Genomic DNA, 1,153,433 nt, shown 5'->3' on the forward strand with positions numbered 1-1,153,433 from the left:
TTGAAAGGTAAATTACCCCAAAAAGCCCTATAGATTGTAAATAATGAAAGACAATCATTGTGAATTAAATTAAAGTCACTTCCATAACTTAATAAAGTTTTCAAGTGAAAACTATCAACCCCCAGGGATTGTAGTGAAGCCTGCATCTGATTTCTTTCAACCTTCTATGCTTCGCACTGTAATAGAATATGTTCAACTGTTTCATAATGATGACAAAACCAACACAACCCCGAGTGATGTTTTCCAACAAGATATAATGAATAATTTAACATAGTATGCCCAATGCTAAGTCGAGTCAATATAATTCCTTCCTCTCTTGTTTTAACCTCTTCTCCCACAAACTCAACAATTTTATGTATAGTGTAATAGTGTCTCCCCTTATGCCCTTTATCCCACGTCTTGTGATAACCTCCTAATTCTTAACCCTAACAGCCCCTGATTTGCTAGGTTGAACTATATTCACTGTTGATCTTTTAACTGCGTTTTTAGCTAAACAATCAGCCCGTTCGTTTCCCTCAACATCTCTATGTGCAGGGACCCATAAGAAGTGAGCATGCGAACCAATACTTTGAATATGATATAATGTTTGAAGACCTTCCAATGGTAAATCTGACCTACTGCTCAAGTGACCTGTTTTGATGCAGTGCATTGGAGCCTCCATATCAGTCTCTGATGCAACCAGTCTCCTACCAAATCTCCTCAAGTACCTAATGAAGTATAGCTGCTGGCGTGACTTCCTCGTGATTGAACCACTTTGTCCTGGAAGAAATTGAACTTGTCCTGTGTTATTTAAGCTTCACTCATCCAAGCAGTGGGGAGTATCCAATCGCACTGCTGACTGAGGTCTGGTGAAAAGGCGTAGGGATGTGAGGAGGTGAGTCACTGGTCACAGAACAATTGGGTCTCTGAAACAACACACAATCTCAAGGGTCTGAGCAGGATCATTTGCTAAAAGAGATCCTGGAACCTAGCTTCTCACTTCTGCCATTCCAAAGATCAATCAATTTCAATTTAATGTTGTCAAATTTTCCAAATATGGTCCATTATTGAATTGATCAGTTCAGTAATCTTAGAATCATAGAGCTTTGTGTCATCGGAACAGGCCCTTCAGCCCAATGCTTTTCTGCTGACCTTCAAGCCTAACTATACTAATCCCTATGTGTCTGAATTAGATCTATATCCCTTTCTGTTTGAATCAATTCCATATTTCTGTGTGTCTGAATTAATCCCATATCCCTCTGTGTCTGAATTAATTCCATATCCCTGTGTCTGAATTAATTTCATATCCTTGTGTCTGAATTAATTCCATATCCCTCTGTGTCAGAATTAATCCCATATCCCTCTGTGTCTGAATTAATCCCATATCCCTCTGTGTCTGAATTAATTCCATATCCCTGTGTCTGAATTAATCCCATATCCCTCTGTGTCTGAATTAATTCCATATCCCTCTGTGTCTGAATTAATTCCATATCCCTCTGTGTCAGAATTAATTCCATATCCCTCTGTCTGAATTGATTCCATATCTCTCTGTCTGAATTGATTCCATATCCCTCTCTGTCTGAATTAATTCTTTATCCCTCTGTCTGAATTAATTCCATATCCCTCTGTCTGAATTAATTCCATATCCCTCTGTATCTGAATTGATTCCATATCCTTCTGTGTCTGAATTAATTCCATATCCCTCTCTCTGGATTAATTCCATATCCCTCTGTGTCTGAATTAATTCCATATCCTTCTGTGTCTGAATTGATTCCATATCCCTCTGTCTGAATTGATTCCATACCCCTCTGTGTCTGAATTAATTCCATATCGCTCTCTCTGCATTAATTCCATATCCCTCTGTATCTGAATTGATTCCATATCCCTCTGTGTCTAATCTAATTCCATATCTTTCTAAGCTCTGCCTATTCAAGGGCCTGTCTAGATGCCTCTTAGTTGATTCTGTTCCTACCTGTACTACCTCCTCTGGCAAACAGTTCTTTGTGAAAGATTTACCACTCAGATCTCCTTTAAATATCCTCCCTTTCACGTTTATCCTATCCTAGGCTCCGCAGACTATGTGATACAGATTCTGGCCGTCCACTCTATCGATGCCTTTCATAGTCTTGTATACCATCCATGCATTAAGTTCTTGCTGTCGCAGCAGGTTGGGGTTTGATTAGACATTTCTTCTCAGAGAAAAATTCCGCATTGGGCAAAGTCGTAGCTTAACACCTCAACGGCACTAGTGAAGTGGTTCAATTCCTGCCGCTACCTGTAAAGAGATTATACCTTCTCCCCGTGACAACATGTGTTTCCTCCGCATGCTCTGGTTCTTCCCACATTCCATGAACATACAGGTTAGTAGGTTAATTGGCCACAGTGAGTGTAGTTGGCCGGCATGGTCTTGTTGGGCTGGAAGGGCCTGATACTGTGCTGTATCTCCATATATAAAAACATAAATCTACTTATTCATTCAGGTATTGTATATGTTAGTATTCATTTACCAGTCACAACTCTCCTGAGCTGAAACGGATACAGAGACAAGTGATGAAGGAAAACTGTAAAAATTGCAATTGAACTAAAATGGAAAATTCCGCCAATACTCAGCAGGTCAGGCGGCATCTGTGGAGAGAGAAGAAGAACCAAAACATTAACTGCATTTCTCTCTTCGTCGATGCTGAGTGCGTCCAATATTTATGGAGGGAGAAGCACAGTTATTGTTTCAGGTCTCTTTCTCTCCTTGCAGATACTGTCTGATCTAATGAGTACATCCTGTACTTTTCCCTCTACTGAAGAATCAAACACATCAGTAGGTTTGACGTCACATCGGGGCCATACATGGATGATTTCTTACCCTAAAGCACATTGTGAAACAGGCTGGATGTTATGTGAATCCGGCACTCACACTTCACAGTAACTTTTCCTTAGACAAGTTTACTTTTTAATTCTAAGCACAGGGGATTCTACAGAAGCTGAAAATCCAGAGTAACACATGCAAAATGCTGGAGGAATGTAGCAGGCCAGACAGCATCTATGGAAAAGCATAAACAGTTGCCGCTTCAGGCTAAGACCCTTCATCGGTGGAATTTATTTGCACGAGCGGATGTGGAGGCCAAGTCATTGGGTGCATTTAAGGCAGATAGATAGGTTCTTGATTAGCCAGGGCATCAAAGGGCATAGAAAGGAGAAAGCAAGGGAGTGGGGATGACTGGAAGAATTAGATCAGCCCATGATTGAATGGTGGAGCAGACTCAATGGGTCGAATAGCCTACTATGTCTCATGGTCTTATCAGGATAGAGAGGAAGGGGGAAGAAACCAGATTAAGAAGGTGGAGGGAGGGGAGGGAGAACAAGCTAGAAGGTGATAGGTGAAACCAGGTGGGTGTTGGGGGGGGAAGAAGTATAAAGCTTCAAAGACTCGAAGATTCAAATACCTTTATTATCAAGTCTGTTTGCAGTATACAACCCTGAGATTCATCTTCTCACAGACAGCCACAAAAAAACGAGAACCATGAAACCCAAGCGAGTCACACAAAATGTTGGAGGAACTCAGCAGGCCAGGCAGCAACTACGGAAAAGAGTACCGTTGACATTTCAGGCCGAGACTCTTCCAAAGGGAAGATTTAAGCTTCTTCAGAGCAGGCATCCCTGGAAGAGACTTCACAGTGTCCAATCACAAACAAGAGAAAATCTGCAGATGCAGGAAATCCAAGCAACACACACAATCTGCTGGAGGAACTCAGCAGACCAAGCAGCATCTATGGAAAAGAGTATAGTCGACGTTTCGGGTGGAAACCATGGAACCCATTCAAAGAACAACATTAAACCCCCAATGGGGCAAAAAAAAACCCAAATCGTGCAAATAGCAAAAAAATTAGCAAAAACTCAGAATATACAACACCAACCTACCAGGTCATTGAAAGCGTTGGGCATATCCGGTTTAGCTCAATTCAGTCCAGTGCTGTGTCACGTATTAACTTCAGGCTGCAGAGCCAGTCGGTCACAATCACAATTGCACAAGAAAGCTGAGAGGTGATTGGTAGAAAAGGTAAAGAGCTGAAGATGAAGGAATCTGACAGGAGATGAGTCAACCATGGGCGAAAGGGAGGGAGGAGAGGCACCGGGGGAGGTGATAGCCAGGTGAGAAGAAGAAAATCACTTTTTAATTCTACTTGAATTTAATTTCCCATTTGTCCTGGTAGGATATGAACTTATTTTAGCCGTAATTCTGGTTCAGAATCAGAATCAGGTTTATTATCACTGACATATTTGTGAAATATGTAGCTTTGTAGTGGTAGTACAGTGCAGGACATAAATAGGCCCAAAGCGTGCGGCCTTGTGCGGCCCTGTAGATGCCGTGGTTCCTTGTTGATGTCACTGACCGAAGTATTGTGAGAGATTGGAACATCAAGAGAGAATTCGTTGATGCTGGAGGTCTCCGCACTTGAGCGATCACTCTCTCTCCCTCTTTCTATGGTGAGAGAGAGTTTGCCAATTCTCGAGCTGGGGGAACTTGAAATAAGCCACTACAGACTGTAACACCAAAAGAGCGAACAGTTGGCCTCCCCTCTCGCTGTGGCAGGAGCGACATTTTTCTCCTCTTCGTTAGTGAGAGAGAGAGAGCCTGTTGAGATGCGAGGTGTTAGGATGGACAGCATAGTTTCTGATGGTCTATAGATCTGATGGCCTCTGGAGCTTGCTTTTGCTTGTTATAAGTGGTAGTGGGCGGGGTGGTTTTGATGCTTTCTGCTGGAACAATTGAGACGGAGAGGGAGGGGGTGTTGATGCTTTGCTGCTGCTTGAGTGCAGGAGGGGAGAGAGGGTGGTTTTGGGGTTCTAATATTTTTCTGTCATGCATTCTTTGTGTTTTTTTCTCTCTGTTTCGTGAATGTGGAGAGTAAGAATTTCAGGTTGTATACTGTATACGTTCTCTGACGTTAAATTGAACCACTGAATCGCTGATATTACAATATGTTACAAAAATAATAATGCAGAAAACAAATAATAAGATAGTGTTCATAGGTTCATGGACCATTCATAAATCTGATGGTGGAGGAGAAGAAGATGTTCCTAAAACATTGAGTCTTCTGTCACGGTACCTCCTCCCTGATGGTGGTAACCCAAAGAGAACATGTCCCAGATGGTGAGGGCTGTTAATGATGAATGCCACCTTTTGAGGCATGTTCTTGAAGATGTCCTTAACAGCTTTCATTCCAGTAGATTAACAACTATGCCGATTGTTTATGAGGCAAAAATTTTACTCACTAGACACCTGCCAACATCTTCCATCTTGTCATCCCAGATCTCTGTTTCTTAATTAACCACAATTTAGATTTCAGACCACAGGTTGCCTAAAAACACAATATATCTGTTCTGCATAGAGTATCATGCACTAGTCAGTGAGGCAGTGTGATGCAAAGGTCTTAGAAATTAAAATCCAACCCAACTCAAACTGATAGTCATGGAATATTTTTGATTCCCAACACGATCAGAATCCCTGGCCGCTGTGGTCACACACCCACTCTTTGCAGGTTTCCCATATGGTTTCTATTACCATGTCACTGATAGGTCCCAATAAATGGTAGAAATATTTACTATACAGAGAGGCGGACCACTCTAATCTGACCCAAACCTGAATACTTATACCTACTTTTATAACTGACCAGGACTGAACCCAACAGGGATAAAGCTGAGGCCTGGGGTGGATCGGCATTGAATGACAGGGCAGATTTGAGGGGCCGAGTGGCCTTCTGTCTGATTTTCTTGTGTTCGTTGTCCCATTTATGAAGTCATTTTTGGATCCTTTTCAAGAACACATGTATAACTTAAGTTCACCAACCACCTGTAAGTCTTAACACGTTCACTGCTCTCTCTGTCTCTCCCTCTTTGCCCTATTTGCCTCCCCTTCCTTAAATGTAGTTCACAGAAACATAGAAAATCTACAGCACAATACAGGCCCTTCGGCCCACAAAGTTGTGCTGAACCTTAGAAATTACTAGGCTTAGCTATAGCCCTCTATTTACTAAGCTCCATGTACCTATCTAAAAGTCTCTTAAAAGACCCTATCATATCCGCCTCCACCACCATTGCCGGCAGCCCATTCCACGCACTCACCACTCTCTGAGTAAAAAACTTACCCCTGACATCTCCTCTGTACCTGCTCCCCAGCATCTTAAACCTTGTGGCAATCATTTCAGCCCTGGGAAAAAGCCTCTGACTATCCACACGATCAATGCCTCTCATCATCTTATACACCTCTGTCAGGTCACCTCTCATCCTCCGTCGCTCCAAGGAGAAAAGGCTGAGTTCACTCAACCTATTCTCATAAGGCATGCTCCCCAATCCAGGCAACATCTTTGTAAATCTCCTCTGCACCCTTTCTATGGCTTCCACATCCTTCCTGTAGTGAGGCGACCAGAACTGAGCACAGTACTCCAAGTGGGGTCTGACCAGGGTCCTATATAGCTGCAACAATACCTCTTGGCTCCTAAATTCAATTCCACGATTGATGAAGGCCAATACACCATACGCCTTCTTAACCACAGAGTCAACCTGTGCAGCTGCTTTGAGTGTCCTATGGACTCGGACCCCAAGATCCCTCTGATCATAACTATGTTATGTTATATTCTGCCATCATCTCCTCAAAATGCCAATGGATCTCAGGCTGTGCTTGATACCTCTTCCCCTGTGGCTAAACCACATCCGAGCCCATCTGTCACTGGAAGTGAAATCACGGACCTGGACTCCACACCCCCACACCTCCCAAAGAAAGGCAGAGCTGCATTCTTTAGAACCTAATGCAAGCTCAGGTCATCTAAGAGAACTTCACTGCCAATAGAGCATGTTCTGGAGTCTGGTCACTGTGGCAGGAACACCAGCAGCCACCGTGTGCACAGCAAGATCCCACAAACATCAGGGATGACCAAAAACCCTACGCTTAGTTGGCAAAGGGGTGAATATCGGCGCAGGACAATGGGGTGCAAGTTTCTCAGTTGTCTTGAGTCATTGAGTCATTGAGCATGGATCAGAGCGTTTGGTCCACTTACACTAATCCCATTCTCCTTATCTCCCTGCTCCCAGATTCCTCTATTCACTCACAAACAAGGAGCGATTCAGTTAAACTCCCCAACCTTGTGTCATTTGGATGCGCGAGGAAGCCAGAGCACAATATTATTAGAGTCTGTGAATCCATCATTCCTTCTGTTTGGCAACAGCAGGCCAATCCTCGCCTTCTTGCCCACATCCCAGTAACTCTCCCTCCTTGGAGCCCCCTTACGCACCCCCAGCTAATAAACCTGCTCCTACAACCGTTTCAGGCAGCTCATTCCAGACCTTGGCAACTTGTCATATATAATAAAAATCTTCTCATTCCACTTCAGATGAGTCTCAACCCGAAACATTGACTGTTTATTCTCCTTCATACATGCTGCCTGACCTGCTGAGTTTCTCCAGAATTTTGTGTGTGTTGGACATTCTAATTCTGACTTTTTTGAATATTATCTTAATTTTTTTAATCAAGGCAAAGAGAAATGTAGACTATACACTTAGTGGCCACTTTATTAGTTACCACCTGTACCTAATACAGTGGCCACCGAGTGTGTGTTCGTGGTCTGCTGCTGTAGCCCATCCACTTCAAAGTTCGCCATGTTGTGCATTCAGAGATGTTGTTCTGCACGCCACTGTTGTAATGTGTGGTATTTGAGTTACTGTTGCCTTCCTGTCAGCTTGAACCAGTCCGGCCATTCTCCTCTGACCTCTCTCATCAATGAGCTGTTTTTGCCCACAGGAACGCTGCTCACTGACATTTTTTTGTTTTTTGCACCATTTCCTGTAAACTCTGGAGACTGTTGTGTGTAAAAGTCCCTAGATATCAGCAGTTTCTGAGATACTCAAAGCACCCCATCTGGCACCAACAATAAGCCTACAGTCAAAATCACTTAGATCACATTTCTTCCCCATTCTGATGTTTGGCCTGAACAATAACTGACCCTCTTGACCATGTCTGCATGCTTTTCTGCATTGAGTTGCTGCCACGTGATTGACCGATTAGATATTAGTGTTGATGAGCAGATGTACCTAATAAAGTGGCCACTGAGTGTATATTATACAGATAACCATGCTGAATATTCAGCACCTCATGAGTGTTAATACTGGGAGAGGATTGGCAGCTGCCCCTTTTAAATCGTTCCTTTTCCTCTGTCCCTGCTAACCCTTTGGTATTCTGTAACTGTCAACATTTGCAAGTGTGTGTGTGTGCATGTGTGTGTGTGTGTGTGTGTATGTGTGTGTGTGTGTGTGTGTGTGTGTGTGTGTGTGTGTGTGTGTGTGTGTGTGTGTGTGTGTGTGTGTGTGTGTGTGTGTGTGTGTGTGTTGATGAAATATGCTGTGTCCCTCTGAGACTACTGTCAGTAGCTATGTACAACCAGACTGCCCACGCAGACAATTCAAGAAAATTAACCCATCACTTAAAAGAGCACACTGGAGAAGTCCTTTTTGATTTAAGTATTGCCAAAGGCGAAAGTTGTTTGGAATAATTGCAATTGAAACTCCAAGTAGCTGTATATATTTTTCTTCTTGTTGTTTAATCTCCGAATAAACAGCAGCTCTTGATGCTTGATGCAAAGAGAGTGTTTCATCTCTGATGTACATCTCTTGGGTGCTCATGGACCCCACTACATCATGGATGTTGGAGGCATGAATTTATAGATGACGTTGTTTAAATGAAATGTTTTGAGCTCTTGTGGAATGGGAATAGCAGGTCAGCTTTCAGGGATGGCCTGTTAATTGTGGTGGCTCCAATGGGAGGTTTGGGATTGGGTATCCCGGATTCCCAAAGTCCTTCCACTAAGTGCAAAGCTAGGCTATGATGAAAAATTGTATGTTTACAGTCACAAGGAGAAAATAAATGTTGCTTCATAGAATTATGCAATGCAGAAAAGGCCCTTCAGTCCATATTGATCATGCTGTCCCTGTAGGCTTACTCTGTCTACACCCATGACTGTATGGCCAGGTGCATCTCAGATGCCAGCTATAAATTTGCTGATGATACAACCATTGTTGGAAGAATCTCAGATGGTGATAAGAGGGCCTACAGGGGCCAGCTATACAAGCTAGTTGAGAGGTGTCGCAGTAACAACCTTGCACCTAGGGTTAGTAAGACCAAAGAGCTGATTGTGGATTTCAGAAAGGGTAAGACGAAGGAACACAAACCAATCCTCATAGAGGGACCAGAAGTGGAGAGAGTGATAAATTTCAAGTTCCTGGTGGTCAATATCTCTGAGGACCTAATCTGGTCCCAATATATTGATGCAGCTATAAAGAACGCAAGATAGCAGCTATATTTCATTAGGACTTTGAGGAAATTTGGTCTGTCACGGAAAACACATGAACCATTTCTACAGATGTACCAAGGAGAGCATTCTAACTGACAGCATCACTGTCTGGTATGGAGGAGGGGGACTTTTGCACAGGATCGAAGTAACGTGCAGAAAGTTGTAAAATTAGTCAGCACTAGCTTCTGTAATATCCAAGACATCTTCAAGGACTGATGCCTCAGAAAGGCGGCATCCATCATTAAGGACCCTCACTACCTAGGAGATGCCCTCTTATCATTGTTACCATCAGGACAGTGGTACAGAAGCCTGAAGGCACAAACTCTGTGATTCAGGAACAGCTTCTTTCCCTCTGCCGTCCAATTTCTTAATGGACATTGAACCCATGAACACCACCTATTTTTTTTTATTTCTGTTTTTGCACTACTTGTTTTAACTATTTAATATACATACTGTAATATACTTTCTGTAATTGCGTTTTTTTCTCTATTTATCATGTATTGCACTGTACTGCTGCCGCAAAATTAACAAATTTCACCACCATGGCGGAAGATACTAAACCTGATTCTGATTCCGATTCAGTCCATCTTGGCCATGCTGGCAAAGATAGTCCCATCTGCCAGTGTTTGGCATGTATCCTGCTAAACCTTTCCTATCTACATACTTATACAAATGTCTTTTAAAGGGCACCATTTTAATATAGCTGTTAGCATGACACTCTTTCTGCTGAATTTCAGAGTTCAATTCTGTCAATGTGTGCAAGGAGTGTGTACACTCTGTCCTTGAAGACACGGGCTTCCTCTCAGGTGCTCCGGTTTCTTCCCATGGTCCAAAGGCCTACCATTTGGTAGGTTAATCATTGTAAATTGTCCTGTGATTAGGCCAGGGTTAAATAGGTGGTTTGCTAGGAGGTGCAACTCAGTGGCTGGAAGGGTCTGTTCCGCGTTGTATCGCTGAATAAATCAATAAGATCATTATTTCATCTACCTGATATACTTTTTTTCAAAGGTTTCAAAGGTACATTTAATGTCAGCGAAACATATACACAATATACATCCTGAAATGCTTTTACTGGAAGCTTGTTTCCATTCCCTGAATGAAGATTTTATTCCCCCCTCAGGTTTTTTTTAATATTTCCCCTCTCACCTTTTGGTTTCTGCCCTCATGTTTTGGTTTCTTTTCCGTGGGAAAAAGGCTGTGTATAATCATCCTTTCTGGAAAGTTCCAATTAAATTTATTAACAAAGTATGTATATGTCACCATATACAACTCTGAAATTAATTTCCTTGTGGCCACACACAGTAAATCCAAGAAACACAATAGAACACAATAGAACTCACCCAACAGGATGGACAAACAACCAATGTGCAAAAGACAACAAACTGTGCAAATACAAATAAATAATTATAATGATAAATAAGCAATAACTATTTAGAACGAGATGAAGAGTCCTTGAAAGTGAAACCATAGGTTGTGGGAACATTTCAGTGGTGAGCGAGTGAAGCTGGGTGAAATTATCCCCTCTGGTTCAAGAGCCTGACAGTTGTGGGGTTATAACCATTCCTGAATGTGGTGGCATGGGTCTTGAGGTTCCTGTACCTTCTTCGTGATGGCAGCAGTGAAAAGAGAGCATGGCCTGAATGGTGCGGATCTCTTGGTAATGGTTGCTGCTTTCCTATGACAACGCTGCATATAGATGTGCTCTGTGGTGAGGAGGCTTTACCCATGACGAACTGAGCTGTATCCACTATTTTTCCTGGTGCTTCCATACCAGGCCATGATGCAATCACTCAATATTGTCTTCACTGCACAGCTATAGAGGTTTGTCAAAGTTTTAGATGTCATGCTGAATCTTCAGAAACTTCTAAGGAAGTAGAGGCACTGCCGTGCTTTCTGTATAGTGCTGGATCTAGGATAGATCCTTGGAAATGAGAACACTGAGGAACTTAAAGTTGCTGACCCTCCCCACCTCTAATCCACTGCTGCTGAGGACTGGCTCATGTACCTCTGGTTTCCTCCTCCTGAAGTCAATAATCAGCTCCTTGGTCTTGCTGAATTTGAGTGAGAGGATGTTGTTATGGCAACATTCAGCCAGATTTTCAATCTCCCTCCTATTCATCACCACCTTTGATTTGGCCAACAACAGTGGTGTCACCAGCAAACTTTTAAATAAGGCATTGGAGCTGTGCTTAGCCACACAGTCATAAGTATAAAGTGAGTAGAGCAGAGGGCTAAGCACACAGCCCTGTGGTTCACCTGTACCGATGTCTTTGCCATTCAGAACTGACTGGCGTCTGCAAGTGAGGAACTTGAGGCTCCAACTGCACAAGGAAGTATTGAGGCCAAGGTCTTGTGACTTATTGATTGGTTTTGAGGGGGTGATGGTATTGAATGCTAAACTGTAGTCAATGAAGAGCATCCTAATGTATGCATCTTTGCTGTCCAGATGTTCTAGGGTTGAGTGAAGAGCCAATGAAATGGCATCTGCTGTGGACCTGTTGTGACGGTAGGCGAATTGGAGTGGATCCAAGTCGCTTCTCAGGCAGGAGTTGTTATATCTTATCACCAACCTCTCAAAGCATTTCATCACTGTGGATTGAAGTGTGAATGGATGATAGTCATTGAGGCAGGTTGCCACGTTCTTCTCAGGCACTGGTATAACTGAAGCCTGCTTGGAGCAGGTAGATAGCACAGACTGCTGAAGCAAGTGTTAAAGATAATGACGAACACTCCAGACAGCTGGTCAGCACAGGTCTCTAGTACTCACCCAGGCACCCCATCTGGACCAGATGCTTTGTGTGGGTTCACCCTCCTGAAGGATGCTCTCACCTGAAATCACAAGGTCTTTGGGGGCTATGAGGGTTTGTGAAGTTTCCTCTGTGTTTTGATGGTCAACGTGTGCATAGAAAGCATTGGGATTATCTGGGAGTGAAGTCTTGTTGTCACCTGTATCAATTGATTTCACTTTGTAAGAGGTGATAACATTCAAACTCTGCCAATGATTCAACTTTGGTCTGGAATTGCCACATTACAAGTGAGACAGCTCTTTGGAGATCGTACCTGCATCTTGCTTGATCGCCATACCTGAATGCCACTGATCTGTCCCTCAGCAGATCATATACACGTCGTTAAGGTCAACACTCAGCCTTCTACCTCATGCAGATGATATGAAGCCCAGAGTTCAAGCCTGGAGTTCAGGGTTCCATCATCGACTAGACCAGACATCAAAACTGAAGACAGAAGACTGAAAGTGAATTGGAAACCCAGAAGTCAAACTCCAATGTCTGAAGCTTGGAGAGTGCATACTGAAGACCGGAGACTGAAGAGTGGAGACTGGAGACCAGAGACAGGAGACAGGAGACTTGGAGGCCAAACACTGGAGACCAGAGACCGGAGACTGGGGGCCCAGAGGCCTGTCCTGGGATTGGGGACTGTCTGTGTGTGTAAATGGGTGTGTGTAAATGAAATGTGCCATTTGCTTTAACAACCAACACAAGGATGTGTAGGGAGCCACCCACAAGTGTCACCGCACATTCCAGTGCCAATATAGACCAATACCCTTTGCAATAGTAGTAGTGTGTTCAATGATGTTCTCCCAAAGGGTTATTCCCTTACTGGGGAATGTCTGTGCGTGACTTTGGTTAACATGAGAAGCCTGATGCATGTGCAGCCAGCACATGGTCCTTGAGAGATCAGGGTCAGGTCCAGTGGCATGGCATGCGAGATGACTGGGGACCAATGTTCCCACTAAGGTGTGCAGATGCGCGCACAAACGCATCTTTTGCTACTAGAGCACAAAGGAATTTAAACTGCGCACAAAAGGTTGCCACCCTCTACCTCATTGGCATGTTAAGTATACTTCATGATTGTACGCAATCACATTTCCCTTTCTGATTTCTGATGCAGATGGTGCTGACAGTGTGGAGTTTGCAATGATTTGTCTGCAGATTTTAGAACTGGCTTATTTGCACTTTTATTGAAGAAATTATTGATTCACTATGCCAAATTCCAAAGAGGCAAAGGGTGTGAAGAACTGTTAGTTCATTTAAGGTGGAATGGCTTGATGAAACAGTAGAAATTGATACACCGAAAGCTCGTGAGGTTAGGAAGGTGCAGCTATGATAGATTCAGTGCACACATGTTATTGTCACTGGGCAAAGCAAAAATTGCACAGCACAAAATTTTTACACACACTGCTTGTTTCAAATTAGAGAGAGGGAACTTTGCTGGGGATCCTTCACAGCTGCAACCCCTCCACCTTCACAGCCATCGTCATGTGTAATCATCTTCTGCCAGCTCCACCATTGAGGTCTTATTTGGACTGCTCTTTGTCTGGAACCTGCCCTTTGACCTTCTGGTCACTACTCTGGGTGACCATGCCCCAGGTGGCATTGCTCTTGGGATCTCAAGAACTCTCAAGCCTCTCTGGCTCAACAAGGAGCTGATCCTTGGAGAAGCTTCTCCAGTATTTTCACATGGATCAGGTTGGTTGAAGAAAGCAGCTCACTTTTGCCACTCTAGGTTTCAAAGTTCAAAGTATATTTTATTATCAGATTACATACATGTCACCATTTCCTGCAGGCATACTCAGCAAATCTATAGAATAGTAACGGTAAGCAGGGTCAATGAAAGATGAACCAGAGTGCAGAAGACAACTAACTGTGCAAATGCAAATATAAAGAAATAGAAACGAATAATAAGAACATGAGATAACAAGATAAAGAGTCCTTAAAAAGAGATCATTGGTTGTGGGAACAGCTCAGTGGAAGGGGCAAGTGAGTGTTTTGTTCAAGAGCCTGATGGTCGAGGGGTGGTAACTGTTCTTGAACCTGGTGGTGCGAATCCTGACTGTGCCTTCTACCTGACGGCAGCAGTGAGAAGAGAGCCTGGTCTGGGTGGTGGGGATCTCTGACGATGGATGCTGCTTACCTACCACAGTGTTTCATGTTGATGTGCTCAATGGTTGGGAAGGTTTTATCTGTGATGTACTGGGATGGATCCATTAACTTTTGTAGGATTTCCCATTCAAAGGACAGTTAGCCATGGTAATAATTGCTGGCTCTGCATACAATGCCCCTATCTTGTGTTTGAGGTAGAGATGTATCTACGGGGGTCATAGCCAGAGACGCATATTCTTGCAAAAACAAAAACCCTTTGGATTTTACATCTGTTAAGCTTCAGCACAACCTTGTGCGCACTGCACTGCAATCACTGGCTGATGCGTGGTATTAGACTGGAAGCAAGGACGTAATATTAAGGCTTTATAAAACACTGGTGAGGCCTCACATGGAGTATTGTGAGCAGTTTTGGGCCCCTTATCTTTGAGAGAATGTGCAAACACTGGAGAGGGTTCAGAGGAGGTTCATAAAAATGATCCTGGGATTGAAAGGCTTGTCATAGAGGAGCTTTTAATGGCTCTAGGGTATTTTGAATATTGAAAGGCCTTGATAGACGGGATAGGGAGAGGATGTTTTCTATGGTGGGGTGTGGTCTTGGATGAGAGGCACCTCAGAATAGAGGGGTGTCCTTTTAGAAAAGAGATGAGGAGGAATTTCTTTAGCCACAAAGTGGTGAATCTGTGGAATTTGTTTCCACAGACGGCTGTTTAAGGCAGGGGTTGATAGATTCTTGATTGGTCGGGGCTTGAAGGGATACGGGGAGAAGGCAGGAAATTGGGGCTGAGAGGGAAATGGATCGGCCATGATGAAATGGCAATGCAGACTCAATGAGCCAAATGGCGTAATTCGGCTCCTATATCTCATGGTCTTATGGTCATTCCACCTCTGAGCTCAAACATAAAAATAAACCTGACGGATAAATGTCTCCTTGGAAGCTACTGACACAATGAAGAAAGCCCTGAACACTGCCAGAGATGGAGGACCTTCCTTCCTGCCCTAAACGCCAGTGGCATAATGGTCTGAGGATAAAAGCCTCCATCTGTTCTGTATCAGTCAATGAAGACAGAATGACAGGAAACTCATCCTGCATTCTGACATTACACTGGTGAATTCTTTTTAGTGTAATAATCTTTTTGATAATCTGAACTCAAGAAAACTTTTGATCAAAATTCTAGTTGGCTCATTCTTAGATACAGAATGTAAATTTGCGAGCTTCAAGCCTGTCTCCGGGGAAGTTCGGCAACACTGATTTCTCTGAATCTGTCACCAGGGCAGCACTAAAAATTCAAACAATTATCAAATCTGCTGTGAGAGTTACTGGCCAGAAAATCAGGAGCGAGTAAAAATTACATGCTTTTAAAAAATTTTCTTTTAAAATTGAAACCCTAAATATAAGGAATAGAGGGTGTTTGATTGACAGTTAAGGATCATCCAGGTAGAGGAAGGGAAGGGTCTGTGTTCACTCTGATTGGCTGGGATAGGGCAATAACTGGGAGGACAGACATATGAGGCAGCCAATAGTGGATCTGAGTGCAGTGGAGCATGAGTCAGGTGATTGCATGATAGCCAATACCAGACTTTGTGTGATCAAACTGACACAGAAAGGGGCTGGAGAGATTCAGCCGGGCAGGCAGCATCTGTGGGGAGAAAATTTCAGCATTTCAGGTCAAGATCCATTATCAAGATTCTTGTCAGGATGTGTCCTGGTGCAGGTTCTTGACTTGAAATGTCCTTTTCAAATTTCAGTTCAAGTTTAATTGTCATTCAACCATACATGAATACAGCCAAACAAAACAGTCCTTCTGTGTCCTGTCCTGTAGATTGATGGATTGATGGTGCGTGAGTGTTGTCAGCAAGAACAGTTCTCACCAATGCACATACATGCATGCATGCAATTCAGCTAAGCAAACACTGGAGGGCAGCACTCCTGACCCACTAAGTTCCTCCAGCCCCTTTGTGCGTTGCTCTAGATTTCCAGCAACTGCAGTCTGTTGCCTCTTACTTTAGCTTATGGGCCAAAGTTGCTCTTGCCTTTTGGGGTGGCTGTCCGTCATATCCGTTGATGACAGGAAACCTGTGCGGAGAGTTTTTGAAGTGGAAAAGCCATTGCATTGGTGCATTCCCACTCTCTCATCCTCAGAGCTGCAGGTCCAGTGGTACGAATAAGCATCACAAACTGTGGTCTCCTTTGGTTACAGCAGATGACCATGACGTCTTCTGTTCCCTGTCATGTCCTTCCCTCTCCATGGAGCATCGCAGAACTGCCTTCCTGGCTGTTGGATCTCACTGTAGATCTCATCCGGCTTGTCTGCTGGACCTGACTTCACGTGTTAGGACAAGCATCTATCTCACTGGAGTATGAGACCCTCACCTGGTTTAGCCCGCCTGTCGAAGCGGTGGTAGCCACTATCACAGGCGAACGGTTACTTGGAGCCACAGATGAGACCAAAGGTGAGTGATCTGCCCCAGAATAGACATGATAAGCTCCTCCACCAGTGGTGCTACCCCTCCACAGACACCTCATATATCATTGCCTATTAAATACAAGCGATTCTGCAGATGCTGGAAATCTTCAGGAACATACACAGAGTGCTGAAGGAACTCAGCAGGTCAGGCAGCATCTACGGAGTCAGATAATCAGTCGATGTTTCAGGCTGGGGCCCTTCATGAAGGATCCTGGCTGAAGCATTCACTGTTTATTCCTCTCTGTAGATGCTGCCTGATCTGCTGATTTCCTCTTGACTATTAAATTGAAACAGAGGGCGAGAAAAAAGAAACAACTGCTGGAAGAACTCAGTGGGCCAGGCAGCATCTATGGAGGAAGTTGATGGTCTTTAAGATATTTCAGTCTTGATGAAGGGTCTTGAGCTGAAACGTTGACAGTTCTTTCTCCCTCACTGATGCTTCCTGACCCTCTGATTTCTTCTAGCAGCTTATTCTCTGCTCCAGGTTCCAGCATAAGCTGTCTCTCTTGTGTCTCTAAGTTGAACAGGAGTCCCACGACAGAGATCTGAGCACAAAAGTCCAGCCTGGCACGCCAAAAAGACCGTAGGACACAGGAGCATAATCAGGCCATTCAGCCCATCGAGTCTGCTTATCATTTAATCATGACTGATTAATTACCCTGCCAACCCCATTCTCCTGCCTTCTTCCCATAACCTATTAATCTCCACTTTAAATGCACCCATTGAATTGGCCCCCACAGCTGTCTGTGGCAATCAATTCCATCCTCTTGCTAAAGATATTCCTGCTCATTGCTGTTCCTTCAGTGCAGTACTGAGAGAGTATTGCCTTGTAGGACGTGCTGTCCTTTGGATAGGACTCTAAAATAAGGCATCATTCACTCATTAGATAACTTATGACACTATTTCAAAGAAGAGTTTATCCCAGCCTCCTGGACCAGCTCTCAGCCAATTTCCAATATGTGTTATCAGGTCATTACATCATTAATAAATCTTGCCCAAGATACGTGCCACATTTTCCATTCACATCGATAACAATTCTTAAACTTCTTCACTGGCTGGGCAGCATTTCAGGCATTCTGGAAAGGATGGGTAATACATGACGGGAACGTGAGTCATTGTAATTGTCAGTGATAGATAAGGCTCAAGAACAGCAGGTACACAGTATTGAAGCTCTCTCAAGGATTCCCAAGTCATAGAGCCTTACCATTAACCACGTGTTGGTACGTGGCCAAGTGGTTAAGGCATTCATCTAGTGATCTGAAGGTCGCTAGTTCGAGCCTTGGCTGAGGCTTGTGTGTGTGTCCTTGAGCAAGGTACTTAACCACACATTGCTCTGCGATGACACTGTTGCCAAGCTGTATGGGTCCTAATGCCCTTCCCTTCAACAACGTCAGTGGCGAGGAGAGGGGAGACTTGCAGCTTGGGCAACTGCTGGTCTCCCATTAAAAAAAAACCTTGCCCAGGCTTGCGCCCTGGAAACTTTCCAAGGTGCAAATACATGGTCTATCGAGACTAACAGAGGCCTATTACTACTAACCAAGTGGTCCGTGGACCCCAGCTAGGGGATAGACTTTGGCATAGACTGAGTGGACAGCTTTATCCCAGGAGGAGATATAATTTTAAGGTGATTAGAGGAGAGTACAGGGGGGAATGTCAATGGTAAGTTATTTACAGTACACAGAGAGTGGTGGGACATCCTGCTAGGGGTGATGGTAGAGGCAGAGACATTAGGGGGCATTTAAGATAGGAACATGAATGATAAAAAATGGAGGGTAAGCAGGTTAGATTGATCTTAGAGTAGATTAAGATTCAAAATTGTTGACTGTGCAGCAGCAATACAATGCAATACATAACAATTGAGAAAAAATGTGAAATTGTGAGGGAAGGGTTAGATTGGCACAGCAGAGTGGGCTGAAGGGCCTGTACTGTGCTGTGTTCTATGTTCTGTCTATGTTCACGACTGCTTTAATGCATGTCGCATCTGTAGGTAATGGGACATTTATTCTTTGCCTATTGGAATATTCAGAGTTAGGGAAGGAGTGTGAAATGGGAATATTTCCTGATTCATGTTAATGAGAAGGCAGACTGAGGGGGACAGTCTCCTCGAAGACTCATTATCGCTCTTCATCAGTGAGTCAGCTGTCAATTTGATCCCTTGGCCACTGAAGATTCAAACCGGTAAAGTTTACTGACATTACCTGAATGCAACAAAGGCCTGAAGGATGCGAATCTTCGGGACAGTGGACGATAACTATCTCATTCAGCAATAGAACTCAGCAGTCTAAATAAATATTGCATAAATGCCATTGATTTGAAAAGCATTTCAGGTATCACGCCACCAAAAAGAATTTTACACTGTCAGGTAATCACTTAAGTGGAATGGGCAGTACTGTGTAATTTAGTTGACAATATCCTCCACACAATTGATGGATTGCCTTGGTAAACTGTAAAAGAGAGTAATTTATAAAATAACAGAGCTGCTGCCAGCATCTTGCTCAGGAACATCTACAATTCGACCTACAGGGTGGAGAGTGTCGACACAAAGAATCAGCTGTCAAAGGTGTTGACCGTGACCTGCTGGTAATGTGAGAGGTGGCTGGGCTGCTCAGGGGATTTTTTTAAACTCTTGCATCTGGTGGTCCAGCTGGAAGCTCGGCCACAGCAGGAGGCGAGCAGGAGCAGCCCAATGGGGGATAAATCCAGCAGGTAGCAACACCAGCAAAAGTCAAAGCTGAATCTATTGCGATGGGAAAAGTGCATTCACGTACAGGTGCAATGAAAACCTTCCTTGCAGCAGCATCGCAGGCATTTGGCCTCAGTTAACCAATATTCACAAGAACATTTTAAAATACAATAAATTGCACAATTAGAACATAGAGAAAATCCAACACAGAATTCTGGAGACACTCAGCAGGTCGATGGAGGGGAATAAACAGTCAATGTTGAAAGTTCAAAGTATACCTTGAGATTTGTCTCCTAACAGCCAGCCGCAAAACAAAGAAACCCAAAAGAACTCATTTAAAAAGAGACAGTCAAGCACCCAATGTGCAGAGGGTGAAAAACAAGTCATGCAAAATAAACCCACAGGCAAGTACCTTTCTGAGCGGAAGTCTACAAAGAGAGTCCGGCCACAGACCCTTGGTTCAGCGCAAGAGCTGAGCTGCACAGACCCTCACACCCTGACCTTTTCAATCTGCCCGGTGCCTAAATCACCGTCCAAGCATTGGGTTCAGTCTCGTCAGTACACTCTGGTGCCTGGACCCCGATGCCTCAATTTACCTTTAACTAACCATTCCAATTCAGCCGCACCTCGGTTCTGCCATGTCGAATTCCCTCCAAGTCCAAAGGGAAGTTACTGTCTGTTGTTTCCAATGGTCATTTACCAGAAAAAGGGTGATTAACATTTAGTTGTTTTCCTTGTTTCACCGGCCACTGGCCAGGAGTCACTGAGATTCTCCACCGCCATCTTAAACCGTTGTTTCATGCTGAGACTCTTCATCAATCTTCATGATGTGATACTATGGACTGTGGGGAGGGACGTGCCTGTGATGTGTTGGGCGGAGTCCAATACCCTCTGCAATTTCTCCAGGCGATGACTCCAGCTGGACATAACACCAGGAGCACTGGTCGTGAGGAACAATGATACTGTGTACACTTAAAGCGGAGGTTGATGAGTTTTTGATTAGTAAGAGCACCAAGGGTTACAGGGAGAAGGAAAGAGAATTTGTTGAGAGGGATAGTATGTCAGTCATGATTGAAAGGGCTGAATGGTCTAATTCTGCTCCTATGTCTTATTCAAGATTATTTATTGGGATTCTTCAGCACATAAGTGTAAAGAAGACTGAAATGGTAGTAACTCCAGATTTGATCCAACATAAAAAACACCATTGGCATAAAGAACACAATAAGAAAACACTATAAATATAAATCCATATGATTAGCTTATATACTTATAAACCCAAGAAATTCTGCATATGCTGGAAAACCAGAGCAACACCCACAAAATGCTGGAAAAACTCAGCAGCAATGTTCCTTCTAATTTGTGATGACCAGTGTGCACAAAAATCTTGTGCTGTGCAATTTTTTTGCCCAGTGACAACATGTGCGCTCTGAATAATTTCTTATAAAAGCAGTGTAATTAAGCCAGTTCTAAAATCTGCTGACAAATCATCGCACACTCCACGCTGTCAACACTGTCCGTATCAGAAACTGGAAAAGGAATTGGGTTTGTGTATGATCATGAAGTATACTCAATATAGCAATGAGGTAGAAGGTGATAACCTTTTTTTGCGGAGTTTAAGTTCCTTTGTGCACTAGTAGCAAAAGGTGTGTGCACATGCACACCTCAGAGGGAGCGTTGCTCAGCAGGTCGGGCAGCATCTATGGAAATGAATAAACAGTCGACATTTCAGCCTGAGACACTTGAAAGGACTTGAAAGGAAAGGGGAAGATACCAGAATAAAAAGGTGAGGGGCAGGAGAAGGAGGGCAGGCTAGACGATGATAGGTGAAGCCAGGTGGGTAGGAAAGATGAAGGGCCGGAGGAGAAAGAATCTGATAGGAGAGGGGAGTGGATCATAAGGGAAAGGGAAGAAGGAGGGGATTTGGGGGGAGGTGTTATGCAGGTGAAAATACATAAGAGGCCAGAATGGGGAATAGAAAAGGGGAGGAGGAGGGAATTCTTATTACTCAAAGGAGAAATTGATATTTATGCCATCGGGTTGGAGGCTACTCAGATGGATAATAAGGTGTTGCTCCTCCAACCTGGCACAAGTGGGGGCCGTGAACCGACATGTTGGAATAGGAACGGGACACAAAGTTTCTCAGACTGCTTATATACATGCTTATATACTTAGACTGAGTGTATGTACATAAAGTGACACTGTACTAGGAATACCTGTACAGAAGATAACTCTGACCACCTCTGATAAAGTATTGGTGGTGGGAAGTGTGGTGAGGTGGGTTAATGGGTGGATTAACCTGATGACACAGGGGATGTAATTGTTTCTGAGTCTGGTGATCCTGCCTCTTCCTTGATGGGAGTGGTCTTAGGGTTTTATGGACTAAAACAGCTGGCACTGGTGAAAGCCAAAATGGCAATCACGTCTTGATTCAGTTTAACATGAGCTGGTGTTAGTTGGATCCAACTGTAGTGAGACACACCTCTGGGAAATTCCCCAAACACAGCCAAATCAGATAGGAGTTATTGCCAAACCAAACCAATTCCAATGTCAACCATTCCCAAAGGAAGTCTACTTCAGAAAGGAGGAGGTGACAACATGTGACAACGTTGGTTTAAGGACTGTTGGGTCACTCAGCCATAGTGTGCCAAGGTGAGGTTGTCCGTGAAAGTGCTTCAGTGTGTACCATTGGATTCTCCACATGAGGGGAATAGACTGGGTAAATGCAAGCAGGCTCGTTCCACTGAGGTTGGGTAAGACTAGAGCTAATGGGTCAAGGGTTAAGGGTGAAAGGTGAAATGTTTAAGGGGAACATGAGGCGGATCTTCTTCACTCAGAAGGTGATGAGAGTGTGGAATGAGCTGTCAGCAGAAGTGGTGAATGCGAGTCTGATTTCAACATTTAAGAGAAGTTTGGATAAGTACATGGATGGGAGAGTTATTGAGGTCTATGGTCCTGGTGCAAGTCGATGGAACTAGGTGGAATAATAATTCGACACAGATTAGATGGGTCAAAGGGGACCCTTTTGTGTTGTATGCCTCTCTGACTCTATGAGTCTATGGAGAGCAAGATGGGTTATCTTTGCTTTGTTTGTTCGTTATGTGCTGTATCGTATGACACAGGTGATCATGGTCTTTGATCAGGATTGTTCTTGGCAAATTTTTCTACAGAAGAAGTTTGCCATTGCCTTCTTCTGGGCAGTGTCTTTACAAGATGGGTGACCCCAGCCTTTATCAATACTCTTCAGAGATTTTCTGCCTGGCGTCGGTGGTCGCATAACCAGGACTTGTGATATGCACCGGCTGCCCATATATCCATCCACCACCTGCTCCCACGGTTTCACGTGGCCCTGATCGGGGGCTAAGCAGGTGCTTCACCTTGCCCAAGGGAGACCTGCAGGGAAGGATTTCCTTGCACCTCCTTTAGTAGATCCATGTCTCCACCCCACCACTCACCCAAGACTATGTGGTACCAGGAGATATATACAGAGCAATCTCTAGGTAAATTTGAAGTGAGGCTGCCTCTGTTGTGTTGGAGTGAGAGAGCACTCGACAACAACTGAACCTCTTGACCATGCCTGCATGCTTTTATGCACTGTGTTGCTGCCGTGTGATTTGCTGATCAGATATTTGCATTAATGAGCAGGTGTACAGGTGTATCTCACAAAGTGGCTGCTGAGTTTTTATTCCTTTTCTGTGCTGGCTGTTGATTATATTTCCCCAGCTACTGAAGACTTTAATGGGGGTCAACACTAAACATCAAAATCCAATTGTTAGTGTGATGATATGTGTTGTGTTTGGCCAGATTTTATTGAACATCAATCATAACCAGTGAGTTTAATAGTAAGATCAGCATTGGAAAATGGCCCCAAGGTAGTTCAGCTATGATCTTGATGAATAGTGTGTCGGTTTGAAGTGTTGGAAAACTGACTCCCTCTCCTACTTAGAAATTGCTGTAGACTTTTTAACATTCAAAGGCATTTTAGATTAATGTTTCTTACATAGAAAGAAAGAATTTCAACTGTCGGCTTCCCTGATGTAAAGCTGGGCTGAGATTGAATTCTCCTAATTCATTCCTGGCTCCCTGAAGTTCCACTGCTATTGATCTTACCGGTGGACAAGTAACACTCTTTCAGCCACCGGGAAGGGCTGCTACTCAATGAATGGATGATGAGAGGGATTGTTCAAAGGGACCTGGAAGAGCTGGTGAAGACTGTGCCTGAAGGAGGAGGCATGTTCTTGGAGATGCTCTTGGGCTGTGGCCTGGAAGTGGTTAATGGGAGGTCTCTGTGAGGGAATGAGAGCAGACTATGAATATTGTAGTTTGTACCTGTATTACACCTGTAATGCAGGTGTATCCTAGTCGCCCCTCAGGAACTGCAGAGAAGACAAAGGAAGTCTCCTCACATTAAGCATAAAGTTTGGTTGGCATGGCTTGGTTTAGTTCAGTTTGATTTGTTATTACATAGAACCCAGGACAGTACAGCACAGGAACGGGCCCTTCAGCCCACAATGTTGTGCCAAACCAATTAAATTAGTAATCAAATGGCCACCTAAACTAATCTCTTCTGCTCACACAAAGTCCATGTCTTTCCATTTCCCTCTGAATGGAGGAGCAAATGAGAATGGTTGTTAAGATTAACTGCCTGGGTGGGCGGGGGTGGAGGGTTGGGAAGAAACTTCTAAGATGGCGCAAACTCTTTTATATCAATAGCGCTATTGCGTTTTTGAGAAGGGAGCTTTTGGAAAAGGCAGTTTGCAGGGTGGGTTGTGTCTGGAACCTTCTGGAACAGCTCACCATGAGGATCTGTAGTGAAGCCCATGTGGACGGTATCTAGTGCCCTACCCTCAATCATTATCCTCAAAAAGCACTAACAAATTTGCGAGACAAGACCTCCCCCTCACAAAGCCAGGCTGGCTTTCCTAATTAGTCCACACTTTTCCGAATTCAGAATGTTGTTGAGTAACAGTCTCTTCAATAAAAATAAATCCAGCTCTTTTATGTAAACTTATGGAAATTTTAAAAAAAAAAGGAAAATGTGCTCATGCTTCCTTGCGGAGGTCAAATGAATTCAGTGGGTTTTTAATTTTGGTCAGGTTATTTTTAACAAGTTCTGTTTATTGGCGTAAGACACAGTGATGTCATTGTGACATGCGGTGACTGAACTGGCACCTGGTTTCAATTGGGAGAAGGAACACTTTGCTCTTCCAGTTGGAACTTGGTGACAGTCCCTCTTTAATAAATTTAGAGTGATATTTAATGGATGTGATATGATCCACCCCCACACGATTTGCTCAGGCATTCTATTTTTGATTCCCAGCTCGATGGGAGTTCTGATGCTGTAACCTTTAGCAGGTTCAGTTAAGTTGAGGCTTTGCTGAAGTGCCGTGCGCAGTGTCTGTCCCTCTGCCTAATGTCCTGCCACTCCACTACCAACACCTCCACTACCTCCAGTGCCTTTGCCTCAACCTTCCAAGTATCTAGAAGAAGGCTGGTAGTTTTGGGATAAGTGACAGCCCTTTACAAATGGATGTAAGCAAGAATTTCTTCTCTCCAGGTGAATCTGTGAAATTTTCTGCCCCAGAGATGGACTCGAGGTGGAAGTTAACTCTTCCTGTACCTGGACACAAGAGGTTGTGCAGATGCTGGAAATCTACAGCAATATGCTGGAGGAGCTCAGCAGGTCAGGCAGCACCTATGGATGGGAATAAGCAGTCAACCTTTCAGGCTGAGACCCTTCACCAGGACTGGAAAGGAAGGGGGAAGAAGCCAGAATAAGAGGGTGGGGCGAGGGGAGGAAGAAGGACAAAGTGATAGGTGAAACTGGGGGAGGGTGGGTGGGTGGGTGAAGTAAAAAGCTGGAAAGTTGATTGGTGGAAGAGATAACGGGCTGGAGAAGGGGGAATCTGATAGGAGAGGACAGAAGACCATGGAAGAAAGGGAAGGGGGAGGAGCACCAGAGACTAGGTGATAGGCAGGTAAGAAGAGAAGGTGTGAGGGGTAAACAAGAATGGGGAATGGTGAAGGGGGTGGGGCACAATTACCAGAAGTTTAAGAAATCGATATTCATGCCATCAGGCTGGGGGCGACTCAGATGGAATATGAGACGTTGCTTCTCCAGCCCGAATGTGGCAGAAGAGGAAGCCTCCTGTACCTGAACCTTTGGGTGATCCATCACGATGCAGAGCCACGTTGATGTTTAAGTGGGTATGAGACGCTCAGAGTTATTGAACTGAGCTGTCCAGAACCATATTTATAGTTGGTATATTCGGAGTATGGAAGGTATTCATAGAACAGTACAGCATAGTACAGGCCCTTCAGCCCACAATGTTGTGCTGACCTTTAAACCTACTCCAATTTCAATCTAACGCTCCCCTCCCACATAGCCCTGCTTTTGTATTTCATCCATGTACTTATCTAAGAGTCTCTTAAATCTCCCTTACTCTGCATCTACCATCACCCCTAGCAGAGTGTTCCATGAACTCACACTCTGTGTATAAAACCCAACCTCTGACATCCTCCCAATACCTTCCTCCATTCACCTTATGCCCCTTTGATTTTGTTATCTGTGCCCTTGGAAAAAATGTACTGGCTGTCCACTCTGTCTCTGCCTCCTATCATTCAGATGTACTGTTCTTATGGGTGACAGGGTGGAGGTACGTCTCTACCAAAGGAGCTGATAGGTGCTCCTTCCCTCCATGGGCAAGGTGTGGCACCTGCTTAGGGTCAGGGTCATGTGAAGCCATGGGAGCTGGTGGTGGATGGTCATATGAGCAGCTGGTTATGCGACCACTGACTCCAAGCAGATATTGATAATGGCTGGGGGTCACCTGTCTTGTAAAGACACTGCCCAGAAGGTGGCAATGGCAAACCACCACTTCTGCAGAACAATTTGCGAAGAACAATCATGGTCATGGAAAGACCATGATCGCCTACTTCATACGACATGGTACATGTCCAATGAACTGTTCATGAAGGGTGAGAGGAGCTATCGGTTTATTGACCGCACATGAGCACAATTGGAATTGTTCTTTAATGATCGAAGACCTTCAGCACCAAATTTTAACTCCAGGTACCAGTCAAGCCTCCATTCCCAAATCTTCAAACCTGTAGTTCCAAGATCTCAGTCTTCTTCACTAGAGGCATTTCTCATCCACAGCACTCACAGGCTGGCACTGTGGTGCAAATGGTAGATTCAGTGTCGCATAGACCCAGGGTGCCAGGTTCAATACTGAGCTCCAGTGCTATCAGTGTGGCATTTTTCTCCCCTATTCCCCCAAGGTTTCCTCTAAAGATGTGTGGGTTGGTGAGTTAATTGATCTCCAGTGAGTTCAGAGGAAAGTGATGGAAAAATAAGGAGAGTAAAAGGGACTAGGATAGGATTAGTATGGGCTAGATGGCCTGAAGAACTTGTTTCCATGCTGTTTCTATCACTCAATGAATTTATATCAGAGTAGAGTTGATGAACTCTATATCAGGGTAGGAGAATAGATTCCTATCAGGGTAGGAGAACAGATTCCCATCAGGGTAGGATGAATAGATTCCCATCAGGGTAGGATGAATAGATTCCCATCAGGGTAGGAGAACAGATTCCAGGAAAACTCGGTAGGGGCTTGTGATAAATGGGATTGCTCTGTGACACAGCATCAGCCTGGATCTAAACACAAACAGCAGAGCTGAATTCAGACATGAGATGAAAGTGACTACACTTGACATCAAGGCGTTATTTGACTGAGTTGACATCAAGGATCCTGGAAAGTTGGAGTCACCAAACATGAAAGGAAAGATACCCCAATGGCTGGAGTCATATCTCATGTAAAGAAAGATGCTTGTGATTATTGGCCACAAATCATCCTTGCCCTGGGACATCACTGAGGGAGTTCCTCAGGACAGGAGTTCCTCCATTCATTTCGAGTGGACTAGAATATAAAAGCAAGGGTGTTATGTTGAGGCTTTATTAGGCACTGGTGAGGCCTAACACGGAGTACTGTGAACATTTACAGGCCCCTTATCTAAGAAAGGATGTGCTGAAACTGGAAAGGGTTCAAAGGATGTTCACAAAAATTATTCCAGGATTGAAAGGCTTGTTATATGAGGAGCACTTGATGGCTCTGGCCTTGTACTCACTGGAATTCAGAAGAACGAGGAGTACCTCATTGAAACCTATTGGATGTTGAAAGGCCTTGACAGAGTGGATGTGGAGAACATGTTTCCTATGGTTGTTGAGTCTAGGACCAGAGGATACCGCCTCAGAAGAGAGGGGCGTCCTTTTAGATCAGAGATGAGGAAGAATTTCTTTAGCTAGAGAGTGGTGCATCTGTTGAATTCATTGCCACGGGTTGCTATGGAGGCTAAAGGCTGATTGATACTTGTGCATCACATCTGTGCCATAGGTACTGCATACCCTACGCCGTAGGGTGACGTGCACCTCCCCAAAAAATTAACTCATGTGTCGCGGCGACACAGACCGCAACAACTGTGATTGGTCCGCTTGGTAGCATTGCATTTCCTCCTACGCATTTCCGGTTGCTTCTTTTCCACCACGTCTGTACGTCGATGCAAAGTAGATGAACCAAATCGTCAAATCTACCTGCCGGCATGCGAAAACGTTTGAAATGCATTTCCTCGTCCATGTCTTTCACGAAGAAACTCAACACGGTGGCGTAGAAACCCCACCGCCAACTAGCGTTTTGGCGCACACCAACACATGCTTGCTACAGCGTAGAGCAATGCAGAAGTGAAAATCAGGGCTGCAGCATAGCCCATATGCACAAGCATAAATCAGCCTTAAGTCATTGAGCATAGTTAAAGCAGAGGTTGATAGATTCTTCAGGGGATGAAGGGATGTGGGAAGAAGGCAGGAGATTGGGGCTGAGAGGGAAAATGGATCAGCCACGATGAAATGGCAGAGAAGACTCAATGGGCCAATTGACCTAATTCTGCTCCTTTGTCTTAAGGCTTTACGGACAGTGTCCTGGACACAACCATCCACAAATACTTCACCAACGACAATCCTTGTCAGGTCATAAGATCAAAAGTAGGGTACAGTGTTGAGGTTTGTTTGAAATTCCTCAGCAAGTGAAGCTGTTTATACCAAGAAAATATTTTGCAGTGATTCAGAGTCATATTCAGATTTATTAATCACATGTGTATGGAAACTTGCAGTGAAATGCTTTGCTTGCATCTACAGCCAACACAACATAAGGGTATACTGGGGGCAGCCCTTAAGAGTCACCATGCATTCCGGTGCCAACATCGCGTTCCCACAATGCTCGGCAGAGCAGTATCAGAATCAGAATTAATATCACTGGCATATGTCGAGAAATTTGTTGTTATGTGGCAGCAGTACGTTGCAATACATAACAATAAAAACTGTGAATTACAGTAAGTATATATATCTAATAGTTAAATAAGTAGTGCAAAAGTAGTATTGAGGTAGTGTTCATGCGTTCGATGTCCATTCAGAAGTCAAATGGCAAAGGGGAAGAAGCTGTTCCTGAATCGTCGAGTGTGTTCCTTCAGGCTCCTGTACCTCCTCCTTGATGGTAGCAATGAGAACAAGGCATGACCTGGGTGATGGGGTCCTTAATAATGGATGCATCACCTCTTGAAGATGTCCTGGATACTATGGAGGCCAGTGCCCATGATGGAGCTGACTGAGTTCACAACATTTGGCAGTTTATTTCGATGCTGTGACTACACCACACTCTCCCTCCCGCATACACACAGAACACAACAAACTGCAAAACAAGCCCCTTCCTCCCTCCCACACACAAAACTGCATAAAGCTGCCTTTTTCTGTCCTTGGAACTGAAATTTATCTTTGTCCTGGAGTAAAATGGGGTAGTAACCATCGTGGATCTGTTTTTGCACCGCTGCAGAAACACTTCTGGGCACAAATCAGACTTGTGGTTCTGGTGCAATTTATCACCTCGGTCATGCATGGGATGGGTTGATGTAATTCCTGCATAACACTCCTTTGGGTAGGGTGGGGTGAGGGGGAGAAATCTGGGCTACATTGTCCTGTGAGAAGTATCAAATCCGGGCCAAGGTGGAAGGCAATTCATGCTAATAGGATCAGAATCAGGTCTGATATCACTGACATATGTCATAAAATGTGATGTCTTTGTGGCAGCAGTACAATGCAACCCATAATAATAGAGAAAAAACATGAATTATAGTATATATATATATATATATATATATATATATATATATATATATATATATGTATGTGTGTGTGTGTGTATATAAAGTCGTTAAGTTAAATAAGTAGCGCAGAAATAAAAATAAAAAGTAGTGAGGTGGTGTTCATGGGTTCAATGTCCATTCAGAAATCAGATGGCAGAGAGGAGGAAGCTGTCCTGGAATCGCTGAGTGTGTGCCTTCAGGTTTCTGCATCTCCTTCCTGACAGTAACAATGAGAACAAGGTATGTCCTGGGTGATAGGGCTGAGGGGGGTGTCCTTAATGATGGTTGCTACCTTTTTGAAGCATTGCTCTTTGAAGTTGTCCTGGATACTAGGGAGGCTTATTCCCATGATGGAGCTAAGTTTACAACTCTCTGCAGCTTACTTCAATCCTATGCAGTATCCACCCCCCCCCCCCCCCCCAACTATACCAGACTGTGATGCAACCTGTTAGAATGCTCTCCACAGTACATCTATAGAAATTAGCGAGTATCTTTGCTGGCATACTAAATCTCCTGAAACTCCTAATGAAATATAGCCACTGTCCTGCCTTCTTTGTAGCTACATCGATATGTTGGTCCCAGAATAGATCCTCAGAGATATTGATACCCGAGAACTTGAAATTCTCCTGTGTGGCAGAGGAAAATACAGCAGGTGTGAGTGGACATTAGGAACAGGAAGGCCATTTCTCAACAACTTCTCCATCCTCTTTTAGTCAACTCCCAAATGGCTAAATTTAAGCCCAATGAGCCAGGCTGCTCAAAGAAGAATGAGGCAAACACAAATGGTATCACATTATTCTTCCTAACTTAAGTGCACTTTCAACAGATTAAAAGAAAGAGAGAAAGAAACTCTCTTCACCAGGGCTGACATTATTCTCTCTCTAATGAGCCTCCAATAGAAATCAACTCCCTGACTCTGTGTGCCTTGATAAAGTCTCATCTCACCATTTCCAATGTGTATAATTCTGTCTGCCAGCACAGGTCGTTCCAAAGCTGGACTGCTTCTCTCCTGCTCAACGCAGAAGGTCACATTTGAATTCGGCTGAACTGGGAGATAAGGGAAAGCATTAGCATCTTGCTCCCACAGTTCAGTCCGCATCGGAGTAATGCTCGGGCGTTTTGCCACTTCATGCTTTGTTTCAATTTAGATCTGTCTCTCTTACCTGACTTGTAAATTACCTGCAGCTCCAAGTGTTTCCATTGCTGATTTCACTTGACATTTTCCTCAGATCCTGACAGTCTGAAGTAGTAAATTTGCCTCTACCTTTTATACATAAATGATAGTTTGAAAAATTGTACATGGCAGGCTGAGGCTTAGCTCCTGTTTTTCTGTATCACATCCTCTGTTTAAGTACTATTTATTTTACACTGAATACTAAACCTATATATCTCTTTTTCTTGTCTTTCTCCCCTGTGTTATGCTTTTCTTTGTTGCTCTGGATCACCTGTGTGAATACCGAGTCCTACTTTTTTGGGGTTGGCCCAATTGTTCTTGGAATTCTGATGTGGTAACTGTGAATGCAGTCACTAGAGAAACACAGCTGGTAGATATAAAAGTGTTTATTTGGGACACACACAAGCTGGCATCCTTTGGAGTCACGAGAGAGACCGAGACATAGACTCTCCGACCCAACATTACAGCACATTTTTATACGCTAAAGAACAAATGTAACAGGACAATTTCTGTAGTTACAATGCTCTTGTAATGCTTCTTTTGAATTATATGTAATTTTTTTTCAAATGCCTGATTTTTCCACCAACACACCCAAGTGTCAATAACTGTGATCTCTGAGTCGTATGCATGATGTAGGGCGTTGATTGCATTCATGCATATGCAGACATCTCAGTCAATTGGACGTTTCCCGTTCTGAGCTGCATTTTAAATTTAATCTACAATCCATAGTCAGATCTGAAGGTTGGTTGCTGTTGAGATTAATATTTGTTCTATATCCTAACTCCAGAATGCACCCTAATAAATACTAAACCTATCTCTCTTTTTCCTCTCCTTCTCTCCTGTGTTATACTTATCTTTGCTGTCTGGATCACCTGTGTGAAATTTAGTACTGTTTCTTTGTGGTTGGCCCAATTGTTCTTAGATCTCTGATGAATGGCTTCAGCCCACAACATCGACTCTTTATTCCAATCCTTAGATGCTGCCTGACTTGCTGAGTTCCTCCAGCATTTTGTAAGTGTTATTCTAATTATTTCAGCGTCTGCAGAATCTCTTGGGCTCTTGGGTCTTGCAATTCTAAGCTGGATTGGATCATAGGAGAGGTAACAGGGATAAGATTGTCCCAGAGAAGCTCCAGACCCAAGACACACAAATCGAGGTGAACCAACCTATACAAAATATAAATACTTGAAAGGAAGGGCACATAATTGTATAGCACTGCATATGTCTTCAGGTAATGAAGATTCAGGAACAGGAACAATAAACTTAAATTTAGACAGAGCCAACAAGCCCATGCCACCCAATTATACCCATGTGACCAATTAACCTACTAACCCATACATCTTTGGAATGTGGGCTGAAAACCAGAGTCTTGTTCTAGATACCTCATTGAAGAGAAGCATTCTCTCAGCATCCATTATCATCAGTTTTCATAAAATCACCTCTCATTCTTCAAAATTCCAATGACAATCAGCCAACCCACAGAACCTCACTCTTCAGGTCAATCCCTTCATCTCTGGAAATGACCTGGTGAACTTTCTTCACATTGGCTGCAATGTGACTACATCCTTCCTTCAGTATGTAAGCCAAAACTGCACACACCACATGAACTTGCAAATATTCCCCTGCTTTTATACTCCACGTCTCTCACAATAAGTGTTAACACCCATTTAGTTGCCGCACCTTGTTTTTCCTGCTCCGGGATCTCCCCGAACTGTAAGATTTTGTGATCTCACTCCACATAAATAATAACCTGCCTCCACATTTCTCCTTCTCATTTTCTCACATTGCACATCATCTCTCAACTTCTCGTCCCCTCACAGCCTAGCCTTTTTCACTCTTCCTGTCTTTGTATCATTGGCAAGTCTGCCTACAGCATCCACCATCCAAGTCATCACCATTGATTCTCCATTTACATCGATGGCTCATTCTGTCATAAGGGGACAGGAGGCTGGACCCAAGCACAGGACACGGGCATTAAAGTACTAGGGGCAGGACAGGAACAACTAAACAATAGACAAGATGTGGTGACCACAGTGTGCATGAGGGACATGACATTCAAGGTGATTCAGGGGTTCCAGGAGAGTCTTAGAGGTCAGGCAAGGAGGATCCCAGAGTTCACTGGGCAGGGCCCAGACCGGAACACAGGGACCTGAGCAGGTCACAGGACACCTGGGTAGGTTGTAAGGCACAATCCATCAGCAGTAAGGGATAGGTAGGGACAGAGACCTGTGGGTGGGCCACATAACTCCTAGGCAGGGCCCAGACCTCCCCAGGTAGGAACACAGGGGCCTGAGCAGGTTGCAGGGCACAACCCATCAGCAGCAAGGGATGGAAAGGGGCAGAGCCCCCTACCAGGTAACAGCAGTCCAGCCAGGCTTGCCCAACAGAGGCAAGGGATAGGAAGGGAACTAGGTCCAGGGTGACTGCCAGACTTACTTGAAGAACTAATCTTTAACAAGGCGAACTCCAAGCCAGGGCAACAACTCCACTCAGTCCCAGAGCCCCCATTATACACCGCCAGCTGATAGGCATCAGGTGCGCCTCCTTGAGCCTCAACAAGCCACGATGATCCACAGGTGTGACTAATTGGGCTCAAGGGTGAAGGCGGGGACGGCTACAAGACCTGGAGTCTGGAGTCCACGGATCGGATCAAGACCCGTAATGCGGGCTCTGGACTGGACCATAACACATCCTCCTTCATAGATACTGCCTGACCTGTGAGTTCCTCCAACACTTTGTGCACTGCTAAAGAGTATAACCAAATGAATTCCCAGCAATGATGCCTGTGACATCCCACCAGTCTCCAAATGCCCGTCTGAACATGTCCCGTTGGTTATCACTGTTTTTGTTATCCATGTCAATTAAAATACACACAACCATTGTTGTAATGTGTAGAGCATAGTAACATACAGCAAGTGCCCACACATGGCATGCTAATCCTTTCGTGTGCCTTGAATGATTAGGTTAGGGCCACAGGACATCGTGACCTCCCTCTGGTTCCCCTCCTCCTTTCTTCCATTGTTCACAGTCCTCTCCTATTTGAATCTTTCTTATTCAGCCCTTCGGCTCTTCCACCTATCACCTCCCTGCTTCTTACTTTATCCCCCTCTGCCCCACCCCTCACCTGGTCTGACCTATCATCTGCCAGCTTGTACTCCTTCCCCTCCCCTCAACATCTTGTTCTGGCTTCTGCTCCCCCTCTCCTTTCCAATTCTGATGAAGGGTCTCAGCCAGAACTGTCAACTGTTAATTCCTCTCCAGAGACGCTGCCTAACTTGTTGAGCTTCTCCAGCATTTTGCGTGTGTTGCTGAAGATTTCCAGCATCTGCAGAATCTCTTGTGTTTACAGCATAGAAACATCTGCTGGCTCCTCTGCCCCAGTTCTGTTCAATTCTTGTCTGCGAGGGATTATTCTCTGTTCGCTGTGTCCCCAACCACCCACCCATTCTTTTGTCACTTCCACGTGACAAGATGAAGCAAAAAAATTAACCAATTTTAATTCTGAGTTCCATAACTGTAACACACAACACTGAGGTGTTGCAACATTGACTAGACAGTCAGGCAAACTCCATACGAAAATGACATGAGAGTCAGGGTATAGTCTCCTAGTGCCTTGGGTTTCATTGCAAGTTCAAAGGCATGACATAGTGAAAAAGGAGTGAAACTGAAAAACAGCTCAGTGTAATTACTGCGTTGTTCCATTCACATAAGTAAATATACACAGATAAGTAAGAATTTAGTTAAGTTTCCTGCAGGTAAATATTATAGGATTCCAACAGGTAATACAAAATACTCTGCAGATGCTGGAGTCAAAACAGCATGCACAACACGCTGGAGGAACTCAGCAGGTCGGGCAGCATCTGTGCAAATGAACAGTCAACGTTTCAGGCCGAGACGTCCTGACGAAGGGTCTCGGGCCGAAACAAGTACTACAGATAACTGGCATGTGCAAGCCATTAGCATACATTAGTGTCTAATAAGCTCAAAAATAGCATTCTATTTCAGCAACATCTTATTGATACCTTTAGATTAACTTCTAAGCAATATAATATCAACTTACAGGCAATGCTTCTGTTGGGGAAACAACAGGATGGCTTTAGATAGAAACTTCTTTCATTCCTAACATAAATCTCTGAACTCTTGTGAGCCAATGTGCTTTCCTACTTACTACTTCCTGACAGCACAGGAAGTGGCCTCTAATACAAACCGGCAACTGCTCACTAAAATAAAAGCTGAATATGCTTAATCACATAGAAAAAAACATAAATGAGTTACCCGAAGGGCAGAACACCAATCACCGTTTGCAGTTCATAAGCGTGCGGTTAGGCTGACATTATCCTGAAACCTATGAAGAGGAGAGGCTTGTGGAAGGAATGGGATCTCCTCAGCTGAATGGAGGAGTGATTAAGGAGATCTGGGGGAATATGCCGCTAATCTGTTATTGAATATATTATCACTGTTCCCTCATTGAATATACAACTAGTCCAGCATTGAATATACCTCTGGCTCCTTATCAAATATACCACTGGCCTGTCATTGCCGCTGAATCTAAATCCTGGAATGCACCCTCCAGCAACATAGTGGGAACGTTTGCCCCAGGTAGATTGTAATGGTTCCAGATGGAGGCTCACTGTCTCCTTCTCAAGGGGGTTTACGGATAGGCAATAAACACTCCTGGAAATGAAGCAGTTAAAATAAAATGGGCAGAATAGAAGAAACATTCAGTTTGAGTTAACATAGATACTGTAACATCGATCCTGCCCGATGCCCTATTGCTAATGCTCTGAGCTTTGAACTGAAGGTGCGCTTTAAATGAGGCGGGTTGTTGCCAGAGAGAGTGAAGGAAGATGAACTTGTGTTTGAGAGCAGCAAAGATGGAGTGATTCATGTTTGGGGATGAGGTATAAGTGATGTATTTGGGGAAGGGTCATTAATTTGTAGCGGGAAAGGTCCAGAGCCTCACTTGCCCTCTTGATCCACCTCCAACCCAGGTTCCTGTGTCACTTTGTGTCAAACCCTGAATATTTGGTTCTGGCTGCTGATTTTGAGGTGAATGAGCTCTGATGTCCTCGTCATCATCTCAAAGGCAAAGACGCTGCCCGGCATGGAACCCAGCCTGTCTGTGCTGCAGATACCATATTCTGGTTTAACTAAAGATCAGTAGAATGTAGATTGAAAGGCTAAGGTGAAATATTATAACTTCTTACACCGAATGGCAACCTCTCCTCTCTGCTTCCTTAACTTATTCCTCACTTCTTTTTATTTGTCTTGGTCCCTGTCCCTGTCTTTGTCCTTCTCTCTCTCTCTCTCTCTCTCTCTCACACACTCTCTCACACACACAAACATTCAAATGTACACATGCACTTTCTCAAGGTCTTTTTCTTTCTTCCTCTCCTACCTACCTCCCTCTCCTCCCTCTCTCCCCTCTCTCTCTCCCTCTCACCCACTCCCTCTCTCCTTGCCTCTCCCTCACTCCCAATCTCTCTCTGCAGCTGGTGATGGAGTGAGTGAATGAGGAAGGACGGGGGTGAGTCCGACTCACATTGTTCCTTTGACCATTTGCACTCGTCCAGACTAGCTGGGGAGCTGTCAGAAGGATGCAGAGGTGTTTCAGGTCAATATGGACAGTAAACGATGTACAGGAAAATAGCAAATGGGATATAACGTGGAAAAGATTGAGGTCATCCACTTGGATTTTAATTTGAGAAGTGTTGGTGTTCACCAGGAACCTCAGTGCACTTATGCATAATTCACTGAAGATAAACCTACAGGGACAACTAGAAACCTAGAAGGCAAATGATATATTGACTTTAATTGCAACAAATATTAAATACAGGAATAGAGGCTACTTGTTCTAATAATTTGGATGAGAAAGCATTTGGAATATTATGCACAGGTCTGATCACTGTATCTACTTGCAATGGAGGTGTTGCTATGAAGGTTTTTCAAATACACTCTGTGGGCACTTTATTAGGTACCTCCCTTAGCTAATAGAGTGGCCACTCTGTATATGCTAGTGGCCTTCTGATTCTGCGGCTCATCCATAAGACCATAAGCTATAGGAGCAGAATTAGGCCATTTGGCCCATCACCTCTGCTCTGCTATTTCATCATGGGCTGATCCAATGTTCCTCTCAACCCCAATCTCCCACCTTCTCTCCATATCTCTTCATGCCATATCCAGTTAAGAATCTATCAACCTCTACTTTAAATATACGTAAAGACTTCAAGGTTTGATGTGTTGTGCATTCAGATATGCTCTTTTGCACACCACTGTTGTAAAGGGTGGTTATCTGAGATACTATCGCCTTCCTGTCAGCTTGAACCAGTCTGGCAATTCTCACCTGACCTCATGAACAAGGCATTTTCACCGGTGGAACTGCCACTTGCTGGATGCTTTTTTTGCTTTTTGCACCATTCTCTGTAAAATTTACAGACTGTTGTGCATGAAATATCCAGGAGATCAGCAGTTTCTGAGATACTCAAACCACCCCATCTGGCACCAACAGTCATTCCAGGGTCAAAGTCACAGAGATCACATTTCTTCCCCATTCTGAGGTTTGGTCTGAACCTCTTGACCTCTTGGGGGGTGGTATGAGGAGAGAGGTGGGTGTAGGTGTCTGTGAGTGGGAGAGGAAGGAGCGAGGAAGAGAGGTACAAAGTGAAAACAAAAGAGAGAGTGAAGATGATGGAAATCTGGGTCAATACACACAACCCTGAAGAAGGTCTTGGCCTTATACAGTACATCAGATATTCATTTACCTCCACAGATGCTGCCTGACCTGCTGAGTTCCTCCAGCACTTTGCATTGATGCAAAGTGAAAAACTTGTTAGAAAGGGAGAAAAGGGCACAGAAGTAGAGTAGGAGTTAGCACAATGGTGTTAGAGATTGCGGTGTCAGAGTTCAGAGTTCATTTCCGTCATTGTCTACAAGGAATATGTTGTGTTGGTTTCCTCCAGGTGCACTGGTTTCTGCCTACAGTACAAAGACGTACTGTTCATAGGTTAACCGGTCATTGCAATTGTCCTGTGATTAAGAAAGGGTTATATAGGTGGGTGGTTAGGCCAGAAGGGCCTGTGTCATGCTGCACCACTAAATGAAATAGAATTAAAATCAATTAAAACAAAAACAATTTTAAAAAAATATGAGAGATTCTGCAGATGCTGAAAATCCAAAGCAACACACACAAAATGCTAGAGGGACTCAGCAGGTCAGGCAGTAAATAAACAGTTGATGTTTCGGGTCGAGACCCTTCTTTACGAATGGAAAGATGCCAGAATAAAAAGGTGGGGGAAAGGGAAAGAAAATACTGTTCCCCTGGCAGTGTGGCACTCCCTCAGTACTGTCCCTCTGACAGTGAGACAATCCCTCAGTACTGTCCCCCTGACAGTGTGATACTCCCTCAGTACTGTCCCTCTGACAGTGTGACACTCCCTCAGTACTGTCCCTCTGACAGTGAGGCACTCCCTCAGTACTGTCCCTCTGACAGTGCAGCACTCCCTCAATACTGTCCCTCTGACAGTGAGACACTCCCTCAGTACTGTCCCACTGACAGTGTGACACTCCCTCAGTACTGCCCCTCTGACAGTGAGGCACTCCCTCAGGACTGTCCCTCTGACAGTAAGGCACTCCCTCAGTACTGTCCCTCTGACAGTGAGGCACTCCATCAGTACTGTCCCTCTGATAGTGACACTCCCTCAGTACTGTCCCTCTGACGGTGAGACACTCCCTCAGTACTGTCCCTCTGACAGTGAGACACTCCCTCAGTACTGTCCCTCTGACTGTGAGATACTCCCTCAGTACTGTCACTCTGACAGTGAGGCACTCCCTCAGTACTGTCCCACTGACAGTGTGACACTCCCTCAGTACTGCCCCTCTGACAGTGAGACACTCCCTCAGTACTGTACCTCTGACTGTGAGATACTCCCTCAGTACTGTCCCTCTGACGGTGCGACACTCCCTCAGTACTGTCCCTCTGACAGTGAGGCACTCCCTCAGGACTGTCCCTCTGACAGTAAGGCACTCCCTCAGTACTGTCCCTCTGACAGTGAGACACTCCCTCAGTACTGTCCCTCTGACAGTGTGACACTTCCTCAGAACTGTCCCTCTGACAGTGTGACACTCCCTCAGTACTGTCCCTCTGACAGTGTGACACTTCCTCAGTACTGTCCCTCTGACTGTGAGATACTCCCTCAGTACTGTCCCTCTGATGGTGCGACACTCCCTCAGTACCGTCCCTCTGACAGTGAGACACTCCCTCAGTACTGTCCCTCTGACGGTGCGACACTCCCTCAGTACCGTCCCTCTGACAGTGAGGCACTCCCTCAGTACTGTCCCTCTGACAGTGAGACACTCCCTCAGTACTGTCCCTCTGACAGTGTGACACTCCCTCAGTATTGTCCCTCTGACAGTGTGACACTCCCTCAGTACTGTCCCTCTGACGGTGTGACACACCCTCCGTACCGTCCCTCTGACAGTGAGGCACTCCCTCAGGACTGTCCCTCTGACGGTGAGGCACTCCCTCAGGACCGTCCCTCTGACAGTGAGATACTCCCTCAGTACCGTCCCTCTGACAGTGAGACACTCCCTCAGTACCGTCCCTCTGACAGTGTGACACTCCCTCAGTACCGCCCCTCTGACAGTGAGGCACTCCCTCAGTACCGTCCCTCTGACAGTGAGACACTCCCTCAGTACTGTCCCTCTGACGGTGAGACACTCCTCGGTACTGTCCCTCTGACGGTGAGACACTCCCTCAGTACTGTCCCTCTGACGGTTAGACACTCCCTCAGTACTGTCCCTCTGACGGTGTGACACTCCCTCAGTACTGTCCCTCTGACGGTGAGACATTCCCTCAGTACTGTCCCTCTGACAGTATGACATTCCCTCAGTACTGTCCCTCTGACGGTGAGACACTCCCTCAGTACTGTCCGTCTGACAGTGTGACACTCCCTCAGTACTGTCCCTCTGACGGTGAGACATTCCCTCAGTACTGTCCCTCTGACAGTGTGACATTCCCTCAGTACTGTCCCTCTGACGGTGAGACACTCCCTCAGTACTGTCCGTCTGACAGTGTGACACTCCCTCAGTACTGTCCCTCTGACAGTGAGACACTCCCTCAGTACTGACCCTCTGACAGTGAGACACTCCCTCAGTACCGTCCCTCTGACGGTGAGACACTCCCTCAGTACTGTCCCTCTGACGGTGTGACACTCCCTCAGTACCGTCCCTCTGACGGTGTGACACTCCCTCAGTACTGTCCCTCTGACAGTGAGGCACTCCCTCAGTACTGTCCCTCTGACAGTGAGACACTCCCTCAGTACTGACCCTCTGACGGTGAGACACTCCCTCAGTACTGACCCTCTGACGGTGAGACACTCCCTCAGTACTGTCCGTCTGACAGTGTGACACTCCCTCAGTACTGTCCCTCTGACAGTGAGACACTCCCTCAGTACTGACCCTCTGACGGTGAGACACTCCCTCAGTACTGTCCCTCTGACGGTGAGACACTCCCTCAGTACTGTCCTCTGATAGTGTGACACTCCCTCATTACTGTCCCTCTGACAGTGAGACACTCCCTCAGTACTGACCCTCTGACGGTGAGACACTCCCTCAGTACCGTCCCTCTGACGGTGTGGCACTCACTCAGTACTGTCCCTCTGACGGTGTGGCACTATCTCAGTACTGTGAGGAAAGTGATGGCCTCTCTGTTCATTATTAAAGTCAGGGCTCGACCCATGATAACCCTTTAGTTTCACCCTCGCTACAGTTTCCAATATCCTGAAATGCCCTTTCTCCCCGGGTGGAGCACTTAGGAAATCCTATATTCAAAGTAAAGCTACAATCGGGCAAGTGTGACTGAGTTCCCAAACCAGTTGCTGTGAGTTCCCCATCTCACTGAGGTGCCATGGGGAGAATGCAGGCACTGGTTCTCTGCGGATGTTGGTCTGTGCCCTGTCTATGGCACCGACAATGCACAGAGCCTGCCTGCCCTGCGTTGACACATTACAATGGTATAACTGGCTTCTGGGAATTTTCCCCTCACAGTTTGATGGTTTCAGCTCCGCTGTCGTGATAGGTCTCTGCATCCCGTAACAACTTGTCGTTCCAAGGCCTGAGAAAAAAGACATCACACTCACCTGTATGGTCTAATGATCTGGGACCCGGTGACAAATTTTATGTTTTTGTGTGTATGTCCCTGCCTTGGGAAGGATCAATGAGACATGACAGAGGGAGCTTCACCTGTTGTTTAAGTGGAGATATCCCAACCCCAGGGTTATTTGTTGGGACGGTTAGAGGGAGGTCTATTTTTCAATTTTTTTATGTTAGCCACGTGGTGCAGAATAGGTCCTTTTAACCCTTGAAGCCACCTGGCCCAGACAACCCTTACCTAATCATCAAAAAATCTACAGTGACTAATTAACCTACAGGGTTGCTTTTTTCCCAAGAAACCAGAGCACCTGGGTAAGACCCAAGCATTCCTCTGGGAGGTCCTACCGAGACACCTTGCGGAATGGCGCTGGATTTGAACTCTGAACTCCAGAACACCTCAAGCTGTAACAGCGTCGCTACACAACCATAGTGCCAGCTATATATTTAATCCCTGCTTACTCTAGGCTGGTGTATTTGATAGGAAGGGGAGATTCACTTTGTGTCTAAATCCTTTTGTAGAAGAAGTTACCCCTGCCCTGGGAGTGTGTGATGCGGAGCTTTGCCCTGCGTCGGACCTGTGCTGTCCCCGTTCTGGGGGTGTGTGATGAGACAGTCTGTGGGAAGCTTTCGAACAGAGAACATAAACATTACAACATAGGAACAGGCTCTTCAGCCCACAAAGTTCTTGCCTGTTTAAATTAACCCCATCTCTTGCATGTTGTCCATATCCCTCCTTTCCCTGCCTGTTCATGTGGCTGTCTAAAATCCTCTTAAACTATCATATCTGCTACTACCTCTCACCAATATGGCATTGCTGACAGCTGTTAGTTATAGTTCTGGCTTATTATTGTCACATGCATCAAGATACAGTGAAAAACTTGTTCTGCATACCGTTCATACAGATTAGATCATTACACAGTGCATTGAGGTAGAACAAGGTAAAACAGTAACAATGGAGAATAAAGTTTAAACATTACCAAAAGGGTAAGAAGGAGATCGTAACGAGCTAGATTGTGATGTCAAGAGTCTATTTTATTGTACCAGAGTCTGATAGCAGTGGGATAGTCCTTGAGAGTGGTGCTATGTGTTTCCAGGCTTTGCTCAACGGGAAATGGGAGAAGAGAGTAAGTCTGGGTGGGTGGTGTAGAGTGAAACAAAGAACACAGAAAATACGCACAGCTGTCACCTTGGTAGGTATCTCATAAAGTGGCCGCTGAGAGTATGTCCGTGGTCTTCTGCTGCTGTAGCCCATCCACCTCAAGGTTCAACATGTTGAGCCTACAGGGATGCTCTTCTGCACACCACTGTCGTAACGTGTGGTTATTTGAGTTGCTGTTGCCTTCCTGTCAGCCTGAACCAGTCTGACCACTCTCCTCTGATGTCTCTCATTAACAAGGCATTTTTGCCCAAAGAACTGCTGCTCACTGAACGCTTTTCATTTCTTGCACCATTCTCTGTAAACACTAGAGACCGTTGTGTGTGAAAGTCCCAGGAGATCAGCAGTTTCTGAGATACTCAAACCACCCAATCTGGCGCCAACAACCATTCCATGGTCAAAATCACCTACAGCACTTTTTAATCCCCCATTCTGATGTTTAGTTTGAACAACAACTGAGCCTCTTGACCATGTCTGCATGCCTTTATGCATTGAGTTGCTGCCACATGATTGGCTGATTAGATATTTGTATTAATGAGCAGGTGTACCGAACAAAGCGGCCACTGAGTGTATCCTGATAGTAATCTTTGCAGGATACTACTCAAAGACCAACACTCAGAGAAACAGCTCTCTACCACTATTCTCTGTCATCTATTGTATAAGCTCTGTTGTGGTCATCTGCGGATTTTGGCGCCATTGGATGGCTTAAGTTTGGATTCTTTTATTGAGTGGCTGTATCTTTCTATCTTATATGTACTATGTGTGGTTTGTGCTGTGTGTGACTGTTGGTTCTACGTTTTGCACCTTGACCCTGGAGTAACACTGTCATGTTTGGCTGTATTCATAGGTATTCATTGATGGTTGAATGATAATTAAACCTGATTTGAATTGAATCTATGACCAAGCCAATTTTCTTTCCAGCTTATCAACTCACCATAAGAGATGTGTTCAAATGCTCTACTAAAGTCTACAAAGACAGCACTTTAATGCACTACCCTTGTCAATCATCTACTTCACTTCTTTACAAAACTCAATCAAATTTGAGACTCAGATCTCCCAATGACAAGCCCATGATGTATGATGGCCCTCTGTTGGTCGAAGTTTACCATGGATGTTGTATCCTTGCTGTCAAAGTCAATACGCAAGCAGGGGCTGTGTGATATGGAGAACAAGCTGTTGCCCATGTAGAAGCTTTCTCTACCCTCCACGCTGCTGATGAATCCAAGTGAACAGCGGAGACCAATACGGTTTGGTACCAGTGGCGTTGCAGGAGTTACTAGTCAATGCTGAACTCAGTGTAAGACTGCCTTCAGGATTCCACCTCCAGATTTTTCCTCAGCGTTTACTCCCGAAGCCTTCCCCATTAGTGGGCATAGCTATGAGGCCGCTGAGGTTTGAAATTAGTCTTTCTTCTCCTAGATGAGCTGCCAACCACAGCCGACAAGCCCCCACTGCCCAGAAAGCCATGCTGACACCCATAATTATGATTTAATCTGGTCCTTAAGAATCTTCTCCAAGAATTTTCCTACCACAGATCTTAGGTTCACTGGCCTATAATTTCCTGGTTTCCATTGTTTTTCTCAAACAAAGGAATAACATTATCTATTCTCCTGACTTCTGACATTCTATCTGTGGCTAAAGATAATATAGAGATAGTTGTTAATTTTATTTTTATTTACAAATACACTACACTAACAGGCCATTCAGGGCCGAAGAGCTTGTACTGCCCAATTACACCCATGAGACTAATTAATCCACTAGCCCACACAGCTTTGTAATGTGTTGTCACGGTAGCGTAGAGGTTAGCACGACGTTATTACTGCTCGGGGTGTCGGAGTTTGGAGTTCAATCCCGGCCCTGTGTGTAAGAAGTTTGTACTTTATTCCGATGAGGGTGTGTGTTTCCTTCAGCTGCTCTGGTTTCTTCCCACATTCCAAAGAGGTTAGCAGGTTAATGGTCATTGTAAATTGTCCAGTCATTAGGTAGCGTTAAAAAGGTTTGTTGCTGGTTGGTGTGGCTTGTTGGGCCAGAAGGGTTTGTTCCGCACTATAGAAGTAGGCAGCCATCGATCCCAAGGGATCATGGGTTTGTGCCTCTGGTGGACCGTGTCCTCTCCAGGGTGCAAGCCTGGGCAGAAAAATTTGAAGAACCGGCTGGTGCCCCATGCAGTGGGTTCCCCCTCTCCACATCACTGATGCAGTCCAAGGGAAGGGCAAGACATGATACAGCTTGTCACCAGTGTCATCACAGAGGTTGCCAGAGTGAAGTCATAAACAACATCAAACTGCCTTTGGGACCCTGGCTCCGGACTTTTTCCTGGGGTTTTACTCCCGAAGCCTTTCCCGTGGGTGGGTATGGCCGCAAGGCAGCGGAGGTTTAAAATCAGAGTTTTCCTTCTCCTAGGCGGGCTGCCGTCCAAGGCTGACGAGCTGCACCCGCCCGAAGCAACTGGTTTTGAGGTGCCAGTGGTCCACCTTAGCCCCTTCTCTTGTCCACTGAGCCTACTAGTTAAGCCACGTGTGAAGGCCAAGAGTTGGACTTGGTTGTCAGAGGCTGTGAGAGGCACACGCCATTTGGAGCACTTTATAGGTAGTGGGAGCTTATCCCCACTAGCACCCCCAGCTATGACAACCTTAGGAACCTCCGCACTGTATCTCTAAATAAATGAAAAACTAAATATTTGAAATATTTTGGAATATTGGAAGCTTGGATATCTACTTCGAAGTTCAGTTGATCACTGAGCATGGCAAAATAAGTACGTGGGTGAAAACTGGAGCACCTTGAGGAAGCCCACACAGTCATGGAGAGAACATGCAATCTCCTTACAGACAACGGCAGAACTGAACTCGGATTGCTGGCGCCATTCTGTTTCCGCGCTAATTGCTTTTCCGCCCCAGCAATCTTGTCCCTTGCTTCCCTCAGAATCCTGGGATAGTTCCCATCAGTTCCTGGGGACTTAACCACCTTGATGGTTTAATCTGTACCTAAACTGAGGTGACCCTTCTTTATAGCTGTTTGATGGGACGGTGTAGAAAAGCCTCTACTCTGTATCTCACCCATACTCTCCTGCACAGCCAGTGTTTGACAGGACTATGTAGAAAGAGTGTTCCTCTGTAACCAATCTTGCTGTAGTCAGTGCTTTCACATTGTCTGTGATATACCGAGTGTGTATATCATATCATAACGATATACAATATATATTACATATTATACGGGCTTACTTGGGCCTTTAGCTGCCAGTGGAGCTAGGGCCATCAATAACTTCCTGGCTTCATTGTCCTCTGAAGTTGATGTTCTGGTTGGAGTTCATCAATGTTTTTTGAAATCCATTATATCCACTGTACAGGGGATTGGCCTAAACAGCTTCACCAGAGGCTTGTTGGCCAGCCTTACCTGGTTCCACCTCTCACAACAGTGATGTAGGGTTGGACTTTGAGAGGCCATTTAATATTATATTACTCCGTATAATACAATGCACAGTGAGTGTATCCTACAGGCATATCACATAACTTCTACATGAAAGTGGCAACACAGATAGATAGGATTGTATAGAAAGCTTCTGGCACATTGGCCTTCATAAATCAAAGTATTGAGTACAGGAGCTGGGATGTTCATGTGATATAAGACATTGGTGAGGCAAAATTTGGAGTATTGTGCACAGATCTGGGTCATCATCTAACAGGAAATAAAACTGAAAGAGTATGAAGAAAATTTACAACAATATGGCTGGAACTTGAGGACTTGAGTTATCGGGAAAGGCTGAACTTTATTGGACTTAATTCCCTGGAGTGCCAGACAGTGGATGGAGATTTCTTAGAGGTATAAAAAATAATGTGGGGTATAGAGAGGGTAAATGCAACCTCGTGTTTTCCCCCACAGAGGTTTGCCGAGGTTGGTATGAAGAGGTCATAGGTTAATGGTGAAAGTGAAATATTTAAGGGGAACAAGAAGGGGATCTTCTTCACTCAGAGGATGGTGAGAGTGTTGGATGTTGGTTTGAATTCAACAATTAACTGAAGTTTGGATTGATATATGGATGGGAGGGGCTGAGGGGGCTATGGTCCGGATGCAGGCTGATGAGATGAGGCGGAATATGAGATGATGGCACTGACTAGATGGGCTGAAGGGTCAGTTTCTATACTGTGGTGCTCTATAATTCTATGATTATCCTCTGTCTCCAGAAACATAAGATTCCAACACATTGAATAAGTTACCAGAATTCATTTTAGGAGCAATGAGAAGGTTGAGGATGTAAGAGCTGTCGATATAATCCGACATTGACATTGCCACCTTGTCAATCTATTTCATATCTTTAAACAGAATCCAGTCTCCTGGCTTAGTTCCCAGTGAACTATAGAACCCTGACAGTGATAATATTTTTTGAACACACACAAATTTATATTTCCCACAAAGAATGAAAGGTTTTTCGGTGAAGTTAATATTCTTTGTGGAAAAGCAAGTCTGGGTCATTTTGTTAAGTGCATAAGTGGATTAATTTGGGATTTGTAACAGGATTTAGTGAAGATGGAAGTAAAAAACAATTTCTTTTTGACATCCAGTGCTCAAGAGCTATAACAGCCCAAGATAATTAAAGACTCCAGCATCACACCCACTCACCCACTCTGTTTCCTGCGGTGCACCGATTCTCCTGAACCTCCCAGGCTCATTGTTCTATCAGCCTTTTAACTAAGCGATGGAAATGGAGAGGGGTCAGAAACGTTCCTTGTTCAGGGTGTTCAGTCCAGTAGGGACCGTGTTAAAGTTGCTTGTTCTCTGAGGACCTAACCTGGACCCGCCATGTAGATGCAGTCATAAGGCAGGCAAGACAGTGGCTATATTTCAATAGGAGTTTGAGGAGATTTGGTATGTCACCAGAAACATTTGTACCATGCAGAGCATTCTAACTGGTAGCATCACTGGTCTGGTATGGGGGGGTGGGGGTGGGGACGAGTGGCTACTGTACAGGCTCAAAGTCAGCTGCAGAGAGTTGTAAACTCAGTCAACTCCATCATGGGCACTTGCTTCCGTGGTATCCAGGACATCTTCGAAGAGCTGAGTCCATCATGAAGGACCCTCATCACTCAGGACATGCCCTTTTTTCATTGTTACCATCAGGGAGGAGGTACAGAAGCCTGAAGACACACACTCAATGATTCAGGAACAGCTTCTTTCCCTCTGCCATCTGATTTCTGAATGGACATTGAACCCATGAATTCTATCACTACCTTTTAATCTCAATTTTCTTGCACTACTTAATTAATTTAACTATTTAATATATATAATTCTTGTTTTTTTCTCTCTGCTATTATGTATTGCGTTGTACTGCTGCTCCAATGTTAACAAATTTCACGACATATACCGGTGATATTAAACCTGATTCTGATTTTGATTTCCAAGTCCAAAGCACCTCCAGTATTCAGTGTGTGTCAATGGTTAGGGGTGTAGGTGCATGATTTTAATTTCTGTAGTGACATCCATCATCAAAGACCCTCACCAACAAGCTGTGCCCTCAGGAATATTTATTACCCTTCAGCCATCAGGTCCCTGAACCACTATGGATAACTTCACTCACCTCAACTCTGAACTGATTCCACAACCTACTAATTCACTGTCAAGGACTCTACAATTCACGTTCTCAGTGTTTTTTGCACAATTTGTCTCCTTTTGCACATTGGTTGTTTCAGTATTTGTAATTTATAGTTTTTTTCATTAATCCTGTTGTATTTCTTTATTTTCCTGTAAATGCCCACAAGAAAATGAATTTCAGGGTTGTATATGGTGATATACGTGTACTTTGATAATAAATTTACTAGGTCTTTTTAGAGCATCCCAAAGCCAGGGAGTGATGTGGTTGAGCAAACTGTGCAATGCAAGCTCCCATTGAAACAATTGTGATATTGACCAGGTCATTAACTTTCAGTGATGTGTGTTAGGGTACAGACCAGGGAGAATATATGTCATCCTCCTCATAATAACCTCTCCTGATCCGGGAAACCCGTGGCAGTGTGGTACTCTCTCACTGCTGTACTGAACTGTCCACCCAGACTTTCGTGATCAGATTTGACAGTGGGGCTTGAAGCCATAAACTTCTCCCGCCCACCCCCCCACCCCCCATATCAAGGAAGTAACTAGGACTGTTCAAGAGAAACTGGAGCTGTGTGCTTGGATTTCCATCCAGCTATCCCTACCCAGGATCACAGGGGAGAAGTCTATCGACCTCATCACTCTGATGTCATCAAAGTTCAAAGTAAATTTATTATAAAATACATATATGTGACCGTATACAACTCTGAGATTCCTTTTCTTGCAAGCATTCACAGTGCAAAGGACAACAAACTGAGCAAGTACAAAAAGCAAAAAAAAACCCAAACAAAATGATAACAATAATAAATAAGCAATAATATTCAGACCATGAGACAAACAGTCCTTGAAAGTGGGTTGTGAGAACAGTTCAGTGTTGGGGTCCGAGAAATTATCCCCTCTAGTTCAGGATGCTGATGGTTGAGGGGTAATAACTGTTCCTGGTGGTGTGCCGCCTGAAGCTCCTGTATCTCCTTCCTGAGGCCGCAGTGAGAAGAGAGCATTGTCTAGGTGAAGGGGTTCCTTGATGATGGAAGCTTCTTTCGTGACAGTACTCCCTACAGATGTGCTCAGTTGTGGGGAAGGCTTTACTTGTGATGGACTGGGTGACTGGGTAAATTTTTGTGGTGTTTCCCATTCATTAGTGTTTCCATAACTTGTACCTTCATCTTGAGCTCATTACTGAGTGCAGACAGGAGAGAAGGTGGAGGTTTTTATAACAAGAAGCCCTACAATAATGCCTGCCTCCTCAAAAACACAAGAGGATCTGCAAATGCTGGAAATCCAAAGCAACACACACAAAATGCTGGAGGGACTCAGAAAGTCAGGCAGCATCTATAGAAAAGAGTAAAGAGTTAACATTTCAGGCCAAGACTCTTCATCGTACCTGCCTCCCACCACAATAGTGGCCTGGCACTGTGATTGCTACTCATCTCCGAGTCTAAATCTCCAACTTACCAGTGGGGAAAGGGAATTCTTGGGTGAAGGATAATTGGGCAGTGCACACACATGTTTATGTGTGTGTGTGTGTGCGTGCATGTGTGTAGTCATATAATGCACATGTATGTTTCTGGGTTTAGTGCATGTGTGTGTTTATGCATATTTTATTTACATTTGTAGCTGTATGTGAGTGTTTAGGTGTAAGTGATAACTGTGTGGAATTTGTGTGTGTCCATGTGGCTAGCGAGTACCTCTGTGTGTGATTGTGAGTGTCCGTGTGTACACCTGTGAATAATTGTGTGTAAGTATATGAAAAATTGTGAGTATGTGTGGGTATATGAATAATTGTGAGCACAGAAGTGTGTGTGTGTGTGTGAGATAAGAGTATTTGAATAATTGTGTGTGTGTACAGGTATGTGTGTGCATGAGTGTGAGGGTCAGTACATATGTGAGTAATTGTGAGTGTGTGTGAGAATCTGAGTAATTGTGAGTGCATGTGTGTGTACATGAAGGTGTGTAAGTGTATGTGTGGGCATAAATCAGTCAGCATTTGAGTCACTGTGAGTGCGAGTGACTTTGAGTAATTGTGAGTGTATAAATCTGATATGAGTGTGAGTAGGTGTATGTGTGAGGTTGAGTAAATGAGTGTGTGAGTAAGTAATTGTCAATGCATAAGTGTGTGTGTGTGATTGAGTATGTGAGTGAGAGTGTGCAAGTGTTTGTGTGTGCTTGAATAAGCATGTGTCAGTCAGCATATGAGTAATTGCGAGCGAGTGTGAGTGTGACGTAGCTGTGCGAAGATAGAGAACAGCAATCTGTCGAATTCGTCGCTGTCACCTGTCAGTGATACTCTGCTGGACTCTGGTTTCACTTCTAATGATAACTGAAGAGAGAAGAGAACACCGACTGGAGAATAAAGCAGGGCAGGGAATTATTCATTGGGATGAAAGGAGCAGAGGACTGGAGAGAAGTGAAAGAAGCCAGAACCATGCTCGAGTGCCTCAGAGCTTACTCGCTCCAAGTAAGCACTCGAGCGCAGACAAAAACCTGTCAGAGAGATTCTCGTCCACCGAGAAGGGGAATGGATACCCATAGTGACAGGTCCTACTGGGCAAGTGTCAGCAGAAGGTTTTCTGTGTGGGCCGGCTTCCCTCTGCTAATGCAACAAGAAACATAACATCGGCAGTGCGATCTGATTGTGCCAGCCTGCGCCATTGTACAGCACTTTCATCCGTGAGGCAGGAGGAACTGGGGTTCGAATCCCGCTGCAGACACTGGGGCATGGAACGGACTGTCCTGAGGGAGGAGTGCACTGTCAGATGTGCTTGTGAGGTGCCTTCTCAGGTGGAAGTTTGCTTGGCGCTATTTCTGAAGAGTAAGGAAACTCTATCATGGTGTTCTGGGCTGTGATTCTCCATGGAACATACAACGGTACAGGAGCAGGCCCTTCGGTCCACAATGTCATGCCAAGCATAATGTCAATTCAACTGATCCTTTCTACCTGCACGTGATGCCCACCCTACCATTCCCCGAGGTGCAGAACGTGGGTGGGGGTAAAGAGCGTGGGCGATACAGAATACGGATGAGATACAGAATGTAGGTGGTAAGGAGTGTGGGTGGGGCCACCCCACCCCACCCCACATTTGCTGAACTCAACCCCAGTGAGGAAAAGAAAGGAGAAAATCAATTCAGCTGCAGCCCCTCCCCTGATGGGACTCTCCTCACCCTGCTGAGAGACGTGTGCTTGGAAGCTGCGTACCAGACCTGCCCTGGGAATGGTGTGAGTGGATCTGAACACGTCTTGCCCTCAACACACCGCCTGTGTCTCACCTTGTAGTCTGCACTGGCCAATGTACGTGAAGCACATACAGCGATCTCAAGCAAAGTGTGTGTGTGTGTGTGTGTGTGTGTGTGTGTGTGTGTGTGTGTGTGTGTGTGTGTGTGTGTGTGTGTGTGTGTGTGTGTGTATGTGTGTGTGTGAGTGAGTGTGTGTGTGTGTGAGAGAGTGTGTGTGTGTGTGGGTGTGTGTGTGTGTGTGTGAGAGTGTGTGTGTGAGAGAGTGTGTGTGTGAGTGTGAGAGACTGTGTGTGTGAGTGTGTGTGTGTGTGAGAGTGGGTGTGTGTGTATGTGAGAGAGTGTGTGTGTGAGTGTGTGTGTGTGTGAGAGTGTGTGTGTGAGTGTGTGTGTGTGTGAGAGTGGGTGTGTGTGTGTGTGAGAGAGTGTGTGTGTGAGAGTGTGTGTGTGTGTGTGTGTGAGAGTGTGTGTGTGTGTGTGTGTGAGTGTGTGTGTGTTTGTGTGAGTGTGAGTGTGTGTAGGTGTGTGTGTGGGTGTGTGTGTGTGGACAAACACAAAATGCTGGAGTAGCTGAGCAGGTCAGGCAGCATCTGTGAAAAGGAACAAACAGCCGACATTCCAGGCCGAGACCTTTCATCAGAGTCACTGCCCGAATTCCTGCCGAGCTCCTCCAGCATTTTGTCTGTGTTGTTCTGGATTTCCAGCATCTGCAGAATCTCTTGTGTTTGGTCAATTGTTCCTGCAGCCTCCCTCTGGAACTTCCTTCGCACAATGCAGCAGTCCAGGGGGGCAGTAAGTCATGTTACATACCCCTTAAAGGGGCAGCAGTCTTTCAAGAAATTAGAGGAAGGGGAAGTGGGAAGAGGCCATTCAGCCCCTCATAACCATCCATAATTTGATAGGAACCTAGTTTATCCCTTAATTCAGCTCATCACCATTATATGCCATTGGGGATCATGGTCTATCCAAGACCATGGTTGTTCTTGACAAATTTTCCTACAGAAGTAGTAGCGTAGTAGTTAGCACAACGCTTCACAGTGCAGGCAATGCTGGTTTATTTCCCATTGCTGCCTGTGAGGAGTTTGTACGTTCACCCCGTGACCACGTGGGTTTCCGCCCACAGTCCAAAGACGTACTGGTTGGTCGGTTGGTCATTGTAAAATTTCCCATGATTAGGCTAGGATTTAATCAGGGGATTAAATTGGGCAGTGTGGTTGAAGGGCTGAAAGGGTTTATTCAGCTCTGTACCTCAACAAGTGAATAAATGACTACAATTAAAGTGGTTTGCCATTGCCTTCTTCTGGTTGTACGAGCAGGTGATGCACATAGTACCAGTCCTGTTCTCCTGGGCAGTGTCTTTACAAGATAGGTAACCCCAGCCATTATCAATACTCCTCAGAGATACTCCTGGTGTCAGTGGTCACAAAACCAGGACTTGTGATGTGCACCAGCTGTTCATATGACCATCCATCACCTGCTCCATGGCTTCACGGGACCCTGATTGGGGGGGCTAAGCAGGTACTATACCTTGCACCTAACCTTGCAGGCTAGCAGAAGGAGTACGCCTTTGGTAGAGACGTAACTTCAGCCCCGCTTTACTCTGCTCAGTTCTCTTAATATACAAAAAAATATTGATCTCTGTCTTGAAGGCAGTCTGCATCTGGGTTTTAAGGAATTCTAAAGAATCGTCAGACTCTGGGTTAAGAAATTTCTTCCTGTCTCTGGATGAGTGATCAATTGGATATCTTGTATTCACAGTGTCTCTGTTGGTATGAGTTAGATTAAAGATGTAGATTTAACAGGCGTTATTAGAGTATCATATATCTTTGGATGTAACAATCTGCCCTTACATCAGATCCACCACCTGTTGACCATAAGAGAAACATCTTCAAACTTCAAGACAATTTTTCCCCTTTACTGTGCAATCCTCAGTAGGGTTAAGCAATCAATGTGGATTATTTTTCACTCTGTATGTGTTCCACATAAGCAATATGCTCCTCACAAATCAACACACGCAAAATGCTAGAGGAACACAGCAGGTCAGGCAGCATCCACAGAAGTGAGTAGGCAGTCGACGTTTTGGGCTAAGATCCTTCTTCAAGACGGGAAAGGAAGGGGGAAGATGCCAGAATAAAAAGGTTAGGGGAGGAGAAGGAGGACAAGTTAGAAAGTGATGGAAGATGTCACAGATATTGTCCGTGGCATGGAACCTATCTTCATTGTGGGAAACTTCACGAGCAAGGTTGAATTATGAATTGAAATAACAAATATCACCTATATTTGTTATTTCAATTCATAATTCAAGTCAGAATAACTGATGACAAGATTAAGGAAGGCATTTTTGTTGGCCCACAAATTAAACAGGTCATCACTGACTTCCAAGGGGACTGGAGAAAATCACATGGAAGGCATTCAAGGATGCTGTTGAAAATTTTCTTGGCAACTACCAAGAAATTGCTATGGCATTCATAGCAAAAGGATTTGAGTACAGGAGCAGGGAGGTTCTACTGCAGTTGGTGAGACTGCACCTAGAATATTGTGTGCAGTTTTGGTCCCCTAATCTGAGGAAAGACATTCTTGCCATTGAGGGAGTACTGAGAAGGTTCACCAGATTGATTCCTGGGATGGCAGGACTTTCATATGAAGAAAGACTGGATCGACTAGGCTTGTACTCACTGGAATTTAGAAGATTGAGGGGGGATCTTATTGAAACGTATAAAATTCTAAAGGGATTGGACAGGCTAGATGCAGGAAGATTGTTTGCGATGTTGGGGAAGTCCAGAACGAGGGGGTCACAGTTTAAGGATAAAGGGGAAGCCTTTTAGGACCGAGATGAGGAAAAACTTCTTCACACAGAGAGTAGTGAATCTGTGGAATTCTCTGCCACAGGAAACAGTTGAGGCCGATTCATTGGCTATATTTAAGAGGAAGTTAGATATGGCCCTTGTGGCTAAAGGGATCAGGGGGTATGGAGAGAAAGCAGGTACAGGATTCTGAGTTGGATGATCAGCCATGATCATACTGAATGGCGGTGCAGGCTCGAAGGGCCAAATGGCCTACTCCTGCTCCTATTTTCTATGTTTTTATGTTTCTAACTACAGAGCACTAAACTACATGCAGCTGGTTGACAACATGCTTCAAGCACACAAAACCATGAAGTGCAACATGTCACTAAAGATTCACTTTCTGCATTCCCATTTAGACTTCTTCCCTGCAAATCTTGGCGCTGTCAGTGACGAGCGTGGTGAAAGATTTCACCAGGACATTGCTGTCATGGGGAAACAGTATCAGGGCAACTGGAATCCATCACTGCTGGCTGATTATTGTTGGACACTTAAGTGAGAAGCCTCAATCACTGTGTACAAATGAAAATCATTAACAAAACATTTTTGGCTTGGTTAAACTATTGCAAAGTGTCAGCACTGTTATGCGATTAAACACATTATGTTCAATAAAAGTTAGTTTCTTGTTTCTCCAAAGTCCTACATGATACAAGTAGTCTGAAATTATATTTGTGTTCAGCTTCAAGCGGTCTAACATAAACAAAAAAATTCTGAGGAAGCAACACTTACAAAAAAATTTATCGTCCTGTGTCAAGTATTCATTTATTTTTTCATACAAATGCTTTCCTTCGATTCTCCTTGTCATGAAACTACATCAGGTGGGGGGTCATTTGCAGTGACCAATCAAACTAGAAGCACATCTTTGGGATGTGGGAGGAGACAGGAGTTTCTAGAGGAAGCCTACATAGTCAGAGGGAGAACCTGAAAACTCCACACTGACAGCACCAAAGATCACGATCAAGTCTCGTAGCAAGCGGAATCAGGTCTAACATCACCTGCATATGTCATAGAATTTGTTATCTTTGTGTCGGCAGTACAATGCAATACATAATAATAGAAAAAAAAACTTAAATTACATTAAGTATATATATTAAACTTAAATAATTTGTGCAAAAGAAGAGTTAAAATGTAGTGAGGTAGAATTCATAGATTCAATGCCATTCAGAAATTGGGTGGTAGAGGGGAAGCAACTGTTCCTGACTAATTGAGTGTGTGCCTTCAGGCTTCTGTACCTCCTTCCTGATGGTAGCAGTGAGAACAAGGCATGACCTGGGTGATGGGGGTTCTTAATGATGGATGCAGCCTTTTTGAGGCATCTCTCCCTGAAGATGTCCTGGATACTACAGAGGCTAGTGCCATGATGGGGCTGACCTTTTATCTACTATTGTAGGGCACATATGGGAACTGCCATTGAGTCTCTTTCTGTACAGGGGGAATTATGCCAAAATTTCTTCACCCTCTGCCAGGTCTCACCTTCCTTTAACCGCTGACAATGTGGAGTTAGTCACATGGACGACCAAGGGGAAACCTGGCAAGGTGCTCGATCGTACTAACCACGACTCCAGAGTACTTTTGGGTTTTCAGGCACTGGCGATTACCTCTGTTTTTTCTTTTCTGCTCTTTGTATCCACTCTCAAACCTAAATAAATCACTTCCTTTTGCATGACATCACAGTGACTTCTTTTAAAGCTGCCACTGTCTTGATACAGTTTTCTAAACACTTCCTCAAGTACAGGAAGGTTTCCATCGCCGTCACAATTAGAATGTCATCCTAATTGCAAGGATAATACGGGGTAACAGTGTCTGGATTATTTAGGTTGAAGAATGATTGGCCATTTCCATATTTAGTGTGAGCACATTACAACTACATTTAAAGCTTCTTTAAATGTAGTTGTAATGTATTCATACTAATTATGTTTCCATCACTCATTCTCAACCCTTTCAACCCTAGCAGAGTCACATAATCAATAGCCTGGCCTTTTGCACTTTATAAAGTTACAATTACAGCCTGTTAGAGTTACAGCCTGATACAATTACAGCCTGTTACAATTACAGTCTGTTACAGTTACTTACTTACTGCTCGTTACGCCTTTGGCGTTTAGAGGAGCAGTGAAGGTCCTCCATCACTGGCCAGTGTTCCGGTCTTCATCATGTCAGTAGCTGCTATGAGTGGTGCAAATCGCAGGCGGAGACTCAGATGGAGGATTTTTCACTGCTGTTTCTTGTAATGGTTTTGTTTTACCAGTCACGGTTGTTAGCCCTCAGCTGAACCCCCATACCTGGAGGACCGGTGGACCACTCCTAGTCTGGCTTCTACCTGTTAACCTGTTTGGCATGGGTGACCCCGCAAAGAGCCAAAGTATCAAGCCCCGAATCCAGCCAACATCACTCTCCTGGTCATTGAGGCACGCGAGCCTCCAAACCCTACGACGAGGTTGTAGGTGCTACAGTTACAGTCTGTTACAATCACAGCCAGCTGCAGTTCTATCCTATTACCATCAGGCTCCTGAACCAGTGAGGATAACTTCACTCACCTCAACACGGAGCTGATTCCACAACCTACACACTCGCTGTCCAGGATTCTACAGCTCATCTCCTTGGTGTTATTTATTTATTTCATTTTGCACAATTAGTCTTTGTTTGCACATTGGTTGTTCGCCTGTGTTTGTTTATGTGTAGTTTTCGGAAATCCTATTGTACTTCTTTACTTTCCAGTAAGGCCTGCAAGAAAGTTAATTCTGAGGCAGTATGTGGTAGCATATACATGCTTTGATTATAAACTGACTTTGATTTTTTTTTAGTACTGAGGGCTGCGATACTCATTTGGAAGAAGAAGTGCTATTTCCCGACCTAATGTTGAACACTTTTGGAGCAATATAGGAGCCCCACAGTATTAGGTTCAGGAACAGTTACTACGTTTCAACCATCAGGCCTCTGAATCACCGTGGATAAATTCACTCACCTTAACGCTGACTTGATCCCACAGCCTACAGATTCACTTTCAAGAACTCTATAACTCATGTTCTCTGTATTTTTCTTTTATTTGGGCAGTTTGTCTTCCTTTGCACATTGGTTGTTTGTCAGTCTTTATGTATACGACCTTTCATAAATTTGGTTGTATTTTTTTATTTTCTGTTAAATGTCTGCAAGAAAATAAATCCCTAGGTCATATATGTCAAACTCAAGGCCCGCGGGCCAAATTCGGCCCGCGGTGGGATTATCTTTGGCCCGCAAGATAATATCTAATTACTATTAAAGCTGGCCCCAGTAATCGAAGCGCCTATGGCGTATGATATGGCTAATGCTGAGTTTATTCAGGTACCAGGTTTTCAGGGTTTTTAGTGTTTATTCGGCAGTCTTGCTCGGCAGTCTTCTTCATAAGAAACGGAATTTGTAAAGTGAAACACTTTGTAGTTATAGCAGAGACTGAGACACATGAGAGCAGGCTGAAAAAACGGAGGCAACAAAAGCTGCGTTCGCGCGCGTCCGACTGATCCGGCCCGCATGAAGCTGCATTTTGCTCAATCCGGCCCGTGACCTAAAATGAGTTTGACACCCCTGCCCTAGGTTGTATATAGTGACATTTACGTAGTTTGATAATAACTTTGACTTTGAGCACTATATTTTCTGTTTGGCAAACACGAGGAAATCTGCAGATGCTGGAAATTCAAGCAACACACACAAAATGCTGGTGGAACGCAGCAGGCCAGGCAGCATCTATAGGGAGAAGCGCTGTCGATGTTTCGGGCCGAGACCCTTCGTCAGGACATTTTTCTGTTTGTCCTGTTTTCCCGAGATCTCACCAACATGCCTTTGCAGTTCTGTTGTTTCATCGGCTAATGGAATTTTACTGATCTTCTGATTATTTCTCTTGGACCTTTATGTTTTTGCTGTCAAAGTTTATGTTTCAGAACAGACATGAGGCTTGTAGATCAGAATTATTTTGTAAAGTGTTACAAAGGCAATGAAATGGAAAGAGAAATAACATCAAGAGTAGCGTGGTCTCATACCAGACTTGAGAGACTAGAGATAACATTATCATCATTATGTGCTGTATTGTATGACATGGACAATCATTGTCTATCCATAACCATGATTGTTCTTGGGAAATTTTTCTACAGAAGTGGTTTGCCATTGCCTTCTTCTGGGCAGTGTCTTTACAAGATGGGTGACCCCAGCCATTATCAACACTCTTCAGAGATTGTCTGCCTGGTGTCAGTGGTCGCATAACCAGGATTTGTGATAAGCACCAGCTGCTCATAGAGTCATCTGCCACCTGCTCCTGTGGCTTCATGTGACCCTGATCAGTGGGGAAGGGTGGGCTAAACAGGTGCTATACCTTGCCCAAGGGTGACTTACAGGCTAGCGGAGGGAAGGAGCGCCTTACACCTCCTTTGGTAAAGATAAGGGAATTTCTATTGATCACAATTAACTAATAAAATAGCCAGTTTCAAGTAATGTGACACATCACTGAAACCAAGAAGTTTCCATAAAAATGCAGAGGCAACTGTAACCACTGGAAAACTCACTGAACGATAATCTACAACTGATTATATAAGAAATAGAAACAAGCAAAAAAAAGTTAAACTACAAGAAATTAACAATTCTACATCACAACTCAACATCTCTTTCCCATCCGACTGTGAACCACTCTGAGGCTGGAAATTTATTCACATTGATTATTAATCTCTACTTTTGAACTTTCTGAGGTTTTTGATCAGGTATCATGTGTTGATGTGAAACCTGCTCCTTGCAATGCTCATCCACCTCGGTGTTGTGTGAAGCTCCTTCTCTTTTCTTTATCATGTCACACCAGACAGTCGGCCATTCTTGTCTGGCGCGTGGTGTCAGGATTGGCCTCCTTTTGGATTAACTGAGTCACGGTATGAACGTTGCTGACTCGACCCTTTTTTTTTACGAGGCCGAGTGGCTAGCTCGACGCTCAAACCGGCACAGATGGAAAGCGTGCTCGGGGGTGGCCTGACTTGGATTTGAACTCGAAACCTTCGCTTCGGAGTCCAGCACTGATGCCATTGCGTCACCAGCCAGCCAGCTCCTTCTCTGGTTTTATAGAATTTTCCCCTACAATTCTTTGCCTTCTTCTGAGGTGCTGCTTGAACACAATGACAAGGGGGAATTCGGACAAGCGACTTGGCAAATTGTATCATCGAAACAGTGAACTGTTGTTCCCCACTCTAGTTGGGGCAGGAGCGATATCTCCCTTTCTCCATCGTAGTGAGAGAGGCTGTCTGAAGTGTTGAAGTGTTGGGATGGACGGTAGTTTTTGATGGACTCTCGATCATGGTCTCTTGGGGCTTGGTGTTGCTTGCATGGTGTGTGGTGGGTGGTGATGCTTTTGCTGGAGCAAGTGGGAATAGGAGTAGGGGAGGGCTGCTTGTATGTGGGAGGGCGAGGAGTCTTTGGGCTTCTAATGCTTTCTGACATTCATTCTTTGAGGTTTTTCTTCTGTTTCACGGATGTCTGTGAAGAGTAAGAATTTCAGGTTGTATACAGTATACACTCCCTGATATTGAGTGGAACAATTGAACGATTAGAAACATTTGCTCCTCAAGAAGATGTCTATCCCAATGCCTTTTCCTGCATTGTCTTCATTGTAAACAGAAAGAATTCACACAAGAGTTTGTAGTTAATCTTCAGAACCAACTTACTCTATATTATAAGCTGACTTCAACAGGGGAACGAATCCTTCCCGATCCAAAGTTATTATTATATTTATACCATTTCTTATCTACTTTTTCCCTCACTATCTCTGCACTGGGAAAGATTAACAGAAGTTGGTCAATCGATCAGTCTCAGGAATAAACTTCTTGACTGAGTTTCCAACATGCTCTAGGGTGAAGAATCCCAAAAACTTGTCACTATCTACGTAAAGAAATCTCTCTTCATCGCAGTTATAAATATCTGTCCCTTTTTTAAAATCTCAGTTCTAGATTCAAAAGCAAGAGAAACATCCTGCCTTCAGCACCAGGCTGATGTTGGCATTGCTTTTGTTCATTGTGTTCACTCGGACATACTGTCCCTGCTGAAATCCCTTCCTCGTTCCAAAGGTAAAGCTCTCTGCTTACCCATCCGTGTGTCAGATGCAGTCCGGACTTGACATCCTCATATATTGGTCCTCACAGCTCTCACTTGTGCAGTTTGCAATTCAGAGAGGTTGCATCGTCTGTACAGACTTTTAGGACAACTGTCTCTCCTGGCCTCTAATTTTAGGCTCCAAAAATACACTCAGTGGCTATTTTATTTGGTACCTCCTGTACAAAATATGTATGTTTTGTACATGTATGAGTGTATGTTCATGGTCTTCTGCTGCTGTAGCCTATCCACTTCAAGCTTCAATATGTTCTATGTTCAGAGATGCTCTGCTGCACACCACTGTTGTAACTTGTGGTTATTTGAGTTACTGTCACCTTCTGTCAGCTTGAACTAGCCTGGCTATTCTCCTCTGACCTCTCTCATTATCAAAACATTTTCACCCACAGAACTGCTGCTCACTGGATGTTTTATGTATTCTACGCCATTCTCTGTAAATTCTAGAGACTGCTCTGTGTGAAAATCCCAGGAGATATGCAGTTTCTGAGATACTTTAACCACCCTGCCTGGCATCAACAATCATACCATGGCCAAAGTCACTTAGATCACATTTCTTCCCCATTTTGGTGTTTGGTCTGACCAACAGCTGAACCTCTTGACTATGCCTGCATGGTTTTATGCAATGAGTTGCTGCCACATGATTGGCTGATTAGATATTTGCATTAACAAGCAGGTGCAAGGTGTATCTAATAAGTGGCCACAGAGAGAAAAATTTCCATTTTCGTAGGTGGGGTTAGGTTGACACGACTTTGTAATTCATTCATTAAATGGGACATTGATGTTCCTTGTAAGTTTGCCAACATCGCATCACTAGATATCCTTCCTGTGTCCTCACTCTGAACATCTTTGAACCCTCACCCTCTACTTCAGTAATGCTCTTTGTTTGATCAAATCTTTCCATCCTATTACCAAAGGGTTCCCTTGTCAACGTCCAAGTTTCTGATGTAGCTAGACTGGTTTAATGGCACTGGGGTCAGAGCTGCTGCCTCACAGCTCAAGTTCGATCCTGACTTCAGGTGTTGCCTCCGTGGAGTTTGCATGTTCTCCTGGTGACTACATGTTCCAGTTTCCTCTCATAGGACACAATGTACTGGGTTGGTAGGTTAATTAGCTGTTGTAGATTGTGAGCGGCAAGAAAATTGAGGTGGAGGGAGATGGAATTTGATGGAAGGGTGAATTAGTGTAGGTGGCTGTGTAATAAATGATATGAACAAGAAGAACTGAACGCCTTTATGACTAAGCTCATCATTTTGCATTGTCAAAGTTCAAAGTTCAATGTAAATGCATTATAAAAGTCATATATGTTATTATATATTGTCTTCAGAGTCATTGTCTTGCAGACAATTGCAGGAAGGATAAAGGAATACAACGGTATTTACAAAAACACTATACCCAGACAAAGACTGACAAACAATTAATGTGCCAAACAAGACAAACTACTAAATAAAGAAAAATAAAGATCACAGCTATTGCAGATGCTTGAAACCCAGAACAATAAACACAAGATGTTGGAGGAGCTCAGCATGCTGGGCAGCATCTGTGGAAATTAATAGAAGCCAAGATTTCGAGCCTTTCATCAGGCCTGAAACAACATCTGAGAACGTGAGTTGTGAAGAGTCTGTTCTTCATAGAAACTAGAGATTCAGCAGATGGTTGGAAATCCAGAGCAACACACACAAAATGCTGGGGGAGCTCAGCAGGTCAGGCAACATCTGACCTGATCTGAATGCATGCAAAGGATGAGTATATTGGGTTGAGGGTAGTATTGCTGGAAATCATCAGCTTATCAGTTTCACAGAATGAAAGGGAAGAAGGATGACATGGTAGCATAGTGGTTCTGAGGCCTCCTTTACTCAGGGTCGACCATGGCTTTTGCGTTCTAACTGTCTGGACATACTAATTTAGGTTCAATACAATATGGGGAGCAAGCTGTTGCCCATGTAGCAATCTCCACGCATCTGATGAACCCAAAGGAATGGCAGAGACCGATACAGTTTGGCACCAGGAGCATCGCAGGAGTTGCCAATCAGCATTGAACTCAATGTAAGACTGCCTTCAGGACTCCAGCTCTGGATTTTTCCCTCGGGGCTTACTCCTGGAGCCTTCCCCATGAGTGGGTATAACCACAAGGCAGCGGAGGCTTGAGATCAGTGTTTTCCTTCTCCCTGATGAGTTGCCAACCATGGCTCACAAGCTCTATCTGCCCAAAGCAACTAGTTTTATGGCGCCAGTTACCCACCTTTGCCCTTGCTCCTGTCAGTAGAAACGGTTCCACAGGGCTTAGTAGCTAAAGCCACATGTGAAGGCCAGGGGCTGAACTTGGCTGCCAGAGGCTATTTGAGGCAAACACCATTGGGAGCATTTAATAAGTAGTGGGAGCTTGTCCCATTACCACCCCCGGCCATAACAACCTTAAGGAAACAGCATAGTGGTTGGTATAACACCATTACATCTCCAGCAACCCTGGTTCAATTCCCGCCACTGCCCATTGGGAGTTTGTACGTTCTCCCCATGAGTTTCCTCCGGGTGCTCTGGTTTCCTCCCACATTCCAAAGATGCAAGGTTAGAGTCAGTAAGTTGTTAGTTGGTTGGTAAATTAGTAACATGGGTGTCATTGGGCTAGAAAGGCCTGTTACCATGCTGTATCTCTAAATAAAAAAGATAAAAGAACAAATCCAAAGGGTGATTTTATTGGGTTGAGGAGTGTATTGATGGAAATCATCAAGTTATAAGTGTCACAGAGTGAAAGGGAAGAAGAGTTCAGATGAATCATTTTACCCAAGGGCTGTGTGTATTTGGTGTGAACAATTGAATCATTGACCACTGCAACCTCAGAGAAACATTGATTAAACATTACAACTGGAGAACGACTGAGGTTGATGAATTGGGAAGCAGAATTGTTTTTGGATTAGTTCAATAGTTTTTACACTGTTGTAAACATCTGTGTTTCTAATAACTACTGGACTTTTAAAAATTGGATTTCCTCATGTTTGACTCGAGTAAAATGAACAATAATAACTCAAACACAACGCAAAACCCTGGAGATGCTGGAAAACTCAAATAGAAACTGAAGGTGTTAAAAATGCCCAGCATGGCAAGCAGTATCTGTGTAGCAGAAAACAGCCTATGCAAACATTATGCTCAGAGACTCATGTATACAAAATTATGAGGGGTATAGATGGGGTAAATGCAAGCAGGCTTTTTCCACTTAGGTTGGGTGAAACCACAACCAGAGGTCATGGATTAAGGGTGAAAGGTGAAATGCTTAAGGGAAACTTCTTCACTCAGAGAGCCATGACAATGTGGAATGAGCTGTGGTGCATGCAAACACAATTTCAACATTTAAGAGAGGTTTGGATAGGTACATAGTTGGTAGGGGTATGGAGGGCTGTGGTCTCGGTGCAGGTCGATGGGAGTAGGCAGTTTGAATGGTTTAGGCATGGACTAGATGGGCTGGCAGGCCTGTTTCTGTGCTACTCTGTCACTATTTGTCCCACTCCCTTCAGGGAAGACAATACATAGCATCCATGCTAAGACCACCAGACTCAAAAACAATTACTTTCCCCAAGCAGTAAGGCTGACCAAAACATTCACCCACTAACTCATCCCTCCAAAGACCCCCCACCACCATCATTACTTTATCATTTCCCATCAGTCACTTTGTGCACACACAGTCCTATACCTAAAGTCACTGTCACGGTGCATGCTGGCAACAATTGAACCTAGGAGCTGAGGAACAGCAGACTCACAAGGTTGTACATTGGAATTCCAGAAGATCATCAGTGTCTCAACCCAGTGACACCGCGAGACAAATCATTCTCAACACAAGGACCCTGCAATGAGTGCTAGACAGGAGTCCATATTAAATAATCATAGAATGTGGAAAACCCATCCACTCACAATTAACTCGACAAGATTAAACAGAAAACACAAGGATTTAACAACTCTAGTTAGGACACCAATTGGTAATTACAGGCGCTTGTGAAACCTAGAAGCCCAATGCTCTATGGCTTGTCACTTTATGCATTTATATTTATTGTGTTTTATTTATTATTGGATTCTTTATCTCGTGGGTGGCAAGGTGGAGATATACCTCTACCAAAGGAGCTGTAAGCCTCTCCTTCCCTCCACTAGCCTGCAGATCACCCTTGGGCAAGGTGTAGCACCTGCTTAGCCCCCCAATCACGGTCACGTGAAGCCACAGGAGCAGGTAGTGGATGGTTCCTTTGGTGCATATCACAAGTCCAAGTTATGTGATCACTGATGCCAGTAAGACAATCGCTGATGAGTATTGATAATGAGTGGGGGCACCCGTTTTGAAAAGAAAGCAATGGCAAACCACTTCTGTAGAAAAATTTGCCAAGAACATTCATGGTCATGAGACCATGATCAGCCTACGTTGTATGACACGGCTCAAAATGATGGTGGTGATGTTCTTTATCTTATTGTGTTTCTTTTAGCTGTGTACCGGACTGGAGTAACAATAATTTTGTTGTTCTTTATAATTGTGTACTGGAACTGACATTAAGTAATCTTGAATTTTGTACTTAGTAGACTCACAGCAAGAGTTTAAGCCATTTATCCAGGGACAAAAGTATAAATCTCTCAAAGTCATCTAGGAAATTCAAATAGTCAAATCAAACCAGAAATTAGAATGAAAAATCATAGTTCCTGTAAGGTGAAATTAGTAGGTTAGAGTAAAAACCTATGGCTGTGAAAATTGAGAAGTTTAAATTCAAATATGGCATTTGAAAAAATAATAATGAATTAAAAGAAGATACTTGTATGAGTCATGAAGCTAAAAACAGAGAATGCTAGTGATACTTAACAGATCAGACAGCATCTGTCGAGAGAGAAACAGAGTTAACATTTCAGTCTGATGAACTTCTGTCAGAACTGAGGATTTTCAGCCTTCTCTGTTCTTATTTCTGTTTTGTGACGTCTGCCATATTTAAATTTGGTAAGGTCTACCAGACCCACCTGGTTCATTGATGTCCTTCATGGGAGGAAGTCTATTCTCCTTATCTGGTCTGGCCTATATGTGACGTCAAAGCCTCCGGTGCATTTGTCTCTTCGTCTGCCTGGTCACTTCACCTAACAATTAAGGATAGACAATAAATGCTGGCATTTCCAGTGTATGTCCATTTTCTCTGAGCAAAGAAAACATGTTAATTTTTCATCAGAACTGGGGTAAGTTAGAAATGATGAATATGTATTAAAACATATAGAATATATAGAACATTCCTTGAGGTTGCCATAGCCAGGGGAGGCAGTGGGATAAATTCCCTCTATTTATTAAATGCTCCCAATGGCATATACCTCAAATAGCCCCTGACAACCAAGTCCAGTTCCTGGCCTTCATGTGTGGCTTAGCTACTAAGCCCAGTGGAACCGTTTCTACTGACAGGAGAAGGGGTAAGGTGGGGTACTAGTTGCTTAATACCATTTGCTTTAGGCAGTTGGCAGCTCATCTAGGAGAAGGAAAGGTCTGATTACAATCCTCCGCTGCCTTGCTGCTATACCCACTCATGGGGAAGGCTTCTGGAGTAAGCCCCGAGGGAAGAATCTGGAGCTGGAATCCCTAAGGCAGTCCTGCATTGAGTTCTACGCTGATTGGTAACTCCCGCAAAGCCGCTGGTGTCAAACTGTATCGGTCTCTGCCGTTCCTCTATATTCATCAGCTGTGTGGAAAGGGGGAGCCTGGTGCACGGGCAACAGCTTGCTCTCCACGTTGTACTGCCCTGGCTTGCATATCACATAGATAACTGGCACGCAACATGGAGAAAATAGAACTTAGAACATTAATGTACAGACCTCTTGACCCACGATGCTCTGCTGATCATTTAACCTACTCTAAGATTAAATTAACTCTTCTCTTTTACATAGCTCTCCATTTTTCTTTCTAAGAGTTTCTTAAAAGCCCCTAATGCTTCTGCCTCTACCACCACCCCTGGCGTTTACTCTCTATGTAAAAAACTTACCCCTGACATGTCCTTATACTTTCTTCCAATCACTTTAAAATTATGGCCTTCATACTTGCCATTTACGCCATGGGAAAATGACTCTATCCACTCGATTTACGCTTCTTATCATCTTGTACACCTCTATGAAATCGCTTTTCATCTTCCTTCGCTCCAAAGAGAAAATCCCAAAATGCAGAGACAGAAGGGAGAGAAAGGGAAGGTCTGTGATCGGGAGGACAAAAGGAGATGTTGGTGCTGCGTGATAGCAGAAGTTCAGAAGAGGTATGTACCCTGAATAAATGTCTGAGTTCACCAAAGAACTTTGCAAGAAAGGCTGCAATCAAAAGACTGGAATTGCTGAGTCAATGTAAGGGGGAAGGGAGGGGTGAAGTAGGAAGCTGGCAGTAACTTGTAGGCGTTGGGAAGGATTCAGCCAATTGACTATCAATTTCCTGAATAGAAATTCATCATCCATTGTGCGTTCTAAGCATTGGCATAGAAGCATGAGTTGTGCAGTGGCGCAGATGGGTGAGCTGCTGTTCGACCCTGACGGAGTGATGTTTCCATGTTCTAACTATGACCGTATGGGAGTCCTCCCTGGTGCTCTGGCTTCTCCCATCTCAAAGGATGCAAGTTGGTTTGTCAATAAGCTGCTGTAAGTTGTGCCTAGATTGTGGGCATGTGGCAGAATCTGGGGTGAGCAGATGGGAATGGAGCGAAAAGGGACTATGTAATGGGATTTGTTCAAATGATTTGCAAGTTGTTGCCTGGTGTTTGGCACAGATTCTGTGGGCTAGAGGAGCCTTTGCCACATTGTATGATTCAATGCATGTTGGCCTCTACTGACATTCCAAACATCAGAAGCAGGGCATCAAGGGGTATGGGGAGAAGGCAGGGGAGTGGGGATGTCTGGAAGAATTGGATCAGCCCATGGTTGAAAGGCGGAGCAGACTGTTGAAACCTATTTGTTATCTTAGACCATAGGGTATAGGAGCAGAAGTTGGCCATTTGGCCCATTGAGTCTGCTCCACTATTTAATCATGGTCTAAGCACTGTATGGGTTAAGTCTGTGCAATGACACATTGATATTGAGATTCGGTTTATTCTGGTGACATGTATCAAGATACAGTGGAAATCTTGTCTTGCATACCCTTTATACAGATCAAATCCTTACACAGTGCATTGAGCAAACACCAACAATGCTGAATACAGTGTAAAAGCTACCAAAAATAGTGCAGTGCAGGTGAACAGTAAAGTTAAAGATCATAACAAGGCCAAGAGTCTATCTTATCGTACAAGAGGACTGTTCAAAGTGCAAAGTGAATTTATTGTCAAAGAACATATATGTCACTGTATACAACCCTGAGGTTCATTTACTTGTGGGCATACTCAATAAATTTGGCCGGTGGTGTAGTGGCACTGGACTTCGAGGCCAATCGTCCCAGATTCGAATCTGGCCGGCTCCTTGCATGTCTTCCATTTGTGCTGGGTTGAGTGTCAAGCCAGCAACTCAAGCCAGCAACTCTTTGGAGTGTAGAAGGCTGAGGGTGAACTTGATAGAGGTATTTAAAATTATGAGGGGGAAAGATGGAGTTGATGTGGATAGGCTTTTTCCATTAAGAGTAGGGGAGATTCAAACAAGAGGACATGAGTTGAGAGTTAGGGGGCAAAAGTTTAGGGGTAATATGAGGGGGAACTTTCCTCAGAGAGTGCCATTTCCTCGTTGTGTGGAACGAGCTTCCAGTAGAAGTGGTAGAGGCAGGTTCGATTTTGTCATTTTAAAAAAATTGGATAGGTATAAGGACAGGGAAGGAATGGAGGGTTATGGGCTGAGTGCAGATAGGTGGGACTAGGTGAGATTAAGCTTTCGGCATGGACTAGAAGGGCCGAGATGGTCTGTTTCTGTGCTGTAATTGTTATATGGTTATATGGTTATAAGTAACAAATAAATAAGTAATCAATATTACGAACATAAGGAGAGGCCTTGAAAGTGAGTCCATAGGCTGTGGGATCATTTCAGTGATGGGGCGAGTGAAGTTATCCCCTTAGGTTCAAGAGCCTGATATTTGCGGGGTAGTGCTGTTCCTGAACCTGGTGATGTCAGTCCTGAGGCTCCTGTACCTTCATCCTGATGGCAGCAGCGAGAAGAGAGCATCTCCTGGCAGGTGGGGGTGGACACTTACTGACAATGGTTCAGATCAGAAGAACCCTGAAGTGGATGGGCTACAGTAGCAGGAGACTGCAAACATATACTTTGTGGTCACCTTATTAGGCACAGGATGTGCCGAAGAAGTGGTCGCTGAGTTTGTGTTGACTCTGATGAAGATTTTAGGAACCCCGATTGTTGTTCCCAATACTAAGACTCTGTGATGTCTCTGTACTCTCCAATTCCAGTGGTATGGAATTACTTAATTTAACTGCTCTGTGATAAGTGACCATGCTCTCAACCACTTGGACCCTGAGCTCTCTTCCACTAAACATTGTCACCTTGCCCTCCAAGGCTTTGCTCGTCACTCGACATTTATGCATAGTTTCAATCAAACACTGCACTGAAACATTGCAAACCTTTGGTGAGGTCGATCGGTGCCAGTTTGCATGGTCAACAGATGGTGCTTATTTACAGAGCTTAACTAAGCACCAAAAGATATTTGGGTAAGTGAGTAATTCACATTGCAAATCATGAATTAATTCCACTGCTGTCTCAGTGAGTTCATGGCTACAGAACAGAGTGGATCTTCAAGTTTGCTGAGAGATCAGAGGCTTATATTGGCTAGAGGTCCGGCCAGGAAAAAACAAGCCTAGCTATTTCCAAAGTCTAAAAGATTATTTACGTACAAACTGCTTCCTTTCTTTCCCTTACATAAATCTATCGCGGTCCCTCTTGAACTTAACATTGTTATCCTTTTACACATTGTAGTTTTTTTCTTAGTTATATATAGATTCTATTGTATTTCTTTATTTGCCTGTAAATGTCTGCAAGAAAATAAATCTCAGGTAATATTTGGTGATGTACTTTGATAATAAATTTTCTTTGACTTTGGAATAATAATGGGTAATCTTATTGAACAATGCTGTACAAGATCCAATGGGAACATGATAGGGTAGATATTATTGAGGCGTTTCTGCCATTCTGAAACAAAGTTACATTGCAACACTGGAGGAACTCAGCAAGTCAGGCAGCATCTATGGATAAGAGCAAACAATTGATGTTCTGGGCTGAGACCCTTCTTCGATACTGAGACGGAAAGGGGAGGGAAGGTTGCAGTATCATTGTTAGCTACATTGCAAATGAAAAGAAGATGATCATTTAAAAATGAAATACTTCTGAATTTCCTTTAGTTAAAGACAGGTGGATGTCTAGAATTCTCCACTCTGTAGGACTGTGGCTACTCAGTGATGGAGATGTACGCTATTACAGCTTGGGGTGTTCTGGAGTTTGGAGTTCGATTCCGCACTATTCTGTACATCCTCCCCATGGAGTGCTCAGATTTTCCCCAGGTGCTCTGGTTCCCTCCCACAGTACAACCACTGATTAACCGGGTAGGTTAATTCATCAGTGTAAATTGTCCCATGAGTAGGTTAGAGTTAATCAGGTTTGTTGGGTGGTGCTGGGTAGCATGGCTCAAAGGGCCTCTAAGGCCTACTCCGCAATGTTAAAAAAAATCTCAATTTAAAGAGCAGATTTGCATCAATTACTGGAGAGAGTTGAACAGGAAGTGCATGTATTTTTGAAAGATCAGAGAACTGAGGGCAAAGGTATCGAAAATAAGTCAAAGCCTTGGGGCCGATCAGCCGTGACTGCGTTGAATGGTGGGGCGGTTTTAAAGAACCAAATGGGTTACACTGGTCTTATACACTCAGTGGCCACTTCATTAGAACCTTTGACTTCACCAAAGGTTTGCAATGTTTCAGTGCAGTGCTTAACTGAATCTACGCATAAATACCTCCTATATTTAATGAAGTGGCCACTGAGTGTATGTTCATGGTCTCTGCTGCTGTGGGCCATCCACTTCAAGATTCACCATGTTGTGCATTCAGCATGCTCTTCAGCACACCGCTGTTGTAACCTGTGGTTATTTGAGTTATTGTTGCCTTCCAGAGAGCTTGAACCAGTCTAGACATTCTCCAAACAACACACACAAAATGCTGGAGGAACTCAGCAGGTCGGACAGCATCCATGGAAAAAAATAACAGTTGACGTTCTCTTCTAGACATCCTCCTCCTACCTCTCTCAAGGCATTTTTGCCCACAGGACAGCCGCTCACTGGGATTTGTTTTTATTGTTTTTCACACCATTCTCTGTAAACTATAGAGACTGCTGTGCATGAAAATCCCGGGAGATCAGGAGTTGCTGAGATACTCAAACCACCCCGTCTCGTACCAAAGATCACATTTATTCCCCATTCTGATGTTTGGTTTGAATTAACAACTGAACCTCTTGACCATGTCTGCATGCTTTTATGCATTGAGTTGCTGCCACCTGATTGGCTGTTAGATATTTGCATTAACGAGCAGGTGTACAGGTGTACCTGTATGTGTTAGGGAACCTTAGGAAGAGGTGACATGAAAACAGGTCTTTCCTGCTGACTACTGAGCATCCATTTACACATTCCTCACTTTGCTCTCCCTCCTGCATGTGTTTATCCCATCTATACCCTCATAACTTTTTATACTTCTATCAAATTTCCCCTCATTCCCCTATGTTCCAGGGAATAAATTCCTAAACTATTCAACCTATATAATTCAGGTCCTCAAGACGTCCTCGTAAATTTTCACGGTACTCTTTCAATCTTATTGATTTCTTTACAGTAGCTAGGTGACCAGAACTGCCTGCAATACTCACCAATGTTTTATACAACAAAACATCCCAACTCCCGTACTCAATACTTTGAAGGCCAATATGGCAAAAGCTCTCTTGACATCCCTATCTACCTGTGACGCCGCATTCAAGGCATTATCAATGTCTATTCCCACATGCTTCTGTTCTACCACACTCCTCGGTGCTCGTCCATTCACTGTGTAAGTACTACCTTAGATTGTCCTCCTGAAGTACAACACCTGAGACTTGTCTACATTAAATTCTATCTGGAGGGACTCAGCAGGTCAGGCAGCGTCTATGGAAAAGGGTAAACAGCTGATGTTTCCAGCCGAGACCCCCCTCCTTCAGTTTCTCTGTGGTCTTTTTCATGTTAATTTGGCTGTTGTAGATTACTCCATGTATGTGGAGAGTCAATTGGCATGTGACGGAAGTTGGGGGAAGGTTTTAAATGGGATCATTCCGAGAGCCACAGTAGACCACATGGACAGATTGACTTCTCGCATCATAGAATACAAACGATAAACTGTTTATATTAGTGATTTCTGCTTTAATCCCGAGGCTTTGCAAAGTTTGTAACTATGCCGTACAATATATTACATGGGTAAATTGTACCAGGCTATATTCATAGTGTCAGCCTAGAGTATGTGCTTATGTATACAACCTTCAGTTTTACTTGTGTGTGGACCCATTCAGTCAAATACTGCTTTGATGTCAGGACAAGTTCTCACAGCTTTCTTCTGAAGTAGAGGATCGTTTATCCATGACGTTTCTCCCCTGAGTAAGCACAAATCTGACAAAGTGCAAGATCAGTTCCAGCCAGGATAAAGCTGTCTGCTTACCCCACACTCAACCCTTCACCCTCATTCCATCCACCTGCTTGTTCAGTGTGTACCTATCTACAGCATGTACCATGGGATCCTTATGCAGGGTTTTGACCATGGTAGCCTCCAATCAATTTCTCTAACTTATGGTCATTTTTCTCTCCTCTCTTCCTACTCTCTTTTTACATTTCCCATTCTGATTCTCCTTTCACCCTTTCTCTTATCTTCACTTGCCCATCACCTCCCTCTGATGCCCCTCGTCCTTCCATGGTCCACAACCCTTTCCTTTCAGACTTCTTTCTCTCAGCCCTTCACCTCCCAGCTTCATCCCCCTACCCTCACCCACCCAATCTCCCCCTCACCTGGTCTCACCAATCAGCTGCCAGCTCCTACTCCTTGCCCCACCCCCAAGCATATTTTGGCTTCCTCCCCCTTCATTTATAGTCCTGATGAATGGTTTCATCAGTAATGGTATTGATGTGGATAGAGAATTGGTTGGCAGACAGGAAGCAAAGAGCGGGAGTAAACGGGACCTTTTCAGAATGGCAGGCAGTGACTAGTGGGGTACCGCAAGGCTCAGTGCTGGGACTCCAGTTGTTTACAATGTATATTAATGATTTAGACGAGGGAATTAAATGCAGCATCTCCAAGTTTGCAGATGACATGAAGCTGGGCGGCGGTGTTAGCTGTGAGGAGGATGCTAAGAGGATGCAGGGTGACTTGGATAGGTTAGGTGAGTGGGCAAATTCATGGCAGATGCAATTTAATGTGGATAAATGTGAGGTTATCCACTTTGGTTGCAAGAAAGACTTTCATATGAAGAAAGACTGGATCGACTAGGCTTATACTCACTGGAATTTAGAAGATTGAGGGGGGGATCTTATTGAAACGTATAAAATTCTAAAGGGATTGGACAGGCTAAATGCAGGAAGATTGTTTCCGATGTTGGGGAAGTCCAGAACGAGGGGTCACAGTTTAAGGATAAAGGGGAAGCCTTTTAGGACCGAGATGAGGAAAAACTTCTTCACACAGAGAGTGGTGAATCTGTGGAATTCTCTGCCACAGGAAACAGTTGAGGCCGGTTCATTGGCTACATTTAAGAGGAAGTTAGATATGGCCCTTGTGGCTAAGGGGATCAGGGGGTATGGAGAGAAAGCAGGTACAGGGTTCTGAGTTGGATGATCAGCTATGATCATACTGAATGGCGGTGCAGGCTCGAAGGGCCGAATGGCCTACTCCTGCTCCTATTTTCTATGTTTCTATGTTTCAGCCTGAATCATTGACAATTTATTTGCCTTCATAGATGCTGATTGGCTTGCTGAGTTCCTCCAGCACTTTGTGCTGTGTGGCCCAAAGTGTCGACATTTCCTTTCCCCCCGCTGCTCGACCTGCTGAACTCTGCCAGCGGATTATTTGTTGTTCAGATCCTGACATCTGCCGTCTCTTGTATCTTTGTGGTTACTTACCTAGGTGACTTTTGCCGCAGCTTCCATGTCCATAATCTCTCTCCTCCCAAGATGGATGAGAGCAGCTGGTAAATGTGAACGCTATTACCTCCAAGTCCTAGACCACTCCAAACTGGAAATATATTGCTATTCCTTCATCAACACCAGTCCTAATTCTTGGCAATTTGCCCAGGATATATTTATGATGTTATCAGTTTAAGCTTTATACTCTACAGTTTGTACTCACACCACTAGGTTTAGGAACAGTTATTACCCTCGACCACCAGGCTCTTGAACCAAAGGGGATAACCACTCAACTTCACTTGTCCCATCACTGAAATGTTCCCACAACAAATAGACTCACTTCAAGGACTCTTCATCTCATGTTCCTGATGCTTGCTTGCATGCTTGTTTATTTATCTATTTATTTATTCCTTATTTTTGTATCTGCACAGTTTGTTGTCTTCTGCACTCTAGTTGAACACCCTCATGGGGTGGTTGTTCATTGGTTCGGTTATGGTTATAATTCTATAGCTTTATTTAGTATGCCCACAAAAAATGAATCTCAGGGTCATATATGGAGGCATATATGTACTTTAATAATAAAATTTACTTTGAACTTTTACTTTCATTAGCTAATGGAAGTGTCTTTAAATCAGTTTTCAACCAATGAGATGGCAGCTCTTTAAAGGGTCTTTTGACAGGCTGTTGAGAGGCACACAAGGTAACGGATGTCAAAGTTTTACAAATGAAGAGAGGAAAAGTTTTTAAAGTGTTGTAATAGTACAGCAGGCCCAGGTGTAGAGGGAGCAAAGAGATAAAGTGAACAGAATGGAAAAGATTCAGATGATTCATTTTTTAAATACAGTTGTACCAGCCTCAATCACTTCCTCTGGCAGCTTGTTCTATACACGGATGATAATCTGGGTGAAGAAGTTTCCCTTCAAATTCCTATAATATCTCTCCCTTCTCAACAAAGCATACAGTATGCCCTCTAGTTCCTGATTCCCCATCCCTGGGAAAAAGTGTACATTCACCCTATCTATGACCCTCATGATCTTGCACATCTCTGTAAGATCATCCTTTAATCTCCCACACTCTAAAGATGAAAGCCCTATCTTCTGAAACAATCTCCATAACTTTGTTCCTTGAGTCCTGCTTGCATCCTCATGAATCTGCTCAGCATTCTTTCCATTTTAATGGCATCTTTTCTATAGCAGGGTGACCAGAGCTGAACACATTATTTCAAATGTGGCCTCACCAATGCAACATAAAATCCTAACTTCTATACTCAATCCCTGTCTGATGAAGGTCAGCATTGTAAAAGCCTTTTTCGCCATCCTCTCTACCTGCGATGCCTCTTTCAAGGAACCATGTACTTGCACTCCTCGGTGTCTTTGTTTTACAACACTCACCAGGGTCCTGTGGAATTCACTAAACCTCAGCATCTGAAGCCAAGGCTACAATGTTGTTGCCATTAAAACTATGGATGCTCAGGTGGTTAGAGAAGGAAGAAGGGCAATAGACCTTCAAGGAGAATACAGAGATGGAGGACCATCAAAACCAAAACTGAATGTAATGGTATAACTGAATTTACTAGAGGCAAGAGCTGTTCTACTACAAAGCTCATCAATTTGAAACTCCTGATCGCTTTTTGTGGTAGGGATGTCCCACTTGTTTTCGTTATGTTTATGCATGGGAAGTGTGATATCCGATCCCAGGGAAACTTCGGCAATGAGCTACAGATTGCAGACTTGCACTAAAATGGAGACAGATGTTCCCTAATCTCTCGAAGGAACCAACCCATCTGTCAGACAATCCATAAGGTTGTGAGCAGAAGCTAGTAGGGTTGGGATTGGACTCCAAGTCTATCCCAAAGGAAACATCAGGTTGCTTAGAAACTTAAAGTGAACACTCCTCTATTATCTTTGCTAATATATTCTTGTTTGCCATTGTTTTTAGCCTCAGTATTCCCTTGCATTATACACTCAGAGTATGAGTGTACCTTCGTGGTCTTCTGCTGCTGTAGCCCATCCACTTTAAGGTTCGATATGTGCACTAGGAGATGCTCCTCTAGACACCACTGTTGTAATGCGTGGTTCTTCGAGTTACTGTCGCCTTCCTGTGATCTCGAACCAGTCTTGTCATCCTCCTCTGATCTCTCTCTTTATCAAGGCATTTTTGCCCACAGACCTGCTGCTCACTGGATGTTTTTTTTTTGTTTCTCGCACCATTCTCTGTAAACTCTACAGACTGTTGTGAATGAAAATCCCAGGAGATCAGCAGTTTCACTCTATCTGGCACCAACAACCATTCCGCGGTCAAGGTCAATTTCTTCCCCATTCAGATGTTTTGTCTGAACAACGACTGAACCTTTTGACCATGTCTGAAACCTTTTATGCATTGAGTTGCTGCCACATGAATGGCTGATTAAATATTTGCATTAACGAACAGGTGTACATAATAAAGTGGACTCTAAGTGTATAAAGAGACTACGAAGTTAAAGGTCACTGTGTTAATGAAGAGGAAATTCTACTGCATAGATAGATAGATAGATACTTTATTGATCCCAAAGGAAATTACCGTATCACAGAAGCAATGCAAGTACACAGAAATGCAAATAATATTAGAAAAGAATTAAGAAAGAATAAAAAATAAGTTACCTCAAACAGTGTAACAGGAGGAGCTCATCACTTTCCTGGCTATAGGTTGACTCATTATAGAGCCTAATGGCTGAGGGTAAGAATAACCTCATATAGTGCTCTACGGAGCAGCACGGTTATCTTAGTCTGTTACTGAAAGTGCCCCTCTGTTCAGCCAAGGTGGCATGCAGAGGGTGAGAAACATTGTCCGGAATTGCCAGGGTTTTTCGGAGGGTCCTTTGTTCTACCCCAGCCTCCAGTGGGTCCAGTTTGACTCCTATATACTATAGGTTTGACTCCTATAATAGAATCAGAATCAGATTTATTATCATTGACATGTCATGAAGTTTGATGTTTTGAGGCAGCAGTACAGTGCAATATATAATATGCCAAGAAATTTACTGCATATAAAAAATTAAGTAGTAGTGCAAAAGAAAAGACATGGTTTTACTGTCCATTCAGAAATCTGATGGTGGAGGGGAGGAAGCTGTTCCTGAAATGTTGAGTTGTGTCTTCAGGCTCCTGTGCCTCCTCAATGATGGTAGCAATGACAAGAGGATATCTCATGAGTGCTGGGGATCCTTAATGATGGATGCCACCTTTTTGAGGCATCTCCTTTTGAAGATTTCCTTGATGATGAGAAAGCTAGTGCCCGCGATGGAGTTGACTCTGTTGAATGTTATGCAAAATAAACGTAATTGTAAATTGAGGACCACATGAAAATTGTGCTCCATGTATCCGTGGTACAAAGGTATGGAGATCACCAAAGACAAGCTGAGGTGCCAAGGTGCCACATTTGGCTACTCTCATGCGTGTATGTGTGCTCTTGGTATCCTGTGGGTCACTTGTGTGGGTGCAGTTTTTATGAAGGTGACTTTGCTGATACATAAATGTAAGCAACTCCCAGCCCATGCTGCTCAAAGCAGCAAACTCAATTCTATTAGGTCCGCTTTACAGTAAAACATAGTTTATTAGTATCGCCTTTTAGGAGACTGATTGGGGGATCTCACTTAAACCCAACGTAGAAAATGGCTTCCTTGGTCACATCCCCCATCTAAGTTTGGGATCTACTCCACCTGACAGCCCGTGTGCTTGGCACAAATTCACCCAGCGAGCAGAATTTGATTTTCGGATAAGGATTGTTTGTTAACTCCTAATTGATGCAAACAGGCCCCAAAGCATTAAGGAATCCATTGCAGAGACAGGATTAACTTTAAGATTGCTCAGTTTACAGTTGCCAGGAAAACAATCCGCTTGCACTCTCAGAGGTGTGGTTGTGATTACTGAATAGGGTCTGGAGTCGCTGAGAAAATCCGTCAGTGTATTTTGTCATCAATGCACACGGCTTAACCTCACACCCCGCTCGATGACAACTATGGATGAACGCAGGTGGAACTGGCAGTTTAGAAAGGTTTGTCCTTGGGGGGTGGGGGGATATGTTTGCAAAGCACACAATCCTAGCTAAATTCACTACTTTGTGTTAACAGAGCTATACTTCTTGTTTGAAAGGTCACGGGTGTGAATCTCACATTGGAAATTTGAATGCGATGTATCAAGCTGAGCAATATTAAAACATGGTGTTGCTCTACAGGTTAGAACAGCTGCTAAAACAACTAGATACTTAGTACCTGTTTAATTCATGGACTGTGCAACTGTTCCTATATTTCCTTTTCTCAGCTACTTCTTGCCGTCTCTGTTGCCTTGAGCTGAGCATTATGTTGGTACAATAGAGATTCTGTCACCTTGAGGCTGGACTGGAGTCACATATCATCCCAGACTGAGAGAGGATGGTGGATTCAGTCCTCCCTCACCTTAATTCAGGGCCCCAAACAGTCCTTCCAAGTGAGGCAACACTTCACCCCTGCGAGTCTGCTGGGGTCATCTATTGTATCCGGTGCTCCCGATGCGGCCTCCTCTACATTAGTGAGACCTGTCGTAAGCTGGAGGAACGCTTCGCTGAGCACCTCTGCCCCATCCAACAGAAGAGGGACTTCCCAGTGGCCAGACACTTTAATTGCAAACCCCATTCCTGTTCCAACGTGTCGGTCCATGGTCTCCTTTTGTGCCAAGATGAGGCTACCCTCAGGGTGGAGGAGCAACACCTTGTATTCTGTCTGGGTAGCCTCCAATCTAATCTAATCTAAAACTGGAGGAATGGTTTTGAGGGGCCAAGAGGCAAACTCTTGCTCCTATTTCGTAGGCCAATGGAACAAATCTCCTCAAGCCTGTTCTGCCTTTTGGTTTTAGCCTGACTGATCTATCTTGAGTCAAATCCATATCTTTTCAAATCATAGCTCAACAAAGATCCAGTAATGTCAATGTTCAAAGTAAATAGTTTGAGTAAATTTATTATCAAAGTATATATCGTATACGACCCTAAGATTTATTTTCCTGTGTGTGCACACTCAATAGATCTGTAGAAAGGCAACCACAACAGAATCAATGAAAGACTGCCCAACTAGAGTGCAGAAGACAACAAACTGTGCAGATACAAAAAGGAAAAAATAATAATAAATAAATAAGCAATAAATATCAGGAACAATAAATAACGGGGGGGGGGATTTGATAGAGGTTTCCAAAATTGTGAGGGGTATAGGCAGAGTAAATGCAAGTAGGCTCTTTCCACTTAGATTAGGAGAGATAAATACAAGAGGACATGGCTTTAGGGTGAAAGGGGAAAGGTTTAGGGGGAACATTAGGGGAAACTTCTTCACTCAGAGAGTGGTGGGAGTGTAGAATGAGCTGCCATCTGACGTGGTAAATGTGGGCTCACTCTTAAGTTTTAAGAATAAATTGGATAGATACATGGATGGGAGAGGTCTGGAGGGTTATGGACTGGGTACAGGTCAATGGGGCTAGCAAAATAAAGTTTTGGCACAGACTAGAAGGGCCAAATGGCCTGTTTTCTGTGCTTTAGTGTTCTATGGTTCTATGAGATGAAGAGTCCTTGAAAGTGAGTCCACGGTGGTGTGAACATTTCAGTGATCGGGCAAGTGAAGTTGAATGAAGTTATCCCCTTTGGTTCAGGAGCCTGATGGTTAAAGGGTACAACTATTCCTGAACTATATATGTTAGTTTAATTAAGCATTCTTGTTTATTTCAATAATTCATTATGGGTTATATGCCAATTGCATACATAATCACACTACCACGTGATACGTGTGCACCTCGCTTAAGGTAAGCACAAAGTTAGAGTCACATTTCAGACTGCTGCGTCTTCCTTTGAATTAGTTTAATGTTGTAAAGTTACAAAACACAACAGCAACTGAGAGTATGTCTATGGTCTTCAGCTGCTGTAGCCCATCCTCTTCAAGGTTCAACGTGTTCTGCATTCAGAGATGCTCTTCTGCACACCACTGTTTTAATGTGTGGTTATTTGAGTTACTGTCACCTTCCTGTCAACATGAATCAGAATCCGGTTTACGATCACCGGCATATGACGTGAAATTTGTTAACTTAGCAGCAGCAGTTCAATGAAATACATAATCTAGCAGAGAGAGAAAAAAATAAAATAAAACATAATAATAAATAAACAAGTAAATCAATTACGTATATTGAATAGATTTTTTTAAATGTGCAAAAACAGAAATATTGTATATTAAAAAAGTAAGGTCGTGTCCAAAGCTTCAATGTCCATTCAGGAATCAGATGGCAGAGGGGAAGAAGCTGTTCCTGAATCGTTGCGTGTGTACCTTCTACCTGATGGTAGCAGTGAGAAAAGGGCATGCCCTGGGTGCTGGAGGTCCTTAATGATGGACACTGCCTTTCTGAGACACTGCTCCTTGAAGATGTCCTGGGTATTTTGTAGGCTAGTACCCAAGATGGAGCTGACTAGATTTACAACCTTCTGCAGCTTCTTTTGGTCCTGTATAGTAGCCCCTCCATACCAAACAGTGATGCAACCTGTCAGAATGCTCTCCACAGTACAACTATAGAAGTTTTTGAGTGTATTTGTTGACATGCCAAATCTCTTCAAGCTCCTAATAAAGTATAGCCGCTGTCTTGCCTTCTTTATGACTACATAAATATGTTGGGACCAGGTTAGATCCTGAGAGATCTTGACACCCAGAAACTTGAAGCTGCTCAAGGATCCAATTGCAGAGGGAGGTACAGAGGCCCAGGTTCTGAAACTTCTTAATCAGGATTGTGGGAATGATGGTATTAAATACTGAGCTATAGTTGATGAACCAGTCGTCTCATTCTCTGACCTTTCTCAGTTCTTTTTGCTCACAGACTGCTGTTCACAGGATTTTTTTTTTGCTTTTCACACCATTCTCTGTAAACTCTAGACACTGTCTTGTGTGAAAATCCCAGGAGATACTCAAACCAACAATCATTCCATGGTCAATACTTATGTTTAGTCTGAACAATAACTGAACCTTTTGACCACGTCTGCATGCTTTTATGCAGTGAATTGCTACCATGTGATAGGCTGATTAGATATTTGCATTAATGATCAGGTGTACTTAATAAGGTGGCCACTACAAATGATATTAATCATGTTAGTTAATACTAATGATATTAAACATAATCACAGTGGCTTTCTTTCAAGTTCAAAGTATACATTCCACTTTGTTAACTAGTACTTGTTCTTGAGGAGACCTTAGGGGCCATTTGTTTCCACATACGTTTGCTGGTTCCGAGATGGTTGAAGCTATTATGCGGTTTCTTGCTATGGGTCGAGCAGATGGTATTCCTTCCACATACTCCTGCCAATCATCGCCACCATCTCCTCCATTTTAAATAATCAAGGGCTCAGCATTCGTGTGATTCAGTGGAGATATAATATCTTTTGATTATCAGAATCAGGTTTAATATCACCAGCATATGTTGTGAACTTTGTTACGTTTGCAGTAGCAGTACAACACAATACGTAACAACAGAGATAAAAAAAGAGCTGTGAATTACGGTAAGTGTCTGCATGTGTATTTCACTCTGTATTGTCTGGAACAGAGAGAAATACACACACAAACACTTACTGTTATTATGTATTGTGCTGTATTGCTACTGCAATGTTAACAAATTTCACACACACACAATAGTTAAATTAAATAAGAAGTGCAAAAAAAGATAGGTAATGAGAAAGCAGTGAGGTGGTGTTCATGGGTTCAGTGTCCATTGAGAAATCAGATGGCAGAGGGGAAGAAGCTGTTCCTGAATTGTTGAGTGTGTGCCTTCAGGCTCCTGTACCTCCTTCCTGATGGTAGCAATGAGAAAAGGGCATGACCTGAGTGATGGGGATTCTTAATGATGTCTTTCTGAGACACCGATCCTTGAAGATGTCCTGGATACTATGGAGGCTGGTGCCCATGATGGAGCTGGCTAATTTTACAACTTTCTGCAGCTTACTTTGATTGTGTGAGTAGCTGTGTATCCCGTATCCCTGGAGCACCATTGAGTCTTTGCCAACTTACAGAGTAAATTCCTCACCAACTCAAGAGGTTCTGCAGATGCTGGAAATCCAGAGCAACGCACACAAAATGTTGGTGGAACTGAGTCTTAATGAGGAGGTCTCAGCCTGAAACGTTGATTGTTTAGTCCTCTCCGTGGATGCTTCCTGACCTGCTGAGTTTGTCCAGCATTTCCTCATTACTATTCCCCTGAACTCTTGTCACATTCCCACCAACATTCCCCTAGATTCTGCCACGTGTGTGCACGGTAAGTTACAGTGGCTAATTAACCTCGCAACCCTCGCTTATCTCGGATGAAGGAGGAAGCTGGAGAGCCTGGGAAGAATGTGCATACTCGACTCAGCTCCAGGGGTAAGGAGTGAACTCTGGCTGGAACAGAGAGGCAGAAACAACACCGACTGCATTACTCACAGACCATCAATAATACGGATGGAATATCCCTCAAGTTTCTCGTTTAAGATGAAACTACTGAAGACGTGCAACAGATTATTAGTGGTTCAAAAGCAAAGGAATTCGATTAAAAACATTATTAATAACACTTTTTTGGAGAAAATTGTGGCAAACAATGAAGAGGCGATTGAGGGCAAACCAAACACAAGAGACATGCCCCGCGGCTGTGCTGCAAAATTGATGCTCTTAGAGTTGGAACTGTGCTGGTTGGAGTGGATAATTTGGAGGGGAGAAGATGGGACAGAGGAGTTCCGATGCCCATCCAACTAACCTGGGTGCAAAGGTGGATCGCTCTAAGCATTGAGCCAATTTGGAGAGGCCGTGAACGGCTTCTTCGGCAGCGAAACCTAGGTCCAAAGCGATTTGCCACAATGAGGCCCGGTCCTGGTGCGAGGTTTGGACAATCTAAATACCAGCCCAGATAGACTAGAGAACAGGGGGTTGCGCGAGGTTGGATTGCTCTGGGCACTGAGCTGATTTCCGCAGCCGTGAAATCTAGACCCGGAGCGATTTGCTACGGTGACTCCCAGGTCCTAGTGCAGGGTTCGGACAGGTTAACTGGCTGCCCAGATAGTCTGGGGTCTCCTCTCGCCATGACGCTAAGGATAGGAGACTGCCCCCAGCTGCTGTGCTTTGTGTCTGCAAACTTTGCAGTGATTGCCTGCTAATATGATGAACTGAATACTGAGGCTTTGGGCCTACTCCGACTGCTCCGGAGATTCAGATCTAAGAACTCAGTTTGGTTCAGAATACCGTTGTTGCTCGCTTCTATTGTTTGCATGATTTGTTTTGTTGTTTTTTTTTTCTCTTTTTCTGTGGGCACTGGGGTTGGTCTTATTATCTTTTTTCAACTGGGTTCTTTCAGATTCCTTGCTTTGCAACTGCCTGTAAGCGAACAAATCTCAAGGTGGTGTCATTTGTACGTTCTTTGATAGTGAAAGTACTTTGAACCTTTGGAGTGTGGAAGCACCAATGCCCTTGAATGGAAGAACCAAAAAGTAGTGGATACGGCCCAGCCCATCACGCGCAAAGCGCTCCCCACCACTGAGCACATTTACACAGAGCGCTAGGGCAGGACAGCAGCATCCGTCATCAAGGACCCCCACGATCCAGGCCATGCTCTCTTCTCGCTGCTGCCATCAGGAAGAAGGTACAGGAGCCTCAGGACCCAGACCACCAGGTTCAAGAACAATTATTACCCCTCAACCATCAGGCTCTTGACCAGAGACTAACTTCGCTCAGCCCATCACTGAACTGTCCCACAACCAATGGACTCATTTTCAAGGATGCTCCATTATTGCTTTCCTTTCTTTTAGTTTATTGTCTTTTGCACACCGATTGCCCGTCCTGTTGGCAGCAGTCCTTCTTTGATTCAATTGTGTTTCTTGGATTTACTGTAATTCAAGATTCAAGTACATTTATTATCAAAGAATGTATGTATCATATAACCTTGAGATTTACTTGCTCACAAAGCAAGAAACCTGAAAGAGCCCAATTAAAGGAAAAAAGAATAAAAATAAAAGACCAACACTTAATGTGCAAGAGAAAGGAAAAAAAAACTCATGCAAACAATTGAGTGATTGAAGTGTACTTATGCAAGAAAGTGAATCTTAGGGTAGTATATGGTGACATATATGTGCTTCGAACTTTGAAATGTTTTCTTTGGCATGACAAGAGTTCAGAACAGAGTGAATGTCTTTGGAATTGGCTGTTAAATAGAATGGTTTGATCTGCACATCATTGCCCGGGTCAGTATGAATGGTGCCTTGATGCTGGGAATGTTACTTTGGTAGAATTGGTAGACAACACTGATATTAGCTTGCTTATCCTAACCGCATATGTGGAAGATCTTGCTTTAGTGATATTGCATGGTGCTTTGAGGTTCCTGCAGTACATGCTCAAACCCCTGAAATGTAAAGGAGGGCGGTAGGGGAGTCACTGCCACTGGCTACAAAATAAACTTTGTGCAGGGTTTGAGGTCTTGATCTTCGAAGGACTCTTCCTTGGACAGTTATCAGCTGGACTGACACTGGAGGTGGTGGTGAATTTCACTGCCAGTGCTTTTTGGCTGAAAGGTGACTCCCGTAATAGAGACCACGGTCTAATTTCAGAGTCTTATCAGGGACCTTTACTTTCAGAGGGGGAAGGGAGGTGTAAGTTGTGCAGGAGGCATGGGTTGATCATGGATCTTTTAGCACTTGGATAGGTACATGGAGGGGCAGGTCTTAAAGAGACATGGGCCAAGTGCATGAAATTAGGACTAGCTGGGTATCCACCAAAGTTGGCAAGGACTACTCCTCAGTGGAATACCTTGATACTTTCTGCTTTTATTTCAGATTTGCAGCAGCTGCAGGGTTTTGCTTTGGGGTGAATGGGTCCCTTCCAACCCAAAAGGGATTATTTTGCCCTAGATGTTTCTGCTTTATCAAAACGGTTTAATACATTCCTCTAAAATGCACTTGATCTGGGCTTGAGCTAAGGGAACAGAGGCAGGCACGCGCAATTTGCAGACAAGTTATGAATCTATATCCCAATGGTTTTTCTCCCAGCTGGAATCAATCACCGCTCATAATCTAATTCTGACTCCAAAGACTTAACATTCTTGGCATGCACAAAAACGTGAATCATTATTAAATTTGCTTCCTTTCAAACTATAATGCAGCTTTGTCCTTTTGTTGGTGTTTTATTCAATTTAACTTAGCTTCTCTTCTGGACATTTTTTCCGATTATTTTTTGAAGTAATGCTTAAAGGAGCATTGACACTGGTTTACTTTATAGCAGGGTTTCCCAACCTTTTTTATGCCATGGACCCCTACCATTGAGCAAGGAGTGCGTGGACCCCAGATTGGGAACCCCTGCCTTAGAGAGACATTGTCAGCATGCCACTGGAAAGGCATAGAGCCACCTGTTCTTAAAGGAGCAGTGTCAAAGTCAAAGTGAATTTATTATCCAAGTATGTTTATTTATTTACTTATTGAGATACAGTGTGGAATAGGCCCTTCCAGCCCTTTGAGCCTCGCTGCCCACCAACCCCCGATTTAACCCTAGCCTAATTGCAGGGAAATTTACGGCAATCAATCAACCTACCGATCGGTATGTCTTTGGACTGTGGGAGGAAACCAGAGCATCTGGAGGAAAGCCACACAGTCACAGGGAGACCATACAAACTCCTCACTGGCAGTGGCGGGAACTGAACCCGGATTGCCGGTACCGTAAAGCGTTGTGCTAACCTCTACGCTATCGTGCCCCCCCCCCCCCCCCCCACCACCATACACTACCTTTAGATTCTTGCAGGCATTTACAGGAAAATTAAAATAAAATAAGAACTATACATAAAGACTGACGAACAGCCAGTGTGCAGTGGGGTGTCACAGCAGTGTAGGAGTGAGCGAGACACTATTTCAGCTCAAGCCATCAGAGTTGAGAGTTAATTTCCAGCACCATTTTGTACTTGCTTCCTGTGAATGTGTGGGTTTCCTCCGGGTGCTCTAGTTTCTCCCACAATCCAATGATGTACCGGTTATAAGGTTAATTGATCACTGAAATTGTCCTGTAATTAAGCTAAAATTAAATCGGGGGATAGCTGGGTGGGGCAGCTCAAGGGGCCGGAGGGCCTATTTTGCACTGTATCTCTAAATAAATAAATATAGTCCTGTGCAAAAGTCTTAGCCACATTTATGTAACTAGGGTGCCTAAGACGTTAGCACAGTACTGTAGTAATTTTATGTATTGCACTGTACTGCTGCCACAAAAAAACCCCAAATTTCATGACATATGTGAGTGATGATAAACCTGATTCTGATATGGGTCTCTGTTTAGACTGAGAGTGGGAAGGGGGCAGGGAGAGGGGGAATCATGGTTGGGAAAAGGGGAAGGGAGAGGGGAGGGAACAGGAGGCATCTGAGAGACATTCTGTAGTGATCAGTAAACCAATGATCTTGGAATCAAATGACCTTGCCTGGTGTCTCAAGGCTGGGTGTGCCTGCACCCGCCACACCTCACCACCACCACTCCTTCTCTACCACCTGTTTCCTGCGGCGTTCCCTCCTCATGCTGCCAGATTTAGAAATGCACTCCCTGCTCCACGTAGACAAGTACAGCCCTGTGCAAAAGTCTTAGGCACCCTAGCTATATATGTGCTAAGACTTTCACACAGTGGTGTAAATAAATAAATTAAAGAAATTGTACAAATAAAATAAAATGCATAATACTGAGGACATGAGTTGTAGAGTCCTTGGAAAGTGAGTCTATAGGTTGTGGAATCGGTTCAGAGTTATTAATCAGTTTGGATTTAAAGAGGTGTTTGCATATTTTTTAAAAGATTACAAAGCAGTCAGGCAGAGCTCCAAGATCTTTTTTTTCCTCAAAATACAAAAGAACAGAGAGCACATACAACCAAGCTCAAGGGCAGCTTCCATCCCACTGCTATGGCACTCTCGAATGAGGCCCTCATGTACAAAGCTGAACTCTTAACTCTGATCTCTCAATCTACTTTGTCATTGCCCTTGAAGTTTATTGGTTGACCTGCACTGTACTTTCTCTGTAACTGCAACACACATCACCATCATTTGCTGTGTTGTTGTGATGGGAGTGATCAAGGTCTTTCCATGACTATGATTGCTGTGGACACATTTTTCCACAGAAATGGCCTTTTCTGGGCAGTGTCATTACAGGATGGGTGACCCCAGCCATTATCAATGCTCTGCAGAGCTCGTTTGCCTGGCGTCAGTGGCCGCATAACCAGGACTTGTGATATGCATCAGCTGTTCATACGGCCATCCACCACCTGCTCCCTTGGCTTCATGTGTCCCTGATCGAGGGGCTAAGCAGGTGCCACACCTTGCCCAAGGGTGACCTGCAGGCTAGTGGAGGGAAGGAGCACCTTACACCTCCTTTGGTAGAGACGTATGTGTTTTGAGATGGGAGAGCAGGGCAGTTATTGATTGGCCTGGCAGAGAGAAAATTTCACACATTTTTACTGGGAATGGAGGTTGACAAGCAGAAATGTTTTCCACGTGGTTGGAGATGTGATAATGGTTAAAGTTTCTGATTGCCACTTCCCTCAAACTTAACGACTGGTCTTGTTTTTGTCTATTATTGTCACATGTACCAGGATACAGTGAAATGCTTGTCTTCCGTAGTGTTTATACAGATCAAATCATTATTACACTCTGCATTGAGTTGAAAAAAGGTGAAAAAATAATAACAATGCAGAAAAAAGTGTAAAAGCTACAGAAAAATGTAGAGTGTAGGTATACAAAAACGTGCAAGATCATAACGAGGTCAATTGTGAGGCCAAAAGTTCATCCTATCGTACAATAAGTCCATCCAGGAGTCTGACAACAGTAGGATGAAGCTATCTTTGAACCTGGCAGTACATGATGTTAGACTTTTGTATCTTCTGCCTGATGAGAGGGAGAAATCGAGGGCTGCATCACTGTCTGGTATAGGGGGTGGGGGTACTGCACAGGATTGAAATCAGCTGCAGAGAGTAAACTCAATCTGCTCTATCATGGGCACTAGCCTCCATAGTATCCAGGATATCCACAAGGAGTAATTCCTCAAAAAGGCAACGTCCATCATTAAGGACACTATCACCCAGGACGTGCCTTGTTCTCATTGCTGCCATCAGGGAGGAGGTACAGAAGCCTGAAGACACACACTCAATGATTCAGGAAAAGCTTTCAGAATCTGAAAACCATCCAATTTCTGAATGGACATTGAACTCATGAATCACTTCATTAATTCCTCCACATAGGCCGGTGATATTAAACCTGATTCTGATTCTGAGGGGAGAGGTTGCCCCCGAAGGATGGGGTCTTTGAAAATGCTGGCTGCCTTACTGAGGCAACAGGAAGTATAGTCAGAGTTTGTGGAGGGGAAGTTGGTTCCTGAGCTGAGCTGTATCCACAACTCTCTGAGGTTTCTTGCCCCAAACCTAATGTTCTTAGTTGGAGCTTAGAGACATGATTTAATGGTAATAAACATAAAAATGTCTGCAGATGCTGGAAATCCAGAGCAACGCCAATGAAATGCTGGAGGAACTCAGCAGGCCAGGCAGCATCTATGGAAATGTATAGTCGATGTTTCAGCCAAAACCTTCTTCAGGACATGACTTAGTCATGTTTAGGCTTTTGATGCATTCAGATTTGCTGACGATATCGCTGTCTGGTTATAAAAGTGTACCCTCCGTGCCCCCAATTTACCCCTGTTCGCCTAGGGTGAACTGCTGTCACCCCGCCAATAGTGCAATACTTCGGTGTGAATACGGTGTAATGCCCCCCCCAGTACACACTCGCAACACAAATACCAGACAATGCACCAAAAGTGAGTAAATAATTGCAACTTTATAGTTATTTCTTAGTGGTGGGTTAGTAGAAACAGATAACCTAAAGGTGCCAAATCAGTAAGTTTATCAGTTTGTGCACTTAATATTTCAATACGTTGGAGCTCACGCCTCCGGTTCCATCCACAACGACCTTCTGAGCCTTCGGCCACCGTCCGAACCGCCGACGTCCAGTATCCGCCGCCCTGGAACCGCTGACCGCTCCTCACACGTCCGTCCTCCTCGCTCACCTCCTGAAAAAGACCACAAACTCCCGATCAGCTCACACATACAAGGTAGCATAACAACTCTCCATCGGTTAGTTCCCCCCTTATTGGCAGTCATAACCCAAACATACCAGACACAGAAACCCATTACAGCATTAAATAAACATTACAGAGAAGCCATTTCATTATAACAATACAGAGAAGCCATTTTGTTAGCCTGAACAGTTAACACCACAGTTACTGGTACTGAGTGTGGTGAACTAGATATACCTGTCTGACTGCTCCTGTGGCTCCTCCCACAGACCCCTGTATAAAGGCGACTGTGGCCTGCTGCTCTCCCTCATTTTCCCCAGGATGTACTGTTGTTCTTCAGTCAATAAAAGCCGATATCTCACTTCCTAAGTCTCGGCGTGAGTTATTGATGGTGCATCACTGAGAGTCCTAAAAAAGTTAAACATTTCTTTCAATGGTCCTAGCAAGTCAGAAAATCATTGCCATTGAAGGTTTTAACTTTCCAGCACTGGCTTTTCCTCGTTATAGTTACCCTTGCTAATTGTGATGAATGTCTAGCTTGTAATTTAATCATTTTGAGGTCTACCAAACCAGCATCCCAGGATCTTGGCAAATTCATTCTCACCGCTTAACGCTGCCAATTCAACTAAATGGATCATTCGATTTCAACAAAGGTCTTTTGAAAAGGTTAGCCTTTCAAATGGAGCATTCTTTTCAAGGACTGCGTCATTACATATTGGATTAAGCGTCTTTCATTCCAGCCCAGTCCATTTGGGGAATCTTCTTTTGTGAGCTTTCTCACAAGGGACCTGATGACAAGCACGAACAAGTGAATGATTTTCCATTTGTTCTGCAGATCACATAGCCCTGGTCCCTACAGGCAAGATCATCAATCAATGCATTTCTTTTGTGTTTTAGTCAAACAAATGCAGCAGTCAATATGTACACTGCAAATTCCAGTGCATAGCAGTCAACAAACAAAGATTATCCATTAGTTTTGTGGTGCTTCAGGTAGGAATATTGGTCAAGATGCCCTGGTGTTAGAGAGGGAAATTGAGAAAGATTTCAGGAATGAAGGAGTTAACTTATGAGGGGCATTTGATGGTTCTGGGCCTACACTTGCTGGAGTTTAGAAGAATGAGGGGGTTTTCATTGAAACCTATGAAATATTGAAAGGCCTTGATAGAGTGGACATGAACAGGATGTTTTCTATAGTGGGGGAGTCTAGAACTGGAGGACACAGCCTTAGAATAGAAGAATGTCCTTTAGAATGAAGATGAGAAGGAATGAAGATGAGTCACGGGATAGTGAATCTGTGGAATTCATTGCCACAGATGGCTGTGGAGGACAATCATTGGGTATACTTAAAGTGGAGGTTGATAGGTTCTTGACTAGTACGGGTGTCAAATGTTACTAGGAGAAGGCAGGAGAATGGGGTTTAGAGGGATAATAAATCAGCCATGATGGAATAATGGAGCATACTTGATGGGCTGAATGGCCTAATTCTACACCTATGTCTTATGTCTAAGAAATGTCATGGGGTCCTCCTCTCTCATCCATGGCTGCCTCAGTTTAACGTCTCATTTCAAAACCAGCAGTTTTGTGCAGGAATGTAGCTCTGGAGTGTGCAGCATCTGTCTGGCAACTCTGATGATGGGTGCTGTTTGTGTAGCGTTTACACATTCTGCCTGTGACCACCTGGGCTTTCTCCTGGTGTCACAGAGTCGAGAACACTACACCACAGAGATGGGCTCGTTGGTAAATCTAGTCCACGTCAGACTATTATTTTGCCTGTCTCAGCGACCTGCACCCGGAACATTGTCCTTCCCTCCCCTCCCATCCGTGTACATCCAACCTTCTCTTAACTGTTGAAGCTGAACCCGCGTCCTCCACTTCCACCGGCATGACTTTCCACACTCTCAGGACCCTTTGAGTGAAAGTGTTTCCCCTCGTGTTCTCCTTAAATATTTCACCTTTCACCCTTAACATATGATGTCTAATTCAAGCCTCACTGAATATCGCTGGAAAATGCCTGCGTGCAGTTAACCTATCTATTGTTTGTTCATTATGTGCCGTGTCGTATGACCTGGGCGATCCTGGTCTTTGACCATGATCGGTTCTTGGCAAATTTTTCTGCAGAAGTGGCTTGCCATTGCCTTCTTCTGGGCAGTGTCTTTACAAGACGGGTGACCCCAGCCATTGTCAAAACTCTTCAGAGATTGTCTGTCTCACGTCAGCGGTCGCATAACCAGGGCTTGTGATATGTACGACCATCCACCACCTGCTCACATGGTTTCACGTTATCCTGATCAGGGGCGAAGCAGGTGCCACACCTTGCCCAAAGGTGATCCACTGACTAGTGGAGCACCTTGCACCTCTTTTGGTAAGATGTACCTCTGCCCTGCCAACCCCATCATTTTGTATACCTCTATCAAATATGAGGTATTTGCAAGTGGGTGCTCTGGTTTCCTCTTGTGTCCCAGGAATGTGCTGGCTCACAGGCGAAATGACAGCTGTAAAGTGCCTTTTTTATGAAAATAGTTGGATAGATAATCAGATAAAGAGTTACGGGGAATGTGTGTAAGAATTGCTCTTCATTTTAATCGAATTAATTCGGCCAATTAGGGATGAAGAAAGTGGGGACCATTTAGAAAGCGTCTTTTTCACATAATTCAATAAGGGGTTTAAGTTTTCTTTAAATAAATTCTTAAAGTGTTTAGTAATTGTTACACCTGGATATGTAAATTGACTTGTAACAACTTGGAACGGAAATTTGGCATTTGATGACATTAGGTCATTTAAAGGAAATAGCTCACTTTTATGTAGATTCAGCTTATATCCTGAAAAAGAACTAAACTGGGAAATTAAAGAAAGAGCCAAAGGTAAAGAAGTTTCAGTGTTGGAGATAAAAAGTAAAATATCATCAGCGTATAATGACATTTTATGAGTTATACCTTCCCTTAGTATACTGGAAATGTCCTTAGATTCTCGAAATGCTATTGCTAAGAGTTCTATAGCTAAAGCAAAAAGTAAAGGACTAAGAGGGCAACCTTGTCTAGTTCCCCGCTGTAATTTAAAGGGCTTAGAAATTTGAGAGTTAGTAATAACCTGAGCAGTAGGAGACAAGTAGATTAATTTAACCCAACGAATAAAATTAGGCCCAAAATTAAACTTTTCTAAGGTCTTAAAAAGATAATTCCACTCAATCCTATCGAAGGCTTTTTCTGCATCTAAGGATAATATACACTCTGATTTTTTTTTGGATGGTGGATATATCACATTCAATAACTGACGTATATTAAAATGTGAGTAACGACTTTTAATAAATCCTGTCTGGTCATGTGATATAATGGTAAAATATTTTCAAGTCTTCGAGCTAAGATTTTGGATAAAATTTTTGCATCAACATTTAATAAATTTCCAAAATTACTTTTCCAATTTATAAAGTTTAACAGTGCACAGACTTATATGTATATTTTTATCTTCTCTTCTTAAGTGAATATGTCTTTTTTTTCTAATTATCCATTATCATCCATCAGCTTTTTTCTTTGGTAGTTGGTAGGGGGTTGACTTTTTTTAAATATAAAAAATTTCTTTTATGATATATAACTTATATTTAAATTTTTGATTACAGAGTGGTATACCTTTATGTGTTATGCTATAACATTTTGATCAATTTTATTACAATATATGAATGTATGTGTTGGCGCGTGGCCTAGTGGGCAAGACATCAGACTAGTAACCTGAAGGTCACTGGTTCGAGCCTCAGCTGAGGCAGCGTGTTTGTGTCCTTGAGCAAGGCATTTAACAACACATTGCTCTGCGACGACACCAGTGCCAAGCTGCTTGGGTCCTAGTGCCCTTCCCTTGGACAACATCGGTGGCGTGGAGAGGGGAAGGCCTGCAGCTTGGGCAACTGCCGGTCTCCCATACAACCCTGCCCAGGCCTGCGCCCTGGAAACTCCAGGTGCAGATCCATGGTCTCTCGAGACCGAAGGATGCCACCACATATGAATGTACACAAATTATGTTGAGATGTATCTATGTGTTGCACTCTGTAAATCTTGTTTTTTTTCTTCTGAATAAAAATATTGTAAAAAAAAAAGAATTGCTTGCAGAATGGGGTCCACAGACCTCTTGCTGAATAGTATTGGTCCATGCCATAAAAAACCTTGGGATCCTCTGGCTTAAAAGGATTCTACAGCTAACGGGAGACACTTGTTACAGAAATTCAACTTTACGCCAATTCTTCCACTTGAAATACTGTGCACAATTCTGATCACCCCATTAGAGGAAGGATATGGAGGCTTTTGTATGGTAACAGCGGAGGTTTACCAGGATGCTGTCTGGACTAGAGGGTATGCGTTTCAGGGCGAAGTTGGACGAATTTGGATTGTTTCCTCTGGAATGATGGAAGCTGAGGAGAGACCTGATGAAAGTTTATAGTGCTATGAAAGTATATAGATCAGGTAGACAGCCTGAGTCTTTTTCCAGGGTGGAATTATCAAATACCACAGGGCATTCATTTAAGGTGAGAAGGGGGAAGTTTAAAGATGTGCGGGTAGTGGAGGAAGATGTTATGATAGTGGCTCCTAAGAGGCTTTTATACAGATTATATGGATTATACAGAGACAGAAGAAACTTCGGTTAATTTGACATCATGTTCAGCAAAGTTTTCATGGGTCGAAGGGCCTAGTCCGTGCTGTGCTGTTTGATGTTCTAAATCTGGGGTTCTCCACCTGGGGTCCACAAACTGCTCGGTTACTGGTAAAGGTTCATGGCATGAAAAAGGTTTGGGAACCACTGTTCTAAATTGTTGTGGTTGCTTTACTAGCCTAACAAACAATAGTAGTGCATTAGCAAATGGAGAATGATGGAAGAAAGATTAGCTTTAACTGTCACACGTACAGTGAAATGCACCAGTTTGTATCAAAGCAAATCAGCGGGGATTGCGCCGGGCAGCCCACAGACGTACCAGTTGAAGGTTAATGGGCCAATGTAAATTGTCCCATGGTTAGGCTAGGATTAAATTGGGGTATTGCTGGGCAGTGTAACATGAATGCCAAAAGGGCCTATTTTGCGCTGTATCTCAATAAATAAATAAAGAAAATTAAGCACATAAATTAACTTAGTAGTGCAAAAAGAGAGGAAAAATACTGAAGTAGTGTTTATGGATCCATTCATAAATTGGATGGAGGAGCAGAAGAAGCTGTTCGAAACACTGAGTGTATGCCTTCTGGCTCCTGTACCTCCTCCTTGATGGTACCAATGACAAGGTGGCATCTCCTGTGTGATGGGGATCCTTAATAATGGACATCGCCCTTTGCAGGTTACCTCGATGCTGGGGAGGCTAGTGCCCATGATGGAACTGGCTGAGTTTACAAAATCCTGCAGTTTGTTCTGATACTGTGCTGTGCTCCCTCCCATACCAGCTGGTGATGCAACCAGTTAGAATGCTGTCCACGGTACATCTGCAGAAATGTGCGAGTATCTTAATGAATGCGGTATAACTCTATGACCTATTGTGGTGGTGATCCTCCATTCTGATCAAAAAGGCACAACAGCGCCTTTATTTCCTGCGGAGCATCAGGAAAGCTCACCTCTGTCCCAGGATACTGACGGAGTTTTACCATTGAGAGCATACTCACCGACTGCATCTCAGTGTGGTATGGCAATTGTCCCGTATCACTCCAGCGTGTGGTGAAAACTGCCGAGCAGATTATCGGCACCCAATTGCCCTCCATTGAGAACATCTACCATAAACGCTGCCTGGGCAGGGTGAAAAGCATTATCAAGGATCATCTCACCCTAACCATGGACTTTTTACTCTCCTCCCATCCGGTAGGCACTTCAGGAGCCTCCGCTCCCGCACCAGCAGGCACAGGAAGAGCTTCTTCCCTGAGGCTGTGACCCCGCTGAACCTCACATCACAGCACTAAGCAGAATTGCACCCATATTGTACTGTCTCAGTACTTTTATATTTGTGTGCTGTAGCACTTACTTTTTATTTGCAGTTATTTTGTAATTAACACTATTCTTTGCATTTCTCTTTAAATACTAATTGCATTTCATTGGCTTTGTATCTATACTTAGCACAATGCCAATAAAGTTGAATCTAATCTAACCTAATCTAATTAAAATGTTCTCTCCCTTCTGTCTATACAACATTTCAAGATAGTAAAGCACCCTAAACCACTTCACGTGAGTGTTTTGCTATAAATGTAACACAGAGATTTTAGGCCAAATAGGCAAACACTTGGTCAAAGAACAGGATTTTATGGAGGATCAAAAGATGACAGAGGGATTTGCGAGGGGTTTAGGGAGGGAATTCCGGAGCTCAGGGTCCAAGAAGCTAAAGGAACAGTGGACTGTGATGGAACTATTAAGCTTGGGACTGTTCATGAGGTTGGAATCGGAGAAGCACAGAGATCTTGGAAGTTTCTGATGCTTACAGGATATTCCAGAGATGGGGAGGGATTTTAAAGCCGGACTGGAAAGTGAATGGGACTTGGTGCAACCCAAAGTATCGGTAGCATATACAAGCTGAGAAGAAAATGTTTCAATTTTAAACAAGATTTGCATTTAATCTTTCTGAATTGACCTGTACTTTGAAGGCAGATTTATTCTGTATTAGCAGCCAGAAGGAAGTTGTTAAAAGTCAGCAGTAATTACCTCCAGTAGGGTACTAGCAAAAATAATAATGAAGTTATAATATTATTTTTTCCACTGTTGTATCATGTTAATGATGGATGAAGTACATCGTAATTGTCGCCATGGAAACCAAGGACCCTCTGAGACCTGCTAACTTTCGATATTGTCATTAATTTTGTTTCAATAGCTGATTTGTTATTCATCAGAAGGATTTTTTTTCCAGCTAATTCATCTGACGCTGAGGAGGCTTTCTGACTAATAGACTTTGGGGCTTCAGAGCTTTGGCGGTTGGGTGTGCGGACTAGCAACTGGAATCTGACAGTAATGATCTTGGAGAAATTAGTTTGCATACCACCACAGCACAATTTAAATAATTGTTCCCATTAGCAGATGTTTCAAGAGCAAGGGGGACACAGATTTGTAGTGAATAGCAAAAGATTCAGAAGTTCCACTTTCCTCTCCTGACAGATTACTTCATGTTCAGCCCTTTATCTTCTCCACCTATCAACCCCCCAGCTTCTCACTTCATCCCTCCCCTACCCACCCACCTACCTTCTTCTTCACCTGGCTTCACCTATCACCTTTCACCTCTCCCGCACCTTATTCTGGCTCCTCCCCCTTCCTTTCCAGTCCTGACGAAGGATCTCGGCCTGAAACATCGACTCTTTATTTCTCTCCGTAGATGCTGGCTGACTTCAAAGTTCAAAGTACATTTATTATCAAAGTTTGTATACATTATATAACATAGAGATTCGCCTTCTTACAAGCAGCCACAGAACAAAAGAAAGAATCCATTGTAAAAAAAGATCAACAGCCCAATGTGCGCTAGACACTAGACACTAGAACACTACAGCACAGTACAGGCCCTTCAGCCTTCGATGTTGTGCCGACCCATATGTTCCTTAAAAAAAAGTACTAAACCCACACTACCCGTAACCCTCTATTTTTCTTTCATCCATGTGCCTGTCCAAGAGGCTCTTAAATACCCCTAATGTTTTAGCAAGTCATTCCAGGCACCCACAACCCTCTGTGTAAAAAAAACTTACCCCTGATGTCTCCCCAAAACTTCCATCCCTTAACTTTGTACATATGCCCTCTGGTGTTTGCTATTCGTCCCCTGGGTAATGGGTACTGGCTATCCACCCTATCTATGCCTCTCATAATTTTGAAGACTTCTATCAAGTCCCCTCTCATCCTTCTACACTCCAAAGAGAAAAGTCCCAGCTCTGCTAACCTTGCCTCATAAGACTTGTTTTCCAATCCAGGCAACATCCTGGTGAATCTCCTCTGCACCCTCGCCATAGCTTCCACATCCTTCCTCTAATGAAGTGACCAGAACTGAACGCAATACTCTAAGTGTGGTCTCACCAAAGATATGTAGAGTGCAGAGAGAGAGAGAAAGAGAGAGAAACAAATCGTGCAAACAGTAAAAGCAAGCAAACTCGTTTAGAACAAAAGTGAGTCCCTAAACATGAAGCTGGAACAGGCTCACAGCCTCAGCCTCAGTTCATCGATAGGTTTCAATAGGTATATTTAATGTCAGAGAAATGTATACAATATACATCCTGAAATTCGCATAGCGGAGCAAAATGTCATGGAGATCGCAGACACAGAGCCCGGAGTAGTCAGAGCTGAGTTCCTCCAGTATTTTGTGTGTGAGTGTGGGTTACTCTACATTTTCACCATCTGCAGATTTTCTTCTGTTTATGATTCAGAGAAAATATGGGGAGAAGTATTTTATGCACAGAGTATCTCTGAACTGGAACAGACTGCCTGTAGAGGAGACAATCAGGTCTTTGAAAGGGAAACTGCATTGAAACTGGTGGGAAAATGATTCACAAGGGAAGATTTAAGATATAATGAGGGGAGGAAGACTAATATGGATCTAATAAGCTAAATTAAATGTGTTATTAAATAAATCTGGAATCTCAGTAATGATCATCACGAACATCCTTCTCATTTGCTGTTATCATCTAGCAGGAAGTTTGGTCAGAATTATAGGAGCAGAATTAGACCATTTGACCCATCGAGTCTGCTCTACCATTATATCATGGCTGATCCATTTTCCCTCTTGGCCCCAGCCTCCTGCCTTCTCCCTGTATCGCTTCATGCCCTGACTAATCAAGAACCTATCAACCTCCACTATAGGTATACCCAAAGACTTGGCCTCAACAGCTGCATGTGGCAATGAATTCCACCAATTCATCACTCTAAGGCTAAAGAAATCCCTCCTCATCTCCGCTTTAAAAGTTCGCTTCTCTATTCTGAGGCTGTGACCTCTGGTCTTAGACTCCCCCACCACAGGAAGCTATTTGGCTGACTCTTAACTGCCTTTCCACCTGGCCTGTCGAGGCCCTGGGTTCAAGGAGGGTTAGGGATGGGCATCTACGTTTTTAACAAGCAGCCTCTTATTCTGAAACTATACCCATTAGTTCTGGATGCCCTAACTAGAAATAACATCGTTTCAGCATCTGCATTGTCAATCTTCCTCAAAACCTTCAACAACTTCACCTCTCAGAGTATTTTTTTTGCAGCTTGCTTAAGATTCCTCCATATATCAACCCTTCTGTCCCAGGAATCAATCTGGTAAACCTCCTCTGCACTGACGACAATGCAGGCGTGCACTATCTTTACAAATGTGGGGACGGCATTTTTCATACCAGTGTCCCACGAAAATAACATCAAAACCTCCCTCTCTAGCAATAAGGAGCGCATTAATTACTGCACCTCATGCTGATCCTTTGTGTTTCTTCCAAAGTTCAAAACTAGATGTTATTATCAAAGTACATGTATGTCACCATATACAAACCTGAGATTAATTTTCACGTGGGCATACTCAGTAAAGCTATAGAATAACTGTAACAGAATCAATGAAGAACCGCCCAATTTGGGCTTTCAATCAGAGTGCAGAAGACAACAAACTGTGCAAATACAAAATGAGGAAATAATAATAATAAATAAGCAAGCAATAAATACCAAGAACGTGAGATGATGAAACCTTGAAAGTGAGTCTCTTGGTTGTTGGAACAGTTTAGTGACGGGCATGTGAAATTGAGTGGCATTATCCCCTTTGGTTCAAGTGCCTGATGGTTGAGGGGTAATAACCATTCCTGAACTTGGTGGTGTGAGTCCTGAAGCTCCTCCCTCTATAGCATCCAAGACATCATCAAGGAATGGTGCTTTAGGAAGGCAGTGTCCATTATTAAGAAGCACCTCTACCCAGGACATGCCCTCTTCTCACTGTTACCATCAGGAAGGAGGTACAGGAGCCTGAAGGCACACAGTCAACGATTCAGGAACAGCTTCTTCCCCTCTGCCATCTAAAAGGACATTGAACTCATGAACACTACTTCACTACGTTTTTGCATTTCTGTTTATGCACTACTTATTTCAACTTAGCTGTTATATATAAAACTGTAATTCAGTGTTTTTCTATATTTATCATGTATTGCATTGTGCTGCTGTTGCAAAGTTTATAAATTTCATATAGATGTGATATTAAACCTGATTCTGATTCTGATTTTGTACCTTCTTCCTGATAGCAGCAGTGAAAAGAGAGCGTGACCTGGGTGGTGGGGGTCCCTGATGATGGATGCTGCTTTCCTGCGACAGTCTTTCATATAGATGTTCTTAATACATGCAGTAGAATCCCCAGATTATTTTATCTGACAGCATATTGCAGTCTTAATCCAATTATATAATATTTGCCTTTTTCTCTTCCTTCCAAGATGGACAATTTTTCCACATTACTGTCCAATTGCCAAAACAAAGCAATTTGGTGTTACTTATTCATGAACACGGGCATTGTGTCTTGTCCAATTGAAGAGATGAAGCCCGCACTGACATCACAACTCTCTCGCCCTTTTAAAGGACATTAAGCGAACAATATAAACACGAGAAAGTCTGCTGGTGCTGGGAATTGAGAGCAACACACTCAAAATGCTGGAGGAACTCAGCAGGCTAGGCAGCATCTATGGAAAAGAGTAAATAGTTGACGTTTCAGGCCAAGACCCTTCTTCAGGACTGAGAACAGGTAGCCTCTAAAATCCCTCCATTATCAGAATCAAGTTTAATATCACCAAAATTAAACTTGTGAAATCTATTTTGTGGCAGCAGTGCATAAAATTACTATAAAACGCAATAAAAAATATATATTAAAAATCACGGAATCCAACAGGACCCTAGCCAGCTTGGAAAGGAAAGAAAGACATGATATAGAAGAACAAACTGTTTTGGGGTCTAACTGGAAGAAGTCACCTGGGTCTGCAAAAACCTCTGGCACCATCTTTAGCTCCTACCACTGCAATTAAACACTCCCTACTTGTACATAGTTCTTTCCTTTTGCTTGTTTTTTCTTTCCACTCTTTTCTATAAGTGTATACCCCAGATAAATACTTTGTGGAGATTTTGTGATATATATGATTATATGATATATATGTACAATGTCTGAAATACATCTTATGGAAATGTTTGTTTGATGAACTTCAATAAAAAAATAAATTACAAAAAAAAACTTATTTCTTTATCTCCAAAAATATAAAGGGGTCTTTAATGCGTACCAGAGGAGAAGATTACTTTAGTTTTGTTGCACCATGAGTGTATGTATATGTTTAAGAAATATAGTCACTGGCCACTTTGTTAGATACCTCCTGTAGCTAATAGTGGTTACTGAGTGTATGTTCATGGCCTTCTGCTGCTGCAGCCCATCCACCTCACAGTCAACATTTCGTGCCGTCAGAGATGCTCTTCTGCACACCGCTGTTGTAATGTGTGTTGATCAGAGTTACTGTTGCCTTCCTGTCTGGCCATTCTCCTCTGACCTCTTCCGTGGCACTTCTGCCCACAGAACTGGATATTCGCAGGATTTTTTTGTTTTTGTTTTACACACCATTCTCTGTAAACTCTAGAATCAGAACCAGAATCAGAATTAGGTTTTATATCACTGGCATGTGCCGTGGAATATGTTGACTTTGCGGCAGCAGTACAATGCAATATATAATAATAGAGAAAATAAACTGTGAGTTATAGTAAATGTGTGTGTGTGTGTGTATATATATATATATATATAGTAAATTAAATAAGTAGTGCAAAAATAGAAGTAAAAAAGTAGTGAGGTAGTGTTCTTGGGTTCAGTGCCCATTCAGAAATCATATGGCAGAGGGGAAGAAGCTGTTCCTGAATCGCTGAGTGTGTGCCTTCAAGCTCCTGTACCTCCTTCCTGATGGTAGCAATGAGAAGAGGGCTTGACCTGGGTGATGGGAGTCCTTAATGAGGCATCGCTCTTTGAAGATGTCCTGGATACTACCAAGTCTATTGTGCGTGAAAGTCCCAGGAGATCAGCAGTTTCTGAGATACTCAAACCACCCCATCCAGCACCAAAAATCATTCCACGGTCGACATCACTTAGATCACATTTCCTCCCCATTCTGATGTTTCATTTGAACAAGTGAACCTCTGGACCATATCTGGATTCTTTTATGCATTTTTAAACTTGCTGATGTTATGAAACCGGATGGTGTTACAAAATGTAAGAGGAAACGAAGCCTCAAGGAAATTTCAAAGTTCAAAATAAATTTATTATCGAAGTACGTATACGTCACCATATACTACCCTGAGGTTAATTTTCTTGCAGGGAATCACAGTAGAACAAAGAAATACAATAGAATCAATGAAAAACTACACACAAAGACTGACAAACAACCAATATGTAAAAGAAGACAAACTGCAAATTAAAAAAAAGAATAAATAAATAAAGAAACAAATATTGAGAACGTGAGTCGTAGAATCCTTGAAAGTGAGTCCATTGGTTGTGGAACACACACAAAATGCTGGTGGAACGCAACGGGCCAGGCAGCATCTATAGGGAGAAGCACTGACGACGTTTCAGGCTTCTCCTCATAGATGCTGCCTGGCCTGCTATGTTCCACCAGCATTTTGTGTGTGTTGCTTGAATTTCCAGCATCTGCAGATTTCCCCGTGTTTGCCATTGGTTGTGGAATCAGTTCAGGGTTGAGGTGAGCTAAGTTATCCACGCTGGTTCAGGAGCCTGATGGTTGAAGGGTTATAATAGTTTCTGAACCTGGTAGTGTGGGAATTAAGTCTACTAAATCTCCTTTCCAATGGTAGTAGTGAGAAGAGAGCGTGGCCTGGATGGTGGGAGGCTCTTGATAATGGGTGCTGATTTCTTGCGGCAGTGCTCAACGGAGACAAGTTGAGTGAAATATATGTCAGAGGTAGTAAAATGTGTATAAATACAAATTAGTCCACATAGGTTGGCAAAACAGAAATGTGTGTATTTATATGGTTAGATTTGGAAATGTAGATGATCAAAGGAAGCTGAGTTTATATAACTCATTCAAAGTAGATTCAATACAGTGTTAAAGTGACAAATTATGCTTTGGGCTTTACTGCAAGAGCTTTTCAGCACTGAAGTGAGAGTCTGTTGCTACAGTTTTACAGAGGACCATAGAGGGCTATGGGTAAGCATAGGTAATTTCTAAGGTAAGGACATGTTCGGCACAGCTTTGTGGGCTGAAGGGCCTGTATTGTGCTGTAGGTTTTCTATGTTTCTATGTTTTTCTATGTTCTACCGACTCAAGGTCTCGACTCAAAATGTCGACTGTCCCTTCACTAACACGACCAACGTTGTGCTGGTGCCAACAAAGCATGCCTGCTGTGCTCAGAACACAATAAGCAGCAAAACAACAACAGCAAAACGAGCCCTGTTGGAAACCAATTCTTCCACAGCAAGCTCCCAGGAACAGCATCGTAATAATGGCTGGATAGTGTGATATGGTAGTTGTTCATTTCCGTTTAAGAAATTGGGTCGGGATTTCTGCTGCTCTTCCCTCATAGAAAGGCTGTGGGACCTTTTGCTTTCACCTGAGAAAGGTAGGTCAATCTAAGGATTGGTTTGAAGCAGAATAAGTGTACTTGGCCTGTATTTCAGTGCCAGCCTAGCTAGTCAAAATGCTGGAGGAACTCAGCTAGTCAGGCAGCATCTGTGGAGAGGAATAAACAGCTGACACTTCAGACTGACACCGTTCATCAGAACTGTCTAGTCTTCTCGATAGACATACCTAATCTGCTGAGTTCCTCCAGCTTTTCATATCTTGCTCTGCACGTCCAGTAGCTGCATAATCTGGTTTTTCCAGGAGAGTAATCCCATCAATATTCTGTCTTCCCCAAAATACTAAAAACTTTTCTTTCTCAAGAGTCTACTCAATTCCATTCATAAAACCCAGTGAATTCAGTTCCAATCATTTACCTTCAGATTCTAATTACCTTCTGAATAAAATATCTCTTCCCTCACATTCCTTTTGTATATTTTAGCTAAGTTTTAAATGAGTCTCCCATGGTCCTCATTGGGGGATCTCATTGAAACATATCATATATTGAAAGACCTGAACAGAGTGGACATGGAGAAGATGTATCCGATAGTGTGGAAGTCTAGGACTGTTGGGCTCAAGTTCAGAATAGAGGGACATTCATTTAGAACAGAGGTGAGGAGGAATTTCTTTATTCAGAGTGTGGTGAAACTGTGAAAATCTTTGCCACAGGTGGCTGTGGAGGCCAAGTCATTGGGTATATTTAAAGCAGAGGTTGATACGTTCTTGATTAGTAAGGGTGTCAAAGGTTATGGAGAGAAAGCAAGCAATGGGGTTGAGATTGGGAAGTAAATCTGCCCTGATGGAATGGCAGAGCAGACTCAATGGGCCACATGGCCGAATTCTGCTCGGCTATCTTATGGTCTTATGGTCCTTAAAACATAACTATTGAGATCAACGTCCCTCTATTTTACCCTGCTGAAACATATTATTATTCTGTTCAGCCCTAACAAATCTCAAATCTTGGTTCTAAGAAGAAAAGTGCCAGCCCTTCCAGTCTAACCCACTCATTGAAAATAATCCTTTCAAAAGGACACATACAGAAGACCACATTGTTAGTACTGTACTGGGGTCTCTTCCCCACCTTTTTATTCAGGCATTTTGCCCCATCCTTTCCAGTCCTGAAGATGGGTCTTGGCACAAACTGACAACTGTTTAATCATCTCCATAGATGCTGCCTGAGTTCCTCCAGCATTATGTGTGTTGGGGCTAACAGCCCCATTGGACATCATTTTTTTAGCATTCGTCTCTTTTTTACGAGGCCAAGTTGCTAGCTCAAAACTCAACCCAGTACTGATGGAAAGCATGCAAGGGGCTGGTCAGATTCGAACCCGTGACCATTCACCTTGAAGTCTAGTGCTAATGCGACTCCACCACTGGCCGGTGTATCATGTTTCTAACTTTCTTTTATATAATTCTTCATAAATGTTGAATGTTTTTTTGTTCTATGCAATGACAACACACCACGGCAAATTCCTAAGACATGTGAATGTATATGGCGAATAATCAGAATCAGTTTTATTATCACCGGCATGTGTCGGGAAATTTGTTAACGAAAGTTGATTCTTGATCCACAGAGGCCAAGTGTAAGGACTGAACTAGAACTGTAGCGGTTGGGCACACACAATCTCCTGCAAAGTTTTCCAGACCGTTTAGAATGAAACCTTTATCTTATCTGGAGGACCTATCAAGTTGACAGATGCAACGGCTTCCTGTGATGTGATCTTCAAACTATTTCTGGGGGGGTGATTATCTGGTACTTAACGAGCAAATAGTGTTTTAACAGAATTACGACATTCCTTGACACACATTTAGTGTAAATCCTTTGCTAATGCTCTTAAAAACTACCGCTCCAGACTGGAGATGAGCTTATTATAGATTTTAATTGATGGGAGGATGGGGACTTAGGCTGTTGTTCAAGTTCATTTGAACTTGTTTTTAACCGAAGTGCAGATCCAAACGTTCAAAGTTTGGCCTACAGTCATTCAATTTATTGGCATGAAACATGGAATGCTGCAGATATGCACTCAATGACCACTTTATCAGGTGCCTCCTGTACCTAATAAAGTGGCCACTGAGTGTATGTTCATGGTCTTCTGCTACTGTAGTCCATCCACTTCAAGGTTCCATGGATGCTGCCCGACCTGCTGAGTTCCTCCAGCGTGTTGTGCATGTTGCTTTGACCCCAGCATCTGCAGTGTATTTTGTGATCAAGGTTCTACATGTTGTGCATTTGGAGACGCTCTTCTGCAAATCACTGTTGTAACGTGTTGCTGTCACCTTCCTGTCAGCTTGAACCAGTCCGGCCATTCCCCTCTGACCTCCCTCATTGACAAACAGAACAACCACTCACTGCATGTTTTTTTTTTGCACCGATCTCTATAAACCCTAGAAACGGTTGTACTGTATGTGAAAATCCCAGGAGATCAATAGTTACAGAGATACTCAAACCACCCTGTCTGGCACCTGCAATCATGCCACAATCAAGGACACTTAGATCACATTTCTTCCCCATTCTGATGTTTGGTCTGAACAACAACTGAACCTCTTGACCATGTCTGCATGCTCTTATGCATTGAGTTGCTGCCACCTGATTGGCTGATTAGCTATTTGTGTTACCAAGCAGGTGTAGCTGATAAAGTGGCCACTGAGTGTAGCAGGTAGGAGTGGTGGGGGTGGTGGGGGTGGTGCAGAATCTTCCGCTGATTCTGAAATACACCTTCCCATTGTCCTCACTGCAAGCCGATGTCAATTGAACTCACCCAGCTGAGAGAAGTAGAGAAGGTGAGAATAGCACCAATTGGCATCCACTTTATAAAATTGGCACTAATTCTGCCATGGACCTTATGTTGTTCATAAAGAACTACAATGTACTATGATGCCATTTGGCCCATCATGCCTGTGCTGGCCCTTTCACAAAGCTCTCCAATTCGCCCCGCTACCTCTTCAATCAAAGCTGTACACATTTTCTAGTATTTATCCATTTTTGCTCTGGAGATTCCAGTAGAATCTGCCTTGACTGCCCCATCAGGCAAGCTGTTTCAGATCACAGCAACACACCGCTCCAAGAACAACCTTAGCTTCCCTCTAAAGTTTGCCTCTTCCTTGGAGCCCTTCTAGTTAATCTCACAGAACAAAGAATATTACAACACAGTACAGACCCTTCATCCCATGATGTTATGCCTATTTTTAACCAATTCTAAGATCAATCTAACCCTTTCCTCCGACTTAACCCCCATTTTTCTGTCATCCATGTGCCTTTCTAAGAGTTACTTTAATTCCTCTAATGTATCTGCCTCTATCACCATCCTGGCAGTGTATCTCATGCACTCACAATACTCTGTAAAAAAAAAGCTTACCTCGAACATCCCCCTATTCTTTCCTGCAATCACCTTTAAATTATGCCCCCTCATATTATCCATTTTCACCCCGGGGAAAAAGTCTCTAGCTGTCCACTTGATCTATGGCTCTTATCATCTTGTACACCTCTATCAAGACACCTCCCATCCTTCTTCGCTCCAAAGAGAAAAACCCTAGATCGCTCAACCAATCCTTATAAGCCTTGCTGTCTAATCCAGGCACCATCCTGGTAAATCTCCTCTGCACGCCCTCTAAACCTTGCACATCCTTCCCATAATGAGGCAACCACAACGGGACACAATATTCCCAGTGTGGTCAAAAATTATGCAAAAGGCTTCGTCTCTGAAGATCCAGCATTTCTTTGGTGCTATACCAGATAAAGCTTGCAATTTTGTTCTTGTAAATTGGAACACGATTCAAGATTGTTTAATGCAATTTCCAATGCAGAAGTGTAAAGGAGAACAAAATAATTGTTACTCTGGATCTGAAGCAGCACAGAAAAACACAATAAGATAATTATCATCATCATTATGCGCTGTCTCGTATGACGTAGGTGATCATGGTCTTTGATCATGATTGTTCTTGGCAAATTTTTCTACAGAAGTGCTTTGCCATTGCCTCCTTCTGGGCAGTGTCTTTACAAGATGGATGCCCCCAGCCAATATCAACACTCTAATTTAGAGATTGTCAGCTTGGCATTAGCGGTCACATAATCAGGACTTGTGATACACATCAGCTGCTCATACGACCGTCCACCACCTGCTCCCATGGCTTCATATGACCCTGATCGGGGGGACTTAGCAGGTGCTACACCCAAGGGTGACCTGCAAGCTAGCGGAGGGAAGGAGTGCCTTACGTCCTCTTTGGTAGAAATGTACTGTACCTCCACCTCGCCACCCAACAATAAGATAAAGAACACAATAATATTTTAAAAATCACAATAAATACATATATATGATAGCTTATACACATAGAGTGATTGTATGTCCACAGAGTGATGCTAGGCCCAGCAGTGCATGTACATAAGGTGACTCTGACAGGAAATGATATGCATTCACCTTGATGTTTTAATCTCCCTCATTGCTTTAACCTGTGAACAATGGAAGCTTTAATCAGCGAAATGAAGTCGACCGTCGGCTCGTGCCCTCCCGCAAGGTTCCCGCATGCTGCCTCTGCCAGGCTGCGATACATTTGATGTGATGCTTTCTATGGTTCTTTATGAAAATTGGTGAGGGCCATCGGGAACATGTCAAATATCCACGGCGTGGAGGTGGCAATGTAGTGTAGCACTATTACACCGCCAGCAATTACTGATGGAGGTTTGATTCCTACCGCTGTCTGTAGGGAGTCTGTACGATCTCCCTCCGGGTGCTCTGGTTTCCTCCCACATTCTCAAGATGCACGGGTTAGTAAACTGTGGGCGTGCTGTGTTGGCACTAGAAGCATGGCGACACTTGTGGGCTGCCCAGTGCCATCCTCACTGATTTGATATGACGCAAGCAACTCTTTTCACTTGACAAATAAAATTAATCTTTATCATTGTCTTTAGCCTTCTGGGAAATTAAAGGCGCTGCTAAGATGTCTTGGCCATGAGGCAGGAGCAGGACAGGATATGGAATAAACGTTCACTCCGTGAAATCTAATCTGGCTGTCAGAGGATCCCCATCAATCCCTATCACCCACCTCCTTGCAACGCACCTTCTCTCACACGTCCACCCTGATTCTCTCACTACCCATGCACACTGCCAAGTAATTTGCAATACGATGAACTCACCATCCAGCACATTTGGGTTGCATGGTAGCACAGCAGATAACATTAAACACTAGCGATCCAAGTTCAACTCACGCCACTGTCTATAACAGGTTTGTACGTTCTCCCTGTGACTGCATGGTTTTCCGCCAGATGTTCTGGTTTCCTGCCACATTCCACAGATATACAGGTTAGTTTTTCTTAGCGTGTCGCACCAGACAGTCAGCCATTCGTGTCTGGCGCGTGGTATCAGCATTGGTCTCCTTTTGGATTAACCGGCTCACGGTATGAAAGTTCCTGACTCGACCCTTGTTTTTTACGAGGCCGAGTGGCTAGCTCGACGCTCAACCCGGCACGGATGGAAATGTGCTCAGTGGCGGCCCGACTTGGATCCAAACTCGGGAGCCTTCGCTCCGGAGTCCGGCGCTGATGCCATTGCCCCACCAGCCGGCCAACAGGTTAGTAGGTTAATTGGTTGCCTGGGTGTAACTGGGCAGTGAGGAATTATTAGGCCAGAAGGGCCTGGTACCAAGTTGTATATCTAAATAAGCAAACTTTGGACTAATGAGGGTCAATGGGCTAGTTTAGATAATAAGGGCGGGGTGGGCCAGAAGGCCTGTTTCTGTGCAGGACCACTGACTTTAGCTTTAGGATGTTGGAGGAACTCAGAGCACCTGAGAGATACCCATGCGGTTATGAGCATTTTCAGTGGAACCAGATTCTCCTTGTACTCTGGATTCTGGTTAATTGGGCCATCAGTTAATCAAGGGCTGCTGTTTATTTGGGACAAGTCTTAAAGAACAAAAGCAGATTGAGAAAATAGCTGGGATTCCCTTCTGATTTATTTGGGACACTATGTGGCTTAATTGGGACAGGAGACTGCTGCTGAACAGTTTCTAACTAGCCTCAGTCGCGTGCACATCCTGTGGCCGTTAGACACTACACCGTCCTTAGAACGAACAGTTTTTAAATAGCGCCGGTTGGTTACGCTTGTGATTTTTGTCACTGATCGTTGGCGAGAAATAAGCAGTAAGACAATTCAAAAAGCTGCTTTGCTCACTGGGATTTCAAGCATTCAGGCTTAGAGACGCCAGAAACGGCCGGGAGTGAAAATGAAACGATTTCACTACTTCTACAAGTTAGGAACTATGAAGAATTTGAAGGTATCAACAATCATCTTGAATATTAACTTCGATCACTTTAATTAACTTTAATTTAAGGAAGGACATTCTTGCTATTGAGGGAGAGCAGCATAGGTTCACGAGGTTGATTCCTGGGATGGCGGGACTGTCATATGTTGAAAGATTGGAGCGACTGGGCTTGCATACACTGGAATTTAGAAGGATGAGAGGGCATCTGATTGAAACATTGAGTGAAGTGAAGTCAAGTCACTTTTATTGTCATTTTGTCCATAACTGCTATGCTACATAGTAAAAATGTGTCATGTAGCATAACTGCTACATAGTAAAAATGAGACAACGTTTTTCAGAACCATGGTGTTACATGACACAGTACAAAAACTAGACTGAACTATATAAAAAACAACACAGAGAAGAAAAAACAACTACACTAGACTACAGACCTACCCAGAACTACCCAGGACTGGGTAGTATAACATATAAGATTATTAAGGGATTGGAGACGCTAGAGGCAGGAAACATGTTCCCGGTGTTGGGGGAGTCCAGAATCAGAGGCCACAGTTTAAGAATAAGGGGTAGGCCATTTAGAACGGAGTTCAGGAAAAACTTTTTCACCCAGAGAGTTGTGGATCTGTGGAATGCTCTGCCTCAGAAGTCAGTGGAGGCCAATTCTCTGGATGCTTTCAAGAAAGAGTCAGAGAGAGCTCTTAAAGATAGTGGAGTCAAGGGATATGGGGAGAGGGCAGGAACGGGGTAATGATTGTGGATGATCAGCCATGATTGCAGTGAATGGCGGTGCTGGCTCAAAGGGCCGAATGGCCTACTCTTGCACCAATTGTCTATTATCACCACGGGACACACAACTCTCACCTGTGGCTCCAGGTAGCAGCCATACCGCTTCGACAGGAAGGCTAACCCAGGTGAGGATAGCCAGGGGGCCTCATACCCCAGTGAGATCCGGACATGCCTGTTCTAGCTTGTGAAGTCAGCTGTGGAGGACTGGACAGATGAGATCCACAGCGAGATCCAGTGGCCAGGAAGACTGGTCTGCAAAGCTCCGTGGAGAGCGAAAGGCTTGACAAGGCACACGAGAAGCCATAGTCCTTCACTGTAACCAGGGAAGACCCCAGTTGTGACGTCCACTCATCCCGCTGGGCCCGGACCTCCGAGATCAAGGGAGTGGACCTGTTAACTTATTATTATTTAATAACTTATGGTTTTATACTGATATATTTCTACACTATTCTTGGTTGGTGCGTCTGTAACGAAACCCAATTTCCCTCGGGATCAATAAAATATGTCTTTCTGTCTGTCTGTTCCAGTGCAGCAGCTTTTTCATCTTCAAAGCTCTCCCGCACAGGTTTCCGGTCATTGTCAGATAGGATGGAAAAGCACCAGTAGAATTGGTAGTGTTTTAATTTGTTCTGTATTTCATTTAAATACATAGTTTGTTACCCTGTTAGATGGTAGTTTGTCTTGTTTATACCTTTTCAACTATTTCCATGAAATTTTGGCTAATCGTAGCAGCTGGGCCAAAAGGTACTGGTCCTTGATGTGACCCAGTTAATCAGAATCCACTGTGTACCCTGTACAATAAAAAAACGTTTTCTTTTGATGAAGGTGATCTAACCACACCAAGTTTCAATTTCTGTCTCATATGGTAATTGATGTGCCCTGTCCATTGATAACACATCAAAGCTTCAAAACCTTCTTATTATTTGTCTTTTAAGTGATAAATGTGAGTAGGTTCACATCGATTAAACAAAGAAAATTTAGATAGTCTTTGACCTTTATTCTTCCACTCATTATATTTTAATTAGTAATAGTATTCTCTTTAAATTATTAGGTCTTCAAAAATTGTAATGTGGTAATAGAATAAAATTTTAATCACTTTCAGCTCTTTTTAGAGGGACTTTGGCAGCAAGCCGTCAATGGCATGAGTTGTGATTGGTTATCAGACCAGGGCTGGGGGTGGGGCCTCAGGGCAGCCAATTGCAGCCAATTGGCATGTAGGATGGTGGCAGAGGCAAGGCCTCTTTGGTGCAAGTGGAGCATGCCCTTTTCCAGCCTTAAATGTGCAACAGGGTCCTGCAAGTGTTATCTTTGTTCCATATCTCTGCCGTAGGAATATATATATATATATATACACACACAATATGGCAAAAGCATCCTTACAGGAAGAATGTGATGGCTTTGGAGAAGAGTTTACCAGGGCACTATCTGGATTAGAGAGCATGAATTATGCGAGATTGGGAAAACTTGGGTTGTTTTCTCTACAAAGTCAAAGGCTTGAGGGGAGACAATAGACAATAGGTGCGGAAGTAGACCATCCGGCCCTTCGGGCCTGCACCGCCATTTTGAGATCATGGCTGATCATCTACTATCAATACCCGGTTCCTGCCTTGTCCCCATATCCCTTGATTCCCCTATCCATAAGATACCTATCTAGCTCCTTCTTGAAAGCATCCAGAGAATTGGCCTCCAGTGCGTTCCAGATCCCCACAACTCTCTGGGAGAAGAAGTTTTTCCTTAACTCTGTCCTAAATGACCTACCCCTTATTCTCAAACCATGCCCTCTGGTACTGGACCCTCCCAGCATCTGGAACATATTTCCTGCCTCTATCTTGTCCAATCCCTTAATAATCTTATATGTTGCAATCAGATCCCCTCTCAATCTCCTTAATTCCAGCGTGTACAAGCCCAGTCTCTCTAACCTCTCTGCGTAAGACAGTCTGGACATCCCAGGAATTAACCTTGTGAATCTATGCGATGCGATAGAAGTTAATAAAACTATAAAAGCTGTAGATAGGGAAGTCATTCAGTCTTTCTCCTCAAAGAAGTAGAAATGTAGATGTATTAGAGGACATGCATTTAAGGCAGAAGGAGATGTGCAGGACTGAATTTTTTTAGCACACAGATGGGTAAGTGCCTGGTATGGGCTGTCAGGAGTAGCAGTGGAAGCAGGCAAAAAGTGGCATTTAAGGGGCTTTCATATCGGCGCATGAGTTTGCAGGAAATAGAGGCGTATGGATCATGTGCAGACAAAAGAGATGTAGTTTAATTTTGCGTCATGGTCAGTGTGTCTGTGCAACTACATATTAATTAAATAAAAAGCAATTACGTAGGAGTTGGCTTTAACAGGTGTATTCACATTGTAGCGAGAGTGAGGGAAAGAGATAATGTGCATTGTAGAGGACAGATCAATTTTCATGCACTGACAACAGATCATACATAGTGCTAAGGGGAGTCATTGTTCTAGAAGAAATAGATCCATACATTACACTTACTCCCCCTTTATGCAGCATAAAACTGTGTATGTACAAAACATTCAATTTCCGTTTCATAAATCGTTCCAAATAATCATGCTTTCACAATAACAGTCCATAACTAACTTCACAGTTCTAAAGACTCAGTCTTTTGAGTCTTTTGCCCTGTTTTTTCAGGATAGCACCTCTGGACCTGTGGAGTGGCATTAGGTTTAGCAGGTGTCTTGTCCAAGGCAAAGTTCTCAGTTGTCGGTGTCACGTCGCTATCGGTGACATGATCATCACTGAGAGGCAAGTCCAGTGACTGTCATGTGTCTTGTCTTGTTGGATGTAATCAACTCACGTGTGTTCTTTGGTTGAGCATCCAGTACCTGGTCCACATGTTGTCTCCACGTCTGATCTCCAACAACCACTGTATACATCAGTGGTCCAGTTCTTGTAGCTATCATACCAGGTGTCCACTTGTCTTCTCAGTAATTATGCACTAGGACTTTCTGTTCAATCTTGAAGCTCCTTGCTGCTTCACTTGAATTGTTTATTCTGCACTTCTCTCCGTAAATCTGGTTTCAAGAGGTCTATGCAAGATCTCCGATTCCTGCTCATGAACAGAATTGCAGGTGTTTGATTTGTTTTTGCATGAACAGAGTTCTGATATACAAAAAGGAAATTGTTCACCTTGTGCCACAGAGAAATGTCCTCCTTGTCCATCGCTTTAAGGGATTTCTTGAAGGTTTGGATAAACCTTTCAGCTAACCCATTCATTGCTGGGTGGTGAGGAGCTGACTTGAAATGTCTGATACCATTTTTCTTCATGAACAGCTGGAACTCTTTTGACATGTATTGTGGTCCGTTGTCACTCACAATTTGTTCTGGTAAGCCATTTCTGAAGAAAACAGTCTTCAGAGCAGAGACAGTCTTTGCTGAAGTGGTTGACTTCATTAGTATAACCTCCAACCACTTCAAATGAGCATCCACAGCAATCACAAACATGGAGTCAATGAAGGACCCAGCAAAGTCAATATATAGAAGAATCAGGTTTATTATCACCGGCATGTGTTGTGAAATTAGTGAAATACGTCCTCTTTGCCATGGTGAAGATGGCCAATCCCATGGGTGTAACAGTGCCAAAGAAGAGACGAGTATACTGGAAACAGATCTTTCATACTGTTGAATGTGAGGAACTTCCTTCTCGACTCCTCAGTCTCCATTTGCGGATGGACTTGTGACAAATCTATCTTTGAAAACCTCTTCCCGCCTGCTAAAGATGCAGAAATGTCTTCTGTTTGTGGCAGGGGATACTGCACAGTACACAGCAATGGGTTGATGCTCCCTTTGAAATCCCCACATACATGAATGGCTCTGGCCTTCCCTTTCTTGATCACCGGGACAATAGGCATGGCCCAATTGCTCCACTCAACCTTAGACAGAATTCCAAGCTCTGAAGTTCAGCATTCACTTTAGAACATAGTGCATAAGGCACTGGATGTGCTTTATGGAATTTTGGTGTTGTTGCTTCATTCAACTTATTTCTGGCCTTCATGCCTTTGAGTTTACCAATACCCTTCTCGAACACCTTCTCATTAGCATTAAGCAGCTGTGACAGTCTCCGGTTAGTGCTACCATTTGGGCTGCATTTGGGAGTTGATGACACATTGAGAGGTTTGATTATGTGCCAGTCTAGTTGTATTTTCCGAGCCGTTCATGTCTGAAAAGTTCTGGCCCTCTGCTTTTCAATACTGTGCTGTGTTTGGCCCCCATATATGACATTCAACTTCATTTTGCCTTTGGGAGACACTTTTTCACCTGTGAATGTCTTTAGCATCACTGGCGTCTTCTCTAATGGTATCTTAGAAAACAGTCTGTTGTAGGTAGCCTCAGAAATTTTGGGCAAAGCAGACCCTGTATCCAGTTCCATTTTCAGTTTTACACCAGACACAATTGTGATCCATTGATTTTGTGATCTGCTTCAGTAGTACTGTGCAGTTCTAGGCAAGACAGCTCACTTCTGTCAGACTCTGTGTTGTTACACATTCGGTCACTTAATGCATTTGCTTAGTTTTGTGTTTGAAACTTTTCACTCGGTGTGGTTTTTCTCTTTGGTTGTGAATTTCGTCTGCCTTGCACACTCTCTCTATGTGACCTTGTCTGTGACGCTCTCTGCAAGCTTTTTCTTTGAACCAGCAGTCATTTGCATCATGGGAGGATTTGTCACATCAGTAACGTTTGTGGCTTTTTACACCATTCAGGGTCACTTTGTGCATTTCAGTTCTGTTGCACCTTTTGCTGCAGTCTCTAATGATATTGCAATGGTCAATGACCGTTCAAAGGATAGGTCTCTTTCTGACAGTAGCCTCTTTTAGGGGCTTTGACTATGCATGCCATGTAAAAGCCTGTCCCTTAATGCATCAGAAAATCCATCTCTCAAGTCATAGTTTGCACAGTTCTACAATATATTCAGAAATGCATTCATCCTTTGACTGGTTCCTTTAGTAAAATCTAAATCTCTCAGCTATTACCAGTGGTTTAGGGCTCAAGTGATTTTGTAAAAGTGTAACAATTTCATCGAACATCTTGCTTGCTGGCTTTTCTGTAGTTATTAAGTTGCATGTGAGACTGTACGTCCTAAGACCCATTAAGCTAAGAAGCGTGGGGTCTCTCTTTTGCTCCTCCACGTTGTTTGCGTTACAATATAGTTCCACCTTCTCAATATATGACTCCCATTCTTCAATAGCACTAGAATTTGTCAACTTTCTGGACCAAAGCCATCGCCATGTTATTTTCACTTTAAATTTGCTAGTTGCATCTTTCACTGTGTATTATGCTGTATACACGTGTCCCTTTGTTAGCGCCCATAACGAGGCTTACTCCATACTGTTTAACTCTTTCCTCTCACTGTTTGTGGTGCAATTCGTGATATTTTCTGACATTCAGGTTTGTACTCATTGCCAATTTGTTGTGACTGTGCAACTACATATCCATCAAAATAAAAAACTCTCATGGGAGAAGGCTTTAACTGGTGTATTCACATTGCAGCGAGAGAGAGGACAATATGCAAGCACAGACAACAATCCATACACAGTGCCAAGGGGAGTCATTGCTCGAAAAGAAATAAATCCTAACATGACAGTTGGTGCAGACAATGTGGGCTGAAGGGTCTGTTCCTGTACTGTACTATGTTTTGTGTTCAAACAGGTCGGAGTCTAGAAATCCCACTTCAAGTAACTTGCTTTCTAACTCCCCAAGGCCTGTCCACCATTTACAAAGCTCAAGGCAGGAGTGTGATGGTAGGCACTCCACTTGCCTGTTTGAAAGTAGCTTCAACAATACTCAAGAAGTTTGACACCGTACAGGTCATAGCAGCCAGCTGATAGGCACACCAGCTCAACCATTCACTTCCTCCACCACTACCCAGGCCATATTTACCCTGGGTTATGAAAATGTCTTCGGACTAAAGATTTGGATTCATGGTGTTTTGAGTTGGAGATGAGAGCACACCCTGACAATCAATTGCAGAGTGTTACGTTTTGTAACTTCAAAACATTAAATTAATTCAAAGAAAGATGCGGGGAGTTTAAAAGTGCGGGTGCAACTTTAAGCTTACTTTAAGTGAGGCACACATGTATCACATGGTAGCGTGATGACGTATGCAGTTCATGTATTTTACATCATATAACCTGTAATTAACTATTTAAATAAACAAGAATAATTAGACAAGATTACTCAAGTGTTACTTTAATATTAAATACCCAACAGGAAGAACGTTCCATCCCGATCCCTCCTCGTGCCTACACACAAATCTTTCATGAGCTCCAAGAAATGAACAATTGGGGTAGAGTTGCCAATTCCAAGATGAGGTGTCTCTGCAAACCTCCTGCTATTAGAAGACAATTGAATAATTCTCTAGTGCAACAAATTGGATTCTTGACCTCACAATCTACCTCGCTATGATCTTGCACTTCGTTGTCTTACTTGTTCTGTAGCTGTTCCACTTTATTCTGCATTATTGTTTTATCTTGTTCTACCTCACTGCACTGTGTAATGATCTGGTCTGTATGAACAGCATGCAAGGCAAGCCTTTTGCTGTATCTCGGTACAATAATAAACAGATTCATTTCCTTCCTGTGCATCGAATATGTCATTTAACACTTATGCATCAAGTGCTGCAAACTTTCTTAGCTGCCAGAGTTTTCCTCTGTTAACTTTCCCAGGATTACGTGGATCATGAATTTACTGCAGGCTGTTGCCTTGTGCCTTGGTGGATTGGCGTGGCTTGTGACAATGTTATTTTTACTGTGCTGCAGATCTTAGACAGTAAGCACATTCCCTTCAGCCCCATCCAAGATGTATTCTGATTAAGGCTGCATTCAGCAGCGATTTAGCCAGCGCCTAATGACTTCTCTGAGCTAATGAGACAATTTACATACATCACCACCCCTTGCATCTCTTCGTTTTGGGTCAACTTGATTCCTTTTTAATCTCCTTATTATTCAGTTTTATGGCTTTTCTGTTCTGCCTGTGGTTTCTCTTGTTTTCTCCTGCTCCTCCTGGTCATGTTAAGCTCCTTCCTCGCCTATTTTGTGCTCTCTTTTGCTGAACACTGAGATAATCTTAAAGGAGACACTATCTCCTAAGGGTGCAGAGAGGATGAGGAGTACAGAAGGTGCAGTCTGATCATCTTTGCTCTTTAGGTAGACAGACAAGTGTTATAATTGTGAGGAAAGGCCTTGGGGAGGATAGTAAGGACCCAAGTGCTGGAGTATGCGGGACTTGACTCAAGGCACGATTTCGAGATTGAGATGAGAGCAGGGTTCTTGACCAGATGATAGATGAGAATCCAACGAGACAAAAATTCAAAAACACAATTGCGGACGGAACTAAAGTTGAGCTGGCGGTTAAGCACCAAAGCTGAGCCAGGTGCTCTTTAAATTTTAAAACCCTGATGCCAAAACATGACCACCAATTAGTGGAGTGGGCTGGATCTTTAAAGGTGCTGTGCCAGCTATCCATACTCTGGAGAAGAAATGCTGGAAGCAGGCATGGTTGGCGGCATATCGTAACGATAATGTGGAGATACAGACACATGATGGCACCTATTTAGCACGTCAAGGTTCAAGGGCAATGTGAGGGGTAAGTTTTTTTTACTCAGAGAGTGGTGGATGTCTGGGATATGCTGCCTGGTATGGTGGTAGAGGCAAACACATTGGAGGCTTTTAAAAAGTGTTTGCATAGGAACATGGATGTCAAGAGGTTGAAGGGATATGGACATGGTGTACATAGTCGAGATTAGTGTATGGGTATTTTTGATTTGTTTTTTTAGCTGGTTTGGCTCAACATTGTGAGCTGAATGGTCTGTTCCTGTGCTGCACTCTTCTATGTTCTATGTTCTAAGCCTCTGCAAATCTCCTTGGAGTAGCTTTCCAGTTAAGCTCATTCCTTTACTCAGTTCCCTTAAGTGATACAAATGTTTTCCACTGCAGTTCTCTTTGGCAGCACGACGACATGGCAGGCAGCTCCAGTGATCTGGGTTGAATCCTGACCTTGGGCGCTATTATGGAGTCTGCATGCCCTTCCTGCGGATAAGTGAGTTTCTTTGGCCATTATTGTTTCCTACTATTGCAGTTGTCTCCTGTATCTGAAAGATAATCTCTGTTATCAATTGTAGTGATCCCTTGGTGTAAGTAATGGCAAATTGAATAAAAAATTGAGGGGCATGTGAGAGGTAAGGAGGTGAGGGAAAAGAATGAGATTCATCCCATCCGAGTTAGCATTGTCCTTTTGGGCCAGATGGCCATGTTCTGTTCTGTAATAAGTTTGAAATTAACTGATCTAATTCCACATAGTATATAGTACTATAGAGGACATCTTCAAGGAGCAAAGCCTCACACAGGTGACACCCTTAATTAAGGACCCCATCACCCGGGACATGCCCTCTTCTCATTGCTACCATCAGGAAGGAGGTACAGAAGCCTGAAGGCACACCCTTAATGATTCAGGAACAGCTTCTTCCCATCTGCCATCAGATTTCAGAATGGACAATCAACTCATGAACACCACCTCACTACTTTTGCTCTCTTTTTGCACTCCGTATTTATTTTCATACATACCATCAGTGCCCACTTTTTAGGTACACCTGTACTCCTCGTTAATGCAAATATCTAATCAGCTAATCACGAGGCAGCAGCTCAATGCATAAAAGCATGCAGACAAGGTCAAGAGGTTCAGTTGTTGTTCATACCAAACATCAGAATGGTGAGGAAATGACTTTGACATGGAATAATTGTTGGTGCCAGATGGGGTGGTTTGAAGATCTCAGAAACTGCTGATCTCCTGAGATTTTATCGTACAACCTGGGATCCATGGATCCCTTGCTTAATGGTGCTGGTCCATGGCACAAAAAGTTTGGGAACCCGTGCTTAGAGTTTACAGAGAATGGTGCAAAAAAAACCCCAGAAAGCATCCGGGGAACAACAGTTCTTTGTTAATGAGAGATGTCAGAGGAGAATAGCTAGACTGGTTCAAGGTGACAGTACCTCAAATATCCACATGTTACAACAGTGATGTGAAGAAGATCATCTCTGGATGTACAACATGTTGAACTGGTTGAGCTACAGCAGCAGACGACCACACCCGGTCCCACTCCTCTTCCACTGAGTACATTTCATACAGTAACTTATAATGTATTTTATGTATTGTTGCCTCTAAGTGACAAAATTCATGACATATATCAGTGATAATAATCCTGATTCTGATTCTAGTCTTGTCAAGTGTTAGAATAGCTCACAGGACGGAGATAACATGCTGCTTTTATTTCTCAAGTTTTAAAGACAACATGTTTTAAAAGATGATGCTATTGAATGTGGGTTGCCAATTATTACATGGCCTGGTTAGAATGAACGTGATGAAGGTATTTTAACATATACCCATATAACAATTACAGCATGGAAACAGGCCATCTCGGCCCTTCTAGTCCATGCCGAACGCTTACTCTCACCTAATCTCTGACCCGCACTCAGCCCATAACCCTCCATTCCTTTCCTGTCCATATACCTATCCAATTTTGCTTTAAATGACAATACTGAACCTGCCTCTACCACTTCTACTGGAAGCTTGTTCCACACAGCTACCACTCTCTGAGTAAAGAAACTCCCCCTCGTGTTGCCCCTAAACTTTTGCCCCCTAATTCTCAACTCATGTCCTCTTGTTTGAATCTCCCCTACTCTCATTAGTAGAGTCCAGGATCTGAGGACACAGGCTCGTAACAAAGGGACGCCCCTTCAAAACTGTGATGAGGAGGAATTTCTTCTAAGTTCAAAGTAAATTTATTATCAGAATACATATATGTCACCATGTACAACTCTGAGATTAATTTTGTTGTGAACATACACAATAAATCTATAGAATAATAGCCAAAACAGAATCAATGAAGGTCTACCCAACTTGGACATTCAACCAGAGTCACTCAGAGTTCAGCCAAAGGGTGGTGAATCTGTAGAATCTGTTGCCATAGAGGCACAGAGGTCTGTGCAGGCCAAATCATTGGGAGTTTTTAAGGTCGGGTTTGACAGATTTTTGATTGGTAAAGGTGGTTAAGAATATGGAAAGAATGTGGGAGAATGGCTGAACCAGCCTAGGTAATTTCATTTATGTCAACACTGAACTAATTCCACAACCTATGGACTCACTTTCAAGGACTCCACAGCTCATTTTCTCAATGCTATTTATTTATTTATTTTTAAAAGTATTTTTACAGTTTCTCTCTGCAAGTGGGTTGTTTGTCAGTCTCTGTGTGGAGTTTTTCATTGATTCTACTGTATTTCTTTGTTCCACTGTGAATGCTCTCAGATCCTAAACTCTCCCACTAATGGAAACATCATCTCAACATCCACTCTGTCCAATCCTTGCAATAATTGATAATCAGTGTTCACTGGTGTCATCATTTGAAAAATGCTGTCTTTATAATATGAAAAAGATACGTACTTTGATAATAACTTTACTTTGAACTTTTGAATTTTTGGTTGTGAAAATCATCGGCTTTGATTCAATGGCTGAACCAACTCAATGGGCCAAATGGCCAAAATCTGCTCCTATATCTAATGGTCTTATGAATGATTGAAACTTTACAAAGCACTCCTGCGCGGGAGATCGAGTTACGATCTAGTTCTTGACCTTAACCCCAGATCCTCACGTGGTTCGAGCATGTCAGCATGTTAGTCATCCTGTTGAACTGTGTCACTTTGGGAATGTACCAGCCCTGTGAAGACGTGGACTGTTCCACCGACAGATGTAAGATATTACAGGTAGGACCTTTCAACCTCTTTCTCTTTATCAAAAACAGACATTGAGCGAGTATACTCACTCTAAATTGCATCATTTAGACGGAGACGTAACGTAAAGAATGTTACTCCTCATGTTTATGAAGGATTATGTAATAAAATTAATTCAATTCAATCAGATGCAGTGTTTTCAGCCAAAATGCCTACATTCTTTTATCCTTCACAGATACTGCTCAGCCTGTTGAGTTCCTCCAGCAGACTCTTTGTTACCCACTATGTTTTACATTATTTGGGTGGGTTGGGAGTGTTGTGAGTGTAAGTGAAGTCACCAGGAGACACTGAAGCTGGTGATATAGAATCCTTTATTCAACACTCATGCAGGCATTTTACTGGAGACACTTAAAAATTCTCTGATCCATTATTAAATGACATTTTTATGTGCTACAGATCAAAGGTAAAGGCAGGACTACTCTATAGTTGCAATGTTTCCACAATGATTCCTTTGAGTAACATATAATTTTCTAACACCTCCTTCTTCACACCAGTACTGCAGACATCCAAACTAAATGTTAATCCCCATTGACTCTGGGCCACATTTATGCATATGCAGACTACTCAGGTCAAATGGCGTGTTTCTTAGTTTACAACCAACCCCAGTCTCAGCCCCATTGTTTTACAATCCACATTCAGATCTGAAGACTGGTTGGTGTTGAAATTAATATTTGCTGTATTCCATGATTCCAGAATACACTCTAACAGGGAGGTTGGAGTAACTGTTGGGGACTTGCAGTTGCTTCCATTTGTATAGCATCTTTAACATAGAAAAATTTTACCGGCTAAAAGAGAATGACTTTATTTGACTTTTGAGCTCTGCAATAAGAATTTGAGGTGTTTGATCGGGAGCTTGGTCAAAGGTAAATGACTTAAGGAACATCTTGAATGATGTGGGGAGATTCAGAAAGGAAATTGCAGAGTTTAAGGATCTAGTCAGGTGAAAACATTTCTGATATTGGTGGCGTGAGGAGCACAGAGATTCAACAATAGGGACAGATTTCAGGGGCAAGGGGTGCAGACTTAAGGGAATCAGCTGGTGCCTTCATCACATCAGGGGATAGACAAAAGAGCATTGATAAAAATCAGTTCAATTCAAGTTGAATTGTCATTCAACCATACATTAATACAGCCAAATGAGACCACGTTACTCCAGGATCAAGGTGCAAAATACAATACCAACAGTCACACAAAGTACAAAGCACACACAAGATAGCCAGCACAATCAGGCAATAACAGAGACTAAAACTTGTGCCATCAATCCACAGTCGATCATAATAGAGACGGTCTTCCGCCGAGCGAACACGGGGGGGGGGGGATGGGGTTGGGGGGGCAGCACTGACTGCAGCCTGGTTGCCTGGACACTGCACCACACCACCCCTAGTGACACCGCGGCTTGAAGCCCAGTCCTTGCACATACAAGACAAAACGCTCCTCTAGGATGTCAGTAAAATACAACTACAAATGTAATGGAAGATAATGCCAAATGAAACAATGTGTTGCTTTGCAGGCTTTTGATGACTTCATCTTTATTTTCTTCGCCATGGAGATGGTGATCAAGATGGTTGCCTTAGGGATCATCGGGAAGAAGTGTTACCTTGGTGACACATGGAATCGCTTGGATTTCTTCATCGTCATGTCCGGGTAAGGGCTGGGAGGGCCAATAGGGGATCAACTCTTAATGTTAAAAGCCGCAAAATACAAATTTGCAATTACCTTGAAATGACAGTTGAGTGTATAAATGTAAAACTAGACCAAAGCTTTGTTCTTCAGCATGTTGCTCAGAACCAGTTCCCAATCTCCATCTCGCTATTTGTGCATTCATGTTAAGAATGACAACTCGAATTGCTCTGCATGCCTCTAACCTCCAAACAGTGTCGGTCCGTGAGGAGTTAATGATGGTTTAAAATTAACAAAGTTGCTAAGTCTGTCATTGTTGATCATCTGTGTCAATGATATAAATGATGATGTGGTAAACTGGATCAGCAAACTTACAGATGACACCAAGCTTGGGGTCATAGTGGACATCAAGGAAAATTATCAGTGAGGTAGATGGGACTAGACAAAAGGCTAGGTTATCCTGGACTAGATTGGTTGAATAGCCTGTTTCTGTGCTATAGTGTTCTATGACTCTATGACAGCAACCAATTCATGCTCAGTAAACTTAGAAGTTCAAAGTGAATTTTATAATCAGAGTACATATATGACACTTCATACACCCCTGAGATTCATTTTCCTGTGGGCATACTCAACAAATCTATAGAATAGTAACTATAACAGGATCAGTCAAAGATCAACCAGAGTGCAGAAGACAACAAACTGTGCAAATGCAAATATGAATAAACCGCAATAAATAATGAGAATTCGAATTAACAAGATAAAGAGTCCTTAAAGTGAGATCATGGGTTATAGGAACATTTCAATGATGGGGCACGTGAGTGTAGTTAACCCCTTTTGTTCAAGAGCTCGATGGTTGCGGGGTAGTAACTCCCACAAATCCCGAAGTAATGAAAAGCTTTCACATTTAGCAATATTGTTTGACATGAGCGATCATGGTCTTTCCATTTTTTTCTACAGAAGCGGTTTGCCATTGCTTTAAACATAGAAAACATAGAAAATAGGTGCAGAAGTAGGCCATTCGGCCCTTCGAGACTGCACCACCATTCAGTATGATCATGGCTGATCATCCAACTCAGAACCTTGTACCTGCTTTCTCTCCATACCCCCTGACCCCTTTAGCCACAAGGGCCATATCTAACTTCCTCTTAAATATAGCCAATGAACCGGCCTCAACTGTTTCCTGTGGCAGAGAATTCCACAGATTCACCACTCTCTGTGTGAAGAAGTTTTTCCTCATCTCGATCCTAAAAGGCTTCCCCTTTATCCTTAAACTGTGACCCCTCGTTCTGGACTTCCCCAACATCGGAAACAATCTTCCTGCATCTAGCCTGTCCAATCCCTTTAGAATTTTATACATTTCAATAAGATCCCCCCTCAATCTTCTAAATTCCAGTGAGTATAAGCCTAGTCGATCCAGTCTTTCTTCATATGAAAGTCCTGCCGTCCCAGGAATCAATCTGGTGAACCTTCTCTGTACTCCCTCAATGGCAAGAATGTCTTTCCTCAGATTAGGGGACCAAAACTGCACACAATATTCTAGGTGCAGTCTCACCAAGGCCTTGTACAACTACAGTAGAACCTCCCTGCTCCTGTACTCAAATCCTTTGCTATGAATGCCAACATACCATTTGCCTTTTTCACCGCCTGCTGTACCTGCATGCCCACCTTCAATGACTGGTGTACAATGACACCCAGGTCTCGTTGCATCTCCCCTTTTCCTAATTGGCCACCGTTCAGATAATAATCTGTTTTCCTGTTCTTGCAACCAAAGTGGATAACCTCACATTTATCCACATTAAATTGCATCTGCCATGAATTTGCCCACTCACCTAACCTATCCAAGTCACCCTGCATCCTCTTAGCATCCTCCTCACAGCTAACACCGCTGCCCAGCTTCGTGTCATCCACAAACTTGGAGATGCTGCATTTAATTCCCTCGTCTAAATCATTAATATATATTGTAAACAACTGGGGTCCCAGCACTGAGCCTTGCGGTACCCCACTAGTCACTGCCTGCCATTTTGAAAAGGTCCCGTTTACTCCCACTCTTTGCTTCCTGTCTGCCAACCAATTCTCTATCCACATCAATACCATACCTCTAATACCGTGTGCTTTAAGTTTGCACACTAATCTCCTGTGTGGGACCTTGTCAAAAGCCTTTTGAAAATCTAAATATACCACATCCACTGGCTCTCCCCTATCCACTCTACTAGTTACATCTTCAAAAATTCTATAAGATTCATCAGACATGATTTTCCTTTCACAAATCCATGCTGACTTTGTCCGATGATTTCTTCGGAGCAGTGTCTTTACAAGGCAGGGTGACCCCTGTCATTATCAATACTTTTTGGAGATTGTCTGCCTGGCATCAGTGGTCACATTACCACGACTTGTGATGTGTGCCAACTGCTCACACGACCATCCCATAGCTTCGTGAGACCCTGATCGGGGGGGGGGGGGGGGAAGGGGTGGGCTAATGAAAAGATGCTACACCTTGCCTAAAGCTAGTGGAGCGAAGGACCATCTTCTACCTCCTTTGATAGAGACGTACTGCAAACCCCATTTCCAGAAAAGTTGGGATATTTTCCAAAATGCAATAAAAACAAAAATCTGTGATATGTTAATTCACGTGAACCTTTATTTAACTGACAAAAGTACAAAGAAAAGATTTCCAATAGTCTTACTGACCAACTTAATTGTATTTTGTAAATATACACAAATTTAGAATTTAATGGCTGCAACACACTCAACAAAAGTTGGGACAGAGGCATGTTTACCATTGTGTTACATCACCTTTCCTTTTAATAACACTTCTTAATTGTTTTGGAACTAATTGTAGTAGATTTGCAATTCGAAATTTTGTCCATTCTTGCTTGATATAAGACTTCAGCTGCTCAACAGTCCGTGGTCTCCATTGTCTGATTCTCCTCTTCATGATGCGCCATACATTTTCAATAGGAGATAGATATGGACTGGCAGTAGGCCAGTCAAGCACACGCACTCTGTGTCTACAAAGCCACGCTGTTGTAGCCCGTGCAGAATGTAGTCTGGCATTGTCCTGCTGAAATTAGCATGGACGTCCCGGGAAGAGACGTCACCTTGATGGCAACATATGTCTCTCTAAAATCCTAATATACGCCTCAGAGTCAATGGTATCTTCACATACATGCAACTTACCCATGCTGTGGGCACTAATGCACCCCTATACCATTACAGATGCTGGCTTTTGCACTTTTCACTGTTAACAATCAGGATGGTCGTTTTCATCTTTGGCACGGAGAACTCGACACCCGTTTTTTCCGAAAACTAGCTGAAATGTGGACTCATCTGACCACAGCACACGGTTCCACAGTCTTTCGGCCCATCTGAGATGAGCTTGGGCCCAGAGAACTCGCCGGCGTTTCTGCATAGAGTTGATGTATGGCTTCCTCCTTGCGTAATACAGTTTCAAGTTGCATTTTTGGATGCAGCGATGGACTGTGTTAAGTGACAATGGTTTTCTGAAGTACTCCTGAGCCCAGGTGGCTATAATTGTCACAGCAGCATGACGGTTTCTTAGGCAGTGCTGCCTGAGGGCGCGAAGATCACGTGCATTCAACAGTGGTTTCCGACTTTGCCCTTTACGCTCTGAGATGTCTCTGAATTCTCTGAATCTTTTCACAATATTATGTACTGTAGATGTTGAAAGACCTAAATTCTCTGCAATGTTGCGTTGGGAAATGTTCCTTTTGAACTGACTAACATTTCTCTCACGAATTTTGTCACAAAGGTGTGAGCCACGACCCATCCTTGCTTGCAAAGACTGAGCCTTTGATGGACGCTACTTTTATACTCAGTCATGATACCTCACCTGCTACCAATTAGCCTGCTTAATGTGGAGTCTTCCAAACCACTGTTACTTGAATACTCTGTGCACTTTTCAATCTTATTTTAACTCTGTCCCAACTTTTGTTGAGTGTGTTGCAGCCATCAAATTCTAAATTTGTGAACATTTACAAAATATAATTAAGTTGGTCAGTAAAACTATTGAAAATCTTTTCTTTGTACTTTTGTCAGTTAAATAAAGGTTCACGTGAATTAACATATCACAGATTTTTGTTTTTATTGCATTTTGGAAAATATCCCAACTTTTTGGAAATGGGGTTTGTATATCTCTACCCCATCACCCACCCTTGTTCTTTTATGAAACAGTAGTACAGGAAGTGCTTGGAACAGGTCAGTCCCAACAGGTCAGGCAGCATCTGTAGAAAAAGAGATGGGGAGAAATTTATTTAGCCATGATGAATCTGTCGACTTCATCACCACAGGCAATTTCATTGCCAAGTCATTGAGTTTATTTAAAGTGGAGACTGTGTCGGCAGAGAAGATTAGTTGGCTATTTGATTACTACTTTAATTGGTTCAGCACTACATTGTGGGCCGAAGGGCCTGTTCCTATACTGTATTGTTTTATGTTCTAAGTTCTATTGATTTGTAAGGGTGTCAAAGGTTATGAGGAGGAGGCAGGAGAATGAGGTAGAGAGGGATGGCAGAGCAGACTCGATGGGCTGAATGGACTATGTCTTATAAATAAACTTTATTTATTAAATAAAGTTAATAGGTCAAGACGGAGATGAAGATTGCCATGGAAGCCTTATGACCTCCAGAATTTTCTTTTTTTAATATCAGATGACCAACATTGCAGATTTTTAAAAACTATTTCATTCACTGTGGAATCTTTTACTTCCACCTGAGTGGTCAGACGAGGCTTCGATTTTTGCACCTCATGTAAAAGAAGGCACCTGCGTCGGTGCAGTAACTGAAAAAATGTATGTTTTTCTTCAGGTTGTCTTTCATCAGATGAGAAACATGGCTTAATAATGAAAAGTTGTGTCTTCTTTTGAAATCTCTGCTTATTGAGCTCAGTGGTGTCACTGTCTGCCTTGGAGTATTCCACTCTAGGCAAAAATTTTGGCATAATCTGTTCTTAGACAGGGAGAGCACAGGGTCAGTACAGACTAAAGCTCGTTTAGTAATGTCCCATTGGGCAGACACAAGGCATTGTGACAGACACAAGAAAGTCTGTAGATGCTGGAAATCCAAATTAACACACAAAATGCTGAAGGAACTCAGCAGGCCAGGCAGTGTCTATGGAAAAGAGTAAACTATTGGTGAGACCCTTCATCAGGACTGGAAAAGAAGAGTTGAAGGTGGGGGGAGGGGAGGAAGAAGAACAAGACGCCAGATGATAGGTGAAACCCAAAGAGAGAAGGGGTGAAGTAAAGAGCTGGGAAGTTCATTAGTGAAAGAGATAAAGAGCTGGAGAAGGAGAAATCTGATAGGAGGGTACAGAAGACCACGGAAGAAAGAGAAGGGGGAGAAGCACTAGAAAGAGGTGATGGGAAGGTAAGGAGATAAGATGAGAGAGGGAAGCAGGAATGGTGAATTATAAAGTGGGGAAGCAAATACCAAAAGTTTGAGAAATCACAAGTTCATGCCATCAGGTTGGAGGCTATCCAGATGGAATATAAGATGTTGCTTCTCCAACCTGAGTATGGCTGCATTGTGGCAGTAGTGGAGGCCATGGACTGACATCTCAGAATGGGAATGAGAATCGACCCATTTCAATCATACTTTCCATTGGCCTGAAACGTCTACAGTTTACTCTTTTCTATAGATGTGCCCTGGCCTGCTGAGTTCCTCCAGCATTTTGTGAGAGTCAAGACAGGTCAGAAATGGAAAAATTTCCATCTTTCCTATCTCATCAAACACTCCCATGGCAGGGATTCAAGATCCAAGTTTATGTATCACGTGCGTATTGAAACGTACAGTGAAACGCTCCATTTGTGTGAACAGCGTGGGGGATAGCCCAAAGGTGTTGCTACACATTCCTACTCCAACGTGGCACATCCAGAATGCTCAGCAGAATAACACAGAGCACAACTAGCAACAAAGCAGATAAAACTAATCTTTATTTCAGCAGCAGTTCCTCAATGAAAAGTCCTGGGCCAAACTATCTTCAGCTGGCTCAAAGTAAGTAAGGTCAAAATAAATATATAATTATCAAAGTACATCAACATATATTACCTTGAAATTCATTTTCTTACAGGCATTTACAGGCAAATAAAGAAATGCAATAGAATTTATGAAAAACTATACATAAACTAACTAATTAACAACCAATTTGCCAAAAAGACAAATTATGTGAATAAAAGAATAAATAAATAACTCTGCAGACATGAGTTGCAGAGACCTTGAAAATGAGTCTGTAGGTTGTGAAATCAGCTGAGGGTTTAGGTGAGTGAAGTTATCCATGTTGGCTCAGGATGCTGATAGGGTAATGACTGCCTCAATCAATGACCTTTCTTCTATCCTAAGGCCAGAAGATGGTGTACTTCCCAATTTAACACAGTAGAGACATACAGAAGATCGTCATCCAGCAGATCTTCACACAGTTGATATTCATACATTCAATCTCTATACAGTCCATCTTCATCCAGCAGATCTTCACACAGCTGATCTTCATATAGTTGAACTTCATGCAGTCAATCTTCATCCAATAGATCTTCACACTGTTGATCTTCATAGTCAATCTTCATCTAGCAGATCTTCACACTGTTGTTCTTCATACAGTTGATCTCCATATAGTTGATCTTCACATAGACAATGTTCATGCAGCAGATATTCATACAGTCCATTTCCATAAAGTTGATCTTCACACAGTAGATGCTCATACAATATATGTTCATACAGTTGATCTCAATACAGTCAAACCACACAGTAGATATTCATACAGCAGATGGGATGATGTATGATTTGTTTACTTTTTTATTGTTTGTGTGATTTGCTCTTTTTTTGTACAAAGGGTATTTGACGGTCTTTGTTGTGTGGGGATATTTGTGACTGTTCTCTGGCTGCATGCAAGACGACAAGTCTCAAGGTTGTATGTGGAACACATACTTCGATTATAAATGTTCTTTGAACTTTGAACTCACTCATCACTGCACAACGTTTGCAAGGGACATAATTGGTCCTCTAGAAGATCAGAATGGCAATCTGTGCATGGAACTGAAAGAGATGGGGGAGATCTTAAGTGCTTTTGTTTGCATCTATATTTACTCAGGTGATGGAGAGTCTATAGATGTGAGGCAAAGCAGTGTCAACTTCATTGACTCCATACAGATTACAGAACAGGAGGTGTTTTGCGGCCTTGAGGCAAATAGGGTGCATAAATCCCCAGGGCCTGAATAGGCGCTCTCTCAGACCCTGAGGGAGGCAAGTGTAGAAATTGCCGGAGCCCTTGCAGAGGTATTTAAATCATCCATCTTGACAGGTGAGGTACTGAAGGGTTGGAGGATAGCCAATGTTGTTCCGCTGTTTAAGAAAAACTCTAAAAATAAACCAGGAAGTTATAGGCCGGTGAGCCTGACATCAGTTTAAGATAGCGCTACTGAAGATAGGCGACAGCTTACTGGTAATTCAGAAGCAAAGGAATTTGATTAAAACCATAATTGATAACACTTTATTTGAAGTAAATTGTGATAAACTATCACTGCAAGCAATGAAGAAGAGAGCAAAGGCAAAGCAGTTCACAGGATGTGCCCTGCAAAATCAACACACTTGGATTTGGAGCCATGCCGGTTGGAGTGAATGGTTCAGAGGGGAGCAGACAGGACAGAGGAGTTCCGATGCCCATCCAACTAACCCCAGCATGAGGGTGGATCACTCCAAACACTGAGCCATATTGGAAAGGCTGAGAACAGCTTCTTCAGCAGCGAAACCCAGGTCTGAAGCAAACCGATGGACGGCAAGTTTAGGCCCAGAGTAATTCGCCATGATGAAGCCCAAGTCCCATTGCAGGCTACAATCCACTGTTTGGACAATCTAAATGCTGGCCCATATAGACTGGAAAGGTTGAGAGTTGGATAAGGTTGGATCACTCTGGGTGCTGTGCTGATATGGAGAGATCAATATGGTTTCCTTGGCAGTGAAGTTTGGGCCCAGAGTGATTCACTGGTGGCAGGGCCTCAGTCCTAATGCAAGGATCGGACAATTTAAATACCAGCCCAGCTAATCCTCTACCCTTAATCTCATTGAGATTAGTGTTGTCACATTGCCCATGGTCAACATCCTGAGGATCACCATTGATCAGAAACTAAACAGGCTCAGCAACCAGAACTGCAGCTGCAGCAGTAATTTGCTTGATATCCTATAGCATCTCCTGGCCCTCCAAAGGGTTTCCACCAGTCAGGAGGGTAATGGAGCGTTTTTCACCTAGTTTGCTGAATGCAGCTACAACAACTCCCAAGAAGCTGACACCATCCAAAACAAAGCAATTCACCACACCAAATATTCATTCACAGGGTGGGATGGTAGCATGGCGCTCCCACAGCGCCAGCAATCCGGGTTCAAGTCCTGCCACTCTTCGTAAGTAGTCTGTACATTTTCCCCGTGACCGCACGAGCGTCATCTCACCTTCCAAGAACATACGGGTTAGTAGGTTAATTGGTCGCATGGGTGTAATTGGGCAGCGTGGGCTCGTTGGGCCAGAATTGGAAACAGAATCAGGTTTAATATCATCGGCATAGGTCATGAAATTTGTTAACTTTGTGGCAGCAGTACAAGGTAATACATAATAATAGAGAAAAAACATAAATTATGGTAAATATATGGGTGTGTATATATATTTAAAATAGTTAAATAAGTAGAGCAAAAATAAAAAATAAGTAGTAGTGAGTTAGTGTTCATGGGTTCAATGTCAATTCAGAAATTGGATGGCAGAGGGGAAGAAATTTAACCTGACTCGTTGAGTGTGGGCCTTCAGGCTCCTGTACCTCCTTCCTCATAGTAGCAATGAGATCAAGGCATCTCCTGGGCGATGGGGGTCTTTAATGATGGACGTCGCCTTTTGAGGCATCGCTCCTTGAAGATGGGCCTGTTACTATACTGTATCTCTAAACAAGTAAAGATGAATTCTCCCTCACCACGGTGGTTGCAGAGCATACTATCTACAAAATGCATTGTGTGTTTTCACCTAGGATATCCTGACAGAAACTATTAAAACTACAATGTCTGCCATTTAGAGGGATAAGGGTAGAAGGCAACTATCGGACAATGAACAAAGTATTGGTAAATTGGATTAGTTTTGACACACACATGCTCAGTAAGGAAACTGTGCTTCAGTGGACAGGAAGGCTCCACAACTTGTAGTCAAAATTGCCCAGTGCATCACTGGCACCAGCCTACCCACCATGAAGGATGTGTATACAGCAAGGTGCCAGAAAAGGACCAGTAACATCATGAAGAATCCCAAACCCACTCTGCTCATGGACTGTTTGCCCACTCCCATTGGGGAGAAGGCTACGTAGGATCCACGCCAGGACCACCAGACTCAAAATCTGTTACTTTCCCCAAGCAGTGAGGCTGATCAACACCTCCAACCACTAACTCCACCATTACGGTATTATCACCCATCAATCACCTTATGTACAGCCTAGCATCATTTTATGGACGTGCATAAGATAGCTTATATAATTATATAATTAGATTGTGTGATTTATATTTATTGTGTATTTTTTGTTACTCTATGTTCTTTATCCTTTGTTTTTTGTGCTGCATTGGATCGAATAACAAATCTTTTGTTCTAATTACACTTCTGTACTGGAAATGACATTAAACAATCTGAGCATTGAATGGTTAGCATTGACTCAAAGGGCTGAAGGGCCATTTTCAGTGCTGGATGAATCTATAACCATGCTGATGAATACATATCACCATTCCTTAATCAACGTTGGGCGTCCATCCTCACAACACCGTCAGAGCACATTCACAGAACTTGGAGTATTGTGTAGAGTTTTGGTCACCCTTGTTATGGGAGTCATAGAGTAATACAGCATAAAACCAGGCCCTTTAGCCCACTCACCCATCTTCCCCTTCTGAAGCCCATCACCCCTAGGAGGACATAGGCTGCCTTTAGTAGCTCGACAGAGTCCTCTGTCCTGGGCTGAAGGTTGATCAGCTCTGTGACTTCCGCTTTCAACACACAACTTCATACATCTTCTAGGCAAGGATCCTTTTTCTCTCATGAATGAGATCCTTAGAGTTTCTGTTGTTGTTCTTTAGCTCTGGGTTTTACGTGAATGGTGTTGCTAGCCCCATGGCCAACCCTCTTCCTTACATAACTGGGTGTGGGACCATCCATGACGGAGTTGCGTTCACCCATGCCAACTCTAGTTGACCATTGATCTAATGCCATCTACCCTTATCTGGCCCATAGCCCTCTAAACCCCTCCTATCCATGAATTACTATTTCTGGCAGCTCATCCAAATATATACCACCCTTTCCTTGATGAACCTGCCCCCGATCTCCCTGTTAAACCTCTTGGCTCTGATCTTAAACATTCAAGGATGTCATTAAACTGGAGAGAGTGCAGAGAAGCACTGTGAGAACGTTGCCGGGACTTGAGGGCCTGAGTTATAGGGAGTGGCTGAGCAGGTTAGGAATTTATTCCTTGGCATGTAGGAGATTGAGTGGTGATCTTGTAGCGGTATATAAAATCATGGGTATAGATTGAATGAAGGCACACAGGCACACAGTTAAAAGGACAAAAAACTAGAGGGCATAGGTTAAATATGAACAAGTGAAAATTTTAAAAGGGACTTGAGGGGTAACTTTTTCATACAGAGTGTGGTATGCAGATCAAATGAGCCATCAGAAGAAATGGTTGAGGTACAATAACATTATTCAAAAGATCACCTTCCGGCTATCCTCTTTCCCCTCCCCCTCACATTATTTCTGGCATCTTCCCTCTTTCAGTTCAGTCCCGGAGAAGGGTCTCAGCCCAGAACATCGACTGTTTCTTCATTTCCATAGATGCTGCCTGACCTGCTGAGTTCCTCCAGCATTTTGTGTGTGTTGCTCAGGATTTCTAGCATCTGCAGACTTTTTTGTGATTATTATTTAAAAAAGATGTGGATGAGTACATGAATAGGTGGTGTTAAATCTGGAGATGATGTTCTCCAGAAGGTTCTTTGGACAGGGTCAGCCTGTACCAGAAAGCAAGGTAGAGTAACAAAGAAACAGTGACTTTGACTCAGGGGTTCCCAACCTGGAGTCCATGGACCCCTTGCTATGAGCTAAATGTGAGCAAATGGTCAGAACTTAGGTGGGAACCATGGTCAGCATAGACAAGTTAGGCCAAAGGGCCTCTTTCTATGCCCTGTTACTCTGTGACTCCATGGGCTGAAACGGTCAAGAGGCATCTCCCCACCATCTTCTCAAAGATAGTTAGAGAATAAAGATAATAAATATTGGTAACGCACACAAAATGCTGGAGGAATTCAGCAGGGGAGGAAGCATCAATGGAGAGGAATAAATTTGGGCTGAAACCCTTCAATCTTTAGCTTTTCCACCTATCACCTCCCAGCTTGCCTCTTCATCCCCCCTCCTCCACCCCCCCACAACTAGCTTCACCTATCACTTGAAAGTTTGTACTCCTTCCCCCCCTTCCCACTTTTTTTTCTGGCTTCTTCTCCACCCCCCCCCCCCCCCCACTTCCAGTCCTGATGAAGGGTTTGGCCTGAAATGTTGGCTGTTGATTCCTCTCCATAAATGCTGCCTGACCTGCTGAGTTCCATATAGTGCACAGCTGAGGTAAAAGACAGCACGTTTTCTTCTAGGATTAAAGAGGGTAAAACACCCACCCTGATGAAGGAAAACAAGACCGTCCTTATTCCTAAATCTGATGGCAATGAAAATTTAAAACTCTTCCACCAATCGCCCCCCCCAGTTTCCCACTTCAGCCTCCCTTCCCTCATCCATCTACCTTCACCCTTACTTGGCTTCACCTATCACCTGCCAGCTTGTACTCCATCCCCTCCCCTCTTCTTATTCTGCTTTCTTCCCCCTTCCTTTCTAGTCCTGAGTTAAGAGTCTCATCCTGAAGCGTCAACTCTTAATTCTCCTCCATAGATGCTGACTGACCTGCTGAGTTCCTCCAGTATTTTGTGTGTGTTGCTTTGGATCTCAGCGTCTGCAGACTTTCTTTTGTTTATTATTTAAAAGAGGTTTGGGTAAGTACATTGACAGGTGGTGTTAAACCTGAAGAAAATGTTCTCCAGAAGAATGAAGTACAAATCTTACATTTAGAACTATTTAATTAAATGTTTATTATTGTACAAGTCAGACAGGGTGGAAAGCAAGGTGGTGGGTAGCACAGTAGTGGTTAACGAAATGCTTTACAATACTGGTGACCCGGGTTCAATTCCTGCCTCTGCCTATAAGGAGATTGCATCTTCTCCCTGCGACCGAGTGGGTTTCCTCCGGGTGCTCCGGTTTCCTCCCACAGTCTAAAGATGCGCCAATTGCTGGTTAATTGACCATTGTAAATTGGTCCATGAGCTCCTCCAGCATTTTATGTGTGTTGCTCTGAATTTCCAGCATCTGTAGAATCTCTGGTGTCAATAAATATTGGCCCAGTTCACAATCAACTGATCCCAAAATGATTTAAAAAAAAGAGTCTGGTTGTTCGTCAGGAGCACCAGGTATGATTCATTTTTAATCTGTTACTGATAAATTGAAATGGGCAGTGAGGTGAGGGTCAATTGAACGGCTGGCCTCTCAGAAACCTGTTGCTCATTTGGCATTCTTGCAAGCTGTCACTGGGTGTCAGGCTATGTGTTATAACTGGAGTGCTAATGAAGATAATAGCAGCAGTCACAAGTGGATGGTTTAATTTTATTAACAGATACACTGATCCTGCAGGACAAAGCGGAAGAAAAATCATTGTGCTAAACCAGATCAAATCTAGCGTTGGAGCTACTTAAAGGGCTGGAAGATAAGCAATCGCTAATAAATATTCTGAGCAGTGGAGTAGGCCATTTAGTTCAACCTCCTCTTGCTGGTGTTCATGCTTCCTCCCAGTAATCATCATATCCTTCCTCATGTACTTATCTAGTATATAAAACAGCAGGGCAGACAATGGGCTGAATGGCCTGATTCTGCTTCTATGTCTTATGGTCTTCTACAGCTTAGAAGTAGGCCCTTTGGCCCGGCTCGTCCATGTTATCCAGCTAGTCTGAGGCCTTCCATTGATGCTGGATGTTGTGTCCCAACTGTCTACATGGTACGCAAGCCAGGGCAGTACAATACGGAGAGCAAGCTGTTCCCCATGCAGTAGGCTCCCCCCTCTCCACACAGCTGATGAATCCAAAGGAACGGCAGAGACCGATAGAGTTTGGCACCACCAGCATTGCAGGAGTTACAAGTCAGAGTTGAACTCAATGCAGGATGCCTTAGGGACCGCAGCTCCAGATTTTTTCCTCGGGGATTACTCCCGTTGCTTTTCCCAAGGCAGTGGAGGTTTGAGATTAGTGTTTCCCTTCTCCTAGATGAGCTGCCAACCACAGCTGACAAGCCCCATCTCCCCAAAGCGACTGGGTTTAAGGCATCACTAACCCACTGTTGGCCCTTCTCCTGTCAGTAGAAATGGTTCTGCCGGGCTTAGTAGTTAAGTCACACATGAAGGCCAGGAGCTGGACTTGGTTGTCAGAGGCTATTTGAGACGCACGACATTGGGAGCATTTAATAGGCAGTGGGAGCTTGTCCCCGTTACCATCCCTGACTATAACAAGTTGAGACGCACACCATCGGGAGCATTTAATAGGGAGTGGGAGCTTGTCCCCATTACCATCCCTGACTATAACTACCTTAAGGAGCCAATCCAGCTAATATATCCAAACTAATCGCATTTCTCTGCATTTGGCCAATATCTTTCTAAACCTTACCTGCCTATGTACCTGTCTAACTGACTTTTGAAAGTTGTCTCAATCCTGCGGCAACTCCTTCCATGCACTGACCACCCTCTGCAAAACAAACGTTGCCCCTCTAGTTCCGATTTCCCCTTAAACCTTTGCCTTCTAGTTTCTGATTGATTTTCCCAGGAAAATAACACAGAATTCTCCTACACTGGGGAAAAGACAGTGCGTTCATCCTATCTATGCCCCACCTGATTTTATACGCCTCTATAAAATTGCCCCTCAGTGTCCCTCGGCCAAGGATGAAGTTCAAAGTAAATTTATCATCAAAGTACATATATGTCACTATACCCTGCAATTCATTTCCTTGCAGCCATTCACAATAAATACAAAGAAATATGATCAATGAAAGCCACACACAACAAAGACGAACAAACAACCAACATGCAAAATTTAACAAACTGTGCAAGTACAAAAAAGGAAAATATATATTTAAAAAGATGGCAGAGCAGACTCGGCAGGCCAAATAGCTTAATTCTGCTCCTAAATCTTATGGTCTTATTGGTCAGGGCATGAAGGGATACGGGGAGAATGCAGGAGATTGGATTTGATAGAGAAAATGGATCGGCCATGATTGGTGAAACGTCACATCAGATTCAATAGGCCAAATGGCCTAATTCTGCTCCTATATCTTAAGGTTTTATTAATCAGGGCATGAAGGGATATGGGGAAATGGCAGGAGATTGGGGCTGAAAGAGATAATGAATCAGCCATGATGAAATGGTGGAGCAGACTCAATGGGCCAAATGGCCTAATTCTGCTTCTTTTGGTCTTATGACCTTATAAGTAAGCAATAAATATCGAGAGCATAGTTTGTGGAATGCTTTTGGAGTTGAGGTGAGCGAAGTTATCCACACTGGTTCAGGAGCCTGATGACTGAAGAGCAATAGCTGTTCCTGAACCTCGTGGTGTGGGACCTGAGGCTCCTGTATCTCCTTCCTGATGACAGTAGCAAGAAGAAAGCATGACCTGGGTGGTGGTGGTCCCTAATGATGGATCCTAGCCTGCCCAGCCTCTCCATCTTGTCTGATCACCTCAATCTCCGCTGTGGGAGCAAGTTCCACATTTCCAGTGCTTTCAGGAGAAAAGAGCTGCTTCTGAACTCCCAGATTAGCAGCCCTCTTATATCGATGACCCCTCCCTCCATTCACACACACACACTCACACACGTGTGAAAATATTTTTGTGTCTATTCAACAAATCCTTTCATGATGTTAAAACCCTTTATCAAGTGTCCACCCCCCTGACTCTTCTTTTTCTCAACAATGCAGCCACAGCTTGTGTATTCCACCTGGAGATCTGAGCTTTTCATTTCAAACTCCTATACTTTCACGCCCAGCTGTTATGCTCAAATCTCACTGTCCCATTGCCTTTCGGTTGACTATTGCTGAGTATTTCTGGAAACAGCAGGTTTGGAATGTTATTTAAAGGATTTTATTTTAAAGGTCTAGGGAAAGAAGATTTTTCCTGAAACACTTCTAAATACCAGATAAACACAGAACATAGAACATTACAGTACAGTGCAGGCCCGTCTGCCCACAATATGGTACTGACCTTTCAATATACTCTACAATCAATCTAATCCTTCCCTTGTACATACCCATAGCCCTCTAAAATACTCTTGTCCGTGTGCACATTCAAGAGTCTTTTAAGTGTCCATAATGTATCAGCCTCAGCCGCTACATCCAGCAGGTCATGTGACTCTGTGTAAGCAGACAATTGGTGTATTGATCATTACAGAATGTCTCTCTGGTGCTTCTCGCTCCCTCCCCTCTCCCCTCCCCTTTTCTCAGCCATGATTCCCCTCTCCCTGACCCCTTCCCACTTTCAGTCCACAACAGAGACCCAGATCAGAATCAGGTTTATCATCACTCACGTATGTCATGAAATTTGCTTTTTTTTTGAGACAGCAGTACAGTGCAATACATAAAATTACTACAGTACGGTGCAAACGTCTTAGTCGCTGTAGATATGTGCCTAAGACTTTTGCACAGTACTGTGTCTTTGACATCTCCCCTATACTTTCCTCCAAACACCTTATCAGAAGACCACAGCTCTAATAGTTGTCCCTCCAGGTCACTTATATCCACTGAAGCCATCCTCATTCTCACATTTTGCCAAGTGAATCAGCAAATCCAATAACATATGCATTTCATAAACACGAAAAGGCCTGCAGATACCGGAAATCCAAAGCATGCTGGAGGAACTCAGCAGTTCAGGCAGCTTCTATGGAAATAAATAGATAGTCGACGTTTCGAACCGAGATATGTATTTCTCCATTACACCACCTCCGGCGATGTTATGCCATGCTCAGTCCAGACTTTACGACACAGCACCACCAACAACACTGTTCCTTCTGACATGTAGTACCCTCTTTCATGTTTCCCCACCAACACTGCCCCCTCTGACAGCATGGTACACGTTTCAGTAACGCTCTGTCTGACCGTGCAAGAACATTGAACCTAGAAGTTTACAGTATATTACAGGCCCTTCAGCCCACAATGTTGTGTCGACTCTGTAACCTACTCTAGAGATGCTTAGAATTTCCCTACCGCATAGCCCTTTTTCTAAGCTCCATGTACCTATCTAAGAGGCTCTTAAAAGACCCTATTGTATCCACCTCCACCACCGCCGCTGGCAGTGAATCCACGCGCTCACCACTCTTTTTGTGAAAAGCTTACCCCTGACATTCTCTCGGTGCCTATTTCCAAGTACCTTAAAACCAGGCCCCCTCGTGTTAACCATTTCAGGCCTGGGACAAAGCCTCTGGCTATCCACATGATCAATGCCTCTCATTATCTTATACACCTCTATCAGGTCACCTCTCATCCTCCGTCGCTCCAAGGAGAAAAGGCCGAGTGCATTCAACCATCCCTTACTAAGACCACCCTTAGCACTGGCCCTGAGGGTAATTTTCTCTGCAGCATCTGAGGCTGAAAGGCAACCTGTTAGCAGCTTATAAGGAGAGGCGTGGATAGGAACAGACAGTCACCATCTTTCTCCCAATGTCAATGTCAACTATCAAAGGATATCCATTTAAGGAGAGAGGGGCAGAGTTTAAAGGAGGAATTCAGGGCAAGCTATTTTTATTACAGTGAAAGTGATGGGTGCCTAGAAGGGGCTACTTGGCAGGAACAACAGGGGGCATTTAAGAGGCTTTTGGATAGACACGTGAATATGCAGGGAATAGTGGGATATGAAGGTGGAAGAAATTTTGCATTGTGTTTAGCACAGTTATGATGGGCTGAAAGGCCAGTTCAGTTGTATATTCTTTATTATTTAGAGATACAACACAGTAACAAGGCCCATGTCACTGTGGAAGGAACAATATCTGTCTCTCTTTTGTTAGTGAGATATGAGATCTGTCCCTCCCTTGTTAGTTAGTGAGTGAGAGAGAACCAGTGGGATTTTGAAATGTTGGCGTGAGCAGTTGGTTTTTGATGGACTGTAGACCATGGTCTCTCTTTGGAGGCTTTGCGTTTGCTTGCATGTTGGGTGGTGGGATTGCTGATGCTTTATGCTAGAATATTAAGGGGGATGGTTGATCCTGCTTGTGTATGGGGGGGGCAGGGGATTAGGGATTTTTATGTTTTTTCTGACATTTATTCTTGGCAGTTTTTTTCTTCTGTTTCGAGGATGTCTGTGGAAAGTAAGAATTTCAGGCTGTACATTGTATACACTCTCTGATATTAAGCTGGACTGTTGAACTGCAGGTCCAACGAGCACTCATGTGACCAATTAATTTTGGAATGTGGGTGGACACTGGAGCTCCCGGAGGAAACTCATGTGGTCACAGGGAGGATGTACAAATTTCATACAGACAGCCGTGGAACTGAACACTGGTGCTGCTATAGTGTTACAGCAGACAGGACGATAAGAGGCATAGATCGAGTGAACAGCAGGAGACTTTTCCCAGGGCGGAAATGGATAATATGACGGGACGTAATTTTAAGGTGATTGGAGGAAAGATGTCAGAAGTAAGTTTTTTTATATGCAGAAAGTGGTGGATGTGTGGAAAGCCCTGCTGGGGGTGGTGGTAGAGGCAGATACATTAGGGGCATTTAAGAAACTCTTAGATAGGTACATGGATGATACAAAAATGAAAGACGATTTAGGAGGGAAGGGTTAGATTGATCTTAGAGTAAGTTATAAGATGGGCTAACACTGTGGTGTTCTATGTTATGCTACTATTTCGCCCAAAATACCGATTCATCCTCAGGTGATGGCCATGTGATGCCCTCTCCAGTGCCGAGATGAGACGTGACCCCAAAAGCTTCCTCTGCGTCAGGCCTCCCCGATAGCGTGGCAGCATCCTCAATACCGCCTTCCCAGCTGTACAGCACTCCCTAGAGCTGGACTGGAGGGCCAGTTCAGTCCCCTGGAGCCAGACTTTGACACCAGTACCACTCAGTCCTGACCTCCTGACACCTACACTGCCCTCCACACTGTTCCATAAGACCATAAGATATAGGTGCAGAATTAGGCCATTCAGCCCATTGAGTCTACCCTATCATTCCATCATGGCTGATTTATTGTCTCTCTCGACTCCATTCTCCTGCCTTCTCCCAGTAAACTTTGACACCCTGACTAATCAAGAACTTATTAACCTCCACTTTAAATATACTCCCTTCAGTGCTGTACCATTTCCACCCTGGGGAAAAGGTCTCTGGCCGTTTACTCGATCATCTTGTGCACTTTACCTCTGACTGTACAGCACACCCTTCAGTAATACCTTGTCTGGCAATGTAAAACCACCCTTAGCCCTTGGGGTTGTTTTCTCCGCAGCATCTGAGGCTGAGGGGGAGACCTGTCAGAAGATTATAAAATTAGGAGAGGCATGGATCGAACAGACAGAATCCTTCTTCCAGGGTGTAAGTTACTAGAGGATGCACATTTAAGGAGAGAGAGGGGCAAAGTTTGGATTCAGAAGTAAGGGTAATTCTACGCTGCAGCCAGTAATCAAAAGCTACTGCTAATATCATTGTTGGACGTCTTTGTGCACTTCACTCGAGCCAGTGACTATTTAAAAGCCAGGCAGGTGGTGATTGAAGGAACAGCAAAAGAATTAGCTGACAACAAAAGAGCAGATCTATAAAGATACATTCTGTGCTCACACTACAGTTGCTGCTAAAGATATTTTTCCTCAGGGGTCAGGATCATGCGACGTGCATGCTCTCTGACCCTGCTTCTAGCTGTGTTATTGACAGCAGCTCAGAGATGTGCAGTAGGGGCTAGTTACAGGAGGAGTGGTCTCCACTGCCATGGGAAACTGAACTGAAACGCAGCAACAGTAGATCAGTCAGTTCCAATTTTACCTAGAACACAAGCACCCCATTGTTCAGGGCTAACAAAGCCCTGAACAGGCGAGTCAACGGGGGCTGGAGCTTGGAATCGAAGGGGGCCAGGCAGTTTCTTAAGGAGGGGAGCGCGAGTTGATGTAAAATTGTTTCACTCGGTGGCGGGGGTCTGGAACGCACTGCGTGAGAATTAGATAAAGGAAGAGACCCTCACCCCCCTGTCCGAGGACCTGGAGAGCTAAACCGAACAAGGCTGTCAGTGGAGAGGAAAAGTCCATTGTAGTTCTGCATGAACACGATGGGAAGAATGGGCTCCTCTTGTACGCACCTTCGCTCTGGCCGTGACAGATACAACTTTTCTGTGGCCAACTACTTAATTCTGCTTCCCATTCCCATTCAGACATGTTGGTCTATGGCCTCTCCTATTGCGGGATGGGGTCACTCAGGTGAGAGGGGCAACACCTCATCTGCCACCCGAGTAGTCTCCAACCTGCTGACACGAACATTGATTTTTCTAAGTTCTGATCACTTCCTGTTTCCATTCCCCATTCTGGCTCCTCTCCTATCCCTTCTCCTCACCTGCCCATCAACTCCCCCTAGTGCCACTCCTCCTTCCCTTCCTACCATCTCTTCTCCTATCAGATTCCTTCTTCTTCAGCCCTTGACCTCTTCCACTTATCACCTCCCAGCTTCCCATTTCATTCCCCTTCCCCGCCAAGCCATCACTTGTCTTCATCTATCACCTGCCAGCTTGTACTCCTTCCCTCGATCCCGCCTTATCATTCTGGCGTGTTCCCCGTGCCTTTCCAGGCCTGAAATGTTGACTGTTTGTTCCTCTCCATAGATGCCTCCTGACCTGCTGAGTTTCCCCCAGTATGTTGTGTTTGTTGCTCTGTATTTATGGTGTGTGCAGAATATTGTGTGTGTTTTTTTGGTCATCCCTGTGAGATAGGGCTTCAGTGGATTTATGGGTAGGTTGTTGAGAAGTAATGAATTGAAGGTTAGCCAACAAAGCAGCTACAAAGCAGCCACGACAGCAGCTATATTTCATTAGGGGTTTGAAAAGATTTGGTATGTCTCCAAAGACACTCAAGCATTTCTACAGATGTACCGTGGAGAGCATTCTAACTGGCTGCATCACTGTCTGGTACGGGGATGGATGAGTGGATCGAAATAAGCTGCAGAGAGTTGTAAACTTAGTCAGCTCCGTCATGAGTGCTAGCCTATGTAGTATCTTCAAAGAGCCATGCCTGAAGAATACAGTGTCCATCATTAGGGAGCCCCATCACCCAGGTCATACCCTGTTCTCATTGCAACCATCAGGGAAGAGGTCTCAAAGCCTGAAGATACACACTCAACGATTCAGGAGCAGCTTCTTCCCCTCTGCCATCCGCTTTCTAAATGGACAACAAGCATTAATTTACTTTTTAAAAATTTCTATTTTTGCACTACTTATCTAATTTAGCAATTTAATATATATACTTACTATAATTTATGTTTTTCTCTGTTATTATGTATTGCATTGTACTGCTGCCACAAAGTCAACAAATTCCATGACATGTGCCGGTGATATTAAACCTGATTCTGATTCTGAGCTGGGAGGGGTCAAGGTTGAGTCATTGAGCCCAGCAGCAAAGAAACAGGACCAACGAAAAAGGCAACAATCATACCAGTGCCCAAGAAGAGCAGCGTGATCTGCCAGTCGGCTATCGCTCCGTTATGTTCACAGCTACTGTGAGGAAATGCTTTGAGAGGTTGGTCGTGGCCAGAATCAAATCTTGCCTAAGCAAGGACCTCGACCTGCTGCCCATCATCACAATGTCTAACAGCAGATGCATTCTCACTGCTTCTCCACTGGACAACTGCAATACCTACGTCAGGCTGCTGTCTATTGATTACAGCTCAGTGTTCAACACAATCATACCCTCAGTTCTAATCAAACCTCCAAAACCTGCGCCACAGTACCTCCGTCAGCAAATGGGTCATTGGCTTCGTCAGCTGGAGACCACAGTTCGTGCAGATTGGAAATGACATCTCCTTGCAGGCTGACACTACACACCTCAAGGATGCATGCTTAGTCCACTGCTCCACTCTCTGTGCACCCATGATGGTGTGGCTAGGCAAAGTTCAAATGCCATTAATGAACTTGCAGATAATTTTTGGCAGAATTTCAGATGATTATGAGGAGGCGTACAAGAGCAAGATAGATCAGCTGGTTGAGAGGTGTTGACCAAGACCAAGGAATTGATTATGGACTTCAGGAAGGGGAATTTGAGGGAACATAGTACCAGTCTGCATCGAGGGACCAGCAGCGGAAAGGGAGAGCAGTTTCCTGGGTGTCAACATTTCTGACGATCTACCAAATGTCCAACATACTGATGCAGTTACAAAGAAGACTACATTTCATTAAGAGTTTGAGGAGACTTGGTATGTCACCAAAGACTCTCTCATATTTCTACAGATGGAGAGGATTCTGGTATGGAAGGGCCATTGCACAAGATCAGAATAAGCTGAAGAAAGTTGTAAATTCAGCCAGCTCCATCATGGGCACTAGCCACCCTAGCATCGAGGAAACCTTCAAAAGGCAATGCCTCACTAAGGATCCCCATCACCCAAAACATGACTTCTTCTCATTGCTATCATCAGGGAGGAGGTACAGGAGCCTGAGGACACACATGCAACTTCTCAGGAACAGCTTCTTCCACTCCGCCATCAGATTTCTGAATTGACAGTGAACCCATGAACTACTTTTACTTTCTTTTTGCACTAAATTAATTTAATTTTTATATATACTTGTTGCAATTTATAGTTTAAAAAAGATTTTATGTATTGTTGCCGCAAACAACAAATTTCATGGCATATGGCAGTGATACTAAACCTGATTCTGATTTTGCTCAGAGGTAAAGATGACACATTGAGCGACGGTGAATCCTCAGCGTAGCGAATTCCCCCTCACACGCACATTGTGTGCTCATCTCTGACAGGCAGAGCTGCCGGGGTCTGGGGAGATTGCCAATGCGTGGAGGAGGCAGTACTTCAACAGCAACCTAGAATTCGGCATCCGGAACCCTTCCTGCAAATTGTCTTGGACTGTGATCTCACCATAATTAAATAGTCCAACCTTCATGAAGCAACTCTCTAGAGGGTTATAACCTACAGCCCAGAACCTGAACTAGGGGATCAATTGTGTAGGATGGCAGGGTGACTGGAAAATAAGAAACTTCGTTTCCAAGTAGACTGATAAAACAAAGTTTAGTGTGCAATGGGAATACTGTGCTTAGTAAATGTAGAGCATTGGATGATGCTCTTAGAACTCTAGGCTCCTGGGTGCAGATAATAAAACCATTAGATATAGAAGCAGATTTAAGCCATTGTGCACATCAAGTATTCTCTGCTATTAATCATAGCTCAGTTTTTAACTCCATTGTCCTGCCTTCTCCCCGTAAATGTTATGTTTTGTAACTTCAAAACATTAAAATAATTGAAAGGAAGACACGGGAAATCCGGTTTATTTTTACTTTGAGTTGGTAGTGTGATGATGCTTCAAGTTCATGTATTTACACATATAACCTGTAATGAATTATTTAAATGAACAAGAATGCTTAAACAACCTATATATAAGTGTGTTTGTATGATATATATATATATATATATATATATATACACACACACACATACACATATACACACTCAAGGTTACTAAATATAATTGAAATATTAAATAAATACAGAACAGTAACCTTTAACCCCCTTCCCCCCTTCCCCTTACACATCAAAAGCTGCCTCAAATACACACAATGATTTGGCTTCCATAGACCTCAGTGTCAAACAATTCCATTAATTCACCTTCCCTTGGCTGAAGAAATCCCGCTTATTCTTATTTTAAAGGGACTTCCCTTTATTTTGAGGCTGGGCCCTCAGATCCTAGACCCTCCTACTAGTGGAAACATCCTCTCTGTGACCACTCTGTTGAGTGTGTCATATATTTCAGTGAGATTCCCTTCCCGACTCCACAATCCCTCTTTCCTCTGAACTCCTTGGAGTACAGACCTGGAGGCATCACACGTACTCTACGAACAGAAGGGGGTGCGGGAAACTGCATTCTACTGTGGGTTGGCTGAGGAGTGCCATTGCCATCACAGACAGAATTTGCCCCTACTCATAGCTTATGCCTTGGACCCACCCAGCAGCGATGCCTGCATTAGTCAAACATCCTGGTTGGTGGGCGAGCTCTGTGGGTTGCAAGTATGAGATTTGCTCCCTTTTATTTCAAAAATAGACCATTCATAATAAAAATATATATATACAAAGAAAAGACTGTAACAAAAGCCTTTACTTTTGTGGTTGGTATATTCAGTAGAGTAAACTTTAAATTTAAAAACATAGCATTGTTTCCCCTTACATGGCTCCCTGGGTGATTGTTCAAAGGGCTTCCTGCGTCCAGCTCTGCCCCTTCGTGTGCAGAAGTGGATGGAGCCAATACTGTGGCTCTGCATGAGATTCACTCCGAGACGGCAGCTGAGGTCTGGCCCGGCTAGCGAGAGCTGATTCTGCAGTCAGAGGATGGGAAATGGAAATCAAATGCATTCGCAGGTGGAGTTGACCTTGAAAGGAAATGTGCCTGTGTTCCTTTCGCCATGCTTGCCCTGGCTCCCCGGAGGAGCCAGTCTGTGATCTGAACATCAAGCGCCTTCATTTGTATGCCCACCAAAAGCCACAGAACAGAAGCACTTCGATACTGCTGCTCCCACTCTGCCTTCCGAAATAGATGCAGGATTCTCTTTAGGTGTGCTTGAGACAGAAAGGACATCTTTGGAAGACAGCCCTTCTTCTGAGGCAGCCCCACCTTGGTTCTGTGGCTTCTGAGGTGGCTGATGTGGGAACTGATTGGAGGAGGTACTGCTCAAAGGGGTGGGCAAGTGGGTCACCCATTCCTTCCACCACTTTTATAGGACCTCTTTGTACTCCGTGGGGGTTCTCACTACCATCCTGAGGACAGCATCTCCATCTTCAGTGTTCATGGCTCAGATCATTTATATCTCTGCCTGGGATATTGACTCCAATGCACAGGGTCACAAGAGGTCACAGAGAGGTCCAGACTCCATGACAGGCAGAAGCCTACCTTCAATCGAGGACTTCTTCAAAAGGCGGTGCCTCAAGAAGCGGCCATCTTAAGGACCGTCACGATCTGAGCCATGCCCCTTTCGCAAAGATTTTAAGTACATTTGTTATCAAGGTATGTATGCAGTATACAACTTGAGATTCGTCTTCCCCACAGACAGCCGTGAAACAAAGAAAATCATGGAACCTGTTCAAAGAAAAACATTAAACCCCAACACAAAGAAAACAAACCGCTTAAGCGGCAAAAGAATGAGTGAAAAGCACAATGTAAAACACCAAACCACAAGTTCATTGAAAGAGTCCAGGGATTTTTAGTCCAGCTCAGCTCAGCCCAACGCAGAGCCGTGTCTCTGTTATCTGCGGGACGCACAGCCAGACGGCTCCGATCAAAATCGCGTAAAATAGCAACAAAAAAAGGAGTGGCCAGAAACCAGAAGCATATCATAACCTGAACTACAGAGTCCAAGCCACAAACTGCGTTGATTAAACCTTGCCCAAGACCCAGCATCGAGAGAGAGAGAGAGAGACAGTCCGTACGCAGGCACCTTCCTCTGGGTGTAGCAGGGAGAGAGAGGCTGGTCACCTACAGTTAGTCGGCGCTGAACACCCAGTCGCCTTGCGCTCTCGTCCTCATTGATTTCAATCTTCCTCAATGCTCTAATCAGCGAGAAATGGACTTGCGCCCCTTCTCTAGGCTTCTTGGCCTCCCAAGAAACCTCCAGGCTTTGCTCGAATCCTCACGGAACTCCATCAGAGAGACAGCAAAGCGTCGGGTTGCTCAATTGGCCCGAAAGCACACCATCGAAACGTAGACCACAGACTCAAACTGTAGCAGAACCATATTTGAAAGAAAAAGAAGACGTAAACAAAATGAGGGAAATAGTTTCGTGAACCATCTGAAGGATATCACGAAGGATGTCACCGGCAGCGACTTCCAGTAAGTTCCAGTCCTAATTTCTCATCGCTACCATCAGGGAGGAGGTGCAGGAGCCAAACCCATTGTTCTAGGACCAGCTTCTTCTCATCTGCCATTAGTTTTCTGAACGGCCAACAAAGCCATAAACACGATTTTACTGTTCTTCCATTCACTTATTGTAATTTACAATAATTTGCTTGTCTTGCATTGTACTGCTGCCACAAAACAGCAAATTTCATGAAATATGTAGGTGACACGAAACCTGATACTCACCTATCAGTAAAAATGAGATCCACACAGAGGTAGCCCACATAAGTGTGAAGTGATTTTGAGGACTCTCCACATGGATACCTTTGGACCTCTTCTTAGATTAAGTGGTTAACTTACAATCGAGCCAGTTTCCAGGTGCCCTGCAGTAACATTGCTGCTGATACACTGGCATCTCAGCAAAAGCTTCCACGTTCCACTGTAACAAAGGCTTAAGTGCTGTTCAGGAAAGAATTATCCTTTGCTAGTGTACTCATCAAAACTCGAGATGTTCCCAAGTGCCAGTAAAGCAGTTTTCAAAGCACATTCGATGCTGTAATGTAAGAATTGCAGCTGTTCTCGAAAGATGGGAAGAGGTGAACTCCATTTCATACACTGAGCATTCACAGGATGCGTTGCTGAAAGTTTGCCTGAAAGAGCAGCCGAGGGAAGGCTCCTAACGATGCAAAGTCACCCAGCCCTAATTAATTCCTTCGTCCGCCAGCCATTTGTAACAGAGATCTGCATATTGCAAATTAACAACTTTCACTAAAATGCAGCATTAAGCAGGAATGTAAATTGAAGCCTCGAGGAACAGTTGGAGTCTGGGGCTAGTGGTGGTAGCCTTGCAGAGAGGTGATTTGTAATTTGGCTGCGTTAGTTCCAGCTCCATCAATCTTTCTCTAAATAACTAGGTTCACGGAGATAGAGAGAGAGTCTCAGCAATTATTTCTGTAGCATTAGCTTGTTCCCTCAATCACTATCGTCCATTTGCACTTACATCTACTGTGATGGAGTGCTGTCAGAAGTTGGTAATAAAACACATCAATTTCTACCTGTGCATAGCCACAACAAAAATGAATTTCAGGGTTGTATATGGTGACATATATATTCTGCATCTCATTGGCACAATACTTAATGAGTTTTTATTTATTATTATGGTTTATTCCTTTTGTACCCGCACAGTTTGTTGTCTTCTGTGCTCTGGTTGATAGCCCTCATTGGGCGGTCATTCATTGATTCTGTTGTAGTTGCTATTCTATAGATTTGCTGAGTATGCCCACAAGAAAATGAATCTCAGGGTTGTAGATGGTGACGTATGTGTATTTTGATAATACTTTGAACTTTGAGCTTTGCTCCTTTCGCTCCAAGTGGTCTGGAGAAGGTGCAAGAATGCAAAGTAATCCTGTTGGCTTCACTAATTACCAACCTACGGCCACACAGTGCACAGTGGAAAGTATCCTGGCTGGTTGCGTCACAGCCCGGCATGGAAAATACAATGCTCAGGAACAGAAGAGTCTACAAAGAGTGGTGGATACAGCCCAGACCATTACAGGAAAAGCCCTCCATACCATCGAGCACATCAATAAAGAACGCTGCCACAAGAAAGCAGCATCCATCATCAAGGACCCTTACTATCCAGGCCAAGCTCTCTTTCTGATGCTGCCTTCGGGCAGGAGGTAAGGGGCATTTGGTCTCACACCACCAGGTTCAAGAACAGTTATTATCCTACAACCATTAGGCTGCTGGACTGGCGTGGTTAACCTCACGCACCTCAACTCTGAACTAATTCCATAACCTACAGACTTACTTTCAAAGACTCTACAACTCATGTTCTCTGTATTATTTATTTATTTGCATTTGCAGTGTGTCTCCTCTTGCGCACTAGTTATTTGTCAGTCCCTGTGTGCAGTTTTTCACTGATTCCATTGGATTTCTTCGTTCTACTCTGAATGCCTGCAAGAAAACGAATCTCAGGGTAGTATTGGCGACAAATGCGTACTTGGTAATAAATTTGCTCTGAATTTTAGAAAGGTTGGCATAACATTGTGGGCCAAATGGCCTGAACTGTGCTGTACTGTTCTTCTGCATATTCTACAGTATGTTCAATGTCATCAGAATTTTGAAAGGGAAGATACGTTGCCCGGAAATAGACATGGACATACTGTATTTTGAAAGGGTAGACATCGAAATCCATTTGTTACAATGAATTTCTTAGGTAGGGTACAGCTTAATGATGGGCATTTAACTGTATTGACCGGGGATGAGCTTCCATGGAGAAGTATCATACTAAGGGACGCAAGGCCGTCTTTAATAACTCCGACCAAAGATGGTCCCTTCAGAGACCTGTGAGAGTCTGGAGCTCATTCCCGCGGGCAATATTGCAGGCACTCTGCTTCCTCTGGCCATCCCTCAGAATCGAGAATGACTTGCCTCCTTTCCAGTTCTGCTGCCAGTAATACCAGGGGGGACTCTCAGGTGGGGCAGGAGTTTATTGATGTCGGGTGAGAAATCAGTTAACATTAGTTTTCCTTCCACTGAAGTACTGGATATTCCTGATGAAGGGTCACACTGAGCTGATTAATGCCTTCCAGAAACCCCTCCTCCATTTTGATAGGTCACGGGCTGTAAATTCCCATGAATTCGTAGGGATGTAGCATTTTTCCAAGGAAGCTCCGATCACTACCTCACTAGTTTAGCTTTTCTCTTTTTGCATGACTTATTTAATTTAGCTTTCTGCATATATGCATACTTCAGTTTTTATCATTATGTGCTGCAATGTACTGCTGCTGCATAACAACAAATTTCACGACGTGTCTGTGATATTGAACCCGATTCCGATCAAGTATTTGAAGCATTTTGTCAGTCCCCTAGTGATCTTTTGTTGTGAACGACTTTATTGAAAAGACTTTGTTTCAGTCCACGTTCAAGTTTCTTCTTGTCATAATCGTACATGTTCTTGTTGTTCCTTTCCGTGCCTTGTTACGCATCGAGCAACTACCTTGCGGTTTCCTTAGCATTTGCCTGTTTCCTTTGAGGCCGAATTGCCCACTTAATGTCGACCTAGCACGGATGGACTGCTTGCAAGGAGCCATCCAGATTCAAACCTGGGTGCACCACCAGCTGGCTAAGACGTATATATAGAAGAAAGCCCTTAACTCCAAGTGGAGTCATTGGGACGCCATCGTGACAGCATTTTTTTAGCAGGCTGAGTTGTTTTTAGGAGGCCGAGTTGTTTGCTTGACGTTCAACCCAGCACGGATGGAAAGCGTGCAAGGGAGCTGGCTGGATTTGAACTCGGGAGCCTTCGCTCTGAAGTCCGGCGCTGATGCCACTACGCCACCTGCCAGCATACAATGTATGTATGGCATCCGTTAGTCTCACGAGACCATGGATCTGCACCTGGAAAGTCTTCTCCAGGGTGCAGGCCTGGGCAGGGTTGTATGGAAGACTGGCAGTTGTCCATGCAGCAAGTCTCCCTCTCCACGCCACCTTGTCCAAGGGAAGGGCAAGGGCCGATACAACTTGGCACCAGTGCTGTCGTGGGAGTTGCCAGAACGAGGTTGAAGGCAACGTTGGACTGCCTTAGGGACTCCAGCTCCGGATTTGTCCTCAGGGTTTACTCCCGAAGCCTTTCCCATGAGTGGGTATGGGCGCACGGCAGCAGAGGTTTGAAATCAGAGTTTTCCCTCTCTTAGATGGACTGCTTTCCCAGGCTGACGAGCTCTATCCACCCCAGCAAGACATGTATATACAGGGTATAAAAGCCATGAAAGTGAGTTTCTCTGCAGCAACAGTACATTAGTTAGTCCTGTGGATGATGTGGCCTGCGCAAAGACGCCAGCTAAATCCAATCACAAACAAGAGAGGGTCGGCAGATGCTGGAGATCCAAGCAACACACACAAAATGCTTGAGGAGCTCAGCAGCATCTATGGAGAAGAGTACAGTCGATGCCTTGGGCCAAGACCCTTCAGCAGGACAGGAGAAAAAAAGCTGAGGAGTAGATTTTTAAAAGGTAGGGGGAGGAGAGAGAGAAACACAAGGTGATAGGTGAGGAATCTGAAGGGTGAGGGTTGATGTGAAGAGATGGAAAGTTGATTGGTGAAAGGGATACAGGACTGGAGAAGGGGGAGTCTGATAGAAGAGGACCGAAGGCCATGGAAGAAAGAAAAGGCGGGAAAAGCACCAGAGGCAATGGGTGGACAAGGAGATAAGGTGAGAGAGAGAAAAGGGGATGGGGAATGGTGGGCGGGGGTGGTGTGGTATTACCAGAAGTTCAAGAAATCGAGAAATCAATGTTCATGCCATCAGGTTGGAGGCTACCCAGACGGAATATAAGGTGTTGTTCTTCCAACCTAAGTGTGGCCTCATCGTGACAGCAGAGGAGGCCATGAATTGACATATCAGAATGGGAATGGAAAGTGGAACTAAGATGGTGGCCACTGGGAGATCCCACTTTTTCCAACGGACGGAGCGTAGGTGCTCAGCGAAGTGGTCTCCCAATCTACGTCGGGTAAATGCGGTTGGGACTGTTGGCCTGGGAGATTCAGGATTCTAGCTCATTTATCGTGTAGCACACAGGAAATGCATCATCTTGCAGTAACAATCATCACACCCGAGGCTGTGCTGGAAACGTACAGTGAAAGGCAGCGTTCGTATCAATGACCAATCTGAGGGTTGTGCTATAGGCAACTGCAAGTGTCGCCATGCTTCCGTTGCCGGGGCAACATGCCCGCAATTTAGTAACCCTAACTTTAACCGTACGTCTTTGGAATGCAGGGAGTGATCCAGAGCACCCGGTGGAAACCTATGTGGTTATAGGGAGAACATACAAACACAGTTCAGACAATTGATTGCTGCTGCTGTAAAGCAATTGCATTGATCACTATGCTATCGTGCCACCCACATATGTCAGTGTGCAGGCAACATTGGTAGACTCTCTCTCGTACTTTCAAAGTCCAAAGTTTGAGCTTATTGTATTATACACATGCATGCACAGGTGCAATGAAAAACTTGCTGAGCAGCTGCATCAGACACTCAACATGCACAAGAAGAAACTTCACAGCAGACAGAACTGTGCACCAGCCTTAGGCACTTATCTATAGCTAGGGTGCATAAGACTTATAAATGTACTGTATTTGTCAACGTGGAATGGACAGTGAGCTTATAAATCTGGTGTGAGCTAAAGGTGTTGGGAATGATGAGGATGGAGTGCTGCGGGAGGGGTTCAGGACAGATGGCATAGTAGGAGTGCCAAGGTTGGGGGGGAGTGGCGAGGTTGCAGGCACACCCAGCCCTGAGACACCAGTCAAGGTAATTTGTTTCCAAAAACTGGTTTATCGATCATTACAGAATGACTCTCTGATGCTTCTTGCTCCCTCCTCTCTCCCTTCCCTCTCCCTCCCCTCTCCCCCCTCTCTCCCTTCCCTCTCCCTCCCCTCTCCCTTCCCTCTCCCTCCCCTCTCCCTGCCCCCTTCCCACTCTCAGTCCACAATAGAGACCCATATCAGAATCAGGTTTATTATTACTTACATATATCATGCAATCTTTCTTCTTTGTCGCAGCAGTATAATGCAATACATAAAATTACTACAGGATTGTGCAAAAGTCTTAGGCACCCTAGCTCTCTCTCTCTCTCTCTCTCTCTCTCTCTCTCTCTCTCTCTCTCTCTCTATAGATATATATATATATACACTGTGCATAAGACTTTTGCACAGTACTGTATATCATGCTGTACAAGAAAGAGCACAATTAGAACAAATAAAAAGAATACAAAGCCTTTATAATACAACACATTATAGTGTTACTATACTTAGGTTAGGGCTATGCCAATTAGTTCAAGAACTGAATGGTTGAAGGGAAGTAACTGTTATTGAACCTGATGCTGTGGGACTTCAGGCTTGTGCACTTCCTTCCCAATGGTAGCTATGAGAAGTTGACTGGGTCAGATGCTGGAGATCTTTGATGGGAGATGTTGCCTTCATGCAGATGCATAAAATGAAGAGGACAGATGTGCCCATGGTATATTGTCTCATGACCTGGACCTCTGTACCCCCATCTGCAACTGGATTCTAGGCTTCCTTCTCGGCAGACCTTGAACAGCGAGGATTGGTAGTAGCATCTCCTCCTCACTGACTATCAACACAGGTACACCCAATGATCCAGGGAATGAAAGAGTTAATGTAGGAGGAATGTTTGATGGCTCAGTCAAATTGTGGATCAGACCTTTGTTCAGTGGTTCCATTAAATATCAGGAAATGTATACAATATACAACCTGAAATTCTTACTCTTCACAGACATCCATGAAACAGAAGATTAACCACAAAGAATGACAGGAAAAGCTTAGAACCTCAAAGACTGAATGACGGGAAAACGTTAGAACCATAAAGCTTCCTCCTTCATACATAAGAACAGCAAAGCATCAACCCTCCCTCCACCTGGAATGCAAGCAATAGCATAGAGACCATCAAAAAAACACTGTTCATCTCAACAGTTCGACATGATGCAGGCTTCCTCTCTCTCATTGTAAATTCCTCTTCTGGATGTGGTTGTCTATTGTCCCTCATTAATTGCCACTTGGAGAGTGCATTGGGCCATTTCGGAGGATATTTAAGACTCAAGATTATTCACTTGGATCTGGGATCACATACAGACCAGATTAGGTAAAGGGCAACAGATTTTCTTACCTGCAGAGCATTAGTGAGCCAGATGGTTTTTTTTTAATGACAATCCAATAGTTTTGTGGTCTATTAGTTACTCTTCCAGACTTATTTAATTAACTGAATTCAAATTTGCCAGCTGCCATTGTGGGATTTGAACTCGTATTTGGATCATCAGTTCCTGCTTATGGACAGTAAGCCCAGAAATTAACCACAATGCCTTTTGGTCATTGGGCGGACGCCAGCTTTCTTGAGAGAACTAATTAATTACTCCTACTTGCTCTTCTCTTACCCTGCAGTCCTACAAATATTTCCTTCGCAAGTGTTTACCAATTCGCTTCCAGAAATTCCGTTTGAGTTTGGATTCACTATCCTTTACTCCCCCTCCCCTTGCACCCTCCTTCAGGCACTGCAGACAAGATCATTACTCACTGCATGAAAAGCCTTCCCCACATCTCCCAGATCTTCTGTTAATGATCTTGAACTCCGAGCTGTTTAATTGCTTTGTGGTTCTGTGATGAATGTGCTGAAAGTTTCAGAGAGCAGTAAGGACAATGGGCTCTTGCTACGTCATGCACCCCTCATGTATTCAACTCTCCAACTCAAAAGTTCAAAAACAGTAAAATCTATTATCAGACCACATATACGTCACCATATACCACCCTGAGATTCTTTTTCCTGTGGGCATACTCAGCAAATCTACAGAATAGTAACTATAACAGGATCAATGAGCAATCAACCAGAGTGCAGAAGACAACAAACTGTGTGCAAATACAAATATAAATAAATAGCAATAAATAACAAGAACTTGAGATAACAAGATAAAGAGTTCTTAAAGTGAGATCATTGGCTGTGGAAACATCTCCAAAGGTGGGCAGGTGAGTGCAGTTACGCCCTTGAGTTCGAGAGACTGATGGTTGAGGGGTAGTAACTGTTCTTGACTCTGGTGGCGCGAGTCCTGAGGCTCTTGTTCCTTCTACCTGACGGAAGCAGGGAGAAAAGACCATGGCCTGAGTGGTGAGGATCTCTGTACAAAATTAAGGGAGAGGAGTTTAGGGGAGACATCAGGGGTAAGTTTTTTACACAGAGGGTTGTGAGTGCCAGGATTGACTTGCCAGGGATGGTGGTGGAGGCTAAAACATTAGGGGTATTTAAGAGCCTCTTGGACAGGCACATGGATGAAAGAAAAATGGAGGGTTATGGGATAGTGTGGGTTTAGTACTTTTTTTAAAGGATTATATGGGTCAGCACAACATGGAGGGCTGAAGGGCCTGTACTGTGCTGTAGTGTTCTATGGTTCTGTGGTTCCATGATGGATGCTGCTTTCCTGTGAGAGTGTTTAATGTAGGTGTGCTCAGTGGTTGAGAGGGCTTTACCCCTGATGTGCTGGACTGAATCCACTGATTTTTGTAGGATTTTCCGTTCAAAGCCATTGGAATTTCCACACCAGGCCATGAGGCAGCCAGTCAATACACTCTCTACTAAACATCTGTGGGAGCTCTCTGTGCATGCACAAATGCGTCACTGCAGGGGTCAAACATTAAGATATATTGCACTGCTTTCCTCTTCAAGGTAAGAGTCAATCATATGTACACTCAGAGGCCACTGTATGAGGTTCCTTCTGCACCTAATAAAGTGGTCACTGAGTATGCTGGTGGTCTTCTGCTGTGTAGCCCACCCACTTCAAGGTTCAATGTGTTCTGAATTCACAGGTGCTCTTCTGCACATCACCGTTGTAATGTGTGGTTATCTGTGTTACCGCAACATTCCTGTCAGCTTGAACCAGTCTGGCCATTCTCCTCTGAAGTCTTTCATTAATAAGGTGTTTTCACCCACAGAACTGTGACTCACTGAATGAGTTGTTTTGTTTTTCTGCCCCATTCTCTGTAAACTCTAGAGACTGTTGTGACAAACTCGCAGGAGATCAGCAGTTTCTGAGATACTCAAACCACCCTGTCTGGCATCGGCATTCATTTCGAGGTCTAAGTCACTTAGAATGCATTTCTTAACTATTCTGATATTTGATCTGAACAACATTTGAACCTCTTGATCATATCTGCGTGCTTTTATGCATTGAGTTATAAGCCACGTGGTTGGCTGGTTACCTAATAAAGTGGCCACTGAGTATATTACTAACAGATTTCACCTTTCAACAATTTTTCTAAATCTCCTTGAGCTTTTCAAAGAAGCATGTTATTTGTGTATGCATTTCTCACTGTGGAGGGTGTCACACCTTGACTCAGGTCAATAGAGTCTTGGGTTGTATCTCTCACTGTCTGTACTGGATCAACTTATGAGCTACATTTGCAAACATGTAACTCTCTTTCTTGTGTCTCACTGGAAGGACTTAACGATTTCACGTATACTTCTAAACTTATCATCCACTACACCTTTTTCACATGCCAGAACCAAAGGGGGTGACTTCATTCAACTTCACTCACCCCAAAACTGAACTGTTCCCACAACCTATGGACTCACTTTCAAGGACTCTTCATCTCTTGTTCTTGAAATTTATTGCTTTTTTTTCCTTTTGTACTTGCACGGTTTGTTGTCTTTCGCACATTGGTTGTTTGTCCGTCCTGTTGGGTGTGGTCTTTCATTGATTCTAATGCGTTTCTTGGATTTACTGCACATGCGCACAAGAAAATGGATCTCATGGGTAGTATTTTGTAACACATACGTACTTTAATGATAAACTTACTTTGAATGTTGAACTTTGATTTGTTTAGTGGTGTTAACTGTCAACCTCCATCTTGTTGTTTAAACCCTTTCTGCGTGGCTTGTCATAAAATTGTTTTTGCCTTAACTGCATGTCTTCAACTCTCTGCTTAAGGTTTAGCAGAACCAAGCTTAATCATATTTTGAATCATTATGCATTGGTAACTTACCAGAATAATGACCTGCCATGGAGCGCGTTATTCTTCGGTTTAGCAAAAAAAAATTTCCTATCGATTCCCCATTGTCAAATCCTAGCTCCCCTGTAATGCCTGTTTCTTCAGTGCAGCATCTTTGACAATTTTTTTACTGATCTCCTGAGATGCACCATTCGACTCTGGATGATAAGGTGAACTATGCTCCTCTGTTTTGTAAAGAGCTCGAATAGAAATAAACAAAATTGAGGTTGGTTGTCTGGGAATTCATAATCCACAATGCAGGATAATAGATATCAATTCTTCAATAACACATCTATTTAGTACAGGAGTCAACATGTTTAATATGTTGCATCCTGCAATACGATATCCACTGTAGCTGGTGTAGCAGTGGCAATATCACACTATTCGACAGTTTTGTATAGGAGCAAAGATTCCTCTGGATATGTTATAAGGAGACCAAGGAGGCAATGTTAACTAATTTCACAGCATATGCCAGTGGTATTAAACCTGATTCTGATTCTGGTTAGGCAGAGATGTTTTTCCCAGAGTGTAGGAGGCCAAGAGGAGACATTATAGAGGTGTGCAAGATTGGGAAGGGTGACTGGTTACATTCTTTTTCCCAAAACAGGTGAGTCGAAAACTAGAAGATACAGATTTACAGTGAGAGGGGCAAGATTTCAGGATCAGAAACAGGCTCAATATCACTGACATTGGTCATGAAACTTGTTGTTTTGCAGTAGCACTACAGTGCAAAGCAATAAAATTTGCTAAAAATTAGAAAATAAGCAAATGGTGCAAAAAAAGGGTGCCACAGTAGAATATTAGTTAGCAGAACACTGTTATAGCTTGGGGCTTCAGGGTTTGGAGTGCAACTCCAGTGCCTTCTGTATGTTCTCCCCGTGACCGTGCGGGTTTGCTTCGGTTTTCTTCCCCAGTCTAAAGACGTACCGGTTGGTAGGTTAATTGGTCATTGTAAATTAATCCTGTGATTAAGCTAGGATTAAATAGATTGATTGTTGGGCAGTGCAGCTCATTGGGACTGAAGGGCCTGTTCCACACTGTATCTCTAAAATAAAATAAAATAGAAATGTTTTAAATGGAAGAATGAAGTAATGTTCATGAGTTTGAGGACCATTCAGAAATCTGATGGAGGAGGGGAAGAGGCTGTTCCTGAATGGTTGAACGTGAGCCTTCAGGCTCCTGTAGCTCCTCCCCAAAGATAGTGATGAGAAGAGGACTTTTCCAACCTGACGGCATGAACATTGATTTCTCTAACTTCCATTAATGCCCCTCCTCCCTTTCTTACCCCATCCCTTATTTATTTATTTATTCATTCCCCCCCTCTTTTTTACCTCTCTCCCTTTTTTTCTCTCTCTGTCCCTCTCACAATCACTCCTTGCCTGTTCTCCATCTCCCTCTGGTGCTCCTCTCCCCCTTTCTTTCTCCCTAGGCTTCCCGTCCCATGATCCTTCTCCAGCTGTGAATCCCTTTTGCCAATCACCTTTTCCAGCTCTTAGCTTCACGCCTCCCCCTCCTGTCTTTTCCTATCATTTCGCATTTCCCCCTCCCTTTCCTACTTTCAAATCTCTTACTATCTCTTCTCTCAGTCAGTCCTGACGAAGTGTCTCGGCCCGAAACGTTGACTGTGCTTCTTCCTACAGATGCTGCCTGGCCAGCTGTGTTCCACCAACATTTTGTGTGTGTTGCTTGAATTTCCAGCATCTGCAGATTTCCTCGTGTTTGTGCTTTGAGAAAGATAAAGGTGGGTGGGGTAGAGATATGTCTCCACCAAAGGAGGTGTCCTTCCACTAGCTTCAGGTCATTCTTGGGCCCTCCCACTCCTCAATCAGGGTCAGGAGAAGCCATGGAAGCAGGTGGTGGATGGTCATATGAGCAGCAGATCACAAGTCCTGGTTAGGTGATCACTGATGCCAGGCAGACCATCTCTGATAAAGTCTGGGGGTCAGCCCAGAGGAAGGCAATGGCAAACCACTTCCTTAGGAATGTTTGCAAAGAACAGTCATGGTCAAGACCATGATCGCCAACGTCATACGACGCGACACATAACAAATGAATGAAAGGTCTGCAAATCTACAGCCCCGAGCGTAGATCGTGATGAATAGCTTCTAGCCCGTGGAAGGTGAGATCACTGTCCAGGAACAGGTACCAAATACTGGGCTATCATGAGAAAGTGCTAGTGTATGGGTTTTGAAGGGTACAAAAAGAGGCAATTTCTTTGTGGAAGGACAAATCATCTCAGGCTGGGTCACGAAAGCTGCTATCACTAATGGTTGGACATAGAAACAAGGACATCTGGAGAGACAGTGAGAGAGAAAGCTGTGTGAAAGTTAGTTGGATCTGTGGTTCCCTCCAGCATTCTGCAGATCAGCTCACTTAGTGGATAAGTATTAGTTTGAATTCTGTTCTACTACTTTGTTAACCATTTGTTTTCCTTTCAGCATTGCATGTTTAATATGACTAATAATGTGCCTTCTTGTGGTTTAATGTATGTACAGTGACTCCTTTGTTGGTGAATACATATGGGAATGCCCCTTACTGAATTGGAAAAGAACATGCAATGAATTTTTTAAAAATATTGTTGCAGTTGACTGATGGCACAAAGGGGAATTGATGGTCAAGAGGTTTGGTTGTTGTTCAGACCAAACATCAGAATGGGGAAGAAATGTGATCTAAGTGACTTTGACCGTGGAGTGATTGTTGGTGCCAGATGGGGTGGTCTGAGTATCTCAAAAACTGCTGATCTCCTGGGACTTGCACACACAGCAGTCTCTAGAGTTTACAGAGAATGGTGTGAAAAACAGAAAAAAAATCCAGTGAGCAGCAGTTCTGTGGGTGAAAATGCCTTGTTAATGAGAGAGGTCAGAGGTGAATGGCCAGATTGGTTCAAGCTGACAGGAAAGTGACAGTAACTCAGATAACTACGTGCTACCACAGTGCGGTGGAGAAGAACTTCTCTGAACACACAACATGTCAAACCTTGACATGGATGGACAATAGTAACAAAAGACTTGAAAATACACTCAGTGACCACTTTATTAGGTATGGGAAGTCCCTAATAAAGTAGCCACTAAATGTATATTGTAGGGAGAATGGGATTAATAGGATTGTTTCCATGCAGCTAGCAGGGCTCAGAGAGGCAGAATGGCCTCCTTCATCATTCTAAGGATAAATTTAATCGGTAGGGTTGAGCTGTTCTCCAATCTTGGCAGCGTAATTAACAGCACACTGTTGATGTCTCCTCGCATAGTGACGAAACGTCTGCTGGTAATTGCCAAGATCGGAGAACAACTCAACCATCAACCATCCGAGCTGCATATATTCTGAATTACTTCCAATAAAATTAGTTGTTATGTTTTCCACCGCTATTGCTGGTCGCATAACTGCTACTGAAGTCCAGCGTTCTCTGTGGCTTCGTAAACAGTGTTTCGTCTTCCTGCTGAAAACCTTTCCCTTCTGTGAAGTAATCACATTACTGAGGTTTCTTTGATCCACTGTGTTGGCTTTAAGCTTGCTCAGTAAGGATTTCTAGCCATTTTTTCCTCTAGCAGTTAATGTATTTGGCAGTTTTAAGTTGACATATGTACGATGGATGGTTTCTATTACATCTGTAACAACAGTTTGTGTCTGTCTCACCCACACTCTTTGGATTCTGCAATTTAGCTATTGGCTTTGCATTTGTTCTATGACTGTAAACAGCAGTTGTGTTGGCGCTTTGAACTGGTTAAGCTTCCTTAGCACTTTTTGATGTCATCTCCATAGATATTACCAAGGCCCCTTGTGATATTCTGTTGCTTTAAAAACTTCAGCTGCATTCACTCTTTGAGCAAACTGGTCATAACACCATAAGATCTAGCAGCAGAATTAGGCCATTTGGCCCATTGAGTCTGTTCTGCCATTCCTTCATGGCTGATCCATTTTCCCCTCTCAGCTCCGATCTCCTGCCTTCTCCTCATATCCCTCCATGCCCTGACTAAATGGCTTGATCATGCCCTGATCAAGAATCAACCTTTGCCTTAAATATACATAAAGGCTTGGCGTCCACAGCCACCTGTGGCAATGAATTCCACAGATCCACCATTCACTGGCTAAAGAAATTTCTCCTCATCTCTGTTCTGAAAGGACGTCGATCTATTCTGAGGCTGGGTCCTCTGGTCTTAGACACACCACCATCCCATCCACATCTACTCTATTGAGGCCATTCAACATTTGATAGGTTTCAATGAGGTCAACCCTCATTCTTCTGAATTCCAGTATGTACAGGCCCAGATTCATCAAATGCTCCTCATATGACAACCCTTTCAATCTCGGAATCATTTTCATGGACCACCTTTGAACCCTCTCTGATGTCAACACATTCTTCCTTAGATAGGGGGCCCAAAACTGCTCACAATACTCAAAGTGAGTCCTCACCAGCGCTTTAAAAAGCCTCAACATTACACCTTTGGTTTTATATTCTAATCCTCTTGAAATGAATTCTAACATTGCATTTGCCTTCCTCACCACCAACTCAATCTGCAAATGAAACTTTAGGGAATCCTGCATGAGGACTCCCAAGTCCCTTTGCACCTCAGATTTTTGAATTTTCTCTCCATTCAGAAGATAGTCTATGCTTTTATTTCTTCTACCAGAGTGCATGGCTATACACTTTCTGACTCTTCATCTGCTGTTTCTTTGCCCATTTGTCTAATTTGACCGAGACCCTTCATTAGGACTGAAAAGGAAGGGGGAAGATGTCAGAAAAAGAAGGTGGGGGGAGTGGGACGAGGTCAAGCTCAACGGTGATAGGTGAAGCCAGGTGGGTGAGCGAGGGTTTGAACTAAGAAGCTGGAAGGTGAGAGGCAGAAAAGGTAAAGGGCTACAGGAGAAGAAATCTGATGGGAGAGGAGAGTAGATCATGGGATAAAAGGAAAGAGGAGGAACACTAGGGAAGGTGATAGGCAGGTGAGGAAAAGAGGTAGGGGCCAGAATGGGGAAATGAAGAAGAGGGAAGGGGGAGCAAAACTATTCACTGGAGGTTAGAGAAATCAATGTTCACGCCATCAGGTTGGAGGCTACCTAGACATAACATGAGATGTCGCTGATGAAGGGTCTCTGCCTAATAAATTCACTGACTGCATCACCTAACTTTGAATACCTGGTTTTAAATTAATAACTGCACTATTCTCAACTGTTTAGTATTAGCTGTCAAGTGTTGTGGAACATCATATAATGTACATTAGAGATGTTAGACTTTGACTTCCCAGGCAATGCCCTCGGTACCTACTGAATATTGAAAGGCCAAGAGTGACTGTGCAGAGGATGTTTCCTATAGTGGACCAGAAGACACAGCCTCAGAATAGAAGGACATCCCTTTAGAAGAGAGATGACGAGGAATTTCATTAGCCAGTGGATGGTGAATCTGTGGAATTCATTGCCACAGATGGCTGTGGAAGAAGTCATTGGGTATATCTGAGGCAGAAGTTGATAGATATATCAAAAGGGCAGGGTACATCTCGAAGTACATGTAAGTGCATCAAAAGTTATAAAAGAATGGTGTTGAGAGGGATAATATTGTTCCAGACTCCAGCATCTGCAGTCTCTTGTGTCTCCAATATCCTCACTTTGTCTTGGTTGACTTTGTGTATTTTTCTTTCTTTCACAGGATGGTGGAGTACTCGCTGGACCTTCAGAACGTCAGCCTCTCTGCGATCCGGACAGTCCGTGTCCTCCGCCCACTGAAAGCCATCAACAGAGTACCCAGTAATTCTGATTTCCTTCTTCCGGACGCGAGCATTGCTGAGCCCGTCTTAATTTTTAAAAAAGCAGAAAATGCTCAACAGGTCAAGCAGCGTCTATGGAAAGGAAAACACTTGATGTTTCAAGTTTATTAGATATGGGAAAAAGGATAAAAACATCTAATTATAAGTTACAGAGAAGTTGTGGGAAAATAGTGCAATGGGAATATCTGTGTTACAGCGAGACCAACTAAATGGAGGCAATTAGAAGTCAGAAGGTAACGATACATTGATAATAGCAGGGCCATGGTACATGTTGAGTATCCCACAATTTTCTCCTTTTATGTCAGATTTCTAGGGGTAGCGGGGAAACTTGAGGAGAGATTGGATGGGCTACAGCAACAGAAGTCCAAGAACTTATAGAAGTACATTCAGTAAAGAACTTATTAGGTACAGGACGTAATAACATGGCGACTGAGTGTACATGCAACACACACAAAATGTTGGTGGAATGCAGCAGGCCAGGCAGCATCTATAGGAAGAAGTACAGTCGATGTTTTGGGCCGAGATCCTTTGTCAGGACTGACTGAAAGAAGAGATAGTAAGTGATTTGAAAGTGGGAGGGGGAGGGGGAGATCCGAAATGATAGGAGGAGACAGGAGGGGGAGAGGTGAAGCTAAGAGTTGGAAAGGTGATTGGCAAAAGGGATACACAGCTGGAGAAGGGAAAGGATCATGGGACGGGAGGCCTAGGAAGAAAGGGGGAGGGGAGCACCAGAGGGAGATGGAAAGCAGGCAAGGGGTGATTGTGAGAGGGACAGAGAGAGAAAAAAGAGAGAAAAGAAAAAAAGGGAAAAAATAATAAATAAATAGATAAGGGATGGGGTAAGAAGGGGAGGAGGGGCATTAACAGAAGTTAGAGAAATCAATGTTCATGCCATCAGGTTGGAGGCTACCCAGGTGGAATATAAGGTGTTGTTCCTCCAACCTGAGTGGGGCTTCATCTTGATAGTAGAGGAGGTCGTGACTGAGTGTACATATTTAAAATGTCATAGGGTAGCCCTACTCTATTGTAACTAAATAAGGACACGATATGAAGTCCTTGATAAATTGCTCTGATCCAGTCAGAGAAAAAAGTGCTTTGGAACATCAAATATCTCATGGAAGAGTGCCTGATGCAAAAGTAATGTCAGTGCCCAAAGTCTCATAAATTCAGGTTCACTTGGCTGCCAAAAAACAATAGATATGAGTTATTTTGGATCCCATGAGCGAAATTGTCAGCTCACAGCTTGGCTGGACAGTTGACTGAAAGGTCAGGGATTCAAGTCTTGCGCTGTGACTCATTTCATTGGCTGCCCTTCACTGGGCTGGTTCCAAACCAACCCTCTGGGTAAAGTTTGCAGTGGCTGGTGAGAGACCCTGGAGGTTGTGCTTATAAAACTTCTGGTTACCTACCACCTTGCAAATAATGAGCAGTCAAAAAGGATCTTTTAGACTGCAGCTCCGAAAAGCACAGGAAGGGGTGGTGGGCCCAGTTTGTCTGTGCCCCTATAAACAATAAAATATATTCTAAGCCCCCTGCCCTCCCCACCTCCCCTAGATCTTCCTCGGTAATACTTGAAACCAGTTGTTTTTCAAGGATTGCTGTGGTCAATATCTCAATCATTCAGGAGTTTTCCTAACTTCCCTTCTTTTATTTTGCTGCTCACCTTAAATCTGTGCCAAACTTCACAGCGCCGAAGGCAATTCCTCCATCTTTACTCTGTCAGAATCCCTTGTGAGCTTATCTTTAAACGGTGTGATTTAGCCCCCTCTTAACCTTATCTCCTTCAGCGAGAACAATTCCCACTTCTCCTAGTCTTAACGATTACCCTGAACCTGACCCCAGTCGATGCCATGATTCTATTCTGGTAATCATGATGAGCTTTTCCCCTGACAAGGGAATGAGAGCACAGTGATTGAAAACAGAAAAATCAGTGCAGGAGTTGGCCATTTGGATCTTGAAGCCTAATTTTCCATTTATACAATCCTGGCTGATCCTTTAAACCATATTCATACTCACCCCACCATCCACCTTGACGCCTTTTGCATTTAGAAATATTTCTCCTCTTAAGTATGTTCGGTGACTTGGCCTCCACTACCTCCTGTGGTTGTGAATTGCTCACCCTCTCAAGAAATTTCTCTTCATCTCAGTCCAAAGTAACTTACCCAATATCGTCACCTTGTCTTGACTCCCTAATTGGGGGAACATCTGGTCTGTGGAGCCTTTCAGAACTTTTTAAGTCTCACCAACCTCTGGTGAATGCAAATGTAGTTTCCCTGTTATCCCACGTGAAAATTTGGGGATCAGTAGCATTTTTGTTAGAAAGTCCAGCAGAGTTAGAATTCTGCGACATGAGAATCTGCAGATCCTGGAAATAGAACATAGAAATCTACAGCACATTACAGGCTCTTCGGCCCACAATGCTGTGCCAACATGTAACCTACTCTAGAGACTGCCTAGAATTTCCTTAGTGCATAGCCCTCTATTTTTCTAAGCTCCATACCTATCTAAGAGGGTCTTAAAAGACCCTATTGTATCCCCTTCCACCACTGCCACCGGCAGAGCATTCCATGCACCCATCGTTCTCAGGGTGAAAAATTTACCCCTGACATCCCCTTGGTACCTATTTACAAGCACCATAAAACTATGCCCTATCATGTTAGCTATTTCAGCCCTGGGAAACAGCCTCTGGCTATCCACACGATCATCTTATACACTTCTATCAGATCACCTCTCATCCTCCATCGGTCCAAGGAGAAAAGGCCAAGTTCACGCAACCTATTCTCATAAGGTACACTCTCCAATCCAGGCAACATCCTTGTAAATCTCCTCTGCACCCTCTCTTTAGTATCTGGATCCTTCCTGTAGTGAGGTGACCAGAACTGAACACAGTACTCCCAGTGGGGTCTGATCAATGTCTTATATAGCTGTAACATTACCTCACAGCTCTTGAAATCAATCCCATGGTTGATGAAAGCCAACACACCATACGCCTTCTTAACAACACTGTCAACCTGCACAGCAGCTTTGAGTGTCCTATGGACACAGACCCCAAGATCTCTCACATCCTCCACACTGCCAAGAGTCTCACCATTAATATTATATTTTGTCTTCAAATTTGACTTACCAATGTGAACCACTTCACACTTACCTGTGTTGAAGTCCATCTGCCACTTTTCAGGCGAGTTCTGGATCCTACCAATGTCCCACTGTAACCTCTGACAACCCTCCAGACTATCCACAACACCCCCAAACTTTGTGTCATCAGCGATGATTTTGGACAATATTCACAAAATTCAGGAACTCAGCAGGCCAGGCAGCATCTATGGAGGAAAAAAAATGGTCAACATTTTAGGCCAAGACCCTTCATCAGGATTGTAATGAAAGGGGGAAGAGGCCTGAATAAGAAGGTGGGGGAGAAGGGGTAAAAGCTGGCAGGTGATAGCTGAAAACAACTAAGGGGGAAGGTAGATGAGTGACTTCACCTATCACCTGCCAGCTTGTACTCTTCCCCTTCCCACCACCTTCTTATTTTGCCTTCTTCCCTCTCCCTTTCCAGTCCAGTGCCTCAGCCCAGAACGCCAACTGCTTTATCCTCTCTATTAATGCTGCCTGACCTGCTGAGTTCCTCCAGCATTTTGTGCGTGTTGCTCAAGACTAGCAGGATCTGCAGAATCTCTTGTGTCTCAGTATTTTGACTCTGCTGGACTTCCTAACAAAAATACTACTGTTCTCCAAATTCTCTCCATGATTTCTAGGATGACAGGACTCCCACGTGGGATAACAGGGAAACTAAGTTTACATTCACCAGAGGTTGGTGAGACTTACTACTGGACAGATTTTGAGTTACGTGTATCAAGTGTATGTAAGTGGTACATAAAGATGCAGCTCTCTACTTTTATTTCCATTAACTTTTTCAAAATTGGCATAATCCATGATGCAAATTGATCCACTCCCAATCCATGTAGCATTTGGTACAGTTACCGGGATTGAGAGGAACGGTTCAATAATTTCATTTAATATCAAGGAATGTATACAACCTGAAATTCTTACTCTCCGCAGACATCCACGAAACAGAAGAAAATTCCCAAAGAATGAATGACAGGAAAATGTAAGAAACCCAAAGCACCCCTTCCCTCTCCCAGCCCCACCTGCCTCAGCAAAAAACATTACCCCCCCCCACCACCACGTAAGGAATAGCAAAGCCCCCAATGAGACCATGATCTAAAGTTCATCAAAAAGCACTTTTTACTCCAGCAGTTCAACATGCCACAGGGTCTCTCTCTCTCTTTCGCTCACACTAATGAGGGAGAGAGAGGTATCACTTCTTCCACAGCGAGAGGGGAGATCAACAACTCACTGTCATGATGTTACAGTCTGCAGTGTCGCTTATTTGGGCAGCAGTGTACACTGCTGTCTCGATGCTCGGATCTCCCACAATGCTTTAATCATGGGCAGAACTATAAGATCATGAGCTACAGGAGCAGAGTTAGGCCCATTGAGTCTCTTCTTCCATGATAGATTCTTTTTCAAGCCCATTCTCCTGCCTTCTTGCCATAACCCTTAACCGCCTTACCAATCAAGAGCTTATCAATCTCGGGTTTAAATACATCCAGTGACTCGGCCTCCACAACCCGCTGTGGCAACAAAATCTACAAATTCGTTACCCTCTGGCTGAAAAGTTTCTTCCTCACTTCAGTTTTAAAGGAACATCCTTTATTCTGAGGCTGTGCGCTCAGATATGAGACTTGCCTATTAATGGAAACACCTTCTCTAGGTCCACTCTATCCATGCCTTTCAGTACCCAGTAGTTTTCAATGAAATCTCCTCCTCATCCTTTTGAACTTCATTGAATGCAGGCCCAGAGACATCAAATGCTCCTCAGGTGTCAAGTTTCTCATTCCTGGGATCATCCTTGTGAATCTTCTTTGGACCCTCTGCAAGGCCAGAACATCCTTGAATGTGGAAATTGATGACAGTGGAAATGATTGGGAAAATATGTAGCCTGGGTGGTTGATGGTTGGGCTGAGTTGTCCTCCCATCTTGGCAATCCATTTGCAATTGTTCTGTCACCATACGAGGAGACATCTTCAGTGCACTGTTTGCTTGTGGCGTGTCCTCCGAATGCTTGGTCTTATATATTCCCTAGTCTGTACCGATGAAGATCGAGAGAACCATAAATTCAACTGGGCATCACCATGGCACAGACAAACACGTGGTATGCAGGAGAGTTCCTAGAAGCATGGTTTTCCATGAACAATTCTGTGAACAGACTCAGAGACTGCAATACTGTTTATAGGCCAACGTGGGCAAAATACCAGACCATAATGCACTGAGCTCATCACACAACCAATCGGTGACGAGAAACCCCCTCCCAATCGAGTTTCCAAAACAACGACCGATCAGCTGATTGCTAAGTATATAAAAGCCAAGCATTCGGAGGACACTCCGCAAATGAACTGTGCACTGATTATTTTTCCCCGTATGGTGACGAAACATTTGCAAATGGATTGCCAAGATAGGAGAACAGCTCAACCCAACCATTGCTTCAGATGGTTCTGTTTATTATACAGCATGCAACCTGAAATTCTTAGTCTTCTCAGACATCCACGAAAACAGAAGAACAGAAGAATGCGCAACAGAAAAATGTTAGAACCCTAAAGCCCCTTCTCCCCCGTCCCTGCACAAACAGCAGGAAAGCATCAACCTCCCCCTCCCTCCGACCCCTTTCAGCAAAAATGCATCAGCGCCCACCACCCACCAGGCATAGCAAAGCCCCCAAAGAGAGACCGTGATCTGCAGTCAAGAAAAGCTGTTGTTTACCAACAGTTTGACATGCCACTGGCTCTAACTAACAAGGGACAGAGAGCTGTCACCCATTTTCACAGCGCAAGAGGAGACAGACAGTCGCTGTTATGGTGTTACAGTCTGCCCCGTCACTTTTTATTTCAAGATTCTCTGACTCGAGAAAGGGCAGCAAGGTGTGTGTGTGTGTGTGTGTGTGTGTGTGTGTGTGTGTGTGTGTGTGTGTGTGTGTGTGTGTGTGTGTGTGTGTGTGTGTGTGTGTGTGTGTGTGTGTGTGTGTGTGAGAGAGAGAGAGAGAGAGAGAGAAAGAGAAAAAGAAAAAAGACAGGAATGAAAGGGCACATTCCTCTCTGCCATTGTTAGTTTGTATTTTCCAGAGAAGCATTAATACCAAAGTACGGGATCAGTTCACCTCCAAAGGATGTGCATGTTGGTCTGTTTATTGGTGGTCAGTCAGAGTTCAAATATATATTTTATAAGTATTTTATTGATTTGAATGTGTGATATACTGAAGCTCTCTTAATCTCTAGTTCAAAATAGATTGCTAAAGTTAGCCAGAGATTATAGACAGTCTAACTCCAGTGTTATTAAGTTATTTTCTGCTGCAGGATTAGTTTCTCCATAATTTTGAAAATAATTCCATGTTCTTTTTTGAAGTGTGAAACAGCGATTTGCATATAGACAAGACTAACATTCAGAGTGCTATTTTTACACCAGTATAGATGTTCATGTCATTTAATATCAGTGGCTGGGGTAAAACACTATTAATTTTCTTTTGAAGTGATGATTAAGAGGTTTTCAAAACAAGACTGGTTGTGTTCTTAAACCCAATCGAAAGGTGTCCGTCATGTAATAACGTGCCCACCTGGTAGGTTTTCCACTAGACTGTTATCCACAAAACCAACTTCAACGTGGACTTGTTATTTACTTAAAATAAGGACTGATTTCTATAGTCAGATCAATAACTTATTTCATGAAAATGACTCAGCTTCTGCTCAAGTGAGCAAAGATCCCTTCGTAATGAGACCAGGAGAGGGCTATTCAGCTCCTGTAACTTGCTCGACAAAGGTACAAGGTGACAAGTGGCATAGATTGAGTGGATAGCCAGAGACATTTTTCCCAGGATGGAAACGGCTGATATGAGAGGGCATAACATTAGGGTGACGGGAGGAAATTATGGCAGGGTTATCAGAGGTATGCTTGTTACACAGAGAGTGGTGAATGCATGGAACACACTGCTGGGATGATGGCAGAGGTAGGTACATTTGGAGCATTTAAGAAACGTTTAGACAGGTACACGGATGATAGAAAAAAGGAGGGTTATGTAGGAGGGAAGGGTTAGACTGATCTTAGAATAGGTTAAAAGGTTAGCACAACATTATGAGCTGAAGGGCCTCTACTGTGCTCTATACAAATTATATAAGTTACAGAGACTTTCTTTGAGAGATAGACAGAACAGGATGTTTAATTTTCTAGAGTTTATTATTTTTGGGAGGTAAAAGAAGTGGAGTAGTTGATTATTAATCAGAGACAGTACTACCTGGGCAAGGATTATTCTGTAGTTGCTCCTGCCCTACAGTCCATTGAATAGGTGTTTTTTTTACTGTGCATTGTTCCACTCTCACCACTGTGTCCATTCTAGATTACTTTTATTGAGATACAACGTGGAGCACGTTCTTCTGGCCCACCAATCCCCCGATTTTAATCCTAGCCTAATCGCGGGGCAATTTAGAGTGACCAATTAACCTACCGACCGGTATGTCCTGAAACTGGAGCACCCGGACGAAACCCACGTGGTCACTGGGAGAACACACGGACTCCTCACCTGTGCTGTAAAGTGTTGTGCTAGCCACTACGCTACCATGCCACCCGAGAAGCAGCCTGGTGCACAAAAGTGGGAGGCAATTAGCAAGTGAAGTGAATTAGCAAGCCTCTCTGTCCATTCTAGTTCCCGTCCACATTTCACTTTGAGAAATAGATGGGAAAAATAAGAGGAGGTGGTGTTGGAGCGTGGAAGCTCGTGCCAGGCAGCTTCCTTTAGCTCTACTCATTACTTCTATTATTTCATTCTAGTCTCTTCAATGCTGAGTGGAATGACTTGATGCAAGACAAGCTCTTAGCTGTATCTTCATCCATGTGATGATAATAAACCTGGAGCAGTTATACAGGAGTGAACACAATTAAAACAAAACCAAACCAAAGTCCATTGTTGTGCAAAGTGAAACTTTGCTGTACTGAGGTAGTCATTGGGATTAATGCACTCAGAAATGCAGGTCAGGCAGCACCCTATGGAGAGGAATAAACAGTCGATGTTTCAGGCCGAGATCCTTCATCAAGACTCAGTGTGTGATTAGGGTTGTACAGGTCGATTCAGGAACCAATTCGTTGAGGGGATGTGGCTGTTTCTACAGTAAGTCCTGAAGAAGGGACTTGGCCCAAAGCATCGACTGTTTACTCTTTTCCATTGACGCTGCCTGACCTGCTGAGTTCTTCCAGCATTGTGTGTGTGTTTGTGTGTGTGTGTGTGTTGTTTCGCAGATTTTCTCATGTTTGTTGCTGTTCCTGAACCGGGTGATGTGAGATTTCAGGCTGTGTACCTCCTGTGCAATGGTAGCTGTGAGAAGGTGCCCTGGCCTGGATGATGGGAACTTTGATAAGAGAGACTCTACTTTCTTGAGGCAGTGCCTTCTGCAGATGCTCTTGAAGCTGGGGAGGGAAGTGTGCATGATGTACTGAGCTGATTACCTGGTCTGTTGACCTACCCAGTCTCTATACAGTTTTCCCTAGCCTTGAATGTATCTGAGTGTCCTCAGGGCTTTGAAAGTAGAGCTCCGTCTAGTTTGTTTATGAAAAAATCCAAAGAACAAAGTAAATTTATTATCAAAGTGCGTATATGTCACCATATACAACCCTGAGATTCATTTCCTTGCAGGCATTCTCAGTAAATACAAATACCATAGAGACAACAAAATCTTTACACAAGACGGACAGACAGTCCATGTGCAAAAGACAACAAACTGTGCAAATACAAAAAGAAAATAAATAGTCATAAATAAATAAGCAATAAATCTCAAGAACATGAGATGAAGAATCCTTGAAAATGAGTCCATAGGTTGTGGGAACTGTTGAGATTTGAGGTGAGTGAAGTTATACCCACTGGTTCTAAAGATCGATGGTAGTAATAAATATCCTGAACCTTGTGGTGTGGGTGCTGGGGCTCCTGTAAATGAAATTTTCTTCATTCAGAGTTCTATGTAACATTTTATTGTGCTTTCGTCTTCCCCAGAAACACTTTATAATACTTTTGAGGTATGGTCCCCATTGTAAGGTCTGCATAGCAAGTTCCCATAGCAAGTAGCAACGTACATATGATTCATTCTGATGTCATTTAGCGTGGGTCTGTGTTTAACATCATTGAGTTTCCAGCATCAGGAGCGCGTCTGACTTTGTATGGAGGTGTCTAGGGTGGGACTTGAACCCACAAGCTACTGACTGACCTGCTAAGCTGCAGCAGACAGCAAGTTTAAAAGGAGATGAAGGGGGGTGCTCTAGTTGGATCAGGGAGACGCCAGTAGAAAGTTATGTGGAGAGCTGGCGGCTTGTGAAATCCGAATGCTCCACGACAGTTATAAATCAGGATTTGAAGCCGTTCTGTGCCGCCTGAGATGATAATATCACACTAAGTGGCTGCTTACTATGTGAACCATTAAACATCTCTGCCGGAGAAAGATAAGGAAATCAGTTTGTCAGATTAATCTGAATCTCCTCCAATCGTTTACAGATCTACGGACATCTTGTGATAAGGCTGCCTTTATCAAATGTCCACTAAAGAATGCATTGGGAAATTTCTGGCTACATCACACATTTTAAGTGCAATGTTCATCATGCCACTATTTTATAAGGCTCAAGAAAAAGGCAGAGAGATTTCAAGCAATTGCACAAAGCATTCGAGCATTCTCTGGCAGTTTGCATGTGCAGGTTGTGGCCACTTTTCTGTCTTGGTGAAGAGATTGTAGTTTTGCCTCATTCCTAACAGTTGATAAGGCCATTACAGGCATAGTACAGGCCAGTATTCTCAGGATCTCAGGATGTGCCACACTGGCAGATGTACAGTACTGAGGGAGTGTCTCACTGTCAGAGGGACAGTACTGAGGGAGTGTCACACTGTCAGAGGGACAGCACTGAGGGAGTGTCACACTGTCAGAGGGACGATACTGAGGGAGTGTCACACTGTCAGAGGGACAGTACTGAGGGAGTGTCTCACTGTCAGAGGGACAGTACTGATGGAGTGTCACACTGTCAGAGGGACAGTACTGAGGGAGTGTCTCACTGTCAGAGGGACAGCACTGAGGGAGTGTCACACTGTCAGAGGGACGATACTGAGGGAGTGTCACACTGTCAGAGGGACAGTACTGAGGGAGTGTCTCACTGTCAGAGGGACAGTACTGATGGAGTGTCACACTGTCAGAGGGACAGTACTGAGGGAGTGTCTCACTGTCAGAGGGACAGCACTGAGGGAGTGTCACACTGTCAGAGGGACGATACTGAGGGAGTGTCACACTGTCAGAGGGACAGTACTGAGGGAGTGTCACACCGTCAGAGGGACAGTACTGAGGGAGTGTCACACCGTCAGATGGACAGTACTGAGGGAGTGTCTCACTGTCAGAGGGACAGTACTGAGGGAGTGTCACACCGTCAGAGGGACAGTACTGAGGGAGTGTCACACTATCAGAGGGACAGTACTGAGGGAGTGCCTCACCGTCAGAGGGACGGTACTGAGGGAGTGTCTCACTGTCAGAGGGACAGTACTGAGGGAGTGTCTCACTGTCAGAGGGACAGTACTGAGGGAGTGTCACACTGTCAGTTGGACAGTACTGAGAGACTGCAGCACTGCCAGGGATTTGGAGCAGAATTCTGAACCGTAACTCTGTGGCAGTGCTGCCCATCTGGACACATTGGCATCTGATGAGGCTAGACTGTGGGATCCTGATATGTAGAGGATGGCCGGCCTTCCGTAGGAATAACAGGTTGCTGTGGCTCAGAGTATTTCATTACGAAGTGTTTCAGAGAGATGGCAGGAGATGGTTATAAATTTCTTTTACATTGTATTTTCATGAACACATAATCATTATTATTATGTGTCACACAGCAGTAAGATTATGAGTATTCACTACTTCCCTTTAAATTGTCATGATCAAAATCTCCTTCAGAGCGTGGTAACAGCGTCTGCAGAGAAACTGACTGATTTGTTCTGTAACAATTCCATCACCTCATATTTCATCTCTCGGTCTCCTCCCAGCCTCAACAGGACTGCTAGGACAGAGGAATCTTGTTCCAGTCTCCCCGGGGCCTGTGGTGATTGCACGGGTGAGGAACAGTAGCGGTAATTCGGTGTGAAGTCCAATGAGTTACGGCGTCACATTAACACATTGAGATCTGCCTGCCGGGCAATGCAGGGGCTTAGAGAGTATCTGCAGTCCCAGTGTCATTTCTGGTTAGAGCAGAGAAGAGCATAGCACAGGAACAGGCCCCACGGCCTACAATATCAGTACCAAACACAATGCCAAATTGAACTAAATCTCATTTGTCTGCATATAATCCAGATCCATCCTTTCTCTGCATGTTCATCAGTCTTGTTGAAAATCCTCTTAAACTCTACTACTTCCCCCACCACTCTGGCAGCTCAGTGCGGGCACCCACCACTCAAAATACTTGTACCACACATCTTTAAAATTTAAGGAGAGGAATAAACAGTTGATGTTTCTGGCCAAGACCTCTGATTAGTGTCTTGGCTTGAAATGTCGACTGTTTTTATTTATTGAGGTACTGTGCGGAATAAGCCCTTCCAGCTCTTTGAGCCATGGCATCCAGCAGTTCCCCCAATTTAATTTTCTAGCCTAATCACAGGACGATTTACAGTGATCAATTAACCTACCAACCGGCACGTCATTGGACTGTGGGAGGAAACTGGAGCAGCCCGAGGAAACCCATGAGGTCACGGGGAGAACATGCAGACTCCTTACAGACAGCAGCGAGGACTGAACCCCAGTTGCAAGCACGCTAAAGCGTTCTGCTAACCACTACGTTACTGCGCGGCCTATATCCCATCCATAGATGCTGCCTGACCTGATGAGTTCCTCCAGCATTTTACATGTGTTACTCTGAATTTCCAGCATCTGCAGAATCTGTTGTGTTTATATCTTTAATCTTTCTCTCTCCCCCCACCCCACCACCACCTCTTACCTTAGGCGCATTTCCACATTTATTTGATATTTCTGCTCTGGGGAAAATATTCTATCTACCCCAACTGTGCCAAAGCCTGAGCTGCAGTAATTGGATCCAAATATGGACATCAAGCCCCTAGATAGGATGCCAAGGCTTTAGAGAGGGAGCTGAGGAAATTTACCAGAATGGTCCCAGGAGCAAACACATCTCTTATGTGGAGACATTTGGAGAATTGCAAATAGAACAAACTGCAGACACTGGAGATCTTCAATTTCAATTTCAAAGTATATTTCTTATCAAAGAATGCACATATTTGGCAACCTTGAGATTTGCTTGCTTACAGACAGCCACAAATCACGGCAATTTAAAAACAAATGAAGACCAACACCTGATGAGCAGAGAAAGAGGGGGAAAACACACAAAACATGCAAACAATAGAAGCGAGCCACAACATTCCGAAGCAAAATCAGTCCTTAGATGTGAACCCTGGAGTAGGCCCAAAGCCTCATTATCAGTCCATCGCATTCGCAGGCACAGAGCACAGCAGCCGGGGCAGTCTTCATAGCCTCAGCGCCTCGGAGAGAGGAGTGAACATTGCAGGGGAGCAAGCAAAGTCGGCCCTTGCCTCTGATCCCGATGCCTTGCCTTTCCAGTTTATCGTTTAAGTATCATTACCTTGAATAAGAAAGAGGGAGAAATACAGGAAACAGCATTTTAGGCCGGCTCTGCACAAGTAGAAACTCAGCTAAAATTTCCGATCATGATCGTTCATCAAGTCCAGGGAAGAGTGGTATAAGAGGCAGAAAAGGAGACAGGAAGGATGGATAGGACAAAGGGAATATTGGTGATAGGTAAAACCAAGTCAAATAGATCAATGGGGATATTAGGGGATGATTTGTCTGTCTTATCTGTTGCTAGTAGCATGATATGGGAGCTGTCCAGCAATTCAGACCACACTAATAGAGAGAGACAAACTGAATGACTGTCTGAGGCAGAGTTATCTAAAGTTGGTAAGATGAACATCGAGTCTGGAAGGCAGCAGAATGCCCAGACGAAAGAATTTTCCTGCTTGATACAGAGTTTTCATGTGGCATTCTAGTGGAGAAATTCAGAATTCCAAGGGAAGAGGTGAAATCAGAATCAGGCTTATTATCACTGTATGTCGTGAAATTTGTTTTGTGGCAGAAAAAAAACTGCTATAAATGGCAACAGTAAATAAATAAATATTGCAAAAGAAAAGGAATTGTAAGGTTGTGTTCATAGATTCATGGACCGTTGAAGAATCTGATGGTGGAGGGGAGTAAGGTGTTCCTAAGGTGTTGAAGGTGGATCTTCAGGCTCTAAAGGTGGTAATGTGACGAGGGTATGGCACGGATGGTGACGGTCCTTAATGATGGATGCCCCCTCCTTGAGGCACCACCATTTGTAATCCTCCGCATTGACCCGCCATGCAACCATTCAAAATGATCCCTCCATTCGTCAGTAGAACTTTACAAGAGTCTTTGGAGACATGACAAATCATGGAATAATGGAATGAATGACAAAGGACATCAAGCCTGCCGCAGATTAATGACCTCTAACTGAACGGAGCTTTACAGTTTATGAGATTTTGCTTTCCTTGACAACTTACCAACGTATTGATGTGATCACAAAAAGGACAGAACAGCGGCTATATTTCATTTGGAGTTTGAGGAAATATGATACGTCACCAAAGACTCTAGCAAATTTGTACAAATGTTCCGTGAAGAGCATTCTAACTGGTTGCATCACTGACTGCTATGAGGGACTACTGCACAGGATTGGGGAAGAAAAACTGCAGAGGATTGTAGACCCAGCCAGTGCCATCATTGAGGAGATCTTCAAAATCTGATGCCTCAGAAAGACGACATCCCTCATTGAGGAAACACGAGGAAATCTGCAGATGCTGGAAATTCAAGCAACACACACAAAATGCTGGTGGACCACAGCAGGCCAGTCTTACTATCTTTCCTTTCAGTTAGTCCTGACGAAGGGTCTCGGCCTGAAATGTCGACAGTGCTTCTCCCTATCGATGCTGCCTGGCCTGGCCTCGTTGAGGCCCCCCTTCCCCCACCTCCATCACCCAGGGTAGGCCCTCTTCTCATAACTACCTCCAGAATGGAAGTACAGGAGCCTGAAGCCATACACTGGACATTTTAGGAACAGCATTGTCTCCTCCGCCATCAGATTTCTGAACAGACAATGAACCCATGAACATCACCTCACTATTTTTGCTCTCTTATTGCATTACTTCTGACATCGTAAACCAGCGAGTTGTTTGTTATGTCTTCCTGCTCGCTGGGAAAACGGAGACACCTCCCTCTCCCTTATTGGGGGGGGGGGGAAGAGAGAGTGTGAGAGAGAGAGCCTGTGGGCCTGTGGTATGTCAAATACTGGGTGAACAAGTACACTTTGGGTACTAACAACAACACACACAAAATGCTGGTAGAACACAGCAGGCCAGGCAGCATCTATAGGGAGAAGCGCTGTCGACGTTTCGGGCCGAGACCCCTCGTCAGGACTAACCGAAAGGAAAGATAGCAAGAGATTTGAAAGTAGAGGGCAATAGTGGTACTGCAAGTCTGTGCTTTTGCTATTGCTTTGCTCATGCTCGAGTGCTCGTTGGCAGTGCTTTTTTTTGCCGGTGGGGGGAAGGGGCAATTGGTGTTCACTGCCGCTTACACGCAGGAGGGGTGTGTTGGGGGGACTTTTGGGGTTCTCACATTTAACTATCGTTCATTCTTTGGGGCACTCAGTTTTTGTGGATGTTTGCGAAAAAGCATTTCAGGGTATATATTGTATACATTTCCCTGCCATTAAATTGGACCTTTGAACCTTTACTTATTGAATTTATATATCCAGTATCTACGCAGCAGAGAGCATCCTGACGAGCTGCTTGGTATGGAAACTGCACTGGAGCAGACAGGAAGGTATAAAGCTCTACAAGGGAAAGTCAAAACTGCCAACGTATCACTGGCACACCCTACCCACCACCAAGGACGTACTGTATATACAGAAAGGTGCTGGAAAAGGGCCAGTAACATCATAAAGGATCCCACCCACCCTGCTCATGGACCGCTTGTCCCACTCCCATCAGGGAGGAGGCTACGTAGCACCCATGGCAGGACCACCAGACTCAATAAGCCGAGCAACATCTCCACCCACTAACTCCATCACTACTTTTTTAAATTTCCTTTTAATTGCTTTATGAAAAGCCTCTATCGTGTGGATAGTCAGAAGCTTTTCCCCAGGGCTGAAATGGTTGCCACAAGAGGACACAGTTTTAAGGTGCTGGGGAGTAGGTACAGAGGAGCTGCCAGGGGTAAGTTTTTTACTCAGAGTGATGAGTGTGCGGAATGGGCTGCCGGCAACGGTGGTGGAGGCGGATATGATAGGGTCTTTTAAGAGACTTTTAGATAGGTACATGGAGCTTAGTAAAATAGAGGGCTATGGGTAAACCTAGTAATTTCTGAGGTAGGGACATGTTCGACACAGCTTTGTGGCCGAAGGGCCTGTATTGTGTTATAGTTTTCTATGTTTCTGATCAATGTATATAGGGTATCTTATATATTTATATTTATTGTGATTTTTATTATTACTGTTTTTTGGTGTTATTTACTCTATATCAGATCCAGAGTGACAATTATTTCATTCTCCTTTACATTTATGTACAGGGAATTACATTAAACAATCTTGAATCTTGAATATAGAGTATATATATTTTCTAATTATGATGTATAGTATATTTTATGTATTGCACTGTACTGCTGTTGCATAACAACAAATTTCACGACATATGTCAGTGGTAATATACCTGATTGTGATTTTGATACCAATAGTCGCTGGGTTCGGAGTAGTCATTCATGGAGGTATTTGACAAGTTACTGTGTAAGCTGAAGTCTTTCACGTTTGCTAACTTGTACTGTTGAAACGCGGGAGTTGCTCGATGTTGTCTGTAGGTATAAACCATCATCTACCCCCATGCCTCGCTGTGACAGCTGAAATGAGTAAATGTCATGGTGAAGCTTTGAACATGAATGCCTCCAGGGCTGCTTTGACTTATATTAAGCTGGAACAGCTCTCTCTTTCTCCATTCCTTGCTTTGAGTTGTCCAGCTCACTGCTATCTATTAGTGTTTTTGACTTCTTGCACTAGATCAGCCCCCATTAACGGAGAATGTCTGTGCGTGACTTTGTTTAACATGAGAAGCCTGATGCATGGGCAGCCAGCACACCATCCATGACAGATCTGGGTCTGGGTCAGTGGCATGGATCCTTCACCGCTCTAGTCTTCCTTCGCCTTAAGTGCCATTATGATGTATCATCAAGTTACCCCAGCACCATCCTTAGGGTCTGGGACCTCCCCGTTTGACCTTACCATCATGGGTGACCCTACCAGGAGATACGCACCAGATGACTAAACTCTAGACGGTGTCACTCTTGGGATCTCAGGAAATCACTAACCTCTCCACCGCAACAATCCTCGGAGATGAAAATCAGCTCCCATTACTTCTGTAGGAATCAGACTGCAACCTCAATTCAAGTAGGGCCTGTCCTGTCAGAGAGAGAGACAGAGGAGGAGAATCAGACAGACTGCAAGATGCTTTTAAACTCCAAAACTTAGGAGGGACAAGGTAGTGATCTTGAAGTCTTAGAATAAGGTAACCGTGCAGAATTGAGATCAAAAGGAATTCCTTCAGTCAGGTGAATGTACTTACATGGATTTCATTCCTCTGAGGGTTAATGCCCAGAATATTGCTGACATCACCAGAATTTTGATGACTGTCATACGGAACCTGATTAGATGAGTGGGACCGTGATGGTGTTGAATGTGCCTGGGGGCCCTGAGGCCTTCTGCTCCTGCGCTCTGCTCCAGGCCTTCAGAGGAAATACAGGGAACAGCTAACATTATCAGACTATGCCTATCTCTTGGTGACAGGACAAATGGTCTAATTCTATCATTGTTTTCAAGCTTAAGTAAGAGAAAAGACTCACAAAGTGATTTACAAGAGACTGGGATTCAAACCACTGGGATGGGGACCCTTGGATACTTGGAAAGTATGAATACATGGATGAGGAAGATAAAGAAGGGAAGTTGGCCATCCCAATGAGCTATGATCAGAGAGGGCTAGAGATTACTAATCAGAACCTTACCCTAACCACACATCCTGCTGGCTGTATTCCCCACTTGCTTCTCTTCAATTTTGAAGGCTTGCATTTGAGGCCATTCCCACTTCTTCTCGCTGTGCTTAAATTGAAGTTCAAGAGTGACGGGGCAGAAGCGAGTAGAAGGTGTTTGGGAAGCTGCAAGGTCTGAAGGTAGATTGACTAAAAAACATTACCAATAACACCTTTTCTGGATTAAGTTGTGGTAAACTATCACTGTAAACAATGAAGAAGCAAGTGGAGATGAAACAGATTTGAAGGGTGGGCAGTGCAACGCCGAGGGGCAACGTGTTCAAGGTGGGGTTGCAGACAGAGTTGGTGTTGCTGTTGGAGTTGGAGTGAGGGATTTGGAGAGGAGTCAATGCTCACCTAGCTAACCTGGGTGCAAGGTTGGATCTCTCCAAGCACCGAGCTCCTTTGGTGAGGTCGAGAACGGCTTTGGGCTGTGCAGCCCAAACATGTCGCTAAGCCAGGATCCAGGTCCTAGAGTGAGATAACCCGGAGCTCGGACAATTTAAATGCCGGTCCGGATAGGCTGCAAATGCCGAGGCTGTGATCTGCTCTGGCGGCTGCCATCTCTGCGAGTCTCGTGGTGTTTTTGCCCCACTGATGTGGTGAACTGAGATCGAGGCTTGGGCCTATTCCGGCTGCTCCGGGGGCGGATCTAAGGACTCAGTGTGGTTCAGAATGCTGTTGTTTGCATGAAGCGTGTGTGTATTTTCACCTTCCTCCTTTCTCAACATGGTGGCTATGGTCTTTTTGTTTTGGACTCCTCAGGTTTCTTGCTTTGCGGCTACCTGTGAGCAAACAAATTTCAAGGTGTATAATTTATACATTCTTTGATAACAAATGTACTTGAATCTAGATAAGTCATGTGGACCTGCTGGACTACACCCAATAGACTGAAAGCGGTAGCTGAAGAGATTGTGGAAGCAGTATTAGTGATCTTTCAGGAATGGTTCTAGGGGACTGAAAAATTGCAAATATCACTCTACTCTTCAAGAAAGGAGAGAGGCAACAGACAGGAAATTATAGGCTTGATGTTAAAGTCCATTATTAAGGATGAGGTGGCAGTGTACTTAGAGGTACATGATAAAATTGGCCAAAGTCAGCATGGTTTCTTGAAAGGGAAATCTTGCCTGACAAGCCTATTGGAATTCTTTGAGGAAATAACAAGTAGGAGAAGCAAAGTGGATGTTTTTACTTGGACTTTTAGAAGACGTTTGATAAGGTGCCACAGATGAGGTTGCTAAGGAAGAGCCCTTTTATTATAGGAAAGGTAGCAGATTGGCTGACTGGAGGCAAAGTGTAGGAATAAAGGTGCCCTTTTCTGATTGGCTGCTGGAGACCAGTGGCATTCTGCAAGGGTCGATGTTGGGACCACTTCTTTTCATGATATATGCTAGTGGTTGAGATGACAGAATTGATGCATTTGTGGACATGTTTGTGGTGATACTGCAATACAACGTTGAGGAAGAAGGACTAGGATACATTAGGAGAATGAGTAAAGAAGTGGCGGATGGAATACAGTGTAGGGAAGTGTAAAGTCATGCACTTTGATAGAAGAAATAAAGGCATAGACTATTTTCTAAATTGGCAGCAAATTCAGAAGTCAGAGATGCAAAGGGAATTGGGAGTCCTTGTGCAGGATTCGCCAAAGGCTAACTTGAAAGTTGAGTCGGTAGTAAGGAAGGAAAATACAAGGTTAGCATTTATTTTGAGAAAATTAGAATATAAAAGCAAGGATGTAATGCTGAAGCTTTATAAGACATTGATCAGACCACATATAGTATTGTAAGCTGTTTTGGGCACCATATCTAATAAAGGATGTACTGACATTGGAGGGGTCCAGAGGAGATTCATGAGAATGATCCCAGGATAAAAGGTTAATGGATGTGGAGTTTGAAGGCTCTGGGCCTATACTCACTGGAGTTTAGAAGAATGCAGGGGGAATACCATTGAAATCTACCTAATATTGCAAAGCCTAGGTGGAATGGACATGGAGAGGATGTTTCCTATACCGGAGGAGTGTAGGACTAGAGGGTACTGCCTCAAAATCCAAGGATGGCCCTTTAGAACAAAGGTGGAGGAAATTCTTTAGCTAAAGGGTAGTGAATCTGTGGAATTAATTTTCACTGATGGTTGTGAAGGCCAGCTAAGTCATTAGGTATATTTAAAGCAGAGGTTGAAAAGTTCTTGATTCATAAGCATGTCAAAAAATATGGGGAGAATGAAGAAGAATATGGTTGAGAGGGGAAGTAAATCAGGCGTGATAGAAAGGTGGGACAGAGTCCATGGGCCTAATTCCACTCCTACATCTATCGTCTAAGACGTCTTTTGTGCTGCTAGGAGTTATGTTTAATTCCCACCACTGCCTCTTAGGAAACAATAACTCCAGGAGAGGCCGGTTAAGCTAAATGTTCATTTTATATTCTATAAATGTTATGCCATCCAGTGGCTTTGATGCTTCTCTCCCATGGCAGGAACTAGAACTTGGACATGGAATGAAAGTTTACCAGATATCGTAAACTTTAGGATAGCATTGTAACTTAGTGGTTATTGTAACACTATTACACCACATGACCCAGGTTCAATTCTTTACAGGCAATGGCATAAGGAGTCTGAACATTCTCCCTATGACTGCTGGATTTCCTCCAGGTGCTCCAATCTGCTCCCACATTCCAAAGACGTGGGTGAGCAGGTTAATCGGCAACATGGGAGTAGCTGGGCAGTGCAAGCTCGTTGGTCCACTCAATAAAAAGAAAACTTCTCCACTCACATGGCCATAAACCTTTGGTGTTCTGTAGCCCAGAGAACCAGAGAGTTGGAAGTGTGTACATAATGTAGATAGATAGATAGATAGATAGATACTTTATTCATCCCCATGGGGAAATTCAACATGTAGGTGGAGATAAACAGATTTTTAGACTACAAGAAATTAAGACTTAAAATGAGCAGACAGGAAAATGGAGCCGAGGCTAAGATCAGATGAAAAATGTTCTTAATGAATGAGAAACTCAGAATCAGAATCAGGTTTATTATCACTGCCATGTGCCATGAAATTTGTTAACTTAGCAGCAGCAGATCATTGCGATACCTAATATAGAAGAAGAGAAATAAATAAATCGATTACAATATATTTATATTGAATAGATTAAAAATTGTGCAAAAACAGATATTATCTATTTACAAAGTTGAGTTAGTGTTCATGGGTTCAATGCCCATTTATGAATTGGATGGCAGAAGGGAAGAAGCTGTTCCTGAATCGCTGAGTGTGTGCCTTCAGGCTTCTGTACCTCCTACTTGATGTAACAATGAGAAAAGGGCATGCCCTGGGTGCTGGGGGTCCTTAATAATGGATGCTGCCTTTCTGAGACACCGCTCCTTGAAGATGTCCTGGGTCCATTGTAGGATAGTACCCAAGATGGAGCCAACTAAGTTTATGACCCTCTGCCGATTCTTTTGGTCCTGTGCAGTAGCCTTCCCCCGCCCATACCAGCAGGTGATGCAGCCTATCAGAATGCTCTCCATTATACATCTATAGAAGTTTTTGAGTGTTTTTGTTGATATATCAAATCTCTTCAAATTCCTAATGAAGTATAGCTGCTGTCTTGCCTTCTTTATAGCTGTATCAATATGTTGGGACCAGGTTAAGTCCTCAGATATCTTGACACCCAGGAACTTGAAACTGCTCACTCTCTCTACTTCTGATCCCTCTATGAAGATTACCCTACATTGAACTCTTCCTGAAGTCCACAATCAGCTCTTTTGTCTTACTTATGTTGAGAGCAAGGTTGTTCCTGTGACTAGTTGGTATATCTCGCTTCTGTACACCCTCTCTTCTCTATCTGAGATTTTACCAATAATGGTTGTATCATCAGCAAATTTATAGATGGTATTTGAGCTATGCCTATCCACACAGCCATGGGCATAGAAAGAGTTGAGCAGTGGACTAAGCACACACCCCTGAGATGCACCAGTGCTGATAGTCAGCGAGGAGGAGATATTATCACCAATCCACAAAGATTGTGGTCTTCTGGTTAGGAAGTCAAGGATCCAACTGCAGAGGGAGGTACAGAGCCCTAGGCTATAGAACTAAATTCTACTCCATGTTTGTAGTCCCAAAGCCATAAACACATTGAAGGATACTCCATATAATCACTATGCACTACATTCTCACTTCAAAGTTTCAGAGTACACTTATTATCAAAGAATGTATATATTATACACCTTGAGATTTGTTTGCTTACAGGCAGCCCTAAAAAAGACCAACACCCGATGTGGAAGAGAAAGGAAAAAATAACAAATCATGCAAACAGTAGGAGCAAGCAATAACATTCTGAACCAAATTGAGTCCTTAGATCTGAACTCAGGATACCCTTGGTATCAGTTCATCATATTAGCAGGCATGGAACACAGCAGCTGGGGCAGTTTTCATAGCCTCAGCGCCATGGAGAGAGGAGTGACCATTGTGGAGAGCGAGTGAAATCAGCTCTCGCCTCTGATCCTGACACCCGGTCTTTCCAGTCCATCTGGGCTGGCATTTAAGTTGGTCCAAACAGCATCCCGTACCTTGCAGTAGAACCCAAGCACCACTTCAGTGGAAGGCTCTGGGCCTAGTACTCATCACCCAGTGATTCGCCCCAGGCCCAGGTTTCACCCCCCTAGCCCAAAGCTGCTCTTAAACTCTTCAGATCAGCTCTACATCCAGAGCGATCTGAACTCACACCGGAGCTGGTTGCACAGGTATCAGAATTCTGCTGCCTCAACTTCTCATCTCCGAGTGGCTCACTCCATCTGCACTGATTCTGAAATGCACCAGCAGGGCTCATCCCTTAACTCACTTCACTTTCACTTGCCTCTCCATTGATTATGGTGACAATTTACCACAATTTGCTTCAGAAAAGCTGCTATCAGTAACACCTTTTTCAGCCCTCTTTATTCCCATATCCGCTCATCTTTCTGGTTATTCAATGTACCAGGTGGTTAAGCATATGTGGTTATGCAGGAAAAAGTGCGAAGCTGATGAACCAGGACATTGCCTGGGTTAGAGGACTTGAGTTATGGAGTAAGATTGGATACATTGACCTATTTTTGTTTCCTGGAACAAAGGATGTTGTCATGGTCCCTTCTGGCAATCACCCACCTGGCTATTTACCTCAGGAATTGGGCCTCAACCACCTCGTTTAGTTCCTATCATTCCCAGGTTCCACTAACTACAAACACCTGCTTTCCATCAGCAAATGCAGGATAAAAACCCTGTGATCACAACAAGGAGCTGCCAGTTTTTTTGGTTGACTCCAGTGTGAGTAACTTTGTTCCATGGTTCTTAGGACCACCGGTTCTCAGTCAAGCATCGCTCCTGGATACTGACTCCATGCTCGCTATGTTAATAATGCCTCCTGACTCTGCCTCCGTGTCCATGTTCTGCACTTGGGTTCATTTCCACCACCACGTCCTTGCAACAGATTGGATTGGAAAACTTGAGTTACAGAGAGAGATTGGATAGGCTGGGATGAAGGAGGCTGAGGGGTGACCTAGCAAAAATATATAAGATTAATGGAGACATTGATAGAGTAGAGAATCAAAATCTCATGGTAGAGGCATCAAAAACAAGAGGGCACAGGTTTAAGGTGAGAGGTAGGGATTTCAATGAGGATCCTAGGAGTAGGCTCTTTACACAAAGTTGAAATCTGTAGTCTAATGAGGCAATTAGAAAGACACTTAAATAGCCATGGTATTGAAGGTTAATGTCCTAATGCAGGTAACTGCAGTAAGTATAAATAGGCAAGAAGTTTAACTTGGATATAATTGGCTGAAGTGTCCATCTCTATCCTGTACAAATTTGTGACTTGACAATATTCTGGGTTTCTCATGAAATCTCAACTGAATTTATCTGTCTTGCATTTTTCAGACCTGAAATCAACATAAGTTAATGTAAAGAGAAAACTGCAAACCTGTTCCCTAAAATGGCTCTGAATTTCAGGGCTCATCATAATGCAGTGAACAGCATAGAAACAGAAGGGCTGAGTAGACTCCATACCTTACTGAGCAATGGTAGAGATAAGTTCTTGCACATACATACACACGAAGAGAGACAGATAGCCAAGTAGTTTTGGTTCAGACTGAAATTACTCACATTCATGTTAATGGTTCTGTTTGTGCTATAGCCTTGGATGGATAGATAGATAGATAATACTGAGAACATGAGTTTTAGAGCCCTTGTAAATGGGTCTGGTCTGTAGATTGTGGAATCAGTTCAGTGTTGAGGTGAGTGAAACTATCCACACTGGTTCAGGAACTTGATGTTTAAAGGGTAATAATTGTTCCTGAGCTTAGTGGTATGGGTCCGAAGGCTCCTGTACCTCCTTCTTGTTGGCAGCAGCAAGGAGAGACCATGGCCTGGATGGTGGGGGTAAAGCAAATCAGGCAGCATTATTGGAGTGGAATAAACAGATGATGTTTCAGGCCAAGATGACCATTCCTGATGAAGCATTGCAGCCAAAAGTAATGACTATTTATTTCCCTCCATAAAAGCTGCCTGAGCTGCTGAGTTCCTGCACCATTTTGAAACTGTAAGGAAAAGTCTGTGGCCTGTGCCCCTGTCCAAGGTGCTGAAATAATGACATGTTTTTACTTGGTTCATAGAGTGTGAGCATTCCTGGCAATATCACCATTGATTATCCATCCCTAGTTGCCTCAGGGCTAAGGAAGGAGTTAAGTATCGGTCGTCACATTGATGACTCTAGACTCACAAAAAGAAACTACCAAAAAGTGTGTTGCGGTAGCATAGCAGTTAGCGCAGTGCTGTTGCAGCTTGGGGCTTCAGAGTGCGGAGTTCAATTCCAACATCATCTGTAAGAAGTCTGTACATCCACCCCATGGAATGTGTAGATTTCCTCTAGGTGCTCTGGTTTGCTCCCACAGCCCAAAGGTATACTAGTTGGTAGGTTAATTGGTCATTGTAAATTGTTCCGTGATTAGTCTAGGGTTGAATCATTTATTGCTGTAGTGATGCAGCTCAAATGGCCAGAATGGCCTACTCCACAGTGTATATCTAAATAGATTTCCTTGCCTGAAGGACATTAGCAAAGCTGATCAGTTAAAGGGATGATTCAGCAGATGGACCAAACTCAAATTTAGATTCATTTTGTTTATCAAATGTACATCAAAACATTCAGTGAAATGTGTTGCTTGCATTAACAACTGATGCAACTTTAGCATGTGCTGGGGCAGCCCACAAGTGTCACCACACATTCTGGAGCCAGCATAGCTTGCCTACAATGCTCGGCAGAACAACACAGAGCACAGCAAGCAACGAATCAACAGCATCGGCAAACAAAGCCTGTTTCCTCTTTCCCACCCCCACGCACGGAAAATCCTTCAGCTTTGTACTTGCAAATGAATTCTGAAAACCACCTTTTGTCCCTCTGCAAAAATTATGAGACTTGGTTGAGAAAGTGCAGTAATCTACTAACCTATTTAGAGAAATGGTATCCAGTAATTTAAACCTAAGATGCAAAGTAGTGGGGTGACAGGCTGGGGACACTCCTAGAGTTAGGAACCAGAAATTACGCATAGACTTCAGTATGCAAATTCTGTGCAGTCTCTTTCTAAGGAGATCCAGTGATATTGGATTCACTTTACAGTCTTAAAAGATAATAATTGAGTACTCCAAGCTGAGAGGTTGGTAGGGAGTCTTGGCTTTAGCTGCATGCGATCTGGGTTCAAGCAGGGCTCACGGTCAATTCAACTGTCAGAGGGAATTTTTTTCTGGTCAAGAAGAGAGATAATCAAAAATTATGAGGGCAAAACAGTAGGTTGAACTCTTGAGGTCCTGAGTTGAGATGAGCTCAAATATTTAAGGGAAGCATGGTGATTAGCGTGGTACTATTACACTGCCTGTGACCCAGATTCAATTCAATTCCTGACACTGTCTGTAAGGAATCTGTATATTCTCCCCTCAGTTGAATGGATTTTCTTCAGATGCCCCAGTAGATAGTGCTATTGCCAGAATGCACTCCATGTACCAAGCGAAAACATGTCGAGTTATTTCAGGACCTTGGACAGGGACATTGAACAATGTAGGCTTGTTGGGCCAGAAGGACCTCTTACCATGCTGTAACTAAAATAAAATTAAAAAATTGATTTACATGTGGGCAACCAGCCGTGTAACCCTGTATCAGGCTAATCAACCTATTGTGTCTGTGCTAGTTGTCTTCTTCCTCAGTGACACACATAAAATGCTCGAGGAACTCCACAGTTCAGTCAGGATCCATGGAAAGGAATAAAGAATTAATGTTTTGGGCTGAGACGATTCAGTGGAACTCATCTCCTTTTTCAGTTCCCTGTCAGAATTTCCTATTGATTATGCTTCCACATGCCTTTTAAGCAAAAGGTTCCAATCACAGCATTAGAAAGGAGTTTTCTTCCTTCCCTCTGCTTTAACTTTTTAACATGAATGCACTTATGTTATTGGAAGCTGTTTACTTACTCCATCCAAGCTTACTGTGGATGCTCTGTTTCATCTAATCAACTTGATGGAAAACAACCTCTGCCACTCTAGTCCTTGTCCAAGACCAAGTCTTTTCATTCCTTGATGAATCTAATAGGAAAAGAATTGCAGGAAAGTGGTGTTACAGACTATACACCATTCAGAGGTCATCAAATGTCTGATAGCGAAAGACACAAGTTGCAGAGAGACCATACCAGGACTCGGTAAACAGGAGATAATTCCCAGAGTAGGCAGGAAAATGAGGTGGACCCTTGAGGTGAAACAGTTTTAGTTGTGTTTGACAGTTGCAGATTGAGATGGAAACTGGTGAGATGAGAAGAAAGCCATTGGAAATACAAACATGATGTCTCAATATAAGAGAGTGGTGTTAGAATGGTTTGTGTACAAGAATGGGTAATGAATGGTGTGAAGAATGTGAGAGAGTGTGAGATTGTGCAATGCAGTGATAGGGTCTAGGAGATGTATAGCACAGAACAGGCCTCTCTGCTCACCAGATCAATTTCTCCAGCCATTGTACTGCCTACACAGATCCAATTGTCAGCATTTTGTCAATTACGTCTAAGAGAGTGGGCTGAATCTGTTGACTGGCTGAAGTAAGGTGGTATTGGGGTACAGTATGTCAGACAATGGGAGTGCTGGGGTATAGTATGAGACAGGGATGGGAGGAGTTGGGGTACAGTGTGAGAGGACAGGATGTTTTGGTGTGCGTTGTGAGAGAGGATAATAGGAGAATGTGAGAGAGGGAAACATGTTAGGGCACAGTGTGAGAGAGGGCAGGAGGTGTTGGGGTACAGTGTGAGAGAGGGAAACAGGTATTAGGGTACAGTGTGAGAGAGGACAGGATGTGTTGGGGTACAGAGTGAGAGAGGGTGGGATGTGTTGGGGTACAGTGTGAAAGATGGAGAGAGGTGTTGGGGTACAGTGTGAGAGAGGGTGGGATGTGTTGGGGTACAGTGTGAGAGGATGGGATGTGTTGGGGTACAGTGTGAGAGAGGATGGGATGTGTTGGGGTACAGTGTGAGAGCGGGTAGGGTGTGTTGGGGTACAGTGTGAGAGAGGGTAGGGTGTGTTGGGGTAGATTGTGAGAGAGGGTGGGATGTGTTGGGGTGCAGTGTAAGAGAGGGTGTGATGTTTTGGGGTACAGTGTGAGAGAGGGTGGGATGTTGGGGTAGAGTGTGAGAGAGGACAGGATGTGTTGTGGTACAGTGAGAGAGTGGGATGTGTTGGGGTACAGAGTGAGAGAGGATGGGAAGTGTTGGGGTACAGTGTGAGAGAGGGTGGGATGTGTTGGGGTACAGTGTGAGAGATGGTGGGATGTGTTGGGGTACAGTGTGAGAGCGGGTAGGGTGTGTTGGGGTACAGTGTGAGAGAGGGTAGGGTGTGTTGGGGTAGATTGTGAGAGAGGGTGGGATGTGTTGGGGTGCAGTGTAAGAGAGGGTGTGATGTTTTGGGGTACAGTGTGAGAGAGGGTGGGATGTTGGGGTAGAGTGTGAGAGAGGACAGGATGTGTTGGGGTGAAAGAGGACAGGAGAGAGGGTGGGATGTGTTGGGATGGGGTGTGAGAGAGGTTGGGATGTGTTGGGTTACAGTGTGAAAGGATGGGATGTGTTGGGGTACAGTGTGAGAGATGGTGGGATGTGTTGGGGTACAGTGTGAGAGGACAGGATGTGTTGTGGTACCGTGAGAGGGTGGGATGTGTTGGGGTACAGTGTGAGAGGATGGGATGTGTTGGGGTACAGTGTGAGAGAGGGTGGGATGTGTTGGGGTACAGTGTGAGAGGATGGGATGTGTTGGGGTACAGTGTGAGAGATGGTGGGATGTGTTGGGGTACAGTGTGAGAGGATGGGATGTGTTGGGGTACAGTGTGAGAGAGGGTGGGATGTGTTGGGGTACAGTGTGAGAGGATGGGATGTGTTGGGGTACAGTATGAGAGAGGACAGGATGTGTTGTGGTACCGTGAGAGGATGGGATGTGTTGGGGTACAGAGTGAGAGAGGGTGGGATGTGTTGGTGTACAGTGTGAGAGATGGTGGGATGTGTTGGGGTACAGTGTGAGAGAGGACAGGATGTGTTGTGGTACCGTGAGAGGGTGGGATGTGTTGGGGTACAGAGTGAGAGAGGGTGGGATGTGTTCGTGTACAGTGTGAGAGATGGTGGGATGTGTTGGGGTACAGTGTGAGAGAGGGTGGGATGCATTGGGGTATGGTGTGAGAGATGGTGGGATGTGCTGGGGCACAGTGAGAGAGGGTAGGGTGTGTTGGGGTACAGTGTGAGAGAGGATAGGATGTGTTGGGGTACAGTATGAGAGAGGGTGGGATATGTTGGGCTACAGTGTATGAGCTGGCTGGTGTTGGGGAATAGTGTGTGTGAGTGTGTTACTGTTGGGATACAGAGTGTGTGAGTGTGGGAGGTTTAGGGTACAGTACGTGAGTGTGGGAGGTATTCTGGTACAATGTGTGAGTATGGGAGGTTTTGAGAAACAGTATGTGTGAATGCTGGAGGTGTTGGGGTACAGTATGTGTGAATGTGGGAGATTTTGGGGTATAGCGTGTGTGTGTGGGGGAGATTTTGGTGTATAGTGTGGGAGGTTTTGGGGTTCAGTGTGTGAGTATGGGAGGTTTGGGGTACAATGTGTATGAATGTGGGTGGTTAGGGGGTGCAGTGTGTGTGAGCGTGGGAGGTTTGGGGGTGCAGTGTGTGTGAATGTGGGAGGTTTTGGGGTATGATGTGTGTGAGTGTGGGAGGTTTGGGGTGCAGTGTGTGTGAGTGTGGGATGTTTTGGGGATAATGTGAGTGAGTGTGGGAGATTTTGGGGTACAATGTGTGAGTGTGGGAAGTTTTGGGGCACTGTGTATGTGTGAGCATGAGAGGTTTGGGGGTGCAGTGTGAGTGAGTGTGGGAGGTTTGGGGTGCAGTGTGTGTGAGTGTAGGAGGTTTTAGGTTACAGTGAGTGAGTGGGGGAGTTTTGGGGTGCAGGGTGTGTGAGTGTGGGATGTTTTGGGGATAGTGTGAGTGAGTGTGGGAGGTTTTGGGGTACAGTATGTGTGAGCGTGGGTGGTTTGGGGGTGCATTGTGTGTGAATGTGGGAGGTTTTGGTGTGCAGTGTGGGAACACTGGAGGTGGTGGGATAAAGAGTGATGGAGGACAGGAAGTGTTATGGTACAGTGTGAATGTTATTTGTGTTTTGGATTGCATTGCATTGTGTGAGCGTATTGGGGTACAGTATGTGAGGGTATTGGGGTACTGTGTGTGAGGGTATTGGTGTACAGTGTGTGAGGGTATTGTTGTACGGTGTGTGAGGGTATTGGTGTACTGTGTATGAGGGTATTGTTGTACGGTGTGTGAGGGTATTGGTGTACAGTGTGTGAGGGTATTGTACGGTGTGTGAGGGTATTGGTGTACAGTGTGTGAGGGTATTGTTGTACGGTGTGTGAGGGTATTGGTGTACAGTGTATGAGGGTATTGTACGGTGTGTGAGGGCATTGGTGTACAGTGTGTGAGGGTATTGGTGTACAGTGTATGAGGGTATTGTACTGTGTGTGAGGGCATTGGTGTACAGTGTGTGAGGGTATTGGTGTATGGTGTGTGAGGGTATTGTTGTACGGTGTGTGAGGGTATTGGTGTACAGTGTGTGAGGGTATTGGTGTATGGTGTATGAGGGTATTGGTGTACAGTGTGTGAGGGTATTGGGGTACTGTGTGTGAGGGTATTGGTGTACAGTGTGTGAGGGTATTGTTGTACAGTGTGTGAGGGTATTGGTGTACAGTGTGTGAGGGTATTGGTGTACAGTGTATGAGGGTATTGTATGGTGTGTGAGGGCATTGGTGTACAGTGTGTGAGGGTATTGGTGTATGGTGTGTGAGGGTATTGTTGTACGGTGTGTGAGGGTATTGGTGTACAGTGTGTGAGGGTATTGGTGTATGGTGTATGAGGGTATTGGTGTACAGTGTGTGAGGGTATTGGGGTACTGTGTGTGAGGGTATTGGTGTACAGTGTGTGAGGGTATTGGTGTACAGTGTATGAGGGTATTGTACGGTGTGTGAGGGCATTGGTGTACAGTGTGTGAGGGTATTGGTGTATGGTGTGTGAGGGTATTGTTGTACGGTGTGTGAGGGTATTGGTGTACAGTGTGTGAGGGTATTGGTGTATGGTGTATGAGGGTATTGGTGTACAGTGTGTGAGGGTATTGGGGTACTGTGTGTGAGGGTATTGGTGTACAGTGTGTGAGGGTATTGGTGTACGGTGTGTGAGGGTATTGGTGTACGGTGTATGAGGGTATGTATTGGTGTACAGTGTGTGAGGGTATTGTACGGTGTGTGAGGGTATGTATTGGTGTACAGTGTGTGTGTGTGAAGGACCTTATTATGAAACCCAGTCACGTTTTGTGAATCTGTGCTGCATTTCCCGTTGTCTTAACATTGTGTTGATCTCCTCTACGGATTACAAACCGTTGAATCAATTTATTTGCGATTTTTCTCGGCCTGTTATTGAAGCTTTGAATCACCATTCCTTCCACTTGCATTTGGTGGAATGGTTGAATGCCGTACAGTCCTGGAATTCCTTCTCTGATAGGACTCTTCTGATGGGGTTTGTCAATGACCAGTAGGGAGTATCCATCCAGTGGTACCGATATTTCTCCCCATTGGATCAGAAGCCAGCATTCGTATTGAGCTAGAATCTGTGTCGGTTTAATGTATTGTGTTACCTTAATGGAACTAAAACTGCAGCAAAGTGTTTAGAAGCCAGAAGATGAATTGGCAGGGGATCGCTAATAGATTATATCTTCATTAAGGGAATTGTAAACCTCATTCATGTTATACAGATGCATTCCCAAGCCTTTGAGCACGCAGTTCATAATCATCAACCTAATTACTTTAACCTGTTCTAACATGAAACACACCATTATCTTTGAATTGGTTAACTTTCAATTTCCACAAAGCTAATTTATTTTCTTAATTACTGTTTTCGATGAATCATACGCGTTCCCCTCCTCACCTATCCCGACTCCCAGTGTGCAATTTTCCCCCATCTGATTGTCTAGTGCCATCCCAACAGCAGCAGAGAGGAGAAGTCAAGAAGTGCATAGGGTATGTTGGGTGGGAAGTGAGGGTATTGGGGTACAGTGTGTGTGAGGGTATTGGTGTACAGTGTGTGAGGGTATTGGGGTACAGTGTGTGAGGGTATTGGGGTACAGTGTATGAGGGTATTGGGATACAGTGTGTGAGGGTATTGGGGTGCAGTGTGTGAGGGCATTGGGGTACAGTGTGTGAGGGTATTGGGGTGCAGTGTGTGAGGGTATTGGGGTACAGTGTGTGTGAGGGTATTGGGGTACAGTGTATGAGGGTATTGGGGTACAGTGTGTGTGAGGGTATTGGGATACAGTGTGTGAGGGCATTGGGGTACAGTGTGTGTGAGGGTATTGGGATACAGTGTGTGAGGGCATTGGGGTACAGTGTGTGAGGGTATTGGGGTACAGTGTGCGTGAGGGTATTGGGGCACAGTGTATGAGGGTATTGGGATACAGTGTGTGAGGACATTGGGGTACAGTGTGTGATGGCATTGGGGTACAGTGTGTGTGAGGGTATTGGGGTACAGTGTATGAGGGTATTGGGATACAGTGTGTGAGGGCATTGGGATACAGTGTGTGAGGGCATTGGGGTACAGTGTGTGTGAGGGTATTGGGGTGCAGTGTGTGAGGGTATTGGGGTACAGTGTGTGAGGGTATTGGGGTGCAGTGTGTGAGGGTATTGGGATACAGTGTGTGAGGGCATTGGGGTACAGTGTGTGAGGGCATTGGGGTACAGTGTGTGTGAGGGTATTGGGGTGCAGTGTGTGAGGGTATTGGGGTACAGTGTGTGAGGGTATTGGGGTACAGTGTGTGAGGGTATTGGGGTGCAGTGTGTGAGGGTATTGGGGTACAGTGTGTGTGAGGGTATTGGGGTACAGTGTATGAGGGTATTGGGATACAGTGTGTGAGGGCATTGGGGTACAGTGTGTGAGGGCATTGGGGTACAGTGTGTGTGAGGGTATTTGGGTACAGTGTGTGTGAGGGCATTGGGGTACAGTGTGTGAGGGCATTGGGGTACAGTGTGTGTGAGGGTATTGGGGATGGGTGACCGAGAGAAGGAGGAGTGAGTGCATCAAGGGGTAATAGAAAGAGGAAGAGAGGGAGGAGAGATAGGAGGGAATGGTAGTGGAAGGAAGGAAGAGTGCAGTGTTGATGAAGGGGAGAGGGTGGTGAAGAAGGAGCAAGAGGCAGGAAGGGAAGTTGCAAAGGAGGGTGCATGGGTTGAGGCAAGGAATGGGGATGTGCAGGGGAGATAAAGGTACTGTTCAGTGGAGTGAGGGAAGTAGAGGGAAGATATTTGAAGGGAGAGCGCGAGGGATGGATGCAAGAATGGAGGCCTCGAGGATTGAATGCGGGAATGGAGGATGTGAGGAAATGGTGGTGCATAAGGGATTGGTGCAGAGAGTGAGGAGGGAAATTAGGGAGTACGAGGCCATAATCACAAGAGATTCTGCAGATGGTTGGAAATCTAGTTCAACACACACAAAATGCTGGAGGAGCTCAGCAGGTCAGGCAGCATCTATAGAGAAGAATAAATAGTCAACGTTTCAGGCCGAGACCTTTCATCAGGACTGGAAAGTAAGGGGGAAGAGGGAATTGTTCTGAATCTTCACCCTTTGCCTCCTAGTCCTAATGAAGGGTCTCAGCCCAGACATCGACTGCTTATTGCTCTCCATATCTGCTGCCTGACCTGCTGAGCTCCTCCAGCATTTCACTTATGGTCCTCTGGGCAGAAAGTGGGATTTGCAAGCATAATGCAGAACCTGAGAGGGAAGGGAAGGGAATGAGTGGAATGAGGGGGGAGTGGGAGAGAGGAGCAAGGGATGAGAGGGCTGTGTAAAGATTGAGGGGACATGCCAAGATTTGAGGGGGGAGGAGGAGGAAATGAGTGCCGGAGGAATCTCTCCTAACAGGTTCCTTCTTCTCCAGCCCTTTACCTCTTCTGCCTATCATTTTTCAACTTCATTCCCCCCTCCACTAACCACCTACCTTCCCCCCACCCCTCAGTTAGCCTATCACCTTTCCCCCTCCCCCACCACCTTTCCCTTTCTTCCCCCCTCCCCTTCCAGTCCCGATAGAAGGGTCTCAGCCCAAATTCTTCTTCTTATTCTTCTCCATAGGTGCTGCCAGACCTGCTGAGCTTTTCGTGGGTGGGTGTTGCTCTGGATTTCCAGCATCTGCTGAATCCCTAGTGTTTACGTCCCTCAGCTAATGGAGTTTCTCTCTGTGTACAGGTATGAGGATCCTGGTCAACCTGTTGCTGGACACTCTCCCGATGCTCGGAAACGTCCTTCTACTCTGCTTCTTCGTCTTTTTCATTTTTGGAATCATCGGCGTGCAGCTGTGGGCTGGACTCCTGCGGAACCGCTGCTTCTTGGAAGAGAACCTGACCCTGTGAGTGTACATTGAACCGGCTCCCTCTGTGTTTGATCTAATGCTGATTGGCTCCAGGACATTACCGGCAAAGACACCCAGGCACGGGAAAGTGCAAAACTCACCGAGGCCAGTTGTACACAGAAACATAGAAAACCTACAGCACAATACAGGCCCCTCAGCCCACAAAGCTTACTTTAGAAATTACCTTGGGTTACCCATAGTCCTCTATTTTTCTAAGCTCCATGTACCTATCCAGGAGCTTTTTAAAAGACCCTATCATATCCGCCTCCACCATCACCGGCAGCCCGTTCCATGCACTCACCGCTCTCCTGACATCTCTGTACCTACTTCCAAGCATCTTAAAACTATGCCCTCTTGTGAGTGTGCAGCCAAGGTCTGCCACTCTTTATACTTATCTTCCTCCTTTCTATCTCACACTGTCTCTATCTGGCTCAGTATTTCTCTTTCTTGCCTTCTCTCTCTGTCACTTTCCCTGTCTCTCTCTCTGTCACACACACACATACATATACACAGGTGTGCGCATACACACACCTGCCCACTCTCACACAATCACAAAGTATGTGCATGCACACCACACACACACACACTCACTCCCTCTCTCTCCCTCACCCCTCTATCTCTCTCTCAATTTCTCTCCTTCTCACACCCTCCCTCTAAAAATCTGTGCTAGAATCTCCGCTCTGACCACAAATTCACAATTTCTCAATTTCTCTGTATCCCTGTCTCTCACATTATTTATGCTTCTCCTTCTCCCCTCCCTTCCTTTCTCTCTCTCTTCTCCTTTGTTCACTTTCTGCAAAGTTACTCCTCATTCTCTCTCCCCTGAAGATCGGAGAGTAGAGATTACGTCCAAGCACTCACTTCCTGGGACCTCGGGGGTGGGGGGGGGGGGAGCTGACTGGACTGTTTGCCCAGGATTGACAAGGCATGGAGAAAAGCATCAGAGAGATTGGAGGGCAGTGGAGGGTTGCTGAACCTCTACTATGAACAGTCTGACAGTCAGTGCGAACTGTTTCTCCGAGCGTAGGTTAATCTAAAACTAGGGGACATAGATTTCGGGTGACAAGCAGGTGTACAGGAGTGAGATAGATCAGCTGCAGAAAGTTGTGAACTCAGTGAGCTTTATCATGGGTATTAACCACCCCAGCATCCAGGACATCTTCAAGGAGAGATGCCTCAAAAAGGTGGCCCCCCAGCACCCAGGACATGCCCTCTCATTGCTACCATCAGGAAGGAGGTACAGGAGCCTGAAGGCACACACTCAACAATTCTGGAACAGCTTCTTCCCCTCTGCCATCAGATTTCAGAATGGGCATTGAACCATGAACACTATCTTTTTTGTGCTACTTATTTGATTTAACTTCTTCATATATATATACTTGCTGTAATTTACAGCTTTTATTATGATGCATTGCATCTTACTGCTGCCGCTAAGACAACAAATTTCACAACAATCACCTGTGATATTAAACCTGTTTCTGAAGAGAAAGATTTAAAAGAGATGCAAGGGCTAACTTCTTCACACAGAGGGTGGTTGGTATATTGAACAAGTTGCCAGAGGCAGGTGTAATTACAATGTTAAAAGATATTTAAGGTCTATAGACAGGAAATATTCTGAGGACAAGGGCCAAGCACAGGCGAGTGGTTTAGCTTGGATAGAATCTTGATCAGCAGGAACACATTGGGCTGAAAGGCCTGTTCTCATGCTATATAACTCTCTGACACTGTGGCTGAAATAGCAGGTTAAATTTACAGCCGGGGAGGGGTGCAGGCCACTTTCTGTTACCTCTGAGTACGCAGAATCAGAATCAGGTTTATTATCACTGATATACTGTATGTCTTGAAAGTTGTTGTTTTGTACCAGCAGTACAATGAAAGATTAAAAATTTACTATAAATTACACTAAAAATTATATCAATAAAAATAAATAGTGTGAAAAACGAGGAAAATAGTAAGGTTGTGTTTGCGTGTTCAGTAACTGTTCAGAAATCTGATGGCGGAGGGGAAGAATGATGATGATGACGACATCGACTCAGGCCTGAGAGGCCAGTGTCGGGCATTTTCATGCCTTACAAGGCGCAGAACGAAAGACTGTGTGGCGTGCCACTCCTCACACAGATATTTTGCAGTATTTTTCTTTATTTTACGAGGTCGAGTTGCGAGCTCCACACTCAACCCGGCACGGATGGAAAGCATACTTGGGAACGGCCCGACTGGATTTGAACCCGGGAACCTCCGTTCCGGAGTCTGGTGCTGATGTCACTGCGCCACCCGCCGGAGGGGAAGAAGCTGTTCCTAAAATGTTGAGTGTGAGCCCTCAGGCTGCTGTACCTCCTACCTGATGGTAGCAATGAGACCAGGGCATGTGCTGGATAGTGAGGCTCCTTAATGATGATGGCGCCTTCTTGAGGCATTGTCTTTTGAAGATACCCTTGATGCTGGGGAGGCAAGTGCTTGTGATGGAGCTGGCTGGGTCTACAATTCTCTGCAGCTTTTTGTTTCATCCTGCACATTGGAGGACGGTAATGCAAGCAGTCAGAGCACTCTCCACGGTACACATGTAGAGATTTGTGGGAGTCTTTGGTGACAGACCAAGTCTCCACAAACTCCTAATGAAGTATAGCACTCTTTTTCCTTTATTTTTCTCTGAATACTTTGATGCAAATACTGTTCAGTTCCCATCAGCAGATACTTAAGAATGGGTGTAGGCCATTTGGCCCTTCCACAATGATATCCTATTCAATAAAATCACTGATCCCTCTGTTAGTCTGCAGGTCACCCTTGGGCAAGGTGTAGCACCTGCTTAGCCCCCCGATCAGGGTCATGTGAAGCCATGGGAGCAGGTGGTGGATGGTTGTATGAGCAGCCGGTGCACATCACAAGTCCTGGTTATGTGACCACTGACACCAGGCAGACAATCTCTGAAGAGTATTGATAATGGCTGGGGTCACCCGTCTTGTAAAGACACTGTCCAGAAGAAGGGAATGGCAAACCACTTCTGTGGAAAATTTTGCCAAGAATGATCACGGTCATGAGATCATGATCATCCACGTCGTACGACATGGCACAATAGTGAATGAAAGAATGATCCAGTGCTGTGTCCACTTTCCCCTGTCCAATTCCCAGATCCCTCGATTCATCTATCAGATCTTCTGATTCCAGCCTGTGATGAATTTGACTACTTGCCTACTGAGACAGATGACCCCAAAAACTCACAGCAAGTCAGCTTAGCAGACCCTCGGCCACCTCTGGTTGGCATCGACGGAAAGGGGCCAGGGGCACTCCATCCAAGCTGTAAAGTCTATGTCTTTTCCCAACAAGCCCACCTGTGAATTCTGGGCATCAAGCCCCAGTCAGCTAAGGGTGGAGGGAAATCCCCATCCCATCAGGAAATGGGACAAACAGAAGAACTTCCTTGGCCCAGAGGTGAAGAGGAAGCATTTTCATAGAACCAATTGTGCACACAGGACTGTCTTAATTGCATTAATCCAAAGCTCAAAGTTCAAAGTAAATTTATTATCAAAGTACATATGTTACCATATACAGTCCTAAGTCATTTTTGTGGGCATGCTCAATAAATCCATAATAGAATAATAACCATAATACAATCAATGAAAGACCTTACCAATTGGGCATGTAACCATAGCTTTGGCCCTCCTTTCTGTCCTGTCCCAGAGTTTCCATCCCAGTATTTTATAATAATAAATAAGCAATAAATACTGAGATCGTGAGATGAAGCATCCTTAAAAGTGAGTCCACAAGTTGTGTAAATACTTCAGTGATAGGTCAAGTGGAGTGAAGTTATTCCCTCTGGTTGAGGGGTAATAACTGTTCCTGAACCTGGTGGTGTGAGCCCTGAGGCTCCTGTACCTTCTTGATGGCAGCAGTGAGAAGAGAGCATGGACTGGGTAGCAGGGATCCCTGATGAGAGATGCTGCTTTTTTGCAACAACTCCCTATGTCGATGTGCTCAGTGTTGGGAAGGGCTTTTCCCATGATGAACCGGGCTGTATCCACTACCTTTTGCATCATTTTCCATTCAAGGGCATTGGTCTTTCCGTACCAGGTTGTGATGCACCCAGTCAATATACTCTCCACCATACGTCTATAGAAGTCTGTCAAAGTATTAGATGTCATGCTGAATCTTTACAAACTCCTAAGGAAGTAGCGACGCTACTGTGCTTTCTTCATAAGTGCACTTACATACCGTGCCCCGGACTTTCCTCTGAAGTGATGACACCGAGGGATTTAAAGTTGGTGACCCTCTCCACCTCTGATCCTAAACCTTCAGTTTCCTCCTCCTGGTCAATAATCTGCGCCCTGGTCTTGCTGACATTGAGTAAGAGGTTGTGGTTGTGGCACCACTCAGCCAGGTCCTTTGTACTAAATTGTAATATTTCTGCAGGACTGAAGTTCTTCTCATTCATGACTGTGGTGGGAAGATATCGAAGAGACATTTGAAAGTCACAACTGCATGAATTATTCATGAAAGTGGTTTGAGCCCTCTATGTGGATTCCTAAATTGATTTAATAACATCACACATAAAACTTTCTTTGCATTCCATCCAGACAGATCATCGCAAACATCAGTACATCGAGGTCGGATAAAAGGGAAGGCAATAACAGAATGCAGAATATGGTTTCATAGTTTCAAAGAAAGTGGAGTGCAAGTAGAGAAGAAAAGTGCAAGGTCATTATTTCTGATCGATCAATTGATTATGTTATTGATTGATTGAAGTAGGCCCTTCCAACACCTTGACCCACGCTGCCCAGCAATCCTCCAATTTAATCCTAGCCTAATCATGGGAAAATTTGCAATAACCAATTAACCTACCGACTGTGACAAGGTAGACTGAGAGATCGTTATCAAGTAAGAAATCCATTAACCAGTCTTATACTGTGGGATAGAAGCTGTCTATCAGCCTGGTGGTGCAAGTTTTGAAGTTTTTGTATCTTCTGCCCCTAGCTGAGTAGCAAATTTCTGAGAGTCTGGGGACAACTGGAGTGGAAAGAGGATTCATTGCAAATCCAGCTCTTCTTCTCTGCCGTAAGAAGACACGAAGACTATATCAGAGCAGAATTAGGCCACCTTTGCCCATCGAGCCTTTCATCATGGCTAATTTATCTTTCTTCTCAGCCCCACTCTCCTGCCTTCTTCGTGTATCCCATCACACCCTGACTATTCAAGAATCTATCAACCTCTGCCTTAAGTACACCCAATGACTTGGCCACCATAGCCGCCTGTGGCAGCAAATTCCACAGATTCACCTCTTTCTGGCTAAAGAAATTCCTCCTCCTCTCCATTTGAAAAGGACACTCCTCTACTCTGAGGCTGTGCCCTCTGGTCTAGACTCCTCCGCCATGGGAATCATCCTCTCCACCTCCAGTCTGTCAAGGCCTTTCAACTTTTGATAGGTTTCAATGAGGTCCCCCCTTATTCTTCTGAATTCCAGTGAGAACCCAGAGCCATCAAACACTCCTCATATGCCTTTCAAACACAGAATAATTTTCACGAGCCCTCTTTGAACCCTCTCCAATGTCAGCACGTCCGTTCTTAGATCAGGGTCCCACAACTGCTCACAACACTCCAAGTGAGGCCTCACCATGCTTTATAAAGCCTCAACATTACATCCTTGCTTTTATATTCTAGTCCTCTTTTACCACCAGCTCCACCACCTGCAAATTAACCTTCAGGGAATCCAGCACGAGGACTCCCAAATCCCTTTGCAGGGACTTGGGAGTAAGTAGATATGGAGAACTATCAGAGGAGCGATGCTGGTGGGGGAGAAAAAGCAGACTGGGGAAAGGTCCGTGTTACAATAGTGCTCTACTATCAGGAGACCAAAGGAGCAGAATTAGGCCATTCAGCCCATCAAAACTCTTCCACCATGGCTGATCCCTGATCCCACTATAAGACCATAAGACACAGGAGATGCTGCAGTGTTGGACAGCCAGCGTGAAGAGAGTGCAGAAGTACTGACTTTGATTGGGACAGTAAGCCAAGTCTAATCTACTGAGATGAGTGAGGGGCTTCTCCTCGTGTTCTGAGCCATTAGTTATCTCTAGTGAACAACAGTGAAACCAGCTATTCAGTCGTAATCATGTTGCTATTTGTTGTCCGGAAACTGGCACAGCAACACACAAAATGCTGGAGGACCTCAGCAGGTCAGATCAAACAGTCGGAATCTCAGACTGAGACCCTTCATTAGGACTGGAATGGAGGGGGGAAAGATGCCAGAGCAAGAAGGTGGAGGGAGAGGGAACCCCTTTGGCCGCGGAGTCTTCCACACAGAGTGGCACAGCAGCCTTGCAGTTAACGTAACACTGTTACAACGCGGGTTCACATCCGCCACTGTCTGTAAGGAGTTTCTACGCCCTCCCCATGACTGCATGGATTTCCTTTGGGTGGCCCAGTTTTCTCCACCATTCAAAAGACGTACAGGTTAGTAGGTTAGTTGGTCACATGGGTACAACTGGGAGGCGCGAGCTCGTTGGGCTGGAAGGGCCTGTTATCGTGCTGCATCTCAAAATCTCTAAAACTAAATCTAAAACTACAGCAAGTCAGCTGTTCTTATCCTTTAATAACAAAAGCTCGGTGTAGTCCCGACCACTGATCTAGACCTTGCCAGAAGAAAGGTTTGGAGGATCTCATTATGACCTTGAAACTTGTTGCTGACATGCATTACACATTCTCTGTAGCTGTTACACACTTATCTGCATTCTGCTATTGTTTTAACTTGTTCTGCCTCAATGCACCACCTAATTATCTGATCTGTATGAACAGTATGCAAGACAAGCCTTCCTCTGTATCTCGGAACATGTGACAGTAATAAACCAACACAGATTCCAGCGGCAGGTACAGCCGACGAGGATGTGCCATGGAAAGGGTGGATCAGTGGGGTTAGAGAGAGAAATTTGGTGCAGCAGTCTGCCCAGTAAAGATAGTAAAGACTCCACCTTCACCACTACAGACCCCACCTTCACCAATACAGACCCCACCATCACCACTACAGACCCCACCTTCACCAATACAGACCCCACCATCACCAATACAGACCCCACCTCCATCACTACAGACCACACCTTCACCACTACAGACCCTACCTTCAGCTCTACAGACCCCAGCTTCACCACTACAGACACGACCTTGACAACTACAGACCCCACATTCACCTCTGCAGACCCCAGCTTCACCGCTACAGACCCCACCTTCACCGCTACAGACCCCACCTTCATCACTACAGACCCCAGCTTCACCACTACAGACCCCATCTTCACCACTACAGACCCCACCTTCACCACTACAGACCCCACCTTCACCACTACAGACCCCACCTTCTCCACTACAGAACCCATCTTCATCACTACAGACCCCACCGTCACCTCTACAGACCCCACCGTCACCTCTACAGACCCCACCTTCTCCACTACAGACCCCACCTTCTCCACTACAGACCCCACCTTCACCACTACAGACCCCAGCTCCATCAATACAAACCGCACCTTCACCACTACAAACCCCTCCTTCACCACTACAGACCTCACCTTCTCCTCTACAAACCCCACCTTCTCCTCTACAAACCCCACCTTCTCCTCTACAGACCCCACCTTCAATCTACAGACCCCACCTTCTCCTCTACAGACCCCACCTTCAATCTACAGACCACACCTTCTCCAATACGGACCCAACCTTCTCCACTACAAACCTGACCTTCACCACGACAGACCCCACCTTCACCACTACAGACACCACCTTCACCACTACAGACACCACCTTCACCACTACAGCCAAAACCTTCACCACTACAGACCACACCTTCACCACTACAGACCACACCTTCACCTCTAGACCCCACCTTCACCTCTAGACCCCACTTTCACCTCTAGACCCCACTTTCACCTCTACAGACCTCAGCTTCACCTCTACAGACCCGACCTTCACCACTACAGACCCCACCTTCACCACTACAGACCTCACCTTCTCCACTAGAGACCCCACCTTCAGCTCTACAGACCCCACCTTCACCACTACAGAACCCACCTTCACATCTACAGACCCGACCTTCACCACTACAGACCCCACCTTCACCACTACAGACCTCACCTTCTCCACTAGAGACCCCACCTTCAGCTCTACAGACCCCACCTTCACAACTACAGAACCCACCTTCTCCACTACAGACCCCACCTTATCCACTACAGACCCAACCTTCACCACTACAGACCCCACCTTCTCCTCTGAGACCCCACCTCCACCTCTACAGTCCCACCTTCTCCACTAGAGACCCCACCTTCAGCTCTACAGACCCCACCTTCACCACTACAGAACCCACCTTCACATCTACAGACCCGACCTTCACCACTACAGACCCCACCTTCACCACTACAAACCTCACCTTCTCCACTAGAGACCCCACCTTCAGCTCTACAGACCCCACCTTCACAACTACAGAACCCACCTTCTCCACTACAGACCCCACCTTATCCACTACAGACCCAACCTTCACCACTACAGACCCCACCTTCTCCTCTGAGACCCCACCTCCACCTCTACAGTCCCACCTTATCCACTACAGACCCCACCTTCACCACTACAGACCCCACCTTCACCACTACGGACCCCACCTTCACCACTACGGACCCCACCTTCTCCACTACGGACCCCACCTTCTCCACTACGGACCCCACCTTCACCACTACAGACCCCACCTTCACCACGACGGACCCCACCTTCACCACTACAAACCCCACCTTCAACTCTACAGACCCCACCTCCATCACTACAGACCCCAATTTGACCGCTACAGATCCCACCTTCTCCACTGCAGACCCCACCTTCACCACTACAGACCCCACCTTCACCACTGCAGACCCCACCTCCATCACTGCAGAACCCACCTTCTCTACTACAGACCCCACCTCCATCACTACAGACCCCACCTCCATCACTACAGACCCCACCTTCACCACTACAGACCCCACCTCCATCACTAGAGACCCCAATTTCATCACTACAGACCCCACCTTCTCCACTGCAGACCCCACCTTCTCCACTACAGACCCCACCTTCTCCAATACGGACCCCACCTGCTCCAATACGGACCCCTCCTGCTCCAATACGGACCCCACCTTCACATCTGCAGACCCCACATTCAACTCTGCAGATCCCACCTTCACCACGACAGACCCAACCGCCATCACTACAGGCCCCACTTTCACCACTACAGACCCCACCTTCACCACTACAGACACCACCTTCACCACTACAGACACCCCTTTACCTCCACAGACCCCATCTTCACCACTACAGACCCCACCTACACCACTACAGACCCCTCTGCACCTCTACAGACCCCACCTTCTCCACTACAGACCCCACCTTCTCCACTACAGACCCCTCCTTCACCAATACAGACCCCACATTCACCTCTGCAGACCCCACCATCACCACTACTGTCCCCACCTTCTTCACTACAGACCCCACCATCACCACTACAGACCCCACCTTCTCCACTACAGACCCCACGTTCACCACTACAGACCCACCTTCTCCACTACAGACCCCACCTTCACCACTACAGACACCACCTTCACCACTACAGACCCCACCTTCACCAATACAGACCCCACCTTCACCAATACAGACCCACCTTCTCCACTACAGACCCCAACTTCTCAACTACAGACCCCACCTTCTCCACTACAGACCCCACCTTCAGCTCTACAGACCCCACCTTCACCACTACATACCCCACCTTCACCACTACAGAACCACCTTCTCCACTACAGACCCCACCTTCTCCACTACAGACCCCAACTTCTCAACTACAGACCCCACCTTCTCCACTACAGACCCCACCTTCAGCTCTACAGACCCCACCTTCACCACTACATACCCCACCTTCACCACTACAGAACCACCTTCTCCACTACAGACCCCACCTTCTCCACTACAGACCCCACCTTCTCCACTACAGACCCCACCTGCTCCACTACAGACCCCACCATCACCACTACAGACCCCACCTGCTCCACTACAGATTCCACCTTCACCACTACAGACCCCACCTTCACCAATACGGACCCCACCATCACCACTACAGACCCCACCTGCTCTACTGCAGACCCCAGCTTCACCACTACAGACCTCACCTTCAGCTCTACAGACCCCACCTTCACCTCTACAGACCCCACCTCCATCACTACAGACCCCAATTTGACCGCTACAGATCCCACCTTCTCCACTGCAGACCCCAACTTCACCACTACAGACCCCACCTTCACCTCTACAGACCCCACCTTCTCCACTTCAGACCCCTCCTTCACCTCTACAGACCCCACCTTCACCTCTACAGACTCCACCTCCATCAATACAAACCGGACCTTCACCACTACAGACCCCTCCTTCACCACTACAGACCCCACCTTCACCTCTGCAGACCCCACATTCACCACTGCAGACCCCACCTCCATCACTGCAGACCCCACCTTCTCCACTACAGACCCCACCTCCATCACTACAGACCCCACCTTCACCACTACAGACCCCACCTCCATGACTAGAGACCCCAATTTCATCACTACAGACCCCACCTTCTCCACTACAGACCCCACCTTCTCCAATATGGACCCCACCTGCTCCAATACGGACCCCACCTTCACCTCTGCAGACCCCACCTTCACCTCTGCAGACCCCACCTTCAACTCTGCAGACCCCACCTTCTCCACTACAGACCCCACCTCCATCACTACAGACCGCACCTTCACCACTACAGACCCCACATTCACCACTACAGAACCCACCTCCATGAATACAGACCGCACCTCCACCAGTACAGACCCCTCCTTCACCACTACAGACACCACCTTCACAACTACAGACCCCAACTTCACCACTGCAGACCCCACCTTCACCACTGCAGACCCCACCTTCACCTCTGCAGACCCCACCTCCACCTCTGCAGACCCCACCTCCACTTCGAAGACCCCACATTATCCACTACAGACCCCACCTTCACCACTACAGACCCCGGCTTATCCACCTCAGACCCCACCTCCACCTCTACAGTCCCCACCTTCACCTCTACAGACCTCAGCTTCACCTCTACAGACCCCACCTTCACCACTACAGACCCAACCTTCTCCACTACGGACCCCACCTTCACCTCTACAGAACCCACCTTCACCACTAGAGACCCCACCTCCATCACTACAGACCACACCTTCACCTCTACAGACCCCAGCTTCACCACTACAGACCCCACCTTCTCAACTACAGACCCCACCTTCACCACTACAGACCCCACATTCACCTCTGCAGACCCCACCTTCACCTCTGCAGACCCCACCTTCTCCACTTCAGACCCCACCTTCACCTCTACAGACCCCACCGTCACCGCTACAGACCCAACCTTCACCACTACAGACCCCACCTTCACCACTACAGACCCCAACTTCACCACTACAGACATCACCTTCTCCACTACAGACATCACTTTCTCCACTACAGACCCCACCTTCTCCACTACAGACCCCTCCTTCAACAATACATACCCCACATTCACCTCTGCAGACCCCACCATCACCACTACTGTCCCCACCTTCTTCACTACAGACCCCACCATCACCTCTGCAGACCCCACCTTCACCTCTGCAGACCCCACCTACACCTCTACAGAACCCACCTTCACCACTAGAGACCCCACCTCCATCACTACAGACCACACCTTCACCTCTACAGACCCCAGCTTCACCACTACAGACCCCACCTTCTCAACTACAGACCCCACCTTCACCACTACAGACCCCACATTCACCTCTGCAGACCCCATCTTATCCACTACAGACCCCACCTTCACCACTACAGACCCCACCTACACCTCTACAGACCCGACCTTCACCACTACAGACCCCACCTTCACCACTACAGACCTCACCTTCTCCACTACAGACCCCACTTCACCTATACAGACCCCTCCTTCACCACTACAGACCCCACCTTCAACACTACATACTCGACCTCCATCAATACAAACCGGTTCCTCACCACTACAGACCCCTGCTTCACCACTACAGACCCCATCTTCACCACTACAGACCCCACCGTCACCTCTACAGACCCCACCTTCTCCACTTCAGACCCCTCCTTCACCTCTACAGACCCCACCTTCACCACTACAGACTCCACCTCCATCAATACAAACCGGACCTTCACCACTACAGACCCCTCCTTCACCACTACAGACCCCATCTTCACCACTACAGACCCCACCTTCACCACTACAGACCCCACCTTCACCTCTACAGACCCCACCTTCACCTCTACAGACCCCACCTTCTCCACTTCAGACCCCTCCTTCACCTCTACAGACCCCAACTTCACCTCTACAGACCCCACCTTCTACACTACAGACCCCACCTTCACCACTGCAGAACCCACCTTCACTTCTGCAGACCCCACCTTCAGCTCTGCATACCCCACATTCTCCACTACAGAACCGACCTTCTCCACTACAGTCCCCACCTTCACCACTACAGACTCCACCTTCACCACTACAGACTCCACCTCCATCAATACAAACCGGACCTTCACCACTACAGACCCCTCCTTCACCACTACAGACCCCACCTTCACCACTACAGACCCCACCTTCACCACTACAGACCCCACCTTCACCACTACAGACCCCAGCTTCACCTCTACAGACACCACCTTCTCCACTTCAGACCCCACCTTCACCTCTACAGACCCCACCTTCACCACTACAGACTCCACCTCCATCAATACAAACCAGACCTTCACCACTACAGACCCCTCCTTCACCACTACAGACCCCACCTTCACCTCTACAGACCCCACCTTCTCCACTTCAGACCCCTCCTTCACCTCTACAGACCCCAACTTCACCTCTACAGACCCCACCTTCTACACTACAGACCCCACCTTCACCACTGCAGAACCCACCTTCACTTCTGCAGACCCCACCTTCAGCTCTGCATACCCCACATTCTCCACTACAGAACCGACCTTCTCCACTACAGACCCCACCTTCTCCAATACGGACCCCACCTGCTCCAATACGAACCCCACCTGCTCCAATATGGACCCCACCTGCTCCAATACGGACCCCACCTTCACCTCTGCAGACCCCACCTTCAACTCTACAGACCCCACCTTCACCACAACAGACCCAACCTCCATCACTACAGGCCCCACTTTCACCACTACAGACCCCACCTTCACCACTACAGACACCACCTTCACCACTACAGACACCCCTTTTCCTCCACAGACCCCATCTTCACCACTACAGACCCCACCTACACCACTACAGACCCCTCTTCACCTCTATAGACCTCACGTTCACAACTGCAGACCCCACCTTCACCAATACAGATCCCTCCTTCACTTCTACAGACCCCACCTTCTCCACTACAGACCCCACCTTCTCCACTACAGACCCCACCTTCTCCACTACAGACCCCTCCTTCACCAATACAGACCCCACATTCACCTCTGCAGACCCCACCATCACCACTACTGTCCCCACCTTCTTCACTACAGACCCCACCATCACCTCTGCAGACCCCACCTTCACCTCTGCAGACCCCACCTTCACCTCTGCAGACCCCACCTTCTCCACTACAGACCCCAGCTTCACCACTACAGACCCCAGCTTCACCACTACAGACCCGACCCTCTGCACTACATACCACACTTTCTCCACTACAGACCTCACCTTCACCACTACAGACCCCAATTTCTCCACTACAGACCCCACCTCCATCACTACAGACCGCACCTTCACCACTACAGACCCCACATTCACCACTACAGAACCCACCTCCATGAATACAGACCGCACCTCCACCAGTACAGACCCCTCCTTCACCACTACAGACACCACCTTCACAACTACAGACCCCAACTTCACCACTGCAGACCCCACCTTCACCACTGCAGACCCCACCTTCACCTCTGCAGACCCCACCTCCACCTCTGCAGACCCCACCTCCACTTCGAAGACCCCACATTATCCACTACAGACCCCACCTTCACCACTACAGACCCCGGCTTATCCACCTCAGACCCCACCTCCACCTCTACAGTCCCCACCTTCACCACTACAGACCCAACCTTCACCACTACAGACCCAACCTTCACCACTACAGACCCCACCTTCTCCACTACGGACCCCACCTTCACCTCTACAGAACCCACCTTCACCACTAGAGACCCCACCTCCATCACTACAGACCACACCTTCACCTCTACAGACCCCAGCTTCACCACTACAGACCCCACCTTCTCAACTACAGACCCCACCTTCACCACTACAGACCCCACATTCACCTCTGCAGACCCCATCTTATCCACTACAGACCCCACCTTCACCACTACAGACCCCACCTACACCTCTACAGACCCAACCTTCACCACTACAGACCCCACCTTCACCACTACAGACCCCAACCTCACCACTACAGACATCACCTTCTCCACTACAGACATCACTTTCTCCACTACAGACCCCACCTTCTCCACTACAGACCCCTCCTTCACCAATACATACCCCACATTCACCTCTGCAGACCCCTCCATCACCACTACTGTCCCCACCTTCTTCACTACAGACCCCACCATCACCTCTGCAGACCCCACCTTCACCTCTGCAGACCCCACCTACACCTCTACAGAACCCACCTTCACCACTAGAGACCCCACCTCCATCACTACAGACCCCACCATCACCTCTGCAGACCCCACCTTCTCCACTTCAGACCCCTCCTTCACCTCTACAGACCCCACCTTCACCACTACAGACTCCACCTCCATCAATACAAACCGGACCTTCACCACTACAGACCCCTCCTTCACCACTACAGACCCCATCTTCACCACTACAGACCCCACCTTCACCACTACAGACCCCACCTTCACCTCTACAGACCCCACCTTCACCTCTACAGACCCCACCTTCTCCACTTCAGACCCCTCCTTCACCTCTACAGACCCCAACTTCACCTCTACAGACCCCACCTTCTACACTACAGACCCCACCTTCACCACTGCAGAACCCACCTTCACTTCTGCAGACCCCACCTTCAGCTCTGCATACCCCACATTCTCCACTACAGAACCGACCTTCTCCACTACAGTCCCCACCTTCACCACTACAGACTCCACCTTCACCACTACAGACTCCACCTCCATCAATACAAACCGGACCTTCACCACTACAGACCCCTCCTTCACCACTACAGACCCCACCTTCACCACTACAGACCCCACCTTCACCACTACAGACCCCAGCTTCACCTCTACAGACACCACCTTCTCCACTTCAGACCCCACCTTCACCTCTACAGACCCCACCTTCACCACTACAGACTCCACCTCCATCAATACAAACCGGACCTTCACCACTACAGACCCCTCCTTCACCACTACAGACCCCACCTTCACCTCTACAGACCCCACCTTCTCCACTTCAGACCCCTCCTTCACCTCTACAGACCCCACCTTCATCACTACAGAACGCACCTTCACCACTACAGACCCCACCTCCATCACTACAGAACGCACCTTCACCACTACAGACCCCACATTCACCACTACAGACCCCACCTCCATGAATACAAACCGGACCTCCGCCACTACAGACCCCTCCTTCACCACTACAGACCCTACCCTCACCACTACAGACACCACCTTCACAACTACAGATCCCACCTTCACAACTACAGACACCACCTTCACCACTGCAGACCCCACCTTCACCTCTGCAGACGCCACCTCCACTTCCAAGACCCCACCTTATCCACTACAGACCCCACCTTCACCACTACAGACCCCGGCTTATCCACTACAGACCCCACCTCCACCTCTACAGACCCCACCTTCACCTCTACAGACCCCACGTCCATCACTACAGACCCCACCTCCATCACTACAGACCCCACCTCCACCTCCACAGACCCCACCTTCTCCACTAAGGACCCCACCTTCTCCACTAAGGACCCCACCTTCTCCACTACGGACCCCACCTCCATCACTACAGACCCCACCTTCACCACTACAGACTCCACCTTCTCCACTACGTACCCCACCTTATCCACTACAGACCCCACCTTCACCACTACAGACCCCGGCTTATCCACTACAGACCCCACCTCCACCTCTACAGACCCCACCTGCACCACTACAGACCCCACCTCCATCACTACAGAACGCACCTTCACCACTACAGACCCCACATTCACCACTACAGACCCTACCCTCACCACTACAGACACCACCTTCACAACTACAGACCCCACCTTCACCACTGCAGACCCCACCTTCACCTCTGCAGACGCCACCTCCACTTCCAAGACCCCACCTTATCCACTACAGACCCCACTTTCACCCACTACAGACCCCGGCTTATCCACTACAGACCCCACCTCCACCTCTACAGACCCCACCTTCACCTCTACAGACCCCACCTCCATCACTACAGACCCCACCTCCATCACTACAGACCCCACCTTCACCTATACAGACCCCACCTTCACCACTATGGACCCCACCTTCTCCACTACAGACCCCACCTCCATCACTACAGACCCCACCTTCACCACTACAGACCCCACCTTCTCCACTAAGTACCCCACCTTCTCCACTACAGACCCCACCTTCTCCACTATGGACCCCACCTTCAACACTACAGAACCCGCCTTCACCACTACAGAACCCGCTTTCACCTCTACAAACCCCACCTTCTCCACTGCAGACCCCACCTTCACCACTACAGACCCCAGCTCCATCAATACAAACCGCACCTTCACCACTACAAACCCCTCCTTCACCACTACAGACCTCACCTTCTCCTCTATAAACCCCACCTTCACCACTACAGACCCCACCTTCTCCACTACAAACCCCACCTTCTCCTCTACAGACCCCACCTTCTCCTCTACAGACCCCACCTTCTCCTCTACAGACCCCACCTTTTCCTCTTCAGACCCCACCTTCAATCTACAGACCCCACCTTCAATCTACAGACCCCACCTTCAATCTACAGACCCCACCTTCACCACAACAGACCACACCTTCTCCAATACAGACCCAACCTTCTCCACTACAAACCTCACCTTCACCACTACAGACCCCACCTTCACCACTACAGACCCCACCTTCACATCTACAGACCACACCTTCACATCTACAGACCACACCTTCACCACTACAGACCCCACCTTCACCACCTCAGACCTCACCTTCACCACTACAGACCCCACTTCACCTATACAGACCCAACCTTCACCACTACAGACACCACCTTCTCCACTACGGACCCCACCTTTACCTCTACAGAACCCACCTTCACCACTAGAGACCCCGCCTCCATCACTACTGACCACACCTTCACCTCTACAGACCCCACCTTCACCACTACAGACCCAACATTCACCTCTGCAGACCCCACCTTATCCACTACAGACCCCACTTCACCTATACAGACCCAACCTTCACCACTACAGACCCCACCTTCTCCACTACGGACCCCACCTTCACCTCTACAGACCCAACCTTCACCACTACAGACCCCACCTTCACCACTACAGACCCCAACTTCACCACTACAGACATCACCTTCTCCACTACAGACCCCACTTCACCTATACAGACCCAACCTTCATCACTACAGACCCCACCTTCACCACTACAGACTCCACCTCCATCAATACAAACCGGACCTTCACCACTACAGACCCCTCCTTCACAACTACAGACCCCATCTTCACCACTACAGACCCCACCTTCACCACTACAGACCCCACCTTCACCACTACAGACCCCAGCTTCACCACTACATACTCCACCTTCACCTCTGCAGACCCCACCTTCACCTCTGCATACCCCACCTTCACCTCTGCATACCCCACCTTCTCCACTACAGACCCCACCTTCTCCACTACAGACCCCACCTTCTCCACTACAGACCCGACCCTCTGCACTACATACCACACTTTCTCCACTACATACCTCACCTTCACCACTACAGACCCCACCTTCTCCACTACAGACCCCACCTCCATCACTACAGAACGCACCTTCACCACAACAGACCCCACATTCACCACTACAGACCCCACCTCCATGAATACAAACCGCACCTCCACCACTACAGACCCCTCCTTCACCACTACAGACCCTACCCTCACCACTACAGACAGCACCTTCTCAACTACAGATCCCACCTTCACAACTACAGACCCCACCTTCACCACTGCAGACCCCACCTTCACCACTGCAGACCCCACCTTCACCTCTGCAGACGCCACCTTCACCTCTGCAGACGCCACCTCCACTTCCAAGACCCCACCTTATCCACTACAGACCCCACCTTCACCACTACAGACCCCGGCTTATCCACTACAGACCCCACCTCCACCTCTACAGACCCCACCTTCACCTCTACAGACCCCACCTCCATCACTACAGACCTCACCTCCATCACTACAGACCCCACCTTCACCTCTACAGACCCCACCTTCTCCACTACAGACCCCACCTCCATCACTACAGACCCCAGCATCACCACTACAGACTCCACCTTCTCCACTACGTACCCCACCTTCTCCACTACGGACCCCGCCTTCACCACTACAGAACCCGCCTTCACCACTACAGAACCCGCTTTCACCTCTACAAACCCCACCTTCTCCACTGCAGACCCCACCTTCACCACAACAGACCCCAGCTCCATCAATACAAACCGCACCTTCACCACTACAAACCCCTCCTTCACCACTACAGACCTCACCTTCTCCTCTATAAACCCCACCTTCACCACTACAGACCCCACCTTCTCCACTACAAACCCCACCTTCTCCTCTACAGACCCCACCTTCTCCTCTACAGACCCCACCTTCTCCTCTTCAGACCCCACCTTATCCTCTTCAGACCCCACCTTCAATCTACAGACCCCACCTTTACCACTACAGACCACACCTTCACCACTACAGACCACACCTTCTCCAATACAGACCCAACCTTCTCCACTACAAACCTCACCTTCACCACTACAGACCCCACCTTCACCACTACAGACCCCACCTTCACCACTACAGAACCCACCTTCACCACTACAGAACCCACCTTCTCCACTACAGACCCCACCTTCACCACTACAGACCCCACCTTCACATCTACAGACCACACCTTCACCAATACAGACCCCACCTTGACCTCTAGACCCCACTTTCACCTCTACAGACCTCAGCTTCACCTCTACAGACCCGACCTTCACCACTACAGACCCCACCTTCACCACTACAGACCTCACCTTCTCCACTAGAGACCCCACTTCACCTATACAGACCCAACCTTCACCACTACAGACCCCACCTTCACCACTACATACTCGACCTCCATCAATACAAACCGGATCCTCACCACTACAGACCCCTGCTTCACCACTACAGACCCCATCTTCACCACTACAGACCCCACCTTCACCTCTACAGACCCCACCTTCTCCACTTCAGACCCCACCTTCACCTCTACAGACCCCACCTTCACCACTACAGACTCCACCTCCATCAATACAAACCGGACCTTCACCACTACAGACCCCTCCTTCACCACTACATACCCCATCTTCACAACTATAGACCCCACCTTCACTACTACAGACCCCACCTTCACCACTACAGACCCCACCTTCACCACTACAGACCCCACCTTCACCACTACAGACCCCACCTTCACCTCTACAGACCCCAACTTCACCTCTACAGACCCCACCTTCTACACTACAGACCCCATCTTCTCCACTGCAGACCCCACCTTCACCTCTGCAGACCCCACCTTCACCTCTGCAGACCCCACCTTCACTTCTGCAGACCCCACCTTCACTTCTGCAGACCCCACCTTCACCTCTGCATACCCCACCTTCTCCACTACAGTCCCCACCTTCACCCCTACAGACCCCAGCTTCACCACTACAGACCCCACCTTCTCCACTACATACCACACTTTCTCCACTACAGACCTCACCTTCACCTCTACAGACCCCAGCTTCTCCACTAAAGACCCCACCTTCTCCACTAAAGACCCCACCTTCTCCACTACAGACCCCACCTTCTCCACTACAGACCCCACCTTCTCCACTACAGACCCCACCTCCATCACTACAGACCGCACCTTCGCCAATACAGACCCCACATTCACCACTACAGACCCCACCTCCATGAATACAGACCGCACCTCCACCACTACAGACCCCTCCTTCACCACTACAGACCCCACCCTCACCACTACAGACCCCACCTTCACAACTACAGACCCCACCTTCACCACTACAGACCCCACCTTCACAACTACAGACCCCACCTTCACCACTACAGACCCCACCTTCACCTCTGCAGACCCCACCTTCACCTCTGCAGACCCCACCTTCACCTCTGCAGACCCCAACTCCACTTCAAAAACCCCACCTTATCCACTACAGACCCCACATTCACGACTACAGACCCCGGCTTATCCACTACAGACCCCACCTCCACCTCTACAGACCCCACCTTCACATCTACAGACCCCACCTCCATCACTACAGACCCCACCTCCACCACTACAGACCCCACCTTCACCTCTTCAGACCCCACCTCCATCACTACAGACCCCATCTTCACCTCTACAGACCCCACCTTCTCCTCTGAGACCCCACCTCCACCTCTACAGCCCCACCTTATCCACTACTGACCCCCCTCCATCACTACAGACCCCACCTTCACCTCTGCAGACCCCACCTTCTCCACTACAGACCCCACCTTCTCCACTACAGACCCCACCTTCTCCACTACAGACCCCACCTCCATCACTACAGACCCCACCTTCACCACTACAGACCCCACCTTCACCTCTACAGACCCCACCTTCACCACTACAGACCCCAGCTCCATCAATACAAACCGCACCTTCACCACTACAAACCCCTCCTTCACCACTACAGACCTCACCTTCCCCTCTATAAACCCCACCTTCTCCACTACAAACCCCACCTTCTCCTCTACAGACCCCACCTTCTCCTCTACAGACCCCACCTTTTCCTCTACAGACCCCACCTTCAATCTACTGACCCCACCTTCACCACTACAGACAACACCTTTTCCAATACAGACCCAACCTTCTCCACTACAAACCTCACCTTCACCACTACAGACCCCACCTTCACCACTACAGACCCCACCTTCACCACTACAGAACCCACCTTCACCACTACAGAACCCACCTTCACCACTACAGAACCCACCTTCTCCACTACAGACCCCACCTTCACCACTACAGACCCCACCTTCACATCTACAGACCACACCTTCACCAATACAGAGCCCACCTTGACCTCTAGACCCCACTTTCACCTCTACAGACCACAGCTTCACCTCTACAGACCCCACCTTCACCACTACAGACCTCACCTTCTCCACTACAGACCCCACTTCACCTATACAGACCCAACCTTCACCACTACAGACCCAACCTTCACCACTACATACCCCACCTTCACCACTACAGACCCCACCTTCACCACTACATACTCGACCTCCATCAATACAAACCGGTTCCTCACCACTACAGACCCCTGCTTCACCACTACAGACCCCATCTTCACCACTACAGACCCCACCTTCACCTCTACAGACCCCACCTTCACCACTACAGACCCCACCTTCACCACTACAGACCCCACCTTCACCTTTACAGACCCCACCTTCTCCACTTCAGACCCCTCCTTCACCTCTACAGACCCCACCTTCACCACAACAGACTCCACCTCCATCAATACAAACCGGACCTTCACCACTACAGACCCCTCCTTCACCACTACAGACCCCACGTTCACCTCTACAGACCCCACCTTCACCTCTACAGACCCCACCTTCACATCTACAGACCCCACCTACACTACAGACACCACCTTCACCACTACAGACCCCACCTTCACCACTGCAGACCCCACCTTCACCTCTGCAGACCCCACCTTCACCTCTGCAGACCCCACCTTCTCCACTTCAGACCCCACCTTCTCCACTACAGACCCCAGCTTCACCACTACAGACCCCACCTTCACCACTGCAGACCCCACCTTCACCTCTGCAGACCCCACCTTCACCTCTGCAGACCCCACCTTCTCCACTTCAGACCCCACCTTCTCCACTACAGACCCCACCTTCTCCACTACAGACCCCACCTCCATCACTACAGACCGCACCTTCACCACTACAGACCCCACATTCACCATTACAGACTCCACCACCATCAATACAAACCTGACCTTCACCACTACAGACCCCTCCTTCACCACTTCAGACGCCACCTTCACCTCTACAGACCCCACCTTCTCCACTTCAGACCCCTCCTTCACCTCTACAGACCCCACCTTCACCTCTACAGACCCCACCTACACCTCTACAGACCCCACCTACACTACAGACCCCTCCTTCACCACTACAGACCCCACCTTCACCTCGGCAGACCCCACCTTCACCTCGGCAGACCCCACCTTCTCCACTACAGACCCCACCTTCACCACTACAGACCCCACCTTCTCCTCTACAAACCCCACCTTCTCCTCTACAGACCCCACCTTCTCCTCTACAGACCCCACCTTCAATCTACAGACCCCACCTTTTCCTCTACAGACCCCACCTTCAATCTACAGACCCCACCTTCAATCTACAGACCCCACGTTCACCTCTACAGACCCCACCTTCTCCACTACGGACCCCACCTTCTCCACTACGGACCCCACCTCCAGCACTACAGACCCCACTTTCACCACTACAGACTCCACCTTCTCCACTACGTACCCCACCTTCTCCACTACAGACCCCACCTTCTCCACTACGGAACCCACCTTCACCACTACAGAACCCGCCTTTACCACTACAGAACCCGCCTTCACCTCTACAGACCCCACCTTCTCCACTACAGACCCCACCTTCACCACTACAGACCCCACCTTCACCACTACAGACCCCAGCTCCATCAATACAAACCGCACCTTCACCACTACAGACCCCACCTTCTCCTCTACAAACCCCACCTTCTCCTCTACAGACCCCACCTTCACCTCTACAGACCCCACCTTCACCGCTACATACTCCACCTTTTTCACTACAGACCACACCTTCACCTCTACAGACCCCAGCTTCACCACTACAGACCCCACCTTCTCAACTACAGACCCCACCTTCACCACTACAGACCCCACATTCACCTCTGCAGACCCCACCTTATCCACTACAGACCCCACCTTATCCACTACAGACCCCACTTCACCTATACAGACCCAACCTTCACCACTACAGACCCCACCTTCACCACTACAGACATCACCTTCTCCACTACAGACCCCACCTCCATCACTACAGACATCACCTTCTCCACTACAGACCCCACTTCACCTATACAGACCCAACCTTCACCACTACAGACCCCACCTTCACCACTACAGACTCCACCTCCATCAATACAAACCGGACCTTCACCACTACAGACCCCTCCTTCACCACTACAGACCCCATCTTCACCACTACAGACCCCACCTTCACCACTACAGACCCCAGCTTCACCTCTACAGACCCCACCTTCTCCACTTCAGACCCCACCTTCACCTCTACAGACCCCACCTTCACCACTACAGACCCCACCTCCATCAATACAAACCGGACCTTCACCACTACAGACCCCTCCTTCACCACTACAGACCCCACCTTCACCTCTACAGACCCCACCATCTCCACTTCAGACCCCTCCTTCACCTCTACAGACCCCACCTTCACCTCTACAGACCCCACCTTCACATCTACAGACCCCACCTACACTACAGAACCCACCTTCACCACTACAGACCCCACCTTCACCACTGCAGACCCCACCTTCACCTCTGCAGACCCCACCTTCACCTCTGCAGACCCCACCTTCTCCACTTCAGACCCCACCTTCTCCACTACAGACCCCAGATTCACCACTACAGACCCGACCCTCTGCACTACAGACCCGACCCTCTGCACTACATACCACACTTTCTCCACTACAGACCTCACCTTCACCACTACAGACCCCACCTTCTCCACTTCAGACCCCACCTCCATCACTACAGACCGCACCTTCACCACTACAGACCCCACATTCACCACTACAGACTCCACCACCATCAATACAAACCTGACCTTCACCACTACAGACCCCTCCTTCACCACTTCAGACGCCACCTTCACATCTACAGACCCCACCTTCTCCACTTCAGACCCCTCCTTCACCTCTACAGACACCAACTTCACAAATACAGACCCCACCTTCACAAATACAGACCCCACCTTCACAAATACAGACCCCACCTTCACCACTGCAGACCCCACCTTCACCTCTGCAGACCCCACCTCCACTTCAAAGACCCCACCTTATCCACTACAGACCCCGGCTTATCCACTACAGACCCCACCTCCACCTCTACAGACCCCACCTTTACCTCTACAGACCCCACCTGCATCACTACAGACCACACCTTCACCTCTACGGACCCCACCTTCTACACTACGGACCCCACCTTGTCCACTACAGACCCCACCTTCTCCACTACAGAACCCACCTGCATCACTACAGACCCCACTTTCACCACTACAGACTCCACCTTCTCCACTACGTACCCCACCTTCTCCACTACGGACCCCACCTTCTCCACTACGGTCCCCACCTTCTCCACTACGGTCCCCACCTTCTCCACTACGGTCCCCACCTTCTCCACTACGGACCCCACCTTCTCCACTACGGACCACACCTTCACCACTACAGAACCCGCCGTCACCACTACAGAACCAGCCTTCACAACTACAGACCCCATCTTCACCACTACAGACCCCACCTTCACCTCTAAAGACCCCACCTTCTCCACTTCAGACCCCTCCTTCACCTCTACAGACCCCACCTTGACCACTACAGACTCCACCTTCACCACTACAGACCCCACCTTCACCTCTACAGACCCCACCTTCTCCAGTTCAGACCCCTCCTTCACCTCTACAGACCCCACCTTCTACACTACAGACCCCACCTTCACCACTACAGACCCCACCTTCACCACTACAGACCCCACCTTCACCAATACAGACCCCACCTTCACCTCTGCAGACCCCACCTACTCCAGTACAGAACCGACCTTCTCCACTACAGTCCCCCCAACTTCTCCACTACATACCACACTTTCTCCACTACAGACCTCACCTTCACCTCTACAGACCCCACCTTCTCCACTACAGACCCCACCTTCTCCAATACAGCCCCCAGCTCCATCACTACAGACCGCACCTTCGCCACTACAGACCCCACATTCACCACTACAGACCCCACTTCCATGAATACAGACCGCACCTCCACCACTACAGACCCCTCCTTCACCACTACAGACCCTACCCTCACCACTACAGACACCACCTTCACAACTACAGACCCCACCTTCACCACTACAGACCCCGCCTTCACCACTACAGACCCCGCCTTCACCTCTGCAGACTCCACCTCCACTTCAAAGACCCCACCTTATCCACTACAGACCCCACCTTCACCACTACGGACCCCGGCTTATCCACTACAGACCCCACCTCCACCTCTACAGACCCCACCTTCACGTCTACAGACCCCACCTCCATCAATACAGACCCCACCTTCACCTCTACAGACCCCACCTTCTCCTCTGAGACCCCACCGTCACCTCTACAGACCCCACCTCCATCACTACAGACACCACCTTCACCTCTACAGACCCCACCTTCTCCTCTGAGACCCCACCTCCACCTCTACAGCCCCACCTTATCCACTACAGACCCCACCGTCTCCACTACAGACCCCACCTTCTCCACTACAGGCCCCTACCTTCACCACTACAGACCCCAGCTTCACCACTACAGACCCGACCCTCTGCACTACATACCACACTTTCTCCACTACAGACCCCACCTTCTCCACTACAGTCCCCACCTCCATCACTACAGACCCCAACTCCATGAATACAGACCGCAACTCCACCACTACAGACCCCTCCTTCACCACTACAGACCCTACCCTCACCACTACAGACACCACCTTCACAACTACAGACCTCGCCTTCACAACTACAGACCCCGCCTTCACCACTACAGACCCCGCCTTCACCTCTGCAGAACCAGCCTTCACCACTACAGACCCCATCTTCACCACTACAGACCCCATCTTCACCACTACAGACCCCACCTTCACCTCTAAAGACCCCACCTTCTCCACTTCAGACCCCTCCTTCACCTCTACAGACCCCACCTTCACCACTACAGACTCCACCTCCATCAATACAAACCGGACCTTCACCACTACAGACCCCTCCTTCACCACTACAGACCCCATCTTCACCACTACAGACCCCACCTTCTCCACTACAGACCCCACCTTCTCCACTACAGACCCCACCTTCTCCACTACAGACCCCACCTTCACCTCTACAGACCCCACCTTCACCTCTACAGACCTCAACTTCTCCAGTTCAGACCCCTCCTTCACCTCTACAGACCCCACCTTCACCTCTACAGACCCCACCTTCACCTCTACAGACCCCACCTTCTACACTACAGACGCCACCTTCAGCACTACAGACCCCACCTTCACCTCTGCAGACCCCACCTTCTCCACTTCAGACCCCTCCTTCAGCTCTACAGACCCAACCTTCACCACTACAGACTCCACCTCCATCAATACAAACCGGACCTTCACCACTACAGACCCCTACTTCACCACTACAGGCCCCACCTTCACCACTACAGACCCCACCTTCACCTCTACAGACCCCACCTTCACCTCTACAGACCCCACCTTCTCCACTTCAGACCCCTCCTTCACCTCTACAGACCCGAACTTCACCTCTACAGACCCCACCTTCTACACTACAGACCCCACCTTCTACACTACAGACCCCACCTTCACCACTGCAGACCCCACCTTCACTTCTGCAGACCCCACCTTCACCTCTGCATACCCCACATTCTCCACTACAGAACCGACCTTCTCCACTACAGTCCCCACCTTCACCACTACAGACCCCAGCTTCACCACTACAGACCCCACCTTCTCCACTACATACCACACTTTCTCCACTACAGACCTCACCTTCACCTCTACAGAACCCGCCGTCACCACTACAGAACCAGCCTTCACAACTACAGACCCCATCTTCACCACTACAGACCCCACCTTCACCTCTAAAGACCCCACCTTCTCCACTTCAGACCCCTCCTTCACCTCTACAGACCCCACCTTGACCACTACAGACTCCACCTTCACCACTACAGACCCCACCTTCACCTCTACAGACCCCACCTTCTCCAGTTCAGACCCCTCCTTCACCTCTACAGACCCCACCTTCTACACTACAGACCCCACCTTCACCACTACAGACCCCACCTTCACCACTACAGACCCCACCTTCACCAATACAGACCCCACCTTCACCTCTGCAGACCCCACCTACTCCAGTACAGAACCGACCTTCTCCACTACAGTCCCCCCAACTTCTCCACTACATACCACACTTTCTCCACTACAGACCTCACCTTCACCTCTACAGACCCCACCTTCTCCACTACAGACCCCACCTTCTCCAATACAGCCCCCAGCTCCATCACTACAGACCGCACCTTCGCCACTACAGACCCCACATTCACCACTACAGACCCCACTTCCATGAATACAGACCGCACCTCCACCACTACAGACCCCTCCTTCACCACTACAGACACCACCTTCACAACTACAGACCCCACCTTCACAACTACAGACCCCACCTTCACCACTACAGACCCCACCTTCACCACTACAGACCCCGCCTTCACCTCTGCAGACTCCACCTCCACTTCAAAGACCCCACCTTATCCACTACAGACCCCACCTTCACCACTACGGACCCCGGCTTATCCACTACAGACCCCACCTCCACCTCTACAGACCCCACCTTCACGTCTACAGACCCCACCTCCATCAATACAGACCCCACCTTCACCTCTACAGACCCCACCTTCTCCTCTGAGACCCCACCGTCACCTCTACAGACCCCACCTCCATCACTACAGACACCACCTTCACCTCTACAGACCCCACCTTCTCCTCTGAGACCCCACCTCCACCTCTACAGCCCCACCTTATCCACTACAGACCCCACCGTCTCCACTACAGACCCCACCTTCTCCACTACAGGCCCCTACCTTCACCACTACAGACCCCAGCTTCACCACTACAGACCCGACCCTCTGCACTACATACCACACTTTCTCCACTACAGACCCCACCTTCTCCACTACAGTCCCCACCTCCATCACTACAGACCCCAACTCCATGAATACAGACCGCAACTCCACCACTACAGACCCCTCCTTCACCACTACAGACCCTACCCTCACCACTACAGACACCACCTTCACAACTACAGACCCCGCCTTCACAACTACAGACCCCGCCTTCACCACTACAGACCCCGCCTTCACCTCTGCAGAACCAGCCTTCACCACTACAGACCCCATCTTCACCACTACAGACCCCATCTTCACCACTACAGACCCCACCTTCACCTCTAAAGACCCCACCTTCTCCACTTCAGACCCCTCCTTCACCTCTACAGACCCCACCTTCACCACTACAGACTCCACCTCCATCAATACAAACCGGACCTTCACCACTACAGACCCCTCCTTCACCACTACAGACCCCATCTTCACCACTACAGACCCCACCTTCTCCACTACAGACCCCACCTTCTCCACTACAGACCCCACCTTCACCTCTACAGACCCCACCTTCACCTCTACAGACCCCAACTTCTCCAGTTCAGACCCCTCCTTCACCTCTACAGACCCCACCTTCACCTCTACAGACCCCACCTTCACCTCTACAGACCCCACCTTCTACACTACAGACGCCACCTTCACCACTACAGACCCCACCTTCACCTCTGCAGACCCCACCTTCTCCACTTCAGACCCCTCCTTCAGCTCTACAGACCCAACCTTCACCACTACAGACTCCACCTCCATCAATACAAACCGGACCTTCACCACTACAGACCCCTACTTCACCACTACAGACCCCACCTTCACCACTACAGACCCCACCTTCACCTCTACAGACCCCACCTTCACCTCTACAGACCCCACCTTCTCCACTTCAGACCCCTCCTTCACCTCTACAGACCCGAACTTCACCTCTACAGACCCCACCTTCTACACTACAGACCCCACCTTCTACACTACAGACCCCACCTTCACCACTGCAGACCCCACCTTCACTTCTGCAGACCCCACCTTCACCTCTGCATACCCCACATTCTCCACTACAGAACCGACCTTCTCCACTACAGTCCCCACCTTCACCACTACAGACCCCAGCTTCACCACTACAGACCCCACCTTCTCCACTACATACCACACTTTCTCCACTACAGACCTCACCTTCACCTCTACAGACCCCACCTTCTCCACTACAGACCCCACCTCCATCACTACAGACCGCACCTTCGCCACTACAGACCCCACATTCACCACTACAGACCCCACATTCACCACTACAGACCCCACCTCCATGAATACAGACCGCACCTCCACCACTACACACCCCTCCTTCACCACTACAGACCCTACCCTCCCCACTTCAGACACCACCTTCACAACTACAGACCCCACCTTCACAACTACAGACCCCACCTTCACAACTACAGACCCCACCTTCACCACTACAGACCCCACCTTCACCTCTGCAGACCCCACCTCCACTTCAAAGAACCCACCTTATCCACTACAGACCCCACCTTCACCACTACAGACCCCGGCTTATCCACTACAGACCCCACCTCCACCTCTACAGACCCCACCTTCACCTCTACAGACCCCACCTCCATCACTACAGACCCCATCTTCACCACTACAGACCCCACCTTCACCTCTAAAGACCCCACCTTCTCCACTTCAGACCCCTCCTTCACCTCTACAGACCCCACCTTCACCACTACAGACTCCACCTCCATCAATACAAACCGGACCTTCACCACTACAGACCCCTCCTTCACCACTACAGACCCCATCTTCACCACTACAGACCCCACCTTCTCCACTACAGACCCCACCTTCTCCACTACAGACCCCACCTTCACCTCTACAGACCCCACCTTCACCTCTACAGACCCCAACTTCTCCAGTTCAGACCCCTCCTTCACCTCTACAGACCCCACCTTCACCTCTACAGACCCCACCTTCACCTCTACAGACCCCACCTTCTACACTACAGACGCCACCTTCACCACTACAGACCCCACCTTCACCTCTGCAGACCCCACCTTCTCCACTTCAGACCCCTCCTTCAGCTCTACAGACCCAACCTTCACCACTACAGACTCCACCTCCATCAATACAAACCGGACCTTCACCACTACAGACCCCTACTTCACCACTACAGACCCCACCTTCACCACTACAGACCCCACCTTCACCTCTACAGACCCCACCTTCACCTCTACAGACCCCACCTTCTCCACTTCAGACCCCTCCTTCACCTCTACAGACCCGAACTTCACCTCTACAGACCCCACCTTCTACACTACAGACCCCACCTTCTACACTACAGACCCCACCTTCACCACTGCAGACCCCACCTTCACTTCTGCAGACCCCACCTTCACCTCTGCATACCCCACATTCTCCACTACAGAACCGACCTTCTCCACTACAGTCCCCACCTTCACCACTACAGACCCCAGCTTCACCACTACAGACCCCACCTTCTCCACTACATACCACACTTTCTCCACTACAGACCTCACCTTCACCTCTACAGACCCCACCTTCTCCACTACAGACCCCACCTCCATCACTACAGACCGCACCTTCGCCACTACAGACCCCACATTCACCACTACAGACCCCACATTCACCACTACAGACCCCACATTCACCACTACAGACCCCACCTCCATGAATACAGACCGCACCTCCACCACTACAGACCCCTTCTTCACCACTACAGACCCTACCCTCCCCACTTCAGACACCACCTTCACAACTACAGACCCCACCTTCACAACTACAGACCCCACCTTCACAACTACAGACCCCACCTTCACCACTACAGACCCCACCTTCACCTCTGCAGACCCCACCTCCACTTCAAAGAACCCACCTTATCCACTACAGACCCCACCTTCACCACTACAGACCCCGGCTTATCCACTACAGACCCCACCTCCACCTCTACAGACCCCACCTTCACCTCTACAGACCCCACCTCCATCACTACAGACCCCATCTTCACCTCTACAGACCCCACCTTCTCCTCTGAGACCCCACCTCCACCTCTACAGCCCCACCTTATCCACTACAGACCCCCCCTCCATCACTACAGACCCCACCTTCACCTCTGCAGACCCCACCTTCTCCACTACAGACCCCACCTACTCCACTACAGACCCCACCTCCATCACTACAGACCCCACCTTCACCACTACAGGCCCCACCTTCACCTCTACAGACCCTACCTTCTCCACTTCAGACCCCTCCTTCACCTCTACAGACCCCACCTTCACCACTACAGACTCCACCTCCATCAATACAAACCGGACCTTCACCACTACAGACCCCTCCTTCACCACTACAGACCCCACCTTCACCACTACAGACCCCACCTTCACCTCTACAGACCCCACCATCTTCACTTCAGACCCCTCCTTCACCTCTACAGACCCCACCTTCACCTCTACAGACCCCACCTACACTACAGACCCCACCTTCACCACTACAGACCCCACCTTCACCACTACAGACCCCACCTTCACCTCGGCAGACCTCACCTTCACCTCTGCAGACCCCACCTTCACCTCTGCAGACCCCACCTTCTCCACTACAGAGCCCACCTTCTCCACTTCAGACCCCACCTTCTCCACTACAGACCCCACCTTCTCCACTACAGACCCCACCTTCACCACTACAGACCCGACCCTCTGTACTACATACCACACTTTCTCCACTACAGACCTCACCTTCACCACTACAGACCCCACCTTCACCACTACAGACCCCACATTCACCACTACAGACCCCACCTCCATGAATACAGACTGCACCTCCACCACTACAGACACCAACTTCACAACTACAGACCCCACCTTCACAAATACAGACCCCACCTTCACAAATACAGACCCCACCTTCACCACTGCAGACCCCACCTTCACCTCTGCAGACCCCACCTCCACTTCAAAGACCCCACCTTATCCACTACAGACCCCGCCTTCACCTCTGCAGAACCAGCCTTCACCACTACAGACCCCATCTTCACCACTACAGACCCCATCTTCACCACTACAGACCCCACCTTCACCTCTAAAGACCCCACCTTCTGCACTTCAGACCCCTCCTTCACCTCTACAGACCCCACCTTCACCACTACAGACTCCACCTCCATCAATACAAACCGGACCTTCACCACTACAGACCCCTCCTTCACCACTACAGACCCCATCTTCACCACTACAGACCCCACCTTCTCCACTACAGACCCCACCTTCTCCACTACAGACCCCACCTTCACCTCTACAGACCCCACCTTCACCTCTACAGACCCCAACTTCTCCAGTTCAGACCCCTCCTTCACCTCTTCAGACCCCACCTTCACCTCTACAGACCCCACCTTCACCTCTACAGACCCCACCTTCTACACTACAGACGCCACCTTCACCACTACAGACCCCACCTTCACCTCTGCAGACCCCACCTTCTCCACTTCAGACCCCTCCTTCAGCTCTACAGACCCAACCTTCACCACTACAGACTCCACCTCCATCAATACAAACCGGACCTTCACCACTACCGCCCCCTACTTCACCACTACAGACCCCACCTTCACCACTACAGACCCCACCTTCACCTCTACAGACCCCACCTTCACCTCTACAGACCCCACCTTCTCCACTTCAGACCCCTCCTTCACCTCTACAGACCCCAACTTCACCTCTACAGACCCCACCTTCTACACTACAGACCCCACCTTCTACACTACAGACCCCACCTTCACCACTGCAGACCCCACCTTCACTTCTGCAGACCCCACCTTCACCTCTGCATACCCCACATTCTCCACTACAGAACCGACCTTCTCCACTACAGTCCCCACCTTCACCACTACAGACCCCAGCTTCACCACTACAGACCCTACCTTCTCCACTACATACCACACTTTCTCCACTACAGACCTCACCTTCACCTCTACAGACCCCACCTTCTCCACTACAGACCCCACCTTCTCCACTACAGACCCCACCTCCATCACTACAGACCGCACCTTCGCCACTACAGACCCCACATTCACCACTACAGACCCCACCTCCATGAATACAGACGGCACCTCCACCACTACAGACCCCTCCTTCACCACTACAGACCCTACCCTCCCCACTTCAGACACCACCTTCACAACTACAGACCCCACCTTCACAACTACAGACCCCACCTTCACCACTACAGACCCCACCTTCACCTCTGCAGACCCCACCTCCACTTCAAAGAACCCACCTTATCCACTACAGACCCCACCTTCACCACTACAGACCCCGGCTTATCCACTACAGACCCCACCTCCACCTCTACAGACCCCACCTTCACCTCTACAGACCCCACCTCCATCACTACAGACCCCATCTTCACCTCTACAGACCCCACCTTCTCCTCTGAGACCCCACCTCCACCTCTACAGCCCCACCTTATCCACTACAGACCCCCCCTCCATCACTACAGACCCCACCTTCACCTCTGCAGACCCCACCTTCTCCACTACAGACCCCACCTACTCCACTACAGACCCCACCTCCATCACTACAGACCCCACCTTCACCACTACAGACCCCACCTTCACCTCTACAGACCCTACCTTCTCCACTTCAGACCCCTCCTTCACCTCTACAGACCCCACCTTCACCACTACAGACTCCACCTCCATCAATACAAACCGGACCTTCACCACTACAGACCCCTCCTTCACCACTACAGACCGCACCTTCACCACTACAGACCCCACCTTCACCTCTACAGACCCCACCATCTTCACTTCAGACCCCTCCTTCACCTCTACAGACCCCACCTTCACCTCTACAGACCCCACCTACACTACAGACCCCACCTTCACCACTACAGACCCCACCTTCACCACTACAGACCCCACCTTCACCTCGGCAGACCTCACCTTCACCTCTGCAGACCCCACCTTCACCTCTGCAGACCCCACCTTCTCCACTACAGACCCCACCTTCTCCACTTCAGACCCCACCTTCTCCACTACAGACCCCACCTTCACCACTACAGACCCGACCCTCTGTACTACATACCACACTTTCTCCACTACAGACCTCACCTTCACCACTACAGACCCCACCTTCACCACTACAGACCCCACATTCACCACTACAGACCCCACCTCCATGAATACAGACCGCACCTCCACCACTACAGACACCAACTTCACAACTACAGACCCCACCTTCACAAATACAGACCCCACCTTCACAAATACAGACCCCACCTTCACAAATACAGACCCCACCTTCACCACTGCAGACCCCACCTTCACCTCTGCAGACCCCACCTCCACTTCAAAGACCCCACCTTATCCACTACAGACCCCACCTTCTCCACTACAGACCCCACCTACACTACAGACCCCACCTTCACCACTACAGACCCCACCTTCACCACTACAGACCCCACCTTCACCTCGGCAGACCTCACCTTCACCTCTGCAGACCCCACCTTCACCTCTGCAGACCCCACCTTCTCCACTACAGAGCCCACCTTCTCCACTTCAGACCCCACCTTCTCCACTACAGACCCCACCTTCTCCACTTCAGACCCCACCTTCTCCACTACAGACCCCACCTTCTCCACTACAGACCCCACCTTCACCACTACAGACCCGACCCTCTGTACTACATACCACACTTTCTCCACTACAGACCTCACCTTCACCACTACAGACCCCACCTTCACCACTACAGACCCCACATTCACCACTACAGACCCCACCTCCATGAATACAGACCGCACCTCCACCACTACAGACACCAACTTCACAACTACAGACCCCACCTTCACAAATACAGACCCCACCTTCACAAATACAGACCCCACCTTCACAAATACAGACCCCACCTTCACCACTGCAGACCCCACCTTCACCTCTGCAGACCCCACCTCCACTTCAAAGACCCCACCTTATCCACTACAGACCCCACCTTCACCACTACAGACCCCGGATTATCCACTACAGACCCCACCTCCACCTCTACAGACCCCACCTCCATCACTACAGACCACACCTTCACCTCTACGGACCCCACCTTCTCCACTACGGACCCCACCTTCTCCACTACTGACCCCACCTTCTCCACTACAGACCCCACCTGCATCACTACAGACCCCACTTTCACCACTACAGACTCCACCTTCTCCACTACGTACCCCACCTTCTCCACTACGGACCCCACCTTCTCCACTACGGACCCCACCTTCTCCACTACGGACCCCACCTTCTCCACTACAGAACCAGCCTTCACAACTACAGACCCCATCTTCACCACTACAGACCCCACCTTCACCTCTAAAGACCTCACCTTCACCTCTACAGACCCCACCTTGACCACTACAGACTCCACCTTCATCAATACAAACCGGACCTGCACCACTACAGACCCCTCCTTCACCACTCCAGACCCCATCTTCACCACTACAGACCCCACCTTCACCACTAAAGACCCCACCTTCACCTCTACAGACCCCACCTTCTCCAGTTCAGACCCCTCCTTCACCTCTACAGACCCCACCTTCTACACTACAGACCCCACCTTCACCACTACAGACCCCACCTTCACCTCTGCAGACCCCACCTTCACCTCTGCAGACCCCACCTACTCCACTACAGAACCGACCTTCTCCACTACAGTCCCCCCAACTTCTCCACTACATACCACACTTTCTCCACTACAGACCTCACCTTCACCTCTACAGACCCCACCTTCTCCACTACAGACCCCACCTTCTCCACTACAGCCCCCAGCTCCATCACTACAGACCGCACCTTCGCCACTACAGACCCCACATTCACCACTACAGACCCCACTTCCATGAATACAGACCGCACCTCCACCACTACAGACCCCTCCTTCACCACTACAGACCCTACCCTCACCACTACAGACACCACCTTCACAACTACAGACCCCACCTTCACAACTACAGACCCCACCTTCACCACTACAGACCTCGCCTTCACCACTACAGACCCCGCCTTCACCACTACAGACCGCGCCTTCACCTCTGCAGACTCCACCTCCACTTCAAAGACCCCACCTTATCCACTACAGACCCCACATTCACCACTACAGACCCCGGCTTATCCACTACAGACCCCACCTCCACCTCTACAGACCCCACCGTCACCTCTACAGACCCCACCTCCATCACAACAGACCCCACCTTCACCTCTACAGACCCCACCTTCACCTCTACAGACCCCACCATCTTCACTTCAGACCCCTCCTTCACCTCTACAGACCCCACCTTCACCTCTACAGACCCCACCTACACTACAGACCCCACCTTCACCACTACAGACCCCACCTTCACCACTACAGACCCCACCTTCACCTCGGCAGACCTCACCTTCACCTCTGCAGACCCCACCTTCACCTCTGCAGACCCCACCTTCTCCACTACAGACCCCACCTTCTCCACTTCAGACCCCACCTTCTCCACTACAGACCCCACCTTCACCACTACAGACCCGACCCTCTGTACTACATACCACACTTTCTCCACTACAGACCTCACCTTCACCACTACAGACCCCACCTTCACCACTACAGACCCCACATTCACCACTACAGACCCCACCTCCATGAATACAGACCGCACCTCCACCACTACAGACACCAACTTCACAACTACAGACCCCACCTTCACAAATACAGACCCCACCTTCACAAATACAGACCCCACCTTCACAAATACAGACCCCACCTTCACCACTGCAGACCCCACCTTCACCTCTGCAGACCCCACCTCCACTTCAAAGACCCCACCTTATCCACTACAGACCCCACCTTCACCACTACAGACCCCACCTTCACCACTACAGACCCCACCTCCACCTCTACAGACCCCACCTCCATCACTACAGACCACACCTTCACCTCTACGGACCCCACCTTCTCCACTACGGACCCCACCTTCTCCACTACTGACCCCACCTTCTCCACTACAGACCCCACCTGCATCACTACAGACCCCACTTTCACCACTACAGACTCCACCTTCTCCACTACGTACCCCACCTTCTCCACTACGGACCCCACCTTCTCCACTACGGACCCCACCTTCTCCACTACGGACCCCACCTTCTCCACTACAGAACCCGCCGTCACCACTACAGACCCCACCTTCACCTCTACAGACCCCACCTACACTACAGACCCCACCTTCACCTCTACAGACCCCACCTACACTACAGACCCCACCTTCACCACTACAGACCCCACCTTCACCACTACAGACCCCACCTTCACCTCGGCAGACCTCACCTTCACCTCTGCAGACCCCACCTTCACCTCTGCAGACCCCACCTTCTCCACTACAGACCCCACCTTCTCCACTTCAGACCCCACCTTCTCCACTACAGACCCCACCTTCTCCACTACAGACCCCACCTTCACCACTACAGACCCGACCCTCTGTACTACATACCACACTTTCTCCACTACAGACCTCACCTTCACCACTACAGACCCCACCTTCACCACTACAGACCCCACATTCACCACTACAGACCCCACCTCCATGAATACAGACCGCACCTCCACCACTACAGACACCAACTTCACAACTACAGACCCCACCTTCACAAATACAGACCCCACCTTCACAAATACAGACCCCACCTTCACCACTGCAGACCCCACCTTCACCTCTGCAGACCCCACCTCCACTTCAAAGACCCCACCTTATCCACTACAGACCCCACCTTCACCACTACAGACCCCGGATTATCCACTACAGACCCCACCTCCACCTCTACAGACCCCACCTCCATCACTACAGACCACACCTTCACCTCTACGGACCCCACCTTCTCCACTACGGACCCCACCTTCTCCACTACTGACCCCACCTTCTCCACTACAGACCCCACCTGCATCACTACAGACCCCACTTTCACCACTACAGACTCCACCTTCTCCACTACGTACCCCACCTTCTCCACTACGGACCCCACCTTCTCCACTACGGACCCCACCTTCTCCACTACGGACCCCACCTTCTCCACTACAGAACCAGCCTTCACAACTACAGACCCCATCTTCACCACTACAGACCCCACCTTCACCTCTAAAGACCTCACCTTCACCTCTACAGACCCCACCTTGACCACTACAGACTCCACCTTCATCAATACAAACCGGACCTGCACCACTACAGACCCCTCCTTCACCACTCCAGACCCCATCTTCACCACTACAGACCCCACCTTCACCACTAAAGACCCCACCTTCACCACTAAAGACCCCACCTTCACCTCTACAGACCCCACCTTCTCCAGTTCAGACCCCTCCTTCACCTCTACAGACCCCACCTTCTACACTACAGACCCCACCTTCACCACTACAGACCCCACCTTCACCTCTGCAGACCCCACCTTCACCTCTGCAGACCCCACCTACTCCACTACAGAACCGACCTTCTCCACTACAGTCCCCCCAACTTCTCCACTACATACCACACTTTCTCCACTACAGACCTCACCTTCACCTCTACAGACCCCACCTTCTCCACTACAGACCCCACCTTCTCCACTACAGCCCCCAGCTCCATCACTACAGACCGCACCTTCGCCACTACAGACCCCACATTCACCACTACAGACCCCACTTCCATGAATACAGACCGCACCTCCACCACTACAGACCCCTCCTTCACCACTACAGACCCTACCCTCACCACTACAGACACCACCTTCACAACTACAGACCCCACCTTCACAACTACAGACCCCACCTTCACCACTACAGACCTCGCCTTCACCACTACAGACCCCGCCTTCACCACTACAGACCGCGCCTTCACCTCTGCAGACTCCACCTCCACTTCAAAGACCCCACCTTATCCACTACAGACCCCACATTCACCACTACAGACCCCGGCTTATCCACTACAGACCCCACCTCCACCTCTACAGACCCCACCGTCACCTCTACAGACCCCACCTCCATCACTACAGACCCCACCTTCACCTCTACAGACCCCACCTTCACCTCTACAGACCCCACCATCTTCACTTCAGACCCCTCCTTCACCTCTACAGACCCCACCTTCACCTCTACAGACCCCACCTACACTACAGACCCCACCTTCACCACTACAGACCCCACCTTCACCACTACAGACCCCACCTTCACCTCGGCAGACCTCACCTTCACCTCTGCAGACCCCACCTTCACCTCTGCAGACCCCACCTTCTCCACTACAGACCCCACCTTCTCCACTTCAGACCCCACCTTCTCCACTACAGACCGCACCTTCTCCACTACAGACCCCACCTTCTCCACTACAGACCCCACCTTCTCCACTACAGACCCCACCTTCACCACTACAGACCCGACCCTCTGTACTACATACCACACTTTCTCCACTACAGACCTCACCTTCACCACTACAGACCCCACCTTCACCACTACAGACCCCACATTCACCACTACAGACCCCACCTCCATGAATACAGACCGCACCTCCACCACTACAGACACCAACTTCACAACTACAGACCCCACCTTCACAAATACAGACCCCACCTTCACAAATACAGACCCCACCTTCACCACTGCAGACCCCACCTTCACCTCTGCAGACCCCACCTCCACTTCAAAGACCCCACCTTATCCACTACAGACCCCACCTTCACCACTACAGACCCCACCTTCACCACTACAGACCCCACCTCCACCTCTACAGACCCCACCTCCATCACTACAGACCACACCTTCACCTCTACGGACCCCACCTTCTCCACTACGGACCCCACCTTCTCCACTACTGACCCCACCTTCTCCACTACAGACCCCACCTGCATCACTACAGACCCCACTTTCACCACTACAGACTCCACCTTCTCCACTACGTACCCCACCTTCTCCACTACGGACCCCACCTTCTCCACTACGGACCCCACCTTCTCCACTACGGACCCCACCTTCTCCACTACAGAACCCGCCGTCACCACTACAGAACCAGCCTTCACAACTACAGACCCCATCTTCACCACTACAGACCCCACCTTCACCTCTAAAGACCTCACCTTCACCTCTACAGACCCCACCTTGACCACTACAGACTCCACCTTGACCACTACAGACTCCACCTTCATCAATACAAACCGGACCTGCACCACTACAGACCCCTCCTTCACCACTCCAGACCCCATCTTCACCACTACAGACCCCACCTTCACCACTAAAGACCCCACCTTCACCTCTACAGACCCCACCTTCTCCAGTTCAGACCCCTCCTTCACCTCTACAGACCCCACCTTCTACACTACAGACCCCACCTTCACCACTACAGACCCCACCTTCACATCTGCAGACCCCACCTTCACCTCTGCAGACCCCACCTACTCCACTACAGAACCGACCTTCTCCACTACAGTCCCCCCAACTTCTCCACTACATACCACACTTTCTCCACTACAGACCTCACCTTCACCTCAACAGACCCCACCTTCTCCACTACAGACCCCACCTTCTCCACTACAGCCCCCAGCTCCATCACTACAGACCGCACCTTCGCCACTACAGACCCCACATTCACCACTACAGACCCCACTTCCATGAATACAGACCGCACCTCCACCACTACAGACCCCTCCTTCACCACTACAGACCCTACCCTCACCACTACAGACACCACCTTCACAACTACAGACCCCACCTTCACAACTACAGACCCCACCTTCACCACTACAGACCTCGCCTTCACCACTACAGACCCCGCCTTCACCACTACAGACCGCGCCTTCACCTCTGCAGACTCCACCTCCACTTCAAAGACCCCACCTTATCCACTACAGACCCCACATTCACCACTACAGACCCCGGCTTATCCACTACAGACCCCACCTCCACCTCTACAGACCCCACCGTCACCTCTACAGACCCCACCTCCATCACTACAGACCCCACCTTCACCTCTACAGACCCCACCTTCTCCTCTGAGACCCCACCTCCACCTCTACAGCCCCATCTTATCCACTACAGACCCCACCTTCTCCACTACAGACCCCACCTTCTCCACTACAGGCCCCTACCTTCACCACTACAGACCCCAGCTTCACCACTACAGACCCGACCCTCTGCACTATACCACACTTTCTCCACTACAGACCCCACCTTCTCCACTACAGACCCCACCTCCATCACTACAGACCCCTCTTTCACCACTACAGACCCTACCCTCACCACTACAGACACCACATTCACAACTACAGACCCCACATTCACCACTACAGACCCCACTTCCATGAATACAGACCGCACCTCCACCACTACAGACCCCTCCTTCACCACTACAGACCCTACCCTCACCACTACAGACACCGCCTTCACAACTACAGACACCGCCTTCACAACTACAGACCCCGCCTTCACCACTACAGACCCCGCCTTCACCACTACAGACCCTACCCTCACCACTACAGACACCACATTCACAACTACAGACCCCACATTCACAACTACAGACCCCGCCTTCACCACTACAGACCCCGCCTTCACCTCTGCAGACTCCACCTCCACTTCAAAGACCCCACCTTATCCACTACAGACCCCACTTTCACCACTACAGACCCCGGCTTATCCACTACAGACCCCACCTCCACCTCTACAGACCCCACCGTCACCTCTACAGACCCCACCTCCATCACTACAGACCCCACCTTCACCTCTACAGACCCCACCTTCTCCTCTGAGACCCCACCTCCACCTCTACAGCCCCACCTTCTCCACTACAGGCCCCTACCTTCACCACTACAGACCCCACCTTCACCTCTACAGACCCCAGCTTCACCACTACAGACCCCAGCTTCACCACTACAGACCCTACCTTCTCCACTACATACCACACTTTCTCCACTACAGACCTCACCTTCACCTCTACAGACCCCACCTTCTCCACTACAGACCCCACCTTCTCCACTACAGACCCCACCTCCATCACTACAGACCGCACCTTCGCCACTACAGACCCCACATTCACCACTACAGACCCCACCTCCATGAATACAGACGGCACCTCCACCACTACAGACCCCTCCTTCACCACTACAGACCCTACCCTCCCCACTTCAGACACCACCTTCACAACTACAGACCCCACCTTCACAACTACAGACCCCACCTTCACCACTACAGACCCCACCTTCACCTCTGCAGACCCCACCTCCACTTCAAAGAACCCACCTTATCCACTACAGACCCCACCTTCACCACTACAGACCCCGGCTTATCCACTACAGACCCCACCTCCACCTCTACAGACCCCACCTTCACCTCTACAGACCCCACCTCCATCACTACAGACCCCATCTTCACCTCTACAGACCCCACCTTCTCCTCTGAGACCCCACCTCCACCTCTACAGCCCCACCTTATCCACTACAGACCCCCCCTCCATCACTACAGACCCCACCTTCACCTCTGCAGACCCCACCTTCTCCACTACAGACCCCACCTACTCCACTACAGACCCCACCTCCATCACTACAGACCCCACCTTCACCACTACAGACCCCACCTTCACCTCTACAGACCCTACCTTCTCCACTTCAGACCCCTCCTTCACCTCTACAGACCCCACCTTCACCACTACAGACTCCACCTCCATCAATACAAACCGGACCTTCACCACTACAGACCCCTCCTTCACCACTACAGACCCCACCTTCACCACTACAGACCCCACCTTCACCTCTACAGACCCCACCTTCACCTCTACAGACCCCACCATCTTCACTTCAGACCCCTCCTTCACCTCTACAGACCCCACCTTCACCTCTACAGACCCCACCTACACTACAGACCCCACCTTCACCACTACAGACCCCACCTTCACCACTACAGACCCCACCTTCACCTCGGCAGACCTCACCTTCACCTCTGCAGACCCCACCTTCACCTCTGCAGACCCCACCTTCTCCACTACAGACCCCACCTTCTCCACTTCAGACCCCACCTTCTCCACTACAGACCCCACCTTCTCCACTACAGACCCCACCTTCACCACTACAGACCCGACCCTCTGTACTACATACCACACTTTCTCCACTACAGACCTCACCTTCACCACTACAGACCCCACCTTCACCACTACAGACCCCACATTCACCACTACAGACCCCACCTCCATGAATACAGACCGCACCTCCACCACTACAGACACCAACTTCACAACTACAGACCCCACCTTCACCTCTACAGACCCCACCATCTTCACTTCAGACCCCTCCTTCACCTCTACAGACCCCACCTTCACCTCTACAGACCCCACCTACACTACAGACCCCACCTTCACCACTACAGACCCCACCTTCACCACTACAGACCCCACCTTCACCTCGGCAGACCTCACCTTCACCTCTGCAGACCCCACCTTCACCTCTGCAGACCCCACCTTCTCCACTACAGACCCCACCTTCTCCACTTCAGACCCCACCTTCTCCACTACAGACCCCACCTTCACCACTGCAGACCCCACCTTCACCTCTGCAGACCCCACCTCCACTTCAAAGACCCCACCTTATCCACTACAGACCCCACCTTCACCACTACAGACCCCGGCTTATCCACTACAGACCCCACCTCCACCTCTACAGACCCCACCTCCATCACTACAGACCACACCTTCACCTCTACGGACCCCACCTTCTCCACTACGGACCCCACCTTCTCCACTACTGACCCCACCTTCTCCACTACAGACCCCACCTGCATCACTACAGACCCCACTTTCACCACTACAGACTCCACCTTCTCCACTACGTACCCCACCTTCTCCACTACGGACCCCACCTTCTCCACTACGGACCCCACCTTCTCCACTACGGACCCCACCTTCTCCACTACAGAACCCGCCGTCACCACTACAGAACCAGCCTTCACAACTACAGACCCCATCTTCACCACTACAGACCCCACCTTCACCTCTAAAGACCTCACCTTCACCTCTACAGACCCCACCTTGACCACTACAGACTCCACCTTCATCAATACAAACCGGACCTGCACCACTACAGACCCCTCCTTCACCACTCCAGACCCCATCTTCACCACTACAGACCCCACCTTCACCACTAAAGACCCCACCTTCACCTCTACAGACCCCACCTTCTCCAGTTCAGACCCCTCCTTCACCTCTACAGACCCCACCTTCTACACTACAGACCCCACCTTCACCACTACAGACCCCACCTTCACCTCTGCAGACCCCACCTTCACCTCTGCAGACCCCACCTACTCCACTACAGAACCGACCTTCTCCACTACAGTCCCCCCAACTTCTCCACTACATACCACACTTTCTCCACTACAGACCTCACCTTCACCTCTACAGACCCCACCTTCTCCACTACAGACCCCACCTTCTCCACTACAGCCCCCAGCTCCATCACTACAGACCGCACCTTCGCCACTACAGACCCCACATTCACCACTACAGACCCCACTTCCATGAATACAGACCGCACCTCCACCACTACAGACCCCTCCTTCACCACTACAGACACCACCTTCACAACTACAGACCCCACCTTCACAACTACAGACCCCACCTTCACCACTACAGACCTCGCCTTCACCACTACAGACCCCGCCTTCACCACTACAGACCGCGCCTTCACCTCTGCAGACTCCACCTCCACTTCAAAGACCCCACCTTATCCACTACAGACCCCACATTCACCACTACAGACCCCGGCTTATCCACTACAGACCCCACCTCCACCTCTACAGACCCCACCGTCACCTCTACAGACCCCACCGTCACCTCTACAGACCCCACCTCCATCACTACAGACCCCACCTTCACCTCTACAGACCCCACCTTCACCTCTACAGACCCCACCTTCACCTCTACAGACCCCACCATCTTCACTTCAGACCCCTCCTTCACCTCTACAGACCCCACCTTCACCTCTACAGACCCCACCTACACTACAGACCCCACCTTCACCACTACAGACCCCACCTTCACCACTACAGACCCCACCTTCACCTCGGCAGACCTCACCTTCACCTCTGCAGACCCCACCTTCACCTCTGCAGACCCCACCTTCTCCACTACAGACCCCACCTTCTCCACTTCAGACCCCACCTTCTCCACTACAGACCCCACCTTCTCCACTACAGACCCCACCTTCACCACTACAGACCCGACCCTCTGTACTACATACCACACTTTCTCCACTACAGACCTCACCTTCACCACTACAGACCCCACCTTCACCACTACAGACCCCACATTCACCACTACAGACCCCACCTCCATGAATACAGACCGCACCTCCACCACTACAGACACCAACTTCACAACTACAGACCCCACCTTCACAAATACAGACCCCACCTTCACAAATACAGACCCCACCTTCACAAATACAGACCCCACCTTCACCACTGCAGACCCCACCTTCACCTCTGCAGACCCCACCTCCACTTCAAAGACCCCACCTTATCCACTACAGACCCCACCTTCACCACTACAGACCCCGGCTTATCCACTACAGACCCCACCTCCACCTCTACAGACCCCACCTCCATCACTACAGACCACACCTTCACCTCTACGGACCCCACCTTCTCCACTACGGACCCCACCTTCTCCACTACTGACCCCACCTTCTCCACTACAGACCCCACCTGCATCACTACAGACCCCACTTTCACCACTACAGACTCCACCTTCTCCACTACGTACCCCACCTTCTCCACTACGGACCCCACCTTCTCCACTACGGACCCCACCTTCTCCACTACGGACCCCACCTTCTCCACTACAGAACCCGCCGTCACCACTACAGAACCAGCCTTCACAACTACAGACCCCATCTTCACCACTACAGACCCCACCTTCACCTCTAAAGACCTCACCTTCACCTCTACAGACCCCACCTTGACCACTACAGACTCCACCTTGACCACTACAGACTCCACCTTGACCACTACAGACTCCACCTTCATCAATACAAACCGGACCTGCACCACTACAGACCCCTCCTTCACCACTCCAGACCCCATCTTCACCACTACAGACCCCACCTTCACCACTAAAGACCCCACCTTCACCTCTACAGACCCCACCTTCTCCAGTTCAGACCCCTCCTTCACCTCTACAGACCCCACCTTCTACACTACAGACCCCACCTTCACCACTACAGACCCCACCTTCACCTCTGCAGACCCCACCTTCACCTCTGCAGACCCCACCTACTCCACTACAGAACCGACCTTCTCCACTACAGTCCCCCCAACTTCTCCACTACATACCACACTTTCTCCACTACAGACCTCACCTTCACCTCAACAGACCCCACCTTCTCCACTACAGACCCCACCTTCTCCACTACAGCCCCCAGCTCCATCACTACAGACCGCACCTTCGCCACTACAGACCCCACATTCACCACTACAGACCCCACTTCCATGAATACAGACCGCACCTCCACCACTACAGACCCCTCCTTCACCACTACAGACCCTACCCTCACCACTACAGACACCACCTTCACAACTACAGACCCCACCTTCACAACTACAGACCCCACCTTCACCACTACAGACCTCGCCTTCACCACTACAGACCCCGCCTTCACCACTACAGACCGCGCCTTCACCTCTGCAGACTCCACCTCCACTTCAAAGACCCCACCTTATCCACTACAGACCCCACATTCACCACTACAGACCCCGGCTTATCCACTACAGACCCCACCTCCACCTCTACAGACCCCACCGTCACCTCTACAGACCCCACCTCCATCACTACAGACCCCACCTTCACCTCTACAGACCCCACCTTCTCCTCTGAGACCCCACCTCCACCTCTACAGCCCCATCTTATCCACTACAGACCCCACCTTCTCCACTACAGACCCCACCTTCTCCACTACAGGCCCCTACCTTCACCACTACAGACCCCAGCTTCACCACTACAGACCCGACCCTCTGCACTATACCACACTTTCTCCACTACAGACCCCACCTTCTCCACTACAGACCCCACCTCCATCACTACAGACCCCTCTTTCACCACTACAGACCCTACCCTCACCACTACAGACACCACATTCACAACTACAGACCCCACATTCACCACTACAGACCCCACTTCCATGAATACAGACCGCACCTCCACCACTACAGACCCCTCCTTCACCACTACAGACCCTACCCTCACCACTACAGACACCGCCTTCACAACTACAGACACCGCCTTCACAACTACAGACCCCGCCTTCACCACTACAGACCCCGCCTTCACCACTACAGACCCTACCCTCACCACTACAGACACCACATTCACAACTACAGACCCCACATTCACCACTACAGACCCCACTTCCATGAATACAGACCGCACCTCCACCACTACAGACCCCTCCTTCACCACTACAGACCCTACCCTCACCACTACAGACACCGCCTTCACAACTACAGACACCGCCTTCACAACTACAGACCCCGCCTTCACCACTACAGACCCCGCCTTCACCTCTGCAGACTCCACCTCCACTTCAAAGACCCCACCTTATCCACTACAGACCCCACTTTCACCACTACAGACCCCGGCTTATCCACTACAGACCCCACCTCCACCTCTACAGACCCCACCGTCACCTCTACAGACCCCACCTCCATCACTACAGACCCCACCTTCACCTCTACAGACCCCACCTTCTCCTCTGAGACCCCACCTCCACCTCTACAGCCCCACCTTCTCCACTACAGGCCCCTACCTTCACCACTACAGACCCCACCTTCACCTCTACAGACCCCAGCTTCACCACTACAGACCCCAGCTTCACCACTACAGACCCTACCTTCTCCACTACATACCACACTTTCTCCACTACAGACCTCACCTTCACCTCTACAGACCCCACCTTCTCCACTACAGACCCCACCTTCTCCACTACAGACCCCACCTCCATCACTACAGACCGCACCTTCGCCACTACAGACCCCACATTCACCACTACAGACCCCACCTCCATGAATACAGACGGCACCTCCACCACTACAGACCCCTCCTTCACCACTACAGACCCTACCCTCCCCACTTCAGACACCACCTTCACAACTACAGACCCCACCTTCACAACTACAGACCCCAACTTCACCACTACAGACCCCACCTTCACCTCTGCAGACCCCACCTCCACTTCAAAGAACCCACCTTATCCACTACAGACCCCACCTTCACCACTACAGACCCCGGCTTATCCACTACAGACCCCACCTCCACCTCTACAGACCCCACCTTCACCTCTACAGACCCCACCTCCATCACTACAGACCCCATCTTCACCTCTACAGACCCCACCTTCTCCTCTGAGACCCCTCCTCCACCTCTACAGCCCCACCTTATCCACTACAGACCCCCCCTCCATCACTACAGACCCCACCTTCACCTCTGCAGACCCCACCTTCTCCACTACAGACCCCACCTACTCCACTACAGACCCCACCTCCATCACTACAGACCCCACCTTCACCACTACAGACCCCACCTTCACCTCTACAGACCCTACCTTCTCCACTTCAGACCCCTCCTTCACCTCTACAGACCCCACCTTCACCACTACAGACTCCACCTCCATCAATACAAACCGGACCTTCACCACTACAGACCCCTCCTTCACCACTACAGACCCCACCTTCACCACTACAGACCCCACCTTCACCTCTACAGACCCCACCTTCACCTCTACAGACCCCACCATCTTCACTTCAGACCCCTCCTTCACCTCTACAGACCCCACCTTCACCTCTACAGACCCCACCTACACTACAGACCCCACCTTCACCACTACAGACCCCACCTTCACCACTACAGACCCCACCTTCACCTCGGCAGACCTCACCTTCACCTCTGCAGACCCCACCTTCACCTCTGCAGACCCCACCTTCTCCACTACAGACCCCACCTTCTCCACTTCAGACCCCACCTTCTCCACTACAGACCCCACCTTCTCCACTACAGACCCCACCTTCACCACTACAGACCCGACCCTCTGTACTACATACCACACTTTCTCCACTACAGACCTCACCTTCACCACTACAGACCCCACCTTCACCACTACAGACCCCACATTCACCACTACAGACCCCACCTCCATGAATACAGACCGCACCTCCACCACTACAGACACCAACTTCACAACTACAGACCCCACCTTCACAAATACAGACCCCACCTTCACAAATACAGACCCCACCTTCACAAATACAGACCCCACCTTCACCACTGCAGACCCCACCTTCACCTCTGCAGACCCCACCTCCACTTCAAAGACCCCACCTTATCCACTACAGACCCCACCTTCACCACTACAGACCCCGGCTTATCCACTACAGACCCCACCTCCACCTCTACAGACCCCACCTCCATCACTACAGACCACACCTTCACCTCTACGGACCCCACCTTCTCCACTACGGACCCCACCTTCTCCACTACTCACCCCACCTTCTCCACTACAGACCCCACCTGCATCACTACAGACCCCACTTTCACCACTACAGACTCCACCTTCTCCACTACGTACCCCACCTTCTCCACTACGGACCCCACCTTCTCCACTACGGACCCCACCTTCTCCACTACGGACCCCACCTTCTCCACTACAGAACCCGCCGTCACCACTACAGAACCAGCCTTCACAACTACAGACCCCATCTTCACCACTACAGACCCCACCTTCACCTCTAAAGACCTCACCTTCACCTCTACAGACCCCACCTTGACCACTACAGACTCCACCTTCATCAATACAAACCGGACCTGCACCACTACAGACCCCTCCTTCACCACTCCAGACCCCATCTTCACCACTACAGACCCCACCTTCACCACTAAAGACCCCACCTTCACCTCTACAGACCCCACCTTCTCCAGTTCAGACCCCTCCTTCACCTCTACAGACCCCACCTTCTACACTACAGACCCCACCTTCACCACTACAGACCCCACCTTCACCTCTGCAGACCCCACCTTCACCTCTGCAGACCCCACCTACTCCACTACAGAACCGACCTTCTCCACTACAGTCCCCCCAACTTCTCCACTACATACCACACTTTCTCCACTACAGACCTCACCTTCACCTCTACAGACCCCACCTTCTCCACTACAGACCCCACCTTCTCCACTACAGCCCCCAGCTCCATCACTACAGACCGCACCTTCGCCACTACAGACCCCACATTCACCACTACAGACCCCACTTCCATGAATACAGACCGCACCTCCACCACTACAGACCACTCCTTCACCACTACAGACACCACCTTCACAACTACAGACCCCACCTTCACAACTACAGACCCCACCTTCACCACTACAGACCTCGCCTTCACCACTACAGACCCCGCCTTCACCACTACAGACCGCGCCTTCACCTCTGCAGACTCCACCTCCACTTCAAAGACCCCACCTTATCCACTACAGACCCCACATTCACCACTACAGACCCCGGCTTATCCACTACAGACCCCACCTCCACCTCTACAGACCCCACCGTCACCTCTACAGACCCCACCTCCATCACTACAGACCCCACCTTCACCTCTACAGACCCCACCTTCACCTCTACAGACCCCACCATCTTCACTTCAGACCCCTCCTTCACCTCTACAGACCCCACCTTCACCTCTACAGACCCCACCTACACTACAGACCCCACCTTCACCACTACAGACCCCACCTTCACCACTACAGACCCCACCTTCACCTCGGCAGACCTCACCTTCACCTCTGCAGACCCCACCTTCACCTCTGCAGACCCCACCTTCTCCACTACAGACCCCACCTTCTCCACTTCAGACCCCACCTTCTCCACTACAGACCCCACCTTCTCCACTACAGACCCCACCTTCACCACTACAGACCCGACCCTCTGTACTACATACCACACTTTCTCCACTACAGACCTCACCTTCACCACTACAGACCCCACCTTCACCACTACAGACCCCACATTCACCACTACAGACCCCACCTCCATGAATACAGACCGCACCTCCACCACTACAGACACCAACTTCACAACTACAGACCCCACCTTCACAAATACAGACCTCACCTTCACAAATACAGACCCCACCTTCACAAATACAGACCCCACCTTCACCACTGCAGACCCCACCTTCACCTCTGCAGACCCCACCTTCACCTCTGCAGACCCCACCTCCACTTCAAAGACCCCACCTTATCCACTACAGACCCCACCTTCACCACTACAGACCCCGGCTTATCCACTACAGACCCCACCTCCACCTCTACAGACCCCACCTCCATCACTACAGACCACACCTTCACCTCTACGGACCCCACCTTCTCCACTACGGACCCCACCTTCTCCACTACTGACCCCACCTTCTCCACTACAGACCCCACCTGCATCACTACAGACCCCACTTTCACCACTACAGACTCCACCTTCTCCACTACGTACCCCACCTTCTCCACTACGGACCCCACCTTCTCCACTACGGACCCCACCTTCTCCACTACGGACCCCACCTTCTCCACTACAGAACCCGCCGTCACCACTACAGAACCAGCCTTCACAACTACAGACCCCATCTTCACCACTACAGACCCCACCTTCACCTCTAAAGACCTCACCTTCACCTCTACAGACCCCACCTTGACCACTACAGACTCCACCTTGACCACTACAGACTCCACCTTCATCAATACAAACCGGACCTGCACCACTACAGACCCCTCCTTCACCACTCCAGACCCCATCTTCACCACTACAGACCCCACCTTCACCACTAAAGACCCCACCTTCACCTCTACAGACCCCACCTTCTCCAGTTCAGACCCCTCCTTCACCTCTACAGACCCCACCTTCTACACTACAGACCCCACCTTCACCACTACAGACCCCACCTTCACCTCTGCAGACCCCACCTTCACCTCTGCAGACCCCACCTACTCCACTACAGAACCGACCTTCTCCACTACAGTCCCCCCAACTTCTCCACTACATACCACACTTTCTCCACTACAGACCTCACCTTCACCTCAACAGACCCCACCTTCTCCACTACAGACCCCACCTTCTCCACTACAGCCCCCAGCTCCATCACTACAGACCGCACCTTCGCCACTACAGACCCCACATTCACCACTACAGACCCCACTTCCATGAATACAGACCGCACCTCCACCACTACAGACCCCTCCTTCACCACTACAGACCCTACCCTCACCACTACAGACACCACCTTCACAACTACAGACCCCACCTTCACAACTACAGACCCCACCTTCACCACTACAGACCTCGCCTTCACCACTACAGACCCCGCCTTCACCACTACAGACCGCGCCTTCACCTCTGCAGACTCCACCTCCACTTCAAAGACCCCACCTTATCCACTACAGACCCCACATTCACCACTACAGACCCCGGCTTATCCACTACAGACCCCACCTCCACCTCTACAGACCCCACCGTCACCTCTACAGACCCCACCTCCATCACTACAGACCACACCTTCACCTCTACAGACCCCAACTTCTCCTCTGAGACCCCACCTCCACCTCTACAGCCCCATCTTATCCACTACAGACCCCACCTTCTCCACTACAGACCCCACCTTCTCCACTACAGGCCCCTACCTTCACCACTACAGACCCCAGGTTCACCACTACAGACCCGACCCTCTGCACTATACCACACTTTCTCCACTACAGACCCCACCTTCTCCACTACAGACCCCACCTCCATCACTACAGACCCCTCTTTCACCACTACAGACCCTACCCTCACCACTACAGACACCACATTCACAACTACAGACCCCACATTCACCACTACAGACCCCACTTCCATGAATACAGACCGCACCTCCACCACTACAGACCCCTCCTTCACCACTACAGACCCTACCCTCACCACTACAGACACCGCCTTCACAACTACAGACCCCGCCTTCACCACTACAGACCCCGCCTTCACCACTACAGACCCTACCCTCACCACTACAGACACCACATTCACAACTACAGACCCCACATTCACCACTACAGACCCCACTTCCATGAATACAGACCGCACCTCCACCACTACAGACCCCTCCTTCACCACTACAGACCCTACCCTCACCACTACAGACACCGCCTTCACAACTACAGACACCGCCTTCACAACTACAGACCCCGCCTTCACCACTACAGACCCCGCCTTCACCTCTGCAGACTCCACCTCCACTTCAAAGACCCCACCTTATCCACTACAGACCCCACTTTCACCACTACAGACCCCGGCTTATCCACTACAGACCCCACCTCCACCTCTACAGACCCCACCGTCACCTCTACAGACCCCACCTCCATCACTATAGACCCCACCTTCACCTCTACAGACCCCACCTTCTCCTCTGAGACCCCACCTCCACCTCTACAGCCCCACCTTCTCCACTACAGGCCCCTACCTTCACCACTACAGACCCCACCTTCACCTCTACAGACCCCACCTTCACCTCTACAGACCCCACCTTCTCCACTTCAGACCCCTCCTTCACCTCTACAGACCCCTCCTTCACCTCTACAGACCCCACCTACACTACAGACCCCACCTTCTCCACTTCAGACCCCTCCTTCACCTCTACAGACCCCTCCTTCACCTCTACAGACCCCACCTACACTACAGACCCCACCTTCACCACTACAGACCCCACCTTCACCTCTGCAGACCCCACCTTCTCCACTTCAGACCCCTCCTTCACCTCTACAGACCCCTCCTTCACCTCTACAGACCCCTCCTTCACCTCTACAGACCCCACCTACACTACAGACCCCACCTTCTCCACTACAGACCCCACCTTCACCACTACAGACCACATCTTCACCACTACAGACCTCACCTTCACCACTACAGTCCCCACCTTCTCCACTACAGACCCCACCTCCATCACTACAGAGAGCACCTTCACCACTACAGACCCCACCTTCACCTCTACAGACCCCACCTTCTCCACTTCAGACCCCTCCTTCACCTCTACAGACCCCTCCTTCACCTCTACAGACCCCTCCTTCACCTCTACAGACCCCACCTACACTACAGACCCCACCTTCACCACTACAGACCCCACCTTCACCACTACAGACCCCACCTTCACCTCTACAGACCCCTCCTTCACCTCTACAGACCCCACCTACACTACAGACCCCACCTTCACCACTACAGACCCCACCTTCACCACTACAGACCCCACGTTCACCTCAGCAGACCCCACCTTCTCCACTACAGACCCCATCTACACCACTACAGACCAATCTTCACCACTACAGACCCGACCCTCTGCACTGCATACCACACTCTCTCCAGTACAGACCTCACCTTCACCACTACAGTCCCCACCTTCTCCACTACAGACCCCACCTCCATCACTACAGACAGCACCTTCAACACTACAGACCCCACATTCACCACTACAGACCCCACCTCCATGAATACAGACCGCACCTCCACCACTACAGACCCCTCCTTCACCACTACAGACCCTGCCCTCACCACTACAGACACCACCTTCACAACTACAGACCCCACCTTCACAACTACAGACCCCTCCTTCACCACTGCAGACCCCACCTTCACCTCTGCAGACCCCACCTCCACTTCAAAGATCCCACCTTATCAACTACAGACCCCACCCTCAACACTACAGACCCCACCCTCACCACTACAGACCCCGGCTTATCCACTACAGACCCCACCTTCACCTCTACAGACCCCACCTCCATCACTACAGACCCCACCTTCACCTCTACGGACCCCATTTTCACCTCTACGGACCCCACCTTCTCCACTACGGACCCCACCTTCACCACTACAGACCCCACGTTCACCTCTGCAGACCCCACCTTCTCCACTACAGACCCCACCTTCACCACTACAGACCCCAGCTTCACCACTACAGACCCGACCCTCTGCACTGCATACCACACTCTCTCCACTACAGACCTCACCTTCACCACTACAGTCCCCACCTTCTCCACTACAGACCCCACCTCCATCACTGCAGACCGCACCTTCACCACTACAGACCCCACATTCACCACTACAGACCCCACCTCCATGAATACAGACCGCACCTCCACCACTACAGACCCCTCCTTCACCACTACAGACCCTGCCCTCACCACTACAGACACCACCTTCACAACTACAGACCTCACCTTCACAACTACAGACCCCTCCTTCACCACTGCAGACCCCACCTTCACCTCTGCAGACCCCATCTCCACTTCAAAGATCCCACCTTATCAACTACAGACCCCACCCTCAACACTACAGACCCCACCCTCACCACTACAGACCCCGGCTTATCCACTACAGACCCCACCTCCACCTCTACAGACCCCACCTTCACCTCTACAGACCCCACCTCCATCAATACAAACCGGACCTTCACCACTACAGACCCCTCCTTCACCACTACAGACCCCACCTTCACCTCTACAGACCCCACCTTCTCCACTACAGACCCCACCTTCACCTCTACAGACCCCACCTCCATCACTACAGACCCCACCTTCACCTCTACGGACCCCACCTTCTCCACTACGGACCCCACCTTCACCTCTACAGACCCCACCTCCATCACTACAGACCCCACCTTCACCTCTATGGACCCCACCTTCTCCACTACGGACCCCACCTCCATCACTACAGACCCCACTTTCACCACTACAGACTCCACCTACTCCACTACGTACCCCACCTTCACAACTACAGACCCCGCCTTCACAACTACAGACCCTGCCTTCACAACTACAGACCCCGCCTTCACCACTACAGACCCCGCCTTCACCTCTGCAGACCCCGCCTTCACCTCTGCAGACTCCACCTCCACTTCAAAGACCCCACCTTATCCACTACAGACCCCACCTTCACCACTACAGACCCCGGCTTATCCACTACAGACCCCACCTCCACCTCTACAGACCCCACCTTCACCTCTACAGACCCCACCTTCACCTCTACAGACGCCACCTCCATCACTACAGACCCCACCTTCACCTCTACTGACCCCACCTTCTGCTCTGAGACCCCACCATCACCTCTACAGCCCCACCTTATCCACTACAGACCCCCCTTCCATCACTACAGACCCCACCTTCACCACTACAGACCCCACCGTCACCTCTACAGACCCCACCTTCTCCACTTCAGACCCCTCCTTCACCTCTACAGACCCCACCTTCACCACTACAGACTCCACCTCCATCAATACAAACCGGACCTTCACCACTACAGACCCCTCCTTCACCACTACAGACCCCACCTTCACCTCTACAGAACCCACCTTCTCCACTTCAGACCCCTCCTTCACCTCTACAGACCCCACCTTCTCCACTTCAGACCCCTCCTTCACCTCTACAGACCCCACCTTCACCTCTACAGACCCCACCTACAGTACAGACCCCACCTTCACCACTACAGACCGCACCTTCACCACTACAGACCCCACCTTCACCTCTGCAGACCCCACCTTCACCTCTGCAGATCCCTCCTTCACCTCTGCAGACCCCTCCTTCTCCACTACAGACCCCACCTTCACCACTACAGACCCCAGCTTCACGACTACAGACCCGACCCTCTGCACTGCATACCCCACTTTCTCCACTACAGACCTCACCTTCACCACTACAGACCCCACCTTCTCCACTACAGACCCCACATCCATCACTACAGACCGCACCTTCACCACTACAGACCCCACATTCACCACTACAGACCCCACCTCCATGAATACAGACCGCACCTCCACCACTACAGACCCCTCCTTCACCACTACAGACCCTGCCCTCACCACTACAGACACCACCTTCACAACTACAGACCCCACCTTCACAACTACAGACCCCTCCTTCACCACTGCAGACCCCACCTTCACCTCTGCAGACCCCAACTCCACATCAAAGATCCCACCTTATCCACTACAGACCCCACCCTCACCACTACAGACCCCACCCTCACCACTACAGACCCCGGCTTATCCACTACAGACCCCACCTCCACCTCTACAGACCCCACCTTCACCTCTACAGACCCCACCTTCACCTCTACAGACCCCAACTCCATCACTACAGACCCCAACCTTCACCTCTACGGACCCCACCTTCTCCACTACAGACCCTGCCCTCACCACTACAGACACCACCTTCACAACTACAGACCTCACCTTCACAACTACAGACCCCTCCTTCACCACTGCAGACCCCACCTTCACCTCTGCAGACCCCATCTCCACTTCAAAGATCCCACCTTATCAACTACAGACCCCACCCTCAACAATACAGACCCCACCCTCACCACTACAGACCCCGGCTTATCCACTACAGACCCCACCTCCACCTCTACAGACCCCACCTTCACCTCTACAGACCCCACCTCCATCAATACAAACCGGACCTTCACCACTACAGACCCCTCCTTCACCACTACAGACCCCACCTTCACCTCTACAGACCCCACCTTCTCCACTACAGACCCCACCTTCTCCACTACAGACCCCACCTTCACCTCTACAGACCCCACCTCCATCACTACAGACCCCACCTTCACCTCTACGGAACCCACCTTCTCCACTACGGACCCCACCTTCACCTCTACAGACCCCACCTCCATCACTACAGACCCCACCTTCACCTCTATGGACCCCACCTTCTCCACTACGGACCCCACCTCCATCACTACAGACCCCACTTTCACCACTACAGACTCCACCTACTCCACTACGTACCCCACCTTCACAACTACAGACCCCGCCTTCACAACTACAGACCCTGCCTTCACAACTACAGACCCCGCCTTCACCACTACAGACCCCGCCTTCACCTCTGCAGACCCCGCCTTCACCTCTGCAGACTCCACCTCCACTTCAAAGACCCCACCTTATCCACTACAGACCCCACCTTCACCACTACAGACCCCGGCTTATCCACTACAGACCCCACCTCCACCTCTACAGACCCCACCTTCACCTCTACAGACCCCACCTTCACCTCTACAGACGCCACCTCCATCACTACAGACCCCACCTTCACCTCTACTGACCCCACCTTCTGCTCTGAGACCCCACCATCACCTCTACAGCCCCACCTTATCCACTACAGACCCCCCCTCCATCACTACAGACCCCACCTTCACCACTACAGACCCCACCGTCACCTCTACAGACCCCACCTTCTCCACTTCAGACCCCTCCTTCACCTCTACAGACCCCACCTTCACCACTACAGACTCCACCTCCATCAATACAAACCGGACCTTCACCACTACAGACCCCTCCTTCACCACTACAGACCCCACCTTCACCTCTACAGAACCCACCTTCTCCACTTCAGACCCCTCCTTCACCTCTACAGACCCCACCTTCTCCACTTCAGACCCCTCCTTCACCTCTACAGACCCCACCTTCACCTCTACAGACCCCACCTACACTACAGACCCCACCTTCACCACTACAGACCCCACCTTCACCACTACAGACCCCACCTTCACCTCTGCAGACCCCACCTTCACCTCTGCAGATCCCTCCTTCACCTCTGCAGACCCCTCCTTCTCCACTACAGACCCCACCTTCACCACTACAGACCCCAGCTTCACGACTACAGACCCAACCCTCTGCACTGCATACCCCACTTTCTCCACTACAGACCTCACCTTCACCACTACAGACCCCACCTTCTCCACTACAGACCCCACATCCATCACTACAGACCGCACCTTCACCACTACAGACCCCACATTCACCACTACAGACCCCACCTCCATGAATACAGACCGCACCTCCACCACTACAGACCCCTCCTTCACCACTACAGACCCTGCCCTCACCACTACAGACACCACCTTCACAACTACAGACCCCACCTTCACAACTACAGACCCCTCCTTCACCACTGCAGACCCCACCTTCACCTCTGCAGACCCCAACTCCACATCAAAGATCCCACCTTATCCACTACAGACCCCACCCTCACCACTACAGACCCCACCCTCACCACTACAGACCCCGGCTTATCCACTACAGACCCCACCTCCACCTCTACAGACCCCACCTTCACCTCTACAGACCCCACCTTCACCTCTACAGACCCCAACTCCATCACTACAGACCCCAACCTTCACCTCTACGGACCCCACCTTCTCCACTACGGACCCCACCTTCTCTACTACGGACCCCACATCCATCACTACAGACCCCACTTTCACCACTACAGACTCCACCTACTCCACTACGTACCCCGCCTTCACAACTACAGACCCCGCTTTCACCACTACAGACCCCGCCTTCACCTCTGCAGACCCCGCCTTCACCTCTGCAGACCCCGCCTTCACCTCTGCAGACCCCGCCTTCACCTCTGCAGACTCCACCTCCACTTCAAAGACCCCACCTTATCCACTACAGACCCCACCTTCACCACTACAGACCCCGGCTTATCCACTACAGACCCCACCTCCACCTCTACAGACCCCACCTTCACCTCTACAGACCCCACCTTCACCTCTACAGACGCCACCTCCATCACTACAGACCCCACCTTCACCTCTACAGACCCCACCTTCTGCTCTGAGACCCCACCATCACCTCTACAGCCCCACCTTATCCACTACAGACCCCCCCTCCATCACTACAGACCCCACATTCACCACTACAGACCCCACCTTCACCTCTACAGACCCCACCTTCTCCACTTCAGACCCCTCCTTCACCTCTACAGACCCCACCTTCACCTCTACAGACCCCACCTACACTGCAGACCCCACCTTCACCACTACAGACCCCACCTTCACCACTACAGACCCCACCTTCACCTCTGCAGACCCCACCTTCACCTCTGCAGACCCCTCCTTCACCTCTGCAGACCCCTCCTTCTCCACTACAGACCCCACCTTCACCACTACAGACCCCAGCTTCACGACTACAGACCCGACCCTCTGCACTGCATACCCCACTTTCTCCACTACAGACCTCACCTTCACCACTACAGACCCCACCTTCTCCACTACAGACCCCACCTCCATCACTACAGACCGCACCTTCACCACTACAGACCCCACATTCACCACTACAGACCCCACCTCCATGAATACAGACCGCACCTCCACCACTACAGACCCCTCCTTCACCACTACAGACCCTGCCCTCACCACTACAGACACCACCTTCACAACTACAGACCCCACCTTCACAACTACAGACCCCTCCTTCACCACTGCAGACCCCTCCTTCACCACTGCAGACCCCACCTTCACCTCTGCAGACCCCAACTCCACTTCAAAGATCCCACCTTATCCACTACAGACCCCACCCTCACCACTACAGACCCCACCCTCACCACTACAGACCCCGGCTTATCCACTACAGACCCCACCTCCACCTCTACAGACCCCACCTTCACCTCTACAGACCCCAACTCCATCACTACAGACCCCACCTTCACCTCTACGGACCACACCTTCTCCACTACGGATCCCACCTTCTCCACTACGGACCCCACATCCATCACTACAGACCCCACTTTCACCACTACAGACTCCACCTACTCCACTACGGACCCCACCTTCACCACTACAGAACCCGCCTTTACCACTACAGAACCCGCCTTCACCACTACAGAACCCGCCTTCACCACTACAGAACCCGCCTTCACCACTACAGAACCCGCCTTCACCTCTACAGAACCCACCTTCTCCACTACAGACCCCTCCTTCACCACTACAGACTGCACCTTCACCACTACAGACCCCAGCTCCATCAATACAAACCGTACCTTCACCACTACAGAACCCGCCTTCACCACTACAGAACCAGCCTACACCACTACAGACCCCATCTTCACCTCTACAGACCCCACCTTCTCCAGTGCAGACCCCTCCTTCACCTCTACAGACACCACCTTCTACACTACAGACCCCACCTTCACCACTACAGACCCCACCTTCACCTCTGCAGACCCCACCTTCACCTCTGCAGACCCCACCTTCTCCACTACAGAACAGACCTTCTCCACTACAGTCCCCACCTTCACCACTACAGACCCCAGCTTCACCACTACAGACCCCAGCTTCACGACTACAGACCCGACCCTCTGCACTGCATACCCCACTTTCTCCACTACAGACCTCACCTTCACCACTACAGACCCCACCTTCTCCACTACAGACCCCACATCCATCACTACAGACCGCACCTTCACCACTACAGACCCCACATTCACCACTACAGACCCCACCTCCATGAATACAGACCGCACCTCCACCACTACAGACCCCTCCTTCACCACTACAGACCCTGCCCTCACCACTACAGACACCACCTTCACAACTACAGACCCCACCTTCACAACTACAGACCCCTCCTTCACCACTGCAGACCCCACCTTCACCTCTGCAGACCCCAACTCCACATCAAAGATCCCACCTTATCCACTACAGACCCCACCCTCACCACTACAGACCCCACCCTCACCACTACAGACCCCGGCTTATCCACTACAGACCCCACCTCCACCTCTACAGACCCCACCTTCACCTCTACAGACCCCACCTTCACCTCTACAGACCCCAACTCCATCACTACAGACCCCAACCTTCACCTCTACGGACCCCACCTTCTCCACTACAGACCCTGCCCTCACCACTACAGACACCACCTTCACAACTACAGACCTCACCTTCACAACTACAGACCCCTCCTTCACCACTGCAGACCCCACCTTCACCTCTGCAGACCCCATCTCCACTTCAAAGATCCCACCTTATCAACTACAGACCCCACCCTCAACAATACAGACCCCACCCTCACCACTACAGACCCCGGCTTATCCACTACAGACCCCACCTCCACCTCTACAGACCCCACCTTCACCTCTACAGACCCCACCTCCATCAATACAAACCGGACCTTCACCACTACAGACCCCTCCTTCACCACTACAGACCCCACCTTCACCTCTACAGACCCCACCTTCTCCACTACAGACCCCACCTTCTCCACTACAGACCCCACCTTCACCTCTACAGACCCCACCTCCATCACTACAGACCCCACCTTCACCTCTACGGAACCCACCTTCTCCACTACGGACCCCACCTTCACCTCTACAGACCCCACCTCCATCACTACAGACCCCACCTTCACCTCTATGGACCCCACCTTCTCCACTACGGACCCCACCTCCATCACTACAGACCCCACTTTCACCACTACAGACTCCACCTACTCCACTACGTACCCCACCTTCACAACTACAGACCCCGCCTTCACAACTACAGACCCTGCCTTCACAACTACAGACCCCGCCTTCACCACTACAGACCCCGCCTTCACCTCTGCAGACCCCGCCTTCACCTCTGCAGACTCCACCTCCACTTCAAAGACCCCACCTTATCCACTACAGACCCCACCTTCACCACTACAGACCCCGGCTTATCCACTACAGACCCCACCTCCACCTCTACAGACCCCACCTTCACCTCTACAGACCCCACCTTCACCTCTACAGACGCCACCTCCATCACTACAGACCCCACCTTCACCTCTACTGACCCCACCTTCTGCTCTGAGACCCCACCATCACCTCTACAGCCCCACCTTATCCACTACAGACCCCCCCTCCATCACTACAGACCCCACCTTCACCACTACAGACCCCACCGTCACCTCTACAGACCCCACCTTCTCCACTTCAGACCCCTCCTTCACCTCTACAGACCCCACCTTCACCACTACAGACTCCACCTCCATCAATACAAACCGGACCTTCACCACTACAGACCCCTCCTTCACCACTACAGACCCCACCTTCACCTCTACAGAACCCACCTTCTCCACTTCAGACCCCTCCTTCACCTCTACAGACCCCACCTTCTCCACTTCAGACCCCTCCTTCACCTCTACAGACCCCACCTTCACCTCTACAGACCCCACCTACACTACAGACCCCACCTTCACCACTACAGACCCCACCTTCACCACTACAGACCCCACCTTCACCTCTGCAGACCCCACCTTCACCTCTGCAGATCCCTCCTTCACCTCTGCAGACCCCTCCTTCTCCACTACAGACCCCACCTTCACCACTACAGACCCCAGCTTCACGACTACAGACCCAACCCTCTGCACTGCATACCCCACTTTCTCCACTACAGACCTCACCTTCACCACTACAGACCCCACCTTCTCCACTACAGACCCCACATCCATCACTACAGACCGCACCTTCACCACTACAGACCCCACATTCACCACTACAGACCCCACCTCCATGAATACAGACCGCACCTCCACCACTACAGACCCCTCCTTCACCACTACAGACCCTGCCCTCACCACTACAGACACCACCTTCACAACTACAGACCCCACCTTCACAACTACAGACCCCTCCTTCACCACTGCAGACCCCACCTTCACCTCTGCAGACCCCAACTCCACATCAAAGATCCCACCTTATCCACTACAGACCCCACCCTCACCACTACAGACCCCACCCTCACCACTACAGACCCCGGCTTATCCACTACAGACCCCACCTCCACCTCTACAGACCCCACCTTCACCTCTACAGACCCCACCTTCACCTCTACAGACCCCAACTCCATCACTACAGACCCCAACCTTCACCTCTACGGACCCCACCTTCTCCACTACGGACCCCACCTTCTCTACTACGGACCCCACATCCATCACTACAGACCCCACTTTCACCACTACAGACTCCACCTACTCCACTACGTACCCCGCCTTCACAACTACAGACCCCGCTTTCACCACTACAGACCCCGCCTTCACCTCTGCAGACCCCGCCTTCACCTCTGCAGACCCCGCCTTCACCTCTGCAGACCCCGCCTTCACCTCTGCAGACTCCACCTCCACTTCAAAGACCCCACCTTATCCACTACAGACCCCACCTTCACCACTACAGACCCCGGCTTATCCACTACAGACCCCACCTCCACCTCTACAGACCCCACCTTCACCTCTACAGACCCCACCTTCACCTCTACAGACGCCACCTCCATCACTACAGACCCCACCTTCACCTCTACAGACCCCACCTTCTGCTCTGAGACCCCACCATCACCTCTACAGCCCCACCTTATCCACTACAGACCCCCCCTCCATCACTACAGACCCCACATTCACCACTACAGACCCCACCTTCACCTCTACAGACCCCACCTTCTCCACTTCAGACCCCTCCTTCACCTCTACAGACCCCACCTTCACCTCTACAGACCCCACCTACACTGCAGACCCCACCTTCACCACTACAGACCCCACCTTCACCACTACAGACCCCACCTTCACCTCTGCAGACCCCACCTTCACCTCTGCAGACCCCTCCTTCACCTCTGCAGACCCCTCCTTCTCCACTACAGACCCCACCTTCACCACTACAGACCCCAGCTTCACGACTACAGACCCGACCCTCTGCACTGCATACCCCACTTTCTCCACTACAGACCTCACCTTCACCACTACAGACCCCACCTTCTCCACTACAGACCCCACCTCCATCACTACAGACCGCACCTTCACCACTACAGACCCCACATTCACCACTACAGACCCCACCTCCATGAATACAGACCGCACCTCCACCACTACAGACCCCTCCTTCACCACTACAGACCCTGCCCTCACCACTACAGACACCACCTTCACAACTACAGACCCCACCTTCACAACTACAGACCCCTCCTTCACCACTGCAGACCCCTCCTTCACCACTGCAGACCCCACCTTCACCTCTGCAGACCCCAACTCCACTTCAAAGATCCCACCTTATCCACTACAGACCCCACCCTCACCACTACAGACCCCACCCTCACCACTACAGACCCCGGCTTATCCACTACAGACCCCACCTCCACCTCTACAGACCCCACCTTCACCTCTACAGACCCCAACTCCATCACTACAGACCCCACCTTCACCTCTACGGACCACACCTTCTCCACTACGGATCCCACCTTCTCCACTACGGACCCCACATCCATCACTACAGACCCCACTTTCACCACTACAGACTCCACCTACTCCACTACGGACCCCACCTTCACCACTACAGAACCCGCCTTTACCACTACAGAACCCGCCTTCACCACTACAGAACCCGCCTTCACCACTACAGAACCCGCCTTCACCACTACAGAACCCGCCTTCACCTCTACAGAACCCACCTTCTCCACTACAGACCCCTCCTTCACCACTACAGACTGCACCTTCACCACTACAGACCCCAGCTCCATCAATACAAACCGTACCTTCACCACTACAGAACCCGCCTTCACCACTACAGAACCAGCCTACACCACTACAGACCCCATCTTCACCTCTACAGACCCCACCTTCTCCAGTGCAGACCCCTCCTTCACCTCTACAGACACCACCTTCTACACTACAGACCCCACCTTCACCACTACAGACCCCACCTTCACCTCTGCAGACCCCACCTTCACCTCTGCAGACCCCACCTTCTCCACTACAGAACAGACCTTCTCCACTACAGTCCCCACCTTCACCACTACAGACCCCAGCTTCACCACTACAGACCCCAGCTTCACCACTACATACCACACTTTCTCCACTACAGACCTCACCTTCACCTCTACAGACCCCACCTTCTCCACTACAGACCGCACCTTCGCCACTACAGACCCCACCTCCATGAATACAGACCGCACCTCCACCACTACAGACCCTACCCTCACCACTACAGACACCACCTTCACAACTACAGACCCCACCTTCACAACTACAGACCCCACCTTCACAACTACAGACCCCGCCTTCACCACTACAGACCCCGCCTTCACCTCTGCAGACTCCACCTCCACTTCAAAGACCCCACCTTATCCACTACAGACCCCACCTTCACCACTACAGACCCCGGCTTATCCACTACAGACCCCACCTCCACCTCTACAGACCCCACCTTCACGTCTACAGACCCCACCTCCATCACTACAGACCCCACCTTCACCTCTACAGACCCCACCTTCTCCTCTGAGACCCCACCTCCACCTCTACAGCCCCAACCTATCCACTACAGACCCCACCTTGCCACTACAGTCCCCACCTTCTCCACTACAGACCCCACCTTCTCCACTACAGACCCCACCTTCTCCACTACAGACCCCACCTTCACCACTACAGACCCCAGCTTCACCACTACAGACCCGACCCTCTGCACTACATACCACACTTTCTCCACTACAGACCTCACCTTCACCACTACAGACCCCACCTTCTCCACTACAGACCCCACCTCCATCACTACAGACCGCACCTTCACCACTACAGACCCCGCATTCACCACTACAGACCCCACCTCCATGAATACAGACCGCACCTCCACCACTACAGAACCCTCCTTCACCACTACAGACCCTACCCTCACCACTACAGACACCACATTCACAACTACAGACCCCACCTTCACAAATACAGACCCCACCTCCACCACTACAGACCCCTCCTTCACCACTACAGACCCTGCCCTCACCACTACAGACACCACCTTCACAACTACAGACCCCACCTTCACAACTACAGACCCCTCCTTCACCACTGCAGACCCCACCTTCACCTCTGCAGACCCCAACTCCACATCAAAGATCCCACCTTATCCACTACAGACCCCACCCTCACCACTACAGACCCCACCCTCACCACTACAGACCCCGGCTTATCCACTACAGACCCCACCTCCACCTCTACAGACCCCACCTTCACCTCTACAGACCCCACCTTCACCTCTACAGACCCCAACTCCATCACTACAGACCCCAACCTTCACCTCTACGGACCCCACCTTCTCCACTACGGACCCCACCTTCTCTACTACGGACCCCACATCCATCACTACAGACCCCACTTTCACCACTACAGACTCCACCTACTCCACTACGTACCCCGCCTTCACAACTACAGACCCCGCTTTCACCACTACAGACCCCGCCTTCACCTCTGCAGACCCCGCCTTCACCTCTGCAGACTCCACCTCCACTTCAAAGACCCCACCTTATCCACTACAGACCCCACCTTCACCACTACAGACCCCGGCTTATCCACTACAGACCCCACCTCCACCTCTACAGACCCCACCTTCACCTCTACAGACCCCACCTTCACCTCTACAGACGCCACCTCCATCACTACAGACCCCACCTTCACCTCTACAGACCCCACCTTCTGCTCTGAGACCCCACCATCACCTCTACAGCCCCACCTTATCCACTACAGACCCCCCCTCCATCACTACAGACCCCACCTTCACCACTACAGACCCCACCTTCACCTCTACAGACCCCACCTTCTCCACTTCAGACCCCTCCTTCACCTCTACAGACCCCACCTTCACCTCTACAGACCCCACCTACACTGCAGACCCCACCTTCACCACTACAGACCCCACCTTCACCACTACAGACCCCACCTTCACCTCTGCAGACCCCACCTTCACCTCTGCAGACCCCTCCTTCACCTCTGCAGACCCCTCCTTCTCCACTACAGACCCCACCTTCACCACTACAGACCCCAGCTTCACGACTACAGACCCGACCCTCTGCACTGCATACCCCACTTTCTCCACTACAGACCTCACCTTCACCACTACAGACCCCACCTTCTCCACTACAGACCCCACCTCCATCACTACAGACCGCACCTTCACCACTACAGACCCCACATTCACCACTACAGACCCCACCTCCATGAATACAGACCGCACCTCCACCACTACAGACCCCTCCTTCACCACTACAGACCCTGCCCTCACCACTACAGACACCACCTTCACAACTACAGACCCCACCTTCACAACTACAGACCCCTCCTTCACCACTGCAGACCCCTCCTTCACCACTGCAGACCCCACCTTCACCTCTGCAGACCCCAACTCCACTTCAAAGATCCCACCTTATCCACTACAGACCCCACCCTCACCACTACAGACCCCACCCTCACCACTACAGACCCCGGCTTATCCACTACAGACCCCACCTCCACCTCTACAGACCCCACCTTCACCTCTACAGACCCCAACTCCATCACTACAGACCCCACCTTCACCTCTACGGACCACACCTTCTCCACTACGGATCCCACCTTCTCCACTACGGACCCCACATCCATCACTACAGACCCCACTTTCACCACTACAGACTCCACCTACTCCACTACGGACCCCACCTTCACCACTACAGAACCCGCCTTTACCACTACAGAACCCGCCTTCACCACTACAGAACCCGCCTTCACCACTACAGAACCCGCCTTCACCACTACAGAACCCGCCTTCACCACTACAGAACCCGCCTTCACCTCTACAGAACCCACCTTCTCCACTACAGACCCCTCCTTCACCACTACAGACTGCACCTTCACCACTACAGACCCCAGCTCCATCAATACAAACCGTACCTTCACCACTACAGAACCCGCCTTCACCACTACAGAACCAGCCTACACCACTACAGACCCCATCTTCACCTCTACAGACCCCACCTTCTCCAGTGCAGACCCCTCCTTCACCTCTACAGACCCCACCTTCTACACTACAGACCCCACCTTCACCACTACAGACCCCACCTTCACCTCTGCAGACCCCACCTTCACCTCTGCAGACCCCACCTTCTCCACTACAGAACAGACCTTCTCCACTACAGTCCCCACCTTCACCACTACAGACCCCAGCTTCACCACTACAGACCCCAGCTTCACCACTACATACCACACTTTCTCCACTACAGACCTCACCTTCACCTCTACAGACCCCACCTTCTCCACTACAGACCGCACCTTCGCCACTACAGACCCCACCTCCATGAATACAGACCGCACCTCCACCACTACAGACCCCTCCTTCACCACTACAGACCCTACCCTCACCACTACAGACACCACCTTCACAACTACAGACCCCACCTTCACAACTACAGACCCCACCTTCACAACTACAGACCCCGCCTTCACCACTACAGACCCCGCCTTCACCTCTGCAGACTCCACCTCCACTTCAAAGACCCCACCTTATCCACTACAGACCCCACCTTCACCACTACAGACCCCGGCTTATCCACTACAGACCCCACCTCCACCTCTACAGACCCCACCTTCACGTCTACAGACCCCACCTCCATCACTACAGACCCCACCTTCACCTCTACAGACCCCACCTTCTCCTCTGAGACCCCACCTCCACCTCTACAGCCCCAACCTATCCACTACAGACCCCACCTTGCCACTACAGTCCCCACCTTCTCCACTACAGACCCCACCTTCTCCACTACAGACCCCACCTTCTCCACTACAGACCCCACCTTCACCACTACAGACCCCAGCTTCACCACTACAGACCCGACCCTCTGCACTACATACCACACTTTCTCCACTACAGACCTCACCTTCACCACTACAGACCCCACCTTCTCCACTACAGACCCCACCTCCATCACTACAGACCGCACCTTCACCACTACAGACCCCGCATTCACCACTACAGACCCCACCTCCATGAATACAGACCGCACCTCCACCACTACAGAACCCTCCTTCACCACTACAGACCCTACCCTCACCACTACAGACACCACATTCACAACTACAGACCCCACCTTCACAAATACAGACCCCACCTTCACCACTGCAGACCCCACCTTCACCTCTGCAGACCCCACCTCCACTTCAAAGACCCCACCTTATCCACTACAGACCCCACCTTCACCACTACAGACCCCGGCTTATCCACTACAGACCCCACCTCCACCTCTACAGACCCCACCTTCACATCTACAGACCCCACCTCCATCACTACAGACCCCACCTTCACCTCTACGGACCCCACCTTCTCCACTACGGACCCCACCTTCTCCACTACGGACCCCACCTTCACCTCTACAGACCCCACCTTCTACACTACAGACTCCACCTTCACCACTGCAGACCCCACCTTCACCTCTGCAGACCCCACCTTCACCTCTGCAGACCCCACCTTCTCCACTACAGAACCGACCTTCTCCACTACAGACCCCACCTTCACCTCTACGGACCCCACCTTCTCCACTACGGACCCCACCTTCACCTCTACAGACCCCACCTTCACCTCTACAGACCCCACCTTCTACACTACAGACCCCACCTTCACCACTACAGACCCCACCTTCACCTCTGCAGACCCCACCTTCACCTCTGCAGACCCCACCTTCACCTCTGCAGACCCCACCTTCTCCACTACAGAACCGACCTTCTCCACTACAGACCCCACCTTCACCTCTACAGACCCCACCTTCTCCTCTGAGACCCCACCTTCTCCACTACAGACCCCACCTTCACCTCTACAGACCCCACCTTCTCCACTTCAGACCCCTCCTTCACCTCTACAGACCCCACCTTCACCTCTACAGACTCCACCTCCATCAATACAAACCGGACCTTCACCACTACAGACCACTCCTTCACCACTACAGACCCCAGCTCCATCAATACAAACCGTACCTTCACCACTACAGAACCCGCCTTCACCACTACAGACCCCACCTTCACCTCTACAGACCCCACCTTCACCTCTACAGACCCCACCTTCACCTCTACAGACTCCACCTCCATCAATACAAACCTGACCTTCACCACTACAGACCACTCCTTCACCACTACAGAGCCACCTTCACCTCTACAGACCCCACCTTCTCCACTTCAGACCCCTCCTTCACCTCTACAGACCCCTCCTTCACCTCTACAGACCCCACCTTCACCTCTACAGACCCCAACTACACTACAGACCCCACCTTCATCACTGCAGACCGCACCTTCACCACTACAGACCCCACATTCACCACTACAGACCCCACCTCCATGAATACAGACCGCACCTCCACCACTACAGACCCCTCCTTCACCACTACAGACCCTGCCCTCACCACTACAGACACCACCTTCACAACTACAGACCCCACCTTCACAACTACAGACCCCACCTTCACCACTGCAGACCCCACCTTCTCCACTACAGAACCGACCTTCTCCACTACAGTCCCCACCTTCTCCACTACAGACCCCAGCTTCACCACTACAGACCCCACCTTCTCCACTACATACCACACTTTCTCCACTACAGACCTCACCTTCACCTCTACAGACCCCACCTTCTCCACTACAGACCCCACCTTCTCCCCTACAGACCCCACCTCCATCACTACAGACCGCACCTTCGCCACTACAGACCCCACATTCACCACTACAGACCCCACCTCCATGAATACAGACCGCACCTCCACCACTACAGACCCCTCCTTCACCACTACAGACCCCTCCTTCACCACTACAGACACCACCTTCACAACTACAGACCCCACATTCACCACTACAGACCCCACCTCCATGAATACAGACCGCACCTCCACCACTACAGACCCCTCCTTCACCACTACAGACCCTACCCTCACCACTACAGACACCACCTTCACAACTACAGACCCCACCTTCACAACTACAGACCCCACCTTCACAACTACAGACCCCGCCTTCACCACTACAGACCCCGCCTTCACCTCTGCAGACTCCACCTCCACTTCAAAGACCCCACCTTATCCACTACAGACCCCACCTTCACCACTACAGACCCCGGCTTATCCACTACAGACCCCACCTCCACCTCTACAGACCCCACCTTCACGTCTACAGACCCCACCTCCATCACTACAGACCCCACCTTCACCTCTACAGACCCCACCTTCTCCTCTGAGACCCCACCTCCACCTCTACAGCCCCAACTTATCCACTACAGACCCCACCTTGCCACTACAGTCCCCACCTTCTCCACTACAGACCCCACCTTCTCCACTTCAGACCCCACCTTCACCACTACAGACCCCAGCTTCACCACTACAGACCCGACCCTCTGCACTACATACCACACTTTCTCCACTACAGACCGCACCTTCACCACTACAGACCCCGCATTCACCACTACAGACCCCACCTCCATGAATACAGACCGCACCTCCACCACTACAGAACCCTCCTTCACCACTACAGACCCTACCCTCACCACTACAGACACCACATTCACAACTACAGACCCCACCTTCACAAATACAGACCCCACCTTCACCACTGCAGACCCCACCTTCACCTCTGCAGACCCCACCTCCACTTCAAAGACCCCACCTTATCCACTACAGACCCCACCTTCACCACTACAGACCCCGGCTTATCCACTACAGACCCCACCTCCACCTCTACAGACCCCACCTTCACATCTACAGACCCCACCTCCATCACTACAGACCCCACCTTCACCTCTACGGACCCCACCTTCTCCACTACGGACCCCACCTTCACCTCTACAGACCCCACCTTCTACACTACAGACCCCACCTTCACCACTACAGACCCCACCTTCACCTCTGCAGACCCCACCTTCACCTCTGCAGACCCCACCTTCTCCACTACAGAACCGACCTTCTCCACTACAGACCCCACCTTCACCTCTACAGACCCCACCTTCTCCTCTGAGACCCCACCTTCACCTCTACAGCCCCACCTTATCCACTACAGACCCCCCCTCCATCACTACAGACCCCACCTTCACCTCTGCAGACCCCACCTTCTCCACTACAGACCCCACCTTCACCTCTGCAGACCCCACCTTCTCCACTACAGACCCCACCTTCACCACTACAGACCCCACCTTCACCTCTACAGACCCCACCTTCTCCACTTCAGACCCCTCCTTCACCTCTACAGACCCCACCTTCACCTCTACAGACTCCACCTCCATCAATACAAACCGGACCTTCACCACTACAGACCACTCCTTCACCACTACAGACCCCACCTTCACCTCTACAGACCCCACCTTCTCCACTACAGACCCCACCTCCATCACTACAGACCGCACCTTCACCACTACAGACCCCGCATTCACCACTACAGACCCCGCATTCACCACTACAGACCGCACCTCCACCACTACAGAACCCTCCTTCACCACTACAGACCCTACCCTCACCACTACAGACACCACATTCACAACTACAGACCCCACCTTCACAAATACAGACCCCACCTTCACCACTGCAGACCCCACCTTCACCTCTGCAGACCCCACCTCCACTTCAAAGACCCCACCTTATCCAGTACAGACCCCACCTTCACCACTACAGACCCCGGCTTATCCACTACAGACCCCACCACCATGAATACAGACCGCACCTCCACCACTACAGACCCCTCCTTCACCACTACAGACCCTACCCTCACCACTACAGACACCACATTCACAACTACAGACCCCACCTTCACAAATACAGACCCCACCTTCACCACTGCAGACCCCACCTTCACCTCTGCAGACCCCACCTCCACTTCAAAGACCCCACCTTATCCACTACAGACCCCACCTTCACCACTACAGACCCCGGCTTATCCACTACAGACCCCACCTCCACCTCTACAGACCCCACCTTCACATCTACAGACCCCACCTCCATCACTACAGACCCCACCTTCACCTCTACGGACCCCACCTTCTCCACTACGGACCCCACCTTCACCTCTACAGACCCCACCTTCTACACTACAGACCCCACCTTCTACACTACAGACCCCACCTTCACCACTGCAGACCCCACCTTCACCTCTGCAGACCCCACCTTCACCTCTGCAGACCCCACCTTCACCTCTGCAGACCCCACCTTCTCCACTACAGAACCGACCTTCTCCACTACAGACCCCACCTTCACCTCTACGGACCCCACGTTCTCCACTACGGACCCCACCTTCACCTCTACAGACCCCACCTTCACCTCTACAGACCCCACCTTCTACACTACAGACCCCACCTTCACCACTACAGACCCCACCTTCACCTCTGCAGACCCCACCTTCACCTCTGCAGACCCCACCTTCTCCACTACAGAACCGACCTTCTCCACTACAGACCCCACCTTCACCTCTACAGACCCCACCTTCTCCTCTGAGACCCCACCTTCTCCACTACAGACCCCACCTTCACCTCTACAGACCCCACCTTCTCCACTTCAGACCCCTCCTTCACCTCTACAGACCCCACCTTCACCTCTACAGACTCCACCTCCATCAATACAAACCGGACCTTCACCACTACAGACCACTCCTTCACCACTACAGACCCCAGCTCCATCAATACAAACCGTACCTTCACCACTACAGAACCCGCCTTCACCACTACAGACCCCACCTTCACCTCTACAGACCCCACCTTCACCTCTACAGACTCCACCTCCATCAATACAAACCTGACCTTCACCACTACAGACCACTCCTTCACCACTACAGAGCCACCTTCACCTCTACAGACCCCACCTTCTCCACTTCAGACCACTCCTTCACCTCTACAGACCCCTCCTTCACCTCTACAGACCCCACCTTCACCTCTACAGACCCCAACTACACTACAGACCCCACCTTCATCACTACAGACCGCACCTTCACCACTACAGACCCCACATTCACCACTACAGACCCCACCTCCATGAATACAGACCGCACCTCCACCACTACAGACCCCTCCTTCACCACTACAGACCCTGCCCTCACCACTACAGACACCACCTTCACAACTACAGACCCCACCTTCACAACTACAGACCCCACCTTCACCACTGCAGACCCCACCTTCTCCACTACAGAACCGACCTTCTCCACTACAGTCCCCACCTTCTCCACTACAGACCCCAGCTTCACCACTACAGACCCCACCTTCTCCACTACATACCACACTTTCTCCACTACAGACCTCACCTTCACCTCTACAGACCCCACCTTCTCCACTACAGACCCCACCTTCTCCCCTACAGACCCCACCTCCATCACTACAGACCGCACCTTCGCCACTACAGACCCCACATTCACCACTACAGACCCCACCTCCATGAATACAGACCACACCTCCACCACTACAGACCCCTCCTTCACCACTACAGACCCCTCCTTCACCACTACAGACACCACCTTCACAACTACAGACCCCACATTCACCACTACATACCCCACCTCCATGAATACAGACCGCACCTCCACCACTACAGACCCCTCCTTCACCACTACAGACCCTACCCTCACCACTACAGACACCACCTTCACAACTACAGACCCCACCTTCACAACTACAGACCCCACCTTCACAACTACAGACCCCGCCTTCACCACTACAGACCCCGCCTTCACCACTACAGACCCCGCCTTCACCTCTGCAGACTCCACCTCCACTTCAAAGACCCCACCTTATCCACTACAGACCCCACCTTCACCACTACAGACCCCGGCTTATCCACTACAGACACCATCTCCACCTCTACAGACCCCACCTTCACGTCTACAGACCCCACCTCCATCACTACAGACCCCACCTTCACCTCTACAGACCCCACCTTCTCCTCTGAGACCCCACCTCCACCTCTACAGCCCCAACTTATCCACTACAGACCCCACCTTGCCACTACAGTCCCCACCTTCTCCACTACAGACCCCACCTTCTCCACTACAGACCCCACCTTCTCCACTACAGACCCCACCTTCACCACTACAGACCCCAGCTTCACCACTACAGACCCGACCCTCTGCACTACATACCACACTTTCTCCACTACAGACCTCACCTTCACCACTACAGACCCCACCTTCTCCACTACAGACCCCACCTCCATCACTACAGACCGCACCTTCACCACTACAGACCCCGCATTCACCACTACAGACCCCACCTCCATGAATACAGACCGCACCTCCACCACTACAGAACCCTCCTTCACCACTACAGACCCTACCCTCACCACTACAGACACCACATTCACAACTACAGACCCCACCTTCACAAATACAGACCCCACCTTCACCACTGCAGACCCCACCTTCACCTCTGCAGACCCCACCTCCACTTCAAAGACCCCACCTTATCCACTACAGACCCCACCTTCACCACTACAGACCCCGGCTTATCCACTACAGACCCCACCTCCACCTCTACAGACCCCACCTTCACATCTACAGACCCCACCTCCATCACTACAGACCCCACCTTCACCTCTACGGACCCCACCTTCTCCACTACGGACCCCACCTTCACCTCTACAGACCCCACCTTCTACACTACAGACCCCACCTTCACCACTACAGACCCCACCTTCACCTCTGCAGACCCCACCTTCACCTCTGCAGACCCCACCTTCTCCACTACAGAACCGACCTTCTCCACTACAGACCCCACCTTCACCTCTACAGACCCCACCTTCTCCTCTGAGACCCCACCTTCACCTCTACAGCCCCACCTTATCCACTACAGACCCCCCCTCCATCACTACAGACCCCACCTTCACCTCTGCAGACCCCACCTTCTCCACTACAGACCCCACCTTCACCTCTGCAGACCCCACCTTCTCCACTACAGACCCCACCTTCACCACTACAGACCCCACCTTCACCTCTACAGACCCCACCTTCTCCACTTCAGACCCCTCCTTCACCTCTACAGACCCCACCTTCACCTCTACAGACTCCACCTCCAGCAATACAAACCGGACCTTCACCACTACAGACCACTCCTTCACCACTACAGACCCCGCATTCACCACTACAGACCCCGCATTCACCACTACAGACCGCACCTCCACCACTACAGAACCCTCCTTCACCACTACAGACCCTACCCTCACCACTACAGACACCACATTCACAACTACAGACCCCACCTTCACAAATACAGACCCCACCTTCACCACTGCAGACCCCACCTTCACCTCTGCAGACCCCACCTCCACTTCAAAGACCCCACCTTATCCAGTACAGACCCCACCTTCACCACTACAGACCCCGGCTTATCCACTACAGACCCCACCACCATGAATACAGACCGCACCTCCACCACTACAGACCCCTCCTTCACCACTACAGACCCTACCCTCACCACTACAGACCCCACCTTCTCCACTACAGACCCCACCTTCACCACTACAGACCCCAGCTTCACCACTACAGACCCGACCCTCTGCACTACATACCACACTTTCTCCACTACAGACCTCACCTTCACCTCTGCAGACCCCACCTCCACTTCAAAGACCCCACCTTATCCACTACAGACCCCACCTTCACCACTACAGACCCCGGCTTATCCACTACAGACCGCACCTCCACCACTACAGAACCCTCCTTCACCACTACAGACCCTACCCTCACCACTACAGACACCACATTCACAACTACAGACCCCACCTTCACAAATACAGACCCCACCTTCACCACTGCAGACCCCACCTTCACCTCTGCAGACCCCACCTCCACTTCAAAGACCCCACCTTATCCACTACAGACCCCACCTTCACCACTACAGACCCCGGCTTATCCACTACAGACCCCACCTCCACCTCTACAGACCCCACCTTCACATCTATAGACCCCACCTCCATCACTACTGACCCCACCTTCACCTCTACGGACCCCAACTTCTCCACTACTGACCCCACATTCACCTCTACAGACCCCACCTTCTACACTACAGACCCCACCTTCACCACTGCAGACCCCACCTTCACCTCTGCAGACCCCACCTTCACCTCTGCAGACCCCACCTTCTCCACTACAGACCCCACCTTCTCCACTACAGACCCCACCTCCATCACTACAGACCGCGCCTTCACCACTACAGACCCCGCATTCACCACTACAGACCCCGCATTCACCACTACAGACCGCACCTCCACCACTACAGAACCCTCCTTCACCACTACAGACCCTACCCTCACCACTACAGACACCACATTCACAAGAACAGACCCCACCTTCACAAATACAGACCCCACCTTCACCACTGCAGACCCCACCTTCACCACTGCAGACCCCACCTTCACCTCTGCAGACCCCACCTCCACTTCAAAGACCCCACCTTATCCACTACAGACCCCACCTTCACCACTACAGACCCCGGCTTATCCACTACAGACCCCACCTCCACCTCTACAGACCCCACCTTCACATCTACAGACCCCACCTCCATCACTACAGACCCCACCTTCACCTCTACGGACCCCACCTTCTCCACTACGGACCCCACATTCACCTCTACAGACCCCACCTTCTACACTACAGACCCCACCTTCACCACTACAGACCCCACCTTCACCTCTGCAGACCCCACCTTCACCTCTGCAGACCCCACCTTCTCCACTACAGAACCGACCTTCTCCACTACAGACCCCACCTTCACCTCTACAGACCCCACCTTCTCCTCTGAGACCCCACCTTCACCTCTACAGCCCAACCTTATCCACTACAGACCCCCCCTCCATCACTACAGACCCCACCTTCACCTCTGCAGACCCCACCTTCTCCACTACAGACCCCACCTTCACCACTACAGACCCCACCTTCACCTCTACAGACCCCACCTTAACCTCTACAGACACCACCTTCTCCACTTCAGACCCCTCCTTCACCTATACAGACCCCACCTTCACCTCTACAGACTCCACCTCCATCAATACAAACCGGACCTTCACCACTACAGACCACTCCTTCACCACTACAGACCCCACCTTCACCTCTACAGACCCCACCTTCTCCACTTCAGACCCCTCCTTCACCTCTGCAGACCCCACCTTCACCTCTACAGACCCCACCTACACTACAGACCCCACCTTCACCACTACAGACCCCACCTTCACCTCTGCAGACCCCACCTTCTCCACCACAGACCCCACCTTCACCACTACAGACCACATCTTCACCACTACAGACCCGACCCTCTGCACTGCATACCACACTCTCTCCACTACAGACCTCACCTTCACCACTACAGTCACCACCTTCTCCACTACAGACCCCACCTCCATCACTACAGACAGCACCTTCACCACTACAGACCCCACATTCACCACTACAGACCCCACCTCCATGAATACAGACCGCACCTCCACCACTACAGACCCCTCCTTCACCACTACAGACCCTGCCCTCACCACTACAGACACCACCTTCACAACTACAGACCCCTCCTTCACCACTGCAGACCCCACCTTCACCTCTGCAGACCCCACCTCCACTTCAAAGATCCCACCTTATCAACTACAGACCCCACCCTCAACACTACAGACCCCACCCTCACCACTACAGACTCCGGCTTATCCACTACAGACCCCACCTCCACCTCTACAGACCCCACCTTCACCTCTACAGACCCCACCTCCATCACTACGGACCCCACCTTCACCTCTACGGACCCCACCTTCACCTCTACGGACCCCACCTTCTCCACTACGGACCCCACCTTCTCCACTACGGACCCCACCTCCATCACTACAGACCCCACTTTCACTACTACAGACTCCACCTACTCCACTACGTACCCCACCTTCACAACTACAGACCCCGCCTTCACAACTACAGACCCCGCCTTCACAACTACAGACCCCGCCTTCACCACTACAGACCCCGCCTTCACCTCTGCAGACTCCACCTCCACTTCAAAGACCCCACCTTATCCACTACAGACCCCACCTTCACCACTACAGACCCCGGCTTATCCACTACAGACCCCACCTCCACCTCTACAGACCCCACCTTCACCTCTACAGACCCCACCTCCATCACTACAGACCCCACCTTCACCTCTACAGACCCCACCTTCTGCTCTGAGACCCCACCATCAATTCTACAGCCCCACGTTATCCACTACAGACCCCCCCTCCATCACTACAGACCCCACCTTCACCTCTGCAGACCCCACCTTCTCCACTACAGACCCCACCTTCACCACTGCAGACCCCACCTTCACCTCTACAGACCCCACCTTCTCCACTTCAGACCCCTCCTTCACCTCTACAGACCCCACCTTCACCACTACAGACTCCACCTCCATCAATACAAACCGGACCTTCACCACTACAGACCACTCCTTCACCAGTACAGACCCCACCTTCACCTCTACAGACCCCACCTTCACCTCTACAGACCCCACCTTCTCCACTTCAGACCCCTCCTTCACCTCTACAGACCCCACCTTCACCTCTACAGACCCCACCTACACTACAGACCCCACCTTCACCACTACAGACCCCACCTTCACCACTACATACCCCACCTTCACCTCTGCAGACCCCTCCTTCTCCACTACAGACCCCACCTTCACCACTACAGACCCCAGCTTCACGACTACAGACCCGACCCTCTGCACTGCATACCACACATTCTCCACTACAGACCTCACCTTCACCACCACAGAACCCACATTCACCACTACAGACCCCACCTCCATGAATACAGACCGCACCTCCACCACTACAGACCCCTCCTTCACCACTACAGACCCTGCCCTCACCACTACAGACATCACCTTCACAACTACAGACCCCTCCTTCACCACTGCAGAACCCACCCTCACCACTACAGACCCCACCCTCACCACTACAGACCCCGGCTTATCCACTACAGACCCCACCTCCACCTCTACAGTCCCCACCTTCACCTCTACAGACCCCACCTTCACCTCTACAGACCCCAACTCCATCACTACAGACCCCACCTTCACCTCTACGGACCACACCTTCTCCGCTACGGACCCCACCTTCTCCACTACGGACCCCACCTCCATCACTACAGACCCCACTTTCACCACTACAGACTCCACCTACTCCACTACGTACCCCACCTTCTCCACTACGGACCCCACCTTCACCACTACAGAACCCGCCTTTACCACTACAGAACCCGCCTTCACCACTACAGAACCCGCCTTCACCACTACAGAACCCGCCTTCACCTCTACAGAACCCACCTTCTCCACTACAGACCCCACCTTCACCACAACAGACTCCACCTTCACCACTACAGACCCCAGCTTCATCAATACAAACCGTACCTTCACCACTACAGAACCCGCCTTCACCACTACAGAACCAGCCTTCACCACTACAGACCCCATCTTCACCACTACAGACCCCACCTTCACCTCTACAGACCGCACCTTCTCCAGTTCAGACCCCACCTTCACCACTACAGACCCCACCTTCACTACTACAGACCCCACCTTCACCTCTGCAGGCCCCACCTTCACCTCTGCAGACCCCACCTTCTCCATTACAGACCCCACCTTCTCCACTACAGACCCCACCTTCTCCCCTACAGACCCCACCTCCATCACTACAGACCGCACCTTCACCACTACAGACCCCACATTCACCACTACAGACCCCACATTCACCACTACAGACCCCACCTCCATGAATACAGACCGCACCTCCACCACTACAGACCCCTCCTTCACCACTACAGACCCTACCCTGACCACAACAGACACCACCTTCACAACTACAGACCCCACCTTCACAACTACAGACCCCGCCTTCACAACTACAGACCCCGCCTTCACCACTACAGACCCCGCCTTCACCACTACAGACCCCGCCTTCACCACTACAGACCCCGCCTTCACCTCTGCAGATTCCACCTCCACTTCAAAGACCCCACCTTATCCACTACAGACCCCACCTTCACCACTACAGACCCCGGCTTATCCACTACAGACCCCACCACCACCTCTACAGACCCCACCTTCACGTCTACAGACCCCACCTCCATCACTACAGACCCCACCTTCACCTCTAGAGACCCCACCTTCACCTCCACAGACCCCACCTTCTCCTCTGAGACCCCACCTCCACCTCTACAGCCCCACCTTATCCACTACAGACCCCACCTTGCCACTACAGTCCCCACCTTCTCCACTACAGACCCCACCTTCTCCACTACAGACCCCACCTTCACCACTACAGACCCCAGCTTCACCACTACAGACCCGACCCTCTGCACTACATACCACACTTTCTCCACTACAGACCTCACCTTCACCACTACAGACCCCACCTTCTCCACTACAGACCCCACCTCCATCACTACAGACCGCACCTTCACCAGTACAGACCCCGCATTCACCACTACAGACCCCACCTCCATGAATACAGACCGCACCTCCACCACTACAGAACCCTCCTTCACCACTACAGACCCTACCCTCACCACTACAGACACCACATTCACAACTACAGACCCCACCTTCACAAATACAGACCCCACCTTCACCACTGCAGTCCCCACCTTCACCTCTGCAGACCCCACCTCCACTTCAAAGACCCCACCTTATCCACTACAGACCCCACCTTCACCACTACAGACCCCGGCTTATCCACTACAGACCCCACCTCCACCTCTACAGACCCCACCTTCTCCTCTACAGACCCCACCTCCATCACTACAGACCCCACCTTCACCTCTACGAACCCCACCTTCTCCACTACAGACCCCACCTTCACCACTACAGACCCCACCTTCACCTCTACAGACCCCACCTTAACCTCTACAGACACCACCTTCTCCACTTCAGACCCCTCCTTCACCTCTACAGACCCCACCTTCACCTCTACAGACTCCACCTCCATCAATACAAACCGGACCTTCACCACTACAGACCACTCCTTCACCACTACAGACCCCACCTTCACCTCTACAGACCCCACCTTCTCCACTTCAGACCCCTCCTTCACCTCTACAGACCCCACCTTCACCTCTACAGACCCCACCTACACTACAGATTCCACCTTCACCACTACAGACCCCACCTTCACCTCTGCAGACCCCACCTTCTCCACCACAGACCCCACCTTCACCACTACAGACCACATCTTCACCACTACAGACCCGACCCTCTGCACTGCATACCACACTCTCTCCACTACAGACCTCACCTTCACCACTACAGTCCCCACCTTCTCCACTACAGACCCCACCTCCATCACTACAGACAGCACCTTCACCACTACAGACCCCACATTCACCACTACAGACCCCACCTCCATGAATACAGACCGCACCTCCACCACTACAGACCCCTCCTTCACCACTACAGACCCTGCCCTCACCACTACAGACACCACCTTCACAACTACAGACCCCTCCTTCACCACTGCAGACCCCACCTTCACCTCTGCAGACCCCACCTCCACTTCAAAGATCCCACCTTATCAACTACAGACCCCACCCTCAACACTACAGACCCCACCCTCACCACTACAGACTCCGGCTTATCCACTACAGACCCCACCTCCACCTCTACAGACCCCACCTTCACCTCTACAGACCCCACCTCCATCACTACGGACCCCACCTTCACCTCTACGGACCCCACCTTCACCTCTACGGACCCCACCTTCTCCACTACGGACCCCACCTTCTCCACTACGGACCCCACCTCCATCACTACAGACCCCACTTTCACTACTACAGACTCCACCTACTCCACTACGTACGCAACCTTCACAACTACAGACCCCGCCTTCACAACTACAGACCCCGCCTTCACAACTACAGACCCCGCCTTCACCACTACAGACCCCGCCTTCACCTCTGCAGACTCCACCTCCACTTCAAAGACCCCACCTTATCCACTACAGACCCCACCTTCACCACTACAGACCCCGGCTTATCCACTACAGACCCCACCTCCACCTCTACAGACCCCACCTTCACCTCTACAGACCCCACCTCCATCACTACAGACCCCACCTTCACCTCTACAGACCCCACCTTCTGCTCTGAGACCCCACCATCACTTCTACAGCCCCACGTTATCCACTACAGACCCCCCCTCCATCACTACAGACCCCACCTTCACCTCTGCAGACCCCACCTTCTCCACTACAGACCCCACCTTCACCACTACAGACCCCACCTTCACCTCTACAGACCCCACCTTCTCCACTTCAGACCCCTCCTTCACCTCTACAGACCCCACCTTCACCACTACAGACTCCACCTCCATCAATACAAACCGGACCTTCACCACTACAGACCCCTCCTTCACCACTACAGACCCCACCTTCACCTCTACAGACCCCACCTTCACCTCTACAGACCCCACCTTCACCTCTACAGACCCCACCTTCTCCACTTCAGACCCCTCCTTCACCTCTACAGACCCCACCTTCACCTCTACAGACCCCACCTACACTACAGACCCCACCTTCACCACTACAGACCCCACCTTCACCACTACATACCCCACCTTCACCTCTGCAGACCCCTCCTTCTCCACTACAGACCCCACCTTCACCACTACAGACCCCAGCTTCACGACTACAGACCCGACCCTCTGCACTGCATACCACACATTCTCCACTACAGACCTCACCTTCACCACTACAGACCCCACCTTCTCCACTACAGACCCCACCTCCATCACTACAGACCGCACCTTCACCACCACAGAACCCACATTCACCACTACAGACCCCACCTCCATGAATACAGACCGCACCTCCACCACTACAGACCCCTCCTTCACCACTACAGACCCTGCCCTCACCACTACAGACATCACCTTCACAACTACAGACCCCTCCTTCACCACTGCAGAACCCAGCCTCACCACTACAGACCCCACCCTCACCACTACAGACCCCGGCTTATCCACTACAGACCCCACCTCCACCTCTACAGACCCCACCTTCACCTTCACGAGAAGCTAGACTGGACTGCCAACACAGATGCCTTGTGCAGGAAGGCACAGAGTCGACTGTACTTCCTTAGAAGGTTGGCGTCATTCAATGTCTGCAGTGAGATGCTGATGATGTTCTATAGGTCAGTTGTTGAGAGCGCCCTCTTCTTTGTGGTGGCGTGTTGGGGAGGAAGCATTAAGAAGAAGGACGCCTCACGTCTTAATAAGCTGATAAGGAAGGCGGGCTCTGTCGTGGGCAAAGTACTGGAGAGTTTAACATCGGTAGCTGAGCGAAGGGCGCTGAGTAGGCTACGGTCAATTATGGAAAACCCTGAACATCCTCTACATAGCACCATCCAGAGACAGAGAAGCAGTTTCAGCGACAGGTTACTGGATGAAGAGGTCAATACTCCCCAATGCCATTAGGCTTTACAATTCAACTGCCAGGACTTAAGAACTTTTTTTTTAAAGCTATTATTAATGCTTTTTGAGTTAGTGATTTAGATGCATATCATATTATTACTGAGTTAAGTATTGTATGTAATGAGTTTTTGCTACAACAAGTGTATGGGACATTGGAAAAAATGTTGAATTTCCCCATGGGGATGAATAAAGTATCTATCTATCTATCTATCTATCTAAATACAGACACCACCTTCACCACTGCAGACCCCACCTTCACCTCTGCAGACCCCACCTCCACTTCAAAGACCCCACCTTATCCACTACAGACCCCACCTTCACCACTACAGACCCCGGCTTATCCACTACAGACCCCACCTCCACCTCTACAGACCCCACCTTCACCTCTACAGACCCCACCTCCATCACTACAGACCCCACCTTCACCTCTACAGACCCCACCTTCACCTCTACAGACCCCACCTTCACCTCTACAGACCCCACCTTCTCCACTACAGACCCCACCTTCTCCACTACAGACCCCACCTCCATCACTACAGATCTCACTTTCACCACTACAGACTCCACCTTCTCCACTACGTACCCCACCTTCTCCACTACGGACCCCACCTTCTCCACTACGGACCCCACCTTCACCACCACGGACCCCACCTTCACCACTACAGACCCCACCTTCACCTCTACAGACCCCACCTTCACCACTACAGACCCCAGCTTCACGACTACAGACCCCAGCTTCACGACTACAGACCCGACCCTCTGCACTGCATACCACACTTTCTCCACTACAGACCTCACCTTCACCACTACAGACCCCACCTTCTCCACTACAGACCCCACCTCCATCACTACAGACCGCACCTTCACCACCACAGACCCCAAATTCACCACTACAGACCCCACCTCCATGAATACAGACCGCACCTCCACCACTACAGACCCCTCCTTCACCACTACAGACCCTGCCCTCACCACTACAGACATCACCTTCACAACTACAGACCCCTCCTTCACCACTGCAGAACCCACCCTCACCACTACAGACCCCACCCTCACCACTACAGACCCCGGCTTATCCACTACAGACCCCACCTCCACCTCTACAGTCCCCACCTTCACCTCTACAGACCCCACCTTCACCTCTACAGACCCCAACTCCATCACTACAGACCCCACCTTCACCTCTACGGACCACACCTTCTCCACTACGGACCCCACCTTCTCCACTACGGACCCCACCTCCATCACTACAGACCCCACTTTCACCACTACAGACTCCACCTACTCCACTACGTACCCCACCTTCTCCACTACGGACCCCACCTTCACCACTACAGAACCCGCCTTTACCACTACAGAACCCGCCTTCACCACTACAGAACCCGCCTTCACCTCTACAGAACCCACCTTCTCCACTACAGACCCCACCTTCACCACAACAGACTCCACCTTCACCACTACAGACCCCAGCTTCATCAATACAAACCGTACCTTCACCACTACAGAACCCGCCTTCACCACTACAGAACCAGCCTTCACCACTACAGACCCCATCTTCACCACTACAGACCCCACCTTCACCTCTACAGACCCCACCTTCTCCAGTTCAGACCCCACCTTCTCCACTACATACCACACTTTCTCCACTACAGACCTCACCTTCACCTCTACAGACCCCACCTTCTCCATTACAGACCCCACCTTCTCCACTACAGACCCCACCTTCTCCCCTACAGACCCCACCTCCATCACTACAGACCGCACCTTCACCACTACAGACCCCACATTCACCACTACAGACCCCACCTCCATGAATACAGACCGCACCTCCACCACTACAGACCCCTCCTTCACCACTACAGACCCTACCCTGACCACAACAGACACCACCTTCACAACTACAGACCCCACCTTCACAACTACAGACCCCACCTTCACAACTACAGACCCCGCCTTCACCACTACAGACCCCGCCTTCACCACTACAGACCCCGCCTTCACCTCTGCAGATTCCACCTCCACTTCAAAGACCCCACCTTATCCACTACAGACCCCACCTTCACCACTACAGACCCCGGCTTATCCACTACAGACCCCACCACCACCTCTACAGACCCCACCTTCACGTCTACAGACCCCACCTCCATCACTACAGACCCCACCTTCACCTCTAGAGACCCCACCTTCACCTCTACAGACCCCACCTTCTCCTCTGAGACCCCACCTCCACCTCTACAGTCCCCACCTTCTCCACTACAGACCCACCTTCTCCACTACAGACCCCACCTTCACCACTACAGACCCCAGCTTCACCACTACAGACCCGACCCTCTGCACTACATACCACACTTTCTCCACTACAGACCTCACCTTCACCACTACAGACCCCACCTTCTCCACTACAGACCCCACCTCCATCACTACAGACCGCACCTTCACCAGTACAGACCCCGCATTCACCACTACAGACCCCACCTCCATGAATACAGACCGCACCTCCACCACTACAGAACCCTCCTTCACCACTACAGACCCTACCCTCACCACTACAGACACCACATTCACAACTACAGACCCCACCTTCACAAATACAGACCCCACCTTCACCACTGCAGTCCCCACCTTCACCTCTGCAGACCCCACCTCCACTTCAAAGACCCCACCTTATCCACTACAGACCCCACCTTCACCACTACAGACCCCGGCTTATCCACTACAGACCCCACCTCCACCTCTACAGACCCCACCTTCACCTCTACAGACCCCACCTCCATCACTACAGACCCCACCTTCACCTCTACGAACCCCACCTTCTCCACTACGGACCCCACCTTCACCTCTACAGACCCCACCTTCTACACTACAGACCCCACCTTCACCACTACAGACCCCACCTTCACCTCTGCAGACCCCACCTTCACCTCTGCAGACCCCACTTTCTCCACTACAGAACCGACCTTCTCCACTACAGTCCCCACCTTCACCACTACAGACCCCAGCTTCACCACTACAGACCCCACCTTCTCCACTATATACCACACTTTCTCCACTACAGACCTCACCTTCACCTCTACAGACCCCACCTTCTCCACTACAGACCCCACCTTCTCCACTACAGACCCCACCTTCTCCACTACAGACCACACCTCCATCACTACAGACCGCACCTTCGCCACTACAGACCCCACATTCACCACTACAGACCCCACCTCCATGAATACAGACCGCACCTCCATGAATACAGACCGCACCTCCACCACTACAGACCCCTCCTTTACCACTACAGACCCTACCCTCACCACTACAGACACCACCTTCACAACTACAGACCCCACCTTCACAACTACAGACCCCACATTCACCACTACAGACCCCACATTCACCACTACAGACCCCGCCTTCACCACTACAGACCCCGCCTTCACCTCTGCAGACTCCACCTCCACTTCAAAGACCCCACCTTATCCACTACAGACCCCATCTTCTCCACTACAGACCCCGGCTTATCCACTATAGACCCCACCTTCACCTCTACAGACCCCACCTCCATCACTACAGACCCCACCTTCACCACTACAGACCCCACCTTCTCCTCTGAGACCCCACCTCCACCTCTACAGCCCCACCTTATCCACTACAGACCCCACCTTCTCCACTACAGACCCCACCTTCACCACTACAGACCCCACCTTCACCACTACAGACCCGACCCTCTGCACTGCATACCACACTTTCTCCACTGCAGACCCCACCTTCTCCACTACAGACCCCACCTCCATCACTACAGACCGCACCTTCACCACTACAGACCCCACATTCACCACTACAGACCCCACCTGCATGAATACCCAGACCGCACCTCCACCACTACAGACACCACATTCACAACTACAGACCCCACCTTCACCACTACAGACCCCACCTTCACCTCTGCAGACCCCACCTTCACCTCTGCAGACCCCACCTTCACCTCTGCAGACCCCACCTTCTCCACTACAGAACCGAACTTCTCTACTACAGTCACCACCTTCACCTCTACAGACCCCACCTTCTCCACTACAGACCCCACCTTCTCCACTACAGACCCCACCTCCATCACTACGGACCGCACCTTCGCCACTACAGACCCCACATTCACCACTACAGACCCCACCTCCATGAATACAGACCGCACCTCCACCACTACAGACCCCTCCTTCTCCACTACAGACCCTACTATCACCACTACAGACACCACCTTCACAACTACAGACCCCACCTTCACAACTACAGACCCCACCTTCACCACTACAGACCCCGCCTTCACCACTACAGACCCCGCCTTCACCACTACAGACCCCGCCTTCACCTCTGCAGACTCCACCTCCACTTCAAAGACCCCACCTTATCTACTACAGACCGCACCTTCACCAATACAGACCCCGGCTTATCCACTACAGACCCCACCTCCACCTCTACAGACCCCATCTTCACCTCAACAGACCCCACCTCCATCACTACAGACCCCACCTTCACCTCTGAGACCCCACCTCCACCTCTACAGCCCCACCTTATCCACTACAGACCCCACCTTCTCCACTACAGACCCCACCTTCTCCACTACAGACCCCAGCTTCACCACTACAGACCCGACCCTCTGCACTACATACCACACTTTCTCCACTACAGACCTCACCTTCACCACTACAGACCCCACCTTCTCCACTACAGACCCCACCTCCATCACTACAGACCGCACCTTCACCACTACAGACCCCACCTCCATGAATACAGACCGCACCTCCACCACTACAGACCCCTCCTTCACCACTTCAGACCCTACCCTCACCACTACAGACACCACATTCACAACTACAGACCCAACCTTCACAAATACAGACACCACCTTCACCACTGCAGACCCCACCTTCACCTCTGCAGACCCCACCTCCACTTCAAAGACCCCACCTTATCCACTACAGACCCCACCTTCACCACTACAGACCCCGGCTTATCCACCACAGACCCCACCTCCACCTCTACAGACCCCACCTTCACCTCTACAGACCCCACCTCCATCACTACAGACCCCACCTTCACCTCTACAGACCCCACCTTCACCTCTACAGACCCCACCTTCTCCACTACCGACCCCACCTTCTCCACTACAGACCCCACCTCCATCACTACAGATCCCACTTTCACCACTACAGACTCCACCTTCTCCACTACGTACCCCACCTTCTCCACTACGGACCCCACCTTCTCCACTACGGACCCCACCTTCACCACCACGGACCCCACCTTCACCACTACAGACCCCACCTTCACCTCTACAGACCCCACCTTCTGCAGTTCAGAGCCCTCCTTCACCTCTACAGACCCCACCTTCACAAATACAGACCCCACCTTCACCACTGCAGACCCCACCTTCACCACTGCAGACCCCACCTTCACCTCTGCAGACCCCACCTCCACTTCAAAGACCCCACCTTATCCACTACAGACCCCACCTTCACCACTACAGACCCCGGCTTATCCACTACAGACACCTCCTCCACCTCTACAGACCCCACCTTCACCTCTACAGACCCCACCTCCATCACTACAGACCCAACCTTCACCTCTACAGACCCCACCTTCTCCACTACGGACCCCAGCTTCTCCACTACAGACCCCACCTTCTCCACTACAGACCCCACCTTCTCCACTACAGACCCCACCTCCATCACTACAGACCCCACTTTCACCACTACAGACTCCACCTTCTCCACTACGTACCCCACCTTCTCCACTACGGACCTCACCTTCTCCACTACGGACCCCACCTTCTCCACTACGGACCCCACCTTCTCCACTACGGACCCCAGCTTCATCAATACAAACCGTACCTTCACCACTACAGAACCCGCCTTCACCACTACAGAACCAGCCTTCACCACTACAGACCCCATCTTCACCTCTAAAGACCTCACCTTCAACACTTCAGACCCCTCCTTCACCTCTACAGACCCCACCTTCACCACTACAGACTCCACCTCCATCAATACAAACCGGACCTTCACCACTACAGAACCAACCTTCTCCACTACAGTCCCCACCTTCACCTCTACAGACCCCACCTTCTCCGCTACAGACCCCACCTTCTCCACTACAGACCCCACCTCCATCACTACGGACCGCACCTTCGCCACTACAGACCCCACATTCACCACTACAGACCCCACCTCCATGAATACAGACCGCACCTCCACCACTACAGACCCCTCCTTCTCCACTACAGACCCTACCCTCACAACTACAGACACCACCTTCACAACTACAGACCCCACCTTCACAACTACAGACCCCACCTTCACCACTACAGACCCCGCCTTCACCACTACAGACCCCGCCTTCACCTCTGCAGACTCCACCTCCACTTCAAAGACCCCACCTTATCCACTACAGACCCCACCTTCACCACTACAGACCCCGGCTTATCCACTACAGACCCCACCTCCACCTCTACAGACCCCACCTTCACATCTACAGACCCCACCTCCATCACTACAGACCCCACCTTCACCTCTACGGACCCCACCTTCTCCACTACGGACCCCACCTTCACCTCTACAGACCCCACCTTCTACACTACAGACCCCACCTTCACCACTACAGACCCCACCTTCACCACTACAGACCCCACCTTCACCTCTGCAGACCCCACCTTCACCTCTGCAGACCACACCTTCTCCACTACAGAACCGACCTTCTCCACTACAGACCCCACCTTCACCTCTACAGACCCCACCTTCTCCTCTGAGACCCCACCTTCACCTCTACAGCCCCACCTTATCCACTACAGACCCCCCCTCCATCACTACAGACCCCACCTTCACCTCTGCAGACCCCACCTTCTCCACTATAGACCCCATCTTCACCACTACAGACCCGACCCTCTGCACTGCATACCACACACTCTCCAGTACAGACCTCACCTTCACCACTACAGTCCCCACCTTCTCCACTACAGACCCCACCTCCATCACTACAGACAGCACCTTCACCACTACAGACCCCACATTCACCACTACAGACCCCACCTCCATGAATACAGACCGCACCTCCATGAATACAGACCGCACCTCCACCACTACAGACCCCTCCTTCACCACTACAGACCCTGCCCTCACCACTACAGACACCACCTTCACAACTACAGACCCCTCCTTCACCACTGCAGACCCCACCTTCTCCTCTGCAGAACCCACCTCCACTTCAAAGATCCCACCTTATGAACTACAGACCCCACCCTCAACACTACAGACCCCACCCTCACCACTACAGACCCCGGCTTATCTACTACAGACCCCACCTCCACCTCTACAGACCCCACCTTCACCTCTACAGACCCCACCTCCATCACTACAGACCCCACCTTCACCTCTACGGACCCCATTTTCACCTCTACGGACCCCACCTTCTCCACTACGGACCCCACCTTCACCACTACAGACCCCACGTTCACCTCTGCAGACCCCACCTTCTCCACTACAGACCCCACCTTCACCACTACAGACCCCAGCTTCACCACTACAGACCCGACCCTCTGCACTGCATACCACACTCTCTCCACTACAGACCTCACCTTCACCACTACAGTCCCCACCTTCTCCACTACAGACCCCACCTCCATCACTACAGACCGCACCTTCACTACTACAGACCCCACATTCACCACTACAGACCCCACCTCCATGAATACAGACCGCACCTCCACCACTACAGACCCCTCCTTCACCACTACAGACCCTGCCCTCACCACTACAGACACCATCTCCACTTCAAAGATCCCACCTTATCAACTACAGACCCCACCCTCAACACTACAGACCCCACCCTCACCACTACAGACCCCGGCTTATCCACTACAGACCCCACCTCCACCTCTACAGACCCCACCTTCACCTCTACAGACCCCACCTCCATCACTACAGACCCCACCTTCACCTCTATGGACCCCACCTTCTCCACTACGGACCCCACCTTCTCCACTACGGACCCCACCTCCATCACTACAGACCCCACTTTCACCACTACAGACTCCACCTACTCCACTACGTACCCCACCTTCACAACTACAGACCCCGCCTTCACAACTACAGACCCCGCCTTCAAAACTACAGACCCCGCCTTCACCACTACAGACCCCGCCTTCACCTCTGCAGACCCCGCCTTCACCTCTGCAGACCCCGCCTTCACCTCTGCAGACTCCACCTCCACTTCAAAGACCCCAGCTTATCCACTACAGACCCCACCTTCACCAGTACAGACCCCGGCTTATCCACTACAGACCCCACCTCCACCTCTACAGACCCCACCTTCACCTCTACAGACCCCACCTTCACCTCTACAGACCCCACCTCCATCACTACAGACCCCACCTTCACCTCTACAGAGCCCACCTTCTGCTCTGAGACCCCACCATCACCTCTACAGCCCCACCTTATCCACTACAGACCCCCCCTCCATCACTACAGACCCCACCTTCACCACTACAGACCCCACCTTCACCTCTACAGACCCCACCTTCTCCACTTCAGACCCCTCCTTCACCTCTACAGACCCCACCTTCACCACTACAGACTCCACCTCCATCAATACAAACCGGACCTTCACCACTACAGACCCCTCCTTCACCACTACAGACCCCACCTTCACCTCTACAGACCCCACCTTCTCCACTTCAGACCCCTCCTTCACCTCTACAGACCCCACCTTCACCTCTGCAGACCCCTCCTTCACCTCTGCAGACCCCTCCTTCTCCACTACAGACCCCACCTTCACCACTAAAGACCCCAGCTTCACGACTACAGACCCGACCCTCTGCACTGCATACCTCACTTTCTCCACTACAGACCCCACCTTCACCTCTACAGACCCCACCTTCTCCACTTCAGACCCCTCCTTCACCTCTACAGACCCCACCTTCACCTCTACAGACCCCACCTTCACCTCTGCAGACCCCTCCTTCACCTCTGCAGACCCCTCCTTCTCCACTACAGACCCCACCTTCACCACTAAAGACCCCAGCTTCACGACTACAGACCCGACCCTCTGCACTGCATACCTCACTTTCTCCACTACAGACCTCACCTTCACCACTACAGACACCACCTTCACAACTACAGACCCCTCCTTCACCACTGCAGACCCCACCTTCACCTCTGCAGACCCCAACTCCACTTCAAAGATCCCACCTTATCCACTACAGACCCCACCCTCACCACTACAGACCCCACCCTCACCACTACAGACCCCGGCTTATCCACTACAGACCCCACCTCCACCTCTACAGACCCCACCTTCACCTCTACAGACCCCACCTTCACCTCTACAGACCCCAACTCCATCACTACAGACCCCACCTTCACCTCTACGGACCCCACCTTCTCCACTACGGACCCCACCTTCTCCACTACGGACCCCACATCCATCACTACAGACCCCACTTTCACCACTACAGACTCCACCTACTCCACTACGTACCCCACCTTCTCCACTACGGACCCCACCTTCACCACTACAGAACCCGCCTTTACCACTACAGAACCCGCCTTCACCACTACAGAACCCGCCTTCACCACTACAGACCCCAGCTTCACGACTACAGACCCCAGCTTCACGACTACAGACCCGACCCTCTGCACTGCATACCACACTTTCTCCACTACAGACCTCACCTTCACCACTACAGACCCCACCTTCTCCACTACAGACCCCACCTCCATCACTACAGACCGCACCTTCACCACCACAGACCCCAAATTCACCACTACAGACCCCACCTCCATGAATACAGACCGCACCTCCACCACTACAGACCCCTCCTTCACCACTACAGACCCTGCCCTCACCACTACAGACATCACCTTCACAACTACAGACCCCTCCTTCACCACTGCAGAACCCACCCTCACCACTACAGACCCCACCCTCACCACTACAGACCCCGGCTTATCCACTACAGACCCCACCTCCACCTCTACAGTCCCCACCTTCACCTCTACAGACCCCACCTTCACCTCTACAGACCCCAACTCCATCACTACAGACCCCATCTTCACCTCTACGGACCACACCTTCTCCACTACGGACCCCACCTTCTCCACTACGGACCCCACCTCCATCACTACAGACCCCACTTTCACCACTACAGACTCCAACTACTCCACTACGTACCCCACCTTCTCCACTACGGACCCCACCTTCACCACTACAGAACCCGCCTTTACCACTACAGAACCCGCCTTCACCACTACAGAACCCGCCTTCACCTCTACAGAACCCACCTTCTCCACTACAGACCCCACCTTCACCACAACAGACTCCACCTTCACCACTACAGACCCCAGCTTCATCAATACAAACCGTACCTTCACCACTACAGAACCCGCCTTCACCACTACAGAACCAGCCTTCACCACTACAGACCCCATCTTCACCACTACAGACCCCACCTTCACCTCTACAGACCCCACCTTCTCCAGTTCAGACCCCACCTTCACCACTACAGACCCCACCTTCACCACTACAGACCCCACCTTCACCTCTGCAGGCCCCACCTTCACCTCTGCAGACCCCACCTTCTCCACAACAGAACCGACCTTCTCCACTACAGTCCCCAACTTCACCACTACAGACCCCAGCTTCACCACTACAGACCCCACCTTCTCCACTACATACCACACTTTCTCCACTACAGACCTCACCTTCACCTCTACAGACCCCACCTTCTCCATTACAGACCCCACCTTCTCCACTACAGACCCCACCTTCTCCCCTACAGACCCCACCTCCATCACTACAGACCGCACCTTCACCACTACAGACCCCACATTCACCACTACAGACCCCACCTCCATGAATACAGACCGCACCTCCACCACTACAGACCCCTCCTTCACCACTACAGACCCTACCCTGACCACAACAGACACCACCTTCACAACTACAGACCCCACCTTCACAACTACAGACCCCAACTTCACAACTACAGACCCCGCCTTCACCACTACAGACCCCGCCTTCACCACTACAGACCCCGCCTTCACCTCTGCAGATTCCACCTCCACTTCAAAGACCCCACCTTATCCACTACAGACCCCACCTTCACCACTACAGACCCCGGCTTATCCACTACAGACCCCACCACCACCTCTACAGACCCCACCTTCACGTCTACAGACCCCACCTCCATCACTACAGACCCCACCTTCACCTCTAGAGACCCCACCTTCACCTCTACAGACCCCACCTTCTCCTCTGAGACCCCACCTCCACCTCTACAGTCCCCACCTTCTCCACTACAGACCCCACCTTCTCCTCTACAGACCCCACCTTCACCACTACAGACCCCAGCTTCACCACTACAGACCCGACCCTCTGCACTACATACCACACTTTCTCCACTACAGACCTCACCTTCACCACTACAGACCCCACCTTCTCCACTACAGACCCCACCTCCATCACTACAGTCCGCACCTTCACCAGTACAGACCCCGCATTCACCACTACAGACCCCACCTCCACGAATACAGACCGCACCTCCACCACTACAGAACCCTCCTTCACCACTACAGACCCTACCCTCACCACTACAGACACCACATTCACAACTACAGACCCCACCTTCACAAATACAGACCCCACCTTCACCACTGCAGTCCCCACCTTCACCTCTGCAGACCCCACCTCCACTTCAAAGACCCCACCTTATCCACTACAGACCCCACCTTCACCACTACAGACCCCGGCTTATCCACTACAGACCCCACCTCCACCTCTACAGACCCCACCTTCACCTCTACAGACCCCACCTCCATCACTACAGACCCCACCTTCACCTCTACGAACCCCACCTTCTCCACTACGGACCCCACCTTCACCTCTACAGACCCCACCTTCTACACTACAGACCCCACCTTCACCACTACAGACCCCACCTTCACCTCTGCAGACCCCACCTTCACCTCTGCAGACCCCACTTTCTCCACTACAGAACCGACCTTCTCCACTACAGTCCCCACCTTCACCACTACAGACCCCAGCTTCACCACTACAGACCCCACCTTCTCCACTATATACCACACTTTCTCCACTACAGACCTCACCTTCACCTCTACAGACCCCACCTTCTCCACTACAGACCCCACCTTCTCCACTACAGACCACACTTCCATCACTACAGACCGCACCTTCGCCACTACAGACCCCACATTCACCACTACAGACCCCACCTCCATGAATACAGACCGCACCTCCATGAATACAGACCGCACCTCCACCACTACAGACCCCTCCTTTACCACTACAGACCCTACCCTCACCACTACAGACACCACCTTCACAACTACAGACCCCACCTTCACAACTACAGACCCCACATTCACCACTACAGACCCCGCCTTCACCACTACAGACCCCGCCTTCACCTCTGCAGACTCCACCTCCACTTCAAAGACCCCACCTTATCCACTACAGACCCCATCTTCTCCACTACAGACCCCGGCTTATCCACTACAGACCCCACCTTCACCTCTACAGACCCCACCTCCATCACTACAGACCCCACCTTCACCGCTACAGATCCCACCTTCTCCTCTGAGACCCCACCTCCACCTCTACAGCCCCACCTTATCCACTACAGACCCCACCTTCTCCACTACAGACCCCACCTTCACCACTACAGACCCCACCTTCACCACTACAGACCCGACCCTCTGCACTGCATACCACACTTTCTCCACTGCAGACCCCACCTTCTCCACTACAGACCCCACCTCCATCACTACAGACCGCACCTTCACCACTACAGACCCCACATTCACCACTACAGACCCCACCTGCATGAATACCCAGACCGCACCTCCACCACTACAGACACCACATTCACAACTACAGACCCCACCTTCACCACTACAGACCCCACCTTCACCTCTGCAGACCCCACCTTCACCTCTGCAGACCCCACCTTCACCTCTGCAGACCCCACCTTCTCCACTACAGAACCGAACTTCTCTACTACAGTCACCACCTTCACCTCTACAGACCCCACCTTCTCCACTACAGACCCCACCTTCTCCACTACAGACCCCACCTTCTCCACTACAGACCCCACCTCCATCACTACGGACCGCACCTTCGCCACTACAGACCCCACATTCACCACTACAGACCCCACCTCCATGAATACAGACCGCACCTCCACCACTACAGACCCCTCCTTCTCCACTACAGACCCTACTATCACCACTACAGACACCACCTTCACAACTACAGACCCCACCTTCACAACTACAGACCCCACCTTCACCACTACAGACCCCGCCTTCACCACTACAGACCCCGCCTTCACCACTACAGACCCCGCCTTCACCTCTGCAGACTCCACCTCCACTTCAAAGACCCCACCTTATCTACTACAGACCGCACCTTCACCAATACAGACCCCGGCTTATCCACTACAGACCCCACCTCCACCTCTACAGACCCCATCTTCACCTCAACAGACCCCAGCTCCATCACTACAGACCCCACCTTCACCTCTGAGACCCCACCTCCACCTCTACAGCCCCACCTTATCCACTACAGACCCCACCTTCTCCACTACAGACCCCACCTTCTCCACTACAGACCCCAGCTTCACCACTACAGACCCGACCCTCTGCACTACATACCACACTTTCTCCACTACAGACCTCACCTTCACCACTACAGACCCCACCTTCTCCACTACAGACCCCACCTCCATCACTACAGACCGCACCTTCACCACTACAGACCCCACCTCCATGAATACAGACCGCACCTCCACCACTACAGACCCCTCCTTCACCACTACAGACCCTACCCTCACCACTACAGACACCACATTCACAACTACAGACCCCACCTTCACAAATACAGACACCACCTTCACCACTGCAGACCCCACCTTCACCTCTGCAGACCCCACCTCCACTTCAAAGACCCCACCTTATCCACTACAGACCCCACCTTCACCACTACAGACCCCGTCTTATCCACTACAGACCCCACCTCCACCTCTACAGACCCCACCTTCACCTCTACAGACCCCACCTCCATCACTACAGACCCCACCTTCACCTCTACAGACCCCACCTTCACCTCTACAGACCCCACCTTCTCCACTACAGACCCCACCTTCTCCACTACAGACCCCACCTCCATCACTACAGATCCCACTTTCACCACTACAGACTCCACCTTCTCCACTACGTACCCCACCTTCTCCACTACGGACCCCACCTTCTCCACTACGGACCCCACCTTCTCCACTACGGACCCCACCTTCACCACCACGGACCCCACCTTCACCACTACAGACCCCACCTTCACCTCTACAGACCCCACCTTCTGCAGTTCAGAGCCCTCCTTCACCTCTACAGACCCCACCTTCACAAATACAGACCCCACCTTCACCACTGCAGACCCCACCTTCACCTCTGCAGACCCCACCTCCACTTCAAAGACCCCACCTTATCCACTACAGACCCCACCTTCACCACTACAGACCCCGGCTTATCCACTACAGACACCTCCTCCACCTCTACAGACCCCACCTTCACCTCTACAGACCCCACCTCCATCACTACAGACCCAACCTTCACCTCTACAGACCCCACCTTCTCCACTACGGACCCCACCTTCTCCACTACAGACCCCACCTTCTCCACTACAGACCCCACCTTCTCCACTACAGACCCCACCTCCATCACTACAGACCCCACTTTCACCACTACAGACTCCACCTTCTCCACTACGTACCCCACCTTCTCCACTACGGACCTCACCTTCTCCACTACGGACCCCACCTTCTCCACTACGGACCCCACCTTCTCCACTACGGACCCCACCTTCTCCTCTACGGACCCCACCTTCACCACTACAGAACCAGCCTTCACCACTACAGACCCCATCTTCACCACTACAGACCCCACCTTCACCTCTAAAGACCTCACCTTCAACACTTCAGACCCCTCCTTCACCTCTACAGACCCCACCTTCACCACTACAGACTCCACCTCCATCAATACAAACCGGACCTTCACCACTACAGAACCAACCTTCTCCACTACAGTCCCCACCTTCACCTCTACAGACCCCACCTTCTCCGCTACAGACCCCACCTTCTCCACTACAGACCCCACCTCCATCACTACGGACCGCACCTTCGCCACTACAGACCCCACATTCACCACTACAGACCCCACCTCCATGAATACAGACCGCACCTCCACCACTACAGACCCCTCCTTCTCCACTACAGACCCTACCCTCACAACTACAGACACCACCTTCACAACTACAGACCCCACCTTCACAACTACAGACCCCACCTTCACCACTACAGACCCCGCCTTCACCACTACAGACCCCGCCTTCACCTCTGCAGACTCCACCTCCACTTCAAAGACCCCACCTTATCCACTACAGACCCCACCTTCACCACTACAGACCCCGGCTTATCCACTACAGACCCCACCTCCACCTCTACAGACCCCACCTTCACATCTACAGACCCCACCTCCATCACTACAGACCCCACCTTCAACTCTACGGACCCCACCTTCAACTCTACGGACCCCACCTTCTCCACTACGGACCCCACCTTCACCTCTACAGACCCCACCTTCTACACTACAGACCCCACCTTCACCACTACAGACCCCACCTTCACCACTACAGACCCCACCTTCACCTCTGCAGACCCCACCTTCACCTCTGCAGACCCCACCTTCTCCACTACAGAACCGACCTTCTCCACTACAGACCCCACCTTCACCTCTACAGACCCCACCTTCTCCTCTGAGACCCCACCTTCACCTCTACAGCCCCACCTTATCCACTACAGACCCCCCCTCCATCACTACAGACCCCACCTTCACCTCTGCAGACCCCACCTTCTCCACTATAGACCCCATCTTCACCACTACAGACCCGACCCTCTGCACTGCATACCACACACTCTCCAGTACAGACCTCACCTTCACCACTACAGTCCCCACCTTCTCCACTACAGACCCCACCTCCATCACTACAGACAGCACCTTCACCACTACAGACCCCACATTCACCACTACAGACCCCACCTCCATGAATACAGACCGCACCTCCATGAATACAGACCGCACCTCCACCACTACAGACCCCTCCTTCACCACTACAGACCCTGCCCTCACCACTACAGACACCACCTTCACAACTACAGACCCCACCTTCACAACTACAGACCCCTCCTTCACCACTGCAGACCCCACCTTCTCCTCTGCAGAACCCACCTCCACTTCAAAGATCCCACCTTATGAACTACAGACCCCACCCTCAACACTACAGACCCCACCCTCACCACTACAGACCCCGGCTTATCTACTACAGACCCCACCTCCACATCTACAGACCCCACCTTCACCTCTACGGACCCCATTTTCACCTCTACGGACCCCACCTTCTCCACTACGGACCCCACCTTCACCACTACAGACCCCACGTTCACCTCTGCAGACCCCACCTTCTCCACTACAGACCCCACCTTCACCACTACAGACCCCAGCTTCACCACTACAGACCCGACCCTCTGCACTGCATACCACACTCTCTCCACTACAGACCTCACCTTCACCACTACAGTCCCCACCTTCTCCACTACAGACCCCACCTCCATCACTACAGACCGCACCTTCACTACTACAGACCCCACATTCACCACTACAGACCCCACCTCCATGAATACAGACCGCACCTCCACCACTACAGACCCCTCCTTCACCACTACAGACCCTGCCCTCACCACTACAGACACCATCTCCACTTCAAAGATCCCACCTTATCAACTACAGACCCCACCCTCAACACTACAGACCCCACCCTCACCACTACAGACCCCGGCTTATCCACTACAGACCCCACCTCCACCTCTACAGACCCCACCTTCACCTCTACAGACCCCACCTCCATCACTACAGACCCCACCTTCACCTCTACGGACCCCACCTTCTCCACTACGGACCCCACCTTCTCCACTACGGACCCCACCTCCATCACTACAGACCCCACTTTCACCACTACAGACTCCACCTACTCCACTACGTACCCCGCCTTCACAACTACAGACCCCGCCTTCACAACTACAGACCCCGCCTTCACCACTACAGACCCCGCCTTCACCACTACAGACCCCGCCTTCACCTCTGCAGACCCCGCCTTCACCTCTGCAGACCCCGCCTTCACCTCTGCAGACTCCACCTCCACTTCAAAGACCCCAGCTTATCCACTACAGACCCCACCTTCACCAGTACAGACCCCGGCTTATCCACTACAGACCCCACCTCCACCTCTACAGACCCCACCTTCACCTCTACAGACCCCACCTTCACCTCTACAGACCCCACCTCCATCACTACAGACCCCACCTTCACCTCTACAGAGCCCACCTTCTGCTCTGAGACCCCACCATCACCTCTACAGCCCCACCTTATCCACTACAGACCCCCCCTCCATCACTACAGACCCCACCTTCACCACTACAGACCCCACCTTCACCTCTACAGACCCCACCTTCTCCACTTCAGACCCCTCCTTCACCTCTACAGACCCCACCTTCACCACTACAGACTCCACCTCCATCAATACAAACCGGACCTTCACCACTACAGACCCCTCCTTCACCACTACAGACCCCACCTTCACCTCTACAGACCCCACCTTCTCCACTTCAGACCCCTCCTTCACCTCTACAGACCCCACCTTCACCTCTGCAGACCCCTCCTTCACCTCTGCAGACCCCTCCTTCTCCACTACAGACCCCACCTTCACCACTAAAGACCCCAGCTTAACGACTACAGACCCGACCCTCTGCACTGCATACCTCACTTTCTCCACTACAGACCCCACCTTCACCTCTACAGACCCCACCTTCTCCACTTCAGACCCCTCCTTCACCTCTACAGACCCCACCTTCACCTCTGCAGACCCCTCCTTCACCTCTGCAGACCCCTCCTTCTCCACTACAGACCCCACCTTCACCACTAAAGACCCCAGCTTCACGACTACAGACCCGACCCTCTGCACTGCATACCTCACTTTCTCCACTACAGACCTCACCTTCACCACTACAGACACCACCTTCACAACTACAGACCCCTCCTTCACCACTGCAGACCCCACCTTCACCTCTGCAGACCCCAACTCCACTTCAAAGATCCCACCTTATCCACTACAGACCCCACCCTCACCACTACAGACCCCACCCTCACCACTACAGACCCCGGCTTATCCACTACAGACCCCACCTCCACCTCTACAGACCCCACCTTCACCTCTACAGACCCCACCTTCACCTCTACAGACCCCAACTCCATCACTACAGACCCCACCTTCACCTCTACGGACCCCACCTTCTCCACTACGGACCCCACCTTCTCCACTACGGACCCCACATCCATCACTACAGACCCCACTTTCACCACTACAGACTCCACCTACTCCACTACGTACCCCACCTTCTCCACTACGGACCCCACCTTCACCACTACAGAACCCGCCTTTACCACTACAGAACCCGCCTTCACCACTACAGAACCCGCCTTCACCTCTACAGAACCCACCTTCTCCACTACAGACCCCTCCTTCACCACTACAGACTGCACCTTCACCACTACAGACCCCAGCTCCATCAATACAAACCGCACCTTCACCACTACAGAACCCGCCTTCACCACTACAGAACCAGCCTTCACCACTACAGACCCCATATTCACCACTACAGACCCCACCTTCACCTCTACAGACCCCACCTTCTCCAGTGCAGACCCCTCCTTCACCTCTACAGACCCCACCTTCTACACTACAGACCCCACCTTCACCACTACAGACCCCACCTTCACCTCTGCAGACCCCACCTTCACCTCTGCAGACCCCACCTTCACCTCTGCAGACCCCACCTTCTCCACTACAGTCCCCACCTTCACCACTACAGACCCCAGCTTCACCACTACAGACCCCACCTTCTCCACTACATACCACACTTTCTCCACTACAGACCTCACCTTCACCTCTACAGACCCCACCTTCTCCACTACAGACCCCACCTTCTCCCCTACAGACCCCACCTCCATCACTACAGACCGCACCTTCGCCACTACAGACCCCACATTCACCACTACAGACCCCACCTCCATGAATACAGACCGCACCTCCACCACTACAGACCCCTCCTTCACCACTACTGACCCCACCTCCACCACTACAGACCCCTCCTTCACCACTACTGACCCCACCTCCACCACTACAGACCCCTCCTTCACCACTACAGACCCTACCCTCACCACTACAGACACCACCTTCACAACTACAGACCCCACCTTCACAACTACAGACCCCACCTTCACCACTACAGACCCCGCCTTCACCACTACCGACCCCGCCTTCACCTCTGCAGACTCCACCTCCACTTCAAAGACCCCACCTTATCCACTACAGACCCCACCTTCACCACTACAGACCCCGGCTTATCCACTACAGACCCCACCTCCACCTCTACAGACCCCACCTTCACGTCTACAGACCCCACCTCCATCACTACAGACCCCACCTTCACCTCTACAGACCCCACCTTCTCCTCTGAGACCCCACCTCCACCTCTACAGCCCCAACTTATCCACTACAGACCCCACCTTCTCCACTACAGACCCCACCTTCTCCACTACGGACCCCACCTTCTCCACTACAGACCCCACCTTCTCCACTACAGACCCCACCTTCTCCACTACAGACCCCACCTTCACCACTACAGACCCCAGCTTCACCACTACAGACCCGACCCTCTGCACTACATACCACACTTTCTCCACTACAGACCTCACCTTCACCACTACAGACCCCACCTTCTCCACTACAGACCCCACCTCCATCACTACAGACCGCACCTTCACCACTACAGACCCCGCATTCACCACTACAGACCCCACCTCCATGAATACAGACCGCACCTCCACCACTACAGAACCCTCCTTCACCACTACAGACCCTACCCTCACCACTACAGACACCACATTCACAACTACAGACCCCACCTTCACAAATACAGACCCCACCTTCACCACTGCAGACCGCACCTTCACCTCTGCAGACCCCACCTCCACTTCAAAGACCCCACCTTATCCACTACAGACCCCTCCTTCACCACTACAGACCCCACCTTCACCTCTACAGACCCCACCTTCTCCAGTTCAGACCCCTCCTTCACCTCTACAGACCCCACCTTCACCTCTGCAGACCCCTCCTTCACCTCTGCAGACCCCTCCTTCTCCACTACAGACCCCACCTTCACCACTAAAGACCCCAGCTTCACGACTACAGACCCGACCCTCTGCACTGCATACCTCACTTTCTCCACTACAGACCTCACCTTCACCACTACAGACACCACCTTCACAACTACAGACCCCTCCTTCACCACTGCAGACCCCACCTTCACCTCTGCAGACCCCAACTCCACTTCAAAGATCCCACCTTATCTACTACAGACCCCACCCTCACCACTACAGACCCCACCCTCACCACTACAGACCCCGGCTTATCCACTACAGACCCCACCTCCACCTCTACAGACCCCACCTTCACCTCTACAGACCCCAACTCCATCACTACAGACCCCACCTTCACCTCTACGGACCCCACCTTCTCCACTACGGACCCCACCTTCTCCACTACGGACCCCACCTTCTCCACTACGGACCCCACATCCATCACTACAGACCCCACTTTCACCACTACAGACTCCACCTACTCCACTACGTACCCCACCTTCTCCACTACGGACCCCACCTTCACCACTACAGAACCCGCCTTTACCACTACAGAACCCGCCTTCACCACTACAGAACCCGCCTTCACCTCTACAGAACCCACCTTCTCCACTACAGACCCCTCCTTCACCACTACAGACTGCACCTTCACCACTACAGACCCCAGCTCCATCAATACAAACCGCACCTTCACCACTACAGAACCCGCCTTCACCACTACAGAACCAGCCTTCACCACTACAGACCCCATCTTCACCACTACAGACCCCACCTTCACCTCTACAGACCCCACCTTCTCCAGTGCAGACCCCTCCTTCACCTCTACAGACCCCACCTTCTACACTACAGACCCCACCTTCACCACTACAGACCCCACCTTCACCTCTGCAGACCCCACCTTCACCTCTGCAGACCCCACCTTCTCCACTACAGAACCGACCTTCTCCACTACAGTCCCCACCTTCACCACTACAGACCCCAGCTTCACCACTACAGACCCCACCTTCTCCACTACATACCACACTTTCTCCACTACAGACCTCACCTTCACCTCTACAGACCCCACCTTCTCCACTACAGACCCCACCTTCTCCCCTACAGACCCCACCTCCATCACTACAGACCGCACCTTCGCCACTACAGACCCCACATTCACCACTACAGACCCCACCTCCATGAATACAGACCGCACCTCCACCACTACAGACCCCTCCTTCACCACTACTGACCCCACCTCCACCACTACAGACCCCTCCTTCACCACTACTGACCCCACCTCCACCACTACAGACCCCTCCTTCACCACTACAGACCCTACCCTCACCACTACAGACACCACCTTCACAACTACAGACCCCACCTTCACAACTACAGACCCCACCTTCACAACTACAGACCCCGCCTTCACCACTACAGACCCCGCCTTCACCTCTGCAGACTCCACCTCCACTTCAAAGACCCCACCTTATCCACTACAGACCCCACCTTCACCACTACAGACCCCGGCTTATCCACTACAGACCCCACCTCCACCTCTACAGACCCCACCTTCACGTCTACAGACCCCACCTCCATCACTACAGACCCCACCTTCACCTCTACAGACCCCACCTTCTCCTCTGAGACCCCACCTCCACCTCTACAGCCCCAACTTATCCACTACAGACCCCACCTTCTCCACTACAGACCCCACCTTCTCCACTACGGACCCCACCTTCTCCACTACAGACCCCACCTTCTCCACTACAGACCCCACCTTCTCCACTACAGACCCCACCTTCACCACTACAGACCCCAGCTTCACCACTACAGACCCGACCCTCTGCACTACATACCACACTTTCTCCACTACAGACCTCACCTTCACCACTACAGACCCCACCTTCTCCACTACAGACCCCACCTCCATCACTACAGACCGCACCTTCACCACTACAGACCCCGCATTCACCACTACAGACCCCACCTCCATGAATACAGACCGCACCTCCACCACTACAGAACCCTCCTTCACCACTACAGACCCTGCCCTCACCACTACAGACACCACATTCACAACTACAGACCCCACCTTCACAAATACAGACCCCACCTTCACCACTGCAGACCGCACCTTCACCTCTGCAGACCCCACCTCCACTTCAAAGACCCCACCTTATCCACTACAGACCCCACCTTCACCACTACAGACCCCGGCTTATCCACTACAGACCCCACCTCCACTTCTACAGACCCCACCTTCACATCTACAGACCCCACCTCCATCACTACAGACCCCACCTTCACCTCTACGGACCACACCTTCTCCACTACGGACCCCACCTTCACCTCTACAGACCCCACCTTCTACACTACAGACCCCACCTTCACCACTACAGACCCCACCTTCACCACTACAGACCCCACCTTCACCTCTGCAGACCCCACCTTCACCTCTGCAGACCCCACCTTCACCTCTGCAGACCCCACCTTCTCCACTACAGAACCGACCTTCTCCACTACAGACCCCACCTTCACCTCTACAGACCCCACCTTCTCCACTACGGACCCCACCTTCACCTCTACAGACCCCACCTTCTACACTACAGACCCCACCTTCTCCCCTACAGACCCCACCTTCACCTCTACAGACCCCACCTTCTCCACTACGGACCCCACCTTCACCACTACAGACCCCACCTTCACCACTACAGACCCCACCTTCACCTCTGCAGACCCCACCTTCTCCACTACAGACCCCACCTTCACCTCTACAGACCCCACCTTCTCCTCTGAGACCCCACCTTCTCCACTACAGACCCCACCTTCACCTCTACAGACCCCACCTTCTCCACTTCAGACCCCTCCTTCACCTATACAGACCCCACCTTCACCTCTACAGACTCCACCTCCATCAATACAAACCGGACCTTCACCACTACAGACCACTCCTTCACCACTACAGACCCCAGCTCCATCAATACAAACCGTACCTTCACCACTACAGAACCCGCCTTCACCACTACAGACCCCATCTTCACCACTACAGACCCCACCTTCACCTCTACAGACCCCACCTTCTCCAGTTCAAACCCCTCCTTCACCTCTACAGACCCCACCTTCACCTCTACAGACTCCACCTCCATCAATACAAACCGGACCTTCACCACTACAGACCACTCCTTCACCACTACAGACCCCACCTTCACCTCTACAGACCCCACCTTCTCCACTTCAGACCCCTCCTTCACCTCTACAGACCCCACCTTCACCTCTACAGACCCCACCTACAATACAGACCCCACCTTCATCACTACAGACCGCACCTTCACCACTACAGACCACACATTCACCACTACAGACCCCACCTCCATGAATACAGACCGCACCTCCACCACTACAGACCCCTCCTTCACCACTACAGACCCTGCCCTCACCTCTACAGACCCCACCTTCTACACTACAGACCCCACCTTCACCACTACAGACCCCACCTTCACCTCTGCAGACCCCACCTTCACCTCTGCAGACCCCACCTTCTCCACTACAGAACCGACCTTCTCCACTACAGACCCCACCTTCACCTCTACAGACCCCACCTTCTCCTCTACGGACCCCACCTTCTCCACTACGGACCCCACCTTCACCTCTACAGACCCCACCTTCTACACTACAGACCCCACCTTCTCCCCTACAGACCCCACCTTCACCTCTACAGACCCCACCTTCTCCACTACGGACCCCACCTTCACCACTACAGACCCCACCTTCACCTCTGCAGACCCCACCTTCACCTCTGCAGACCCCACCTTCTCCACTACAGACCCCACCTTCACCTCTACAGACCCCACCTTCTCCTCTGAGACCCCACCTTCTCCACTACAGACCCCACCTTCACCTCTACAGACCCCACCTTCTCCACTTCAGACCCCTCCTTCACCTATACAGACCCCACCTTCACCTCTACAGACTCCACCTCCATCAATACAAACCGGACTTTCACCACTACAGACCACTCCTTCACCACTACAGACCCCAGCTCCATCAATACAAACCGTACCTTCACCACTACAGAACCCGCCTTCACCACTACAGACCCCATCTTCACCACTACAGACCCCACCTTCACCTCTACAGACCCCACCTTCTCCAGTTCAAACCCCTCCTTCACCTCTACAGACCCCACCTTCACCTCTACAGACTCCACCTCCATCAATACAAACCGGACCTTCACCACTACAGACCACTCCTTCACCACTACAGACCCCACCTTCACCTCTACAGACCCCACCTTCTCCACTTCAGACCCCTCCTTCACCTCTACAGACCCCACCTTCACCTCTACAGACCCCACCTACACTACAGACCCCACCTTCATCACTACAGACCGCACCTTCACCACTACAGACCCCACATTCACCACTACAGACCCCACCTCCATGAATACAGACCGCACCTCCACCACTACAGACCCCTCCTTCACCACTACAGACCCTGCCCTCACCACTACAGTCACCACCTTCACAACTACAGACCCCACCTTCACAACTGCAGACCCCTCCTTCACCACTGCAGACCCCACCTTCACCTCTGCAGACCCCAACTCCACTTCAAAGATCCCACATTCTCCACTACAGTCCCCACCTTCACCACTACAGACCCCACCTTCTCCACTACATACCACACTTTCTCCACTACAGACCTCACCTTCACCTCTACAGACCCCACCTTCTCCACTACAGACCCCACCTTCTCCCCTACAGACCCCACCTCCGCCACTACAGACCGCACCTTCGCCACTACAGACCCCACATTCACCACTACAGACCCCACCTCCATGAATACAGACCGCACCTTCACCACTACAGACCCCTCCTTCACCACTACAGACCCTACCCTCACCACTACAGACACCACCTTCACAACTACAGACCCCACCTTCACAACTACAGACCCCGCCTTCACCACTACAGATCCCGCCTTCACCACTACAGACCCCGCCTTCACCACTACAGACCCCGCCTTCACCTCTGCAGACTCCACCTCCACTTCAAAGACCCCACCTTATCCACTACAGACCCCACCTTCACCACTACAGACCCCGGCTTATCCACTACAGACCCCACCTCCACCTCTACAGACCCCACCTTCACGTCTACAGACCCCACCTCCATCACTACAGACCCCACCTTCACCTCTACAGACCCCACCTTCTCCTCTGAGACCCCACCTCCACCTCTACAGCCCCAACCTATCCACTACAGACCCCACCTTGCCACTACAGTCCCCACCTTCTCCACTACAGACCCCACCTTCACCACTACAGACCCCAGCTTCAGCACTACAGACCCGACCCTCTGCACTACATACCACACTTTCTCCACTACAGACCCCGCATTCACCACTACAGACCCCACCTCCATGAATACAGACCGCACCTCCACCACTACAGAACCCTCCTTCACCACTACAGACCCTACCCTCACCACTACAGACACCACATTCACAACTACAGACCCCACCTTCACAAATACAGACCCCACCTTCACCACTGCAGACCCCACCTTCACCTCTGCAGACCCCACCTCCACTTCAGAGACCCCACCTTATCCACTACAGACCCCACCTTCACCACTACAGACCCCGGCTTATCCACTACAGACCCCACCTCCACCTCTACAGACCCCACCTTCACATCTACAGACCCCACCTCCATCACTACAGACCCCACCTTCACCTCTACGGACCCCACCTTCTCCACTACGGACCCCACCTTCACCTCTACAGACCCCACCTTCTACACTACAGACCCCACCTTCACCACTACAGACCCCACCTTCACCTCCGCAGACCCCACCTTCACCTCTGCAGACCCCACCTTCTCCACTACAGAACCGACCTTCTCCACTACAGACCCCACCTTCACCTCTGCAGACCCCACCTTCTCCTCTGAGACCCCACCTTCACCTCTACAGCCCCACCTTATCCACTACAGACCCCCCCTCCATCACTACAGACCCCACCTTCACCTCTGCAGACCCCACCTTCTCCACTACAGACCCCACCTTCACCTCTGCAGACCCCACCTTCTCCACTACAGACCCCACCTTCACCACTACAGACCCCACCTTCACCTCTACAGACCCCACCTTCTCCACTTCAGACCCCTCCTTCACCTCTACAGACCCCACCTTCACCTCTACAGACTCCACCTCCATCAATACAAACCGGACCTTCACCACTACAGACCACTCCTTCACCACTACAGACCCCACCTTCACCTCTACAGACCCCACCTTCTCCACTACAGACCCCACCTCCATCACTACAGACCGCACCTTCACCACTACAGACCCCGCATTCACCACTACAGACCCCGCATTCACCACTACAGACCGCACCTCCACCACTACAGAACCCTCCTTCACCACTACAGACCCTACCCTCACCACTACAGACACCACATTCACAACTACAGACCGCACCTTCACAAATACAGACCCCACCTTCACCACTGCAGACCCCACCTTCACCTCTGCAGACCCCACCTCCACTTCAAAGACCCCACCTTATCCACTACAGACCCCACCTTCACCACTACAGACCCCGGCTTATCCACTACAGACCCCACCTCCATGAATACAGACCGCACCTCCACCACTACAGACCCCTCCTTCACCACTACAGACCCTACCCTCACCACTACAGACACCACCTTCACAACTACAGACCCCACCTTCACAACTACAGACCCCACCTTCACAACTACAGACCCCACCTTCACCACTACAGACCGCACCTCCACCACTACAGAACCCTCCTTCACCACTACAGACCCTACCCTCACCACTACAGACCCCACCTTCTCCACTACAGACCCCACCTTCACCACTACAGACCCCAGCTTCACCACTACAGACCCGACCCTCTGCACTACATACCACACTTTCTCACTACAGACCTCACCTTCACCTCTGCAGACCCCACATCCACTTCAAAGACCCCACCTTATCCACTACAGACCCCACCTTCACCTCTACAGACCCCACCTTCTGCTCTGAGACCCCACCATCACTTCTACAGCCCCACGTTATCCACTACAGACCCCCCCTCCATCATACAGACCCCACCTTCACCTCTGCAGACCCCACCTTCTCCACTACAGACCCCACCTTCACCACTACAGACCCCACCTTCACCTCTACAGACCCCACCTTCTCCACTTCAGACCCCTCCTTCACCTCTACAGACCCCACCTTCACCACTACAGACTCCACCTCCATCAATACAAAACGGACCTTCACCACTACAGACCCCTCCTTCACCACTACAGACCCCACCTTCACCTCTACAGACCCCACCTTCACCACTACAGACCCCACCTTCTCCACTTCAGACCCCTCCTTCACCTCTACAGACCCCATCTTCACCTCTACAGACCCCACCTACACTACAGACCCCACCTTCACCACTACAGACCCCACCTTCACCACTACATACCCCACCTTCACCTCTGCAGACCCCTCCTTCTCCACTACAGACCCCACCTTCACCACTACAGACCCCAGCTTCACGACTACAGACCCGACCCTCTGCACTGCATACCACACTTTCTCCACTACAGACCTCACCTTCACCACTACAGACCCCACCTTCTCCACTACAGACCCCACCTCCATCACTACAGACCGCACCTTCACCACCACAGACCCCACATTCACCACTACAGACCCCACCTCCATGAATACAGACCGCACCTCCACCACTACAGACCCCTCCTTCACCACTACTGACCCTGCCCTCACCACTACAGACATCACCTTCACAACTACAGACCCCACCTTCACAACTACAGACCCCTCCTTCACCACTGCAGACCCCACCTTCACCTCTGCAGACCCCAACTCCACTTCAAAGATCCCACATTATCCACTACAAACCCCACCCTCACCACTACAGACCCCACCCTCACCACTACAGACCCCGGCTTATCCACTACAGACCCCACCTCCACCTTTACAGTCCCCACCTTCACCTCTACAGACCCCACCTTCACCTCTACAGACCCCAACTCCATCACTACAGACCCCACCTTCACCTCTACGGACCCCACCTTCTCCACTACGGACCCCACCTTCTCCACTACGGACCCCACCTCCATCACTACAGACCCCACTTTCACCACTACAGACTCCACCTACTCCACTACGTACCCCACCTTCTCCACTACGGACCCCACCTTCTCCACTACGGACCCCACCTTCTCCACTACGGACCCCACCTTCACCACTACAGAACCCGCCTTTACCACTACAGAACCCGCCTTCACCACTACAGAACCCGCCTTCACCTCTACAGAACCCACCTTCTCCACTACAGACCCCACCTTCACCACTACAGACTCCACCTTCACCACTACAGACCCCAGCTTCATCAATACAAACCGTACCTTCACCACTACAGAACCCGCCTTCACCACTACAGAACCAGCCTTCACCACTACAGACCCCATCTTCACCACTACAGACCCCACCTTCACCTCTACAGACCCCACCTTCTCCAGTTCAGACCCCTCCTTCACCTCTACAGACCCCACCTTCTACACTACAGACCCCACCTTCACTACTACAGACCCCACCTTCACCTCTGCAGGCCCCACCTTCACCTCTGCAGACCCCACCTTCTCCACAACAGAACCGACCTTCTCCACTACAGTCCCCACCTTCACCACTACAGACCCCAGCTTCACCACTACAGACCCCACCTTCTCCACTACATACCACACTTTCTCCACTACAGACCCCACCTTCACCTCTATGGACCCCACCTTCTCCACTACGGACCCCACCTTCTCCACTACGGACCCCACCTCCATCACTACAGACCCCACTTTCACCACTACAGACTCCACCTACTCCACTACGTACCCCACCTTCTCCACTACGGACCCCACCTTCACCACTACAGAACCCGCCTTTACCACTACAGAACCCGCCTTCACCACTACAGAACCCGCCTTCACCTCTACAGAACCCACCTTCTCCACTACAGACCCCACCTTCACCACTACAGACTCCACCTTCACCACTACAGACCCCAGCTTCATCAATACAAACCGTACCTTCACCACTACAGAACCCGCCTTCACCACTACAGAACCAGCCTTCACCACTACAGACCCCATCTTCACCACTACAGACCCCACCTTCACCTCTACAGACCCCACCTTCTCCAGTTCAGACCCCTCCTTCACCTCTACAGACCCCACCTTCTACACTACAGACCCCACCTTCACCACTACAGACCCCACCTTCACCTCTGCAGGCCCCACCTTCACCTCTGCAGACCCCACCTTCTCCACAACAGAACCGACCTTCTCCACTACAGTCCCCACCTTCACCACTACAGACCCCAGCTTCACCACTACAGACCCCACCTTCTCCACTACATACCACACTTTCTCCACTACAGACCTCACCTTCACCTCTACAGACCCCACCTTCTCCACTACAGACCCCACCTTCTCCACTACAGACCCCACCTTCTCCCCTACAGACCCCACCTCCATCACTACAGACCGCACCTTCACCACTACAGACCCCACATTCACCACTACAGACCCCACCTCCATGAATACAGACCGCACCTCCACCAGTACAGACCCCTCCTTCACCACTACAGACCCTACCCTGACCACAACAGACACCACCTTCACAACTACAGACCCCACCTTCACAACTACAGACCCCGCCTTCACCACTACAGACCCCGCCTTCACCACTACAGACCCCGCCTTCACCTCTGCAGACTCCACCTCCACTTCAAAGACCCCACCTTATCCACTACAGACCCCACCTTCACCACTACAGACCCCGGCTTATCCACTACAGACCCCACCTTCACGTCTACAGACCCCACCTCCATCACTACAGACCCCACCTTCACCTCTACAGACCCCACCTTCTCCACTACAGACCCCACCTTCACCTCTACAGACCCCACCTTCTCCTCTGAGACCCCACCTCCACCTCTACAGCCCCACCTTATCCACTACAGACCCCACCTTGCCACTACAGTCCCCACCTTCTCCACTACAGACCCCACCTTCACCACTACAGACCCCAGCTTCACCACTACAGACCCGACCCTCTGCACTACATACCACACTTTCTCCACTACAGACCTCACCTTCACCACTACAGACCCCACCTTCTCCACTACAGACCCCACCTCCATCACTACAGACCGCACCTTCACCAGTACAGACCCCGCATTCACCACTACAGACCCCACCTCCATGAATACAGACCGCACCTCCACCACTACAGAACCCTCCTTCACCACTACAGACCCTACCCTCACCACTACAGACACCACATTCACAACTACAGACCCCACCTTCACAAATACAGACCCCAGCTTCACCACTGCAGTCCCCACCTTCACCTCTGCAGACCCCACCTCCACTTCAAAGACCCCACCTTATCCACTACAGACCCCACCTTCACCACTACAGACCCCGGCTTATCCACTACAGACCCCACCTCCACCTCTACAGACCCCACCTTCACCTCTACAGACCCCACCTTCACCTCTACAGACCCCACCTCCATCACTACAGACCCCACCTTCACCTCTACGGACCCCACCTTCTCCACTACGGACCCCACCTTCACCTCTACAGACCCCACCTTCTACACTACAGACCCCACCTTCACCACTACAGACCCCACCTTCACCTCTGCAGACCCCACCTTCACCTCTGCAGACCCCACCTTCTCCACTACAGAACCGACCTTCTCCACTACAGTCCCCACCTTCACCACTACAGACCCCTGCTTCACCACTACAGACCCCACCTTCTCCACTACAGACCCCACCTTCTCCACTACAGACCCCACCTTCTCCACTACAGACCCCACCTTCTCCACTACAGACCACACCTCCATCACTACAGACCGCACCTTCGCCACTACAGACCCCACATTCACCACTACAGACCCCACCTCCATGAATACAGACCGCACCTCCACCACTACAGACACCTCCTTCACCACTACAGACCCTACCCTCACCACTACAGACACCACCTTTACAACTACAGACCCCACCTTCACAACTACAGACCCCACATTCACCACTACAGACCCCGCCTTCACCACTACAGACCCCGCCTTCACCTCTGCAGACTCCACCTCCACTTCAAAGACCCCACCTTATCCACTACAGACCCCATCTTCTCCACTACAGACCCCGGCTTATCCACTACAGACCCCACCTTCTCCTCTACAGACCCCACCTCCATCACTACAGACCCCACCTTCACCTCTACAGACCCCACCTTCTCCTCTGAGACCCCACCTCCACCTCTACAGCCCCACCTTATCCACTACAGACCCCACCTTCTCCACTACAGACCCCACCTTCACCACTACAGACCCCACCTTCACCACTACAGACCCCACCTTCACCACTACAGACCCGACCCTCTGCACTACATACCACACTTTCTCCACTACAGACCCCACCTTCTCCACTATAGACCCCACCTCCATCACTACAGACCGCACCTTCACCACTACAGACCCCACATTCACCACTACAGACCCCACCTGCATGAATACCCAGACCGCACCTCCACCACTACAGACCCCTCTTTCACCACTACAGACCCTACCATCACCACTACAGACACCACATTCACAACTACAGATCCCACATTCACAACTACAGACCCCACCTTCACCACTGCAGACCCCACCTTCACCACTACAGACCCCACCTTCACCTCTGCAGACCCCACCTTCACCTCTACAGACCCCACCTTCTCCACTACAGACCCCACCTTCTCCACTACAGACCCCACCTCCATCACTACGGACCGCACCTTCGCCACTACAGACCCCACATTCACCACTACAGACCCCACCTCCATGAATACAGACCGCACCTCCACCACTACAGACCCCTCCTTCTCCACTACAGACCCTACTATCACCACTACAGACACCACCTTCACAACTACAGACCCCACCTTCACAACTACAGACCCCACCTTCACCACTACAGACCCCGCCTTCACCACTACAGACCCCGCCTTCACCTCTGCAGACTCCACCTCCACTTCAAAGACCCCACCTTATCCACTACAGACCGCACCTTCACCAATACAGACCCCGGCTTATCCACTACAGACCCCACCTCCACCTCTACAGACCCCATCTTCACCTCAACAGACCCCACCTCCATCACTACAGACCCCACCTTCACCTCTGAGACCCCACATCCACCTCTACAGCCCCACCTTATCCACTACAGACCCCACCTTCTCCACTACAGACCCCACCTTCTCCACTACAGACCCCAGCTTCACCACTACAGACCCGACCCTCTGCACTACATACCACACTTTCTCCACTACAGACCTCACCTTCACCACTACAGACCCCACCTTCTCCACTACAGACCCCACCTCCATCACTACAGACCGCACCTTCACCACTACAGACCCCACCTCCATGAATACAGACCGCACCTCCACCACTACAGACCCCTCCTTCACCACTACAGACCCTACCCTCACCACTACAGACACCACATTCACAACTACAGACCCCACCTTCACAAATACAGACACCACCTTCACCACTGCAGACCCCACCTTCACCTCTGCAGACCCCACCTCCACTTCAAAGACCCCACCTTATCCACTACAGACCCCACCTTCACCACTACAGACCCCGGCTTATCCACTACAGACCCCACCTCCACCTCTACAGACCCCACCTTCACCTCTACAGACCCCACCTCCATCACTACAGACCCCACCTTCACCTCTACAGACCCCACCTTCACCTCTACAGACCCCACCTTCTCCACTACAGACCCCACCTTCTCCACTACAGACCCCACCTCCATCACTACAGATCCCACTTTCACCACTACAGACTCCACCTTCTCCACTACGTACCCCACCTTCTCCACTACGGACCCCACCTTCTCCACTACGGACCCCACCTTCACCACCACAGACCCCACCTTCACCACTACAGACCCCACCTTCACCTCTACAGACCCCACCTTCTGCAGTTCAGAGCCCTCCTTCACCTCTACAGACCCCACCTTCACAAATACAGACCCCACCTTCACCACTGCAGACCCCACCTTCACCTCTGCAGACCCCACCTCCACTTCAAAGACCCCACCTTCACCACTGCAGACCCCACCTTCACCTCTGCAGACCGCACCTCCACTTCAAAGACCCCACCTTATCCACTACAGACCCCACCTTCACCACTACAGACCCCGACTTATCCACTACAAACACCTCCTCCACCTCTACAGACCCCACCTTCACCTCTACAGACCCCACCTCCATCACTACAGACCCCACCTCCATCACTACAGACCCCACCTTCACCTCTACAGACCCCACCTTCACCACTACGGACCCCACCTTCTCCACTACGGACCCCACCTTCTCCACTACGGACCCCACCTTCTCCACTACAGACCCCACCTTTTCCACTACAGACCCCACCTTTTCCACTACAGACCCCACCTCCATCACTACAGACCCCACTTTCACCACTACAGACTCCACCTTCTCCACTACGTACCCCACCTTCTCCACTACGGACCTCACCTTCTCCACTACGGACCCCACCTTCTCCACTACGGACACCACCTTCTCCACTACGGACCCCACCTTCTCCACTACGGACCCCACCTTCACCACTACAGAACCCGCCTTCACCACTACAGAACCAGCCTTCACCACTACAGACCCCATCTTCACCACTACAGACCCCACCTTCACCTCTAAAGACCCCACCTTCTCCACTTCAGACCCCTCCTTCACCTCTACAGACCCCACCTTCACCACTACAGACACCACCTCCATCAATACAAACCGGACCTTCACCACTACAGAACCAACCTTCTCCACTACAGTCCCCACCTTCACCTCTACAGACCCCACCTTCTCCACTGCAGACCCCACCTTCTCCACTACAGACCCCACCTCCATCACTACGGACCGCACCTTCGCCACTACAGACCCCACATTCACCACTACAGACCCCACCTCCATGAATACAGACCGCACCTCCACCACTACAGACCCCTCCTTCTCCACTACAGACCCTACCCTCACCACTACAGACACCACCTTCACAACTACAGACCCCACCTTCACAACTACAGACCCCACCTTCACCACTACAGACCCCGCCTTCACCACTACAGACCCCGCCTTCACCTCTGCAGACTCCACCTCCACTTCAAAGACCCCACCTTATCCACTACAGACCCCACCTTCACCACTACAGACCCCGGCTTATCCACTACAGAGACCACCTCCACCTCTACAGACCCCACCTTCACCTCTACAGACCCCACCTCCATCACTACAGACCCCACCTTCACCTCTACAGACCCCACCTTCTCCTCTGAGACCCCACCTCCACCTCTACAGCCCCACCTTCTCCACTACAGACCTCACCTTCTCCACTACAGACCCCACCTTCTCCACTACAGACCCCAGCTTCACCACTACAGACCCGACCCTCTGCACTACATACCACACTTTCTCCACTACAGACCTCACCTTCACCACTACAGACCCCACCTTCTCCATTACAGACCCCACCTCCATCACTACAGACCGCACCTTCACCACTACAGACCCCACATTCACCACTACAGACCCCACCTCCATGAATACAGACCGCACCTCCACCACTACAGACCCCTCCTTCACCACTACAGACCCTACCCTCACCACTACAGACACCACATTCACAACTACAGACCACACATTCACAAATACAGACCCCACTTTCACCACTGCAGACCCCACCTTCACCTCTGCAGACCCCACCTCCACTTCAAAGACCCCACCTTATCCACTACAGACCCCACCTTCACCACTACAGACCCCGGCTTATCCACTACAGACCCCACCTCCACCTCTACAGAACCCACCTTCACCTCTACAGACCCCACCTCCATCACTACAGACCCCACCTTCACCTCTACAGACCCCACCTTCTCCACTACGGACCCCACCTTCTCCACTACAGACCCCACCTTCTCCACTACAGACCCCACCTCCATCACTACAGACACCACTTTCACCACTACAGACTCCACCTTCTCCACTCCGTACCCCACCTTCTCCACTACGGACCCCACCTTCTCCACTACGGACTCCACCTTCTCCACTACGGACCCCACTTTCACCACTACAGACCCCACCTTCACCACTACAGACCCCACCTTCACCTCTACAGACCCCACCTTCTCCAGTTCAGACCCCTCCTTCACCTCTACAGACCCCACCTTCACAAATACAGACCCCACCTTCACCACTGCAGACCCCACCTTCACCTCTGCAGACCCCACCTCCACTTCAAAGACCCTACCTTATCCACTACAGACCCCACCTTCACCACTACAGACCCCGGCTTATCCACTACAGACCCCTCCTCCACCTCTACAGGCCCCACCTTCACCTCTACAGACCCCACCTCCACCACTACAGACCCCACCTTCTCCACTACGGACCCCACCTTCTCCACTACAGACCCCACCTTCTCCACTACAGACCCCACCTCCATCACTACAGACCCCACTTTCACCACTACAGACTCCACCTTCTCCACTACGTACCCCACCTTCTCCACTACGGACCCCACCTTCTCCACTACGGACCCCACCTTCTCCACTACGGAACCCACCTTCACCACTACAGAACCCGCCTTCACCACTACAGAACCAGCCGTCACCACTACAGACCCCATCTTCACCACTACAGACCCCACCTTCACCACTACAGACACCACCTCCATCAATACAAACCGGACCTTCACCACTACAGAACCAACCTTCTCCACTACAGTCTCCACCTTCACATCTACAGACCCCACCTTCTCCACTGCAGACCCCACCTTCTCCACTACAGACCCCACCTCCATCACTACGGACCGCACCTTCGCCACTACAGACCCCACATTCACCACTACAGACCCCACCTCCATGAATACAGACCGCACCTCCACCACTACAGACCCCTCCTTCTCCACTACAGACCCTACCCTCACCACTACAGACACCACCTTCACAACTACAGACCCCACCTTCACAACTACAGACCCCACCTTCACAACTACAGACCCCACCTTCACCACTACAGACCCCGCCTTCACCACTACAGACCCCGCCTTCACCTCTGCAGACTCCACCTCCACTTCAAAGACCCCACCTTATCCACTACAGACCCCACCTTCACCACTACAGACCCCGGCTTATCCACTACAGAGACCACCTCCACCTCTACAGACCCCACCTTCACCTCTACAGACCCCACCTCCATCACTACAGACCCCACCTTCACCTCTACAGACCCCACCTTCTCCTCTGAGACCCCACCTTCACCTCTACAGACCCCACCTTCTCCACTACAGACCCCACCTTCTCCACTACAGACCCCACCTCCATCACTACAGATCCCACTTTCACCACTACAGACTCCACCTTCTCCACTACGTACCCCACCTTCTCCACTACGGACCCCACCTTCTCCACTACGGACCCCACCTTCACCACCACAGACCCCACCTTCACCACTACAGACCCCACCTTCACCTCTACAGACCCCACCTTCTGCAGTTCAGAGCCCTCCTTCACCTCTACAGACCCCACCTTCACAAATACAGACCCCACCTTCACCACTGCAGACCCCACCTTCACCTCTGCAGACCCCACCTCCACTTCAAAGACCCCACCTTCACCACTGCAGACCCCACCTTCACCTCTGCAGACCCCACCTCCACTTCAAAGACCCCACCTTATCCACTACAGACCCCACCTTCACCACTACAGACCCCGACTTATCCACTACAAACACCTCCTCCACCTCTACAGACCCCACCTTCACCTCTACAGACCCCACCTCCATCACTACAGACCCCACCTTCACCTCTACAGACCTCACCTTCACCACTACGGACCCCACCTTCTCCACTACGGACCCCACCTTCTCCACTACAGACCCCACCTTTTCCACTACAGACCCCACCTCCATCACTACAGACCCCACTTTCACCACTACAGACTCCACCTTCTCCACTACGTACCCCACCTTCTCCACTACGGACCTCACCTTCTCCACTACGGACCCCACCTTCTCCACTACGGACACCACCTTCTCCACTACGGACCCCACCTTCTCCACTACGGACCCCACCTTCACCACTACAGAACCCGCCTTCACCACTACAGAACCAGCCTTCACCACTACAGACCCCATCTTCACCACTACAGACCCCACCTTCACCTCTAAAGACCCCACCTTCTCCACTTCAGACCCCTCCTTCACCACTACAGACACCACCTTCACCACTACAGACACCACCTCCATCAATACAAACCGGACCTTCACCACTACAGAACCAACCTTCTCCACTACAGTCCCCACCTTCACCTCTACAGACCCCACCTTCTCCACTGCAGACCCCACCTTCTCCACTACAGACCCCACCTCCATCACTACGGACCGCACCTTCGCCACTACAGACCCCACATTCACCACTACAGACCCCACCTCCATGAATACAGACCGCACCTCCACCACTACAGACCCCTCCTTCTCCACTACAGACCCTACCCTCACCACTACAGACACCACCTTCACAACTACAGACCCCACCTTCACAACTACAGACCCCACCTTCACCACTACAGACCCCGCCTTCACCACTACAGACCCCGCCTTCACCTCTGCAGACTCCACCTCCACTTCAAAGACCCCACCTTATCCACTACAGACCCCACCTTCACCACTACAGACCCCGGCTTATCCACTACAGAGACCACCTCCACCTCTACAGACCCCACCTTCACCTCTACAGACCCCACCTCCATCACTACAGACCCCACCTTCACCTCTACAGACCCCACCTTCTCCTCTGAGACCCCAGCTTCACCACTACAGACCCCACCTCCATCACTACAGACCCCACCTCCATCACTACAGACCCCACCTTCTCCACTACAGACCCCAGCTTCACCACTACAGACCCGACCCTCTGCACTACATACCACACTTTCTCCACTACAGACCTCACCTTCACCACTACAGACCCCACCTTCTCCACTACAGACCCCACCTCCATCACTACAGACCGCACCTTCACCACTACAGACCCCACATTCACCACTACAGACCCCACCTCCATGAATACAGACCGCACCTCCACCACTACAGACCCCTCCTTCACCACTACAGACCCTACCCTCACCACTACAGACACCACATTCACAACTACAGACCACACATTCACAAATACAGACCCCACTTTCACCACTGCAGACCCCACCTTCACCTCTGCAGACCCCACCTCCACTTCAAAGACCCCACCTTATCCACTACAGACCCCACCTTCACCACTACAGACCCCGGCTTATCCACTACAGACCCCACCTCCACCTCTACAGAACCCACCTTCACCTCTACAGACCCCACCTCCATCACTACAGACCCCACCTTCACCTCTACAGACCCCACCTTCTCCACTACGGACCCCACCTTCTCCACTACAGACCCCACCTTCTCCACTACAGACCCCACCTCCATCACTACAGACACCACTTTCACCACTACAGACTCCACCTTCTCCACTCCGTACCCCACCTTCTCCACTACGGACCCCACCTTCTCCACTACGGACTCCACCTTCTCCACTACGGACCCCACTTTCACCACTACAGACCCCACCTTCACCACTACAGACCCCACCTTCACCTCTACAGACCCCACCTTCTCCAGTTCAGACCCCTCCTTCACCTCTACAGACCCCACCTTCACAAATACAGACCCCACCTTCACCACTGCAGACCCCACCTTCACCTCTGCAGACCCCACCTCCACTTCAAAGACCCTACCTTATCCACTACAGACCCCACCTTCACCACTACAGACCCCGGCTTATCCACTACAGACCCCTCCTCCACCTCTACAGGTCCCACCTTCACCTCTACAGACCCCACCTCCACCACTACAGACCCCACCTTCACCTCTACAGACCCCACCTTCTCCACTACGGACCCCACCTTCTCCACTACAGACCCCACCTTCTCCACTACAGACCCCACCTCCATCACTACAGACCCCACTTTCACCACTACAGACTCCACCTTCTCCACTACGTACCCCACCTTCTCCACTACGGACCCCACCTTCTCCACTACGGACCCCACCTTCTCCACTACGGACCCCACCTTCTCCACTACGGAACCCACCTTCACCACTACAGAACCCGCCTTCACCACTACAGAACCAGCCGTCACCACTACAGACCCCATCTTCACCACTACAGACCCCACCTTCACCACTACAGACACCACCTCCATCAATACAAACCGGACCTTCACCACTACAGAACCAACCTTCTCCACTACAGTCCCCACCTTCACCTCTACAGACCCCACCTTCTCCACTGCAGACCCCACCTTCTCCACTACAGACCCCACCTCCATCGCTACGGACCGCACCTTCGCCACTACAGACCCCACATTCACCACTACAGACCCCACCTCCATGAATACAGACCGCACCTCCACCACTACAGACCCCTCCTTCTCCACTACAGACCCTACCCTCACCACTACAGACACCACCTTCACAACTACAGACCCCACCTTCACAACTACAGACCCCGCCTTCACAACTACAGACCCCGCCTTCACCACTACAGACCCCGCCTTCACCACTACAGACCCCGCCTTCACCTCTGCAGACTCCACCTCCACTTCAAAGACCCCACCTTATCCACTACAGACCCCACCTTCACCACTACAGACCCCGGCTTATCCACTACAGAGACCACCTCCACCTCTACAGACCTCACCTTCACCTCTACAGACCCCACCTCCATCACTACAGACCCCACCTTCACCTCTACAGACCCCACCTTCTCCTCTGAGACCCCACCTCCACCTCTACAGCCCCACCTTCTCCACTACAGACCTCACCTTCTCCACTACAGACCCCACCTTCTCCACTACAGACCCCAGCTTCACCACTACAGACCCGACCCTCTGCACTACATACCACACTTTCTCCACTACAGACCTCACCTTCACCACTACAGACCCCACCTTCTCCACTACAGACCCCACCTCCATCACTACAGACCGCACCTTCACCACTACAGACCCCACATTCACCACTACAGACCCCACCTCCATGAATACAGACCGCACCTCCACCACTACAGACCCCTCCTTCACCACTACAGACCCTACCCTCACCACTACAGACACCACATTCACAACTACAGACCACACATTCACAAATACAGACCCCACTTTCACCACTGCAGACCCCACCTTCACCTCTGCAGACCCCACCTCCACTTCAAAGACCCCACCTTATCCACTACAGACCCCACCTTCACCACTACAGACCCCGGCTTATCCACTACAGACCCCACCTCCACCTCTACAGAACCCACCTTCACCTCTACAGACCCCACCTCCATCACTACAGACCCCACCTTCACCTCTACAGACCCCACCTTCTCCACTACGGACCCCACCTTCTCCACTACAGACCCCACCTTCTCCACTACAGACCCCACCTCCATCACTACAGACACCACTTTCACCACTACAGACTCCACCTTCTCCACTCCGTACCCCACCTTCTCCACTACGGACCCCACCTTCTCCACTACGGACTCCACCTTCTCCACTACGGACCCCACTTTCACCACTACAGACCCCACCTTCACCACTACAGACCCCACCTTCACCTCTACAGACCCCACCTTCTCCAGTTCAGACCCCTCCTTCACCTCTACAGACCCCACCTTCACAAATACAGACCCCACCTTCACCACTGCAGACCCCACCTTCACCTCTGCAGACCCCACCTCCACTTCAAAGACCCTACCTTATCCACTACAGACCCCACCTTCACCACTACAGACCCCGGCTTATCCACTACAGACCCCTCCTCCACTTCTACAGGCCCCACCTTCACCTCTACAGACCCCACCTCCACCACTACAGATCCCACCTTCACCTCTACAGACCCCACCTTCTCCACTACGGACCCCACCTTCTCCACTACAGACCCCACCTTCTCCACTACAGACCCCACCTCCATCACTACAGACCCCACTTTCACCACTACAGACTCCACCTTCTCCACTACGTACCCCACCTTCTCCACTACGGACCCCACCTTCTCCACTACGGACCCCACCTTCTCCACTACGGAACCCACCTTCACCACTACAGAACCCGCCTTCACCACTACAGAACCAGCCGTCACCACTACAGACCCCATCTTCACCACTACAGACCCCATCTTGACCACTACAGACCCCACCTTCACCACTACAGACCCCACCTTCACCTCTACAGACCCCACCTTCTCCAGTTCAGATCCCTCCTTCACCTCTACAGACCCCACCTTCACCTCTACAGTCCCCACCTTCTACACTACAGACCCCACCTTCACCACTACAGACCCCACCTTCACCTCTGCAGACCCCACCTTCACCTCTGCAGACCACACCTTCACCTCTGCAGACCCCACCTTCTCCTCTGCAGACCCCACCTTCTCCACTACAGAACCGACCTTCTCCACTACAGTCCCCACCTTCACCACTACAGACCCCAGCTTCACCACTACAGACCCCACCTTCTCCACTACATACCACACTTTCTCCACTACAGACCTCACCTTCACCTCTACAGATCCCACCTTCTCCTCTACAGACCCCACCTTCTCCACTACAGACCCCACCTCCATCACTACAGACCCCACCTCCATGAATACAGACCGCATCTCCACCACCACAGACCCCTCCTTCACCACTGCAGACCCTACCCTCACCACTACAGACACCACCTTCTCAACTACAGACCCCACCTTCACAACTACAGACCCCACCTTCACCACTACGGACCCCACCTTCACCACTACAGACCCCGCCTTCACCTCTGCAGACCCCGCCTTCACCTCTGCAGACTCCACCTCCACTTCAAAGACACCACCTCCATCACTACAGACTCCACCTTCAACTCTACAGACCCCACCTTTTCCTCTGAGACCCCACCTCCAACTCTACAGCCCCACATTCACCACTACAGACCCCAGCTCCATGAATACAGACCGCACCTCCACCACTACAGACCCCTCCTTCACCACTACAGACCCTACCTTCACCACTACAGACACCACCTTCACAACTACAGACCCCACCTTCACAACTACAGACCCCGCCTTCACCAATACAGACCCCGCCTTCACCAATACAGACCCCGCCTTCACCACTACAGACCCCACTTTCACCTCTACAGACCCCACCTTCTCCTCTGAGACCCCACCTCCACCTCTACAGCCCCACCTTATCCACTACAGACACCACCTTCTCCACTGCAGACCCCACTTTCTCCACTACAGACCCCACCTTCTCCACTACAGACCCCACCTCCATCACTACAGACCGCACCTTCACCACTACAGACCCCACATTCACCACTACAGTCCCCACCTCCATGAATACAGACCGCACCTCCACCACTTCAGACCCCTCTTTCACCACTACAGAACCTACCCTCACCACTACAGACACCACATTCCCAACTACAGACCCCACCTTCACCACTACAGACCCCACCTTCACCTCTGCAGACCCCACCTTCACCTCTGCAGACCCCACCTTCACCTCTGCAGACCCCACCTTCTCCACTACAGTCCCCACCTTCACCTCTACAGACCCCACCTCCATCACTACAGACCCCACCTTCACCTCTACAGACCCCACCTTCTCCTCTGAGACCCCACCTTCACCTCTACAGACCCCACCTTCTCCACTACAGACCCCACCTCCATCACTACAGATCCCACTTTCACCACTACAGACTCCACCTTCTCCACTACGTACCCCACCTTCTCCACTACGGACCCCACCTTCTCCACTACGGACCCCACCTTCACCACCACAGACCCCACCTTCACCACTACAGACCCCACCTTCACCTCTACAGACCCCACCTTCTGCAGTTCAGAGCCCTCCTTCACCTCTACAGACCCCACCTTCACAAATACAGACCCCACCTTCACCACTGCAGACCCCACCTTCACCTCTGCAGACCCCACCTCCACTTCAAAGACCCCACCTTCACCACTGCAGACCCCACCTTCACCTCTGCAGACCCCACCTCCACTTCAAAGACCCCACCTTATCCACTACAGACCCCACCTTCACCACTACAGACCCCGACTTATCCACTACAAACACCTCCTCCACCTCTACAGACCCCACCTTCACCTCTACAGACCCCACCTCCATCACTACAGACCCCACCTTCACCTCTACAGACCCCACCTTCACCACTACGGACCCCACCTTCTCCACTACGGACCCCACCTTCTCCACTACAGACCCCACCTTTTCCACTACAGACCCCACCTCCATCACTACAGACCCCACTTTCACCACTACAGACTCCACCTTCTCCACTACGTACCCCACCTTCTCCACTACGGACCTCACCTTCTCCACTACGGACCCCACCTTCTCCACTACGGACACCACCTTCTCCACTACGGACCCCACCTTCTCCACTACGGACCCCACCTTCACCACTACAGAACCCGCCTTCACCACTACAGAACCAGCCTTCACCACTACAGACCCCATCTTCACCACTACAGACCCCACCTTCACCTCTAAAGACCCCACCTTCTCCACTTCAGACCCCTCCTTCACCACTACAGACACCACCTTCACCACTACAGACACCACCTCCATCAATACAAACCGGACCTTCACCACTACAGAACCAACCTTCTCCACTACAGTCCCCACCTTCACCTCTACAGACCCCACCTTCTCCACTGCAGACCCCACCTTCTCCACTACAGACCCCACCTCCATCACTACGGACCGCACCTTCGCCACTACAGACCCCACATTCACCACTACAGACCCCACCTCCATGAATACAGACCGCACCTCCACCACTACAGACCCCTCCTTCTCCACTACAGACCCTACCCTCACCACTACAGACACCACCTTCACAACTACAGACCCCACCTTCACAACTACAGACCCCACCTTCACCACTACAGACCCCGCCTTCACCACTACAGACCCCGCCTTCACCTCTGCAGACTCCACCTCCACTTCAAAGACCCCACCTTATCCACTACAGACCCCACCTTCACCACTACAGACCCCGGCTTATCCACTACAGAGACCACCTCCACCTCTACAGACCCCACCTTCTCCACTTCAGACCCCTCCTTCACCACTACAGACACCACCTTCACCACTACAGACACCACCTCCATCAATACAAACCGGACCTTCACCACTACAGAACCAACCTTCTCCACTACAGTCCCCACCTTCACCTCTACAGACCCCACCTTCTCCACTGCAGACCCCACCTTCTCCACTACAGACCCCACCTCCATCACTACGGACCGCACCTTCGCCACTACAGACCCCACATTCACCACTACAGACCCCACCTCCATGAATACAGACCGCACCTCCACCACTACAGACCCCTCCTTCTCCACTACAGACCCTACCCTCACCACTACAGACACCACCTTCACAACTACAGACCCCACCTTCACAACTACAGACCCCACCTTCACCACTACAGACCCCGCCTTCACCACTACAGACCCCGCCTTCACCTCTGCAGACTCCACCTCCACTTCAAAGACCCCACCTTATCCACTACAGACCCCACCTTCACCACTACAGACCCCGGCTTATCCACTACAGAGACCACCTCCACCTCTACAGACCCCACCTTCACCTCTACAGACCCCACCTCCATCACTACAGACCCCACCTTCACCTCTACAGACCCCACCTTCTCCTCTGAGACCCCAGCTTCACCACTACAGACCCCACCTCCATCACTACAGACCCCACCTCCATCACTACAGACCCCACCTTCTCCACTACAGACCCCAGCTTCACCACTACAGACCCGACCCTCTGCACTACATACCACACTTTCTCCACTACAGACCTCACCTTCACCACTACAGACCCCACCTTCTCCACTACAGACCCCACCTCCATCACTACAGACCGCACCTTCACCACTACAGACCCCACATTCACCACTACAGACCCCACCTCCATGAATACAGACCGCACCTCCACCACTACAGACCCCTCCTTCACCACTACAGACCCTACCCTCACCACTACAGACACCACATTCACAACTACAGACCACACATTCACAAATACAGACCCCACTTTCACCACTGCAGACCCCACCTTCACCTCTGCAGACCCCACCTCCACTTCAAAGACCCCACCTTATCCACTACAGACCCCACCTTCACCACTACAGACCCCGGCTTATCCACTACAGACCCCACCTCCACCTCTACAGAACCCACCTTCACCTCTACAGACCCCACCTCCATCACTACAGACCCCACCTTCACCTCTACAGACCCCACCTTCTCCACTACGGACCCCACCTTCTCCACTACAGACCCCACCTTCTCCACTACAGACCCCACCTCCATCACTACAGACACCACTTTCACCACTACAGACTCCACCTTCTCCACTCCGTACCCCACCTTCTCCACTACGGACCCCACCTTCTCCACTACGGACTCCACCTTCTCCACTACGGACCCCACTTTCACCACTACAGACCCCACCTTCACCACTACAGACCCCACCTTCACCTCTACAGACCCCACCTTCTCCAGTTCAGACCCCTCCTTCACCTCTACAGACCCCACCTTCACAAATACAGACCCCACCTTCACCACTGCAGACCCCACCTTCACCTCTGCAGACCCCACCTCCACTTCAAAGACCCTACCTTATCCACTACAGACCCCACCTTCACCACTACAGACCCCGGCTTATCCACTACAGACCCCTCCTCCACCTCTACAGGCCCCACCTTCACCTCTACAGACCCCACCTCCACCACTACAGACCCCACCTTCACCTCTACAGACCCCACCTTCTCCACTACGGACCCCACCTTCTCCACTACAGACCCCACCTTCTCCACTACAGACCCCACCTCCATCACTACAGACCCCACTTTCACCACTACAGACTCCACCTTCTCCACTACGTACCCCACCTTCTCCACTACGGACCCCACCTTCTCCACTACGGACCCCACCTTCTCCACTACGGAACCCACCTTCACCACTACAGAACCCGCCTTCACCACTACAGAACCAGCCGTCACCACTACAGACCACATCTTCACCACTACAGACCCCACCTTCACCACTACAGACACCACCTCCATCAATACAAACCGGACCTTCACCACTACAGAACCAACCTTCTCCACTACAGTCCCCACCTTCACCTCTACAGACCCCACCTTCTCCACTGCAGACCCCACCTTCTCCACTACAGACCCCACCTCCATCGCTACGGACCGCACCTTCGCCACTACAGACCCCACATTCACCACTACAGACCCCACCTCCATGAATACAGACCGCACCTCCACCACTACAGACCCCTCCTTCTCCACTACAGACCCTACCCTCACCACTACAGACACCACCTTCACAACTACAGACCCCACCTTCACAACTACAGACCCCACCTTCACCACTACAGACCCCGCCTTCACCACTACAGACCCCGCCTTCACCTCTGCAGACTCCACCTCCACTTCAAAGACCCCACCTTATCCACTACAGACCCCACCTTCACCACTACAGACCCCGGCTTATCCACTACAGAGACCACCTCCACCTCTACAGACCCCACCTTCACCTCTACAGACCCCACCTCCATCACTACAGACCCCACCTTCACCTCTACAGACCCCACCTTCTCCTCTGAGACCCCACCTCCACCTCTACAGCCCCACCTTCTCCACTACAGACCTCACCTTCTCCACTACAGACCCCACCTTCTCCACTACAGACCCCAGCTTCACCACTACAGACCCGACCCTCTGCACTACATACCACACTTTCTCCACTACAGACCTCACCTTCACCACTACAGACCCCACCTTCTCCACTACAGACCCCACCTCCATCACTACAGACCGCACCTTCACCACTACAGACCCCACATTCACCACTACAGACCCCACCTCCATGAATACAGACCGCACCTCCACCACTACAGACCCCTCCTTCACCACTACAGACCCTACCCTCACCACTACAGACACCACATTCACAACTACAGACCACACATTCACAAATACAGACCCCACTTTCACCACTGCAGACCCCACCTTCACCTCTGCAGACCCCACCTCCACTTCAAAGACCCCACCTTATCCACTACAGACCCCACCTTCACCACTACAGACCCCGGCTTATCCACTACAGACCCCACCTCCACCTCTACAGAACCCACCTTCACCTCTACAGACCCCACCTCCATCACTACAGACCCCACCTTCACCTCTACAGACCCCACCTTCTCCACTACGGACCCCACCTTCTCCACTACAGACCCCACCTTCTCCACTACAGACCCCACCTCCATCACTACAGACACCACTTTCACCACTACAGACTCCACCTTCTCCACTCCGTACCCCACCTTCTCCACTACGGACCTAACCTTCTCCACTACGGACTCCACCTTCTCCACTACGGACCCCACTTTCACCACTACAGACCCCACCTTCACCACTACAGACCCCACCTTCACCTCTACAGACCCCACCTTCTCCAGTTCAGACCCCTCCTTCACCTCTACAGACCCCACCTTCACAAATACAGACCCCACCTTCACCACTGCAGACCCCACCTTCACCTCTGCAGACCCCACCTCCACTTCAAAGACCCTACCTTATCCACTACAGACCCCACCTTCACCACTACAGACCCCGGCTTATCCACTACAGACCCCTCCTCCACCTCTACAGGCCCCACCTTCACCTCTACAGACCCCACCTCCACCACTACAGACCCCACCTTCCCCTCTACAGACCCCACCTTCTCCACTACGGACCCCACCTTCTCCACTACAGACCCCACCTTCTCCACTACAGACCCCACCTCCATCACTACAGACCCCACTTTCACCACTACAGACTCCACCTTCTCCACTACGTACCCCACCTTCTCCACTACGGACCCCACCTTCTCCACTACGGACCCCACCTTCTCCACTACGGAACCCACCTTCACCACTACAGAACCCGCCTTCACCACTACAGAACCAGCCGTCACCACTACAGACCCCATCTTCACCACTACAGACCCCATCTTGACCACTACAGACCCCACCTTCACCACTACAGACCCCACCTTCACCTCTACAGACCCCACCTTCTCCAGTTCAGATCCCTCCTTCACCTCTACAGACCCCACCTTCACCTCTACAGTCCCCACCTTCTACACTACAGACCCCACCTTCACCACTACAGACCCCACCTTCACCTCTGCAGACCCCACCTTCACCTCTGCAGACCACACCTTCACCTCTGCAGACCCCACCTTCTCCTCTGCAGACCCCACCTTCTCCACTACAGAACCGACCTTCTCCACTACAGTCCCCACCTTCACCACTACAGACCCCAGCTTCACCACTACAGACCCCACCTTCTCCACTACATACCACACTTTCTCCACTACAGACCTCACCTTCACCTCTACAGATCCCACCTTCTCCTCTACAGACCCCACCTTCTCCACTACAGACCCCACCTCCATCACTACAGACCCCACCTCCATGAATACAGACCGCATCTCCACCACCACAGACCCCTCCTTCACCACTGCAGACCCTACCCTCACCACTACAGACACCACCTTCTCAACTACAGACCCCACCTTCACAACTACAGACCCCACCTTCACCACTACGGACCCCACCTTCACCACTACAGACCCCGCCTTCACCTCTGCAGACCCCGCCTTCACCTCTGCAGACTCCACCTCCACTTCAAAGACACCACCTCCATCACTACAGACTCCACCTTCAACTCTACAGACCCCACCTTTTCCTCTGAGACCCCACCTCCAACTCTACAGCCCCACATTCACCACTACAGACCCCACCTCCATGAATACAGACCGCACCTCCACCACTACAGACCCCTCCTTCACCACTACAGACCCTACCTTCACCACTACAGACACCACCTTCACAACTACAGACCCCACCTTCACAACTACAGACCCCGCCTTCACCAATACAGACCCCGCCTTCACCAATACAGACCCCGCCTTCACCACTACAGACCCCACTTTCACCTCTACAGACCCCACCTTCTCCTCTGAGACCCCACCTCCACCTCTACAGCCCCACCTTATCCACTACAGACACCACCTTCTCCACTGCAGACCCCACTTTCTCCACTACAGACCCCACCTTCTCCACTACAGACCCCACCTCCATCACTACAGACCGCACCTTCACCACTACAGACCCCACATTCACCACTACAGAACCTACCCTCACCACTACAGACACCACATTCCCAACTACAGACCCCACCTTCACCACTACAGACCCCACCTTCACCTCTGCAGACCCCACCTTCACCTCTGCAGACCCCACCTTCACCTCTGCAGACCCCACCTTCTCCACTACAGTCCCCACCTTCACCTCTACAGACCCCACCTTCTCCACTACAGACCCCACCTTCTCCACTACAGACCCCACCTCCATCACTACAGACCGCACCTTCGCCACTACAGACCCCACATTCACCACTACAGACCCCACCTCCATGAATACAGACCGCACCTCCACCACTACAGACCCCTCCTTCTCCACTACAGACCCTACCCTCACCACTACAGACACCACCTTCACCTACAGACCCCACCTTCACAACTACAGACCCCGCCTTCACCACTACAGACCCCGCCTTCACCACTACAGACCCCGCCTTCACCTCTGCAGACTCCACCTCCACTTCAAAGACCCCACCTTATCCACTACAGACCCCACCTTCACCACTGCAGACCCCGGCTTATACACTACAGACCCCACCTCCACCTCTACAGACCCCACCTTCACCTCTACAGACCCCACCTCCATCACTACAGACACCACCTTCACCTCTACAGACCCCACCTTCTCCTCTGAGACCCCACCTCCACCTCTACAGCCCCACCTTATCCACTACAGACCCCACCTTCTCCACTACAGACCTCACCTTCTCCACTACAGACCCCAGCTTCACCACTACAGACCCGACCCTCTGCACTACATACCAAACTTTCTCCACTACAGACCTCACCTTCACCACTACAGACCCCACCTTCTCCACTACAGACCTCACCTCCATCACTACAGACCCCACTTTCACCACTACAGACCCCACATTCACCACTACAGACCCCACCTCCATGAATACAGACCGCACCTCCACCACTACAGACCCCTCCTTCACCACTACAGACCCTACCCTCACCACTACAGACACCACATTCACAACTACAGACCCCACCTTCACAAATACAGACCCCACCTTCACCACTGCAGACCCCACCTTCACCTCTGCAGACCCCACCTCCACTTCAAAGACCCCACCTTATCCACTACAGACCCCACCTTCACCACTACAGACCCCGGCTTATCCACTACAGACCCCACCTCCGCCTCTACAGACCCCACCTTCACCTCTACAGACCCCACCTCCATCACTACAGACCCCACCTTCACCTCTACGGACCCCACCTTCTCCACTACGGACCCCACCTTCTCCACTACGGACCCCACCTTCTCCACTACAGACCCCACCTTCTCCACTACAGACCCCACCTCCATCACTACAGACCCCACTTTCACCACTACAGACTCCACCTTCTCCACTACGTACCCCACCTTCTCCACTACAGACCCCACCTCCACCACTACAGACCCCTCCTTCACCACTACAGACCCTACCCTCACCACTACAGACACCACCTTCACAACTACAGACCCCACCTTCACAAATACAGACCCCTCCTTCACCACTGCAGACCCCACCTTCACCTCTGCAGACCCCACCTTCACCTCTGCAGACCCCACCTCCACTTCAAAGACCCCACCTTATCCACTACAGACCCCACCTTATCCACTACAGACCCCACCTTCACCACTACAGACCCCGGCTTATCCACTACAGACCCCACCTCCACCTCTACAGACCCCACCTCCACCTCTACAGACCCCACCTTCACCTCTACAGACCCCACCTCCATCACTACAGACCCCACCTTCACCTCTACAGACCCCACCTTCTCCACTACGGACCCCACCTTCTCCACTACAGACCCCACCTTCTCCACTACAGACCCCACCTTCTCCACTACAGACCCCACCTCCATCACTACAGACCCCACTTTCACCACTACAGACTCCACCTTCTCCACTACGTACCCCACCTTCTCCACTACGGACCCCACCTTCTCCACTACGGACCCCACCTTCACCACTACAGAACCCGCCTTCACCACTACAGAACCAGCCTTCACCACTACAGACCCATCTTCACCACTACAGACCCCACCTTCACCACTATAGACCCCACCTTCACCTCTACAGACCCCACCTACACAACTACATACACCCCTTCACAACTACAGACCCCACCACCACCTGTGGAGACCCCACCTTCACCACTACAGAACCCACCTTCTCCACTACAGACCCCACCTTCATCTCTACAGACCCCACCTTCATCTCTACAGAACCCACCTTCTCCACTACAGACCCCACCTTCACCTCTGCAGACCCCACCTCCACTTCAAAGACCCCACCTTATCCACTACAGACCCCACCTTCACCACTACAGACCCCGGCTTATCCACTACAGACCCCACCTCCACCTCTAAATACCCCACCTTCACCTCTACAGACCCCACCTCCATCACTACAGACCCCACCTTCACCTCTACAGACACCACCTTCTCCTCTGAGACCCCACCTCCACCTCTACAGCCCCACCTTATCCACTACTGACCCCCCCCTCCATCACTACAGACCCCACCTTCACCTCTGCAGACCCCACCTTCACAACTACAGACCCCACCTTCACCACTACAGACCCCACCTTCACCACTACAGACCCCACCTTCACCTCTACAGACCCCACCTTCTGCACTTCAGTCCCCTCCTTCACCTCTACAAACCGCACCTTCACCACTACAGACTCCACCTCCATCAATACAAACCGGACCTTCACCACTACAGACCCCTCCTTCACCACTACAGACCCCACCTTCACCTCTACAGACCCCACCTTCTCCACTTCAGACCCCTCCTTCTCCACTTCAGACCCCTCCTTCACCTCTACAGACCCCACCTTCACCTCTACAGACCCCACCTACACTACAGACCCCACCTTCACCACTACAGACCCCACCTTCACCACTGCAGACCCCACCTTCACCTCTGCAGACCCCACCTTCACCTCGGCAGACCCCACCTTCACCTCTGCAGACCCCACCTTCTCCACTACAGACCCCAGCTTCACCACTACAGACCCCATCTTCACCACTACAGACCCGACCCTCTGCACTACATACCACACTTTCTCCACTACAGACCTCACCTTCACCACTACAGACCCCACCTTCTCCACTACAGACCCCACCTCCATCACTACAGACCACACCTCCGTCACTACAGACCACACCTCCGTCACTACAGACCGCACCTTCACCACTACAGACCCCACATTCACCACTACAGACTCCACCTCCATCAATACAAACCGGACCTTCACCACTACAGACCCCTCCTTCACCACTACAGACCCCACCTTCACCTCTACAGACCCCACCATCACCACTACAGACCCCACATTCTCCACTGGAGACCTCACCTTCTCCACTACAGACCCCACCTTCACAACAACAGATCCCACCTTCACCACTACAGACACCACCTTCACCAGTATAGACCCCACTTTCACCTCAACAGACCCCACCTTCTCCACTACAGACCCCACCTTCACCACTACAGACCCCGGTTTCCCCACTACTGACCCCACCTTCACCACTACAGACACCACCTTCACCATTATAGACCCCACTTTCACCTCAACAGACCCCACCTTCTCCACTACAGACCCCACCTTCACCACTACAGACCCCGGTTTCCCCACTACTGACCCCACCTGCACCACTACAGACACCCCTTTACCTCCACAGACCCCATCTTCACCACTACAGACCTCACCTTCACCACTACAGACCCCACCTTCACAACTACAGACCCCACCTTCAACACTACAGAACCCACCTTCACCTCTACAGACCCCACATCCATCACTTCAGACCTCACCTTCACCACTACAGATAGATAGATAGATAGATAGATACTTTATTCATCCCCATGGGGAAATTCAACTTTTTTCCAATGTCCCATACACTTGTTGTAGCAAAACTAATTACATACAATACTTAACTCAGTAATAAATATGATATGCATCTAAATCACTATCTCAAAAAGCATTAATAATAGCTTTTAAAAAGTTCTTAAGTCCTGGCGGTAGAATTGTAAAGCCTAATGGCATTGGGGAGTATTGACCTCTTCATCCTGTCTGAGGAGCATTGCATCGATAGTAACCTGTCGCTGAATATGCTTCTCTGTCTCTGGATGGTGCTATGTAGAAGATGTACAGAGTTATCCATAATTGACCGTAGCCTACTCAGCGCCCTTCGCTCAGCTACCGATGTTAAACTCTCCAGTACTTTGCCCACGACAGAGCCCGCCTTCCTTACCAGCTTATTAAGACGTGAGGCGTCCCTCTTCTTAATGCTTCCTCCCCAACACGCCACCACAAAGAAGAGGGCGCTCCCCACAACTGACCTATAGAACATCTTCAGCATCTCACTACAGACATTGAATGACGCCAACCTTCTTAGGAAGTACAGTCGACTCTGTGCCTTCCTGCACAAGGCATCTGTGTTGGCAGTCCAGTCTAGCTTCTCGTCTAACCATCACCACTACAGACCCCACATTCTCCACTGGAGACCTCACCTTCTCCACTACAGACCCCTCCTTCACCAATACAGACCCCACCTTCACCTCTGCAGACCCCACCATCACCACTACTGACCCCACCTTCTTCACTACAGACCCCACCATCACCACTACAGACACCACATTCTCCACTGGAGACCTCACCTTCTCCACTACAGACCCCACATTCACAACAACAGACCCCACCTTCACCACTACAGACACCACCTTCACCAGTATAGACCCCACTTTCACCTCAACAGACCCCACCTTCTCCACTACAGACCCCACCTTCACCACTACAGACCCCGGCTTCCCCGCTACAGACCCCAACTTCACCTGTACAGACCTAACCTTCACTACTACAGACCCCACCTTCTACAGTACAGACCCCACCTTCACCACTACAGACCCCACGTTCACCTCAACAGACCCCACCTTTTCCAATACAGACCCCACCTTCACCACTACAGCCCCCGGCTTCCCCTCTACAGACCCCACCTTCACCTCTACAGACCTCACATTCACCACTACAGACCCTACCTTCTCCACTACAGACCCCACCATCACCACTACAGACCCCACCTTTTCCACTACAGACCCCACCTTCACCACTACATCCCCCGGCTTCCCCTCTACAGACCCCACCTCCATCACTACAGACCCCACCTTCACCTCTACAGACACCACCTTCTCCTCTGAGACCCCACCTCCACCTCTACAGCCCCACCTTATCCACTACAGACCCCCCCTCCATCACTACAGACCGCACCTTCACCTCTGCAGACCCCACCTTCTCCACTACAGACCCCACCTTCTCCACTACAGACCCCACCTCCATCAATACAGCCCGCACCTTCACCACTACAGACCCCACCTTCACCACTACAGACCCCACCTTCACCTCTACATACCCCACCTTCTGCACTTCAGTCCCCTCCTTCACCTCTACAAACCGCACCTTCACCACTACAGACTCCACCTCCATCAATACAAACCGGACCTTCACCACTACAGACCCCTCCTTCACCTCTACAGACCCCACCTTCTCCACTTCAGACCCCTCCTTCACCTCTACAGACCCCACCTTCACCTCTACAGACCCCACCTACACTACAGACCCCACCTTCACCACTGCAGACCCCACCTTCACCACTGCAGACTCCACCTTCACCTCTGCAGACCCCACCTTCACCTCGGCAGACCCCACCTTCTCCACTACACACCCCACCTTCTCCACTACAGACCGCACCTTCACCACTACAGACCCCACATTCACCACTACAGACTCCACCTCCATCAATACAAACCGGACCTTCACCACTACAGACCCCTCCTTCACCACTACAGACCCCACCTTCACCTCTACAGACCCCACCTTCTCCACTTCAGACCCCTCCTTCACCTCTACAGACCCCACCTTCTCCACTACAGACCCCACCTTCTCCACTACAGACCCCACCTTCTCCACTACAGACCCCACCTCCATCACTACAGACCACACCTCCGTCACTACAGACCGCACCTTCACCACTACAGACCCCACGTTCACCACTACAGACTCCACCTCCATCAATACAAACCGGACCTTCACCACTACAGACCCCTCCTTCACCACTACAGACCCCACCTTCACCTCTACAGACCCCACCTTCTCCACTTCAGACCCCTCCTTCACCTCTACAGACCCCACCTTCAACTCTACAGACCCCACCTACACTACAGACACCACCTTCACCACTACTGACCCCACCTTCTTCACTACAGACCCCACCATCACCACTACAGACCCCACATTCTCCACTGGAGACCTCACCTTCTCCACTACAGACCCCACCTTCACAACAACAGACCCCACCTTCACCACTACAGACACCACCTTCACCAGTATAGACCCCACTTTCACCTCAACAGACCCCACCTTCTCCACTACAGACCCCACCTTCACCACTACAGACCCCGGTTTCCCCACTACTGACCCCACCTTCACCACTACAGACACCACCTTCACCATTATAGACCCCACTTTCACCTCAACAGACCCCACCTTCTCCACTACAGACCCCACCTTCACCACTACAGACCCCGGTTTCCCCACTACTGACCCCACCTGCACCACTACAGACCCCACATTCACCACTACAGACACCACATTCACCACTACAGACACCCCTTTACCTCCACAGACCCCATCTTCACCACTACAGACCTCACCTTCACCACTACAGACCCCACCTTCACAACTACAGACCCCACCTTCAACACTACAGAACCCACCTTCACCTCTATAGACCCCACATCCATCACTTCAGACCTCACCTTCACCACTACAGATAGATAGATAGATAGATAGATAGATACTTTATTCATCCCCATGGGGAAATTCAACTTTTTTCCAATGTCCCATACACTTGTTGTAGCAAAACTAATTACATACAATACTTAACTCAGTAATAAATATGATATGCATCTAAATCACTATCTCAAAAAGCATTAATAATAGCTTTTAAAAAGTTCTTAAGTCCTGGCGGTAGAATTGTAAAGCCTAATGGCATTGGGGAGTATTGACCTCTTCATCCTGTCTGAGGAGCATTGCATCGATAGTAACCTGTCGCTGAATATGCTTCTCTGTCTCTGGATGGTGCTATGTAGAAGATGTACAGAGTTATCCATAATTGACCGTAGCCTACTCAGCGCCCTTCGCTCAGCTACCGATGTTAAACTCTCCAGTACTTTGCCCACGACAGAGCCCGCCTTTCTTACCAGCTTATTAAGACGTGAGGCGTCCCTCTTCTTAATGCTTCCTCCCCAACACGCCACCACAAAGAAGAGGGCGCTCCCCACAACTGACCTATAGAACATCTTCAGCATCTCACTACAGACATTGAATGACGCCAACCTTCTTAGGAAGTACAGTCGACTCTGTGCCTTCCTGCACAAGGCATCTGTGTTGGCAGTCCAGTCTAGCTTCTCGTCTAACCATCACCACTACAGACCCCACATTCTCCACTGGAGACCTCACCTTCTCCACTACAGACCCCTCCTTCACCAATACAGACCCCACCTTCACCTCTGCAGACCCCACCATCACCACTACTGACCCCACCTTCTTCACTACAGACCCCACCATCACCACTACAGACACCACATTCTCCACTGGAGACCTCACCTTCTCCACTACAGACCCCACATTCACAACAACAGACCCCACCTTCACCACTACAGACACCACCTTCACCAGTATAGACCCCACTTTCACCTCAACAGACCCCACCTTCTCCACTACAGACCCCACCTTCACCACTACAGACCCCGGCTTCCCCTCTACAGACCCCGGCTTCCCCTCTACAGACCCCAACTTCACCTGTACAGACCTAACCTTCACTACTACAGACCCCACCTTCTACAGTACAGACCCCACCTTCACCACTACAGACCCCACGTTCACCTCAACAGACCCCACCTTTTCCACTACAGACCCCACCTTCACCACTACAGCCCCCGGCTTCCCCTCTACAGACCCCACCTTCACCTCTACAGACCTCACATTCACCACTACAGACCCTACCTTCTCCACTACACACCCCACCATCACCACTACAGACCCCACCTTTTCCACTACAGACCCCACCTTCACCACTACATCCCCCGGCTTCCCCTCTACAGACCCCACCTTCACCTCTACAGACCTCACATTCACCACTACAGACACCACCTTCTCCACTACAGACCCCATTTTCTCCACTACAGACCCCACCTTCACCTCTACAGACCCCACCTACACAACTACATACACCCCTTCACAACTACAGACCCCACCTCCACCTGTGGAGACCCCACCTTCACCACTACAGAATCCATCTTTTCCACTACAGACCCCACCTTCACAACTACAGACCCCAACTTCACCTCTGCAGACCCCACCTTCACCTCTACAGACCCCACCTTCACCTCTACAGACCCCACCTTCTCCAGTTCAGACCCCACCTTCACCTCTACAGACCCCACCTTCAACACTACAGACCCCACATTCAACACTACAGACCCCACCTTCACCTCTATAGACCCCACATCCATCACTTCAGACCTCACCTTCACCACTACAGATAGATAGATAGATAGATAGATACTTTATTCATCCCCATGGGGAAATTCAACTTTTTTCCAATGTCCCATACACTTGTTGTAGCAAAACTAATTACATACAATACTTAACTCAGTAATAAATATGATATGCATCTAAATCACTATCTCAAAAAGCATTAATAATAGCTTTTAAAAAGTTCTTAAGTCCTGGCGGTAGAATTGTAAAGCCTAATGGCATTGGGGAGTATTGACCTCTTCATCCTGTCTGAGGAGCATTGCATCGATAGTAACCTGTCGCTGAATATGCTTCTCTGTCTCTGGATGGTGCTATGTAGAAGATGTACAGAGTTATCCATAATTGACCGTAGCCTACTCAGCGCCCTTCGCTCAGCTACCGATGTTAAACTCTCCAGTACTTTGCCCACGACAGAGCCCGCCTTTCTTACCAGCTTATTAAGACGTGAGGCGTCCCTCTTCTTAATGCTTCCTCCCCAACACGCCACCACAAAGAAGAGGGCGCTCTCCACAACTGACCGAGAGAACATCTTCAGCATCTCACTACAGACATTGAATGACGCCAACCTTCTTAGGAAGTACAGTCGACTCTGTGCCTTCCTGCACAAGGCATCTGTGTTGGCAGTCCAGTCTAGCTTCTCGTCTAACCATCACCACTACAGACCCCACATTCTCCACTGGAGACCTCACCTTCTCCACTACAGACCCCTCCTTCACCAATACAGACCCCACCTTCACCTCTGCAGACCCCACCATCACCACTACTGACCCCACCTTCTTCACTACAGACCCCACCATCACCACTACAGACACCACATTCTCCACTGGAGACCTCACCTTCTCCACTACAGACCCCACATTCACAACAACAGACCCCACCTTCACCACTACAGACACCACCTTCACCAGTATAGACCCCACTTTCACCTCAACAGACCCCACCTTCTCCACTACAGACCCCACCTTCACCACTACAGACCCCGGCTTCCCCTCTACAGACCCCAACTTCACCTGTACAGACCTAACCTTCACTACTACAGACCCCACCTTCTACAGTACAGACCCCACCTTCACCACTACAGACCCCACGTTCACCTCAACAGACCCCACCTTTTCCACTACAGACCCCACCTTCACCACTACAGCCCCCGGCTTCCCCTCTACAGACCCCACCTTCACCTCTACAGACCTCACATTCACCACTACAGACCCTACCTTCTCCACTACACACCCCACCATCACCACTACAGACCCCACCTTTTCCACTACAGACCCCACCTTCACCACTACATCCCCCGGCTTCCCCTCTACAGACCCCACCTTCACCTCTACAGACCTCACATTCACCACTACAGACACCACCTTCTCCACTACAGACCCCATTTTCTCCACTACAGACCCCACCTTCACCTCTACAGACCCCACCTACGAAACTACATACACCCCTTCACAACTACAGACCCCACCTCCACCTGTGGAGACCCCACCTTCACCACTACAGAATCCATCTTCTCCACTACAGACCCCACCTTCACAACTACAGACCCCAACTTCACCTCTGCAGACCCCACCTTCACCTCTACAGACCCCACCTTCACCTCTACAGACCCCACCTTCTCCAGTTCAGACCCCACCTTCAACTCTACAGACCCCACCTTCAACACTACAGACCCCACCTTCAACACTACAGACCCCACCTTCACCTCTATAGACCCCACATCCATCACTTCAGACCTCACCTTCACCACTACAGATAGATAGATAGATAGATAGATAGATAGATAGACAGATAGATACTTTATTCATCCCCATGGGGAAATTCAACTTTTTTCCAATGTCCCATACACTTGTTGTAGCAAAACTAATTACATACAATACTTAACTCAGTAATAAATATGATATGCATCTAAATCACTATCTCAAAAAGCATTAATAATAGCTTTTAAAAAGTTCTTAAGTCCTGGCGGTAGAATTGTAAAGCCTAATGGCATTGGGGAGTATTGACCTCTTCATCCTGTCTGAGGAGCATTGCATCGATAGTAACCTGTCGCTGAATATGCTTCTCTGTCTCTGGATGGTGCTATGTAGAAGATGTACAGAGTTATCCATAATTGACCGTAGCCTACTCAGCGCCCTTCGCTCAGCTACCGATGTTAAACTCTCCAGTACTTTGCCCACGACAGAGCCCGCCTTTCTTACCAGCTTATTAAGACGTGAGGCGTCCCTCTTCTTAATGCTTCCTCCCCAACACGCCACCACAAAGAAGAGGGCGCTCCCCACAACTGACCTATAGAACATCTTCAGCATCTCACTACAGACATTGAATGACGCCAACCTTCTTAGGAAGTACAGTCGACTCTGTGCCTTCCTGCACAAGGCATCTGTGTTGGCAGTCCAGTCTAGCTTCTCGTCTAACCATCACCACTACAGACCCCACATTCTCCACTGGAGACCTCACCTTCTCCACTACAGACCCCTCCTTCACCAATACAGACCCCACCTTCACCTCTGCAGACCCCACCATCACCACTACTGACCCCACCTTCTTCACTACAGACCCCACCATCACCACTACAGACACCACATTCTCCACTGGAGACCTCACCTTCTCCACTACAGACCCCACATTCACAACAACAGACCCCACCTTCACCACTACAGACACCACCTTCACCAGTATAGACCCCACTTTCACCTCAACAGACCCCACCTTCTCCACTACAGACCCCACCTTCACCACTACAGACCCCGGCTTCCCCTCTACAGACCCCGGCTTCCCCTCTACAGACCCCAACTTCACCTGTACAGACCTAACCTTCACTACTACAGACCCCACCTTCACAACTACAGACCCCACCTTCAACACTACAGAACCCACCTTCACCTCTATAGACCCCACATCCATCACTTCAGACCTCACCTTCACCACTACAGATAGATAGATAGATAGATAGATACTTTATTCATCCCCATGGGGAAATTCAACTTTTTTCCAATGTCCCATACACTTGTTGTAGCAAAACTAATTACATACAATACTTAACTCAGTAATAAATATGATATGCATCTAAATCACTATCTCAAAAAGCATTAATAATAGCTTTTAAAAAGTTCTTAAGTCCTGGCGGTAGAATTGTAAAGCCTAATGGCATTGGGGAGTATTGACCTCTTCATCCTGTCTGAGGAGCATTGCATCGATAGTAACCTGTCGCTGAATATGCTTCTCTGTCTCTGGATGGTGCTATGTAGAAGATGTACAGAGTTATCCATAATTGACCGTAGCCTACTCAGCGCCCTTCGCTCAGCTACCGATGTTAAACTCTCCAGTACTTTGCCCACGACAGAGCCCGCCTTTCTTACCAGCTTATTAAGACGTGAGGCGTCCCTCTTCTTAATGCTTCCTCCCCAACACGCCACCACAAAGAAGAGGGCGCTCCCCACAACTGACCTATAGAACATCTTCAGCATCTCACTACAGACATTGAATGACGCCAACCTTCTTAGGAAGTACAGTCGACTCTGTGCCTTCCTGCACAAGGCATCTGTGTTGGCAGTCCAGTCTAGCTTCTCGTCTAACCATCACCACTACAGACCCCACATTCTCCACTGGAGACCTCACCTTCTCCACTACAGACCCCTCCTTCACCAATACAGACCCCACCTTCACCTCTGCAGACCCCACCATCACCACTACTGACCCCACCTTCTTCACTACAGACCCCACCATCACCACTACAGACACCACATTCTCCACTGGAGACCTCACCTTCTCCACTACAGACCCCACATTCACAACAACAGACCCCACCTTCACCACTACAGACACCACCTTCACCAGTATAGACCCCACTTTCACCTCAACAGACCCCACCTTCTCCACTACAGACCCCACCTTCACCACTACAGACCCCGGCTTCCCCTCTACAGACCCCGGCTTCCCCTCTACAGACCCCAACTTCACCTGTACAGACCTAACCTTCACTACTACAGACCCCACCTTCTACAGTACAGACCCCACCTTCACCACTACAGACCCCACGTTCACCTCAACAGACCCCACCTTTTCCACTACAGACCCCACCTTCACCACTACAGCCCCCGGCTTCCCCTCTACAGACCCCACCTTCACCTCTACAGACCTCACATTCACCACTACAGACCCTACCTTCTCCACTACAGACCCCACCATCACCACTACAGACCCCACCTTTTCCACTACAGACCCCACCTTCACCACTACATCCCCCGGCTTCCCCTCTACAGACCCCACCTTCACCTCTACAGACCTCACATTCACCACTACAGACACCACCTTCTCCACTACAGACCCCATTTTCTCCACTACAGACCCCACCTTCACCTCTACAGACCCCACCTACACAACTACATACACCCCTTCACAACTACAGACCCCACCTCCACCTGTGGAGACCCCACCTTCACCACTACAGAATCCATCTTTTCCACTACAGACCCCACCTTCACAACTACAGACCCCAACTTCACCTCTGCAGACCCCACCTTCACCTCTACAGACCCCACCTTCACCTCTACAGACCCCACCTTCTCCAGTTCAGACCCCACCTTCACCTCTACAGACCCCACCTTCAACACTACAGACCCCACATTCAACACTACAGACCCCACCTTCACCTCTATAGACCCCACATCCATCACTTCAGACCTCACCTTCACCACTACAGATAGATAGATAGATAGATAGATACTTTATTCATCCCCATGGGGAAATTCAACTTTTTTCCAATGTCCCATACACTTGTTGTAGCAAAACTAATTACATACAATACTTAACTCAGTAATAAATATGATATGCATCTAAATCACTATCTCAAAAAGCATTAATAATAGCTTTTAAAAAGTTCTTAAGTCCTGGCGGTAGAATTGTAAAGCCTAATGGCATTGGGGAGTATTGACCTCTTCATCCTGTCTGAGGAGCATTGCATCGATAGTAACCTGTCGCTGAATATGCTTCTCTGTCTCTGGATGGTGCTATGTAGAAGATGTACAGAGTTATCCATAATTGACCGTAGCCTACTCAGCGCCCTTCGCTCAGCTACCGATGTTAAACTCTCCAGTACTTTGCCCACGACAGAGCCCGCCTTTCTTACCAGCTTATTAAGACGTGAGGCGTCCCTCTTCTTAATGCTTCCTCCCCAACACGCCACCACAAAGAAGAGGGCGCTCTCCACAACTGACCGAGAGAACATCTTCAGCATCTCACTACAGACATTGAATGACGCCAACCTTCTTAGGAAGTACAGTCGACTCTGTGCCTTCCTGCACAAGGCATCTGTGTTGGCAGTCCAGTCTAGCTTCTCGTCTAACCATCACCACTACAGACCCCACATTCTCCACTGGAGACCTCACCTTCTCCACTACAGACCCCTCCTTCACCAATACAGACCCCACCTTCACCTCTGCAGACCCCACCATCACCACTACTGACCCCACCTTCTTCACTACAGACCCCACCATCACCACTACAGACACCACATTCTCCACTGGAGACCTCACCTTCTCCACTACAGACCCCACATTCACAACAACAGACCCCACCTTCACCACTACAGACACCACCTTCACCAGTATAGACCCCACTTTCACCTCAACAGACCCCACCTTCTCCACTACAGACCCCACCTTCACCACTACAGACCCCGGCTTCCCCTCTACAGACCCCAACTTCACCTGTACAGACCTAACCTTCACTACTACAGACCCCACCTTCTACAGTACAGACCCCACCTTCACCACTACAGACCCCACGTTCACCTCAACAGACCCCACCTTTTCCACTACAGACCCCACCTTCACCACTACAGCCCCCGGCTTCCCCTCTACAGACCCCACCTTCACCTCTACAGACCTCACATTCACCACTACAGACCCTACCTTCTCCACTACACACCCCACCATCACCACTACAGACCCCACCTTTTCCACTACAGACCCCACCTTCACCACTACATCCCCCGGCTTCCCCTCTACAGACCCCACATTCACCACTACAGACACCACCTTCTCCACTACAGACCCCATTTTCTCCACTACAGACCCCACCTTCACCTCTACAGACCCCACCTACGAAACTACATACACCCCTTCACAACTACAGACCCCACCTCCACCTGTGGAGACCCCACCTTCACCACTACAGAATCCATCTTCTCCACTACAGACCCCACCTTCACAACTACAGACCCCAACTTCACCTCTGCAGACCCCACCTTCACCTCTACAGACCCCACCTTCACCTCTACAGACCCCACCTTCTCCAGTTCAGACCCCACCTTCAACTCTACAGACCCCACCTTCAACACTACAGACCCCACCTTCAACACTACAGACCCCACCTTCACCTCTATAGACCCCACATCCATCACTTCAGACCTCACCTTCACCACTACAGATAGATAGATAGATAGATAGATAGATAGATAGACAGATAGATACTTTATTCATCCCCATGGGGAAATTCAACTTTTTTCCAATGTCCCATACACTTGTTGTAGCAAAACTAATTACATACAATACTTAACTCAGTAATAAATATGATATGCATCTAAATCACTATCTCAAAAAGCATTAATAATAGCTTTTAAAAAGTTCTTAAGTCCTGGCGGTAGAATTGTAAAGCCTAATGGCATTGGGGAGTATTGACCTCTTCATCCTGTCTGAGGAGCATTGCATCGATAGTAACCTGTCGCTGAATATGCTTCTCTGTCTCTGGATGGTGCTATGTAGAAGATGTACAGAGTTATCCATAATTGACCGTAGCCTACTCAGCGCCCTTCGCTCAGCTACCGATGTTAAACTCTCCAGTACTTTGCCCACGACAGAGCCCGCCTTTCTTACCAGCTTATTAAGACGTGAGGCGTCCCTCTTCTTAATGCTTCCTCCCCAACACGCCACCACAAAGAAGAGGGCGCTCCCCACAACTGACCTATAGAACATCTTCAGCATCTCACTACAGACATTGAATGACGCCAACCTTCTTAGGAAGTACAGTCGACTCTGTGCCTTCCTGCACAAGGCATCTGTGTTGGCAGTCCAGTCTAGCTTCTCGTCTAACCATCACCACTACAGACCCCACATTCTCCACTGGAGACCTCACCTTCTCCACTACAGACCCCTCCTTCACCAATACAGACCCCACCTTCACCTCTGCAGACCCCACCATCACCACTACTGACCCCACCTTCTTCACTACAGACCCCACCATCACCACTACAGACACCACATTCTCCACTGGAGACCTCACCTTCTCCACTACAGACCCCACATTCACAACAACAGACCCCACCTTCACCACTACAGACACCACCTTCACCAGTATAGACCCCACTTTCACCTCAACAGACCCCACCTTCTCCACTACAGACCCCACCTTCACCACTACAGACCCCGGCTTCCCCTCTACAGACCCCAACTTCACCTGTACAGACCTAACCTTCACTACTACAGACCCCACCTTCTACAGTACAGACCCCACCTTCACCACTACAGACCCCACGTTCACCTCAACAGACCCCACCTTTTCCACTACAGACCCCACCTTCACCACTACAGCCCCCGGCTTCCCCTCTACAGACCCCACCTTCACCTCTACAGACCTCACATTCACCACTACAGACCCTACCTTCTCCACTACACACCCCACCATCACCACTACAGACCCCACCTTTTCCACTACAGACCCCACCTTCACCACTACATCCCCCGGCTTCCCCTCTACAGACCCCACCTTCACCTCTACAGACCTCACATTCACCACTACAGACACCACCTTCTCCACTACAGACCCCATTTTCTCCACTACAGACCCCACCTTCACCTCTACAGACCCCACCTACACAACTACATACACCCCTTCACAACTACAGACCCCACCTCCACCTGTGGAGACCCCACCTTCACCACTACAGAATCCATCTTCTCCACTACAGACCCCACCTTCACAACTACAGACCCCAACTTCACCTCTGCAGACCCCACCTTCACCTCTACAGACCCCACCTTCACCTCTACAGACCCCACCTTCTCCAGTTCAGACCCCACCTTCACCTCTACAGACCCCACCTTCAACACTACAGACCCCACATTCAACACTACAGACCCCACCTTCACCTCTATAGACCCCACATCCATCACTTCAGACCTCACCTTCACCACTACAGATAGATAGATAGATAGATAGATACTTTATTCATCCCCATGGGGAAATTCAACTTTTTTCCAATGTCCCATACACTTGTTGTAGCAAAACTAATTACATACAATACTTAACTCAGTAATAAATATGATATGCATCTAAATCACTATCTCAAAAAGCATTAATAATAGCTTTTAAAAAGTTCTTAAGTCCTGGCGGTAGAATTGTAAAGCCTAATGGCATTGGGGAGTATTGACCTCTTCATCCTGTCTGAGGAGCATTGCATCGATAGTAACCTGTCGCTGAATATGCTTCTCTGTCTCTGGATGGTGCTATGTAGAAGATGTACAGAGTTATCCATAATTGACCGTAGCCTACTCAGCGCCCTTCGCTCAGCTACCGATGTTAAACTCTCCAGTACTTTGCCCACGACAGAGCCCGCCTTCCTTACCAGCTTATTAAGACGTGAGGCGTCCCTCTTCTTAATGCTTCCTCCCCAACACGCCACCACAAAGAAGAGGGCGCTCCCCACAACTGACCTATAGAACATCTTCAGCATCTCACTACAGACATTGAATGACGCCAACCTTCTTAGGAAGTACAGTCGACTCTGTGCCTTCCTGCACAAGGCATCTGTGTTGGCAGTCCAGTCTAGCTTCTCGTCTAACCATCACCACTACAGACCCCACATTCTCCACTGGAGACCTCACCTTCTCCACTACAGACCCCTCCTTCACCAATACAGACCCCACCTTCACCTCTGCAGACCCCACCATCACCACTACTGACCCCACCTTCTTCACTACAGACCCCACCATCACCACTACAGACACCACATTCTCCACTGGAGACCTCACCTTCTCCACTACAGACCCCACATTCACAACAACAGACCCCACCTTCACCACTACAGACACCACCTTCACCAGTATAGACCCCACTTTCACCTCAACAGACCCCACCTTCTCCACTACAGACCCCACCTTCACCACTACAGACCCCGGCTTCCCCTCTACAGACCCCAACTTCACCTGTACAGACCTAACCTTCACTACTACAGACCCCACCTTCTACAGTACAGACCCCACCTTCACCACTACAGACCCCACGTTCACCTCAACAGACCCCACCTTTTCCACTACAGACCCCACCTTCACCACTACAGCCCCCGGCTTCCCCTCTACAGACCCCACCTTCACCTCTACAGACCTCACATTCACCACTACAGACCCTACCTTCTCCACTACACACCCCACCATCACCACTACAGACCCCACCTTTTCCACTACAGACCCCACCTTCACCACTACATCCCCCGGCTTCCCCTCTACAGACCTCACCTTCACCTCTACAGACCTCACATTCACCACTACAGACACCACCTTCTCCACTACAGACCCCATTTTCTCCACTACAGACCCCACCTTCACCTCTACAGACCCCACCTACGAAACTACATACACCCCTTCACAACTACAGACCCCACCTCCACCTGTGGAGACCCCACCTTCACCACTACAGAATCCATCTTCTCCACTACAGACCCCACCTTCACAACTACAGACCCCAACTTCACCTCTGCAGACCCCACCTTCACCTCTACAGACCCCACCTTCACCTCTACAGACCCCACCTTCTCCAGTTCAGACCCCACCTTCACCTCTACAGACCCCACCTTCAACACTACAGACCCCACCTTCAACACTGCAGACCCCACCTTCACCTCTATAGACCCCACATCCATCACTTCAGACCTCACCTTCACCACTACAGATAGATAGATAGATAGATAGATAGATAGATAGATAGATAGACAGATAGATACTTTATTCATCCCCATGGGGAAATTCAACTTTTTTCCAATGTCCCATACACTTGTTTTAGCAAAACTAATTACATACAATACTTAACTCAGTAAAAAATATGATATGCATCTAAATCACTATCTCAAAAAGCATTAATAATAGCTTTTAAAAAATTCTTAAGTCCTGGCGGTAGAATTGTAAAGCCTAATGGCATTGGGGAGTCTTGACCTCTTCATCCTGTCTGAGGAGCATTGCATCGATAGTAACCTGTCGCTGAAAATGCTTCTCTGTCTCTGGATGGTGCTATGTAGAAGATGTTCAGAGTTATCCATAATTGACCGTAGCCTACTCAGCGCCCTTCGCTCAGCTACTGATGTTAAACTCTCCAGTACTTTGCCCACGACAGAGCCCGCCTTCCTTACCAGCTTATTAAGACGTGAGGCGTCCCTCTTCTTAATGCTTCCTCCCCAACACGCCACCACAAAGAAGAGGGCGCTCCCCACAACTGACCTATAGAACATCTTCAGCATCTCACTACAGACATTGAATGACGCCAACCTTCTTAGGAAGTACAGTCGACTCTGTGCCTTCCTGCACAAGGCATCTGTGTTGTCAGTCCAGTCTAGCTTCTCGTCTAACCATCACCACTACAGACCCCACATTCTCCACTGGAGACCTCACCTTCTCCACTACAGACCCCTCCTTCACCAATACAGACCCCACCTTCACCTCTGCAGACCCCACCATCACCACTACTGACCCCACCTTCTTCACTACAGACCCTACCATCACCACTACAGACCCCACATTCTCCACTGGAGACCTCACCTTCTCCACTACAGACCCCACCTTCACAACAACAGACCCCACCTTCTCCACTACAGACCCCAAATTCACCTGTACAGACCTAACCTTCACTACTACAGACCCCACCTTTTCCACTACAGACCCCACCTTCACCACTACAGCCCCCGGCTTCCCCTCTACAGACCCCACCTTCACCTCTACAGACCTCACATTCACCACTACAGACCCCACTTTCACCACTACTGACCCCACCTTCTCCACTTCAGACCCCACCTTCACCTCTACAGACCTCACCTTCACCACTACAGACCCCACTTTCACCACTACTGACCCCACCTTCCCCACTACAGACCCCAGCTTCACCACTACTGACCCCACCTTCTCCACTACAGACCCCACCTTCACAACTACAGACCCCACCTTCCCCACTACAGACCCCACCTTCACCACTACAGATCCCACCTTCTGCACTACAGACCTCTCCTTCACCAATACAGACCCCAGCTTCACCACTACAGATCCCACCTTCTGCACTACAGACCTCTCCTTCACCAATACAGACCCCAGCTTCACCACTACAGACCCCACCTTCTTCACTACAGATCCCACCATCACCACTACAGACCCCACCTTCACCACTACAGACACCACCTTCACCACTACAGACCCCGGCTTCCCCTCTACAGACCCCAACTTCACCTGTACAGACCTAACCTTCACTACTACAGACCCCACCTTCTACAATACAGACCCCACCATTTCCACTACAGACCCCACCTTCACCACTACAGCCCCCGGCTTCCCCTCTACAGACCCCACCTTCACCTCTACAGACCTCACATTCACGACTACAGACCCCACCTTCTCCACTTCAGACCCCACCTTCTCCACTACAGACCCCACCATCACCTCTACAGACCCCACCATCACCACTACAGTCCCCACCTTCACCACTACAGTCCCCACCTTCTACACTACAGACCCCACCTTCACCTCTACAGACCCATCTTCTCCTCTACAGTCCCCATCTTCGCAACTACAGACCCCAACTTCACCTCTACAGACCACACCTTCACCTCTACAGACCCCACCTTCACCTCTACAGACCCCACCTACACCACTACAGACCCCACCTACACCACTACAGACCCCACCTTCACAACTACAGACCCCACCTTCCCCACTACAGACCCCACCTTCACCACTACAGATCCCACCTTCTGCACTACAGACCCCACCTTCATCTCTACAGACCCCACCTTCTCCACTACAGAACCCACCTTCTCCACTACAGACCCCACCTTCATCTCTACAGACCCCACCTTCACCACTACAGAACCCACCTTCTCCACTACAGACCCCACCTCCATCATTACAGACTTCACCTTCACAACTACAGACCCCTCCTTCACCACTACAGACCCCACCTTCACCAGTACATATCCCACCTTCTCCACTACAGACCTCACCTTCACCACGACAGACCCCACCTTCTCCACTACAGACCCCACCTCCATCATTACAGATTTCACCTTCTCCACTACAGACCCCACCTCCATCACTACAGACTTCACCTTCACCACTACAGACCCCACCTTCACCACTACAGACCCCACCTTCTCCACTACAGACCCCACCTTCACCACTACAGACCCCGACTTCACCTCTACAGACCCCACCTTCACCTCTACACACCTCACCTTCACCACTACAGACCCTACCTTCTCCAATACAGACCCCACCTTCACCAATACAGACCCCACCTCCACAACTACAGTCCCATCCTTCACCTCTGCAGAGCCCACCTTCACCTCTACAGACCCCACCTTCTCCACTACAGACCCCACCTTCACCACTACAGACCCCACCTTCTCCACTACAGACCCCAGCTTCACCTCTGCAGAGCCCACCTTCACCTCTACAGACCCCACCTTCTCCACTACAGACCCCAGCTTCACCTCTGCAGAGCCCACCTTCACCTCTACAGACCCCAGCTTCACCACTACAGACCGCACCTTCACCTCTACAGACCCCATCTTCACCACTACAGACCCCACTTTTTCCACTACAGACCCCACCTTCACCTCTACATAACCCACCTTCTCCACTACAGACCCCACCTTCACCACTACAGACCCCACCTTCACCACTACAGACCTCACCATCACCTCTACAGACCCCACCTTCACCTCTACAGACCTCACCTTCACCTCTACAGACCCCACCTTCACCTCTACAGACCCTACCTTCACCAGTACAGACCCCACCTTCACCACTACAGACCTCACCATCACATCTACAGACCCCACCTTCACCTCTACAGACCTCACCTTCACCTCTACAGACCCCACCTTCACCACTACAGACCCCACCTTCTCCACTACAGACCCCACCTTCACCACTACAGACCCCACCTTCACCTCTACTGACCCCACCTTCACAACTACAGAACACACCTTCACCACTACAGACCCCACCTTCACCACTACAGACCCCTCCTTCACCTCTACAGACCCCACCTTCTCCACTACAGACCCCTCCTTCACCTCTACAGACCCCACCTTCACGTCTGCAGACCCCACCTTCACCTCTACAGCCCCCACTTTCTCCACTACAGACCCCACCTTCACCACTACATACCCCACCTTCTCCACTACAGACCCCACCTCCATCACTACAGACCCCACCTTCACCACTACAAACCCCACCTTCACCTCTACAGACCCCACCTTCTCCACTACCAACCGCACCTTCACCACTACAGACCCCACCTTCTCCACTAGAGACCCCACCATCACATCTACAGACCCCACCTTCACCTCTACAGACCTCACCTTCACCTCTACAGACCCCACCTTCACCACTACAGACCCCACCTTCTCCACTACAGACCCCACCTTCACCACTACAGACCCCACCTTCACCTCTACTGACCCCACCTTCACAACTACAGAACACACCTTCACCACTACAGACCCCACCTTCACCACTACAGACCCCTCCTTCACCTCTACAGACCCCACCTTCTCCACTACAGACCCCTCCTTCACCTCTACAGACCCCACCTTCACGTCGGCAGACCCCACCTTCACATCTACAGCCCCCACTTTCTCCACTACAGAACCCACCTTCACCACTACAGACCCCACCTTCACCTCTACTGACCCCACCTTCACAACTACAGAACACACCTTCACCACTACAGACCCCACCTTCACCACTACAGACCCCTCCTTCACCTCTACAGACCCCACCTTCTCCACTACAGACCCCTCCTTCACCTCTACAGACCCCACCTCCATCACTACAGACCCCACCTTCACCACTACAAACCCCACCTTCACCTCTACAGACCCCACCTTCTCCACTACCAACCGCACCTTCTCCACTACAGACCCCACCTCCATCACTACAGACCCCACCTTCACCACTACAAACCCCACCTTCACCTCTACAGACCCCACCTTCTCCACTACCAACCGCACCTTCACCACTACAGACCCCACCTTCTCCACTAGAGACCCCACCTTCTCGACTACAGACCCCACCTCGATCACTACCGACCCCACCTTCACCACTACAAACCCCACTTTCACCTCTACAGACCCCACCTTCTCCACTACTAACCGCACCTTCACCACTACAGACCCCACCTTCTCCACTAGATACCCCACCTTCTCGACTACAGACCCCACCTCCATCACTACCGAACCCACCTTCACCACTACAAACCCCACCTTCCCCTCTACAGACCCCACCTTCTCCACTACCAACCGCACCTTCACCACTACAGACCCCACCTTCTCCACTACAGACCCCACTTTCACCACGACAGACCCCACCTTCTCCACTACAGACCCCACCTTCACCACTACATAACCCACCTTCACCACTACAGACCCCACCTTCTCCACTACAGACCCCACCTTCACCACGACAGACCCCATCTCCATCATTACAGACTTCACCTTCACCACTACAGACCCCTCCTTCACCACTACAGACCCCACCTTCTCCACTACAGACCTCACCTTCACCACGACAGACCCCACCTTCTCCACTACAGACCCCACCTCCATCACTACAGATTTCACCTCCACTACAGACCCCAGCTCCATCACTACAGACTTCACCTTCACCACTACAGACCCCACCTTCACCACTACAGACTCCACCTTCTCCACTACAGACCCCACCTTCACCTCTACAGACCCCACCTTCTCCACTACAGACCCCACCTTCACCACTACAGACCCCACCTTCTCCACTACAGACCCCACCTTCACCTCTACAGACCCCACCTTCACCACTACAGACCCCACCTTCTCCACTACAGACCCCACCTTCTCCACTACAGACCCCACCTTCACCAGTACATACCCCACCTTCTGCACTACAGATCCCACCTTCACGACTACAGACCCCACCTTCACCTCTACAGCCCCCACTTTGTCCACTACAGACCCCACCTTCACCACTACATACCCCACCTTCTCCACTACAGTCCCCACCTCCATCACTACAGACCCCACCTTCACCACTACAAACCCCACCTTCACCTCTACAGACCCCACCTTCTCCACTACCAACCGCACCTTCACCACTACAGACCCCACCTTCTCCACTAGATACCCCACCTTCTCCACTACAGACCCCACCTTCACCACGACAGACCCCACCTTCTCCACTACAGACCCCACCTTCACCACTACAGACCCCACCTTCTCCAATACAGACCCCACCTTCTCCACTACAGACCCCACCTTCACCAGTACATACCCCACCTTCTGCACTACAGATCCCACCTTCACGACTACAGACCCCACCTTCACCTCTACAGACCCCACCTTCACCACTACAGACCCCACCTTCACCACTACAGACCCCTCCTTCACCACTACAGACCCCTCCTTCACCTCTACAGACCCCACCTTCTCCACTACAGACCCCTCCTTCACCTCTACAGACCCCACCTTCACGTCTGCAGACCCCACCTTCACCTCTACAGCCCCCACTTTGTCCACTACAGACCCCACCTTCACCACTACATACCCCACCTTCTCCACTACAGTCCCCACCTCCATCACTACAGACCCCACCTTCACCACTACAAACCCCACCTTCACCTCTACAGACCCCACCTTCTCCACTACCAACCGCACCTTCACCACTACAGACCCCACCTTCTCCACTAGATACCCCACCTTCTCCACTACAGACCCCACCTTCACCACGACAGACCCCAACTTCTCCACTACAGACCCCACCTTCACCACTACATACCACACCTTCACCACTACAGACCCCACCTTCTCCACTACAGACCCCACCTTTACCACGACAGACCCCACCTTCTCCACTACAGACCCCACCTCCATCATTACAGACTTCACCTTCACCACTACAGACCCCTCCTTCACCACTACAGACCCCACCTTCACCACTACATACCCCACCTTCTCCACTACAGACCCCACCTTCACCACTACAGACCCCACCTTCTCCACTACAGACCCCACCTTCTCCACTACAGACCCCACCTTCTCCACTACAGACCCCACCTCCATCACTACAGACTTCACCTTCACCACTACAGACCCCACCTTCACAACTACAGACCCCACCTTCTCCACTACAGACCTCACCTTCACCACGACAGACCCCACCTTCTCCACTACAGACCCCACCTCCATCACTACAGATTTCACCTTCTCCACTACAGACCCCACCTCCATCACTACAGACTTCACCTTCACCACTACAGACCCCACCTTCTCCACTACAGACCCCACCTTCACCTCTACAGACCCCACCTTCTCCACTACAGACCCCACCTTCACCACTACAGACCCCACCTTCTCCACTACAGACCCCACCTTCACCTCTACAGACCCCACCTTCTCCACTACAGATCCCACCTTCTCCGCTACATACCCCACTTTCTCCACTACAGACCCCACCTTCACCTCTACAGACCCCACCTTCACCTCTACAGACCCCACCTTCACCACTACAGACCCCACCTTCTCCACTACAGACCCCACCTTCACCACTACAGACCCCACCTTCACCTCTACTGACCCCACCTTCACAACTACAGAACACACCTTCACCACTACAGACCCCACCTTCACCACTACAGACCCCTCCTTCACCTCTACAGACCCCACCTTCTCCACTACAGACCCCTCCTTCACCTCTACAGACCCCACCTTCACGTCGGCAGACCCCACCTTCACATCTACAGCCCCCACTTTCTCCACTACAGACCCCACCTTCTCCACTACAGACCCCACCTTCTCCACTACAGACCCCACCTTCACCAGTACATACCCCACCTTCTGCACTACAGATCCCACCTTCACGACTACAGACCCCACCTTCACCTCTACAGACCCCACCTTCACCACTACAGACCCCTCCTTCACCACTACAGACCCCTCCTTCACCTCTACAGACCCCACCTTCTCCACTACAGACCCCTCCTTCACCTCTACAGACCCCACCTTCACGTCTGCAGACCCCACCTTCACCTCTACAGCCCCCACTTTGTCCACTACAGACCCCACCTTCACCACTACATACCCCACCTTCTCCACTACAGTCCCCACCTCCATCACTACAGACCCCACCTTCACCACTACAAACCCCACCTTCACCTCTACAGACCCCACCTTCTCCACTACCAACCGCACCTTCACCACTACAGACCCCACCTTCTCCACTAGATACCCCACCTTCTCCACTACAGACCCCACCTTCACCACGACAGACCCCACCTTCTCCACTACAGACCCCACCTTCACCACTACAGACCCCACCTTCTCCACTACAGACCCCACCTTCTCCACTACAGACCCCACCTTCTCCACTACAGACCCCACCTTCACCAGTACATACCCCACCTTCACCAGTACATACCCCACCTTCTGCACTACAGATCCCACCTTCACGACTACAGACCCCACCTTCACCTCTACAGACCCCACCTTCACCACTACAGACCCCACCTTCACCACTACAGACCCCTCCTTCACCACTACAGACCCCTCCTTCACCTCTACAGACCCCACCTTCTCCACTACAGACCCCTCCTTCACCTCTACAGACCCCACCTTCACGTCTGCAGACCCCACCTTCACCTCTACAGCCCCCACTTTGTCCACTACAGACCCCACCTTCACCACTACATACCCCACCTTCTCCACTACAGTCCCCACCTCCATCACTACAGACCCCACCTTCACCACTACAAACCCCACCTTCACCTCTACAGACCCCACCTTCTCCACTACCAACCGCACCTTCACCACTACAGACCCCACCTTCTCCACTAGATACCCCACCTTCTCCACTACAGACCCCACCTTCACCACGACAGACCCCAACTTCTCCACTACAGACCCCACCTTCACCACTACATACCACACCTTCACCACTACAGACCCCACCTTCTCCACTACAGACCCCACCTTTACCACGACAGACCCCACCTTCTCCACTACAGACCCCACCTCCATCATTACAGACTTCACCTTCACCACTACAGACCCCTCCTTCACCACTACAGACCCCACCTTCACCACTACATACCCCACCTTCTCCACTACAGACCCCACCTTCACCACTACAGACCCCACCTTCTCCACTACAGACCCCACCTTCTCCACTACAGACCCCACCTTCTCCACTACAGACCCCACCTCCATCACTACAGACTTCACCTTCACCACTACAGACCCCACCTTCACAACTACAGACCCCACCTTCTCCACTACAGACCTCACCTTCACCACGACAGACCCCACCTTCTCCACTACAGACCCCACCTCCATCACTACAGATTTCACCTTCTCCACTACAGACCCCACCTCCATCACTACAGACTTCACCTTCACCACTACAGACCCCACCTTCTCCACTACAGACCCCACCTTCACCTCTACAGACCCCACCTTCTCCACTACAGACCCCACCTTCACCACTACAGACCCCACCTTCTCCACTACAGACCCCACCTTCACCTCTACAGACCCCACCTTCTCCACTACAGATCCCACCTTCTCCGCTACATACCCCACTTTCTCCACTACAGACCCCACCTTCACCTCTACAGACCCCACCTTCACCTCTACAGACCCCACCTTCACCACTACAGACCCCACCTTCTCCACTACAGACCCCACCTTCACCACTACAGACCCCACCTTCACCTCTACTGACCCCACCTTCACAACTACAGAACACACCTTCACCACTACAGACCCCACCTTCACCACTACAGACCCCTCCTTCACCTCTACAGACCCCACCTTCTCCACTACAGACCCCTCCTTCACCTCTACAGACCCCACCTTCACGTCGGCAGACCCCACCTTCACATCTACAGCCCCCACTTTCTCCACTACAGAACCCACCTTCACCACTACAGACCCCACCTTCACCTCTACTGACCCAACCTTCACAACTACAGAACACACCTTCACCACTACAGACCCCACCTTCACCACTACAGACCCCTCCTTCACCTCTACAGACCCCACCTTCTCCACTACAGACCCCTCCTTCACCTCTACAGACCCCACCTCCATCACTACAGACCCCACCTTCACCACTACAAACCCCACCTTCACCTCTACAGACCCCACCTTCTCCACTACCAACCGCACCTTCTCCACTACAGACCCCACCTCCATCACTACAGACCCCACCTTCACCACTACAAACCCCACCTTCACCTCTACAGACCCCTCCTTCTCCACTACCAACCGCACCTTCACCACTACAGACCCCACCTTCTCCACTAGAGACCCCACCTTCTCGACTACAGACCCCACCTCGATCACTACCGACCCCACCTTCACCACTACAAACCCCACTTTCACCTCTACAGACCCCACCTTCTCCACTACCAACCGCACCTTCACCACTACAGACCCCACCTTCTCCACTAGATACCCCACCTTCTCGACTACAGACCCCACCTCCATCACTACCGAACCCACCTTCACCACTACAAACCCCACCTTACCCTCTACAGACCCCACCTTCTCCACTACCAACCGCACCTTCACCACTACAGACCCCACCTTCTCCACTACAGACCCCACCTTCACCACGACAGACCCCACCTTCTCCACTACAGACCCCACCTTCACCACTACATAACCCACCTTCACCACTACAGACCCCACCTTCTCCACTACAGACCCCACCTTCACCACGACAGACCCCATCTCCATCATTACAGACTTCACCTTCACCACTACAGACCCCTCCTTCACCACTACAGAGCCCACCTTCTCCACTACAGACCTCACCTTCACCACGACAGACCCCACCTTCTCCACTACAGACCCCACCTCCATCACTACAGATTTCACCTCCACTACAGACCCCAGCTCCATCACTACAGACTTCACCTTCACCACTACAGACCCCACCTTCACCACTACAGACTCCACCTTCTCCACTACAGACCCCACCTTCACCTCTACAGACCCCACCTTCTCCACTACAGACCCCACCTTCACCACTACAGACCCCACCTTCTCCACTACAGACCCCACCTTCACCTCTACAGACCCCACCTTCACCACTACAGACCCCACCTTCTCCACTACAGACCCCACCTTCTCCACTACAGACCCCACCTTCACCAGTACATACCCCACCTTCTGCACTACAGATCCCACCTTCACGACTACAGACCCCACCTTCACCTCTACAGACCCCACCTTCACCTCTACAGACCCCACCTTCACCACTACAGACCCCTCCTTCACCACTACAGACCCCTCCTTCACCTCTACAGACCCCACCTTCTCCACTACAGACCCCTCCTTCACCTCTACAGACCCCACCTTCACGTCTGCAGACCCCACCTTCACCTCTACAGCCCCCACTTTGTCCACTACAGACCCCACCTTCACCACTACATACCCCACCTTCTCCACTACAGTCCCCACCTCCATCACTACAGACCCCACCTTCACCACTACAAACCCCACCTTCACCTCTACAGACCCCACCTTCTCCACTACCAACCGCACCTTCACCACTACAGACCCCACCTTCTCCACTAGATACCCCACCTTCTCCACTACAGACCCCACCTTCACCACGACAGACCCCACCTTCTCCACTACAGACCCCACCTTCACCACTACAGACCCCACCTTCTCCACTACAGACCCCACCTTCTCCACTACAGACCCCACCTTCTCCTCTACAGACCCCACCTTCTCCACTACAGATCCCACCTTCTCCGCTACATACCCCACGTTCTCCACTACGGACCCCAGCTTCACCACTACAGACCCCACCTTCACCTCTACAGACCCCACCTTCACCACTACAGACCCCACCTTCTCCACTACAGACCCCACCTTCTCCACTACAGACCCCACCTTCACCAGTACATACCCCACCTTCTGCACAACAGATCCCACCTTCACGACTACAGACCCCACCTTCACCTCTACAGACCCCACCTTCACCACTACAGACCCCTCCTTCACCACTACAGACCCCTCCTTCACCTCTACAGACCCCACCTTCTCCACTACAGACCCCTCCTTCACCTCTACAGACCCCACCTTCACGTCTGCAGACCCCACCTTCACCTCTACAGCCCCCACTTTGTCCACTACAGACCCCACCTTCACCACTACATACCCCACCTTCTCCACTACAGTCCCCACCTCCATCACTACAGACCCCACCTTCACCACTACAAACCCCACCTTCACCTCTACAGACCCCACCTTCTCCACTACCAACCGCACCTTCACCACTACAGACCCCACCTTCTCCACTAGATACCCCACCTTCTCCACTACAGACCCCACCTTCACCACGACAGACCCCACCTTCTCCACTACAGACCCCACCTTCACCACTACATACCCCACCTTCACCACTACAGACCCCACCTTCTCCACTACAGACCCCACCTTTACCACGACAGACCCCACCTTCTCCACTACAGACCCCACCTCCATCATTACAGACTTCACCTTCACCACTACAGACCCCTCCTTCACCACTACAGACCCCACCTTCACCACTACATACCCCACCTTCTCCACTACAGACCCCACCTTCACCACTACAGACCCCACCTTCTCCACTACAGACCCCACCTTCTCCACTACAGAACCCACCTTCTCCACTACAGACCCCACCTCCATCACTACAGACTTCACCTTCACCACTACAGACCCCACCTTCACAACTACAGACCCCACCTTCTCCACTACAGACCTCACCTTCACCACGACAGACCCCACCTTCTCCACTACAGACCCCACCTCCATCACTACAGATTTCACCTTCTCCACTACAGACCCCACCTCCATCACTACAGACTTCACCTTCACCACTACAGACCCCACCTTCTCCACTACAGACCCCACCTTCACCTCTACAGACCCCACCTTCTCCACTACAGACCCCACCTTCACCACTACAGACCCCACCTTCTCCACTACAGACCCCACCTTCACCTCTACAGACCCCACCTTCTCCACTACAGATCCCACCTTCTCCGCTACATACCCCACTTTCTCCACTACGGACCCCAGCTTCACCACTACAGACCCCACCTTCACCTCTACAGACCCCACCTTCACCACTACAGACCCCACCTTCTCCACTACCAACCGCACCTTCACCACTACAGACCCCACCTTCTCCACTAGATACCCCACCTTCTCGACTACAGACCCCACCTCCATCACTACCGAACCCACCTTCACCACTACAAACCCCACCTTACCCTCTACAGACCCCACCTTCTCCACTACCAACCGCACCTTCACCACTACAGACCCCACCTTCTCCACTACAGACCCCACCTTCACCACGACAGACCCCACCTTCTCCACTACAGACCCCACCTTCACCACTACATAACCCACCTTCACCACTACAGACCCCACCTTCTCCACTACAGACCCCACCTTCACCACGACAGACCCCATCTCCATCATTACAGACTTCACCTTCACCACTACAGACCCCTCCTTCACCACTACAGACCCCACCTTCTCCACTACAGACCTCACCTTCACCACGACAGACCCCACCTTCTCCACTACAGACCCCATCTCCATCACTACAGATTTCACCTCCACTACAGACCCCAGCTCCATCACTACAGACTTCACCTTCACCACTACAGACCCCACCTTCACCACTACAGACTCCACCTTCTCCACTACAGACCCCACCTTCACCTCTACAGACCCCACCTTCTCCACTACAGACCCCACCTTCACCACTACAGACCCCACCTTCTCCACTACAGACCCCACCTTCACCTCTACAGACCCCACCTTCACCACTACAGACCCCACCTTCTCCACTACAGACCCCACCTTCTCCACTACAGACCCCACCTTCACCAGTACATACCCCACCTTCTGCACTACAGATCCCACCTTCACGACTACAGACCCCACCTTCACCTCTACAGACCCCACCTTCACCACTACAGACCCCTCCTTCACCACTACAGACCCCTCCTTCACCTCTACAGACCCCACCTTCTCCACTACAGACCCCTCCTTCACCTCTACAGACCCCACCTTCACGTCTGCAGACCCCACCTTCACCTCTACAGCCCCCACTTTGTCCACTACAGACCCCACCTTCACCACTACATACCCCACCTTCTCCACTACAGTCCCCACCTCCATCACTACAGACCCCACCTTCACCACTACAAACCCCACCTTCACCTCTACAGACCCCACCTTCTCCACTACCAACCGCACCTTCACCACTACAGACCCCACCTTCTCCACTAGATACCCCACCTTCTCCACTACAGACCCCACCTTCACCACGACAGACCCCACCTTCTCCACTACAGACCCCACCTTCACCACTACAGACCCCACCTTCTCCACTACAGACCCCACCTTCTCCACTACAGACCCCACCTTCTCCTCTACAGACCCCACCTTCTCCACTACAGATCCCACCTTCTCCGCTACATACCCCACGTTCTCCACTACGGACCCCAGCTTCACCACTACAGACCCCACCTTCACCTCTACAGACCCCACCTTCACCACTACAGACCCCACCTTCTCCACTACAGACCCCACCTTCTCCACTACAGACCCCACCTTCACCAGTACATACCCCACCTTCTGCACAACAGATCCCACCTTCACGACTACAGACCCCACCTTCACCTCTACAGACCCCACCTTCACCACTACAGACCCCTCCTTCACCACTACAGACCCCTCCTTCACCTCTACAGACCCCACCTTCTCCACTACAGACCCCTCCTTCACCTCTACAGACCCCACCTTCACGTCTGCAGACCCCACCTTCACCTCTACAGCCCCCACTTTGTCCACTACAGACCCCACCTTCACCACTACATACCCCACCTTCTCCACTACAGTCCCCACCTCCATCACTACAGACCCCACCTTCACCACTACAAACCCCACCTTCACCTCTACAGACCCCACCTTCTCCACTACCAACCGCACCTTCACCACTACAGACCCCACCTTCTCCACTAGATACCCCACCTTCTCCACTACAGACCCCACCTTCACCACGACAGACCCCACCTTCTCCACTACAGACCCCACCTTCACCACTACATACCCCACCTTCACCACTACAGACCCCACCTTCTCCACTACAGACCCCACCTTTACCACGACAGACCCCACCTTCTCCACTACAGACCCCACCTCCATCATTACAGACTTCACCTTCACCACTACAGACCCCTCCTTCACCACTACAGACCCCACCTTCACCACTACATACCCCACCTTCTCCACTACAGACCCCACCTTCACCACTACAGACCCCACCTTCTACACTACAGACCCCACCTTCTCCACTACAGAACCCACCTTCTCCACTACAGACCCCACCTCCATCACTACAGACTTCACCTTCACCACTACAGACCCCACCTTCACAACTACAGACCCCACCTTCTCCACTACAGACCTCACCTTCACCACGACAGACCCCACCTTCTCCACTACAGACCCCACCTCCATCACTACAGATTTCACCTTCTCCACTACAGACCCCACCTCCATCACTACAGACTTCACCTTCACCACTACAGACCCCACCTTCTCCACTACAGACCCCACCTTCACCTCTACAGACCCCACCTTCTCCACTACAGACCCCACCTTCACCACTACAGACCCCACCTTCTCCACTACAGACCCCACCTTCACCTCTACAGACCCCACCTTCTCCACTACAGATCCCACCTTCTCCGCTACATACCCCACTTTCTCCACTACGGACCCCAGCTTCACCACTACAGACCCCACCTTCACCTCTACAGACCCCACCTTCACCACTACAGACCCCACCTTCTCCACTACAGACCCCACCTTCACCAGTACATACCCCACCTTCTGCACTACAGATCCCACCTTCACGACTACAGACCCCACCTTCACCTCTATAGACACCCCTTTACCTCCACAGACCCCATCTTCACCACTACAGACCTCACCTTCACCACTACAGACCCCACCTTCACCACTACAGACCCCACCTTCACCTCTATAGACCCCACATCCATCACTTCAGACCTCACCTTCACCACTACAGATAGATAGATAGATAGATAGATAGATAGATAGATAGATAGATACTTTATTCATCCCCATGGGGAAATTCAACTTTTTTCCAAAGTCCCATACACTTGTTGTAGCAAAACTAATTACATACAATACTTAACTCAGTAATAAATATGATATGCATCTAAATCACTATCTCAAAAAGCATTAATAATAGCTTTTAAAAAGTTCTTAAGTCCTGGCGGTAGAATTGTAAAGCCTAATGGCATTGGGGAGTATTGACCTCTTCATCCTGTCTGAGGAGCATTGCATCGATAGTAACCTGTCGCTGAATATGCTTCTCTGTCTCTGGATGGTGCTATGTAGAAGATGTTCAGAGTTATCCATAATTGACCGTAGCCTACTCAGCGCCCTTCGCTCAGCTACCGATGTTAAACTCTCCAGTACTTTGCCCACGACAGAGCCCGCCTTCCTTACCAGCTTATTAAGACGTGAGGCGTCCCTCTTCTTAATGCTTCCTCCCCAACACGCCACCACAAAGAAGAGGGCGCTCCCCACAACTGACCTATAGAACATCTTCAGCATCTCACTACAGACATTGAATGACGCCAACCTTCTTAGGAAGTACAGTCGACTCTGTGCCTTCCTGCACAAGGCATCTGTGTTGGCAGTCCAGTCTAGCTTCTCGTCTAACCATCACCACTACAGACCCCACATTCTCCACTGGAGACCTCACCTTCTCCACTACAGACCCCTCCTTCACCAATACAGACCCCACCTTCACCTCTGCAGACCCCACCATCACCACTACTGACCCCACCTTCTTCACTACAGACCCCACCATCACCACTACAGACACCACATTCTCCACTGGAGACCTCACCTTCTCCACTACAGACCCCACATTCACAACAACAGACCCCACCTTCACCACTACAGACACCACCTTCACCAGTATAGACCCCACTTTCACCTCAACAGACCCCACCTTCTCCACTACAGACCCCACCTTCACCACTACAGACCCCGGCTTCCCCTCTACAGACCCCAACTTCACCTGTACAGACCTAACCTTCACTACTACAGACCCCACCTTCTACAGTACAGACCCCACCTTCACCACTACAGACCCCACGTTCACCTCAACAGACCCCACCTTTTCCACTACAGACCCCACCTTCACCACTACAGCCCCCGGCTTCCCCTCTACAGACCCCACCTTCACCTCTACAGACCTCACATTCACCACTACAGACCCTACCTTCTCCACTACAGACCCCACCATCACCACTACAGACCCCACCTTTTCCACTACAGACCCCACCTTCACCACTACATCCCCCGGCTTCCCCTCTACAGACCCCACCTTCAACACTACAGACCCCACCTTCAACACTACAGACCCCACCTTCACCTCTATAGACCCCACATCCATCACTTCAGACCTCACCTTCACCACTACAGATAGATAGATAGATAGATAGATAGATAGATAGATAGATAGATAGATAGATAGATAGATAGATACTTTATTCATCCCCATGGGGAAATTCAACTTTTTTCCAATGTCCCATACACTTGTTTTAGCAAAACTAATTACATACAATACTTAACTCAGTAAAAAATATGATATGCATCTAAATCACTATCTCAAAAAGCATTAATAATAGCTTTTAAAAAGTTCTTAAGTCCTGGCGGTAGAATTGTAAAGCCTAATGGCATTGGGGAGTCTTGACCTCTTCATCCTGTCTGAGGAGCATTGCATCGATAGTAACCTGTCGCTGAAAATGCTTCTCTGTCTCTGGATGGTGCTATGTAGAAGATGTTCAGAGTTATCCATAATTGACCGTAGCCTACTCAGCGCCCTTCGCTCAGCTACCGATGTTAAACTCTCCAGTACTTTGCCCACGACAGAGCCCGCCTTCCTTACCAGCTTAATAAGACGTGAGGCGTCCCTCTTCTTAATGCTTCCTCCCCAACACGCCACCACAAAGAAGAGGGCGCTCCCCACAACTGACCTATAGAACATCTTCAGCATCTCACTACAGACATTGAATGACGCCAACCTTCTTAGGAAGTACAGTCGACTCTGTGCCTTCCTGCACAAGGCATCTGTGTTGGCAGTCCAGTCTAGCTTCTCGTCTAACCATCACCACTACAGACCCCACATTCTCCACTGGAGACCTCACCTTCTCCACTACAGACCCCTCCTTCACCAATACAGACCCCACCTTCACCTCTGCAGACCCCACCATCACCACTACTGACCCCACCTTCTACAATACAGACCCCACCTTCATCACTACAGACCCCACCTTCACCACTACAGACCCCACGTTCACCTCAACAGACCCTACCTTTTCCACTACAGACCCCACCTTCACCACTACAGCCCCCGGCTTCCCCTCTACAGACCCCACCTTCACCTCTACAGACATCACATTCACCACTACATACACCCCTTCACAACTACAGACCCCACCTCCACCTGTGGAGACCCCACCTTCACCACTACAGAACCCACCTTCTCCACTACAGACCCCACCTACACCACTACAGACCCCACCTACACCAGTACAGACCCCACCTTCACCTCTACAGACCCCACATTCACCACTACAGACCCCACCTTCACCACTACAGACCCCACATTCACCACTACAGACCCTACCTTCACCTCTACAGACCCCACATTCACCACTACAGACCCCACCTTCACCTCTACAGACCCCACATTCAACACTACAGACCCCACATTCACCACTACAGACCCCACCTTCTCCACTACAGACCCCACCTTCACCACTACAGCCCCCGGCTTCCCCTCTACAGACCCCACCTTCACCTCTACAGACCTCACATTCACCACTACATACACCCCTTCACAACTACAGACCCCACCTCCACCTGTGGAGACCCCACCTTCACCACTACAGAACCCACCTTCTCCACTACAGACCCCACCTACACCACTACAGACCCCACCTACACCAGTACAGACCCCACCTTCACCTCTACAGACCCCACATTCACCACTACAGACCCCACCTTCACCACTACAGACCCCACATTCACCACTACAGACCCTACCTTCTCCACTACAGTCCCCACCTCCATCACTACAGACCCCACCTTCACCACTACAAACCCCACCTTCACCTCTACAGACCCCACCTTCTCCACTACCAACCGCACCTTCACCACTACAGACCCCACCTTCTCCACTAGATACCCCACCTTCTCCACTACAGACCCCACCTTCACCACGACAGACCCCACCTTCTCCACTACAGACCCCACCTTCACCACTACAGACCCCACCTTCTCCACTACAGACCCCACCTTCTCCACTACAGACCCCACCTTCTCCTCTACAGACCCCACCTTCTCCACTACAGATCCCACCTTCTCCGCTACATACCCCACGTTCTCCACTACGGACCCCAGCTTCACCACTACAGACCCCACCTTCACCTCTACAGACCCCACCTTCACCACTACAGACCCCACCTTCTCCACTACAGACCCCACCTTCTCCACTACAGACCCCACCTTCACCAGTACATACCCCACCTTCTGCACAACAGATCCCACCTTCACGACTACAGACCCCACCTTCACCTCTACAGACCCCACCTTCACCACTACAGACCCCTCCTTCACCACTACAGACCCCTCCTTCACCTCTACAGACCCCACCTTCTCCACTACAGACCCCTCCTTCACCTCTACAGACCCCACCTTCACGTCTGCAGACCCCACCTTCACCTCTACAGCCCCCACTTTGTCCACTACAGACCCCACCTTCACCACTACATACCCCACCTTCTCCACTACAGTCCCCACCTCCATCACTACAGACCCCACCTTCACCACTACAAACCCCACCTTCACCTCTACAGACCCCACCTTCTCCACTACCAACCGCACCTTCACCACTACAGACCCCACCTTCTCCACTAGATACCCCACCTTCTCCACTACAGACCCCACCTTCACCACGACAGACCCCACCTTCTCCACTACAGACCCCACCTTCACCACTACATACCCCACCTTCACCACTACAGACCCCACCTTCTCCACTACAGACCCCACCTTTACCACGACAGACCCCACCTTCTCCACTACAGACCCCACCTCCATCATTACAGACTTCACCTTCACCACTACAGACCCCTCCTTCACCACTACAGACCCCACCTTCACCACTACATACCCCACCTTCTCCACTACAGACCCCACCTTCACCACTACAGACCCCACCTTCTCCACTACAGACCCCACCTTCTCCACTACAGAACCCACCTTCTCCACTACAGACCCCACCTCCATCACTACAGACTTCACCTTCACCACTACAGACCCCACCTTCACAACTACAGACCCCACCTTCTCCACTACAGACCTCACCTTCACCACGACAGACCCCACCTTCTCCACTACAGACCCCACCTCCATCACTACAGATTTCACCTTCTCCACTACAGACCCCACCTCCATCACTACAGACTTCACCTTCACCACTACAGACCCCACCTTCTCCACTACAGACCCCACCTTCACCTCTACAGACCCCACCTTCTCCACTACAGACCCCACCTTCACCACTACAGACCCCACCTTCTCCACTACAGACCCCACCTTCACCTCTACAGACCCCACCTTCTCCACTACAGATCCCACCTTCTCCGCTACATACCCCACTTTCTCCACTACGGACCCCAGCTTCACCACTACAGACCCCACCTTCACCTCTACAGACCCCACCTTCACCACTACAGACCCCACCTTCTCCACTACAGACCCCACCTTCACCAGTACATACCCCACCTTCTGCACTACAGATCCCACCTTCACGACTACAGACCCCACCTTCACCTCTATAGACACCCCTTTACCTCCACAGACCCCATCTTCACCACTACAGACCTCACCTTCACCACTACAGACCCCACCTTCACCACTACAGACCCCACCTTCACCTCTATAGACCCCACATCCATCACTTCAGACCTCACCTTCACCACTACAGATAGATAGATAGATAGATAGATAGATAGATAGATAGATAGATAGATACTTTATTCATCCCCATGGGGAAATTCAACTTTTTTCCAAAGTCCCATACACTTGTTGTAGCAAAACTAATTACATACAATACTTAACTCAGTAATAAATATGATATGCATCTAAATCACTATCTCAAAAAGCATTAATAATAGCTTTTAAAAAGTTCTTAAGTCCTGGCGGTAGAATTGTACAGCCTAATGGCATTGGGGAGTATTGACCTCTTCATCCTGTCTGAGGAGCATTGCATCGATAGTAACCTGTCGCTGAATATGCTTCTCTGTCTCTGGATGGTGCTATGTAGAAGATGTTCAGAGTTATCCATAATTGACCGTAGCCTACTCAGCGCCCTTCGCTCAGCTACCGATGTTAAACTCTCCAGTACTTTGCCCACGACAGAGCCCGCCTTCCTTACCAGCTTATTAAGACGTGAGGCGTCCCTCTTCTTAATGCTTCCTCCCCAACACGCCACCACAAAGAAGAGGGCGCTCCCCACAACTGACCTATAGAACATCTTCAGCATCTCACTACAGACATTGAATGACGCCAACCTTCTTAGGAAGTACAGTCGACTCTGTGCCTTCCTGCACAAGGCATCTGTGTTGGCAGTCCAGTCTAGCTTCTCGTCTAACCATCACCACTACAGACCCCACATTCTCCACTGGAGACCTCACCTTCTCCACTACAGACCCCTCCTTCACCAATACAGACCCCACCTTCACCTCTGCAGACCCCACCATCACCACTACTGACCCCACCTTCTTCACTACAGACCCCTCCTTCACCTCTACAGACCCCACCTTCTCCACTACAGACCCCTCCTTCACCTCTACAGACCCCACCTTCACGTCTGCAGACCCCACCTTCACCTCTACAGCCCCCACTTTGTCCACTACAGACCCCACCTTCACCACTACATACCCCACCTTCTCCACTACAGTCCCCACCTCCATCACTACAGACCCCACCTTCACCACTACAAACCCCACCTTCACCTCTACAGACCCCACCTTCTCCACTACCAACCGCACCTTCACCACTACAGACCCCACCTTCTCCACTAGATACCCCACCTTCTCCACTACAGACCCCACCTTCACCACGACAGACCCCACCTTCTCCACTACAGACCCCACCTTCACCACTACAGACCCCACCTTCTCCACTACAGACCCCACCTTCTCCTCTACAGACCCCACCTTCTCCACTACAGATCCCACCTTCTCCGCTACATACCCCACGTTCTCCACTACGGACCCCAGCTTCACCACTACAGACCCCACCTTCACCTCTACAGACCCCACCTTCACCACTACAGACCCCACCTTCTCCACTACAGACCCCACCTTCTCCACTACAGACCCCACCTTCACCAGTACATACCCCACCTTCTGCACAACAGATCCCACCTTCACGACTACAGACCCCACCTTCACCTCTACAGACCCCACCTTCACCACTACAGACCCCTCCTTCACCACTACAGACCCCTCCTTCACCTCTACAGACCCCACCTTCTCCACTACAGACCCCTCCTTCACCTCTACAGACCCCACCTTCACGTCTGCAGACCCCACCTTCACCTCTACAGCCCCCACTTTGTCCACTACAGACCCCACCTTCACCACTACATACCCCACCTTCTCCACTACAGTCCCCACCTCCATCACTACAGACCCCACCTTCACCACTACAAACCCCACCTTCACCTCTACAGACCCCACCTTCTCCACTACCAACCGCACCTTCACCACTACAGACCCCACCTTCTCCACTAGATACCCCACCTTCTCCACTACAGACCCCACCTTCACCACGACAGACCCCACCTTCTCCACTACAGACCCCACCTTCACCACTACATACCCCACCTTCACCACTACAGACCCCACCTTCTCCACTACAGACCCCACCTTTACCACGACAGACCCCACCTTCTCCACTACAGACCCCACCTCCATCATTACAGACTTCACCTTCACCACTACAGACCCCTCCTTCACCACTACAGACCCCACCTTCACCACTACATACCCCACCTTCTCCACTACAGACCCCACCTTCACCACTACAGACCCCACCTTCTCCACTACAGACCCCACCTTCTCCACTACAGAACCCACCTTCTCCACTACAGACCCCACCTCCATCACTACAGACTTCACCTTCACCACTACAGACCCCACCTTCACAACTACAGACCCCACCTTCTCCACTACAGACCTCACCTTCACCACGACAGACCCCACCTTCTCCACTACAGACCCCACCTCCATCACTACAGATTTCACCTTCTCCACTACAGACCCCACCTCCATCACTACAGACTTCACCTTCACCACTACAGACCCCACCTTCTCCACTACAGACCCCACCTTCACCTCTACAGACCCCACCTTCTCCACTACAGACCCCACCTTCACCACTACAGACCCCACCTTCTCCACTACAGACCCCACCTTCACCTCTACAGACCCCACCTTCTCCACTACAGATCCCACCTTCTCCGCTACATACCCCACTTTCTCCACTACGGACCCCAGCTTCACCACTACAGACCCCACCTTCACCTCTACAGACCCCACCTTCACCACTACAGACCCCACCTTCTCCACTACAGACCCCACCTTCACCAGTACATACCCCACCTTCTGCACTACAGATCCCACCTTCACGACTACAGACCCCACCTTCACCTCTATAGACACCCCTTTACCTCCACAGACCCCATCTTCACCACTACAGACCTCACCTTCACCACTACAGACCCCACCTTCACCACTACAGACCCCACCTTCACCTCTATAGACCCCACATCCATCACTTCAGACCTCACCTTCACCACTACAGATAGATAGATAGATAGATAGATAGATAGATAGATAGATAGATACTTTATTCATCCCCATGGGGAAATTCAACTTTTTTCCAAAGTCCCATACACTTGTTGTAGCAAAACTAATTACATACAATACTTAACTCAGTAATAAATATGATATGCATCTAAATCACTATCTCAAAAAGCATTAATAATAGCTTTTAAAAAGTTCTTAAGTCCTGGCGGTAGAATTGTAAAGCCTAATGGCATTGGGGAGTATTGACCTCTTCATCCTGTCTGAGGAGCATTGCATCGATAGTAACCTGTCGCTGAATATGCTTCTCTGTCTCTGGATGGTGCTATGTAGAAGATGTTCAGAGTTATCCATAATTGACCGTAGCCTACTCAGCGCCCTTCGCTCAGCTACCGATGTTAAACTCTCCAGTACTTTGCCCACGACAGAGCCCGCCTTCCTTACCAGCTTATTAAGACGTGAGGCGTCCCTCTTCTTAATGCTTCCTCCCCAACACGCCACCACAAAGAAGAGGGCGCTCCCCACAACTGACCTATAGAACATCTTCAGCATCTCACTACAGACATTGAATGACGCCAACCTTCTTAGGAAGTACAGTCGACTCTGTGCCTTCCTGCACAAGGCATCTGTGTTGGCAGTCCAGTCTAGCTTCTCGTCTAACCATCACCACTACAGACCCCACATTCTCCACTGGAGACCTCACCTTCTCCACTACAGACCCCTCCTTCACCAATACAGACCCCACCTTCACCTCTGCAGACCCCACCATCACCACTACTGACCCCACCTTCTCCACTACAGACCCCACCTCCATCACTACAGACTTCACCTTCACCACTACAGACCCCACCTTCACAACTACAGACCCCACCTTCTCCACTACAGACCTCACCTTCACCACGACAGACCCCACCTTCTCCACTACAGACCCCACCTCCATCACTACAGATTTCACCTTCTCCACTACAGACCCCACCTCCATCACTACAGACTTCACCTTCACCACTACAGACCCCACCTTCTCCACTACAGACCCCACCTTCACCTCTACAGACCCCACCTTCTCCACTACAGACCCCACCTTCACCACTACAGACCCCACCTTCTCCACTACAGACCCCACCTTCACCTCTACAGACCCCACCTTCTCCACTACAGATCCCACCTTCTCCGCTACATACCCCACTTTCTCCACTACGGACCCCAGCTTCACCACTACAGACCCCACCTTCACCTCTACAGACCCCACCTTCACCACTACAGACCCCACCTTCTCCACTACAGACCCCACCTTCACCAGTACATACCCCACCTTCTGCACTACAGATCCCACCTTCACGACTACAGACCCCACCTTCACCTCTATAGACACCCCTTTACCTCCACAGACCCCATCTTCACCACTACAGACCTCACCTTCACCACTACAGACCCCACCTTCACCACTACAGACCCCACCTTCACCTCTATAGACCCCACATCCATCACTTCAGACCTCACCTTCACCACTACAGATAGATAGATAGATAGATAGATAGATAGATAGATAGATAGATACTTTATTCATCCCCATGGGGAAATTCAACTTTTTTCCAAAGTCCCATACACTTGTTGTAGCAAAACTAATTACATACAATACTTAACTCAGTAATAAATATGATATGCATCTAAATCACTATCTCAAAAAGCATTAATAATAGCTTTTAAAAAGTTCTTAAGTCCTGGCGGTAGAATTGTAAAGCCTAATGGCATTGGGGAGTATTGACCTCTTCATCCTGTCTGAGGAGCATTGCATCGATAGTAACCTGTCGCTGAATATGCTTCTCTGTCTCTGGATGGTGCTATGTAGAAGATGTTCAGAGTTATCCATAATTGACCGTAGCCTACTCAGCGCCCTTCGCTCAGCTACCGATGTTAAACTCTCCAGTACTTTGCCCACGACAGAGCCCGCCTTCCTTACCAGCTTATTAAGACGTGAGGCGTCCCTCTTCTTAATGCTTCCTCCCCAACACGCCACCACAAAGAAGAGGGCGCTCCCCACAACTGACCTATAGAACATCTTCAGCATCTCACTACAGACATTGAATGACGCCAACCTTCTTAGGAAGTACAGTCGACTCTGTGCCTTCCTGCACAAGGCATCTGTGTTGGCAGTCCAGTCTAGCTTCTCGTCTAACCATCACCACTACAGACCCCACATTCTCCACTGGAGACCTCACCTTCTCCACTACAGACCCCTCCTTCACCAATACAGACCCCACCTTCACCTCTGCAGACCCCACCATCACCACTACTGACCCCACCTTCTTCACTACAGACCCCACCATCACCACTACAGACACCACATTCTCCACTGGAGACCTCACCTTCTCCACTACAGACCCCACATTCACAACAACAGACCCCACCTTCACCACTACAGACACCACCTTCACCAGTATAGACCCCACTTTCACCTCAACAGACCCCACCTTCTCCACTACAGACCCCACCTTCACCACTACAGACCCCGGCTTCCCCTCTACAGACCCCAACTTCACCTGTACAGACCTAACCTTCACTACTACAGACCCCACCTTCTACAGTACAGACCCCACCTTCACCACTACAGACCCCACGTTCACCTCAACAGACCCCACCTTTTCCACTACAGACCCCACCTTCACCACTACAGCCCCCGGCTTCCCCTCTACAGACCCCACCTTCACCTCTACAGACCTCACATTCACCACTACAGACCCTACCTTCTCCACTACAGACCCCACCATCACCACTACAGACCCCACCTTTTCCACTACAGACCCCACCTTCACCACTACATCCCCCGGCTTCCCCTCTACAGACCCCACCTTCAACACTACAGACCCCACCTTCAACACTACAGACCCCACCTTCACCTCTATAGACCCCACATCCATCACTTCAGACCTCACCTTCACCACTACAGATAGATAGATAGATAGATAGATAGATAGATAGATAGATAGATAGATAGATAGATAGATAGATACTTTATTCATCCCCATGGGGAAATTCAACTTTTTTCCAATGTCCCATACACTTGTTTTAGCAAAACTAATTACATACAATACTTAACTCAGTAAAAAATATGATATGCATCTAAATCACTATCTCAAAAAGCATTAATAATAGCTTTTAAAAAGTTCTTAAGTCCTGGCGGTAGAATTGTAAAGCCTAATGGCATTGGGGAGTCTTGACCTCTTCATCCTGTCTGAGGAGCATTGCATCGATAGTAACCTGTCGCTGAAAATGCTTCTCTGTCTCTGGATGGTGCTATGTAGAAGATGTTCAGAGTTATCCATAATTGACCGTAGCCTACTCAGCGCCCTTCGCTCAGCTACCGATGTTAAACTCTCCAGTACTTTGCCCACGACAGAGCCCGCCTTCCTTACCAGCTTAATAAGACGTGAGGCGTCCCTCTTCTTAATGCTTCCTCCCCAACACGCCACCACAAAGAAGAGGGCGCTCCCCACAACTGACCTATAGAACATCTTCAGCATCTCACTACAGACATTGAATGACGCCAACCTTCTTAGGAAGTACAGTCGACTCTGTGCCTTCCTGCACAAGGCATCTGTGTTGGCAGTCCAGTCTAGCTTCTCGTCTAACCATCACCACTACAGACCCCACATTCTCCACTGGAGACCTCACCTTCTCCACTACAGACCCCTCCTTCACCAATACAGACCCCACCTTCACCTCTGCAGACCCCACCATCACCACTACTGACCCCACCTTCTACAATACAGACCCCACCTTCATCACTACAGACCCCACCTTCACCACTACAGACCCCACGTTCACCTCAACAGACCCTACCTTTTCCACTACAGACCCCACCTTCACCACTACAGCCCCCGGCTTCCCCTCTACAGACCCCACCTTCACCTCTACAGACATCACATTCACCACTACATACACCCCTTCACAACTACAGACCCCACCTCCACCTGTGGAGACCCCACCTTCACCACTACAGAACCCACCTTCTCCACTACAGACCCCACCTACACCACTACAGACCCCACCTACACCAGTACAGACCCCACCTTCACCTCTACAGACCCCACATTCACCACTACAGACCCCACCTTCACCACTACAGACCCCACATTCACCACTACAGACCCTACCTTCACCTCTACAGACCCCACATTCACCACTACAGACCCCACCTTCACCTCTACAGACCCCACATTCAACACTACAGACCCCACATTCACCACTACAGACCCCACCTTCTCCACTACAGACCCCACCTTCACCACTACAGCCCCCGGCTTCCCCTCTACAGACCCCACCTTCACCTCTACAGACCTCACATTCACCACTACATACACCCCTTCACAACTACAGACCCCACCTCCACCTGTGGAGACCCCACCTTCACCACTACAGAACCCACCTTCTCCACTACAGACCCCACCTACACCACTACAGACCCCACCTACACCAGTACAGACCCCACCTTCACCTCTACAGACCCCACATTCACCACTACAGACCCCACCTTCACCACTACAGACCCCACATTCACCACTACAGACCCTACCTTCTCCACTACAGTCCCCACCTCCATCACTACAGACCCCACCTTCACCACTACAAACCCCACCTTCACCTCTACAGACCCCACCTTCTCCACTACCAACCGCACCTTCACCACTACAGACCCCACCTTCTCCACTAGATACCCCACCTTCTCCACTACAGACCCCACCTTCACCACGACAGACCCCACCTTCTCCACTACAGACCCCACCTTCACCACTACAGACCCCACCTTCTCCACTACAGACCCCACCTTCTCCACTACAGACCCCACCTTCTCCTCTACAGACCCCACCTTCTCCACTACAGATCCCACCTTCTCCGCTACATACCCCACGTTCTCCACTACGGACCCCAGCTTCACCACTACAGACCCCACCTTCACCTCTACAGACCCCACCTTCACCACTACAGACCCCACCTTCTCCACTACAGACCCCACCTTCTCCACTACAGACCCCACCTTCACCAGTACATACCCCACCTTCTGCACAACAGATCCCACCTTCACGACTACAGACCCCACCTTCACCTCTACAGACCCCACCTTCACCACTACAGACCCCTCCTTCACCACTACAGACCCCTCCTTCACCTCTACAGACCCCACCTTCTCCACTACAGACCCCTCCTTCACCTCTACAGACCCCACCTTCACGTCTGCAGACCCCACCTTCACGTCTGCAGACCCCACCTTCACCTCTACAGCCCCCACTTTGTCCACTACAGACCCCACCTTCACCACTACATACCCCACCTTCTCCACTACAGTCCCCACCTCCATCACTACAGACCCCACCTTCACCACTACAAACCCCACCTTCACCTCTACAGACCCCACCTTCTCCACTACCAACCGCACCTTCACCACTACAGACCCCACCTTCTCCACTAGATACCCCACCTTCTCCACTACAGACCCCACCTTCACCACGACAGACCCCACCTTCTCCACTACAGACCCCACCTTCACCACTACATACCCCACCTTCACCACTACAGACCCCACCTTCTCCACTACAGACCCCACCTTTACCACGACAGACCCCACCTTCTCCACTACAGACCCCACCTCCATCATTACAGACTTCACCTTCACCACTACAGACCCCTCCTTCACCACTACAGACCCCACCTTCACCACTACATACCCCACCTTCTCCACTACAGACCCCACCTTCACCACTACAGACCCCACCTTCTCCACTACAGACCCCACCTTCTCCACTACAGAACCCACCTTCTCCACTACAGACCCCACCTCCATCACTACAGACTTCACCTTCACCACTACAGACCCCACCTTCACAACTACAGACCCCACCTTCTCCACTACAGACCTCACCTTCACCACGACAGACCCCACCTTCTCCACTACAGACCCCACCTCCATCACTACAGATTTCACCTTCTCCACTACAGACCCCACCTCCATCACTACAGACTTCACCTTCACCACTACAGACCCCACCTTCTCCACTACAGACCCCACCTTCACCTCTACAGACCCCACCTTCTCCACTACAGACCCCACCTTCACCACTACAGACCCCACCTTCTCCACTACAGACCCCACCTTCACCTCTACAGACCCCACCTTCTCCACTACAGATCCCACCTTCTCCGCTACATACCCCACTTTCTCCACTACGGACCCCAGCTTCACCACTACAGACCCCACCTTCACCTCTACAGACCCCACCTTCACCACTACAGACCCCACCTTCTCCACTACAGACCCCACCTTCACCAGTACATACCCCACCTTCTGCACTACAGATCCCACCTTCACGACTACAGACCCCACCTTCACCTCTATAGACACCCCTTTACCTCCACAGACCCCATCTTCACCACTACAGACCTCACCTTCACCACTACAGACCCCACCTTCACCACTACAGACCCCACCTTCACCTCTATAGACCCCACATCCATCACTTCAGACCTCACCTTCACCACTACAGATAGATAGATAGATAGATAGATAGATAGATAGATAGATAGATACTTTATTCATCCCCATGGGGAAATTCAACTTTTTTCCAAAGTCCCATACACTTGTTGTAGCAAAACTAATTACATACAATACTTAACTCAGTAATAAATATGATATGCATCTAAATCACTATCTCAAAAAGCATTAATAATAGCTTTTAAAAAGTTCTTAAGTCCTGGCGGTAGAATTGTAAAGCCTAATGGCATTGGGGAGTATTGACCTCTTCATCCTGTCTGAGGAGCATTGCATCGATAGTAACCTGTCGCTGAATATGCTTCTCTGTCTCTGGATGGTGCTATGTAGAAGATGTTCAGAGTTATCCATAATTGACCGTAGCCTACTCAGCGCCCTTCGCTCAGCTACCGATGTTAAACTCTCCAGTACTTTGCCCACGACAGAGCCCGCCTTCCTTACCAGCTTATTAAGACGTGAGGCGTCCCTCTTCTTAATGCTTCCTCCCCAACACGCCACCACAAAGAAGAGGGCGCTCCCCACAACTGACCTATAGAACATCTTCAGCATCTCACTACAGACATTGAATGACGCCAACCTTCTTAGGAAGTACAGTCGACTCTGTGCCTTCCTGCACAAGGCATCTGTGTTGGCAGTCCAGTCTAGCTTCTCGTCTAACCATCACCACTACAGACCCCACATTCTCCACTGGAGACCTCACCTTCTCCACTACAGACCCCTCCTTCACCAATACAGACCCCACCTTCACCTCTGCAGACCCCACCATCACCACTACTGACCCCACCTTCTTCACTACAGACCCCACCATCACCACTACAGACACCACATTCTCCACTGGAGACCTCACCTTCTCCACTACAGACCCCACATTCACAACAACAGACCCCACCTTCACCACTACAGACACCACCTTCACCAGTATAGACCCCACTTTCACCTCAACAGACCCCACCTTCTCCACTACAGACCCCACCTTCACCACTACAGACCCCGGCTTCCCCTCTACAGACCCCAACTTCACCTGTACAGACCTAACCTTCACTACTACAGACCCCACCTTCTACAGTACAGACCCCACCTTCACCACTACAGACCCCACGTTCACCTCAACAGACCCCACCTTTTCCACTACAGACCCCACCTTCACCACTACAGCCCCCGGCTTCCCCTCTACAGACCCCACCTTCACCTCTACAGACCTCACATTCACCACTACAGACCCTACCTTCTCCACTACAGACCCCACCATCACCACTACAGACCCCACCTTTTCCACTACAGACCCCACCTTCACCACTACATCCCCCGGCTTCCCCTCTACAGACCCCACCTTCAACACTACAGACCCCACCTTCAACACTACAGACCCCACCTTCACCTCTATAGACCCCACATCCATCACTTCAGACCTCACCTTCACCACTACAGATAGATAGATAGATAGATAGATAGATAGATAGATAGATAGATAGAAAGATAGATACTTTATTCATCCCCATGGGGAAATTCAACTTTTTTCCAATGTCCCATACACTTGTTTTAGCAAAACTAATTACATACAATACTTAACTCAGTAAAAAATATGATATGCATCTAAATCACTATCTCAAAAAGCATTAATAATAGCTTTTAAAAAGTTCTTAAGTCCTGGCGGTAGAATTGTAAAGCCTAATGGCATTGGGGAGTCTTGACCTCTTCATCCTGTCTGAGGAGCATTGCATCGATAGTAACCTGTCGCTGAATATGCTTCTCTGTCTCTGGATGGTGCTATGTAGAAGATGTTCAGAGTTATCCATAATTGACCGTAGCCTACTCAGCGCCCTTCGCTCAGCTACCGATGTTAAACTCTCCAGTACTTTGCCCACGACAGAGCCCGCCTTCCTTACCAGCTTATTAAGACGTGAGGCGTCCCTCTTCTTAATGCTTCCTCCCCAACACGCCACCACAAAGAAGAGGGCGCTCCCCACAACTGACCTATAGAACATCTTCAGCATCTCACTACAGACATTGAATGACGCCAACCTTCTTAGGAAGTACAGTCGACTCTGTGCCTTCCTGCACAAGGCATCTGTGTTGGCAGTCCAGTCTAGCTTCTCGTCTAACCATCACCACTACAGACCCCACATTCTCCACTGGAGACCTCACCTTCTCCACTACAGACCCCTCCTTCACCAATACAGACCCCACCTTCACCTCTGCAGACCCCACCATCACCACTACTGACCCCACCTTCTTCACTACAGACCCCACCATCACCACTACAGACACCACATTCTCCACTGGAGACCTCACCTTCTCCACTACAGACCCCACATTCACAACAACAGACCCCACCTTCACCACTACAGACACCACCTTCACCAGTATAGACCCCACTTTCACCTCAACAGACCCCACCTTCTCCACTACAGACCCCACCTTCACCACTACAGACCCCGGCTTCCCCTCTACAGACCCCAACTTCACCTGTACAGACCTAACCTTCACTACTACAGACCCCACCTTCTACAGTACAGACCCCACCTTCACCACTACAGACCCCACGTTCACCTCAACAGACCCCACCTTTTCCACTACAGACCCCACCTTCACCACTACAGCCCCCGGCTTCCCCTCTACAGACCCCACCTTCACCTCTACAGACCTCACATTCACCACTACAGACCCTACCTTCTCCACTACAGACCCCACCATCACCACTACAGACCCCACCTTTTCCACTACAGACCCCACCTTCACCACTACATCCCCCGGCTTCCCCTCTACAGACCCCACCTTCAACACTACAGACCCCACCTTCAACACTACAGACCCCACCTTCACCTCTATAGACCCCACATCCATCACTTCAGACCTCACCTTCACCACTACAGATAGATAGATAGATAGATAGATAGATAGATAGATAGATAGATAGATAGATAGATAGATAGATACTTTATTCATCCCCATGGGGAAATTCAACTTTTTTCCAATGTCCCATACACTTGTTTTAGCAAAACTAATTACATACAATACTTAACTCAGTAAAAAATATGATATGCATCTAAATCACTATCTCAAAAAGCATTAATAATAGCTTTTAAAAAGTTCTTAAGTCCTGGCGGTAGAATTGTAAAGCCTAATGGCATTGGGGAGTCTTGACCTCTTCATCCTGTCTGAGGAGCATTGCATCGATAGTAACCTGTCGCTGAAAATGCTTCTCTGTCTCTGGATGGTGCTATGTAGAAGATGTTCAGAGTTATCCATAATTGACCGTAGCCTACTCAGCGCCCTTCGCTCAGCTACCGATGTTAAACTCTCCAGTACTTTGCCCACGACAGAGCCCGCCTTCCTTACCAGCTTAATAAGACGTGAGGCGTCCCTCTTCTTAATGCTTCCTCCCCAACACGCCACCACAAAGAAGAGGGCGCTCCCCACAACTGACCTATAGAACATCTTCAGCATCTCACTACAGACATTGAATGACGCCAACCTTCTTAGGAAGTACAGTCGACTCTGTGCCTTCCTGCACAAGGCATCTGTGTTGGCAGTCCAGTCTAGCTTCTCGTCTAACCATCACCACTACAGACCCCACATTCTCCACTGGAGACCTCACCTTCTCCACTACAGACCCCTCCTTCACCAATACAGACCCCACCTTCACCTCTGCAGACCCCACCATCACCACTACTGACCCCACCTTCTACAATACAGACCCCACCTTCATCACTACAGACCCCACCTTCACCACTACAGACCCCACGTTCACCTCAACAGACCCTACCTTTTCCACTACAGACCCCACCTTCACCACTACAGCCCCCGGCTTCCCCTCTACAGACCCCACCTTCACCTCTACAGACATCACATTCACCACTACATACACCCCTTCACAACTACAGACCCCACCTCCACCTGTGGAGACCCCACCTTCACCACTACAGAACCCACCTTCTCCACTACAGACCCCACCTACACCACTACAGACCCCACCTACACCAGTACAGACCCCACCTTCACCTCTACAGACCCCACATTCACCACTACAGACCCCACCTTCACCACTACAGACCCCACATTCACCACTACAGACCCTACCTTCACCTCTACAGACCCCACATTCACCACTACAGACCCCACCTTCACCTCTACAGACCCCACATTCAACACTACAGACCCCACATTCACCACTACAGACCCCACCTTCTCCACTACAGACCCCACCTTCACCACTACAGCCCCCGGCTTCCCCTCTACAGACCCCACCTTCACCTCTACAGACCTCACATTCACCACTACATACACCCCTTCACAACTACAGACCCCACCTCCACCTGTGGAGACCCCACCTTCACCACTACAGAACCCACCTTCTCCACTACAGACCCCACCTACACCACTACAGACCCCACCTACACCAGTACAGACCCCACCTTCACCTCTACAGACCCCACATTCACCACTACAGACCCCACCTTCACCACTACAGACCCCACATTCACCACTACAGACCCTACCTTCTCCACTACAGACCCCACCTTCACCTCTACAGACCCCACATTCACCACTACAGACCCTACCTTCTCCACTACAGACCCCACCTTCACCTCTACAGACCCCACCTACACAACTACATACACCCCTTCACAACTACAGACCCCACCTCCACCTGTGGAGACCCCACCTTCACCACTACAGAATCCATCTTCTCCACTACAGACCCCACCTTCACCTCTACAGACCCCACCTTCATCACTACGGACCCCACCTTCACCACTACTGACCCCACCTTCACCACTACAGAACCCACCTTCACCACTACAGACCCCACCTTCACCACTACAGACCCCACCTTTACCACTACAGACCCCACCTTCAGCTCTACAGACCCCACCTTCACCTCTACAGACCTCTACTTCACCTCTACAGACCACACCTTCACCACTACAGACCCCACATTCCCCACTACAGACCCCACATTCTCCACTACAGACCCCACCTTCACCACTACAGACCCCACATTCTCCACTACAGATCCCACCTTCACCACTACAGACGCCACCTACACCACTACAGACCCCGACTTCTCCACGATAGAACCCACCTTCTCAACTACAGACACCACTTTCACCACTACAGACACCCCTTTACATCCACAGACCCCATCTTCACCACTACAGACCTCACCTTCACCACTACAGACCCCACCTTCAACAATACAGACCCCACCTTCTCCACGACAGACCCCACCTTCACAACTACAGACCCCACCTTCAGCTCTACAGACCCCACCTCCACCACTACAGACCCCACATTCTCCACTACAGACCCCACCTTCTCCACTACAGACCCCACCTTCACCACTACAGACCCCGGCTTCACCTCTACAGACCGCACCTTCACCTCTACAGACCTCAACTTCACCACGACATACACCACCTTCACAACTACGGACCCCACCTTCACAACTACAGACCCCACCTTCAACACTACAGACCCCACCTTCAACACTACAGACCCCACCTTCACCTCTATAGACTCCACATCCATCACTACAGACCTCACCTTCACCACTACAGACCCCACCTTCACCAATGCCGACCCACCTTCTCCACTACAGACCCCACCTTCTCAACTACAGACCCCACCTTTTCCACTACAGACCCCACCTTTTCCACTACAGACCCCACCTTCAGCTCTACAGACCCCACACTCTCCACTACAGACCCCACCTTCACCACTACAGACCCCACATTCTCCACTACAGACCCCACCTTCACCACTACAGACCCCACCTTCACCACTACAGACCCCACATTCTCCACTACAGACCCCATCTTCACAACTACAGACCCCACCTTCAGCTCTACAGACCCCACCTCCACCACTACAGACCCCACCTTCACAACTATAGACCCAACCTTCACAACTACAGGCCCCTCCTTCACCACTGCAGACCCCACCTACACCACTACAGACCCCACCTACACCACTACAGACCCCACCTTCTCCACTACAGACCCCACCTCCATCACTACAGACCCCACCTCCAATTCTGCAGACCCCACCTCCAACTCTGCAGACCCCACCTGCACCTGTGCAGACCCCACCTTCACCACTACAGACCCCACCTTCATCACTACAGGCCCCACTTTCACCACTACAGACCCCACATTCTCCACTACAGATCCCACCTTCACCACTACAGACACCCCTTTACCTCCACAGACCCCATCTTCACCTCTACAGACCTCACCTTCACCACTACATACACCACCTTCACAACTACGGACTCCACCTTCACAACTACAGACCCCACCTTCAACACTACAGACCCCACCTTCACCTCTATAGACCCCACATCCATCACTACAGACCTCACCTTCACCACTACAGACCCCACCTTCACCACTACAGACCCCACCTTCACCAATGCAGACCCACCTTCTCCACTACAGACCCCACCTCCACCACTACAGACCCCACCTTCACAACTATAGACCCAACCTTCACAACTACAGGCCCCTCCTTCACCACTGCAGACCCCACCTACACCACTACAGACCCCACCTACACCACTACAGACCCCACCTTCTCCACTACAGACCCCACCTCCATCACTACAGACCCCACCTCCAACTCTGCTGACCCCACCTGCACCTGTGCAGACCCCACCTTCACCACTACAGACCCCACCTCCATCACTACAGACCCCACCTTCACCACTACAGACCCCACCTTCACCACTACAAACCCCACCTTCACCACTACAGGCCCCTCCTTCACCACTGCAGACCCCACCTACACCACTGCAGACCCCACCTTCACCACTACAGCCCCCGGCTTCCCCTCTACAGACCCCACCTTCACCTCTACAGACCTCACATTCACCACTACATACACCCCTTCACAACTACAGACCCCACCTCCACCTGTGGAGACCCCACCTTCACCACTACAGAACCCACCTTCTCCACTACAGACCCCACCTACACCACTACAGACCCCACCTACACCAGTACAGACCCCACCTTCACCTCTACAGACCCCACATTCACCACTACAGACCCCACCTTCACCACTACAGACCCCACATTCACCACTACAGACCCTACCTTCTCCACTACAGTCCCCACCTCCATCACTACAGACCCCACCTTCACCACTACAAACCCCACCTTCACCTCTACAGACCCCACCTTCTCCACTACCAACCGCACCTTCACCACTACAGACCCCACCTTCTCCACTAGATACCCCACCTTCTCCACTACAGACCCCACCTTCACCACGACAGACCCCACCTTCTCCACTACAGACCCCACCTTCACCACTACAGACCCCACCTTCTCCACTACAGACCCCACCTTCTCCACTACAGACCCCACCTTCTCCTCTACAGACCCCACCTTCTCCACTACAGATCCCACCTTCTCCGCTACATACCCCACGTTCTCCACTACGGACCCCAGCTTCACCACTACAGACCCCACCTTCACCTCTACAGACCCCACCTTCACCACTACAGACCCCACCTTCTCCACTACAGACCCCACCTTCTCCACTACAGACCCCACCTTCACCAGTACATACCCCACCTTCTGCACAACAGATCCCACCTTCACGACTACAGACCCCACCTTCACCTCTACAGACCCCACCTTCACCACTACAGACCCCTCCTTCACCACTACAGACCCCTCCTTCACCTCTACAGACCCCACCTTCTCCACTACAGACCCCTCCTTCACCTCTACAGACCCCACCTTCACGTCTGCAGACCCCACCTTCACCTCTACAGCCCCCACTTTGTCCACTACAGACCCCACCTTCACCACTACATACCCCACCTTCTCCACTACAGTCCCCACCTCCATCACTACAGACCCCACCTTCACCACTACAAACCCCACCTTCACCTCTACAGACCCCACCTTCTCCACTACCAACCGCACCTTCACCACTACAGACCCCACCTTCTCCACTAGATACCCCACCTTCTCCACTACAGACCCCACCTTCTCCACTACAGACCCCACCTTCACCACGACAGACCCCACCTTCTCCACTACAGACCCCACCTTCACCACTACATACCCCACCTTCACCACTACAGACCCCACCTTCTCCACTACAGACCCCACCTTTACCACGACAGACCCCACCTTCTCCACTACAGACCCCACCTCCATCATTACAGACTTCACCTTCACCACTACAGACCCCTCCTTCACCACTACAGACCCCACCTTCACCACTACATACCCCACCTTCTCCACTACAGACCCCACCTTCACCACTACAGACCCCACCTTCTCCACTACAGACCCCACCTTCTCCACTACAGAACCCACCTTCTCCACTACAGACCCCACCTCCATCACTACAGACTTCACCTTCACCACTACAGACCCCACCTTCACAACTACAGACCCCACCTTCTCCACTACAGACCTCACCTTCACCACGACAGACCCCACCTTCTCCACTACAGACCCCACCTCCATCACTACAGATTTCACCTTCTCCACTACAGACCCCACCTCCATCACTACAGACTTCACCTTCACCACTACAGACCCCACCTTCTCCACTACAGACCCCACCTTCACCTCTACAGACCCCACCTTCTCCACTACAGACCCCACCTTCACCACTACAGACCCCACCTTCTCCACTACAGACCCCACCTTCACCTCTACAGACCCCACCTTCTCCACTACAGATCCCACCTTCTCCGCTACATACCCCACTTTCTCCACTACGGACCCCAGCTTCACCACTACAGACCCCACCTTCACCTCTACAGACCCCACCTTCACCACTACAGACCCCACCTTCTCCACTACAGACCCCACCTTCACCAGTACATACCCCACCTTCTGCACTACAGATCCCACCTTCACGACTACAGACCCCACCTTCACCTCTATAGACACCCCTTTACCTCCACAGACCCCATCTTCACCACTACAGACCTCACCTTCACCACTACAGACCCCACCTTCACCACTACAGACCCCACCTTCACCTCTATAGACCCCACATCCATCACTTCAGACCTCACCTTCACCACTACAGATAGATAGATAGATAGATAGATAGATAGATAGATAGATAGATAGATACTTTATTCATCCCCATGGGGAAATTCAACTTTTTTCCAAAGTCCCATACACTTGTTGTAGCAAAACTAATTACATACAATACTTAACTCAGTAATAAATATGATATGCATCTAAATCACTATCTCAAAAAGCATTAATAATAGCTTTTAAAAAGTTCTTAAGTCCTGGCGGTAGAATTGTAAAGCCTAATGGCATTGGGGAGTATTGACCTCTTCATCCTGTCTGAGGAGCATTGCATCGATAGTAACCTGTCGCTGAATATGCTTCTCTGTCTCTGGATGGTGCTATGTAGAAGATGTTCAGAGTTATCCATAATTGACCGTAGCCTACTCAGCGCCCTTCGCTCAGCTACCGATGTTAAACTCTCCAGTACTTTGCCCACGACAGAGCCCGCCTTCCTTACCAGCTTATTAAGACGTGAGGCGTCCCTCTTCTTAATGCTTCCTCCCCAACACGCCACCACAAAGAAGAGGGCGCTCCCCACAACTGACCTATAGAACATCTTCAGCATCTCACTACAGACATTGAATGACGCCAACCTTCTTAGGAAGTACAGTCGACTCTGTGCCTTCCTGCACAAGGCATCTGTGTTGGCAGTCCAGTCTAGCTTCTCGTCTAACCATCACCACTACAGACCCCACATTCTCCACTGGAGACCTCACCTTCTCCACTACAGACCCCTCCTTCACCAATACAGACCCCACCTTCACCTCTGCAGACCCCACCATCACCACTACTGACCCCACCTTCTTCACTACAGACCCCACCATCACCACTACAGACACCACATTCTCCACTGGAGACCTCACCTTCTCCACTACAGACCCCACATTCACAACAACAGACCCCACCTTCACCACTACAGACACCACCTTCACCAGTATAGACCCCACTTTCACCTCAACAGACCCCACCTTCTCCACTACAGACCCCACCTTCACCACTACAGACCCCGGCTTCCCCTCTACAGACCCCAACTTCACCTGTACAGACCTAACCTTCACTACTACAGACCCCACCTTCTACAGTACAGACCCCACCTTCACCACTACAGACCCCACGTTCACCTCAACAGACCCCACCTTTTCCACTACAGACCCCACCTTCACCACTACAGCCCCCGGCTTCCCCTCTACAGACCCCACCTTCACCTCTACAGACCTCACATTCACCACTACAGACCCTACCTTCTCCACTACAGACCCCACCATCACCACTACAGACCCCACCTTTTCCACTACAGACCCCACCTTCACCACAACATCCCCCGGCTTCCCCTCTACAGACCCCACCTTCAACACTACAGACCCCACCTTCAACACTACAGACCCCACCTTCACCTCTATAGACCCCACATCCATCACTTCAGACCTCACCTTCACCACTACAGATAGATAGATAGATAGATAGATAGATAGATAGATAGATAGATAGATACTTTATTCATCCCCATGGGGAAATTCAACTTTTTTCCAATGTCCCATACACTTGTTTTAGCAAAACTAATTACATACAATACTTAACTCAGTAAAAAATATGATATGCATCTAAATCACTATCTCAAAAAGCATTAATAATAGCTTTTAAAAAGTTCTTAAGTCCTGGCGGTAGAATTGTAAAGCCTAATGGCATTGGGGAGTCTTGACCTCTTCATCCTGTCTGAGGAGCATTGCATCGATAGTAACCTGTCGCTGAATATGCTTCTCTGTCTCTGGATGGTGCTATGTAGAAGATGTTCAGAGTTATCCATAATTGACCGTAGCCTACTCAGCGCCCTTCGCTCAGCTACCGATGTTAAACTCTCCAGTACTTTGCCCACGACAGAGCCCGCCTTCCTTACCAGCTTATTAAGACGTGAGGCGTCCCTCTTCTTAATGCTTCCTCCCCAACACGCCACCACAAAGAAGAGGGCGCTCCCCACAACTGACCTATAGAACATCTTCAGCATCTCACTACAGACATTGAATGACGCCAACCTTCTTAGGAAGTACAGTCGACTCTGTGCCTTCCTGCACAAGGCATCTGTGTTGGCAGTCCAGTCTAGCTTCTCGTCTAACCATCACCACTACAGACCCCACATTCTCCACTGGAGACCTCACCTTCTCCACTACAGACCCCTCCTTCACCAATACAGACCCCACCTTCACCTCTGCAGACCCCACCATCACCACTACTGACCCCACCTTCTTCACTACAGACCCCACCATCACCACTACAGACACCACATTCTCCACTGGAGACCTCACCTTCTCCACTACAGACCCCACATTCACAACAACAGACCCCACCTTCACCACTACAGACACCACCTTCACCAGTATAGACCCCACTTTCACCTCAACAGACCCCACCTTCTCCACTACAGACCCCACCTTCACCACTACAGACCCCGGCTTCCCCTCTACAGACCCCAACTTCACCTGTACAGACCTAACCTTCACTACTACAGACCCCACCTTCTACAGTACAGACCCCACCTTCACCACTACAGACCCCACGTTCACCTCAACAGACCCCACCTTTTCCACTACAGACCCCACCTTCACCACTACAGCCCCCGGCTTCCCCTCTACAGACCCCACCTTCACCTCTACAGACCTCACATTCACCACTACAGACCCTACCTTCTCCACTACAGACCCCACCATCACCACTACAGACCCCACCTTTTCCACTACAGACCCCACCTTCACCACTACATCCCCCGGCTTCCCCTCTACAGACCCCACCTTCAACACTACAGACCCCACCTTCAACACTACAGACCCCACCTTCACCTCTATAGACCCCACATCCATCACTTCAGACCTCACCTTCACCACTACAGATAGATAGATAGATAGATAGATAGATAGATAGATAGATAGATAGATAGATAGATAGATACTTTATTCATCCCCATGGGGAAATTCAACTTTTTTCCAATGTCCCATACACTTGTTTTAGCAAAACTAATTACATACAATACTTAACTCAGTAAAAAATATGATATGCATCTAAATCACTATCTCAAAAAGCATTAATAATAGCTTTTAAAAAGTTCTTAAGTCCTGGCGGTAGAATTGTAAAGCCTAATGGCATTGGGGAGTCTTGACCTCTTCATCCTGTCTGAGGAGCATTGCATCGATAGTAACCTGTCGCTGAAAATGCTTCTCTGTCTCTGGATGGTGCTATGTAGAAGATGTTCAGAGTTATCCATAATTGACCGTAGCCTACTCAGCGCCCTTCGCTCAGCTACCGATGTTAAACTCTCCAGTACTTTGCCCACGACAGAGCCCGCCTTCCTTACCAGCTTAATAAGACGTGAGGCGTCCCTCTTCTTAATGCTTCCTCCCCAACACGCCACCACAAAGAAGAGGGCGCTCCCCACAACTGACCTATAGAACATCTTCAGCATCTCACTACAGACATTGAATGACGCCAACCTTCTTAGGAAGTACAGTCGACTCTGTGCCTTCCTGCACAAGGCATCTGTGTTGGCAGTCCAGTCTAGCTTCTCGTCTAACCATCACCACTACAGACCCCACATTCTCCACTGGAGACCTCACCTTCTCCACTACAGACCCCTCCTTCACCAATACAGACCCCACCTTCACCTCTGCAGACCCCACCATCACCACTACTGACCCCACCTTCTACAATACAGACCCCACCTTCATCACTACAGACCCCACCTTCACCACTACAGACCCCACGTTCACCTCAACAGACCCTACCTTTTCCACTACAGACCCCACCTTCACCACTACAGCCCCCGGCTTCCCCTCTACAGACCCCACCTTCACCTCTACAGACATCACATTCACCACTACATACACCCCTTCACAACTACAGACCCCACCTCCACCTGTGGAGACCCCACCTTCACCACTACAGAACCCACCTTCTCCACTACAGACCCCACCTACACCACTACAGACCCCACCTACACCAGTACAGACCCCACCTTCACCTCTACAGACCCCACATTCACCACTACAGACCCCACCTTCACCACTACAGACCCCACATTCACCACTACAGACCCTACCTTCACCTCTACAGACCCCACATTCACCACTACAGACCCCACCTTCACCTCTACAGACCCCACATTCAACACTACAGACCCCACATTCACCACTACAGACCCCACCTTCTCCACTACAGACCCCACCTTCACCACTACAGCCCCCGGCTTCCCCTCTACAGACCCCACCTTCACCTCTACAGACCTCACATTCACCACTACATACACCCCTTCACAACTACAGACCCCACCTCCACCTGTGGAGACCCCACCTTCACCACTACAGAACCCACCTTCTCCACTACAGACCCCACCTACACCACTACAGACCCCACCTACACCAGTACAGACCCCACCTTCACCTCTACAGACCCCACATTCACCACTACAGACCCCACCTTCACCACTACAGACCCCACATTCACCACTACAGACCCTACCTTCTCCACTACAGACCCCACCTTCACCTCTACAGACCCCACATTCACCACTACAGACCCTACCTTCTCCACTACAGACCCCACCTTCACCTCTACAGACCCCACCTACACAACTACATACACCCCTTCACAACTACAGACCCCACCTCCACCTGTGGAGACCCCACCTTCACCACTACAGAATCCATCTTCTCCACTACAGACCCCACCTTCACCTCTACAGACCCCACCTTCATCACTACGGACCCCACCTTCACCACTACTGACCCCACCTTCACCACTACAGAACCCACCTTCACCACTACAGACCCCACCTTCACCACTACAGACCCCACCTTTACCACTACAGACCCCACCTTCAGCTCTACAGACCCCACCTTCACCTCTACAGACCTCTACTTCACCTCTACAGACCACACCTTCACCACTACAGACCCCACATTCCCCACTACAGACCCCACATTCTCCACTACAGACCCCACCTTCACCACTACAGACCCCACATTCTCCACTACAGATCCCACCTTCACCACTACAGACGCCACCTACACCACTACAGACCCCGACTTCTCCACGATAGAACCCACCTTCTCAACTACAGACACCACTTTCACCACTACAGACACCCCTTTACATCCACAGACCCCATCTTCACCACTACAGACCTCACCTTCACCACTACAGACCCCACCTTCAACAATACAGACCCCACCTTCTCCACGACAGACCCCACCTTCACAACTACAGACCCCACCTTCAGCTCTACAGACCCCACCTCCACCACTACAGACCCCACATTCTCCACTACAGACCCCACCTTCTCCACTACAGACCCCACCTTCACCACTACAGACCCCGGCTTCACCTCTACAGACCGCACCTTCACCTCTACAGACCTCAACTTCACCACGACATACACCACCTTCACAACTACGGACCCCACCTTCACAACTACAGACCCCACCTTCAACACTACAGACCCCACCTTCAACACTACAGACCCCACCTTCACCTCTATAGACTCCACATCCATCACTACAGACCTCACCTTCACCACTACAGACCCCACCTTCACCAATGCCGACCCACCTTCTCCACTACAGACCCCACCTTCTCAACTACAGACCCCACCTTTTCCACTACAGACCCCACCTTTTCCACTACAGACCCCACCTTCAGCTCTACAGACCCCACACTCTCCACTACAGACCCCACCTTCACCACTACAGACCCCACATTCTCCACTACAGACCCCACCTTCACCACTACAGACCCCACCTTCACCACTACAGACCCCACATTCTCCACTACAGACCCCATCTTCACAACTACAGACCCCACCTTCAGCTCTACAGACCCCACCTCCACCACTACAGACCCCACCTTCACAACTATAGACCCAACCTTCACAACTACAGGCCCCTCCTTCACCACTGCAGACCCCACCTACACCACTACAGACCCCACCTACACCACTACAGACCCCACCTTCTCCACTACAGACCCCACCTCCATCACTACAGACCCCACCTCCAATTCTGCAGACCCCACCTCCAACTCTGCAGACCCCACCTGCACCTGTGCAGACCCCACCTTCACCACTACAGACCCCACCTTCATCACTACAGGCCCCACTTTCACCACTACAGACCCCACATTCTCCACTACAGATCCCACCTTCACCACTACAGACACCCCTTTACCTCCACAGACCCCATCTTCACCTCTACAGACCTCACCTTCACCACTACATACACCACCTTCACAACTACGGACTCCACCTTCACAACTACAGACCCCACCTTCAACACTACAGACCCCACCTTCACCTCTATAGACCCCACATCCATCACTACAGACCTCACCTTCACCACTACAGACCCCACCTTCACCACTACAGACCCCACCTTCACCAATGCAGACCCACCTTCTCCACTACAGACCCCACCTCCACCACTACAGACCCCACCTTCACAACTATAGACCCAACCTTCACAACTACAGGCCCCTCCTTCACCACTGCAGACCCCACCTACACCACTACAGACCCCACCTACACCACTACAGACCCCACCTTCTCCACTACAGACCCCACCTCCATCACTACAGACCCCACCTCCAACTCTGCTGACCCCACCTGCACCTGTGCAGACCCCACCTTCACCACTACAGACCCCACCTCCATCACTACAGACCCCACCTTCACCACTACAGACCCCACCTTCACCACTACAAACCCCACCTTCACCACTACAGGCCCCTCCTTCACCACTGCAGACCCCACCTACACCACTGCAGACCCCACCTACACCACTACAGACCCCACCTTCTCCACTACAGACCCCACCTCCATCACTACAGACCGCACCTCCAACTCTGCAGACCCCACCTGCACCTGTGCAGACCCCACCTTCTCCACTACAGACCCCACCTTCACCACTACAGACCCCACCTTCACCTCTACTGACCCCACCTTCACAACTACAGAACACACCTTCACCACTACAGACCCCACCTTCACCACTACAGACCCCTCCTTCACCTCTACAGACCCCACCTTCTCCACTACAGACCCCTCCTTCACCTCTACAGACCCCACCTTCACGTCTGCAGACCCCACCTTCACCTCTACAGCCCCCAATTTCTCCACTACAGACCCCACCTTCACCACTACATACCCCACCTTCTCCACTACAGACCCCACCTCCATCACTACAGACCCCACCTTCACCACTACAAACCCCACCTTCACCTCTACAGACCCCACCTTCTCCACTACCAACCACACCTTCACCTCTACAGACCTCACATTCACCACTACATACACCCCTTCACAACTACAGACCCCACCTCCACCTGTGGAGACCCCACCTTCACCACTACAGAACCCACCTTCTCCACTACAGACCCCACCTACACCACTACAGACCCCACCTACACCAGTACAGACCCCACCTTCACCTCTACAGACCCCACATTCACCACTACAGACCCCACCTTCACCACTACAGACCCCACATTCACCACTACAGACCCTACCTTCTCCACTACAGACCCCACCTTCACCTCTACAGACCCCACATTCACCACTACAGACCCTACCTTCTCCACTACAGACCCCACCTTCACCTCTACAGACCCCACCTACACAACTACATACACCCCTTCACAACTACAGACCCCACCTCCACCTGTGGAGACCCCACCTTCACCACTACAGAATCCATCTTCTCCACTACAGACCCCACCTTCACCTCTACAGACCCCACCTTCATCACTACGGACCCCACCTTCACCACTACTGACCCCACCTTCACCACTACAGAACCCACCTTCACCACTACAGACCCCACCTTCACCACTACAGACCCCACCTTTACCACTACAGACCCCACCTTCAGCTCTACAGACCCCACCTTCACCTCTACAGACCTCTACTTCACCTCTACAGACCACACCTTCACCACTACAGACCCCACATTCCCCACTACAGACCCCACATTCTCCACTACAGACCCCACCTTCACCACTACAGACCCCACATTCTCCACTACAGATCCCACCTTCACCACTACAGACGCCACCTACACCACTACAGACCCCGACTTCTCCACGATAGAACCCACCTTCTCAACTACAGACACCACTTTCACCACTACAGACACCCCTTTACATCCACAGACCCCATCTTCACCACTACAGACCTCACCTTCACCACTACAGACCCCACCTTCAACAATACAGACCCCACCTTCTCCACGACAGACCCCACCTTCACAACTACAGACCCCACCTTCAGCTCTACAGACCCCACCTCCACCACTACAGACCCCACATTCTCCACTACAGACCCCACCTTCTCCACTACAGACCCCACCTTCACCACTACAGACCCCGGCTTCACCTCTACAGACCGCACCTTCACCTCTACAGACCTCAACTTCACCACGACATACACCACCTTCACAACTACGGACCCCACCTTCACAACTACAGACCCCACCTTCAACACTACAGACCCCACCTTCAACACTACAGACCCCACCTTCACCTCTATAGACTCCACATCCATCACTACAGACCTCACCTTCACCACTACAGACCCCACCTTCACCAATGCCGACCCACCTTCTCCACTACAGACCCCACCTTCTCAACTACAGACCCCACCTTTTCCACTACAGACCCCACCTTTTCCACTACAGACCCCACCTTCAGCTCTACAGACCCCACACTCTCCACTACAGACCCCACCTTCACCACTACAGACCCCACATTCTCCACTACAGACCCCACCTTCACCACTACAGACCCCACCTTCACCACTACAGACCCCACATTCTCCACTACAGACCCCATCTTCACAACTACAGACCCCACCTTCAGCTCTACAGACCCCACCTCCACCACTACAGACCCCACCTTCACAACTATAGACCCAACCTTCACAACTACAGGCCCCTCCTTCACCACTGCAGACCCCACCTACACCACTACAGACCCCACCTACACCACTACAGACCCCACCTTCTCCACTACAGACCCCACCTCCATCACTACAGACCCCACCTCCAATTCTGCAGACCCCACCTCCAACTCTGCAGACCCCACCTGCACCTGTGCAGACCCCACCTTCACCACTACAGACCCCACCTTCATCACTACAGGCCCCACTTTCACCACTACAGACCCCACATTCTCCACTACAGATCCCACCTTCACCACTACAGACACCCCTTTACCTCCACAGACCCCATCTTCACCTCTACAGACCTCACCTTCACCACTACATACACCACCTTCACAACTACGGACTCCACCTTCACAACTACAGACCCCACCTTCAACACTACAGACCCCACCTTCACCTCTATAGACCCCACATCCATCACTACAGACCTCACCTTCACCACTACAGACCCCACCTTCACCACTACAGACCCCACCTTCACCAATGCAGACCCACCTTCTCCACTACAGACCCCACCTCCACCACTACAGACCCCACCTTCACAACTATAGACCCAACCTTCACAACTACAGGCCCCTCCTTCACCACTGCAGACCCCACCTACACCACTACAGACCCCACCTACACCACTACAGACCCCACCTTCTCCACTACAGACCCCACCTCCATCACTACAGACCCCACCTCCAACTCTGCTGACCCCACCTGCACCTGTGCAGACCCCACCTTCACCACTACAGACCCCACCTCCATCACTACAGACCCCACCTTCACCACTACAGACCCCACCTTCACCACTACAAACCCCACCTTCACCACTACAGGCCCCTCCTTCACCACTGCAGACCCCACCTACACCACTGCAGACCCCACCTACACCACTACAGACCCCACCTTCTCCACTACAGACCCCACCTCCATCACTACAGACCGCACCTCCAACTCTGCAGACCCCACCTGCACCTGTGCAGACCCCACCTTCTCCACTACAGACCCCACCTTCACCACTACAGACCCCACCTTCACCTCTACTGACCCCACCTTCACAACTACAGAACACACCTTCACCACTACAGACCCCACCTTCACCACTACAGACCCCTCCTTCACCTCTACAGACCCCACCTTCTCCACTACAGACCCCTCCTTCACCTCTACAGACCCCACCTTCACGTCTGCAGACCCCACCTTCACCTCTACAGCCCCCAATTTCTCCACTACAGACCCCACCTTCACCACTACATACCCCACCTTCTCCACTACAGACCCCACCTCCATCACTACAGACCCCACCTTCACCACTACAAACCCCACCTTCACCTCTACAGACCCCACCTTCTCCACTACCAACCACACCTTCACCACTACAGACCCCACCTTCTCCACTAGAGACCCCACCATCACATCTACAGACCCCACCTTCACCTCTACAGACCTCACCTTCACCTCTACAGACCCCACCTTCACCACTACAGACCCCACCTTCTCCACTACAGACCCCACCTTCACCACTACAGACCCCACCTTCACCTCTACTGACCCCACTTTCACAACTACAGAACACACCTTCACCACTACAGACCCCACCTTCACCACTACAGACCCCTCCTTCACCTCTACAGACCCCACCTTCTCCACTACAGACCCCTCCTTCACCTCTACAGACCCCACCTTCACGTCTGCAGACCCCACCTTCACCTCTACAGCCCCCACTTTCTCCACTACAGACCCCACCTTCACCACTACAGACCCCACCTTCACCTCTACTGACCCCACCTTCACAACTACAGAACACACCTTCACCACTACAGACCCCACCTTCACCACTACAGACCCCTCCTTCACCTCTACAGACCCCACCTTCTCCACTACAGACCCCTCCTTCACCTCTACAGACCCCACCTCCATCACTACAGACCCCACCTTCACCACTACAAACCCCACCTTCACCTCTACAGACCCCACCTTCTCCACTACCAACCGCACCTTCTCCACTACAGACCCCACCTCCATCACTACAGACCCCACCTTCACCACTACAAACCCCACCTTCACCTCTACAGACCCCACCTTCTCCACTACCAACCGCACCTTCACCACTACAGACCCCACCTTCTCCACTAGAGACCCCACCTTCTCGACTACAGACCCCACCTCGATCACTACCGACCCCACCTTCACCACTACAAACCCCACCTTCACCTCTACAGACCCCACCTTCTCCACTACCAACCGCACCTTCACCACTACAGACCCCACCTTCTCCACTAGATACCCCACCTTCTCGACTACAGACCCCACCTCCATCACTACCGAACCCACCTTCACCACTACAAACCCCACCTTCCCCTCTACAGACCCCACCTTCTCCACTACCAACCGCACCTTCACCACTACAGACCCCACCTTCTCCACTACAGACCCCACCTTCACCACGACAGACCCCACCTTCTCCACTACAGACCCCACCTTCACCACTACATAACCCACCTTCACCACTACAGACCCCACCTTCTCCACTACAGACCCCACCTTCACCACGACAGACCCCAGCTCCATCATTACAGACTTCACCTTCACCACTACAGACCCCACCTTCACCACTACATACCCCACCTTCTCCACTACAGACCTCACCTTCACCACGACAGACCCCACCTTCTCCACTACAGACCCCACCTCCATCACTACAGATTTCACCTCCACTACAGACCCCACCTCCATCACTACAGACTTCACCTTCACCACTACAGACCCCACCTTCACCACTACAGACTCCACCTTCTCCACTACAGACCCCACCTTCACCTCTACAGACCCCACCTTCTCCACTACAGACCCCACCTTCACCACTACAGACCCCACCTTCTCCACTACAGACCCCACCTTCACCTCTACAGACCCCACCTTCTCCACTACAGATCCCACCTTCTCCGCTACATACCCCACGTTCTCCACTACGGACCCCAGCTTCACCACTACAGACCCCACCTTCACCTCTACAGACCCCACCTTCACCACTACAGACCCCACCTTCTCCACTACAGACCCCACCTTCACCAGTACATACCCCACCTTCTGCACTACAGATCCCACCTTCACGACTACAGACCCCACCTTCACCTCTACATACCTCACCTTCACCACTACAGACCCCTCCTTCACCACTACAGACCCCTCCTTCACCACTACAGACCCCTCCTTCACCTCTACAGACCCCACCTTCTCCACTACAGACCCCTCCTTCACCTCTACAGACCCCACCTTCACGTCTGCAGACCCCACCTTCACCTCTACAGCCCCCACTTTCTCCACTACAGACCCCACCTTCACCACTACATACCCCACCTTCTCCACTACAGACCCCACCTCCATCACTACAGACCCCACCTTCACCACTACAAACCCCACCTTCACCTCTACAGACCCCACCTTCTCCACTACCAACCGCACCTTCACCACTACAGACCCCACCTTCTCCACTAGATACCCCACCTTCTCCACTACAGACCCCACCTTCACCACGACAGACCCCACCTTCTCCACTACAGACCCCACCTTCACCACTACATACCCCACCTTCTCCACTACAGACCCCACCTTCTCCACTACAGACCCCACCTTTACCACGACAGACCCCACCTTCTCCACTACAGACCCCACCTCCATCATTACAGACTTCACCTTCACCACTACAGACCCCTCCTTCACCACTACAGACCCCACCTTCACCACTACATACCCCACCTTCTCCACTACAGACCCCACCTTCACCACTACAGACCCCACCTTCTCCACTACAGACCCCACCTTCACCACTACATCCCCCGGCTTCCCCTCTACAGACCCCACCTTCAACACTACAGACCCCACCTTCAACACTACAGACCCCACCTTCACCTCTATAGACCCCACATCCATCACTTCAGACCTCACCTTCACCACTACAGATAGATAGATAGATAGATAGATAGATAGATAGATAGATAGATAGATAGATACTTTATTCATCCCCATGGGGAAATTCAACTTTTTTCCAATGTCCCATACACTTGTTTTAGCAAAACTAATTACATACAATACTTAACTCAGTAAAAAATATGATATGCATCTAAATCACTATCTCAAAAAGCATTAATAATAGCTTTTAAAAAGTTCTTAAGTCCTGGCGGTAGAATTGTAAAGCCTAATGGCATTGGGGAGTCTTGACCTCTTCATCCTGTCTGAGGAGCATTGCATCGATAGTAACCTGTCGCTGAAAATGCTTCTCTGTCTCTGGATGGTGCTATGTAGAAGATGTTCAGAGTTATCCATAATTGACCGTAGCCTACTCAGCGCCCTTCGCTCAGCTACCGATGTTAAACTCTCCAGTACTTTGCCCACGACAGAGCCCGCCTTCCTTACCAGCTTAATAAGACGTGAGGCGTCCCTCTTCTTAATGCTTCCTCCCCAACACGCCACCACAAAGAAGAGGGCGCTCCCCACAACTGACCTATAGAACATCTTCAGCATCTCACTACAGACATTGAATGACGCCAACCTTCTTAGGAAGTACAGTCGACTCTGTGCCTTCCTGCACAAGGCATCTGTGTTGGCAGTCCAGTCTAGCTTCTCGTCTAACCATCACCACTACAGACCCCACATTCTCCACTGGAGACCTCACCTTCTCCACTACAGACCCCTCCTTCACCAATACAGACCCCACCTTCACCTCTGCAGACCCCACCATCACCACTACTGACCCCACCTTCTACAATACAGACCCCACCTTCATCACTACAGACCCCACCTTCACCACTACAGACCCCACGTTCACCTCAACAGACCCTACCTTTTCCACTACAGACCCCACCTTCACCACTACAGCCCCCGGCTTCCCCTCTACAGACCCCACCTTCACCTCTACAGACCTCACATTCACCACTACATACACCCCTTCACAACTACAGACCCCACCTCCACCTGTGGAGACCCCACCTTCACCACTACAGAACCCACCTTCTCCACTACAGACCCCACCTACACCACTACAGACCCCACCTACACCAGTACAGACCCCACCTTCACCTCTACAGACCCCACATTCACCACTACAGACCCCACCTTCACCACTACAGACCCCACATTCACCACTACAGACCCTACCTTCACCTCTACAGACCCCACATTCACCACTACAGACCCCACCTTCACCTCTACAGACCCCACATTCAACACTACAGACCCCACATTCACCACTACAGACCCCACCTTCACCACTACAGCCCCCGGCTTCCCCTCTACAGACCCCACCTTCACCTCTACAGACCTCACATTCACCACTACATACACCCCTTCACAACTACAGACCCCACCTCCACCTGTGGAGACCCCACCTTCACCACTACAGAACCCACCTTCTCCACTACAGACCCCACCTACACCACTACAGACCCCACCTACACCAGTACAGACCCCACCTTCACCTCTACAGACCCCACATTCACCACTACAGACCCCACCTTCACCACTACAGACCCCACATTCACCACTACAGACCCTACCTTCTCCACTACAGACCCCACCTTCACCTCTACAGACCCCACATTCACCACTACAGACCCTACCTTCTCCACTACAGACCCCACCTTCACCTCTACAGACCCCACCTACACAACTACATACACCCCTTCACAACTACAGACCCCACCTCCACCTGTGGAGACCCCACCTTCACCACTACAGAATCCATCTTCTCCACTACAGACCCCACCTTCACCTCTACAGACCCCACCTTCATCACTACGGACCCCACCTTCACCACTACTGACCCCACCTTCACCACTACAAACCCACCTTCTCCACTACAGAACCCACCTTCACCACTACAGACCCCACCTTCACCACTACAGACCCCACCTTTACCACTACAGACCCCACCTTCAGCTCTACAGACCCCACCTTCACCTCTACAGACCTCTACTTCACCTCTACAGACCACACCTTCACCACTACAGACCCCACATTCCCCACTACAGACCCCACATTCTCCACTACAGACCCCACCTTCACCACTACAGACCCCACATTCTCCACTACAGATCCCACCTTCACCACTACAGACGCCACCTACACCACTACAGACCCCGACTTCTCCACGATAGAACCCACCTTCTCAACTACAGACACCACTTTCACCACTACAGACACCCCTTTACATCCACAGACCCCATCTTCACCACTACAGACCTCACCTTCACCACTACAGACCCCACCTTCAACAATACAGACCCCACCTTCTCCACGACAGACCCCACCTTCACAACTACAGACCCCACCTTCAGCTCTACAGACCCCACCTCCACCACTACAGACCCCACATTCTCCACTACAGACCCCACCTTCTCCACTACAGACCCCACCTTCACCACTACAGACCCCGGCTTCACCTCTACAGACCGCACCTTCACCTCTACAGACCTCAACTTCACCACGACATACACCACCTTCACAACTACGGACCCCACCTTCACAACTACAGACCCCACCTTCAACACTACAGACCCCACCTTCAACACTACAGACCCCACCTTCACCTCTATAGACTCCACATCCATCACTACAGACCTCACCTTCACCACTACAGACCCCACCTTCACCAATGCCGACCCACCTTCTCCACTACAGACCCCACCTTCTCAACTACAGACCCCACCTTTTCCACTACAGACCCCACCTTTTCCACTACAGACCCCACCTTCAGCTCTACAGACCCCACCTTCACCACTACAGACCCCACCTTCACCTCTGCAGACCCCACACTCTCCACTACAGACCCCACCTTCACCACTACAGACCCCACATTCTCCACTACAGACCCCACCTTCACCACTACAGACCCCACCTTCACCACTACAGACCCCACATTCTCCACTACAGACCCCATCTTCACAACTACAGACCCCACCTTCAGCTCTACAGACCCCACCTCCACCACTACAGACCCCACCTTCACAACTATAGACCCAACCTTCACAACTACAGGCCCCTCCTTCACCACTGCAGACCCCACCTACACCACTACAGACCCCACCTACACCACTACAGACCCCACCTTCTCCACTACAGACCCCACCTCCATCACTACAGACCCCACCTCCAACTCTGCAGACCCCACCTCCAACTCTGCAGACCCCACCTGCACCTGTGCAGACCCCACCTTCACCACTACAGACCCCACCTTCATCACTACAGGCCCCACTTTCACCACTACAGACCCCACATTCTCCACTACAGATCCCACCTTCACCACTACAGACACCCCTTTACCTCCACAGACCCCATCTTCACCTCTACAGACCTCACCTTCACCACTACATACACCACCTTCACAACTACGGACTCCACCTTCACAACTACAGACCCCACCTTCAACACTACAGACCCCACCTTCACCTCTATAGACCCCACATCCATCACTACAGACCTCACCTTCACCACTACAGACCCCACCTTCACCACTACAGACCCCACCTTCACCAATGCAGACCCACCTTCTCCACTACAGACCCCACCTCCACCACTACAGACCCCACCTTCACAACTATAGACCCAACCTTCACAACTACAGGCCCCTCCTTCACCACTGCAGACCCCACCTACACCACTACAGACCCCACCTACACCACTACAGACCCCACCTTCTCCACTGCAGACCCCACCTCCATCACTACAGACCCCACCTCCAACTCTGCAGACCCCACCTGCACCTGTGCAGACCCCACCTTCACCACTACAGACCCCACCTCCATCACTACAGACCCCACCTTCACCACTACAGACCCCACCTTCACCACTACAAACCCCACCTTCACCACTACAGGCCCCTCCTTCACCACTGCAGACCCCACCTACACCACTGCAGACCCCACCTACACCACTACAGACCCCACCTTCTCCACTACAGACCCCACCTCCATCACTACAGACCGCACCTCCAACTCTGCAGACCCCACCTGCACCTGTGCAGACCCCACCTTCTCCACTACAGACCCCACCTTCACCACTACAGACCCCACCTTCACCTCTACTGACCCCACCTTCACAACTACAGAACACACCTTCACCACTACAGACCCCACCTTCACCACTACAGACCCCTCCTTCACCTCTACAGACCCCACCTTCTCCACTACAGACCCCTCCTTCACCTCTACAGACCCCACCTTCACGTCTGCAGACCCCACCTTCACCTCTACAGCCCCCACTTTCTCCACTACAGACCCCACCTTCACCACTACATACCCCACCTTCTCCACTACAGACCCCACCTCCATCACTACAGACCCCACCTTCACCACTACAAACCCCACCTTCACCTCTACAGACCCCACCTTCTCCACTACCAACCACACCTTCACCACTACAGACCCCACCTTCTCCACTAGAGACCCCACCATCACATCTACAGACCCCACCTTCACCTCTACAGACCTCACCTTCACCTCTACAGACCCCACCTTCACCACTACAGACCCCACCTTCTCCACTACAGACCCCACCTTCACCACTACAGACCCCACCTTCACCTCTACTGACCCCACCTTCACAACTACAGAACACACCTTCACCACTACAGACCCCACCTTCACCACTACAGACCCCTCCTTCACCTCTACAGACCCCACCTTCTCCACTACAGACCCCTCCTTCACCTCTACAGACCCCACCTTCACGTCTGCAGACCCCACCTTCAACTCTACAGCCCCCACTTTCTCCACTACAGACCCCACCTTCACCACTACAGACCCCACCTTCACCTCTACTGACCCCACCTTCACAACTACAGAACACACCTTCACCACTACAGACCCCACCTTCACCACTACAGACCCCTCCTTCACCTCTACAGACCCCACCTTCTCCACTACAGACCCCTCCTTCACCTCTACAGACCCCACCTCCATCACTACAGACCCCACCTTCACCACTACAAACCCCACCTTCACCTCTACAGACCCCACCTTCTCCACTACCAACCGCACCTTCTCCACTACAGACCCCACCTCCATCACTACAGACCCCACCTTCACCACTACAAACCCCACCTTCACCTCTACAGACCCCACCTTCTCCACTACCAACCGCACCTTCACCACTACAGACCCCACCTTCTCCACTAGAGACCCCACCTTCTCGACTACAGACCCCACCTCGATCACTACCGACCCCACCTTCACCACTACAAACCCCACCTTCACCTCTACAGACCCCACCTTCTCCACTACCAACCGCACCTTCACCACTACAGACCCCACCTTCTCCACTAGATACCCCACCTTCTCGACTACAGACCCCACCTCCATCACTACCGAACCCACCTTCACCACTACAAACCCCACCTTCCCCTCTACAGACCCCACCTTCTCCACTACCAACCGCACCTTCACCACTACAGACCCCACCTTCTCCACTACAGACCCCACCTTCACCACGACAGACCCCACCTTCTCCACTACAGACCCCACCTTCACCACTACATAACCCACCTTCACCACTACAGACCCCACCTTCTCCACTACAGACCCCACCTTCACCACGACAGACCCCAGCTCCATCATTACAGACTTCACCTTCACCACTACAGACCCCACCTTCACCACTACATACCCCACCTTCTCCACTACAGACCTCACCTTCACCACGACAGACCCCACCTTCTCCACTACAGACCCCACCTCCATCACTACAGATTTCACCTCCACTACAGACCCCACCTCCATCACTACAGACTTCACCTTCACCACTACAGACCCCACCTTCACCACTACAGACTCCACCTTCTCCACTACAGACCCCACCTTCACCTCTACAGACCCCACCTTCTCCACTACAGACCCCACCTTCACCACTACAGACCCCACCTTCTCCACTACAGACCCCACCTTCACCTCTACAGACCCCACCTTCTCCACTACAGATCCCACCTTCTCCGCTACATACCCCACGTTCTCCACTACGGACCCCAGCTTCACCACTACAGACCCCACCTTCACCTCTACAGACCCCACCTTCACCACTACAGACCCCACCTTCTCCACTACAGACCCCACCTTCACCAGTACATACCCCACCTTCTGCACTACAGATCCCACCTTCACGACTACAGACCCCACCTTCACCTCTACAGACCCCACCTTCACCACTACAGACCCCTCCTTCACCACTACAGACCCCTCCTTCACCTCTACAGACCCCACCTTCTCCACTACAGACCCCTCCTTCACCTCTACAGACCCCACCTTCACGTCTGCAGACCCCACCTTCACCTCTACAGCCCCCACTTTCTCCACTACAGACCCCACCTTCACCACTACATACCCCACCTTCTCCACTACAGACCCCACCTCCATCACTACAGACCCCACCTTCACCACTACAGTCCCCACCTTCTCCACTACAGACCCCACCTTCACCACTACAGACCCCACCTTCTCCACTACAGACCCCAGCTTCACCTCTGCAGAGCCCACCTTCACCTCTACAGACCCCACCTTCTCCACTACAGACCCCAGCTTCACCTCTGCAGAGCCCACCTTCACCTCTACAGACCCCAGCTTCACCACTACAGACCGCACCTTCACCTCTACAGACCCCATCTTCACCACTACAGACCCCACTTTTTCCACTACAGACCCCACCTTCACCTCTACATAACCCACCTTCTCCACTACAGACCCCACCTTCACCACTACAGACCCCACCTTCACCACTACAGACCTCACCATCACCTCTACAGACCCCACCTTCACCTCTACAGACCTCACCTTCACCTCTACAGACCCCACCTTCACCACTACAGACCCCACCTTCACCTCTACAGACCCTACCTTCACCAGTACAGACCCCACCTTCACCACTACAGACCTCACCATCACATCTACAGACCCCACCTTCACCTCTACAGACCTCACCTTCACCTCTACAGACCCCACCTTCTCCACTACAGACCCCACCTTCACCACTACAGACCCCACCTTCACCTCTACTGACCCCACCTTCACAACTACAGAACACACCTTCACCACTACAGACCCCACCTTCACCACTACAGACCCCTCCTTCACCTCTACAGACCCCACCTTCTCCACTACAGACCCCTCCTTCACCTCTACAGACCCCACCTTCACGTCTGCAGACCCCACCTTCACCTCTACAGCCCCCACTTTCTCCACTACAGACCCCACCTTCACCACTACATACCCCACCTTCTCCACTACAGACCCCACCTCCATCACTACAGACCCCACCTTCACCACTACAAACCCCACCTTCACCTCTACAGACCCCACCTTCTCCACTACCAACCGCACCTTCACCACTACAGACCCCACCTTCTCCACTAGAGACCCCACCTTCTCGACTACAGACCCCACCTCCATCACTACCGACCCCACCTTCACCACTACAAACCCCACCTTCACCTCTACAGACCCCACCTTCTCCACTACCAACCGCACCTTCACCTCTACAGACCCCAGCTTCACCACTACAGACCGCACCTTCACCTCTACAGACCCCATCTTCACCACTACAGACCCCACTTTTTCCACTACAGACCCCACCTTCACCTCTACATAACTCACCTTCTCCACTACAGACCCCACCTTCACCACTACAGACCTCACCTTCACCTCTACAGACCCCACCTTCACCACTACAGACCCCACCTTCACCTCTACAGACCCTACCTTCACCAGTACAGACCCCACCTTCACCACTACAGACCTCACCATCACATCTACAGACCCCACCTTCACCTCTACAGACCTCACCTTCACCTCTACAGACCCCACCTTCTCCACTACAGACCCCACCTTCACCACTACAGACCCCACCTTCACCTCTACTGACCCCACCTTCACAACTACAGAACACACCTTCACCACTACAGACCCCACCTTCACCACTACAGACCCCTCCTTCACCTCTACAGACCCCACCTTCTCCACTACAGACCCCTCCTTCACCTCTACAGACCCCACCTTCACGTCTGCAGACCCCACCTTCACCTCTACAGCCCCCACTTTCTCCACTACAGACCCCACCTTCACCACTACATACCCCACCTTCTCCACTACAGACCCCACCTCCATCACTACAGACCCCACCTTCACCACTACAAACCCCACCTTCACCTCTACAGACCCCATCTTCTCCACTACCAACCGCACCTTCACCACTACAGACCCCACCTTCTCCACTAGAGACCCCACCTTCTCGACTACAGACCCCACCTCCATCACTACCGACCCCACCTTCACCACTACAAACCCCACCTTCACCTCTACAGACCCCACCTTCTCCACTACCAACCGCACCTTCACCACTACAGACCCCACCTTCTCCACTAGATACCCCACCTTCTCGACTACAGACCCCACCTCCATCACTACCGAACCCACCTTCACCACTACAAACCTCACCTTCCCCTCTACAGACCCCACCTTCTCCACTACCAACCGCACCTTCACCACTACAGACCCCACCTTCTCCGCTACATACCCCACGTTCTCCACTACGGACCCCAGCTTCACCACTACAGACCCCACCTTCACCTCTACAGACCCCACCTTCACCACTACAGACCCCACCTTCTCCACTACAGACCCCACCTTCACCAGTACATACCCCACCTTCTGCACTACAGATCCCACCTTCACGACTACAGACCCCACCTTCACCTCTACAGACCCCACCTTCACCACTACAGACCCCTCCTTCACCTCTACAGACCCCACCTTCTCCACTACAGACCCCTCCTTCACCTCTACAGACCCCACCTTCACGTCTGCAGACCCCACCTTCACCTCTACAGCCCCCACTTTCTCCACTACAGACCCCACCTACACCACTACAAACCGCACCTTCACCACTACAGACCCCAGCTACACCACTACAGACACGCCTTCACAACGACAGACCCCACCTCCCCCTCTGCAGACCCCACCTCCACCTCTGCAGACCCCACCTCCACCTGTACAGTCCCCACCTTCACCACTACAGACCCCAACTTAACCTCTACAGACCCCACCTTCACCTCTACAGACCCCACCTTCACAACTACAAACGCCACATTCACAACTACAGACCCCAGCTTCACCTCTACAGACCCCACCTTCACCTCTACAGTCCCCAACTTCACCTCTACAGTCCCCAACTTCACCACTAGAGACCCCAGCTTCTCCACTACAGACCCCACCTTCACAACTACAAACGCCACATTCACAACTACAGACCCCAGCTTCACCTCTACAGACCCCACCTTCACCTCTACAGACCCATCTTCTCCTCTACAGTCCCCATCTTCGCAACTACAGACCCCAACTTCACCTCTACAGACCCCACCTTCACCTCTACAGACCCCACCTTCACAACTACAAACGCCACATTCACAACTACAGACCCCAGCTTCACCTCTACAGACCCCACCTTCACCTCTACAGACCCATCTTCTCCTCTACAGTCCCCATCTTCGCAACTACAGACCCCAACTTCACCTCTACAGAACCCACCTTCTCCACTACAGACCCCAGCTCCATCACTACAGACTTCACCTTCACCACTACAGACCCCACCTTCACCACTACATATCCCACCTTCTCCACTACAGACCTCACCTTCACCACGACAGACCCCACCTTCACCACTACATATCCCACCTTCTCCACTACAGACCCCACCTTCTCCTCTATAGACCCCACCTTCATCTCTACAGACCCCACCTTCTCCACTACAGAACCCACCTTCTCCACTACAGACCCCACCTTCATCTCTACAGACCCCACCTTCACCACTACAGAACCCACCTTCTCCACTACAGACCCCAGCTCCATCACTACAGACTTCACCTTCACCACTACAGACCCCACCTTCACCACTACATATCCCACCTTCTCCACTACAGACCTCACCTTCACCACGACAGACCCCACCTTCACCACTACATATCCCACCTTCTCCACTACAGACCTCACCTTCTCCACTACAGACCCCACCTCCATCACTACAGATTTCACCTTCTCCACTACAGACCCCACCTTCTCCACTACAGACCCCACCTTCACCACTACAGACCCCGACTTCACCTCTACGGACCCCACCTTCACCTCTACACACCTCACCTTCACCACTACAGACCCTACCTTCTCCAATACAGACCCCACCTTCACCAATACAGACCCCACCTCCACAACTACAGACCCCACCTTCACCACTACAGACCCCACCTTCTCCACTACAGACCCCAGCTTCACCTCTGCAGAGCCCACCTTCACCTCTACAGACCCCACCTTCTCCACTACAGACCCCAGCTTCACCTCTGCAGAGCCCACCTTCACCTCTACAGACCCCAGCTTCACCACTACAGACCGCACCTTCACCTCTACAGACCCCATCTTCACCACTACAGACCCCACTTTTTCCACTACAGACCCCACCTTCACCTCTACATAACCCACCTTCTCCACTACAGACCCCACCTTCACCACTACAGACCCCACCTTCACCACTACAGACCTCACCATCACCTCTACAGACCTCACCTTCACCTCTACAGACCCCACCTTCACCACTACAGACCCCACCTTCACCTCTACAGACCCTACCTTCACCAGTACAGACCCCACCTTCACCACTACAGACCTCACCATCACATCTACAGACCCCACCTTCACCTCTACAGACCTCACCTTCACCTCTACAGACCCCACCTTCACCACTACAGACCCCACCTTCTCCACTACAGACCCCACCTTCACCACTACAGACCCCACCTTCACCTCTACTGACCCCACTTTCACAACTACAGAACACACCTTCACCACTACAGACCCCACCTTCACCACTACAGACCCCTCCTTCACCTCTACAGACCCCACCTTCTCCACTACAGACCCCTCCTTCACCTCTACAGACCCCACCTTCACGTCTGCAGACCCCACCTTCACCTCTACAGCCCCCACTTTCTCCACTACAGACCCCACCTTCACCACTACATACCCCACCTTCTCCACTACAGACCCCACCTCCATCACTACAGACCCCACCTTCACCACTACAAACCCCACCTTCACCTCTACAGACCCCACCTTCTCCACTACCAACCGCACCTTCACCACTACAGACCCCACCTTCTCCACTAGAGACCCCACCTTCTCGACTACAGACCCCACCTCCATCACTACCGACCCCACCTTCACCACTACAAACCCCACCTTCACCTCTACAGACCCCACCTTCTCCACTACCAACCGCACCTTCACCACTACAGACCCCACCTTCTCCACTAGATACCCCACCTTCTCGACTACAGACCCCACCTCCATCACTACCGAACCCACCTTCACCACTACAAACCCCACCTTCCCCTCTACAGACCCCACCTTCTCCACTACCAACCGCACCTTCACCACTACAGACCCCACCTTCTCCGCTACATACCCCACGTTCTCCACTACGGACCCCAGCTTCACCACTACAGACCCCACGTTCACCTCTACAGACCCCACCTTCACCACTACAGACCCCACCTTCTCCACTACAGACCCCACCTTCACCAGTACATACCCCACCTTCTGCACTACAGATCCCACCTTCACGACTACAGACCCCACCTTCACCTCTACAGACCCCACCTTCACCACTACAGACCCCTCCTTCACCTCTACAGACCCCACCTTCTCCACTACAGACCCCTCCTTCACCTCTACAGCCCCCACTTTCTCCACTACAGACCCCACCTTCACCACTACATACCCCACCTTCTCCACTACAGACCCCACCTCCATCACTACAGACCCCACCTTCACCACTACAAACCCCACCTTCACCTCTACAGACCCCACCTTCTCCACTACCAACCGCACCTTCACCACTACAGACCCCACCTTCTCCACTAGATACCCCACCTTCTCCACTACAGACCCCACCTTCACCACGACAGACCCCACCTTCTCCACTACAGACCCCACCTTCACCACTACATACCCCACCTTCACCACTACAGACCCCACCTTCTCCACTACAGACCCCACCTTTACCACGACAGACCCCACCTTCTCCACTACAGACCCCACCTCCATCATTACAGACTTCACCTTCACCACTACAGACCCCACCTTCACCACTACATACCCCACCTTCTCCACTACAGACCTCACCTTCACCACGACAGACCCCACCTTCTCCACTACAGACCCCACCTCCATCACTACAGATTTCACCTTCTCCACTACAGACCCCACCTCCATCACTACAGACTTCACCTTCACCACTACAGACCCCACCTTCTCCACTACAGACCCCACCTTCTCCACTACAGACCCCACCTTCTCCACTACAGACCTCACCTTCACCACGACAGACCCCACCTTCTCCACTACAGACCCCACCTCCATCACTACAGATTTCACCTTCTCCACTACAGACCCCACCTCCATCACTACAGATTTCACCTTCTCCACTACAGACCCCACCTCCATCACTACAGACTTCACCTTCACCACTACAGACCCCACCTTCACCACTACAGACCCCACCTTCTCCACTACAGACCCCACCTTCACCTCTACAGACCCCACCTTCTCCACTACAGACCCCACCTTCACCACTACAGACCCCACCTTCTCCACTACAGACCCCACCTTCACCTCTACAGACCCCACCTTCTCCACTACAGATCCCACCTTCTCCGCTACATACCCCACTTTCTCCACTACGGACCCCAGCTTCACCACTACAGACCCCACCTTCACCTCTACAGACCCCACCTTCACCACTACAGACCCCACCTTCACATCTACAGACCACACCTTCACCAGTACATACCCCACCTTCTGCACTACAGATCCCACCTTCACCACTACAGACCCCACCTTCACCACTACATACTCCACCTTTTTCACTACAGACCCCACGTTCACCTCTACAGTCCCGACCTTCACCACTACAGACATTACCTTCACCACTACATACCCCACCTTCTCCACTGCAGACCTCACCTTCTCCACTACATACCCCTCCTTCTCCACTACAGACCCCACCTTCACCACTACAGACTCCACCTTCTCCACTACACAGACTTCACCTTCACAACTACAGACCCCACCTTCACAACTACAGACCCCACCTTCACCACTACAGACCCCACCTTCACCACTACACAGACCCCACCTTATCCCCCTACACAGCCCCAAACTTCTCCAGTACACAGACCAAACTTCTCCTGTACACATTTTCCAGCTTCTTTACAAACAGACCCCACCTCTTCACTACACAGACCCACCTTATCCACACTACAAACCCCACCTTCTCCACCACACTGAGCTCTCATTCATGTCGCCATGACCTCCACAAGCATACGTCTCAAGTTTCTTTGTTTCTCTCTGTTTCCAGGTACAATGGACTCAGTCTGCCCCTGTACTACCACCCCGAGAAGGACGATGAAACGCCTTTCATCTGCTCTCTCTCCGGAGATAACGGCATCATGGGATGTCACGAGATCCCGGCGCTGAGAGAAAACGGGCATGAATGCTGCCTGGACAAGGATGACTATTACTACTATGCTGCCTTGGGTCAGGAGCTCAACGTTACCGGGGGCTGTGTCAACTGGAACCGATACTACACTGCCTGCCAAACTGGTGACAAGAACCCTCACAAGGGAGCCATTAACTTTGACAACATCGGCTACGCGTGGATTGTGATATTTCAGGTATTAATGGAGTTCACGCCCCTCGCACATCGCTCCCTACCTGCCCATAAACCATCAGTCTTCTCCATCAACGTCCCAGTTGAATCTCACCCAGAATTACCCGCTTAAGCTGTTCTGAAATTTGACGGAGCTCAGATAACACTGAGAGATTCGACCCATTCTGCCTGATTGCTCAGTGGACGATGCCATTTTAAAGTCAAGCTCAAGTTTATCGACATCCGCACAAGTACTGTACTCATATGCACAGTAGATGTGTTGGATAACCAACATTGCAGGTAGATAGCATCAGAGGCACAACATTCACAAGAAAACATCAAGTAACCATAAGTTATACAAGAAGGATCACAAAAAGAAAATGTCCTTTGTTGTACAAAGTGTTCATAGTGTTGTGATACAGAGATAGTGATTAGGGTTGTACCAGCTGGTTCACGAACCAAATGGTTGAAGGTGGTAAGGGCCTTCAGGCTTCTGACCCTCCAGCCTGATGGTGGCTACGAGTAGATGGCATGGCTTAGATGATGGATTTACTTTAACCAAATTCAACTTACATTGGCTCTTTGGTGGGGCCTCTGCTGGACAGGGTCAACTGTTGATGTTGCGTCCTAGCTGTCTAGATATGCAAGCCATGGGAGTTCGAGATGTTTGCCCAGGTGGCGAGCTCCCCTCTCCATGCAGCTAATGAATCCAAAGTAACGGCAGAGACCGATACACTGATTAGTCAGCACTGAACTCAACAAGGGACTGCCTTAGGGACTCCAGCTCTGGATTTTCCCTCGGCGTTTGTTCCCGAAGCCTCCCCCATGAGCGGATATAGCCACAAGGCAGCAGAGGTTCGAGATCAGAGTTTTCCTTCTCCTCGATGAGCTGCTAACTCCGGCTGATGAGCCCTATCTGCCTGAAGTGACTAGTTCTAAGGCGCCAGTAACCCACCTTTGCCCTCTTGGTAGAAACAGTTCCGTTGGGCTTAGTAGCTAAGCCACACATGAAGACCAGGAGCTGGACTTGTCAGAGACTATTTGAGGCACACACCATTAGAAGCATTTTTCTAGGTAGTGGGAGCTTGACCCCATTACAACCCCGAGCTATAACAATCTCAGTCTCATAACTGATTTAATATTTTGTTCCTTTTTTGTGTAGGAGACAATTGAAGCATGGAAGGTTAACATTCTTTTATTGATACCAATTGAACAGTCTAAAATTCATCTATATAGTGTGCTTCAGTCTAGCACTGCGTGCTCACACCAAGCAAGTGAGGATCGATTTACCAACGTACCATTTAGGGGCACAACTCAGTGTCAAGAGCCTGCTCTGACATTTTAGCTTGCTTACTGCCCATTACTCCACCGGCGTTTCAGGCTGCAATGAGGATCCTCCATCTCCAGCGGTGTTCAGGACTTCCTTCATCATGTCAGTAGCTTCCTCTCGGTTTTCACTATTGTCAGTCACGCAAGTCCCGGGTGGAGACTCAGGAATACCATTGCGCTCAGATTAGGATTCTTCATTGCTGTCTCCGTAACAATTTTGTTTTGCCAGTCAGGATTGTTAACCCTGAGCTGAACTCCTCAACCCGGAGGACTGGCAGACTTGTAGACTGTCCTCTCCCCTTTGACCTGTTTGGTATGGCTGACCCGACCAAGTGCCAATGCACAAATCCCTGACTCCAGCCAGCATAGCTCTTCGGATCATTGAGGCAAGCGAGCCTCCAGACCAGGACAGAGTTGTGGTCCTTTTGAAGACCTGTGACATTCAACAAGATTATAGCCATAACCACACCCCCACCTCACATCACTCCCAACTACCCTGAGTAACCTTGCACCCTCCTCTCTTATCAACCACTGCTTTAAACACTGCTTCTGCCACCCTTCAAGGGAGAGGGCACCAAAGACTCATGACCCAAAGAGAGAGAAAATGTCACCCTAACTCTCTTAGATGGATGAACCTCTGTTTAAAGAGTGGCCTCCAATTTATTTATTCTCATAAGAAAATCTTAAATTTTTCATCCTTACTGTATTCATCCTTTCCAGCCACTTTATTAGGTACATCTGTAGACCTGCTTGTTAATGCAATTATCTAATCAGCCAATCACATGGCAGCAAGCCAACGCATAAAAACATGCAGACGTGGTCAAGAGATTCATTTGTTTTTCAGACCAAACATAAGAATGGGAAAGAAATGTGGTTTAAGTCACTTTGACGGTGGAATGATTGTTGGTGCCAGATGGGGTGGTTTGAGTATCTCAGGAATTACTGATTTCCTGGGATTTTCTTGCACAACAGCTTCTAGAGCTCCTAAACATTTTTTATGCCATGGACCAATACCAAGATCCTCCAATGTCAGAATGAAGTGTCCATTGTATCCCTGTGACCTTGTGGTTCTCCCCAGATCTCCCAGTGTTGCGTCAAGTGTCCATGCTTTCTTTCTGACCCTGTGATTCTCCCCCAATGCTCTAATACCAGTGTGAAGTGTTCATGTTCTTCCTGTGACCCTGTGAGTGTCCCTCCAACCCTCCAGTGCCTGAGAAAAGTGTCCATTGTCTCCCTGTGACCATGTAGGTTTGTTCCCGATCTCCCAGTGTCGGTGTGAAGTGTACATTTTCTTCCACTGTGACCCTGCCGTTCTCCCCCAGATCTCCCAGTGTCCGTGTGAAGTGTCTCTGCACTCCCTGTGGGTTTGCCCTTGATCTCCCAGTGCTGGTGTGACATGTCTATGGTATCCCTGTGGGTTTGCCCCTATCTCCCAGTGCCCTTGTGGAAGTGTCCATGTTCCCTCCAGGACCTTAGGAGTTCTTCAAGATCTCCCAGTGTCAGTATGATGTGTCCATTGTTTCCCATGGACTTGTGTGTTTACCCCTGATTTCCCAGTGCTGGGGTGAAGTGTTCATGTTCTTGGCTCTTCTCGAGATCTCCTTGTGCTGGTGTGAAGTGTTCATGTTTCTCCGTGACTATGTGTGTTTGCCCTGATCTCCCGGTGCCGATATGAAGTGTCTGCGTTTTCCACATGACGCTGTGATCTCTCAGTTTCCTCCCACATCTCGGTGCTGTATTGGTAGATCAATTGGCAGCTGTGAGTTAACCCTGGTGTAGGTGGGTGATAGGCGTGTGGGAGAGAATAAGTTAGCAAAGATACAAGAAATTTCCTCAGTTGCTCTGATGGGATTCCAAGCTCCTAGACCATCTGGATAGTCTCACCCCGATGAATTTCCCTCTCCAAAAACTCGTAAAGCTGCCTACATGGCGATGCGATCTGGCAGGCATCTCAGCTCAGAGTCGAAGGTTCATTCTTGAGCTCTGATGCTGCCTGTGTGGAATTTGATTTTCTCACTGTTGCTGTTTGGTTTTCTTCAGGATTCTGCAGTTTTCTCCCACACTCCAGAGGCAAACTGGTTGGTTTACAGTTTACCATTGTGTCAGTGGCTGTCAGAAGTACCAGAAGGAGGATTTGATCGGCACGTGAGAGAGAATAAGTTGCCAGACAATAGAGGAATTAGACCAATGAGATTGCGCTGCTAGAATTCACAATGGGCCGATTGGCCTCCTTCTATGTCACACTGACAATAAATAACCTGGTGTTGCAGGAGATGCTTCTTCTCCATGGAACTAACACAGCTTAGATGTAAATACAGCTTTCCTTGGTAGCTTAGGGGTTAGCTAAATGCTTTACTCCACCAACTATAGAATTGATCGGGGTTCAATTCCTGCCGCTTTCTGTAAGGAGTTTGTACATTCTTGGCATGTGAGTTTCCTCTGGCTGCTCCAGTTTCCCCCGCACTCCAAAAAGACTTACAAGCTACTTTGGGCAGACTATATTAGCGCCAGAAACATGGCCACACTTGCAGGCTGTCCCCAACGTATCTCCGGACTGTGTTGATCGTTGACATAAATGACATACGTGCAGAGGCCACATTATTAAGCACGGGGGGGGGGGAGGGGGGTGGAGGGAACCCAGTTTGATCTTCTGCTGCTGTAGCCCATCCAGTTCAAGGATCAACTTGTGCGTTCAGGGATGCTCTTCTGCACACCACTGTTGTAACGTCTGGTTATTTGAGTTACTGTTGCCTTCCTGTCAGTTTGACCCAGTCTGGCTGTTCTCCTCTGTCCTCTCTCATTAGCGTTTTCACCCACAGAACTGCCGCTCACTGGATTTTTTTTTTTTGCTTTTCACACCATTCTCTCTTATCTCTGGAGACTGCTGTGCATGAAAGTCAGCAGTTTCTGCGATACTCGAGCCACCCCGTCTGACACCAGCAAACATTCCACTGTCAAGGTCACTGATGTTTATTCTGAACAACAGCTGAACCTCTTGACCACGTCTGCATGCTTTTATCCATTGAGTTGCTGCGACGTGATTGGCCGATCAGATATTTGCATTAACGAGCAGGTGTACAGGTGCAACCTAATAAACTGGCCACCGAGTATATGTTTGGATACCTTGATGTACATGCGATGAATAAAGATAATCCTACTCTTAATCTTTTGACAGGTTATCACCCTGGAAGGTTGGGTTGAAATCATGTACTATGTGATGGATGCACATTCCTTCTACAACTTCATTTACTTTATCCTACTAATCATTGTAAGTACTCCAACATTGTAAAGAAACTTATAGCCCTATTGCCTTGTGTAGCTGTTGCTGTGGGCCCCTCTTTAAAAAGACACTTCCACATTGCATCGCCCGCTCTTGGTTGTAGTGGAAGGAGATTATACCAACGGAGAACAATAATGTGAATTATACCGTGCCTCAGGAACCAAAACTTTTGTGAAACTAATAGCAAACAAAACATAGAACATGTACTCAGTATACCAATACCAATATTGTTTTTTTATTCTATATTTTTGAATCATTTTGATGCAGATTTCCAAGTTGCAGGGCTGAGATTTGTCTCCCGATCAAGTTGAGGTTCCCAGATTGCCTGTGTGACCCATAACAGGAGCAGTTTCTCGCCAAACATGTTGGAGAAGGCTGGGAGTAATTGATGGTCAAGTACAGGAGCTCAGAGTTGATCAGGGAGATGGGGGTGAATGGAAGGCTGGAGATCAGTTGGGGGGGGGGCAGGTGGAGTTTGTATCATGGAGCTGGAGGAAGCCAAGTGTTTGGAAGGTGAGTGATGGAATTTGCCTTTGAGGGATACTAGTCCTGAACAGCAGAAAAGGTATATACTAGAAAACCCGCAGATGCTGGAAATCCAAAGCAGCACACACAAAGTGCTGGAGGAACTCAGCAGGTCAGGCAGCATGTATGGAAATAAATAAACAGTTGATGCTTCAGGTTGGACATGATGAAGGGTCTCAGCGCGAAACGTCAACTGTTAACTTTCTTCCACAGATGCTGCCTGACCCTTGTAGAAAAGGCATGTCATGATCCCTTCTGACAATCCCCCAACTGGCTATTTACCACAGGAATTGGGCCTCTATCCCCTTGTTTAGTTTCCAATCATTCCCAGGTTCCACTAACTACACACACCTGCTTTCCATCAGCAAATGCAGGATAAAACCCTGTGATCACAGCAAGGAGCTGCCAGTTCATTGATTGACTCTGGTGTGCGTATCCTTGTTTCATGGTTCTTAGGACTACCAGTTCCAAGTCTAGCATTTCTCCTGGATATTGATTCCACGCTCGCTACGTCAGCAACGCCTTTCGACTCTGTCTCATTGCCTGTGTTCTGCACTTGGGTTCATCCACTGCCACGCTCATGTAACAATATAGTTGTTTTGGGAGAGGTGAACTGCAGTCCCTTCTTTGATCAACAGGGAACATGAAAACAGAAGCAGGAGGTAGCTCAGCCCTCAAGCCTGTCCTGATCTATTCTGGCCTCAAGTTCTCTTCTGTTCCAGATCCCCAAAGCCCTCAATTCTCAATCTATTACCTCCACTGTAGATACTTCTAATGAGGAGGCCCCATAACTATCTAGGGTAGAGAATTCCTGAGAATTCACTCTCTGTGATAGGATATTTCTACACCCTCAATTTTAAATGACTGCTCCTATAATGTCTTGGTGTTCATCGAGTTTGGCAAATTAGCTCACCAGACAAGATGACCTCTTCAGTGCACAGTTGTTGGTGCTTCTCTCTGAGAGTGCTGACATTTATATAGCTCCCGTTTGTTTGCCTCGGTCCTGATTGGCTGCCCCTTCAGTTGACCTTTGAATTCTATTGGCTTGCCTTTCTTTGGCTCTTGGGGGTTTCGTGGATGGCATCTGTTTTGATATGTTTGTTTATGGAGTTATCAGACGAGAACCACGCTTCTGAAAATTCTTGTGCTGTTCTGAAAATTATGTTTTGCCAGAACCTCCATAGTGTCCCAGAAAAAGTGGTGTCCTTCTCGGTCTTCACGTACCCAGATCAGCGACAGTGTCTCTGCTCCACCTACTTGTGTTCCCATGTTAATTTCAAGCTCAACAAATACTGCAGCTTCAAATGCCTCAGTCTGAGCTACCAATATTCACCAACATCCTAACTGCACCTTATCTTGGACCTATCCTTAATCTTTTGATGCTGAAGTTCTTGTAGAGGGAGTGGTGGGTGCCTGAGACTCACTGTAGAGGTTGGGGGTAGAGGCAGATAACAGGGACATTTAAGAGACTCTTAGCTGGATATAAGAAAAATGGAGGATTATGGGCTATGTAAGAGGGAAAGGTTAGATTGATCTTGGAGTAGATTTATTTAGTTGGCACAACATAATGGGTTGAAGAGTTCATAGTGTTCAATGTTCTATGTTCAGTCATTCAGTATAGTGGTGCCCCTGTAGTTAAATTGCTGGTTATTCAGAGTCTTGGATTAACAATCCAGAGTTCAAGTTTGAGTTTAATTGTACCATATATGAATACCCATGAATATGGCTAAACTAAACAGCCTTACTGCAGGGCCAAGGTACAAATCACAGTATCAACAGTCATACACAGCACAAGAGAGCAGTAAAATACAGTCACACAACAAAAAAAAATCGTACAAGTCCCTGAGTCCATGGATGTTGCACCAGTCTGCAGTCGAGTGCAATGCAGCTTGTCTTCTGCTGAGCAGGTACTGGGGGGCAGCACCAGCTTCAGCATGGATGCAGCGCCACACCATCCCTGTCACTCCGGGGGGAGCACCCGACTCCAGCACCACCCCCTGGGCAGCCGCAAGCAGGCAACACAGCAGCTCAAGTCCCACCGCAGCAACTGTGGAATTTAAATTCAGGTTTATAACCTGGAGCAACAACAACTAATCTTAGTAATAATGACCACTTTAACTGCCAGACAGTTATAAAGCCCAGATGGCTCATTGCTGCTCATCAGATAATAATATCTGTTTTCCTTAACTGCTCTCTCCTATATTTTGAACTACTCCAGGTCATTGACTCTAAAATACTTACTGAAATATTCTAGAGAACCACTTAGTTTAAGAGTAATTAGGAATATGCTTTAAACACTAACCTTTACAGCAGGGGTTCCCAACCTTTTATATGTCATGGATTGATACCCTTAAGCAAAAGTTCTGTGGAATTGCCATGGTAATTGCTCCCCCTTCACCATTCCTTCATTCCCATTTCCCCCTCTCACCTTATTTTCTTACCTGCCCATCACCTCCCTCTGGTGCTTGTCCCCCTTCCCTTTCTTCTGTCCTTTCCTATCAGATACCCCCTTCTCCAACCCTTTATCTCTTTCACCAATCAGCTTTACAGCTCTTTACTTCACCCCACCCCACTTCCGGTTTCACCTATCACCTGTGTTGGGACGTGGCCAAATGGTTAAGGCTTTGGGTTGGCGATCTGAAGGTTGTTAGTTCGAGCCTCAGCCAAGGCAGTGTGTGTGTCCTTGAGCAAGGCACGTAACCACACACTGCTCCTGCACGTTTATAGCCCAGTGGCGGCAGTTGATGCAGTATGGACAAGACAAGATACCTTGTACTACTTCCTCCCCTCCCCCTGCCATCTTGCTCTAACTTCTCATCTTTGTTTCCGGTCCTGACGAAGGGTTTCACTTCGAAACGTTGACTGTTCACTCTTTCCCATGGGTGTTGCCTGACCTGCTGGGTCCCTCCAGCATTGTGTGTGTGTGTGTGTGTGTGTGTGTGTGTGTGTGTGTGTGTGTGTGTGTGTGTGTGTGTGTGTGTGTGTGTGTGTGTGTGTGTGTGTGTGTGTGTGTGTGTGTGTGTGTGTGTGTGTGTGTGTGTGTTGCTTGGATTTCCCACATGAGCAGATCTTCTCATTCTTCCCTTTAACCCACGGGCCACTCCTGTCCTATCAGATTCCTTTACGTTTTACTATCACCTCCCTGGTTTGCACTTCGTCTTCGCTCCACACTCACCTACCTCCCCCATCACCTGGCTTCACCATCTTGTGCTCCTTCCCTTCCCCCCCACCTTCTTATTCTGGCTCCTTCCCCTATCCTTTCCAGCCTTGATGAGGGGTCTCGGCCCAAAGCGTCCAATGTTTATTCTTCTCGGTAGATGCTGCCTGACCTGCTGAGTTTCTCCAGCATTTTATGTGTGCAGTTCTGCGATTCCAGCATTTACAATATCTCTTGTGTTTATCACTTGGTACATGACTAACATGGAGGTCACACACGCAACCTACCTTGCAACTTTATGAAACTTTAGTTAGGCCGCATCTGGAGTATCGCGTACGGTTCCGGTCGCCCCGCTGTAGGAAGGATGTTGAGGCTCTGGCGAGGGTGCAGTAGAGGTTTACCAGGATGTGCTATCAGAAGAGGTTGGGCAAACTTGGGTTGTTTTCTCTGGAAAGGCAGAGGCTGAGGGGAGATCTGATAGAGGTTTATAAGATGATGAGATGCTTAGTACCAGAGGGCATGCATTTAAGGTGAGGGGATAATTTCAAAGGAGGTGTGAGAGCCAAGTTTTTAACACAGAGTTGTGGATGCCTGGAATGTGCTGCCTGGGATGGAGGCAGAAGCAGATACATTGGAGACTTTTGAGAGACATTTAGAGGGGCACATGAACGTGAGAAAAATTAAAGGACATGGCCATTGTGTAGGCAGAAGGGATTAGTTTAGTTGGCCATTTGATCACTAATTTAATTGGCTCAGCACAACATTCTGGGCCGAAGGGCCTGTTCCTGAGCTGTTTAGCTCTGTACTATGCTCTATGTTCTATGATACGCATGTGTGCCTCATGTTAGAGACTAGAGACCTCCGGGAAATTATTGTAGTTTTCTGCATGTTATTCATGATTGTATTATTAGGCAATTATATTATATCTGGGTGCTATCCTGACATTAAAATATACCCATTCAGAAGTGAAAGCAGGGCTACAGGTTCCCATACTGATCCTAGAGGAAATGTTAAAATCCCTGATGTACGATCTGGAATGCATGGTATAGTTTAATCCAATGTTGTCTTTCAAAAAGACAGTGTGGAAACCATAGGCTTCCTCCTGTACTGTGTCACTGCATGCCCTACCAAGCCTTTGATGTGAGTGGGGGCCCCCTCCATGCTGACTTAAAACAGCAAAAGATGTTGATGTTGACATCGACACACGAACTCTGAGAATATCTCCAGCTTCTCTCTGCAAGGCGACGACCCACCCTGGTCCAAGGGGCAATTTACTTACAAACGGAGTTGGGGATATGGGAGGAAGCCAGTGAGGCTAGAGATGTCCCCATGAACTTTGTTAGCTTCGTAAACAAATATATCGAAATAGACGCCATCTTTGAACCCCTAAGAGCCGAAGAAACGCGAGCCAATAAAATTCAAAGGTCACCTGAAGGGGTAGCCAGTCAGGACCGAGACAAGCGAACGGGGGCCCTATATAAATGCGAGCGCTCCCAGAAAGAAACAGCAGCAAGCGCGTACTGAGACTGTCACCTCGACTGTGGGTGGAATGTCTACAAGCTAAATGCTAACCTCATCAAACACCACAACAAATGCCTGAATCTGAGCTACCAATATTCACCATATTTCTTAATGTATATATCATTCTACACAACTTGTTTTCTTTGGTTGATTGGTTGCTTTCCTGTCTTTACTTATTTTATAGATTTTTTCTTAATTACATTGTATTTCTTTATTTTCCGATAAATACCTGCAAGAAACGAAATCTCATGTATGTTATATAAGTTTTCATAAGTGTAAGTTATATACCATTGGGGGGAGGATGGTGCAAGGCAGAAATAGGTTGGTGGGGAAACAAATAAGTTCAAAGTTACTTGGCCGCACAATCATAAGTATGAAGTGAGTAGAGCGGGGGGAGGGGGGCTAAGCACACAGCCTTGTGGTGCACGTGTGCTGACTGAGATTGTGGAGGAGATGCTGTTGCCAATCTGAACGGACTAGGGTCTGCAAGTGAGGAAATCAAGGATCCAATTAGACCAGAAGACCCCTTCTGAAGGTATCATTAGTTTTGAGGGGATGATTGTGTTGAATTCGGAGTTTTAATCAATGAAGAGCATCCTGATGTATGCATCTTCTCTGTCCAGATGTTCTGGAGCTGAGTGAAATGAAATGGTATCTGTTGTTGACTTGTTGTGACGATATGCAAATTGGAGCGGGTCCAAGTCACTCCTGAGGCAGTTGAGTGATTTGGCAGTACAGGAGTTGGTATAAAGATGGATCAAGATTAGTCCTCGGAGATGACAGCAGAATATTACCATCTGCTGGTGCCCCAGAGCGTGGGAGCAGAGAAAGAAATTAATTTTAAGATATTAGCTTTATTTGTCACATCCCCATTGAAACATACAGTGGAGTGCATTGTTTCTGTCAAATAAAATATGCAAGGATTGTACTGAGAGCAGCACAAGTATCGCCAGCATAGCATTGCAAACCCGTTGTAACCATATCTGTTTGGAATGTGCAAGGACGAACCCAGGGGAAACCCACACAGTTGTGGGGAGAACGTGCAAACTCTTTACAGACAGTGGTGAGAATCGAATCCCCGTCGGTGATCCCTGGCACTATAAAGCAATTGTGCTAACCGTGTCTCCCACAGTACATGCGCCAGATTACGCTGTGAAGTGTCCGGTCCAAACATGATTTGACACTAACTGATTTGGTCAATAATTTTTAAACGAAGTCAGTGGAAAGAGAAGTGAAACAAAATGTGTTGAGTGAGACTAGTTGGGCGAGTTGCATCAAAGGACCAGCATGTCCTGCGACACACACAAAATGCTGGTGGAACGCAGCAGGCCAGGCAGCATCTATAGGGAGAAGCGCTGTCGACGTTTCGGGCCGAGACCCTTCGTCAGGACTGACTGAAAGAAAAGATAGTAAGAGATGTGAAATGATAGCAGAAGACCGGAGGGGGTGGGGTGAAGCCAAGAGCCGGAAAGGTGATTGGCAAAAGGGATACAGAGCTGGAGAAGGGAAAGGATCATGGGACGGGAGGCCTAGGGAGAAAGAAAGGGGGAGGGGAGCACCAGAGGGAGATGGAGAACAGGCAGAGTGATGGGCAGAGAGAGAGAAACAAAGGGGAGGGGGGAAAAGCTAAATATATCAGGGATGGGGTAAGAAGGGGAGGAGGGGCATTAACGGAAGTTAGAGAAGTCAATGTTCATGCCATCAGGTTGGAGGCTACCCAGCTGGTATATAAGGTGTTGTTCCTCCAAACTGAGTGTGGCTTCATCTTGACAGTAGAGGAGGCCATGGATAGACATATCAGAATGGGAATGGGATGTGGAATTAAAATGTGTGGCCACTGGGAGATCCTGCTTTCTCTGGCGGACAGAGCGTAGGTGTTCAGTGAAACTGTCTCCCAGTCTCCACAGTCCTGTGAACCTACTCCTGCATATTGGTCTGCACAATCTGTTCTTTGAGCCAGCAAGTTGCTTAAGCCACTGCTCCTTATCCACAGGTGGGCTCCTTCTTCATGATTAACCTCTGCCTGGTCGTCATAGCCACGCAGTTCTCGGAGACGAAGCAGCGGGAGCACCAGCTTATGCAGGAGCAACGGGCCCTCTACTTCTCGTCCAGCACGCTGGCCAGCTTCGCCGAGCCGGGCGACTGCTACGAGGAGATCTTCCAGTACGTGTGCCACATCCTGCGCAAGGCCAAGCGGCGGACGGCGGCGCTGTACGCCAGCCTCCGCTCCAGGAGCCAGGGCAGACGACAAGCACCCACTGACCTCAGCATCTGCCAGAACAAGTGCGGTAGGTTGGCAAGGTTCTTGCCCTTGCCTTGTAATGTACCCCCACACTCTTTTAATCTGCTGTTGTAAGACTATTGAATGATTCCCTGGTATGATAAGATGAACTCTTGACATCACAATCTACTTCAATCTTGCACCGTATTTTCTACCTGCTCTGTACTTTCTCCATATATTATGCAGGACAAGTTCTTTTCATTGTACTCAGTACATGTGACAGCAGTGAACGAATTCCAGCCCCAGATACAGTTTACCCAAAGTGCAAACTCCTTGTTTTCCAGCATTTCAAAAATCCTGCAGGTGTCGGAAGTCGGAAATAAAAACAAAAAAACATCAGAAATTGTCAGCCAGTCAGGCAGCATCCGTGGGGACAGAAACAGAGTTATTGTTTCAGGTCAACAACCTTTCTTCAGAACTGGGTAAAGTTCGAGATTAGAATCAGGTTTATTGCCACTAAAATATATATTGTGAAATATGTTGTTCTGTGGCATTGGTACAATACAATGCATAAAAATTATTATCACTCACATTAGAAGATGAATGACATTGGTCTAGAGATCCTCTGGTGTCGGACAAACTTCCCGTGCACTCCCTGGTAAAAGTTATTTGGGAAACTAATCACAAAATAAGGAGGGCACTGGGCAGATACAGGAGACGGAAGACACTAAAACCTGGAGCAACACAAAATGCTGAAGGAATTCAGTGGGTCAGGCAGCATCCACGGAGGAAAACGGACAGTCAACATTTCGGGTTGAGACCCACCATCTAGACTGGTGGGGGGCTCTACCCAAAATATTGACCGGCCATTTCTCTCTCCACGCAGTAGGTGCTGCCTGATGTGCTGAGGGGTACCAGAGATTTTGTCTAATATTTGGATCAGAACCGGTGATAGGCCATGCATCTGAAATATTAACTCTTATCCTGACACAGGTGCTGCCTAACCTGCTGAGAATTTCCAGCATTGTCAGTCTTTCCCTCTGTTCAACCAGTAATGAGCCTTTCATCTCCTAAGATCTTGTCTCCCTTGCATGCCATCTGTCTATCTGCACTACACTTTCTCTAAATCTGTAATATCATATTTGCAATCTGTTTCTCCTTCTACCGCCACAAGGTACACTCAGTGGCCATTTTATTAGATACCTCCTGAACCCAGTAAAGTGGCCGCTGAGTGTATGTTCACGGTCTTCTGCTGCTGTAGCCCATCCACTTCAAGGTTTGACACGCTGAGCATTCAGAGAAGCTCGTCGGCATGCCAGTGCTATAATGCAAGGTTATTTGAGTTACTGTCAGCAGATTGTACTGTCAGTTACAATCAGCAGAAAACAGCTGATTGGGCAATCGAGGTCAGGTGACCTTGCAGCTTGCAAAGCTCAAGCAAATAAAAAGAGGGAGAGCTCTAGCAGAGCGGCCTGTCAGGAAGTGGCCTGGTCGAGGGAAGTGCCTGGTGTGAAAAGTGCTAGTCTTTGGCTCGAGAGTCTTCGGCGAGGAGACTACGCCAGGCACAATTGCAGAGGGTGAAGACATGACCGCTAAGCTGATTCAGTGTGCTACGTGCATGATGTGGGAGGTCAGGGACACTGATGGTGCCCCCGGCTGCTACAGCTGTGGAAAGTGTGTCCAGATTCAGCTCCTGAAGGAGCATGTTGCAGCACTGAAGAAAGAACTGGATGACCTCAGGTTTATCCACGAAAACGAGGGTTTTCTGGACAGGACCTACAGAGGTCGTTACACCGAGGATACCGGAAGAGAGAAAGGGGGCGACGATGAGGAAGGAAAGGATGCTCAAAGTACAGGAGACCCCAGGGGATGTACCTGTCGTAAACAGGTTCACCTTCTTGGAAGCTGTGAGGACAGAAGATACTGCCAGTTTGAGAGGCGGACAGGTCTGTGAACCGAAAATTGGTGCAGAAGCAGAGCCGAGGAGTCAGACATCAGGAAGAGCCGTGGTAGTAGGGGACTCCATAGTAAAAGGTACGGAAAGGGGTTTCTGCGGCAACAGGCGAGATTTAAGGATGGTGTGTTGCCTCCCTGGTGCTAGGATGCAGGACATCACGGACTGATTGCAGGGAATCCTCAAAGGTGAAGGTGAACAGCCGGAAGTGGTAGTGCATGTCGGCACAAATGACATCAGGAAGAAGAAGAAGAAGGATTTTCTGCAGCGAGACTTCAGAGAACTCGGATGAAGGCTGAAAAGCAGGACTTCAAGGGTGGTTATCTCTGGTTTGCTTCCAGTTCCTCGTGCTGGAGAGGGCAGGAACAGGGAGATAATGGATCTGAATGTGTGGCTGAGGAACTGGTGCAGGAAGCAAGGATTTACATTCTTGGACCACTGGGATCTGTTTTGGGGTAGGGATGAATTGTACAAAAGGGACGGGTTGCACCTTAATAGGCGGGGGACCAGCATTCTGGCAAACACGAAGAAATCTGCAGATGCTGGAAATTCAAACAACAACACACACAAAATGCTGGTAGAACACAGCAGGCTAGGCAGCATTCTGGCAGACAGGTTTGCCACTGCAACATGGATGTGTTTAAACTAAGTAGTGGGGGTGGGGGGGAGGGGATGAACTGGAAATATAAGGATGGAGTTAAAGGGAAAGTGAAAATAAGAAAAGTTAAAAAGGACAACAGAATCAATGGAGTAGAATGCTCAAGAAGAGATCATACAGTACGGCCAAGTGAAATAGGAATTGATATGAAAGGAGAGGGGAGTACCGAATTAAAAGTATTATATATGAATGCACGAAGTATAAGGAATAAAGTAGATGAGCTTGAGGCTCAGTTGGAAATTGGCAAATACGATGTTCAAGGATATACATCTTATCGAAAGGACAGACTGACTGGCAGAGGGGGTGGGGTGGCTCTGTTGGTGAGGAATGATATTCAGTCCCTTGCAAGGGGGGAACATAGAAACAGGGGATGTAGAGTCAGTATGGATAGAACTGAGAAATTCTAAGGGTAGAAAGACCCTAATGGGAGTTATCTACAGGCCCCCAAACAGCAGTCTGGATGTAGGGTGTAAGTTGAATGAAGAGTTAAAATTGGCATGTCGCAAAGGTAATGATACAGTTGTCATGGGGGATTTCAACATGCAGGTAGACTGGGAGAATCAGAATGGTACTGGACCCCAAGAAAGGGAGTTTGTGGAGTGCCTCCGAGATGGATTCTTAGAACAGCTTGTACTGGAGCCTACCAGGGAGAAGGCAATTCTAGATTTAGTGTTGTGCAATGAACCGGATTTGATCAGGGACCTTGAGATAAAGGAACCATTAGGAGATAGTGACCATAATATGATATGTTTTAACCCACAATTTGAGAAGGAGAAGGGAAAATCGGATGTGTCAGTATTACAGTTGAACAAAGGGAACTATGGAGCTATGAGGGAGGAGCTGGCCAAAGTTCAATGGAACAATACCCTAGCAGGGAGGACAGTGGAACAGAAGTAGCAGGTATTTCTGGGAATAATGCTGAAGGTGCAGGATCGATTCATTCCAAAGAGGAAGAAAGATCCTAAGGGGAGTAAGGGGCGGCCGTGGCTGATGAGGGAAGTAAAGGGCAGTATAAAAATAAAAGAGAAGTATAACATAGCAAAGATGAGCAGGAAACCGGAGGACTGGGAAGCTTTTAAAGAGCAACAGAAGATAACAAAAAAGGCAATACGCCAAGAAAAAATGAGGTACGAAGGTAAACTAGCCAAGAATATAAAGGAAGATAGTAAAAGCTTCTTTAGGTATGTGAATAGCAAAAAAATAGTTAAGACCAAAATTGGGCCATTGAAGACAGAAACGGGTGAATTTATTATGGGGAACAAGGAAATGGCAGATGAGTTGAACAGGTACTTTGGATCTGTCTTCACTAGGGAAGACACAAACAATCTCCCAGATGTAATAGTGGCCAAAGGAACTAGGGTAAAGTGTGAACTGAAAGAAATTTATATTAGGCAAGAAATGGTGTTGGATAGACTGTTGAGTCTGAAGGCTGATAAGTCCCCGGGACCTGATGGTCTGCATCCCAGGGTACTTAAAGAGGTGGCTCTAGAAATCATGGACGCATTGGTAATCATTTTCCAATGTTCTATAGATTCAGGAACAGTTCCTGCTGATTGGAGGGTGGCTAATGTTGTCCCACTTTTCAAGAAAGGAGGGAGAGAGAAAACAGGGAATTATAGACCGGTTAGCCTGACGTCAGTGGTGGGAAAGATGCTGGAGTCAATTATAAAAGACGAAATTACGACACATTTGGATAGCAGTAGAAGGATCAGTCTGAGTCAGCATGGATTTTTGAAGGGAAAATCATGCTTGACTAATCTTCTGGAGTTTTTTGAGGATGTAACTATGAAAATGGACAAGGGAGAGCCAGTGGATGTAGTGTACCTGGACTTCCAGAAAGCTTTTGATAAAGTCCCACATAGGAGATTAGTGGGCAAAATTAGGGCACATGGTATTGAGGGCAGAGTACTGACATGGATTGAAAATTGGCTGGCTGACAGGAAACAAAGAGTAGCGATTAACGGGTCCCTTTCGGAATGGCAGGCTGTGACCAGTGGGGTACCGCAAGGTTCGGTGCTGGGACCGCAGCTGTTTACAATATACATTAATGATTTAGGTGAAGGGATTAAAAGTAACATTAGCAAATTTGCTGATGACACAAAGCTGGGTGGCAGTGTGAAATGTCAGAAGGATGTTATGAGAATGCAGGGTGACTTGGACAGGTTGGGTGAGTGGGCAAATGTATGGCAGATGCAGTTTAATGTGGATAAATGTGAGGTTATCCACTTTGGTGGCAAGAACAGGAAGGCAGATTACTATCTAAATGGAGTCAAGTTAGGAAAAAGGGAAGTACAACGAGATCTAGGTGTTCTTGTACATCAGTCAATGAAAGCAAGCATGCAGGTACAGCAGGCAGTGAAGAAAGCTAATGGAATGCTGGCTTTTATAACAAGAGGAATTGAGTATAGGAGTAAAGAGGTCCTTCTGCAGCTGTACAGGGCCCTGGTGAGACCCCCACCTGGAGTATTGTGTGCAGTTTTGGTCTCCAAATTTGAGGAAGGACATTCTTGCTATTGAGGGAGTGTAGCGTAGGTTCACAAGGTTAATTCCCGGAATGGCGGGACTGTCATATGTTGAAAGATTGGAGCGACTGGGCTTGTATACACTGGAATTTAGAAGGATGAGAAGGGATCTGATTGAAACATATAAGATTATTAAGGGATTGGACACACTGAAGGCAGGAAGCATATTCCCGCTGATGGGTGAGTCCAGAACTAGAGGCCACAGTTTAAGAATAAGGGGTAGGCCATTTAGAACAGAGATGCAGAAAAACTTTTTCACCCAGAGAGTGGTGGATATGTGGAATGCTCTGCCCCAGAAGGCAGTGGAGGCCAAGTCTCTGGATGCATTCAAGACAGAGTTAGATAGAGCTCTTACAGATAGCAGGGTCAAGGGATATGGGGAGAGGGCAGGAACGGGGTACTGATTGTGTATGATCAGCCATGATCACAGTGAACGGCGGTGCTGGCTAGAAGGGCCAAATGGCCTACTCCTGCACCTACTGTCTATTGTCTGTCACCTTCCTGTCAGGTTGAACAAATCTGGCCATTATCCTCTGACTTCTCTCATTAACAAAGCATAGTCACCCACAGAACTGCCGCTCGCTGGATTTTTTTTTGTTTTTCACACCGTTCTCTGTAAACTCTTGAGACTGTTGTGTGTGATGTTTGATCTGAACAACAACTGAATCACTCGACCATGCTTTGATGCATTGAGTTGCTGTCACGTTATTGTCTGATTAGATAGTTGCATTAACAGGCAGGTGTTCAGGTGCACAGGTGTTCAGGTGTATAGGTATACAGGTGTATAGGTGTTCAGGTGCATGTGTTCAGGTGTACAGGTGTTCAGGTGTACAGGTGTTCATGTGTACAGGGAGCCTAATAAAGTGACCATTGAGTATATGTATTTATGGCATGATATACAGACAGCACACAAAGCAAAGTTTTTCACTGTTACTTCCTACATGAGACAACAATAAACCAGTACAAATACCTAGCGAGATCCTGTTCTTCCAGATAACTCCCACCTGAATTCTCTGCACAGCTCCTTTTCGGGATTAAGCCTCTCTAACCTCTCATTCTGTCACCAACATTGCTTCTGTATTTCCCTCTCGGAGATGCTACCTGACCTATTGAGTAGTTGTAGCATTTTCCAATTTCCATTCTGTCCATGTAGCTTCTATCCTCACAGCATGAGCATTGATTTCTCCAACTTTTAGAAATTACTCCCCTCGCCCACTTCTCTTCTCTCTTTTCTTGGTTCCCCTCTTCCCCCTTCTCCTGACTTGTCCATCCTTTCTCCCATGGCCCACTGTCCTCTCCTATTAGATTCCTTCTTCTTCAGCCCTTGACCTCATCCATCTGCCTGTTTCCTTGCTTCATCTCTCTTCTACCCATCCAACCACCTTCCCCCTCACCTGCATCTTGTACCCTCCATAGATGCTGCCTGACCTGTTGAGCTCCTCCAGCATGTTGTGTGTGTGTGTGTGTGTGTGTGTGTGTGTGTGTGTGTGTGTGTGCCTGTGTGTGTGTGTGAGTGTGTGTGTGTGTGTGTGCCTGTGTGTGTGTGTGTGTGTGTGTGTGCCTGTGTGTGTGTGTGTGTGTGTGTGTGAGTGTGTGTGTGTGTGTGTGTGTGTGCCTGTGTGAGTGTGTGTGTGTGTGTGTGTGTGTGTGTGTGTGTGTGTGTGCCTGTGTGAGTGTGTGTGTGTGTGTGTGTGTGCCTGTGTGTGTGTGTGTTGCTTAAGATCTCCAGCACCTGCAGAATCCTTTTTGTTTCAAATTTTATTTACGTGCTTTCAGAACCTCATAGCAGCCCAAGGCACTTCAGATTCAGAGCTTGTGACGACAGTCTATCTACTGTTGTAAACACAGCAGCCAGCTTGTATGTACCTAAGAGCAGTGAACAGTTAATAATTTGCAGACAAAGTGATCCAAATGATTTGATTATTTAGTCGCATTAAAAAAGATGCAGGCTAGGCAGTATCAGTGGACAGTTGAACTTTCAGTAGAACTCTATTGAGAAGCCGACAACGTCAAAGGCTTTCTCTACTTCTTTAGCTCTTCCAGACTTTATTGAGTATTTTGATTTAAAATTAATTCAAATTGCCCAAGAGTTGTAGAGTTATACAGTATGGAAGCAGGTCATTTAGCCCATCTCAACTGTGCCGACCAAGATGTCTACCTGAGCAGGTCCCATAGGCCTTGGGTTTCCTAACCTGGGGTCCACAGACCGCTTGCTTGACGGTATTGGCCCACAGTATATAAAAGGTTAGGAACTACTGCTCTGAACCATTCCCACCCGTATACCAGTGCTGTGCTGTACTGTTTTCTGCTCTATGTTTGAACTGTTCAAAATGATTCACTTTGTCCTTGATCTCCTGCAATCTCTAGGGCAATGTGATTCCTCTGTAACGTAGATCAATCTTCACACATTTTTCCTGTTAAGATTCAAGTTTCAAGAATATTTAATGTCACTTCCAGTACACAAATGTAAAGGGGATGAAATAATTGTTTCTTCGGATCCGATGCAGCACAAAAGGACAGAATAATAATAAAAAAACACAATAAATATAAATACGTAAAATCGCTTATATAAAGTAGGTGATTGTATGTCCATAAAATGTTTATATTTCAGTTGACTGACAGAAAATGATAAAGTGGTGGTGGTGCAGTGTGTGGAGGGGTGGGTTAGTGGGTGTTGGTGTTGATCAGCCTTACTGCTTGGGGAAAGTAACTGTTTTAGAGTCTGGTGGTCCTGGCATGGACGTTATGTAGCCTTCTGATGGGAGTGAGATCAATTTCTTCAGAGAATTAATCACCAAATTCTTAGTGAATCAGGCAGCATCTATAGAGATAGAAGCAGAGTTATTTTTCAGTTCAATGACCTTTCATCAGCACTGGGAAAAGTTTGAGATTGGAATTAGGTTTATTATCACGGACATATGTTGCGATGTAATTCTACCCATAGTCTACAGCTTTTAAAGAAGTGCCTTTTAAATCTTTCCACTCTCAAGATTAAGGTTTAAAGTTCAAAGTAAATTTTATTATCAAAGTGTGTGTGTGTGTGTGTGTGTGTGTTGCCATATACAACCCTGAGATTTATTTTCATGTGGACCATATAACCATATAACAATTACAGCATAGAAACAGGCCATCTCAGCCCTTCTAGTCCTTGCCAAATGTTTACTCTCACCTAGTCCCACCGACCTGCCAAAACCCTCCATTCCTTTCCTGTCCATATACCTATCCAATTTACTTTAAATGACAATATCGAACCTGCCTCCACCACTTCTACTGGAAGCTCGTTCCACACAGCTACCGCTCTCTGAGTAAAGAAATTCCCCCTTTGGTTACCCCTAAACTTTTGCCCCCTAACTCTCAACTCATGTCCTCTTGTTTGAATCTCCCCTACTCTCAATGGAAAAAGCCTATCAATGTCAACTCTATCTATCCCCCTCATAATTTTAAATACCTCAATCAAGTCCCCCCTCAACCTTCTGCGCTCCAAAGAATAAAGACCTAACTTGTTCAACCTTTCTCTGTAACTTAGGTGCTGAAACCCAGGTAACATTTTAGTAAATCTTCTCTGTTCTCTCTCTATTTATTGGACATACCCAATAAATCTATAGAATAATAACCATAACAGAATCAATGAAAGACTGCCCAGATAGGTTATTCAACCAAAGAGCAGGAGACACCAAACTGTGAAAATATAAAAAGAAGAAATAATAACAATAAGTAAATGAGCAATAAATGTGGAGAGCATGAGATGAAGAGTCCTTGAAAGTGAGTCTATTGTTTGTGGGAATATTTCAATGAGGCAAGAGAAGTTAAATGTAGTTATCCATTCTAGTCCAAGAGCCTGATGGTTGAGGGGTGATAACTGTTCCTGAACCTGGTGGTGTGAGTCCTGAAGCTCTTGTACCTCCTTCCTAATGCCAGCAGTGAGAAGAGAGCATGGCCTGGGTGGTGGGGATCCCTGATGATGGATGCTGCTTTACTGCGACAGCATTTCATGTACAAACGTAGATGTGCTTAATGGTTGGGAGGACCTCCCCTGTGTCGGACTGGGCCGTATCCACTACTTTTTGTAGGATTACTCTCCTTGGAGACAAAAGAAACACTCAGATATTCTTTCCAGGTCACGGCCACAGGAGCTGCTACGGGTTCTCAGTTCAATGTCCCATCCGAAAATAGAACACTTCTGACGATGCAGCAGGAGCTTCAATCTCGATTGTTGTCTTTAAACGTACAGAACAGGACGAGCTTAAAATATGTGGCTCTGATGTCGGAATGCAGCCTGCTGAGTCACTGATGAATATGACCAGCATGTTGTGACCGCTTGGTCCCCAATCAATCCCTGTTTGATCAAATAACTCAGCAATCTGCTTTCGCTATTGTAACAACGTCCTCTAATGAAAGCAACATTCTGTGGCTGCTGGGAATTTCCAATGGAAAGCACTAGTCGAGTCAGGAAACGTTCATCGAGAAAACACTATTACATTAGATTAGGTTGATTTATCACATGTGTATCAGTATTCAGTGAAATGTACCATTTGCGGTAACAACCAACACAAATTAAGGATTTCTCGGGGCAGCCCACAAGTGTCAGCACCAAAGCAGCATTCCTACAATACATTCGTATTTCAGCTTGATGACTCTTCATCAGAACTAGAAATGTTGGAGATGGTTCACATTGAACTCCTTCAATCTCTAGGCCTGTGTGATTTCTCTGTGGTGTAGGTCAATCTTCACTCATGCTAGCCGGTAGAATTTCTAACGAGAATTAACCATCAAGTAACTATACTGACCTTATTAAGGTGTCTAAAAGATCACGAGGAGCATGGGTGGGATGAATCTTCTTGCTATCTGTTACACCGCTGGCGTTTAGGGTAGTAGTGAAGATCCTCCATCTCTGACGGTGTTCAGGGCTTCCTTCATCATGTCAGTAGCTTCCTCTTGGTTTTCACTACTGTCAGTCACACAAGTTCTGGGTGAAGACTTAGGAATACCATTGTACTCAGATGTAGAAGGATTCTTCATTGCTGTTTCCATAGCAATTTCATTTGACCAGTCAGGATTGCTAGCCCTGAGCTGAACCCCTCTTGGTCTGACTCTACCCTTTGACCTGTTTGGCAAGGGTGACCCTACCGAGAGCCAAAGCATAAATCCCTGACTCCAGCCAGCATGGCTCTCCGGGTCACTGAAGCACTCAAGCCTCCAAATCACGACAAGGTTGCAGTTGTCTTGGAGAAGTAAGATGAATGCACATAATCTTTTACACAGGGAAAGGGAATAAAAAAATAACTAAAGGCCATGGTCAAAGTCAAAGTAAATTTATTATCAAAGTATGCATGTGTTACTCTCTACTACCTTGAGACTCATTTACTTGCAGGCGTTTAGAGCAAAATAAAGAAATACAATAGAATTCATGAAAAACTGCATAAATAAAGACTGACAGACAACCAATGCGCAAAAGAAGACAAATTGTGCAAATAAAAAATAGTACTGAGAGTATGAATTGCAGAGTCCTTGAAATAAAGGGCTTTCTTTCAAAGAAAAGAAAGTGATGTGGTGTCAGTTCAGAGTTTTCATGAGTGCAGGGTAGCATAGTGTTTATTTACAGTACCAGTGACCCAGGTTCAATTCCCGCAACTGCCCTTAAGGAGTTTGTATGTTATCCCCGTCACCACATGGGCTTTTTTCTGGTGCTCCGGTTTCCTCCCACAGTCCAAAGACGAGCTGGTTGATAGGTTAATTGGCCTTTGCAAATTGTCCAGTGATTGGGTGAAGGTTAAACTGGGGGATTGCTGGGCAGCTTGGCACGAGGGGTGGGGTGGACCTACTCTGCACTGTATCTCAATAAATAAATAAGAGATTTAAAGTGAGAGAGGAAAGACTGAAAAGAGAAATAAGGGCCATCTTCACACGGAGGGTGGAATGGGCTGCCAGAGGAGGTGGTTGAGGCAGGTACATAGGCAATATTTAAAAGATGCACAGGCAGGTATATGGATAGAAAAGATGTAGATGTATATTAGCCAAACATGGGCAGATGGGAGTAGCTTTGATGACCTCTTATTTAGCATGGGTGGGTTGGTCCGAAGAGCCTGTTTCTGTGGTGTTTTACTCCACAATTCTAAATGAACTGAGATGTTTTAGATGTTCTGTGAAGTCGATACCAGAGGACAGCAGACAAGGTCTGTTCCAGAGTCATTCAAAGGGGTCCCAGCTCACAGCACTCAACGTTTGAGATCTGCTTTAGCTAGATCCTCCTTTAGGCTGTGGAGGGGAGGTTCAACAGGTTGATTCCAGAGATGAAGGGGTCAACCTCTGGGGAGCGATTGAGTCACCTGGGACTCTCTGGAATTCAGAAGAGTGAGAGGGGATCTTATAGAAACATACAAAATTTTGGAAGGGATAGGTAAGATAGAAGTAGGCAAGTTGTTTCCATTGGTAGGTGAGACTAGAACTAGAGGATATTGTCTCAAGATTCAGGGGAGAAGATTTAGGACAGAGATGGGAAGAAATTGTTTCCCCAGAGAGTGGTGAATCTGTGGAGTTCTCTGCGCAGGGAAGCAGTTGAGGCTTCTTCACTAAATATATTTAAGATACAGCTAAATAGGTTTTTACATAGTAAGGAAATTAAGGATTATGGAAAAAGGCAGGTAAATGGAGCTGAGTTTATTGTCGGATCAGCCATGATCTTATTGAATGGTGGGGCAGGCTCAATGGGCCGGATGGCCTACTCCTGCTCCTAGTTCTTATGTTCTTATGTTAAGTTGGCAGATGTTCCGCAGACATTTCCCTTAACCCACGCCCCCACTGACCCCCCAAATGACTAGACTGATTACAATCCTGATCCCCAACTGTCTTCACATCAATCTTACGACACCACTGTCATTATCCGAATCAAAGGTGGTGATGGATCAGCATATGGGAGGGTGATTGAAAATCTGGCTGAGTGGTGCCACAACAAATTCTCACTCAATGTCAGCAAGACCAAGGAGCTGATTGTTGAGTTCAGAAGGAAACCAGAGATCCATGAGCCAATCCTCATTGGAGGATCAGAGATGGAGAGAGTCAGCAACTTTAAATTCCTAGCTGTTATAATTTCAGAGGATCGTTCCTGGGCCAAGCACGTAAGTGCAATTACCAAGAAAGCAGGGCAGCACCTTTACTTCCTTAGGAGTTTGCAAAGATTTGGCATAACATCAAAAACTTTGACAAATTTCTATAGAGGTGTGGTGGAGAGTGTGTGAACTGGTTGCACCACAGCCTGGTGTGGAAACACCAATGCCCTTGAATGGAAAATCCTACAAAAAGTAGTGGATACGGCCCAGTCCATCACAGATAAAGCACTCCCCACTGTTGAGCACATCTACATGGAGTGCTTTCACAGGAGCTGCCCTGCTTTCTTGGTAATTGCCCTTGGTAAGGGCCAGAGGAGGAGGTGTTGCATTGCTTGTCCGAGAAAATCTTATGGCGGTGCTTTGGAAGGATAGATTACAGAGCTCCTCTAGGGAGGCTATTTGGGTGGAATTGAGGAATGGGAAAGGTGTAGTAACACTGATAGGAGTGTATTATAGGCCACCTAATGGGGAGCGTGAGTTGGAAGAGCAAATGTGTAAGGAGATAGCAGATATTTGTAGTAAACACAAGGTGGTGATTGTGGGAGATTTTAATTTTCCACACATAGATTGGGAAGCTCATTCTGTAAAAGGGCTGGATGGTTTAGAGTTTGTGAAATGTGTGCAGGATAGCTTTTTGCAACAATACATAGAAGTACCGACTAGAGATGGGGCAGTGTTGGATCTCCTGTTAGGGAATGCGATAGGTCAGCTGACAGATGTATGTGTTGGGGAGCACTTCGGGTCCAGTGATCACAATAGCATTAGCTTCAATATAATTATGGAGAAGGACAGGACTGGACCTAGAGTTGAGATTTTTGATTGGAGAAAGGCTAACTTTGAGGAGATGCGCAGGGATTTAGAGAGAGTGGAATGGGTCAAGTTGTTTTATGGGAAGGATGTAATAGAGAAATGGAGGTCATTTAAGGGTGAAATTATGAGGGTACAGAATCTTTATGTTCCTGTTCGGTTGAAAGGAAAGGTTAAAGGTTTGAAAGCGCCATGGTTTTCAAGGGATATTAGAAACTTGGTTCGAAAAAAGAGGGATGTCTACAATAGATATAGGCAGCATGGAGTAAAGGAATTGCTCGAGGAATATAAAGAATGTAAAAGGAAACTTAAGAAAGAGATTAGAAAAGCTAAAAGAAGTTACGAGTTTGGTTTGGCAAATAAGGTGGAAGTAAATCCGAAAGGCTTCTACAGTTATATTAAAAGCAAGAGGATAGTGAGGGATAAAATTGGTCCCTTAGAGAATCAGGGTGGTCAGCTATGTGTGGAGCCGAGGGAGATGGGAGAGATTTTGAACGATTTCTTCTCTTCGGTATTCACTAAGGAGAAGGATATCGAATGGTGTAAGGTGTGGGAAACAAGTAAGGAAGTTATGGAACCTATGACAATTAAAGAGGTGGAAGTACTGGCGCTTTTAAGAAATTTAAAAGTGGATAAATCTCCGGGTCCTGACCGGATATTCCCCAGGACCTTGAGGGAAGTTTGTGTAGAGATAGCAGGAGCTCTGACGGAGATCTTTCAGATGTCATTAGAAACGGGGATTGTGCCGGAGGATTGGCGTATTGCTCATGTGGTTCCATTGTTTAAAAAGGGTTCTAGAAGTAAGCCTGGCAATTATAGACCTGTCAGTTTGACATCAGTGGTGGGTAAATTAATGGAAAGTATTCTTAGAGATAGTATTTATAATTATCTGGATAGACAGGATCTGATTAGGAGTAGCCAGCATGGATTTGTGCGTGGAAGGTCATGTTTGACAAACCTTATTGAATTTTTTGAAGTAGTTACGAGGAATGTTGACGAGGGTAAGGCAGTGGATGTAGTCTATATGGACTTCAGCAAGGCCTTTGACAAAGTTCCACATGGAAGGTTAGTTAAGAAGGTTCAGTCATTAGGTATTAATGCTGGAGTAATAAAATGGATTCAACAGTGGCTAGATGGGAGATGCCAGAGAGTAGTGGTGGATAATTGTTTATCGGGATGGAGGCCGGTGACTAGCGGGGTGCCTCAGGGATCTGTTTTGGGCCCAATGTTGTTTGTAATATACATAAATGATCTGGATGATGGGGTGGTAAATTGGATTAGTAAGTATGCTGATGATACTAAGGTAGGAGGTGTTGTGGATAATGAGGTGGGTTTTCAAAGCTTGCAGGGAGATTTATGCCGGTTAGAAGAATGGGCTGAACGTTGGCAGATGGAGTTTAATGCTGAGAAGTGTGAGGTTCTACATTTTGGCAGGAATAATCCAAATAGAACATACAGGGTAAATGGTAGGGCATTGAGGAATGCAGTGGAACAGAGAGATCTAGGAATAACAGTGCATAGTTCCCTGAAGGTGGAGTCTCATGTAGATAGGGTGGTGAAGAAGGCTTTTGGAACGCTGGCCTTTATAAATCAGAGCATTGAGTACAGAAGTTGGGATGTAATGTTAAAATTGTACAAGGCATTGGTAAGGCCAAATTTGGAATATTGTGTACAGTTCTGGTCACCGAATTATAGGAAAGATATCAATAAATTAGAGAGAGTGCAGAGACGATTTACTAGGATGTTACCAGGGTTTCAGCACTTAAGTTACAGAGAAAGGTTGAACAAGTTAGGTCTCTATTCATTGGAGCGTAGAAGGTTGAGGGGGGATTTGATCGAGGTATTTAAAATGTTGAGAGGGATAGATAGAGTTGACGTGAATAGGCTGTTTCCATTGAGAGTAGGGGAGATTCAAACGAGAGGACATGATTTGAGAGTTAGGGGGCAAAAGTTTAAGGGAAACACGAGGGGGTATTTCTTTACTCAGAGAGTGATAGCTGTGTGGAATGAGCTTCCTGTAGAAGTAGTAGAGGCCAGATCAGTTGTGTCATTTAAGGTAAAATTGGATAGGTATATGGATAGGAAAGGAGTGGAGGGTTATGGGCTGAGTGCGGGTAGGTGGGACTAGGTGAGATTAAGAGTTCGGCACGGACTAGGAGGGCCGGAATGGCCTGTTTCCGTGCTGTGATTGTTATATGGTTATATGGTTATATGTACAAACAAGCTGGAGGAACTCAGCAGGTCGGACAGCATCCGTGGAAACGAGCAGTCAATGTTTCGGGCCGAGACCCTTTGTCAGGACCGAAGAGGGAGGGGGCAGGGGCCCTATAAAGAAGATGGGGGGAGGGTGGGAAGGAGAAGGCTGGTAGGTGCCAGGTGAAAAACCAATCAGAGGAAAGATCAAGGGGTGGGGGAGGGGATAGGCAGGAAAGGTGAAGAAGGAATGTAAGGGGAAAGCACTATGGGTAGTAGAAGAAGGCAGAATCATGAGAGAGGTGATTGGCAGCTGGAAGAGGAGGCACAGTGAAAGTGGGATGGGGGAAGGGAGAAGGAGGGAATTACTGGAAGTTGGAGAATTCGATGTTCATACCAAGGGGCCTGAGGCTACCCAGATGGTATATGAGGTGTTGCTTCTCCAACCTGAGTTTGGCCTCATCATGGCAGTAGAGGAGGCCATGTATGGACATATCCGAATGGGAATGTGAAGCAGAGTTGAAGTGGGTGGCAACCGGGAGATCCTGTCTGTTGTGGCGGACGGAGCGGAGGTGCTTGATTGCTCGTTTCCACGGATGCTGTTCGACCTGCTGAGTTCCTCCAGCTTGTTTGTATGCGTTGATTAGACCCCAGCATCTGCAGTGTACTTTGTGTTACCTATTTATCTATCTATCTACTTATGTATCTACCTGTCTACCTACCTATCTATCTATCTTCCTACCTATCTACCTTTCTATCTATCTACCTATCCATTTACTTATTTGTTTGTTTAATATTTATTTTCTTTCTTGCTTTTTATATTTGCATAGTTTGTTGTCCTTTGCACTCTGGTTGTCCACCCTGTGTGGTTTTTCATTGGTGCTATGATGGTTATTATTCTATTATGGATTCATAGAGTATGCCCACAAATAAATCATGGTTGTATATAGTGATATTATATGTACTTTGATAATAAATTTACTTTGAACAACCCAGACCAAAGTTCGCAAAGAAGGAGGGCACAGAGGTGGTGCATCAAACTTTTGAAGCTTTGTCTTATTGTACGTGAGATCTTTGATCTTGGATCCTACAGAATTTTGTCAGTGGTGAGGAGCATTCCCTGCCCCATGCCCTGCCCAATGTCCTTTCTTAAAGAAGTTCTAAGCTTCTTTGGAAAGGCAGATGGAAGGGGTGAGCAAAAGGAGAGATTATGATGAAGTGAAAGAGGACAATACTGGGATGAAAACAACCAATGGGCTTGTGAATATACAATACCAGTAGCAGGGATATTATCTATAAACATCGCGCATGGCAGGCGCTGATATGTCCAGTCGGAAGATGAGGATATTCATCAAACTAGCAGTGAGCTTAATTGGAGCAGTGTATGAAACTCAGGTTAGTGGAATAGAGAATTAATAGCATAAGACATAGGAGCAGATTTAGGCCGTCAGACTATTGAGTCTAATCTGTCAATCCATCATTGCTGATTTATCATTCCTCTCGACCCCATTCGCCATCTTCTCCCTATATCTTTTGATACCCTTACTAATCAAGAACCTTTCAACCTCTGCTTTAAATATATCTGATGACCTGGTCTCCACAATCAATTCTCTGGCTGAAGAGGCTCCTTCTCATCTCTGTTTTAAAGGGATATCCTCTTCCGAGGCTGTGCCCTCTGTTCCTAAAGGAAACATCCTCTCCATGTCCACTCGTCTAGGCCTTTCAATATTCAATAGGTTTCAGTGAGATTCCCCTGTCCTTCTTTTAAACTCCAGCCATCAAACATGCCTTATATAATTAACCCTTTCACCCCCAGGATGCCTTGTCATAAACCTCCTCTGGATCCTCTTCAATGCGGGCACATCTTTTCTTAGATAGAGGACCCAAAACATCTCACAATACTCCAAGTGCAGTCTGACAAATATCTTATAAAGCCTTAACACTACATCCTTGCTCTTCTATTTCAGTCCTCTCAAAATGAATGCAAACATTGCACTTCCTTTCCATACCATCGCCTCAAACTAACCTTCAGGGAACCCTGCCCGAGGACTCCCAAGTCTCTTTGCACTTCTGATTTCTGAATTTGCTGATGGATAACTGGTGTTTAAGGAACAGAGCAGAGGAGTTCAGAAAATATTTCCAAAGTGCAGGGGAAGATTATTGCGAATGAAGCTGTCATGTGCAGACAGATGTGCATGAGCATTAATAAAATTGCTGTCAGTAATGACAGGAACTGCTGTTGATTCAAGTCTTAAACAACTGGTGGTTTGCTTATGTATGAGAAGAATTTTATATTAAATTTCGCGATAGAGATAGTAACTGATTTGCATAAATTGATGCACCAATTGAAACCATCAATTGGCTTCACGAATTGTCCTCAGTGATGAACACTGATTCTTATAGATACCAGACTCCATCACCAAGTGTTGGAGGTGTAGTCTCCGCACTGAGCTGTTAGACCAGGGGTTCTGAACCTTTTGTATGCCATAAACTTCTACCATTAAACAAGGAGCCCATGGGCCCCAGATTGGAAATCACTGTGTTAGACCCTAACCCCCCCACATATCCCATCCATTCCCACTGGGGACCAATATTCATCATCAAGCCATCCTCCAAGTGGGGTGTGGGGTCTCTCTGTGCAAAATGTGATGTCTATTTTTGCCATAAATCCTTCATTGGCTGCGATACATATTAGGATGTCCTGAGATTGTAATTGCACTAGAGAATTTCATTTCTTTTGAAGGAAAGGGAAATGAGGATGTTTCTGAGTCCTGTCAGCATAGGAGACCCTGTAGTGACCTTATAAAGTTGTGTAACATTGGGAGGGGCTTAGTTAGGGTAAGTGCACTCAGCCTTTTTCCCAGGGCTGTGGACTCGAGATGAGAGAAGAAAGATCAAATATGAATCTGAGGGGCAACTTCTTTGTGTAAAGGGAATGAGCTGCTTCAGGAACAATAATGACTTTTAAAAGACAGTTGGAGACGTACACAGATTGGAAAGGTTTAGAAGGTTAGAAGGCCAAACACCAGTGAATGGGACAAACTTGAATGGGCATCTTGGTTGGCCATCCAAAGCTTGTTATTTATTTTTCCCCATAATTCCTTCATCAGCTGTGCTGAAGGACTTGTTTCCAACCTGTATGGCTGTGCCTCTGTGACTGAGTCAGAGCTGTGATATATGATCAGGTCAGGCCAGCCTTGTGCCTCCCTCTGCTTTAGTGGCATTGTCTCATGGAAAGACCATTCAGCCCCTTAAGATTGTAAGACTATTCAAAGAGATCATGGTTGATATGTGACATAATTCCATCCCTGCCTTTGTACACAAACTTTGCTAAGACCATCAAAATCTATAGCCATAAGCATCCACAACCATCAGCACCTACAACCATAAGCACCTATAATCATCGACACTGACAAATATAGACACCTACAACCATTAGCACCTACAATCATCACCACCTACAACCATCAGCACATCCAACCAAAACCATCTGCAAACATCAGCACCTACAATCATCACCACCTACAACCATCAGCACATCCAACCAAAACCATCTGCAAACATCAGCACCTACAATCATCACCACCTACAACCATCAGCACATCCAACCAAAACCATCTGCAAACATCAGCACCTACAATCATCACCACCTACAACCATCAGCACATCCAACCAAAACCATCTGCAAACATCAGCACCTACAATCATCACCACCTACAACCATCAGCACATCCAACCAAAACCATCTGCAAACATCAGCACCTACAATCATCACCACCTACAACCATCAGCACATCCAACCAAAACCATCTGCAAACATCAGCATCTACAACCATCACCACCTACAACCATCAGCACATCCAACCAAAACCATCTGCAAACATCAGCATCTACAACCATCACCACCTACAACCATCAGCACATCCAACCAAAACCATCTGCAAACATCAGCACCTACAATCATCACCACCTACAACCATCAGCACATCCAACCAAAACCATCTGCAAACATCAGCATCTACAACCATCACCACCTACAACCATCAGCACATCCAACCAAAACCATCTGCAAACATCAGCATCTACAACCATCACCTCCTACAGCCATTAACACCTGATAAGATCACCCTGGTCACTCTCTTCCCTACCCTTCCATTGAGCAGATGTGTACCACCACTAAAAGACAGCTTCTATCCTGCTATTGAAAGAATCTTCTGTACGATAAAGATGAACTCTTGATCTCCCAACCTACCTTGTCATGACACTTGCACCTTGTATTCTGTCAGCACTGTACTTTTTTTCCTGTAACTGTTAGACACGATTCAGTATTTTATTATTTTCCTTTTGTATTAACTCGATGTAATTATGTGTGTCATGATGAGTGTGGATGGTGTGGAGAACAAAGCTTTTCATTGTATCTCAGTATGTCTGGCGACAATAAACCAATTATTAATTAACCTCAGTACTAAGGAAAATAGCCTGTTTATGTAAACATTCATAACTTCAGCATTGCTGGAATCCAGGCATCCTTCTGGTAAATCTATCTTGTCCACCAAGGTTATTATAGAACATAGAACACAGTACAGGCCACAATGTTGTTCCAGCCTTTTAGCCTACTCTAAAATCAATCTAACTCTTCCTTCCTACATAACTCACTATTTTCCATCATCCAAATACCTATCTAAGAACCTCTTAAATGTTCCTAATGTATCTGCCTCTACCACCACCCCTAGCACTCTCTGTGTAAAAAACTTACCTCCGTTATCTCACCTATATTTTCCTCCTATCAGCTTAAAATTATGCCCCTTCATATTAGCCAATTTGCCCTGGGGAAAAAGTCTCTGGCTGTCCACTTGATCTATGCCTCTTATCATATTGTACACCTCTATCAAGTCACCTCTCATTGTTCACCCTAGCTCACTCAACCTATCCTCATAAGACATGTTCTCTAATCTGGGCAGCATCCTATTAAATCTCCTCTGCACCCTCTCTAAAGCTTATTGCCAGATCTAGAGGATCTGATTTATAAGGTAGGAATGTAGAAGGTTGAGGGGAGATTTGATAGAGGTATGCAAAACTATGAGGGGAAAATGCAAATCAGCTTTTTCCACAGATGTTGGGTAGGACTACAGCCAGAGGTCATGGGTTAAAGGGTGAAAGGTGAAAAGTTTGAGGGGAACATGAGGGGAAGCATCTCCACTCAGAAGGTCGTGAGAATGTGGAACGAGCTGGCAGTGCAAGTGGTGCATGCGAGCTTGATTTCATCATTTTGGAGAAGTTTGGATAGGTACATGGATGGTAGGGGGTATGGACGGCTCTAGCCCCAGTTGCAGGTCAATGGGAGTAGACAGTTTAAATGATTCGGCACAGACTAGATGGGTCAAAGGGCCTGTTTCTGTGTTGTACTTTTCTATGACTCTGTGAGTCTACATTTCCTATAATGAGGCAACCAGAACTAAACAGAATATTGCAGGTGTTGTCTAACCAGGGATTTATAGAGGTGCAACATAACCTCGTGACCTTGAACTTAGTCCCCTGACAAATACACCATATGCCTTCTTAAATGCCCTATCAACTTGCGCGGCATCTTTGAGGCATATGTGGACGTGGACTCCAAGATCCCTCTGTTCCTCCACACTACTAATATTCTTGCCATTAACGCTCTGTGTTATGACTTCAAACTCAAGCTTCCAAGTGACTCAGTTGACACGGTTCCATTTTGACTACCCTTTGTTGCTCACTCTTCCTCACATCTGGGCCCAAGAGCGACAAACGGACCAATGTTTAACCGAGTTCAGCGCCGAAGCAGATTAAAAAGATTAAAGCGTTGAGTTTGAGGGCGGCGGACTTACCCGTGTCCAGCTCGCTCCTCCGCGCTGAACAGGCTCTTAAGCTGTGGCCTGCAGCCAAAGGGCTCGTGGACGGCTGCGCTTACCACAGAGCTGAACTGGCCCTGAACACGGCTGTGGACTCACTTTCGGGGACTCTGCATTTCATGTTCTGTGTATTATGTGCTTTCCGGTTTTATTGTTTCACACTTTAGGTACTTGACGATCTTTGTTGTGTGGGGTTTTACTGTGTGAACTCTACCATGTTTGTGGCTGCCTGTAAGAAGTTGAACTCAAGGTTGTATAAGGTATACATACTTTGATAATAAATGTACTTTAAACTGTTCTCTCTTTTTCATTTCAGGGCATTACCACATGCCAGAGGGTTTGGAGTACACGCCGTGCGCTATTGTCCAGCCGATCGCGCTGACCCTGACCTCGGACCCCGACCCTTGCCTGCAGTGCAACTGCGCCGAGCAGACTCCGGCTACCAACGCCGTCGATCTGGCAGGGACCGAGGCAGGAGAGGCAGCAAAAGACATGGAGCTGGAGACCTGCGACAGAGGAGCGAAGGAAAGCGAGGTGAACTGGTGCGTTGGCTTGTGGACAGAGGTGCGATGTAAGCTGACCAGCATCGTGGAGAGCAAGTACTTCAACCGAGGAATCATGATAGCGATACTGATCAACACCATTAGTATGGGCATCGAGCACCATGAGCAGGTACGACTTTAATGATGCTTCCTGCTAGACTGCCATTTAATTAAGAATTGAAGCGAATTGCTGAAGTTACCAAGCAGGGACAGCTGTCATTGTTAGTGTGAAAGCTGGGAATTAGAAACGAGCCTGCAGGTTCTGTTCAGGAACAGTGACACCTGCGGAAAAGTCTGTGGGAACAGGCATTTGCAAGGTTCAGGCAGGCATGGTGATAACTCGTGTGTGGGATGTGTTGAATGGGAGATAATGGGGAAGATTGTGTGGAAATGTGCTGGGGAGATTACAGAATCAGCATGTTCATTAATCAGACTGAACCTGTAGAACACTCCTGTACAGATGGGTGTGGGTGTCCTTGTGAGTGATACATTGAAAGTTAGCATGCGCATATAGCAAGTAATTAGGAAGGCAAGTAGGATGTAGGCCTTTGTTGGAAAGGCCATATACACTCAGTGGCCACTTTATTAGTTACCTCCTATATCTAATAAACTGACTACTGAGTTTGCTCCTCCTGTAGCCCATCCGCTTCAAGGTTCAACATGTTGTGCATTCAGAGATGCTCTTCTGCACATCACTGTTGTAACACGTGGCTATTTGAGTTACTGTTGCCTTCCTGTTAACTTGAACCAGTCTGGCCATTCTCCTCTGACCTCTCTCATTAACGAGGCATTGTCACCCACAGAACTGCCGCTCATTGGATGTTTTTCTGGCATCATTCTCTGTAAGTTCTAGAGACTGTTGTTGGAGAAAATGCCAGGAGAGCAGCAGTTTCTGAGATACTCAAACCACCCCATCTGGCACCAACAATCATTCCGCGATGAAAGTCACTTAGATCACATTCCTTCTCCATTCTAATATTTGGTCTGGACAAAAACTGAACCTCTTGACCATGTCTGCATGCTTTTATTAATTGAGTTGCTGGCATATGATTGGCTGAATAGATATTTGCATTAATGACCAGGTGAACAGGTGTACCTAATAAAGTGGCCACTGAGTGCAGTGTTGTATGAAAGTGGGAAGTGCTGAAAGTACTGTGCACTGTAATTTCCTTTGGGATCAATAAAGTATCTATTTATTTATCTATCTATAACTGCATAGAGTGTTGGTGGGGCTGCACCTGGAGGGCAGCTAGCACTGCAAGCATTTGGTCTCCTCATTTAGTGAGAGGGATGTTTGGATTGGAGGCAAAGTCACAAAGTTGACTCCTGTGATGGAAGGGGTAGGATAAACCCCTGTTATCAAGAATCAGCTTTATTCGCCATATATATTTACATGTATTAGGAATTTGCCGTGGTGTACTGGTCAGGGTGCAACATGCAACAAAGAACAACAATATTCAACTACTGATTAGAATCAGAAACAGGTTTATTATCACCGGCATGTGTCATGAAATTTGTTAATTTAACTTGGTTCAGCTCATGTTCTGTGTTTATGTTCTAATTATAAGAGTAAAGAAGTCTATAAAACTAAACTTATCACTTCCCCGGGTCCCTTTCTCCTGTAGTCTACTCTCCTCTCCAATCAGTTGCCTTCTTCTCCAGTCCTTGACCTTTCCCACCCACCTGGCTTCACCTATCACCTTCCTGCTAGCCTCCTTCAGATCCTCCCCCCCCCCCCCCACCACCTTTTTATTCTGGTATCTTTCCCTTACCTCCTCAGTCCTGAAGAAGGGTCTCGGCCCGAAACGTTGTCTATCTATTCATTTCCATAGATGCTGCTAAGTTCTTTGGGCATTTTGTGTGCGTTGTCTTGGTTAAAGCATGGATATGGAATAACATGCATAAATTCTTAAATGCAGGCATGTATTCACAATGTTAACAGCATTATAAAAATTAGTTTAATGTGTTTACTGTTCAACGCAGTGACTGAGGTAATAGAGGGGAGTGGGATGCGCTAACTAGAATGGTTGATCAGATTAACTGCCTGGAGGAAGAAATTTCAAAGATGGCGAAAATTCATCTATCTATTAAACGGATCACTTATACTTTAAAATGGACACTTCGCTTCACAGTGAGGTGGCATGGAAGTGTAGTGATGTTACTATGCTGGCTGTATGATCAGGGTTCATTTCCCACTGCTGTTAGTAAGTTCATAAACAAGGGAAAATCTGCAGATGCTGGAAATCAAAGTGATGCACGCAAAGTGCTGGAGGAACTCAGCAAGCCAGGTGGCATCCACGGAAAAGAGTAATCAGTCGGCGTTTTGGGCCGAGACCCTCCATCAGGACTGGAAAAAATAGATGAGAAGTCAGAGTAAGAAGGTGGGGAAAGGGAGAAGAACTACAGGGTAGTAGGTGATGGGTGAAACTGGCAGAGGGGGAGGAATGAAGTAAAGAGCTGGGAAGTCTGGTGAAAGAGATAAAGGGCTGGAGAAGGGGGAATCTGATAGGAGAGGACAGAAGGCTGTGGAAGAAAGAGTCGGGTGAAGAGAACCAAAGGGAGGTGATGGGCAGGTAAGTTGAGACTGGGAAACGGGATGGGGAATGGTGAAGGAGAGGTGTGGGGAGCAATTAACAGAAGTTTGAGAAATCGATGTGCACGCCATCAGGTTGGAAGCTACCCAGATGGAATATGAGGTGATGCTCCTCCAGCCTGAGTGTGACCTCATCATGACAGTAGAGGAGGCCATGGACTGACACGTCGGACATGTTAGTAAAGAATTTGTATGTTCTCCTCGGTGACCATGTGGTCTTCCTCCAGGTGTTTTGGTTTTCTCCAAAGATGTACGGGTTAGGGTTAGTAAAGGACATGTTATGCTGATGCCTTAAGAACGATGACACTTCTGGGCTGCACATCTCGGACTGCGCATTGGTCATTGACACAAACAATATATTTTACTATATGTTTCAATGTTGTGACAAGTAAAGCTAATCTTTATCTTCCACATCATGACCTTTCACCTTATTGTTTACCTGCACCTCTCCGTAACTGTAACACTACATCCCTCATTCTGTTATTGTCCTCCCTTGTATCACCTCAATGTGATGGAATGATCTGAATGGATGGGTTGCAAAACCATGTTTTTCAATGTATCTCAGTATACGTGACAATAATAAACCCATTTACCAAGAATTGTTCCAAGCGGCAAGTTTAAGCAGCCTGGGCCTGTGCTCAATTGTATTGGCAGAATGAAGTAGTCTTACTGAAGCTTGGATGATTTTGAAGTCAATAAGATAGAAATATGGATGCTTTGCTTCAGAGCAGAGCAATATCAAGGGAGCATAGCTGTTGTATAAGACATCAATCCTCTAAGACAAAGACGAGGAGGAATTTCTTCCCTCAGTGGGTCATTAATCGTTGGAATTCTTTACCCTGGAGAGCTATGGAGGCAAAGTTATTGAAGACAATCAAGCCAAAAAAGTATAGGTTATTGGTCTATAGGGGAGTCAGGTATAATAGGGGATAGTCAGGAAGGTGGAACAGAAGCCTTGATTGGATCATTCATGATGAATGGTGCGGCTGGCCTAATGGACCATAATGTCTATCTCTGTCTCTATTTTTTGTGTGGCTGGTTGTTTATGTGTTTGTTATTGAAATTTGGAAATGGGATTGAGTGCAAATCACCAAGAAAATCCTACCCTTCAGATTCCCCAAAGTTCTTCAGAGCCAATTACATTTTTTTTGAAATGTAGCAACTATTATAAAATTGGAAAGGCGGCAATCAATTTCCACACAGCTATGTCGAGATTATCTGTGGACTTCACTCAAAATATAATAATGAACAAGAGAAAATATGCAGATGCTGGAAATCAAAGTGATACACACATAATGCTGGAGGAATTCAGCAGGCCAGGAAGCGTCTACGAAAAATAGTAACAGCTGATGTTTTGGGCCAACACCCTTCTTCAGGGCTCTTATAATATATTTTTTCATGAATAACTATTGGCCAGGACCCTGGGGAGAACTTCCCTGGTGTGACTAAACTGTTTTGATCTGCATGAGGGAGCGGACAGTGGTCTGGCTTAATATCTGATCCAAAAGACTGCTCCCTACAGTATCACACTGAGAACATTCACCTAGATTTTTTATGTTCCGGAGTGGGGCTCCAATGCACAACCTCTGATTTGGAAGCAAGGCTTTCTCCTCATTGAGAAAGCATTAACACACAGTACAAATCTTTTGCCTTTCCACAGAGAGGGTTTGTTGTCTAATCCAGGCAGCTTCCTGATAAGACCATAAGACTGTAAGATGCAGGAGCAGAATTTGGCCGTTAGGCTCATCGAGGCGGCTCAGCCATTCCATTGTGGTTGATTTATTATCTCTCTCATCCCCATTCTCCTGCCTTCAATCCCATAACCTTTGACACTCTTACTAATCAAGGACCCATCAACCTCCACTTCAAATACACCAAGTAACTTAACCTCCACAGCCGCCTGTGACAATAAATTCCACAGATTCACCACCTTCTGGAAAAAAGAAATTCCTCCTCATCTCTGTTCTGAAGGGAAATCCTTCTATTCCGAGGTTGTGTCCTCTAGTCCTTGATTCACCCACTATAGGAAACATTTGCACCACATTAACTCTATCTAGGCCTTTCAATATTCAGTCGGATTCATACCATAGGTTGGCTAAATCCTAAACAAGTTCCCAGCAGATTATTTAGTGCCGTCGCAAGCATTCACCACTGGAGTTCCTGGCCTGCTTTAAGCATTGCCATGATTCTCAGGTCTGCTTGTGAATCACAATGACGCAGTTTGATTTGTTTTTCCATGAAACACTTTGTGCCGACCTCCCTTGTGCAGAGAACATCTTGTCCCACAGCTCTGTAAGGAGATTCTCCACCAGCTGTGTGCAGAGAATCATCCTCGAGTCAGGAGGTAAATGAGGTTCATCAGCAGAGGAGATTTAGAGGACAATGGGGGGGGGGGTGGAATCTCATTAAAACCTTTTAAATATTGAAAGGCCTGGAAAGAGTAGACATGGAGACCTAGCCACCCCAGCATTAAGGGTATCTTCAAAAGGCAATGCCACAAAAAGATGGCATCCATTATGAAGGGTCAACCATCAGGGAAAAGGCACAGGAACCTGAAGACACACACTCAGCACTTTAGGAACAGCTTCTACCCCTCAGCCATCAGATTCCTGAATGGTCCATGAACCCACACCACTACCTCACTATTTTTGCCCTCTTCTTTCTACTAATTATTTATATGTTATTTTAATTTTGTAGCATATTTTCTATATGTTATGTCCTGCACTACAAAACAAACAATTTCAAGACAAACGTTAGTGAGATATATATATATATGTACACACTACCCCAAAGTAGTGTAGGCAATGCAATGTTATTACAGCTTAGGGCGTTCCAGAGTTCAGAGTTCAATTCCGGTGCTGTTCTGTAAGGAGTCATCCCTGTACGATACATGAGTTTTCCCCGGGCGTTCCAATTTCCTCCCAGAGTCCAAAGACATACCGGTAGGTTAATTGTTGTTTGTGAGTTGTCCCGTGATGAGGTTAGGGCTAATGAGGTTTGTCTGGGGGGGGGTTGCTGAGACCAAAGGCTCAGAAGGGCCTACTGCGCACTGGATTGCTAAATAAGTAAATATTAATCCTGATTCTGACTCCTGTTTGTTATGTTCTTAAGAAACCATGAACAAACAGTCACAAGCCTTGGGGAAGAAATTCCTCCTTTCAGTCTGTCTCTGAAAGTATCTCCCTTCGTGTCGATTCTCTCACACGAGGGGGACCATCTTCTCAGCTTACCAACCCTCTTCATTCTTCTGGTTCTTCCAGACTTTGGGTATTGACACAACCTCATGAGACAGCACCCCTCCTAGAAAGTAACCTAATCAACCCTCCTTAAACTCTGTCAAGGGCAAAGATATTCCTTTAATTAAAGAGAGAAAAACAATAAGCAATAAACATTGAATCATCTCACCAAAAGCCTGGGTATGTTGCAGCAGCACTTCCCCACTGTTATAATCCATTCTTCTTGCAATAAAGTCCAACGTTCCATTTGCTTTTCTAATTACTTGCTGTGGCTCTGCATGCGAACTGAATGTGTTTCTACAAGGACACCTTCATCCTTCTGAACAACTCTCTCTCTCTTTTAACCAACATCCTGTCTCTGTTTTTCATGCATCACTTGTCTCCACATTACACTCCACATGTTGTACTCCGGGGCAGAAATGTCCTTCCGGGCCTTCAAGCCACACCGCCCAGAAATCCCCCGATTCAATCCTAACTTAATCACAGGACAATTTACAATGACCAATCTACCAATCCGCATGTCTTCGGACCGTGGGAGGAAACCAGAGCACCCGAAGGAAACCCACGCAGTCACGGGGTGAACGTACAAATGCCTTACAGGCAGTGGTGGGTATTCAGTCTGGGTCACTGGTGCTGTAAAGCGTTGTGCTAACCACTACACTCTCAGATTCTGATTTTTCAGAGATTTGATAAAGATATACAAAATTCTGAGGGGTATAGATGGGGTAAATGCAAGCAGGCTTGTTCCACCTGAGATTATGTGGGACTACAACCAGAGGTCATGGGCTAAAGGTGAAAAATGGGACTACAACCAGAGGTCATGGGCTAAAGGTGAAAGATGGGACTACAACCAGAGGTCATGGGCTAAAGGTGAAAGATGGGACTACAACTAGAGGTCATGGGTTAAGGGTGAAAGATAGGACTACAACTAGAGGTCATGGACTAAAGGTGAAAGGTAAGAAGCTTAAGGGGAACATGAGGGGAAACCTCTTCACTCAGGCCGTGAGAGTGTGGAATGAGCTGCCAGCACAAGTGGTGCCGTTTTCAACATTCCAGGGAAGTATGGATGGGTACATGGATGGGAGGGGGAATGGAGGGCCATGGTCCCAGTGCAGCTTGATGGGAGTAGGTAGTCTAAATGGTTTTGGCACAGACCAGATGGGACGAAAGTCCTGTTTCTGTACTGTACTTTTCTGTGACTCTATATACAGTGAAATTCATCAGTTGAATTGACAACTAAGGATGCGCTGGAGGCAGCCACAAATTTTGGTGCCCACCAAGCACAGCAAAACAATACTAATAACAACAAACAGAACAAGCCAATCAAGAAAGCCACACTTCCAACACCAGCATAGTATGCCCACCATTTACTAAGCCTAACCGTACATCTTTAGAATTTGAAACCCAAATAAAAGCCACATGGTCACAGGGAGAACATACAAATTCTTTACAGACAGTGGTGGGAATTGAACCTGGGTCGCTGGTCCTGCAATAGTGTTCTGCTAACCGTTACACTACCATGTTGGTGTAAGATTTGAGCCAAGGAATCTATGCCTTGACCATTCAAGTGCTTGTCTGGTTTAGCTACGACTGGAGCATTGCCCACATTCTGGGTGGGAGACTTTAGGAAATCTGCCATCTCCTTCCCATACCATGGTACCATCAACATGTCCTTTGTCTGTGACAGTTCTCAGTGCTTCCAAAGTTTGAAGATTGTGGAGGAAATGTTAGCAAAGCATCAAGGTGTAATAAGGGATGTAATCTCTGAAGTATTTCAGAAAGTTTTCATGAAGAGATTTACCAAAATAAGTTCATGGAAGTGGGACTTGAATTATGTGGATAGATTTGTGAAATAGGAGTTCTTTGGCTGATGATAGAGAAGGTTGCAAGGAGATGTGAAAGGGAATAGTCTTTCTCTATCCCTCATCTTGTTACCGCGATTTTATCCACAGCAACAAGATGAGGGATAGTGAAACACAATTCCCTTTAGTGGATCGGTGAAGATCCAAAGAATGAATCAGCACAATTGGCAAAAGAACCATGAGTGGTAAACAATTCTACAAAAGTCATAGGGTCTGAAATGCATTGCTGAGTGAAGTGACCGAATAAACAACTGAAAGGTTTGTTTTTTCAAGGTTATAGGAAGAATAGGGTGGCAGGGTGGAGATACGTCTCTACCAAAGTGGGTGTAAGGTGCTTCTTCCCTCCGCTAACCTGCAGGTCCCCCTGGGCAAGGTGTAGCACCTGCTCAGGGTCATGAGAAGCCAAGGGAGCAGGTGGTGGATGGTCGTATGAGCAGCTGGTGCACATCACAAGTCCTGGTTATGTGATCACTGACGCCAGGCAGACAATCTCTGAAGAGTATTGATAACCCATCTTGTAAAGACCACTGCACAGAAAAAGACCATGGCAAACCACTTCTGCCGAAAAATTTGCCAAGAACAATCATGGTCATGGAAAGATCACGATCCCCTATGTCATGACATGGCACATAACGCACGAACGATAGGGAGAATGAGAGGGTATGGGACTTCAATACAGTAGATACTTGACCAACAGTCACAAAATGCTGGAGGACCTCAGCAAGTCAGGCAGCACCAATGGAGGGGAATAAACAGTTGAGGCTTCGGGCTGAGACCCTTCACCAGGAGTGAGACTTACTGAACTTCTCTTACACAAATCCAGCGTAGACTTAATGGACTGAATGTCTTCCTTCTGTACATTAACCATTGTCTGATCCTCAAAACCAACGATTGGACTGTTTTGTGGTCCTGCTTCAATAATCAATAACCACTCTGAGATCCAGAAATAATCTCAGAGGCTGATGTTTACGTCTGAGCGGTTCACTGGCCACGGGGAGTTAAACACGATCCAGAGAAGAATAAAGATGATCCTGTGGTTTCGATTTCCCCTGCTCCTTTCCTCAGCTGGTTTGAGTGTGTAATGTCTCAAATAAGCAAAATTATGAAACTTACAAAAATAAACACATCTTAAATGTCACAGCACTGAAAGATTATTTTTTGAAATTGCCGTCTAAAGATAGCAAGTTCGATCAGTCACTGACCATTTCAAGACTTTGGAACAGGCAGCGGAGGTTGCTGGGTTCTGCACTCCTCACCTCTCCTTATTCAGAGTCAGAGAAAAAAACCAGCACAGAAACAGGCCCTTTAGCCCATCTAGTCCGTGCCAAACCACTTAAGCTGCTATTTACCTTCACCAGGACCATAGTCCTCCATACCCCTACCATCCATGTACCTATCCAAACTTCTCTTAAACATTGAAATTGAGTCTGCAAGCAGGACTTGCGCTGGCAATTCTTTCCACAATTCCAGTCGATCTCTCACTCCCGTTAACCCTTCTGATTACTGGTTCCTTCCATCTCAGTAACTTGAGTTATGATAGACTATTCCCTCACCAGCTCAGTAACCACTGAAAGACTCTTCCCAGTCCCCAGACTTGCCTTTACCCATGTACTGGGGCAGCATGGTAGCATAGCAATTTGCACAGCCACTTTCCAGTGCCACTGATCCTCAATCTACTGCCCCTTCAATAAAAATAGGGGTTAGTATAGGATTAGTGTAGAAGTGTGGTTGGTAGTCAGGGTGCACTCGGTGGGTGGAAGAGCTTATGCCATGTCTTTTTATGTCTTTTAGCTTTTGTACAGTTTGTTATCTTTTTCACACTCCCTCAGTACTGTCCCTCTGACAGAGTGACACTCCCTCAGTACTGTCCCTCTGACAGTGAGACACTCCCTCAGTACTGTCCCTCTGACAGTGTGACACTCCCTCAGTACTGTCCCTCTGACAGTGAGGCACTCCCTCAGTACTGTCCCTCTGACAGTGTGAGACACTCCCTCAGTACTGTCCCTCTGACAGTGAGACACTCCCTCCGTACTGTCCCTCTGACAGTGAGACACTCCCTCAGTACTGTCCCTCTGACAGTGTGACACTCCCTCAGTACTGTCCCTCTGACAGTGAGACACTCCCTCAGTACTGTCCCTCTGACAGTGTGACACTCCCTCAGTACTGTCCCTCTGACAGTGAGGCACTCCCTCAGTACTGTCCCTCTGACAGTGTGACACTCCCTCAGTACTGTCCCTCTGACAGTGAGACACACCCTCAGTACTGTCCCTCTGACAGTGTGACACTCCCTCAGTACTGTCCCTCTGACAGTGAGACACTCCCTCAGTACTGTCCCTCTGACAGTGAGGCACTCCCTCGTTACTGTCCCTCTGACAGTGAGGCACTCCCTCAGTACTGTCCCTCTGACAGTGTGGCACTCCCTCAGTACTATCCCTCTGACAGTGAGGCACTCCTTCAGTACTGTCCCTCTGACAGTGAGACACTCCCTCAGTACTGTCCCTCTGACAGAGTGACACTCCCTCAGTACTGTCCCTCTGACAGTGTGGCACTCCCTCAGTACTGTTCCTCTGACAGTGAGGCACTCCCTCATTACTGTCCCTCTGACAATGTGACACTCCCTCAGTACTGTCCCTCTGACAGTGAGACACTCCCTCGTTACTGTCCCTCTGACAGTGAGACACTCACTCAGTAGTGACCCACCAGTAGTATCCCACTTCCTCAGTACTGCACTAGGACTGTCATGTCCTCAGTTCCTTTGAGTGGTAAATCAGATCCACCTCTTCCTGACCTGTGAAGGTGAACACAGGGTGAAAGCTCCCCTGACCTTGAGCGTTCTGCGCGAATGCCCTAGACTGGTGTCGCCTGTGCAAGCCGAACACTTTAGCTCGTAGAAGTCAAACATTTTACCTCACAGAGTCTGTCATATCTCAGGCTGGCACACTCCTGTTGTCGGGCAACATGCAGGAAGCTCTAGGCCACCGCGGAGATGTTATTCGACACCTTGAGAGCTTGCAAATTTAATGACTGCAATCTGTTGGTGCCTTTCTCTCACACTTACTGCTCTTCTAGATCAGTGGCGCTCACTCGCTGCAACACAGCCGCCTTTCTGTCAGTCTGACTGAATGTGGGAGGAGGGGCGGAGGGCGAGACTAGCAGGAGATCCCCCATTCCCACTGCATTCATTAATATTTCCGTCTCTTTTTCATTATGGCAAATTAATGCTACTTGATGTAATACATTAAACCATGTTAAGGAGCTGGAAGGGAAAACTGCAGAGTTAATATTTCCCCTCTGATACATAGAAGCACCAATGCCTGGAAATGGAATAGTGTATAGAAAGTGATGGATTCAGGTCAGTCCATCACAGGCAAAACCCTCCCCACCAATGAGCACTGCCACAAGAAAGCATCATCAAGGACCCCCACCATCTCTTCTCACCACTCCCGTCAGGAAAAAAGGTATAGGAGCCTCAGGTCCCACACCACCAGGTCCAGAAGCAGTTGTCACCCCTCAACCATCAGGCTCTAAAACCAGAGGAGATATCTTCGCTCAACACCTGGTCCCTCAACACCAACTCCATAGCAAAGAAAGCCCAGCAGTGTCTCTACTTTCTGCGAAGGCTGAGGAAAGTCCATCTCCCACCCCCCCATCCTCATCACATTCTACAGGGGTTGTATTGAGAGCATCCTGAGCAGCTGCATCACTGCCTGGTTCGGAAATTACACGAACTTTGATCGCAAGAGCCTGCAGTGGATAGTGAGGTCAGCTGAGAAGATCATCGGGGTCTCTCTTGCCGCCATTACAGACATTTACACTACACGCTGCATCCGCAAAGGAAACAGCATTATGAAGGACCCCACGCACCCCTCATACAAACTCTTCTCCCTCCCGCCATCTGGGAAAAGGCACTGAAGCATTCGGGCTCTCACGACCAGTTTCTTCCCCCAGGCCATCAGACTCCTCAATACCCAGAGTCCGGACTGACACCAACTTACTGCCCTCTACTGTGCCTATTGTCTTGTTTATTATTTATTGTAATGCCTGCACTGTTTTGTACACTTTATGCAGTCCTGGGTAGGTCTGTAGTCTGGTGTATTTTTTTTTGTGTTGTTTTACGTAGTTCAGTCTAGTTTTTGTACTGTTTCATGTAGCACCACGGTCCTTGGAAAAACATTGTCTCGTTTTTACTGTGTACTGTATCAGCAGTTGTGGTTGAAATGACAATAAAAAGTGACTTGACTTGACTTGAACTTTGGTCACCCCATCTGTGAACTGGACTCACTTTCAATCAGATCCAGGTTTAATATCACCAGCATTTGTCATGAAATTTGTTAACTTTGCTGCAGCAGCACGATGAAATACATGGTAATAATGAGGAAAAATACCTGTGTATTACAGTAAGTATATATAAGTAGTCAAATTAAATAAGTTGTGCAAATACAGAACTAGCATGGGTAACTTCACTCACCTCAACTCTGAATTGATTCCACAACCTACGGGCTCACTTTCAAGGACTCGACAACTGATTTTCAGAATTGTTTTATTTGCACGGTTTATTGTTTTTTGCACATTCGTTGTGTGTCAGTCCTTGTTTATGTAAATTTTAAAAAATAATAATTTCTATTGAATTTCTTTACTTTCTTATAAATGCAAGTAAATGACTCTCAGGTTGTAAATGTACTTGGATAATAAATTTACTTTGACTCGACTTTGACTTTGGACCAGGAATTACAATCTCACAATAAGGGTAACAGATTTCTTCCCCCAGAGAGGTATTGGAGATACTGGTTGATTATTGTCTCAACCATTCAATGGCCAGTTTATCAGGTAGCTCCTGTACATATTACAATGGCCACTGAGTGTATGTTCATGGTCTTCTCCTACTTTAGCCCATCCACTTCAAGGTTCAATGCGTTGTGAGTTCAGAGATTCTCTTCTGTACACCACTGTTGTAACGTCTGGTTATTTGAGTTACTGTCGTCTTCCTGCCAGCTTGAACCAGTCTGGCCATTCTCCTTTGACCTCTCTCATTAACAAGGTGTTTTTCTCCCCCCACGGACCCTCCATTCACTGGATCTTTTTTTGTTTTGTTAACCATTCTCTGTAAGCTCTAGAGACTGTCGTGCATGAAAATCCTGGGAGATCAGCAGTTTCTGAGATACTCAAACCACCCCGTCTGGCACCAACAATCATTCCACAGTCAAAGTCACTTAGATCCCATTTCTTCCCCTTTGTAATGTTTGGTCTGAACAACAGCTGAACCTCTTGACCCATGTCTGCATGCTTTTACGCATTGAGTTGCTGCCACATGATTGGCTGATTAGCTAATAACATTAACAAGCAGGTGTAATCGAGTGGTCATTTAGTGTATATCGAGGTACAGTGAAAAACTTGTCTTGCATACAGTATATATACAGATCAGATCACTTCAACAGTGCACTGAGGTAGTACAAAGTAAATCAATATCAGATGCAGAATGAAGTGTTAACAGCTACGGAGAAAGTGGAGTACAGGTAAACAGTGAGATGCAAGGTCATAAAAAATTAAGTTGTGAGGTCAAGAGTCCATCCCACCGACTAGGGGAACCATTCTTATAATAGCGGGCTAGAAGCTGCCCTTAACCCTGGTGGTAGGTGTTTTCAATCCTTTGTATCTCTGCCTGTGGCAGAGAGGAGGAGGGAGAAAATCTGTGGTAATTCTATACCCAGGAGTACTTTGGAGACCTAGTTGCTGAGCGTGTTCAAACCAGGGATTGATAAATTTTGTAGGTGTTGAAGAATAATGAAGAGATTCGGAATTAGAGCAAGAAAGTGGTCCTGAGATAAAAGATTTTACTGAATGACACAATAGTGGTGAGCATCAGAATACGCTTTCCCACCTCTTTGTCTACAGTTAAAACATATCATAACTATAGGAAATAAGTTTTATGTAATTTATCATTTTTTAATAAAGCATGAAATAGGCCCTTCCACCCTTCGAGCCGCACTGTCCTTCAACCCTTGACGATCCCGATTTAACCCTAACATAATCACAGGAGAATTTATCATGACCAGTTAACCTACTAACTTTACCTTTACCCCTTTACCCCATCCCTATCTATAATTTTAGTCTGGTTATCTTTCTCTTTTTCCTCCCTCACTGTAATCTCCCCCAGCCCTACCTTTCTTTCTCTTTTATTTCCCATAATTCTCCACCTTCCCCTTAGCCCATTTCCCTTCAGCCTATCACTTCCCAGCTCTCTACTTCATCCCTCCCCCCACTTCTTATCCCCCCTCAACCATCCCTTCACTCCTGATGAAGGGTTTCGGCCCGAAACGTCGTCACTACCTCCTCCCATAGATGCTGTCTGGCCTGCTGAGTTCTGCCAGCATTTTGTGTTTTTATTTTTAACCTACTAACCAGTGTGTCTTTGGACTTTGGGAGAAAACCTACACATTTCACAGGGTACAGAGACTCCTTACGGAGGACGCTGCAACTGAACTTTGAACTCTGACACCCCGCGCTGTAATAACATCTCACTAACCGCTGTGTTACCGTGGTGCCTCGAGATGCATTCCAGAAAAAGAAGACACATTTCAAAGCAATTAACCATAAAGCACAGCCACCTGGAGCTAGTATAATAGGGGTTCAAAGGATTCTTCAAACGTTATTTTTAACACAGAGTGGTGGCTGTGTAGAACACGCTGCCAGGGATGGTGGTAGAGGCAGATACATTAGGTGACGTTTAAAAAACTCTTATATAGGCTCATAGATGATAGTAAAAATGGAGGGTCATATGGCCATATAGGAGGAAACTTAGATTGATCTTAGAGCAGGTTAAATGGTCAGCACTGTTGTGATTGTGATCAAAGTCATCAGGAGACACTGAAGCCGCTGATATAAAAGTCTTTATTCTGCACATCAAGCAGGCATCATACTGGAGACACATTTGGAAAAAGAGACCCCAACCCAATATTACATCGCACTTTATATGTTAAAGACAAGGGCAACAACAGGACAATTTCAATAGTGACAATGCATTCATAATGCTTACTTCGAGTTTCATCTAATTTCAGACACCTAGATCTTCACAACAACAGACCCAAGTTGAGTGTTAATCACCTCCGTCTCTGAGTTGCTTTCATGCATATGCAGACATCTCAGGTGAATTGGCATTTCTTGGTTTGCAATTGATCTCAGTCTGCAGCTCTAGGAAGATCATTGTTCTAAGCTGCATTTTAAACTCAATCTACCATCCACATTCAAATCTGAAGACTGATTGCTGTTGAAATTAACATTTACTATATTGTATAACTCCAGAATATGCCCTAACAGGCATAACATTGGGGGCCAAATGGTTTGTGCTACTATATTCTATGTTCTATACGAAAACCTCAAGACCCAAACAACTGGGATCTGGAGCGACACACTAAATGCTGGAGGAGCTCAGTGGGACAGGCAGCGTCTGTGGTGGAAAACTGACGGTCAACATCTCTGAACAGCACATGTCCAGATGAAGGGTCACAGCCCAAAAAAAAATCAACAGTCCATTTCACTCCACTGATACTATCTTACCCGCAGAGTTGCTTCAGCATTTTTTGTGTGCATCTAAACCTGGTTCTGTCCCAGAATCATTATTCAGGTCAGCAAATTTGTAACCAATTCAGAATTAGAATCAGGTTTATTACCTCAAACATTTAGACCATAGAACAGTATAGTACAGTGCAGACCCTTTGGCCCACAATGCTATGTGAACTGTGCAAAAATATTAGGTGTAGATATATATATACACACACACACACACATACAAACTTGTCAACATGGAGCAGAGAGAGAGCTTGTAAATCTGGTGGGAGCAAAGGATGTTGGGAATGGTGAGGATGGAGTACAGCGGGAGGGATTTGGGACAAGTAGCACAGGAGGAGTACCAGGGGCAGAGGGTAGCACAGGTGCAAACACACACAGCCCTGAGACACCAGTCGAGGACATTTGACTCCAAACAATTGGTTTATTGATCATTACAGAAGGTCTCTTTGGTGCTTGCCACACCCTCCCCTCTTAACCATGACTTCCCCTCTCCTTTCCCCCCTTCCCTCTCTCATTCCACAACAAAGAATCAGATTTATCATCACTCACATAAGTAATAAAATTTGGTCTTTTTATACACACAAACACCAAAATCAGTCTGACACTCCCCTCCTACAAAGACCATAACCATTCTTTCCATGTGCCGATCTACAAATCTTTTAAAAGTCCCTATTATATTAACATCTACCCTCCCGCAGTGTGTTCCAGATGTTTACTGCTTTCTGCATAACAGAATACCTCTGACATCTCCCCTAAACTTTCTTCCACTTACTTTAATCTGATCTCCTTGGGTATTGGCTAGTACTGCCCTAGGAAAAAGGTACTGGCTGTCCATTATAAGACTATGAGACCATAAAATATAGGAGCAGAATTAGGCCACTTGGCTCATCGAGTCTGCTCTGCCACTTCATCATAACTGATCCGTTTTCCTCTCAGCCCCAATCTCCTGCCTTCTCCCCCATATCGCTTCATGCCCTGACCAATCAAGAATCTATCAACCTCAGCCTTAAATATACCCAATGACTTGGCCTCAGCAACAAATTTCATAGACACACCACTTCCTGGCTAAAGAAATTCCTCCTCATCTCTGTTCTAAAAGGATGGCCCTCAGTTCTGAGGCTGTAACTCTGGTCTGAGACACTCCCACTATAGAAAACATCCTCTCCATGTCCATTCTATCGAGGCCATACAACGTTCGAGAGGTTTCAATGAGGTCACCCCTCATTCTTCTGAATTCCAGTGAATATAGGCCTAGAGCCATCAGACAATAGACAACAGGTGCAGGAGTAGGCCAATTAGCCCTTCGAGCCAGCACCGCCATTCATTGTGATCATGACTGATCATCCACAATCAGTACCCCGTTCCTGCCTTCTCCCTCATATCACACTGCCGCCCAGCTTTGTGTCATCTGCAAATTTGCTAATGTTACTTTTAATCCCTTCATCTAAATCATTAATGTATATTGTAAATAGCTGCAGTCCCAGCACAGAGCCTTGTGGTACCCCACTAGTCAGTGCCTGCCATTCTGAAAAGGACCCGTTAATCCCTACTCTTTGTTTCCTGTCTGCCAACCAATTTTCTATCCGTGTTAGTACCCTACCCCCAATACCATGTGCTCTAATTTTGCCCACTGATCTGGTTGTTGCTGTTGTCAGGGGAGCTCTGAATTCCAACTCATGAAATCATTGGAAGATGCCTCAATAAATAGGGGTTCAATCCACAAGCATAGCAAGACACACAGAGGCAGACAAACTATTTGATGTTTTGTTCTCATGCCACTAACTCAGCAAGGTTTCTTTCATTCAGACAATTCGTGCTCATCAGCATACATCCTGATGCCACTGTGCCTGAGGCCAGGGAAGACTCCAGCCGCAATCAGCAAACGTTTAACAAACCTACAGTGTGTTTAACTTGTACAGACACCTTACATGTTGCGAGCTCGCGAAGAGTTAATGCGTCACTTGGAACTGTTCAGCTTTTCATCGAATATTTTTACAAAATGTAATACACCACAGCACAGAGGGTAGCGCCCTTGGCAAAACTGACTAAGCCTACAACCCTCTGCAGCCTCTTATGATCCTATGCACTGGAGCCTCCACGCCAGACTGTGATACAACCAGTCAGAGTGCTCTCCGGAGTACATCGGTAGACATTTGCGAGAATCTTTAGAGACATGGTAACCCATCTTTCATGGCTTCAGGGCATCCCCTCATTCTCTGGAGCTGATAAAAATATGACCCCACCCCACTGAAATGCGGGAAGCACGGAAGCCTGAAGGCATACACTCACCAATTCAGGAACAGCTTCTTCACCCTCCGCCATCTAATTTCTGAATGGATGGACATTGAACCCATGAACACCACCCGACTACTTTTTTATTTCTATTTCTGCTCTACTTAGTTAATTTAACTGTTTAATATACTGTATATATACTTAATGTAATTCAGTTTTTTCCATTATTACGTGTTGCAATGTACAACAAATCTCATAACATATGGCTCTGGTATTAAACCTGATTCTGTTTCTGACATAGTGAACTCACATGGATGCCACTGAGTTAGGAATTAGTGATTCAAAGGTCCCATTTAATGTCAGGGAAATGTCCTGAAATGCTTTATCTTCACAAACATCTACAAAAACAGAAAAGTGCATCAAAGCATGAACGACAGCTAAATGTGGGAACCAAAAGTAACCCCCCCCCCCAGTTCCCTCCTCCCGCCCGTAAGCAGCAGCAAGCAACAATCCCCCCTCTTCCCCCCACCAGTAAAAAAAAAGCAAGCACCCGAGCACTCAAGTGTGAGCAAAGCAATAGCAAAGACACAGACTTGCAGTTACCCCAAAGACTTTGCATTTCACCCGGCATTTGGCATACCACAGGTTCTCTCTCGCCCTAATAAGGAAGAAGGAGGTGTCTCCATTTTCCCAGTGAGCAGGGAGACATAACAAACAACTCACTGGTTTATGATGTTAAAGGTCTGTTACATCGCTTTTTCGAGCTCTGTGCCTGAAGATAGCAAAGATCTCAGGCCTTCGGGCACACAGCAGTAGATTTTCCAAGTCCCCTGACAACACACGGGTCTCCTGTCGTGACACCGACCCTCAGTCCACCCGTCTCCAGAGCCCCGAAATCTTAGGCTTCCAAATCTGAGCCAGACTCTCAGGCCGAACCTTTGGCACGCCAAACAACGGCCAGTCCTGAAACCCCGCGAACGGGTCCCATTCCCGCAAAGAACCGAAGTCAGCATGTAACTCCAGCTCAGGCTCATCAAGAGAATCCTGAAAGGGAAAAATAAAGGTATTAAAGATAGAAGTAGAGCTGTTTCTGAAGATGCAAGCAGAGGAGTCGCCAGTTAGCGCCATCTTAACTCCGCCTCCATCTCCGTCTCATCTTTTAGGTGCATCAGCTGCTTGAGGAACACAGCGGTTCAAGCAACATTTGTGAGAAGGGAAAGAATTGTTGAGTTTTTGGTTGAAATCTTACATCAGGACGAATTCCTTCCCTCCTCTTCCCCACCGCCTCCCCCACACAGCTGCTGCTCGTCCCGTTAAATTCCTCCAGCAGATAATTTGTCATTCCAGATTCCAGGATTTGCTGTCACTTGCGTCTCTTAAATTTTTGCTCAAGATGAAAGCTATAGCAGGGCAACAGTTGAAAAGCCTCCTTCACACTAAGCATCCCCTCTAAATGGGTGAGAATTTAAAAATTAAAGGGTTAGTTGTTTTCATTTTGTTTACAAGCTTCCCTCTTGGTTCTGAGACCCAGGACCTGACACAGCTAGACAGATGGTATGGGAACCTTATCTATCTGCTGGCTGTGGTGGTGAAGTGGAGTTGCCATCCTGGTGGACGTGGGCCACAAAACAGAATTAATTGACTCTAAATTTACATTCAGGCTTCTCGTGATCACAGGAGAAAGCTGGTGTGCAAAATGCAAAATTGTCGCTGTCACAGCAGAGAGTCAGGGATAGAAAACTTGGTCCAAATTTGATCTCAGGGGACGACCAGGCCGAGGACAAAAGAGGAGATGGGAAGATGGCAGCATTCAGAAACAGGCAGCTTTACCTGCCCCTCTAATTGGGGAAGGACTGCCCACAATTATCTGTGTTGTATACCAACTAAGGTGGATGAGTATAGGGAGTCTGAACAGGGGACAAAATGCTAAAATAACTCAGCGAGTCAAACATCTAAGGAGGGTTATAAACAGTCAATATTTTAGGCTGAGACTTTCCATCAGAAGGGGGAAGTGTCCATTTTTCAACCACTTAATATCTTGTAAAAATAAATGACAGAGGGAAATGTAATGGAAAGGAACAATGGCTCCACACTTCTCACTGCTCTAGGAGCGGAGCAACCCTTATTGTCCAACCCAGCACTCTTGGAAGTGGGCTGCTTTCTCGACAACTGAGTGACTTGCCGGGCCTTGCCAGATATTAGATTAAAGATCAGCTTTGTTCGTCACATGTACGTTGAAATGCCGAAATATACAGAGGAATGCGCTGTTTTGCATTAACGACCCACATGGTCCGAGGATTGTGCTGGGGGCAGCCCGCAAGTGTTGCCACACTTTCAACTCCGACATAGTGTGCCCATAACTTACTAACCCTGACTGATACCCACATTCCCAAAAAAGGTCCTTTGAATGCGGGAGGGAACACCCAGAGCAAACCCATGTAGTCACTGGGTGTCATGATGTGAGCTGGCAAGATTGGAATCCAGGTACGGAGGAAAGACAGGTTCTAATGTAGAGAGCGCGATAAGTTTATTCAAAAGAATGCCAATGGAACATCGGTGGCTTGGCCGAGCGACACCACGATACATAACATTCTCAAAACTAGGACCCCGTGATTAGCTGTAATCAGGAGTCCGCTTAAATAATATAAGTAACATGGAATCCCTGAGCACATCAAAATAAACTTAACAATCTTAAACAGAAAGCACCTGGAGACTGCATTTCAAAACGCGAGTTGCTTGAGGAAAAACACAAAGAAGTCTAAGTGATTTAAAACTTTTGTTAAACAACAATTAACCAATTCAGGTGCTTCTGAAAACCTTGGGGCCCAACACTCTCCAGCTCCCAAAAAAAAAAGCCCAAAGAGCTCATTACAGTGGGAGAATGTACAAACTCCTTACGGACAGTGGTGTGTATTGAACCCCAATGGGTGATCTCTAACACTGTAAAGCGATGGTGCTAACTGGAATGCTACTGGGCCCTCACAGTTAAGAGTCAACTCATCACTCTAGGTCTGGAGTTAGATATACAGAAGATTGGGCAAGCATGCCAAATTTATTTCCCTGTGGCTTATTAGTGAACAAGTTGGGGTTTTTTTTCTATAATATTATAGTCACCAGTAACACAACCCTTCTGCCTTCATCCTTCTGTGAAGAACAATCAGAAAACTAGAACATACAGTAAAACAGTACAGGACCCATGATGTTCTCTCTACTCTAAGAGTAATCTAACTCTCCCCTCCTATGGAGCATTCCGTTTTTCTATCATCAATGAGCCTATCTAAGAATCTCTTAAATATTCCTAATTTATCTGCCTCTACCACCAGCTCTGCATAACATTCCATGTACCCACCGCACTCTATGTAATAACATATCTATGACAGCCCCCTATTCTTTCCTCCAATCAACTTAAAATTATGCCCCCTCATATTAGTCATTTCTGCCCTGGGGTAAAGTCTCTCACTGCCCTCTTATCACCTTGTACACATCTCTCAAGTTATCTCTCATCCTTCTTTGCGCCAAAGAGAATCCCTAACTCACTCAACCTATCCTCATAAGACGTGCTCTCCAATCCAGGCAGCATCCTGGTAAATCTCCTCTGCACCCTCTCTAAAGCTTCCACATCCTTCCTATAATGGGATGATCAGAACTGAACACGATATTTCAAGAATGTCTAACCAGCGTTTTATACAGCTGCAACATTACCTTCAGTTCTTGAACTCAGTCCCCCGACTAATGAAGCCTAACACACCATACACCTTCATAACTACCCTATCAACTTGTATGGCAACTTTGAGGGATCTATAGATGTAGGTTCCAAGTTCCGTCTATTCCTCCACACGCCTTTGAATCCTCCTATTAACCCTGTACCCTCCCTTCAAGTTCAGCCTTCCAAAGTGAATACTTTACCAGTGGATACTTTACCTCATACTTTTCCAGGATGGACTAAGCTTGAACAAATTTTCTAACTGTTGACCCTAACGCTGCTTGTTCCCTCAACTTTCATCAAGGAACCATTTTCAGACAGAGATTGATGCCAGGCCACAACCAAAAGCTTGGTAGAAGACACAGAAGAGGAGAAAGAGACTAAATGGCTTATAGGAGGGAATTCTGGAGCTTAGAGGCATTAGGGAACCCCACTATCCAGGATGTGCCCTCTTCTTATTGTTACCATCAGGGAAGTGGTACAGGAGCCTGAAGCCACACACTCAGCAATTCAGGAACAGCTTCTTCCCCTCTGCTATCAGATTCCAAAATGGACATTGAATCCATGAACACTAACTCACTACATTTTCATTTCTACTTAGCACTACTTATTAAACTATTTAATACATATACTTACTGTAATTCACAGTTTAATCCTTTCTTTCCTATTATTACATATTGTAAGGTACTGCTGCCACAAAGCTAACGAATTTCACGACATATGCTGGCGATATTGAACCCAATTCTGATTCTGATCATCCATTTTATTATTTAAGAAACTGGGTTATCTCCAACATATAGCCTTATTTACCAAATTCAGCTTTTCCTGGTGACTCACTAAGCACAAACCCTTGGATGGAAACAAAACCATTCAGCTCAGGAGAGGGCTTGTCCTCCCCGAGAGAGAGAGGGAGACGGAGCCAAACAAATATGAAAGGATTTGTTGCGATTTATGTCTGTAATTACTCATTTGTAGTGAAGCAGCCAACATCTTTGTTCAGTTAATCAGCATTTTATGAGAATTTGATGAGCTTTTCAAGAGACCAGAACCTGATGCAAAGCAGTGGATAATTTACTCTTGAATACTGGAGTATTTTTGACATTTTCCCAGCTGCACAGAGAGACGGGGGTTGAAGAGGAGGAAATGTCCTGTTGTCAAGGAGGTTTTTAATAATGAACTAATGCTCAGTTCGGAGAAGAAGTTTATTAGCATACATAATTACATTTGAATAACAAAAACACACACACAATAATAAATCCCACGATCTGATTGTATGAAAGGCTGTCAACTATTCGCTATGTAATGAATGCATTCTCAAGTAGGTGATAAGGTTGCAAAATATTTTCATCACCTATGTTGTTTTTAAAAGTGATGGCTTAACGCTTTTCCTCGCAGTGTTGCGAGTACAAATTAGAATCATTTATTGCTGAGGGGCAAATATTAACAGCCATGCAAAGAAGGGGCTAACCCGGTACGAGAATGTGCACTTACGAGCGTCTTCGCTCCATCCACAGCAAGCAGGATTTCCCAATGGCCAGCCATTTTAATTGCAATCCCCATTCCCTTTCCAACATGTCAGTCCATGGCCTCCTCTACTGCCAAGCTGAAACCACTCTCAGTTTGAAAGAACAACACCACATATTCTGTCTGGGTAGCCTCCAACTTGATGGCGTGAACATTGATTTCTCAAACTTCTGGTAATATTTTCCCTCTTCCCTTCTCTCTCCTTCCATTCCCCATTCTGGCTCCCCTCTTACCTATTCTCTACTCCTCATCTGTCAATCACTTCCCTCTGGTGCCTCTCCATCTTTCCTTTCTCCCATGGTCCACTCTCCTCTCCTATCAGATTCCTTCTTCTTCAGCCCTTTACCTTTTCCAACCTATCACCTCACAGCTTCTCACTTCACCCCACCTACCTTCTCCCCCACCTGGTTTCACCTGTTCTGTGCCACCTTGTACTTCTTCCACTGCTCCCACCTTCTTATTCTGGCTTCTTCCTCCTTCCTTTCCACTCCTCATGAAGAGTCCTGGCCCGAAACATTGACTCTTTATTCCTTTCCATAGATGCTGCCTGACCTGCTGAGTTTCTGCAGCATTCCTGTGTGTGTCACCAGTATCCACAGATTCTCCTGTGCTTATGAGAATCTGAACTGACCATTTCTTTTGGACACGCGTCCTGTTTGTGACACCTCGTCATGAGCTCGCAGTCTGTGCTAAGGTGAATTTTATTGTTTTTTTTAACGATGGGTGAAATCACTAAAGAGTTCCTTTAAGTGTCAATAAGCAACCACATCTCAGGGGACTGGATTACCAGGGCAGGTGACCTGACCCTGACTTGTAGTCTCCTGCAGCGTGAGGCAGCAGGGTGATCTGATCTAAGTGCTCTAAATATTGTATGTGAAAGCAGAAGAAATTAGGAGCAGTTCCTTGACCCCATTAACAATCTGAAGGTCGTGAGTTCGAGCCCTGGCCGAGGCAGCGTGTTGTGTCGTTGAGCAAGGCACTTAACCACACACTGCTCCAGTCCACCCAGCTGAAAATGGGTACCGGCAAAATGCTGGGGGTTAACCTCACGATAGACTGGCGTCCTATCCGGGGGGGGGATAGCGGAGCCTCGTACTCTCAGTCGCTTCACGCCGCGGAAACAGGCATAAGCACCAGCCTGATGAGCCAATAGGGCTCGGGACAGACTTTAACTTTTTAACTTTAATTCCTTGACCCCACCTCACCATTCAATACCATCAAAGCTATTGTGTTCTTTATGACGGAGGATTGCAGAGCACACCAGCATGGCAGCACGCAGGCTCTACATCTGCTTGTTAACTCTGCTTGGACAATATGTGAACTCCTGCCATGTACAAGAGGATAGGATTAACCCATTAACTCCCAATTCCCCAGAGCTCTCACTTGCCAGTCTTATCATCTTTAAATATCTCCAGTGATCCACCCTCCTCAGCCTGCCAGAGAAAAGAATCCCGGAGATTCACCACTCTCCGCAAAAGGAAGTTCTATACACCTCAGTCTTAAATACCTGCTCCCTTATCACATAACACGGCAACTTCTATTCACAGTGTGCCTTTATTGTAACTAAATAGTGCACAAGAGTATTCAAGATGCCTGTAATGCCACTGGTCTTTGGGGCATCAACAAAGATCCTCCATCTCTGGCGGTGTTCAGGACTTCCTTCATCGCGTCAGCAGCTTCCTCTCGGTTCTCACTACTGTCAGTCATGCAGGTCCTGGCTGGAGACTCAGGAATACCGTCACACTCAGATGCAGAAGGATTCTTCATTACTGTTTCTGTAACAATTTTTTGACCAGTCAGGGTTGCTAGCCCTGAGCTGAACCCCTGAACCTGGAAGACCAGTGGACCACTCTCAGTCTGTCCTCGACCCCTGACTCCAGCCTACACAGCTCTCCGAGTCACTGAAGCACGCAAGCCTCCAAACCACAACAAGGTTGTTGCCCTCCTGGAGGGCACTAGATAGATAGATAGATAGATAGATAGATACTTTATTCATCCCCATGGGGAAATTCAACTTTTTTCCAATGTCCCATACACTTGTTGTAGCAAAACTAATTACATACAATACTTAACTCAGTAAAAAATATGATATGCATTTAAATCACTATCTCAAAAAGCATTAATAATAGGTTTTAAAAAAAGTTCTTAAGTCCTGGCGGTTGAATTGTAAAGCCTAATGGCATTGGGGTATTACCAGCAAGAAAATGGTGCCCAGAACAGTGATGAAAAATATTTTGGTCAATGATGGTGGTTTCATTAAGCAGCTCAGAAGTAGGGAAGAGGAGAGGTATAACCCCAGAGCACAATTGCCAGTGGTGGAGTTATTGGAGGGAGAGGTGACTAAAGAACAAGGGTTCTGGAAGAGCGCATTGGAGTTTGTATGTTCTCCCCATGACTATTTGCGTGTCCTCCAGGTGCTCTGGTTTCCTTCCACTTTCCGCGGTGGCACGATGCATAGCGGTTAGCATAATCGCTTCATAGCAGCAGCTGTAAGAGTGGGGTTTGATTCCGGCCACTGTTTGTTCTTCCTGTAATCGTGTGGGTTTCCTATAGGTGCACTGGTTTCCTCCCACACTCCAAAGTCATATGGTTAGGGAAAGTGAGTTGTTGGCAAGCTATGTAGGCACTGGGGGCATAGCAACACTTGCGGGCTGCCCAATACAACTCTCTCTGATTTGACGCTAACGACACATTTCATGGTATGCTTCAATGTACCTGTGACAAATAAAGCTTATCTTCAATCTTATGAGATTGTGGGTGGGCATCTGTACATTGTCCGTGTGTGTGTGTGTGTGTGTGTGTGTGTGTGTGTGTGTGTGTGTGTGTGTGTGTGTGTGTGTGTGTGTGTGTGTGTGTGTGTGTGTGTGTGTGTGTGTGTGTGTGTGTGTGTGTGGTGCATGTTGTAGACCTTGGCTTCCAATTGATCGTTCTCCTTGCTGCTGGATCAAGACCTCACTCTGCTGAGACCACGTAGAAGCTCCTGTGCAAAGGCCAAACAAATCTGAGGTACTGGGAAGTCTGACTCTTGCAGAGGATACTTTACTGAGCGTTAAATACAGTCTGGATGCTGCAACATCCTGATCATCATGTTGCCTGGACAAGGATTCAGGAGGGAATGTTGTCTCTCCTGGACAATCTATGAGACAGGATCTGCTAGCCTAGGATAGCTTGCTTTAGAAATGAAAAGTCTGAAGTGAGATTTCTTCAAGATTTTGAAATTGTTTTGAGACTCATATCTGGATTCCTAGTCACGGAGAGATTATATATATAGTTTCTTTATATCAATAGAAAGGCAGATTATAATTTTCACAGCAGGGAAGATCTAAAGTGAAAGGCAACAGGGGAGTTGAGGAGAAATGGTCTCAGTCAAAGAGCGGCATCACTCTGAAACTTGGTGTAGAAAAAAATGATGGTGAAAGCAAGATAGTTGGATGAGCAACTGCCTTAGGTGGCACAGCAGCATAGTGGTTAGCACAAAGCTTTACAGCACCAACGACCTGGGTTCAATAAGGATTTGTATGTTCTCCCCGTGACCGCGTGGGTTCCCTCCCAGTGCTCCGGTTTCCTCCCACAGTCCAAAGAAGTATTGGTTGGTGTGTTAATTGTTCATTGTAAATTCCCTCATGTTTAAGCTAAGATTCAAACAGGGGATTGCCGGGCGCAACAGATCGTAGGGCTGAAAGGTCCTATTCTACTCTGTATCTCACTCAATACATTTTTGAAAAAGCATTTTCTGTGCTGTAACCTACAGACCCAAAGACCAGGAACTGGGTAATGGGATTTGACTAAATAACTCTCATTTCCTTCAGCAAGAGCATCATCAACTGAATAGTTAGACTAAATTGTATATTTCTGTGGGTTGGTGAGGTGGGGCCTTTGAGGGAATTCTCAACGGCACAATGATAGCTACATGTGTACTGTGAAAGGCATTCTAACTGGCTGCATCAGCGTCTGGGGCTGCATCACCGTCTGGTATGGGAATAGGATACAGGATCAAAGTAAGATGCAGAGAGTTGTAAACATAGTCAGCTCCATCATGGGCACTACCCTCCACAGTATCCAGACCATCTCCAAGAAGTGATGTCTCAAACAGGCGGCGTCCATCATTAAGGATCCCCATCACCCAGGTCATGCCCTCTTCTCATTGCTACCATCAGGGAGGAGGTACAAGAGCCTGAAGGCACACACTCAGTGATTCAGGAATAGCTTTTTCCCCTCTGCCATCAGATTTCTGAATGGACATTGAAACTCAGTTTTATTTTAAGTTTCAGTTTTCGTACAACTTATTTAATTGAACTATTATATATATACTTACTGCAATTCACAGATTCTTTTCTATTATTATGTATAGCATTGCACTGCTAACGCAAAGTCAACAAATTTCATGAAATATGCCGGTGATATTAAACTTTAGTCTGATTCTAAAGAAGGACCTCAGAGGTTGGAACTGTGCTTCCCTGAATAGCTTAAAGAACGGAATCACATTCCTAGAGAAATCTAGTTTTGCCACTCTCTCCCACACACTAAAATAGAACTGGCAACATAAATCAACCTGAGCTGTTTGGGGTTCATTAAATGATCAAGTTTAAGGTAAAGTCATTAGCACAATCATTGTTGGGTATTGGGATTTTATGTTTGAATGAAGTTGACAGGGACTTGCCTCTAACCACTGTACTTGTGAAAAAGAGAGTTACATGTGGCTGAGATGGGTTAATGTTCCACTTCCATTACTGTGACAACAACGTTAATGTATCATGAATCATAGATGATAGCAGCAAATTATTATTGATCTAGGAAAGCACAAGCCACTACCTGCAAATAAGTTTTATCTCCTCACTTGCTATTATAGCCAGAAGAACCAGAATTGTTTCAGAGATGGGAGCGAGTCAATTCGTGATGGGGTCACGGGCAGGGTAATTTCATTCTTGCTCATCCTTTACTGGTCCCACATGTGTTGAGGAATGGTCAGGCTGGTATGGCTAGTGTATTGCTATTACGCCGCCAGTGATGTAGGTTCAATTCCCCCACCGTCTGTAAGAAGTTTGTACTTTCTCCCCGTGACCATGTAGGTTTCCTCTGGGTGTTCTGCTTTCCACCCACATTCCAAATACGTTTTGCCACTGTATGAGGAGACATCATCAGTGCACTGTTAACTGTGGCGTGACCTCTGAATGCCTGGCCTTTATATACTTGCCAATCAGCTGATTGGTCGACATTATGGGGGAGGTCCCATCGCTGATTGGTTGTGTGGCAAACTCTGTTTATTGTGGTCTGGAATTTCACCCACATTGGCTTATAAATAGGATGGAGGTCTACATATCTGTCATATGTTGAAAGATTGGAGTGACTGGGCTTGTATACACTGGAATATAGAAGGATGAGAGGGGATTTGATTGAAACATATAAGATTATTAAGGGATTGGACATGCTAGAGGTAGGAAACATGTTCTCGATGTTGGGGGAGTCCAGAGTTTAAGAATAAGGGGCAGGCCATTTAGAATGGAGTTCAGGAAAAACTTTTTCACCCAGAGTTGTGGATCTGTGGAATGCTCTGCCTCAGAAGGCAGTGGAGGTCAATTGTCTGGATGCTTTCAAGAGAGAGTTAGAGCTCTTAAAGATAGTGGAGTCAAGGGATATGGGGAGAAGGCAAGAACGGGGTACTGATTCTGGATGATCAGCCATGATGACAGTGAATGGTGGTGCTGGCTCAAAGGGCCGAATGGCCTACTCCTGCACCTATTGTCTATTGTCTATCTGTTGATCCTATTTATAAGCCAATACAGGCAAAATTCCAGACCACCATGCACCAAGTTCACCACACAGCGATGAGCACCCCTCCCTCCATCACAATTGAGTTTCCGTAATGAAGACCCATCAGCTGATTGACAAATGAGGCCAAGCATTCGGAGGAGGTGCCACAAATGAACAGCGTACTGATGATGCGCACAGAAGGATGAGAGGAGATTGTATAGAAACATATAAAATTATGAAAGGGATAGATAAGATGGAGGCAGGAAAGTTGGTAGGTGAGACTAGAACTAGGGGACAAAGACTCAAGATTCAAGGGAGTCAATTTAGGATGGAGATGAGGAGGAACTGCTTTTCCCAGAGAGCGGTGAATCTGTGGAATTCTCTGCCCAATGAAGCTACCTCAGTAAATATATTTAAGACAAGGTTAGATAGATTTTTGCATAGAAGGGGAATTAAGAGTTATGGGGAAAAGGTAGGTAGGTGGAAATGAGTCTATGGTCAGGTCAAACATGATCTTATTGAATGACGGAGCAGGCTCGACGGGCCAGATGGCCGACTCCTGCTCCTATTTCTTATGTTCTTATGTCTCCTCGTGTGATGATGAAACGTTTTCAAATTGATTTCCAAGATCAGAAAACAGCACAACCCAACCATCAGCCACCAAAGCTATACATTTTTCGAGTTTTGAGTCAGTAGGTTGATTGGTCACATGGATGTAATTGGGTGATATGGGCTCATGCTGTATCTTTAAATAAAAATGAATAAAATGTCTGTATAGAAAGGGGAGGAGTGTGCCATGGTATCCTGGTCCAGCACCTCTCCATCTTGTCCCTAGTCCTGCTTGATCCCCTGTCCTATAGAGGACACCAAGTCATGGATTGTAGTCATGAATATACTTTACTTGTTGATTTATTTATTGAGGTACAGCACAGGATAGGCCATTTAACCCTTTGAGCCACGCTGCTCAGCAACCCACCAATTTAATGCTAGCCTAATCGGGGGGGCAACTTACAACGACCAGTTAACCTGCCAACTGATATGTCTTTGGACTGTGGGAGGAAACCCGAGTACCCGGAGGAAACCTCACGGTCATGGGGAGAACGTACAAACTCTTTACAAGCAGCGGTGGCAACTGAGCCCGGGTCCCCTTCACTGTAAAGTGTGCTAACCACTATCCTACCATGCCACCCTCAGTCACTGTGTGTCCATAGGCATCTGATGTTGAGAATTCCCATACTCCACCCACTCTCTGTACAAGTAAGAAAGGGGAAAATCCAAACAGTTGCCTTTCTAAATGAATGGTCGGGTTGTTGATAACTTGGGCACTCTGCTCAAGGCAGTAAACTGGACACAATTTGACTCAAGACAACAGTCAAAAGCCAGGAGAAATCCTGTCACCCTCACCCACAACTTCCCAGGGCAAGTGAAGCTTACTGACTGAGACAAGCTGTCTAATCCAGTCCTTTCTCTTCATCTCTTCCAGCCAGAGGAGCTGACAAATGTCTTGGAGATTAGCAATATCGTATTTACCAGCATGTTTGCCCTGGAGATGATTCTCAAGCTCACTGCATTTGGTTTCTTCAACTACTTGAGGAACCCTTATAACATTTTCGATGGTATCATCGTCATCATCAGGTGGGTGAAGGAATGTACAAAGGGCCGAAGGCGTTCTCCCCATTGCTCAGAGGCCACTAACATGAGGATAAGAATAGAGAATGGGTCTGGTTTATCATGTTATTTGAGAAAAAAAAAAAAGCTCCAGTTATTCGCAAAACCTTTCTGCCTAGACTAGAGAGTCTTACAGTTTGGACGAGCTAGGGCTTTTCTCTTTGTGATGAAGAAGGATGGAAGTGACTTGATAAGGTGTACAGGACGATACAGAGGTATAGAAAAAGTTAATAACAGAGATTTTTTCCCAGGGTGCAAATGGCTGATGCAAGGGGACATAATTTTAAGGTGATTGGAGGAAAGTATAGGAGAGATGTCAGAGTTAGATTTTATACACCGAGTGTAGAAGGTCCATGAAATGCCCTGCCAGGAGCATTAAAGACTTTAGGAGCATTTAAGAAACTCTTAGATGGGCACATGGATGATAGAAAAAATTAGGGCTATGTAGGAGGGAAGGGTTCGATTGATCTTGGAGTTGGTTAGAAGGGCGGTACAGCATCATGGATTAAAGGGCCCGTAGTAAGCTGTAATATTCTATGTTCTTTCACGTTATCAAATAGCTGGTCCCTTTGAATAGTGCCCGAAGGGGTTGATATTGAAGGTGAGGTTGGGGAGGTTTGTTGCTGGAAGTCAGTTGTATGAGAGGCTGGTGTTGTCAGTGCTGAGTACTTGCCTTGACACTGAGGACAGGAGGGGGTGGAGAAAATAAGGGTGTGGGGTGGTGGAGGTTTGTGAATGTTGGCAGAAGGGATGAGTGATAATGGAATGTTGGCTTTGGAGACATTAGAACTTGCCTTTTGGGTTTGAGGGGTATGAGAACATCAGCGAAGGAGATGGAGTGTACTGGGTACTGGGACACGGGATATTGGTGGAGGGCAGAGGGTATGAGGATTGGCTTTGTTTGTATTAGGGTGTTGATGGGATGGCGTAGGGGCAGAGGATTGGCCTTGTGTGTATTAGGGCATTGATGGGAGGGCCTAGGGTTTGAATATTAGCCTTGTGTGTATTAGGGTGTTGATGGAGGTGATGGACATTGGAGGGGAAGTTATTGGCTGGAGTGTTGGTGCAGGGTAGGGAAGGGTCAATCTATCTCTCGATTGACCTCACAATTTGGCTTTGGTGTCACAATCCACCCACTCTCGCAAGCATTAACATTGTGATTAGCAATGTGGACGTTATTATAGATGCAAAATGTGCATCCATGTTCAAACAAGAGGTGAAATTTCCAGTCCAAGGGTAGGCTAATGAAAAAAATCAGTAAACTCTATGCTCTTTGATTTGATTTGATGGAAACAACACATTTCACTGTATGTTTTGATGTACATGTAGCAAATCATCTTTAAAGGATGTCCCATTATCTTGTAACTGCCTCCGCTTATTCAGAACCTCCCTCTGAGACTCTGAGAGAAATGTCTTGACATTTCCTCTGCTGTGGCCCCTTAGGTACTTACATTTCAGTAAAATTACCCCTCATTCTTTTAAGCTCCACAGAGCACAATCCTCTCATTCCATGATTTAGCCTGATGAATCTCTTTTGGATAGTTGCCAATGCTTATATAGTCTTTCATAAATAGGGAGACCAAAACTGTACACAGTACTCCAAATGCAAGCTTCAATGCATCCTGTAGACCCCTACAGATAAAGCCTAAAATGCCATTTTTGTTCATAATTACTTGCATCACCCGCGTTCTTTTCTATGTTTCACACACAGGAACACTTAGATCCCTCTGCACTCCACTCATTTGTAGTTTCTCTCCATTCAGATAATGCTTTTTGATTCCTCTCCAGGTAGTCTCCAACCTGACGGTATGAACAACGATTTTTCTCTAACTTCCAGTAATTGCACCTCCCCTCCCAACTACACCATTCCCCATACATTCCCCATATACAAAGTACACTGCAGATGCTGTGGTCAAATCAACACGTACAACAAGCTGGATGAACTCAGCAGGTCGGGCAGCATCCATTGAAATGAACAGTCAACATTTCCGGCTGAGACCCTTCGTCAGGACTGAAGAAGGAGCAGGGGCCCCATAAAGAACGTGGGGGGAGGGTGGAAAGCCAATCAGAGGAAAGGTCAAGGGGTGAGGGAGGAGAAGCAGGGAGGGGGTAGGCAGGAGAGGTGAAGAAGGAATGTAAAGGGAAAGCACTATGGGTAGTAGAAGAAGGCAGAATCATGAGAGAGGTGATACCGTCTGGGTAGTCTCCAGCCCCTTGGTATGAACATCGAATTCTCCAACTTCGGGTAATTCCCTCCCTCTCCCTTCCACCATCCCACTTTCACTCTGCCTCCTCTTCTAGTTGCCTATCACCTCTCTCATGATTCTGCCTCCTTCTACTACCCATAGTGCTTTCCCCTTATATTCCTTCTTCACCTCTCCGGCCTATCCCCTCCCTGCTTCCCCTGCCCCCTCCTTCTTCAGTCCTGACGAAGGGTCTCAGCCCGAAATGTTGACTGCACATTTCAACAGATGCTGCCCGACCTGCTGATTTCATCCAGCTTTTGTACACAATTCCCCATTCCTGATTTCTTCTTTCACCTTATCCCCTTACCTGACCATTACCTCCCTCTAGTGCTCCTCCATCTTCACTTTATTCCATGATCTCTTGTCCTCTGCTATCAGATTCCTTCTTCTCCAGCCTTTTATCTTTACTTTTATTGTCACCAAACAATTGATACCAGAGCATACAATCATCATAGCAATATTTGATTCTGCGCTTCGCGCTCCCTGAAGTACAACTAAGTACAAATCTCTTTCACCAATCAAATTCCCAGCTCTTTACTGCACCCCCTCCCCCTCTCCCGGTTTCACCTATCACCTACCACCTTATACTTCATCCTTCCCTCCCCTCACCTTCTTAATCTGACTTCTCTTTTTTTCTCTAGTCCCGATGAAAGGTCTCAGCCCACGACATTGACTGTTTACTCTTTTCCATAGACAATGTCTGACCTGCTGAGTTCCTCCAGCATTCTGTGTGCGTGTTGCTTTGGATTTCCAGCAACTGCAGATTCTTGTGTGTTTTTTGATTCCTCCTGCCTGCTTCAGATTCATATTCAGGTTCAGGTTCAAGTTCAGCTTTAGATACAGATTCACCACTTTCATTTCGAAACATACAGTAAAATGTGTTGCTTGCGTGCACCACAGGTAAAGCCCTCCCATCTGTTGAGCACATCTATATGAAACACTGTGGTAGGAAAGCAGCATCCATCATCAGGGATTCCCACCACCCATGCTCATTTCTCGCTGCTGCCGTCAGGTAGAAGGTTCAGGAGCCTCAGGACTCACACCACCAGGTTCAGGAACGGTTACTACCCCTCAACCATCAGGCTCTTGAACAAAAGGGGATAACTACATTCACTTGCCCCATCATTGAGATGTTCCCACAGCCAATGATCTCACTTTCAGGACTCTTTATCTCATTATCTCATGTTCTCATTATTTATTGCTGTTTATTTATATTTGCATTTGCACAGTTTGTTGTCTTCTGCACTCTGGTTGATCTTTCATTGATCCTGTTATAGTTACTATTCTACATATTTGCTGAGTATGCCCACAGGAAAATGAATCTCAGGGATGTATATGGTGACATCTATGTACTTTGATAATAAATCCACTCTGAACTTTGAACCAACACTGTCCAACGATGTGCTGTCCACAAGTGTTGCCACACATTCTGGTGTCGGCTTAGCTCGCCCACAAGCAACGTAAGACAAATAGCGAAAACAAAAAATCAGAACAGCAACGGCCAAACAAGCCCCTTTCCCACCTACGCACCTGCCCTCACCAGGGGGAAGTTCACCGGATCGGTTCCTGGGATGGTGGGCCTGCTGGAGTGGAGGAGAGGCTGGGCCGGTGCACAGGGGGAGGAGGGAGCTGAGGACCATGCTGACAGATGTCTACGGGCTGGTTGAGAGTCGCGCAAAGGCTGGCAGAGTCCGGTTCGGTCAAGTGGCCGGTCCCCTGTGTAAATATGTGGAAGCACTGACCACTGAGCAGAGGTTAGAATGAACATCAGTGACTATCCACGTGTACAAAGAAACGTGTTCCGCTCGATAATAAGTGTCACATCTCGCACCTAAACCCACTCACCCAAACAAACTACATTTATTTCAGAGGCCAAATATCCTCATCATCACAGGCATTCCGTATATTTCTCTTTTCACACATGCTGTCTGACTTACTAAATGTTTCCAGAAATTTCTGTTTTCAGAAATACAACTCTGTAGCATTTTAATTTCCTTCCCTCCCCAGGTGAGTACCGGTGTTTACTTTGAATTCTGGCTTGCAGCCTGGTTCATTTGTGCTGAAGCCTCCTCAAGTGGGGAGTCAGGAGTTGGTTTTTCTCCAATCCAAGCTGCTTGAAGAGAGGTGGATTGCGGAAAGCAAATGAGTCTGCCAGGAGACGGGCTGTAGATCTCTCCCAGAGACTGGAGTTTCTCTTGTGCGTCACATCACAACTTCCATCACACTGCAGGCAGCTTGAGATTCTTCTGTGTATCGATGCCTGAAATGTTGGAAATAACTCAATCAATTAGAGCTTCATGAAAGCACACTCTGTAGAGCTGAACAGGCACACCCAGGCACACTACATCACACTCTGTGTAGAGCTGAACAGGCACACACAGGCACACTACATCACACTCTGTAGAGCTGAACAGGCACACCCAGGCACACTACATCACACTCTGTGTAGAGCTGAACAGGCACACCCAGGCACACTACATCACACTCTGTAGAGCTGAACAGGCACACCCAGGCACACTACATCACACTCTGTGTAGAGCTGAACAGGCACACTACATCACACTCTGTGTAGAGCTGAACAGGCACACCCAGGCACACTACATCACACTCTGTGTAGAGCTGAACAGGCACACCCAGGCACACTACATCACACTCTGTAGAGCTGAACAGGCACACCCAGGCACACTACATCACACTCTGTGTAGAGCTGAACAGGCACACCCAGGCACACTACATCACACTCTGTGTAGAGCTGAACAGGCACACCCAGGCACACTACATCACACTCTGTGTAGAGCTGAACAGGCACACCCAGGCACACTACATCACACTCTGTGTAGAGCTGAACAGGCACACCCAGGCACACTACATCACACTCTGTGTAGAGCTGAACAGGCACACCCAGGCACACTACATCACACTCTGTGTAGAGCTGAACAGGCACACCCAGGCACACTACATCACACTCTGTGTAGAGCTGAACAGGCACACACAGGCACACTACATCACACTCTGTGTAGAGCTGAACAGGCACACCCAGGCACACTACATCACACTCTGTGTAGAGCTGAACAGGCACACCCAGGCACACTACATCACACTCTGTAGAGCTGAACAGGCACACCCAGGCACACTACATCACACTCTGTGTAGAGCTGAACAGGCACACCCAGGCACACTACATCACACTCTGTAGAGCTGAACAGGCACACTACATCACACTCTGTAGAGCTGAACAGGCACACCCAGGTACACTACATCACACTCTGTGTAGAGCTGAACAGGCACACCCAGGCACACTACATCACACTCTGTAGAGCTGAACAGGCACACACAGGCACACTACATCACACTCTGTGTAGAGCTGAACAGGCACACCCAGGCACACTACATCACACTCTGTCGAGCTGAACAGGCACACCCAGGCACACTACATCACACTCTGTAGAGCTGAACAGGCACACTACATCACACTCTGTCGAGCTGAACAGGCACACCCAGGCACACTACATCACACTCTGTGTAGAGCTGAACAGGCACACACAGGCACACTACATCACACTCTGTGTAGAGCTGAACAGGCACACACAGGCACACTACATCACACTCTGTAGAGCTGAACAGGCACACACAGGCACACTACATCACACTCTGTGTAGAGCTGAACAGGCACACTACATCACACTCTGTAGAGCTGAACAGGCACACCCAGGTACACTACATCACACTCTGTGTAGAGCTGAACAGGCACACACAGGCACACTACATCACACTCTGTGTAGAGCTGAACAGGCACACCCAGGCACACTACATCACACTCTGTGTAGAGCTGAACAGGCACACTACATCACACTCTGTGTAGAGCTGAACAGGCACACCCAGGCACACTACATCACACTCTGTGTAGAGCTGAACAGGCACACCCAGGCACACTACATCACACTCTGTGTAGAGCTGAACAGGCACACCCAGGCACACTACATCACACTCTGTGTAGAGCTGAACAGGCACACCCAGGCACACTACATCACACTCTGTGTAGAGCTGAACAGGCACACCCAGGCACACTACATCACACTCTGTGTAGAGCTGAACAGGCACACCCAGGCACACTACATCACACTCTGTGTAGAGCTGAACAGGCACACCCAGGCACACTACATCACACTCTGTGTAGAGCTGAACAGGCACACACAGGCACACTACATCACACTCTGTGTAGAGCTGAACAGGCACACACAGGCACACTACATCACACTCTGTATAGAGCTGAACAGGCACACCCAGGCACACTACATCACACTCTGTAGAGCTGAACAGGCACACACAGGCACACTACATCACACTCTGTGTAGAGCTGAACAGGCACACCCAGGCACACTACATCACACTCTGTGTAGAGCTGAACAGGCACACCCAGGCACACTACATCACACTCTGTGTAGAGCAGAACAGGCACACCCAGGCACACTACATCACACTCTGTGTAGAGCTGAACAGGCACACCCAGGCACACTACATCACACTCTGTAGAGCTGAACAGGCACACCCAGGCACACTACATCACACTCTGTAGAGCTGAACAGGCACACCCAGGCACACTACATCACACTCTGTAGAGCTGAACAGGCACACCCAGGCACACTACATCACACTCTGTGTAGAGCTGAACAGGCACACACAGGCACACTACATCACACTCTGTGTAGAGCTGAACAGGCACACCCAGGCACACTACATCACACTCTGTGTAGAGCTGAACAGGCACACCCAGGTACACTACATCACACTCTGTGTAGAGCTGAACAGGCACACACAGGCACACTACATCACACTCTGTGTAGAGCTGAACAGGCACACACAGGCACACTACATCACACTCTGTGTAGAGCTGAACAGGCACACACAGGCACACTACATCACACTCTGTGTAGAGCTGAACAGGCACACTACATACACTCTGTGTAGAGCTGAACAGGCACACCCAGGCACACTACATCACACTCTGTAGAGCTGAACAGGCACACTACATCACACTCTGTGTAGAGCTGAACAGGCACACCCAGGCACACTACATCACACTCTGTAGAGCTGAACAGGCACACCCAGGCACACTACATCACACTCTGTGTAGAGCTGAACAGGCACACCCAGGCACACTACATCACACTCTGTAGAGCTGAACAGGCACACCCAGGCACACTACATCACACTCTATAGAGCTGAACAGGCACACCCAGGCACACTACATCACACTCTATAGAGCTGAACAGGCACACCCAGGCACACTACATCACACTCTATAGAGCTGAACAGGCACACACAGGCACACTACATCACACTCTGTGTAGAGCTGATCAGGTGATGCACCATTAATAACTCTCTGAGACATGAGGCGAGATATCTGCTTTTATTGACTGGAAGTAAGAACAAGCAGTAGTTGACCACCATGCTACATCCTGGAGACTGAGGGCAGGGCTCAGGCCTCAATCGCCTTTATACCGGGGTCTGTGGGAGGAGCCACAGGAGCAGTCAGCGGGGGTCTGTGGGAGGAGCCACAGGAGCAGTCAGCGGGGGGTCTGTGGGAGGAGCCACAGGAGGAGTCAGCAGGGGTCAGTGGGAGGAGCCACAGGAGCAGTCAGCAGGGGGTCTGTGGGAGGAGCCACAGGAGCAGTCAGCAGGGGGTCTGTGGGAGGAGCCACAGGAGCAGTCAGCAGGGGGTCTGTGGGAGGAGCCACAGGAGCAGTCAGCAGGGGGTCTGTGGGAGGAGCCACAGGAGCAGTCAGCAGGGGGTCTGTGGGAGGAGCCACAGGAGCAGTCAGCAGGGGTCAGTGGGAGGAGCCACAGGAGCAGTCAGCAGGGGTCTGTGGGAGGGGTCACAGGAGCAGTCAGCAGGGGTCAGTGGGAGGAGCCATGGTCTGTGGGAGGAGCCACAGGAGCAGTCAGCAGTGGGTCTGTGGGAGGAGCCACAGGAGCAGTCAGCAGTGGGTCTGTGGGAGGAGCCACAGGAGCAGTCAGCAGGGGGGTCTGTGGGAGGAGCCACAGGAGCAGTCAGCGGGGGGTCTGTGGGAGGAGCCACAGGAGCTGTCAGCGGGGGGTCTGTGGGAGGAGCCACAGGAGCAGTCAGCAGGGGGTCTGTGGGAGGAGCCACAGGAGCAGTCAGCAGGGGTCAGTGGGAGGGGCCACAGGAGCAGTCAGCGGGGGGGGGTCAGTGGGAGGAGCCACAGGAGCTGTCAGCGGGAGGGGGTCAGTGGGAGGAGCCACAGGAACAGTCAGCAGGGGTCTGTGGGAGGAGTCACAGGAGCAGTCAGCAGGGGGGTCTGTGGGAGGAGCCACAGGAGCAGTCAGCAGGGGGGTCTGTGGGAGGAGCCACAGGAGCAGTCAGCAGGGGTCAGTGGGAGGGGCCACAGGAGCAGTCAGCGGGGGGGGGGGTCAGTGGGAGGAGCCACAGGAGCTGTCAGCGGGAGGGGGTCAGTGGGAGGAGCCACAGGAGCTGTCAGCGGGAGGGGGTCAGTGGGAGGAGCCACAGGAACAGTCAGCAGGGGTCTGTGGGAGGAGTCACAGGAGCAGTCAGCAGGGGGGTCTGTGGGAGGAGCCACAGGAGCAGTCAGCAGGGGGGTCTGTGGGAGGAGCCACAGGAGCAGTCAGCAGGGGTCAGTGGGAGGAGCCACAGGAGCTGTCAGCAGGGGTCTGTGGGAGGAGCCACAGGAGCAGTCAGCAGGGGTCTGTGGGAGGAGCCACAGGAGCAGTCAGCAGGGGTCAGTGGGAGGAGCCACAGGAGCAGTCAGCAGGGGTCTGTGGGAGGAGCCACAGGAGCTGTCAGCAGGGGTCAGTGGGAGGAGCCACAGGAGCAGTCAGCAGGGGTCTGTGGGAGGAGCCACAGGAGCTGTCAGCAGGGTCTGTGGGAGGAGCCACAGGAGCAGTCAGCAGGGGGTCAATGGGAGGAGCCACAGGAGCAGTCAGCAGGGGTCTGTGGGAGGAGCCACAGGAGCAGTCAGCGGGGGGTCTGTGGGAGGAGCCACAGGAGCAGTCAGCAGGGGGTCTGTGGGAGGAGCCACAGGAGCAGTCAGCAGGGGTCTGTGGGAGGAGCCACAGGAGCTGTCAGCAGGGGGTCTGTGGGAGGAGCCACAGGAGCAGTCAGCAGGGGGGTCTGTGGGAGGAGCCACAGGAGCAGTCAGCAGGGGGTCTGTGGGAGGAGCCACAGGAGCAGTCAGCAGGGGGGTCTGTGGGAGGAGCCACAGGAGCAGTCAGTGGGGGTCTGTGGGAGGAGCCACAGGAGCAGTCAGCAGGGGTCAGTGGGAGGAGCCACAGGAGCAGTCAGCAGGGGTCAGTGGGAGGAGCCACAGGAGCAGTCAGCAGGGGTCTGTGGGAGGAGCCACAGGAGCTGTCAGCAGGGGTCAGTGGGAGGAGCCACAGGAGCAGTCAGCAGGGGGGTCTGTGGGAGGAGCCACAGGAGCAGTCAGCAGGGTCTGTGGGAGGAGCCACAGGAGCAGTCAGCGGGGGTCTGTGGGAGGAGCCACAGGAGCAGTCAGACAGGGGGTCAGTGGGAGGAGCCACAGGAGCAGTCAGCAGGGGGGTCTGTGGGAGGAGCCACAGGAGCAGTCAGCAGGGTCTGTGGGAGGAGCCACAGGAGCAGTCAGCAGGGGGGTGGGGGGTGGGGGGTGCGTGTCCAGACAGGTATATGTAGTTCACCACAACAGGCACACAGAGGCAAACTACATGTAGAGCTGAACAGGCACACCCAGGCACACTACATCACACTCTGTGTAGAGCTGAACAGGCACACTACATCACACTCTGTAGAGCTGAACAGGCACACCCAGGCACACTACATCACACTCTGTAGAGCTGAACAGTCACACCCAGGCACACTACATCACACTCTATAGAGCTGAGCAACAGGCACACTACATAGACACACACACACACACACACACACACACACACACACACACACACACACACACACACACACACACACACACACACACACACACACACACACACACACACACACACACACACACACACACACACACACTGCATCTTTAAACCAAAGCTCTCCTGACCATTGAACAAGCAAATCCAGGTCAAATTTATTTTTGATTGCCTAGATTATGGAATTGTTGGCCAATTGCTTTCCCTAATTTACTGCAAGGATGATTGAATTAGTCAAATTCTGCTGTGCTGTCAAGGGATTTTCCAACATTTTCCACACAGTTGCCCATGTGAAGTACTGTTGGCCTGGTTGAATAGATGTCTCATTAATATAGCACCCGAGGCTACCCCGGGGCACTTTACAGCCAATTATGTCATATCTGCATGAACACAGTAAGATCCCACAAACAGAAATTTGATGATGGACATAATTATACATTCTATTGATAATAGCTAAGCGATTAAAAAAAGATCCAGAGGCTACAGAGAAACCTCCCACGATTTCACAAAGAGTGACCATGGCATCTTTTCCATGTGCAAGAGAATATTGCCAGTATTTCTCCCATCCCCAAGCCCGCAGCCTCGGGCAACATAATTTAAAGGGTCTGACAAGCTGCTGCTTGACTCCCACTGAGGTGAAAAGGCCCTGGTTTAGAGCTTCATCCCAAAGTAGTGCCTCAGGGCTTGCAGGACTTCCTCAGTACCGACAGTGGTCTGGTGCATGCATGACCCTCCAACCTACCGACTCAGTGTTACTGACCGAGCCACCGCAACACAGCTGCACAATGTGTAGGTACAAGGTTTCTCTTAACGTGCCTTCTCTTGGTGCAGCGTCTGTGAGATCGTGGGCCAGTCCGACGGGGGCCTGTCCGTGCTGCGCACCTTCCGTCTCCTGCGGGTGCTGAAGCTGGTGAGGTTCATGCCGGCTCTGCGCCGCCAGCTGGTGGTCCTGATGAAGACGATGGATAACGTGGCCACCTTCTGCATGCTTCTGATGCTCTTCATCTTCATTTTCAGGTGAGTCCCATCGCAGCCTGAGGCTCAGATCATACCAACTTCCAACTCTACCCCCTCCCCCCCCAGTTCTTTTCCTCTTCCTGCTCCATCCCTGAGGTTCTAACTCATGATGTGGTTCCACCTTGTTGGGTGTAGTGCGGACACAGGAAACTTATAGTAGGGGATAGTGAATTCTTGGTTCAGTAGTGTGGCGGAGAGAGATGGGGAATGGACATGTGATAAAGTGATGGGGGGGGGGGTCCATTCAGGGTTGTTACAGACAGTGTGAAAGTCTAACAGGATCAAACAGCCTGAGGCACAAACTTCAGGCTAAAACAAACTATGATGAACTCATGCTTCATTACTAGCCTAGCAACAGCTTCATAAGACTCCGGCAATGAAGCTTGCTGTTAATATGTACATATAAAGTAAAAATGGAATTGTACACAATTAACGTAGAACGTAGATGAGATTTCTTTTACCTAATAGGCCCTGCCGGCTTAATGATGCCTTCCCCTTAGGACCAATTAAACCACTAACCTTACATCTTTGGAACGTGGGAGGGAGCCGGAGCACCTGGAGGAGATCCGTGCGTTAACGAGGAGAACGTACAAGCTCCTTACAGATAGCGGCAGGAATTGAATCCAGCGCTACGTTAGCACCCGCACCATCGGGTGCTGACGCTTGAAACTGCTCAGGGCTTGTGTATGCACAGCGCACATGGGGTAGAGATTGCGGGGGAGAAAGCAGATCAGAAATAATACAAGTATAGTGAAAACGTTGGGTTGAGGAGCGTTGACGAGTGATGCTCCCTGTAGGCACCGATTTCTGTTAGAGAGAAAGTTGGTTTTGAAGGTAAGTCCCGGACTTCATGGATGCTCTAACCTGCCCCAACTCCACCCTGTTACTCAATTCTTTACACAGCTCTGTTGCCCTCACACTCACCCCAGAAGGTTGAAGACGCCATAAGATATTTGGCCCATCCAGCCTGCTCCACCATTCTGTTATGATTGATTATTTTCTCAACCCCATTCTCCCACCTTCTCTCTGAATCCTCACACCATTCAATAATCCATCAATCTCTGCCTTAAATACACCCAATGACTTAGCCTCCACAGTCTTCTGTGACAATTAATTCCTCAGATTCACCACCCCAAGCTGAAGAAATTCTTCTTCATCCCTTTATTTTGCTTTCCTACTAACAGTACAACACAGTACAGGCTACTCAGCCTACAATGTTATGCCAACCTTCTACCCTACTCCAAGGTCAATCTAGCTCTTCACCCACATAGCCCTCCACTTTTCATTCATCTATGTGCCTGCCTGAGAAAACTATCCACCCGTGGAAACATCTTCTCCATGTTCACTCTATCCAGGGTCTTTTGCCTCCACCTGAGGGGGTAGAAGGGCCTCAGTTTAATGTCCCATTGAAAAGCAGCTCCACTGAACAGTACAGCACTCTCTCACCCAAGAGAGGGCTGTGAACCCTCAACCTGCTGACTGGGGAACTTTAAAGAATGTTTGTCATTACAAATTACAATCTGGATCTGTTTTTCCTTCCCTCCCTGGGTTGTTCTGTTGTAGTGGGTTATTCATTACTTATTGAGTAATATTACTCACCTTGCACTTTATTTTTTACCTGCACTACTCTTTCTCTGTAACTATTACACTTTGTTCTGCCTGCTTTGTTATTGTTTTAACTTTGTTCTGCCTCAGTACACTGTCTAACAATCTGAACTGTGTGAACAGTATGCTTTTCACTGTCTCTCGTTACATGTGGCAATAATATTCCAATTCCAGTTCCAATTCAGAGAACAAAATCTCCTTAATCTCTTCAGCTATAACTGAATTGGATGAAGGGGGTTAGCAGGAGGGCAGAATTTCTTTTATTTAGCTGACCCGTCAGGTCCCAAGCCCATTCATCATGGGTAATCGGCTGGCCGCCGCAAGCTCTCGTGGCTCTCTCTGACCTTGCAAGTAGGCCTCGTTACCATGGCGACGCAGAGTGAGGTTGACAGGACATATCCCGCCAGCGCAGAGGAGTGTCAAAACCCTGCAAAGGTGCCTAATTGAGAAATCTAACTGCACATTAGCGTCGTTTGAGGTTCAGCTATGCCGCATAATTGGTATGAAGATGAGAAGGAAAATGAAAACCAATCAGACTAGCTGTCGGAACCATCTGTGCACTTTAGGGAAATTATAAACTTGCTGTTTTAATTTGACTGAATGAGAAAAAGGACAGATGGGGTGACTCTAATCTCTAAAGCGTGCGGTGTTTAAAAACAAACTGCTGGAAGAACTCAGCAGGTCAAGCAGCATCTGTGGAGGCAAAGAGGAATGATTGACATTTCAGTTCAAGGCTGTATCTGGACCATATTTTATCATTTTTCAATGCACATAAAATGTTAGAGGAACTCAGCAAATCAGGCAGCATTTACGGAGAGGAATAAACAACAGATTTCAGACTGAGCCTGTTCATCAGGTCTTGGCCCGAAACTTTGACTATTTATTCCCCTCCATAGATACTACCTGACTTGCTGTGTTCTAGTGTTTTCCGTGTGTTATTCAAGATTTCCAGCTTCTACACTATTTCTCATATTTAGTCAAGTCTTCTTGGAGGTTTAAGTCCTGATTCAGGAGTTGGCTGTTCTCTTGCCTGTACGGATGCTGCCTGACCCACTGAGTTCTTCCTGCAATTTGTTTTTGATCCAGATTCCGGCAGCTGCAGTCAGGTGCATTTGATCTGCTTTATCGTTAAACCAATCTTTGACCTCTCTCTTTCTTCTGTCCTCAAGCATTCTGGGAATGCACATCTTCGGCTGTAAATTTAGCCTCAAGACTGACGGTGGAGACACTGTTCCTGACAGGAAGAACTTTGACTCACTTCTCTGGGCAATCGTCACGGTATTCCAGGTTAGTGTCCAGGACAACAGCAGGCCGGGTGTTGCAGGCAGGTGGGGAAAGCTGATTGACCAATAGACTGGTACTGGTGGATGTCACAATGCCTTATAGTGCCAGTGATCACTGACCAGGGGTCAATCCCCAACACTGCCTGTGAGAACAACACGAGTGAATCTGCAGATGCTGGAAATAAATAAAAACACTAAATGCTGGCAGAACTCAGCAGGCCAGACAGCATCTATGGGAGGAGGTAGTGACGGCATTTCGGGCTGAAACCCTTCATCAGGAGTGATCACTCCTAATGCTAATGCTAATCTTATTCAACACTCTTACTGAATTGCATTGTACTGCTACTGCTGCCACAAAGGCAACTAGTTTCATGACATATGCTGGTAATATCAAAACCTGATTGTCATTCTAATTCTTTATCACCCACTACGGAGGGAATAAAGGCAAAGCCAAGGGCTGGGGGTATGGTGAGGGTTAAGTTGTCTGGAGATTCAGAGGGCCACAACAGCAGGATGTTGGGACATGAGGTGGGTGGGGGGTAGTGTACTGGAGTTGATCTGCAAGCCCAACAACAGAGTTGATGTGTATTGCGTTAGATGAGCTCTAGGAAGCACCAGCAGCTTCAGAATATATGTTGACTCTTTACTGAAGACTAATAATACCATCAGCTATCTACAGCACAACACTTCAAAGTTCAAAGTACATTTATTATCAAAGTATGTATACATTATACAACCTTGAGATTCATCGCCTTACAGGCAGCCACAAAACAAGAAACCCAAGACAACTCATAAAAAATACCCGACTAACACCTAATATGCAGAGAGAAAGAAAAGGAACAAATCATACCAACAATAAAAGTAGGCAAATAGCATTTAGAACGAAAGAGAGTCCTCTGACGCGGGGCAGCCAGAGTAGGCCTACAGCCTCAGCCTCAGTTTAGCATGCAGTGGAGTAGATGCTGTGGAGCCTGCTGACATGAAGCCTGGAGCAGCTGGAACAGGCCCACAGCCTCAGCCTCCATTCAGCACATAGCAGAGTAAATGTTGCAGAGCTCCGAGCAGCCAGAGCAGGCCCACAGCCTCAGGGTCAGTGCAGCGATGAGAAGAGAAAACATCACAGGGCAGCAAGCAGAACTAGCCCAACCCTCATCTCTGGTCCTGACACCCTGCCTTTTCAATCCATCTGGCCCAGCATTCAAATCATCCAAACAGTAGATCATTCCTCAAATCACCTCTATGTTAAATCCACTCATGACTCATTAGTATGTGCTTTCCCTCTTTAATGCAGGTTCGGTATTGTCATTTAAAGTAAAATTGGATAGGTATATGGACAGGAAAGGAATGGAGGGTTATGGGCTGAGTGCAGGTCAGTGGGACTAGGTGAGAGTAAGCGTTTGGCATGAACTAGAAGGGCCAAGATGGCCTGTTTCCGTGCTGTAATTGTTATATGGTTATTAATAAGCGTGGTTCGTGTACTTACAGTCATTACAAATTCAGCCTGTGACTAACTTTCTAAAGTGCTTGAGACTTCTTAACTGTGTTTGAATCTGTAGTGCTGTAGATTTTTTTTTGAAATGAAGACCCTGGGATATTGTAGGTGCCTTGCGTATCTACTCAAAAGCAGGTTCATTATCACTGACGTGTGATGTGAAACTTGTTCTTTTGTGGCAGCAGTATAGTGCAAGACGTAAAAATTTACTCTAATTTAAAATAAAAAACATATAATAAAATAAGTAAATAGAGCAAATAGTGAGCAAAATATTGAAGTAGTGTTCCTGGACCATTCGGAAATCTTTTCATGGCAGAGGAGAAGAAGCAGTTCCTAAAACTTTTAGTGTTCATCCTCAGGCTTCTGTACCTCCACCCTGATGGGAGGAGACATGTCCTGGGTGGTGGGGGTCCTAAATAGTGGATGCTGCCTTCCTGGGACACTGCCTTTTGAAGATAACCTTGGTGGTGGGGCGGCTAGTGCCCATGATGGAGTTGGCTAGAGCTTACTATCCCTACAGATCTTTCCTAATCCTGTGCATTTGTTTCTTCATTATGAGCCGTGTCGTATGACGTGGGTGATCACGGTATTTCCACGAACATGATGGTCCTTGGCAAATCTGTTTGCAGATAAATTTATAAATCAAAGTATTGAGTATAAGAGTTGGAATGTTATGGTGAGGTTGTATAAGGCATTGGTGAGGCCGAATTTGGAGTATTGTGTGCAGTTTTGGTCAGCAAATTACAGGAAGGATATCAATAAGGGTGAAAGAGTGCAGAGAAGGTTTACAAGGATGTTGCCAGGACTTGAGTTACAGAGAAAGGCTGAATGGGTTAGGACTTTATTCCCTGGAGCGTAGAAGAATGAGGGGAGATTTGATAGAGGTATATAAAATTATGATGGGTATAGATAGAGTGAATGCAAGCAGGCTTTTTCCACTGAGGCTAGGGGAGAAAAAAAACCAGAGGACATAGGTTAAGGGTGAAGGGGGAAAAGTTTAAAGGGAACATTAAAGGGGGGGCTTCTTCACACAGAGAGTGGTGGGAGTGTGGAAAGAGCTGCCAGATGAAGTGGTAAATGCGGGCTCACTTTTGACATTTAAGAAAAACTTGGACAGGTACATGGATGAGAGGTGTGTGGAGAGATGTGGGCCAGGTGCAGGTCAGTGGGACTAGGCAGAAAAATGGTTCGGCACAGCCAAGAAGGGCCAAAAGGCCTGTTTCTGTGCTGTAATGTTCTATGGTTCTAAGTGGTTTGCCATTGCCACCTTCTGGGTAGTGTCTTTATAAGACAGGTGACCCCAACCATTATCGATACTCTTCTGAGATTGTCTGCCTGGTGTCAATGGTCACATAACCAGGATTTGTGATATGAACTGGCTGCTCCCATGGCTTCGTGTGACCCTGATAGTGGGGAGCTAAGTAGGTGCTACACCTTGCCCAAGGGTGACCTGCAGGGAAGGAGCACCTTACTCCTCCTTTGGTACAGACTTATCTCCACCTAAGTACTAACACCTTCATTTCAGGCGGTGATGTAACCACTCAGAATGCTCTCCACCATACATTAGTAGAAATTTTTTGGAGCCTTTGGTGACATACCAAATCTCCTCAAATTTGTTACCAGCTATAGCCACAGGTGTGCCTTCTTCATGATTGCATCAATATGGCGGCGCGACGCAGCTTGCAGCGGCCACTCCGGAACTGATTATCTGTTATTAGTGAAGTGGGGTGCTGTGCGCAATCATAATCAATTGAAAACGGACGTGGAAGCACGGAGAAACATCGGGAAGTTCCAGGAAGACCTTCTTCGTTGCTGCTGCTGTGAGGTCCGGGTCTCTGCTGGGAAGAACAGGCCCCCAGTCCTCGGGGTCACGTTGCCAATGGCGGGGCCGTCTTAATACGCTCGGCAGTGGGTGGAGCTCGGAGAAGCTGTGTCGGAGGGGATGGTCGTCGGCTTGGAGGTTCGACGGACTCAGGTGGCTTTCGGTGTGTGCTGCGTCTGCAAGGCTGGTTTTGACGGAGCTTCCATTGTGTGCTGCGTCTGCGAGGCTGAGTCGGGCGGCGCCATGAAGTCCATAGCGGGGGTACTCCCTTCTGCCGCCGGCGTGGGATGACGAGTCTGTCGGGACCCTGGGGACTTGTGGAAACTGTGGTGATTTCTTTTGAACTTATAGTCCTTTAACATCTTGGACTATTTTTACTGTGCCCATAGTCTTTTTTTTATCAATTATGCTATTGTTTGCACAGTTGTAACTATGTGGTTTTGTGCAGGTCTTGTAGCTTTAGTTTTTGGTCTTGTTTTGTCTGGTGGATTTGGAGCTCCTTTCCGGGGAACGCGCTAAGACGGTAGCGCGATATTAATACGCAGCAGCCTCTCCGGACTCTGGATTGGGGATTGCCAAATGTTATGTGGATTTTCTAGTGTAGTCTGTTTTGTCATATGCTTTTGTGATATCATTCTGGGGGAACGTTGTCTCATTTTTTAACTGCATTGCATTTGTGGTTTCTAAATGACAATAATCTGAATCTGAATATGTTGGACTCAAGACCAAGGATACAATGTTGAAGCTTTATAAATCTCTTGAGAGGCCTCACAGTATTGTGAGCAGTTATCCCCTTATCTAAGAAAGAATGTGCTGACATTGGAGAGAGTTCAAAAGAGGTTCACAAAAATGATTCAGCTTCTACACACTGGAATTTGGAAGAATGAGGGGTCACCTCATTGAGACCTATTGAATGGTGAAAGGCCTTGATAGAGCAGATATGGAGAGGGTGTTTCCTATAGCGGGTGAGACTAAGCCCAGAGGACATAGCCTCAGAATAGAAGGAAGTCCTTTTAGAACAGGGATGAGGAGGAATTTCTTCAGCCAGAGGGTGGAGGCCAAGTCATTAGTATATTTAAGGCAGAGGTTGATAGATTCTTGATTAGTCAGAGTATTAAAGGGATATGAGGAGAAGGCAAGAGATTGGGGCTGAGAGGGAAAATGGACCAGCCATGATGAAATGGTGGAGCAGACTTGATGGGCCAAATGGCCTAATTCTGCTCCTATACTGTATGGTCGAGGTCTAGGACAGATCCTCAGAGATGTTGACATCCAGGAGCTTCCCTCTACTGACCCTGCCATGAGGACTAGTGTGTGTTCTCCTGACTTCCCCTCCTTGAAGTCCACAATCAATTCCTTGGTGTTACTGACGATGAGGGCAATGACGTTGTTGCAGTACCACTCAACCAACCACAACTGGAGTAAATCCATCAATCACATAATTCTCTGACAAGCCTGTTGAGTTTCTTCCTACAATCAATTGGCCAATGTGGATACTCATGACTTCTCTGATTTGAATAAGGTTTTACTTAGCGCCCATGGAGTGGGTAGTGTATCATCAATATCCCATTTCGGCAGCTTCCACTTGCTTGCCACTCTTGGTGCCGTTGTTTTCTTATGATGCTTGGGCTTTTTCTCTCTTTCTCTTCCTGCTGAGTTAGAAGGATACCATTGACCATTTGGCTTTTAGCTCACTTGCAGTTCCCTCCACATTTCCTCCGTCCAGGGCTGCGATGCACTTGAGTGCTCTCAGTATCTGTGACACATCGACAGCTGTGCTAAGGTGACTCCAAAGGTGTTTTGAGATGTTGCACACAGCACTTGAATAAGAAATTAGCTCAACAGTGAATTAGATTCTAGCAACTTTGGCATGCTTGACTCGTCAAAGTTTCTTTGAGAAAGAGTAAATGAGTCTGGGCACTTTGGGTTAAGTAGTCTAGTGGGGTTTCTCATCTTTTTTATGCCATGGACCAATGCCATCAAGCAAGAGGTCTGTGGACACCAAAGTGTGAACCCTTGGTCTAGGGGAATTAACATAATCGATGCTGTACCTCCATATAAAGCACTTGGACAGGTATGACCAATATTCCCTTGAATTTGTAATGACAGTGTGCGCATAAAATCTTGTGCTGTGTGATTTTTTTTACCCAGTGACAACAACATGTGCGCTCAATAAGAACAGTATATATACGCCAGTTCTAAACCCTGCAAGCAAATCATCACAAACTCCTCATGTGTCAACACCGCCTGCATCAGAAACCAAAAAAGGAAATGTGATTTTGTGTACAATCGTGAAATATTCTTAACACGCCAACGAGGTGGAGGGTGACAAACTTTTGAGTGCTGTTTGAATTCCTTTATGCGCTAGTAGCGAAAGATATGTGCGTGACACACATGCACAGCTTAGAGGTAATTTTGGATTTGACATGTTAATTCCCTGACTATGTCAATTCCCTGACTATATCATAAGTGTGAAAAATCTGAGTGCAATGTAATAATCTAGAAGTGATATTGTTTGGAGAATAATGAAACTTATGGCTCTCTCACCTTTCTCTCTCCCGAACTCCCTGCCTCTGTGTGCTGGCCCACCCACTCCCCTTCTCAGATCCTGACTCAGGAGGACTGGAATGTCGTGCTTTACAACGGGATGGCTTCCACCTCACCTTGGGCTGCTTTGTACTTCGTTGCACTCATGACATTTGGCAACTACGTGCTCTTCAACCTTTTAGTCGCCATCTTGGTGGAGGGCTTTCAGGCAGAGGTAAGAGGTCGCAGTCCTGTGCTTCTTCACTGCCGTGGAAGGGACTTCCAGATCCCATTCGAGATACCGGGTGGTGGGCTCACTACTCCTTCCATTCCTCCCGAGTGCTCTAGGCATAAGCCTCCCTTCCTACTTCCCAGAACCATCTGCTACAAAAGTGCCAAGAAGTCCAAAGTTCAGAGTAAATTTTATTATTATTGAGATTCATTTATAATAATAATAATAATAATAATAATAATAATAATTTATTATTGAGATTCATTTTCTTGTGAAGCCACAGTTGGAAGGTTGTGTACAGTTCTGGTCACCCTGTTATAAGGAAGGAGTCATTTAGTTGGAAAGAATGTTGCCAGCCAGAACTCAAGGACTGAGTTATAGAGCAGGAGGTTGGGCAGACCAGGAAGTTTTTCATTGGAACTTAGGAGACTGAGGGGTGACCTTATAAAGCTAAATCAAATCATGAGGGGTATAGATAGGGTGAACTCTCACCATGATTTTTCTCAGCGAAAATCAATCAAAACTAGAAGAGCATACTGTACGTTTAAGGTGAGACAGGAAGGAATTAAAAGGGACACAGGATGCATCATCTTCATGTTCTGGTGGACATGTTGAACAAACTGCCAGAAAGTAGTTAATGTGGGTCCAATAACAAAATTTAAAAGTTACTTGGATAAGTACATTTGTAGGAAATGGTTAGAAGAATATGGACCAACTGGAGGCAAATGGAACTAACTTAGTGGGCACCTTAGTTGGTATGATCCTATGACTCACTGGTTTATAGGGCAATTTGTTCGTTTGTTGTGTGCCATGTCATATGACATGGGCACTCGTGGTCTTGCCATGACCGTGATAGCTCTTGTCCAATTTTGCTCCAGAAGTGGTCGGCCATTGCCTTCTTCTGGCCAGTATTTTGACAAGACAGGTGACCCCAGCCACTATCAATTATCTTCAGAGGTTGTCTGACTGGCATCAGTGGTCGCATAAGCGGGACTTGTGATAGCCATTAGCTGGTCATACGACCATCCACCACCTGCTCTCATGGCTTCGTGTAACCCTGGTCATGGGGGCTAAACAGGTGCTACACTTTGCCCAGGGGTGAGCTGCATGCTAGTGGAGGGCAGGAGTGCCTTACACCTTTTGTAGAGACATAGCTCCATCCCACCACCCAAGATAGGGGAATTACCAACCTTGATAAGAGCTGAGATGCATTGCTGGGACATGTAAGTTGAACTTTATACTAAAGTTTTTATACTTGATACTAAGCACATCCTTCAGATTGCTTAGCGTCATAGAGAGGTGCATTCTGACCAAGGTGGCAAGACCTTTAATGCCCTTCCTCCCCCCAGTACAGCTACATGTTTAACTTTCCTTCTTGTACCTCCATCTACAGGGGAATGCCAACAAGTGGGATTCTGAGGAAGAACGGACTTCGAATAACTATGAAGACTGTGAGAAGATAAAAGAAATGCAATATTTATCAGGTAACTGACCTTGAACCTCCACCCTCCCCCCCCTTAAATCAGGTGCTTGTGCCTGTGATGGGAGGGCTCATAATAACTTTGGATAGGAGGAAGGTATTGCCGTGAATGAGAGATTGGTCATCAGAGGAGCAAGTTTGGGTCCCACGCTAGTGTAACAATTTGAGTGATGCCATTACAGTTTGGAGTCATCTGTAAGGAGTCTGTATGAGCCCCCCACCCCCCATGGAATACTTGGGTTTCCTCTGGGTTCTGCAGTTTCGTCCCACAGTCCAAAAACGTACCTGTTAGTAGACTAATTGGTCATTGTAAATTATCCCGTGATTAGGCCAGGGTTAAATCAGGGTGCATCTCGAGTCAGGAGGGCACATTCTACAAGGATGGATGGACCAGAGGATCAGCTAAGGAACTATCTCCTCATGAAGTGAGTTGCTAAGATCAGGAAAGGGTGGTGGAAGTGGATTCATTCAGAACTTTACATTGGTAATTGAATAAATCCTGTACGAATGTGGGGTGGCTAACTCTTTCAAAGAGCTAGCACAGGCACAAGGGGCCAGATGGCCACCTGCGAGATGATCCTGCGTTGACTACGTATGGACCAGACACTGAGAAGTCTCAGCTAACACAGCAGCCTGGTTACGAGGCAGATAAACTTCTCAACCTGGGTGGTCCATTCGTTCCAGCCCAAGTTCAGTTTATGGTTAGGTGCGCAAGAAAGGAGAGGTACAGGATTGCTGGCATCAGCATCACAGGCACATAGACTCAGACAGCACAGGCATAAATTATATCGGATATTGAAGAGAAATTACCTGTCCCGCTCCGTAGGTCTGTTTCTGTGCTGTAATTGTTATATGGTTCTAAAAGACAATGAAAAACCACACGTTAGTACAAAAAAGGCACAACTTGAATCTATGCAAGAGGTCCGATGCTGAAGTTGGTTTAGGGTTGTGCAGGTCAATTCAAGAACCTGATAGCTTGTGCCCTTCCCCGTTGGGATTGGAACTGGTATACTGATATAATAAAGTTTGGGTGGAGATTCTTCTCTGCCAAAGGAGGTGTAAGGTGCTCCTTCCCTCCACTAGCCTGCAGGTGTAACACCCCTGGGCAAGGTGTCGCACCTGCCCAGTCCCCCATCCTGATCAGAGGCATGTGAGTCTACGGGAGCAGGTGGTGGAAGGTCAAGATGGCTACCAGCCTTTTGATTGCTGGTGAGATCACTCTGCTGCTGGAGAGGGGAGACTGCCTCTTGATCAACGGCGGGAGCGGTCTGCTACGGAGTGGGGAGGCAGCCTTTTGATTGCTGCGGCACCACTCCGCTACTGGAGAAGGGAGACTGGTGGCATCGCTCTGTTGCAATAGAGGGAAAGGCCTGCTGCTGTACCTGGAGAAGATCACCCAGGTTTTCTGCATTTTGGTTATGGACTTGGACTACAGACTTTTTTCTGCCTTACAGTTTTTTTTTAATATTCTATGTTTTTCGCCTGATCTTTCTCGTTTTTTTGTGTGTGTGTGCAGAAGAGCGAGATTTGGGAGTCGATGTCCCAGTTCCATTTTTGCTCAATTTTTGTGTGGGAAGGAGGGATTTGGGGGTTGATGATTGTGCTGCTGTTCTCTTCTTTCTTGGTTTCGTGGCTATCTGGAAAAGAAGAATTTCAGAGTTCTGTACTTTGATAACAAATGAACCTTTGGTCTTATGAGCAGCTGGTGCTCATCGTAAATCCTGGTTATGTGACCACTGACGCCAGGCAGACAATATCTGAAAAGTATGATAATGACTGGGGTTCCCTGTCTTGTACAGACACTGCCTAGAAGAACATAATGGCAAATCACTTCAGTAGAGAAGTTTGCCAAGGATGGTCATGGTCATGGGTAAGACCATGATTGCCAGCATCAATACAACATGGCAACATAAGTTCCTGAGCAATGTCTAATGCTGGTTTTCCATTTGTTTTTCATGGATACAGAGGTGAAAGCGTGCTCGATTGCAATGACCCCCAACGGGCACTTAGACCTGGCGCCCCAGAACCAATCAATAGGATCAGGAATCATAACCTCATCAAGGACTTCTCTACAGCCGGAAAACTTTCGGAGCTTCACGGGGTCCAGGAAGAGCAGCATGACCTCACTGACAAGGGTCAACTTCGATCAGAAATCACTGGTAAGAATCACATGGCGCATCTGGGCCACACTCAACACACGGTATTTGAGGTGTGGATGGAGGAGATGATGGGGGTGGTTGTCTCTCCTATTTGAGCAGAAGATGACATACTTGCCAAACAGCTTCTGAGCCGTGCTTCACCGGGCAGAACTCTCTTTCTGCTCAGTGAGAAGGTTGTGTATTCAAGACCCTTTCCAGAGACTTGAACACAAAAGCATGGGGTCCCAACCTGAGTTCCACGGATCCATCAATTAATGGTAGAGGCCCATGGCATAAAAAAGGTTTGGAACCCCTGCTTATAACAATCAGGCTCCTGAACCAGCGCGGATAACTTCACTCATCTCAATACTTCGAAGGACTCTACAACTCACATCCTCAGTATTATTTATTTACTTGTTTGACCTTGCACAGTTTGTCTATTATTCATTGGTTGTTCGTCAGTCATTGTGTGTGGTTTTACAGCATTTGTTATTGTATTTCTTTGTTCAACTGTAAACGTCTGCAAGAAAATGAATCTCAGGTTAGTATACGGTGACATATATGTACTTTGATAATAAATTTACTTTGAACTATTGAACTTTGTTTCCACTGCTCTTGATAAACTTGGGTATTTCTTCCGTACACTGGCCAATAGTGTGTTAGATTTTGTAATGGCCGGGTCAGGTTTGGAAAATAAATGAGAGTGTGAGGCTCAGCTTGGGTTCGCTTTAGCCAGCCAGGTCACATTTTAATGTTATACCTGGGCTGTGTGTTTGGTGGCCGTGAATCTGATGACAAATCTTGTTCACTGACGTCCTTTTAAGAAAAAGTTCTACAATCCTTACCTGGTCTGGGACTTGGGGCTCCACCCTCAGAGGAATGTAGAAATACTTAATTGCCCTCTAAAATTAGATGCTATCCTACCAAGAAGTGACTCACCATCCCCTGGGAGAGTGATAAGAGAGGGAAATTAATGTTGGCCCAAACCCAACAAGCAATGAAACACACTGATTATTGCTTTCAATCATTGCTCTGGAATTTTATACCATTTAAGTACTGGGATTTGGGCACTTTCCATTTTTGACTCCCTGAGGTTATCCACCAGATCTGTTGTGGCATGGGTGAGAAATGTGCACCTCTTTTTTAAATTAACAGAGCAGATGACACCCTCCTGTTAAAGAATCCAGCCATCCCCCACCTCCCTCGCTCATTTTCCTCAGTCGCTGTGATATTTAGGTCAGTTTTTATATTGATTGCCTTATCTTAAAATGTAGAAGAGTACCGCACAGACTGCCTTATCAGAGTTCCAGATTGCAGCAGTGTACTGACCCAAGACCATCCTCAACATCCCTCTGAGGATTTCCTCTTCCCTAGATCCTTCCAGGGAATTTCATAGAGCATAGAATATTTACTTATTTATTTATTGACCTACAGCACGGAGTGGGCTTTCCTGATCCTTTGAGCCTCACCACACAGCAAAAAACAAACTTAATCCTAGCCTAATCAATTTACAAATGGTACATCTTTGGAATGTGGGAGGAAACCGGAGCACTTGGAAGAAACCCATGTGGGCACAGGGAGAATGTACAAACTCCTTACAGGCAGCGATGGGAATTGAACCCAGGTCATCTTTACTGTAGAGCATTGTGTGAACCACTATGCTACCGTGCCAGCCACGATATTACAGCATGGTACTGACCCTTCAGCCCATGATGTTGCCCCAGCCTTTTAACCCCATCCAAGATCAATCTAACCCTTTCCTCCCACATAGCCCTCCATTTTTCTATTGCCTGTGTGCCTATCTAAGGGTTTCTTAAATGTCCCTGATGTATCTGCCATTACCACTACCCCGATAGGCATCCCACGTAGTTACCACTCTGTGTTTTAAAACTCTGCCTCTGACATCCTCCTCCCAAGACTTATGCCTCCTTTTATTAGTCATTTCTGCCCTGGGAAAAAGTCTCTGGCTGTCCACTCGATTAATGCCTCATCATTTTATACACCTCTATCAAGTCACCTCTCATCCTCCTTCACTTCAAAGAGAAAAACCCCAGCTTGTTCAACCTTTTCTCATAAGACATGCTCTCTAATCCAGGCAGCATCCTGATAAACCTCCCCTGCAGCCTCTCTAAAGTATTGTGCAACTGTGGCATTCATTTCTATCTTGTACACTAAAGTTGGAATGCAAGTGTAGCGACAACTGGCTCCACACTGCTATCTGCTTGGAGGGACTCCATTTCTCTGTAGATACTGCCTTATCTGCTATTGTACTTGAAGCATTTTACTTTCCTATTCCAGCATTTACAATTTTTTTGCTTCATGATCCCCCAGGAACTTGCTCAAAAAGTTTACTTCAGTTTCATAACTACTAGTCCAGAGAAGGTCTTTGTAACAGTGACCTGGAGAATTAGTACCATTGCAGATAACTGAACATTATCTGTTGTATTAGGTTTCTGTCACGATACTCTGTTTGTTCTGCACGTCCTTTCCCTTATACATAAAACCTTCTCACATCTCTCCCTTTCCTTTTCCCGAAGAAGTTTAACAGGCATGAAACATTGTTTCTTTTTCAGGGAGATTTTAAAATAAAGCTCAATACCAGACTTCCAGTGGGGAATCTTTTATTTTGGCAGGATATCATGGAGAGTCCACCTGGGTGGAACTCTGAGTTACAGGGAAATCAGTTTGTGTTTATATCTAGTAGCAGACAAGTGAGTGAAACTAGCCCCCTGCCCCCATTAGCAAGACAAAGAGTTCATTAATGTTTTTCTCATGACTTGTGGCTTATCAGTCCACCATTACCTATTTGTGCAGCAGTGATCTCGCTTGAAGGAATATTAATGGTCAGCAAAATGATCTTTGTTATGTAGACTTGCAACTTTATTGTGAATACGCATGATGTCCACAAGATCACAAAGCTTTAGCAACACACAGCACTTTTATTCCTATATTTGAAATTTCTTCCACATTCTTTTACCACAGATGCTGCCTAACTGTTCAAGTTTTTTTGCTTAAGAAAGCTATTGATCTCTACCTTGAGCGAAGTCAGTGACTGAGCCCACAGGACCTTCTCAGGTGGAGAATCCTCTGACTGTGGATGTTTTCTGCACATCCCAGTCCCAAGTGGTTACCCTTCTGTTTCTTTGAGACAATGGAAACTAGTTCTCTGCTGTTCCACAGGAAGAATGTTCTCCCTGCATTTTACCCGATGAGCCCTGTAAAAATTGTGTATGTTTCACTGAGTTTGCCTCTCATTCTTTTGGACTTAGAAAATGCGTGGAGACACGAGAGAACTTAGATGCTGCTGTTCAAAGCAACTAGCAACCTGCTGGGTGAAGCATAGATTCAAAGAGTACTACAGCATGGAAGTAGGCCTTGTGGCCCATCTAGTCCATGCCAACCTCAGACTGAGAATCAGGTTTATCAACCTGGTCTTCCATCTAGTTCCACCTATCTGCACTCAGACCATATCCCTCCACACCTCTCTTATTCATGCGCCTATTCAAACTTCTCTTAAATGTTACAATTAAACCCACATCTACCACTTCCATGGGCAGCTCGTTCTGCACTCGCTCCACCCTCAGAGTGAAAAATCTTCTTCTTCAGCATGTCCACCTTAAATCTTTCCCCTCTCAACTTAAACCCCATACCCTCTGGTTTCAGACTCTGTTACCCTGGGGAAAAATCTGTGACAATCCACCCTTTCCATGTCCCTCATGATTTTATAAGCCTGTCCTCTTTAAATCTTTCCAGTCACAACTTAACCCTATGCCCTCTAGCTTTAGATTCTGCTGTTCAGGAAATAAACCTGTGACGATCCACCTTATACACACTGCTCAGGTCACACATCAGCCTCCTACCCTCCAGGGGAGAGAGTTCCAGCCAATCCAATCTCCTCCTTACAACTCAAGCTGGCAACATCCTTGAGGGTCTATTCTGCTCCCTTTACACCTTGATTCCATCCTAACTGCACACCTACCATCTAGTTGTACTGTCAGAACATGATGTCCCATCTCTTGTACACATTGCGTTGACCCATGAAGGCAACCTCTCCATACACCTTTTTCACTGCTGTCTACCTGTTTCACCCCAGGTGATGTACACAGGATAGATGTTCAGAGAGTATTTCCCTAAGTGGGAGAATGTAGAAGTAGAGAGCAGAGCCTCTAGGAGTTGCCCGTTGAAGAATGAAATAAGGAGGAACTTATTCTTGTAGTAAAATTAGTGGAATTATCTATTTGAGTAAAATCTATGAAAGTGGCACTGAACAAAGTTCAAATTTCAAAGTAAATTTATTCTCAAAATAAGTATATGTCACCATATACAACCCTGAGATTCACTTTCTTGCAGACATTCAGTATTACAAAGAACATATTCAAGGTGAATAGCCAGAATCTTTTACCTCAGGTCACAGAGTTTAAAGGGTTTAAAGTTCAAAGTTCAAAAGTCTAAAGGGAATTTATTATCAAAGCGCATATACGTCACTGTACAAGTCCCTGAGATTCATTTACTTGCAGGCATTCACAGTAAATACAAGAAACGCAATAGAAACAATGAAAGACTGTGCCCAACAGGGTGGTCAAACAGCCAGAGATCAAAAGAAACCCACTGTGTAAATACAAAAAGAAATAAATAATTATAATAACAAATAAGCAATAAATATTGGGAGTATGAGATGAGGGGTCCTTGAAAGTGACTCTGTGTGTAGTGGGACATTTCAGTGACGGGGCAAGTGAAATTGAGTGAGGTTATCCCCTCTGGTTCAAGAGCCTGATGGCTGACGGGTAATAGCTGTTCCTGAATCTGGTGATATGTGAGTCCTGAGGCTTCTGTACCTTCTTCCTGATGGTAGCAGTGAGAAGAGAGCACATTCTGGGTGGCGGGGGCCCCTGATGATGGTTGCCGCTTTCCTACGCCAGCGCTCCAAGTAGATCTGCTCAGTGGTGGGGAGGGCTTCACCCGTGATGGACTGGGCTGTATCCACTACTTTTTGTAGGATTGTCCATTCAAGGGCATTGGTGTTTCCTTACGAGGCTGTGATGCAGCCAGTCAACATACTCTCCACTACACATCAATTGAAGTTTGTCAAAGTTTAAGATGTCATGCCAAATCTCTGCAAGCTCCTAAGGAAGCTGAGGCACTGCCCTGATTTCTTTGTAAACAGTTCAGTGATGGGGGCGAGTAAAGTTGAGTGAAGTTATCCCCTCTGGTTCAAGAGCCTGATGGCTGAGGGGTAGTAAGTGTTGCTGAACCCGGTGTTGTGGTCCTTGATAATGGTCACTGCTTTCCTGAGACAGCACAGGAAAGTTTAAAGTTTAAAAGCCTTTAAATATGGGTTTCAAGCAAGAGAGGAGAGAGGGCACTGAGGTGCAAATTTTCCCACACAAAGAGTGATGGTGTATGGAATGAACCACAATAGGAAGTGATAGAGGTGACTACAATTACAGTGTTTGGACAGGTAGGAAAGCTTTAGAGGGATATTAGCCAATGCAGACCAATGGGAGCAGCTCCATTAAGCAAATTTGTTTTTTTCTGGCTCTATGAGACATGGGAATTCAAGGCTTTCTAAGAACAGATAGGAAAATGATGGTGAAGCCCAGCAGAGATTAACCACAACCTCACCAAACGGCAAAGCAAGCTCAGGAGGCAGAAGGACCTATTCCAGCTCCTACTTCTCACGTTGTAAAAGCCACAAATAATGACATCAATCATGCATATATACAAGTGCTTCCAAAGATGCCACAGTCTGGCTCCACACATTTTACAGCGGATGATTCGATTAGTGAGATTTCTGTTTATAATGAGTTTGGGGTTGGGGGCGTTGCATGGGCGAGTTAAACAAATTATTGCCATTTATCATTCTTAAATACTGTGAGAATTTATCACTCTGGGTACTTAACAGTTAAGAGTACTTACCTCGATGAATGCTTATTTTCGATGGTACTTAGAGTCAACGTACTCATGTGCAGCTTAAACCCTCTATTAACCCAATTTAATGCATTTGGAATGTGGGATGAGAGCATAAAATTTCAACTAAATTCTCAGCTCAACTGTGAGCCATCTCCCAATCTGCCAGCTGAGAGTTTAGTTGAAATTCTGACCATGTAGGAGCAGAATTATGCCCTTCAGAGCCAGATTCAGATTTAACCATAAGACCATAAGATATAGGAGCAGAATTAGGCCATTCGGCCCATCAAATCTACAATGAATCATGGCTAATTTTATTTTTGGCCCCTTTCTCCCACCTTCTCTCAATAACTATTAACCCCCCTCCTCACCTTACCAATCAAGAACCATTCCCTAACAAATGTAATGAACACCCTGTGTGTTTGGAAACTGATGTGTTGCCCATTTTAGGCTCCTTGGCGCCAACAAGGTGTCTACAGCTTAGCTCATGGACCACCCCACTCCCCATGTTGGAAAAGGGAGAGAGGTCACCCCTCCCATTGTGGCTGATGGAAGGAGTAATACTTGAGCTGTTGGACAGTGGGATTCTGTTCAGCATGTGTCACTTACACGAACAAGAAGTGAAAGAAAGAGGGAACTTGACATTATGAGGACGTCTGAAGGCACTTCAACCAAGTGGGAATGGAATAGTGTAGATTCAACATTCCACAACCGGGGAAACCAAATTAAAGACTGAAGACAGTAACCGCCAAACCTTCTCCTGATCTTAACCTACAGCGTTCCACAGGCAGGGAAGATTACATACACATAGCAGCTACTTTATTAGTTACACTAGTCCACTTTCTTGTTAATGCTGTATCTAATCAGCCAATCAATTGGCTAAAACTCAATGCACAAAAACATGCAGACATGGTCAAGAGGCTCAGTTGCTGTTCAGACCAAACTTCAGAATGGGGAAGAAATGTGGTCTAAGTGACTCTGACCGTGCAATGATTGTTGGTGCCAGATGGGGTGGTCTGAGTATCTCGGAAACCATTGATCTCCTTGAATTTTCACGCACAACTGTCCCGAGTTTGCAGAGAGCGGTGCCAAAACAGAAGACATCCAGTGAGCATCATTTCTGAGGGCAAAAATGCCTCATTAATGAGAGAGGTCAGAGGAGAATAGCCAGACTGGTTCAAGCTGACAGGAAGGCGACCCTAACACAAATAACCACACGTTACAACAGTGATGTGCAGAAAAGCATCTCTGAGCATACCACACATCAAACTTTGAAGTAGATGGGCTACAGCAGCAGAAGACCATGAGCATACAGTCTACCTTTGCTCATACAGATGGATTATAACAAGGGGCAGAACTCCATGGGAATTATTCCAGGGGAATTAGCAGGAATTGGTAGGCTAATTGCCTACTGTAAATTGCCCCTAGAGGAGTGTCCAGGGATATGGAATCCAGAATTGGTGGTTGTGGGTTCGATTTCAACTTTTAAGAGAAGTTTGGATAAGTACGTGGTAAGAACGAGGTATAAAGGGCTATGATCGAGGTGCAGGTAATAACACGAGACAGAATAATAGTTTGGCACAGACGAGATAGGCTGAATGGCCTGTTTCTGTGATGTAGTACTCTATAACTTTATGTGGGATGTTGATGGAAATCAGGGAAGAAAAAAAAACGGGATTATAGTGACATTAGTGTGAAATGATACTTTAAGATCAGCACAGACTCAGTGCCCAGAGGGTTAGTTCTGTGCTGTGCAAATCTACAACTATAATTCTCTAAGTTAAAGACTTGATTTTCTAAGTAACACTCATCTTTCAGATTTTTCAAAGCTCTTCACTGTCTATGAAATACTGCCTGAAGCTTGGACACTTCTGTGTTCTGGGAAAAGTAGCAGCCAAGTTCAACACAACGAGCTCCCACAAACAGTCGTGCTAACATGACCAGATGCTCAGTCTTGCTTGTAGAAACGTGACCTTAGTTTAATGGGTCACAAGGGAGACCGAACCTCCAGTATTGCAGCACATCCTCTGTATTGTCCCTCTGACAGTGAGACACTCCCTCAGTACTGTCCGTCTGACAGTGAGACACTCCCTCAGTACTGACCCTCTGACGGTGTGACACTCCCTCAGTACTGTCCGTCTGACAGTGAGACACTCCCTCAGTACTGTCCCTCTGACGGTGTGACACTCCCTCAGTACTGTCCCTCTGACAGTGAGACAATCCCTCAGTACTGTCCCTCTGACAGTGAGGCACTCCCTCAGTACTGTCCCGCTGACAGTGAGGCACTCCCTCAGTACTGTCCCTCTGACAGTGTGACATTCCCTCAGTACTGTCCGTCTGACAGTGTGACACTCCCTCAGTACTGCCCCTCTGACAGTGAGACACTCCCTCAGTACTGTCCCTCTGACAGTGAGACACTCCCTCAGTACTGTCCCTCTGATGGTGAGACACTCCCTCAGTACCGTCCCTCTGACGGTGAGGCACTCCCTCCGTACTGCCCCTCTGACAGCCTCTATATCTGAACCCACTGGTGTAACCTTCCTGTCAACGGTACTTCTCCAGGTTTTAGCGGGTGTGAATGCACTGGTGTTATGGGTCTGAGGTGCATCATCCTTTCCCTCTTCCTGTACCAGCCACTGAACGCTGTGTTCTTTTCCCAGCCAAGCCTGCGGAGCTCACACTACCTCCCGTGGAGCAGTCGGAGGGCCAGCTGGAACAGCGTGGGCCGCGCCTCAAGCCTGAAGCGGACCCTCCATTCCGGCGAGCACGAGTCGCTGCTCTCCTCCGAGGGCCGTAAGACCTCCTCTGGCGACCCCGACGACCTCCGGGCCGAGACGGTCAATGGCTCGAGCCTGGTGCATCGCCGGGCCCTCTCCCTGGACACCAAGGGTTCCAGCGACCTGCCTGAACTACTGCAGGTGCCCATCGTGCAGGCCTCGGCGAGGAAGAACAGCCTGGCCACTGTCACCGTCGACCACCGAGGCTCCAACGGAAAAGGCCCCCATGTTGTGAAGGAGATCTTCCCCAAGGTGAACAACAGGAAGGAGAGGAGCGTTTACGATGAGGAGATCGACTATGTAAGTTCTCTCAGTGTTTGGTGTCGAGAAAAAAGTTGGCCTGGCTCATCCGCTGAAACCCTTTCTAGAGCTGACTTTGACTAAACCGTTAAAGGCAGTTTTTAGAAGTTTAACGTAGAATACTAGAGCACAGTGTGGCCACAATGTTATCTTCTTCTTAAGCCCATTACCACTACGGTGGCATAGGCTGCCTGGAGCAGCTCACCATAGTCCTCTATCCTGAGCCGAACATCGATCAGCTCCGTGGCCCCTGCTTTCTCCACAGGCGAGAGGAAAACCAGAGGTCATGGGTTAAGGGTGAAGGAGGAAAAGTTTAAAGGGAACATTTGGGCGGGGGGGGGGGGGGCTTCTTCACACAGAGAGTGGTGGGAGTGTGGAATGAGCTGCCAGATGAAGTGGTAAATGTGGGCTCACTTTTGACATTTAAGAAAAACTTGGACAGGTACATGGGTGAGAGGTGTGTGGAGGGATGTGGGCCAGGTGCAGGTCAGTGTGACTAGGCAGAAAAATGGTTCGGCACAGCCAAGAAGGGCCAAAAGGCCTGTTTCTGTGCTGTAATGTCCTATGGTTCTATGGTTCTAAGGCGTCACACATCTTGTAGGCCAAGATCCTTCCTCTTCCGGGAATGAGGGTTTTGGAGCTTCTGTTGGAATTTCTGTAGTTCTGGGTTTCTGAGCCCCAGGCCCAACCCTCCCCCTTTCACAGCCGGGCTTGAGACCGTCCATGGTGGAGTTTCCGCAATGTTTCGCTGACCTTTTAATCTACTCCAGGATAGCTCTCCATTGTCCTGTCATCCATGTGCCTATCTAAGAGGTTGCAAATGCTTCTAATATATCTACATCTACCACCACACCTGGCAGGGTGCTTCACGTACCTAGTACTCTCTGTGTAAAGAACCTACCTCTGACATCCACCCTATACCTCCCCCCATTTCCTTCCTATCACCTTAAAATTATGCCCTCCCCCCCCCTGGAATTAGCCATTTCCATCCTGGGACGAAGTCTCTAGCTATCTACTCGATATTTGCCTCTATTCATCTTGTACACCTCTATCAAGTCACTTCTCATCTTTCTTACTTTGGTCATGAGTAATGTGTGAAACTTGGAATCTTTTTCCCTTGTATTTCTCAATGCCTGGGTTGCATATCATAAGACTAAGATATAAGAGCAAAATTAGGCCATTTGGCCCATCGAGTCTGCTCTGCCATTCCATCATGTCTGATTCATTATTCCCCTCAGCACCATTCTCCTGACTTCTCCCTGTAACCTGTGGTGCCCTCACCAATCAAGAATCAATCAACTTCCGCTTTAAATACACCCAATGACTTGGCCTCTACAGCCATTTGTGGAAATGAATTCCGCAGATTCATCACCCTCTGGCTAAAGAAATTCCTCCTCATCTCAGTTCTAAGACGATGCCCTTGTAGTCCCAAGCTTTGCCCTCTAGTCCTAATGTCCCCCACTATAGCAAAGAACCTTTCCATGACCCCAATGTCTAGTCCTTTCAATATTCAATAGGTTTCAATGAGATCCACACCGCCCCCCCCCCCCCCCTCCATTCTTCTAAACTCCAGTGAGGAGAGGTTCAGAGCCATCAAACACTCCTTTTCATTCCCGGGATCATTCTCGAGAGCCTCCTCCGGACCCTCTCCAATGCCAGCGCATCCTTTCTCTGATAAGGGGCCCAAAACTGTTCGCAGTACTCCAAAGCAACAGACACAAAATGCTGGAGGAGCTCAGCTGGGCAGGCAGCATCTGTGGAAATGAATAGACGGTTGCGTTTAGGGCCGAGACCCTTCTTCAGGGCTGGAAAGGAAGGGGGAAGATGCCAGAACGAAAAAGGTGGGTGGAGGGGAAGGGGGCTGGCTTTAAGTGTGCTCTAACCCATGCCTGATGAAGCCTCAGCATTTCATCCTTTATCCGGCTTTACTGTAGCGCATGAACAGTTCCCACATTCAGGCAGGCATTCAGTGGTCTCTGTGACTGATCTGGATTAGAACTCAAATCTCACCACAGCAACTGAGGAAATTTAATTAAGGACATCTGAATAAAAGCCTGGTAACAAGTTGTTAAATACCTGTCTGATATTCTGATATCCTGCCGAGTGTTCTATGTGAGTCCTTAGCTCAAGGCATTGACTCAGTGGCCTGAGAACCTGCAGCACAATAATGTTACAGGATGTGAGCACGATGTTATTGAAAACTGTTATCACAGCACACCCTACAGGTGTTAATAATATTACAGGTCATCTGATTGGCTTTTATTTATTTTATTTATTTCGGGATAAGGCGCGGAAGAGGCCCAGCAACCCCAGACAACTCGATTTAACCCTGACCGAATCGCAGGACAGCTTTATTTAGATACAGCTCAGAATAAGCCCACCCGGCCCTTCGAGCCGTGCTGCCCGGCAACCCCCGATTTAACCCTAGCCTAATCACAGGACAACTTACAATGACCACTTAACCTACTCGCTACGTCTTTGGACTGTGGGAGGAAACCAGAGCGCCCGGAGGAAACTCACGTGGTCACGGGGAGAACACACAAGCTCCTTGCGGACGATACAGGATAAACCCTATTGGCCCTTAGAGCCACGCGCCTCCCAGCAACCCTCGATTTAACCCTAGCCTAATCACAGGACAATTTACAATGACCGGTATGTCTTTAGACTGTGGGAGGAGACCGGAGCACGCGGAGCAAACCACGGGAAGGATGTACAGAGGCTTCTTACAGAGGTTAACTCTGAAATCTAACTCCCTGAGCTGTAATAGTGTAGCACTAGTTGGGTGCTTATATTATTGTGATGCCTACATTTTCTTATCTAAACAAGATATCCTATAATTAAGTATTTGCTATATTCAGTGAAGTGCAATTCTGAAGAGGTCTGTGATGCTTCTGTCCAGTACATAACGAATAACACCATTAAAATACATTGACAGTGCCACAAATATGACATTACAGTAACAGCAGACCAAAGGTCTCTACTATTGATCTGAAAATATGATTAAATCTGAAATGGAAGTCAGTATATTCCTGAGATAAAGAGCTAGTTTCAGTAATAGTGGTCAGACAGCCATTTAAAAATGCATTTGGTTCAGTTATATATTTTTGGAGGGATTAAACTGTTGTCCAGGACACCAGAGATTCTGCAGGTGCAGGAAATCCTGAACAAAACACACACACACACACACACTCACTCACCACACTCACCACACTCACTCTACACTCACACACACCCCCCCCCCCCCCCACTCACTGGAGGAACTCAGCTGTCGACATTCAATCAGGACTGGAAAGGAAGGGGGGAAGAAGCCAGAATAATAAAGTAGGGAGAGGGGAGGCTGTGCAAGGTAGAAGATGATAGGTGAAGCCAGGTGTGTGGAGGGGAGGATGAAGTAAGAAGGTGGGAGGTGATTGGTGGAAAAGGCGATGTGCTGGAGACGAGAGTGGACCATGGGAGAAAGGGAAGGAGGAGGGGGGCAGATGAGGAGAAGAGGAGAGGTAAGAGGGGAGTCAGAGTGGGGAATGGAAGGAAGAGGAAAGTGTGTATGTGTTAACTCTTCTCAGGCTTCTAGTCAGGTACAGGTATCATTTATAACCAAAGTTTCGATGACAAACTCTGCCACCTTCTTCAGGGAAAGCATTGGATCCTATTTGTGTATGTGTTGCTCTTATCCAGTCTGGTTTATATGTGATTCCATACCCCTCCAAGATGATTGAATCTTATTGGTCATCCTAAATGGTAATCCAGCAAGCTGTTCGCTTCTGAGAAAATTCCATTAATGGATTAAAAATATATTACATGTGTTATTCTAGGAGTAAATCATTTGCGTCTATATATTGGTCATTGACAGATTAATCAGTTAGCTGGAATTAAGAGCTATTCTGGTGCTGTTGTCTCTCTGACATAGTCTCAGGTGACTTGCTAAATACTTAACCTTGTAACATATGCTCAAAAACTAAATAAATCTATTGGGAAGCAATCTAAAAATACCTTGAGAACATTTTGCTTAAACCAACTGTATGAATTTATAAATATAATGTTAATGAAGGTTGATGAGTTTCAAAGGGAAATGGTTCTTTCTAATAAGCACCTGTCTAGATAGCAAATAGACTTCCAAATTGATCAGAGTAGCAGCAGCTTGTACTGATACAGACCCCACTCGAGAGACTGCAGCCCCGCGGATCAGTTAATCAGGCGGGGCTCTTTGATCATTTGCAAGGTGCAAGTACAGTAAAAGCCTTGGATCCGAATGATACCTCGAGGCAAGGCAGTGGGAGTGAAACGCATTAACCTGGGACTTCCGATGTGGAGCATCACTGAAGTAGGAATTACAGCAAGCCAATAAAGCAGCCAATATAATCGATGTCCAAGATTCAACGGTCAACATTATTCAGCATTTACACTCGGGGGCCACTTTATTAGGTACGGAATAAAGGGGCAGCTGAGTGAAGGTCCATTGTCTTCTGCTGTTGTAGATAGATAGATAGATAGATACTTTATTCATCCCCATGGGGAAATTCAACTTTTTTTCCAATGTCCCATACACTTGTTGTAGCAAAACTAATAACATACAATACTTAACTCAGTAAAAAATATGATATGCATCTAAATCACTATCTCAAAAAGCATTAATAATAGCTTTTAAAAAGTTCTTAAGTCCTGGCGGTAGAATTGTAAAGCCTAATTGCATTGGGGAGTATTGACCTCTTCATCCTGTCTGAGGAGCATTGCATCGATAGTAACCTGTCGCTGAAACTGCTTCTCTGTCTCTGGATGGTGCTATGTAGAGGATGTTCAGAGTTCTCCATAATTGACTGTAGCCTACTCAGCGCCCTTCGCTCAGCTACCGATGTTAAACTCTCCAGTACTTTGCCCACGACAGAGCCCGCCTTCCTTACCAGCTTATTAAGACGTGAGGCGTCCCTCTTCTTAATGCTTCCTCCCCAACACGCCACCACAAAGAAGAGGGCGCTCTCCACAACTGACCTATAGAACATCTTCAGCATCTCACTACAGACATTGAATGACGCCAACCTTCTTAGAAAGTACAGCCCATCCACTTCAACATTTGTTGTGCTGTGCATTCAGAGATGCTCCTCTGCACATCACAGTTGTGACGCATGGTTGAGTTACTGTCATCTACCTGTCAGCTTGAACCAGTCTGGCGAATCTCCTCCGATCTGTCTCATTAACAAGGCATTTTCACCCACAGAACTGCCCCTCACTGGATTTTCTTTAGTTTTTTTGCACCATTCTCTATAAATTCCAGACAGTGTTTGTGATAATTGCAGCAGTTTCTGAAATACTCAAACCACCCCAAATGGCACCAACAATCATTCCACAGTCAGATCACACTTTTTCCCCATTCCGATGTTTGGTCTGGACAACAACTGAACCTCCTGACCATCTGCTTTTAGGCAATGAGTTGCTGCCACATGATTGGCTGATAAGGTATTTGCTTTTATATCACCACATACGCCAGTGATATTAAGTCTGATTCTGATTCTAATGGGCAGACATACAGATGTACCCAACAAAGTGGTCACTGAATATACATTTACATATATTAGGAATTTGCTGTGATGTGTTGGCACGACAGGCACCCAAAAATCAGATGTTTAAGACCATTTGTGATTTATAAACAGAACCTGATTAGGTAACCAGAGACCACAGACCTGAGATGGGCCGATTCTGTCTTGAAGCGATCAATAACTCTATGACCCTGAAGTGTTTTCATCTTGCATTGGCACAAGGTGAAATCATCATTACCACGTCAAGGTGATTTGAGTTTTGAATGCATTGTCTAATAGAACATCAAAATTAGATTCTATTGAAGTGTCCAGAAGGATAAGTATTTGAAGAAGGAAAGAATTGTTGGGAAATCAATGTTCAATGGCCCCAATTAATATACAGTATACAACCCAAAATTCTTATCTTCACAGACATCCACGGAATAGAAGGAAACCCCAAAGAATGAATGACAGAAAAAGTGTTAGAACCCCAACAGCCCCCCACGCACAAGCGGCAGCAAAGCATCAACCCTCCGCACTCCCCCCCCCATTTGTCCCAGCAGGAGGCATCAATTCCCGCCACCCACCAAGCAAGTAGTAACAAAGCCCCCAAAAAAACCATGGGCTGCAGTCCAACAAAAAAACACAGATCACATTTCTTACCCATTCTGATGTTTGGTCGGGACAACTGAACCTCTTGACCACGTCTGCACGCTTTTAGGTAATGAGTTGCTGCCACGTGATTGACTGATAAGATATTTGCTTTTATATCACAACGATTCACCCAACAATTAGATGCACCACAGTGTCTCTCTCTCCCCTCTCTCCCCCCTCTCTCCCCCCTCTCTCCCCCCCTCTCCCCCCCTCTCTCCCCCTCTCTCCCCCCCTCTCTCCCCCCCCCTCTCTCCCCCCTCTCTCCCCCTCCCCACACACACACGACAAAGAGATGTCACCCCTTTTCCACAGTGACGGGGAGACCAACAAACAGCTGTTACGATGTTACAGTCTACAGTGTCATTTTTATTCTGAGTTTTTCTCCAACTCAAGAAATGGCAGCAAATGTCGCGCTCCCCCCCACCACCACCACCGTCGAGTGAGAGAGTGAGTGAGAGAGTGAGAGAGAGAGTGAGAGAGATCGTCTGAGTGCAGAGGCCTCCGACAGCTGTCGTGATATTCTGTTCTCCAGCGATGCCTCAGTAGCCAACACCAGGCGAGAAATCGTGTCAATAGGTCCGCACAAGGCCACACCCTGTAGGTGATTGTCTTCCAAGCAGCTCTTGGAGATACTGAAAACAGCCGGTCAGCGAATTCTGGAAGTGGGATCCCACCAATGTAAGAACTGCTGAAAATCATGGAGTCTGACAGAACCTCAGCCACCTTGAAAAAGGGGGAAAAGGTAATTAAAGAGAGGAATTTAAGCTGTTTTTCAGATGAGCTCGAAGAAGTTGTCTCTGGTGCCATCTCAGGAAAGAACAGTAGGACTGTTTGGGCGACTCTTTGGATGAACAAATGTACACTCAGTGGCCACTTTATTAGGTACACCTGTACACCTGCTCGTTAATGCAAATATCTAATCAGCCAATCATGTGGCAGCAACTCAATGAATAAAAGCATGCAGACATGGTCAAGAGGTTCAGTTGTTGTTCAGAATAAACATCAGAATGGGGAAGAAATGTGATCTGACTTTGGCCGTTGAATGATTGTTGGTGCCAGATGGGGTGGTTTGAGTATCTCAGAAACTGCTGATCTCCTGGAATTTTCATGCACAACAGTCTCTAGAGTTTACAGAGAATGTTGCAAAAAGCAATCGGCCAGAAGCAACAGTTCTGTGGGTGAAAAAGCTTTGTTAATGAGAAAGGTCAGAGGAGAATGGCAAGACTGGTTCAAGCGACAGTAACTCAAATAACCACGGAATACAATAGTGGTGTGCAAGAATCCTCTCTCGATGCCTGGCACATTGAAACTTGAAATAGATGGACTACAGCTGCAGAAGACCACAACGACTACAGGAGGTACAGCACCTGATGAAGCAGCCACTGTGAGTATCACACTATTATCCTTCCTGTGAGGTACTCAAGTCTTTGTAGATTTTTTTAACCACTCACCAGTTCCTGAACACAATAGCAAATGAAGACCTTCACCTCATCAGACCCACAACCGGGCGGTTCAGCAATTCTTCAGAGAAACAATGGCTAGACACCAGCATTTACAAATCGAAAATTGCTCTTTGTGAGATTTGACCTGTGTGTATGTTTGTTTCAGAGTCTCTGTTTCCGAATTCAGAAGATGATTGAGATTTACAAGCCAGACTGGTGTGAGACAAGGGCAGACTGGTCGGTCTACCTGTTCTCCCCACAGAATAGGTAAGGATGTTTATCAGCAGAACACTTAACCTTTTCATTCCTTACACCGTGTTGTTCATACAGGCCTGGCATGTCATAGCAGTCATAACTAAAAGAGATGTGAGGAGAGCAAATCTATTTCCACTGGCCTGGGGGAGGAGGTGGTTGGGGGAAAGAGTCTGGAGTAAGCAGCCAAAACAAAACTAGACACCAAAGTGCAAAGCAGATGTTAAAACCTACTTCTTCACACAAAGGAGACTGGAAATCTGGAATTTTCCTTCCAAGAAGCTGTTGGTACCAGAGCCAATCAGAAATCTCAACTGGAAAACTGAGTTTGTTGGATCATTGGCTGGAGGGAATGTGTAAGAGTGTGGGGGAGGAGTGGATCGAAGATGTATGACTGTGAGGACTCAGAGACCTAACTGTCACACTCCTGCACTGAAGAGCAAGTATAAATTGAGTGCCACTGCTAAAACCCTTAAAGGACATGTGTTCAGGGGAGATCATTTGTCTTAAATAATGAGCAGCTGTCACCATATCTGGATCTTCTAGAGGGCAGGTGCTCTCATGAGAGGCTGGATAAAACTGGGTTGTTTCCTCTGAAATGGCGGAGGCTGAGGGGAGATCTGATAGAGGTTTATAAGATTATGAGAGGCACAGATAGAGTAGACAGGAGTATCTCTTTCCCAGTATGGGTCCTTCAGCCCAGGGTCCTCTCTAAGATCAATCTAACCCACCCTTCCTACATAGCCCTCCATTTGTCTATCATCCATTTGCCAATCAAAGAGTTTCTTAATGTATCTGCCTCTACCACAACCCAGGCAGGGCATTACATGCACCCACCACTCTCTGTGTAAAAACTTCACCTCTGACATCTCTCTACTCCAATCTACTGCCTGCTATGCTGCTGGTGTTTAGGGCAGTGATGAAGATCCTCCATCTCTGGCGGTGTTCAGGGCTTCCTTCATCAAGTCAGTAGCTTCCTCTCGGTTTTCACTACTGTCAGTCACCTGAGTGGAGATGCAGGAATTCTGTCACACCCAGATGTAAAAGGATTCTTCATTGCTGTTAGTGTAACAATTTTGTTTGACCAGTCAGGGTTGTTAGCCCTGAGCTGAACCCCCAAACCTGGAGAACCAGTAGACCTCTCTTTGTCTGGCCTCTACCCTTTGACCCTACCAACAGCCAAAGCTTAAAGACCTGACCCTAGCCAACATTGCTCTCTGGGTCACTGAGGCATGCAAGCCTCCAAACCACGACAAGGTGGTGGTCCTCTTGAAGCACCTCTGACATCCACAGCCTCTATATTTTCCAATCAGCTTAAAATTATACCCTTCGTATAAACCAGTTCCTCCTCTGGCTATCCACTGCATCAAAGTCTCTTATCATCTCTATCAACTGTATACTTCTAAGAAGTCACGTCTTATTCTCCTTCACTCCAGAGAGAAAAGCCCAAGCTTGCTCAACCTGTTATCATAATCCATACTCTCTAATCCAGGCAGCATCCTGGTAAATCTCTTCTGCACCCTCCCCAAAGCTTCCAAATCCTTCACTTAGCTTCCCTTTGTTGGACAACCTTTTCACGGATTTACCTGCAAGTTATTATCAGGTATTTATTCCTTTACTTTCTCCACTCCTCCGGCCCCTTCGTCATTTAAAACCCAGCTGTTTTCCCAGTTTTCCATTGCTATTTCCCTCCACTGATGCCGTCTGACTCACTGTTCCTCCAGTATTTTTGGCTTTTTTTTTGTTCCAGGTTTTATGGACCTAACAGATGAACTCTGTTTACTCTCCACAAATATAAGTACAAACCAGTGGTGAAGGCCATGCGCCAAGTTGCCACTGGGGAAAGAAAAAACACCACCTAAATGTCGGAGAAACTCAGTAGGTGAGGAGGGAAATGGACAGCCACTGTTTCAGATCTGACTCTCTCTCCTCTTTGTTTCTCAGTCTAAATGAAGGGTTTTGACATGAAATGTTGACTGTTCATTTCGCTCCACCGATGCTTCCAGACTGTTGAGTTCCTCCAACAATTTGTTTGCTTCTCCAGATTCCAATATCTGCAGTCTCTTTCGTCTCATTGCCTTGAAGCCCAGTTTATGCTGGTATCACTAACACTGATGACTCATCAAGCAGGAGGCACAGGAGTTTGTTGTGCCGTGGATCTCCAGATTGGGAATCTCTTTCTTTGCTGAACTGAGGGACAGACTCCCTTTCTGTTCCATTGGTTCCGGCCAGGTGACAACTCAACCCAAAGTATATCTTTCTCCTTTCAGCTCAAGTGAGCTGCTCTGCCCTCTCCCAATATTCATGTTTTAAGAACAGTAGAAATACAAATAGCAGCTAGCATTCCACTCCAATGAGAGAGATCAGGACCTGATCCTTTATCTCATCCAAACCTCCAACGGGTAGAGCAGATATGACTTGTCCACCTCTTAGAGAAGGAAGATGATGCAGATATGGCAATGGCTGCTCATTACTGGTTTTTCAGTGATTTCCCTCAGCACCAATGACTTTAATGAGATTGGGTTTGGTGCAACTTCTTTTCATTTATACTGACGCTTCAGAACAGGAGTAGACAATCCAACCCTTTGTGCACTTGCTGCTGGGGGCCACTTTTGGTTCCAATAACAGTAGCATTCATACCAGGAAAGGAACCAGCGCAAAGAGTTTAGAGACTTCCAATTTAATTCCAGTACCAATGGATTTATTGAGAGGGAGAATCCCATATTTCCATTCTGTGATCCCTCTACCTTCATTCTTTTCAGCTACTAAGAATCACCAACTCTCCAGAGGGGAAAATTCCACAAAATTACCATCCTCTGTCTGAAAATCCATAAGACGTAGGAGCAGAATTAGGCCATTCAGTCCATTGAGTATGCTGCACCATTCTATCATGGCTGATTTATTATCCCCCCCAACCCCATCCTCCTGCCTTCTCCCCATAAGATTTGACACCCTTACTAATGAAATACCTGTCAACTTCCTCTTTAAATATGCCAATGACTTGGCCTCCACAGCTGTCTGTGGCAATGAATTCCACAGATTCACTACCCTCCAGCTTAAGAAAATCTTCTTCATCTCTGTTCTAAGGGGACATCCTTGTATTCTAAGGCTGTGCCCCCTGGTCCTAGACTCCCACACTATAAGAACATCCTCTCCACGTCCACTATATCTAGCCCTTTCAATATTCAATAGGTTTCAATGAGATTCCATTCCCCCATCCCACCATCCTTCTAAACTCCAGTAGGTAGAGCCATCAAACACTCCTCATACGTTAACCCTTTCATTCCCGGGAATCCTGAGATCTTCCTCCATAGTTTGGACTGTCTAGCCTGTGGAACCTGTTCCCTTGGCATGTCAGATATCTCAGAACTTTGCTGAAGTCTCCACTTACTACAGATTTGTACAGACTTTCATTTATCTCTGTTACTTAGTTCCTTGTTGGGAGACCATTCTCAATTTGGATTAAACTGTTCTAACGAGGGCAGAGGATAAAGCCCTGATTAATCTGGACCATCTAAGTCCAGCTGAAGTGTCTCGGTGTGAAACACCAACTGTCCTTTCCTATAGCAGAGGCTGCCTGACTTTTTTTAACCTAAACCATAGTGGGTTTCTACACGATCATCAGTGACTGTTCTGTTTCTGCCTCCTCTCTCTTTCCCACCCAGGTTCCGCCTGATGTGTCAAATGATCATCGCCCACAAGCTCTTCGATTACATCGTCCTAGCTTTCATCTTCCTCAATTGCATCACGGTTGCACTGGAGAGACCCGAGATTAACCAGGGAAGCACAGTGAGTCACCCCTCAACTTTCGCCTGTAAAAAGTCCTACATCTTCATAAGCTCAGGTCACCCCAAAGATCCTGACAGCCTAAGATGTTTCTTTTGAAATGTAGTCGATACAGTGATGTAGGGAAGAGCCCACAAACAGCAACATGATAATAATCAGATAAACACACACACAAAATGCGAGAGGAACTCAGCAGATCAGGCAGCATCTTAGGAAATGAATAAACAGTCGATGTTTTGGGCCGAGACCCTCTTCAGAACTGAGGAGTTAGGGGGAAGATGCCAGAATAAAAAGGCGGAAGGGAGGGGAAGGAAGCCAGCTGGAAGGTGATGGGTGAAGCCAGGTGGGTGGGCAAGGTCAAGGGCCGCAGAACCAGGAATCTGATAGGAGAGGAGAGTGGACCATAAGAGAAAGTGAAGGAGGAGAGGACCCATGGGTAAGAAATAGGCAGAATAGAAGAAGTGAAAGGTCAGACTGGGGTATAGATGAAGGGACAGTGGAGGAAATTTGTTCACCAGAGGGAGAAATTGATATTCATGGCATCAGGTTGGAGAGTACCCAGATGGGACGTAGGTGGTGCTCCTCCACCCTGAGGGTGGCTTTATCTTGGCACAAAGCTTTGTTTTTGTCTTTGCCTTGGATTGACATGTTGGAACAGTAATGGGATTGTTCAGCCACGATAATACGTTTTCCTTGAGGCCAGTTGAAGTTAACCATGAGTGTAGAACCCTCAATGTTACTTTGGAACTTCTATGTCTATCAGAGGATGAAGATGGATGTTAACATTATATCCAAAACATCCAAAGATTCTGATGCAGGTTCTTGAACTGAATGTTGATAGTTCCTTTCCCTCCATGGATGCTTGGAAAGTTTCAAGGGCTAACTATCTTGGACAGACAGTAGAAAGAATTAGACCCATTGATGGAAAGACTGGTTATATTTATTTATTTAGAGATATAGCACAGAGTCCAGCACCTGCAGTCTCCTGTGTGGAGAATTTAGTAAGTTCTGCTGAGAGAGTTAAACGATACAAATTCCACACTGAGGTTGAGACAGTCTCTTTCTCTCCCTATTACAGAGGAGTGGAACAGGCTGCCAGCAGAAGTGATCAATACAGGTTCAATTATAACACTTCAGGGAAGTTTGGATAGGTGCATGGAGGGGAGGGGTATGGAGGGCTGTGGTCCAGGTGCAGGTGGGTGAGACCGGGCAGAAGACCGGGTAAGCACAGCCTAGGGCTAAAGGGCCTATCTCCATGCCATAGTACTTTATGACTATGAGGCCCCCATTAGTCAGGATGTTGCGTCCTCACTGTCTAAAAACGCAAGCCTGGCCAGTACGATACGGAGAGCAAGCTGTTGCCCACATAACAATCTCCCCCTCTCCAAGCACCTGATAAAACCAAAGGAACGGCAGAGACCAATACAGTCTGGCACCAGCTGCATCGCAGGAGTTGCCGGTCAGTGTTGAACTCATGCTTAGGGACTCCAGCTCTGGATTTTTCCCTCGGGGTTTACTCCTGGAGCCTTCCCATGAGTGGGTATTGCCCCAAGGCAGTGGAGGTTCAAGGTCAGAGTTTTCCTTCTCCTCGATGAGCGGCCAACCAGGGCTGATGAGGCCCCATCTGCCTGATCATGACTCCATGACTTAATTAAAAGCATGCATTTCTTTTCCACACTTTTGTCTGTCAATAGTTCGGCAAGATATAACCATGCCATTGATTCATTTTGTCTTCTCACTGAAAGCTGTTGTGTTTACATCAGATGCTTCATTGCCGTCACTGAAAACAGGGCATTGTTATTATCAAGACATGTTGCAACAGACAAATTATACACAGAGTCGCACAAACGGCAAATGATTGACTGGTAACCCTGATTCAGAGGGCTGAGGAATCAAAAACTAAAGGAGGTAGTGCAAGGCAAGTGGCCTGATTGGAAATTGAACTCAGGTCACTGGGTTGAAAGGCCAGCACTCTACCACCGAGGACTGTGAATGAACCCAATTGCAGAAACCGTGATAAAACAGGAGTTGGGGTGCAGATTTGAAAGCTAGTTTTGCTTTCCTTTAGCCAAGATGGGTAAAAGCAGGGAACTCGACCAGCTCAGAAATGTCGTAATCTAAACACAAATTCAGTAATCTAAGTTCTTGATGCACCAATAAGACCCAGAAATAAGACCATAAGATACAGAAGCAGAATTAGGCCATTTGGCCCATCAAGTCTGCTCCACCATTTCATCATGGCCGAACCATTTTCTCTCTCAGCCCCAATCTCCTGCCTTCTCCCTGTATCAGTCAAGAATCTAGCAACCTCTGTCTTAAATATACATGAAGACTTGGCCTCCACAGCTGTCTGCGGCAAAGAATTCCACAGATTCACCACTCCTTGGCTAAAAAATGGCAAGCGGACATCAAAAAACACAGAAAAGCCTCAAACCAAAAAAAAAATGCCAAGGCTCTTGCCACTTCCAAGATCACACTTTAAAACTGACATTCAATCATGGCTGAATTTCTTGTCCACTACTCCATCATCCCACCTTTTCCCTGTAATCCTTAACCTCCCAAACCAAAATATACCCAATGATTTGACCTCCCTTGCTATCTGTGGCAATGAATTCCACAGATCCACTACCCTCTGGCTGACAAAATTCCTCATTTCAGTTCAAAAGGGACATCCCTTAATTCTGAGGCTATGCCCTTGAATCCTAGATTCTCCTGCTAACTGGAACATTCTCTGTCCACTCAATCCGAGCCTTTCAGTATTCAAAGCTCAGAATGCATTTATCAAAGTATGTATGCTATAGACAGCCTTGAAATTCATCTCCTTACAGGCAGCCATGAGACAAAGAAACCCAATAGAGCCCATTAAAGAAAAGAAGACCATCAAAGCACCCAATGTGCAGGGGGAGAGAAACAAATCGTGCAAACAATAAAAGTAAGCAAGTAAAAACAGTAGGTTGCAGAGAGAGTGCTGCACTGTCTGAGATACCAAAGCTCTCTGTCCACATTTATGTGGATGAAACGAACAGTCTCAGGCCGTTACTTCAAGGCAGCCTAAATCCTTTGCAGCTGGCAGGGGCGTGCCAGGAGTGTGATGGAGTTCTCACCACCTGCCTGTTGTGCACAGATGTCACTGCTCAAGGAGCTGAATACATCATCTGGGATAAATTGGTTTAATCCATTGATGATCTGTCCACTTCCCTAAAGATTTGTTCCCACTGACAGACAGACAGAGAGATTAGCTTTATTTGTCACATGTGCATCAAAACATACAGTGAAATCCATCGTTTGCGTCAAATCAGCGAGAATTGCACTGGGCAGTTTGCAACTGTCGCCGTGCTTAGCGTCATAGAAAAGCACAGTTCAGAAGCAGGCCTTTCAGCCCATCTAGTCCATACTGAACCATTTAAACTGCCTGCTCCCATCGATCTGTGCCTGGACCACCCCTCCCACCAATGTACCTACCCAAACTTCTCTTAAACGTTGAAATTGAGCTTGCTTCTGACGTCAACATAGCATACCCGAACTTACTTACATTAACCCATAAGCCTTAGGAATGTGGGAGGAAACCAGAGCACCTGGAGGAAACCCTCGTATGCACCGGGAGAATGTACGAACTTCTTATCGACAGCGGCAGGAACTGATCCCCCTATCTCACTATGCTGACCACTAGCTAGTCACTTATCATACTTTTCTCTCTAATCCCCCCTTCCTTTATTCCCCACTCTGACTTCTCATCTGCCTATTATTTCCTCCTGAGTCACCTCCTCCTTCTGTTTCTCCTATTGTCCACTCTCCTCTCCAATCGGATTATTTCTTCTCCATTCCTTGACCTTTCCCACCCACCCGGCTTCACCCATCAGCTTCTGGTTATCCTCCTTCCCCTCCCCCACCTTTTTATTCTGGTTTCTTCTCCCTTCCTTCTCAGTCCTGAAGAAGGGTCTCAGTTAGAAATGTCGACTGTTTACTCTTTTCCATAGATGCTGCCTGACCTGAGCTGCTCCAGTGTACTGTGTGTGTTGCTTTAAAAACACAAACACGAGGAAATCTGCAGATGCTGGAAATTCTAGCAACGCACACACAGTCGACTGTACTACTTCCTGTAGATGCTGCCTGGCCTGCTGCGTTCCAGCAGCATTTTGTGTGTGTTATCTGCAGACTTTCTCATGTTTGTGATTTTCTCTCAACATACATACATTCTGAAGTTTAATGACTGTTAAAATTAAGCACAGTTATTGTAAGGAGATTTCTGTTTGACGTATTGGTCATCTGAACCTATTACAGATTGAATGGTAACCATTAACCCATCGTGTATGCCAAATGTCCTCAATGCTAGTTGAACTTCTCTTTTCGCAGGAGCGAATCTTCTTGAGTGTTTCCAACCACTTCTTCACTGCCATTTTCGTTGCAGAGATGACCCTAAAGGTAAGAACTATCCAAATCCCTGTCTATTCAATCACGTGCCCTGTTGGGGCAGCCTACCACCCTAGTAACACACGTAACCGTAGTGGAAGATTGAATGGTGAAGGCCCCCCTCCTTCTGAGGTGGTGAAATTTCATCACCACCCAAATGCTGGGTGAGGCCAGGTTCCAGTTGAGTCATTGATGCTGCTCGAGCTCAGGATGAGAAATGCAACCTCATGGAACCAGCTCGGTGACCGGGGAGGAAAAACAACTGGATTCCAACTGAAGAGTTCCAGCCAAAACGGCGTCGAGCTGCAGTCTCTGTTGATGTCATGGCTCAGACTTGGTTTGTGTTTTAGGTCTGTAGAGATGGTTCTGAGGGACACAGAAAGGAGTTAGGGGCCAGGTTAGGCTTTAGGGAGAGTTAGAGATCATGCCGGAGCCTAGGCCTCCACTTCACGAGGTGAATGTATGATGAAAATCACAACAAAATGCTGGAGGAACTCAGCAGGCCAGGCAGCATCAATGGAAAAGAGTAAACAGTCAATCCTTCGGGCCGAGACCCTTCATCAGGGCACTGAAGAAGGGTCTCGGCCCAACAAGTCGACTGTTTACTCTTTTCAATAGATGCTGCCTGGCCTGCTGAGTTCCTCCAGCATTTTGTTGTGATCTATACAGAAACGCACTCCGACATATGTCCACCTCATGGAGTGGAGGCCTAGACTCCGGCATGGCCTTTAACTCTGCCTAAAGCCTAACTCATTTCTGTGTCCCCCAGACCAATCCCTACAAACCTAAAACACTAACTAAGTCTGAGCCATGACATCGACAGAGACTGCAGCTCGGCACCATTTTGACTGGAACTCTTCGGTTGGAATCCAGTTGTTCTTCCTCCTCGGTCACCGAGCTGGTTCCACGAGATTGCATTTCTCATCCTGAGCTCGAGCAGACTCACTCAGCATAAGGATGAGAGACAGTACTGATGGGAGGCAGGCTTCAAGACAAATGCCCCATTTAGCTTCAAGTTGATTAAGCAAGATATTAGTGACCTAATTTACCATTAAAGTATAAAAGATCTTTTTCGTGCACTGAGCACAAGTTAAAGAGCCATTGCAAGTTGAAGGATTCAGTGCTGTCATGGAACATTGTTAGACCCTGGTACTTCTGTGACCCAACGTTTCTTTGGAAGTCAACAATGAGGCATAAAACTTATTGCTTGTGATTGTTTTATTAAGTGTCACAGGAGTGGAAAATACAATGGAGCTGAGAGAACAAAAAATAAGGAAGAAGCAATTAAAGTCATCTCATATTCAGTGTAGCAATAACATAAATCCCAGCGATAAACCCATAAAATAGCCAGATTCAAGATGCGTGACGCCTGCTACAGAAAACTAAGAGCAAACTACCTGAAGCAACTGAAAATTCACGGAACATTTACATGTATATCAAAGTTCAAAGTACATTTATTATCAAAGTATGTATATATTATACAACCTTGAGATTCATCTCCTTGCAGGCAGCTACAAAACAAGAAACCCAAAAGAACAAATTAAGTAAAGGAAGACAGTCAAACACCGAATATGCAGAGAAAAAGACAAATCATGCAAACAATTAAAGCAAGCAGATAATGTTCAGAACTGAGTCCACTATGAGAGTCCGTCCACAGACCCTTAGTTCAAAGCAGAGCCAAGTAAACGACGGCGGAGCAGTGAGCTGAAATGGGCCGTCCCCCGCCGTGAGTAGGTGATTATTTAAAATAACAAGCAAGCACAGGAAAGTTAAACAATTCCAAACCCCAATCCAACAACACAGAGTCATACTGCACAGTAACAGTTCCTTGACCACTGAATCTGTGCTAACCATCAAACATCCATTAACACTAATCCTGCTACTTACTTACTGCCCATTATGCCACTGGCGTTGAGAGCAGCAATGAAAGTCCTCCATCTCTGTCTGTCCTTGGCCAGCCAATTTTAGTCCCAGTCTTGATGGTGTTCAGGGCTTCCTTCGTCATGCCTCTTGGTTTTCACTCCTGTCAACCATGCAAGTCCCTGGTGGCGACTCAGGAATACCGTCACACTCAGACGGAGAAGGGTTCTTCATTGCTGTTTCAGTAACAATTTTGCTTGACCAGCCTGAGTTGTTAGTCCTGAGCTGAACTCCTGAACCTGGAGGACCAGTGGACCTCTCTTAGTCTGGTTCTTACCCTTTGACCTATTTGACATGGGTGACCCTACGAAGACCCAAAACGTAAATCCCTGAAACATACACAAAATGCTGGTGGAACCCAGCAGGCCAGGCAGCACCTATGGAAAAGAGTACAGTCAACGTTTCAGGCCGCAACACTTTGACAGGACTGACTCCAGACAACATTGAGGCATGCAGGCCTCAAAACCATGACAAGATTGTAGTTCTCTTGGAGGAATAATTCTACATTGATCCCATTTTATTCTCTCCACATTCCAGTCAACTCCCCCCATCCCAAATTCTGCCATTCATCTAAACCCAACTTGGGCTCCCAACTTGGGGTCCACGGAGCCGTCAGTGGATGGTAGAGGTCCATGGCATTCAAAAGGTTGGGAGCCCCTGATCTGAACACTAGGGGCAATTCAAAGTGGCCATGTAATCCTCCAACCTACATTTCTTCTGGGTGTGGAGTGCCTGGACAAAACCCGTAGAGTCACTGCAGGCACCACATCAACACCTTCACAGGCCAGGGTTGATCCTAGGTTGCCGGACCTGGAGGCAGCAGCTCCAGCTGTCCCACCCTCCTGTGTGTCACATCCCTGAGATGCCCCTGTCTGCTTCCACCCTGGTCATGTCTGCTAGGTAACGAAGGGAGGAGCGTTCGCTGTTAACTGCCAGTAGTTGCCAGGAGAGCTTGCGTGCTAACATGCATTGAGTTGTGGGTTCAACTCCCTACTGTTGAGTCTTATCAAGCAGGCTGACCTGTGGTAAGCGTAGTGCTGAGGGAGTGCTACTCTGTTGCCACGGTAGTACTGAGGGAACGTTTCCCCATTGGAACAGAATTAGTGAGAGAGCGATGTACTGTCAACGATCAGAGTTAGGTACAGTGGCGCTGCCTGAAGGACAGAGCCGAGGGAGCACTGTATTTTCCCAACGGCAGTCCTGAGGGAAAGCCACACTAATGGAGTGGCAGTACCAGGATTATTGGACTGTCGGAGAGGCAAAATTGGGAATTAAAAACAAGTGCTGGAGATTCTCAGCAGGGAATAGGCCAGTCACAAGCTATTGGGCATGCTATGTTGGTGCCAGAAGCATGGTGACACTTCAGAAACAGAATCAATATCAGATTGATTATCTCTGACATACATGAGATTTGTTGTTTTGAAGTCCAGTACATAAAATATACTAAATGTAAATTGCAATAAGATATATATATATATATATACATACACACACACACAATTTAAACAAGTAGTGAAATAAGAGAGCAAGAACAGTAAGGTAGTGTTCATGGGTTCATTGTCCGTTCAGAAATTAGATGCCAGAGAGGAAGAAGCTGTTCCTAAAATGCTGAGTGTGTGTCTTCAGGCTCCTGTACCTCCTCTTTGATGGTGGTAAAGAGAAGCAGACGTGTCCTGGGTGGTGAGGGTCCTTACCTTTTAGAGGCATCTCCTTTTAAAGGTGTTCTTGTTGGTGGAGAAGCTAGCGCCCATGATGGAGCTGGCTGAGTCACTTGTGGTCTGCCCCCAGCACTTCTTAGACTGTGTTGGTTGTGGAATCAATGCATTTCACTGTATATTCAAAGGTTAAAAGTAATTTATTATCTTTCTTTCTTTTTAAATCTTTTTATTAATTTTCAAACATAAGCAAAATAACAATGGTAATACAGAGAGATTGGGAATACATAGTTAATAAACAAGTATAAGCTATAGATAATACAAATGTACTAAGCCTCCCAAACTCTTGATGTATTTAACATGAATGAAAAAAAACCTAAATTAGAAATGAAAAAAAAAACACTAAACTAAACAAAGCTGGGCTATTACTTTACAACAGATATAATCAATAATGTCAATAACTCCGTTCCTTTATAGTAATTTATTATCAAAGTGCGTATGCATTACCGTATACAACCCTGAAATCCATTTTCTTGCGGGCATTCACAGTGAACGCAACAGACGCAATAGAGTCAATGAAAGACCGCTCCCAACAGGATGGACAAACAACCAATGTGCAAAGGACAACAAACTGTACAAATACATAATGAGAGGAAGAAAAATAATAATAATAATAAATAAATATGCAATAAATATTGGAAAATGAGTTGTCAAGTCCTGGAAAGTGAGTCTGTAGCTTGGGAGAACAGTATGTTTCGATGTACATGTGACACATAAAGGTAATCTTTTCTTTAAAGACAATCCATTATCTGCAGAGTTTGTTTGATCGTCAGAACTAGGATGTGCTAATACTGTTGGAGACCTGTTATTCCATGAGTGATACGCTGCTGAAGTTAGAAGGACACATTGAACCAAAGTTTCATCTGCCCTCTCAGATGAACATAAAAGATTCAAGTTTATAACAAACTTGAGAAAATCTGCAGACGCTGGATATCAACGCAACACACACAAAGTGCTGGAGGAACTCAGCAGGCCAGGCAGCATTCATGGAAAAGAGTAAACAGTTGCCGTTTCTGGCCGAGACCCTTCTTCAGGATCTGTTTATGTTGACTGTTTAGTGATATTGGCTGAGGGGTATATGATAGCTCAGAACCCCAACTCTTCCGCTCAAAGCTTTGTGCAATCTTTCTAGGTGGCTTGGTTTAATAACACTACACCACAAAGATTTTGCTTCCTGACCACACTTGGGTGTAGTTTTGGGCTGCTGGTCATGAAAATCGCCATGAAATTTCCCTATCACCCACATTTTAAAAATTACCTTTATCTGTCACTCCAATTCATAATTCAAGTCAGAATAATTGATTCCAAGATTATGAAAGGCATTCTTGTTGGTCCACAAATCAATCAGGTCATTAGTGACAGGCAATTCGAAGAACTTCTGTTGGGACCAGAGAAAATCGCATGGAAGGCATTCAAGGATGCAGCTGAAAATTCAATGTACATGCAGCTGTTTGACAATGTGCTTCAAGCACACAAAACCATGAAGTGCAACATGTCATTGAAGATTCACTTTCTGCATTCCCATTTAGACTTATTCCCTGCAAATCTTGGTGCTGTCAGTGATGAGCGTGGTGAAAGGTTTCACCAGGACATTGCGGACATGGAGAAACGGTATCAGGGCAACTGGAATCCATCAATGCTGTTTGCTTATTGTTGGACACTTAGGCGAGAAGCCTCAATCACTGAATACAAATGAAAATCATCAACAAAACACTCTTAGCTTAGTTGAACTATTGCAAAGCATCAGCACCATTATGCAATTAAACACATCATATTCATTAAAAGTTAATTTCTTGTTTCTCCAAATTCCAACGTGATACAAGTAGTCTGAACTTATATTTGTATTCTGCTTCAAACGATCTATCATAAACAAAGGAACATTCTGAGGATGCAAAACCTGAAAAGATTTGCTGTCCAGTGTGATGTACCAAAAAGATAGCAGCTGCTGGGGTTCTAGGCCCCTTTCATGATGATACCATCACAATTATTCTTCTCCAGATAGTTTCACTCTCAAGTGACTCTTGCTCTTGATGTTTCTTAGGTCGTCTCTCTGGGGTTTTACTTTGGCAATGAAGCATACCTGAGAAGCAGCTGGAACATTCTGGACGGATTCCTGGTCTTTGTCTCCCTCATTGACATAGTCGTGTCCCTGGCCTCTGCAGGGGGAGCCAAGATCCTGGGCGTACTCCGGGTGCTAAGGCTTCTCCGTACACTGCGTCCCCTCAGGTACAGCAAAGAAATACATCAGGGCCTAGTTGAATCAAGGATTGTTGAGATGTAATGCATTGGGTTGTAATGCTATCATTTTCCATTCTTCTCCATAAAGCAGCAATTTTGGTTTGAATTACTGATTGAAGTTCCGTCTACAATTCTTATTTATTGATTAATTTATTTATTGAGGTACAGAGCAGAATAGGCCCTTCCGGCCCTTCAAACCGTACTGCCCAGCAACCCTCGACTTAAGCATGGCCTAATTATGGGAAAGTTTACAGTGACCAGTTAACCTACTAACCAGTACTGTGGGAGGAAACTGGAGCACTCAGAGGAATCCCAAAATTCTCTACATTCTTACAAGCTAATTAATATCTTCCCGGTATGTAGGTGACCAGAACTGTATATAGTACTCCAAATTTAGTCTTATGAATGTCTTGTACAACTTCAGCATAGCTTTCCATCTCCTGTACTACATGCCCTGATTTATGAAGGCCAATGTGCCAAATGTTCTCTTTATGACCCTATTTACCTGTGATGCCACCTTTGCAGCCATTTTTGGCAACCTTTGCACAGTCTTAAAGAACTCCATCCTGGACTCTCTGCTTTTTTTCCGATGGTGGTCTAGAGCAAACCATTCATGCTGGGTATAACTTCTCAGTTCAGATATCCATCTGATCGATCACTTTATGCTTACTCTGGAGGTTAATGGAGAAAATGAGGTTAAAAGAAAATCAGCCATTATTGAATGACGGAGCAGACTTAGTGGGCAATTGCCTAATCCTGCTCCTATGTACTGTATATCTAATGGGCTTGTGATCTTAACCCTCACTGTCAAATCTTTATAGATAATACCTGAGAATTTAATTCTGATTATGTAAAAAAGATTGTTTACAAGTTCTAACAAATGTGCCACCTGCAATCTTGCTCTCCTTCCTCTTGTCTTTCCTTAGGGTCATTAGTCGAGCACCAGGCTTGAAGCTGGTTGTTGAAACCCTTATTTCCTCCCTAAAGCCGATCGGGAACATCGTCCTCATTTGCTGTGCTTTCTTCATAATCTTTGGGATTCTGGGAGTCCAGGTGAGGAAGACATTTTCTCTGCCACTCTGGAATCTCAGCTTAAAAGTCTGCTACGCGGTAAAATTAAAATCCATGGCAGAAGATGCAATAATCTCATTTGTACTACTAGATGCAGAATGGCCAGAGTGAACAGTTAAACATTTCTATTGCTCCGAATTTCACGTTATGATGTGTTTCGGGTTTCTGGCTGCTCCTTTTTTGTCGCTATTTTGTGCGATGTTGATCAGGGCAGATTGGCTCTGTGGCCTAAAGTTAATGAACAACACAGAGCTAGATTGAACTGAGCTGAACTGAATATGTCTGGATTGATTTGATGACTTGTGGTTTGATGTTTTACATTCTTTGTTTTTCACGCTTATTTTTTGCCTTTGCCGTTTGCATGATTTGTTCCTTTTTTTTAGTGTTGGGGGTTTGATGTTTTTCTTTGAGCAGGTTCCATGGTTTTCTTTCTTGGTTTCATGGCTGTCTGAGGGAAGATGACTCTCAGGGTTGAATACTGTATATATACCTGGATAATTAATGTACTTTGAATCTTTGACATAATAATTGTGGACCCCCTTGATCAGCAGTGGTATAAAGTTCTGCCAAATCATTTGTTGGTTGGGATGAGTTTTTCTCTGAACTTGGCAATTTAATTGAAAACATTTCATCACCATGCACAATGGAATGTGAGGTGTCCTCCGAATGTCTGGCCTTTATATACTTTTCAATCAGCTGATTGGATGTCATTTCAGAAACGCATTTGTGATGTGGTGAGGAACTCTTGTCACTGATTGGCTGTGTGGCAAACTTCATACGTTGTGGGCTGGAATTCTGCGCCTCGGTGTTGGGGATGTTGGGAGAGCGTGCTAATTTGAATTACTTCAGTTACGCTGTGAGAGGATTTTGTGGAACCCGTGCTGATAACACTTCTTCAGTGCCTTCCCACCACTGAGCACATCTACACAGAGCATTATTGCAGGAAAGCTGTATCCATCATCAGAGGCCCCCACCACCCAGGTCATAATTGGTGCTGCCATCAGGGAAAAGGTACAGGAGCCTCAGGACTCACACCACCAGGATCAGGAACAGTTATTACCCCTCACCCATCAGGCTCTTGGACTAAAAGGGTAACTTCACTCAACTTCACTTGCCCCATCATTGAAATGTCCCCACAACTTATGAACTCACTTTCAAAGACTCTTCATCTTATGTTCTCAACATTTATTGCTTATTTATTTATTATTGTTATTTCTTCCTTTTCATATTTCTACAGTTTGTTATCTTTTGCAGACTAGCTGAATACCCCAGGTTGGTGCAGTCTTTCATTGATTGTATTATGGTTATTATTCTATAATGGATTTATTGAGTAGGCCCACAAGAAGATGAATGTCAGGGCTGTATATGGTGACATATATGTGCTTTGATAATAAATTTACTTTGAGCATTCTACTTTAGGTATGCTGTGGCTCAGGAGCCCGCTGGAGAGTAGTAATGCGATCACTCCAGTTGAGTATGATGCTTGTGTGTGGCTTTGTTTAACGTGGGGAGGCTGATGCACGGGCAGCCACCACATGAAGGGTCTGGCCCAGGACCCCATATTATGGCATGCAAGACGACTGGGGATCCTTCACTACTGCCTCCGTCTTCACTGCCATTGTAATACGCCATCATCTTCCAGCACACCGTTGAGTACTCGGTTGGATCGCTCTTTGTCTGGAACTTCCCCATTGACCTTACCACCACCAGTGACCCTACCAGGAGCTAAGCTCCAGGCGGTAGCACTCGTGGGATCTCAGGAACCCTCAAGCCTCTCCTCCAGCCTCTATGATCCTTGGAGAAGGCAGGAGAGTGGATATCACTGTTATTTGAAGCTTTGATCTTTGGCAATTCTTTTCCCCAAACAGGCGAAGGCTGCACTGGCACCTTGAAAGCAATGGTGAATTTTGTCACTGCTCTCTGCCTTTTCAAGGCTGGAGATTGCTCACTGTCAGTCTGCAGTACACAAGTGAAAGCAGAACGAAATGATCGTTTCCCCAGATCCGATGCTGCATTAAAATAAAACAATAAGCATTAAAAAAAATACAATAAATATAAAAGCAATCCTATGAAACACAATGTACAAGTAGCTGTTGGGTGTGGCCGTTTATACATAATATTAGTTTATATACTGTACATTGACTGATCGTATGTGCATAAAGTGACACGGGGTGCAGGAGTATCTGAGCATGAGGTGACTCTGACAGAAAATGATAAAGTGACAAGGTAACTCCTGGCAAGAGGAACTCGCCTAGGTAGAAGCAGGGCACATGACAACGCACTAGTACAGGGACTGTGTCAGTGAAAGTATGAGGTGTGGACTGCACATTCAGTGGCCACTTTATTAGGTACCCCCTGTACCTGATAAAGTAGCCAATGAGTGTATGTTCATGGTCTTCTGCTGCTGTAGCCCATCCACTTCAAGGTTTGATGTGTTGTTCGCTCAGAGAAACTCTTCTGCTGTCGTAACACGTAGTTATTTGGGTTACTGTCACCTTCCTGTCAGATTAAACCATTCTGGCTATTCTCTCTGACTTCTCACTAACAAGGCATTTTCTCCAACAGAACTGGGTTTTTTTTTTGCACCATTCTCTGTAAACTCCAGAGATGGTTATGATGAAAATCCCAGAAAATCAGCAGTGTCTGACATACTCAAACCACCCCATCTGGCACCAACAGTCATTCCACGGTCAAGGTCACTTAGATCACATTTCTTCCCCATTCTGATATTTGGCCCGAACAACAACTGAGCCTCTTGACCACGTCTGCATGCGTTTATGCATTGAGTTGCTGCCACGCGATTGGCTGATGAGATATTTGCACTTACAAGCAGGTGTACCTAGTAAAGTGGCCACTGAGTGTACTTACGCTTACCGTCCCTTTGTTTAACTAGCAAATTAAGGTCACCAAAAGTAACAGCCCATTCAATTATCAGCTTGGAAATCACTATTACATTGTGGCTGCTTATCATTGTTGTCAGCAACAGTGGGAATTTAGAAAGATCTTTACCTAAATGCGCCCTGCCTTAAGCTTGACCTTGGTGTCGGTAATGGCTTTGATTGCTAAAAGCACGGCAAGTACCAGGTTTGCTCTCCCTCATTATATATGCATTTGGATATCTGCACCACTGGTTCCATAAATGGGAATTGATTCACACTGTATGGTGTTTTAGCTTAAGGTTAATGACTTGAGAAGAACTGCTAATTATATTTAAGGCTACAGCTATAATTTTTGATGCATTGACAGTGAAAATGCTTGACCCATTGAGACGGATTTATGGCTTTTATTAAATCCTTTTGCTTTAGAGCAATTTGCCTTTCGATGGATAAGGTTAGTAATGAGAGGAGATGGCCCTCCCTCAAAGAGGGGACATTTGACAACTGTGGTAATGTGTAAGATTACCTGTGGCACGGGGTCTTACAAGCTTTGATCATTGATTATTTATTTATTTATTGAGATACAGCACAGAATAGGCCTTTCCGTCCCTTCAAGCAATCCCCCAATTTTAACCCTAGACAATTTACAATTACCTATTAGCCTACCAACCTGGTACGTCTTTGGAATGTGGGAGGAAACCAGAGCACCCAGAGGAATCCCATGCAGTCACGGGGAGAACGGGAATTGAACCTAGGTCACCTGTACTGTAAAGCATTGTAAGACCATAAGATATAGGAGTAAAGCATTGTAAGACCATAAGATATAGGAGCAAAAGTAGGCCGTTCAGCCCATCGAGTCTGCACTGTCATGTAATCATGGCTGATCCAATTCTTCCAGTCATCCCCACTCCCCTACTTTCAACCCATACTCTTTGTGTGCCTTGGTTAAGCAAGAACCTATCTATCTCTGCCTCAAACGCACCCAATGATTTGGCCTCCACAGCCACTCATGGCAACAAATTCCACAGATTTACCACCGTCTGACTAAGGTAATTTCTCCACACTTTTTCTCATTCACAATTTCTCCTTCAATCCTGAAGTTGTGTCCTCTTCTACCACGGGAGATAACTTTGCCATATATAATCTGTTCAGGCCTTTTAACGTTCAGAATGATTCTCTGAGATCCCCCCTCATTCTCCTGAACTCCAAGGAATACAGCCCAAGCACTGCCAAACATTCCTCATATGTTAACCCTCTCATTCCTGGAATCATTCTCATGAATCTTCTCTGAACCCTCTCCAATATCAGTACATCCTTTCTAAAATAATGAGCCCAAAACTGCACACAATACTCCAAGTGTGGTCTCACAAGTGCCTTATAGAGCCTCAACATCACATCCCTGCTCTTATATTCTATACTTCTAGAAATGAATGCCAACATTGCATTTGCCTTCTTCACAACCAACTCAACCTGGAGATTAACCTTTAGAGTACCTTGCACAAGGATTCCCAAGTCCCTTTGCATCTCTGCATTTTGAATTCTCTCCCCATCTAAATAATAGCCTGCCCGTTTATTTCTTCCACCAAAGTGCATGACCATACACTTTCCAACATTGTATTTCATTTGCCACTTCTTTGCCCATTCCCCTAAATGATCTAAGTCCCTCTGCAGGCTATTTGTTACCTCAATACTACCCGCTCCTTCACCTATCTTTGTATCATTGGGAAATCTAGCCACAGATCCATTAATACCACAGTCCAAATCATTGACATAAATCATAAAAAAGAAACGGTTCCAACACCAACCCCTGTGAAACTCCACTGGTAACTGGCAGCCAGCCAGAATAGGATCCCTTTATTCCCACTCTGACCAGTTTTCTGCCGACCAGCCAATGCTCCACCCATGCTAGTAACTTCCCTGTAATTCCATGGGCTTTTATCTTGCTAAGCAGCCTCATGTGCAGCACATTGTCAAAAGCCTTCTGAAAATCCAAGTATACCACGTCTACTGCATCTCCTTTGTCTACCCTGCTTGTAATTTCCTCAAAGTATTGCAGTGGGTTAGTCAGGCAGGATTTTTCTTTCAGGAAGCCATGCTGGCTTTGGACTATCTTGTCATGTGCCTCCAGTACTCTGAAATCTCATCCCTAACAATCAATTCCAACAACTTCCCAACCAGTGATGTCAGGCTAACAGGTCTATAGTTTCCTCAACACACACAAAATGCTGCCTGGCCTGCTCTGTTTAAATTTCCAGCATCTGCAGATTTCCTTGTGTTTGCTCTATAGTTTCCTTTCTGCTTTCTCACTTTCTCACCCTTCTTAAATAGCGGAGTAACATTTGAAAATTTTCAGTCATCTGATACAATGCCAGAATCTATCAATTCTTGAAAGATTGTTGTTAATGCCTCCGCAATCTCTCCAGCTACTTCCTTCAGAATCCAAGGGTGCATTCCATCAGGTCCAGGAGATTTATCCACCCGCAGAACATTAAGCTTCCTGAGCACCTTCTCAGTCGTAATTTTCACTGCACAAGCTTCACTTCCCTGACACTCTTGAATGTCCAATATACTGCAGATGGCTTCCACTGTCATCTCTGCCATCTCTCATTGGTCCTATATCTACCCTCGACTCTCTTTTACCCTTTATATACTTAAAAAAAGCTTTTAGTATCTTCTTTGATATTAGTCGCCAGCTTCCTCTCATAATTCATCTTTTCCTTCCGAGTGACCTTCTTAGTTTCCATCTGCAAGTTTTTAAAAGCTTCCCAATCCTCTATCCTCCCACTAGCTCTGGCTTCCTTGTATGCCCTCTCTTTTGCTTTTACTTCATGCTAACCACTACACTACCGTGCCACCCCAATTAAATTGGTGCAAAATCTCAAATATTTCAACAGAGGTACGTTGAAGCTGGAAAAAAGAAGCAAATATTACTGATGCTATACAGTAGACCGGAAGACACAGGATCAGAATTAGGCCATTTGGCCCATCGAGTCTGCTCCACCAATCATGGCTGACCCTTTTCTCCCCTCCTCAGCCCCACTCCCCGGCCTTCTTCCCGTAGCCGTGTCCAATCAAGAACCTATCAAGCTCTGCCTGAAGTACACCCACCTACCTGGCCTTCACAGCTGCCTGTGGTTATAAATTCCACAAATACTCCACTTTCTGGCTAAAGAAATTTCTCCACACCTCTGTTTTAAATGGATGCCCCTCTATTCTGAGGCTGTGCCCTCTTGTCCTAGAAAGATTTCTTTCCACATCGACTCTGTCTAAGCCTTTCAACATTTATAAGGTTTCAGTGAGATCCCCCCCCCATGCTTCTAAATTCCAGCAAGTACAGACCCAGAGCTATCAAATGTTCCTTGTAAGATAACCCCTTCATTCCTAGAATCATCCTTGTGAACCTCCTTTGAATTCTCTCCAATGCCAGCCCAAAACTGTTCACAATACTCAAAGTGAGGCCTCACCAGTGCCTAATATAGCCTCAGCAGCACATCCCTGCTCTTGTATTCTGGACCTGTTGAAATAAATACTAACATTGAATTTGCTTTCCTCTCCACTGACCCTACCTACAAGTTAACCTTTAGGGAGTTCTGCACAAGGACTCCCAAGTCCCTTTGTATCTCGGATTTTTGGATTTTCTCTCCACTTAGAAAATAGTCTCCACATTTACTTCCACTACCAAAGTGCATGACAATGCATATAGTAGCATTGTATTTCATTTGCCACTCTCTTGCCCATTCTCCTAATCTGTCTAAGTCTTTCTGCAGCTTATCTGTTTCCTTAACACTACCTGCCTCTCCACCAATCTTCATAGCATCTGCAAACTTGGCAACAAAGCCATCTATTCCATCATCTAAATCATTGATATACAACATAAAAAGAAGCGGTCCCAACCCAACCCCTGCAGAACATCACTAGTCACTGACAGCCAACCAGAAAATGATCTTTTCATTCCCACTTGCTGCCTCCTACCAATCAGCCAGTGCTCCAACCATGCCAGTAACTTTCCTGTAATACCATGGGATCTTAACTCAGTAAGCAGCCTCATGTGTGGCACCTTGTCAAAGACCTTCTGAAAGTCCAAATATACAACATCCATTGCATCCCCTTTATCTATCCTACATGTAATCCCCTCAAGGAATTCCAACAGGTTCATCGGGCAACATTTTCCTTTAAGGAAACCATACTGATGTTATCCTATTTTGTCCTGTGTCACCAAACACTCCATAACTTCATCCTTAACAATTGACTCCAACACCTTCCCAACCACTGAGTTCAGGCTAACTGGTCTATAATTTCCTTTCTGCTGCCTTCCTCCTTTCTTAAAGAGTGGATGACATTTGCAATCTTCCAATCTTCTGGCACCATGCCAGAGGCCAATGATTTTTGAAAGGTCATTACTAATGCCTCCACAATCACTACCACTACCTCTTTCAAAACCCTAGGATGTAGATCATCTAGTCCGGGTCACGTTTAGATTTTTGAGTGCCTTCTCTATTGTAATAGTAACTGCACTCACTTCTCTTCCCTCACACCCTTCAATACCTGACACACTGCTAGTGTCTTCCACAATGAAGACTGAAGCAAAATACTCATTTAGTTCATCTGCCATCTACTCGTCCCCTATTATTATTTATCCAGCCTCATTTTCTAGTGGTCCTATATCTGCTCTCATCACTAGATCTGAAATGGTAAAATTGGTTTATTACTGTCATCTTTATCAAGTTTCACCCTACAGGTCATGGGTTGAGGGTGAAAGGTGAAATATTTAGAGAGAACATGAGGAGAACTTCTTCACTCAAGGATGCTGAGAGTGTGGAACGAGTTGCCAGCAGATGTGCTGGATATGGGTTCAATTCCAACATTTAAGAGAAGTTTGGATAAGTACATGGATTTGGAGGTCAGTGGTCCAGGTGCAGGCCCAAGGGACTAGGCAGAATAATAGTTCAGCATGCACTAGATGGGCCAAAGGGCCTGGTTCTGTGCTTTAATGCTCTGTGACTGAGGGCACTACAGGAAAAACTTTATTTTGCATGCTATTCCTACAAACCATTTTATCACATCAGTACATTGAGGTAGTCCAAGGAAAAGCAATGGCAGAATGCAGACATTGTGTTACCGTACAGAAAAGGTGCAGAACAGATGTAAGGCCATGACAGGTTGCTTATCATTGATTAGATAAGAGTCCATCTTATCCAGGAGGTCTACTCAGTTGTCTTATAACAGTGGAATAGTGAGCCTGTTGGTACATTTCCAGACTTTTGTATCTTCTGCCTGATGGGACAGCGAAGAAGAGAGGATGTCCTGGGTGATAGGGAATGTTGATTTGGCTGCCTGCTTTTCTGAGGCAGCAAGACGTGTAGATAAAGCCCATGGAAAGAAGACTAGTTTCTGTAATATACTGAGCTGCGTCCACAGCTGTCTGCATTCCCTGTGGTCTCATGCAGAGCGGTTGCCATCCCAAGCTGTGATGCATCTGAATAGGATGATTTCTATAAAATATGGGTGTGGGTTGGGGGGTGGGAACATGTTGAATTTCTTCATCCCTGAGGAAGTAGAAGCGCTGATGTATTTTCTAGTCCATACTGGAGATGTGGAAGTACCAGCAAGATCTGGCACATCCATGGGCAGAGAAACAGTTGTCTCATCTGCAAAGTCGTCTTTATAAGTCATTAAATTTTAACGTTGTTTAATGTTGTTACTCTCTTCAGCATCGATGAGTACTTGCAGCATTTTTAAAAATAAATCAGTAAAATACAGAACAAACCAGGTAAAGTTCTCAATCAATAATGCCACTTTTTTCCCTCATTTTTGCTAGTGGATTTATTACCAAGCGGAAATGGCTGACAATAGGGCATAATTTTAAGGAGATTAAGGATTTAAGGAGCATAGTATGGGGGGATGTCAGAGGTAAGATTTTTACACAGAGAGTTGGGGGTGCATGAAGCACCCTGCAGGGTGTTGGTAGAGGTAGATACATCACGGATAGACACATGGATGATAGAAAAGTGGGGAGCTATGAGGAGGATAGGGTTAGATTGGTATTAGAGTAGGTTAAAAGTTTGGCACAATATCATGGTCTGATATTGTTCAATGTTGAATAAGATTGTGTACGGTACATCGAATCTGTCAGAGCTTAAAGCGAGCATAATAGTGTCTTACCAACTCACTGAGGGGATAATTATCTTCTCCATGCTCAGTGAAGGAAAGTTCTTTATGTTTCCAAGTGCCTGTGTAATCGTAGAACCCATTAGATGTATTTTACAAGTTTAGGTTCAACCTAGCTCGATTGAATACAACCTTAGTGGAGAGAAAACCAGACTTTCAGATCTTTCCTAACATAAACAGTAGCTTGATAGTCATTCAGCGTGGAAACAGGCCCTCCATCCTAACTCATAGTTGTCTCTTTTCCATCCATTGGAGATATATCAGGAGCACTGCATATTCAGGGCCCTTAGCACTGTCAGTGATCCCTCCCATCTGTCCAACAATCTCTTTGGCCCCTACCATAAGGTAGGAGGGACCGTAGCATTAGGACAAGCACTGAGTTGGGGCAAGTGAAGTTGATAGAAGTTATCCCCTTTGGTTCAGGAGCCTGATGGTTGAGGAGTAATAGCTGTTCCTGAACCTGCTGTTGTGGATCCTAAGGGTCCTGTACCTTATTCCTGATGGCAGCCACGAGAAGAGAGCATGGCCTGGGTGGTGGTGGGGGGGTGTCCCTGATAATGAATGCTACTTTCCTGCAACAGCACCCTGTGTGGATGTGCTCAGTGATGGGGAGGCATTTTCCCGTGCCGTATCCACTACCTTTTGCAGGATTTTCCATTCAAGTGAGTTGGTGATCCCATACCAGGCTGTGATGCGGGGGGACTAAACACACAGCCTTCTGGTGCACCCCTGCTGATGGAGATTGTGGAGGAAATGTTGCCAATCTGACTGACTGGGGTCTGCAAGTCTGCAAGTGTGGAAATTGAGGACCCAATTGCACAAGGAGGTATTGAGGCAATGGTTTTGAAGCTTATTGTTTGGTTTTGAGGCTATGATGGCATTGAATGTCAAGCTGTAGTCAATAAAGAACATTCTGTTGCATGCACCTTTGCTGACCAGATATTCCAGGGCTGAGTGAAGAGCCATTGAAACGACATCTACTGTGCCATTTGGATGATACTGGCTGATAGTTATTGAGGCAGATTGACACTTTTTTCTGAGGTACCAGTGTAATCGAAGCCTGCTTGAAGCAGGTGGGTCCCTCAGACTGCTGAAGCGAGAGGTTAAAGATCTTAGAAAACACTCCACTAGTTCATCGGCACAGAACATTAGCACATAGCCAGGTAGCCCGTCTGAGCCAGATGCTTTTCATGGGTTCACCCTCCTGAAGGCTGCTCGCACATCAGCATCAGGGACTGAAGCCACAGGATCAACACAGGCTGTGGGAGTTCACGATGGTTCCTCCATGTTTTGAAGGTTAAAGTGAGTGTTGAGTTCACCTGGAAGCAAAGCCCTGTTGTCAGCTATGTCACTTGATTTCACTTCTGTAAGAGGTGGTTGTTTTCAGGCACTGCCACAGCTGTCGAGCATTTTCATTTATTCAAGCTTAGTCCAGAATTGCCTCTTCGCCAATGAGATGGCTTTCCAGAGATCGTACCTGGACCACTTGTAACCTTCTTGGTTGATAAACCTGAATGCCTCTGATCTGGCTCTCAGCGGATTGTGGATCTCATGGTTTATCCAGAGCTTCAGGTTGGGGAATGATTTTGTGGGGCCACATTCGTCTACAACAGTTTTTATAAAGCCCATGATTCAGATCCACAGTTGAGTCTTGAATACCCCTAGTCCACAGACTTGAAGTGATTACTGTGCTCCTCTGTCTCCCATGACCTCCTCTATCTCTGGAAACTTGCTCCTTAGTCTCTGACTGTATGCAGGAAGGAAAAATGCAGTCGTGTGACCAGATTTCCTGAAATGCAGTCCAGACATGGAATGGTAGGCATTCCTTATCTTAGAGTAGCAGTGGTCTGTTGTGTTGGGACCTCTGGTGGTACAATCTATATGCTGAAGATAATTAGGCAGGGATTTCTTCAAACGAGCTTGATATAAATCCCTGACTATCCACCACCTTGAGTTGTGTTAATATCCCAGTTCTGTTGAAGGGCCATTGATCTGAAGCGTTAGCTCCGTATTTATCTCTCTATATGGATGCTTCTTGAGCTGCAGAGTATGCCTACCATCCCGAGTCTCTCCAACACCACCGTAAATCTCCTCCACTCTTTCCGGATTAATGGCATCTTTCCAAACCCGAACACGTTACTCCAAATGTGGCCTCGCCAAAATCTTGCACAAGCAATAAATTGCAGTCATGGAGGAATTGACACCAGATGCAGGCAAGAATTAAGAAATAGAAGCAGAAATAGGCTTATCAGAAATGATAAGCTCATGGTTGATCTTTTCCCCTCCATTACTAACCCCATAACTTGTGGCCAAAGCTCTCAGTCTGATCAGCACCTCCACTTGTTGATTCACCATCAATAACTCTCGGAGATGTGAGTCGAGATAGGCTTTTAGTAGCTGGAAGAGGGCAGTCAGCAGCAAGAAACCATCACACAACATCCTGGAGACTGAGGGAGGAGCAGTGCCTCCAATCACCTTTATACCGGGGTCTGTGGGAGGAGCCACAGGAGCAGTCAGCAGGGGTCAGTGGGAGGAGCCACAGGAGCAGTCAGCAGGGGTCAGTGGGAGGAGCCACAGGAGCAGTCAGCAGGGGTCAGTGGGAGGAGCCACAGGAGCTGTCAGCAGGGGTCAGTGGGAGGAGCCACAGGAGCAGTCAGCGGGGGGGGGGGGGGGGCGTGTTCAGACAGATATATGTAGTTCACCACACTTATTAACACCCTACCCCACCACTCCACTCCATTGCAACATACACACCACCCAGCCCCGCTGTATGTACAGATGTACATTGTGTTTGATAGAATTGCTTTTATATTTATATTAATAGTGGTTTTTTTTGTTTTTATTCTGTTCTTTATACTTAGTGTTTTTTTGTGCTGCATCACATCTGAGGTAACAATCATTAAGTTCTCTTTTACACTTGTAAAATAAATTATCTTGAATATTAAATGTTTGATCGTGTTCCATATCTTTTTATTCCCTTCATGCTGAACTATCTACCAGCATGTGTCTTGAATATCTATTTATTTATTGATTTGTCTATCTAAATATCTGTTTATTTATTTGTCTATCTGATTATTTATTCAATCTATTTATTTATCCATCTATCTATCTACTTATCTATTTATTCATTTATAAATTTGAGCTGTGCCATCCAGCAATTCCCTGATTTAATCCCAGCCTAATCACGGGACAATTTACAACGACCAATTCACCCACCGACCAGTGCGTCTTTGAACTGTGGGAGGAAACCAGAGCACCCAGAGGTTATGGGGAGAACATACAAGCTCCTTACAGGTAGCGGCGGGAATTGCTGGTACTGTAAAGCATTGCGCTAACCACTACGCTACCGCGCCACCGCTGGAGACACAGTGTGGAGGTACAAGAGATGCAGGAATCTGGAACAATGAACATTCTGCTGGAGAAACTCTGTGGATCAGGTAGCACCTGTGGGGAACCGGTGAGTGGGGGTGGGTGATGGAGAAGGTATTATTAACACTTTGGACTGGAATCTTGCATTTGGAACCCCAATTAATGCAAGATTTCAATCCAACAACCCTACTAATTCTGCTCAACCTGTTGGCTTCCTCCAGCAAATTGTGCTGCACGGACTAGAGGGGCCGAGATGGCCTGTTTCCGTGCTGTAGTTGTTATATGGCCATTTCTAAGATACTCAACAACAGAGAATTACTAAGATACATTACTCTTAGAATTACTAAGAATTAAGGTGTTTCTCCCCACATCAGTCTTGGATAGATTTTGAGCCCAAAGTCGAGAAAATCTGCAGAAGCTGGAAATCCAAGTAAGACGAAATGCTGGAGGAACTCAGCAGGTCAGGCAGCATCTATGGAAAAGAGTAAACAGTTGATGTTTTGGGCGAAGATCCTTCATCAGTATTGGTAAAAGGATGAGAAGTCAGCGAGAATACATTTTTTTAAGACCGGTCCATTGCAGGTGGCAGAGCGAGAATACTGGAGTTTTGGAAGTGACTGGGATAGGGACACCAGGTAGCTTCTCATTCTTGCTCTAACTTCTCACCTTTTTTCCCAGTCCTGATGAAGGGACTCGACCCGAAACGTCAACTGTTTACTCTTCTCTATAGGTGATGCCTGGCCTGCTGAGTCCCTCTAGCATTTTGTGAGTGTTGCGTAGATTTTGAGCCTCTGATTTTGAGGCTGACTCTTGGTTTTGGAGATCTCAGACAGTGGATCAACATCGCGGTTAGTACAAATACCTCTCCTTTTCAGAGAGCTGAGTTCGCCCTGATCTCTGGTGCTGCCTGCTTGGAGTTAGCATGTTCTCCAGTCGAGCTTGCTCTGCGTGCTGTGGTTTTCCACCACATCCCGAGGGCCTTCGCTCCATCTGTGGCAAAAGGCAGCTACCCTTTTCAATTTGGCTTCCCATTCCCATTCCATGACTGTCCGTGGCCTCCTCTGCTGCCACGATGAGGCCAAACTCAAGCTGGCGGAGGAACACCTCACATCTGGGTAGCCTCCAACCTGTATGTCAGTGAAAGTTCTCTAACATATTCCCCTCTTCTCACATGAGCCTCATCTCCCTCGGGTGCCCCTCCTCCCCCCCCATCTCCTGTTTTCTCCTATTAAATTCCTTCTTGTTCAGCCCCTTACCCTTCCACCCATCACCTCCCGGCTTCTTACTTCACCCCACTCACCCATCTTGCCATTCACCTTCCAGCTTGTACTCCACGGCCTCCCCACACCTTCTTGTTTTGGCTTCTTCCCCCTTCCCTCCCACTCCTGATGGAGAGTCTCGGCCCAAATCACCGACTCTTTATTCCTCTCCGTACTGGCTGAGTTCCTCCAGCATTTTGTGTTGTGTGAATATTCCAGCTCTGTTGAAGGGTCATTACTCTGAAATGTTCGCTCTGTTCTCTCTCTATAGGTGCTGCCTGAGCTCAGGTTATTTCTATCACCTTTTGTTTAACACAGAGGGATGTTCTATTAGTCTGAGAGAAAGCTCAAAGTAAATTTATTATCAAAGTACGTATATGTTTTCATATATCGAACCGTGAGATTCAGTTTCTTGCAGGCATTCACAGTAGAACAGAAAAATACAACAGAATCGAAAAACTACGCACAAGCAAAGACAGACAAACAACGTGCAAAAGAAGACAAACTGTTCAAATACAAAAAAATCAAATAATATTAATACATAAATGTATAGATGGATAGATGGATGGATGGGAAATTAAGGGTTATGGGGAAAAGGCAGGTAGGTGGAGATGAGTTCATGGTCAGATCAGCCATGGTCTCATTGAATGGCGGAGCCGGCTCGATGGGCCAGATGGCCGACTCCTGCTCCTATTTCTTATGTTCTTAGATGGATGGATGGATGATTGAATAGATAGTTGGATAGATGGATAAATAAATAAATAAACAAACAAATAAATAACTGCATGTATTTTACTGAGAACATGTTGTTGTAGAGTCCTTGAAAGTGCATTCTGGTGAGTGAAGTAATCCGCACTTGTTTAGAAACCTGATGGCTGACAGGTAGTAGCTGTTCCTGAACCTGGTGGTGCGAGTCCTAAGGCAGCAACGAGGAGAGGTCATGGTCTGGTTGGAGGGGGTCCTTGGTGATGGTTGCTGCTTTCCTGTGGCAGCACTCCTCACAGGTGCTCTCAATGGACGCTGTACCAGTTTATTCTCTGAACGCAGGCATTACAAGGAGTGCAGCATTCTCTCAGTGATTACTTGAGGGTTCTCTGCTCAAGTCTTTAAAGCGGCACTTGATCCGACAAACTTCTGCTTCAGTGACAAGAATGCTACTGCTCTGGAATGTTAAAGACGAGGCTGCACCCAATTTCCAAATGCACAGTGATTGTCCCACTCAAGTGAAAGATATTGAATGTTATCTTCCTGTTGTAAAGAGTTAGTAAGTAAGCTTGGCTCCTGTGGACTAGCTAATGTCACCTTGTCAGTCAAACAAAAAACTTTGCAAGAAATAGAAGATAATGCAACACTTGGAAAGGTACGAGGTAATCAGCAGTAGTCAGAGCACATTTGTAAAGGGCAGTCATGCCTGATGAATTTAACAATCCTCCGAAGACTTCACTCAGCCTGGAGACAAGAGAAATGCAGTGGTATATTAGGAGTTGCAGAATGGATTTGACAGGTTGCCAACAACAAAAATAAAACATGCATTTTTCTTTCTTGCCTGCTGTACTCCATCCATTTCTGTGTAGACGGGGAGGGCGGCTCCTTTAGCATTGAGTTGCAAAGCGGGTGTTCCTGGCGAGCTACAAGGACAGTGCTTTACAGTCGGCGATGTCGGTGGCATTAATCTGCATCTGAAATTCATTCTGCTGGCCCAGGGGGGGTTGCTCAATATGCAGATGAGTGTTCCATGCCAGTCATCAGCTCTATTGTTATGAATGCAGTTTTCCTAATAGCTCTGTGGGCGAATGAATATTTCCTACTCTCAGGGGTCTGTGTCCTGACACAGATCAATGGGTTTAACAAGAAGGCATCAATGCAATCAGTCCCCTGCGATTGGCATTCGGTACACCTTTTTATGAAGTAATTGACCTGCTTGCACTTGTACTCAAGGGGAATGTGAACCATTCTACTGCCTCTGGGCAAGAGGCACAGGAGCCGTAGTTCCCATAACATCAGGTTCAGGGACGGTTATCACTCATCAACCATCATACTTCACTCACCTCAAGTCTGAACTGATTCCACAACCTATGGATTCACTTCAAGGATTCTATAATTCATGTTCTCAATGATATCTATCTATCTATTTATGTATGTGTGGTGAACTACATATACCAGAGTGGTTTGCTCCCAACAGACCCCTGCTGACTGCTCCTGTGGCTCCTCCCACAAACCCCTGTATAAAGGCGAATGAGGCCTGAGGCCGGCCCTCATTCTCCAGGATGTTGGGTTGTTCATTCTTCCAGTCAATAAAAGCCGATAACTCTCTTCTTACGTCTCAGAGTGAGTTATTGATGGTGCATCAGTATGTATCTATCTATCTATCTGTCTATATCTACCTTTCTGGGTATTTATCTGTCTATCTATCCATCTTTCTGTCTATCTGTCATCTATCTTTCTGTCTATCGATCTATTTATCTCTCTATCTTTCTATCTGTCTATTTATATAATTTGATTTTTTTTGTATTTGCAGTTTGTCTTTTGCACATTAGCTATTTACCTTAACTTCTGATTAGATGGTGGCATGCTTGGATGCAGCAGGCTCTATGGGGCCGAACAAAGGTGTTATTGTCCTTTTTTTAAATGTCTCTTTTACAATTGCAAGACATTGCTGGACATTAAGAGCCTCAAGTTCTGTAGGTCTAACCCACCAAGATGCTTGTTGGTGGAGCTGCACCTGGTGCCTGCTACAGAAAGATGTCAGGGTCGGTGTGCAGTGTGGTGTGCCGTCTAACAGCGAGTGATTGTCTTAGTCCGTTTTCTTGTGATCGCAAGACTCTGTTGGACATTAGTAATGTGGAGTGCTGCAGGTCTGGTTCACTGACTTACTGGTGGGACTGGGAACTGCGTGGCTTCGGTTGTAGCGTGGACTAGGCCACAAGCCGCGGTGTCGCCTATTTGTAGCTGCCCAGGAGAGAGTCATCAGTGCCCAGAGGTGGTGTGATGTGGTGCAGCATCCATGCTGATGTCGGTGCTGCCCTCTAGTGTTCGCTCAGTAGAAGGCAAGCTGGATTGCACTTGTCTGCAGCCTGCTGCGGGCTTGCTCTTGCCAACAGCATTCACGGATTTAGGGACTTGGGGTATTTTTTTTGTGTGACTGTATGTTTGCTGTTATCTTATATTTGCTATATGTGTGTTGTGTTGTGTATGACTATTGGTTCTGTGCTTTGCACCTTGGCCCCAAAGGAACACTGGTTCATTTGGTTGTGTACACGGATGTTAATGTACGGTTGAGTGACAACTAAACTTGAACTTGCCAGTCTTTGTGCGTAGCTTTTCATTGATACTATTGTATGTTTTATTCTACTGCAAATGCCTGCAAGAAAATGAATCTCAGGGTAGAACACAGTGATATATATGTTCTTTGATAATAACTATACTTTGAACTTTTGAGATGGTGGCTTGATTCCTGATGTTCTCCTTGACGAAGAGCCCTGTATTCAGGAGCCGCCTGGTTTCAGGCTTTCACAAGGTGAGGCAGCAGCAAGTTAAAACGGCAGAGCTAATCAGAGAATGCACAGCCACAGGATGGGTTAACTCCTGGCAAGTTTCGAGGCAAACTAGTATCAATGACCAAAATCTGAATGAGCTTGACAGAGCAAATGAAGCGGAAGTGTCTCAAAAAAGGCTTTTTACCCAAAATAATCAACAGAAGAAATCAGGAGTGATGTGAGAAGATTAAAGACCATCCCATTGAATTATACAGTGAAGTGCAACAGAGCCTTTAACTTTTACACGCTATCGCCTCCCAGATTCTCACTTCATTCCCTCCTCCCTCACCCACCTACCTTCCCCCACTCCTGACTTCACCTATCACCTCACAGCTGTACTCCTTCTCCCGCCACCCCCCACCACCACCTTCACTGGCTTCTTGAAGGGTCTTGGCCTGAATTGCCGGCACTTTATTCCTCTCCTTAGATGCTTCCTGACCTGCAGAATTCCTCCAGCACTTTGTGTACTTTACAGTGAAATGTGATGTTTGTGTCAACAATCTGCAGCGTCCGAGAATATGCTGCCGGCAGCCCGCAGGTGTCACCCCACTTCAAGCACCCACACCCATACAAACTCGTTACAGACAGCGGCGCGAATTGAACTCCGACCTTCCAGTCGCTGGCGCTGTTATTAGATCAAGGGTTCAAAGGTTCATTTATTATCAAAGTATGTATGCAGCACACAACTCTGAGATTCATCTTCTCCAGATAGCCACGAGAGAGGAAAACTATGGAAGTCAGTTCGAAGAGAAACAGCAAAGCCACCACCTCCAGACAAAAAACAGCAATACGATCATCAACCCCCCGCCAAACCTCCCTCTCCCCACAGAAAATGCAACAAGAACTTCTCCTCTGCACAAAAAAAAATGAGGAAGAATAATTGAGAACATAATACAGAATATAAAAACCATAAGACTAAATAAGTGCACAGTCCATAGTCCGATCCAAAACAGCAGAACGTCAGTAGCATCCTCTGACATCATCAAAAGAAAGAGACTTGGCGACAGAGGGTTCACATCAGCGACCAAAAGGCAGGATGTCACTGCTGAGTCCTCACCCGCCTTCCACATCCACCTCGATGTTTCAATCTTCCTTGACACTCTAATCAGCAAATAATGGACGCTTTAACCAGTGAAGTGGATGTTAGCCAGACAGTGCAATGTCTGAAAGGGAATTGAAAGCAGATTGAAATTTGTTAGATAAAGATCGATAAGCAGTTTACAAATAGAGAGGGAAAGCTGTTGGGTTTCAGAAGGACCAGAATGACCTTGTAAACATTATGTTATTATGCAGGAACAGCAGACAATTAGCAAGGCCAACAGTGTGTTAGCGTTTATTGCAAAAGGATTTGAGTGCAAGAGTGAAAGCACCTCATTCCAATTAAATAGAGCCCTGGTGAGATCGCGTTTGGAATACGTGATCAGATCTGGGCTCCAGCTGTAAGGAAGGATAGACCGAGTCCGATGGAGGTTCACGGGATTGCTTCCTAGTATAGGTGTAGAGAATCAGAATCAGGTTTAGTACCACTGACCTGCTGCAGAATTTGTGGTTTTGTAGTGCAATAAATAAAAAAAAAGTTACCATAACTTGCAATAAGAAATGCGGTCCTGTACACTTGGTGGCCATTTCACTGGGTTCCTCCTGCACCAAATAAATGGCTACCTAGTGCACGTCCGTGGTCTTCTGCAACTGTAGTCCACCCACGTCAAGCCTCGACGTGTTGTGTGTTCGGAGATGCTCTTCGGTACACCACGGTTCTAACGCGTGGTTGATGAGCTACTGTCACCTAGAACAAGTGTGGCCATTCTCCTCTGACCTCTCTTATTAACAAGACGATTTCGCCCACAGAACTACTGCTCACTGGATGCTTTTTGTCTTTTTTTGCACCGTTCTCTGTAAAGTCTAGAGACTGTGCGTGAAAATCGCAGGGGATCGTTAGTTTCTGAACCACCCCATCTGGCACCCATAACCATTCCAGGGTCAAAGTCACTTGGATTTCATTCTTGCCCATTCGCTGTTTAATCTGAACAACAACTGTGAATCGGGATATGCTATGCTGTTGTTGGAAGTGTGTCAACACTTGTGGTCAGTGACATAAACGATGCATTTCACGGTACAATGTTTTGATGTAGTTGTGACAAATCATACTGCATTATTGCATTTTATTCTGCATTCTGCTATTGTTTTAACTTGTACTACCTCTATGCACTGTGTAATGAATAGATCTGTGAGAACAGTGTTGAAGACCAGCTTTTTACTGTACCCTGGTACATTTCAAAGTTCAAAGTCAATTTACTGTCAAAGTACATATACGTCACCATATACAGCCCTCGTGTTCCTTTTCTTCCAGCAGGCATGCTCAATAAATCCATAATAGAAAAATAACCATAATAGAATCAATAAAAGACACGCACTAACTTGGGCGTTTAACCAGTGTGAAAAAGACAGCAAACTGTGCAAATACAAAAAGAAAGAAGAAATAATAATAAACAAATAAGCAATAAATATTGAGAACATGAGATGAAGAGTCCTCGAAAGTGAGTCCATAGGTTCTGGAAAAAGTTCACTTTTGGGGCGAGAGAAGCTGAATGAATTTATCGCCTCTGGATCAAATGCCTGATGTTGAGGGGTGGTAACTTTTCCTGAGGCTCCTGTGCCTTCTTCCTGATGGCAGCAGCGAGCAGAGAGCATGTCCTGGGTGGTGGGGTTCCCTGATGATGAAGGATGCTTTCCTGTGACAACACTCAACGGTGTACTCAAACAATTCCAATTCTAATTCCAACCTGGAACAACAAACAAACTGTTGGAGGAATCCGACAAGTGAGGCACCTTCTGGAATTGATGGCTGACATTCCTTTTTTGAGAACCTTTTCATCAGTCCCTTCACCTGCTTAAGATCAGGTGAAGGGAATACAGGGGGCCTTTTCTGGTTGGCTGCCGATGACTAGTGGTATTCCACAGGGGTCGGTGTTGGGACGGCATCTTTTCACGTGATATGTCAATGACTTTGATGACAGTATTGATGGCTTTGTGTCTAAATTTGCAGATGATGCAAAGATAAATGGTGAGGCAGATAGCGTTGTGGAAGAATTAGACAGATTAGGTTAATGGGCCAAGAGGTGGCAGTTGGAATATAGTGTAGGGAAATGCACGGTCGTGCACTTTGGTAGAAGGAATAAAGGCATAGACTGTTTTCTAAGTGGAGCATCCTTGTGCAGGATTCCCTGAAGGTTAACCTGCAGGACAAGTCAGTAAGTAGTAAGGAAGGAAAATGTGTTCATTGTTAGCATTCATTTCAAGAGGACTAGAATTTAAAAGCAGACATGTAATGATGAGGCTTTATACGACATTAGTCAGATGGCACTTAGATTATTGTGAGCAGTTTTAGGCCCCTTATCTAAAAAGGATGGCTGGCATTGGAGAGGGTCCAGAAGGGTTCATAAGAATGGTCCTGCAAAAGATAGGGTTAATGTACGAGGAGCATTTGATGGCTCTTGCCTGTACTCACTAGATTTAGAAGAATGACGGAGTGTCTCATTGAATCCTAGAGAGCACAGCCTCAAAATAATGGTATGATCGTTTAGACAGAGATGAGGACGAATTTCTTTAGCCAGAGGGTGGTGAATCTGTGGAATTCATTGTCACTGTAGGCTGTGGAGGCCAAGTCACTGGGCATATTTAAAGCAGAGGTTGATGGGTTCTTGATTAGTCAGGGCATCAAACATTGTGGAGAGAAAGCAGGCAAATGGAGTTGAGAGGGATAATAAATCAGCCATGATGGAATGGTGGAGCAGACTCGATGGGCCGAATGCCCTAATTCTACTCCTTTTGGTCTTTTGGCCTTGGCCCAAAATGTTCACTGTCTATTTCCCTCCACAGATGCTGCTTTACTCAGAGTTCCTCCAGCAGTTTGTTCTGTACGCTTCACAGCCCAGAACGTATTTCTCTTCCCAGATATTTGTCCCATTCCGCTTTTTAAAACTCCCATAATAACTAGAAGCAGGAGTTGCCCATTCAGCCCCTCCCATGCCAACTAGTCAATGAATAAAGTTCAAAGTAAATTTATTATCAAAGTACACACGTCTCCTTATACTACCTTGGAATTCATTTTCTTGCAGGCATTCACAGTAGGACAAAAAATACAATAGAGTCAATGAAAAGCTGCATACGAGTAAAGACTGACAAATAGCCAATGTGCAAAAGAAGACAAACTGTGTAAATAAAAATACATAAATAAATAAATACTGAGAACATTAGTCTTTGAAAGTGAGTCCTTAGGTTATAGAATCAGGTCAGAATTGAGTCAAATTAAGTTACACATATTGGTTCAAAAGCCCGATTGTTGAGGAGTAATAACTGTTCCTGAACCTACTGGTGTGGATCCCAAGGCTCCTGTAGCTCCTCTCTGATTCCAGCAACAAGAAGAGTGTGTAGACTTGGTGGTGGGGGTCCTGACGATGGATGCTGCTTTCCTGTGACAGTGTTCCATGTAGATGTGCTCAGTGGTGGGGAGGGCTTTTCCTGTCATGGACTGGGCTGAATGCACTACTTTTTGTAGGATATTCCGTTCAAGGGAATTAGTGTTTACATACCAGGCTGCGATGCAACCAGTTAGGGTGCTCTCCACCGCACATCTATAGATGTTCGTCAAAGTTTTAGGTGACATACCAAATCTTCACAAACTTCTAAAAATAGTAGAGGCACTGTCATACCTTCTTTGTAATGGCACTTACATGCTGGACTCAGGACACGTCCTGTGAAATAATGCTGAGCAAATTAAAGTTGCTGGCCATTTCCGTGTTTGATACCCCAAAGAGGACTGGCTCATGGAGCTCCTGAAGGACTTCTCCTGAAGTCAATAATGAGCTCCTTGGTCTTGCTGACATTGAGTGAGGGATTGTTGTTGTAGCAACACTCAGCCAGATTTTCAGTCTCCCTCCCAGATGCTGATTCATCGCCACCTTTGATTTGGCTAAAAACAACAGTGTGTCATCAGCAAACCTAAATATGGCGTTGGAGGTGTACTTAACCATGGTGGCATCTGTTAGTCTCGCGAGACCGTGGATCTGTGCCTGGAATGGTTTCCGGGTGCAGGCCTGGGCAAGGTTGTATGGAAGACCAGCAGTTGCCCAAGCAGCAAGTCTCCCCTCTCCACGCCACCGATGTTGCCCAAGGGAAGGGCAAGGGCCGATATAACTCGGCATCGGTGTTGTCGCGGGAATTGCCAGAGCGAGGTTGAAGGCAACGTTGGACTGCCTTAGGGACTCCAGCTCCGGATTTGTCCTCAGGGTTTACTCCCGAAGCCTTTCCCATGAGTGGGTATGACCGCAAGGCAGCAGAGGTTTGAAATCAGAGTTTCCCCTCTCTTAGATGGACTGCCTTCCCAGGCTGACAAGCTCTAGCTACCTGAAACTTAACCTTACAGTCATAAGTATGAAGTGAGTAGACCAAAGGGGTCAGTGCACAAAGATGAGAAAATGTGCAGATGCTGGAAACCCAAGCAACACACACAAAATCCTGGAGGACAGGCCAGGCATCGTCCATGGAAAAGAGTAAACACAGCCAGCGTTTCAGGCTGAGAGCCCTCATCAGGACTGGGAAAATAGACGAGCAAGCAGGTGGCGGAGGGGAGGAAAACGTACAAGGTGGTAGGTGATAGGTGAAACCAGGAGAGGGGGAGGGGTGAAGTCAAGGGCTGGGAAGCTGATGGGTGAAGGAGATAAAGGGCTGGAGAAGGGGGAATCTGATAGGAGGAAGCCCATGGAAGAAAGGGAAGGGGGAATCACTGGAGGGAGGTGATGGGCAGGTAAGGAGATGAGGTGAGAGAGGGAAACAGGAATACGACTGGTGAAGGGGATCAATTACCGAAAGCTTGAGAAATCAATGTTCATAACATCGGGTTGGAGGCTACCCAGACGGAATATCAGGTGTTGCTCCTCCAACCCGAGTGTGGCCTCCTCTACTGCCCTCTTCAGGTTTCACCTATCACCGGCCACCTTCCTCCTCACCACAGCTGTCGAGCCTCCTTCTGCGTTTCACGTTTGGTCTGGATTTACCACTTCACATGTAAGATTGCTTTCCAGGAGTCGTACCTGGACCTCTTGGTTTTACTCGGTCGCCAGACCTGAACACCATTGATACGGCATTCAGAAGATTGCAGATCTCTTGGTTCATCCAGGGCTTCTGGTTGGGGAAGGCTCTGAATAATTTTGTGGAGACACACTTGTCCAGCAGTGGTGTATTCATTCAGACCCTCTGATGAGTCCTTTGAGAATGGCCCAGTCCTCTGACTCAAAGCAATTCCATAGACACTCCTCAGCCCTCTGAAGTCCACAGTATTGTAGGCTTGTAGGATTGTTTCCTGGGATGTATGCAGATAATTAGAATCAGATCAGATTTGCTTTCAATAACATACAGTGCAAAAATCTTCGGCACTTGTATATTGCTATAGTGCCTAAGACTTTTGCACAGTACTGTATTCGTCAATGTGGAGAGAGTTTGTAAATCTAGTGGGAGCAAAGAATGGTGTGAATTGAGAGTGCGAAGCACCGTGGGAGGGGTTTTGGCAGGTGGTGGAGAAGGAGTGCCAGGGACGGGGTGGGAGGGGTGGCGCTGGAGCAGACATACCCAGTCCTGAGACACCAGGCAAGGTCATTTGATTCTAAAGAATTGGTTTGTTGATCGTTACAGAATGTCTTTCTGGTGCTTCCTGCTCCCTCCCCTCTCCTTTCTCCCTTCTCCTAACCATGATTCACCTCTCCCTGCCCCTTTCCCACTCTTAGTCCAAAATAGAGACCCATATCAGAGTCAGGTTTATCATCACTCACGTATGCTGTGATCTGATAAACATACAGCACAGGCAGAATGGGTTTAAATTCTGCAAAGTTAAACCGTCAAGGAAAACAATGATTGGGGTATTGTGTGCAGTTCTGATCACCTACCTACAGGAAAGATATTAATATGATTGAAAGAGGACAGAGAAAATTTACAAGTATGTAGCTGAGACTTGAGGACTGGAATTATAGGGAAGGGTTGAATAGATTAGGACATTATTCCCTGGGATGTAGGAGAATGAGGAGAGATATATCGGTCCAGATATAAAAAGCTTCGAGGGCTGTAGATAGGGTAAATGCAAGCAGGCTTTTTCCACTGAGGTTGGGTGAGACTAGAACTAGAGGGCAAGGGTTAAGGGTGAAAAGTGAAATATTTAAGGGGAACCTGAGAGGAAACCGTCACTCAGAAGTTGGTGAGAGTGTGGAATAAACTGCCAGTGAAAGGGGTGGATGTGGGTTCAATTGCAACATTCATGAGAAGTTTGAATAGGTACGTGGATGGGAGGGATTTGGTAGACCGAGGTGCATGTCAAAGGGAGCTGGGAGAAAAACAGTTTGACACAGACTAGATGGGCCGAAGGAACTGTTTCTGTGCTACTGTGTTCTATAACTATGCCTCTAAAGATGTGCTGAGATGGGAAACAGGATAAACACAAAGGAGAAAAGAAGGACAAGGTGATAAAGGAATTCAGTAAGGTTATATGGTTAGAGCAGGGCGCTGGAAACTGGGCTGATGTCCTCTTCTTATATCGAAACCTTAGGAGTTCTCCTAAGGAATTGCTCAACTTCAATTCATTGTGTTCATACTTAAAGAAGTCCCTGCTCCCGCAGTCTACGTTCCCTATGCAAATCTTCCATTAAAATTTAATGAGCACAAAATGTTCTCTTTGCAAACTGTGTCCTACAGAGTGAGCAAGTCTCCTCATTATTTTTGATAATGAAATCCCGGCAATTAATCTTGATGAGATTCGCGAGTGCACCGCTTGAGTCCACCAGGTACCCAGTCACCAAAGCAGCTCGCTCGCCGCTAGCCAGTGGGAAGTTGGTGGAACTTCCTTCAACCGTAATAACCTTTTTTACTTTGCAGAACAACCCTCAGGAAAAGTCACAGGTTGGGGGTTCGGCCCCTTCTGCAGAGGCTGGAGGCTAAAATAAGGCAGCACAGTAGTGTAATGCTATTACAGGGGCAGCAACCCGGGTTCAAATCCCCGCCACTCTCTGTAAGGAGTCTGTTCAAAGTTCAAAGTAAATTTCATTATCAATTTATGTACATGTCGCCATATACAACCCTGAGATTCATTTTCCTGCAGGCATACTCAGCAAATCTATAGAATAGTAACTGTAAACAGGATCAATGAAAGATCAACCAGAGTGCAGAAGACAACAAACTGTGCAAATGCAAATATAAATAGTGAGAACATGAGATAGTGAGATAAAGCGTCCTTAAAGTGAGATCATTGGTTGTGGGAACATCTCAATGATGGGGTAAAGAGTGTGGTTATCCCCTTCTATTCAAGAGCCTGATGGTTGAGGGGTAGTAACTGTTCTTGAACCTGGTGGTTTGGGTCCTGAGGCACTTGTATCTTCTTCCTGAGGGCAGCAGAAAGAAGAGAGCATGACCTGGGTGGTGGGGATCCCTGACGATGGATGCTGCTTTCCGAAGTCAGCATTTCATGTAGACATGCTCATTGGTTGGGAGAGCTTTACCCATGATGCACTGGGTGAATCCACTACCTTTTGTAGGATTTTCTCCCTGTTCTCCCCGTGACCATGCGGGTTTCCTCCCACAGTCCAAACACGTACGGGTTAGTAGATTAATTGGTCACTTGGAGGCAATTGGGCAGCGTGGGCTCCTTGAGCTGGGACAGCCTGTTAATGTACAGGACCTCTAAATGAAAAAATTTTAAAAGTTGAAAGCTGACCCTCTGGTGTGGTACCAAGGAATACCATAGCATCAGAGCTACTTGGAAGTGTTGCATTGTCAATTCAATTCAAGTTGAAATGTCATTCACCCCTACATGAATTCAAACGAGACTGTATTACTCCAGGGTCAAGGTCCAAAACACAACACCAACAGTCATATACACAGCACAAAGCACGCACAAGACATCAAGCGCAAATGGTTCTACTTTCACACAATAAAAGGGAACAAAACTTGCGCCATTGAACATTGGGGGGCGGCAATGTCACCTGCCTGAACGCCACCCCACATCGCCCCCCCCCCCCCAGTGGAGAACACCTGCTCCAATGCCACCCCCAGGTGACACGGCAGCTTGACCCAAATCCTCATACATGCAAGGTAGCGAGCACGTATGGAATATCAGTAAAATACGATGCAGAAGAGCTAACTTTACCATGAAATCCAAAACCAAAATCCCATCTGCTCTCTCAGGTTGTAATAGAACACATGGCATTATTTGTGATAATAATTTCATTGTCCGGAATAATGCAGGGATATAGTATAGTGGTCGAGAGAGAGAGCTTTACAGGGGCAGCGATCACTGATTGGTGTTCAATTCCGCTACTGCCTGTGAGGAATACGACCAGGTGTGTTTCCTCCAGGTGCTCTGGTTTCCTCCCACATTCGGAAGACGTATGGTTAGAGTTAGTGAGCTGCGGATATGCCAAGTTGCTGGCAGAAGCGTGGTGACACGTGGGAGCTATCCCCAGCACATCGCAGAGACGATGATGCAGTGACACATGTTGCAATGTACATGTGACAAATAAAGCTCATCTTCGGCTGAAGAAGATGATTTTCTCCCCGGTGTCACAGGGCAGCACTTGTCACTCAGTCAAGCAGATTATCTGTCTCAGGTTGCTGTTTCGGAGAGCATTCTGTCCACAGATTATCTACTTCATGGCAGAAATTATCTACATCATGTGCGCAAATTACCTACGTCTTTCTAAAAGAAGTGTGGTATTAGGTAAGGTGCTTTGAGATACCCATGAAGATGCAAGTCCGTCTGGTGTTTAAGCTCGGAGGAGAGCAACTCCGACTCTTCCAATCATAGCAGAGGACTGAAGTTACGGCACACTGCTGGAAAGTGTGATTAAAAGCGAGGAGGACAGTAATGAACTCTAACAGGACATGGATGGGTTGACAGAATGGGCAGACTGGAGGCAGGAGAAATCCAATAGAGATAAGTGTGAAGTGATGCACTTTGGCAGGGCAAAACAAATAAGGAGCGACGTTGTGAACCAGACAGTACAGTTCCACAGTGTGTCCAGGAGCAGAGGGACCTTGTAACTCAGTGGGCACTTTATTAGGTGTCTCCGGCTGCTGCAGCCCATCCACTTCAAAGCTGCAGAGGGTTGTACGTTTAGTCGGCTCCATCTTGGGTGCTAGCCTACAAAGTACCCAGGACATCTTCAAGGAGTGGTGTCTCAGAAAGGCAGCGTCCATTATTAAGGACCTCCAGCACCCAGGGCATGCCCTTTTCTCACTGTTACCATCAGGTAGGAGGTACAGAAGCCTGAAGTCACACACTCAGTGATTCAGGAACAGCTTCTTCCCCTCTGCCATCCGATTCCTAAATGGACATCGAACCCCTGAACACTACCTCACTTTTTTAACATATATTATTTCTGTTTTTAGCACGATTTTTAATCTATTCAATATATGTATACTGTAATTGATTTACTTATTTTTATTATTTTTTTTTCTTCTATATTATGCGTTGCATTGAACTGCTGCTGCTAAGTTAACAAATTTCACGACACATGCCGAGATAATAAACCTGATTCTGATTCTGAAGTACGACATGTTGTACTTTCAGAGATGCTCTTCTGCACACCACTGTTGTAACGAACGCATGGTTATTTGAGTTAATGTTGCTTTCCTGTCAGCTTGAACTAGCCTGGACTTTCTCCTCTGACCTCTCTCATTAACAAATAATTTTCGCCCACAGAGCTGCCGCTCACTGGATGTTTCTTTTCTCGCATCTTTCTCTGCAAACTCTACAGACTGTTGTATGTGTGAAAATCCCAGGAGATCAGCAGTTTCTGAAATACTGAAACCACCTCATCTGGCACCAACAATCATTCCGTGGTCAAAGTAACTTAGATCACATTCCTCGTGGTCTGAAACAACTGAACCTCTTGACCATGTCTGCATGCTTTTATGCATTGAGTTGCTGCCACATGAATTGTTGATTGGTGAGATAAAGCAGCGCATTCAGATGCAGCAACCTCTCCGTCTCCAGGTGTAATACGTCATCCATGTGCTGTATGTCTTTGTTATGGATGGAAAATGCCGCTGGCTATTCAATATCCTGTGCACAGAAGTTCCACCTCACTAGTGGACTGGTGGACTGCAGAGGATCTCTGTAGCCTGGGCTCACTGTGAATACTGTTTCCTGCTACAGCCATCCGCGGGGTGGTAATAAACCCAATTCTGTGCATCAGCGACCAGGACGCCTCACTCCCCGACAGGCCGAATGTCTTTCACACCCAGTTTGATGCGCAGTCCAAGTGCTGGCAAGGAAGGCACCCCTCACCCCAGGGGAGCAGACATTCCGTCTGGCTGAAGCTGGGGCGAGGAAGATCCTGGCCAGAGTTAACCCACACAAAGCTACAGGGCCCGATAATATACCAAGTCAGGTCCTGAAAGACCGTGCAGCCCGCCTGAAGGATGTGTTGATATATTCAACATCTCTCTGGAACAGTCCATTTTCCCCCCTTCAGGTTTCAAGGCAGTAACCATCATTCCAGTGCCAAAGAAGGCAACGGTAATCTGCCTAAATGACTATCATCCGGTGGCATTTACGTCAACCATTATGAGATATTTTGAGTGGCTGATCATGGAGCACATTAAAGCGTTTCTCCCGGTTACACTGAACTCTTTCCAGTTCATTTACTGCTCAAATCAATCCTCAGATGATGCAATAGCCTCAGCCCTCCACTCCGCCCTGTCCCACCTAGAAAATGGGGTCTTATACTGTGCCAGGCTGCTGTTCATAGACTTCAGTTTGGTGTTTCCCCCAGAACCTAGTGGGGAAACAGTCCTCGCTGGGTCTCAATGCCTTCCTCTGTAACTGTATCCTGGTCTTCTTAACAGAAAGGCCACAGTCAGTCTGTGTGGGCAGCAATGCCTCGCGTCCCATTACGCTGAGCACCGGCACTCCCCAGGGCTGTGTGCTCAGCCCGCTGCTGTTTACACTGCTGACGCACACCGTGTCATCGAGCTTGCGGGTGACACGACGCTGGTCGGCCTCATCAAGAACGATGATGAGATGGAGCACAGACAGGAAGTGGAGCTTCCTGGTGGACATGGAAAAGACCAACAACTGAAGTCTGAACGTGGAGAAGACCGAGGAAGTGATTGCGGACTTTAGGAAGGCGCAGGTGAGCCAAACCCCTCTGCCCCTCCGTAGGGAGAGTTAAGTGCACCAAGTTCCGAGGAGTTCACATCACAGAGGGCTTCACCTTACCCCTCAGTAGCACCTCCTTAAATATCTCCTCCTGAGGAGACGGTGCAAGCGAGGGTCCCCCACCTTCATCTTGGCTGAATTTTACAGGAGCGTCATTGAGACCGTCCTGACAGGTTGCATCTCCACCTGGTACGGCTCGGAGCAGCAGAGCATCAGACGTACAAAGGACTGTGAGAACAGCCAAAAGGATCATGGGGATCTCCCTACCGTCCATCGGGGATATTTATCAGGAGTGCTGAGTACTCAGGGTCCTTAGTATTATCAAGGACCCAACCCATTCATCCAGCATCTTCTTTGATGTTCTACCATCAGGCAGGAGACTCCAAGTGGTCAGGATGGGAAACAGTTTCTTCCCACAGGCCATTAGGCTCTGCACTCACTGCCACATCGCATTCAGAATGTCACCGGATAATTTGTTCTGCATCCTACAATATTTAATTTATTGCACTTTAGTTTGCTTATCTATGCATAATCCATTTGTAGATTTAATTCATACTTTCCTAAGTTATTGTGTGTTACGCGTACGTCCTGATCCGGAGAAATACAGGCTCATTTGGCGGTGTACTTGTGTACCGTTGTGCCTCTCTGCGCCTTGTAGTGCACTGGGCAGCAACCTTGCGGTTCCTTTAGCATTTTCGTCTGCTTTTTTATGAAGTGGGTTGCTAGCTCGGTACTCAACCCAGCACGGATGGAAAGCGTGTAAGGAGACGGCCGGATTTGAACCCGGGACCACTCACGTTGCCGTCTGGTGCAGATGCCGCTACTCCACCCACCGGCATACTTGTATACAGTTAAATGACAATCGACTTGACTTGATTAGATATTGGCCTTAACAGGCAGGTGTATAGGTGTACCTAATAAAGTGGCCACTGAGCGTATGAGCGATGGAGAGAGGAATTTTATATGGGTAGCCTGATAAACCCATTGTGTATCAAAGATCTTTATGTTACAGAAAGAGCCTACAGTTAGGCGGTATTATAATACCTTGCTGGGACATCGCCGAGCATCAGGCAGCATTTGTTTCATTTTCCATCTACAGTCATTTACTGGCAAGCACAGTGAGACTTCCTCAAGCAGCAAATCAGTGCGATATATATTTTATAATCCTTTCGTTCGATGCCGGCTTTGCTGACAATGCCGAAATGTATTTCCCCGCCTCAGTTGCTCTCAAGAAGATGGTTTCTTCAGCCGTCGTCATCCACGGAAAGAGTCAGATTATAGACTTGACGAAAGAATTCAGAAATTGGAAACGCAAAAGGCACTCAGGAGTCCTTAAAGGTTAACTTGCAGCTTGAGTCGGTGGAAAGAAAGGAAAGTGCCACGTCCGAATCATTTTGAGAGGACTAGAATATAAAAGCAAGGACGTGATGCTGCGGCTTTTTAAGGTACTGGTCAAACTACGCTGGGAGTATTCTGCGTAATTTTTGGTCCCATATCTAAGAAAGGCTGTGCTGGCATTGGAGAGGGTCCAGAGGAGGTTCACGAGAATGATCCCAGGCACGAAAGCGTTAATGTATGAGTAGCGTTTGATGGCTCTGGGCTTGTACTGTTGGGAGTTTAGAAGATGGGACGAATGGCCTAATTCTGTTTCAATACCTAATAGTCAACTTATGTTGATATGATCCAAAGCCATGACAGTGTGTGAGTTGGGGGGGGAATTTGCAGGCGATAGAGTTCCTCTGCACCTGCTGTCCCTGCCCCGAGTAAAGATTGGGGTTTGGGAAATGTTGCTGCAGGCCTTATTCTCTGCTGAAGAGCATTTTGTAGATGGCAAGCACCAAGGTCATAGTGTGCCAGTGACATGTTTATATTGCTAAATCAGCAGGCTGGCTTGTCCTTAATGGTGCCAAGTTGGATCTGCACTCTCCCAGGCAAATGGTGAGTATTCCTTCGCAGACCTGATTTGTGTCTAGTAGTCTTTACATTCTTAGGGGGGTACGGAGCTTTGGCTTATCACCGCACGCTCAAACAAACTTCAACAGATGTAGTGCCAAAAGTATACGAAGGGGCCAATCTCAGGGTGGAGGAGAAACACCTCATATTCTGTCTGAGTAGCCTCTCATCAGATGGCATGAACATCAATTTCTCCTTCCGGTAAAAGAATCTTCCCTCCCCATCCCCTCTTCTTCTATTCCCTACTCTGGCCTCTTACCTCTTCTCATTTTTCCATTGTCGACAACAAGGCAATACTGCTGGTTTATGTGCGATATATATTTCAAGACGATGTGCACAAGGATATGTTGTGTGCACTGCTGCTATCAACTAACATAACTGGGGCAGAACTATTCAAGTATTTGAATGACTACATGTCAGGCAAACCGGACCGGTCATTCTGTGTTGGAATATGCACAGACGGGGCTGCAGCTATGACTGGACGGTTGTTTGGTTTCACTACCCGAGTCAAAGAGGTTGCTCCTGAATGCCAGTCTACACACCGTGTCATACACAGGGAAATGCTGGCTAGCCGAAAAATGTCACCTAATCTTAACAGCGTATTGAGTGACGTTGTTGAAGTTATCAATCACATCAAAGCAAAAGCCCTTAACTAACGTCTGTTTGAGCAGCTTTGCGAGGAAATAGATGCAGAGCACAAACACCTTCTCTTACAGAAGTCAGATGGATATCAAGGGGGAGAGCCCTGGCCAGAGTTTTTGAGTTAAGAGAGCCTCTTCAGAGATTTCTTTCAGGAAAAAAGTCACCACTGGCAGCACACTTCAGTGACAAGGAGTGGATAGCAAAACTTGCTGATCTGTGTGACATCTTCAACTTGTTCAGTGAACTAAATTTGTCACTTCAGGAGAGAATGACAACTGTTTTCAAGTTGGCGGATAAAGTGTCTGCTTTCAAAGCCAAACTGGAACTGTGGGGACGGCGAGTGGACAGGGCCATTTGACATGTTCCTAACATTAGCTGGGATTTTGGGAGAGACTGAGGCGGCACCGTCCTTCTCACAGCTGGTGCGCGATCACCTATTTTCGCTGTCGACAGAATTCGAGCATTACTTTCCAACCGCAAATGACCCAAGACGTGCAAAGGAATGGGTCCGTGACCCATTTGTGAATGTCCCCGGTGAATCATCCATGTCAGCGCGGGAAGAAGATCATCTCCTTGAGCTTGCAAATGACAGTGTGCTGAAAAGTATGTTTAACAAAACATCTCTGCCAGCATTCTGGATCAAAATCAAGGCTGGATATCTTGTGACAGCCACGAAAGCACTGAAAATGTTGCTTCCATTTCCAACATCATATCTCTGCGAAGCGGGGTTTTCTGCAGAGAATGCAATGAAAACTAAATTGCGGAATAGACCAGACATAAGGAACCCCTTCAAGTATCAGTGTCTCCCATCACCCCTCGATGGGACCGTCTTGTTGCAGGGAAACAAGCCCAGGGCTCCCACTGATTCAGCAATATTGGTGTGTTGTAATGATTTTATATGTTTATACAAGGAAAAAATGCACTGCGTGTTTAATATCCAAAAGTTACTTAAAATGTTATGATGCTATTGACTTATAAGTGACTTATAGTTAACTTATCACCTATATTCTGGGCCTGATTAACACCCCCCCCCACCCCCGTCGGCTGGTCCGCAAGTATATTGTCAATATTAAACCGGTCCACGGTGCAATTAGGTTGGTGACCCCTGCTCTATCACACCACAACCCCCCCCCCCATACCCCTCCCTTCCCTTTCTCCTGAAGTCCCATGCCACCAGATTAAAGAACAGTGGTATCCCTTCAACCCTTTGCTTCTTGAACCAACCAGCACAATGCAAATCAATTGAAATTACCAACACTTCAATCACTTTTACAAGGATGATGCCAAGATCTGAGGACCTGAGTTACAGAGAAAGGTTGAATAGGTTAGTACTTTATTCCCTAGAATGTAGAAAAATTCGGGGAGATTTGGTAGAGGGATGCAAGGCTTATTGAGAAAGTAAGGAGGCATGGGATCCAAGGGGACATTGCTTTGTGGATCCAGAACTGGCTTGCCTACAGAAGGCAAAGAGTGGTTGTAGATGGATCATATTCTGCATGGAAGTCAGTCATGAGTGGAGTGCCTCAGGGATCGGTTCTGGGACCCCTACTCTGCAATTTTTAAAAATGACCCAGATGAAGAAGTGGAGGGATGAGTTAGTAAATTTGCTGATGATAGTGTGGAGGGCTGTCAGAGGTTACAGCGGGACATTGATAGGATGCAAAACTGGGCTGAGAAGTGGCTGATGGAGTTCAACCCAGATAAGAGTGAGGTGGTTCATTTTGGTAGGTCAAATATGATTACATAATATAGTATTAATGGTAAGACTCTTGGCAGTGTGGAGGATCAGAGGGATCTTGGGGTCCGAGCCCATAGGACACTCAAAGTTGCTGTGCAGGTTGACTCTGTGGTTAAGAAAGCATACGGTGGATTGGCCTTCATCTATCATGGGAGTGAGTTTAGGAGCCGAGAGGTAATGTTGCAACTATTTAGGACCCTGGTCAGACCCCACTTGAAGTACTGTACTCAGTTCTGGTCACCTCACTACAGGAAGGATGTGGAAGCCATAGAAAGGGTGCAGAAGAGATTTACAAGGATGTTGCCTGGATTGGGGAGCGTGTCTTATGCAAACAGGTTGAGTGAACTTGGTCTTTTCTCCTTGGAGCGACGGAGGATGAGAGGCGACCTGACAGAGGTGTATAAGATGATGAGAGGCATTGATCATAAGGACAGTCAGAGGCTTGTTCCCAGGGGCTGAAATGGCTAGCACGAGAGGGCATAGTTTTATGGTGCTTGGAAGTAAGTACAGAGGAGATGTCAGGGGTAAGTTTTTTACTCAGAGAGTGGTGAGTGCGTGGAATGGGCTGCCAGCAACGGTGGTGGAGAGGGATACGATAGGGTCTTTTAAGAGACTCCTGGACAGGTACATGAAGCTCAGAAAAATAAAGGGCTATGGGTAACCCTTGGTAATTTCTAAGGTAAGGACATGTTTGGCTTTGTGGGCCGAAGGGCCTGTATTGTGCTGTAGGTTTTCTATGTTTCTATGTTTTTATACAAAATTACAAGAGGTATAGATAGGGTTAATGCAAGCAGGCTTTTTCCTCTGAGGTTGAGTGAGGCTACATCTAGTGGTCATGGGTTAAGGGTGAAAGGTGAAATGTTTAAGGGGAACATGAGGGGGAACCTCTTCACTCAGAGGGTGGTGAAAGTGTGGAACGAGCTGCCAACATGAGTGATAGATACTGGTTTGATTTCAACATTTAAGAGAAATTTGGGTAGTTAAATGGATAGGAGGGGTATGGAGGGCTTTGGTCCAGACGTAGGTTGATGGGACTAGTCAAATTAATGGGTTGGCATGGATTAGATGGGCTGAAAGTCCTATTTCTGTGCTTTGTGGCTTTGCATGAAAATGGACTTCAGCTTTCTTTCTGACTTTGTTCTTCCTTGTAAAACAATATTTTCAGTTTATGCTTGATTTGTGTTTTTCTTGTGAATGCTGCTTCTTGTCAATGCTTTGCACCTGTAGTGCTGCAGCAAGTAAGTTTCTCGTCGTACCTGTGCATACATGACAATAAAACTTCACTTAGAAAGTCGAACGACTTTGAAGTGTTAAGGATAAGATTCTCACTGCAGGACACACAGCATCTTATCTAATGCCTGTACACCACAGGCAGTTAGGGCAGCAATGAAGGCCCTCCATCTCTGGCAGAGGGCTGTGCTTCCTTCATCGTGTTGGTAGTTTGGTTTCACTACTCAGGAACATTGTCACACTCAGATGTAGAAGGATTCTTCACTGCTCTTTCCGTAACAGTTCTGTTTTACCAGTTTGGGTTGTTAGCCCTGAGCTGAACTCCTGAACCTGGAGGAATGGTGGGCAGCTCTTCGTCTGACCTCTACCCTCTGACCTGTTTGGCAAGGGTGAACCTACCAAGAGTCAAAGCATGAAGCCCTGACTCCAGCCAACATAACTCTCTGGGTCATTGAGACATGCAAGCCTCCAAACCCTACAATGAGGCTGTGGTCCTCTTGGAGGATACACAACCTTTGACCTGTCCTTATAGCCATGGCATTTGTGCAGTTTGCCCAGCAAAAAGCAGTCAAGGCACAAGAAAGTAACATCCATCTTCAAAGAACCCTACCATCCAGGCCGTGCTCTCTTTTCACTGCTGCTATCTAAATTTTGTAGCCTGGGGAAAAGTACACACTCAGGACAACAAATACTTTTTCAGGTTTTAGTTCCATCATCTGTTTTAGATGTTTTAGTGCTGGAAGAGGGTCTTAAAACAAAACAAACGAATTTACAACCAGTTCCTGCCGTTACAATCTCAGTCTAACCTTCGATCCACACCTTTGTGTATCGACGGATTGCGTATGCAGTATAAAAATACAAAAAGCAGACCGCACAAAACTAATACGGTAGTGGCAGTTCTACTTGGCCGGTAAGGAACTTTGCACAAGGCACGCTATCCAGTGCTGATGCCTTCACTTGTGAACATTTTTCCTCACCATGCCCAGTATCTCTGGGAGGAACTTAATTCCAAATTCCAAAGGCCACCCAGCTGCTTCTGCAGAAAACAAAATGGTCTCCCGACTATCCCGCACATGTGTAATAACATCACCGTCTCCACTTAAAGGCACAGACAACTATTCTAGCTGGATGCCTAAGTATACTTTTAACGAAAATGAGTAAGATTCGACGGTCACCCGGTTACATAAAAGGAGGTAAAGGAGCCTTAGGTTCCACACCACCAGGTTCAGGAACAGTTATTACCCTTCAACTATGGATAACTTCACTCACCCCAACTCTGAACTGATCCCACAACCTACAGACTCTACAACTCATATTCTCAGTATCGTTTACTTATTTGTTTGTTTACTTATTTATTTGCACAGTATGTCTTTTCTTGCACATTCTTTTCAGCCTTGGTGTGTAACTTGATTCAATTCATTTAATTGTCATTCAACCACAGAAGAACACACACGAATGGGACCAAACGAGACAGCGTTACTCAAGGGCTAAGGTGCAAAGCATAGTACCGATAGTCACACACAGCGCAAAGCACATATAGCAAATACAAGATAGCAGGCACGTGAAGATATTAGTAAGATAGAGCCGCACAAAAAATGCCCAGACCCTCAGCCCATGAATGCCGCAGGAATCTGCAGTTGACCACAATATAGTTTGTCTTCTGCCGAGCGAACACTTGGGGGCAGCACTGACTCTAGCCTGGATGCCGCGCAACAGCGCCCCCCAGTGGAGCCCACCAGCTCTGACGAAGGGTCTCGGCCCAAAACGTCGACAGCGCTTCTCCCTATAGATGCTGCCTGGCCTGCTGTGTTCCACCAGCATTTTGTGTGTGTTGTTGTTTGGATTTCCAGCATCTGCAGATTTCCTCGTGTTAGCTCTGACGCCTCCCTCCTGGTGGCTGTGAACAGGTGACACCATAGCTCGAGGCCCTGAGTCCATGAATGCCACATGCACCTGCAGCTGACCACAATACATTGTATTAAATTACTTTGTTCTACTGTGAATGCCTACAAGAGAATGAATCTCAGGGCCGTATGGGGCGACAAATATGCACATCGATAATAAACTTTCTTTGAACTTTGGAACTGGAGGTAGTGCTGAGTGTTAAATTCCGGAGTGTTTTACTTTGATGGGATTAGCATGGTCAGCAGTGAAGAGCAATGATTAGAAAGCGGTTGTTTATCAAGTGTTGTCTGGACTGTGAAAGGACAAGGAAACCCAATTATTCACAGGCACACTTCTAATCTAGAGCACAACAAAATAATAAAGTCACATTTATGCATGACTTTACAGACATTGCAAGGCTGAGATACCTTTAAAGTATAGTCACTGTTAGAACCCAAGGATATCAGCTTCCGTTGACAACAGAACACCTTCTTCATGCCTGCATTCACAGAAGCTTCTGACAGCAGAATTTATCCTTGACACATCAGGCAGACCAGCCGAGTTCAAAAATTACCTTCTCTGCTGTTCCAGCTCGTTGGTGTTGACAGTCAAGCTGGATGCATTTTTTTTAATCTCATGAATTCATTGTTTGTGAAAAATAAAACCTCAAACGTAGGAGCGGAATTAGGCCATTCGGATTCCCATTGAATCTGCTTGACTATTCCATCATGGCTGATTTCTTATCTCCCTCAACCCCATTCTCCTGCCTTCTCCCCGTAACCCTTCACACCTTTACTAATCAAGAACCTATCAACCTCCGCTCTAAAATATATCTAGTTACAGCTGCCTGTGGCAATGAATTCCACAGAATCACCACTCTCTGGCTAAAGAAATTCCTCTTCATCTCTGTTCTAAAGGGATATTCTTCTACTCTGAGGCTGTGCCATTTGGTCATAGACTCCCCCACTACAGGAAACATCCTCTCCACGTCGACTCCATCCATAGGTCTCAATGAGAGCGCCTTCCTATTCTCTTAAACTCCAATGAGTACAGGCTCAGAGCCATCAAATGCTCCAAATACATTAACCCTTTCTTTCACGGGACCAGTTTAGTCACTAAACCGTGGTTCCCAACCTTTTTTATTCCATGGACCAATGAGTCCACAGACCCCAGATTGAGACGAATGTTTTAGTGAATCTCCCCTGGACCCTCTCCAGTGCCAGCATATCTTACGTACACTTCAATACACTGTAGCAACACCGTTTCCCATTCAGCTAATCTGTCCAAGTACTTCTGCACACACCCCTGCTTTCTCAGCACTGTTGGCTCCTCTACCTATATTTGTACTGTCCACAAAGCCATCAATTCCATAACTCAGCTCACTGACATATAAGGTAAACTGTATTTCACGATAGGGAGAAGAATGGCATTGACCCACTGCGGCTGGAACATTTTCCCTGTCATCGAGTAGTTATTCTTCCTTCCACCATGTGCCCAACAAACGCAGCATCAATTTCTCACCTATCCAGATGGCAAACCCACCAAATGCTCTGGCACATGAGCAGACAGCTGCCTACTTCTTAGCTGATTACATTGTTCTCAGGTCTCTATTTGCATCAATTTTTATCCCCCAGAACATAATGGTACAATTTTACACTGCCATCATAGAGAACATCCCCACATGAGCCATTGCTGTCTTAATATCCTCTCACAATATGTGATAGCGGCAGTTGGTCTCGAGAGACCATGGATCTGCGTCTGGAGTTTCCAGGGCACAGGCCTGAGCAGGGTTGTATGGGAGACCGGCAGTTGCCCAAGCTGCAGGCCTTCCCCTCTCCACGCCACCGATGTTGTCCAAGGGAAGGGCACTAGGACCCAAGCAGCTTGGCACCGGTGACGTCGCAGAGCAATGTGTTGTTAGGTGCCTTGCTCAAGGACACAAACACGCTGCCTCAGCTGAGGCTCGAACCAGTGACCTTCAGGTTACTAGTCTGATGCCTTGCCCACTAGGCCACGATCCAACACATATAGAACAAAAACATTGTGAACTGTCAGGTCAGCAGAAAAGGCCACTGGCTGCAGCCTACCATCACTGCAGGACTTGTATGTGAATCATTGCAGACCCTACCCACCCTGCAAACTGCCTTTTACAAAAGCTCCCTTTTCCGTTTCCCCCATGGTCCACTTACCTCTCCAATCAGATTCCTTCCTCTCCAGCCCTTTAACTTTCCCACCCACCTGGCTTCACTACTACCTTCTAACTTGTGCTCCTTCCCCTCCCCTCACCTTTTTAGAAACATAGAAAACCTAGAGCACAATACAGGCCCTGTATTGTGTATGTCGAACATGTCTCTACCTTAGAAATTACTAGGCTTATCCATAGCCCTGTATTTTTCTAAGTATATTTCTCTCTGAGTAAAAAACTTACCCCTGACATCTCCTCTGTACCTACTCCCCAGCACCTTAAACCTGTGTCCTCTTGTGGCAACCATTTCAGCCCTGGGGAAAAGCCTCTGACTATCCACACGATCAATACTTCTCATCATCTTATACACCTCTATCAGGTCACCTCTCATCCTCCGTCGCTCCAAGGAGAAAAGACCAAGTTCACTCAACCTGTTTGCATAAGACATGCTCCCCAATCCAGGCAACATCCGTGTAAATGTCCTCTGCACCCTTTCTATGGCTTCCACATCCTTCCTGTAGTGAGGCGACCAAAACTGAGCACAGTACTCCAAGTGGGGTCTGACCAGGGTCCTATATAGCTGCAACATTACCTCTCAGCTCCTAAATTCAATTCCACGATTGATGGAGGCCAATACACCGTACGCCTTCTTAACCACAGAGTCAACCTGCGCAGCTGCTTTGAATGTCCTATGGGCTCGGACCCCAAGATCCCTCTGATCCTCCACACTGCCAAGAGTCTTACCATTAATACTATATTCTGCCATCATATTTGACCTACCATTATACTGACATCTTCCCCCTTTCTTCTCAGTCCTGAAGAAGGGCCTCGGCCCGAACCATTGACTGTTTATTCATTTCCATAGATGTAGCCTGACCTGCTGAGTTCCTCCAGCACTTTGTTACTCAGTGGGAAAAGCATTAACGTTATATTTTGCTGTTGGCTTCCATCTGTCTCGAAGAACAATGGGTGATGATGATTATCACAAGCCTGGGCAGAAGGTATGGAGATCCTGAGATGCCCAGTCATCAAGGTCCCCCTCTCGGCCTCTCCAGTGTAGTCCAAACGAAAGCTTATGAAGTGATACGTTTGGCACCAAATTGGCTGTAGGAGCTGCTGGAAGGATGTTCAATGTTGTCCAGCCACCTTAGGGGCTCCACTCGGGATTTGCTCTCTGGGTTTGCTCCTGTAGCCTTCGTCTCTCCTGAGGCTGCCCACAAGGCAGTGGGGCTGTTTACCCATAGCTGGGGATCTGGTTTTCAAGCACAAGGGCATGTCCACACATCAGTGGGCCTGTGTGCTACGTGTGCAGGGTCCAGACCTCCTCCCCGTCCTCTGTAGTTCAGCCTGAGTCTGAAAGGAGTTCAGTTTCCGTGTGTTGCCAGCAAGGAGGCACGACATGAGGCTTGTTATTGGAGAGGCTGTGTACGGGCAGGGAGAGACTTACACATTCAGCTCTCCTTTTCACAAAACTGCTAGCCAGTGGTGGAAGCTGAAAGTGTGAGCGACAAGCACTACCCACTACACTCCCACCCTAGATGCATTACAGCAACCATTTTGACACTGTGCATACCCCTGTGATGCTATGCATACCCCCCATATTTTTGTACCAGATATAATTTTTCAGTGATACGAGTTCTGACACCATTGTAGTAGCTGAGGAACTTACATTCAGCTAATGAAATCAATAGGAATAAATAGCTTGGGTCACCGAGGATAACACAGACAAATGAAAACCGTCCTGGCACAGCCTTCCCTGATCTATCACAAATGTCAAACAACACACACAAAATGCCGGAGGAACTCTGCAGGTCAGGCAGCATCTACGGAGAGTGAAGTAAACAGTTAAAGAGTAAAAGAGTAAAAAAGATTTTCTCCTGTTCTTATCACAGATCTGTCACAGCTCCCTTCTAATGCTGCTCAGCCTTTCCACATAGTTCAGGGGTAACTGAGAATGAGCATTAATTCACTCAGGCCCTGTTCTCATTGATATCATCAGGAAAGAGGTACAGAAGCCTGAAGGCACACACTCAATGATTCAGGAACAGCTTCTTCCCCTCTGCCATCTGATTTTTAAATGGACATTGAACCCATGAACACTACCTCACTTTTTAATATTATTTCTGCTTTGCACTGTTGTAAATTTACATATTAAATATTCTATATTTATCTTGTCCTGCTGCCGCTGAGTTAACAAATTGAATGACATATGCCAGTGATATTAAACCTGATTGTGATCCTGAAATTCCGGCTCTGCCAATGGTGCGCTATCTCGTTGCAACTCTGTCTCCAATTTTCCAACTAATTCTCAGGTGATTCACCAGGCTAACGGTGCTGTTAACTTGCAGCTGTTGTTCAGTGGGTAGGACCTGGGGTGACGCTGTGAGGGCAGAATATGAGAGCTCAGGTTCAATAATTCCATCAACACCAATTGGGAAATCCTCAAAGCTGAGGGTAAATGAAGAATGTGACCCAATAAACTCAGCAGCTTCATCTTGGTAGTGCTTGACATAGGATGTTATTGATCAACCTTTCCAATCCTTGCCCGCCAATTAGCAATAACATTCTCCCTCTGCATCAGAAGGTTGTGCAGTCAAAGTTCAAAGTTCAAACTAAATTTATTATCAAAGTACTTATATGTCAGTGTATACTACCCTGAGATTCATTTTCTTGTGGGCATTCACAGTAGGTAAAAATAAATGACAATAGAATTGTATTGTATTAGAATTAGGCATGAAGGGATAAGGGGAGAAGCCAAGAGACTGGGACTGAGAGGGAAATGGATCACCCATGATGAAATAGTGGCACAGATTCGATGGGCCAAGTGGCTTAATTCTGCTCTCATATTTTATGGTCTTATAGGATCAATGAAAAACTGCACACAAAGATTGACAAACAACACAATGTGCTAAAGAAGACAAGCTGTGCAAGTACAAAGAAAAGCAGATAGATTGATAGATGGATAGATAAATAAATAATATCAAAACATAAGTTATAGAGTCAAGAGGTTCAGTTGTTCAGACCAAATATCAGATGGTGAAAAAAGGTGATCTAAGTGACTTTGATTGTTGGCGCCAGATGGGGTGGTTTGAGTATCTCAGAAACTGCTGATCTCCTGGGATTGCCACACACTACAGTCTCTAGAATTTACAGAGAATGGTGAGAAAAACAAAAAAAACATCCAGCGAGTGGCATTGCTGTGGGTTAATGAGGACGTTCAGAATAGTAAGTCTAGACTGGTTCAAGCTGACAGGAAGGTGATGGTAACTCAAATGACCACGTGTTACAACAGAGGTGTGCAAAAGAGCATCTCTGAACACACAACGCACCAAACCTTGAAGTGGATGGGCTACAGCACGAACAGCATGATCACGAACATATGCTCAGTGGTCACTTTATTAAGCACAGGAGGTATCTAATAAAGTGCTACTAAGTGTATATCTACACATCATTAATTCTGTTTCTGGGAGCTTCTTATATATGTTGACGCCTGCAGTTCATCCTCTGCAAAAAAAACAGTTAATCGGCTCTGAAGCATCTTAGATTGAGCGAATACGTAACTACAAATCTTGCTCTAACCGTGAAACGGTAGATCCCAGTGTTGGAGAGATTTAGAAAGCCAAGATGCAAAGTTTTCCTGTTCCTCTCAAACCTCGCTAGATAAAGGTCATGGCCTATTACTCACAGAATGAATCTGATGTTTTATTGCCTGTAAAGATTAAAATCCTGATTTGTTTTTAAGTGAGCATAAATTCCTCTAAGGAATCACAGATTTGGAGATTTTGAAAATTAAGTCACCTGCTATTTCACTTCCGATTCCATGAGTTTCAGAATTTAAGTTGTGTGCAAGCAAACTTTATTAATAGTAATTTAAAAACAGTGGAGAGTTTTTCTTATTCTGGCTTCTTCCCCCTTCCTTTCCAGTCTTCATCCTAAAACATCAACTGATCATTCCCCTCCATAGATGCTGCCTAACGTGCAGAATTCCTCCAGCATTTTGTGTGTGTTGCAGAGTGACATCTCAGGAATCTTACTCATAGACTGCTTGTTCAATATTAAAGGCATTTACATGAATTCTCTGGTTCCATCCCCTGTCCGTAAGAGCATAAGACCATAGGAACAGAATTAGGCCTTTTGGTCCAAAAAGTTTGCTCCGCCATTTGGTAATGGTGATATATTTTCCCTCTCAATATCATTCTCCTGCCTTCTCCCCAAAACGCGCCACGCCCTTACTAATCAAGAATCTATCATCTGCTGCTTTAAATATACCCAATAGCTTGGCCTCCTCAGCCGTCTGTGGCAATGAATTCCACAGATTTACCACCTTCTGGTAAAAGTTCTTCATATCTTTTCTGCCCTCTTGTGTTAGAATCTTCTATTATTGGAAACATCCTCTACACATGCACTCAATCTAGGCCTTTCAATATTTGATGGTTTTCAATGAGATTCCCCATTCTTTTAAATTCCCTTGAGTGTACGCCCAATCAAACTTCAAAATTTGTTATATGTGAACCCTTTAATTCCTGGTATCATTCTCATGAACCTCCTCTGGACCCTCTCCAGCGCGTGTACATCCTTTCCTCGACAGAGGGCTCAAAACTACGCCTAATACTCCAAGTGAGGCTTCACCAGCACTTTGCAGAAGCGAGTTTGGTCTTGCCACGACATTAAAATGGCAACCAAGGTCAAAGTGTATAACACAGCTGTTTTACCATCTCTGCTTTATTCAACTGAAACAATGACATTGTATCGGAAGCACATCAAGAAACTGACCAAGGCACAACTCAGGCATTTACGCCAAATATTACACATCAAGTGGCAAGAGAGGGTACCAGATGTGGAGGTGCTCAAACATGCTGGGACAGTCAGCGCAGAATCACTCATCACAGCCTCCCAGCTGCGTTGGACTGGTCATGTCACAAGAATGAGCGATGATCGTTTACCCAAAGCTGTTTTCTTTGGTGAGCTACATGAAGGAAAGAGGAAGCACGGTGGTCAGAAGCTGCGCTACAAAGATGTGCTCAAGCTCCATGTGAAGAACACCGACATGAATGTCAACACCTGGGAGAAAGATGCTTTGGACAGAAGAAGTTGGCGCTGCATTGTCAAGAAGTCAATCCCAGCTATCGAGGAGAAAAGGCAGAAGAAATATAAAGCAGGTCATGAACGCAGACATTCGGTGCTAGACCAGTCAATTCACAAATGCAACCGATGTGGGAGACAGTGCCGATCCACTGCTGGTCTTGTGGCCCATAAACGTGCCTGCAGAGACTAAACTCTCAGCACAGTCAACATCGAAGTCGATGGACAGCCGAAGAAGAAGAATAAAGCCTCAACATTACATCTTTGCTTTTATATTCGAGTCCTTTCGAAATGAATGCTAACATCGCATTTGCTTTTCCTACCACCTACAAGTCAACCTTTAGGGAATCCTGCATGAGGACTCTGAAATCCCTTTGCACCTCTGATTTCTAAACTTATATAATAGTCCGTGCCTTTATTCCTTCTTCAACGTGCATGGCCATAGCCTTCCCTACACGCCTAATTAATGATCTTCAAGCATGTTGTCCAGACATCAGAAAGCATTTTAATTATTTTTGATATACAGTCACCGCGGTAACGCCGGGAAGAGTGACAGCCTGGTTTTATACAGAAAAGAGCTGTGGAGCACCATGTGGACTACAGCAGCTCAGCAGAGTAGCCATTTATTTTCCACTCAACAGAGTGACTCAAGGATAACCAGTAAATACCGGCCTTGCCAAGAATGCTGCTTAAGGTAGTAGCACCAGAGTCCTTTAAGTGCTTGTGATTTGTTATCTCATATACATTGAGACATGCAATGAAATCGCCATTTGCATTAATAATCAACACACCCAAGGATGTGCTGGGGGGGCAGCCCGCAAGCATCGCCACCCATTCTGGCGCCAATGTGGCATCCTCACCGTGCTCAGCGGAACAGCACCGAACACAACAAAATGGTCCACAGCAAGGAACAAAGCAGAACTGTCGTGGTAGTTAATGGGTTAATCCTCCGCCACTCATCAGCCGCTCCCACGTTGGAGGAGTTCACATCTGAGTAGCCTCCAACCTGATGGCATGAATATCGATTTTCCCTTCCGGTAAAAAATTCCACACACCCCCTCTTCTATTCCACACTCTGGCCTTTTACCTCTTCTTACCTGCCTATTACTTCACCCTGTGTCCTCTCCTCCTTCCCTTTCTCCCGTGGTCCACTCTCCTCCCCTATCTGGTTCATTCTTCTCCAGCCCCTGACCTTTCCCACCGGCTGTCCTCATTCCCCTCCCTCCGCCTTTTTATTCTTTTGTCTTTCTCCTTCCTTTCTAGTCCTGAAGAAGGGTCTCGGCCCGAAATGTCAACTGTTTATTCGTTTCCATTTACACTGCCTGGCCTACTGAGCTCCTCCAGCATTTTGTGTGTGTTTCTCATTTGAGCAAAGGATTAATACAATGTATTGCTGTCTGCATCCATCTGTCTGGAAGGACGATGAGTGGTGATCCATCCTTTGGATTTCCAGCATCTGCAGACTTTTTAAGATTAAGGCTGATGTTTGCCTATTCTCCTGCTTTGTCCCTCATAACCCTCGTGTGTAATCCGTCTAGCGCAGAATATGTGAGAGCCTGTAGTCCCATTAATTTGTCTAGTACCTTTAGTACTTGTGAAGGATTAAAATCCATGATCCTCTTCAACCCTTTGATGTTCAATCAACTCCAGTGCTGAAGTCTTGGCTGGTTTTGCTGGGAAGAAGGATGTCCCATATTTAACTCTATAGAGTTATAGAAGCAGGGCGATCACTCGAATCAAGTATAATGTTTCCCTAAGGGGTTGTCTATTATCCTCCTCATGGAGAAATTCTGTGTGTGACTTTAACGTCGGGAGGCTGATGCATAGGCAGCCTCCACACAGTCTTTGATAAATTGGGGTCAGCATCCGGGGGCATGGAATGCAAGATGGCTGGAGGCCTTTATCTGCTGCAGCCTTTCTCCGGCTTCACTGCCATTGTGATGTGCCGTCATCTTCTGCCAGCTCCATTGTTGAAGTCTTGGTTGGATCGCTCTTTGTCTGTGTCCTCTCCTTTGACCCTACCAGGAGCTAGACGCCAGATAGCTAAGCTCCAGATGGCATAGCTCATGGAATCTCAGCCTCTTCATCACAACAAGGTGACAATCCTCGTAGATCATTGTGGAGATGATTCACAGAGGTATTCAGCACAAAAAGAGACCTTTCAGCTCATGGAGTCATTGTCAATCATCTATTCTACACAATATCTATTCTCACATTCCCCCCTCCTCTCTCATCTCCAGCCCCTCTCCTCTGCAGATTCTACAACTCACCTATACTGAGGGGTAACTTACAATGTCTTTGGAATGTGAGAGGAAACTGGAGCAGCCAGAGGAAACCCACAAGTTCATCAGCAGACCAGGCAACTTCTGCACAGATAGCAAAGGCCGAACCTGGAATTCATAGGCAGCAGCTCTAACAGCTTCTTCGCTGTGCCTTCATTTGGTAAATCAAGAATCGGCCGATCTGTTGATGATTGTCACATGCACTGAAGTTGCCAGCCGGTGGCGTAGTGGCATCCGCGCCGGACTTTGAGGCCAGTGGTCCCCGGTTCGAATCCGGCTGGCTCCTTCCACACTTTTGATCCGTACCAGGCTGAGCATCAAGCGAGCAAACCGGCCTCGTAAAAAACAAAAATGCTAAAGAAATGGCTGCTACCCCATGCGCCACAAGCACAGAAAAGAACAGTGCACTGAGGTAGACTAAAAATCTTTGTTCAGTATTCGTCCCGCAGAGGTCATTTCATCACATAAGTGCACTGAGGTAGTACAAGAAAAAAGCAATAACAGAATGTGGAATGAAGTGTCACTGTTACAGAAAGCGTGCAGTGCCTTGAGGCAGATCGAGCGGAAACTCTGTTGTTCTTTTTACAAAGCCGAGTTGCTATCTTGATGCTCAACCCAGCACAGATGGAAAGTGTGCAAGAAGCAATCGCCTCGAACACGAGACCGCTCGCCTCAAACTCCAGCGCGAGTGCCACTACACCACCAGCCAGCTCTGGCAATAAGTAGCAAGAGCATAACAAGGTAGATTGTGAGGTCAAGAATCCCTGATTGCCTCCTTATTTCCCAGTCCTCCAGTAATGTTTGCCTTAACTGCTTACTTTCATCTTATATACTTGTAGAAGCTCTGACTGTTTTTACAGTCCTTGCTGGCTCACTCTCATCATCAATTCTTTCCCTCGGTTATTTTATTATCTTTACTCTGGTCTGCTGGGGCAAATATTTATCCATTAAACTGTTGGCTAACACAGTTTATCTGGCCATTATCACAATATTTAGGATTCTTCTGTGCAGCACCCTGTGGACTCACTTTCAAGGACTCTACAACTCGTTCTCAGCATTATTTCTTCCTTATTTTCAGATTGGTTTTCAGTCTTTATTTATGTATGTTTTTTTCCATAAATTCTATTGTATTTATTTTTCTGTAAATGCCTGCAAGAAAATAAATCTTAGGTTAGTATAGGGTAACATTTAGGTACAATGATAATAACATTTTCTTTGACTTTGATAATGTTTCCTGCATTACAGCAGCCATCAACACAATCAATCTATGCTTTTCAGCTATCTTATATTTATTGTGTTTATATCATTGCGTTCTTTATCTTTTGTAGTTTTTATTTGGGCTGTATCAGATCCGGAGTAACAATTATTTCATTCTCCTTTACACTCGTGTACAGGAAATAACATTAAACAGTCTTGAATCGGGAATGTTGAACCACTTTTGCAAAGCTACTTCGCTGACTGCAAAGCATTTTGAGTGTTCTAAAAGGTGCTCAGAAAGCCTTTATATCACCACAGCCACCACCCTCCACCATTATCCAAAAAGCTGTTATAAAATACATTGAGGTCACCAATGCAAGTACACAAGAGTTGACATTTGAATAGTTTGCTGCTTTGCTGGGGTACAGTACTGTGCAAAAATTTTAGGCTCATGTATATAGCTGGGGTTCTGCACAATATCGTAGCTGTCAATGTGGAGCGGAGAGTGAGTTTGCAAATCCAGCGGGAATGGTAAGGGTGAAGTGCCATGGGAAGGGTGTGGGATGGATGGCAGAGAAGGAGTGCCAGGGAAGCTGGGGCGCGGGGTGTGCAGGGGAGACGCTGTTGCAGACATAACCAGCATTGAAACACCAGGTAATTGGTGTATTGATCATTACAGAATATCTCTCTGGTGCTTCCGCTACCTCCCCTCTCCCTTCCTCTTTTCCTAACCATGATTCCCCTCTCCCTGCCCCCTTCCCACTCTCAGTCCACAATAGGCACCCATATCAGAACCAGGTTTATCATCTCTCAAATATGTCATGAAATTTGTTTTTTTTTTTGGTGACAGCAGTACAGTGCGACATGTAAAATTCCTACAGTACCTGTGGCTTTTGCTAGTATTGTATGTATAGTGAATCTTATCCTTGACTGAATTATAAGGCAGTGACAGGGTATGTGAACATAGGAATTGGGAGCAGGACTAGACTGCTCAGCCTTTCAGCACTGTTATGGTATTAATGAAGTAGTCTGCTTGTAACTTCCACTCCACATTCGCGTCTCTGTTAATAGCCCTTTATTCCCTTGCTTCCCTACCCCTACATTAAAATAATTAAAGACTCTCTTCCATTGGAACAAGTGATTTCCTAAGACCCCAATGCCTGAACAAAATATTTTGCCACACCTCCGACTTCCTTTGTTTTGTGGCTGTCAGTGGGGAAGACGAATCTCAGGCTTGTACAGACTTTGATAATGAATGTACTTTGAACTTTTGGCTTAAATGTTCAACCACTTATTTTTAAACCGTGACCATCAACACCCTGCCCCCGCCTCTCAGATTCTCCCACGTGATGAACAATCCTCTCCACATTCACTTTGTCAGAGGAGACAGAGGAGATGTCAGGGGTAAGTTTTTTACACAGAGAGTGGTGAGTGCATGGAATGGGCTGCCGGCAACAGTGGTGGAGGTGGATACAATAGGGTCTTTTAAGAGACTTTTAGGTAGATACATGGAGCTTAGAAAAATAGAGGGCTATAGGTAAGCCTAGTAATTTCTAAGGAAGGGACATGTTCGGCACAACTTTGTGGACTGAAGGGTCTGTGTTGTGCTGTAGGTTTTCTATGTTTCTATGACTGCTAATCCAGGTAGCATCCTGGTAAATCTCCTCTGTACCCTCTCTAAAGCTTCCTCATCCTTCCTATAATAAGGCAACCAGAACTGAACACAATATTCCAAGTGTGGTCTAACCAGGGTTTTTTTTAGAGTTGGAACATTATCTGGTGGCTCCTGACCTCAATCCCCCCAACTACTGAAGGCCAACACATCATGCACCTTCTTAACAATCCTATCGACTGCTTCGAACTTTGAACTGCTTCCAAAGCCTTAACGTCCTTCAGGAAAAGAAATCAAATACACAGTATTTCAGATTTGCTCTCCCCATTTGCTAAATGTTTGTCTAGTTTTAAGCCTAATCCAATTATGCAGTTGTATGAATTAAACCACAATATTTCTGTTTATTAATAATGCCTCACTAAATGTTATTCAGCAGCACTGTTACCATATTCATAGTGCCCTTTTCAAGATCTTTATGAATTAGTAAGTAATTGTTTTAATTACTAGTTCCCTAAAGCACAGAGGAGCTTGCCATCTGTTGACGCTGATAGACGGCTCTACAGATCAATCAGACAGAAAAAGGACTGTACAATCTCTTCAGCTTTGTCTGCTCATGTGAAATTGCATCTAAGTGGAGCATTCTAACTGGGTGCATCGCTGTCTGGTATGGAGGGTGGGGGGCCACGGCACAGGATCAGGAAGTTCTGCAGAAGGTTGCAAACTCAGTCAGCTCCTTCACGGGTACAAGCCTTCCCTCCATCGAGGGCTTTGAGTTCAAGTTTAATTGTCATTCAACCATACAGGAATACAGCCAAATGAAACAGCGTTCTGAGGCCAAGTTGCAAAACATAGTACTTACACAGCACAAGGCAAATATAGTACATGTAAGCTAGCAGTAAGCATACAGTCACACAAAAGAAAATACAAATAACCCCATGAGTGTCTTGTCTTGTCCATACTGCACCAACTGCCGCCACTGGGCTATAAACGTGCAGGAGCAGTGTGTGGTTACGTGCCTTGCTCAAGGACACACACACTGCCTCGGCTGAGGCTCGAACTAACAACCTTCAGATCGCTAGACCAAAGCCTTAACCACTTGGCCACACGCCAACACGTGTCCTGTGAGTTGATGGTGCATGGGTGTTGTCCGCAAGAACAAGAAGTTCTCGACCATCCGCCGATGAATGTACGCACGCACGCAATCAAACTTGTCTTCCACCGAGCTAACACTGGAGAGCAGCACCGACAGAAGGGGTCAGCCCCAACCCAGCATGGATGCCACACCACACCTGGAGTTGCCCCTCCTCAACTGCTGGTACAGGCAAACCCATGGCATGAGGCTGAGCCTTCACTATCATCGAGGCAACGCAGCTCCCCCGTTGTTGGTCTCACCAATAAAACAGTGAACCGGGCGAGCAGCATTCCACATTACCAATGGTCAACAGGGTCTTGCGATCCAGTATCTCTGTAGCAGGCCGCAACAAAGCCTGCACCAAGTCCAGCTCCTCCACCTCCTCTGCTATCGAGCATCTCGCTGATGGCGTAAATGTGAAGAACTTGAAGTTCTTAATGCCCAGCAGCACATTGAGGTCATAGAGAAGATTTTAAAAAAAGACAAAAACACTTTTGGTTGGCCCCAGAGAGGCCGCTGCGTCTGAGCGCACCTCCATTTTGCTGGAAGACTTTTTCTAAATGCAATGCCTCCAAAAAGGCAGCATCCATCATTAATGACTCCCACCTCCCAGGACGTCCCCTCTTTTCATTACTACCATCAGGGAGGAGGTACAGGAGCCTGATGACCCCCACTCAACATTTTAGAAACAGCTTCTACCCCTCCGCCATCAGATTTCAGAATGTACAATAAACCCATGAACACTATCTCACACTTTCCCCCTCTATTCTTGCACTATTTATTCAATTTTTATATATTTTTATTGTAATTTATCGTATATTTTACGTGTTGCACAGTACTGCGACTGCTAAACAGTAAATTTCATATCATATGTCAGTGATAATAAACTTGATTCTGATTCTGATTCTGAGAACCCAATCAGGCATCTCTGCTCAATTCAATAGTTTCCTGTTGGCAGACTGACATCAATGATGAGTCTTGTGGCTTGGGATTAATTTTTAGTTTCAAGAGACTGTGGAGAGTTAACCAACCCTGTGGAGAGAGAAAGGGTTGTTCTCAAGGTTTTAGAATGGTTTATAGAGAGAGAGAGAAAGAGCCTTATAGCACAGAAGCAGGCCCTTTGGTCTCTCTAGTCTGTGCCCCAAACTGTTATTCTCCTAGTCCCATTGACTTGCACCTGGTCAATAGCCCTCCATACCTCTCCCATCCATGAATTTATCCAAACTTCTCTTAAACATTGAAATCGAACCCGCATCCACCACTACCACTGACAGCTTGTTCCACACTATTACCACCTTCTGAATGAAGAAGTTCCCCCTCTTATTCCCCTTAAACATTTCACCTTTCACCCTGAACTAGTTCTAGTCTCTTCCAACCTCAGTGGAAAAAAGGCATGCTTGCATTTACACATAAGTTTATATACTTCAAACAAATCTCCCTCATTCTCCTGCGCTCCAGGGAAAAACTCAACCTATTCAAACTTCCTCTGTAACTCAATTCCTCAAATCCCAGCAATAGCCTTGTAAATTTTCTCCATGCTCTTTTTGTATTATTGATATCTTTCCTGTAACAAGGTGACAAGAACTGCACAAAATGCTCCAAATTAGGCCTCACCTATGTCTTATACAACTTCAAAATAACATCCTAACTCCTGCACTCATGTGGTTAAAATGAAACAATCAAATTCAGCCTGGATTTCATTTCAGCTGAAGCCTGTCTTGCCTTTCCAGCAATAACTTTATGGTGAGTTAACTGCTGGAAGAAATTGGCCTTCTAATAGAAAAAATGTGCTTCAGTTTTGGCAATAAATACCCGCTGATTGGAAAGGGAGAGCACAAGGGCACAGATTTTGAGGACAATACATACCAGGCTAAAATCACTCAGTAGAGCTCATCATTTGGGACCATTATAAAGTACAAAGTAAGTTTATTACCGAAGTACATACATGTCTCCATATACAATGTTTTTTTGTGGGCATACTCAAACAAATCAAAGAACCATAACAGAATCAATGGAAGACCGCACCCAACAGGATGGACTAAAATCCAATGTGTGAAAGACAACAAACAATCAATCAATAAATATCGAGAACATGAGATGAAGAGTCCTTGAAAAGGAGTCCATAAATTGTGGGAACAGTTCAGTGATGGGGCAAGTGCAGTTGAGTGGTTCAAGGGCCTAATGGTGAAGGGGTAATAACTGTTCCTGAACCTGGTGGTCTGAGTCCTGAGGGAATTACAGAGACAAGCACATGCCAGGAAAACACTGGATTCTCCATTGTGGATGTGGATGCAAATTGCTGTGAAATATTGCTAGGCTTCTATCTCATTTGGACAACGTAAAAAGTATTGGGACTGAGAGGTTCCACATGAAAGGTCTCAACCTGAAATGTCGACTGTCCATCCCCCTCTGCAGCTGCTGGGTGATCTCCTCCAGTATGTTGTTTATCACTCCTGACTCTAGCTTGCCAGTCTCTCAGATCTCTGAGGCCCTCAGATCTTAGCATCTCTTCCTAGTTAAACATCCCCTCCACATCCTCTCTATCCAGGCCTTTCAACATCCTGTAGGGTTCAATGAGATCAATCTCATCTTTCTGAACTCCATTTGGTACAGGCCAGGTTCATCAAACACTCTTCGGTTAAGCCTTTTGTTCCTGGGCTGATTCTTGAGAACATCCTCTAGCACTTCCGACATTCTCTCTTGTACGACTCGACTGCAAAGGCTCTCCAAAGGATGCCCCACTTTGAAGAAGTTTGCCTCCTCCCACTGGCGGGTATCCTGTGAGACCCTCACTCACTGCACCCCCTCTATGCTTTCTGCTCTTCAGTAATGACCGATCCTGTTTAGGGGTCTTGGCCTGCGATATTGATTGCCCCATTCCCCTCCGCAGATGCTACCTGACCCGTTGAGTTCTTCCAGTATTTGATTTGCTGCTCCAGATCACAGCATCTGCCGTCTCATCTGTCTTGGAAATATTTTACCAGATCGTCCAGCCAAATGTCTGCCCACATTAGTTCTAGGCAAAACATCCATCAGGAACCATTCAGCCCATCAGATCTGCTCTCCCATTTAATCATGGTTGATTTATTTTTCTTTAAGCCCATTCTCCCACCTTCTTCCTCTAACCCTTAATGCCTGTGCCAAACAAGAATCTATAAATCTCTGCCTTGAATCCATCCAGTGGCTCCAGAACCCTCTGTGGAAACAAATTGCCCAGCTTCGCTTTGCTCTGGCTGAAGAAATTCCACCTCCCCTCAGTCTCTCAGAGCTCTGAGGCTGTGCCCTTGGATCTTGGCATCTCTTGCTAATTAAAACATCCGCTCCACACCCTCTCTAACCAGGCCTTTCAACAGCCTGTGGGGTTTAATGAGATATGCCCTGATCTTTCTGAACTCCATTCGGTACAGGGCCAGATTCATCAAACACTCTTCGCCTTTCGTTCCTGGGATCGTTCTTGTGAAATCCTCAGATCCCTCTTCAGGACCAACACTCCAGAGGGGAGACATCAACTGCACCTCCGTCCGAGCCAGTGGAGAGTGATAGTGCATTTCTGCCCAGAGCAGGCCACTTCTCTGAGCACTGAGCGCTGTGTGATCTTTACTCCAGTGACACATCTTGTTCATGTCCTTTTATGGGTGGGGAAGGCTGACATGGCACCGTAATTTGGTGCCCTGGTGGTGCCAGCAACCAGATTTCAATGCCACCATTATCCATAAGGAGTATGTACTTTCTCCCGAGCATGTAGGCCTTCTCCAGGTGCTCCAGCTTCCTCCCACATTCCAAAGAAGTTCATTGGTCACATGAGTCTCAATGTCAATCATCCAGGAAGGAGGAGGATTTTTGAAAAGCATTTAAAATATTAATTGGAGCCAGTTTTGCTGGGCAGACTTTTGGATGAGTCGTTGTGGCTCACACTCTCTAGGATAATTCCCATCCTGCTGCTCCAGGCTAGAGATGGGGTAGAAATGATTGGAGGGGGCCAATCAAGGCCTGACAACCAACACACCGTCCAAGTCTTCTCACCACGGTAGCGTAGTGGAGGGCCGGAAGGGTTAATCCGCTGTGTGTGTGTGTGTGTGTGTGTGTGTGTGTGTGTGTGTGTGTGTGTGTGTGTGTGTGTGTGTGTGTGTGTGTGTGTGTGTGTGTGTGTGTGTGTGTGTGTGTGTGTGTGTGTGGCTAAATAAATAAATAAATAACTTTAGGGTGCAAGAATTGCCATTCTGTGAATAGGCCAATGATCTATCCAGAATCCTAATCTCAGTGATATTATGACTGAAACAACGCCGTTAACAACGTATTTTAACCCTTACAGCTCTTCAAAGGCAAGTTTTACTACTGCCAGGGTCACGATACTCGCAACGTCACCAACAGGTCAGACTGTTTGTTGGCGAACTACAAGTGGATGCATCACAAGTATAACTTTGACAACCTCGGACAGGTACGGAATTAACAATTGCTATCTCTTCTAGAGATTGGTCTTCCTGATCAATGCATGGAAATAATGTCATATCAGTAAATATTAGCTGCAGGGCTACAGTGAGTGGAATAGCAGTAAGTATTGATCACTAGCCTGCAAGTTCTACCTCTTTTGCCCATGTTCTCACTCTCCAATTGCTCTCTATCACTTATTGACAGCTTCGCCCAATGGTCACCTAAAAATTGAACACTAGACTAAAATGTGTGGTATATCAGATTCCTAGCCTACATTGGTAGTATATTGATGAGTATTGATTGTTGGAGTATAAATTGTGGGATATCAATTATATTCATCACTGAACCACAATAGGTGATATATCAATATGTATTGATTACTTGATTATAATGTGTGGTATATCGGTGTATATTGATTCCTAGACTACATTGGTAGTATGTTGATGAGTATTGATCACTGGAGCATAAACTGTGGGATATCAATTATATTGGTCACTGAACTACAATAGGTGATATATCAAGGTGTATTGATTACATGACAATAATTGGTGGTATATCAGTGTACTGTATATTGATCACTAGTCTACATAGACTGGTGCCATATCAGTGTATATTGATCATTAGACTATATTGATGGTATGTCAATGAGTACTGATCACAGGGCTACAATGGGTGGTATATCATGTACGTTCATCAAAAGACTACATTGGATGATATATCAGTGTATGCATCAGTCAGTTTTGAATGTGTGAATGTGCTAAATCGATCAGTTCAGATCTATTATATTATAATATCTTGGGCCTGATGAATAGATAAAGTAATGGGAAAAGCTCTCGTTGGCTCTGATTTCTTATCACTTGTGGAAATGATAGTGATCCTGGAACTGATACCCTATCTTCTCTACCATAAATTACCAATGAGGAAATAGAAGAGGGTCCAGTGAAAAAAGTAGGGCTAGACCAGATTCATTACTGGGAATGTCTTTTAGACCATAAGACGTAGGCCATTCAGCCCATCGAGTCTGCTCCGCCATTCCATCATGCTGATTTACTATCCCTCTCAACCCCATTCTCCTGCCTCCTCCCCGTAACCTTTGACACCTGTACTAATCATTTTCATTTTCAGAATCTTTTTATTGCTACAAAATCTTCTACAGCTATAAGATGATACAAAACTTCAACAAATTAATGCGTATACAATTAATAAAGCTGAAAAAAAGCTGATCTAATATATAAAAATGGGAAAAAAAATTATATATAAGGAAAAGAAAGGAAAAAAAGAACCCTGTCTAACTAAGAAAAAAAACCCACTGACTACAAAAAAAAAGAAAAAAGACCCGTTAGGAATCAACCCCCCGGAGCAATACGTCTTACCATCATCTATATATATAAAGAAAAAGAGTTATCAACCACCAATTCACATTTATATAAAAAAAATTGGAAGGAAACCATATAAAATAATTAAAATTAAATGGTAATATTCGGCAAAAGAACCCCATCTTCTCTCAAAATCGAATCAGGGATCAAAAGTTCTACTTCTAATTTTTTCCAAACTGAGACATAACATTACTTGAGAGAACCATTCAATTAATGTAGGGGCAAAAGTATCTTCTCATTTTAATAAAATAGCCCTTCTTGCCAATAGTGTAACAAATGCAATTACATGTTGATCTGAAGATGAAATACCCTGAATATGATGTGGAACTATTCCAAATAGAACAGTCAATCTATTAGGTTGTAAATTAATTTTCAGAACTTTAGAAATTGTAGAAAATAAAGATTTCCAAAACCTGTAGTAATCAAGAACCTACCAACCAATGCTTTAAATATAACCAATGACTTGGCCTCCATAGCCAAAGAATTTCACAGATTCACTACCCTCTGGCTAACGTCACTGAAAAGAGCGCACAGAAAATGACAAGTGGGGTGGATTTTGAAAGGCAGGGACAACAGGATAGCAAAATAATTTGCCGTCCAAGACAGAACTGTGCTGGGAGTAAGGACATGGAATCAAGAAGCATCTCCAGCACTCTGACAGTGGCACTGACTGTCGAGTAACTAATGTTAAGGGCAGTGACCCCCACATCAGAGTGTTACACAGTGGCCTGTAAGAGCTACATGAAGTGCTTAGTGAACTGGTTGCTCTCAATTCCCAGCTGAGAGTGTCCTCTTTACCAACAGTAAATTCCAGGCACAAGTGGTGTAACATTCCTTTCTTAAAACCATAAGATTATAAGACATAGGAGCAGGATTAGGCCATTCAGCCCATCAAGTCTGCTCCGCCATTTATTTTCTCTCTCAACCCCCATTCTCCTGCCTTCTGCACATAACCTTTGACACCCTTACTAATCAAGAATGTATCAACCTCTGTTTTAAATATACCCAGTGACTTGGTCTCTACAGCGGTCTGTGGCAATTAATTCCACAGGTTCACCATCCTCTGGCTAAAGAAATTCATCCTTATCTCTGTTCTAAAGGGATGTGCTTTTAGTCGAAGGCTGTGTCCTCTGGCCCTCGACTCTCCCACTGTAGGAAATGCACTCAGAACGTCTGGTCAGACCTAGTTCTTTCAATCTCTAGGCCTCTCAATGTTCAGTAGGTTCCAATGAGAATCCCATTATTCTTCTAAACTTCAGCAATTGCAGGTCTGGAGCCATCAAATGCTTCTAAATACTTAAACCCTTTGGTTCTGAGGCTATGGTCTCTGTCCTGGACTTTTCCCACTACTTCAAACATCCTTTTCACCTCCACACTATTCATGCCTCAGTAGGTTTCAGTAAGATCCCTCCTCATTCTTCTAAACTCTGAACTCCAGTGAGTGCAGAGCTAGAGCACTTCGTACGTAGAACCTTTCATTCTGGGAATGAAATGGTTAATGTGCAAGGAGCATTTGATGCCTCTGAACAGTGTTGTGTTCTAAAGATACTGTCGACCTACTGGTGGTTGGTTTTCTCATTTGTGTCTCTCCGCAACAGGCCCTGATGTCTCTCTTTGTGCTCGCTTCGAAAGATGGCTGGGTCAATATCATGTACCATGGGCTGGACGCCGTGTCCATTGACCAGCAGGTAAAGGAAAGAATGAATGCTGAAAGAACTGCAGCTAATTAACCATGGTGGGCATCACCACCTGCCTTGACCTTTACAAATAAGACAGCTTTACTCCCTTGACTTAACATAGCAGCCAATGGGACAGTTAGAACACCAATAAGTCAGGTTCCATCCTGGTGTGCCTGTGTGGAGTTTGTACGTTGTCCCTGAGATAGCACGGGCTGTCCCAAGGTGCGTTGCTTTCATACACACCCCAAAGATGTGGGGTAGTAGGTTCATTTGCCATCATATTTTCTTGTGTAGAAGAACAAAGGAGAAAATGTAAGACATTTTAAATGAGATTAGTATAGGATTGGTGTAAATGGGTGTTTGAAGATCAAAGTGAAAGTTACTCCATCACCAGGTATTAGATGGTCTTAGGTTTTCATTCCACACACACCTGATATCATAACAGAATCAGAATCAGGTTTATATGTTGTGAAATTTGTTGTTTTGTTGCAGTACAGTGCAATACAAAAATATACTATAAATTATAATAAGAGATATATACTGTATTAAAAGTAGTGAGGTAATGGTCATGGGTCCATTGTCCATTCAGAAATGAAGCGATGTAAGTTGTGAAGTATACCCAAGAACACTAGGATTAGAACCCCTCAATCCTGCCCCTCTCTTCAGTCTGATCTACCCCAGCCCTCAATCCTGTCCCTCTCTTCAGTCTGATCTACCCAGCCCTCAATCCTGCCCCTCTCTTCACTCTGATCTACCCCAGCACTCAATCCTGCCCGTCTCTTCAGTCTGATCTACCTCAGCCCTCAATCCTGCCCCTCTCTTCACTCTGATCTACCCCAGCACTTAATCCTGCCCCTCTCTTCAGTCTGATCTACCCAGCCCTCAATCCTGCCCCTCTCTTCACTCTGATCTACCCCAGCACTTAATCCTGCCCCTCTCTTCAGTCTGATCTACCCAGCCCACAATCCTGCCCCTCTCTTCACTCTGATCTACCCCAGCACTTAATCCTGCCCCTCTCTTCAGTCTGATCTACCTCAGCCCTCAATCCTGCCCCTCTCTTCACTCTAATCTACCCCAGTCTCAATCCTTCTCTGTGCCTGATCACTGTCATTCTCAACCACCCAATTTTGTTCATAATGCATCTACTCCTGCTTTAAATATTTTTAATGAGCTAGTCTCCTCAGCTCTCTGGGGCACAGTATCTATTCACACCAAGCTTCCTCAAGCATCATTATGACAATGGCCTAATCAGTTTGTTTAGTGCTGGTTGTGAGATGAATATTAACCGGGGACTTAATAGGGTAGAGGGACATACAAAGTGGGTGGGAGAAGCAGGTTTATACGACTATCCAATAATTTAGTTCAAGTTCAAGATTATTGCCAATCAGTGATATATATGTATACCACCAATCAAAACAACGTTCCTCTGGGACCAAGGTGTACAACACAGTACATATAGCTGAGACATACACACACCACAGAAAGTAATGTTTCCACAAATACATATAGAAATAATAAAATATATTCCAGAAGATTGACATTTAGCATAAGATGCATTTATGACACAAGTCCAAAATTAAACAGTTTAACCCTCCTTTATAAGTGATGAGACCTGGGTGATAGCAGGGAGTTCAAGAGTCCCACTGGGGGAAGAAGCTGTTTCCCATCCTATTAGTCCTTATCCTAATGCTATGGTACCTCCTGCCTGATGGTAGGAGTTCAGAGAGATTGTACACTGGATGGGAGCGATCAGAGACAATGCTATGGGCCCTTACACCTTACACACGGTGACATTATGGGTGCACTTGATATCATCTCATGATGTTACTCTCTACGTAAGAAGCTTAAATTGGTAAATTGGTTCATTATTGTCAGATATACTGAGGTCCAGTGAACAACTTAATTAACACAATCCAACACAAAGTGGACATCTTGATTGATACTGCCAGATCCTGGTTACTTTGTGATTCAGAGGTCAAGAACGAGGCATAAATCTTGTAATTATATCTATTTTGTTACCTGTTCATTACAATAAAAAGTCATGGTCACCAACTCACTTGACTGTAACGGAGAGAGAAGGTGAAAGAAGACCACAAAGAAAAGGAGGACAAAAACGTTTGTGATGGATATTCACTGCCCAGGGCCTTAGGGTGTTTTTTGTCAAGCTCAGTTTTCTAACACAACAGCTGACTCTTCCAGGGGTCAAAGTATTGTTTTTGTGTAAGTTAAACACCCAAAAATATTCATTGTTCAGCTTCTTGTCATAAATAAGAACCAATCTTCAGTTTTTTTTTCCTTTTTTGCTTTTCTTTTCTTTTGTAATTTGTTTTTTATTGGTAATCAAACAAACATTTCCATAAGATGTATTTCAGATACTGTACATATATATCAAATAATCATATTTGTCACAAATCTCCACATAATAATTATCTAGAATACTTATAGAAAGGAGAGCAGAGAAAGAACAATCGAAATAAGAAAACTATGTACAAAGTAGGGAGTGATCTTTTTTTTTACAACATATTCATTGATTTGTGAGAATAAAATCAGGCCTATGAGGTGTTATGTAGTTAAACCATTTTTCCCAGTATAAATCAAATTGTTCCAACTTATGATTAACAGATGCTGTTATCTTCTCCATTTTGTATATGTCCATTGTAATTTCCATCCATACATTAAAGTTGGGCTCTCCTGTGATAACCATTTCCTGGTAAGGGCCTTTTTACCAGCCACCAGCAGTATATTCATTAAATATTTATCTCTCTTCAACCATTCTTCAGGTATATACCCAAAATATATGGTCTTACTCTCTAAGGGTATTTCACATTTAAAGATGTCTTGTAGGGCATTATGTATCCCACTCCAATATTCTTTGATAGTGGGGCATTCCCAGAAAATATGATAATGGTTTGCATTTTGATTTCCACAACTTCTCCAGCAAGCAGGGATGGTACTATCATAATGGGATTTCTGAGAGGGTGTAATAAAATATCAAGTTTTTCCACCCGAACTCCCTCCATTTCTGTGAACTGGTACACTTCCATTGATACCTCCCTATTATTGTCCATTCTTCCTCAAATATTATTATCCCTCCTTCCTTCTTCCATTTTGTTTTAATGTATATAGTCGAATGTGTTTTAAGATTTGACAAACCCTTATACACACTTGAAATGATTCTACTACCATTGTCTGAATTATATGCTTTTCTAAATAGCTCTAACAGACACGTACTTGCCTTGGTTATATTTTTAACCCTCCTATTAACATACTGTCACATCTGTAAATACCGATAGAAGTCTTGTTTCTCTAACAAGTGTTTTTCTTTGACCATTTCAAAACTGAACAGCATTCCTTCTTTCATTATATTGCAAATAGCTGTTAATCCTTTAGCTGTCCAGTCCTTAAATCTAGCGTGCAGTTTATTCGGCATAAAATCTGAGTCATTGGCACACTATTTAAAAATTGCAATGTCTCTCTCTAGTTTATATTCTTTTATAATAGTTTTCCATATTTTAAGAGTCCATTTCACCCACGGGTTATCAATAGTATTTATTAACTTTGTAGGTTGTTATCAGCCAAAATTGCCTGTATGGGGATGGAAAGTATCCTCTCCTCAATGTTTTTCCATTGAGCGTCATATGATGGGTTACACCAGCATATCACAGCTCTCAACTGTGCTGCAAAATAATAATCTCTAAGAGAAGGTAGGCTCCATTTCCCCCCCCCCCCCTTCCTTGGTTAATTGCAAAGTTTTGAAATGAACTCTAGGCCTTTTACCTTGCCATATATATCTTGATAGCATCTTGTTCCATTCATTAAATTGATTTTGGTTAATCTCTATTGGTAGGGTCTGAAAGAGATATAGTAGTCTGGGCAGTATATTCATTTTAATAGACTCAATCCTTGAACTGAGACCAAGAAAACGAATTAGGTTCCATCTTGTTATATCTTCCTTAATTAACCAACTCCTTACAGTGCCAGCAATCCGGGTTCAGTTCCTGCAAGGTGTGTACATTCTCCCCATTTCCTCCAGGTGCTCCGGTTTCCTCCCACACTCCAAAGGATTAGGGGTGGCTGTGCTGGCCAGGGAAGCATGGCAGTCTGCCCCAGAACAAGCCTTGGACTGAGCGAGAAAAGGGCACTTCACTGTGTAGTATGCACATGTGACAAATGAAGCTGAACTTGAAGATTTTTAATTTTTAATGCAGAATCTCCTATATCTGTTTAGGCACCTGCCCCCACACATCCTTCCGTGTGTCAGAATTGAAATGTTGCTCAGCATTTCCTCTGAAGTGCCCGAGGGCACCTAAAGGCTCTACAATTATTAAACAGAAGCTGCTGAAATTGAATTGAAAAGCACAGCTTACAATCAGAAAATATCTTGAGCAAGATATTTAACCATCTTCTTAACGGGGTACTTTCACATCTATAATAGCTCCAGCTGCTTGTGATGGTTTCCTAGGTTCTAGTGACATTGTAGGTCCCTCATTCGGAATGGCTTCTCATAACAAATGGATGACACATAAGGTTATAAAACTAATTAAGTTGTGAAATAGATCTTGCAAATGGGCTGATGAGTTTAACTCTGTTTATGCCTGAAGTGAGAAAATTGGGCTGGGGTGCTCCTCACACGCACTCACACCACGCAGCCCTTTGTGAGTTCATTTTTATCAATTCTCAGACTAGCATTCTCTAAGTGCCTGTAGTGCCTCATTGTCTATTTATTTTCTCCATTGATTCTGCTTCTTTCTACATAATTGTTGCGCCCATTTCCTTTCTACCTTCTACCCGTGTTATAGGGTGGCACGGTGGAGATACATCTCTACCAAAGGAGGTGTAAGGAGCTCCTTCCCTCCGCTAGCCTGAGGTCACCTTTGAGCAAGATGTCGATGCCCCCTCGATCAGGGTCACATGAAGCCATGAGAGCACTGGTGGATGGTTGTACGGGCAGCGGGTGCATATCACAAGTCCTGGTTTTGCAACCACTGACGCCAGACAGGCAATCTCTGAAGAGTATTGATAATGGCTGGGGTCACCCATCTTGTAAAGACACTGCCCAGAAAAAGACAATGGCAAACCACTTCTGTCGAAAAATTGCTGAGAGTAACTATGGCCAAGAACACCCACATCATATGATACAGCACATAATGATGATGTCATATTATAATGATGATAATCTTTGTTATCTTTGGCTCTCTGTCCTTCTCTGTTAATCACTCCAGTTCTCACTAACTCTTGTGGTTCGATGGGTAGATAGTTCTATCTCCTCTACCTGCCACTGCCCCATCTCTCTCCGTCTCTCTATCTCTTTCTCTCTTTCCCTCCCTCCTTTCTCTCTTTCCACCTCCCTCCCTCCTCTCCCTTCCCTCTCTCCCTCTCCCTCTCTCTCTCTCTCTTTTTCTCTGTCTCTGTTTCTATTTCTCTCTATCTCACTCTCCCTCTCTCCCTCCTCTCCCTGTCCCTCCTTTCCCTTTTCCTCTCTCCCTCTCTCTCCCTTCTTTCTCTCTCTCTCCTCTCCTCTCTCTCCCCTTTTAATCCCTCCTTTACTTTTATCTTTATATCTTTATTCCTCACTACCTTTCAATCTCCCAATGTCCCCCCTCTCCCTCTCTCTCTCTCACACACACACACACACACACACACACACACACACACACACACACACACACACACACACACACACACACACACACACACACACACACACACACACACACACACACACACACACACACACACACACACCCTCCCCATTGCTCTTCCTCTTTCTATCTCTCATCTTGAAGAAGAGAAGATTTGGACTACAGCTCCCAACCAAAAACTTCAACCCAGTATCCCAGACCCTCATTTCCCATGCAGCTCTGTAGGAGTGCTGCACTGTCAGGGTTATGGTGCTTCTAATGGGAGTTGAGGCTCTTAGGTAGCTGTTTATGTACGTAATGGTGTGTACAGAGTGGAGGAGGTCTCCCTGGTGCCAAGGTCAATACTTATCCCATAACCAGCATCACAAAAACACCTTCTCCCCTCGTTATCACATTGCTGTTTGTAGAGTCTTGCTCTGTGGAAATTGGGTGCTGCGATTCCTCCAGCAGGTAAAGCTACAGGTCATCTTGGGAGGTTTTGAAAGTCACTGAAAGGCAGGAGATCTTTTGCCTCTGGGGATTCTCTGAAACCCACCGTACAGTCACTCTTTGCTCTTCGCAGTGCTCTCCTGCTCTCTGTGGTAAGAGTAACACAAGAGATTTTAACAGGCTCTCTCTTTACAAAATGAGAGTCTGAGAATTGTAGATTCATTGAGGAAGAGTCCAGACCCTTCATACAGCATCAGATATCATACAAGTTCTACTCCTTTGTCAACAGTGAGCAGGCTACTGTCTTTTGTTTACTGGGCGGGTTGACCTAACAGGTGGCTTTATCAATTCTGAAGTGAGCTCATTGAGGAAGATCCCAGACCCTTTGGTTTGCTGAGTCCATGAAGAACATCAAGTGCCTATACTTACACTGCTCCCGTTTCATTCTTCTCACCTTCCCACCCCTCCTAACCAACCCCCAGTTCAGCGTTCACTATACACTAAGTGGACAATCAGTCCACCATGGTCTTTGGAGTATGGAAGGAAACCAAATGACCTGGAGGCAGCATCGGTTATCATACATGCTCTAACTCTTTGTCAACAGTAAGCAGGCTACCGTCTTTTAGTCACTGTGTGGGTTGACTTAACAGGAGGCTGTATCATTTCTGAAGTGAGCTCTAGGTGTTTTCATAGAGAAGGTGAGATTTAAGCAGGCATCAGTACAAGACAGTTATAAAATCCAAAGGAGAACTCAACAGAGATTTAGTGGACAGAAAACCAGTCTTTGATGTGTCTTAACACAAGCAGCTGAGCCAACTGGTCCATGCCAATGAAGATTCCCTCTAAAGTAATCCTATATGCCCATATTTGGTCCATGCCCCTCCTAAAATCCTAGAGTCTTTTGAATGTTGTTAAAGTACCTGCTTCAACCACTTCCTCTGGCAGCTCAGTCCATATCCAGACCACTTTCAGAGTGAAAACATTGCCCTTCAGCTTCCTATTAAAGCTCTCCCTTCTCTCCTTCAACCTCTGTCCTCTAGTCTTTACTCGCCAACTCTGGAAAAACAACCCTATGCACTTTGACCCCTGTCTATGATTTATTTCACGCAACTTTACACTTAGTGGCCACTCCATTAGGTACACTCATACACCAATTGGTTAATGCACATATCTAATCAGCCAATCATGTGGCAGCAACTCAATGAATAAAAGCATGCAGACATAGTCAAGAGATTCAGTTGTTGTTCAGACCAAGCATCAGGATGGGGAAGGAATGTTACGTAAGTGACTTTGACTGTGGAATGATTGCTGGTGCCAGATGGGCTGGTTTGAGTATCTCAGAAACTGCTGATCTCCTGGGACAACAGTTCCTAGAGTTTACAGAGAATGGTGTGAAAAACAAAAAAAAAAATCCAGTGAGCAATAGTTCCGTGGGTGAAAACACCCTGTTAATGAGAGAGGTCAGACGAAAAAGGCCAGACTGGTTCAAGCTGACAGGAAACCAACAGAAGCTCAAATAACCATGAGTTACAACAGTGGTGTGTAAAAGAGCTTCTCTGATTGTACAACACATCGAACCTTGAAGTGGATGGGCTACAGCAGCAGAAGACCATGAACATACACTCGGTGGCCACTCTATTAGGTACAGGAGGTACAGAGTGTGTAAGATTACTCCTCATTCTTCAACTCCAGTGAAGAAGGTTCCAACCCACTCAAACTCCCTCCACATCTCAGTCCCTCAAATCCTGGTGACATCCTCGTAAATCTCCTCTGCACTCTTCCCAACTTAATGGTACCTTCTTTGCAGCAGGGCAACTTAAATACACTATTCCAAACGTGCGTGAAGTGATTTTGTTTTTATTTACTCGCTTTCAGGATCTGCACATCAGTGGCAAGGCCAGCATTTATTTCCCATCCCTAGTTGCTCCTGTGTGGCTGTGAACGATAGGGTTGAATTGGAGCAAAGGGTTGGGGGGGGGGGGAGTGAATGGAAGGAGCTGGAGGAAGATGGCAGGGGAGGGAGCAGAGAGGCCCACTTTCCATGAAGGTGGGATCATGCACAGCCCAGCCTAGAGGGCTCAAGGGTGTAACTGAACTGAATACCTGAGGGCTGTAGCACTAGGCGGAGCGAGCTGGGTGCCGCTGACGCACCTTCGTGCCGGGGACTGACCGCTGTGACCCTCCCCTCGCAGCCCATCATCAACCACAACCCCTGGATGCTGCTCTACTTCATCTCCTTCCTGCTGATCGTCAGCTTCTTCGTGCTCAACATGTTCGTTGGCGTGGTGGTGGAGAACTTCCACAAGTGCCGCCAGCACCAGGAGGCCGAGGAGGCGAGGAGGCGGGAGGAGAAACGCTTGCGGAGGCTGGAGAAAAAGCGCAGGAGTAAGGAGGCGTTTCGCCTATCTTTGCTGTGTTAGCCCCTTCGGTCTTCTTCATCAATTAGTCCGGCTTTCACCTTCCCCAAAGATCCCAAAAAACATGCACCTCCATTCTGGAGACTCCCATAAAGTCCAGTGTCCTTTCCGGATCACTGTGCAAAATCATCCCCGCAGTGGTCCCTTAGCCTGTCACCTTCAAGTGGACCCTGACTTTAACCCCAGAATGACTCTCATCCTTCCTACCAGCTCACACCTACAATCATGTCATTTTCTGCCTGACATGAGTGTCCCCACGATGTCGACCTTCCCCTGACCAAACATATTTCTATATCCTTCCCTCTTTACTTCTGATCTCCTTTCCTAATTCCCATCTTTTCAGCCCCTTCTTCCTTCACCCCCTTCATCTCATCAAATCCCCCCCCCAACTATTCCCTTCCTCGCTCCCACATTACCACCTCCCTGCCTCCGTTTCTCCCTCAGCTTTTACATCATACTAACACTCCATATGTTCCCTTTGTTTACATCGCTACCACATTTCCTTCCTCCTGTTCCATTCCCTTCCTTGTTTCCATGCTCACCCTCTATCACCCTCTATCCCTCATTTGACCCTTCCTTTCTCACTCCATCCCTGGACTCAGCTATCCCTCCTTTCCCCTTCCCCTTCCTTCCTTCTATGCTGTTTCTTTTCCCTCCATCTTGTCCCCTCCCTTCCCATTTCATCTCCTCCAATCTCCTTCCCTTCCTCCCTTCTCTCATTCTCCCTCTTCCTCCTGGGGATGTGAAATAAAGAGATGGTAGACAATATTGGAAAACTAGACAATAGGACCCACAGTAGCTGAATTATTATCTCTCTCAGCCCCATTCTCCTACTTTCTCCCTGTAACCTCCAATGCCCTTACTAATCAAGAACCTATCAAACTCTACTTTAAATATACTCAATGACTTGGCCTCCACAGTCATGTGTGGCAACGAATTCTACAGATTCACCACCCTCTGGCTAAAAAGATTCCTCCTCAACTCTGTTCTAAAGGGACATCCCTCTACACTGAGTCTGTGTTTTTGTGTGGTAGACTCTGCCACCATAGGAAACATACTCACATCCACTCTATCTAGGCCTTTCAATATTCAATAGATCCCCTCTCATTTATCTGAACTCCAGTAAACCCAGGCCCAAAGCCATCAAATGCTCTAATTTCTGCATGTGATCCCTTATCCCCTTAAGTAGGAAGCCAAGCTAACTAGGGTTGTTGGGTCTGAAAGGAACGGGAAGGAGGTGTAGCATCTTGAGAAAGCAAGGCAGAGACATTGGAGTACTAACCAGCTTCTGTTTATTCCTTCTGCCCCACGCTAACCCTTGCCGTAACAGAAGCCCAGCGACTGCCCTACTACGCTGCCTACTCTCCAGTCCGTCTCTTCATCCACACCTTGTGCACTAGCCATTACTTGGATCTCTTCATCACTTTCACCATCTGCATCAACGTGGTGACCATGTCGCTGGAACACTACAGCCAACCCAAGGTAAGGCTGAAGCCTCTTGAGCTGCTATCTCACAGAAAATCTCTTCTGGGAATTTATTACAGCTCTGCCATTACATATTGGTCCTGAGAGGTACACGGCCTTACTCATTGCTCTGGTCCAGTTATCCAAAGTTCAATGTTCAAAGTATTTGTTAGCATGTAATGCCTTGAGATTTGTTTTCTTGCAGGCAATTACAGGAAAATAAAGAAGTACGATAGAATTTAAGAAATTCAGCACAAAGACTGACGAACAACCATTTGCACAATTTGGGGTTTTTTTGCACGGGAGGTTTGGGGTTTTGGGTTTGATGTTCTTGTTGCCGTTTGCATGATTTGTTTCTTTTTGCATCTTGTCGGGGGGTTGGGGGGGTTGATGTTTTTCTTTGAACAACTTCCGTGATTTTCTTTGTTTCACGACTGTCTGGAGAAGGCGAATCTCAGAGTCGTATACTTTGATAATCAATACTTTGTATACTTTGATAATCAATGCACTTTGAACCTTTGAACCAATGTGCAAAAGAAGACAGACTGTGCAGATACTAAAAAAAACAAATAATAAAAAAATAATATTGAGAACATGAATTGTCAAGTCCTTGAAAGTGAATTTGCAGGTTGTGGAATCAGTGTCACCTCCTCCTCCCAACTCCTTTACTACCCCTCTCAGAATCCCTGAGAGGCGACTTGAACCAATGAGTTTGCAACTCTATGACTGAAGTGCGGATAACTAGCTCTTTCTTAGGAGCAACACGAAAAAGCGCTCAAGAATTCAGCAGGTCAACCAGCATCTATGGAGAGAAATGCCAATGGATGTTATCACCTGTTAGCTTAATCAATGACGAAAAATATATATAATTCTTAAATTAAAAATCATTAATTTCTCAGACATCCATTAAAAGTACGGACAATATCGCAGACTTTCATAAATTATACCAAGGTCCTGTTTCGATGCTCTTTTTAAGAATTGTTTTACAGGAGGAGTGGGTGGTATTGCGTTGCACAGGGATGGAATCCCATCTGCATTTCCTAGCCACTGCCGCAGAATGAGACTGACCTTTGAGTGGTCTTCTCACTACTCGTTCTCATTACCACGCACCCCTCATACAAACTCTTCTCCCTCCTGCCATCTAGGAAAAGGCATCAAAGCATTCAGGCTCTCACGTCCAGACTATGTAACAGTTTCTTCCCCCAGGCCATCAGACTCCTCAATACCCAGAGCCTGGACTGACACCAACCAACTGCCCTCTACTGTGCTTATTGTCTTGTTTATTATTTATTGTAATACCTGCACTGTTTTGTGCACTTTATGCAGTCCTGGGTACGTCTGTAGTCTAGTGTAGTTTTTTTGTGTTGTTTTACGTATTTCAATGTAGTTTTTGTATTGTTTCATGTAACACCATGGTCCTGAAAAACATTGTCCCGTTTTTACTGTGTACTGTACCAGCAGTTATGGTCAAAATGACAATCAAAAGTGACTTGACTTGATTTAAGGATATGGAGTGGATGTTTCCTATAGTGGGGGAGTCTAGGACCAGAGGGCACAGCCTCAAAATAGAAGGATGTCCCTTTAGAACAGAGATGATGAGTAATTTCTTTCTCCAGAGGGTGGAGAAGCTGTGGAATCCATTGCCACAGACGGCTTTGAAGGTATGTTTGCGTATATTTAAAGCAGAGATTGATAGTTCTTGATTAGTAAGGATCAAAGGTTATGGGGAGAAGGCAGGAAAATGGGGTTGAGAGGGATAATAAATCAGCCATGATGGAATGGCAGAGTAAAATTGATGGGCTGAATGGCCTAATTCTGCTCCTATGTCTTAGGGTCTTATTAACTTCTAGACCAGCCCCAGCCCAACACTACTCCAGCCAAAACCCCCACCTCCAACCCCTAACAAATACCCCATAACTACCCAATCCACAGTTACCACACAGGGCAAATTTGAGGGTTTAGCAACAGTAGAGACAGCACGACAGCACAATAGTTAATGCAACACTTTACCGCATTAGCTCCAAGATCAGGGTACGATTCCCATCGCAGCCTGTAAGGAGTTTATATGTTTTCCCTGTGACTGCACGGGTTTCCTCTGGGTGCTCCTGTCTCCTCCCACATTCCAAAGTCATATGTTTAGAGTTAGTGAGTTGTGGGCAGCTAGGTTTGTGCTGGAAGTGTGGTGACACTTGCTAGTATCAGTCCTTGCTGATTTGATTTGATGCAAATGCCACACTTCACTGTGAGGGCGATGTACGTGTGACAAATAAAGCTAATCTTTATCATTTTTCTTTGCAGAGAAAATATTGGTTGTTTTCTGATAATGGTAACCTAGTTAGAGCGTGGACAGTCCATGCAATTAAAAGTTACTAGGACCATGAGTAGATGGCGTGACTTTATATACTTATAAGTCAGCTGATTGGTCGTCATTATAGAAGCTCAATTGTGACGTAGGGAGGGGGTCTCGTTGCTGACTGGTTGCGTGGCAAACTCTGTGCATTGTGCTCATGAATTTTTCCCGCATTGGTTCATTAGTAGGATTGAGGTCCATATGTCCGTTTGCAGAATTGTTCACGGAAAACCATGCTTCTAGGAATTCCCTTGCATGCCGCATGTTTGATTGCACCATGACTTTCACTGATGCCCAGTCGAATTTGTGCCTCTCTCCATCCTCATGCCACTTTACAGCCAGTTGATGCAGATATGCAGACCTCGATCCTATTCATAAGCCAATGCGGGCAAAATTCCACACCACAAAACACAGAGTTCACCACACAACCAATCAGCGACGAGATCTCCTCCCTACGTCATAACTGAGTTTCCGCAATGACAGCCAATCAACTGACTGATAAGAATTTCAGGCCAAGCATTCAGAGGACATGCCACAATTAACAGCGCACTGATGATGTTTCCTCATACAGTGATGAAACTTTTGCAAATGGATTGCCAAGATTGGGGCACAACTCAACCTAACCGTCAATCACCCGAGCCGAACATTTTCCAAGTTATTTCCACCATAAGTAGAATTTCAGCAGAGTTTATTTTTAGGGAAAGTGAGTAATAGTAACATAGAAACATAGAAAACATACAACACAATACAGGCCCTTCGGCCCACAAACCTATGCCGAACATGTCCCTACCTTAGAACTACCTAGGCTTTACCCATAGCCCTCTATTCTTCTAAGCTCCATGTAGTCATCTAGGAGTCTCTTAAAAAACCCTATCATTTCCGCTTCCAGCACCACCGCCGGCAGCCCATTCCACGTACTCACCATTCTCTGCGTGAAAAACTTATCCCTGACATCTCCTCTGTACCTACTTCCAAGCACCTTAAAACTGTGCCCTCTTGTGCTAACCATTTCAGCCCTTGGGAGAAGCCTCTGACTATCCACACAATCAATGCTTCTCACCATCTTGTACACCTCTATCAAGTCACCTCTCATCCTCCGTCACTCCAAGGAGAAAAGGCCGAGTTCACTCAACCTATTCTCATAAGGCATGCTCCCCAATCCAGGCAACATCCTTGTAAATCTCCTCTGCACCCTTTCTATGGTTTCCATGTCCTTCCTATAGTGAGGCGACTAGAACTGAGCACAGTACTCCAAGTGGGGTGTGACCAGGGTCCTATATAGCTGCAACATAACCTCTTGGTTCTTAAACTCAGTCCCATGATTGATGAAGGCCAATGCACCGTATGATGATTGTAAATTGATGATAAATGGATGAAGGATACAGGGGTGAGACTAGGATTGTGGGAAGGAGAGGGAAAGAAAGAGAGAGAGAATAAAGGAGTATGAGAGGAAATAAGGGAAGAGATGCGAATAAGAGGGAGAATGTGAAAGTGAGATCAAATGGGGGAGGGAATGAGAGGGAAAGGTTTAAGGGATTGAAGAGGGGGAAATCATGAGAGAGGGGATGGCTGGTGATTGCAGGGGACTCCGGAAGAAGAGAAAGTGTTAAATGGAGTGAGGCAGGAAATGAGGGTGCGAGCAAAGGAAAAGGACTGAGAGAGTGAAGTAGTGAGACAGTATGTGGGACTGCATGATGGGGAGAACAAGTAAAGGACTGTGAGGGAATGAGTAAGAGTGAGAAAGAGAGAGAGAAAATTCGGATGTGATTATAGAGAGTGATTAAGGAGGGGAGACAGATTAAAAATAAGTGAGCAATGGAGAGTGAATTAAGACAGAGCAGCAGAGAATGAGGGGTTAGAGGGGGAGAGCAACAGTAGTGAGAGGGACTGTGAGTGAGCGAAAGAAAACAGAATGAAAGGCCATGAAGAAGTAAGGAAAGTGTGAGAGCCACGTATCTATTTTCGGTCTGTATTGTATTTTGTGGCGTATTTATTGTCATCTTTCACGTAGCTTGGGGCTTGGTAGAAGCAAAGGAGTATATTTACATATTCACGATTAGTCTCTTAGTTGTTAGTGGAGTGAGGGTGAGTCACGGGAATGATATATTTTTGTTGACTACTATTCTATGTTATTGGAATGCTAACTAGATCACTAATATCACTTAAGTATATATACAATACTAATTCTGATGTCGCTAATTAGAAAGTTTAGTTACGCTAAATTAGTTTTGTTAACTTTTTTATTGCTACAACATCGTTTGCCTTTGCTGGTTTTGTATTAGAGGGTCGAACGTACCTTTGTTGATTTGGAGATTTTATTAGGAAGCGTGACACACAGTGTCGAGAACCCTGCTTTAGTCTTTCAGCGGTTATGGTTTGTTTGCTGGTAACCACTACAGAGTGCATGAGGGTGGGGGAGTGACTAACGAGTGGCAGTGCGGGAGTGAGGCCATCAGCGAGGGAGAGTGAGAGGGGCGGGCGACAGGCAATGTAGGTGAGTAAGGGAGAGTGAAAGAGGGAGAGAGAGTGAGAAGAATGGTGAAGGCATGAGGCGACGAGGAGTTTTGACTGAGAGAGAGAGAGAGAGAGAGACTCACTCAAAGGGTGGGAGGAGCTGTCCAGTGGTGTAGTAGCATCCGCAGCAGCCTTCGAAACAAATGGTCCCGAGCTCGAATCTGGCCGGCCCCCTTGCTCGCTGTCCATCCGTGCTGGGTTGAGCGTCGAGCCAGCAACCTGGCCTCGTAAAAAACAGACAAATGCTTAGGAAACAGCAGAAAATGGTGCCAATGTGAAAGCAGCAACATCACAGGGGGAGGGGGTTGGAGGGTGATGCAGAGAAAAGGAGATGGGTGAAGAGAGAAAACAGAAAGAGACAAATCGCCACTAAAATAGAAAACAGAGATTTGTGAAACAATTGCTTAAAATGTTAAATTGTACCCCAGGGCCCCCCAGTATCTTAAATCGAATGAATTCATTGAGGTAGGCATGTAGTTACACATAAGCTGTGTTTGCAGGTTAATTTAATACTGGTGAACTGGGATTTTATAACCTGCAGAATAATTACACAAGTAATGAGATGTGTTTGTCCACAATTAGTACATTGTGTCCACAAAGAGCCAGATAAATCTAATTACCAACCTATCGAACTACTCTCAGCAAGGAAGTGGCAGAAGATGTTTCTGATTGTTCCACTAAACATTTACCTATGAGCTAGTGCTCAGTTTGAGATTTTGCCAGAGCCTCCTGGATCCAGATTCTCGACTCCAGAGGTGATGTGGGAAGGATTGTTTTCTGTATCATGGCATGATTGACAAAGGGAACAACAAACAATCTGCTGAAGGGACTCAGCAGGTTGGCAGCATCTGTGGGAGGATTGTCAGTTTGGTTCCGATGCAGATTTTTCGACCCAAAGTGTCAGCAGTTCGTTTCTTCCCACAGATGCTGTCTGATTCATTGAGTTCTTCCTGAAAATCATAAATGCAAGGGATTCTGCAAATGCTTGGCAAGCTTGAGCAATACGTGCACAGAAGGCTGGAGGGACTCAACAAGTCAAGCAGCATATATAGAGGGGGAATAAACAGTTGATGTTTCGGGGCTGAGAACCTTCATCAGGAAATGTTCCTCCAGCATTTTGTGAGTGTGTCCCTCCAGCAAATTGTTGGTATCTCCAAAGTCCAGCATCTTTAGTGTTTTGTGTCTCCATGGCATCAACACGTGGCCTCAGTGGCTGTCAGCCGTTACATTTTTTGCCAGGATGGCAGGGGTAGCAGAGGACATCTGTTTAAAGTGAGTGGTGGAAAGTTGAGGGGGGATGTCAGAGGCAGGCTTTTTCCACTGAGAGTGGTGGGTGGTTGGAATGCACTGCTGGCATTGGTGGCAAAGTTTAAATGCAAGGGCATTTAAGAGACTCTTAGGTAAGCATGTGGATGTAAGAGAAGTGGAGGGTTATGGGCTGTGTAGTAAGAAAGGGTTATATTCATCTTGGAGTAGGTTTATAAATGATGGCACATCATGTGCTTATACCGTGCTGTACTATTCTATGTTCTCATCGTTCAAATCATATTTTATACGGAAGATAGTTGTGAGTGGTTGTGGGAGGGCAGAAGACAGCCATACCCGCCCTTGGACATCACTGCAGATCTTTCTGGCAGTGTCCTAGGCCCTTGCCATCTTCAGCTGCTTCACCAATGACCTTCCTTCCATCCAAGATCAGAAGTGGAGATCTCACTGATATTCAACTCCTCAGATAATGAAGGAAAACACATCCAAAGGCAACAAGACAGAGGAAGCATCAAGGCATGGCAGATAAATAACAAGTAGCATTGGTGACACACAAGAACAAGTGATAAATATTTGCAACGAGAGCCTAACCAGCTACCCTAGACATTCTTCACTCTGGGACCACTTTATTAAGCACACCTGCTCAAACAGCTAATCAGCCAATCATGTGCCAGCAACTCAGTGCATAAAAGCATGCAGACATGGTCAAGAGGTTCAGTTGTTGTTCAGACCAAATATCAGAATCAGGAAGAAATTTGATCTAAATGACTTTGACTGTGGAATGATTGTTGGTGCCAGATGGGGTGGTTTGAGTATCTCAGAAACTGCTGATCTCCTGCACATGGTGGGAAAAACCACAAAAAAAACATCCAGTGAGTGGTTGTTCTGTGGGTGAAAACGTCTTGTTAACGAGAGAGGTCAGAGAAGAATGATCAGACTGGTTCAAGCTGACAGGAAGGTGACAGTAACTCAAACAACCACATGTTATAACAGTGGTGTGCAGAAGAGCGTTCAGTCTCTATACCCCGGACACACCATGAGTGCATTATGAGCCATGTGTAAGATGAATTTTCCTTATTCTGACACCATGAGCTTCATTATCAAGGGAGGCACAGGTACATAATAACATTACAATCTTCATGTTCCCCTCCAATTCAATCAGATGTATAATACTGTTCCTTCATTGTCACTGGATCCAGGTCATGGAACTCCCAATCCAATAGAGTGTGGATATGAGAATGTGTCATGTTGAGGATTATTGCAGTGGACAACACACAGAAGGACATGGAGGCTTTGGGGACAGAGCAGAAGAGGTTTACCGGGATGCTGCCTGGATTAGAGGCCATCTTAACTGAATTTTACAGGAGCACCATTGAGAACGCACCGACAAATCACATCTCCATCTGGTATGGGAGCAGCTGAGCTTTGGACCGGAAGTCCCAACAAAGAACTGTGAGAACAGCTGACAGGATCATAAGGGTTTCCCTACCATCCACTGGGGACGTTTAGGGTTCAATTCCCACCGCTGCCTGGAAGGAGTTTGTTCATTGTCCTTGTGACCGCGTGTTTCCTCTGGGTTCTCTGGTTTCCTCCCACAGTCCAAAGATGCACCGGTTGGTAGGTTAACTAGACATTCTAAATTGTCCCGTGATTAGGTTAGGATTAAATCGCAAGGTTGCTGGGCGGCGCACCTCAAAGGGCGAGAAGGTCCTATTCCGCACTGTACCTCAACAAATAAATAAGTTCTGCCTTTGTGGAATCTTGCTGTGCAGAAGGCCAGCACAGTAGCATAGCGGTTAGCGAAATGCTTTACAGTGCCAGTAATCTGAAGATCAGGGTTCAATTCCTGCTTCTTTCTGTAAGGTATATATTCCTCCTAACCGCATAGGTTACCTCTCTGGTTGATCAAAATTTCTTCCACATTCCAGACAAACGTATGGGTAAGGGTTAAAAAGTTGTTGGGCATCCTATGTTGCCACCTGATGCACTGGGACATGTGCAGGATTCCCCAGGTACATCACAAACTATGACGCAAAAGCTGCATTTCACTGTGTGTTTCGATGTGCATGTAACAAATAATCCCTTTAATCTCTTAAAAACGTTGCAGTCTCATTTCAAAAGTGAGTACACATAAAATATATTTAATTGGTTGCACTGAAATTTTAGAATGACTTAGAAATGTATAAGGCACTATATAAATGAAAGTTATTATTTATGTTCTCTTCTCAAGAGAGGAGATTATGAGGAGGAGAGATTGCCAAGTTTCGAACTTTCACGTTGAAGGCAGTGCTTGTGGAGTCCAACCTGACGGGTGTGTATCCCTGGAGAGAGTCTAGATATTTGCTGAAGTTATCCGCTTGTTTCCTCCCACAGTCCCTGGAGGTCACTCTCAAGTACTGTAACTACATGTTCACGACCGTCTTTGTGCTGGAAGCAATTCTCAAGCTTGTGGCTTTCGGATTGCGGAGGTTCTTCAAGGACAGGTAAGGAAGAGCTTTTATTTGCTGACAGAGTGGCTGTTTGACTGTAGTTGCCATTCCTGACCATAAATCACATAAACACACTTCCCAGGAGGGGGTAAGACAAGAGGCCCATTGGGGGAGGGAAGATCAGTCTTCCCAAACCCACCGCCTCCAATTTCCGATTATCCAGCTCAGGCCCAGGTTTCCAGCAAGGGAAAAGCAGTGTTAGGAACTTGCTGCCCCGTATTGCTCCTGCTGTCTCTGAAGATCCCTCTCAAGTACTATAATGTTCCTCACATGGTGTTGTTCCTGAATGAGATGTCCCAATGCAGCACCGAATAAACAGACCGAAAAGCCCACTCAGATGAAGCTCAGGAGCAGGATGCTGAATTCCGAGTTTCTGCCGAGGAGATCTGATCGTAGGAAGCCCAAGGCCAAATTGTATGGTCCCGTTCCAAAGCTGCAGGAACAGAAAGCCAAGTACTGAGTAAACCCTTGGCAGAACTCCGACTATGGACAGCATGGGGCAATGTTTTATATCTCACAGTGGAGCTCCAATGCACAGAAGCTCATGGGAACAAAGCCAAAGTCTGAAGTCAAAGTACATCTATTATCCATGTACAAATATGTCACCGGGTACTATCTTGAGATTCATTTTCTTGCAGGTATTTACAGTAAAATAAAGAAATACAATAGAATTTATGAAAAACGATACATAAGACTGACTAACATCAGTGTACAAAGAAAGAGAAACTGTGCAAATAGAAAGTAAACAAATAGTACTGAGAACATGAGTTGTAGAGTCCTTGAAAGTGAGTCTGTAAGTTCTGGAATCGGTCCAGAGTTGATGTGTGAAGTTATCTCTGCTGGTTCAAGAGCCTGATGGTTGAAGGATAACAACTGTTCCTGAACTTGGTGGTCCGGGATCTAAGATTCCTGTATCTCCTTCCTGATGGTAGTCGTGAGAAGACAGCTTAGTCTGGATGGTGGGGTCTGTATACATCTTTGAATCTTCAAGCCAACTCAAAGCCAATTGCTATCAGATGAACAAGGTTAGAATTACATTCTGGCGGGTTTGATTTTGACTCCCCTTGAACAAGGCCTCAGAATGGAAATTGGATGAGTAAAACTGGCGTTAGACATGTTTGGTTTGAATTGTCTGCAGTTGGCCATCCCAAACCAAACCCAGACTGTGTGGTTGCCACATGGACCCTGCACTGACTTCCTTCTCCCATTACCTCTCTCAGTGTTCATCCATCTACTACCCAAATTTTGCACTCCAGGTGGAACCACCTGCTCAAAAGTCATAGCTATTACTCTGCCTCCCAGATGATCTAAGTTCATCCAACTCCAGCTCCATCTCCTTAATGTGGTCTTTCATGAGCTGGAGTTGGCTGCATTTCCCACAGGTGTAGTCATCAGGGAGACTTTTGGGTTCCATGAATTCCCACATCCTACAGGAGGAGCATTCCACTGCCATATCTGCCATCCTGCCTGCACTGTACAATGGACAACCAAGACCAAATCAGCATAACCAAAGAAAAAACTAACCCTTCCAACCTGTTTCTTTGGCCTCAGCCTCTTGAGTCAAAGCCTGACACTCCTAACATCGCCATTGGCCTACTCCCAACAACGGCCACCCTGCTTGAACCTTCTGTACTCTTATTCAATTCATAGTTCTCTGCTCCTGCTGCTGAGAGAGAGAGAAAAAGAGAGAGAGAGAGGAGAGAGGGGAAGGGAGGGAGATGGAAAGGAAATCTCATGTGGATAGGGTGGTGAAGAAGGCTTTTGGTATGCTGGCCTTTATAATTCAGAGCATTGAGTATAGGAGTTGGGATGTAATGTTAAAATTGTACAAGGCATTGGTGAGGTCAAATTTGGAGTATTGTGTACAGTTCTGGTCACCAAATTATAGGAAAGATGTCATCAAAATAGAGAGAGTACAGAGGAGATTTACTAGATTTACAGAGAAAGGTTGAACAAGTTAGGTCTTTATTCTTTGGAGTGTAGAAGGTTGAGGGGGGACTTGATAGAGGTGTTTAAATTTATGAGGGGGATAGTTGACGTGGATAGGCTTTTTCCATTGAGAGTAGGGGAGATTCAAACAAGAGGACATGAGTTGAGAGTTAAGGGACAAAATTTTAGGGGTAACACGAGGGGCAACTTCTTTACTCAGAGAGTGGTAGCTGTGTGGAACGAGCTTCCAGTAGAAGTGGTAGAGGTAGGTTCAATTTTGTCATTTAAAAAAATTGGATAGGTATATGGACAGGAAAGGAATGGAGGGTTATGGGCTGAGTGCAGGTCAGTGGGACTAGGTGAGAGTAAGTGTTTGGCACGAACTAGAAGGGCTGAGATGGCCTGTTTCCGTGCTGTAATTGTTATATGGCTATATGGAAAGGAGAGGAAGAGGGAGGGAGAGAGAGAGAAGGGAAAGAGAGAGAGGGAGAGGGAAATGGAGAGAGAGGAAGAGGTGGGGAGAGGAAGGGAGATGGAGGAAGGGAAAATGAGGGAGAGAGAGTGGAAAGGGAGAGAGAGGAAGAAAGGAGAGGGAGGAGTATAGAAAGGAAGAAAGTGTGAGGAGAGTGAGCGGGGGAGAAAGCGTAGGAAAGAGCACTGTAGGGGTATCAAACATTCAGTCAGCATCTGGATTTCACCCTGCTCCTTTCACCCTGATATACACGGCTTTTGATTTACAGCTGCCAAATTAACCCCTGTGTGGGTAAGCGTCTGTGTATGTTCAGCTATTAGTGACTCTGGTGTAGTCATTAACAGCCAACACATCAGGAGACTTTGTGAGCTCTGCAACGTTAATGAGAAGTGATGGATCAGACACATCAATTCAGGGCTTATGGCTTCCCTGCTTTGACTTCCTATTCCCTCCGGGACATAATCACTGTTTTCCTGTTTATCGTTATTATTATCCCTCATCTCAGTTATTTTAGTCCCTGCAATATAAAAATATTTCTCTAAACTGTTTGCCATCATAATTTTGAGTCTAAGCCAATTCTGCTTCAGTGCAACTTCTTGCTGCAATTAATTCGATCTACCCCGGGTAGATTGTGACAGGGCAGGACTGAGGCATCACAGAGGGATTGTGCTCCCCTGACCTTTCATTGCCTTTCCCAAAGTAGATTTATTCAGTGATTACAGCATCACAGTATTAAAACATGTGCTATTTACAGTCAATAAATAAATACTGTGGGGCTACGGTAGCGTAGCAGTTAGCGTGATGTTCTCACCGCTCGGGGCGTCGGAGTTCGGAGGTCAATTCCGACGCTGCCTGTAGGAAATTTGGTTTTCCTCCGGGTGCTCTGGTTTGATCCTACGTTCCAACGAAGTACAGGTTAGTGGGTTAATTGGTCATCGGCAATTGCCCTGCGGGGCTAGGGTTAAAAAGGTCGGGTTGCTGTGCATCTGGAGTTCATTGGGCCGGTAGGGTCAGTTCCATGCTGTATCTCTAGGTAAATAAAAATGGGTATAACGTGGTCATCTCTATACAGAAAACTTTCGAGCCCACTATTCCCAGAAAGCCCCCGTTGTACCTGTAGAATCCACGTACTCCTTTTCCAGGGACTCTTAGTCACAGAGGAGTCACAGCATTCAGGTCAGGCAGAACCCTCCAGACACTTGCAGTCTGGAGCCGCGAACTGCCCTGGGAGTGTTTGACAGAGGGAGCTCTACATCAAGAGCTCGCAAATCTGAAAAGAGAAACAGGGAGAAAGAAAATGCTGGATATTCCCACAGGTCAGCAACTGTGGAGAGAGAAAAGGAGTCAGATCATTAACCCTTCTGTCTCTGCAGATGCTGCCTGACCTGCTGTGTATCTGCAGTGCTTTCTGCTTCCATTGCACCATGTAAACTCACTGGCCACTTTATTACATATCTCCTGTACCTAATAAAGTAGCCACTAAGTGTATGCTTGTGATCTTCTGCTTCAGTAGCCCATCCACTTCAAGGTTTACTGTGTTTTGCATTCAGAGCTCTTCTGCACCCCACTGTTGTAATGCATGGTTAATTGAGTTACTGACGTCTACTTGTCGCCTTGAACCAGTCTGGCCATTCTCCTCTGACCTGTCTCATAAACAAGGCATTTTCTCCCACAGAACCGCTGTTCACCATATGCCTTTTTGTTTTTTGCACCACCCTCTGTAAACTCTAGAGACTGTTGTGCGTGAAAACCCTAGGGGTTCAGTAGTTTCTGAGATACTCAAACCACCCCATCTGGCGCCAACAATCATTTCACAGTCAAAGTCACTTAGATCACATTTCTTCCCCATTCTGATGCCTGGTCTGAACAACAACTGAACCTCTTGACCATGTCTGTATGCTTTTATACATTGAGTTGCTGCCACATGATTGGCTGATTAGATATTTGCATTAAAGAGCAGGTGTGCAGGTATACAGGTGTTAAATAGCCCTTGAGTTTACCTGCCCACATAATGTACAATAAGATAGTGTATAGGGAAACTAGTATGTTGTACCTGCTCTGGGTGTGTGTCACAAGACAGTATAGAAGGAGGTTTACTCTACATCTAACTCATGCTGATGAAACTGTATCAGGTTTTGATGGGATTATGAAGCAGGAAATTAACATTTCAATCAATATTTCTTATTTCAAAGTTCAAAATTAATTTTATTATCAAAAAATATATATGTCACTGTATACAACTCTGAAATTCATTTTCCTGTGGGCATACTCAAGAAATTTATAGAATAATAACCATAACAGAATTAATGAAAGACTGCCCAACTACAGCATTCAACTAGAGTGCAGAAGACAAAAAGCTGTGCAAATGTAAAAAGAAGAAACAATAATAATAAATCAGAATCAGAATCAGGTTTATTATCACCAGCATATGTTGTGAAATCTGTTAACTTAGCAGCAGCAGTTCAATGCAATACGTAATATAGAAGAAGAAAAATATATACAATAATAATAAATAAATTACAGTATACATATATTGAATAGATTAAAAATCATGCAAAAACAGAAATAATATCTATAAAAAAGTGAGGAAGTGTTCATGGGTTCCATGCCCATTTAGGAATCGGATGGCAGAGGGCAAGAGGCTGCTCCTGCATCACTGAGTATGTGCCTTCAGGCTTCTGTACCTCCTGCCTGATGGTAACAATGAGAAGAGGGTATGTCCTGGGTTCTGGGGGTCCTTAATAATGGACACTGCCTTTCTGAGAAACCGCTCCTTGAAGATGTTCTGGGTACTTTGTAGGCTAGTACCCAAGATGGAGCTGACCAGATTTACAACCCTCTGCAGCTTCTCTTGGTCCTGTGCAGTAGCCCTCCCCCCCCCCCCCACCCCCTCATACTAAACAGTGATGCAGCCTGTCAGAATGCTCTCCACAGTAGATCTATAGAAGTTTTTGAGTGTATTTGTTGACATGCCAAATCTCTTCAAACTCCTAATGAAGTATAGTCACTGTCTTACCTTCTTTATAACTGCATTGATATGTTGGGACCAGGTTGATCCACAGAGATCTTGACACCCAGGAACTTGAAACAGCTCACTCTTTCCAGTTCTGATCCCTCTATGAGGATTGGTATGTGTTCCTTCATCTTACCCTTCCTGAAGTCCACAGTCAGCTCTTTCATCTTACTGACATTGAGTGCAAGGTTGTTGCTGTGACACCATTCCACTAGTTGGCATATCTCGCTCCTGTACACCCTCTTGTCTCCATCTGAGATTCTACCAACAATGGTTGTATCATCAGCAAATTTATAGATGGTATTCGAGCTATGCCTAGCCACACAGTCATGGGTATAGAGAGGTGCACTAGTGTTGATCATCAGCGAGGAGGAGATATTATCACCAATCCGCATAGATTGTGGTCTTCCAGTTAGGAGGTCAAGGATCCAATTGCAGAGGGAGGTACAGAGGCCCAGGTTCTATAACTTCTCAATCAGCATTGTGGGAATGATAGTGTTAAATGCTGAGCTATAGTTGATGAACAACATCCTGACATAGGAGTCTGTATTATCCAGGTGGTCTAAAGCCATGTGAAGAGCCATTGAGATTCAGTCTGCCTATTGTGACGATAGGCAAATTGCAGTGGGTCCAGGTCCTTGCTGAGGCAGGAGTTCAGTCTAGTCATGACCAACCTCTCAAAGCATTTCATCACTATAGATGTGAGTGCTACCGGATAAATAATAATACCAGATAAATGAATAAATAAATAAAAATATTGAGAACATGAGATGAAGAGTTCTTGAAAGTTGAGTCCATTGGTTGTGGGAACATTCAATGATCAGCTAAGTGAAGTTGAGTGAAGTTATCCCCTTTGGTTCAAGAGCCTGATCGTTCAGGGAAATAACTGTCCCTGAACCGGGTACGGAGTCCTGAAGATCTTGTACCTTCTTCCTGATAGCAGCAGTGAGAAGAAAGCCTGACCTGGGTAATTGGTGTCCCAGATGATGAATGCCATTTTCCTGCGACAATGCTCCATGTAGATGTGCTCAATGGTTGGGAGGGCTTTACCTGTTTTGGACTGGGCCACATCCATTTCTGTAGGATTTTCTGTCCAAAGGCATTGGTGTTTCCATAACATGCTGCCACTCAATATACTGTCCACTACACATCTCTAGAAGTTGGTCCAAGTTTTATTTGGAAGTACAGAGACACTCATTGGGTCCAATCCCTTTACATCCTGTTCTGTAACTAGTCCCTTCCCTTGCCAAATGAAACTCTTTCCAAATCCATTCTTTACAGGATATCTTCTGTCTCTCATGCAGGTGGAACCAGCTCGACTTGGCCATTGTTCTGCTCTCGGTCATGGGGATTACACTGGAGGAGATTGAGATCAGTGCAGCCCTTCCCATTAACCCCACCATCATCCGGATCATGAGAGTTCTCCGGATCACCAGAGGTAAGCTGTACCCTCATTTGAATAACAATGGCAGGAATTAATATCTTTTCTTGTGTCTATTTTATGACAAAGCAAATGGTATTGGTTAAGATCTCTATTAAATCCCTTGGAAGATATCGATATTATTTGGGCAATGTTAATCATTGTTTCCCATTTTCCACCTCTTTGTCCATTTTCACATGCATTCTAACTTGTCGGAACTTGTTGGTGGGTGAGAAAGGCATGATTCAATATCGCAAAGTTTGCTGTATTACAGTCCAGAGCAGAAGAGGGGAGATTGAAGTGGTCTATAGTGTTAACACACTATAGTCAATAATTTGGAAGAGGTAGAACATATGTCAGCATTCTAACAGAGTCAGGACATAGACCATAAGATATTGGAACAGAATTAGACCATTCAGTCCATCAAGTCTGCTTTGCTAGTTATTGTAGCTGAATTTTTTCAACCCCATTCTTCTACTCGTTAACACTTAACCCCCGTACCAATCAAGAACCTATCAATCTCTGCCTTAACTACACTGTGACTTTGTCTTCCACAGTTCTCTGTGGCAACAAATTCCACAGATTTGTCACTATCTGGCTGAAGAAATACTTCCTCAGCTCAATTTTAAAGGGTCATCTCTTTATTCTGAGGCTGTACCTTGGATTGTAGACTCCCTACCAATGGGAAAATCCTCCCTAAGGCACTGTATCCATTTCAGAATCAGGTTTAATATCACCGGCATAGGTCATGAAATTTGCAACAGCAGTATAATGCAAAACATGATAAGTATATGAAAAAAATTGAATTTCAGTAGTTATATATATGTCTGTTGAATAGTTAAAACAAGTAGTGCAAAAAACAGAAATAAAAAAGTGGTGAGGTGGTGTTCATGGGTTGAATGTCCATTTAGGAATCAGATGGCAGAGGGGAAGAAGCTGTTCCTGAATCGCTGAGGAACTTTATCTTTTACTTTACTACCTCACTCAGATAACCACTTAAGCGAATGATACAAGCAAGTGGGAGACCAGCCCATCACAAAGGTACCAACTCTCTGAGACAGGCTGATCCAATTAGCCCCAATCTCTCATCTCCAGGGATAGATACTCTGATACACTCAGTGGTACTTCAGAGAGCCCAGTGATCAAACTGGCATCCAATACCACTCACAGGACACCTGATGTAGTTCTCTGAATAACTCCATTGCCAACTCTTTGCCTCTATACTCTCTTGGGCTGTGGAGATAGATTAATATGTCCTTTGTGATCTGCATCAGGGAGCCAGCCTTGCAGAAACATAAATATTCAACTTCCATACGCTCAGCACAACAAGCCAAGCACATCAGGAAACTGCACAACTAACAGTCTGTGATTTTCTGATGATTGAGTTTAATGGGTGTAAAATTACAGTCCTGGAACTGAACGATTTCCCCATGAAGAAGCACAGGGTTTATACCCCTTAATGACAATAAAAATGTTATTTGCTGCAGTTCGTGCATGCACAATTTAATCTGCCTCTGTCTTATAGTTTTATTCTTCACAATTCGTCCCTAGCTTCATTAAAACAGTGAGTCTGGATTCACTGGGATCTTCTACGAGAGGAGATGAACTCCAGTCAGAAGTGTTGGATGCACACAAGGGTATTGGACTCAGATTAGGTTCATTTCCACCACTGAGCACATCTGCAAGGAGTCTTGCCACGTGAAAGCAGCATCTGTCATGAAGGACCCCCACCATCCAGGCCATGCTCTCTTCTCACTGCTACCATTGGAAATGAGATACAGAAGCCTTAGTCCCAAACCTCCAGGTTATTACCCTTCAGCCATCAGGGTCCTGAACCAGCATGGATAGCTTCACTCAACTCAACCCTGAGCTGATTCCACAACCTATGGACTCACTTTCAAAAACTGCAACTCATTTTCTCACTGTTATTTATTTACTTATTTAGTCTTTTTTTTATTTGCACAATCTGACTTCTTTTGCACATTGATTGTTTGTCAGTCTTGTTTTTTCATTGATTCTATTGTATTTCTCTACTCTACTCTGAATGCCTGCAAGAAAATGAACCTCCAGGTAGTATATGGTGACACGTATATATACTTTGATAATAAATTTACTTCAGACTTTGAATTTTGAACTTTGAACTCAAATACGTTTGGCCGTGTTAAAGTCATTGGAATCGAATGTGGGTTCAACTGATGACCAAAGCCCTTTTGCTCTCTTCTCACTGCTGCCATCAGGAAGGAGGGTTGGGAGCCTTAGGCTCCACATAAACAGGTTCAGGGACAATTACCCCTCAACCATCAGGCTCCTGAACCAGAGTGAATAACTTCACTCACCCCAACACTGAACTAATTCCATAACTTATGGACTCACCTTCAAGGACTCTACAACTCATGTTCTCAGTATTATTTATTACTTATGTATCTATTATTATTATTTTGTTTTTCTTTATATATTTGCACAATTTGTTATCTTTTGCACATTGGTTGCTTGTCCGTCTTTGCGTATAGTTTTTCATTGATTCATTTGGGTTTCTTTATATGTACTGTGAATGCCCACAAGAAAATAGGGCGTAGTGGTTAGCTCAACACTTCACAGTACAGCTGACCTGGGTTCAATTCCCGCTGCTGACTGTAAGGAGCTTGTACGTTCTCCCCGTGACCTTGTGGGTTTCCTCCAAGTGCTCTGGTTTATTCCCACAGTCCAAAGATGTGCCAGTTGGTAGGTTAATTGATCATTGTAAATTGTCCCATGATTAGGCTAAATCAGAGAATTGCTGGGCAGTGTGGTTCTGCTCCATGCAGTATCTCAATAAATAAATTAATTTAATTAAATTGAGTTTCAGGGTTGTACGTTTGTATTTCGTATCATATATGTACTTTGACAATAAATTTACTTTGAACCTTGGTGAACTTTGTGACCAGGCTTGGATTTCACCCCTCTGCCTCTTCCCAACGCAGTTCCTGGCACCCAACTTTCACCGGCAAAACCGTTCACGGGAAACGGCAGATGCTGGAATCTGGAGTAATGAAACATCTGCTGGAGGAGTTCAATGGGTTGAGGAGCAACTGTGAGGAGAGAGGAAATAAGTCCTGGTGCAGGGTCTGGACCCAAAATATCAACAATTCTTTCTACTCCTTCGACCTACTGAGATCCTCCAATAGATCGTTTGCTGCTATCCCCTGTTTCTGTGTTTAAGTGGGGTGGCATGGTAGCGTAGTGGTTAGCACAGTGCTTTGTAGTACCAGCAACTGGGGGTTCAATTTCCACCACAGCCTGTAAGGAGTTTCTATGTTCTTCCCGTGATCATGTGGGTTTCCTTCGGGTGCTCCAGATTCTGCTCTCAGTCCAAAAACGTACCAGTTGGTAGGTTAATTGATCATTGTAAAATTGTGCCGTGATTAGGCTAGGATTAAAAAAATTAGGGGATTGTTGGGCGGTGTGGTTCAGAGGGCTGGAAGGGCCTATTCAGCATTGAATAAATAATTAATAAACAATAAATAAGTCCTAGACGGTGTTGTTTCAATTCTGCAGAAATGCCTGAGATTAGAGACTACACTAAGATCATAGCCTATAACTAGTCCAAATCCACACCAGCCTCGTCCTCAGCTCATCTCATGAAATATCTTTCTATTCCTTTGTCCTTTCCGTGCATCTCTATGTTTTCTTTGGGTTTATCCCTGCTGCAACAATCCTTGCGGGAGCCATGGTAGTGCAGCGGTTAGCGCGACACTATCACAGCTCGGGGCATTCAGGAGTTCAAAGTTCAATCCGGCACCGTTCTGTAAGGAGTTTTTTTGTTCTGTCTATGAAAGGCGTGGGTTTTCCTTGGTTGCTCCAGTTTCCTCCCACAGTCCAAAGGCTGTGTTAATAGGTTAATTGGTAAATAGTCCTGTGATTAGGTTAGGGTTAATCGGATTTGTTGAGGGTTGCTGGAGTGGGGTGTCTCAAAGGGCCAGAAGAACCAACTTGTATTGCTAAATAAAATAATAAAATATATTAAGTTACGTGCCTTAGGCCCGATATTGGACCAAATCTTTCAGTCATACCTGATGCAACTTCAGATAAGATTTGGTGACATCCTTCCGATGTAACACTTCCTTTGGAGTATTAAGGGTGAAATTATTGCCCACTGTCTGTGAACAACCTCGAATGATCAATAGTGTCACCCAGGACATGCCCTCTTCTCATTGTAACCATCAGGAAGGAGGTACAGGAGCCTGCAGATACACACTCAATGATTAAGGAACAGTTTCTTCCCCTTTGCCATCTGATCTTTGAATGGACATCGAACCCATGAATGCTAACTCAATACTTCTTTTAAATTTTGGTTTCTGCACTATGTATTTAAATTTGCAGTTTCAGATATACATATATACTTACCGTAATACGGTTTTTTCTATATTATTATGTATTGCATTGCACTGCTACCACAAAGTTTTCACATTTTATGACAGATGCTGGTGAACTCTGATTTCATCGCACAGAGCAGAATGAAGCCCCCTCTCAGTTAAGTCCCATACCTGAGAGTCCTCCCCATTCTCATCACTGTTGGATCTGGAGATAATATTGTCCAGAAGGTTCTTCAGAGGTGAAGAATGAGGCACAAATCATGTGGTTGCATCCATTTTATTTGATGCTCATAAGAATGAAATAAGAGTGATGCACAGCGGCAGGGGATGAACACTGACTGTAGCCAACTCACTTTAACAAAGAACCTGCCTCACTGTTTTTCTTTTATACTGAAAACTGGTTCAAGCCGGACAGAGAAGGGAATCTTCTCTGATAAAAACAGCCTTTGGGACACAACCACAGTCTTGACTTGTGCTGCCATGATGTTTCAGGCCCAGACAAAGAAACCACAGAAATACAGAACCAGCTATAACACAAATGACTGGAAATCCACTGGGTATTCACAGGTGACTGCACAAACACAAGCAAGCAGAAAGAAAACCAGTGGTCGATGGAAGTTGCTTCCAACTCAATGCCCCACAATACTCCAGAAGGAGTGTTAGGTGGGAAGGATGTCTGTCAATCTTATCACTTCTTCAGACCCTAATCCTGCACCCCACCCTCCCAATCCACTTCTCCTCTCACCTTCCTCCCAGATCCCCCGAGGCTTCGGACCTCCAATGCCCTCAGTGGAGGCAATTTTCTCCCTCATGGCTTTCCTTTCTCCCTATCCCCTGACCTCACCTCAAGCCCTGATTAGGCCTTCAACTGCTGGCCCCCTGCCCCATAAATCCCTGACCCTGAATCCCAAACTAGGCTTCATTTTCCTTTGGGTAACTCTTAAACTGTGGCTCATCGAGGTCAAAGTCAACTTGTCCATCTTGGAACTAAGCCCTTTGGTCCCACGGAATGAACAGTGGGGAGAAACTCTCTGCATCATCCGCTTCCTAACAAGGAAATGATTCAGCAAGGGCAGAAAGTAAAAGCACAGCCAGCTAGGTCTTCCTTCAACTAGTCCCGTGATACGAGATACGATAACCTCTGGTTCAATATTCAAAGTTCAAAGTACATTTATTATCAAAGTATGTATACATTATACAACCGTGAGATTCATCTACTTACAGGCAGCCACAAAACAAAGAAATCCCAAAGGAATCCATTAAAAAAGACCATCAAACACCCAGTGTGCAGAGAGAGAAAAAAAACAAATTGTGCAAACAATAAAAGTAAGCAAATAGCATTCGGAATTGAAGTTCACAAAGGGAGTTTGTCCACAGGCTCTTAAGTCAGTGCAGAGCTGAGTAAACGTTGTGATGGAGTGAGCTGACCCAGCCCACCCCTCACCTTGATCCCTGACACCCTGACCTTTTCAATCTGGCCCAGCATCTAAATCGTCATCCAAACATTGGGTTCACTCCCTTCGATACGTTCTTGGGCCAGGACCCTGCCGCCTCGATTCAGCCCATATCTGACCTTTCCATTTCAGTGTGTATCCGACCTTTCCAATTCGGTCTGTATCCAACCTTTCAATTCGGCCTGTATCAGGCCTTTCCAGTTTGGTCTGACTCTTAAATCGTCGTCCTAACTTCAGGTTCTATGACCTTCATTGCATAGAACCAATCAATGATAATTAGCGTACTGGGTTATGCAGGAAATTGGTGCTGCAACTGTACAGGGTACTGGTGAGGCCGCATCTGGAGTACTGCGTCCAGTTCTGGTCTCCTTACTTGAGGAAGGATATACTGACTTTGGAGGTGGTGCAGAGGAGGTTCACCAGGTTGATTCCAGAGATGAGGGAGTTAAACTATGAAGAGAGATTGAGTTGCCTGGTACTGTACTCGCTGGAATTCAGAAGAATGAGAGGAGATTTTATAGAAGCATATAAAGTTATGGAAAGGAAAGATAGATAGGGGCAGGAAAGTTGTTTAAACTGGTAAGTGAGACTAGAACTAAGTGACATAGTCTCAAGATTTGGGGGAGTAGATTTTGGACAGAGATGAAGAGAAACTGCTTTTCCCAGAGAGTGGTGAAACTGTGGAATTCTCTGCCCAATAAAGCAGTGGAGGCTACCTTATATATATTTAAGACAAGGTTGAATAGATTTTTATTGAATTATTGAATGGCGGAGCAGGGTCAATGGGCCAGATGGCCTACTCCTGCTCTTATTTCTTATGTTCTTATGAGGCCAAGATTTTTTATTGATAAATGACAGTGAAGGCTCAATAGGCAGACTAGCCTATTCTGGGATGTGATGTTATCATGCAAACAGGACATTTGGATCCGCTGCTTCATGTTGAGGTTTGTGTTATGCAATCATCCCTACACTTCACCTCACCCTGTCTTCCTGTTTTGAAATTTCCAGTGCTGAAGTTGCTGAAGATGGCCACTGGGATGAGAGCCCTCCTGGACACCGTAGTGCAGGCTCTACCTCAGGTAAACTTCGGCCTAGGTACCTTCTCTTCTTAAATACATAACATCACGAACAATGCATTCCACAAGCAGTGGGTTACCATAGGTATTTTTTAAGAAGTTTGATCCAGAGTTTCCACTAACTGAGAGCCTTGAAGACATATTTATCACGTTCCATTCTTAACATTCTATATATCTCCTTTTGACTTGGGAGGCCATTCAGCCCATTGAGTCGATGCAATCTCATTCCCCCTCTAATTTCCCTGAAACTTATTCTGCTGACTTCACCATCAGTGTAACCACCCAGTGACGCAAGGGACAATTCAGAGTCACCAGTTAGCCTACCATGTCGCATTTTATAGGGTGGCACAGCAGCAGAGCAGGTAGCAGAGTGCTGTTGCAACACCGGCCCCACCGGTTCAACACTGGCATTGTCTGTAAGCGTTTGTATGTTCTCCCCGTGACCACAAGGGTTTCCTCCGAGTGCTCTGGTTTCCTCCCACATTCCAAAGACATACCATTTGGTCACATGGATGTAATTGGGTAGCCCATCTCGTTGGGCCAGAAGGATCTGTTTCCATGCAATAGCTCCAAATAGATAGATAGATCGATAGATAGACAGATAGATAAAACATCTTGACACACAGGAGGAAAATGCAACAGATGGAGAAAGCCATGTTGTCACAGGGATGTGAATGTTGCAGCAAGGATTAAAGACAACATCTGGGTGAGGATGACTGTGGAGGTGTGTAGTCAAACCCAGACAGCAGAGACCACCAAAGTGAGACCGCTTACTAGAGACGAGATAGGCGGGTGGTGATTGGGACAATGCACGCTCAAGCGGTCACTTGGGACAAGTGAGGCTCCTGTAGCGAGAGTTTTCTAGAAACCATCGCATCCCTTTACACAGTAGGGGGTGCCGGAGACAAACAAAGTAGGAATAACAGAAGGATATGAAATGCACATCCCTTTCTCCTATGGTCCACTCTCTTCTCCAGCCTTGACCTTTTCCACCGACCTGGCTTCACCTACCACCTTCCAGCCAGCCTCCTTCCCCTCCCCACCTTCACCGTTTTCCCCCCTTCCTACTCAGAAGCGTGTCAGCCCGAAACATCAGCGTTCATTTGCCTGACCTGCTGAGTTCCTCCAGCATTCGCGTCTGTTGCTTTGGATTTCCCTCATCTGCAAAATCTCTTCTGTTCATGAATTAACATTCTTCACCTTTCTCTTCCAGGTGGGAAACCTTGGGCTTCTCTTCATGCTTCTTTTCTTCATCTACGCCGCTCTAGGAGTGGAGCTGTTTGGTAAATTAGGTAGGTTACCGCGAGTGAATCTGCAGATGCTGGAAATAAATAAAAACACAAAATGCTGGCAGAACTCAGCAGGCCAGACGGCATCTGTGGGAGGAGGTAGTGACAACGTTTCGGGCCAAAACCCTTCATCAGGAGCCATCATCATCAGGCTCCTGATGAAGGGTTTCGGCCCGAAACGTCGTCACTACCTCCTCCCATAGATGCTGTCTGGCCTTCTGAGTTCTGCCAGCATTTTGTGTTTTTAATTAGGTAGGTTATCAATCCGGTACAGTGGATGCGGTCACCTTGTGGTCACCACAGCAGTTGCAAGTTCAAGCCCCACAGCTGGCAAATTGAACATCTGACTTTGTGCCTCAGTTCATTTAGAGACACTATGAGATACAGAGTCATACAGCCAGGAACCAGGCCCTTCGGCCCATGCTGTCCATGCTGGCCATCAACCACTCATTCATGCTAGATGAGGTAGACAGATACTTTCCTCAAAGTAGAAATGTCAAATAATAGCAGGCAGAGCTTTAAGGTGAGAGAGGGCATGTTCGAAGGAGATGCCCGTGATGGGTACCTGGAATGATCTACCAAGAGATGGTGGAAAAAGATACAATAGTGGTGTTTCAGAGGGTTTTAGATTGATACATGAAGATACAAGTAATGCAAAGATACGCATGCAGAGGGATAGTTAAATTGGGCAACATGTTGAGCACAGACTTAGTGGGCTGAAAGTTCAGACCGTGTGCTTGGAAGCAGGTACAGAGGAGTAAGTTTTTTACTCAGAGAGTGGTGAGTGCGTGGAATGGGCTGCCAGCAGAGGTGGTGGAGGCGGATAAGATAGGGTCTTTTAAGAGACTCCTGGATAGGTACATGGAACTTAGAAAAATGGGTATGGGTAACCCTAGGTAATTCCTAAAGTAGGTACATGTTCGCCACAGCATTGTGTGCCGGGGGAGCTGTAGGTTTTCTATGTTTCTAAATTCTAAAATAAATTTTATTATCAAAGTACATGTATGTCAGAAATATACAACCTAGAGATTCATTTTCCTGTGGGCATACTCAGCAAATCTACAGAATAGTAACTATAACAAGATCAATGAAAGATCAACCAGAGTGCAGAAGATTAAAAAAACAGTGTAAATGCAAACATAAATAAATAACAATAAATAATGAGACCATGAGATAATGAAATAAAAAAAGTCCTTGAAGTGAGATCATTGGTTGAGGGGTAGTATCCCCTTTTGTTCAAGAGTCTGATGGTTGAGGGGTAGTAGCTGTTCTTGACCCTGGTGGTGTGAATCCTGAAGCTCTTGTATCTTCTACCTGATGACAGCAGTGAGAAAAGAGCATGGCCTGGGTGGTGGGGATCTCTGATGATGGATGCTGACTTCCCACAACAGCATTTCATGTAGATGTGCTCAATGGTTGGGAGGGCTTTACCTGTGATGTACTGGGCCAAATCCACTACCTTTTGTAGGATTTTCTGTTCAAAGGCATTGGTGTCTCCGTATCTTTCGCCCAGGTTTGTGCCCTGGACAGGTCTGCCCACTGCCGCTCTCCATTGTCCTTCGAAACAGATCATTATCATCAAATCGGAGGTTTGTTGGGTGGCGTAGCTCAAGGGGCCGGAAGGGCCTATTATCTCAATAAGTAAACAAATAAAATAAAAATCATGGTGAACCTCTTCTGTACACTTCCCAAAACCTTTTTGTAATAGGCAACCAGAATGGCAGGCTGTGTAATGGGGCAATCGGAAGTGTATGTGTTTGCACCTATAATATTGTATGAGGACACTCTGCCCGCAACTGTGTTAACCCTAAAGGCTGATTTATACTTGAGCGTCACACCTACGCCGTAGGTACCGTGTACCCTACTCTGTACCTATGCCATACCCTACGCCGTAGGGTGACGTGCAACTCCCCAAAAAAACTCACTCACGCGTTGTGGCGACGCAGACCGCAACAACTGTGATTGGTCTGCTTGGTAGCATCACATTTCCTCCTACGCATTTCCGGTTGTTTCTTCTCTGCCGTGTCTGTACACCGATGCGAAAAAGACGAACCAAATCATCAAATCTACCTGCCGACATGCGAAAATGTTTGAAATGCATTTTCTTGTCCATGTCTTTTATGAAGAAACTCAACGTAGTGGCATAGAAATCCCACCACCAACTAGCGTTTTGGCACACACCAACGCATGCTCGCTATGGCGTAGAGCGACGCAGAAGTGAAAATCAGGTTTACGGCATAGGCTGCGGCATAGCCCGTACGCACAAGTATAAATCAACCTTAACCCTGCATTTCGAGGAAGGTTTCAGCATAACTGCTCTATCTGCCTGCTCCTGTGGGCTGGAGAAAAAGCAGATGAAGTCACTCTCCTCATCATTGATATGTTCCCACAATTTAGGGACTCACTTTCAAGGACTGTTCATCTCATGTTCTCAAGATTTATTGCTTATTTATTTATTATCATCTCTTCTTTTTGTACTTGCACAGTTTGTTGGCTTCTGCACTCTGGCTGAACACCCTAGTCGGGTGGTCTTTCACTGATTCTGTTATTATTCTACAGATTCATTGAGTAAGACAATGAATCTCGGGGTTGTAGTTTATATTTTTTATATTTATTTAGAAACAGCGTGGAATAGGCCCTTCCGGCCCTTCGAGGTTCTCCAGCCAGCGATCCCCCAATTGCTTTTTTAATCTGAGCCTAATCGCAGGATGATTTACAATGGCCGATTAACCTGCCAACTGGTAGGTCTTCGGACTGTGGGAGGAAACCAGAGCACTCGGAGAAAACGCAGACTGTCACGGGGAGATTGTACCAACTCCGTACGGGCAGCAATGGGCATTGAACCCAGGTCGCTGGTACTGTAAAGAGTTGTGCTAATCATTACACTACCGTGGAAGGTTATGGGGTAGTGTGGGTGTAGTACTTTTTTTAAAGGGTTATTTGGGTCAGCACAACATGGAGGGCTGAAGGGCCTGTACTGTGCTGTAGTGTTCTATGGTTCTATGGACCCACGGTATATAGTGACATATATGTACTCTGATAATAAAATTGACTTTGAACTTTGAATGCTTGAAAGAAAATGAATCTCAGGGTAGTATATGGTGACATATATATACTTTGATAATAAATTTACTTTGAATTGACTTTGAACTATTCATTGCCCAGATTGAGCCTCCTCCAGGTAATGGCCACCATCTAAATCAGACTTCTTTTTTCCTCCCAAGTTTGCGATGAGGACCATCCGTGTGAAGGAATGAGCCGCCACGCCACCTTCGAGAATTTCGGGATGGCATTCCTGACGTTGTTCCAGGTGTCAACTGGAGATAACTGGAATGGGATAATGAAGGTAGGAGGCCTTGGGTTCAGTTTCCATTCTTCGACCGGGTGAGAAAGCCTCCTGCTGGGTATGAGCTGGTGGAATTTCACAAAGAGCCGGGCAGCTCCTGAAAGGGAGGGGTGGTGGTGGTGGTGGTGGTGGTGGTGGTGGTGTGTGTGTGTGTGTGTGTGTGTGTGTGTGTGTGTGTGTGTGTGTGTGTGTGTGTGTGTGTGTGTGTGTGTGTGTGTGTGTGTGTGTGTGTGTGTGTCTGTGTGTATGTGTTTATACCTATGCCCCTCTGCTTGTGTGAGTCTGCGTGAGTTTGCCTCTGTCAATGTATCTCTCCCTCTTTATCTGTTTGCATGTGTGTATGAATTTGAACTGTTGTTTTGGTATTTTCTTTGTGTGCTTGTGTATGTCTTTCTGCTCTTCCATATGGTGTGTGTCTGTAGTGTAAGTATTTGTGTGTATATGTGGTGGTGTACCAATCTGTCCTCGTTTGAATGTCTGTCTCTATATACGTCTGTGCTTGTGTGCCTGTGAAGAAGTGAGGGTTAATGTCAGGTAGGGAGTGAGTGAATGAGTGAGAGAGACAGAGAGATGGGAGTTCGGGGAGCTGGGTTAAGCACAATAGGCAGCGATTCAAACAGAGAGAGGAGAAATGGGCTAAAAATTCTATATCTGAATGCACAAAGTGTCAGAAATAAGGCGGATGAGCTTGAAGCCCAGGTGCGAATGGGTAACTATGATGTGGTTGGGATAACGGAGACATGGCTGCAGGGAGATCAGACCTGGGAAATGAATGTACAAGGGTATACATGCTATCGTAGGGACAGAAATGTGGGCAGAGGGGGTGGGGTGGCCCTGTTGGTGAGGAATGAGATTCAGTCCTTTGCAAGGGGGGACATAGGGTCAGGAGAAGTAGAGTCTGTGTGGATAGAACTGAGGAACAGTAAGGGCAAAAGGACCCAAATGGGTGTTGTCTACAGGCCACCAAACAGTAGCATGGATATTGGGTGCAAGTTGAATAGGGAGTTAACATTGGCATGTGGCAAAGGTAATGTCGCAGTAGTTATGGAGGATTTCAACATGCAGGTGAACTGGGAGAATCAGGTTGGTGCTGGACCACAGGATAGGGAGTGCCTACGGGATGCATTCTTGGAACAACTTGTACGAGAGCCGACCAGGGGCAAGACTATTCTGGATTTAGTGTTATGTAATGAACAGGATTTGATAAGCGATCTCGCAGTAAAGGAGCCATTAGGAGGTAGTGATCACAATATGATAAGCTTTTATCTGCAATTTGAGAAGGATAAGGGCAGCTCGGAGGTGTCAGTGTTGCAGATGAACAGGGGAAACTATGGAGCCATGAGGGAGGAGCTGGCCAAAGTTGACTGGACGGATAGCCTAGCAGAAAAGACAGTGGAACAGCAATGGCAGGTATTCTTGGGAATAATGCACAAGGTGCAAAATCAGTCTATTGACAGTGTGTGAGAGAGAGAAGGACAGACAGGGAGGCAATGAGAAAGAGACAGAGAGAGAGACAGAGACAGACAGAGAGTTAGAGATGGAGAAAAAGGGAGAGAGAGAAATAAAGACAGACAAAGAGATAGTAACAGAGAGAGAGACAGAGAGAGGAGAGTAAGAGAGAAACAGACAGACAGGACCTCTGTGTGTGTGTGTATATATATACACACACACACACATGCACATATCTGCAGGCAGGTGTGAAAGTCAGTTCCCAAGTGTAACTAATATTACTGTGCAGGAATTCCCACCGCCAGCTTGTGCACTGCAAGTTCCCGTAACGATGATGAGACAAAGACTGTGGCTCTGGTGATGCTGGCTGGGAGCAGAGCTCTATGCGAGATGGTACTTTGTGTCCCACTAAGTCAGGGCCTCGATGCACCACTTTGGCACTGTGGCAGTTTCAATGAGGGTAGTGCTGTAATAGCAGAACCGTGCTGCATCCCCGGAGGTGAGGCCTGAGCTCATGGTCTTCACACTCAGAGATGAAAGGAAGTGGAGGACTAATCCAGGGATGACAAACCAAAAGAGAGGAGTCTGGAACGAAACATTGTAAAATCCTATCCGATGAGTCATTATTATGGAGTCAGCTCTGTACAACCAGATGGCCAGACCTTGGCCAGCGTAACCAAGCCTACTTACTTTCACCTGGCATCACCCATCACCTTCCAGCTAACCTCCTTCCCCTCCCACAACCTTTTTATTCTGACATCCCCCCGCTTCCTTTCCAGTCCTGAAGAAGGGTCTCAGCCCAAAATGTCGACTGTTTATTCATTTCCATAGACACTGCCCGACTTGCTGAGTTCCTCCTGCTTTTTATGTGTATTGCATTGTGTTTCCAGCATCTGCAGACTTTCTCGTATTTATGATTCACTTTTACAAAGTTTGCTTTTTGAGATCTACATGAAGCCCCAGACCAAAAGACCTAAACTTGAACAACAATTTATATTAGATGATGAAAGAGCCATTGTCATAATCTAGAGCAGAAAGCCAAGCAGAGGTCAGTGTCGGATGGAGAGTTCCTGCATTCTGAAGTCAGGAAAGAGGCACAAAACCTGTTGCTTCACAGTCATTTTATTAATTGTTAATAGACTAAAGGAAGTTTAAAAATGGACAGTGATAGAGGTCCAGAAAGTGAAGAGTGAAACAGTCAAAGAGGAATAAAGGAAGATACGATGCTGCCTCATGGTCAGCTCTTTTTATACACATAGATAAGAAACACTCCATTCACATTTACAGATAAGAGTCAGCCCATCAGAAAGCTTCTCTTCAAATAATGCAGCACCATAGAGGAATCATACAAATGTAACCACTTGGGGACATTTTTTTTTTTACTGCCTGTTACGCCGTTGGCGTTTAGAGTTGCAGTGAAAGTCCTCCATCTCTGGCGGTGTTCAGGGCTTCCTTCACCTTGTCAGTAGCTTCCTCTCGGTTTTCACCATTGTCAGCCATGCAAGCCCCAGGTGGAGACTCAGGAATACCGACGCACTCAGATGTAGAAGGATTCTTCATTGCTGTCTCCATGACGATTTGGGTTTACCAGTCATGGTTGTTAGCCCTGAGCTGAACCCCTGAACTTGGAGGATCAGTAGACCACTCTTCATCTGGCCTCTACTCTTTGACCTGTTTGGTATGGGTGACCCAACCAAGAGACAAACCATATAACCTTGACTCCAGCCAACATAGCTCACCAGGTCATTAAGGCACGTAAGCCTCCAAACCACGACAAGGTTGTAGTCCTCCCAGAGAAGGGCACATTCAAAGCAGCTGGATATACATACTGTGACTACTAGGAAAGGTACTAAACAGTTATGCATATATAAATTCAAGCAAACAATTGATTGTTAAACTTAAGAAAAACAATTAAGCAATCTAACCCACACAGTCAACATGTGAGACAAAAACTACCAACTTAGCATACTCAAACTCCAGGTTAGTTTTGAGTTACCACGTCTCGTCAACGATCCCATCTCAGGGTCAAGGGTACTGTATGCTCAGGTGTACCATCTTGTGCACTGTAAGGGCACAAGAAATAAAAGGAGAATTGAGCTGATTGAAGCCTCAAGCCAACTTTGCTGTTCAATAAGATGATGCTGATGTGACCTTTCACCACTATCCTCCCTGCTCCCCATAACCCATCCCTAAATTTCCAAGGCCTTTCTCATGCCTTCAACATATTCAGTGATTCAATCTCCGTAGTAAAGATTCATGATCTTTTGAGAGATAGGATCACATCTATCTTAAAGATAAAGATAAAAATTAGCTTTATTTGTCACTTCAGAGGTACACCTGTTCACCTGCACGTTAATGCAAATACCTAATCAGCCAATCATGTTGCAGCAACTCAATGCACAAAAGCATGCAGACATGGTCAAGAGGTTCAGTTGTTCAGACCAAACATCAGAATGGGGAAGAAATGTGATCTAAGTGACTTTGACCGTAGAATGATTATTGGCACCAGATGGGGTGGTTTGAGTATCTGAAGAACTGCTGATCTCCTGGGATTTTCATGCACAACAGTCTTTAGAGTTTACAGAGAATGGTGCAAAAAGAAAAACCCAAAAGAAAGCATCCAGTAAGCTAAATTGCCTTGTTAATGAGAGAGGTCAGAGGGGAACAGCCAGACTGGTTCAAGCTGACAGGAAGGTGACAGTAACTCTGATAACCACGCGTTACAACTGTGATGTGCAGGAGAGCATCTCTGAATGCATAAGGTGTTGAACCTTGAAGTGGATGGGCTACAGCAGCAGGGGATCACTGATTGTATATTTCTCACATCTTTGCATTTAAAATGTTTCAGATGTTTCTGGGTTGATGCAAAGTTATTCTTTCCCATACCAGGACTTCTTCCATCCTTCACCCCTTCTGTGCTCAGAGCTCATCCAATTCAAGTCTTACAAAATCCCTAAATTTATGTCACCTGCAGATCTGCCTGAAACTGCCTTGGCCCTAGGCTTGGAATGCCTTCCTTAAGCCTCCACAGCTCTCTTCTGGAAGGCTAGTTGCATCTGCCGTACTTTTCTCTCAGTCCTGATGAAGGGTCTCGGCCCGAAACATCGACTGGGTATTCTCACCCATAGATGTTGCCTGACCTGCTGAGCTCCTCCAGCACATTGTGGGCATTGCCCTTTCCTCTTTTTCCACCTTCTGGGAAAAGAGACTGGAGTTTCAAAAGCCCAGATGTCCGGAGATAAGAACTGCTTCTTGCCCGCGGCTATCAGGCTCCTGGAACAACCACCTCTTCCACAGCCCCTTCACAGTGGTGCTGCCATATTTTTGCACTCCTAACTCTACCTCTCTCGATAATTCAGCAGCTAAAACATAGAACAGTACAACACAAGCTCAGGTCATTCCGCCCACAGTGCTGTACTAGATGAAGTAGCTAATAATTAAATTCTGAACTAAACTGATGCCTTCTGTCTCCCACAGGTCCATATCCCTCCATTCTCTGCATATTCATGTGCCTGTCTAAGAGCCTGATAAATGTTTTGGTTCAATATGCCACAACCACCGCCTCCCCGGCCAGCGCATTCCAAGCACCCACCACTCTCCAGCGGAAAAAGATCACCCCATGCATCTCCTTTGATTTTACCCTCTCTTACCTTAAATGCATGGCTTCTAGTATTAGACATTACAACCCCTGGAAAATAAGTTGCTGGCTATGTATTCTGTCTATGCCTGTCATAATCTTAGAAATTAATCTTGCAATTAGTCTAAGTAATAATTTTATAATTGGTTATAACTAATTAAAAGCTCATAAAAATTAATGCATTTTTGGATGCTTAAGATTTTACTGCAAATGGCACTATCCTGCTGTTTTGTATGCTGCTCAGTGTCCACTTTATTAAGTACCTCCTGTTTATCCTTTATTAGATAACTCCTGGATCTAATAAAGTTGCCACTGAGTGTACGTTCATGGTCTTCTGCTGCTGTAGCCCATCCACTTCACGGTTTGACATATTGTGCATTCAGAGAAGTTCTTCCACACCCCACCATTGTAACCTGTGGTTATTTCAGTTACTGTTGCCTTCCCGTCAGCTTGAACCAGTCTGGCCATTCTCCTCTGACCTCTCTCATTAGCAAGGCATTTTCACCCCCAGAACTGCCGCTCACTGAATGTTTTTTTTTTGGGAGGGGATTTGCACCATTCTCTGCAAACTCTAGAAACTGTTGTGCATGAAAATCCCAGGAGAACAGCAGTCTCTGAGATACTGAAACCATCCCCAATCAATCATTCCATGGTCAAAGTGGTTTAGGTCACATTCCTTCCCCTTTGTGGTGTTTGTTGTGAATAACAACTGAACCTCTTGACCATATCTGCATGCTTTCATGCATTATGTGCTGCCATGTGATTGGCTGATTAGACACTTGCACTAATGAGCAGGTGTACAGGGGTACCTAATAAAGTGGCTACTGAGTGTACATAGTATTTTCAGTTATTATTGTTTTCTCTGTGAGCTTCTTGTGAACAAGGTATTTTATTCCATCTTCATGTTGTGACCATCTAAACTCTGTAAAACATACCTTTTTGACTAAGCATTTATTTACCCGCACCAGAATCCCCTCATAAGGTTCATTCTAAGTGTTTGCTATAAGCACAAGTGTGGAGTGCACTGGGCTACTATATAAGTGGAGGTTGGGTTGTTGTTGTTGCCAGGACACGCTCCGCGATTGCTCCAGCGATGACCGGACCTGCCTCAGCAACCTCCAGTTCATCTCGCCGCTCTACTTTGTGAGCTTCGTGCTGACGGCCCAGTTTGTGCTGATCAACGTGGTGGTCGCCGTCCTCATGAAGCACCTGGACGACAGCAACAAGGAGGCGCTGGAGGATGCGGAGCTGGACGCGGAGATCGAGATGGAGCTCGCCCAGGGTCTGTGCGGGCCGCCGGCGAGCCCTTCCGCCTCCGGGACTGTCCCCGCGCCGGACAGCAGCCACAAGAGGAAAGGCGAGAGGCAGGATCCAGGAAAACACATCTCGCCCGCGCAGGTAAACCCAACATTATCCTATCCACCCTTAATTATGGTGTGCTTATTTATAACCCACCTCCTCCCCCCAACCCCCCTCCCACCCATAACACTTCTCACTCTCTCTGCTGCCATAGAATCATCTGGGCACTGCAGGATCGCAAGAAGCAATTTCTCCCACCAAGTCCGTGTCAGTTCCCTGTAGAGCAATCCCATTTTCCCATAGACTTCTAATTTCTGTTCCCCTATTCGGTTGTCTCAGGCACTGAGTTTCAGTCAGAGCCAACACCATGTAAAAATGTTTGTATTTTATGTCCCCAGTGGCTTCTGCCCGTCACTCTGAATGTGTTCTTGGGTTTCGAATCATTCACTAGTATTAAAGTTATAGAGCACTACAGCGTAGAAACAGGTCCTTCAGCCCATCCAGTCCATGCTGAACTGTTACTCTGCCTATCCCATCATAGCCCTCCATACCCCTCCCATCTGTGTATGTATCCAAATTTCTCTTAAGTTTTGAAATCCCCCACTTCTCCTGGCAGCACATTCCACTCTCATTCCCTCTCAGACTGAAGAAGTTCTCCCTCGCGTTCCTCATAAATATTTCACCTTTCACCCTTAACATATGACCTTCGAGTTCAAGTCTCACCCATCTTCAGTGGAACAAGCCTGCTTGCATTTATTCTATCTATACCCCTCATAATTTTGTATACCTCTATCAAATCTCCCCTCATTCTCCTACACTCCAGAGAATGAAGTCATAACCTATTCAACCTTTCCCTATTGTTCAGGGTCTCTAGTTCCAGTAACAGCCTTGTAAATTTCTCTGCACACTTTCAATCTTATTGATATCTTTTCTACAGGTAGGTGACCAGAACTGCACCCATACTCAAAATTAGCCCTCACCAACATCTTATACAACTTCAATGAAACATCCCAACTCCTGTACTTAGTATTTAGATTTATGAAGGCCAATGCTCCTGAAGTTCTGCTTACATCCCTATCTCATCAGAACAGGCTCTTCATCCCATCTCAACCAGTTAGGGGTTGCCTTCTCCTGCTACAGTCATTTATCCCGACCTTCTCCTGCTACAGTAATTTATCCCGGCCTTCTCCTGCTACAGTCGTTTATCCCGGCCTTCTCCTCCTACATTTGTTTATCCCGGCCTTCTCCTGCTACAATCGTTTATCCTGGACAGTTGGCAATTTTGCCTCCATTCCCCTCCCACTAAAGTCCCTAAGCCAGAATCCTCAATCTCCCTCACTCACCCCCTGATGCACCATCAATAACTCACTCTGAGACGTAAAAGCGAGGTATTGGCTTTTATTGACTGGAGGAAGGAACAAGCAGTGAGTGACCACCATACTACATCCTGGAGACTGAGAGGCCGGGCTCAGACCTCCATCACCTTTATACAGGGGTCTGTGGGAGGAGCCACAGGAGCAGTCATCAGGGGCGTGTCCAGACAGGTGTATGTAGTTCACCACACCCCCAAAGCTTCAAGCGCAAGCCAGCTCCTTGTGGAGAGTGGCAGCTTTGTGGCCCAGTCAGCACTGGAGCAGTTGGCCCAAGGTGAGAGTCTTAGCCAGGGTAGAGGTGGGAGGCCTGACTGAGAGGACAGATATAAAACAAAGTTTGTGATGAGGAGAGCAGTCCAAGAGAGTGGAAGTTACATTACGTTCGAAGAGAGCTCTTATCAGGGACTCCATGCAACAATACCATTCTAAGGTGAGCTCCATGTCTCAAAGGAGATACAGTATATTGCTCAATAAAGTTTATAGAGTTAAAGAAAGAAAGTTTAGCCTTATTTGTCACATTTGTACATCGAAACGTACAGTGAAATGCATCATTTGCGTCAATGATCAACACAGTCAGAGGATGTGCTGTGTCGACGTGCTTCTGGCGCCAGAATTTACTAGCTCCAACTCTGGCCCATACATCTTTGGGATGTGGGGGGGATTAAAATGGAGCAGCTGAGGGGAACCCACGCAGTCACAGGGAGACGGTCCAAACTCCCTTCAGGCAGCTGTGGGAATTGAACACCTATAGCAGGCTCTGGGATAGGACTGCACTAACCGCTACGCTACCACGCCTCTCCACAAGAGCAGGTTACATTCCACCAGCAGAGCAACAGAGCAGCTTAAGAGAGAAGGAGGCAGATTCCAGAACAAGGAAAGATAATCTTAAAATGGGAACTGAACCGTTCAGAACTGATGTCAGGAAAAGATTCGTCACACAAAGCCTAGTGGATTTCTGGAAGCTTGCTCCCATGAGGGCTATTGAGATGGCTGGGGTCAGAAAGATGAAGCTAAGATTGTATTGCTGGAGAGTGGAGCAGGGAAATTAAGGGTTATAGACCCAAGTCGAGGAGGTGGAATTAAGGTAAAGATCAGACTGCGATCCAGTACAAGCTCAGGCACTGGCAGGCCTTCACTATCCCCTAGTCCTGATCTAATTTTGATGAACTCCAGTCATTCCGCTCTGCGATCTCCGAGCGTGGGTGGAGAAGACGTAACTGGACATGAAGGCAGCATGCGGCCTACAGGCTTCATGAGGCCTGGGTTGGAGAATCAATGGAAAATCAGAAAGGGGAAAATTCTCCATTTGGAAGACAAAGAGATAAAGTGATCAAGAAGGGATAGGCATACTTGCCCTTCATTGATCGGAGCAATGACCATAGGAGTCAGGAAGTCATGATCCTGCTGTATAAGACTTTGGTTAGGCTGCACTTGGACTATCGTGTGTAAGCCTCTTTGCCCCTATTACACGAAGAACGTGGAGGCTTTCAAAAAGGTGCAGAAGAGGGTTCTAGGATACCGCTTGTATTAGATGATATAGGTTATAAGGAGAAGTTTGACAACCTTTGGTTGTTTTCTCTGGAGCGGCAGAGGCTGAGGGGAGATCTGATGGAGGTTCATTAAACCAGGAGAGGCCTTAGATAGGGTAGAGAGTCAGAATCCCAGGTAGAAATGTCAAATAGCAAAGAACACACATTTCAGCTGAGAAAGTTTAAATGAAATGTGCGGGGCAAGAATGTTTACACAAAATGGTAGGTGGCTGGAGCTGGCTGCCATGGGTAGTGGTAGAAGCAGATATGATAGTGGAGATTAAGAGGATTTCCCTTAGACTTGATAGGGAATGAAAGAGTATGGATCACGTACAGACAAAAGAGATATAGTTCAATTCGACATCACATTTGGCCCAGATATTGTGGACCAAAGGGCCAGTTTCTGTCCTGCACTCTGTTCTATGTTCTATGAAGGAAGAAATAAGCGCTATTGAAATGCATAGAAGTGTTCAGAACTATAAACTCTAGATAAAAGGATGGATCCGAGTCTTTTTGTAACACCGTAGGAGAATCTGTGGCTGGACAGTGTCTCCCTGATCATACGGGACACCTGCGAGAGTGAACTCTTGATGATCGACAGCCTCTCTGGATCCATCTTCCATCATTACTCATCATCTCCCACCTGCAGGAACTGCCAACACGACAAGCAAGAGGTGACCAATCTGCCTTCTGTATCCTCATGTCTTTGTTTCTTTGTGGTGCTCCTCCCCACCCCACCACCCCCACCTCCCACAGCAGTACTTAATGTAGTGCATTCATCACATACCCTGAAACATTCTCGAAAGGGCTGGAGGAACTCAGTGGGTCAGGCAGCAACGAGGAGACCTCAGCTGTCCATTTCCCTCCACAGATGCTGCCCGACCTGTTGAGTTCTTCCATCGCCTTTGTGTGTTGCTCCAGGTTCCAGCATCTGCAGCCTCTTGGGTCTTCGTTCTTAAAGGGGTTGGATGAGGTAAACGTGGAGTCCATGTTTCCCTGGTCTTGGACCGCGTGGTCACAGTCTCCAAGTAAGGATTTAGGATGCAGATTGGAAGAGTTTATTTCTCCCAAAGGCTATGACTCTTTAGGATTTTCCGCCCCAGAGGAAGCACAGTCACTGATTGACAGAATTTTAGATGTTAGTAGAATGAAAGGAAAAGTTCTAGCCCTGCTGAGATCAAAGATCAGCCGTGATGTTATTGAATGGTAGAGCAGGCTTGATGGGCTGAATGGCCTTCCCCTGCTCCTGTTTCTTAACGTCCCTCATAGCAGCAAGGGCCCGTCTTTAATCGGGTGCTTCTCTTCTCTAGACTGGCAGCAATAACGAGCTAAGTATTGATGATCTCCAGCAACTTGTTCAGATGCTCAGTAATGACTTCACACGCCATGGGCGGGCTGCTTGTGCGTCATTTCAGGCAGTAAGAATAGCGTCCTTTGTTCTACAGTCTCACAGTCGAAGCCCGCCACTTGGCTTCAGTCTGTACCAGCGATGAGATAATGTGCTGTACACAGATTGAGGTTAGAGGCTGTATGATAGTTAATTACAGAGCTGTGACCCACTCGTTCACATACTGCATCCTGCCATGTTTCTCTAAACTGTTTACAAAACTACACGCTGATGTGCCACAGAAAGAGGCCGTTTGGCCCATTTAATCTGTACCCGTCCAGAGGAAGACATTCTGATTAGTTGGACGTCTGACGGAAATCTAGAACATTCTCTCCTTGAGGTTGGTGGGGTGGAGGGAGGAGAGGACAGGGGAGGGAATTCCAGCCAGAAAACTTGAAATTGACAAACTGTTGGTAATTGTTTTACCTATTTCATTTGTACCAAGATACGGTGAAAAACCTCCGTACATGTATGCCATTCATTTCTAGGCAAGGGGAAAGCAAATATCTGGATAAAGATAATGATGAAAAGATAAAGATTGGCTTTATTTGTCACATGTACATCAAAATATGTAGTGAAATGCGCCGTTTGTGTCAAATCAGACCAGCAAGGTATGTGCTGGGCACATTCGCCTTGTTTCCAGTGCCAACATGGCATGCCCACAGTTTACTAATCCTAACCCGTGCACCTTGAAGTGTGGGAGGAAACCGGAGTAGCTGGCCAGAGACCGTGATGAGAAGCTGAGCCTAACGTGTCCAGAGAGAGACTTTTCATATGTCCTGTGTGATGGTTTGCATGGGAGTGGCACACAAAGCTTTCCACTGTATCTTGGCACATGTGACAATAAAGCAATTACATAAGTACACCAAGGTTGTAGATAAGAAACAAGAATGCAGAACATAATGATGCAGTTATAGCAAAAGCACCGTTGATGTGGGTTTAAGAAAAGTGGAACCTAGTTTAGAAGGTGGAGTTCAGACAAAGACCAGACCTCGATCTGATAGACTCAATGGGCTGAACAGCCTTTTGTTGTTCCCATATTTCTCTTCACCCTGCATTTTCCCCACAGTGTCTATCAATATTTAGTCATCAGATAGTTTCCACTGATCTGCTTCCACCACCATTTCAGGCAGTCTGTTCCAGATCGCGTGTGTGTGTTTTTTAAAAGAACAGTCTCATCTTTCTTCTGCTCCTTTTGCCTCAGTGAAGTTATTGGAATGCAGCTCCGAAAGATGACCAGCGCCCGGTCTCACTGAATCGACTGTTTCCTTCCAGGTTCACCTCGCAGAGACAGAGGCGTTCTCATTAATCTCAGACTTCCTCTCGGACAAATCGTCTTCTGTCGTCTTGGCTGACGACTTGAGTTCAGACGAGAGTGGGCCTCAACTGACGGCCAGAGAATATGAGGAGAAGGTGAGGGCAATGTGTCCAGAGAGACTTCTTAGTTGTCCCGTGTGATGGTCTAATCCTCTCTTGTGCTTGCTCTTGGTTTGATTTGACAAGGGCAATTATCTGATCTTGGCTCATCAGCAACTGCGTCCACCACTAACCAGGTCTCTAATCTCCTCACTCCTTCTCTATAATGTTCTTCAAGTGCTAATTTTTTTAAACCTGATTCTAGATCCCCGGTCTAGTGTATGGCTCAGTAATGGAACTAGCTTAATGCTAATTCTGCGTGTGGTTTAGGGCAGTTCCTTACACTGAGCACAAGGATATTGCGCCCCATTCTGATTCTGATCACCGCACTTCAGGAAAGGCAAGTGAATGAGGAGAGATCACATTGAGGAATACAAAACTCTTAGGGGGATAAATATAAAGAATGCACGCAGGCTTTTCCCCCTCAAATTGGGTGAGATTAGAGCTAGAGTCCATAGGATGAAAGGTAAAATATTTAAGTGGGATCTGGGGGGAAATATACTACATAGAACATAGAAATCTATAGCACATTACAGGCCCTTCGGCCCACAATGTTGTGCTGACCATGTAACCTACTCTAGAAACTGCCTAGAATTTCCCTAGCGCAAAGTCCTCTGTTTTTCTAAGCTCTATGTACCTATCTAAGAGGCTCATAGAAGAAACTTCTTCACTCAGAGGCTGTGGAAATGGTAGAGGAGAGTTCAATTGTAACATTTAAGAGAAGTTTGGATAGGTGCCTAGATGATCCAGGTGGAGGTTAATGGGACTAAGCAGAAGATCAGGTCAGCATTATCTGGATGGGCCAAAGGGCTGTAGTGCTTTATGACTTGAAAAGGTCTAAAACAGATTGGTGGGTGACTGCTTTTCACTGCAAGGCAGAAAGGCAGAGAACCAATCACCTTCTGAAAGCTCTAGGCTCTACCAATTCTGATACCTTGATGACCACAAGATCTAATCTCTGTTACAAAACCCCTGCTGCCAAGGCTCTACAGTTCTTGAGTTCCTTTCCAAAACCTCTCTATCCCCTTCTTCCATAAGACCATAAGATACAGGAGCAGGTGCAGGCCACTTGGCCCATTATATCTGCTCCGCCATTTCAGCATGCTGATCCATTTTCCTTCCCAGTCCCAATCTCCTGCCTTCTCTCCATATATCTTCATGCCCTGAGTAATCAAGAATCTATCAACCTCCACCTTAAATACATCCAATAACCTGGCCTCCACAACCTGTGCCAATGAATTCCACAGGTTTACTACTCTCCGGCTAATGAAATTCCTCCTCATCTCCATTCTAAATGGAAGTTCTTCTATTCTGAGGCTGTGTCTTCTGGTCCTAGACTCTCCCACCATAGGAAACATCCTCTTCACCTCCACTCTATTGAGGATTTTCAACATTTGACAGGTTTCAGTTAGATCCCCCATCATTCTTGTTAATTCCAGTGAGTACAGGCCGAGAGCCATCAAATACTCCTCATATGATAAGCCTTTCAATTCAGGAATCATTTTTGTGAACTTTCTTAAAACCCTCTCCAATGATGGCGTATCCTTCCTTAGATGAGGGACACAGTATTGAGGCTCACAATACTCCAAGTGAGGCCTCACCTGTGCCTTATAAAACCTCAACATTACATCCTTGCTTTTATATCCTAGTTCTCTCAAAATGGATGCTAATATCGCATTTGCCTTCCTCACCACCGGCTCAACCTGCAAATTAACCTTTAAGGAATCCTGCACTAGGACTCCCAAGTCCCTTTGCACCTCCAATTTTTGAATTTTCTCTCCATTTAGAAAATAGTCTTTATTACTTCTGCCAATGTGCAAGACCATATCCTGACTTTGTATTCTATCTGCCACTTCTTTGCCCACTTTACAGGGCCAGCGATCACAAATCACGGTTCAATTCCCACCACTGTCTGTAAGGAGCTTGTATGTTCTCTCTGCGACCGTGTGGGTTTCCTCCAGGTATTCCGGTTTCCAACCACATTCCAAAGGCGTAAGGATTAGAGCTACTAAATTGTGTATCCTGCAAGTGACTTACCTCCTGACACCCAAAGCCTTTCGACCACTCAGAAGCCACAGATCTGGAGCATGAGAATTATTTTGCCTTTCCTCACGCAGAAAGCGCAACAATTTCCAGGACAAGGGATATCAAGGGTATCAAGGGATATGATGAGAGGGCAGGTATGGGGTTGAATGGGATCTGAAATCAGGCATGATGAAATGGCGGAGCAGGCTCAATGGGCCGAATAGTCTAATTCTGCTCCTATGTCTTATGGACACAACATTCACTAGTACACATCCTTAACCATTCATTCTCTGCATGTCTATACATTTCAGCTGTAGTATACCCTGTCCTACAGATACACTGTAATAATCCAAATGACTCTAATAGATCTTCCAAATATACACCCACTCACCCACACCATGCTCTCTCCTCACTGCTATCATCAAGAAGAAGGTACAGGAGCATTAGGGCTCACACCACCAGGTTCAGGGACAGTTACTACCCCTCAACCATCAGGATCTTGAACCAAAGGGGATAACTTCACTCAACTTCACTTGCCCCATCAGTGAAATGTTCCCACAACCTGTGGAGTCACTTTCAAGGACTCTTCATGTCATGATCTCAGTATTTATCGTTTATTTATTTATTATTACAATTTCTTTCTTTTTTAAAGGTTGTTGTAATTTGCACACTGATTGAACACTCAAGTTGGTCTTTTATTGATTCGATTATGGTTATTATTCTATTATGAATATTATTTATGAATATTATTCTATTGAGTATGCCCACAAGAAAATGAATCTCAGGGTCGTATATGATGACATATATGGACTTGGATAATAAATTTACGTTGAACTTTGAACTTAATTCTTACATACTCTTGGTGTTGGTTAATTCATTACTGCAATTCATTACTTGTACAAGATTTTGGTGAGACCACGTTTGGAATATTGAGTTCAGTTTTGGAAAGATGCCATTGAACTGAAGAGAGCACAGAGGAGATTTATTGTATTTTTACTTTTTCTCAGCTCAAGCTGGTAAAACCTGAGCTACGGGCATAACCAAGGACACTTATTTCACAAATTCTATGAACCTTCAGACTATTCAAATGGTGTTTAGTATTGTGGCTTTCTGGATATTTGACTATTGGCCCTCCATACCTCTGCCACCCATGTACCTAACCAAACTTCTCTTAAGCGTCGAAATCATGCTCGCATGCACCACTTGTGCTGGCAGCTCGTTCCACACTCTCACCACCCTCTGAATGTAGAAGTTTCCCCTTATGTTCTCCTTAAGCTTTTCACCTTTCACCTTTAACCCACGTCTTGAATTTGTGGTCTTTTATTAAGTATTTTTTAATTTTTTTGTGTGTTAGCCACCTGTTCCTGCATTGCCACAAGGAACCCCTCTGTTTCTGGGAAGAGGTCTCCAACTCTGAGCCAGGCATTCAATACTTCCTTGTCAACATCTAGTATTATTATTATTCCTTTTGTATTTTCACAGTTTGTTGCCTTTTTCACACTGGTTGTACAGCCAATTCATCCAGTCTTTCATTGATTCTGTTATGGCAATTGGATGTATTGAGTGATGATTGCAGTAATGAAAGAACTGACACTAAGAGTATGTAAGAATTAAGTTCAAAGTAAATTTATTATCCAAGTCCATATATGTCATCATATACAACCCTGAGATTCATTTTCTTGTGGGCATACTCAATAAATCCATAATAGAATAATAACCATAATAGAATCAATGAAAGACCAACTTAAGCGTTCAATCAGCATGCAAAAGACAACAAACTGGGAAAAAAAGAAATTATAATAATAAATAAGCAATAACCATTGAGAACATGAGATGTAGAAAATTAATTTCAGGGTTACACATGGTGATATATATATAAATTTACTTTGAACCTTAAACATCCTCCACTCCCAAGGAAGACAAGGTACATGTAAACACTATTACCTGCTTGATCCAAATCACAGACTTTAAAAATTAATTTTATTTGTCACATGCACATAAAAGCAGGCTGGCTGGTGGCGTAGTGGCGTCAGCGCTGGACTTCGGGGCGAGAGGTCCCGAGTTCGAATCCAGCCGGCTCCCGTCAAGAGCTGGTGATCTCTTTAAAAAATACTCACCCAGCAGAAGGCAATGGCAAACCACTGCTGTAACTTGCCTAGTACGCAATTTCCCAATACGTCAGAGCGGCGTGGAAGGAAATTGTCCGCTACCTGGAAATAATTCCAGATGCAACATACTACTACATTAAAGCATACATCAATGGGCTGAATGGCCTAATAATGGTCTTGGGCTTTCAGGGGAGAAGGTGAGAGAATATGGTTGAGAGGGATAATGAATCCATCATGATGGAATGGTGGATTGAACTCGATAGGCCGAATAGCCTGATTCTGCTTCTATGTCTTTTGATAACACATAAAATGGATTGTTCATGTCAAATCAGATTAGCATAGATTATGCCACACAAGTGCCACCATGATTCCAGTGCCACACAATTTGATGCTAACCGTGCACCTTTGGCACATTGGAGGAAACTGGAGCTCCTGCCGGAAACCCACAAGGTCACGGGGAGAGCACATTAACTCCTTTCAGACGGCAGAGGGAATCGAACCTCGATCAGTGACCACTAATGCTGTAAAGTGATTGCACTGACTGTTACGCTACTGTTCTCCACCCCCCCCCAACTTAGAAATATATTCCTGTTCCTTCATTGTCAATCAGTGTGAATCATGGTACCCATCAAATCTTTGGGATCAGCTTTAATATAGAAACTGCAGTGGCCTGTTAAGGTGCCTCTCACCTTCCTGCTTGGGAAGAAAATTGGAACTGCCTTTCCAGCCATCTTGTGCATGTAAAAATAATTGATGTTCAACAATAAGATATAGGAGCAGAATTAGGCCATTTGGCCCATCGAGTCTGTTGTGCCATTTCATCATGGCTGATCCATTTCCCTTTCAGCCCAATCTCCTGCCATCTCCCCATATCCCTTCATGCCCTGACCAATCAAGAATCTATCAACTTCTGCTTTCTCCTGTAACCCTTCAAGAACCTATTAATCTCTGCCTTATATACCGTATACCAAATTACTTGGCCTCCACATCCATCTGTGGCAATGGATTCCACAGATTCACCATTGCCTGGCTAAAGAAATTCCTCCTCATCTCCGTTCTAAATGGAGATCCCTCTATTCTGAGGCTGTGCCCTCTGGTCCTAGACTCCTCCATCATAGGAAACATCCACTCTGTCAAGGCCTTTCAATATTCAAAAGCTTTCAGTGAGGTCACCCCTTGTCTGAATTCCAGTGAGTCCAGGACCAGAGCCATCAATCAGTCCTCGTATGTTAACCCTTTCATTCCTGGAATCATTCTCATGAACCTCCTTTGAATCCTCTTCAATGTCAGTATGTCCTTTCTTAGATAAAGGGCCCAAATCTGCTCACTATACTCCAAGTGAGGCCTCACCAGTGCTTTATAAAGCCTCAGCGTTACATCCTTGCTTTTATGTTCCAGTCCTCTCGAAATGAATGCTAATTGTTGAAGTGATCTTTAATGGGACAGTTTACAATCTTAAAAGTGCTGGAGTTTCTTTGCACCTTCAGTAGAGGAAAACACTAGAGTGTGTGCTTTACGTTAACAGGAAGGAACAGATAGTCACGACATTGCTGAGAATGACAGCTCAAATATGCTAACGGTGAAGGAAACAGCGATTTACAGAACAGCATCGCTGCCAAACAGCAGTTACACTTCACAAGCCGAGAATACAACTTTGGGCCAAGCCTTTACCACGACACAGTCAGGGCCCACAGAGCAGATCGCTGGTGAGCCATTATTCCAAACTTTTATATATATATATGTACAAACGTTGTACTTATTGTGTGCAATGTCCCTGGTCCTGTTCCTGTGCTATCTCTCTGTTCCACTTGACAACTGGAACTTAACAAGGGAAGTCTCGGTCTGAACTTCAATATTTGATCAGTGGTGTCCATGTCTTCAGCTGACAGACCCTGTATTTCTCTCTGAACATTATCTCCAACTTTCCCTCTCCACCTCTACGTTTCTTCTTTAGCACTTCCGTTTTAACCGAAGTTTGACTAATCCTGATCAATGTGTGGTTCAGTGTTGGAATACGTTTAAGGCCATTCCCAGGTCAGTTTCTTACGTTGGGCTCAGGAGCAACGTAAGCAAAAGTAACAAAACTGAGAGCCCTTGCTGCCCAGTTACACCCATGTGTCTAATGAATCTACTAGCCCGAACGGACTGTGGGAGCACCCGGAAGAAACAGGGAGAATGTACAAACTCCTTACGCTGAGCAGTGGGAATTGAACCCGGTTTGCTTGTGTGTAATTTTTAAAAAAATTTATTTTGAGATAATGTGCGGAATAGGTCCTTCCGGCCCTTCACGCCGCACCGCCCAGCAATCCCCAATTTAACCCTAGCCTAATCACAGGACAATTTACAGACGACCAATTTCCTTACCAACCAGTACACCTTTGGACTGTAGGAGGAAACCCACGTAGTCATGGGGAGAAAGTACAAACTCCGTACAGGCAGCAGTGGGAATTGAACCCGGGTGACCTGTACTGTAAAGCGTTGTGCTACTGAAGACACTAACATTGTGTAGACACTAAAGGCTGATTTATACACTTCTACATAGTATAAATACTATGCCGTAGCCTTCGTAAGTGGCCTGCGCCGTTGTGAGCATTTATACCTGTGCATTGGTGTGTCTGTGTCGCTCTGCAATTCACCGCCAACACACTAGTTGGCGGTGGGGTTCCTAATGGCAACTGAGCGCACCACGTTGGAGTTGGAGCTAATAACTGTTGAACAAGAGTTACTTTTATTGAAATTACTGCAGCGCAGAAAAGAGGGAAGACGTCGGAGGAGATGGTGTGTACGACCATCGAACGGATTGAGGCAGAAGGAGGGTGAATTTTCTGTGCTTGTCCGGCCACTGAGAGACATGGATTTGACGATTTGGTTCATCGTCTCCAACCATTTATTTTGCGCCGGTGTACATACGATATGCCTATAGACAGGAGGAAATGCAATGCCACCGAGCAGACCAATCACAGTTGTTGCGGTCTGCGTTGCCGCGATGCGCAGTTACATTTTTGGAGAGGTGCACGTCAGGGTAGGGCATAGGGTACAGCATAGGTTACACGGCTACGCCATACCTACAGCGTTCATTTGACGCAGAAGTATAAATCAGCGTTAACAAACATAGACACTGACATTGAATTCAGCCAATGGACAGGCAGGGGTGTTCAGAAATCTTTGACCAAATATCCTTTCTTTATCAATGCACGTCAAAATCTGGAGAGGCATAGAAAGAACTGTAAAACCCGAGCCTTTAAGAACTTAACTGTGCACAAATCTATTGTGTTTGGCTGTGCATTAAATTTGCTTTCCGATTCTGATTACTGTAACATGGAAGCCAGTTTGCGGGTTTGGTTTGTGAGACAGAAAACAGTGACTATGAATAAGAATATTAATCATTTATTTGCAAACAGTGAAAAATTAGACCAAACGTTTAAGTCCCCGCAAGAGACACAAACTACAGAACTAAATATTCAATGAACAGATATTTATTTAAGAATGCGCATGGAGCATACCTTCCCAGTGGTTCTGCGCGGCATGCCCCAGGGACAAAGGAAAAGAGAGAGCGAACCTCTCGTACGTGTTACTCTTACAAACCCCCCCCCCCCCACCCCAGGCGCATTCTCCCCATTTTCACATGGGTTTTCTCCAAGTGCTGTCACATTCCAAAGAAGTACGAGTAAGGGTTAATGAGTTGTGGGCTGCCCAGCACAATCCTCGCTGATTGGATTTGACACAGACGACACATTTCACTGTGACAAATAAAGCAAAATCTTTTCATCATTTAGAATTCTCCAACCCTGCCAGCTCTCTTCTCGATCCTCTGCTGTGCTAATGCCCCTTAACTTGGCAATAGACGCTGAAGAAAGAGAGAGAAATTGAGCACCATTGTTTGAGTTAAAAGATTCGTATCCCAGGCCGTAATTGATTTTTCCATTTAGGCGGCGTGGCCTCTGCTGTCCAGCATTTATTTCCCGTTCCTCATTGTCCTTGATCCAAAGAAGCAGTTAAGTTTGAAACCCAATTGGTGAGCCAGGAGTTACATAAAAAGTGGAGCCAAGCTGTAAAGATAAGCGCAAGAGATTCTGAGGATGCTGGGAATCCAGAATTCTTTCTTCTTACGCCCATGACGCTGCTGGCATTTCGGGCAGCAATGAAGGTCTGCCATCTCTGGCAGTGCTCACTGCTTCCTCTACCATGTCAGAAGCTTCCTCTTGGTTTTCACTCCTGTCAGTCATGCGAGTCCTAGGGGGAGACTCTGGAATACTGTCACTTATGGATGTACAGGAACTCTTTACTGCTGTTTCCATAACAGTTTTGTTTAACCAGTCAGGGTTGTTAGCCCTGAGCTGAATCCCCGAACCTGGAGGACTGGTGGACCACTCTTACTCTGGCCTCTGCCCTTTAATCATTTTGATATGGGTGACCCCACCAAGAGTCAAAGCATAAAGCCCTGACTCCAGCCAACATGGCTGGGTCATTGAGGCACGCAAGCCTCCAAACCACGACAGAGTTGTGGTCCTCTTGGAGGGAAATCCGGAACCAGACACACAAAATGCTGGAGGGACTCAGCAGATCAGGCAGCATCTGTGGAGAGGAATACAGATTCAAAAGCTTCAAAGTTCATTTGTCATCAAAGTACATATGCAGAAAACGGCTCTGAGAATAATCATCCCCACAGACAGCCCCGAAACGAAGAAGAATGGTTGAATCCATTCAAAAAATTACGTCAAACCCCCCCCCCCCACACACGCAAAAAAAATTCATGCAAGCCGCAACAAAAAACGAGCAAAAACACGGGATATGAAACACAAAATTGAAAAGTATATTCAGTTCAGCTCAGTGTTTATCATTTGCAGGCTGCCCCAATTTAAAAATCACTCAAACTAGCAACTAGGAGCAACCAGGGAATCTAGAAGCACATCATACATGAATTAGAGTCCACAAACCGTGTTGATTAAACTTCGCTCTGGCACCGTCCTCCGACAGCATTGATGAAGGGTCTCGGCCTGAAACCTCAGCCCTTTATTCCTCTCATAGACGCTGCCTGACCTGCTGGGCTGCTCCAGCATTTTGTGTGCGTTAAGCAGGAAAGACAGCAGATTTCCTTCCCTGATGTGTCTTTGTTATAATCTTGTGGTTTCATGGTTCCCTTTTTAAGCTTGCATTTTTTTAAATTCTTTACAAGATATAGTGGAGGGTAAGACACACAAGATGCTGGAGGAACTAAGCAAGTCAGACAGCAGTATGGAGGGGAGTATGGCGACTCTTTATCAGGACGGGAAAGGAAGGGGCAGTAGTTCATCAGTTCCATTGCTTACGACCTTGTGCGGTACCTTCTCTACCTATCACATCCCAGCTTCACACTTCACCTCCCCCCCCACTCTATCGTCCACCTTCCCCCTCACCTGCTCTCACCTATCACCTGCCAGCTTGCAATCATTCTCCTCGTCTTATTCTGGCTCCTTCCCCCTTCCTCTCCGGTCCTGGTGAAGGGTCTCGGCCCAAATCATCGACCATTTATTCACTTCCATTGGTGCTGATTTCGCCCGGCATTCCGTGTGTGTTGCTCTGGATTTCCAGAAACTGCAGAATCTCTTGTGTTTAATCCTTGTGCAGATCCGAGGGTGTGAGAAGCTGTCAGAACTAGTATCTTTCAGATGACTTGTTAAACTGAGGAACTATCTGTTCTCTCAGGTGGATGAAAAAGTCCTATAGCCTCTCTTTGGAAGAGTGGGAGTTCATGTTGGATTCCAGTTTCAATGGCCATCAGTAACAACAGGTCACCTGGTCAACTATCTCACTGCCTTTTGTGACAACTTGCTGTACATTTGTTGCCCGTGTCACAAAAGAGACTGCATTTCAGAAGTACTTAATAGGTTCTGGAGTGCTTTGGGATATTCCGAAGCATTGAAGGTGATGTATTGTAAGACCTTCCAAGTGAGTGAGATTCAGGGGAGGACAAGCCATCGCAGATAGAGAAAGCAAGTCGTTGTAGCAAAGAAAGAGACGAAGCTGAGAGAATAGAAATATTTAGTTTGATTGCACCATCATGTTTTCCAGATTTAACCCTTAGTTCATCAAATTTCCATGTCCCCTCAAAGTCACATGCATTCATTCAGACCATAACCCAGAAGCAGAGCTAGGCCATTGAGCCCATCATGTCTGCCACACCATTCCACCATGGCTGATTTATTATCCCTCTCAACCCCACTCTCCTCTCTTCTTCCCTTTACCTTTAATGCCCTTACAAATCAAGAACCTATCAATCTCTGCTTTAAATATACCCAAAGACTTGGCCTCCACAGCACAGCCGTCTGTGGCAATGAATTCCACAGATTCACTGGCTCAAGAAATTCCTCCTCATCTCTGTTCTAAAGGGACAAACATATTCTGAGGCCTTGTCCTCTGGTTGTAGACTCCCCCACTATAGGAAACATCTCCACTGTCTCTAGGTCATTCAATATTCAGTAGGTTGCAAAAAGATCCCCCCTCATTCTTCCAAACTCCATTGAGTACATCAAACTCTCCTCATACCCTTTCATTCCTAGGATCATTCTCATGAACCTCCTCTGGCCCCTCTCCAATGCCAGCCCATTCCTTCTTAGATTAGGGGCCCAGAACTGCTCACAATTGTCCAAGTGTGTTCTTAACAATACCTCTCAATAAATAAATGCTTTTATATTCTAGTCCTCTCAAAGGGAATGCTAACATTGCATTTGCCCTGCTCACCACAGACTCAACCTGCACGTTACCTTTGGAGGGACTCCTGCATGAGTCCCCTTGCACCTCTGATTTCTGAATTTGCTCCCCTTTTTAGAAAGTAGTCTATGCCTTTATTCCTTCTGCCAAAGAGCATGGCCATGCACTTCCGGACACTGTATTAAGGGAAAAGAATGTTACAAACAAGGGGGATGAAAATGTGGCAAGAATCGAACAGATACATTTGAAAAGCCAACACTGGCTCAGAAGAACTAAAGGCCTCCAGGAAATAAATTGAGTTATTTAATGCATAACTGAGAACGGCTTTCCAAACCTTTCCCTGTCTGTCTTACAGAGATGTTCCTTACACCTGCATTTTGATCAATTTATCAACAATCCCTCACTTAACCTGCATTAATTCGTGTTTGATATTGGTCCAGTGATGGTCCCTGAGACCTCTCACTACATTACGGTCAAGGACAGCACAGTGGTGTAGAGATTAGCACAGCATTTTACAGTACTGGCGACCCGGGTTCAATTCCCGCCACTGCCTGTAAGGAGCTTGTACGTTCTCCCCGTGACCGTATGGGTTTCCTCCGGGTGCTCCGGTTTCCTCCCACAGTCCAAAGACGTATCAGTCGGTAGGTTCATTGGTCGTTGTAACTTATTCCGGGATTAGGCTAGTATTAAATGAGGGGGGGGGGGGTTTGCTGGGCAGCATGGTTTGAAGGACCTACTCTGTGCCATATCTCAATAAATTGATTAATTAATCGATTAAAGATGACTGATAAATGGAATTGTTAATGGTTATTATCCCTGCTCCCAGTGAACTGGGGGAGAAGTGTCCGGGCTTAACTCTTGGTTGCTTTTTCTCAGTCACTCCTCCCCAGGAGCCTACTGGCTCTTCTTGTCTTCAGCTTACCAGCGGAATTTTCCACCCAGTGGCTCCCTCACCCACAGCCCAAGACAACAACAGCCAGCCTCTCAAGATCCCCTCCTCTGGCTCCTGGACCTCGCTGCAGTCTCCAACCCTGACCTGGTCCCTGCAGAGGCAGGTAGGTCACTGCAAGTCAGCAATTTCGGGAGGGGTCACTTCCCTAGAGGAGCTGGGGGGGGGGGGGGTGGGGGTAAGGATTGGTCATAGGTTAGGATGGCTGTCTTGCTTGCCAAAATGGGTAGGGTTTGACTCATGGCCCAGCAATCAGACGATCGTGGTTCAATTCCCACTGCAGTCAGTCAGGAGTTCATCCCACGTTCCAAAGTTGTGTGGGCTAGTGAGGGCTAGCAAGTTGTGGACATGCTCTGTTGATGCCAGAAGCACGGTGTCACTGTGGGCTGCCCTCACTACCTATTTGGACTGTTGGGACGCACTTCACTGTGTGTTTCAATGCTTTGATCTACATGTGACAAATAAAGCTAATCTTTAATCCTTAATGGTGTTGTGATAGAGACACAAGTTCAAATCCCTCCAAGGCAGCTTGGGGCTCAAAAATACATTTAAGTTAAGAGACAGGAAAGTTCTGTCCAAAATCCTGAGGTTCTGATGCAAGGTCTTAATGCAAAATATCGACACTTTATTTCCTCCAACAGATGCTGTTCGATTCTTTGAGTTCCTCCGGCAGTTTGTTTTATTTTGCCAAATATCAGCATCTCTTGAATCTCTCTTAAATTAATCTGGAATTTGAATCAAGTATAGACATGAGAAAGTCTGGAGATGCTGGAAATCCAAAGCAACACACAAAATGCTGGAGGAACTCAGCACCTATGGAAATGAACAAACTGTTGATGTTTTGGGCCAAGACCCTTCATCAGGTCTGAGGAGGAAGTCAAGTCAAGTCGCTTTTTATTGTCATTTCAACCGTAACTGCTGGTACAGTACATAGTGAAAATGAGACAATGTTTTTTCAGGACCATGGTGTTACATGACACAGTACAAAAACTAGGCTGAACTATATAAAAAACCTGGAAAAAAAATACTACACTAGACTACAGACCTACCCAGGACTGCATAAAGTACACAAAACAGTTCAGGCATTACAAAGGGGGAGGACACCAGAATAAAAAGTGGGGGAAGGAGAAAGAGGCTAGCTGGAAGGTGATAGATGAAGCCGAATGGGTGGAAAGGTCAACAGCTGGAGAAGAAGGAATCTGATAGGAGAGGAGAGTGGCCCGTAGGAGAAAGGGAGGGAGGAGAGGAAACGGGGGAAGCAATAGGCAGGTGAGAAGAAGTGAAAGGTCAGAGTGGAGAATAGACGAAGGCGGGGTGGAGGTTGAATTTTTTTTTAAACGGAAGGAGAAATGGATATTCATGGCATTAGTTTGGAGACTAGCCAGATGGAATATAAAGTGTTGTTCCTTCACCCAAAGGTAGCCAGAGTTGTCACAGAAACTCGTTGTTCACTAACGTCCTGCTAGGGATGAACTCTGCCATCTTTACCCAGTCTGGCCAATGTGTGTCTCCAGACTCAGCAGTCTGATTCACGTTTTACCTCCTCAGTTCAAGAAAGATGGGATGGGCCATAAGTGCTGGCATTGCCAATGACATCCACATCTTGTGATGTTTTGTGAAAGATTCGGAATCAAGAAAAGGGAATATTGGAATTCCCCAGAACTTCAGACATGGAGCCAAAGACCATAAGACATAGGAGCAGAATTAGGCCATTCCACCCATCGAGTCTGCTCCGCCATTCAATCATGGCTGATTTATTATCCCTCTCAACCCCATTCTCCTGCTTTCTCCCCGTAACCTTTGGCAACCTGATTAATTAAGAACCTATCAACCTCTGTTTTAAATATACCCAATGACTTGGCCCCACAGCCGTCTGTGGCAATGAATTCCATAGATTCACCACCCTCTGGCTACAGAAATTCCTCTTCATCTCTGTTGTAAAGAGACATCCTTCTATTCTAAGGCTGTGTCATCTGGTCCTACACATTATAGAAAACATCTTCTCTACATCCACTGTATCTGGACCCTTCAATATTCAACAAGTTTCAATGAGATCTGGCTCCACCACCACCCTCCCCCCCACTCATTCTTCTAAACTCCAGCGCGTATCAGCCCAGAGCCTTCAATTGTTCCACATGCGTTAATCCTTTCATTCCTGGAATCTCCTCAGGATTCTCTCCAATGTCAACACATCATTTCTTAGACTCATCCTACAAATGCCAATGCACGAACTTCATAAGGAAAGTTTCAAACCAAAGCATTTATTTATTGGGAGATTCAAATCTGGGAAGCAATGTTGTGTTACAATTTTTCCTGGATCAAAAAATTGAAGCAAAATTACGGGGAGGCACAGGATGCAATGGGCTCCTAGGAAATGGGGAATGAGGACCAGAGTTGAGATGTGGGAGACCCTTTGGGAACATGGTAGGCAGATTGTGATGGGTGGGGTAGTGGTGAAAGGGGTCAGTGATCCCCCAATTTCCAAGATCCAGGTCTCCTTGGCCCCGCTGGGGGAGATCCAGGCTGCCAGGCTTGCAGACTGTTCTAGAATGTCCTGTTTGTAGATAGAGGCTGTCATGCTTGACTGAAAGGAACAAGATCTATCCCGAAGATCATGAAAGTTTTAGAGCTTAGACACAAGAGGCTGCTGGAGCTGGAATGTTGAGGAACCCAAAAAACCCGTCTAGATGAAGTGTTGCAATCAGAAACACCAATTGTCCATGTCTGCCCATAGATGCTGCCTGACCTGTTGGGTTTGGTCTAAAGTTGGGTGTTATCATTACACATTTTAATAGAAAGATTCAGCACAAAGCAGCAATACTACACACATCTCCAACATTCATCTGAGTGCCCCAGAGGCTGGCAGGTTTGTTCTAGGGCACAGCTTCAGTCTCACTACAGGGACCTAGCAGCTCATTAAAACCATGACTCCAAGTGTGGTTCCGCACTAATAGAGTCCCCATCTGACTTAACACCACCATATAGACCCTGACCCATCAGTAATCCTAACTTGCAGTCACATTAAATATTCAGTCTAAATCATGTAACACCGTGGTCCTGAAAAACGTTGTCTCATTTTTACTATGCACTGTACCAGCAGTTATGGTCGAAATGACAATAAAAGTTAACTTGACTTGACTAAAACTTTGTGTCAGCTCAGGGCTGTAAACCAGGCTAATCTCAATTCAAACAAATCAGTAAATAGTTTAGTTAGGCTATCTCGTGGCACCTTCAACAGTGTGGTATTCCCTGGGTTCTCAGCAGATTTGGTCTTCTAGAGTGGCACTGGAACCCTCACTTTCTGCAATGTGCCATAGACAACACTGTACATACACTGCAGTCAAGAAAGCTTTGGGAAAAGATGGATTAGCTGCAACTGGAAACCATTGAAATATTTGCCAAAGAGAAACACAGTGATATCTGACCATCAGGGAATACTGCATAAAAACAGGCTCTTTGGCCAAACTTGTCTACCCCATTAAGGTGCCCACTTGAATAGTCCCATTTGCCCCCATTTAGCCCATCCTGTGGTCATCCATAACCTTTCCCATCAATCTTCTCATCCAAATACCATTGTACCTGCCTCAACTACTTTCTCTGGAATTTGCCAGTGAAGAGCCAATGAGCTTCTGACCCCGACCACCTTGATGTCATAAAAGTCTACTTATCAGTTAAATACTGGCGCTGGGCAATTTTGACCTTTGGAGTGAAGATGGATGAGAGGTGACTTGATGGAGGTGTCTGAGAAGCATAGAGTGGACAGACAGAGGCTTTCTTCCAAAACTGACTGTCCACTCTATCTGTGCCTCTTATCATCTTATATAAGAGAGCATAATTTAATGTGATTCAAAAGTTCAAAGTAAATTTGTTTTCAAAGTTTGTATATGTCACCATATACAAGGCCACAGTTTAGAATAAGGGGTTGACAGTTTAATAACAGTTTAGAACAGAGTCGAGGAAAAACTTTTTCACTCAGAAAGTTGTGGATCTATGGAATGCTCTGCCTCAGAAGGCAGTGGAGGCCAATTCTCTGGATGCTTTCAAGAAAGAGTTAGATAGACTCTTAAAGATAGCGGAGTCAAGGGATATGGGGAGAAGGCAGGAACAGGGTACTGATTGTGGATGATCAGCCACGATCAGATTGAATGGCGGTGCAGGCTCAAAGGGCCGAATGGCCTACTCCTGCACCTATTGTCTATTTTCTATTGTCACCATATGCAACACTGAGATTTGTTTACTTGCAGACATTTACAGTAAATACAAGAAACATAATAGACCACACCCAACAGCAGGGACAAACAACCATCGTGTGAAAGACAACATACTGTGCAACTGATATATCTGACTCTATAAAAATAAAAAATGAAATAATAACATTAACAAATAATGATAATAACATAATAATTATATTATGACTAATCTGTTATAACAGATGGGACAATCCATAATAACCATCTGGATATAACAATACAGAATAACCAAGCAAGAACAACTTACTTTATAGATCTAGCCATTTCAAACACACACAACATACAGAAATCAGTGAGTGAAAAGCGTGAGAAATATGCTGAATTAAAAGAAGAAATTGAAAGACTATGGAACATGAACAGGATATATATTGTCCCAATGGTAATATCTATAACTGGTGTCATCACAAAATCCCTACACAGTAACATTAAACAATTAGGGCTACACAGCAATATTTATGTAAATCTTCAGAAAGCCACAATACTAAACACTACTAAAATAGTCCAAAAGTTCCGAGCAATTGAGAAATGAGTGTACTTGGTTATGCCCAGACCACAGGTTTTACCAGCTTGTGCTGAAAAAAAAATTTAATAATAAATAGATTATAACTATAAATATCGAGTGAACATGAGATGAAGAGTCCTTGAATGCAGGTTGTGCAACAGTTCAGTGATGGGGCAAGTGAAGTTATCTTCTCTGGTTCAAGAACCTGATGGTTGAGGGGTAATAACCTGGTGGGCTGTGGGACCTGAGGTTCCTGAATCTTCCTCCTGGTGGCAGCAGTGAGAAGAGCGCATGGCTGGGATGGTGGCGGTCCTCGATAACAGACAGTGCTTTCCTGCGACAGCGCTCTGTGCAGACGTATTGTAAGTGTTCCTCCATGTAGGAAAGTATAGAAAGGATGTCAATGGTATGTTTTGTACAGAATGGTGAGTGCATGGTACACACTGTTGGGGGTGGTAGTTGAGTCAGATATATCAGGGACATTTATGAGACTCATAGACACATGGGTAAAAGGAAAATGGAGGGATACGTGTGAGTGAAGGATTAGATTGATCTTGAAGTAGGTTACATGTTGGCATAAGTTTGTAGGCCAAAGAGCCTGTACTGTGTGGTTCTGTCCTATGTTCTTGAAGGAATTGCAAGTGTTGGTAAGGACTGATTTATCTTCTCCATCTCGCAGGTCGCCATCTGTGACGCCTCGCTGAGCGACGAGTCGGTGGACAGCCTGCACACGATGCTGGAGGACAGCCTGAGAATTACCGTTTCGCCTCAGGACCCGCTGCCCCTCCCGGCAGTCTGCACAGTCCCTCCCCCTCAAGGAACCGACCCCTCCTTCCTGCCTCCCCCTCAGGAGAACAGCCGCCAACACTGGCGGGTCCTCGGGCTCCAGAAGATGAGGGGCCACCACCGGAGTCAGAGCAGCGGGGGCAGCACAAGTCCTGGTTGCACCTACCAGGACTCCATCGAGCCTTCCGACGAAGAGGGGGTCGCCCACTCTCTGAGAACCAACAGCGAACACTCGGAGACCCTTAGTAGCCTCTCCCTGACCTCCCTCTTCTCCCCCTCGCCATCCCCGCCCACTCCAATCAAAAAATATAATAGCACAGGCACCTTGGATGCCGTCTCCAGAGGGAGAGAGGCCAAACAGTTTTATAACATTGACCAGCAAGGGTTCTTAACGGCCCCCTCCTGGGTCTCCGACCTCTGCAGAAACAACCTTCCAGCCACCAGTTTGGAAGGTCAATGCCCTGACCAAGAGACGGGGACTGAGGGCTTTAAAGTAGCACATGGCCAGCCAACTACCCAGGTCCGTTCCAGGAATGAGTGCAACACTACAATGCAAAAGAAGAAAAGATGAGTTTACGGCACCACATGTGTGTATTTTTTAAAAAAGAAAACAAGCGAACTGGTTGAAACACTTGATTTACCTCATCACGCAAGAGTTACAGAGTCCGGCTATCTCGTGCTGTTTGTGTGCACCTGAAAGGACTTTTTAGAGAAAAAAAAGGTTGCATTAATTCAACTCTTGGTGTGTGGGTGGCCTGCAAAGCCTAGGTTGCAAAAATGTTTTCTCTTCAGTTCTGTTCTCCTCTCAACTTCCAAAAAAAACTCAACGACGAATGTAACGCTACTTGACAAAACAGTTGCTAAGATCCAAAAGAGAATATGCTAAGTGTGTGCAGGCTGTAAGAAATCTCTGCAGTACCCCCCCCCCCTCCCACCACCTTCCAGTCTGGGAAGTGAAGACATGGGTGGGCAGAGAGAAGGAAAGGAGAGTGGGGAGGTGGGGTTGAGAGCAGAAATAGCTCAGTTTTAGACTCCTCAGCATCAATGGTGATAGCATGGGCCTTAGCTGCGGATAATGGCCAATGAATAAGAAAGGTGATGAAAGTTTGCAGGTTTGTATGGTAGGAGAAGGGCGTCACAATCTAAAAATAAGCAACACGGATCTCATTGGAACCATCTGGGGTCCAATAAAAGACGCCTAAAACCATCTGGGTTTGCTGGAAACAGTTCCTGTTATAGGATTTCGGAGAGTTTGCTTCAAAGAAGTGTTCATACAAATATTATTTTTTTAAGCATCTATTTATTCACATTTTATTTAAATGCATGCTTTGAATATTTGGCTTCTGCCAAATAAGACTTATTCTTCCAGATGTACCAAATGTAATATTTATACAGAAATAATATATTAAAATGTGTCAAGCCTGTAATTTTTGCAACCTTTTGCAGCTGAGCTGAATGGTAACTCTAGAGTTGAGGGCTCGTAGATAGGCACTGGCAGAATAAGAGAACGTCTTCATCCTTCCTGGGGCTGATGAACACTGTGAGGGGCCAGAGAGGGTTGCTCTGTAGACTCGTGCCCAAAGAAGCCACTTTATTCCTCTCTGTCCAGGTACCAGTCTGAAGGATGTCTGTCAGCAGAAAAGACCCATGTTTCTGTAATACCTTTTCTGTCATTTCCAATCCATCCATAGTGTCTTGCGGCCAATGAACGAATTCCTTATACGTCGTCGTTACTGTAACGTCAGCCATTGTGCGCACAGCAAGTTCCCGCAGACAATCTGAGCACAGCCAAGAGATGTGTTGATGTAAAGAGATTAAAGATATTGGCTCTATTTGCCACATACATTGCAACATAAAGTGAAATGCGTTGTTTGCGTCAATGACCAACACAGTCCGAGGATGCAAGTGTCGTCATTTTTCCCAGTGCCAGCATAGCATGCCCACAGCTTACTAAACGTACCTGTGCTCACTAACCTGACCCGTACATGGGAGGAAACCAGAGCACCCTAGAGAACTCCGTGCATCTAAGGGGAGAATGTACAAACTCCTTACAGATGGCGATGGGAATTGAACCCCAAACTTTCAGTCTAAGACACTGCATTGCATTACACTTCCTGCAATGCTACTGTGCTGCCCCATGTAATGAAGGTTGAGGATTATATATTGGTACTGGCAGAGGTGGGGCAGTAATCTTTTCCAAAATGGTGGCTGTGGGATGTTTTGAGTCTCCTTAGAGAGGGATGGGGATCTCAGTGGAGCATCTCGCTGAAAAGCTGACACCTCGGACAAGTGCGGCCATGCGTATGTAATCAGGAGGTGAAAGGCCAACGGTCCAAAGTGAACCATCTGATTGGCCTCTCAGAGTTCTCTTTGGGAACTAGTTGACTTGATCAGCATTTCTGATCTGGCTATTGTTCACGATTGCACTTAACAAAATAAAAGGCTCAGTCTCCCAGGCAGGTCTCCATGGAGGGGCGAGCGAGAGTGAGGTTCAAATTCTGGCAGCTGCGCATCAGTTGGTGCAGCCACCAATGTTTCTGCAACGGAGGCAAATCTGGGCGGGAAGCTTGAAATTTAGAGCAGGGAGATGATAAAAGGTTGCAAGATTGGAGGAGGCCGCTGATGCCAAGGTCATTTATGGATTTGAAAAGGAGGTTGAAATTTTATACTTGTAGTAAGTACATTGCTATTTAATATGTCTCTGTTAATGTGTGTTGAATTGTCTATGATAACAGCATCGGAATGGCAGAATGTCACAGCACAGAAGGGATCCATCTTGCATGTTGTTGAGCTAAACTTTGGCCTTCACCGAGAGCACTCATGTTCAGTGCCACTCTATTAGGTACCTCCTGAACGTAATAAACTGGCCACTGCCTGTATCTGTTCATGGTCTTCTGCTGCTGCAGCCCATGCTCTTCTGCACGTGGTTACTGTCACCTTCCTGTCAGCTTGAACCAGTCCGGCCATTCTCGTTTGACCTCTCTCAGAAACAAGGCATTTTCGCCCACAGAGCTGATGCTCACAAGATTATTTTTTTTGCTTTTCCCACCATTCTCCGTAAGCACTAAAGACTGTTGTGCGTGAAAATCCCATAAGATCGTCTGTTTCTGAGATACTCGGACCACCCCATCTAGCACCAGCAATCAGTCAAAGTCACTTAGGTCACATTTCTTACCCATTCTGATATTTAATCTGAACAGCAACTAAACCTCTTGACCTCTGGGTCTGCTTGCTTTTATGCATTGAGTTGCTGCCACGTGATTGGCTGATTACATGTTTGCATGAACAAGCAAGTTGTACAGGTGTACCTAATAAAGTAGCTACTGACTGTACCCCCACCTGTAACTCCCCTGTTCACCTCTCAACTGTTGTGATTTCTTTATTTCTTTTAGAACAGCATCCTGGTTGTACTCCCTAGTTCTATTCTCTGCAGTCTTGACATTATGCAAAGCTTTCCTGCCAGTGTATAATGTGGGCATGCTGGTGTAGAGTTAGCAGCCAGAGCTGTGAACCAGTGACGTGGGTTTGAGTGCCGCCATAGCAGCTGGGAGTTTAAATCTAGGAAATCAGATAAATCTGGAATTTGGGGGGTTTTTTTTAAAGCTAATTTCAGTCATTGGAATCATGAAATTATCAGATCATCTTAAAGATTCATCCAATTTATAAATGACCTTCAAAGAAGGGAAACTGTCTTCCTTACCAGGACTTACCGGGGGGGGGGGGGGTATCAAAGGTAAGCTTCTTTTGATGCAGAGAGTAGTGGGTGTGTGGAACACCCTGCCAGGGATCCTGGTAGAGGTGGTTGTATTAGGGACATTTAAGAAACTCTTAGGTAGACACATGGTTGATCGAAAAATGAAAGGCTATGTAAGGGGAAAGGGTTAGATTGATCTTAGAGTAAATTGAAAGGTCAGCAACTCATGGGCCAAAGGGCCTGTATGTTCATTCTCTCTGGCTCATCTGGTGAAAGCAATAGCCACTATTTTAAAGAACGAGATGTTCCTTGGGTCCTGAGCCAACGTTTCAACTTCAACCATCATCATTGAAAATAAGAACAACTGGCCGCTCACCTCAGTCTTATTTGTGGAACCTTGCTGTCTGCAGTTGACTATTCTAATTCCTTCATTGCAAAGTGTTTTATTGGCTGCAAAGTGGTCCAGATGTTGTAAAAGGTGCTACAGAAATGTACTGTATGTGTTTGTAGTGGTACATGGAGATATCTCTGTACATTTCCAATCCAAGGTGTTTCTTTGCTATTCATCCAGATCGGGGTGCAGGGAGGGGGGGGGGGGGGAGGGAGTAGGCTCTGTGTCAGACTGAGAGTCTGGGATGAAGTTTGTGGGGACATTTTTATGCAAAAGGTTGCTGAAATTACAGGAGAAAGCAAGCAAAAAAAAACTCATTCACTCTATAAATTCATTCAATCATATTGATTTAGGTTTTAGTAGGGTATGAAAAACTGGTGTGTGGATTTGTCAGTCCTGTTCTGCACCGACCTCTCAGGATAGACTAAAGCAGTCAGTGTCTATCTATTGGGGTTGGTTACAAAGGAACAACTTTCAGGCAACTTTTGGTTCCCTCTCTTTACTTGAATCAATACTGGCAGGTCATCGGTTAATAAAAACAGGATGGTTGGATTTCTTGCCTGTGACAACTAATGATTAGGTGAGCAGATCACTTTAACCCAACCCCATCCATAGCAAAAACAACCTCCGCTCTTAGTGTTTTTGAGGACCTGTAATGCCAGTGATGTTCTTTCCAGGTTAACCCCAGGAGATCAGATCATCACTTCACAGGAGACCGAATTTCCTTTACATTAAAAGGTTCTGCAGTGCACTAATCATCTAATAAATAGCTTACATTTAATCAACCTGTAGTATAAAATGATGTATCCCTTAAAAAGTTGAACAGGAATCAAGATGCAATTGGAATCAGATTTATGATCACCAACATGTTCTCTTGAGATTTTCTGATTTGCAGCAGCTGTGCAGTGCAATACATTTAGAAATTACTACAAGTTACAACAAGAAGTATTTTAAAAAGTCATGCAAAGAGAGAGCAAAATAGTGAGGGCGTGCTCATGGATTCATGAACTTCCCAGAAATTGGATGGCGGAGAAGAAGCTGTTTTAAACTGTTGAGCGTGTGTCTTCAGACTCCTGTACCTCCCCCTCCCTGATTGTAGCAATGAGATCGGTGGGGGGGGGCAGGTACCATAGTGGCTAGCACAACGCTTTACAGAGCAGGTGACCTGGGTTCAATTCCCGCTGCTGCCTGTAAGGAGATTGTATGTCCTCCCCGTGACCGTGTGGGTTTCCTCCAGGTGATCCGGTTTCTTCCCACAGTCCAAAGACGTACCGGTTGGCAGGTTAATTGGTCATTGTAAATTGGCCTGTGATTAGGCTAGGATTAAATTGAGGGAGTGCTGGTGGCATGGCTCGAAGGGCCTACTCCACGCCTTATCTCAATCAATAAATAGATACGTGATGGCAAGTCCTGGGTGGTGAGGGTCCTTAATGACGGATGCCACTTTCTAGAGATGGTGAGGGTTCTTAATGATGGAAGTCACCTTCTTTAGGCCTTTTGATGGTGGGAGGCTACTGCCCGTGAAGGAGCTGGCTGAGCCCACAATCCTCCAGAGCTTTGTTTTCCAATGCTGTTCATTGACGTTTCCATACCAAACGGTAATGCAACTAGTCAGAATGCCCTTCATGGTACATCTCTGGAAATTTGAGAGGAACATGTCTAAGAGGATAAGTTAATGCTATTAGATCTATGGAATGATTTATAATGTGGGTAGAAGAAAGTAAAGATGTCATGAAGCTAGAAAGAATACAATAATCATTTATGAGAAAGTCTTCTGGATTTGAGGAGCCCAGGAGATTGAGGGATGATATAGAGACATGTCATATGATGCGGGGCTTAGATTGGGTGAATGTGCGCAGTCTTTTTCCCAGGGCATGGGAATCAAAAACATGGGTTTAAGTTGAGAGAAAAAAAGATTTGAAAGGAATCTGATTGACAAATTCTTCACACAAAGAGCGTGACCATATAGAAAAAACCGCCAGAGGAAGAAGATGAGGCATTTCACCCGACCCGGTCCTGAGTATCAATGCTCAGTTCGCTAACGTGATTTCATGGCCTCAGTGAGAACTCCTAAAGACCACCTATGAAGGAATTGTCAGTACAGCAAAACCTCACCCCTCTCCCATCACTCAGATACAGCATTCAGTATTTAGGCTGTGTCCCCAGCGCCATGCCAGCTCCTTAACAGGGTCGGTAGATGGAGTAAGCAGTGAGCCAGAAATAGCTTGCAGAGTTTTCAATGGATATAAAACACAGCAACTCACCAATGTCATGGACTGGACACAGGGTTCCCAACCTGGGGTTTCCAACCTTGCATAATTGAAGGAGTCCATGGCATAAAAAAGGTTGGGAACTCCTGGTCTAAACGATGATGCCTTTTATTGAAAGCTCTTCTCCAAGTCTAGTGTGCCAACCTAATTTGCTCCCCGTATACGTAAGCCCCCTTTGCTACTTCCCTCCACTGCTCCTTGCACTCACCAAGCTCGGAAACCCTGTGATGTTCTAATCTGGCAGGGACAATACTCCCTCTGAAATGTAACATAGCCAAAGGCTTTGATTTTTAATTTGGAACTTTACATTGAAAGCTGATTAGTGAAGAGTATTTCACAGAGCAGGTGGTGCTTTAAATTGGCACAAATTCTCACTGTCTCGATACTTGCTGACATCTCATCCCTGTTCTCCCTTTCTCTCAGGCCTGCCTCTCAGTAATTTTATTAATCCCTCATATTAATCGAGGCCTCTGCCCCACTCCACTCCTCTCCATCTTTCCCCTCTCGCCTTCTTTCGTTTCACTCTCCCTCCCCTCTCCCCCTCCCTCTCATCTCTCTCCCACCCCTCTCTCTCCCACCCTTTCTCTCTCCACTATCTCTCCCCCTCCTTCCTCTTTCTCCTCTGCTATTGTGTTCCTGTCTCCCTCTCTCTCCCTCTCCTGTCTCTCCCTTCTCTCATTCTCTCACCATTTCCCCTCTCATTCCTACTTTCCCTCTCTCTCAACCTTTCTCCTCTCTCATTCCTTCTTTACCCTCCCTCTACCCATCCCTTCTCTCCTCTTTCTCATTCTCCCTGTCTCCCCCAGTCTCCACTGTTTCCACCTTCACCCTGTCCCCTCCCCTCCACCCTCTGTCCATCTCTAATGCCCCTCTTCCCCTCTCTCCATCTGTTCTCCCACTCCTATTTCTTGCTCTCTCTCTACCCTTTTATTTCACACCCCCCTCACTTCCTCATACCCCTCTCTTTCCCCTGTATTTCTCTCTATCTCACCCCTCTCTCCCCATCTTCCTCCCTCCCTCTCTTCTCTCTTCCACCCTCATCCTCTCTCTCTCTCACTCCCACTCTATGGCATAAGACCAAGAGACATAGGAGCAGAATTAGGCCATTCAGCCCATCGAGTCTGCTCCACCACTCCATCATGGGTGATCCCGTATCCCACTCAACCCCATACACCTGCCTTCTCACCTTATCCTTTCCTGACCAATCAGGAAATGATCGACTCTCTCTCCTGTCTTTCTTCCTCTTCCTCTCCCTCACCTTCTCCCTCACCCTCTCCCTGCCAATGCCATTTCACACTGCTTTGCTGTGTCAATTCCAGCTGGCTGATTCCTTCCCCTTGGATAATGTTGGATTGTCACCGTGGCTGAATGCCTTCCAGTCTTGCCTCTGGATTGTAAGGTTGTGCTTTCAAATCCCAGTCCTGGGAAGCTCTACCATTCTAATGCCCCATCAGCTTAAAATGCTAATTTCCAAACTTAAAAGCAAAAAAAGCAAAGCCTTTGATTACACTTTGGAAGTAGTCTTTTCCATGACAATTTTTTGTGTGTGTTCAGTTCCCACGCCAGGAACTTGGACACATAAATACCCTGGTTGTAACTTTGTGCAGTAAGAAAACCATCCTATCTTGTTAAAGTTGCTTCTGGTTTGGTATTCAAGCTAACCTGGGGGCTTAGATCCATCGCATCGAAAAAAAAATCTGCTCTTTAAAAGAGGGAAACTTCATTGAGAATTGATGCCCTGACAAACCTTGCTTAAGGGTGCCACAGTAGCATAGCTGTTAGCACGACACTATTACATCCCACGGCGTCAGAGTTCGGGTTTCAATTCCAACGTCCTCTCTAAAGAATCTTTGTACATCCTCCCCGTGAAATGTGTAGGTTTTCCCTGGGTGCTCCAGTCTCCTCCCACAGTCCAAAGATGAACCGGGTACTGGGTAGGTTCATTGGTCATTGAAAACTGCCCTGCGATTAGATTAGGATTAAATTGGGGATCGCTGGGACAGCACGGCTTAAAGGGCCAGAAGGGCCTAATCTGTGCTGTATCTCTAAACAAACAAATAAATAATAAATAGATTCACTTTGTTTGGGATTTTTTTCTTAGTGCTTGCTCTGTTTTCTACATAAGAGCAGTGACTATTATTTAAAATTCCATTAAGATATCCTGAGTTGTCAGTGACAGATTTTGGCTCTCTCTTTCTCTGGACCCATCCTGTTTCTTGCACTGATCCTGTCAGCCTAACCACTGAAGTATACCTTGAGGGAATAAAAACCTTGCCTGTTGTTTATTGTGGCTCTAAGTTCCTATTGCGCAGAGAAAAATCTGTAACTGATATCTCTAGCATAGGCTGTGTTCTGAGTGTTGTCTGTCGACTTTTTAACAACTCAAATCTTTGTGAATACCGTAGATCTTCCGAGTAACTCAGCACTCTGCATTTAGAGGTACAATATTTACTTTGTTCTTTGGGAGGGCCTTTATGCTGTGATAACTTTGTATCTTGAAGAAAGATTCACTTCAGTGACTTTGCAGTCCAAAGTTGGCTCTCAACTGGGCATTGGTGGTTAGAGATGAAGATAGAATGAACCTTCTTTAAAAACATATATATATATTATATATATGTATAATGTATATATTTATAAAACATTATGTATGTCTTGTATTAAAGTAAAGAAAAAATTCAAGTGTAACTTGTACAAAAGTTTCTGGATATATGGGCAAAGAGGGTGTTTCTTGGTGTAACTGTGGTTCAACTGTGATTATGTTGTTCTACTTTGACTCCACAAAAAACTCTTGGGAATTTAGTCAGATCGGGTAGAGACTGCTGAAAATATTTATTTATTGAGATACAACCATTTGAACCGTGTTGACCAGCAATCCCCCAATTTAATCCTAGCCTAATCACAGAACAATTTACAATGACCAATTAACCTTCCAACCGATACATCTTTGGACTGTGGGAGGAAACCGGAGCACCCGGAGGAAATCCATGCAGTCACGGGGAGGACGTACGAACTCCTCACAGGCAACGGCAGGAATTGGACCCTGGCGGCTGGTTCTGTAAAGTGTTGTGCTAACCACTACGCTACCATGCTGCCAATATAAATCAGCTTTGTTGGTTATTCCAAATCGATGCCATGATGTGGTTGTCACGAACATGATAAGCGGTTACTGTCACAAGGACACAGGAAGATGGGACCTTGTGGAAGTCACCTGGTCCCTCAAGCTTATTGTACCATTCAGTATGATCACGGCTGATCTAACCCTGGCCTCGGCTCCTTCGCTGTTCCAGATCCCTATCGCCCACAATCTCCCGACCTTTCAGAAAGGTATTTTCCACAGCTGGACATAATTTTATTTCAGAATACAGCACAGAAACAGACCCTTCCAGCCCAATGAGCCAGCACCTCCCAGTTACACTCATGTGACCAATTGACATGATATCATTTAATAGGTAAAATAGTAAAAATGTACCATTTTGGAGGCACAAGTGGGGCAGATGCAGGGAATTGGGACTAGCTGGCTGGACTCTGTGCACAGTTAAAAAAAAAGAAAGAAAATACTGATCTAGGTATCTTTGGAATGTGGGATCAGCTGGAGAAAACCCACCCAGTCACATGCCAAACTCCTTACAGTCAATGGCAGAATTGAACGCGCGTTACTGGAGTGTTAATAGCATTGTGCTAACTACTATGCTACCATCCAGCTTTCAGTTGATCTAACCACCCTGGGGGCAGTGAATTCCACAGACTCTCGAACCTTTCAAAGGAGAAGTTTCTACCTGCGGTATTTCAGTTGCAAGCGACTAGCCCTTTATCTTGTAACCATGTTCCATCATGGCTCTCACACTAGTGAAAGCACCTCATCATTTCGAATCTTACAAATTTCAATGAGATCGTGCCTCGTTCTCGTAAGCTCCAAAGAATACAGGCACAATCTGCTCAGCGTCTCTCAACTAGGCAAACCGCTCCTCCGTGGAGTTAACCTACAGAACTTCCTTTGCTCTGTCGCCAATGATATATCGTTTGGTAAATAAAGATACCAAATCTGTACACAGTACATCAGATTAACATGCTCAAAATGCTGGAGGAACTCAGCAGGTCAGGCAGCATCTATGGAGGAGAAAGAGTGTATTGGGTTGAGATCCTTCATCTGGACTGGAAAGGAAAGGGGAAGAAGCTCGAATAAGAGATGAGGAGGGGAATGCGTGTAAGCTGGAAGGTGATGGGTGAAGCCAGTTGAGGGGAAGGTAGACGGGTGGCGGAGGGGGAATAAAGTGAGAAGCTGGAAGGTGATAAGTGGAAAAGGTAAAGGGCTGAAGAAGAAAGAATCCGATAGGAGAGGAGAGTGGACCATGAGCGAAAGGGAAGAAAGAGGAGCACCAGAGGGAGATGATAGGCAGGAAAGGAGAAGAGGGGAGCCAGAATGGGGAATGGAAAAAGAGAGAAGAGGAAAGTTAGCGAAATCGATGTTGGCTGCACAGTTATTTAGGTGTGTCTCCACCAACGTCCTGTCAAATTGTAGGAAAGCATCCCTTTTTCTAAACCCAATCCCACAGCAATAAGGGTTAATATACAACTTGTCCCTCCACTCTTTGTTGTAAGAGCCTGCTGACAATTGGTGTTCTCTGCACAAGTACCCGTTGAACTCTCCGTACTTCACTCATTTGCATTAATGGTATCACTTTATTTAGGTAACAATTTACCTGCTGATCCCTCTTTCCAAAGTGTATAATCCCATGCACTCTGTGGCCAGTTTATTAGGCACACCTGCACACCTGCTCGTTAACTAAAAAATATCTAACAGCCAATCACATGGCAGAAACTCAGTGCATAAAAGCATGCAGACATGGTCAAGAAGTTCAGTTATTGTTCAGACCAAACATCAGAATGGGGAAGAAATGTGATCTAAGTGACTTTGATCGTGGAAGGATTGTTGGTGCCAGAGTGGTTTGAGTATCTCAGAAACTGTTGATCTCCTGGGATTTTCACACACAGCAGTTTCTGGAATTTATAGAGAATGGCGAGAAAAACAAAAACTTCTAGTAAGCGGCAGTTCTGTGGCTGAAAAGACCTTCTTAATGAAAGGCATCAGTGGAGAATGGACGGACTGGTTCAAGCTGACAGGAAGGCGATGGTAACTCAAATAACCACACATTTACAACACAAACACCAGGAAATCTGCAGATGCTGGAAATTCAGGACTGTCGAAGGGTCTCGGCCCGAAATGTCGACTGTACTTCTGCCTATAGATGCTGCCTGGTCTGCTGCGTTCCACCAGCATTTTGTGTGTGTTGCACACATTTACAACAGTGGTGTGCAGAGGAGCATCCCTGAATGCACAACACGTCAAACCTAGAAGTCGTTGAGCTACAGCAGCAGAAGACCACACCGGGGTCCACTGCTGTATCTAATATAGCGTTCATTTGTACTTCAAGGTCCATTTACCAAGTTTCCACCCAGGCACTCAATCTCTGGGTTGTAGCAGAATAACAATATTCCTGTTGCAATTTTCCCTTCCATCTATTATTGTATATATCCATATCACAACTTGCCCTTCCACCTATTTTCATATCATTGCCTAACTTGGAAACTTTGCATTCCTTCTCCTTCAGGTCATTAATATGAAGAGTAAATAACAGAAGGCCTCGAGATAAATTCTTCCAAGCTGAAAAATCCCCGTTTATTCTAACTTTTTGTTATTCTCATCGGAGTTAAGAGAGGCGGGACTGCGCAGGCGTGTGACGTCGGGCAGTGAAGTGGGGAAGATTTAAAAAGGACACAGCCTTAAATAGCGGGCAGCGTCGTTTTGCGGGCAGTGGAGTGAGCTGGGAGCAGAGTGAAGGCTTAAGGGCTTTGGCTCAACGGGCTTAGGCAGAAGCGGGTGGGGCAAGGTAGGTTTAGGTTTCAGTTTTTCCTGTTATTTGAGGAAAGGGGGAATTATGAGTGTGAGGGCAGCTTGTTGTTCTCGGTGTCGGATGTGGGAGGTCCTGGAGTCTCCTAGCCTCCCGGAAGTCCACATCTGCGCCAGGTGCGCCGAGCTGCAGCTCCTAAGGGACCGTGTTAGGGAACTGGAGCTGCAGCTCGATGACCTTCATCTGGTCGGGGAGAGTGAGGAGGTGATAGAGAGGAGTTACAGGCAGGTGGTCACACCGGGGCCACGGGAGGCAGACAGGTGGGTCACGGTTAGGAGAGGGAAGGGGAAGAGTCAGGTACTAGAGTGGCTGTACCCCTTGACAATAAGTACTCCTGTTTGAATACTGTTGGGGGAGGAACAGCCTACCTGGGGGAAGCAATAGTGTCTGCGCCTCTGTCACAGAGTCTGGCCCTGCAGCTCAGAAGGGTAGGGAAAGGAAGAGGAAGGCAGTAGTAATAGGGGACTCGATAGTTAAGGGGTCAGATAGGCGATTCTGTGAACGCAATCAGGAGACCTGGATGGTAGTTTGCCTCCCTGTTGCCAGGGTCCGGGATGTTTCTGATCACATCCAAGATATCCTGAAGTGGGAGGGTGAGGAGCCAGAGGTTGTGGTACATATAGGTACCAATGACATAGGTAGGAGAAGGGAAGAGGTCCTGAAAGGAGAATATAGGGAGTTAGGAAGGCCATTGAGAAGAAGGACCGCAAAGGTAGTAATCTCGGGATTACTGCCTGTGCCACACGACAGTGAGAGTAGGAATGGAATGAGGTGGTGGATAAATGCGTGGCTGAGGGATTGGAGCTGGGAGCAAGGAGCAGGGATTCAAGTTTCTGGATCATTGGGATCTCTTTTGAGGCAGGTGTGACCTGTACAAAAAGGACGGGTTACACTTGAATCCTAAGGGGACCAATATCCTGGCGGGAAGGTTTAATAGAGCTGTTAGGGAGGGTTTAAACTAATTTGGCAGGGGGATGGGAACCAGAAAGATGGAGCAAAGGAGAGGGAAAACAGAAATAGACCTAAGGTAGTGAGCAGTAAGGATGTCAGGAAGGACAGGCAGGTGATGGAGCAAATTTACAGCCATTGGGATGAGTTGCAGTGCAATCAATGCAGAAAGTACCAAATACTGGACTTAAGGTGTTATCCTTAAATGCATACAGCATAAGGAATAAGGTGGATGATCTTGTTGTACAGTTACAGATTGGCAGGTATGATATTGTGGCCATCACTGAGACGTGGCTAAAGGATACATGTCTCTGAGAGCTGAACATCCAAGGATACACGGTGTATCAGAAGGATAGGCAGGTAGGTAGAGGGGGTGGCGTGGCTTTAATGGTAAGAAATGATATTAAATCATTAGAAAGAGTTGACATAGAATCGGAAGTACAGAATCTTTATGGGTTGAGCTAAGAAATCGCAGGGGTAAAAGGACCTGATGGCAATTATCTACAGGCCTCCAAACAGCTGCAGTGATGTGGACTACAAATTACAACAGGAAATAGAAAAGGCTTGCCAGAAGGGCAGTGTTATGATAATTGTGGGGGATTTTAACATGCAAGTGGATTGGGAAAATCAGGTCGGCCCTGGATCTCAAGAGAGAGAATTTGCAGAAAGTCTTCAAGATGGCTTTTTAGAACAGCTTGTTGTTGAGCCCGTTAGAGGATCGTCTGTACTGGATTGGGTATTGTGTAATGAACCAGCGGTGATTAGAGAGATGGAAGTGAAGGAACCCTTAGGAGGCAGTGATCATAACATGATTGAGTTCACTGTGAAATTTGAGAAAGAGAAGCCGAAATCCGATGTCGGTATTTCAGTGGAGTAAAGGAAATTACAGTGACATGAGAGAGGAACTGGCCAAGGTTGACTGGAAAGGGACACTAGCGGGAAGGACGGCAGAGCAGCAGTGGCTGGAGTTTATGCGAGAAGTGAGGAAGGTGCAAGACAGATATATTCCAAAAAAGAAGAAATTTTCGAATGAGAAAAGGATACAACCATGGCTGACAAGAGAAGTCAAAGCCAAAGTCAAAGCAAGGCAGAGGGCATACAAGGAAGCAAAAATTAGTGGGAAGAGAGAGGATTGGGAAGTTTTTAAAAGCTTACAAAAGGAAACTAAGAAGGTCATTAAGAGGGAAATGATGAACTATGAAAGGAAGCTAACAAATAATATCAAAGAGGATACTAAAAGCTTTTTCAAGTATATAAAGAGTAAAAGACAGGTAAGAGTAGATATAGGACCGATAGAAAATGATGCTGGAGAAATTGTAATGGGAGATAAGGTGGCGGAGGAACTGAATGAGTATTTTGCATCAGTCTTCACTGAGGAAGACATCAGCAATTCAAGGGCGTCAGGGAAGAGAAATATGCACAGTCACAATTACGACAGAGAAAGTACTCAGGAAGCTGAATAGTCTAAGGGTAGATAAATCTCCTGGACCAGATGGAATGAACCCTCGTGTTCTGAAGGAAGTAGCAGTGGAGATTGCAGAGGCATTAGCAATGACCTTTCAAAAGTCGATAGATTCTGGCCTGGTTCCGGAGGATGGAAGATTGCAAATGTCACTCTGCTATTTAAGAAGGGGGCAAGGAAGCAAAAAGGAAATTATAGACCTGTTAGCTTGACATCGGTGGTTGGGAAGTTGTTGGAGTCAATTGTCAAGGATGAGGTTACAAAGTATCTGGAGGCATATGACAAGATAGACAGAACTCAGCATGGTTTCCTTAAAGGAAAATCCTGCCTGACAAACCTAGTGCAATTTTTTGAGGACATTACAAGTAGGCTAGACAAGAGATGTTGTGTATTTGGATTTTCAGAAGGCCTTTGACAAGGTGCCGCACATGAGGCTGCTAAACAAGATAAGAGTCTATGGAGTTACGGGAAAGTTACATACATGGCTAGAGTGTTGTTTGATTGGCAGGAAACAGAGAGTGGGAATAAAGGGATCCCATTCTGGTTGGCTGCCGGTTACCAGTGGTGTTCCACAGGGGTCTGTGTTGGGGCCGTTTCTTTTTATGTTGTATATCAACGATTTTGATTATGGAATAGACGGCTTTGTGGCTAAGTTTGCTGATGATACAAAGATAGGTGGAGGGGCCGGTAGTGCTGAGGAAACAGAGAGTCTGTGGAGAGACTTGGATAGATTGGGGGAATGGGCAAAGAAGTGGCAAATGAATTACAATGTCAGAAAGTGTACGGTCATGCACCTTGGTAGAAGAAATAAACGGGCAGACTATTATTTAAATGGGAAGAGAATTCAAAGTCCTGAGATGCAACGGGACTTGGGAGTCCTCGTGCAGGATACCCTTAAGGTTAACCTCCAGGTTGAGTCGGTGGTGAAGAAGGCAAATGCAATGTTGGCATTCATTTCTAGAGGAATAGAGTATAGGAGCAGGGATGTGATGTTGAGGCTCTATAAGGCACTGGTAAGACCTCACTTGGAATACTGTGTGCAGTTTTGGGCTCCTTATTTAAGAAAGGATGTGCTGACATTGGAGAGGGTTCAGAGAAGATTCACTAGAATGATTCTGGGAATGAGAGAGTTAACATATGAGGAACATTTGACCGCTCTTGGACTGTACTCCTTGGAGTTTAGAAGACTGAAGGGGGACCTCAGAAACATTTCAAATGTTGAAAGGCAAGGTTGTTTCCCATTGTGGGGGAGTCTAGTACAAGAGGACATGACTTGAGGATTGCAGGGCGCCCATTCAGAACAGAGATGCGAATTTTATTTTATTTTTTTTAGCCAGAGGGTGTTGAATCTGTGGAATTTGTGGCCTCGGGTGGCAGTGGAAGCCAAGTCATTGGGTGTATTTAAGGCAGAGATTGATAGGTATCTGAGTAGCCAGGGCATCAAAGGTTATGGTGAGAAGGCGGGGGAATGGGATCAGCTCATGATGAAATGGCGGACCAGACTCAATGGGCCGAATGGCCGACTTCTGCTCCTTTGTCTTATGGTCTTAACTCCCTGATTTCCATGTAATAACCAGTTTTCAATCCATGCCAATGCATCTCTTCCGTTAAAGATTTAAGGATTTGCTTTATTTGTCACATGTACATCAAAATATACAGTGAAGTGTGTCATTTGCGTCAACGACCAACAGTCCAGAGGAGTGCTGGGGGCAGCCCACAAGTGCCTCCACATTTCTTGCACCAATATAGCATGCTTTGGAATGTGGGATGAAGCTACAGTGCCCAGGTGAAGCCCATGAAGTCCTGGGAAGAGGTCCAGTTACCTTACTGACAGCTGTGGGGATTGAATCCCAGTCATTGGTGCTGTAAAATGTTAATGTTAACTGCCATGCTACCATGCATGGGTTCTTAATTTGTGCCCCTCTTTTTATGTGGCACTTAGTCAAGTGCCTTCTCAAAATCCAAATATATTACATCTAGATCACCCCCCTTCGTTAACTCACCTTGTTACACTCTTATTTCCTTTAAAACCATTGGGTGCAAGGCCGTTGGGTCCTGACAAGTTGTCTGGTAGGTGACCCCTCAGCCTGAATCACTCTGGGGAAATCAAACCCCCTTTCTTTCAACACCAATGCTGCTGTTCCTGAAGAATTCTTCGGGTTATGCACACTGCAGAGAAGGAGCCTTTCATCACATTGTACACCCACTCCGTCCTTAAGGTAATACCTTGTTCTGTGTTTCTCTTTCTTGCTCTCTCCTCTCTTTCTCACATGCATGTCAACACATACACTCTGTCCCTTATCTATACATCTGCTCCATCTCAATCACTATCTCCAACTCTAACTCTCTCTTTCTCTCTCTCTCTTACTCACTCTCTCTTCATCTCTCTCTTTCTCTCCCTCTCTATCTCTATGATCCTATCTCCCTATCTTGGTCTTTCATTTTCACTCACTACTTTCTTTCTAACTCCTTCCTGTGTGCTCAGTTATTTTTGCTCAGTCTCTCTCATACTCTTATTTTCTCTCTTGTGCAAGGTCATAGCTCACTTTCCCTCGTTCTCACACACAATTTCTCCTGATCTCAATCTCCTCAATCTCTCTACCTTGATCTCCCTTGTTTTATTTCTCACACACACACACCTGTACTCTCTCTCCCCCCTTTCTCGCTCTCTCCCTCCCTCTCCCCCTCCTCTCCCCCTCTCTCCCTCTCTCTCTCCCCCCTCTCTCTCTCTCTCCCCATCCCTTCTCTTTCCCTTTGTCTTCCTCTCTCCCTTACTTGAGCAATTTCAAGTTCCTGAGTGTAAACATCTCTGAGGATCTATCCTGGGCCCAACATATTGACGCAGTCACAAAGAAGGCATGCCAGCGGCTATATTTCATAAGGAGTTTGACATACTTCAGTGTGTCCCCAAAGACACTCACAAATTTCGACATCGTGGAGAGCATTCTGACTGGCTGCATCACCATCTGGTATGGGGGTGGTGGGACTATTGCATGTGTTCGAAAGAAGCTGCAGGAAGTTGTGAATTCAGTCAGCTCCATCATGGGCACTAACCTCCATAGCAACCAAGACATCTCCAAGGAGCAGCATCCATCATTAAGGACCCCCATCACCCAGGACCTGCCCACTTCTCATTGTTAACATCAGGAAGGAGGTACCAGAGGCCTGAAGATGCATATTCAACGATCCAAGAACAACTTCTTCCCATCTGCCATCCAATTTCTGAATGGACATTTAACCCATGAACACTAACTGCATTACTACCTTTATTTAAAATAACTATTTGATATATATATCTACTGTAATTCACAGTTTTTATTATAACAAATTGAATTGGTCTGCTGCCACATAAAACGGCAAATTTCACAACATGTGCCAGTGATATTAAACCTGCTTCTGATCCCATTCCTTTTCTCTTTTTCTGCCTCTTTCTCCTCCTCTCTCCCTCACTCCATCCCCCTCTCTCTCTCTTCCTCTCTCCTTCACACTCTCTTTCTCCCTCCCTCCAACCCAGAATCCTCAGTCTGCATGCCCACAAATTATTCTTTATCACAGAGAGTTGCTATGAAAATTCAGTAACCACCCCCACCCCCACCAGCTGCTGAAAGTATTCTCGCTCCATTTTCACTCCCCAGTGACAAGGGTCTTGTTAATGCTTCAAGTGATATTAGTCAACCCACAGAACAGAACATGCAAACTCCCTGTGAAGATAATATTTTCAAAATTCATTCGTTGTTCTTTTGTGATGTGGCAGCAAGAGGCTCCCGCAAGCAAATGATGCACTGTACATGTATTAGAGGTTATAAGAAATCACCTCATTAGAGTTACAAAAAGAAAATACAGAAAGGAAGTAAAATTAATAAAATGACAAAAGAGACAGAATAATACTTACCAAGGAATCACTAAGCCACCCCACTCAATTTACTGCCAGAGGGAACTGCAAATACCTGACAGCTTTTCCAACCTCTCTCTTTCTCTCTCAATGTCCTCATCTCTATCTCAAACTCTTTGCAGTAGTCACAACTAGCCTAAGGGAAGGTACCTACTAGTCACAAAAATACTTTTTCCTTCCACTCCCTGCTGACAAAACCCAAGGTCTGGATTGAACCTGTGTCTCTAGCGCTGTAAGAGAGCAGCACTGCCGCTGTGGTATGACAATGTTGTACACGACTCAATGCCAAATGTCGTTATTGGGTCGACTGTGATTCTGTGAGCTGTGCGCGCTATCTTATTCAAGGATTAAGCATGTTGGCACACCTGCTGAGTACGGGGTGAGACCAGCCTTAGCAGAGGTGTGATCTTCCAAACAAGGTACTTACTTACTGCCCATTATGCCCCTGGCATTTAGGGCAGCAATGAAGGTCCTCCATCTCAGTCTGTCCTTGGCCATCTTCTCTCTTGTGCACCAAGGTCCTCAGTCACAGACAGATGTAAAAGGATTCTTCATTGCTGTTTCTGTAACAGTATTTTTGACCAGCCAGAGTTGTTAGCCCTCAGTTGAACCCCCAAACCCGGAGGACCAGTGGACCTTTGACTTATTTGGCATATCAAGAGCCAAAGCACAAGGCCCTGACTCCAGTCAACAAAGCTTTCCAAGTCATTGACACAAGCTTCCAAACCCTACAACAAGGTTGTGGTCCTCTTGGAGGTCCAAACAAGATATTAAACTAAAGCTAACATCCCTCTCAGGTGACCTAGAGAGATGTGGAACTTCCACTGTACCTCCTGCTGGGAGTCGGGCCAGTGTTGCAGAGCTGGTCTCTTCACCCCGAGTCACACCTCTCTAGACTCTCTTTGCTCCCACCATGACATCCTCTTCAGTTCCCATGAGCTGTTGGGCGCAGCGGTGCCTTAGAGAATTGTGTAGATAGATCGGAGAGGTTCTCCTTGGAACAGGTTGGGCAGCACGATAGCGTAGCGGTTAGCGCAACCCTCTACAATACCAATAAAACTGGGGTTCAATTTCCAATACTGTCTGTAAGGAGTTTGTAAATTCTCCCTCTAACCATGTGGGTTTTCTTCCTGTTCTCTGGTTTCCTCCCGTATTCCAAAGGCATGGTGTTAGGGGTAATGAGTTTTGGACATGTTACATTGGCGCTGGAAAGTGCGACATTTGCGGGTTGCCCAGCACAACCCTCGCTGATTTGATTTGACGCAAACAATGCATTTCACTGTATGTTTCGACGTACACATGACAAAGAGAGCTAATCTGACCTTTATGTTTAATATCATGAAAAGATTAGCAAGAGTAGATGGAACGAAGCTTTCCCATCGCTGGGTGGGTTAATAAGCAGGAGTCATATATAAAGATAATTGGAAAACCAACATAATGATGTGAGACAATAAAATATCATCATCATTGTGTGTTGTATCACATGACGTGGGCGATCATGGCCATAATCAATACTCTTCAGAGATTGTCTGCCTGGTGTCAGTGTTTGCATAACCATGGCTTCACGTGACCCCGATAGGAGGGCTAAGCAGGTACTACACCTTGCCCAAGGGTGACCTGCAGACCAGCAGAGGGAAGGAACACCTTACACCTCCTTTGGTAGAGATGTATCTCCACCCCGACACCCAAGGTTTAAGTATACCAGAGTTAATAGTGGAAAGTGGAAGTTGTCCAGTTACAATCCAGTCAGTACCTGGAAGGAAAGAAATGCGGGAGCATGTTGAATAAATGGCAATGAGTTCAAACTTCAAGCTCAAAATAAATTTATTATCAAAGGACATATACGTCACCTTATATCACCTAAGATTCATTTTCTTGCGGGCAAACACAGTAAATTTAAGGTGGAGGGTTATATGGGAGGCAGGGTTTGAGGGTCGGCACAACATTGTGGGCCGAAGGGCCTGTAATGTGCAGTACTATTCTATGTTCTATGTTCTAAATCCCAGAAACACAATGGAATCAATGAAAGACCATCCCCAACAGGACAGACAAACAACCAAAATACAAAATACAATAAGCTGTACAAAAGAGAGGAATAATTATAATAATAACACACATTCCAAACACACATAGCATACAGAAATCAATGTGAAAACTTACTATAAATACAAGCCTGAGTCCCACAAATTATATTACAACCAATCTGTTATTACAGATAGGATAATCCATAATAGCCAGCCAGATATGATATTCCACGATGATCAAGAATGGCTTACTTAATAGATCCAGCCATTGCAAACGCACAGAACTTACAAAAATCAGTAAGTGAAAAACACCAGAAATATGCTGAATTGAAAGAGGAAATTGAAAGACTATGGAACATGAACAAGGTACACATTGTCCCATTAGGAATATCTACATCTGGTATCATCCCAATGTCACTACACAATAGCATTAAATTAGGCCTTCTCAGCAATATCTATATCCAGAAATATCAATATCCAGAAAGCTACATTACTAAACACCACCAGGATAGTTGTAAAGTTCCTAGCAATTGAGAAATGAGTGTGTGTGGCTGTGCCTGTAGCTTGGGTTTTACTAGCCAGAGCTGAGAAAAAATAAAAATAATTATAAATAGGCAATCAATATCGAGAACATGAGATGAAGTCCTTGAGTAAATTGTTCGTTCATGGTCTTAGAGTCATAGAGTTACAGAAGAGAAATGACATGGAAACAGGCCTTTCAGCCCAACTGAGTCCATGTTGACCATCAAGTAACTATTTTTATTTAGTGCTACCCTAACCCATTTAATCACCCCATCTTCCAATCAACTGACCCCTTCACTAGGGGCAAGCTACAGTAGCCAGTTAACCAACCAACCCACGCACCTCCTGCGTCACTGGAAATGTGAGGGAGGATTCCTGGCAGCTGCACCAATGTGCTGTCAAGTTGGACAAATTTGATGGCCAAACTTCCTCAGTCTATGATTCAAGCATTTCCCCTACACTCTTCCCACTGCTGGAGATCAGCTCCTTCTAACATCAAGAACTAAAGACTCCTGTTGTTTCACAGAGTATGATTAAGAGTCAGCTACGATCCTGGAAGAAGTAGTTCTCCTTTGTGCCAAGGCTCCTTTGGTGCATCTTCTCATAAATTCTGTCTCAGACTGTCTTGGTGTTTGTGGAATCAGTTACAACTCGTGCCTCTCAGTCCTGAAGAACATGCAAGCAAGTAACAGCGATGAGTGCTGTATTGGGTTTTCTTCATCTTCGTTCTGTGGAGCTCACTTAATCCACCCACTTAATCCAAGAGCATCAAGGAAACAAGTCTCTTCATTACAGTGGTCAATACTCAACTGCCTGAGGTATCACGTGACACCTACACTTCACACTAAAAATATAAATGAGTCCAATAATGATCCATAGCTCCCTTCCAGCCTCTCTTCCTCTTTATCTCCCCATTACCTATTTGCTGGTTTATTGAGCGTGCCTGTGATCATCTTCCAACTGAGTTTGCTGTCAGTAACATCCACTATCTTCTCTCCAAGGAAACTGTTTCATACTCTTCACTCAGTGTGTCTAAAGCTCTCAAAACACAGAGCTCTATGCCTTCCACACCTACCCTGTCTCCATTCCAGGATTTAAGCATAACCCACAGTGAAGAGCTAAGGGTGGTTCTCACCGTCAGAGCTGACATCTTTTGGCTGACACATTATGCTGAAGTCCTGTCTCCTTCTCTCATCAATGTAAAAGCTTCTATGGCAATCTTCACAAGAAGACTGTAGAAAAAGGAGCAGAGTTAGGCCATTTGCTGCATCTGAATTCCATCATGGCTGATTGCTATCCCTCTCAACCCCATTCTCCTGCCTTCTCCCCGTAACATAGAACAAGAACAGGCCATTCTGCCCACACTGTTGTGCCAAACCAGATAAAAAACAAATCAAAAACACCCAAACACTAATCCTTCCTACCTGCACCTGGTCCATATCCCTCCATTTTCCTTACATCCATGTGCCTATCCAAAAGTCTCTTAAAAGCCTCTAATGTATTTGCCTCTATTACCATACCAGGCAGCACATTCCAGGCATCCCCACTCTCTGAGTAAAAAACTTACCCATCACATTTCCTTCAAACCTACCCCCTTTCACCTTTAATGAATGCCCTCTGGTATTATACATGTCAAACCTGGGAAATAGGTGGCCTCTGTCCACTTTATCTGTGCTTGTCATAATCTCCCCTTAGCCTCTGGCACTCTAGAGAACACAGCTCAAGTTTATCCAGGCTTTCATAGTAGCATATACCCTCTAAACCAGGCAGCATCCTAGTAAACCTCTTCTGCACCCTCTCCAAAGCCTCAACATCCTTCCTACAGCGGGGTGACCAGAACTGTACACAACACTCCAGAGGTGGCCTAACTAAAGTTTCATAAAGTTGCAACATAACCTCTTAACTTTTGAACACAATGCCTTGACTAACAAAAAGCAAGCATTCCAAAAACCTTCTTAACCACCTTAACAACCTGCGTAGCCACTTTCAGGGAGCTATAACCCTGGAACCCAAGATCTCTCTGCTCAACAACACTGTCAAGGATTTTGCCCTTAATTGTGTACTGTCTCCTTTCATTTGCCCTACCAAGGTGCAACAGTTCACATTTATCTGGGTTAAATCTGCCATTCTTCTGCCCATATCTGTAACTGATCTATATCACGCTTTATTCTTCGCCAGTCTTCTACACTACCTACAACTCCACCAATCTTGGTATCATCCTCAAACTTATTGACCCACCCATCTACATTTTTATCCAGGTCATTCATATACAGTACAAACAGCAGAGGTCCCAGCACAGATCCCTGCAGAACTCCACTAGTTACAGACCTCTAGCTCGAATAATTCTCTTCAACCACTACCATGTCTTCTATATGCGAGCCAGTTCTGAATACAAACAGCCAATTCACCGCAGACCCTATGCATCTTAATCTCGGGATTAGCCTCCCATGAGGCATGTCAAATGCCTTGCTAAAATCCACGTAGACAACATCCACTGCCCTTCCCTCATCAATCTCTCGTCACCTTGTCAAAAAACTCAATTAAGTTGGTAGGGCATGACCTGCCACGCATAAAACCATACTGGCTGTCCCTAATTAGGCCTTGAGTTTACAAATGGTCATATATCCTATCCCTAAAAATTTCCTCCAGCCATTTTCCTACAACTGACATGAGACTCACCGGAAAATAGTTCCCAGGATTTTCCCTTGTCTCCTTAAAGAGAGATTAGGCACTCACCAGTCCTCTGGGACCTTGCCTGTGGCTAGAGGAGACATGAAGATACTGGTCAAGGGCCTAGCAATCTTGTCACTTGCCTCCTTCAATAACAAGGGGCAAATCCTACCAGACCCTGAGGACTTATCCACCATAATACTCCTTAGGAGGCCCAACACTTCCTCCTCCTTGACCTCTAAATACCCTAAAATATTTATACACTCAGCACTGATCTTCTGGTCCTCTATTTCCTTTTCCTTGGTAAATACTGAAGCAAAGTACTCATTAAGTACCTCACTCACATTTTCCACATCCAAGCAAATGTTCCCCCCATTATCCTTGAGTGGTCCCACCCTCTTCCTAGTTATCCTTTAACTCTTGATGTATGTATAGAATGCCTTGGGCTTCACCTTAATCCTACTTGCCAATACTTTCCACGGCCCCTCCTGACTTTCCTAATTCCCTTCTTTAGTTTTCTTTATACTCCTCATGGGCTTTGAATGATCCTAACTTCCAAATTTTTACATAAATATCCACTTCCCTTCTTGACTTAGTTCATCAATTCTCTGGACATCCAAGGTTCTCTTATCTTTCCATCCCTTGTCCTTCCTTCTAACAGGAACATACTTTTCCTGTGCTCTGCACAACTAATCTTTAAACACCCTCCACATGTCTGACGTGGACTTGCCAGAGAAAAGATATTCCCAGTTATGTTTCTTAGTTCTTGCCTTATACTGACATAAATTGTCCTACTCCAATTTAAAACTTTCCAACAAGGACCATACTATCCTTATTGAGAGCTAACCTGGAAGTTAAGAAGTTGCGGTCACTGTCGCCTAACTGTTCTCCAGTTGAAAGATAACCATTGACATACTTAATAATTAAGAACCAAGAAAATTCTCCCCATTACTGATCCAATACTGATATCAGAAGCAGAATTTCTCAACGAGACATTGCCACATTTCCGTTTGTGGGAGCTCGCTGTGCTTAAGTTGTCTAACAGATTTTGCTCGTCACAGAGGTAACCAGGTTTCAAAGGTACTTTCTCAGTTGTTAAGCACTGCTGGAGAATCATGAAAAGTGATTTGCAAAAACAAGGATTTATTTTCTCGGACTTTCAGGATCTAAAAGCAATGTATGTCACAACCTCAGTGGTCATTCCATGACTAAACTTTTCTCTCTTTTGATTTGTTCCCTGGATGTGAGCAGGTCCGACATTGAAAACCTATTATTAATTGCTCTTGATAGACTGACAAACTTCTTGGACCACTACAGTCTGTGTGCTGGTGTCTGTCTGTCTGTCTATTTCTGTCTCTGTATGTGTTTCTGTGTCTTGTGTGTGTTCTGGGGTGGAGAGAACTGGGAATTGACTTACAGTCAGGCCAATCATAAATTGGGTAGGGTAGGAGACAGGGAATGAGATCATTGAGTAACTGGGCATAACTGGGGTGGTGGAAGAGACCGAGAAAGTATTGGGAGATGAACTGAGGAAGAGCTGGAAACCCTTAATGGCCCAGCAGCATCTGCGGACAGAAAGACTAGTTAACATTCAGGTTGGAGACCTTCCAGCCAGCCCCATCACAGGCATTAACCTCCCCAGCATCCAGGACACCCTCAGAAGCCAATGCCTCAAAAAGGCAGCATCCGTCATTAAGGACATGCCCTCTTCTCATTGCTACAACAATTCCAACACAAAGTAAGAAACAGCTGATGGAGTAAGGATGGCAGATCTCCCTCTCTGACAGACTAATTATGGGTTTGTAAGCTAATCTGGCAATTTTATGGTCACCGTAATGATATTAATGCCTTTTAATTCCAAAAATCATTTAATTTAATTTAAATTTATTGTAGGAATTTAAACTCTTAATACCAGATCATTAAATGTGGGCTCCAATGTTATGCACTAGCACCCTTCCCACTCCTGCTCTTTTCAACTTTGTCACAGTGCCATTCACATGAGTTAACACAGAACAGAGAAAATTACTACACAGTTTATCAATAGAAAATGTTAGGAACTGAATGTTTCGCTTGCTGCCAAATTCTACAAGGCAATGTTTTTTTTTCAGGAATTCATAATCAAGATGCATTGAAACCACTTTTAACAGAAGCAGATTCATACAGTTGGCGTGGTTGTGGAGAGGATATTTTCTATAGTGTGGGAGTCTAGGACCAGAGGGGACAGCCACAGAATAAAAGGATGTCCCTTTAGAACAGAGATGGGGAGGAATTTCTTTAACCAGAGGGTGATGAATCTGTGAAATTCATTGCCACAGATGGCTGTGGAGGTCATTATTAGGTATATTAAAAGTGGAGGTTGATAGGTTCCTAATTAGTAAGGACATCAAGGTTACGGGGAGAAGGCAGAAGAATGGGGTTGAGAGGGTTAATAGATCAGCCATGATGGAATGGCAGATCAGACTGGATGGGCCCAATGGCCTCTGTCTTATGGTCTTATGATTTTATTACAGAATCACACCCATTGCAATTGTGATTGCAATTAGAAGTTCCCTTAGGGAGATGTATATGTGAATCAAAGGTTTGGGTATTGAGTTACAGCCAGCAGATTCAGATTTATTTATCAGATGCACATCAAAATATAAAGTGAAATGCATTAAAAGGCAGCACGCCGAAGGATGTGCTGGGGGCAGCCCACAAGCGTCACCATGAATACCAGCGCCAACATAGCATGCCGATAATGCTCTGCAGAACAACAGAGAACACGGGAAACCAAACAGCAGCAAAATAAGTCACTGCCCACCCTGACGCACGCACACACGCGCACACGCGCGCACACACACACAGACTCGCGCGCACACGCGCACACAGGCACACACGCACACAGGCACACACGCACACCTGGGTCTCCAGTTTCCAGGCACTAAAAACGGTCCTAGTGAGGAACCTTAAGAGAAGTTCTTCAAAATCCCATATAAGCTGGGACAACTGTGTCATCTATCTAACTACATGAAGGTCCAACTTGCCTCTGACTGAGTAGAGGCATACAAGATTCAAGATACATTTGTCACACGTACATCGAAACATACAGTGACATGTGTCGATTGCATTGACGACCAATAACACACCCAAGGATGTCCTGGGGGCAGCCCACCAGATTCGCCACACACCAACATAGCATGCCCATAATGCTTGAAAGATTGTCCAATCCCCTTCTCCATTATGATCAGAAAGACGTCCATGGTTCAATTCCAGATCCTTGCTGAATGTCTTATACTTGGTAATGAGTTCAAGTTGTTGCCCTTGCACTAACTGTGAGGAACCCAAGCCAGGTTTCCCATTTGCCACGGCTTTTCATAACATCAGATCCCAGATCTGATTGCCTGTCCTTTATGTCCAGAAGCAAGAAGATACCGAAGAGTTGAGACATAATAAACCTTCTAGATGTGTGATTTGCATTCCGCATCTCAAAATCCAACCTGGAATTCCCTCCCTGTGTCTCGCTCCTTCACATCTTAAACACTGAAATTCTGCAGATGCTGGAAATCCAGAACAACCCATCCCAATGAAGTCTTGTCTATTGTCTTGTCCATACTGCACCAACCACCACCACTAGGCTATAAACGTGCAGTCCCTCATGCATGCAGTTGTAATTTAAATTGCGATGTTTAAGAGCAGCAACTTGAAAGTTTTACTGTCAGCGGCAGATTTAATGCGTGGTAGCAGGGAGTTCCAAACTGGAATGGTCCTGGGGTACAGGGAGTACTCCTTGTTGGTCTGGATGGTCTTGTAGTTCAGGGATTGGTTTTCACTCCGAAACATCAACTGTTTCTTCCTCTCCATAGATGCTGTTCAGCCTGCTGAGTTCCTCCAGCATTTTGTGCATTATATAACCATATAACAATTACAATACAGAAACGGGCCATCCCGGCTCTTCTAGTCCGTGCCAAATGCTTACTCTCACCTAGTCCCACTGACCCATACTCAGCCCATAACCCTCCATTCCTTTCCTGTCCATATACCTATCCAATTTTACTTTAAAATGACAATATTGAACCTGCCTCTACCACTTCTACTGGAAGCTCATTCCACACAGCTACCACTCTGAGTAAAGAAGTTCCCCCTCATGTTACTCCTAAACTTTTGCCCCCAACTCTCAACTCATGTCCTCTTGTTTGAATCTCCCCTACTCTCAATGAAAAAAGCCTATCCACGTCAACTCTATCTATCCCCCTCATTATTTTAAATACCTCTATCAAGTCCCCACTCAACCTTCTACTCCCCAAAGAATAAAGACCTACCTTGTTCAACCTTTCTCTGTAACTTAGGTGCTGAAACCCAAGTAACATTCTAGTAAATCTCCTCTGTACTCTCTCTATTTTGTTGACATCTTTCCTATAATTCGGTGACCAGAACTGTACACAATACTCCAAATTTGGCCTTACCAATCCCTTGTACAATTTTAATATTACATCCCAACTCCTATACTCAATGCTCTGAGATTCCACCTGAGATTCCACCTTCAGGGAATTATGCACCATTATTCCTAGATCACTCTGTTCTACTGCATTCAATGCCTACATTACTCCCTAACAGCTGCTTGTTTGTCCAAACATTTAGACCCCTGCCCCAATATCTCTGGAAATGTCAAATTCAGTTTGATGATTCTTGTAAATTGTCTTTGAATGTTTTACCATCTTCCGCTCTGATTCTCTGTCAAGTTGGCCACATTCCTAGCGAATATCCATCCTGTACGGTACAGCTCTAAGCTCTACTCTCCATGCCCACTTTATTAGGTGCCTCCTGTACCTAATAAAGAGTGTAAGTTACTGTTCTTCTGTTGCTGCAACCCATCCACGTGTTGCGAGCTCACAGCTGCCCTTCCGCACACCCCTGTTGTAACGTGAGGTCGTTTGATTTCCTGTCGCCTCCCTGTCAGCTTGAACCAGTCTGGACATCCTCGTCTGACCCCTCTCATTAACAAGGCACTTCCATCCTCAGGACTGCGACTTGTTGAATGTGCTTTCTTTCTCTTACTATTCCCCGTAAACTCTAGAGACTATTGTGCATGAAAATCCCAGGGGATCAGCGGTTTCTGAGATACTCAAACCTCCCCATCTGGCACCAACAATCATTCCCCAGTCAAAGTCAGTTAGTCATATTTCTTCCCCATTCTGATATTTGGTCTGAACAACAAATGAACCTCTTGACCACATCTGCATGCTTTTATACATCGAGTGGCTGTCTCATTACTGGCTGATTCAATATTTGCATTAATGAGCTGGTGTACAGATGTACCTAACAATGTGGTCACTAAGTGTACGTTCTATACTCTATTTACTTCTCCCTCCTTCCTGCAGTGAGTCCACTGAATCTATAAGTGCACAGAGGTGACGCATACGTGCGATTTCTCAGTGGACAGTAACAGAGACACACCATTCCCTCCAACATCACTTTCAGATCCTTGTCCCCACAACCCAAAGTTCAACCACATCCAGGATCCCACAGGAGCATCGTGGTGCAAGGTGAGGCCCAATGTGCAGTGCTCTGTGCGCAATTGTCCAGCACCGTGTTCTCCTCTCTGCCGAGACCACAAAATGTATTCCATGACTGGGTGTGGAGGACAGGAAAACTGATCATCATATTGAATGCATTTCACCAATTGAAAAGCAGCCTTGGAAAGTATCTGTTCTGTGGAAGTCAGCCCAGTATTCATCAATGAAGAGCACAACTGTGACAGTGGCAATAATTGCTCTGAGCTCAAGCAAAGCATTTAGTAACAATTATCTCTCACACACTCACACTCACACACATACACACACACTCACACTCACACACATACACACACACACACACACACACACACACAGACACACACACACACACACGTTCGCAGACCCACACACACGTTTGCAGACCCACACACACACACATACACATACACACACGTTCACAGACCCACACACACACATACACACACACACACACACATAAACAGTCTCAAACAGACAGATATCCACCCACAAGCACACATACATACACACACACATTCATACAGATACACGAGCACACATACAAACACACACACACACACTGACACACACACCTAAGCAACATCACACACACTAATATGCATACACAGACACCACACACACAGACACACATACACTGACACACAGACACACACAAACATACACTGCCACACACACCCATACACACACTCACACACACATACACTCACACAGACGCGCGCGCACACACACACACACACACAGACATACAAATACGTACGGACACACACAGACAAATGCATACAAATACATACAAATAGATACTTACACACCCACACACACACTCACTCACTCCCACAGATCAGAGGAGAATGGCCAGGCTGATTTAACCGGACAGGAAGGAGACAGTAACTCAGATAGCTACGCTCTACAATAGTGGTGTGGTGCCTCCTATCGGAGGGACCTAATGAAGTGGCCACACAGTGTAAATATGACAAAAACAGGCAATCTTTCTGTAGCTCAGAGCTCAACCCAATCTGATAAGGCTTGAATCTCCATGCATCTCCTCGTTCATATTGGTCTCCTTCAGTTATGGGTGCTTTCTCTCTTGTTGCCGATTGGCACGTTGGGAGTTGGAGCCGAGGGTTTGATGTCCCTGTTGCTGTTTTCCGAATGGAGGATATGTTAGTTTTTTGTGCAATGGAGGAATTGGGGATTTGCTTGCTGGTGTTTTTCTGTGTGGGTAACCTGTTAGCTTTTTTTTGTATGTGGGGAGGGGGCTCGGTGGGAGGTGGGGTTGATGTTATGGTTGCTGTGTTTTTTTCTATGACAGTGATCTGTTAGTTCTTTCAGTGAGGGAGAAGGTTGGGGGTTTGGGGTTTGATTTTCTACCTACCATTTTCTGTGTGGGCAATCCGTTAATTTTTGTGTGAGGGAGGGGGTCGGGGGGGTTTAGGGTTTGTGAGTTTTTGCTCCTTTTTCTTTTTGTGTGTGGGGGTTTGTTCGATAACTTTTCTTTCAATAACGCCCCATGGCTTTTCTGTTCCGTGGCTATCCGGAGAAGGTGAATCTCAGAGTTGTATTCTGCACACATACTCTGATAATAAAATAAGCCTTTGAACCTCTGAATATTGAAGATGCAATTTAAATGCATGTCACTTTCTCTACTTTTCCAGGGAGGGTTTCCTGGGGTGCTGAGAGGGGGAAATGGGTGAGGGGGGATAGAAGGGGGGTAAATGCTACGAGAGACTGGGTATGGGAAGTGTGCTTCGCTTGGATTACAGGAGTGAGCCATTGAATGTTCTCCTCTGAAGATCAACCATGCAACAGAGCTATTGATGTGTTGAAGGACTTATTTAAACAGAAGATGTGACCACACAATCCCCGTCTTGGAAAAGACAGATACACAGTAAGCAGACAGCAGCAGTTTTCCTCATGAAAATATTTTGCTTATTCATAAACCCTAATTTGTTTTTCAAGGCAGCCTGAAATAGCAGTTGACCCTTGTCGACACAGATCCTGCTTGTTAAATTGAAAGCTCGTGGAACAAGACCAAGCAGTATCTGAAGTGAAACTGCTGAATCCAGATTCTTCAGGGATTAAAACATTGCAAAAAGTAATTTCAAATTTGACAGGTGCGTGATTTCTTTATGTTAATAATACATTTAGAATGCTGAGAAAAGTCATAGCTCTTGGGTATTGTAGGAATATCAGTACACCACAGTATGTTCAAAGGAGTCCTCACAGTGAAAATAATTATTTTTACACTGAACAACAAAGATTTTGCTTCCTGAATATTTTAGGGTGTATCTTATGGATTTTGAGCTATTGATCATGAAAATCACCATGAAATTTCCCCATCACGCACTAATGTTTTGAAATCGCCTATATCGGTTATTTCAATTCATAAGCGTGTCAATTAAAATGTTACCTACAATGTAAGCTGAAAAGTTTCCTGGCTTGTCCAGGCATGTTATGGCATGCTTAGATGCCTCGTGGCAGGACAGGTTTTAGAAAGGCTATAAATTTCCGTGAAGGATGTTTGGGGCAGATGTTTCGAATGCCAAAATTAAGGAAGGCATTTATATTGGATCACAGATCAAGCAACAGCTAGTGAGACCGGAGAAAATCACATGGAAGGCATTCAAGGATGCTGTTGAACATTTTCTTGGCAACTACAGAGCTCCAAACTACATGCAGTCAGTTGACAACATGCTTCAAGCATACAAAACCATGAAATGCAACATGAAGATTCATTTTCTGCATTCCCATGTAGACCTCTTCCCCGCAAATCTGGGCACTGTCAGTGTCGAACACGGTGAAAGGTTTCACCGGGACATTGCGGTCATGGAGAAACGGGGCAGCTGGAACCCACCAACACTGGCTGATTATTGTCGGACAATTAAGCGAGAAGCCTCAGACAGAGTACAAATGAAAATGATCAAAAGAAAACACTTTTAGCTCAGTTGAACTATTGCAAAGCATCAGCACCGTTATCCAATTAAACACATCATATACAATAAAAGTTAATTTCTTGTTTCTCCAAATTCCTAGGTGATACAAGCAGTCTGAAATTATACTTGTGCTCAGCTTCAAGCAGTCCATCATAAACAAAAAAATGAGGTTGTTTGGGGTAATAACAATAATAATAACCATTAGCTTTATTTGTCCTTAAGAACATAAAAAGCACATATGTAATATTGAGGCTTTATAAGGCACTAGTGAGACCTCACTTGGAGCATTGTGAGCAGTTTTGGGCACCTTATCTAAGAACAAATGTGCCGACATTGGAGGGAGTTTAGAGCAGGTTCATGAGAATGATCCCAGGAATGAAAGGGTTAACGTGTGATGAGCGTTTTATGACTCTGGGGCTCCACTCACTGGAAATCAGAAGAATAAGGGGGGGATCTCATTGAAACCCATCAAATGGTGAAAGAGTGAATGTGAAGGGGATGTTTCCTACAGTGGGGGAGTCCAGGGCCAGAGGACACAGCCTCAGAATAGAGGGACGTCCATTTAGAATGGAGATGAAGAGGAATTTCTTTAGCCAGAGAGTGATGAATCTTCAGAATTCATTGCCACAGGTGGCTGTGGAGGCCAAGTCATCGGGTGTACAGTGGTTGACAGATTCTTGATTAGTCAGGGCATGAAGGGTTACAGGTAAAAGACAGGAGATTGGGGCTGAGAGGGAAATGGATTAGCCATGATGAAATGGCAGAGCAGACTCAATGGGCCAAATGGCTTAATTCTGCTCCACTATCTTATGGTGTTATGGTCTTAAAATGTGGCAAGAGAACTAGGCCATTCGGCCCAGAGAATCTGCTCCACCGTTCTATCATGGTTGATTTATTTCCCCTCTCAACCCCATTCTCCAGCCTCCTCCCCATAAACTTTGGCACCCTTATGTACTTGTACATCGGAACATACAGTGAAATGTATCATTTGCATCAAAGCAAATCAGCGTGGGTTGCGCTGGGCAGCCCGCAAGTGTTGCCAGGATTCTGGCGCTGACATAGAATGCTCACAACTCACTCGCCCTAACCCGTACATCTTTGAATATGGGAGAAACTGCAGTCATGGGGAGCAAGCACAGACAATGGTGGTAATCGAACCCCGATCGTACAGCTGGTGCTTTAAAGCATTGCACTAATTGCCACACTACCACAATAAAAGGACATCATTGCCACCCTTCAGGCCAGAATCAGGTTCAATATCACCAGCATAGGTCAGCAAATTTGCTGTGATGCAGCAGCAGAAGTAATTAAAGCTGAGCTCTCGTCAGCAGACCAGCATCCTGACCTAAATACTTGCATTGCCCAGTTGATCCAAAACTGCATGAAGAGCCATTGAGACTGCATCTGCTGCAGACCTATTGTGGCGAGGGGCAAATTGCAGTGGTTCCAGGTCCTTCTTGAGGCAGGAGCTGATTCTAGCCATGGCCAACCTCTCAAAGCATTTCATCGCCATAGATGTGAATTCTACTGCATGACAGTCATTAAGGAAGCTCACCCTGCTCTTCTTGGGCGCTGGTATAATTGTCACCATTTTGAAGCAGGTGGGAGCTTCCAACTGCAGCAGTGAGAGACTGAAAATGTCTTTGAAAACTCCCGCCAGTGGTTGGCGTAGATTTTCAGAGCCTTACCAGGTACTCCATCGGGCTCTGGTGCCTTGCGAGGCTTCACCTGGCAGCAGCCTCCAAGACAGGGATCACGGGGTCACCGGGCGCTGCAGGGATCCTCATAGCTGTGGCTTTATTCTCCCGCTCAAAGCGAGAATAAAAGGCGTTGAGCTCATCAGGTAGTGAAGCATCGCAGCAGTCCATGATGTTGGGTTTTGCTTTGTACAAAGCATCGTGGGTAAAACCCTCCCAACCATTGAGCGCACCCATAGAAGAGCAACATCCATCATCAGAGATCCCCACCACCCAGGCCGTGCTCTTTCCTCAATGCTGCCATCGGGAAGAAGGTACCAGAAGCTTCAGGACTTGAACCACCAAGTTCAAGAACAATTACTGCCCCTCGACCACGAAGCTTTCAAACAAAAGGGGATAACTGCACTCATTTCGTTTCTGGTATTCCCACAGCCGATGATCTCACTTTAAGGACTCATTACCTTGTTATTTCATGCTCTCACTACTTATTGCTATTTATTTATATTTGCATTTTCACAGTTTGTTGTTCATCGATCCTGTTTACAGTTACTGTTCTATAGATTCGCCAAGTATGCCTGCGGGAAAAAGCATCTCGGGGTTGTATGTGGTGACAAGTATGTACTCTGAAAATAAATTTTATTTCGAACTTTTGGAGTACTTTGACATGTTTATTTCTGGTTGACACTTTACTATCATTTATTTGAGGAATATTGGTACACGGAAAACCTCTCAAACTCTCTCACACAAGCTGATTTCACTTCTCTTGTTTTTGTGTAGTATAGTCCCAGTTCAGTCAATCTCAAGCATGTTTCTTTCATGCCCTTGACAATCTGATTATTGTGCTCTAATTATTACTCTTGCACCAATTTATCCCGTAATTGCATTTGTGTCCTACATCGGAACAGGGTCTTTTCATTGGCTGCAACACGCTTCAGGGGGTAAAGTTTGTGAAATGTGTTGTATAAACAAAGCTTATCCTATCTTCTTAGCAATCTCAAGCACATCACGCTCTTCATTAATGCAAAAATTATTGTAACCAAAGCATATCCCTGGATATTGGATACCTGCTGAGATAGAGTGGTGTGTGCACGAAAGGATGATGTACAGAATGCAGACGAGACTGAACAAGTCTGCTGTGTTCTTGAAGTCTGGCTCATTCCATAGGTGTGCTCGTCAGTAATGAAAAAGACAAGTCAAATTATGTGGGATCAATAGGGTAGCCTGGCCTCATCTTTTCCAATTCTCGGGCGTGAAATGACTGACTTCTCTTTATTGTCGAGAAAATTCTGCTTTACAAAGGTGGTGTGCAGAACAGAAGCTTAATTTATGAGGTTATATTTAAGCACAAGGTAACAAAACAGCCAGCTAGTTAACGCTGTGCTGCCTAGTCTCAAGTTCACTAACTTCCTTGCCCCCTCTACTGTCGCAATGAGGTCACACTCAGGTTGGAGGAGCAACACCTTATATTCCTGCTCGTTTCCACGGATGCTGCCTGACCTGTTGAGTTCCTCCAGCATGTTGTACGTGTTGATTCGACCACAGCATCTGCAGTGTACTTTGTGTTTACCTTATATTCCGCCTGGGCAGGCTCCTGATGGCACAAGCGTCGATTTCTCCATCTTCCGGTAATTGACCTCCCCTCCCCCCACTCTTCAGCATTACCCATTCCTGTTTTCCTCTTATCTCCTCACCAGCCTGCCACCTCCCTCTAGTGCTCCTCCGCCTTTCTTCCTAGGTCTTCTATCCTCTCCTATCAGATTCCCCCTTTATCTCTTTCACCACTCAACTTCCCAGCTCTTTACTTCACCCCCTCTCCCAGTATCACCTTCCTCCCACACTTCTAATTCTGGGTTCTCCACTTCCTTCCAGTTCTGACGGAGGGCCTCAGCCCGAAAAGTTGACTGTTTACTCTTTTCCATAGATGCTGCTGTGTGTGTGTGTGTGTGTGTGTGTGTGTGTGTGTGTGTGTGTGTGTGTGTGTGTGTGTGTGTGTGTGTGTGTGTGTGTGTGTGTGTGTGTGTGTGTGTGTGTGTGTGTGTGTACATTGCTTCACTTACTTACAGGCCGTTACGCCGCTGGCGTTATCGGTAGCAATGAGGGTCCTCCATCTCTGGCGGTGTTCAGGGCTTCCTTCATCGTGTCAGTAGCTTCCTCTCGGTTTTCACTACTGTCAGTCACGCAAGTCCTGGGTGGAGAGTCAGGAATACCGGCACACTCCGATGTAGAAAGATTCTTTGTTGTTGCCTCCATAACAATTTTGTTTTTACCAGTCAGCTGAGCTGGAGGACAGGAGTTTCAAGTTTAAGTTCAAGTTTATTGTCATTCAAGCATAGGTATGTATACAGCTAAATGAAACATCGTTCCTCCAGACCAGGGTGCACAACACAGTACATATAACTCACACACAACACAAAGTAATATTACCACAAATAAATTACCAAATGATAAGATATATCCCAGAAGACTGACATTTAGCATAGGGTGCACTTATGATACAAGGCACAAAGTAAAAGGTATTACACGGCTGGTGCTTCACATGTGATTAAACCTGGGAGCTGGCAGGGACCTCACTACTATCACAGCCTGGGGGAAGATGCCATCCTAACAGTCATTGTCCTAATGCTACGGTACCTTCTGCCTGATGGGTCGAAGAGCTCGTGGAATGGATGGGAGGGATCCTTGACAATGTTAAGGGGCCTGTATACGCAGTGGCCCTGATAAATCTCAGAAGGGTGGAAGGGAAACCTAGTGATCCTCTCGGCAGTCCTCACAATGCTTAATTTGGATTTGTGGTTATCTCGTTTTAATATTGGAAGCTTTTTCCCTCAATGACAATCAGTCATATAGACAGGACACTCAGGTAAGGGCATCGCTGTCTCAGAGAGGTCAATCCTGACCTCTGGTGCTCTCTGAGTGGAGTTTGCATGTTCTCCCTATGACCACAAACACAAGGCGTTCTACAGATGCTGGCCACCCAGAGTAACCTACACAAAATGCTGGAGGAACCCAACAGGTCAGGCAGCACCTACGGAGAGGAATAAACAGTCGACGTTTCAAGCCGCGATATCGACTGTTTATCCCTCTTCGTAGATGCTTCCTCGCCTGCTGAATTCGTTGGAACATAGAAGATTGAGAGGAGATTTGATAGAGCTATAGAAAATTATGATGGGTATAGGCAAGATAAGTACAAGCCGGCTGAGGGTGGGTGAGATTACAACTGGAGGTCATGGGTGAAAGATGAAAAATCTAAAAGAAATATGAGGGGAGACTTCTTCAGTAGGGGACAAGCTGCCAGCACAAGTGGTGCATGTAAACTCCATTTCAACATTTAAGCAATGTTTGGATAGATACCTGGACAGTAGGAGTATGGAGGGCTATGGTCCCGGTGCAGGTCAATGGGAGTAGGCTGCTTAAGTTGTTTCAGCATGAGCTAGATGGGCCGAAGGTTTGGCTTCAGTCCTGTGCTTTTCTATGACTCTATTGTGTGCTACATCCTGTGACCTGTAGGAGCTGCAGTTACCTCCCACATCCCAAAGACGTGCAAGTTGGTAAGTCATCACCATGTGCCATATCACATGATGTGGGAGCTCAAGGTCCCATGACCATGATTGCTCTTGGGAAACTTTTCTACAGAAGTTGTTTGCCATTGCCTTCTTCCAGGCATGTTGTGATGGAAAATAACTGGTTCTTTGAGTCTCAACAGTAGAGGCCTGGACACACACAGTTTTAATAACAAGGAATTTATTTACAAGGGGAAGTCGGGTCAACACAAGCAACTACAATACACAGGAAGCGGTGTGGGGACAGGGTACACAATCAAACAAGGGAAAAGCACTGCGACAGCTCCCTTACCAGGACAAACGATAGACCTTCCCAAGCATAAATCAATGCACTTACCTCCAATGAGGTGGTCTGTAAGAGAGGCTGAACCAAGCCCAAGTCTCACCTTTTAAAGCATGGGGCTGGGCAAGATAATCCAAATAAGGTGACCAGTAATTTAGGTGTGCATTGATTAGTTGGGAGGGACCAAATGTTGATTGGCGTGTGGTGTGTCCTCCGACCAGCCGGGTGGCAGTGCATCTGTCACGTGGCCGGTATCTCTGGATACAGGGCAACACACACAAAATGCTGGAGGAACTCAGCAGGCCAGGCAGCATCTTTGAAAAAGAGTACAGTCAACATTTCGGGCTGAGACTCTTCAGCAGGACTGGAGAAAAAGATGGGGATAGTGTCTTCTGGGCAATGTCTTTATAAGACGGGTGACCCCAAGCCATTATCAGCACTCTTCAGAGATTGTCCAGCGTCACTGTTCAGTGGTCACATAATCATGTCATGGTCCAGTCCGTGAAATCCGCATTTCGGTATACGGTCTGGTCCGTGGACTCCAGACTCTGGGGCTTCCGGCTGTCCCTTGTTTCAGTTGGGCTTAATCATAGGCACCTGATGCTCATCTTGGGGCCGGGAAATTTAAGTGGCCCTGGGTTCTGGTGTAGGGGCTGGTTTGTCTTGTCAGTACCCTGTTCTTGCCTCTGTGGGGTAAGTCAGGCCGTCTTTGCTGTTACCCTGCGGTTGGATCAATCCCTCCCTGTCCTTGCCTCTGTTGGGTAAGCCAGGCTGTCTTTGATGTTACCCTGAAGCTGGACTGTTCCCTTCCCCTCCCCTTCTTTCTGTAGCCCTTGGCTGGAGCCTCACCCTGTTTGGAACTGTCTCTCTGTGTCCACACCTTCGGTAGGTAGGTCTAGTTGTTTACCGCTACCTAGCGTTGGGAGCTGTCTCGTCATGTTCAGCTTTCTGTGTATGAGTCCTGGCCCTACGTCCTCTCCCCAAGGAGGTGTCCCAGCTCTGTGTTCTGCATTCCTGCTCTCCCTCGACCTAGGCTCTGTGTTCCTGCTCTCCCTTGACCAAGACCAAGTCTGAGCTTCATGTCCTCGTCCAGCCCTGGAGTCCCGTGTCCTACCCCCACGTCCAGTCCTGTTGCCTTGCCACATCTTGTCCTCGCCTAGATCTGGAGTCCGAGCCCGAGTCAAGACCCACGTTCCGGGTCCCTGTCCAGTCTCTGACTCGGAGTCCTTGTCCAGGTTCCTAGTTCCTCGTCCAGGTCCCACATTCCTAGTCTAGTCCTAGCCCAGGCCCTGTATCCTAGTCTCGTCCAGGGCCTGTGCCTTGTCCAGCATCGTTTCTCCCCCATTTCCCTTGCTTTCTTGACACACCTCATCCTGTCCCTAGTGCTTCAGTGTCTGTGTCTTGCATTCAGGTCCATTCCCAATGCCCACCTTATGATAAGTTAACTAGCCACTATAAAATACCCCCAGAGCATAGGTGAGTGGTAGAATATGACGGGAATGTGGAGAGAATAAGTAAATGAGTATACAAACATGTAAATGGAAGCTATGGGTCAGCACAGACTAATGGCCGAATGGCCTGCTTCTGTTCTGTATGGCTGAGGGCTAATTCTACAAGATTTAGGGAGACCTATCAAGAGGAAACCGTTGTAAGTACAGGAGAATAAAGTGAGGGAATTGATGTACTATAAATAGAATCTTGATATTCAGTATAGAGCTGATGGCCGGAAAGGCCTGATGCCCTGCTAATTTGCACTACGTCTCTGTATTTCTCTGACATGTTAATCTTCTCATTACAACCATTAGGGAAGAAGTACAGGAGCCCAACCTCACCTCTAGCATCTTAGAAGTTTGCGCAGCTTTGACATGTCATCTAGAACTTTGGTAGACCTCTATAGATGCACATTGAGAGCATCTGGACTGGTTGCATCATGGCCTTCCCTAGAAGCACCAATGCCCATGAAGGAAAAAAGCCCACAAAAGCTGATGGTCACAGCCCAGCTCTTCTTGCTACTGCCATCAGGGAGGAGGTACAAGAGCTATAGGTCCCCCATCACCAGGTTCAGGAACAGTGATTATCCCTCAACCATCAAGTTCCTGAACCAACTTCACTTACCTCAACTCTGAACTGTTTCCACAACCTTTCAAGGACTCTGCACCTAAAGTTCTCAGTATCATTTATTTACTTATTTTTTTTATTTCTGCAGTTTCTCTTCTTTTGCACATTGGACATTGGTCAGTCTTCCTGTGTGGTTTTTCATTCATTATATTGTATTTCTCTGTTCTACTGTGAATGCCTGCAAGAAAATACTTTTCAAGGTAGAATATGGTGACATATACAATACTGTACAAAAGTCTTAGGCACATATATATACCTAAAACTTTTGCACAGTACTGGAGTAATTTTATGTATTGCACTGTACTGCTGCCACGAGAAAAAGGTTTCATGACATACGTGAGTGATGATAAACCTGGTTCTGATATGGGTCTCTGTTTAGACTGAGAGTGGGAAGGGGGCAGGGAGAGGGGAATCATGGTTGGAAAAAGGGGAATGGAGAGGGGAGAGAATGGGAAGCACCAGAGAGACATTCTGTAATGATCAATTGTTCAGAATCAACTGACTGTGCCTGGTGTCTCAGGGCTGGGTGTGTCTGCACCAGCACCACCCCTCCTGCCCCTGGCACTCCTCTGCCATCTGTCCCACACCCCTCCTGGGGCACTCCACCCTCATCCCCATTTCTGATACAAACAAGCCCGATTTTGAAGTTCGACGTACCAATGTTCCCTCTAAGGTGTGTGCTCACGTACACGTCCTTTGCTACTAGGGCGCCAAGGAATTTAAACTGCACACAAAAGGTTGCCACCCTCTTGGTGTGTTAAGTATATTTCACGATTGTACACAGTCGCATTTCCTTTTTCGGTTTTTGATGTGGACAGTGTTGACAACACTGCGGAGCTACTCCATCAGTGAGCTGCTCATTGATTGGAGTAGCTGGACTGGTGTTGCCAAGGTGTCGAAGGGATGTTGGAGAGAAAGCAGGCCAAGGTGGTGAAGGTCCAGCCAAGGTGACCAAGGGGCTGATCAGGATATCGGAGGAGCCCGCCAGGGTAGTGGAGGAGCCAGTTTGTGTTTGGAGGAGCTGACCTAATTGCAGACTGCGCTGCCTGCTACTCAGAAGCTTCAAAGTTGGTGCAATATATCCGTGGGAAATTGGCTCAGACATTTTACTTGCGATCGCAAGACTCTGTCGGACAGTGATAAGGTAAGTTGCCACAAGCCCATTACTTTCGTCTGGCAGAGGGATAGTCAACATGGGAGCTGTGTGGCCCCAGCTGCAGCAAGGACTGGGTCTAAAGTCCCGGCCTTGCCTGCTGCTGCAGACCAGGTGAGAGACGCGGAAGTGCTACAGCGTGGTTGAGTTCTAACGGCACCAGGCCTCTCCTGTCGGTGCTGCCCCCCTGTGTTTGAGAGGTGGAATGACAGGCTGCATTGCGTGTGTCTGTGCACTGCCGAGAGATTGTACCGTCGATTGCTAGACATTGTCACTCAGGGACTTGGACCATATGTATGCTTTCTTTGAGTGACTACGCCACTTGGCTCGCTATTTTGAATTAAGTTACTCACTATTTTTGAATGTTTGCTTGCTATTTTGAATGTTTCGCACCTTGGCCCCAGAGGAACACTGTCTCGTTCAGCTGTATCTATGTATGGCTTGAATGATGATCAAACTTGGCTTGATTTGATTGTTGATTTTGGAATATGGGTCCAAAATTGCTCACAATATTTCGAGCACGGTCTGACCAATGTCATGGAAAGCCTTAGCAGTACACCCCTGTTTTCATGCTATATACGCTTGAAATAAATACTTACCCCATTTTCTTCTGAAGAGTACAATTCATATGCCGTGAGTGCCCATTTGTCCCTTTTTGCCACTTAGCAACACAATAGGGTCATTTGCAAACACAAGAGATTCTGCAGGTGTTGGAAATCTTGAGCAAGAAACACAAAATACTGGAGGAACTAAGCAAGAACAGGTAGCATCAATGGAAAGAAATGAAGAGATGATGTTTTGGGCCAAGACCCTTCATCAGGACTGGAAAGGAAGGGGGAAGAAACCAGACTAGAGGGAGGGGCTGGAGCACAAGTAGGCAGGTGATAGGTGAGGGGGAGAGAGGGGATGAAGTGAGAAGTTGGGAGGGGATAGATGAAAAAGATAAAGATAAAGGCTCTTTATTTGTTTATTGTGCAGAATAGGCCCTTCCAGCTCATTGTCCAGCAATCTCCCAATTTAATCCTAGCCTAGTCATGGGGCAACTTAAAATGAACAATGACCAGTATGTCTTTGGACTGTGGTAGGAAACCAGAGCAAACCCAGAGGAAACCCATGCATTCGCAGGGGGAATGTCCCAGTGGCCACCCATTTTAATTCCACTTCCCATTCCCATTCCGATATGTCCATCCATGGCCTCCTCCACTGTCATGATGAAGCCACACTCAGGTTGGAGGAACAACACCTTATATTTCATTTGGGTAGCCTCCAACTTGATGGCATGATCATCGATTTCTCAAACTTCTGGTATTGCTCCCCAACTCCCCCCTGTCCATTTCCCTCTCTCACCTCATCTCCTTGTCCACCCATCACCTTCCTCTGGTGCTCTGTCCCCCGTTTTCTTTCTTCCATGTCCTTCTGTCTCTTTCACCAATCAACTTCCCATCTCTTTACTTCATCCTTCCCCCCTCCTGATTTTACTCATCGCCTGTTGTTTCTCTCTCCCCTCTCCCCCACCTTTTAAAAGCTCCGGAACCTGGGTCTTAGTACTCAGATCTGCAGCTGGATCTTCAACTTCCTCACAGACAGGACCCAGGCTGTAAAAATAGGGGACAAGCTCTCCGCTACAATCACTCTGAGCACCGGTGCCCCACAAGGCTGTGTACTCAGCCCCCTGCTGTACTCACTGTACACCCATGATTGTGTAGCCAAGTTTCCATCAAACTCAGTATATAAGTTTGCTGATGACACCACAATTGTAGGCCGTATCTTGGAGTACAGAGAGGAAATTAAGAACCTGGTGGAATGGTGCAAAGACAATAATCTATCCCTCAACGTCAGCAAGACGAAGGAATTGGTTGTTGACTTCAGAAGGAGTAGCGGACTGCATGACCCCATCTACATCGGTGGTGCGCAGGTGGAACAGGTCAAAAGCTTTAAGTTCCTTGGGGTGAATATCACAAATGACCTGACTTGGTCTAACCAAGCAGAGTCCACTGTCAAGGAGGCCCACCAGCGCCTTTACTTCCTGAGAAAGCTGAAGAAATTTGGCCTGTCCCCTAAAACCCTCACTAATTTTTATAGATGCACCGTAGAAAGCATTCTTCTAGGGTGCATCACAACCTGGTATGGAAGTTGTCCTGTCCAAGACCGGAAGAAGCTGCAGAAGATCGTGAACATAGCCCAGCACATCACACAAACCAATCTTCCATCCTTGGACTCACTTTATATCTGTCGGAGCAGTGCTGCCAGGATAATCAAGGATATGACCCACCCAGCCAACACACTTTTTGTCCCTCTTCCCTCCGGAAGAAGGTTCAAGAGTATGAATATTCACACGGCCGGATTTGGGAACAGCTTTTTTCCAACTGTGATAAGACTGCTGAACGGATCCTGACCCGGATCCGGGCCGTACCTTCCAAATATCCGGACCTGACTTGCAGTACCTTACTTTCCCTTTTCTATTTTCTAATTATGATTTATAATTTAAATTTTTATTATATTTACTTTGATTTGTACTTCAGGGAGCGCGAAGCGCAGAATCAAATATCGCTGTGATGATTGTACGCTCTAGTATCAATTATTTGGTGACAATAAAGTAAAGTAAAGTAAAACTACTCCTCAGCATTTTTCCCTAGCCCTGCCGTAGGGTTTTGGCCTGAAACATCGACTGTACTTTTTTCCATAGAAGCTGCCTGGCCTGGTGAGTTCCTCCAGCATGTGGAGTGTGTTATACAAACTATTTACTGTCAGCAATACAACCTGGGACACCAATACTGTAAAGTGTTGTGCTAACCACTATGCTACCATTTTTTTTTTACCAAACGACAAGAGCTTACTTACACAGAATACACAAAACACAGTGTTACAAGACAGTGAACAAATTCAAATTAATATATGATTGTTACTGACCCGTGCTGCACAGTGGACCGTGGAAGAAAGGAAAGGAGGAGAGCAACCAAAAGGAAGTGAAACCAGAGAAATGTGAAATAACCAGAATGAGGAATGGAAAAAAGAGAGAAAGAGGGTGTAGGGCTCTGAGTACCAGTAAGTGTGGTGTTAACTGTTCAGGCTAACAAAATGGCTTCTCTGTATTGTTACTTAATGCAGTAATGGGTTTCTGTGGCTGGAATGTTTGGGTTATGACTGCAGATAAGGGGGGAGCTGACCAATGGAGAATTGTTACGCTGTCTTGTCTGTGTGAGCTGAGCGGGAGTTCGCGGTCTTTCTCGGGAGGCGAGGAGGACGGACGTGTGAGGAGCGGACGGCGGTTCCAGGGCGGCGGATACTGGATGTCGGCGGTTCGGACGGTGGCCGAAGGCTCGGTAGGTCGTTGTGGATGGAACCGGAGGCGTGAGCTCCAACGTATTAAAATATTACGTGCACAAACTGATAAACTCACTGATTTGGCGCCTTTAGGTTATCTGTTTCTACTAATCCACCACTAAGCAATAACTATAAAGTTGCCATTACTTACTCACCTTTGGAGTATTGTCTGGTATTTGTGTTGCGAGTGTGTACTGGGGGGGCATTACACCGTATTCACACCAAAGTATTGCACTGTTGGCGGGGCGACGGTGGTTCACCCTAGGCAAACGGGGGTAAATTGGGGGCACGGATGCTACAGAGGGTTATTTACAAACCCAACTCCCCTGCCAGCACATCTTTGGGATTCAGAGGAAAGTGGAGAACTTGTTGGAAACTCCAGAAGGACAGCAGGCAGGGTGGGGATGGAACCTGGGTCGCTGCGATGGGACCGAGCCTCCCCGAGGCACTTCAATACAGCCATGCTCAGTCAAACACAACCCAATGTGCACCATTCCCTGTATTAGATGCAATTCACTTCATTTCCAGTGGTTCGCACAGATGACTGCATCCAAAATCCTTCAGTGATCTTCAAAAGCCCTTGCAATTAACGGCAGTGCTGGCTTCATTATCACTGCAAAAAAGACAAGCGTTTTTATAGTGATTTTACAATCTCATAGCAGTTTTTAAAGCATGGCTGTTGAGATGTGGATAAAGCAGCTGAATTCTGGCACAAAGAGCCAAGGAGCAGTAAATTTCACTTGCCAGATAATCTGCTCTTGGTTTATTGGCCCCAGGGGCAAAAAGTAAAACCTTCCTCATCATTGCGATAATGTCATGGAATATTTTACATCCATCAGTGATTGCATTTCCAGTGATAGGGAATCCCCATCAAAAGCCCCTCTGGTTTATTATGATACAGAGAGGCCACTTGGCCCATCAAATCCCTGCCAGCTCCCAGCACAGTTTTATTACCTGGACACTAGCAGAGACTGGAATCCAGAGCAACAAGGAACCTGCTGGATCACCACAGTGGGTCGAAACCTAACACCAAACATCAACTATTCCTTTCCTCCCACAGATGCTGCTCGATGCGCTAAGTTCCTCCAGCAGATTGCTTGCTACTCTTTACCTAATCTGATCTATGTAGGAAAAAGATATTGTTTATTATCTGCCTCCTTAGTTGGGGCAATGAGAATTTCCACAACACAGTAAATGGAACCACTGCCACAAGAGTCCTGAGTTCGATCCTGACCTCAGGTATTGTCTGTGTGGAGTTTGCATGCTCTCCCTGTGACTGTGTGCGTTTCTTCTAGGTGCTGTAGCTTCCTCCTCATCCTAAATGTATGCAGCTTGGTAAGTTAATTCTCCGGTATAAATTGTCCCTAATGCAAGGTGGGGCGGGTATTGATAAAAAAAAATAAGGAGAACAACAAAAATGGGATTAGTGTATGTTTAAGATGAATGGTGTAGGTTGATGGGTGGATATAGGATTAGGGTAAATAGTGGGTTTATGGTTGGACAAAGGAGTAGGGTGAATGGTTGGTTGATGGTTGGACATAGGAGTAGGGTGAATGGTTGGTTGATGGTTGGACGTAGGATTAAGGTAAATGGTTTGTTGATGGTTGGACGTAGGATTAAGGTAAATGGTTTGTTGATGGTTGGATGTAGGATTAGAGTAAATAGTGGGTTTATGGTTGGACAAAGGAGTAGGGTGAATGGTTGGACATAGGAGTAGGGTGAATGGTTGGTTGATGGTTGGACGTAGGATTAAGGTAAATGGTTTGTTGATGGTTGGATGTGGATTAGAGTGAATGGTTGGTTGATGGTTGGACATAGGATTAGGATGAATGGTAGGTAGATAGTTTGTGTGAAGGGCCTGTTTCTGTACTGTATCTGATTATGGCATTTAAATTCTTTCTTTTTTCGCTAATGTCCACAACTTGTGAATAAATATATTCATAAAAGGTTAAAAGGTGCAAAACCTCCAAGAGGACCACAGCCTTCTTGTAGGGTTCGGAGGCTTGTGTGCCTCAATGACCCGGAGAGCTATGTGGCTGGAGTCAGGGCTTTGTGCTTTGGCTTTTGGTAGGGTCACCCATGTCACACAGGTCAAAGGGTGGAGACCAGAATAAGAGTTGTCCACCGATCCTCTGGGTTTGGGGCTAACAACCCTGACTGGTTAAAAAACAACTGTTACAGAAACAGCAATGAAGGATCATTCTATACAAACCAAGATGGACGACCTGCATTGCTACCCTAAACGCCAGTGGTGTAACGGGCAGTAACTGAGTAAGTAAAAGGTGCAAACATTCCCATAACACTTAGAATGATGAATCTTCAGGTGCAGGATATCCGAAATATAAACAGAAAAGGCTGGAAAAGGTTAACAGGTCAGGCAGAATTTGTGGAAAGAAAAACATTGAAAATTTCAGGCTGGGGAGCCAAAGCTTCAAAGTTTCAAGTTTTCAAAGTTCTAGAGTAGATTTATTATAGAAGCATACATGTAAAATATACACGCTTATGTCTCTATATACTACCCTGAGTTTTTTTTGTAGGCATTCACAGTAGGGGAAAGAAATACAATGGAAAACTTCACACACAAAGTTGGCAAACGACCAATGTACAAAAGAAGACAAATGGTTCAAATTTTTAAAAAGTCAATAAATTATATTGAGAGCTTGAGTTGTTGAGTCCTTGAAAGCGGCTCTGTAGGTTGTGGCACCAGTTCAGAGTTGAGGCGAGTGAACTTAACCACGCTGCATTCAGGAACCCAATGGTTGAGGGGTAATAACTGTTCCTGAACCTGGTGGTGTGACACCTTAGGCTCCAGTACCTCCAGCCCGATGGTGGTAGTGAGAAGAGAGCGTGACCTGAATAATGGGGGTTCTTAATGATGGATGCTGCTTCATTGTGGCAACACTCTTTCTCCTCTTCTCTGCCAGTTCCCCAAATATGTGTCTTCCTCCTCTTTAAGTAACTCCATTGATCTAACCTTCCCAATCCTCCAGGATGGAAAATTCCAGAGATTCACCACTACCCACTCTGGTCTTTCAATCCTCCAGCTGCCAAATCTCCCACAGCTTCTCCTTGTTTGTCCGGCCCTCTTGTGATTATGAACAAATCTCTGTTTATGCGGCTGTGAGAAGTTTGTCCGCAGCCCCTCCCCACCCCTTGCCACCGCTGGTCCCCAGACAATGCTGAGGGAGATCGACCCTTGCCGGCTTCAGTCAAGGATTGGCAGTTTAATGGATAACGCTGAGGACGGTGAATGACTACCCCTCGCCCGCAATGCAGCAGGGAAATCCCCAAAGAAATTTGCCAAAAATTATGCTCGCAGAATTAGGAGAATTCGGGTTCCCCTCCTCCTTCTCTTTCTTCCACAGTCCACTCTCTTCTCCTATTAGATCCCTTCTTCTTCAGCCCTTTAACTTTTCCACCTATCACCTCCCATCTTCTTACATCATTCCACACCCGGCCACCTACCCCCACCTGATCTCACCAATCACCTGCCAAATTGTACTCCTCCACCCTCTTATTCCAGCTTACTTTTCCAATCCATATGAAGGGTCTTGGCCTGAAACTTTATTCCTCTCCATAGATGGCTGTCAGACCTACTAAGTTCCTCGAGTATTTCATGTGCTGCTCCAGATTTCCAGCATCTGTGGAATCACTTGAGTTCCCCACAACAAAATGCTGAGGAATTGGGGATTTGACATAGGGAATTATTGGGAATAAAGAGGCCAATCAACCCATTGTGTCTGTGCTGGCTCTTTGAATTTGAGATATCTATTATGATGTAAGAGGCCATTTGGCCCATTGAGTACATGCCTACTCCCAGCAGAACAACAGCATAAGATCATATGACATAGAAGCAGAATTAGGCCATTTGGCCCATCAGGTCTGTTCCCACCAGCAGCCCACCTCATCTTAGTCTCTTGTAGCTCTACAACTCAATCTCTTTCACACTCCCTCCAACTTCCTACTTTAATTTCCTTTGCCACTTTCCTACACTAAGCTAGCCATCTACCCATGGGAGGAAACCCCGTGCTATCACAGAGAGAATGTGCAAACTCTACACAGGAAGCATACGAGGTCAGGCTCGAACCTCTGCTCTGTTTCATTCCCCTACCTTCTTATTCTTGCTTCTTTCCCTCTCCACGCAGCCAATGAAGTCAAAAGAACAGTTTGGCACCAGCAGCTTCGCAAAAGTTGCCGGTCAACGTTGAACCTAACGTAGAATTGCTTTAGGGACTCCTGCTCCAAAATATTTCCTTGGAGTTTACTCCCAATGCCTATACCCATGAGTGGGTATAGCTGCAAGGCACCATAAGACTATATGGTCCATTCAGTCCATCAACCTGCTCCGCCATTCAATTATAGCCAACTTTTTCCTAAACCCCCTCTCCCTGTAAACCTTAACACCCTTACCTATCAAGAACCTGTCAACCACAGCATTAAACACACCCAATGATTTGTGGCAGCGAATTCCACAGATTCCCACCCTGTGGCCGAAGAAATTCCTCCTCATCTCAGCTCTAAAAGGACGTCCCTGTATTCTGAGGCTGTGACCTTGTATCCTAGATTCTCCTGCTGATGGAGACATCTTCTCCACGTCCAATCTATCCAGGCCTTTCAGCATCCAGGAGACTCCAATGAGTAGCCCCTTCATCCTTCATCTGGTCTGGGCTCCATCCAATGAGGTCCAGAGGTTTCAAAGTCCACTTGCAGAGTGGAATAAAAGGCTAATTTTAAATTGATTCCTTCCTCAAGTGCAGGTTACCTTCTGTTGTTTGACTGCCCTGGACAAGCTGAAAGAAATTGCCAATGGCTAATATTATCCGGTCTCTTTACAATCATAAAACAGGCAGTAATCATTTCATCTCTCGACATTCACTTTTCTATTGAGAACAAGCTCTACTCGTGTAATTGTTCATTGTAATCCAAACCCTCCACTCCCTTAATCATTGTGTTTGCTCTCTTCTCCACCCTTTCAATCTCCTTCTGACCCAGAGCTGCACATAGGAATCTGAGTGCATTTGTACCGAATGATTTATGAATAACTGCATCATCTTACGATTCAGTTCAATATGGTGTTTCAGTACATCTCAGGGACCTCTCTGCTATCGTTGGAAAAGGTGCCAATTTATTGTCAATCATCTCTTTCATTTTGCACGCATAGCATTTCATTATGTTTCTGATGTCTGGCCATGAAAGACGCTGCCCCCTGTGTGCTCATTCATTTTTATTGCTTTGCGGAAGCATGCTATGGATACAGCTCGGGGGTTAGATAGAGGCTGGCATGGGGGATTGGTACGGACTTTCGCTTGCAATTGGAGTCATATTCGTAGAGTCAATAATCATTTACAGTACTTACACCCGTCAGAGGAGGAGGTATTTGCTATCCTGAGGCAAATCAGGGTGAATAAATCCCCAGAGCCTGACGAGGTGTTCCCTCGGACCCTACAGGAGGCAAGTGCAGAAATTGACAGGGCCTTAGCTGAGATATTTAAATCAGCCTTAGTGACAGGAGAGCCAGAGGATTGGAGGATAGCCAGTATTGCTCTGCTTGTTAAGAAAGGCTCTAAACTTAGGCCGGTGAGTCTGTTATCAGTTGTGGGAGAGTTATTGGCGGGTGTTCTAATGGACCAGATATATAACTATTTGGATAGGCATGGACTGATTAAGGATAGTCACTGTGGCTTTGAGCATGGTATTTAACCAATTTTATAGAGTTTTTCAAGGAGGTTACTAAGAAAGTGGATGAAGGCAAGGTAGTAGATGTTGGCTACATAGACTTTAGCAAGGCATTTGACAAGGCTCCACATGGGAGGTTGGTCAAGAAGGTTCAGTCATTCAGCATTCAAGATGAGGCAGTAAATTGGATTAGACATTGGCTTTGTGGGAGAAGCTAGAGAGCACCGATCCCTGTGGCTCACCACTAGTCACAGGCCTCCGGTCAGGAAGGCCGAATTTGGAGTATTGTGTGCCGTTTTGGTCAACTACCTACAGGAAAGATGTAAATAAGTTTGAAAGAGTACAGAGAAATTTTACAAGGATGTTGCTAGGTCTGGAGGACATGAGTTATAAGGAAAGATTGAATAGGACAGGACTTCATTCCTTAGAACATAGAAGACTGAGAGGAGATTTGAAAGAGGTTTACAAAAGTATGAGGGGTATAGATATGGCATATGCAAGCAGGCTTTTTCCATTGAGGTTGGTTAGGACTACAATCAGAGGTCATTGGTTAAGGGTGAAAGGTGAAAAGTTTAAGGGAAATATGAGGGGAAACTTCTTCACTCAGAGGGTTGAGAAAGTGTGGAATGAGCTGCCAGCCCAAGTGGTGCATGTGAGCTCTATTTCAATGTTTAAGCAAAGCTTGGATAGGTGCATGCTTGGTAGGGGTATGGAAAGCTATGGTCCCATTTTAGATGGTTCAGCCTGGAGTAGATGGGCCAAAGGGCCTGTTTCTGTGCTGCATCTTTATGACTCCCTACTGGGCATTGGCCACCAGCAACAGTTTATCAGAATCCCTTATCCTGTGCCAGTCTTTCAAGTTGCTCCCAGGTGTGGTCCACCTTCTTCTTCTCCCAGGGATGAGGTCTTTGAAGGTTCTGTTGGTGTTTCTGTAGTTCTGGGTTTTTATGGGATGGAGCTGCTAGCCCCATGCCCAACTACCCTCCTTTCGCAGCTGGACTTTGTACCATCCATGTTAGGGTATGCCAGCCTCTGGGGTTTAGAAGCTCCAATTCTCCAGAGTGTGGAAAGCTGGCTTGGTCCCTTTAAAGATTCTGGTCCACTCCGCTAATTGGCGGCCATTTTTTGGCGCCACAATTTGGATATTTAAAGAGCACCCGAGCTCAGCTTCGGTGCTCAGTCGTCAGCTTGGTCTGAAATTGCGTTTAGGATTTCTGCCTCATTTGGACTCACATCTAATCTCATTCAGGTTCTCGACTAGCACCTGGTCAAGAACTCTCGAAAGTGTGTCTCGATTCTACTCTCAGATACTCCAGCACTTGAGTTCTTACCATCCTCACCTAGGCCTCTCGTCACAATCCATGGTCGAGTTTCACAGAGTCATGCAGCTCTGGAATAGGCCCTTCGGCCCATCAACTTCACACTGACCATCAAATACCCACTTTGCACTTACCTCAGTTGGCTAGAGCTTCTTAAGGTTGTTATAGCCAGGAGGGAGGGGGTGGTAGTGGGGACAACCTCCCACTACCTATTAAATGCTCCCAAAGTCATGCATCTCCAATAGCCTCTGACAACCAAGTCCAGCTCCTGGCCTTCATGTGTGGCTCAGCTACTCAGCCCATTGGAAGGGGCAAAAGGCAGATTACTTAAAACCCATTGCATCAGGCAGGTGGGGCTCATCGGCTTCTCATCTAGAAGGAACACTCTAATCTCAAATCTGTATCGGTCTCAGCCACTCCACTGGATTTATCGGCATGGGCAATAGCATGCTCTCCATATCGTACTGCCCTGCCTTATGTATCATGTAGACAGCTGGCATCCAATATCCATGATTGACCCCAGCCAACAGAGGGCATTATTTGACTATGTCCACTCACCCTCCAGAATCTACCAACTTGCCTAAGCACCAGGGGCAATTTACAGGGCCCAATTAATCTATCCCATCTGTGGGATGTGGGAGGAAACTGGAGCTCCCAGAGGAAACCCACATGGTCTGATTCAGCACGGATGTCACCAGAAGTCAGCGTCGAACCCCAGTCACTGGAGCGCAGAAGTAGCAACTCTACTGGCTACTCCACTGCACATCCCGCCTTGGGCGCATCTTGAAAGGGAGATAAGAGGCAGCAAAAAAAATAGCAAGTTCCTTTCCTTCAGAAATAAGATTACCAAAAGAATCCAAACCTAGAATAAGACAGAAGATTTGACTCATCAAAGACTACTGAAATCTCTTCATGACCCGCTAGGGTTAATCTTTCAACATCGTTGGAACGCTTGTGTATTTAATCTCTTTTTATTTCCCTGCAGCCATTATTACTGGCAGCACCCAACACTTTAATTTACAAATATAAGGCTCGAGAGTCTGGTTGCTATGGTTACGAAGACTATGCAAGAGGGTGGGTCAAGCTTCCTGTCATCCACTTAATTTCATTCTTCTATTATCGTTCTTCGAGCACCCGTCAACATCAGGTGTCTGTTGCCATTGGAGATACCATAGACTTGGTTTCTGGGCCAAATGAAGGAAGATTTCTTTGAAACAAATATTGGAGCATAATTAACCATGTTTTGGAGATTGGTTTGTGCTTTCTCTCTCCCTCTCCATTTCCCTTTCCCCTCTCTCTTTCCCTCTCTCTTTCTCACTCTCCTCTCTCCCCTTCTCTTTCTCTCTCTCCCTCTCTCTTCCTCTCTTACTCTTTCTCCCTCCTCTCTCTCTCTTCCTCTCTTTCTCGCTATCTATCTGTCTATCTCTCTATCTCTCTCTGTCTCTGTCTTGAAAGAAAAATCCTCTTTGAGAACACTTCTCAAAGTGTTCGACAGCAATAAAGCCAACCTCGCAACTCTCTCGACTGGAGTTAGAGTGAGAAGAGTGTTTCCTTCTAGTTGAAGGACCAAAGAGCAATGGCTGAGTTTTGTAATATTTCAAGAAGAATTTGAAAGAAGCTGATAGATATTTTCTTTACATTTATGATAAGAAACCAGGACAAGATGAAGACATATTCAAAACCACTGAGCGTGTCTAAATCTAGACTCTTCAAAGGAATTCTGTCTCTTCAACTTTTACCAAATATTTAATGATCAGTTTTCAAAAACCTGGCAGAAAAAAACTCAATGAAATTAGGGACTATTTCAAACTAGAGTACTTGAGGAGATTAATGGAGGTCCAAAAGACACAAAAAGCTGCAGACACATTCAAATTTAAACCTGAAGTTGACAGACTAGCAATCACAGGCAGAAATACAAGAACAAGCATGAGGGGCTGAGTGGCCTTTTGATCCTCTTCTTGTTTTCCTAAAATCTGGTGAGCTTTGGAGTTTCTCATTCTTGAGGGTTAGCAGGCTGAGAATCTTTTGCTGCTGACTGTCTGAAACGGGCAGGCAGGGTTAGGATTACAGCTAGGTAGTCCCTAGAGGTAATTCTCATTCAGCCAGTGAGACCTTCTTGGTCAAAGCCATGAGCTTTCCATCATCTCCACAGCCCATGGCAAACAAGACAGCAAGCCAGGAGAGTGGATAAGCTCGCAGATACCTGTCCCATTTCGTTGACGTTCAGGAGGCCTGAGTCATGTTTGAGATGAGCTTGCACTGGTGTGACTGGCCAGCACAATGGTAGAGCTGGTAGGACTGCTCCTCCAAAGCTCCAGTGATATGGGTTCGATCCTGACTTCCGGTGCTGTCCCATTCTCTCTGTAACTCTGTGCGCTTCCCCTGAATCCTCTAGTTTCCTCCTACATCCCAAGTACGTGCTGGTGGGTTAATGGGCCTTGCACGTTGCCTCTGATGTTGTGAAACCTGGATGTGAAAAGAACAGGTTACAGGTAATATTAGTTTGTAGGAGGGAGTGAAATAGAGTCAATGGGACGAATGGCCTCCTTTCATTCTCTAAGGAAATATGGAACATGGAAATATCATTTCCTCATGTGAATCATCTAGATGGCTCTAGGAAGGAATTTATCCAGCATTTATATCAGGCTTTAGTGGATCCTGATTTGGCTCTTGGCTCTAACAACCGGGGTTGGTAATGGGGACAAGCTCCCACTGCCTACTAAATGCTCCCAATGGCGTGCATCTCAAATAGCCTCTGACAACCGAGTCCAGCTCCTGGCCCTCACATGTGGCCCAGCTACTAAGCCTGGCTGGCCCATTTCTATTGACAGGAGAAGGGGCAGAGGCGGGTTACTGGCGCCTTAAAACCAGTCGCTTCGGGCAGATGGGGATCATCAGCCATGGTTGACAGCTCATCCAGGAGAAAGGAAACTCCGATCTGTAAACCTCTGTATCCAGAGATACCGGCCACGTGACAGATGCACTGCCACCTGGCTGGTCAGAGGACACACCACATGCCAATCAACATTTGGTCCCTCCCAACTAATCAATGCACACCTAAATTACTGGTCACCTTAATTGGATTATCGCGCCCAGCCCCATGCTATAAAAGGTGAGACTTGGCCTTGGCTCGCCCTCTCTTACAGACCACCTCATTGGAGGTAAGTGCATTGATTTATGTTTGGGAAGGTCTATCGTTTGTCCTGGTAAGGGAGCCGCAGCTATCCAAGGTCAAGGGGGATAGCTGTCGTAGTGCTTTTCCCTTGTTCTTTGTATGTGTAACCGTACCCTGTCCCCACACCGCTTCCTGTGTATTGTAGTTGCTTGTGTTGACCCGACTTCCTCTTTAATAATAAATTCCTTATTATTAAAACTGTGTGTGTCCAGGCCTCTACTGTTGAGACTCAAAGAACCAGTTATTTCCATCACAACATTCTCCGCCTCCTTGTGGCTATACCCACTCATGGGAAAGGCTTTGGCAATAAACCCCAGTGGAAAAATCCTGAGTTGGAATCCCTCGGGCAGTTATACTTTCAGTTCAATGCTGACTGGCAACTCCTGTGACACTGACGGTGCCAACTGTATCAGTCTCTGCCATTCCTTTAGATTCTTCAGTGGTGTGGAGCGGGGGAGCTTGCTACATGGGCGACAGCTTGCTCTCCAATATCGTACTGCCCAAGCTTGCATATCTAGACAGCAAAGACACAACCTCCTTGGTCAACACTGACCAGTAGAGGCCTCAGAGCGTTTCCTGATTTTACTCATCTGAGCAGAAAAATTACAATCAGTGATCACTTGATTAGGCACACCTGTAAACCTGCTCATTAATGCAGCCAATCGTATTCCAGCAACTCAATGCATAAAGGCAGACATGGTCAAGAGGTTCAGTTGTTTCAGACCACACATCAGAATGGGGAAGAGATGCAATCTAAGTGACTTTGACTGTGGAATGAATGTTGGTGCCAGATGGGGTGGTTTGAGTATCTCAGAAACTGCTGATCTCCTGGGATTTTCACGCACAACAGTCTCTAGAGTTTACAGAGAATGGTGCGAAAAACAAAAACCATCCAGTGAGCGGCAGTTCTGTGGGTGAAAGTGCCTTATTAATGAGAGAGGTCAGAGGAGAATGGCCAGACTGCTTCAAGATGACAAGAAGGTAACAAAAACTCAAATAACCACGCATTACAACAGTGGCATGCAGGAGAGCATCTCTGAACTCACAACACGTCAAACCTTGAAGTGGACGGGCTACAACAGCAGAAGACCACAAACGTACACTCAGTGGTCACTTTATTAGGTACAGGAGGTATTTAATGAAGCGGCTACTGAGTGTATTATTTCAAGGTTAGGTTTCATTGTTCTAAATGCCCCTGTTGGTGGAAATAGTCCGGAGGGTGGAGCTTAGGCCGATGTCATTTAACAGCAACTCCTTTGCTTGCATCTTCAGAATCGGCTCTGTTTCTGTCTTTAATATCTCATTTCTTTCTTTTTAGGGTACTTTTGAAGACCCTGACCTGGAGTTACACACTGACTTCGGTACTTTGTGGAAATGGGACCCGTTCTCAGGGCCTCGTGACCGGCTGCTTTTCAAAACGGCAAGGGTGCAGCCTGGAAGACCAGCACGCCTTCAGGGTGCCGGACGGTCGTGGGTCTGGAGGCGGGCGGATTCGAGGTCAGTGCCGCCTCCTGATGCGTCGTGGGAGAACACGGAAGATTGAAAGCAGCCAGCTGGCTGTGCGCCCAGAGACCCAAGTTCTTTGGGCACAGAGCTCAAAAAAAAGCAACGCAACAAACTTCAATGAATGACGCCAACCTTCTAAGGAAGTACAGTCGACTCTGTGCCTTCCTGCACAAGGCATCTGTGTTGGCAGTCCAGTCTAGCTTCTCGTCTAACTGTACTCCCAGATACTTGTAGGTCTTAACCTGCTCCACACATTCTCCATTAATGATCACTTGCTCCATATGAGGCCTAGATCTCCTAAAGTCCACCACCATCTCCTTGGTCTTGGTGATATTGAGACGCAGGTAGTTTGAGTTGCACAAGTGTATGGGACATTGGAAAAAAAAAGGTTGAATTTCCCCATGGGGATGAATTAAGTATCTATCTATCTATCTAAATCAGCGAGTTGTTTTCATTATGTCTCCCCTCTCGCTGTGAAACGGGGACACCTTGTTTTCCCTTATTAGAGAGAGAGAGCCTGTGGTATGTCGAATTACCAGGTGAACGAATAGTCTGGGATTCTGAAAGTCTGCTTCTTTATTGATGCTTTGCTGCATGCTTTAGTGCTTGGTGGAGGGTGCAAATGCTTTTTTACTGGTTGGGGAGGGGGGATCATTGTTTCGCTGCTGCCTACGCGTGGGAGGGGGAGCTGGGGGGGGCTTTGGGTTCTAACATTTAACTGTCATTCATTCTTTAGGGAACCCCTCTGTTTTTGTGGATGTTTGCAAAGAAAAATGGGGGGGACCAATATCCTGACAGTGAGGTTTGCTAAGGCTGTTGGGGAGAGTTGGAGCTAGAATTGCCGGGGGGTGGGAACTGAACTGAAGAGACAGAGGAAGTGCGGTTGGCTTACAAATAGAGAAAGTTTGGAGCCGATGCGAGAGGGAGGATAGGCAGGTGATAGGCTTGACATGTGTCTATTTTAATGCAAGAAGCATCACGAACAAAGCGGATGAGCTTAGAGCCTGGATCAGTACTTGGAGCTATGATGTTGTGGCCATTACAGAGACTTGGATGGCTCAGAGCAGGAATGGTTGCTTAGAGTGCCAGGCATTAGATGTTTCAGAAAGGATTAGGAGGGAGGCAAAAGAGGTGGGGGTGTGGCACTGCTGATCAGGGTTAGTGTCATGGCTGAAGTAAAGGAGGAAGTCATGGAGGGATTGTCTACTGAATCTCTGTGGGTGGAAGGGGTTCAATAACTCTACTGGGTGTTTTTTATAGACCACCCAATAATAGCAGGGAAATTGAGGAGCAGATAGGGAGACAGATTCTGGAAAGATGTAATAATAACAGTTGTTGTAGTGGGAGATTTTAATTTCCCAAATATTGATTGGCTTCTCCCTAGAGCGAGGGGTTTAGATGGGGTGGAGTTTGTTAGGTGTGTACAGGAAGGTTTCCTGACACAATATGTAGATAAGCCCACAAGATTAGAGGCTGTACTTGATCTGGTATTGGGAAATGAACCTGTTCAGGTGTCAGATCTCTCTGTGGGAGAGCATTTTGGAGATAGTGATCACAAACCTGTCTCCTTTACAATAGCATTGAGAGGGATAGGAACAGACAAGTTAGGAAAGTGTTTAACTGGAGTAAGGGGAAATATGAAGATATCAGGCAGGCACTTGGAAGCATAAATTGGGAATAGATGTTCTCAGGAAAATGTAATGCAGAAATGTGGCAAATGTTCAGGGGATATTTGCGTGGTGTTCTGCACAGGTACATTCCAATGAGAGAGGGAAGGGATGGTAGGGTACAGGAACCGTGGTGTACAAAGGCTGTTGAAAATCTAGTCAAGAAGAAAAGAAAAGCTTACGAAAGGTTCAAAAAACTAGGTAATGATAGAGATCTAGAAGATTATAAGGCCAGCAGGAAGGAGCTTAAGAATGAAATTAGAAGAGCCAGAAGGGGCCATGAGAAGGCCTTGGGGGGCAGGATTAAAGAAAACTTCAAGGCATTCTACAAGTATGTAAAGAGCAAGAAGATAAGACGTGAGAGAATAGGACCAATCAAGTATGACAGTGGAAAAGTGTGTAAGGAACCAGAGGAGATAGCAGAGGTACTTAATGAATACTTTGCTTCAGTATTCACTATGGAAAAGGATCTTGGTGATTGTAGGGATGACTTACAGTGGACTGAAAAGCTTGAGCATGTAGATATTAAGAAAGAGGATGTGCTGGATCTTTTGGAAAGCATCAAGTTGGATAATTCTCTGGGACCGGACAAGATGTATCCCAGGCTACTGTGGGAGGAGAGGGAGGAGATTGCTGAGCCTCTGGCAATGATTTTTGCATCATCAATGGAGATGGGAGAGGTTCCAGAGGATTGGAAGGTTACAGATTTTGTTCCCATATACAAAAAAGGGAGTAGAGATAACACAGGAAATAATGGACCAGTGAGTCTTACTTCAGTGGTTGGTAAGTTGACGGAGAAGATCCTGAGAGGCAGGATTTATGAACATTTGGAGAGGCATAATACTGTATGATTAAGAATAGTCAGCAAGGTGTTGTCAAAGGCTGGTCGTGCCTTACGAGCCTGATTGAATTTTTTAAGGGTGTGACTAAACACATTGATGAAGGTAGAGCAGTAGTTGTAGTGTATATGGATTTCAGCAAGGCATTTGATAAGGTACCCTGTGCAAGGCTTATTGAGAAAGTAAGGAGACATGGGGTCCAAGGGGACCTTATTTGTGGATCCAGAATTGGCTTGCTCACAGAAGGCAAAGAGTGGTTGTAGACGGGTCATATTCTGCATGGAGGTTAGTGACCAGTGGTGTGCCTCAGGGGTCTGTTCTGGGATGCCTTCTCTTCGTGATTTTTATAAATGACCTGGATGAGAAAGTGGAGGGATGGGTTAGTAAATTTGGTGATGACACAAAGGTTGGAGTAGTTGTGGATAGTGTGGAGGGCTGTCAGAGTTACAGCGGGACATCAATAGGATGCAAAACTGGGCTGAGAAGTGGCAGATGGAGTTCAACCCAGATAAGTATGAGGTGCTTCATTTTGGTAGGTCAAATATGATGGCACAATATGGTATTAATGGTAAGACTCTTGCCAGTGTGGAGGATCAGAGGGATCTTGGGGTTCGAGTCCATAAGACACCCAAAGCTACTGCGCAGGTTGACTCTGTGGTTATGAAGGGCATATGGTGCATTGGCCTTAATCAACCGTGAGATTGAGTTTAAGAGTTGAGAGGTAATGTTACAGCTATATAGGACCCTGATCAAACCCCATTTGAAGTACTGTGCTCAGTTCTGGTCGCCTCACTACAGGAAGGATGTGGAAACCATAGAAAGGGTGCAGAGGAGATTTACAAGGATGTTGCCTGGATTGGGGAGCGTGCCTTATGAGAATAGGTTGAGTGAACTCGGCCTTTTCTCCTTGGAGCGACGGAGGATGAGAGGTGACCTGATAGAGGTGTATAAGATGATGAGAGACATTGGTTGTATGGATAGTCAGAGGCTTTTCCCCAGGGCTGAAATGGCTAACATGAGAGGGCACAGTTTTAAGGTGCTTGGAAGGAGGTACAGAGGAGATGTCAGGGGTAAGATTTTTACACAGAGAGTGGTGAGTGCGTGGAATGGGCTGCCAGCAACGGTGGTGGATGTGGATACAAAAGGGTCTTTTAAGAGACTCCTGGATGGATACATGGAGCTTAGAAAAATAGAGGGCTATGGGTAAGCCTAGGTAAATTCTAAAGTAAGTACGTGTCCTGAACAGCATTGTGGGCCGAAGGGCCTGTACTGTGCTGTATGTTTTCAATGTTTCTATGTTTCTTCTAAAAAGAATTTCAGGATGTATATTGTATACATTTCTCTGACATTAAATGTACCTATTGCAGCCTAGTCTGGTTAAGATACAGCAAGAGTCCCGGAGGGACTAAATAGACGCAGTGATTGCTTCTGTGTATATTGCGTGCGTGTATGAAGTTTGCACCTTTTCCCTGTGACCACATGGCTCACCCTGGGCCCTCCAGTTTCCCCTCATGTGCTGGTCAGTGGGTTACTTGAACCAGTGTGTGGGTAAGCGGCAGAATCCGTGGAGTGGAAGAGGAAAATAAATTGGGATTCAGTTAGGTTTGATGGGCTTTAGGGTCTGTTTCCATCATCTATGTATCTCTCCTAGTGTGACGCATCTATTCCTCGTCTGAGTCCCTTGGTGAGGAGGGAAGGGGTTAACTGAAGGCTGCACTGGGGCAGGGGCTGGTTTCAGTGTGGACAGGCTAGTTGAGGAGCTCGGCAGAACGGAATGGAGGTGGGGTGGGAATCCCACAAGAGGGGTGGAGAGAGAGTCAGGGGAGGGGCCAGCTTCCAGGGTAACAGGCTTGTGAGAAACATCCACGCCTGTTGAGGTGGCAGTCTTTGGAAAGGCTACAGAGCAACGGGAGTCGTTTGAAAGCAGCTACTTAAAACTGCACGTAGCTGGTTAAATATGATTCTGTCTGGTTAAAGCTAGTTGCAGCTGGTTAAAGCTAGTTGAAGGTGGGTTGAAAAGAAGCTCACCTTTGTCCTCTTTCCCCTCCTGAGCCTGGCCCATGTTTCAGCCCCAGTTGTTCTGGGCTGCGAGGTCACCGCACCCCGAGTCTCCCAGTCTCTTTACTTGCCTTGCTGATGCAGTCGGTGTGTCGGAATCGGGACGAAAGTCGGAGGTTCCAGCATCTTTTAACTGGCAGCAAAAGGAGGGGTGAACAGCCAGTGCCTGGCGAATTTGCCCACTCTGGGGTGGCTCTGATTGATTCAGGCTTGCTTACAACCCGTTACACAGCTGGCATTTAGGACAGCAATGAAGGTCCTCCATCTCTGTCACACACAGTGATAGAAGGATTCTTCATTGCTGTTTCCATGGCAGTTTTGTTTGACCAGTCAGGATTGTTAGCCCTGAGCTGAACCCCCTCCCCCAGACCTGGAGGACCGGTGGACCATTCCTAGCCTGGCCTCTACCCTTTGACCTGTTTGGCATGGTTGATGCTACCAAGAGCCAAAACGTGAGGCCCTGACTCCAGCCTACACAGCCCTCGAGGTCATTGAGGCACACAAGCCTCCAAACCCAATGACAAGGTTGTGATCCTTTTGGAGTTGATTGATTCGGAGAGCTGGGATATCTTCCCTCCACCTCCCTAAGTCTGCCATCGATACCTGTTGCCCTTCATCTCGAGGGTGGCAGCAGCAGCGAGAGGTTCGGGTTCAACTCCACCCTCTCATGCCGTCTGGTAAATGGATTTATCATCGTCACATTGACGTGGTGACAGACTTCGCTTCTGCGCGCCGTCCATATCATTGGGACGTCAGTCGCATCAGTGGGGCTCAGCTACCAGACCTGGAGACAATCTACAACTCCCGATGCCCGCAGCCCGCTCGTAACATCATTAAAGGCCCGTCCCATCCGTTCAATCTCCTGCCATCGGGGAGATACAGAAACACCTTAGCCGAGAGAGTTAGAATGGAAAAACGGCTTCCTCCCGAGGGCGGCTGTCCAGCTGATTAACACTACACTCCAGCTGGACAACGGCCTTCGAGTGTTATGGACTATCCAAGTCACTTTTTGAATGTAAATATGGGATTACTTTTAATTAAGCTGTACCACATGTATTTAAATATCTGTTTTGCACGGACTGCAACAGCACCCCAATCTCACTGTATTAAACAATGACTATAAAATTCTGTTCTGTACTATTCTATTTTATTTATTTAGAGATACAGTGTGAAACAGGCTCTTCAGGCCTTCTGAGCCATGGCACCCAGCTATCCCCTGATTAAATCCTAATCACGGGACAATTTACAATGACCATTACCCTATCAACTGCCTTACAGGCAGCAGCAGGAATTAAACCTGGGTCGCCTGTACTGTAAAGCTTTGTGCTAACCACTACGCTACCATGATGCCTCAGGATCATTTCATCACATCGGTACATTGAAGTTGTGCAAGGGAAAAGTAACAACAGAATGCAGAATGAAATGCACAGAGAACGCGCTGAGCAAACAGACAATGTGGTACAGATTCCGTAACGAGGTAGGTAGTGAGGTCAAGAGTCCATCTGGCTGTACTAAGGGACCGTTCAATGGTCTTATTGCACTGGGATAGAATCCATCCTTGAACTTGGATTTTGTAGGGGGAGCTGATGGGAATGTGGAGAAATGTAGGATTGGTGCAAATGGGTGCTTGGTGGTTGGCATGAATCTAGCGGGCCGAATGGCCTGTTTCCAGACTTTATGTATCTCCTTCTTAAGATGATTCATTTAACAGGAGGAGGATTGAAGCTAGTCCTTGAAATCGCTTCATGGGAGATGGTATCAGCTCCTACAGAGACTGGGTTATTATGTGGCAGCGACCCAGGTTCTGTTCTACTGCTATCTGTATGGAGTTTGTACGATTCCTCTGGGCGCACTGGTTTCCTCCCACATTCGAAAGACATAACGGGTTCCAATGCTTCAATTTAATGTCAGAGAATGGATACAGTATACAACCTGAAATTCCTCCTCTTCACAGACATTCACAACAAAAATAGAATGAGTGACAGAAACATCAAAACCCTAAACCCTCCCCATCCCATGCACAAGCAGCAGTAGCATCAACTCTCCCCCCAGGTGCACCAGCAAAATCACCAACCACCTTCCTCCCCCCCAACCCCCACCACCATACAGGCAACAGCAAAGTTCCCAAAGAGGCCATGATCTAGAGTCCTTCAAAAACTACAGTCCATAACCCAGCACTTTTGACATCTCAGTCTCCCTGTCACCAGTGAGAGAGAGAGTTCGCTTCTACAACAATGAGAACAGGAGACCAGCGGCTCGCTGCTCCAATGTTACAATCTTCCGTGTCTCTTCACTGACTCGAGGGCCGACAGGTTCTCACTCACCATCAAAGAGCGAGAGGGAGGATTGCTTCGACACAGGAGCCTTCTTCCGACAGCAGCGCAAACCCACTGCTCTCTCGATGTATCATTTTCCTTCAGCCACATCGAGAGGAAAGACGTGAGAAAAGAGGAATAAGCTGCTTCACGGACGAACTGGAAGAAGTCCTCGAAACCTCTGGTGCCATCTTTTCTAGCTCCACCCTTAGCACGGTGATTGGTCACATGAATGTAACTAGGTGATGCAGGCTCGTTGGGCCTGGAGGGCCTGTTGTCGTTCTGTATTTTAATTAAAAAAATAAATAAGTTGCTGAAAACTCTTTCCACCGTCCTCAAATCCCTGCTGCATAGATTAACATTGTTTGCCCCGAGAGTGTCTCAAGATTCATAGCCTCAAGCATCAGCGGAGTAGATCTAGGATGGAGATGAGAAGGAACTGCTTTTCCCAAAGAGTGGAATTCTTTGCCCAATGAAGCAGTGGAAGCTACCTCAGTAAGTATATTTAAGACAAAGTTGGATAGATTTGTGCATAGCAGGGGGATTAAGGGTTATGGGGAAAGGGCAGGTAGGTGATGAGTCCATGGCCAGATCAGCCATGATCTTATTAAATGGCGGAGCAGGCTTGACGGGCCAGATGGCCGACTCCTGCTCCTATTTCTTACGTTCTTATGTTTCACCAGCTGATTTTGGTGCCACCTGCCTGTGTTTTTCTGGTCTTCCTATCCCTCTGTCTAGTGGCTGTCAGAGGAAAGGCAGGAGTCTTGGGATCCACATTGCCAGGCTTGAAAGGCAAGTCTGTGGACTCGATTTGAGAGACTTTGAGGTCCAAAGTCCAAAGCAATATGCATGTGTTCCTGGATTCTGGTTACTTTTTGTTTTGCTGTTTTTGAGCTGTTTGATCGGTGCAAACTGAGGTGCTTCGGCGAAGAATGGCTCTGTGTCCTGCATTCGCTAACGGCATGGTGCTAAACAGAATTAAACTGAATAAATCTGGATTGATGTTTCATATTCTATGTGTGGTTCACTTGCTTTTTGCCATGTGTGCAATTTGTTCTTTTTTTTTCCTTGCATTGGGTGTTTTCTTGATGTTTCTTTGTTTCATGGCTGCCTATGAGAGGATGAATCTCCGAGTTGTATTCTGTATACACACTTCGATAGTAAATGTACTTTGAATCTTTGAACATTGACTTTTCTAACTTCCGTTAATGCCCCTCCTCCCCTTCTTACCCCATCCCTGACATTTAATTGCTTGCCTGTTCTCCATCTCCCTCTGGTGCTTCCCCACTTCCCCCTTTCTTTCTCCGGAGGCCTCCCGTTCCATGATCCTTTCCCTTCTCCAGCTCTGTATCACTTTCACCAATCACCTTTCCAGCTCTTAGCTTCATCCCATCCCCTCCGGTCTTCTCCTATCATTTCGCAGTTCCCCCTCCCCCCACTACTTTCAAATCTCTTACTATCTTTCCTTTCGGTTAGTCCTGACGAAGGGTCTTGGCCCGAAACGTCGACAGCGCTTCTTCCTATAGATGCTGCCTGGCCTGCTGTGTTCCACCAGCATTTTGTGTGTGTTGTTGTTTGAATCTTTGAGCTAGGCTTCAGAGGTGAGAGGGCCCCTTGCTTTGGCAAAGGCTAGGCCTCAGGACACAAGGCCCAGACCAGATTATCAGCAGGCCCTAGGTGATGACATTGACCCTGATACTGGCCAATCACACGATGGCAATACCAGAGATCGGGGGTTGTGTTCTCTTAACTGCCTCTTGGTTGGAAGACGGGTTTTGGGATTCTACGATGTAGAGCTGGGGAGGGAGGGACACAGCTGCAGAAACAAAGGAAAGTGACAAAGGATGAGGATTTTTTAAGGGGGAAGGAGGGACCTTGCAATAAATATTCATAAGAATTCTCCGAGCAAAAATGCAAAGGTTTCTGTGGGAGCTCACAGCACGGTAAGGGCACAACCTGAAGCCACAGCAGGTAAGATAGAATTATTTAATCAGAATCTCTGTGTGTTTTTGACAGCCGATAATTTTCCCTCACGGTGGTTCTGGTTCTGTGTATACGCACCACTGAAATCTCAATGAGCTTCCCAACGAAGTTGGCAGCCAAATGAGAAAATCCCACCCTGCCTCACCTTGGAAACTGTGGAGTTAAGTGGAAGACAACCAATTAATCTGTGGAGTATAGTTGGTTTTCAGTAGCAGCTGGAACTCAGCTTAACCCCATGTTGAATAAATGGAAACTAAGCGTTTAAAAGTGGGAATGTTCATCTCTAGGGTGACTGGCGCTGACAAATGTCCCAACTTCACGGTGCACGGAGACAATGCGCAGGACTGAATAAATCTGCAGAGGGTTGTCGACTCAGCCGCTCCATCACTAGTGTCCTCACCACTGAGGACATCTTCATAAGGCGTGGGATCAGAACATTGAGACAGCAGTGTACACTGCTGTCAAAATAAACGGCGTTGCAGATTGTGACATCGAAACAGCGAGCCGCGCCGTTGGCCTCCCCTCTCGCACTGGCAGGATTGTTCCCTCTCTCTTCATCGTTAGTGAGAGAGACTGCGGCATGTCGAGATGTTGGGGTGAAGAGTGGCTTTTGATGGACTCTAGATCATTCTCTTTGGGGGCTTTGCTATTGCCTGCATGGTGAGTGGGAGTGTTATTGTTATTGCTGAGGCGTGAGCGAGGTGGGTGAGAGAGGGGGCTTGATGCTTTGCTGGTGGTTTTGCATAGGAGGGGAGGGTGGTCCTTGGGGCTCTAACATTTTCCTCTCATTCATTCTTTGGGGTTTCTCTTCCGTTTTGTGGATGTCGGTGAAGTGTTAGAATTTCAGGTTGGAGACTGTATACATTCTCTGATGTTAAATGGAACCATTGAACCTCAAGGCAGCATCTGTCTTGAAGGACCCTCACCATCCAGGTCATGCCCTCTTCTCATTACTATCATGAGGGAGGAGGTACAGGAGCCTGAAAATGCTTGCACAACATTTCAGGAACTGCTTCTCCCTTCCGCCATCAGATTTCCTAACAGTACATGAACCTATAAACACCGCCTCACTATTTAGCTCTCTTTATACACGCTATACTTTTAACTGTATGTCTTATTGCCAATTATAGTCTTTTTTAAAAAATATACCGCAGCCACAGAACAAAAAAATGTCATAACATTTTATTCACCAAGCAGAGACCAGATGGCCTCCAAGAGGATCGCAACCTTGCCCTCGGGTTTGGAGGCTTTCCTGCCTCAATGACTCAAAGAGCTATGCTGGCTGGAGTCAGGGCCTCGTGCTTTAGCTCCTGATAGGGTCACCCACGGCAAACAGGTCGAAGTTTAGAGGCCATACCAAGAGCAGTCCACTGGTCCTCCAGGTTTGGGGGTTCAGCTCAGGGCCAACAACGCTGACTGTTGTAAGAGCAAGGATTTCAGGATGTAGACTGTATACATTCTCTGATATTAAATGGAACCATTGAATCATCGAACCACTGAACCCACACAGCCACAGGGAGGACGTGCAAACTCCACACGGGCAGCGCCGGAGGTCAAGATTGAACTCGAGTCACTGGAGCCATGAAGCAGTGACTCAACCACCTGCAAGACGGTGCCCTCCTTTTTGAAGAAAATGGTATGGTTCTCCATCTGCCCAGCCCTACCCTATGAGAATGCCATTCCCTTTAAAGGAAGGGTTCCCAACTTGGGGTCCATGGGCCCCTTGCTTAATGGTATTGGTCCATGGCATAAAAAAGGTTTGGGAACCCCTTCTTTAAGGGCTCCTTAGGAATCTGATTAGCTCATCATGACATGCTCTTGATCATCCTCATTACAGCGCCCTCGTTGTCTCAAATATCTAGCATTGTGGACTATTTTGCAAGTGGAGAGAAAATTCAATAATCAAAGGTGCAAAGGGACTTGGGAGTCCTTGTGCAGGATTCCCTAAAGGTCAACATACAGGTTGAGTAAGGAAGGTAAATGCAATGTTAGCCTTCATTTCAAGAGGACTACAAAAACAAATGCAAGGATGCAATGCTGAGGTTTTATAAGGCGTTGATCAGAACGGGCTTGGGGTATTGGGAACAGTTTTGGGCCCCTTATCTAAGAAAAGATGTGCTGGCATTGAAGAGGGTCCAGAGGAGATTTATTAGAATGATCCCGGGAATGAAAGGGTTAACATATGAGGTGCATTTGATGGCTCGGGCTCTTTGCTCACTGGAGTTTAGAAGAATGAGGAGGAGAGATCTCATTGAAACCTGTCAAATATCGAAAGGCCTAAATAGAGTGGACATGGAGGGGATGTTTCCTATAGTGTGGGGGGGTCTAGGACCAGAGGGTACAGCCTCAGAATTGAGGGCTGTCCATTTAGAACAGAGATGAGGAAAAATTTCTTTAGCCAGATGGGGAGAAAACTCACCCCCGACATCTCCTCTGTACCTACTTCCAAACACCTTAAAACTGTGCCCTCTTGTGCTAGCCATTTCAGCCCTGGGAAAAAGCCTCTGACTATCCACACGATCAATGCCTCAAATATCTTATTTGCCTCAAATATCAAAGGCCAAGCCAGTGGCTAAATACAAGGCGGAGGTAGATAGGTTCTTGATTAATCAGGGTATCAGAGGCTACGAGCAGAAGGCAGGAGAATAAGGTTGAGGGGGAAAATAAATCAGCCATGGTGGAATAGCCAAGCAGAATTAATGGGCCAAGTGAACTAATACTGAGCCTGTGTCCTATGACTTTACGGTCATTGAGTGTGTCTTATTGCTGGAGTTGGAAACTGTGAGCTTGTAACAATAAAAGTCTCAAAGGGTTGTGGTAATAGAATCGAGCTATTCAAAGTTCAAAGTAAAAATTATTATCACAGTACATACATGTCACCACATACAACCCTGAGATTCTTTTTCTGCAGCATACTTAGCAAATCTCTAGAGCAGTAACTGTAAACAATGGACAACAAACTGTGCAAGAGCAGATATAAATAAATAGCAATGAGTAACAAGCATGAAATAGCAAGATAAAGGAATCCTTAAATGAGTATAGTTATCCCCTTTTGTTCAAGAGCCTGATGGTTGAGGGGTAGTAATTGCTCTTGAACCTGGTGGTGAGAGTCCTGAGGCTCTTGTACCTTCTACCTGATGGCAGCTTCGAGAAAAGGGCACGGCTTGGGAAGTGAGGATCTCTGATGATGGATGTCATTTTTCTATGGCAACATATCAAGTAGGTGTGCTCAGTAGTTGGGAGGGTTTTACCCATGATGTACTTGGCTGAACCTACAACCTTTTGTAGGATTTTCTGCTCAAAGGCACTGGTGTTCCCATACCAGGCCAAAACGCAACCAGTCAGCACACTTCCCACCACACATCTATAGAAGTTTGCCAAGGATTTTGATGACATGCTGAATTTCCACAGACTTTTAAGGAAGTAGAGGTGCTATTGTGCTTTCTTTTCAGTTATGTTGGGTCTAGGACAAGTCCTCTGAAATGGTGACAGAGGAATTTAAAATTACTACCCCTTTGCACCTCTGATCTGCTGATGATTACTGGATCAAGGACCTCTGGTTTCCCTCTCCTGAAGTCTACAATCAGTTCCTTGGTCTTATTGACATTGAGCAAGAGGTTGTTGTTGTTATACTACTCAACCAAATTTTCAGTCTCCCTCCTATCTGCTGATACAGCCCACAACAGTGGCATCATTAGCAAACTTGTACAGTATATGATGTTGGAGCTGTACTTAGCCATACAGTCATAGGTGTAAAGTGAGTAGAGCAGGGGAACTATGTGCATATCCCTGTGGTGTGATCAGATTGCACAAGAGGGTATTGAGGCCCAAGTCTTGGAATTTACCGATCAGTTTTGATCACAATGAAGTTTTGAACTCAAACACAAAGCCAATTAATGGCCTACAAGTAGTCATTCCGAAATGTAGACATTTCAATCCAAGACCCTTTATCAGGACTGGATGAAGGCTCAGCAGTCCTAATGAAGTCCATAAGACCATAAGACTTTGGAGCAGAATCGGGCCTTTTGAACCATCAAGTCTGCTCCACTATTCCATCATGACTGATCCACTTCTCTCTCCATAAAACCATAACTCAACTCCATTGTCCTGCCTTCTCCCCGTGATCTTTCACACCTTGACTAATCAAAATCCCATTAACCTCTGCTTTAAATACACCCAATGTCCTGGCCTCTACAGCTACCCATGGCAATAAATTCCATAGATTCACAGCCATCCTGCTAAAGAAATTCCTCTTCATCTCCATTCAAAATGGATGGCCCTCTATTCTGAGGCCATTCTCTGATCTTCGACTCCCCCACCATAAGAAGTATCCTCCATATTTCCACGCTATCTAGGCCTTTCAACATTCGCTAGGTTTTAATGAGATCCACTTTCATTCTTCTAACTTCCAGCCTTGGCCTGAAATGTTATTTTTTTTATTCCTCTCCATAGATGCTGCCTGATCTGGTGAGTTCCTCCAGCATTGTGTGTTGCCCTAGATTTCCAGTGCCTCCAGAATCTCTTCTGATTACGTTGAGGAATAGAAGAGTCAACATTTTGGGCTGAGACCCTTCATCAGGACTGGAAACGATCTTAACATGGCTGTCTATGACCTCCTCTACTGCCATGATGAGACCAAACTCAGTTTGGAGGGGCAACACCTCATATTCTAACTGGGTAGTCTCCAACATGATGGGATGAACATTGATTTTTCCATCTTCCAGTAACTTCTCTGCCTTCCTTCCTTCTCTCTTTTCTAATCCCCCTTCTGGTCACCCTCTCGCCCCTTCTCTTCACACCTCCCTCTGGTTCCCCTCTTTCTTTCATGGTCCACTGTCCTCTCCTATTAGATTCCTCCTTCAGTCCTTTACCTCATCCACCTTTCGTAGCCCAGCTTTTCACTTCATCCCTCTGCCCATCCTCCCCTCAGATGGTCTCGCCTTTCACCTGCCAGCTTCCACTCTGCCCCCTCCCCTCACCTTCTTGTTCACACTTCTGCCCCTTTCCTTCCCAATCTCAATGAAGCATCTCGGCTCAAAACATCAACTGTTTATTCCTCTCCGTAGATGCTGCCTGAATTGCTGTTCCTCCAGCATTCTGTGGGCATTGCTCAGGATTTCCAGCACCTGCAGAATCTCTTGTGCTTATGAATAATTACAGATCTAATGGGTTTTCTCCATCACCCTCCCTGTTTTTGTCCTCTTTCCCATCATCAGCCCATCCAGCCCCTTGTCACCCATCTTCATCCGCTGTCCAATCAGCCACTCTGCACAGCCTCCCCCCACCCCCACTCAACTCAGCCCGACTTTCTGAGTTCCTCCAGTATGTTATGAATGTTGCTCAGGATTCCTAGAATCTTTTGTGTTTCTGGAAAGTTGGCAGCTTGGTGCTGCGTCCTGAAGTGCAGTGTGGAGGGAGTGTCAGCCTAGTCTTTTGTGTTTAAGTCTTCCAACAAGGTCTCAGACAGCAATCTTCTGTCTCTAGGGTATGGCTGCTTCCCACAGAGCCACGACTGCAGCGGAGAGGGCAGCCGCTGTCTGCACTCGTTTAAGTGTGTTCCCGGGCACCACAGTGACACCTACTGCCGACTCTCTACAAGGAGCTGTCCAGAGTGCTGAAACACTCAGCAGTCAAACAGAACACAGGCAATGGGATAAAGTAGGGTGATGACGTGATTGTTTGGCCTAGATGCCCTCTTCTGGCTATGAGAAAGGAGATTTTCCCCGAGCAGTTCTTTGAATGAGGGAAAAAAGTGACCAAATGAAGTCCACACTGGTAGAACGAGTCCGAGTCTGCTGAAGGATGAAGATGGCCTGTCATGGGGTTAGATGATTGTGTATGTAGGAGAAACAGCATTTGTTTTGCTGCTGTTGTTTTGTTGCTTGTTTGTGTTCTGTGTTGTTCTGATGAGCACTGTGGGCATGCTATCCTGCCGTCAGAATGAGGAACAACGCTTCTAGGCTGACCCCGGCATATCCCTTGGGTGTGTTGGTTGTTAGCGCAAATGACACATTTTTCTGTAGGTTTCGATATACATGTGATAAATAAACATGAATCTTGAAACTCTAGTATGTTCCCAGTACATCAGGTACTCCCCAGTACAGCACAGGAATATGCTCCTCAGCCGACCATGTCTCAGCCAACCACGGCGTAGATTGAATTCATCCCATCTGCCTGCACATGGTCCAAATACCTCTGTTCTCTGTCCATTCATGCGTCTCTTTGGACCGTTCCTTTCATATCTGTTTCTACCCCTTGCAATTTCAGACATAAAATATAGAACATAGGACGTTTCAGCACAGTACAGGCCCTTCAGCCCATGGTGTCCTGACATTGTAACCTACTCTAAGATCAATCTAACGCTTCCATCCTACATCATCTCCATTTCTCCTATCGTCAATGTGCCTGTCTGAGAACCCCACACTCCCAATTAACCCTAACCTAATCATAGGACAATTTACAATGGTCAATTAACCTGCCAGTACATCTTTGGATTGTGGGAGGAAACCAGAACAACTAGGGAAAACCACGCATTCCAGTAGGAGGACGTACAGAGACTCCTTTCAGACCGGTGTCGGAATTGAACTATGAATGCCAGAACGTCTCGAACTGTAATAGCATCACGCTGATCACCACGATATCATGCATCTGTCTCATTCACCGCCCCTGGTGGGGTGTTCCACACTCCCATGATTTAGCAAAAAACTTACCTCTGTCATCGTCCCTATCATTTCCTCCAGTCATTTTAAAGTTATGCCCCTTGATATCTGTGAATTTTTCAGGGGTTTCTCAGTACAGCCCAGTAACACAGCAGTTAGCGTAACACTATTACAGTGCCAGTGACCCAGTTTCAATTCTTGCCACTGCCTGTGAGAAGTTTGTACATTCACCCTCTGATTGTGTGGGGTTTTTTTCCAGGTACTCTGTACGTTAGTAAATTGTGGGCATGCTATGTTGGCAGATCCTCAGACTGTGTAGATCACAGACACAATCTATACGGTTCAATGTCATGTGAAAAATAGAGCTAATCTCATAATCTTTAATCTCCTTTGAACTTTCCCCTCTGACCTGAAGCATATGCCTTCTGATAGTTGACATTTCTATGCTGGAAAAAAGACTGTCTTCCCCGTCACAGGAAGCAGAGATGTCAGATAGTTTTATGGCATTACAGGATACATTTGGTAATTCATCAGTTCCCTGGCCTGTCTCTATCACTTCTTGGTATTTAATTCCAAGTGCTGACTTTAATCTTACCCAATATCATGATCCAGGTATCTCCATAAGACATAGGAGCAGAATTAAGCCAGTCAGCCCTTCAAGTCTGCTCCGCCATTCAATCATGGCTGATTTATTATCCCTCTCAACCCCATTCTCTTGCCTTCTCCCTCTAATCAAGAACCTATCAATCTCTTCCTTAAATGTACCCAATGACTTGGCCTACACAGCTGTCCAAGCAATGAATTCACCACCCTCTGGCTAAATAATTTTTTCCTCTTCTCTGTTCTAAATGGACAGCCCTCAATTCTGAGGCTCTGTCCTGGATTCTCCCACTATTGGAAACAACCTCTCCACATCCACTCTCTCAAGGCCTTTCAAGATTCATTAGGTTTCAACGAGATCCCCCCTCATTCTTCTAAACTCCAGCAAGTACAGGCACAGAGCCATCAAAAGCTCTTCATATGTTAACCCCGCGGCAGTTAACCACCGGGCGGTCCAGTGTGTAATGCTCATTACTAACCATCTTGGATCCAAGAATCCAGACAAGCCCCTCCGGTGTCAATAGAGGACCGGGAGTCACGTATAAGCCCAGACTGGAGTAAGGAAAGCGTACCCCCTTCCCTGAAGAGCACGAGGTGAACAAAATGAGTTCCCAATCTCACACGTCATTCATGGAGTGATAGAGAGATCCAGCACAGAAACAGGCCTCACAGCCCACTGACTCTGTGGCTAGAATCAACCACTGCCCTCTGGCTAAAGAAATTCGTCCTCATCTCTGTTCTAAAGGGACATCCTTCTATCCCGAGTCTGTGCCTTCTGGTCCTAGAGCCTGCCACTATTGGAAACATCCTCTCCATGTCCACTCTATCTAGACCTTCCGATATTCGAAGGGTTTCAGTGAGATTTCCCACGACCTCCACCACCCCCGTTCTTCTAAACTCAAGTAGGCACAGTCCCAGAACCACCAAATACTGCTCATACATTAACCCTTTCACACCCAGATCATTGTTGTAAACCTTCTCTGGACCCTCACTGGCTGGTGGTGTAGTGGCGTCAGTGCCGGACTTTGGAGTGAAACCTCCTGAGTATCCAGCCGGCTCCCTTGCACGCTTTCCATTTGTGCTGGGTTGAGTGTCGAGCTAGCAACTCGGCCTCGTAAGAACAAAAGAGCCTGCTTTTAAAAAAAAATGCCGTCACAATGGCGTCCCGATGACTCCACTCAGAGTTGAGGGCTTTCTTCTTCTCTGGACCCTCTCCGATGCCTGCACATCCTTAAAGGGCACAAAACTGCTCACAATTCTCCAAGTGCAGTCTGACGAATGCCTTGTAGAGTCTCAGCATTACCTCCTTGCTTTTATATTCTAGTCCTCTAGAATCAACGCTAACACTGCATTTGCCTTCCTTACCACCAACTCAACCTGCAAGCTAACCTTTAAGGAATCCCAGACAAGGACATCAAAGTCCACTTGTGCTTCTGATTTCTGAATTTGCTGTCCGTTTGGAAAATAGACTAAGCTTTTATTCACGGATACCAAAGCAGTGGCTGGGTAGAGAAGAACAACTGTTACCTGTGGTAAATAGATTTAAGCTCTCCTAACTGGTTAGTGTATACCTGAACCACCGCCTGTGCTGATCTGATTGGATTGTCCCTTTTTGCCATGGGAAGCATCAGATTTTTAAACTAGACATTTCTGATGAAGATTTTATCCTGACGAGTCTGATGGGGTTACACAGAAGCTATGGTTATTCCCTCTGGCTTCGCACAATCCAGCGTTCCACCTTGGGCCTACTTAGACTTGGATGACTTATTCACGCTTCTCTGTAGGGTTTCCATGGTAACCAGGTACCATCACTGAGGCCAGTCAATAACCCTGTTCACCCATCTCCTGGTAATGGTTCCTTTCTTTTATACTGAGGAGGATGGCTTGGAGAGAAGTAGGAAAGGGGAGACCATTCTGCCCATCCGGCCTGTCCCACAATTGGATAGGTTACATCTGACACGGATTGGATTGAAAACCAAACAAAAGCACTGCAGGTGCTGGAACAAAAATGGAAAATGATGGAGACACTCAGCAGGTCTGGCAGCATCTGTGGGAGGAGAAACATTCAACTTTTCAGGTCTGAATCTTCTCTGTCAAACCAGTCTAACTAGTTTATGCTGTTTACATAGCCACTAGTAATCTCCCAGTCTTTCCTTCAATATCCCCTCCTTCCTTGCCCTTGGCTCTCTCTCCCTCTCTCCACTCTACCTCCCTCTCCATTCCCCCTCTCTACTTGTCCTTACGTCCTCTGCACTCCCCCTTTCTCCTCTTCACTCCCCGTCACTCTCTCCACTCCTCTTTCTTCCCTCCTCCCCACCCTCTCTGCCTCTCCTCTGCTCCCTCTTTCCCTTCCTCCTCAGTTTTGCCAACTCTCTTTATTCCCTTTCTCCTCTTTCCATACACCATCTGTCTCCCCTCAACTTTCACTCTTCAGTTCCTTCTCCCCTTCCTCTCTCTCTCTCTACACCCCTCCCTCCCCCTCTCCCCTTCCTCTCCCCCTCCTCTCCTCCCCTTCTCCCCCTCTTCTCCTCCCCCTCTCCACCCTCCTCTCCTCCCCCTCTCCACCCTCCTCTCCTCCCCCTCTCCCCCTCCTCTCTTCCCCCTCTCCCCCTTCCTCTCCTCTCCCTCTCCCCTTCCCTCTCCCGCCCTCTCCCCTCTTCCTTCCCTCTCCACTCCCTGCCTTCTCTCTTCCCTTCTCTCCATTTCTGTCTTTCCCCTTTCTCTCTCTCCTCCCCCTTTCTCCCCTCTCTCGCTCTCCCCTTTCTTCTCTCCCTTCCTCAACAGTTTTTCCAACCCCTTCACTCCCTTTCCTCTCTTCTTCCAGTCCCCATCAGTCTCCCCTTCCCTTACCCTCTCTCTCCTTTCCCCACTCTCTCTGCTCCCTGCTGTCTCCCTTCCCTTCCCCTTTCTCCCCCCCCCCAATCACCTCTCCTTCCCCTTCCCTCTCTCCTCTCTTCCTCTTATTCCCCTCTTTCCCTCCTAACTCACCATCACCATCACCCATCTCCTCCTAACTCACCCCTCTTCCCTTTCTCTCATCTCCTTCCCTCCCCTCTCTCTCTTTCCATCCTCCAAATCCTCCACTTGACTTGAAACCATTTATTAGAATTAACTTCTGGTAATTTTCATTACAAGCTGGATGACTGAAGTGGAAAAAAATGGATGTTCTCCAAGTTCTAAGCTTAATCCTTGGGGGGGAAAAAAAGGCTTCTTTAAAATAAGACTTCAAACCTCAGTCCCCTGAACATTTGCTTTTAACTTGAATGATCACTGAACACATTTAGATGACATTGCTCTCTGTATTTTGAGATTCTTTTAACAAAATTTTTCTTCAAAACGTACACACGGATTGGCGTTTCCCTTCTCTGGTTTGGGGTTTTGTGTTCAGTTCTGGTTGTCTCAGTGGGCAGTACTGAGCGAGTGTCACACCGTCAGAGGGACAGTACTGAGGGAGTGTCTCACTGTCAGAGGGACAGTACTGAGGGAGTGTCTCACTGTCAGAGGGACAGTACTGAGGGAGTGTCTCACTGTCAGAGGGACGGTACTGAGGGAGTGCCTCACCGTCAGAGGGACAGTACTGAGAGAGTGTCACACTGTCAGAGGGACAGTACTGAGAGAGTGTCACACTGTCAGAGGGACAGTACTGAGGGCATGTCACACCGTCAGAGGGACAGTACTGAGGGAGTGCCTCACTGTCAGAGGGACGGTACTGAGGGAGTGTCACACTGTCAGAGGGACGGTACTGAGGGAGTACAGACTCGGATGAGGTGGGGTGGTGACTGAGGGATTACTCCACTATCAGTGATATAGTACAAAGGGTTCTCTACGGTGTTGGCCAGTCAATACTGAGAGCATGCCAGTGTGGTGAAGGAAATCTGCTGCACTTTCAGACGGGGCAGTCCTGAGGAATAAATTCATCAGATATATCATCCTTTGAATGTCAGTTATGCGATTCCATCTACTCTCATAAATAAATGTCAAGAATCTCCCAGTAGATTTAGGGGAGATGAAACTTAACATCCTGGCATCAGTTCAAAGTTCAAAATATGTTCGTATTATACAATCTTGAGATGCGGCTCCTTGCTGGCAGCCACAAAACAAACACAAAATATCACATTAAAAAAGTCTTACGAACACCCAACGAGTAGAGAGAGAAAAAAATAGCGCAACCAATAAAACTAAGCCAATAGCATTTAGAACAAAATTGAGTCAAGAAGACTGCAGCTAGCGGAGCAGGCCACAGCCTGTCAGTTCAGTGCAGAGCCCAGTAAACATCGTGGGGTAAACAGAACCAGTCCGACCCTTGACTCTGGTCCTGGCACCCTGCCTTTTCAATCCATCTGGTCCAGAGTTTATTTTAGACGCTGAACACTAGAAGACTACAGCACAGTACAGGCCCTTCGGCCCTCGATGTTGTTCTGACTCATATATTCCTTTAAAAAAGTACTAAACCCACACTACCCGTAACCTATTTTCATCCATATGCCTGTCCAAGAGGCTCTTAAATACCTCTAATGTTTTAACCTCCACCACCATCCCTGGCAATCATTCCAGGTACCCACAACCCTCTGTAAAAAACTTACCCCTGATGCCTCCCCCAAACCTCCCTCCCTTTGTACATATGCCCTCTGGTGTTTGCTATTGGTGCCCTGGGAAACAGGTACTGGCTATCCACCCTATCTATGCCTCACATAATCTTGTAGACCTCTATCAAGTTCCCCTCTCATCCTTATAGACTCCAAAGAGAAAAGTCCCAGCTCTGCTAACCTTGCCTCGTAAGTCTTGTTTTCCAATCCAGGCAGCATCCTGGTAAATCTCCTCTGCACCCTCTCCATAGCTTCTACATCCTTCCTATAATGAGGTGACCAGAACTGAACACAATACTCTAAGTGTGGTTTCACCAGAGATTTGTAGAGTTGCAACATGACCTCTCTACTCTTGAACTTAATCCCCTTGTTAATGAAGCCTAGCATCCCATATGCCTTCTTAACTATCCTAACAATCTGTGCAGCGACCTTGAGGGACATATGGATTTGAACCCCAAGGTCCCACTGTTCATCCACACTCTTAAGTAATCGACCATTAACCCTGTACTCAGCCTTCTGGTTTGTCCTTCCAAAATGCATCACCTTACACTTGTCCGGATTGAGCTCCATCTGCCACTTTTCTGCACCTTGTCCAAACGTCAGCGTCATAAGGGGGGGCATTGGGAGTGGACCCAAATGCAAGACACAGACACTGAACTACCAGGAACAGGACTAGGCGTGAGAAGGAAGCAAGGGAAGTGGGGAAGAAAGGACGCTGGACATGACAATGGCCCTGGACGAGACAAGGATACCGGGCCTGGGCTAGGACTTGATGAGGATAGCGGAACCAGGACATGGAACTGGGAACTAGGAGCCTGGGCTTAGACTCCGAGCCAGAGACCGGACAAGGACCCAGAACCTGGGTCTTGACTCGGGCTCGGGCTCTAGAACCAGGCGAGGACAAGATGTGGCTACAGGACGAGCAGAGGCAACAGGACAGGACAATAGACAATAGGTGCAGAAGTAGACCATTTGGCCCTTTGAGCCTGCACCGCCATTTTGAGATCATGGCTGATCAACTACTATCAATACCCAGTTCCTGCCTTGTCCCCATATCCCTTGATTCCCCTATCCATAAGATACCTATCTAGCTCCTTCTTGAAAGCATCCAGAGAATTGGCCTCCACTACCTTCCGAGGCAGTGCATTCCAGACCCCCACAACTCTCTGGGAGAAGAAGTTTTTCCTTAACTCTGTCCTAAATGACCTACCCCTTATTCTCAAACCATGCCCTCTGGTACTGGACTCTCCCAGCATCTGGAACATATTTCCTGCCTCTACCTTGTCCAATCCCTTAATAATCTTATATGTTTCAATCAGATCCCCTCTCAATCTCCTTAATTCCAGCGTGTACAAGCCCAGTCTCTCTAACCTCTCTGCGTAAGACAGTCCAGACATCCCAGGAATTAACCTCGTGAATCTACACTGCACTTCCTCTACAGCCACGATGTCCTTCCTTAACCCTGGAGACCAAAACTGTACACAATACTCCAGGTGTGGTCTCACCAGGGCTCTGTACAAATGCAAGAGGATTTCCTTGCTCTTGTACTCAATTCCCTTTGTAATAAAGGATAACCAAAGTGGATAACCTCACACTTATTCACATTAAACGTCATCTGCCAAGTATCTGCCCACTCACCCAGCCTATCCAAGTCACCCTGAATTCTCCTAACATCCTCATCACATGTCACACTGCCACCCAGCTGATGTTATTTTCAATGCCTTCATCCAAATCGTTGACGTAAATTGTAAACAGCTGTGGTCCCAATACCGAGCCCTGTGGCACCCCACTAGTCACCACCTGCCATTCCGAGAAACACCCATTCACCGCTATCCTTTGCTTTCTATCTGCCAACCAGTTTTCTATCCATGTCAATGTCTTCCCCCCGATGCCCTGAGCTTTGATTTTACCCACCAATCTCCTATGTGGGACCTTATCAAATGCCTTCTGAAAATCAAGGTACACTACATCCACTGGATCTCCCCCATCTAACTTCCTGGTTACATCCTCGAAAAACTCCAACAGATTAGTCAAGCATGATTTACCCTTGGTAAATCCATGCTGGCTCGGCCCAATCCTATCACTGCTATCTAGATATGCCACTATTTCATCCTTACTAATGGACTCTAGCATTTTCCCCACCACCGATGTCAGGCTGACAGGTCGATAGTTCTCTGTTTTCTCCCTCCCTCCTTTCTTAAAAAGTGGGATAACATTAGCCATTCTCCAATCCTCAGGAACTGATCCCGAATCTAAGGAACATTGGAAAATGATTACCAATGCATCCGCAATTTCCAGAGCCACCTCCTTTAGTACCCTAGGATGCAGACCATCTGGACCTGGGGATTTGTCAGCCTTCAGTCCCATCAGTCTTCCCATCACCGTTTCCTTCCTAATGTCAATCTGTTTCATTTCCTCTGTTACCCTATGTCCTTGGCCCATCCAAACATCTGGGAGATTGCTTGTGTCTTCCTTAGTGAAAACAGATCTAAAGTACTCATTAAATTCTTCTGCCATTTCTCTGTTTCCCATAACAATTTCACCCAATTCAATCTTCAAGGGCCCAGCATTGTTCTTAACTATCTTCTTTCTCTTCACATACCTAAAAAAGCTTTTGCTATCTTCCTTTATATTCCTGGTTAGCTTGCGTTCGTACCTCATTTTTTCTCCCCGTATTGTCTTTTTAGTTAAGTTCTGTTGTTCCTTAAAAACTTCCCAATCATCTGTCCTCCCACTCACCTTAGCTCTGTCATACTTCCTTTTTTTTAAATGCTATGCAGTCTCTGACTTCCTTTGTCAACCACTGAGGCCCCTTTCCCCCCTTTGAATCCTTCCTTCTCTGGGGGATGAACTGATTTTGCACCTTGTGCATTATTCCCAAGAATACCTGCCATTGCTGTTCCACTGTCTTTTCTGCTAGGCTATCCGTCCAGTCAACTTTGGCCAGCTCCTCCCTCATGGCTCCATAGTTTCCCCTGTTCATCTGCAACACTGACACCTCCGAGCTGCCCTTATCCTTCTCAAATTGCAGATAAAAACTTATCATATTGTGATCACTACCTCCTAATGGCTCCTTTACTGCAAGATCACTTATCAAATCCTGTTCATTACATAACACTAAATCCAGAATAGTCTTGTCCCTGGTCGGCTCTCGTACAAGCTGTTCCATGAGACTCCTGGACAGGACAAGGGAACCCCAGCACCGGGCTAGGCAAGGTACTCCTGGGCTGGGCAAGGCACATGGACAAGACGAGAACACAAAGCCATGACTTGGACAGGACAAGGTTCTTGGACATGGCTAGGATTGGATTAGACCCCGAAACCTAGACTTGGTCGAGGGAGAGTCAGGAACACAGAACCTTGGTTGAGGGAGAGTCAGGAACATGGAACACCGAGCCGGGACCCCTCCTTGACTACAGGACATGGGGCCAGGACTCATTACACAGCATGCGAGACAGTTCCCAACACAAGGTAGCAGCAGACAGCCAGACCTACCTAGCAAAGGCGTAGACACAGACAGTTCCCAACACTAGGTAGCGGCAGACAGCCAGACCTACCTAGCAAAGGCGTAGACACAGACAGTTCCCAACACTAGGTAGCGGCAGACAGCCAGACCTACCTAGCAAAGGCGTAGACACAGACAGTTCCCAACACTAGGTAGCGGCAAACAGCCAGACCTAACTAGTGAAGGCGTGGACAGAGACAATTCAAAACAACAAAAAACAGTTCCTTATCTTGCTCCAGTGGTTGGACCTGACAGCAGTGAAGGCAAGAGTCGCAGGCAAGGTAAAGCTCCAGGAGGAAGGTGAAGGGAAGGGATACAGACAGGGAGGTTTGAACAGGAACAATCCAGCCACCAGAGGCTGAATCCTGCAGCTATTTATGAAGCCAGCCCAAACAAGAATCAGCTGCCTCAACAGAAACTGGGGGAAACCGGAAAACCTGGAATAAGGAATATGGACCGGACCGTGAACCGGAATGCGGATTTCACGTACCGGACCATAGCAGTCAGATTGTTCTTTGCCCCAAGATCTTGGCCCTGTCGAATCAATACTGTCTTGGCCTGGATCCCACCATTACATTTTGGTCCATAGCTGCCTCTTCCAAACTGGCCTGACACCTAGAATGATGAAACCTCAGTCTTGTTCTAGGTGGGCGGGCCGTGAATCTGTCTCACCTCCACTCTAACTTCACTCCGCTCCACTTTCCAAGACTTTGTCTCGACCTTGCCCTGAACATGCCTCGACCTCACCTCCAACTTTGCCTCGCATGCACACACTTCAACCCTTGACTCAGCCTTGCCATCGCCCACCTCTTCATTGCTTGTGCTGATAATTTACCTTAACTTTCTCAGAACAAGTGTTAATAATAAATGATTTAGTTGTATTCCTTGTTTTGTGTACCATCATAAATAGTCACTTGTCTTCAGCAACACCATCTTAAACCAGAACTTAGACCATAAGACATCTGGCCTATTGAGTCTGCTCCGCCATTAATCATGGTTGATCCTTTTTTTTATCTCCTCCTCAACCCAGTTCCCGGCCTTCTCCCCGTAACCTTTGATGCCATGTCCCATCAAGAACCTATCATTCTCTGCCTTAAATACATCCAAAGACCCGGCCTCCACAGCTGCATGTGGTGACAAATTCCACAAATTCACCACCCTTTGACTAAAGAAATTTCTCCGCATCTCTGTTTTAAAAGGGCGCCCCTCTACCCTGAGGCTGTGCCCTCTTGTCTTAGACTCTCCCACCATGGGAAACATCCTTTCCACATCTACTCTGTCTAGCCCTTTCAACATTTGAAAGGTTTCAGTGAGATCCCCCCTTATCCTTCTGAATTCCAGCAAGTACAGACCCAGAGCCATCAAATGTTCCTCGTATGATAACCCTTTCATCCCTGGAATCATCCTTGTGAACCTCCTCTGGACCCTCTCCAATGCCAGCACATCTTTTCTAAGATGAGGGGCCCAAAACTGTTCACAGTACTCAAGGTGAGGCCTCACCAGTGCATCAGCATCACATCCCTGCCTGACTTTATCCTTCACCCTACTTTAGCAAGGCTGAACATGTTGATCTGGAAACTTTTTGCAAATCAATTGGTGCCCTTGGCTGTGGAAGCCAAGTCACTAGGTACATTTTGAAGCAGAGATGTTAGGTTTTTGATTAATCAGGGTGCCAAAGGTTATGGGGGGGAAGGCAGGAGAATGGGGTTGAGAGGGATAATAAATCAGCCATGGTGGAAAGGCGGAGCAGATTCGATGGGCTGAATGGCCTAATTCTGCTCCGGTGTCTTATTTTCTTAACATACACTCCATTTCAAAAGACTTAAAATCTTTGTTTTACAAACATAATTTTTTTTTATATATTACAAACAACCCTGCCCTCTGAAAATCAGCTCCTTCACTGCAATCTTGAACAGTCAGGCACCTTTCCTTAAAACATTAACACAATAAAACTTCTAAGACCTGAACCCTATGCATCTTATTTCAAAATTGCTCAGAACTGCTGCCGAAATTGGGCTGAAGGAAGGTTGTTTTAATCTCTGATTGAAGTTCAAGTGAAAATAGCAATTTATATTAAAATTGACTTTCTCTCTCAGCCTGAATTGATAAGCTGAATTCTGAGTGGCATTTAATAACTCGGTTGTAAAAATTCATCATTTATTTAGGAGCTAATAAACCACGGATTTAACAACCTTAGTCCCATGTTGTGCTTTCTTTTATGGGGGGATGTGAGCAGAATAGTGCACGGAGTTCCACTTGGGAGCTTTGAATGAGACAGCAGAAATCCGGCTCTCTCTGTCTCAGATTTGGGATTCAGTTTACGAAATATACTTGATCGCCACTTTGTCAGGTACCTCTGTACCTAACAAGGTAGTCATGGAGTGTATAGACCTCAGCTGCTGAAGCCCATCCACTTCAAGGTTTGATGTGTTGTGCATTCAGAGATGCTCTTCTGCACACACCACTGTTGTAACGTGTGGTTATTCGAGTTACTGTCACCTTCCTGTCAGCTTGAACCAATCTGGTCATTCTCCTCTGACCTCTCTCATTAACACGGCATTTTTGCCCACAAAATTGGCACTCACTGGATTTTTTTTTTCTCTTTTTGCACCATTTCCTGTACATTTTAGAGACTGTTGTGGGTGAAAATCCCAGGAGAAAGCTGTTTGAGATACTGAAACCATCCCCACTGGCACTATCAATCACTCCACAATCAAAGTCACTTGGATCATACTTCTTCCCCGTTCTGATGTTTGGTCTGAAGACCGACTGAACCTCTTGACCATGTCTGCATGCTTTTCTGCATTGACTGCTGCCTCGTGATTGGCTGATGAGATATTTGGATTAATGAGCAGGTGTACTTGGCCACTGAGTGCAAATGAAAATGAATCTGAATCTGCAGCTGCTGGAAAACTTGAGTAACACAAACAAAATGCTGGAGGAAGTCAGCAGGTCAGGCAGCATCAATATAGGGAAACAAACAGTCGACATTTCAAGCCAAAAGAAGAAGGGGTTTGAAAACTATATGTAATTCAAAGAAAGCACTGTAGATACATTGTAACTATAGCTTTGCCCCACTGTTACCTTTGATCTTTAGCATACAAAATGCCATGTGATATTGGGTCGAGCTGGCCTCTTCTTCCAAGAGTGTCTCAAATACAATGCCTGCATACTAATTTTGCCAGAATAAAGGCTTCTATATCCATTAGCTTCAGTGTCTCTCTGGTGATTTTGTTCGCAGTTACAACACTGACCTACTGAGCTCCAAAGAATTTAGGAAGATGACAACTACACTCAGTGGCCACTTTATTAGGTACCTCCTGAGTGTATGTTCGCGATCTTCTGCTGCTGTGGCCCATCCACTTCAGCAATGCTCTTCTGCACACACCACTGTTGCAACGTGTGGTTATTGGAGGTACTGTTGCCTTCCTGTCAGCTTGAACCAGTCTGGCCATTCTCCTCTGACCTCTCTCATTAACAAGGCATTTTCACCCACAGAACTGCCACTCACTGGATTTATTTTTGCACCATTCTCTGTAAACTCTAGAGACAGTTGTGCGTGAAAATCCCAGGAGATCAGCAGTTTCTGAGATACTCAAATCACCCTGTCTGGCACCAGCAGTCATTCCAAGGTCAAAGTCGTTTAGGTCACATTCCTTCCCCTTTGTGATGCTTGTTCTGACTACAACTGAGCCTCCTGACTATGTCTGCTTGTTTTTATGCTTTGAGATGCTGCCACATGATTGGCTGATTAGATATTTGCATAAACGAGCAGGTGAACAGGTGTACCTAATAAAGTAGCCACTGGATGAATGTTTATCTTCCCCCCACCCTTTTATTCTGGCTTCTTCCCCCTTTCCAGCCCTGATGAAGGGTCTTGGCCCGAAACGTCGACTCTTTGTTCTCTCCATCGATGTTGCCCGACCAGTTGAGTTCCTCCAGCATTCAAAATTCCGGATGGCACGATAGCGTAGGGTTAACAGCCTAAAACTCTGTAAGGAGTTTGTACGTTCTCATCTTGGCTGCGTGGGTTTCCTCTGGGTGCTCTGGTTTCCTCCCACAGTCCAGAGACATGCAGTTAAGGTTAGTGAGCTGTGGACATGTTCTGTCAATGCCAGAGTCATGGTAACAATTGCAGGTTTCCCCCAGCACAAAGTCCAGAGCAATGCATATGAAACGCTGGAGGACCTCAGCAGCTCAGGCAGCATCGACGGAAAAGAGAAAAAACAGTCGACGTTTCAGGCTGAGACCCTTCTTCGGGACTGAGAAGGAAGGTGGAAGATGACAGAATAAAGAGAAGTGGTGAGGGGGAGGAGGATAGCTGGAAGGTGATGGGTGAAGACAGGCTATCAACATACTCTCCACCCCGTCTATAGAAATTTGTCAAAGTTTTAAATGACATGCTGAATTTTTGCAAACTTTTAAGGAAGTAGAGGTGCTGTCGTACTTTCTGAAATAATAACGCTGAGGAACTGAAGTTGATCGCTGATCTTGCAATAGCTCTTCTAGGCTTTGACTGGACCGCATTACCGGTTCTGTTTTAAACATCTGTTGAATATCGTGTGCAGTTAATTCCTTGTACGTTAGTGATCACTTGTATACTGTTACAAATGCCAATGCAGTTTCCAAATCTATCATCGTCAGCTCGGCATCTCATACCATCTTAGTTTTCTAGGTTAAGGCTCTGGTTTCTTATGAAACCAAATTAGAACATAGAAAATAGGGCACATTACATGCCCTTCAGTCCACAATGTTCTGCCAACATTTTAACCTTCTCTAAGATCTATCTAATCCCTCACTCCTACATAGCCCTCCATCTTTCTATCATCCATCTTTCTATCTAAGAGTTTCGTAGATGTCAGAATCAGAATCAGGTTTATTATCACCAGCACGTGACTTGAAATTTGATAACTTAGCAGCAGCAGTTCAATGAAATACATAATCTAGCAGAGAAAAAAATAATAATAATAAATAAATAACATATATTGAATAGATTTTTTTTAATGTGCAAAAACAGAAATACTGTACATTAAAGAAAGTGAAGTAATGTCCAAAGATTCAGTGTCCATTGAGGAATTGAATGGCAGAGGGGAAGAAGCCTGAATCACTGAGTGTGTGTCTTCAGGTTTCTGTATCTCCTACCTGATGGTAACAGTGAGAAAAGGGCATGCCTTGGGTGCTGGAAGTCCTTAATAATGGACGCTGCCTTTCTGAGACACTGTTCTCTGAAGATGTCCTGGGTACATTGTAAGGTAGTACCCAAGATGGAGCTGACTAGATTTACAACCCTCAGCAGCTTCTTTCGGTCCTTTGGGTGACACGGTAGTGTAACGCAGTGCCCCACTTGCTGTATCTTCTTGACTCACTTTTGTTCTAAATGCTAGACGCCAATGACCTGGGTTCAATCCCACCACTGTCTGTAATGAAATGGTGCATTCTGCCCATGAGCACTTGTGTTTCCTCCGGGAACTCCGCATTCCTCTCAGATTTCAAAGACGTACAGGTTAGTAGGTTAATTGGTCACATAGGTGTAACTGGGCAGTGTGGGCTTGTGAGGCCAGAAGGGCCTGTTAACAGTATTGCACCTCTAAATGCATAAACGTTAACAAAGTACCATATTATGATCACTCTTCCCCATAACTATCAGTTAACCCTTTTTCAGTGCATAATATTAGATCTAACATAGTCTATTCCATCATGAGTTGCTCCACACATTGGTTCAGAGAGCTAGCTTTGATACGCTCCATTGAATTCTTGCACCACAGTATTACCAGAAGACCATAAGATATAGGAGCAGAATTAGGCCATTTGGCCCATCGAGTCTGCTCCACCATTTCATCATGGCTGATCCATTTCCCTCTCAGCCCCAATCTCCTGCCATCTCCCCGTATCCCTTCATGCCCTGACCAATCAAGAACTTATCAACCTCCGCCTTGTGTATACCCAATGTCTTGGCCTCCACTGTGGCAACGAATTCCATAGATTCACCAGTCTCTGGCTAAAGAAATTCCTTCCCATCTCTGTTCTAAATGGAAATCTTCTATTCTGAGGCTGTGCCCTCTGGTCATAGACTCCCCCACCATAGGAATTATTCTCTCCAGGTCCACTCTGTCGAGGCCTTTCAACATTCAGTAGGTTTCAATGAGGTCACCCCTCATTCTTCTAGTTATTTGCTGATCCATATGTAGATTAAAGATTCCTCTGATTACTGCATCAAGTTTTTACATGCACCTCTGTTCTCAGGATTTACATCTTTCCTATCTGCAGATCTATAGACAAACAAGCACCAGTGTTTTCAGCACATTGATGTTATTCCCAGCTCAACTGATTGCACTTCTTGAGTGTCAGAGCTGAGATCCTTTCTGTCTCCAGCCTTTATTACATCCTTGCCTATCAATGTTCCCCACATCCTCTTCCAGTTTGACTGTGCATTTAATTCTCAACCTGTCTCACTTTGCAACTTCTCAATGCTTTTCATCTGTGCTCTAAATTCATTGTGCGTTGCAAATGATGTGTGCACTCAGTATTTGTGTGTGTGTGTGTGTGTGTGTGTGTGTGTGTGTGTGTGTGTGTCTGTGTGTGTGTGTGTTTTATCCGGAGACAGTTTATCGCATTACCACTGGGTGGCAGTGTTGGGCTGTAATTGCCGGGTCTGAACGTGTCTCGTTTATCAGTCTGTTAGCCTTCAGCGAGGATGATCCACTCCCTTCAACATCACAGGCCACCGCATCCTGATGGTGTCAGTGCCATTTTCTGAAAACACTTTAATTAAGAACAAAAAAGCCACCACCATTTTCTCCGCCCTTCCCCTTGCTCATCCCTTCTCCCACTTTCCGTTTACCTCTTCCCTCTCCTCATCCTCTCTCTCCCATTCATTCTTGCCTCTTCCTCCTTCCCCTTCCTTCTTCTCCACCTCTCCCTTTTCTTCTTCCCCTTCTTCTCCTCTTCTTCCCTCCCCTCTCTCCAGCCCTTTCCCTCTAAGATCTCTCTCCCTACCCCTCACACTCACCTCTCAGAACCAGGACTGGGTTTATTGCCACTGCTTGTTCTTTTGCAGCAGCAGTACAGTGCAAGACATCAAAATTACTGTAAGTTACATCAGGAAATATAAAATTAACAAGTAAACAGTGCAGGAAGAGAGCAAAATACTGTTCATGGGTTCATGGACTATTCAGAAATCAGATGGTGGAGGGGATGAAGCTGTTTCTCAAATATAAATTTGGGCTTTCAGGCTCCTGCACCTCATCCTTAATGGTGGGGGTGCGTGGGGTGCCCAGGAAGGGGTGGCACCTCTGACGAAGGGGCTTGTTGTGTCCATTCGGGGGCAGTTCACTCACTTTTGGTCCCCACTGGACACACAGCTCTCACCTGTGGCTCCAAGTAGCTGTTTGCCTGCGACAGCGGCCTCACCCCGGTACACCGCTTCGACAGGCGGGCTGAACCAGGCGAGGCGAGCTGGCGGCCTCGTACCCCGGTGAGAGAGGGACATGCCTGTGAAGTCAGCTCCGGCGGACGGGGCGGATGAGATCTACAGTGAGATCCAACGGCTGTGAGGGTGGTGCTGTAACGCTCCGTGGGGAGCGAAGGGCACGACCGGGCGCAGAAGACGTTATGTCCATCCACTACAATCAGGGGAAACCCCAGTTGGTGGCACTTGTTTGTAACACTGGACCCGGACCTCTGAGGTCAACTGCCCCAGTGAAATGGCTCTTCCACTTTAAAAACTCTCCCGCACAGATTTCCTGTCGTCCTCAGACAAGATGGAGAACCATCACCTCCTCCTTGATGGTAGCAATGAGAAGAGGGCATGACCTGGATGGTGAGGGTCCTTAATGATTGATGACACCTTCCTGAGGTACCACCTCTTGAAGATGTCCTTGATGGTGGGGAGGCTTGTGTCCACGCTGGAGCTGGCTGAGTTTTCAAACTGGTGGATTGAATTCTCCAAATCAGTTGGTGATGCAACCATCTATCAGTAGAAGTTCTGTAGAGCCTTTGTTGCAAAAGAAATCTCCTCAAACTCCTTCTAAAGTAAAGGTACTGGCCTGCTTTCTTCACGACTGCATCAATATGTTAATTCTGATCCGCACAGTTTGTGGTTTTCCGGTTTGGAGATTGAGGGTCCAGTAAGGAGTCTGTACATTCTCTCCACCTCCAGTTCCAACCCCCTCATGTCATTTGCCTCAAATTGCAAATCCTACTGGTGCCTAAACCATCTGCTGATGGGAAGCCCTCCTGCGAGAAAATCGTATCAAATTCACCTGCAACCCCGATTCCCAGCCCTCACCCTCACCCAGGCTGAAGCCTCCGGGATGACCTTTCAGTCTCTCCCAGTGGACAGCGCCACACCGTCCTGCCAAAGGGTTTTGTCCCCGAAACGTTGACCGTACTTTTTTCTATAGATGCTGCCTGGCCTGCTGAGTTCCTCCAGGATTTGGTGTGTGTTGCCGTTCACCCCAATGTCTTTGGACAAAAGGCTCCCGTAGCGCAGGACACGACGTAACTATAAAGGAATGTGCTCCCGATTTGTGAAGCACAGGGTAGGGCAAGAGAGCGAGATCCCCTGGTTTAATGGGGGTTGTTGACCCTGAAGGTCAGAGTCCAAAATCCACTGCTTTTCAAAGCTAACAATAAAATGTCAGTAATATTCGGCATCTAATAACCATCGCAGAAACCAGATTAATTGCTAGTAATTTTCCATTATCGTGAACGATCATGGATGTATTTAACCTAGATTCTCATTCTCTCTCACACTTTGTTTCCCCTTCTCTCGCCTTTCCATGTTGTCTTACTTTCTCTCTTCTTTAACCCTCCCTTTTCTTTCCCTTCTCTTATTTACTTTTCTACTTCTTCCTCTTCACCACCCACACTTTACCTCTCTATCCTTCTCTCTCCCCATTCTCTCTCCCTCTCTCTCCCCTCTCTTTCCACCTCACTTTCTCTGTCCGTCTTTCTCTCCCCCTTCCCCTCTCTCCCTCCTCTCTCTTTAACCCTCTCCCCTCTCCTCCCTCTCACTCTTCCCCTCACTCTCTTCCCTCTCTCTCCCCTCTCTTTCCCTTTCTCTCCCCCCTCACTCTCTGTCTCCCTCTTTCTCTCCTCTCTCCCCCCTCTTCTCACTCTCTCCCCCTCTCTCCTCCCTCCCCCTTTCCCTTCTCTCTCTTTCTCTCACTCTTCCCCTCACTCTCTCCCTCTCTCCTCTCTCTCTCTCGCTCTCTCTCACGCACACTCTGCCCTCTCTCCCCAATTCTTCTCCTCCTCTCTCTTGCTCCCACTTCCCTCTGTCCCTCCCCCACTCTTTCTCACTCTCTCCCCCTTCCTCTCCCTCTCACACTCTCTCTCGCTCACTCCTCCATTCTTTCTCTTAGGTAAGTGCACTATGGGATAGATCAGAGTAAAATTCCTCTTACAGAGTCCCTTGCCACACATCCATGGTACAGACAATATGGATTAGATATGAAAATCTCCCTTTACACTGTTCCATCAAGTATTCCTAAGGCGTGGACAGCATACAGACTAAACTTCCCTCCACACGCGTATCCGAGACCCTCAGAGCTGGGAGAGACAGACTTGACTATCAACCTGCGTCCTGCAGTCTGGTGCTATGGCTAGAACTTCTGACCCAGGAGGCTCTGAGGTAACTTGCAGCACTGAGACATGTTACACGTGAAAAAGAGAAATGGAGGGTTATGGCCTATGTGGGAGGGAAGGGTTGCATCGATCACGGTGCGGATTTAAAGGTCGGCACAACATCAAGGGCTGAAGGGCCTGTACTGTACCATAATTTCTATGTTCTACGTCATAATGCTGGAAAACCCATTTTAAGTACAGGAGGCTCCCACAGATAAGTGAGCGGTAATTTTCTCTGAGGCTGATATTGCTGGTGTCAGGACCCTGCCTAAACAGTTTAATGAATCGTTTGTGCCCATCGGTAATCAAATGAGTGACATCAGGGTCTCCTGTTTACTCCAATTTACAGGCCAACATGCCCAGCCCCCTTTGTCTTTTCTGTTACAAGAGAGTGTCATTAGGACACAGGAAAGGTGCAAAAAAAAAATTTACCAAGATGATAGCAGGAATGGAGGGTTTGTGTAATAAAGCAAGGCTGGGTAAGCTGGGACTCTTCTCCTTGTAGGCTAGGGGGCAAAGTGGCGACCTTGTAGAGGTTTATAAAGTCATCAGTGACCATAAGACATTGGAGCAGAATTAGGCCATTCAGCCCATTGAATCTTCTCCTCTATTTCACCATGGTTGATTTATTTCTCTCTCAACCACGTTCTCCTGCCTTTTCCCCGTAACGTTTTACGCCCTGACTAGTCAAGAATCTATCAACCTCTGGCTTAAATACCCCCAATGACCTGGACACCACAGCCGCCTGTGGTAACAAATTCCACAGTCACCACCCTCTGGCTAAAGAAATTCCCCCTCATCTCCATTCTAAATGGACGTCCTTCTATTCTGAGGTTGTGCCCTCTGGTCTTAGACTCCCCCACTGTAGGAAATTTCCTCTCCATATCCATTCTATCCAGGTCTTTTAACATTCAATAGTTTTCAATGAGATCCCTCCTCATTCTTCTAAATTCCAGTGAGAAGAGGCCTGGAGTCATTAAACATTCCTAATATGACAAGCCTTCCAATCCCAATTTTCGTGAAGTTTCTTTGAATCCTATTCAATGTCAGCATATCCTTTATTAGATAGGGGCCAAAACTGGTTAATTGGTCATTGTAAATTGTCCTGTGATTAGGTTTGGATTAAATCAGGGGGTTGCTAGGCAACATGACTCGAAGGGCCAGAAAGGCCTATTCCGTGCTGATTCCTATTCTGAAGATCACATGTGATCTTATACCTCAGTGCTACTTTCCTGCACTATCCAATATCCCTTGATGACTTTAACATTTAAAGATCTCTCAATCTCTCTTAAATATTCTCAGCAAATGAGCCTCTAAGTCCCTCTTGAGAAGAGAAATTCAAAGGTGCGCTACCATCTTGATCCTCCAAGAGGACCACAACCTTATCGTAGGGTTTGGAGGCTCGCGTGCCTCAATGACCCAGAGAGCTGTGTTGGCTGGAGTCAGGGCTTTATATTTTGGCTCTTGGTAGGGTCACACACACCAAACAGGTCAAAGGGTAGAGGACAGACTAAGAGTAGTCCACTGGTCCTCCAGGTTTGGGGGGGGGGGGGGGGGGTCAGCTCAGGGCTAACAAAACAGACTGGTAAAACAAAACTTTTAAAGAAACAGCAATGAATAATCCTTCTACATCTGAGTACAATGGTATTCCTAAGTCTTCCTCCAGAACTTGCATGACTGACAGTAGTGAAAACCGAGAGGAAGCTACTGACACGATGAACGTCGGCAGAGATGGAGGACCTTCATTGCTGCCCTAAACACTAACAGTGTAAGTACTACCCTCTCAATGCTCATTTTTCTTCTCACCTGAGTTCTGAATGGCTGACCTTTTACTCTAAGGGAGTGACCTTTGGCCCAGGAGATCATTTTCCTTGTTTCTGGCTCTCTCGAGCCCTGTAAGAATGTTGTATGTGTCCGTGAGATCATGACTCTTTCTCCTAAGTTCTAGAGGTTTCAATCCCAATCTGCCCAATGTCTCTTCACAGGACAATATTTCCCCACTAGGCCAGACCAGAAATCTGTCTCAAGAGCCTTTGCTGCCTGTTAGGCTGCTGGTGTGTGGATTTTGGCAATTGCTTTATGATTGTGTACGTACAGAGATAAACTTTGTTTTGCATGCCGTCACATCAGAATATCAAAGTGATAGAGCGACGGAGCGTCAGAGTTCAGAGTTCAGTTCCAATGCTGTCTGTAAGGAGTTTGTACCTTCTTCCCATGACTGGGTTTTCTCCGGGTGCCCCAGTTTCCACCCATAGTCCAATGATGTACCGATTGGTAGGCTAATAGGTCATTGTAAATTGTCCTGTGATTAGGCTAGGTTTCAATAGGTTGGTTGCTAGGCAACACGGCTTGTTGGGCTGGAAGGGCCTATTCTGTGCTCTATCTCAAAATAAAGTTAAATTAAAATTAAAATGTAAGGGGAAAGCAATACCAGAATACAGAATAGCACACACACACAAAATGCTGGGGTACTCAGCAGGTCAGTCAGCAGTGGAGGGAAATACACAGCCGATGTTTTAGGCCAAGAGCCTTCATCAGGACTGGGCTATCTCTGCAAAGGAATATAGCATAGCAGTTACAGAGAAAGTTCATTACAGGCAGATAAGGCACAAAGAAATTTATTTTCTTTAGTTAGAGATACGGCACGGGAACAGGACCTACCAACCCATTGAGCCCATGCGACCAACTAATCTACTAGCCCAACTGCATTTGGAATAGGGAGGAAACTGGAACTATCAACTGGTACGACTTTGGACTCTGGACAGGGGGAGGGAAGGGATCCCACACAATCACAGGGAGAACGTGCAAGCTCCTTACAGACAGAGGCAGAAATGGACCTGGGTCGCTAATGCCCTAAATGATGAGGTGGATTGAAAGGTCAATAGTTCTGTGTTATACTACAAGAGGTCTGCTCAACAGTGGGGCGGCAGGGTACCGCAGTGGTTAGCACAATGCTTTACAGAAACAACGACCCAGGTTCAGTTCCCACCGTTGCCTGTAAGGAGTTTGGACGTTCTCCCTGTGACCTTGTGGGTTTCCCCCCAGAGTCCAAAGATGCATCCATCGGTTGGTAACTTAATTGGCCATAGTAATAAGTCCTGTGATTATGTATGGCATCCATTAGTCTCGCGAGACCATGGATTTGCGCCTGGAAAGTCTTCTCCAGGGCGCAGGCCTGGGCAAGGTTGTATGGAAGACCGGCTGTTGCCCAACCAGCAAGTCTCCCCTCTCCACGCCACCGATGTTGCCCAAGGGAAGGGCAAGGGCCGATACAGCTTGGCACTGGTGACGTCGCAGGAGTTGCCAGAGCGAGATTGAAGGCAACGTCGGACTGCCTTAGGGACTCCAGCTCCGGATTTGTCCTCAGGGTTTACTCCTGAAGCCTTTCCCATGAGTGGGTATGACCGCAAGGCAGCAGAGGTTTGAAATCAGAGTTTTCCCTCTCTTAGATGGACTGCCTTCCCAGGCTGACGAGCTCCATCTGTCCTGTGATTAGACAAGGGTTAAATAGGTGGGTTGCTAGGCAACGTGGGTCATTGGGCCGGAAGGGCCTGTTCCACTCTCTATCCCAAAATGAAGTTAAATTAAAATCAAAATGCAAGGGAAAAGAAATACCAGAATACAGAATTCCTGGGCGGCGTGGCACAAAGAGTTGGAAGGGGCCTATTCTGTGCTGTGTTGCAATAAATAAATAAACATGTCACCAGGGTCAGATGTGACACCTTGTCTGCAAACAAGCAGAAAATTACCTCAGACAATTAGCTGGCAGAAGCTTAGTCTGTGACTAGGGAGCGAAGATCGTACGCAATTAACAAAATCACGCCAGCGGGGTAATGAAGCATGTGGGCACCATAGTAACGTAGCGGTCAGCGCGACGCTATTACAGCTCAGGGCTTGGGAGTTCAGAGTTCAATTCTGAGGTCACCTGTGAGGAGTCTGCACGTGCACCCTGTGGAATGTATGGGTTTCCTCCAGGGGCTCTGGTTTCCTCCCACAGTCCAAAGACGTACCGGTTAGTAGGTCAATTGATCACTGTAAACTGTCCCATGATTGGGGTGGGGTTAAATGGGGGGAATTGCTGGGCGGCTTAGCTCAAAGGGCCAGAAGGCCTATTCTGCACTTTATCTCAATAATAAATAAAAATAAAGATAAAATAGAAGCTGTCCTTAAGCCGGGTGGTATGCGATTTCACTTAATGGTTTTACATCTGAGTGCCCACAAACGGGGAGGTGTGTGTTAAGGCCCTCAGTCTGGTGTTGCAGGTGTCGGTGACAGGGGCGGCCGTGGTGGGAATGGAATTCAATTCCACCCGTCGAGTGCAGCGACACTCAGTGCTGGAATCTGTGATGCTAATCGGCCAGAGGTATGTTGGCGCTCTGGCGGACCGACGGCATTCGGTTCGAATTTCCGCGATGAGCCAAAGGAAGGGGAGCGGCGCACAAACTCCGCATTGTCCGATGCGGCGCTGGGGGGAGGGGAGGGGAGGAGGGAGAGGGGGAGGTGATGAGGACAGTGGCGTAAGGAGAGGAGAAAGGTAAAACCCTGGAACGGAGCAAGCCAGCAGCATCGCGGGCTAATAAAGTCTTGTGGAATGAAGGGCTGGCGGAGAGGAGCCCGGGTAATGGGCCTGGGAACAATCGGCCAGTGTTAAAGCGGGCGATTGTGCATGGACAATGAACAATGGGAGACTTGGTCCAAGCCAGGCCCAGACAACCCTCCCCCCCCCCCACCTCCCTCCGCCAGCACAGGGTCGCTTTAATCATCCAATGCAAAGGTCGTCAGGTCCCTGTGTCACCCTAATTGAAATACTCGGCTCATGAAAGATTTTGCGAGGACAACTTCTTCCTTGCTTTATTACTGAGATCTGTTGACAAGTTTTTAATTAAAATCTTGGTAATGAAATCAATTAACTCCGGGTGGGAGGGGAGAAAACAGGAGATGCTGAGTGGCTGAATTAGTGGTTATAAAATCAAGAGATATTTCAAGGAAAATTATTAAAGGCTTAAGGAAAGAGCACAAGAATCCCAGTAATATCAACCACAAGATGAGCCACACCTTATTTCAGACGCTTAACAGTACTATGGTAAATATTTAAATATAACAATCACTGTTTAGGGTTATCAGGCATATATTTTGAGGCTTTCCCCCCCACATTTAAGGAACTATGAGAATGAAAGTTTAGACAAAGAGATAGCTTTTTAAGAATCATATTTATGGAAATTAGAGATTAGTTTTATTTGTCACAAGTACGTCAAAACACACAGTGAAATGAGTCACTTTGCATCAGAATCAGAATCGGGTTTAATATCGCCGGCATATGTCGCGAAATTTGTTGTTTTTGTGACACAAGTACAATGCGATACACTAGAGAAAAAACTGTGAATTACAGTAAATACAGATATATAATACTTAAATTAAATAAGTAGTGCAAAAGTAGAAATAAAAAAGTAGTGAGTTGGTGTTCATGGTTGCAATGCCCATTCAGAAATCAGATGGCAGAGGGGAAGAAGCTGTTCCTGAATTGTTGACTGTGTTTCTTCAGGCTCCTGGACCTCCTTCCAGATGGTAGCAATGAGAAGAGGGCACAATCTGGGTGATGGGGGTCCTTAGTGAAGGACGCCACCTTTATGAGGCATTGCTCCTCGAAGATGTCCTGGATACAACAGAAGCTGGTGCCCATGATGGGGAAGACTAAGTTTACAACTCTCTGCAGGTTACTTTAATCCTGCACAGTAATGCCCCCGCCATACCAGACGGTGAGGCAGCCAGTTAGAACGCTCTCCACAGTACATCGGTAGAAATTTACGACTGTCTTTGGTGACATACCAAATCTCCTCAAGCTGCTAATGAAATATAGCTGCTATCGTTCCTCCTTTATAGCTGAATTGATACGCTCATCGTTTGCAATGTGCTGGTGACATGCTTCCAGCACCAACATGATTCTAATCCTAACAGCTCACACACCCTAACCAGGCCTGCGGAATGTAGGAGAAAAACGGAGGACAGCACAATTCAGCATCAGAATCAGATACACATCACTGGCGTCTGTCCTGCAAATTGGTGTTTGTGACAGCTGTGTAGCAGCGCATAAGATATTTTAGACGTTAGAAGAATAAATATGTATTAAAAGGAAATAAGTAGTGAAATAAGAGCAAGAATACTGAGGTACTGTTCACAGGTTCAATGCCCATTCAGAAATCTGACGGCAGAGGGGAAGAAGCTGTTCCTGAATGATTGAGTGTGTGTCTTCAGGCTTCTGTACCTCCTTCCTGATGGTAACAATGAGAAGAGGGCCTGTCCTGGGTGACGGGGGTCCTTAATGATGGATGCTGCCTTGTTGAGCCAAGGCCTTTTAAAGATGCTCTCAGTGCTAGGGAGGCTAGAGCCTATAATGGAGTCTGCGACCCTCTGCGGCTTTCTCTCACCCCTCCATACCAGACGGTGATGCAACCACTTGGTGGTATATCTTTGGTGACATACCAAATCTCCTCAAGCGCCCAAAGGGCAAAGGGCAAGGGAGGGGTGTAGCACAGCAGAGTAGCGGTTAGCGTAATGCTAACATTGCGCCAGCGGCCTGGGCTCGCTTCCCACCGCTGTCCGTACGGAGTTTCTACGTTCTCCCTGTGACCACGACTGGTTCCCCTGGATACTCTGGTCTCCCCCCCCCCCACATCTCAAACATGTACGGGTTGGGACTTTAACTGGTCACATGGGTGCAATTGCTGGGCTGGAAGGGACTGTCGTCGTGCTGAATCTCTCGATATATAACACGGGGATGCCAGCCATTCCCTGAAGGTTGTATGCTACAGAGATAGGGAAGGGGAAGAGAGCTGCAGACAGTTTGAATTGCGGGGTGTTGGGGATCCAGCAGCCTTAAGGTTGTTATAGCTGGGGGTGTAGTGGGGTTAAGCCCCCTCTTCTTGTTAAATACTCCCAATGCATCTCAAATGGCCTCGGACAACCAAGTCCAATTCCTGGCCTTCACCTGTGGCTTAGCTACCAAACCTGGCGGAACCGTTTCCACTGATAGGAGAAGGGGCACTGGTGCCTTAAAAGCAATCACTTCGGTCAGATGGGGCTCCTCAGCCGCAGTTGGCAGCCCATTTGAGAGAGGAAAAACTCTGATATCCAACCTCCACTGCCTTGCAACTGTACCCAGTCATGGGGAAGTCTTTGGGAGTAAACCACGAGGGAAAATTCTAAAGCTGGAGTCCCTAAGGCAGTCCTATGTTGAGTTCAACGCTGACTGGTAATTCCTGTGACACCACTGGTACCAAACTGTATTTGCTTCTGCCATTACTTTGGGCTCATCAGATGCATAGAGACGGGGAGCTTGCTACACTATATTTTGAGTGGGTATCACCATCCACTTAATTAATGCAGAGTTGTATCAGGTCAGTAACAGAGTTTTGGGTGCCGTGGTGGTGTAGCAGTTAGCACAACACTATTACACCTCTGGATGCCAGAGTTCAGAGTTCAATTCCATCCTACTCTCTGAGAAAGTCTGTATGCTCCTCAAGTGTGCGTGTGGGTTTCCTCCAAGTGCTCTGGTTTCCTCCCGCAGTCCAAAGGCTGCAGGAGGTTAGTAGGTTAGTAGGTTAACTGGTCATTGTGAATTGTCCTGATCGGGTTAAATCAGTATCAGTAGATTGCCGGGCTGGAGAAGCCTGTTCAGCGTTCCCTAAAATAAAACAGGTTAAAATTTAAAAAACATGTTCATCAGAACATTTCTGCTGAAGGGCCTTCAACCTGAAATGTTAACCCTGTTTCTCTTTCCGTAGATGCTGCCTGACCTGCTGAGTGAATCTAGCACTTTCTGTCTTTATGCTAATATATTCTGCCAAATTCGCTATGCCCAGTGACCTCAAGGTCATCAAGCAGAACTTTATTTGTACATTGCATGCTCCATGCATGTACACTGACCTCAAGGAATCTAATCAGGATATGTACACAGTATGTAACATGTGTGTACACTGATCTCGAGATCATCAAATCAGGGCTTTGTATGTACACAGTAGCCACATAACCAAAAGTGAACCATTGTCACAGACAACTATGGAGGCCAAGTCATCGGGTATACTTAAAACGAAGATTGATAGGCTCTTGGTTAGCCAGGGTGCCAAAAGTTACGGGGAGAAGGCTGGAGTATGGGGTTGAGAGGGATAATAAATCAGCCATGGTGGAATGGTGGAGCAGATTTTATGGGCTGAATGGCCTAATTCTGTACCCATGTCTTAATGTTTTAACTAGGGCTTTGTAAGTATACATGTCATACAAGGCTGTGTACAAGAAGGGCCAGAGTTGCTCTACTTCCTGAGGAAAACTGAGGTCCTTGGGAGTATGTAAGCCTCTCCTTCACATGTTCTACAAATATGCTGTTGCCAGAACAATCTTCTATGCGGTGGTGTGCTGGGGCAATGGCATCTACACGGGTGATGCCAACGGGCTCTGATTAGAAACTCTGGCTCTGTTATAGGAATTAAACTGCTCATACTGGCTGTGGTACAAGAAAGGACCCTACAGAAAATCCTGGCAATTCTGGACAACATTTCTCACCCTCTGCACGCCACCTTGGCTGAAGAGAGGAGCACTGTTAGTAACAGACTAAGACAACTGCGCTGTTCCGAAGAGCGCTGTATGAGGTCATTCTTACCTCAGCCATTAGGCTCTGTAATGAGTCAACCTATAGCCGGGGAAGTGATGAGCCCCTCCTGTTAAACTATTTGTGGTAAGGTATTTTTTTTATTCTTTCTACTCACCTTCTAATATTTATATTTGTGCACTTATAATTTTCTTTGGGATCAATAAAGTATCAATCTATCTATCTATCTGTGTCGTGTGGCATGTACGTACACAGACCTCAAGACAAACTCTAACCAGGGCTTCATATTCAAACTTTATATTCAAACTCTCTAGCATTAAAGGTTGAAACACCATAAACAATTCTACTTTTATTTGTGTCTAATAGTTTGGCGATCAGAATGCAAGATTTCAAACACACAGACAGAAGGATCCGAATCGGAGAATTGGCAGCATCCAATTTACTTTCTGTTGCTTCCTTCACTCCCCGCATTCATGCTGTCTTGTAAAACATCTCTCCCATCACTCCCCCCACCCCAACTAAATGAGGGGACGGTTAATCCCCCGAGCTGCTCTAAAATATTTCTGATTGACCGTAACAAGAGAGACTCTCTTCCACAGCCGTACCTGCACCTTAGTTGACAGTCCCTAATTTTATGTGCGTGACCTCCCTGCCCCAGATAACAGTTTAATTGTCTTCCTCCCGTGTCTCGTGTCCTCTGATCTGAGCCTGACATGAGTTATTGCGCAGTGGGGAGCCACATGATCTCCCAGTGAGAAGGGGTGTAAAATGTGGTCCTGCCCTAACCTCCACTGCGTTAATTAGCCAGAGGTTAATCAGAATCGTTTTGTTGATGTCAAGTAGCCTTTGCTGTTTTGTTGGGAGATTTAGAATCCCTTTTTAAAGGCAGCCCCTGGTGACAAGTATATACATCACTTTTAGAGTCCTCTGACTCCCAGCTATTGAGACTGCTCTTAACTTGCGAGTCTGACAATGCTCCAACTTGCATAAACCTCTGAGTAGCAGGACAAAGAAAGAGGCTGTTTGGCCCATCTTTCCTGTGCTGGCTGGTTCAAAGCGCATTGCAAATAGCCCGACATTCCCTTTCCCTTCAGGAAGTCTCAGAATGGAAGGACGCTTATTTGGCTTTTAAATAAAAGGTCTTTATATTCCGAAGCTTCTCTCAGCGTCCCCAATTGCTCCATGACTAATGAAGCTTCTTTTGAAGTGTCGGCACTTGTAATGCGGGAAGCAAGGCAGTCCGATTGTGCACGGCAAGATCCCAGCTGCTTTGCAAGACACCATCTCTCTGTTCTCTTCAGTGAAGCTGACTTAGGGGGAATTAATTAGTGAGAATATCTTCCTCAAAAACCAGGGGGGACCTTTATAAATTCACCTCAGAGGGGAGTCTGGGCTTGCTTTCAATATCTCATCAGGAAGACAAGCTGTTGAACACGAAAAGTTTGTACGTTTGGGAAGGGTAATGTTTATCTCAATCATAGGGATCAGTTATCATGAGTTATGTAATTGTGTGTGGATGTTGCAAATGCATATCAATAAAAATTCCATCTGAATGGATTACATACTCATTTCCTGCCCGTTACGCGGTTGGAGTTTAGGGCTGCAATGAAGATCCTCCATCTCTGACGGTGTTCAGGACTTCCTTCATCACGTCAGTAGTTTCCTCACTATTGTCAGCCATGCAAGTTCCAGGTGGAGACTCAGGAATACCGTCACACTCAGATGTGGAAGGAATCTTCATTGCTGTTTCTGTAGCAATTGTTTTGTTGACCAGTCAGGGTTGTTAGCCATGAGCCGAGCCCCCGAACCTGGAGGGCCAGTGGGCCACTATTAGTCTGACCTCTACCCTTTGACCTGCTTGGCATGGGTGACCCTACCAACAGCCAAAGTATAAAACCCTGACTCCATCCAGCATAGCAAGGCTCCAAGCTTGATGACAAGGTTGTGGTCTTCTTGGAGGATTTACGTACCCAGTGGCCACTTTATTAGGTGTGTGTTCAGAGACGCTCCTCTACACGCCACGATCTAGCTACAAAAATCCCTCCTCATCTCCATTCTAAATGAACGTCCCCCTATCCTGAGTCGAACGGTCCCTCCAAGTGAGGCAACACTTCACCTGAAGATCTGCTGGGGTCGTCCAGTCCTCCCGATGTGACCCCCTCTGCATTGGTGAGACCTGTCGTAAATTGGGGGACTGCTTTGTTGAGCAGCTCCGCTCCATCCATCCCAAGCGAAACTTCCCAATGGCCAAACATTTTAACTTAGTTCCTATTTCCATTCCAACGCATCACCACGACTTCCTTTTGCGCCAGGGTGGAGGAGCAACGCCTTATATTCCATCTGAGTAGTCTCCAACTTGATGGCACAAATATCAATTTCTCCTTCCGGTAGAAATATTTTCCTCCCCCTCCCCTCTTCTTCTATTCCTGACTCTGGCCTTTTACCCCTTCTCACCTTCCTATCACTCCTCCCTAGGTCCCCTCCTCCTTCCCTCTCTCCAACAGTCCACTCTCCTCTCCTATCAGATTCCTTCTTCTCCAGCCGTTTACCTTTCCCTCCCACCTGGCTTCACTTATCACCCTCCAGCTAGCCTCCTTCCCATTCCCTCCACCTTTTTATTCTGGCATCTTCCCCCTTCCTTTCCAGTCCTGTTGAAAGGTCTCGGCCCAATACATTGCCTGCTTATTCGTTTCCACAGATGCTGCCTGACCTGCTGAGTTCCTCCAGCATTTTGTGTGTGTTGCTCTAGATCTCTAGCATCTGTAGAATATCTTGGTATTTATGATGCATTATGGAAACTGGCTACCATGTCTATATCTATAAGCCTACATTAATCCCACTTTTGTTCCAATTCCCCCACTTTCTCATCTGACCACTTACCTACACATCAGAGGCAATTAACAATTGACCTGATAGAGGTGTTTAAGACGATGAGAGGCATTGATCGTGTGGACAGTCAGAGGCTTTCTCCCAGCACTGAAATGGCTAGCACAAGAGGGCACAGTTTTAAGGTGCTTGGAAGCAGGTACAGAAGAAAAGTTTTTTATGCAGAGAGTGGTGAGTGTGTGGAATGGGCTGCCAGCGAAGGTGGTGGAGGCGGATATGATAGGGTCTTTTAAGAGACTTTTGGACAGATTCATGGAGCTTAGTAAGTTACCCTAGGTAATTTCTAAGGTAGGGGTATGTTTGGCACAGCTTTGTGGGCCAAAGGGCCTGTATTGTGCTGCAGGTTTTCTATGTTTCTATGTTTTTCTAACAATGGGCAATTAGTCAACCAACCCCCAAAAGCCTTGGGATGCAGGAGGAAACTGGAGCTTCCAGAAAGAAACCCACACAGTCACCGGGAGAATGGGCAGACTCCAGATGATCAGCAACATAGGTCAGGCTGTATCACTGCATCACTTCAGGTGATTAGATCTTTCCCTGCAGCACGAATTCCAGAAATGGGAGACAGCTCAGAAGCACGTGGTGGTAAGGTGGGTGGTGCTGGAGGGTGAAATCATTCCGTGCAAGTTTACATATTCCTCCGACCATATTTACTCTGAAAAATGTTATCACTGGACAGAGTGTCCAAAATATGCTCCTAATGAAAAAGGCGTGCTTGGTTTTAACATATGTCGCATATGGATGATTAAGTTCAAAAGTTCAAAGTAAATTTCTTCTCAAAGTGCATATGATAGATTTTGGTTGCTTTTATATTTATTGTGTGATTTTTTTGGGTTTTTTCCCTGTGTTTTTTGTGCTTATTGGGTTTTTTTTACGCAACAGCAAATCCAGAGTGAAAATCATTCCATTCTCCTTTGCACTCGTGGACTGAAAAATGACAAGAAACAGTCTTGTGGTTACCCTGACATTCATTTTCTTGCAGGAAAACAAGAAATACAATAGAATTAATAATAATATTAATAAATACAACAGAATAGACATGATAGCTCAGATTAGCACTGTCATTATATAAAGTTGGTGCTGAATTAAGTTGTTTAGAAGGGAGAAAGCTGCTTTGGGGATTGCTATGTTTTGTAACTTTAAAACATTAAATTAATTCAAAGGAAGTCACAAAATATTTTTGCACATAATCCATAACAGGGAGAAGGCTGGGAAATAGGGTTGAGGAGGAGAAAAAAAAGGATCAGCCATAATTGAATGGCGGAGCAGACTCGATGGGCCAAATGGCCTAATTCTGCTCCTATGTCTTATGGGCTTATAATTAATTATTTAAGCAAACAAGAATGCTTCATCGAACAATATATATAAAAAAGAGGAAATCTGCAGATGCTGGAAATCCAAGCAACACACACAAAATGCTGGAGGAACTCAGCAGGCCAGGCAGCGTCTATGGAGAAAAGTACAGTCGACATTTCAGGCCGAGACCCTTCAGCGGGACTCTTCACACCTCCCCATCCTGGTTTCATCTATCACCCTGTGGGTCTCCCTCCCCTCCCCCCACCTTTTAAATCTACTCCTCATCTGTTTTTCTCCAATCCTACCGAAGGGTTTCGGCCCAAATCATTGACTATACTCTTTTTCATATACAGTATATATACACACACAAGATTACTCAAATATTATTGAAATATTAAATACAGAACAGGGATCTCATTGAAACCTATTGAATATTGAAAGACCTAGATACAGTGGACTTGGAGAGGATGTTTCCTATGGTGGGAGAGTCTTGGACCAGAAGACACAGCCTCAGAATAGAAGGACGTCCCTTTAGCACAGAGAGGAGGAGGAATTTCTTTAGCCAGAGGGTGATGAATCTGTAGAATTCATTTCTGCAGATGGCTGTGGGGTATAAGTCATTGGGAATATTTAAAGTGGAGGTTGCTAGGTTCTTGATTAGTATAGGCATCAAAGAGAAGGCAGGAGAATGTGTTAGAGATGGATAATAAATCAGGCAGCACACATAAAATGCTGGAGGAACTCAGCAGGCCAGTCGATGTTTCAGGCCAAGACGGTATCAGGACTCGGCCCATAACGTACTCTTTTCCATAGATGCTGCCTGGCCTGCTGAGTTCCTCCAACATTTGGTGTGTGTTGCTTGGATCTGCAGATTTTGATAAATTAGGCATGACTGAATGACAGAGCAAACTCGATGAGCTGAATTCTGCTCCAATGTCCTATGGTCTTATTCGAAGAGCAGATCATGGGAATAGAGGGAAAGGGCAGGGAGGTGGATAAAGAGACAAGGTAAGAATAGTGAGGTGATGTGCTGTTGGGTGTGAAAAATGGCCAGATGATTAGATTACAGTGTTCCTCACTACCAGCCTTGCATGGTATGATGTCAATAGCTACACAAAGGGAGCGAACCTAGGTGAGATCAGGGAGCTGCAGATAATTCCATGAGAGGTTTTAACCTTGTATGAACACACCAAGGTGCCACGTAGGTAGATTTTATCACATATATCATATTATGCCCAACATGTTGATGCAATTATGGCCGGCCGCTATGTTTCACCTAAGACTCTAGCAAATTTCTACAGATGTACCATGCAAGGCATTCTGACTGGTTGCATCACCATTATTACTGTCACATGTACCAAGATACGGCGAAAAGTCTGTCTTGCTTACTTTTTACACAGGTCAAATCACTGGGCTAGAGTAAGGTTAACCAGTAACAGTGCAGAATAAAGTGTAAACACTACTGAAAGAGTGAAGATAAATGATAAAGTACAAGCTCATAATGAGGTAGAGTATCAAGTCAAGAGTCCATCTTTTCGTACATGAAGCCTGCTCCGGGCTTTGTGTCTGCGACATTTACTCCGCTCTGCGCTGAACTGAGGTTAAGACTGTGGTCTGCTCCGGCTGCTCTACGCTTCGTGCCTGCACGCTCACGTTCATTCTAAATGCTATTTTTGCTAACTTTTATTGTTTGCACGATTTGATTTTTTTTTTATCTCTCTCTCTCTGCACATTGGGTGTTGGTCGGCCTTTTTTCAAATGGGTTCTTCCGGGTTTCTTTGTTTTGTGGCTGCCTGTAAGGAGGCAAATCTCACGGTTGTATAATGTGTACGTACTTTGATAATAAATGTACTTTGAACTTTGAAGTCCATTTGAGAGTCTGATATCAGTGGGGTAGCCCTTGATACTGGTAGTACTTGCTTCCAAGATTTTGAATCTTTTGACTGATGGGAGAGGGAAGGAAAGGGAGAATTGTTGAGCGCTGTTAGGGTTAGGGTTAACTGGTCATTCTTACCAAAGAATGGCATTAACACAATGGGCCAAATGGCCTCCTAAACCGGGTATGGTTCTACACTGTGGTGTGCTGGATGGATGACCCAATATGGCTTCTTGGAGATGCAGGTCTTTTGTTCGAGGGACCCTCCAGGAGAGTGCAGCTGAGACCCTGAGGCAGCGTTTTATCACGGGCGTACACAGCTGCATGCCCTCCACGACTGAGACCTGATTTGTTTGGCCGTTCATCAGGGAGGCGATTGTTGAAGTCTTAACAGATACGTCCTTGTTTCTCTGCTACTAGTGATTTCCAGGCCGGAAGAGATGGCTCTCCCCAGCCTGGTTCAAGGGCCTTACTGGCACAGTCAAAGAGCACCCACTGTAGAAATGTGGAAAAGGAGACAAAGTAAGGTGGTAGCAAAGATCTAGCTCCGTTAGCTGATTGGGCTGAAAGACCCATTTCTCTGCTAAAATTTTACATAGAACAGTACAGAAGTACAGGTTCTTCAGCCCACAATCTTGTGCCAACCCTTTAAACTGCTCCAAGATCAATCTTACCCATGCCTGCCACATTGCCCTCCATTTCTCTTTCATCAATGTGCCTGTCTAAAGGTCTCTTAGATTTCCCTAATGTATCCTCCTCTACCACCATTCCAGACACAACACTATTCACAGTGTAAGAAAACTGCATCTTACAAGCCCCCTATAATTTCCTCCCAACACCTTAAAATTATGCCCCCTTGTATTAGCCATTTCTGCCCTGGGAAAATGTCTCCAACTGTCCACTCAATCTATGCTTCTTATCATATACACCTTGAAAAAGTCTCCTCTCTAAATTTAATGAAAATTTTTTGAGCTTTCATTGAAATCTGAAGCACAAGCATATAACCATACAACAATTACAGCACAGAAACAGGCCATCTCAGCCCTTCTAGTCCGTGCCAAATGCTTACTCTCACCAAGTCCCACCGACCTGCACTCAGCCCATAACCCTCCATTCCTTTCCTGTCCATATACCTATCCAATTTTTTTTTTTTAATGACAATATCGAACCTGCCTCTACCACTTCTACTGGAAGCTCATTCCACACAGCTACCACTCTCTGAGTAAAGAAGTTCCCCCTCGTGTTACCCCTAAACTTTTGCCCTGTAACTCTCAACTCATATCCTCTTGTTTGAATCTGCCCTACTCTCAATGGAAAAAGCCTATCCACATCAACTCTATCTATCCCCCTCATAATTTTAAATACCTCTATCAAGTCCCCCCTCAACCTTCTATGCTCCAAATAATTAAGACCTAACTTGTTCAACCTTTCTCTGTAACTTAGGTACTGAAACCCAGGTAACAAAGCAATGTCACATTGAGTCATAGAAAGATACACTGAAGTTCAAAGTAAATTTTATTATCAAAGTACATATATGTCATCATTTACAACCCTGAGATTCATTTTCCTGTGGGCACATCTATAGAACAGTAACTATAACAGGATCAATGAAAGATCAACCAGAGTGCAGAAGACAACAAACTGTGCAAACTTAAATATAAATAAATAGGAATAAATAACGAAAACATTAGATAATAAGATAAAGAGTTCTTAAAGTGAGATCATTGGTTGTGGGAACATCCCCTTCTATTCAAAAGCCTGATGGTTGAAGCGTAGTAACTGTTTTTGAACTTGGTGGTGCGAGTCTTTTACCTTCTACCTGACGGCAGCAGCGAGAAGAGAGCATATGACCTGGGTGGTGGGGATCCCAGATGACAGATGCTGCTTTCCTACCACAGAGTTTCATTATAGAGCAAACCACACAAAACGCTGGAGGAGCTCAGCAGGGCAGGCAGCATCTATGGAGAGGAATAAACAGTCAAAGTTTCGGGCTGACTCCTGATGAAAGGTTTCATCCAGAAACATCGAATGTTTATTCTTCTCCAGAGATGCTGCCTGCCCTGCTGAATTCCTCCGGCATTTTGTGTGTATGTTACTCTGGATTTCCAGCACCTGCAGAATCTCTTGTTTATGATACATTATGGAAATAGGAGCAGATGGAGCTCGTCAGCCTGGGAAGGCAGTCAATCTAAGAGAGGGAATACGCTGATTTCAAACCTCTGCTGCCTTGCGCCCATACCCACTCATGGGAAAGGCTTCGGGAGTAAACCCTGAGGACAAATCCGGAGCTGGAGTCCTTAAGGCAGTCCGACGTTGTCTTCAACCTCGTTCTGGCAACTCGCGCGACGACACCGGTGCCAAGCTGTATCGGCCCTTGCCCTTCCCTTGGACAACATCGGTGTCATGGAGAGGGGAGACTTGCTGCATGGGCAACAGCCAGTCTTCCATACAACCTTACCCAGGCCTGCACCCTGGAGAAGACTTTCCAGGCTCAGATCCATGGTCTCACAAGGCTAACGGATGCTATACATGGAAATAGGCCAGCAGGTCTACATCTACGACTCTACTAATCTAATACTGCATTTATCCCAGTTTTTTTTTTCTCTGATCAACCCCCCCCCCCCCCCAACAACTTCTACCACTTACTGACGCCCTCCTATCTTTTCTGTCATTTGACTTGAAGCAGAACATTTGATTTCAAAATGGGGTATGGGCTCTCTCACAAGATGTCATTTCGCTGGCTTTCACCTGGACTGACATCATCCACTATCAGGCACTGAAACAGAACCTCCCTCAACATCCCCATCCGAGCCTTGACTTCAAGATTGATTTATCGGGGTACATCGAAGCATAGAGTGAAACGTGTTGCTTGCGTTAACAACCAACCCATGCAAGTGTTGTCACACATCCCAGCACCAACACAGAACACAACACGCAACAAAACAAGCCCCATTCCACCCCCCCCACCCCCACCACCCAACCACCCACCAATGCACATGCACAATCCTCTAACCCCAGGGCAGACCATTTGGCCTCCTGTCTCCAGTGGACTTGGACTTGCAGTTATTGGGGCTTCAACCTCCCTAGCGAATCCTCAGTGATTCGCTGAGCTGGGACTCCAGCCATCGGGCCTCGACTTCCGGTCCTCTGATCGACCTTTGGGCTTTGAGTCAGGACTCACCATTGATGATGAATGAGGAGCCCAGGTGATGACCTGATCTCCAGTCCTCAGATGCCTGGAGCCTTCTTTACATAGACGTACACAAGGCATGGACACAGGAGCCCCTTCCATGGCAGTTGATCTCCACTTTCTTGTTGGGGGTATTGGTGACGAAGAAGACAAAACATCCATCAAGTGGGGTCTCAATTTTGTATCATCATGAGGTAACAGAGCTGAAGGTTCTCCGGGTCTCATCACTGGATCCAAAACTTGTCAGCTCTGGAAGTACGGTTGCACCTGTACGACAATACCAGACTAGCAACCCAAGTGCCAGGCCAGTGATCCAAGCATGACTTCAAATCCTGTCATAGAATCTGGTAAATTTGAATTCAAGTTAAATGAACCTGAAATTTAAAAGAAAAAGCACATCTTAAGAACAATAGCCATGAAACTATGGGGTTGGTGAAAACACACATCTGGAACACAAAATATCATTCTGAGAAGAGAATCCATTCTCATTACTTGCCCTTGGTGGGCCTGATGATCCAGACAGACCAATTCCTAACTGATAGACAAAGGGTTGAGAAAGAAGGAATCTGATAGGAGAGGATGGTGGGAGAAAGGGAAGGAGGAGGAGAGGCAGAGGGAGGTGATAGGGATGTGAGGAGAAGGAAAGGAGTAAGAGGGGAGCCAGAACGGTGAGTTGAAAAAAAGAGAAATCAATGTTCATGCCATCGGGTAGAAGGCTGCCCAGGCGGAATATGAGATGCTGCTCCTCCAAGCCAGGAGTGGCATGTGTAGTGGTTAGCATAACACAATTACAGTGCCAATAACATTGGTTCAATTCCCACCGTTGTTTGTAAAGAGTTTGCTTGTTCTCCCTGTAGCCACATGGATTTCCTCTGGGTGATCCAGTTTCCTCCCACGTTCCAATGGCAGACAAGTTAGAAGATTCATTGGTCTCATGGGTGTCATTGGGCAGGGCAGCCTCATTGGGCCAGAAGGGCCTTCTATCTCTAAATAACTTAGAGTTCTATAACTAAGAGTTAAGTAACTAAATGGACTATCATTTCAGAATAGTGACAGGAAGTAGAAGAAAGGATGGCCACCTGTTGTGGTGGACAGTAGGCCTCAGTTAGTCTTGACAGACCATGGATTTGCACCTTGGAAAGTTTCCGGGACGCAAGCCTGGGCAAGGTTTTTTTTAAATGGAAGATCAGCAGTTGCCCAAGCTGCAAGTCTCCCTTCTCCATGCTACTAATGTTGTCCAAGTTAATAGCATTAGGACCCATACAGCTTGGCACGGTGTCGTCGCAGAGCAATGTGTGGTTAGTGCCTTGCTCAAGGACTCACACGCAGCCTCAGCCAAGACTCGAACTAGTGATCTTCAGCTAACTAGACAAACGCCTTAACCACTTCTCCACGCGCCAACACTGTTGGACAGTGCAACGGTACTCAATGAAGTGGTCCCTCCAATCTACACTGGGTCTCTCCGACTTAGAGGAGAGATGCAGTATCACAGGCACAGAGCATCAGATAAGCAGGAAGTCTCTGGCTTCAAGCTAGGGGCACTGGCATTGACCCCGTCCACACCCCTTTCGTCTGTGTCTGATGCCCAGGAGCAACTGGTGCTTTGATACTGCAAGGGGAGAAGGGATGGACAGAAGCCACCTCTCAGCACATTGAGTTCATGATATATCAGTGTTTGGTATCCAGTGCGAAGGTTTGTGGTCGAAGGAATATCATTGGGAATGTTTGTTGTTGGTTTTAACAAATCAGATTTGGAGGCTGAATGTGAAAAGTTCAAAAATCAATAGAACTATTCTTTCTTAAACAGATATTTATTAAGGACCCTTTTTCAGCCAATCTTCCAGGACAATGATTGGAATTAATCTCTTGCTTGCACCAGTGATAACACAGAACCCAACTTAATGCCAAATGTACATTGACTACCTAATTAGCATATTTTACAATACTCTATTGAAAAAAATCCTTCCATAATGACCATGAATTATTCATATTGTGGGATAATTAGCATATTATGCAGCTACAATTCCACTCATTCAACCTTTGACCCAGTCAGCTGATTTTTTTTCAAGGCCGTGTTCTTGAATTGGTGCAACAACAACTTGCATTTGTAAAGCATATTTCCCTCCCCACCATTGAGCATATCTACATGAAACGCTGTTGTAGGAAAGCAGCATCCATCATCAAAGATCCTCACTACCCAGGCCATGCTCTTTTCTCACTGCTGCATCAGGTAGAAGGTACGAGTACCTCAGGACTCGCACCACCAGGTTCAAGAACAGTTACTGCCCCTCAACCATCAGGCTCTTGAACAAAAGGGGGTAACTACATTCATTCTACATTCTGGTGTTCCCACAACGAATGGTTTCATTGTAAGGACTCTTTATCTTGTTATTTATTGCTGTTTATTTATATTTGCATTTGCACAGTTTGTTGTTCATTGATCCTGTTTACAATTGCTCTTCTATAGATTTGCTAAGTAAAAGAATCTCGGGGTTGTATGTGGTGACATTTATGCACTCTGATAATAAATGTTACTTCGAACTTTATGAAGGCATTTTGAGGAGCTTTCCCCGGAGTGAAAGGCAGCCAGAAAGTGACAACAAGGCAGAGTGTGACGAGAAGTTTGGCCAGGGTAGGAGATGCTGAGCAGAGAGATCTTGGGATCCTCGTTCATAGCGCCTTGAAAGTGGCTACACAGGTTGATATTGGTTAAGGAGACTTATGGAATGCCTGCTTATATTAACTGAGTCACTGAGGTCAAGAGGTAATGTTGCAAATTTATAAAACTCTAGTTGGGTCACATCAGGAGTTCTGATTGTCCCACTATAGTAAGGATGTTGAAGCTTGGGAGAGGGTCCATACGAGGTTTACCAGGATGCTGCCTGGTTTAGAAGGCTTGTGCTATCATGAGAAGCTGGATAAACCTGGGTTGTTTTCTCTGGAGCGGCAGAGGCTGAGGGAAGATCAGATAGGGTTACTAGAATAATAATAATAATAATAATAATAATAATGCTAACAAATTTCACATCACATACCAGTGATAATAAACCTGATTCTGATAGAGGTTTATAAGATTATGAGAGGCATAGATAGAGTGGACAAAGAGCATTTGTTTCCCAGGGTTGAAATGGCTAATACCCGAGGACAGGCATTGAAGATGAGAGGGAGTAGGTTCAAAGGGGATGTGAGGGGTAAGGTTTTTACTCAGAGAGGGTGGTAGATGCCTGGAATGCACTGCCTGGTATGGTGGTAGGGGTAAATGCATTAGAGGCTTTTAAGAGATATTTGGATAGGCACATGGATATGAGGAACATGGAGGGATATGGACATTGTGTCGGTAAGAGGGATTAACGTTTGGTTGTTCCTAGCTGGTTCGACACAGCATTGTGAGCCGAAGAGCCTGTTACTGTGCTGTACTGTTCAATGTTCTATGTTATGAAGGGATTGAGATGAGAGAGGCAGTAATACAGATGCCCTGAAGTCTGTGAGGAATAGAGCATGATTGGTCAATACTTGCTAGATATATTCTCTGAGGTGAGTCCATGGACAAGGAAGAAAATAAAGATTGGCTTTATTTCTCACACGTACATCGAAATGTACAGTGAAATGCTTGCATTGCATCTAATCAGATCAGCGAGGGTGGTACCGCACACGTGTTGCCACGCTACCAGCATGCTCACAACTCACTAACTCTACTCCATATGTCTTTGGAATGTGGAATGAAACAGGATCACTCAGAGGAAACCCAAGCAGCCACAGGGAGAACGTAAAAACTCCTTACAGGCAGATGACTAGACCACATAGATCAGGAAGGTAGGTCCCCTGCCTTGTTTTCACCATCAATGGCTGCTCTCCTCCATAGCAACAGACATACACTCTATGGGCACCTTGGTAGGTACCGTTTTTAGCTAATCCTGAAGAAGGGTCTCTGCCTGAAACATTGACTATTTACTCTTTTCCATAGATGCTTCCTGGCCTGTTGAGTTCCTTCAGCATTTTGTGAGTGCGGCCTAATAAAGTGGCCACTGAGTGTATGTTCATGGTCTTCTGCTGGTGTAGCCCATCCACTTCACCGTTTGATGTGTTGTGTATTCAGAGGTGCCCTTCTGCACACCCCTGTTGTAACATTTGTTGACCTGAGTTACTGTCACCTTCCTGTCAGCTTGAATCAGTCTGGCCATTTTCCTCTCCCATTAACAAGACACTTTTGCCCACAGAACTGCTGTCCACTGGATTATTTTAATGGTTTTTGCACCACTCTCTATAAACTCTAGAGATGTGCTGTGCGTGAAAATTCCAAGAGATCAGCAGTTTCTACAGTACTCAAACCACCCCATCTAGCGCCAACAATCATTCCACGGTCAGGGTCACATTTCTTCCCCATTCTGATGTTTGGTCTGAACGACAACTGAACCTCTTGACCACGTCTGCATGCTTTTATGCATTGAGTTGCTGCCACATGATTGGCTGATTTGATATTTGCATTAACGAGCGGGTGTACAGGATTGACGCCACACCACACACATAAAGTGTCCACTGGGTGTACAATATATCCACCTGAAGTTCACAATCTAGTACTCAGTCATAGACAGTCCACCTTTCCCAACTGAGGGGGCATCAGCTACAACCATTCTTTTCTCACTCCTGATCAACGGAGCATGCTATCACAGGACAATGAATGGTTGCTGTTGAGTAGTCCTGATAAAGTCATTACATGAATGCAACAGTCCAGCAATTGACTGGAAATAGTCACATAATTTGATTAAGATTTTAAGCATCCAGTGATCATTTAACCAACAATTTTTTTTTTAAAATGTTACTTGAAAAAAAATAGGATTAGCAGTTATGTTTGAAGTGGAAACATGGAAAATGTTATCATGTGACCTTTCAGAATCTAATTTATTTCCACGGATATTGAGTCATCCTGAGATCATGAGGCTTTTTTGGGGAATATCCAATTAAAGAGCGTGGAAAGACCTGGAGGCAAGGGGCTAACAGTGAATTGGACAATGAAAGGGCCCTTTGTTGTCAGCAGATCAGGAAGGCAGGATGAAAGCAGTCAAAGTTGCATGAGCTCGTCATTTATTTTGTTTTACTTCGGGTCATCCGTGACGCACCGCGTGAGAGACGGCTCATCCTGATCTTTAATGGCTTGTGTTGTCGGCCTCCTGTGGCATGCTGGCCCTGGTCCGTGTTTACCACTCTTGTTCCAAGACTTGTTTCTGTCACAACATCAGTGCTTCTTCCTGCTTGTTGATTACAAGGCAGACTGGCACACTTCGGAGACGTAGAAAAACGCCGAATGTAGAAGGAGACGATTTGACCCGCCATATCTCTGCCGGTCAAAAAATGGCTACAAGCTCCCAGCACAAGGTCTGTTACCCGTGTCGTACCTCTTCAAATATAACACAAAATTGGACACCAAATTTTTTCAAGAGTGTTCCTTCCTCAGAATATTTTATAGCTATGATAGACCGCTTGAAGTTGAACACAAATATAATTTCAGATTAGTTGTATCACGTAGGAATTTGGAGAAACAAGAAATTAACTTCTATTGAATATAGTGCATCTAATTGTGCAACAGTGCTGGAGCTTTGCAATAGTCCAACTAAGCTAAAAATGTTCTGTTGATGATTTCCACTTGTTCTTAGTGTCTTAAGTGTCCAACAATAATCAGCCAGCATTAATGGATTCCAGTTCTCCTGATACCATTTCTCCATGACCACAATATCCTGGTGAAACCTTTCACCGTGCTCGTCACTGACAGCGGCAAGATTTGTAGGGAAGAAGGCTAAATGGGAATGCATCAAATGTGAGGAGACCAGGCTTTGTTTTGGTCGCCAGTTTTACACCCAAAGTGGAGCTCATAGGCTTTCTTAATAAGAGGAGTCATGCTGTGTCTGAGATTTAATCCTTTTCTTACCACAACTGTAACAGAAAATATCTTGGATGTTTCAACATTGGCAAGACATTTTGCTATCACAAATACATCTGAAAACATAATTACTTTATTTTAATGAGTACACACAATGTGTTCTGACGTACAGCCTGCACATCAACATGATCACAAACCAATATACATGCAAACACAATGTATAGAACGGTGTGTGTGTGTGATGCTTTTATAGCCTGTCCTGCCATGTAGCGTCTGCCCTGCCTTAGAATGCCCAGGTATGCCTGGACAAGATAGAAAACTTTTCAGCTTACATTGTGGGCAACATTTTAATTGACTTGAAACATGAATTGAAATAACAAATACAGGCGATTACAAAAGAATGGTGCATGATAGGGAAATTTCACAGTGATTTTCATTATCAGTAGCCCAGAATCCATAAGATACACCCAACAGTATTCAGGAAACATGCAAAAAATGCTGGAGGAACTCAGCAGGCCAGGCACCATCTATGGAAAAGAGTAAACAGTCAACGTTTTGGGCCAAGATCCTTCATCAGGACTGGAGAAAAGAGATGAGAAGGCAGAGTAAGAAAGTGGGGGGGGAATGAAGTACAAGGCGATAGATGAAACCGGGAGAGGAGGAGGGCAGGCAAGATGAAGAGCTGGGAAGTTGATTGGTGAAAGAAGTAAAGAGCTGGGAAGGGGGAATCTGATAGGAGAGGGTAGAAGACCATGGAAGAAAGAGAAGGGGAAAGAGCACCAGAGGTATGGTGATGGGCAGTTAAGAGAAGAGGTGAGATAGGGAAACAGGAATGGGGAATGGTGCGGGGGGTGGGGGGGTGTTCAATTACCGTAAGTTCAAGAAAGCTTGAGATGCAAGCAAAATCTTTGAAGTCCAGTGTAATGGGTTTAGGTCCTGCTTGAGTGTAATCACTCCACCAGTGGCAAATGAGACTGGGAACAACACTCTAGAATTTAGGTCTGTTATTCCTCCAAACCCCTTAACTATTTGTAAGATAGTCCTTAAAACCTCAATTATTGGACATTTTGCATGCTACCATTTTGGATTTGATTTGATAACACTCCAATGTTAAAAATGGAGGTTGCTGAGGTAATTTGGCATACTAACGGTGATATGCATACTGCTGTCTGGGACTGAGGCCATCTTTCCTTCAACCTAAAGGTGCAGATGGACGATAAGGGTCGAGGGAGATTGGGAAGAAACAGTGGTCCTTCTGTGTAATGTAGCCCATCGGTTCCCAAAGCTCTGGTCTCTGGAACCAGAGCCAGTTCCTTATGTGTCGGAGTTTGATCCTTTACTAACGCCTGTCCACCAAATTCCAATTTCTTTTCCCAAATGAGTGATCTAAGATATATTGCCAGGTTTGCGGAAAGGAGAGATCCGAAAGGAAACGCTGCAGGGCGGGGAAGGAAAAGCACTATGGAATGGGTCTAACTGCTGGCACATGTGCAATGGGCAGAATAGCCTCCCTCTGCATTTTATGACTTTCTGATTGTATGGTCTGGCTTGCTTTCTTTTCTCCCTCCATTGATCCTCTGCTCTCTCTCTCTTTCTCTCTACTCTTCTGTTAGCTCTGCAGTGGGGAATGAGGCAGAGAGACCTATCACAACGTTAGGAGTTCCCGAAGCTATTCACAGCTAATGAGGCCCTTTCGAACTGGACTCACTGATGTGATGTTGGCAACATGGTGCCCAGCTTTTGCACAGCAAGCTCCCATAAACAACCATGTGATATAGTAATGTTGAGAGAGAGATAATACTGTTTGGCTCCTTAAGATAGTTCTAGCTGGGGGTGGCAGTGGAGGTAACCTCCCACTATCCATTAAATGTTCCCGATGGTGTGCTCCTCAAGTAGCCTCTGACAACCTAGCCCACCTCCTGGCCTTCATGTGTGGCTTAGCCACCAAGCCCAACAGAACCTCTTTACTGACAGGGGAAAGGGCAAAGGTGGGTTACTGGCATCTTAAAACCAGTTGCTCTGGGCTGATGGGGTTTGTCAGCCGTGATTGGCAGCTCATCTAGGAGAAGGAAAACTTTGATCTCAAGCCTCCGCTGCCTTGTGGCTACACCCACTCATGAGGAAGGCTTCGGGGACAAACCTGGAGGGAAAAATCCAGAGCTGGAGTGCCGAAGGCAGTCCGACATTGAGTTCAACGCTGACTGGCAACTCCTGCGACGCTGCTGGTACCAAACTGTATCGGTCCCCACCGTTCCTTTGAATTCATCGGCTGTGTGGAGAGCGGGGGACTGCTGCACGTGCAACAGCTTGCTCTCCGTAAACTGCCCAGTTTGCGTACTGACTGGACGTAGACAGCTAAGATGCAACATCCATGGTCAACCCCTACCAACTTGGGGGTAGGGAGGGGCTGCACAATACTGTCCTCAGGCCACGGAGGAGAACTTCACAGGCTGTATCGTACTCGCTCTGACAGTGCAAAGCTCCATCGGTACCGTGCTCTAACAGTGCAGCCCTGCCTCTGAACAAATACAGCAATGCGTTAATGCTCCCTCTCCAACAGTTCAGCACTCCAACTACCTTGGTGGGACTGTTACCCGCCAAGCTACCACCACGGTTGAAGACGACATTATACATGCTGGCGAGGTGCTATTTTCTCCTCCCCTGATGCCACGCCTGGTGCTGTGGGTACAGGAGGCAAAGATTGCCCTTGTTGCTTTGGCTACAAATGTAACTCTCACACGTCAGGATAGTCCAAGCTCATCTGCAGAGACAGAACATTAAGTCCAAGAGAATTATATAATCAAACGAGATGGTTATATAACTTGTTCAAATTTGTTGTAACGTGCCGACTGAAGATAAATGGACTTGCACATTGTGGCAGCGTTGAAGAATGTGCAAGTGTACAGAAAATCCGATATTAAATATCGTATCTCTTAGGCGACGTGTGCTGGGATTTAATTACATTCATATACTTCTTGGCAATCTTGTAATTGAGCCTGATCCAATGGACAGGCTGTCCCAACCGAAACTCCTCCCGGAGTTCAATAGTTCTTGGCATGGAAAATGAGTGAGCCAAAACAGCCGTGTAATTTGACCACCGTAGACCGTGCCAGACATTGATGAAATGCAGTTGGTCCTGAGTCCCGTGTTGTTGGGCCCACAAGGTGGTCGGGACTAGGGCTGGGAGGGTTTGCGGAACTCTGATAAGGAAGTTCAACAGCTAGTGTGGAGGGCAGTGGGTGGTTGGTCAGGGAGGTGTAGTAGGTGTTTGTGGGTTTGAGGTGAGGGATGAATGAGGAGGCCAGTGAGATTGGTGCCTGCGGGGTTTGGGGAGGGGGTGTTGTGGTTCAGTACCATGGGGAGATGGGCTAGAAAGCAAATACTGAGGCCTACTTCAGTGACTTGTCCTTGTAGCTCAGGGCCAACAAAACCCAATTATCTCACGGGAGCTGAACAGCAAACATTCCTCACAACATGGACTAATTTTCCTGACAATAATCCAAGGGGTTGTGTTGCAACTTTATAAAACTCTGGTGAGGCCACATCTGGAGTATTGGGTACAGTTCTGGTCTCCCCACTATAGGAAGGACGTTGAGGCTTTGGAGAGGGTGCAGAAGAGGTTTACCAGGATGCTGCCTGGTTTAGAGGGCATGAGAGGGTGGGCAAACTTGGGTTGTTTTCTCTGGAGAGGCAGAAGCCGAGGGGAGATCTGATAGAGATTTATAAGATGATGAAAGACAGAGTAGTCAGTGAGTATCTTTTTCCCCAGGTTGAAATGTCTAATACCAGAGGGCATCACTGAAGGTGAGAGGGGGTATGAGAGGGGTAAGACTTTTACTCAGAGAGTAGTGGATGCTTGGAATGTGCTGCCTGGTGTGGTGGTAGAGGCAAATACATTCGAGGCTTTGAAGGAACATTTAGATATGAGGGAGATGGAGGGATATGGAGATTGTGTAAGGAGGAGGGATTAGTTTTGTTTTTTTTTATTTACTTTTTAGCCGTTTCTGCACAACATCATAGGGAGGAAGGATGAAGTAAGAAGCTGGGAGGTGATAAGTGGAAGGGGTAAGGGACTGAAGAAGAAGGAGTCTAAGAGGAGAGGACAGCGCACTATGGAAGAAAGGGAAAAGGAGGGGCTCCAGAAGGAGGAGAGAGAGGGCCAGAATGTGGAATAGAAGAAGAGAGAAGTGGGATGGGAGAGAAATATCCTGAAATTAGAGAAATCTATATTCATCCCATCAGGTTGGGGGAAAACCATGGTGGAATTTGAGATGTTGCTCCTCCAGTCTGAGTGCGGCCTCATCGTGTAGGTAGAGGGGGCCATGGAAAGACATTTTGGAATGGGAAGTCAAATTAAATCGGGTGTCCACCAGGAGATTCTGCCTTTTGTGGTGGATGGAACAAAGGTGCTCGCTGAAGCGGTACCCCAATGTGCGTTGGGTCTCAGCAACGTGGGAGAAGTTGCACTGGAAGGAAACCCAAAGGAAAGTAGCCAGTTGAATAATGTTAAGCAACTTTGTAACAGCCGTTTACAAGAAAGCCCAATTACAATTGCAAGTTCAAATGCACCATTAAGCTTAATTTCTAAGCTCTGCTCTCAACCTTCTGCCATGTGGAAAGAACGGTGAATCGAGGGTTCTCCTCCTGATAGGAAAAATATAACGGAACCCAAAACATGCTTTGGTAAAGTAAACACCAGCATCCTATGAGCTGGGGCAGTGGGTTGGTATTCACAGTACTCTCAATATTTATTGCTTACTTATTTATTATTATTATTTCATTTTTTTCTTTTTGTTTTTTGTCATCTTTTGCACACCAGTTGTCCTCCCTGTTGGTGTGGTTTTTCATTGATTTTATTATTGTTATTGGATTTGAGTATGTCTGCAAGAAAATAAATCTTGGGGTTGTATATGGTGACATATATGCACTTTGAACTTCGACCTTTGAAATCTGCTAACAATGTTTTAACAGAGGAGCAGCTTGTATAATCAACATGGTAAATCTTGTCCATGGGGTAGTAGGAAGAGATCGACAGACGGCGGCCATTTTATTATATATACGAACAAAGTGATCACTGAGTGTATGCTTCTGGTCTTCCACTGCTGTAGTCCATCCACTTTAAGGTTCAGAGATGCTCTTCTGCACACCACTGTTGTAACATGTGCTCATTTGGCCTTCCTGTCAACTTGGACCAGTCTGGGCCATTCTCTTCTGACCTCTCTCATGTTAGTGAGACATTTTTGCCCATCGAATTGCCACTCACTGGGTGTTATTTTTCACACAATTCTTTTCAAACTCTTGATTGTTGTGCATGAAAATCCCCAGGAGAATAGCAGTTTCTGAGATACACAAACCACCCCGTCTGAGACCCACATTTACTGCATGGTCAAAATCACTTGGATCAAATTTCTTCTCCATTCTAACAACACACACAAAATGCTGGAGGAGCTCAGCAGGTCAGGCAGCGTCTATGGAAATGAATAAACAATCAACGTTTCAGGCCAAGACCCTTCTTCAGGACTGAAAAGGAAGGAGGAAGACACCAGAATTAAAAGGTGGGTGAAGGGGACGGAGGATAGCTAGAAGGTGAGGCCAGGTCAGTGGGGAAAGGTAAGTGGCTGGAGAAGAAGGAATCTGATGGGTGGAGGGAGAGTGGACTGTAGGAGAAAAGGAAGGAGGAGGGGACCCAGGGGGAAGTATTAGGCAGATGAGAAGACTCCATTCTCCATTCTGATGTTTGTACAACAATTGAACGCCTTGACCATGCCTGTATGCTTTTATGCATTGATATTTGCACTGGTGCCAAGCTGTATCGGCCCTTGCCCTTCCCTTGGACAACATCGGTAGTGTGGAGAGGGGAGACTTGCAGTATGGGCAACTGTCGGTCTCCCATACAACCCTACCCAGGCCTGCACCCTGGAAACTTCCCAAAGCGCAAATCCATGGTCTCTTGAGACTGACGGATGCCTATAACTTGCATTAAAGAGCAGGTGTACAGGTGTACCTAATTAAGTGGCCACTGAGTGTATGTGAATCCTTTGCTTTTATCTTTAACAGGTTCTCAGAATCAGGCAACAGGAAGAAAATAATGTGATACTAATCTTTAACAGAGAAATAAGAAAGGTCCTAACAGTAATAGGTCCATTAACCTAACAGCAATAATAAGAAATGTGACGGCAATTTGCCAATCTAGTATACAATAAAAACAGAACATGCTGGAAATACTCAACAGGGCAGGCAGCATCTGAGGGAGGAGAAACATTTCAGATCACGTAACAATCCAGTAATAACAAGTAATCCAGTGATTTAGACCGACTATCCAGAGGCACGATTTCAGAATCAGGTTTAATATCGACAGCATATATTGTGAAATTTGTTGTCTTTGTGGCAGCAGTACATTGCAATATATAGTAATAGAGAAAAATGAGAATTTCAATAAATGGATATAATAGTTGAATTAAATAAGTAAGTAAGTAATTAAATAAGTAGTGCAAAAATAAAAATTTTAAAAGTATTGAGGTAGTGTTCATGGGTTCAATGTCCATTCAGAAATCAGATGCTAAAAGGGGAAGAAGCTGTTCCTGAATCACTGAGTGTGTGCCTTCAGGCTTCTGTACCTCCTTCGTGAAGGTAACGATGAGAACAAGGCACGACCTTGGTGATGGAAGCCCTTAATGAAGGACACGGCCTTTCTGATGCATCGCTCCATGAAGACGTCTTGGATAATGCCCATGATGGAGCTCACTAAGTTTACAACTGTCTGCAGCTTACTTCGACCCTGTGCTGTAACCACCACCCTCTCCACCCCCACCCCCCATACCAGACGGTGATGTAGCCAATTAGAATGCTCTCCACGGTACATCTGTAAAAATTTGCAAGTGTCTTTGGCAACATACCAAATCTCCTCAAAGTCCTAATGAAATATAGCCACTGTCTTTGTAGCTGCATCGATATATTGAGTACAGGATAGATCATCAGATATATTGACACCCAGGAGCTTTATCGTGACATTTGAGAAAATCATTAAAAAATAATCTGAGATTTTTCAAGAAAAGAAGCCAATCTTTTTATGACAACATGATTGTCATAAAAATCCATCTGATCCACTAATGTTTCAGGAGAGAGAAATCTGCCGCCTTACCCAGTGTGGGTCTCAGGCAGCCAGCAACACAAATTAATTTTAACTACCCTCTAAAATGGCCCAGTAAGCCACTCAGCTGGATCATAACTTAAACAGAAAAAAAGACCTTCTCTACAAAGATTGTTGTGGTTCAGCAATACCACTTTCTCAAGGGCGTTTGGGGTGAGCAGTAAGTGCTGTCCTCTCAGAACACTGAAACTGATGGCCATTCAGTCCCTCGAGTCTATTCCGCCTTTGAATTAAATCACAACCGATGCTTGGCTTTATTTTAACTTCCTTTCTTGGTTCCATAACCCTTATACCCTTCTCCACAAAAATGTAACGTCAATACTGTGTTCAGTTCCGGTCACCTCAATACAGGGAGGATGTGGAAGCTTTAGAGAGGGTGCAGAGGAGATTTACCAGGATGCTGCCTGGATTAGAGAGCATGTCTTATGAGGTTACGTTGAGCAGGCTAAAGCATTACTCTTTGGAGCGAAGAAGGTTGAGAGGTGTACATGATGATAAAGGGCAAAGATCGAGTGGACAGCCAGAGACCCCCTCCCTGGGCGGTAATTGCAGATGCGAGGAGGCATAAGTTTAGGGTGATTGGAGGAAACTCAAAGGTGGGGTTGACAGAGTTAAGTTTTTTACAGAGAGAGTGGTGGGTGCATGGAATGCCCTGCCACGGGTAGTGATAGAGGCAGATACATTAGGTACATTTAAGAGATTCTTAGACAGGTACATGAATGATAGGAAGGTGGAGAACTATGTAGGTGGGAAGGATTAGAGTAGTTTAAAAGGTTGGTGTAACATTGCGGGTGTTGTAATGCACCATGTTCTATAATCAAACTTAGTTTTGCTTCCCAGCATCACTAGAAAATTGAATTGACTTTATTACTTACATCCTTCAAATACATGAGCAGTAAAAATCTTTGTTACGTCTCTGTTTAAATGTGCAATGTACAATTTATAATAATGTATAATAAAAAGACAGAGTACAGATTACATGGCGTTCAACTGCGACAAAGGTACTCTCAAGACCGTAAATAATGATACCATTAAGAAAGTCTTAGACTTCAAGTACCTCGGGTCAAGAATGATGAGTTTGGAGAAGGACATAAAGATACAGAAGGCACTGGCATGGAGGGCTATGAACGACATGAAGGAAATCTGGAGGTCGAACCTGACCAGAGGGCTCAAAAAGAGGATCTTCATAGCAGTCATCGAGTCCATTCTCACGTACGGATGTGAGACGTGGACACTCACCAAGACCATGCGAAAGTCACTAGACGGTTGCTATACACGAATGCTCCGGATGGCTCTTGACGTAAGTTGGCAACAGCACATGACGAATGTCGAGCTCTATGACGACCTACCGATGCTCACTACTAAAATTGAGACGAGAAGACTGCAACTAGCGGGGCACTGCCTACGCCACCCTGGGCTCCCTGCCAGCCTAGTCATCACATGGGAGGATGAACTCTGGGCGCCCTCCCAAGACTATGGTCAACACGCTCCTAGAAGATAGCGGCACGGCTAATGTAGATGAACTGAACACACTGATGAGGGAGAGGGAGGAGTGGAGAGTCTGTCATCGTGCCTGACTCTGGCCCCCTAGGCCTGAGTTGACGTAATAGTTGTAGTGGTATAATAAATAGTATGTACGACATTATAACATAGAAATACCGTTGTGTTGGCATGAATTAATCAGTCTGATGGCCTGGTGGAAGAAGCTGTCCCGGAGCCTGTTGGTCCTGGCTTTTATGCTGCGGTACCATTTCCCGATGGTAGCAGCTGTAACAATTTGTGGTTGGGGTGACTCAGATCCCCAATGATCCTTTGAGCCTTTTTTACACACCTGTCTTTGTAAATGTCCTGAATAGTGGGAAGTCCACATCTACAGATGCGCTGGGCTGTCCGCACCACTCTCTGCAGAGTCCTGCCATTGAGGGAAGTACAGTTCCCATACCAGGCAGTTGACAATGCTGATAGAATATTTGCACATACTTAGACGAATAAACTGCTCATGCTGGAGACGGGAAAAATAAATTCACACAGCAAGGTTAGTGTAGGTATGTAGCAGTTGCGAGAATAAACCGACGTTGCTTTGGCTGAGCATTAAGACCTTAAGAAAGTGTAGCAACAATTCAAGAACAGCTTCTTCCCTTCTGCCATCAGATTTGGACCCAAGAATGCTATCTCACCACTTTCATTTTCTCTTTTGGCACTACTTATTTAATATTTTTAATATTCTTACTGTCAATTTAAGTTTTTACTATTATGGATTGCATTGTACGGCTGCCGCGTAACAACATATTTCGTGAAATGTTCCGGTGATATTAAACCTGATTCTGATTCTGAATTCTGGGACTATCGAAAGGCCGTAACTGGAGTAACAGAGAGACTGGGATGGTTGTATGAAGATAGAAAAAGAAGGTAAAGCTATGGAGATATTTAGAATGATAGAGTCATAGATCAGTACAGCACAGAAACAGCCTTTCGGCCCATCTAGTCCATGCCGAACTAGTAATCTGCCTATTCCCATTGACCCGCATTAGGACCACAGCCCTCCACACCCCTTCCATCCATGTACCTATCCAAATTTTTCTTAAATGTTGAAATCAAACCTGCATCCGCCACTTGCGCTGGCTGCTCATTCCACTCTCTCACCACCCTCTGAGTGGAGAAATTCCCCCTCATGTTCCCCTTAAACTTTTCACCTTTCACCCTTAACCCATGACCTCTAGTCTTAGTTTAGATTTGGAAAAACAAAGTGAGAATTTAAAATTGAAGTGTATTTATGTTGTGTGCAGACTGGGTCAGAAACCCATTAATCTCTACTCAGATACTTAGTGCTCCACATCCTCACCAACAGATTAAGGCATTTCCATGAATATCAGCCTCAAAATAATGCTTCTTGATACCCTTGTATTCTTCACCAAAGGCAGTATTTTCTCAATACCTACACTTGGACTTGTGACTTGTTCACCACATCACCAATGCCATAATGTAAGAGTTGGCACAGTGCAAGAGTAGATCAGGCTCTAACCAGACATCAGTGTTACAGGTGGAAACAAGTTTAACATCCACTCAGTGGCCATTTTGTTAGATATCTCCTGTACCTAATAAAGTAGCACGAGTGTCTGTTTGTGGTCTCCTGTGCTGTGCTGTGCTGCTGTGCCATCCATTTCAAGGTTTGACATGTGAGTTCAGAGATGCTCTTCTGCACACCACTGTAGTAACATGTGGTTATATGAGTTGCTGTCGCCTTCCTGTCAGCTTGAACCAGTCTGGCCATTCTCCTCTGACCTCTCTCATTAACAAGGCATTTTCTCCCACAGAACTGCCACTCACTGGATGCTTTTCCATCTCTGTAAACTCTAGAGACTGTTGTGCGTGAAAATCGCAGGAGATCTACAGTTTCTGAGATACTCAAACCACCCCACCTGACACCAACAATCATTCCATGGTCAATATCACTTAGATCACATTTCTTCCCCATTCTGATGTTTGGTCTGAACAACAACTGAACCTCTTGGCCATGTCTGCATGCTTTTATTCATTGAGTTTGGTTTATTAGATATTTGCGTTAATGAGCAGGTGTACAGGTGTACCTAATAAAGTGGCCTCTGAGTATCTGCCTCAATGGCCATTTGATGGGATTTTGGTTTACTCTTGTAACTAATCTTGTTGAGTTTCTATGGTACATAACTTCTCTAGCATGCTCAAGTGTTCTGGCAGTATGACCATCAATTCTGCTCCATCATTCTGCATTTCTCCATCGTCTGCCCCAGGGCAGCGAGATCTCTGAAGCAAAGACCGTCTGGCCTTGTGACTGGAAATTGCCAGCCTTGAGCCAACTTTTTCAGAGAGGAAACAGCACTTCACATGATCTGTCTTGAGATGAACCTCCTGTTCAATCTTCCATGTCCCAGAGCAACGTGTGAACTATCTCAATGCCGTGTGTATCTCTGTTTTCCTTTTGCCAATTCTCCTTAGAAACATAATGAAAACGTAATCTTCTCTGGCAGCTGCCGACATTTGCTGGATTGTTTCCACAAAGCCCCTATCCAACGGAGGTCCAACAAGCACAAGAGAGTTAACAGAAACTGGAAATCCACCGTAAAGCACGCAATCTGCTGGAGGAATTCAACAGGACATGGAGAGGGGTAAATAGCTGATGTTTCAGGCTGATACCCTTCATCAGGGTTGAAAAGGAAGGGAGAAGAAGCCAAGGAAAGTAGGAGGAGGAGGAATGGTAGATGGGAGTGGAGGGTAGGTGAAGTGAGAAGATGGGAGGCGATAGGTGGAAGAGCTGAAGAAGAAGGAATCTGATAGGAGAGGATAGTGGACCGTGGAGGATTGGAAAGGAGGAAGGACACCAGAAGAAGGTGAAGTGAACCACACTGAAGAATGGAAAAAGAGAAAAGGGGGAGGGGGGAAAGTAATGGGCTGAAACGAGAGAAATTGATGCCATCAGGTTGGAGCTAGCCAGATGGAATGTGAAGTGGTGCTCCTCCAACTTGAGCTTAGCTTCATCGTGGTGGTAGAGGAGGCCATGGAACAAGATGTCGAAATGGGAACGGGAAGTCAAACTGAAATGGGTGGACACCAGGAACTTTGCCACTTGTGCAGGACCACTCAGTGCTCTCAAACGCTTGGACTTGAGCTCCTCAATCTCATCCTGTGCATTCCTTTTACACACCGAGCCAAAAATTTCCAGGGATTAGTGGGAATGTTATGTTTCTTCAAGGAGGTTTTATGCACATTCCTGAATTCTCTTCCACCGTCCATGATAGAGTTCGAAATAGAATTTCTGGCATTAGGTACATAAGCAACCTGCCCAAATGGTTCAGTGTAACAACTAGTGACGTTGCCCTGGAAGTGATCGCTGGCATAGGATCACCTGTCACTCCAGTGGATTTGGCAGAATCTGTGGTTATAGCTGTGTATACTTTTTTTGTGCCTTGAGATGCCTGCTGTAGGTAATTCATTATACAAGGGGTGATTGATAAGTTTGTGGCCTAAGGTAGAAGGATTCAATTTTAGAAAACCTATCACATTTATTTTTCAACATAGTCCCCTCCTACATGTACACACTTAGTCCAGCGGCCGTGGAGCACACGTGGCAGCAACTCAATGCATGAAAGCATGCAGGCATGGTCAAGAGGTTCAGACCAAATATCAGAATGGGGAAGAAATGTGATCTAAATGACTTTGACCAGTTGAGTATCTCAGAAACTGCTGATCTCCTGGAATTTTCACATGTAACAATCTCTAGCATTTACAAAGAATGGTGCAAAAAACAAAAAAAAAAACATTCTGTGATTGGCAGTTCTGCGGGTGAAAATGCCTTGTTAATGAGAGAGGTCAGAGGAACACCTAAGACTTTTTTTCTCATGTCTGAGCTACACAGTAATTTTTCTTATTTCTCAAATGCACAAGCAACTGTGAATGTAAATGCTCAAACATTTTTTCTGCATTTTGATTACTTTGATATAAAGCTTTCTTTTTGTATAATCAGCATCATATGATCTCCCCAAAACCCTGTACCTCTCTTGTAATCAGAAATCATCCATACAACATAGCTTCATGCGTTACTTCAAGTCACACCATCTGTGCTAACCAGAGATTAATTGTACAAGGTATTAATGATACCTCCTTTTTTCGTATTGTTTACAGTTTTGATTCCCTTATTAAAGAATTAAATTATTCACAGAAGATAGTTCAGTAAAGATGCATAGATGGCCATGCTATGTTGACACCAGAATGTGTGGCAACACTTGCAGTCTGCCCCCCCCCCCCCCCCGTACACCTTTGTGTGTGTGTTGGTTGTTAACACAAATGACACATTTCACTGCAGGTGTCAATATACATGTGATAAATCGTCCAAATCTGAATCTAATCAGGTTGTCTCATGAGGAAAGGTTGAGTTGGTTGGTCTGAACTTTTTGGAGCTTAGGAGACTGAGAGTTTCATTGCTACCATCAGGGAGGAGGTACAGGATCCTGAAGGCACACTCTCAATAATACTAGTATTTTTACAATGTAAGTTAATTATTTAATATATGTTGTTGTTTAGTTCTTGGCAAACCTATAGATGGTGTAGTTGTCCCTAGGGAGTAAATGCCAGGGCTTTCTTCCACACAAATACTGCTGCAGGATTTGAACTCAGGACCATCAGCTTCAAAGTCCAGTGCTAATACCACTACAGTGTGTGTGTGTGTGTGTGTACTGAATGTATTCCTGTTTTTTTCTCCATTATTATATATTGTACTGCAAAGACAAGAAATTTCACAATATATACTAGTAATATTAATTCTGATTCTGATTAGTTTGTTGAAACATTTAAGATTCCCAGGGACCGGACAAAGAAAATGTGTGGAGGATGTTAGAGTCCAGGACTTGGGGGCATTGCCTCAGAATATGGGAAATGCCCACTTAGGTCTTAGATGACAAAGAATTTTTTCTCTTGAAGCGTAAGTGAGCCTTTGGAATTCCTTGCCCTAGAAAGCCATGGAAGCTTAATCTTTTAATATATTTGAAGCTGATAAAACTGTTAATGAGCAAGAAAATCAAAAGGGATATGGCGGAAAAGTGAAAGCCATGATCTCACTGAGTGGCAGAGCAGGTTCAGTTGGCTGAAAGACCACTCTTTTCCAATTTCTCATGGTCTCATGATCTCTCAGCACCCCCCCCCCCGAAATAAAAACACGCTCCACTGGTTGGGAAGGGAGAGAAGCGAAAAGCAGTATATTACAGGCCATTTAGTCTGACTTCAGTGACAGGCACAATTCAGAACCCATCATTAAGAATTTGATTTCAGGGTGCTTAGAAGCAAATGAAAATAGTCCAGAGTCAGCATGGTTTCCTTAAGGGGACAAATCTGTTGGAATTCTTCGAGAAAGGTACATGCAGGATCAACAAAGATTGGAACGTGGGGCGATCTCATTGAAACCTACCGAATGTTGAAAGGACTAGATAGTGTGAATGTGGAGGAATGTTTCCTATCGTGGGGGTATCCAGAATTATCTTTGCTCTTCTGCACACCACTGTTGTAATGCGTGAACTTTGTTTACTTGGTTGTTCAGAAGGCCTTTGAGAAGGTGCTGCCCTAGTGACTGCTAAACAAGGTAGGAGCCCGTGGTACTACAGGAAGGGTACTAGCATGGATAGAAGATTGACTGACTGGCAGAAGATAAAGAAAGGGAATAAAGGAGGTCTTTTCTGGTTGGCTGCCAGTGACTACAGGAAAGATACTGGCATGGATAGCGGAATGGCTGACAGGCAGGAGGCAGCAAGTGGGAATAAAAGGGGCCTTTTCTGGTTGGCTGCCAGTGACTAGTGGTGTTCTTCAGGTGTCAGTATTGGGACCACTGCTTTTCACATTGTTTGTCAATGATTCAGAAAATAGAATTGATGGCTTTGTTGCAAAGTTTGAGGATGATACAAAGATAGGTGGAGGGGTAGGTAGTGTTGAGGAAGGAATGCGACTGCAGCAGGACTTAAACAAATTGGAGGAATGGACAAAGATTGGCAGAAGGAATACAGTGTTGGGAAATGTATGATAATGCATTTTGGTACAAGTAACAATGGTGTGGACTATCATCTAAATGGGGAGAAGTTTCAAACATCAGAGGTACAGAAGAACTTAGGAGTCAGACTCCCAGAAGGTTAATTAATAGTTGAGTCTGTGGTAAAGAAGGCAAATGAAATGTTGGCATTTATTTCAAGGGGAATGGAATGTAAAAGCAAGGAAATAATGCTCAGCCTTTATAAGACACCAGCCAGGCTGTACTTAAAGTATTGTCAACAGTTTGAGTCCCCATATCTCAGAAAGGATGTGTTGTCATTGGAGAGAGTCCAGAGGAGGTTCACAAGGATGATTCCGGGAATGAAGGGGCTAACATATGAGGAGTGTTTGGCAGCTTTGGGCCTGTACTCACTGGAAATTAGAAGAACGTGGGGCGATCTCATTGAAACCTACCAAATGTTGAAAGGACTAGGTAGTGTGAATGTGGAGGAATGTTTCCTATTGTGGGGGTATCCAGAATTATCTTTGCTCTTCTGCACACCACTGTCGTAATGCGTGGTTACTTAAGTTACTGTCGCCTTCCTGTCAGCTTGAATTAGTCAGGCCGTTTCCCTCTGACCTCTCTCAGTAACAAAGGGTTTCCACCCTCAAAACTGATGCTCACTGGATATTCTTCATTTATCGCACCATTCTCTGTAAACTGGTGTCCATAAAAGTCCTAGGAGAAATGTGGTTTCTGAGATACTCAAACCACCTCATCTGGCACCAACAATCATTCTATGGTCAGCGACCTAGATCACATTTCTTCCCCCATTCTGATGTTTGGTCTGAACAACAACGGAACCTCTTGACCATGTCTGCGTGCTTTGAGTTGCTTCTGCATGAGTGGCTGATCAGATGTTTGCATTAACGAGCAGGTTTACGGTGTTGCCTAAGAAAGTGGCCACTGACTGTATATGGCTGAGTCAGCTCAGGAAGACTGCAATAGTTATCAACACCTGGAGCTGTGCAGACAGATTTCCGGAGCAGAATTTGAACCTTCAAACTGGAAAGCAAGGCAACAACCCACCGAGACAATACAGCAGAGTTTCAGCCACAATTCTGTTCCTTTTTTTTTATCAAGCACTGTAACATTACCTTTCTCTCAGAGGAACACTCTGTACATCCGAACCCTCTGCTGTCAGCTGCCTGTCATAAAATGCAGACAGAAGTATCCAAAAGGCATTGTGCCACTGCACTAATGATCAAAATGCAACAGAAAGTAAATACTAATGTATTTGTTTTCAAGGCTGCGACCCAGCTGCGATCAGCCTGCCAGACATCACTGACGTCTTCTAAGCGGGATGGGCTTAGTGGGTAGCTAACTCTAAGCAGGTGGAAGGACTTGCCTGATTCTGATGAAGCAGCGTGAAGAAAATCCTTGCCCTTCCGAGTGCGATTGCGAAACGTTTCGCTTCTTTTTGCGGAATGATCAGTGAGGAGCGGACAGACATGCCCCAAGACGTGTTAGGACACCTAATGTCTTGACCTCTTCTGAATATGCCTGAGACGAGCTCCAGAGATCTGACAATGCAGGTCACTTAGCCAAATGACATTTGGTAAAATCGTATCCGATCTCAACTCCATTTTCTTTCTGTGGCTTCCACTATAAGGCAAAATACAGTACCTGTCTGTCTCAGGGTTGAATATACTCAGCATCTCTATGGTAGAAACTGAAATGGTTAAAATCAGGGTCAGAATCAGAAACTGGTTTCATATTACTGTCACCTCGTGAAATTTGTTCAGCTGTTCCTGAATAATTGAGTGTGTATCTTCAGGCTCCTGTTCCTCCTTCCTGATGATAGCAATGAGAAGAGGACATGTCCTGGGTGAGGGGTCACGAATGTCTTCAACAGCATAATAATAGGCATCCGTTAGTCTTGTGCGACCATGGATTTGCGCCTTGGAAGGTTTCCAGGGCGCAGGCCTGGGCAGGGTTGTATGGGAGACCGACAGTTGCCCAAGCTGCAAGCCTTCCCCTCTCCACGCCACCGAAGTTGTCCAAGGGAAGGGCACTAGGACCCAAGCAGCTTGGCACCGGTGTCGTTGCAGAGCAATGTGTGGTTAAGTGCCTTGCTCAAGGACACATCACGCTGCCTCAGCTGAGGCTCGAACCAGTGACCTTCAGACCGATGCCTTATCCACTAGGCCATGCGCCAACACAAATTCAGCAGCTGATTTCTTACAAATGCGGATCTCATTTCTGGACGCCTCATTACAGGGAGGATGTGGAAGCTTTAGGGGGGTGCAGAGGAGATTTACCAGGATGCTGCCTGGGCTGGAGAGCATTTCTTATGAGAATAGGTTGAACAAGCTAGGGCTTTTCTCTTAGGAGCAAAGAACGATGAGAGATGGCTTGATAAGGTGCATAAGATGATAAGAGTCATGGATGAAATGGACAGCCAAAGACTTTTCCCCAGGTGAAAATGGCTAATATAAGAGGGGATAGTTGTATAGTGATTGGAGGAAAGTAAGGGGGGGGTGGGGTGCCAGAGGTAAGTTTTTTTTACAGAGTGAGTAGTAGGTGCATGGAATGCATTCCTAAAGTTGATGGTAGAGGCAGATATATTAGGGGTATTGAAGAAAAATAGAGGGTTATGTAGGAGGGAAGGATCAGATTGATACTAGAGTAGGTTAAAATGCCAGCACATTGTGCTTCAAAGGGGCCCTACTGTGCTGTTACATTCTATGTTCTACATTCTTATGCCAGTTTATGTCCATAGTTCTAGTTTAATATCCAAGGTGGAACATCTAGACAACAGCTTATCCTGACAGAACCTGTCAAAATCTTGTTTCAGTGAGATAATCCTTTGAAACAGGGAGCTCTGGCTCAATTATTACTCATAGATTGGCTCCCTTATTCGTGGGGAATGACTGACGATCACTACTTTTGCTCTCTCAAACAAATTCCGCTTCAGGAAGCCTGCAGATCAACCATTGTGTCATAAAGCCACAGAGTCATAGAACACTATAGCACAGAAATAGTCCCTTTGGTCCATCTAGTCTGTGCAATTTCAACCTAACATCCCATCTCCTGTGGTCAGTACTTTGATTTATGAAGGCCAATGTGCCAAAAGCTTTATTTACGACCCTACCTAGCTGTGACACCACTCTTAAGGAATTTTGCATCTGTATTCCCAAATCCTTCTGTTCTACCACACTCCTCAGTGCCCTACCAGTCACTGAGTTAAATCTACCCTGGTTAGTCCCTCCAAAGGGCAACCTCACACTTGTCTGCATTAAATTCCATATGCCATTCTTCAGCCCATTTTTCCAGCTGGTCCATATCCCACTGCAAGCTTTGATTGTCTTCCTTGCTGTCCACTACACCCCAAATCTTGGTGTCATCTGCAAATTTGCTGATCCAGTTTACCACGTAGATATAAAGGACAAACAACAATGAACTTGGCACCGATCCCTGTGACACACCACTAGTCACAGGCCCCCAGTCAGAGGCAACCATGTACAAACACTCTCTGGCTTCTTCTGCAAAGCCAATTTACTACCTCATCTTGAATGCCAAGCAACTGAACCTTCTCAACCAACCTCCCATGTGGGACCTTGTCAAATACCTTGCTGAAGTCCATGTAGACAACTTCAAAAAATTCTATATGATTGGTAAGACACAACTTGCCACATACAGAGCCATGTTGACTGCCCCTAATCAGTCCCTGTCTATCCAAGTACTTACATATCTGGTCCCTTAGAATATCTTCCAATAACTTACCCTCTACTGATTTTTTAAAATTTACTTTTATTTAAAGATACAGCAAGGAATAGGCCCTTCCAGCCTTTTGAGCTGCATCACCCCAGCAACCCCAATTTACCCCAATCTAATCAATTTACAATGACCAATTAACCTACCCAGTATGGCATTGAACTGTGGGAGGAAAATGAAGCACCCGGGGAAAACCCATTCATTCAATGGTATAGACTCTTTATGTAGGACGCTGGAATTGAATTCCAAACTCCAACGCCCCGAGCCATAATGTCATTACACTAACCACTATGCTACCCTGGTGCCAGGCTCGCTGCCCTATCATTTCCTGGTTTGATCTTGGTGATTTTATAAGCTATCCTCCTAACCTCTGGAACCTCACGGTGGCCAAGGATATTTTAAATACTTCTGCCAGGGCCCCTGCAATTCTTGCACTAACTTCCAACAGGGTTTGCAGGAACACCTTGTCCAAATTAAATTTGCCTCAGGACAGCAAACGCCTCCTCCTCTGTAATCTATCAAGGGTCCATAACCTTGCTGCTGCTTTGCCTCACATCTGTAGGCTCCGTATTTGTCTCCTGAGGAAGTACATTTCCATTTAAGATCTCTTTAGGCCCCACACACAGATTACCATTGTTGCTTTCCATGACCAATTTTGTCCTTTTGCTCTTAATATATCTGCAGAGTATCTTGGGATCCTCCTTCACCTTGTCTGCTAGAACAACCTCATGTCTTTTTTTAGCCCTCCTGGTTTCTTTTTTTTACATGTTCCCTTGCATATCTTCTAATCCTCAAGCACCTCATTTGTTCCTGCCTGTGTTACAAGGACGTGGCAGTGGGATAAACCCAAGTGCTGAACACAGGCACGGAGCCCGAGTAGGGAGGCGTTACGGTCATAGCAAGAATTGGTGCCAGGGAGTCTTTACCCAGAGTCTTGGTTTTAGTAGAGAATTCAGGAACGATGCTGGACTAGAACTGATCATCCGAAGAACCATGGAACAAAGTTACTCATACACAAGTCAACCAACAAACTGGCAGCTCCTAGCTGTATTCACAGGATTTTTATACTGATGGAAAGCAGGCGTTTGTAGTTAGTGGAACCTGGGAATGACTGGGAACTAAACAAGTTGATTGAGGCCCAATTCCTGAGGAAAATAGCCAGGTGGGCGATGCCAGAAGGGACCGTGACAGCCTGCTTATACCTGTTATGCACCTCCTTTTTTCTTAAACAGGGCCTCAATCGCTCTCAAAAACCAAGGTTCCCTAAATCTGTTATCCTTGCCTTTTATTCTGACAGGAACATACAAACTCTGCGCTCTGAAAATTTCACTTTTGAAGACCTCCTATTCACTAAGTACACCTCTGCCAGAAAACAACCTGTCCCAATCCACACTTGCCAGTTTCTTTCTGATACCATCAAAATTGGCCTCGCTCCAATTTGGAATCTCAACCCGAGGACCAGACTTATCCTTTTCCATAATTACTTTGAAACTAATGGCATTATGATCATGAGATGCAAAGTGTTCCCCTACACAAACTTCTGACACCTGCCCTGCCTCATTCCCTAATAGGAGATCTAGAATCACACACTCACTAGCAGGAACTTCTATGTACTGATTAAGGAAACTTTCCTAAATACATTTGACAAACTCTTTCCCATCTAGCATTTTTACAGTATGGGAGTCCCAGTCAATATGTGGAAAGTTAAAACCACTTACCATCACAGCTTTGTCTTTCTTGCAACAGTCTGCGATCTCTCTCTACAAATTGGCTCCTCTAAATCCCATGCATTGTTGGGTGGTCTATATAATATACATTATAAATAATATAATCCCATTAGTGTGGTCATACCTTTCTTATTCCTCACTTCTACCCATAGAACCTCACTAGTCGAGTTCTCCAGTCTGCCCTGACTGTGACATTTCTGCTGATTAGTAATGCCACCACTCTCCTTTTAATCCTTCCTGCTCTAAACAACAGAACCCCAGAATACTGAGCAGCCAGTCCTGGCCCTCCTGCAACCAAGTCTCACTAAAGGTAACAATGTCATACTTCCATGTGCTTGTCTATGCCCCAAGCTCATCCACCTTCCTAAAACACTCTTTGCATCGAAATATAGGCAGCTGTAACACCATGCTCGTACTTTTGAACCCTGACCTTGTGAGTAGGCTTAATAACATCTTTCTCCACAACCACTCCACTATCTGTTCTGGTGCTCTGGTTCAGATGGGACTCTGCAACTCTAGTATAAAGCCCACTGCCTCCCCACCCCTGTGCAGCACTAACAAACCTTCCTGCTCGGATAAGAGTCCCTCTCCAGTTCAGGTGAAAAGGAAACCCTTCTATACAGGTCCTGCCTTCCCTAGAAGATCCAAAAATCTGAAGCCCTTCCTCCTACACAAATTCCTTCATCATGTGTTAAAGACTATAATATCATAAGACCTAGGAGAAGAATTAGACTACTTGGCCCATCGAGTCTGCTCCACCATACCATCATGGCTAATTTATTATCTCTCTCAACCCCATTTTCCTAGCTTCTCCTCATAATCTTTAATGCCTTGATTAATCAAGAATCTATCAGCCTCTGCCCTAAATGTACCCAATGACTTAGCCTGCACAGCCGTCAGTGGCAAAGAATTGCACAGGTACACCACCCTCTGGCTAAAGAAATGTATCCTCACCTTTGTTCTAAATGGGCGCCCCTAAGTTCTGAGGCCCTCTGGTCTTAGACTCCCGCACTATAGGAAACATCCTCTCCACATCCATTTTATCCAGATCTTTCAACATTCTACAGGTGTCAATGAGATTCCCCCCTCATTCTTCTAAACTCCAGCTAGTAGAGGCCCAGAGCCATCAAATGCTTAACACTTGTGTGTGACCACCTGTTAACACTTTCATTCCTGCAATCATTCTCCTCTGGACTCTCTCCAATGCCAGCACATCCTTTCTTAGATAAGGGGCCCAAAACTGTTGACAATACTCCAAGTGCAGTCTGACCATTGCCTCATAAATCCTTGCTTTTCTATTCTAGTCCTCTTGAAATGAATGATAACAATGCATTGGCTTTCCTAACTACCAACTCAATCTGCAAGCTGACTTTTACAGAATCCTACATGAGGACTCCTAAGTCCCTTTGCACCTCTGATTTTTGAATTTTCTCCACCTTCTAGAAAATAGTTTACCCCTTTATTTCTTCTACCAAAGTGCATGACCATACATTTTCCTACATTATATTCCATCTGCCATTTCTTTTTCCCATTCCACAACCTGTCTAAGTCCTACTACAGACATCCTGCTCCCTCAACACTTCCTGCCCTACCACCTATCTTTGTATCATCCGAAAACTTGCGCACAAAGCTACCAAGTCTGACATCCAAATCATTGACACACAACGTAAAAAGAAATGGTTCGCACATCACTAGCCATCAGTAGCCAAACAGAAAAAGCTCCCTTTATTCCCACTCTGTCTCCTGCCAGTCAGTCAATCTTCTATTGGTGCTAGTACTTTTCCTGTGATACTCTTATTTTGTAAAAGGCTTTTAATTTGGTAAGCAGCCTCGTGTTTGGCTTTTTGATGAAGGCCTTCTGAAAATCCAAATAAACAACATCCACTGACTCTCCTTTGTCTGTCCTGCCTGTTACATCCTCAAAGAATTCCAACAGATTTGTCTGACAAGATTTCCCATTTAGAAAACCATGTCGACTTTGGCTTGTTTTATCACATACCTCCAAGTACCCCAAAACCTCATTTTTAATAATCATAGTTCAACTTCTCTCTCCTTATGGCTTTTTAGTTGCCCTCTGTTGTTTTTTAAAAGCTTCCCAATCTTCTACCTTCCTGGTAATTTTTGCTACATTAATTGCCCTCCCTTTTGCTCTTATTCTGTCTTTGACTTCTCTTCTCACCCACGGTTGCCTCATCCTCCCTTTAGAATACTTCTGCATCTTTGGAATGTATCTTTCCTGCACTTTCCAAATTTCCCCCAGAAACACCAGTCACTGCTGTTCTGCTGTCATCCCTGCTAGTGTGTCCTTCCAATCACCTTTGGCCAGCTCCTCTCTCTTGCCTCTGCAATCCCTTTACTCCATTGTAGTACCAATACATCCGATTTTAACTTCTCCTCCTCAAACTACTGCCATATTATGATCACTGCCTCCCCCGAGGTTCCTTTACCTTAAGCTTCCTAATCAAATCTAGGTTATTACATAACACCCAGTCCAGAATTGCCATTCTTTAACAGTTTTGTTTTACCAGTCAGGGTTGTTAGTCTTAAGCTGAACATGGGACAATGAGAAGATGCTAGTGCAGGTAGTCACCCCCAAGTTGCAGAAGGCAGAGCCCTGGTGAGTGTCAGGAGAGGGAAAGGAAATAGGCAGCCAATGCAGAGTACCCCTGTGGCTGTTCCTTAATAATAAGTATACCACTTGGATACAGTTGGAGGTGAGGACACTACCTACCAGGGGGAAGCTGCAGCGAACAGGTCTCTGGCACTAAGTCTGGCCCTGTGGCTCAGAAAGGAAGAGGGATAAGAAGAGTGCAGTCATGATAGGTTCCCCAGTTTAAATAGTTCAGCCTACACTAGATGGGCAGAAGGGCCTGTTTCTGCAATGTACTTTTCTATGACTCTTTGACTTATAGGTGCAAAGCTCATTTTGAAGCATAGTGACTGAGCACATCAGGAAACATGGCAGCCAATTTGTAGACAGCAAACTCCACAAGCAGAAATGAATTTGACAGACATTACAGGAAAGGTACTAGCATGGATAGAAGACAAAGAGAGGGACTAAAGGGGCCTTTTCTGGTTGGCTGCCAGAGTCTAGTGGCATTGGGCCTTCTACTTCCACATTACATGCTGATAACCAGGATTGATGGACAGAATCGATGGTTTTCTGCCCAAACCAGGATCGATGGACAGAATTGATCGTTTTCTGTCGAAGTTTGTGAATGATGCGGAGGTAGGTGAAGGGGCAGGCAGTGTTGAGGAAGGGGGAGGTCTGCAGAAGGATTTGGACAGGTTAGGAGAATGGGCAAAGAAGTGGCAGGTGGAATGCAGTGTAGGAAAGTGTATGGCCATGCACATTGGTAGAAGGATTAAAGGCGTAGGCTAGTTTTGAAATGGAGAGAGAATTCAGAAATTTGTAGATGACAAGTGACTTGGGAGACCTAGTGCAGGATTCCTTAAAGGTTAGTTTACACATTGAGTCAGAAGGCAAATGCAATATTAGAATTCATTTCTACAATGACAATGATATTAGTCAAAGGATAAATTTTGGCCTGGACAACACCCTGCCCCTCAGATGCCCCCACCTTCCCACCTGACCGAGCAGATGCAGATTGAATTGAATGTCATATCTGGAAGAGAGCTTCCCTGAGATGAAAGCGTACATCCACTGTGAATCCAAGTAATGTCAAATCGGATCATCTTCGTGCTCAAAGGGAATCTGGTTGTTGTGAAACTTGGTGCAGTGAGAAGTGGCATTACAAGAAAACATTTAGAGTCATAGAGAAATACAGCTTGGCCCATCTAGTTCATGCTGAAACCACTTAAACTGCCTACTCCCATCGACCTGCAGCAGGACCATAGTCCTGCATACCCCTATGATCCATGTACCTGTCCAAACTTCTCTTAAACTTTAAATTTGAGCTCACATGCACCACTTGTGCTGGCAGCTCATTCCGCACTCTCACAACCCTCTGAGCAAAGAAACTTCCCCTCATGTTCCCCTTAAACTTTTCACTTTTCACATTTAACAGATGATTCCTCCACAAGGCTGAGGGTAAAGTACATTGGATTGGAGTGTAGTATTGTTATTTTTCTTGTAGCTTAACTTTCCTGTGTTTGCTTCCCATTCGTGTTTCCCTCTCACACCATCTCTTCTTACCTGCCCATCACCTCCCTGTGGTGCTCCTCCCCCTTCCTTTTCTTCCATGGTCTTCTGTCCTCTCCTATCAGATTTTCCCTTCTCCAGCCTGTTATCTCTTCCACCAATCAACTTCCCAGCTCTTTACTTCACCCACCCACCTTCCCGGTTTCACCTACCGCCTTGTACTTCTTCATCCTCTCCCCCCAACCTTCTTGTTCTAACTTCTTCCCCCTTCCTTTCCCATCCTGACGAAGGGTCTCAGCGCAAAACGTTGACTGTTTACTCTTTTTCATAGATGCTGCCGGATGTTCACATAGATGTTTATTTTACATAAACACCTACAGTTTGTACATACATTTGTTCAACGAACCTTCTTATTTCACATTTCACTGGTGTATTTACTTCTGTATTGTTATAGAAACTTCCTAGTTCTCAGTAGCCGGTGTCGCTTGAACCTGGTGAATTTACGGGTTATTTGTTATCACTGGAAAGCTTGGCTTTCTCTAGTCTGAATCTGAGGTGATCACAACTACTTTTAGTCTGATCTTTTCTTTGTTCTTTCAATGCTTCTTTGCTCTTGTAACACTTAATAAAATTATCATTAGCAAAAAGTTTTAAGTCACATTCTTCACGCTGAAGAACTGTTGAATCACAAAAGTATCAGGATCCAACAAGCACGAGTCTTTACTGTAAACAGCATCACCAGTGACAGCCGACAATGAGTTAACTACATTCATAAAGATCAGCGTGAGACAAGGATGTGTTATGTCATGCAAACCTTTCACCATATATGCCCGGAATTCATTATGAGAAACACTCTGAGTGACTCGAATTTGGGGTTAAGATTTTGATGAGCAACCTTTGATACACCATTTCTGATTGCAGATACCAGAAGGAGGCACCAGGGCTACTTGAGGCAAGTTCGAAAGCTGGACTCTAGCTAAAGTTCCAAAGAGACAAACTTAAATGGAATCACACAGATACCAAAAGCTAAACCTCAGAGTAAACCTTAGGAAAGTAGAACGTAACTCAGATAGTTCCCTCGTGTTGTCTATAGGGGTTGAAGAAATGAAGATGTTAAACAGAGGGAAGCAGTGACAAAAAGAGGCATTTAACAACATGAAGGAGTTTTCTAAGAGCTATAAGATCAGAAACTGGGGTAAGTAAAGTGTCTGAGTGCCATGTGTGGTCAGTGGTAGGTGTGAGTGGTGATAAAGTCGAATTGATAGAGTGAGAGGTAGGTTGGAGGTGCTTGAGGTCTGACCTTGTAGCCATGTCAGCTTGGCACTGAGAAAAAGGGAACCTTTAGTGTAATACAGTAGTGAGACAGAGAGAAGGGGAAAAGAGAGGGAGAATGGAAGAGAAGCAAAGGAAACACTGAAGGGTAAAATGAACAGAGAGAGAGAGATGAAAAAGGGAAGGGGGACAGAGGAGTAGGGCAGAGAAAGAGAGGGAAGACTGAAGGAACAAGATAGAGGAGTGAGAGTGAGAGAGAGGGATCAAGACAGTCAGACAGAGAGATGGAGAGACACTGAGGGAACAAAACAGAGAGAGAGAAAGAGTGAGGGAACAAGATAAAGAGAGAGAGAGAGGGAACAAGATAGAGAGAGTGAAAGGAAAGTTAATGAGAGATACTGCACAGATTGTTAATTGTTAATTTTGCTGCTACCTTTAAAGTTTCACAAAGTAGACAACAACTTATTCAGAAACTGATGTGATGAAATGGGCAGATGTAGCAAAGGGCAGGGATTAGGCAACCAAGTTATCAGTAACCTTTCAATGACATTCAAATCAACTTCAGGGGGTAAACTGGGGACTAACAGTTACAGGATACTGCAGGGTGAATGGGAAAAATAGAACACAGTGCCTGAACTTCCATTCTTGGAATTATAAAAATATTTTATGGAATGTGGACTGCCTTAATTGTTTGCCCCTTTATTAGCTCTGAGGTGATTGATTAAAAGCCGCCTGGAACCTCTCCAATCCTTTGGGTGAAGTTGCTGTCACAGAGCAGCCCATTCGGCAGTTCCGGGATTAACACCCAGTCATGGTGAAGGAATAGCAATGTGCTTCCAAATCTGTATGGTGTACAGTTTGGAGGAGCTGGTAGCCTTTCCTTCTGTCTTTGCGCTTTATGGCGGAAAAGGCCTCAGATGCAGGGGATAGCGCTGAGGATGTGTTAGAGAGCATTTTGCAGCCAGTAGCAGAGGGAACGAATGCTAAACGTGCTGGGTGGGTGTAAAACAAGCAGGATGTTTGGTCCTGGATGTTCTTAATTTTATTGGAGCACGTGGAAAGTATTCCACACCATTCCTGGCTTGCGACTGATAGATGGCAGACAGGCTTTGAGCTGTCAGGAGGTGAGTCATTCACCACAGAATGCCAAGCCTCTGGCAAGCTCTTGCTTTCGTAATGTTCACGCGGCTTGTCTCTTTCAGTCGCTGCTCGGCGTCGGTGGTAGGAGGCTTGGTGATGGTTAATGCATGTGATGTTCAGGCAGTATCAGGCCCCACTTGTCGTATTGTGAGCAGTTTTGGGACCCTTATTTAAGAAAGGTTGTGGCTGCATTGGAGAGGGTCCAGAGGAGGTTCACAAGAAGGATTCTCGGAATGAAAGGATTAGCCTATGAGGACTGTTTGATGGCTCTGGGCCTGTAGTCGTCGGGACTAAGAAGAGCGAGGTCAGGTTTCTCATTGAAGTCTACTGAATTTTGAAAGGCCTCGATAAAGTGAATGTGGGGAGGATGGGGGGGGGTTGGTGAGTCTGGGTCCAGAGGACACAGCCTCAGAATAGTAGTGAGTAGTGAGTCTCTGGAATTGTTTGCCACAAACAGTTGTGGAGGCCAAGTTGGTTACATTTAAAGTGGAGGTTCATAGGATCTTGATTAGTAAAGATGTCAAATGTATGGGGAGAAAGCTGGAGAATGGGGTTTGAGAGGGATAGTAAATCAGCCATGATGGATTGCAGAACAGACTTAATGGGCTGAATGGCCTAACTGCTCCTATCTCTAATGGTCTTATGATATGGATCTCTCTTGGTGGATATGACCTTGCCTGGGAGTTGTGTACCACAAATGATGCTTCCCTTTTATCATCCTACGATGAGTGTCTTCACTTTACTTGTACAGAGGGGTTCCAGGGGAACTAAACCCTATGCAGTCACCATGAATGTCTCAACATCTCATCTGATAATGGCAGGAAGACGGAGTTTAAGATGGGAGCTCAGGAAGTAAAGTCCCATGGTTCCCCTCAACATTTTATACAAACAGAGAGGAAGTGTTTTAAAAATTAGATTTTAACTTAATGTGCAGTTTTGCCATAACTGATTTTATTACAATCAATTTGGGTTTTTTTCCTGGAGTTGCTCTTTGCGCCTTATTTGGAGATTCAGACGGGAACCCTGCTGTCTCTCTAGCGTTTTAATGAGGCCAAGTTGCTAGCTCAACACTCAACCCAACAAAGATGGAAAGCACGGAAGGAGCCGGCCGGATTCAAAACCGGGATCACTCGCCCCAAAGTCCGGTGCAAATGCCACTACACCAGCGACCAGCTTACAATCAATTGGTGGTGTATATTGAATTGTGAATCAGCCTCTATATTGGGTCGATGAAGTTGAGATCGCAGTTTTGAAAGAAACTCTTGCTCATGAGGGAGTGATTGGGTTCTACTTGATATTTCTTAACTGGGCAACAGGGCAGTGAGGGAGCACTTCATGTACCCTCTAGCTTCCGAGGGAAATGCTAACGCTGAGAATAGAAGGCGATGAAAGAAAATTTGGGAGCAAATCCTCTTCTTTATTTTGATTCAGTCTGCTTTGCAGTTCAAAGGTAGTTTAATATGATGTACCAGTTGAAAAAGATAGCATTTCCCAGATCACTGATCCATCAACACATTGTCAGTGCGATATGTCATTTAGAAATCGGGAACAAAGGATGACCATTCTGCCCTTGGGCCTACCTCACTGTTCAGCTAGATTACGACTGATCTGTAACTTAATTCCATTTCCCCCCCCCCACCCCCACCCCCTACTCCCAATGCTCCATTTCGTTCTATACCCTCAGACAAGGCAACTCCACCTCTGTCTCGGAAGCACTGGTGCCCAGAGTGCTGAGCCTATTGAAAGAGAAAGTTCCAGATATGTGCATCCTCTGGTGAGCGTCTTTTCTGATTTCCCTCATTAACTGCACACTAGCTCTCACCTCCATTTTTTATTTCCCCTGCAACAACCTCTCAGTGCCCTACCTATTAAATACCATTTATTTAAGTCCGCCCTCAGCATTCTAAACTCAAGAAAATACCCTTCAACTATAAATCAATGTCCTCGCAGTTTAACGCAAACACGAGGAAATCTGCAGATGCTGGAAATTCAAGCAACACACACAAAATGCTGGTGGAACGCATTTCTGATGAAGGGTCTCGGCCCAAGAGGTCGACCATACTTCTTGCTATAGATGCTGCCTGGCCTGCTGCGTTCCACCAGCATTTTGTGTGTGTTCCTCGCAGTTTAACGTTATTATTCTAGCGGAGCTGCATTGTTCCTTAACAAGTTGCAGTGACAGAGCTGAACGCTGCTCCCCAACCACGAGTGGGTGGAAAAATCTGAAATTCCCATGAAACCCATTTAAAATGTAGGCATATTCGATCGCTTTCTCTGCACTTCCAACCTTTCTGACAAGTGACTTTAACCCCGTTGACGGCCCTCATGATCAGCATATGATTCGCCAGTGTGAAAAAAAACATGACATTATCCTATTTATGGTCTTGTTTTTCAGGCAGTATTCCACTGTCGAAGGGGAAAGAAAGATTACTGTAATTTGCTGTGACCATGGGTTTGCTCTTCCTAGTGACCACTCAGCATGTAATGCAGGTCAGAGAACAAAGGCCTATTCTCCAGCCCCAGAACTGGAGTGTCACGAAACACTGAGATGCCATTTTCTCAACAATGGCTCCATTGATTCATCGTTCCGAGAGAAGAGACTGTTGTTGCCCGCTCGTCTTAACCCTGAGCAGCCAAGGGCCCAACCAGGGTGACTGTTCGGCGATTTATTCTCCTACTTTGCTCATTACGCACTTAAGCATAACATCCAAAATGGCAACCACTTATAACGCCACTCAGTTGACATCCCTGATCCCTGGAGATCGGTAAAGCACTATCCGTTGCTCCGAAATCACAACCACGCTTCCATTTAGAAATACGACTTGGAAAAGCTGACTAGTGTACGGGTTGAAAAGAGCAGGCAAGAGTACAGAGAAAATTTACGAGGATGTCACAGGGTCTGGAGGACCTGAGTTATATGGAAAGATTGAATAGGTTAGGACTTTATTCCTTGGAATGTAGAAGATTGAGAGGAGATTTGATAGAGGTGTACAAAATTATGAGGGGTATAGATGGGGTAAATGCAAACAAGCTTTTTCCACTGAGGTTTGGTGGGACTACAGCCAGAGCTCATGGGTTAAGGGTGGAAGGTGAAAAGTTTAAGGGGAACATGAGGGTTATGACAGCGTGGAACGAGCTGCCCAATGCAAGTGGTGCATGCAAGTTTGATTTCAACGTTTAGAAGATTGGATAGGAGGGATATGGTCCTGGTGCGCGTTGACATGGTAAGAAGTTTAAACGGTTTGGCACAGGCTAGATGGGCTGAAGGGCCGATTTCCATGCTGTACTTTTCCATGACACTGTGACTAACGATTACTTAAACATAAGAGATTTGGCAGACGCTGGAAATCTGAAGCAACACACACAGAATGCTGGTGGAACTCAACAGGTCAGGTAGCAGCTATGGAAGGGAAATGAAAAGAATCAGGCAGCATTTATTGCTCTCCATAGATGCTGACTGACTTGCTGCTTTCCACCAGCATTTTGTGTGCATTGCTAACAATTACTTAAACTCTTCTGTCTCTGCCTACTATGTTCAAGACTCTTTGCAGATTCTAATGGTGAACTAGTGTGTGTAGGAATGTTTAACAGCTCAGGTAATGATCAGTTGGAAATTTGAGTGGAGAAATGGCAGAGGTGTTGCACTTTAGGAAATAAAATATTAGGAGGAAAGTATACAGTAAATGATAGGATCGTTCAGAGCATTGATACACAGTGGGATCTTGCAGTGCAAACCCCTATCTCCCTGAAAGCAGCAACGCAAAGGAACGAGGTGTAAAGTATGCTTGCTGTCAATTGTTTGGGGCACTGAGTATAAGTGCTGGGTTGATATATTGCAACTGTATAAACCTTTAGTTAAGCCATATTTTAAGCATTGTGTACAGTTCTATCACCACACTAAAGATTCGAAGTACGAGGGGTGATTGATAAGTTCGTGGCCTAGGGTAGAAGGAGATGAGTTATACAGCTCTTGTTACATGCACATGCAGTTCAACTCTTTGAGTAATTATGCATAAAATTTGAAATTAATAACTCATCGGGGTGATTAATAAGTTCATGGCCTAAGGTAGAAGATGAGTTATTAACTTCAAACTTTCTGCATAATCACTCAAAGAGTTGACCTGCATGTGCATGTAATGAGAGCTGTATAACTCATCTCCTTCTACCTTAGGCCACGAACTTATCAATCACCCCTCGTATATTTATAATCAAAATATTTATGCAATATACAACCCTGAGATTTGCCTTCCCCACAGACAGCCACAAAAACAGAGAAAAACCACTGAACCCATTTGAAGAACCAAGCCCCTACCCATGCGCTGAAAAATACAAATTGCGCAAATAGCAACAAAAAAATGAGTGAAAAGCACAGAATATAAAACACAAAATTGAAATGGGTCCAGGGAGATTCAGTTCAGATCAGTGTTCGTTATATCCAGGCCACTCTGGTTATAAACAGCAACTAAAACAGAGTGGCCAGAAACCAGAAACATATCAAAACGTGAACTTCAGAGTCTAATCCACAAACCCTGGTGATTACACCTTATCCAAGACCCAGGACTCTGGCACCATCTTCTGAGAGCATCAAGGGAGAGAGAAGTCATTTGAATGTAACAACATTCCCTCACAAGCAACGAACGAGAGGGAGAGAGAAACCATCACACACAGACACCTTCCCTCGGCAGCAGTGAATGAGAATCCGGTCGATGGCACTGAAGCAACACATACAAAATGCTGGTGGAGCACAGCAGGCCAGGCAGCAGCTATAGGAAGAAGTACAGTCGACGTTTCGGGCCAAGACCCTTCGTCAGGACTTGATGGCATGACGGCACTGAACTCTGCTTTGCCTTCTGCATTCACTTCAATGATTTCAATCTTCCCCAGCACCTTAATCAGTGAGATCAATGAGAAATGGAGTCGGTAGTGGGCTGGCGGCCTGTGTCCAGGCTTCGTGGCCCTGAGGACGCACGCCTCACCCAACATCCTTGGAGGCAGCAAAGAGCCACATTGCTCAATCGACCTAAGAACACTTAATCAAAATGTGAATCGTGGGTTCCGACCGTAGCAGAACCACATTTGAAAGAAAAAGAAGACGTGAAAGAAGTAGTTTTGTGAACCTTCTGGAGGATGTCACTCTTGGGTTGCTCACTGGCACCATCCTCTTCCAGTCTAAAGGAAGCTTTGGAGAGGGTGCAGAAGAGATTCAGGGCGTTGCTTGGATTAGAGCGTTTTAGCAATAAGGGGAGGTTGGACAAATTTGGATTAATTTTTTCTGTTGTGTCACATAATAATATTTAAAATTAAGAGTCATAGACAGGTTAGATGGCTGGAGTCTTTTTCATACCAGAGTGGAAACAGTGAATATTAGACAGCACAGATGTTTAAGGTGAGAGGGAGGAAGTTTGTAGGAGGTATGTGAGGCGATTTCATTTTTACACAGAGAGTGGTAGGGGAGACAGTAGAGGCAGAAATGATAACAATGTTTAAAAGCATTTAACTAGACCCATGAACAGGCGGAGAATAGAGGCATACAGACTATATACAGGTAGATGGGATTGGTTTCATTGACATTATGGTCAGTGAAGTCATGGCAGGCTAAGCGGCCATATTGTTCTTATTTACAATATGGCATGGATTTAATCCGACCATGAATGGCTATGAAATCAAATTCAATAAACCTAAACTGTTGCTAGAAGACGACAGATTATGAAAGGTGTTTTGTATCAGCATTGCTGGCTAAATTTGATTGATGGATTTAAAGATAAAGGTTATCTTTATTGTCACGTGTACATCAGAATACCGAAACATTACCGTGAAAGGCATAGTTCTGCATCAAGGGTCAACACGGTCTGAAGATAGTGCTGGGGCAGCCCCCCAGCATTGCCACACTTCCAGTGCCAACAAAGCATGCCTGCGGCTTACCCACCCTAATGTGGGAGGAAAGCAGAATACATTGGGGGAAATCCACGCTGTCACAGGGAATAAACACAAGGGCTGGACGTGCTGGAAATCCAGAGCAACACACGCAGAATGCTGAAGGAACTCAGCAGGCCAGGCAGCATCTCTGATAGGGAATATACTGTCAATGTTTTAGGCTGAGACCCTACATCAGGACTGGAAAGGAAGAGGGAAGCAGCCAGAATAAGAGGGTGGGGGGGGGGGGAGGGGAAGAGTACATTGTGGCAGGTGATAGGAGGTCAGGTGAGGGGAAAGGTGGGTGGGTGGAGGTGATAGATGGAAAGGGTGAAGGGCTGATGAAGAAGGAATCTAACAGGAGAGGAGAGAGGACCATGGAGAAAGGGAAGGAGGAGGGGCACCAGAGGGAAGTAATGGGCAGGTGAAGAGAAGGGATGAGAGGGGAGTCCGAATGAGGGATGGAAAAGAAAGAGAAGGGGGATAGGAGAAAAATGTACAAACAGAGAGAAAGTACAAGCTTCTTAGGATTCGAACCCTGATCGGTGCTATCTGGCTCCAAAGAGCAATTGAGCTAACTGCTATGCTACTGTGCCGATATTTGGATAACAAGGAAATCAGGTTGCTTAAGGAAAGCGGCATTGGGGAAAAGGATCAGCCATAAAGTTAATGTTTGCAGAGCAGAGTGAAGGGCTGAATGGCCTACTCCTGCCTCTATTTCTTACGGAGGGGCATGAGAGTCCAGTCCCGAGCTTCCCATTTCACACTCATTGCCCCCGGGCTGGGATTTAAGGAAAGGGGAGAAGCACAAAGCAGATCCAACATCTCAAGGTGATTAACAGAGCCCAATAAATGCGGATCACCTCCAAAGAGCAAAAACAAACCAATCTGCACTGAATTTAGTATTTACTCTACTTCTGTGACGATTTACACAACACGCAGAGTAGACGAAATGGGCCAAATGGTCTGATTCTACTCCTATATCTTATGGCCTATCCACAAAGTAAACTGCAGAGAGTTGTAAACTTAGTCAGCTCCATCATGGGCACTAGCCTCCTTAGTATCCAGGACATCTTCAAGCAGCGATGCCTCAAAAAGGCGGCATCCTTTATTAATAACCCCCATCACCCAGGTCATGCCTTGTTCTCATTGTTACCATCAGGAAAGATGGTACACACTCATTGCATTGGCCAAGTGGGTTAAGGCGTTCATCTAGTGATCTGAAGGTCGCTAGTTCGAGCCTTGGCTGAGGCTGCGTGTGTGTCCTTGAGCAAGGCACTTAACCACACATTGCTCTGTGATGACACCGGTCCTAATGCCCTTCCCTTGGAGAGGGAAGACTTGCAGCTTGGGCAACTGCCGGTCTTCCATAAAAAAAAACCTTGCCCAGGTGCAAACTTTCCACGGTGCAAATCCATGGTCTATCCAGACTAACGGAGGCCTACACACACACACTACACACACTCATCGATTCCAGAACAACTTCTTCCCCCTTATCATCCGATTCCTAAATGGATATTCAACCTCATGACTTCGCTATACTACTTATTTAAATTAACTATTTAATATATCTATATATATATATATATTCTAATGCATGCACATTTATGCACATCGCGTTGCAATGCTGCTGCAAAGATAACACATTTCACAACATATTCCCTTGATATTGATTCCTGACCAAGTACACGGTGGAATTGATCTAACTATGGAGCATCATAAGGAAAGCTCATCATTGTCACCTTGGTTTCTACCGCCCATTCTCCAGCATTGCTCTGCAATCCATGGTGAAGATGAACAGGCCTCGGGGAATTAGGACATGAACTCCAGATCATTTTGAGTCTTCAGGTTTCTAGTCCGTGGGTGTGTCTGCATCAGACCTCGGGGGAAGAATCTGTGGACTGAATTATCTCAGACCTGTCCAGGGAAGATTTTCCATTTCTAAGCGTGCCTCTACTGAATACTTTGATTACAAATAACTTCAAGTCCCCTAGCCATTGTCCAGTAAATCTCAAGCGGCTGTGAACACAAGCATCGAGCAAGACTGTCTTACGGCTAAGCAGCTGCTCGGAAATCCTATTCTAACATACCGTGTGAGCAGCAAACAAGCACATTCCTGTCAGCGTTATTCATGTTCTCAGTAGATGCTCTCTGTGCTGCAGATTCAAGTTCCATTGATAGATAGATAGATAGATAGATAGATAGATACTTTATTCATCCCCATGGGGAAATTCAACTTTTTTTCCAATGTCCCATACACTTGTTGTAGCAAAACTAATTACATACAATACTTAACTCAGTAAAAAATATGATATGCATCTAAATCACTATCTCAAAAAGCATTAATAATAGCTTTTAAAAAGTTCTTAAGTCCTGGTGGTTGAATTGTAAAGCCTAATGGCATTGGGGAGTATTGACCTCTTCATCCTGTCTGAGGAGCATTGCATCGATAGTAACCTGTCGCTGAAACTGCTTCTCTGTCTCTGGATGGTGCTATGTAGAGGATGTTCAGAGTTTTCCATAATTGACCGTAGCCTACTCAGCGCCCTTTGCTCAGCTACCGATGTTAAACTCTCCAGTACTTTGCCCACGACAAAGCCCGCCGCATTGCAGAGCCTGGGCACACAAGTCCCTTGTGGAAGCACCCAGTGGAGCACACTGTTGAAGGTTCTGACTTGTGAGCGAAATGTTAAATCAAACTCTCTATCCCCGTTAGGTGAACATAAAGTATTTTCTGGCCACTATCATAAACTAGGACAGAAAGACATACTTTATCGATCCCAAGGGAAATTTGGTTTTGTTACAGTTGCACCAACCAAGAATTGAGTAGAAATATAGCAAAATAAAACCAGAAATAATTAAATAATGATAAGTAAATAATGCCAAGTGGAAATAAGTCCAGGACCAGCCTACTGGCTCAGGGTGTCTGACACTCCAAGGGAGGAGTTGTAAAGTTTGATGGCCACAGGCAGGAATGACTTCCTATGACGCTCAGTGTTGCACCTCGGTGGAATGAGTCTCTGGCTGAATGTACTCCTGTGCAACAGGACAGAGCAACTCCCACAATCCCACGCCATCCCCGGAGCCCTGGGTCCAATCTCTCGCCTAACATTGCAAAACCATAGCGTGTCCGTTGGAATCGGCACATTAGCACAATGCTTTACAGTACCAGTGACCTGGTTTAATCTCCGTAACTGTCTCCAAGGAGTTTGTATGTCCCCCCTGTGACCGCGTGGGTTTCCTCCCACGGTTAATTGGACAATTAACTGTAATTGGTCATTGTAAATTGTTCTGTGATTAAGCTAAGATTAAATCAGAGCCATTCCTGAGTGGCACATCTAGAAGGGCCAGAAGGGCCTATTCTGCACTGTAGCTGAATAAAAATAAATAAATAAATAAAAGTAAACAAACAAATAAATCAATAAATACATCAGAATCAGGTTCAATATCACATGTCATGAAAATTGTTGTTTTGTGGCATCATTGAAGTGCAATATATAAAAACACTATAAATTACAGTAAGAAATATATATAAGTTAAATAAGTATTGCAAAAAAGAGAAAAAATAGCGAGGTTATGTTCATGGCTTCATTGTCCGCTCAGTAATCTGATGACGGTCGGGAAAGAGTTGTTCCTAAACCTTCAGGCTCTTGTATCTCCTCCCTGATGGTAGCAGTGAGAAGAGGGCATATTCACTGTGATGGGGGCTCTTGATGATGGATGACATCTTTTTGAGGCATTACCTTCTGAAGATGTCCTCTGTGCTGGGGAGACTGGTGGTGGAGCTGGCTGAGTCTGCAAACCTCTGGAGTGGAGGTCCCCAGCCTGGGGTCCACAGATCCCCAACCTGGGGTCCACGGATCCCCAACCTGGGGTCCACAGATCCCCAACCTGGGGTCCACAGATCCCCTGCTTAATGGTATTGGCCCATGGCATAAAAATGTTGGGAACTCTTGCCAGAGGTTCCAGTGCATACATTGTCAAGTGTGTTTCCAATGTGACTACATTTCAAAAAGCCTGCCATTAGCTGTAAAACACTTTGGGATGGCTTGAAGCTGTAAAACGCAAGTCTTTATCTTATCTGCTGACCTAATGCCTCCCACAGCTTGTAGGTCTTCAAGCTCACCTAGAGCTCTCTGATGCTGGAGGTCCTAAAATTTACCCGTTGCTATTCCAGGAAACCTGTTGGATAGCAACTTCCTTAAAAGAAAGACCCTGCATTAATCTTTGGGATGTCCCAAGTGCTTCTCAGTCAAATTATTTGTTTCGCAACCCACTCACTATTCTCTAGTGGCCTCCATTTTTGATTTGAAGGGAGTCTGTTTCACTGGCGAATCAGATTTATTCCGGTGTTCAGTGTGTCATAATCTGAAGCTAAATGCTAAATGGTTCTTTCTCTTTACACTCTCCATTCATGGGGGGCTGAAGGGCCTGTTCCTGTACAGTACTGTTCTAGGCTCTGTTCCACCCTCTCTTTCACTCTCTCTCTTTTCCTTCTCCCACTCCTTTTTGCTATTATTCCCCTTCATTCTATTCCTCTGTCCTCCTGCCGAAAGCATTCGACATTAACAACCCAGACACTGGGATCTGGTTAGTGGGCAGTGGACTTGACCGCAAGACGTGCACGATAGGCCATCTGTAGACTTCACCCTGGCTTGTTCTTCCTGCCTATATCACAGTTTGAAGAATCATGGGATGATAAGACCATAAACAATACCAAAAGACACAGGACCAGATTTAGGCCATTTGGCCCATCCAGTCTATTCTGCCATTCAATCACGGCTGATTTATTATCCCTCTCAACATCATTCTCCTGCCTTCTCTCTATAACCTTTGACTTCCCCTCTTAGTAATCAAGAACCTATCAACTTCCTTTCTAAATATACCAGATTACTTGGCCCCCACAACTGTCCGTGGCAATGAATTCCACCCTCTGACGAAATACATTCCTTCTCATCTCTGTTTTAAAGGTTCACCTTTCTATTCTGGGGCTCTGCCAGCTGGTCCTAGACTCCCCTGCTACATTCGGTCTGCCTAGGCTTTTCAATATTCAATCCCCTCTCATTCTTCTAAACTCCAGTGAACACAGGCCAGGAGCCATCAAATGCTCCTTGTAATTTAACCCTCTCATTCCTGGGATCCTTCTCATGAACCTTCTCTGGACCCTCTCCAATGCCAGCATACCTTAAGGGCCCAAAACTGCTCACCGTACTCCAGGATACAGCACAGGAGGCAACTATTTAGACTCCGGTCACTGCACAGACTTCTAGAAAGAGTGGTTCCATTCCCCTAGTTCCCTTGCAATCCTGCCTTTTCCTTAAATTAGTTTTTAAAACCTCAGACTGAATCTTTGCATTGTCTTTTCAGGCAGTAAATCTCAAATCGCAGCATGCTTGAAACAATCTTTCCCTTCTCCCCTCTGGTTCTTTTTGCTACTTGTCTTAAATCTGTGTGCATCTCTCTCTCCATCCACTGATCTGCCGGCTACTGGAACTTTTTTCACAGTAATTACTCCATCAGACCCATCCTCAGTGCTTACAATCTGTGACCTGTGTCAGCACATCCTATCCCTTCATGTGCTTCCAACCACTGCCTAGTCTTCCATCATCTCTGCTTAACCTAGGCTCTGCAGGTGGTAGGTTCTTTGTTTTCTGCCCAGGTATCATCTGGATCTGATCCAGTGCTCCCAGTCACTCAGCACTTTAATCAAATCACTCTGGTCGCAAAGATTAAAGAGGGCTGAAATTCAATCAGTACCTTATCCACTCACTGCCTTCAGAGTTTCCTGAAAATCAGCTTTGAGTAACTTTAAAGAGTTTGATTGGCAGGTCCTGTAGCAACCAATGCCATCACGAAAGCAGCCTGAGAAGGGGCAAGAAGTACAGGAAACATAGACGAGAGGGAAAGCAAACAAACAACATTTTAAAAAGACACGACAGGAGCCCAAATTTTCAGCAAAATACTCTCACAATCCAAGGAACTTACAGAACATGAGGAGGCCATTCAGTAAGATGAAGAAGTGGGAAACACTTCTTCTGGAAATGCTGGAGATCCAGAGCAATGCACAGAAAATGTTGGAGAAACTCAGCTATGGAAGGGAATACAGAGTCAGACTTTCAGCCTGAGACCCTTCGTCAGGAAAGGAAAGGGGAAGAAACCAGAATAAGAAGGCGGGAGGGGGGCGGTGGGGATGGGAGGGAATACAAGCTGACCAATAAAGTGGTAGGTATATTTGTTTTAATGGTTATTCTAAGGCACTTTATAAACAATTGAGTTAATATTTTGTAGTTACCACGCTCCAATGCACAGGAATCTGATCACGACCTGCTAATTTGTTTTCAGGATTAATTAGGTCCATGACACCAGTAAGAATTTCCTACTCTTACTGAAGTGACATCATGGAGTCTTTTACATTCTTTTGAGAAAGCAGATGGGTTTAACATGTCTTAAAATGGCATTGACACTGTCAGTGTGGTTCTCTAACACACAGCATTGCTATTTTGTCACTCCAGCAGTGCAGGTCTCTCAAAGTTCAAAGTTTAAAGTTCAAAGTACACAGTGTACGTCACCATCTACTACCCTGAGATTCATTTAAAAATACACACAAAGACTGATGGACAAATAACCAATGTGCAAAATAAGACAAATTGTGCATTAACAGAAAAAATAATTTTAAAAAACTAACTTAAATAAATTATTTGAAGAACATGACTTGTAGACTCAGTACTGTCCTTCTGAAATTTCAATACTCCCTTGGTGTCTCTGTAATGTACTATTCCCTCAGTACTACAGTTTGAACTATGCGGCTTTCCTTCGGGAGCACAAATCCAACAAGTGATATTCCCCTGGAAATGTTCCGAAAATGTACCACCACGCCTCAGAATTTACCTTCCACTGTTGTAATCTGCTTCTGTATTGACTGCCCAACAATGCAGTACTCGGTCAGCGTTGCCCCTCTGTTACCAAAGACCATTGTTTTCCTACCCCACCCGTAGTCCGGCACCTTCTAAGTGTTGCTGCATGATACTAAAATAAACCTCCAGTGTTGCCACTTCAAAGTTTAAATTAACATCAAAGTACCTATGTTCCTCCAAAGATTCATTTTCTTGAAATGAATTGAATTGACTTTATTTCTTATATCCTTCACATACATGAGGAGTAAAAATCTTTACGTCTCCATCTAAATGTGCATAATAATTTTTAATAAATAGAACAGTCAATGTAACATAGAGCACACTGAAGTCAGCATTATTTAATCAGTCTGATGGCCTGGTGGAAGAAGCTGTCCCGGAGCCTGTTGGTCCTGGCTTTTATGCTGCGGCACCATTTCCCAGATGGTAGCAGCTGGAATAGGTTGTGGTTGGGATGACTTGGGTCCCCGTAGGATCATCTTGTAAATCTCCTGAATCATGTGAAGTTCACAACTACAGATGTGCTGGTATTACAGGCATTCACAGCAGAACAAAAACTACAGTAGAACCTGTGAAAAACTACACACAAAGATTGACAAACAAACAATGTGTGAAAGAAGACAAGCTGTGCAAATACAGAAGAAAACAAATAATAATAAATAAATACGTAAATATGTGCGTACAAGGATGGGGAGGATATAGAGGTTGATGAGACGAGGCAGAATAATAGTTTGGCACAGAGTAGATGGGTTCCACAGTAGTAGGCTGTTTGCCTCTATAACTATTGCTGAAAACATAAGTTGTAGAGACCTTGAAAGTTAATAGTTTGTGAAATCACTTCAGTGTTGATGTGAATGGAGTTGTCCACACCACTTCAGGAGTCTGATGGTAGTAACTGAATCAGAATTGGAATCAGGTATTTAATATCATTGGCACACTGTATGCTGTGAAATATATGTTTTGCAGCAGCAGTACATTGCAATACAGTAATTAAAAAAAAAACAAATTACAATAAGACATATAAATATATAGATATTTCTTACTGTATCTTACAGTTTTTTATTATGAAATGCAATAAACTGACATACTGCGGCTGCAGAACTTATATAGGTATACATATACTCCAGCTCAGAGCTGACAACCCTGACTGGTAAAACTAAATTGATAAGGAAACAACAATGAAGAATCATTCTACATCTGAGTGTGACGGTATTCCTGAGGATTTGCATGACTGACAGTAGTGAAAACTGAGAGGAAGCTACTGACACGATGAAGGAAGCCCTGTTTACCGCCAGAGATGCCCGAAACACCAGCGGCGTAATAGGTCGTAAGCGGTAGTCCTAAAATGGAATATTTGAAGATTCCCCATTGGAGCTGCATGCAAGGAGTCGCCACTTAGAAACATAGAAAACCTATGACACAATACAGGCCCTTCAGCCCACAAAGCTGTACCGAACATGTCCTTACCTGAGAAATTACCTAGGGTTACCCATAGCCCTCTATTTTGCTGAGCTCTATACACCTATCTAGGAGTTTCTTAAAAGACCCTATCATATCCGCCTCCACCACTGTCGCTGGAGCCCATTCCACACACTCACCACTCTCTGAGTAAAAAACTTACCCCTGATATCTCCTCTGTACCTATTTCCAAGCACCTTAAAACAGTGCCCTCTCGTGCTAGCCATTTCAGCCCTGGGAAAAAGCCTCTGATTTATCGACACATTTCTGAAATATTCTGAAAGACTAATCATGAGGGAACTGCACTTAAATGGGGAGCAACCCCATCTTAGCCTGACATAGCATCTAATAGCATATAAGTATCTAAGCAGCAGTTCAGCATTGCCCCTCTGATAGAACATCATTCCCTCAGAACCAGTCTTCAAACAGTGCAATGCTCACTCAACTTGCTTCCCTAACGGTACTGTACTCCCTTGGTACTGTCTTTGGATGGAGTAACAATCCCTCAGTGTTGCCCCCGACAATGCAATGCTCCCTGCATACTGCATCTCTCACCAGGTAGCACTCTGCCAACAATGCATTACTCCTTGCATTCAACATCAGTAAGACCAAAAAACTGACTGCGGACTTCAGAAAGGATGAGACGAGGCAACACACACCAGTCCTCGGTGGAAGGGGTGAGCAATTTCAAGTTCCTGGGTGTCAACATCTCTGAGGATCTAACCTGGACCCAACGTATTGATGCCACTCCAAAAAAAAGGCACAACAGTGGCTATCTTTCATTAGGAGATTTGGTATGTCACCAAAATCCTCTCAAACCTCTACGAATGTACAGTGGAGAGCATTCTAACTGGCTGCATCACCGTCTGGGATGGGAAGTGGGAGGCGAGAGGGCTACTGCATAGGACTGAAGAAAGCTGAAGAGACTTGTAAACTCAGTCAGCTCCATCATGGGCACTAGCCTCTGTAGCATCCAGGACACCTTCAAAGAGCGACGCCTCAAAAAGGCAGTGTCCATCATTAAAGACCCCTATGACTCAGGACATGCCTTGTTCTCACTGCTACCATCAGGGAGGAGATACAGAAGCCTGAAGGCACACACTCAGCGATTCAGGAACAGCTTCTGTCAGTACAATATTGGGTAATTCAGCCTGAAGCTCTCTAAAATGTCTGAAGCAGATACTGGATCAAATAACTCACAGAGGAAGTGGGCATGTAGTCTGGGTGTGGAGAGAACAATAATATGATAGGGTATGAGATGTACCCCTTCCCATAACGCCAGCCATGCTTCTCAATTTCCCTCACCCACCTCCATTTCACTATAGCGTAGTGGTTAGCACAATGGTTTTCCAGTACCAGCGACCAGGGTTCAATTCCCACTGCTGCCTGTGGGGAGTTAGTACATTCTCCCCATGTCCATGTTGGAAGGTTAATTGGTCATTGTAAATTGTCCTGTGATTTGGCTAGGATTAAATTGGGGGACTGCTGGGCGGCACGACTAGAAGCACTGGGAAGGCCTGTTCCACACTGTGACTTGATAGGTAGTTAGATAAATAGATGGAAAGTAGATAGATAGATAAATAAATCCTCAGTTATCTCTATACCAGAGATATCATATATCTCTGATGATAGCTGATGAGCTGAAGCATAAACACTGCTTCTCTCTCCGTAAACACTGCCCGATCTGCTAAATATTTCAGGTTTCCAGCAACTGTATTCATTTGTTCTTTTGGGTAGAGCAGCTATTTCATTTGGTCAGAGAGTAGCTAATTCATCTGGTTAGGAAAAAGATAGCCACAACGATGAGTATAATCTTAATTACCAAAGCAGTACATTCAGAGTTGATGTCGGGAAGCTCTGCCTCATGTAAAGGATGGCAGAATTCTAGAACCTTCTCCCTCAAAATGCTGTCGAGGAAGAGGGTCAATTAAAGCTTTGAACTTTGAGAATTTTTTAATCAGTTACAAGTTTTAAGGTATACAGGAAAAATAAGCTTCAATTAAGACTGAACTACATGACAGGACAGGCTCAAGTGGTTAAGTGGCCTGGTTCGGTCTATTGGAGCTCATGATTTTACAAGTCTTTCGGATCCCAATTTGATAAGATTATAATAAATCTCACTAGCAGAATCATCTCCCTTTTGAAAGATCATTTGAGACGAAACCTCAAATTGTGCTGCTGCATCACAGCTTCGGGTTAGACCATAGGGTCATAAAGCACAGGAGTGGAATTAGGCCATTCAGCACAGTTGGTCTTCTCCACCTTTCGATCCTGGTTGATTTATTTTCCCTCTTGACCACCTTTCCCTTGCCTTCTCTCTGTAACCTTGGACATCATTGTAAATGTTCCAATTGTGCATGTATACACGGAGCCAAGGCCAACCGAAGTTACCCTGATTGTCCCCAGGTTAAAGGATTCCCTTGCCTCTGTTGCTTTGGATAAGACTCTAAATGAGCAATTTTCTCCTAATCCTCTTTCAAGAGCTAGGAAAGATTGAGATCTACTTAACCTGGTTGACTCCCATTCTGCAATACCTCATTTTCAAACCTTTCCATGGTCTCCCCACTTCCTTATACAATATATATAAAACCTGCTCTTTCCCTGCAACTAGCCAAGTTCTCTGCACTTTGTCAAGTTCACCTTGAATAGTCCAAATTTAGCCATTTCACCAGAGGGAACCATACCTTCAGCTGCTGAGACCCTAGATTTTGGAATTCCCTCCAAGAGCCTCTCCACCAATCTCTCTCTCCTTGTTTAAGGCATTCTCCCCCCCCCCCCCCCACTTGGCCAAGCTTTTGATCACCTGTCCCAATATTTCTGTCTGAGCTCAATATCGATTTCTGTCTGACGACACCACCTGTGAATCGCCTTGGGACAATGAAAGTGCTCTGTAAGTTGTCGGTGGTGTAATGATGCTTTTGAAGTGTCAATTAAGCAACAATCAGTCCTCAAGATGGGGTTTGTAAACTGACATTCGAGACCTATGTGTAATATTTTAATCTGTAGCAAGTCGCAATTTTGCTTTGCCTTGAGGTTATTGGAAACTGAGACCCTCTCCACAATTCCAGGGGCGAGACAGAGAATTCTGGGCAAAGGAGCTCAAAGACAACGCCCACCTGGTTCATCTACTGACACCTTCAGACTAGAATCAGATCTGGAAGCCCAGAACTGAATGAGTACTAACTACCAGAGATGCCTGCCCTATGCCACATTCCCAATGACAAATATAATCTGGGGATTTACTGCGAGGTGCCCGAGATTCTCCTTCCAGGCTGTAGGTGACAAGCCGATGTGCCAGGCATGCCCCCTCTGCAGCGATGGATTCCTCCATCTCTTACACGAGAAAATCTGCAGACACTGGAAATCCAGAGCAACACACACAAATTGCTGGAGGAACTCAGCAGGCCAGGCACCATCTATGGAAAAGAGTAGACAGTTGACTCTTCAGGCCCAGACTCTTCTTCAGGACTGAGAAAGAAGGGGGAGAGAAATGCCTGAATTAAAAGATGGGGGAGAGGGGAAAGAAGCTATCTGGAAGGTGATGGGTGAAGCCAGGTGGGTGGGAAAGGTCAAGGGTTGGAGAAGAAAGAATCTGATAGGAGAGGAGAACAGACCATAGGAGAAACAGAATGAGGAGGAGACCTAGGGGGAAGTTATAGGCAGATGAGAAGAAGTAAGAGTGAGGAATAGGGGAAGGAGGGGGCAGGAAATTTTCTTCACTGAAAGAAGAAATCGATGTTCATACCTTCAGGTTGGAGGGTACCCAGACAGAATAAGCATTGCTCCTTCGCCCTGAGGGTGTCTTCATCTTGGCACAAGAGGAGGCCATGGATTGGCATGGTGGAACAGGAATGGGGATCGGAATTAAAATGTTTGGCTAACGGGAAGTTCCGCTTGTGGCAGATGCAGCAGAGACGCTCGTCGAAGAGGTCCTTCAGTTTACAACGGGACCCTCCAATGTAGAGGAGGCCACATCGGGAACTCTGGACACAACAGACAACACCAGCAGATTTGCAGGTGAACTGCTGCCTCAGCTGGAAGGGTTGTTGGGGGCCCTGAATGGAGGTGAGGGAGGAGGTGTCTTGCTTCTAAGGCCTGCTCGAGCCTCTCAAACTGACCATTGTGAACATTCCTTGACTGCCAACACAATCTGCATCCTCAACAACCTACCAACCACCCTGGCTACCAGTTCTTCCCTTGACCACTGATTGCCTCAGCTACCAACTCCCTGCTGACCACACACTCCCTGTATGCCATTTAGCTCCAGACTCCTACACTAATCCCCTTCCGGTACCTGGTCCGACCCCCATTACCCTAGGACGTTTGCCCTTTGCAACTAACCACATCCTAGTCTCAGTTTTGTCTAATTTCTTCCATATCTGTTAAAATGGCAGAGTATCACGCCTTTGGTGTGAGAGATGTCCAGAATTACACGACACTGTGAGTCTCATGTCCCTACAGGATTTTTCAGCTGCTGGTCCTTGCTCATGGGCCCTCCCTAACACTCACGGCATGCCTAAACAGGTGCCACTCCACTTCCAAGAACCATGTTTCAGAATGAATGCATAACCGAGGGCCCCTTTGCACTCTCAGGTGGACTTAAAAGGTCCCATGGTAGAAAAGCATGGGAGCTCTCAGAGTCTAAGCTTCAATCAACAGCATATTCAGTCATTACTACATTATTGCATGTGCAGCTGGCTGTGCATAAAATGCACTCCCTGGATAACAAAACCACACTAACTTAATTACATTGGTCTAAACTAATCACAAGAAAACATATTCAAAATCTACTTTGGGAGTTTTAGAATTTGGAGTCAATTTTAAAAAATGGCTACAGATGAAATTGACAATTTAGTTGTTGGATTTTAACTAACAAGTCACTAGTTCGTAACTTCCTCTTAGATGCGGGAACATGTATGGTGTGGGCTTACGCTCAGCAGCCACTGAATTAGTTACATGTATACACCGGCTCGTTAAAGCAAATATCTCATCAGCCAAACATGTGGCATCAACTCAATGCATAAAAGCATGTGGACATGGTCAAAAGGTTCAATTGTTCAGACCAAACATCAGAATGGGGAAGAAAGGTGATCTGAGTGACTTTGACCGTGGAATGATTGCTGGTGCCAGATGGGGTGGTTTGAGTATCTCAAAAACTGCTGATCCCCTAGGATTTTTACACACAACAGTCTCTAGAGTTTACAGAGAATGGTGCGAGAAACGATAAAGGTATCCAGTGAATGGTAATCATGTGGAGGAAAACACCTTCTTAATGAGAGAGAGAGACACACACAAAATGCTGGAGAAACTCAGCAAGCCAAGCAGCATTTATGGAAAAGAATAAATAGTTGATATTTCAGGCCGAACCCCTTCATCAGAACTCCTGATGAAAGGTTTCGACCCAAAATGTCGACCGTTTACTCTTTTCCACGGATGCGGCCTGGCCTGCTGAGTTCCTCCAGCATTGCATGTGTATTACTTTGATTTCCAGCATCTGCATATTTCTCTTGTTTATTAATGAGAGGGGGAAGAGGGGAATGGCTGAACTGGTTCAAGCTGTCAGGAAGGTGACGGTACCTCGAGTAACTGTGTTACCACAGTGGCGTGCAAAAGAGCATCTCTGAACTCGCAACACGTCAGACCTTGAAGTGGATGAGCTGCAGCCACTGGACTCTACTTCTGAGGGCTAATTTATTAGATGAACTAATAAAGTGGCCACTGAGTGTGTACGGCTCCAGCCTTGCCCAACTGTCCTCCGGAGCGGCTCAGTTCACAGTGACCTTGTCAGGACGGCGGGGAGGGTGACAAACAGCAGCCCTGCCAACTGCGCCCACAACAAGAAAATGAGTAACAAACAAACTGTAGCTTTTACATATTAATGGGTTTTTCATTTTTGACATTTCATTCCTATTGTGATGCTAGTTTTCATTTGAATTTGCAGCTGAATAATTTTTATCCCAAGGGTTACTATTTTGATTAGTGAAAAGAAGAATTTCAATGACTCCAGCATAAATACCCCATGGGAAGCACAACACCAATTAGATAGAGAGCAGAGTTCCCTCGACACAACCCTGTCCTGTCAAATTAAACAGAAGAGCTTGGGACAACTCAGCATGTTACAAAACATCAGTGCAAAAAGAAACAAATTTATTATTTCAGGTCAGCGATCCTCAGTCAGAATTAATTTGCTTTCTCTTTCCATAAATGTTAGCTGACCCGCTAAGTGTTTCCAGTATTTCCTGGTTTTATTTCAGACTTCTAGCATCTTTTTGTCTGATTTTCCTTCTGCATCCTGTCAAATGTTCCCAAAGCAAACAGAACCTGTTTAGACACAGGTTAAATCAGTCCTGACGAAGGGTCTCGGCCCAAAACGTCGACAGCACTTCTCCCTATAGATGCTGCCTGGCCTGCTGTGTTCCACCAGCATTTTGTGTGTGTTGTTGTTTAAATCTTTCTCTATTTGCTGATTAGAATCGCAATGGCAAGAACAGCATTTACAGAAATGGCAAACATCCTAACGAACAAGAAAATAGCAATTGACATCTGCCTTAGAACTCTCAGCTTTTACATTCTTCCTATATTGATATATGGCTGCGAGTCATGGACCATTACAAATGCAAGGGAAAAAAGAATCAATGCAGCAGAGATGTAGCTCCTCAAAAGAATGCTATGCATATCATATACGGACAGGATAACCAACGAAGAAGATCTACAGAGAGCGAAAACAAAACGTACGTTATTTTAAAAAAATCAGAAAATAGCAATCAAAATTCACATCATGCGAAGAGAGACATTGGAACATTTAGTTACAACGGGAAAGCTGGAAGGAAACAGAAGCAGAGGCAGACAGAGAATGGAAATGTTAGATGGATTAACATCACGGTTAGAAACAGGGGAGGCAACAACTACAACTCGGAGGGTCAGGGACCGTGATGGATGGAGAGACATGATCACCCACGCCGAACGGCAAGGCACCTGAACTGACTTGTTGATTGTGTGAGGGATTGGGGGGAGTGGCTTTGGGCTTCTGACGTTACTGTCATTCATTCTTTGGGGGTTCTGGTTTCGTGGATGTCTGTGAAGGGTAAGAATTTCAGGTTGTATACTGTGTTAAATTAAACCACTTGAACCACTAACTCATCAAATATCCATAGCAATCAAATATCAAATGAAACTTCTGTTACAGACAGAGAATAATCCTCCTGGACTGTCCCTTTCACACTATCCCATGGCAAGGAAGAGTTCAAATTACATAATGTTCCCTCCAAACTACCTCACGAAGCACTCTCAAGATAGGAAGCACAAGGATTAGACAAAAGCAAAGCTTCCTTCTTGCTGTCCCAATTTGTTATTTTTCCCCATGAGGCCATTCAGCCCATTGAGTCTATGAAAGCTCTCAAGGCAATCTCATCTGTCCCTTTCCTCCATATTTCTGTGCAATGGACTGTATATCTGACCTGAAATGTAGAAATCCTCCCGCTAAAAGAGTAGAATATTTATTAATCCACCCCTGACTACTTTTTTGACTTATGAAGGTGATTAGATTAGCCTATATCAATACTCCCTCTGGAATTAATACCTTTTGCCTATGCAAAGAAATCATCGATGCCAGAAATCTGAAATTAAAAAAGAGAAAATACTGGGAACACTGCAGGTCATGCTGTATCTGCGGAAAGAAAAGCAGCAAAATATTCTGGGTTATGTTGATAGGATTTCCTACTTTTATTTCTTGATGTGCTTTTTGGATCAAAGCCCCAAAAGTCGATCGGAGGTCTGGAAGTTATAGCCTGATGGCCGAAGCTGGTAGGCTTCGAGGCCTGTCCTGGAGCTGGAGGACTGTCTGTGTGTTTGGGTTGGAGATAGGAAAGGTTATTTGTGTTATGTGTGGCTCTGCCGAGCATTGTGGGTATGCTACGTTGGCGCCAGAATGTGTGGTGACACTTGCAGGCTGGCCCCATCACACCTCGCGTTGCGTTGGCCATCACCTCCGGAGCGTCGGAGGCTGACAGGAGATCTGATAGAGGTTTACAAGATTATGACAGGCATGGATAGAGTGGACAGAGAGTTTCCCAGGGATGAAAGGTTCAAAGGGGATGTGAGAGGTAAGTTTTTTACTCAGAGAATGGTGAGTGCCTGGAATGCCCTACCTGGTGCTGTAGAGGCAATAACATTGGAGGCTTTTAAGAGACATTTGGATAGGCACATGGATAATGGAGGGATATGGACATGGAGTAGGTAGGAAAGATTAGTGTTTGGGTGTTTTTCATTTCCTTTTAGCTGGTTCGGCTCAATATTGTGGGCTGAGGAGCCTGTTCCTGTGCTGTACTCTTCTAAATTCTAGTTCTAACACACTTCACTACATGTTTTGATGTACGTGAAATCTCAAATATAGAATTAGAAGGAAGATAGCGTTAAATATCATTGACTTAAAATCTGAAAAATTGGCAATCCATACAGTCTAGCCATATTGACCTGCTGTAGGAAGCTTAACACCCAGCCAGAGGTAGTTCATTACAAGCAACTTTGACACCAATTGTTTCTGTGACCTGTCACAACGCTCCAAAATAGAAGCGGAAAATGCTGGAAATAAGCCGCATCTGTGAAGAAAGAAAAGAATTAATATTTTTGGCCACTGATGCTCATCTCTGGACCATTAGTCGGAGCCTCTGGCTTGCCCGTCCACTGACGTAACATCGTTGTGATCAGGGCGCCACCCTAGCGTGACATCATTTTGACTCGGACGTTGTTCAGAGTTCAATTCCGGTGCCCTCTGGAAGGAGCTTGTACCTTCTCCTTGTGACTGCGTGGGTTTCCTCCCACAGTCCAAAGATGTACCAGTTAGTAGGTTAATTGGTAATTGTAAATTGTCTTGTGATTAGGCTTGGGTTAAATAGGTGGGTTTCTGGGCGGCGTAGCTTGCAGGGCTGTAAGGGCCTATTCAACATTTAATAACTAAGTGAATAAAATAAAAATTAAATTCAGAAGGTATCAGGGAAACCTTATTCTATCATTACAATACTCTGCATCAGGGGTTGATGAAGATCCTTTGACCTGAAACACATTTCTTTCTTACACTGATGTTGCCTGATCTGTGCAGTATCCCCAGTATTCTCTATCTTTGAGTAAACTATTCTTGCGCTTCCAGCCGGGTACAGGTACTGATCTTAATTGATGTTTCGGTGACAAACTCTGCTATCTTCATCAGGGATGATGCCTGGGCATGTCTCGTCTGGTGGTATTTGTACCCCATCGTCCCTCCCTCCTGATTAGTTAATCCTCACCCAATCAGGTTTCCACTGTGCCACCTTGTTTACAATCAAATTCCAGTTCTTACTTAGAGGGAGACCTTCATCTTTGTTAAAATCCTTTTTCTCTAGTCTAATTTCAATGGCTTCCTTCACCAGGTGCAGGTGGCGCAGCACAGTAGTTTTATGCCATCGAATTCAATCCTACGGCCATTGTGAATGCCCTTTTTTTGCCACTAAAGGTGCATATTAAATGCAAATTGTTTGGTGTCAATTCTTCATCTTTTCCTATGACTAGGAGTTCATAGTATTGGTCCATGGCATAAAAAAGATTAGGAACCTCTGCCTATGACACAGTAGGAGACCATTCAGCCCATTGAGTCCATGGTAGCTCTCTGAGCAAAAACATCAGTCCAGTTGTATCACATTTCATAGTAATCTTTTCTTTCCCTGAGTAGGCTACAGTCAATTATGGATAATTCTGAACATCCTCTACATAGCACCATCCAGAGATAGAGAAGCAGTTTCAGCGACAGGTTACTATCGATGCAATGCTCCTCAGACAGGATGAAAAGGTCAATACTCCCCAATTCCATTAGGCTTTACAATTCTACCGCCAGGACTTAAGAACTTTTTAAAGCTATTATTAATGCTTTTTGAGATGGTGATTTAGATGCATATCATATTTTTTTTACTGAGTTAAGTATTGTATGTAATTAGTTTTGCTACAACAAGTGTATGGGACATTGGAAAAAAGTTGAATTTCCCCATGGGGATGAATAAAGTATCTATCTATCTATCTATCTATCACATTATTGATTCTTCTATCACTAAGCTACACAGATAATAACTTAAAGAAGCCAAGTAATCTGCCAACCAACACATTTTTTGGAATGTGGGAGGAACACAGAGCAACCAGAGGAAACCGAGATAGAAACCTGGATAACATGTAAATTCCACACAACGGGATAGGAGATAAGGTCACAGTGTGAAAACTGTTATGCTCCCCATCTCTTGGTGCTTAATAAGCAACAGTGTATGAGGAGTTTGAGGAGATTTGGTATGTCGGCAAAAACATTCGCAAATTTCTACAGATGTACCATGGAGACCGTTCTAACTGGCGTCTGGTATGGGGGGGGGGGGGGGGGGACTATTGCACAGGATCAAAGTAAGCTGCAGAGAGTTGTAAACTTAGTCAGCTCATTATGGGCTCTAGCCTCCAGAGTATCCAAGTCATTTCAAGGAGCAATGCCTCGAAAAGCCAGCGTCCATCATTAAGGACCCCCACCATCCAGGACATGTCCTCTTCTCATTGCTACCATCAGGAAGGAGGTACAGAAGACAGAAGGCACACACTCAACGATTCAGGAACAGCTTCTTCCCCTCTGCCATCCGATTTATGAATGAACATTGAACACATGAACACTACCTCACTACTTTTTATTTCCTACTTTGTTTTGCACTACTTATTTAACTATTAATATATATATTTATTGTAAATCATAGTTTTCTTTCTCTCTCTGTTATTATGTATTGCATTGTACTGCTGCCGCAAAGTTAACAGATTTCAGACATATGCCGGTGATATTAAACCCAATTCTGTTTGCAAAGAACTAAATTGGGTGAAATGGATTATCTAATTTCAATCTGGTTATTTGGAGCTGGATAAGGCCATAAGATATAGAAGCAGAATTAGGCCATTTGGCCCATCATGTCTGCTGAATGATACTTGTTTTGAAGTTCAGTTGACCCTTTCAGTGCCAGGGGTTCCTAACCTTTTTTATGCCATGGTCCAATGCCATTAAGCAACGGGTCCATGGACCCCAGATTGACAATAGACAATAGACAGTAGGTGCAGGAGTAGGCCGTTCGGCCCTTCTAGCCAGCACCACCATTCACTGTGATTATGGCTGATCATACACAATCAGTACCCCATTCCTGCCCTCTCCCTATATCCCTTGACCCCGCTATCTATAAGAGCTCTATCTAACTCTCTCTTGAAAGCATCCAGAGACTTGGCCTCCACTGCCTTCTGGGGCAGAGCATTCCACATATCCACCACTCTCTGGGTGAAAAAGTTTTTCCACATCTCTGTTCTAAATGGCCTACCCCTTATTCTTAAACTGTGGCCTCTAGTTCTGGACTCACCCATCAGTGGGAACATGCTTCCTGCCTCTAGTGTGTCCAATCCCTTAATAATCTTATATATTTCAATCAGATCCCCTCTCATCCTTCTAAATTCCAGTGTATACAAGCCCAGTCGCTCCAATCTTTCAACATATGACAGTCCCACCATTCCGGGAATTAACCTTGTGAACCTACACTGCACTCCCTCAATAGCAAGAATGTCCTTCCTCAAATTTGGAGACCAAAACTGCACACAATACTCCAGGTGGGGTCTCACCAGGGCCCCGTACAGCTGCAGAAGGACCTCTTTACTCCTATACTCAATTCCTCTTGTTATAAAAGCCAGCATGCCATTAGCTTTCTGCACTGCCTGCTGTATCTGCATGCTTGCTTTCATTGACTGATGTACAAGAACACCTAGATCTCGCTGTACTTCCCCTTTTCCTAACTTGACTCCATTTAGATAGTAATCTGCCTTCCTGTTCTTGCCACCAAAGTGGATAACCTTACATTTATCCACATTAAACTGCATCTGCCATATATTTGCCCACTCACCCAACCTGTCCAAGTCATCCTGCATTCTCATAACACCCTCCTGACATTTCACACTGCCACCCAGCTTTGTGTCATCAGCAAATTTGCTAATGTTACTTTTAATCCCTTCATCTAAATCATTAATGTATATTGTAAACAGCTGCAGTCCCAGCACCGAACCTTGCGGTACCCCACTGGTCACAGCCTGCCATTCCGAAAGGGACCCGTTAATCACTACTCTTTGTTTCCTGTCAGCCAGCCAACTTTCAATCCATGTCAGTATTTTGCCCCCAATACCATGTGCCCTAATTTTGCCCACTAATCTCCTATGTGGGACTTTATCAAAAGCTTTCTGGAAGTCCAGGTACACTACATCCACTGGCTCTCCCTTGTCCATTTTCATAGTTACATCCTCAAAAAACTCCAGAAGATTAGTCAAGCATGATTTTCCCTTCATAAATCCATGCTGACTCGCACTGATCCTTCTACTGCTATCCAAATGTGTCGTAATTTCGTCTTTTATAATTGACTCCAGCATCTTTCCCACCACTGACGTCAGGCTAACTGGTCTATAATTCCCTGTTTTCTCTCTCCCTCCTTTCTTGAAAAGTGGGACAACATTAGCCACCCTCCAATCAGCAGGAACTGTTCCTGAATCTATAGAACATTGGAAAATGATTACCAATGCGTCCATGATTTCTAGAGCCACCTCTTTAAGTACCCTGGGATGCAGACCATCAGGTCCCGGGGACTTATCAGTCTTCAGACTCAACAGTCTATCCAACACCGTTTCTTGCCTAATATAAATTTCCTTCAGTTCATCCTTTACCCTCGTTCCTTTGGCCACTATTACATCTGGGAGATTGTTTGTGTCTTCCCTAGTGAAGACAGATTGGGAACCACTGCTATAAGAGAACGATTGGAACAACATCTGCCTACAGTACAGCCATTCTCCTGATATCAGAACCATGCCCCTAAATTTCACTCCCTTATTTGCATCTTCATTTTACAAGCGTTCTCAGTTGTAACAAAATCAGTCCAGAACAAGCAGTGCAGGTCAAAGATGAGGGAGCTGCTAATAAAGTTATCATATAAAGTTTCCAGATAACTCTGCTGACTTGGTAACAAAGTTGTTATGTTAATGAACTAGTAAACGAAAGGGCAAGACTGAGAGTTTGGAGAAATATTCAGATACCATCATGGCAGATGGAGAATTAAATAAATCTGGAATTAAAAGTCAATATTAATAATGATTGCAAAATTACTGGATTCTTGTAATGGTTCTTTAATATCCATCGGGAAAGGAAATACCCAGATGAGCCTATGAATGACTCCAGATCCAGAACACCTTAGTGTCACTAAAAGATTATTTCCTGAAAAAGGATCTTGGCCCAAAACGTTTACTGTTTACTGTTTTCCATAAGTGCTGCTTGACCTGCTGATTTTCTCCAGCATTTTGTGTGTGTTGATTTGGATTTCCAGTGTAGGGTAATGTAATTGGTGGAAAGGTACATCATTCACAACCTCTGACGTTGAGTTGGGGGTCACTTTAAGAGACAGGTCTGGTGTGATGACATAATTACGTGTTGTTCTGTTACCGCACTTCATGCTCAGTAAGTGAGTTGATACGGTTTTTCTTAAACATAAAACGCCTCATGTCATTTTATTTGCAACAACCTACATCAGCATCTGCAGACTTTCTCATGTTTGTGACTATGACAGCACGCCCAACAACAGCACTGTGTACCTTCACCCTGCAGACAGCAGTGATACAAGAAGGTGGCTTATTGCTGCCTTCTTAAGGGGTGAGCAATGAATATCCTTCCGCACACTACGTGGATTGTCACCCTGTCGGAGTGGAGAAGATTGTGTGGTCCTGAGATCCCGAGAGCGGTGCCATCTGGAGCTATGCTCCTGGTAGGGTCACCCATGATGGTAAGGTCGAGGGTGAGGTCCCTGACAAAGAACAATCCAACCAAGACCTCAATGGTGGAACAGGCGGACGAAGTTACTTCGAAATCAACGGCTGTGAAGTCGGATGAAGGCAGCTCCAATCATCTTGGTTTCCATGCCTCTGGAATCAGTTGGTTGATTTGTGAAGTATTGTGTGCTTCTTGGAGTGCAACATCAAGTACACATTAAACAAATACACACACAGGCGTCTTCGCTCTGTGGCAACGGAACGAAGACCATCATCCTCGACCTCAAGGGATAGCCACGACGATGACAACGACGGTTATTTGAGTTACTGTCACCTTCCTGTCAGCTTGAAGTAATCAGGCCATTCTCCTCTGACCTCTCTCGTTAACAAAGTATTTTCGCCTACAGAACTACCGCTCATTGTTATTTACACCATTCTCTGTAAACTTTAGAGACCATTGTGTGTGAAAATCCCAGGTCATCAGCAGTTTCTGAGATACCCAACTGGCAGCAACAATCATTCCTCAGCCAAAGTCTCCATTCTGATGTGTGGTCTGAACAACTGAACCTCTTGACCACGTCTGCATGCTTTTATTCATTGAGTTGCTGTCACATGATTGGCTGATTAGATATTTGCATTAAGGAGCAAGTATATAGGTGTACCTAATAAATTGGTCACTGAGTGCACGACAACAAATTTGAAGAAATATTTTTCTTGAATGTTGTTTTTCTTTCTTGTTTTGAGCTTATTGACATTCTTTCTCACTTTTTCCTTCCGTATTCTTGTCTTCACGATCTCCATTTATTACTGCTCTCACTGCCCATCGCCAGAGCCTTTCACTTTGTCTGCATTTCCCTCTCTTTTTGTCTTTCAGTTCCCAATGCCTTCCAAGGTTTTTATATGTAGTAGCTTCTTATTCTGCTTATGAGCCAGCAAGTTTTCCACATCCTGCTCTGTCTCACCTGTTGTACAGAGGCGGATGTAAGATCTGAACCTGATACTACGTGTGCTCTCTACCTGAACACAGCCAGGGGGGATTGAATCACACTTGGTAAACAGGCAGATTGTATTACCCCACCAACAATGAAGAACTTGCTTCTGCTACTGTACAGCAGTTCCCTCTGCACTTACATAGAAAGTTTAAAAAGTTCAAACTCCAGTAAATCCTCAAGCATTATCCCCGATTCCTTTGAACCAGTAGTTAGCATCGTTAATTATGGGTGCAAGGAATCCTATACAAGACCACCCAGTAATGAGCTCCTTACACTGGGTGGCCATTTTATTGTGTACCTCCTTTACCTAATAGAATGGACACTGAGTGTATGTTTGTGGCCTTCTGCTGCTGTAACCCATTTACTTCAAGGTTGATAATGTTGAGCATTCAGAGATGCTCTTCTGCACACCACTGTTGAAACACATGCTTATCTGAGTTACTGTCATCTTCCTGTCAGATTGAATCAGTATGGGCATTCGCCTCTCACCTCTCTCATTAACACGAGTCTCTGCCCACAGAACTGATGCTCGCTGGATGTGTTTTGTTTTTCTCATCGTTCTCTGTAAACTCTAGCAATTGCTGTGCATTACCTCAGTAGTTGCTGAGATACGCAAACTGCCCCATCTGGCACCAACTATCATTCCACAGTCAAAGTCACCTCGATCCCATATCTTCTCCATTCTGATGTTTGGTCTGAACAACAACTGAACCTCTTGACCATGTCTGCATGCTTTTATCCATTGAGTTTCTGCCACGTGATTGACTGATCAGATAATTAAATTAACGAGCAGGTGTACAGGTGTACCTAATAAAGTGGCCACTGAATGTATATTAAAGCCATTAAGAATGTAACCAGAGAGGGCCACGTGGAGGTTGCAAGGAATGGGATCATGGTTAAATTTCCAATGTTTGCTTAGAGTTAAAACTCAGTGGGATCAACTCATGATTCCAAATCAGGACTAGACTTTCAGAAAGAGATAACCTTATGGGCACAGGTAGTGCAATTCATTGGATAGCAAATCACAAGCTCCTCTCTTCTGAGCTGAGCATGAATCTAGTGTAACACCTGATAATGCTGAACATAAACACAACAAAGTCTGCAGATGCTGGAAATCCAGAGCAACACGCACAAAATGCTGGAGGAACTCAACAGGTCAGACAGCATCTATGGAAATCAATAAACAGTCGACACTTTGTTCAGGATTGAGAAGGAAGGGGGCAGACGCCAGAATAAAAAGATAGGGGGAAGGGAAGGTGGCGAGCTGGAAGGTGATCGGTGAAATCAGGTGGGTGGGAAAGATATAGCTTGCCCAATGTTTGAACTAACCAGGGGTACACTTCTCATATACAGTATTATTTGTGCCAGTATCATTTTTCCTATACCATCCTCCCTTGGTGCTATTCAAACTAAACTCCTCTGTATTTTATTTGTTCATTTATTCAGCAATGTATCACGGAACACGCCGTTCCAGCCCAACGAGCCACACTGCCCAGTAACACTGGCTTAATCACAAGACAATTTATAATGACTAGTTCACCCTCTAAGCTGTACATCTTCGGACTGTGGGAGGAAACCAGAGCACCTGCCGGAAGCCCTTGCTGTCACAGGGAACGGTCTGTGTTGATGAGACATAGCAATATTACATTTGGTATCTGTTTTACACTAACACAAGACAGTTGTTTCAATGAATTTGGTGACCTTGACAGAAAAACCCAAGTGTAGAAGTATTTTTGAAACAACAATTAACATTAATTGTATCGTTTTTGATTAGTGGAGCATTTAAAGTGAATTTATTGGCCCCCATTTGTATTAGCCACGTGGCTGTCTCTATGGTAGTGTAGTGGCATAAGCACTGTGCTTTGAGGCGAATGGTGCTGAGTTCGAATCCGGCTGAGTCCAAACCTGGGCAGCAGCAGAATCTGTACGGAAGAAAGGCCAGAAAGTAAACCCTACAGACAACTACACTATCCACAGGGTCGCCATGAATCGACATGACTCAATAGCACTCAACAACAGCTATACGCAAGCATATATTCCAGGGATGAGGTCTTTGGAGCTTTTATTGGCATTTCTGTAGCACTGGGTATTTACAGGACGAGGTTGCCAGCCCTATGCCCAACCCTCCTCTTTCTGTAGCCTGGCTTGGAAGTTTGGCATACAGGCAATTGCATATTAGAGTTAAACTCCAATAATCTGCTATTTGACTGTTCAAAAATCCTAATTGTTCAGCAAAAGGAGATGTTTGCCGTACTCCAACGTAATGGGGTAGTAACATGAAGATGGCATGTCCCGGAGGTGGAGGGAAAATGAGGAGAGATTTCTAAATTTCTACCATCATTTTATGAAGAAGAGCTTCCAAAATAGCCTGGCTTTCATCTGAATGTTCTGCCCCATTCCTCTGGAGTTTCAGCCCAATCAAAACACAACCTGCATTCGTCATCTGAGAAAAATTCTATGTGGCTCATCTTGGAAGGGGTAATTAATCAACTGAAATATTTTAATTTCTCTTCAGTGGAACAAAAGCCCCCAACTTTTGTACAGTCATGGATTAACTGACCTTTCACTAGAAATATTTTATCTTTTGAGGTTAAACTCAGGGGATATATCTCCATAGACTCGGGGAATTAGAGGAAATTAGCAGTCCGAATGTTCCTATACTGCTTTGTCAGACGGAGCATAAATTTTCATATAGCTAAATATTGAGAAGACTAAAACCATTGTCTTTAATCCTTGTTCACAATCCCATTCCCTCATCAGTGACTGTCACACTTCCTGGCTGCTGTCTGAAACTGGGCCATATGGATGGTGTCATAGGAGACCCAAAATTAACTGTATTCCACGTATCCCAGCTCTCTCATGAAGTCTAAATGTTGTAACCTCAGTAGCAACACTGCCTCAGCTCACCTGCTTTTGAAACCTTCATTGTCCCCAGTGGGTCTCAGCCCGAGATGTCAACTGTCGAGTCCTATATACCGCCTGATCTGCTGAGTTCCTCCAGCGTGTTGTGCGTAGTCCTATATACTGCCTAAACTGCTGAGTTCCTCCAGCAAATTTGCAAGTGCTGCTCTGGATTTCTGCAGATTTGGTTTTGTTCATAATTTTGCCTTGCTTGTCTATAGATATGACTATTCCAAAGCACTTACGTCTATTTTCTCCTCATCTCAATCTCCTAAAACTTAAGTTCATATATAACTCTGCTACAACATCCTAAGATACAACTGGTCTTGTTCTCCAACCTCATCCATGTGCTCACTGACATCCAGTACCTCCTCAGAATCAAAATCAGGTTTATCATCACCGACACACATCGTGAAATGTGGTGTTTTATGACAGCAGTACAGTGCAATACATAAAATTTACTATAAATTAGATAGATAGATAGATAGATAGATACTTTATTCATCCCCATGGGGAAATTCAACATTTTTTTCCAATGTCCCATACACTTGTTGTAGCAAAAACTCATTACATACAATACTTAACTCAGTAATAATATGATATGCATCTAAATCACTAACTCAAAAAGCATTAATAATAGCTTTAAAAAAAAAAGTTCTTAAGTCCTGGCAGTTGAATTGTAAAGCCTAATGGCATTGGGGAGTATTGACCTCTTCATCCTGTCTGAGGAGCATTGCATCGACAGTAACCTGTCGCTGAAACTGCTTCTCTGTCTCTGGATGGTGCTATGTAGAGGATGTTCAGGGTTTTCCATAATTGACCGTAGCCTACTCAGCGCCCTTCGCTCAGCTACCGATGTTAAACTCTCCAGTACTTTGCCCACGACAGAGCCCGCCTTCCTTACCAGCTTATTAAGACGTGAGGCGTCCTTCTTCTTAATGCTTCCTCCCCAACACGCCACCACAAAGAAGAGGGCGCTCTCAACAACTGACCTATAGAACATCTTCAGCATCTCACTGCAGACATTGTATGACGCCAACCTTCTAAGGAAGTACAGTCGACTCTGTGCCTTCCTGCACAAGGCATCTGTGTTACAATACGAATATATAAAAATCAAATAATATTATGCCCTCATTCAAGAATTGCCCCGTTTTTCTGAAGCTAGACTGACTGGTAAACTCTGGTTCCAGTGTAGTTGTAGTTTGAAGATGGTTTTTATCGTTCGCCAATACGCTCCCATCTGCAAGTAGCTGAGTAAAAGACAGTACTTTTCAGAATTCTCACGAAAGATAGATTCAAATATTGATTAAACTTCCTTCGACTCGTAAAGGTGCTTCTGACTAATGAATGAATAAGCAGCTATAATGGCTGACCTGATGTCAAAAGGTCAATTGCTTAGCAACACAATAAGTCATCAACAACATCCGTAAGTTTGCAAGTAAGCAGTGAGATCTAGTAGCTAGAAATAAAGTAGCAAACCAACTCAGAGGGGCATAACAAAATAGTGTTGAGGTAGTGTTCATGGGTCCATAGACCATTGAGAATCTGTTCTTTAAACACTGAGTGTGCGTATTCAGGTGCCAGTGGCTCCTCCCTGAGGACAGTAACAAGAAATAATAAGACAGTAATAAATGGTTTAGCACAGACTAGAAGGGCTGAAGGACCAGTTTCTGTACTGTACTTTTCTAGGATTCTAAGAGGTCATGTCCTGGATGGTGTGGGTGCCAAATGATGGATGCTGCATTCTTGAGGCATTGTCTTTTGAAAGATGGCTTCGATGACGGAGAGGCTAATGCTCATGAAGGAACTGGCTGCATTTACAACTCTTTGCAGGTTTTTTCCGATCTTGTGCATTGGTCCTTCCATTCCAGATGGTGTTACAAACAGTCAGAATGCTCTCCGTGATGTATCTGCAGAGATTTGCTGGAGTCTTTGGTGTCATACCAAATCTGCTCAAACTCCTAATGAAATATAACTGCTGGCATGCCATCGTCGTAATTGTATCAATATGTTCGGCCCAAGGTAAACCTTCAGAGATGTTGACACCCAGGAACTTGGAGCTGCTTATCCTTTCCACTGCTGACCTCTTAAAGAGAACTCCTATGTGTTCTCCTGACTTCCCCTTCCTGAAGTTCATAATCAATTCCTTGATCTTGCTGGCATTGAGTTTTAGATTTTTGTTGCAAGACTGCTCAATCAGCCGATCTACGTCACTCCTGTACGTCTCCTCATCGCCACCTGTGTGTCTGCTGACAACAGTTACGTCGTTGGTGAATGTATAAGTGTTGTTTGTGCTGTGCTTAGCCACGCAGTCATGACTGTGGAGAGAGTAGAGCAGTGGGCTAAGCACATGTCCTTGAGTTCTGCCAGGGTTGGCTGCCCATGACGAGGAGATCCTGGCTAAGTAATACCTTGATTTTAAAATCCTCCTCCTTGCTTTCAAAATTTCATTTATTTAGAAATACAGCAACCCCGATCTCACCCATTTTCATTCTTGTTCACCTAATCCAAGTACACTCAGTGGCCACTTTATTAGGTACCTCTTGTATCTATTAGTGCGGCCACTGCGTGTTTGTACGGGGCTTCCTGCTACTGTAGCCAATCCACTTCAGGGTTCAACAGGTTTGTGAGTTCGCAGATGCTCTTCTGCACATCACGTGGTTATTTGAGCTGCCAGCTTGAACTATTCTCCTCTGACGTCTCTCATTAAAAAGGGCATTTTTGACCACAGCAATGCCGCTCACTGGAAGCCTTATGTATTTAGTGCCATTCTCTGTAAACTCCAGACTGAAAATCCCAGGAGATCAACACTTTCTGAGATACGCAAACCACTCCATCTGGCACCAACAATCATTCCACAGTCAAAGTCACTTAGATCGCATTTCTTCCCAATTCTGGTGTTTGATCTGAACAACAACTGAACCTCTTGACCATGTCTGCATGCTTTTACATATTGAGTAGCTGCCATGTGATTGGCTGATTAGAGATTTGCATTAACAAGCAGGTGTATCTAATAAAGTGGCCACTGAGTGTGACTTAACCATCTTCTTTTAGGTAACATTTTTACTACAACTGAGTGTGGGGCATATGAATTGTAATTGATTTAATCCTCTCCTTCTAGGTCTTTGTTAAGTACAAGTAGTGTCGCAATTCGTTTACTGGATTAGCATCCAGGTTCTTGGACTAATTATCTGAAAACTTGCATCTTGGATAGAATTTTAGTCAATTAAATAAATACAGAAGGCAAAAATGACAATTTACTGTAGATTGCTGAAAAACCACACCTAATTCACTACTGTCCTCCAAGAAACCAAATAAGCCGTCTTCACTAAATCCGGCCGCTTTGCCACTCCAAAGCCGCAAAGGAACAGCTGACCTTTAGCTGCCATCTAAAATGGTTTGGCAAGGAACTCAGTTTTACTAAAACATTACAGTGAGACATTGTAAGATAAAACCAGCAGGCCAATTTTTAGACTTTAACCCGGACGCCGGATTTGGTCACACAACATGGTATACGCGTCCTAGTTCAGCATGCAAGATCCTCTTCGTCAGTATCGGCAAATTCCAGCTGTCTGGAGGACCAGAAGTATCAGGCACGTGAAAAAAAAATGAGCACCATGCTCTGTGGGTCCAACACCAGCCTAGCTTGGAAACATATTGCTAGTCCATAAGACCATAAAGCATAGGACTAGAAGTGGGCTGTTTAGCCCATCAAGTATGCTCTGCCATTCCATTGTGGCTGGCTTATTCTCCCCATAACTTTTGATGCCCTTACTAATCAAGAGCCTATCAATCTCTCCTTTAAATATACCTAATGACTCCACAGCCATCTGTGCCAATGAATTCCACATTCATGGCTAAGGAAATTCCTCCTCACCTTTGTTCTAAGGGGACATCCTTGTATTCTGAGGCTGTGCCCTTTGGTCTTAGACTCGTTCACTGCAGGAAACATCCTCTCTCCGTCCACTCTATCTAGGCCTTCCAATATTCTATAGATGTCCTTCTGTTCTGAGGTTGTGTCCTCTGGTCCTAGACTCCCCCACTATAGGAGACATCCTCTCCATGTCCACTCTATCCAGGCCTTTCAATATTTCACAGGTTTCAATGAGATTCCCCTCCCACCCATTATTCCTAACTCCAGTGAGTCCAGGCCCACTAAAGGCCCAAACCTTCATTGTCCGTCAGAATCCTGGAGCTTCTGACCCAATGGTACCGTGGCTCAATGTGGTCCAAGAAGAATCAAGAATTCTCAAGGGGCATTTATGAGTGGATAAAAAGGGCAGGACTTGCTAAAATGACAGCATCCCAAGAGTGAAAAAGGGGTTTTATTTGCCACTGGTGATGGTATAATGTTTGGCCTTGAAATGTGGGTACTTTGAGAAGGGTGGGTGGCTGGGAGAGGGTTAAATGCAGCCAGTGACAGGAAATGTCTTGGATAATAACTCCTCTGATGAACATCTGCAACTTTGCATCACAAACCATTTATTTCTGTGATGAAAGGAAACATTCTTTGCTTCTCTTTCATGGGACATTAGCACTCTCTGCATGCCTAATAAGCTAAAAAAAAAGTAAATTATATAAAGAAAAAAATATTGATTTCTCTGTTTGACTGCAGCTGTTAGACTACAAACTATGGGAGAGAAATCACTTCAGAATGTCCTTTGACAAGCGAACATTCATCATTTCAGCTTCTTCTTGCCAGTCACAGTGACAATAAATAAGTATAAATTATAAGAAGAAAATTTGATTCGTGCTACTTTTACAACTGGAGAGTTCACTTTATTATCCTGTTTCACAGGATCAGACAATGAGACATCATAGGAGGCTATTCTGTCCATCTTTTGAAACACACCTCAATTTGCTCCACTGCTTTGCTCTCACCACCATCACTGCATAATTTTCCCTTCAAGCCTTTATTGCCTATAAAATACAGTAGATTCTGGTTAATTGGGCAATCAGTTAATCAGGGAAGCCTCTTATTTGGGACAACTCAAAGTCCATTACCTGCATTAGGTGTCTATGCTGGTTTTACTCATTTATAGTCAATCAAAAGAACACGGCAGCATACAGTTCCTCTGCCGATAACTATTAGGAACCAATACACAGTTTTACAGTGGTGCCGTGGTATTGGTAGTGTTCTAACTTGTTCTGTATTTCATTTAAATACATAATTGGCTACTCAATTAGTTTATGTTTTTATACCTTTTTATCTATTTCCATAAAACTTCAGCTAATGGGAGCAGCTGCTTAATTGGGCCAAAAAGTACTGCTCCCGATGTGTCCCAATTAACCAGAATCCTATGTATTTTCCCCTTCATTACTGCCCTGAATGCTGGTGACGTAACAAGCATTTGATGATGGTGAGTGGATTTTTATCAAATCTACTTCCACTGCTCTTTTAGGCAGTGTCCTTCAAACCTTGCTGTACATGACAAGATGCCTTATCAACCTCCTCTTTTTTTGGTTAAACTCCTTATGTTTCTTTCCCCTTTTGCCAACTGCAGTGACACAGTGAACACTTCATGATTTTGGATACTTCTTCCAGAGAATATCAAAATAACTCCAGATGCTGGAAATCCAAAACAAAAACAGAAAATGCTTGAGATAGTCAGCAGGCCGTGCCACACCTGCAGGAAGAGAAACGGTTCACTCTGAAGGACTTTGGGCCCTTCAAACCCCTTTGTCAGGTGGTCCTCAACCTGAAATGTTGACTCTGTTCCTCTTCTCACAGACATGACCTGACTCCCTTCAGAGAATTTCACTGTGGAAAGCACCAGAAGCATGGCAGGACTTTCAGAGAGGCAGAGGGCAGAAGTGAGTGTAGTTGGTATTGCTAAGTAGAAGGTGCTTGGGAAGCTAAATGGTCTGAAGGTGGATCAATCACTTAGACTAGATGAACTACACACCCCTAAGTTCTGAAAGAGGTAGTTGAAGAGATTGTAGAGTTATTCGCCTTTCAAGGATCACTAGGGCCAGGAATGGTTCCAGAGCACTTTTTGCAAATGTTACTCCACTCTTTAGGAAAGGAGGGAAGCAAAAGACAGGAAATTATATGACAGTTAGCCTGACTTTAGTGGTTGGTAAGATTTCAGAGTCTATTATAGAAGATGAGGTAGGATCTATGGAGAGGAATAAACAGTCAATGTTTCGGATCAAGACCCTTCATCAGGACTGGAAAGAAATGGTAAAGAAGCCAGAAAAAGAATGTGGAGGGAATGGAAGGCTTCAATCCTGCTGAGGGGTCACAACCTGAAATGTCAATTGCTGAGTTCCTCCAACATTTTAAATGCTAAGATCATAAGACATAGGAGCAGAATTAGCCCATTCGCCCATCAAGTCTGCTCTGCCATTCCATCATTGCTGATTTATTAACCCCCTCAACCCCATTCTCTTGCATTCTTCCTGTAACCTTTGACGCCCTTACTAATCAAGATCCCATCATCTCCGCTTTAAGTATACCCAATGACTTGGCCTCCACAGATTCAGTACTCCCAGGCTAAAGAAATTCCTCCTCATCTCTGTTCTAATAGAAAGTCCTTGTATTTTGAGGCTGTGCTCTCTGGTTTTAGACTCCCCACTATAGGAAACTATAGGTGTGTGTTGCTCTGGATTTCCAGCTTCTGCAGAATCTCTTGTTTTTATGAGAAGAGACAGGCTCAGCCAATATCTCAAAGTTTGAAGTACATTTACTTTCTAAGTATGTATACCATACACAACCTCGGGATTTATCCTCTTGCAGGCAGCCACAAAACAAAGAGAATCCCTGACAGTTGACTTTCACTGGATAATGCTCAGTTAAGATCTATACTATGCTATTCTATCCACCAAGACATGACTGGAAGATCTTGGTCGTTTGGCTTATAAGGTTAAGGAAGATTTAATAGAGCTGTTCAGAGTCATAAAGGGTTTAGTAGCATAACTAAGAGGTGACTGCATCCAATGAAGGAAAATAGAGGATTTAACATAATTTATAAAGGAACTGGGGGGTGGGGGATATGAGTGGATTGTTTCTCTTTGTGCAGTGAGTGCTGCATTGAGTACAATTCCTGAGAGGCTAGTGGAAGCAGGCTGAACAGGGAAAATAAAATCTATTTCCATTCAGAAAGCTCAGAGTTTCATGGAAGTGGTTCTAATTGGAGAGGATGTTTAAAGAGCCAGCAGGCTAAATTAGTGTCATAAAGCCATGGAGCATTGCAGTACATCTAGTTCATTGCCAAACTATTAATTTACCCAGTTCCATCAACCTGCACCTGTTCTGTAGCCCTCCATACCCTTCCCATTTATGTATCTATCCAAATATCCCTTAAATGTTGAAACTGAGCCTGTTTCCACCACTTCCACTAGCAGTTTGTTCCACACTCTGAGTGAAGAAGAACCCCCTCATGTTCCCCTTAAACATTTCACCTTTCACCCTTAACCCATGGCATCGAGTTCTGGTCCCACCCAACTTCAGTGGAAAAAGTCTGCTTGCATTTACCCTGTCCATACCATCCACAATTTTTTATACTGCTCTTCTATCCCCTCATTCTCCCACACTCCAGGGAATAAAGTCCTAAACTATTCACCTTTCCCTGCAACTCAGGTCCTTGAGTCCCAGCAACGTCCTTGTAAATTTTCTCCGTACTCTTTCAATCTTATTGACATCTTCCCCACAGGTAACTGACCAAAATTGCAGGAAATACCTCAAATTTGGCCTCACTGATGTTTTATACAACTTCAACATCCCAACTCCTGTACTCTGTATATGAAGACCAATGTGCTGAAAGCTCTTTCCAACCCTATCTACCTATGACACTACTTTCAAAGAATTATGGATCTGTATTCCCAGATCCCTCTGTTCTACGGCACTCCTCAGTGCCCTACTGGTAACTGTGTAAGTCTTACCCTACTTTGTTCTCCCAAAGTACAACACCTCACCCGTGTCTGCATTAAATTACATCTGCCATTTTTCATCCCATTTTTCAAGATGGTCCAGATCCTGCTGTAAGTATTGATACCTTACCTCGACATGCACTGTGCTCCCAATCTTGGTGTCATGAAGCTCTTAAAGTTCAGGTGGAAAGAAAGGTTAAGGGAGCTTCATTTATTCTTGTCAGAGATAGGACTTCAAGATGATGACATTACCCTTTATAACTAAAGGGAACCAATAAGGGAGTTCAGTCACACAGTAAAGGGCTAAACATGAAAAAGTAAGAAAGAATGAAGTACTACAAGAATTGCCTTTCATAACTCCAAGACATCCCAAAGCATATTAGAGCCAATAAATTCCTTACAAAGTGTCTTATTCTAGCTGAACTCTCAGAGATAAGGAATATCATCTTTCTCCAGTTTCTGGCTAGCTCGTTCCCAAGATCAAAGTTCAAAGTAAATTTATTATCAAAGTACGTATATGTCATCTTGGGGTTTATTTTCTTGCAGCATTCACAGTAGAACAAAGAAATACAATAGAATTAATGAAAAACTGCACACAAAGACTGACAGAGAACCAGTGTGCAAAAGCAAGCAAAATGAATTAACTAATAGACAAACAAACAAACAAACAATACTGAGAATATGACTTATAGAGTCCTTGAAAGTGTGTTCAGTAGTCAGTTCAGTGTTGAGGTGAGTGAAGTTATCCACACTGGTTTAGGAGCCTGATGGTTGTGGGCTCTATGGTAGCTTCTGAGGCAAATCTTCATGCAGATGTTACTCCACAATGGTCAAGGGAAGAAGACCTGTATCTGTTTATCACTGTTTTCTCTCTCTTTGCTTTCTCTTCTCTTTTTTTTGCTGGCTGAGAGATGCAAATATCTTTGAAGTGAAAGGCTCGCTCATTTAGATGTTGCCACGGTGCGGTTTCCTCATTGCCAGACCTCCTCAAACTTTCAGTGCCCATTCAAACTTCTTCAGGGATGCTTTGAGGATGCCCATGTAATACTTCTTTGGGGAGGCACTCTGTTAGAACTGCAGGAAAATGTGCCAATTTGAGTACAGCAAGGCACCGTAAGCAATTAGCAGTCACCCTGATAGTCACCCTGAAAAAAATCTCAGTGACTTCTTCAAATTCAAAAGTCATATTTAGAACAGGTGTAAATTTGGCTCGTAAGCACAAGAGATTCTGCAGATGCTGGAAACCTTGATCAACACGTGCAAAATGCTGGAGGAACACAGCAGGTCAGGTAGCATATATGGAGGGAATAAACAGTCGATGCTTTGGGCTTCATCATATTGTAGGTCGGGCAGGCAGCTCACAATTGTCAATTTTGTGTTATTATCCAGGACTGGCCATCTGCCAGTGGCAGCAGCATTGAATTATGTAAAGGGGAAGCCATTCAGCCCATCACATTTGGAACTATTTTTTTAAATAGTCGGTTAGTCCCATCGCCTGATCTCTGGTTAATGCATTTACCCAATGGTTTTTAGAAGATCCTAGGCAGTATGAAACCTTGACATTTTTGGACTTTGCATTCCACATCATGATGACTTATTGCTTTCATAAAAAAATTAATTTAACTCTCAGCTGTAATATTAGGTAGAGATCTTGTCTCCCTGGAGGAATTCAGGATGGCTTTAATTTTGAATAAGAACGGGGAATTTCTCCTACTGTACAGAGGTTAATAACTAACCTTCAATCCACATTTCTAAAACAGGTCAGCAGCACAGTGATGCTCGAGGAACATTGGAGCAAAATTAGGCCATTCAGCCCATTGACTCTGCTCCACCATTCCATCATGGCTGATATATTATCCACTTCAATCACATTCTCCTGCCTTCTCCACATAACCTCTGACACCATTACTAATCAAGAACCTATCAGCTTCTGCTTTAAGTATACCCAATGACTTGGAGTCCACGGCTGTCTGTGCCAATGAATTCCACAGATTCACTACCCTCCGGCTGAAGATATTCCTCCTCATCTCTGTTCTGAAGGAACACCCTTGTATTCTGAGACTGTGTCGTCTGGTCCTAGACTCCTCCATTATAGAAAACATCCTCTCCCTGTCCACCCTACCTGGGTCTTTCAATATTCAATAGCTTTCAATGATATCCTCCCCCCCCCCCCCCATTCATCTAAACTCCAGCAAGCAGACACAAATACTTCATTGACTGCAAACCACTGTGGAAAGTTCTAAAAGGGATACCATAGGAGCTATAAAATCTAAGTCTTCAATTATCATAATTCCGTGTTGCCTGGTTACTGACCTACCAACTCCTGGACACTGCCTGTGTATTCTATCAAAATCTCTTGCAATTTTAAATAGTACCTATTAAATAATTTAAGGATGCTGCTCCACCCCTCATAGCAGACTTAATTTCTCAATGAGAGTCAATCCACTAGCATTCTTCTGTTCAGTTAACACCTATTACTTGGAAGAGAAAAAAGAAGTTCCTATAGTCCCTCTCATAACCTCAGGATATCCCAAACTACCTCATAGCCACTCAAACATACACAAAGTGCTGGAAGAACTCAACACGTCAGGCAGCATCTATGGAAAGGAATAAAGAGTCGATGTTTTGGGGCTGTGACCCTTCATCAGGACATGCAACACTCCCACAGCATTGCCCCTCTGACAGTGTGGACCTCCCTCAGTACTGTCCCTCTGACAGTGAGGCACTCTCTCAGTACTGTCCCTCTGACAGTGAGACACTCCCTCAGGACTGTCCCTCTGACAGTGTGGTACTCCCTCAGTACTGTCCCTCTGACGGTGTGACACTCCCTCAGTACTGTCCCTCTGACAGTGTGGCACTCCCTCAGTACTGTCCCTCTGACAGTGTGACACTCCCTCAGTACTGTCCGTCTGACAGTGTAGCACTCCCTCCCTACTGTCCCTCTGACAGTGAGGCACTCCCTCAATACTGTCCCTCTGACGGTGAGGCACTCCCTCAGCACTGTCCCTCTGACAGTGAGGCACTCCCTCAGTACTGTCCCTCTGACAGTGAGACACTCCCTCAGTACTGTCCCTCTGATGGTGTGACACTCCCTCAGTACTGTTCCTCTGACAGTGAGACACTCCCTCAGTACTGACCCTCTGACGGTGAGACACTACCTCAGTACTGTCCCTCTGACAGTGAGACACTCCCTCAGTACTGTCCCTCTGACAGTGTGACACTCCCTCAGTACTGTCCGTCTGACAGTGTAGCACTCCCTCCCTACTGTCCCTCTGACAGTGAGGCACTCCCTCAATACTGTCCCTCTGACGGTGAGGCACTCCCTCAGCACTGTCCCTCTGACAGTGAGGCACTCCCTCAGTACTGTCCCTCTGACAGTGAGACACTCCCTCAGTACTGTCCCTCTGACGGTGTGACACTCCCTCAGTACTGTTCCTCTGACAGTGAGACACTCCCTCAGTACTGACCCTCTGACGGTGAGACACTGCCTGAGTACTGTCCCTCTGACAGTGAGACACTCCCTCAGTATCCCTCAGTACTGTCCCTCTGACGGTGAGACACTCCCTCAGTACTGTCCCTCTGACAATGTGACACTCCCTCAGTACTGTCCCTCTGACAGTGAGGCACTCCCTCAGTACTGTCCCTCTGACAGTGTGACACTCACTCAGTACTGTCCCTCTGACGGTGAGACACTCCCTCAGTACTGTCCCACTGACAGTGTGACACCCCCTCAGTACTGACCCTGACGGTGAGACACTCCCTCAGTACTGTCCCTCTGACAGTGTGACACTCCCTCAGTACTGTCCCTCTGACGGTGAGACACTCCCTCAGTACTGTCCCACTGACAGTGTGACACCCCCTCAGTACTGACCCTGACGGTGAGACACTCCCTCAGTACTGTCCCTCTGACAGTGTGACACTCCCTCAGTACTGCCCCTCTGTCGGTGAGACACTTCCTCAGTACTGTCCCTCTGACAGTGAGACACCCCCTCAGTACTGTCCCTCTGACAGTGAGGTACTCCCTCAATACTGTCCCTCTGACTGTGAGGCACTCCCTCAGTACTGTCCCTCTGACAGTGAGACGCTCCCTCAGTACTGTCCCTCTGACAGTGTGACACTCCCTCAGTACTGTCCCTCTGACGGTGAGACACTCCCTCAGTACTGTCCCTCTGACAGTGAGGCACTCCCTCAATACTGTCCCTCTGAATATAGAACTCCCTTAGAAATGCCCTCCAATAGAGCTGTCTTCGGTACTGCCCTTCCATGATTGTAATATCTTTTTGATTAGATAGTGCAGCGCAATTTCACTGATATCCTTCTGAAATATGTTCTTCTCCCTTCTGACTACTATGGGTCTGCCAGCCTGGGATGTGAACTCAACCCTCTAAGGTAGAACTGTTAGTGAAAATATTGAGACAGTCTGCAGATGCTGGAAATCCAAAGAAAGACATACAAGATGCTGGAGGAACTCAGCAGGTCAAGCAGAATTTATGGAAATTAATAAACCGTCAACGTTTTGGACTGATACCCTTCTTCAGGACTGGAAAGGAAGGGGGAAGATGGCAGGTGAGGGAGGGAAAGGTGGATAGCTAGAAACTGATAGGTGAAACCAGGTGGGTAAGAAATATAAAGGGCTGTAGAGGAAGGAACCTAATAGGAGAGGAGAATGGATGATAGGAGAAAGGGAGGGAGACTCAGCGGTGGTGATAGGCAGGTGAGAAGAGGTAAGAGGCCAAAGTTGGGAATAGAAAGGAAAGGGGAGGGAATTTTTTTTACTGGAAGAAGAAATCGATATTCGTGCCATCAGGTTGAATACAAGGAGTTGCTCCTCCACCCTGAGGGTGCCCTCATCTTGGCACAAGAGGAGGCATTGCATCAACGTGTCAGAACATGAACTGGAATCGGAATGATAACGTTTGGCCACTGGGAAGTTTTGCTTTCGGCAGATGGAGCGGAGGTGCTCGAGGAAGCGGACCCCGATCTACGGTGGGTCGCACCGATGTCGAGGAGGCCGCATCGGGAGCACCGGACATAATAGGCGACCACAGCGGGTTCACAGGTGAAGTGTTGCCTCAACTGGAAGGACTGTTCGAGGCCCTGAACAGAGGTGAGGGAGGAGGTGGGTGGGCAGCTGTGGCACTTGAGCCACTTGCAGGGATAAGTGCCGGGAAGGAGATTAGTGGATGGGACAAATGGAGAAGGGGGCCACGAAGGGAGCAATCCCTGCAGAAAGCGGAGAGAGTGGAAGAGGTGGGGTGGTGAAGATATGTTCAGTGGTGGGATTCCTTTGGAGATGGCGGAAGTTGTGGAGGATAATGTGTCGGATGTGGAGTGTTAATGCAAGTGGTGTTGAATGTTGTCAATCTAATGCCTTAATTTAGAATGGGAGATAAACCCCCTTACATGTGGAAATGTGAATACTGATCACTTCCATTTCAGTGATTCAGAAATTCAAACTCTTTCTGAGCTAAAGTGACTGAAAATGTAAACGATGGTCATTTTTCTTTTTGGGCTAAAATGTGTCTATTCCTGAGGAACTCACCATTCTTGGTGGCTCCAAAATCACTTGTCAAGTGTTTAGTGTTTGACTGAGAACTGATGTAGCCAACTTGGACTGAACATTCAACTAGCCCATGAGATAGATCATGGCCTTGAAGATATACTTTCCAAAAGACTTTGCAGGGATAGAACCAGGAGAAGGAAGACTGGATGAATTGCAGCCAGTGCTCCAGATGTGGCCACCTCTACATTGGTGAAGGGGTCTGCTTTTTCAAGCACCTTTGCTCAGTCTGCAACAACTAGAATTTCCTGTGGGCCAACCATTTTAATTCCTATCCTCATTCCTATTCCAAGACCATAAAATATTGGAGTAGAATTAGCCCATCTGGCCCATCAAGTCTGATCCACCATTTCATCATGGCTGATCTATTTTTCCTCAGTCCCAATCTCCTGCCTTCCCCTGGTATGTCTTCATGCCCTGACCAATCAAGAATTTATCAATCTCTGACTTAAATATACCTAAAGACTTAACTTCCACAGCTGCCTGTAGCAAAAAATTCCACAGATTCACTACTCTCTGGTTTAAGAAATGTCTCCTCATCTCTGTTCTAAACGGTTGCTACTCTATTCTGAGTCTGTCTCCTCTGGTCTTAAGACACTCCCACCACAGGAAACATCCTCTCCACATCCACCCTATCAAGGCCATTCACCATTTGATAAATTTCAATTAGGTCACCCCTCATTCTTCAGAATACAGGCCCAGAACCATCAAATGCTCTTCATATGACAAGCACTTAAATCCTGGAATCATTTTTATGAATCTCCTTTTCAGCACATCTTTTCTAAGATAAAAGGCCCAATACTCCAAGTGAGGCCTCACCAGAACTTTATAAGAATGTTAATGGGGTTGATGAGCAAATGAACAAAGGGGAAAAGATACATCAAACATTTGAAGTAAGGCCACAGATAATGTAAACTAAAGTAGCATAAGTTATTTCTAAATAAGAAAGTCTTAGTCTCACCCCAAATCTTAGCTACTCATATGTTTTCTCTCAGCCTGGGGCCCTCTCACCCCTTTTCTTTCCACCCTCAATGTCTGCCCATCACCTCCCTCTGGTTCCCCCCTCCCCTTTCTCCCATGATCCACTCTCCTCTATTAGATTCCTTCTTCTTCAGCTCTTTACCTCTTTCACCTCTCACCTCTCACATCAGTCCTCCTTCCCTCACTCAATTTCCCCCTTCCTACCTTCTTATTTTGGCTTCTACCCCAGTCCTGATGAAGGACCTTGGCCAATGTGATTGACTATTTATTTCCCTTCAGAAATGCCACCTGACTTGCTGAGTTCCCTCAGTATTTATTTGTATATGTTGCTCAAGATTTCCAGGACTTGCAGAATCTCTTCTGTCTTTGATATATGGCCAGATATCTTTAAGATCACAAAGTAATTAAGCAGGATAATTTTGCATGGACAACAACAGAAAGGGAGGGGTTAAATATAAAATAGTCACTAATAATTCCAGTAAGGAACATTTACTTACTCCCACGGGGTTTGTTTTCCTTCCATATCTCCTTACAATGTAGAAAGAAGCCATTTCAGCCCATTGAGTCCATGCTGATATTCCCATTCCCCATTAATTTTCACCATCTATTCTCAAAGAACTGATTGTGGTCTTCAGAAAAGGTAAAACAAGGGAACACACACCAGTCCCCATTGAGGGATCAGAAGTGGAAAGAGTGAGCAATGTCAAGATCCTGGTGTCAACACCTCTGAGGATCTGTCTTGGGCCAGAATATCGATGCAGCTATAAAGAAGGCACAACAGCGGCTATGTCTCATTAAGAGTTCGAGAAGATTTGGTCTGTCACCAAAGATGCTTGCAAACTTCTACATGTGTACCGTGGAGAGCATTCTAACTGGCTACACCACGATTTGGTATGGGGGTGGGGGAATGGGGCTACTGCACAGGATCGAAATAACCCGCAGAGATATATAAACTTAGTCAGCTCCATCATGAGCACTAGCCTCTGTAGTATCCAAGACATCTTCAAGGAGTGATACCTCGAAAAGGCAACATCCATCATTAAGGACCCACACCCAGAACATGCCCTCTTCTCATTCTTACCACCAGGAAGGAGGTACAGAAGCCTGAATGCATACACTCAATGATTTCAGGAACAGCTTCTTTCCCAATGCCATCCAATTTCTGAATGGACATTGAACCCATGAACACTACCTCACAACTTTTTAAAATTCTTTATTCTTGCACTACTTATTTAACTATTTTACTGTTTACTATTACTATTTATTTAACTACTTACTGTAATTCATGGTCTTTTTTTCTCTATTATTATGTATTGCTGCCACAAAGACAAATATCAGACATATCAAAGAAATCTTAAACCTGTTTCAATTCCTTCTCAACTCCTCATGGGTTCTACAGCTCATCTAGACAGTAAGGCAGGGCTTCCTAACCAGGGGTCCAGTTAATGGTAGGGGAGCATAGCATCAAAAAAGTTTGAGAACCCCTGCATTAGGGGCAAACTCCATCGACTAACTAACCTACCTAACCTCAGTCCTGACGAAGGGTCTTGGCCTGAAACTTCGACAGCACTTCTCCCTATAGATGCTGCCTGGCCTGCTGTGTTCTACCTGCATTTTGTGTGTGTTGTTGTTTGAATTTCCAGCATCTGCAGATTTCCTCGTGTTTGCTGTTTAACCTACCAATCCTCATTTTTCTGGGATGTGAGAGGAAACTGAAGCACTTGGGAGAAACCCAGGCAGTCACGGCGTGAACGTGCAAACTCCACACAGTCAGCACTGGAGGTCAGGACTGAGCTCAGGCCACTGCAGCTGAGCCACTGTGCTCCGGGTGGCCATGTGCGCGGGAAAAGGCCTGCTTAAGGGGAAGCTGGATGAACATTCAAGGAGGAAAGGAATGGAATGGAAGGAGAAAGTAATGGGGAGAGGAGAGATTGGGAGAAGGCCCAATGACACAGGGAAGATGGGCCAAAAAAGCCTGCTCCCATGATCTGTGACTACAATAACAATGATGCGGAGAATAGATTTCCGTTAGAGGCTGGGAGATATTGGGAGAGAATGCATGGTCTTGCTCATTAGTAGTATGTGAAGTTTTTGCAGGTAACCTCTCATTGTAGTCCAGATCTCTAACAGGTAAAGGATTGGGTATGGCTGGTTTATTGATGTATCCCAGTAACTTCCAGCCGCACAGAAGAACTTGAGGAACAGGATCAGAAAGGAACAAACATGAGAAAATCTGTAGGTGCTGAAAATTCAAAGCAACACAGGATAAATGCTGGAGGCTAGGTGGCATCGATGGAAAAGAGTAAATAGTTGACATCTTGGGTCAAGATCCTTCATGGGGACTGGATCAGAAAGAAGCCCTTTGGCCTTTTCAGGCTGCTCACCAAATCAGTATGGTCTCTTAAGTTCAAACATCCAAATCTTATCCTAATCCCCACACAAAATGCTGGAGGAACTCAGCAGGCCAGGCAGCATCTAACTTGTGATTGGACTAGTATCTGCAGATTTTCTTTTGCTTGTTATTGGACTACTAAAGATGCTGCCTGGTCTGCTGAGTTCCTCCAGCATTTTGTGTCTGTTGCTTGGATTTCCAGCATCTGCAAATATTCTTTTACTTATTCCAATCCTTATGGTTTCTTAGCATCCAAGATGCTGTCAGCCCCAGTCTTCAATAAGCCCACAACCTCTGAAGTAGGTCATTCTAAAGATTCAGACCCTTGGAAGAAGATGACTTCTCATTTTAATCCTCATTGTCTCGTGCTAAGGGGGTCAGCATAGGTTCTTCTGGCCTGAGATGGTTGCGATCAAAGCCATGGCTAATAGTAAACCTTCAACAACACCCTTAAGGTTAAATAGGAAAAAAAAAATCTGCCTTCCCTACCATTTTTCTCCCCTCTTAACACTTGTTAAACAAGGAATTCCCTTTCAGGCGCCTCAAACACATCTCAGTCTATGCCAGCAACCTGCCATCCTGACGCAGGAACCAAAACAAGTGGGAACACAAAGATGGGATTCATTCGACTCAACACTGGGAAGGCTGTCAAGGTCGCGCAGCTGCTGAACCACACTCAAACGCTCTGCAATTCAGAAAGGTCATAGGTCAGCATGTTTAAAAGGTTATTTCCTTACAAAATGAAGAAAGGAACGTACAAAGCAGTACAAGAGGACAGCCACCACAGTCAGCCCTGTCTTATTGCTCATGAATAGTGAGACACTTTCTGAATAAAGCCGCCTTGTGTGCTGCCTCCTACTCAAATAAAGCCAGTTATGGAATTACATAAATGACAGTCCCATTATCACATCACACTGAGCCAAGCACAGAGGATGCAGGGCTTGGCAATGACAGAGTCGCTGATTCCACACATATCCATTGCTCACACCACTGGTCAAAGTAACAGGTACCCCATTACCCACTTCCCTGTCTGCACAGATCTATACTATCTTAGTAACACATTGGGTCATATTGTATTTTATTGTTCATTATATGTTATAATTCACTATACTATTATATTCATCACCTTATATTATTCAAATCACATTATACTGCATATTCAAGATTCAAAGATTTGAAGTTCATTTATTATCAGGGAATATATAAATTATACAACCTCGAGATTTGTTTGCTTACAGATAGCCACAAAGCAAGAAACCTGAAAGAACCTAATTAATGAAAAAAAAGACTAACCAACCCACAGGGGAAAGATTAAAAAAAAACACAAATCATGCAAACAACAACATTCCGAACCAATTTGAGTCCTTAGATCCGAAGCCTGGAGTAGGCCCAAAGCCTCATTTATAAATTCATCATATTAGTAGGTATAGAGCACAGCAGCCAGGGCAGTCTTCATAGCCTCAGTGTCATGGAGGAAGGAGTGACCGTCGCGGAGCAAAGTTGGCTCTCGTCTCAGATCCAGACACCCTGTCTTTTCAGTCTATCTAAACCGGTGTTTGAATTGACCAAACAACAGAACAGCATTCCATTGGTATATCTATTATGTCAAATTAGATTGAGTAATTAGAGTGCTAAAACCTGTAAAGTGGATGTGTACGTAATACGTACTGCTTTATACACAGTGGTACACAGTAGAGTGCTGCATATTCCATATATCAGAATCAGTTTTAATATTGACATTTGTCGTAAAATTTAACTTTGCCACAACAATACAATGCAATACATGATAATATAGAAAAAGAACTGTGAATCATATTTTTTAAAAAATATATGCACATATATATAAAATTGTTAAATTAAATACATTAAGTGGTGCAAAAAATAGGGAATAAAAAAAGGAGTGAGGTCGTGTTCATGAGTTCAATGTCCATTCAGAAATCTGATGGCAGAGGGAAAGAAGTAGTTCCTGAAATTGCTAAGTGTGTGCCTTCAGGCTTCTGAACCTCCTTCCTGATGGTAGCAATGAGACGAGGGCGTGTCCTGGTTGGTGGAGATCCTTAATGAAGGACGCCGCCTTTTTGAGGCACCGCTCCTTGAAGAGGCTAATGCCCATGATGAATCTGCTGGTTACTTCGATCCTGTGCCTACCACCCTCCCCTCCCCATACCAGACGGTGATGCAGCCAGTTAGAATGTTCTCCGTGGGGTGATAAATCTGTAGAAATTTGCAAGTGTTTTAGGTAGCACACCAAATCTTCTCAAATTCCTAATGAAATATAGCCACTGTCTTGCAGGAGTATAATACCCAATAGCTCATTTTCCATTGTTATTCAATACATAGAGAAGAGCTATACACAGTACCCATAGTGTTAGTAAATAATATACACACAAATACAACACTACTCCTTCCGGTAAACAAATTTCCCTCCTTTCTCTTCTCCCTTTATTTATTTAGTGCCCATTACGCCACTGGTGATTGGGGCAGCAATGAAAGTCCTCCATCTCTGTCTGTGTAGAAGGATTCTTCATTGCTGTTTCCGCAACAACTGCTTTTTTACCAGTCAGGGTTGTTAGCCCTGAGCTGAACCTCCAAACCTGGGCACTGGTGGACCACTCTTAGTCTGGCCTCTACCCTTTGACCTGTTTGGCATGGGTGACCCTACCAAGAGCCAAAGAACAAGGCCCTGGCTCCAGCCAACATAGCTCTCGGGGTCATTGAGGCACACCAGCCTCAAAACTCTATGACAAGGTTGTGGTCCTCTTGGTGGTCCTCTATTCCCCACCCTAACCTTCTTACCTCTTCTCACCTGCTTATTACTTCCCCTGCATCCCCTCCTCCCTCCCTTTCTCTTAAGGTCCACTCTCCTATCAGGTTCCTTCTTCTCCAGCCTTTGACCTTTCCCACCCACCTGGCTTCACATATCATTTGCCAGCTAATCTCCTTCTCCTCCCCCGCCTTCTTATCCTGGCATCTTCCCTCCTTTCTTCTCATTCGTTTCCATAAATGGCACCTGATTTGCTGAGTTCCACCAGCATTTTGTGTGTGTTACCCAGTAAAGTGATGAGCGTCGCACCCAGTAAGACACAGCTTGTCACATGAAGAGTGTCTGATGGCTCTGGGTGACCTCCTTGAAACCTACCGAACGTTGAAAAGTACCATACGGACGTGGAGAGGGTGTTTCCTATGGCGGGAGAGTCTAAGACCAGAGGACACAATCTCAGAATAGAGGGGTGTCCTTTTAGAATAGAGATGAGAAGGAATTTCTTTTGCCTATGAGTGGTGAACCTGTGGAAATTGTTACCACAGGTAGCCGTGGAGGCCAAATCAGAGGTTGATAGATTCTTGATCGGTCAGGGCATGAAGGAATAGTGGGAGAAGGCAGGAGATTGGGGCTGAGAGAGAAATGGATCAGCCATGATGTAATGGTGAGCATACTCGATGGGCCAAATGGTTCCTATATCTTACAGCCTTATGTGTACAGTAGTATTATATCAAGTAATGTTTACGGTGTTACCACAAAATATGTACAATAATCAGTACCATCCAATGTGTTACTCTAAATATATATAGGTATGCTATTTTCAAAAAACTGTAGCATGTTACACTCAGTAATGCAAGGTTAGTTATTATGTAATGTATACAGGAATATTGTACCCAGTAACGCACAATAATTTGTCATAAACGGTAATGTTATGCCTAGTATTGCACAGTATGCTTTGTAATATGAACAGGAATGTTAGCCCAGTTTATTCAGTGGGGGGCTTTAGGATTCTAACGTTTCTGTCATTCATTCTCAGGGGATTTTTTTTCCATTTCGTGGATGTCTGTGAAGAGTAAGAATTTCAGGCTGTATACTGTCTACCTTCTCTGATGCTAAATTGAGCTATTTGAACCATTTGATGTGCCATATCCAGTAATTCACAGTGTGTTAGGTGTAACATACAGAGGGATATTACATTCAAGAGCACATTATTAATCTGCAAGACATACAGAAGTATTACATTCAGTCATGCATGGTGTGTTATTATGTAATATACAGTATATACCTATATGCATTATTCCCATTGATGTATGGTTAATATCTAGTACGTATTGGAGACTTCTATTCAGTAACACGGTGTGATAATTTGAATGTATTAATTACATTAAATATGTATGCCACACGGGGTGCTACGGTATCATAACACCAGCGACCCAGGACCCAGGTGCAACTGTCGCTGCCTGCCGCCTGTAAGGAGTGAGTACGTAGCCCCACAACTATGTGGATTTCCTCTGGGTGCTCCAGTTTCCTCCCACAGTCCAAAGGCGGTTAGTAGGTCATTGTAAATTGTCCTGTGATTAGGCTAGGGTTAAATCACGGGGGGGGTTGGCGGTGTTGGGTGGCGCAACGTGAAGGGCCTGAAGGAGGGTCCATTCTGCACTGTATCTCAATAAATAAATAAAACTATCAGAAGATCAGGATCTATAGCACGAGGCTTAGCTGAAGTTCAAGGCCAAGGCACTTTGCAGAGCAGTAGCAGAGGAAAGGTCTCGGGTTTGCTTGAAGCCACCTGGCTGCAAAATGTTAGTGGAGATGTCAGGTTGACAAGGGGGAGCAATTGTGAAGTGTGAGCTAAATCCATAAATAATTTATAATCTTTCATTCTCTGCAATGTGCAGTGCATTATTTTAAAATGCACACAGGAGTGTTAGACTGTAACATGCAGTTGTTTTATAACATATACGGAACTGTTACACCCAATGAATAATGCTTTATTAAATACTGTATCTCATTCCTCATTCCTTTCCTTCTTGCAATGCTGGAATAATCCTCACTCCTTTCCCAGAGCTTGCCAAAATATTTAAGGTGGTTCTCAGAAATGCGTCCACTCTTACATCCCGGGGATGTAGGATGAAATCTAATTGAGAGCTTTGGGGTATTTTATACATTCTCCGAGGATTGTCACCTTGTCATGGTGGAGAGGTTTCTGAGTTCCTAAGATCCTAAGAACAATATCTTCTGGAGTTTAGCTCCAGGTAGGGACATCCATGGCAGTAAGGCCAAGAGAGCGGCTCAAACCAAACAGCGATCCAATGACGATTTTCAGAAGGCATTTGATAAGGTCCCACATAGGAGATTGGTGGGTAAAATCAGAGCTCATGACATTGAGGGGAAGATATTGACATGGATAGAAAACTGGTTGGCAGATAGAAAGCAAAGGGTAGCGGTGAATGGGTGTTTCTCGGAATGGCAGGTGGTGACTAGTGGGGTGTCACAGGGCTCGGTACTGGGACCACAGCTGTTTACGATTTACATCAACGATTTAGATGAAGGCATTGAGAATAACATCAACAAGTTCGCTGATGATACTAAGCTGGGTGGCAGTGTGACGTGATGAGGATGTTAGGAGAATTCAGGGTGACTTGGATAGGCTGAGTGAGTGGGCAGATACTTGGCAGATGACGTTTAATGTGAATAAGTGTGAGGTTATCCACTTTGGGAGTAAGAACAGGAAGGCAGATTATTATCTGAACGGTGTAGAGTTAGGTAAGGGAGAAATACAAAGAGATCTAGGAGTCCTTGTTCATCAGTCACTGAAGGTGAATGAGCAAGTGCAGCAGGCAGTGAAGAAGGCTAATGGAATGTTGGACTTTATTACAAAGGGAATTGAGTACAAGAGCAAGGAAATCCTTTTGCATTTGTACAGGGCCCTGGTGAGACCACACCTGGAGTATTGTGTACAGTTTTGGTCTCCAGGGTTAAGGAAGGACATCCTGGCTATAGAGGAAGTGCAGCATAGATTCACAAGGTTAATTCCTGGGATGTCCGGACTGTCTTACGCAGAGAAGTTAGAGAGACTGGGCTTGTACACGCTAGAATTAAGGAGATTGAGAGGGGATCTGATTGCAACATATAAGATGATTAAGGGATTGGACAAGATAGAGGCAGGAAATATGTTCCAGATGCTGGGAGAGTCCAGTACCAGAGGGCATGGTTTGAGAATAAGGGGTAGGTCATTTAGGACAGAGTTAAGGAAAAACTTCTTCTCCCAGGGAGTTGTGGGGGTCTGGAATGCACTGCCTCGGAAGGCAGTGGAGGCCAATTCTCTGGATGCTTTCAAGAAGGAGCTAGATAGGTATCTTATGGATAGGGGAATCAAGGGATATGGGGACAAGGCAGGAACCGGGTATTGATAGTAGATGATCAGCCATGATCTCAGAATGGCAGTGCAGGCTCAAAGGGCCAAATGGTCTACTTCTGCACCTATTGTCTATTGTCTATTGACTCCAGCAATGGAGCTGGCAGAAGATGATGGCATTTCACAGCATCTTGCATTCCACTGGACCCTGACCCCGATCTGTCAAGGACCACGTGGTGGCTGCCCATGCATCAGCCTCCCCAGCTAAACAAAGTTACGCACAGGTGTTCTCCATTAAGCCGAATCCACCCTTGGAAGAACATCATACTTGACTTGAGTGATCACACTATGACTACACTGACTGACATAAGTAATCAAGTCAAAAGTTTTGTAGGTACCCAGAATTTTTGCAGACATTTACAGGAAAATAAAGAAATGTAATAGAATTTATGAAAAAATACATAAACAAAGACTAACTGGAAAGTGCCATAGGACTATTAAAATAAATAACCATTCAATTTAACCTCCTCCACCCCCTCTGTCTACTACCCCGTCATTACACTGTAAACACCTTAAACCACTTTTTATAAAGCTGCTTACATTGCAAATGCACGCTTGTATTTATGCATTTATGTATTTTATTCTGTATCTGTACCCTTAACCTCTAACTTTATTTTTTATGTAATTCTTTATCTTTTATTATTGTGGGTCGTTTTGTTATATTTCACCCAAAACACACCACAGCAAACTCCTAATACATGCAAATGTGTATGGCGAATAATGTTGATCCTGCCTGCCATCCAAATAAAGGAGCTTATTCAGAGAATAGTAGGATAATGTTGCAGGCTAGAAGCTGAATATTTGGTGTATAGGTAGAATGATAGATAGGTAGACAGATAAACAGATAGATAGGTGGGCAGACAGATAGACAGACAGACAGACAAAAGGAATTACAGGCTAGATTCAAATCATGGGTTTCAGGGAGTTATATTCAGAAGTACGGATGCTAAAGAATGAACTACAAAACAGGGGTTGTTACATCCAAGAAGCTTGGGAGAGTCTTTATGAGGACTAACAGGAGCCTGGGAATGGGTTACATTGGAATTCAATTGAGGGTTTTATGGAGTTTATATAGAGTAATCTGGAGTGAGTTACAGGCTGGGATGTAATCAAGAGATTAAGGAGGGGATAATACATAAAGTAACAGGTGCCTGAGAACAAGTTACAGTCTGGAATCTAATCAAGAGATTGTCTGGAATGATTTCAAGGCTTTTGGGTGTGGAAATTATATGGGAATAATAGGTGCCTGGGAATAAGGTAAAGCCTGGGATTTCAGGTGAGCTTCTGAACAGCTTTTTTAATTACTTCAGTGGTTCTGAGATTTCTCATGAAGCTTTCTGTCAATCTGCCGCAGTGAGTACGCTTTTGAGCTCTCAACTAGTGGTGTGTGGGAACAGTGATAACTCTGCTGCGAGCAGGGAAGCACATCGAGTAACAGAAGGCAGCTGATTACCTGGAACTGTGGCTGTGAGGCACACAGTCGAACCATTCTGCTAAACTCTCTGATTAAAGCGCAACATTCAGAATTTAGAGCATGTCACTCTTCTGCAAACAAAACGTTGCAAGCTTTCAAAGGTTAGCTTGTGTTTTCAACCCCTCAGCCTCCTCCACAGATAAATATGGCCCCTAATCTCCTTTCCTCTTCTTCCCCCACACTGCCATGATGACTTCCTGACATCAGAACACCTTTCTTCCATCTGATATCCTGCACTCTAGCCTCCCGCCCACTTCCAATTAAAACTCATTGACATAAGCAGCCAATCAAGCGGTCTTCAAGTCCCAACATTTGTAAGATAATTTCAAAACTTCCTTTTTTTTTTTACAACCTTTGGAAATCCCAAAATGTCTCACAGATAATTAAGATATTTAAAAGCATTTATGATTGTAAAATAGGGAATGCAACAAACAACTTGTGCACAGGGAGGACCTACAAAAAGCAATGCAAAAATTACCAGGCAATCTATTTCTTTTAAGAATATTGTTTAATATTGGCCAGGACATTGGGAGAACTGCCCAACTTATTCGCAGTCTGTTACACCTGTCTATGGAACCTGCCCTCTCTCAGTACTGCACCGAGATTATTGGTCTGGATTATGTACTCAAGTTTCTGGACCATGTCTCGATCTTATGACCTGGAGGTGAGACGACTAGTCACTGAAATCATTCCTCAAAGTTATGTTCAGAGCTCCTCTAACAAGAACATCAACATCCACATCTCATTAACTTCAATCGCCATGTTTGGCTTCTTAAGACATCACAGAATATTCTCCAATATCATGGTGAGGGATACAGAAAGTTTCCTCAGCCAATATTATGAGAAATTCGTTGACCGCCAGATGAGGGTGTTTTCCACAATAAGATAAAACCTCTATATCATCACCCATGTTCATGTCTTGTTCGCCTCTTAGGTTTGACCTGCTGGTGGGAATCTGACTTCACTCTCATCCAAACTACAGTTAACTCTAGTGCTGAGCGACAAACTAGGCCTTACTTATACTACAAGAACCAAAGTTCATCAGCCAAGCTATATTCCATCTTAATGCTGTTTTTAAAGAAGGAAAAACTACTTTCTCTGTTGCCAAATATGTGAGACATTTCTACATACCTTTTGTTTCCAGAAATGAGGAATAATCACTTTCCCACCTCTGTGGTGGATTCCACTTGACTGGATGTTGCTTAGGGCCTAAACTCCAACTACTACAAAAAAGCAAACGTGCTCGATTCTGGCATATTCGCTGCAATCAAAGAGAGACGGACAGCAACAAGACTGGAAACATGTTGTCGCTCTGTGACTCTGTCCCAGCAGCTTTTCAGTTTAACAAGTTTTTACATTTGATCACATGATTCCAGTTCACCTGGGCCTGAACAAAGGGGACACACAACCAGGCCCCAATGTCTTATCTAACTTACCATTCATACTGCAAAATTGGAAACACAAGTCGGATTGTTCTAGGCCTCTGTCGCTTCTAAAAGACCTCACTGTAAATTAAATTCATTGTTGCAGCCCTGGGTCGAAAACCAAGCCAGACCAGCACAATACCAGTTTTATATCAGACCACAGGCCATGTATAAAGGCCACCCTGTGTGAGCAATTGGTGTGCCGGGGCTATCCCAGGTACTCGGAGGCCGTTTTATTACCCGAACCATTCCACTGCTTCTTCTGCCGAGTCCTGGACCCTCAGCAATTGTCTGATAGATGCCAAAATCTCTCCGTATCAAGGGCAGGTGTCTAAAGCAGAAATACAAACATATCATAAGCACTTCCTTCTATTTATTTATGCCATTAACCCCTAGGTTGCAGCTACCTTCTTGAGTTAAAGAGACAAGGTGTTACTGAAGGGTCTGGGATCAGGGCCAAGACTGTCTAATAAATGATGAAAATTTACCGACACCCGAAGAAAATTAAAGAATAAGAAAAGGTAGACAAGAGAAGCTCAGTCCCTTACCTGTTTAATAAGACTACTTGGCTGTTGTGTCATCAAATTCCATGTCCCCTAATAACTTCTGTCAATTTTGATTCCAACAAATATTCATCAACCTCCGATTTCAAGTTAACAGATTCACATTAGTAGCTTCATAAGCCAGAGAATTCAAAATTTCTACCGTGCAACTGCATATATAAACGCCTTTAACTTCCTGAAAGCCTCAAGTCCTATACTCCCAATCTGTGCCAGCACCTGATCACTCAATTAGTTCCCCCATGTACCCCGATTGAATTAATTTTACATTCCAAGAAACATAACTGCAGGTTGTTTAATCTCATTCATAGTTTTAACTCTTGAATGCACACACTGTGGCCATTTTATTAAGTACACCTGTACACCCGCTCATTAATACAAATATCTAATCTGCCAATCATGTGGCAGCAACTCAATGCATAAAGGCATGCAGACATAGTCTAGAGCAAGAGCTTCCAACCTTTTTTTACACCATGGACCAATACCATTGAGTAAGGGGTCCACGGATCCCAGGTTGGGAAGTCATGTTCAAGATTCAGTTGTTCAGACCAAACAGGAGAATGGGGCAAGAAATGTGATCAAAGTGACTTTGAGCACAGAATGATTGTTGGTGCCTGATGGGGTGGTTTGAGTATCTTAAAAACTGCTGATCTCCTGTGATTTTCATGCACAAAAGCCTCTAAAGTTTACAGAGACTGGTGCAAGAAAACAGAAACTAGTTCTGTGGGTGAAAATGCCTTGCTAATGAGAGGGCAGAGAAGAATAGCCAGACTGGTTCAAGCTGACAGGAAGGTGACTGTAACTCAAATAGCTAGACGTTACAACAGTGGCGTGCAGAAACGCATCTCTAAATGCGTAACTCGAACCTTAAAGTGGATGAGCTACAGCAGCCGAAGGCCGTGGACATACCTGCAAGTGGCCACTTTAGATACGGGGGTACCTAATAAAGTGGCCACTGAGTGTAGTTCTGGTATGTGTATGGTTCCTTGGTGCCCAGAATGCTCACAATACTGCTTTAACCAGGATTTTGTGGAGCTATAGCACAAGCTATAGCTCCATCACTCTTTTCATCTCTCGCTCCCCCTCCCTCCTCCTCTCTTACTTATTTCTCTCTCGCTCTCTTTCTCTCTCTGCGTCCCTCTTTTTTCCCTCTCTCCTTCTCTCTTTAACTCGTCCTCCTTCCTCCTTCTCTTCTCATCTCACCCTCCTCCCTCTCCCCCCCCCCCCCCACTCTCACTCCCCCACCAATCATTTCATCATTTTAAATTAAATCACCACTAAATGGGCAGGATTGTCCAAAGTTCAGCCAACGGTGCCTGCTTCCCACAAAACCCTACCCCCGAGGCATAGCGGACGCGCATCGTCATCTTGTTCTGAAGGGAGGCCAAGAAATGCAGCAATGTGCTTATCCCTATCAACGAGCAATTATGAACAACAAGCAAAGAATGTGGCATTCCTGAACTGAGTACATGTTAGGCCATTTCAGAGACAGTCAAGAGACAACCACATTGATGCCAATTTACAGTCGCATATAGAACATAGAACAGCACAGCACAGTAGAGGCCCTTCGGCCCTCAATATTGTACTGCCCCTTTAACCTACTCAAAGGCCGATCTAACACTTCCCTCCCACATAGCCCTCCATTTTCTATCATCCATATACCTATCTATGATCAACAAATCTGAAACACTGCCCTCATCCACCAATTCTTCAGCGACACGTGCATCTGTCCTACAGGCCCATGGTAGGCAAGAACCACAGATTTCTCACCCTGAAGAGCATTAGTGAATGAGATAGTACTTTATAATCTGCCGTCTTGGTGAATATTATTACCAATACCAGCTGATTTATTTTTCAGTCCCAGATTAACTGAATTTTAAAAATCACCATGGTGAGATAGGATCTCACAACTTTGGATTACTAGTACAGGCCACTTCGTCCGGAGGGTTTAATTATGGTACCACCATTACTCATAGGAAGTCAGTCCAGATCTTTTTCTGTTTAATACACCATGCATCAGTGGGCCAAGTAAACTTTTCAGATGCCTTTTTTTACAAAATCAGACTTTTTTTCTAATTTTAGTCTCTAATTAAATATAGTACATTTCAGCACAATACAGGCATTTCAGCCCACAATGGTGTGCCAACCTTTTAGCCTACTCTAAAATCAATCTAACCCTTCCCTCCTACATAATTGTTCATTTTTCTATCATCCATGTACCCATCTAAGTTATTAAATGCTCCTAATATTTCTGCCTCTACCACTAGCCCTGCTAGAATGTTCCATGCACCCACCACTCTCTGTGTAAAAAAACTTACCTCTGATATCCCCCCCCCCCATCCTTTCCTCCAATCAGTTTGAAATTATGTCTCCCTCATATTAGCTATTTCTACTCTGGGAAAAAGTCTCTGGCTATGCATTTTTAGAAGAATGAAGAGGGTTCTCATTGAAATCTATCAGATATTGAAAGAGTGGACATGGAGAGGATGTTTCCTACAGTGAAGGAGTCTAAGACCAGAGGGCAGATTCAGAATACAAGGACATCCCTTCAGAACAAAGGATGGATTTCTTTAGCCAGAGGGCGATGAAGCTGTGGAATTCATTTCAACAGACGTTGTGGAGACCAAGTCATTAGGTACATTTAAAGTGGAGGTGATAGATTCTTGATTAGAAAGGGCATCAAACGTTACAAAGAGAAGGCAGGAGAATGGGGTTGAGAAGGAAAATAAATCAGCCATGATAGAATGGTGGAGCAGACTTGATGGGCCAAATGGCCTAATTCTGCTCCTATGCCTTATGACTTTATGGTCTTTTGATCAAGAATATTCATAATCTGGGTACAGTGGGATGCTATTATGTAAAGTCACTGCAGAATCTCCTTCATTGATTGAAGTTTTATGTTCATTCCTACTCTAAAAGATGTTTCACAAACAGAAAAAAAAATACACTAAAGTAATTCAGGATAAATCTGCCTCTGGCTTTTCTGACAGCACCTCCCAGAACCAACCAATTCTGCCATCCAAAAAAGGACAAAGACATCAGGGGCATGGGAGAGCCACGACCTGCAGATTACACATTTGGAAATACAATGCCAGTCCTTCATTGCCACTGAGTTTAAATCCTGGAATTGGCAACTGCAAGAGCATCTTCACCAAAGTGCAGTGGTTCACGAAGGCGACTTCCAAATGTTTAAAGGACAATTTGCTCTTGCCAGCGATATCAGATATCAAAATCGAATGAGAAAGTGATCATTCCCAGCACTTTACATTCCAGCTCCGTGAGATAATACCCAACATTCCAGTATCACTTTATATTTGTCATCTCAGCACTCTCTGTCGCAGACCCCAAAATCTCTCAGCCCTCTCACAGCTCCAAGTACCCTGCCACTGATATAATGGTCTGTATTTATTAGCTATGACGGTTATAAGATAAATTCACAAGCATAAATTTACTTTGGACAATGGTGCGCAATTTGTCAGCAGGTTTTGCTGCCCTGGTTGGAGAAGAAAACCTGAACACTGAAATAAATGGTTTCTGAAATGCAGTGAGGCCCAGAGGCAGCTTTACACTGGATTTGTTTTGATATTTCTTTTCAGTCTATGAAAACCTTGCTTCGTTTTTCAAATTGAAAGTAAAATTTCAATGGCGTTTCCACACTGCATTTACAAAGTAACATTCCAATATGGACAAATTGTGAGTATTCTCAATTGATCGCAGAGGTTAAAAGAGAAAATAAATCGTTTTCTGCTGCTCCCAGGAAAATAAGGCACCTGTGGGGTGTTTTTGGCCTAGAGGTACAGGGGGGGTGAAGCTGGAATTGGGGGTGGCCACACAATTCATCTCTTAATCTCTGACAGACTGCGGCCTATGAGTGCTCCAGCCATAATTCGGCCATTACCCTGCTGATTGTGGGAATGAGGGGCGAACAAAGAACTAGACTGTAGCTCTTTATTGTATCCTTCCCACTGATCCTCCCACTCCAGGGGCAGCCAGTCTAATGATCCCTTTTCATCGACACGCCGAGTGGTGGTGAGGGGGGGTGGGGAGGGTGCCACGGACCTGGTACACAATTGACTTTACTGTGTTGGGAGCAAGCTGCCCCCGCTGGCATTATCACGTTTCCCTTACTTATTAAAGGGAAACTTCACCTTCCTAGGATTGGACCATTTTGTCCAGGAATGTTGGGGGCAAGACTGATTTAAAAATTGTCAAAGCATTTTGGAGCCCACCCGCTCACGAATGCTTCATGTCTGAAGAACTTTTAGCTCCACTAAATGGGTGACTGTTCTTGCTAAATTGTTATATACTGTAGAGTGAGGGAGCAGTGACTAGAGCAATGAGGGGGTGAGCCTCAAGTTAGCAGGGGAGAAAAAAAATGATTTATTTAACAATGAACAACATTTGGTCCGTCTTAATTTAACCACAAAGATAGATCTTATCTTTCCCTAGTTTCAGCTATTAATGCCTGACACCGCTGATCTTCCAATTCAGAATCAGAATTAGGTTTATTATCACCAACAGATGTCATGAAATTTGTTCTTTTTGGCTGCAATACAATGCAATACTAAAGTTAATTAGTTAGTCACTGCCCATTACACCACTGGCATCACTGGCATTTAGGACAACAAAGAAGGACCTCCATCTCTGTCTGTCCTTGGCCATCTTCTCTATTGTAACCCAGATGGGGTTCAGGGTCCTCATTTCTGCCTCTACGGTACAGCACCAAGTTGTCTTTGTTCTCCTGCATTTCCTGCCTTCAGGGGTCCAATGAAGTGCTGTTTTGAAGATGGAGTTGGCCTCTCTTCTCATCACGTACCCAACACATCTCCAACATGATGATTGTGGCCATGTCCTCTTGGTGACTCTGAAGGAGTAGGGCGTGGTTGGAGATCCTTCTTGGCCAGGAAATATGGAGCATCTGCATTACTAAATAAATACTATAAATTACAACATGAAATATATATATACCAGTAAATATAAATAGTACAAAAATAGTAAAAAGAGAGCAAAATAGTGAGGTAGAGTTCATGGGTTCATGGACCATTCAGAAGTCTGATGGCAGAGGGGAAAGAAGCTGTTCCTAAAATATTGAGCGTTCGTCCTCAGGTTCCTGTACCTTCTGCCTGAGGGTAGTAATAAGAAGAGGGCATGTCCTGGATGGTGAGGGTCCTTAATGATGGATCCTATCTTCTTGGTGTGCTCTCCTTTTGAAGATGTCCTCGGTGATGGGGAGGCTTGTGCGCATGATGGAGCTGGCTAAGTCTACAACATTCTTCAGCCTATTTCGATCCTGTGCATTGGAGGGTCCCTACCAGATGGTGATGCAACTAAATCAGAATGCTATCCATGTTAAATCCATTGTTCTAACTCCCATACACTTCAGGGGAAGATATAACACAGGTTGATAAGAGAATAAAGTTCACTCTACATTGTCTCAGCAAACTCTTTGAGAGGAGACTTGTGTTGTACTGTATAACTAAACACTCCCAGGGAGGATGCTCCATAGGTTAGACACAGAGAAAAGCCCACTCTACACTCTCCAATTAAACAATTCTGTGGTAGCAACAGCATGGACGGGGAAAAGAATAAAGCTCAATCACTATTTACAAACAAACCAAATTAGTGGATTGACGTTCCCCTTTTAGCTGTTGAAAACCCTTTATTGATTATACAACTAATGAAGTGTCTTCTCTGAGAATTGTCACCTTACTGATAAGCACGCTCGCACACACACACACACACACACACGCACACGCACACACACACACATATATATATTTAATATTAAATAATTAAATAAGTAGTGCAAAAATAGGAAAAAAAGAAGTGAGGCAGTGTTCAGGGGTTCAATGTCCATTCAGAAATCGGATGGCAGAGGGGAAGAAGCTGTTCCTGAAACATTGAGTGTGTGCCTTCAGGCTCCTGTACCTCCTCCCTGATGATAGCAATGAGAAGAGGGCTTGACCTGGGTGGTGAGGGTTCTTAATGATGGGCGCCCCCTTTTTGAGGCATCGCTCCCTGAAGTGTCCTGGATACAGCGGAGGGTAGTGCCCATGATGGAGCTGACTACATTTACAACTCAGGGTAGTGCCCATGATGGAGCTGACTACATTTACAACTCTCTGCAGCTTACTTTGATCTTGTGTGGTAGCCCCCTGCAACCCCCATACCAGATGGTGGTAGAGCCAGTTTTCTAACTGCTCTTATATATTGTCCTCCCAATTAATTAAAATCAATGAATTTTAATTGTTTGTTTTTAATCCAGTTGTAACCTAGATATCATTCTAAATAACTCAGAAGTTATTTTTACATTCAGTCATTCTAGTAATTGAGTTGCCCATATGCTGTTTTGCACTGAATGGAGTAGCTCTGCAGTCTCATTGTCCTCAGCAATGACAATTACAAAGTGTTTGAATGTGTTTATGGCAGAGGTGGCTAGATTCTAAACAAGCAAGGCAGATTGGAAAGACCAAGTGACCTATTGCTGAGCTAATTCTTATGCCCATCTGTGGATTACATCTAGAACTCTCGCCCCGCTAAAAAAAAAGCTGTGGATTTTGAGAGAGTATTGGAGTTTTCCATTCTCAGTTAGGATTCTGAGGAATGTGACCATAAGAACATAGGTCCCATTCAGCTATTCGGCTCATTGAGTCATCTCTGCCATTCCATCGTGGCTGATTTATTATCCCTCTCAACTCCACTCTCCTGCCTTCTCTCCACAACCTTTGAGGCCTTTACTAACCAAGAACTTATCAACCTCTGCTTTAAATATACCCAATGACTTGGCCTCCACAGCCATGTGGTAATGAATTCCATTGATTCACCACCCTCTGGCTAAAGAAATTCCTCCTCATCTCTGTTTAAAAGGGATATACTTCTCTTCTAAGGATGTGCCCTCTGGTCCTAGACTAGGAGACATCCTTTCCACATCCACTCTACCTAGGCCTTCCAATATTCAATAGGTTCCAATGAGGTCCTGCCTCATTCTTCTAAACTCCAGTGAGTATAGGTCCATTCTCATTTCTGGGATCATTCCAGTGAACCTCCTCTTAACCCTCTCCAATGCCAGCACATCCTTACTTAGATAATGGGCCCAAAACTGCTCCCTACTCCAAGTGCAGTCCAACCAATGTGGAGCAATGTGTTTCAGGAAAGCGCCAAATGTGGCAACCTTGTTCAAAAGGGGTGCAGAAACGTTCCTGGTAACTACAGGTCTGTCAATTTAACATCAATGGTGAAGAAGCTTATAGAGACAATAACTGATGGAAAAGTTATGAAGTCCTTGGGAATATTTTGAGTTAATAATTGAGAGCTAGTATAGATTTGTTAAAAATAAATCATATTTATTTAAACCTTTTGATGAGGGAACAGACAACAGCAGTGAAGGGAATGCAACAAATATCATTCATGTGTATTTTCAGAAGTCCATAGAACTATAGAACATTACAGTACAGAAAAAGGCCTTTTGGCCCTTCTTGGCTGTGCCAAACCATTTTTTCTGCCTAGTCATTGACATAGAAGCTGTTAAGCAGGTGCCAGAGTTGTGTAGAGGTTAGTTGGGCACTATTACAGCACGGGGCATTGGAATTCAGATGAGGGAGTCTCTGTACATCCTTCCCTGGAATGTATGGGTTTTCCATGGGTGCTACAGTTTCCTCCCACGCTCCAAAGACGTTCTGGGTAGATTAATTGTAAACTGTCCTGTGATTAGGTTAGTACTAAATTCGGGTTGCTGGGGCAACACGGCTCAAAAGGCTGGTAGGGTCTATTCCGCACTGTATCGCTAAATAAAAAATAAAGAAAAGGGTCAGAGATACATTAGAAAGGAAACATTTGTTTAGGGATTGAAAATAGCGAGGTGATGTCCCACAGAGGTGGATCCTAAGATTATTGATTTTCTTTGATGTAGTTGACTTGACTAGGGGCTTGGAGTCTAATATAAGACTGTAAGATATAGGAGCAGAATTAGGCCATTTGGCCCATCGAGCCTGCACTGCCATTTCAAGTTTCCTCTCAGCCCCAATCTCCTGCTCCTCACCATATCTGCTCATGCCCTGACTGATCCAGAATCTATCAACCTCTGTCTTAAATATACCCAATGACTTGGTCTCCACAGTTGCATATGGCATAGAGTTCCACAGATTCACCACTCCCTAGCTGAAAAAATTCCTCTTCATCTCTGTTTCAAACTCTGTTGGTGATTTCAAACTTGGAGATAAGGCAAATAGTAAAGAGAATATTAATAGACTGGAAGAAGGTATAGATAAACTGGCGGAGCAGACAAGTGGCAGATGAAGCTTAATACAAAGAAGTATGAAATAATAAACTTTGACAAAAGTAATAAGACAATAATTATGAGACTAAAGAGATGAAATAACACAGTTCTGAAGGGTGCACGGAATCAGAGGGATCTGGATGTATTTGTGCTAAATGTTTAAAAGAAATATTAAGAGACCTGTCAGAAAACAACATGTGACACAAGATTTCAGAATCAGAATCAGATTTAATATTACTGGCATATGAAGTGAAATTTGTTGTCTTTGCAGCAGCAATAAAATGTAATATATAATAATGGAGAAAAAATGTGAATTATAGTAAGATATATATAATAGCTAAATTAAGTAAGTAGTACAAAAATAAAAGTTCAAAAAATTGTGAGGTAGTGTTTATGGGTTCAATGTCCATTCAGAAATCGCATAGCAGAGGGGAAGAAGCTGTTCCTGAATCATTGAGTGTGTGCTTTCAGGCTCCTGAACCTCCTTCTTGATGGTAGCAATGTTATTATAATATGCAGGGATGTACAAGAAGAATCATTAGGTTACAATTGGAGAACTGCTTCCAATTCTGGTCAGCACGGTCTAGGAAGGATATGGAAACTCCAGGATGAGTACAGAAGAAATGGATTAGAATGGTTCCAGGGATGAGGGCATGAGGGTACATAGGAAGAGCCCAAATTGTAACCTTTGGAGCAAAGAATAGAGAGAGAGATTTCACAAAAATGAAAAAAAAACAACATAAATAAAGAAGAAAACCAGCAAGTCAGGCAGCATCTGTGAAAAGTGAAAACCAGTAAATATTTCAGATCAACAACCTATCATTAGAACCCTTAATGATCTGTCAGCTTCCTCCCAGCCATGGAGCTGATGCCATGACTTGGACAAATCATGACTGGGTAAGAAAGAAGCCCCCATTAGCAGATGGTTCAAGAACCAAAAGACAAACATTTAAAACGTTGGTTAAAACACAGGTGATGACTGCAAGATTTTTTTTATGTAGATAAGAGTTGAGGAAAACAGATTCAAGAAGGGATTTGAATAAAGTTTGAAATTATAGTTTATGAGATCATGCAAAAAGAGGGATTGGTTGTTTAAAACAGACTCAATGGGACAGGTGGCTTCCTTCTGTGTTGTAACAATGGTGGAAAGCAGATTAGGACTGGGACAAAATATAGCTTGTGACAGTTCTAAGCAGAAAAGAAAACTTGCATTCCTGCAGCAACTGTCACGGTCTCAGGAAACAGTTCACGAACATCGACTTTCTGAAGTGCAGTATGCTGTAGCAAATGAGACAATAGATTTATACACAGCAAGTTTCCACAAACAGGAACATGGTAACTGTTTTAAAGAGATATTGGTCAATGAATGGCTATTAGATGCGACACTAAGAACATTCCTGCTTTTCTTCAAATTAGTGGAGCTCAGAAACAGGTGCCTCAACCCACTTCATCCATGTCAACCATCAAATGTAATATCTTACTGTATGCTTCAAAGTTCAAAGTGAATATTATTTTCAAAGTACATATATGTCACCATGTACAACCTTGAGATTCATTTTCTGGTGGGCATTCTTAATAAATCTATAGAGTAATAACTATGGCAGAATTAACGAGAGACTGCCCAGCTTGGGTATTCAACCAGAGTGCAGAAGACAACAAACTGTGCAAATGCAAAAAGAAGAAATAATGATAATAAATTAATAAGCAATAAATATCGAGAACATGAGATGAAGAGACCTTGAAAGTGAGTCTATAGGTTGTGGGAACATCCCAATGGTGGGGCAAGTGAAGCTGGGTGAAGTTTCCCCTTTGGTTCAAGAGCCTGATGGTTGAGGGGTAATAACTGTTTCTGAATCTGGTACTGTGTGTCATGAGACTTTTGCACCTTCTCCTTGATGGCAGTAATAAGAAGAGAGCATGACCTGGGTGGTGGAGGTGCCCATGTACATATGACAAATAAACTTGAATCTTGAATTTTGAACCCTTCTACACTAGAGGCAATTATTCCTCTTACATTCATATTCCTAACTCTCCTGCCACCACCTACCTGAGAGGTGATTTACAGTAGCCAATTAACCTGGCAAAGAGCATATCTTTGGCAAACTGATATAGAGAGAGCATGCAAACTCCTCAGAGACAGCACTGAAGTCCAAGTTTAAACCTGGGTGGCTGAAGCTGTGTGGCAGCAAAACCATAAAGTTCAAAGTAAATTTAATATCAAGGTACATGTATGTTACTATATACCACCCTGAGATTTGTTTTCTTGCGGGCATTCACAGTCAGTACAAAGAAACACATCACTATCACTTTTCAAAAGCTGTTGGGTGGTTGCAAGTTCTGCCAGCTCCTTCGCTGGTATTAGCCTTCCCGGCAGTGAGGACATCTTCAAAAGGCGATGCCTCAGAAAGGCAGCATCCATCATTAAGATCCCCCATCACACAGGTCTTGCTCTCTTCTCATTGCTACCATCAGAGAGAACATAGAACATAGAATAGTACAGCACATTACAAGCCCTTCAGCCCATCATGTTGTGCCGACCCTCAAACCCTGCCTCCCATATAACCCCCACCTTAAATTTCTCCATATACCTATTTAGTAGTCTCTTAGATGAGGATGTACAGGAGCGGTGGAGACTGATAATCAAAGTTTTATGAACAGTTACTTCCCCTCCTGAACAGGCAATGAACCAACCCATTATCACCACCTCACTATTTCTGCTTTCTTTTCGCACTCCTTACATAACTTTTTAAAGATAACAATTTTTCTTCAAGAGGACCATAACCCTATGGTAGGGTTTGGAGGCTTGCGTGCCTCAATGACCCGGAGAGTTACGTTGGCTGGAGTCAGGGTTTTGGCTCTTGGTAGGGTCACCCAAGCCAAACAGGTCAAAGGTCAGTCTAAGAGTTGTCCACCAGTCCTCCAGGTTCGGGAGTTCAGCTCAGGACTAACAACCCTGACCGGTAAAACAGAACTGCTACAGAGACAGCAATGAAGAATCCTGTGTGTGATGATATGGACATACAGAGATAGGGGCCCTTCACTTCTGCCCTAAACGCCAACAGCGTAATGGGTAGTAAGTAAGTAAGCATATAAATATTTATTTATTATTGTAATTTATAGTATTTTTATACCACTGCCGCAAATCGACAAGTTTCATGACATACGTCAGAGATATTAAACCTGGTTGTGATTCTGACCTGTATGCCACAGGATTTTTTACATCCGTTCAAGAGAGCAGACAAGTCTTTAGTTTAAGGACACATCCCAAACCTCTGACAAGGTATGAGTATGAGTACTGTACTCATCTATGGCTTGATAGTTCTGCTTATTTCTCTTGAGTGACACTCAAGCCCATGAGCTTGGACTCAGAGACAATTTACACAAAAAAATCTATAGCAGAGTGTTTGAAACCGGGTATGGACATAATTTGTTCTCTTTCACAAAGGCAAGAGGAAGATAAGATGCTCGTAAAAGCTGCCCGGATTTTTTTTTTGAGAAAAGCTGTTAGCTGACAGCTCCTGTGTCCCAGGTTCAATCTTGTCTTGTGTGGACTTGACGTATTCCCCCCATGATTATGCTTTCCCTGGTGATCCATGTTCCTCCTACAACCCGCTGTGGTGCAGGATGGTAGGTTAATTTGCCACTGAGTCCAAGTGAATGGTAGAGTGTTGTGGGGTGTTGGTGGGAATATGAGATTAAAAATGTTGTTCATCTAAATGGATGTTTGATGGCAGACACAGACTCAGTTGGTCAAATATTAGTATTTATACTGTATAACTCTTTATGACTTCTTTATGAGTTTGAACCAGAATCAGGTTTATTATCACAGATGTACATTATGCATTATGTAGCAATTTTAGTTGTTTTGCGCAGAAATACTATAAATAACAATAAGAAAGAAGCCGTTCCTAAAACGATGGTAGTAATAAGAAGAGAACATGTCTTGGGTGTTGGGAGTCTTTAATAATTGATGCTGCCTTTTTGAGACATCACCTTTTAAGGATGTCCTCAGTGCTGGGGAGGCTAGTGCTGTTGATGGACCTGATTCAGTTTAAAACCCTCTGCAACTTTTTTCCCATCCTGTGAACTCTCCTGTCCCCTCCAGACCAGACAGTGATGTAACCAGTTAGTCTGTATTAACATCTTGCCCTGTCATCCACAGTGTGCTGCAAATATCAAGCTTTAAGTTGGATCTCCTAAAGCTTCCTTCAAACAACCTTACATTTCAGAGAGCAGGAATGAAGACCATTCTGTGATTGCATCAAGCCTTGAGAATCCAAGAGCTCCAGAATACACAAGGACCAGGGGCACTAGTCCAATGGATGAATTCATAAATACAGATATTCTGCAGATGCTGGAAATCCAGGGTAACACACGCAAAATGCTGGAGGAACTCAGCAGGTAAGGGCGTATCTATGGAAAGGGAAATAGTGGATGTTTCCACGAAACCCTTCATCACATTAATTCAAGTCCAATTGGCAGGCTCACCTGTTGACTTTATAGTTCTAAAACTTATAGAAAGAATTCTTTCTAAGTTTCAAAATATCAAAGTCGCCAAGGAATGCATAATATGCTGTGGGTATTTATCTATGTCTCTCTTTTTCTCTCTAAATCTCAAAAGCTTCCTTAAATTTTTCTCTGATAATTTCGCTAATTCCTCCAGGTCACCGCCTTTCACGGGAGGAGTCAGAAATAGACCCCACCCGCTATGGGGGGAAAGAAGCCAATGGGCGTGCAGGTCGGTCAGCCAGTTTAGCCAATGGCAATGAGAGTTTGGGCCGTGGGGTCGAGCATTATATTTAAAGGAAGGGAGCAGAGAGCTCCAAAGTTTCTTTTGGTCAAATTTCACGTGTGTTTCGGAGAGCAGAGCAGATTTTTTTCTTCTCTCTTCGCTTGTTGTATGGTTGCGCAAGCATCATAGGTCTGCACTGTGCGGAGAGTTGCTGCAGCAGGCTCATTTGCCCGGCTTTTTTTTTAAATTAAACAAAACCTGAAATAAGAGGTTCGATGTAAATCAGGGGGGAAAAAAACTTTTAAATAATCTAAGTTTTTTGTCGAAGACTCTGTGGATACGTTACGATCTAACTTTGACAAATCTTAACTTGCAAAAACAAGTTTGACAACTTCAGGAAAGAAGAACTTCTTTCCCCCGCCCCCGTTCTCCGTGCCTGCAGACTTTTTTTTTTGAGTGTGTGTGAACGTGGAAAAGCGAAAAATCATTTTTTTTTTCTTGTTCGCCATTAGTAATTACAAAATCCGGGGTGTTTTTGAAAGAAAGAGGGACAATTGGAAAAGAGGATGACGGATGATCGCAGTGTGTCAGACGTGGCTAGCCCGAGAGGGTCTGAGAGTGACTCGGTTCTGTCTCCCAGCTCATCCTTTGCTGCCGATGGGGAAGAGAAGTCACAGTATCAGGCTTGCAACGAGGAAGGGAGTGGGAAGCGAGAGAGCGAGGAAGACAAGTTCCCCCTATGCATCAGAGAGGCTGTGAGCCAAGTCTTGGAAGGCTACGACTGGACTCTGGTTCCCATGCCTGTTAGAGTCAACGGATCCTCCAAGAGCAAGCCTCATGTGAAGAGACCCATGAATGCCTTCATGGTATGGGCTCAGGCAGCACGGAGAAAGTTGGCAGACCAGTACCCACATCTGCACAATGCAGAGCTCAGCAAAACACTAGGCAAACTCTGGAGGTGAGTCCTTGAGTGTGTATAAAGAAAACCCCCCCCGAGAATATCAATGTATTTAACACACCTACCCGCCTTCTTTAACAAACTCTCAACCAGAAACCATGCGCTGTTACGCACTTATTGCACTGTTACAAGAATAAATACATTTCCTTCTGCTTAATCCTGAATTTAGTGTAAGATTTTCAGAAAGATGTTGTTAAGACGAGTAAAATATGTGGGGTAAAGTATGACTGAAGGAGAGTAGAGGGTTAAATATTCCTCCTAGCTTTCTCTATAGATTCATTGGGTCTCTACTGACTCTCGTACGTTGATGTACAAGTGGCAAGTGATGGAAATCTGAACCACAAAGAAATGTCTCCAGCATTTCCTGTTCTTCCTTGCGTATCTGCGTGTGCTAATTCGTTTTTCGAGAGCTGCGGACCTGCTGTTTTAAAACTTTTGACTAATTGGTCGAAAAGTTACTTCATGATAAATAAGTTGGGCAAAATAGTTGCAGGTTAGTTTGAGCCACCGGGTGGTAACGTATTTGGCAGGTAAGACGTTCGGTATAAAGGTTTTGTCTTTTTCGACCCGTGAAGAGTCAACTCCTCCGCACCCCACCACCCCTCCCACGTTTTTCGTTGGTAGAACCGCGGGGAAATGGGGCTGAATGTCGGGGGGGGGTAAGATCTGGCGAGATTGCTGGGTTTCAGCACTTGGATTTCTGTGTATTGGGGAGAAAGCGAGGGAAAGGGCAAGACGTTGAGGAGATGAGGCGAGAACTGGGAGAGGATGTTCAATAAACGGACAGAGCGGTTGCAGGCAATGTACGGAAGACGAAATGGGTGAGAGAATAAGGAGTTTAACGACACTGACGCCGCGAAAGAAGACGAGAACAAGACAGAGGGGGGAAAGAGCGGGTAATGAAAAATAAGGCGGGGACACATTAGTCAAAAATGTTCAAATGAGCTGCAATGGGAGTATTAGATAGAGGTAAGAATTGGATGGAGAGAAAGAACCATTAAGGGGAAATCAGACTCCCTAACTACCATACTAGCAGAAGAAAGAGATAGAAGGAACATTGCCGGGCCTGGAGGAAATCACGCCTCGGGTTCATCGTTTTGCGTGAATTATTGATAAATTCACTGGCGACCTTGGAGGTGCAAATGCCAAACCGTCCGAATACTGTTCGGCAGAAGCAGATGTCTGCGCACGGAGAAGGTCCCAGCTCCGCGGGGGCGGATAGCAGTTGTTTAGGCACTGGGAACCTGTGGTGGGGCTGGTTTCACGGGGTTTGGGCTGGTAGCCACGAACTCGGCTTGCTAGCTCTGGCCCTCTCGACCCAAGTCACAGCGGCGCACGTTGAGGACCCTCGGAGGAGATGGCAGTCCTGTCAATGCAGAGACCAGGTCTCGGTCTTCAATCGGAATGTCCCTTGGTGCTTACTGCTTTGTTTTTGCTATTCTAATAGCGAGGTGAACCGAACTTTAGTCACCAATTACTGTTCACTCCTCTTGATTCCCTACACGCGCTGTTGTCTACAAGATGTCAGACAGGGTTTATGAGCTAGTTCCCTTGGTGGACTCGACTCAGCTTACACCGCAAGATCCAGCTAGGCTGACTTTACCAGTGTAGTATCGAGGGACTGCTGCATTGTTGGAGGTGCTGTCTTTCAGACAAGTAGTCCAGGTGTTGCTTTCAGTAGAAGTAAAGCATCTGACTGTATTAATCAGAAGAAAAGGGATCGATACTGTCCTTGTCAATATTTGGCCATCAAGCAGTCTTCCGAAAAGCGCATTGCTGGCTTCCGTGTACAAACTTGCCGTTGCTTCCAACATTACATCAATGCGGACACTTAGAAAGAACTTCGTTAGCTGTAAAGCTCTTTGGAGTTACGAAAACTTGTGTCACGAAATTCGTAAGTGAGATGGCACGCTTGTCAAGTAAGCTGGCTGCGTACTTGATCTAAAACTTGTTTTTTTTTTCTGATCATAAGCGATCTTCAGTGGCTATCCCAGTCAACAGTTCCAATGCACTCCCACCTGGCCCCCCAAATCCCCCTCCATAAACCCTAAATTGCTCAAATTTGCTGCCCTTGCCCTAACTTGCACCGAGTGTCGCCCATCTACTGTTTGGCAAGCTAGCCAATGTAAAGTTTTTTACCCTTGTTTTCACTATCCTATCACTTCAGTCCTCTGAGATCTCCGCTAGAATTCCAGTCTCTTGATCGTTTTAAAATATAATCGGTCTTTCATTGATGGCCAGCCTTCAACTGGCTGACCCCCCCCCCCCAAAGCTTTAGCATTCTCTCCCCAAAATCCTTGTGACTGCAGCCATCAACAACTAATTCTTTGATTAGGCTTTCGATCTTTTGCCTTTACTCTATCTCCTAATGATGGTGACTTTAGTTTTTATCCTTTGATGTCCCTGGGAATAAATTACAACAGTAGATGCAATAAAAATGCAGGCTGTGTCACCCAGTGCCCACTTTCAGTACCACTGCAAATGTGGGGAGTCTAGGACCAGAGGGTGCTGCCTCAGAATAGAGCGGCATCCTTTAAGAACAGACAGAAGGATTTTTTTTTAGCCAGAAGGTGGTGAATCTGTGGAATTCATTGCTATAGATGCAGTGGAGGCCATGCCATTGGCTACATTTAAAGCTGAGGTTGATAAGTCCATGGTTAAGGTGTCAAAGGTTAAGGGGAGAAGGTGCAGTTGAGGGGGGTGATAAATCAGCCATGATGGAATGGTAGAACAGACCTGATGGACCGAATGGCCTAATTCTGCTTCTATGTCTCATGGACACACTAGTGTGGTGGAACAATACAACATACTAGCACATCTTGCTATTACTGAATTGCCTGTGGCATCCGTAGTATGGTTCTTTTGAGATGGCAAGTTGGAGGCAGTGATGTGTCAGCAGTGCAGAGTTACATCCCCGAAATAAGGAATGCAGTTAGAGTTGACCCACTCTGACCAGCTTTCAATCCTCCTGCCGCCCTCTTCCCTATCCTCCCTCTCCAATTAACCTCCCGGGCTTAAGCAGGGAGTTGGCCTCCACGGAGGACCCAAGAGCAGGATGGCCACCCAGCTTTCTGATTTGAGGGAGAAAACCACAGGAGGGGGATGTAAAAAAAAAAACTAGGGGATTTTGAGGTGGGATCCGAACTGCTCACCAGTGAAATTAAGCCTACCTTTTGAAAAATAAACTTGAATCTATTTATAATCGGGAAAGTGTAACTGGCGTCTGGCAGTGAGCTGGAGACAGAAATCCGATCCCTGGCTCGTGCTGACAATTCCTGAAACCTCTCGTGGTTGATGATGTCGTCAGGGATTGAATTGCTGCCTTGTGCTCCTTGGCGGGACAGGGCCAAGTACATGTGGCGAGATAGGTGTGGCCAGGAAAGGTACACAGGAAGAGGGAGGGTGCTGGGGCAAGGAAAGAGTCCAGCTGCACTAATGCAGATGTCATATTTCATCCCCATCCTCTTCTCAAGAGTTTTATTCTAGATTGGAGATGAGGATGAACCAAGCAGACCATAACTGAATGGGCAAGTGAGAGTAAATTTAGCCAGAGGGTGGGGAATCTGTGGAATTCATTGCCAGGGACGGCTATGGAGGTCAAATCATTGGGTATATTTAAAGCGGAGGTTGATAGGTTATTGATTAAAGGTTACAGAGAGAAGGCAAGAAAATGGAGTTAAGAGAGATAATAAATTAGTCATGATAAAATAGCAGAGCTTGATGGGCCGAATTGTCTAATTCTGCTCCTATGTCTTATGGTGTACCAGACTGTGAAAGTGAAAAGGCTGATAAATTCTCTCCAACGTCAATTTTGACAAGGATTCTTCATGTTATCTATAGGCAATCAAAGTTTGTCCATCAATATAAAATATTTATTCCCTCACCACTCAAATTCTCTCTCAGTTCCTAGTGAATTAGAAGGCCTTTGTTACTTTCAGGTGTGACTATTCCTAAACACTCCTGGCTGTCATCCCACATTCCAATCTCCATAAAATCAATCTCGTCCAAATCTAAGATCTTTGAGCTATTCAAATTCTTAATTCTTGATTTTCTCCAAACTTTTCAATTGGTACTTGTGTTTTCTGGTCTTAGAAGCTTTTCTTCACCTCTAATTTTTTTCTCTTAAAAGCCAACTCTCTGACCAAGCTTTTGTTCACATGCTTGATGTTAAGTGGTTTGGTGTCATTTTGTCTAAGGATGTAACTATAAATGCATGCTGTTATTGTTGAGGTGTTGGTGGGTGTTTGAAATGCACATGTACCCGTGAACGTGAAACATTTTAATACCGCAGTCAGTGGTAAAAACCCCCATGGACTCTCTGCTGGCTGTGTCCATGATATGGGTTCTGTTTTTTCCAGAGATCAAAAGAGCATCTGACAATTTTGCAGGTTCAGTTTGGTACTGGTTAGAGCTATTGGTCAGGTGGATTTGGTAGTGGGAAGTGAGACAGTTGTGGCTCTCCAGAACAATAAATTTGCAGGCGTTGGCATGATGTAACACGGAGCTTTAAAAACACCTTTGCCTTTAATGGCATCTAACAGTACGCGCAGGAGTGCTGCTTGAGCACTGAACGAATCCTCCATTCTTAAGCACACATTCAAAGAATCCACAGTTTAATGGGTTATAATTTACTTTTCTTTATCTCGGGGATGTAAACTACTCTGGTAAGGCCAGCATTTATTGCCCATCTTAGCCGTCCCTTAAAACTGATCAGCTCCCTTCAACTGCTTCAATCCTACTGCATGGGTCTCCACAGGTTCCTAAATTGAAGCCAAGTGGTCATGGTATTTTATATTTTAATGGCATAATGTTATTTTTAGTTTAGATGTACAGTACGGTAACAAGCCCTTCCAGCTCAATGAGCCTGTACTGCCCAATAACACCCATGTGGCCAATAAACCTATTAACCTGCATGTCTTTGGAATGTGGGAGGAAATGGGACCACCCAGAGGAAACCCACACAGGTCATGGGGAGAAGGCGCAAACAGTGGCAGAATTGAGCCTGGGTCGCTGCCACTGTAAAATCGGCAGGCTAACCGCTGGGTTACTGTGCTGCCCCAAATTCAGGCCATTTCAGAAAGCAGCAGGTGCAGGGCAGGAGTCGCATGAAGGCCCAAACTAGAAAGCGATGATTGATTCCCTTCCCCAAGATGCCAGTAAATCAAAGGCAAAAATTTGAGTCACAGTTTACTGATCCTTGTACTTACATTTTCAAATTTAATTGAGTCTGAGAGGAATATTGAGGTAGCCTAACTTTGACTTTCAGAAGGCAGGAAAGGGTTAAAGGTCAGTGCATAGTTTTTATTGGTCATATTTTCAAAGATTTGGGATATGCCATGAACTGGCTACTTTTTCTGAGATTAATTTACAGAGAAAAGGAGTGTAGGAGTGATGGGACAGGAATTCTCGGCTGCCTCTGGCGCCAGTTCAGGGTCACAGACCTCCTTGCAAGAACATCATTCAAATAAAACTTCTTTCTTTTCTCCCTCCGACATCGTGAGTGGAATGGGGGTTAGTTCAAAGCAGAGTCCAGCAAAGTGAAGCAGCACTACCTGTAATAAAATACACACCGTGCACGGTCATGGTCTTGCTCACTGACCTGCGGATACACCCCGTACGCGAGCTCTCACTCTCTATCGCATGCCCTAATTGCTACATTGCTGTTAGCTTAGACCATATGGAGAGTGATTCCCTTGCGGGATTTCTCTTTAACATTGTATTTGAATAGAGTACAGCATAAAGTAAAATGGCCAGGGAAAAGTCTCTGGAGGGGAAAAAAATGTTTTTCTTGCATGTGATTTGTTAACTTGTATGACCCAATTTAACAGCAACCTGTTGGATTACACTGGCTTCTTTGATTTAAAACCTTGAAATCCTTGCAGTCCTCTAAATCCAGCCTCTGATTTAAAACATTCCACCACTGACGACTAGCAACACACACACAATGCTGGTGGAACGCAGCAGGCCAGGCAGCATCTATAGGGGAGAAGCGCTGTCAACATTTCGTGCCGAGACCCTTCGTCAGGACCACTGACGACTGTGCCTTTAGGTGGCAGAGCCCTGATTTCTAAAATACCCCTCAAAACCTCTCCAGCTGTCCCTCTTCCCCCTAGACATCCCAGAAGCAAGCTCTCAAATAAATTTTTGTCACCTGTGCTTATGATCCCACTGAGTAACTTTAACTGTAACTTCTGGGACAACCTTTGGGACAGTTTGCTGTGTTGGAAATAATGTAAGCCAGCTATTAGGGTGAAGGATGTTCCTAACAAGTGGAGCAAAAAGTCCTAGGCAATCTCTGCAGTTGCCATGAACTGTTCTTTGGAACTGTTGGGCATTAATGTAAGTGAAGGCCATTTAAGATGACAAAAAAGATCAACGTAAATTTATTATCAAAGTTCATACGTTACCTTGTACTACTCTGAGATACAATTTTTTGCAGGCATTCACGGTAGAACAAAAATAGAATAGTATCACTAAAAAGCTATACATAAAGACTGACGAACAACCAATGTGCTAAAGAAGGCAAACTGTGCAAATGCAAAATAATATTGAGAACATGAGTTGTAGAGTCCTCGAAAATGAGTCTATAGGTTGAGGAACACCTCAGTGTTGGGTGAGTGAAGTTATCCATGCTGGTTCAGGATCCTGATGATGGATGGGTAATAACTGTTCCTGAACCTGATGGTGTGGGACCTAAGGCTCCTGTACCTCCTTCGCAATCGTATTAGTAAGCAAAGGGGATGGTCTGGATAGTGGGCATCCTTGATGATGGGTGCTGCTTTCTTGTGGTAGAATAGGAGAGTAGCCACAGGCCTAAGATCATACAAGAATGACAGATGATCAAATGTAATATCTTCATTTACCTTTTGCTGATCCTATCCAGCAAAGGGCATTCGGTCGATGGGTTAACATGAGGAATACTAGTTGACACATGACTATGATTTATCTCCCTTGCATGTCCCTTTTTCCCTAGCTCCAAAGCATGAAAATTCTGTGATCTCCAGCACTGAGTTGGGATAATTGCTCAGTGACCACCACTCCCCCTCCACATCCAGAGATATTAGTGAGATCCTGCAATTACTCCTGTCTATAGCCCAAGCTGATTTTTTCAGAGCCTTTACTGATAAAGTTTGGGACTGTTAGATGCAGTGTTAAATCAGGAAACCATCGACTCAGCATATTTCTTACAATAAATCTCCCTTGTGTCCTTGGCCAATATTTATGTAGCTATGATCATTGAAACAGATTGTCAATTTGCAGCTTATGGGGTCTTGCTGTGTGCCTCAATCCCATTTCAGACACACTAAAATGTAACTGCACAACCTGACTGAAAAGTACTATAGTAATCTTCATTTTCCAAAGCATTCTAAGCGCATTTATAAGTGAAAAGGCTGTAAGACACAGTAACAGAATTAGCCTATTTGGCCCATTGTCTGCTCTGCCATTCTATTGTAGAAGATTTGTTATCCCTCTTAACCCCAGGACCTATTAACCTCTGCCTTCAATATACCCAATGACTTGGCCTCCACAACTGTCAATGGCAATTAATTTAGCAGATTCACCACCCCTCTGGCTAAAATTCATCATCTCTGCTCTTAAGAGGCTGTGCTCTCTGGCCCTAGATTCCTCCACTATTGGAAACATTCTCTCCATGTCCACGCCACTTAGTCCTTACAATATTCAATAGGTTTCAATGAGATTCACCTCTCATTCTTCTAAGCTCCAGTAAGAACAAGCCCCAGAATTAGTTTTCTGTTATATATGCAGCTACATTTCTGATTTTCATATCCTGCTACCGTCCTCTGTTTCGATGGACAGATTCTTCAACTCACACACTCTGCACCTTGTCTAATCCACAGTTCCTTAGAACTTCACAAACTTTTCCAAAACTTCCAATGTTTCTGCAAGGTCATACCCATCAACCCTGCCGTTGCTCACCTGAGTTGTATCCTTTTGTGAATCATCTCTGTATCCTTGCCATATTGATATGAATGCACATTCAGATTGGCAATAATGTGACCCACACAATGTCCATTTGCTATATCAGCAAGGTTACAGTTTAGCTTCCCCTGACCAACCCAAAGGTGGAGATGCTGCCTTGAAAAGCAGAGAGGGAAATGGGAAGGATGCATACTGGTAGAGGGAGGCAACTTCCCTGAGAGATGCTGTGATTGCACAGTTATTTCCATAAGATACTAGTCGATAAAAAGATCTCTGGGAGAGGTTAAAGGGAAATACCACTGTCTACGTATCTCCCCGAGAAAGTAAAAGACACCATGGTAGTTCCAAAAGAGCAAGAGCAATCATACATATCTCTGAGGAAGATGTGGGAGACACCATTCACTGTATCAGTATGTCTCTGAGGGAATGGGAATTGAGGAACTCTAGCAATTAAGATGGCACCTCCCTCAGGGAGAGGATCTGAGAGACTGAATGTGGAGGTCCCTCTTTTCTCTTGGATGCACAGAGATAGTTCAGTGAGTCCTAATGAAGAGTCTCAGCCTGACTCTCTATTCCTCTCCATGGTGCTGCCTAACCTGGGTCCCTCCAGCATTTTGTATGCATTACTCTGGATTTCCAGCATCCACAGAATCTTTCGTGTTAACAGTTTAGTGAAATTTCCCAAGTGAACATGGTCCTTGACACATTCACCCATTTGGATAACAGGAGCTCTCTGTGTAGCTAATGGTTTATTTTGTCTGCCAGGCAACACTGGGCTGACCTGACCAAACCCTGTTTCAGGAAGTTCGGTAACGTCATCAGTTTTATAATACTTGATTCCAGTGTGAAAGGACACTTTAAACAGCTCACTGGCCGAGATCCTGGTCTGAATTGGGGCCTATGGTTTTGGGTCCTGGGCCTAGCCTGAGTATAGGTTTAAGTAAATAACTTCTGACTATAAACAGTGCAAGTTTTTTAACTGTAGTCAGATGCTCAGCAAGATCCCACAACAGTAATACCATGATGACTGGATAACCCCTTTTAGTAAACACAAAATTCTGAAGGAACTCAGCAGGTCAGGGAGCAACTATACAAAGAAATAGTCTACGTTTCGGGCCGAGACACTTCATCCCCTTTAGTGCTGTTGGCCAAAGAATAAAAGTTGGCCAGGATAGTGAGAACTGCCCTGCTGTTTAAAGGGCATTTTAGAATTTTTAACATCAAGCCAAACTAAGGTTTCATTTAGAGTCTCCTCCAGAGGACATCTCTGACAGTGCAGCAATCCCTCAATGCCACAGCAGAATACTGCTGGCGTAATGTGCTCAAGTCTCTGGTGTGGGGATTAAACGTGCAACCTTGACCTTGGGGGGTGGGGGGGAACCTCAGTACCTACTGAGCCACAACTTAAAGACCTACTGGTCTTGTATCCTAGTTATGACCATATTCAATAATAACAGTGGGATCTAGAAAAATTGTTTCTTGATTTCTGATGAGTGTACCTGTCTCAGTGCTATTTTTTAATTGAGGCAGCTTTCTCACTGATTTTAGAAAGAGAACTGAGGCATGCTGTATGTGGGATCACAGGAGATTATTCAGCCCCTCAGCTCTCCTGGTTGAGGGCTCCCCATTTCTTCCTTATTCATCACATCAATCCCATTCATGATTTTGACCCAAGGGAAGTACTTGGAGTCCTATACTGTATTGGGGAGAGCATTCTAACTGGTTACATCACAGTCTGGTAAGGAGAGGCCACTGATCAGGATTGGAAAGAGCTGCAGAGAGCTGTAAGCTCAGTCAGCTCAATCTTGGCACTAGCCTCCCCAGCATTGAGGACGGCTTCAAAAGGCGATGCCTCAAAAGGGCAGCATCCACCATTAAGGACCCCCATGACCTAGGACATGTCCTCCTCCCATCCACACCAGTAGGGAGGAGGTACAGGAGCCTGAAGACACACACCTTTCTCCCCCTCTGCCATCAGGTAGCCGAACGGACAACAAACCATCCCATGAACACCACCTCACTATTCTTGCTCTCTCTTTGCATTACTTAATTATTTTTTACATATTTCTTGTTGTAATTTATAATTTATGCATTGCCTTGTACTGATGCTAAAAAACAACAAATTTCAAGACACGTGTCAGTGATACTAAATTTGATTCTGAATTTGTCCTGCTCCCAGTGAGAGATGGAGGTAGATGAGAACTTGGTGTTAGCAGAAGGTGATGGTGTTACAAGCTAACTAGCTGAAAAACCAATGGGAGAAAATGGAACAAAAGATTTGCATTTCTGCATCATGATCAACATATCTCAAATCACTTTACACCCAATGAAGTTTGATCATTAGTATAACCATGCGCTAGGAATAAATATTGGTTCAAGAGCTTGTTGGGGAAAACTTGTTCCTTGTAAAGTAGCCATGGGATTTTAATAACCATCTGAGAGGGTAGGCAAGGACTCAGTTTTAATATCCAACCATGCTCCCTCAACACTGCACTGGAACTATCAGCCTAGATTATGTGCTTGAGTCTCAGGAGTGGGCTCAACCCCTGAATTTTTAGACTTGAGCATTTTTTTTAAAAGCAAGTGTATTTTTATTTAGAGATACAGCACAGTAACAGGCCTTCCCAGTCCAATCAGCCCATGCCATCTAAATGCACTTAAGTGACTAATTAACCTACTAACCTGTATTTCTTTGCAATGTGGAAGGAAACCAGAGCACTTGGAGGAAACCCATGCAGTTACAGGGAGAACATACAACCTCCTTACAGACAGTGGTGGGAATTGAACCCAGGTCACTGGCACTGCAAAGTGTTATGCTAACCGCTATGCTACCATGCTGTCTATGATTTAAACATCGATAAGTTTTTGGAGGAGGCAATCTCAATGCTAATGAAAAAGAACAGGATCACGAGGGAGAAATAGGGCAACCCTATCATGTTGCTAGTAGGCCTCTGTTAGTCTTGATAGACCATGGATTTGCACCTTGGAAAACTTCCAGGGCGTAGGCCTGGGCAGGGGTTTTTTTTTATGGAAGACCGGCAGTTGCCCAAGCTGCAAGTCTCCTCTCTCCACGCCACCGATGTTGACCAAGGGAAGGGCATTAGGACCCATACAGCTTGGCACTGGAGCCGTCGCAGAGCAATGTGTGGTTAAGTGCCTTGCTCAAGGACACACACACGGCCTCAGCCAAGGCTCGAACTAGCGACCTTCAGATCACTAGACGAACGCCTTAATCACTTGGCCACGCACCAACACAATGTTGCTAGTACACAATGGGCTGAATGGCATTCTCCAAAATGTGTAAATTGATAAATAATAAAATCATTTTTCTTCAGTTGCATGAATTCAAATTGAAGAATTACAGGACTGCTTTTCTTCCCTGTTCGCCACAGGTTACTCAACGAGAATGACAAGAGGCCCTTTGTGGAAGAGGCTGAGAGACTGCGATCGCAGCACAAGAAGGACCACCCTGACTACAAGTACCAGCCCCGCCGGCGGAAAAACATGAAGCCTGGGCAAGGTGATGCCGATGCTCACCCAGAGGATGGCCACATCTCCTCTGTCCAGCCCCACTACAAGGCTGTGCCTCAGGATCGTGGGCGCACAACTGGGAGCTCTCCACTTGCAGAGGGTCATGGTGAGCACACAGGTGATGCATTTTCTTTTGGCATTATCTCAGTCTGACTCTTTCTACACTTGCAGTGGTCTTGAATGGGCAAAATTATTAACAGCAGGGAAGGTCTTGAGGGTAGGAACATCATTCTCCTCCTGGAATTTCTGATCCCCCTCAACAATATGTATCCAACATTTAATTTCCTCTCATTGCTTGCCCAACCATGAAGGTTATTAGACCATCCAACCTCCTAATATTTATGTCATCATGAAAGGTGGTACTATACTTCATTGGTAGCAGAGTTAAGAGACCAACTTATCAACAAAATTATTTCCTTTATGAAATTAGTCAATGTTTGGGTTGTGTTGCTCTCCGATTTTGGCAATTCATTTGCAAACTTTTCATTATCGTACAGGGATACATCATCAGTGCGCTGTTAATTTGGGGCATGTCCTCCGAATGCTTGGCCTTTATATTCTTATCAATCAACTGATTGGTCGTTATGATAGAAACTCAATCGTGATGTAGGGAGGGGATCTCATTGCATGGCAAACTCTATGTATTGTGGTCTGGAATTTTGCCCACATCAGCTCATAAAGGATTGAAGTCTACATATCTGTTTGCAGAATTGTTTGCGGAAAACCACAGTTCTAAGAATTCTTTTGAATGCCACGTATTTGCTTGCACCATGACTTTCCCTGATGACTCGTTGAATTTGTGCCTCTCTTGATCTTCATGGGTGAAGAAATGTTTGTCAATGAATTGGCAGGATCGGAGAATGACTCAACCCAACCATCAACTACCCGAGCTACACATTTTCCAAATTACTTGCAATTTAGTCAATCATACAAGTAGAGCATTCAGCTCATGGTGCTGCTTCTGAATCTCCATTTTCTACTTAATCCTGTACCCAATGACAATCATCAAATTCCCTCTTTAAATGTGATAAGCTCTACTGCAGACACTTCGTGTGTAGATAAAGCTCACTTGCCAACAGCACTTTGCATTAAAACATTAATTAATCTCTATTAATCTCTGTCAGCCTTTTTTTATTTTCATCGAGTTTCCTCTCCTTGTTACTTTGTAGTCAGATCTTAAAAACTATTTGCTACTTCATAGACAATGCACAAAATGCTGAAGGAACTCAGCAGATCGGGCAGCATCTATGGAAAAGTCTTGGGCTGAGACCCTTCACCAGGATTGGAGAGAAAGTTGAGAAGTCAGAGTAAGTAGGTAGGAGGAGGGGAGGAAGAAGTTCAAGGTGGCAGGCGATAGGTGAAACCAGGAGAGGGGGAGGAGGTGAAGTAAAGAGCTGGGAAGTTGATTGGTGAAAGATAAAGGGCTAGAGAAGGGGAAATCTGATAGCAGAGGATAGAAGAGCATGGAAGAAAGGGAATGGGAGGAGCATTAGAGAGAGGTGATGGGCAGGTAAGGAGATAAGACAAGAAAACAAAAAATGGGGAATGATTGTTGGTGGGGGGGGGGGGTCTCCTTCATCAGATGTTTGAGAAACTGATGTTCATGTAATCAGGTTGGAGGCTACCCAGACAGAATATAAGGTGTTGCTTAGTGTCACCTCATCATGGCAGTAGGGGAATCCATTGGCTGACATGTCGGAATGGGAACGGGAAGTAGAATTGCTACTTAATAGCTGTTGCTTGGCCTGCTGAGTTCCCTTCATCAGGACTCTGCCCGAAACGCTGACTGCTCATTTCCGCGGATGCTGCCCGACCTGCTGAGTTCCTCCAGCTTGTTGTACGTGTTACTTTGACCCCAGCATCTGCTGTGTACTTTGTGTTTGAGTTCCTCCAGCATTTTGCGTGTGTTGATTTGATTTTCCAGCATCCGAGGAATCTCTTGTGTTTACATATTTTTACAGTTTGAATCCCACTCGATGGCAATTTTTAATTTACTTATGGAGTGTAGGTATCGCCGGCTAGGCCATCATTTGTTACCCATTCCTAATTGCCCCTTGAAAAGTATCGGTGAGCCTTGCACTGCTCCAGTTCAGAGAGCAGCTGGGTAGGGGGTTACCAGGATTTAGACCCAGTAGTAATAATGTTCCAAGTCAGGATCAAAGTTCAAAGTAAATTTATTATCAAAGTATGTATATATCACCATATGCTACCTTGAGATTCATTTTCTTGCAGGCATTCACAGTAGAACAAAGAAGTACAATAGAATTAATGAAAAACTACACAAAGACTGATAAACAACCAATGTGCAAAAAAGCAAACTATGCAACTAGAAATAATGGTAAATAATACTGAAAACATGAGATACTGAGAATAATATTGAGAGATGGGGTTCTTGGCAGTGAAGGTCAGTATTTTGGGAGGTGTTGTTGGAGCATCTACCAGAATAACTGCAGTTCGCTTTGTGGGTAGCCCACATTACATCATGGTGGAAGGTACAAATGATTAGGGAGGTAGGTGGGATAAAAATCAAGACTGAATTGTCTTGAATGGCACTAAGCTTCTTCAGTGTTTTTGGAGCTGCATTCAACCAAGTGAGTGGAGAGTACTGTGTGTTCCTTCTAACTTATGAAAAGATTTTGACAAGAACCATTATCACATGGTACCCTTCCTCTGAACTGAAATATAACTGAAATAGTTGAGGCCCCAATAAATGAACCTTTACATCCTTGGTGAATCTAAAGTACTTGTTTTACACTGTTTTGTTATTCCTAAATGAGTTAATCATCATCATCATTATGTGCCGTGTTGTACGATGTGAGTGATCGTTGGTCTTTCTTTAACTATGATCGTTCTTGGCAAAATTTTTCCACAGAAGTGGTTTGCCATTGCCTTCCTCTGGGCAGTGTCTTTATAAAGACAGGTGACCACAGCCATTATCAATATTCTTCAGAGATTGTCTGCCTGGTGTCGGTAGTCACATAATCAATACTTGAGATATCCACCACCTGCTCCCATGACTTCACGTGACCCTTATCAGGGAGGCTAAGCAAGTACTACACCTTGCCCAATGGTGACCTAAAGGCTAGCAGAGAGAAAGAGCACCTTACACGTCCTTTGCTAGAGACAGATCTCCACCCCACCACCCAGAATGGGTTGACCATACTGCTGTTGTCAATAGCAACCTTTTGCCAGTGCGTTGGACATTGCTTTAATGTTTGTATCTATCAAAGCAAGAACTTTGCTCCTTGGATCTCTCTGAAATATGAAATACCTATTACTGTCTTTCCCAAGGATGCATTAGGCTAGGCTGTTAAAAAAAATGCCTACGTCCTTAAATATGCAGTTGGTGTTCCACATTAAAGGTGATTTATGTAGATGGGAGTGAACTACATTTGTGACACATTTACCTATTCTTCACACTTATGAAAAAGTTACTGAGCTACATAACCTTGTTTTCTCATTCAGTAAAATCAAGGCAGATCTGTGATTGCACTTCATGGCCCACCTTCACCCTATTTCCTTAATATATTTGGTTAAAAACAGTGCCATTTAAAACTAACAATTCATCCAACACTCTTGAGGTGGCACGGTAGCATTGTGGTTAGCACAACATTTTACTGTGCCAGTGCTCAGGTTCAATTCCCGTCGCTGCCTGTAAGGAGTTTGTACATTCTCTTTGTCACCACGTGGGTTTCCTGCAGATCCTCCGGTTTCCTTCCACAGTCCAAAGAGGTACCAGTTGGTAGGTTAATTGGTCACTGCAAATTGACCCATGATTAGGCTAGGGTTAATTCGATGATTGTTGTCCACAGACGTACTGGTTGGTAGGATAATTGGATGTTGTAAATTGTTGACTAGGATCGGGGACTGCTGGATGGTACGTTCCAGAAGGGCCTATTCCATGCTGTATCTCAATAAAGAAATTAATGCCCTTCATGGAAGAGGTCCAAATTTGTTTTGATTAAAATTGTTTATTACTTTTTTTCCTTCTGTATGGTCCAACTCTAACTGTCAGATTCTACAATCTTCATCAGTATCCTGTAATATCTGCAGGAGTTCGATCAAACCATCCATTAACCTTCCAAATTCCAGATAATACAATTCAAAATTTCTAGCTTCTCTTTACAGTTTAACATCTGGGATCCAAGTATCCTCCCTCCAATTCTTCCCAAGGACAGACTTCTTGTACAATGAGAACTTTGCACTGATGTAGCAGGATTTCCTCCAATCTTGCTCAACACACAGCTTGGTTTTTTCTGTTCAACACACAAGATGATGGAGCTCATTAGGTCTGGTAGCATCTATCGAGGAAAATGGACGGTTGATGTTTTGGGCAGAGATCCTTCATCTTGGCATTTGAAGGTTCTGGACCCAAAACATCAACTGTCCATTTCTCATATATATTGTGGTTCACCCACTGTGTTCCTGTATGTCTGTCCAGATTCCAGTCATGTGTACCTACCAGCAAACAATCTGCTAAAGGAAGGCAGGTCGAAAGCATCTGTGGATTTGGAAAGGAATTGCCAATGCTTTTTTGTTCAACCTCTCCATCTATACTTCGTTTTGCCTGTATTTTGTGCCGTTGTTTCTCCTGTGAGAGGGTCTGAAGGTTTTTTTTTGTTCATTTGCTTCTCTTCCACAGGGCAGAGCCATGGCCCCCCAACTCCCCCCACCACCCCAAAGACAGAGATGCAGCCCGGAAAAGCGGAGGGGAAACGGGAAGGACGCCCACTGGTCGAAGGAGGCAAGCCGCACATAGATTTCAGCAACATGGACATTGGGGACCTCAGCCACGACGTTATGTCCAACATGGAGACCTTCGATGTCCATGAATTTGACCAGTACCTGCCACCCAACGGGCATCCCAGCCACGGGCAAGCCCTGGGCGCCGGGGCCTACGGTGCAAACTACGGGCTCGGAGGGGCACTGGCTGGTGGACATTCCGCCTGGATCTCCAAGCAACACGCCAGTGGCTCTGCCCCGTCGGGCCCAGCCGCCGCCTCAGCCGAGTCCAAGACCCAGATCAAGACTGAGCAGTCCCACCCGAGCCACTACTCGGAACAGCAGCACTCCTCGGCGCAGATCACTTACACCTCCCTCAGCCTCCCACACTACGGCACGGCCTTCCCCAGCATCACCAGGTCCCAGTTCGACTACCCCGAGCACCAGGCCACCGGGCCTTACTACAGCCCGTCCGCCCAGACCTCTGGACTCTACACCGCCTTCTCTTACATGGGCGCCTCGCAGCGCCCGCTCTACACCTCCATCAGCGACCCGCAGTCGGTGCCCCAGTCCCGCAGCCCTACCCACTGGGAGCAGCCTGTCTACACGACGCTCACCCGCCCATAATAACCACCCCACCACCCCCCTTTTATCTCCTACCAATGGCCACCCGCCTTTTTTGTTTTCTTTGCACCTGACTGAAGGAGAAATAAAAACATGAAATACCACGGCTTTTTTAAAAAAAAACAATTTAAAACGTACGGTTCCGAAGATCGACCCCCTCCCGCTGACGAGCGGCTCGCAATTTTCTCCGCGTGTCCGGACGGAGCTGCAGGTTTTCGCGCCTATGGACAAGAGGGTTGACGCCAAGCCGGCGCCATGTGTGACCGCGGTCAGTTAAGGGGAGACGTTGGCTCATGGCGCCTCTCCAATAGTCATCCCCTCTCCCGTTTTTTTTTTAACAACTCCAAACCCTCCTCCTCCCCACCCACCCCCACACACCGACCGGGTATGTGAGGTGTGACCAAACTTGTGGACTTGCTCAAGATGTTACCCACCCCCCCCCCCTCAACTCCTCCACCTCCGCCTGAGTGAGGAACCGAGGGGAAGCCTTCAGCCTGCTTTGCTTCAACACGCGAGTAAATGTCGTTTTAGTTTGTTTTAACCCGCTTAGCTCTCACAGGCTGCCGTTTGGTTTAACCTGGGGGGGTAGGGAGGGGGGACTTTTCACCATTGCTAACGTTGTGCAAGTGTGTGTGTGTGTGTGTGTGTATATGTGTGATCGCCTTGGCGACCCGGTAGCGTGGAGAACCTGTACATATTTCAAAGGCTTTAAGAGTCTTTGACCCTCTTTTTTTGAGTTTCCAGAGGTGCAGCAAAAAATAAAATCCCCAATGTAAAATGCATTGGGGCAAGATTCGTTTTTTTTTTAAAGTCCCATCTGTTGTGGAGCCGGGCAGAGTTTTGGCCCTGTCCACTTTATCTGGACTGACGAGGAGCCATTTTAATTCGCCTCCTTGAGAGTTTACTCCATTGATGGAGTGTTGGCTACATTAGACTTGCTGGAGGCTAATCTAGGGTTGGGCAAGCCTTCCTGGTAAACCCAGGGACTAAAGATCCCAGGTGCTTTCAGCAGTTCTGGGAGAAACATTACAGGGATGTTTCAACAGCAATATGGATATTTCTGTCCATAGGCGTTTTGTTAGTTGTGGTTGGAGAAAGGGTGTGGAATGGAGGAGGAAGCCTCTTTGACATTCAAGAATTGTTTGATCAGTATGAAGAGTTTTCCAGTTGGGCCTGGGAATGTGCCACAAACACTATGGTATTGGACTGCTTGGGTCTCTTGAATCTCTTGTAGACCCGGTTTGCATTGTGATGACTGGGGAGAAGGAAATGTAAACGTTCGGAGTCCTCATCCAGTTGCAAACACTGGATCACAGATCTCCTTCAACAGATAAGTACAGGGAGTATGTAGGACCATTAAAAGTTGAGCAAAGTACTTAATTTATTAAACAGTCTTTTATATACAGTATATAAAGATATACAAGGTAGTGTGGTAATTTTGGATTAATGATCCAGACAGAGTTCAATCCTGCCATGACAGTTTTGGGAAACAGAAATACAATGTTTGTCTCAGTAATAGTGACCATGAACCAAGAATCACTTGTATCTTTTAGGACAAGAAATCTACTGGGCTTCCCCAATTTGGAAGATGGGTGACTCCAACTCTACACTAACTATCTATGAAATTGTAGTTCTGAGAAAGCCATCATTGGGATGGGAAATAAACATCAGCCTTGGCAAAATTTTTGCCTCCCATACAATGAATTTCCCGCTCAAGGTTGCTAGGGCTATAATTTCATTGGTCAGTTTTCCAATTAGCCCTCCCAGAAGTGTCCTCCTCCTTAAATTCCCTTGAGGCTTATTAGAGTTGGCCCTGTATCCCTATTCCAAATGTCGTAAGGAGAAACCATCACCAGTTCCTCAAAATAGGGGCCCTATCTTTCAAGAAGTGGGAGAAATAAGATTAAACTTCACCCACTCCATAAGTATACAAGTTTGAGACCAGATCACCGTTGCTATGGGGACTGTTGTTTGCTTCTATAGCCCAATGGTTGGAATTCTTACCAGATGTAGTAAGGGTGTAACATTAAAGGAACACTGTTGCTTGTTTTGTTGAATATATTTAACAATCCTAATTTTAATGGCAGGATTCTCATTGCCCCCAATCCCTGTTCTTTGGCAGCCATTTTGAACCTGTAGCAGAAGTAGATATTGTGTTTTGCTGAAGGTCTACTAAGGGATTATTTTGTGAACTACCCCTCACTGGGGTAGTTCTCTGTGAAGTTAGGGTTTATCATTGATAACCATCAACCAGACCAGAGCCTTTCCTAATCCCAGTTTTTGCTCTGGCATTGAGTTGGGGGAATTCCCTCAGGCTGATATCCAGTAGATCCTCAAACTACAGGAGAAGCCTATTCAGTGTGCAAAGCCCTTTAAAAGAAGCCTTCAATTAGTCCCACACGTTGGAGTGTGAACATTCAAGTGTCTCCTTTTGCAAGTATCAATTCACTTTTGGAAGGCCTGATTGAAACTGATTTTTCAGACAGCTTCAGGTTACAACTGGTTAGCACAATTCTTTACAGTACAGGCAACCCAGGTTTGTTTCCCGTCGCTGCCTGTAAGGAGTTTGTACGTTCTCCCCGTAACCACATGGGTTTCCTCCCACAGTCCAAAGACCTACCAGTTGGTAGGTTAATTGGTCATTGTAAGTTGTTCTATGATTAGGCTAGGGTTAAATGGCTCAAAGGGCCTATTTTGCACTGTATCTCAATGAATAATAAATAAATAAACTTGTTGAATTGGAAGTAGGGAGAGGAAATTACCTTCAGTGATTCTACCAGTCAACTTGAACTTGTGTCCTCTCGTTCATGATATTCCTGCCTGTGGAAGAAACTCAATTCTGAGTGCCTCTTTCAAATCTCCTCTTAACCTTCTCTGCTTTGAGGTGAACAACTTTATTTTTCCCCTGGATTCTCTCATAATCAAAGGCATGGAGTCATAGCACAGTACAGGAACAGGCCCTTTGCCCAATCTAATCCATCCTGAACTATTATTGTCCCTAGTCCCATCAACTTGCACCCAGAACATAACCTTCTTTACCCCTCCTATCCATGTACTTACCCAAATGTTTCTTAAATGTTGAGATCGAACCCACATCCACCACTTCTGCTGGCAGCTTGTTCCACACTCTCACCACCCGATGGTGAAGAAGAGCACCCTGTCAGGCTCCCCTTAAGACATTTCACCTTTCATCCTTAACCCATGGTCTAGTTCTGGTCTCACCTGACCTCAGTGGAAACCACCTGCTTGCATTTACCCTGTCGATACTCATCATAATTTTGCATACCTCTATCAGATCTCTCCAGACTCTCCTAGGGAATGAAATCCTAACCTATTCAACCTTTTCCCTAAAAGTTCTGGCAACACCCTTGTAAGTTTTCTCTGCACTCTTTCAATCTCACTGATATCTTTCCTGTAGGTAGGTGACTGGAACTGCAGACAATACTCCAAAGTAGACCTTACCACGGCTTGTTCAACTTCAACATAACATCCTAACTCCTGTACTCTATGCTTTGATTTATGAAATCTGAAATTATGCAGAGGAGTTCTGTAATGGGTCTGGATCCCCTCACCTACAGAACTGTATTTCACACTGCAGCCCTGCTACTACTGAACATAGAACACCAAAGCACAGAAGAGGCCCTTTGGCCCAAGCTTGCGCTAAGACTTTAACCTACTCTAAGATCAACCTAACAACTGTTTTCAGCCTCACTTGTGTGAAAAGAATGCCGCTTGGATGAGCTACCAAACAAGGTCTGGCATGTTCAGGAAAAAAAAAGAAGCGGACAGGGGAAATGTCAGAATAGCTGTATATATTTCTTTATTCAAACCCGGGGGGGGGGGATCTTGATGCAGGCAAGCCAAAATCTCTCAGCGATACCTTTTTTTAAACAGTTAGGCCTTGAGATCTTGTTTTGGTGTCTGCGTGTGTGAGTTGATTCTTTTCAGATCTGAATTTGATTTTGAAAAGCTTGATTTTTTTTTCCTCAAAAAGAGATTGGTTTTTGCCTTGCTCTTATCTGTCCCCTTTACTTTGATTTGCTTTTCCAAAAGGTACCTACTGAAAGGGGGCTTCCTCCTGCAAATTACAGGGCGGCATGGGATCCTGGCTGTGAGAGGGTGGGGGATCTGCAAGTGGATCCTCAATAGTGGGTGGGGGGGGAGAAGAGGAGGTCCATTTTGTCACAGGATTTCTAACATTATTTATTACTGTTTCCACACCAATGGCGTCAGGCTCAGGGGAGTTGGTGAAAGCTCCCCGTCAGAAGGTCCTTTCTGGTGGCTTGGCTGGAGGGATGATTTGTTAATATTTGTGGGTGGGCCAAACGGTTTGGGAAATCCTTAAGCCCCTCCGCCCACACAGTGCCCTCCACGGGAAGAGGTGACATGCAGTCTTCCCCTCAGAGGTCTGTTCTTCGGTATTCCTGGAATAACTGGAATTAAGACGCCATCCTTCCGTTCTCTGCGATGGTGCACGATCTGGGTGGGATGGTGAAGAGATGGTGGGCCTGAGAGCTGAGAAAGTCCCAATCAATTTGGCTGAAGGAGAGGCAAGTCTTCTCCAAGTCCCTGGCATGTCCCAGGACACAACTCCCTGGAGAACAACGGCCAGTCCAAATTCATCCTCACTTCATGGTAACGATGTAAACTGGACTTATTTATACCCTGTTGGGCAGGTTTGAAATTGTATTATAGAATATTTACAATGTGTGAGTACCATAGCTTGTTTTTGTTATTACTAGGTTTATTACGTTGTAACTGCTTTCAAAAAATAAATGTGTAAAGATTGACAAGCCATTGGTTGTGCCTCTTGGACAAAACTTACTACCCATTACGCCACTAGCGTTTCAGGAATAAGTGATGGTCCTCCATCTCTGTCTGTATAGGAGGATTCCTCATTGCTGTTTCCATAACAGTCTTGTTTCACCAGTCAGGGCTGTTAGGTCATTGAGGGACGCAAGCCTCCAAACCCTCCGATGAGGTTGTGGTCCTCTTGGTGGTTGGGCAAGACACTACAGTGCTAATTGTCTGCCCTCTCTTCATCTCTGACCTTCATAGAAGCATCATTTGACACCAATTTTTGCAGGATAATTAGGAGCGGGATTGGAATTCAGTTTTGAACCTGCTCTACGATAAGATCATGAGTTGTTTCAAACTTGCCTTCACTTTCGTCCTTCACATCCACTGGTTACCTTATTTATCAGTAACGTTATCCAATGAAGGAAGAAGAGGGTTACAGTGATAGCTTTGAGCAAAGAAAGTCCATGGAAGATCAAGTAGACCATAAACGTCAGAGTGGTCTACTGGGCAAAATTATTTGTGGCTTATACAGTCTTAGAACGTAGAAACAGCCCACCATGTCCATCATACCAAATATACCGATCTATATGGAACTGGAAAAAGCGTTTTGGCTCATGATGCCTGAGCTGAACATGATTCCAAATCAACCTAATCTTTGACCTGTACGTGAGGCATTTCCCTCCATATTCACGTGCCTCTTAAGCATCACTGTTATATCTGTTCTGCTATCGCCCCGGCAATGGGTTCCAGGCACCTACCACTTGACGTGTAAAAACAAAAATTTGTCTTACACATTCCCTTTAAACTTCAGCCCCTCACCCTAAAGCTATGCGCTCTAGTATTCAATATTTCTGCACGTGTCCCGTTTTCCCACATATCCTGTGTCTCAGGCCCAAATTCTTGCCTGATCTTCTGATTACCTTGGTGTTGGAATATCTTTAAATCCTGGTTTTGAATGTGCCATTCACTGAACATCCAAATGCCTCTGGGTAGATAATTCCAAGGGCTTACAGTTCTTTAGAGGAAAGGGTTTTCTCCTCCCCTCTACCCTTAGATGAGACCATGGCACTAGTTTTAGGTCTTCCAGCCTGAGGTGGCAATCCCTTTCAGAATCTGGTACATTTCATTTTGCATCCCTTCTTGTTCTTTCCATCTCCAATGAGTACTGGGCAGCCTTGCTCAATTTTTTCCTGAGAGATCATTCCTCCTCACACCCATCCTACCTCTCCAGTGTGAAAAGTGATCTCACACTGCACCACTTACACAGTCAATGTGACCTACTTCAGAAACAATGACTGAAGCTCCAAGAGACCAGGTGTGATATCCAGGTGTAATATCCTCAAACCCTGCTCAGTTGAGGCAAAGGTCTTCCTTGTGCTTCAAGCTCCTTGCAGTGAAGGCCATTGTGACACTTATTTTCCTAACTGCTTCAAAGTCTCAAACTTAAAGGAGGCCTTTCCATTCAGTTGGCCATAGCTGTTATTTTTTTTCCTCTTTCAGCACTTACACTCTGACAATACCTGCCTCTAGCCTTTAACCCAAAGTCTTGTCAATTCCCTCTCCCCGTTACATCAATTTATTCAGTTTCCTCTTGGAGCTTTCATTGTTCCAGATCACAAGGTTCAAAGTTCAGCGTTCAAGGTACATTTATTATCAAAGTATGTATGCGGTATACAACCTTGAAATGTGTCTGATGCAGGACCTTGGTGCAAAACAACAACTGGTTATTCCTTTCCATAGATGCTGCCTTGACCTGCTGAGCTCCTACAATACTTTGTCCGTTTTAATAGGCAGAATGTCCTTCTGTACAACCTTCTACAGCCCTTTGCCTCTTGCATCTATCACCTCCAGCTTCTCACTTCATCCTCCCTCCACCCACCTTCCCTCTCACCTCGTCTCTTCTATCACCTGCCAGCTTGTGCTCCTTCCCCTCCCACCCCACCTGTTTATTCTGACTTCTGCCCCCTTCCTTTTCCAACCCAATGAAGTGTCTCAACCCAAAACATTGACTGTCTATTGCTCTCCGTTGTTGCTGTCTGACCTGCTGAGTTCCTCCAGCGTTTTGTGCGTGTTGCTCAAAATAACATTGTATGCTTGAAAATATACAGTAGGTTCCAGTTAATTGGGCCATCAATTAATCAGGGTAGCCAATTATGTGGGACAACCCTTAAAAGAACAAAATCTAATTTTAAAAATTGCCAGGATTCCCTTCATTTATCTGGGACACTGATGCTTAATTGGGGCAGGAGAACATTAACAAAGTTTCTAACTAGTATAAGTCGTGCGCACTTTTGTGACCATTAGACATTACATCATACCTAGAGCAAACAACTTTTAAATAGCATCAATTGCATGTGTTTGTATTCAAAACACAGTGATTTTTTTTTTCATTGATAGTCGGCGAGAAATAACAGTAAGACAATTCCAAATTGTTTTGCGCACTGCAGTTTCAAGCCTTCAAACTTGGAGATGCCAGAAACAGCTGGGAGTGAAAATGAAATGATTTCACTACTTCAACAAGTTAGGGGCTATGAAGAATTTGAAGGTATCAGCAATCATCTTGAATGTTACAATGAGAATGAAGATTTGAAGGCTACAAATCATCAATAGCATCGTACGAAAGCAGTCTATTATCTGCACTCGGTATCTGCATTGGTTTGTTCATTGCATACACTGCATGAATACCTCTGTCGATAACTATTAGAAACTAGTACACAGTTTTGTAGTACTGACTTCCATTGGTAGTGTTCTAATTTGTTCTGTATTTTATTTAAAAACATAATTTGTTACTCAGTTGGTCTTTTTTATACCTTTTTAACTATTTCCATAAAACTTCGGCAAATTGGCCAGCCACTTAATTGGGCCAAAATGTACTGGTTCAGATGTGTCCCAATTAACAGGAATCCACTCTATTATCATTTCCATCACTCTGAAACTTTGCTGTCTGGCCAACAACCCTTCCATGGCTGGAATCAATCTCTCTCCATTTACTCTTATGGAAACCCTTTGTCATTTTGAACGGCTCTGAACGACAGCCCCAGCTTCTGCAGTCACTGTAGGACTGAATACCTTGGGACTGTTTTGTAAATTTCCAAGGCCTTTTACATCCACCTGGGGAAAGAAAAACACATGGGGCCCAGAATTGTGGTGACGCTCTAGCTAAGCCCTGACCACTGATTTATAAGTGTTGCACGTAAATTCCTTCCTCTAGTACAAGGTTCCATTGGTTTCTCTTACCCTTTCCCAAAGCCTCGCGTTTATTTAGTCTGCAGCAGTCTGAAACAGGTCTAAGATGGGAGGGGAATCAATGTTGATCAAGACTATATTTTTGACTCAATGTTTATAATTAGAAGTAAATTTCTTTAAAACTTTTCACCTTCATATTTTGGAGCCAAATTGTGTTTTGAAATCATTTAAATCCCATATTATTTCTCTATGCAAAATAGGATAATCAAAAGATGGTACAATTATCTTTTTCAAATTATATTTTGTTGGCTCTTTTGGAACCTCAGGATGTTCTCAAGCACTTTAGTGCCATTGAAACAGTTTTTAAAGTAGAGTCTAACAGAAGAAGGTGGGTTACTGGAGCCTCAAATCCATTCACTTCGGGGCTTGTCAGCAACAGTTGGTAGCTCATTTAGGAGAAGGAAAATTCTGATCTCAAACCTCCGCTGCCTTGCAGCTATATCTACTCATGGGGAAGGCTTTGGGAGTAAACCTGAGGAAAATTCCAGTTCTACGTTGAGTTCAGCACTGACAACTCCTGTGACGCTGATGGCGCCAAATTGCATCGGTGTTTAGTGTTCTTTTGGATTCATCAGCTGCATGGAGAGGGAGTAGTCTGCTATGAATCCAAAGCTTACTCTAGATGTCATACATCCCTGGCTTGCTTATCACATAGAGAGCTGAGATGCAATGCCCATGGGCAACCCTACCAACGGAGGCCTCAAGATGAAGTTGTAAACTGCTTTGACTGAAACAGAGCAGATGCTTTAAAAATGAAAATGAAAACTACTGGAAATGTACAGCAGATCTTTGGAGAGAGAAACAGAGATAGCACTTCAGGTCAAATTTGTTAAGTGTTTCCACCATTTTGGGTTTTCTTTTAGTTCAGATTTTCTCCATCTGCAGTCTTTAAATTTTCAGGTGTTTTAGAAATACAAGGCAGACTTACTACAAAATAAAAGCTTGGATAAAATGCCAGCTTGGCAACTCAAATTTAAATTATCTTCACCAGTTTAAAAAAAAACATGCTCCTGAGGAGTTAAGTCCAGTCCAGCAAGAGAAGGGGTCCACAGGAGCAGCAGGGAAACACATATTTGCATATTCCTTTGGGAATAAGGCTGGCAGGATGCACAGCGGAAGAGTGAAGACTCCAAACAAACAAAATACGGAATATTTGAAGGCATCTGGCAAAGGTGGTGGTGGGGTGGGAGAGATGAAAAGATTTTTTTTTATCCCAGTGAGTTGCTGAAATCGTGAACTTGCTGCCTTAACAGGGGAGGTAGAAGTAGATTTAACAGGAACTTTCGAAAAGGATTGGCTAAGTATTTGGAGGGGAAATTAGAAGAGTTGCACAGAAAGAACAGAGGGATTGGAAGTGTGTGATAACACTATTGAAGTGTTGGCAGAGATACAAGGGACCAAGTGGACCGTATTCTGTGCTGTGAGACTCTCTGCTCTGCAAGTTGAGGTAAAAGTAATGGAATGCTTTCCATTACCTGGTGATAACAGGTACAAATACCTTATTACATAGATGAGAGAACTCGTGTTGTTCTATAGAAGGTTCTTCCCTTAGATGTAGGTTAATATATCCTGATACAGAGAGAGAAGCAAAGGCTGGAGGATTTTTACTTTCCCGACAGAGATGTTTTCAGGAGCAACAAACCACCTTTGTGTCCAGAAAGAACACTGTAGGTTTATTTTGACTTGTTAGAACACAGCACATCTAAAATGGATTTTTCTGCTCATGCAAGACCATAAGACCTAGGAGCAGAATTAGTCTATTCAGGTCAGCAAACCTGCTCCACCATTCCATCATGGCTGATTTATTATCCCTCTAAGCCCATTCACCACCTCCTCCTCCTAACTTTTGACACCCTTACTAATCAAGAAACTATCAACTTCTGTTTTAAATATACCCAGTGCCTTGGCTGTCTGTGGCAATGAATTCCACCGATTCACCATCCTCTGGCTCATGAAATTCCTCATCATCTCTGTTGCAAAGGTATGTCCCTCTATTCTGAGGCTGTGCCTTCTGGTCCTAGTCTCCCTCACCATAGGAAACATCCTCTCTACATCCACTCTATCTAGGCCTTTCAATATTTGGTAAGTTTCAGTAAGATCCCCCCTCATTCTTCTAAACTCCAGTGAGTACAGGCCCAGAACCATCAAATGCTCCTCACACATTAACCCTTTCCTACCCAGAATTATTGCCGTGAACTGCCCCTGGACTCTCTCCAATGCCAGCACATGCTTTCTTAGATAAGAGTCCCAAAACCGCTCACAATACTTATACTTTCAACTTCTTAATTCAGATAAAACTGCTAGCAACATTGAGGGGTAAAGCACTACTCTTGAGTTTAAATATCTACCTGACATACTTTAATCCCAGGCCCATTATTCCACGGCATGGCAGCTTCATTTTCTGCAGGTCCCAGAGTCCAGTCTCCTTTCTCTTGAGTACTGCAAATGTTCACCCAAAATTTGACTCTATTGAAATAATTTGAAGAAATTTGGAAGCAGAATACATTCAGTTGCTTCATTTGGCAGCAACTCAATGCAAAAAAGCAGGCAGACATGGTCAAGAGGTTCAGTTGTTGTTCAGACCAAACATCAAAATGGTGAACAAATGTGATCTAAGTGATTTTGCTGGTGGAATGTTTGATGGTGCCAGATGGGGTGGTTTGAGTATCTCAGAAACTGTTGATTTCCTGGGATTTTCACATACAACAATCTCTAGGGTTCACAGCGAATGGTGCGAGAAACAAAAAACATCCAGTGAGCTGCAGTTCTGTGAGGGAAAATGCCTTGTTAATGAGAAGTCAAAGGAGAATGGCCAAAGCGGTTCAAGCTGACAGGAAGGCGACAGTAACTCAAATAACCTCACGTTACAATAGTGGTGTGCAGAAGAGCATCTCTGAATGCGTGTTGAACCTTGATGTGGATGGCCTACCGCAGTGGAAGACTACAAGCGTACACTCAGTAGCCACTTTATTAAATGTAGGAGGTACCTAATAAAGTAAAAATTGTGTAAATGAAGTAGAAACCAGAGTGTCTGGGGGAAAACCACACAGTCGCAGGAAGGACGTGCAAACTCCACACAAACAGTACGTCGAACATTGAAATGGGTGGGCTACAGCAGCAGAAGACAACAAACATACACTCAGTGGCTACTTTACCTCCTGTATCTAAGTGTATATCCCATGGACATCGCTATATCACAATTTCATCTTAAATCTCCAACTGGTACCAGATTCTTGCAAGATGAGTTGACTCCTGTTGAGGTTAGTGACTGTCACTGCAGTCCAGAGCCATGTTCAGTGAAACGGTGTTACAATTGAGTGCAAGATACCTGAGTTCTAACTAACTACCAAATAGAGGCAGCAAAATTGATGGCCTATCAGTAGGCATTGGTCCAATAGGTGATATTTGTGTTTCTTACCTGCCTGACATAATTTTACAATCCTTAAGAGGTGCCACCTGGGAAGCATTGTCAAGATTTATTCTACTGAGCCCAAACTCCTGCTGGATGTGAGATTGAATTCCCGACATTACCTGCTCTTTAAGGTTAATTGCCTCAATTTCTGTGACACTAATGCTACAGCCACTCATTCTCCTGTCTCTGCTAGATTGCATCTCCAACTCCTGTGTTTGATTGTTCATGTGTCACTCTATCTGTCACACACTCACTCCACCTCCAAGTCTTCGATACTAGATCACCCTGTGGTATAGATCAAAACCAGTCCTCTGGATCCGCAACTCTAAAAAATCCTTCTGACAAGTCAGATTCCAGGGTCCTAGAGGGGTAAGAAGAGGTTTGAGGGGGTAAATGCAGCACGAGGAGGATTGACAACTCAGATCTGACCCATCCAGCCAGGTTACTGAAACAGACATAGTCCAACATAGCCCAGGAGTGGTCTTGATTGGGCGGAGGTTGTGTGATTTCTCAACCTTTCCCTGAGCTGACACCACACAGTGAAGCTCTGTTCTGTAATGTAAATACCTGGGAGGGAGGGTGCTGGCTGGTGTTTAGACCAAGGACTTGGACGCTCTTTCCTAAACTGCCGTTGCGGTCTATAACATCACCCAGATAGAACTGTAGGCCTGTTACTCCCTTGGATGGTGTCTGTTATTTTAATGAAGTTGTAGCGTTTATTTTTCATAGGCACACACGTAGACAGCACCGGGGCCGAGAGGGAGTCCGCAAAGGGGTGGAGGGCAGCAGGGGATCGAGACTAGAAGAGGTGGGGAGCCCTCGAATCAGCCCGGCAGCAGGCAAAAACTTCCTTGGAAAAATATATTTTATGGCAGGTAGCCAAGGAATTAGTGCCATGCAAGGTAGTCAGTGGAAATCTCTGTCTCAGGTTTTCAGTTAGGGCACCACACACAGACATGCCCTCTCTCACACAGCCTCACATAAATACACAATGACACACACATACACACACCTCCTCTGAGCTCTCATACATGTATTTATGCTTCCTCATATGGCCTCTCACACACTCACACCACCTTGTACACTGCCTCACAAACTCAGATGAAGGGTCTCATCCTGAAACGCTGGTTCTTCAATCCTCGCCATAGATGTGGCCTGCCCTGCTGAGCTCCTCCATCATTTTGTGTGCGTTACTCTGGATTTCCAGCATCTGCAGAACCTCTTGTATTTATCTTATACAGGCTAAAACACAAGTACTTACCTCTTCATACAGGCTCATGCTGACACCTCACACTGTCACAGTACACACACCTCATGCGATCAAATGTATTTACACATTCACACTTTCTCTCGAGTCACACACAAACACATCTGTGCACACATAAATATGGAATCTCACATACACACTCACACCTCCTCGTACAGATATATATATCCTTAGGTCCCATGCCACCAGGTTCAGGAACAGTTATTACCCTTTAACCATCAGGCTCCTGAACCAGTGTAGATAACTTCACTCACCTCAATGTTGAACTGACTCCATACCATATGGACTCAGTTTCAAGAACTCTACAATGGTTCTATTTAACATCAGAGAATGTATACAGTATACAACCTGAAATTCTTAGTCTCGGCAGACATCCACAAAACAGAAGAAAACCCCCAAAGAATGAATGACAGGAAAAAAAGTTAGAAGCCCCCCTTGCCCCCTCCCACACACAAGCAGCAGCAAAAACATCAACCCTCCACCCATTCCCCCACCTACCTCAGCACCCTCCATCATCCACCATGCAAGGAATAGCAAAGCCCCCCAAGACCATGATCCAGAGGCCATCAAAAAAAACCTGTCCACCCAACAGTTCGACATGCCAGTCTCTATCTCTCTCTCTCTCACACTCTCACTCACTCTTAGTCATCCTTACTCACTCTCACCCTCACCTAACAAGGGAGAGGAATCACTCTGCCACAGCGAGAGGGAGACAGCTCATGTTCTCGGTATTATTTCTTACTTTTTTCATTTATTATTGGCACAATTCATCCTCTTTAGCACATTGCATGTTTACCAGTCTTTGCTATATTTAGTATTTTTTCATGAACTCTATTACATTTCTTTATTTTCCCGGAAGAAAATGAATGTCAAGGTAGTATATGGTGAAATAAACAAACTATGATAATAAATTTACTTTGAAGAAACCTCCTTAAGATTACACACACACACACACACACACACACACACACACACACACACACACACACACACACACACACACACACACACACACACACACACACACACACACACACACACACACACACACACACACACACACACACACACACACACACACACACACACACACCCTTCATTTATATAAATACCAAGGCCATATTCTTCTATTCCTATAATATTTTTATTTTAGTTTATGAACAATATGAACTCTTGTTTATCCTGATTCCTGGGATGTGGTTGTATTCACACTCTCTCAGTCTCTGAGAAGAGAGCGAAATAGACTTGTATTTCTTTATAACCTCAGGTTCTCCCAAAACACTTCAGAAGAGCTTTTGAAATATAATCACTCTATTACAAAATGATCTGACTTAGTGATGTCGTCTAAAGGATAAATATTGGCCTCAGGTCCTCAGGGAGAATTATTCTCTGAAATTATAGTTCCTTGGATATTTTTTAACATATGACTGAAAGAGCAGGTGAAGTCTCAGCTTAACACTTCATCCAACAGGGTATTTCAGATGGTGCAGGATTTTTACTAACACTGCCAACCAGGAGTACAAGACTCCACAGTAGAACTGAACTCAGAGCCTCATAGAGTCATTCCTGACCATTTTCCAGACCCTTCCTCTGGTCACCCCACTATAGGGAGGCTTTGGAGTGGGTGCAGAAGAGGTTTACCAGGATGCTGCCGGGTTTAGAGGGCCTGCGATACCCCAAGAGGCTAGGTAAACTTGCGTTGTTTTCTCTAGAGCACCAGAGGCTGATAGAGGTTTACAAGATTATGAGAGGTATAGCTAGAGTGGACAGAGAGTATCTGTTTCCCAGGGTTGAAATGTGTAGTACCACAGGGCAGAGTGGGGGTAGGTTCCAGGGGGATGTGAGGGGTAAGCTTTTTACTCAGAGAGTCATGGATGTCTGGAATGCTCTTCCAGGTATGCTAGTAGAGGCAAATACATTAGAGGCTTTTAAGAGATGTTTGGATAGGCATGTGAATGTGAGGAGGATGGAGGGATATGGACATTGTGTAGGTAGGAGGGATTAGTGTTCCGGTGTTTTTTGATTTGCTTTTGATAAATTCCCCCAAAGCTGAAATAAATGACCAAAGCTTGATCTTTGACTTAACCCTTCCACTTTCCTGTCCTGAGGTTCTTCAACCCCCATTTTAAAAAAGAAGTCAAAACTGGAAGCAGCCATTCTCTAGGATGCCTACATTAAATGAAGATCAAGGACTTGTTCTCATTTCCCCTGAATATGTTTGCATTGACATGGTGCTACTGGGAAGAAAGTAGCTCCCATGCAATGTTCCCTCTAACTTGTAATGACCAGAGTGCGCAAAAATCTTGTGCCGTGCAAGCTTTTACCCAGTGGCAACATGTTCGCACTGAATTTTATATATGGAGGTATTCATTTTAACAGCTAGCAAAACACTGTCAATAAGAACCTGGATCTTGTCAGGGTTTGATTGTTGTTGCTCTCGTTCATCTGCACTCATAAGAATGTAAGTAGTAAGCCTGTAGCAGGTAATGAAGGATTTTCTCACCAGAGCTTCTGCACACCATCCACTTGTGATGCGCTTGCTAAATCAGACTTCAAAAAGTCAAGTTTCCAAATATCACTCCACTTCTTCCACTTGCAAATTCTCCGGCAACTTTTGCATCGCCACAATACACGATGTAAGGTAACACCATCTTCTGCATTGTACATAAATATTTGTCGTAGCTGCACATCCCTGACCTCATGAGCTTTCGGTGTAGCAGCTTCTCCGGTTTCATTAAGCCATTCCGCTTGAAATGAACTCACAGTTCTTTTACGCTTCACCCCCTTTGCCTCTTTGGAATTTGACAGAGTGAATCAATAATTTCTTCAATAAAAACAGTATAAATAAGCCGGTTCTAAAATCTGCAGACAAATCACCACCAACTCCACATTGTCAACAGTGTCTGTGTCAGAAACTGAAAAGAAAATGTGATTGTGTACAATTGTGAAATATACTTAATGTGCCACGAAGTAGAAGGTGACAAACCTTTCGTGCACAGTTTAAATTCCTTTGTGCGCTAGTAGCAAAAGGTTTGTGTACGCGCACACGTGCACAGCTTAGAGCGAATATTGTTCCCATGCTTCTCTTGGCCCTGTCCTTCAGAAGTCATGAGTTTAAGAGACTTCTGTAAGTTATCCTTGAAAAGCTAATAGAGCATCGTATGTGCTCACTTCATTGGGCCGTAGAATTGTTTCAGCCATTCAACTAACTAAATCTATGCCAGCTCCTAGAAGAACAATCACATCAATCTAATGCTCTTTCCTCATTGCCCTGCTAAATATTCACTTTACTGCCTGTCCTATCCCTTCTCAAAAGTGCTAATTATGCTTCTGTGATTTCTAGAAGGTGATCATGTATAAAAAGACATCCCCCCCCCCCCTCCACATTTACAAGAGAAAATCTGCAGATGCTGGAAATCCAAAGCAACACACACAAAATGCTGGAGGAATTCAGCAGGCCAGGCAGCATCTGTGAAAAAGAGTACAGTCGATTTTTCGGGCCGAGACCCTTCGGCAGGTTTTTTTCTTCTCCAGTCATACCGAAGGTTCTCGGCCCAAAATGTTGACTGTGCTTTTGTCCATAGATGCTACTTGGCCTGCTGAGTTCATCCAGCATTTTGTGTGTCTCCCACTGTATTCTAGTTTTTTCCCTCTTCATTAAAAATCAGTTTTTATTTTTATTTATTGAGATACAGTGCGGCCCTCCTGGCCCTTGGAACTGTGCCACCCAGCAACCCCCAGATTTAATCCAAGCCTGATCCTGGGACAATTCACAGTGACCAATTAACCTACCAACTGGTACGTCTTTGGACTGTGGGAGGAAACCGGAGCACCCGGAGGAAACCCATGCGGTCATGGGTAGAACGTACAAACTCCTTACAGACAACAGTGAGATCTGCTTGTTCTTGAGTCATTCACTAATAAGGCAAGTTTCTCTCCATTCAAAGGTAACACGAGTGAATCTGCAGATGCTGGAAATAAATAAAAACACAAAATGCTGGCAGAACTCAGCAGGCCAGACAGCATCTATGGGAGGAGGTAGTGACGACGTTTCGGGCTGAAACCTTTCATCAGAAGTGAAGTAACATGGGATGTTGAGGGGGGATAAGAAGTGGGGGGAGGGATGAAGTAGAGAGCTGGGAAGTGATAGGCTGAAGGGAAATGGGCTAGGGAGAAGGTGGAGAATTATGGGAAATAAAAGAGAAAGAAAAGTAGGGCTGGGGGAGAGTATAGTGAGGGGGGAAAAGAGAGAGAAAGAGAACCAGACTAAAATTATAGATAGGGATGGGGTAAGGGGGGGCAGGGATATCAACGGTAGCCTCCTACCTGCTAGCATGAACATTCAACTCACAGACCTCCGTTGATACCGGAATATCAGCCTGAAACGTCGTCACTACCTCCTCCCATAGATGCTGTCTGGCCTGCTGAGTTCTGCCAGCATTTTGTGTTTTTATTTCCCTCCATTCACTCTTGTCTAAACCAGCCATGATATCGTACAGTCCCATCAAGTTACCAATTTTTTGTTGAAAAGAGAGCAACTGCTTCTCCAGTGTAACCTTGTAGCCTGAATCCTCAATTCCGAGAATTATGCTTGTAGATTTATTTGCTAGTCACTTTACATCATTAAAGGGTGGAGTTCAGCATGCATACAGTATACCAGTTGCCATCACTGTAGCCTCCCTGCTATTACTCCATGAATCCCAGGATCCCATATATTTAAGTCAGAGGACAGCACTAAGATGGTGTTGGAGAATGAGTCACACTTAGAAGCCAAGCAGGTACAACAGAATTCTTTCTTGCAAACAATATTAGTGAACTAAATGGGCTTCTAGGACAATCCTTCCACATCTCTATATTTCCACATTCTTTACCTTAAATTAAAACTCTCTAGCTGTCCTCCATCAGATTTGAACCCTCGTTCCTTGGATTATTAGCCTGAGAACATGACCACACCACTCCCAGACCATGGTATCTTGGAAAACAAAGATTGGGTGGGGTGTAGAGTGAAACACAAGTTCATTAAGCTAACCATTTCTATTTCGAGTTACAAAATTAAAATCCCAGAGACCACCTCGGTGAAGATCTTGACAGACTGCTGTTTGAATTGCTGCTGTCCCCACTGTACATTTCCTCTCAGGAGTGAAGCCTCTCAGTGGTGGGGGGGGGGGGGGGGGAAGGCCGGTGTGTAGGTTGGAGCGAGAGGTTGAACTGCTCGACTCTCAGCTAAACGTGAGTCTGCAATTTGCAGACTTGCTCTTGAGACCATGGGGAACAAAGAGGCCATTTAGCGAGCGGCAGTGTGGTTAGGACTGACTGCGAGCTTAAGCCCTGCACCTATACAATGGGTTCCCTTATAGCAAGCAGCAAATCCCACACCACTAATACGATTACAGGATTTCAAAATAACCAGGTTAGATACAGTGTCGCCTGGGCACACAGATTAACCCTTTCGTTCAAAAGCACCACCCCCCCCAACCAGAATCGCTCCCTGACCCTGTTCCTGTTTCTTATGTTCTGATGACCCGAGGGCTCTGCATGGTCCTTGGTATCTCCTCTCCATTTCCAGTGGTGCTGACTCCCACCGGTGTGGTTCCCTGGATGGCCAGAGAGCACCAGCGGAGTATCCAATTGTGGAAGAACTTATGGAGGCTCACTTGACAGGTCATCAGATAATAATCAGATTGAAGCCTCCCCCCCTACCCCTGGCATGTTGAGATCAATTAGAATAGGCCTGCTGCCAGAATGAAGATTAATTCTGTATAACAGGACTGTGCCCACATATAAAGCAGTAAGGCCACTCTGGGGAACGTGAAGTCATCACTCTCACTCAGATGTAAGGCTTTGAATAAATATAAGACCATCATAGAACAGTACACCACAGGAACAGGCCCTTGGGCCCAAGATATTGTGCCAAGCCAGCTAAAGAGCAAATCAGAAACACTTAAACATCAATCCCTCCTACCTACCCCATGTCCATATTCCTCCATCCTCCTTACATCCACGTGCCTATCTAAAATCTCTTAAAGGCCGCTAATGTATTGGCCTCTACCACCATACCAGGCAACGCATTCCAGACATCCACCACTCTGAGTAAAAATCATCCCCTTCGAACCTACCCCCTCTCACCTTCAATACATGCCCCCTGGTATTAGATATTTCTACCCTGTGAAAAAGATGATCCCTGCCTACTCTATCTATGCCTCTCGTATTCTTATAAGCCTCTGTCAGATCTCCCCTCAGCCTGCAGCGCTCCAGAGAAAACAACCCAAGTTTATCCAGCCTCTCACGATAGCACACACCCTCTGAATCGGGCAGCATCATTAGTGAATCAAATTGTGTGGGACTAAAACTAGAGGTCATGGGTTAAGGGTGAAAGGTCAAATAGTTAAGGGGAACATGAGAGGGAACTTCTTCACTCAGAGAGCAGTGAGAGTTTGGAATGAGCTGCCAGCAAAAGTTGTGGATCCTTGTTCGATTTCAATATTTAAGAGAAGTCCAGAAAAATAGATGGATGGGTGGGGCATGAAGGGCAAAGGTCCAAATGAGACCAGACAGACAGGTCAAAGGCTGTGTTTCTGGCTGTAGTGCTCTATGACTCTACGATTAAGGAGTAACTCGTCTATGGAGAGTGAGGAGTGGGGTGGGACGCTATCTGGGGTAAATAGCAGAGAGATGAGTTTAAGGGAAAACATACACAAGGGAGAAATGGATAAAAAGATGTATTGAATGGGGAGATTGGAGATCCATGGAACAATCAACTGACCCAGGCTGAAAGGTCTGAAAATCTGCTGTAGTTATTAATATTTTTGCATGCACCATGGCTGTTAGGGCAGCATTGAAGGTCCTCCATCTCTATCTGTATAGAAGGATACTTCATTGCTGTTTCCGCAACAATTTTTTTTTTACCAGTCGGGGTTGTTGGCCCTGAGCTGAATCCCTGAGCCTGGAGGACCGGTGGTCCACTCTTAGTCTGGCCTCTACGTTGACCTGTTTGGCATGGGTGACCCTACCAAGAGCCAAAGCATAAAGCCCTGATTCCAGCCAACTTAGCTCTCTGGGTCATTGAGGCACGCAGGCTTCTAAACCCTACAAGACTGTGGTCCCCTCTCAGAGGTGCAAAAAAGTGGAGATAAGATTAAAACCTAATCAATTGGTACCTCACCCACCCCACCCTCCAGAAACCTTCATTTCCTCCACAACAGTTGCACTGTGGCTGCGGTGTGTACTATCTACAAGATGTACGGCAGTTACTCACCAAGGTACCTTCAACAGTACCTCCCAAATCTGCGATTCCCTGCACCAAGAAAGACAAAGGAGGCTAGCCCATGGGAACATCACCATGTCCGAGTACCGGTTCCATCATTATCACTGGGTCTAAACCCAAAACACCCAACACAACAGCACAATGAGAGCACCTTCACCTGAGTCAAGGAGGTGAGCCACTATCACCTGCTCTAGGGTAATCAGGGGCAACAATACTGTTTTTGCCAGCAATGTCCACAATCCATAAGTTATCCTTGGGAAAATCAAGCCTAAAATCAGATCTGGCCATCTGGGAGCGAAATCAGGAAGCAGTTAATCTCACGAAGCACATTAGGAAACTGGTGTTATGGTAACATTAACTAAAACATCAAAGGTTAAAGGGATGACATGTCATACAGTCAATAACTTCTCCAAGGATCGTCACCTTGTCGTGGTGGAGAGGCTTGTGAATTCCTGAGCTTCTGAGAGCGATGGCATCTGGACTTTAGCCATCTGGCATTTTGCTCCTTGTAGGGGCACCCACAATGGTAAGGTCAAGGGGGAAGTTCCAGACAAAGAGTGATCCAACCAAGACCTCAATGGTGGGGTTGGTGAAACATAATCACAATGCAGTGAAGATGGAGGAAGGCTGCAGAAGTGCTGGGACCCCAGTTGTGTTTCACTCCATACCACTGGGTCCTGACCCCAATCTCTCAAGGACCTTGTGGTGGCTGCCCATGCACCTGACTCCCCATATTAAAGAAAGTCATGCTCAGATGTTCTCCATTAACAGAATCCACCTAACATCCTGGTTTCATGGATCCCGGATCAGCTTCTACAGCCATTTGAAGACCCACCAATAGACAATCCCTTAGGAGAACATCTAATTCAACCAGAGTGATCGCACTACTACTACAGTCAATACCAAAAGGGTCCATGCACAGGAGAGTGGAAATTGGATAAATTACTGCCCATTTCCGTCTGCAATCCCACAAAAAATATTTATCCCGAATAGATGGTGCAACGATCATTTCCTGCTGATATCCAAGTTCAAAGTACATTTATTATCAAAGTATGTGTATTTTACACAGCCTTGAGATTTGACTCCTAACAGGCAGCCACAAAACAAAGAAACCCAATAGAAACAAATCATCGTGCAGACAATAAAAGTGAGCAAGTGGCATTTGGAACTGAAGTTTATGAAAGTGAGTCACAGACACGAAGCCAGGCATCACTGCAGCTGATTCAGAACCCCTCTCTCTCTCTCTCTCTCTCTCTCACTCCCCCCTCTACCTACCTCTCCCTCTCCCTCGCCCACTTCTCCTCCCCTCTCTTCTCTCTTTCTATCTTTCAATCTCCCCTGCCTCCCCAACCTCTCTCCTCCTCTCTCCCTCACACACACTCATCTTCTCCTCACTCTCTTTCTCCTCCCCCTCTCTCTTTCTATCTTTTGCTCTCTCTTTCTCACTTTCTCTTTCTCTCTGTTTTTCTCTTTCTCTTTTTCGCTTTTTCTCTCGCTCTTTTTCTCTCTCTTTAATGCCAGAGTGTTGTAGACGTCTGCTTGTCATGGGGATTGTGCATCTAAGTGCCGGATGCCCATCCTTTATCGGGAATGGACCTGTCAAGAAGCACGCAGGTCATATCTGAGCACAGTTCCTGGATGAAGATCAGTCCAGTACTGTTTTGGCCACTTCCCTGACTGTGTCTGGTAAGATGATTTGATCTGATAATAGTATGAAGCTGAAGGTACTGTCAAGACCACAAGAAAATGGCAATCTCCAGTCTCGAGACAAGACAGCATCACTTCTCATTGAATGAGCGTGCAGACCTGCTTATAAAGAAGCAAGTTTTAATGCCTCGTTCTTGATTTGAAAACCTCTAGAAATAAAGTGGCCTCCAGAGTGCATCTATGATACCCGGCAAAATCCTTGACTAACTCCTGCTATTCAGGTTCTGTCTCTGGACCAGACATTCAACTGAAAATTCGATGTAATGCACATAGATTATCTTCATTTCTCATCCTCTCCATTTAATACCTTACCATCTACATGAGTGTAGTTCTTCAACCAAAATCATACTATTCACATGGGCTGTTGTGTTGTAGCGGGTGGCGACCTGAAAGGGTGATGAGAGCTGATTCAACAGGGAATTTAAAAAGTAAATTTAATGTGTATTTGGAAAGGGAAAATACTTTCATGGATCTGGGGTAAAGAAGTAAGTGGTGTCATATTTGTAAAGCTACTCTCAAAGGCTAGCACATACATACCGGGCCGAATGGCCTCCTTCTGTGTGTGCCGATTGATGAGAAACTTTTTAGCTCCAAACACGGCATCGCCTCAGCAATCCATTCCTGGCTGGCTTCCTCTTCTCTTTTGTTTATCACTTCTTCTCCCCCCCCCCCCCCTCCGCCTGTCACAGGCAGCGCATTGTGCTCAGGAGGCCTTAAACCGGTTGCCTTGGCAACGCCCAATTTCCTCTCGGAGAGAGAGAGGGAGAGAGGGAGCGAGAAGTTGGCTCCAGGGCCTTCTCAGGGATATCAGCGCACAGTCACCATAAAACCAGCCATTGTTCCACCTTACACTGATACCAGAGGCAGCCTTTATCAAATGGAAATATCACTTACAGCCCACGTCCGCGAGGGAGAGTTCAGTGAGAGGGCTGCTGTCACACGGACCAAGGCTGCCTCTTCTTCAGGGCTCATATGTGCTGATTTGTGCGTATGTTTTGATTTAACTGTTTGAGGAATAAAAGGGTGAAGAACAAGAGACGTGTATTTCCAACAAGCTGTTTCTGGGGCAACACCTGAGCTGTTATCGTCCCTGCCAGTTGGAAATGGTGGAAGAGTTTGGGGTTCTTTTTCCAAAGGAGAGGTCTTTAGAAGGATTTTTTAAAAAGGTGTGTTATAATGAGTTCAAAGTTCAAAGTAATAAATTTGCTGTCACCAGATATGACCCTAAGGTTCTTTTCCTTGCAGGCATTCACAGTAGAACAAAGCAATATGAGGGAATCATTGAAAAACACGAAGACTGACAAGCCACTGATGTGCAAGAGAAGGCAAACTGAGAAAATACAAAAAAAAAATTGATAAATAAATAAACACGTACATACAGAGAACATGGGTTATACAGTCCTTGGAAGTGAGTCTACATGTTGTGTTGAGTGATCAGTTCGGTGTTGAGGTGGGTGAAGACAAGACAATACCAAAGTCAAAGTAAACTTTATTATTAAAGTACATATATGTCACCACATACAATCCTGAGATTCATTTTCTTGTGGGCATACTCATCAAATCTAGAGAATAGTCAGTAGAACGGCATCAGTTGAAGATCAACCAGAGCGCAGAAGACAACAAATTGTGCTAATGCGAATGAATAGCAATAAATAACAAGAACATGAGATAAAGTGAGATCATTAGTTGCAGGAACATTTCAGTACCATACAGTAAGTGACCGTACAATCGGTGTGGAGACGTTTCCATTGGTATGAAGAACTAGGCACAGGGCCATTGCCATAACGTCTCCATTTTCAGGGTGATGGGTAATGAAATGGAGAATGCTGCCCCCAGAGGCACTGGCAGATGTGAACAGGAGAGATGGGTTTAAGAAGAAAAAAAAGAAGGCAATAGCTAATCTCCCACTCTTGCCTGATCTGTCACTCAATAACATCTCTGATGATCTTTTTATAACAATATCCAAAAAGCCTTGATTCCCTTGTCCTGAGTTAAAGGAAGTGGTTGAACAGCCTAGGACTTTAATCCCTGGAGTGTAGGAGACTGAAAAGCAATCTTACAGAGCAAGGTGTTCCCAACTTTTTTTATGGCATGGACCCCTACTATTGAACAAGGCTCCCCTGTTATAGAGGCTTGTAAAATCACAAAAGGTAGCTAACATAGGATATTTCAGCGCAGTGTGTGTGTAGGCCTCCGTTAGTCTCTATAGACCATGGATTTGCACCTTGGAAAGTTTCCAGGGCGCAAACCTGGGCAAGGTTTTTTTTTATGGAAGACCAGCAGTTGCCCAAGCTTCAAGTCTCCCCTCTCCATGCCACCGATGTTGTCCAAGGGAAGGGCATTAGGACCCATACAGCTTGGCACTGGTGTCATCACAGGTTAAGTGCCTTGCTCGAGGACACACACGCAGCCTCAGCCAAGGCTTGAACTAGCGACCTTCAGATAACTAGACGAACGCCTTAACCACTTGGCCACGCGCCAGCACAGTACAGATTCTGGTAAATCTTCCCGCCGCGTTCTCTAAAGCTTCCAAATGCTTCCTATAATGAGGTGACCAGAACTGAACACAATATTCAAGGATCAGCTTTATTTATCCTATGTGTTTACATGCAATAGAAATTCACTGTGGTGTATTGGTCTAAAATTTATAGAGCTGCAACACTATCCCATGGCTCTTGAACTCAATCCCCTGACAAATGAAAGGTGACATATCACATGCCTTCATAACAACCCTAACAACATGCACGGTAACTTTGAGGGATCTGTGACCATGGGGCCCCAAGATCCCTCTGTTCCTCCACATGGCTAAAATCCTGCCAGGGTGAATTCACCCAGTCCTTATTCCTGGGTTGGGGAATCAAGAACAAGAAGATTCTGGTGTAAGGTGAGAGAGGAAGAGATAAAATGGGAACCTCAGGGACAACCTTATTAAATACAATGTGCAATGTGTGCGGAATGAGTGAATTAATAGCACTTTACTAATAACGATCACCGTCGGAGGCAAGGCTAGGTGAGCGGAGGTGCAGGTGAGGCATGGCAGAGGTTGGAACGAGGAAGGTCCGGGCTTAATTGGAATGGTTGGATACAAGCTGAATTGTGGCGACGGGAATCAAGCACCGGAGCAGTCCACGAGCGAGGAATGGCCAGATGCTTGGGCGACTAAAGTGCCAGGCCAGATTGAAAAGGCCATGGTGGTGGGACCGGAGGAGAGGGATGGACACTTACTCAGCTCTGCGCTGCACTGAGGCTGTGGCCTGCTGCCGTTGCAGTGATGCCTGGCTTCGCATCTGTGGCCCCGTCACGTTTACTCGACTCTGCACTGCACTGAGGCTGTGGCCTGCTTCAGCAGCAGTGATGCCTGGCTTCGCATCTGTGGCCCCGTCACGTTTACTCGACTCTGCACTGCACTGAGGCTGTGGCCTGCTGCCGTTGCAGTGATGCCTGGCTTCACATCTGTGGCCCCGTCACGTTTACTCGACTGCTTCAGCAGCAGTGATTCTTGGCGTTCCGTCTTTCATAAAACTTCAGTTCTGAATGCTATTTGCTTACTTTTATTGCTTGCATGATTTTTTCCCCTCTGCACATTAGGTGTTTGACGGGTTTTTTTCAAATAGTTTCTTCTGGGGTTACTTTGTTTTGTGGCTGCCTGCAAGGAGACGAATATCAAGATTGTATAACGTATACATACTTTTTAATAAATGTGCTTTGAACTTTGAGCTGCCAGAGGAAGAGGTTGAGGCAGGTGCAATAAGAACTTTAAAAATTCATTTGGACGTGTACATGGATAGGAAAGGCTTAGAAGGGTATTTACCAAACACTGGCATGTTGGTTGGCATAGACCAGATGGGCCGAAGGGCCTGTTCCATGCTCTATCACTCTATGAAATCTATAACCACAGTCATTTACCTTTTCTCATCAGGATGCTCCAAATATAACTACAGCCAATGGGGTGCTGTTGAAGTACAGTTAATTTAGGATAGATAAAAGACAGTAGCCACTTTACACACAACAAGCTCTCCCTCTGATGAAATAACCTTGTTTTAGTGAGCCACTTGTGGGATGAATATCGGCTCCAGGATACAGGGAGACGTTCCTTGCCCTTCCTTGTAATATTGGTCCTTATCTCTTATGTGCACGGAGAGGGCAGATGAGTCATTAGCCTCTCAGTTAACTGGTAGTAGTTGTGTGATCACTTGAGTTGAGTGTGATGTTCTCTGAAGGTCTGTGCGTGGCTTTGTGTAACATGGGGAGGCTGATGCACTGGCATTCTCTGCAATCAGTCAGGGTCCAGTGGTAGGAAAGTGACTAGGGACCCTTCTCTGCTGCAGCCTCCCTCCACCCTCAATGTCGTTGTGATCTGTCATCTGTTGCTATCTCCACCGTTGAGATCTGGATTGGACCTCTCCTCGTCTGGAACCTCTTCCTTGACCGTACCGCCATGGGTGACCCTATCAGGAGCTAAATGCCGGATGGCTAAAGGCTGGACACCATCGCTCATAAGTCCCTCCACCAGGAGAAGCTGACAATCCTCGGAGTGGTCCATTAACTCTGCACTTCTAACAGTGCACTCGCCACTAACAAACAGGCAGTGTAGTGTGGAGCACTCTGGCTAATGCCCTGCATACAGTGCAGTACTGCCCTTTCCTGCAATGCACTGCTCCCTCAGTATTGACTCCCTGACAGTATAGAGGTCACTTGAAGCGGATCCACACTCTCCGTATTGACTCTGCAATTACTGCAGTGAACCTGTTGTTCAGTGTGCAGCACGAACTTAGTTCAGTCCCTTCAATAGCCCAGCAGTCTCTCACTGCTGCCCCACAGCGCCTTTATCACAGGCCCTTCGACCGAGCAGCATTTCTTCAGTGGCCCACCTCAATGATGGAGCACCTTCCTCAATGCTGCCCTACAGAGAATTTAACACTTTCTTAAAATTGACCATAGGCAGCATTCCCTCATCATTCCCCTCTGACAGTGCGGCACTCCCTCAGTACCATCCCTTTGACGGTGTGGCACTCCCTCAGTACCGTCCCTCTGACGGTGTGGCACTCCCTCTGATGGTGTGGCACTCCCTCAGTACCGTCCCTCTTACAGTGTGGCACTCCCTCTGATGGTGTGGCACTCCCTCAGTACCGTCCCTCTGACAGTGTGGCACTCCCTCTGATGGTGTGGCACTCCCTCAGTACCGTCCCTCTTACAGTGTGACACTCCCTCTGACGGTGTGGCACTCCCTCAGTACCGTCCCTCTGACGGTGAGACACTCCCTCAATACTGTCCCTCTGACAGTGAGACACTCCCTCAGTACTGACCCTATGACAGTGTGACACTCCCTCAGTACCGTCCCTCTGACAGTGAGACACTCCCTCGATACTGTCCCTCTGACGGTGTGACACTCCCTCAGTACTGTCCCTCTGACAGAGTGACACTCACTCAGTACTGTCCCTCTGACAGAGTGACACTCACTCAGTACTGACCCTCTGATGGTGTGGAACAGGACAATTTATAATGACTGATTTACTTACTAACCGGTACATCTTCAGGATTGTAGATAACATCGATATCAAAAGGCCTGGCTCTGATGCTTAGGAATGGATGGATCGCCCAGCAGAGGTGGTCTAACGATGTGTAAACGGGAACAGAAATCCTCTGCCTCTACAGATGCTGAATGACTGCTGCGTTCCTCCAATAATTTCTGGCTCCAGATTCCAAGTGTTTCCTGTGCCTCTATATATAAATCAAAATCACTCATTTACACTCGATGGCCACTTAAGTAGGTACACCTGTGCACCTATCTAATCAAACAATCAGGTAGCAGCAACTCAATGCATAGAAGCATGCAGACATGGTCAAGAGATTCAGTTCAGACCAAACATAAGAATGGGGAACAAGTGCGACCTAAGTGACTATGACTGTGGAATGACTATTGGTGCCAGATGGGGTGGTTTGAGTATCTCAGAAACTGCTGATCTCCTGGGATTTTCACACACAACAGTCTCTAGAGCAGGGTTACCAATTTTTGGTTAATGGTTTTGATCCATGGCATAAAAAGGTTGGGACCCCCCGCTCTAGAGTTTACACAGAATGGTGCACAAATCAAAGAACATCTAGTGAGCAAAGGTGCTTTGTAAATGTGAGAGGTCAGAGGAGCAGGGCCAGACTGGTTCAAGCTGTAACCCAAACAACCATGTGTTACAACAGTGGTGTGCAGAAAAGCATCATGTCAAACTTCGAAATGGATGGGCTACAGCACCAGAAGATCAGGAACATACAATCTGTGGCCACTTTATTCGGTACAAGGGGTACTGAATAAAGTGGCCACTGACTATATTATAGAATGGATACAGTACAGCTGAAAAATAAGTTTAGACAGGCAAGGGATATCAGTTAACGAGGAACTCGCTTTATTGTAGGTTAGAGGAAGGTGTGATGGGGGAAGGGCGGCGAAACCTCAAGATTGAGAAGAGGTAAATAGCAGGCGATTGTAACCCTCAGGCAGTGGAGTAGTAATGGAAGAATTCTCTTGGGCTCCACAATAATTCTGAGAGGTTGAATAAACACATTTTAGGTAGCAGGTAAAGTGACTGGGAATAACTGCACGAGAGAAGGGGGAGCAAACCAGAATGAGCAGTTCTAAATTATAAAAGACATCATTTGTAAACAGAACAGAGAGACTGGGGTTGATTGAATAATTCTACTAAAGAGCTAGCAGAGTACACGGGTCAAAAAGATCCGTCCGCTGCTTTTAGATTCTCTGTTTACGAATATCAACTGTTAAGCAGTCTGAGGGGAATGGGTTTACATAGGCTGGGATGCGAAAGGAACTGGGAAGCCAAAACAGAGAGCGGATAATTTGGCTGCGCTGATAGAGGGCGTGGAAATCAGGAGAGTGCGGGATTTGACGGGTGGGATAGTTACAGGGTGCAGCGATTAAACAGAGACTGGGATTAGATTGGTGAGGTATTTAAAGGAGTGCAGTGATTAAAGAGAGACCGGGATTAGATTGTAAATTATTTAAAGGGTGCAGCGGTTAAACGGAGAGTGGGATTAGATTGTGGGATATTTAAAGGGTGCAGCGATTAAACGGAGAGTGGGATCAGATTGTGGGATATTTAAAGGGTGCAGCGATTAAACGGAGAGTGGGATCAGATTGTGGGATATTTAAAGGGTGCAGCGATTAAACGGAGAGTGGGATCAGATTGTGGGATATTTAAAGGGTGCAGCGATTAAACGGAGAGTGGGATCAGATTGTGGGATATTTAAAGGGTGCAGCGATTAAACGGAGAGTGGGATCAGATTGTGGGATATTTAAAGGGTGCAGCGATTAAACGGAGAGTGGGATTAGAATGTGGGATATTTAAAGGGTGCAGCGATTAAACGGAGAGTGGGATCAGATTGTGGGATATTTAAAGGATGTAGAGATTAAACAGAGAGTGGGATTAGATTGTGGGATATTTAAAGGGTGCAGCAATTAAACGGAGAGTGGGATTAGATTGTGGGATATTTAAAGGATGTAGAGATTAAACAGAGAGTGGGATTAGATTGTGGGATATTTAAAGGGTGCAGCGATTAAACGGATTGTGGGATATTTAAAGGAAGCAGTTAATAAGGGGAGTATGCTATTCGACCCAGACTCTAGTGTGGAAATTTATATTGGCACAGACTCAATGTCCTGAGTTTTAGACCGGCCTGCAATTTGTTAAAATTACTTTGAAATGAATGGTCCTTTTATTAAAATTACTTTTATTGAGAATGTATTTGCACAAATAACTGTAGGGTTCACACTAATGACGTACAGGCAGGGAATAGCACGCCAGCAGGGCACAGTGGGTGTAGGGACGCACTAATGGTACGCTCTGGCACACGGGTCTGATGAAGTTTGCAGGCAGCAAAGCAACACTGGTGCACAGTGATCATCGAAACAGTGCACTGGTGCTCAGTAACGCAACGAGATCATCTCCTTGCGCTTTCTGTTCTGGCGGCACCTTCTCTTGTCCACATGGTGAAGCGTATGTAATGCCCTGGTTCACATGGTCCGTACGTTTTCTCTGTTCTCAGTGTGAGCTGCCGGTTTGGGTTACTGCTGAAGATAGGAGGGAGGAGAAATGGGTGCCATCCGACGGGGATGAGCGGATTCAGGGGAGATTTCTCTGTTGAGGGACAACAAGGTTGGGCTTGGGACCTTTGAGAGGGGGAGAAGAGGTCGCAGGAGGTGACCCGGAGTGGGGCCAGGATTCGGTGTTAAGCCCAGGGAGATCGAAGGAGGATCAGCGAAGAGGAAATCACGAGCTCCAACTTGTGCACATTACACTGTTCCATTTAAAATGGGCCCTTCTCTTTTGTCGGCTTTTTCTTTACGGACCCTTTAGTCAAATTAAGAATGATAAAGCAGAATCTTTTAATTGTATGCAGTGTACTGTCTGTTATTCCGTGGTATGTATATGTGACAGGGTGACAAATCACACAAGCATCCACACAAACGGGGGATTTGGGGGGCTTGCATCTCAATCTCCCGCGTTTGGCGGGGCCCGAGATTCTCTAGACTTACGCAGCCGATGGAACCAGAGTGTCACATATACTCCTGTGGCTTTGTCTCTCAGGCTGCCTACAATCACTGAACATTTACTTTTTGTTGAAATTTACACGGTATTTATCTACTGGTGGCAGAATATGAAATTTTGCACCCATTAACTTCTGGTGTGTGAGTGGCTGCTCTGATCCCTCGGGCAGCGCTCTATCCGTTATCTCAACAGAAGGCAAATTAAGGCAAAATAAATAAGTCCAGGAAAATACATTAACGATCCAATGACCCTAGTTCTGCAAGAACTGTTCATCAACAACAACTATTTGCATTTTTACCATAACTACGTTTCCATAAGTTTGTTATAGCCGGGGTTGGTAGTGGGGATAAGCTCCCTCTACCTATTAAATGCTCCCAGTCACGCGCATCTCAAATAGCCTCTGACAACCAAGTCCAGCTCCTGGCCTTCACCTGTGGCTTTAGCTACTAAGCCGGCGGAACCGTTTCAACCGACAGGAGAAAGGGCAAAGGCGGGTTACTGGCGCCATAAAGCCAGTCACTTTGGGGCTCGTCAGCCGAGGCCGGCAGCTCACCTAGGAGAAGGAGCCTTCCACTGCCTTGTGGTTATACCCATTCACGGGGAAGGCTTCGGGAGTAAACCCCGAGGGAAAAATCGGGGGCTGGAGCCCCCAAAACAGTTCTACTTGGAGTTCAATGCTGATTGGCAACTCCTGCGACGCTGCTGGCACCAAACTGTATCGGCCTCTGCCGTTCCTTATCGGACGCGTGGAGAGAGAGAACTTGCTCTCCACATCGTACTGCTCAGGTTTGCGTATCTAGACAGCTTGGTCACAACATCCATGGTTGACCTTAACTGACAGAGTCCTCGCTCACTCATTCATAGTGACGTTCCCCCTAGACTTTCCTCCAATCACCTTAAAGTTAGGTGCATGGATGAAAGGAAGGTCCTGAAGAAGGGTCTTGGCTCATTTGTTCGTTTCCATGGAAACTGCCTGACCTGTTGAGTTCCTCCAGCATTTTGTGTGTGTTACCTTAAAATAAGGCCCACTTGTATTAGCCATTTCTGCCCTGGGTAAAAGTCTCTGGCTATCCCTGTCATCTATGCCTCTTATCATCTTGTACACCCTCACCAAATCACTCCTCACCCTCCTTTGCTCCAAAGAGGAAAGTCCAAGTTTGCTCAACCTATCCTCATAGGAAATGCTTTCTTATCCAGGCAGTGTTCTGGTAAATCTCCTCTACACCCCTTCTAAAATCATTACTTCGCGGTTTTGAAATCAATACCCAACTGCACACCATACACCATCTTAACAACCCCATCAACTTGTGCAGTAACCTTCCGGGACACATGGATCCCTCAGTTCCTCCACATTGTTAATAATCCTTCCTTTAACCCATACTCTGCCTTCAAGTACAGCCTTTCAAAGTGTATCGCTTCACAATTTTCTGGATTGAACTTCTCAGCCCAGCTCTACATTCCATTATAATCTACAACCTTTTACATTTTCCACAGCACCACCAACCTTCAAGTAATCTGCAAACCTACGAACCCACCCTCCCACTTCCTCATCCAAATCATTTGTAAATATCCCATCGTAAATCCTGTCTCTAATTGTCCAATGTATTTCCCAAGAATTCTATCAAAGAAAATTTGCCAAGATGCAACAGAAGACTGCAGCAGGGGAGCAGATGATTGGGAAGAGAGTAAAGTGTGTAAAGGACTGTATCGATGGAGGATAGCGAGCTAGAGTTGGAGAGCCTTAGGGAGGGAGTTCCAGAGTTTGAGTTGTGACAGCCAAAGGCACACCCGTCAAAGGGGATGGCGGATTAAATCTGGAGATGCGTAGGTCATGAAAATTGAAGGTTCATTGAGTATTTCAGTGCTGGGGGAGGTCATGGAGGTAGGAACAATTCCAAAGCAAGGATGTGAACCTTAGAATTAAGGGATTGCTTAAATGAACTCCTCCACCATGGATAGCCCCAAGCCCGGCTGTGAAAGGAGGGTCCTGCATGAGGCTAGCAACTCCATCCCATAAAAACACAGTGCTACCGAAATGCCAACATAGGCTCCAGGGGCCTCATTCCTGGGAGAGGAAGGAGAGGATGGGCTACACCTGAGATAGACAAGATGGGCAAGCTGCTATTGGCAGCCTATGTCCCGGTATAGCTGATGGGCTTAAGTAAGTAAGTATTGCTTCAGTAGGAGCTAGCAAAGGGCCACAAGATTGGTGTAGGAAAAAGACTTCAAAAGTTTAAAGTTCTTGCAGTTGATGACTCTTTTTCTTTATTTATATAGATGATGGTAAGACGTATTGCTCCGGGGGGGATGATTCCTAATGGGTTTTTTTTCCTTTTTTTTTGTAGTCAGTGGGTTTTTTTTTTCTTAGACAGGGTTCTTTTTTTCCCTTCTTTTCCTTATATATGAACGTTTTTTTCCATTTTTATATATTATGACCAGCTTTTTTCTCTTCAGCTTTATTAATTGTATACATATTAATTTGTTGAAGTTTTGTATCATTCTATAGCTGTAGAAGATTATGTACCAATAAAAAGATTCTAAAAATGAAAATGAAAAGTTTAAAGTTCAAAGTAACTTTAATATCAAAGTACGTATATGTCACCATATGCTATCCAAAGAATAATTTTCTTGTTTGCATACATAATAGAACAAAGAAATACAATAGAATCAATGAAAAACTACATACAAGGACTGACAAGCAACCACTGTGCAAAAGAAGACAGTCTGTGCAAATACAAACATAAGAACATAAGTTGTAGAGTCCTTGAAAGTGACTGTCATCAGTTCGGAGTTGAGGTGAATGAAGTTATCAAAGCTGGTTCAGAGACCTGATGGTTGAGGGGTAATAACTGTTCCTGAACCTGGTGGTGTGTGACGTGAGGCTCTGGTATCTCCTGCAGCAAGAAGAGACCATGGTCTGGATGGTGAGGGCTTTCGATGAAGATTGTGACAATGCTCCTTGTCGTTGTCCTCAATGGCAGCGAGGGCTTTTCCTGTGATGGACTGGTCCGTATCCATCATTTTTTTGCAGGCTTTTGTGTTCTTGGTCATCGGTGTTTCCATAGCAGGCAGTAGATCCTTGGGGAACAGGCCAAGACTGGGATTTAATAGTTTAATGAGCACAAAATGCCAGAGGAGCTTGGCAGGTCAGCAGTCCTGATAAAGGGTCTCAGCCCAAACCGCCAGCTCTTCATTCCTCTCCATAGATGCTGCCTGACCTGCACAGTTCCTCCAGCATTTTGTGCGTGTTACTCTGGATTTCCAGCACCTGCTGAGTCTCTTGTGTTTACTTAAATATTTTACAAAGACATGGTCAAAGGTTTTGCCAGCAGAGATGACTGTGCAGGAATGGGTAGAAGAGCTGAATTTATGACCTGCCCTTTTGGCCGAGATGTTTATCCTGTGTTCCTACTGACATCCAATCATCTGTCTGGAAGTTTTTTTCCTTAATCTTCAAATAAAATATTTTATAAAAATATTAATCCCTACACCATTCTCTCATTGCTGTTGTACAGAGGAGCTTCACTCAACTGGTTTGGGGACTATGAGAGCTTGGAGAACTTGGGCAGTTCTTCTCAGAGCAGAGTAAGTTACAAGGCATTCAAAATCAGGGTGAGTTTGTAGGTTTAAGTGAGGATTTCACCACAGTAGCAGCTTCTGTAACCATGAGTCACAAACTGAAAATGGTCAACAAGAGAAATGGATGAGTTGCTGGGTGTGGAGAGGGGTGGGGAAGGCTTAGCGTTTGGAAATCCACATGAACTAGCTTTTCTTTATAAACTCTTCTTTCTTCTTAATCTTTCTTCCAGCCTGAATCAAGTAAAACCAACCTACTTATTCACGGCTCAGCCCACCCAAGAGAGCCCCATTATTCAGCATTTGCCCCGTAACCTTCTAAACCTTTCCTATCCATGCACTTGTCCAATGGTCTTTTAAAAACTATTGCACCTGTCCCACCCATATCTTCAGTTTCACATGCATACCAGCTTTGTGTAAAAAAAAAGTTGCCCCTCAAGTGAGCAACTTTAAATTATTTCAGAGGACCTGTCCTGGGCCCAGTTCATAAGTGCAATTATGAAGAAAGCACGGCAGCACATCTGCCCCCTTAGGAGTTTGCAAAGATTTGGCGTGACATCTAAAACTTGGACTAACTTCTATAGATGTGTAGTGGAGAGTATATTGACTCGCCGCCTCACAGCCTGGTATGGAAACACCAATGCCTTTGAAAGGAAAATCTTGCAAAAAGTAGTGGATACGGCCCAGTCATCACGGGCAAAGCCTGCAACCACTGTTGAGCACATCTAAATGAAACATCCTGCGCACGGACTGTTTGATCTGCTTCCGTCTGGTAGGCGCTTCAGATCCCTCCAGACTAAGACTAATAGGCACTGGAGAAGTTTTTTCCCTACTGCGGTCACTTTGCTGAACAGTTAACTGCCGGTTAACTGTCGGCTAACTATTACTTGGATTGCACTACCTGTATGTATAATCTAGATTTTCATTTATATTTATCATTATTATTATTATGAGCAGAGAGACAACATCTGCCGGAAGTAAATTCCTTGTATGTGCATAGGTACTTGGCGATTAAAGTCTGATTCTGATTCTGATTCTGATTCTCGCTGCTGCCTTCAGGAAAGAAGGTGCAGGAGCCTCAGGACTTGCACCACCAGGTTCAGGAACAGTTATTACCCCTCAACCATCAGGCTCCTGAACCAAAGGGGATAACTTCACTCAACTTCACTTGCCCCATCAACAATGGACAAACAATCTCGTGTTTTCGATATTTATTGCTTATTTATTTATGATATTGTTTCTTATTTTTGCATTTTCACAATTTGTTGTCTTCTGCATCTGGCTGGGCAGTCTTTCATTGATTCTAATATATTTATTACTCTATAGATATGTTGAGTGTGCCCACAAGGACATGAATCTCAGGGTTGTATATAGTGACATGTATGTACTTTGATAATACTTTGATATTTACTTTGAACTTTTAAATTCCTATTAAATCTTTCTCCTCTCATCTTAAATCTATGCTCTCTAGATCTTGATTCCCCATCCCAGGGAAAAGACTGAATACAGTCACCCTATCCATGATTGTACACACCTCCATCAGACCACCAGTCATTCTGATGTTCCAACATGTTCAACCTCTTCCTGTACCTCAGTCTCTCGAGACCTGGCAAAATCCTTGGAAAGTTTGTCTGTACTCCTTCCAATTCAGTAACACACTTCTACAACGGGGTGACCAAAACTGAACACAATACTCTAAGTGTGGCCTCAGCAGTGTCCTGTACAACCACACGATAAGCTCCCAACTTTTATATTCAGTACCCTGACCTTTTAAGGCCAGTGTGCCAAAACGCTGCTTCTCCACCCTGTCTGTTTGTGACTCCACTTTCAAGGAATCATGTACTTGAACTACAAGGTCCCTCAATTCCTCAACACTGCCAAGGGTGCTGGCATACACTCTGAAAGCCCTACCTACATTTGACCTTCCAAAATACAACACCTCACTCTTATCTGAATTAAACTCCATTTGTCACTTCTTGGCCCACTTTCTCATCTGATTAAGATCCCTCTGTAATTTTTGATAACCTTCTTCAAAGTCCACTATATCATGTATTTTAATGACAAATTGCAAGCTTAGTAACAATGCCCAAGCATGCTGGAGACTCAGGAATACCATCATACCTGAGTATGTAGAAGGCTTCTTCGTTGCTGTTTCCATAACAGTTTTGTTTTACCAGTCAGGGTGGTTAGCCCTGAGCTGAACCCTCAAACCTGGAGGACCGGTGGACCACTCTTAGTCTGGCCATTACCCTTTTAACCTGTTTGGCATGGGTGACCCTACCAAGAGTCAAACCATAAAGTCCTGACTCCAGCCAAGCATAAAGCCATGACTCCAGTCAACATCGCTCTCCAGGCCATTGAGGCACGCAAGCCTCCAAACCAGGACAAGGCTGTGGTCCTCTTGGAGATTAGTATAGATGGCAAACAACAATAGGCTTAGCACTGACCCCTGAGGTGCTCCGCAAGTCACGGGCCTCAAGTCCCATAAAGCAGATAAAATTTGGCATCAACATCAGGAAAAATAATGGTAGATTATATATCTAAAAAATCTGACTAAAAACATCACTAAATTATCTTTTCTGAGGTAAATTGAGTTAAATTATCGCCGAAAACAGTGAAGCGGCGAATGATGGCGAGGCGACTTTGGAGGATGAATCGTTGCAGATGGAGTTCCGATGCCTGTAAAGTTAGACCGGGAGTGAGGCTGGTCGGTCTGGGTGCCATCGGAGAAGTCGGGGCCCGGGCGGAGGAGATTCGATTTCGATGATCGTTCAATTTGCCTGGGTGCAAGGACGGATTGCTCTGGGTGCCAAGCTGACTTGAAGAGCTTGAGAGCGTTTTCAGGCTGGGCATCAAATTCTGGGCCCAGGGAAAGTCGCTGGGCAGCGAAATCTTGGCCTCCGGAGCGAGACGCTGGGCAGCGTGGTCAAGGCCTGGGACTCTTCACAGTAGCGGTGCCTAGTGTGAGGTACCTTACACTCTTTAGACAATTTAAGTGCCGGCCCAGATCGGAGGGGAGAGCCAATTTTGCTGGCTCGCTGTGATCTTCAGTCTTCTTTTGGTCAATATAAACGGCGGCCCAGATAGAGTGTTGGTCAGGAAGAGAATCTATTTCACTCGTTCTCCGCTATGGCCCTCTCCATGGTGCTGAGGCCAAGAGGACTGCCCCGGCTGCTGTGCTCTATGCCTCCTAATATGATAAATTGATAATTGAGGCTTTGGGCCTACTCCCGGCTGCTCTGGATCTCGGATCTGAGGACTCAGTTTGGGTTCGGAATGCTGTTTGCATATTTTGTCTTTTTCTATCTTCCTTTTACACATCAAGTGTTGGTCTTTTATATTTTTTCCCTTTAAATTGAGTTCTTTCAAGTTTCTTGCTTTGCAGCCACCTGTAAACAAGCAAATCTCAAGGTTGTATAATTTACACATTTTTTTGATAATAATTGTTCTTGAATCTTGAATATATCATTTAATATCAAATTTATTTTACTTCCGTTTTTTATTTTTATGCTTTAATCATACGTGAAGACACCGATTGCAAATATTTTAGCACTGATCTAAAAGTGCACAACTGGGCAGATTACAGTGGATGAGATAAATACCAGTGCATCTATTTCTGGCAGTGTTAACTGAGGAAGGAACGTTGGCCTGGACTCTGGGAGAACTCCCTGTTCTACAGACTTCACCACAGAACCCACAGTGCAGCCCAGAGCAAGTCAACTTGATCAAGAATCTCAGCTAATGGCGCTTCCAACCACGCAGCACCTAACGCTGAGTGACTTGACTGATCATTCCTCAATGAAAACTAAGCATCAAGTCTGTCTCTTCTGAATGAAGATCATAAAGAAATGCCTTCTCATTTGCTAAGAGATCTCATAATGGAGATACTAATGAAATTGATAATCAGGCCATTCTGCCCCTCTCATACCTCCTCAATCAATAATTATATGCCACCTTTTATCACTTCAAATAATCCTGTGCAAATTCCTCTACAGCTATCGAGGTGCTTCTGAAACCTAGTCACTGCTGTACTGGGGAAAAAGGAGATCCACTGAAATGCACCACTGTTTGACCTAAAGCAGTGACCCCTTACATTCACCACACTCTGGAGAAAGGCATCTCTCCTGTTCGGTTAATTTTGTCAACCCGCCATCCATTTTGGACCACAGCACAATCGTCTCAAACTCAGCCTTTCCCAATAACAGTTCCTTTTTCCGGTTTCTGGCAGATTTGAGCTCTGCGTCTATTTTTGGTTCGGATTCCAAATGCTTGCAGAACCATTGCATTTTTAAAGACTTGACAACAACTTTAAAATGGCTTCATTGTCTCTAAGCAAGGCCACTGCTGTAATGTGATATCTCTTCCACCGGAGGGAGCTGATACACACTAGACCTGACACCGGCTTCTCCCCCATCAGGGCTCTCAGACGCAAACTTACCCCACCATTCCTGGACATGGCTGCACTTTAAACACCTTTTCACTTTTTCGTTACTATTCCTTCACATATTCCTTAATTGCTGGTAAGGAGGTGATGGTGAGCTGCCTTCTCTACACCCATGACTGTGTGGGAAGGCACAGCTCAGACGCCATCTATAAATTTGCTACGGCTGGCTGAATTTCTGCTGGTCATGAGAGGGTGACAGGAGCGAGAGATATCAGTTAGCTGAGTGGTGTCACAGTAACAACTTTGCACTCAGCCTCAGTAAGACCAAAGACTTCAGAAAGGGGAGGATGAGGGAACGCACGCCAGTCCTCACTGAGGGATCAGAAGTGGAGAGAGTGAGCAACTTCAAGTTCCTGGCTGTCAACATCTCTGAGGATCTATCCTGGGCTCAGCTTGTCAACGCAGGTACAAAGAAGGCAGGACAGCGACTCTACAGTATTTAATTATGAGTTTGAGAAGTTTTGTTACGTCACCAAGGACACTCGCAAATTTTTAGGGGTACTGTGGAGAGCATTCTAACTGGCTGCATCACCACCTGCTACTACACAGAATCAAAATAAGCTGCAGAGACTTTTAAACTTAATCAGCTCCATCATGGGCACTAGCCTCCGTAGTATCCAGTATATTTTCAAGGAACGATGCCTCAAAAAGGCAGCGTCCATCATTAAGGACCCCCGTCACCCAGGACATGCCCTTTTCTCATTGCTACCATCAGTGAGGAGGTACAGAAGCCTGAAGGCACACACTCAACGATTCAGGAACAGGTTCATCCCCTCTGCCATCCGATTTCTGAATGGACGTCGAACCCACGAACACTACCTCACTACTTTTTTATTTATATTTTTGCACTTCAACCCACTTCAACTCTGCTTCACATTCCCATTCGGATATATCCATACACGGCCTCCTCTACTGCCATGTTGAGGCCAAACTCAGGTTGGAGGAGCAACACCTCATATACCGTCTGGGTAGTCTCCAGCCCCTTGGCATGAACATTGAATTCTCCAACTTCCGGTAATTCCCTCCCTCTCCCTTCCACCATCCCAGTTTCACTCTGCTTCCTCCTCCGGCTGTCTATCACCTCTCTCATGATTCTACCTTCTTCTACTACCCATAGTGCTTTCCCCTTACATTCCTTCTTCACCTCTCCTGCCTATCCCCTCCCTGCTTCCCCTCCCCCACCCCTTGATCTCCTCTTACTGGTTTTTCACCTGGCACCTACCAGTCTTCTCCTTCCCCCCCCCTCCCCCACCTTCTTTATAGGGTCCCTGTCCCCTCCCTCTTCAGTCCTGATGAAGGGTCTCGGCCCAAAACGTTGACTGCTCGTTTCAACGGATGCTGCCCGACCTGCTGAGTTCCTCCAGCTTGTTGTACATGTAGTTCTACACCAAAGCTAGCAGAGCGGTACTTGTTCCAGGCACGTTTGGAGTCCGACAAGGCTGCCTCCTTTCACCCACGCTGTTCAACATTTTCCTGGAACTAATAATGACAGATGCCTTGGAAGACCGTATCGGTACAGTCGGAATTGGAGGACAAATCATAACCAACCTGAGGCTTGCTGGTGGGCTGGCAGGAAGTGAAGATGAACTGGCCTGCTCCATGAACCATCTGGATGATATACCTCCCAGATTTGGCATGGAGATCATTGAAGATAAAACCAAGCTGATGAGGAACAGTGAGGAACAGCCAATCATGACAAAAATCACAGTCAGTGGACAAGAACTCAATACTGTCAAACGGTTGAATTATCTTGGAGCCATCATCAACCAAGAAGGATCAAAGCCTGAAGTCCTTGCAAGGGCTGCCCAAACAACAGCAATGTTGGCCAACCTAAAACCAATCTGGAGAGACAATAACATCGCTCTCAGATCCAAGTCGAAGCTCCTGTATGCACCTGTGCTCTCCATCTTCTTGTATGCATGCGAAATCATGGACATTGACGGTAGAACTGCAAAAGAAGACACAAGTGGCAAGTCTTGCTGAAGGGCTCTGGCCCAAAACATTAACTACTTTTTTCCATGGATGCTGCCTGGCCTGCTGAGTTCCTCCAGCTTTTTGTGTGTGCTGTCCAGGCAGTAGAAAAGAGATGCTTCAGAAGGCTCCTCAGCATCTCCTATACAGACCATGCCTCAAACAACAGAGTATGAAGAACCATCACATGAGGCACTGTGAAGATCTACTGTCCACAGTAAAGGGGAGGAAACTGAGATGGTATGGCCACATAACAATTTCAAGTTGACTCTCGAAGACCATTCTTTAGGGAATGGTGCAGGGGAAAAGAAAAGGGGGCAGACAGCATTGCAGAGTGGACTGGAGAAAGAGGAATAGTGAAGTAGTGTGCATAGGTTCATGGTCCATTCATAAATCCGATGGCAGAGGGGAAGACATTGTTCCTAAACATTGAGTGTGGGCCTTCAGGCTCCAGTACCTCCTCCCTGATGGTAGCAGTGAGAAGAGGGCAATTCCTGGATAGTGAGGGATAGTGAGGGCAAAGTACTGGAGAGTATAACATCGGTAGCAGAGCGAAGGGCGCTGAGTAGACTACGGTCAATTATGGAAAACCCTGAACATCCTCTACATAGCACCATCCAGAGACAGAGAAGCAGTTTCAGCGACAGGTTGCTATCGATGCAATGCTCCTCAGACAGGATGAAGAGATCAATACTCCCCAATGCCATTCGGCTTTACAATTCAACCGCCAGGAGTAAGATATGTTAAAGTGCCGGGGTTAGGACTCAATGTATTTAAGTAAACTACTTAAGAACTTTTTAAAAGCTATTATTAATGCTTTTTGAGAGGGTGATTTTAGATGCATATCATATTTTTACTGAGTTAAGTATTGTATGTAATTAGTTTTGCTACAATAAGTGTATGGGACATTGGAAAAAATGTTGAATTTCCCCATGGGGATGAATAAAGTATCTATCTATCTATCTATCTATTAATAATTGATGCCACCTTCTTGAAGATGTCTTTGATGGTGGGGAGGCCTGTGCCCATGATGGAGCTGGGTGAGCCTGAGGCCCCCTACTGTCTCCTTCAACCCCTTGTGCTGGACAGTGATGCAACCAGTCAGAATGTTGCATACTGTACATCTGTAGAAATATACTAGAGTCCTTGGTGACAGACCAAATCCCTTTAAACTCCTGATGAAGTAGAGCCACTGGCGTGCCTTCTTCATCGCTGCAGCAATGCGTTAGGCATTTTGGATAAACAGGCCAAGGAGCGACGAAAACGTACTCAAGTATTTAATAGAGAATTGTTTCCACCAGTGGAAAGATAAACATAATCCTTTTAGATTACCCCCTCAGCCTTGGTTTCCTCGTCCCCATGTCCTTCCCTGAGTTGTAGACCTTCATACAGTATTTCTGGTATCTTACCTGCACCCTTCAGGCAATAAATTCCAGATTATTACCATGTTCTTCTCTTGCACCTTCCAAATAACTTCTGGCCAAACTTCTATATTTGTGTCCTCTCTTCTTCAATGGTCTTCCAGTGAGAATAGAGTTCCTCTGTTCACATTTTCTAAATCCTACCTGATCAGGAACATCTCTAACAAGTCTCCTTTTAATTTACCAACAGGCTCAAAGACAGCTTCTATCCTGCTATTGAAGTGTCCACTTGTACATCAGGATGGACTGTTGACCTCACAATCTACCTTGTCATAACATTGTACTTTATTGTCTCTCTGCACTGCACTTTCTCTGTAATAGGAACACTTTATTCCACTTTCCATTATTGTTTTCCCCTTGCACCACCTCAGTGTTCTGATCTGAACGGATGGGATGGTATGCAAAACAAGGTTTTCACTGGTTCTCACAGCATGTGACAGTAATAAACCAATTTATCAATCCCACTCTAGCAAACCATTTTTTTGCAATTCCTATAGAACTTTACTCTCCACAATTCAAATTCTTATTTTTCATTTACTGGGAAAACATAAACCTCATTCCTTTGGCGAAGACCTCAGAAGATGGGGGCTAATTTCTCATTTAGCATCCAGCAATCTATCATCTCCTACAGTCCCCATTCAGCACATCTACGTGAAATGCTGTCGCAGGAAAAAAGCCGCATCCATCATCAGGGTCCCCCACCACCCAGGACATGGTCTCCTCTCACTGCTGCCATCAAGAAGAAGGTAAAGGAGACTCAGGACCCCCACCACTAGGTTCAGGAACAGATACTACCCCTGAACCATCAGGCTCTTGAACCAAAGGGGATAATTTCACTTAACTTCACTCACCCTATCACTGAGATGTTCCCACAACCAATGGACTCTCTTTCAAGGACTCTTCATCTCGTTCTCGCTATTTTCTGCTTCTCCTTTTTGCATTTGTACGTTTGTTGTCTTCTTTACACTGGTTGAACACCCTAAATGGGCAGTCTCTCATTGATTGTGTTATGGTTATCATTCTATCGATTTGTTGAGTATGCCACAAGAAAATGAATCTCAGGGTTTTATATGGTGATGTATGTACTTTGATAATAAATTTATTTAGAACTTTAAAGATATGAGGCAAACCATATAATTATGTTATAGAGCACTACAGTGTAGAAAGAGGCCTGTTGCCATCTAGTCCATGCTATTATTCTGCCTAATACCATTGACCTCCACCTGGACCATAGCCCTCCACACATCTCCCATCCATGTACTTATCCAAACTTCTCTTAAGTGTTGAAATTGAACCCATGTTCATCACTGCTGCTGACAACTCATTCCACATTTTCTCCACCCTCTGAGTGAAGAAGTTTCCCCTCACATTCCCCTTAAACTTTTCACTTTCCATCCTTAACCCATGAGCTAAAGTTGTAGTCTCATCAACAGTGGAAAAATCCTGCCAGCATTTACTCTATCTATATCCCTCATAATTTTGTATACCTCTGTCAAGCTAGATTTATGTTCAAGTTGTATAAGACAGTGGTGAGGTCTAATTTTAAGTATTGTGTACAGTTCTGCTCGCCTACCTACAGGAAATATATCAATAAGATTGAAAGAGTGCAGAGAAAATTTACCAGGATGCAGCTGGGAATGAGGACCTGAATTAATAGGGAAAGGTTGAATAGGTTAGGACTTTATTCCTTGGAGCGTAGGAGAATGAGAAATTTGATGGAAGTATACAAAATTATGAGGGATATCAATAGGATTAGCCAAGCAGGAAGTTTCCACTGAGGTTGAGTAAGACGGGAACTACAGGTCATGGATTAGGGGTGAAAGGTGAAATTTTTAAGGGGAATGTTGTGTATTCAGTATTCCAGTAATATTTGAGTAATTTTGCAAAATATATTGTTTGATAAAGCAATTTTTGTTGTTTAAATAATTCATTATGGGTTATATGTAAAAGTACGTGAATGGCATACGTCATTATGCCACATCAATATGTGCGCACCTCGCTTAAAGTAAAAACAAAATTAGAGTCGCATTCTAGACTTGTTTTTCTTCCAATTAGTTTTATGTTTCAGAGTTACAAAATGTAATGGGGAATATGAGGAGACACTTCTTCACTCAGAGGGCGGCAAGAGTGTGGAACAAGCTGCCAGCAGAAGTGGTGGATGTGGGTTCTATTTCAATATTTAAGAGAAGATTGGGAGAAGTACGGAGGGCTGTGATCCACATGCAGGAGGATAGGACCAGGGAGAAAGCACAGACCAGGTGGGCTGACAGGTGCTGCAGTGCTCGATGATATGCTCTGAGGTCTTCAAAGGTGTAACAGGGTGTAGACATTAACCTGCTTTTATTTGGTAGATATACCAAGCAGCAGATTTTAACGCATTCATTACCAACCTCTAATAGCCCTTGCACAGAGAAGAGAGCAGGTAAGAGTCAACCGCAGTTCCACAGGTCCCATATATGCCTGACTGCATAACTGAACCAGCTGGTCTTTTATAACAATCTGCCTTTTCATGGACTTCTGGACTTCTAACACCGATTTTACCAATTTGAACTCAAATTTATCTTCTGTGGTGGGATTTAACATCAATAACCCAGTAACAAGCACCATGCCCCTTAAAGATGACTGGATGCTTGTTGTTGCCATAGATACTTCACACTGTTAGGCAAGCAACCAGGTGATTGGGATTTAGCAAAAGGGAAATATTGGCCTAGAGTGATATTTGAAAGATGACTTAGAAGGGAATGAGCTGCTCAATGAAGCAAGGCGAATGGTGATATCAGAGGCAGATGGTCCCATTTCACACCTGGCCTTCTATTGACACACACAAAATGCTGGTGGAACACAGCAGGCCAGGCAGCATCTATAGGGAGAAGCGCTGTCATTGCCAGGACCTGACGAAGGGTCTCGGCCCGAAACGTCGACAGCGCTTCTCCCTATAGATGCTGCCCGGCCTGCTGTGTTCCACCAGCATTTTGTGTGTGTTGTTGTTTGAATTTCCAGCATCTGCAGATTTCCTCGTGTTTGGCCTTCTATTGAGTCTGCTGCTGTTACTGGGAACGAGTTGCTGGCCGGAGTCGGCAACAGTACCACCCGTGGCCACTGGATGGCGCCAAGAACAGCAGTTCTGCAACTTTGCCATCTGGAAACTCGACCCACAGCCGGAGGCGCTTATTGTGCGCGCTGGGGCAATGAAAAGCAGCTTGCAGCAGCATCAAAGCCACACAGCATTCAAAAGAAAGGCATAAACATTGGGAGCCACGATAGCATAGCGGTTAGCGCAACGCTATTACGGTTCGAGGTGTCGGAGTTCAGTCTCAGCTTCCTCCGTAAGGAGTCTTTGTACGTTCTCCCTGTGGGATGCGTGGGTTTTCCAGTTCCCTCCCACAGTCTAAAGACAGGTTGGATAGATAAAAGGAATGTAGTGGATGTTGTACATTTGGATTTCAGAAGGCCTTTGACAAGGCGCCACTCATGAGGTGGTACTACAGGAGCACAAAATGCTGGAGGAACTCAGCAGGTCAGGCAGCATCAAAGGAGAGGAATAGGTACGACGTTTTGGGCTGAAATCCTTCTTCAGGACTCAAGATGCTGATTTTCAGCGTTTGTAGAATCTTGCGTTCATAAATTACACAGAATCCTTGCAAGAAAGTACACAATTAGAACAAAAAAATCAATTTTTGTGCAAAGCCATCAAAATAGTCATAGCATTGCTGAACTGTATAGATGAGAAGTGTTGCTTCAAGAACCAAATGGATTTTGAACCTGTGAGTGTGGGACTTAAGGCTTCTGGATCTACTGCCCGAGGGCAGCTGCGAGATGACACGGCCTGGATGGTGGGGATCCTTAATGAAAGATGTGGCACCGTCTCACATAGATCAGAATCAGGTTTAATACCACCGGCATGTCATGAAGTTTTCAGCAGCAGTACAATGGTAATAGAGAGAAAAAGAAAGCAGTGAATTAAAGTATATATTTAATAAATAAGTTACATAAGTCGTGCCAAAAAATAGGAAATAAAAACCAAGTAGTTCATGGATTCAATGCCCATTCATAAATCGGATGGCAGAGGGGAAGAAGCTGTTCCTGAATTGCTGAGTGTGTGCCTTCAGTCTTCTACACCTCCTTCCAGTGCGAAGAGGGCAAGAGGGTGGTGGAGGTCCTTAATGATGGATGCTCCTTTCTGCAGCACCACTCCTTGAAGATGAGCTGGATACCACAGAGGAAAATGCCCTTGGAGATGGCTAATTTTACATCTCTCTGTGCCTTACTTTGGTCCTGTGCAGTAGCTCCTCCATACCAGTACTGCTCCAGTTTCGGGGAGCTTTGGGTTAGAATGGGGGAGAGGAAGCACAACAGAGAGGGAGGCTGCAAACATGAGACGATCTGCAGATGCTGGAAATCCAAATCAACAGAGAGAGAGAATGCTGGAGGAACTCAGATCAGGCAGCTTCTATGGATAAGAACAAACAGTCCACGTGTCAGGCCGAGACCTTTCATCAGAACTGGAAAGAAAGTCAGAATAAGATTGGGGGGGGGGGGGGGTGGAGAAGTACACGGTGGTAGGTGATAGGAGAAACCAGGAGAGGGGGAGGGGTGAATTCCTCATCTCCCTTCACCACTACTGTTGTGTGCCCTGTGTAGGGGGTAGATGATGCTTTACTGATGGGATGGCAGTGGCTCTGTGAGGGGGTAAATAGCCAGAGAAAGCCCTCTCTCCAGCTGGGAAAATCAGACCGTCATGATGAGGTGGCATGTCTGGACTCCCCACTCCCGATTCACTAGCAGTACTACAGATACATAGCTCCCCATATTCTCATGCAGCATGGCCCGATCTGTCCACTGCAGCCAGGGTGCCCACCTATCTAGTCCCATCTGCCCTTGTGTAGGTGGTGGGGTGTGGGGAATCACCCATCGCTGTAATGGGACTCAACTCCAGCTGGATTGCCAATGTCCACAACTGCTACTTCCCAACCGGCTACCATCCCCAAGCCCAGAGCCCTCCTCCACCATAGGTCTAGTGGGTGGGTGCAGGAATGGTAGAGGTGTGACCAGTTGGCATGGGCACACACTGGATACTGGCAGCAAAACTGAAGGAAGCAGCCTGAACAAGACTGGGTTCCATGTGTATGGTTAATGTGAGATTTCAGCCCCACCCCATGGATATTTGAGAGTGCTTTTTCTCAATTTTTGGCTGCATTTAAAATTAAATGAGCTCTATTTGTCAGATGTACATCAGAGCAGTGAAATGTGTGGTTTGCAGAGTCAACACAGTCCGAGGATGTCCTGACTGCAGCCCGCAAGCATCTTCTGGAGAACACATAACATGCTCACAATTTACTAATGGAATTGGACACTGGCTTGGCTGTTTCAGTCACTCCACAAAATGACCCTGAATGGCCTTTCAATGATACTGAATTGAAAGCCTGGAGACACACTCTATACTGAGTTGGAGCTTTTAGCTAAGCAAGGAGGTGTGCTGCATATTGAATATTTGAAAAATATTGTGAACATAATTTTAAATAAGCATTCTTTGTTGATTACATAATGCATCGCAGGTAATATGTAAAAGTACGTAAATGGCATACGACATCACGCCACCACATCATTCGCACTTTGCTTAAAGTACTAAGTTAGACTCATACTCCTAGCTCCCTTGTTTTTCCTTTCAATTAGTTTTTATGCTTTGAAGTTACAAAACATAACACGTAGAAACTCTGTAAAGACAGTGGCAGAAACTGAACCCTGATTTGCTGTGTTGTAAAGCGTTACACTAGCATGTCAAACACTCCTTCAGCCTTAGTGTCCTGATCTTTGGGCATCTATTCAGGTATGGGGCTAGCTCATTAAAGACTTACTCATCTAGTTTCTCCAGGGTGGCCATTCAGAGGTCCAGGCCGTTGAGGGTTCCACTTGAATGTCTCCTTCCGAGGACACCTTCATGCTCAGGTACACCTGGAGAGGAAGCATCTAGGGTCCAGGCTGTACTGGATCAGTGGACTAGAGTGCGCCCTGGACCAGCACAGCGATGTTTTAATTTGGTGTACACTTTCTAAGTACCGAACTAAGACTGGTATAGATACTCTAAATAAATTAAAACTTACTTTAAAACTCTTTTTACATACATTATAAACTCCCTCTATACCAGGGGTTCCCATCCTGGGTACCACAGACCCCTTGCTTAATAGTAACTAAAAAGGTTGGAAACCCCTACTCTGTACCAACAGTGTGTGAAGCGAAACAACCCTTCCTTCCCCCATTAGCACCAGACTGCTGCCAATTCTAAGACATGTCTGTAGCAGATCCTTTGTGGCTGGATCTTTCAGGCACAGATTCTCAACCGTATCGATTCAGAAGCATCAACTTTGACCCAGTACTTTGCCTGGCTTCTCTTTCCGCAGTGTGTGTGTGGCTGGCTGAGTTCTTCCACCACTTTTGTCTCAGTCATGCATTCTCGCATTTGTTTTCCAGAAGAATCAATTGCTCAACAGAAAACACTGTTTATTTTACAAAAACAAGTATACAATAGAAAAATAACTATATTTAAATAGAGGAAACATGTACAAAGTAACATGACAGGGCAGCAAAGGTCAGTCTGCAATTATCAGCTCATCCACTCCCCAATCCTCATAGCTTCCATCCGGCAGATAACGTCGGATAATGATCGGGATTTTCCGAGCCCTGGAAGACAAGAGTAATCGCTCCCATTAGGAAACAGCAACAGTCGAGGAAGTGATGAGAGTAGTGCACGCTGTCTACGTGGACATCTATACAGCGTTTGACAAGGTCTCAATGGAAGACCAATTCAAAATGTTGAGCGCCCACAGGATCGCTTGGTAACAACCGTGACCACCCGTGTACAGGGGGTGCTGGTGCTGGGACCCTTGCTGCTTATGTACATTAATGACACTGTGACTGTACGAGGTACGAATGAGAAGTCTGCAGGTAGCGTGGAATTTGTTAGTGGTGAGGAGAGTGGCCTTAGACTGCAGAGTGATGCTGAACAGCTGGTACACTCTACAGAAGGAAGTCCTACACTGACTGGCAACTCCCGCAATGATGCTGGTGCCAAACTGTATCGGTCTCTGCCGCCCCTTTGGGTTCATCAGCTGCGTGGACAGGGGTAGCCTGCTGCATGGGTAACAGCTTGATCTCCAGATCATACTGCCCTGGCCTGCGTCTCATGCAGACATCAAGGACGCAATATCTATGGTCGATCCGATCAACGGAGGCCTCTTTTAAGAAGTGTTTTAGATTGACACGCTGGGAACGGGGGATATGGATCACAAAGAGGCAGGAGGGATTGGTTTTGGTTCAGTACAGACACGGTGGGCCAAAGGGCCTACTCCTTTGATGTAATGTTTAGTGTTCTATTTTAAGAAACTCCCAGTGATCTGTTACGAGAGAAGATCGATCCTGGGAATGAAAGGGTTAACGTAAGAGGAGCATTTGATGGCTCCGGGCTTGTACTCACTGGAGATTAGAAGAATGAGGGAGGCACATCATTAAAACCTACAGAATACTGAAAGCCCTAGATAGAGAGAACACTGAACAGATGTTTCCAACAATGGGACAGTCTGGGACCAGAGGGCACAGCATCAAAATATTAGAATATCCCTTTAGAACAGAGATGAGGAAGAATTTCTTTAGCAAGAGGGTGGTGAACCCATGGAATTCATTGCCAGGCAGCTGTGGAGACCAAGTCATTGAGTATAGTATATTTAAAGCAAAGGTTCATAGATTTTTGATTAGTCGGGGTGTCGAATGTTATGGGGAGAAGACATGTGAATGGAGTTGAGAGGGATAATAAATTAGCCATGATGGAATGGTAGAGAAGACTCGATGGGCCAAATGGCCTAATTCTGCTCCGGATTTACATGTGTAAGATATACATTATGAGTGGAAGGGCCCTAGGGTGTATCCGGACAAACACTTGAATCACCAAGGTTACAGACCAAGTGGCAGTAAATGTGATGAGTATAGATTGATAGAAAGGTTCCGCATGGACACAGAGGGGCTGAATGGCCTGTTGCTGCCTTGTATGACCCATGTTCCTTGCAGTTTTCAGCTTGTTTATTTGACAGATAGTACAGATGCCTATAGCATAGTAAGGATTCATTCTGAGCAACACACACAACATGTTGGAGGAACTCAGCAGGCCAGGCAGCATTTATGAAGAAGAGTAGACGGCTGAGGTTTCGGACCGAGACCCTTCTTCAGGACTGGAAAGGAAGGGGGATGGAGTCAGATTCAGAAGATGGGGGGGGAAGGAAGAAGTGGTAGGTGGTAGGTGGATCTGGGATAGGGAGTGAAGAGCTGGAAAGTTGATTGGTGAAAGAGATACAGGGCTGGAGAAGGGGGAATCTGATCGGAGAGGACAGAAGGCCGTGGAAGAAAGGGAAGGGGGTGGAGCACCAGAGGGAGGTGATGGGTAGGTGAGGAGATAAGTGAGAGAGAGAGAAACAGGAATGGGGAATGGATTCATTCTGCCTTACGTCATCTGAGCTGAGTATCCAGTGGGTCGAGCACAATGCAGCAAGCCCTTGTAAAGCAAAGCATGTTAGATGAGGACCAGCATCCAGGCACGGAAGCTGGAACTTACTTCAGCTCTTTCATTGCGATCTGCAGTGGGTCTGTCTCTCCTTCAAGCTCAACCATGACTGGGGCACACATCCTGTGAAAGGGAGGGAGAGAGAGCGAGAGAGAAATAAACGATGAATCACACCGATGTGTTATCCTGGCAGGCAAGCTCCAGGGAGTGCAGCCACACTTCACACTGAGTTAACAGCTTGCTCCGTTACAGGAAGGCCATTCAGCCCCTCGAGCCTGTACTACCAGTCCTGGCTTATATCCATTTCCTGCTAGTAATTATCCGCACCCAACAAACCATCGATTTCAAGCTGAAAATGTACCACAGGCCACCAGCAACCGCAGCTTTGTGGGAGAAAAGACACCCCTACATGAGCACGAAGGAAAATGCTTTCCTGCTCCTTGCACTCTGACCGTCCACCAGTCTCCTTGTCATCCGTTACTTACCAACGAGGAGGGAATGCTGAGACAGTCGGGTGGCCCACAGCCATTTCTAGAAAGCCTTACAGGAGGCTAGCGTCCAGGACCATTAACGGTTTCTCTCTGGACAAGTGCTGCCCGATCCACTGAGCACATCTGGCATCTTGTGAACTTAACATTACCAGCACGATTTTTAAAATGATTCCTCCAGTAATGTGTATTTATCTCCATCCTCCACTGCCAGATAGAACCACACAGTGACAGCGTTGTCACTGTGTTGGTCTGTAATCAAATACAGTCCTCAGATGGTTTAGACTTAATCCTACAGCTTCACAGAAACGTTTTAAAGATTAGTTTTATTTGTCACATGTACATTGAAACATACGGTGAAATGCATTCTTTGTGTCAACAACCACAGGTATGAATACGTCCTAGGGGCAGACTGCAAGTGTCGCCTACAGAACGCACCACTGATTAACCCTTACTAATCTATGCGGCTTTGGGATGGGGCAGGAAATGGGAGCACCCAGAGAAAACCCCAGCGGTCACGGGGAGAACAAACTCTGAACCCAGAGCCCTGACTGCTGGTGCAGTAAAGTGTTATGTAACCGCTATGCTACTGTGCCGCCCACTGTTGTGAAACTGACAAGGAAACCAACCGCTTTAAATCATTCTAGATTGATTTAACAATTTGAGTTTAGTTGCCCACACTGGTGCTGTAACCTGACCACTACACTTTCAGAACCCTTCGCTGTTGAATTTAAAACCGGCGACCCGGTAACTTCTGGTGCCGTCAAGAAGGCGACTCGTGAGAGCATCTCTGATAGAAACATCAAATACTCCTGTCTCAAAGCTGACTTATACTTGTGCATACGGGCTACGCCGCAGTGTACCCCATAACCCTGATGTTCACTTCTGCATCGCTCTACGCTGTAGTGAGCGTGCGCTGGTGTGCGGCAAAACGCTAGTTGGCGGTGGGGTTTCTATGCCTCTGTGTTGTTTCTTCGCGAGAGACATGGATGAGGAAATGCATTTCAAACACTTTCGCATGTCGGCAGGTAGATCTGACGATTTGGTTAATCTACTTCATATTGGTATACGCATAGCCTACAAACATGGTGGAGAAGAAGCAACCGGAAATGTGTAGGAGGAAATGCGATGCAACCAAGCAGACCAATCACAGTTGTTGCGGTCTGCGTTGTCATGATGCATGAGTAACTTTTCTAGCGAGGTGCACGTCACCCTACTGCGTAGGGTACGCGACACGGCGTAGATGCGATGCACAAATATAAATCAGCCATCAGTCTGCTGCAGATGAGAAACAACACGTTTAAGGTCTGTACAGTTAGTAACATCGTTTAATATCTCGAGGATCTACTCAAGACCCAACCTATCGATGCAGTTACAAATAAGGCACAACATATTTCATTAGGAGTTTGACATATGTCACCAGATGCTTGCAAATTGCCACAGATGCGCCGTGGCTGCATCACCACTTGGGAGTGGGGGCTACAGATGCTGCAGAGAATTGTAAACTCAGTCAGCTCCATCATGGGCACTAGCCTCCATAGCATTCCGGACATCTTCAAGGAGCAATGCCTCAGAAAGGCGGCTTCCACCGTCAAGGACCTTCACACCCAGAGGTTCAGGAACAACTTCTCCCGCTCTGCCGTCAGATTTCTGAATGGCATTGAACCCACGGACAATACCTCACTACTTGTTTTATTTTTACTTTTGCACTACCCATTTAACTATTTTATAAATATTTACTATAATTCAGTTTTATCTATTATGTTTTGCATAATACGGCTGCTGCTAGGTTTACAAAATTCACGACACATGCCGGTGATATCAAACCAAAATCTGATTTTGGACTGCTGTACACAAAATGGCCACTGCACCCCCTACACTTTAAGAAGTCCACTGTTAGCGGTGAGGCAGTTGGTGCAGCTGACATTGTTAAAGATGTCGTAGGAAGTGTTTACTCCCCCCCCTCACAGTGGCCCAGCTAACAGAGCTGCAGCCTTACAATTCCTGCCTTCTGGGTTCCATCCTGACCCCAGGTGCTGCAGGGTCTCTCTGTGACCAGGTGGGCTTCCTCCCACTCCCCAAGGGCTTGCAGGTTAATAGGTTTTACAAGACAAGCTGCTGGAGCAACTCAGCAGGACAGGTAACAACTGTAGAGGGAACTGGACAGTCGATTTTTCGGGTCGAGACCCTTCATCTGGATGCAGCTTATGAGACTTGGCACTTGCAGTCCCTTGTGGCTCCATGTTAGTAGGTTAATTACCTGCTGTGAACTGGCCCTGCATGTGAATGACTGTCTGGACAGAAGCGAAGGAGAACGTGGAGAGAATAAAATGGTTCTAGTTTAGCATTCCTCCAAGAAGACCACACCCTTGTCATTGAGTTTGGAGGCTTACGTGCCTCAACGACCCAGAGAGCTGTGTCGGCTGGAGTCAGGGCTTTATGATTTGGCTCTTGTTGGGGTCACACACACCAAACAAGTCAAAGGGTAGAGGCCAGACTAAGAGTGGTCCACCAGTCCTCCAGGTTCAGGGGTTCAGCTCATGGCTAACAACCCTTACTGGTCATTAAAAAATTGTACTTGACACAGCATTGAAGAATCCTTCTACACAGACAGACGGAGGACCTTCATTGGTGCCCTACACGCCCGCCAGCAATGGAAAAGGTAATTTAGCATTAGTGCCAATGGGTGAATGATAGGCGTAGAGAAACTGGGTTGAACGTCACTATACCCCTACAGTGTCCCGGCAGGGAGGTGGAGCAGACTGCTCAGGGTACTGACACTCACGCTATCTGGAGAGCCCGCGTCCCCAGTACTCGGGCTCTCTCGTACTTCGTCATGTAGGAGGTGGTGATCCTTTTCTGGTTGGCCTGCTGCCCGTCTGCCGCGGGGAGAATCTCCACGTTTTCACGGTCTTCCTGTAAAACAGTTTTTGGAAGGTGGGAGATCAGATCAAATGGAAGATTACATCATTCATTTTCACTTGGTCTCAACCCCTCCCTTTGTTCTCTTCACTCTTCCCCCCCCCCCCATCCCCCCACTTCTTTACAAGCTTAGACTCAAAGTGGAGAAACAGGCCCTTTGGCCTATCTTGTACATATTACCTTGGCTTTCTGCTTAGTCCCACTAACTTGCACCTGGACCACAGTCCTCCACACCCCTCATACACGTACCTATCTAAACTTCTCTTAAACGTTGCAACTGAACCAACATCCACCACTTCTGCTTGAAGCTAGTTCCACTCTCTCAGTGAAGAAAATCCCCCCTCGGGTTCCACTTAAATGCTTCACCTTTCACCCTTAACCTCCAGTTTGCTGATAAAAGGGGAGATCTATTAGAGTTTACTAAATTATGAGGCATAGAAGGAGATAGACAGCTGGTATCCCTTTCTCAATGTTGAAATGTCTAATACCAGACGTCATGCGCTTAAGGAAAAAGATTCAAAGGAGATTGTGTGAGGCAAAGTTTTATTTTTTTATATATAGAATGGTGAGTGCCTGTACAATGTGCTGCCAATGGTGGAGGCAGAGACCTGGGCAAATAGAAGGGATTAGTTTAATTAGAGATCAATAATTTAATTAGTTCAACACAACATTATTAGGCAATATTTCATTAGGAGTTTGAGATTTGGTACGTCTCCCAAAACATACAAAAATTTCTACAGACGTACTGTGGAGAGCATTCTAACTGGCTGCATCACCGTCTGGTATGGGGGGGGGGGGGGTGGAGGGTGTTACACAGGATCGAAGTAAGCAGCAGAGTGTTGTAAACATAGCCAGCTCCATCATGGGCACTAGCTTCCGTAGCATCTAGGACATGTCGAGGAGCCATGCCTCACAAAGGTGCTGTCCATCATTATGAACGCCCACCACCCAGGACGTGCCCTCTTCTCATTGGTATCATCAGGGAGGAGGTACAGAGACCTGAAAGCACACACTCAACAATTCAGAAACAGGTTCTTCCCCAAGGCTGAGTTGCTAGCTCGATGCTCAAATCAGCAAGGTAGGAAAGTGTGTAAGGAGCTGGCCGGATTTGAACCTGAGACCATTGGCCTCGAAGTCCAGTGCTATGGTACTACACCACTGACGGGCTATATATTTATTCTTAATAGTATTTTTTTCTCTATTATTATGTATTGCATTGTACTGCTCCCGCAAAGTTAACAACCTTCACAACATATGCTGGTGATATTAAGCCTGATTCTAATCATGGGCCAAAGGGCTTGCTCTTGTGTAAAACTGTTTTACTTTTTTTAGAAAGGTAATCAAACTGAAACATTAACTGTGCTTTTCCCTTGCCACATACCACATGTCCTGCCAAGAACTTTCAACCTTACTTTATGTTGGTCAGAACAGTGGGAAGATCACTGCCACCCTCCTTCAAGACAGACCTGACAATCGCTGCCATTTACCAGGAGGTCCATATCACGTAGCTGAAGGCTATTCTGCCCCACAAGTCTATGCTAGCTCTCTGAGCAACCCCACATCTCTCATACTTTCCTGTATCCAATGCTCTCTCACATATGACATGACCAATAGCCAGTCCTGCTCCAGCCACACTGCTGTCACAGACAAGGGAGCTCATTAACGGCTTTCCTTCCTCAAGAGGCTAAACAAATTCAGTACGTGCCCAAAGACTCTTATCAATTTTTATCGAAGCACCATAGAAACTACTTGGCATACATGTAGCAGCTCTGTATGGTGACTGTTCTGCATGTGCCTGCAAGAAACTGCAGAGTGGTGGACACAGTTCAGTACAAGAACCACAAGGGCCTCCCTTCTATGGACTGTCTATATGACTCGCTGCCTCAGTAAAGCAGCCAGCGTAATCGAAGATTCTACCTACCCCAGACATTCTTTCTTCTCCCCTCCTCCTATCGGGCAGAAGATAAAAAAGTCTGAAAGCACATACCACAAGGCTCGAGGACAGTCCTATTCCATTGATACCAGACTCTGGAGCGGACCTCTTCTACAAGATGGACTCTTGCCCTTACAATTTATCTCATTATGATCTTCCACTTTATCATTTACCTCCATTGTACATTATCTGTAGCTCATAGAGTCGTAGAAAAATGCAGCACAGAAACATACCCTTTGGGCCATCTAGTCCATGCTGAAATATTTAAACTGCCTGCTCTCATCGACCTGCACCGGGACCACAGCCCTCCATACCCCTCCCATCCAAACTTCGCTTCAATGTTGAAATTGAGCTCACATGCACCATTTGTGCTGGCAGCTCGCTCCACACTCTCACCATGCGTTGAGTGAGGAGGTTTCCCCTCATATTGCCGTTAAACTTTTCACCTTTTACCCTTGACCCATGATCTCTGGTTGTAGTCTCACACAACCCCGGTGGAAAAAGCCTGCTTGTGTTTACCCAGTCTATACCCCCTCCTTTTGTTATTACTTCAATTTTTTTGCACTATACTTCAATTGTTTTACCCTATTCTAGCTAAATGTACTGTGTAATGACTGTATGAGCAGTGTACAGGACAAGCTCTTCACTTTATCTTGGCACATGTGACAATAATAATCCAATTCCAATACATATCCATCAATTTCACTGCAAATTCTGAAGTGGGATGAGCCCATAACCTTCGGATTGAAGAAGGGAGTTTGCCACTGGCCCCGGTCATTCAGATGGAGAGAACCATCTAGTCACTCACCTCCTCCACGTTGTCCAAATCATCCATCGCTTCATCTTCATCTGCATCATCGAAATCATCTCCATCAAAACTGGAATTGGAGAAAGTGGATCAACGTCAGCTTCGAGGAAAGGTCATTGACCTGGAGCATTCATTCCCTGTTTCCCACTCCACAAGATGCTGTTTGACCTGCTGACTGTCCGGCAGTTTAGGGAAGATTTGGAGGGGTAAGGGGCCAAATGCAGGTAAATGGTATTAGGTCAGGTCAGTATGGACTTGCCGGACTTGTTTACACCCTGCATAAACTGACGCATTTTCTGCATTTATTTCAGATTGCTAATGTCTGTATTTTTTTTATTCATTTATTGAGATACACCACAGAATAGGCCCTTCTGGCTCTCCCAGCCATGCCGTCCAGCAATCCCCCGATTTACGGGACATTAACCTGCAGGCTGGTAGGTCTTTGGACTGTGGGAGGAAACTGGAGCACCCGGAGGAATCCCACAGGGAGAATGTACGAACTCTTTACAGTCCGTGGCGGGAATTGAACCCACTGTGAAGTGTTGTGCTGTGCTGCCCACTTTTGCTTACAACTGCATCCTAGCATGTGATTTACCCAGACTAGGCCGGTGGTCTGGGCCTCAAGACAATCTTAAGTCATACAGCAACACAGTGTGTATACAGCCCGTTTGACCCAACTAGTCCACAGTGTCCACCCATTTAGTCCCAATTTCCTGCATTCCACCCATATCCCTCTTAGTTTCAACCTTCCCTGTACCTACCTAAATGCTTCTTAAATGATAAAATTATACTACTGTACCTGTCTCAACCATTCCTCGAGCAGCTCATTCCAGATACTCCAGGTTAAAAAAAAACAAGCTGCTCAAGTCCTTTTTAAATCTTCCCCTTCTTGCCCTAAATCGATACCCATAGTTTTGAACTCCTCTATCCTGGGGAAAAGACAGTTACCATCCATCCCTCTCCTAACGTACACTCATAGAACAGTACAGCAGAGAAAGAGGCTCTCTGGCCAATCAAGTCCATGCCGAGCCATTTTAAGCTTCCTACTCCCATCGACTGCACCACAGCCCTCCAGGCACCTATCTAAACTTCTCTTAAACATTGAAATCGAGCTCGCATGCACCACTTATGCTGGCAGCTCATTCAACACGGCCCTCTGAGTGAAGAGGTTTCTCCTCTTGTTTTCCTTAAACTTTTCTTAAACCCATGAACCCCTCAACCTCAGCGGAAAAAGCCCGCTTGCATTTACCCTCCCTATACCCTTCATAATTTTCTATACCTCTATCAAATCTTCCCTTAATTTTCCATGTTCCAAGGAATAAAGTCTTATCCTTATAACTCGGGTCCTCCAGGCCCAGCAGCATCCTGTAATTTTTCTCTGTTCTCTTTCAACCTTATTTACATCTTTCCTGTAGGTAAGTAACCAAAACTGCACACGATACTCTAAATTAGGCCTCACCAATGTCTTGCACAACTTCTATGCTGAATAAAACTGAGCAACTCTGGCTCCCTGAACCAGAGAACCTACCCCAACTCTACGTCTCAACCCACCAGCTGTATCCGGTCTTCTGGCCAGACTTGCCCCAGTGCCCTGGACCCAATAAGAAGGGCTTTAGGACGGAGAGAAGAGCAGAAAGGGTGCAATTACTCTGCTTGTGCTGGTAATTAGGTCGTAATGCAAGGCCTCCCGCCCGCAATGCAACGACTGAACCCGGGGCCTGCGGCTCGTTCTCCACCAACTGTGGGAGCCCGGCTGCCGCTCCAGCCCCACCACCAACGGTTCGCGATCAGCGGCGTCCCGGAGCCACGGGGTTGGCGGAATTCTCTCCCTCCACCCGTTCCCCTCTCGCTCACTCACTTATCCTCGTTATCCGACATGATTGCACCGACCTCCGCTCCTTCGACCACCACCGGGGACTACAGCACTGCTTCCGGGTCAGAGGTTCCAGGCCCCGTCTGTGACGTCACCTCGCTAGGCAACGAGCTGCGCTGCGCCACGTTCTCCACCGTCTTCGCCCAGAAGTTTTACCCACACGAACAGTCATTATTTCAACTGTTTTATTCAATATTTATTACACATACCACAATAAAAATGCCCTTGCTTTTCAATAAACCAAAATTACCGAAACAACTCAACCCTTTCCTTGGGCCATGATGTCCCACAGACGCCTGGCCGAGAGGAGCCTGCAGATGTTTGACATGCCACAGGGACTCAGAGGGCGAGAGCAAGTGTTTTAAGTTTTGGATGGAGACCCTGCACCCATTCCTCTTCGCCCAAAGATGCTTCCCGACCCCGCAGGGAGGTCCCCACCACAACCATCTGCCCCTGGACTAGAGAAACAGCTCACCCTGCTGATGGAGCTTATGCGGCATCAGTGCAACGAGAGGAATAGTCATCGCTTCATGATTCTGAAGCAGGGCTCAGACTAAATCTGGATCGTCTTTCCACACACACACACATTTTTGGCTTGAGCCTCCAAACAAGGTTCTCCAACCGCTCATAACTCGCTTCTACTTCCTACCCACATTCACATGAGGACTGGTCTGCTAAATTTAACCTAGTAGTTGGATGCTGAAGCAGACTCAGTTACTACCACAGGTGCTATCTGACCCACTATTGCCAGTGGGTTCTGCCAAGAGTCCACATCATTTTGGCCCATAAGACATAGGAGCAGAATTAGCTCATTGGACCCAAGTCTGCTCACCATTGCATCATGACTGATTTATAATCCGTTTCCTGGGATCTTGCTAACTAAGCCTTCTCTTGTCCCATTCCTACCCTGACTATTCCTCTTCTAGTACATTGTCCTCCCATCTGCATCTGATGCTCTCCACCAATTTGATTTTCACTTTGATTTAGACCCGACGCAGACTGGGAGACGATTTTGCTGAACACCTACGTTCTGTCCGCCAGAGAAAGCAGGATCCCCCAGTGGCCACACATTTTAATTCCACGTCCCATTCTGATATGTCTATCCATGGCCTCCTCTACTGTCAAGATGAAGCCACACTCAGGTTGGAGGAAAACCACCTTATATTCCATCTGGGCAGCCTCCAACCTGATGGCATGAACATTGATTTCTCTAACTTCCATTAATGCCCCTCTTTCCCCTTCTTATCCCATCCCTTATTTATTTATTCATTTTTCCCCTTTTCCCTCTCTCTGTCCCTCTCACAATCACTCCTTGCCTGCTCTCCATCTCCCTCTGGTGCTCCCCTCCCCCTTTCTTTCTCCCTAGGCCTCCCGTCCCACGATCCTTTCCCTTCTCCAGCTGTGTATACCTTTTGCCAATCAACCTTCCAGCTCTTAGCTTCATCCCTCCCCCTCCTGTCTTCTTCTATCATTTCGGATCTCCCCCTCCCCCTCCCAATTTCTTACTATCTCTTCTTTCAGTTAGTCCTGATGAAGAGCCTCAGCCCAAAACATCAACTGTACTTCTTCCTATAGATGCTGCCTGGCCTGCTGCGTTCCACCAGTGTTTTGTTGTTTTCACTAATTTAGGTTCACACTGGCTCATCTTCACAATGGATGTCCACCTACATCTCCACTATATACTTGGATGCCTAATGGCCCTTCTTTCACAAATAGATGCCCATCTATGCTTGTCCACCATTGTTGATAGAGACGTTAACCACAGCTGTTCTATGTTCTTCAACTACTCTCACTCTCTCTGCCACCTAAAGGATAGGGTACCCCATAGCTTCATCTTTCATTTCATCAGCTTCCATGTTCAACAGATCGTCCTCTGTAACTTCTGTTAATTTTGTTGAGACCATACATCAAAAAGAAAGCAAAATAGTTGAGATAGTGCTCAAGAACCATTCATGGCTAGAGTTTTTTCTGTAAAGTGGTCATAAGGAAAAAAAATTAACATGGTGTACAAGATGCAAACATGAGGAAATCTGTAGATGCTGGAAATTCAAGCCACACAAAATGCTGGTGGAACACAGCAGGCTAGGCAGCATTTATAGGAAGACGTACAGTCGACGTTTCGGGCCGAGACCCTTCGTCAGGACTACATGTCAGTGCACAAGATATATTTTTTTAATTAACACCAAATTGGGCACACACACTCAAAAAGGTTTGCCATTCCTGTATTAGACTTTTTAACCCTGGTGAAAAAGACACTAGCTATCTGCTGCATCCATGCCACCCCTAATCTTTTAAACCTCAGCCTCCATTCCAAAGAAAGCAACCCAAGTATATCCAACTTTCCTTATGCCTTTATGTACATGCCCTCTAACCCAGACAGCATCCCGGTAAACTTGTGGAATGGGAAGGAACTCAATTGAATGGAATAGTCTAGTGTAGCTTAGAGTTTTACACAGCTGCAACATAACTTCTCAACTCTTGAACTCAATTCCTTCTCATTGCGCCTTCCCATACAATTGCAGGAGATGCAACAATGGTCCCTACTCTTTCACTTATTCCCGATTTGAGACCACAGTATTCCTCCACTGAAACTTTTTCCAACTAAGTGTACTACATTTGACGCCTACAATGTGATGGTCATAGAATCAGTGATACGTAACACAGAAAAGGACCCTTTGGCCCATCAAATCTGTACCAAGATACAGGGGTCAATTTACAGAGGCCAATTAACCTCGAGACATGGGAGGACACTGGAGTACCTGGAGGAAATCCATGCAGATTCCATACAGACAAAATCTGAAGTCAGGATTGAACCCAGGATTCTACCACTATGAAGCTGGGTTACCACCAGTTCTTGATGACGCAGAAATCAAATTCAGATTGGGTGACTGGTTTTTGGGGGGACACCTCCCTTCAGTCCATATGAACGACCCCGAGTTTCCACCCACGTCATTTTAATTCTACATCCCATTCTTACATTGGCCTCTTTCGCTATTCCAGTGAAGCCAGATAGAACTCAGGGAAACAATCCCATCTTACAACCAGGCATGTTCTGACACTTACAACTTGCTAAATTTGTAAGTTAACCTGCTTTTCCCTGTTGGGTCAGAACCAGCCACTTTAAAAGACCAACCACCTGTAATATTTAATTTGCAGATATCATCTCATGTGTCATTATGAGGACCCAATTCACATACATAAGAACAGATGTTTAGCAACTGGCAAGATGGATTTGCCAATGTTATGGGGCTATGGGCACTTTGTTTTGCAAGGAATCTATTCGTAGCTGCACGTCTGACTTCTGAAACATTGACTGGTTGCATCATCTAAACTGATCCTTTGCAAATAACAAGCCTTCACCATCCTCTTGCCTACTACAACTACCACCATCACATTCCCTTTATTCTGTCCACCCCTCCCCATTCTCTAACATACCGGATTTCCATCTTTTTGGTGTTGAAATAAAACATGTAACCAAAACGCCAACTGATTTCCCTCCCACAGATACTGCCTGAATTATTGGGCTTGTCCAGTAGTTGACTATTTTTTGTTTTCCAAACATTTTGTGGCGCAAAGTTTCAAGTCCTATCGTTCGACCACATATTTTGTGTTTCTACAATCCATCCCATCATATTCCTGCTCTTTGCATTTTTGGCCTTTTTTGCCCCTCTTCTCACCCCTCCCACAACCGACAGCCATGCCTTGAAGGCACTGAAACATGTTGGAGAAATTCTAGTTGGACTATTGGCTACTGATTTGAAAATACCCTCTTGAATCCTTGCACCATTAGTCCTCCCCTGAAAGGTTTTTCTTTAACCAAGCTTTTGGTCCCCTTCGCAATCATCAATTTTGAAGGAACCAGTTTCTGTATATAGCTTCTGCATAATGACCTACCAAGCCTAAGACTTCACACGTTGACTGTACATCTCCCAGCTGTCATTCCCTGGGAAAAGAACTGACTGAAGGCAGGGTAGAATGCTAAAAGCAAGGATGTCATGATGAGGCTTTATAAGGCATTGGTGTGGCCTCATTTGGGAGTATTGTGAGCAATTTTGGGCCTCTTATCTAAGAAAGGATGTGCTGACATCGGAGAGCGTTCAAAGGAGGTTCATGAAAATGATTCCAGGATTGAAAGGCATATCATATGAATGCTTGATGGCTCTGGGCCGGTATTCATTGGAATTCAGAAGAATAGGGTGGGGGGAGGCCTTGATATAATGGATGTGGAGAGGATGTTTCCTATGGTGGAGGAGTCCAAGACCAGGGGACACTGCGTCAGAATAGCTAGAGCAGTTAGTCTGCGGAATTCATTGCCACAGGCAGCTGTGGAGGCCAAGTTATTGGGTATAATTAAGACGGAGGTTGATAGCTTCTTAATTTGTCAGGCATGAGGGGATATGGGGAGGAAGGAAGGAAGGAGATTTGGGCTGAGAGGGAAATAGATTAGCCAGGATGAAATGGTGAAGCAGATTCGATGGGCCAAAAGGCTTAACTCTGCTACTGTGTGTTCAGTCTGAATGTAATTTAGGTGTTAAATTCCCCATATAGCACCAATTGAAGTTACATATGGTAGTCATTATCATTGCCAATTCAACAATGATTGAATTAGTTTTATTAGTTCTAACGTCCAAGGTGTTTAATTAAACATCTGCATATTCAGTTAAATTTCATATACTCAGCAGGTTAATTATCTTTAATTGAATACTCATCTTGTCTGGTTTCCTATAACAATTTGCATCTTTACAACCATAGGCTTGTAGGGTGTTCCGTTAAAATCCTGGACAGAGTACAGAATTGAGAAGGATGTAATACTCTATCATCTTAACACAGCTGTACTCTTTAGAACCTAAATAGACCTATTTACCAATGAAGCTTCACACTAATTATGGATTCAACTTGTTTTAATGATGATTCAGATTTGTTCCCAACCTCACCTTACTCCTGTAAACCATTGGATGCAGACGTACGGAATACCACTTGCCATCACATAAGTTCCTTTCAAATACGTCATGCATGTCCGATTCAATTGTAGAAAGCTGGCTATGTGCACTTCTCTGCAGTACAGAGGTTGTTTTTGACCACTACCAGACTGCCCAACTGCTGAGAGCAGGACAATACAAGGGAAAGACTGGGAAACTATAAAAAAAAGTTGTATTTAAAGAAATTCATGCTCCATAATTTTTTGACCTATTAAAGCTCAATTAATGTGACTGCTGTATCTGAAATATTAAGGCCTGTTGGTCAATAGTTGCATGACCTATTTGGGAGATCTCAGACAAATGGCATTTATCAGTTCCAGATGCACATGGGGTCTGCAGAGCACAGTACCAACACTCAGATGGCACCTGCCAGTGGCCACCTTTCTGCATGCGGTGATGCTCAACATTGCACCCGACACCAATCCTGATCTTCATCTAGCAGCATTCCTCTCCTCACCTCATCTTTTATCCAGAAGGGGTCACCACAGATAGATTCAGCCCTCCCTCCATCCCAATGACTCTGAAGTCAATTGCACTGGCAATAACCATGCACATTTGATCATGCCTGTCTCACTTTCATAGAGTATTCCCAATGCTGCCAACAATGGAAGAATTGAGGGCGCAATAACTAAAGAAAGATTCACCCATCCAACTAAATATTAGGTATGCCAAATTTAGCTCATGGACACTTTTTAATAAGAGGCTTCTCCAATTCCTATAGCACCACCCACACATCATACCACTAGTTACCCAAGATTAGCTTTGAGGGCAGATATCTTAGGAGTTCTCCAACACAAAGATTTTTTGCTGCAAATCAAACAGTGATTCCTTTCCAAGTTTCAATAACTAATGTATAGAGGACTTGAAGGAAAAGCTTTCCCCAATGGTTCTGGCAACAGGATCCTGAAGAACCCGCAAATCCCAGAAACACTAATTGTCAAAGTTCATTGTTGCATGCAATGTAGGTGAAAGAAAGCACAGCCAGACACCAAATTTAATGCTTAGCAGCCAAACACAACATGTTTATTCTCTTTTTTTCTCAAGAAAAATTATGTAGTCCACTGAAGCAACTGTGTTGCACAATTACAATCACATCCTCAAAACAAACCACGGATAAAAGCAAATTTCAAAATTCTTTATATATATACCTATTAGAACAACTTTGTTTCAGTTTCAATGAAATGACTTTTTTTAATATTTTGCTCTGAAATATAAAAAAATTCACCCTTATTATTCCAGCGATGGGGTTACAGTACCAGCTATGGCCAGATCAAGAAATGGAAACTCTTCAGCTTATTTGTACAAACTACATAGAGCAACACAATTTGTTAATGAACCAGTGATTTTATTTTTTCTCTCTTAATAAGTACCTATCCTGGTTACAGAATGCATAGTTCAGATTTTCATTTTCTAATTAAAAGGCAATGGCACCCACTAATGGGATGATTACTCCACACCCCCCTCCCACCCTAACGACCCATCCCTCTCCCAACATGGTAAAAAGTCAGTATCCCTTTAAACAAATTTTTGCAGGCCATTTTTATTTAAATGATGAAATACATTCATTTTTTGATGTGTGTCAGTCCTGCCTCTCTCACTTCTGTTAAAATTTATTTATACATTACAGTGTTGTCACCAGTATTGCAGTAAACCGTAATGTACTCTTGGCCACTCAAAGTATTGTGAAATTCTAAAGTTCTCCTTTCCCAAACATAACACTCTCCCTGGTTACAACCCAAGCTGTATAATACTGGGGTGAAGTGCGTTACTGCCAGTTACTAATCAGTGCTGATAAGAGAGGGGAACAATTTTAAGTGATGAATTAAAACAGCATCACAGAATGTATTGGCTTAAGTACTAGTTTTTTTTTCTCTATAGTGTATTGGCACCATTACGCTAAGTAATTCTAGTGACAACACTGCATTCTCAACACAAACACACGTGCGCATGCACGCGCGCACGCACACACACACACACACACACACACACACACACACACACCATATCCCTACGGAAATCACTCTGCTACCGAACCCACCTTCAACTCAGAGTAAAGATGGTTTGGATGATGATTTTGTTTTTGGATGAGGCCAACCAACCACTCACTCTGTCAGATGGGGATGGTGTGTTTACAGAGGAGAAAATGGCATCAAATTTCTCTTCCCACTCCCTCCCCAATCTCAAAATAAAATGGATTATCCAGTTACCTATGGCAACCCTCAAAAAGAATTGAAAGCTTCTTTCCAAACCCTAGCAGGTGAGCCAAGTCTGCAAGTGTTAAACCCACTGCCACCCTGTCTGGGGAGCCAGGCATCCCACTGCATGTGCTACGGGGTTGCCATGCCAATATTTAACAATGTAAGAAGCGACAGTCCGATAGCACCAATACTGAACTGGTACCGGGGCAGGCACAGTAGGAAATCAGATATCCGAATACCAAACCACCTAGTTATCCCCACCACCTAGTTCCATATATATTTTTCTTCAAAACCTATCAAAATACGCACATGCTTAATGTATGACATATCAGCAAAATCTTCTGCAAATGTTCTAAATTGTTCATTATATAACATTAGGATTCATTTATAAAAAAAATTGAGAAATCCTTGGAACCACGGAATTTAAGATTTTTATATATTTATTTATATATATATGTGTATATATATATATATATATAATTCACAGTACTATCAGAATAAGTTTTTTTTAAATCTCTTCCTTCTTGGTTGCCGAAATCTACACTAGTCGAGTGATAATTGTAAAGGTTTATGTACAGGTCACTTATCTGCAACTGAAAAATAGTTTCAACTTCTCCTGAGCAGTTCTGATATGCTGCCTCCTTACTGCACTTTTGTGTCACTGACTGCTGCACCAGTAACCAACTTAGACAGGAATCCTGGGCATGACCACTCTATACTTTCACTGAAAAGGGAGGGTGCCTAACACTCTCCATCACACTGTCAGATGATTAGTTACCCAGTTTACATGGCACTGCATTGTCCACTGATACCCTGTAAACTCCAACTAAGACAAAGTGTTTATTTTCATTAAATTTTGTCATGGTGCAACAAAATAATAGACATCACTATCTGAGCCACAGCAATTGAATCAGGCAAGTGTAAACAGTGTAATTCAATCTCTTCCCCACCCCACTTCATGAAGGATTGTTAATGCCTCTTTGTACAACGTAGAGCAATGCAATGGGTAATCCAAGATGTACCCCATTTTGTGTACAATGCAAAATTTAATGGAGATGAAGGGAGTGGGGCACAGGGCAGCAACTGGTCTAAAAACTAATGTGGGAATAAAAAGGTATTTGATGAAAGGAAGGTATAATAAAGAAAGTACTGGGAGTGTATTACCACATCCTGGAAAGAGTGCAACAGATGGAGAAGATAAAGGCCCTTGCCATGCATGAATCTTAGGTCAAATTACATGCTATTCCAACAAACTTAATCCCTCGATTAAACTGAATTAATAAGGATTCAATCCCCTCCCCCCTGTAACCCCAATATCAAACCATGACGCAAAATGACCTCATTACCTTTGTTTGGTGTTGTGATAATGAAGTTAAACTCACAGGACAGGTTATTTACAAAAGGCAGTTACCAATAGTTGTATCTCTTCCCCAGACTGTGATCCAACTTACCCAGAGAGAAAGACAAATATCAGCAAAGGAAAAGCACAGTTTAAACAGCCACAGAAGGGTGTAGAAAAAGGTGAGAAACAAGCTGCATGCCACATGCAATTCCAGAAAGAATTCTTTACAAGTAGGAGCCACTTCTCTACCCTATCAATGCCATAAATACAAATTCCTTAATATAGACTAAATTCATTGTGCAACATTCACTGTTGGATTGATGAAATCCAAAGCTTTTTGATACTGTTTTCTTAAAGGAAAGTTCCAAAGCACTGCAGATAGTTTTCCCCTATAAAACCGTGAGTTTTATTCAGTTAGACCCTAAGACACTGATTACTGCAACCACACGTGTTGGGAAGGGGAGATGGAGGACCCCAAAGGCAATTGTTAAGTAACAAAATTTTGACAATTTTCCATGCACAAAATTATTCAGACCATAATCCATCACCCTGCCCACAACACCTTCCCCCTCCCCACAAAAAGGAGAGAGCAAACAATAAACACACCCTGCAATATCACTGGAATAGATCATGCCCTGGATCATATATTAACTGTATGGTAATATTCATTCAATATACCAACACCTCTGTCACATGTATTGACTTCCTTTAAAAATAAGACATTCTTTCAAAAAAGTCAGAAATTTTGATCACTGAATTTTTTTTTAAAGTCAAAGTGCGATATCCTTCACAAATCTAAACGTCCAACTTGAGAAACACAGCAAAGCGGCACTGTTCCATTAGAAAGATGTGGCACCCAATTCCCCATAAAACCCCATTCAGCCTAACGTGGCAAAGTCTAAATCTCCCTCCCCACCCCTACCACCCCACTAGTCCCCACATAAAACTTAAAATTTATAGTTATGATTAACACCATCACCCCATTACAGCTGTGCATACAGATGAACTGTGCAATCAAACTAATAGCAGCACAATGCGCCCCCTACTCATGCAGGTCTTAGGAAGAGGGAAAAGCAGAATGCCAGCAATGCAATCCATATCTAAATGGGAAGCCCGCCAGTTGCTTCCACATTCCAGTCAGCTCAACCCGAGCAAAGTAACCAAAGACAATGAGTGAATTATCACCAACTTTGAAGAGAATTTTGAGAGCAATTTTCTGAAGAGATTGTACTAAGTTACCTATTTCTTTTAAGCCCTCATCCTCCACTAACAAATGTGAGAAATAGGTTCCACCTGATGCTGATGCTGTGACCCAACCACTTATAGCCAATAAATCTGACTGGTAATAAAAACACTAATTACATTTTAACAAAAACTTTGCATGAAGATTAAACCTTCCTGGCTTATGAGAGGACAAAGACAAGGAATGAAGACACTGAATGCCCTATGAAAGGACTCAGTCATGACTAAGTTGATCCAGTTCAATGTGTGCAGAGTTCAGAGATGGCTGGTGAAATAGGAATCAATGTTCCTCTAAGTCAGTCAATGACATGTGCTGGGATCATTGGAGAGCTAAGTGATTAAATGGCAAGCTTAAACTTGGATTTGAGCATCTTTTCAAACATTTCTCAGGGACTGCAGTGGATTAGCAACAGACTGCTCAGTGATCTTCAGATTTCAGTCATCCCTTGCAGAAGTAGTAATTAGGGTCCTGGGGTGCTTCTGATCAAATTATCTAGAAGTGGAGACTGATAGATCTAACAGGGCACCAGCTTTCACTCTACACCCCCAGCCCACCAAAACAGACCCAAGGAATGCTGATAGGATGTAGGCGACATCAATCATAGGCTCAAAACCAGATGAAAAAGAAAATATACAGGATCTTCTGAGAAACTAATTTTACAAGTTGTAATGGAGATAGCTGAGTGTTTAAAGTGCCATTGCTTTCTGCCAAAGTTGATTATCTCTTACTCTCACAAGCAGCGCCCTAACAAGATAAATTTTGCATCTTTTTCCCACCTGTTCCCAAGAGCTGTACGTAAGAAGTTCTTGTACATTAACTGCATATCTGAGAAAACCAACTGACTAGAAACTCAACTTGATGCTCATTATGTAAAACAGCTGGATATTGAAGAATAATTATTCTTCACAGGCCGATGAACAGGAAACATAATTTGCAAACGCACGCCCCCTTATTTTACAGACAGCTAGTAACTGGCATTTCCAGGGTTAAGGTACAACTAACAAATTAATATCTTAACAGAGGGGTGAAATTTCTGCACCCCCACACACATCACAAAACAAGACAATTAAGCAATTCAGCGGGGGCTGGATTATAAGAGTAACCAGCAGAATAGCCAAGGAATGATAAGAACCTATGATAAACAGACAATGCTGCACCCTAGCAGCAGACTCAACTCTTTAGTCATTACCTGAAAGAGAGATTCAGGATAATACATTTTAGACACCATCTGAAAACTATAATTTAAGGTGCTGGGGGCTCTGTACTTGCTACAATTTCTATTTGGCCTTACAGGCTTCAGTCATTGCCACTATAATAAATTGACATTTGTATGGCTCCCATGGGCAATGTACAAGTAGGACTCTGGCATGTGTGTGCTTTTAAGCAGTGTTTTTATTTTGTTTTGAAGCAGTGTTTTAAAATACTCAGTTCATCGGCAAATCTTGCTTCTCATGGGTCTATTGCTGAACATACATCTGTGATTCACTTCAGTGCAAATGCATCTACAAAGTGGCAAGTTGTGTAGGGTGGGGTGGGGGATGTTCAAGTGCTTCTACCCCAACACCCAACATGAGAAAGGTAGGTGTGTACTTACTGAATAATCAGCTTAGCAATTATCAGGGACTTAGACATTCATTCAGAAATAATCATACCATCAACAATCAAAACCAGAATTTGTTCCAGAAATGACAAGGAAAATCATTGCAACATGCTTCAAATCACTTAGGGGCAACTTCCTGGAAATTATTCTGTGAAAGATGATATTTCAGGATTATTATTGTGGAGTGTGTGACTAAGCAATAGATTTGCTGCAGGATATACCCATGTTTGTAACACTTCAACATTTCAATAATGGGCAACTATGAGGTGGGGTAGGGGTTTTGCAATCTTGGAAACTGAAGCTAGATTGATTTCAGTTGCAGCATTTGATGTCATCCAGATTTTGGAGATCAGGATGCTATTTTAGTGTGAAGTACCAATGCTCAGCTGCAAACTGAGCAATACTCAAAGCTGCTGTTCAACATTAAAACACACCACTTACTACAGCAGTAATATAGCAAATCTAACCCCTTTCACTGAGCTCCCAAAGTTCCCACCTTTCTGAAGCATTACAGTACAAAGAATGGATCCGAAACAGTTTAAATAATTGCTAGTTCTTAACCAGGGCCCCTGAACATCATGCAAAAAGGAACAAGCCAGGATGGTGAACAGAATAGGGAGAGTAGGAAACAAATTGTGCTTATCTTTTATCAATAATTCCCCGCAATTTCATCTAACAATAACTCTTGCTGTTTGAGATTAATTATGGCCCTTTCTAGCCACCCACCCCCCTACACATAGCAAGATCAATCAGAACAGGGAAGCACAGTGAACATACAGCATGTTAAACACTAACCCAGTATAACTGTTCCCAAACTCACTATAGATCCACTAATGGCTTCCTTAAGGATTTGGACAAGACAGCAGTAGATACTAGGCAACTCAGTTGCCGCATGTACTTGAGTAGAAGGTTCCATCTATAGGGTGGCCATTTTGCAATGGGTCTTTGTACATTGAGAAGGGACTTTGGGTAAACCTCTACCCTCCACCCTAGCCTTTCTTTATCTTGATCTTCTCCTGGATGAGAAGAGTTGCTCTTGCAGTCAAACTGAGTGTGATTTAAATTGTGTATGCATATTATTTCTAACTGAAATTCTCCAGAAGGACTGCTCTATGACCACTATGAGGTATCACTATTTAAGTTGAATTCTCATAATTAGATAGGTTTGGAACTGGTGCAACAAAGATTTAAAAATCTAAATCTCATCAAAGTCAAACATCAGCTTTTTTTTTTATTCCCTCTTAAAAATAAACAACATTTCGGGAACTGGCTTTTCCCCTAAAAATTCCTGAGAACTTTCTTTAAATTTTAGGAGGAAGTAAAATAATTGAAGCAAAACAAAAAGAAAATGCAAACTAAAATAAAAACAACACTGTCAAATGCTCCCAGAGTTTTTCATCTAAAAATACGAAACACATATTTTTGGTCTTTTGTTATCCTGTTTTGGTGGAAGAACGGTTCAATGTTTTTTTTTCTCTGATTTCAGACTTTACAATGCCTTGGAAAAATTTGTAGGACTGTGCCAACAATATTTGAAAATATTTTTAAAAATCTGTTATTAGAACAGTTCATATAAATCAGTCTCAGAGTCCACATTCTCAAAAGGGAAATGTGGATTAAGTGCGATGGAGTACCAGTAACATCACCCTCTATCCACCTTAGTTTGGACTAGCTCCTGTGAATGTTACCGCAGTCAGTGGAGTAAAAAATATTCTGCAGCCTTTGGTGACTATAACAATATCCAGAATCTCCACTAATGAACAGAGCATAGGTGGCTAGATTAGATAGTGTCCGGTAATTTTGTACAGTATCCCCGTTCTTCCAGACCCAAAGGTCAGCAGACTATTCAATCAAACTAGACATTTTTTTTTGTTTTAAAAATGTAAGATTCTTCAAAATAATTCAACAATTCGACACAGCCCTAAAGATCATGTAAACAGGACAAGGCCAAACACTTGGACACCTCCCTAACATTCAGAATTTTTTATCACTCCACAAGGTGCTGGAAGATGAGCAAGCACACAGGAGTGAGGTGTATGTGGGTGGGTGTGCATATGAGCTAGAACTGGGGAGGAGGGGCGGGAGAAGCATGGTAAATGCAAAGTGACAATATGTCTGAATGAATGGGGAAAGGTAAGGGGTTTCTACAGATTGGACTGATTGAATCAGAAACTGGATTAAATTAACTTTTAATTACAGTCACTTTTAATCACTGAGCTGACGTGACATGGGTGTGCCTCCAAACCCATGAAGACTTTCAAAGAATGAATGGTGCCTTCCCTTTCCCCTCCATCATTTGTTATTACCATGCAGACCCTTCTCCCTCACACCCATTCTACAATGCTTTACTTTGTCTATAAGAAAAAAAATAACACTACAGCCAACCACGAGGGCAATTAAAAAACAGAAAAAAGGTGCAATACTTATAACAACATTAACAACATTTTTATATAGTTTCCTTAACAAGTAAATGCTTTTCTCGCTCAATTTACCCAAAGGGGCTTAAACATGAAGGGAAGGAAATAAAGGAAAGCACACACTGCTTTTAAACTATTAAAGAACATTCATACGTAAACGTTTATAACTTTTATATAGTGATCGACCAGTGAACAAAGGTACTGTTCCTCCTCTCTGCTTTCGGCATTTATCTACCATTAATTGGGACCCAGTACCAGCCTGTACAGCAGCAAGACTGAAATAGTCTGCTGCCTGTTGAAGGTTTGTGTGTGTGTGTATATTATGTGTGCGTGTGTGTTTGTATTTTTTAAGGATGCGTGCCAGTCTCCAGCACAACTGTACTCAATACATTTGATTAAATTATTTGAATTCAGAGTGAGCGAAATCTGTAATAACTGTCACTAATGGAAACTTGGACAGGAGATGAACACAAACCCATTCATAATACACGCCTGATGTAACATTTTAAAGAAATACACTTTCAGTATCCTTAAATTAAAGTTTAAATTGGACTTTTTGTTCGATGATGTGGTCACACACCAGGTCCGTTTAGGACCTTAGCTGTGATCCCTTAATGTACGTGCATCATTGTGCTGCATACGCATGCAGACATGCTCAATGTTTGGTGTAAACAAGAAAAAAATGCTGAAGTTATTCCTACACAGTCTGATGTAACTTTAAACCTAGATTTACAGCAATGTTTGTTTGCATACTTCAGGGTCAGCAAGTACACAGAATGTCTTGCTGTTACAGATGGACTGTAATTTCAAAGAAATAACCTGTATGGTGTAGGGAAAGGAAAGCGAGCTGCACACAGCAAGGATTATTATAGCCATAAGCAGGGTTGTCCCCAGAGCTCGGTCCTATTCCAAAATCCCTGTGCAGTTACAGAGAAGCTCTTGTTAAGAGTGGAGTTGCTGGGGACTGTGGGATGTAAACAGCTGGCTGTAAACCAGTTTTGCAGACTTGTGCCGATGAGGCTTTGTGAGTGGCGACAAGCCATTTTGTGGAAGTGTCAATTTACAGGCAGTACAGGTGAACGTAGGAAGGCTCAAGCCAGCCAAGCCAATTGGAAAGCTACATTTCTGCTCAAAGATTAAAAAAAACATAAAACATATACAAAGGAGGGAGGACTATATTAAAGGAGATTTTTTAATTAAATTACGGCAACACCTTCATTGGATTAGCTAAGTGTTTTGAATACCTCAAGAGGGAGAGGGCAGGGAAATGAATGACCCGCCAGGAACCCCCTGGTTTAAAAATATGATAAAGCTTGGTACAGTACACAATGCAAGTCCCCCCCCCAACACTTTGAAACTGAGTGCAACATGTAAATTTAACTTGAAAACCTCTACACTAAGTTTTCTAACCTACATTGGTTTTAAGTGCTTATGTCATTTGAGTGTAGCATTCAGAGGGCAGCTCAGCCCAGAGAGAGAGAGAGAGAGAGAGAGAAAAGGAAATAAAAAGACTACTGCGGTACTAAACAGTGGCACAGGATAAACTATTGACAGCACACAACGTCAGCAATACGATGACGACATGACACCATAAACAGGATATCTTGATCAGCACATTTTAGTGGCGGTCAAGATATTGCTGTGCTATCACTAAATGAATTACAATTTTCTACAGAAAAATACAGTAACCAAATCTTAAATAGAGCGCAAAATAAGCAGCATGGTAGCGTAGGGCTGGGAACATCTCAATTATAAACCAAAATTAATTAAGACAACCTTTGGTTGGACAAGGGAGGCAACAGGCAAAATTGGAGTGAAACATCATCTCCTTGGATTAACTAACTTTGTGGAAATTGATAATCAAAATTATGCTCAGAACCTTAATCAAACAGAGGCATCTCTGATCCTAATATCACTTTCAGGAGATGGAGGTTAATGCTGTTGAGATGCCATCTTCCCCCCCCCCACTCCTTAAGATTATGCTATGCCATTGACTTAACAGCCCTTTGCAACCTTGCCCAAGCAACCATTATCCATCCTTGACCCTAGACAATGAGTGTGAGCTAGGTATTCAACCACAGAGGTATTACTGCTAAGTTCAACTCTGACCCCACCTCAAAGCCACACCTACAAAGGGTTGGTTGACAGTCATCACAAACAAAAACTGTGACTTCGCTTCCAACCCTCACGTACAGTGGTGGCCATGGGGTCACGGAGATCAATTTAAAGCCCTAGCACAGCAGGCTCTGTGGCCGAGACAGGCTAATTCAGCACTGACCAGAAATCAAATGGAACCTCTCTGGTCTGTGTGATTTAGTAGTGGTCCTGGTGGTGTATTTAGTAGTCAGGGGAGCAGTTTAAGAGTCTGTGCTGAATTCCAACCCCACACCTTCCCACAATGCAAGTTTGACAATGGTAACTGCCATGTCCCAGCCGTAAAGGACTGGCACATACAGCACTGGTACGGGTGCATAGTAATAGCCAGTAACTTGTACATCTAATAAATGACTGCTAGGCTCAATGCCCGCCCTGGTCAATCACTAGCATTAATACGTGAGGTTCTGCCACGTCTCCGCTATTGCATGTCAGAGGACGGAAACGTGCCCAGTGCAAAAAAAAAATTTAAAAGCCTGCTTTTGAGTTTTCAGTAAATATCCTGTTGCAACAACTTCTCAATACGGAGGGGGGAGAAAAAGATCATGTAAGGAAAAACTATACTACCTTTTTAAAAAAAACTTATTTATTGTGTGATGGTAAAGTGTACTTCACATTTTTAATGTTGGCGTTCATGATTCAAGTATTTTGAAGTGTGATATGTTTTTTTTTGTTGTTTTTATTTTTTTATTTTTTTTTGATTAAAAAAAAGTAGCCGAAAATTAGGAGGGAGGTGTCTATGTGCACAAAAGAGACTGTGGATGACCCCCTTAATTTGTTTCACTTTTTTCTTTTTTTTCTCCTTTTTTTTTCTTTAAACTTGTCTTGAAACTTATTGCAGTTTGAAAATAAAACACATTAGTGCTGCTGTTCAAAAAAGTTCACGAGGTCACAGGTCAAAGGTTGAAAGCTTAAAAGTTCAAATTGAATCAGCCCCTCCACCCAGGAGGTCGCCAGGTAGCAGGGGTGCTGGACTGCCCATTCGGTGCGAATCGTCGGAATTCGGGGCCCCCCACAGGCTCGCTGTGTAGCTTGGGGTTGCCCAAAGCGAGGCTCCCACCAAGTTCCCACTACCCCTGCCCACTCCTCCGGCACTGTTCCACTGTCCCAGGCTGGCCCGACCTCCGAACGTATGCAGGCTGCTTCCGACTGGATCCATCTGACTCTGTCCTGTCTCCAACGTCTGCCAGCCTGGGGAAGGTGTTGACAACTGACCTTGTGCAAAATAGCGGTTGACTTCCTCTTCACTGACAAACTCAGCAAGGATGGTAGTGTTCCCCAACACACACCTGCAGAATTAAAGGAAAAGACAACTGGTTTGCAAGGGAAGGACACAAAAAAGGTGCTCAGAAATGTAATGTAAATGTAAATAGTTTTAATGGTGAACAAATGGCATTTTCATTTATTCTTTTGATTTCTCTCCGTTAACTTTCTAACTTACTTCCATGAAAGTAGGATTACTTCAACCAGCAGCACTTTAGTAATCAGTGTAAACACAAACCAAAGAGCTAACTGATCCTTTAGAAAGAAATAGAATTTGTCAAACTCATCCCAGGTTGCAGCAAGGTTAAGCTTAATGAACACACTGATGACTAGAGACTCAATTTTCCCAAGTCAACCACTGCTATATTTTCGATCCTGCATACAATTCAAATTGATTACCACCCAAATAAAGCTGGCCAGTGCTGTAGTGGTATCGGCAACGGACTTCAAGGCGAGTGGCCCGGGTTCGAATCTGGCCGGCACCTCGCACTTTCCATTTATGCTGGGTTGAGTATCAAGCTAGCAACTCGGCCTCGTAAAAAACAGACAAAAAAAAAGCTAAAGAAACAGCAAGGTTGCCACCTGATGCACCACAAGGCACAGAAAGCAACAACGACAACCTTACCCAAAACAGAACAGCAACAATGCAAGCCTTATAAAGCAAGAGGAAAAATGTACCAGAAATGCTCAGTGGATTTTTCAGCATGTGCAATAAGCTGTGAACTTTGATGGAATGCACTTGATCATGGTTTTAGTCTGCTCTTTCTCTTTCAGATACTAAGTCTTCTGTTTGAATTTCCAGTATATTCTCCTTTCATTTTGGTTTCCCACTACTGGCAGCTACTAAGCTCCAGCAGAAAGAGCTCTTTTCTCATTGCAGGCGAAGGTTCACTTGCTGCTTTGCCAATTTGAATTGTGCGTTTCTGTATACATTTGCCTCTGTCATCAAAATTCTAAACAGAATGCAATGCTGAACTGAGAAGCTGGTGTCAATGACTTCTGAATAGATTGTTCTCACCTCCCCATCTAGAGAACAATTTAGTTGGCGGGGGGGGAAAACAGGCACAGGATAATCCTATTACTTCAAAGCCAGATACTTACATGTGCAGCGCAGTCTGGGCCTTGGCAGCCTCTTGCTTGGTACTGTACCGGACCAATGCGGTGCCGTGTGTCAGGTTCAGATGGAATGTTATCAGCGGGCCATGCTGCATGCAGATTGTTCGGAGAGTGGAGCCATCAATCTGAGGGAAGCAATGTTAACCTACTTAAGTGAAAACTGCATTTTCTATTTCTACTACTTTTCTAACAGGAGAACAGGGCCTTCATCCAATGTTAAATCTTTGTCACCCATCTAAGTGATGTCTTTTATACTTGAGCCTACAGCTAACGTTTTTCCAATAGAGCAGCTTAAAGATGGAGCTCAATCCCAAAACTGTTCATTCTTTCCCGACCCAACAACTTCCGGAATCATCTGCTATGCCAACATAAGCTGTGATCTCGTACCCGGCCCTGCCAAAGCCTTTATTCCACATGGCCCAAAAGCTATCCACTTAGAGAAAGAAAACACAGCCCAGATTAATCGCATCAACCAAAGAGCAAAGCTTCCAATGCTCAGGAGCAATGCCTATCACTTTTTGGAACTGACAAAAAGCACTAAATTTCGATGGCACTGGACAGGAACTGGCAAGGATTGACTGGGAGAAGCCGTTAGCAAATAAACAGACATATGGCAAGTGTGAGGCTTCGAGAAGTGAGATAGAGAGAGGTTGGAGGCAAAATAGTAAGATTAGGGAAGATAGTGAGGCTCTGGTCAGGAAAAAGGAGGCAATTGGAGCTGGGATCAAGGAAATTCCATGAGATGTATGATAGATACAGGAGTTCTGCTTAAGAAGAAAATCAGGAGGACAAAAAAAAGGGACAAGATATTTTTGGCAGATAAAGAAGAATCCTAAAAGACTCTGTTGGTATATTAAAAGCAAAATGGAATGGGTCACTTAAGATTCACAAGAATGCTGCTGGGTGGGCCCCGAGTTAAGAGAGTGGAGAAGCATGTCTGCTTTCCCTAGAGCAAAGGAGGTTAAGGAGTAGCCTTTGAGGTTTATAAAGACATAGATAAGGTGGGTGGTCACATCCTTTCTCCCCAGGGTAGGGAGTAACCTAAAGGGAATAGGCTTAAGATAAAGTGGAGAATGATTTCTACAGATGTACCATTGAGAGGATTCTAATTGGCTGCATCACCATCTGGTATGGGAGGGGGTGGGGGCTATTGCATAGGATTGAATTAAGCTGCAAAGAGTTGTAAATTTAGCTTCATCGTGCACACTAGCCTCTGTAGTATCTTTAAGGAGCGATGCCCCAAAGGCGGCGTCCATCACTAAGGACTCCCATCACCTAGGACATGCCTTGTTCTCTTTGCTACCATCAGGAAGGATGTACAGGAGCCTAAAAGCACAGATTCAACAATTCAGGAACAGATTCTTCCCCTCTGCCATCCGATTTCTGAATGGACATTGAACTCATGAACACTACCTCACTACTATTTCATTTTTGTACTACTTATTTAACTATATATATTTACTGTAATTCACATTTTCCTCTTACCTATTGCATCATACTGCTGCTGCAAAAGTAACAAATTTCACAACATATGCCAGTGTTATTAAAAACTGATTCTGATTTAAAGGGGACTTGAGTGTCAAGTTTTTAAATATAGAGTATGTGGTAGAGACAGGCACAAGAACAACTCTTGAAAGATATTTGGATAGGCACATGGCTCACGTAGGCACCTTAGCAAGGACTATTTGGACTGAAGGGCCCATTTCAGTGCCGTATGACTGCCTCCCTGCATTAAAATTTGGTTTCATCTTTTACTCCTCAAGTCAATTAATCAGTAGAACAGATATATCCCACTAGCTCTCCATAAAAATCACTGGTAGGAGGATTACTAAGGCAATTAATGTCTTGAATTCAAATTCAATTATTTTTTCAGATTATCTCAGTATTAATGCATTCCATAATTCATAAGAAAAAGAAATTGCTGAACATACTCAAAAGATCAAGAAACATCCATGGAAAAATAGTTAACTTTTCAGGACAAAAACCATTCATCAGAACAGGTTTCACAAATCCTCTGTCTTTTTTCATACTCAGCAGGTCTAGCAGTATATATTTTTTATTGGATTTGTAAATCTTTGTGGCATGTTTGCTTTAGACATTGATATCCAAACCTTTGGTGTTAATCACTGGACTGAGTTCCACTACCCTTGCTGGAAAATATCAGGCTGCCCAGTAGACAATGACAAACAATTTCTAATGGTCAGACATTGAACACTAGGCTCTGCAATTTAGTGCCCTCAATTTAGAGCTTCAGGAAATCCTGGACTCTTCCTTTTCTCTAAGATTCCCTCAACCATCAGGCTCTTGAATAAACCAAAAACTACACTCACTTGCCCTATCATTGAGATGTTCCTTCAACCAATGATCTCACTTTAAGGACCCTTTATCTCATATTCGCTTTGTTTATTGCTATTTATTTATATTTGCATTTGTAGTTTGTTGTCTTCTGCACTCTGGTTGATCTTTCACTGATCCTGTTATAGTTACTATTTTATAGATTTGCTGAGTATGCCCACAAGAAAATCTATCTCAGGGTTGTATATGGTGACATATATGAACACTAATAATAAAATTTATTTTGGACTTTTGCTTCTGTCTCTGGCTCCTTTGTGTCAGCCTGATCTCCCACTCTGTCTCACTTAGTTTCCTCCTCCAGTTTTTCAATTTCAATCCATCTCTATGCAATGTATAGGATATCAACTACAGTTCTACATGTTATAATGGATATTCAATGAAAAGTGAAAAATAAAAAGTTTACAACAGGGATACCTCTTTTATGGAATCATGGAATAATACAGCAGTTTCTAAAACCCATGAATTGGCAGTTCAGGAAAATTTACTTGCTGACTTACAAAAAGTGACGGACACCAAGAAACTTGTATGCAATGCCTGGTGACAGTCAGTAGCTACTATGGCTTAACTAACATGCTAGAGAAAACATTATAGATGCACCAGGAAGCAGAGCCAGCTCTGTGACATTGATAAATCTACTTTCATTACCTGTGGAGTGAGATTATGAAGAACGAGCCAAGAGCTGACCCGACCAGATCCACCCGAATTGCCATCACTCCAGTTCGAACCTAAAGAGAGAGAAGCAGATGAGGTGCATTTTTCTTGAAAATAAAGAATGTTTTTAATTTACAATAGACAGGCAGCCCAATTAATATTTATGAAGAAACAGAAGGGAACTGCCAAATTTCATTAACACTGGGAGCTAGTACAGAATGAAATTGAAGTCAGTCAGGACACAGTAATTAGTTACTGACAGGTTTGGAGGGACAAACTCAGGCATCCCTACACAAGTTTACAATACTTTGCAGCCAATGAATACTTGTTAAATGCAGACTCATAACATTCAGATGTCTCAGATCACAGAACATTTGAAACAAGGATACCACACACTCCTTCAAGGCTGTTCCACCATTCAATTCGATTTAAGAAAGTCTGATAATGCAGTTACTGTGAGTAATCTGAGAAGTACAAGCATGGCTAAATCCCATAAACAGCAGCATCATCTACCTGACTAGGAAATCAGTCTGTTCACTCACTTCCACTTGAGGATTCAATAACCTTGACTCAACATCTGCTCTGAAGGCCACCACATCTGATAATACAATGTTTAGTCACACTGCACAGTAACAAGTCCTTTGACCCAGCATGAGCATGCGTCCATCAAGTATCCATCTATACCAATACCATTTATTAGCAATTAGTCCATTGCCCCTTACACCATGGCAATTTAAATGCTCATCAGATAAAGAGATTAGCTTTACTTGTCACCTGTACATTGAAACATACAGTGGATTGCATCATTTTCAGCAATGAAAACACAGTCCGAAGATGAGCTGGGAGCAGCCCACAAGTTTTGCCACGTTTCTACCAACAACATTATAGCATGCCTATACATCTAACCCTAACCTACACGTCTTTTTAGACTGTAGGATCACCTGGAGGAAACCCATGCGGTCATGGGGAGACGTACAAACTCCTTACAGACAGTGGCAGAAATTGAACCCTGATCCGTTCACTGGCACCGCAAAGCATGACAATAACAATGCCATCCCAAGTCTTGTGGGAGCATCTGGCCCACCAGATTGCAGCCACCCTTTTGACGATTCCTTAACCTGCTTCCTTTGCTTTCAGAAATCTGTCTCCCACAATTTTGTACAATTCTATCAGGTTCTTCCTCAGCCTCCTTGGCTCCAAGGAAAACAAACTCATCTCTCCAAACTCTCCTCACAACCAAGGCAACATTGTGATACATTTCCTCTGTATCCTCGCCTTTATAATCATGACCTATCTGTAACGATGGCAACTAGAACTGCACACAATTCTCCAGCTGTAGCTTTGCAAACATTTTATTGAACTGTATCAGAACTTTCTTGCTCTTGTATTCTAATGAAGACCAGCATCTCATATGCTTTCTTCACCACCTGATCTATCTTTAGAGATCTATGGCCATACACTAGTGCTTGTCCCATCTGTTACCTCCCAAAATGTATCATCTTGAACTTGTTGTGATTAAATTGCAAATGCTATTGCTCCACCCAATTTACAACATAATCAATATGTTCTCCATCACTGCATAATAGATCAGTCTAGATTATGCATGCAGGTCATCATTCCTCCAGGGTAATTTTGTAGCCAGAGTTGAGCTGTGAACAGAGTTCACTGACTCGTGGCCTGGGATTTCCTTACATTGATTATGCAAGCACACCGAAAACAGTAATTTAAACCCAGAAGAATGAACTTTATAACATAGAATAACTTTGAATTGGAGTGACAGAACCAAAGATGAGGGAAAAACAAGCAAGGTACGCACTAAGGGCATATCGTGACTCCTGCATGCCCCATCCTCTGCTGAATCGAGGTGCTCCGCTACCCCATGGAGATGAAGGAGGTTTCTGATTGGTCAGTCCTGGTGGCGGCCGTGTTGGCGGGTTAGTGTTTTTAGATGACATCTGATTTTTCCACATCCTAGGATGTCCAATTGGATCTGGAGACCACGTAGACTTGAAGTCACTGAACTTGGCTGGAACAATAATGCGATGAGGATGCTGTTAACACACAACTAAAGGAGCAGTACAATTGGAACAGAACCCCCACACCAGAAAATGACACAATATATTTAAAATCATAAAAAGATTCATGTAAAAGTCTAAAGCTAAAAGAAAATCTTATTTTTAGCACATGTATATTCCCTACTTATATTTTAGCAAATATCAAAAAAATCAGTCCCATAACTTATTCACTTTGCAATTGTGTATTACAAAAACAGTGAAATGAGATCAGAATTAAATCATGCACTTGAACAGGAATGCTAGTTTGTACAAGGAAACTAAGGCAATAGATTCTGGGACTGGAATATAATAAAGAATAAAGAAAAGAACTACAGTGTTACGGACAAACATGAGAATTGAAATTAAAGCTCTTGCCTAATCTAACAATTTAATGTTGTATTGCCTCTTCAAATTTACAACAGAAAACAATGGACTTTAATGTACAGATAAATCTGCTTAATTACAATGCACAGTAAACTTCACATTATTTACATATGGCTCACAAATGATACAAATCCGCCATTACAACAGTTAATATATATCCATAGAAGGGTACAGGGAGTTTAAGTGAATGGTTCAATGTAATACTCCTAACCTGAAGTGCTCTGTACGGTGCTGTAGGAGCTGTTTGAGGCACTATAGGACCAGGCACCGGGTGAAGGCAGCGAGGTGTTCAGGGAGGAACTGGACCCTGTGGATAAAAGAGCATAGTTAAAAATTAGGGAGAACTCACTTCAAAAATGAACAATTTGAGCTTAATTGTTACCACATTAATGCCCTTTCACAATAGCATTGTTATGATCACCACACACAAAATGCTGGTGGAACGCAGCAGGCCAGGCAGCATCTACAGGACGTACAGTCGATGTTTCGGGCTGAAACCCTTCGTCAGGACTAACTGAAAGAAGAAATAGTAAGAGATATGAAAGTGGGAGGGGGAGGGGGAGATCCGAAATGATAGAAGACAACAGGAGGGGGAGGGATGAAGCTAAGAGCTGGAAAGTTGATTGGTAAAAGGGATACACAGCTGGAGAAGGGAAAGGATCATGGGACGGGAGGCCTAAAGAGAAAGAAAGGGGGGGGGGGGGGGGAGCACCAGAGGGAGATGGAGAGCAGGCAAGGAGTGATTGTGAAAGGGAGAGAGAAAAAAGAAAACAGGAAAAATAAACAAATTAGGGATGGGGTAAGAACCACCAACCTGATGGCATGAACATTGATTTCTCTAATTTCCATTAATGCCCCCTCCCCTTCTTACCCCATCTCTTATTTATTATTTCCCCTTTTTTTCCTTTTCTCTCTCTCTGCCCCTCTCACTATCACTCCTTGCCTGCTCTCCATCTCCCTCTGGTGCTCCCCCCCCCCCCCCTTTCTTTCTCTTTAGGCCTCCCGTCCCATGATCCTTTCCCTTCTCCAGCTGTGTATCCCTTTTGCCAATCCACTTTCCAGCTCTTAGCTTCATCCCTCCCCCTCCTGTCTTCTCCTATCATTTCAGATTTCCCCCTCCCCCTCTTAAATCTCTTACTATCTCTTCTTTCCATTAGTCCTGACGAAGGGTCTCAGCCCGAAATGTCAACTGCACTTCCTCCTATAGATGCTGCCTGGACTGCTGCGTTCCAGCAGCATCTTGTGTATGTTGCTTGAACTTCCAGAATCTGCAGATTTCCTCATGTTTGCATTATGATCACCACTGTGGGCAAACCTACAGACCCTGCAATGCCCAAGAGTGTCCACCTCATTTCTTGGTGTTCTGCACATTCTATCCCAGTAGAATAGGCACTCGGGTCTCTCAGAATTAATATAAAGGAACATTTTTAAAAAACTATGATAAACAGTAAGCTCCCTTATACCTGTGCTCCTGTCCCTGAGAAGTTGGTGTTCCGAGTCCGGGGATGGGGGTGCTGCAGAGCTGTTTATCATGCTCGCTGGGGTCGCATACGGGTCTGATTCGGGGTCAATGTTTTGGAAACCCTTCCATGGTTCCCCAGGGCGGAACTCTGAAAATTAAAGCAGAGGAAGAGAATGCATCAATTAATTTTATTACCACGTACATGAGACACAAAATGTCATTAAAACAGAGCACATAATGACGGTCATTTAACACGATGTTTCAAAGTAGGACTGAGGGAGTAACGTATTGACCAGGGTGTCAAATTTTCTGGTGAACTTTAAAAGATATCCGAAGAAATACATTTCGCTTCACAGTCACACATGGACTGATGCAGCCACTCATTCATTTCATATTTATTTGTGGAATTTCCAAAAGGAAAATGATTGCTGCTATTATGGGATATGTCAGCACAGTGGACTAGTAAAAGTCTCAAACAGAAATCCAAAGACATGAGTTCAAATCTCACCACTGGATGGTTTTGTGGAATTCAAATTCAGTTACTTAAATCAATCTGGATTTAAAAAGCATACTTCGGTAATGGAGGACACAAAACTAATCCACATGGTTCTCGAATGGCTTTCAGGGAAGGAAGCATGCAAGCCCCATCTGGTCTGTATGCAACTCCACAATCAAAGCAATGGATAAGCCCTTTGAAACTACCTTGCAAGTTACTTTAAATAATGCTGGCCTTGTCACTAGTGACATTCCAGGAATAAATAATCAGGATAAACTGTTACTCCACTTCCAAGTAACTGACTGCATGTATAGGAACATTCCTGACAAATTAAATACTTTTGTACTTAGTTCCAGAAATCAGAAGTTTGCTTCAAAAATCAGAATTGATACTACAGCAGAACTACTGATAACTTTTACTACTGGAACAAGGTACCCTGAGACACTTATGTAAAGTATACTTCACTTTTCTGAGGAGACTCATCCCCGAGGTTTCCATGGACATCCTTGATGTTTCCTAATGACCACTCATTGTTGATCAGTACTAATAACTAGTTCACTGTAAGTTTGACAGAATATAACCTTTTGCAGATTGTGTTTCACTTAAAAAGGACTGAGGGACACGACAGGCACTGAACCCAGGTCATGGTCCACCACTGTTTACTCTTCAAATGATGATACAATTCTTTGCTAAAAGCCATAAATTAGTACCAAGAGCTTAAATTCCTGTTTTATAGATTAGCCAATCCCACTGATTCAAACTGAAGCTGTTTTACCACATAGAGACCACATTTAATGGGTCTCGTATTACTTAAAAAAAATGTTTACATATTATATCAGACCTGGAGGCCAACTGGATCCGCTGGAACCATTTGAGAGCTTAGGGGTGGACCAGTTATCACTCGCAGGGCCAGAATGGCTGGCCAAGGAATCACCTGCTATCATTTCATAATAGGGCAAACTATCTCGAGGCTTCACCGGTGGCGCCATGCTGCTCGAAATAGCACCTGCAAAACAACATAAAATTACAAAACTAGAAATGCATAATTCAGCTGATTAATCAGCAAAAAAACCTCAAAAACAAATTAATTCTGTATGCCTTGTATTCAAACCACTCAAGGGAATGTATGTATACAAGAAAAACTGAACATGCCCCCCAGTTAACCAGCACTGGATAATGAGATGTACTTTACAGTGCTGACAGACAGTTGAGTATTACCAGGGATCAGGGTCATCCAAGCTGGCTCCTAGTTTCAGGTCAAAGGTATAGTCTCACCCAACTGAATTTCAAAACTTAACAAGCAAAAAATATCAGATGAACCACTTTTACAACCAACTCTCTAACACACTTTCCAATAAAAAAAAAATCTGAACTTAGAGCTACGTACAACTTGAATCCTAAAGGTAACTGTTTCCATGAGGAGTGCTCTGGATATAGCACAAATTCTCAACTACCAAAGCAGTCTATCGATGTAACTCACCACTCAATGTCATTTTAAGTATTATATCTTGATAAGAGTGGAGGCAAATAAAAATCTAATTCATACAGCTGCCAATTTTACCCCACCCAGACTTTTCATCTTAGAATTGTTTCCTCATTTCCTTAGGAGTAGTGCTACAAGTTAATAGGCATCTTTATTTTTCTTTGTATCTCAAGACTTTTCATATGAAAAGTATCAAGAATTTAACATGTCAAAACTAACTTGTGAAATTTTATTAACTAGCAAGCTATTATAGATTCCTTAACCCAACATCAATTTGAAATCATATTCTCTGAACTATTGCTATTGTTCAACAATGAAGGCTCACTTTACATTAATTCAACCTAATGCCAACTGGGGAAGACAGCTCCAATCTAGCATTTTCAAACTGAGCAGCATTTAACTTGGGCTCCAACTCTCTATAGTTTATTACATATGGGTGTTTCATTGCACTTATGTCTAAACTGTGCCTAAATTGTTTGTAACCAGCAGGTGAAATTGATTGAAAGGCAAAGTACAAACATTCATGGTTGAAAAGAGAAGGCATCAAAAATAACCGTGATTAAGTGACACAGATATTGGCTTTAAAAGGTTGTAAGCTGCAGGAGAAAAAGATAGATAGATACTTTATTCATCCCCATGGGGAAATTCAACATTTTTTCCAGTGTCCCATACACTTATTGTAGCAAAACTAATTACATATAATACTTAACTCAGTATAAATATATATAAAAGCAAACAGAATAACCAGTAATGAGTTCAATACACCAAACATAATGTCTGCACATTTACCATTTTTCATGGGATTGTGATCTGGTGGTGGAGTGGCAGGAGAGAGACCATCCATAGTCGTCCACTGCTTGAGCCGTGATTGCTGCGACTGAGGTTCTTTCATTCCTACAATACTGTTGACATCTAACTGGTTTACGTTCATGTTTGAGCCCATGCCTGAAATGTGAAAGATATTTTATTGCTGAGGACTTCAAAACCATAACACTAACACTTAGGGCCTCATATCTTTAAAAAAAATGTGCCAGCAATGAAGAGGATCAAGAGGAGGTTTATGTGAATAGTTCCGGAAATGAAATGAATGGAGTACTTGATGGCTCTGAGCCTGTACTAGCTGCAGTTTAAAAGAATAAGGGAAGATCTCACCAAAATCTACCAAATGGTGTTATCGTGAAGAGGATGTTTTCGATAAAGGGAGATTCTAGGGTCAGAGGGAAGAACTTCAGAATAGAAGGATGTCCCTTTAGAACAGTGATAAGATAAGGGGGAACTTATTTAGCCAGTAGGTGCTGAATCTGTGGAATTCACTGCCACAGATAGCTGTAGAGATCGCCATTGGGTGTGTTTCAAGTGGTTTTTGATAGGTTTTTGATTAGTGAGGGTCTCTATGGGGAGAAGACAGGATGATGAGTTTTAGAAGAAAAATAAACCAGCCATAATCAAGAGCAAATTCAATGGGTCGAATGGCCTAATTCTGCTCCCATGTCTTATGGTCTTTTAAGCTTTGTAAAAGTTTAAGAAAATGTTTAAAACAGCAGCAAAATTACAAAACACCCCGATGAAGGAACTCACCCATTGGGTAGCCTGGCTGAATCTGTCCTTTGGTCTGGAAGTCTGGAAGGCCAGAGGGAAGAGAACTAGGCACATTATCCAGATGTTGCTTGGGCATGCCAGGGTGTGATGGAGAATGCTTCATCCCTGGGGTGCTGTTGTGTCGATGCTGCTGTTGTTGTTGCTGTTGCTGCTGCAGGGCATTCACAATACGAACAAGCTATAGGAAAAATACGAGTTAAATGTCTCAGGTCTTCCTTTATTCATTCCCTCTATCCAGTCAGCTCCTCCACCTCAGCCAGAATGCCAGTATACAAGCTTCAAAATAATCTGCTGGAGGAATTCAGCACATCAGTCAGCATATGCTGGAGGAAGGGAATTGTTTGAAACTCTGCATCAGGACTCAGGTCATCTGGACTATGGACCAGGAAACAGATGCTGTTCAGCCTGCTAGGTTCCTCCAGCAGGTTGTTTGTTTCTCCAGATTCCAGCATTTACAGTCTCTCATAAATCCTGGACTCCCCTCAAAGTACAACACACACAGAATGCTGGTGGAACACAGCAGGCCAGGCAGCATCAGGACGAAGGGTCTCGGCCCGAAACGTCAACAGCGCTTCTCCTTATAGATGCTGCCTGGCCTGCTGTGTTCCACCAGCATTCTGTGTGTGCTGTTGTTTGAATTTCCAGCATCTGCAGATTTCCTCATGTTTCCCCTCAAAGTACTGTGTTTTGACACATCAGACAATGCTTAAGAAAGCAAATGCTGGGTTACCAGATACAATCCATGAAAATGTCAAAGGGGATGAAATTCTGTAATTGCATTTACTTCTTCTGGGTAGTAAAGCATACAAGACCCTTGTAGGATCTGCCTTACCAGGACAGGACTCATGGCTTCTTCATTAACAATCCACATACAAACTTCTTACAGGTAGCGTGCGAATTAAATTCCAAACTCCAAAACCCCGAGCTGAGAAAGTGTTGTGCTAAAAGCTATCACGGCATCTGAACACAAAGTGGGCTCAACTGAGGGGAACTGGGGTGATTCCATCACATTGCAGTTAAAGAGCAGATGATGAAATGTAATCTTCTGCCTGAGGCTAAGAATCCTGTCAATAGCATTCTCTAATTCCACACTGGACCTTCCTTATGCTAGTCCCACAGAATATCATGTCCAAGTGCAACTGAAATCAATGCACTTGCCTGGCCTTCTTGTGCTATGCATTTGCTCTCGTTGCTTCAGAGTATATGACTAGGAACAGAACTCGAAATGCTTGGTGAATCTTCACCATATAACTATGTAGTGTTATATGCTGGCTTGAGCTGTCTATCAAATAGTCTGAATCTCTCTCTACTGTCCCCGTTCCACCACTGGCACTTAGAGCACCAATGAAGGTCCCCAATCTCTGGTGGTACTCAGGTGTTCCTTCATTGTGTCAGTACCTCGGTTTTTGCTACTGTCAGTCAGGCACGTCTCGGGTGGAGACTCAGAAATACTGTTGCACTCAGGTGTAGAAGGATTCTTCATTGCCATTTCTGCAGTAATTTTATTTTACCAGTCAAGTTTTATAGTCCGGAATTGAACTCTCAAATGTGGAGGACTGGTGGACCACTCCTAGTCTGGCTTCTACCCTTTGACCTGTTTGGCATGGGTGTCTTGGTCTGTTTACCAAGACTTAAAGCATAAAGCCCTGACTCCAACCGATATAGCTCTCCAGGTCTCTGAGGCACATAAGCCTCCAAAACACAAGGTTGTGATCCTCTCGGAGGAAATTAGTCTGTATTTTCAGCAACTCCTGTTTTTAATTTAAGATTTCCATGTCTGCAGTTTTTAGTTTCATGAAGGCTGATATGGACTTCTACCCAAGTCACAACGCTGCTGCCCTGACTCACGTGAACCTGTGCAGCAGATGCAACATTCAGCTTTCTCTGGATGCACCGAATCAAACCCTTACTTCATCAGCCATCCCTGCACCAATTTATGTTGCAAGGTAAATGGACATACAACCTGCTTGAGTGGGGATGTTATTTGACAGAAATCTGGCAGAAGGATAATTTTGTAATTTATCAATTTCTGTTATTACTTAAATCTTATTTGGCTTGGTACGTGACATACTATTGAACTAATAGTACAGTCACCCATATCAAACAGGTAAAAGGGATTTTGCTACAGCACAGATTAGCCTCAAGAAAGCATACAAAATCTGTGCAGTTTCACCACCAAAACTATAAACTGTGATAGGAGAATTACAACTTAATTTGCAGAAATGCCCCAGTCTTGAGTGTCCTTTGTGTTTGGATGGTGTACCACTCCTGGCTTAATTGTTAGCAAAAAGGATAATAAATAACAGAAAGGCATCTCGGGTGAGAAACATTTGCCTCTCAAACCTGCACTGCCCTTCAATAACATTCCGAATATTCTTCAGCGCCACATTCCTGCACTAACCACACCACTTTTATCTCTTTAATTCTGAAATTTCTGTATCTGTATTGAATATTCAGCAACCAATTTTCCACAAACTTGCTAGGTGCAGACTGCCTACATTCAGGGTGGTGAAATTTCTGGCCTGGATGATTGAACACTTCCTTTGAAACCTTTATCACTGATTCTACACTGTTGTATTTTTCTCTTTGTATCACCTCAATGTACTTACATATAAAATTATCTGTCTGGATAGCATGCAAAGTTCTTTGCTGTATCTCAATAGATGTGACAATAATATACCACTTATTCTGGTTCTAGACACTCCTTAACAGGGGAAATATCATCTCCAGATCTATCCTGTAAAGCTCCCGAAAAAAAATAAAAATATTCCCCAACACTGTGGGAAAGAATTTTTAAAAGAGAATTTGCAATAGATTCCCCATCTATATCACATACTTGCTGTTCTTGTTGTTGTCGGACGGCGGCAGACAGCTTTCGTTGGTTTTGCAGCACTTGCTGCTGCTGCTGTTGTTGTTGAAGCAACAGCTGGTAAGCCTGTGTGGGGAGAAGTCACAGTGAACCACAGACAGGAAATCATAATGAAAGGGAAGACCAGATTCTTGCTCCTCTTTAACTTTGTCTTACAACAGAGCAGAGCAATGAGGGATAGATTTAATAGTTCTTTAGATCTGTCATTTCTCTCTAAGCATTGAGTACTGTGCATTCTTTCAGATGCCACCCATTAACACATGCAGGTCTTTGGAGTTCTAATGAAATAAACCTATAATTGCAAAGAACAAACATCAAAATGACAGTGAACCACAAAGTCACACTTAAAAGTTGTGGCAGCAATGCTCTTCAGCACCAAGTTTTCTATGTAAATGATAGTCTGACCAGAGAAGCTACAGCCATTAAAGAGCACATCGTGCCATAGTACTAATACACTTGGGCTTCTTTTTGAAAGAATTGGTACTCACCAACTGTGGGAGCTGAGGAAGTTGGCTGAGCATAGCTATTTGTTGAGGGGTTAGCTGAGGACCGAGGCCAAACAGGGCTGGGTTCAGGGCACCATTTGGAGTGGCATGCTTCAACATAGGGGCAGGAACCTGCAAACAAGCCAAAAAATCTATTCAGCATTTAATAAATGAAACAACATAAATATCACCTAACAAAACTAAAAAACTACATTTATCAATTTAACTTTGCTAATATCCTCTACAATTAAGGTCAAGCAGCAAAGATGACAGCAGTGCATCAGACGTCCAGTACCTCTGCATAGGAAAGTTGATACTAAGAGCATACCAGTGCTAGAAAATGATTCAGTTCTCACAATGGGCACCCACTGATAAACATCCAAATGCCAAAAAGTGCAAAAGCTAGAAACTCGAAATAAAAACAGAATGCTCAGTATATCAGATGGCATCTCTGGAGAAAAAAAAAATTGAAGCTAATGTTTCAAAACAACGATTTTCCATTGATCTGAAACGTTAGGCGGTTCTCTCTCCATGGATATGATAACTTCCAGCATTTTTTTTTAAATTTCAGTCTTCAAACATCCAATGTTTAGCCTAGACTTTGTGCATGATTCAAAACCAAGAACTGATCAATTACTCTCAAAATCCAGACTCTCCAATCACAATGCACCCCACTCTCTCCAAATTAAGGTACAGTGAGGATAAAGGGGAGGGAGTTGAAGTGGACTCCATGTTACATACCTGAGGAGGGGGCAGGAACTGCGGAGGCACTTGAGCCCGAAGGTTAGGCTGGGATGAATTCATGGACGGCACCTGAGGCGTGTGTACACCTCTGGATTGTGCTGTGCTACTGCCAAATAAACCATGATTGCCATTCTGTGTGTGTTAAAGACAGAGAGACAGGGAGAGAGTTAAGAAGAATGTTAAATCAATTAGATTTCCTTGCACTGAATACCCTTATACAGTGTAACTTGGAAGCCTATTCCAGCCAGGAGGAAAATCACCACAGGAAATACAAAAACATTCACACATGCCCAGTGTAAAGGATAGCAATTCTATGCAATCCCCATAGTTCAGATTAGTTTATTGTCACAAACACCAGGACAGAAAGAAGTTCCTTGCTTGCGTGAAGTTATGCAACATTCCATTTAACATGTAGGAAATAGCAGCAAAAGAAACTGTTACAGAAGTCCAAATGGATTAGCACTTTCCCTTAGGGCTTTGTTACTTTCCCCATGTGTGCTTGCCCAGCTCCCTCCTACATGTCACAAGAGAGTCAGCTTCAAAACCCACCTGGAGTCTGGTGGTGTTGTTCTTTTCTCTGCAGGAAAGCCACACTGGAACCATAGCTATCGTTTAAAACTGATTGGTTCATAACATTGGATTAATACTCACCATAGCAAATATCTCCCACAACAATTAACATCACCACCACCATTCAACTCCTTCCACCCAACCCATTCTATCCCCCGATTCTTATTTGAATGTACTGTTACAAATAGCATTTCTGATTTAAAATGGGGGAGGGTTCATGCGGTCAGGATATGGATTACACACTAAATTCATAACCGAAGTGCTGCAGCAGAATAGTTTGCTGTAACTTAGGGTCTTGCCTGATTTAACAGTAAGAGAACATTGTACACAAGCGATTTACGGGAGGGATCAAGGAAGGGAATTTAGGTATCAGGACTGAACTCTGTTAAGAACTAACAGATCACAACCACTCAGGAGGTCCTAAATCTCTCTGCCTAAGCTCAGGCATGTCAGAGTCCAGCTCCCTTGTGGATAGAAAGTGGAGTATGATGGGCACATTTGTTGATGAATGGTGACGTTTCCCAATTTAGCACAAACCATCCCAAAAATCTGATAGAAAAAGACCCAAGAAAAAAAAAAATCAAGCCATACAAGAAAAATGAATCAATATGAACCTTTCTTGGGAGTGCATGGGCAAGCCCCAATAAATGATCAGAAAGCATTTCATTGCACAACACAATCATAACAAATGACATTTTACAACAGATCAAGCAATGTTTTAATAAAATAAATACATTTTTCCCCACTATAGTCCTCATCCCAATTAAGGCAATTTTGAAATCGTTGGGTACTGTTTTTCTGTGCACTTTCAATGCTACTGTGGTACCAAAAAAATGCAACTGATTGAATGGAGGACAAGGAAAATGAAAAACAGAAAGAAATAAGTATGAAGAGGTCTGCCTAAAAGCATTGGGGGGAATGGGGCAAGGCTTACATTTGCTCCTTATAGAACACCTATTGATAACCTTGATGCGGAGGACTCAGCTTGTGATAGGAAAGTGTAGGCAGAGAAAGAACTAAGATTTGCTCACTTAGATTGCATAGTATCATGACATCCCGTCACAAGACACATTCAGAAAGAGCCCTTACGTGTCTAGCGTTTAGGTTTTGCATGTTAAAACCAGAGCCGATGCAGCCGAGGTTGGCGGTGGGTAGAGCAGTGCCCGAGGGAGACAGCTTGCAACTCGGAGGAGGGGAGAAGGGCGAGTTAGGTGCCTCGTCAGACAGGCACCCATCTTGATTGGAGAAAGGCAAAGTCAGCTGAAAGAAGGTTAGCCAATCAACATGCAGTTGGTATTAAGGATGAGGAGGGGGAAAGAAAGGGGTAGAGGGTAGGGGTAAGAAACAGACAAGGAAACAGCACAAAAATGATTTGTGGGTAGAGCGGGAAGAAGAAACAAAAATAAGACAGCAGTTAGGCCTCACGCACACAGTAAGACAAAATTAGTGCCATAATCAAAACTTTCACATAAAAACCCTCATCACACACAAGGAACAACTTAGCTTTCTACAGCAACACAGCAATCCTTCTACTGCAGGATATATTTTCTCTTGTCTAATCTAACAATCCAAGAACCCACCATCTGTTAATACTTATGCAACAAACTCACTTGTCCATTTAGAATTGCATTTATGTGATCAATGCTGGCTTACACTCTTTCTACTCTGACTTACCACATTATAATCAGACGAGAAGTAAATAGTTGGAAAAACATCATGGGCACAGCAGCTTCTACTGATCTGCAGTACTTACACCACAGAATTCTGCTCTCTGTACTCATACTTTGGCAGAATAAGATAGGGAAAGGGGCTCACAAAAGCAACAGCAGCTCCCAAATTTGGTTAGCACAATGCTTTATAGTACAGGTGACTTGGGCTCCATTTCTGCCACTGCCTGTAAGGAATTTGTACCGCGTGGGTTTCCTCCGGGTGCTTCAGTTTCCTCCCACAGTCCACAGATGTGCCAGTTGGTAGGTTAATTTGTCATTGTAAATTGTCCCGTGATTAGGCTCAGATTAAATCGAGGGTTTGCTGGGTGGTGTGGTTTGAAGGGCCAGAAGGGGCTATTCTGTGCTGTATTTCAATAATAAATTAAATCAATATGCTGAACAATTAGTGCACTCCACTTGCATTATGCAGAGAAATAGAAAATACCTTGCTCAGAACAAAGCAGACCATAAATTTAATTCTAACAAGGAACTAGAGGGGTAAAGGAGGAGTTGATCAATTCAAAATATATTCTATGAAAATCCCAGTATTTGTGCAAAAAATTTAAATTCTAGATTTAAATTAAAAGCAAGTTTAGTACAAACTAATGATGAGCTTCAACTTTTTGATAAACAACTACCTTAAATGCAAACGATACAGAGGAGAAAAATAATGTTCCCTTGTGGCTTCACTCAGTAGTTGACCGCTCGACTAATTTAAAGGGGCAGTGTGTTAAGTACTATTCTGGGATTTAAGCGATAACCTGTACTAACAATAATATTCGGCTGGGGTGCTTCCATTCCGACGTAGTGGGTCTAAGAAGCTCACACAGAACTATTTGAACACCCTTATCACTTGATTAATATCCTTTCTTTAATTTCAAAGAAATAAAGTTACAAGCTAAAAATCTGATGACCCAGATATTTCCAGAGCTTTGTTTATAGTTAATTTGCTTCTCCCTTTCACATACCATCTAATTTCTTCTGCATTTCACTGACTGATCATTTACTTCCCCCCATCCTTCTCTCACTTGCCAGTTATGATGGAAAGTCTTCAATGCAAAATATCAATTATCTCTCTCCAATGAAGTCATCTAATCTATTTCCGACATCTACGATCTATACATGGCAAAGTGATAGGACATCTTCCAATGTCTTTTGATGTACTATATTGTTTAACAAGATTGTTCCCCTCTCTGATATTAGAGCTGTGCTCAGAATTAAAAATTAAAGTGAAAATTAAAACCTGACATAACTACACCCAATCCAAATCTGGCCTGAGGATTTTATTCCACACCCAACCTAGAGATGCAGGCAGAAAATTGCATTACCACAAATGATGCAGTCAGATGATACCTACACACACTGAAGACAGTCTAAGTCCCTCATGCACCTCCTGCCAATCTCCACTCTCACTTCCCCACAACCTCCCTAATTATCCCGTCACTGAATGACATTGCCTGTCTGTGACACCAAGGCAAATTTGAGGCTAACAGTGGAAAAGCCACTCCTGATCCTGGGCAATATCCCAGCCCAAACTCATTGTGCATCACACTGTGCCACTGATACTGAAAATAATCTTTAGAACCTTTTTTTGTTGCCTGGCTGAGTAATACCTTATACAGTTGTCACAGCCAAACATGTAGTAAAATTCATTTGGATAAAGTACAACCTGAATGGCCTGGCACAAGACAGTCTAATCCCTAATGTTTTGAAGAACACAACCAGGTTCGACCCAAAGCACAATCTGATTTCATTAGAACAACACACACAAAATGCTGGAAGAAGTCAGTAGGCCAGGGAGCATTTATGAAAAAGAGTAAACAGTTGACATTTACTCTTTTCCATAGATGCTACACAGCCTACTAAGTTCCTCCAGCATTTTATGTGCATGCTTTGGATTTCCAGCATCTGCAGATTTTCTCGAGTTTCAGATCTCATTAGATTTGGATTAGCAGAAAAATGTGTTTAAGATATCTATGGAAGAATTGAGAAGTTTATATAAATGTATATATTCTCCACTAGTGTTGGTCTCAACAGGGATGCATGGGGTGTCCAGGAATGCATGGATTCCTGGGGATGCATGGGGTGTCCCCTTGACCACCTCTAGTCAAGGGGCTGCTTGTGTCCAATCTGGGGCAGCTCACTCATCTTTGTTCCTCACTTGCGACTCCAACTAGCTGTTTGCATACAACAGTGGCTACACCACAATACACTGTTTTGACATGTGGGTTAAAGCAGGTGAGGGTAGCCATTGTGCCTCATACCCTTTTGGTCTAGGAATATGCCGGTCCTAGCCTGCAAAATCAGCTCCTGCAGACTGGGCAGATGAGATATTCAATGAGATCTGATGGCCAGGAAGGCACTTCGGCAACGCTCCGTGGAGAGCAAAGAACATGATGAGACACAGATGAAGTTACGGTCATCCATTGCAACCAAAGACAACCCCATTTAATGACTATTAGTGTCACTCAACCCAGACTTCCAAGGTCAAGAGTGGAACTGCCCCAGTGCAACAACTTTTCCACGGAGACTCTCCTGCACAGGTTTCCTATCATCAGGTAACACGGACAATCACCACAGTTCTCACCTTCTCAAAGTAGGGTCCACTGTCTGTGGTGGGCGAATCTTTGGAATTTGATGGCCGGAATCCCGATCTATCCTTCCTCATCATTCCATTGTAATCCATGTTCATTCCTCTTTTGTCAGATTCCAGCTTTTTGTCTGGTAGACCACCTAGAATAAATGTAAAAAATGCAAAAGCTTAACTATGGAGACATCCCCAATTAATCTGCACCCCACCTGACCCCAAAAGGGACATAATTAATTATTCAACAGTATATAGTTATTGAGAACACCATTACCAAGACCAGAAAAATCAAAGACTCCATTCACATTCTATACTTATTTCATAAAGATACTTAGGAGGTAGGCCATACAGATTTCCCAAATCTGCTCCAATAATCAGCATCCATGTTCACTTTTCATCTCCTTCAAATCCCTTGATGCCCAGAAATCTATTAGTTCCAACCTGAATATACTTAATATTTCAACATTCATAACTCTTGGAAGTAAAATGTTTCAAAGGTTTATAAGCCCTCTGAATTTTTTTTAAAATCTGCCCAAAATTAGCAGCTATTTTGAGCCCATTTTCCTAGCTGTAGATTTCTACCAAGGAAATGGCTACCCAGCACCTACACCATTAGAATCTAGCACAGCTAAATATCAATAAATCTTTGCATTCCTAAATGGTCATATTTGTACATTATCATTACACATAGAATAGCCACCCATAAAGTATTTTTCCTAATGAAAGTAAGCAATCTCACCTTGAACTCCCCATCATTTTCTTGCCTTTGTGCTCAACCCATCTACATCCTTCTGTAAACTTTTTGTGACCTCCTCACAGGTCACATCTTGATCTACCTTATTAATAAAGCCTGACAAGAACTGGAATGCAGTGTCCTAAGGCTTTGGCATTTATGATTTGGCTTTCTCTCAATGGATAACTGGCCAGTAAAACCCCTCTTGAAAGCCAGCCAGACTGCGGAAGACTAACTTATTCATAAATATTGATGAAGTTGTGGACTCTTTTCATTTGATGTTTTCTACACAAAGGAAAAGCCAAGTTATTGAGACCGAAAAATCAAAACAAAAACTTCAGATGCAGAAAATCTGAAATATATACCAAAGATGCTTGAAAAGCTCAGCAGGTCAGGCAGATTCTGTGGAAAGAGAATTATACGAGGAAGGGCACCAGACTTGGTGCTGTTTGACTTCCTGAGTCTTTCCAGCATCTTCTGTTTTGAACTGAACTGCAACTGGTTTGAAATGCACCCAAATAATATCTATCATTCAGGATAGAAGGCAGTAAGATTGCAATCATCAACTTTCAACCCTAGCACTATCACTTGAATATTGGTTGATCAGAGTACAATTTAGCACAAGTACTAGATTTGCAATCTTTGCTCTGCCTGAAATAGCCTATATGCTGTTTAACACTCACCAACAGTTAAGTCCATTTTGTTACCAACACTGTCTTCGGAAGACTCCCTCTGCAAGTAAAGGAAGGATACCATGAATACAAATAAAACATTCAAATGTTAAAGCCAATTTCCTCTTGCCCCTTATTGCTAGATTTCTTTTGACCAAGCCACACCTCAAAAACCACAGGAAGGATTAATGCCTGACAATCTATGTTCAGCACATTCCTATTTGATCATAACTCAGCAAAAGAGGAAAACATTTACATAATTATTAAGGGATAAATTGGATCTCTGGCTGAAAAGACTATCATTAACAGGTGTTTTAAAATACTTTCAAGAGTTTTTAAATAACAAGGTTTTCCTGTTAAAATCCAACCATTTCCAATTTAAAATCCTTATTTATAGCACAGGCATACAGAGATCAAAAAGTTTATTATTTTCTCCATATACTAATAATATGCACATACAATAAAACAGCAATCTGAACACAGCTCTGAATCAAATAATAAGCAGACTAAAACATTGTATTAGTAACTAAGCAAAAATGTTATAGACTTGCCTCTTCTGCTTGCACACCTCCTTTTGGACATTGTATTCCAAGTATACAATAAATAGAACCCTCTGCTAAAACATTCCTACTTAGTATCTCCATGGAAATTTAAGGTCCTCTATATATAGTTTGCTCTTATTACTAGAAACAACATTGGTAGTGTAACAATTAGCAAAATGCTGTTACAGCTCGGGGTGCTCCAGTGTTCAGAGTTTAATTCTGGCGCTGTTCTGTAGTGGAATGTGTGGGTTTTCCCTAGGTGCTCCAGTCTGAAAGTCATATTGGACACTGTAAACTGCCCTGTAATTAGGTTAGGGTTAATCGGGGTTGTGGGGTTGCTGGGGTCAATGGGTCAGAAGGGGCTACTCTGTATCGTTAAGTAAATAAATAAATAACCCAAGTAAGTGCCTCCAATCAAACATCAGGATTGATATGTGCAGCTGTAATCTCTAGTTTCATATAGATAACCACAAAACATACAAATAACCCCAATCTTTTTAAAGACTATTAAGCAATAAATAAATGCTGGCTGTAACCCAATATTGTCATTTTATGCTACATAACTCCTGAATACCGCTGGCTTATGTGGTTTTAAGACAGAGTATGGCAGTAAACTTTAGTGCTAAAGTTCAGAAATTATATATCTCTTGCGAGGGACTTGAATCAATTAAGTATGAACCAATGCAAGATTTCACACTCTCTGAACTTGATGCCATTTTCACTGCGAAACTGCAGATCATGTAATGGTCAGTTGTCACTGGGATTAGTTGCGTAATTTGCAACATTAAGCCTGACCAAGCCTCATTACACTAAGCCTCTTGTGACATAGAGGCTATGTTGGCTGTAGTATAAAAAAATAACAAAATGAGTTATACAAATCTTACTGGAACATTTTATTCTTGTATTTAGTCCACTTGAACTGTTAAAAGCACCCAGTTGCATAATTATTCATCCTTTCTATATAGATTTATGCGTCAGCAAGACCTAGTATGTTACATTTTGTGTTATATGACTCCAAGTTAAAGTTGCAGATCTAAAGGCAATACTGGTGGTGGCAGGAACTGCTGGTGAAATTTGAGGTAAAAAAAATTAAGGGCAACACACAGGAAATTAATTGCACATCAAAGCTTGTGGTTCTTTACTGCTGTATATTTTGCACTGAAAAAAATTTGCAAGGAGAATAAATATGCAACTAGAGTACTGATATTTTCATTTGGTTCTGAACGGCACAACAACGTACAACAATCATTAGTCTATTTTTTTGTCACACAACTACTTTTTTGACATGAAGCTTACAGTGCTAAGACTAGTCAGCAATAGGCTTAATGTGGTAAATTTAACTGGCAAAGCAGGTACATCAGGGCTTCAGCATATTCAGTAAAGCTGCTCTTACCAGTAATCCCATTTTGGAAAACTGTGAAGAGAGAGGGTTTATCCATGTGTCATTGTTCCCACCTTTCATGGAGCTCTAGAGGAAAAGAAGAAAAATAGTAAAATCAGTTGAGTCAAAATCATTAAGCTGTCCTTTTTATTTTGACTTTGATTCTACGAATTTTCTGTATTTTCTAAGCTTTCTTTTCCAAATTTTTGTTGTTGAAATGGTCTTTTATTATACCATTCAACTGATTTAAATCTTTTTGAACTAACTACAATGCTACTTCTCCACCTATCCCCAGGATTGCATAGGTACCCTGAAAGTTTAAGTCTTGTCTAATTTCAGGGACTAAGTCACAAAAAGGATTACTTCACAATTTGTTTTTTTCCTCTCTAACCTCATTTCCTTTTTGCAGAAAAAGCCACCTAAAACTTGCAAAAAGAAATGCATTTCAGTGAAACTACAGGGCAGAAATTTTATCATGGATGATATAGGTACATTTAAACCAATGCAGCTTATCACTGCATTTTAAGAAAAAAAAATTGTCATGCAGCGTACAGGATTTACATTTTTACCCTAATGAACCAAAAAGTTACTACAGACTACCACATCATTATCACTAGAAGCTAATTTTACACAGCAGGGAGAGGGTGAGCCAAAAAAATACTTCAGTCAGAATACCTGTTGGATGCAGTGTTAAACCATACACCTTTATAAACAACATAACTGAACACCATCAACCCTGGAATTTGGCTGCATGAGCAGAACATAGAAGCAGAGAGTAATCTTTGTACCACTACACACTCAAATTTGTTAATTTGTACTGGTTTCCCAAATCAATTGCTCAACTTTTAAAAAGCTCAGCTTTATATTCAATTCCCTCCATGCTCTTACCCTCACCTACATCCACAACCTTCTCCAGCCCAAGACCTTGTAATTTTGACCCAACTGTCTTGAACTGAATTGCTCCATAAATGACTGTCATGCTTCAGCATCTAGGCTCTGGGCTCTGTAATTCATCCCAAAGCCATCCAGTCCCATTTTAACTTCACAGTTAACTAATATTTTGGTGACAATCTTCTAATGTGGTTTAGCATCAGTTTCTTAAAGGGCTCTTGTGAAAAACTTTGGGCATTTTGTGCTATATAATGACAATGTTATTGTTGCACCTTCATTTCAACAACCACGTCCTCCCAGCTGTTTCCATATCATCTGAAAGCTCTGATGTCTTGTACTTTTCTCTCCTCTAAGTCATTAATATAGATAGTAAATAATCAAGGATGAACAGCCAATTCTTGGTGCACTCCATTAGTTACATCCTCCTAGCCCAAAAAAGACTCATCCTCCTGTGTAATGATCAGTTTTCATCACAAGCTAACAGACAATGCTCTCGTCTTGTGCAACAGCCTTTTATGTGGCACTTTGACAAAAACCTTCTGGAAGTAAGCAGTCATAGCTGCAGCAAAGCCATCAATACTGGAGTCCACAGAAAAGAAAGACAATCTTTGTGGAACATACAATATTAGAGAGCATTGAATTGGATAGGTCTAGTGGGAAACAGACTCGTAAATGTATCTCATCCTTTGTTCATATTTCCTGTTGACCATATCACTTTAGAACTGCTATTTCATCGCAATACAGGCAACACCCATGATACAGCCATTTGGATTACAGAAATTCACCTCAAAAGAGCTCACAAACACTACCCAAAATAACGAGATATGGAATGAAATTCACTCACTGAATTGACGTGAAAAAGAAAATAAGGCAACTCTGGATTTTTCAACTCTTGTTTCTCGACACAGGCACAAATGACAAGGCCAGGCCATGTGTTAGAAACGGACAGTTTTCTAAGAATGCAAACCCTATTGTAGAGATCATCTGCAATCAACCTTTTCTAACTGGAAACAAATAATAATCAATTTAGTACCAGCTTGCGCGAAATACATGCGAACTGTTGGGCGATGCAGCCCAGAAATGTTACAAGGAAAACTGCAAGGAGCAGGCACTCTCATTGCCAGATCAGCAACTGTTCAGCTCATCATTTTGAGTTGTATGTGTCCAGGAGTCACTGCAATCCTCCTCTCTACTTATCAATTTAAACAAAACTCTGCACAAGCTGTACTGTGATCCAAATTACGTAAGTTTTAGCAGCACAGATATGAATCAGAAACAGTGAATTAGAATAAAGATGATACACAATTTCTGCACAAAACAGAAAATGATCTGACAACTTAAATGAGTTTAGTTTCTGCAATGATTTTGAAAACTGGAAAAGCTTCATTACCATAAAATTACCACAAAAGATCCAAACCCTTCAAAAAGCCAAACATGCTTTGTGCTATTGCAAATATTCACCCCACCAAGTTTATAACTCATCAGGAAAACATGCATGACAATCTCACAAGTGCATTTATATAATTTAAGAAACAATGAATTAAACTCAAGCATATGCTTTCAACAGCATAACCCTGTACAACAGAATTATCTTAGCTAGAAATGCATCAGAAAACATGTCTAATTTTTATTCTCAAAGAAAGGGAATGCTATTACTCACTGTTGTTTTCCATTACTTACAATTCCATCTTCATACAAAATTTTAACTATGCACTATCTAGGAAATTGCATAATCTCATTGTGTGCATCTAAACATACTTTGGTTCGTTAAATCATTTCCCACCCTAATTGTGAGTGTTGCCTAGCTGCTGCGACCACAAAAAGGGGAAAATAAACTCGTTACTCTGAAAACCTGAAATACAACAGGGAGGTTCTCTGTTACGTTACTCAAGTTACATTATCTAATATCTCCTTACTTCAAACTTTTTGCAGATGACAGCAAACCTGATGTATTCCCAAAACTTCCCAACTCTCAAACAATTGCTAGATTTCCTTTTCATTTGATAACATACTAATGCCATCAATTATTGATGCTAAATCTCATAGACATTACCTATTTGTTTACATGCCTCAAACTAAAAAGTAGATCAAAATGGCACAATAAGAAACAACATGCAAAACAAGAGGTTGCCTCAGCTTCTGTCTCCAAGTGGACTGAAATTAGGCTCCCAAAACTGTGGCAATATTTTAGATATCCAAAAGATTCTGCAGATACTGGAAATCAGCAAGTCAGCAACATCTATAGAGAGGGATAAAGAGTTGACGTTTCTAGCCAAAACCCTTCATCAGGCCTGGAAAAGAAAGTGGAAAAGGCCAGAATAACGTGAGGGTAGGGGAAGGAGCACAGGGTAGTAGGTGGTAGGTGTAACCAGGTGAGGGAAGTGAGAAACTGGGAAGTGATAGGTAGAAAAAGGTAAAGGGCTGAAGGAGTGATCTGTTAGGAGTGGGACGTAGGAAAAAGTTAAGAAGGGTCATCAGAGGGTGGTAATTCGCAAGTGAGAAGAGAAAGGATGAACCAGAAAGAGGAATTTAAAAAAAAGAGGGAGAAGGAGTGACAGAGTCTATTGACTGCATCACAGCTTGTTATGAAAACACCAATGTAGTGGACACAGCCCAGTCCATCATGGGTAAAGCCTCCTCCCACCCCCACCATTGAGCACAGGAAAGCAGCATCCATCACAGGAACCATCACCACTCAGGACAAACTCTTATGTTCTTTTCTTGCTGCTGCCATCAGGAAGGTGGTACAGGAGCCTCAGGACTCACACCACCAGATCCAGGAACAGTTATTACCCCTCAACCATCAGGCTCCTGATAACTTCACTTGCTCTATCACTGAACTGTTCCCAGAACCTATGGACTCACTTTCAATGACTCTTCACCTCATGTTCTTGATACTTATTGCATGCTTATTTATTATTACTTCTTTCTTTTTGTATTTTCAGTTTGTTGTTTTTTTTTTATACACACTAGTTGTCTGCACTGTTGGTGTGTCTTTCTTTGATTATTATGGTTATTAGATTTATTGAGAATGCTCACAATAAAATGAATTTCAGGGTTGTACATGGTGACACATATGTACTTTGATGATAAATTTATTTTGAACTTTGAATTACCAGAAGTTAGAAAAAACGTCATACCATCAGGTTGGAGGCTACCCAGAGGGAATTTGAGGTTTTGCTTCTCCAACCTGAGAGTGGTCTCAATACAGTGTTTTACAATTGGATTATCACCACGATTTTTTTCCCTTCATACCTTGTGCATTTTCTTCCCACTTGCGGGCCAGTTAGAGGAGTTGTAGGGTGAACTACTCTCCTGAGTTCCAGTACTGTTCCACAAGCCCATTGGCCCATCATCATCTTCCTCCCAGCTTGGGGGACGAGTATTTGCCACAGCAGGTCGATCACCACCTCCCCATCCATCCTGCATCGATTTTGAACCTGAAAAGATACATTTGACATTTTAAAACTCAAAATTTAAAGCAATTTTTAAATTAATTTACAAACAAAAATCACTGGACATGGTCACTCAACCATCAAAGTTGATAAATAACTGAATCAGAAAGGTCCCCTATCAGCATGTATCAGGTGTACAAGGCAAGTGCAAGAAATAAGACACAGGAGCAGAATTTCGCCAGTCTATCGAATCTGTTCTGCTATTCAACACTGGCTGATTTGTTAACCCTCTCAAGCCCATTCTCCTGCCTTCTCCCAGTAACCTTTGACGCCCTTATTAATCAAGAACCCATCAACCTCAGCTTTAAATATACCCAATGACTTGGCCTCCACAGCTGTTTGCGGCAGTCTGGATAAAGAAATTCCTCCTCATCTCTATTCTAAAAGGATGCCCTTGCATTCTGAGGTTGTGCCCTGTGGTCCTAGATTCCCCCGCTATTGGTAACATCCTCTTTATGCCCATTCTACTAAGGTTTAGTTAATTATTTTATTTTATTTAGATAAAGGATGGAAGACCCTTCTGGCACACGAACCTACACCACCCAGCATCTGAGAGGAAACCCACGCATTCCACTGGGAGGATATACAAATTCCTTACTGATGGCAGAATTGAACTTCGAAGACCCCCCACCCCCACATTGTTCTAAACTCTACTGAGTACAGGCCCAGATCAACTGCTTGAAATAATGCTAACAAAATTAGAATGAAAAGATAAAATTATGCTCAGCTAAAAATTTAAAAAAATAGTCACACAAAACATTGGGATTATTCCTAAAAGTCGAATTGGCTTTTAAATATGATAACTTAAACACTTTATGTTCATTGTTTCAACTGATGAAATAAACAGCAGGTGATCAGAAATTCCAAGACTCAGTGATTTAACCAAGTTTCTCGATCTTATGAAAGCTAAGTACTGGTACAGTATTGAATCGGACACTTTGTTGAGAAAGATTAAGCAACAGACAGGAAAACTGCGTCACAGTATGAAACTAATCTCCAGTGATTCAAGAATCTTCCAAATTATAAATATGTAGCCTGCTGTCAAGCTGTGTTTGCAAGTGTCTAATCTATAAGAGGCAAATGCCTTTCATTGCAATTTTAGAGTAAAACTCCCAAGTTTTACTGAATTTTAAAGTTTTCGTATTTTTCACCAAGTCATTGCTCTACTTGTGCGTTTTTCTGCACGTGGTGCACACTTGCAACGGCTCTAAACTCTATTTATTCTGTTCTGTAATATTCAGTGATATAATAGGCATTCAATTCATATCTTACACACTCAATTTTATACTCTAACAGGTGCGTGTCAGCAGTGGGATAATCTCGATACTGTTGCATTAGTCATACAACTTCGTAATGAGTCAGTGGACTGAATGCAGCACTTGAGAAATCTTTCCTTATCAAAGAAGCACAAGATTCTGAGAATCCTAGCAATCTTCTGGTGAGAGGTTTGCTGAAGTGACTTTTTTTAAGGTAGGTTTGGAGATGAAGCATTATTTTTGGCCTTATAGACATGCATTTAACCAATGCTCTTCCAGGTGAGCAGAACCCAACCAGCAATGCAGTGGCATCAGCACTGGACTTTGAGATGAGTGGTCCTGGGCTCGAAGTAAGCTGGCTTCTTGCATGTTTTTTATCCGTGCAGGGTTGAGCCTCAAGCTAGCAACTTAGTTTTGTAAAAAAAAAACAGACAAAAATGCTAAAGCAACAAGGTTACCGCCTGATGCACCAGAGGCATGGCAAGGAATAACACAACATTTCAGTTGAGCAGATTGAAGCTACAGCTGTGGGGCATGGCAGCCAGAAACTAGATTTGCTTCTCATATTCAATAACTAAAACACAGTTTAAGATTTGCATATCATTTAGTTCAATGAAACCAATGCTCTTGAATGCTGACAAATTAAGTTGCTGGAATTTTAATATTTATATCAACCTCCAATCCTTAACAACTTCTGCTGAATTTACTACGTCTGTCTTACTGTGTGCTGCCATTCCGATATGGCATTCTCCTTCAAGATCCAGCTTTCTCTTAGCCAACATTACCCTCATCCAGAGCCCTCAGCTAGGAATTTGTACTGACATTCTTCCTTCTCTCCAATATGTCCTTCCCTGAATACCAACAACCATCTGTTAATCCTCCCACTCTAGCTCCCTTCAGTCAGCATTGCTCCGCTCTGTGGCATTCACTCTGTAGTGGAGCAAAGGGAAGGATTAGTTTAAGTGGGACTGAAAAAGGCTTCACTTTGAGCCTTTCAGAGTCATTGAGGCATTATAAAAGTCTGAAAACTCTTTAAGAATATGGAAAAGAAAAAAGTACCATAATGTCCGACATTAATAAGGAGTACAGATGTTGACTGAATTCAATACACTGGATCTTATTACAATACCTTCAAACCCAAAACGGGATTTTAAAAAATGGTATGGCAATGGGTGGAATCAAACAGTCTCATTTTCCATTTCACTTTATAAAGGGTTACCCTGCTTGTTGCCTCACAACTGCATTGCAGAGAGCTGATCTTTTTAGGAAAGCAAAGTTGAGTATTCCATGGAACCGCGAACAATACACCAGAAAAATAAATTCAGCTTGCAATGGTCACCATTGTTAAAGCAAATACCGCAGGCAAGCACGTGCTACATGAAAGATAGGATCTTTCCATTTAGCCAAGGCAGTCAAATTCAAAGGTTCTCTGTATATTTTAAGCTTAAAAATGTGAGCATTGCTGCAGGGAATGTCAGCTTACCACAACTAAAAGCTAACCATGTTAATAACATTTCTATTATTTTGAAAAACATTCCACTGACCAGCAAGAAGGCATCAGTAATACTTCCTACTGTGTTTTGTTGAAACCCACAAAGTAAGCAGCTGACTCAGATTTAAACACAAATTTTCCAATTATGGTTAGCTCATTTCATTAAAATCACAACTCAGATTCAAAAAACAGGATCTCTGCTGTTGTCTGGTATGATGAGATAGAAAGCTAAAACATGCATATGGAATTCAGAGATTAATTCTTCCCCCAGCAAAGAGGTACAACTCATAGGACACAAAGAAGCCTGTGTGCGCATACACTGCAACTCGGACTTCCTGGCATCAATCTGCACCTGCTGCCAACTTTTCCTGCAGTTGTAATTTAGAGGGTTATGGTAGAGTCAGAATAAAGTAGTTACACAGAAAAGGGCGACAATTATATGTAAAGTTTCTTAGAACACAGCACAGATCACAAGCACAAACATTACACAACTCATGCTATGAAACTAGGGGAGATCTCCCTGTGATGTGGCATTACCAAATTTTCTAATTTGTATTAAGAATGGGGGAAAAAATGTCCAGTTTACAAAGTGACTGATGCAAATTAAGATGGTTTTGATGCATTAAAATATTTGTGAACTAAAAGTGACGACCTAAACCCTATAAATCATTTTCCATATACCTTACAGAATAGTGCAAAGCACATCGGAGCAATTAACTGCTTTTGAATCATTACCACTACTATAATACAGGTAATGACAACCGATATACTGAGTTATGCATCTTTTATTTTTTTTTTGTACTTATTGTGTGTGTGTGTATGAATATATATATATATATATATATATATATATATATATATATACACACACACACACACACACACACACACACTCAAGAGTTTTGTTTTCTCTATATTTATCATGCATTTTATTGTACTGCTGCTGTAAAGTTAAATTTTGCAACATATGCTGGTGATATTAAACCTGATTCTGAAAGCACCCCCAAACATCAAATGATAATTGGCCAAGCTGTAATGCTAACGCTGCACAAAGGTTGTGTATTGCAAGAACACTGGGGACAAATAGCTTCCCATCTCTTGAAAATCTTGCCTTGAGATCTTTTACACAAGTAAGCAGGTGAGGCCTTAGTTAACGGTCTTCTAAGAAAGGCAGAACTACCTCAGTGCTGTAAAATGTTGGCCCTTTGCACTCCAGTCTAGATGAACTGGCGCCCACTTTCACGGGACCCAAAATTGACTCTGTCTACTTGGCCGTAGCCAAAATAATTTACAGAAAGACAGACCCCATAATTGACTAACATTTCACTGCAGCAATAAAGCTGGCACGCAAATACTTTTTTTAAAAAAAGACAGTAATGCACTCCAGTCTTAGCTCACAAAACACAACCATTCCAAAAAAAGTAAATCATTTTTGTCTTAGAGTGCACTGTCCTTCTCTAAACTTCTATTTAAAATAGAGCATCATGGAGACCAGATTATGATGGCAGTTTTTTCGTCCTGCTGGCCCAAGGGTTATGCCAATATGAAATTCCCAAGTCTGGAATTTCCCCAGTCAACAAGGTTTAGTTGCACATGGATCAGCCCAGAATCCGAGAATTCGCTGTAATAGTGAGCTCTGAACCCAAAATTTTGAAGTCCATACAAATAATAAAGATTTTAATTAGAACTGTCATTTACCATCTCAGTACATTATCATTTCTCAAGATTTATATTATCAGATAATGATGTTTGGAACTTAACTCTACAAAGATAAGGAATATTAAATCCTAACATTCAATGGAAGAGCATTCTGTTTGGTCCCTATTTTAAACTTGATATATAGTTCGCTGGAAGCTCTACGCCTCACTGTTCACCTTGCTATGTGTTCAAGCCTAGACACCAAGTACTAGCATTCACAGGCAAAGGCAAACAAGACTTTTATCTCTGCACAAAGGCAATTCCCCCAGATAAGGATCAACTTAGAAACATTAACCTAATCATTTCCCAGTCAAAATAACATGATTCATCTGTAAAACTTAATGCTGCAATTTAAGACTCAGTTTATCCACCAGAACAAGTGACTTAGCTCCTCTTTTTGTTGCAAAAGCAAAGTATAATAAAAATGCAAAGAACAGGTATAGGTGACATAGCCCCTAAGGCCTCACTACTCGTCCACTTACTCGTAAGACTCATAACTCTCAAAGAAACATCCTCATCTCTAAATTCTAAATTAATTATCCTGGGATATTCACTCTATTGCTAGACGCTCTAGCCACAGGAAAACAATTTCTTAGCATCACCCTGTCAATACCCCTCATCACATTGAACGTCTCAATGGAATCACCTCATACTCTACAAAACTACTCCAGTAACTCTAGATCAATCATTCCTCATTTAACACATTTAACAACTCCTCCAGAGGAATCAGGTGAAACAATGCTGCACTGACTCAAAGTTTAACCTTTATTAGGATGGCCATGAATGTAGAGAGTATATTAAATGCCCCCCAATTGCAGAAAGTGATGTGCCACATAACATCTGATACAAATTAACAACTTTCAACATTTGGATGCAAAAAGTGAAAGAATATATAAGTAATATCCTACCAGAACTTGATGTGGAACCACGTCCTGTAACTGCATTTGATGCATTCTGCTCACGAGGCAACGGCCCACTTCCAGAGCTCTCATTTTGAGAGTTTTTGTCCCACAGATTCACATTCTTATAGTTGTAGCTGTTGGGATCACCCCAGGCTGAGGTGCCGTCATCAATCTCCATCTTTCGGGAGATGGACTGAGGTGAAGGCTCTTCCCATCCAGTAGGTTCTTCCTCCTTTGGCAAAGTTGGGATGGTTGCAGGTGGGACAGCAGAAGAAGGCATGGGCACAGGCGCTGAGCCCCAACCTGGTGCTGACTGTCGGTTACTATTGGAGGCAGTGCCCCAAGAACCAGACACATCCTGCTGTTTGCTCCAGTTAGAAGTGGTTGCTTTGGATGGCTCACCCCATCCCTGGTGTCTTGGGGGGTCCTCCCACCCACCTCTTTGATTAGGATTGGAACTACTACCACCTCCCCAAGATCCTACATCACCACGGCCACTCTCACCCCATCTCGGGTTTGAACTGTCCCAGCCGCCTGATTTTGGTTGTTCAGCTGGTTGCCCACTTCCATCACCCCAGCCATTATTGGCCGGCCATCCTTGAGTCTGTTGCTGTCTTGCTCCCCAACCTGGTTCCTTGATTCTAGGCCCATCATTCCAAGATGGTGCTTTTTCTTCTGTTGTTCCACCTCCCCAACCTTGACTGCTCTTTGGGTCCACCCATCCACTTGGAGTCTTTGAATCCTTCCACTCGATGTTTGAAGACTGCGGAGCATCTCCCCACCCAGAGGTGCAGTGACTGGTTTGACTGGGCCCTTCGCCCCAGCCCCCTGAGTTAGAGCTCTGAGTGGCAGTGCTCTCCCACCCTTCAGTTCCTTTGTCTGTGCGCCTCTCATTCCTGGGTGACTCCTGGACATCCCAAATTGTGTTCTGCTTTATCTGAGTTTGGCCCCACCCAGTATTTGACAGCACTCTTGGGTCTAGATCAGCCCTGTTCATTACAGTTTGTAATACTTCCTCTTGGTCAGGATGATCAGCCTTGTTTGAGCGCCGTCCTCCTGGGTGGTTGTCAGAGCCCCCCTTTTTGTTGTTGCTTCGACTACCAGAGTCACTCCCAGTGGAACTAGAGGCTTTTGCCCAGTTGGAAATTTGGGCATTCTCTCCTTGGTTTTCTGGGAGGGGATTTACCCTGTGATTGTCCCATCCGCCTGTGCCACAATTCTGTTCATTAGCAGAGCCAACCCAATCTCCTTCTGACTGATTATCAGTCCCTGGCTGTTGACCCCACAAACCCTGAGCACTACCAGATGCTGTTCTGTTCCCTTTACCCCAGTTTTTTGCTTTGTTGGGGTCTTGTGTCTCAGGGTCCCAGGATCCACCATTATTGTCCCACGATTCAGTTCTTGATCTATTCACAAGTAATTGTTTCACACCAGAGCCATTCTTTGCTGCATCATCACCACTGCGTCCATTATTGCCATCAGCTCCTGTACCATTTTGTCCAGAAATGGAATCAGTTCCAGAAGACCCCCAAACTGTATTCCAAGTACCCCCAGCTGCCCGTCCCTCCATAGTTCCTCTAATACTGCCTTCGGATGAGGCTTCAGTGCTCACAGATTGATTCAAAACCAAGGGGTTTCCCAAACCCATTCCTAAGGGCATATTCCAGGTCCCATTCCCTGTTGTTTCAGACACTCCCTTATTTTGTAAAGGGTTCCCGGTGCTCTGTGAGCTTGCATTCAAAGAGTTAGTGTCGCCATTATTTGGTCCATCAGTGTTAAGAGCTTGAAATTGAGGCTGTTCTCCAACAGAAGCATTCCATGTAACACCCGCATTTTCCGTTTTAGACTGTTTTGCCCAGGCGCTTGTAGAAGTACCATCCTGATCCCTAGGGCTTTGACCTACTGCACTAAGTTGTGCACTGGAGCTCGAAATGTCCGTCTCCAAAGTCCCTTTTCCAGAAGTGCCCTCCTGGCCCAATACTGGCCAGGCCGATGGGTTGATGTTTGGGTTCAAGGTCAACCCAAGGCCAGCTCCATCGGGGCTGCTCAAGTTTTTCCAATTGTTAAGTCCGTCTTTGCTCTCCGAAGAGATGGAAGATGCGTGACTGGGTTTAGGCACAAGGCCCATGTTCCAGGCCCCCATTTTACATTCATTCTTTCCGCCCCCAGCAGCGAACTGGTTTGCAGCTCCTTTGCAACTCCTGGCAGCGCCACTTCCAGGTGGCTGGCTCTTCTCAGAGCCAAGGTTTGAGGCACCTTCGTTATCTATGTGTTCCGAAGCCGACTCAGAGTCTCTGCCTGTGATGCAAGGCCAAGCCTCCATATCAGACCCGTCTACGATTAACTTATCCCAGCCGTGGTTGAGGTCAGTGCTGGATGATCCAGAACCCCAAGGAGAATTTGCATAATTTGAACCAGCACCCCCAGGGTTTGTGTCTACAAAAGAAAACAAAACATGTAACTACCACCTGAAATATCAAATGAGAAAAATGTAAATATCTAATTGAATTAAGTGTTTCAAAATTATTATCAACATAATTGACACTGACAAAATATACTTCCAGGATAATTAAAAAGCAGGGAACAAAGATAAAAAAGGCCATCGACCAACACCAACCAAAAATTAATGTTTTAGTCTTTGAAAAGAAAACAGAAGGAAAAATTAACAACGAGAGCTTTCACATCCGAGTTGAATACAATAAATTCAAGAAACCTGAAACCATCTTGAAGCATGCTAAAAAAAAAAGTGAATAATCGAGAATAAATCTTGGTTGCCAAGAACCATCGTGAGACAAATACCCATTAAATTTTAAGCATTATCAAGGGGTATGGCCAACTGAACTCTGATCCAACTGCGAATGTCCAGAACATTGATTCCATTAACAAATCTTTGATATCTTGCTATATCAAATGAAGAAATGTGGCCACAGCAATCATAAAATTTGATTCCTGTTCCCTCAGTAAAGGCTAGGGCATGAATATTTGAATTTAGTTATAATCAATTTGTCCAATTGGGTTCTCAAAGACTCTAGATCAGATCTGGTCACATCATTTAAATGAGGTTAACCAGTGTAAAATGGTGTTTGCTATATTTCTGTCAAAGTGAATAAAGATCTACAAAACCCAATTTAACAAACAGAAATGATAAATGGGGAAATATAATACTTGCCCAACTTGTTTTTTTAAAATTGCAATTCTTAGAATAGAGAAGCTAGAGAAGAGTAGTGTCATGAAGAGTACTGAACTAAACAGGCTACATAATTCAGATAAGATATTTAGCTTATGGAAAATGAGCTGATCCCAGCTCTCCCCATTTCTGGGATGAAGGAAGAACCAGTAGATGTAGTGTCTCAGCAGCCAGACAACTTGCTGCTTGTTCCATTCAGGAGCAGCAGTGTTAGATGGTTCCTCTCTTCCCCGATGTCTTGTCAGAAGATCCAACCAAGCTCTTTGATTGGGTCCAACGGGTTTCTCAGTCTTGATTACAATTTAATTTGCTTCCCCGTATTACTAACTATTCAGTGGCTTTGATGAAGTTTCATGCTGGCAACCAAATTAAGTAGCACATCAATTGTCCATTGTAATGAACTGTTTAAAAGATAGACAACTGAGAAAATATCAATGATTCCCTGGCCCTTGAAAACGAACACAGAGAACCACCCCAGGAGAGGAGAATACTTAACAGTGGTAGCAGCATGCTTCACACTGTTATGGATGAGCTACTATGACTTTGATTTTTAATACTTTCCATCGGCAGGCAGTAAGCATCAAGGCTGGTCTATACTCATAGTCTGTCCTGTGTTAGTGATAAATATCCTGGTTTCTATCCAGTGCTTCCATAAATTGGTACTAAAATCAGAAATTGTTCAGAGTGAAGAAGGAACTTGTGTATTGTGCCAATGGCATTCACACAGGGACTATACTCTGCTTTGTGGCATGACCTTGTCTCAGAAGAGTATCAAGTCCCCTGATGGGCATTAGCTGGTATTAAACAAAGTTTTACAGTGCAACTCATGCAAAATCAGTGAAGCAACAACCTGGATGAGAAATCCAAGGTTCACCATTTTCTCAGTGCCATCATTGCTTTTGCATTTTCCCATAAAACCTCAGAAGCTGAAAACTGCATCTACTTACCCACTGGTGTACTGCCGTGCTGCAGTGGACCGTTGGGTTGTGCAGTGCCAGGGTTTGATCCTGGCAACCCAGGAGGCCCCGCCCCACCTCCAAGAAGTCCACAGGAAGGCGGAGGGGGCTGACCACGTTTTAGTAACACTTTGTGCTCTTGCTGGCGAAATCGAGGAGGCACCTCACGGGGCAGATAGCGGGCGGCGTTCTGTGGCTGGCCGTTGGTGGCCACCGCCCTTTTGGCATTGTTACCACCGTTGCCGGCTGGTGTTGGAACACTGCCAACTGAGGTGGCAGTTGGAGGCTGGCTTAGGCTTGGCTTCGTCGCTTCGGGCACTAGGGGAAAAAGTGGTTAGAGAACAATTAGCCAGCAGAAACTCAGGTATATCCAAATACAGAATGCAAGGTTCCACTGATGTTTATAATATCTTTCAGCAATTACTTCATACGCACTTAAGTTTATAGAGAACACATTAATGCAAGGCAAATTTGTTGAATACTAAATACAAAATACTAATTTGTTTTTTGAAGTTCAGAGGAAAATAATTTCAGAAATTGCTAACTGAGAAGAGACTTACATGAGTTATATGCACAAATAATTTATGGAATAGAGCCAGAAAGATGAAAATGGGATCCATCTGAGACTAACAGTACAAGTCCAGTTATCAACAGGCCTTACATGGAGGAAAGCCTATAAGTGATTTCCTCACACCTCTCCATACCCCACAGGACTGCAGAATGTGTGTTTAAATCTGGAGTGCTGATATCACCCAAGCAGTAAGGCAGAGAAACAAATAGATCTATGATGCCTCCAAGTAGTCAAATATCTCCAGCTTCTATTTCTGTTGCAGCCAGACATTTCCAAAGATTTCCACCAATTCCCTCTATCTCCAAGCTCTTCTTTGTAGTTTCAGCAGAGAATTAGCCACAAGCTTACCAAACAACGAAGTAGCCCTAAAGGATTAAATATCCTACTCCTAACCTGTTCCATTTTCTCTCTCATTACCAAAAGTAGCTGGAGATCAGCTCCTCAGCCTTTAATTATTACTACCCATAATCAGCCTCAAGGAGCTCTGTAACATCAGCACAAAGATTATTCTTTATCCAATGTCTTTGTTTCTCCTTTTCTGCCATCAAGACCTGTATTCCAGAGGATGCCCAAATGGAAACAAGGACCATTAAATGAGATGAAGTACCTGAATGGTGGAAAAATACCAGAGGGAAAAAAATCTATTGGGGTTCCCCACCCTTTACATGCCATGGACTAATACCATTACGCAAAGGTTCTGTGAACCCCAGGTTGGGATCCCCTGAACTTGAAGAGAAATTTATGAGGTTAAAATATTTGACTTTGAACCAGACAATTGCATTAAGGACAGGAAATTGGAAAGAAAACTTGAATTCCCTCATATAGCAACAGTTACATAAGGATATCTAAATAGAGCCACTGGATTTTAGGTTCTACAGAACTCACAAGGAGGAAAAGGATTACAGAATACAGCTTTAAGCAGAAACTACCATGTAACAGCGATGTCTCTTCTCGCTGCTGCCATTAGAAAGGTGGCACAGGAGCTTCAAAACATAAAACTACCAGGTTCAGGAACAGTTATTTCTCCTCAACCATCAGGCTCTTGAAACAGTGGGGATAACTTAATACATCCCATCAATAAACTGTTCCCACAACCTATGGATTCGTTTTTCAAGGACTATTTATCTCATGTTCTTGATATTGCTTTTTTTGTCTTTTGTATTTGCAGTTTGCTGTCTTTTGCACACGGGTGTAAAAAAAGACACTTTTGTAAAAAAGACCCCTGGTGTTTGTCTACCCTAATGGGTACAGTATTTCATTGATTATATTATGGTTCTTGGATTTATTATGTCTGCAAGAAAATGAATCTCAGGGTTATATATGGTGACATGAATGTACTTTGATTAATAGATTTACTCTGAAGTTTGTATCAGGGTAGGAATCACAAATAAAAATCTATAAAAGGTTCCCAACACGGATGAAAGAAAACATAGAAGTTCTACAGGAAAAGTGGAGCAAAAAAATTCCAACTAAGAGGCTTGTATTATAGAGCCCTTCAGATGAAGGAACTTCAGTACAGTTCTGGTTATCTTTCAGATTTCCAGCAGTCACAAAGGGATGGGGTGTTATGGATCGCTCTGTTTTTCAATTAATTGAAGATGTGTGTGCTCTGCCAGAACTGCATCAAGGCATTTTATGATAAAGCAGTATCAAGATTTGAAAAACATTTTTGTTCTTGCAAAGACTTTGCCCACACTGCCATGAGACTCAGATGCAAAAAACATTCAAATCCATTACATAGAATACAGAGCATAATGCAGACTTGCACAACACCATTTAGTCCATCAGGTCTGACTTGCCATTTAACCTACTGTATCTTTCCTCGCTTGCCTTAATCCTTTTGCTTGAAGTAACATCTTTTAAATGAGTCAGTCTTTATGGCCTTTTGAGACAGTACACTCTACTCTAGCACCTCACTTTGCACAATGCTGCTTTGTCTGGAATAGCTTTGAACCAGCTTGTCTCAAATGCTAAGGAACATTCACTTACATTAGATTTCCCTTTTGAGGAAAGGGAGTGTTTCCTTCCTGCTCTGCCTCTAGAGGCACTGTTTGCTTTGAACAAACATCACTTCCTATTCATAAGCTGTTTTTTTTTCCACATTTCCTGTGCGGGTTAATTCAGATTTCAACATGAAGCAGTAGAAGGACATCCGTCTCCATCCACTCTTTATTTGCCCTTGAAAAAGCAACAGCTTTTCAAAGTGCTTTCTCATTAAAAACTGAAGAAACTTCCAGCTCAAGTGAATTTTGAAAATTTTGGAATTTTTAACTCCAGTCCTAGCTTTGTGTGCAACACAGCGAGGGCAATAGAGTGAAAAGATAACTCATCTTCAAAGGCATCGCTGCGGATTGGAGACAGGTCTGAACAGCTTATGTTACAATGTCAGTTTCTGACCCCAACAACTTCAATCAACCAAGCCCTGGAGGTCAGGTCAGAATGTGGCACATCAATTGCATCTTCACGATGATCACGTGGCTCACCTTTCAACAGAAGCTACCACAGAACCTTTTTGCACAGCTCTCACTCGCTACACCAGACGGTAGTGATAAACCACCATTGGACAATAGTTTGAATGAGATGCTGAGACAGAATGGAGAAGCCCTGAGGCAGTGTCAATCCAAACTGGACCAGACAGTCATCTGGATAAGTGGGAGTAACTGGGGAGGGTAGCATTGGAGAAGCAGCAACAATATATTTCAGAACACAGATGGACACAGTGCAGCAAAGCATCATTCCAGGAAACTGAGCCAAGAACCTATCGACAACTCAGAATTAGACAGCTGTAAATTCAGGGCTAGCACCTTGGGCTACTGCTGATTCTAGCACACCTGCAGTGGAGCATGGCAGGAAGCCAGCTGAGCATCCAGCAGATGTAGCTACTTCCTCAGGACACTCTAAAGACACATTCCAGGATATCAGAAGTTACCAGAAGCAGAACCAGTAGAGTTGACCCAGAGTCAATAGGAGCTTACCCCTGCCAACTCTCATTGACTGTGATCATAATCCCGAAAACAAGGATGAAATCCTAACTCCTAAAGTGGCACCCGATTGTTCACATCTTAATGATATAGCTGACAATATCACCCCTATGTGACTCTTCTGTTGAAATTCTCCTGTTGCCTGGCACAGACACCAACCATACACATAAGGTATGTGAACAGCACAACAGTCAGCACAGTGCACCTTTTGTCCAATAACTGGACAAGGGTTCAGTCACAGTGAGTAAAATCTGCCTCGATGGTACTCATCAGCCCACTGTCAGTGCATTTAAGACTAATATCCTGGAGAATGGGCATCAAAGTCATTTTAAACTCTGTGAGAGTAGTATCTATTTGGAAGAGAAGATTTAGGAATAGCCAATGACAGCCTTTGCAGTGTGGCACACCTTAAGAGCAACCAAATCGGGCAAAGATCAGAATCCTCCTTGTTGTTCAAAGGCAGGTGAATGTAGAGGATGTGCAATGCATCACAAAGCAGGAACCTTTCCTAATCCAAAGTTACCTTCATGAACTCTGTCACTTTATTGACTCTGAGGGACTACAGCAAGTTGGAGGACATATTAAGAAAGCACAACTCACTTCAGAGATACCTGACACAATCATTATTCTGGGTCAGTGCCATGTCACCAACCTGCTCATCCAACATGACCGCAAGCAAATATGTCATCAAGGACATTTTGAAGCAAAAATATTTAAGGATTGCAGTAAGACTGTTCCAAGACTGGTCTTTGAGGCTGTCCATTCTTTTGCCAAATACTTCATGAAATGATCATTTGACTTTTAATTTCAGTAGTTAAGTTTGGCACCTGACACCACAGATGTCAGACAGAAAGTGTTCTGCTCTGGAGGCGCTGTTTGTTTTGTCCACAGTTTGTTTTGCACAAACAATCACTTCTTGTTCGTAAGCTTTTTAAAAAAATATAAACTATTTCTTGCACAGTTAATTTGGATTTCCACTTGGAACAAACACGGTGGAAAGACATCCATCTCCAGTCACTTTTTATTTGCTCTTGAAACAGCAATGCCTGTGAGTCTTAAGTTTTCTTAATATTGGTAAACATTTAGCAGATCTACTTCGAAGTACTTTGTTTATTGTTCATTGCTATTAAGCTATCATTATGCCATGATTTCGTTCTAGACCATGGCATAGCCATAGGACATTGGGTGTGTGTATTATCTTGTTTAATGCTGATCGTGAAAATAATTGATAATATTAGTATATTCAGCCATGCGATGATTCTATATTGAATCTAATATGTGTTTTACTTAATTTTCTGCAGTTTAACTAAAGTTTTCTCATTGAGAACCCTGAAGTAAGTTTCCGGCTCAGGTGATTTTTGAGAATGTGTTTAACTCCCTGCATAGAGAGTTAAACACAATGCATTGTGAGGGCATTAGACTTCCTATCTTGTTAAATTCCTTCATCACATTCAACATCTTGGAAAACTATCAGAAATATGCAAATTATAAACGTAATTCTTCCCAAATATTTTCTTTGAAATAGAGGGCTATTTGCAACGTTTTCCCAGCTTCCCTAAAGTGGTAATTGTTGTTTTGCAAAATGTTAAAATAGAAGGCACCTAAATAAATTGCTGGAAGCTCCAATAAGCCGAAACCATGGATAATGAAACATTACACAGTACGGATCAGAACACCAAGGTTTCAACTCTCTTGATCCTGATACAAGTAATCTAAGGTAGCACATGGTTTAGGGATCTTACTAGTCAGGGTCCCACTATATATCTAGGCAGTAGTGATCTATAGAGATGGAGAATCTACTAACTTAAGCTGGACTCTTTAATGCACCTGAGGAATACATATTCAAAAAATTAAAGCAGAAAGAGGATGTCTTCCAAAATAGAAAAGACTGACACCACACTTGTATGACACTCATGGAAAACAGCCATGTCACTGAGCTACTGGAAGCTGAATGTCTCCCAGTTACAGGCGTATTTGAGAGCACTGAAAAAATATATTTCTTTGTGAAGAACTTTGCAATGGTTTTCACCAGTGGTATGATCTTGCCAAGTATTACTCACCACTTGTGGGCTCTGAAGCTTTTACTGTATCAAAGCCAAAACACTCTTGCAGGATCTTGCAGTAATAGTAATGTTGGAGTGAGTTTTCTTAAAAGGTATCTCATAGATACAACCCAGAGCAAAAGTATACTGAAGACAGTAAATGGACAAGCAACCTTTCCAAACAGCTTCAGTTGAGAAGAGTACAGCTATAGCTTCCACTCATACAGCATCAATATTATTTGAAGTTTCAGCTCCTAGAGCAAACTTAGTTTTTTTTTATTTAATATGCATTTCTGAATGGGTAAAACCCAGTAATCCAAGTTGGTTGATTCAGGCAACAAATAAATCACAAAATAAACTTTTGAGTTTTAGTGCAAGCAATTTTCCAACCTTCAGTGAGATTTATAGTCTTAGAAACATACTATCACAGACACTTAAATCTATATGAACCAAGCTGGAAAATAGAAAGGAAGGAGAAAAGCAAGTCACAGGTGAGCTTAAATCACACAGTAATCCTGAATCGTTTATTCATCCTAGAGTATAGATATTGCTGAATGAATTATTTTTGCTTGTGATCATCTGTGTGTGTGCAGATCTACATGAAGTGAACACAATAAGAATAAATTCTTTGAATTTTGCTTTCAAAACAAGAAATTTCTCACCTTTGGTTTTTTGTTCTGTAACCTGAAACACAGAAAAAGAAGTGTTGGTCAGTTCAAAGTCATGAATTCACACCATCAGCAAGATCCTGCTTCCAAATTACCAGTATCTAACAGGCTACCTATATTGCTATTACTATTGAGGCTTACATACATCTTCAATCAGCCTCCAAGGGATAGTGCTGAGCAGCAACAAAAGTCATAAAATATCATACGGTAGCCATCATAATACAATACTCCTAAAAACAGTTACTAGAAATAAAACAAGTTACCATTTCCTGAGTACTCACAATTTATGTTCGTGATAGAATTAGAAAACATGGTTACCTGCTCAACAGGGTAGAACAGTAATTTTAAATTAACTGTAATGGAACAGAACTTTATTCAATAGAGAGTGCTTCTGACCTCATTTTAAGGAGTTGCCATTCCAACATTCAGACAATGTATAATACCAGCTACTGGCAGGGTCAACACCAATGATGTCACTGGGTTTGATTTAGTGCATTGCTAAACTTGAGGGCCAGTTGCACAATCCCGATGTTTGGCAAGAGTGCTCTCACTAAAGTAGATGAGAGGTGGAAGTGGCTATTGTAGAAAGCACATACAAGTCCACGTGAATCCAATGGAATGGTAAATATAGTCTAATGAAAGGTCATCAGCTCCAAGTGGTTCTTTCAACCAATGCTGACCGATTCACTGAGGAATTCTAGCATTTTTTCAAAAATTTCTAGCACCAAGAATTTTGGTTTAAGTTGCTGCTAATTTTTAGTTCTACGCAAATAAACTTCATTTGGACTGCAGAAATCTGGTAATTATATTTAATTTAAACTTAACGTTTTTTTCATCCTCAGGGGTTTCCCACAACCTGGCTCTCAGTCATTATTAATTCAGCTAAAATATTCTATTTAAGCACACAATCACTTGAATCTGATCATATTAACAAATTATGAAAGTCCAGATTTACTTACCTAAATGCCCAGATCCAATAAAACCCAAGATATTTTTAAACCTTGCTGTGTTGTGCCCGAGGCTCTTTCAGCAAAAATTTTATCTTTTACTTTTACACAAACAGATCTTGGTTCACAACTTAACCACATTCAGTTGCTACAACTAAACACCTGTTGTCAAAGTCAATCACTGAACTGGAGCAGGTAACGACATCAAATCTATTTGCCTAAAATGAACTCTTAAGGAAAACGAAAAACAAAACTACCAAAGATTAACACAGACATCTGAATCACTTAACGCTGCATGTATTTATGCAGCAAGAAGCATCAAGAATTATTGTTTGTAAGGGTTTATTTTAAGCTGGTATTACTTAACCCTACCACTATACGCATGCCCGAAACAAAAAAAGGGCATTTTCTAAACAACAGAAAAGGTGTAGCATAAATTCACAATGATGCTAACACAGGACAATAGGTTCCAATTATGTAGACAACTTGTTGAATAATCATAAAGATAAGAGGGATCTGGATTGAGCCTAAAATCAAATGGTGCGGATAACAGTCTTTTGAATTGGTTGTTGAGAATGCGATAACTAAAGGCAATCAATAAAAATTAACTATACTAAAGAAACATGCATTATCAGTTAAGCAGAGTCATTTTGCATAACAAGAAGGGGAATTAGTTGAGAGTTATTGTAGCAGGTCAAAGTGAAATATTCTTTAATAAAAGTGTTCAGCAACAGGCACATTCAAGTCAAACGGTGGATGAACAACCTAATTTTCTATCCAGATTTGGTCTGTAAGATAGCTTGCACTAAACATCACCATTAAAAAGCAATGTTTGGGTATACTCCTGGTGATGGGGAGAATAACAGAGATTCCAATAGGCTATACGTGGACAAGAATAATAATCATCAATAAGTTATGAATGGAAAATTATCTACCGCAGGGATGGCCAACCTATGGCGCATGCGCCAACAGTGGCACATTGGATGATCAGAAGTGGCGCACTGCACCCCAGTGATAATAATAAAAAAGTAAGCCTACTCATGCAAAAAGTATTAACCAAAAACCGATTTGTAGAAAAATCTATAATAGGAATTCAAGTAGCTTAGAGCTAGAAATGTGTTTTACTGAAAATAAATCTAAAACTTAATTATTTTTTTAGCAATTTTATTATTTCGTGCACATCTTTTGGCCAATGGTCTTCTTTCACATTAATCTGTTTTCAATTTAAAAAATGTTCAATGAGTCAAACTAGGAAAGGAGGACTTTTGTTCTGCAGTCGTTCCATAACTGTTCAATACACGTTTGGTACTTGTCTCATCCTGAGGCACCAAGCACCTGCACCAGCGGTGCATCGCAAGTTTTTGCCAGTCAGTTTACAATTGACACTTGTGTGCTACGGAGTTGTGCTTTGTTCATCCTTTGTGAACATTTGCAGTTCTGTACTTTTTCGAAAACTAAGCCTTGCTTTTACATGCAGTTACCCATCACAGTGCAAAAGAAAAGCAGAAAGTGATAGTAAGTGCAAATTCAATGAACAGAGGGAAAATGTGTTCTTACTTATAGCGGGTCCGTCAGGAAAACCATTGAGCATTGTTTGTGAAAACACTTTCTCACATAATAGAAGACATGATCTTAATAGACACTATAAAACACAACATCAGACTGAAATCAAAGGAAGACTGAAGCTAGTGCTTGGGTCTGAGTTACGGAAAGAATATGTGATTAAGAAAAAGGAAGAAATCAAAAGAAGACAAAATATATTTGTTAAAAGTCTCATTAAGTAACATTTATCTTGTTTTTATATTACATCAATATATCATGCAAAAATGCTAAATATGTCTATATTAACATTTTTACGAGAATTGAATGGGTGTACAAGAGTTGTACATCAAGAGTAGCGCATCTGAATTCGTGCGTGAAAAAAATGACACGTAGAATGTAAAAGGTTGGCCACCCCTGATCTACTGTCTGCTCATTCAGATGGAAGTAGAATGGCGCAGCATGATCTCAACCTGCTCAGGAACACAAGATCATTGTCATTTCGGAAAAAGAATGAAATCCCAAGACTGTCAAAACAAATATAAAGCTCCAGGGGTCAAAAATAATACATACTTTATTTAGTCACCACCTGTGCATCTGTGTTACATGAATTTAACTCTATTTTATTGCATGGTCAACTTTCTGCAGAATGGAAGGCTTGCTAATGATCTAACACAGCAACTACAACTTAACTTTAGGGGCCAGAGCTATATATTAGCTGCACTCAAATATGCAACAGTCCAGAATTCAGAATTTATTAGATTTAGGGTTTTTTTTAAAAGTATCTCACTAAATTATAATTGACCAAATTGGCAGCTTCTAATTGCTTCGCTTTCACCTCAATTATCCCTTTTAGATCACTCTTCATAATGTTTTAAGCTTCCAAAATGTGCAATTGACTGAAATCATGCAAGAGGCCATTAATTTAACAATGCTATAATATGTAACAAAATCTGACACAAGATGTACAAGATCTCATCAACAAATTCAACATAAACCTGCTTTAAATGGCCTTTGCTTAACAAAAACACATGGAAAATGTAATTAGAAGCTCACTGGATTCAGCCAATAAATGTTGGGTTGCAGGAGTTAACTGCTAACCTTGAATTGTTGGAGATAAATTTAAATAGTTAACACCCAACACCATGTACCCTCCACCTCCTCCACACCCAAAAGCTTTTGTAGAGTTCATGATAATGTATAATGTATAATTGACAAATCAAGCTAGCCTTGTTACAGTGGGAACCTTCGATGCTCAAACTAACTACTGCTATCATTAATACTGTTTTGTTATGTGACAATAGAGAGAGAAACAAAGAAAACTGGTGGTTATATTCCACTAAGCTTTCAGAACGAGGTTATTTCATAGCTGTATATTTGTTTGCCAAGGAACATAATGCAAGTATCTAACACATTGACATCTGCTGAGAAGGCTGCTTACAGAGAAATGAAAATTGTGTAAACTCCAGATCTAAGAGCAGTATAAAATCTTGCCTTTGTTACAAGTTTCTCTTCTACTGCAGAAATGGAAGATCCTGATCCCAGCACCTTGCTTTGGTGAAAAAAATACTAGAATGGTGTTGGGATGATTGCTTTCAGCTATGTGGAGACAAAGAAGCTGGGATTCTTCCACTTGCAACAAATATCAGAAGAGTTTCAAAAGTGCAAGCTCATAATGGAATGGGCAAAAAGAAAGTGTTTCCATCAGAGTCACAGTAACCGACAATGGGAACAAGCCTTTCGGCCCAATTGGTCCATGCTGACCATACCAAACTCCCTGAGAGTCCCGGCTGCCAGTACTAAGCCCGTTACCCTCCAAGCCCTCCTCTGCATGGTAACTATCCAAATTCCTCAAAAACAATTATTGTCGACCTTATTCGAAGCCACTGGGAGCTTAGAAAATTCTATAATGTCACACCTTATTCTCCTGTGCTCCAGGGAATAAAGATCCTGAGTGGCCAACCTCTAACCATAACTCAGTCCCTCTAGCGAGGCAGCAATCTCATTAATCTCTTCTGCACCATCTCCAGCTTGACTATCTTTTCTATAACCGAATACAATACTTCAAATGTGGCCACACTATTGACTTATATAACTGGTCGCCTCACTACAGGAAGGATGTGGAAGCCATAGAAAGGATGCAGAGGAGATTTACAAGGATGTTGCCTGGATTGGGGAACATGCCTTATGAGAAAAGGTTGAGTGAACTTGGCCTTTTCTCCTTGGAGCGACGGAGGATGAGAGGTGACTTGATAGAGGTGTACCAGATGATGAGAGGCATTGATCAGATGATCAGAGGCTTTTTCCCAGGGCTGAAATGGTTGCCACAAGAGGACACACGTTTAAGGTGCTGGGGAGAAGGTACAGAGGAGATGTCAGGGGTAAGTTTTTTACTCAGAGTGGTGAGTATCTGGAATGGGCTGCCGGCAACAGCGGTGGAGGCAGACACAAAAGGGCCTTTTAAGAGGGTTTTAGATAGGTACATGGAGCTTAGTAAAATAGATGGCTATAGGTAAGCCTAGTAATTTCTAAGGTAGGGATGTTCGGCACAACTTTGTGGACCGAAGGGCCTGTATTGTGCTGTAGGTTTTCTATGTATCTATGTAACTGCAACATAGTGTACCTACTCCTCGGCTTGATGAAGGCTAGCGTGCTAGACAACTTTATCACCGCTTTGAGTACTTGCCCGGCCACTCTCAACAAACTGTGCAATTGGTCTTGTCACTTGGCCAGTGCATTGCCATTCATTCCAGTCTTATCATGGCTTTACTATCCCAAACTGCAACACCTCACTCTTGTCCAAGTTGTAATCTATATGCCATTCCTCAGCCCAGCTCCCTAACTCATCAAGATATCTCTGTAATTCATTGTAACCTGCTTCACTATTAAAAAGAGTGCACCCCACCTCCCCATGTATAATCAGCAAACTTGACTATCGTGCTAGCGGTGTATTCCAGCTATTAGAGGCAGGTCACAGACAGGACCATGGCATGCTACACTGAATCCTAGGTACAACCTAACCTCCTTCATGGTCAAATTCTGGTCTGCATGAACTGAAATAAGGGGAGGGGAAATTTTGAGCACAAATCTACGAGTTACACATCTAACTAAAGTCAAAAGGAAATTCAGAAAAAAATACTAAAATACCATATTTTTCAAAAACATTGCAGTTAGTGACAGTGAGTGATCAGCCCAGGTGAGGACTGGTCCCTGCTTTTTAATGTTGGGCAAGTTTACCTTGTTTGGCATCAACTGGATATCCAATGCCTACTTCAAATTGTCAGCATCGCCTCCCCAGTATTTTCAATGGTTTTGTTAATGCAACGGGCATCCAAGTGAACTGGGTACTGAAGATAGATTCTTGATCAGTCAGGGCTTGAAGGGATATGGGGAGAAAGCAAGAGGTTGGGGCTAAGAGGGAAAACAGATCAACCATGATGAAATGGCAGAGCAGACTCAAGGGCCAAATTGCCCAATTCTGCTCCTATATCTTATGGTCTTAACACCTGTTCCTTTCTAAAGATGCTGTGATTGAATTTGTTTCAGATACAGACTGTCCTGTACAAACAATACTGGACAGTTGGCAACCCAATTTTGCAAATGTGTCTACAGGATACAACAAGAATGGTATTATTTGTAAAGTGAGATTTTAAGAACTATCAGTCTTGTTTTTCTTCTTTCTGCTGGTCATGCCCAACACCACACACAGTTTATTTAACAGTGTAAACATTACTCAAATGAGTTGACAGTCTGAATGACACACACTTTTATTGATGCTGCTTGTGGAAGCATGATTACACCTCTGTGGGCCATATTACTCCAAAAGCTGTGTTTCACATAAAAGCTGGAAGAGTTGAGCAATGGCAACTTTCACCCTATGAAGAACACAGCAAACAGCTGATCCTAACTCTACTCATCTGTGCTGGAAAGCATGTACAAGTGTTGAGTAAAGAGCCTTTGGAGATGGTATTCCAAATACTATGCTTCTTTCTGCCATGTTTTCATGAGCAAACTTAGCAGTAACCTGGGATTTAACCTAGGCTCTAACTGAACAAAAATCAGCAGTTTTTCTAGGGGCAAATGAACAAGATTACAAGATCATAAGATATATGTGCAGAATTAGGCCATCGTGTCTGCTCTGCCATTTATCATGGCTGATCCAGTTTTCCTCTCAGCCCAAATTTCCTGCCTTCTCCATATATTCTTTTATGCCCTGACCAATCAAGCATTTATCAACCTCTGCTTTAAATATACAAAAAGACTGCCTCCACAGCTGCTTGTGGCAACAAATACCACAGATTCACCACTCTCTGGCTTAAGATATCCCTAATCTCCGTTCTAAAAGGATGCCCTTCTATTTTGAGGTTGTGCCCTCTGATTTTAGACACTCCCACCATAGTAAACATCCTCTCCATATCCACTCTATCAAGACCTTTTATCATTTGATAGATTTCAATGAGGTTATCCCCTCATTCTTCTAAATTCCGGTGAATACAGGCCCAGAGCCATCAAACAATCTTCACATGACAAGCCGTTTAATTCTGGAATAATTTTCATGAAATTCCTTTGAACCTTCTCCAGATTCAGCATATCCTTCTGGGATAAGGGGCCCAAAACTGCACACAATACTCCAAGTGAGGCCTCACTAATGCTTTATAAAGTCTCAACATTAGATCCTTATTTTTATATTCCAGTCCTCTTAAAAGGAATGCTAACATCACATTAGCCTTCCTCACCACAGACTCAACCTGCAAATTAATCTTTAGGACTCCCAACTATCTTTGCGCCCCAGACTTTTGTATTTTATCTCCATTTAGAAAAAGTCAACCCTTTCATTTCTTCTACCAAAGTGCAAGACCATACACTTCCTGACACTGTATTCCATCTGCCACTACATTGCTCATTCTCCAAATTTGTCTAAGTCCTTCTTTTGAGTAGTGATTTGTGTATTCTGCAAGGTCAAATTTCCATTACACAAATGGTGAAAAAGCAGGGATTGCTTGTATTTGAACCTGGTTAAGGTAGGAACTGTGCATAGGGATGGCAGATATAGTAGGGTGGGGAAGGAAACTCACTAAAATGTTTGCTGTGAAGCACCAGATCAACTGGAAGGAGTTTATCAAGAATTAGGGTTATGTAAAGGTTACGTAACTGTTATAGGTAACTTCAGTTTCAAGCTACTGCTCATAGAGTGAGGCATCGTGAAGTGGATTCAATAGTGCTGGTTATAATATTAAATTAGAAATAATTTGTCAAGGAACTCAAATAGGAACACCGATCGGCAATTAGGACACGATAGACAATGACCATAAACAAAAAGCAGAGGAGGCCTTGTTCAAAAATAGCACTGAAGTGCAGAACTATTTCATATCGAGAAAGCAACTGGATACATTAAAAGCATTCAACTTTTGATCACTTATTTCAAGTTACAAGAAGTGAACTGAGGAAACTGGACCACAGTATTGCTGCAGAAGGAATGAATAGAAGAAATACACTTTCTGTGTAAAAAGTGCAGATAAAGACATCCAGTGTGATGAATAGTAAGGGAAAGGTCAACATGAAATTATACAGTGTAAAACAATAAAACTAAAGCCAACTTAATGACCTGAAACAAACTTAACCAAATAGAGATGGCATGACACTAATTAAATTTTGCAAATAGAAAATAAGCTTTGCATAGCAATCAAGTAAAGTACTTTCAACCACCTCCAAAATATATACATAGTATGCAAGGATATAAAACTTGGAAGAGAAAGATATCAAAATATAGGCTAGTGATCCCAACTTGCTCTGATTAAAACAATCAGCTGGCATCCTGAACGAGTTACTGAAACATTGGTGCAATGTTAAAGTTAAGAGTATGGAAACATGCCCTTCTACCAACCCTCAAAGCCACAAAATTAACAGTTTGATTGTTTTTGTTCTGCAGAAATAACAGATCTTAAGGATACTCTCACTTCACAGTTCCTATTCTGTTTCCCTGAATGTGTGAATTAAATGTTGTTAAAAATAATAGATAAAGTCTGAACAATTCCAAGTGACACTAACTCTTTGAGAGCTTGTGTCTGTACCAGTTAACCACCATAAGTTTGTTAAATATTTGTTACTAGTGGCTGGATTCTTTTTGGCCTTAGGCACAGTGGAATGAGAACAAAAGAAAATCAAATAGTTTGCCTGTCTCTGCATCTCACTATGCGTGTGGATTGAACCCCTATTTGTTGAGGCACCTTTCGCTTGGTTCTTGGGGTGTCACCTAGACCAGGGGTCACCAATCTTTTTTGCACCGTGGACCAGTTTAATATTGACAAATTTCTTACGGACCGGCCAATGGGTGGGGATGATAATCGTGACCGGAATATAGGTGATAAGTCAACTATAAGTCACTTATAAGTGGCTAATACACTCAATTTTGTTTCTAAAAAGGTTCATCTAATGAATTTAATATTAAACACACAGCGCATATTTTCGTCACATGAATATAGTTGTAAGTCAGTTATAACTCACTTATAAGTCAATAGCATAACATTTTAAGTAACATTTGGATGTTAAACACACAGCGCATATTTTCCTCGTATGAACATATAAAAATCATTGTAACACACCAATATCGCTGAATCAGTGGGAGCCCTGGCCTTGCTTCCCTGCAACAAGACGGTCCCATCCACCAGGGGTGATGGGAGACAACGATACTTGAAGGGGTTCCTTATGTCCAGTCTATTCCGCAATTTAGTTTTTGTAGCTCTCAACACTTGCTTCTGACCTGCTTGCTCATGTTTTGTTCACTCAAAACTCAACGGGTTTGTCTTTAAGTGCAGGGTGCTTGGACTCAAGGTGCTGAAGCAGTTTTGAGGGCTTCATTGCCTCATTAAACAGCCTCTGGGCCCGAACTCCAGCCTCCTGCCTGCCCGCCACCTTGGCCAGGTGCGGCTGGTCGTGGGTGGGGTGAGAGGACAAGGTAAGGGCCGTAGGTCCCTTTGCTGGGGCCGCGGTGGTCGCAGTCCGGAGAGCAAGGGGAGCCTGCCCCCCCTTGTAGGTAGGTAGGTAGGTAGGATCTATCGGCCGACAAAAGTTTGGCTCAAGGGATGACTTTCAGTAGATCGCAGCGAGGTAGCTGCTCTGCTACTTACGAAACCCTAAGCCCGAATTAGGTCGTGTGCAAATATTTTAGTACCGGATTCCCCACAAACAGTCAGTGTGCTAAACAGGTTTAGAGGCAGTGCCCATCAGTCCGTGTTCCAGGCCAGTAGCAATGGCACTTCTCGCCGGCCACGAGGCAGCCAGTTACCCGAGGCCAACCAGTGATCCCTGGCACAAGGGCATCACTGCGTTGAGGCGACTGATGACCTCGCGTGCGTTCAAGTTCAACAGTGGGCATGACGGGGAAAGAGGAAAGGTGCAGCTGACTCTTATCGTTTCATATTGCCAAATCATATCGTTTCCTTGGTGGCTGGGGACAACTGACCTAGACTGAGGGATCGTGATCATCGGTGCCTAGGGTGATTACAAGTCGGAATTTGGAGTTCCCCTGACAAAAGCAGCAACCGAGTCATCTGACAACATCAACAATCAAGTGGACACTAAGAATCATGTGCGCTGAAATTTTTGTAGCTTACAATGTTGTATTTACTGTGACTTACTTGAGTTTTCTATTTTATGATAATAAATTAGGCTTTAAGTTACAGGCAGTCCCCGGGTTACGAACGAGTTCCTTTCCTGAGCCTGTCTTTAAGTCGGATTTGTATGTAAGTCAGAACTAGCACATCTGGTATTACTTAGTGACAGTTAATCAAACATTTGTCTTAGTATATAGTATATATTTTACCTTTCTATGCATATAAAACACTTAAGAAACGTATGTATTCCAATAATTAAACCACTGCATAGCTTAGTAATAATTGTAGCTTTCATCGGGGCAGGGCCTTTCACATGCTCCATTATTCTCACTTTATCCTTTAAAATTGTTCCAATCGTTGACCAACTATAGCCTAAAGCTTTTCCAATGACCGATAACGTTTCACCTCTTTCCAAACGCTTTATTATTTCCACTTTATTTTCAATCGTGATCATTTCCCGTCAATGGAACAGAAACACTGTGGATGGCGGGTCCCGAGCTCCGCTGGCTCCTGAGGACCACTGCACTGATTTCCCGGATCCTACAGTCCACCACACTGAGACAGGTTAAATGGGACAAGCTGTGCTGGGTTTGGGTATTTGATCTTCCACAATATTCCACGTGGGAATTTAAACTGGAGGTGGCAGTATTTTTTTTAAAACGAAGTCCAGTTGCAAGCTTGACATCAACCTGGTACGGATGGAGAGTGCGCTCGGGAGCGGTCTGTTACTGGATCGAACTCGGAAACCTCCATTCTCAAGCCCGGCGCTGATCTCACTGCGCCACCAGCCGAATGGAAAGGGGGGGGGGGGGGGGGGGTCAAGGTGAATCTTGCTAAGAAAAATTTAAGCCAAATACAAAGTTAAACACTCAACACAGTATTAACGGCAACGACTTAAAATGGCAGATGGCATCACAATCCGACTTAAAATGGCAGACGGCGTTGTGATCCAACTTAAAATGGCAGACGGCATTCTCCTTCCTTGGTTCGTAAGTACAAGTTGTTCATAAGAAGGATGTTTGTAACTCGGGGACTACCTGTATTTTGTTGTGCTTGTAGGCTTATTACCACATTTCCTGCACAATCGAATTGTTTGTGTCTTTTAGTTCTGATCAACACAGCCTACTACATCGTAGGAACCTGGAAACTAAGAGTTTAAAGGTAATTCAGAAAATGGTGGTTGAAGTACACTGGCTATGATCCCAAAGAATAGCAGAACTGGTGCAACAGACTATATGTCTTAATACTAGTCCTATTTCTTATATTCAGAAGCAATTAATTCATGAGGTTAGAAGAAATCAACTTAGTGTATACATCAGGCATAAACAGAACACTGACTAGAAGTAAATTCTAAAGGCAACAAATGGAATAGTATTCAGCTCATTGGCATTAGATCAACTAATTGGAACACAGCTCACAATCTGGGCATGGACCCAGAAACAAAATTAATCTGCACTTTAACAATGAACTCGAGTAATGGTTAACAGTTCAAGTTATAGGAAAATTGCACAGCAAATTTTGAGGGACCTGGATCGTCATAACAAAACACATTGGATTGAACACAAACACAACTATGGCAATTCTATCAAAGAAAACCAAACTAAATGGAACAGATCTCAACACAAGATTTGGTAAGGGCACTGGAAACAAGCTAATATAAAATTGACATTTCAATAAAGTGCAAAGTTATTGAGATTATTTAAGCTATAACAATTTTATAATAAATTATTCATATGAAAAAATAAATCACCTCAATAATATACAAACATCAGTGTTAACTGGCTCTAGTCTGAGTAATGTGGCAGACAGTTAAGGTCTTGCTATAAATAGAATTGTAAATGTGAAAATTGCCCTAATTATATACAACTTATTTTCATTCATCTGGATAAGGTATACAGAAATTTGGATGTAATCTACACTACACTGCCAAAATAAGTGTAAAAGTAGTAATGCAAACTAATACTAATTTAATTAAAACAAAAAAAAACTTTACTTGAACACTCAAAAGGATCAGACCTTTATTCTCACCTTCTGAGTGGCGTCTTTCTTCTTCTTGTCCTCTTTTTTCCTTTTCTTTTCTTCCATTAACTGTTCTTCCTTTTCTTCTTCCTTCTCTCTGTAATGCAATAGACCAGTTACTTGCTCAGTAAGTAGAATATTAAAATTAGAAGTGCAAGAAACAAAGGTTGGAAATAAAACAAAATTATCAAAACCTCTGTAGACTCTGAGGAGACAACTAATATTACCCGTTAACCATAAAGGCTCTTGAACCAGAGGGGAAACTTCACTCACCTCACCACTAAGCTGATACAAATATCTATATGGGATCACTTTTAAGGACTTTACAACATGTGTTCTTGATATTTAGTGCCTATTATTTATTACTTTCCTTTTTTTGCATTTGAATGGTTTGGCCTCTTTTGCACATTAATGGTTTGTCTGTCTTTGTTGTGTGCAGCTTTTCATTGAATCTATTGTGTTTCTTTGTATTTACTTTGAATGCCCACAAAAAAGTGAATCTCAGTGTAGTATATTGGGACATATACAATGGCAAGAAAAAGTTTGTGAACTCTTTGCAATTATTTGGTTTTCTACATTAATTACTCAAAATATGGTCGATCTTCATCTAAGTCACAATAATAGACAAAACACAATTTGCCTAACTAATAACACACAAACAATTGTTCTTTACTCCCACATCTTTATTGAACACATTGTTTAATCATTCACAGTACAGGCTGGAAAATATATGTGAACCCTTTCTTTTTTCAATCTTTTTATTGATTTTTTAAAAAGTGTGTATTCAAACAAGAGGAGAATATCTCGGTATATGTCAATAGCAGTACAATATTAGAATCATACATAGTGATGATCTACTTGTATAAATTTGATATAGAATGTATAATTCTTTTATCAATTTATGAAGAAAGGAAGAAATATTAGAAATTTTTATAAAAGGAAAAAAAAACTATTCTAAACAGAAAAAAAGGACTGGGCAGTCCATCCTGAGAGAAAAGCCAAGAGAGAGAATCTGATCAAATCCAAAATTCTGAAAAAATTAGCTGGAAGAGAATCAGTACAAAAATCAGATCATATGAAAATATTGAATAAAAGGTCACCAGATTTCTTCAAATTTAAAGGATGTATCCAATATCCGACTTCTTATTAAACAGGACAATCCATTTAAGTAAAATGGCTTTCCTAGCCAATAAGGGTGAAAAGGCTATGATCTGCTGAACAGAAGCAGGAATATATCCTGCTTCCGATGGAATAATCCCAAACATAGCTATAAATAAGTTTGGTTGTAAATCCAGATCCAGTACTGTAGATAAGGTTTTAAAAACATCTTTCTAAAAATTCTCCAACTTTATGCAAGACCAAAACATGAGTTAAAGTGGCCACCTGAGTATTACATCTATCACAAGTAGGACTAACATTGGAAAAAATGTGGGCTAATTTATCCTTTGACATATGTGCCCAATGCACTACCCTGAACTGTATCAAGGAATAACAGGCACAAATAGATGAAGTATTTACCAGATGAAAAGTTTTACTCCATTATTTGAAAGTATCTCTTGAAATTCCAATTCCCAGGCAGCTTTAACTTTATCGCTAGATATCATTCGTAAATTCAATAACCATTTATAAATTGTAGTTATTGATCCTTTTTGGAGTGGTTTAACCTGGAAGAGGATATCTATTATATTAGATGGATAAGCGGAGGGATAATTTGGAAGCAAAGTACGTTAAAAAAAATTCCTATTTTGTAAATATCTAAAAAAAATTGTACATTGGATAAGTCAAATTTATCCGCTATCTGAGTAAAAGACATTAAACACGCCTCTATAAACAAATCTGAAAAAGTTATTATACCTTTGGTTTTCCAAATTAAAAAAGCCTGATCTAAAATTGATGTTTTTAAAAAGTTATATTTTACTAGAAAGGACAAAATTATTTAATTCAAAAAATCTGTGAAACTGAAACCAAGTTCTTAATGTATGTTTAATAATAGGATTAAGGTCTTGTCTACCAAATTTAGAGAGCAAAAAAGGAAGAGGAGCTCCCAGTAAAGAGGCCGAGGAATACCCCTTCACCGAGTTATTCTCCAATTCCACCCATAAAGGACAGTCATACATGTCTGAATAATGAATCCAACAGGTAATATATTAATATATGTGAACCCTTGTAATTAATAACTGGTAGAACCTCCTTTAGCAGCAATAACCACCATCAAACATTTCCTGCCACTGTTGACAGACTTGCACAATGGCGAAGAGGAATTTTAGACCATTCCTCCATACAAAACTGCTTCAGTTCATCAATATTTCTGGAATACCTTGCATAACAGCCTCTTTCAGGTCATGCCACACCATCTCATTTGGATTGTGATTTGGCCAATTTGAAACCATTCTTTTTAAATTATTCTGTTGTTGATTTACTCGTGTATTTCGGATCACTGTCTTGTTGCATCATCCAACTTCTATTAAGCTTCAGGTGACGAAACACTACTCTGACATTCTCCTGTAAAATGTCTTGATACAATTTTGAAGTCACTGTTCCCTCAAGCTGTCCAGTTCCTGAGGCAGCAAAGCAGCCCCAAACTAAGATGCTCCTTCCACTATACTTCACTGTTGGACGAGGGTTTGGTATTGTTGTGCAGTGCCCCTTTTCCTCCAGCATTTTTGTGCATTTTCTGGAAAAAGTTCAAGTTTTGTCTCATCTGTTCACAGAACATTGTCCCAGAAGTGTCGTGGAACATCCAGGTGGTCTTTTTGCAAACTTCAGACATACAGCAATGTCTTTTTATTTTGAGAGCAGTAGCATCCTCCATAGTGTCCTTCCAGGAACACCATTCTAGTTCAGTATTTTTGCTGCAGTGTGGACAAGAACAGAGACTTTAGCAAGTTCCGAAGATTTCTGCTCGAGGCATGATCTTTGCAGTATGAGTAGCAACAGGGAGAATTGAATTGACTTCATTATTTACATCCTTCAAATACATGAGGTGTAAAAATCTTTACATTACGTCTCCATTCAAATGAGCAATGTGCAATCATAGTAATTTATAATAATTATGTACAGCAGGATAGTCAATATAACACAGAAATACAGAAGCGTCAACATGAATTAAACAGTCTGATGGTCTGGTGGAAGCAGCTGTCCCAGAGCCTGTTGGCCCTGGCTTTTATGCTGCGGTACTGTTTCCCAGCTGGAAAAGTTTATGGTTGGGGTGACTCAGGTCTCCAATGATCCTTCGGGCCCTTTTTATACACATGTCCTTGTAAATGGAGAGCAGCAACAGTACCAAGTTTCCTCTATTTGTATACAATTTCCGTTACTGTGGACTGATGCAACACTCAGATTTTTAGAGATGCTTTTGTAGCCTTTTCCAGCTTCCAGGTCCTCTGAAAGTTGTTTTGATTGAGGCATGGTGTATTTAAACAGATCTTTCTTGATAAGAGCAGGCTCTGTCAGTAACCTTACTTTCGTTTGTGTGCTATTAGTTTAGGCAGATTGTGTTTGTCTATTATTGTGACTTAGAAGATCAGACCACATTTTGTGAGTAATTAATATGGAAAACCAGGCAATTGCAAAGTGTTCACAAAGTTTTTCTTGCAAATGTACATGCTTTGATAATAAATTTACTTTGAACTTTGATCAACTATGTATATTTGTATTCCTGATTATGAATAGGTTACACAGTCAGTAGCCACTTTTATTAGGTATAGAAGTGGAACAGAGTATGGTCTTCTGCATACCACTGTTGTAACTCATAGCTGTTTGAGTTACTGTCACTTTCCTGTCATCTTGAACCAGTCTGGCCATTCACCCCCGACTTCTCCAATTAAAAAGGCACTTGCACCCACAGCACTGAAGCTTGCTGCAGGTTTATTTTTCACAGTATTCTCAGTAAAATCTAGAGACTGTTGTGCATGAAAATCCTAGGTGGTCAGCAGTTTCTAGGATACTCAAAGTTGCTTAGATCACGTTTCTTCTCCATTCTGATATTTGGTTTGAACAGCAACTGAACCTCTTGCATGCTTTTATGCATTGAGCAGAGTTGACTGGCTAGTTAGATATTTGTATTAACAAGTGTATCTAATAAAATAGCCAATGAGTACAATTTTGGCTGGGATATCCAAAATTTTATGCAAAATAGTATGAAATTGGGGCAAGGCAAAGTGTCATTAAGCAGGAGCTTGGGAGTCAAAGTTGGGAATAGCTGTTTTATTGGGCAAGTCCACATTTGACTTGCGGGAGTCATTTAAAGAGCAGCTGCCCAGAGTTCAGGACAGGCACTTTCCAGTAAGGAGCAACAAGGAACAGGTGGTAAGGTAAAACAAAAAAATCACACTGGATGACAAGGTTATAAATCTAGTTAGAAAGGAAAAGGAAGCATATGTAATGGTTTAGGAAGCTGAATCAGGTAGGGCCTTTGAGGAATATAAAGAAAGCTGGAGGGCCCAAAAACAAAAATCGACATGAAATATCCTTGGTAAGTCAAGTTAAAGTATCCCCAGGGATTCTGATGCACACTAAAAACAAGATGGTGATTACAGAGGGTACGTATAAAAGGAGGAAATTATGCTTGGATAAAGTACCTAAAGAACACTTTGCATCAGTATTCACTGAGGAGGAGGATACTGAGATTAGTATTGGGTACTCTAATATGCTAGGATATTTTGAGATCAAGGAGATGTTGTTGGGTCTCTTGAAAAGAAGCAAGGTGCATAAAATCCCAAGACCCTGAGAGGATTTACCTCAGGTTATGAGAGAAGCAACAGAGGAGACTGCTCGGGCCAAAGGCCCAATGTCTATGAATCCACTGGAGGCTGCAGACCTACAGCTGGTGAATCTTGGAGTTGGAGGATTGTCTGGGTATGCAAGTGGGAGGATGGGGCTTGTTTTGCCGTTGTTATATTTTTGGTGGTGTTGTGTTGTTGCTTGTGTCCTACTGCTGAACATTGTGCGCCTGCTATGTTGGCATCAGAATGCGTGGAAAACTTGAGACCTGCCCCCAGCACTTCCTTAGGTTGTGTGGGTTGTTAATACAAATGTTGCATTTCACTGTATGTTCCAATATTCACATGATAAATGAAAAATGAATTTGAAATCTGTATTGTATTCTCTCTAACCATAGGTAATGTTGTGAAGAACTGGAGATTAACCAATGTAGTTCCTTAAAGGAGGGAAATAAATCAGGATAATCTGGGAAATTATAGGCAAGTTAGACACACAACAGTATTAGGGAAGTTACTGCAGAGGATTCTGTTGCATTTGGAAGAACATGGACTAATTTACGACAGTCAGTATGGCACTGTGCAGGGCAGTTCATGTCTTATAAACGTAATTGAGGTTCTGTTTTGAAAGGTGATTGAGAGGGTAGGATAGTGGATGCTGTATACATAGTTTTATTGATAAGGTCCCTCATGGCAGGTTGATTAAGATGCTTGGGGTCCATGGTGAATTGGTAGCCTGGATTCAGAATTGGCTTGTCCAAAAAAGATAGTACGTAGTGGTGGAGGGATTTTATTTTGACTGGAGGTCTGCGACTAAGTGCTGTTCCAAAGGAATGAATACTGGGACCAAGATGTAGGTGGGCTTGCAGTCGACAGAAAAAATAGTGGAGTTTAGGACAGTGCAGGTGATTATCAAAGCATACAACAGGATAATGATTAGTTGTAGTATTGGATGGAGAAATGATAGGATTTGAGTTTAATTCAGGCAAGTATGAAGTATTGCACTTCAGAAGGTTAAGAGTAAAGGGAAGGTATAGAGTCAGAGAAATACAGCACAGAAACAGGCCCATCAACCCATCTAGTCTGCGCCAAAACTATTTAAACTGCCAACTCCCATCGACCTGCAGCAGGACCATAGCCCTCCATACCACTACTATCCATGTACCTATCCAAACTTCTCTTAAAGGATGAAGTCAAGCTCACATGCACCACTTGTACTGGCAGCTCATTCCACACTCTCATGATCCACTGGGCGAGGAATTATTCCCTCATGTTCCCCTCAAATTTCTCACCTTTCAAACTTAATCCATGAACCTCTGATTGTCATCCTACCCAGCCTCAGTGGAAAAAGCCTGCATGTATATACCCCCTTATAATTCTGTATACCTCTCTCAAATCTCCTCTCAATCTTCTACATTCTAAAGAATACAATCCTAACCTATTCAATCTTCCCTATAACTCACGTCCTCTAACATGGCAATACCCTTGTAAATTTTCTCTGTACTCTTACAACCTTGTTTACATCTTTCTGGTAGGTAGATGACAAAGACTGTACACAACATTCCAAATTAGGCCCTGCTAAAATCTTATACAATTTCACCATGACATCCCATCTCCTTAATGCAAGATGATCAACAGCACTGATTCACAGTTGGATCTCTGGTTCCAACTCCATTCTTCTCTGAAAGTGGTAAGTAGATAGAGTGTTAAAGGGGGCAGATGGCAAACTGCCTTCATCACTTGGGACATAGAGTGCAAGAGTCAGGAAGTCATGTTACAGTTATATAAAGCTTTGGTTAGGCCACATTTGTAGCACTGCATACAGTTCTGGTTGCTCCGTAACAGGAAGGATGTGGATGTTTTGGAGAGGTTGATGGAGCGGATACAAACTTCGATTATTTACTCTGGAACATCAGAGGCTGAAGGGAATCCTTACAGAGGTTTATAAAATTATGAGGAGCACAAGTAGACAGCTGGTATCATTCTCCCAGGGTCGAAATGTCAAATACAAAAGGACATAGTTATAAGGTGCAAGGGAAAGAGTTTAAAGGGGATGTTCAAAGCAGGAGTTTTATTTTAATTGTTTTGAGAAACTGGGTGTGGTAGGTCCCTAGCACACACTAATAGGGGTAATAGTGGAAGCAGATATTATAGTGGCATTCAAAAGGTTTTTAGATAGGCACATGGAAAACACAGGAAATGGAGGGATATTGATCATGTGCAGGCAAAAGGGCTAGTTTAAGTTAGTTTCATGCTTGGTACAGACAAACACCAAAGAGCATTTTTCTACGATGTACTCTTCTATCCTTCAAGGCAACCACAGCCTTTTTGTGGTTTGGAAGCTTGCATGCCTCAATGACCCAGAGAGCTATGTTGGCTGGAATCACAGCTTTATGCTTTGGCCCTTGATAGGGTAACCACACAGGTTAAAGTGTTGAGGCCAGACTAAGAGTGGTCAACTGCTTCTCCAGGTTTGGAGGTTCAGCTCGGAGCCAACACCTTGACCGGTCAAACAAAACCTTTTGTAGAACCCTTCTACGTCTGTGTGTGATAGTATTCCTGAATCTCCACCCAGGACTTGTACGGCTGACAATAGTGAAAACCAAGAGAAAGCTACTGGTACAATGAAGGAAGTCCTGAATACTGCCAAGACCAAGACCAAAACTGGCTTCATGGCCAAGGTTGGAGAACCTTCCCTGCTGCCTTAAACACCAGCGGTGTAACAGGCAGTAAATAATAAGTACCCCATTGTTAGAACCATTGCTGAATTAGTGCAGAATCATTTATTTCACAAATTGTTCAAGAGGTTCGAATTCACTGACACAGAACCTATGGTCCACTGGCCAATTCCAGTCTATAGGTTATTTTGATTGCCTCATTTCCAGAAATACTTTGAATTCCCTAATCAAAAAATTTAAGTAAATTATCATATTACGCAATTCAAATTGTTATAAGAATTAAAACAAAAATACAAACACATTTGTTAATTCATTTTTCCCCCAGAAGTTCTACATTAAACTTGTCCACTCAAAGATGAGTCATGGCCAAAATGCATCCTATTATTTAACTTACTCCAAGCTTTATTATTTTGGTTCCCAAAGCAGCAACTTCCATCATCTCACAATTCCTAAAGGTGTTCTAAGTAAATGACCTAAAATTGTCACTATTCAGGGGCCACACAAGAGAGGGAGAAACTTACAAATTGAAGGAAGATGTACATAGCTCTGTTCTAATCCCCTTCACCATCAAAACATGCTTTCTGATAAGTATATTATGTCTAGTGATACAGGTCATCAAGACGTTGCTGTTATTGTGACTGCTTAGCAAATGTGAGCTGGTATTATGCTGTGAAATCCCCATTCAGCTTCTAGGCACTGAGCTACAAGGTTAAAAAAATAACATACTCATTGAAATCCGTCCTTCAATTATATCAAAGGCATAACTACTACAATCCAATTTGCTGTGACTACTTAGCATTTCTAAAACTATTTGACTTTCATCTGTCAAGAGAAGTTTAGGATTCTATCGGTGACTACAAGTAAGTTGTTGAACTTTCTTCAATACTGTGTTCAAGAAGCTCGGTTGTTTGGTTGGGCAAGGTTGTTGCTAGCCTAAGCTGTTAAGCAGCTTCCAGCTCACAGAAGCAACACCATAGGGGATACATTAGCAAATCTTTTAAAAAGCCTTCATCTCTAATGTAACATCTAAAACACTTCTGGGGAAAAAAACATACGAAATGGACATTTTGTTCACTATGCACGGAAAGTTTCAGAATAATGTACAATGAGTTATTGTTCTTCCACCTCCATACGCCCTATCCCTATCCAGTTAAGATTTACAAAAAGACGGCCTGTTTTCTGTTTCTAGTGGATATGAGCAAAATTAATTTAGGAAGTTTTAAACTGATGCAAGGGAGTGTGACTCCAAGCAGAAAACAGACCTTAATTCAGTACGAATTGACTATCAAACTCAGAAGTTCCATGAATGCATGGTGCTGAAGATGAAATGCCATACTAGTGAACCTGGATGTTTTCTGAAGTTGTGGAGCAGAAGCAAGATATTTATGATGCATTAAACGTTATCAAAGTACCCCAAGAAAAATAACACTCCATTTCCTCAGCAATGACAACCCAGAATGCAAAAATGATCAAAAACTTATTTCTTCAAACTTGACTTGGTCTTTTCACTACTTTTGAGTGAGTGAGAGTTATGGACATTGTCAACTCACAATCAAGTCACACACAGCCATCTGGCTCCTGGTCTGGCTTCACTCAACTCAGCGCTGAACAGGCATCTGGGTGCTTTAACACTGACACTGCCAGCCCTGAGTACGGCACAATGGGCAGATGACCAGCGCACAAACTGAAGTAGTTTAGTGTACTTTTTGAGAGGGAAAAAAATGGAAGGGGAATACTGTTCTCAAAAGACGAGCTTTGCCATCAAAAATGAGGTTATCTGTCTCCTCCCTGTGGGGTTTGAACACCTCATGACCTTCAAGTTCAACCAGTATCGATAGAGTGAACGCATGATAGGGTCTTTTCCTTAACTTAAGTGAGACTAGAACTAACGGTTACAGGTTAAGGGTGAATGGCAAAATGTTCGAGGGGAAGCTAAGGGGTAACTTCTTCAGTCAGAAGGTGGTGTGAGTGTGAAATGAGCTGCTAGCAGAAGTGGTAGATGTGCATTCAAATGTCACATTTAAAAGAACCTTGGATGGGCACATGGCTGAGAGAAGTATGAACGGCTTTGATGGGGTTAGGTAGAAGACCAGGCTGGCATGGACTAGATAGGTAGAAGGGTCTGTTTCTATGTTCAACTGCTATGTCACTTAACCTAACACTGAACCAGCACATTAAACCCAACCACAGGAAATCTATACTGATCTTGAATAAAATCTCTGGCCCTGTTCTCAAGGGCTGAGAAATAAAAATGCACGTCAAAAGCAGAGAAAGCCAAGTCCAACAATCCACTTCTTGAAAAAAATGCTTACAAGTCTAGCCAGATTGCCGCTAGATTTTACCAGAGAGAAGCACAACCCCTCATAGGAGTACCTGTTAGAATTATAACATCAAATGAGAAATTACAAAGTTATCTGCATCACCCATGATACGACACGTTAACTACGTGTTAACTACGTGGATAGTGGACTACTTGACAGATAGACCTCAGTATGTGCAGTTGGGAGACTGTAGGTCTGACACGGTGGTCAGCAGCACAGGAGCGCCGCAGGGAACCGTACTCTCTCCGGTCCTGTTCACCCTGTACACATCAGACTTCCAATATAACTCGGAGTCCTGCCATGTGCAGAAGTTCGCTGATGACACGGCCATAGTGGGGTGTGTCAGGAATGGACAGGAGGAGGAGTATAGGAAACTGATACAGGACTTTGTGATATGGTGCAACTCAAACTACCTGCGTCTCAATATCACCAAGACCAAGGAGATGGTGGTGGAGTTTAGGAGATCTAGGCCTCATATGGAGCCAGTGGTCATTAATGGAGAATGTGTGGAGCAGGTTAAGACCTACAAGTATCTGGGAGTACAGTTAGACGAGAAGCTAGACTGGACTGCCAACACAGATGCCTTGTGCAGGAAGGCACAGAGTCGACTGTACTTCCTTAGAAGGTTGGCGTCATTCAATGTCTGTAGTGAGATGCTGAAGATGTTCTATAGGTCAGTTGTGGAGAGCGCCCTCTTCTTTGTGGTGGCATGTTGGGGAGGAAGCATTAAGAAGAGGGACGCCTCACGTCTTAATAAGCTGGTAAGGAAGGCGGGCTCTGTCGTGGGCAAAGTACTGGAGAGTTTAACATCGGTAGCTGAGCGAAGGGCGCTGAGTAGGCTACGGTCAATTATGGATAACTCTGAACATCCTCTACATAGCACCATCCAGAGACAGAGAAGCAGTTTCAGCGACAGATTACTATCGATGCAATGCTCCTCAGACAGGAGAAGTGGTCAATACTCCCCAATGCCATTAGGCTTTACAATTCTACCGCCAGGACTTAAGAACTTTTTAAAAGCTATTATTAAGGCTTTTTGAGATAGTGATTTAGATGCATATCATATTTTTTACTGAGTTAAGTATTGTATGTAATTAGTTTTGCTACAACAAGTGTATGGGACATTGGAAAAAAGTTGAATTTCCCCATGGGGATGAATAAAGTATCTATCTATCTATCTATCACTATTGGACAGACCATGCCTTATCACTATAAATTGCAGTGGGAATTCAGTCTACAGTCATAATATTCATGTGCTTTAACTCTCCAAAGAAATACAGGAGCAACATCCCCTACTGAACATCATTTATCCACACAATTAGGAGAACTGTTCATTCATTATGTGCTGTGTCATATGACGTGGGTGATCATGGTCTTTCCATGACCATGATTGTTCTTGATTAATTTTCCTACATAAGTGGTTTACCGTTGCCTTCTTTTGTGCAATGTCTTTACAAGACAGGTTACCCCAGCCATTACCAAGACTCTTCAGACTGTCTGCCTGGCATCAGTGGCTGTATACCCAGGACTTGTTATATGCACTAGCTGCTCATACAACCATCCACTGGCTTCACGTGACCCTGAAGGTGCCAAACATTACTCAAGGGTGACCTACAGCCCAGTGGAGGGAAGGAGCACTTCACACCTCCTTTGGATGTCCAGCCCACCTTCCAGAAATTCGCAATGAACTATATTTAAAAAACACACACAGCACAGCCTTTTGTGGTCTTAGGAAGATTAATAATTTTTTTAAAGATCAAGGCTTCACACAGCCAAAAAAAATTATGAGCCATCATCAACAGTGAACTCTTTTTTTTAATGCTTTTGATACCTGGAACTTCTCAAAGCACTGACACTAACAATTCATCTCCAGAAAATACTCCAAATTAACTGACAGATCAGCTGACAGAATAAGCAAACTGAAATCATTTTCTCCCAGGCCAACATCCTAATTACCTACCATCGTTTCCAATAGAGAGCTCATGTTTGTTTGCACAAACTACAGCACACTCAGGAAATGTATTCTAGTTTCCATTCTAGCACATTCTAGTTTCCATCACAGTAAAAAAAAATAACTAAGTGAACAGATGAAAACTTTCCAAGATGTTCTCAAAGCCACTTTGAAAAAAGAGTAACGCTGCATCAAGCTCGTGGGAATCCTGAGCTATAAACGTTCAAAAAAGGTAAGGAGCATGCAGAGTGAGATAGAGCTAGATCGATTTCATTTGCCAGGGGTGTGCAAAAGCCCAGTGAAACAGCAGAAAGAACACATCACCCTTCAAGTAGCTCCTGCCTCATCTGTGGAGGCAAAGTCTCCAAGTTTCACACTGGCTTCATCAGCCACTTCGGAACCAATAGGACTGGCTTGGAAGCACATCAACCTAATACATGGTAACTGTCCAACAAGATTGTTGTACTGGCATTCAAATGGTTGTGGTTTAAAAAGCGAGACAGCAAACTTCAATATGCCAGATATTTTTCTACTGAAGATCAACTAACAAGAGTGTCTAAGAGTTTTTACAATTTTGCCTTAAGGCTTTGTCAAGAATTCTACTCAGACTAGGAAGACCTATTTTAATTAAGCAAATTGTAGTTGGATGGTTATATAGAAATGTTCGTACCAATACAGATTTTACATTGTGACATTACTGTCTTGGCTTGCTAATTCCATTATTTTGACATTGGACTATATATAGACTAGGTTACTGCAGTCGCAGAAATTTCTGACATAACTTTAAAAAAAATGTGAGAAAGGGTACACCTAATATATGGCCTGATGAAGTAACAGAAATAGAAGTGGAGGTATTCAAGTACTTCCTCTTGTTTCAGTCCAAATTAAATGCCTCTAACATTACAGTATTCTTAATCTTGGGGGAAAAAATATACTTTGCAACTTTGGTTGTAATCGAAGTTTTTGGTCTAGCAGTAGGGGATGTTACCTTGAATCAATGATGCAGTCCCTTTGTTTATTTGAGACGCTATGCCACTTAATTGGAAGGAGACTGTTGCCAGTTTCTAACTAGCATCAGATGTGTGCACTTCTATGGCTACACCATGCTTAGAACAAAGTGTTTAAATAGCATCAGTTTTGTGCATATGTTCAAAAAGCAGTGATTTTGTCACTGATTATTGGCAAGAATAGGCAGTAAGACAGATCAGAATTGTTTTGCTTGGAGTTTCAAGCTTTTAGGCTTGGAGATGCCAGGGACAACTGCAAGTGAAAATGAAATGATTTTACTACTTTAGGTCTAAGTTAGGAACTAAGTACTTGAAGGTATCAACGATCGTCCTGAATATAACAATGAAAATGAAGTTTTGGAGGATGCAATCGTTGATAATATTGTATGAAGGCAGGCAATTATCCACATTAGGTGTCTGTGCTGATTTTGTTCATTTACAGTCAGTCAAAAGAATGTGCCAGTACACACAAGATGAACTCCTCTGATAATAACGATAGCATTGTAGCTGTATTAATAGTGTTCTCATTTGTTCTGTATTTCATTTAAATACATAATTTGTTACTCATTTAAACAGCAGTTTATCTTTTTTTATACCTGGTTAACTATTTCCATAAAACTTCAGCCTCTTAGTGGGTTAAAATGTACTGGTCCCAATGTTTCCAATTAACTGAAATCCACTGTGACTGCACTCATGTCGATGCTATGAAACCAGTACTACTCTATCTCATGGTTCCCAGGTTTAGATTGTGCTGAAAAACACTTCTTTGCTTGGCCTCCAACACAGTAGGCCATTGTCCGAGAAAACAAGCAGTTGCACTTACTTACAATCATTTTTAAAATGCTATCAGGATTATTATTCTCCAAATACAGCAAAGTGATATTGAAAGGTAGAGTTCCAAAGGCGGATTTATAAGGACTCACATTATTTGAGGTCTCAGTACAGGATGCTACTTGTCCAGAAACTGGATAACATGAGGAGAATAAAAAAGCAAATTCAACAAACATGTTGAAAAATTTGTTACGTCAACTAAAACCCTGACAAACTTCCACATAGGTGTAATGGAGAGTATATTGACTGGCAGCAATACCAATGCCTTTGAATGGAAAATCCTACTAAAAGTAGTGGATCCATCATGGATAAAGTCCTCCCCACCATTGAGCACATTTAAATGAAATGTTGTTGCGGGAAAACAGCAGCCATCATCAGGGACCTCCACCTCTCTTCTCTATGCTGTTATAAGGTATAGGATTCACGGGACACACACCACCAGGTTCAGGAATACTCATCACCCCTCCACCCATTAGGCTCTTGAACCAAACAAATTAACTTAACCTGTGCCATCATTTGAAATGTTCCTGCAACCAATAAATTCACTTTCAAGACCTCCATCTAATGTTCTTGATATTTTTTGCTTATTCATTTATTTATTATCTTTCTTTTTTTATTTGTACAGTTTGTGTCTTTTGTACACTGGTTGAATGCCCAAGGTCTTTATCACTGATCAGAATCAGATTTATCATCACTGGCATGTGATATGAAATTTAACTTAGCAGCAGCAGTTCAATGCAATACATAATCTAGCAGAAAGAAAATAAAAAAATTAAAAAAATGAACAAGTAAATCAATTATGTATACTGAATAGATTAAAAACTTGCACAAACAGAAATACTGTTTTTTTTTAAAGCGAGGAAGTGTCCAAAGATTCAATGTCCATTTAGGAATCGGATGGCAGAGCTCTTCCATGAATCGCTGAGTATGCGGCTTCAGGCTTCTGTACCTCCTACCTGATGGTAACAGTGAGAATAGGGCATGCCCCGGGTGCTGGAGATCCTTAATAATGGACACTGCCTTTCTGAGACACTACTCCCCGAAGATGTACTGGGTACTTTGTAGGCTAGTACCCAAGATGGAGCTGACTAGATTTACAACCTTCTGCAGCTTCTTTCAGTCCTGTGCAGTAGCCCCTCCATATCAGACAGTGATGCTCTCCACGGTACAACTATAGAAGTTTTTGAGTGTATTTGTTGACATGCCAAATCTCTTCAAACTCGTAATAAGTATAGCCACTGTCTTGCCTTCTGTGTAACTACATCAATATGTTGGGACCAGCTTAGATCCTCAGAGATCCTGACACCCAGGAATTTGCAACTGTTCACACTCTCCACTTCTGATCCCTCTATAAGGATTGGTATGTGTTCTGTCATCTTACCCTTCCTGAAGTCCACAATCAGCTCTTTCATCTTACTGACGTTGAGTGCCAGGTTGTTGGCATAACTCACTCCTGTACACCCTCTCATCACCACCTAAGAGTCTACCAACAATAGTTGTATCATCAACAAATGTATAGGTGGTATTTGAGCTATGCCTAGCCACATAGTCATACATATATAAAGAGTAGAGCAGTGGGCTAAGCACACAACCCTGAAGTGCGCCAGTGTTGATCGTCAGTGAGGAGAACATGTTAACCAATCCGCACAGACTGTGGTCTTCCGATTCTATTATAGTTATTATTCTCTTATAAATTTATTGAATATGCCTACAAGAAAACAAATCACAGGGTTGTATATGGTGATGTCTGTATTTCAATAATAAATTTACTTTGAACTTGTTCTGCATCTTCTCAAACTTTTACAACCCTTTTTAGTCCTAACCACCAGTATGAACTTTCCTTGTTTACAAGCACTTCTGCATATTTCAACACTAATGTTGTTGCCTTCAAACACAGGTAGTGTGTGTGGCCTCCATCAGTCGTGGTCGACCATGAGTACTGCACCTCTGGTAGTCGCTGGGGAGTGGCCTCTCCAGGGCGCAAGCCAGGGCAGAGTTGAGATGGAGATCTGTCTGTTGCCCATGCAGTGGGACCACCCCTCTCCATGTTGATGACAGGTCCAAAGGAACGACGCAAGTCGATACAGTTTGGAGCCAGCAGCATTGCAGGAGTTGCCGTGCCAGTGCTGGGTACAGCAGTTAACTACTTTCGGGACTCTCGCCTCCGGATTTTTCCTCGAGGTTTACTCCCAAAGCCTATCCTTTGAGTAGGTAAAGCCGCAAGGCAGCGGAGGCTTGAAATCGGAGTTTTCCCCCTCCTAGATGAGCTACCATCTGCCTGGAGCATCCGGTTTTAAGGTGCCAGTGGCTCGCCTTTGCCCCTTCTCCTGTCAGTGAGAACTATGCCACACGTGAAGGCCAGGAGTTGGACTTGGTTGTCAGAGGCTGTTTGAGATGCACGCCATAAAGAGCATTTGTTTAACAGTGGGAGCTCATCCCCAACTACCACCCTTTGGTAAATTCATTAGAATTTATTGCTAAAATTTTCCGTTCCTCACTCTTCTCTCAAGTTTCTGGTAACCATTCCAAATCTCTTCCTTTGGTTCAACAAAATTTTCCCTAAACTACTTGGGAAGTTTTCTAGATATTCTAGATCTAGAACGTAAACTCAGATCAGAATTGTCAAAATCAGAAGCAACAAGTTAACATGATTTGGCAGAGCAGGTAACAGCTCATCCAGACTGACCAAAACCAAATGGCAGGAATGAATCATAGAAACAGACTACGGAACAAAAACAAATGATACAAAACAATGCATTTCCACTAAATAGTTTCAGCTTTTAAGCACAGAGTAGCTGAATAGATGATAGCAAAAACACACTTGACAATCCACCAAATGTAGAATTAATACTTTCATCCTGGCTTTCATTCTTCTACCACATTAAGTGAGCAAACATTCCACACACAGCTAAGGCAGGTCTAACAATAATGGGGCATCTTGACTCAGACAAAAAATTAGCAATGTTGTCACTGATTTCAGTAAAATATAATGGGGAAAAATCTGTTACTGCATTCACTTGACTGAATCAAAGCTTGACTACCCTGTCTGTCCATCCACTTTGTAGGATTGATGCATCTCTGCTGAATTTGAGCATTTATAGAGACACATTTGGCAGTAGCACTATCTCATCAGGAAATGAGGAAAAAAATAGTGCATGTTACTTCTTCTGCCTCATCATCCCTGTTGAAATTGTGCACACATGCAAAAAACTGGTTCAAACTTGACTGCGTCATTTTAGGCAAATTATCTTCTGAACAAATGATTATCATTTGGGTATCAGAATGCAACCAAAAACTTGATTCCTTCAGGAGAGATGTGAAAGCAAATTATTGAACAAAGGAAACAGTATTTTTGTATTATGTTCATAGTATGTTCATTTTTGTATAATGTTCACAAGGGAGTGGTGAATCTGTGGAATTCTCTGTCATAGGAAATAGTTGAGGCCGGTTCATCGGCTATATTTAAGAGTAAGTTAGATGTGGCCCTTGTGGCTAAAGGGATCAGGGGGTATGGAGAGAAAGCAGGTACAGGGTTCTGAGTTGGATAATCAGCCATGATCATACTGAATGGCAGTGCAGGCTCAAAGGGCCGAATAGCCTACTCCTGCACCTATTTTCTATGTTTCTATAAACACCATATTATTTATCAGTATATTTGTTTGTATTAAGCACTTGTGGCAGGTCAGCAGGAAATAAGCCATTGATTGTTAAGCTCAACAATAAAATGCATGAACATTGCAAAACCAGCCTCAAGAGTTATACCTAAATAGGCATTTCAGAAGTTGGGTGCTTTTAGACGTTAAAAGGTTGTTGTGAAAGGAATTCTTTATTCATCAGAATGTTAAACCTACATTTGGGCATTTGAGCTTTGAGATAAACCTTTACACTGTTGGTGAACTGTCCAAATCTGCAGTCATAGGCATAAACTGATCTCCTCTGACCTCTGAAAATTACGTTTTCTTAGGAATTATTTTATGGACAAACACAGGCTTCATTCCACTCCACTATAGGCAAGATTGCTGTGTTCATGTACAAGTATATAATCAAGCACGCACCACTTTGGTGGGAAGTACAATGATATTTTAATAATGTTCTTCTTTGCACATTGATTACACCGCCAGAGAATTTATTATTTACAAGTCTCTTTTCGCAGTATGACTGCAGATTTTTGGAGACAATTATTGAATGTTCATATCTGTCTCACCTAAATTATACGTTGTCTGATCAATAGACCAATTATCAATACAAGAATCATATATAAAAAAATACACAGATCCTGAAAATCCAAAATAAATACAGAAAACACTAGAAAAACTCAGCAAGTCAGAGAGCAGCAATGGAAAGAAGAAATGTTTCAGGTGAATGTTTTGGAACTTCCTAAACGAAAGTAAGTTGCAGCAAGGTTATGGCATAATGGGGCAAATGTTGCATCTCCTAGAGCGGGGTTCCCAACCTTTTATGCCATGGACCCCTAACCATTAACTGAGGGGTCCGTGGACCCCAAGTTGGGAACCCGTCCTACAGGGCGAGGCCGAGGCTGTCAATCATAAACTGTTGATGTAATCATCTGGTTAATGGGCTACTAACAGTAGTGAGAGAAAGAGAAAGCAAACTTAACATGCATAAAACTGGGAGATACAAGTCAGAGCTGTACAAAATCTCCAAAATAGACAGATTTGTGTTGAGAAAGACTGATAAAATATTTAAACAATAACCCACAGAACTGGCAAGCTATCCAAAATTGTTGAATTTGTATCCTCTGGACTTTATTGAACACAACGTTTTCAGAAACTAAGATTTTTATTCCACTTCTCTTTAGATTCATCTTGATATGCCTGAGTTTCCGGTATTTTCAGCTTCATAGAATAATTCTCAAAACAATGAACTTAAAGCATGCACATGCACTGGAAAGTCAAGCTGTAATACTGAGGTGGCCACTAGATTTAATATGCTGAATAATAAAAGTGAATGAGCCAGCACATTAGTTCAACATTCTGTTACAAAGACAGCAATCCAAATCCAGGTCAGAGATGGCCTGTTCTATTTGGCAGAATTCTTTGGGAAAAAAGCAGAGTACCACAAGCCTGACCAAAGCTTAGTATACTTCAAATCTGAAACCCATACTAATTCTTGAAATTTGGTCGATCAACTTCTCCATGCAAACATACAGAATGAACAAATACACACTTAAATTTTTAAACTTGCTCTTTTGTTAGGAAAATTATTCAATTGATCTTATTTCCCTCACTTCATTAGAATGGCAATAAAGTATTTATTTCAAAGAGGTGTTGCTAAAAAAAATTATGCTCACAAAATTTAAGACATTTTTCTATAATACTCACAGCAGTAGATTTTGCACAAGAAAAAAAGTTAGTCTCAAAACACATCTTGAGTTGCAAGGGGCTGAATCTAAAATTAGCCTTTGGGTGATTTTAACAGTTGACATGATCATAGCACAAAAATTGCTATCAACTTAAATCTTAGCAGAAAATACTTAATGAAAAAAATTCTTGCTCCTAAGTCTTTGAAAACTTGTCATGTTCCTAGCCTTATTCGTTTATCGAGATTGCAGATCAGATTCAGTATTTTATTCTTTGGGTTCTGTCTCAAGTTAGCAGATCTCCGAATGGCAAAGAGAAACAGTAAGTAACACACTTCTGCTTTTAACTTAAGTTACAACAAAAGCAAATATATGAAGGGAAGCAAAGATTCTCTTCTGTATTTCAGCGAGCAATATTTTACATTTTCTAACATTTTCATTCATCCAAAGCAGTACCAACATACCCACTAATATCTGGTGATTGCCCATGAGTAAAGAACATTGAGGTTAAACTGATTCCTGATTTCACCTGCTATCGCAGCTCTATCGAAAATGCAACACTATATAATCAATTCTTATAGCAACGAGGCACACAGTGTGCCGCAGTTTAACTCACAATTCCAGGGGCCTAGGAGTGCTAGCTGTGCAGAGTTCTCTCCATGATCAAGTTTCTTCTGGATGCTTTGGGGATTTTTTTTCACATCCCAAAAACATGCTAAAAGGTTAATTGGCTACAGTAAATTATTCCTTAGCGTGGCTTAATAAGTAAAGAAATCACAGGAGAGTTGAAGTAATATACAGAAAAGAATGAGTTGCAAGGGTAGAGAGAATTGAGGGGGAAGGGAAGGCAGGACACATAATAATGCTTTCCCCCAAAAGCCAGCATGGACCTCTAAATCTATATAATTATAAAAAAAAATAATGCAGTGGCAATCTATGCAGAAGACCACAGGTGGTGGGTAAGATCAAAAATAAATATTTCTTATCTGTATTTAATGAGATGGACATTGTAGTTGGAGACTTCAGAGACTAGTCAAAGGAGAATTTATTATCAAAGCATCTACAGTATATGTTATCATATACTACCTTCACATTCATTTTCTTGTAGACATTTACAAATAACAGAATTTACAAAAAAAGCTATAAATAAAGACTAACAAACGTATAAAGTGCAGAAGACAAATTGTACAAATAAACAAAAGTGCTGAGGACATGAGTTGTAGAGTTCTTTAAAGCAAGTCTGCAGGTTGCAGAATCAGTTAAGCGTTGAGGTGACTGAAGTCATCCACACTGGTTCAGAGACTGATGGTTGAAGGGTAATAATTGTTCTTGAACCTGGTGGCATTAGACCGAGGCTTCTATACCTCCAGCACAATGGTAGAAGTGAAGAGAGAGCATGGTCTGGATGGTGGGAGGGCCCTTGATGGTGGCTGCTGCATTCTTATGGCAGAACTACATGTAATAAATGTGCTCAAAGATGGGGAGGGCTTTCTAGAGCAAACTACAATAGAGAAGGAGGAATTATTAATTGTCCTAGTGGGCTTAAAGGTGATTCATCCCAGGCACAGATGAGATACATTCTAGGGAGGAGACTGTTGAGACACTAAATGATTGAGAACAGCAAAGTTAGTGGTTTTCTCCAAAGGAAGCTGAGATAAGCCAGCTAATTACTAGGTCTCAGTACCAATTTATTTATTGATTTATTATTGTCACATATATTGTCACATATACTGAGTGAGCTACAGTGAAAAAACTACATTTTGCATGTTATCTATACACATCATTTCATCACATCAGTGCATTATAGCACAAGGGAAACAATAACAAAGCAAATAAAGTGCACAAAAAGATTCAGAGGAATAACATAAAATGTTGGAGGAACACAGCAGGTCAGGCAGCATCTGTGAAAATGAATAGAGTCACCATTTCAGGCTGAGACCTTGTATCAGGACTGGAAAGTAAAGGGGAAGATGCCAGAATAAAAATGTGGGGGAGGATAGGTGAAGCCAGGTGGGTGGGAAAGATAAAGGCTGGAGAAGGAATTTAATAGGAGATGAGAGTGGACCATGGGAAAAAGGGAAGAAGGGAGGGCACTAGGAAGAGTTACTAGGCAGGTTAGGAGAAGAGGTGAGAGGCCAAAGTAGGGAATAGAAGAGGGAAAGGGAAAGGGAGGGGAAAAAGAAAAAAAAATACCAGGAGAAAATGATATTCATGCCATCAGGTTGGAAGCTTCCTAGATGGAATACGAGGTGATGATCCTCTAATCTGCCCTTGAAGGGACAGGAATTAATCAAGGATTTGATTAAGGGGATAACCTATTTAATTAAACTGACAGTATATTGAATAGATGAATAAGAGTGTCAGTCAGTGTGGTGAAATTGATATAGTCCACATGGATTTCAGATTTTGACAGGGTCCCATGTGGGAGACTGCTCTGAAAAACTAAGGGTCGATTTGGCAAACTGGATCCAAATTTGGCTTGCTGATAGGAGGCAGAGGAGTGCGATTGGAAGTCTGTGACCAGTAACAACTATATGGATCAATGCAGGATACTTGCAGTGTTATATACATTTTAAACAGTCTAAATTATGAATACAATTAAGTTTCTAGATACACAAAACACAACTACCGGAGCTGTTAATGGTAGAGAGAATAATAATCTGCAGGAACGATGATATTGATCAATCAGTAAGATGGAAAGAGAAATGGCAGATGGAAGTTGATTCTAAAAAATGTAAAGTGATGTGTTTTGAGAGAAACATTACAGATAGGATATTCTCATGAATGACAAGACTCTTGAAAGTACTGACAAATTGACGGAATTTGGTTTACATCTCCAGAAGTTCCAGAAGATATTGTACAGATAGGTGATTAAGGCAGCATATGAGATACATACCTTAACCATCTAGTGCACAGAATAAGAGCAATGAGTTTATGAGACAACAAATAAAACATTAAGTAGGCCAGTGTTAGAAAAGAATGAACAATTTTGATTGCCACATATAAGAAAATGTAACTGCAAGGGAGAGTGTGCAGAGAAGATTCACCTGGATGTAGCACGTGATAAAGCATTTCAACTATGAGGAAAGACCGAGATAGGCTAGATTTAACTTCCTTGGAATGGAAAATCGTAAAGAGAGGACCTGATTGAGACATTAAAATTATAAGGGACATAAACTGAGAGTGAGAAAACTTTCCCTTATTATAGGTGACAACAGCCAGAGGATGATGATGATGGACAGGGAATTTAGTATGGACTTCAGAATTCTTCTTCTCCCCCTCCCCCCCCCCCCCCCCCCCACCCCTGCCACAGTGTGGCTGATTCCTGGAAAACAGTGCCCAAAAAGTGTGACAGGAACTGATTCTCATGTAACATTGAAGATTTACAATAGCAAAAAAATGTTTGTGAACCTTTTGCAATTACCCGTTTTTCTACATTAATTACTCATAAAATGCAGCCTGATCTTCATCTAAATCACAGTAATTGACAAACAGAATGTGCCTAACTAATAACACAATCAATTGTACTTTTCATGTCTTTATTGAACACATTCTTTAATCATTCACAGACCAAGCTGGAAAAAAGTATGTGAATCCTTGTATTTAATAACTGGCAAACTCCTTTAACAGCAATAACATCCATCAAACTGTTCAACTGTAGCTGTTGATCAGAACTGCATAACAACGATGAGGAAGTTTAGACCATTACTCCACACAAAACTGTTCCAGTTCATCAATATTTCTAGAATACCTTGCATGAACAGCCCTCTTCCGGTCGCGCCACAGCATCTCAATTGGATCAAGATCCGCACTCTGACTTGGCCATTCCAAAACAAACTTTCTTCTTTTTAAACCATTCTGTTGTGGAATTACTCACGTTTCGGATAATTGTCTTATTACATCAAACTTCTGTTGAGCTTCAGGTGACAGACCACAACCCTGCCATTCTCCAGTAAGATGGCTTGATACAATTTTGAATTCATTGTTCCCTCAATGATTGCAGGCTGTCCAAGCCTTGAGGGAGCAAAGCAGCACAAAACCATGATGCTCCTTCCATCATGCTTCACAGTTAGGATGAAGTTTTGGTATTGGGGTGCAGTGCACTTTTACCTACAGCGTAGCAGTGTGCATTTCTGGAAAAATTTCAACTTTAGACTCATCTGTTCAAAGAACATTGCCCTGGAAGCATTGTGGAGCATCTTTTGCAAACTTGAGACTCGCAGAATTTTTTTTAAATTGGAGAACAGTGGTTTTGCGTCATGTCCTTCCATGAACACCAATCTTGTTCAGTGTTTTTCTTACAGTGGACACATGAATAGAGACTTTAGCAAGTTCTGGAGATTTCTACAGGTCTTTCACTGTTACCAATGGGTTCTTTTACACCACCTTCAGCATTGCACGTTGTGCTCTTTGTGTGATCTTTACAGGATGCCCACTTCTAGGGAAAGTAGCAACAGTACTGAGTTTCCTTCATTTGTATTCCTCCATTTTTCTGACTGTGGACTGATAAATACTCAGGTCTTTTAGAGATGCTTTTGAAGCCTTTTCCAGCTTCATGCATCTCTACAATTTTTCTTCCAAAGTCTTCTGAAAGTAGTTTTGATCAAGGCATGATGCACATAAACAATTCTTTCTTGAGAAGAGCAGACCCTGTCAATAAAATAACCTAACTTTGTGTCTTTTTTAAAATAGGGCAAGACACCTCTACCATCCACACCTCCAATATCATCGACCGGGACACCTGACTCCAAATACCTTTTGTAGAAGGCATTACCCCAAAGGTTCACATATTTTTTTGAACGTAGACTGTGATTATTTAAATGGTGTACTCAGTATTGACAAGAAGTAATACAACTGATTGTGGGTTATTAGTTTAGGCAGATTGTATTTGTCTATTATTGTGACTTAGATGAAGATCGACATTTTATGAGTAATTAATGCAGAAAACCAGGTAATAGCGAAGGGTGCACAAACTTTTTCTTGCAACTGTATTTAGATGAGTATTTAAAACTATGGCACACAATGTGAATGGTTGAAGTGCAGGAAATGGGATTACAATTGATCGGTGCTAGTGGCTGGCACAGATACAGTGGACCAAAAGATCAGTTTCCATGCTGTAGAACTCCAAAATTTAAAAATTCTACAGAAACCCGTTATGCCTGTACTTAACACGGGATCCGTGGTCCAATACAGTAAGAGCCGTGCATTTACCAATGGCAGCATTATGAAACTGAATGGTTCAGGCTTAGAACTCCAACTTCCTATATATTCAATTAATGAGCTCCTGTGGCGACCCACATTCTGTGCAGGCGAACCGGCTCACAAACAGCCTGCGCACAGGGAGAGACTTTGGTAATGCACCTCTGATGTCATTTCCGCCCGGAGAGGGCGGGCACTAGGGATTAAATGCCAACGCCGAAGTTTGAATAATCTAGTCTCGAAACGACTTACCGACTGCGTGCCGTCTCTAGCTCTGTATGTAGTACATCGCTACACTCCCATGTTAAAACAGCAGAGATTTGACAAAATGTCACAAGTAATGCATTAGAAGAAATTAAATGCTGTGTGCTAACCAGCCAAAACCATCTGACTGCAGAATACCATGCTGTGTTGATCCACAGTGTGTTATCAAAAGATAGCAACTCTCCTGGATATGAGTACACCAAAGCTATACTTCAATTAACACATTTACACATTTGGAAACCATATAGCAGCAAGTAATAGAAACAGATTGAAAAATCAAATTCTTTCCAAAGGAATTATGTTGTGTCTTTTTGTTATATCATAAATTACTTTTTAAAAACTGAAATATCAATGGATGAAGCAACACACATAAAATGCTGGAGGAACTCGGGTCAGGCAGCATCTATGGAAATGAACATTTCATGAGACCCTTCTTTAGAACTGATAGGGAAGTGGCGGGGGGTGGGAAGAGATCTGAACTAAAAGGTGGGGGGGGGGGAGGTGAAGGAAAAGAGGCTAGCCAGAAGGTGATAGGTGAAGCCAGGTGGGTGTGAAAGGTCAGGTGCTGAAGAAGAAAGAATCTAATATAGGAGAGTGGACAATAGGAGAAAGGAAAGGAGACGAGCCAGGGGAAATAACAGGCAGGTGAGGAGTGGTAACAGGCCAGAGTAGGGAATAGGGGAATGGGGGGGGGGGGGGTTCTGTTCACGAGAAATCGATATTCATACCATTAGGTTGGAGGCTACACGATTAAAGGCTTATCAATGTGTCCATTAAAGGTTTATCAATGGATAAGCCTTTAATGGACACTTAGGAGTCTCCTCAGTCTATTTTAAAGGAGGCACAGTTTTCAGGTTTCAGCCAATGACCACAGAATGCCACTTATCAAAGAACAAGTTTGATCTTCCAATATGAAAAGCATTAATTATTGGCTATTTATGTATCTTTGTTGCTGCTGCGAGGTCTGGGTCTCTGCTGGGAAGAACAGACCCCCAGTCCTCGGGGTCACGTTGCCAATGGCCGTTGGCTGGGGCATCTTAATACGCTCAGCAGAGGATGGTGCTCGAAGAAGCTGTGCCAGAGAGGATGGTCGGAGGCTCGGAGGTTTGACGGACTCAAGAATCTGCTGCGGTCGGAGCACTTTCACTGTGTGCTGTGACTGCGAGACTGGGTTCGACGGAGCTTTCATTGTGTGCTGCGTCTGCGAGGCTGTGTTGGGCGGCTCCATGGAAGTCCATAGCGGGGGTATTCCCTTCTGCCACCTGCGCGGGATGATGAGTCTATCGGGACCCTGAGGACTTGTGACTTGTGGAAACTGTGTGGTGGTTTCTTTTGAACTTAGTTTTTTAACATCTTTGGACTATTTTTACTGTGCCCATGGTCTTTTTTTTTATCAATTGTGCTATTGTTTGCACTGTAGTAACTATATGGTTTTGTGCAGGTCTTGTAGCTTTAGTTTTTGGTCTTGTTTTGTCTGGTGGGATTGGAGCTCCTTTCCAGAGAATGCACTGAGATGGTAGTGCGATATTAATAAGCAGCAGCCTCTCCGGACTCTGGATTAGGGATTGCCAAACGTTATGTGGATTTTCTGGTGTAGCCTGTTTTGTCATGTACTTTTGTGATATCATTCTGGAGGAACGTTGTCTCATTTTTTTTAAACTGCATTGCATTTGTGGCTTCTAAATGACAATAAACTGAATCTGAATCAAGAATATAAACTTTGAACAAATGAATGACTGATTGGGTAGTTCTGATACATTGGTATCTATTTAGTACTCAGGATGTACTCCCGTGAAAGCAATATTAATAGAATCAGCATTAAAAGGAACATGAAGGGATACGTTACTTCATGCTGCTGTGCTAGGATGCTGGTTTAAATACCTGCCTGTGCTGCTACTCCTCCTGTTGCAAGCAGTTACTCTATCGCTCAATGTGGAAAGACAACCTGCGTGAACCAGTGTTAGGTAGGTAGCACAGGCAATGCACTGCGAGATTCAACATCATAACTTGCCTATCATGGTGAATGCAGGCCAAAGTTGGGGACTGGCAGCACCTGCTCTATGTTCTGACAACCCAACTGAATCCTACAGTTTGCTTCATCACCAGCTTTTGGATGCAGTGGAAGCTGCTGTATCCTCTCTTGTTTGGCTGCAGTATTTCTATACAGTAACAGGCCATATATAGAGGAACTGCCAGACATCAATGGTTTACACTTCGATGACAACCAGGGTTGTCCCTGTGTTCTGTATCTTAGTGTTTAGTGTCCGCATTGCTAACCATGGCCCACTGCTCTTACAACGAACTTTTTTTTCCATACAAAGCCTTGGAAAGTCTCAGAATGCCAACAGAGGAAAAGGCTTGCAGGAACAGGGAATGCTGGGGTTTGCACCAGGTTCCCAACACAGCAGCAAAGACAATAGATGTTCATACCAAGTTCCCAGCACAACAGCGTACAGCATGAATGGATGTCTTTTTCTTTCAAGTACAGTTGAGTATACCCCTGAAGTTTAGAATTGAAAGAATATGAACACAAAAAGAAATCAGGACTCTACAGAGTGCCAACATTATGATGGAACTGATGGCTTTGTGGCCGAGTTTGTGGATGATACAAAGGTAGGTGGAGGGGCAGACAGTGTTGAGGAAACGGGGAGTCTGCAGAAGGACTTGAGAATGGGTGAAGAGGCGGCAAATGGTATACAGTGTAGGGAAGTGTATAGTCATGCATTTTGGTAGAAGGAATAAAGGTATTGACCACTTTCTAAATGGGGAGCAAATTCAGATATCAGAGGTACCCTAAAGGTTAACTTACAGGTTGAGTTGGTGGTATGGAAGGCAAATGCAATGTCAGCGTTCATTTCAAGAGGACTAGGATATAAAAGGACACCATGCTGTGGCTTTATAAGGCATTAGTCAGATGTCCCCTTATCAGAGATGTGCTGTCATTGGAGACAGTCCAGAGGGGGTTCATGAGAATGATCCCAGGCACAAAAGGGTTAATAAACATTTGATGACTCTGGGCCTGTACTCGCTGAAGTTTAGAAAAATGAGAGAGGGTGTCTCACTAAAACCTATTGAATATTGAAAGGCCTAGATAGAGTGGATGTTTCCTATTGTAAGGGAGTCTATGACCAGGGACATAGCCTCAGAAGAGAAGGAGATCCCTTTAGAACAGAGATGAGGAAGAATTTTAGTGATGAATCTGTGGACGGCACTACCACAGACTGCCGTGTAGCCAAGTCATTGGTTATACTTAAAGCACAGGTTGATAGTGTCTTGGTAAATAAGGATGTCAAAGGTACAGGCAGAAGGCAGGAGAATGGGATTGAGAGGAAAAATAAATTCGCCATGAAATGGCAGAATAGATTCGATGGGTAGAATGGCCTAATTGTGCTCCTATATCTTATGGTATTATGCTATGGTACCCAAAAAATGTGCTCAACTAGGGAGCCCGTAGCTCATTGCAGGATAATTAATTCCTTTTTAAAAAATGTCTGAAGCATCAGGGAAGTGGTGACAGTTACAAATCCTTCAAGAAAATCAAAATGATAATGTTTCCCTAAAAATAAAGAAATTCAAAGTGAAGCACTGCAATTCATTGAGTTGGTCTGCACAGACAAAAAATGTCTGAGCTCAGTGACGCATTTCATACTGCTGAAACTCATTTTTACGCTTTTCACCTGTGTGTTTTCATAAAAAGACAAGCTGTAATACTCATTATGAAAGAATCCAGAATTACAGAAAGTCACACCGTCCTGCCATATGGAATGAATAACACTGCATATCACATGCAAACATACAAAGATTGCAAGGGGGTGGGGGAGGAGAGGGGAAATGAATGCAATTTCCAATGTATTCCACTCCACATGACTACCTTGTGGGTTATCTCATGGTAACCACTGAGATTGTCTGGAGCTACCTCTGGATAACCTCAGCTAAGATCAACTGCTGAGGTTCAAAGCATGAATTAAACTCATGATCTCTTTGGCCTAGACATGAGAGAGACTGCAGATGCTGAAAATCCTGAGCAATATACATGAAGTGCTGGAGGAACTCAGTGGATCAGGCAGCATTTATGGAGGAAAATCAACAGTTGATGTTTTGAGCTTCTACTTTATAAAAGTGGAAAATTTACTCTAGAGAATGCAGATTTCCCTCAGTCCATTGTGAAAGTTAATTTGCCTTCATAGAAGTAAGCCTCTCCAAAATGAAGGTTCTTCCTAATCCCCAAAATATATTGGGACTAGATGGTTTAATTTAGTGGGCAAACTTTTGGAACACATTTTGCTCCACCACGACTACTTTGTCGGAGTATTAGAACATAAAGTGAATGTACTTTAAAGGAAAGCAAGCTATATATAGCTAGCCAAACTCAGCTGATCCAGTTCGGTGGGGGGTGGGAGGTGGGGGGAGGAAATAATAAATAAATTGTTGCACCAATACAAATGAGGTTGGGACAAGATGACGTTGCACCTTAATTTCTTAAGTTAGACTCTATAAAAAGACTATATAAATTGCAAACAGCCAAATTAAAATAACCAACTGTTATCCTCCAAAATTCCAACTATTTGCTTAAAAGGTTCAATAAAATGGAGAAACTTATTGATGAAAGTATTTTCATTAAGACAAAAAAGATATAAAACACAGATTAGTCTCCACAGATATGGACCCTGAACAAGTGGACTAGACAGTAAAGAAAGTGGACCAAAATGATTAAACAAATCTAAAACATTTAAGAATAACTACGATTAATTGTCCATCAAAAAAATTCACCATCACTAATGTTTCAATGTTATTGCAAATGTAAGTTTTTTAAAAAAAAGTATCCACTAGAGATGCAATAACAACATCTAGTGCAATAATGTCCTTGAGATATATTTGAACAAACATTATAAACGCTTAAAACAGACAGGAGTAATAATAGTTGCTGGCCTATTACTGATGGTGGTGGGAGTTAAGAGTATCAAAGGTGAATTACGAGGCAAAGATACTGCATATTACAGACAATACAATTTACCCAGCAACATGCCAATGAAATCAGTTTCTGCAATTTGCAGAATCATCATAGCACTGTCGTATACAACAGTACATCAAAATCAGTTCTGAAAAATATTCTCACGATTATCTTTCACTAAATGACTGTACATACAGAAGTGCAACAAAGCAACTGTCAATATATGGGGATCACTAAGGGTGTCAACATTAGAAATAATTAGTGTTTATTAAGTAAACAATGACTCTACAAACTCAACACTCAGTTAATACAAAAATAGCAATTTCAGCACAAACATCTCCACAGTCAAAGATTAAACACAAAAGAGTCTGCAGATACTGGAAATCCAGAGCAATGCCCACAAAATACTGGGGGAACTCAGCAGGTCGGCCAGCATCTATAGAGAATAAACCGTCAACATTCCAGTCCAAGGCCCTTCATTAGCACTGGAAAGGAAAGGGTAAAGAAGCCAAAATAAGGAGGTAGGGGTGTGGGGGAAAGATTCAAGATTCAAAAACTTCACTGTCATTCCAACCATACATCAGCTCTGCAGGGCAGAATGAGAGAGCGTTTCCCAGGGGCAAGTGCAATCATAAAATAACAAACGCAACAATAAATAGTAAACACCAAACAATAAAGAGTAATAGTACAAGCTGGCAGGTGATAGGTGAAACCAGGTGAGGGGAAATTGTGTGGGTGGGGAGGCAAAATAAAGTAAGAAGTTGGGAGGTGATAAGAGAAAAAAGGGCTGAATAAGGAATCTGACAGGAAAGGAGAGGGGACCATGGAAGATAAGAGGAGGAAGCACACCAGAGCGAGGTGACAGGCACTGCCAAAGCTGTTATTTAATTTGATTTCACTAGGGTTGCAGCACGAAACCCAACTCATAGCAAAGGAGTTATACAAAATATTTTACAGCATCAGTTTTTCATATATTAGTTGATGTTAAGGCTGAGATTTGCCAATGACAAATGTGCTGAGTTGTGGTTTGAAATTTCTTTCTCCTCTCAGTTTCCCCAAACTGTATGAAGACAAATAAAAAACTTTTCAATTTGGAAAACACCTGTTCTGACAAAGGGACTCAGACTTGAGCATCAACATAGATTCACCTTCCACACAAGCTGTCAGATCTGAATTTCAAGGACGCTGTCTTTTCCAGATTTCCAGCATCGGGCTTTTCTAAAATTTATCATCAGGTGTCTGGTTAGTTTTCATTAATAATTTACTTGACTAGACATCAGCCTTTCTTGCTGCAGTGATTAATTGTCTATGACTACTGTTTATGTGCTGAAAGGGCTTGATATCATGGAAATGTAGAGATATTTCCACTTACAGAAAAATCTAGAGCTAGGAGTCACTATTTAAAAATAAATGACCATCACTTTATGACATATAAGAGCAAAATTTTCCATGTCAAAGTTGTATGTTTGGAGAATTTCCTTTAAAAAAAAGTAGTTATTGTAAGTTAAGGCAAAGGTAAACAGGGGTCTTGCTAAACAACGTGTGAAACCTTAACGTGGCTTGAGGCCCATGTTGGTTGGGGTCAACCAAAGGTTTTGTGACCCTGCTATCTGCATGATCGCAAGCCAAGGTAGTACAACATGAAGAGCAAGCTGTTGCCCACGTAGCAGGCTTGCCCTCACCTGATGAATCTAAAGGAATGGCCCACCATACAGTTTGGCACCAGTGACATCGTAGGAGTTGCCAGTCAGCTTTGAACTTAATGTAGGACTGTCTTCAGGACTCCAGTTCTAGATTCCTTGGGGTTTTAATCACAAAGCTTTCCCCACGAGTGGGTACCCAATGGGGTATAGCCGCCAGGCAGAGCGAGCGCACTTGATATCAGAGTTTTCCTATTTCTAGATGAACTGACACCATGGCTGACGAGCCCCATCTGTCCAAAGCAGCTGGTTTTAAGGTGCCAGTATCTCGCCTTTGCCCCTTCTGTCAGTAGAAAAGTGAAGTCCTGGAGCTGGACTTGATTGTCAGAGGCCATTTGAGACGCATGCCATTGACAGCATTTAGGTAGCAGGAGCTTATGCCCTCTACCACCACCCCCACCCGGCTATAACGACTTTAACGAGTGTGGATTAGTAAAGCAAAATGTAGGTCACCATCAGATCAGCCACTGTGGAAAAGCCTAGAGGGGCAAATCTTCTCTTAACTTGCAAATATCTTTTATCACACAAACATCAATATGTATACCGCAATTCACACTGAATTTTATACACAACAATTCAGTTACTGTTACAATGCATCTAATATTTAATAGGAGGCTACTTGGCTCATTAAGCCAGTTTGCCCATTTACTGGGAACAAAGATGATCTGTGGCACACGCATACCCTCTAAATACTTCAATAGAACAATCTTTCAATTACAGACATTGCTGCCTGGGTGAAGTGCTATTTATTTTGTTGATTGGTGCAGGTTTTATACAGAGAAGTACTCCCCCCCCCCCCACCCCAGAATTCTTGAAATTGACAGTATCAGTTTACTGTCCTTCAAAGAAAGCTGACAAGTATGCTATTTTAAAGTAAATCAAGCCCCAAATAAAATCTTTAGAATTTTATGCAACTGTTGGAGGGGTAAAGTCCTCCATATTCTGCACATTTTACTTGCCAAGGAATCAACATATAGTTCACCCTGAATCTGGTGATCTGAGCTAGCAATGTTGTCAGAACCCTGTAAATATCCCATATACACAGTTTTTATGCTTTTCTACACTTTCTACCAGATTTGGTAACGTTTCCCCATGTTATACTCATTCGGCAAAATTATGTGCCCATTTGCTGAACCTATTGAGCTTCCAATGCAAACTTTTCATGGCCTTTTCAAACTTGTGTTCTGACTTATTTTTGCAATTTGGGAAAGCCGGTCACATAGCACTCAGTCCATTTATGCCATAAATATAAACTGTAAATAGCTGAGGTTCCACTATTGATCTCTACACCACCCCGTTAATTACAGTTTGCCAAGTCATTATTTAGAAACATAGAAAATAGATGCAGGAGTAGGCCATTTGGCCCTTCGAGCCTGCACCACCATTCAGTATGATCATGGCAGATCATCCAACTCAGAACCCTGTACCTGCTTTCTCTCCATACCCCCTGATCCCTTTAGCCACAAGGGCCACATTTAACTTCCTCTTAAATATAGCCAATGAACCGGCCTCAACTGTTTCCTGTGGCAGAGAATTCCACAGATTCATCACTCTGTGTGAAGAAATTTTTCCTCATCTCAGTCCTAAAAGGCTTCCCCTTTATCATTAAACTGTGACCCCTCGTTCTGGACTTCCCCAACATCGGAAACAATCTTCCTGCATCTAGCCTGTCCAATCCCTTTAGAATTTTATACGTTTCAATAAGTTCCCCCCTCAATCTTCTAAATTCCAGTGATCCTAACTTTGGTTCAGCAGGGGAAAAAATCTCTTCTGGATGACTGCATATAACTTTATTCACGAATCAGCCACAGAACAAAACTTTAATTTCTCATTAGATAATGTCTGGTGTATGGGTCACACCAATAACATTAATGCAGAGGTTTAGCTACCTTTTCACATTACAACATTCCACTGATATAGTCATGTTCAGTATTTACTTCCAAATTACTTGAACAAAGATCGGAAAGTATGAATTACAGGACTTTACAAGATTTAATTATTAAAAACAGCAAAATTCTCACAGCAAATCACATTAACTGATTCCCCATCATGTTGAAATTTCAAAGTTCAAAGTAAATTTATCAAAGTACAGATACGTTACCATATACAACCCAGAGATTCATTTTCTTGCAGGCATATTCTATAAATCCATAGAATAATCACAACAGAATCAATGAAAGATCACACCACCTGAGCATTCAACTAGTGTGAAAAAGACAAACTGTATAAATACAAAAACAGAGAAATAGTAATAATAAATAAATGATCAATAAATATGGAGAACATGAGGTGAGGAGTCCTTTGGTTCTGGGAACATTTTAATGACAAGGCAAGTGAAATTGAATGAAGTAATCCCCTTTGGTGCAAAAGCATGATGGTTGAGGGGTAACTATTCCTGGTGGTACGAGTCTTGAAGCTCCTGTACCTTATTCCTGATGGTAGCAGGCTGAAGAGAGCATGTCGCGGGTGGTGGGGGTCCTGATGATGGATGCTGCTTCCCTGTGACAGTGTTTAGTGTAGATGTGCTCAATGGTTGGGAGGACTGTACCTGTAACGGACTGGGGAGAACTTTCATATGGCACTGGAGAATTGATTGTGTTATGCAACTAACTTTTCTCATTCATTTCTCAATGTAGCAGTTGCTGGCAAGCTCATTGTTAACTATCCATTCCCACTGCCCTTGAGAAGTTGCACCAGCGAGGAAGGACTGAATGTTTAGAATGGTCTCAATTAAAACAAAAGATAGATCTATTCTTGCCATTTGTCTCTATGCCAAAGACTATCCACATTTTTCTAGAAAGAAAAAGCAACCAAGTGAAACTTTTTCTTCTTTTACCAGACATCTTACATCAGCACAACTAGAACCAAAGCAACACATACAAAATGCTGGTGGAACACAGCAGGCCAGGCAGCATCTATAAGGAGAAGCACTGTCGACGTTTTGGGCTGAGACCCTTTGTCAGGACGAAGTAGTCCTAATGAAGGGTCTCAGCCCAAAACGTCGACAGTGATTCTCCTTATAGATGCTGCCTGGCCTGCTGTGTTCCACCAGCATTTTGTGCGTGTTGCTTGAATTTCCAGCATCTGCAGATTTCCTCGTGTAGAACCAAAGCAACTAAGTTGTGTATTAGATCAGCTAAAGCACCTATAAAGCAAGATGTAAGGGTATTTCATTAAAGCTCCATACATAACACTCAAAATCCAGAAGCACACCGTCTTTTATAGACCATTGCTTGGGCAAGAGTATTTCAGTCTGTCACTACTTTCCTGCTTTCTTGATGTGAGATAATCTTTAGCAATAGGAAAGCTGCTGCATTTGCTGCTACCTTCCCAGTCCAATGAAATGCATAGTAATTACCTTGAAGATTCTACCAAATATTGCCATATACACATTTGTCATGTCAAGTGGTTGGTTGTAAAAGAACATAATTCCTATCAGAGGACATTGAAAATGAAGTGCATTCCCATCTGTGTTTGCAAATCAAAAGGTAAACCATAGTTCTGTGGTGAATATCCAAGTTAAAAACATAAACCTTTCCATTAAAAGCAACAAGGTTTGTTATGGTATCACACTACTAGACAACAGCAAAGAGGAGGCAAAACCCAGGTCTACTATTTGAAATTATAGTAGTTGATTTAATTAAGAACAGGATGCTGAGATCATATAGTTGGATTTCAAATCTGTGCATAATAGAACAATCATGTTTCATTACAGGTAGCATTCAGGAGAATGATACATCAAAACTATTCAAGTAAAAAAAAATCCAACATCCTTTCCAAGAACTTCTAGGTAGGCAATGCTACCCATCAAGCTCTAGCTTAGTTTTTTTTTAAAAAAATATTGAACCAGCAGCTGTGGTGATCAGGGTTCAACTATGTAGTGAGCTCACCTCAAAATGTAATTGAACGGCACACAATTCTTGGATAAAAGCACACTTATTTTTGGTTGTTGCTTCATGCAGGAGCCACATCCTGAACAGATACCACCAAGAACTTCCTGCTTTTAAACAGAACAACAGTGAAGAGGTGAAACCAAAGCAGTACTGAAACAGCCAACGACAGACTTCTGGCAATCACTTTAAAAAAATAATGAACCAATCCAAAACCTCCAAACTGACAGAAGATTCATGGTCTACAAATGAAGCATTGATTCCATCTTCCCACATGCTTTAGAGACGTAGTTCATCTCCATCAGCCACCTCAGGACACTAGAAATGACACCAAAACTCTGAAGTCCTTCAAATCGATCAGCATTTTCTCCCCCAGGCCAATGCCACTAGTATCAAGGCTATACTTACACTCAATGATCTCCATTGGGCCACATAGCTTACAAACTAATATTCAGACTCCCAAATCAGATAACTTACTCTTAGTGCATTACTGGAAATCTGTTATGGCAGAGCTATCTCCAGTGCATTTTCAAAGCCTCTCTGAAAAATGCAACACCCTCACTTATCCACAGCCACTTCAACTGAGGTGAAATGTCCAGAAAGGTAGCAAGCATTTTTGCAAGGAGCACGTGGATGCTATGCAAAAGCAGCAGCCATCCAAGACCTCACAAACTACCCTCATATCCATCCTATCAAGTATCTGTTGCCGTACCTTTGGGGATAATTGTACGTCCTACATAGACTATGCAATCAAACAACTTACTTTTTTTTAAATAAGAGTACGGAATAGGTCCTTCTGGCCTTTCAAGCTGCACTACCCAGCAATCCCTCGATTTAGCCCTAGCCTAATAATGGGACAATTTACAATGACCTGGAAACCTGCCAACCGGTACGCCTTTGGACTGTGGGAGAAAACAAGAGTATCCAAAGGAAACCCATGTGGTTATGGGGAGAATGCACAAACTACTTACAGAAGCAGCGGGAATTGAACCTAGATCACTGGTAAAACGTTGTGCTAACCAACATGCTACCATGCTGCTCAATTTGAATATAAGCAAAACATTCTGTAACCTGTGGAAGGAGACAAAGACTAAACTATCAACCCATAGTACTGATTTTCAAAAACTAGTTTTGAAACTGTTAAATAACTGGTACACTGCTGACGATAGCAAGAGAGAAACAAACTTAAAAGTTACAGAAATGCTATAAAACCCAGCTACTTTCTTAGGGGAAAGAGAAGCATCTGTGTATTTTTACTGGTACCAGTAGTGACTTTAGTTCCCCAGCTCTACAATTTATACCAAATCCTCTCAGGGAAACTAATGTCATAACAACTAAAAACAGAAACCTAGTCCCATCTGGTGACCTTGCTGCAGCTCACAACAGGTGAGCTCTGAGAAGTGTATTTGCTCTGAGAAGTGAAACTCTGAACACAAATCCAGATAAGGGTTCACAAAGAGTGAGCAAACAGAATCAAAGACATTTACAATCCTGGTGGGCCATGTTCCATTTCATCAACTTGCTCTAGAGTATCAGCAATAAATCTAGTCTTGAATTGCAATGACCAAATCACTTTAAAGTCCTTCAAAAACTGAAGTACAGCACAAATAGGAAATGGTGAACAGTTTCTTCAAACTGTAACTGTTTCTGGATTTTTTCCTATAATGTTGACTCATTAAACAGCAGCAGTAAAAAGGTTATTGCATCATTCACCATCTCACAGGTTAGCACAAAAATATTTAATTGATGCATTTAAAAAAGTATAAACCATCTTTTAAATTTTATTTTATAACTTTTAGCCATTTAACTTTCCACTCCTGTTCAGAATCAACCATTTGATCTGTTATGTACAACAATGTACAGTAGTGCAAAAATAACCTATTTCTTATTTCTGACATTCTCATATTAATTTTTTGTGGTTCCATTTTAAATAATCTTAACTTTTAACAACTGAACAAAGCAGTAGCAACGAAGCTGACTCTAGTTTATTTGGAATGAACCTGCCTGAAGTCAGTATCCAATTGATGCCTTCACAACCAAACCAACCTCTACATCAAATTAATGAGACAACTCCAAACTTTAACCTAGATCCTTCAAAATCATTCCCTTTGCACTAACCCAGCTCTTTATTTTACCAGGCAACACACAAAATGCTGGAGGAACTCAGCAGGCAGGGCAGCATCTATGGCAAAAAGTACAGTCGACGTTTCAGGCCGATTTATCCCAGATCTGCAAAGCTTTGCAACACATAATCAAACCTCAGCTCTCTCACACCCACACAAATGTGCAAGTAAACTGACTACCTAATGCTTAGTATGTATCAGCAAAGGCCAGATACAGCCGAGCAAGGAGACTGAAAAGGCTGCATCAGCTTAAACAGGAGGAGAACCTAGTCAGAAAATACAAAGGCAAGCTAATGCAATGTGGTGAGTGGCATGCCTTTGTATGCTTGCTTAGTGACCAGTTTTTTAAACAAATTTCTGGCAAAACCTGATTTCAAACAGATAAATTCCAGAATCCCAGAATGTCAGCAATATCCATATCCATCCAAGACAGGTACATTGTCAATCTGAGCATAATTTTTTCCCTACATGCAATTCTGTCCTACAGTTGCATAGACATCAACACACTCAACTACTCTCTATTAACGTGATTAAGATGCTATCAATTACCCCTCAGAAACTGGATGGAGTAGTAACATCAGATTTTGAGCAAAGTTCAATATATCCTCCAAGTATGCATGCTTACAGAGCACAATAAGAGCATCTGAGAGCTGGAGCAGTAACCCAAGATATTTCCACACTCAGAGTAAAATAAAAATGGGATTCATTTGTGTACATTTATCTTCCCAGAGTACCCTTAAAGGCTTTCCATTGTCACAGGAGAACCACCAGTGCTGCTTCTGCTCCAAGACCAATCAACAGGTATATCAATGGTGGTCCATAAAGGAATTACTACTCAATTCAATCCAGTAGATACAGCTAGTTCCCTGTCTCCAATTCCTTTAATTCTTGTTACTTCAAACTATTTAACCAATGAGCCGCCAGGAACGAATGAAAATTAATTGCTCAGTTTTAACTTATGAAACATTACAGAAAAACAGTAGAGAAAATGGGACAAGGTGTGGTTAATGTCATACTGAAGAAAGTATGACCACATAGTAATAAAAGTATAATCAATATAATCCATCTTGATTTCAATACAAGGAGGCTGAAAAGCTTAGAAGATCTCCAATAACAGTGCGCAAGATAGTCAAACATTGATCAAAGTCTAGCAGAGAAATAATTCATGGCAAGTAATTAATTGGTGTACAAAGTTGACATAACTAGATGACAGTCAACTCAATGTCTGCTAAAAGTTTATTTTAAATATAACGACTCCTAATTGATTTGAAAAGAATATAACAAATGGAAGCTTTACCAGAAACAAAGAATGGATGAGAAGAAAAAGAGACACTGCCTCCAAGTTAATGTGAGGGAAGGGCTCACACCACCAGGTTCAGGAAGTTATTACCCCTCAACCATAAGGCTCTTGAACCAGAGGGGATAACTTCACTCAACTTTACTTCATCACTGAAATGTTCCTACAACCAATGGACCCACTTTCAAGGACTCTTCATCTCATGTTATCAAAGCTTATTATTTATTTGATGGTATTATTTCCTATTTTTGTATTTGCAAAGTTTTTTTGTTTTCTGCACATTGGTTGAATGCCCTAAATGGGCAGCAGTCTTTCACTGATTCTATTATGGATATTAATCTATAGATTTACTGAGATGCCCACAAAAAAAATGAATCTCAGGGTTTTATACAGTGACATATGTAATTTGATAATAAATTTACTTTGAACTTTGGCATGTGCAGTGAAATTGTAATTATTACAGCAAGGAAACATATTGTTGGACTAGAGTGTGCATGGAACTCGTCAAAGCTATACCACTGTTAAAACCTTCACTGAACAACACTTCAGAAAGGAATTATAGAGGATCACATGATCCAGTGTGTTTGTTGGCTGGTAATCCAATCTACCCTAAAAGTTGTTACAATGAAGCCAATTCATACTAATTGTATCCATTCCTGTGAACTACTCAAAGAAATTCAGTGAGGTTAGGCTCTTATTTCCCAAATTACAGATGATCATCTTTGATAACTAAGTGCTGCTAGGAGAAATTAAATTGAGGCGAAGTATTTGAGTCCTCCTATCACAGACATTCACTTTGTATACACTTACTTCCCCTACCTTTTTGTCTGAAAACGTGTAGATCTCTTTTTCTCAGGGTTGCACAAGCAAAATGTTGACTATTTCTCTTTCCAGAGCCTGTCCTGCTGAGTTTTTCTTTTAAGTTGAGGAAATCAATATGGTACCACAGTGCCAAAAAAATATTTCTTTCTGCATACTCAACAGAACTTGTGATTCACCCGAAGAGGACTATTGCTGTACTAAAGTAAATGTATTGTTATCAGTATGGGGAAAGCACAAGGCTGAAAATTCCAGAAAGAATTAAAGGGGGGGGGGGGGGGGAGAGAAGGAATATTATTTTTCTATATGTAGTGAATTACAATCATCTGTAACACTAAAAGAACAAAACTGATTCAGTAATAACTTCCAAAAGGCAATTTGATAAATATGTTGCAGTAGAGATATTAGCTACTGAGCAATGAGTACCACTGGGCCTAATTGAACAGCACTTTCAAACAGCTACTACAAAAACAACAGGTAGAAGAGCCTTCTTCTTGGTTGCATATTTCTAAGAAGCAGAAATATTTATAAGAAGCTGCAACGATATCAATCATGGTTGAGTGATTAGTGCTCCTTCCATTTCCTACTAGTTGATAAACCTAGCCCAGTTTAACATGGGGGGGGGGGGGGGAAGAATAAGAAATGTATACAATTCAAGCTACTGATTATCGAGTTAACCACATAGTGCTGGGCACTGAAGGACTGCTCACCAATGTATAGCCTATTAGCATTCTACCTTTGATATGTGAAGAATGCAAAACCCCCCCCCCAGAAAATAAATAATTAAATCTCCGCTAACTAAAGATTTTTTAAAAATGGAGGGCAAGTGTAAATGTCAACCAAGCTGAGTAACAAATATCACCTGATTGGATATAACCACTCAGCTGAACATGTGCAAGCTCCAACCCACATCTAATTGAGAATGAAGCTCGCATTTCCATTTGGACATATTAAAATGATAAACTTTGTAAAATATTAAAGCAATGCCATTTGGAAAGATCTCATAATATAATTCTTTATCAGATCACTATGTTTATTGGAAACACAAGACTGCAGATGCAAGAAAAAAAGCTGCTGGAGGAACTCCGGTCAGTCAGCATCAGCAGAATCAGGTCTCGACCCAAAACATCAACTACTGCTTTGGCATGTTGAAACTTTGGATAGAGTGCAGAAGAGGTTTATCAGGATCCTGCCTGGTTTAGAAGGCATGTGCTATCATGAGAGGCTGGATAAACTTGGGTTGTCTTTTCTGAAGCATCGGAGGCTGAGGGGAGATCAATTAGAAGTTAACAAGATTGAGAGGCATTGATAGAGAAGACAGGAAATATCTGTTTCCCAAGACTGAAACATCTAATACCCGAGGGTATGCATTGAAGGCGAGAAGGGGTAGGTTAAAAGGGGATGCAAGGGGCAAGTTTTATTAAACTCAAAGTGATGGATGCCTGTAATCGGCTGCCTGGTATGGTGGTAGATTAGAGGCTTTTAAGAGGTGTTTACACAGGTATATGGATATAAGGAAGATGGAGGAAAATGGACATTGTATAGGTAGGTTTAGTGTTTGGGTGTGTTTGATTTGCTTTTTTAGCTAGTTCGGCACAACACTGTGGACCGAAGGGACCGTTCCTGTGCTGTACTGTTTTATGTTCAATGATGATCCCTCATTTTGCTGAGTTCCTCTAGCTGTTTGCTTTTTGAACTGATGTAATTTGGTAAAAAAATATTTTTTGCTCATGAATGAACGGACACCCACTACAGTTGCACCTAGGGAAGCTTTTCCCCCTAAAATTGACCCATTCAGGGGAAGTGTTACTTATTTCCCAACCCTAAAGGCCATTGAGCTGAGTGGCTTCTTTAGCCACTTCTAAGAGAAAAGCATCAAGTACATATTTTTGTGAATCCAGAGTCACATACATGCTAGATGGGCAAGAGAAGCAGATCCCTTTCCCTAAAGCTCACTAATTACTAGAATGAACTTTCAACAACCTGACAGTTTCATGGTCACCATCATGGATCCTATTTTTTTTTTTAAGTCCTATGTATGTAAATCTCTCAACTACCATGGTGAAATTCAAACACACCTTGAAATCAATGGTCCAGGACTTCGGATTGATCATCCAGCAACTTAACCACCATATCAAACATTAACCCATTACACTAGTACAAATTGCTTTTTCTTGTAGTGTTGATTCTACTTTCCAAATATCCCCTCCCCAATTCCACTGTTGTATCTAATTTAATTTGCCGCATAAAATGTCCCAAAAGCGCAAATTTAATTGGATTTATTGACATGTTTACACCAAAATGATCAGATATTACTTCTGTCTGGGCACAACATAATCACAGATAAAACCATAAAACATAGTAGCAGAATTAGGCCATTCTGCTCATCAAGTCTGCTCAGCCATTCCATCATAACTGATTTACTGTCCCTCTCAAATCATTCTCCTGCCTTCTCTCTGTAACCTTGGATGTCTTTACTAATCACAAATCTATCAACTTCCACTTTAAATATATCCAATGACTTGGGCTTCACAGCTGCCTGTGGCGATGAATTCCAGATTCACCACCCTCTGGCTAAAGGAATTTCTCATCTCTGATCTGAAGGGACGTCCTTGTAAGTAGATTCACAACGTGGATGCTGTGTTAACTTGTAAAACCAAATTGCACCATAAATGCACAGAAATTAGACAGCAGCTTGTTATTCATTTCTACAATTATAATTAAAACATCCATATCTTCATCTCAAAGGACTTTTTCGCTCAAGACAATCTTGACCTTCAATTCAGGTTCCCAATGTTCAGATGCAAAGCAACCAGATGCCTCAAAATCCAAAAGATATGCAGTACTATCATATTAGAAACTAAGCACTTACTTCCTTAAGTCTTTTTTTCACTCATCTGAAATATTTGCCAACATCAGATTTTTGTGAAGGATGCTCTCATGACCTGTTTACTAGACTGGACCAAACCAAAGGTCTGCGATTTAGTCCAGAGTCAATATAACAGGCTTGGTGCCAGAGATGATTCCAGCAGGCCACCGCTACAACTGTGTTGTTTGCTTTCCCTGCACCTGTATAAATTCTTCAACTAAAGGAGCAATACCGAGGAGGTTCAGATGACACAGGAGGGGATTTAACTTAATAGACAGTAACTAGGCATAGACCACACAAAAACCACATTAAAACTAACAACCAGTCACAAAGAACGAAATTACTGCTCACGCTATGATTTGGGATTAGATTTCAAGTCCAAATTTTAATATAAATTTGGGGTTGCAGTAAAACCAGTCTGGGATTCAAGTCCAAAATATCCCTCTGGTTTTGTTATTAGGATCATGAAACACACAATGAGAAATTCAGAATTCAACATGTGCCATCAACAATTTGATCTGATCATCTTAAACCTTTAAACTATTACTTACAAATACCGAAGTTGAAAGCAGACTTACTCTCTCTCATTCATACTGTCATGCACTGGACTTCAATCTGCTCTCACTAAGGTTCTTCAAAAAAATTCTTAGTTGGTTACAGTCCCACTACCCGCCACCTCCTCATAAGCCAACGAATGCCATCCTTTCAAATACTTTGTCAGCCCCTTGTTTAACACTACAATGAAATCAGCTACTACTACAATAGTAGTCCCTTTCAGGTCCTACCACTTGCTGTGTAATTTTTTTCCCCCTCATGTCAACTTTGACTGTTTTGCCCATGCCCCTTAAGCTATTGATCTGCCAAAAAGGAGATTGCATCTAAACCTTCCATGATTTTATATATTTATCAGATTCCTTGCCATTTCCTTAGTTCCTGGGAAAACAACCAGTGTATTCCTGGAATCATACTGGCACCCTCCCCAAGTTCTCATGTATTTCCTACAACATGGAACACAGAATACTCCGATTGTGGCAAACCAGCATTTGATAAAGGATCACTATGTTTTTGTACTCTTTCCAATTCTATCGCTTTTATTTAAAGCCAAGATATCCATACACTTTTGTTTGAAACAACTCTCACAAAATTCTTTACTTTCCAATGAACTATGCATATACAAGCCCAAGTACATTCCTTTTTACAACACTTAGAATATTGCTCTTTAATCTTGTCCTTTCTCATTCTGACTACTAAACTGTAAAACTTCTTTCCTCAGCATCAAATACAGTATAATATATTGATAAAAATAGTGGTCATAGTGGTCAGACTCCCAAGAAACTCCACCATACACTTCCCTCCAGTCCAATAAGCAATCTTTTACAGCTAGCCATTTTCCTTTTATTTACCCATTTTGCTATCAATACTTGTCCAGTCCTTTTTATTCCTTAGCCTTCAATCTTCTGTGGCACCTTATCAATGCATTTGGAAACACAATAGAGATAGGAACAGACCATTCAGATCATGACCAATTTATTCAGCAGCCCTTTCCTGCCCTATATGTTGAATCCCTTAATATCTAAATATCAGATCTCAGCAAATGAGCCTTCACAGCCCTCCTGGTCAAAGAATTTCAAAGGGTCACTATTTTCTGGTGGAAGAAATTTCTTCTGCCCTGAATAGCCAACTTCTTGTGTGTCCGTGGCATTAAACACCATCATCATCCCTGCAGCTCTCACACGCTTGGAGTTACATGATGTAATGCTTCATCATACAACAAAGCTACCAGCCCAGAAAATTGTGGACCCGCTGCATTTGGATAGAGATTGAGATTGGTATACCATTTTTCAGATGAAGTTCTACAAGTGCCATTTATGTACAAGGATACCCAAGGCTTACCAAGCACTTTTTTGACCATTTAAAATAAATTGTTCACCCCTCCAGTTTTAGATTCTTCAACACACTCAGTTAGAAAACCATACTTTGTTCATCCTCCACACTAAAGCTGTCAATGTCTTACCCAGTGAAGTTACAGGCTAAAACCCCCCATGTTTACTTCATTATTCTTGTTACATGCACCTCCATTTCCTGACTTATACTTACATTACCTCAACCATTTGGGAACCTATAAAAAAATCAATATTTTCTGCCATTATCCTATATGTTAATATTAGGTGTATGATACTTCATTTTCTATGTTGCTTCTTTCTTTTATAAGTCCATTTATATGTTACATTAACCTTTTCCTTCTCAGCTTTCTCTTGATAGTCATTAAGGTCGGATTGGAAATAACATCATCTCCTTGCTGAGAATCAACACTAGCACACCTCAAGAATGTGTGCTTAGCCCACTGTCTACTCTTTCTACGCCTATGAAGGTGTGGCTAAGCACAGTGAAAACAGCATCTATGAATTCAACAATGACACAACTCAGATGCATCAGAGGCATAAAGTGAGATAGATTGGTTGAATGTGTCACAACGACGACTTTGCACTGAATGGTTTGTGGACTTCAGGAAGGTGTAGTTGAAGAAATACACAGCAGTCTTTACTGAGGGGTCAGCAGTGGAAAGGGTGAGCAGTTTTAAATTCCTGGGTGTTAACATCTCTGAAGACCCATCTTAGGCGTTTGAGGAGATCTGGTACCTCACCAAAGACTCCAGCAAATTTCTCCAGATATATCATGCAGAAAATTCTAACTGGTTGCATCACCATCTGGAACAGAGGGGCCACTGCACAAGACTGGAAGAAACTGCAAAGGGTTGCAAACTCAACCAGCTCCATCATGGACACTAGCCTCCCCAGCATCAAGGATACCTTCAAAAGATAATGCCTCAAAAAGGCTGCATCCATCATAAGGACACCCAACACCCAGGACATGCTTATTACCACCATCACAGGAGATACAGGAGCTTGAGGACACGCGCAAAATTTTAGAACAACTTCTTCCACTCTACCATCAGATCTCTGAATGGACAATGAAGTCATGACACTACCTTACTACTGTTTGCTCTTTTTGCACTACTTACGTGCACTGTACTGTTGCCACACAAAAAATTACAAATTTTCACAACATACATCATTGATAATAAACCTGATTCTGTAGTCATCCAAATTTGACTTTATTCCACACTTATCCACACAACCTTTGCTTGGTAATAATCACATTTCTTCATGTCCAATATCCTGAACAAACAAAAGCACAGCAAAACTATTCTCACATGCTCCAAAGAACAGACATCTAAGATACATATTCTTCAGAAAGCTTGAAGACATGACGATGAACTTTACTTTAATATTCTAAGCTCTACTCCAGTCATACTTGAAAAGCAAAGGTACTCTTTGCTCCTTCATTCAATTACCATCAACAGTCCTTCTCTGCTCCCAACTGCCAATTGTGTCACTCTCTCAAGTCAATTTTATAACAATCTTTCCGAACTACTGGTAAAAGAGCAAGATTGAGAAGCCTCACAAATCCAAAAACCTGAACTCATGACCTTCCTGATACAAGGAACTGCTTTCGTGCATGAGACCATTAGCAGTATAACCTCCTCTCTCTGTCATCCTCTAAGAGAGCAGAACATAACAGACAAAACAAGATATCACATAGTACTTCAGGATCCAAAAACAAAACAACTAAGCACGTATATCATGCAAAACTAATGGGGAGAAAAAGCGCACACTGGAGTTTAATTTGAATAAGGAATTTACTGGCTGTGCTCACAACCATGGTTTTTGTTGTTAATGACAGGGTAACGACAAAACAAGCAAGCAGTTTCTGGACCTATCCGACATTACCAATTTAAAAATTGCAGCAGACCGTCTGATCTTAAAAAAAACAAAAATTGATGTGAAATAAATTTTAAAATTATGAGCATTTTAACCAATAACAGTTTTGCAGTTCTGATTTACTGAAAGATTTCGAAATTATAATTAGCTAGACTATCCCGCAATGTTATAAGTAAGTTCAACCAGCTACTTGGCAGTTTTGCAGATCAAACCTAATTGGTTAGAAAGCGCCCCTTGCCAGAGGAAAAAGACCTTTTTCCGTCATCAAAACGACTGGTGCAAGAACAATCCTTCTTGTGCCAACTTGCCATTTATTTTAAAAATTGGTAAAACAGCATGAAAGCAAAAAGATTTGGGAGAAAATAATTTAGCGTTCACTGCTTTGCCAGACAATACACATTCGCATTGAAAATTGATCAGCAGCAGCTCATTTACAGCATGGCGTTATTTTGCAGAATCTTCAACCCTTACGACTTTTGGAAATGAATAGCATCTTTAAAGTTTAAAGCCACCATTTCCCCTCCCACCCACCCGCTTTCATAAAATGGCTGTAGCCTTTTTAAACCAGGCCCAGGTTCCAACCCTGTAGCTGTTTGCTGCCAGACAGACTAAACAGTGTTGTTGAATTTTTTTAAAAAATAGCCCAACCCACAGGCACAGGCATCAGTCACAAACCTCATAAAGTGCAGCAGTGCAAGGATCCAGCAAGTTGAGGCATTCAAGGCAAGAGCAAAAGAAGAATAATAAATCAAAAAAAAAACTGATCTCTCTTCTCTTAAAAAAAACACAACGCTCAAAAGCCAGCAGAGACTGTGGCGGCCATTTTGGCAGGAACTTAAGAGCTAGCTTCTGTGGGAAGCTTTTATTTGTGACCTTCAGAGAGAGGCTGTCATGTGATCTATTGCCCATCAATCAAATGGAGGGGTGGGGTAAGGGGGAGAGAGCGAGAGAGGCTGAGTCCCACCTTCCCTGGAAGCACAGGGCCTCTGATTGGTAGTTTACATGTTCGAACATGCAGCAAAACCCTGTAAGGTTAATCCCTCTGCTTACAGCACCAGAGCAATCTGCAACTTAGCAACAGCGTTAACTCTTCCACTGCCTTCCTGCAAGTTATTTGTTCCACTAGACACCCAGATAAGTGTTGAACTTTCCACATTGTGTGGTCAATGCATGATACAAGTTACCTACAATCAGCAATTGTATTGCACCATTCACACTCCCAATAATCCACTGCCCATCCAGGAGTTTCCTGGGAGCGCCAGTGTTGCAGCCATTTCCTCCAGCACCCTAATAAATGTTTCCTATTAACTTCACTTCTAAATCTCTCTTCGTAGGTTAAGGCCCAGCATTTGCTCTTTGAGCAGAATCCCAACATACACCAAACCCTTCTCCCACCTTGCCAACTGTCACGTTGCACAAATAACCTTACATCTGGAGCACAGGTTAAGTTTAATTATTAACATTTATGGTTAATTCAACCAGACACAAATGCCTCAACTGCGCCACTAACTTCAACCAGCCTGGCTTTGACAAAATAAATCTACCATTTAGACTTAAAAGCATCAAGGAATGAAACAGTCAAGCTGATTTCACAATGGCCTATATGGGTATTACCTAGCTCTGTGCACCTGGTTCTAAATGATCAATAAACTCATTTGATTAATCAAATACAACATACATGCAGTTTTTAAATTATATTTACGTTTTCTGGGTTGAGGCTAAAAGATAAATAGTAATGAATTATACGACCCATTTTTTAGCTCCTGTTATAGCCCCCTATCACAGGCAATTGTTAGCATGATGCTGACCAGATTTTCAATTTCTGCTATAGCAAAGATTAAGTAACTGACTTCTGTTAGACGTGCTCACCTTGGATGTATGGAAGCTTCCATGTCTCCAATGTGTGCACGTCTAACAAAAAAATAAATTCAAGCCCAGTTGCCACTGCTGAGTAGTTCCTGATAGGAAAGCGCATGCGAGTACAGCCAAAGGAATAGGCTGTATTGTCACTCATTGTCAGTGACATCATGTTGCACCCCAGTAACCCTTGCTATTTCAGCAGCAAGCAAACAAACACAAAGGAAGTATAAACAGCACACTCAGGGGCAGGCAAACCGAAGAATTACAGTTTAGGCTGCAGGGTTCTGGGATTCTGAATCAGTGGTGAAGGAGGAAAGGCAATATGATTCCAAGATATGATCATGCCTGGTCTGGGGAAATAGGATGTACTGGCATTCCCAGAGACTAAGTATCTAGAAAACCCTAGATCAGTGTGCTGGAAAAGGCACAAGTAAGAGAGAAATAAAGAGAGAAAATATCATTTTATAAAATAAACTCACTCATAATCCTGTGACATTTAGCTGCAATCCTCAAGTCATTTATATTCATTTATATGGCATATTTAGCAAGGCTAGTATTTAACATCAATCCCTAATTACCCTTGATACATTAATTATAATCCTTCTCCACGAAGTCTAGTATTGCTTGGTGTGGAGTTTCACATTCTGACTCTATGACAACAAAGGAATGCCCATTTATTTCCAAGCTGTGATAATTTCTAACTTGGGGGGAACTCAAGTTATCTAATATATCTGCTGTTCATTGCTTTTCTGGGTGATAGAAAGCATATGTCTGTGTCATTATGGGTAGTTTGACAATCTAATAAAATGCTACCATTGTATATATGGTACAATATATACCTATACCATAAAAGCAGTGGAGAGAATGAATATATAATGTGATGAATGGGCTGCCAATCAAGCAGGTTGCTTTTTCCTGGAGTTGTTTAGGAGAGAGAGGCACTTGATTCCGAGTTGTTTTTGAGAAAGCATTTTCTTCAATGGGAGAATCTGGAACTAGAAAATAAGTGCTTATCTCTCATCCACTTGAAAAAGAGATAAGACAAAACATTTTTCTGAGAGTTGTGAATCTTTGCAACACACATTCTCAATGAATGATGAAATCAAGAGTTTCTGAATATTTTAAAATTCTTAATAAGCAACAAGAATTATCAAAAGAAAGGTTATTATCTGTAGACTGGGACATGAAGTTGAGGTAAAGATCAGATCAATTTTGATCTCATTAAATAACAGTGCAGAGTTGAGAGACACTGTAATCCTACACCTAATTCATCTGTTCTTATGGATTTCGACTTTCTCAATATTTAAGCTGTATCCATCTCAGCAAGTGGAAAACATTCCAACAAACTGCTGACTTAAATCTATTAAGTGATGAAAGGTTATCTGTGGTTATTTGATGGGTCACTTGCCACTTCTGACATACTCTTACACCCACTGCATGTATATATACACACACATACACACACACACACACACACACGGTCTAGATAAAGTTCTGGCCAACGATAGAAAAGATAATGTTAAAATACCTGCATTTTCCATTTATATTTCAGATTTTGAGCACCTATAGCTTTTCCTTTCCCTGATTTTCAGTTCTGGTCAACAGAGACTCTCATAATGTTGACAATGGAGGAATCTAACAAAGGTACTGCTCATCATAGGCAGTTGTTAGAATCAATCTTGCTGAAGATTATCAATGTCTGGTATTTACATGGTTGATTACTACTCTACTTAGTCTAAGCTTGAATGTTTACCAGGTCCAGCTCATACAGGCATAGTTTACTTATCTTGAGAGTTTTGTTTGTATTAGCTAAACTGAGGAAAAATACAAAGCAAAAGAAAGCTCTGTATAGAAAGTGAATTGAAAGAAACTGCCTCCTTCACTTACTGTACCACAATATACAAAGGCGGAAATTTACTCGATGCAATCACATACAGTTGAACAAAATACAGTATAAGCAACTCTAATGCTCTCTGAGTACCCAATTGGTTAATTTTTAAATGCTGTTTTCCTTGGCAAAACTAAAGCAGAAAAGGCCCTGCAGTTTTTTTTGCCTCTTCCGCTAAACAGAAGAAACTGGCAAGAAAACAATATGTCCAGTGTTACACATTTCAGGGTACAGAGAATTATAAGATATTACACTGTACACAGAATGTTCTGTTTGTTGTCTTTGAACTTTACAGTTAAGAATATTTTGATTTTTAGGAACAGGAACTGATCAATTGGGTTAAACAAGACAGTTTCTTTTACTGGAAAAACTCCAGCTATCCACTTTCTAACCATATCCTTCAATTTTCTCTGCCAAAGAAGCATTTATCCCTTGAAGAGTATTTTACTGGCTTCCCCTAATTGGCTAATAGTTTCAGCTAACTTACTCCCTCAATGCTATCTTCTCAGCAATTAATTTTTTGCTGCTTGGGATATGACCCCCATTCCTATCAGGAAACAATGTGCATGATCAACTTTGCCAATTGCTAGAACAACACATCACACAGATTATTTTGAGGTCTGAATAACAAGCAATGCAACACATGCTACAAATATCATGGAATACTGATTACACTCAATTACACTCAGGCATAAAGAGAAACAGACTTAATACCAAGACTTTAAGTCAGAAGAGGGAAAAAGAAAATAAAGTTAGTTTTAGTTTGAGGATGAGGGAAGGACAGATAGGACAGAAGAAATATTCTGATAGGATATGACCAAATGTGTGAATGCAACAGCTTCTGGATTCCCCATTGATGGCAATTCTGGTATATTGGAAGCAGTTAGCGCGTTCATTCCAATATTCAGTCGGCCCTCTTTATCCGCAAGGGATTGATTCCGGGACCCCTCGCGGATACCAAAAAATGCGGATGCTCAAGTCCCTTATTCAGCCAGTCTCAATGCGGCGGACCTTAGGACCCAGTGGAACCCCGAGACCTTATTTAACTTGCTGTAGTGCAGTGGACATTAGGACCCAGCAGCAGAGCTCTGAATCCGCACTGTTCACGAAAATAATCATGATCACGATTGAAAATAAAGTGGAAATAATAAAGCAATCGGAAAGAGGTGAAATGCCATCAGTCAGTGGAAGAGTGTTAGGCTACAGTCGGTCAACGATCAGAACAATTTTAAAGGATAAAGTGAGAAAGGCCTTGCCCCGATGAAAGCTACAATTATTACCAAGCAACGCAGTGGTTTAATTATTGGGTTTTGGGTTTTTGCTCCTCCACATCAACCAGGCACAGATGGAGAGCATGCTCGGAAGTGGTCTGTCACTGGATCGAACTCAGGAACTTCCCGAGCCCGGTGCTGAAACATACATTCTTAAGTGTTTTATATGCATAGAAAGATAAAATATATACTATATACTAAGAAAAACATTTGACTAACTGACGCTAAATAACACCAGATGTAGTACCTGTTCCGACTTACATAGTAAGAGAACTTCCGATTCACGGTAACCTACCTCCTCCCAATCATCTCTAGATTACTTATAATACCTAATACAATGTAAATGCTATGTAAAATAGTTGTTATACTGCATTGTTTAGGGAATAATGACAAGAAAAAAAGTCTGTACATGCTCGAACAACAAGTGTTGGAAGAGCAGTTCCAGGTCTTCTTGATTCGCAGTTGGTTGAACTCGCGCATGCGGAACTCACGGATAAGGAGGGCTGACTGTATAGCAAAAACTCCTTGTGCCTCATGATTGTGAGTTTCTTTACCAAGAGGCAAACCCAAGAAGATTGAAGGCAGGATGTCAATATGAATAACTACTTCCAGAAGAGTTATGCAGCATGGTTGTCTAAATGTTTTTATACCATTGTCTGTCATGTTGGAAACATTCAGCACATTAGGCTAAATTACTGGAGATAGGAAAGGTCAGAGTCAAAAATCACAAATGACAAGTAGAAGTGGTCAGTTCTAATTCAAAGAGAAAGGAGCAAGTTATCCAAAGCTAGGTAAATAGACATAATATGGAAAGCTATTACATCCCAGGTGAAAGAGATGTTGTTCCTTGTTACCCTCATTGTAAAAGTGCAGAAGGCCACAGACTGATTTATTAGAATGGGAACTTGATGGAGAATTAAAGTGGTAGCAAACCAGAATCTCAGGATCATATCTGAAGAATGAAGTGCTCCACAAAGCAAACATCCAATCTACGTTTGGTTTCTCCAAAAGCAGAGGAGAACTCCAGCTGTTCTACATGAGATCAGAAGTCAACCAAATTGCTGCTTCTGATGGAAAGATTGCTTAGATCCCTGAAAGACGGAAAGGGACAAGGTGAAAGTACAGGTATTGAATTCAGCCATTTCAGTCTTGTATTTCACCATTTCCAGCACTGTATTTTGTTTTCTCTTTGCTGGTGATGTCAGATTTTATCTCCCCCTATTTACAACTCTTCCAGCCATCGCTTGTCAATTGCTAGCCTTTTCCAACCTTAGAGTCATCGAGGTACACCACGGAAACAAGCCCTTCAACTGATTAGATCCAGAGCAACACACGCAAAAAGTGCTGGAAGAACTCAGTAGACCAGGCAGCATCTGTAGAAATGATGTAACAGTTGACGTTGGGGGCTGAGACGCTTTATTTACAGTAAACCTACTAAGTTGACTCAGGCCTAGGGGACCGGCGTCGGGCACGATGACGAACTCTCCACTCCTCCCTCTCCCTCGTCAATGTGTTCAGTTCATCTACATTAGCCGTGCCGCTATCTTCTAGAAGTGTGTTGACCATAGTCTTGGGAGGGCACCCAGAGTTCATCCTCCCATGCTTGGGCTCCCATGTGATGACTAGGCTGGCAGGTAGCCCAGGGAGTGCCCCACTAGTTGCAGTCTTCTCACCTCGATTTTAGTAGTGAGCATCGGTAGGTCGTCATAGAGCTCAACGTTCATCATGTGCTGTTGCACTATCATATTCCCATCAACTTCCCTCGGATTATTCCACTCACATACATAGTAAGTGAAATTTACAGTAATCAATCTTGAGGATGTAGGAGGAAACCAGATTACCTGGTGGAAACCTACAAGACCCTCAAGAGAACATTCAAACTCCACACAGGTCAGGGTTTAATGGGTCTCTGCAACTCCACTGACTATGTTGTCTGCTGCCCTCTTTCAGCATCACCCTTCTAGTCTGCATCCTTCAGATGGGAAATGGTAGTGAAAGCAAACATGGAACATCTGGAGAGTGCCACTAAGGAATTAATAATGGTAAATCATTTTTTGCTAGATAACTTAAACCTATTTTTTCTGTCAGTAAAGGACACTACTTATATCCCAAAGATGACAAATGGGCTAGTTTCAAATAACATGGAAGAATCTGTATCCATCCTAATCAAAAAGGACAAGCAGTAGAAAAACTAAGAAGGCTAAAGGCAGAAAGATTACCAATAAATCAAAAGCCTGTAACCAAGTTTTTTTACAGGAAGTGTCTACAAAGGTAGTGCAGTCATTGGTTGAAGTTTTTCAAAACTTAATTCTATGAGTAAGTAAACACAAATATGATATTCTTATTCAAGGAAGGAAGTCAAAAAGCTGAAAACTAAACACCACTCAGCTAACAAAATGATGGAGTGTATAAGTAAAGATCACTTTAGAGAAGCTTGGTGCATTCAAGTTAACATAGTTTTATAAACAGAAATCACCTTTCACAAATTGGCTGGAGTTCTTTGAGGATGTAACAAACAGATTCAATGCAGGTGAACTTGGAGCTTTCCAGAAGGTGCGTGACAAACTGTCATATAACAGGCTGTTATACAAGAGCACATGGTATTGGGGGATGCATGTTATCATGGATTGAAGACTAATTACAAAACAGAACACAGGGTCAGAAGGATTCCCTTGGTGTCCTTTTCTCCCATGGTCCATCTCCCATCAGATTCATTCTTCTCCATCCCTTTACTTTTCCCGTCCATCTGGCTTCACCTATCACCTTCTAGCTAGTGCTCTTTCATCTCCCCTCCCCTTTTTATTCCAATGCCTTTCCTCTTTCCTTTTCAGTCCTGAAGAAGGGTGTCAGCCCAAAACATCAGTTCTTTATTTATTTCCATAGATGCTGCCTGATCTGACCAGCACTTTGTGGGTGCTGCTCTGGATTTCTAGCATCAGCCAAATCTCATGTTTATAAATTATGCTTAATTTAGGAAAATGTGAGGTCATGTAGTTCAAAAAGCAGAACACATGGTTAGCAAACAGATACAGCAAGCTGCTAAAAAGGCAAATCATTTATAAATACAATACCATACATCGGAAGAGCAAGGCATCTGGAGTATTGTATCTGATTTTGGTCCCCTTATTTAAGAAAGCACATACAAACACTAGAGGCTATCCAGAAGAGGTTCTCTTTACCAATTCCTAGTCTAACAGACTAGCTTTAACAGGAATGACTGTACAAGTCAGGTTTCTTTTTTTTTGCGTATACAAGAATTAGGGGGTGATCATATTTGAAACATATAGGATTCCAAAAGAGCATGCCAATATAGACATTGAAGTTTTGCACCAGTAGGCGAGGCTCAAACAAGACAAAGGGCAATTACTTAAAACTGAAGATCATAGGAATTTCTTCTTGCAGTGTATGGTCAATCTCTGGAACTGTGAAGGTTTGCTCGGTGAGTTATTTACAAACTAGGTGAATTTTGGAAAGAGGGGGAGTTGAGAGCTGAGACAGGAGCAGATCATAGTGAATGGCAGGGTAAGCAGCCTATCTCTGCTCTTAATTTTTCCAGGGTGTTTTTTTTCTGTGGACCAACCTTCCCCCACCACCCATCCTTCAATGCAATTTAAACCTCTTTTATTGCTAGCTTTTCAAAGTTCTAATGAAAGGCCACCAACCTGAAATATAACAGCTTCTGGTTCCACAGATGTAGCCTGAATTGTTGAGTATTTCCAGAATTTTCTGCTTTTATTCCTAACAGACAAGGCAAATAGATGGCGACTTTCCTTCAGTCTGCTGCGTGGTGGCCAGGCAGGAGTGCTCACACAGCCAAGCAAAAAGAAATGGCACTCAGCCCAGAAACTTGAACTTTCTGGTGGTGATTAAATTTACTAGGGGGCCCACAGAAACTTATGTTTACATGTCAGACCTCAGCTGATGCAACAAGAAGGCATCAAGTTTTTAGAATCAGGAGTGGGAAACAAAACTACAAATGTGCAGCAGGCATATTTTAATGAACAATTTATTTAAATTCCACATCACCCAATTTCTGAAGTCTGAGCCTTTCAACAGAAGTTAGTGGATGATCTCATGCAGTTGGAATCGTTGTAGGCTAGTTATGAAAGGAAGTAAATGTGAACATGAAAACTGTATTACTGCCGCACCAGTATATTCTTTGTAGCATAACTCCTCCCTTTGGCTGGGAACAAAGGCCCTAAAGAATTCAGGAAAGCTTTAAGCAGGCTAGTTTCATGTTGTAGACTGCTTGGGTGGAGGTGGCATTGTAATAATTAAATTTGAGCTGTTAACCCTATACCTCTGCTCCTTTCCTTAAAATATTATTGCTAATTATGTTGCAATAGTTACTAAAATTAAATCCCTAACACATTCACAATTTATCCAGTTTGTTATTTAAATGTCTTTGGGATATAATCTGTACACTAATTAAAAATAGACACATTGATTACACTGAAGCTTTTCACTATAACCAAACAAATGAAGACGAGTGGATCAATTAAGCTTGGTGACCACACTATTGTGATGACTGGCAGTGAGTTTAGGCACATCATTTGTAAGTAATTATCCTTCACTTGCTGCATTTTACTAGAGAAATGACCCTGGTATTATTGGAAATTACTATGGTTTCTGCTTCCTCTGTTTATTAGATATTCAATTTAATGAGTAACTTAACTTTGATGCACAATAAACTGCTTGGTGCAAGTCCTATGACCAACACAAGCTCCAATTCATTGGATGATCTGGTTGCTGTCAATAAACACAACCCAAAACTTTCAATCATTTAGCACTGCCTTGCACAGAATCCAAGGGTGCAGTATATATGCAAGCCTGGACCAATCACCTGATTACAGTGATCAATGCAACATCCAAGTTCAAGAGCATAAAGAGCAATGGTAGGCAAAAGGGAGTATACTTTCAATAATGCTCCCTATACTTTATGAAAGGATTGATTTCATCCACCATCATCCTCAATGCACATCCCTTTGGCACTTAAAAATAGAGTGAAAGAATCATATAGATGTATGGAAATGGGCCCTTAAGCCCAGTTTGTCCATGCCAACCAAGTCATTATCTTGAGCTTGTCCTATTCACCTGCATTTGGCCCAGGCCTTTCCTATCCACGTATCTGTCCAAATATTCTTAAATGTAATTTTACCCACCTCAACCACTTCTTCTGGCATCTCACACCCCTTGTGTAAAGCTTTGCTCTCAGGCCACCTTTAAATCTTTCCCTTCTCACAATCTTGTAACCACTTAGCTAGCTCACCTTGGATTCCATGTAACCTGACTTCCCAGGTCCTTTAAAAGGTCCTTCTAAAGTCCCTATGAACAGCATTTACATCTCTGCCTTCAATCTTCTTGGGGTCATGTCGCTAAAGGAACTCACATTCATGAGACACAACTTCCAGCAAACAAAACGATCATAAGTGTCCTTAATTAGTCCTTGCCTTCCCAAATGTTGATAGATCCCGTTTCCCTGAATCACTGCCAATTACTCTCCCACTATAGGAAATGGGAAATAGGAAGGGTACAATCACTGTGATGGGATTGTACTACGACACCCCCCCCCCCCCCCCAGTAGCCACACAGATATTAAGGAACAGATATGCAGTAGATTAAGGGAAGTTGTAAAAATAGGGTTGTTGTCATGGGAGACTTCAACTTATCTAACATAAACTGGAACTACCTGAAGGCAAGACATTTTTTTAAATCAATATATAGATAGCCCAGTAAGAGGAGGGGCTGTACTGTACCTAGTGATAAGTATGGAGCCAGACCAAGTGACTGACTTTTCAGTAACGAACCATTAGAGAACAGTGACCACAATTTCTTTAAGTTTTAACATAGGTTAAGTATGGACCTCGCGGCAGAGTATTAAATTGGAGCAGAGCAAGTAATGAGAGAATTACGAGAGCACAAACTAAGGAGAGTTAATTGGGAACAGCTATTTTTGGGTAAGTCAACATTTGACATGTGAAGGGTGCTTAAAGACCAAGTGGACAGAGTATAGGACAGGTATGTTTCAGTCAGAAGGAAGGACAAGGATGGCAAAGTAACAGAACCTTGGATGTCGAAAGAGGTGCTTAATTTAGTCAAGAAGAGAAAGCATAAGTATTAAAGCTTAGGAAGCTAGAATCAAACAGAGCCCTTGAGGATTATAAAGAAGCCACAGAAGAACTCAGGAAGGGAATTATGAAAGCCAGGAGGGGCCATGAGAAGTCCTTGGCAAGTAAAATTAAAGAGAATCCCAAGGCATTCTATGGATACTTCAAGAGCGAAGGGAAAACTAGGAAGAGAGTACAACCACTCAAGGTAAAAAGGGGGGGGGGGGACATCTGCTTGGATGCAGAGGATATGGATGAGGACCTTAATAAATACATCAATATTTACCAAGGAGAAGGATGTGGAGGATAGGTTGATCAGTGTCAAGCAAACTGATGTGCTAGGGTATTTCAACATAAAGGAGGATGTTGGATAAGTTCACAGGGCCTGATGAGATATAACCCAGATTATTGAGAGAGGCAAGAGAAGAGATTACTGGGGCCTTGACTAATATCTTTGTGACCTCTCAAGCCACAGGTGAGGTCCCAGAGGACTGGCAAGTAGCTAATGTTGCTCCATTATTCAAGAAGGGAACAATGGATAATCCTGGAAACTGCTAAGTCTCACATCAGTGGTAGCTAAGTTACTGGAGAGGATTCTTAAGGATGGGATTTATGAGCATTTGGAAAATGTCCTAATTAGGAAGAGCGAGCATGGCTTCATGCAGGACAAGTTGTGTCTTATTAACTTGATTGAATTTTTTAACAAGGTGACCAGGGTGACTGTTGAAGATAGAGCTGCGGATGTTGTCTACATGGATTTTTGTAAGCTGTTTGACAAGGGCCCTCATGGGAGGCTCATCCACAAAATTAAGATGCATGGCAAATTAGCCGTTTGGGTTCAGAACTGGCTGGCCCATAGAAGACAGAGGATTGTTGTCCTCCTTGATGGTAGCAATGAGAAGAGGGTTATGATGGGTTCCTTAATGATGGATGCCACTTTTTTGAAGATGTCCTCAATGCTAGGGAGGCTTGTGCCCATAATGGAGCCAGCTGAGTTTGCATATCTGCAGCTTTTTCCAAACCTGTGGTCCCTTCATACCAAAGGTGATGCAACCAGTTAGAATGCTCTCCATGGTACAGCTATAAAAATTTATGTCTTTAGTGACATACCACATCTCTTCAAACTCCTAACAAAATATAGCCACTGTCATGCTTTCTTTATAGTTGCATCAATATGTTGGGCACAGGAGATCTTCAGAGATGTTGACAACCAAGAACTTGAAACTTCTTACCCTTTCCATCGCTGATCCCCCTGATGAGGACTGATATGTGTTCCCTTTACTTTTCCTTCCTGAAGTCCACAATCAATTCCTTGGTCTTACTGATGTTAAATGCAAGGTTGTTGTTGCAACACCACTTAACCAGCTGATCTATCTCACCACCTCATCATCATTTGAAATTCTGGCAACGATAGTAGTGCATTTGGCTAACTTATAGAAGGTGTTTGAGCTGTGATTAGCCATACTGTCATGGGTGTAGAGCAGGTATTCCAAACCTGGAGTTCACAGACCCTCGGTTAGCGATAGGGATCCACAGTATTAAAAAAAAAGGTTAGGAATCCCTGGTGTAGAGAGAGTAAAGCAGTGGGCTAAGCACACATCCTTGAGATGAACAATGCTGATTGTCATTCATTCAGCGAAGAGGTAATGTTATTACTGACTGTAGTCTCTCAATGAGGAAGTCAAGGATCTAGATACAGAGAGAGGTACAGAGACCCAGGTTTTGGAGCTTGTTGATTAATACTGAGGCTGTGATGGTGTCAAACACTGAGATGCAATCAATTAACAGCACCTGACATGGGTATTGCTAGATGATCCGAATTAATGTTGAATGAGTTATTTTAATAGTATCCTGTTATTCTCAGGTACCACAAAGTGCAAAATTATATATTAGTGTTTCTGTACATTCTTTGAGTCATAATACCTGAATGAAGTCTTCTTCCCTCAAAAAGTAGACTTAAATTCAAAACAAAAAATCCTGCAAGTACAGGAGATCTGAAATCAAAACTAAAATTGCTAGAACCACTCAACAGATCTGTCAGTACCTGTTGATAAAGAGCTCGATTCACAGGTTGAATACTCCTTACAAAACAAGAAATAAATTGGAACCTGTTGTTCCACATCAAGAGGTGGGAGCCCATGCTCAAGACCACCAAATTTTGATCCTCACAGGAGTAACTTATTGGTTACAGCACAGTGGAGAACCCCACCGTGCAATGCCATAAATATTTCTATAGTAATTCATCCATATTGTGACTATTTGGGAAGAATTGAGGAAGAGATTTGTCAAATACAGCCCAAATTAAAGCCTTTAATAAAACAAGTTTAATCAGCTGAATCACCTTCTTGTCAATTATATCATTGTTAATACAAGTACCGTAGATGCCGGATTATAAGCCGCTACTTTTTCCCCACGCTTTGAACAGCTTTGAACACTGCGGCCTTTACTACGGTGCGGCTAATGCATGGTTTTTTTTCATGCCGCCAAAAACATTTTGCCTCGTAACAGTAGACCAATAAAATTGATGAGTAGTTCACAGAGGTCCAATGAAATTGTACGATAAATCAAGCGCACTTTCACAATTAAATTATTGTAAATCAGTCATTTGTACTCATCCTCATCAACATGGAAAACACTCGAAGAAAAGCATATGATGCAGCTTTTAAGTTAAAGGCGATCAATCTGGCGGTTGAAGAAGGAAATTGAGCTGCTGCACGTAATCTTGGCATAAATGAATCGATGGTGAGACGGTGGAGACGCCAGCGTGAAGAACTGAGTCAATGCAAAAAGACGACAAAAGCTTTCAGAGGTAATCATAGCAGATGGCCCGAACTTGAAAACTTTCTTGAAGACTGGGTTAACACACAGAGAGCAGGCGGCCGCGGTGTTTCCACCGTGCAGATCAGACTGAAGGTTAAAGCAATCGCCACCAAAATGAAAATCGAAGATTTTAGAGTTGGGCCATCGTGGTGTTTTAGATTTATGAGACGAAAAGGCCTGTCCATCAGGGTACGCACGACTCTGTGTCAGTAGCTCCCTCCCGACCACGAGGAAAAACTTGCTAACTTCCGCACATTCACTCAAACAACGATAGCGGAGAATTCCATCGGGCCAGATGAAATCATAAATATGGATGAAGTACCTTTGACATTTGACCTGCCTCTCACTCGGACTGTTAATAAAAAAGGTGACTCGTCCATCATACTGAAAACAAGTGGCCATGAGAGAACGCATTTTACTTGTGTTCTGAGCTGCACAGCATCCGGACTAAAGCTTCCACCGATGGTGATTTTTAAGCGGTTGACAATGCCAAAGGAAAAATTCCCAAAAGAAATCATGGTGAAAGTCAATAAGAAAGGTTGGATGATGGAGAGTCTAATGAAGGATTGGCTCAGAGAGTGCTACGCCAAGCGACCGGGGGGATTTTTTCACAGAAAAAAAGCGTTGCTCGTTATGGACAGCATGAGGGCTCATATAACAGATTCAGTGAAAGCTGCCATCAAGAGTACAAACTCAATTCCAGCTGTGATTCCTGGGGGCACCACGAAGTATTTGCAGCCACTGGACATCAGCGTGAACCGGGCATTTAAAGTGGCACTGCGCGTTGAGTGGGAGACTTGGATGACGAGCGGCGAGAAATCCTTTACCAAAACAGGCCACATGTGAAGAGCATCTTTAACTCAAGTCTGCCAGTGGATCCTAAATGCGTGGAGCCATGTCACAACATCCACCATCACCAACGGGTTTCGAAAGGCTGGACTGCTGCGTGATGAAGAGGATCGCGTGCGCTCAAGTGAGAGCGACAACGAAGAGACTGACGTGAGTGACGAGATCCTGAGGTTGTTCAATTCGGACACTGAAGAAGAGGACTTTGATGGTTTTAGTGCGCAGGAGGAAGATGAAGAAGGCGATCAATAACTTTTTCTGGTAGGCTGTAGTATATATATTTTTTTTACCAGTCGTTAGGAGATGTTGGAATGTTGTTCGTGCACTGTTCAGTAAAAAAGTATACGCAACGTAATTTGTGTGTTACCGATACGTATGTATATTTAAAAGTAGCCGTGTTACAGGCACGGTTCGAAAAAAAGCATTTGCAATATGTATTTGTTTATGTTACCATACGGATTTAATTAAAAGTTAAAAAATCCTCACGTGTAATATCTTTCTGTGTAAATATCTCATATTACAACGTGGGACACCTGCGGCTTAAAATCAGGTGCGGCTTGTACAAGTACAAAATTGATTTTCTTTCTAAAATTAGAGCCTGCGGCTTTTAATCAGGTGCGCTCTGTAGTGCGAAATCTACGGTACTTTGGGTTATTTTCTGCTCCTTTTTCATCTACCTGGAAGTATAAATGAACAATCTCCCTCAGATACTGTTTAGCAAGTTTAGAATCAGAATCAGGTTTAATATCACTGGCAAATGTCGTGAAGTGTGTTGTTTTGCAGCAGCAGTACATTGTGATAAATAATAATAAAAATTATAAATTACAATAAAGAAAATTAAGTAATGCAAAATAAAGGGGAAAATAGTGTTCATGGGTTCATTGTCTATTCAGAAATCTGATGGTGGAAGGGAAGAAGCTGTTCCTAAAACGTTGAGTGCGTATTTTCAGACTCATGGATCTCTTCCTTGATGGTAGCAATGAGAAGAGGGCATGTCCTGGGTGATGGAGATCCTTAATGATGGGCAATGCCTTTTTGAGGCAACACCTTTTGAAGGTGTACTGGACAGTATGGAGGCTAGTGCCCATGATGAAGCCAACTAGGTTTACAACTCTCAGCAGTTTTTTCTGATTGTGTGCAGTAGACCCTCCATACCAGATGGTGGTGCAACCGGCTAGAATGTAAATATGTAGAAATTTGTGAGTGTCTTTGGTGATATATCAATTCTCTTCAAACACCTAATGAAATATAGCCACTGTTATGCCTTCTTTGCAATTACATCAACATGTTGGACCCAGGATAGATCCTCAAAGATGCTGACGCTCAGGAACTTGAAACTACTCACCCTTTCCATTTTTGATCCCTCAAAAAGGAAATGGTGTGTGTTCCCTTGACTTCCCCTTCCTGAAGTCCACAATCAATTCCTTGATCTTACTGATGTTAAGTGCAAGGTTGTTACTTTGACACCACTCAACCAGCTGATCTACCTCGCTCCTACATGTCTCCTCAGTTTTATCCTTGTCAACTATCAAATCCATCAGCAGATTTCATCACCTTCAATGAACTGTTACGTTGATAAATATTTGAGGGGATTCCACTGAATAGTTTTCCCTGTCAACAAAGGACAAAAAACTCTTAAAGATTACACCGAACACACATGATACATTGTGTGAACTGTATATAAGATAGCACATATACTAAAACAAAGCTGACAGACCAAAAGCAAATATGGATGCTCAAAAGATAGAGACTGTAGTAAGTTAAGGTTTTGAATATTTATACCAATCATAGGGAAGTACCTAAAGTGTCTTATCCCTTGGATCACCAGGTTGCGTCAGCAAATACTGAGGTACATGTTTACATTACAATCCTTCACATTTAGAGTAGTGGCAGAAGGGTCAGTAAACACAAGATAGAGTGAAGAAATACATGCCTTTAAGCTTAAATATGACATTTAGCCAAACTAGACTAGGCTGGCAATTATGCGCCGGCAATATGTATGCAGAGCAGAGATGACAAAATATTTTTAAAAAACAGTGCTGTGGAAGTAGATTCAATACAAATTGTCATAAAAGAATTTGATAAATACAAGGGGAAAATGTTAAGGGCAATTGGAAGAAAGCATGATAATGAAGACCCATGAGTCTACAGATGCTGGAATCTGGAGCTAAAGAAAATTGCTAGATGAACTCAGTGGGTAAATCAGCAATTCTAGAGGCAGATTGACTCTCTGGGTCACGGCACGAGATAAAAGCTTGTAAGCAAGAATGAAAGTCACAAATAAAAGGCACGCAACTACTGTTAAAAGAAAAAAAAGGAACATAAATTGTCATTCTAAGTAAATAGTGAAATTATTGACTGAAACCATAAGGAGCAGAATTAGACTATTTGACCCATCACATCTACTCCACCATTTCATCATAACTGACATATTATCCTCTCAACACCACTTTCCTGCCTTCTCCTCATTAATTTTAAACCTGGTCAATCAAGAACCTATCAACTTCTGCTTTAAATATACTCAGTGACTCAGCTTCCATAGTCACCTGTGGCAACGAATTCTACAGATTCACCACAAACTGGCTAAAATAGTTCCTCCTCACCTCTGTTCTAAATGGATGCCCCTCAATTCTGAGAATGTGCCCTCTGATCCTCAACCTCCCCACTATCAGAAACATCCTCTCCACATCAACTCCATCTAGGCTTTTCAATATTCGATTGGTTTCAGTAAGATCCCTCATCAATCTTCCAAACTCCATCAAATACAGGCCCAGAGCCATCAAACGCTCCTCATACGCTCCAAATCCTTTTATTCCCGAGATCATTCTCTGAACCTCCTCTGGGCCGTCTCCAATGCCAATAATATTTTTCTTAGATAAGGGGCCCAAAACTGCTCACAACACTCAAACTGTGGTCTGACCAGTACCTTGTAAACCCTCAGCATCACATCTTTGCTTTTATATCCGAGTCCTCTTGAAATGAATCCTAACATTGCATTCGTCTTCCTCACTACTAACTCAACCTGCAAGCTAACCTTTACGGAATCCTGCACAGGGACTCCCAAGTCCCTTTGTATCTCTGATTGCTTAATTTTCTCCCTATTTAGAAAATAGTCTACAACTTCCTTCTATCAAAGTGTATGACCATACACTTTCCTACTGTATTCCATCCCCCACTTCTTTGCCCAGTCTTCTAATCTGTTTAAGCCCTTCTGCAGACTTCTTGCTTCCTCAACACTACCTGCCCCTCCACTTATCTTTGTATCAATCACAAACTTGGCCACAAAGCCACCAACTCAATCATCCAAATCACTGATATAGAACATGAAATGAAGCAGAACCAACACGACCCCTACAGAATACCACTAGTCACCAGCAGCCAAATTGATGGCATTCTACAAATTCCCTCTTGGGAACCAGCACCAACCTGATTCTCCCCAATCTACCTGCATATTGATATTCCCCCATGAATAATGTAACATTAGCCTTTTTACATGCCTTTTCTATCTCCCGTTGTAATCTGTAATTCAGTTGGACTTGTAACACTGAAGCTTCACCAACATCTTTTTTTAATGCCATGGACCAATATTATTAAGCAAAGGGTCCATGGACTCCAGGTTGGGAACCCAATATAAACAAAAGCTAAAATGCTGCATTTAATGAAAATCAGAAATAAAAGCAGAACATGCTGGAGATACTCTAGAAATCAGGTGCCATCTATGCTGATGGAAATAGTGTCTTATGTTTGAGGTCAACAACTGATCAATGAAGTTCTGATGAAAGGGTATAAATCTAAAGCTTTAACTGTTTTATACTGGATCTTGTTAGACCTGATGAGTATCTCCAGCATTTTGATTTCATTTAAGGTTGAGAATACATAGATTTTGTTGGAAATAACAGGTTCATTTTATTTGTCACCTTCAATTCTATAACTTTTTTTTTAACATTTTCCAAATCTAATTACTAATGCAAATTCTGGCATCCTTCAGCCAAGCAGGTTTAAATCTTGCTCCAGAAACTTCACACACAAAACTAGGCAGCAGCCCGAGGAAAGTATTGAAAGACTGCTGTACATGGCAGAAAGATGGCAGGCATGTTTCAGATAAATATTTAAACTGAGGTCCCATCTATTCTCTCCAGTTTATATAAAGATCCTTTATCACTACTTCATAGAACAGCAGTTAAGCTATCCCTATTACTAATTTATTGTTTGAGAACACCAGCGATCTGGAAAATGGCTGCCATATTTCAACAGGAATTATGATTCAACTGTAAAACAAAGCAACAGTCTGAAAGGAAGTGCCCAATATAAATGTACCTCTTAAAGAACTTTAACTATGTTCACACAGAATTACTTTCCAGAGAAAAAGTACAAGCTTTCCCCAAACTGGGCCCTTGCCTTGTTGATGCAAGCTAATTCTTTTTCATATGGTCAGAGTTGCTACACAGCACACATACACTTGGTATAACTGGTTTAGACAAACAGCTGCTCTGGATCAAATTGTACGCAGGCAGGCAGTTTGATTCCAACTACACTCTAATGTGCCCTTCACTATAATGGAAACAGCACTGCTAAAATTTACAAGGTTGCTACTTTAATTTTGCATAAATTCACCTTATTCCTGATGGGTTCCCTGTAGAATTTTATAAATCATTCTCTTCACTTCTTTCTCCTCAGTTACTTTCAGTATTATCTGACTCGTTTAATTACGGCAAATTGCCACCCTCTTTCAATGAGGCATCTATTATTCTTCTCTTAAAAAAGGGCAAAGACCCAACAGAGTGTTCCTCGTATAGGCCGATCTCTCTGCTCAATGTTGATGTAAAGATCTTAGCTAAAGTTCTGGCTCATAGATTAGAAACCGTTATTCCCTCCATTATCTCTGATGACCAAACAGGCTTTATTAAAAACCGTCTCCCTTTTTTTTAAACATTCGGCGTTTATTTAATATCTTATACTCAGCTCCAACTGGGATTCCTGAATGTGTTATTTCCCTCGATGCGGAGAAAGCATTTGATCGTATAGAGTGGAACTACCTTTTTGCAGTCTTAGAAAAATTTGACCTCGGCCAAAATTTCATCTCTTGGATCCAATTGCTGTACCTGTGTCCTACTGCTTCTGTTTTAACTAATTTTCAGAAATCCCAAGTATTTAATCTCAAACGTGGCACCCATCAGGGATGCCCCTTAAGTCCCTTTCTCTTTGATTTGGCTATAGAACCTCTGGCAATAGCATTTCAAAACTGTCCTGAATTGACTGGGATTTGGAGAGGGGGTGTTGAGCATAAAGTTTCTCTCTATGCTGATGACTTATTACTCTTTCTCTCAAATCCGTCTACATCCTTACCTCTAATGTTTTCACTTCTTGACCAGTTTAGCCAGATCTCTGGCTATAAACTTAACTTACATAAGAGTGAACTTTTCCCAATTAATAAAGAAGCACAAGAACTAACATTTCGTGATCTCCCTTTTAAAGTAGTCCATAATCAATTTACTTATCTTGGAATTACAGTCACAAGGAAGTTTAAAGATCTTTTTCATGAAAACTTTGCCAATCTTTCATATACTATAAAACAGAGTCTGGTACAATGGTCACCTCTATCTATGTCTTTGGTAGGTCGTATTAATGTTGTTAAAATGTATGTTCTCCCCAAATTTTTATACTTATTTCAATCTATCCCAATTTTTATTCCTAAATCTTTTTTTGATTCCTTAGACTCTATTATTTTGTCATATCTGTGGAAGAATAAGCGCTCTAGAATTAATAAAATCCATCTCCAAAAATCTAAAAAAGAGGGTGGCATGGCTTTACCTAACTTTCGTTTATATTATTGGGCAGCTAATATACGTTGTGCTGCCTTTTGGTCTTTCTTCCACGGCCAACCCGAGTGCCCTAATTGGGTGGCAATGGAGTTGAGCTCCACTAAAGAATTATCTATCTCTTCACTTCTTGGCTCTGCACTCCCTAATAGCCTGCCCAGATTAATAGCTAATCCTCTTGTTAGACACACTTTGCGTATATGGGCTCAGTTTAGGAAATGCTATGGTTTCCATGGTTTTTCCGTTTCCAGCCCTGTCGCACATAATCACCTTTTTTTTACCTTCTACATACGATTCAGCATTCCATGTTTGGTATAGGAAGGGCATTAGACATTTTGAAGATCTTTTCATTGATAATCGCTTCGCTTCTTTTCAGCAGCTCTCTGCTAAGTTCAATCTGCCCAATGCTCATTTTTTTAGATATCTCCAAATTAGACACTTTATTGCTCCTTTAATTCCTAACTTTCCTGAAATGCCTGCGAAAAATGCTATGGACTTATTTCTTTCCATTAATCCACTAGGTAAAGGTTTAATATCAATTATTCGAGATAAATTAGCAGCCTTACGACGGGCCCCTATGGATAAAATTAAAATGGCCTGGGAGCAGGATTTAAATACCTCCTTATCCGATGAGAGCTGGGACTCGATTCTCAAATCGGTTAACTCAACCTCTCTTTGTGCTCACCATTGCCTTTTACAGTTTAAGATTGTTCATAGAGCCCATTTGTCTAAATCTAAACTATCTCGATTCTACCCTAACATTAGTCCGCTCTGTGATAAATGCAAGAGGGGCGTGGCCTCTCTCATCCATATGTACTGGTTCTGTCCTAGCTTGGAGAAATTTTGGAAAGATGTCTTCACTACGTTATCGTGTATTCTGAATCAGCACCTAGAACCAAACCCCTTAATTGCTTTGTTCGGTTTCTGGGGCGAGACAGATCTACGTCTGAGTCTGACCAAATGCCGAATATTATCCTTTGCCTCTCTCCTGGCGAGACGCTTGATCCTCCTTAGATGGAGAGATGTCGCCCCGCCCACTCATGCTCAATGGCTTAACGACATCATGGCCTGCTTGGACCTCGAAAAAATTCATTATTCAGTTCTCAATTCGGATCTAAAGTTCCATAAAGTCTGGGGACCTTTTATCGAGTACTTTCATAACCTTCCTCCTGACTAGGGTTTTTTGGGTTTTTTTCTTTTCGGTCCCTTGCTTTCAGCTCCCTTTTTTTTCTGGTAGTAGGCATTATTATCCTCTGTTGCTAAGTGTATTCACAGTCTGGGAGTTTGATTGTCCTGAATTATACTCTCTATATTGTGTTGTGGTTGGTCTGGAGTTGTTTTTTTTTGTGTTGTGGGGCTTGGGGAGGATACTAAGTTTACTTGTCTTCAATTTAGGTGCTTTTTTGTCAAATTCTCTTCCTTTGTAGCATATTGTCATTGTATGCTTAATTTTGCATTGTATTAATGCTCCTCATTGGGATTTGGGGTTTTTAATTTGTAAAATGTATAGAAAAACTAATAAAAATAATTTTTAAAAAAAACAAAATTCACCTTATGAATTTGATTAAATCTTACTTTGGCATTCAGAAATCTAATCAGAAATTCTGCTGGAGGGAAGATCAAACTTTACAGGAAAGCACACAATTAATGTGATTTGGGAAATTAACCAATAGCAAGGTCCATAAAGTATTTTATTCAAAAGAACTCAATATAATGGGCAATTGTGAGCCATCATCAAGAATGGATAGGTCCCTAAGATAGAAGCCAATGAGAACCCCTGTACAGACTTGCGCTCGAGGTTCACCCATTGTGGACAATGAATGTCATCCAGATCTTGCGTCCAAAACGTTAAATATCGAATATTAATTGCCCAATAATAGAATCTAAAATTTGGCATTGCCAAACCGCCCTTTTTTGATTTCTGTAAATTTTTCTTACTTAATCTAGGATTTCTATTCTGCCATATATATGAAGAAATTTTAGAGTCAATAATATCAAAAAAGGATTTAGAAATGAAAATTGGTACTGCCTGAAATAGATATAGAAATTTAGCTAAAATAGTCATTTTATTAGTATTAATTCTACCAGTCGATGATAAGGACAATTGGGACCATTTAGTAAGCAGTTGTTGAACATGATCAATCAAGGGTAAAAAGTTAACTCTAAATAGATCCTTATGCTTCTTAGTAATTTTAACACCCAAATAAGTAATCAGCAACCAGTCTGAATGGTGATTGTCCATAGATTGGAGCTTGCATATTTAATGGAAAAATTTCACTCTTATTAAGATTCAATTTATAACCAGAAAAAGTACTAAATTGAGCAAGTAGTATTATTGCAGGGATGGATTTCTCTGGGTTAGAGACATATAATAACAGGTCATCTGCATATAGTGATACCTCATATATTTCATTCCCACGAATAATTCCAAATATATTGGGAAGAGCGATTGCCAAGGGCTCCAAGGCAATATCAAATAGTAAGGGACTTCAAGAACAGCCATGTCCAGTACCTCAAAAAAATTCAATAAACAAATGACTAATCCAATAACTAAACATACAATACGAATATGGTTTCCATTTCGTAAATTTTTTGGATTGGATAAATTTATCCTATCAAGTCCTATTACAATCTAATTTTTTCTTCCAACCTTCCAGAATTGATCAAGCTTTTCTTTTATGGAAAACAAAGGGAATAACATGTTTTCGTGACTTATTCGTGGATAACTGTCTCATGTCTTTTGAACATTTGTCTAATAAATATAGTTTGCCTAGACAGATATTTACACATTAGAAACTTTTTGAATATTATGTTACCTACTTTTTTGGTTTCACATCAAACTAAAATTACAGAAAAAAATTTAAGTTTAAACCCCTATCAGAAGAGTTTAATAGCAATTATTTATGATCTGATTACAAAAATATGTCTACGTACATCTGATAAAATTAAGAATGAATGGGAAAGAGAACTTCAGGTATCTTTACCTATAGAGAGATGGGAGAAAATTCTCCAACTAGTTAACACCTCTTCAATGTGTGCTAGACACACCTTGATACAATTTAAGGTGGTTGTTACGTACTCGTGACACGTGACAGTGGTACCCTTGTCACATGACTGGGGTTGAAGCTATACTGGACTTGAGGTAATGGTCTTGTGATGGTGGAGTGACGTCATTTTCCCGCCAGTAGAGGTCATGTGACAGGTTTTTTTTTACACAGGGTATAAAAGGAAGACCCCACCCTGTGGGGAGGGGCAGTTTGTGGCTGGATTTGCCATGTTGACTTCATGCCACTGCGTGATTTAATATGATGACGCAGTTTAGTTAAAAGATGAAGTTTTATCTAATGCCTAAAGTTTAAAAGGTCATTGCCAGCAGTTTCTTTACTGTGGAGAGTGAAGATAAAAGTTCGGAAGTTAAAGATCAAGGAGAATCGAATTCCGACGGTGAATTGGGTTCAACCTTGTGTGATCCTCATTCGGAAGGATTTCGTTGACTGTTCTCGTGTTAATCTCTGCGGGATAGCAGGAGATTGAGAATAGTGTGGAAGGTCAGTGCTTTTAAGCTGTTACGTTTCATAAAATTCTATGTGGGAAGAGTTCGACGCCGGGGATCGAAGGAAAACGACGTGGAAGAGAATTTAAATCGCCTTAAAAAGTCTCTCCTTTTAAATGGACTGAGCATTTTGAACTTTTGGCAATATCGCTTTAAATAACTGTTTTTGCAACATCGCTTGAAGAACTGTGAAGTTGCCGCACAGCAGCTGTTTTCCGGTTACGTTAGTGTTTGTTTACTTTTGGGGGGTTTGTTTTCAGTGTTTAATAAATGTGTTATTTGTTATAAAAACCCTTGCCTAACTCACATATATTTATTGTTGCCTGAATACGTAACATAAATATGGGGGCTGCGTCCGGATTGGATTGTTTGAGTTTAAATGCTAGTTAAATTTTGAGTCGGTGTTTTGGAAACGGGGAATACTCGATTCTTTTGTTTGATTGGCTTGTGAGTGGTATTTGGCAACGATGAATATTGATGAGTTTCTGGATTCGCCAGGGGCGGATTTGTTAGCGAAGGCGAAAAAGACTGAGTTGTCTGAGATAGCTAGTAGATTGCAACTTAAAGGTATTTTGACGACTACATCAAAAGCTGTTATACAGAGAAAAATCGCGTCTCACTATGTGGATTCGGGTGTTTTTGATGATTCGATTTTAGAATCTTTTCCAATAAGTAATTTGGAGATGCAGTTGCAAATCGAACAAATGATGTTAGAGCGTTGTAAATTAGAGGCTGAAGGACAGGAGTTTGAATATGCAATGGAGGAATTAAGGTCTGGGAAACAGTCTTCTGGTTCTAAAAAAACCGTTTGTTGCTAGTCAAGAAATTAAATTGGTCCCTCCATTTAGTGAAACAGAAGTGGAAAGATATTTTCAACATTTTGAAACTATCGCTCGGATGTCAGAGTGGCCAAAAGATAAATGGTCAGTGTTGTTACAGAGTGTAATTAAAGACAAAGCACAACAAGTTTACACAGCTTTAACTGCTGCACAAGCATTAGATTATGATATTGTGAAAACGCATATTCTCAAAGCGTACAAATTAGTCCCAGAAGCTTATAGGGAAAGATTCAGAAGTTTGAAAAAGTCTGTGGAAAAGACTTATGTGGAATTTGCCTATGATAAAGCTATGTGTTTTGAGAGATGGGTTTCTTCTAAAAATGTAAATGGGGACTATGATACATTGAGAGAGCTGATTTTAATGGAGGAATTTAAAAGAAGCATTCCTGTTGAGGTAAGGACCTACTTAAATGAGAGGGATACTGATAAATTGCAGGACTGTGCTAGATTAGCTGATGAGTATGTTTTAATCCATAAGAATAAATTTCCTCAGGGTAGAATTTTTAAGAGGAAAAATAATATGGAGACTCAAGGTAAATCAGAAATTAAGTCAGAGGTTAATGAGAAAGGTAAGGAGGAAGGAAAACCTGTGAAGGAAAGACAGTTTGGTCTTATTTGTAACTATTGTAAGAAATTTGGCCATGTAATAGCTAACTGTTTCAAATTGAAAAAGAAAGAGAAGGAAGCAGTTCCAGATGTTTGTGTGCAACATACTGAAGCACCTGTAAAATTACAGGGTTTGATAAACACAAATGAGGCTTTGTTAGAGTCTGACAAAGTTAGAAAGGGATATGATCATTTTATAACTGAAGGGTTTGTATCCTTGAAAGAAGGATCTACTCTAGTGCCAATAAAAATCCTTAGGGATACTGGAGCTTCTCAATCACTGATGTTAGACAGTGTGTTGAAGTTTAATGAAGAGAGTGATACTGGTGAGGTAAATTACATAAGAGGTGTTGGGAGTGATTTTATGCCTGTACATTTACATAAAGTAAATTTAAAATCAGGGTTAGTTACAGGATTTGTTAAAGTAGGATTACAGCATAGTTTACCTGTGAAGGGTATTTCTTTATTGTTAGGTAATGACTTGGCAGGTGGACAAGTTTTTCCTGAAGTGCATTTGACAATGGAGTCAGAGGAGCCAGAGATGAATTCTAACACAGATTCTTCCTGTGTTGTGACTAGAGCTATGGCTAAAAAGATTGATGTGCAGAATGAGGTTGTTACTCAGGACTGTTCAACTCAGGATTCGAGTTTTGAGGATGTGTCAGAGACTTTCTTACCTTCGTTGTTTGAACAAGATTCTGGGAGTATGTCTGACTATGAAGATTTATCTCTGTCTTGGAAGGAGATGATAGCAGAGCAGAATAGAGACCCTGAGATTATAAAATTGAGAGAACAAGTTTTACTAGATAGTGAAATTGAGAAGGTGTCAGTAGGATATTACTTGGAAAAAGGAGTGTTAATGAGGAAGTGGAGGTCGCCTACAATTCCTGCAAGTGAGGAATGGAATGTTGTTTACCAGGTAGTTGTTCCTAAAGTTTATCGGAATGAGATTTTGACTTTAGCTCATAGTGTGCCTTTAGGTGGACATCAAGGGGTAAAGAAAACTGTGGACAAGATTTTTAAAAATTTTTACTGGCCTGGTCTAAGAAAAGATGTGGCGATGTTTTGTAAAACGTGCCATACTTGTCAAATTGTGGGTAAACCAAATCAGGTTACACCAGTAGCTCCATTACAACCTATTCCAGCATTTGGTGAACCGTTTTCTAAAGTTATTGTAGATTGTGTTGGTCCATTACCAAAGACAAAAACTGGTTATCAGTATTTGTTGACTATCATGTGTACTTCGTCTAGGTTTCCAGAGGCAGTACCACTTAGGAATATAAAAGCTAAAACTGTGACAAAGGCTCTTATAAAATTCTTTACTTATTTTGGATTACCTAAGGAAATACAAACTGATCAAGGCAGTAATTTTATGTCTGGATAATTTCAACAAATAGTTTATAAATTGGGAGCTAAGCAAATCACTTCGTCTGCATACCATCCAGAATCGCAAGGTGCCTTGGAGAGGTTTCATTCTACCCTCAAGAATATGATTAGGACATATTGTGTGGAAAATGAAAGTGACTGGGATGAGGGTATAAACTTACTTTTATTTGCAGTAAGGGAATCGGTACAGGAATCTTTAGGTTTTAGTCCATTTGAACTTGTGTTTGGGCATAGAGTTAGAGGACCTTTAGCTTTATTGAAGGAACAGTGGATTAGTAAGGAAGTACACACTAATTTGTTGGACTATGTTTTGAAATTTAAGGACAGGTTACATAAAGCTTGTAGCTTAGCCAAGGAAAATTTAAAGTTGGCTTAGGAGAAAATGAAAACTTGGTATGATAAAGAAGCTAGGATGAGGATGTTTAAGCCTGGAGATAAGGTGTTGGTTTTTTTCCCAGTGCAGACAAATCCTTTACAAGCTAGATTTCATGGTCCTTATGAAATTGTGTCTAGAATCAATGATGTGGATTACGTAATAAAAACTCCAGATCGTAGAAGGTCAACACAACTTTGCCACATAAATATGACAAAACCATATTTTGGGAAACAATCTGATACTGTGACTGTTGTGGTTAGTGAGAATGAGTTTGATTTAACTAGGAACATGATAGATGATTCATCTGACTTTCATTCTAAATCTAACATTGTTTCTGTTAGGTTACCAAATTCAACCATTCTGGAAAATATTGATGAGAAATTAGCACATTTACAGCTAGAGCAGAAACAACAGATGAAGGAATCAATTTTTAAATATAAGGATTTGTTTCCAGATGTTCCGAGAAAGACTACTATAGCTTCACATGATGTAGATGTTGGAGATGCCAAACCTATTAAACAACATCCATATAGGATGAACATGGAAAAGTGTGAACTTGCTGAGAAAGAAATTGAATACATGTTAGAGAATTATATTATTAGACATTCTAACTCGAATTGGAGTTCGCCATGTGTTATGGTGCCAAAACCAGATGGTAGTATTAGGTTTTGTACGGACTATAGGAAGGTGAATGCTGTAACGAAAACAGATGCATATCCAATTCCTAGAGTAGATGATTGTGTAGATAAAGTTGGAAAAGCAAAGTTCCTTACAAAGATTGATTTATTGAAAGGGTATTGGTGTGTTCCATTAACGGACAGAAGTAGAGAGATTTCTGCATTTGTAACTCCATCTGGGTTATATGAGTATAATGTTCTTCCATTTGGGATGAAGAATGCCCCAGGTACTTTCCAGAGAATGATTAACTCTGTGATTCAGGGATTGAAAGATACTGATGCTTATATTGATGATTTAGTGACAGGAAATGATACTTGGGAAGCACACATTATTGCGGTGGAAAAATTGTTTGAAAGGCTAAGAGTGAATTTGGACATGCCACTGTGACTTACCTTGGTTATGTTGTGGGTCAAGGTAAGGTAGCTCCTGTTCAGGCAAAGGTTCGGGCAATTTTAGAGATTCCCACTCCAACGGGGAAAAAAACTCTTAGAAGATTTTTGGGAATGGTAGGATATTATCGGAAATTTTGTAAGAATTTTGCTAATGTTGCCCTTCCATTAACTAACCTTTTGCAGAAGAACGTGAAGTTTGTGTGGACAGTGCCTTGTCAAGAAGCATTTGAAAAATTGAAAGCAATGATATGTCAACAACCTGTGCTTAAGGCACCTGACTTTGAAAAACCCTTTTCATTAGCTGTAGATGCTAGTGATGAGGCTGCGGGAGCAGTATTAATGCAAAGGAATGAGGGTGATGAGGTTGATCATCCAGTAGCTTACTTTTCTAAGAAATTTAATAAGCATCAAAGAAACTATTCGACAATAGAGAAAGAATTGTTATCTCTTGTTTTAGCTTTAGAATATTTTGAGGTATATGTTGGTACAACTCAAAAACCACTTATTGTTTACACTGATCATAATCCGTTAGTTTTTCTGAGTAAGATGAAAAACAAAAACAGAAGATTATTAAATTGGAGTTTGATATTACAAGAGTACAATATTGTGATAACTCACGTTAAAGGTAAAGATAATGTGGTTGCTGATTGTCTATCTCGATGTTGAATGTACAATGTAATTTTTTTTATGGAGTATTTTTTTTTCTGATTGTAACTCTCCTACTGTATTGTGAGTTGTAAGATGTTATGTGATGGTATTGTATATTGTGTATGTTATATAATTTATACATTTGTTTTTCTTGTAAGTAATTGTTAAAATTTTTGTTCTTGTCAGACCAAAAATGCTTTTTTGGAGGGAGGTGTTACGTACTCGTGACACGTGACAGTGGTACCCTTGTCACGTGACTGGGGTTGAAGCTATACTGGACTTGAGGTAATGGTCTTGTGATGGTGGAGTGACGTTATTTTCCCGCCAGTAGAGGTCATGTGACAGGTTTTTTTTTACAGGGTATAAAAGGAAGACCCCACCCTGTGGGGAGGGGCAGTTCGTGGCTGGATTTGCCATGTTGACTTCATGCCACTGCGTGATTTAATGTGATGACGCAGTTTAGTTAAAAGATGAAGTTTTATCTAATGCCTAAAGTTTAAAAGGTCATTGCCAGCAGTTTCTTTACTGTGGAGAGTGAAGATAAAAGTTCGGAAGTTAAAGATCAAGGAGAATCGAATTCCGACGGTGGATTGGGTTCGACCTTGTGTGATCCTCATTCGGAAGGATTTCGTTGACTGTTCTCGTGTTAATCTCTGTGGGATAGCAGGAGATTGAGAATAGTGTGGAAGGTCAGGGCCTTTAAGCTGTTACGTTTCATAAAATTCTACGTGGGAAGAGTTCGACTCCGGGGATCGAAGGAAAACGACGTGGAAGAAAATTTAAATCGCCTTAAAAAGTCTCTCCTTTTAAATGGACTGAGCATTTTGAACTTTTGGCAATATCGCTTTAAATAACTGTTTTTGCAACATCGCTTGAAGAACTGTGAAGTTGCCGCACAGCAGCTGTTTTCCGGTTACGTTAGTGTTTGTTTACTTTTGGGAGGTTTGTTTTCAGTGTTTAATAAACGTGTTATTTGTTATAAAAACCCTTGCCTAACTCACATATATTTATTGTTGCCTGAATACGTAACATGGTTCATAAGGCCCATATGTCCAAGGGTAAGTTAGCTCGCTTTGTCATATAAATCCTGTCTGTGACAGATGTAAGTCTGAGGTAGCTTCCTTGACACATATGTTCTGGTGTTACCCTCTTTTGGAAAAATATTGGAAAGATATTTTTGATATTATTTCAGCAGTTTTGCATATTGATATACAACCTCATCCTATTAATGCAATATTTGGATTACCAGTGATGGACTCGTCAAATATCCCCTTCAGCTTGCCATTTGATTGTTTTTGTTACAGTAATAGCCAGAAGATCCATTTTATTTAAATGGAAAGATTCTAAACCCCCTACTACATTTCAATGGTTTTCCCAAATTATAACATGCTTAAACTTGGAAAAAATTAGGAGTGGCACTATCGACTCTTCGATTAAATTTGAAGAAACTTGGAGACCATTTATTCAACATTTTCATATGATGTAAGCTGACTTTTCCGAATCCTGCTCAATAACTTTTTGTTCGTATATAGAGGAGCGGAGTTAATGACAAATAGCAATTTTAACCGATGAAATAAGGCAGCCCAGCTTTTGTTTTGTTTTTATTCTGTTTTATTTTGTTAGTTTAGGGGGGGGGGGGGGGGGTTTCCCTGTTAAAATCTTTTTTCTTTGAATCTTTCTCATGTTTAACTACTAAGAGATTAGGAGGTTTAGTTTACACGTTACTCAGAGTCTGCTTATGTGTATGTTAACCGTTATTAATGTAATCCCAATCTCTTTGTATCACTATCATTGTTATGTTTATATATTTGAAACTTAATAAAAAGATTGATAAAGAAGAATGGATAGGTCAGGTCCCTGTTGCCTCAATATCCACTAAAAGACTGTACGAACAGCATCCTGCCTGTCCAAATATAGGGGATGCCCACACTTACTGACAGGGCTTGGTGTCAGCAAAAAAAAACTCAGCATGGCTGCAGGTCTCAGGTGAGCAATTACTTGACAGGTTCCAAGATCAGGGTCTGCTTAATGAATAATGGGAAGGTTACAGCCACATTCAACAAAAGGGAACTGTCACTTACCTTTCTGTCTTCAACTTGGAGATTTGTAGTTCATCCAGTGCTCAGTGGTAAATCAGAGGAAAAATACTCTCCAGAAATGCCCCATGAAAATGAGAAAGCATTATGCAGAAAGGCAGAAGTTCTGCTCTGTACAGAGCTATCCTAAGGTAATGGTCTTTGCATATGAGCACCATCACAAGAATAGTGATGGTTCTGGTGACATTAAACTGGAATGCTGAATCTCCAGATAAAATTAAAGATGAGAAGTCATAGTCCAACTCCAACACAAGTAAGGAAGAAGAGAAAACAAGTTCTGCTTTGAACCAGTTTTAATCATCCAACATTGACTGAAAGTTTTTAAAAAAAAAGTTTTCCATACCTAAGCCGAGCACTGTATCCCATATATAGTGCAAAATGTAACGTGCCCTCTTATAAAAGCTACGCAGAGAGAACATCCACACAGTACAAAATTAAACTAAGTTACTCAAACCCTACACGATCTTCAATATATTTATACATAATTGGCTATTTGTGTACTAGCGACTTATGCTATATTTTATAGCTTTCTAAATAACCTGTCCAGGAACAGCATCAAGTTTGGGAAATTTAGGACAAAAAGAGAACAAACAAAATCCTTTCTCACTATTTTTTAATAATAAATTCCCCAGTGAACTCAGGAAGCTTAAAGGGGGCTCAAGAACAATGGTGCTAGTAAATCAGATGGGAGCACAGAAGAAAGTAGATGATGAACTAATTCTTGGACCAAGGCAATTTCTGAATAGACAGTTAAAAGATTGTCAATTACTGTAAATCACTTCTACAAAATCAGTATTTTAGAATTAAGTATATGAAAGTTGTAAAAATAATACAAAACATTAAAGGTTATTGCTGAAAAGCATAAAGTTGGTAACAATTTAATCTGAAGTTTCCAAGTTGTAATTCCATTTGAAACACCCATGAACTAAAGCCATCTGAGGAACAAAGATTGTTAAAACATTGTGCACTGGCAAAACACAACAGAAGTAATAACAGATTTCTCCTCACAGATTGCAAGATACACGAGTATACTCAACTATCATAAAGAGTGCAAGGATTTAGTTTCATATACCACCTTGTTTGTGACCTAGCAGACTTTATAAGCACTTTCCAGCCAATTAGGTATTTTGGAACTGTAGTCAATGTTGCAACATAGGAATCATGCAGCCAATTTGCACAGAGCAAGCTCCCACAGACAGCAAAATGCATAAATAATCTGCTGTAATGACGTTGGATGAAGGATAATTATTAGATAGAACCACAAAGGGAATTTCCCTTCTTGAATTCATCCAAAAGGCCATGTCCACCAGGCTCTCAATTCAATGTTTCATCTGGGAAAAATTGCATCTGAAACTGTGCAGTATTTTATTTACTGTAAGGAGTATCAGACAATATTTTTCTCTGTTGGATGGGATTTGCACACATAACCTTTGTGACTATATCACAAATGAAACCCAAGCTCTTCACTCCTTTTCCTGTATTATTCTAATAGCATATCATTGCATTCTGTGCTTAGTTTTGAGTAATATATATCCAATAACATGGGCCAAAGTAAGTGGACCTACCTACAGTAGGCAAGTTATCTCTTGAATAACAGATGAGGCAAGAGGGGAGCACAGACTACTAATTGTTCAGTGATACACCCTCTTTTCATTGTTACCATCAGGAAGGAGGTAGAGATGCCTGAAGACACACACTCAGCAATTCAGGAACAGCTTCTTCCCCTCTGTCATTCAATTTCTAAGTGAACATTGAACCCATGAACACTACCTCACTACTTTTAAATTAAATTCTGTTTTTTGCACCACTTATTTAATTTCATTATTTAATATATAAATATATTTACAATAATTCTGTTCTACTTATCATGTATTGCATTGTACAGCTGCTGCAAAGTTAACAAATTTCGCGGCATATGTCGGTGATACTAAACCTGATTCTGGTTAGACATTGACAGTCAAAGCAAAAGCAAACATAATCATAGCCATGTTAGTAACTTCAAATCCTCAAGGGGAGAGAACACAACTACATGAAAAGGAAACAACATCTCACTTCAGAGGCAGTCCTTTGGCAAACAAAGCATCATAAACCAAATGCAAATACAATCTCTCTGACCATTCTTCATTACTTACTGCTTGCTCTCTTCACTTGGAGATTCTGATGTGTCACGGTGCTCATCTGATGAAAAATCTTCTCGTTCAGTCTGTAACAAGAATGGCAAGGACTGACAAAGATCATAAGCAGAAAAACTTCTCCAAATGTTATACCGTTTAATATCTTCTATTCTCTATGAAGTCTCTCTTAAGCTACCTTTGTTCCAACTCTTAACACCATTAATTTTCCTTCACAGGACATTCTTATTTCTCCAGGGATTAGTTTTGCATTTTTTTTCCAGGAGATATGAATTTTTATGGTTTGGTTTGTTACAAGATCATACCCCATGGGGCACTTCTTCGCCAAATGTTGTTAGTGGAAAGCAGAAGAAATTTAAAAAAAACAGATGACCCCACTCAAACAATTCTCCAGTATGTCTTCAATTCCCAGCAGAGACGGTGCTGCATACTGCACTGATCACAATTTTCATATGTTGGGCAACTACTCTATGTTTAACAAATTAAAAATAATAGTCAAGATCAGTCAAAAGAAGTCAACTTTTTATTTACCTTAATGTCATACAAGGATCTATTTTATATACATGTATCACAAATCTTATTTGAAGACTAATCTTACAAAGCCAGATTTACATGATATAACTAGCAAGTAGCACTGCTTCAACGAAACACAAAATTCAGAATCTGTACAAAAATTTTGTTAGGTGTTGCAATCAAAATTTTAACTTAACTCTGACCATACTAATTTCTTTAACTGTGTTAAATAAGATGCTGTCTGGTGATAATGGCACAGTGATAATGCCAGCAGGGACTACATTGACTGGTATTTCCATAACAGGCTATGAAGCAGCCAAAGGTTCAGATGTTCATTTATTATCAAAATATACAACTCTGAAATTCTTCATTTCTTCAGGTAGCCATGAAACCAAGAAAGAAAGCAGCACAAACATCAACTCCCAAATCCCACCTCCTCACACACAAAGAACTGAGAAGATCTGGTGAAAAAACACAATATAAAAACTATAAGACTGGAAAGTAAGAGTGTATAGTCCAAGTCCACATCAAAAATGCAGAAAAAACCTGGCCAACACACAGCAGCAGCCCCCCCCCCCCCCCTCTCCAGTACAGAGCAACCAATCAAAGGCAAGCAGGCAGTGCTCACCCTCTACACTCACTTCGATGCTTCCATCTCCCTTGTTGTTTTAATTGGCAAAGAATGGAAGCTATAATCGGTGAAACAGAGCCAACCAGTCTTGCGTCCTGTCCTGCTGCCTGCCCACTATGGGCACTTTGGGCATGTTGTCTCTGCCTCCCAGAATCCTGTCAGAGCACTCAAACACCCAAACTCCGGCATTCATCTTGATGCTTCAATTGCCCGTGGCACTTTAATTTGCAAACAATGGAAGCTATAACCGTCAAAATGGCGTTAAACATCAGCTTGCGCACCATCCTGCAGCCTTCTCACCACGAGGTTCGCTCACACTGCCTCTGCCTCCCGGAGACTACAGTGCTGAGGCACCCAAAAGATCTCCATACAGCAAAAGCAGGCTCCAACAGTTCCAGAATCACATTCAAGATGAGATACAAATGTAAAAGTGAAAAAGATGGTTTCATGATCAATCCAGAAGATGTTGACCAAAGGAGCATTGTACGCAGGCACCAATGCCCTTGAATGGAAAACCCTACAAAAAGTAGTGGATGTGGTGCAGTCCATCATGGGTAAAGCCCTCCCAACCATTGAGCATTTCTAAACTAAGCAGCACCCATCATCAAGGACCCCCATCACCCAGAACATGCTCTCTTCTCACTGCTGCCATCAGAAAGGTGGTACAGGAACCTCAGGACTCACACCATCAGGCTCAGGAAGAGTTGTCAGTCAACGTACTCTTGAATCAAAGGAGATAACTTCACCCAACTTCACTTGCCCCATCATTGAAATGGTCCCACAACCTATGGACTCACTTTCAAGAACTCTTCATTTCATGTTCTCAATATTATTTATTTTTTATTATTATTATTATTATTTATTTCTTTTAGTATTTTCACAGGTTGTGGTCTTTTGCCTACTGGTTGAAATCCCAAGTTGGTGAGGTTGTTCACTGATTCTATTATGGTTATTATGCTCACAAGAAAATGAATCTCAGGGTTGTACAGAGTAACATATATGTGCTTTGATAATAAATTTATTTTGAACTTTGAGTCTCAAGTCCATAAAATCCAGCTCAAAGGTGAGAGAGTGGGCATAACTAACACAGAAGGAAAAAAAACAAGTGACCATGTTCCCTTAAATAACTAACACTGAGAAACTATTCAGCAACATAATTAAAGACACTAATTTCACAGGAAGAAGCAACCCTTGTATATGGTGACATATACATACTTGGATAATAAATTTACTTTGAACTTGAAATTTATACATGTCGAATTTCATAGAGTGCACGAAAACAAACGAAAATAGGAGAAGGCCACTTGAATCCACAAGCCTGTTCTGCCATTCACTATTATTTCGGCTGTTTTATGTTGGCCTAACTTTTCTCTACTGTCAATTCCCCGTAGCCCTTCACTCATGCAGGGTAGAAAACTCAGGATACTGAGAAGTGGGAAAATTAGGTGAAGCACTTCACAAATACATTCTTTTGAAAACAGAAATGACACAAGGAGGAGTGGGAAACAGCATGGTGCTGGCTTGTTGATTAAGGTCAGAACAAATGAAAGAATTGGTTACTGTGCTGTGAGTGAGTGTGTGTGTGCGTGTGCGTTTTACTTTGTTGGCAAATCACCTCAATCCTTAACTCCTAGATAACCACAAGTCCAAGAAGTCTAGTTAGTTGGAGATGGTTAAACTCTCGGTTTTGGAATCTGATGAGCAGCTGGCATCTCTGGGGTCACTTACAAAGTATGTGTCATCAATAGCGCGCTTCAGATCATAGTTTTCCTGTGAACTAAGACACTGTACACAGACAACTAAGAAAAAAATCAGCATGTTGATTTAAGAGTTTACCCTTCTGTAAGGGGAGGATCTTGCTCTCCAATCAATAACAGTCTGAATATAAATAGGATAGGAGGTTTTTTTAGGGAGCAAACCAAGGACATTACAAAAGAATAATACAAGAAAGGTAAACAGTAGTGGTAAGAATTCTACAATTAGATAATGGATAGGCATTTCTAAGTTTGCTGATTGATTTGGGGATGAAATATTGCACTAATAATGCTAAAGATATCACTGAGTGTCTGCAGAATATTCTAGAAGGAGAAGGTGAGTAGCCAGAGTCAATATATATCCAATAATACTGGCAGAAAGGGGAACTAGATTATGCAGGTGGACGTTAAAAGAATTAGTGAAGATATTAAGAAGCAGGACCACTGAAGTTAGTTATCTCCAAATTAATTCCAGTGCTACAGTCCAATGTGTACAGAAGTGTATACTAATGCTGAAGAACCAAAGAGACATGAAAGAATGTTATTTTAATTAATAATATCACATTGGTTAAAGATTTGCAGCAAAGATTCACTAAACAAGATAGAGATGGATTAAAAGAAATATAGGGAATGCCAAAATTGGTTAGGACAAGTCAAAAAAGTGAGAAGGGATAATATGTACAGTATGAAAAGATCATCAAATTAGGCTATATGGATTAAACCAGCGGGATAGTCTCATACACTATAATCACACCTTTGGGGCTATACCACATAGCACAAAGGCCCAAAGAAACAAATCTATAAGTAAAGTTCTTACAACTGTAAAATCACTAAAACAATTATAGTGATTAATTCCAAGCTGGGGTATAAAAATCAGAGTCCGTGCTTTTTTTAAAACTAGTATGGTTTCAACAAGAGTGGGGCAATTCTGGATTTAGCTTTAGGACATAAAAGTGCAGAGTTGTAAAAACATTTTTACAGTGGTAATCATTAATACATTAGACTCAACATAGCTATGGAAGAAAGCTAAATTAAGAAAAAGCATCCAAAATGGGAAAATACAAATTTTATTGGATTATGAAGTTTTAGTAAAAGTGGATCAGAACCAGCTGCATGAAAGTAAATCAGTCTTATGGTAATGGAAAGTAAATTCAAGAGTGAGATGTAAAGAGTTCATTATTCACACAAAGAAAAAAGGTGCCAAATCTAGCGTTAACATTGTTAAAAGTGGATAAATTGCTAAAGCCAAAAGAAATATATTTCAGGTTGTTAAAAGCAGCAAGGGAGGAAATAATTGTTTAATCCTTCATGACTTTAAGAGTGATGCAGAGGACTGACAATGTTTATAAAGAGTGAAAGGAATAACCTGAGCACTTACAGACTAGATAGTTTAAGTTCAACAGTGGGAAAATCACCGGAATCAATTCTGAGAGGCACCATTATTCAAAAGGCACAGATTAATCAACGATGTTGAGAATGGATCCATGAAGGAAGGTCTTGTCTAACTTGATCAGAGTCTTTTTTATTTTTGAAGAGGGTAAGAGCATGAATTACAAAGGTGGTTGACAGGGTAATTGGGTCAATGGAAACATATTAAATTCATGATAGGACAGCAAATTGGATCCAGAATTGGTCAGTGTCATGAAGAAATAAGTAATAGCTCACAGACATTTTAACAAGCTGCTTACATTACTTACTCTCTTGCTCTGTTGGAGAACATAATGGTAGTTTAGTGAAATATAGGGACCATGAAAGTTTGCAGATTTTTAAAAAATAGCCATGTTGTTGTTAGTGAAGAGAAAACTGCTAAAGTGTAAAACAGATGGTCTGGTTAATTAGACAGAAAAGTGACAAATGACATTTAATCTAGCGAAGCACAAGGCTGCACATTAGGGATGTGTAACATACCAAGGATCTATATAAAACAAGTGAAGGTGTGAAGGATCAAACAGAGCTTGAAGTGCATGGCCACAGATCCTTGATGGTAGTGAGTCAGGTCAAAAAGATGATTAAAACAAGTGGAATCTCTTGCGATATTTGCTGACGTACAGAGTAAAAGTTGGGAGGTTACATTAGAACCTGTGTGTAACTTGAGTACTACAAAATTGTGGCCACCACATTACAGGTTAGATATGATTGCACTGAATAGGGTGCAGAGCATATTTACCAGGATGTTGCTAAATGACCCGTTGGGGCACCCTTTGAGAGAAAGGTAGTACAGTCTGATGTGACCAGAATGAACGTTACATTTTCCTTAATGCTATTGGTATTGCTTTGCTTCAGAAATTGAAGAATAAAAACCAGTTTATTAAAGAAGAACGACGTGTAGCAAGGCAAATACAGCTCCTCCTCGTTTAACGAAGGACACTTCTGATGGCAACATTTCTGGTTGATCTGCCACCCTTGTGCCTCTTGTTGTCATTCTGGAGATGTGCAGTCCTTTCATGCGCCGTCTCTTCATCTCTTCTGCTGTTTGTTCTTTGTCTCTGATCTTGGAGACGTGCATTTCTCAGCTCCTTTGTCTCTTCCTTTCTCCTCCTCCTGTGCCTGTTGTTGTCATTCTGGAGATGTGCATGCCTCTTCCCCTCTGTCTGCTCTTCTCTCATCTTTTTTGGCCTGACTCTTTGATCCTGCAGCCGTGTGGCCCTGGCCTCATCCGATTCTTGTTCTCTCCCTCTCCTTGACGCTTCCCGATGACGTTTGGCATCCCCCTTCTCTTTCCAGGTGGCATAATTAGGCTGACCATATTTTTTTTTACCCTAATTCTGGATGGAAGATACAAAGCAGTAATACCAAAGGAAGCTGATTATTCTTGATGATGTGGTTGGCGCTTTCCTAAATGGACGTGATATTGACTGCAGCAAAGGGTTTGATGGGTGTCTTGAAGTACGTCAGTACTGGTTATGGGATGTTATATCATGCTTAAATTTAAAGAAGATCCAATGTTCAGTTTTTGATTCTAGTCAAGACTTTTATACATTCTGGGGACCATTTTTGAGTTATTTTCGAAACCTTTGATTTGTTGTAAAAGTAGAGATGGTGGCTAATAATATTTTTTATTCTATGATAAGGATTTTTAACCCCCTTTTTCTTGCTTTTCCTAACAGCTCTGACTTTGGTAGTGGGTTTAGATTTTTCTTCTGTACAATGTATTTGGTGATTTTTTTTTACTTATAATATATCTTCTGGTATTCCTTTAAGCAGAAACTAATAAAAATATTGAAAGGGAAGTACGTCATTACAGTAAGATTTAATGATCTCTTATTGATGGGTGGCTGTTAGATCTGTCCCAATCCTGCACATGCTGATGGGGATATGTGACCGCTTGAAATAGAGCTGCGCTGCCCTTTTGCTCCAGCTGGTGTCTCTGCTGAGGCTGGCCATGCAAATGCGTCATGGTGTCGCGTCACGATTTCCATGATGGCGGATTGGTTCTTGGGTGAACGCCAGCCTGCTGATTTTTGCGAATGAGCAATTTTATACGAATATATAATCCTGAACTTTGCCTGCATTCTGTAAGTTAGCGCATTTTAAGTCGATTTTAGCCAAAAAAAGTGCCACTGTAATGCACCATTTGCGTTAATTGGAGGTCACAGACAGACAGAGCGTGAGAGTTTTAGTAATATACTAGATTATTAGTTAAGATTGGATAGGACGAGTTGTTTTTCTTGAAAGCTGAATGTAAAGGAAGTCTTTTCAGATGAAAACTAGAAGGTGGGATTAGGCAGGGTAGTTCTTTCTCAACAAGCTATAATGGACCCAATAGCCACCTTCCATGATATATGTCCCTTTGAATATTCTCTCATACACCTAAAGCCCTGAGTAACTTTTAAGAACATAAAATATAGGAGCAGAATTAGGCCATTTGGGCCATCAAGTCTGCTCTGCCATTTTATCAAGGCTGATCCATTTTTCCTCTCAGCCCCAATTTCCTGCATTCTCCCTGTAACCCTTCATGCCCTGACTAAACAAGAATCAATCAACCTCTGCCTTAAATGTACCAAATGACTTGCCCTCCACAGCTGCCTGTGGCAACAAATTCCACAGATTTACCACTCTCTGACTGAAGAAATTCCTCCTCATCTCCATTCTAAAAGGATGTCCCTCTATTCTGAGACTGTGTCCTCTGGTCTTAAACCCCCCATCATAGGAACCATCCTCTTGGCATCCACTCTACCAAGGCCTTCAACATTCAATAGGTTTCAATGAGGTTACCCCACCATTCTTCTGAATTCCAGTGAATAGAGGCCCAGAGCCATCCTTTCTTAGATAAGGGACCCAAAACTGCTCACAATACCCCGATAGGTCTCACCAGTGCTTTATAAAGACTCAACATTACAGCTTTGCCTTTATATTCTAGTCGTCTTGAAATGAAGCATAACATCGCATTTGCCTTTCTCACCACCAACTCAACTAGCAAAGTAACTTTAGGGAATCAAAAAAAAAAATAGTTTTTTCAGTTATACAAAGAGTAAAAGGGAAGTGAGAGTTGATATTGGACCACTGGAAAATGATGCTGGTGAGGTAGTAATGGGGGACAAAGAAATGGCAGATGAACTTAATGGGACTTTGCATCTATCTTCACTGTGGAAGACACTAGCAGTGTGCCAGAGGTCCATAAGTGTCAGGGAGCACAAGTGTTTGCTATTGCTATTACACAGGAAAAAGTGCTAGGCAAACTCAAAGGTCTTACAGTGGATAAGTTACCTGGACCAGATGGACTACATCCCAGAGACCTGAGAGAGATTGCTGAAGAGATAATGGATGCATTGATCATGATCTTTCAAGAATCACTTGATTCTGGCATGGTCCCGGAGGACTGGACGTTTGTAAATGTCACTCCACTCTTTAGGAAGAGAGGAAGGCAAAAGAAAGGAAATTATAGACTAGTTAGCCTAACCTCAGTGGTTGGGAAAGTGTTGGAGTCTATTCTTAAGGATGAGGTGTCAGGATACTTGGAGACTAATGATACAATAAGACAAAATCAGCATGGTTTCTGTAAAAGGAAATTTAAGCAAGGTAAACGAAGGAGAGGCAGTGCATGTCATTTACCGGTACTTGGATTTTCAGAAGGCATTTGATAAGGTCCTACACATGATGGTTAACAGGACAAAATCCTATGGTGTTACAGCAAAGATACTAGCATAGATAGAGTAATGGCTGACAGGCAGGGGGCAGCGAATGGGAATAAGAGGGGCCTTTTCTGGTTGGCTGTCAGTGACTAGTGGTGTTCCTCAGGGGTCAGTATTGGGACCACTACTTTTCACATTGTTTGTCAATAATTTGGATAATGGAATGGATGGCTTTGTGGCAAAATTTGCAGTTGATACGAATTTAGGTGGTGGGGTAGGAGGTGCTGAGGAAGCAATGCGATTGTAGCAGGGCTTACACAAATTGAAAGAACAGGCAAAAAAAAAAGTGACAGATGGAATAGTGGGACTATTATCCAAATGGGGAGATGGTTCAAACATCAGAGATGCAAAAGGAATTAGGAGTCCTTGTACTAGGCTCCCAGAAGGTTAATTTACAGGTCAAGTCTGTGGTAAAGAAAGCATATGCAATGCTGGTATTTATTTCAAGGGGAATAGAATATAAAAGCTAGGAGATAATGCTGAGCACTAGTCAGGGTGAACTTGGAGTACTGTCAACAGTTTTGGGCCCCATATCTCAGAAAGGATGTGTTGTCATTGGAGAGAGTCCAGAGGAGATTCACAAGGTTGATTCCGGGAATGAAGAAGTTAACATGTGAGGAGCATTTGGCAGCTTTGAGCCTGTACTCACTGGAATTTAGAAGAATGTGTGGTGGGCGGAGGGGAGGGACATCATTGAAATATATTGAATGTTGAAAGGACTAGATAGGGTGGATGCGGAGAGGATATTTCCTACGGTGGGGGTTTCCAGAACTAGATGGCACAGCCTCAAAATTGAGGGGTGACCTTTTAGAACAGAGGTAAGGAGGATTTTTTTTTAGCCAGAGAGTAGTGAATCTGTGGAATGCTCTGCCACAGACTGCTGTGGAGGCCAAGTCCCTGGGTATATTTAAGGCAGAAGTTTATCATTTCCTGAGCAGTCAGGGCATCAAAGGATATGACGAGAAGGCTGGTTGAATGGGATCCAGGATCAGCCATGATGGAATGGCAGAGCAGACTTGATGGGCTGAATAGCCTAATTCTGCTCCTATGTGTTATGGAATCCTGCACAGGGATGCCCAGAATTTTTAAATTTTCCCTCCATTTAGGAAATAGTCTATGCTTTTATTTCTTCTACCAAAGTGCATGACTAAACACTTCCCAACACAGTATTCCATCTACCACCTTTTTGCCTATTCTCTTAATCTGCATAATTCCTTCTGTAGCCTCTCTACTTCCTCAAAACAACCTGCCTCTCCACCTATCTTGGCATCATCCACAAATTTGGCCACAAAGCCATCAACTCCATCATCCAAATTACTGTCCCAGACACAAGTCACCAGCAGCCAACCGGAAAAGTCTCCCTGTAACCCCACTCTTTGCCTCCTGCCAATCAGCCATGTTAGCATCTTTTCCGTAATACCTTGGAATCTTAACCTAAGTAGCCCCCTGTATGGCACCATGTCAAAGACCATCTGGAAAATTCAAGTACACAGCATCCACTAATTTCCTTTGTCTATCCACCTTGTTATTTCTTCAAAGAATTCCATCAGATTTATCAGGCAATACTTTCCCTTAAGGAAACCATGCTGACTATGGCCCATTTTATCAAGTACATCTAAGTACCCTGAAACCACATCCTTAACAATCGACTCCAACAAGTTCCCATCCACTGAGGTGGCCTGTAATTTCCTTTCTTCTGCCTCCTACCCTTCTTGAAAAGTGGAGTGACATTTGCAATTTTCCAGTCTTCTGAAACCATACCAGAATCAATTGATTCTTAAAAAATCATTACTAGTGCCTCCACAATCTCTTCAGCTACCTCATTCAGAACCCTGGTGTGTATACCATCTGGTACAGGGGACTTCTCAGCTCTCCAAGCACCTTCTCCCTAATAATAGCAACTTCACACACCTCATGCCCCCTGACATTCTCGAACTTCCGGCATACAGCTATTGTCTTCCACAGTGAAAACTGATGCAAAATACTTAATCAGTTTGTCTGCCATTTCCTTGGCCCCCATTACTACCTCTCCAGCATCATTTTCCAGCGGTTCAATATCTACTCTCGCCTCTCTTTTACACTTGATATTTCTGAAGAAACTTTTAGTATTCTCTTTAATATTACTGGCTAGTTTACCTTCGTATTCTATCTCTTCTTTCTTTATAACTTTTTTTTTACCTGGTTGGTTTTTAAAAGCTTCCCAATCCTCACTAATTTTTGCTCTATTAAATGCCCCCCTTTGGCTTTTACGTTGGCTTTGACTTCTCTTGTCAGCCACAGTTGTGTCATCTTGCCTTTAGAATACTTCTTCCTCTTAGGGATGTGCATAATCTGTGCCATCCAAATTGCTCTCATTCCAGCCATTGCTGCTCTGCCATCATCCCTGCCGATGTTCTTTTTCAATCAATTTTGGTCACCTCCTCTCACATGAATGAATGAAATTAATATATTTCGGTCAGCACAAACATTAACAAAAAGCATCATTTACAACGATGATTTCATAAGACAAAAAACATAGATATTCTTTAAAACAGACCAAAACGGCGTAGGCTGAAGCTACAGCTTATTACGCCTACCCCTCTTACTTATACAACAACATATTTAGCGTCAATCATCACATCAAAAACAAAAAATTTCATAATCTTTTAACACAAAACTCAATTCCAAATATCATTTGTTTACATTACTCCCATTCATTTTAAATCATGTATTTTATATTTGTTCATTAATTTTTTAAACTGAAGTGCAGTGCATGTTTTTAAATTCTTACTACAACTGTTCCATAGATTCACCCCTCTAACTGAAATACAATGATTTTTTAACATTTATTACATTTACATGCTTCTGTAATTTCATTTACTCTTCTGTAGTACTTTAGCTCCTTCTTCGCAATTTGCAGAGTGAATTCTATCATATTATGATCACTGGTCCCCAAAAGTTCCTTTACCTTAAGCTCTTTAATCAATTCCAGTTCTTTGCACAACACCCAATCCGGAATAGCTAATACCCTCATGGGCTCAACTACAAGCTGCCCTGATTTTCCCCATCTACCTACATACTGAGATCTCCCATGACTATTGTACCATCGGCCTTTTGGCATGCTTTCCTATCTCCCGTTGTAATTTGTAGACCACATCTTTACTACTGTTTGGGGGTCTACATACAAATTTTATCATAATTCAGTTAAGTATAACATTACTGAACTGTGCAGGAGGTTAGTCAGTATCTGAAAAGATGAAAGGGAAGGTTGCTCTTTTAGGTGGAGACACTCATTACCAAGCTAAGATCAAAGAGTTCCACTTCAAACACTGATATCTATTTTCATGCAATTGTTGACTTAGCTGCTGCATCCCCCAAGCACTGCAGTCATCTTAGATTTTTACCATTTACAACTTTCTTTTTATCTCCCTGTTGATTTAGATTCCATCAAGGAATTCAATGTAAAATAATCATTTCTAGTTATTTTTTCTAGCTTTAGTAATCACTCTGCTTCTTGGTTGTATTATTCTGAATTTGTTAAATCCAATTTCCACAGACCATTATGGCTGACCTTAAAGCAAACAGTGATTCTTGGTTACTTCACACTCCTAAGCATCCAATGCGAAAATAAAAGCTAGCAACAACCAAAGTCACCTCATTAACTAATCATCTTAGCATTGTACTCAGTAGAACTTCTTTGTTCATTTACCGTGGCTGTAAGGGACATGACATATTGAAACATAAAAAATTAAATAAGAAGTTGATTGAAGACCTACAGACTTGTTAGGAGATAAACTTTGTGGGGCGGTGTATGTGAAAGGAGCCACAAAATTACAGCTGGGTCATACACAGAAGTTAGAAAAAGCTTCCTCTAAACAAAGTGCGCTAAAAAATCAGAAAGCTCATGGAATAATCCAATCCATGCATTGTGTGCAAAGTTTTATTGCACTGTACTTCAAGTACTTAAAGACCAATTATAATAGTATTTCTAAAGAGTACATCTGCTTTTCCCCCCAATGGTGGTCATTCTGGCAGTTAGCCTAAATAAACTATCTGTACTTTTAAAATCTGAGGAATTTGTGTAATTTTGCTGACTCTGCCATTGGGCCATAAACAGCAGCAGTGGCACATGCAACAGAACCAGGTAACTCATTTTGATCTGAAATGACAATCATTTTTACCTGAACCTCCGTGTTAGCATTATGTTCCTTTGCCTGTATGTGCAGTTCCTCTGTCATCTTCTCCATCTCCTAGAAACAGAATAACATCAGATTCTGAGCAATCTGTAAATTCTACAAAATCAAGTCATGGACCATAGATTAGATCATCAATGAGGTGAAAAAATTAAAGCCACGACAGGGAGAGACCAAAGAAACACACATACAAGAAAACACAACTAAGTGGGGGGAAATAAAATGAAAGTGAGAGCAAGAGAAAGTGAGGGTAGAAAACAAAAAACATGTACTTGTAAATGCCTCACAAACAGACAAAAAAACATTTCAGAAGATGCTATCCTTGAGATTCAAAATGAACAATAATCTGGTTCACTGTTTAATGGCAAGAGTCTATGTAATACACTGGAGAAAGGCAAATGAGAATCATATCTTATAGCTTTGGGTAGATAACCTGGCACAAAGCCAGAAAAAAAAGCTGCTGGGGAACACAACAGGTCAGGGAGCATCTGCAGAGAGAAAAATAGTAGTTAATATTTGGATCAAAACCCTTCCTCTGGACTGACCAGAAACATCAACTGTCCATTCCCCTCTATCGTCAATTGTCCATTTACACTCTACAGATGCTACCTGACCTACCAAGACTCTCCAGCAGGTTGTTTTTTTCCCACTCCAGATTCCAACATCTGCAGTCTCTCATGCCTCCATTTTACTAAATCTGATAACAACCTCATCCAAATCACAAGGAATATAGTTCAAAGCCCTTAGTATGGGAAATGTATTCACACAAAGACAAATAACTTTAAGTTGGCCATGTGACATTTATGGACATGCCCAGCACATTTCCTGAATCCAAAATGCAAAACTAATCTCAGTATCAGAGTAAGGAGATATTAGATTAAGATTTATGATTGTTTTTCCTTCTCTCCTTATACACAACTTCATTGCCTCAGCCTGCAGCAGCATATTTACAAATATACACTCCAGATACTAATACTATAAAAGTATGTCCACAGATCCTAAAACAAAGAGTTGTTATTAGGGTGGTAAAAAGGCAAGATGTAGAATAGCAGAGTAGAGAGCTATGACAGATCTTCACAAAACACTATTTAGCCCAAAAGTTGAGTATTGTGTAGATTTACCCTGCCATGCTTAGATTATCATGTTGGCAATAATGACATTTGCTTTTATTTCAATGCAATCAGATTTTATAACACTCCTTGTGAATTAAACACAATTTTAATTCTATTGTTATAAATAGAGGGTTAAAGATAATAAAAACATATACTGAAATTATGTATCAAAAATTACATTTAACATGTTTCTCTACAAGAATGTTCGTATCCATGGACAATGTGTAAAATTACTTGATATCAATGTTGTAGTATTCAGAATACACTACATATCACTTTATCTTTTTCTTTTTGTATTTGCAGTTTGTCGTCTTTTGCACATTGGGTGTTTGTCCATCTTGTGTGCAGTCTTTCATTGATTCTATTGTGTTTCTTTGTACTTACTGTGAATGCCAGCAAAAAATAAATCTCAAGGTTGTATAGGTACATATATGGACATTGATAATAAATTTACTTTGTACTTTTAAAAATATTTAGATTTTGTTTTACTTCCAACTCTGGACCAATAATATATAAATGACTTTGAAAAAAGCACTGAGTTTTAAGATTAAGGCCAATACATTATAAACAACTCCTTGCCCTTTGCTGTTAAACGTCACCATTGTCTAATCTGAGTAAATTTGAAGCAAGCTTTCTTACCAATGTCAAATATATATCCATATTGTTTATCAGGTCAAATTATTTAACATTTTCCCAAATAAATGGATGCTTTAGCACAGGCTTTCAATTCATCTGTTTCGTACAATGTCGAATAAATGTAACACATGATGAAAATATCTAGTTAGGCCTAAAGTAACAACTCCAATTTTTTTTGTCTATGATCATATACCATTTGAACTAAGGCTTCAACAGCTGCTTATAAGCCATTGGATATTCATCTCAGCCAATCAGTTTACAATCTTTTACATATTTTTCTTTTGTAGTTCCCTAACCACTTAGGGAATCCCCACATTTGCCATTTAAAGGGAATTTAAGGGTTAAGTGTGCAATTTTTTTCCCCAGTCAAAAGTGTTAATGATGGCACAGCCAGGGTAATCAAGCTCTGCTTTCAAACTTTAGTTAAAGGTAGATTAATATAGCAAGTTTTACCTATTCTACCATTGGGATCCAAAAAGCAAGATGTGTTGGTTATTGTAAATAACAGGCATTTATTTGGTATCTCACTAAATGTGGCTCTTTCTTTCAGATATACTTGTCTGATTCAATTGTAGCTGGTCTCCCACAAGAACCCAATACACAAATTTTCAATTTCTCTTTGTGGTTCAGGTACTGATATCAGTCAAAAGTACTTAAGTCAGGTCCACCCAAATATTTAGTACCTCAAAAATAGATCTGAAAGAATCTTGTCAAATTTCAACGAGAAGAATTATAATTAGAACCCCTTAAGGCTTTGGAGGGGTCCTATAGAGATTTTAGAAAAATTTAAAATGTAGTGCACATTCTATGTTCAACCTAACTTGCCAAAACACAGATTTCTATGTTGTTTTGCTACTGAGCTAAATGCAGGTCACACACATCTTTTTAACGACGCTCTGCAATCACTCATTTTTTGTGGCAAGGTAATGATGGGTATAATGTTGAATTGAGATGAATAAGCTCAAATTTGAAACAACTAATTCAAAAGAAAATCTCAGTAGTGCACCTCAAAAATAGATATGAAAATAACTCATCAGTCTTCAATAGGAAAAATTAAATTAGGCCCCACTGGGCTATGGAGAACCTCTAATGCAGTGTTTTAGAAAAAATGTATACTCTTCATCCTTATGCAATTATGAAGGAGGCATGCCAGCAGCTATATTTCATTATAATTTTGAGGAGGTCTGGTATGCTGCCCAAGACAAACAATTATTTTTCACAGATATACCATGGAGAGCATTCTGATTCTTTACATCACCACCTAGTATGGAGGCACCAAATCACAGAAGGTGAAAAAAAAACTGCAGAATGTTGTAAACTCAGCAAGCTCCAAGATGGGCACTGGCAAGTCCTTCTCACCATCAAGGACATCTTCAAAAGAAGATGCCTCAAGAAAACAGCATCCATCATTAAGGATCCTCAACATCCAGGCCATGGCCTTTTATCATTACTGCTATTACAGAGGAGGTACACACAACACTTTAGGAGCAGCTTCTTCCCCTCCCGTTAGATTTCTGAAAGGTTCATGAACCCATGAATGCTACCGTATTCTTTTGCTCTCTTGCTGTACTATTTGTTTTTATATCTTATTATGCATTGCTGTAAAGTAACATATTTCACATTAGTAATAATAAAACTGATTATGATTATCACCTTTAAAAAATACATGTATGTGTACTATAGTTAACTGACAGGGCTATATGTCTACTGTTGAGAGGTGAAGTTAAGTTGGATAACTCTTTTCAACCACTGTAGAAATGGAATGAACATCAATTACTTTTAATGATTCTGATTAGTTTATCTCTGATAAAAAAAAAACAAGAAAACAAATAATAAATATGTTCCGTACTTGCATAAATTATTTTGGATGGTAGGCAGCCAAAAAATAACAGCATCTGGCCTCTGACTTCATAGGACATCACTTCATAATACGAACCATGTCATTTTTAAGCATACTTTAGTCCTAGATTAAAATTTAAAATCAATGAACCTGCACATTTTTCCCAGTTTTCCCATTACATAGTGATTTGATTTGGTCCCATGCACACCAGTTATCTGAAGTTAAATCACTTCGACAGTGGTTCCTTCCTAACAACATTCAGAATCACAGACAGGATAGCAGAAGTATCTGATCACATCCCTACCCAGTGTCTATTCACATTTTCTGTGGACCTTGAAGGATAGTGATCAGCTCCAGAAATTAGCATTCCTCATTTACAGCACATTTGCTTAAAAACTGCACAATGCAGTGCAGTCCGGTGAAATTAATGAAGAAAATGCACAACCCAGTGCATGGTATTACATTATAGCGGCTAATACATTGTTATTTTCAATTCTGAAAAGAGTAGAAAGATCAACTAAAAATAAAAGCAACAGATGAAAAAGCTACAGGTTTTAAGTAACAACGGAGCACTATGAAAACCACCTACATGCCTGGACTAGTGAACAAATAAAATGTTAAGGGCTCCACATTCCTTGACACAAGTCAGTGATGCTTTGCTGAAAATGAACACCAGATCAAAACAGAATCCAGTTGGCCTCAATTTCTCGCAAGGATGAATAGGAATACAGAACAATCTCTACAGCAAGTTTTCAAAATCTCAGAGTAACCTAAAGCAATTTACATCTCATGGAACACTTCTGAAGTGACATCATGGTTAAAATGAAGGGAATCTACAGACAGACATTTTGTGAACAAGAACCCTAACCCAACAAAAAAGTGACAAGATAATTAAAAAAAAGTATAAACTCAGGTCTGTTGAAAGAGAAATGGACTTGCAAGATCTGCAGAATGGTGTAGTTGGGAAATGAATAGGCATTATACATGAAGTGTTAGTTCAAGGGTAAACTGCAAAGAAGTACGGTAACTCAAATAACTCTCTGCAGTTCTCTCAATAGCACCACAGCGTTATTGGTATCCATTTGAGAGAGCAGATAGAATCCAATTTTAATGTCCCTTTAAATAAAGGGGATCACCATAGTACAGGATTCCCTCAGGAATTAACTGAAGTATCAGCATAGACTAAGTGCTCAAGTTTAGTAACTTGAATCCACAACAGTGCACTTACTGAGCCAAGCCAGACACACAGCAACAGTCACTGTCAAAGCTCACCAATAAACAAGAATCACTTCACCAAAATATAGGATAGCCGCTGATTTCCGGAGAATATTGGATAAACATATCCAATTTTTTCATACTCACTTCCCTTTTAGCCTCATACAATTTATTCACAAAAAAATTCAGATGATACAGAAGCACTGGAATTAACAGACAGCTGAAAGGACAGGGTCAGTGAAGCATATTTTACATCGATAATTCATTTCCACTAATATTAATTCAACGCAGGCTCAATGACTTCTTTCAGTCAGCTGCATCCAGTTCATGTCCACACACTGCTGTCACAGTCTCATATCTCCTTACTGTTATAGCAGGAAGCAATTAAAGTCCCCACAATGTATGTGGTGCTCTGATTAATTACAAACATACTTGAAGGGAGAGTCAAAAAGTAAAAGCAGGTCTAAGCCCAAGGTAGGAACTTTACCATAACAAAATTACAAAATAAATTGCTAAAATGTTGAGCAACACACACAAAATGCTGGAGGAACTCAGCAGGCCAGGCCCACTGCATATTTTCCCTTGTTTGTGTACTAAAATGTTGAAGTGTTCCTTAAGTTTTCCCCGTGGTCTAATATTTATCCAGCAAAAGACTTAGTTTCCAGACAAGGAACATTCCAGAGTTAATTTTTGGTCTGTGCTGTGTCAGCTTCTTCTAGTTAAAACAGTGGCAGAAATTATATCAAGTGCTTGACTACGTGGTATCAATGCGAAAAATCAAATGAGAGCACAGGTTTTGCTAAAGCTCAGTTGCTCCTTACAGACAAATTGTTGTTCCTTTCCGTGCTTTGTGACGCATCGGGCAGCAACCTTGCTGTTTCTTCAGCATTTTTGTTTGTTTTTTTAATAAGGCTGACTTGCTAGCTCGACACTCAAAATAGCATAGATGGAAAGTATGCAGGGAGCTAGCCGGATTCTAACCTGAGACCGCTCACCTCAAAATCTAGAGAGGATGCCACTACACCACCAGCTGGCTTCATAAACAAATAGTTTACTGATATTCATCATTAAGAATCAGGTAAAAACAGGTTTGCATTTACATTCCATCTTTCACTTCAATTGACTGGAATGACTTGCAGAAAACAAAGGAACCAATTTGTGCATAAACTGTGACTAGATACTGTTATTTGTAGCTTTAACTGAGCAGTATCAACCAGAATAACTGAGGGAGATCCACAAGATCTTTTGAGCCTATCAAATTGGAAAGAAGGCAGGCAAGGTGTCAGGTTAATGTCTCATCCAAAACAAAATGGACTGTTGAGATTTTTAAAGTGCACAGGCCTCCAAAATGGTACTTAAATAAATCCATTACTAGTGACTTAAAAAAAGACAGCACAACCCAAATGGAAGGCAATAAAGGACATATAGATGACTTACTGAAGAGATGATGGAACTGGGGAAAATCTAGAACAGTATCCTGGAGGTTAGCACATAGAAAACAGTTGAGATATCACTGTACTTGCCATTGAAACTGTACATTCAATAGTAAATAACTCAAATTCTCTTGCGTCATGCAGTGCTTTGTAAACAAAACACTGAATTCAGTATAATGTACACTTTCACACCAATATGATTTATTCTTAAGTGCTCCAAAGAGTTCTGTCAAACTCATTCAAACTCAGGGCAATTAAGAATAAGCAATAATAAGAATAAGTCTTTTGCAGTAATACTTATAGCTAGAGCACTGATAGTGCCAGAAAACGGATAGAAAAGACAAACTGTACAGCTTTGTATCAGATACTTCAGCTTCAATGAGAAACAGAATCTTGAGTTTACGTAGAATAGGCAAAAGGCTCAGAGGCTAGAATCCTTACAGCTTTCAAGGTTTGCCTCAAGAAATGCTTTCTGATCGACCCAGTTCACAATAATAAATTCAGAACAGTGTGGTCAAGTAAGACTAATTATACAATTATTTTTAAATTGATAGCCATGAATGTTCCAAATGGCTTCTCCAGGAAGCAATCAAGTTGACAACAATGATTTCTTGGAATATTTGACAAATCTAATCAATTGAGGAGTCATAAATACTCCACTACTTTGTCAAACTTTAGAGCAATCAGATGGGCTATTCTATTTTAAATAGGCAAAATAAAGAACATAGAACCTTATTGAGACAATTGTGATAGTTTTTATTATGGGTGTACTAGGAAATTTATGATCTATTATTTTTGCAGTTATGATATGAAATGCCTCGTGCAAACTCCACTGGTGCAAATCCATTTATGCTTATATAATTTTAGACTTTTAAAGTAGCAAGAAGTCAAGCAACTCAATAGATCAAACTCAATCACAAACATGAAAATCATTATCTTAATAAAGTGGAGTGTGAGCAGATAACAAAGAATTACATCACTCAGGTACATCATTAACTTATATATATGTATTTTATTTTAAGTACAAGATGGCTATTACCTAGGCAACCTTAGCTAACATTTTATGCATCTTTGCACCATCGCTACAAGCGGAACTTCCTGTTGACAAAACATTTTTAATTCCGATTCCCATTCCAATATATTGGTCCATGCCCTCCTTTGGTGCCAAGATGAGGTCATCCTCAGGGTAGAGGAGCAACATCTTATATTCCATCTGGGTAGCCTCCAACCTGATGGCATGAATATCGATTTCTCCTTCAGGTAAACCCCCCCCCCCCCCCTCCTCACCCATTCCCCACTCTGACCTTTCATCTCTTCCCACCTACCTATCACTTCCTCCAGGTCACCTCCTCCTTCCCTTTCTCCTATGGTCCACTCTCCTGTCCTATCAGATTCCTTCCTCTCTAGCCCTTAACCTTTCCAAATCATCTGACTTCACTATGACCTTCTAGCTAGCCTACTTCCCCTCCCCCCACCTTTTTATTCCTGCATCTTCCTCCTTCCTTCTCATGTTGAAGAAGGGTCTCAGCCTAAAACAGCAACTGTTTATTAATTTCCATAGATGCTGCTTGATCTGCTGATTTCCTCTAGCATTTTGTGTGTGTGTGTTGCTTTGGATTTCCAGCAACTGCAGAATTCTCATGTTTATATTTTATAAACTGCTTTACTTTATAAACAACAGTAAGGCAGATACTAGTTTTGTTGAGAATATAAAAAGAAATAGAAGCTGAGGTATGCCATTCAGCCTCTTGGCGTTCCCTCCACAGATGCTGCCTGACTCAGCATTTTACGTGTGTTGCCTGGAAACACCTTACTTTGCAACATTCTGAATACTACCTGATCACTGGAACAGATACTGAGCCTCAATCACACATCCCGATAAAGATCAGCATTTGGCTATTATAATTACTCCTCAGAGGTTGCATTGGAACATTTTATGTTCTCGTCCCGTGGTAATTGTTAAATGAAAACATTCTGACTGAGTGGTAGATTGTATGAGATTAATTTACAGAATTGAACCAAGCAGAAGGAAATGCACTAAAAAAAAAATTCAGTATGCAAACCCGATCATAACTTTATTATCTAACTCACCCCTACTATGATATTGTAACAGATAGAAGACAATTGACTTAAGAGATTTCAACTTACCTAAAAGTTACTCAAAGTAAAATATCCAGAGCAGTTATTTTTTGTATAGTAGAGCAGGTTTCTAAAAGTAGTTTCGACATTAGTGCCGTGCATCACTTCCTGGACATAAAAATAGTTCAAGCATGCTGACTATCTACTAAAACTATGTTTTAAATGGTAACATGATCATTATTTAGTCTCTATTTTTTTTCCACCCCTGCAATAGATGAGCTTTTAAAGCTGCATAAAGGGCTTCTAACCTATACCAGATTGGTTCCTAACACAGTGCAGTGAAAAGATTGAGCAGAAATCCCAAGCTGAAGAACCACAGAAAGTGAGGTTAAAGTGTTATGCACCAATCTATATGGTATGTCAGATAATCAGTGTTACCAAGAGGACTTGAACATTTTCCATTAATGTTTGATAGATTAAAAAACACAAATGCTTGGTACAACTTTCACTTGGGAATTCTATATTCAAACCAAGCAAATAAAATTGGATCACTCTACGTTTGGTTAATTGTTTGTAAGCTATTTCAGCTCTTGGTTAAAAAAAACAAGCCTGGACACTGCACTGACAGACTATTCTCTTGCTTGCACATCATAACATCTGCAGACACAATAGTTTCAATCAACATTTGAAGGACAATTACCACTTTTGGAATTTAGATAATTTCCTCTCTTATAGTCTCAGAGTGCAGAGGTCCATAATAGCACTTCCTGATTTAATCAGGCTTAAAGAATCTAAATCAAGACTGAAACACAAGAGACTGCATGCTGGAATCAGGAACAACACCCTGGAGGAACTCAATAGATCAAAGTGGCAGGCTTGTATGACACTGAATCTCGAGTGACAAGATCAAGAAACACAAGAGAGATGATTTTTCCACTGCCCACATAATCACAACCTAACCAAAGAGTGACATGCCTTTCATTTTCCCAGTCCTTGAAATGCCGATTTTTTAAAAAGCCAAGATACCAAGAGGGCAAAAAGGAACAAGAAAGTTAAGCTTAATCCAGGATCGCAGAAAACAAGTCACCATTAAATTCAAAATGTGACTTTGAATAGAGTAGGGTAGAGTGACACTGAATCTGCAGTAAACCCTGAACAATTAACATTTCACCTAGCCAGGTAAAGTCTCGACTAAAAACATCAACTGTCCATTTCCCTCCATAGGTGCTGTTTGACCTACGGAGTTCCCCCAGCACTTTGTGTGTTGCCAGCAGGCCATGAATCCCCTTCATAGAACAGTCAAAACTATCACAATCAAAGGCCTTCATATTATATTACAAATATAATCCAAAAACTCCAAACCTGACATCCTTACCTTAAGGGTCTTGGGATTTGCTTCCTGGTGCCTTGACCCGTCATTAACCTGCATGAGAAGGGTTTCTGTGCAAATATCCGCAAACACTTTTGTACAAACACTGTTTGAAAAGAGAAATGTTTTAACAGATTAAAACTCAGGCATGGCAAATGTAATATTTATTTCAAATAATAATTAGGCTCCATTTCAAGTGCTTAAATTAAATCTGAGACCCACCTCCCCCACTAGCAGGACTTTACTGTATCACTATATAATCATTATTATAACCTGAAACCAGGCTCTAGAGTTGGAAAATGGAGTATTTTCTGCTGATCCTAGACACTGCTCAGCAAAATTAAAACTCATGCTGAATAGTTCATATTATTGTACACTAACAATTTGCATTAGTCCCAACTGCACCCCAGGGTGACAGTCCTCCATTTCCAACACCAGTCATCAAGCAATCAGGTGTTGAATAGAATTGATTATCCAATGATAAACATATTGAAACTATTAAAGATTATTTCACTATCTAGCTCTTAGACTTGGGAGGAGATGGGAAGAACTAAAAGTAATCTACAAGAACATAAAACCTATTTTCATACATTTATTTACTCAGCTCCTTCAAAGCATTCTAAGAGGTACTTTTACAATTCCTACAACTTAAACTCTGGACATCAAACTAAATGGCTTGCTACTCCATGTAATAGCTCAGAAACAGATTTTAATAGAAATTTACAGATGGGCTTCATAATAAAAATAAAGTTACATATTACCTGTGACAGTTTTCAAGGGCGTTTATAGCCCAGCAGATCTTCCCTCCCAACTACATATGGTGAAAAGATCCTGCAATATAATAACAAATAATTATGTTTTTTATTGTGTTACCACCTTTTCTCATAAGTATTTCTGTAAACAAGAATTAATATTAATTATTAAAAGTTGATCTTTCAATTGTACAAAAATACAGTTTATTTCAAAAGATGTGTTTATTCCACATTCTAAGATCTTCTGCATCCATAAACATTCTTAGTACATTTCTGTGAGATGATACCAACCTTAGAATTTTCTAGTAAATTACAACAATTACAAATACTGGGAGAAAAATATCTTGGGATATCTCAAGAATGTGAATGGTGCCAGAAAATAGTGCATAAGCAAATACACTTTAAACTGTATCTTGGGCATTACAAAAGTCACTCTCAATTCCCTGACACAAATTCCATCCACAATAGATACACCGGTGGTTCTGTAAGATTCTAATTGTTCTTTTCAAATTTTGGGTGACACAGCATAGAAGCTATTCATCAGAAAAAGCTGCTAAAGTATTGTAAATATTAATTGCATCTGACTTTAAAACCTATTCCTTCTTTCATCAGCACACCACTGTTGCAGTGGGTAACTTTCACAAAATACACTGCTATAATTTGCTAAATCTTCCATAGCAGCATCTTCTAAACTCAACCTACATCTGGAAACTCAAAGGTATTAGGTAAAAGGTATCAATGTAAGGATGCCCTTCAAATCACACTCTACCAATTTAAACATCCATCACTCTACTTCCATGACATTGAATTTGAATCCTTGAAATTAACAAGTATCATCATCACCACCACTTTCACAAATACAGCCAAGAACAGGCAATAAATAACAACCTTGCTAGTGTCATACACATCCCAAGAATCACAAAAAATAAACATCAAATCCAATTTTATCTCAAAATATCACATAAATGATGGAATGGGAGAGCAGATTCGATGGGTCAAATGACCCTATTCTGCTCTAATGTCTTATGGTCTAATAAGGCAAGAGGAAGAATAAAAGTGATTTAAGTTAGCTGCAAATTATTTCACAAAAAGTAACTGCATTACTGAATTTGTATTTGCATGTTCCATCTTTTCACCATTTGTTTTATCTGCTAATTTCCATCCCTTCATTGTAAAGTTTGGATTTATTTACTGGAAACTAAAAGTAAAAGCAACAGCAATCAAATCGATTTAGATGGACATGGCCATTAATTATATTTTATTCAACCTACTAGAAAGCCATCCATATCTTCTTCTCATTATAGCTTTCATTCTGACCCTAACACATTCTTTGCCAACTTGCTCCAGCTGTTGATTGCCCCTTATATATTAAAAGAAACTTTAACATACAGTACTGCACAAAAGTCTTAGGCACAGATACAGTGGTGCTAGAAAGTTCATGAACCCTGTAGATTTTTCTCTATTTCTGCATAAATACAATCTAAAATGTAATCAGATCTTCATGCAAGTCCAAAAACTAGATTAAGAGAACCCAATTCAATAAATTAACATAAAAACATTATGCTTGTCTATTTTTTGAGAAAAGTGATCTAATATTATGTATTTGTTGGAAAAGTATGTGAACCTTTGCTTTCAGTAACTGGTGTGATCCACTTGTATAGCAACAATTTCAACCAAACATTTCCAGTAACTGTTGATCGGTCCTGCACAGCGGCTTGTAAGAATTTTAGGCCATTCATCCTTACAAAACTGCTTCAACTCTGGGATGTTGGTGAGCTTCCTTGCATGAACTGCTTGCTTCAGCTCCTTCCACAACATTTCTATTGGATTAAAGTCGGGACTTTGACTTGGCCATTCCAAACCAGGAATTTTCTTTTTAAACCATTCTATTCTTGATTTGCTCTTGTCTTTCGGATCACTGTCTTGTTGCATTATTCAACTTCAAGATTCAAAAACTTTATTGTCATTCTAACCGTACATCAGCTCTGCAGGGCAGAATGAGATAGCGTTTCCCAGGAGCAGTGCAATCATAACATAACAAACGCAACACTAAATAATAAACATAACAATAAATAGTAAAACACAACAGCCACATGTCAGTTAAAAACAAGTTATAAGTGTCCAGTGCAAGTCAAAAATGTCCAAAGTAGAGTCAGGTAGAGCAGCTATTTAGCAGTCTGACTGCCTGTGGGAGGAAGCTGTTTAGTAGCCTTGTGGTGAACTTCTATTAAGCTTCAAGTAACGGACAGCTACCCTGACATTCTCCAGTAAAATGTCTTGATACAATTTTGAATTCTTTGTTCTCTCAACGATTGCAAGCTGTCCAGGCCCTGAGGCATCAAAGCAGCCCCAAACCATGATGCTCCTTCCACCAGTTGGGATGAGGTTTTGGTGTTGGTATGCAGTGCCTTTTAACTCCAAACATAGCAATGTGCATTTCTATCTCATCTGTCCACAGTGTTTTGTTCCAGAGGCCCTGTAGAATATCCAGATGGTCTTTTGCAAACTTGAGACATGCAGCCAATGTTTTTTTTGGAGAACAGTGGTTTCCTCTATGGTGTCCTTCCATGAACACCATTCTTGTTCAGTGCTTTCCTTATAATGGACACATGAACAGAGTGAACAGAGACTTTAACAAGTTCTAGGGATTTCTGCAGCTCTTTTGCTGTTACCCTTGGGTTCTTTTTCACCTTCACCATGAGCAACATGGGAAGAGTGTGGGACAAATGGCAAAGAAGTGCCAGGGACAGGGGAGGTAGTGCGGGTGCAGACACATCCAGCCCTGAGACACCAATCAAGGTAATTTGATTACAAAAAAATTGATTTATTGGTGATTACAGAATGTCTCTATGATGCTTCCTGCTTCCACCTTGCTCTCTTCCCCTTTCCCAATCATGATTTCCCTCTCCCTGCCCCCTTCCCACTCTCAGTCCACAATAGAGACCCATATCAAAATCAGGTTTATCATCACTCACATTTCATGAAATTTGTTTTTTTTGTGGCAACAGTACACTACAGCATAAAATTACTACAGTTCCGTGCAAAAGTCTTAGTCAGTCTGGTAGTATATATGTACCAAAGACTTTTGCACAGCGCTGTATGTTCTCAATGTAACTCCATCACAGTTGTTCTACCATGGCTAAATGCAAATACATTAAGCTTACTTTTCCTCTTGTTTATTCTCAGACACGACACCTTAGTAATCACTCAGTAAACTTGAAGGGCCTAATGCAAATTATCAAAGTGAAAACCCCTAATTTTGTGAATTTTCTCCTTGGTTTCTAAAGTAATCTCATGCTTGTGTAGAATATTACCTTTAATGGCGTAATCAGGAAGCATTAATGCAATACATTCATCTATTTCACCAACAGCATTGATTCCCTGGAAGGCTCATTGAGATGATTAAATGAAAAGGAACAATTTATGCAGTAGACTAGCTGTCCATTCAAACGATGTCTACTCTAATCATTGGCTGATATTCCCCCTCAACCCTAATTGTCAGAACAATCCTCATTAACCCTTAATCTCTTTTGCATTTGAAAATCTAGCAATTAAATGTTGATTCTTCATGCAATCTCAGTCTAAGTGGCCAACTAAATTTGAGACCAACTCCTAATTCTAACCAGCAGGAATAATCTCCAGCTTTCAAGTCTGGGAGTTTGATAGCTTTTATTTCTATTAATTACTCCCAAATAATTTCTGTACTAATACTAATTTTTAAGTTCCTCATTCTCACCGAAGATTTGGTTTCCTAATTATTTCTGGAACACATTTAACTTATGTTATGAAAATGTGTAATCTTTTTGTCATTTCCTGTTAAGAATTTATAATTTCTCCTTTCTGTGTTAGATTGGGATCCAAATTACTGTTACTCATCTCCATTTACATACAAATAAAAATTAGATACTTTTTATTTTATCTCACACCATTTTCTCTGCAGATCATCCATAACCAAATTCTAAAAATCTTTTCAATTAAACTTCCAACTTTTGTCTGTTTCTTTACCCAACAAAGGTTCAGCCACGATGAAATGGCAAAGCAGACTCAATGGGCCAAATGGTCTAATTCTACTCCTATATTTTATGGCAGTGGTCCCCAACCACCGGGCCATGGACTGGTACCAGGCCGCAAAGCATGTGCTGAGAGGAAACGATATGATTTGGTGGTATGAAGCGCTCATATCACTTCATACCACCAAATCACATTGTTTCCTCGCGGCCCTGTAGCACATGCTTCGCAGCCCGGTACTGGTCCATGGCCTGGTGGTTGGGGACCACTGTTTTATGGTCTTAAAACAATATTATAAACTTCTTACAAACAAAGAGAAAATCTGCAGGTGGTGGAAAACCAAGAATTTCCTCCAGTATTGTTGGTGTTGCTTATAAACTTCTTGATCAACTTCTCAGTGCTTATGTTTGGACCAACTATATTGCATTTGAGTATTTTATTCCATGAAAGTAATGTCCATTCAATGTATTAGCACAGAACAAGTACTGGAACAATTAACAGAATTAAAATACATCAAATCCCCAGCTTAAATGACCCAAAGGGTAGATGTTGGTAATTATTCCCTCTGATAGGGAATTTTGAATTAGGAGTTACAGTACAAATCCTTTTACTGAGTATTTACCTTTTACTAATTGACTGTCTTTGAAACCTACTTTCACAATGCGACATAGCCAACACCTAGCAAACTAGATGGGTTACTTAACTAAATCACTTTCAGACTCGATATAAAAATTATTTTATGACAACTCATCCCTTGACACACTTCTACAACGAGATTAACGTAGCTCTGCACAAAACTTGTTCAAAAATGCATCTTCCCTAGTTGCTCCCTGGATATACCAGATAGAAGAAACTATGAATGCAATTAATATGCTCATTTTCTGTTGGTCTGTCCAATCTACACGAACATCAAAGTTCCCATCGACTATACAACCTGATGACATTATCCTTTGATTTTCAGAGCTTAGCCTTTTTAACATTACAACTGCACAGCAGGTGTGGAGAGAGAAACGAGGCAAAGAAGAAGTGGCACATAAACTTTTCTCAATGTTTTGGCTCTTCATGCCTTAGTTCCAGCCACTGTGATCCGACATTCCAAGCTATTAAACTTTCTATTTTATCCCACAGCTTATTCTCACTTTCTTCTGAGATTATTGTTACATTACAATGATCACATCACACCTAGAGGAAGGAAGAGAAAGCAAAATAACCATGCCTCCTGACTGGTAACTAGGTTGCTGAGAAAGTCATATGCCTGGTTACTGTATGAGATAGCATTAATCAGCTGAGATACACCCTTCAAAGAATTTGACATGTTCACAGTCAAAATTCACATTCAGAGATTGATCATTTGGGCAAAAGCCCAACAATGAACTGGCACCTGTGTTCACCACCAGTCCTTTGCCCAGGGGGTGGAATTGAGAAATAGGGAAAGAAGACAAAATCCACAGCAAAACAAAACAAAAATTGCAAGGTTTCACATAGGAAGAGATGTGCGTGAGACCCAAAAAAAACAAGTAGTAGTGTGACAAATACGCAACAGTAATATTACTGCAAGGGCAACATTTTGAAAATTAGCAATAAATTATCAGACAATTTTTTAAAGTCTAAAATACATAAAATTCAAATATTAACACTGCACACCAAACCAACACTTAAAAAGAAAGAAATTTGCACCAAATTATCAATTCAGACAACATCTCAAGTAGGTCGTTGTTTTTTTTTGCAAAGAATTGACTATTTGAAATTCTTTCTAACTATGACCTTTATTTTCCCCCCTAGTGAGGTAGGGTACATTCTGTGTTTTGGAAAAAAACTGAATATTTTTCATTCCCATTTAACGCTCACCAATCTCAATCGCGTCTCAACCGATGAGAGAACGACAAAATAAGACAAAAGATCTCTGCGACAGTTGAAAGCCAGCCAAATACTGGGACAGGAAATTTTTAAAAAATACAAAAAAAAACACATGGATGTAGACACACACAGTGGGAACTTGAAAAATGGCAACAAAATTCTGTTCTCGCTCTCTGTAGTAAAGCAGTTTTTGCTGGGTAGAGGTCCTGATGAATGGTTGCTTGCAGGCACCGCCTCCCCAAAATTCAACGCTGCTTTGCATACACTTAATTGCTGTCACACATATTTGGCAGTTTGCCCACCTCATAACTAAACGGATGACTGTCAATGAAAAGGTGGGAGGAGGCGTAGAAGGAAAGAAATCAGAAACCCATGTAGTTTTCACAACATCGCACTGAAAAAATTATGCCGAAGCGACTGTAGAGAAAATGGAGGCTGGAATTTCACGAGTATTGCAATAGAGAAAGAACTTTATTAACCCTTGTCTGCCACAAGCAGATTCGTGGTCCCAATTATAACACAAGTTCCGAGTTATATTGCAACAGTTTTCTTTCCCCTGGAAGAAAAAAAAGTACTCTTTCCTCATATATTGTAGTACCTAAAATCAATAATTTTCTTTTCTGGAAATAAAACGTCAATCAAGAAACTGTTCTGGTGCAAACAATCCACAATTTTCTGGAGCTCTACTAAGAAATTATCAATTGATTTTTGAATTTGCGACTACTTAGGAAGAGTATTTATACATAGAGCAAGACACATCAGGCTGAGTTTTGATGCCTATGCCAATTATTCTACCCTCAAATGGGCGACCCTATTGATCAAATCATACATCAAGCTACTTGGGACTGTACAATGACCATGAATCCACCTCCATAAGCCAAAGTTCTTGGGAAAAGGTGAGGTTTCTTTTCACTCTACAAGGAGACCTTTCAATCCTCCGATAGAATTCAATAAATCAGGATATCGGTAGCAGGCCAAATGGACTTCTAACTGTTGGCTGACCAAGACATATTAAAAGGCTTTGCTCCCTTCAGCTTTTCACAGTTCCAATTTTTAAAAAAGCATCTGGCTGTAACTTTCTCCAGCATGAACAGTTCTTCAAATGAACGTTGCTTTACCTCCATTTAGATTAATTTGCTCAAATCACTTGAAAACTTCACTAGTTAACGATTTTTCATCTTAAAAATAGTCAAAGTACAAATGAATATTTACATCAATTAATGAATTTGTTAATCAGCACAGATCATTTCCAGAATATAGATGGGCAACAATCCCACGTGCATTTCACAGCTCAATGAACTTAATATTAAAGGTTCTCACAAATGTTGTGAAATTGTATGAGCATCACTACTTTAAAATCTTAGAAAATGCATTAAATGAATGAGCAACACGTTAAGCATATTTATATACAATGATAGGTAGTTTCCAAGTGAAGTGTAGGTATTGATGCATTTTTAAATCAGATCTTTATTCCAGGAATTTTTAAAAACTAGTTCCTAAAAAACTGCATTAAGATAAACTCAAATAACTTAGCCAAGTGTCTGCCTCACAACCTGTTTAAACAGATTTACAATCTCATCAGACATAGAAAACTCAATGCATGTGCATTCTCCAAAATACTACTCATTGCTAGGCGAAGAATTTATGTGCTCTCCTGATCTTTCACTGTAGCATTGACTTAACCCAATATGATAATCAGCTCGATATTATATTTACTATCTTAAAAATTACTACATTTTTGCAAAACTACCTCAGCATTTCCACTCATTTTTATATGAGCAATACCAGAGAACACCAATGTGCCTCAATGCTCCTACATTCTTGCTATTTCACCAGTTTTTTAAAAAATCATTTCCACTTGTTAAACTTGTGAGATACACCATTCTGAATGATCCTTTTTTTACTTTCTACCAGATTTGGTTATACAGTGTTATATGATAGCTGGAAAAGAAATGACTAAAACAGTTATAAAGTAATCTGTCCCCTTCCTTTCCAGCCTGATAAAGGGGCTCAGCCAGAAACGTGACTGGTTATTCCTCTCCATAGATGCTGCCTGACTTGCTGAGTTCCTCCAGCATACTGCTCAATTATAAAATGATTCTCAGTTGCGCCAGAGTTTGGATTTTATCTATGAGGAACAAAATCGCTGAAGATTCCAATCACTTCACGTACACAAAAATCAGAGGTTCAAGATAAGTCCTCAAAAAACACTAGTTTTTACCTTCATAATACATGTGCCAACAAAACCTTTGTTTGACCTATTGTAGTAGAAATGAAACCTCAATTTACCATTGATTAGTGCTAAATGTTTCTCGACTGAGTAGCCAGGAACGCAAAACCAAGGTTTAATTTGATCTAAAAACTAGCAAACTTGTCCACAAATTCTGTAGACTTTTTAAATAGCAGTAAGCCACGCAATTTCATAGCGAGAAGGCACAATAACAAAGTACAAATATTATTCTCTTTTATACTGAAATAAGCTTTATCTTGTATAATGCTGTTACTCAATCATACCACGAAATGTTTAGATCCAATGCTTTCAGACTTCATTGGCAGTAAGGGCTGCATATTGCCCATGCATATGTGTGCTATTTGAACTGCTGTGAGCTCCTGTTCAAGCAACTGCTCCTCCTCAACACAGGTACAAGTTCATGGGGTTAGAGGGAAGTGAGATATCCTATCACAGACACAACTGTACTTCTAAACCTGTGAATGCCTTGGATGGGAGGGCTGGTGCTCCCTCCCCAATCAACCTGGAAAATTCGACCTCAGCATGCTCTCTGGGTTGATCAATTTCATTGTCCAAATGTGCACAACCTCAGCGTACAGACAGGTCAATCCATTTCCCAAGTTGTACTTAGCGGTCTCTGGAAGACATTAAATTCCAGGAGACTCTTGACAATCTAGGATTGGCAATCTTAATGGTATAACAACAATTTAAATGTAGCAGGTAACTTCAACTCTGATTAAGAGCTGGGAATGATAAATAGAACTCACAACTAATTAAAAAAACTGACACATATAACTTGAAAAATGACAAGAAAGCAGTGTTTGCTGGGTATTAACATCCTGATGAATGGTTGCTTGAGGAGGATGCAAGGTGACTTGGATAGGTTAGGTGAGTGGGCAAATTCATGGCAGATGCAATTTAATGTGGATAAATGTGAGGTTATCCACCTTGGTTGCAAGAACAGGAAAACAGATTATTATCTGAATGGTGGCTGATTAGGAAAAGGGGAGATGCAACGAGACCTGGGTGTCATTGTACACCAGTCATTGAAGGTGGGCATACAGGTACAGCAGGCGGTGAAAAAGGCAAATGGTATGTTGGCATTCATAGCAAAAGGATCTGAGTACAGGAGCAGGGAGGTTCTACTGCAGTTGTACAAGGCCTTGGTGAGACCGCACCTAGAATATTGTGTGCAGTTTTGGTCCCCTAATCTGAGGAAAGACATTCTTGCCATAGAGGGAGTACAAAGAAGGTTCACCAGATTGATTCCTGGGATGGCAGGACATTCATATGAAGAAAGACTGGATCGACTCGTCTTATACTCACTGGAATTTAGAAGATTGAGGGGGGATCTTATTGAAACGTATAAAATTCTAAAGGGATTGGACAGTCTAGATGCAGGAAGATTGTTTCCGATGTTGGGGAAGTCCAGAACGAGGGGTCACAGTTTAAGGATAAAGGGAAAGCCTTTTAGGACCGAGATGAGGAAAAACTTCTTCACACAGAGAGTGGTGAATCTGTGGAATTCTATGTCACAGGAAACAGTTGAGGCCGGTTCATTGGCTATATTTAAGAGGAAGTTAGATATGGCCCTTGTGGCTAAAGGGATCAGGGGTATGGAGAGAAAGCAGGTACAGGGTTCTGAGTTGGATGATCAGCCATGATCATATTGAATGGCGATGCAGGCTCAAAGGGCTGAATGGCCTACTCCTGCAACTATTTTCTATGTTTCTATCTCCTCCTCAGGAACCAGATCACAAATAGGCACCTCATGAAAGATCAGATACAGAGGATCCTCCAGTCTGATTCCCCAAATTATAACTATCTCTACATTTTATCCACACAAATTATGCCAAATACGCACAATTAATGCAAAAACTGCAATTTTCCAATGTATCTCTCAGTCAGAAAGAGACTACGGAAATCATAACAATCCAATGTGCAACTCACAAAGAAGACAGATGTCACAGAGCTGTCACTCTGCCATTCCATTTTTATTTATTTGGCTTCAACAACTAAATGTCAAATTACTGTTAAGTTGATGCTTTGCAATTAGTTAATAGTACATAAAAAGACAACAAACTGCTCCCAATTACCTCTAACAGTAATAAGCAAAATCACCAAGCTTGAACTTTATAGCTAGTTGGCTAGGATTGAAATTCTGTTTCAGAATTCAAAAATTCAGATTTAAAAGGCTGAACAGAAATGTGAAATCAGAGACCAGTAATTCAATCCATTCAAGCTTTATGTTTACACTTGGTATCTTTATGGCCCATATCATATTTACCAACCAGTTTCCTTTTCTAACATCTACCTTTCTAATCTAAATTAAAACTCTCATATTATTTTTCCTTCCCTACTAATCTTGAAAGACAATTCCAATTTCAAATGCTATCTTTTGGCTCTCTGTTCATCATCTCACATCAGGCTAAACCCCTCTATCACTAGAAACAATCTGTTTCCATATATCCTATCCTGTTAGATTATTGTTTAAACTCTTCCATCACTCCATGATAATGAGAAAGTGCATTTTATCTAAAAAAAAACCTTTTCCAAGATGTTTTCCCCACTTATAATCTTTCATGTTTGGTAAATGTTTTCGCAGATGAAGTGTCTCTTCAGACAGCAAACTTGGACAATTAGAAACATCAAAGCATTCAGGCTTACCCCAAAGTAATTTAAAGTACTTTAAAGAACCATGCAATTGCACCATTTCAGAAAAAAACACTTTGGTCCTGTGCACTATCCTTACTCAAAACAACATCACTGAGCAGAACATTGTATTCAAGCTCAACAAACTGAACTCCTTATCACAAAACTGCCGGCTTACTTCTTTGACCTAGTTATCTATTCCATAAACACTTCGGCTGAAAAATTAATTGCTTAAATTCCTCACAACATTTGTATCACATAAGCCAGTTTCAATATAAATTCTGGAACTACAATTCCCCGAAGTATTTTTGTTAAAAATGCACATTGTAAAACTGAAATATGTTCCATAAGTAAATGCGGTGATTGAACAAGTTTCCCTTCCCATTTCTATCCACTCCTGCCTACAGTTACGTTCTTTCAAGAGAAAATCTTGGGAGTGGAAGGGTGCGATTAAATGTTAGGTGTCAGACAGAGAGAGACACAGACAGAGAAATATGGCCGGTATTTCCACTTAAAAACGTACACTGGTTCAAGCACAGCCGTTTTTTCAGCCACAACAATAACAATGGTTGTGGAATGGCCAAAGCATTGATGGAATCTCCCATGATTAATCTTGTTGCTGGCAACACACATTCCATGTAGTACCTGGACAGCACTGTATTTTTAGAGTTGCTGTCTTTTATGAGAAAAAAATAAGGTGCCATCTTCCCTCTCACAAGGACATGGAAGATCATCTAATGCAAATCAAAAGCGGCAATGTGAAGTTTTCCCAGTGCACTTGCCAAATATTTATCCCTCAACCACTGTCATCAGCATCTGCTCATTATCATCAAAGACCACACTTCAAAAGTACTTAATTGTCTATGAAATAGTTTGCAATGCCCTGCAGTCATGAAAGATTATTTATAAAAATGAATGCTTCTCACAGAAATGGCCATTTGGGTGGAGTACCAAAAACAACCTGCTTGTGAAGCAAGCACTCAAAAAGTCAGTATCTTCTCAAATAAAAGGAAAGAACATTAAAAGGGAAAGTGCAAAAATCTGATAAACTATAGTTAAAAAGGGACGTCAATAACACATCAGCTGCAGACAAAACATTGCACCCTGGGATCAGAATTACACTTATCTGAAATTGTTTATCTACCTAAACACAAAGGGAAATCAAAAGGATGGCAAGCAGACTTCAACGACATATAAAAACACACACTCAAAACCTCTGTTGCTCTGGATTTCCAGCATCTGCCAGAATCTCTGTATTTATATAAAGCAGACTCTTGGAGATCTGGTAGTGAAGTTCATTACTCCCACAGTAACACTGGAATGTTGTCTACAGGAGAGGATTTCGCATATGAACCTGCTATTACAGTCACAACATTAAGTAATTGGGTTAGTGCTCACACAAACTCTAAGCAGCTCTATATTTTCCTGAACCATAAAAGGGAACTAATGAAATATGCGAGAGAATGCAACAAAAATAGATGACTGGATTATTATTCCCTTAACGGTACAATTCTTTACCTCAAACTCATCTAAACACCTTCAAAACACCTTTCAGTTTATTTTCATCCACAAGCCATAAATAGGATTTGAACTCTGAACTTTAAGAGGCTAGAGCACAAAATCTAGGCCGACACTCTGAGCACCACTACCAGAGCACTGGGCTGTCCAAGATGCAGTCTTTCTAATTTTATAATAATCCTCCTCAAATAAAGGCAAAACATTCTGCGGCATTATTTTGAAGACTAGGGGATATATCCTGTGTACTGCTGATACTTAATTCAATTAACATTACTCCAAATACTGCTGTTTGTGGGATCACACAACAACACTGACATTATCTATAACAACAAAATCGTAAAATAAGTTAATATTCTTAGTATTTATATTTGATTTATAAATTCATTTAGACTTTCTGCATCAGTGTTTTTCCTCATCTTCCTTCACATTTCTTAAAACATTCAGATTAGATCCTCAACTTGATTATTTTTAATGATTAAGCATAATATATGCAACACTTTCCAATGTGTTGAAAATTTTAACTGGATACAGGAGCTAGTCGAGTGGTGTTGCAGCAACAGCCTTGCACTCAATATCAGTGAGACCAAAGAACTGATTGTGGACTTCAGAAAGGATAAGACAAGGGAACACACACCAGTCCTCATAGAGGGATCAGAAGTAGAAAGGGTGTGCAATTTCAAGTTTCTGGGTGTTAACATCTCTGAGGATCAATCCTGAACCCAACATATCAACTCAGTTACTATGAAGGCATGACAGCAGCTATATTTCATAAGGAGTTTGAAGAGATTTGGTATGTCACAAAGACACTTACAAATTTCTACAGATGTACTACAGAGAGTGTACACACTGGCTGCATCACCATCTGGTACAGGGGAAAGGGGCTACTGCACAGGATTGAAAGAAGCTGCAGAAATTTGCAAACTCAATCAGCTCCATCATGGGCACCAGCCTCCGTAGCATCCAGGTCATCTTCAAGGACCAATGCCTCAAAAAAAAAAGTGGCATCAGTAAGGACCCCCATCACCCAGGACATTCCATCTTCTTACTAACATCAGGGAGGTGGTACAGGAGCCTGAAGGCACACACTCAACAATTCAAGAACAACTTTTTCTCCTCTGCCATCCTAGTTCTGAATGGACATTGAAGCCATGAACACTACCTCACTACTTTTTTTATTTCTATTTTTTGCACTACAGTACTTAATTAATTTAAGTTATTATAACAAATTATAATTCTGCTCCTTTATCTCTACAGTTCTTTCGTGCTTATCCCCTCCCCCCTTTATCCTTCCTCTGATTGGTTCTCCACCTGGCGCCTCTAGCCCTTCCCCCTCCCCTATCTCTATTACTGGGCTTCGGCCCTCTCTTCACTCCCCCCATTCCTGATGAAGGATCTCGGCCCGAAACGTTGGCTACTCTTTTCTCACAGATGCTGCCTGACCTGCTGAGTTCTTCCAGCGTTGTGTACATATTCTCAACTCAGACAGTGTTTCCCAAATCCATGACCTCTACCACCAAGAAAAACAAAGGTAGCACCACCATCTTTAGGTTCTCCTCATGTTGCACACTATCCTGATTTGGAAATATATTGTGCGTCATTTTAGCCCAATGATGAAGAAAGACTAAACGAAGGAAACATTAATTAAAAATTCACAATGCAGTGTGAAAGATAATATTAAAACTAAATTAAGCAGAATAGGCTGTCAAACATAGTTCTGCCCTTCCTTTACAAGCATGCCAAATTCAATTTGGTACATGCCTTCAGTGGTGTGACTACAATCCAGAGCTCACTAACAAAGCTGCACATTCACTGCAAAACAACATGGTGCATCACATGTGTGACCTTAGAGTAGAACATTAATTGAGACTGGGTCTTCAACATAAACAAAACAATTGATAACACAAAATTCTGAACAAAGCACAACATGATCAGTCACCAATCAGGTCCTAGAAAAATCAGCACAGAAATTGAACACAAAGTGCATCCATATTCATCTCAAAACAGAGGCAGATTTTAGGTCAATCTGCTATAGAAGTATTCATGAGAAGCATATTCTTATGTTTATCATGAATAAAATGTGGATATATGCACACTTTGGGATTCATAAAGAGAATTCTGTACTGTTGGCCAAAACCAAGTAGTTCTTAAACTTTGTCCATAATTTGTGGGTTTAAACTCTCACTCCAAAGATCTGACATGCCAGTGCAGCACTGAAATGAACTGGCGTACAAAGATCTTTTCTGCTTTCTCCAACTAGCATTGAAGATTCCATAGCACTATGCTGAATTACAGCAAGTGAAGCAAGTATCTTTCAAACAACACAATTAAACAGAATTTCCAGTCATTTTCACACTGTTGTTTGTAGAATTATTTCTGAACACTCAATTGGCTGCAACAAACAACTTGCTGGAAGAACTCAGTGGGTTGAGAAAATTCTATGGGAGGAAAGGAACTGTCAATGTTTCAGGTCGAAACACTGAGACGGGGCTTAACATCTGTTAAACAGCTTCCCAGTTCCTACAGTGAAATTATGACTAAAATTTCAAGAAGTATCTGATTGGCTGTAATACTACTTCAGTGTTCTAATACCAAAGTAGAGGAAACTCTATATAAATGCAAGGTCTCTCCTTTCCAGGAATTATTGGAATCCAAAATACAACCACCTCAATAACAGTAATTGTTCTAATGAAATGCCAAAAAAAAATATAATGCACCAGTTAATTGGGACACATTGAATTGAATTTATTTAAAGCTGATATCCATCCCACAATGTGAGAGAGTAAAAATCTTTGTGTTATGACTCCATTATGATGTACAAACATGTGAATTTATAAGTCTAATGGCTTGCAGAAAGAAGCTGTCCCGTAGCCTGTTGTTCCTGGCTTTAATGCTGCAGTACCATTTGCCAGATGGAAGCACCTGAAACAGTTTATGGTCAGGGTGACTGGTGTCCCCAGTGATCTTCCAGGCCTTCTTTACTTACCTGCTGCTGTAAATGTCCTCAGTGGAGCGAAGTTCACATCCACAGATGTACTGGGCTGCCGTATCACTCTCTGCAGTGCCCAGCGAGCGATCAAAGTTGGTGCAGTTCCCATACCAGATGGTGATACTGCCAGTCAGGATGTTCTCAATGGTGCCCATGTAAAAGGTCTTGAGGACTTGGGGCTCACGCTGAATGTCTTCAGCTGCCTGAGGTGAAAGAGATGCTGCTGTGCTTTCTTTGCCACACAGCTGGTGTGTTCAGTCCAGGTGAGATCTTTGGTGATGTGTACACTGAGAAACTTGAAACTACTCACCCTCACAATTGCAGTCCCATTGATGTTGATCGGGGCAAGCCTGTCTCCATTCCTCTATCCTGGTCTCCACAGGACCAGAACATATTGGCCCAATTAAGCAGCTGCCCCAATTAGCCAGAGTTCCATGGAAATAATTAAAAAGATACCAACAAAAAGACAAACTGAGTAACAAATTATGTATTTAAATGAAATATAGAAGAAATTAGAACACTAGCAATAGTACTACAGTACTATAAAACTGTATTAGTTCCTTAATAGTTATCGACAGAGAAATTCATCCAGTGTACGCAATGAACAAAATCAGTACAGGCACCTAGTGCAGATAATGGACTGCCTTTGTACAATGCTATCAGCAATTGCATCATCTAAATCTTCATTTTCATTAAAACATTCAAGATGATTGTCAATACTTTCAAACTCTTTGTAGTTCTCACCTTGCTGAAGTAGTGAAATAGTTTTATTTTCACTCGCGTGTGTTTCTAGCATTTCCAAACCTGAATGCTTGAAACTAGTGAGGAATGCAGTTCTGAATTGTCTTACTGCTTATTTCTCACCAACTATCAGTGACAAAACAGAAACATCCACAACGCTACTAAAAACTGTTCGCTGTAACCACACAGTAGCGTCTAACGGCCACACAAGTTCATGCGACTGACGCTAGTTAGAATCTGTTCAGCAACAGTCTCTTGCCCCAATTAAGCAGCATGGTGTCCTAAATAAACAAAAGGAAAACCAGGTCATTTTCTTGACTAGTTTTTGTTAAAAGTTGTCCCAAGTAAGTGGTTGCCCCAATTAACCTTAATCTACTCTATACCTTAACTGCTTCAAACAATGACAGGGCCAACACCAAAGGACAGATTCTAAACACACATACACAGAGGTCATTATTGAAATTCTGAAAGCGAAAGTTCTCAATGTACCAGAAGTTTTACAATGTTACAACGGAATTACAGGGGGAAAAATATCACTGACAATAGGTGAAGTGGGATGAGGGATCGGGGTGGAAAATTATATTTAAAAAAGGAAAGTTAAGGGCAAAAGTTTAGGGGTAATACGAGGGGGGAACTTCTTTACTCAGAGAGTGGTAGCTGTGTGGAACGAGCTTCCAGTAGAAGTGGTAGACACAGGTTCGATTTTGTCATTTCAGAAAAAATTGGATAGGTATATGGACAGGAAAGGAATGGAGGGTTATGGGCTGAGTGCAGGTAGGTGGGACTAGGTGAGAGAAAGCATTCGGCACGGACTAAAGGGCCGAGATGGCCTGTTTCTGTGCTGTAATTGTTATATGGTTATATGGAAACATTTTTGAAGTTTTAGTTTCAGTTTGATACTCACATAATTTCAGCTGCTCAGATAAACTGCAACAGATTATACTACTAAGCAGATCATTATTAAATTGCAACAGTTAAAGTTGATGAATTCTATTGGAATATTAGCGCCAGTTGAAACTAGCTTACATTTAATAAACAATTTGAAAACATTATACTTTGCTTACCATCAACTTTCTGCATCAGATATTGTCCCTAGAAACACTGCATTGGAGAATTACAGTTACAATTCAAATTGTATACCAGTGACTTCCTCAGCTTGCAAGTTTTCCTCTTGATTAGTTACCAAAACATTGATCAACGTTAAAAGGCATGGGTAGAAAACCAAAACATTAAGCTTAACAAGATGAGACAAAAAGGCAATGGCCTTATAAACTCAAACACGAGGAAATCTGCAGATGCTGGAAATTCAAACAACAACACACAAAATGCTGGTGGAACACAGCAGGCCAGGCAGCATCTATAGGGAGAAGTGCTGTCCACGTTTCGGGCCGAGACCCTTCGTCAGGACTAACCTAAAGGAAAGATAATAAGAGATTTGAAAATCTTTCCTTTCGGGTCTCGGCCTGAAACATGGACAGCGCTTCTCCCTATAGATGCTGCCTGGCCTGCTGTGTTCCACCAGCATTTTGTGTGTGTTGGCCTTATAAACTCAGATGGTTTATGTAGAGGGCATTTGAAACTGTAGTCCTGAAGTAGGCTGCTATAGAACTCATTTGTAGCTTCCAGCTGAAAAGAGTAATTCTCAGGTTGAGATTCCACTTTTAGACCATAAGGTAAGAGCAGAATTAGGCCATTCAACCCATTGAATTTTCTACTAATTTTGAGCTCTTAAATGCATATGCAAGCACTAAAGTTAAGTAATTTTTTAAAAAACATTTCTAACTTCACAAAAAGTACAACAGAACTCTTGGCCTGAAATGATATACCATGTGCCGACAATCCAATGGCACAAATTAGACCTTCAAAGGATCAACATTATCTACATAGGTACTTTTATATGCAAATATTATATTTGTCCAATCTTAAGGGATGGTGACCAAATTGCAATTTTGTTGTATTCTATTGATTTACCTATTTATTCTACAGAATGACAAGGGATCCAATAGAAATAATTCAAGGTCAAAGGTATCAGTATAGCATAACCTGACTGAGCTCAACAAAGCATACTGAAGTTTAGGAGACAGCATGTGAGTGAACAGAACAAATAGAAATATCCACACTAAGTAGGTCAAAGGACTCGCCCAAAAAGGAGGTAGAGGTTGATATAATAAATTTAAGAGAGTTACAGGAAGATTTATTTATTTAGAGATACAGCATGGAATGGGCTCTTCTAGCCCTTTCAAGCTGTGCTACCAGCAACTACTGATTTAACCCCAGCCCAATCATAGAAAATTTTACAGTTAACCTACTAGAATAGAACTTTATTGTCATTATGCAAGACAATGAGTTTGCAGTACTAACCGGTACATCTTCGGACTGTGGGGAAAAAAGGAGAGCACCCAGAAAAACTCACACCTTTACAGGGAGGACATACAGACTCCTTACAAATTGAACTCCGAGCTCCAACACCACGAGCTGTAAAAGCATTGCGTTAACAGCTGTTTTACTGTGGCAAAAATCAATCAGATCATATAGATATCAAACTTTAGTTTTCTGCTGTTAGCTGCAGATAACTACACTAGAATAGGTTTGCCAGTCAGGTCCACTTTTACAGTTCTTTAATTCTCAGACAGAGGTAGAAGCTGGCAAAGAGAGAAATGAAGTTTTAAAATTTCCAGAGAATGTGGAAAAGGAGATCAAAGATGGGAGCAGCAATGCACCACGGCATCTGGGAAGCAAAGTGTCCTTTGGGACAAATATAGCTGGTAAGAGAATTCAAATTGTATTAAAGATTTATTACACTGCAGTTGAAGCAAGGTTACCAGTTCAATCCATACTGGAACAATCCTAAGATCATGCTAGTTTTCAGCAACATTACAAAGGTTCAAATAATATAGTCAAGTACTCTTACTATTGCAACACACACACAAAATGCTGGAGGAACTCAACAGGTCAAGCAGCACATACATAAATGAACAGATGGTCAACGTTATGGGCCAAGACCCTTCTTCAGGACTCAGAAGGGGCAAGATGCCAGAATAAAATGTTGGAGGAAGGGAAAGAGGCTAGCGGGAAAGTGACAGGTGAAGCCAGATGGGTGGGAAAGGTCAAGGGCTGGAGAAGAAGGAATCTAATAGACAAGCTCCCAGAAGGACACATGGCTATGGTAGCGGGTCTGGGTGGGTATATGGTTGAAGAGTCAGAAGGCAGCAAAGATACTCTTACTACTGCCCCAATCACTTAGAAGGGTAAATTGTGACCAAAACCAGAACACATAAATGAACCTTGATTAAGGCCAATTTGCATTTTCACTCCAATTTTAAAGCTTTAGTTTCATGTTGTATTTTTATTTTGCCACACCCTATTGCTCAATTCCTTTCACTTTCTGTTTCAAAAAGCCAGTGATTAATTTGAAAACTGAAACCATAGGCTACAATTAGTCTAATCTAACTCAGAAATTAATTCTGTGCACAAAACATTTTTCAGACGCTCAAAAAGTTGAAATTAAAAGCTTTACTTTTGGATTTTTTAAACTCCAGACATACTCAAATTCCTTTTTGGAAGATAAATTAAAACCTTAAAGACAGCCCAAAGAGCGTGTGCCAGAAATCATACAAATAAACAATGTTGGTCAACAATTCCTCATTAATTCAACTAATATTCTATCTGGTCAACTTTTGCATTAAATTGTCAAAATGGTTCTGTTGGAAACTGAATAAAAACTGTAAATAAAATAATTCAACAAGGTTCCAAGTGTGGAAGTTATTAGCAGTAGTAAGCTTTTGCAGAACAGGCACACTCCCACAACTACAATTGCTTAATATAACAATAAGCAAGACCTAGGCAGTTAAACTAATCCCACGATATGTTAAATATCTGAAAATGGAGGACGAGTTGTTGGATATCTGGAAAGGTAACCAGCAATGAAAAAGAAATGACACTTTTGTAATATACATAGATGAGAGTAACATAGGGATTATTTTTCAGGAATTAATTTTTACAGCACAGCTCACTTTTTCCTCAAAACTAACTTGGTATCATAATGAATTTAGTACCACTACTTGCAACTTCCCATATAACCACTTCAAAGTCTATCTGCTTTGGCCTCACTGTTCTTCTGGGTAACATGGGACCTTTCCCATTCTAAATTAACAATAAATCTTAGTGAAAGCATATTCAATCAAAAATATAAACATCTCCCATATGCACACATTTCTTTTTCTCTTAATTGAGAATATTTAGTACTGTTTGTTACCTTTGAAGTTTCAGAAATAAAGGTTGGCAATGTGGAGCTGAACTGGATAATTTTTACAATGTGAAGGAAGGGAATTACTTCTCGAAGTTGAAATTAACAAACAATAAGAACATTTCTAAACAAAAAAAGTGCATGAAATCACTGCATAAAGTGTACAAAAATCAAAACTTGCCTCCTGTAACTCTCCCAAATTACAATTTTAAGTGTACAATCAGGCTCTCTAGACTAATTCAAGATTAGGTTCCTAAAACCAGTTCTTTGCAAAAATTGTGCTTTCTGTGTATTAATAATATGAACAATATTTTATTACAGAAAGCATAACTTGTAAAATACAACTTCTAAATACCAATCATTTGTCATAATGGGTTTCATGTAACAACATGCTCTTGTATTTTGGGAACCATGGAAACATGCTCAGAGAATTACTCAGTACATTTACCATTACGTGCAAGGACCACCATCCCAACATTAAATTGGAAGATTGCTATATGCTTCCAAGTACCGGTATCATAAGCATTTTATAGTATCAATCCAACTACCAGAGCTTACAAACCTCAACCCACTGTACAGAATTAGTACACTTTTTCAATTTTGTCAAACAGAAAATCTAACAGCCAATTGTATACTTCAAGCTTCCACAAAGGGCACTGTAATAATACCCAGACATCTTCCTTTGGGTGGATGCAGTATCCAGTAAACTATTCCCCAATCCAGAAACTCCAGCACACATTTCAGCTAGCAATCTGGATGACAACTTATATCAATTTTCTGGATTGAGTAAAGAACGCTAAATTTGATTCAGAGACAGGTTAAATCCATTGACCGAAAGTTTCTCAAAATCTACCTAAAAGTTTCCTGAAATTTTCATGGATTTATTTTTTTAATTTGCTTAGACTAATATATTATCAGATATATAATTGCTACTGATTTGGTAAAGCACAATGTCATAAAGGCTTCATTCTTCAGTTCATCGTTGCCTTCTCCACTGTCAGTTGTAAGATGAAACATACAGCTGGGGATGACATTTCTTCTGACTAAAAAAAGGTTTTGTACTCATTAGAAAGGAGCTTCTAAATAGGCACCCTCTATTAGCATCACCTGCTTTTTCTCCAATTGCTCATCGATCATTACAACTCATGCCCCTCCTTTAGCACTCTCTCTTTCTTTCTTCCTCCCTCCCATTTTTATACTCACTCTTTTCCTAACTTGAACAGACACTTTCAGAAAGTTTTAAATTGAAAATTATTCCCCTCAGGCAACAAATTTCACCACATCCAACAAGGTTCCTTAAGATGTCTATAGCAAAGACAGTAATGGAGATAAGCTCCTGCTCCGTATTAAATGCTCCCAATGCATACACCTCAAATAGCCTCTGACAACCAAATCCAGCTCCTGGATTTCATGTGTGGTTTAGCTACTAAGCCTGGCAGAACTGTTTCTACTGACAGGAGAAAGGGCAAAGGTGGGTTACTGGCACCTCAAAACCAGTCGCTTCAGGCAGATGGGGCTCATGAATCATGGTTGGCAACTCATCTAAAAGTAAGAAAACTCTGCACTGCCTTGCGGCTATACCCACTCATGGGGTAATAAACCCAGAGGGAAAACTCCGGAGCCAGAGTCCCTAAGGTAGTCTCTGTTGAGTTCAATGCTGACCAAAAATTCTTGCGATGCTGCTGGTGCCAAACTGTATCGGACTCTGCTGTTCCTTTGGGTTCATGGAGAGAGGGAGCATACTACAGTTTGCTTTATATATTGCACTGCCCAGGTTTGCATATCTTGACAGCTAGGATGCAACATCATTGGTCGACTCTGACAGACAACGGTCTCACACCCAACTGAGTACAGAAGTCAGACATCACTAAGTGTCAAATGATTTTGTCTACAACTGATTCAGGTTGGTTCGATTCAACTGAAGCAAAAGATCAATTTTGCCTCTCAAGTCAAGTTTATTGTCATTCAACCGCATACATGTACACCGCCAAATCAAACAACGTTTTGTTACTCTGGACAAAGGTGCACAGCACAGAACATAAACCTCAAAAAATCACATTAAATTGAATTGACTTTATTTCTCACATCCTTCACATACATGAAGAGTAAAAATCTCTATGTTACAACTCCATCTAGATGTGCAATCATAATAATTTATAATAAATAGAACAGTCAATGTAATATAGAGTACACTCAAATCAGCATGAGCTCATCAGTCTGATGGCTTGGTGGAAGAAGCTGTCCCGGGGTCTGTTGGTCCTGGTAGCAGCTGGAATAGATTATGGTTGGGATGACTTGGGTCCCCAATAATCCTACGGGCCCTTTTTATATACCTGACCTTGTAAATGTCCTCAATCATGGGAAGTTCACACCTACAGATGCACAACACTTGTGTGCATCACTCTCTGCAGAGTCCTGCAATTAAGGGAAGTACAGTTCCCATACCAGGCAGTGATTCATCCAGTCAGAATGCTCTCAAATGTGCCCCTTTAGAAAGTTCTGAGGATTTGGGCGTCCATACCAAACTTCCTCAACTGCCTGAGGTGAAAGAGGTGCTGTTGTGCCTTATTCACCACACAGCTGGTGTGTATATAGACCACATGAGGACCTCAATGATATGGAACTTGAAGCTGTTTACTCTCTCAACTCCAGATCCATTGATCTCAATATGGGTTAGCCCGGCTCCATTCCTCTTGTAGTCCACAACCAGCTCCATCGTTTTTGCAACTTTGAGGGCAAGGTTGTTTTCTTGACTCCACTCTTTCAGAGAGATGACTTCTTCCCTGTAGGCCACCTAGTTATTGTCTGAGATAAGACCAATCAATGTAGTGTCATCGGCAAATTTAATTAGCAGATTGGAGCTGTGGGTGGTGATACAGTCATGGGTATACAGAGGGTAAAGGAGGGGACTCAGTTCACAGCCCTGAGAGGCTCCTGTATTGGGAGTCAGAGGTTGGAGGTGAGAAAGCCCACTCTTAAAACCTGATGGTGATTTGACATGAAGTCCAGGATCCAGCTGCACAAGGCAGGGTCAAGGCCGAGGTCTCTGAGCTTTTTGTCGAGCCTGGATGGAACTATGGTATTGTATGCTGAACTGTAGTCCAAGAACAGCATTCTCACGAGTAGCCTTCTTCTCCAGATGTGTAAGGATGGTACATGGTCTTTTTTGGTACAGGGACAATGGTGGATAAATTGAAGTAGGAGGGCATGCTACACTGGGAGAGAGAGAGATTAAAAATATCTGTAAACACATCGGCCAGTTGTGCTGTGCACATCCTAAGTACTCGCTCTGGGATGCTATCCAGTCCCGCAGCCTTGCAACTGTCCACTCATTGGAAACATCTGTGTACCTCAGCCTCAGAGATGACCAGGTTGTAGCAGCGGCTTTCCTCAGAGGCTCAGAGTTAGTGATATTGAACCGAGCATAAAAGCGATTGAGCTCATCTGGAAGAGAGGCCGCGATGTTGGTGGCACCACCACTATGTTTGGTTTTGAAGTCTGCGCTGATATGCAGCCCTCGCCACAAGTCACGTGTGCTATTCTTTGTGAATCATGACTCAATCTTCTCCCTATATTGTTTTCACAGCCTTGATAGCTTTGTGCAGATCGTAGCTGCTTTTCTTGAGCTCTAGTTGACTGCCAACGATATATGCTCAATGTCGTGCTGTAAGTGCTGCTCGCACAGAACTATTGATCCAGGGTTTCTGGTTCGGGAAGACTGCAACAAGGAACTCATAAATTTTCCTTGCTAAAGTCACTTTTAGCCAAAAAGGCTTTGCATCCATGGATACAAGTGGAAATATTTCTGCTGTGAATCTGTTCCAATTTCCACACTGAATACATTCCGATTTCCTCAAATCAACTTGTTTAGATAAAAGTACTTAAAACACTGCATACCAGAAATAAATTAGAAAATATTTGCCTACAAAGCCCTATCCATGTTTTGAGTTTGAGTTTCTCCAAGTTATATAATTAAGTGAACTCAGTCTTAACATCGTTTTATTACTAGGTAATTTTAGATAAGAATCAAATTTTGACTAGCCACTACAGAGTTGAATCATGCAGAACAATATACTCCTGGTGATTCTGCAATTGGCTCTGAATCCACTACAATTCTATTCCCAGCCTTGAACAGATTTCCAACTAAAAAGCTATCTTTTATTACAACTGAGACTAATGTGTACAACTAGGCTATAATAATGATACTTGACTGAGGAGCAGAAGTTAATTGCCCTATCTTACAGCATTAATAATCACACATCAGCGTTTTCTCCCCATCCCACAACCACCAGAAAGGTGCTAAAATATTAGTAATTATTATCCCTTTTAATTAGCCAATTATTGAACTGGTAAAATGCCATTAGACATGGAGGGTGGGTGCTGTGGATTTATGGCTATTATTAGTACACATATAACTGACACGGGGCATAATCACTAATCAGCAGGTCTAAGATGAGCAAGCAGTATAGGTCTAAGAGGTGTTCTTGGTATCACCCACATGAGAAAATAAGGCCAAAATCAGCATGGTTTCCTAAAAAAAACCATGCCTGACAAATCTGTGGAATTCTTTGAGGAAATAAAACGCAAGATGGACAAAGGAGAGTCAGTGGATGGTGCATTCTGACTTTGATGGTGTCAAAGTCAGAATGCCTTTGACAAGGTGCCGCACACGAGGCTGATTAACAAGAGCCCATAGCAGTACATGGACAGAAGATTGGCTGACTGTCAGCAGGCAAAGAGTGGGAATAAAAAGGGCTTTACTGTTTGGCTGCCGGTGATTAACAGCATTCCGCAAGGTTGGTGTTGGGACCGCTTCTCTTCACGTTACATTTCAATGATACGGATGACGGAATTGATGGCTTTGTGGCCAAGTATGCAAACAATATGAAGATAGAGGGGCAGGTAGTACTGAGGAAGCAGGGAGTCTGCAGAAGAACTTGTACAGATTAAGAAAATGGGCAAAGAACTGAGTTAAATTGAATTGACTTTCTTACTTACATCCTTAATATAAATGAGTAAAAATCTTTATGTTATGTCTCCATCTAAATGTACAATGTGCAATTTACAGTAATGTACAATAGAAGTGGCAGATGAATATAGTGTAGGGAAGTGTATGGTCATGCACTTTGGTAGAAGAAGTAAAGACTAGACTATTATCTAAACAGGAAGAAAATTCAAAAATCAGAAGTGCAAAGGGACTTGGGAGTTCTCGTGCAGGATTCCCAAAAAATTAACTTGCAGGTTGAGCCAGAGATGAGGAAGGCAAATGCAATGTTAGTATTCATTTTGAGAAGATTAGAATACAAAAGCTAAGATGTAATGCTGAGGTTTTGTAAGGCATTGGTCAGACCATACTTGGAGTACTGAGAGCAGTTTTGGGTCCCTTATCTAAGAAAAGATGTGCTGGCATTGGACGGGGTCCAGAGGAAATTTACAAGAATGACACGGGGAATGAAAAGAATGATACAGAGGATGTCAAGCAGATGTTTCCGATAGTGTGTGAGTCTAAGGCGAGAGGACACAGCCACAGAAGAGAGGGACATTCATTTAGAGCAGGGGATGAGGAGAAATTTATTTAGCTAGAGTAGTGAATCTGTGAAATTCACTGGCATAGATACCTCTGACGCCAAGACATTGGGTATAGTTAAAGTGCAGGCTGATAGGTTCAAAACAAAATTTATTATCAAAGTACATTTCTGTCACGATCTAGAACCATTTTCTTGCGGGCATACTCAATAAAACCATTATAAAATAATAACCATGATAAAAATCAATGAAAAACAGCACCAACCTGGGCATTCAAACAATGGGCAAAAGACAACAAACTGTGCAAATGCAAAAAAAAGAAATAAAAATAACTAACTAAACAATAAATATCACAGAACATGAGACAAAAAGTCCTTGATTAGTCAAAGCATCAAAGGTTATGGGGAGAAGGCAGGAGAATGGGACTGAGAGGGATAATAAATTGGCCATGATGGAATGGCAGAGCAAATTCAATGGGCAGAATAGCCTAATTCTGCTCCCTTGTCTTAATAGCCTTATGGTCTTTTAATGGAAGGCATTTAAGTAGTGGATCATTAACTGGAGTCTCCTACAAATAGGATCAAGGAGATGCCTAAAGATCAAGTAACCTCTGGGAGGGGGGAGAAAAAGAGCAGAAAATACAGACTGATCTAGGATAATTCACAACCAACCACAATTTATCATTTATTGCAATCACTTTCCTTCTCCAATTCCTTTCCCACTATCCTTTTTACTCCCAACCACCATATCAAAACAGTCCATCTTCCTCTTCCACCCACACACACACTCAGGATCCATCCCTCTATATTCCCACCTCTGCCATCTTCATTGCCCACTCTCCCAACAACCACCAATCTTTCTTTCACACCCAAAGACACACAAACATACCACCCAAAGTTTGAAATTCAAATTAAAGTTTATTATCAAAGTACATATATGTCACCAAATACAACCCTAAGATTTACTTTCCTCCACAAATCTATAAAATAGTAACTATAACGGGATCAGTGCAGAAGACAACAAATGGTGCCAATGCAAATCTAAATAAATAGCAATAAATAACCAGAACATGAGATAACGAGATAAAGTCCTTAAAGTGAGATCATTGGTTGTGGGAACATCTCAATAGGTGGGCAAGTGAGTGTAGATATCCTCTTTAGTTCAAGAGCCTGATGGTTGAAGGCTAGTAGCTGTTCTTGTTCCTGGTGGTGGGAGTTCTGAGGCTTGTACCTTCTACCTCTTGGCAGCAGCGAGAAAAGAGCATGACCTGGGTGATGGGGATCCCTGACGATGGATGCTGCTTTCCTGCGATAGTGTTTCATGTAGATGTGTTCAATGGCTGGGAGAGCTTTGATGGTAAACTCGCCACTCCCCACATCGCATCCAAGCACTCCATTAGCCCACCCCACAGATGCTGCCCGGCCCTCTTGAGTTCCTCCAGGAGTCTATTTTTAATCTAGATTCCATCACCTACAGTCTCTTGAGTCTACATCTATCCTTACTCCCACCTCTGCTATATTGATACACCCTTTCCCACTCTACGCCTTCACTATCCCTCACCTACCCCTCTTCACCTCTCCGAGATCCAATTTCTACTTCATAAACCCAAGCCTCCCCTCTCCAAGGCATTCCCTGCCCCTCCCCCTCTCTCATTCCTCCCCTCTCCGCCTACCAGTCCCCCAATCCCTCACACCTCCACCAACTCAGAGCCCCTCCTCAGAGCAGCGCTCCACCCTCTCTCCTCCTCCCACCCAGCAACCCACAGGTTCCCTTCGCGCCCCCTCCTCCCTCCCTGAACTCCTCACAGCCATTTGGCCCAAACTCACCGTAAACCTGGGCTCCCGCAGAATCTTCTGGAAGTATCTCCGCTCTTACTCGCGCTGCTGGTTATCCCATTGACTTCCAAGGGTTCCGATCCCGCTATTTCTCTTAAGAATCTTCTCTTCTTGCTCCGCAACGCGAAACGGGCCAGAGAATTCGCCAAAAAACTTTCTCGCCGACCATCACAACACAACACAACTCCGCCACAGAGCAACGCCCTCTGCCCTGACAGTGCATCCTATTGGTTACCGATACAACGCCTTCGGAGCAGATTCAAAATGTAATTGGAGAAAAGAAATGTCCATCAGGACGTTAGACTTCTGTAAATGGTTCAACATCACATCCATCAATAGTTCCGCCTATTCTTTTACATGAATGGACACTAGGGAAGTCACTCAAAGAACTTGCCCGCCTACTCTCTTGTCGCTATTACTTCATCCAAAACTCGACATGGGATTGGCCAACTGGGTTGACAATCAAAACACCACCGCGCAAGGTCGACCTGCCCTGTTGTAGTTTGATTGGTTAATGTAAATGGCAATCAAACATTCTTTACCATGTTTTGCGCGTGTTCTTCTTTTCATTGGCCGACTCTAACATTACCTCACTCGAAGCTGGCGAGCCAAAAAGTGTGCACTGCCGTCCATCAAAAACAAAAATAACCCGCCTCAAATGTGTCGCGTGGCCAAGCCGTTGGAACGAGATTGGTTGAAGGAAACGTCCATTCGAAGAGTACCGCCCTCCATGCTGTTTGCTGCTGTTTACCTTCCTTCTGGGCCTTATAATGGCAGCGGACTAGTTCTTGAAGCGATTGTTTTTCGACGTTTAAATTCAAATTTCTGCCCAGGAGACCAGAAGAGGGCAGTGGATAATAAAAGTTTACCTACAAAACTCCGATTTGCGAGAGCTTCGCGCCAATTTAACTATCTCTTTAATGCCCTTTAAACCCAAGGCTTTAAGTTAAATATATTGTGTCTCAGCTTAGTGAACCAGCAAATGCAATGTGGAAGGTAGGATTTAGAAATAATAAAGTGTAAATAAAATAATACAGTTTACTAATTTCTCTTCAAATCTAGGAATACTGAATATTATTGAATAATAATAAAAGAGATTCTTGTTCGTCTACAGTACCTTTCATGCCATTTCAAAGTACTAAACTGGTAATAAAGTGCTATTTGAGATGATATACTGTTGTAAGGTACACCACATTGAATTTCAGCAGTCGAAGATTACAGAAACAGCAGGCAAGCTTTTTTAGCAATGTGTGTTTATGGATGGGTTTTAGCCCTGGACCAAGTCCTCTGAGCTTTCTTCTAGATCCACCTGTTAGAAACCATCAGTTGAATGCATTGCTCCTTGATAGTTCACAACACCAACCTAGATGAAGTTTCCAAAGGCGGAGGGAACACTTAAGATTCAGAGGTAAGAAGAGCACCATAGTTGTGGCATAATGCTAAAGTATGTACATGGATCAGTAGATGCCATTTGAAAGTGGTAGAATATGTTGAAAGTGAAGTACAGAGTGTGGTTCCCCACACTATAAAATAAGAGCATGAAATGCTTAAAAAGCAGATACCGAAAATCTGAAATAAAAACCAAAAATGCGAGAAACGTTCATCAGGTCAGGTATCATCGGACTAATATTCATTCAAGGAATGTGGGTTTTATGGGCTGAGCCAGCATATAATTGCCTGTCCAAAGATGCCCTTGAGAAGGTGGTGGTGAGCTTCAGTCCTTGAGTGGGCATACCCACTATGCCTTTAGGATGAGTTCCTGCATTTTGGCCCAGTGTCAGTGAAGGAATGGCGATATATTTCCAAGTCAGGATGATGTGTGGCATTGGCTGTTAAAAAAAATAACCTTTCAGATCTGGTGCCCTTGTCAGAAAGATTCCAAAATTGTAGAGGATTAATTAGGAAGGATTGGTAAACTATTTTCAAAAATGGTTATATTTAAAGTCAATTTTAAGGTCAAGCCATTTAAAAAGCTAATATGTATTTATGATTAGCACTGGAATAATAGTATTTTGGTATGTTGTAGTCTTTTAAAAAAACTGGAAGCTAATTTCCCATATCTTCCAAAAAGGCGTAATTATTCATAGATGATATTGGTTAGATCACAACTATTGTGGCCAATTCTGGTCTTTAAATTTTTGGAAGGACATGGAGCTCCTAAAGTGAATGCACAAGAGATTTATAGAGTAGGTCTAAGAATGGGATATTTTAGCTATGATTAGATTAAAGAAACAGGGATTGTTCTCTTTGGTGCATAGGAGGTTCAGCGGAGATTAAATGGAGGTGAAAAAAAAAATAGGCTCGGATAAAGTAGAAGGAATACTTGTTCCACTAGTGAATATTCGAGGATTGAGTGGTATTGATTAAATAAATGGGGACAAAAGATACGAGAACAGGAAGCATTCGCAATAGCTCTTTGTGCAGATAATGCCTGATCCACTGAGTGTTTACAGAATTTTCTGTTTTTTAATTTCAGATTTCCAATATCTATTTTTTTACTGTCAATCATGAACAGCATCTCAGTGATGCTTCTCTAATAAACTAAACCTTGTGAATGATCATTGATGTCTTTCGACTGAAGCAACATACCAGTTCCCGTTAAATGAAATATGTGCACAACGATGTAGAAAATGTTTGTGTGAATGCAGGCAATAACATAAATGCTTGATTACTATCTGACAGGAATTCACAAAGTAACAGCTTTCACACATAACTTCCCCTCTAGCTCAGAATCAGAATCAGTTATAATATCATCGGCATGTGTAGTAAGATTTGTTGACTTTGCGGCAGCTGTACAATACAGTACATAATAATAGAGAAAAAAGTTGTGAATTATGTATATAAAATTGTTAACTTAAATAAGTAGTGCAAAAAATAGAAATAAAAAAGTAGTGAAGTGGTGTTCGTGGGTTCAATGTCCATTCAGAAATGGATGGAGGAGGGGAAGAGCTGTTTCTGAATATGGAGTGTGTGCCTTCATGCAAAATAGTTCTAATCCGTCTTTCGCATGTGGTCTGTCTAGAACTTGTTGAGAATGAAACATTTGCTTTTATTGATTCTATTCTTGAGATACCTGCCCAGTAATTGTTCCTCTGCTCTCTAGAGAAGCATCCTTTCACTCCCAATGACTTGTTAGGAATTACTCCTTGCCTACAAAGATTGGGTCATTTGGCCCGGTGAGTTTATCTCCCAAATTAAACTATGATCTGAAATAGATTAAACCTCACAGTCAGTCTTTGCCCTACCCTTTGCTTCAGTCACTACTTTATTATCTCGAAAATCTAAAAATTGCAGATGTTGGTACTGTAGACACAGAATCACTCAGCAAGTCAGGCAGCATTTGTGAACAGAGAAACAAATTCAAACTTTCAGGTTAAAGACACTTTCTCAGATCTGCAGAAAGTGAAACTGTTGACATTTCCTCTTGTCCTCACCTACTACTTAACAAGCTTCTGCATCAAGCATATAATTCTCTGTAACTTCCATCATCTCCAACAGGATCCCACCATCAAGCACATCTTACCCTCCCGCGACCCCCCCCCCCCAGACTTACCACTTTCCGCATGGATTGCAGCCTACGCGACTCCCTTGTCCACTCATTCCTCCCCACTGATCTCCCTATTGGCACTTATCCTTGCAAGTGGGAATAAGTGTTACACCTCCTCCCTCACTACCATTTAGGGCCCCAAACAGTACTTCCAGGTGAGGCAACACTTTACCAGCCAGTCTGTTGGGGTCATCTACTGTATCCAATTCTCCTAGAGTGGCCTCCTGTACATCGGTGAGACCCGACGTAGATTAGGAGATCGCTTCGTCGAGTACCTTCAATCCATCTGCCGTAAAAGCCAGGATTTCCCAGTGGCAACCAAATTCTTCTTCCCATTCCCATTCCAACATGTCCTCCTCTACTGCCTCAATGTGGCCACATTCTGGTTGGAGTAGCAACACCTTATATTCCATCTGAGTAGCCTCCAACCTGATGTGATGGCATGAACTTTGATTTCTCGAACTTCTGGTAATTACTGCCCCCCCCCCCCCTTCACCATTCCCCATTCTTGTTTACCTCTCACACCTTCTTGCCTGCCCATCATCTTCCTCTGGTGCTCCTTCCCCTTCCCTTTTGTCAATGGTCTTTTGTCCTCTCCCATCAGTTTCCCCCTTCTCCAGCCCTTTATCTCTTCCACCAATCAATTTACCAGCTCTTTGCTTCATCCCCTCCCCCTCTCCTGGTTTCACCTATCATCTACCACCTTAGACCATAAGATATAGGAGCTGAATTAGGCCATTTAGCCCATTGTGTCTGCTCCAACATTTCATCATGGCTGATCCAGTTTTCCTCTCAGCCTCAATCTCCTGCCTATTCCCTTCATGCCCCGACCACTCGAGAATCTATCAACCTCTGCCTTAAATATACATAAAGACCTTTGCCTCCAAAACTGCCTGTGGCAAGAATTCCACTGATTCACCACAGAAATTCTTCCTCATCTCTGTTCTAAAAGGACGCCCCTCTACTCTGAGGCTGTGTCCTCTGGTCTTAGACTCTCCCACCACAGGAAACATCCTCTCCACATTCACTCTATCAAGGCCTTTCATCATTCAATAGGTTTCAATGAGGTCACTCCTCATTCTTCTGAATTCTAGTGAATACAGGATCGGAGCCATCAAACGCTCTTCATATGACAAGCCATTCAATCCTGGAATCATTTTCATAAACCTCCTTTGAACCCTCTCCAGTTTCAGCACATCCTTTCTAAGATAAGGGCCCAAAACCTGCTCACAATATTCCAAGTGAGGGCTCACCAGTGATTTATAAAGTATCAACATTACATCCTTGCTTTTATATTTCTATTTGAAATGAATGGCTACTTTGCATTTGCCTTCCTCACCACAGACTCAATCTGCAAATTAACCTTTGTGGAATACTGCACAAGGACTCCCAAATACCTTTGTGCCTCAATCTTTTTTTGCATTTTCTCTCCATTTAGAAAATAGTCAACCCTTTCATTTCTTCTACCAAAGTGCATGACCATACACTTCCCGACACTGTATTCCATCTGCCAATTCTTTGTCCATTCTCGTAATCTGCCTAAGTCCTTTTGTCCAACATCTAAATTATTGACATACAATGTAAAAAGAATCGGTCCCAACACAGACCCCTGTGGAACACTACTACCGGTAGTTACTGGCAGCCAGCCAGAAAAGGCTCCCTTCATTCCTACTCTTTGCCTCCTGTCAATCAGCCACTGTTTTATCCATGCTAGAATCTTTCCTGTAATACCTGTTAAGATAACTTGTTAAGCAGCCTCATGTGTGGCACCTTGTCAAAGGCCTTCTGAAAATCCAAGTACACAACATCGACCAATTCTCCTTTGTCTATTCTGATTGTTATTTCC

The 1,153,433-nt window shown here is 45.5% G+C and overlaps 4 protein-coding genes across 8 annotated transcripts; 2 read left to right on the forward strand and 2 right to left on the reverse strand.

The window, feature by feature from the left end:
• The first annotated feature begins 119,167 nt into the window (after positions 1–119,167).
• Positions 119,168–661,460, forward strand: LOC140719391 (voltage-dependent T-type calcium channel subunit alpha-1I-like). 2 transcript variants are annotated; one of them, XM_073034006.1, is made up of 35 exons: positions 119,168–119,260; positions 120,798–120,931; positions 161,258–161,355; positions 194,402–194,561; positions 413,696–414,011; positions 418,491–418,583; positions 425,792–426,086; positions 447,452–447,807; positions 477,628–477,779; positions 488,828–489,013; positions 491,788–491,905; positions 497,821–497,976; positions 499,367–499,457; positions 501,419–501,612; positions 510,159–510,575; positions 518,348–518,448; positions 522,099–522,222; positions 526,573–526,641; positions 532,306–532,490; positions 533,429–533,555; positions 588,233–588,358; positions 591,326–591,415; positions 599,670–599,862; positions 601,225–601,376; positions 609,862–609,971; positions 616,696–616,829; positions 623,626–623,696; positions 624,907–624,985; positions 628,207–628,328; positions 634,483–634,812; positions 638,143–638,289; positions 640,278–640,415; positions 646,077–646,257; positions 652,118–652,296; positions 657,622–661,460. In XM_073034006.1, the coding sequence occupies exons 1-35, from the start codon at positions 119,168–119,170 to the stop codon at positions 658,297–658,299; spliced, it is 6,195 nt and encodes a 2,064-aa protein (XP_072890107.1). In that variant the 3' UTR covers positions 658,300–661,460. The 2 variants fall into 2 exon arrangements, with proteins under 2 accessions (XP_072890107.1, XP_072890108.1); XM_073034007.1 differs by lacking the exon at positions 652,118–652,296 and having other exon boundaries at positions 657,622–657,775.
• Positions 661,461–869,564: 208,104 nt separating this feature from the next.
• sox10 (SRY-box transcription factor 10) lies at positions 869,565–910,447 on the forward strand. Of its 2 annotated transcripts, none has more exons than XM_073034008.1 (4): positions 869,565–870,409; positions 881,743–881,999; positions 886,524–887,742; positions 910,169–910,447. In XM_073034008.1, exons 1-3 carry the CDS (start codon positions 870,018–870,020, stop codon positions 887,228–887,230), a joined length of 1,356 nt encoding a protein of 451 aa, XP_072890109.1. In that variant the 5' UTR covers positions 869,565–870,017; the 3' UTR covers positions 887,231–887,742; positions 910,169–910,447. The 2 variants fall into 2 exon arrangements, with proteins under 2 accessions (XP_072890109.1, XP_072890110.1); XM_073034009.1 differs by having other exon boundaries at positions 881,743–881,987.
• A 24,924-nt stretch (positions 910,448–935,371) lies between these two features.
• polr2f (RNA polymerase II, I and III subunit F) lies at positions 935,372–945,564 on the reverse strand. The gene is made up of 5 exons (XM_073034010.1): positions 945,448–945,564; positions 943,590–943,659; positions 940,712–940,842; positions 937,490–937,561; positions 935,372–935,568 (listed from the first exon to the last, which is right to left on the reverse strand). Exons 1-5 carry the CDS (start codon positions 945,465–945,467, stop codon positions 935,478–935,480), a joined length of 384 nt encoding a protein of 127 aa, XP_072890111.1. The 5' UTR covers positions 945,468–945,564; the 3' UTR covers positions 935,372–935,477.
• Positions 945,565–951,434: 5,870 nt separating this feature from the next.
• Positions 951,435–1,148,247, reverse strand: LOC140719497 (trinucleotide repeat-containing gene 6B protein-like). Of its 3 annotated transcripts, XM_073034214.1 has the most exons (26): positions 1,148,032–1,148,247; positions 1,120,451–1,120,520; positions 1,119,696–1,119,795; positions 1,109,994–1,110,062; positions 1,097,804–1,097,874; positions 1,018,776–1,018,863; positions 1,006,643–1,006,664; positions 1,000,378–1,000,704; positions 996,250–998,679; positions 990,696–990,880; positions 986,562–986,636; positions 984,639–984,687; positions 983,223–983,368; positions 980,016–980,186; positions 978,354–978,488; positions 977,616–977,744; positions 977,095–977,193; positions 974,238–974,436; positions 973,449–973,604; positions 972,018–972,182; positions 970,682–970,828; positions 969,430–969,525; positions 968,597–968,806; positions 966,775–966,854; positions 963,760–963,899; positions 951,435–962,684 (listed from the first exon to the last, which is right to left on the reverse strand). In XM_073034214.1, exons 3-26 carry the CDS (start codon positions 1,119,747–1,119,749, stop codon positions 962,315–962,317), a joined length of 5,613 nt encoding a protein of 1,870 aa, XP_072890315.1. In that variant the 5' UTR covers positions 1,119,750–1,119,795; positions 1,120,451–1,120,520; positions 1,148,032–1,148,247; the 3' UTR covers positions 951,435–962,314. The 3 variants fall into 3 exon arrangements, with proteins under 3 accessions (XP_072890315.1, XP_072890316.1, XP_072890317.1); XM_073034215.1 differs by lacking the exon at positions 980,016–980,186; XM_073034216.1 differs by lacking the exons at positions 1,097,804–1,097,874; positions 1,109,994–1,110,062; positions 1,119,696–1,119,795; positions 1,120,451–1,120,520; positions 1,148,032–1,148,247 and adding an exon at positions 1,065,162–1,065,312.
• Between the last annotated feature and the right edge of the window lie 5,186 nt (positions 1,148,248–1,153,433).

The sequence above is a fragment of the Hemitrygon akajei genome, chromosome 31, assembly GCF_048418815.1.
Source record: "Hemitrygon akajei chromosome 31, sHemAka1.3, whole genome shotgun sequence".
NCBI lineage: Eukaryota > Metazoa > Chordata > Chondrichthyes > Myliobatiformes > Dasyatidae > Hemitrygon > Hemitrygon akajei.

Bases quoted from the DNA above. Each gene is read 5' to 3' on its own strand.
- sox10 (XM_073034008.1), top strand. From the start codon at position 870,018: ATGACGGATGATCGCAGTGTGTCAGACGTGGCTAGCCCGAGAGGGTCT. The intron at 870,410-881,742 runs GTGAGTCCTTGA...TGTTCGCCACAG, and splicing joins ACACTAGGCAAACTCTGGAG to GTTACTCAACGAGAATGACA. The intron at 882,000-886,523 runs GTGATGCATTTT...TCTCTTCCACAG, and splicing joins GGGTCATGGTGAGCACACAG to GGCAGAGCCATGGCCCCCCA.
- polr2f (XM_073034010.1), bottom strand. From the start codon at position 945,467: ATGTCGGATAACGAGGATAA. The intron at 943,660-945,447 runs GTGAGTGAGCGA...CTCCAATTCCAG, and splicing joins ATGTCGGATAACGAGGATAA to TTTTGATGGAGATGATTTCG. The intron at 935,569-937,489 runs GTAAGTTCCAGC...CTTGTCTTCCAG, and splicing joins ATCGCAATGAAAGAGCTGAA to GGCTCGGAAAATCCCGATCA.
- LOC140719497 (XM_073034214.1), bottom strand. From the start codon at position 1,119,749: ATGCAGGTTAATGACGGGTCAAGGCACCAGGAAGCAAATCCCAAGACC. The intron at 986,637-990,695 runs GTATGAAGGGAA...CTTTTCCTCTAG, and splicing joins GTGGGAAGAAAATGCACAAG to AGCTCCATGAAAGGTGGGAA. The intron at 973,605-974,237 runs GTGAGTTCCTTC...TTCACATTTCAG, and splicing joins TCAGCCAGGCTACCCAATGG to GCATGGGCTCAAACATGAAC.
- LOC140719391 (XM_073034006.1), top strand. From the start codon at position 119,168: ATGTTAGTCATCCTGTTGAACTGTGTCACTTTGGGAATGTACCAGCCC. The intron at 510,576-518,347 runs GTAAGTTCTCTC...TGTTTGTTTCAG, and splicing joins ACGATGAGGAGATCGACTAT to AGTCTCTGTTTCCGAATTCA. The intron at 628,329-634,482 runs GTAGGAGGCCTT...TGTTGTTGCCAG, and splicing joins ACTGGAATGGGATAATGAAG to GACACGCTCCGCGATTGCTC.